At 42.8% G+C, this 1153433-nt stretch overlaps 5 protein-coding genes, 2 non-coding genes and 1 pseudogene across 8 annotated transcripts; 5 read left to right on the plus strand and 3 right to left on the minus strand.

Annotated features, from left to right (window-relative positions):
• The first annotated feature begins 477 nt into the window (after positions 1-477).
• Positions 478-125764, plus strand: LOC124718788 (probable cytochrome P450 304a1). The gene is made up of 10 exons (XM_047244396.1): positions 478-595; positions 46847-47095; positions 60303-60466; positions 65224-65508; positions 71531-71648; positions 99993-100173; positions 106199-106316; positions 116625-116766; positions 123441-123634; positions 125165-125764. Exons 1-9 carry the CDS (start codon positions 499-501, stop codon positions 123611-123613), a joined length of 1527 nt encoding a protein of 508 aa, XP_047100352.1. The 5' UTR covers positions 478-498; the 3' UTR covers positions 123614-123634; positions 125165-125764.
• A 37112-nt stretch (positions 125765-162876) lies between these two features.
• LOC124718790 (5'-3' exoribonuclease 1) lies at positions 162877-344454 on the plus strand. The gene is made up of 34 exons (XM_047244397.1): positions 162877-163040; positions 163323-163454; positions 168816-168910; positions 176293-176506; positions 178801-178965; positions 183162-183329; positions 196127-196247; positions 200111-200268; positions 202726-202821; positions 205056-205219; positions 209830-210051; positions 212999-213146; positions 222158-222269; positions 232244-232422; positions 238554-238717; positions 246278-246403; positions 248611-248725; positions 250990-251154; positions 261909-262032; positions 267909-268057; positions 271879-272042; positions 277725-277920; positions 281971-282091; positions 289947-290162; positions 294496-294740; positions 303093-303182; positions 303271-303339; positions 307823-307945; positions 311119-311197; positions 314889-315004; positions 319684-319942; positions 327101-327276; positions 336345-336659; positions 343656-344454. Exons 1-34 carry the CDS (start codon positions 162966-162968, stop codon positions 343938-343940), a joined length of 5346 nt encoding a protein of 1781 aa, XP_047100353.1. The 5' UTR covers positions 162877-162965; the 3' UTR covers positions 343941-344454.
• Positions 344455-379840: 35386 nt separating this feature from the next.
• LOC124718928 (V-type proton ATPase subunit F 1) lies at positions 379841-401898 on the minus strand. Its single transcript, XM_047244583.1, has 5 exons — positions 401741-401898; positions 401584-401665; positions 396315-396397; positions 390946-391068; positions 379841-380353 (listed from the first exon to the last, which is right to left on the minus strand). Exons 1-5 carry the CDS (start codon positions 401792-401794, stop codon positions 380324-380326), a joined length of 372 nt encoding a protein of 123 aa, XP_047100539.1. The 5' UTR covers positions 401795-401898; the 3' UTR covers positions 379841-380323.
• A 30709-nt stretch (positions 401899-432607) lies between these two features.
• LOC124719070 (D-ribitol-5-phosphate cytidylyltransferase-like) lies at positions 432608-494504 on the minus strand. The gene is made up of 7 exons (XM_047244752.1): positions 494252-494504; positions 484733-484940; positions 479224-479483; positions 469895-470045; positions 464427-464704; positions 453501-453766; positions 432608-432931 (listed from the first exon to the last, which is right to left on the minus strand). Exons 1-6 carry the CDS (start codon positions 494342-494344, stop codon positions 453530-453532), a joined length of 1227 nt encoding a protein of 408 aa, XP_047100708.1. The 5' UTR covers positions 494345-494504; the 3' UTR covers positions 432608-432931; positions 453501-453529.
• Positions 494505-495047: 543 nt separating this feature from the next.
• Positions 495048-941413, plus strand: LOC124718646 (myc box-dependent-interacting protein 1). Of its 2 annotated transcripts, XM_047244274.1 has the most exons (9): positions 495048-495171; positions 898326-898461; positions 906700-906890; positions 908995-909270; positions 914062-914177; positions 915524-915564; positions 923066-923317; positions 928015-928157; positions 937813-941413. In XM_047244274.1, the coding sequence occupies exons 1-9, from the start codon at positions 495103-495105 to the stop codon at positions 937891-937893; spliced, it is 1305 nt and encodes a 434-aa protein (XP_047100230.1). In that variant the 5' UTR covers positions 495048-495102; the 3' UTR covers positions 937894-941413. The 2 variants fall into 2 exon arrangements, with proteins under 2 accessions (XP_047100230.1, XP_047100231.1); XM_047244275.1 differs by lacking the exon at positions 923066-923317.
• Trnap-ugg lies at positions 588722-588805 on the plus strand. Its single transcript has one exon. It is a non-coding gene; the product is annotated as a tRNA-Pro (tRNA).
• Positions 636988-637061, plus strand: Trnat-ugu. The gene has a single exon. It is a non-coding gene; the product is annotated as a tRNA-Thr (tRNA).
• On the minus strand, positions 726885-727001 carry LOC124719153 (annotated as a pseudogene).
• Positions 941414-1153433: the final 212020 nt, after the last annotated feature.

Genomic DNA, 1153433 nt, shown 5'->3' on the forward strand with positions numbered 1-1153433 from the left:
CTCGCTTCCCGCGCCCGGGTTCCCGGGTCCGATTCCCGGCGGGGTCAGGGATTTTCTCTGCCTCGTGATGACTGGGTGTTGTGTGATGTCCTTAGGTTAGTTAGGTTTAAGTAGTTCTAAGTTCTATGGGACTGATGACCATAGGTGTTAAGTCCCATAGTGCTCAGAGCCATTAATACTCTCTGAATATCGAAGTTCTGTCTGCATTCCCTCCCAGTGCAAGCTCGTGTTCATATGTACAAGCAAATGGTAGCGAACACTGGTGCAACCTCTGCGAATACCCCGCTGCAAAGGAGGCTTCGGATGTTTCCGATCGTAACAGAAGGCGCCGCTTATCACAGCGCAGATCCCAGTTACGTAGAACAGCCGAGTAGGGGACGCAGCCCCTGTCCCGGTTGCTGGTGGGGGCGGGAGGTGGTGGTGGGGGAATCCCCTAAAGAGCTCCGCGCGCGGCGAGGGCAGCCAGAGCCGCTCGCACTGCGCCACCGAAAGCTCACCATGGCTCTCGTCGGGGTTCTGTTGGCAGCCCTGGCCGTGGGCCTGCTGCTCTACATGATGCTCGTCGTATTCTCCAGGCCTGACAACTTCCCGCCAGGTGAGTCGCGTAGCCGATTCACAATCGACCTTCGTTTCCAAAATTATGCTCCGCGAAGCAATGGTGATACACAGGAAATGAATAAGTGCTCTGCGAAAAACTATAAATAAAATTGTATTTTTTTTTACATTTTGACGATATTAATTACTTTTAAAAATTCTTTTATGATTTCTGTGTTATTAGTTATGATTTAAAATAGAAGTAATCACTGAAAAGAGCGAATTCTTCTCATTTTTTAAAAAAAATTATTAACTGTCAAAATAAACAAGATGCTCCAATAAAGTATTAGGATCCTCAAATTGTTCTGCCAGAAGAATAGTTTGTGAAGCTTTACACTAGATCTCAACGGACCTTGACGTGAGAGAACGGCTATGCCAGGATGTATTCATACCAGACATGTCAATTCGCTTAAGCAAAATACCTGACAGTGAAAGTGAGGTTATGAGATACCATCCGCGATGCAAAAAGCAGAAGTATAGTATAGGAATTGAGGAACTAACAACTATAGAGTTTATTAATGCCGAAAACAAACTTCATAACGTATGTTCTTGATCAATTTCGAGTGGTGTAAATGGAAACGAGCGTTTGGCGTCATTGGCCGGGAGGCACCTTGCGGGGCAGGTCCGGCCACCTTGGTGCGGGACTTATTTCATTCGACTCCACAATGGGCGACCTGCGCGCCGAATGGAGATGAAATGATGATGAAGGCAGCACAACACCCAGTCCCTGAGCGGAGAAAATTCCCGACCCAGCCGGGAATCGAACCCGGGTCCGTAAGACGGCAATCCTTCACGCTGACCACTTAGCTATCGGGGCGGACATTTCGTGTAGAGAAGTGCTGGGAAATGAAACAATATTCCAAAATATCGACATTTATTTGCTAACAAAAAAAAAACCATACATACACATCAAACAATATTTATAGAGAAATAAATAGAGCCTGTTTACCTTATCAGCTATGTTTTCACCTTAAGTTCAAATGGTTCAAATGGCTCTGAGCACTATGGGACTCAACTTCTGAGGTCATTAGTCCCCTAGAACGTAGAAATAGTTAAACCTAACTAGCCTAAGGACATCACGCACATCCATGCCCGAGGCAGGATTCGAACCTGCGACCGTAGCGGTCTCGCGGTTCCATACTGCAGCGTCTAGAACCGCACGGCCACTTCGGCCGGCTCACTTTAAGTAACCAATAACGTCATAAACAATCGTATTTTCTCCTTCGCTACAGCTGAATTCTTCACTTAAAATGTTGTGTAAAGAAAATTGCTCATCTTGAGTTCTTACTTATGCACAGTGCAGGTTGGCACCAGTTCTGCTATTGTAAAACCTAAATAATTTTTCGCTTTCACATATCTGACTTCGCTTACAGAAGAACATTCAATGGAAAAATATCGAAGCCGCTATGAAAAATTTTGCAATTATCCACAGAATACGAAGTACATAATAAATTAAGATTACGAATACAGAAAAACACAACATCCACTACTAAAATATGAGTTGCGTCGAAAATAGGTGAGACGCCGACACCGACAAAACTTTCTTGATGTGACGGCGCAGTGCGTTGACGGCCTATGTGAATGGCGCCATTTGAAATGCATTGTGGAATGTTTTGACGTGACGTTACGAAAAGTATGAACTGGCTTTCAGAAAGTTGCAAGCGACAGCAACAGGCAGTGATCTATGCCTAACAGGATACCTAACTACAACTGTCTGAATGGCCGGACAATGATCCTCGGATATCTATCCGTACCTAACAACAGCACTTTGGTTGGTTGGTTGGTTTGGGGAGGGAGACCAGACAGCGAGGTCATCGGTCTCATCGGATTAGGGAAGGACGGGGAAGGAAGTCGGCCGTGCCCTTTGAAAGGAACCATCCCGGCATTTGCCTGGAGCGATTTAGGGAAATCATGGAAAACCTAAATCAGGATGGCCGGACGCGGGATTGAACCGTCGTCCTCCCGAATGCGAGTCCAGTGTCTAACCACTGCGCCACCTCGCTCGGTCAACAGCACTTTGGCCAGCAATTGTCACTAGAAGGCAGACGAAAATATTTTCCGATTTTCCGCCCACACATTACATCAGATTACATCAAATGAAATCGCAGTTGCGAATAAGGACTACTATCAGCTATAGAATGGAATGACGACGATAAATACTTGTGTCGGACCAGATCTCGATCCCATATTTCCCGCTTATCGCGAGCTGTCGCCTTACCATTTGGTAACTCACAGCCACGCCCAAACTTCAACCTGTCGTCAACCATGCGTCCACCACAACCTGTACTCGTACTTCTTTTTTTTTATTTTGTGGTAAGTTCCTATGGGACCAAGCTGCTGAGGTCATCGGTCCCTAGGCCTACACACTGCCGGCCGTTGTGGCCGAGCAGTTCTAGGCGCTTCAGTCAGGAACCTGGGTGCTGCTACGGTCGCAGGTTCTTATCCTGCCTCGGCCATGGGTTGTTTTTGGGGAAGGAGACCAGACATCGACGTCATCGGTCTCGTCGGGTTAGGGAACGACGGGGAAGGAAGTCGGCCGTGCCGTTTCAAAGGAACCACTCCAGCATTTGCATGGAGCGATTTAGGGAAATCACGGAAAACGTAAATCAGGATGGCCGTACGCGGGATTGAACCGCCATTCTCCCGAATGCGAGTCCAGAGTGCTATCCACTGCGCCACCTCGCTCGGTGCCTCGGGTATGGATGTGTGTGATGTACTTAGTTTTGTTAGGTTTAAGTAGGTCTAAGACTAGGGGACCGATGACCTCAGATGTTAAGTCCCATAGCGTTCAGAGCCATTTGAACCATTTTGAACTTACACACTACTTAATCTAACTTAAACTAACTTACACTAAGAACAACACACACACGCATGCCAGAGGGAGGGCACGAACCTCTGACGAGGGGCGGAGGGGGGGGGGGAAGGGGGGGAGGGGGGAGCCGCGCGAACCGTGGCAAGGCGCCTCACAACGCGCTGCTACCCCGCGCGGCTACTCGAACATCCATTAGGTAGGACAGACGTTGTACTTGAAAGTCCCTTGCCCAGTATTGGCAGATAAATACGATATTGCAGTGCCTGCGTTATTCTGATTACGATGCAAAGTTCCTTAGGACATACATGCATGCGATCTCGCATTTATCTGCCGATTCCGGGCAAGCGACTTCCAAATGAACGTCTGACCTGTACGGGAATATACATAATGGATGTACGAATACAGGCCGTAGACGCATCGTTGACAACATATGAAAGTTTGGTCTCGCGGTCACGTTCTCGCTTCACGAGCACGGGGTCCCGGGTTCAATTCCCGGCGGGGTCAGGGATTTTCACCCGCCTCGAGATGACTGGATGTTTGTGTTGTCCTCTTCATTTCATCTTCATTCATGAAAGTGGCGAGTCTGGACTGGGCAAAGGTTGGGAGTTTGTACGGGCGCTGATAACCGCGCGGTTGAACGCCCCACAAACCAAAACATCATCATCATCATATGGAAGTTTGGGTCTGGTCGTGAATCGTGCACGGATAGCCTAATGGTAAGGCGACCGCTCGCGATGAGCGGGAAATCCGGGTTCGAATCCCAGTCTGGCACAAATTTTCATTGTCACCATTCCATTATACAGCTGATGGTAGTCCTTATTCGCAATTGCGAATTCATTTGATATTCGTATGCATGTCCAACGGAACTTTGTATCGTAATCAGAATAACACAGGCATTGCACTATCGCATTACAAAATGGTTCAAATGGCTCTAAGCACTATGGGACTTAACATCTGAGGTCATAAGTCCCCTAGAACTTAGAACTACTTAGACCTAACTAACCTAAGGACAGTACACAAATCCATGCCCGAGGCAGGATTCGAACCTGCGACCGTAGTAGCACCGCGATTCCGGACTGAAGCGCCTAGAACCGCTCGACCACAGCGGACGGCTATCGCATTACATCGAATGTTTCAGATTTCTGGAGAAGAACAAAATGTGTTTCAAAAGCAGTGTCAAAAACATCTGAAGTTCCATATCTATATCTACATTTTCACGAGTACTGCAATTAATAGTTAAATGTTTGATGGAGGCTCTATTCAAACACTTCGACTGTTTCAGCTCCCCAACAGCAGCAGAAATTACCACTTAAATCTTTCCGTGCAAACTCTGACTTCTGTTATTTTATTACGATGGAAATGTTTCCTTTGTAGGTGAGAGCCAATAAAAAATTTTCGCATTCAAAGGAGAAAGTTGGCTGATTGGAATTTCGGAAAAAGATCTCGCAGCAACGAAAACGCCTTTGTTTTAATGGTTCCCATTCCAACTCGCTTATCTTGTCTGTGACACTCCCTCCCCTATTTCGTGATAATACAAAACGAGCTGCCACTCTCTCCACTTTTTCGATGTCCTCTGACAATGCTATGTGCTAAGGATCCTACACCGAGCAGTAATAGTCTAGAAGAGAGTGGAAAAACACAGTGTTGGCACTGTGTTTAGGGGACATAATTGAATTTTCTAACTGCTCTGCCAGTAAAAGTCTTTCAGTCTCCTTCTCCACAACATTTTCAATGTGATAGTTTCCAGATTAAGTTGTTTGTAATTGTAATCCGTAGCTATTTAGCTGTATCGACTGTCTTTAGGTTTGTGTAATTTATCGGCTTTTTATGTGTAGGATTTCACTCTTTTTTATTGTTCAGGATTAATTTCCACTATTCGAACCATGTACAAGGGCAATATTTTCTGAATCCGTGCTCCTATGTTTCAACATATCGCTCTTTTTCGTGGTATTTCATGCTATTGTAAATAGATGTCAGGGACACAGGTGTATAATTCGGTGGATTACTTCTATTATGTTTCTTGTAATTAGGTGGCACTTGTCGAACTTTTGGGTCTTTAGGTACGGTTGTTTTGTCGAGCGAGAAGTTGTGTCTAACTACTAGAAAGCTGTTGCATCAGCACTCTTCGGAAGGAGCATGACTGGTACACAGTTTGGACTGGAAGACTTGCTTTTGTTAAGTGACTTAATTTGCTTCATCAAGCCGAGGGTAGCTACTTCTAAACTGCTCTAGTTCGTCATTTCAGGTCTAGAGCAAATCTGATTTTGACAGGTGGATCAGAGAGCTGATTGTGCTTTGCTTTACAGATGCAGATGAAATCGATAAATCAGATACTATATCTTATAAAAACTGCAGACATATCTTTAGTAAAATTGAGATCGGTTTGTTCAGACGTGCCTACTGATGGCAAAAACAACGCATGTGATACTTCTTTAGCACACGCTGATGTATTCATGCAACGCCACCCGCGACTAAGTGTAGTGCGAAATACATTTTACTTATGTGTTATCTCAAATGATGCACTACTTATCATGATACATGTATTTCTCTCAGCAGGACATTAAATACATTTTACAGGAAGAGATGTGCACTTGTGCGTACTACATGTGGTCTACTTTGACAAAAGTGATACATGTACAAGGTGACAGATATTGGATCCGAAAGTTTTGCCATCATGACATTATGCGTCTTTAATGTAGTGTCCTTTGCCTTCTGCATCTTCATGCCGTTGATCATTGCTGATTGTTGCGCCTTAGAGGTAGTTTCCCACCCTAAGAGCAAGAAGATGCGATGAATTTCTGTCCGCTTTATCGCCCTTTTTGACAAGCCCATTGGCAGGAGGATGGGGATTTCTTATACCGGAGGTCTTTAACCACTATTGGTAATGACTTTTATTCAAAATAAAGCAATGGCACGGAACGAGGGACGTTTTGATTACTAATTGAAACGCTACCCGCTTTTTCTTGTCAATGAATCGTTCCTGCTGCCCAAAGGGAGAATCGCTGGATCACGAACTGGGTGAACATTATTGCAACCCACATCTGACTCCCTACATGCTTGATGTCTCCCCCGATGGCGATGACATCTTCCAGCTGGATAAGTATCTGTGTCAGAAGGTCAGAACCGTACTAAAGTGATTTGAGAAACATGGTTGTTAATTGACGTTGATTCGGTTGATCTGAATCCGATGGAACACATCTGGGAAGTTATCGGGCGCCAACTGCAGGCCGACAATCTCCCAATCTGCAATTTACGAAAATTTCGTGACCTGTGCGTAGATATGTCGTGCCCTATAATTCCATAAACATACGAAGGACTTGTCGAATCCATGCCACGCAGAAATGCTGCTTTATTGCGTTCCAAAAGTGGACCAACACGCTATTAAGCAGGTTTTGGATAATCAGAGTATAAATGATAATTAATTGAAACACTCAGATGCCGACAGGTGTTGTTGACATATCTTGACGGGGACAGATAAAAAGGTGTCCCCCGACCGGGACTCGATACCGGGATCTCCTGCTTACATGGCAGACGCACTATCCATCTGAGCCACCGAGCACACAGATGAATAGCGCGACTGCAGAGACTTATCCCTTGCACGCTTCCCGTGAAACCCACATTCCCACCTGTTCACAATCTACATACGTAATGTTCCTAATAGATACTTTGCCCATCCACTCGTTACTCGCGCTCACTTAAGTTGACGATTCCCGTAAGAGTTCGGGCAACCTGTGAGCACTCGCACAGACGAAGGTCAAAGGCCGGGTAGCCATTTAACTGTATATGAAGATAGTAACTGTTCTCGGATACCATTGATGACCGTGCAGCTTCTCTACAATAAATGATAATTAATTGAAACCCTCAGCTGCCGACAGGTGTTGTTGACATATCTTGACGGGGACAGCTGAAAATGTGTGCAGCGTTAAGGGTAACCGCAGCCACGGTCTCCGAGCTGATAGTCCGTGCTGCTGCAAGCGTCGTCGAACAATTCGTGCAGATGGTTGTTGTCTTGCAAACGTCCCCATCTGCTGACTCAGGGTCGAGACGTGGCAGCACGATCCGTTACAGCCATGCGGATGCGGATAAGATGCGACTGCTACGGTCGCAGGTTCGAATCCTGCCTCGGGCATGCGTGTGTGTGTGTTGTTCTTAGCGTAAGTTAGTTTGAGTTAGATTAAATAGTGTGTAAGCCTAGGGACCTCAGCAGTGTGGTCCCATACACTACTGGCCAATTAAATTGCTACACGAAGAAGATATACATATGGTAAACGGGTATTCATTGGACAAATATATTATACTAGAACTGACATGTGAACACATTTTCACGCAATTTGGGTGCATAGATCCTGAGAAATCAGTACCCAGAACAACCATCTATGGCCGTAATAACGGCGATACGCCTGCATTGAGTCAGAGCTTGGATGGCGTGTACAGGTACAGCTGCCCAAGCAGCTTCAACACGATACCACAGTTCTTCAAGAGTATTGATTGGCGTATTGTGACGAGCCAGTTGCTCGGCCACCATTGACCAGACGTTTTCAATTGGTGAGAGATCTGGAGAATGTGCTGGCCAGGGCAGCAGTCGAACATTTTCTGTATCCAGAAAGGCCCGTACAGGACCTGCAACATGCGGTCGTGCATTATCCTGCTGAAATGTAGGGTTTCGCAGGGATCGAATGAAGGGTAGAAGCACGGGTCGTAACACATATGAAATGTAACGTCCACTGTTCAAAGTGCCGTCAATGCGAACAAGAGGTGACCGAGACGTGTAACCAATGGCACCCCATACCATCACGCCGGGTGATACGCCAGTATGGCGATGACGAATACACGCTTCCAATGTGCGTTCACCGCGATGTCTCCAAACACGGAGGCGACCATCGTGATACTTTAAACAGAACCTCGATTCATCCGAAAAAATGACGTTTTGCTATTCGTGCGCCCACGTTCGTCGTTGAGTACACCATCGCAGGCGCTCCTGTCTGCGACGCAGAGTGAAGGGTAATCGCAGCCAAGGTCTCCGAGCTGATAGTCCATGCTCCTGCAAACGTCATCGAACTTTTCGTGCAGATGGTTGTTGTCTTGCAAACGTCCCCCTCTGTTGACTCAGGGATCGAGACGTGGCTGCACGATCCGTTACAGCCATGCGGATAAGATGCCTGTCATCTCGACTGCTAGTCTTGGGATCCAGCACGGCGTTATGTATTACCCTCCTGAACCCACCGATTCCTTATTCTGCTAACAGTCATTGGATCTCGACCAACGCGAGCAGCAATGTCGCGATACGATAAACCGCAATCGCGATAGGCTACAATCCGACCTTTTTCAAAGTCGGAAACGTGATGGTACGCATTTCTCTTCCTTACACGAGGCATCACAACAATGTTTCATCAGGCAACGCCGGTCAACTGCTGTTTGAGTATGAGAAATCGGTTGGAAACTTTCCTCATGCCAGCACGTTGTAGGTGTCGCCACCGGCGCCAACCTTGTGTGAATGCTCTAAAAAGCTAATCATTTGCATATCACAGCATCTTCTTCCTGCCGCTTAAATTACGCGTCTGTAGCACGACATCTTCGTGGTGTAGCAATTTTAATGGCCAGTAGTGTAATCTGCCCTTTGTCAAAGTCGCTTATCTTAACGGATTTCCTCATCTGCAGCCCATGTCTTCCCCAGGGTGATAGTTGGTGTCTGCCAAGGCTACATCCAACGACGCGGTGAGCAGTGGCCACAACGTTTTGGCTGATCACTGTATGTAGTTATGGTACATACGGCAGTTTCTGATACTAGGAACACAGAAGGTAGTCTAGCACGCTAATTACAGCAATGGTATTCCCACTAACTACTCGAATGCACACCTTTGGCCTTATGCACCCGGTACGTCGTCTCTGTTCGAAAGTTCTTGGCAGGTCCGCAATGGTACCAGCAGCGACTGCAGTTCTAGCGACGACGTCTTCTTCTGTTTTAACAACAGTTTCATACACCAGCCGCTTGATACGCCTAAAGAGGAAGAAATCCAGACACGTGAGGCCAACTGACCTGGATGGCCAGACCACAGGGCCACCTCGATCGACCCGTCTGTTCCCGAAGGCAGCTCTCAGACGATTCCTCACAGCAACGGTGAAATGGGCTAGCGCCCTAATTTGCTAGCTGTGCATCCCTTGTCTTTCAAAAATACGAGGGTGAGTCAAATGAAAAAAATGGCTCCACTATGGGACTTAACATCTGTGGTCATCAGTCCCCTAGAACTTAGATCTACTGAAACCTAACTAACCTAAGGACATCACACACATCCATGCCCGAGGCAGGATTCGAACCTGCGGCCGTAGCGCCTAGAACCGCTCGGCGGAATCAAATGAAAACCGTAAATATTTTTTTTAAATATTATTTATTTTGCAGATGTAGTACAAAGCTGTATCACTTGTCAACATAAACCTCCCCCCCCCCCCCCCTTCATAACAAGTCCTCCATCGCTTACAAAGTGCATAAATTCCTTTTGAAAAAAATTCTTTTGGTAGTCTGCGCACCCACTCATTCACCGCGTGCCGTACCTCTTCATCAGAACGGAACTTCTTTCCTCCCATTGCGCCTTTGTGTGGTCCAAACATACGGAAATCACTTGGGGCAAAGTATGGTGAGTATGGTGGATGAGGAAGACTCACAGAATGCAGGTCTGTGAGTGTTGCAGCTGTTGTACGGGCACTGGGGGGCCTTGCATTGTCAGTTGCAAAAGGACACCTGCTGACAGCAATCCACGTCGCTTTGATTTGATTTCAGGGCGCAGGAGGTCTGTGTATGATGCACTGGTGACTGTGGTCCCTCTAGGCATGTAATGCTCCAAAATGACGCCTTTATCGTCCCAAAAGAGAGTCAGCATAACCTTCCCTGCTGATGGTTCTGTTCGAAACTTCTTTGGTTTTGGTGATGAGAAATGGCGCCATTCCTTGCTCGCTCTCTTCGTTTCCGGTTGTTGGAACTGAACCCAGGTTTCGCCCCCAGTAACGATTCTTCCAAGGATACCATCACCTTCTCGTTCAAAGCGCCGAAGAAGTTCTTCACAAGCATCAACTCGTCGTTCTCTCATTTCAGGAGTCAGTTGCCGTGGCACCCATCTTGCAGACACTTTGTGAAACTGGAGCACATCATGCACAATGTGGTGTGCTGGCCCATGACTAATCTGTAAACATGCTGCAATGTCATTCAGTGTCACTCGGTTGTTTTCCTTCACTATGGCTTCAAGTGCTGCATTGTTCTGTGGAGTCGCAACTCGTTGTCCCTGACCTGGACGAGGAGCATCTTCCACTGAAGTCACACCATTTGCGAACTTCCTACCCCATTCCTAGACTTGCTGCTGTGACAAACATGCATCACCGTACTGAACCTCCATTCGTCGATGAATTTCAATAGGTTTCACACCTTCACTACGCAAGAACCGAATAACAGAACGCTGCTCTTCCCTGGTCCAAGCCGCAAGTGGGGCGGCCATCTTTATACTGACACTGCAACGTTATGTGTGCATCTGCACTATGCTGTCACCTACAGGCCATTCTGCACGCTGTTTGTAGCACGCTTTCCAACTTACGTCTTGAATAAAATAATACCTACAGTCGTAATTTTATGAATTATTTCATTTAAGTACCAGTTTCGGTACCTCATCTACAGGCCACTCCACCTAAACGTCTGTGCTATTACAAGGAGCACTAATTTCAACTGTCTTTCGTAGGTTTCCAAAGCTTTTCTGTAGACGTGGATTCTCAACACCTGTAGTGACAGCCCCAGTCCCATTCTATTCCATTTACACAACATGAAACTACAGAAACTTTACATTTTGTCCGCAGATCGTTTAGAAGGCACAGCAATTTGTGCATGCTGGAAAATAGGTACTGGTTTGAATACAGCTCTCAAATGAACGTTGCGCCAACAGAACATCCATCTAATCACCGCCAATTATGAATTGCATGTTATTTACTTGTTCTAGCAATATCTGGGATGACCTGCAGTAGCTGCCTCAGATAGAGAGAGAGAGAAGTGACGTAATGTACTGGCATCGTGTCATCATAATTATAACTGCAGAGCGTATTAATAAACAACAGATAAATGCAAATTAATACTGCTTGCTTAAGCACACAAACATTCCGCCAGTTATCACACGACTGACGAGTCACTAAATTACAAAATTCTCCTACTCGTACACCACTAGAAATCATTCCCCATGACTCTGCTAAACCTCTCGTTTAGCGAAATTTAACGCTGCGTGTGTACCCGCAGTGAGACAGTACTCTGACTTTAGCAGTTACAGAATAACTTACGTTTGTTTGTTGGTTTTATCAAAGTAACCTACCTAAAATAAATGCTAAGTGGTTAACCATAAATTTTCTGGGATATAATAACTTTTTTGCGTCGCCAGTAAAAGTTTGGTCCTTCTGACAATGACTCTCTCGAAACTGACCAATTCATTTATAGAAAAATAAAAAATGGTAATTTTAGAGTCTTTCCGTTCCTTCGCACCATACCCGCCGGCTGCATTAATTTCTGAGGGCGCCCGTATCCTTATGATCAAAAAAGAAAATACTACAATGAGAGGCGTAATTCGATCAAGGCAGCGCTTAAACTTCACTGAAGTGCCAAAGAAACTGGAATAGGCATGGGTATTCAGATAAAGAGATATGTAAACAGGAAACAAGTGTATCGCACAGTTGTTAAATCGGTTACTACTGCTACACTGGCAGGTTGTCAAGATTTAAGTGAGTCTGAAGGTGGTGCTATGGTCGGCACACGAGCGATGGGATACGGCATCTCGGAAGTGGTGATGAAGTGGGGATTTTCCCGTTCAACCATTTCACGAGTGCACTGTGAACATCAGGAATCCGGTAAAACATCAAATCCGCAACGTCGCTGCGGACGGAAAAAGATCCTGCAAGAACGGGACCAACGACGACTGAAGAAAATCGTTCAACGTGACAGAAGTGCAACTCTTCCGCAAAATGCTGCAGATTTCAATGCTGGATCATCAACAAGTGCCAGCGTGCGAACCATTCACCGAAACATGATCGATATGGACTTTCAGAGCCGAAGGCCCACTCGTGTACCCTTGATGACTGCACGACACAAAACTTTACGCCTGGCCTGGGTCCGTCAACACCGACATTGGACTGTTGATGGCTGGAAACATGTTGCCTGGTCGGACGAGTGTCGTTTCAAGTTGTATAGAGTGGATCGACGTGTACGGGAATGGAGATAACGTCATGAACCATGGACCCTGCATGTCAGGACGGACTGTTCAAGCTGATTGATAACGGTGTGGGGAGTGTGCAGTTGGAGTGATATGGGACCACTGACACGTCTAGATACGACACTGGCAGGTGACACGTACGTAAGCATCCTGTCTGATCTCCTGCATCTATTCATGTCCATTGTGCAATTCTAGCACAACAGTGTGACACCCCACACGTCCAGAATTGCTACAGAGTCCCTCCAGGTGCACTCTTCTGAGTTTAAACATTTCCGCTGGCCACCAAACTCGATACCTGAACATTATTGAGCATATCTGGGGCACCTTGGAACGTGTTCTTCAGAAGAGATCTCCGCCCCTTGTACTCTTACGTATTAATGGATAGCCCTGCAATATTCATGATGTCAGTTCCCCCCAGCACTACTTCATATATCAGTAGAGTCCATGTCACATCGTGCTACGGCACTTCTGTGTGCTCGCGGGGGGCCTACATGATATTAGGCAGGTGTATCAGTTTCCTCGGCTCTTCAGTCTATCTTGTCTACGATGCCGTGCTACAGGCAATTCATTCGAAGATTTGAAACTGACGAGTTCAGTTTGACGTCAAAGTATATGAGTCGTAGTTGCGTGAACGTGTCACGCAATAATAATTGCATCAAAGCATTATATTCGGGTAAGTAATGTATGCACACACAGAATTGTCTATACAGGGTGTTACAAAAAGGTACGGCCAAACTTTCAGGAAACATTCCTCACACACAAACAAAGAAAAGATGTTATGTGGACATGTGTCCGGAAACGCTTAATTTCCATGTTAGAGCTCATTTTAGTTTCGTCAGTATGTACTGTACTTCCTCGATTGACCGCCAGTTGGCCCAATTGAAGGAAGGAAATGTTGACTTCGGTGCTTGTGTTGATATGCGACTCATTGCTCTACAGTACTAGCATCAAGCACATCACTACGTAGCATCAACAGGTTAGTGTTCATCACGAACGTGGTTTTGCAGTCAGTGCAATGTTTACAAATGCGGAGTTGGCAGATGCCCATTTGATGTATGGATTAGCACGGGGCAATAGCCGTGGCGCGGAACGTTTGTAACGAGACAGATTTCCAGAACGAAGGTGTCCCGACAGGAAGACGTTCGAAGCAATTGATCGGCGTCCTAGGGAGCACGGAACATTCCAGCCTATGACTCGCAACTGGGGAAGACCTAGAACGACGAGGACACCTGCAATGGACGAGGCAATTCTTCGTGCAGTTGACGATAACCCTAATGTCAGCGTCAGAGAAGTTGCTGCTGTACAAGGTAACGTTGACCACGTCACTATATGGAGAGTGCTACGGGAGAACCAGTTGTTTCTGTGCCATGTACAGCGTGTGCAGGCACTATCAGCAGCTAACTGGCCTCCACGGGTACACTTCTGCGAATGGTTCATCCAACAATGTTCAAATGGCTCTGAGCACTATGCGACTTAACTTCTGAGGTCATCAGTGGCCTAGAACTTAGAACTAATGAAACCTAACTAACCTAAGGACATCACACACATCCATGCCCGAGGCAGGATTCGAACCTGCGACCGTAGCGGTCACGCGGTTCCAGACTGAAGCGCCTTTAACCGCACGGCCACACCGGCCGGCATCATCCAACAATGTGTCAATCTTCATTTCAGTGCAAATGTTCTCTTTACGGATGAAGCTTCATTCCAACGTGATCAAATTGTAAATTTTCATAATCGACATGTGTGGGCTGACGAGAATCCGCACGCAATTGTGCATTCACGTCATCAACACAGGTTTTCTGTGAACGTTTGGGCAGGAATTGTTGGTGATGTCTTGATTGGGCCCCATGTTCTTCCACCCACGCTCAATGGAGCACGTTATCACGATTTCATACGGGATACTCTACCTGTGCTGCTAGAACATGTGCCTTTACAAGTACGACACAATATGTGGTTCATGCACGATGGAGCTCCTGCACATTTCAGTCGAAGTGTTCGTACGCTTCTCAACAACAGATTCGGTGACCGATGGATTGGTAGAGGCGGACCAATTCCGTGGCCTCCACGCTCTCCTGACCTCAACCCTCTTGACATTCATTTATGGGGGTATTTGAAAGCTCTTGTCTACGCAACCCCGGTACCAAATGTAGAGACTCTTCGTGCTAGTATTGTGGACGGCTGTGATACAATACGCCATTCTCCAGGGCTGCATCAGCGCATCAGGGATTCCATGCGACGGAGGGTGGATGCATGTATCCTCGCTAACGGAGGACATTTTGAACATTTCCTATAACAAAGTGTTTGAAGTCACGCTGGTACGTTCTGTTGCTGTGTGTTTCCTTTCCATGATTAATGTGATTTGAAGAGAAGTAATAAAATGACCCCTAACATGGAAAGTAAGCGTTTCCGGACACATGTCCACATAACATATTTTCTTTCTTTGTGTGTGAGGAATGTTTCCTGAAAGTTTGGCCGTACCTTTTTGTAACACCCTGTATACGGTGGTCAGAAAAAGTCTGAAAAGCTTGTAAGGGTGTTGCAAGGTAGGGTGTGATGAGCAATAACTGTTAAGAAAAAAATTCCTTACGTTGCACAGTTTCCGAGTTAAATAGCCTTGAAGTCAGCCAATCAAACCGTTGCGCGCAAATTCAAGCGGCCCGCCAGATACAATTAGTTCAGATGTTCTCAAAGCGTAGATGACAGCGCACTAGACTGGCTCGGGTTCGATCCTTACTAACGTCACATTTTCAGTTTTTACGTTGCTCTTGTTCGGTTTTAGGAAATCACACACATTTGATGACACCGTTTCTGGCGCGCCGCCTTAATTTGCGCGGGCAACAGCCTGATTCGATAACTTCAAAGCTAATTAACTCGGAAATGGCGTAACGTATCAATTTTTTGTTCGTAATAGTTGTTTCTCAGCACAGCCTATCCCGTGATATCCTTACAAGCCTTTTAGACTGTTTCTTTCCACCCTGTACACACTTTTGTTCATAACTTTGCGTAATAAAAGTATCTTCCTTCCTGGCTGTGGGGTACTATCCCCTATATTTTTGAGCAGCAAATCATGTGAATCATACTTAGCATCTCTGTTTTCCTACTCATCTGCCCTAGCATTCCACCGTGGTTTATACATTTAGATGCACTCTAATAAGTACGCTCTTTGATATTTTTTGGAACTCATAGCCGGCCGGTGTGGCCGAGCAGTTCTAGGCGCTTCAGTCTGGAACCGCGCGACCGCTACGGTCGCAGGTTCGAATCCTGCCTCGGGCATGGATGTGTGTGAAGTCCTTAGGTTAGTTAGCCGGCCGCGGTGGTCTCGCGGTTCTAGGCGCGCAGTCCGGAACCGCGGGACTGCTACGGTCGCAGGTTCGAATCCTGCCTCGGGCATGGATGCGTGTGATGTCCTTAGGTTAGTTAGGTTTAAGTAGTTCTAAGTTCTAGGGGACTGATGACCACAGCTGTTAAGTCCCATAGTGCTCAGAGCCATTTGAACCATTTGAACCTTAGGTTAGTTAGGCTTAAGTAGTTCTAAGTTCTAGGGGACTGATGACTCAGATGTTAATCCCATAGTGCTCAGAACCATTGGAACTAATTTTCAACACAAAAACAACAGCGAACAACGCAAAATGGTTCAAATGGCTCGGAGCACTATGGGACAACATCTGAGGTCATCAGTACCCTAGAACTTAGAACTACTTAAACCTAACTAACCTAAGGACATCACACACAGCCGGCCGCGGTGGTCGTGCGGTTCTAGGCGCTCCAATCCGGAGCCGCGCTCCTGCTACGGTCGCTGGTTCGAATCCTGCCTCGGGCATGGATCTGTGTGATGTCCTTAGGTTAGTTAGGTATAAGTAGTTCTAAGTTCTAGGGGACTGATGACCACAGCAGTTGAGTCCCATAGTGCTCAGAGCCATTTGAACCATCACACACATCCATGCCCGAGGCAGGATTCGAACCTGCGACCGTAGCAGTCGCGCGGTTCCGGACTGAAGCGTCTAGAACCGCTCGACCACACTGGCCGGCACGAACAACGCACTCAAAGATGTGCGGAGACTGTAGCACGTGAGAAGCTGAAAAAGATATTGCCAATTCTGTCCACATGAAGCGCATTATTTCCAGGCAGCGTAATATACACTGAAGAGACAAAGAAACTGGTACACCTGCCTAATGTTGTGTAGGGCCCCCGCGAGCACGCAGAAGAGCCGCAACACGACGTGGCATGGACTCGGCTAATGTCTGAAGTAGTGCTGGAAAGTACTGACATCATGAATCCTGCAGGGCTGACCATAAATCTGTAAGAGTACGATGGGGTGGAGATCTCTTCTGAACAGCACATTGCAAGGCATATCACATATGGTCAAAAAAGTTCATGTATGGGGAGTTTGGCGGCCAGCGGAAGTGTTTAAGCTCAGAAGAGTGTTCCTAGGGTCACTCTGTAGTAATTCTGGACGTGTGGGGTGTCGCATTGTCCTGTTGGAATTGCCCAAGTCCGTCCGAATGGACAACGGACATGAACGGATGCAGGTGATCAGACAGGATGCTTACGTACGTGTCACCTGTCAGAGTCGTATCTAGACGTGTCAGTGGTCCCATATCACTCCAACTGCACGCGCCCCACACCATTACGGAGCCTCCACCAGCCTGAACAGTCACGTGCTGACAAGCATGGCCTATGGGTTCACGAGGTTGTCTCCATATGCGTACACGTCCATCCGCTCGATACAATTCGAAACGAGACTCGTCCGACCAGGCAGCATGTTCCCAGTCATCAACAGTCCAATGTCGGTGATGACGGGCCCAGGCTAGGCGTTAAGCTTTGTGTCGTGCAGTCATCAAGGGCAAACGAGTGGGCCTTTCACTCCGAAAGCTCATATCGATTATGTTTAGTTTTGCAAGCTGACACTCGCTGATGGTCCAGCATTGAAATCTGCAGCAATTTGCCGAAGGGTTGCACTTCTGTCACGTTGAAGGATTCTTTTCAGTCGTCGTTGGTCGCATTCTTGCAGGATCTTTTTCTGTTCGCATTGATGTCGGAGATACGATGTCTTACCGGATTCCTGATATTCACGGAACACTCGTGAAATGGTCGTACGGGAAAATCCCAACTCCATCGCTACCTCCGAGATGTTGTGTCCCATCGCTTGTGCGTCGACTATAACACCACTTCAAACCCAGTTAAATCTTGATAACCTGTCATTTTAGCAGCAGTAAACGACCTAACAACTGCGTCAGACACTTGTCTTATATAGGCGTTGACGAGTCCAGCGCCCAGTGTATTTCATACTTTTTCACGGGCTCAATATTTCTACACAATCTTTCAATCTCACCCCTACACGTTATTGAGTGTCCGGAAAAAATTGCACAATATTATTGACAATCTAGAGGCCGCTTTTTTCGATCAATGCTTCAGAGACCTACGATAAGCTGCTGCTAGAATGGGAACGAATTTACGTAACTTGCTCCATCTGTATGAGCCGCCTGTCAGCCTAGCTGACTGCTATGCGAAGGACCCGGGTTCCGTTCCTGGGAACGGAGGTTTTTCTTGCTGTGACGGCTGGAACTGGGAGCACTAACCCTCATGACGTCAACTGGGGAGCTTCTAGACAGAGAAATAGCTGCTCCAGCGTCTTAGAAGCCAACGTCGGCCGAGAGAGCGGTCCGCTAACCCCTTGCCCCTTCATATCGCACCCTAACGACTCATTAAGACATGGGATGACAAGGCAGCTGGCCGATATCGCGTTGGCTTCAAAGCCTGACCACGGAATTACATTTTTTCCTATTCACTCGCACTACATTGCGGTCGAAGACCTCGACCTCAGATAGCAGCGCTACCGCCTGTGACGTCAGTGGCGGTAAATGTCACACCACATAACGCGTTGTTTACATTGCGTGTCAGCCGCACGCTTTTGAAACCACTGGGTTTCACATTCCCCCATGTCTCACATCCCTGACAACAACACATTTCTTGTTTGGGGTACCTGTGTTACGACAGGGTAGAGACTCGGCCGCTCCCCACTTTCATCTGCTGTGTGCGTCTCTTCCCTTACCCGCTGCTAACGTCTAACATTTTTAACGTCATGCAGCATTCCAAGTGGTCGCCATCGTCACCCTGTCTTCCCTACAATCATTCCATCTCACTCTTCGTCGCAGGCAATTTATTCGCGGTTTATGTCCCACAAACGAGATATTTGCCTCGTTCCTATCATTACCACTAGTTTATTTCCTTTCCATTAATAAATATAGACTTCGATCAGAAATCGGTAGCTAAAGTAGAATATTCAAAATTTCTAGGTGTATGTATTAATGAGGGGTTGAACTGAAAAAAAAAAACACTGAAGATCTGCTGAAACGTTTGAGTTCAGCGACTTATGCTATTAGGGTCATTGCAAAATTTGGTGATATACAGCTCAGTAAATTAGCTTACCACGCCTACTTTCATTCTCTGCTTTCGTATGGCATCATATTCTGGGGTAACTCATCATTGAGTAAAAGAGTGTTCATTGCACAAAAGCGTGTGATCAGAATAATTGCTGGAGGTCATTCAAGATCATTCTCCAGACATTTAAAGAGCTAGAGATCTTCACTGTAGCCTCACAATATATATATTCACTTATGAAATTTGTTATTGCAATCGGAACAAATTCAAAAATAATAGCAGCGTACATAGCTGCAACACTAGGAGAAAGTATGATCTTCACTACTCACTAACTTTGTCTCAGAAGGGGGTAAATTAAGCTGCCACAAAAGTCTTTGGTCACTTACCTAATAGCATCAGAAGTCTAACAGATAGCCATACAGCATTTAAAAGGAAATTAAAAGAATTTTTTAATGGCAACTCCGACTCACTAGATCAATTTTTGGATATAGTAAGTGGATTATTTCCCCAACCCCCACAAAAAAGTATTAAGTGTCATGTAATATTTTGTGTAATGTAATATCTTGTATAGACACGTTTCACATCATTACAAAGTGTCGTATTCATGATCTACGGAAAAAGTACTAATCTAATCTAATCTAATCTAATCTTAGAAGTGCTTTCCATTCACCATCCTATCAGTCGATTTCACATTTAGCATTTTTCTTCGTAGTCACACTGTAAAGCTATCAGAGCATTTTTCCTACTCTTTTTTTACTGTCATACAGGGTTTGGAAAAAAAACATGGAAACACAATTGAAACCTTTCGATGCTGGCCGCCCGAGGTAGCCGTGCGGTCAAGGGGGCCTTGCCACGGTTCGCGCGGTTCCCCCGTCGGAGGTTCGAGTCCTCCCTCTGGTATGGGTATGGGTGTGTGTGTGTGTGTGTGTGTGTGTGTGTGTGTGTGTGTTTCTTAGCATTAGTTAGTTTACGTAGTGTGTAAGTCTAGGGACCGATGACCTCAGTAGTTTGGTTCCTTAGGAATTCACACACATTTTCACGTATTTTTTTTTTTTTTTTTTAACTACCAAGAAGGAGTTTTATAACATAAACGAAAGTTGGAAGGCATGTTTCTGCATCTGAAAGATCACGTCTAAATAGCGCCACTATAAAGATGCAAATGAGGTTTACTTTAAACACACGCTATAATGGTCGTGAGCGTTAGCTACCTCTGCGATTCGACGTGTGGTCATTTGATGTTAGTGAAGAACGCCCTTAAGGCGACAAAGACGCCGTTATCGATGCCTCACTGAGTATAAACGAGGACACGTAATAGCGCTACCACATTTTTTTTTATTTTGTGGTAAGTTCCTATGGGACCAAACCGCTGTGGTCATCGGTCCCTAGACTTACACACTACTTAAATTAACTTATGCTAAGTATTCGGCCACGAATTATTTTTTTCCTGAAAAAAATCATGGCTGTGCTATCCAGTTCTTCGAATTAAATTACGATTTTTCAGATGTATAAAACGTTCCGAGGTGCCCATCATTTAAAGAGATACAACGCGTCACCAAATGAGGGCATTGTGTTCAAGTGGGTGCAGAATAAGTCTAAAAGTCAAAGTATTTTATTTGATTTTATTTCACCGAAATACATAAATTACACAAATGAAGCATTTGCTTAACGGTCGGAATTCACTATATCCAGTGTTTTATAGCGCTATACGATAAGTTCGTTTATTTGGATAAAAGCGCAATGAATTGCCGAAACTGGTTGCTTTCAGAATAAAATAAAATATGTTAAAGTATACGGCTGTTGCTGAAATTTATAGACATTGAAAAATTCATTTTGTGTCGATTTTGAGGTGGACACACGGCCGTATAAATGTTTTCAGCGCCTGCATGATGGGATATGTTTCAGGTTGCAAAACCGGCTGTTAAATCGTCGGCAATGGCTGTCGAATATCGTGTTCGGTGTCTTCGGGTGCAAAGCCCGCTAAATGCCCAATAGGCGTGGCTGCCGCTTCGCCATGTCCTGATGCAAAGCACGTGAACAGACATCAGACTTACCAATCTGGACATTCAAAGCTGATTTTCAGTGTGTTACTATTAGAACAGATATTTTTCTTATTGAGCTTTAGGTTGGCTGCGCTGTAACAAATTCATACGCAACACTAACATTCTCGCTGCCAATGCATTGTCGTTTGGATGGAACGAGTGTTTCGTGATTATCTCAGTGTCACGTATCATGCAGTTAGCGGGCTTTGCGTCTAGGCTACTTAGCTTTCAATAAACCATATGATATGAAACGTCTAACATTACCTCCATCATTATCCTTTTGTTCAAAATTATCGCCAGTATCATCGGATAGATCGCCCGCCCCCGGTAGCTGAGTGCTCAGCGAGACAGAATGTCAATTCTAAGAGCCCGGTTCGATTCCCGGCTGGGTCGGAGATTTTCTCCCCTCAAGAATTAGGTGTTGTGTTGTTCTAATCATCATCATTTCATCACCATCGACACGCAAGTCACCGAAGTGGCGTCAAATCGAAAGACTTGCACCCGGCGAACGGTCTACCCGACGGGAGGTCCTAGCCACACGACATTTACAATTATCGGATAGATCGTCAATTTCAGATGAATTAAGAAGTTGTATAAGTTCTTCTTCTGTAAGTGGCCGTCGTCTATTTTTGATTAAGGCCAATGTAAAATCACAGTCAGATGACTAAAAAGAAAGAGAAATAATGTCCTAAATTTCTACGCCATCATAACCTTTCAAACACAATGTGCTCGTTTGGAGATACAGGGTGTTTCAAAAATGACCGGTATATTTGAAACGGCAATAAAAACTAAACGAGCAGCGATAGAAATACACTGTTTGTTGCAATATTCTTGGGACAACAGTACATTTTCAGGCAGACAAACTTTCGAAATTACAGTAGTTACAATTTTCAACAACAGATGGCGCTGCGGTCTGGGAAACTCTATAGTACGATATTTTCCACATATCCACCATGCGTAGCAATAATATGGCGTAGTCTCTGAATGAAATTACCTGAAACCTTTGACAACGTGTCTGGCGGAATGGCTTCACATGCAGATGAGATGAACTGCTTCAGCTGTTCAATTGTTTCTGGATTCTGGCGGTACACCGTTTGTTGCAATATGCTTGGGACAACAGTACATTTTCAGGCAGACAAACTTTCGAAATTACAGTAGTTACAATTTTCAACAACAGATGGCGCTGCGATCTGGGAAACTCTATAGTATGATATTTTCCACATATCCACCATGCGTAGCAATAATATGGCGTAGTCTCTGAATGAAATTACCCGAAACCTTTGACAACGTGTCTGGCGGAATGGCTTCACATGCAGATGAGATGTACTGCTTCAGCTGTTCAATTGTTTCTGGATTCTGGCGGTACACCTGGTCTTTCAAGTGTCCCCACAGAAAGAAGTCACAGGGGTTCATGTCTGGCGAATAGGGAGGCCAATCCACGCCGCCTCCTGTATGTTTCGGATAGCCCAAAGCAATCACACGATCATCGAAATATTCATTCAGGATATTAAAGAAGTCGGCCGTGCGATGTGGCCGGGCACCATCTTGCATAAACCACGAGGTGTTCGCAGTGTCGTCTAAGGCAGTTTGTACCGCCACAAATTCACGAAGAATGTCCAGATAGCGTGATGCAGTAACCGTTTCGGATCTGAAAAATGGGCCAATGATTCCTTTGGAAGAAATGGCGGCCCAGACCAGTACTTTTTGAGGATGCAGGGGCGATGGGACTGCAACATGGGGCTTTTCAGTTCCCCATATGCGCCAGTTCTGTTTATTGACGAAGCCGTCCAGGTAAAAATAAGCTTTGTCAGTAAACCAAATGCTGCCCACATGCATATCGCCGTCATCAATCCTGTGCACTATATCGTTAGCGAATGTCTCTCGTGCAGCAATGGTAGCGGCGCTGATGGGTTGCCGCGTTTGAATTTTGTATGGATAGAGGTGTAAACTCTGGCGCATGAGACGATACGTGGACGTTGGCGTCATTTGGACCGCAGCTGCAACACGGCGAACGGAAACCTGAAGCCGCTGTTGGATCACCTGCTGCACTAGCTGCGCGTTGCCCTCTGTGGTTGCCGTACGCGGTCGCCCTACCTTTCCAGCACGTTCAGCCGTCACGTTCCCAGTCCGTTGAAATTTTTCAAACAGATCCTTTATTGTATCGCTTTTCGGTCCTTTGGTTACATTAAACCTCCGTTGAAAACTTCGTCTTGTTGCAACAACACTGTGTTCTAGGTGGTGGAATTCCAACACCAGAAAAATTCTCTGTTCTAAGGAATAAACCATGTTGTCTACAGCACACTTGCACGTTGTGAACAGCACACGCTTACAGCAGAAAGACGACGTACAGAATGGCGCACCCACAGACTGCGTTGTCTTCTATATCTTTCACATCACTTGCAGCGCCATCTGTTGTTGAAAATTGTAACTACTGTAATTTCGAAAGTTTGTCCGCCTGAAAATGTACTGTTGTCCCAAGCATATTGCAACAAACGGTGTATTTCTATCGCTGCTCGTTTAGTTTTTATTGCCGTTTCAAATATACCGGTCATTTTTGAAACACCCTGTATGTATAAAGTTGTAAAGTCACTTACCTTTCGTTCTGAGGGACACCTATAGTTTTCACCTTCAAGAATGCACCTTTCTACACACAAATAATTTTTTTTTTTGCCTAAACTCAGAAGATATTAACCGGCTAATGGGAGTAGGAGGTACAAAGATTACCCGCCAGGGTAGCCGAGAGAGCTAATGCGCTGCTTCCTGGAGTCGGGTGGGCGCGCCGGCCCCGGATCGAATCCGCCCGGCGGATTAACGACGAGGGCCGGTATGATGGCCAGCCTGGATGTGGTTTTTAGGCGGTTTTCCCACATCCCTCTAGGTGAATACCGGGCTGGTACCCACGTTCCACCTCAGTTACACGATTCACAGACATTTCTACATCTACATCTACATTGATACTCCGCAAGCCACCCAACGGTGTGTGGCGGAGGGCACTTTACGTGCCACTGTCATTACCTCCCTTTCCTGTTCCAGTCGCGTATGGTTCGCGGGAAGAACGACTGTCTGAAAGCCTCCGTGCGCGCTCTAATCTCTCTAATTTTACATTCGTGATCTCCTCAGGAGGTATAAGTAGGGGGAAGCAATATATTCGATACCTCATCCAGAAACGCACCCTCTCGAAACCTGGACAGCAAGCTACACCGCGATGCAGAGCGCCTCTCTTGCAGAGTCTGCCACTTGAGTTTATTAAACATCTCCGTAACGCTATCACGGTTACCAAATAACCCGGTGACGAAACGCGCCGCTCTTCTTTGGATCTTTTCTATCTCCTCCGTCAACCCGACCTGGTACGGATCCCACACTGATGAGCAATACTCAAGTATAGGTCGAACGAGTGTTTTGTAAGCCACCTCCTTTGTTGATGGACTACATTTTCTAAGCACTCTCCCAATGAATCTCAACCTGGTACCCGCCTTACCAACAATTAATTTTATATGATCATTCCACTTCAAATCGTTCCGTACGCATACTCCCAGATATTTTACAGAAGTAACTGCTACCAGTGTTTGTTCCGCTATCATATAATCATACAATAAAGGATCCTTCTTTCTATGTATTCGCAATACATTACATTTGTCTATGTTAAGGGTCAGTTGCCACTCCCTGCACCAAGTGCCTATCCGCTGCAGATCTTCCTGTATTTCGGTACAATTTTCTAATGCAGCAACTTCTCTGTATACTACAGCATCATCCGCGAAAAGCCGCATGGAACTTCCGACACTATCTACTAAGTTCGCACTATTTCATGCCCTCCATTAGACGCAGACAGCTGCGGTACACTACTTCAGTCCCGCAGGGGGGGGGGGGGGGAGGGGGGTTCGGGTTGGCGTCAGGAAGGGCATCCGGCCACCCTCTGCCATTAACACTGCCAAATCCGTACTAACAAAGCTGACCCCGCGTTGGAGTGGGATAAAGGCCCCGAGAAGGAAAGAAAGATAGGAGGTACGAAGATTATTGGGAATCGTCCATGTGACTGTCAGGAAGGGCATCCGGCCACCCTCTGCCATTAACACTGCCAAATCCGTACTAACAAAGCTGACCCCGCGTTGGAGTGGGATAAAGGCCCCGAGAAAGAAAGAAATATAGGAGGTACGAAGATTATTGGGAATCGTCCATGTGACTGTCAGGAAGGGCATCCGGCCACCCTCTGCCATTAACACTGCCAAATCCGTACTAACAAAGCTGACTCCGCGTTGGAGTGGGATAAAGGCCCCGAGAAAGAAAGAAATATAGGAGGTACGAAGATTATTGGGAATCGTCCATGTGACTGTCAGGAAGGGCATCCGGCCACCCTCTGCCATTAACACTGCCAAATCCGTACTAACAAAGCTGACTCCGCGTGGGAGTGAGATAAAGGCCCCGAGAAAGAAAGAAAGATAGGAGGTACGAAGATTATTGGGAATCGTCCATGTGACTGTGCACATTCAGTTTTGTTTTGTGCTACCACAGTTTGACAGGAGATGTAGACACTGTTCTCAAACTCTATGCTTGTGACAATATGAGGACAAACATCACAAATGGTAAAATTTAATGAATTTTAATATACTAAGCATTTATTTAGTATGTCCTTATATGAAGGCACCATGACCGAAAGGATTAATCCAACTTCAACTAACTTACGCTACGAACAACACACACACACCCACACACACACACACACACATCCCCGAGGGAGGACTCGAACCTCATACGGGGCGAGCCGCGCGAACTGTGGCAAGGCGCCCTGGACCGTGCGCGGCAGCGCTACCACAGGCTGAATTTTCCTCCTTCGATACTGCAGAAAGACTTGGCAGGAATGTAGCCGTTGTAGATGAGTGCTAGCAGCGCTGGTCACGCGAATGTACAGTCGCAAGAAGACCGGACTCCGGACGGCCACGTGGCGCCACCGAGAAGGAAGACTACTGTGTTCGGCTTATGACTCTGGCGCATCGCGCTGGGTCTGCATCAGCAATTCGAGCAGCAGTTGGTACCACAGTGACACAACGAACTGTAACAATTCGATTATTTCAAGGGCAACTCAGCCCTGTAGCATGCATTCCACTGATTGCAAACCACCGCTATTTGCGACTTCAGTGATGTCAAGCGAGAGCTAATTGGAGGGTAAGGTGAAGGTCTGTTGAGTTTTCTGATGAAAGCTGGTTCTGTCTCGGTGCCATGTGACGGCCGTGTGTTGGTAAGAAGGAGGTCAGTTGAGAGTCTGCAACCAACCTGTCTGCGTGTTAGACACATTGGACTGACACCTGTAGTTATGGTCTGGAGAGCGATTTCGTATGACAGCATGAACACTCTGGTGTTTATCCCACGCACCCTGACTGAAAATTTGTATGTACCACCTGTGTACTGCCATTCATGAACAGCATTCTAGGCAGTGTTTTCCAACAGGATAACGAAAGCCCACACAAGGCTGTTGTAACCCAACATGCTCTACGGTGTTTTGACATGATGCCATGGCCTGTTCGATCACCAGATCATAGCACATAGGGGACATCTTCGGACGACAAATCCAACGCCATCCACAAACAGCGTTAACCGTTGCTGTCTCGACCGACCAAGTGCAATAGGCATGGAACTCCATACCACAGTCTGACATCCGTCACCTGTACAACACAATGCGTGCACGTTGGTATGCTTTCATTCAACAATCTGGCGGTTACACTGCTTGTTAATGTACCTGCATCACATGTTTGCAACAGTTTGCCACGCAGTTACATTAATCAGTGATCTTGGAATGTCAATTACTTAAATATGTCATCCAAACAAATGTATGCCCGAAATCGTATAGCTGCACATTAACTTTTTTATGTTGCGATTTCTTTTCCCTCAGTGTAAACGGAGCTATTACAGCGCGGGGCCGGCCTGGGTGGCCGAGCGGTTCTAGGCGCTACAGTCCGGAACCGCGAGACCGCTACGGTCGCAGGTTCGAATCCTGCCTCGGGCATGGATGTGTGTGATATCCTTAGGTTGTATGTCAGTCTGGTGATTCTACCTGTGTACTGCCATTCATAAACAGCATTCCAAGCAGTGTTTTCGAACGGGATAACGCTCGCCCACGCAACTTACAAGTTTTAGGGGACTGATGACCTCAGCAGTTAAGTCCCATAGTGCTCAGAGCCATTTTTGAACAGCGCGGGCAGAGGCGTATAACCATCCCTACTTCCCGCACTCTCTATACAAATGGAACGATAAATAACCGTAACACGTGGTGCAATAAGAAGCACTCTCTACACTTCACGATACTTTGCACAGCATAGATGCAGATGCTAAAAATAGCACCAAGCGAGGTGGCGCAGTGGTTAGCACACTAGACTCGCATTCGCGAGGACGACGGTTCAAACCCGCGACCGGCCATCCTGATTTAGGTTTTCCGTGATTTCCCTAAGTCGCTGCAGGCAAATGCCGCAATGGTTCCTTTGAAAGGGCACGGCCGACTTCCTTTCCCAGCCTTCCCTAATCCGGCGGGACCGATGAGCCCGCTGTTTGGTCCCTTCCCCCAAATCAACCAACCAACCTGAAAATAGACAGCCGCGCGGGATTAGCCGAGCGGTTTAGGGCGCTGCAGTCATGGACTGTGTGGCTGGTCCCGGCGGAGGTTCGAGTCCTCCCTCGGGTATGGGTGTGTGTGTTTAGGATAATTTAGGTTAAGTAGTGCGTATAGTGTGTAAGCTTAGGGACTGATGACCTTAGCAGTTGTCCCATAAGATTTCACACACATCTGAACATTTTTGAAAATAGACAACGGCAATTCCAGTACTTTTTGCACCTCTTTTTTCGGAGCTGATAACGCAAGCAGTGAATACAGTGGCAGGCGCAGAATGTTATTTTGTTCCTGCACTGCTTATCAACCTAAGCCACCACGCAACATTTTTGCGAGATTACTCTGATATCAGACAAAGTTCCCCACTTATATGATACGTCCATATCGGCTCGCTAAAATGTCAGACGTGGCGTGAATTACACTTTAATAGGCGATGTACGTTTGATTCCCATATGTCGTATGAGAAGGACAGTCCACTCGCACCTTGATGCATTCGGTTGTCAGAACAACTTAAATAATCTGTGGATGTGGTAACGCTTTCTGCTGCGGTGATGTTAACTGCACGAATAAAATGAATCGAACATCTTTCCATTTCAAAAAGTTCAATTGCGTCCGGAGCTGTCAGTTTCTAGTTTATATTCTGTACAATAGTACAGTTTTGGCGTAGGCCACATTCGAGTACCAAAACACATTTGAGGCACTAAGAACCATAAGGGCTCAAAGACAGAAACAAAGTTTGGAGAAAAATAGATGTTTGTGAAAATTAAATTTATAGAGAAATCATCTGTTTAATAGGTTTAAACTGTTATTTAACCAAGTCCCAACATACTACATTTCCCTTTCAAAAATAATATACGCACTTTGTTATTAAGCTTAATTAATATTTAATATTATATTTATTGTTAATGTTAATTTACAAAATTTCCATATATAGGTCAGGGACAATAGTGTCTTTTGGATGTTGTAAAGTTTATAATTAACGTGAAATTAAAATTAGAACATGCTTCACCAGAAATGTTCTCAAAAATTACTAATAAAGAACAAATACTAAATTCATCACAAAGACAATTGTGATCTATTCCAACAATCAGTCCTCGTTAATATCATTTTCATTAAGCATATTCTGTAGTTTGAGGTTCAGATAAAACTGCCGATACCTCTGGTTATGTAGTACTACTATTATGTACATGATGGAGACACTAAAGTACGTTGTGAACCCCAGACAACAATTGAGCAACGTAAACAAAATTACGCTTTTTGCTTTGGACCCTAATGGAAATGAATACCCGAGAAATCAGTGAGGCAGCATTTCGTGACTGTTGATATATATACAGTGTGGGGCTACAGAGACAGATAAAGCTGGTTCATTATAAGAGCAGCAGACGTCAGGAGAATCCATACATATTGCAATATCAAAATTGATGACAGTGTGCTTCAGGCCCTTATGGTTCACGCGCCTCATCTACTTGCCGTCTCATAGCGAAAGCCTGAGGTGGCAAATGTCTCCATGCTGTTATCTTGCACGAGTTGTACCCAGATAATGTAGCTCTGCAGAGCTCGTGCAAAATAACATGACACATACGCAGAAACGCATTCTCACCCTTGCACTGTGCAAGTCCAAACGGTTGTTCCGAAGGGGTGGGACACCTCACTTTGTCTGCTGCTGACCTGCACACTCCCAGGGTTCTAATAACTGTCTCTTTATCGCACAGCATTGCACCGTAGTCTTCACAAGTCACAAGTGCAGAGAAAGTTCTTCACGACCAGAAAAAGGTCTACTGACACACAGCCAACATGGGTTTAGAAAACATCGTTCTTGTGAAACACAACTCGCTCTTTACTCTCATGAAGTGTTGAGTGCTATTGACGATTTCAGATTGATTCCGTATTTCTGGATTTCCGAAAGGCTTTTGACACTATACCACACAAGCGGCTTGTTCAAATGGCTCTGAGCACTATGGGACTTAACTTCTGAGGTCATCAGTCCCCTAGAACTTACAAGGGAACCTCCCCATCGCACCCCCCCTCAGATTTAGTTACAAGTTGCCACAGTGGATAGGCCTTGTAAAACTGAACACAGATCAATCGAGAAAACAGGAAGAAGATGTGTGGAACTATGAAAAAATAAGCAAAATATACAAATTGAGTAGTCCATGCGTAACATAGGCAACAACAAGGAAAGAGTAAATTCAGGAGTGCCGCTGCGGAACGAGAGGTCCTTGGTTCAAGCATTCCCTTGGCTGAAAAATTTAACTTTTTTTTCAGTTTATGTGACAAACGCTTATGTTTTCATCACTTTTTTGGGAGTGATTATCACTTCCACAAGAAAACCTAAATCGGGCAAGGTAGAAGAATCTTTTTACCCATTCGCCAAGTGTACAAGTTAGGTGGGTTGACAACATATTCCCGTCATGTGACGCACATGCCGTCACCAGTGTTGTATAGAATATATCAGACGTGTTTTCCTGTGGAGGAATTGGTTGACCTATGATCTTGCGATCAAGTGTTTTCGGTTCCCATTGCAGAGACACGTCCTTTCGTCTACTAATCGCACAGTTTTGCGGTGCGGTCGCAAAACACTGACACTAAACTTATTACAGTGAACACAGACGTCAATGAACGAAGGGACAGATCATAATTTTGCAAAAATAAAGAAAATAAATCTTTCACCCGAGGGAAGACTTGAACCAAGGACCTCTCATTCCGCAGCGGCTCACGCTAACCACGGGACCACGGCGATTCTGAGCTCAGAGTCTCCTTGATGTTGCTTATGTTGCACATAGACTACTCAGTTTGTATATTTTGCTTATTTTTTCATAGTTCCACACAACTTCTTCCTGTTTTCTCGATTGATCTGTGTTTAGTTTTTCAAGGCCTATCCACTGTGCCAACTTATAACTAAATCTGAGGGGGGTGCGATGGGGAGGTTCCCTTGTTAGAACTACTTAAACCTAACTAACCTAACGACATCACACGCACCCACGCCCGAGGCACGATTCGAACCTGCGACTGTAGCGGTCGCGCGGTTCCAGACTGTAGCGCCTAGAACCGCTCGGCCACCCGGCCGGCCAAGCGGCTGGTAGTGAAATTGCGTGCATATGGAATATCATCTCAGTTACGTGAGTGGAATCGTGATTTCCTGTCAGAGAGGTCACAGTCTGTAGTAATTCACGGAAAGTCATCGAGTAAAACAAGTGATTTCTGGCGTTCCCCAACGAAGTCTTATAGGCCCTTTGATGTTCCTTACCTACATAAATGATTTGGGAGAAAATCTGAGCAGCCGTCTTAGGTTGTTTGTAGATGACGCTGATCCAGAATGTTTGGAAGGCAGGAGACAAGGTACTGGCAGAACTGATGCTGTGGGGACGGATTGTGAGTCGTGCTTGGGTAGCTCAGATGGTAGAACACTTTCCCGCGAAAGGCAAAGGTCCTGAGTTCGAGTATCGGTCAGGCACACACTTTAACCTGCCAGGAAGTTTCAAATGGCGCTGATGTTTATCGACTTGTGAAGTCATCATAAGATCAAAACAAATTGCAAAACTATTTAGAAAAGATATGTTTGGTGCGAAAATTGACAATTGACCCCAAATAAGGAAAAGTGTGAAATCATCTACATGTGTGCTAAAAGGAATCCGTTAAACTTCGGTTACACGATAAATCAGTTAAATCTAAAGGCCTAAATTCAACCAAATACCTGGGAATTAGGATACACGATAAATCAGTCAAATCTAAAGGTCTAAATTCAACTAAATACCTAGGAATTACCATTACGAACAAGTTAAATCAGAAGGAACACACAGAAAATGTTGTGGGGAAGGCTAACCAAAGACTGCGGTCTATTGGCAGGACACTTAGAAAATGCAACAGACCTACTAAGGAGACTGCCTACACTACGCTTGCCCGTTCTCTTTTAGAATACTGCTGCGCGGTGTGGGATCCTTACCAGATAGGATTGACGAAGTACATCGAAAAAGTTCAGAGAAGGGCAGCACGTTTTGTATTATCGCAAAATAGGGGAGAGAGAGTCATTCAAATGATACTGGATTTGCAATGGACATAATTAAAATAAAGGCGTTTTTCGTTGCGGAGGAATCTCCTCACGAAATTCCTATCACCAACTTTCTCCTCCGGAAGCGAAAATATTTTGTTGACACCGACTTACTTTGGGAGAAACGATCACCGTGATAAAATAAGGGAAATCAGAGCTCGTACGGAAAGATATAGGTGTTCATTCTTCCCGCGCGCTATACGAGATTGGAATAATAGAGAATTGTGAAGGTGGTTCAATAAACCCTCTGTGAAGCACTTAAATATGATCTACCGAGTACCGATGTAGATGTAGATAAACAGGCACTTCTGTTTATGTACTGATGTGAGATTGTATTTATTTTTTGTTGAGGGATAAAGCAAAAACCTCATTAAAAACTGGGCTTCAAGAGGTTGAAGGAGACTCTAGCTATACTATTCGCTCAAAGAGAATAAACAAACACGGAAAGGGAAATAGTTACAAATACTTCCCAAGGCTTCATTGCCCCGGAATGTTGTGGAAGAAGGGAAATAAAACTTCATATTTAGGTAGCACTGCCGAATAGTTTGTTAGGGTATTGACATATAATTTCGAGGTGGAATGTGTTGTTTATATTTCATTGTGAGTCTCGTAGTTGAAAGATGTCTGCTTTGCTGTTCATTTTTAACCTATTACCTGTTTTGTGCGATTTCCTTCTGGCAGCACACGGTCGGACTTGTACTTTGGTTGACTTTGTTTAAGTGAGTATTCCTTTTTCGATATTCTAGTGTGAAACTATTGATTTTTGACGTCTACATCTGTAGTATTGTCCCCCTCTGTAGCTGAGTGTTTAGTGCTGCTGATCGCCATGTGGAGGACCTGGGTTCGATTCCCAGTACTGACAGAGATTTTTCCTTGGTGGGTGGGAGGGAATGGAGTGAACTCAGTCTTGTGATGCCAGTTACGGAGTTACTCGACCGAGTAGTAGCAACTGCAGGTCTCGAAAACTGACAACGGCCAGGAGAGTGGTATGCTGACCACATGCTGCTCCATTCCGCATACAGTGATGCCACTGCTACAGGATGACACGGCGGTCGGTCGGTACCCGGTAGGCCTGCCAGAGGCAGGAGTTGTTGTTCTCGAGTTATCGTTCGTACTGAAGTAACCGTTTAATACGCTTTTGCAGCCTCGCTAGCTGTAGCTTACAAGTAATGCGAGTTATACATTTCTGCATAGTCTGCAGTCGTTGTACCCTGTCCTAATGCGCTTTCCGCGCAGGTACGAGCCAAGCAATTTTGTGCGCATTCTACTTCTCTGTGCATAAATGTCACACATATAATTAAAGCTGCCCATCTAGCACCATTAGTATGGCAGGATGTCATGAGGCCAGAATCCATATTTTGTATTGTATTATATGTTAACCGGGGGCCTAGAAACGACGGAGAGGCCCCGTCCCCGCCGCAGCTGCAATGGTCCACAACCCCACGACGACTACCGCAGTCCACTTCACCCCTCCGCCGCCCACACTGAGCCACTCTTTCAGGGTTATTGTGCGGTTCGGCACCCGGTGGACCCCCCAGGGAACGTCTCACACCAGACGAGAGTAACCCCTATGTTTGCGTAGTAGAGTAATGGTGGTGTACGCGTACGTGGATAACTTGTTTGCGCAGCAATCGCCGACATAGTGTACCTGAGGCGGAATAAGGGGAACTAGCCCGCATTCACCGAGGCAGATGGAAAACCGCCTAAAAACCATCCACAGACTGGCCGGCTCACCAGACCTCGACGCAAGTCCGCCGGGCGAATTCGCGCCGGGGACGAGGCGCTCCTTCCCAATCCGGAAAGCCGTGCGTTAGACCGCACGGCTAACCGGGCGGGCATCCACATAATACTCACGCTCATTACGTGGGTAGAATGTAAAGCGTTTCTTGCCCCAACAAGGAGTCGTGTAGGTGAGTAGGTAAGTGTGGCGAAATGAGAATTGCTGCGAATGGTTATTGGTGCTACAGAGAGAAAGGGTGTTTTTTTTTAATTACTGTTCCGGCAATAGGCTAATGTGCACTGGGTAACTTACGTATTTACGTTCACAAACTCGTGCTCGCTGCGACAAGTGAAAATAAGCTGGTAGCTTGGGAAAATAACCTGACACCACGACCTTAAGACACGTTTACTGGGAACATAGAAATTGCAAACTGCCGTCAATATTGCTCAGCAATGTTCTCTGGCATCATTTCTGGATAGACAAATTCCAGCCAACATGTTCGGCAACATTGCTGGCCACCGCTCTCCGATAACACTAATACAATCGCAGGCCGCAAGCGTTTCCAGGGACCACAGTATCGGAAAGGAATAAAGTTAGAAAGAAAATGAGAAACCGGGCTTTGCGGATACGTTCTTTTCTAAGTAAGGTCTTGTTTCCGGAACTTAACCCGGCCGCGGTAGCCGAGCGGTTCTAGGCGCTTCAGTCCGGAACCGCGTGACTGCTACGGTTGCAGGTTCGAATCCTGCCTCGGGCGTGAATGTGTGTGATGTCCCGAGGGTTTTTTTTTTTTTTTTTTTTTTTTTTTTGGTCATCAGTCTACTGACTGGTTTGATGCGGCCCGACACGAATTCCTTTCCTGTGTAACCTCTTCATCTCAGAGTAGCACTTGCAACCTACGTCCTCAATTATTTGCTTGACGTATTCCAATCTCTGTCTTCCTCTACAGTTTTTGCCCTCTACAGCTCCCTCTAGTACATGGAAGTCATTCCCTCATGTCTTAGCAGATGTCCTATCATCCTGTCCCTTCTCCTTATCAGTCTTTTCCACATATTCCTTTCCTCTCTGATTCTGCGTAGAACCTCCTCATTCCTTACCTTATCAGTCCACCTAATTTTCAACATTCGTCTATAGCACCACATCTCAAATGCTTCGATTCTCTTCTCTTCCGGTTTTCCCACAGTCCATGTTTCACTACCATACAATGCAGTACTCCAGACTTACATCCTCAGAAATTTCTTCCTCAAATTAAGGCCGGTATTTGATATTAGTAGACTTCTCTTGGCCAGAAATGCCTTTTTTGCCATAGCGAGTCTGCTTTTGATGTCCTCCTTGCTCCGTCCGTCATTGGTTATTTTACTGCCTAGGTAGCAGAATTCCTTAACTTCGTTGACTTCGTGACCATCAATTCTGATATTAAGTGTCTCGCTGTTCTCATTTCTACTACTTCTCATTACCTTCGTCTTTCTCCAATTTACTCTCACACCATACTGTGTACTCATTAGACTGTTCATTCCGTTCAGCAGATCATTTAATTCTTCTTCACTTTCACTCAGGATAGCAATGTCATCAGCGAATCGTATCATTGATATCCTTTCACCTTGTATTTTAATTCCACTCCTGAACCTTTCTTTTATTTCCATCATTGCTTCCTCGATGTACAGATTGAAGAGTAGGGGCGAAAGGCTACAGCCTTGTCTTACACGCTTCTTAATACGAGCACTTCGTTCTTGATTGTCCACTCTTATTATTCCCTCTTGGTTGTTGTACATATTGTATATGACCCGTCTCTCCCTATAGCTTACCCCTACTTTTTTCAGAATCTCGAACAGCTTGCACCATTTTATATTGTCGAACGCTTTTTCCAGGTCGACAAATCCTTTGAAAGTTTCTTGATTTTTCTTTAGCCTTGCTTCCATTATTAGCCGTAACGTCAGAATTGCCTCTCTCGTCCCTTTACTTTTCCTAAAGCCAAACTGATCGTCACCTAGCGCATTCACAATTTTCTTTTCCATTCTTCTGTATATTATTCTTCTAAGCAGCTTCGATGCATGAGCTGTTAAGCTGATTGTGCGATAATTCTCGCACTTGTCAGCTCTTGCCGTCTTCGGAATTGTGTGGATGATGCTTTTCCGAAAGTCAGATGGTATATCGCCAGACTCATATATTCTACACACCAACGTGAATAGTCGTTTTGTTGCCACTTCCCTCAATGATTTTAGAAATTCTGATGGAATGTTATGCATCCCTTCTGCCTTATTTGACCGTAAGTCCTCCAAAGCTCTTTTAAATTCAGATTATAATACTGGATCCCCTATCTCTTCTAAATCGACTCCTGTTTCTTCTTCTATCTCATCAAACAAATCTTCACCCTCATAGAGGCTTTCAGTGTATTCTTTGCGCCTATCTGCTCTGTCGTCTGCATTTAACAGTGGAATTCCCATTGCACTCTTAATGTTACCACCGTTGCTTTTAATGTCACCAAAGGTTGTTTTGACTTTCCTGTATGCTGAGTCTGTCCTTCCGACAATCATATCTTTCTCGATGTCTTCACATTTTTCCTGCAGCCATTTCGTCTTAGCTTCCCTGCTCTTCCTATTTATTTCATTCCTCAGCGACTTGTATTTCTGTATTCCCGATTTTCCCGGAACATGTTTGTACTTCCTCCTTTCATCAATCAACTGAAGTATTTCTTCTGTTACCTATGGTTTCTTCGCAGCTACCTTCTTTGTACCTATGTTTTCCTTCCCAACTTCTGTGATGGCCCTTTTTAGAGATGTCCACTCCTCTTCAACTGTACTGCCTACTGCGCTATTCCTTATTGCTGTATCTATAGCGTTAGAGAACTTCAAACGTATCTCGTCATTCCTTAGTACTTCCGTATCCCACTTCTTTGCGTATTGATTCTTCCTGACTAATGTCTTGAACTTCAGCCTACTCTTCATCACTACTATATTGTGATCTGAGTCTATATCTGCTCCTGGGTACACCTTACAATCCAGTATCTGATTTCGGTATCTCTGTCTGACCATGATGTAATCTAATTGAAATCTTCCCGTATCTCTCGGCCTTTTCCAAGTATACCTCCTCCTCTTGTGATTCTTGAACATGGTATTCGCTATTATTAGCTGAAACTTGTTACAGAACTCAATTAGTCTTTCTCCTCTTTCATTCCTTGTCCCAAGCCCATATTCTCCTGTAACCTTTTCTTCTACTCCTTCCCCTACAACTGCATTCCAGTCGCCTATGACTATTATATTTTCGTCCCCCTTTACATACTGCATTACTCTTTCAATATCCTCATACACTTTCTCTATCTGTTCATCTTCAGCTTGCGACGTCGGCATGTACACCTGAACTATCGTTGTCGGTGTTGGTCTGCTGTCGATTCGGATTAGAACAACCTGGTCACTGAACTGTTCACAGTAACACACCCTCTGCCCTACTTTCCTATTCATAACGAATCCTACACCTGTTATACCATTTTATGGTGCTGTTGATATTACCCGATACTCACCTGACCAGAAATCCTTGTCTTCCTTCCACTTCACTTCACTTCACTGACGCCTACTGTATGTAGATTGAGTCTTTGCATTTCCGTTTTCAGATTTTCTAGTTTCCCTATCACGTTCAAGCTTCTGACATTCCACGCCCCGACTCGTAGAACGTTATCCTTTCGTTGATTATTCAATCTTTTTCTCATGGTAACCTCCCCTTGGCAGTCCCCCCCACCGGAGATCCGAATGGGGGACTATTCCGGAATCTTTTGCCAATGGAGAGATCATCATGACACTTCTTCAATTACAGGCCACATGTCCTGTGGATACACGTTACGTGTCTTTAATGCAGTGGTTTCCATTGCCTTCTGCATCCTCATGTCGTTGATCATTGCTGATTCTTCCGCCTTTAGGGGCAATTTCCCACCCCTAGGACAAGAGAGTGCCCTGAACCTGTATCCGCTCCTCCGCCCTCTTTGACAAGGCCGTTGGCAGAATGAGGCTGACTTCTTATGCCGGAAGTCTTCGGGCGCCAATGCTGATTATTTATCAAAATTTAGGCAGTGGCAGGTATCGAACCCAGGACTGAAGACGTTTTGATTATTAATCAAAGACGCTACCCCTATACCGAGGTTAGTTAGGTTTAAGTAGTTCTAAGTGACTGATGACGTCAGATGTTCAGTCACATAGTGCTCAGAGCCATTTGAACCATTTTTTTCCGAAACTCTAGCTCGTGAATTGGCGATGGATAACCTTTTCCAAAGTGAAACATGATTTGGGATTCATCGTAAAAGGTTTTGGTCCGAGAACTGGTAAGACCAGTATCAATATGAAAGGCTCTATACCAGTTACAAGCAGACTGACGATCACACTTTGGTTTTCAGGTACCGGTAATTCATACGGTTGATGAGCTAACTTACTAATATGATTCTTGGTACCAAAAATTTGGAAAGTTTTGGTGGACGGGACCAAGGAATTATGGTGTTCTGAATTGCAGTCGAACGTTTTTGTTAATATTGGATCGTACCTCAAAACTGTAGTGAGATAACTATTAATTTCATAAATGCGGTTCATTTACCATAAGAGGTATGGAATTTGGAAAGAAATGTATGCAAATATAAATACAAAGACAGTTGGCAGGTTGCTGCCCTTTAACACTTGTAATAAAACTTTCAAAAAGTTATGAAGTCTTAAAAACCAGTGTTGTGCCTCACTGCTGGAAATATTTTTCTAATACAACGGTAGCAGCGAGAATGTTCTTTTCAGATCACTGTCTCCCTGTTTGTTGACGCTGGTAGAAAGCCATTTCTCCAGACCAGCAAAAGTGCAAAATTCGTGGGAGATGACGTTTTATACTGCCTGTCTTACCACATAACAAAAGCCCTTGCCGAAAAAAATATACTACCGAAATGTAGTGAGACAGCTATGATTTAAAAGTGTGTGTTAACTGAAAACATGTGAAATGATCTAACCTTTCCCCAACAAGTTCACCAGATGTCCCTAAAAATATTTTGCACACAATAAAAGAGCAAAAATCATTTATATTAACCAAACAATGGAGGTCATGAAAAGTAGGAATGCCACAGGGTACTGTTCTGGATCTGTTGCTTTTCTTCATTTACATTAAACATAACAAATGACTAGAATAGAAATTATTTCTGCAGGCAAATGTCGTTGTGGGGCATAATATAAATGATTTAGCTTTTAGGGTAGTCAGTAACAGCAGCATGTGGCTCTTTGAGAACAAAGTGAAATGCACACAGTTTCCGACCCAGAACTCTTGTAAAAGTGAAATTATATTGTCCCAAAGTGATCAGCTAGTTAATGCAGTCGACCCAAAATACCCAGATAACTGGAAGTAGATGAAAAGTTTTCTTGGAGCCATGATGTTCAAGAACTTGTGCAGAAACTGACTGCTTCACTATAAGAATGACACCGAATCATAAAGGCTTGTTCACTTTCCTTACTGAGACTCTTCGCGCATCAAAAAGAGTTTTGAATCACCTCGGTCCCGAGAGTTCCAGAACCTGTACAGAAAATTGAAATATGGATCAACAAAACAGATTCCTTTAAATACCTAGGAGAGTGGATTACATACAATGCCAAAGAAAAGATAGCTATAGAAACCAGAGTGCACAAAATGGAAAGGGTGTTTCATATGACCAAAAACGTTTATAATAAAAAATCCTTGTCCTGGAACACGAAATTAAGACACTGCCAAACAGTGGCCAGACCTGAAGCTCTCTATGCGGCAGAAACACTTAAACTAACAAGAAATGGAGATCTTGAGAAACTAGAGAAGGTCGAAAGAAGAATTTTAAGGAAAATACTGGGAGCTAAAACAAACGATAATGCTGAATACAGATTAAGACCAAACAGAGAGCTATATCTGAAAACGGAGAAACTAACTGATGTAATGAGGAAGAGGAGACTACAGTTTTTTGGACATACATTCAGAATGGATAACAACAGACTAACCAAGCGGATATTCACATTACTCAATAGCTACAAATCCAAGCCAGCATGGTTCATAGAGACTGGAAAGGACATTGAAAATGTTGGAGTTACAATAGACACAATAGAAAACAGAACACATTTCAGAAAGGCAGTTCAAAAGGCAGAATTTCAGGAGAGAAAGAAAATAACTAGACGAAAGTGGACTCAAGAAGAAAGGGAACAACACTCTAAAAGGATGAAGGAAATTTGGAAACTGAAGAAATCTAGTACAATGAAGAGTAGCCAAAGTTGATTCATCGTACCCTCCAAATGGGTTATTCGAAAAAAAAAAAAACATCGTTTCCGCCCTTTTTATGCTCATGAAAAACACACATTGCATGTTGTACCACCATACAGCGAGACCTTCAGCAGAGGTGGTGGTCCACATTGCTGTACACACCGGTAACTAATACCCAGTTGCACGTCCTCTTGCATTGATGTATGCCTGTATTCGTCTTGGCATACTATTCACAAGTTCATCAAGGAACTGTTGATTCAGATTGTCCCACGGCGATTCGGCGTAGATCTCTCAGAGTGGTTGGTGAGTCACGTCGTCCATAAACAATACTTTTAAATCTATGCCAGGCATGTTCGATAGGGTTCATGTCTCGAGAACATGCTGGCCACTTAAGTCGAGGCATGTCGTTATCCTGAAGGAATCCATTCACAAGATGTGCACGATGGGGGCACGAATTGTCGTCCATGAAGCGGAATGCCTCACCATTACACTGGCGATGGCTGCAATGTCCGCCGGAAGATGGCATTCACGTATCGTACAGCCATTACGGCTCCTTCCATGACTACCAGCGGCGTACGTCGGCCCCACATAATGCCACCCCAAAACAGCAGGGAACCTCCACCCTGCTGCACTCGCTGGATAGTGTGTCTAAGGCGTTCAATCTGACCGGGTTACCTCCAAACACGTCTTCGACGACTGTCTGGTTGAAGACATAAGCGACACTCATCTGTGTAGAGAACGTGATGCCAATCCTGAGCGGTCCATTTTGTTTTTGGACCCATCTGTACCGCTGCCTGGTGTCGTGTTTGCAAAGATGGACCTCGCCATGGACGTCGGAAGTGAAGCTGCGCATCATTCAGTCTATTGCGCGCAGTTTGAGTCATAACACGACTTCCTGCGGCTGCACGAAAAGCATTATTGAACATCGTGGCGTTGCTGTCAGGATTCCTCCGAGCCATAATCCGTACGCAGCGGTCATCCACTGCAGTAGTAGCCCTTGGGCGGCCTGAGCGAGGCATGTCATTGCCAGTTCCTGTCTTTCTGTATTCCCTCCATGTCCGAACATGATCATCTTGGTTCACTCCGAGACGCCTGGACACCTCCTGTGTTGAGAGAGCCCTTCCTGGCACAAAGTAACAATGCGGACGCGATCGACCCGCGGTATTGACTGTCTAGGCATGGTTGAACTACAGACAACACGAGCCGTGTACCTCCTTCCTGGTGGAATGACTGGAACTGATCGGCTGTCGGATCCCCTCCATCTAATAGGCGCTGCTCATGCATGTTGCTTTACATCTTTGGGCAGGTTTAGTGACACCTCTGAACAGTCAAACGGACTGTGTCTGTGATACAATATCCACAGTCAACGTCTATCTCCAGGAGTTCTGGGAACTGGGGTGATGTAAAACTTTTTTTGATGTGTGTATTATCCACTAGGACATCTTATTTTGGGGCAACTGTTTGCACCCACCAACAATATTCTTATTTCAGAAGAGCACGTTCAGTCAGATCTCGGATGTCTGAGCGAAGACTTTGTTTAGGCTGAATGAATGCTTTCACGACCTCATGACATTGCTCCTGGTAAACTTTTCGGGATATAAGGTGGTCTACGATACTCTTCTGGTTCAAATGGCTCTGAGGTCATCAGTCCCCTAGAACTTAGAACTACTTAAACCTAACTAACCAAAGGACATCACACAGATCCATGCCCGAGGCAGCATTCGAACCTGCGACGGTAGCGATCGCGCGGTTCCAGACTGTAGCGCTTACAACCGCTCGACCACATCGGCCGGCTCGCGAAACTCTTCTGTTCGTAATGTTTCGTCCAGAACTGCACTGGACATCTTCAGAGGCGTTGCTCCTCTGCTGAGTCTTGCGGACTGCCAGTAAGACTCAACTCCTCTGAAAATGTCAAGTGCAGTTCTGGACGAAACGTTAGTAACAGAAGAGTTTCGTGGGCCACGACCTTATACCCCAAAAGGCTTGTGTAGGCTCTTGTTTAGATGTATCGGATTTCTAACTCTGCAATCCTTGTGCTTATATTTGATCACGATATTTGTTGTTGACAATATTCACTTGTTCCGTGTAAACTGCAATATTCGTTCAGTGAACACCAGATGGAATGACAACTTACACTTGGGTCACACTTCCTTAAGCACGCTCCAGAAAGGTGAACACTAACTAGCAGCTTTCATTTTCAAGAGTCCTACAGCAGACACGAAAAAAGTAATGTGTTCAACCCCAAGTAATTAAATCTAAGTCGAAAGGTTTTTTGGTGGCACACTTCTATCTCCCAGCAGTAGCTGCAGTTCGGCTTTAGAAGTCATTTAACAACTGAAAATGCTGTATTCTCCTTTCTCTGTAAGGTACTGGATGGATTAAACAAAAGGTTTCGAACGCTAGGCGTATTTTTTTATTTAACTAAGGCGTTTGATTTTGTTGATCACAAAATATTGCTGCAGAAGTAGGACCATTACGGAATACAGGGAGCAGCTCACAACTGGTTCACCTCTCACTGCAGCAAAAGGTCATTATTCGCAATGGTGATAACGGCTGCGATGTGGGGTCTGAGTGGGGTACTGTCAAGTGTTAGGTGCCCCAGGGATCAGTGGTGGGGCCACTCCTTTATTTATAAAAATGACATGCCCTGTAGTATTATGCGTAACTCTAAAATGTTTCTGTTTGCTGATGAAACTAGCTTGGTAGTAAAGGTGTCGTGTGCAAAATTGGCACTTTCAAATAGTGCAGTCCATAGGTTGTAGAAAACAAACTAAAGCTAAATCATTGTAAGACTCAGTTTTTAACAGTTTCCAACACACAATTCAACAAAACCCGACATTTGAATTTCACAGGATGGGCATGTGATTAGTGAAACTGAACAGTTGAAATTTCTAGGTGATCAGATAGATAGTAAACTGTCGTGGAAAGCCCACATTCAGGACCTTGTCCAAAGGCTTAATGCTGCCATTTTTACTATTTGAACGATATCAGAAGTGAGTGATCGTTCGACACCAAAATTAGTCTATTTTGCTTATTTTCATTCGCTTATGTCGTATGGTATTATATTTAGGGATTACTCTTCCCATTCTGAAATGATATTTTTCTCAATGGGCAGTTCGGGCAATAAGTGATATGTTTTCCAACCTCTTGTCGACACCTGTTCATTAGTCTAGGTATTTGGCATTGGTCTCTCAATATATATATATATATATATATATATATATATATATATATATATATATATATATATATATATATATATATATCTCCTTTACTGTCGTTTATTCCCAACAATTAGCAGCTTTCACTCAGTTAATACTCAGCAGTAACCCAATCCGCATTTGGATCGCATTTCCTTAACTCTTGTACTGAAAGATGTGCAGTATACTGCTGCATCCATTTTCAATAAACTAGCACAAGAATTCAAAAATCTTAGCAGTAATCACGCGCTTTCAAATTTAAACTGAAGAGTTTCTTCATGGGTCACTCCTTCTATTCTGTTGAGGAGTTCTTTGAAAAATTAAGCTGATTCTTATGATATATTGTTGATTGTGTATACTTAAAATTATGGCTTCACTTTTTTTGGGTTTATGAACATTTTATTTTATCTGTTATTACTTTTATGTTTTAATTTCATGTACCGACGGTTCTCAGTTTCGTCCTACGGAACTAAACGTGTAAATAAACAAAAATATATTGTAGGACATCAAGCTCAAAATTGACCATAAATTAAGAAATATGGGGAGCGAATATTTTTCTTAATTTGTGGCCATTTTTGAGCTTGATTTCCTGAAATATATGTTAATGACATAAACTCAATCACTTGAAAATGGCATAAAAGGCCGAAACCTTGGTCGAATTAAATAAACAATAATACAGTCAAACCGCGGTTTGTTCATTTAAAATCAGTGGGTAGCACACTGGACCGGCCATCCTGATTTAGGTTTTCCGTGATTTCCCTAGATGACTTCAGGCAAATGCCGGGATGGTTCCTTCGAAAGGGCACGGCCGACTTCCTTCCCCATCCTTCCCTAATCCGAGCTTGTGCTCCGTCTCTAATGACTTAGTTGTCGACGGGACGTTAAACACTAATCTCCTCCTCCTTCATTTAAAAACTCAGTATATGATGAAGTTTCACATATTAAGCATGTTGCAAAACATTCTATGCTTTGTGTGCTATCATTTGTCAAAACTTCGTGTCAAAATCTCAGAACGTTTATGGGTGTTCGAATATTTGCTACTGGCTTCATCACTGGAGTGCACAATCGGAAAATTAGTTTGTTACATAAAATCAATTTTGTCGAGATTGGTGATAGAGACCTCCTTCAAACTCTAAAGAAAAATTCAATCTTTCTTTCTTTATTTCGCTTACGCCATAGTCCCGCAGCGATCGCAGGGTCGGCGTGGTTACAACGGATTTGGCAGTGTTAGTGTTAGGGGTGGCCGTATGCCCTTCCTGCCGCCACCCTGTACCCCCCCCCCCCCCCCCCCCCCCGGACAGAAGCAGTGTACCTCAACCGTCTGTGTCTAGTGTAAGCCGGCCGCGGTGGTCTCGCGGTTCTAGGCGCGCAGCCCGGAACCGGGTGACTGCTACGGTCGCAGGTTCGAATCCTGCCTCGGGCATGGATGTGTGTGATGTCCCATAGTGCTCAGAGCCATTTGAACCATTTTGTCTAGTGTAAATCGTGAAATAGTGCAGATGTATGTCAAATGTCTGTGACGCGTGTAACCATGGCGGAACGTGGGGACCAGCCCAGTATTCACCTAGCGGGATGTGGAAAACCGCCTAAAAACCACATCCAGGCTGTCGTCATTAATCCGTCGGGCGGATTCGATCCGGGGCCGGCGCGCCTGCCCGAGTCCAGGAAGCAGTGCGTTAGCGCGCTCGGCTACCTTGGCGGGTTCTAAAGAAAAATTCAATATGTTAGCTAAATTTCAAATGCAGCAACATATGATGTAATATACACCAAACGTAAAACTATAACTATCCACATTTTTTATTGCGAACTTTGAAATTTCGCGCAGTGTCTTAGTTAACTGCAGAATACCACAATAAGTATGACCATTAGCGAGCGAGACGATGGACACTTCACCAGGAAGCTGACATATAAAGCTACAAGCAGAGCAAAAATCAGATTTCTTTTTACCGAATAGTTTCTGTAAAATCTTGTGAGAAATACTGCGCGTGACGTTCTACTCGTAATGGTATTGCTGCATCTTAACTAGCAGGCTAACCAGCATTGTATCTGTCCAACCATAGGCGCGCATAGCAGCTCCAAATGGTGTGGCGAATTGGTACGCAAATTACCATCTTCCTCTGTGTTCTTACGCTAAGCCATGAGCGCTGATTACGTTTATTAATTTTTTACTTCCTTTTGTTTATGAATTTTCAGTCAGCATTCTGCAAATCGTACTAACTCTTTCCATGACCAAATAGCTTTGGATTGGATGTTCTCATGGAGCCTCATAAATAAATGAATTTAAGGACATATTAGTTCAACAATCTGTTAATTGAGCTGTTCCATATAATTACAATACACTGTACTGAATAACTAACTCTCGCGGACAATGTGGGTACCAGCTAATATTAAGAGAACCACACACTGCCTATCTAACCCATGTTAATTTAGGCAAGGATTCGACCCATTTCTGAAAAAACTATTTGATGCAGCACCTTAATATTTTTACTGTATATTACATGATGCTAATAGAGTCAACTGCACTAAAATCTATTTTATCCAGTTTATAGTTTTAAAAAAAAAAATTTTTTAATTTATTAACAAAAAAATTAAGTTTTTTCTGCAGAAAATATTTTTTTTGGGAACTTCCTAATGGGGCTATATTAATGAATGTAGTCCCAGAGGTGGCTTTTTATGTTACGCAGAGTCTCTGAGAATTTCATTCATTTATCTATGATAGTTTCTGATATAACGGGGCATATGTACCGAAAATTTTAGTTTGGAAATTGACTTTAAAGAAAAAACTTTTGAAATTTGTTACTTACAGTTAATTAAAGCAGTCCTGTTGCATATGATGGCCGTTCTTTAGCCTCTAGCAGGTCTTCCAGCTTCTTCTTCACCTTCCTGGGTGTTTGTCTTGCTTTCTTGGCCATATTAGGTGCAGACCTGTCTGCATCGGCTATCCTCGTTTTATCGAAATGTTGCAGCCCAGTGATCATATTTTCACCAGCATCAATTCCCAGCTTTTTCAGTATCCAACACTTTCCAATATTACCAAAACTGAATGTAATAACAGCATCATGAACTCTTCATTGTATGCATGCCTACAAATACAGTGTTAGGAAGGCGGTTCCAAATTATGCTGTTGAAACATTCATTTGGGTTCTGTGTCTGCCCATGCAGAAAATTCCTTAGAAGGTCAAGATGAGCCAAATTTCTGAAAACAGGTTTAATTGCTGTAATAACAGCAACAGGAAGAGAATGCTGGTGAGAATAAGATTCTCCAGTTGCCTGAGCCCTATTGTATTTGCACCACGAATTTTCTCCTGATGGACACAATCCATGACATGGCTTATCATCAGCAGAGGACTTATGGAAGAATATGGCCCAAACATCTCTCTTCACTGCCTCGGGCATGGATGTGTGTGATGTCCTTAGGTTAGTTAGGTTTAAGTAGTTCTAAGTTCTAGGGGACTGATGACCACAGATGTTAAGACCCATAGTGCTCAGAGCCATTTTTTTCTTTATTTCTCCTAATTGTCTGCCCATAGTATACCTGCAAGTTTTCTATAACAATTGCTCAGATTCACACGTGAACAAAACTAACCGCGTGTTTGAAAGCGTGTTGTTTACAAACAGCAGAAACAAAAGAATACCGACAGTTGCATTTCAAGAATAGCCAACACACTCGGGAGTAAAAAAGAAAAAATCCCTAACGTGCAATGTAGGGGTTATAAAGATCTAAAATATATGCAGAAAAGTGGGTGATAGAAGTCAAGGCACATCAACACACGTGGTAGGAAAATTATGTTTAAATGCTCGAAAAAAAATTTGTTCAGCAAATTCCTTTTCAGAGTACTTAAATAAAACCTTAATCTATCGAAATGTGGTGAAAACCGAAAATCGATTTTTTTCGACCTGAACCACGGTGTGGTCCCCTTAAGGCCTGTGAGCTGTGTTGGAGGCCTTTGGACGATTTACTGATGGGAGTGCGTGGCAATGCTTCCCTTCTGTTCCAGGGCCGCCCCCGATGCCGATATGGGGCAACTACGTGCAGATGCTGCTGGTCAACTACAAGCACCCGTACAAGATGCTGGACCTGATGACGCGCATCTACAAGAGCAAAGTGATCGGATTCTTCCTTGGGGAATCGCCTGCCATCGTGGCCTGTGACTACCAGTCGGTGAAGGAGGTGCTCAGCAACCCACACCTGCAGGGGCGCCCTGTCAACATCGCTCTCAAGCACCGCATGTTCAACAAGGAGCTCGGTAATCACAGGTTCATATTCCCTCTCTTCCTGCTGAAGGCAAAACTTCTCATTCATCACGTTCTGTAAATCCCATCGAGAAGAAGAATCTCTACGGATAGGTAACAAGTCGAGGTTCACAGGGTGATTGTAATTAAACTTTCAAAACTCTGTAGAAATAGCACCACTGGTTAGAATGAGTTCAAAAATAGTTCAAATGGCTCTGAGCACTATGGGACTTAACTTCTGAGTTCATCAGTCCCCTAGAACTTAGAACTACTTAAACCTAACTAACCTAAGGACATCACACACATCCATGCCTGAGGCAGGATTCGAACCTGCCACCGTAGCAGTCCCGCGGTTCCAGACTGTAGCGCCTAGAACTGCTGGGCCACTCCGGGCGGCTCAGAAAGAGTCAAATTGCATTGAGAACTAAGACATTATTCTATCAAACAGGTGGTTGGAAATAAGAAGTAAGCCGCGCGGAGTGGCCGCGCAGTTTGAGACGTTATGTCACGGACTACGCGGCCCCTTCCGTCGGAGGTTCGAGTCCTCCCTCGGGCATGGGTGTGTGTGTTGTTCTTAGCATAAGTTAGTTTAAGTAGTGTGTAAGTCTAGGGACCGATGACCTAAGCAGTTTGGTCCCTTAGGAATTAACACACATTTGAACAAATAAGCAGTAACAATTGTCTCACTGAATCATTAGTTGGTAGTTTAATAAAAACACCCACAATAACTAAATATCAATCATCTTTCGTCATTTTAAAAATGAAAGGGTCCAACGAAAATCCATTGTTGACAATGGTGGAGCGAGTGGAGGAGGGGGAGGGGGGGCATACTAGCTAACATCTGATTGCACTGGAGCGTACTGATTTTAGAAAGATCGGGAAGCACTGCCTTAGTGTGACTGGACAATGTATGTTTGCAAATGTGGTGTACGTTTTTCCACTTTTCAGTGCATTAGGTGTTCAGAGTATATTATTCTAAAATTTACGTTTCTCTTTCACACTTATGCTGAATGACAGTCATTGAAGATCAACTGACATACACTCCTGGAAATGGAAAAAAATTGACACCGGTGTGTCAGACCCACCATACTTGCTCCGGACACTGCGAGAGGGCTGTACAAGCAATGATCACACGCACGGCACAGCGGACACACCAGGAACCGCGGTGTTGGCCGTCGAATGGCGCTAGCTGCGCAGCATTTGTGCACCGCCGCCGTCAGTGTCAGCCAGTTTGCCGTGGCATACGGAGCTCCATCGCAGTCTTTAACACTGGTAGCATGCCGCGACAGCGTGGACGTGAACCGTATGTGCAGTTGACGGACTTTGAGCGAGGGCGTATAGTGGGCATGCGGGAGGCCGGGTGGACGTACCGCCGAATTGCTCAACACGTGGGGCGTGAGGTCTCCACAGTACATCGATGTTGTCGCCAGTGGTCGGCGGAAGGTGCACGTGCCCGTCGACCTGGGACCGGACCGCAGCGACGCACGGATGCACGCCAAGACCGTAGGATCCTACGCAGTGCCGTAGGGGACCGCACCGCCACTTCCCAGCAAATTAGGGACACTGTTGCTCCTGGGGTATCGGCGAGGACCATTCGCAACCGTCTCCATGAAGCTGGGCTACGGTCCCGCACACCGTTAGGCCGTCTTCCGCTCACGCCCCAACATCGTGCAGCCCGCCTCCAGTGGTGTCGCGACAGGCGTGAATGGAGGGGCGAATGGAGACGTGTCGTCTTCAGCGATGAGAGTCGCTTCTGCCTTGGTGCCAATGATGGTCGTATGCGTGTTTGGCGCCGTGCAGGTGAGCGCCACAATCAGTACTGCATACGACCGAGGCACACAGGGCCAACACCCGGCATTATGGTGTGGGGAGCGATCTCCTACACTGGCTGTACACCACTGGTGATCGTCGAGGGGACACTGAATACTGCACGGTACATCCAAACCGTCATCGAATCCATCGTTCTACCATTCCTAGACCGGCAAGGGAACTTGCTGTTCCAACAGGACAATGCACGTCCGCATGTATCCCGTGCCACCCAACGTGCTCTAGAAGGTGTAAGTCAACTACCCTGGCCCGCATGTTCACCGGATCTGACGTCCCCGGATTACTTTCTGTGGGGAAAGTTGAAGGATATTTGCTATCGTGATCCGCCAGACAACATGTGACAGCGCATTGTCAATGCATGTGCGAACATTACGGAAGGCGAACTACTCGCTGTTGAGAGGAATGTCGTTACACGTATTGCCAAATGCTTTGAGGTTGACCGACATCATTTTGAGCATTTATTGCATTAATGTGGTATTTACAGGTAATCACGCTGTAACAACATTCGTTCTCAGAAATGATAAGTTCGCAAAGGTTCATGTGTCACACTGGAACAACTGAAACAAAATTTCCAAACGTACCTACGTTCTGTATTTTAATTTGAAAAACCTACCTGTTACCAACTGTTCGTCTAAAATTGTGAGCCATATGGATGTGACTGTTACAGCGCCATCTATCACAAACCGAAAAAAGTGGTCCAACTAAAACATTCGTATTTCCTTACGTACTACACGAATATGTAATAAAAATGGGGTTCCTATTTTAAAAAAGGTTTATAGTAAAAATCCCGGCAAGTTCTTGAGCGATTTACTTCAAATTTTATAGAATACTCTAGCAAAAGTTCGAATGGGCATAGACTATATATTTTTAAATATATATCCTATGTAAGTATAAATATATTGTATAAACGGGAAAGGTTGTTAGCAAAAATCTCGAAAAGTTCTTGTCCAGTTTACTTCAAAATTTTTGCGCAGTACTGTGGTAAAAATTCGGATGTACATAGAAAACTCTTCTATGTATGGGGTGATTCACGAAGATATGCAAATATTTTTGTAAGTTATTGTACAAGTAAAACTAAAGAAAAAAGTTCATATAAACATATGTCCGCAAATGTTTGGTTACGGAGTTACGGCTAATAAAAGATTCTGCCTGAAATTTAGCAACTTCGCTAATATGAAGCCATCGCAAAACTGTACGACGTTAAAGTAAAGCACGATTTCCATTTCCGTGCGGCTCCCCCCGTCGGAGGTTCGAGTCCTCCCTTGGGCATGTGTGTGTTTGTGTTGTCCTTAGTGTAAGCTAGTTTAAGTTAGATTAAGTAGTGCGCAAGCTTAGACACCGATGACCTCTGCAGTTTGGTCCCATAAGACCTAACCACGATCCCCATTTTTTTGCTCTTATTGGTCTGGTGAATCTAATAAAACATGTCCCAGACGTGTATCTGCAGTAGTTTTCCAGAACATCCAGAGAAGTAAAGATTATTATACAAGTAAATTAGTTTACTTTCCATTAAGAATGTAGAAACGTTTATGCCATTGTTTGCAACCGTTAGTGAGTCGTTTCAGTCGTTTCCTAACCTTGAAACGAGTTGGTTTTATGTATTGTTCACTGAAAGAACATAATACGAGAGTGAGTCAAATGAAACGGCGATTGTAATACCAAATCGAAATTTCGCGCCGTTATCCTATAAGTTGGTAAGCATGCTACAAAGAGAGGGCAGAATGGCCTGTAGGTGGCAACATAGTGCAGATGCACACATATCGTCGCAGTATCAGTATAAAGATGGCCGCCCCACTTGCGACTTGCACCAGGGAAGAACAGCGTTCTGTTATTCGGTTTTTGCGTAGTGAAGGTGTGAAACCTATTGAAATTCATCGACGAATGAAGGTTCAGTACGGTGATGCATGTTTGTCACAGCAGCAAGTCTACGAATGGAGTAGGAAGTTCGCAAATGGTGTGACTTCAGTGGAAGATGCTCCTCGTCCAGGTCAGGCACAACGAGTTGTGACTCCACAGAACATTGCAGCAGTTGAAGCCATAGTGAAGGAAAACCGCTGAGTGACACTGAATGACACTGCAGCATGTTTACAGATTAGTCATGGGTCAGCACACCACATTGTGCATGATGTGCTCCAGTTTCACAAAGTGTCTGCAAGATGGGTGCTATAGCAGCTGACTCCTGAAATGAGAGAGCGACGTGTAGGGCTTGCGGACACTTAGTGAAGAACTTCTTCGGCGCTTTGAACGAGAAGGTGATGGCTTCCATGCAAGAGTCGTGGTTGGGGACGAAACCTGGGTTCACTTCCACCAACCGGAAACGTAAAGAACGAGCAAGGAATGGCGCCGTTCCCCAACACCAAAACCAAAGAAGTTTCTACCAGAACCATCAGCAGAGAAGGTTATGCTGACTCTTTTGGGACGAAAAGGGCGTCATTTTGGAGCATTACATGCCTAGAGGGAGCACTGTCACCAGTGCATCATACACAGATCTCCTAAAAAATCATCTTCGGCCTGCAATCAAATCAATGTGACGTGGATTGCTGTCAGCAGGTATCCTTTTGCAACATGACAATGCAAGGCCCCACACTGCCCGTACAACAGTTGCAACAATCACATACCTGCATTTGGAGTGTCTTCCTCTCCCACCGTACTCAACAGACCTTGCCCCAAGTGGTTTCCATATGTTTGGACCACTCAAGAATGTTGTAGGTGGCAGAAGAGCCAACACCTTGTTACTAGAGGAGGCCGAAATGCACGCGTTTTAGCTCACGCAGGCTGGCGTGAGGAGGGAAGGACTATACTGACGTGATGTCTGGAACATGACAACGAATTAGAATTTAGAGAGCTGACGTAATGGGTTTCATACTTAACTTTAATCCATTAATGATGAACGTCGCTCTTGACGGTACATGATTCACAATATCAATATCAATAGTAACTGAATATGGCGCCTTGCTAGGTCGTAGCAAATGACGTAGCTGAAGGCTGTGCTAAAATGTCGTCTCTGCAAATGAGAGCGTAAGTAGTCAGTGAACCACTGCTAGCAAAGTCGGCTGTACAACTGGGGCGAGTGCTAGGAAGTCTCTCTCTAGACCTGCCGTGTGGCGGCGCTCGGTCTGCAATCACTGATAGTGGCGACACGCGGGTCCGACGTATACTAACGGACCGCGGCCGATTTAAAGGCTACCACCTAGAAAGTGTGGTGTCTGTCAGTGACACCACAAAAGACGCAATGGGAGAGAAGAAGTTCCGTTCTGATGAAGAGGTACTCTACGCGGTGCATGAGTGGTTGCGTGGACTACCACAAGAATTTTTTTCAAAAGGAATTTATGCACTTTGTAAGCGCTGGAGGACTTGCAATGAGCGTGGGGGGGGGGCGGATTATGTTGAAAAGTGATACAGCTTTGTACCACATCTGCACAATAAATAATATTTAAAAAAAATATTTAAGATTTTCATTTGACTCACCCTCTTAACAACAGTATATTTAAGTGAAACCACATAGTAACTGTTGTAGTTTGTAGATTATTTATGAAATTGGGATGCCTTTCAAATTTACGACAGAGGAATACGCCGATATGGTGTTTATTTATGGCAAATCTGATGGTAAAGCTACGGCTGCAGTTAGCGAATATCGCGTACGTTATCCAACTCGGAGGAGAATGCACGAACCATTAGTGGAGTATTTCGAATGTTATGGCAGACAGGTTCTCTACCTAGCGTTCATAATCAGTACGAGCGCTCGATACGTGGAGACGATGATGAGGATGTTACCGATGTTGTTCAGCGTAACGTAGCCCGGAAACCAGTATACGGCGTATCTCTCAACGATTAGGCATTTCACAATCTAAGGTATGGCGTACAACTTCTGTTGAAAACTTTGTGCAGTTGCCTGGAATTTAAAAAAAAAAAAAAACAAATTGGGCCAAGTAGTCAATAAATTTTACGAAATTACGTCTTTGCTTCTCTGAATGTTCTGGAAAACTACGGCAGACACACGTCTGGGACCTGTATTATTAGAATAGCCATGTCAATAACAACAAAATAAATGGAATATGTGCTTTACTTTAACCTCGTACAGTTTTGCGATGGCTTCATATTAGCGACGTTGCTAAATCTCAGGCGAAATCTTTTATTAGCCGTAACTCCGTAATTAAAATTTGCGGACCTGTGTTATTATGAACTTTTTTCTTTAGTTTTGCATGTAGAATAACATGTTGAATTATTTGCGTATCTTCGTGAATCATCCTGTATATGGTATATACGTAATTATCTATAAGTTATATAAAAACATCGAAATGTTCCAGGTGATATACTTCAGTTCCTTGCAAAATAATATGGTAAATATCCAGAAAGCCACAGGCTGTATACTTCTAATAGATCCACATATGCAGACAAACAAATGATTACAATGTCAGAAAAATTGGATTATTTCTTCAAGAGAAAGAGCTTCACAAATTGAGCAAGTCAATAACGCATTGGTCCAACTCTGACCCAGGCGATATACTTCGTTCCTTGCAAAATAATCTAATAAATATTCAGAAAGCCACAGTCTATATACTTCTACCCCCCCCCCCTTCCCCATGAACCATGGACCTTGTCGTTGGTGGGAGGCTTGCGTGCCTCAACGATACAGATAGCCGTACCGTAGGTGCAACCACAACGGAGGGGTATCTGTTGAGAGGCCAGACAAACGTGTGGTTCCCGAAAAGGGGCAGCAGCCTTTTCAGTAGTTGCAGGGGCAACAGTCTGGATGATTGACTGATCTGGCCTTGTAACACTAACCAAAACGGCCTTGCTGTGCTGGTACTGCGAACGGCTGAAAGCAAGAGGAAACTACAGCCGTAATTTTTCCCAAGGGCATGCAGCTTTACTGTATGATTAAATGATGATGGTGTCCTCTTGCGTAAAATATACCGGAGGTAAAATAGTCCCCCATTCGAATCTCCGTGCCGGGACTACTCAAGAGGATGTCGTTATCAGGAGGAAGAAAACTGGCGATCTATGGATCGGAGCGTGGAACGTCAGATCCCTTAATCGAAATAGATTAGAAAATTTAAAAAGGGAAATGGGTAGGTTAGAGTTAGATATAGTGGGAATTAGTGAAGTTCGGTGGCAGAAGGAACAAGACTTTTGGGTTATAAATACAAAATCAAATAGGGGTAGTGCAGGAGTAGCTTTAATAGTGAATAGGAAAATAGGAGTGCGGGTAAGCTACTACAAACAGCATAGTGAATGCATTATTGTGGCCAAGACAGACACGAAGCCAACGCCTACTACAGTAGTACAAGTTTATATGCCAACTAGCCCTGCGGATGATGAAGAAATTGATGGAATGTATGATGAGATAAAAGAAGTTATTCAGGTAGTGAAGGGAGGCGACAATTTAATAGTCATGGGTGACTGGAATATTACAGTAGGAAAAGGAAGAGAAGGAAACGTAGTAGGTGAATATGGATTGGGGGGAAGAAATGAAAGAGGAAGCTGCCTGGTAGAATTTTGCACAGAGCATAACTTAATCATAGCTAACACTTGGTTCAAGAATCATGAAAGAGGGTTGTACACACGGAAGAACCCTGGAGATACTAAAAGGTATCAGATAGATTATATAATGGTAAGACAGAGATTTAGGAACCAGGTTTTAAATTGTAAGACATTTCCACGGGCAGATGTGGACTCTGACCACAATCTATTGGTTATGAACTGTAGATTAAAACGGAAGAAACTGCAAAAAGGTGGGAATTTAAGGAGATGGAACCTGGATAAACTGAAAGAACCAGAGGTTGCACAGAGTTTCAGGGAGTGCACAAGGGAACAATTGACAGGAATGGGGGAAAGAAATACAGCAGAAGAAGAATGGGTAGCTTTGAGGGATGAAGTAGTGAAGGCCGCAGAGGATCAAGTAGGTAAAAAGACCAGGGCTAGTAGCAGTCCATGGGTAACAGAAGAGGTACTGAAATTAATTGATGAAAGGAGAAAATACAAAAATGCAATAAATGAAGCAGGCTAAAAGGAATACAAACGTCTCAAAAATGAGATCGACAGGAAGTGCAATATGGCTAAGCAGGGATGGCTAGAGGACAAATGTCAGGATGTAGAGGCTTATCTCACTAGGGGTAAGATATATACTGCCTACAGGAAAATTAAAGAGACCTTTGGAGAAAAGAGAACAACTTGTATGAATATCAAGAGCTCAGACGGAAACCCAGTTCTAAGCAATGAAGGGAAAGCAGAAAGGTGGAAGGAGTATATAGAGGATCTATACAGGGGCGATGTTATTGAGGTCAATATTATGGAAATGGAGGAGGATATAGATGAATATGAAATGGGAGATACGATACTCCGCAAAGAGTTCGACAGAGCACTGAAACGTGTATTTCGTCGAAACAAGGCCCCGGGAGTAGACAACATTCCATTAGAACTACTGACAGCCTTGGGAGAGTCCTGACAAAACTCTACCATCTGGTGAGCAAGATGTGTGAGACACGCGAAATTCCCTCAGATTTCAAGAAGAATATAATAATTCCAATCCCAAAGAAAGCAGGTGTTGACAGATGTGAAAATTACCGAACAATCAGTTTAATAAGCCACAGCTGCAAAATACTAACACGAATTCTTTACAGACGAATGGAAAAATTGCTAGAAGCCGACCTCGGGGAAGATCAATTTGGATTCCGTAGAAATGTTGGACCACGTGAGGCAATACTGACCCTACGACTTATCTTAGAAGAAAGATTAAGGAAAGGCAGACCTAAGTTTCTAGCATTTGTAGACTTAGAGAAAGCTTTTGAAAATATTGACTGGAATACTCTCTTTCAAATTCTGAAGGTGGCAGGGATAAAATACAAAGAGGGAAAGGCTATTTACAATTTGTACAGAAACCAGATGGCAGTTATAAGAGCCGAGGGACATGAAAGGGAAGCAATGGTTGGGAAAGGAGTGAGGCAGGGTTGTAGCCTCTCCCCGATGCTATTCAATCTGTATATTGAGCAAGCAATAAAGGAAACAAAAGAAAAGTTCAAAGTAGGTATTAAAATCCATGGAGAAGAAATTAAAACTTTGAGGTTCGTCGATGACATTGTAATTCTGTCAGAGACGGCAAAGGACTTGGAAGAGTAGTTGAACGGAATGGACAGTGTCTTGAAAGGCGGGATATAATATGAACATCAACAAAAGCAAAACAAGGATATTGGAATGCAGTCGAATTAAGTCGGGTGATGCTGAGGGAATTAGATTAGGAAATGAGACACTGAAAGTAGTAAAGGAGTTTTGCTATTTGGGGAGCAAAATAACTGATGATGGTCGAAGTAGAGAGGATATAAAATGTAGACTGGCAATGGCAAGGAAAGCGTTTCTGAAGAAGAGAAATTTGTTAACATCGAGTATTGATTTAAGTGTCAGGAAGTCGTTTCTGAAAGTATTCATATGGAGTGTAGCCATGTATGGAAGTGAAACATGGACGATAAATAGTTTGGACAAGAAGAGAATAGAAGCTTTCGAAATGTGGTGCTACCGAAGAATGATGAAGATTAGATGGGTAGATCACGTAACTAATGAGAAGGTATTGAATAGAATTGGGGAAGAGTTTGTGGAACAATTTGACTAGAAGAAGGGATCGGTTGGTAGGACATGTTCTGAGGCATCAAGGGATCACCAATTTAGTACTGGAGGGCAGCGTGGAGGGTAAAAATCGCAGAGGGAGACCAAGAGATGAATACACTAAGCAGATTCAGAAGGATGTAGGCTGCAGTAGGTACTGCGAGATGAAGAAGCTTGCACAGGATAGAGTAGCATTGAGAGCTGCATCAAACCAGTCTCAGGACTGAAGACCACACCAACAACAACAACATATACTTCTAATAGATGTACATATGCAGACAAACAAATGATTATAGTTTCAGAAAAAATGGGTGATTTCTTCAAGAGAAAGAGCTTCACAAATTGAGCAAGACAATAACGTTCGTCCAACTCTGACCCTTATGCAAGCAGTTATTCGGCTTGGCATTGATCGACAGTGTTGTTGGTTTTCCTTCTGAGGGATATCGTGCTACATTGTGTCCCGCTAGCGTATTAAATCGTCAAAATCCTGAGCTGGTTGAAGAGCTCCAGCCATAACGCTCAAAATATTGTCAGTTAGATAGAGATCCACGGATCTTGATAACCAAGGTAATGTTTGGCAAGCATGAAGACAAGCAGTAGAAACTCTCACCGCGTGCAGGTGGGCATTTAATTGCTGAAATGTAAGCCCAGGATGGCTTACCACGAAGGGAAACAATACGGAGCATAGAATATCGTCGATGTACCGCTGTGCCGCATGTGTGCCGCGAATGACAATCAAAGGGGTCCTTCTATTAAAAGAAATGGCACCACAGACCATCACTCCTGGTTGTTGGGCCATACGGCAGGCGATAGTTAGGGTCGTATCTCACCGCTCTCAGGGAGGTCTCCACACATGTCTTCACTGCTCATCGGGGCTCAGTTCCCAGCGGGACTCATCGTTGAAGAGAACTCCCCTACAGTGAATACAATTCCAGGCCAAAGTCGTGTCTCTCTGGGAGGTCTCCACACCCATCTTCACTGCTCATCGGGGCTCAGTTCCCAGGGGGACTCATCACTGAAGAGCACTCTCCTGCAGTGAATACGATTCCAGGCCGAAGTCGTGTCTCTCTGGGAGGTCTCCACACACGCCTTTGCTGCTCATCGGGGCTCAGTTCCCAGCGGGACACATCACTGAAGAGAACTCTCCTACAGTGAATACGATTCCAGGCCGAAGTTGGGTCTCTCTGGGAGGTCTCCACACAAGCCTTCGCTGGTCATCGGGGCTCAGTTCCCAGTGGTACTCATCGCTAAACAGAACTGTCCTATAGTGAATACGATTCCAGGTCAAAGTCATGCCTGGAAACACACCAGACAGCAGTGTGATACCAACCTGACTTTCGCTCACCATACGGCCTGAAAGTCAGTAGCGATGGTCTCTCAAGTTCCATTTCTTTTCATAGCAGGACCCTTCAGTTGTCACCCGCAGTAACCATGCAGCTCAGTGGTATGTCTACGATAAACTACATCCCGTTTTGTTACCCTGCATGGCAAGATATCATGGGCTTACATTTCAACAAGACAATGCCCAGCTGCACATGGCAAGAGCTTGTACTTGTCGTCTTCGCACTTGTCAAACAGTATCTTGACCAGCAAGATCGCCGGATCTCTCCTCAGTTGAGAATGTTTGGAGCATTATGAGCAGGGTCCTCAAGCCACCTCGGGATTTTGACGATCTAGCGCCCCAGCTGGACAGAATTTGGGACGATATCCCTCGGGAGGACATCCGGCAACTCTTTCAATCAGCGCCAAGCCGAATAACTGCTTGTTTGGGTCCAGAGGTGGATAAACGCATTACTGACTTGCTCAGTTTGTGGAACTCTTTCTCTTGAATAAGTTATCCTTTTTTTTCTGGAACTGTAATCATTTGTTTTTCAGTACATGTACATCTACCAATTTCCATCCCATTTGGATAATTCCTTCTTTAGGGGCCGTCGTTTATTGTCTTAGAGTGTATTAATAATAACGAGATTCATGTATGACTTTCACTGTCTCATTTACTAAACTGTTTCACTGAACATCACCTCATTTGAGTCAATTATATTTCTTCTTCTTCTTTCGTTGCACCCTCTTTGGGGTACGCTGGATCAGTCATTTCTTTGCGCGTTGTTCTTTTCTTAGGGCCCAGTATTTCTTCATTCTTTCTGATCTTCTTTTCCTCTCTTCTTCTGAGATGAAGGGTTTGGATTTTATGTAGACTTGTATTGTAACCTTATGTTTTCATCTTTAGTAATTAATTTAGCTGTTCGATCAATAAGTGAATTTTCTGAAATCTTTAATTCTACTAGGTCTTTCTCAGTTTCTTTAAACCAGTTGGTTTTCGTTTTGCAGTTACGGAAAAAGTCAAAGATTTGTTTGATTAATCTGTTGGAATTCATTCTGAGAAGATGACCATAAAAATTTATTCTTCTTTTTCGCGTAGTATTTGAAAGTTTTTCAATTTTCTTGTAGAGAGTTTCATTTTTGATATATGTAATCTTGTTGTCTTGAAATTTTGGTCCTATGATTTTTCTTAAAATTTTTCTTTCCTTTAGCTCAAGTTTCTCCATTTGGCATTTGAAATTTCTGTTTAGTGTTTCTGCTGCATACAGTGCTTCTGGATTAATGTAATGTGTAATTTTGGACCCCCATGAAAGGGATTTTTTGTTGTATGTATTTTTTGTTAGTTGGAAGGCCAATTCTAGTTTATTTTTTCTGGATTCCATTGCTTTGCTTTCCCCAGCATTCCAACTAATCCATTCTCCGAGATATTTGAATTCTTTTACTATTTCAATCTTCTGTTCTTGAACTTTGAGGTATTCACATGAGTGCCTGATGTTTGTCAATATCTTAGATTTTTCAAAGGAGATGTGAAGACCTATTTTAGCTGCTTGTTTCTTTAGCTCAAGGATTTGCTCCCGTGCTTCTTCCATTGTTTCAGCAAACAGGGCCATATCATCTGTAAAAGCAATGCAATTTACTTTAAGGTTCTTCTTTTTGCAACCCAGTCTTATACCACTCTTAATATTTGTGTTCCATTCTCTGACTACTTTCTCAAGCGCACAATTGAATAGCAACGGTGAGGGCCCATCCCCCTGTCGCACTACCGTTTTTATTTCAACGGGTTCCGATAACTCGCCCATAAATTTAACTTTCGAAAATGTATTTGTAAGGGTCGCTTTTATAATATTAGTTGTTTTCTTATCCAAACCCATTTCTTCCAGGACTGACAATAGAGATTCTCTATCAATCGAATCATATGCTTTTTTGAAATAACTGTAGGAGATTACGTATGTCTTTGCCCTTGATTTTTGGTATGCCATGATGTTTTTGAGGTTTAGTATTTGTTCCGAACATGATCTACCCTTTCTAAAACCTCCCTCGTATTCCCCGAGGTGCGGGTCTAATTGCTTTACTTCTGTTGCTATTCGTCTCAACTTGTTTTCAGGACACAATCGCAGTCCGTTCAAGTTACTTCCAGCTCCTTTCCCGTCTCTGATCTAATTACAATGTCATAGAAATCTCAAAGTTTTAACTTCTTGTTCCTGAAATTTACTCTTTCCAAATTTCTATGTGGTTTCTGTTACTCTTTGGTCATACAGCTTGAATAACGTTGGGGTTAGGGTATGACCGTGGCTCTCTACCTTCTCGGCTACTTCTTTCTTCTCGTGCTGTTCGATTCTTGTAACTGAAATGTCTTTTATGAATCGAAACCATCCGCCTAAAGTGTGCAAAGACCTTTTCTTTTTACTGAGAACGAATGTGTACCAACTAGCCTGCAGGAATCAGTCTACACATACGCCTGTTGTTCTTCCGCAGGCATCTTCTTCACGGAGGGCCCCCACTGGCTGGAGCAGAAGCGCTTCTCGCTGAGGAACATGCGGGACTTCGGGTTCGGCCGCCGCTCTGAGAGGCTGGAGGCGGAGATCGCGGCAGAGCTGCGAGACTTGGTGGAGCTGATCCGCGGGGGCCGCGAGGACCAGGTGCGTCTGTCTATACTGGATGTCTGCCTGTCTAGCTGCCCAGCTACTCAGCTGGGCCCATCTGCTACGACTCTAGTTGAAGCCCAAAGTATTTCAAGTTGGACCTTAACTTTTCCCGGCGAATTGAATGTTCAAATAACTTACGAGTTTGCTGCCGGGTGACGTCGTCAACCACCGCCGATATTTCGACAGGAGCACACCCTGCCATTCTCAAGGGACAACTGCAAGGAAGAAGCAATGTGCTAGGGAATTTAATTCCTCGGTTCACAGAGGAGAAACAAGGAAGATACCACACACAGCACAAGTAACTGTAGTCAACACACAACCAAAGATAACCAACATCAGAAACATCGAAAGTGACTATTAATCAGCAGGTGAGGTAGCACTAATTCTGTACCTCTGTTTTTAGATGAGAGAGAGAGCCTGATTCCAAGCAGATTTCAACAGCTTCCCAATAGCTGGACGTGCAAGTCAGACTCTCCGTGTTGTTGTATTCTACAGGATGACCTGTGTCAAGGCAACGTTCTGCAATAGCGGATTTACTGGGCTGTTGTAAGCGTGTGTGACGCTTATGTTCAACACACCGGTCTTCCACAGTCCTGATTGTCTGACCAATATATGACATGCCACAATTGCAAGGAATACGATAGACACCAGCCTTACGCACACCAAGATCATCTTTTAAGGATGCGAACAGGTCCTTAATCTTATATGGTGGTCGAAAAACACATTTCACATCATATTTCCGCAAAATACAGCCAATCCTGTTGGAAATGCTTCCTGCGTAAGGCAAAAAGGCCGTAGACTTAGGTGCCACTTCGTTGCTATCGTCACTCCCCCGTTGCACAGAAGGCTGATAGCGCAACGCACGTTTGATCTGCCTCTCACTATAACCGTTCTGACGAAAGGTAACTTCGAGATGTGATAGCTCAAGCTGCCAAACTTTCAGGGTCTGAAATAAAGTGGGCCCTGTGAACCAAGGTGCGAAGTACTCCTTCACTCAGAGCTGGATGTTGACAACTATCAGTTCGCAAATACAAGTCAGTGTGAGTAGGCTTCCTATAAACAGAATGTCCCAACGTACCATCAGTCTTCCTTCTGACCAACACATCAAGGAAGGGAAGGCATCCATTCTTTTCCAACTCCATAGTAAAATGAATATTTCGGTGGGTTGAATTCAGGTGTTCCAAAAACCCGTTTAAATTCTCACTACCATGAGGCCAAACAACAAAAGTATCGTCTACAGCCGGCCGGAGTGGCCGTGCGGTTCTAGGCGCTACAGTCTGGAACCGAGCGACTGCTGCGGTCGCAGGTTCGAATCCTGCCTCGGGCATGGATGTGTGTGATGCCCTTAGGTTTAATTAGTTCTAAGTTCTAGGCGACTGATGACCTCAGAAGTTAAGTCGCATAGTGCTCAGAGCCATTTGAACCATTATCGTCTACATACATAAAAACACGGAGGTTTCAAGGTCGCTGACTCCAATGCACGTTCCTCAAAGCCTTCCATAAACAAATTGGCCACAATAGGTGACAACGGGGCTTCCCATTGCAGCTCCATCAGTCTGTTCATAGTACTGACCATTGAATACAAAGTACGTAGAAGTCAGCACATGTTAAAACAAATTTGTTAACTCGACACCAAACTTAACCTCAATCAGAGAGAGGAACGCGAGTGAAAAGAGAAACCACATCAAAACTGACTAAAATATCAGAGTCATTCTAACGCAGTCCCTGCAATCGACGTAAGAAATCTGCAGAGTTCTTAATGTGGTGTTCACACCTACCTACTAGTGGGCTCAACAAACTAGCAAGATGTTTTGCTACACGATATGTCGGAGCACCAATATTAGAAACAATAGGCCTCATTGGGACAGCCTCTTTATGGACGTTAGGGAGGCCATATAATCTATGTGGTACAGCACAGTAAGAATTAAGACTCTTGATAGTCTCCTCCGACAAAGAACTTTTCTTCAGTGCCCATTGCAGTCTGCGGCATTGGTGAGTTCTGGTCAATGGAAGCCAACACAATGGCATGCGTGCCACCAGTCCCACCCACAGAAGACGACGTCGAACATTCGACGCAGGCATGTCCACACCTGTTGCCGCATCCCAACATGGTGTCAACACCGTGCACAAATCAGTTCTATCCTTTACAGTCAGGAGAACGAGATGGCGGCCGTCTCTCGCCCTGTGGTCACATTATCTTATCCAGTACCCTTTCGTCGCTGTGTACTGCCCTCTTATCTCCAGTGATTCCATAGACACCACACTATTGAAGCTGCATGCCATGTATGAGTCACAATGTTACTGAACAACAGATCCACCTTCCACACATCAATCATTCTGCCCCATTTGAATGTTCTCACTAGCCGAAATTCCATGCTGTGCTGTCGACGAAGAATAGTAGCACTTGCTTAAATGCTTTCATGTTGTATGATGACTGCTCACCGAATGAGTGTTGCATAACACTTATCTGCCCGGTCACACAAAAGAGGGCGCTGTTGTCCCTACATGCACGCCACCCAAGTGTTGCAGACCAGTGCTTCTGAGTGTTTCATTTTTTTTAAAAAACAGTAATGTATATCCTTTCCACCTTTCAACTTTACCTTCTTTGCTTAGTACTGGCTTTCCATCTGAGCTCTTGATATTCATAGAGTTGCTTCTCTTTTCTCCAAGGGTCTCTCATTCCGCAGTCACAGGCATGTACAGTTTAGTTCCCAAAGGTGGCATCTATCTTTCCCCTGGTTATGCATGCTTCTACAGCCTTGCATTTGCCCTCTAGCATCCCTGCTTAGCGATTTTTCACTTTCTGCCAATCCCTTTTTTTTTTTACATCTGTATTCCCTTTCGCCTGCTTCATTTTTATATTTTCTCCTTTCATCAGTTAAATTTAATATCTTCTGTTTTGTCCAGATGTTTCTACTAGGCCTTGTCTTTTTACCTATATGATCATCTGCTACCTCCACTATCTCATCTCTAAAAGCTGTGTTCATCTTCTGCTGTACTTCCTTTCTTTGTTTCAGTCAAACGTTTCCTAATGCTCCTTCATAAGCATTCAATAATATCTCTTTCCTTCAGTCCATCAAAGGCACATCTCCTTAAATTCATACCCTCTTCCAGTCTCTGTAGTTCATAAGCAGTAAATTATGGTCAGAGTCCACATCTGCCGTGGTTTCAAAGTCTCTTATCTTACCATTATATAATCAATCTGGAACCTTCCGGTATCTCCAGGTTTCTTCCATGTGTACAGCCTTCTGTCATGATTCTTTAAGCACATGTTATTTACGATTAAACTATGCCTTGCAAAATATTATAGCAGGCGATTTCTCTCTAATTCCTTTCCCGCAGTCCATGTCCTCCTAAAATGTTCGTTTCTCCTCCTTTTCCTACTATGGAATTCTAGTCTCCCATCACAATTAAATTTCCATCTCAATCTAAATAATTTCCTTTACCTCTTCATACATTCTTTCAATCTCATCTTCATCTTCAGAGTTAGCTGGCATATAAACTTGTACTGCTATGAAAGGAGTTGGCTTCATGTATGTTTTCGCTGCAATAATTCACTCACTACGCTGTTCATAGAGCTTATCCGCATTTCTGTTTTCTTATTCATGATTAAGCCTGCTCCTATATGACCTCTATTAGGTTTTATGTTGATAACCCTGTACTGACCCAAGTTGAAGTTTTGTTCTTCCTGCTACTGCACTTCACTAATTCCCACTACATCTAACTTTAACCTGTTTCCCTCTACAAATTCTCCAATCTACACCTACATCTACACCCATACTCCGCAAACCACCTGACGGTGTGTGGCGGAGGGTACCTTGAGTACCTCTATCGGTTCTCCCTTCTATTCCAGGCTCGTTCGTGGAAAGAAGGATTGTCAGTATGCCTCTGTGTGGGCTCTAATCTATCTGATTTTATACTCATGGTCTCTTCGCGAGATATACGTAGGAGGGAGCAATATACTGCTTGACTCCTCAGTGAAGGTATGTTCTCGAAACTTACCCAATTAAGGTAACATTCCACACTCCGACCTGTTGAGTTCTAGTTTTCCTGATGATGACATCTTCCTGAGTAGTTTTTGTAGATCCATCTTAAAGATGTGGATGTGGAACTGTGGCTGATCGGTAACACATAGACAAAGGATACCAACAGCCATAACTCTTCATAAGAATTTTATTAGTCAAGCAATCAGTTTCGATGCTTCATAAGCATCCTCTTCAGGCCCCTTCTGACATACACCTTCTAATAAAGTTGATAGCAGAGTCTATCATTCCTGGGTGTCCAGCCAGGTGCAGTCATATCTGTTGATAGTTGTTGTTGCTCTCATTAACGTGACTTTAGGTTAATGACACCAACTGCTAGCAGCTTTATTAGAAGCTGTATGTCAGAAGGCACCTACACATGACGCTAATGCAGCATTCAGATGGTTGCTTAAATAACAAAATTTCAGGTAGAATTACAGTTTTTGGTATCTTTTTTCTATGAAACCCTCTTGAGTAGCCCTCGACGAGAGATATGAATGGGGACTATTTTACCTCCAGAATCATTAAGCCATACAGTAGAGCTGCAAAGAAAAGTAACGGCTGTAGTTTCCCTTTGCTTTCGGCTGTTCGAAGTACCAGCACAGCATGACCATGTCAGCTAATGTTACATGCCCAGGTAAGTCTTTCTTATGTGTGTTACTATCAGGAAAAACAATCTGGGCGTGTCTCCCACGATTATACAAGTGACGCTCTGTGATGTTTCGGCAGGGGGTGGTGCGGCCGTCGTCAGGAGCGCTTAGCGTGCTGCTGCCGGACGTCCTTTTGCCAGTCTTCGTGAACGCGCTGTTGTCCGTGTACACGGGTGCGCGGTTGCCGCGCTCCGCAGATGCTACGGTGCGCCATCTGGGGCACGCAGCGATGCAGTTCCAGAGATCCAGTGATGCCACGGGAGGCTTCCTCACACTCCATCCCTGGCTGGCGTGGCTGGCACCGCGACTCTCCGGCTACAAGGACAATATCCAGGGCTCCGAGAAGATGCGCCTTTTCCTGGAGGTGAGCACGGCTTCTCCTAGGGGCAGTTTACCCAAACTGCACATTACAGTCCGTTAAAATTACTTGAGAGCTGACGTTTCCCACATGCTGCTACAGTGTTGCCACATCGGTTGCCGGCAACCGCACAGTTTAGGTGACACACAAACATGGTGGGTCACTTCACAAATGCTCTTGAAGTGTAGCTGAATTTAAGAGAACAGTGACTAAACTGCAACAGACGAGTTTTGTAGCCCTGAACTTAAACTCAAGTCCTAAGTTAACCACAACCTAGGTAGAAAACGGTGGTCAACAATCTTCAGCAGCACTAACATCGCTTTGTTCATGGCGATTAAAGCTAGCCTCTAGGACAAACTCAAGACAGGAAAAATTCAGTTTCAGCACGAAAAGCAAATTGTAATTTCTCGCTGTCATTGGTTACCTGGGCCTATTATCACACTAGCTACACAAACTGCTAAGATACCAACCAATAATCAGTGCTCGTTGGCACATGGCTGCAGATTATAGGCGACACAGGTAGATTCCAAAGGAAAAAAGAATCATAGGAAGAAAAGTAGTAAATAAAACGTTAGTATAAAGATTAAAATGTTGTGGCACAGAATTAAGAATAAAAAATTACATTTAAACCAAGTAACTGAATATAAATAATAATCAAACTCTTTTGATTAAATATAGAAATAAAAAATCGCCATAGTTGACGAGATTCGGACCTACAACCCGCTGCACTTCAGGTTACCAAGTTAACTGAGCTATGCCACAACACTGCATGAAGTTCAAAAATGGTTCAAATGGCTCTGAGCACTATGGGACTTAACATCTCAGGTCATCAGTCCCCTAGAACTTAGAACTACTTAAACCTAACTAACCTAAGGACATCACACACAACCATGCCCGAGGCAGGATTCGAACCTGCGACCGTAGCGGTCGCGCGGTTCCAGGCTGAAGCGCCTAGAACCGCTCGGCCACACCGGCCGGCACTGCATGTAGTGCTTATACTAATTAGCACTGTGGCGCTGCAGTCAGAATGATGAGCTGCAGCCTTCAACAATTTGGCTTTACGCAATTACGTGAAAAGCTTATCTAATGTAAGCTGAGCTCTGTGATTATCATAACTGTGTATGAAACGCTCTATCACGTCTTGTGAGGAAGTATCCAATAATGTCTGATTAGTTCTGTATATGAAAAGTATGTATTTAATTAGCATTGTTGTGTGTGTGTGTGTATGTTGTGTTTGGTGTAGTTATCATGTGTGATGAAATACGAAATAAAGTGCCAGACCCATTAGTCGGAATCCAAACACATCAAGAAAGAATGCCGAACAAGGAAGTGGAAGTGAAGTGACCAACTGTCGTGACAGTTCTGAACAGCAAATGGTTCGCAGTTGAAGTTGAGAGCTGTGATTGGAGGAAATTAGTCCAGCACGTAAGGTGTCAACTATCAAATAATTTTAATCAGACTATAGTCGCAGATGCCTACAGTAGTAAACATACATGGCTGCCAACTACTACGGACTGACCGTAAATTGTCATTATTATGGAATTCATAACCTTAATTACAAATTCACAAGAAGTCACTAAAAAATTACAGAAATAGACATTTTTAATCGATGTTTTTAAAAAGTCGAAAAAGATACTTTTCACATTTCGTTAATCATATGCCACTAGAATGTTTTATAGATAGTAAACCTGCCTCCAAATACTAAATGCGTATTTACACTGAGTTCGAAACACGTTCTGCGGCATTCTTCACAACATTGTTTGCGGCTATAGTATGTGTCATGTTGGAAGGTGGCCCTGTTTTCAGCCGTTCTGCGCGTCCCCCACCATTAACTGCTAGTAGCCAATAGCATTCATTCTCTTTCCGAGCGGCTAGCCGCGAGTTACAGACTGGACTGCGAAGATCTCCCTCCCATGTGCTGCGCTGTTGCCTTATCTTGCAACAACGCAGTTTCATTCACAGAGCGACCGAATTATTCATTCTGATGTCGATGTTACTTTCTTGTAGCCGTGTATGTGTGTCTGCAAACGTTTTAGTGTGAGTTCCAAATCAAAATGTCATGTGACGGCAATAAACGTGAAGTTCCTCACAAGCAACTTTAATTAATTGCGTGCCTATGGAGTATCGTCTTAGTCGTGCGACAGGTGTCGTGATTTCCTGTCAGATGTATGTATGTAGTAACCGACGGAAAATCATCCAGTAAAACAGAAGTGACAGAAGCAATATCTGGCATTTGCGAGGAAGTGTTGTAGGCGCTCCTTGTTGCTGATCTAATAAACGATTTAGGAGACAATCTGAAAAGCCCTCTTAGACTGTTTGCAGATGATGCTGTGATTTACCGTCTAATAAAGTCGCCGGAGATTAAAACAAATTAGAAAACCACTTAGAGAAGATATCAGTGCGGTGACAAAAGTGGCAATTGACTCTAAATAATGAAAAGTCTGAAGTCATCCGCATAATCAGTAAAAGGAATCCGCTAAATTCGGTTTACAGGATAAAACACACGATTCTAAAGGCTTTAAACTCAACGAAACGCTTAGGGATTACAATTAAGAATAATTTAAAATGCAACTATCACATGGATAACGTTGTGTAGAAAGCAAACCAAAGACTGCGATTTACTGGTAGAACACTTAGAAAATGCAGCAGGTCCTCTAAAGAGACTACTTACTTACATTGTGGTTTTCCGCCTTCTTCTGGAGGATTACTGTCAGGAGTGGGGTCCACGGCAGATAGAATTGATCGAAAAAGTTCAAAGAAGGGCAGCTCGTTTTGTATTTTCGAAAACTAAGGGAGAGACTGCCACGGATATGACACGCGAATTGGAGTGGCAAAACAATGGCGTTTTTCGTTGTGGCCAAGATTTTCTCATGAAATCTGAGTCGCCAACTTCCTCCTCAGAGTGTGAAAATACTTTTTTGGCGCTCACCTACGTATGGAGGAATGTTCATCACAATAAAATAAGATAAAATAGAGTTCGCAAGGAAGGATACGAATGTTCGTGTTTCCTGCGCGCTGTTCGAGAGGGGAACGGTAGAGAAATAGCTTGAAGGTGGTTCTATGAACGCTCTGCCAGGCATTTAATTGTGAATTGCAGAGTCATCGTGTAGATGTAGATGCCTCACAAGCAGTCGAGGTGGTTTACGTCCCGCATTTATAACTTCAAATTTGAATCTGAAACCGATACTTCTATTTTTGACATATCAAGACTCGAGAACGAACTGCAGAAGCACGTGTCGGCAAGAGAACTGTACAGAGAATAGTAAACAAAAGTATCGGAGCCGTACACAGGATGGTGAACAAAAGTGTGCGAGCTGTAAAAAACTCAGGAAATTTTGTTTTCATGCCACCTGAAAATCATCGAAATCGCAAGAAGGTTGTAACACAAACAGATGGTTTTGAAAACGATGTTTTAAAGTGCTCCATGTTTAAAATGTATATAAGAAGGTAATACCCAACATCAGAAAAACTTATTACAGTTATTCATGGGCAAAGTGGATTCAAATGTAGCGCTTCGTCATGGAAGGAATTTTAAGTACGTTGGTTTTAACATTTTAGGAAGAGAGTTTTTAATTGAAAGAAGTGACATAGAAGCAGCACGAAGCATGTCCGTTATAAAGATGCACTATACAAGAGAAGGAGGCAGTTCTACAGTGTATTACCTTGATCAAACATGGGTGAATCAGAATCGTTCCATGAATGCCTGCTGGAAAATGAGTGACGGTACTGGCGATTTTAAAGTTCCTTTAGGAAAAGGTTCTCGGATACTTATTTTGCATGCTCTTCTTCTGATTTGGTTCCTGACAGAAAACTTGTATTTACACTACTGGCCATTAAAATTGTTACACCACGAAGATGACGTGCTACAAACGCGAAATTTAACCGACAGGAAGAAGATGCTGTGATACGCAAATGATTAGCTTTTCAGAGCATTCACACAAGGTTGGCGTCGGTGGCGACACCTACAACGTGCTGACATGAGGAAAGTTTGCAACCAATTTCTCATACACAAACAGCAGTTGAACGGCGTTGCCTGGTGAAACACTGTTGTGATGCCTCGTGTAAGGAGAAATGCGTACCATCACGTTTCCGACTTTGCTAAAGGTCGGATTGTAGCCTATCGCGATTGCGGTTTATCGTATCGCGACATTGCTGCTCGCGTTGGTCGAGATCCAATGACTGTTAGCAGAATATGGAATCGGTGGGTTCAGGACGGTAGTACGGAACGCCGTGCTGGATCCCAACGGCTTCGTATCACTAGCGGTCGAGACGACAGGATCTTATCCGCATGGCTATAACGGATCGTCCAGCCACGTCTCGATCCCTGATTCAACAGATGGGGACGTTTGCAAGACAACAACCATCTGCACGAACAGTTCGATGACGTTTGCAGGAGCATGGACTATTAGCTCGGAGACCATGGCTGTGGTTACCCTTGACGCTGCATCACAGACAGGAGCGCCTGCGATGGTGTACTCAACGACGAACCTGGGTGCACGAATGGCAAAACGTCAGTTTTTCGGATGAATCCAGGTTCTGTTTACAGCATCATGATGGTCGCATCCGTGTTCTGCGACATCGCTGTGAACGCACATTGGAAGCGTGTATTCGTCACCCGACGTGATGGTATGGGGTGCCATTGGTTACACGTCTCGGTCACCTCTTGTTCGCATTGACGGCACTTTGAACAGTGGGCGTTACATTTCAGATGTGTTACAACCCGTGCCTCTACCCTTCATTCGATTCCTGCGAAACCCTACATTTTAGCAGGATAATGCACGACCGCATGTTGCAGGTCGTGTACGGGCTTTTCTGGATACAAAAAGTGTTCGACTGCTGCCTTGGCCAGCACATTCTCCAGATCTCTCACCAATTGTCAACGTCTGGTCAATGTTGGCCGAGCAACTGGCTCGTCACAATACGCCAGTCACTACTCTTGATGAACTGTGGCATCGTGTTGAAGCTGTATGGGCAGCTGTACCTGTACACGCCATCCAAGCTCTGACTGAATTACCAAGCGTATCAAGGCCGTTATTACGGCCAGAGGTGGTTGTTCTGGGTATTGATTTCTCAGGATCTATGCACCCAAATTGCGTGAAAATGTAATGACATGTCAGTTCTAGTATAATATATTTGTCCAATGAATATCCGTTTATCATCTGCGTTTCTTTTTGGTGCAGCAATTTTAATGGCCAGTAGTGTAGATGTAAGGAAAAGTGTAGTGACAACCATTTACAATTTGAACTAGTTTTAATATGGTAACAAAAATAAATATATGATTAACTAAATTATGTTCTATATTTAGGGTCGAGAAATGTCTGATATATAATGTTTAAAGGCCTAAATAACGCTTCTAATGTTAAAATTCTCCAGGACGTTGGGGGGGGGGGGGGGGGGGGGGGCGCCGATCTCCTTCCTTATCTGTTACATGATTACTGACAATCTCTTCTCAACGTTGGCAGCTATGAGCATAGCAAACATCTCAGGATAACTTCAGTGCTTTACTTGAAACTCGAAATCTTAATTTTAAAAAAAATCCTTTAAAAGAGAACTTTGGTGATGTGTTTGAGTGGCTAACTAACATTTGAAACTCTCTAGCATACCAAAACTGTATCCCAACCTGGGATTAGAACCTGCAACCTTGCCTTTTGCGGGTAATGACTCTGAGCCAACACACAATTCCCCATCACGACTTTATTTACAGTAGTGAGTAGTACCTGGATCGCTCAGCCGGGAAGACAAGCTTCTGTATTTGACTTCTGGCCAAGCACACAGTTTCAAACTGCTAGGAACTTGCAAAACAAAGCACATTCCAGTGCAGAGTGGAATATTCATTCCTCTAACAGACTTTTATTTAAAAGCAGGTAATAATTATCCATTGTTGAATCACTAGTTTGTTCAGTATATCTGAATATTTATTTTTGGCTCCATATCTGCGATATTTTGTCATCTGACGGAGCCTGTGTTTTATTTTACCATTTTTCTCATTATGGCGTATGTGTAATTTGTATGTTTCATTTTTATGCAGCAACATATCGAAGAGCACAAGCAGACTTACTCCGATGACTACATGCGGGACTTCATTGACTCCTACCTCCGGGAAATTGGGGAACGGGGGAAAACTGGAGAACCGACAATGTTTACCTGTAAGTTGGGTCAGTTTTGATATAATGCTGCTTGGTGACATCTCAACAAATAGTAGTTTATTAGCTCACTTGTTTAAAAATACATAGAAGTTGAGAGAACGTGAAAATTCCAGATAGAAATATCAACAATGTAGGAACAGACAGATTGCTATTTACCATAACGAAGCATACATGTCTTTTAATTCTGCCTGTCTGCGACTTAACGTGTCTTCCTTATGGTAAGTACCAATCTGCCTTTTCCTACATTGTAGAAGTTATTATGACAACTGATTTAGACTACAATTTAAGCAAGGCAAATTCATTCATAATTGCATTGTTTGGTGTAGCATACCGTGATTCCGTCAAACATGCTATAAGACAAGTTGACAGTATTATGAAAAGGGCAGATTGGTACTTGCCACATAGTCGTTAGCAGAATGTTGAGTCGCAGACAGACACACCAGACTGCTAAACAAATAAGCTTTCGTCCGAAATTTCTTCTTCTGGAGTCACACACACACACACACACACACACACACACACACACACACACACACACACACGACCACTGTCTCTGGCCCGCGAGGCCTCGGCTTTAAAAAATGCTGCATTTGCATGGCCCCTGTGCATTGCATTTTTTTAACATCAACTCGACGAATCTATTACTCAGTGAACAGTGTATAAGTGAAGTTGTTGTAACAGTGTTCAATAAAATAAATGAAGACATAGAAAATATTCAAATTTTATTTCTGTATTTTTTGTAGTTTCAAATGGACTAATTGCTCTTTTTTATATTTTATTTATTGTTGTGTAGTCCAAAAGTAATACCTTAATTTACATAACAAAAATACGTTTTTCATTTAGACCACATCAAAACCTGGAATAAAACTTAGCAGTTCCCAGAATCGAAAAAGAAAAATGAAGCAAAAAACAGAAGCTCAGAAAGACAGAATAACAATGGGATCATATTTAGTAAAAAAAAACGCAAAAAGAAAAGCCAGACGATAGGAAGAATAAAGAAGTAAAATCAAGACTCAGAATCGGATTCAGGTTTAGTATTGCTGCTGTTAAATTTTTGTGGTAACACATCACAACAAACCAGAGAGTTAGAAGATCATGAACAGACCTGTAGCAAACCGTATATATTCTGTACTGAGTAACGAATACTTTGCCTAACTCGAAGTACTAAATCGTTACTCATAAATATACTCTGTTTACGCGCATTATCGGTACAATCTCTGTAACAGGCACCAATATGGGGTATGCTTATATTGGAAAGTGGCTGTGGTGATCGTACTCACGATTCCACAGAGCACCACATTACAATCGATAAGGCACGCTCATAACACACCGTAGCACAGCAGCTGTTTGGGTTGGCTGCATGAACTACACCGTAGTCCGCCAGGGCCCGCAGCTGCCAACCCATGAGCATCAAGTGTGTGGTTAGCGATTGGTCGATGCCTCGTTAAATACTGGAACACTGAAGTACAGGGGATGCAGCTGCCACCCATGAGCATCAAGTGTGTGGTTAGCGATTAGTCGATGCCTTGTTAAATATCGGAACACTTAACTACAGGGGCCGCAGCTGCCAACCCATGGGCATCAAGTGTGTCGCTAGGGATTGGTCGATGCCTCGTTAAATACCAGAACACTGAACTACATGGGGCTGCAGCTGCCAACCCATGACCATCAAGTGTGTGGTTAGTGATTGGTCGATGCCTCGTTAAATACCGGAACACTGAAGCACAGGGGCTGCAGCTGCCAACCCATGAGCATCAAGTGTGTGGTTACCGATTGGTCGATGCCTCGTTAAATACTGGAACACTGAAGTACAGGGGATGCAGCTGCCACCCATGAGCATCAAGTGTGTGGTTAGCGATTAGTCGATGCCTTGTTAAATATCGGAACACTTAACTACAGGGGCCGCAGCTGCCAACCCAAGGGCATCAAGTGTGTGGCTAGGGATTGGTCGATGCCTCGTTAAATACCAGAACACTGAACTACATGGGGCTGCAGCTGCCAACCCATGAGCATCAAGTGTGTGGTTAGTGATTGGTCGATGCCTCGTTAAATACCGGAACACTGAAGCACAGGGGCTGCAGCTGCCAACCCATGAGCATCAAGTGTGTGGTTAGCGATTGGTCGATGCCTCGTTAAATACTGGAACACTGAAGTACAGGGGATGCAGCTGCCACCCATGAGCATCAAGTGTGTGGTTAGCGATTAGTCGATGCCTTGTTAAATATCGGAACACTTAACTACAGGGGCCGCAGCTGCCAACCCATGGGCATCAAGTGTGTGGCTAGGGATTGGTCGATGCCTCGTTAAATACCAGAACACTGAACTACATGGGGCTGCAGCTGCCAACCCATGAGCATCAAGAGTGTGGTTAGTGATTGGTCGATGCCTCGTTAAATACCGGAACACTGAAGTACAGGGGCTGCAGCTGCCAACCCATGAGCATCAAGTGTGTGGTTAGCGATTGGTCGATGCCTCGTTAAATACTGGAACACTGAAGTACAGGGGATGCAGCTGCCACCCATGAGCATCAAGTGTGTGGTTAGCGATTAGTCGATGCCTTGTTAAATATCGGAACACTTAACTACAGGGGCCGCAGCTGCCAACCCATGGGCATCAAGTGTGTGGCTAGGAATTGGTCGATGCCTCGTTAAATACCAGAACACTGAACTACATGGGGCTGCAACTGCCAACCCATGAGCATCAAGTGTGTGGTTAGTGATTGGTCGATGCCTCGTTAAATACCGGAACACTGAAGCACAGGGGCTGCAGCTGCCAACCCATGAGCATCAAGTGTGTGGTTAGCGATTGGTCGATGCCTCGTTAAATACTGGAACACTGAAGTACAGGGGATGCAGCTGCCACCCATAAGCATCAAGTGTGTGGTTAGCGATTAGTCGATGCCTCGTTAAATATCGGAACACTTAACTACAGGGGCCACAGCTGCCAACCCATGGGCATCAAGTGTGTGGCTAGGGATTGGTCGATGCCTCGTTAAATACCAGAACACTGAACTACATGGGGCTGCAGCTGCCAACCCATGAGCATCAAGTGTGTGGTTAGTGATTGGTCGATGCCTCGTTAAATACCGGAACACTGAAGCACAGGGGCTGCAGCTGCCAACCCATGAGCATCAAGTGTGTGGTTAGCGATTGGTCGATGCCTCGTTAAATACTGGAACACTGAAGTACAGGGGATGAAGCTGCCACCCATGAGCATCAAGTGTGTGGTTAGCGATTGGTCGATGCCTTGTTAAATATCGGAACACTTAACTACAGGGGCCGCAGCTGCCAACCCATGGGCATCAAGTGTGTGGCTAGGGATTGGTCGATGCCTCGTTAAATACCAGAACACTAAACTACATGGGGCTGCAGCTGCCAACCCATGAGCATCAAGTGTGTGGTTAGTGATTGGTCGATGCCTCGTTAAATACCGGAACACTGAAGCACAGGGGCTGCAGCTGCCAACCCATGAGCATCAAGTGTGTGGTTAGCGATTGGTCGATGCCTCGTTAAATACTGGAACACTGAAGTACAGGGGATGCAGCTGCCACCCATGAGCATCAAGTGTGTGGTTAGCGATTAGTCGATGCCTTGTTAAATATCGGAACACTTAACTACAGGGGCCGCAGCTGCCAACCCATGGGCATCAAGTGTGTGGCTAGGGATTGGTCGATGCCTCGTTAAATACCAGAACACTGAACTACATGGGGCTGCAGCTGCCAACCCATGAGCATCAAGTGTGTGGTTAGTGATTGGTCGATGCCTCGTTAAATACCGGAACACTGAAGTACAGGGGATGCAGCTGCCACCCATGAGCATCAAGTGTGTGGTTAGCGATTAGTCGATGCCTCGTTAAATACTGGAACACTGAAGCACAGGGGCTGCAGCTGCCAACCCATGAGCATCAAGTGTGTGGTTAGCGATTGGTCAATGCCTCGTTAAATATTGGAGCACTGAACTACAGGGGCCGCAGCTGCCAACCCATGAGCATCAAGTGTGTGGTTAGCGATTGGTCGATGCCTCGTTAAATACTGGAACACTGAAGTACAGGGGATGCAACTGCCACCCATGAGCATCAAGTGTGTCGTTAGCGATTAGTCGATGCCTTGTTAAATATCGGAACACTTAACTACAGGGGCCGCAGCTGCCAACCCATGGGCATCAAGTGTGTGGCTAGGGATTGGTCGATGCCTCGTTAAATACCAGAACACTGAACTACATGGGGCTGCAGCTGCCAACCCATGAGCATCAAGTGTGTGGTTAGTGATTGGTCGATGCCTCATTAAATACCGGAACACTGAAGCACAGGGGCTGCAGCTGCCAACCCATGAGCATCAAGTGTGTGGTTAGCGATTGGTCAATGCCTCGTTAAATATTGGAGCACTGAACTACAGGGGCCGCAGCTGCCAACCCATGAGCATCAAGTGTGTGGTTAGCGATTGGTCGATGCCTCGTTAAATACTGGAACACTGAAGTACAGGGGATGCAGCTGCCACCCATGAGCATCAAGTGTGTGGTTAGTGATTGGTCGATGCCTCGTTAAATACCGGAACACTGAAGTACAGGGGATGCAGCTGCCACCCATGATCATCAAGTGTGTGGTTAGCGATTAGTCGATGCCTCGTTAAATATCGGAACACTTAACTACAGGGGCCACAGCTGCCAACCCATGGGCATCAAGTGTGTGGCTAGGGATTGGTCGATGCCTCGTTAAATACCAGAACACTGAACTACTTGGGGCTGCAGCTGCCAACCCACGAGCATCAAGTGTGTGGTTAGTGATTGGTCAATGCCTCGTTAAATACCGGAACACTGAAGCACAGGGGCTGCAGCTGCCAACCCATGAGCATCAAGTGTGTGGTTAGCGATTGGTCGATGCCTCGTTAAATACTGGAACACTGAAGTACAGGGGATGCAGCTGCCACCCATGAGCATCAAGTGTGTGGTTAGCGATTAGTCGATGCCTCGTTAAATATCGGAACACTTAACTACAGGGGCCGCAGCTGCCAACCCATGGGCATCAAGTGTGTGGCTAGGGATTGGTCGATGCCTCATTAAATACCAGAACACTGAACTACATGGGGCTGCAGCTGCCAACCCATGAGCATCAAGTGTGTGGTTAGTGATTGGTCGATGCCTCGTTAAATACCGGAACACTGAAGCACAGGGGCTGCAGCTGCCAACCCATGAGCATCAAGTGTGTGGTTAGCGATTGGTCGATGCCTCGTTAAATACTGGAACACTGAAGTACAGGGGATGCAGCTGCCACCCATGAGCATCAAGTGTGTGGTTAGCGATTAGTCGATGCCTCGTTAAATATCGGAACACTTAACTACAGGGGCCGCAGCTGCCAACCCATGGGCACCACATTACAATCGATAAGGCACGCTCATAACACACCGTAGCACAGCAGCTATTTGGGTTGGCTGCATGAACTACACCGTAGTCCGCCAGGGCCCGCAGCTGCCAACCCATGAGCATCAAGTGTGTGGTTAGCGATTGGTCGATGCCTCGTTAAATACTGGAACACTGAAGTACAGGGGATGCAGCTGCCACCCATGAGCATCAAGTGTGTGGTTAGCGATTAGTCGATGCCTTGTTAAATATCGGAACACTTAACTACAGGGGCCGCAGCTGCCAACCCATGGGCATCAAGTGTGTGGCTAGGGATTGGTCGATGCCTCGTTAAATACCAGAACACTGAACTACATGGGGCTGCAGCTGCCAACCCATGAGCATCATGTGTGTGGTTAGTGATTGGTCGATGCCTCGTTAAATACCGGAACACTGAAGCACAGGGGCTGCAGCTGCCAACCCATGAGCATCAAGTGTGTGGTTAGCGATTAGTCGATGCCTCGTTAAATACTGGAACACTGAAGTACAGGGGATGCAGCTGCCAACCCATGAGCATCAAGTGTGTGGTTAGCGATTAGTCGATGCCTCGTTAAATATCGGAACACTTAACTACAGGGGCCGCAGCTGCCAACCCATGGGCATCAAGTGTGTGGCTAGGGATTCGTCGATGCCTCGTTAAATACCAGAACACTGAACTACATAGGGCTGCAGCTGCCAACCCATGAGCATCAAGTGTGTGGTTAGTGATTGGTCGATGCCTCATTAAATACCGGAACACTGAAGCACAGGGGCTGCAGCTGCCAACCCATGAGCATCAAGTGTGTGGTTAGCGATTGGTCAATGCCTCGTTAAATATTGGAGCACTGAACTACAGGGGCCGCAGCTGCCAACCCATGAGCATCAAGTGTGTGGTTAGCGATTGGTCAATGCCTCGTTAAATATTGGAGCACTGAACTACAGGGGCCGCAGCTGCCAACCCATGAGCATCAAGTGTGTGGTTAGCGATTAGTCGATGCCTCGTTAAATATCAGAACACTTAACTACAGGGGCTGCAGCTGCCAACCCATGAGCATCAAGTGTGTGGTTAGCGATTGGTCAATGCCTCGTTAAATGTTGGAGCACTGAACTACAGGGGCCGCAGCTGCCAACCCATGAGCATCAAGTGTGTGGTTAGCGATTAGTCGATGCCTCGTTAAATATCAGAACACTTAACTACAGGGGCTGCAGCTGCCAACCCATGAGCATCAAGTGTGTGGTTAGCGATTGGTCAATGCCTCGTTAAATATTGGAGCACTGAACTACAGGGGCTGCAGCTGCCAACCCATGAGCATCAAGTGTGTGGTTAGCGATTGGTCAATGCCTCGTTAAATACTGGAACACTGAACTACAGGGGCCGCAGCTGCCAACCCATGAGCATCAAGTGTGTGGTTAGTGATTGGTCAATGCCTCGTTAAATATTGGAACACTTAACTACAAGGGCCGCAGCTGCCAACCCATGAGCATCAAGTGTGTGGTTAGCGATTGGTCGATGCCTCGTTAAATACTGGAACACTGAAGTACAGGGGATGCAGCTGCCACCCATGAGCATCAAGTGTGTGGTTAGCGATTAGTCGATGCCTCGTTAAATATCAGAACACTTAACTACAGGGGCCGCAGTTGCCAACCCATGAGCATCAAGTGTGTGGTTAGCGATTGGTCATTGCCTCGTTAAATATTGGAGCACTGAACTACAGGGGCTGCAGCTGCCAACCCATGAGCATCAAGTGTGTGGTTAGCGATTGGTCAATGCCTCGTTAAATATTGGAGCACTGAACTACAGGGGCTGCAGCTGCCAACCCATGAGCATCAAGTGTGTGGTTAGCGATTGGTCAATGCCTCGTTAAATACTGGAACACTGAACTACAGGGGCCACAGCTGCCAACCCATGAGCATCAAGTGTGTGGTTAGTGATTGGTCAATGCCTCGTTAAATATTGGAACACTTAACTACAAGGGCTGCAGCTGCCAACCCATGAGCATCAAGTGTGTGGTTAGCGATTGGTCAATGCCTCGTTAAATATTGGAGCACTGAACTACAGGGGCCGCAGCTGCCAACCCATGAGCATCAAGTGTGTGGTTAGTGATTGGTCAATGCCTCGTTAAATATTGGCACACTTAACTACAAGGGCCGCAGCTGCCAACCCATGAGCATCAAGTGTGTGGTTAGCGATTGGTCAATGCCTCGTTAAATATTGGAGCACTGAACTACAGGGGCCGCAGCTGCCAACCCATGAGCATCAAGTGTGTGGTTAGTGATTGGTCAATGCCTCGTTAAATATTGGAACACTTAACTACAAGGGCCGCAGCTGCCAACCCATGAGCATCAAGTGTGTGGTTAGTGATTGTCAATGCCTCGTTAAATACTGGAACACTGAACTACAGGGGCCGCAGCTGCCAACCCATGAGCATCAAGTGTGTGGTTAGTGATTGGTCAATGCCTCGTTAAATATTGGAACACTTAACTACAAGGGCCGCAGCTGCCAACCCATGAGCATCAAGTGTGTGGTTAGTGATTGGTCAATGCCTCGTTAAATATTGGAACACTTAACTACAAGGGCCGCAGCTGCCAACCCATGAGCATCAAGTGTGTGGTTAGCGATTGGTCAATGCCTCGTTAAATACTGGAACACTGAACTACAGGGGCCGCAGCTGCCAACCCATGAGCATCAAGTGTGTGGTTAGTGATTGGTCAATGCCTCGATAAATATTGGAACACTTAACTACAAGGGCCGCAACTGCCAACCCATGAGCATCAAGTGTGTGGTTAGTGATTGGTCAATGCCTCTTTAAATATTGGAACACTTAACTACAAGGGCCGCAGCTGCCAACCCATGAGCATCAAGTGTGTGGTTAGCGATTGGTCGATGCCTCGTTAAATACTGGAACACTGAAGTACAGGGGATGCAGCTGCCACCCATGAGCATCAAGTGTGTGGTTAGCGATTAGTCGATGCCTCGTTAAATATCAGAACACTTAACTACAGGGGCCGCAGTTGCCAACCCATGAGCATCAAGTGTGTGGTTAGCGATTGGTCAATGCCTCGTTAAATATTGGAGCACTGAACTACAGGGGCTGCAGCTGCCAACCCATGAGCATCAAGTGTGTGGTTAGCGATTGGTCAATGCCTCGTTAAATATTGGAGCACTGAACTACAGGGGCTGCAGCTGCCAACCCATGAGCATCAAGTGTGTGGTCAGCGATTGGTCAATGCCTCGTTAAATACTGGAACACTGAACTACAGGGGCCGCAGCTGCCAACCCATGAGCATCAAGTGTGTGGTTAGTGATTGGTCAATGCCTCGTTAAATATTGGAACACTTAACTACAAGGGCCGCAGCTGCCAACCCATGAGCATCAAGTGTGTGGTTAGTGATTGGTCAATGCCTCGTTAAATATTGGAACACTTAACTACAAGGGCCGCAGCTGCCAACCCATGAGCATCAAGTGTGTGGTTAGTGATTGGTCAATGCCTCGTTAAATATTGGAACACTTAACTACAAGGGCCGCAGCTGCCAACGCATGAGCATCAAGTGTGTGGTTAGTGATTGGTCAATGCCTCGTTAAATATTGGAACACTTAACTACAAGGGCCGCAGCTGCCAACCCATGAGCATCAAGTGTGTGATTAGCGAGTGGTCGATGCCTCGTTAAATACTGGAACACTGAAGTACAGGGGATGCAGCTGCCACCCATGAGCATCAAGTGTGTGGTTAGCGATTAGTCGATGCCTCGTTAAATATCAGAACACTTAACTACAGGGGCCGCAGTTGCCAACCCATGAGCATCAAGTGTGTGGTTAGCGATTGGTCAATGCCTCGTTAAATATTGGAGCACTGAACTACAGGGGCTGCAGCTGCCAACCCATGAGCATCAAGTGTGTGGTTAGCGATTGGTCAATGCCTCGTTAAATATTGGAGCACTGAACTACAGGGGCCGCAGCTGCCAACCCATGAGCATCAAGTGTGTGGTTAGCGATTAGTCGATGCCTCGTTAAATATCAGAACACTTAACTACAGGGGCTGCAGCTGCCAACCCATGAGCATCAAGTGTGTGGTTAGCGATTGGTCAATGCCTCGTTAAATATTGGAGCACTGAACTACAGGGGCTGCAGCTGCCAACCCATGAGCATCAAGTGTGTGGTTAGCGATTGGTCAATGCCTCGTTAAATACTGGAACACTGAACTACAGGGGCCGCAGCTGCCAAACCATGAGGATCAAGTGCGTGGTTAGTGATTGGTCAATGCCTCGTTAAATATTGGAACACTTAACTACAAGGGCCGCAGCTGCCAACCCATGAGCATCAAGTGTGTGGTTAGCGATTGGTCGATGCCTCGTTAAATATCAGAACACTTAACTACAGGGGCCGCAGTTGCCAACCCATGAGCATCAAGTGTTTGGTTATCGATTGGTCGATGCCTTGTTATATACCGAAGCACTGAACTACAGCAGACAGTTCTCTTCTTTGGCTGAGTCGTGTACAGTCTCCAGTTACCTGTGAGTCTTCAAGTTACAGTGTTTGTCCGGCATCTCCTACGCTTAGGCGTCGTAGGCCAGCTCTGGACTCTACGTAGCCATCACTATGGGGCACAGTGATAGGACTTTTAATATTTTAGAGGACCTATAATAATTTCAAACGTCTAATTGTGCTGGACAATTCACAAGAAGAAGCATCATTTAAATTAAGTATTTCTACATATTTAATAAATATCGTTTTATTACTGATTTTTGGGAATCTTTCGGATTGTTCGGCTCGGCTCGTTCGCTTCTAGTCATCTTTTTTCGGAAGATTTAAGGATGCAGCACTCATTGGTGCACTAGCTGCTATTTAGAGAATATTCTTTGTGTCGTACGAGCTTTGTTGTCGCGTAAATTTAGCTTCATTTAAAATATTGTATTTAGAATTGGAATATTCTGTGTTAATATGGCGAGATGAGTAATTTATATAGACGTTCTGACGAATTTTAAGTGAGTAACTCTATGGTTTAGAGGGTTATTATTTGTTATAAGATATTTTAGATCTTACGTCTAGGTCTGTGTTTACAGATTAATACTCCATGATCTGCAGGTCACCTTTAATGCACACTGTTTTTTTTTGTTTTTTTTTGTTTATTTGTAAATGTTTCAGTTTAACAGTTATTATTCGTTTTCTTATCTCATCTAGCATAAAAAGGTGTATAAAAAGGATAAAAGAGTTGTTATCTTCAAATGCGATACTTTTTCACTCATGTCGATATCATTTTAAATGTTAATGTCACAAAACACAGCATAATAGTCGTGCAGCCCGCAAATGTAATGCTACAACTATGAGCGGACACACTGGTGGCAGTGGAAAGCATGACAGTCGTCACTAAATGTTCCGATTGGTTCTGACATTCCATGAGCGAACTTCGGGCCAAGCCTCCAAGATAGGGTGCAGGAACAGTATTTAGCATCCTTAAACGTTTCCCTACTTATGACCCCTGTTTGATAGTTCTGTATTTTTCTCTTCCGTGCAATTTACAATGGACAAGGAAAGAAGTAGATTGTGGAACTTTTTACGGAAGTTGCCGATGATAAGGCAAAGTTTGATTTTTGGCATACCTTATGTTTCGTGATAAGCGGTTTCAAACAACCTCGTAAAAAATATCGATCATCATAGGAGACCACAGTTATAATTTCATCAGATCCGCTAGAGCCCACCAGATCCCAAGAAATCCGAGAATTTTCTTCTGAAATGCCAGTTCCGTCTACATCAAGAAGTGAAGGGCCTTCATTAAAACCTCAGCCTCAACAACAACAAACAACCATTGCTACTACATTTATTAAAAAACCCTTAAGTACAAAAAGAGAAAAGTATTTTTAAAATGGTAATTAAATATTTGCAACCGTTTTCTGTGACTGAATGTGCTCGCTTCAAACCTTTGGTTGAGTATTTGGAGCCCAATTATAAATTACTATTTAGGTTCATTTGAGTACATTACAGGATGCTCAGTATGTAAGGGTGCAAAATAAATTAAAAGACGATGGTTGGACGTCTCGAGCAACCGTGTCCTATCAGGCAGTCACAGTACACTACATCGTAAATTGGGAACGCAAGTCTGTATTATTAGGATGTTTTGAACGTTATGAGCGGAATACAGCTTACTACATTAAAATGGAATTACGTAATTTATTATGTAAGTAGGAATTACAAAATAAAATATCTGTCTGTGTCCAGATGATGCCCCTAACATGAAAGCAGCGACTCGACTGGTGGGCTGTGAACATGTGCCTTGTGTCGCGCTTACTCAATTTAATAGTGCATTCGGGACTTGAGAGCAATGAAAATATACAAAACGGGAAATATCGTTGAATACTTCCACAGAAGTAAAAGTCTACAAAAAAAATTAGATGCAAGAGCGGTACAGGCATGGGCAAAATCCTTTAAAACTAAAAATGAACGTTACCACTGGGTCGAACAGCACACTGATGGAAACGACTCCTATTCAATAAGAACCGCTTGAAGAGGCGCTCGGACTTCTCCACAACCTTGTGAAAAGTCTCCTTGAAACTGAATGGAAATCTGTACCAGAAGTTGTTAAAATTTTAAGGTCTTTTAAACAATTTACAGAAGAAATATGCTCGCAATCGCAAGTGCCAATTTCAAAGCGAGTGCCAATTTCAAAGGTGCTAGTACCCACCGATAGTATTGCGAGGATTTGACAATTTATATATTAACGTAAGTACGGAAATTGCAAAGAACATTCTGCTTAAGCTAATTCCAGAATTTAAGAACTGTGCTAGACATCCAGTCCTTTCGAAAGCGGTCCTATTAGATTAGGGTGACCAAACTATTTTCGGTGAAAACCGGGACACATTCACCCGGGTGCCAATGGACACCTCATTCCACATGTATCCAGGTTTCTTAATTTTAAATATTAATGTTTTGTTGATACATTTTGTTAACCCGATTATTACAACTAATAAGAGGCTACAAAAGATTGATGTAATCTAGATTATCTGTATAATCAATGATATTTAATAAACGTATACAGTAATAAAGAAATGTATTACGATTTTACAAAATTTTACAGCCATTCCACTTTTAATCAATTAATATTAACATGAGCTTTAATATTACTGAGCACTTGTAGATGGAATTGACTGTCCTTGGAGAAAAGGGTATTTTTCACTGCCTCCAGCCTTCTTGATCATGTCTTTGTTCTTTGAGACACAGTGATAAAACTCGGCACACTCCATTTTGTAGTTGTACAGGATCTGCAGGATTGCTTCAAGAGAGTCCACCTCCGTTCTGTTTCTTTCATCAGTCCACTGGATATTCATGAACGAAAATATTCTTTCCACATTGGCATTATGGGCTGGGATTGCAAATAAATACCTTGCAATTATTACCAACTCAGAGTAGTGCTGAAGACAGTCACAGCTTTAAAAAAAGAACTCACCCACTTCTCATGACATTCCAATGTTTTTTTTGTTTTTGTTTTTGTTTTTTTCTTTCATCGTTCCAGTTGTGAAGACTTTCTTCAACAAAATTTGTCAGTATGCCGAACTGATCAAAGAGAATGGAATCATCGATTTCAATCTCTTTACTCTTCAAATAAGAAACTCTCTCTTCAACACTTTCCCATTTTGGCACTCTCTTCAGTAACATCCAATCAAAACCCGGCGATGAGGGTAAATACGAGGCGCTCCACTTGCTGAGATATTCTACACAAGTGTCATAAAACTTGTTAACTTCTTCTCTAAAACTCCTTTCCGCTGCTTCTGATACTTCTACTCTTTTAAGGACAGACTTAACATTAAAAGAAGTGAACTGCTGTTCTCTCCTCTTAGTAACAGTTTCCAGAGTACTTTTCAAAACATCATTTACCTCTATTACACTTTTCGTGCTTCCCTCAATTTCCTTTATCCCATGCGCTTAACTCTATTACACTTTTCGTGCTTCCCTCAATTTCCTTTATCCCATGCTGCAAAGTGCTAAGCTGACTGTGAATGAATGATAAGTAGGCTCCACTTAAAGGGTTACTGAAAAACTGAACCAATATTTTGGGGGCTTTGTCTTCATGTAGGAAAAAATCTTTTAACGGTTCAAACAGGCGGATTACTCTTTCAACTGCTGGAAACAGCGATAACCAGCGAGTTTTCGAGTGACACATTACATTCATATATTCAGTTCCAACATAATCACAGAACTCCTTATGCCTCTCTGTTCTAACAGTATATATGTAAAAGTGTGAGTATACCTTCATGACGATAGTTTCAACATCACAGCTAAAACTGTCAGCAGATGTCTGCACGGTACTGTGTAAAACATTTGCAGGGCACCCTATGCCTTCAATTTTTTCATGCAATGTTGTCTTTAATTTGGTAAATACGTTGCATTTGCCTTGTCTTTTTAAACCACCAAAGTTTGTGTTGGTGTTGTCTCCACAAAATGCCACACATTTATTTTTCTCAAGATCAAACATTTCGATAGTATTCATACAAAATCTTGAAATTTCGTCAGATGTTTCATTAGGTAGGGAACTCACCTTCAAAAGTTTGGTCTGAATTCCCTGATTAATATCGAAAAACTGAACAACAAACGGAAATATTTCAGTGGCCTTATGATTGCTGGCATCAGTGGATATCCCGTAGAAAGAAGATTTTTGATGTATTCAAGGCTTTCCTTTACACTCTGGGGAGCAATAACTCCTTTCACTAAGGCTGACACTTTAGTTCAGCAAGAACTTTTTTGAAATGGAAGAATCATCAAACATAATTCTGTTAAGCTTATTAGTACAATCACTAGATCTATAAGTTTGGTGATGCTTTACCGTGTGGTAGGCTAGTGTAAGCTCGGCTGCTCGAACTTTCGTCTCTTCACTTGACTGATGTTTCGCAAAATAATTTTGTAGAGTTTTACTGCAGCTCGGTGCACTGTATCTGTTAATGTGTTTCTTTGACCTAATGTGATCAACTATGTTGGAACGTCCACCACAACTTATACTAATAAAACAGTTACATACGGAACACTCTGATTCGTAATCAAAACGACCTTTCTTAATGAAATTACATTCCTTGGAATAACAGTCACTGAACTTGCAGGCACGTTTCGGCATTGCGTTTCACAGTACTGCAGCAATAATACCACTAATATGAGAAAAAACTATTCAGTTTGTCTGACAAAACATCAACTACTACAATGTTCTGACAATGAGTGTGTGAGTAAGTGGTGCGACAATCGGACTGTTTCATAGCTCTGTTACAATAATACAACTTACTATTTGTTGGCCAAAGTACCGCCTAATGTATTGCCTGTGATTACTAGTATGGGACAATGGAGGTTTTAGACAAATAAGCTAAAATATATTAATTTCTTGTGTTGTATTTCCTTTAATATAGCGAAATCCCAAAAATTTGAGAAAGTTTCACGAAAAAACTGAATTCCGGGACTTTTGAGCGTCCCGAAACAAATTTTCGGGACACCGGAACGCAGGGATGAAAACCGGGACAATCCCGGTTTTCCAGGACGTTTGGGCACCCTACATTAGATTCAAGTTTTAAGAGGCTTGCTTTTAAAGACGAATCTATTTGTGTACGCCAAAAGTTCATTAAAAACTGAATTAGAAAAAAAGTATTCATTCAAGGACACCACTTGAAATAGAGTTGACTGAGTCCGTATCACCATTCCTTTTGACGAAAAGGACTAAATTTGGAAAGAATGCAATGCACAGGCAACGCCAAGCTATACGACATCATCTGCTACCAGCATAATTTCAGTGACGCAATATATGGAAGAAAAGTTAGTAAGTAGGTAAGAGTGTCCTTTAAAATGGTGACAGGTGCAAGCTCTACTCTACCCTGGGCTGTCATGCCTCGCAGAAAAATACTTGTCATGGCTATTCCAGCGCCGTCAGAGGACACTCTACAAAACGAATCAAATATTGCCTGATAGGCGAAGTTCCCCGAAGTCTAAATGCATAGGAAATTTTTATTTTTAAACTTGAATCCAAGACTTTCGAAAAAAAAGAACAATTGTGGCAAAAATTAAATTTTCTAACTGACTGTTGTTATATAGCCTACATATGTAACCAAAGTAAAAGTCGTGGACACGCAATTCGCCACACCATGATCATAAGGTATATCTTCTTTTATACATAAATTTATAATTGGGATCCTCCTTTGAAATGAAGCACAAAATGCCTTTTTTAATTTATTTAGTTAACTGAAGAATTGAGAACATTAGTTTCATTTCGCTTATCAGTTATTCAAAATACATATCTAATATGCATTTGTAAAAAGGCTATCTTTAATTTCCACACTAAATAAATTAAACTTGCTGCTTTTTTTGTTTCTATTTCGTTATAAAACCAGCTTCAAACGGATTCAGGGATAAAATATACATATACCAAGTACCAATATCTATGAATGTGACTGGATTCCGTAAGATTTTTACGATATCGTCAGTATCGAGAACTGTTGGTTTTAGCAACGAATGCATACGGGTACACTTTTTTTCGTTACATTCACTGCTCTAACGATGAATATGCGGACCCCAAGTATATCTGAAGATCCAAATCCATGTCTATATCTAACGAAATTACAGAAAATTTAACAAAATCATTCACTGTAACACTGGGCTCGAATTCGGGAGGGCGACGGTTCAATCCCGCGTCCGGCCATCCTGATTTAGGTTTTCCGTGATTTCCCTAAATCGCTCCAGGCAAATGCCGGGATGGTTCCTTTGAAAGGACTTCGTCGACTTCCTTCCCAGTCCTTCCCTAATCCGATGAGACTGATGACCTCGCTGTCTGGTCTTCTCCCCCAAACAAACCAACTCCCAGTCACTGTATTTCCAGACGTTCTGGAATTTAAAGATTTTGCTTCTTTAAAATTCAGTAATTATCTTCCAGTAATGTCGAACCAACTTCACACAGAAGTGATTATTCGTAGATCTCGCATATTTCAGAATGAATGCAGTCTAAAGCAACAGCGACATCAGCTAATCGTCTAATGCGAAAATCTTGGGTTTTTCGACGGGTAGGTAATGAAGAAGAAGGAACTGAAATTAACCGATTTTGGTTATAACATTCACCAAAAAATAATGCAGCATACTTTTGCCTACTGTTTTTCATAATGAATACCGCTACATAAACATCTTTCGCAATTACACATGGTTTTAGTAAATGCAGGAAAAAAATTGGTTAGCTGTGAAAGAAGTCCAGTCATGGAAAGTCCTTTACAACTTGGAAAGAAACAGAAAGAACATTAATTAATAAAACTAGAATCGATGCATTATTGGAAACAAATATACAGGCGAACTATATTCCAATGAATATTAGCTTTCCATGAAGTATCTGATCATCCAAAATCTTCCTCTGCGTGGTCAATTTAAAATCTAGCACTTCAAGTTGGTGCAAATGTTGGTAAACAATTAGCTACACTTAAACTTGTAGGTCGCAAATCATCTTAAAATGTCATGGAAACACCGTCTCATACCTATCACTAGTACATCCAAATGAATTTATTCATCTTCCGGCATCCATAATTCGAAATCAGCTAATAAGTGACATAAAAAGAAAGAAATATTACAGTCTTTTATTTGATTCGACTCCTGATGTCGCTCATTGAAATCGAATGTCGCAAGTCTTTAGGTATGTAGGTATTGATTTTACCAACAGAGAAGTTTCTGTAAATGAATATTTTTGGAAATTTCTTAAAATACATGCGAAAGATGCATCCTCAATTGAAAATACGAGTTTTGAAGAACCAAATTCGGATCAGATTTCACTAAAAAAAAAAAAAAAGTATTATGGCAACGCTGCCGTGATGTCAGATCACATATCTGGCGTTCAATAAATAATTAGGAAAAGATAAAGAATTATTTGTAAATTGTAATAACCACTCCTTAAATTTAGTAGGAGTTATTGCAGCTGACCCAATCGTTGTAACACGTTTTGGAGTAACTGATGATATACCGTGTTTTCTCACGTTCAAGATTACGATGGGAATTATTTTAAAAAAATGCTTTAAAGAAGCCTGTTAATCATGAATCTGAAACACGGTGGAGAGCCAGGCCACAAGCGATTGGCTTAGCTTTGTCGATGGGCTGAAAGAATTAGTACTATTAGAAAAAATAGCAGAGGGTAGTACTACAAAAGCGACATCAGAAGTGAAGCTACAATTTTATTGCAAAACACACTGAAATTGAATTTCATAACTTAAGTTCGTTTCTGGCACTAAATCTTGAGCAGAACTGATCACGCGCAGTTCTGCTTACAAGGTCCTAAAACGAATAGAGAAGTGTTCCAGATTTTGACTCATGAACGACTGAACTTGCAAAAATTCGAGACGAGAGCTGTAAAGAGGCAATAACAAAAGGCTAAGTCCTTGTTTGAAAAATGGGATACTGATATAACAGTCCGTCTTAAAGAAACCGAAAAATACCCGCTACTGATGTTGGCCTCTCTGCAGAAAGTGAAATTTCTCGCATTATGAAAAGCAGTAAGAAATAAGGACACGATTTATACGACTGTGTGGCCTTAATTCCAAATTTTGTTTTTTACTGGACGTTGAAAATTTATTAAACAATGCTAAGGTGATAACCGTCTTGACAAGAACCTTATGATTTTGGTGAATTTCATAATGCAGTTTTTAATGGAACAGAACTCTATAACTCTGTGTCGAAATATATGACTGCAAGATCGTTTCTTCGCAATAGAATAGACATTTAACCTAAAACTCTATCGGAGCTTCTTACGTTTATAATTTCGTACAGAGGAGATGTTTCTCCAAACTGAGAATCGCATTTCAAATACTCCTTACGATATCAGTATCAGTTGCTTGCTCAGCAAATCGAAATTCATTTCCACATTGTTTACCATCAACGGTGGGACAATATCGCCTTGTGACGCAGCGTTTTTAAGTGTGGAAAGACGAAAAATTCGAAATGATCGACTTTCGTGACGTAATTGATTACTTTACTTCATCAATGGCAAAATATATGAATACACAATACTTATTTGTCTCAATATATTATAATATTCTACTATTGTTATTAACCAAGTTATAAATATTTTATCATTTTGTTAAAAAACTGTATGTTTTAAAACAGTTGTACAAACACGTAAAATAAATATTGTCCGGTTTTTCCACTCACACGGAAGCAGTTCCGAATCGAATCCAAGTTTTGATGGTTTTTAAGAAGATTTTTGGTTCAAATTAAAGACTAACCTGAGCCCGTCTCAGCATTCACCCGAAAAACAGTATAGTACTTTGTACAAGCTTAAATGAGTAGTGAATATTCGTAATAGCCTATATTGTAGATTTATTATCATTTATTATCATAGTAAATTCTATACATTATATTACTGTTATGTGTTTCTGGAAGGGTACGCGTGGGAGGGGGGGAGGCAGTAAAGTTTAGGTCGAACTTCGGGCGACGAATAGGGGCGGTGGTGGCATGGGTCCAATGAGGTGTTGTGTTCCGGTTGCCAGTTAAGTTTGCTGCGCCACTGGTCGAGCTTTATATGTAGTGGATTAGAATGCCACCCCCCTCTGTGAAAATTGATTAAATTTCCTTTTTGTTTCTGTGTTTTTAATGAGTGGAATTGTGAAACAAGTAATGTACTGGGTCATGCCTAATAAATTATTTGTAAAGTGGTTGCATTACGAAAGTTTTCAAATGAATGATTGTACGTTTCTGGTCATGGGTTCGAATTCAGTTAATATTTTCTAGTCAGTCGTCATTACAATCCCTAGAAATTTGTAAGAGGAATTTTAGAGCACCCAGTGTACGTTGCTGCAAGCCACTGAAAGCTAAATTTTGGCAAACTCCATGTCAAAAGCAGGTAGTTTCCCACATTAGCGACCCACCAATAAATGAGCAGCAATTGCACCTGATTCGATATGTCTTCAGATAACAGTCAGCCCCACGTGCAGTCATGTTTGTTTCTTCATTGTCACACTTACTATCATTTTCATTTACCACCCAGTTAAGTAATCCTAAAACATGCCATGAACTTTGCCGGTCACCGTTGATTCAATCTCATCTACTGTACTTCTTCTAGCAGGGTTTGGAGATGAAATGCTACTGGTGGAAGATTGCCCGCAAAATTCCAGTAGATCTTTTGTCATGCACTTTCAGCTTCAACAGCTGCCTAATAATCTGTCTTGAATCCAGCGTGCGATTTGCAGGGGGGAGGGGCGATTTCCCCCCCTCTGCGTCAGACCATCCCCTCCTCTGGTTTTAGTTTATGCATTCCAACCTGGGATGTTTATTTCCCACGCACTGGAGTAAAACTTTACATATAATTTAAATTTGTGGAGCCGAACACTGAAAGTTTTTAATACAGTCTTACTATTCATACTATTAATATGTTTGCTTATTAATTTTGAAAAAGTGTTATGTAGTAGTTAAACATTTCAAAACATTTAGAACTAAATCATCATTCTCGTGTTGTCATTGTTGCTTTCGTCTAAGGTGCGTCACCCGTTTACTTGCGAGCTTGCGAGGGAAGTAGTGTGTCAGTCATACCGCAGCAGTCGAACCGCAGAGTTGGGTGAGCTGGGGGCTCAAAGTCCCACCCCGGGCCCTGACACAGGGTGGAGGCCGGCCCGGTACCTGTGTGAACATCTACCGTTAGGCCACCTTTTGGCAACGGTATGGCGCGGACTAACGCGCCTGGGACGAAAGCACACATTAAATAGCGCACCATCGTCTGCTTCTAGTTCCTAGGATACTACACTCCTGGAAATGGAAAAAAGAACACATTGACACCGGTGTGTCAGACCCACCATACTTGCTCCGGACACTGCGAGAGGGCTGTACAAGCAATGATCACACGCACGGCACAGCGGACACACCAGGAACCGCGGTGTTGGCCGTCGAATGGCGCTAGCTGCGCAGCATTTGTGCACCGCCGCCGTCAGTGTCAGCCAGTTTGCCGTGGCATACGGAGCTCCATCGCAGTCTTTAACACTGGTAGCATGCCGCGACAGCGTGGACGTAAACCGTATGTGCAGTTGACGGACTTTGAGCGAGGGCGTATAGTGGGCATGCGGGAGGCCGGGTGGACGTACCGCCGAATCGTTCAACACGTGGGGCATGAGGTCTCCACAGTACATCGATGTTGTCGCCAGTGGTCGGCGGAAGGTGCACGTGCCCGTCGACCTGGGACCGGACCGCAGCGACGCACGGATGCACGCCAAGACCGTAGGATCCTACGCAGTGCCGTAGGGGACCGCACCGCCACTTCCCAGCAAATTAGGGACACTGTTGCTCCTGGGGTATCGGCGAGGACCATTCGCAACCGTCTCCATGAAGCTGGGCTACGGTCCCGCACACCGTTAGGCCGTCCTCCGCTCACGCCCCAACATCGTGCAGCCCGCCTCCGGTAGTGTCGCGACAGGCGTGAATGGAGGGACGAATGGAGACGTGTCGTCTTCAGCGATGAGAGTCGCTTCTGCCTTGGTGCCAATGATGGTCGTATGCGTGTTTGGCGCCGTGCAGGTGAGCGCCACAATCAGGACTGCGTACGACCGAGGCACACAGGGCCAACACCCGGCATCATGGTGTGGGGAGCGATCTCCTACACTGGCCGTACACCACTGGTGATCGTCGAGGGGACACTGAATAGTGCACGGTACATCCAAACCGTCATCGAACCCATCGTTCTACCATTCCTAGACCGGCAAGGGAACTTGCTGTTCCAACAGGACAATGCACGTCCGCATGTATCCCGTGCCACCCAACGTGCTCTATAAGGTGTAAGTCAACTACCCTGGCCAGCAAGATCTCCGGATCTGTCCCCCATTGAGCATGTTTGGGACTGGATGAAGCGTCGTCTCACGCGGTCTGCACGTCCAGCACGAACGCTGGTCCAGCTGAGGCGCCAGGTGGAAATGGCATGGCAAGCCGTTCCACAGGACTACATCCAGCATCTCTACGATCGTCTCCATGGGAGAAAAGCAGCCTGCATTGCTGCGAAAGGTGGATATACACTGTACTAGTGCCGACATTGTGCATGCTCTGTTGCCTGTGTCTATGTGCCTGTGGTTCTGTCAGTGTGATCATGTGATGTATCTGACCCCAGGAATGTGTCAATAAAGTTTCCCCTTCCTGGGACAATGAATTCACAGTGTTCTTATTTCAATTTCCAGGAGTGTATTTCGTGGACCTTCTTTAAATACTCTTCTCTTCCACCATCGTTTTCTTTTCCTTTGGTTTTCATTTCCGTTGTTAGCTGCGCGTGCAAGTACCAAGTAGGCCGCCGTGCGATGCTTTATCATCCTTTATACTGCAAGACCGACACACGTGTGGCACAAATTCTGTTGCTTTGGTATAAATTAACCTGCCGCATGCAACGTACGCCGCAAGATGTTGCTTGTTGTAGCATCCTACAAGACGACGCACGCCACATTTCCGTAGCATGCCACAATGTTGCAAGACGTCGCCCCAGCGTAAACGAGGCTTTAGTGCCAGGTCTGTATTGTATGGTGGATGTGATGTGTTGCGTACGAAACTAAAACCTGCAATCAGATCCAAACGTCGTGGAAAACTGTGAAGAGGTGTCATCCTGCAGCAAGATAACGCTCGCCCACATTCTGCCAAACGGACAGCCGACGCAATACAGGAGTTGAGATTCGAGGTGCTGCAACATCCACCATACAGTACATACCTGGGTCCAAGTGATTTTCACATGTTTGGACCCTTAACGGAAGCACTACAGGGAAGAAGATTTGAAAGTGATGAAGATGTCACTGCTGCGGTGCAAAATTGGTTACAGATGCAACCGAAAAACGTATTTTCTGATGAAAAAAAAACTCGTAAAACGTCGGGAAAACTGCATTGAAGTCCAGGGAGGTTACGTAGAAAAATAACGCATGTTTCAGTTTTCTATCCTCAGAATAAGTACAGCTTTTCACAAATGTGCCTTTACTTTTTGAATTCCCATCGTATACCTGTACGTAGATGATTTTGTAAATAAGCTTTACATATAATGTACTTTTAAAGATATAACAAGGGATGGCTTTTCTGATAGTGCATATGCGTGAATAGTGAGTTTCGGCATTAACATCTATTTATAAATAAGTGTTTAACCATGGGTAACGCCACGGTCCAAGCTAGTAACATATGTAATTATACTAACCCCCTAAGACATCCCCCCCACTGGTAAAAGCACAAATCGCACACTGCTTGAATTTTGGGTCTAGAAAGGGTGCAGTTATGTAATTAGGATCATTTAGGGAGCTGCAATGATTTTCTGCTTCAGTTTTAAATGAGACTCTTATGTGGTAAGTCAAATTTCCTTGTGCTGTCTTATCTAAATACTTATTTGCTGCCACAAAGCCTGGTGTTAGTTCAGATATGCAGGGGAGACCTGAACTTCTATTTGTTAGTTCTTCAGAGGGGTTCAAAAACTTAACGTACTGCTACATCATTCACTACAATTAGTAAGCATATAATTATCAGCCACATACAGCAACATATCCTAGTTTCTTTCCAACAATTTTTTTCCACACAGAAGTTTAATTTCCACCTCATGCTGATATCTTGCACTGACTCAAGCACCAGTAAATTTAACTCCATTTGGGTTGCCAATGGTTGTTCTTGGGCTAAGGTTGAATGATTGATGTTTGGCTTGGCTTGGCTTTCTATAATGGGGTACAATTTATTCTAGGAGTCCTGTAAACCTGGTCATTTCTAAGACAGACAATGGCTCCTTCTGTAGTGCAATCATTTCTGGTATTAAATAACAGAAGGTTGCTACTCACCATATAGCGGGATGCTGAGTCACAGTAGGCACAACAAAAAGATTCACGCAATTATAGCTTTCGGCCATTAAAGCCTTTGTCAGCGCACACACACACACACACACACACACACACACACACACACACACACACTCACTCATGCAAATGTAGCTTGCTCACACATCTGCAGTCTCAGACAACTGAAACCACACTGCGAGCAGCAGCACCAGTGCATGATCGGAGTGACAACTGAGTGGGGGTAAGGAGGAGGCTGGGGTGGGGAGGGGGAGAGATAGTACAGTGGGAGTGGCAGAGAATGAAGTTTCCAGAATGAGATTTTTCACTCTGCAGCGGACTGTGCGCTGGTACGAAACTTCCTGGCAGATTAAAACTGTGTGCTGCACCGAGACTCGAACTCGGGACCTTTGCCTTTCGCGGGCAAGTGCTCTACCAACTGAGCTCCCCAAGCACGACTCATGTCCTGTCCTCACAGCCTCACACTGGCAGAAGTAAGGCTGTGAGGACGGGGCGTGAGTCGTGCTTGGGTAGCTCAGTTGGTAGAGCACTTGCCCGCGAAAGGCAAAGGTCCCGAGTTCGAGTCTCGGTCCAGCACACAGTTTTAATCTGCCAGGAAGTTTCAGACAGTGAAGTGCTGCAGTTTAGATAGATGGCAGGAGAGAAGGTGTGGAGGGGGGAGGGAAAGGAGAGAAATAAAAAGAAAAGTAATTAAAAGACTGGGTGTGGCGGTGAAATGACGGCTGTGTAGTGCTGGAATGGGAACAGGGAGGGCACTGGATGGATGAAGACAGTGACTAACGAAGGTTGAGGCTGAGGCCAGGAGGGTTACGGCAACATAGGATGCATAGCAAGGAAAGTTCCCACCTGCGCAATTCAGAAAAGCTGATGTTGGTGGGAAGGATCCATATGGCACAAGCTGTGAAGCAGTCATTGAGATGAGGGATATCATGTTTGGCAGCATGTTCAGCAACAGGGTGGTCCACTTGTGTTTTGGCCACAGTTTGTCGGTGGCCATTCATGTGGACAGACAGCTTGTTGGTTGTCATGTTTACATAGAATGCAGCACAGAGGTTGCAGCTTAGCTTGTAAATCACATGACTGGTTTCACAGGTAGCCCTGCCTTTGAAGGGATAGGTGATGTTAGTGACCGAACTGGAGTAGGTGGTGGTAGGAGGATGTATGGGACAGGTCTTGCATCTAGGCCTATTACAGGGGTATGAGCCATGAGGTAAGGGATTGGGAGCAGGGGTTGTGTAAGGATGGACGAGTATATTGTGTAGGTTCGCACCTTCTCTCCTGCCCTCTGTCTAAACTGCAGCACTTCACTGTCCGCCACCCCGCCCCAGCCTCGTCCTTACTCCCACACAGTCACCACTCCCATCATGCACTGGTGCTGCTGCTCGCAGTGTGGTTTCAGTGCAAGTTACATTTACATGAGTGTGTGTGTGTGTGTGTGTGTGTGTGTGTGTGTGTGTTTGTCTACTGTAGGAGGGGTGGGAAGGATAGTGGGCAGGACATTTCTCATTTCAGGGCACGATGAGATGTAATCGAAACCCTGGTGAAGAGTGTAAATCAGTTGCTCCAGTCCTGGATGGTACTGAGTTACAAGGGGAATGCTCCTCTGTGGCCGGACTGTGGGACAGTCTTTTAATTTCTTTTCTTTTTATTTCTCTCCTTTCCGCTAGTTACCCCTCTCTCCCTCTGCACCTTCTCTCCTGCCCTCTGTCTAAACTGCAGCACTTCACTGTCCACCACTCCCACCATCCTATCCCTCCCCCACCCCGCCCCAGCCTCGTCCTTACTCCCACCCAGTCACCACTCCCATCATGCACTGGTGCTGCTGCTCACAGTGTGGTTTCAGTGCAAGTTACATTTGCATGAGTGTGTGTGTGTGTGTGTGTGTGTGTGTGTGTGTCTACTGCTGGCACAGGCCTTAATGGCCGAAAGCTATAATTGTGTGAATCTTTTTGTTGTGCCTATTGTGACTCAGCATCTCTGCTGTATGGTGAGTAGCAAATTTCCCTCTCGGGTATTGTTACGTTGCATCCTGGATGTTCCATTGTTTGGCATTAAATAACAATATTTTTGGCTTTAGCATTGTTTACATCCAAAGCAATTTCCTTTCACATAACTCTGATAGAGGCAGTCGCTTTTCTGTTGATGTTGTAGATGAACTTGTACCAGAGATGACTCAATATATTGTAAGCACAGCAGTTGTATCTTTATTAACTGCAGGGAATTTATCTGCATTTTTCATAGCTGAAGTACCTGTTAGCCAAAAAATACTTCATTGGTTTATGGTAGGTTAGGTATTTTCTGTTAGTTTAAATGGTTTTATAACTATTCCACCAAACAAAATGCGTTCCAGACAAGTTTAGCTAAATGAAATATTCAATAAATAGGAACTTTTTAAAGTCTTAATTATCATATTTGTGAAAAACACCTTGCTGATCAGTGTAATAAAACAATTCAAAATGAAAGAATAAAGGACAAGCTAAGGCTTTGATACATAACTGCTGTATCTCCTTGTCTACTACATGGAATTTGAACTTGGCACAACAAACAAACAGCAAACTTGTTAATGGCACTATTTATACCACAGTTTGCAGCAAATCAAATATTCAAGCCAGTTGGTCTATATGTCATTTGCTCACTTCATTCATGAACAACAATGTCCATATCTACCTGAATCTACCCAGTCACCTACACCTGTTCTCTATGTGCTCACTCAGACCTACACAATAAGATATGCTCCATGTCAATGTTCGGATGAACACCCTCCCACTGGGTACCCGGCTTAATTGGTGGCCAGATATCTGGTATCCTGCCAAATAACTATTCATTTTATAGTTGCTTGTTAAGTTGCCACTACATTTTAGCAAATTACAATTGGTATAAAAAGGCATATGTACCTGATTCAGCTGCACTCATATAGTGAAATTCAAAATTCCTCCTTCGTCGAAGGAACGAGCAAGGAACTGGATTCTCACCCTCAAGTTGAAAATCAAAGTTATGAATGTATACATCATCCACTCATTATACCATAAAATTTGTTGTGTGTCATTTACTGAAAATTGGTTACAACTTGCATTTGAAGAATTTGATATTTTCAGTTCAAAACTCTTTTTGTACCCATAAGTTGTGTTAAACATTATATTGCTTTTGAAGCTCTAGTATTTTACACACTAATGACAGCCAGTACTGATGTAATAAAAATTAGTGAGTAGTCTAATTTTATAAAATGTATACTTTTTTTGGTGTCCACAATACGTTGTTCCTTACAAATATTTTTTATTAATTTATAATTACATAATTTATGATGTACTTATATAATTTATGTGTGATTTTAATTTGTCTTCTACTTCCATCATACATCTGCACTATTTATAAATTTTTTATAAGAAAAATGTGGCAGTACCTATTTGAGAGAATTGTTATACACATCTTCTCGAAACGATTCCCTGATGTTAGATACATTAAAAACAGAATTGCTTTTCATGAACATGCACAATTTTATACCTAAAATGTAATGCTTCTATATGTCAGTGGTAACTGTACAATAGTAACTGCTGGAAGTGCACACCAGAATATAATAGCACATAAATTGTGGTATGTGCTTCCTGGTATTGGAGTAGTGTCATTGAAATTTAAGTAGCTTGTGACCTCATAAAAAGATGGAAGTTTTTGCCCAAAATTAACCTCCTCTCTCCTTAGTAAAATAACAAAGAGACAGAGTTAATTTGCCAACCTGCTGGTAATTAATATTCACTGTTGATAACTTCTGACAATGATCATTTCAGGTTGTATGGTGGCACTAGTTGTTTAAGTGTGTGTGTTTCTTTCTGCCATATTATGGTGGGTTTCAATTTTTTCGCACTGTGCTCTACACTGGGAAGAACTCAAGTTTCACACCTGAAATTAACTTGACAGCTGACAAAATATTAAACACTCGATATCAACAATTTAGGAACTACTACTTACTGTAAAAAAGAATACTTTAAATTGCAGAAAGCCACAAAAAAAGCGTCTTTCAATTGTGCCTGTCTGCAGTTTAATGTGTCATCTTTAAAGTAAGTAGCAATCTGTCTTTTCCTACATTGTTGATATTCCTACCTGGAGTTTCCACCATTTAAACATGCAATATGATTAACACTGCTCTCGTGGCGATATCCATTAATAAAATGTTCTCGAGTTTCAAATTTAACTGCCCACAAACCTTTGGCCAAGATCTCCTCTGCCATTTCAAGGGTTGACTGTCGTGTAGATGCTGCTGCCAGGCTTATATAGCCACACTGTTACCAGTGACATCACTGGTGCTCAATTATGCACCATATAGGGTAATGTTTGGGTGGTGCAACTGCTGTGTCTGCTTCAACTGCCCAATCAGAGGATCCCTAGCTGTACTAGGCTGCAATCCACCATGTTTATAAAATCAACACAGTCTTCAGACTCCTAGCAAAGGTCCAGCAACTAATGAAGCCTGTAAAAGGTGATGGAGGTGTCAAAACACCTGGACTATACAAATACCATGTAGGTATGGGCAGTTTTATGTCAATCAGACTGTCTGCACTATTGAACAGTGCTGCATAGAACATGAAAGTGTTTCTGCCTGCACTGTCCCAAAAAATCAGCTGTAGCACAACATGCGCCAGAAAATGGCCATTGAATTGCATTTGAGGACATTTCTATTATTAAATGGACCAACAGTTTCTGGGATAGTGTAATAAACAAAGCAACAGAGATCAAAATATCGGACAACACCCGCAATAAAGACGGTCACTTGCAACCTGTGATTGGGGAGTTCAAGCAGCTGTGGTGGTTACACCACCAAAACGTTACCATATATGGTGCAGGACTGAGAGCCAGTGACATCACTGACAAAGGTGCAACAATATAAGCACGGCAGTGGCATCCACGCAATAGTCAAGCACTTGACAACGGCAGAGGAGATTTCTTCCAAAAGCTATCATGCAGTTGACTGTACAGATAGTTTTCAGACATGTTTACCAGCACATTAACTAAAAAATTGTGCAAATCTGGCTGTTGCAATATGTGAAATTACAAAATTTATCTTACTTTTTGATAACACATCACATACCGGGCAAAAGTGGTATTCAGCAATCTAAGTAAGATGCCAGTAGTGTGGCAGAAACATTGGATGGTGTATAATGTATCATCATATCATGGAAATTTAGAGAATCCACACGGCTGGCTGTTACAGCGGAGCAGCTGTCCCTCATTCTGCTCGACTTCTTCTTCCCGACGGCCTCCTCGCTGCCGGCCACTCTGACGTGGGCCCTCCTCTTCACATCTCACCACCTGGGGGTGCAGAAGAAGGTACAGGATGAGCTGGATGCAGTTGTTGGCCGCGGGAGGCTCCCCACTCTGGACGACCGGCCAAAGTGAGTCAGGATGAGAACACTACATGCAGCTTGCCACACTTTATGTTTATACTTATTACTACAATGATAAGTCGGCGGCGGCAGAGTTTTCATTTCTCTCCTGAGATTTCCTTTGTCGCGGTTCAGGCGTGGAAGTGTCATTGATGGCTTAGCAATCCAATCCTAGCATGGAACAGGCGGCCACAATCATTACAGCTGATGGAAGGTGGAGGACATGGCTGAGTCTGGAGGAGTTTACGTCTCCGGCATTTGTCATTCTCCATTCTTCGACGTTCCAGCTCAAAGTTTTGAAGAGCATTTGAGGTAACTGAGTACCAGTGACTTCGATCTTCTGCTATTGTGGACCAGTTACTCAGATCGATGTTCACGTTTTTCAGATTTTTCTTGTACTGATCCTTATAAGGTTTGAGAGGAGCACCTCGTGGCCTTTTACCTGTGCTCACTTCTCTGTACAACATTTGGCATGGAAGTCTCTCATTTTACATCCGCTGGACTTGTCCGACCCATCTGAGTTGATGCCCAATGATAAGAACTTCCATGCTATACATTTTTGCTTTCTCAAGAACAGCCGTGTTGGATATGAAGTCATCCCATTTCAGGTTCATGATATATCTTAGCTTTTGTCGGTTGAAGCGTTCTAGTTTCTTCAGTTCACAGCAATATAACGTCCAGGTTTCGCAAACATATAGCAGGGTGGAAATGACTACAGCTTTGTACACCATCAGTTTGGTGTACAGTGTTAGGTCTTTATTCAGGAAGACACGCTTTGTAAGAAGTCCAAATGCTACATGGGCAGCACGTAATCTGTTCTCCACATCTTTTCCAGATGAGCAGTTAGATGACAGTATGCTTCCTAGGTAGAGGAAATGGTCCACTTGTTCCAAGGGTGTATCATAAATGGATATGCTGAAATCAGGAACGGAGGAGCCAGGAGTTGGCTGCGCCATCACCTTCGTCTTTGGAATATTGACGGAAAGACTAAATCGTTCGCACGCCCTGCTGAAGGAATCAACTGACAGCTGCAACTCTGCAGGTGAATGAGCTGGAGAAGCATTGTCATCAGCATACTGCAGCTCTGTCACACAAGTGGTACTGGTGAACCTCTTTGAATGGAGTCTGGACTGGTTGAATTATCCTCCATCAAACCTGTACTTTACTACAATGATAATTCTATAATTAAACAGCCAAACATTTACTGATTAACCAAAAAAATTTGACCGCTGCCCACCACAAGATTGTAAGCTGCTGATGTTGTGGGCACATGACACAGTGAGTAAAGCGGAGATGGGTAGGGAATCATTTTAGTGAAAACACTGGCTGCAAATGGGGAAATCTACTAACATAAGCATCTTTTCAAAGGTTTTCCATTATGTTAGCCACATTTGGGCATTGAAATGAATTGATGATAACACAGGAAAATTTGTGCTGGACTGGTACTTGAACTTTTATATATAAGGTGTCAGTGTCTTCTTGCAGACATTTCCAAAATGGCAAATGAGGGGTTCATGGGTAGGTGACACTGTGATAGTAATGTGTGAGAAGCTGGGAATTTGGGTCAGACGGGAAGTGTGCTCGGATGCCAAGGCATTTGGAGCAACCTCTCCGCAGTTCTGGTGTGGCACAAATTTTCACGTGTTACCATTGATTCATTTGACGGTCAATGTGGCTAATGTTGTTGAAAACCTTTGAATACTATTTGTACACTGAGGTGACAAAGGTCATGGGTTGGCAATATGCATATATACAGATGGCAGTAATATTGTGTACACAAGTATAAAAGGGTAGTGCACTGGCAGAGCTGACATTTGAACGTGGTGATTCATGTGAAAAAGTTTTCAACATGATTATGGCCACACGACTGGAATGCAAATGGTAGTTGGAGCTAGGTGCAGGGTACATTCCATTTCGAAAATCGTTAGGGAATTCAATATTCTGAGATCCACAGTATTAAGAGCATTTCAAGAATATCAAATTTCAGGCATTGTCTCTCACCACGGACAATGATGGTCTTCTCTTAATAACAGAGAGCAATGGCATTTGCGTAGAATTGTCAGTGTTAACAGACAAGCAACATTGTGTGAAATGACTGCAGAAATGAATGTGGGATGTACAACAAACATATCCCTTAGGACAGTGCAATGAGATTTGGCAGTGGGCTATGGCAGCAGACAACCACCACGAGTGCCTTTCCTAACAGCACAACATGGCCTGCAGTGCCTCTTCTGGGCTCATGACCATATCGGTTGGACCCTATATGATTGGAAAATCGTGGCCTCATTAGATGAGCCCCAATTTCAGTCAGTAAGAGCTGATGGTAGGGTTTGAGTGTGGTGCAGACTGCACAATGGCGTGAAACCAAGTTGCCAACAAGGCACTGTGCATGCTGGTGGTGGCCTCGTAATGGTGTGGGCTCTATTTACTTGGAATGAACTGGGTCCTGTGATCCAACTAAACTGATCATTGACTGGAAATATTTATGTTTGGCTACCTGGAGACCGTTTGCAGCCATTCACGGACATCATGTTCCAAAACAACAATGGTATTTTTATGAATGGCAGTGCACTATGTCACTGATTTGAAGAACATCCTGGACAGTTTGAATGAATAATTTGGCAACACAGATCACCCAACATGAATCCCATCAAACATTTATGGGACATAATTGAGAGGCCAGTCCATGCACAAAAGCTTGCACTGGCAAAGAAGGGACAACAGATATACCTTTGACAAATGGCAGACTGTTATGACCTGGCATCTGGGATTGAGCGTCTCAGGAATGGTTAGAGTATCTATGAAAAGTGGCTGAAGGATAGTGTAAACACAAGTAGGTGACAAAGTCTTGGACATCCATGCCTCATCACAGAACTTGTATAGTGGGATGGGTGGCAGATATGACAGTATATATTGCTGGTGTGTGCAAAATATTTTCAGAGATCACCTTTCAGCACACATTGTTGAACATGGAGCTCAACAGCAGACTACATCTGTGTGTTCCCTTGCTGACCCACGACATCAGGATTGAAATTGTACTGTGGACTGATGGAAAAGTGGTGATACAAGGTGCAACAAGAAAGTAACGAGACTGATTTTCTTTGCAAGATGTGGCAACCCTGCAGGCTTGTGTAGGCACAATATCTTTGACCTTGGTCTATAAGCTGCTTCTAGACCAAGCGGCACATCAATGCAACTGCTCAGTCGTGAGTTTTGCTGTAATAAGTTAACACATGTTTGTGTCTCTCATCACGGAAATGGAACCGCATAATATTGCGCAATGGTATGCCATTTCTTTTTGCATTAAATTGGGTGAAAACATGACAACAACTTACGGTAAGCTTCAGAAGGCTTTTGGAGAGGAGGTTATGTCAAGAGCTCAAGTTTTTTGTTGGTGTAAAATGTTTAGTGAAGGCAGAACGAATGTTGAAGATGAAGACCGCAGTGGACGACCATCAACCTCATGGACGGATGTCAACTTGACCAGGGTGCGTGAACTCGTACAATCTGATCAAAGATTATCTGTGAAAATGATTGCAGAAGAACTGAACATCAATCGAGAAACAGTTCGTCTAATAATAACTGAAGATCTTGGTATGAGAAAGATTTGTGCAAAAATGGTCCCCAAAAATCCTCTGTCAGTACAGCAATTTTTAACCTCAAAACAAATTTCAGTACTACCACAGCCACCTTCTCCACCAGATATCACTCCGTGCGACTTTTTTCTATTTCCAAGAGTCAAAATGGCGGTCAAGGGACACCATTTTCAAACAACACAAGATGTCCAAAAAGCTGTGACGAGGGTATTGGAGGATATTACAGAAGATGAGATCCATAAATGTTACCATCAATGGCAGAAGTGCTGGAAAAAGTGTGTGCAATCAGAAGGGAACTACTTTGAAGGAGACAACACTAAATGTGACTAAAACGGCAAGCAACATTTTTTTTCACATCAGTCTCATTACTTTATTGTCGCACCTCGTAAGTCCTTGTACGAGTGGTTTGTGGGTGAATAGCTGACATCCCAGATGTGTTCCATTGCACCCAGATCAGAAGAAATGGATAGCCAGGACATCAACTGAAGATAACTATGCTGCTCCTCAAATGTCCGTAACATAATTTTGACCTTGTGATATGGCCAGTCATCACACTGGAAGATGCTATCGCCATTGGGGAAGTCGCCAAAGAAGAATGGCTATAAGTGGTCAACAGTAAATGTTCACCTAGCCCACAGCTGCCATGATGCCTTAGATTACTGCTACAGATCCCATGGACGTTGGGTGAATGTCCACCATAGTCTAATACTGCCCTACCTAGCCTGCATTCATGATGCTGAGCACGTTTCAAGCAGCCGTTTAACTGGATAATAGCGTATTTTGACAGACATCACATCTAGGGACAGACATGTCCTCAGGAAACTACAAGTCACTTGAAGAGCAGTGCAGCTGGAACACAGTTTCCAGCCCAAATATCATGGGAGGCACTTTTGGCTATGCATTGACTTTCAAGCAGCGAAATTATGGGCACATCCTGGGTTGCACCAGCAAAACCAGTGAAAAGTGCAGCTTTATTTTTGGGTTACACACCAGCTAAATATACTACCCCTGTTTGGTACAGTTATGCCCTTACTAAACAAGTGATTATTGCTTTTAATGACTCATGTAGACATTATTGGATTTATGAAACCTACACCATGTTATAAACTGCACTATTTATTTGGAATTTCCGCTCTTGACATCATGTATGGAGTAGCTACATGCAGAGAAAGGTATCTGCCTCCAATGAACACCCATTTTATGGTCGCTGTCCTGCTCCTCCAAGACTGACATCCAGGAAAAGTTTCATGAGGGCAACAGATAACACTATCCAGCAGACATGTTCAGATTATCTGTGTGGGAAGGTGTGGTATGAACACCATTGGATGACACCATCAGACAATCTGGCAGCGTGGATTGTAAAGCCACAAGACAGTTTGCAGAAATGGGTCTATTTCTCATAATCAACCCTTTGCGATCATACAGTTCAATGAACTACAGAGTACTTATACCAATGTAGATTATGTCAGGATTTCCAGATAACCTGATATCTTAAAGCTCTGAAATTGTAGTGATTCAGTCTAAAGTCAGGTTGTCATCTTTGTTTTTATTTCTTTTGTTTCAGCATTCTTTGTGTACTCTTCATATTCCAAATTAGTATTAGTTTATGAGAGTGACTGTCACTGTGAAGTTCAGCATATTATACCAGGGTAGGCATTATACTGTGAGATGTGCCTTTGTCTTCAAATTTTAAATCAGCAGTTAGCTTGTATGTGCTATATTCTATGTATATGTATGTGTTTTGTATGCTGAAGTTGGATGTTTTTGACGTGAATAAACAAGAAAATTAAACTTTCATGCTTCTGTGGCAATATATATTTTTAATCATACAAATTATTCTAATATATACAATTGCTGAAATGCATTTAATTCTCTAGTAGAACCAATTACATTTTTTTCCTGAAACACAGCAGCATCCCAGGCTAGGGATTTAAGACCTCTCTTAGTAAACTGTTCCACCCATCTTCCCCTTTCTATAATTTCATAATATGATCTTTGTTGTTACATAAACTGCCCCAAACTTGTTGCAGTGCAGCACATTGATTTTGTGGTAATGGTCTAATGTTTGACTTATCCTCCATTTCTTTACATTCAACTTATTTTTAATACCATACTATGTAATGCAACTTACAACAGCCCTTTGTTTGTTACTTACCTTTTTTTGGTTTTCCATTGAGTTCCATTTATGCTCCTTTATTGTAGCAGCGACATTACTGTGTTGCTCAGACTTTGCATGGATGAATCTTTCTAACCTTTGTTGTACACCCTCCATGTCTAAATCAGATGTGATTGGTAGGGGTCCCATGCAGAGCTGCAATACTCGAGTAACTTCAATGAATTTCATTTTTTTTAAGTCTGCCATCAGCTTCTAAATTTGAAATTCACTTTAAATGGTGTCATATGAAAACACTAGTGCTTATGCTTATTTCATCCTGCAGCCTGCCCTACACAGAAGCAACGCTACGGGAGGCAATGAGGATCCGAACCCTCACTCCTCTCTCTGTCTTCCATAAGGCCACGGAAGACACTACCCTCCAAGGTTACAGTGTGCCCAGAGTGAGTCTTTCTTATGTGTTTTTTCTGTATTGAATATGTTGAATAAAAAAATCTACATCTAAATTTTATATGAATGTAGTGTAAAATGCTTTAAAATTTCACACAAGTATAATACTGGATAGCTTTCAGAAATGACTTACTAATTTATGTTGTGGACTGCTCATGTGGTACAGCGACTCAGGCATTGTGAAATTACTTAATACGAGTCCACAAGAAGAATGTCATAACAGATTTTTTAAGGAAAGGTCTTTTACAAATAAATTTTATCTTCGTAGCTCACTTAATCCACAGTTTAAGTATATCTGAAATAACCTTTTGTGTTGATACATGTCTCTTAGTCTTGTGCTATAACAATCCAGAATTAGTTGTTTATTGGTTGGACATTTAATAATACAGTGGGGACTAGATGTGTGAGGCAAGGTAAAAGAAGGTTCTCGTTTGACCTATAGTCTCTCCATTTGTAAGTAGAGAGGCATACTGTTCTTTTATTAGCCTCATTTAAAGGCAGAACTTTCTCCTGACATAAAGCTCTTTAGTGCAACTCATTGTTCAGCTCATGTAGCAATCTAGGATGAGGGCTTCATTCAACCTTTTTTTTCCACTTAGGACAACATGCTAATTTCAGTTCCTTGTTCATTGTTCTTTTTTTCCCATACTCTTTCATCTGTTCACTGTACTTTTTATTCCTGTGTTTGAGCACTTCAGACCAGTTTTTTTCCCCTACCCTCCTACCTTGAAATCTTTGCATATTCAATACCTCTTCCCTAAACACTTCTCTATCAGTTATTATTCAGCTTTTATATTATTTATTCTAAATCTGTATTAACACGATTCACATTGTCCATCGCACTTCATACAGTGTTGACTGGGAACTGTCTGCTAGGCATGCCCGATGTTAAACTGGCTGGGCACGGCCCGTGCTGCCTGAGTTGTTGTTGCTCCACCGGCAGAGGGTGTGGCCGAATTCTCGTGTGCCCTGTGGTGGACGGGACTTTACTTGCGGCAACTACTGTCCGTGACGCACCATGCCGATGTGCGCCTCCTGCGATCTTTCTGGTGGCTACTGCAAAATCCTTTTTCAGTGAAGGTATTCAGCTTATTGTTGACTTTGACTTAATTCAACTATAATGTAATAAAATTCTTAAAGGGGATTAAAGTGTAGTGTGAAGAAATCGGAACTTTGAGGCTTGCAGTGACATGTAATTCTGTCAGAGGTGGTAGAAGAGCAGTTGAACAGAAAGGATAGTATCTTGGAAAGAGATTACAGGATGAACACCAAAAAGAGTAAAACATGGAATTCAGTGAAATTAAATCAGATGACACCGAGGAATTAGATTAGCAAATGAGACAATAAAAGTGGTAGACAAGTTATGCTGTGTAGGCAGCAAAATAGCTGGTGGTGGCCAAAATAGAGAGGATATAAGCTGCAGACTGGTGACAACAAGATAAGTGGTTCTGAAACAGAGGAATTTCTTAACATCTGATCATTCCCACATAGAAAGCTTCACAGTGTAGGCAGGTCAGTTGGTAAATCACATGGGTGCTTTCACACGTGGCTCTGCCTTTGATCGTGTACACCTTCCAGGTTACAGGACTGGAGTAGGTGGTGGTGGTAGGAGGGTGCATGGGCAACAAACTGTCCATTTGCATGAATGGACACAGGCAGACGGTGTTTGTTGGTAATGAGGATCACCCTGTGGCTAAACATACCTTTGTGCACGGCCAGCACATCTTGGCGCAGTGTTACACCGTCCGGGTTATCTGGATACTTCCCACTAACACCAACCTATCAGAACTCCTGAGATGGGAACTTGCCCTTCAATATATCCTCTCTTCCCGTTACCCACCAGGCCTCAACCTCCGTTAATTTCAAGTTGCCGCCGCTCATACCTCACCTGTCATTCAACAACATCTTTGCCTCTGTACTTCTGCCTCGACTGACATCTCTGCCCAAAGTCTTTGCCTTTACATATGTCTGCTTGTGTCTGTATATGTGCGGATGAATATGTGTGTGTGAGCGCGAGTGTATACCTGTCCTTTTTTCCCCCTTAGGTAAGTCTTTCCGCTCCCAGAATTGGAATGACTCCTTACCCTCTCCCTTAAAACTCATATCCTTTCATCTTTCCCTCTCCTTCCCTCTTTCCTGATGAAGCAACCGTGGGTTGCAAAAGCTTGAATTTTGTGTGTGTGTTTGTGTTTGTTAGTTTCTCTATCAACATACCAATGCTTTCGTTTGGTAAGTTACATCATCTTTGTTTTTAGATATATTTCCCCACGTGGAATGTTTCCCTAAATGTTCACATTAATCACCGTCATATATACATCTCCTGCAAACTGACTCATTTCACATTATTTTGAAAAAAGAATAGTTCAAATGATCTATGGAATATATAACTAACTAACACTTAAAAAAAATGCGCACACATTCATACGTGCATAGTTCACACACAGATGGCAACTGTCACCTCAGGGTCGCACGCCACAGCACTTCTGTAACCCTATTACCCACCCCAGCTGAGATCGCTACTCACTGCAGTTGTGACTCAATGTCCAGAGGTTTCAGTTGCCATATGTGTGTGGCTTGGGCATGCGTGTACTGTCCATTAGCTAAGACTGTTTTTAAAAGCGTCTGTCTGCTGCTCAACCACTTCACTGTGTGGTGAGCAGCAGTATGTCGTAATTCATATTGTTGTTATTCCATCCCAGATCGTCCACTGTTTCTAAACAAACTACTTATAACACAGTCAGTATTGTAGTATTAGTTATATCATGGCCAATAAACAGTAAGAATTGCAGATTTTTGTTGGCCTCACATACCTGTCTATACATATTTCGGATAAGAAACATTCATTTATTTAAATATTAGAATAAAGTGGTTGTGATTAACAAGTGTTAGTTTAGATTGTGCATCCTGTGTCATGTTTACAGGTTTGTACATTGGTGTGCAAAACTTAAGGACAAAAGTAACTTTCACATGATTTTACTGCCAAGTAACACAGCTCAATGAAACTTGGACCACACGGAGAAACAACGTGATACATTATAGTAAAGAAGATAGCTAACTAAAGAAATAGAAATAGAAGTTTATTGAAACCTACGGCAGATTAAAACTGTGTGCTGGACCAAGACTTGAACTCGGGGCCTTTGCCTTTTGTGGGCAAGTGCTCTACCAACTGAGCTACCCAGGCACGACCCATGCCCGGTACTCACAGCTTTACTTCTGCCAGTATCTCGTCTCCTACCTTCCAAACTTTACAGAAGCTCTCCTGTGAACCTTGCAGAACTAGCACTCCTGAAAGAAAGGATATTGCAGAGACATGGCTTAGCCACAGCCTGGGGGATGTTTCCAAAATGAGATTTTCACTCTGCAGCAGAGTGTGCACTGATATGAAACTTCCTGGTAGATTAAAGCTATGTGCCAGACCGAGACTTGAACTTGGGACCTTTGCCTTTTGTGGGCAAGTGCTCTACCAAACGCACAGTTTTAATTTGCCAAGATGTTTCATATCAGCGCACACTCCAATGCAGAGTGAAAATCTCATTCTGGAAACATCCCCCCGGCTGTGGCTAAGCCATGTCTCTGCAATATCCTTTCTTTCAGGAGTGCTAGTTCTGCAAGGTTCACAGGAGAGCTTCTGTAAAGTTTGGAAGGTAGGAGACGAGGTACTGGTAGAAGTAAAGCTGTGAGGACGGGTCATGAGTCGTGCCTGGGTAACTCAGCGCACACCCTGCTGCAGAGTGAAAATCTCATTCTGGAAGTTTATTGTCTCGTAACTTACAATTTCAAGCAGTTGACTTAAAGTACAGGAGACCTGTCAAAACACAAAAAATGGTTTACAATTTTCCTTATAATACCAGTAATATAATACACAGTACTGAATAATTACTTATTTAAGCAATTAATAAATTTTCTTCAAAAGTAACAAACTTGTATTAACGGTCCTAAGTAGTCGCTCTCTCCTGCTCAAATTTTCAGGTTGTCATGTATGTATTCTTCTTCTGAATAGTAACATTTCTGCACTAGTGAAATGAGTACACATGACACTTCTATTCAATGACAATAATTAAACTGTAGTCACATTTATTGCGGATTACAAAATGCAGGACATGGTGCTTCATAGGGTGTGTGATCGCCACAGACAGCAATGGATTCTTTGCAGCCTGCACCCACATTGGTCACAAAGCTGGTAAGGAGTTCTTGTGGTGGGGACTTCCATTCCTCTACCAGTGCAGATGGCAACTGATGGATGGTTGTTGATTCATGTTAACGTGCTACAATACATCTTCCCAGCACATTACACATGTGCCCAGTGGCATTTAAGTTTGAGGAATGGCCAGGATCTTCTCATTTCAAGAGTTTCTCAACCTGCACTCTTTATTGCGGTTGCACTTTGTCATACATAAAAATGAAATCAGGGCAGAATGCACCCCTGAAAAGATGCACATGGGGGAAGAGTACTGTGTCACAATAACACTGACTGGTGTCTGTACTGTGTTCAAAGATTTGAAGACCAGCACATAATAAATCTGCTGCCATCTGAGAAGAGCAAGTGACCCTGTCTCACACTGGTCCAATGCTTTGCACTTGGCACCATTGCAGATCTTTAAACAGGGTACAGATACCAGTCAGTGTTATAGTGGCACAGTACTCCTTCCCTTTTCAGGGCTGCATTGTGCCCTGACTTCATTTTTATGGATAACAATGTGTGACTACATCAAAGAGTGTAGGTGAAGGAGCTCTTGTAATAAGAAGATATTCAGGGAGCATATTGGTCTGGCCATTTTCCGAACTGAAATCTCTTCGAGCACATGTGGAATGTGTTGGAAAGATGTATTGCAGGACATGCACATGCAACAACAACCATCCAGCATTTGTCAACTGTGCTGGTGGAGAAATGGAACACCTTACCACGAGAACTCCTTACCAGCCATGCAGTGTGGCATTTTATTTGTATCGGCTCGATGGTGACGGTTGTCCCAGTCTGGTTAACATGGAACAGCATCCGTCAATTGCGATGACTCTGATCTGTAACTGTTAAAAACAAACTCTTCACTTGGTTGATTAGCTTCAAACACTGTCTTCCTTTATTGATTGATTGATTTTAACAGGAGAGCTAAAACAGATTAGGTCTGACCGCCACTGCCTGCACCAAAACTATGTTTATTGTGCGGTATCACTCCCTGTACATCTAGTAAAGCCAACCAGTGCGCTTAAATAGTGCAAGGAGTCCCTCTACCAGTTTTTTGTTAGACACAATTTCTTCAGGTCTAGTTGTCCCGAAGATTCTGTAGCTTTTACTCTCCAATGCCATGAATTTGAAGATGATGTGTGATGCAGTTTCTTCACCCTCATCACAGATCCTAAATTTCTGGTCCTCTTCTGTTATACCCATTGTGTGTAGGTGTTTTTTGAAGTTCCCATAGCCGGTCATAAGTCCAGTCATGAGTTTGATCTCTTTCCTGTTGAATCCCAGGATTACAGAGCGTCTTTTAAAACATGGCTTGGGCATCATTACCTTACCACGTTTGTTTATGGACCTTGGTCCAATATCCTACGTGCTAAGCCAGTTCCATTGTAGTTTGATTATAGCCTTCGTGATTGTCAAGACAAGTTCCGGTCCAATAAATTGAGTTGTTGCCCCCATCCTAGCCAATCTATCGGCTTATTCATTGCCACAGATCCCTGAGTGGCCAGGGGCCCACACTAGGTTTACCATATTGCTTCCCCCTAGCTCCACCAGAGCACTGTGGCAATCTGCAACAATCTTAGATCTTGTTGCAGGAGCTGCCTATGATTTCAGGGCTGCCTGAGTAGACATAGATGCTTCGGTCATTGTAGCACCTACGCATATTCTCCTCCACACATGCCCTGACAGCAGTAATTTCGGCTTGGAATACAGAGGCCAGTTTCCCTAGAGAGATGATGCTCTCCAGTCTTGGCTGAACCCTGTACAACCCTGCCACAACACCTTCGTCTGTTTTCGACCCATCGGTGAACCAAACGATGTCTGCCGTACGGTGTCGAACTGTTTTCTCCCACTCTCCTTACTTCCAATTATTATGTTGTAAGGCTTGTCGAAGCAGTTGGGAGTTATTATATAGTCGGCAGGCATTTCCCCAGCCATACCTATATTTACCTCACCCACTATGTTAGTGTGTGCTTCTGGATATCCGAATGAGACCCAGTTTTAAGTCTGTATGCCCCAGCTGCTGCCCCCATCTTAACCCAAAGGTGAAATGGATGCATATCCAGCGTGGCTTCCATTCCAGTGGTTGGTGTGCTGCTAATTCTGCCCATTATGGTTAATCAGGCCAATCTTAGCAAGCTCTTTAGCAGCAACCTGCTGTTCTACCTTCTTCCACCACACTACGGCCCCATAGGAAATCCTAGGTCTAACCACTGTGGTGAATACCCAGTGCATACCCCTGGGACTTAGGCCCCAGTTTTTGCCATAAGCCCTCCTAGTACTCACTAAAGTACTTTTTGCCTTGGAGCAGATACTCTTTAATATGAGGGGTCCAAGTTGGCTTCTCATCCAAGGTTACCCCTAGATATTTCACTGTCCCCTTCACAGGTAGAGTCTCATCAAAGAGCTTTAGATTCCAACTTGCATGCTGAATATGTCTCTTTGTAAATGGCGCCACAATAGTCTTCTTAGGATTAACTCTCAGATCCTGTTTAATGCACAATTTTTCCACAATGTCCAACCCTCCATGTGCCATATTCCTAACTGTGTCAGTGAATTTGCCAAGTATTACTATGACAAGGTCACCTGCATATCCTTGCAGAAGAATTGTCCGGAATCTAGTTCCTCACTGAGTTCGTTCACCACTAGATTCCACAATAGAGGAGACGAAACTTCTCCTTGTGGGTAGCCTCTGGTGGTCTTAATTACCATCTTTCCATTGATCATGGTAGCCTCTACCTTCCTTCCACTAAGCATGGCCCTGGTCCACCTACATATACAGGGCTATTACAAATGATTGAAGCGATTTCATAAATTCACTGTAGCTCCATTGATTGACATATGGTCACGACACACTACAGATACGTAGAAAAACTCATAAAGTTTTGTTCGGCTGAAGCCGCACTTCAGGTTTCTGCTGCCAGAGCGCTCGAGAGCGCAGTGAGACAAAATGGCGACAGAAGCCGATAAAGCGTATGTCATGCTTGAAATGCACTCACATCAGTCAGTCGAAACAGTGCAACGACACTTCAGGATGAAGTTCAACAAAGATCCACCAACTGCTAACTCCATTCGGTGATGGTATGCGCAGTTTAAAGCTTCTGGATGCCTTTGTAAGGGGAAATCAACGGGTCAGCCTGCAGTGAGCGAAGAAACGGTTGAACGCGTGCGGGCAAGTTTCACGCGTAGCCCGCGGAAGTCGACGAATAAAGCAAGCAGGGAGCTAAACGTACCACAGCTGACGGTTTGGAAAATCTTACGTAAAAGGCTAAAGCAGAAGCCTTACCGTTTACAATTGCTACAAGCCCTGACACCCGATGACAAAGTCAAACGCTTTGAATTTTCGGCGCGGTTGCAACAGCTCATGGAAGAGGATGCGTTCAGTGCGAAACTTGTTTTCAGTGATGAAGCAACATTTTTTCTTAATGGTGAAGTGAACAGACACAATGTGCAAATCTGGGCGATAGAGAATCCTCACGCATTCGTGCAGCAAATTCGCAATTCACCAAAAGTAAACGTGTTTTGTGCAATCTCACGGTTTAAAGTTTACGGCCCCTTTTTCTTCTGCGAAAAAAACGTTACAGGACACATGTATCTGGACATGCTGGAAAATTGGCTCATGCCACAACTGGAGGCCGACAGCGCCGACTTCATCTTTCAACAGGATGGTGCTCCATCGCACTTCCATCATGATGTTCGGCTTTCTTAAACAGGAGATTGGAAAACCGATGGATCGGTCGTGGTGGAGATCATGATCAGCATTTCATGTCGTGGCCTCCACGCTCTCCCGACTTAACCCCATGCGATTTCTTTCTGTGGGGTTATGTGAAAGATTCAGTGTTTAAACCTCCTCTACCAAGAAACGTGCCAGAACTGCGAGCTCGCATCAACGATGCTTTCGAACTCATTGATGGGGACATGCTGCGCCGAGTGTGGGAGGAACTTGATTATCGGCTTGATGTCTGCCGAATCACTAAAGGGGCACATATCGAACATTTGTGAATGCCTAAAAAATCTTTTTGAGTTTTTGTATGTGTGTGCAAAGCATTGTGAAAATATCTCAAATAGTAAAGTTATTGTAGAGCTGTGAAATCGCTTCAATCATTTGTAATAACCCTGTACTATCTCCCTTAGACTGATATCAGTGTATCGATGTAGCAGCATGCTGGAATGTGTGAGCAGCCCTTGTTTAAAATTGAAGCACTGGTGTTCGAAGTCTGTCGGTCTTCTTTACTTCGAACCCACAGTGACTGCACCACTCGGTACTGCAACTCCCTTGATCTGAAACAATTAACCAGATATGCTTCACGTGTTCGTGACAGGCCGATAAGCTTACGCAAACTTGATAACTGTAGTTCTTATGCCCAGTTTACGAATGAGTGTTCAAATGCAGATAATAGGATATCTTGAATCATAAATTCCATCACTCAAGCCGATGCCACATCATAGTTTTGCGAGGATGTTGATTTATTAATATAGCGTCATCAAGGCGTCACTATGGTGTTAATTCAACAACTAACACGACGTTCTTCCAGAGATAAAATACTCTTCTGATAACATACAGAAAGCGACATATATCGGTGTAAACTTGCTGTTCACTGTTAAAAAAATCACTAAATCACCTTCAGCTTCTGCGTTCTCTCAAGAAATAGTTAATTTCATGATTACACAGTAAATTTCTATTAAATGACATAGTCAACACAAAGCATTAAGGTTATATTGGAGTTTATTGAACTTCGTAATTATTTAAACCTGCACTGTAAAGACACCGATCTGTCATTCAGGGTCTTGAATCTATTTGCATCAGTGATTCTGACATTGACTGCAGCTTCCGACAACACGGCGTAACTGTAAGTTCTTCATGATCTCATGTAGCTGTTTCCAGCTCAAGTCTAATAATAGAGTTTATGTTGGCGGTTGGTATATTGCTGTGTCCTTTGATGTTCATGACAATCACCGATCATGAAGGCTAAGTCCCAGCGTTAATCAGGTCTCACATGATTTACTTTTCTTTCACATATAATAACTGTTCCATTGTCTGGATAAACCGTAAATATTATTTTACTTCAGTTTGAAATTCTGACTAGTATGTGAATTTGATACTGGAAAACTTTTAAAATTTCAGATCACTTTGAAACAATCTAGTAGTGTTCAATAGGCTTACTACTACTGCGTCATTTACAAGAGAGACTGAATTAACATCTCCATTGGAGTGTTACATTGTAGTAGCAGAAAACTTACAGCTCGGTGCGGCTACAATTCTCTTCTTGGATAAATGTTATCTCTGATCTATTTATGGTCTGGGCTTTAACCTTCGTAAAGAATAGATTTTGAATTATTTATTTAAAGTTTCAGGCTTTGTATCATCTGATAGTCTTTCATTTAGTCCTTTCTGTATAATAAACATTATTAGTTACATAGTATTCCTGTTAGTCAAACTTGCAGTAGTGTTTATTTTGTTGTCAGTAGCTCCTGTCAATGTCAGGATAACTAATCTTGCTATTTCTTTTACTACCAAAGGGCTTTCATTAGGGGTTCCATATTTGGGATGTTACAGCAGCCAGCATGGGAGCATGTTGCAGAGAATGCGTTCCTGTCCATGGTGATCACACACCCCATTAAGCACGATGTCCTACCCTTTGTAATGCCAAGAGGACCATCATAAATCGCAATGACATTAGTGTTGTTATTGTCTTTCAATAAAAGTGTCATTTCTGTTGTCTCATTGCGTATTTCTTTCAGTTACTTTCTGTACTGTACTGTAGCATTTCTTTCTATGTTTGATCCAAGTTTCATTGAGCTATATTATTTGTAAGTGACACATCATATGAAAGTTACTTTCATCATTAAGTTCTGTACACCAGTGTATAGTGTTGTTTTTGAGCCTCTTTCTGTCATCTTTGGAACAATGTTCTGTTATAATAACTAGTATGATTGACAGGATTACATTACAGGCTTCAGCTTCTGTGATTATCGAAAGCCTGATGGTAGAGCTTAATGATTGGTGCCTCACTTCCATTTGAGAGTGATGTTTGTGTCAAAATAGTAATTTCCCCCTTGTATGCAAGCTATAAGTGAATACACTGTGTGAAGAACTGAACATGTGCCTTTCGTGTTGCAGGGTGCCATTGTGATAACGTGCTTATATAGCATGCACATGGATGGAGATCTGTGGGGTGACCCAAACACCTTCAGGCCTGAGAGGTTTTTGGACAGTGATGGAAAACTCATCAAGAAAGACTTTACTCTGCCATTTGGAGCCGGTACGTGCATCTAAAAAAACAGACACCTGCATAATAGGTACAAAATAAAGGACTAGCGATAGAGAGATGCCTGACTAAATGCATTTGGCTGTCGAGAGAGCCCACGTGTTGCCAAGGCTGTTTTGAGCACATTGCAGAAGTTTTGCTGGGAAGCCCTTGCACATCCTCCACACAGTCCTGATTTCTCCCTGTGCGATTTCCATAGTTTTGAAGCTCCAGCATTTGGTATCTCAAACAGAATGTCCTCCGCCATGCTAACCATCATGGATTTCAAAACATCGATCATGTGAAATCCAAGTAACTCTTTTCTCACATGACATACAGAAAGTCATAGGTCAAGGCAGTCAGATAGAGGCAATATTTCTCAATGTCTGAAAAGCATTTGACTGATTACCATGTCTACGCTCATTGTCAAAAGTATTATCGTATGAGGCATCAAGTGAAATTTGTGACTGAACTGAGGAATTTTTGGTAGTGAGGTCACAGCAAGTTAACTTGGATGGAGAGTCATCAACAGATGTAGAAATAACTTCGGTTGTACCCCAGGGAAGTGCGTTGGGTCCCTTGCAGTTTGTGTTGTGTATTAATGACTGTCATCTGTGCTTGACTTGTCAAGTTAGGGGGCAATGTAGATTAATGCAGAAACAGAAGTACAACTTCAGCCAGGATCACTATTTTACTGCATTTATTGTGATGACTGGTTTCAGGAAACTACATTGCCATCATCACGTCTTCTGCAATACGTTACACTGAATCCTTACCAAATGCATCTTATATCACGGCTTATCATAGAACAATATTTCACGAACATGCGCTCAATAGTATATCAGCGAGTCAAGTATAATAAACATGCATACATATTGCACTGAGTATATAAGCTCATGTTGCTGGTATACTGTTGGTCTCATGTTCGTGAAATATTGTTCTCTGATATGATGAAATGTAAGATGCATTTGGTCAAGATTCAGTGAAATGTACTGCGGAAGATCTGATGATGATATGTAGTTTGCCTAGACTGGCCATCACAACCAGTAATAGCAATCTTAGCTGTCTGAAGCTCTACTTTTGTTCCTGTGTTAATGACTGTGTGGACAATGTTAATATTAGCTTCAGCCTTTTTTCAGATGGTGCAGTTATCAGTAATGAAGTACAGTCTGAAAGAGGCTGCACAAATATTCAGTCAGATTTCAAAGTGATGGAAAGATTGGCAACATGCTGTAAATTCTCAGAAGAGTAAAACTGTGCACTCCACAAAATCAAAAAACATAGTATCCTAAGACTACAGTATCAACTAGTCACTGTTAGAATTGGTCAAAAAACATAGTATCCTATCACTATAGAATCAGCAAGTTACAGTTGGAATTGGTCAACTCATACAGATACCTGTATGTAACAATTTGTAGGGATATGAAATAGAATGAAGGCTTAGGCTCAGTTATGGTTAACTCGGATAGCAGATTACAGTTTATTGGTAGAATACTAGGTCAATGCATCCAGTCTACAAAATAGATTGCTTAGAATCACATGTGTGACACATCCTAGACTATTTCTCAAGTCTGTGGGATCCATACCAAATAGAACTAACAGCGGATATTGAGTGTATGCACTGAGGTAACAATGTGGGACATACGATGAACATATCCATCAGGACAGTGTGGCAAAATTTAGCATTAATGGACTATGGCAGCAGACAACCAATGGTAGTACCTTTGCTAATTACTATTATTATTATTATTATTACTATGTTGCCTCTTAACATCAGCTGTTCTTTGTTTATGGTGAAATTTTACCACAATTTAACGTGTCTCCTGCACCTGAATCCAATGATTTAGATTATGTATGTTATGAGACAAATAAATCACAATTCAATATATATGGATTGCTGTAGAGCCAGCATGGTTCATTATTTCTTCAGGGGCTTTCAGTGACATGCTGAGTCCATGTCACATCAAGCTGCTGCACTACGGTGGGCAAAAGGAGGTCAGGCATGATCTTAGGAAGTATCCCATGGCTTGCGTCACCTCAGTGTACAGAGGAAGACAGCGTGAATGGTCACAGATTTGTTTGACCTGTGGAAGAGTGTCACAGAGGTGTTTAAAAACCTGAATCGGCAGACTCTTGAAGATGGGCATAAACTATCCTGAAAAAGCTTACATGGCAAGTTTCCATAACCAGTTTTGAGTAATTACTCTTACCCAGAGTAATTACTCTTACCCATGAACCATGGACCTTGCCGTTGGTGGGGAGGCTTGCGTGCCTCAGCGATATAGATAGCCGTACCGTAGGTGCAACCACAATGGAGGGGTATCTGTTGAGAGGCCAGACAAACGTGTGGTTCCTGAAGAGGGGCAGCAGCCTTTTCAGTAGTTGCAGGGGCAACAGTCTGGATGATTGACTGATCTGGCCTTGTAACATTAACCAAAACGGCCTTGCTGTACTGGTACTGCGAACGGCTGAAAGCAAGGGGAAACTACGGCCGTAATTTTTCCCGAGGGCATGCAGCTTTACTGTATGGTTAAATGATGATGGCGTCCTCTTGGGTAAAATATTCCGGAGGTAAAATAGTCCCCCATTCGGATCTCCGGGCGGGGACTACTCAAGAGGATGTCGTTATCAGGAGAAAGAAAACTGGCGTTCTATGGATCGGAGCGTGGAATGTCAGATCCCTTAATCGGGCAGGTAGGTTAGAAAATCTAAAAAGGGAAATGGATAGATTAAAGTTGGATATAGTGGGAATTAGTGAAGTTTGGTGGCAGGAGGAACAAGACTTCTGGTCAGGTGACTACAGGGTTATAAACACAAAATCAAATAGGGGTCATGCAAGAGTAGGTTTAATAATGAATAGGAAAATAGGAATGCGGGTAAGCTACTACAAACAGCGTAGTGAACGCATTATTGTGGCCAAGATAGATATGAAGCCCACACCTACTACAGTAGTACAAGTTTATATGCCAACTAGCTCTGCAGATGATGAAGAAATTGAAGAAATTTATGATGAAATGAAAGAAATTATTCAGATCGTGAAGGGTGATGAAAATTTAATAGTCATGGGTGACTGGAATTCGGTAGTAGGAAAAGGGAGAGAAGGAAACGTAGTAGGTGAATATGGATTGGGGGGAAGAAATGAAAGAGGAAGCTGCCTGGTAGAATTTTTCACAGAGCACAACTTAATCATAGCTAACACTTGGTTTAAGAATCATGATAGAAGGTTGTATACATGGAAGAACCCTGGAGATACTAAAAGGTATCAAATAGATTATATAATGGTATGACAGAGATTTAGGAAACAGGTTTTAAATTGTAAGACATTTCCAGGGGCAGATGTGGACTCTGACCACAATATATTGGTTATGACCTTTAGATTAAAACTGAAGAAACTGCAGAAAGGTGGGAATTTAAGGAGATGGGACCTGGATAAACTGAAAGAACCAGAGGTTGTACAGAGTTTCAGAGACAGCAGAAGGGAACAATTGACAGGAATGGGGGAGAGAAATACAGTAGAAGAAGAATGGGTAGCTTTGAGGGATGAAGTAGTGAAGGCAGCAGAGGATCAGGTAGGTAAAAAGACGAGGGCTAGTAGAAATCCTTGGGTAACAGAAGAAATATTGAATTTAATTGATGAAAGGAGAAAATATAAAAATGCAGTAAATGAAGCAGGCAAAAAGGAATACAAACTTCTCAAAAATGAGATCGACAGGAAGTGCAAAATGGCTAAGCAGGGATGGCTAAAGGACAAATGTAAGGATGTAGAGGCTTATCTCACTAGGGGTAAGATAGATACTGCCTACAGGAAAATTAAAGAGACCTTAGGAGATAAGAGAACCACTTGAATGAACATCAAGAGCTCAGATGGAAACCCAGTTCTAAGCAAAAGAAGGGAAAGCAGAAAGGTGGAAGGAGTATATAGAGGGACGATACAAGGGCGATGTACTGGAGGACAATATTATGGAAATGGAAGAGGATGTAGATGAAGATGAAATGGGAGATACGATACTGCGTAAAGAGTTTGACAGAGCACTGAAAGACCTGAGTTGAAACAAGGCCCCGGGAGTAGACAACATTCCATTGGAACTACCGACAGCCTTGGGAGAGCCAGTCCTGACAAAACTCTACCATCTGGTGAGCAAGATGTATGAAACAGGCGAAATACCCTCAGACTTCAAGAAGAATATAATAATTCCAATCCCAAAGAAAGTAGGTGTTGACAGATGTGAAAATTACCGAACAATCAGTTTAATAAGCCACAGCTCCAAAATATTAACACGAATTCTTTACAGACAAATGGAAAAACTAGTAGAAGCTGACCTCGGGGAAGATCAGTTTGGATTCAGCAGAAATGTTGGAACACGTGAGGCAATACTGACCCTACGACTTATCTTAGAAAATAGATTAAGGAAAGGCAAACCTACGTTTCTAGCATTTGTAGACTTAGAGAAAGCTTTTGACAATGTTGACTGGAATACTCTCTTTCAAATTCTAAAGGTGGCAGGGGTAAAATACAGGGAGCGAAAGGCTATTTACAGTTTGTATAGAAACCAGATGGCAGTTATAAGAGTCGAAGGGCATGAAAGGGAAGCAGTGGTTGGGAAGGGAGTGAGACAGGGTTGTAGCCTATCCCTGATGTTATTCAATCTGTATATTGACCAAGTAGTAAAGGAAACAAAAGAAAAATTCGGAGTAGGTATTAAAATCCATGGAGGAGAAATAAAAACTTTGAAGTTTGCCGATGACATTGTAATTCTGTCAGAGACCGCAAAGGACTTGGAAGAGCAGTTGAATGGAATGGACAGTGTCTTGAAAGGAGGATATAAGATGAACATCAACAAAAGCAAAACGAGGATAATGGAATGTAGTCGAATTAAGTCGGGTGATGCTGAGGGAATTAGATTAGGAAATGAGACACTTAAAGTAGTAAAGGAATTTTGCTATTTGGGGAGCAAAATAACTGATGATGGTCGAAGTAGAGAGGTTATGAAATGTAGACTGGCAATGGCAAGGAAAGCGTTTCTGAAGAAGAGAAATTTGTTTACATCGAGTATAGATTTAAGTGTCAGGAAGTCATTTCTGAAAGTATTTGTATGGAGGACGATAAATAGTTTGGACAAGAAGAAAATAGAAGGTTTCGAAATGTGGTGCTACAGAAGAATGCTGAAGATTAGATGGGTAGACCACATAACTAATGAGGAAGTATTGAATAGGATTGGGGAGAAGAGAAGTTTGTGGCACAACTTGACCAGAAGAAGGGATCGGTTGGTGGGACATGTTCTGAGGCATCAAGGGATCACCAATTTAGTATTGGAGGGCAGCGTAGAGGGTAAAAATCGTAGAGGAAGACCAAGAGATGAATACACTAAGCAGATTCAGAAGGATGTAGGTTGCAGTAGGTACTGGGAGATGTAGAAGCTTGCACAGGATAGAGTAGCATGGAGAGCTGCATCAAACCAGTCTCAGGACTGAAGACCACAACAACAACAACAACACTCTTAAGGATATACTACAACACCCTACATATTGCTCACATAGGAAACATTAGTACAAGATTAGGCTAATTACAAAACAGGCACAGAGGCATTTAAACAATCATTCTTCTTCCCATGCTCCATATGCAAATGGAGAGGATAAAAGTCCCTAATGACTGGTACTATGGAATGTGCCCTCTGCCACACATTTCACGGTAGTTTGCAGAGGATAGATGTAGCTGTTGATACTGCTTCTTTACTGTGCTTATAAGTGCAAACATCAATACAAGTTTGTTCGTACTTCAAAATTCAATAAGAAATTTATTGTATTTTTGAACTCTCAGATATGTGTGTGTGTTTGTGTTTTTTCTCCCCTCCTGCCCCCTCTTAGTTCATATAAATGAAATAAAGCATTGTCAGCAGTCCATATGTCTAAAACATTTTATCCCCATTCTTCATGCTATTCGTGACATTCAGGATTGTAATGGGCTGCATGAAGAATTAAAGATATTAAAGGTATTAATAAACATCTTAATGAAGACAAAAACAGAGAGCACCAGCTGCTCATGTCCCCAGGGTGGCCACGAGTTCAGTTAAGATGTTACAGAGAGGAGAGGAGATGCTTTCTGTGCAGAAATCCAGAATACAGTGATTCTGTAAATGCAAACAATGTATAAACAAAAATATCATGTCTGAGGCTGGTGGGACTGTGATTTGCCTAAATAATAAATGATAACAATGGAAGTTAATGTAACCTATTTATGTTGTTTTTGATATTTGCAAGTATATCTATCACTCACTTTGTAAAACAGATGCAAGATAAAAGTATAAATTCACTTCTTACTCAGTTGAATTTGATTTTACTTGTACTTCAAGATCATGCCTGAACAATCCGTTGTATTGACACCCCAATTTTTGGTCTGTATCATACTGCACAACCTTAAGACTTTCTAGCCATTTGCACATAATGGAAGAAGAGTATGCACACCTGCTCCCCGCCTGCCGGTGTGGCCAAGCGGTTCTAGGCGCTTCAGTCTGGAACCACGCGACCACTACGGTCGCAGGTTCGAATCCTGCCTCAGGCATGGATGTGTGTGATGTCCTTAGGTTAGTTAGGTTTACGTAGTTCTACGTTCTAGGGGACTGATGACCTCAGATGTTAAGCCCCACAGTGCTCAGAGCCATTTTTTGAACCTGCTCCCCTGGATGTTGCAGGTAAGCGGCTGTGTGCTGGAGAGACTTTTTCGAAGCAGAACCTGTTCCTCACATTCTCAACACTCCTGCAGAACTTTTCAATCAAGTCAGACGGAGTGCCTTCGGCAGACAGCAGCGTACCTGGTGTCATCGAGACAGCTCCTACATTCTGGGCACAGTTTGTGCCTCGCTAACAGGATGTGTCGCTTTCTCAGGTAAATGTCCACTATTGTGTGTGCGGAGAAAGTAGGATAATTTAAGGCATTATGAAAATACAGCCATACCGAAAGGTATGCACTTAATAATCATTAAATTAGGGCACAGGAGAGAGGCTAAAAATTAATAATACATTTCAATGTGGTTGGAAAGTTCTGACAGAATGAATATAATTTAGGGGTAAAGGAAATAGTAGAGACATTTATGACAATGTGATTTTGGAATGTGTACTAGCCAGTTGAGATTTTCACCGAATTTTTTAGTTACATCTGGAAGTGGGTCAAGCAGTCAATAGAAGGATCCAATACTCAGTGTATGTCCACCATTGATGGTAAGTCTTGCCCAATGGATGTCATATGCTGCTTCAGTTTTTATATCCAAGTCCGAGACTCTACTGTAATGAATACATCACCTATGTTTCCCATTAGCCCACTCTTTCAATTTTCACTTAAATTTCACTTAACCTCCTATACTCAGTATTATGTGAGCTCAGTAGCTTTTTGGAGCACTAGAAACCCAGGTACTTTGCTGCAATTTTTTCGGCAGTTAATCACTAAGATTTTAATACTCTCACCTGGAGGGGCATTTCTATGGATCTTATTTTAATATTTTGGGGTCTCTAACAGCTATTATTATTTGGACTGGATGGAGAGTCTCGTGATTAAAAAATCCGTTATGTGCACCTGATATTCAGTCAGTTACCTGAGTAGCAGCCTCTGATGTGTAGTGTACATTTGACCATCCAAGGGGATCCTACAGTTCTCAATGTTATAGTACAAGTCTAGGAATTTACACTCTAACTTTTTGCAGAATCTTCACTCTACGTTTGAAGCTTCCAATCGTCTCACCACCAGGGCACCATTAAATTGTTTGGGGAAAACGCTGCAGCTCGTTTAATTGAAATTCCATAAGCAAGTCACTGGAATGATCTGAGTGATTTCAGAGTTCCGACATAGGCCACCGTCCACATCTGTTTTAACCCTGGTCTCTCTTAAGTTACATTTATGAAATTAAATTGCCAGAGTCTTTTATCAAGGCTTGTAGATGTTTTTAGATTATTAGGATCTGTTTTTGCTAATGTCCACCCGTTTTATTATTGAAGTACAGAACCTTCATGATCAGAGAGCCTGTTGAGCAAATTTTGTAAACTGAGTACTGATGTAGGGGTAGGATTAATAAATACTGCATCAACTGAAGTGTTACTCTTGTATGTAGCTTGACCATGTTTGTCAAACATAATGTAATAGTAAACAAGTTAGTTTATTAAGTCACCACATAATATAATTTTTTCACTTTTGGCCATCTAGAGGATCATAATTTGCTCCAGTTTATCCTGATATACCACACTTCCAGGTCAACAGTTTTTATGGATTTGTTTAGTGTTATTAGTGAATAAAACTATTTTGACAGGACAGACAGGACTCTGTGTGTGTGTGTGTGTGTGTGTGTGTGTGTGTGTGTGTGTGTGTGGTGCTATTGTCTATATTGTTTTCTACAAACCATAACAAAATTAAATTTTATTTTCTCAGGTGACTACTATGATTCCCAAGGAGATACTCAGGATTTTGCAGGACCTACCAATGCAGCAGAACACATGCATCTCATTGCTTTCTTTATGTACTGGATACAGAAACTTAGATGACCATGTGTGTAGGTGTTGAACACAATACTGCTGCTGAGGACAAAGTTAATGCAAAATTAATACAAAATTGTGCCAGTAAATTCTTTAACGCTTCCAGGTCAACAGTTTTTATGGATTTGTTTAGTGTTATTAGTGAATAAAACTATTTTGACAGGACAGACTGCGCAAATCAGCATGTGACAGTTTTCATCAAAAGACCAAAACTCTCAAATTGGTGAAGAACTATTTTATATGTGTTTCTAACAGTTGTAGACTTCCAGTATTTGTGAATAAAGAGTTGAAGCACCTAATTTTATGCTTAGTGTAATTGGCATTACATAAATCATCCACACATCACTGCTATGAGAACAGGTCCTTCGCAACATATTTGCCACTGATTTCCTGATTTTGTGGATAGTCATTATTATCTAGAATCAATGCACTGAATTCAAAGTGTAGCTTTTAGTTTGGAAGTGACAACACATATGGTATTGGTACATAATGTCTCCAAAAAAAAATGTACGATAAAAAGTGTTCTTACATTGCATAGTTCCTTGCTGTTTTAAAAGTGCACTTTACATTTATGGGGCAAAACTGAAAATTTGTGGCAGCTTATGAAGGACAGACATCTGCTGTTTCTAAGGGATATCAGAAGCTGTCACAATTGTTGTATGCTCTGCCAGCTATGAATCTTTTATGACATTGTCTAGAGATAGCGGTGCCACACCGAAGGCAGCAATACGCATCACGTGGAGGTCAATATAGAGCCGAGCATGGAAGTGCTCTGCATCAGTTCGTAATCTCATCTGAAGCAGTCAGCATCACTGATTACGACTAAAGACTTACTCAAATCCCAGATGAAAATGTACTTTTGTAAATGTTGAACACTGTACTTCAGGAGAACAGTGTGTTAATTATGGCATTAACTGATACTTTAATAGTCAATGACAATTGTAAATTATCAAGCACTCCTGTGGCAAAGGATTTTATCTGTTTAAGTAAATATTTGGATTGTTCATGTAATAAAGTGAATTAATATTTCATATGTTTTAGTTCCACTGAGCCACCTCCCAGAGCAATCAAAGAACTCACATTTATGGATAGATGCTTGTGGTTTCATCTGGTCCTGACACCTTTAGTATAGTTTAGAATAGAGATTAGAGCTACACAAAAAACATATTGAGACAGTTACACGGTAAGAGGGTTCTTCACAGCAGAAATTGTAATATAGTCTTAACGTGTATTTAATTTTAGTGCATTACTTGTTAACTCTTCTTTCAAACATTTGAAATGATTTTCAGCTGGTTTATATGACCAAAAAAATTCATTACCTCAACATTAAAGATGTGGTTTCAGTCTGGGGATACCATTAACATTAAAACATTCTGCAGATACATTACAGAAAAATTAATTAATTCATTGTTAATGAATGTTGTTGATTGACAGGTCTTAACATCAACTACCGTCAGGCTCTCCATAAGCATTCCATGTTGTGTTGGTCACTTTGTGCCATAATTGTTGTGACATGAATAAAAATAATTATTATTATTATTATTTTGTGTGGCTCAGTGGTCTGATGCAAGTGTTTCAACTAGATGCCACTTTGATGACTTGCGTCTTCACTACCCCAGTAATCTTAGCGGGAAAAGAGGACCTACAGTTTAATGTGGACCCTGAACCACATGTCGTTCCAGACAGATCTTCAGATCAATGAGAGATGGACACTAGGTTAAAGGCAGGCTGAAAACAAACAATAATACAACCCAAAATAAATACTTTCACTAATGCATTATGTCATACATATAAAAACACGCACCTGCACTTCATTTGAAAGACATAATTTTTAACATAAAATTAATTTGCAACACACTGAGTCATTTATAGATGATGACAGTACAGAAATCTTCAAAAAATTTAATTCCACGAATTTTCTATACCCTGAGACTAGTATATTGGGGAAATGCTAGCTGGGAAAATTCTGTGCTGCAAATGTAAATAATATATTGTGAAACCTACTTAAATGCAAACCACTTTGAGGCTGCCTTATCAACTAAAATTTAATACTCAAAAAATCCTGTAATTCTTGATACAGAGAGCAAAATTCTCTTACGCTTATCTGAAGTGGTGTGTGTTCATACTCAGCAGTGTGGCAGGAAATTACACAGTAGTGGGGAAGGGTAAACAGACATAATCAGCTACAAATATGAAGTCAGAAAGAGGAGGTTATATGTATGAAACTCTATGCAGATTGTGTACAAGCATGAAATTATCTCTCATAAAGTTAATACTTCACAAGTAAAATAACTAAATGCTGTTTTGTTAAAAACAGTATTTGTTGTTAATAAATAGCTTTATTAACAGAGGTTGGTTGTTGCTTGTATTTTCTGTGATTGCCTGTAAAATAACTTGTTTCCAGCACAGTATCTGCGAAACAATGTCAGTAACTTTAAGAGCAAGTACTGAATTAAATGTTTTACTGTAGCATTTTTCTTAAGATAGAGCATTGTATTTTAGTGTTTAGTATACAGCTACACTACTATAACAAGGCAAAATGTTGCCAAAATCTTGAAAAGTTAGTGATCAATTTACTTCAGATTTTTACATGATACTCTAATAAACATTCAGATGGACTTAAGCTGCATACCTGTTTTAAACAACAATTTACAGGTTTTCTGTTAAAACTGACTGCGAGAAAGAAAACACTGTGGTGTACTCTGCTGTAGAAATGTATGGTTGTATTTTCTTTCTTGCAGTTGATTTTAAGTACAATAGCTGGGGATTTAAGCCATTAGACAAACTGTATTCTCTCTATTAAATGTAATTTTAAATAATAATTGTATACACATCAATGTGCTGTTTTGTTTTCTTCCTTGCATTGGGTTTCAACGTAAAGTAGGGAAGTTGTATTTATGGTGTATTGGCCTAAGATTAGTTTAGAATCCCTGCTAGCAGGCATTATGATGGAAACAGAAGAGACGGTACAGGCAGCACGGTGAAATAGTGCAGAAACCTCCCACGGAAGGTGCATGTGACATGAGAGCAGACTTGCTGATAGAAGTTTTTGCCAGCAGATGGCATGGCAGAAAGCCGGGGGGGAGGGGGGGGGGGGGGCAGGGCTTATGCTGGGTTGAGCCACTGCAGAACTCATCTTGCGCTTCATGTCGACTGTTGTTGCTGAGTGTTCAGCCACCTGCACCAACAGTGTGCCAAGTTTACCCTGTGCTCTTCTCTATGTGGTTCTAGACTTTCTGCTTCCTGTTCACTGACCAGCACAGTGAGCTTTTGTTTCCTCTCACAGGGTTTTGTTCCCTGAGTATTACTGAGCCACTGGCAGCCTCTGATGCACCTACACCTATTGAATAGTCACACCTGTGCAAATACACACATCAAAAGAAAGTTTTGCATCACCCCAGTTCCCAGAAGATAGACATTGACTGCAGATATTGTATCACAGACACAGTCCCTTTGACTGTTCAGAGATGTCACTAAACCCACCCAAAAATGTAAACAACCATGCATGAGCAGTGCCTATTACATAGAGGGGCTCATACAGCCAATCAGTTTCAATCATTCCACCAGGAAGGAGATACATGGCTCGTGTTTAGTTCAACCATGCCCAGATGGTCAATACTGTGGTTCGATCACGTCCGTATTGTTACTTTGTGCCAGGAAGGGCTCCCAACAAGGGAAGCGTCCAGGTGTCTCGGAGTGAACCAAAGCAATGTTGTTTGGACATGGAGGAGGTACAGAGAGACAGGAACTATCAATGACAACCCTCGCTCAGGCCGCCTAAGGGCTGCTACTGCAGTGGATGACCGCTACCTACGGATTATGGCTCAGAGGAAACCTGACAGCAGAGCCACCATCTTGAATAATGCTTTTTGCGCAGCCACAGGACATCGTGTTACAACTCAAACTGTGCGCAATAGACTTCATGATGCGCAACTTCACTCCCTACGTACATGGTGAGGTCCATCTTTGCAACCACTACATCATGCAGCGTGCTACAGATGGGCCCAAAAACATGCCAAATGGACCGCTCAGGATTGGCATCACGTTCTCTTCACCGATGAGTGTCGCATATGCCTTCAACCAGACAATCGTCAGAGACATTGTAACACCATAGCTCTTAAGCTGTACGGATTTACTTTGCTTTTGTTTCATTTAATGTTCCATCATTGAGCTTCTGTAAATGTGTTTGATTGAATAGATAACACAGAATTGTATACTCCTTTCTTTGTACAAACTTTGATGTCATGGTTTGGTTCAATGCAAAGTAGTGTATCTGTCATTTAAATGCTTTGTCCCATTTGGAGGGAACAAAACTTACTGTATATGATTGTAATTCTGTGTGAATAATTTTTTTGTAGAACTACTAATATGTGCAAATGTTCTGTTTTGTTTAAAATATTTGGTTGCTGTTATGTAAACTGCTGATCCTCACTTAGGGTTCTTAGTTATTGTGTATGTAAATGGTTTAGTGGTTCCCCTCGGGAACGGAACTGTGTAGCGCGCGCAAATTGTGGTTGGCCTAGGTAGAAAAGGTGGAACAAGAGTCAGTCGGGGACAAGCTACGAGTCGGGGACGAGCTACCAAACTGTGCACTGCCATGTAAAAGATGCATATTGTCCTGGTTCCGAGAGAGGCTTTTTCTGCTACTGTCCAATGCCTCGGATGGATGGATAAATAGCTGGAACGATTCTGGATTTGGTATTCATCATCGCCACCAAGAAGGGCCAGAGTCCAGCAATTCTGCCTGCGAATCCACCTACCAACATGCAGTTGCCACCACATTGCGCAATCACTGTAACGTAATACTATAATTATGTACAGTAAAGGATCAGCTTACTGGATGTGTTAGTGTGCTCAAATATAAGGTAATTTATGTCGGAATTTAAGTACCTACCTTGATTTTTTCCTCATCATAACACCTCTCAGGTTCCTCTCCGTTTGAACTAAAGTGATTACCGAGTGTCCTTACTGAAAGTACATTAAAACCCAGTTTTCTAATTAATGCCTCTTGAACATAGTAAAGAGAAAGTTAAAGTTAATGTGGCAAGAGAGTGAGTTAAAGTTAATGATGCTTGCTGAAAATAATTTTCCTAGTAAAACTGCTTATTAATGTGTTGTTGCCAACTTCAAATTAAAAGTTCTTAAGACTGAGGCTTATAAAGTTTTGCTTAGTAAATGATCACATTACTGCCTGTTGTAAATCGCAGAAGGTGAGTCAATATCTTACATATATGTTAATTTTGTGTCTCACTGTAGTAAAAGTGGAAAGCTGCAGTTGTGAAATGCTATATACTCATGTTTGCTAAGTGTTTGTCTCTCTTGTGTATTAGAAGTGCATATTAATAGTATAAAAGGATCCACAGTTTTTCTATTGTGTTAATGCTCGGTAACAAGTAACGGAAAGACCACTAATTATAAAAACCATAATTTCTTTAAGCCCTGAAAGTAATAGCGTGCTTCGGTATATCTTATAATTTTGCAAATAGTTTCTGCTGCTCTAACTGTTAGTTTCAATCTTACCATAAACATATCTATGTGTCAGAGTTCACTGCACTCGCGTGTGACAAAGTATAGGTTGTGTTTATCCATTAAAGTTACTAATAACTATTTTCTTGAACGAGAATGTTAATCATTCTCTTGCCTAGTTAGGCTGGCGACCGTTTTCTTTATCCGTTGAACAGTGCAGATAGGCAACATTTTGTTTGTTACTGTTTGAATATTTATGTAATTCTGACTTTCATTCCGATCAGCCATTCCCGTTAGGTACAACACGGTCAACCTAGCAAAATTCCTCTCAGAGGGTAACACTGTTCTGTTGCTTTATACCATTATTACTCTAACATAATAATTCTGTTTGCAAACTGCCTCCAGTTTCGAGGTTATGGTATAGCAGTAGCAGACAGGAGTGTTATATGTGGCTTGTGGATAGTATGCCACGATAGACACAGGCATGCATCAATGCAAGAGGATGTGCTGCTTGTTATTAGAAGTATCTGTGTGTGCAGCTATCTGGATCACCACCTCTGAAGGTCTCGCTATATGGTGGTACAACATGCCATGTGTGGTTTTCATGAGCAGTAAAAAGGACAGAAATGATGATTATGTTGATCTCTATTCCAATTTCCTGTACAGGTTCGAGAGCTCTCAGAACCGAGGTGATGCAAAACTTTTTTTGGTGTTTGTAATAAAGTTAGAATACTAATATGGAATCTCAGTCATCAAAAACTTTGTAATCCTACCCTTTGGCACATTAAAACTGTGCAAAATACTGTCACTGAAGCTGTTCTCCTCACAGATTCAGCAGTTGGAGAGGTCTGTCTCATACCCTGTTTACCAATGATTCCAACTGATTTACCCATTCCTTTTAAGTGACTTCAATTCCAAATCAAGTTTGTGTTCGAAATAACAATAAACAGTGCTCAAGATCAAAGAAGGAGAGGAAGACCAAATGCACACAGAGTGGAGGAGTGATGGATGGAGAAAATGGACAGAGAGAGGGGGAGGAGGAGAGGGACAGGTAGGGACAGGAAGAGGAGGTGGAAGAAGAGAGGAGTTTTATACAAATAAATTGATTATGTACATATGAGGGATCTCTTCTTCACCTTGCCATGCCTATGTTTTCATCCAGAAGATATTTGTATGATCTGCTGCACTAACAATAAGTGTTCAGAATTTCTGTGCCTGTATTTCTTACAGCACATACCTCCCGTTTTTCATATTTCACATATAATCAGTTACTATATATTCTTATATCTTGACACGAAAAGAAACACCAAGGAGTATCTAGTGGATTAAGACTACCACAGACTGCTTTTATACACTCATCTAATGAAAACTAATATTTATATATAAAAAACAAAGATGCTGTAACTTACCAAACGAGAAACCGCTGGTATGTTGATAGACACAATAAAAAACACACAAACAAATATTCAAGCTTTCGCAACTCAAGGTTGCTTCATCAGGAAAGTGGGAAGGAGAGGGAAAGACGAAAGGATGTGGGTTTTAAGGGAGAGGGTAAGGAGTCATTCCTATCCCGGGAGCGGAAAGACTGACCTTAGAGGGAAAAAAGGACAGGTACACACACACACACACACACACACACACACACACACACACACACACACACACATATACAGACACAGGCAGACATATGTAATTGCAAAGACGTTGGACAGAGATGTCAGTCGAGGCAAAAGTACAGAGGCAAAGATGTTGTTGAATGACAGGTGAGGTACGAGGGGCAGCAACTTGAAATTAGCGGAAGTTGAGACCTGGTGGTTAACGGGGAGAGAGAATATATTGAAGGGCAAGTTCCCATCTCCGGAGTTCTGATAGGTTGGTGTCAGTGGGAAGTATCCAGATAACCCAGACGGTGTAACGCTGTGCCAAGATGTGCTGGCTGTGCACCAAGGCATGTTTAGCAACAGGGTGATCCTCATTACCAATAAACACTGCCTGCCTGTGTCCGTTTATGCGAATGGACAGTTTGTTGCTGGTCATTCCCACATAGAAGGTTTCACAGTGTAAGCACGTCAGTTGGTAAATCACGTGTGTGCTTTCACACGTGGCTTTGCCTTTGATCATGTACACCTTCCAGGTAACAGGAACCCAAACATCCCGGCCGCCCCATTGTAGCTGGTTACCAAGCCCCCACAAAATGTATCTCTGCCTACGTAGATCAACACATTCAACCCATTACATGCAATCTCCCATCCTTCATCAAAGACACCAACCACTTTCTCTAACGTGTATGTCTGCCTGTGTCTGTATATATATATGTGTGTGTGTGTGTGTGTGTGTGTGTGTGTGTGTGTGTGGGCGAGCGCGCGCGCGCGCGCGCGCGCGTGTGCGCATGCGTGAGTGTATACCTGTCCTTTTTTCCCCCTAAGGTAAGTTTTTCCACTCCCGGGATTGGAATGATTCCTTACCCTCTCCCTTAAAACCCACATCCTTTCGTCTTTCCCTCTCCTTCCCTCTTTCCTGATGAAGCAACCTTGGGTTGCGAAAGCTTGAATATTTGTGTGTTTTTTATTGTGTCTATCAACATACCAGCATTTGGTAAGTTACAGCATCTTCGTTTTTTATATATATATTTCCCACGTGGAATGTTTCCCTCTATTGAAAACTGATATTTTGCGTAATGTTTTGAATTAGCAGCAACAGAATCCTTTTCCACTTCCAGATTAACTTGCATGTGAAAGTTAACAATACTCTTTAACTGCATAGTCCAAAGTGTCTGATTAAAAAAGAACTGTTACATATAAATACACTGATAAACCAAAATGTTATGACCACCTGCTTAACAGCGTGTTGGTGCACCTGTGGAACACATAAGTAGCATGGATTCAACACATCCTCGGTAGGTTTCTGGAGATATGTGACACCGTATGTCTATGTTCTAACAACATTTCAGAAGTGAATTAAAATATAGAAAAAAGTTCATTTAGTCCCATTTTAAGCACAGTTCTCATTGAGTCTTTGAGATTCATGATACTTGCTTCAGTCTTGTCTGCATTATTTGAGTCCCTGCCACCAAACGCTGTACAATGTTCGTGACTAAGTGCTGTTTCTGGTGCAAAATTGCTGGATCCATGGTGATTACTAATGTTCATTGCACATGTTGAGGAATAAATATCTGCTCACTGTTGAGTAGCTGCATCATTCCTTCTGTAATTCTGATCTAAAGATCCATGTACTCATTTCATAACATGCTCCTGTACACCTATTCTGAATGAAATTTTTTTATACTTGGAAGGAGAAACAGCATTGGTCGTATTTTTTTTGTTTTATTAACCGCAAAATCGATTTTCGGTCACTTAGTGACTAGCCACATAAGTTATGTGATCGCTCTAAGCTTGTTGAAGCCAGTGCCTACCAATTTAAATTGTATATTACAGCACTGAGGCTGGTCACTAAGTGACCGAAAATCGATTTTGCAGTTAATAAAACAAAAAAATACGACCAATGCTGTCTCTCCTTCCAAGTATATCCATTATCTGGTCGTGGTGCACAGGACACACCATGGAGTCGCCAATCAATGAATGAAATTTTGTCGGAAGAAGTCATGCATCTCATGCGAGGAAGAAGTGATGCGAAAAATGTAACATCTTCATTGTTTTTGTCTGATAGCTGCAACTCTCTTTCTTTGCATGTACACAACTTCCCCTTTCTGATTTCTGTTAATGGAATGCCAACTGGATCTACGGATTGTGATCTCTTCCTGCATCCTGAACACTGAGCTGTTGCTGAGGTAGATGGTTTTTCAGGGCAATCTGATGAGAGTGGAGAAGAGGAGATGTTAAACATGCTGTTGGTTGGCTTTTTCACCAGTATCCTTATTACCCAATAATCAATTATTTGTTCAATGTTATCACTGGATTCCGCCACATTCAAGTTCCCACTAGGTGCTCTAGGTTCAAAATTATCTCTTAGGAGCAACATAGCCTCAAAAGATGGCCATTGTACCGGATCTGTGTGACCAGCACTGCTTGAAGCATATCTAGAATGCATGTTCAGCATTTCTTCAGACTGCTGTTGAAGATTTTTCCCATTGTTTCTTAACACTGCAGATTGCTGGAATAAGTGGAAAAATATCTTTGTATTAACATTAAATAAAAAACCATTTCTGTAAAGTATAGAAAGCATTTTCATAAATAGACAGTAGAGAGTAACACAATTTTATTTTATTTCAATTTCAGGTTCTTGGCAACAGGGAATACATATGCAAGTCTAGCAGGAGAATTAAGAGAAGGAATAACTACAGTTTTTCAGATTGTCAAACAGGTTGCACCAGTGTTGTGGAAAATCTTATAACCATGACATATGAAGCCGTTATTGGCAGAAGAATTCAAAGGAATAGCTGACATGTTTTACAAGAAATGGCAGTTCCCAAATTGTCTAGGTTCCACCAAGGGGAAGCATGTTCGAATTCTAAGCTTTTAATAGTCTAGAACCATACTCATTAATTACAAAAGCTACTTTTCAACAGTTCTGTGTGATGCAAACTCTAAATTCACCTTTATTGACGTTGGAGGACATGGAAAACAAACTGATGGAGGAACTTTTATGATGGCTGTTGTGTGCCATAAAATAGTAAAAGATGTGCTTCACATTCCTGAGAACAACTTCCACCCAAGTAGTGCTATGAAACTCCCTTTGTCTTTATAGATGATGAAGCGTATCTCCTGCTCAGACACCAGAGGAAACATGCATGGAAACGTCTTGATCGCTCAAAAGAAAAGTTCAAAAAAGCCCTTCCACAGGTCAGAATAACTGTAATGTGCTTTAGGAACTGCGACAGTAGAGCAGTGAACATTAAACAAACCCATTGAAACAAAAGTTGAGACAGCAGAACTGATTGTAAAAGATGTGTGGCGTAGAGCTCCATAAATATCGATATTTGTTCTGTGCGCGAGTGCGCTATCTTTGAGGAGAGGGCTTTGGACAGGATGTTGGACGCTAACGGAGTTAGCCTCCGGACTTGTATCTGTGTAGAAGCTAAGTGTCAATAAATCTGTATATAAGAGAATTCTAGTTGTTTACCTACAACTATACCTTATTCCCTCACTGGTGACCCCGTTTTTGTGTAATACGCGTCCGAGTTACCGCCCGAAGGTTACTTACGCGCCTACCGTGTCAGGTTTCTCCGCGATCGCGAGGGCCTTTGTTCAGCTCCAGACAATGGCCTTTCAGCATTCACCGCTGCCCGGATTCCAGCAACATCTCTCCAGCACTCCTGCCGTCATAGTGGACATGCCGCAAGAATCTTTGGAATCCTTCAGCCAGAACATGCAGTGGAATTCATCGAGTGCCGCCAGTATCTTCCAACCGCCAAGGGTTGTGGACTCTGGCTTTGTTAGCATGGACCTTCCCACGTGTTCTCCACAGCGTGTTGGTCGGAACATTCCTACTCCTGTGTCGAACACAGGTACTTGGCGTATGGTCGGCGACTATAGGCGTTTAAATGCCCGCACCATCATTGATAAATATCCGGTCCCACACATCGCAGACTTCAATCATGCACTCGCAGGTGCAAAGTACTTCTCTGTTTTGGACTGTAAGCACGCATTTCATCAGATTCCTATGGCTCCGGAGGACATTGAGAAGACTGCCATAACCACTCCCTTCGGGCTGTTCCAATACAAATTTATGCCGCTTGGGTTGAAAAACGCCCCCCAAACATGGCAGCGTTTCATCAATCAAACTTTATCCCATCTAGACTTTTGCTTCGTATACATGGACGATATATTGGTTTTTGCTTCTACTTTGGAACAGAGTGAGGAGCGTGTTCAAGTTGTGACAGATATTTTAGCGGCCGCTGGTATTGAACTGAACAATAAAAAGACTCAATTGCACCAGTCATCTGTCACATTCCTAAGTTATGTTGTGTCATCAGACGGTCTGACACCACCAAAGGACAAGATCAAGCCTGTTCTCGAGATGCTGCGCCCTCAGACCTTTAGGGAATTACGCAGGTTCATCGGAACAGTTAGTTATTACCGGAAACATTTGCCAGCCGCTTTTGCGGTGCAGGCTCCTCTCACAGATGTTCTTGCTGGCCCACAAACTTCTGGCACCCGCCAGGTACCATGGACACCAGACATGGACAAGGAATTTAATAAACTCAAACAGCTGTTGGCCTACGCTGTCACTATTGCTCTCCCACGGGCGGACGCCACAATGTTTATCACTACTGACGCTAGTGACAATGCTATCGGCGCAGTACTGAGTCAGACATACGATGTTACGACCCCCCTGCAGTTTTTCTCAAAAAAGCTAAACAACGCGCAGAAGAAATACTCAGCATTCGACAAAGAATTACTTGCAGTTTACGAGGCCATAAGACACTTCAGAACTGATGTTGAGGGACGAGATTTCTATGTGCTCACTGATCACAAGCCGTTGGTTCCTGCCATAAAATATCTTGCGGCTGATCCTCCCCCATGACGCTTTCGTCACATCGATTACATCTTGCAATTTACAAATGACATTCAGTACATCCAAGGAGCGGACAATGTGGTCGCTGATTTTCTCTCGCGTGTTGGTGCTGTCACAACCTTAATTGACGTAACGGACCTACCTCGGTTGCAATCGGCAGACCCCGATACCATGCAGTTAATTTCAGACCACAGCTCCTCTCTCCAACCGGTACGCTCTACTTTCTCTGGCATAACTGACTTAGTGTGGTGTGATGAATCGACTGGTACGTTGCGGCCATTCATTCCTAAGCCCCTTCAACGCCAGGTCTTTGACAAACTACACACATTAGCACACCCCGGTGTCAAAGCTTCCACCCGTCTGGTAGCTGAACGGTTTGTCTGGAGAGACATGCGCCGTGACTGTCAGTCTTGGGCAAGGGCATGTATGGTGTGTCAACAGACCAAAGTTTCCAGGCACACTTCTCCACCCCTTGGCTGTTTTGCCCAACCGCCGGGCCGGTTTCACCATGTTCATGTCGACCTCGTAGGCCCTTTGCCCCCCTCCGAGGGTTTCCGTTACTTGTTTACAGCTATTGACAGGATGACTCGGTGGGCTGAGGCAGTGCCTATTCCGAACATTACCTCCTAGACAGTAAGTCGAGCATTCTTAGATTCATGGATCTCTAGATTTGGCTCACCTGTTTACCTCACCACTGACCAGGTGCGACAATTCAAGTCTTCAGTTTTCTCTGACTTATGTAAAATGTGTGGTATTGTCAAAATTCATACTTCTGCATACCACCCCCAAAGCAATGGGCTTGTCGAGCGATGGCATCGCACCTTAAAGTCTGCCCTGCGTTGCCATGACTCACTATGGACAGAGGCACTGCCCTTCGTGCTTCTTGGCCTTCGTGCGACTTTCAAGGAAGACCTCAAGGGTTCCATAGCCGAGTTTGTATATGGCCAACCTCTGGTTTTGCCTGGAGAATTAGTCACTCCGACCTCACTTCCACGGCTCTCTGAACTCCCTTCACTTCTTGAGCGGGTGCGCTTGCACTGCAGCAAAATTCAGCCACCACCTCTGGCTGCTCATACACCTCCACGCGTGTACGTACCGCGCACGCTAGACTCTTGTGAGTACGTGTTTCTCAGAGACGACTCAGTCAAAGCTCCGCTTCAGTAGCCCTACTCAGGTCCTTACAAGGTCGTCAAACGCTCTGAGAATAACATGGATCTCCTCATAAAAGACTTTGTAACCATGGCCTCACTCAACAGAGTGAAACCAGCTTTCATTGAGCCTCAGGTGAACCTCCCCGATTCTGCCCCTATTTCTCCCACTCCTGCTTCGAGCGGCCATCCATCTTCCCACACCATGCATTTGGGTATTGATTCTCCACAGCATGCTTCTCTGTCGAACACTGCTCCTTCTCTGCGTTCATCTAATTCGAGTGGCCAATCTTTTCGGGGCTTCACTCCTCACAGCCCTCGCAGTCGAACTGCCAACCACTCAGATTCTACCATTGTGTTACCATCTTCGTGTAACAGCTCTTTGTCACGCCGTTCAATCCACGCTGGCTCTTCATTGCCTTCGTTCGCGCTCCCTCGTCTGTCAGCTGATCGCCCGAGGTTGTCTCCTGCGCAGTCCAGTGCACCTGCCACCCCCCTCTTAGCAGATGCTTCCCCCTGCCATGGCTTTCCCACACCTCCCTGCCTCCCTACCATTGCTCGTACAGGTGCCATCCAAGAATTCACAACACATGTGCACCCTGATGACACACATAAATTATCTGTTGTCGTAGATGGCGATACGATGTGTGTGGTACTCGCGTGTGAAAATACTGAGGGAGGAAGTGCAGAATCTCGTGTGGTGCGCCGCTTTAAATTGAGCAGAAGTGCTGCGTGTGGCAATTTGCGTGCCTTTGTTAGGCCTTCTGGCAAGGTGATTCTCCGCCTGCCGGCTGACGAAGTGCTACACCTCCACTCCAGGACGGGACGTCGTCTTCAGCTGCCGGCGTCGCTTGCTGACTTCATTGTCGACGTACCGGGTTTCAGCCCCCGGTCTCCTACCAGTCGACCGCTTCCGCCTGACGCAGAAGAACTGTGCGTTATCTTCCTAACTTCTCACCCCCCCCCCCCCCCATTCACAGGGACGTACTCCATACTGTGCGGTGGGGGGGGGGGGGGGGGGGCTATGTGGCATAGAGCGCCATAAATATCGATATTCGTTCTGTGCGCGAGTGTGCTATCTTTGAGGAGAGGGCTTTGGGGCAGGATGTTAGACGCTAAAGAAGTTAGCCTCCGGACTTGTATCTGTGTAGAAGCTAAGTGTGAATAAATCTGTATATGAGAGAATTCTAGTTGTTTACCTACAACTATACCTTATTTCCTCAGATGTTTGTATTTCACATACTTTCATTACAGGTAAAGAGAATACACTGAACAGTGTGGAGTACAGGGGCATAATTCTCGGAGTTTATGCATCAAGAATGAACAATGCAGCTCCTGTTGAAGCTAAAAATATGGAATTTATTTCAATGTTATTTTAATGATGAAAATATTGTCTGATTAAATGAACAATTTTGAAATGCAACTTACATGTCCCAAATTTTACTGCAACTTTCTCCAGTGTAAGCAGATTGTGATGTTCTGCACGCCTCTGGTCCCAGATGACTTTTCGTTCAAAAATGGATGAAATAAGTATTTACAATTATGGAAAGGATAGACTGCTACTCACCATAAAGATGACACATTGAGTTGCAAATAGGCACAACAAAAAGATGTTACAAATTAAGCTTTGGCCAAAGCCTTCATCGGAAAAGAAAAACATGCATGCATTCATACAAGGAAGCACAATTCTCTCTCTCTCTCTCTCTCTCTCTCTCTCTCTCACACACACACACACACACACACACACACACACACACACATACACAAGCACACACATGGCTGCTCCGGCCAAACTGAAACTGAAATGCATTGTACAAGAGCAACAATCCATAGTAGATTTGGGAAGGGAAAGGGATAGCTGGGTACAGTTGAGGGAAGAGGAGGCAGTGAGTGCGGTCTAGTGAAATGTGCAAGGACTAGAGCGTGTGTAGTAAGGATAACTTCCATCGGCACGTTTCAGAAAAGCTGGTGGTGAAGGGGGGGATCCAAATGGCCCAGTCTTTAAAGTAGCCATTGAAATCGAGCATGTGACGTTCAGCTGCATGTTCTACAACATGCTCTTCACCACAGTTTGGCTGTGGCCGTTCATCCTGGTAGATAGCTGGCTGGAAGTCATACCACTATAAAAAACTGAGCAGTGACTGAAGCAGAGCTGGTACATAAACATGGCTGCTTTCAAAGGTGTCCCAGCATCTGACTGGGTAGGATAAGCCTGTGGCGGGGATTGAATAGGAAGTGCTGGATGCACGAACTGAGTATAGTATTTACTCGAATCTAAGCCACACCTGAAAAATGAGACTCCAAATCTAGGAAAAAATATTTTCCCGAATCTAAGCTACACCTGAAATTTGAGACTCGAAATTCAAGGGGAGAAAAAAGTTTTAGACCGCACCTCCAAATCGAAACAAAGTTGGTCCATTGTAACCAAGCCCCTACCACGCCGTAGCGGAGAAGCGAGGCAACTGTCCCCCAATTGAAGCAGCTGATCGCCGCCATTTGCAGGGATGAATCCTAGTACTGGGTTTGTTATTTGAAGTATATGAGACGCGACAAGAGCAAATTAAAGCACAAATTAAACACATTTTTCTTTAAAAAATAATACTGAGTAATCGAGTTTATTTTAGAAGTATACTTAAATGAAGATTCCCGATTTCCGAAATACGTCTGCAAAGAGACGCGAAATTTAAGAATGTACGGCCCTCTCCTGACAAGGTGGAGCGAGTTTACATAGAGCTATTTGCATTATATAATTACATGAAACTTTTAAAGAAGCAGACAGCACGATTATTATTTAATTCACATAATTTTCCTGTCTGGTCCTGTTTGCTTTTTGCCGACTACTGTGTACATTTTGCAAGCTTACTTTTGTTTAGCACAGTATTGTCCACACTCGAATTTTGGAATGATTAATTGTAATAACCCATATCACTTTAAATACCGTAGGAATTTCATTCGCACATTAGTTTTTAACACTGATAGCACCTCTGAAAGTGGTTGAGTTTGCAACATTTGATCAAATATTTGACCATTTACGAAGTATAATCACCACCTGACAACATGTTAAGTATCTAAACGCAATTTTTCGACCTACCTCTGATTCATACGTAATATATATTTCATTAAAAATGTAAATACCTATCATGTGCCTAGTTCCTCATTCAGTTCAACTTAGTACATTAACCCTGTTAGTATTTTTAGTAATTTATATGCAAATACGATAAAAGTACTTGACATGCAACAAAGTACCTATGTCTGTAATCTAACACTGCAACTTCCTCCCTATGTACCTTGCAATTTTTGTAGTAGAAAGTTTATTAGATACAGTATAAGGTGTAAATATAGACATCAGGTTAGGCTATAGAACAATCTGCTGTCACCTACATTTAGCATTTGCATTAATTGGCTTTGCAAACACTATACCTTTTTCAAATGAGTTGGAAATCCAAATACTGTCGGTATAGCATCGTCCTTCAGTTGACGTCTATTTAAATAATTTTCCATGTAACAATTCTCTTCAAAATGAAGAGAGCACAGCAAATGATTTGCTGTCGGTTGGAAGTTCTCTCTCTGAGCAGCAACAATCCATTTCCGATTTAGAAAATCATTTTTAAGGGGAAATCTAAACAAAAACAAATGCTCATGATGTATTATTTCTCCATGAAAATACTATATACAAGTAATAGAAAGTAACAAACAACCAGAAATGACTGACTTGTGAAATGTAACATTGTTTCCGTCTTCGTCTTTGCTTCCATTCTTACTGTTACAATTACAAGCAACACACGAATAAACCATGTTTACGCACAGTTTCCCTGCAAATGGCTGCTTCTATCACGTTCAATGTGGGGACGCGACACTAGCGCCAATGCGCGGTCTAGTTTTTATTTAGTAAGTCTATGATTGTAACAAGAGACACAATTTAGGTCGAATGGATGAATATCCACATAACATCTTTTCTTTATTTGTGTGTGAGGAATGTTTCCTGAAAGTTTGGCCGTAACTTTTTGTAACACCCTTTATACAGGCACCCTTCCTTTTCCACGTGCTTCGTTTGGTTTGAATCGATTGCTTATTTTGCTTTGATCTGATAAGTACCGATCTCTTTGTTATAGGTGTTTACGTCACTCTATGCTGAAAATGCATTATTGTACTGTGTCTTGCATTGTTTGTCGCACTCTGATAATGAGTGTTTACGACCTGTCGCCGCTCGCGGCATGGCTTCCTTTGTGCGCGCTACGGCCGCTTACAATAAAAAAAAGAGAGGAATTGTCTCATTAGCGAAACAATGGCGAGAGACTGCTATTTGTTGTTGCTTACACTGCTGCTTTCTTTGCTAATGATCGACAAGAACCAAATAATAGACTGTGTATGGTAGAAGATGTTATGAACGAGATTTTAGCGAAAATTTTTCTCCGTTAGAAAACCTTTGCAGACGCCTCTTTAGCACATTACATTCTGCACAGAAATTAGAGTCATCTTAGATTTAAAAATCCAGTCAGTTGCCGTGCTTCATTTCTGACTGTATCACTGCTCAGCATAGAATAATACGAATATAAACATGACATGATTTGCATTTCTCCCGCGTTTGCTGTTGTTTCACTCTAGTTTTGTAGTTTTATTAGGCAGATAGGATTTAAATGAGATAGCAGCTAACGCGAAAGAATACATGGCATAACGTTTACATTCGTATTATTCTTATAGTGAAGAGAATACTGCATGTGATTCACGATTCATAGAAGTTCCTATTAGCAACCATCTCTTGTCACAGGTAGGAAAAAATTCAGAACGTAGAGTTGGCCTGTTGACATAGTGATGACTTCAAATGCAGAGTGTGTTGTTGTCTTCAGTCCGTAGACTGGTTTGATGCAGCTCTCCACGCTTTTATATCCTGTGCAATGCACAGTAGCAACACTCATAAAATAAGAATTAAAATAACCTAGAAATGAAACGCTGAAATTTAAAACAAAATTTTATTAGGTTTGTAATACATCTTATACGAAATGTTTAAAATATCAGTCCTGATTCTGAATCACTATCACTCGATTCTTTGTTGCTCATTTCTTCATATAGAGCATTGTCATCCGAACCATCTAGTGCAGTGGATATCGAACATTTTTTAAATGCTTGTTGCGCAGTCTGATTGAAGAACAAACTTCCACGCATCGTAAATCCAATCGCACACTTGCGACAAACTTGCGCGTTTTACATGTCCTGTTGGTGTCAGTTGCCTCTCTCTTTTTGAAAGCCAGTCTGTGTACATGCGTTTAAGCTTGTCCTTAAATGGTTTATTCAAACAGACATCAAGTGGTTACAGAACTGACGTCATCCCGCCTGGAATTAGTGCCAAGCCGTTTTGCTTTCCTCTAATTTTCGTTTTACTGCAGGTCTTGTATGGCCCGCGTACGCATCTAATACCAACAGACTGCGTAAACCAAGCATTGCCCCAGGACGACGATTCCACACACGCCTAATCCATTCTAGCACCATGTCCTCCGAAAACAACCCACTTTCGTTTGCTCGTACAATTGCAGTTTTTGGATACACTTCCGATTTCGTTGAAGTCTATCGCTTGAAAACTACGAATTGGGGTAATTTATGTCCGTCTGCTGTGCAAGCAAGCATGACGGCCATCCGCTGTTTTTCACCCACTGATTTAAGAACACTTATATCTTTCATTCCTTTGGCATCAACCGTATAATTTGACGGCATGTCAAAATATACGGGAGTTTGGTCAGCATTTCCTATCTGACCGAGAAGGTATTGCTTTTCTGTGCACCGCCTGATTATGAAGCACTGAAATTCCACAAGTTTTTCTTCATAATTTTTCGGCAGCTTCTGCACAACTGAAGTTAGTCTCCGAAGTGAAAACCCCCAGTGCTTCATAAACAGATCAATACAGCTGCAACTAGCCTTAAAATTTTAGATTTTTTGCTTTCTAGCAATTTCATGTGCCGTAATTTTTAAAATTTCTCCGTTCACAGGCACGAATTTCTGACGCTGTTTCTTAACAAATTCATTTAAAATCACTTCTAGTGCATGATATCGGCCACACTTAGACCCACTAAATGCTTTCCTGCTACTTGAACATTGAAATAATTTGTCTCTCTGCAGTCGCCATCACCTGACGTTGCTCTCATCAATCCCGTATCGCAGACCTTGTTCGGCAAAAGAAATAACTCCCCTCTTGAATTTGGCACTGTAATGAAAGCGCATCATTATGGTTCACCAACACCAACAAGCACTTCACAAAATTCCACGAAGCAATAGGTGCTGCTACGTGAAATCTTAATGACCCCAGCGTATCAATTCGTGCAACAATCCTAAAGCCTTGTCCATTGTTGGTATTTTTGTGTAAAGAAATTTATTTTTGTTGCTACGAATATTTGAAAGGCTGCTACATTTGGAGATGAACAATACGGAATTTCTATTTACTTCGTTGGATAATGTATGAAAATGCAGTGGTCGAAACTCGGGGCGGAGAAGAAAGTTCGTCTTCCACCCTTTTTGTTTTTTTAATTTATTTGCTGACGCAGAGGGTTTGGCGCCAGTATTTATCTTTGTGCCTGCACAGCATGCCTGTGTAGCGCTTCATATATCCGACGGCAAAAGGTATTTGTGGCGGCACCTACAAACATTTTTCAGAACTTTCGCTTACTTTGCACTCGATTCTAAGCCGCAGGCGGTTTTTTTTATTACAAAAACCGGAAAAAAGTGCGGCTTAGATTTGAGTAAATACGGTAGGTCTTGCACCTGGATCTTCCACAGTGATAAGATCCTTGTGGAAAGACGTTGGGATTGGGAGTGGCATAAGGGTGGACAAACGTACTGTCAAGGTTGGGTGGGTGAAGGGATGCCACTTTAGGATGGGTGGGAAGGATCTTGGGCAGGATTTCCTTAATATCAGGATATGATGATAGATAATCTAAACCCTGACGAAGGATGTGGTTCCGGTGTTCCTGTCTGAGGTGGTATTCTTGGGGGGTGGTGGGAGGATTTGGGGTGTGGGGATATGACACGAGAGATAGTGCCTGTCTGTGAAGGCCTTTGTGACACCTTCAGAATACTGGGCAAGGAAACTGGCGTCCCTGCAGACATGCTGTACCAGGGTGGTTATGCAGTATGGAAGGGATGCTTTGATGTGGAAGGCATGACAACTGACAAAATGCAGGTACTGTTGGTGATTGGTGAGCTTAGTGTGAATCAGGTTGTGGATGGAGCCTGCAGAGAGAAGGAGGTCAATGTCCAGGAAGGTGGCACACTGGGTTGAAAAGGACCAAGTGAAGTGGATTGGAGAGAAGGTGTTGAGGTTGTGAAGGAATGACGACAGGGTGTCCTGGTTCTGAATCAAGATCATGAAGATATCATCAATGAACCTGAACCAGATCAAGGGTTTGGGTTTTTTTGGGGGGGGGGGGAGGGGCTAGTATAATTTCCTTTAGGTTGTCATAGGAGAAGGCCATATGGGTGCCAATGGCTGTGCTGCAGATTTGTTTTTATACCTTCCCTTCAGAGGAGAATTAGTGGTGTGTTAGGATATAGTTAGTAAGGCGTATGAGGAATGAGGTATTGGGGTTGGAGTCTAAAGGACATATGGAGAGGTAGCGTTCAAGAGCTAATGCCCATGGCCCTGATGCTATTGTTTTTGTGAATGTGTGCGTGTTCTCTCTGTCTGAGAAAGGCTTTGGCTGAAAGGTTAATGTGTAACAGTCATTTTGTTGTGCCTGTCTGCAACTCAATGCGTCATCTTTACTATGATTAGCAATCTGTCCTTTCCATAACTGTTCCTATTCCAACCTGGACTTTCCATTGTTCAAAATAAGTAACTGTTTAAAATCATCACTCATAGGTCTAGCTATTGATATTGTCTCCATTGCTCATACGATACTGTCTTCATATAGGCCCCGAGAAAATGTGAGAAATGTGGAGCAGTCAAACACAGCACTGCTAGAGTGACCACAAAGCAGTCAATCACAGCTCAATTTTGAGGACAAGTGACAATGGTTTCAGTAAGAAACTCAAACCAGCTTGATATGATTGCTTGGTGAGGATTGAAGTGAGCAGTGTGACAAGCAGCAATGGTGCAGAGTAAATGTGCTGGTAAGGGTCTGTGGGCTTGTTTCACAATTTTCATGCTGATCTATAGATCATGTAGACATAGTCTAGCTGCAACTGAAGAAAAACTATATAAAACAGGGAAAAATCTGTGTGTTCCCTAAGTTGTCTTACTCAGATATTTTAAAATTTTTAAGGTCTTTAGAGCTCTTGTTTTAAGCTCTTTTACAAATGGGAGCCAACTAAGTTTCTACTCAAACATGAGGCTGTCTGCTAAGTGCAACGACGATACATTAAAAACAAGATGGGTATGTTCAAATTAACACATACTTTTCTCAAGGGATAACATAAAAACTTGTGGCTTCTGCCCAAACCTCTAGTCTCCTCAGTGTCATTTGCATTTGACAGGCAGTGGCCAATGGAGGGAAGTCAGAACTGAAGTCTGTAAAATTTTCCACAAATAGACAGCTTTTAACAGGACTCCTTACTCTGGTAATATACTACCAGTTGCTACGGTAAAGAGTGTAACGCTTGGCACACTCCCCTGAGGACCTCCACATTCTTGTGAGTATAGGTCCAAGAATGAATTGTCAACTCCGAATCTGAATGATTGAAATATAATTCGGAGCTGGCTATGGAATTCCTAATTGTGTACCTGTTGTAAGACGTTACACAATCAAATTGTGTCATAGGCCTTTTTCAGTATGAACGAATATGTCCATTAAATGCTGCCTAGAGACAAAGGCTTCTTGTTTTGTCACTTCTGGCGAGATCAGGTTGTCGAGTGGTGAGCAACGTCTCATGAAACACGCTGGGCAGGGCTTAGCACCTTCCTAGACTCAAGGACCCAAACTAAGTAGCAGTTTGATCATGTGCTGAACAGTCTTCTTAGTGCAGCGGGTGAGAGCTCCATTTCAATGACTATGGGGATTGGTACAGTCTTTCTTCAGCCTATATTTAGATGAAAAAGGTGATGAGAGTTTCTTCTAAAGTTTTGTTGAAATTTTTTAATATTTCATTACACCCCTTCTGCCCCTAGTATGGTACTGTGGGCTACAGGCAACGCATGCTAAAAATGGTTCAAATGGCTCTGAGTACTATGGGACTTAACATCTGAGGTCATCTGTCCCCTAGAACTTAGAACTACTTAAACCTAACTAACCTAAGGAAATCACACACATCCATGCCCGAGGCAGGATTTGAACCTGTGACCGTAGCGGTCACGCAGTTCCAGATTGAAGTGCCTAGAAACGGTCGGCCAAAGCGGCCGGCAAACACATGCTACAGCTCCCACATGAGAAAGGGGCAATTGTATTACTCTAAATTTACTGAACTAAAATTAGATGGGATTTCTCGATGACAAAAGTGTAATGCATTAATGTTCACATTTGATGTTCAGTTGTGAAAATGGCTGACCATAAACTAGGCAATTGCATGTGGTGTGGTTCAGAGAATTTCATTATCCAATACAGCTACTGCAGAAAAATAATCAAGTCTGCCTCTGCAGCTGAGTGTTCATAATAGATGACTGTCATGTGGAGGACCCACTTTCAATTCCCAGTAATGCCAAGGATTTTTCTTTGGCGGGAGGCCTGGTATGCGATGGATTCAGCTTTGTGATGCCAATTGAGGAGTTAATTGGCCAAGTAGTAGCTGCTCCACTCTGGAAAGTCTGCAAAATGGCTGGGAGAGCACTGTGTTGACCACATGCCCTTCCATACCACATCTCTCTGACACCACAGGGCAAAGGATGACATGATGGCCAGTAGACATCCCTTGGGCCTTCATGGCCTGGACGAAGAGCTCGGTTTTAGGCAGTACTCATCCTTTATCACTAATCCATCTCTTTGACTCTCATATTTTTCCAAATGATGTAGAATGATTAATGGGCTTCAAGAACTCCTATCACGACTTTGTTTTGCTGATCTTGATAACACATATGGCTCTTGCCACCTGAGATGATGTCAGGTTTTCATTTGTTGGTGTATGGGGGAATCAGCACAGAACTCTTCATCTTTTCGTAACTGCTGTATTTCGCTCCTCGTTTCATCTTAGGACTCTGCATCTGGAGATGCCTCCGGAATGACTTTGGAATAGGTGCTTCTATAGCCCAATTCGTCCTAGTGATTTGATCCACCTTGCCTTGGACACTGTCTACTTGTTCAAAGACCATGAGTTAGCTGAATAGTGCCCAGTTGGTTCTGTTGAGTATACATTTTGGAGGACTCATTTCGGGTGGTGCCCTTTGCTTTAGGTAAGTCAATTGGGAAAGAGGTCACTCAAATGTAGGTTTTATATTACTCACGACTGCACTACATTTGCTATGGAAGGAGAAGTAAATGATGAATCAGTGGCTGAGAATGATCCTGTTGCTGTGATGATGTGTGTTGGCTTACTTGTGTTCAGAAGATAGACATTGCCATGTAAGAGAAAACTCTCGATTGTGTAACCCTGGAGAAAGGTGCAGATAGAGCCCCACTGCTTGTGATGGGCAGTGTAGTCTCCAAGGAAGAGAAAGGGTAGGGAAGTTGATCAACAAGCCTTCAAGAGCAACTACATCAATTGGATTGTGTGTCAAAAGATACAGGGAACACATGGTAATTTTAGACAATATACAAATATCTGCAGCTACTTCCTTGGAGTTAATACGAGGACTATCCACAAAGTACATTACATTTTGGAATTAAAAAAAAATAAAGTATTGGAAATTTTTTTTATTATATACAGATGAAAGCCACACTTAAATACTACTTTTCTACATAGTTGCCATTTAAATTAAGGCACTTATCATAGCGATGGACGAGCTTGGAAATTCCTTCGTCGTAAAATTCGGCCGCCTGTGCCTTCAACCACATGGTTACCTCTTCTTGACGCTGTGTGTCGTCATCAAAATGCTGCATAACCAACCACTTCTTCATTGCTGGGAATAAGTGGAAGTCGCTCAGTGCCAGGTCGAGACTGTACGGCGGATGAGGAAACAACTCCCACTTTAAAAAATTCGAGAACTTCACGAGTGGAATTTGCCGTGTGGGCCCAGGCGTTGTCGTGAATCAGCAAGATCTTTGAGCCCAACTTTCCCCTGCCCTTGTTTTGTATTGCTCTTCTGAGGTTGTTCAGAGTTTGGCAATACCTTTGAGAGTTTATTGTAGTGCCTCTTTCCAGGAAATCCACAAAAATCACACCTTTTCTGCTCCAAAAGACAGTCGCCATCACCTTCCTTGCCGACATTGTCTGCATGCATTTCATGGATTTCTGGGGGGAATTTGTGTGCCCCCACTGCATTGACTGCAATTTTGTCTCGCAGTTCACATGCTTAACCCATGTTTCGTCATCAGTAACGATGCAATCGAGTAATGAGTCGCCATCTTTCTCGTAAGCATCCAAAAACATTAACGCTGCAGCCATTCGCTGATTTTTGTGAATCTCTGTCAAGATTTTTGGTATCCATCTTGCACAAAACTTGTGGTAACCAAGCTTTTCGGTAATGATTTCACGCAACAAACTTCGTGAAATTTGTGGAAAACTCATAGAGAGTTCCGTTATTGTGTAATTACGGTTTTCACGGACCGCGGCATCGACTTTTTTGACAAGTTCGGCAGTCACTATGCTCGGTCTTCCACTTCGCTCTTCGTCGTGAACGTTAGTTCAGCCATTTTTAAATTTTATGACCCATTGACGCACTCCACCTTCAGTGATTATGTTGTCCCCATACACATTACAAAGCTGCCGATAGGTTTCTATCAGTGTACAGTTTTTTGCAGTCAGAAACCTTATTACAGCACGCACTTCACACTTCGCGGCATTTTCAATTAACACTGACATTTCAAACTGTTGCAGTAACTCAACGGTGTACAACACGAACCTCTCACTAGCACGGCAGGATGCCGACTGAGCGGCGGAATGCCATGACACCAAGATGGTTGCGCTAGCCCCGCCCCTAACAGACACAAATGAAAACGTAATGTACTTTGTGGATAGCCCTCGTACATGGTCTAGTCACATTAATGGAACTATTGTCTATGTTCAGTGCCAACATTCAATAACTACTCACAGACAGCAGGTGGCAGCAGTAGCAGCGAGGGTATACAGTGTGTCAGGGGATGCACTAAACAGTGCAGTCATTGTAATGCGGGAATGGAGCGATTAAACTGATTTCCAAAACGGCATGATCAATTGACTTTTGTGTCAAGGGTGGAAGCGTTTCTGAAATGGGTTAGTTTGTAAACTGCTCATGTGCTGCCATGATTAAGGTATACCATGCATAGCAAAATGGCACTATCCAATATCGGCGCCAATGCAGCTGTGGTGCACCATGGGCCTACACGACATGGGTCAATGACAGCTGCGGAGATGTGTGCAGGTGAACAGATGTGCAACTGTTTAGCAACTAACCACCCAGATGAACGAAGAAGCTATGAACAGCGTCTCCTCAACAGCTTCATATGCGCCTCCATAGAAGGCACTTCGTTTGTGCCCACATGCTGACCGCTATTCAAAGGCAGAATTTTGGACTCCAGTAGCACCACTGGATGTCCACTTGTAACGCCGGAAATGCATATCCTCCTATTTCCACCTATAGTATTATAAATTTTTTTCCTTATTTTGTTACCTGAAGATATGCCATTTCTGTGTCTTTATATATTGTAATTGTCCTACTATTTGTGTGTGTGTGTGTGTGTGTGTCTATATATATATATATATATATATATATATATATATATATATATATATATATATACCTAAAAACAAAGATGATGTGACTTACCAAACGAAAGCGCTGGCACGTCGATAGACACACAAACAAACACAAACATACACACAAAATTCAAGCTTTCGCAACAAACTGTTGCCTCATCAGGAAAGAGGGAAGGAGAGGGAAAGACGAAAGGATGTCACAAGTGGGGCACTTTTGGGGTTCTTCTGTGGGAGGTTCTGGGTTTGAGGGGATGAGGAAGTGGCTCTGGTAATTTGCTTCTGTACCAGGTCGGGAGGGTAGTTGCGGGATGTGGAAGCTGTTTTCAGGTTGTTGGTGTAATGGTTATATATATATATATATATATATATATATATATAATGTAGGTTTTATATTACTCCCCACTACACTACATTTGCTATGGAAGGAGAAGTAAATGATGAATCAGTGGCTGAGAATGATCCTGTTGCTGTGATGAAGTGCATTGGCTTACTTGTGATGCATTTATGTCGATGTATAATTGGTTTGTTTTGTAAATATTATTTGTATTTTTACACTGGGTCTGGCCTAGGGAAAACTATGCTATCGAACGATTTCATCGATAGATCGTGTGGAGAACCAAAGTGTTTAGGATCTCTAGTAGTGTTAACTCTGGCGCATGGAGCGCGGGCAGAGGGAGCCTGGCTGGAGTAGGGCGGTGGAGCAGGTGTGTTGTGTGACACTCCTGCGAGTTGCCGCACTTTCGGAGTTTGGCAGCATGTAATTGCGCTCGATATGATAGTTTCTGACACGGTATTGCGGACGGGAAGCATTAGCTGGCGCACATCAAGAGCCCGTTTCGCCTGGTGACTGTGTCGAGAAGAAGGCGCGCCAACGTCCAGCTCCCGCAAAAGTGACAGCCGACAATGAGTGACCGTCGCCACCTCACCGATCGATGACTGCAAACCTTCAATCAACCAACAAGGAAGATTAAAGCATGTAAAGTTTTAGAACTGTATGGCAGCCCTCAGTTTTTAAAATTGTTGCATCACAAAATTACAGCAACTTAGCATGAACCTTTGTTGCTCATTGTCCCAATTGCATTACCAAGCAAGGTCCCTTCCTTTTCCAATATGAACCCGAGTGTCGCTGCAATTCAAACGCCAGCACTAAAGTAATATCATTCGATTTCACTGCTTTAATTTCAAAGTTCAGTAAAGGTATTAATAGCTGGTTACAATATTTAGATTACACAAGCACAAATTAAGAGTGCGAGTTTTGTTACCATATTTTAGCTTACCTGTGACTGCATCTCAGCTTGGTATGTACTAAATTTTACTATTGTTAATTGTACAGAATCATTTAATTCAAGTTCAAAGTTAAATCTCTTATTTCTAAATTGCATAGATTCAAGTAGCTTTTGAAATGATTGTTGAGGTAGCCGAAGACCAACCTTATTTTATTGAATTTCGTAGTGCTTCAGAAATAAAGTTAACTATTAATTTCAGTCACTAAATTTCAATTTTCCGGTTTTATTAATTCTTTTGATAAATTAAGTCAGAGTGTGGCGAAATTTATTATTTCTGACAAACATTCAGTTTTCACACAGCACGTGCTGACCTTCAGTTGCCACGCTTTTAGTGCTAATTATATGTGCATTTATCTTTCATTTTCACTTATTATAGTAGTTGTACATAGGACTGGCGACTGTAATTTTCCCCAAATCTCAAATATCTAATTAACGCCAATTAATTGTTAACGTAACGACCAAACATTCACTTTCTTTATTAATTTTACCCTTTTCTCAAAAGTAATTTTCACCAATTTCATTTGCATTTTTCCTTTCATTTAGATGTAAACCTCCCACTTTACCGACAGATTAACTTTGGTGACGATTAATTTTCCCAAATTTCCATTAGGTAAACGCGGTTTAATTTTCCACTGTCATTAAGGTCGATAAGTGAGGTGGAGGTTACACACTGAGTGACGACATGTGTCCTTTCCAGATGAATCACATTTTATGCTCCGTCAGACAGATGGCTGTTCGTGTGTATGGTGTGAAATGTCTGAGAGCAAACACCCAGCGTGTGTTATGGTCCAGGGAATGTTTTTGTGGCTTTCTGTGGGTGATCCCATCATTCTGGAAGACAGAATGAATCAACACAAGTTTACATCTCTCCATTGGGGCCATGTCCACCCCTATATGCAGTTTGTTTTCCCTGGTACGATGACATCTACCGACAGGGCAATGAAACGTATCACACAACTTGTGGTGTATGTATCTGGTTTGAAGAGCACCAGGATGAATTTACCATACTCCACTGGCAACCACTCTCACTGGATTTAAACCAAATCGTGAATCCGTGGGAGGACCTTCATTGTGTTGATTGTGCCATGGATCCTCAACCAAGAAACCTAACACAGTTGGTCACAGCCTTGGAGTTGGCATGGTTCCAAATTCCTGTCAGTACCTTCCAGAACCTCACTAATTCTCTTCTGGCACATCTCGCAATAGGGTATGCTGACAAATGTGGTTATTCTGACTCTTATCAGATGGTCACATTAATGCAACTGGGCAGCATAGTAAGAGCGGATGTGAGGAGTAGTAAGAGTCATGAACAAAGACTACCACTCTGCCCTTAGCTCTGTCTCCATGCTGATTATTTTTCCTGTGAAACATGTAATGGAATAACACAGAGACGGCTGGTGGTTTGAAGTGAGTAAGGACAAGTACAGTAGCCTCCCCTCTACCAACAGCTTAATTTCCTCAAGTGAGTTCAAAATCCATTTATGTTCAACTGTAATATTTTTGCTATTGATCAACAAAAGTCCTCCTTCTTTCTGTTCTACCTTTTGAGTGGAGAAGTGTGGAGACGAGGTTGGCAGTGGGCATGTCTGAGGACTTCTCAGTACATCATCTCATATATCACAGTCCATGACGGAGTCATATGAACTGCGTAGAAATGATAGCTGCTTGCTTTGGCTGTGATATATTCATTCCTGAGGCACTCTGTTGAGTTGAGGATGAAGAGCAATCTTCCTGTTTGCTTTGATTTGTGTCTGTAACTTGGTAGCCATTTCTGCTTTCCGTGGCATGGAAGACATTAAGGAATTAGTATGCTGAGAACTGCTCTGTGGGTGCTTGCAGGTGCAGAAGTTTCTGGAGCCTTCTCTTATTTTTATTTGTGTGGTGGCCCTGACTTTAGCTACTGCTTTCTTCAAAGCGTATCCAAAGGATGTTGCCAAAGCAGAAGGTCGTAGACCCTTATACTCCTTTTTAGCTTCCACATATGAAAATCACTTTGTTGCTTTTATTTCTTTGATCTTCTTCAAAATACACAGTACAATTTTTGTTCCCAACAGGGTGTGCATTTGAGCAGTTTCTATATTTTCCTGCACATGAACAAGAAGTTCCTGCTGCGTGGACATCTTCCCACATCTTCCAAACATTGCCCTTCCTTTACAAGGTATTGTGGGTTGGCCAAATCTGTGACAATTATAGCATCACATTGGATTTGGTATATAATTATGGTCTTACTTTGTGACAGATAGATACAGCCTTGATCAATTCAGGTAGTTGTGGTGAACTGAGTGCTGGAATGAAAGCAGTAGATTTTTGTACTTTGCAATTAACTCTTTCATCGTATTTTGTGCCTCTCTGACACTTTCCATTTCCCATTCCTTTTGTAGCTCTGCTGTGTCCATTTTCATGATATCTTCACAGCTTTTAGCACCCTTACTGAAGTTAAGGGTCTTATGCTGTTCCACTACTTTTCGATGTTGATCGAGGATCTCAGCCGCGAAAAGCATGGTCCCCTGGCAAAATGTAGCAGTTTCCATCAAGAGTGTGTCGCTGCATAACAATTTTACAGGTTTCAAACTCACTGCAATTTTACGCAAAACTTTACTTATATACAAAGGGGATACCGTTTGAAATTATTCATCTTAATATCAGTAAATAAATATTCTTGCCCATGTGTTCCCTTTTTCACACATGTAACTTTGCCACAATTATCCATTCTCTGGAGGACGTCCTTAGGTTGAGCCCTCTTTGTTGATGAGGTACTTTTTACTCACTGGCAGCCCCCCTCCCCCCCCCCCACCCCCCCTCCCAAGCATCAGAGGCTTGTCATTGACAGTTGCAACATCCATTTGTGGCCCTACGTGATGCTAGGAAAGTCAGTGTCCTTCCAGCCAGAGACCTGCATATCTGGGTAAGCCTCATTCTACTGGGGTGTTAAACCTCAACACTTACACTCACATTAAGGTTGAAGGGTTTTTATAAAGGTTTGTCCAATTGCGAGCCAGGTGGTAAGGCCAAGAGCCTCTTTCACCAAGAAACACAACATTCCATCATCACAGCTCATGGTGGTTGCTGAAACATGCTAAGGGTGTGTGGTGATAGAGGACTGGCGGTGTTTACCACTTCCTGATCAGGAACCCCATGTATACCACACTCGTACTCAGTTACTCTGGCTGAGCTCCCTGAGGTGCTCACCATTTGGAATGACCTGGGCGGCACATGTGCCTTCATCAAGAATCCCACAAAAGCAGCAAGTATTATACTCATACACAATTGCAATTCAAGACACAATTGATTACCACATATAATTTATCCTGTGAGGCAGAGTAGCATCTTGTACTCCATTTTGAAGGTCTTAAATAAGTTCCTACCAAGAGATAAAGCAGGAAATTGAGAAAACCTACAAATTCAACAACAGAATATAAAAAAAACTTTACTTTTCTGTAAAACATTGCACCAGCCATAACACAGCCCCACTGTGAAAGCTATTGTCAGGTAGGGGATGAGTTCATTGCTGTTCAAAAGCAGTTAGAAATCACCCGGACTGCTGTAGAGTGATTAGAATCTCCTGCACATGAATACATTAGAGGGCTGTTGAGAGATATCAAAAGTACTAGAATCAGATTTTCACTCTGCAGCGGAATGTGCGCTGATATGAAACTTCCTGGCAGATTAAAACTCTGTGCCCGACCGAGTATCCTTTCTTTCAGGAGTGCTAGTTCTCCAAGGTTCGCAGCAGAGCTTCTGTAAAGTTTGGAAGGTAGGAGACGAGATACTGGCAGAAGTAAAGCTGTGAGTACCGGGCGTGAGTCGTGCTTCGGTAGCTCAGATGGTAGAGCACTTGCCTGCAAAAGGCAAAGGTCCCGAGTTCTAGTCTCAGTCGGGCACACAGTTTTAATCTGCCAGGAAGTTTCATATCAGCGCACACTCTGCTGCAGAGTGTAAATCTCATTCTGGAAACATCCCCAGGCTGTGGCTAAGCCATGTCTCTGCAGTATCCTTTCTTTCACGAGTGCTAGTTCTGCAAGGTTCGCAGGAGAGCTTCTGAAAAGTTTGGAAGGTAGGAGACGAGATACTGGCAGAAGTAAAGCTGTGAGTACCGGGCGTGAGTCGTGCTTTGGTAGCTCAGATAGTAGAGCACTTGCCCACGAAAGGCAAAAGTCCCGAGTTCGAGTCTCGGTCGGGCACACAGTTTTAATCCGGCAGGAAGTTTCATATCAGCGCACACTCCGCTGCAGAGTGAAAATCTCATTCTGGAAACATCCCCCAGGCTGTGGCTAAGCCATGTCTCTGCAGTATCCTTTCTTTCAGGAGTGCTAGTTCTGCAAGGTTCGCAGGAGAGCTTCTGAAAAGTTTGGAAGGTAGGAGACGAGATACTGGCAGAAGTAAAGCTGTGAGTACCGGCCGTGAGTCGTGCTTCGGTAGCTCAGATAGTAGAGCACTTGCCCACGAAAGGCAAAGGTCCCGAGTTCGAGTCTCGGTCGGGCACACAGTTTTAATCTGCCAGGAAGTTTCATATCAGCGCACACTCCGCTGCAGAGTGAAAATCTCATTCTGGAAGCATCCCCCAGGATGTGGCTACGCCATGTCTCTGCAGTATCCTTTCTTTCAGGAGTGCTAGTTCTGCAAGGTTCGCAGGAGAGCTTCTGAAAAGTTTGGAAGGTAGGAGACGAGATACTGGCAGAAGTAAAGCTGTGAGTACCGGGCGTGAGTCGTGCTTCGGTAGCTCAGATAGTAGAGCACTTGCCCACGAAAGGCAAAGGTCCCGAGTTCGAGTCTCGGTCGGGCACACAGTTTTAATCTGCCAGGAAGTTTCATCAAAAGTACTGACAAATTGCGTGTTGGCTTCTGTCTTGGGTTCTTTGGCCGATGTTTGTCTGATGATTTTTATATTTTGCGTCTGAGGTGCTGCAGCTCACATACGCAAGAGCAACACGAATATGTGAGCCGCTGCACTTGAGATGCAAATACAACACTTGGAAAGTGTTCCAAGGAACAACGTGTACTCCACAAGTTATATTGAAAGTATAACAGAGCCAAAGACTCAGCGAAGTGACAAGCCAGAAAAAGAAATGTTGATGGCCTTTCTGCCGTACATTCCCAGAGTGGCACACAAGATCGGCCGTATATTGCGAAATCACGGCGTAAAGATTATTTACAAACTGACAAAGAAAATCAAACAATGTCTCAGATTGGCAATGGACCCACTTACAATGTCAGGAATATACCGCATACCATGCACATGCGGAAAAGTTTATGTTGGAATGACTGGACCATCAACCAACACCGTGATCACAGAATGTAAGCGACACTGCAGGTTGGGACAGGTCGAGAAATCGGTTGTGGCAGAGCACACGTTGTGTGAGACCGACCACATAGTAAAATTCGCTGACACGGAAGTTCTGGCTGTAGAGAAGAACTATCACACCTGCTTGTTCAGAGAAACTACAGAAATACACAAACGTGAAAATAGCTTCAACAAGAAAGAAGAAAGTCTCAAGGTAAACGCATCCTGGCTTCCTGTGCTGCAGCGAACGACCGTCACAGATAACAAGAGGAGAACCACACCGGAAATGACCGCAGAGAAGCCCCTGGACAATGATGCATCAGGTACATATAGTTCGCAGCCGTGAGCTCAGTTCCAGTCCAGCACCAGTAATGGAAGATTAAACTTTAACAATGCCAGCCATTCATGCTGGAGAAATGTCAGAAAAATCATCAGATGAACGTCGGCAGAAGAACCTGAGACAGAAGCCACAGGCATTTTGTCAACAAGTGGCCACAAAAGCCTTAACAATTTTGTATCAAAAGTACACCAGGTACTGTCCTCTCCTGTGGCTAATCTCCTCTAAAGGACAGTAACTGCCAGCCGTAACTGCCGACCGTCACTGCCTGTGTATTTCGTTGAGACTGCTGACCGCAGCAGCCACGCCAGTCAGTGAGTTACCTCTGTGAAAGGAACACGCATGCGAGTTCGCAACATGGATGCTAATACCATTCTAGGTCTTGTGGTGGACGAGGAAGAAGAGGAGGAAATTATTTCAATGCTTACAAGATCTTGTCCCCTCAGCATTTTCCAAACACGAAAAAGTGAAGGAATTTATGCTAACTTACTAACCGGTCACTTGCGAAGCGATGAAGAGAGGTTCAGAAATTTCTTTAGACTTAACCCATCTCAGTTCGATTTTGTTTTAAGTCTGGTGAAAGAAGATATAGCAGGAACAGCTACCAGTGCAGTGCAAACTCCAATAGAAGCCGACGAAAAAATGGCAGTAACTTTACGGTAAGTAAATGTATAAAAACATACATAATCATCAACAATGGTTTAAAATGCATAATTTTATATTTCTATGAAATAACATAAATTTCTATTAAAATAATAGGTTTATTTGGGAACGACTCAGGGCCTGTACAGTTCGTTGTTTATTTTTACATTATCTTTACACTGTGTTTACATTATGATTAGTAATTATTTTCAAAAGTATTATCACCTGCTTGTGGTTCGATGTTTATTAATGGGGTGAAAGTGTACGTATCGTCTCCAACCGATGAAGTTCGTTCGAACGGGGATGAAAGGGAAGACGAGCTGGAAGGGTTGATGCTGACAGGTAGTGGCACAAGAGATGATTCTGAAGAACTGTCAAGTACCGTAACATAGCTTAAAATGTCAATTTTCGCTTTATTAATGAGGTGACGTGGTAGTTTCCTAATGGACGCTGCGATGCTTCTCATGAACTGCCCCACATCATCTTCCAGCTCCCGATTATTAGCCAAGTGCTGCAGCAATTCCAATCGTTGTTGGCCACTTCGGTTGATTGAATCCCAGTGTGTTTTCCTCGATCTGCGAGCTGAGATGGAAGAGTTGGCAGCAGGTGGGTCATTAGAGGACAAGGAAGCAATGGCTTGTGGAGTGTCAGGCCCTGTTTCATTGGCATTTTGTCTGTCTTCATCAGGTAACAGTCCTTCAACACCTGTTGGCTCCTTTAGCAGAACACTACAAAAAGACCACCGCTCCCTTTCTACATCTCTCAAAAAGCCTAGTCTGTTGAAAAACGCCCATTTTGTTGTTGAACTTGGTGCTGCAGAACCTGTTTTCCAGTAGTTATCTCTGATGTCTTCCCATCTCTTCTTAGACTGGTTACCTAAAACGGAACGATATTTGTTTAGCTGTGTAATTAGGACAAGACATATTGTTGTATTCTCCAACAGTTTATTGAACGTAACTTCTTCTACAATACAATAGCTGGCTGTACAATAGATGTAGACATCCGTCGATCTAGACGTCGGTCGGCTGGTACTTTGATCGGCGGTGCAGTACAGCGGTTTCGGTGATATCTTCTCGGAGACTCTACTATAGCAGTTACCATTAGCAGCGGACGAAGACTGGTCTGCCTTCGACCGGCTGGGCCTATATAGTGAGCTGGAGCCAATAGAAACCCGGCGTAGGAACCCGTGGTCGGATATGTCGCGGCGACCTCTGCAAGGAAAGGTTCCTATTAATCGACTGGAATCTTCGGCGTGTTTACCTGATGTCTTCGCCTGTTTGACTGTTGGTTTGTTTCCCTCATAGCGTGGCTGTTATGCGGTGCTGCCTGCCATTTAGGTGAACCCGATGGCAGACAGTACACATATTATTTATGTGTCATGTATTAATAATAATTATGGTTTGTGTTACAGGTTTCTAGCTACAGGGGAGAGTTTCATGTCCCTTGGATATGGTTTTCGGATATCACCAAGCTACGTGAGCATCATAGTTCGTGAAACAGTAGAAGCTATGTGCCAACACTTGGCACCTATCTTCCTGCCTCCTCCATCTCGAGAATCTTTCAGGGAAGGTGCGAAAGAATTCTACACTCTTTGGGGTTTCCCTAACTGTTGTGCTGCGATTGATGGGAAACATATAAGGATACAGTGCCCTGGAAAAAGTGGTTCCCTTTTCTGGAATTACAAAGGGCACTTCTCCATCGTACTTTTGACATTGGTTGATGTGAACTGTAAATTCGTTGCGACAGACGTGGGTTCATATGGGAAGGAAGGAGACAGTGGCATATTTAATAAATCGGCAGTGGGGAAAATGATCATGAAAGGAGACGTGTTTCCAGCAGATGAAGAGCTTCCATTAACTTAAATCAAGATGCCATTTGTTATAGCAGGCGACGAGGCATTCCTCTTGCGAAAGCATATTCTCAAGCCGTACACTTGCTCGTCTGCCCAGAAAGATAAATCAAAAGTGACCTTCAACAATAAATTGTCACGAGCGCGCCGAGTTTCTGAAAACGCTTTTGGACTTCTGTGTCAGGTATTTCGAGTGTTCTACACAACTCTGAATCTGCAACCTAACACATGTGATAAACTCGTTACAGCTTGTTGCTGTCTACACAATTTCCTCAGGGATGCCTATTTAGAAAAAAGAGGACGACCTTTTTATGAACTTGACCATGACATGAGTTTACCACAGAACATTATTCCCCTGCCCCGAACAGGAGGATTCTACCAAGCTGAAGGGTTTCAGGTACGAGATACATTTAAGAATTACTTCTGTGAACCTACAAATCAATGATTACAACCTGGAAAAGAACTAAGTCTCAAATAAAGGAAATAAAGTATTGTTACTACTCGTAACGACTATTGTTGTAATCGTTTGATGACAGCAAGAATGGAAGCATTGTTGTAGCCTCCATATTGTACAATTTGTCACAGTAGGAAAAAAACATAAATAAATGAATGTGTATATGCAAAACATTTACCATCTTTTTTCATTGCTTCTCCTATCTTCTTCCACACCTTATCCTTTGCCATCACATTTCTGAAATCTGTATGCTTATGATCGTACAGTATAGTGTAGCTGCTCACATACTCCACTAACTGTTCGTCGTCGTCATCATGAAAAACCTTTCTTCGACATAGCGCGTCGTTGATTTCTGCAGTCGTCACACACCTGGCAGTCGGGGCCCAACTGCTCGACTGCTTCTGCAGCGGACGAGACGCGGCAGTCGCGATGACGTCACGACCGCTGACTGCCGAGCAGTTACGACGACAAATGTTGCATTGCTTTGCCGCAACTGCCTGCAGTCATTGCCAGCCGCTACGGCTGGCAGTTGCAGTGGTGGGTCTAGGGTCCCTGTACATGGGAGACAGGGGCTAGAGAGGAGTCAGGGTATTTCCCCTATCCCCCTAACCAACAAGTTCAAGGTGCTGCTTTTAATTAAAACTGAGTCTGAGAGACTCACTTTGCCTGTTGAGGTACCAACTGTCTTGTGTCAAGGGGAGACAAATGCAAAAGGGTACTGGTAAAGTTCTATTAACTGTCAGCAGTAAAAATGGCAACCCTTAGGGAAATAGCAGCACGGGTTGAGAGGTATCACGTTGTGCATTCAGTGTGGATGCCTGCAGGTCTTACAATTAGCAACTTGCTGAAAGTGGCTGTTCTGGCAGCCATAGAGTTTGAAGAGTATTTCAACTGGCATCTATGGAGGGTACATTAGCATATCTTTTTTCTTTGTAAATATATGTTGTGTATACTTGTTTTCTGATTTGTTCTACATCCTTGAGATCTCCTCACTAAGGCTCTGTGAAACGAAAAGTACCGTACATCTAATTCATTTTAATCTTTGTTGACTTCGTCAACCCATACCCGAACAGGCAAATTGTCACCAACATAACCCACAGCCCTAACCCTCGGGTCACCCTACACATCATCAGAAAGAATGATGTTGGAACTTAAACTATGAATAGGATTGCCGAAAATGAAAAACGCGATAGAAAGTACGAGGAACGGAAGAATATACCGGATACCTACATGAAAATGTTGACAGTGAAATTCATTGCAATTACACAGATTACGAGCATTTACTTAGTGCTTGAACACAGCATTCAACAATGCTGTGATGTTTACGAAGAATAACACTGGTAGACTATGTGACTAAACATTAACCGTTGCGGAGCGTTCGATATGACCAACCAAAAAGGTACACTCCTCGGTTCAAAATTTACTTTCAGGGAGAAACAAATGTCCGTTTTGTACATAAAACCCGCCTTTTTCTTGCTGAAATGTATTGCATTTGTTTCAGACGCGTTTCGCCTTTTACTTGAAGTCATCTTCAGTGGAATAGTTATTCGATTGTTTTAGCTGGCATCTGCATTTCCTCTCATCTGGTCACATGCTAGACTAGAGGGTGCACTGTAACTTCACTTACAAAACACAAGCATATTTTCCTTATACTTCGTAAGTGAAGTTATAGTGCGACCACCAGCATGTGGCCTGCTCAGAGTAAGCGCAGAGCCAACCAAAATTCCACTGAAAATGTCTTAAAGTAAAAGGCGAGTCGCATCTGAAACAAATAAAATACATTGCAGAGAGAAAAAGACGGTTTTTACTTACAAAACGAATATTTCTGTGATTGCTGCGGATGGCCGCGAAAACAAACTCGTTGTTGAAACAAACGTCATTCAAATAACCGTTGATTCAGCTAATGTTGGCTATCTTGCTCTTACAGTGAATCGTTGAAAATGTGGAATATAAACAGTTGTGTAAGCAGCTGATATTGTGGTGTTGTAGCGTTTTAAATTTTAGTAGAAAAAAATGGGTGTCCCTAAGTTTTTTAGATGGATTAGTGAAAGATACCCTTGTCTAAGCGAAATTGTGAAGGAATACCAGGTAGGATCATAATTTATAAGAAATGTAATGTGTTTTCGTTACGTTGTTTAGGTTATCAGAAATTTGTAAATAATGTATTTATTCGCGTAGTGCACTGACAAATTGAAATTTTCTTCTTCGGAGTGTTATTCGTATCGGTGAACGGACATTTATTTTCTGTTAATAACAGAAAGTATTGAATTTCAATCATAACTTGTCGATGTTTTGTTTTAGTTGAACTTAATACTTTGGCACTCCTAGTGACATTATTTTGTTTTGCATATATTTGCCTCTGTTTTGCAGATACCAGATTTTGACAACTTATATCTTGACATGAATGGAATCATTCACACATGCTCACACCCAAATGACTTTGATCCTCATTTTCGGATTACAGAAGAGAAAATATTTAAAGATATATTCCATTATATCGAGGTAAGTTTCTGTTTATTGTTCTATATCGTGACTCTGGTTTACCTTTTATAATCAATGTTTTTATTATTGTAGATTGTGCAATCGCATGTAAATCATCAAACATTTCTACCTACTTTTTTGTGGTGTTCCTTTGCTGTACAACTTCTGTTCGTAGCTGCGCATATTAACTGTTAATAACAGATGTTATTGGATTTGGATAAATCTTAAAGAAACCAGTAGGCTTTTATATTTACTACCAATGTTTGTTTCACACATGTTCCAGTTGTTTTGTAGGTGCAAATTTACAGTTTTTGTCCCCTCGATTTCCACTGGTGCATATAGTTTTAGGGTGCACATTATGTATTGCTTCGTTTTCTGTGCATTTTAAAGAAATGTGATACCATTTTTACATCATGTGATTTCTGACAGACCTTCTTTGGTGACATATTGTGTTGTAGTCAATATGTGATGCAAAGTGCATCATTCTGTCATACATTACGTATCGACACAGTCAAGTGTTTTCTTGCTTTTCTGCAATAATTTTTGTTCAGTTTTTCGATAATTTGCGGAGGTTAGAGAAGATAAACTCCTTTGCCAAGATCGCTAGTAATAATCTTTATTCTTGTTAAACTGTCCATTGAGATCTGAAGGTGGTAACGCCTACCTATATGGGCTCTCAACAGTGCTGACTAAGGCTCCCCACCGGATGGAGATATCAACTAGGGAGCCCAGAATATAGCTACAGCCATCCTTTCTGCAGCTGAATTGGTGATCTTCTATTCCTTCCTGACAGAAGATATTACATTAATAGTAATCAGAAATCGCAGAGGCCATTAGAGATTGTAGGCGGGTTCTCAAATACCATAAGCAGCATCTATCAATGGAGCACCCCACTGCCTTTAAGTGGCTTCATGCCCCTGGGCCAACACATAATAAAACTGCAGAAGTGCAAATCACGTATCTCTCCTTCATAGGTTTGGGCAAAGATCAGATGTCTCTGCAGAGACCAGACACCTGCAAGTATATGTGATACTACCTTGAATAGCAATGTCTACGTGGACCCAGACTCTGTCACCGAACATTTTGCCCTGCAGTATTCTTGAGCCACAGCGTCTGAGAATTATTAACATGCCTTTCATGTCCTATAACAGTGGGTGGAGCAAAAGCAGTTATCTTTTACTGCATGCCACCTGGAGCCGCATAATGCTCCATTCTGTGAATGGGAATTCGTTAGTGTCCTAGCCCACTCCCTTGACACAGCCCCACGGTCAGATCGCATCCACAACCAACTGATCAAATACTTATCGGTGGATTGTCAGTGTCATATCCTTGCCATCTTTAATTGCATCTGGAGCGAGGGCAGGTTTCCATCGCAGTCATAAGAAAGCATCATCATCCCAGTACTGAAACGGGATAAGCACTCTCTATAGGTGAACTGTTATGGCCAAATTAGCCACACCAATGTTCTCTGCAAGTTGCTTGCACAGCTGATGCGCCAGCGACTGTGTTGGCTCCTTGAACCTCAAGGTTTTCTGGCTCCGTCCCAGGCTGTTCAGCTACTGATAATCTGGTTTATCTAGAGTCTGCCTTCTAGGACTTCTTATCACACTGTACTTTCTGGGTTCGAGTTGGTGCTTCCCACAGTAAACCCTCCCCCCCCCCCCCCTTCCCGTATCCAAGAGAATGAGGCCTGCAGGGCTTTCTACTGAGTGTCCCTCTCTTTCTAGTAGCCAACAACAGTTTAGCAGCTGTTGTGGGGTCCTCAGCATTACTCTCCTTATATACTGACGACTTTTGCCTTTACTATTGCTCCTTTAGTGTGGGTATCACTGAACATCAACTGAAAGGTGCCATATGAAAGGTGCCGCCATGGTCCCTCACTCAAGGCTTTCAGTTTTCAGTCACCAAGAATTGTGCCATGCAGTTCCGTCAACATCATACCATTCACCCACAACCTAACCTTTACTTTGATGACCAACTGCTCAGTGTGGTGGAGACTTATTGCTTTTTATGACTGGTCTTCAATGCCCGGTTGATGTTGATTCTCCATCTTCGCCAGCTTAAGCGAAAGTGCTGGCTGCACCTTAATACATTTCGCTGTCCGAGTAACATCGGATGGGGTGCAGATTGCACTACCCTTCTGCAGCTTTACAATGCCCTGATACAGTTCTGACTTCATTGTTAGAGTCTGGCATACGGTTCAGCATCACCCTCAGCATTGCGGATAATTGGTCTGATACACAACTGTGGGGTTCAACTTGTGACAGGAGCCTTTCAAACTAGCCCTGTGAACAACTTACTTGTGGAGGTCGCGGTCCCTCCATTGTCGATCAGGCAACAACAAAAGCTTGTCAAGTATGCTGTACACATTCCGTAAGCATCTGAACTACCATCTCCTCTCTCCAAACATGGAAATCCATCTCCCACAACTGCAATCCAGATCAGGGATTATGATCGCAATCCGCATCCAGCCCTCCCTCTCTGTATACCAGTTGATTCCTCTGCAACACGTCCTCCAGGCCCACTCCTGTACACCTCCATGGTGCATCCCTTGGCCACAGCTTTGTGTTGACCTATCACAGGGTCCGAAAGACTCAGTTCAGCCCGAGGCCCCCCCACCATCAATTTTTCTCCATCCTTGGTGCATCCTGAGTTTCAGAAGTAGTTTATACTGATGGCTCGATGGTTGCTGATCATGTGGCCCTGCATATACTCATGCGGGACATACTGAACTGAGCTCCTTGCTGGAGGGCTGTAGTGTTTCCACTGTGGAGATGGTTGCCTCTCTCGTGCTCTTGAGCATACTCGTTCCTCCACCGGTGAGTCTTTTGTCAGCCACAGTGAATCCTTGAGCAGTTTGCAAGCTCTTGACCAGTGTTACCCTTGCCATTCTTTGGTCTTGGCTATCCAGTATGCCTCATATGCCCTTGAACAGTGTGGATGCCCAGTGACCTTTGTCTGGATCTTGAGCCACATTGAGATCACAGGGAATGAACTCGCTGATAAATTCACCTAAATGGCTACCACTAAGCTGACTCTTGAGATTGATATTTCCAGAAGCAGACCTCTGATCGTCATTACCCCATCATTTTTTACAGTTCTGGATATGGAATGGTCATTCTGACTTCACCAAACAAACTATGGGTGATAAAGGAGACTATGAAGCTATTGGGATCCCCTATGCCGGCCTTTCACAATGACTCTGCCGGCTCTGCATCATCCATACTTGGCTGACTCTTGGTCATCTCCTTAATCGCGAATACCCATGGTTCTGTTGTTGTGGTTCCTGTTTGATGGTGGTGCACGTTTTGTTAGACTGTCCCAACCTAGCCGCCCTGTGGTGTACACTCGATCTCCCTGACTCACTGCTCTTGGTGTTAGGAGGCGATGCCTCCGTGGCTAACTTAGTTTTACATTTTATTCGTGAAGAGGGCTTTTACCCCTTTCTCTAAGGGAGAGCTACTTTACCTATTAGCCCATTGAGGGGTTGGCAGAACACTCTGCTGCCACCTTTTACTTTTCCTTCCTTCCCCTCTCTTGTGGTCTTGCACAATCTTTGTTGCTAGTCTTTCCTAGGCAGTTTCTGAGTGGGGCCACCTCTGGTAACTGGTGGTGGGCGTATTCTGTTTTTAGGTGCTTCTGAGTGCTCTCTAGGTAGGGTACCTTGCCTGCCTTTCTTCCTATATCCTCTTCTTCTTCTATTGTGTCCCTTGTCTAGCTTTTGTTGACCTTTGGTAGACCGTGGAAATTTTCTTCCCCTGGGTCTTGCGAGCTAGGCCATCTCTGATGTGCACTCATGTAGACCTGTTTGTTTAATGAAAAAGGGACTGATAACCTAGTAAGCTGGTCCCTTTAATCACCCAGCCAACCAAACCCAACAAATGTGATTTTATAAAAATAACTAAAATTGTTGTTAGGGTGCATATTTTATGCTAGCTGGTTTTTGATGAATCTGCCTTTTTGATGATGTCGTGAGACAAATCAGCTGAGTGCTACCAGCAAGTTCAGTATTTTCACAGAATTTCTGCATGTTAGCTTCATGCAGACAATATAGGCCACATCGAGAAGGTAGTTGATTCTCCCAGAGTGAGTTTTTGCAAAACTATTAAGTATTACATCAATTGTGGATATTTTAATAATACATTGTAGCAGAGAATTGTTTATTTTCTTTTATTTTTTACTGAAAATGTTACAACTTAGCAGGCAGAATGTTTATTCTTGTTGTAATGCCTAGACTTACTCATGGCAAGAAGTTTAATAATATCTCACCTCATTTTTTGGAAGTATATCCAGCTGTAAAGATACTTTTATGTTTCCTTCGTCTACTTATGTTCAGTATAGAAGGAAGTTGCAGCCGTAACAGATAGCATTGCAGTGTAGAATACTAAGCTTCATCTTGCTGATATAGTCCAACCAGAAGAGAAATGGGCTTCAGGATGTGTGGTTCCCGATGAGTGATGTATGGAGCTGACAAACTCCACAATGTGTTACATGTAGTCAAAATTGACATTCAGCCTGATACTGACAAGAGGTTAATACTATTTCTCACGTAAATACCATTGACTGGAAATTAAAGAAAGGTGTTCCAGTATGGTATTGCATGTAGCTAAAGTGCGGGTTATGATATGTGTCAATATTTCCACTGAAACATATAACAATGGCTACCAGGGTGTTAGATTTAACACCTGAGACGTATAGTTTAGTGAAAATTTGGAAAATATAAAGTAGGTACAAAATGTTTAATGTGGGTTGTTATAGTGCCTAATTGTTTGATATATTTCTCACTTTTTGACCAATTTATCAAGTGGTAAGTCACCATTGCCATGTCAGTTGTGACACCAGTGGGGGTGGGGGGAACAGATTGTGTAATGTACTCGTATTTTAGCACTTTTATTTTCTCATCAGATTGGCGGACACTCATTCCATCCCCCTTCCTCCGTTCAAATTTCTACGTCAGGAGGAAAAAGATCATTATATTGCACGCAATTTAGCAGTTCCTCTCCTACTTGTATAAGGGGCGTTTGAAAAGAAATGAGTCGGAGGCATAATTACAGAAACCACTACCTATAAGTTAGAAGTATTGACCCTGGCTGTTGAGACACATGCCCCATTGTGACGCAAGGCTGTGAATGGCTCTCTCATAAAATTCCCAGGGCTGTGTTGTTAACCAGTTCCGCACGTACAGCTGGAGCATTAGTTTGCTTTTTGAATGAGAAAACAACCCACTTTTCATTGCAGAACATATGAAAGTCGTATTGAAATGTTTTTAGTCGAAAAGAAAACTACCTTACCATTATGCAAAAAGTATGTACTGCTTCAGATAATAATATGTGTTTTTATATTGAATTTATTGTACTTAATTCTGTTTTTCTGTTGTTCTAGGTATTGTTTCGTATGATCAAACCAAAGAAACTATTCTTCTTAGCTGTGGATGGTGTAGCCCCTAGAGCAAAGATGAACCAGCAGCGTGGACGAAGGTTTGTCTAGTTATTACATTTTAAGGAATGTTACAAGGTAGAAAATGCTGGAAAATAGGAGAGGACTAATAACAAGTGGAATTACTTGGTTGTCATTTGCTGCAGCTGTAGGTATCGCTCACATCAAACGGGGGTCTGATTTGAAATGCAGACCCATGGGTCACCGTGTAAAGCCCACCTTTACACTCAAGCGAACACGAGTGAATGCACATTCACAACCGATACACACGGGGTTTGCTTTCACATACCTTCATTGACTTGTACCTGCAAATACGGATTTGCACTAGAGTAAACGGAAGAAAAAGCATTCAACGTGTTTTGGTTTTTGGTGCTAAAACATTGTTCCTATAAATATGCTTAACCTATATTTAGCACATCTTGATAGAGAAAAGGAACATACAACTAGGTTTATTGTGTATAATGAGCACACTGATGGATGTGGAAGCAAAATGGCAGACACACATAAAAATATGAGTGTCTGAATTTTTGCACAGGCATGAAAGAAGCGGTGGTTGGGCTCTGATTAGTGATTTGCAGCTGCAACCATCACTTGCTTTATTCCAAAACTTCACCCACATGTCGGTGGACAATTTTCATCTTCTTATAACTGCAACTGAACCAATGGGCACAAATTATTGATGATCCATATCAGTAGAAGACAGGCCAGCACTAACCCTGCATTTCTTAGCTCAAATATCTATGTGGTATATCAACCACATCTGTTTTCCAAATAATTCCTGAAGTATGTAGTGCCTTATGTGAAACACCCGCAGTTTTATAAAGGTAAATGCAAGGGAAATACAGTCATTAAAAATGAGTGATGTAATGTAAAAATGTACAAGAAACAGGGAAAAAAATTTTCATTTATTCTGTTCCTGTATTTAAATTTTCTAAAATTGTGACATTAAGACAGATACCTTGAATGTAAACCACTGGAACGATAAGGTCTTATGTGTATTCTTGTTTTACATTAACCTAAGCTGTCTGTTTATTTCAATGACATTCATTTCTCTTAAAGCAGATAAAAAAAAAATCAGGACATTGATGATACCAGAAAGCTTGTGGACCACATTATCTGTCACTTACGCAGGATCTGTAGATGTGGAGAGGGAGAAAGAGTATATTGTATCACAGCAGTTTGAAGGCAAACCATTTGGAATTACATTTTTCGACCCCACCCATTCCCAATGCTGTATGTTGTTTAGGCCTTTCATACCTAAGAGAAGATAGTAGTGAGTTAATTTTGTCCTTAACTTCACCTGTTGGCACTGCCAGCACTTCAGCAATTTCTCACCAAGCATTTTCATTTATTTATTATTTTTTAATTTTATTTTTTCAGTGTGTTTCCACTTTGGTTCTTTAGGATTCCACAATCACCTGCGGGATCTGTATTCTTCTGTCTACAGAAGCACTGTTTCACCACAAAAACACTTACAATAAACAACTCCAACAATAGTTCACATGGAAAAAAAAAAACAACACAGCACACTGCAGGAAAACAAGCGCACTGTGTCTGCCATTGAAGCAAGCATTGAAATGGAGAGGACAAGAACTTCCTTTGATAGTTTGCTTTAAAACAGACGCCCAACAGATCACAGGGGAATACTTGCGAATGCGACCCGCACATGGCTGAATGCCATGCACTAAGCGTGTAAACCAGAGAGAATTCTCATTCGCTGTTGCATGTTTGCTTTGGTGTAAAGGGCTTAAGTGAATTTGTACAGACACATATTGCAAGAACTCGCTCCTGGTAACCACACATGTTGTAGAAATCTGGTGTTCTGTATGACCACAGAAGTTCCTCACAGGAAGTTGCGCATTAATAAATTTGTCAGAGTGACTTACTGAACAGGTTGGTGGTGTAAGGTGGCACCAGTTCTGGCATATTGTCCTGTAATTGTAATGAAATAGCTGTTGTGACATAGTGCTGTCCAAAGAGTGCTCAAAGAAATAATGAAATGTATAACAAATATTTGAGAGAGTAGAGGATATCATCTTCCTACAAATAACATATTTTGTGTCATATACTCATCATTAAAATGGTAGCAACTTTAATTGTAAACACATTCTGTTGTTTATAGCTGGTGAGGACACAAACTTTTTCACCCCTAGTGTCTGAACGTAATTCAGCCCAGTTCTTAACCCTCACAGTGGATAGTGCAAATGGTTAGCTACAAGCTCTTTTTAAAAAGTTCAGGGTGTTTTTAATGTATTAATTATGGCCACATATGACACTGATACATCTTCAGCATGAGGACAACACTGTTTGCATGAATTACAGGAGAACTTGTCATAGTACTGATGTCAGCTGGCCAATCTCAGGAGTTAACACAGTATAGGGTGAGGCAGCTAAGCAAAATGCATAACTTGTAAACATATCGAGCTGCAGTTTTCGCTAAATTATGCGGAAAGTGTGGTGAATTTTGTGACGTACAAAAGTTATTTGAAAAATTTATGTCTGCCTATTTATGACGCCAACTGTTTTTGTAAATGGACTGTGTAGTTTTTTTTTTTTTTTTTTCTGGAGCATTGAAATAGTCTTTGGAAGAAGACATCAGGGACATGACATGTGGAACTGGATCAAATAGTTGCAAGCTGTCCCGCTGTAAGAAGAGTATGTCCCATAATGTTTACCCTACTGTACCAAATGCAATCAGATGTGTGATTAAGCACGGTTCATCTGTTTACTTGTATGCTTGAAGCCTGTCAGGCTGTGCTTTATTGTTGTAGCAACTCAAAAACTTACTAAAGAAGCTATTTTGTGACTCACAATGAATATGCCAGTCAGGAAAGGGTGTATGGTTTTCATTTTTGGCAAATATCATCAAGTTGTTGCAGCATAGCTGTTGTGTGCAGGAAAGTATACTGATTGTACCAAACTCTCACAATCAGCCCCTTATCATTTAGCTACAGTATAGCAGGTCAACAACTCTACGGTATAGCAGGTCAACAACTGGAAGCAGTTAATTCCATAAATTATCTGGGAGTACACATTAGGAGTGATTTAAAATGGAATGATTATATAAAGTTGATCGTTGGTAAAGCAGGTGCCACACTGAGATTCACTGGAAGAATCCTAAGGAAATGCAATCCAAAAACAAAGGAAGTAGGTTACAGTACACTTGTTCGCCCGCTGCTTGAATACTGCTCAGCAGTGTGGGACCCGTACCAGATACGGTTGATAGAAGAGATTGAGAAGATCCAACGGAGAGCAGCGCGCTTCGTTACAGGATCATTTAGTAATCGCGAAAGCGTTACGGAGATGATAGATAAACTCCAGTGGAAGACTCTGCAGGAGAGATGCTCAGTAGCTCGGTACGGGCTTTTGTTGAAGTTTCGAGAACATACCTTCACGGAGGAGTCAAGCAGTATATTGCTCCCTCCTACGTATATCTCGCAAAGAGACCATGAGGATAAAATCAGAGAGATTAGAGCCCACACAGAGGCATACCGACAATCCTTCTTTCCACGAACAATACGAGACTGGAATAGAAGGGAGAACCGATAGAGGTACTCAAGGTATCCTCCGCCACACACCGTCAGGTGGCTTGCGGAGTATGGATGTAGATGTAGAATCAGCCCTTTCAAACATTGTATGAAGTTTCAAAGAAGAAAGAAGAATAAAATATACCAACAAGAAAGAACAGCAACTGATGAGATAAATGCAACTAACGTTGTCGCAGCAGTAACATGCTATCCACATGGCACTGTGAAGCAGCTTGGAATGTGCAAATGGGATCAGCCAAAGGTGTGTGTTGCAAATTGTGCAAACCCATTTCATCCTCCACATTTTGCTCTACCAACGGCTTTTGACGGGCTTTCAAAATTGAACACAGTTTTCTGTAGGGTGTGTACAAAAACTGCAAAGTGACATGGTAGTGTTTATGGGTGAAACATTTTTTACAGATTGAGACCAAATCAATCTTTGCAAAAGCATTACTGATCAGCTGAAAATGTACAGTTGTCAACTGAAACATATTAAAGACCACATTGGTCTGTCGATATTTGGTGCAGGTTTACAAGAATTACGACATTGGTCCCTGCTTTCGTGATGGGAATCCAATAGCCTCAAGTATCTGTAGTTTCTAACAGCAGTATTATGAAGAGGGAGGATTGCTACTCGCCATGCAGAGGAGAGTCAAGTCACATGCACGCAACAGGAAGACTGCTATGCATGCTGAACAGATAAGCTGTCACATAAGGCTATCCATGTAGTACCAATATGATAGATGTCTCGCTCTTTCCACACGTGAATGAGCGACATTCCATAAATAATGCAACACATTCTTTCTCTCAGCCAATTCGGTCGGAAGAACTGGAATTTCTTGAGTGACATTGAAAAATATTCCTGCTTAAGCCCCTATAGTTTCATGAAGTTCCGATAGGTAGTGGCACTACACATAGCCTTCAAAATGTTGTCTGTAACAGAGGTGTGTTCCAAGCAGAGAGGTGTCATTGAGTTTCTTTCGATGGAGCATTGTAGATATTCATAGATGCTTGCAGAATGTCTACGGAGATGTAGCAGTGAACAAAAGCACAGCAAGGCATTTGTCATCATCGCAACGGGATCACTCGGACCTGTCTGATCTCCCGTGTCCCGGTCAGCTGAATGCAGCTGTGACTCCTGCAATGTTGGAACATGCAGACAGTCTCATTCAAAGTGATTGACAAATCAGTCGCACACCTCACTGCTCAACTGGACATCTGTGTTGGTAGTGCTGACACATTTGTCCACCAATTGGGTACTCAAAGGTTTGTGGCTGCTGAGTTTCTTGGTGCCTAACACAAGACCATAAACAACAACAAAGGACCATATGTGCAGAATTGCTTGCACATTACAAGGCTGATTGTGACAATTTTTTTGTTGAACATCGTCACAGGCTGTGAAACGTGGGTTCATCACTTTGAACCAGAAGCTAAATGGCAATCCGTGGAGTGGTGCCACACCGTGTCTGAAGCGTATTGTGCTGCCCGCAGGAAAGTGAAAAAAATGACTTCAGTATGTTCATCACCACAAAAATAACTGTTCACACGAGATGAAGTACGCCCTGTCTCAGCTGCAGTGAATGAGTAACTGGTGTCTTTCAGGTCACAGGACTGGCTGTAGTTGTAAATCTCTTCTCAAAAGTCTTTGACAGTACTGCCCCCTCCCTCCCCATCAGTGTGAGTAATGCAGAGCCCATGCTTCGTTAATATCTCGATCATCTACCCCCGTGCCTCAGTCGCCAGTTTAATGTCACTTGACGATTCCTCAGCAGGAGTAACTGCCAGTACATTCCAGATCGAGGGCATAGATTTGATTGCTAGCTTCCAGAGCTGTAGCATAGTTAGAGATATTGACACACAATGTGTTACTTGGGTTGGCAATGGAAAAGTATCTATGAACACTGGCAGCCTGGTAAAAGCTGCTACGTGACAAACCTGTCATCAGAAGAAGATGCAGAATTTGGTTGAGCATGACAGAAATTGAAGGAACAATTGTGCCACAGTTTTGCTGGACACAGATAGTTTAGCTGTGTTCTGGAGCACGAATTGCAGCAGCAACAGAGGGAGCCCTAGTGTTGTGTAGACTCTGGCATCTCATGTGGCTCAGTTGTCAGAATGGCAACAAGTGTGTGTGGCAATTTCATAAGCCATCAAGGAACACTGTTGATTGGTAATTATTATGCATTGAAGCAATGATTGGCTCGGAAGAACCCCTCGTGCAGGGGACCATCTTCTTTGGTGACAACTGTATGGCACGTTTTCTCTTTCGCACTCCTGTCTAGAAGAGCCTCGTGTTCAGACAGAAAACCATTGGCTTTTCCTCAGTGGTTAGCTTCAGTGTTTTCTAGACTTGTTTTCTTCCACATTATCAGTCCAGTGGTTTCTGTAGTCATGTTCATCCTCCAGGAATGACAGAAGAATTTGTCCCTGTGAAGTTTCCCTGCAAGGTCAATTTCTGCACAACACGTGTCACTGTTATCATTTTTTTCATCTTTGACGAGTTTGAACTTCACAGTGTTGCTGTCACTTCCTGCCCCAAGATGTGGTTGTTGTGCAAAACTGTCCTGTATTGTAACTGGGGACCATGTATCAGCAGATGTGAGCCAGGCATTCTCCTGCTGTCTTCGTCACTCATGTTGCTGTTGCTGTTGTTGTTGTTTAAATAAGTAACCTATTATCACACAATGTTGCCTCATTGGCACGCTTCTGACTGGTAGTGAATCAAAATATTCATGTCACTAAATGGTGACTTAATACTGCATTTGGCTACACAATCTTTATCTTGGGCATATTTCAGTTGTTGCTGTCGATTTACTGAAAAGTATCTGTAGTGGACCCCAGGAAGCAATTCCATATGGTATAATGAAGTGCAAGTAAGCAAAATAAGCAGCCTTTATGACTGCCTGGTCTCATATATAAGAAAGTATTCTTACTGGTTGAACATCACTGACAAGTGCATTGCTCAGTATGGTATATAGCTGTCAGCTTTACAAGTTTTTATAGTAGTGATACAATATGCTTCATCTTTGTTTCGTTCCACCTTCTCAATATGTGGGTTCCCTTTCATATTGGGTTCTGGGGTGACCTGCATGTTGTTAAGCACTGTGTCGGTACAAAAATAATAGATGGATGGAGTGAGAAGTAAAATCAAGTGGGGGAGAGAAATTAGAAGTATAATGACCTTACTGGAAGGTGGGGAGAAATCAGACAGGAGGGCTGAGAGAGAGAGAGAGAGAGAGAGAGAGAGAGAGAGAGAGAGAGAGAGAAGTAACAGGGGAAATTATTGAGCAAAAAAGATAATACTACCAATTAAAGAAAAAGGAAAATAGAAATAGGTGTGTGTGTGTGTGTGTGGGGGGGGGGGGGGGGGGGGAGGGGGGGGCGCACACACAACATCTGTTCAAAGATCAGTAATAGTGTTCAGGTAGGTGTCTGAATTGATAGGTTTGTTGATGATACTCTGCGCTTTGTGTGTATTCCTTAAACTTCTAGTCTTTCAGGAAATTCCACTACGAAGTTGACAGTAAGATGGTGATAAACAGATTTTCTTTATCTTTGTAAAAATTTCTACAAACATAAATTTGCAGCAGTTAGGCCAGTTCGTATAATGAATATTAAGTCATTGTAACAAAAAGAAAGGGTGAGATCTTGGTAATATCTACATCTGCATCCATACTCCTCAAGCCACCTGACGGTGTGTGGCCTCACATTGTACAGGCCTACTTATGTATTTTCTCTATGAATTTGGAACAGCACTTGACAGAGTCCAATATGTTCTGCTGCACTTAGTGTGCGTTAACAACCTAGAAGATAGGTGTTCCTCTTGTGTTCAGCGTATTTCTATTGTCTCTTTGTGCACAGTGGAGTGTGTTAAATCAACTTGCCTTTGTATACAGATTTCGTTCAGCCAAAGAGGCAGAAATTCTGGAGCGCAACGCCCGCGAGAGGGGTGAAAAGCTGCCTTCGGAGGCACGGTTTGATTCGAACTGCATCACCCCTGGTACGTGCTTCATGGACCGCCTACACCAGCAGCTCAAGTACTTCATCACATACAAGGTGTCCACTGACAGGCTGTGGCAGAACGTCACTGTCATACTGTCTGGTCACGAGGTGAGAATGTCATTGCAGCATATCCATTCCCTCCAAGAATGCTGTTTTATGAGGTGGAGAGGACAGAATCTTCTTTAGTTTCCTGAAAATGCAATAGCAAACTGTCATAAAGATAAAAATATTTATTTCTAGAAGTAACATTTAGCATTAAATCTACTTCTATACTTTTCAAACTATTGTTAAGTGCATGACATAGTTTACTTCACGTTGTACTAGTTATTAGGCCTTATTATGTTCTTTTGTGTATTGAGTATGAGGAGAATGACTGCTGGAACACCTCTGTGCATGCTATAACTAGTTTAATTTTGCCTTTGTGATACATACAGGAGTAATATTTAGGGATTGCTCACTCAAGCTGGTTCTTACAACTTACTAAGTATGCTTTCAAGGGATATTTTGTGTCCATCACGAAGCATCTACCAGACCAATTTTTTCAGCATCTCTGTAACTCTTTCTCTCTCATCGGCCAAATGAACCTGTGACCATATGTGCAGCTTTTCTTCATACATGCATTACAAAATAGATGGTGCAAGGATAAGCTAAAAATTATCCAGACTTTTCATGAAAGCGCTTTACTTTGAAAATACTGTTTTATTTACATATTATTTTTCATTATAGTCCCCCTTCTTTGAAATGCATTTAGTCCAGTGCTCCACTAGCTTGTGTATTCGTGCCAAGAAGAAGGTTTTTGGTTGGTTGCAAAGCCACTGATGCACTGATTCTTGCATGTCTGTGTCTCTGGAGAATTGATGACTTGACAGAGCATCTTTTAGTGGCCCAAACGAATGAAAGTCTGCTGGTACAAGATCTGGACTGTAAGTAGGATGTTCCAGCAGCCCGAAACCCAATTTCTGGATGATTTCAAGGGTGAGGTGAGCCATGTGAGGATGAGCTTTGCTGTGCAACAGCACTGCTTTCTGTGACAAAAGATCTCGGTGTTTGCTGCATATTGCTGGTTTAAGTTTGTTATTCCACAATGCACAGTTTTAGTCTTTGTTATGGTTTTCCCATTCTCTATGTAGTCTTCCAGTATAGGCCCTGTAGCATTCCAAAACACAGTTAGCACCACCTTTCCCACAGATGCCGCAAACATGGATATTTCTTCACTGGTGATTTGGGGTGCTTCCACTCCATACTCTGGCACTTTGATTCTGGCTCATAGTAACGGGCCCACATTTCATCACAGGTCACTGTTCCTTCCAAAAATGACTTGCCTTCACTGTTGTAACAGTTGAGCAAGTGTTGGCAAAATTCGAGATGTTTGAGTTTGTGTTCTTTAGTGAGCTGTCGTGGCACTCATCGTGAACAAACTTTGTGGAAATCAGGTTCATCATATATGAATGGTATAGGCAGAAACATGACTCGTGTTCAATGCAACACTACGCCATTGTATCCAGATTTCGTCCGAACATCTATTGAGCTTGCTCCATTTTGTCAGCTATTGTGAACATTGATAGGCGCCCTGCTTCCTGTCTGTGCATCACGTTTGTCTGGCCACTTTTGAACTTTTCGATCCACCCAAAAATGCCTGACTGTGGCTGTGTACTGTCCCTGTACTCTGCTAGCAGTCTGTGATGAATGTCAGCCTCTTTCACTCCTTCTATCCAAAGAAATCGTATTGTTGCTCTTTGTTCTTCCTTGCAAATTCCTTGTTTCTTATTAAACATATTATCTGATGGTGACTGGCCATGAAGTCAAAACTGGTTATGATGTCATTTGTCTGACTTGAAAAGTACATAAAAGAATTCGGTTTACAAGAGTGTCAATGGTGAATTCAGTAAACAGGGCGGTGATTCTCCTGGAAAACTTTGAATTCTCAAGGACTTACATTTTACCTGGAAAAATCGTTAAAATCTCAGGGGAATTTTAGGAACTTCATAAAATTCTGAGTTTTTGACCTGGTATTCAAACTGAATTTCATCGAGTCTGGTAAATCACGCATTTAAAAATACTTAATATCTCAGAGTGCTAATTATATGAATATCATTCCGTATGAATTATAGATGCTTCAAAACTGCAGTTAAACTACTGCTTGTGGCTGGTATATAGCTCAGCTGGAAGGAAAGAAAAGCCATTATTGTGGTATGTTGCCCCTGCCCTGCTTACCATTAATTTATCAGGAGCTTCTTGCCATCATCTCCCTCCTCACACCTGGAATTCAGGGACATTTTTCTTTCCCCAAGTTCGAGTAGCCATCCTGGTAAAGCTTAATATTGTAAGTATGACACATCTTTCATATAACCTTGGAATTACATTAACAATTTTATGTTGGGATGTACATTCTCTGATTTCAGACCCCGGGTGAAGGGGAGCACAAGATAATGGACTACATCAGGTACGCGCGGTCGCGGCCGGACCATGACCCCAACACGCGGCACTGCCTGTATGGGCTGGACGCCGACCTCATCATGCTGGGGCTCTGCAGCCATGAGCCACACTTCTCCCTCCTCCGCGAAGAGGTATCTATGTCGAGGTGGAAATCTGCTTGATGTATAGTATAAAATCGGAGTTATTTTAGTTGCTTATTCGTAAAAGTATTAATAAAGAATACAAATTATAAAGCAAGATTTTTAATGTAAAAAAGGAAACACTGTCCTGGTGTTTTACAATATTTATTTGGTCTGATGCCAGTTTTCAGCTGCTTAGGCCATTGTCACTTGTGATGGCTTGTGAAGCTGAGAACTAGTTTGCTAGCAAGTCTATGATATTTTACAAACAAAACTGTCAGGATAACATTTTTATGTAAGTGTTGTGACCAATTTTGGGTGAATTAGGCCATATTTAGCTTTACAACTAGAAGAAAGAGAAGTAAAACATTTTGTAATAGTAGTATGGCTACCCAGTTATCTAAAATACAAGACTGTCACTATCACTGGCATCATGGTGCATGTCCTTGCAACTGAGATGACACAAAAAGGCTCCATCATTATACAGAGGGGCCCAAAAAAATGTATCTGCTGTTTAAAAGTCCATAACTTGCAAACTAATTGATGGAGTTGTCTCATTTTTTGTGAAAGTGTAGCTTAAAGTCTAACTTAAAGATATCACTGTACATGTTCGAAATGGTCACCATTAACATCCACACACAAACAATGCCGCCGAACTGCAGGACGAGCTACTGACTGCAACGTGTTCACATGGATATTTGCACATGAATGTACAATGGATTCTCGAAGTTCATCCAATGTGTGTGGCTTTTGTCGATAAATGACGTCCTTTAGTGTTCCCCACAGGTAAAAGTCCAGAGGAGTTAGGTCTGGGGAATGTGGTGGATACTCCACAGCACCTCTATGGCCTATCCATCTTCCTGGTAGATTTTCATCGAGATATGCCGTAACACGATTTTGGTAGTGGGCTGAGGCACCATCTTGTTGAACGTAAACTCTTCTGTCTCCATACAAGTCCCGGATGGCAGGTAAAATGGATGTCTGAAGCTTCTGAAGGTACACCTCACCGGTAACTGTGCCGTCAAAAAAGAATGGCCCTGTGAAGCCCTGGTAAGACAATCCACACCACACATTTACTCCTGGAAAATTCACGGCTTTGTCTACATAGAAGTTCGGATATTCGGCGGCCCAGTAGCTGCAATTGTGGTGATTCACTGTATCGTTGAGTTTGAACTGTGCCTCATCAGACCACACAATCATCTCCGCAAACTCTTCATCGTTGCGCAGCATGTTAGTAAACGACTCGCAGTACTCCATTCTACGATCTGGGTTGTCCTCGTTCATTGCATGTAGCAATTGTGGGATGTAGCACTTCCACTTTGCTGTCTTCAAAATTTGCGGAACACTCGAGCAACTCGCTCCAGTTTCAATGGCACACTGTCTCACACACTTCTGTGGTGAGCGAGTGAATTGTTGTAACACACGATGGGAGTTAGCTGGAATTGTTACTGTTACAGGTCGTCCAGATTGGTGTTTATGTACATCTGCAACACAGCCTTCGGCTTCAAATTTGTCTCGAATGCGACAAATCGTTAGTGTCGGTGGCTCTGTTTGATACTCATTTGCCATTGCCGTTGAACTTCATTAATGTTTTCGTACTTAAAATACCACTTCAAAACTGACTTCCTTTCATCGAATGTAAGCCTTGCGCCAGCCATGTTTACTCGAGTAACTAGGTGCAACTAAGAACAAAACACTGACTATCTGGCGACTGTCATCTGACAAAACAAAACAACGCTTGTGTGGCAATTGCCGTAACTACAAACTATTACACTACCAAAGATGAGACAACTACGTCCAATAATTGGCCAGTTATGGACTTTTAAACAGTGGATACATTTTTTGGGACCGCTCTGTATATGAACAGTATGCCAGAAATGTGGATTACTATTGCTATAGAACTGTAGTGGCAATTCGTACTCAAGTTTTCAAGCAGAGTGGTGTCCCAATACACTGACGTGCAAAATTTGTGAGCTACCCCTAATATCATGTCGGACCTCATTTTGCCCAGCATATTGCAGCAACGAGACATGGCACGAGCTCAACAAGTCGCCAGAAGCCCCTTGCAGAAATATTGAGCCCTGCTGCCTCTATAGCCATCTGTAATTGCAAAATTGTTGCCGGTGCAGGATTTTGTGCACGAACTGACCTCAATGTTTGATGGAATTCATATTGGGCGACCTGGCTGGCCAAATCATTTGCTGAAATTGACTGAATGTTCTTCTAACCGGTCGCGAACAGTTGTGGCCCAGGGACGTGACGTTGTTGTTTGGGCACATGAAGTCCTGAGTAGCTGCACAAGGTCTTAAAGTAGCTGAATATAACCATTTCCAGACAGGAATCGGTTTAGTAGGACTAGAGGACAGAGTCCATTCTGTGTAAGCACAGCCCACACCATTATTGAGCCGCCACCAGCTTGCACAGTGCCTTGTTGATAACTTGGTTCGGTAGTTTTTTGGGGTGTGCACCATGCCATCAGCTCTTACCAAGTGAAATTGGGAGTCATCTGACCAGGTCACACTTTTCCTGTTAGACAAGATCCAACCAATGCCATTGCGAGCCCAAGAGAGGCACTGCAGGCGATGTGCTATCAGCAAAGGCACACATGTCAGTCATCTGCTGCCATAGCCCATTAATGCCAAATTTCACTGCACATTTGTTATACGTCCCACATTAATTTCTGCACTTATTTCATGCAGCGTTACTTGTCTGTTAGCACTGACGGCTCTTTACAAATGCTGCTGCTCTCAGTCATTAAGTGAAGGCTGTTGGCCACTAAATTGTCCGTGGTGAGAGGTAGTTCCTGAAATGAAATGTGGTATTTTTGGCTCACTTTTGACACTGTGGATCTTGGAGTATTGGATTCACTAATGATTTCCAGAGTGTCTCATGCGTGTAGCTCCAACTACCATTCCACGCTCAAAGTCTGTTATTCCCGTTGTGTGACCGTAATCACGTTGGAAACCGTTCCACATTAAACACCTGAGAACAAATTACAGCTCCGCCTATGTGCTGTGTATGCAATACTACCACCATCTGTATATGTGCATATCACTATCACATGACATGACTTGAATCAGCTTAGTGTAGAGCTCTGGTGCACTCTGATACAACTGTAAGATAACAAATTCTTTCCCTTTCTTGACAGTGATAAGGGTAGATTGCTACTCACCACATAGCAGAGATGTTGAGTTGCAGACAGTCACAACAAAAAAGAGTACTGAACACTCAAGCTTTTGGGCAGAAGGTCTTCTTTTTTTTTTTTTTTAAAGAGGCAAAACGCTGATAATATAATATAAATTGTTAAATTAAAAAAAATCTACTCGCCAAGCAGCGGCAGCAGAACACACATACAAAAAGGTTTAACTTTTTCAAGCTTTCAGAGCCAGTGGCTCCTCCTTCTGGCAGAAGAATTGAAGTGGGAGGAAGAGGAGTGAATGAAAATGACTGGAGGGTTCAGGGAAAGGGGTACAGTTCAGAAAACTCACCCAGAACCTGGGTCAGGGGAGACTTAGTGGATGGGATAAGAAGGAAAGACTACTCTTTTCATAATATTGTCCTTTTCGTAATCTTGTCATTATTCCATCCTGGATTTTCCATTGATTGGTCTTTCCATTTTTCATTAGACTGTTGTTGCTACATTTTATACAGTCCTTCTAATTGTGTTGTGCATAGTCTTATTCTTAAAATTCAACAGAATTGTTTTTGTACAAAAAGGCTAATAATGATGATGTACAGCTTGTTGCCTATGAACATACACAGCAAGCTGCCACACAGTAGTCGTTCTCCAGTTCTCTACCTTCATAGTATTAATTCTGCTTGGCTTGATGGGACGCTGAACAATGAGTAGTTTTCCAGAATAGCTTATACATGACTTCGTAATACTTTCCCAGGTTTCTCCAAGTGAACTGAGGTCTTCAGTATGCCATTCATTGTTCGTAATACTTATCCAAGCTGCCATTGACTATACTAGTTGAAATTGTGACAAGTTAACTGATAGTTACTTACTAACGACGTATTCCTGCAGACAATAGTGTCATCAGTGAACAAGTGGTAAATGCTGCCCAGTAAATTTTGTATATCTATTGACAGACTTTTCTGTCTTTCGTTTTCTGTTTGGTAATAACACTGTGGCTAAAGCAGTACGATACAAGAATCTGTTTCGGTAGTGAGTTGCATACAGCTACACGTCAGTTTTTATTTTCCAGGTGAAATTTGGGCGAAGGAACCAGCAGAAGAGGATTGTGGCACCCGAAGAGACAACTTTCTACTTGCTTCACCTTTCGCTTATGCGAGAATATCTGGAGCATGAATTCTCGGAACTTAAGGAGAAGCTGCCATTCCCATTCGACCTGGAGAAAATAATTGATGACTGGGTGAGGCTTTGGGTGTATAAGACCTTCAGTGTATTTCCAGTTAGGTGAAAAAGAAAATTTGCTGTCTAGTTGTGCAGGCAATCAAATGGGCCACAGCTAGCATGAATACAGATTGTTTAGAAGTGACATATTTTACATTATCAGAAGCAGGTCTTCTCTTCACCAGGAACAGAAGAAAGTAAACAGTAGAAATAAAAGTGGGTATAAAACATTTTGATCTCGGAAGTAGTAGAGTTATTAGGTATAGTAATAAAGTAACACGTCAGGGCTGCAGAAATAGTCTTTGGAAACCACTTTGCTCCTCAAAGAGTGACTACCGTTCACTACTTCAGAATCTAAAATATTAATCATTCCACGAATGCACCTGATCATTTCTATAAATTTTTTATTTAGTCTTAACACACAATAAATGTAAAACACTTCTAAATTTTAATTTAGAAAGAAAGCTATATCTCTTGGCATAGGGAATGTTTCCAGATTTTTTGACACTGCTTAATATGAGGCTCATTCAGAATGTAAAGAAAGTTTTGTTTTGACACGTGACCATGGCCACCCCACCCCCACTGCCAATGCCACCGCCACCGAGCACTGACCTTGGTACTCATCTGATTTAATTTGGTGGCAGCTATGATCCAATACAGTTGCTTACTCCATAGTGCAACTTAAAAATGTGTTGCAGAATTGATGATTCCACAGAGTGTGAAGTGTGTTGTATTATCAGTTTTTTTTTAAATGGGCAAAAAGTCCAACCCATCTAAATTTATAGGCAAATAAATGAGGTTTATGGTAATGTGATGAGATGTCAGTTTGGAAGTGGTGTATTGTGTTTAATGGCGGAGAAAAGAATGTTCATGGCAAAGATCACCCAGGCTGATCCACATTGGTGACTGGTGGACTCAACGGGAGAATTAAAACAAAAATCCAATATGATAGTCATTTCACAATTAATGGACTGCACTCGTGCTTTCTAAACGTTTTTAAGAACTGTATGCAAGAGACTGTCGGTGCAGATCTGGGCTATAAAAAGTGTGTGCCAGGTGGGTCCCTTGAATTTTGCCAGGTGAACACCAAACCAAATGAATTGTAGCTGCATTGACATTTCTCAGTCGCTATGAAAAGGATGCTGATGAATTTTTGAATCACATTGCCACTTGTGATGAGACATTTAACACCAGAAACAAATGGCAAATCAATGGAATGGCATCAGTCACAATCCCCCGTGAAACCAAAAAAAGCAAAACAATGATTGTATGCCAAAGGGTAAGACCATAAATGCTTCGGCCTACTGTCAGACACTTGCCGCACTAATGAAAATAAGCGATGCAAAGTGCTAACTAGAGGAGTCATCCTCCTTCATGAAAATGTTTCAGCATCTACCATACAATCCAGGCTTATCCCCCAATTGATTATCACTTACTCTTCAAGTTGGAAGATTACCATTAATAGTGAAAATGACCAAAGGGGGTCTTCTTCCAGGCTGAATAATTAAAAATAGGTAACGTGTAGATACAATAATAATTAAATTCTTGTTGGAAAACGTTTTTTAGCTTGGCCGAATTTTAAGCAATTGTTTTAAGTCAGGGTATTTTTTTAGAATTCTGGGAAATTTTCATTGTTTTAGTTTTCAGTTAAAATTTTGTAATTTTGAGTGGTAAGAACTGATATTCTAACAAAGAATTTTACTTTATCCCATTACTCCAGAATAATACTGCAGCAATAAAACATAAAACCAAAAGAAAACTTTAGTTGCAAAGAAAATGCACCATTTACAACATCAAAACACAGTGCACACAGAAGCATCTGCCAACAGCAAAATGTGTCAAAGAGTATTCAGTACTTTGTAACACCAAACTGCTTTTGATGCATCTTTGTTGTGGGCTCAATTTCAATGAATGTGACGGCACAGCTGTTTACATTTCTTACAGGTCGCAGGTAAATATTGCGAATGGTGGTTTGGGAAGCATTATTTTCAAAGTTAATTTCCTTTGCAGAAGATGAATTATGTTACATGTGAGAATGTGCAATGAATTTCTTAAATCACTGAATGTTTGATTCTCTTTCAAAACTTAATACAAGGGCGGATCTAATATAAATGGGATTTTATTTTTTATTTAAATTCCTTTATTGAAAAACTCAAGGCAATTATAATTTATTTTTCCACATAGTCTCCTGCTTTGGAAATGCATTTGTCCCAGCATATGGGCAGCATTATGATGCCCTCATCATAAAAAGGACTGGGTCGTGTTACTAACCAGTTGCACATGAAATCTTCCACTCTCGTCATCTTCAAATTGCCACCATCCTAGAGCTTGTTCAAGCGGTCCAAATAAATGGAAATTGCAGAGCAATAAGTCCAGGCTGTAAGGAGGATGATCAAGTGTAGTCCAGTGTATTTCCTGTAGCTTGGAGTCAGTCAGAACTGCAGTATGGGATCGCACATTGTCACGGAGGAGGATGACCTGTCGAATTGATTGGTCTCTTCTTTTGTGGCGATATACAATATTCGCCTTGTTCAACAGTTCGCAGTAGTAAGCAGCGTTCATTGTGCGTCACTGATGCAAAAAATCAATCAGCGAAATGCCTCGCTGATAAAAAAAAGATTGAAAGCAACTTGCCAGCTGACAGTAGAATCTTGGCTTTCGCTGGTGCTGCCTCACCTTTCCTCCACCACTACTTAGTGGCTTGTATGGATTCTAGAGTGTAGTGGTGAACCCATGTTTCATCACAGGTCATGATCCGACTCAAAAAATGCATCATCTTCTTCCGCAAACCTTGCTGTAAGCCTCTGACAGACCTCCAAACGTCTCAACTTCATATTTTCGGTCAAAAGCTTAGGGACCTATCTGGAACACATTTTACGGAACTGTAAGTCATTTGTGAAGATTGCTTGACAGCTTCCATAACTGATTCCGACTTTTTGTGCAATTTCTGATACTATTTCCAGTTGATCGTTGTCAATAATGTCTTTAACCCCACAAATGTTTTTGTCTGTAAAGCTGGTCCGAGGACAGCGATCATGTTGCTGATTTTCCACACGTTCTTGTCCTTCCTTGAACTTTTTGTGCCAGGCAAACACACGCGTCCTTGATAATGTTTTTATCACCGAACTGTACAGTCAATCTTTGGCTAATTTCCACCACTGTAATTCCTTCATGAGCAAGAAATTTGATAATTATGTGTTGCGCAATGGAAGGGTAGACCTGTTGCTCAGACTATTGATCCCCCCCTCGTATTGAGGACCAGCCACTTAAAAAAGTTTTCATCGCCTCGGTTCCGAGAGTTCTAGAACCTGTACAGAAAATTGGAATAGAGATCAACATAAACATCATTTCCATCCTTTTTTATTGCTCATGAAAACCACACATTGCATGTTGTACCACTATACAGCGAGGCCTTCAGAGGTGGTGGTCCATATTGCTGTACACACCGGTACCTCTAATACCCAGTAGCACGTCCTCTTGTATTGATGCATGCCTGTATTCGTCATGGCATACTATCCACAAGTTCATCAAGGCACTGTTGGTCCAGATTGTCCCGCTCCTTAATGGCGATTCGGCATGGATCCCCCAGAGTGGTTGATGGGTCACGTCATCCATAAACAGCGCTTTTCAATCTATCTCAGGCATGTTTGATAGGGTTCATGTCTGGAGAACATGCTGGCCACTCTAGTCGAGTGCGAGTGATGTTGTTATCCCGAAGGAAGTCATTCACAAGATGTGCACGATGAGGACTCGAATTGTTGTCTATGAAGACGAATGCCTTATCAATATGCTGCTGATATGGTTGCACTATCGGTCAGAGGATGGCATTCATGTATCATACTGCCGTTATGGTGCCCTCCATGATCACCAGCGGCTTAGATGGGCCCCACATACTGCCACCCCAAAACAGCAGCGAACCTCCACCTTGCTGCACTCACTGAACAGTGTGTCTGAGGCGTTTAGTGACATCTCTGAACAGTCAGAGGGACTGTCTCTGTGATACAATATCTACAGTCAACGTCTATCTTCAGGAGTTCTGGGAATTGGGATGATGAAAACTTTTTTTGATGTCTGTCTTAAGCTGCTGCAATTCAAGCTGTGCTCCTAGGATTATCCCTTGAAGAAAAAAGAAAAAGAAAAAATTAAGTGTTGCAATACATTAAAGATCTTTCCAAAACTAAATGTTTTTTGCTGTGTTTCATATCCTAAAGTGCCGGGAAGTTCTATGCCAATGTACAAAACCTTGGCCATTCAAAGGATTGAAAAGTTTTACAGCTGTTATGGATAGTATATTGTCACATGACTCGGAAAAAATACTTTCACAAGGGTAGTAGTGTATTTCCATGTTGGGAAAAAGTGTACTTTCAGCAGGGAAAAAGTGTATTTTTAACCGGGAAATCCAGATTATTTTTTCCCCCCTGTCTGCGTGTACACCATGTAAATTTTTTGGATTTGGTGAACAGTCCCAATGAAAGCTACTTTCAGGTAACAGTTTCTTTGATCGCCATGGTCATATTGGGCAGACTACTCCATTCTCAGCAATTAATACAGTTGGAGTCATTCTCTCATATATAATCACTCACTGTCACTGACAGCTATAAGAAGTTGATTTGGTGGGAAAATGAGACTTGTGTGTTTTACAATAGTAGTTGTACAGGCTAGAAAATTGTGCTCAAACAGTGGCGGTGAAGTAGCCCATGCTTAACAACCAGTCCCCAGTTTCCATATTTATAATGATATTCACCAGTACTGTCTGTGTTGTGATTCCGTCAATACATGTCCATTATTCATCGTAGGTGGCTTGCTAATGTTTATAGTTCTTGTGATCTGTTTTTCTCTTTAAATGGTTTGAAATATAACATACTAATACTACAGTAATAGAATGTCGGGCTTTGTTCAGTCTGATCAAATGATTTGAAATTATTCAGCTGTATGAAAACGTATTAGATGGCTGTAAACAATTAGTGTGCACGTCATAGAAATATATCCATGCAGTGCACTGCTATTTTTCATTCAAGTAACTGGATGGTGTACCAGGCATCTACCTTTAAGAGAAACCTGTATTCAGGCATTGATGAAGGATAAGGTGCCAATCATCCAGAAGGAAACTAGAACAGGAGGCAGATTTCATCACTCAGAGGGTATACCTGCCGCTAAGAGCAAAACTCTACCCACAAAGCTGTGTAGAGTATTTCCAGCACTGTTGTCTCATTTATCAAGTACAGTTCTATGCTTCAAGACCTATCATCAATAAGAAAAAGCCTTCAGATTTTTTTTTTTTCATGCCATTAGTGTTACACTGTATACATTTGACATCTAAAACTATATCGCACTATGAACTTTTGTATGCACTTTTAAGTTACTCAATTCCCAGTCCCAGTGTTGTGTGATTGGAGTGAGTGAGTCATGTGATGGGAGAGGTTGCGATAGATTTTGCTGGTGTACCATCAAACGGAGTGATTTCGGACGGTTTTGTCATTATTTTGATTGTAACTTTCGTATATATTTTAGATTAAATTGATTGTTATGGAAATGGTGGGGTATATGTGTAACGAATAAAATATCCCAGAACCAGAAAGTGTATGTGTAGGTATATTTATATTTATCTGAGGCAGTTAAATAAAGTGTCCAAAGTCACCCCATGGATTGGGGTGATTTAGGACACGTGTTTTTTAAATCTCCGACCGAAGTTACAGTATATAGAGGGCAAATTCGGACAGTTACTGCCCTTTTTTTTTTTAAATTCTACATGCTTTTTATTTAATTTTGGTGACATTTTACACATTTTAAGGCAGCCCTTTGTTACAAATAAGTGATATGGATTGATCTAATGAATTTTATATATTACAGATAAGTTTTTATTTTGCAAGAATTTAAATAAATAGTCTCTTTGTTCACTTTTGCACGAGCTCGTTTAATATTTTCACTTAAGCATACGGAAAGTTCTCCTGACTGTTGTTTGAGGAATAAATGCACCCATTCTTCTCCTGGCAAATTATTACGAAATTTCTTCTCTTTTCGGTCAGATTTATCAAGGTAGCCTTTAACTAAATATCTAATCTCCAATTTAGTGAAGGGAAATCCCCAATGTGCAGCCCTCAAGATACCGTGCTTCAACATTTCTTTTTCTTCTTCTTCTTTATTTAGCACTGGCTGTCCACCCATTTTTTTTTCGGATGTGCTTCCTGCACTTTATTTTGTAGGATTGATTTAGGTATACCATACAAATCGCATGCTTTTCTGTACGATAATTTACCACTCTGAATATCACGATCAGCTTTATCTAAAAGTTCCGGGTCATAATTACACCGTACTGTAGCACCTCTCCTGCTCTTTTACGTTCTTGGCATTGTCCGAAATGACCCCACACAGTACACAGTTTCACAAAAACCGTCATTATTTTATTACCTTGCACGAGAAACTCAACAAACTTGTACAGAAATTGTCTCAATGCTGTTAGCTACTGTGCGCGTCGACAATTACGATTAAAATAACTTCCCACTTGGTGCAACAATAGAAAGTTTCCACTTTACAATAATGCAAGGATTTTTAACACTGAGACTGTTCGTCAATTATTCACCTATGGAAACAATTGATGCAAAATAAAAGTTGTGGAAAGCGATAAATACAATCTTGCACTTAAAATTACTGGTGCATGGACATTAAAATAAGTAACTCTTTGTTTCTATGCATTAGCAAAGAGTAAATAAGCTATACTGTCCAAATTCGCCCTAGTGTCTGAAATCATCGCATTTGATGGTACAGCGAGTAAAGGCATGAGTAGACAGGGGATGCCAGTTAGAGAGCCTGACTGCAGATTGTGGTCATACTGTGCAGCATGATGTTGTTGACTTCAGTTGCTGTTTCACAGCCCACGGCCTGTGCCTTTCACATACCATTCGTGACTCTGTGTACAACAAATTATATAAGACGTGAGTAAACAATGCAGTTTATTTTCCCACAAGTGAAGACAGAAAAAGAAGTATACATAATGTCAGTGGCTAAGCTGAGTGCTGCAACTGAGACACTGAGTAGCAATATCTGGAGACAAATTCGGAGGTCGGGTTGCCGTGTAATACAAATCCCAGGAAAGTCCAGTACCGAGCAGAGTAAAGACCAGGTGAGGTCAATCAGAGTGGTGAGGCATGAGGCAGCAGCTGTAGTTTATTCGAGGCCGAGACTGCTGGATTCTGGTGCTGCATGCAGTTAGAGTCCTGGCATGTACGAATGTGCCTACTGACAGCGAGTCTGCTCTGGTGTGGCACAACGTGATTGGAGTGGGGTCAGCGTGTAGTTATTTCACAAGGGTCTGCCAGCGGTACCACAGAGGCGACTGTGTGTAGTGGCTGTGCCTGTGCTGTCTGGCTGAGCGGCACTACGTGTCAGCCAGAAACAGCTGGCTGTGAGCTGCATGGCGATAGGCATCATAGGGCAGGCGTTAATAACACCACAATCCACAAAAACTTTTTGAACTGCGCAGGTGAGGATTCCATCTGACACACATTGTATTATCCTCGAGTCACCCATGTCTCTGTCCTCGGCCCCCTTGCTCTGCTGTTTCTGACAGCCCCTTGCTACTTTCCTGCTATCCATTTCTTTCTCCTCCTTGAGATTCTGAGATTACACTTGATAATAGAAGTGAGACTTAAGAAAAATTGAGAGACATTCATAGGATTTGTCAACAGAGGAAGAGCCCTCAACGATGGAAAAATGATGGAACTCTTGAAATACTCAGAGAAATAGGTGTCGGCTATAGGGGTGAGATGGGTAATATACGATATGTAGAGGAACCAGGATGGAAAAATAATTTAACACAAAGGAAAAGTATTCAGATTATACAAATGCTATCAAGACAGTAACAGACGTTTTGAAATAAAAAATTTACAATATGGAAAAACCAAATTTTATTATATACATTTCAAAGGTACAGTCTTAAGCTATTTTTCTACATAATTGCCATTCAAACTGAGGCACTTACCATACTGTGGCACAAGTTTTTCAGTACCGTCTCTGTAGAAATCTGCAATATGCAATTGCAACCACTGGTTTACACTGACCGGTGTGCAGTTCAGCACCAGTATCAAAGCATTGTTTAGTGAGCCATTTTCATTTCTCGGAATAGGTGTTAGTTGCTCAGTGCCAAGTGCGGGCTGTGTTGTGGATGATCAGATACCTCCCATCCAAAACCCTGCAGGAGATCTCGGGTACAATTGGCTGTGTGTGGATGTGCGTTCTCGTGAAAAAAGAAAACTTTTGCGCTAAGTTTTCTCCAACTCCTGTTCTGTACAGCCTGCCCTAACTTTGTCAGTGTTTGACATATTTCAGTTCGTTTGCAGTTTTATTATCAAGCAAAATGTAATCTCAGAATGCACCTCACAAGTGGTGTCATTTAATGCGTCACAGAAAGCAAAGTAATGTAGATTAATGTACTGTAAACAAAAAACTGTAATTTTAACTTTTATAAAGACCATAAGGGTAGCCTAGAAAGAGAATTTTCAATTCATTTGTCCTCCAAACTTTGAAAAATATGTACAATAAAAAATAATGTAGTAAATATGTGAGAGTCATGGATTAACTGAAAAAACTTATCAAAAATGGCTTCCTCCCCCATCTGTTTATTTTGATTAACCAGTCTTGCACTGTATCTTTTTCAGAAACACTTTCATTACTGTTGTCAGTTAGCATTTCATATCCTGTCCATTTAACTATCATCACTTAGTTTACTGTTGTCACACTACTGTGAACAGCATTTTAGAACATATTCGGAGTTCAAACACAATGGTATGAACGAGTCTTGATAGGAATAATAATATTTCTTCAGCTTCATTTACTGATGCAAAAATATTCAATGTTATCAGGTTTGAAGCTAACTCACTTCATCATCGGGGCACCTGTGTAGCTGAGAAGCATCTTTACATTGCCATTGTGTAGGAATGAAACATTGCTAGGCTGTTGGAGTATTATAAAACTATAGTCTTGGAGCATAGCATAGCATAACATACATAAACATATTGCGCTCAATGTCACAACTAAGGTAAGTTAAATTAGACATCTATATGCAAAGCAAAAGTTTACTATACACAGAACAAAGAAATTGGTACACTTTTAATGATAACTAGTCACAGACTAATATAGGGAAATGGGAGAAGAATGTAAACATGCACATGTTAGATTCTAATGAATGAAACCAGGGTAATATACTCAGCATGGAGTCCACCATAGATCTTCCACTTTAAGTGTAACTGGAAACATGTCGACCACGTACTGGTACGCACCTTTGTTCCTGAAAAGGTAAACATTGTGATTACTTATAACTGTCACAAACAGCTGGATTTTCTACATCATCTGTCAGAATGCAAGAAAGAACAACAAAATATATATTTTTTACTGGTTTATTGAACCATACCGCCAACAGTTTGATACAAATATAAAATAATCAGTCTAAAGGACTCACAAGTTAGAGTGTTTGAACAGAATCTTGACATGATACCAGATACAGACAGAACAGAGTATAAAATAGAAGCTATTGATGGTGATTGAGGAGCTTATACCTGCGAATTACAGTGTTAACGTAGCTAACAATATTTCACTAAGTTTCACAAACACACACAACTACCTGATGTATAATTTAAAAAATGGGCTTTGTGTGTATGACTATCTCAGTGAAATAGTAATACTGGTGCAGTTGTTGGGAGGGGCACCTTAATTTTCTGCACATTTATCAGCAAGTCTGTGTGTGGAAATTGCAGGAAAACAGCTTGTGGGTTTTACATCTTGTCTTTACTTTTTCTGACGATAACATGGAAGGTTATCCTTTATGCCTGTATAGGATACGTGTGAAGGAACTGAACTGCACTTGGTCTATGTTTGTACTAAGCAAGTTATCAGCTTCCTGACTTTTTGAAAATTGAGTGTGTTTCTAATTACTTGACCTTTATGGCAGATTGAAAGGTGCCAATCCTCTGCCTATTCTTCCTCAGCTAATTCCCATAGGCATGTAGTGAATTGAGAGGGTGGTAGACTGATGTTATCTGTAACTTCTCTCACCATTGCCAAGACGAGTAATATAGATATTAGTGTCAGTGGGATTCAGAAACAGTTAAGATTGCGAAACTTGAAAAAGGCCTCAGAACCTGATGGAAATTGCAGGTGAATTGGCTCCCATTCTAAGTGTAATATACCATAGTAGTTTTTTTTTTTTTTTTTTTTGGGGGGGGGGGGGTTGGGAGAACTGCGCCTAGTAATTGGAAGTAAGTATGAATCACAACTGTTGACAAGAATGGTAGCAGAAATGATCCAAAAAGTGCTGTTGAATATCCATGACATCCATTTGCTCTAGAATCTTAGAAAATACTCTGAGCTCAAATGTAATGAGGAGTCTTGAACAGAATGTATTATGAAAAGATTGATCATATGAAACACAACAGCCTCATTCCTCACATATCACCCTGAAAGCTTTTTTATCAAGGCAGTCAGGCAGATGCTTTTTTCTTTCTTTCTTTCTTTTTCATTTTAAATTTATTTATTTATTTATTTTTTTTTTTTTTTTAAAGGTTAGTTCTGGAAAGCATTTGGCTTGCTACCACACCAATGTGTATTAACAAAAGTGGGGGCTATATGGGATATCAACAAAATTTGTTGCTCGATTGAGCATATTTTGCCCGACAATAGAAGTAACTTCATGCATGGCTCAGGCAAATGTGTTGTGACCCCCTGTTCGTGTTGTATCTTAATGATCTGGCATACAAGACTTTTTGCAGGTGCTGCAGTTATAACTAGTGAAGTAATATTGGAAAAAAGTTGCACAAAATCCATTTAGATCTTGATATGATTTCAAAGTGGGGCAGTTATTGGCAACGTGTTTTAAATGTTCAGAAATATAAAATTGTGCACTTTTCTAAATGGAAAGAAAAAACAGTATCACATGAATAAAATATCAGTGAATCACAGTTGGAGTCAGTCAACTCATACAAATAATGGGTGCAACGATTTGTAGAGATGTGAAATGGAGTGATGATGTAGGCTCAATCGTAAGAAAGACAAGTGGCAAACTTCACTTCTTTTGCAGGATACTGGGAAATTACACTGTCTGCAGATGAGACCTATCTTAAAATACTGCTCAAGTGTGTGGAACCCATATCCAATAAGGCTTAACTGGGGATATTTAATGTGTAGAAAGATTTGAGTCATGGGAGAGTGTTGCAGAAATACAGTAATGAAGAAACTGAACAGGCGGACACTTGAACACAGACACAAACGGTCCTGACAGAGAATACTTACAGAATTCAACAACCAGTATTAAATGATGGATTTAGATGTATTCTTCATCCCCCTGCATATTGCTGTGGTAAGGACTGTGAAAACCAGACTGCAAGTATACTAATCACAACACATAGAGAGGTATTTAAACATTTGTTCTTCTCATGTTCAATTTGTGATTGAAATGGGAAGATATCCTAATAACTGGTACAATCTGAAGTACCCTCTGCTGTGCGCTTGACAGTATTTTGCAGTGTGTGTATGTAGTAGATGTAGACAGTCATGATAATCTAACTTGCCGTCTTGACACATTTATGTCCTTAGACACGTATTTCTAGATTTTCAAAATTTAGTATTCATTAGAATACCAATAGCTACTGAAGAAAATAAGTTCATGTGTGATAATTACTGTAAAATCATTTTTAAAGAAATAGAATTATTTAGATTTGCTTGCAGTTTTGTGGGAAAACACAGTGCACCTGTTAAGCAGGCATGCCAGTAGATGTTAAGAGAATTAAGAACTGTGCTCTTTTGTTTGTTAGGGTCATTATAGCCTATGTGAACATGTAATACCAATATTATTATTAACTGGTACCTACATAAATTAGTGCATTATATTAACTAAGAGCAGCAATTGCAATATTATACACAATCACAAATGTTTATCAGTTGTGTCGAATGCCCTTCTTCTTCTTCTTCTTCTTCTTCTTCTTCTTCTTTTTTCTGCATTGTATTACAATGGAGTTAATTTGATTTCAAATTATGTGCTACAGAGATGCACTGCATTTGAAGATGACTGTCTCTGAAATGGGCATTCCTGAATCCATGTTACTTCTGTTTGACATTTATGCCATAGCAGCTGATTGGTTTGAGTTACACACACACTTGTGAGTTGGCAACTTTGGAACACAAACAATAAACCCCCCCCCCCCCCCCCCCAGCCACCCACTTCTGTTAACCAATTAACACTCCAGTGGCTGCGCTACTTACCACCCTGCCCCTGAGGAAAGCATATTGTATTATATTACTGTTTCTGTAAGTATTTTTGTTTGTTACTGAGCAAGAAAACTATGCTCTTAAGAAGCTCTTAACATTAGTTGAGGTTTTTAGCTTATGTTATTAGGTAGTTGCTAGAAGTGTATTATTATAAAATACAGCTGAGAACCATGGGCCACACGGACACTTTATTCGAACTGCATGCGATTTGGTACCAAAGTACCATTCACTGTGCACTTTTCAATGTTTTTGGAGTACATACGCAGCTGTAGACTGTACAAATATCCATGAAACACCTACACATTACTCCCATAGAGAATGCAAAGGGCAAATTAGAGTAACGAAACCACACTTAGAGACAGTGGCTGACTATTTGCCCCGCACCCCCATCTGTGATTGAGACAAGAAGAAAACCTTCCAGAGTACAGGTGTAGAAATTTTATAATTGCAGGATAGGCTGCACCGTTTAGAGAAGTAGAACTTTGATATGTGAACAGTTTGGATTACTGTTTGTGAACTGTCTTTGCAGGTCTTTTTTAATCTTTCAACTATGACTTGTAGGTTCTGATGGGATTCTTAGTTGGCAACGACTTCATCCCTCCGCTTCCGGACATGCACATCACAAGTGGAGCGCTGCCAATGCTGTACAAGGCTTACATCGATGTGCTGCCACAGCTCGGAGGTTAGTACTCAGTTTAGTGCAGTAGGGAGGTAGCAGTGTGAAATCAGAGAAACTTGGTTTGTTTTGACATTGATGTAGCAGTGGGAAACTGGGTGGGCAACAAACTCTGGACTCCTCCTGCCCTCTGTTACCTGTCATTGCTGTCTCTGTTCCAAATTTTTCTTACAGTGTAGGACCATTTTACCCGTGAATTTTCATTCTTTTGTTTCCACATTTATGTGTCTTTGCATAACACAGCGTTCAATTTGCATCCATAATTTGCTATTATTGTATTTATCTTGATAGTCAGGCAACAGGTCCATAGCCCTCACGTTTCATTCCTTGTTAGTCCTAGGATTTTTATCTTTCACTTACCATATCATTCACCTCTGGCAATGTTAGTTACTGTGAAAAATGTCAAGTTGCGCTGTGGTTTGGAATCTACTTTAAACTCCAGATTCCACTATAACTAGTTGGGTGAATCAGTTCAAAGGTCGGAGGAAACCAATGGCTTACCACCTCTACAGGAGCCTTCCTAGTGAAGAACTACAGTGTTTGAACAAACTTTTCTGTTGTTCACAGCATTACTTCTTTGCTTACAATGTATTGATATTGTGCATACTAATATATATTTTCGTTGAAGAAATGGTACCATATAACGAACTATATGGTGATCTGCGGCGAAGATGTGAAGGGCGAATTTTGTCAGGATTGGAGTCAAAATGAAAATGATGAGTATTTGCTTTTAAATATATATCTCCTCCTTTTAGAATTTTTGAAACCAACAACTGTGTAATATTTACTAAATTCGGACTTCTTATATTCTAGAATGAAAGAGAAATTGTCAGATTTTAGCTTCATATGGGTATTGCATTAAATGCAACGGTGACATGTAGAAATTTGTGCCAAACTGAGACTCAGACATAGATGCTATGCTTCTCTAAAACGAGTGCATAACCACCTCAGCCATCCAAGCACACCTCCTGTCCAGCCCAAATTCCCACATGCTGCACATTACACAAACACTGTCCTCTGCACATTATCCCGTATTTGCCCGCAGCTATTCAGCTGAGCCCACAAGGTTTCAGATGAGTGAGAGTGTCGGTGCTGAAGATATTCCGCCATTGAGGCACGTATATGGACATATTTGTATCTGTGTGGTGTCTGTCCTTTCAGGCACGTTTGAAACAACAGACACCACACAGGTTCTTCCATTATCTTGTTTCCCTAATTGGTGCACAATAGTTTCTACTATTTTCAGTAATGATGAACTTTTATTACATAAGTGAGTACATACATCTATGTACGGTTTGAGCAGTAACTAAGCTTGTACTGAAACAGAGACTTTATGTAAAACTATCTTTTTCTCCCTGTTGGCCAACGAGGATCAAGTTACAATTTCAACTCATTTTCTTTCATTGTTGTTTTCTTTCATTGTTGTTTTCTATTTGTCTACTACTTCTTCATCTTCTCCCCATATTGTCTTTTCCTTTCCTCTGTCCATGTTTGTTTCCGATTTCTTCTTTATTCTGCATTGAGAGCCTCCTAAATTTAATATTTTAAAATTTATATTTCTTTGTTATTGATGTGTTTATCTGCTGCACACCAACTGAGGAGAACCTCAATCAAATAATAAAAAAGCAAAACAAATATCTGAATGTATATAGGATATCGTTTATATGGTAATGACTGACATTTCTACAGACAATCTTTCCGTCAAGAAAGATATTAGGATGGTGGAAATTTTTATTTGGAAAGTGATAGACTGTTTCCAGCCACTCCACCAATTGTCAGTCCTCTGTGGGTCTTCCTGGTGTTAGCTAAAGACTTCTGATGTTGCAACCGCCTTCCGAACAACACCATCATCCCCATCCCCCCTCGCAGACCATTTGACAGCGCAGTTATGCAGTATTTCATTCTTTTGCAATTATGCAGAATTTAGACCTTTCTTCTACCTTGTTTGATACATGCAGTAATTTTTTTTTTTTCAGTTTCATTACATATAATTGAAAATTCAGTGTTCTTGAAGTAACAACAGAAGCATTGAGTCAAATGTAGCAAATGACTGAAATGTGGAAAATCGGAGCAGTCAGTTCCACAGTTCTATTTCTACGATGATGATATATAGGAGGCCTGGACAACCTCTGGTGATCCGCAGGCCTGATTCACACATTTACTCGTGGGTCGGCTCACCACATGACACAATACTAGTGATTGTAGCATATATAAAGTCAGAAGTATAGGATCCACGACGTTAATGTATACGGGATAACATACTGATTTGGCTGGCACCCCTTTCCTGTCATACCTCACCAACAAATTATGCCTTAAAACAATGTTTTGAGAGTACATTCATTTTATGTTCACCCCACCTTCAGAAGTTTACATTTAATTATGTGTTGTGAACACTGTTTCTTTGCAGTACGGTACTTACATTGTTTTAAAGTAGCTGTCGTAAAATATTACATTGTTAAGTTCTGTGATGCCGTTAGTAAAGAAACAATGTTCAGAACACACGAATAAATGAAAACATTTGAAGTTGATATACCAGGCATTTTGAAATGTCATCATACACCTGCAGAAGAAACTGGTGGCAGCTAAACCTTCATAAATTCCTACAACTTCAACAGAATCATTGTTCTAATACAGCCACAACAGATTAAGAATTATTTACTAATGTTAATATGAAAAAAGTGGCAATTAAATGTGCAGGCCCCTTCGCCAAGCAATTAGGAATACTTTGCAATTTTTGGTCACTGTCAAGTCATTGAAGTATTAGAAATTTAGAATGTAAATATCCACAAACACTATTAGCTAGATTTTTGAATACTTGCCCAAAAATACTTTTGGTGACTGACTGTATGCATGTGTTGTTTCTGTAGCTCTAAATGAATTAAGCCATTATTTCTTTGTTGATAATAAAAAGTATAAAAGTTGAAATCACTTGAATGTAGCAAATATCAGTTATATTACACAGAAGCCAAACTGGAAATATGCGAAGAACAGAATGGCAAATTGTTACCTGATAATACTCGCCCTGACATGCTCTATACATATTGGTAATACTGAGAATATTTTGGTCAGATTTAATATTGTTCTTCAGTATTTCTAATATTGTCAATACAATAATACTCAAACCCAGGTGCTCATTATATTGCCAATAATACTGAACATGTGAGGGCCTCTTAACTTCTGTGTTACACTTACACTATTGCAGATGATAGTCACAAATTGAATGTTGTTAGCACTGCATTAAATGGCCAAAACTGCTCAAACCCATGATAGTAGACCTCATTAGAACTTCTACAGACTGCACGGCCAACAAGGTAACGGTACTCATGTGATGCGACAGCAGTGACCCTAATGCACAAATTCCAAAGTATAACATTTGTGATGTTAATGTCTATGGATAATAAACTAGAATTTTAATTTGGTGCTAAGCTTTCTGACATCCTGACCCACAGACTGCCTGGAGCACACTCGCGAGACATAGAATAGTTGACTAACTACAAAAGTTAGTAATGGGGTTATGTATGTGTGCAACAAAAGACACACAATGTCTTACCACATTTTAATTTCCATTTTATCTCATCATTGTGTGTCTTCAGTGATGATTGACAGTCCTCAGTGACTTTGCTCCATAATTACAGAAAAGTTCTGTGCCCTTCCTCACTCTTTCGCAAGAAAACGGACTCCCAGTATGTGTTATCTTATCTGTGCATAAATCATTCTAATGTCACCAGAGAAGTAGATTTTTATGTCTTTACCATAATTTTGTTTCACACTTTGCTTCCCAGTTCGTTTCTCGGTGAGTTAATGGGAGTTATTGTGATTTACTACATTTGATGGTATGTGATGACTAATATCACACTCTGTTTTTGCAGGATATATTAATGAAGCAGGTGACCTGAACCTAAAGAGATTTGAGCAGTTCATGCAGAGGTTAGCGACATTTGACGTCGACCAGTTTCGTGATACGTACGCTGACTTGCGGGAATTTGAGATGAAGACTGGTAGGCGGCCTGGAAATGAAAGGAAAAGTGTGAGTTGCAGATAATCTGAATAAAACTAGCACAGTCATTATTTTTGTGTAGCAGTACAGAATTTATTTCAATTGTGTAACCATAGTTCTTCTTTTCTTATGTTGTATTTCAGTGGTTGGAACAATGACTTTTCCAATATAAGAATGCTAGCACTGGGGTTGTGTGACTTAATGTGACAACATTATTTTCTTGTGTCTGTCTTCCAGTTTTCATTTTTTAATCTGTAAAATTAAAAGGACTGAAGGAAGTGTAAGGGTTTAACATTCTGTAAATGCTGTGATCGTTAGAGGTCAGAAGGGATAACACTAGCTGCTTGATGGTATTATATGAGCATACAAACCTTGTGGAACGTGACAAGTGGCACTTTGTGAGGTATGCAAAGTGGAATGATCATGCAGGCTCAGTGGAGGTAAAGCAGATGGCAGTATGTGATTCATTGGTAGGATACTCTGAAAATACCATCGCTTTATAAAGAAGATTGCTTACAAAACTCCCATGCGAACCATTCTGTATTCTGATTAAAATTACTTGTCGGTTGACACTTCACACTTCGAACCTGTTTTACTCCAATCACTTAATGTCACAACCAAACTCTTCATCATTGCCAAATTGCCATAACGGTTAGTCAGTTCATTTCCAGTTTCTTGTCCAGCTTTCTGTCTTGATGTGTTTGGAAATTTAGGTCCAAACTCTTGGGCCTGCCCTTTTTATTTTGAATTGCATCACATGTGATAACACACACAATGGTACTAACAAAATACACACCTTTCATACATATCGCAAACCAGACACTGCTGGATCCTTTAGCACAAGACAAGATTTGGAGTCACATATACAGTTATTATCATTACAAAGAGCAACCCACATTAAATAACTTTCATACGTGTGGCTGAAGTTTTTGGAGGCAGGAAATGTCATAAAAATAAGTGTTCTGCGGAACAGTGACATAGCATAGTGTTTAAGATGCACTCCAGTTGTGTGGAAGATCTTGGGTTGGAATCTCGTAATGGGGTTTGAATTTTTATTGCCAAGTCTTATCAAGATAACTTTGGTTATTATTTTTACACAATAAATTGCTCTAAATTAGACTTTTTTATTTCTAGTACTTTGCTGCATATTTTTCATCATAGTATTACTTTTTTTATTGGCCCTTTTTTTTTTCTTCCTACCTTTTTCTTTTGTTTCAAACTTTCATGTGTTGCCTATAACCTGTAACCAGGACTACTCATCGAATGGTAACCCGGCAACTCACGTAGCCAGTGCATGGATAGTTTCAGGTAATCAATCAAAGAGAGAAGTTACAGTTTACTTTAAATGCTCAAACAGTTTCTCTGACTTGAGTCTGCCCTTAGAATTTAGCTTTAATCACTGTGAAAAAAGCAAGTGTAGTTCATAATTCTGTCGTGGGTTGCTGACCGTTGCTTTCTCCGATACATTGCACATCACGAGGTTTTGGCTACAAAATGTGCCCTCTGCTTCAGTTTGGTCATTGGTAACTTAAAATCAGCTGTCAACAGAGCATATTGTGTTCCTGCCATATCTCACAGCAACTGCTTCCAACATTGCTTGGCTAGGGCATTGATTTGGATGTCATTGTGAAGAGCTTTCTCAGGGCTGCTAGGGCCCAAAGTGAGACAAAAAAATATTTGCCAGAGCAAAAGTGAAAATCAGTATTAAACTGAAAATTACAAACAATTAAAGTTGTCGTCACACCTGATGTGTACATATGCTCCAAATTACAGACAATGCAAATCAGAGGAAAGCTTGCATTCAAAGGAATCCAAAAAGTCCAGTGCGAAGTGAATTCGAGAGGTAAGGTAGTGTCGAAAAAGAAATGAAGGAATGGCACCATGGGAGTACCCAGCAAGGGGCAGGGGGGGACAGCTGCCCCCTCCCTCCCCCTAGAAGATATTCGCAGTTTTTTTACTAGTTTACTGCTTTATTTAATAAGAAGTGCTGCTTGTTTTCTCGGGTTGTACAAGTGCATTCTTGTATTTAAAATGTTTATTAAAAGCAGTTTTTCACTGGTTTACTTACCATTTATCTATTCTATAACTGTTATACTAATCAGAGAAAGAATTATAATAAAGAAGTTGATAATTAAATTACATATTAATGCAAAACACTTCTTAAGATTTTATCCCGACATTTCCAAAAAAAACTCTATGGTATGGAGCCAAACTGTCTCTCAGAAATTCTTGATTGTACCTATATATTACAGACGCAGATTCCACAAATTGCATCCAAGTCAATTTCAGCTTTGTATTAAGTCATTGTGATCAAAAAGTTGTAAACCATTGTGAAATAGTGAAGTGCCCATCTTACAGATTGGTAGGTGAACTGTTGGTGTGATTGACAAGTGCTGTTTATTCTCTTAAGGAAAATTAGATATGACAATGTCGTGGACTGCTTTGAAGTATGAAGGGCCTGTAAGGTGTCCTCTTCGGATGTTTCAGTACAGGCCAGATCAAACTGAAGATGCAGTGGATGACAGCCCCAGGAAGGCATTGGACCCTGACCTCAGTGATCTGATCAGCCGCACTGAAGACATGGTGAGCCAGCGTTTCATAATATGCAAGAGTGGACTTCACAAAGTCCAGTTTGTCTATAATTTACATTTTGGCCTGATGTTAATTCCACTCAAATATATCCATTGCTGTTATGTGATACTACAGAGCTATGTTCATACCTGTGGCAATAATTTTTTGTCATGTTTTACAAGTTGTCATCCAATAGGTTTTCTTGGCATGATTGATTAATGTTTCAGGTGTTCAGCAGAGTTGTCAATTCCAATTTATGCCCAATATTTTGATGACTGGACCAACTCTCTGGTTTGAGTCCAGGCAGTTAGTACATGTAACAACATAGCTCACTGCACCTGAAGAAGACCTTTGTGTCACTCGTCGAAACATTGTGCGTAAGATGGAATTGACAACTCAGCTGAACATCGAAAAGCACACTAATAGTAAAAGTTTATTCCTCCAGAATTTTCAGCTCCATTTCACAGCAAATTGCGTAGGTTTGAGCTTGTGAACACTGTGACTTAAGTTTCCTTTTTGTTGGTGTACCATATTAGGGTTATTTTGTTTTGCATTTTCTTTTAAATACCCCCATGACGAAAAATCACAAACAGCAAAGACCAGTGAATTAGTTGGCCACAATCCTCAGAAGACTTCGTGAATACGAGATGTAGGTCCACCTTGCTGGAAAAAGGGACACTGCCTTCTCTGCCCATTTATCTGAGGGCAGAAGTTCTCAAAAATTTCAGGATAAATGTCTGCACTGATTTGATAGTGGTGTCAAAGAACATTGGGTTCATAATTCAACTACTGGAAACAAAGCACCAATCTCCAATCTTTTTAGTCAAGAAATGTCTGTCCACGTATTGCCAAGGTTGTTTTGAGTACCTTGCAGAAGTTTTGTTGGGAAGTCTTTACACATCCTCCTCACAGTCCCCATCTCTCCTCATGTGAAGCCTTGAAGGAAGACATTTGTGGCTGTTGATTTGCTTCAAAGAGGTGCACATGTGGGTACTATCATGGTTCCTTGGGTTACAAACATTTTTCTGTGAAGGCATTGACCATCTGCTTTTACACTGTGATAAATGTATAGACAGTTATGGTGAGTACTTTTGAAATTAATTTCACTGCCCCTTATATTTAAAAGTAGACTAAGCTATTAGACACAGCGTGTGCATGCTCCCACTTTTGAGTGTGCCTGTCTGCTACTTAATGACCCCCCGCCCCTTTTTTTTGTGTTAGAATTGGTGTATAAAATGTTGAATATAACGCATTCTTACTTTTCGTGAAAACTTGTTTGTTGCGTATCATTCCTCTCACATTGCCTATAAAGCAATCATCTTCTTTTGTACTTTCACTTATGTATTTGTCACGTCTTCCATGAAATTTCGAGAGATGGGCAACGGCATGAAGTATCATGGGAACCAGTGCCCCAAGACCGCTTACATTAGCTGTGGAGGCCCCAAAGGAACCCTGAAAAGTGTCCACAAATCAGGACTCTGATGAAGATGTTATAGACCTGTGGGATAAATAAGGAGATTTAAAAACTGAGACAATTCTTGGTAAAAAAAATCTTTGTGTAAATAAAAATTCAAAATCTGACATCCATCAGTGGTAATAATTTTTTTTTTCCTGCTCATATTGTATGAATATTTTGTGTGTATCGTAATTGATGCTGCTCTGGATTTGATTTTGATGAAAAGGTAACCTGGTTGAATTGAAAATACTATTCATCTCTCACTGATGAGAAGTGACTGAAAGATTTTAAAGTATATGTGAACTGTATATCTCATTTATATCCACAGTATTAAGAGTAATTAAGAAATAGTATTAGAAAGATGCACCAGAATAGCTGCCTACAATAATTAAACTTTATTAATGACAGACTGTTTAGGCATTTATTGCCATTGTCAAATATGTCTAGAATGATGCGATGTCCATATTATGTTGTTAGTCAATGTTTTGATTAGATGGTAAATGATGAAAATATGTATACATGAACAAATAATGCCATAAGACTAACTGTCAGACTACTGTCAAACCATAATTAAAATATTATTTTGATACATTTACATCATTTACCATCTAATCAAAAAATTGACAGTTATAAGACAGTTCACTAATGACGTTGTATACATATTGAGAAAGAAACAAATGTTTTGCGTAGCTGCTAATAACAGCAGAAATAACCGACATTCATTTACAATACAGAAATTGTGTTTGTGACTGCTCTGTTGGTGACGGTGCCTGCCTCGTTTGACACACAGCTTGCAGATGGACTCTCGGACAGTGAGGAACCAGAGTTCTGCTTGGAGGATGAGGAATTATCAACTGCAGGGAGCGATGAAGAGGAGAAGATATTTCTGCAGGAGTTCGACCTCCACAAGAGGGACTACTACATTAACAAGCTGGAATACGAGGCAGTCACGCCGTGAGTATCTTGCTTGTTTTTCTCCTCTAGATGTTGGGAAGCTTTAGTCCTCACACACTGTCACTTTAACTTCATTTAGTCACAGTGTAATGTGTATCAATCTACACTTCTTCTGAACAAACCATTGGCCAATTTAGTTGTGATGCTTTGTTTTTTGTCATGACATTTTCTTTTAGTTTATCTGTTTTCTTGTTCATGTATGACTAGATTACTCTGGAACTTTGTAAAACTAAATCCCATAGATGGAACAGTTGTACTCAGGTTTTTTCTTGCTAGTCTTGAAATTAAGTTTTGTAAAAGTTATCAAGTTCTGATAAAACTGGTACATCATCTTATTGTTTATAATATTGCTGAAACAGCTGTGAAATAATTCATTTGTCGATATTGTGAGTGCGATATATATTGTGTACACTTTTTCCCTTCTTCTTGAAATTTTCTCTGGTCAGCATAATATTGCTCTTGCTGTAATTCGCACACTTTTGACATTGCAGTGATTGTGCATTCTGCCACTTTTTCTGGTCTGCACCACTAATACTTTCTGCTTCTCATCATCAGCAGATTTAATGATGTTGACAGCAGGTGGCTGTGACTATTGGCAAAGGTACTTTCTGTGCTTGCATCAAGAGGTAACAGTGCATACTATTTTTGATTAGAATGTGGCTATGCTTTGTTACATGACAAAGTTAATCCCTGCTATGGCTGGACCTATGGGTTCACTTTGTTGAGTAATAGTTAACAATAAGTAGGGACCTGAAAAATTCACAATTTCCAATAAGTGCAAATATTGATGCAAATTTTGCCTCAAATTTCAGAAACACAAAATTACCTATTAAATGCTGTTTCATAGTGAATTGTATACAGATGAAGTATTTTATCAGATACAGTTTGAAATTGCTTTATTTTCTGTATATAAATACCAAAAGTGTACTCAGGTTTTGGATACTGGTATTGAAAATCATCTGCTGAAACCCAGTTCCTAAAGTTAATCTGTGTAAGAATGTGTTTTCAAAGCAAAAAGGTGATGAATGCAATAATGTATCAGTGTGCTTGATGTGCTGGTGCTACGTCAATCCTGGATGGTTGAATGGTCTATAAAGGATACACACTGTGTAATGCAACGTTGGACTCAGTTGCAGGACCTAGCATCTTAGAATGAAGGAACGCATGTGTTTGTCCGCTAGCCAAATTTCAAGAGTTGGTATAAAGTGGATACCAAATAGCAGTTTTTTAAAACTGTGATTGCAGCAAAAACTGGTAGAGGTCAGACCTGAAGTACCTCGCTTACAACAGTGCCAACATCGGCAAGCAATTGTGCAGTAGCCGTTACTGTCTGCAGAGGCTGTTGTTCCATCCTGGTAGGCTTTCTGCTGCTTCTGTTTAATAGACCTTTCTCATCTCAGTGTCGTTCATTGCTTCACTACAGCTGTTTAACCTTTACCGTACCTCATACTTGGTTCTACAACTTAGGTGAAACCATTAAAGACAGAAATGTTTGTCTAACTGCCCCTGAACAGTAGAGCAGCCTGACTCGTGTCCTTTTCAGCCCTACTATACTTTTAAATTCTTCTTTGCTGGTTTTGTTGCCTATCCCCAATGTTATTCAATCTGTACATTGAGGAAGCTGTGAAGGAAACCAGAGAGAAATTTGGGAAGGCAATTAAAATTCAGGGAGTTTTCCAGTGTCATTGTTACTCTCTTAGATGGATATTGGACTTGCAAGATAAGTTTAACAGAATGGATAGTGTCTTAATAATATCTTAGAAGACAAATGCCAGAAGAATTCTAAGGAATATAATGGAATTTAGTCTAATTACTTTGGACAGTACTGAGGAAATTACATTACAAAGGGGGACAATGAAAGAAGTAATGAATTTAATTGTTTTGGCAGCAAAATGTGTAGAAAAAAAATATGCACCTCAAAGGAATTGTCCAAATGTGATGGAAATTGGTAGATGTGATGTACATGTACAGACAAACAAGTGATTACAATTTCAGAGAAACTGAATGATTTATTCGATAGAAAAAGCTTCACAAATTGAGCAAGTCAGTAACACATTGGCCCACCTCCGGGGTGCAGGCACTTATTCGGCTTGGCATTGATTGATAGAATTGCCAGATGTCCTTCTGAGGAATATTGTGCCAAATTCTGTCCAATTGGTGTATTAAATCATCACAATCCAGAGCTAGTTGGAGGTTTTTGCCTATAATTATTCGAAAATATTCAGTTGGGAAAAGATCTGGTGACCTTTTTGACCTAGGTGGGGTTTGACATGTACAAAGACAAGTAGTAGAAGCTCTCACTGTGTATGGGTGGGTATTATATTCTTGAAATGTAAGCCCAAAATGGCTTGCCATGAAGGACAACAAAAGGGAGGCCTCCAGACATGTCTTCACTGGTCATCAACACTCAATTCGAAGCAAGACTCATCAAAGAAGACAATTTTACTCCAGTCAATGAGATTCCAGGATGAAGGTGGTCCGGAGATGCCCTGGATAGTGGTGGTATACCAACCTGACTGATGCCCACCATATGTTCAAACAGACAGAAGTGATGATCTGGGGTGCCATTTATTTTCATAACAGGAACCGTTTGGTTGTCATCCAAAACACCCTTACAGCACAGCAGTATGTTGACAGTATTCTATGCCCCATTTTGTTGCCCTTCATGGCAAGCTGTCCTGGGCTTACATTTCAGTAAGATAATGCTCTCCCGAACATGGCGAGTGTTTCTACTGCTTGCCTCTCTGCTTGCCAAACCCACCCTTGGCCTGCAAGGTTGCCAGATCTCTCCTCAATTGACAATGTTTAAAGCCGTTTAGACAGGGCGCTCCAACCACCTCGGGATTTGGGTGATCTAACGCACCAATTGGACAGTGTCTGGCACAGTATCTCTCTAGAGGAAATCCAACTGTATCAATCAACGCTGCTTGCATTATGGCTAGAGGTGGAACAACGCATTATTGACTTGCTCAATTTGTGAAGCTTTTTCTCTTGATTAAATCATCCAGTTTTTCTGACATAATAATCATTTGTTGTCTGTATATGTACTTCACATCTACAAATTTCCATTGCATTCAGATAGTTCCTTTGTTGTGTGTCACTTCTGTCTTAGAGTGTAAATGGCGATGGCTGAGGGAAAGAAGGTATAAAATGCAGGTCCACAATTGCATTAAAAACATTTCAAAAAAGAGGAATTCCTGTACATCCAATGTAAATGTAAGTGTTAGAAAGTATTTTCTAAAGGTGTCTGTCTGGAATGTAGCCTTGTACAGAAGTGAAATGTGGACAATAAGCAGTGCAGACAAGAAGAGAATAGCAGCCTTTGAAACATGTTGCTACAGAAGATTGAGAACATTGGATAGATAGATAGATAGATCGAATAACTAATGGGGAGGTGTTGAGTCAAGCTTGAGAAGAAAGAAATTATGGCACAACTTGATTGACTAAAAAGTAGGACTGCTTTGTAGGACATGTCCTGAGGCACCAACAAATAGTGAATTTTGTGCTATTGGAGGGAAGTGTGTGTGTGTGTGTGTGTGTGTGTGTGTGTGTGTGTGTGTGTGTGTGTGTGTGTGCGCCGGGGGGGGGGGGGGGTGAATTTTATTGGGAGACCTAGGTATGAATACAGTAAGCAGGTTCAAATGGAATGGATGTAGGTTGTGGTAGATATGCAGGGGTGAAGAGGAGCACAGGATAGATTAGCATGGAGAGCAGCATCAAGGCGGTCTTCAAATTGAAGAAAACAACAACAACAACATTCAACTGAAACTACATGGTTACAGAGACCTTTTCAGGTCTCGAGCATCTGTGATGTATGTGTGCAGACTGAAGCGACAAATGAAAATTGGTACTAGGGCTGGAATACGAACCAGGGTCTCCTACTTACTAGGCAAATGCGCTAAGCACTACACACCTTGGCACAGTGACTTTGCATAACTGCATGGACTACCCCACATGCCTATTTTCCCAATCAAAATTCCCATTATGGGAAGTACCAAGTGGGCTGAGGTGTGAATGGGATTTTAGATTTGGGAGGGATGCATGCTGGGGTAGGTCATGCAGTTGTGCAATGCCACTGTGCTGGGATGGCGTAGTAATTAGCCAATCAGCTTAGCGAGCAGGTGACGCAGGTTCAAGTCCTGCCCTTGGTACAAATTTTCATTTGTCACTTCAGTATGCGTATATATAACACTGACATTATTCTTCTTTGCTTCTATATTTGTTTCCCATTCACCTGTTTTATTATTCTGTGACTTGAGTATTCTGCCCATCTTCTACACTGCATGAGTTGCTGTCAGCCAGATGCTTATCTCCTGCCACAAAATAAGTGACATGGGACCTTCAGCGGTTTATGGTTCTTGCATTTGCCCCCTCTTCCTGCATTTTATTACTTTTTAAGGTTTTTTGTAGCTTCACTCCTCTTAGGGTATGCTACATTGGAGGTGATGCAACAAAAGATCAAATTGGCTGTCCACCATTGTGTTCTTGTGGAATCCTTCAGGTTTTGATTGTTAAAGGTAGAAGGGAGTGATAACCTTGCTGTTTTGTCAGTTTTGACCCCAATAATCAGTCTACCTTCGATGTGACAGTGTAATTGTTTCAATGTGCAGGGAGGTGATGCGGTCGCAGGCAGAGGGCTACGTGCGTGCCATCCAGTGGAACCTGCACTACTACTACAATGGCGTGTGCTCGTGGTCATGGTTCTACCCCCACCACTACGCCCCCTATGTCTCGGACATCCGTGACTTTTCATCGGGCCTGCGGCTCGAGTATGACATGGGGAAACCCTTTCTTCCATTCCAGCAGCTGCTTGCTGTTCTGCCCACACTCAGGTAAGATATGTCTGTTTATTCCTGTAACTGTATGGAAACTGTTTTTTGTGGGCCAGAGGTAAGTGCGTTTTCAAATGGTAGTTGATAAGAGTACGGATTAGGCTTTCCTTCAGACACACAGAGGTTTAAAAGTCATTTATTTTTGGAGCAAATGTGTATTGGGTCTAGTTCACTTCCATCTATCTCACAACCTATTAGTCAGAAAGCAATGGAACTTGCAAGCTTTGTAAACAGGCTCCTAAATAACAAAGTCAGAAAAAGGAGAACTATAAATCAGCTGCATAAAGGCATCAAAGTATCTTTGATAAGGATAAAATCTTAAGTAATGAATCAAAATTTGTCCCAAGGCTGGGACTTGAACCTGGGTGTGGCATTGTGGCTCACACAGCTGCACGGATTACACTAGTCCAATGCCCTCCCTAACACAAACCTCAATTCATGCCTTCCCCATTATGCACAAAGCTGGGATGCTGTTCCAGTATCGGAGAACCACAGCAATACTGACAAAGTAAGAAGGGGGAAAATGGGCTGAAGATATGAATTGCGGTTTTTGTTAAGGAGGGCACTGGACTAGGGTAGTCCATGCAGCTGTGTGAGCCACATTGCCATGGTGGTGTAGTAGATAGCACATCTGCTTAGTAAGTGGGAGACCTGGGTTCCCGTCCTGCCCTTGGCACAAATTTTAATTCATTACTTCAGCTTCTATCTGTATCAAAGATAATGTTGAGACTCGTATGTTTTCAGAAAAGTGTAATTCCCTCAGATCAAGAAATCAAAGTACTTCAACTTGAGAGAAATTTTGTTATGTCAAAATTTATTGAACAGTTTGAGTGCTACATGGGGCAAAATTAGTTAGGCAAACAACATAAAACTTATAGAATGTGCACAGTGTAAACTGTTAAACCACCTTGCCAAGGGTCACAGCTCCACAACAATCATCCAGTGAATTAAATTGCTTCGATCAATAAATGTTGCTGTGGCATTTTAGCACCCTTCAGATAATAGACTCATACTCACTAAGTAGTAAAATTGTAAACATATAGTGTCGTAAGAGTTGAACTGTCAAGCTACTGTCAACCCATAATTGACATATTATTTTGAATATGTTTGTTATTTACCTTCTTGCCAAAACAGTGACAGTTACAAGACAGTTTCCTAACTACATAATATCGCTCTCTCACCAATGTAGATGTACACTCCTGGAAATGGAAAAAAGAACACATTGACACCGGTGTGTCAGACCCACCATACTTGCTCCGGACACTGCGAGAGGGCTGTACAAGCAATGATCACACGCACGGCACAGCGGACACACCAGGAACCGCGGTGTTGGCCGTCGAATGGCGCTAGCTGCGCAGCATTTGTGCGCCGCCGCCGTCAGTGTCAGCCAGTTTGCCGTGGCATACGGAGCTCCATCGCAGTCTTTAACACTGGTAGTATCCCGCGACAGCGTGGACGTGAACCGTGTGTGCAGTTGACGGACTTTGAGCGAGGGCGTATAGTGGGCATGCGGGAGGCCGGGTGGACGTACCGCTGAATTGCTCAACACGTGGGGCGTGAGGTCTCCACAGTACATCGATGTTGTCGCCAGTGGTCGGCGGAAGGTGCATGTGCCCGTCGACCTGGGAACGGACCGCAGCGACGCACGGATGCACGCCAAGACCGTAGGATCCTACGCAGTGCCGTAGGGGACCGCATCGCCACTTCCCAGCAAATTCGGGACACTGTTGCTCCTGGGGTATCGGCGAGGACCATTCGCAACCGTCTCCATGAAGCTGGGCTACGGTCCCGCACACCGTTAGGCCGTCTTCCGCTCACGCCCCAACATCGTGCAGCCCGCCTCCAGTGGTGTCGCGACAGGCGTGAATGGAGGGACGAATGGAGACGTGTCGTCTTCAGCGATGAGAGTCGCTTCTGCCTTGGTGCCAATGATGGTCGTATGCGTGTTTGGCGCCGTGCAGGTGAGCGCCACAATCAGGACTGCATACGACCGAGGCACACAGGGCCAACACCCGGCATCATGGTGTGGGGAGCGATCTCCTACACTGGCCATACACCACTGGTGATCGTCGAGGGGACACTGAATAGTGCACGGTACATCCAAACCGTCATCGAACCCATCGTTCTACCATTCCTAGACCGGCAAGGGAACTTGCTGTTCCAACAGGACAATGCACGTCCGCATGTATCCCGTGCCACCCAACGTGCTCTAGAAGGTGTAAGTCAACTACCCTGGCCAGCAAGATCTCCGGATCTGTCCCCCATTGAGCATGTTTGGGACTGGATGAAGCGTCGTCTCACGCGGTCTGCACGTCCAGCACGAACGCTGGTCCAACTGAGGCGCCAGGTGGAAATGGCATGGCAAGCCGTTCCACAGGACTACATCCAGCATCTCTACGATCGTCTCCATGGGAGAATAGCAGCCTGCATTGCTGCGAAAGGTGGATATACACTGTACCAGTGCCGACATTGTGCATGCTCTGTTGCCTGTGTCTATGAACCTGTGGTTCTGTCAGTGTGATCATGTGATGTATCTGACCCCAGGAATGTGTCAATAAAGTTTCCCCTTCCTGGGACAATGAATTCACGGTGTTCTTATTTCAATTTCCAGGAGTGTATTTGACAGTGGTAATAAATACTGAAACAGCATGTCATGAATAAAGATTAGTTACTATAAGCAGCCAATCTGGTGCATAATAGTGTAATTTTCTTTGATCATTTAACAATTCCACAAGAAAAATTCATACAAAATCTGATGATATCTAGTGGAGATAGTCTTTAAAACTAGACCACTTGACACGAGATCACCTTTTATTTGTAATGACGTATGTAAAGCAACATTAAGAAACAGATGGATATCTACATCATGAGACTTCCAAACAACTGTAATTAAATCTGTCACACTCTCACTATTATCCATTGTGAGCTGTTTGTTCCTTCCTTCCAGCAAGAACCTTCTGCCTGAGCCTTACCAACATCTCATGGAAGAAAAAGACTCTCCACTCATCTCTTTCTACCCGACGGACTTCAAGACAGACCTAAATGGGAAAAAGCAGCAGTGGGAAGCTGTCGTCTTGATACCGTTCATAAATGAGGCAAGTAGTAGGTCACTGCATCCAACAGTAGTAATTTACTGTGTTGTATTCGGCAGAGTGCCACCATGAGTCTGAAATATACACCACCTGATCAAAAGTATCTGCACACCCCAGTGCAGTGCAGAATTGATCACTAAGGGCCGATTGTATCAAGCTTTTAACCTTAGTTTAAGACAGGAAATGAAATCAGATCGCGCTTAACCTGGAAATCTGTGTTGTATAAATGGTAATCCCAACTTATATCACCATGAAGTTGGATTGTACAGGGTGTACATAAAGTCTGGGAATACTTTCAATTATTTATTGCACAAGAAATAAACATTGTGCAGATGTCATACATATTGCATTTTGAAGAGAAACTCTGAAAGGTTTTTTTTTATTTTATTTATTTATTTATTTTTTACAAAGATTCAATATGCGTACCGTGAATGACCTGGCAGACGTCAATACAGTAATTGAATTCTTGCTACACCTCTCCCAGCATGGCATTATCGACTGTGGCAGTCGCTTCCTGTATTCTGTCCCAGAGCTCTGCTACATCACATGGTAGAGGCAGTACATACACCAGATCTTTAACGTATCCCCACAGAAAAAAGTAACATAGAGTAGGATCTGGTGATCGAGCAGACCATTTCATGAAACAGCTGTCCCCTTCTGTAGCACGGCACTTGCACTCACCATGTTTGCGACTAGTGCTATCGGCAGATTACCAAACTATGCTGTGGCGATATACATGGAAAAAAAGCTTTCAGGGTTTCTCTTCAAAATACCATATGTATGACATCTGTACAGTATTTGGTTCTTGTGCAATAAATAATTGAAAGTGTTCCCAGACTTTATGTACACTCTGTATTTGACTGGTGAAAATTCACAGTTCAAAGACAGATTCAGCTCATCAGTATATAGTGTTGTGACTTAACAGTTTGTGACTTTTGTTTTTAGCAGATACCAATTGAAATAGTAAAAAAAGTTGTTATTAACACAAAAAAATCGTAAATAAGTATGTGACTATACCACTCCCATGCAGCTGTTGCTTTTCTGTGATTTTTTATTTTATTTTATTTTTATTTATTTTTTTAAATCTCGAAGGTTCCATTAAGAAAATCTCAAATCAGCTCTTGAGAGACGATTCATAATTCATGTGATTAATTCAAAAGCATTTTGTAAACATGTGGCAGGAGAGTAAGAAAGGAAAATTCAAAATATTTGCAGTGAACAGTTAGGTATGGGAATTTTGACACCACCCCATAGCGATTCAACATCTCTTATACGTTTTCTCTCTCGGCTCAAGTAGCAGTAACTGTGCGATTGGTATTAAATGTTGTAACTACCAAACACATCCTTAAACTGCTAATAATTCCACATGCTTTGATAAATAGAACATAAACAAGTATTTTGAAATAAACTAGCTGCATAATTCTGTTTCATTTCTTTTGATGACACGAAAGTTGTGTTGTAAACTTCAGTGAAGATCATCACATGTTGGAACCCATGTCAGTTCTCAGAACCTTTTTTTCCATTTGTTACTACCTTCTCCACTGTATTGGTCATAAATATAATTATAACAACATTACCATGCCATTCTATTCAATACTATTGCATACATACCATACACTCCGTTTTTCGAGCGTTCTGGACCACTGTTGGGCAAAATTCTGTGTGCAACAACACTACGCAATGTGAATTACATTGTTTCCTTTTATTTACTTTACAGATATGAGTATTCAGGTGTGGCCAGTGATGATGATGATGATGATGATGATGAGATCCAGTGATCCACATGTTCCGTGAACCCACTCTTGGAGTTAAATAACCAGTCATTTAAGCTTAGGTTTTGTTTGGAGAAAAGTACTGTAGAGTTGTTAGAACTAAGGCTCAGAGACCATCTGATGAAACCAACCAAAAGAAACCAGCCATTGACTGTAATGTGCATGTTTCTGTTGACGTTAAGATATTATGCCATGGGAACCTTTCAAATAGTGGTTGGTGATCTGTTTAAAGTAGGCATAGCAACAGCCTGCAGATCTGTCCATAAGGTATCAGCCTACATTGCCTCACTGAAAAATAAATTTATCGAAATTTCAATGGATAAAAATGACATTAATAATACCCAGCATAATTTTTATCAAATAGTGCAGTAGCGTTTTAGACACTGTTGACTGCACTCTTATCCCCATCAAAGTGCCAGGTGCTGACAATGCTGAGATGTTTAGAAACTGTCACAGGCAGTTTTCTTTAAATGCACAAGTGATCTCAGATGCTAAGCTGTGATTTTTAAGTAATGTGGCTGGGTGGCCAGGATCTGCCCGTGACAGCAGTACTTTTGGAAACTCGCACATACATGCTCAATTGGAAATGCGAGAAATTCCAGAAGGGATACTTCTGGGAGTCAGTGTTTATCAGTGTTGCAGGTATTAGTTGATGCCGGTACTTCGTGAAGAAATGGCGGCTGAGTGAATCTGTAAATGTGCCCACAAGAAAAGCAGATCAGCAGTTGAAAGAATTTTTGGATTACTAAAAAGACACTTTTCCTGTTTGAGTTTAGGACTCAGAGTGAAAGTAAATCATACGGCAGTTAGAATAGTTGCAGCATTTGTCTTGCACAATATGGCTGTCAGTGCATCGGTGGAGGAGCCTGAAACTGATGTATTTTCTGGGAGAAGAGTGTACACAGAAATTCCAGTAGCTGCAGAATATGAAGCCAACAGAGGTCATAATGCAGTGATGGCGGCATTTATTGATAATGTATTTATGTAAGAAGTTAAAAAACTGGAATAAATGTAACAAGTGTCAGTTTGAAAGCCAGATTTTGTTTTCCTCTCTTTTAATTCTAGTTACTTCTTTATCTCCAGGCTATCGATTTCTGTATCGGAACAAAAACTCCATGAATAATATTATAAACTAGCTTTTACACAACAACTTCATCTCAAAACATGAATCAGAGCATGTTAAAATGTATGTACAAGGGTTGAATGAAAAGTAATGCCTCCACCTTCATTAATTGGCTTTGGATAGGAATATTTTAATAAATCAATCCTTAGAATGTGATCTTTAGTTACCAATATTCACTTTTCCACATAATCACCATTCAGTTTGGATACATTTCTGCCAACGATGAACAAGTTTTCTGAAGTCAACACACTGTTTCTGCAACCACAGTCTCACAGGTCTCTCAGTGTCTTCATCAGAAACAGATGGAAGTCAGATGACGCTAAATCTAGACTGTGTGGAGGATGCCGTATGGTGGTGAGATTCAGTCTCTGAAGTTCTGCTGTGGTGGCACGTGAAGTGTGTGGTTTAGCATTGTCATGCTGCAGGAAAACATTTCCCTTTCCCTTTTTGACCCTTGTTAGCCGTCGTTTTGAGTTCGTAGCATTGTGATGTAACACACTGAATTTATAGTTAACAGAATCTTCCGTTGGCTCTGGGTAGAACAACATTATAATAAATGAAAAGCACCAGTTTGCTTTTGTTCTACAATATTACTGTTATGGTGTTAACCGGTTTTCAGCTTACAAGGCCATCTTCAGACATTTACTGAGTGTTGTCACCAAAGAAGTTACAATGTTTGCAAACAACATTGGAAGAGAAGTAACACATTGAGACTGAAGTAGAAACATACAGTAAGTAACATCTTTGACAATGTGGTGGTAATGCAATGAAAAAGTAAGAATTGAACAGTAAATAAATAACAGTGGAATAGACAGGAAAACCTTTAACACAGAATAGGAACAGCATGCCTATATAACAGTTTCTATTAATAAACAAAACTAATAAAATAAAATAAAATTAGTACTAGACAAGGCTACACCAAGCAGTATGAAAGATGGAGAGTGATACACAAACCAATTAAAATAAAAGACAGTTATCAATGTAAATACAGAATACGTAAGGAACTTAAGCAGTATCAATAAGAAAAACAGAAATAAATAAATGCAGGAAAATGGAGGCATTTGAGGGAACATACAGTAAATGCAATCTTTGAGAGTGCGGTGGTACTGCATTTTAACATTAACGTTATATTCAAAACAGTGGCTATGTAATAGTTTGCATTAAATAAATGAACAAAGTAAAATATGAACAATATTTGATGAGACAACTAAAAGAGATGTTAAACATGGACAGTAATAAAAGTACCAGTTAAAAGAAAGCCTTAACTATTGAAACTACGGTCTATATGGGACACAAAGACAACTTCAATAAAACAATATAACTTAATGAATACAGGAAAATGGGAATGTGTAGGAACAGACAGTGTGGGAAGTAATGAACAACAGAGATGATTATATGAAGTTTTGGAGAGGGGAAGTGTTGAGTAGTATCTGCTCATTTAGGATTAGATCTGGACTGTGAGCTAGATCTTTGTTAATTTCCAGGGCTCCCAGCAGGTTGAGTTTATGGCCTTTGTTTGCTAAGTGAAGTACACAGGACACTGGCTGGTAGTTGTGACCCTCACTCAGTACATGCTCAGCAAATGCGGAGTCAGAATTCTGCAACCTCCAGCTGTATTCATGTTCAGCCAGCCTAGTTGCTATATCTCTGCCTGACTGACTGATGTAAAATTTGTCACAATCAGATCAGGTGATTTTGTATACCTCACTGTTGGCTAATAACTGGATTGTATCTTTGCTATTAAACACACACTGGGCTGCCGTGTTCTTAACATAGTAGGAAAGCCTATACTTGCAGGCTTTCAGTTCTTTGACTACAATCTGTGATACCTCACCTAGAAATGGTAGTGTACACCATTTCTTGCAGACAGTAGATGGGGAAGCAGGTGGGGCATAGAGGAGGGGTATAATTTTCCGTTTTTGTGTTCTGTGCAAGATGTGGTTAATAAGAACTGGACTGTAGCCATTTTTCTCTTCGGCGGCTTCACCTCCAAAGAATGTCGCACCCTTTAGACCTACATCATCCTTCACCCACATCTTCTTGTCCATCTTCTTCATCTCGGAGTTGGTGTCAGCTAAGATCAATCTGCTGTCTTCTGGCACGGGCATAATCAAATATCCACCGCCTTTCTCGACAGTAGCGCACCAAATGTCCCAGTCGTTAGCAATGGAAACATACTGGTTGGTTATCCGGATCCTCCAGACGTCAGCCTTCTTTGGTGCCCAAACAGGTTCCTCATGTGGCATTGTAGGAACGTAACTTCACCTGGGTCTCGACTTTTCACCATTTTAAGGGGAAATTAATGATGAAAGATTAGGTTCAATGTCTGTTCCACTTCCTCCCTTATGGCCACTTGAAGCGTCTCTGTTTTTTGCTCGCGGTGCAATCCACGTGCCTTCTGAACTTCCTCTCTCACTATCTGACGAAGAACACTTGTGAACTCAGTTCCTTCCTCCATCACAGACATCGATACGACATTTGGAAGCCGTTAAAACTTCTTGCGTGTAATTCTGTTTTGATGCATTGTCTCAATATACTGGCCCATTTTATGAAGTCGTCTGCTGTTGAAACCTCTTTCAGGAGTAGGGCTTGATACATATCCTCAGTATCACCCTTCATGAGATGTACAACCTTATCTTCCTCCTTCATTCTAGGATCCACTATTATACACATTCTTCCATAACTTTGTTTAGAACTGTGTTGAACAGAATAAGAGAGAGTCCATCACCCTGTCTCAGACCTGTTTGAATGTCGAAGAGTTCTGAGATCTGCTCCATAAATGTTACTTTAGATTTCGTGCCATTTACTGTTTGTTTTATGATTTTTCTCGTTTTGGGGTCTTATCCCTTCTCTTCTAAAATTTGGAATAGTGAGGGCCTGTCTATTGAATCATATACTCTTTTGAAACCTATAAATGTGCATATTACTAGTTTTTGTCTGAGAGCTCGCATTTTGAGTACGATTTTGAGGTTGAAAATTTGCTCTGGACATGATCTGTTATTATTATTTAAATTTGATTGAACATATTAATTTGTGATTTCAATGTAAAATGACTAGTTCCTCATCATCGCGATCTGTCATGCGAAATGATCCATGGAACAAGAAACTAAACATTAACTTGCATTTCCTATTAATCTTGTGAAAATTAAAGATCAATGGGTAACTTAAATTTTCTTATCGAATTCTGTAATGTAATAATTGAAATACGAATTAAAGTAGTGAGAGTCGTAAAGGCCTAAAGCACACCATAATTGATTTTGAGATTGTGGCATGTATTCATGAGCCTGACAAATGTTGTCCCACATTGTATGAGGGTCTACTGAAAAGTAATGCCTACAAATTTGTATTGAAAACTCTTAAAGCTTTTAAAATAAAACAAGCATTACTAACATTCTACACCTTTGTTCTTCATGTCTACATACTTACAGCCCTCTGCTGCTAGAGGGCTTCAAATTGTAGCATTTAACATGGTGGTGCGCAGTGTAACTATGACAGTGAATGAGAAACAGTGTGCTGTAATAGAGTTTCTAAACACAGAAGAGTTTGTCTACATATAGAGCACTCTCTCCTTCAGCATTGCTTTGCCAGGCTACACATAAAGGCTGTGAAATATGCAATAATCTGATACTTTGGGTTCACCGTTATTAGTCATCCTCCACACAGTCCTGACTTGGCTCCATCTGATTTTCATCTATTTCCAAAACCTAAAGAACACCTTTGAGGACTTCACTTTGATAGTGATGAAGCGTGTAAGTGGAGATGAGGTTCTGGCTCAGTCAGCAAAGCCAAACATTCCATAGTGATGGTACCAACAAACTGATCTCTTGTTGCGAGAAATGTTGTCATCGCCAAGGTGACTATGTTGAGAAATAAACATGTAGGCTGAAGAATGAAAGTGTAGAATGTTAATAATGTTTAAGAGTTTCCACATAAAAAATTTGGAAGGACTACTTTCCAGCATGCCCTTTTAAATATGAACATTGACAAATGGCTGTGTTATCACTATCTTTCATGTTAACTTCCATATGGGCACAAAACACGAAGCATAATTTTGTTGCTCTGCACTGTTAAGTTGTTAGAGAGTGTTGCTAGCATAATTTAGTGTCTGTGTGACATTCATAGTAGTACCAGGTAATTAGATTGGCAATAGTGTTTGTTTTGAGTTGCTGTTGAAGATGGAGGCTATAGCTTGCAATAATGAAATGCTACAAAATAAAGGTAAAAAAAAGTCTAAGGGATGAAAAGTAGTGGAGAAAGGTCAGGAAGCAGAATAGGAACATTGGTGAGGGCTATGTGAATACCATAAACAGGATGATCACACGGAAAGAGCAGAGAAATGGTTACCTGTGTAATCAGCGAGATAAATGTAAGGTTAAACTACCATGCCAATGTTCGAAAGACTGACTAAACCTTTTACAGTCTGTATAATGGATGGTGAGGATTTCAGAAACTGTGGAAGTGTTACAGACCATACTACTGGCCCAAAAGTTGATCTACATCTACATGGTTACTCTTCAACTCACACTTAAGTGCCTGGCAGAGGGTTCATTGAACCCATACTACTTCTCTACCATTCCACTCTCGAATGGCACATGGGAAATTTCAGTTCGAGCTCTGATTTCTCTTATTTTATGATGATCATTTCTCCCTATGTAGGGGGGGGGGGGGGGGGGTGTCAACAAAATATTTTCGCATTTGGAAGAGAAAGCTGGTGATCGACATTTCGTAAATAGATCTCGCTACAAAGAAAACTGCCTTTGTTTCAGTGACTCCACCCCAACACGTGTATCATATCAGTGACACTTTCACCCTTATTGTGTGATAACACGAAATGAGCTGCCCTTCCTTGCACTTTTTCGATGTCCTGATAACACTGTACAGTTCAGAAATTTTACAATGATGTTTCCAAAGGTTGCTAGAGTTGTTTCTGAAGTAACATATTCTTCGTAGGACACTTTGGGAGCCACTATTTTCTGCAAGTCACGCTGAGGGAGATGACAGTTTGTCATTTCCCCATAGTTTGTAGATGCCTAGCAAAATCTAGTGCTCAAATATGTATGTGGAAGGGAAACACCAAGCTTGAAACACAAAGACATTAAAGAACTACTAGATTTGATTCCTGAAGTGGACAGTCACTTTTATCTACCCCTCAAGCCACAGAATGTGCTTAATGAAAATTATGATAATGAGGACCATGAAGTGCTGGAATAGATCATAATTATATGTGTGGTGCATTTAGTATCTGCCTTTTTTGTTCTGATTTTAGTTTCACTAATTACAAATTTTCAAACTGTCAAAAAGACACTATAGTCACTATCCCATATATGAAAAGTTTGTGAATTATGATTAATAATAATAATAATAATTGTAAATGTTAATTCATTATTTCTTCGTAGGAAATATAGGATGTTGAAACTTGGTTAAAAAACAGTCAGCTATATGAAATTGGTGGTTTTCCTACAAATCTGATTTTCACAAACATCTTTTTTTCCCAAAACTTCGTGTCTCTTTTTTTGGTCCCTTATGGTCTTAGTGTGTCAGTCATTTGTTTTTTTAAAACAGTATTGGTAATTTTCATAATTAACACTAATCTGTATTACATATAAAAATTTACAAGTAAGAGAGAAAATAAATTTTTGTTGTTAGAAAATCTATGGTTTAGTTTCAAAAATGTTAAATTTTAATACTTCCACTGAAATGACTGAAAATATAGTCTGTGAACAAGACTGAATTTAATTTATTTTCATTTGGAATTATTATGTATAAAAACTCTTATTCTAGTTGTGATTAAGACTATAATTTATACTTAGGGCAGTTTGTATATAAGGTAAATGTTGAGTGTGTTGAAACTAGGAAGAATTGCGGTGGTGATGGTAGGTAGGTCAGTTGAAGAGGGGGAGGCGGAAAGGAGTATACTGTACTGAGGTAGGTGAGACAGTAAGGGGCCACCAAGTTGCCATAGGGTGACGACCACAGAGCTAACTGCTTTTCTGCCATATTTGCACATCAGAGCTGGCTTGACAAATACTGGATAACATGTCAGTGGAATTTATTTTCTAGATGTTTTCATAAAGATGCTAAAGCTGTGACAATTTGTCTTTTCTAATTTGCATTCACAGGAGGAATTGCTGAAAGCGATGGCTCCCTACGAGTCTCAGCTGACGGAGGAGGAGCGGAAGAGGAACACTCCCGGCCCGATGCTAGTGTACAAGTACACAGACGACGATCTTGGTGCGTATGTATGTGAGGCGTGTGGAGCACAAGTACGGGGTGGTTCAGAATGATAGAAGAGATTTCAATCGTTTATTACAGACAAACTGTAAAAGATAGAAATACATTGCACAAGCCACTGGATAGAGAGAGGTTCAAAGTTTTGACACAGCTGCACTGTTGTGTGTTGCAACATGGCAACTACACCGCAAGACAAATTATTTTGTGTGTCTGAATCTGCAAAAAGTCAATAAGTCCGTAGCTCGTGGTCTAGTGGCTAGCATTGCTACCTCTTGATGATGGGGTACTGGGTTTGATTCGTGGCCGGGTTGAGGATTTTCTCTCCCCTGGGACTGGGTGTTTGTGTTGGCCTCATCATTCCGTCATCATTCATGAAAAGTGGCGAGATTGGACTGTATTCAGATGTGTACGGCTGCTGATGACAGTACAGTTAAGCAAAAAAATGTTTGTGGAGAAAATATGATGCTGGCATAATGTTGGCTGTCCAGTAGTGTTTACAAGTATTAAGTGGTTAAGTTTCTTGCACCAGGGCACTCTATTCAGCGGATTTGAACGGGTAAACGAGTAAAAGTTGTAACAATTTGTGCCTATCTCCTGCCGCTGTCTAGCTCTATGTGTTGTGGTGGCTAATGGGACTGACTAGGTTCATTTGAATGAAGATATGACGAATCACAACCATTTTCAAACTGTCTCTACTGTGCAAATGCAGTTTCATTGTTGTAATCATCGTGACACTTTTATAGAACCATATTTAGCATGTTTCGGTGTATGGCCACATGGAGTGCTAGTTGACACCATCATTCATTTTGTGTTACTCAAATGTTTTTAGTGTAAACACAATGCCAGTTACGTATTGTATTCATGCTGAGCAAAACGTATTTCGAGAATTTATTCTTGTTATCAAGTGCAGTATTTACGTATGTATTTTTTCTGATGTTACATAAACAAACAATGTGAGTGATAGTTTACTTTTGTGTGTGTGTGTGTGTGTGTGTGTGTGTGTGTGTGTGTGTGTGTGTGGTTTTCTACATAACTGATGAGGCACAGTACCTGATAACTTCAAAAAGACGAGTACAGTGCAAGAGACGCAGAATAACACATATTCAGACACTATGCAAAATACTTATTTACATGTTTGCACTTGACAACGAGAAAAAAATTCTCAAAACACGTCATGCTACGCATGAAAAAATACGTAACTAGTGCAGTATGTCATTATTTAAATAATGAATGACAGCTGCAGGCTTTCCAAAAACATCGATTATGACGTTTGAAATTAAAAATTCTCAAAACGCGTCGTTAAGCAGGACAAAATACGTAACTAGTGCAGTATTTCATTATTTAAATAATGAATTACAGCTGCAGGTTTTTCAAAAACATCACTTATGACATTCGAAATTAAGTCAAATGTTTCCACTTGCCAAACAGTTATCAATTCAAGTTACATCAGCGGTTTTTATTAGATTATAAATCTTTATTACGTTATAAAAAAAGTCCCTGACAGGTCTTTTTATGCCTGTTATGTACATACATCATACATAAAGTACAAGGGAGTATCCTGTACGTAACTTTTACAGCTTAAAACATTATTTCCCACATTTTACATTTTCTCGCATTTTACACCATTTTTTTGAAGTCCCTTGAAAAGTGTAAAAGCGGGGTTTCACTGTACTACTGTGCAATCACTGCTTCATTCGTCACATCTCTTAAATTGAATCCCTTGCTCTCCAGTGCCTGAGGAGTATTCGACACCACTTCCATAAGTTATCCAACCTGTTGACATCCTACTGCTGACTCGGGCACCACTAACCAACCCCTGTCTTACACGCAGTGTTCCTCCTTGTCCACCCCACATAGCACATAAACCCTGCCTAGCTGATATTTTCAATTTGGCACATCCCAAGCAAATCCAGAATCAAAACATTCCCGTAACACGGTTGTTGACGTTTGCACCAAAACCATTGACTCCACAGAAGCTTCAGACGTATCCACCCACATTTAATCATGCTGGACTTGTCAAAGACCTCTCCTTCTCCCGATCCCTGCAGTGGAAGCTCTCCTTTGCCACCAATCCCTTCAACCAAAACCAAATAATGCTAACAGTGAACTCTGCCACTCCCAGTTCACACTACCATCCAGCTGTGTCTTTTCCCCATCCCACTTAAACACGTGCTGGTCACCTTCCAGGATTTCCTTACCTCCAACTTAGCCCCAACATCCTTCTCCAGGTCCCTTCCCCAGAATACCAACCTTCCAACAGAAGAAAGAATAGCCTTACACAGCCTCAAAACAAATCTTGACCTAATCATCCTACCAGCAGACAAAGGTTCCATCACTGTTGTTATGAGTGGTGATGATTACCTGGCAGAAGGCCTCCGCTAATTATCTTACTCCTTCATGTGTAGACTCTGCCAGAGTGATCCTATCCTAGAAGTCCACCACAACCTCCAGTCTCTACTTAAAGTTTTAGGCCCTTCCCAGAACCCCTCCCCGAATCCATTTCCCTACTTACCCCTCTGACACTCCACCTGCCCACATTCTACATGCTTCCCAAAATCCACAAACCCAACAATCCTGGATGCCACATTGTGGCTGGTTATTGTACCACCACTGAAAGAATTTCAGCCCTCATTGACCAACACATCCAACCAATTGCCTATAATCTAGCTTCCCACGTCAAAGATACCAACCATTCCTTCACCGACTGCCCGTCATCCTCACCTCTTTACCTCCTGGATACCCATTCGTCACTGTTGATACCACTTCTGTACATACCAACATTCCTCGTGCCTCTTGTCTTACTGCCATTCAACACTACCTTTCCCAAAGTTCTTCAAACGCCAAACCCACTACCTCATTCCTCATACACCTTATTAACTTCATCCTAACTCACTACTACTTATCCTTTGAAGGGAAGGTATACAAACAAATCCATGGCACAGCCATGCGCAACTGCATGGCGCCCTCCTATGCTAACCATTCTATGGGTCATCTAGATGAGACTTCCCTACCCTCCCAAAACACCAAATCCCTAGTCTGGTTCAGGTTCATTGATGATATCTTCATTATCTGGACTCGGAACCCAGACACCCCATCTTCATTTCTTCACAACCTCAACACCTTCTCTCCCATCCACTTCATGTGGTCTTCCTTAACCCAGCACGCCACCTTCCTAAATGACCTTCTCCTCTCTGATGACTCCATATACACCTCTGTCCACATCAAACCCACCAACCACCAACAATACCAGCATTTTCACAGCTGTCATTCCTTTCACACCAAAAAACCCCTCTTATACAGGCTGGCCACCCGGGGTCAGTGTATTCTCACCAAGGCCTCCACAGACAAACACTGTCCCTTAGACAAAGGCCACAAACAGATCTCCTGTGCGATTTCCCGCTCATATCCCCAATCCTCCCACCTTCCTCAAGAACTGGCCACTCCGTATGCCACTTCCAATCTCAACCCCTTGTCACAGGGAAGATCCAGGTGAAAGACCTACCTAGTCCACCCACCTAGCATTTCCTACTACATAGGCTTATCTTACCACATCAAAGGCAGGACACCTGTGAAAGCAGCCATGTAATTTACCAGCTTTGCTGCAATCATTGCACAGCTTTTTATGATGATGATACGACTACCAGCTAGTTGTCCAGCAGGTTGAATGGTCACCACCAAACTGTGACCAACAGCAAAGTAGACTACCCTGTGACACAATGTGTAGCTGAACATAGCATGCTTGTTTTCAATGGCTGCTTCACTACCTTATCCCAGTAGATCTTCCCCTCTTATCACCAGCTTTTCTGAATTGCCTCATCCTACGGTAACATACTGTTCCCACATCCTCCACCTAACAGTTTCTTCTTCTTTTGCCCTATCATCTCCTCCCCATTCTCGTCTGCCATCCTCTTTGTTTGTCACCCCTCTGCCAACGAACCCACCCATCTTTTCCCACTACTTTCCTTTTTTGCTCGTTTTTCCTCCACGTCCCTCCCCGCAGTCTCATGACACTGCACCTGTTGGTACCCTAGTCCCTACACACTCCGCCAGACATCATTCCTCTCTCCCCTTGCCCATACACTGCTATTCCTTGTCTTTCCCCACAGCATGATAGTTACATTCTGGCCCGAGCTGCCAGAATTGGCAGTCATGTGTGTGTGAGGTGTGCTTGCTTGTGTGTATGAATATTGTGTGCCTCTCTTTCGTTGAGGAAGGCTTTGGCTGAAAGCTTCGTGTAGATGTCTTTTAATTATGCCTGTCTGCAACTTAACATGTCTTCTTTACGGTAAGTAGCAACCTGTCTTTTCTGACATTGTTGATACTCATAGCTACCCCTATTTTTCATTGTAAACTTTTCAAATTTTGTGCAGTGTCTTCCTTAAATGTGAATATCACAATAAGTAAGACCATTCGGGATATAATGGACACTTCACCATGAAGCTGACACATAAAGTTGTAAGTACTGTAAAAAATAAAAATTTTTACGGAATAGTTTCTGTAAAATTGTTTGAGGAAAAATGATAGGACGTACACCTTGATTTTGTCAGTGCAGTGCATTGCTAACCAACGCAATGAATGTGGACAAAGAATGTTTCTTTCATTCCATCTAGCCCGAGGCAGCAAGAACGCGCCAGTTGGTGTTGCCACCCAGCTGCCACTGTGTGGTGCCTCATTGGATAATGAAGCGATGTTTTCCACACTGGGTCAATCCACACTATTACTGTGAAAACATTTGTTCACAGTGTAATGTGTGCGAATACACATTTCATCTGAATAAACCACTGGTCATTTTAAACCTGATCCTTCATTAATTTGTAGTAGTTTAATGTAGTCTGCTTTTCCTGAGACTGTAATATCATTTGCACATGACGACTCATTTATTGCAGAATCTTTGACCAGGTGAGAATTATGCTGCAGTAGTTTGAGGAGCATGACAGTGATATTGCATTGATGTCATGGCTACCAAATTCAACTGGTATAAATCTGTGACATTGTCAGGTGTCAGCTCCACGACCAGAAATCACCAGCCTGTAATTTACAGGAATTGCATGACTTGTGTCTAGACATTTGATGCCACATACCTCCTGAATCCTATCGAGGACTCGTCAAATCTGTATTATGTATAATCACTGCTGTACAGTGTTCCAGAGGTGGACATGCTGTTAACATGTTCTGGTCATTGCATGTAGAAATTACAGGCTCATTTTGATTTCGCTAACAGTCGGTATTTAAAAATGCATGACGTCACCCACATGGGTACCAAAAGAAATCTGCTAAGTTTCAGTTACAGGACACAATACACAAATCTAAAGGCTGTAAACTCAACTAAATACTTAGAGATTACAATTACAAATATCTTAAATTGGAACAATCATACAGACAATGTTATGAGGAAAGCAAACCAAAGAATGCAATTTATTGGCAGAACTCTTACAAAACACAACAGTTCTACTAAAGAAATTGCTTACACTGCACTTGTCTGCCCTCTTCTGGGTTATCTCTGTGTGGTGTGTGATCTGCATCATTTGAAGTTGATGGAGAATGTTGGAAAAGTTTGAAGAAGAGCAGTTTGTTTTGTGTTATTGCAAAATAAGGGAGAGGGCGCCGCAGATATGATAAGGGAATTGGGTTAGCAATGCGAATTGGGGTAGCAGTCATTAAAACAAAGGCATTTTTCATTGTGACATGATCTTCTCATGAATTTTCAGTCACCATCTTTCTCTTCAGAGTGTGAAAATATTTTGTTGGCACCTGTCTACATAGGGAGGAATAGTCATCAATAAAGTAAGAGAAATCAGAGCTTGCACAGAAAGATTTAAGTGTTTGTTTTTCCCACATGCTGTTTGAGAGTGGAATGGTAGAAAAATAGCTTGAAGGTAAACCCTCTGTCAGTCATTTATTTTGTGAACTGCAGAATAATCATGTATATGCAGGTGATGTAAATGTTCACTCTTTTGGTGCTTCAGAGTGCCACTAGGTGGATGTTCCTGTTTCTGCGAAGTGCTGTGTGACTTGAAAAACATGTTACAGGCACATTTGTTTTTGTCTTGTCTGTTGTAAAATGAGGCTACAGTTTGGCTGATGAAGAAAATCTAGGTCTGCTTAAAGAATCTGGTTCCGAAATTGACAGTGACGGTTTTGAAATCAGTGACAGTATTTCTGAAACAGATGGTAATCTGCTTTTCTCCTCCATCTCGTAAGCATTATTCACACCAATAAGTGAAAAAAAGTTTGATTTCTGGGGAGACTGCAGCAGTCACTGTGGCTTGACTGGAATGTGTTAAGCAGACAGTCATCATATCTTAACTCATCATTGTATGCTATATATAGCATAATAATTGTCTTACACGGAGAGGTCTGACATAGGGGTTACTGATTTAGATCAAGTTTTGCAAAGATGTTCTATATTGAAAGTAAAGAGGCATATGTTTGAGCTGTTTGTTAGACACTGCCTAGTTTTTGGAAAAATCAAGGTCAAAGTTAATGACAGAAAATAATTTTTTCAATGCTATACATTGAGAGATCATCTAAAAACAAACATTTTTTATTAATGTAATATGTCATCTAAAGTTAATAATGTTAAGAGTTATTAATGTTTTTGTGTTTTTATGCTGTTGGTGAGAATGCGTCATTACTTGTGTCAAGCAGGGTGAGGTTGATTGTCGAACTGTCAAGGCCTTAGACTACCAAACAGCTGCTTTGTGTTTGGTTATTGGCCATGCCTTTGTTTTTGTTTTCTTTTTCCTTTTATATTTTTTTAGCATATCTTGATCATATTGTGATTATCAGAATACCTTTCTTTCCTCTTTTTTAAATAAAACATAGGAAGGTATGATTAATAATCATCTAAGTATATATAATGTATTGACAGTTATTTTCATCGTGATACATAGTACAAAAATACACGTAAAGTTTATTAATGGATAATCCTAACCTATTTTCTGTTTTTGAACGTTCTCGCCATCAGTGGTGTGAAACTGGTTATAGAAACAGACAAATCATAAATATTTCTCGCATCATGGGCAACACGCTAATGAAATATTACCATATTTAGATGTTTTCTGGTACATTAGCCATGGAAAACAATCCTATTCTTATTGCTAAAAGCAGATCCGTCAGATATTAATTTGGGTTCGTTCCAACCGTATAAAAGCATATCTTGAAAAACAGGCATGGACAACTGGTCATGGACCAACGCATGAGTTTTGATAGCACCCACCCTATCTTAAAGTTATCTGCTGTGCTGTGGTGGCTCATGATGTTGACATCATGTGATGTAATTCTTTACTTATATTAAGAAATAAATGTCACACGATCGACAAAGACAGGTTCATTTCAATTCTTCACTTTCACAGTGCAGCTCAGTTGATCATCATCATCTACGAAAGTCATATCATAGTGCATCATGTGTTATGAGGAAAATAACTGTCAGTACATTGTGAGACCTTAACTTTTCCTGGCAAATTGAATGTTCAAATAACTTATGGGTTTGCTGCTGGGTGACGTCGTCGGACACCGCCAATATTTCGACAGGAGCACACCCTGCCATTCTCAAGGCACAAATGCAAGGAGGAAGAAATGTGCTAGGAAATTTAATACCTCAGTTCACAGAGGAGAAACAAGGATGATACCACACACAGAACAAGTGTCAACACAAACAAAGATAACCAACATCAGAAATATCGATAGTTACTGTTAATCAACAGGTGAGGTAGCACTAATTCTGTCCCTCTGTTTTTTGATGAGAGACAGAGCTGGATTCCAAGCAGCATTTAAACAAAATCCACCATCTCTGTTAATAAGGTTGCTTGATAGTTTGATTTCAACAGCTTCCTTAATAACACTATCCCAATAGCTGTATATAAAAACAAAGATGAGGTGACTTACCGAACAAAAGAGCTGGCAGGTCGATAGACACACAAACAAACACAAACACACACACAAAATTCAAGCTTTCGCAACAAACTGTTGCCTCATCAGGAAAGAGGGAAGGAGAGGGGAAGACGAAAGGAAGTGGGTTTTAAGGGAGAGGGTAAGGAGTCATTCCAATCCCGGGAGCGGAAAGACTTACCTTTCCGCTCCCGGGATTGGAATGACTCCTTACCCTCTCCCTTAAAACCCACTTCCTTTCGTCTTCCCCTCTCCTTCCCTCTTTCCTGATGAGGCAACAGTTTGTTGTGAAAGCTTGAATTTTGTGTGTGTGTTTGTGTTTGTTTGTGTGTCTATCGACCTGCCAGCGCTTTTGTTCGGTAAGTCACCTCATCTTTGTTTTTATATATAATTTTTTCCCACGTGGAATGTTTCCTTCCATTATATTGATATCCCAATAGCTGGACGTACAAGCCAGAATCTCCGGGTTGTTGTATTTCATAGGATGACCGGTGTCAAGGCAATGTTCTGCAATAGCGGATTTGCTCGGCTGTTGTAAGCGTGTGTGATGCTTATGTTCAATACACCGGTCTTCCACAGTCCTGATTGTCTGACCAATATATGACATGCCACAACTGCAAGAAATACGATAGACCCCAGCCTTACGCAAACGAAGATCATCTTTTACGGACGCCAACAGGGTCTTAATCTTAGAAGGTGGTCGAAAAACACATTTCGCATCATATTTCCGCAAAATATGGCCAATCCTGTTGGAAATGCTTCCTGCGTAAGGCAAAAAGGCCATAGACTTAGGTGCCACTTTGTTGCTATCGTCACTCACCTGTTGCACAGAAGGCTGATAGTGCAACGCAAGTTTGATCTGCCTCTCACTATAACCATTCTGATGAAAGGTGATTTCGAGATGTGATAGCTCAGCTGCCAAACTTTCAGGGTCTGAGATAACGTGTGCCCTGTGAACCAAGGTACGAAGTACTCCTTCACGCTGAGCTGGATGGTGACAACTATCAGCTCGCAGATACAAGTCGGTGTGAGTAGGCTTCCTATAAACAGAATGTCCCAACGTACCATCAGTCTTCCTTTTGACCAACACATCGAGGAAGGGAAGGCATCCGTTCTTTTCCACCTCCATAGTGAACTGAATATTCGGGTGGATTGAATTCAGGTGTTCCAAAAACTGGTTTAAATTCCCACTACCATGAGGCCAAACAACAGAAGTATCAAACTTCCTGGCAGATTAAAACTGTGTGCCCGACCGAGACTTGAACTTGGGACCTTTGCCTTTTGCGGGCAAGTGCTCTACCAGAGAGAGAGGTTTCTCTTTTCACCTGCTTTCCTGCTCTGTGAACTGAGGTATCAAATTTCCTTGCACATTTCTTCCTCCTCGCATTTGTGCCTTGAGAATGGCAGGGTGTGCTCCTGTCAAAATATCGGCGGTGTTCGACGACGTCACCTGGCAGCAAACCCGTAAGTTATTTGAACACTGTCAGTACATCATATATACATGTTTGATCAGTAATCACAGCTCCCAATGATTTACCCCCAAAAAGGAAAGAAAGCTATTTCCATTAACAGAATATTATTAAATACAATGAAAACAATATCAGATCGAAAAAAGCGGCATGACAAGAATCAAACGCAAACCACCAGTTCAGTATTCTAATGCCTTGTTTGCTTGACTGCCAACCTTGGACTGCTTACCACCCCAAAAGATGAGTACCCAAGCCAAATAATAAAAACACAAAAATGTTAATAACTCAAACACTATTAACTTTGGACCCTGTAATATATTAACAAAAAAATTTTGACTTTGACAATTTTTCAATTTATAGCTGTGAAAATACTGTTTTCCATCATCAACTTTGATCTAATTTTTTTTTCAAAATCTAGGGAGTTTCTAGCAAAAACCTGAAACATTTGTCTCTTTATTTTCTATGTAGAACATCCTTGCAAAATTTGATCAAAGTTGGTGATCCACATGTCGGATCCTCTCCTTGTTAGTCACACTTCAGTTGTTTGCAGAATATTGGTGTGGATGTAGCAGACCAGCATATGCTCAGTGTAATGTAACAGAATTTTGCTTGCAGGTGTGTACGAAGCACCAGAATATTTCCCAACACTGGAGACGAATCACGCAAAAGTTATCGAAGTTTGGCGAGATGAGCTTAATGTGGAGAAGAAAGATCTCATCAAGGGACTCTGGCCTGGTGTTAAGCTGGATGTTTACTATCCTGGCTTTCCTACCATGAAACACATCCCACACAAGGTGAGTATTGGCTTTCCTATGATGAAACACATCCCACACCAGATTAGTATGTATGTATATTTGGTAGTTACAGCATTTTCCAGTTCCAGCCTCCTGCATGAAACATAATGTTAATTAAAAGTGTGAAATTGCTAGAGTGACTGAAATATTGCTCTAAACTGTGAATCTAGAAAGACATAATGTGCAGGAAAAGTATTTGACTCAGTACTGCGGCAGCATTTATTAAAGAAAGTTCAGTCTTTTGTGGTATCAAACAAAAACTGTGAATGGATTGAGGCTTTGTTGGCAGGTAGATGCAGGGTATTATATGGGATAGAAAGTCATTGGCAAATATATAGAAGTAACTTAAGATGTGCTGCAGGGAGCTTTGCTGTTTGGCTGATGTGATCAGTTGTAACCTCAGACTTTTTTCATATTATGAAGTAATGTAAAATTAAGTAGTCTCTGAAAAAAGCTGCACAAATATCCAGTTACAATTTTAGAAAATTTCAGAGTGATTGCTTTAAATGTTCAGAAATGTTGTTCTTAACAAAATGCAAAATTGTAGTATCCTATAACTACAGTTGGAATCAGTCAGGTCATAAAAATACGCGAGTCTAACAAATTGTGGGAGTACGAAATGGAATGATGACATGTGGCACAGGTCACAGACTTCAGGCCATTGGCAGCATACTGGGAAAGTGAAGTCAGTTTACAAAGGAAATTGGTTGCAAAACACATGTAAGACCCATCCTATAATAGTGTACAGGACAGGATTAACAGGGAATATTGTATGTACACGAAGAAGTGCAGCACAAATGGTCAGGTGTTTGTTTTATCTGTGGGAGAGGGTCACGAAGATCCTAGAAAACCTGTATTGACAAGTGCTTGGAGATAGATGCCACTTATCCAGTGAAGACCTACTTACAACGTTTCAAGAGCAAGCTTTAAAAGATTAACCTCGGAATAAATTACATCTTGTTATGTATCATGTCCAGATGAGATTATATTAATTATGGCACACACACACTGGCACTTGGGCAGTTATTCTTAAAGTGGTCTGTACGTGACTGGAACAGAAAGGACCCCTATGTGTGGTATGATATGCAGTACCCTCTGCTATTTAGTTAATAGATGGAGGTGTTTTTCATTCTTATATTTGTTAACATGATTTTACTAGGCATCTTTCTTGTCTGTCTGTATGTTCAGTGCAAATTTTGCAATCGATTGTAAAATAACTTGCCAATGAGCTACTTGAAACTGTCAATATGACCCAGAACTGGTGACCCGAAAATATTAACTCAGTCTGGTGTGTAGTGAATTGTACTTTTGCTTTCTGTTTGTCTTTCTGTCTGGTACAAATTTTGCAATTGGTTTGAAAGTAACCTTCTGATGAGCTAGAGACTTAAAACTATCAGCATATTTCAGAACTTGATTACAGTGCAATATTAACTTGCTTTCTTGTCTGGTGTGTGGTGGAGGGTACTTTATATACCACTGCTGGAATGTTCAGAATGTTTCACAGTAAGAATGAATACTGGGAAGCCTGTGTATGAGCTCAAATTTTCCTAAATTTTACCTTCTCAGTCTTTTTCGTAAGGTACGTACAGGAGGAAGTGTGGTATATTGGCTGCCTCAGGTGAAAACAAAATTAAATAATACTGAAATTTACCAAATGTCTGTTGTCATTTCATCTGAATATTTGAAAGAGGTTTAATAATTTAAATAAAAAAGCTTTTTACTATAACAGGTTTTCAGAATCGGTTAAAAAGAATAAAATAATTATCTCCCAGCTCCATACAGATTTCTGACCTCATACAGACATCCTGAAAAATTTGTCTTTGTGAATTTTTAATATTTATGACAGTATTTTTGAAATTAAAAATAGCAAATGTGTGGTGCATGCAGTAGGTAGTAGTAAGGCATTTAGAGAGTAGCTGTGTTGAGGGGGGGGGGGGGGGACAGCAGTTCATACTGATCAGTTCATATCATTGGCAGCAGAAAAAACTTGCTAGCGAGTTAGGTTAACTGTTCATCTGTCAGTTATGTATCGCATGTGCCCTACATTTTTCATTTTAGATTTTACAAATATTGTCATAGTTATTAAAAATTTACAAGCAAAACTTTTGTGGGGCTATTTGCATTGGCTTAGGAATCTGAGTGTGGTTAGGAGAAATTATCTTATACTTTCTAGTCAGATTTAAAAAGTCTTACATTAGAAAGTTTTTTGTGAATAATTATTAGGCACTTTCATCATAATTGAATGTTCTATCCCTCTTTGTTTGAATAATGAAGAAAATCCTCATTGTATTTCTTCTGTTCTGTCATGTAGTTATTAACAAGGTGATAAATCTTCTTTTGAGATATAATCTGGGTCCTTCTTTTGAGATATAATCTGGGTGCAGTGTTCAGACATATTCCAAAGACTCCGGAGGACGACTCAGGAGATATTTGTATTCTCTGTGGACAGGGCAGTGTATCATTCTGTTGTTGAGTACTCTATTGAACCCATGTGGCATAAAAAGTGAAGGGAGAGAGGTATGTAAGCTTGTGGTGGACTATCGCCTGATGCATGGCTACAAAATAATGTTGAAAATGCCAACGATTTTATTTGATTGCACCATTGTAAAAGACCCCTAGCCTCGATAATAGTTACAGTGAACTTTATTGTGCACTGAGCAAGTTTCTAGTCACAGTAGAAACAGATGCACTGACTCTTGTGCCAACTAACCAAAATCCATAAAATCAAAAAAGTCAGTTGTGTAGTATTGTTTCAATGTTGTTGGTACATTGTTAGTGATAACTGAAAAATGTATAGTAATGTGGAGCAAGCAATGCACCTCACCTATGAGAAAATAAGAACATGAAGAGAGCACAAAAATTGTTTTACGTGAGGCTAGAAAAACGTACAGAATTCTCTGGGTTGACTTTGTTACCATTTTCAGGTCTGCAAATCTATCAAATGTGTTATAAGCAAATGCAAGCTTCACAGATGAATTTTGATGAAGAAGTCTTCTCGGGATATCATCAGAGTCAATGTGTACTTGTCATCTTCGGGTGAAGTGTCTGGTTCATGTCTAGATCGTATCTTTACAGACACTGGACTGGAGGCTCCTCTGTCTAATCTACAATGGCTGGGTTAATTGGGTGTGTCTGGAAGAGATGTTGCAGACAGTGTTGGGGAGCTCTTGGCATGTTGGAGAGTTCTGGTGCTGTGTGTCTATTCCATCTCTTGCATTTGCCACTTTCACATTGAAGCGCTGTTGACAGATTCTTGCTAGTATTACATCCCATGTGTAGCTCAGTTGGAAACCACTATCCCAGTTGACAAGATCATCATGGACCCATATCTCCACTCCCTCTTTGATGATTGAGTCCCAGAACCCGTTCGTCTGCATGACACCTCTGTCTATTCAAAATCAAACGTATGACCTTTGTTGAGGCTGTCCTCTGTCACTACAGATTAAAGGCAAATGCTTCTCACATGTTCTGAGCAACGCTGTGAAATACACCTTTGCATCTGTCCGATATGTTGCATGCCACACTCACAACTGGTGCTGTAGACTCCATCTATTCGTAGTCCTAGTTTGTATTTCATTGAGCCAAACATATTTTTGGTTTTAGCCAATGAGTGGAAAATGGTTTTAATGTTGTTGTGCTGTAATGCCCTGGCAATTTTGGCTTTGGAAGGAAGGAGCACCAAATGCTTTATATCTTCTTCCAGATTGTCTTATTTCTTCTTCTTGCTTAGTTGCTGAGCATGTCTTACCTGTGTTCTTGCAAAAGTTTCCTTCAGATGCTGCAGCTCGTTGAGTAGAACTTACTTGTCACGTATGTCGTGCAACAGATTTGTGTTGTGCCGGACGGTGCAGCTATTGGTGTTTAGGTACTGGTCTGCTTGTGTATTTTTTTCTACAGTCAGAATGCTCCAGCATGCCATCAGTTTTCCTCCTTATCAGGATATCAAAGAAAGGAAGGCATCCATTTTCTTCTACCTCCATGGTGTACTTTATATTGTGTATGCTGTTAAGGTGGTAAAGAAATTCCTGCAGGTTTTCTTCGCCCTGTGGCCACACTTCAGATGTGTCATCCACATACCAGTAGAACCACACATCTGAAACCAGAGGCGTTTTACTGTTATGTGGATGGACACATGGGGTCTACAGCATGCTTTGTGAATGTGGCAAGCAGTGTATCGGCTAGGCACATTGGTGTATTTTCCTGTGCTGCTCAGAACATGAGACAAGCATTTGCCTCGGCCAAACAGATAAATCTGTAGTGGCAGAGCACAGCTTTAACCAAGGTCAAATAGGATACAGGACGGAGAACACAACACAGAAAAAGATCAGAACACAAGTAACACCCATAGATAAATTTAACAGGTCAAGAATATATGAACTCACATGCAACACTTGCCAGTCAGTATACATAGGACAAACATGCAGAAACTTCAAAACAAGATATTCGGAACATCTCAGAGCTTTAAAAAACAACAGCTCCCATAGCACATTTGCTGACCACCTTATAGCCAACAACCACCAGCCAACCACAATAGAAACAGACTTAAGAATATTAAAACCCACCCACAGCCTATACAGCAAACTGACCATTGAGGAAAACTTCCATATACAGAAGGCAATAGCGGAAGGAAAACAAGTCTTAAACAAATACCTACACTCTGCAAGGGTACACTATTTAATACATTAAAGGAACTTTACAAATAAAAACAGCACAAACCAATAAAGTCTACACACACACACACACACACACACACACACACACACACACACACACACAAAATAAATACACTAAAATCTGCAAAGGTGCATCATTTACACACAAATAGGAATACCATTGTAAAAGACGGCACACACAGCTAAGAAGCACACAGAACACACACACACACACACAGATAAAATGCAAATAAATTTTCAAATTTGGCGCCGAACTCTCTGGTGAACAAATGAACACTGACTGGGCTGGGACACATAACAAAGCACAATCACACTGTGTTCTGGTGTAGTGAAAAGCGTTTTACTATGTTATTTGTGGAAAATACTTGTTATAGTTACGTATGCATCACAACATCTCAGCATGATGCAGATAATGGAAGTGCTTGCCACACGAAAACGTAAGTAAATACGAAAATAGGCGTGAAAGCATCGCGAAAAACTAAATTACACTCTAGAAGACAGGTTAACTCTCAGAAAAAAAAAGAAAAATCTTTCTCATCAACATCGTTTGGTTGTAGATGACAAGCTACCTCTAATAATCAACACACAAGTGGTCCAGAAAATTCATGCTCACCAAATGTAAAGGTATTTACAAAAGAAACGATCTGTTGTTTGAATTAAAAATATGCATAATTTTATAATCATGTAACAAAAATGTTCACATTGCAGAAAAATAAAAATGAAAACCCACTGATGATGGCACAGTGGTGCCGAAACATGTTTGGGTACTGAGAAAAACGGTGTTTTGCATAACTGGCAGACCTCAAATCCAAAAAAAAAAAAAAAAATTTTAATTGCAAACATGCCCAATACAAGGAGCCGCAAATCAAAAAGATGGATACAAGGTCATATGTTTGATCTTTTAACAGACAGAGGTGTTGTGCTGGATGAAGAGATTCTGAGACTCAATCATCAAAGAGGCAGTGGAGGTACAGGTCCCTGATGATCTCATCTAGTGGGATTGTGTAATTTCCAATTGTGTAATTTCCAACTGAGCTTCACATGAGATTTAATACCAGCAATAGTCTGTCAAGAGTGCCCTGATGTGAAAGAGGTGTAGGCAGCAGATGGAATAAACAAGTAGTGTTAGGACACAACACCAGGACCCTCCAGTGTGCCGGGAGTCACCCTCACCACTGTCTGAACACTCCTTCCGGATGTGCTATAGGCTCAGCTGTTACAGACAAGGCAGGGGAGACGGTGATCCAGATTCTGTAGAGATAAAAACTGAACATGAACCTGATGCTTCACCTGAATATGAGGAGTAGGAAATATTATTATTATTATTATTATTATTATTATTATTACTACTACTACTATCAACATCATCATCATCACCATCACCATACAGTTCCAATTTTCTTTATACTGTTAGCGACCCCCTCCACTTCCTTTTGAATAAAGTTATGTTTGTTACAGGCAAAATTGGAGAAGCGTGAGGTCCACGTATTTGACCAGCCCTCTAGAGGTGAAAATATGATTCTATCTATCGAGAACCAAGGCAAACCAGATCCCGAGGAAGTTGCGACGCACCTCCTCGGCAAGAACATCTTTGTGGCGTGGCCTCATTTGGTGGAAGCCAGGTAACACAGGGAAATGATGTGCAGCGTTGCATATAGTTGTAACTTAATACTCTTGACCTGCTTCTACACTTCTAGCCTTGAAGTGAATAAAATGAATGGATCGATGGGGATGAAACTGATGAAGATGAAGATGCAGTGACATGAAGTGATACCAGTGCTACCCATTTGGATATGCTGAACACGCAGTGTAATAAATATGTAGTGAGAACTGAAGATTGTGTTAGACCGGGACTCGAACCTGGGTTTCCTGTTTACTGCCAGCATTTGCCTTAACACTTATTCCCAGTTTATTGGCTCCTTTTAGTGCACAACAAGAGTCCGTGGAGTTGCACGGGCTACCAAAATTTTCTGACTTCACCCTGCTGCTGCATGTTGCACAAAACCAAAGGCAAGTCGATATCCACACATAAATGCACATATTACATTATATAAATGCTACCTATGGAAGCCGAAGCATTCTCTAACCTGTGTGCCTTCAAGTGGTGAAGATATCAGCAGCTGTGCACTTCAGAGCTCTCGCAGTGTGCTGACAAAGTGATTTTGAGAAGAAAGAAAGACCAATCTGGCATGATGGTACAAAGAACATGCGAGTGTTTAACCCATTAATGCTTCGCGTTGCCATATTACAGCGGTACACACGACTCTATTGAATATTTTCCTATGTATACAAATTTCAAGCTAGAATGAAAATGGCGGGGAGCATTTCGTCAAATGCAGCATGCTATTATCAAAGTAATAAGACCGTTGACAGGTGCTGCAAGAAACATGAGTGACGCTTTGGGTGAGTTTATTATTGAGCATATAAATTATTTTATTTTTAGAAACATGTTTTGTAGTGGTATTATAGATATACTACTGAATACAGTAGTATGGTATTAAAAATTTTGCTGTGTTTTGTCCCTTGTGTGTGTGTGTGTGTGTGTGTGTGTGTGCACGCGAGTGCGGGGGGGGGGGGTGACTTGGGTGTAACATTGTGAATAGGGACCACTGCATGGCAGATCTTTCAGTGTGATGTGGTCTAAGTTACCTTTGACTGTTCTTCGTCCAGTGCAGTTGTCTTTTAGTTTTGTTCTTGTGGTCCAGCTACTCCGTACCACAACTGTGCGTGAACTTGTTCTCTTGACTTCGTATCCAGGCAGGGTGATGCTGTAAGAGAGAGTCTCCTTCTTCTTCTTCTTTTTGTTAGACGTCAGACTTCTGACTGGTTGGGTGTGGTCTGCCATGAATTCCTCTTCTGTGCCAACCTTTTCATCTCAGAGAAGCAATTAAACCTATGTCCTCAATTATTTGCTGGATGTATTCCAATCTTTGTCTTCCTCTACAGTTCTTACCCCCTACAGCTCCCTCTAATACCATGGAAGTTATTCTGTGAAGTCTTTACAGATGGCCTATCATTCTGTCCCATCTTTCTGTCAGTGTTTACCATATATTCCTTTCCTCATTGATTCAGCAGAGAATATTCTCATTCTGTACTTTATCATTCCACCTAATTACAACATTCTTCTGTAGCATCACGTCTCAGGTGCTTTGATTCTCTTCTGTTCTGCTTTTCCCACAATCCATGTCTCACTACCACACAATACTGTGCCCTAAACATACATTCTCAGAAATTTGTTCCTCAGATTAAGACCTCCGTTTGATACTACTAGATTTCTCATGTCCAGGAATGCCTTTTTTGCCAATGCTAGTATGCTTTTTATGTCCTCCTTACTCCGTCCCTCATGGGTTATTTGCTGCCTACATAGCATTGTGATCCCCAATTCTGATGTTCAGTTTCTCGCTGTTCTCATTTCTGCTACTTCTCATTACTTTCGTCTTCCTTTGGTTTACTCTCAGTTCAACCACCGAATGACACACATCTTCAATAATAATCTGCTGTATTGTTCAAACTATTTTCATCAATTACGGAGATAGATCCAAATATCTATTAAGTCATAAACTCGAATACATTGATCAGTACATCTGACCACATCGAACTCGACTTAAGACATAAGATTTACAGTCTTCATTTGTCTTGAGTGTTTACATTGTAATATGCCTGTTTTCTCTGAGGTGTTCATGACACCTTCAAGGGGGCATCACCAAGGCCAAAACACACACGTCCACCAAGTGCTACTGTGCTTACCACGTTGCACCTTGCCCATGCTATGTTATCTCACTATGTATGTACCGTCTGCACAGACTACAGATTGGGGTGCACACAATGGATTGTTCCCACAACATAAAATTTTTATAAGAAACAGTGTGAGAATCCTCAGTGAAACAGGTCATTCTCACAAATAACCCATGTTACAATACAATCAAACAATGGAAAGTCCAGGATGGAATGTAACAGTATTATGAAAAGAAAAGTTGCTACTCACCAGCATAGCAGATATGTTGAATTGCAGATAGGCACAACAAAAAGACTGTCACAAATAAAGCTTTCGGCCAGTAAGGCCTTCATCAAAAATACACACACACACACACACACACACACACACACACAAACCACACTGCGAGCAGCAGCACCAGTGCATCTGCATTGTGCCTATCTGCAACTCAGCATCTCCATTGTATGGTGAGTAGCAACTTTCCTTTTCATAATATTGCTACATTCCATGTTATAATACAACTTGAAATAATGATCAGCATATCTTAGTTTGAACATTGCTGTTGCCCTTTGGCAACAGTAGGCATTTGCACTGCTACATTATTTTTCATGTATCATATTTTAGGCCAGGTTTTTTCACTTCCTGAAGTTGTAGACATATTACTAAATGATGATATTACTTGAGGGATTTTTGTGGAGCCTTCAGATGTCAGTGTAGAAATCAGATGAAGCTTCAGGAGACAAGAATGAGGGCAAGTGAATGTGTTATTTCCTATATAATTAACAATTTTGTGATTACCATTTTACACATCACTTACCAGTGTTGAGTATACCATTATAGGCTTGTTGATAATGTATCTTCTTCGCAGTTGAGTGCTAATAAAAGACTTTACTGGGATAGTAATGATGACATGAAGAACTGAGCTCTATGTAACTTCGTGAGGTATGATAGATTTGTACAAATCTGTCGATTTCTGCACTATGATGGTAACACCAAAATTGACCTTAATGTAAGGCTTGGAAAATCTGTCTAGTTATGGAAATGCTAAAGAAGCAGTTTATAGATAATTTTGAACTTGAGGAGAACCAGGCATATGGCAAAAGCATTGTTAAATATTTTGGCCACCATGGTTGTAAGGAATTTATTAGGGGCTAACTAATAAGATTTTGGTACAAAATACAGATTATTAACACTAAGAATGGCTATTTAGTTAATTTTGAGCTCCACCACAGTAAAGGTCCTAAAGAGTAGAGGAAAGTACAATGATGAGGAAAAAAAATCTCAGCACCAAAACAATAATTACTGTAGATAAATGAAATTTTGGGAATACATTTGTGTAAGTAACATATTTAAGTGATTAACATTGCAAGATCACAGGTTAATGTAAGCGAAAAAAGCTATTGCAAAGGTGAAATGCTGGAACATTAATAACCAGTGTAAATGCCAGAATGTTGAATGTAAGCAACATAAGTGCATGCATTGTGTTGTACAGGTGCCGGACGTCAGTTTGTAGGATGGAGTTCCGTGCCTGTAACACTTGGTTGGTCAGTGCAGGGATTGTTAATGCTGTTTGGGGATGATGTTGGAGTTGCCATCTGATGATGTCCCATATGTGCTCAATTGGAGACTGATCTGGTGACTGAGGAGGCCAAGGTAACATATTGACACTCTGTAGAGCATGTTGGGTTACAAAAGCAGTATGTGCGTGAGCATTATCCTGTTGGAAAACATCTGGAAAGCTGTTCATGACTGGCAGCACAACAGGTCGAATCACCAGATTGATGTACAAATTTGCAGTCAGGGTGTGTGGGATCTGCTGTCATATGAAATTGCACCCCAGACCGTAACTTGAGGTGTAGGTCCAATGTGTATAACATGCAGACTAACCTCCTCCTAGCCAACGCATGGCCATCACTGGCACCAAGGCAAAGCCAGCTTTCATCAGAAAACACAACTGACCTCCACCCTGCCCTTTCACAGGGTTCTTGCTTGACACCACTGAAGTCGCAAATGGTGCAGTGGTTTCGGGTCAGCAGAATGCATGCTGCAGGGTGTCTGGCTCGGGATGGTCCTTGAAATAACTGATTTGTTGTGTCACTGTGGTGCCAACTGCTGCTCAAATTGATGCTGTGATGTGCCAGAGCCATATGCTGAACATGATGGTCTTCCTTCTCGGCAGAGCCACGTGGCCATCTGGAGCCTGCTCTTGCGATTGTACATTCTTGTGACCACCACCGCCAGCAGTCGTGTACAATGTCTACATTTCTGCCAAGTCTTTGTTCACTATTGCACAGGGAGCATCCAGCTTCTTGTAGTCCTGTCACATGACTCTGTTACAAACAGAGTGAGATGTTGATAATGGTGTGCTTGTTGCCTTAAAGTCAGTCTTGACTAACATCAACTCACTGCATCCAATCTCAAAAGTAACTAACACTCATGACCATTACAATGTTTGTTTAAAGCAATCCTAATTTGCATCCATATAGTGGCATTACGAACACCACCCTTATGCACCTGGTGCAAAAGTTAGACACCATCTTTTAGATGTAGGAGGACACCTACCAACTTCCATTTATGTCACACAATTCCCAATTCCTCTTTAGTGCTGGATCAACCCCCCCCCCCCCCCCCCCCCCCCCCCCCCCGCCCTCCCCCTTTCCCCAGTTGGTGTATTTAGCAAGGCAGCGAGCCATTTACTGATTTAACTTGATGAAATTCCAGTAGAGAAGAGGGACGTGCAAATTTCATGGATAATCTTTTTTCTGGTTCTGTCCTTTTGTTGTTTTTAAAATTCTCCAGATATTCAGCCATTGGAACTATAAGAGAAAATAAGGAAAAAAGCTCACCTTAAAGTATAGGCTATTTCTCCATGAGGAAGATCTTCGGTGCTGTGACATTGCAATTGAGAGAAATAATGGACTGCTGGATGGAAATGCCATAATCACAGTCATCTCCTCTTCCTGTGAAAATCTTGAGGCCTCAATTAATTGCAGACTATATCATGTACATGAGAGGAACAGACCAAATGGATCAAAATCTGGGATGCTACCAAACTGCAATTCATAGCAAGAATTGGTATTGGCTGCTGTTGACATGGATGCTTGATGTAGCTATGCAAAAGAGTTTGATTCTGTACAATAAATCAGGCGAACCAATAATTTCTCAATTACAATTCAGGAGGGAAATAGCAAATGTGCTGTTATGAAAATCACATTGTATTCAATATACAGAAGAGAAGAAAAAGAAGTGTGCTGGAAGTAACTATGAGTCAGTTGTAAGAACAGTTTGTTCTAAATACAAAGTAGGATTATACATTGATTGATTCATCCTGTTACATCCCCACTATATGTATGGCACTATGGTCGTCTAATAATTCAGTCACTGTTTATATATGTGGTTACTTTTGTCATATCAACATTTTGTGAATGTTGCACTCTAAAGGATTAATTATTATATCTATATATGACCATGCCATACCTACATTGAGTGCTTATGTAAACACGAAATATTAGCTCATGTAAGCAACTAGCAATGCCATATGGCAGTGGCATTTATTTCGAAAATTAAAAATTTGATAATTGTTTTTACACTGCACTTCATGTATTTAATTAGCCTCTAACTGGAGCAACTGAATTACATTTCCACCAGGGTTTCGATTACCTCTCGCCGTGCCCTGAAATGAGAAATGTCCTACCCACTATCCTTCCCACCCCTCCCCCAGTGGTATTCTGCCGTCCACCAAACCTACACAATATACTCGTCCGTCCTTACCCAACCCCTGCTCCCCATTCCTTACCTCATGGCTCATACCCCTGTGATGGACCTAGATGCGAGACCTGTCCCATACATCCTCCCACCATGTACTCCACTCCAGTCACTAACATCACCTATCCTATCAAAGGCAGGGCTACCCGTGAAAGTAGTCATGTGCCCTCAGCACTCACTGTCCAACACTCCCACCATACTATCCCTCCCCCTCCCTGCTCCATCCTCCCCTTATGCCCACACTGTCGCCACTCCCATCATGCACTGGTGCTGCTGCTCACAGTGCGATTTTAGTTGCCTGAGACTGCAGTCGTGCGTGTGAGTTTTGTTGATGTTCATCATATATTCTTCTTTCAAGATACTGTTCATTCTATTCGACTGTTCTTCCAAGCCTTTTGCTGTCTGTGACAGAATTACAATGTCATTAACAAACCTCAAGGTTTTTATTTCTTCTCCCTGAATTTTAATTCCTACTCCAAATTTTTCTTTGGTTTCTGTACTGCTTGCTGAGTGCAAAGATTCAATAACATCGCGGATAGGTTACAACCCAGTCTCTGTCCCTTCTCAACCAGAGCTGCCCTTTCATGCCCCTCAACTCTTATAATAGCCATTTGGTTTCTGTTCAAGTTTTGCTCCCTGTATTTTACCCCTATACCTTTAGAGTTCCACAGAGAGCATTGCAGTCAACATTGTCAAAAGCTTTCTCTAAGTCTACAAGTGCTATAAACATTGGTTTGCCTTTCCATAACCTGTCTTCAAAGATAAGTTATAAGGTCAGTATTGCCTTACATATTCCTACACTTCTCTAGAGTCCAAGCTCATCTTTCCTGAGGTCAGTTTCTTCCAGTTTTTCCATTTTTCTGTAAATAACTTGTGTTAGTATTTTGCAACAGTGACGTATTAAACTGATAATTTGATAATTTTTGAGCATGTCAGCAACTGCTCTCTTTGGTATTGAAATTATTACATTCTTCTTGAAGTCTGAGGGTATTTTGCCTGTCTCAAACATCTATCACACCAGATGAAAGAGTTTTGTCCTGGCAGGCTCTTCTGGAATGTCATCTACTCCCAGGATCTTATTTCGACGTAGGTCTTTCACTGCCCTTTGAGATTCTTCTTGCAGTATGACATATCCCACCACCACTTCATCATCATCATCTATGTCCTCTTCCATTTCTATAATATTGCCTACAAATTAATCTCCCTTGTATAGACCCTCTATATACTACTTACAGCTCTCAGCTTTCCCTTCTTTGCTGAGTCTTGTTTTCCATTTGAGCTTTTGATATTCATACAGCTGCTTCCCTTTTCTAGAAAGGTACATTGGATTTTCCTGGTTCCCCAAGTGAAATATGCTTCTATTCGTTCATATACTGGCAATAATTGCCAGAGAGATTGGTGGTACGTTGATCTCGCATCTGAATATTGTGGATCGCTCCTTGTACTGTGTAGTAGGTAGCAGTCAGCTGGTTGGAACAGACCCTAGGCCTAACCCCTGAGTGGTGTTTATGTTAATGTTTCCACCTACAGTTTCTAAACATTACATATGCATTACATTGTGTGTTCAGCATATCTGAATGGTTAACATTAAAATCGTGTTGTGTCATTGCATCTTGCTTGACTTCCAATAATTTTCAACTAGCTGTAAGTTCTTTAATAATTCTAGAGTGGCAAATTGTTATTACCCCATTTTTGTGCACAGGGTGTATGCTGTTTCGAACCACGAGTTCAACCTGTCATTGGCTGCATCAGGCCAGCTTAACAAGGAGAGGCAGAGCGCCGAAGGGAGGGATGCGTGGTCGCGCCAGGTGCAGGCCATCAAGAGACAGTGAGTAGTCAGCCTAGAGCGTGCAGCATCCGTCCAGTCAATCATTGTGTTCTGTACATTCCCATCAAGAAGGAGAAACTTCAGGGATGTGAGACTAGTCACGGCATACATTATAAAAAGACAAGCAAATCATATAAACTTATCAAGTATAGTGTTCTGACAATAAATTGGCATTGTACTGCTTAATGCTATTAACCATTTCGCTGCCATGGGCTATGCTTGCTATGTCTTGCTATGCTAATCCCCAGGTCTTGTCGATTGTAAAAGCGTGCCACTCAGGTTTTCCTACAGTGCTGAGGATGTCTCAGTGTGCCCTGAGCCACTGAACTCTCACTGCTGTGGATGAGTTATTTCCATGTCTCAGTGAATAAAAACATTTCGGGTATTTATCGTACAAGAAATGTGCTTCATTGCATGCTGTCATTTGTAAAAACCTCGTTTCAGTATCTTGAATCGTTTATGAGATACGCCGATTGTATGAATGGGCCTGTCGCATGCAGTTATCCTTTGGATATAAAACACAATGACTGGAGAACAAAATGAGATATCCTTCTACTCTCAATTCTGTGTAAAATTTTGGTATCCTATCTACATTTCATTCACTGTAATGTATCGGCACAGTAAAAGAAAAAAAAACCTTTATTACGTTATTAAGTGAACATATCCAATTGTAAGATTTGCAAAAATTAATTTTTTTCACGTAATAGTTTTCTTAAAAACAGATGATAAGTCTTTCACAACAGCTGGTGAGTCCGCATGGATGGAACTAGGCGTGCTGCGTCCAGTCATCTGTCGGCTATAAAACTGAATAATGTGACAATGAAATGAGACATCATTCTGTACACAATTTTAAGCGAAATTTTAATATCTTATCTACATTTCATTCACTGCAAAGTAAGGGTTAAAATCGACCATATACAAAGTTTACGCAGTGCATTTTTACGTCTGCAAACTCTTTAAAATTTTGTTCACTGTTTTACTTAATTTGATGCAGCACAGTAATTATAACAGATAATGAAAAGAAATCCAATTCTTTATTGAGTTAAGATATCAGACTGTAAGATGTGCAAAAATCAAATTTTTTCACATAATAGTTTTTGAAAAATCGAACGAGTGTTTCATAGAGGCTGGAACGACATTTCTCAGCACAGATACCAGCATTTGGTGAGCAGTACAGCCATAACAAAAACTGGCTCAGCACAGAAAGCAAAGAGCCTGTCTGTAGAAGCAAAAAGATTAATGCATAAACCAGTTAAATTTAATTGTATGAATTAGAAAGAAACCTACTAGTTTAGGAGGTATGAGGGCGTTGAAAGGTGGAAAGGGGATGACAATTTTGAACATGTGACCTCACCAGATGATGTAGCTCACCACATTTGCAGCAGTAGAGCCTATCGGTCTGTTTCACCTGATCATCCCAACCTAAGTCAAGTATTGACATTAGCTTTGAGCCCTTGTGTGCGGCTTTAATGCGTGGACTCGGGGTTATGTCTGGTTAGCAACATTTCTTTCACTGCATTAGACAACTGTGTGTTTACAGTGAGATAAGATATTTTACTTACCGGCCTCAATCTCTCTAATGGTTTACTGTAAAGTACAGCACAAAAAAAAAACCCTACTGTACTTCAGCACAAATTGATGAGTTTAAGCTTCTGAATTTCATTGTTACTAGTACATGTACTGCACAGTACATTTCTTCACAAGCAAGAAATTTTGTAATTACACACTGCGCAGTGGAGGGGTGCTCCTGTTGCTTTGATATCTTGAGCATTACTGATGATGCTGTTGGAAGTATGTATCCTACTCTTAATGGTCCCACCCAACAGTACTAGAAATGCAGATCCATTCCTACCAACTGTTGATGCTCAGGAACAAGAATCCCATTTATATTTGATTCACCCTCAATGTGATGTAACGTGATGCGTTACGTACAGTGGCTGTTGGAAGTGCGGCTGGGATGGTGTGACATGTCCCCCAGTGTGAATCTACAACTTTCATCTTGAGCTCATTCATGTGGTGCTAACTATTCCTCTGCTCTGGCAATGTTCACAAAAAAACTTTTGAAGATGTTCTGTAGTTTCATAGAAGGAAAATGAATGTGAATGCTGTTACTTCTGCATATTGACTGTGTGAAGGATGTGTGCAGTGTTTGTAGCAATGTGCTTTCCATTTGTTACAAATTATTTCATTGCTTGCTTTCCTACCAGGTACATGACCAAGAGGGGCGTGGAAATCGGCTCTACGTCAGTTTTGGTCCACGCGGCGATTCTTTGTGGCATAAAACACATCATCAATAACAGCGAGGTGGTTCTTCACAAACAGGTGATGCATAATTGTTTTCTAGAGTGTAGAACCTGCAAAGACACCTCCTGATGAAAACCAAAATTTAGAAATAATTTCACCTAAGAGCAGGTGACTTTACCAGTGCTATTCAGTGCAAGGAAAAGGTGCAACTTTGTGATCAGTGATGGCGTCACCTGTATGTTTAGTTGCTCCAGTCTTCTGATCCTTTTCAAATACTTTTGGATAAACTGTGTAAGATTTTTTGGGCGAACACAAGGCTTCTCTTTCCTTTGAAGTAAATAAGTGCCACAGAAGACTCAAGTTTGTTGAGGATTGTCAGCTAGCCACCCCAAAGACAGTAAGAAAATGACTTTAGGGTGTAATGCAGCAAGATGACAAAAAGTTATAGTGTCTGTACCTAAAAATTTTTTATTAATTACGGAGTAAGTAACAGTGTTCAAAAAAATTTATATATATAAAAATTGAAAATGTAGCATATTAAAATATAAAATGTAATAACTTCATAATATATTGAAGTACAAAATGAATTACAGTTGGACATTAACTGTGATTGTGCAAGTGGCAGGATTGAGTGATCCAGAACCAACAGCTTTGTGGCACTGCACTGTCTCTCATTCAGTTCGGTATATTCCCCACTTATTTGCTCAGCCAACAAAATTTTCCCACTACCGAGTATGCACCGGTACACACGATGCACCTGTACAGACAAACACATGAATACAATCTCAGATAAAATTGGATGATTTATTCAAGAGTAAAAGCTTCACAAACTGAGGAAGTCAATAATGCATTGGTCCACCTTTGGCCGTTATGCAAGCAATTATACATCTTAGTGTTGCTTGACAGAGTTGTTGGATGTCCAGTTGGTGTGTTAGATTGTCAAAATCACAAGCTGGTAGGAGGGCCTTGCCAGTAATGCCAAACATTCTCACATGGAGGAGAGGTCCGGTGACCTTAATGGCTAAGGTATGGTTTGGAAAGCACGAATACAAGTGGTAGGAACTTGTGTGTGGGCGAACATTATCTTGCTGAAATGTAAGCCCAGGGTGGCTCGCCATGAATGGCAACAAAACAAGATGTAGAATGTAGTCAGTGTACCAATAAACTGTAAGGGTGTCGCAGATGACAACGAAAAGGGTCCTGTTATGAAATGAAATGAAATGGTGCCACAAGACCACCACTCTTGGCTGTCAGGCATTATCATGGGTGACAGGCTGGTATACCACTGCTGCCCAGGGCATCTCCGAACACTACTTCACTGGTCATTGGGACTCAGTTCTAAGCAGGACTCACCGCTGAAGACAATTCTACTCCAGCAGTGAGGTTCCAGGCTGGAGACATGTCTGGAGACACCTCAGACAGTGGTGGGATACTAACCTGACTGTTGCCCACCATAATGCCAGACAACCAGGAGTGATGGCCTGGAGTGCCATTTGTTTTCATTGCATGACCCTTATGGTTATCATCAGTGGCACCCTTTCAGCATAGTGGTACACTAATGATATTCAAGGGTCATTTTCTTGGTCTTATGGTAAGCCATCCTGGGCGTACATTTCAGCAACATAATGCCTGCCCGCACATAGTGAGAGTTTATACTGTTTGTTTTTGTGCTTGCCAAACCCTGTCTTGGTCAGCAAGGTTGCCGGATCTCTCCCCAATTGAGAATGTTTGGAGCACCCAACCAGCTCAGTGTTTTGATGATTTAACGCACCAGTTGGATGGAATTTAGCAAGATATTCTTCAGGAGGACGTCCAACAATTCTTACCAATCTATGCCAAGTCGAATAATTGGTTGCGTAAGGGACAGACATGGACCAGTGCATTATTGGCTTACTGAATGTGTGAAGCTCTTTTCTTGAATAAGTTGTCCAATTTTTCTGAAGTTGTAATCATTTGTTTGTCTGTACAGGTACATCACATGTACCAATGTCTGTCCCATCCAGACAAATGTTTTGTGGTGTGTGTGTGGGGAAGGGGGGGGGGGGGGGGTTACAATTTACGCATACTGTAAATACTGTAAATCACTGAGAGAGGTTTATGTCTGCCATTTTCATAATGATGAGGGTCAGTGTATATAGGTGGTATTGATACAGTACACATGCTCCAAAGAGTTCATACTGTTTTGTTCAGCTCCTGTACTGTTTATCTTTCTGCATGTTTGGGTCATTATTGCTAGACAGGGAAGTCCTCTCTGTCCCTCAGAATAATCAGTACTCCACTTGATGTAATTGTGTCACACAGTATTGTTATTTCCACTGAAGTCTTGACCTGGTCCTTTGCAGTGGAGCTCCACACCTGTAGCATATGCTCTCCAGACGACGGTGAAGGACATCAAGACAAAAGACAAGGTTGCCGACGGCCCGAAGTACCGCACCATCGATGATCTCTTCCCGCGTGGTTGCGTGTGCTTTGTGATGGCTCCACCACACTATGGTGCTATGGGAGAGGTGGGTATATCTGATAGGTTCATTTTATTTTATTTATTTATTTTTTCGCCTTGGGCCACACAGTTGGTATCACAACTGGTTCCAACTTTTTAGCAAGTCATCATCAGGTGATCTGTTGGAATAAGAGAGGAATATGGCTGTGGAGATAGTAGGAAACTAAATTACAAATGAAACTAGATTGTAGGCAGAACTGTACATAGTTCAGAAAGCTACACACTAACTCATTCATTGAACAGATTTGGGGGAGCTTACATAATGCACATATCTGCACTCTGATTGGTGGATTTGAAGGCTGTTGTTAACAACATAATTGTATAAAGCTGGTAACTCGGAAGTCTAAGACCAACCCTTAGACTTCTGCAGTCATGCTCTCTGCATTCTATGCTGAGCATAGCTTTGTTGTTGCTATACTGTTTGTCTAAAGCTGCTATCTGCGCTGAGAGACAGGATTCCAGCTGCTACGAAATACTTTTCATTTGCTTCTATGAAAGCTATTCGGTGAAAAAATTTGATGTTTTCACGTCTTACAGTCTGATATCTTTGCTCGATAAAGGACTGAACATCTTACGGTATGTTGACAGTTTTTACTTATGGACCGTCTGACAGCAACTGAATAAAACACAATTTTTGTGCCATACGCGTTTCGCCTTTATTTTCTGTAAGGCATCATCAGTGGCCTGGAATGTGTAGATATGTTTGCTATTTAATTTACATTTTTGTCACTGTGCCTATAGGTTATAGACAGTTCTGGTGGTTGGTATTTCCTATTAAGTAGTAATGTTTTGAACTGTACTTACAGGTTGCGTGGACAATTTCTTACATATTACACTCCTGTTGCATTTTTGGTGCTGTTGTTCTTCTTACGAATGCCAATTTGCGTTTTTTTCACATTCCACTGCACTATGAACTGAATGCTTGTTTCAATGCAATGTTTTGGTTTCTGTTGCTGACTGTCAAATGTTTTTGCCAAACATCGAATGTTATTGCCAAACCTTCGAGTGTAATTATTGAAGTATCTGTGATCTGTTCGTGTATGCATTTGTGTGTGTGTGTGTGTGTGTGTGTGTGTGTGTGTTTTACACACACACACACACACACACACACACACACACACACAGCACAAAAGAATTATATCACACCAACAACACACACACACACACACACACACACACACACACACACACACACACAAATGCATACACGAACAGATCACAGATACTTCTATAATTACACTCGAAAGTTTGGCAATAACATTCGATGTTCGGCAAAAACATTTGACAGTCAGCAACAGAAACCAAAACATTGCATTGAAACAAGCGTTCAGTTCATAGTGCTGTGGAATGTGGGGAAAAAAAATGCAAATTGGCATTCATAAGAATGCAACAAGAGTGACTCGCATTCGGGAGGGCGACGGTTCAATCCTGCGTCCGGCCATCCTGATTTAGGTTTTCCGTGATTTCCCTAAATCGCTCCAGGCAAATGCCGGGATGGTTCCTTTCAAAGGGCACGGCCGACTTCCGTCCCCGTCCTTCCCTAATCCGATGAGACCGATGATCTCGCTGTCTGGTCTCCTTCCCCAAAACAACCCAACCCAACAGGAGTGTAATATGTAAGAAATTGTCCATGCAACCTGTAAGTACAGTTCAAAACATTACTACTTAATAGGAAATACCAACCACCAGAACTGTTTATAACCTATATGCACAGTGACAAAAATGTAAATTAAATAGCAAACATATCTACATATTCCAGGCCACTGATGATGCCCTGCAGAAAATAAAGGCAAAACGTGTATGGCACTAAAATTGTGTTTTATTCAGTTGCTGTCAGACGGTCCATAAGTAAAAATCATCAACATACCTTAATATTACACGCAACTGAGGAAGACAGGACTACAAAAGTTGAAGACTGAACTTCTATTCATTATTTGTCATAGTTATTGCATTTCATGAAATTAAGTGAACCATTTCACAAATTATAAAGAGTTTGCAGAGGTGAAAGCATATAGTCTAAACTTTTTGTGTGGTTTGTGGTAGGTCATACAGGATGCATTCACAAAGTTTCAAGAATGCTTTTTTCCTAGGTAGGGGAAGAGGGCACAGACTGGTTCCACTGACTGAGTGAAGTAGTGGGGGGCGTCAGCTAACCGACACCACCGGTAGCAGTTGCCTCTGAGTTATTGGAGGGAGTAGATTGCTGGTGTCATGAGTACATGTCAGTGACTACCATCAAAAACTCGGAGCCGTTAATGCGGTGTCAATTGGAGCAGCGTTATTCGGTAATGTTTTGTGCAATACTAAGCGAAACCACTACAGAGACTTTTGGTATGATTAAAAGGCCTGTAAAGAAGAAACTATGTCATGTGTAATAGTTTTTGTGTGGCACAAGAGGTTCAAAGATGGCTAAAAGGACATTTAAGACAACGACCACACTGGGAGACCTTCAGCAAGCGGAACTGATGAAAATTTTTGGGAAAGTGCATTTGTTCCTGCCAAATAGACTGTCGCAGGTTAGTTTTAAGCTGGAGTGCTCTGCCGTTTGGGGGATTGGGTCTGCCAAAAGACCAAAGACTATTGAGTTCTTTACCGTGACAAATCACCCTCTCACAGGTCGCTCACTGCCAGCGAAGTTTTAATCAAGTTCACCATGGCAACACTGCTGCAGCCACCCTACAGTCCCAACCTAGCTCCCAGCAACTTCTTTTTGTTCCCCTGAATCGAGAGAGACCTGAAAAGGTAGCGATTTATCATGACTCCAGTGGTCCAGGCAGCTCTGATGAGGTCCCTTGACAGCCTTTTGCACAGAAAGTTCCAAGGAACCTATGAATGATAGAAAAAATGTTGGCAGCACTGTTTTTATGACAGGGGTCATATTTTGAAAACTTTTAGTTCACTGTACATAAATTTTCAGTAAATTTCTTTGTTATGAGACCACTCTTGAAACTTTGTAAATGCACCTGTACATTGCTGTGTATGAAATGCACAAAAAGTATCAAAACTTTATTTCAAATTAAGAGCAAAGTAGTGTCTCATTTCTTTCTCGAGCTATTGGTTTTTAAATCTAGTTGACAGAAATGCGCAGCATGCCCACTTCCATACATGTGCATACACCCAGAATGAGACAGCTGTTAAATGAAGATACTGCCAGACAAGTATGAGCCAGCAGTGTGTCTGATCTGTGTAAATATCTAAGAGCATTGACATCAGATGGGTTGTGACTCATCTTGCTGTAATGTGCAATTGTTATGAGTGACAAACTTGGTGTGGAATGTTAGGAATAATGTCAAGATAACTTTGTTTCCTTTTTTATGTATTTTCCCCAATCACATTAGGTCTCCAACTTCTAAAATGCTACAAAATGATTACAGTAATGATAGACGTGGAATAATTTATGACAGAATAAAGATGTTAAAATTCTTAAAGTTTACCAGACAGCAACAGCAAGCTGTCTTACACAAACAGGAGTCAAGGAACGATTAGTTTTTGTCTCCAGGTATTGTCAGCATAGTCTAAGGGCCTTGTCTTTGACTATTAATCAAAATATTCAGGGGCTCATGTTTGAATCCATCACTGATTTCAAATAAATATCAACAACAGTGTTGGCCAACAAATTCTGGTATAATGATTCACCCTCATTCCGCTAACAGCCTTGTTGAAGAAAATGAAGTCAGAAATTTACCCTGGAAGTGGAAGAATAATTAGTAATCAACGGTATAGGGCTGCAGAAGGCAATGGAAACACTTTCGTTATGGTTGGGTAATGTTTATCAAAAGAACTTGTTGTCTGAAATTGAAAAAGTGTGACAATGATCTCACCATTGGAACGGATTCTGGATTAATCCCCCATCTGATCCTTAGGAAGGAGACTACCAAGGGGAAGAAAGAGATGGAATAACCAGTGAAAGGGTAACGTTTTATGAGTCTGAATGTGGAATATCAGAAGTCTGAGTATGTTAGGGAAGCTAGAAAATCTGAAAAGCAAAATGCAGTGACTCAGTGTGATACAGTAATGATCAGTGAAATAGAAAGAAGATAAGGAATCCTGGATAGATGAATATGGAGTAATATTATCAGCAGCAGAAAATGGTGTATCTGGAGTAGAAATTATGGCAATGTGTTATTTGCTGTGATCAGTTCAGTAATAGGGCTGTTGTCAGAATTGACAACAAACCAATGTCAACAACAATGGTTCAGTTTTACACGCCACTGAAACAAGCATAAGGCGGAGGGATAGAGAAAGTATATAAGGATACTGAACAGATAATTCAATATGTAAAGAGAGATGAAAAACAAATTATCTTGGTTGATAGGAACACTGTCCTTGTGGAAGGAATGAAAAACAGAATTATGGGAGAATAAGGGGTTGGTAGCAGGAGTGAGAAAGAGGCGACACTGAGTTTTGCAATAAATTTAGTAATAACAAATACGCAGATCAAGAGGAGGAAATGTACTTGGGAAAGATCTGGAGACATCAGAAGGTACCACCTGGATTAGGTAGGTCATGATGCCATAGAGATTCCAAATTCATATAAAGAGATATATGTTCAGCTTTCACTTTGGTGATGATTAAGGAAGACAGAAGTTTAACAGAATCATTAGGCAGAACCAGTGTGTGAAGTAGTGATGCTACTGAAGCACTGAGGAATAATGATTTGTGTTGAAAGTTTTCTGAAGCTGTAGATGCTGCAGCAATGAATACTGTAGTAGGCAGTCGAGTTTAAGAGGAATGGACATTCCAAACAACTGAAAATCAAACAAACAACATAATAGAAGTAGGAGGGGGGTAGCTCCAAAGAAATCTTGAATAACAGAACAAATATTTCAGTTGTGATTTATTACCCTTTAGTACTGAAGTTCATAGGTGCAACAGATAGATATCCAACTGTTTACTGTGCTCATCCTATCTGTGATAGAAGGCCTGTGATGGCTATAGTGAGGACATGACACGGGTGACTCTTTTAACCCTTTAACCCTTTCGCTGCTGTGGATGCACACGCACAACACGCTGCTCCGTTCCCCAGGTGCTGTGAACATGTATTTGGATGCCACTTGGGTTTTCCTATACTGCTATGGACATCTGTATGTGTCCTGAGCCGCTGACCTCTCACTGTTGTCAAAAAAAGAAACTGAATTTTAGTGCATTGAAATGTTCTTAAAATATGCCTGTTGTTTTGATTACATGATTCATGATGTGGAAGGCTGTGAATGGGAGCACTGCATGTGAGCATCTATCAGATATAAAACCTAATAACTCAGGAACGAAATAAGATATTGTTCTGCTTGAAATTGTAAATAAAATTTCATTATCTTGTCTACATTCCATTCAATGCAATGTGTGAGCTAAAATCAACCATATGCAAAGTTTATGGAATGAATTTTTTACCTCTGTTAAATCTTTAAAATTTCACACTGTGTTTTACTTAATTTGATGCACCACAGTAACTGTGGCATATAATGAAAAGAAATTCAGTCCTTTATGGAGCAAAGATATTAGACTGTAAGATGTCTCAAAATCAATTTTTTTACACAATAGTTCTTTTTTTTTTAAAAAAAAAAAAAAAAAAAAAAAAATCAAATGAAATGTATTTCGTAGCGGCTGGCAAGTCTGTATGGACAGAACTGGGCATGTTGCGCACAGCTTTACATTGGAGGTGAAACCCAGTAACTTAAGAACAAACAATAAGATATCATTCTGCTGGCAGTTTTAAATGAAATATCAATACCTAATCTACATTTTATACATTTACACGATGTGTTTATATCTCTGCAATCTCTTTAACATTTCACACACACACACACACACACACACACACACACACACACACAAATGCATACACGAACAGATCACAGATACTTCTATAATTACACTCGAAAGTTTGGCAATAACATTCGATGTTCGGCAAAAACATTTGACAGTCAGCAACAGAAACCAAAACATTGCATTGAAACAAGCGTTCAGTTCGTAGTGCTGTGGAATGTGGGGAAAAAAATGCAAATTGGCATTCATAAGAAGAACAACAACAGCAAAAATGCAACAGGAGTGACTCGCATTCGGGAGGGCGACGGTTCAATCCTGCGTCCGGCCATCCTGATTTAGGTTTTCCGTGATTTCCCTAAATCGCTCCAGGCAAATGCCGGGATGGTTCCTTTCAAAGGGCACGGCCGACTTCCGTCCCCGTCCTTCCCTAATCCGATGAGACCGATGATCTCGCTGTCTGGTCTCCTTCCCCAAAACAACCCAACCCAACAGGAGTGTAATATGTAAGAAATTGTCCATGCAACCTGTAAGTACAGCTCAAAACATTACTACTTAATAGGAAATACCAACCACCAGAACTGTTTATAACCTATATGCACAGTGACAAAAATGTAAATTAAATAGCAAACATATCTACATATTCCAGGCCACTGATGATGCCCTGCAGAAAATAAAGGCAAAACGTGTATGGCACTAAAATTGTGTTTTATTCAGTTGCTGTCAGACGGTCCATAAGTAAAAATCATCAACATACCTTAATATTACACGCAACTGAGGAAGACAGGACTACAAAAGTTGAAGACTGAACTTCTATTCATTATTTGTCATAGTTATTGCATTTCATAAAATTAAGTGAACCATTTCACAAATTATAAAGAGTTTGCAGAGGTAAAAGCATATAGTCTAAACTTTTTGTGTGGTTTGTGGTAGGTCATACAGGATGCATTCACAAAGTTTCAAGAATGGTTTTTTCCTAGGTAGGGGAAGAGGGCACAGACTGGTTCCACTGACTGAGTGAAGTAGTGGGGGGCGTCAGCTAACCGACACCACCGGTGGCAGTTGCCTCTGAGTTAAAAAAAAAAAAATCAAATGAAATGTATTTCGTAGCGGCTGGCAAGTCTGTATGGACAGAACTGGGCATGTTGCGCACAGCTTTACATTGGAGGTGAAACCCAGTAACTTAAGAACAAACAATAAGATATCATTCTGCTGGCAGTTTTAAATGAAATATCAATACCTAATCTACATTTTATACATTTACACGATGTGTTTATATCTCTGCAATCTCTTTAACATTTCGTGTGCATTTTACTTAATTTGATGCAGCACAGTAAGTTTGATGGATGTTGTTGTTGTCTTCAGTCCTGAGACTGGTTTGATGCAGCTCTCCATGCTACTCTATCCTGTGCAAGCTTCTTCACCTCCCAGTACTTACTGCAACGTACATCCTTCTGAATCTGCTTAGTGTATTCATCTCTTGGTCTCCCTCTACGATTTTTACCCACCACACTGCCCTCCAGTGCTAAATTTGTGATCCCTTGATGCCTCAGAACATGTCCTACCAACCGGTCCCTTCTTCTAGTCCAGTTGTGCCACAAACTCCTCCCCAATTCTATTCAGTACCTCCTCATTAGTTGCATGATCTACCCATCTAATCTTCAGTGTTCTTCTGTAGCACCACATTTCAAAAGCTTCTATTCTCTTCTTGTCCAAACTATTTATCATCCATGTTTCACTTCCATACAAATACTTTCAGAAACTACTTCCTGACACTTAAATCTGTACTCGATGTTAACAAATTTCTCTTCTCCAGAAACGCTTTCCTTGCCATTGCCAGTCTACATTTTATATCCTCTCTACTTCGACCATCATCAGTTGTTTTGCTCCCCAATTAGCAAAACTCCTTTACTACTTTAAGTGTCTCATTTCCTAATCTAATTCCCTCAGCATCACCCGACTTAATTCGACTACATTCCATTATCCTCGTTTTGCTTTTGTTGATGTTCATTTTATATCCTCCTTTCAAGACACTGTCCATTCCGTTCAACTGCTCTTAAAAGTCCTTTGCTGTCTCTGGCAGAATTACAATGTTGTCGGCGAACCTCAAAGTTTTTACTTCTTCTTCATGGATTTTAATACCTACTCCGAATTTTTCTTTTGTTTCCTTTACTGCTTGCTCAATATACAGATTGAATAACATCGGGGACAGGCTACAACCCTGTCTCACTCCCTTCCCAACCGCTGCTTCCCTTTTGTGCCCCTCGACTCTTCTAATTGCCATCTGGTTTCTGTACAAATTGTAAATAGCTTTTCGCTCCCTGTATTTTACCCCTGCCATCTTTAGAATTTAAAAGAGAGTATTCCAGTCAACATTGTCAAAAGCTTTCTCTAAGTCTACAAATGCTAGAAACGTAGGTTTGCCTTTCCTTAATCTATTTTCTAAGATAAGTCGTAGGGTCAGTATTGCCTCACGTGTTCCAACATTTCTGCTGAATCCAAACTGATCTTCCCCGAGGTCGGCTTCTACCAGTTTTTCCATTCGTCTGTAAAGAATTCGCGTTAGTATTTTGCAGCAGTGACTTATTAAACTGATAGTTCGGTAATTTTCACATCTGTCAACACCTGCTTTCTTTGGGATTGGAATTATTATATTCTTCTTGAAGTCTGAGGGTATTTGACCTGTCTCATACATCTTGCTCACCAGATAGTAGAGTTGTCAGGACTGGCTCTCCCAAGGCCGTCAGTAGTTTCAATGGAATGTTGTCTACTCCCGGGGCATTGTTTCGACTCAGGTCTATCAGTGCTCTGCCAAACTCTTCACGCAGTATCGTATCTCCCATTTCATCTTCATCTACCTCATCTTCAATTTCCACAATATTGTCCTCAAGCACATCGCCCTTGTGTAGACCCTCTATATACTCCTTCCACCTTTCTGCTTTCCCTTCTTTGCTTAGAACTGGGTTTCCATCTGAGCTCTTGATATTCATACAAGTGGCTCTCTTTTCTCCAAAGGTCTCTTTAATTTTCCTGTAGGCAGTATCTGTCTTACCCCTAGTGAGATAAGCCTCTACATCCTTACATTTGTCCTCTAGCCATCCCTGCTTAGCCATTTTGCACTTCCTGTCAATCTCATTTTTGAGACATTTGTATTCCTTTTTGCCTGCTTCATTTACTGCATTTTTATATTTTCTCCTTTCATCAATTAAATTCAATATTTCTTCTGTTACCCAAGGATTTCTACTAGCCCTCGTCTTTTTACCTACTTGATCCTCTGCTGCCTTCACTACTTCATCCCTCAGAGCTACCCATTCTTCTTCTACTGTATTTCTTTCCCCCATTCCTGTCAATTGTTCCCTTATGCGCTCCCTGAAACTCTGTACAACCTCTGGTTTAGTCAGTTTATGCAGGTCCCATCTCCTTAAATTCCCACCTTTTTGCAGTTTCTTCAGTTTTAATCTACAGTTCATAACCAATAGATTGTGGTCAGAGTCCACATCTGCCCCTGGAAATGTCTTACAATTTAAAACTTGGTTCCTAAATCTCTGTGTTACCATTATATAATCTATCTGATACCTTATACAATCTCCAGGATTCTTCCATGTATACAACTTTCTTTTATGATTTTTGAACCAAGTGTTAGCTATGATTAAGTTATGCTCTGTGCAAAATTCAACCAGACGGCTTCCTCTTTTTTTCTTTCCCCCAATCCATATTCATCCACTATGTTTCTTTCTCTCCCTTTTCCTACTCTCGAATTCCAGTCACCCATGACTATTAAATTTTCGTCTCCTTTCAGTACCTGAATAATTTCTTTTATCTCATCATAAATTTCATCAATTTCTTCATCATCTGCAGAGCCAGTTGGCATATAAACTTGTACTACTGTAGTAGGCATGGGCTTCGTGTCTATCTTGGCCACATTAATGCGTTCACTATGCTGTTTGTAGTAGCTTACCCGCACTCCTTATTTTTTTTATTCATTATTAAACCTACTCCTGCGTTACCCCTATTTGATTTTGTATTTATAACCCTGTATTCACCTGACCAAAAATCTTGTTCCTCCTGCCACCGAACTTCACTAATTCCCACTATATCTAACTTTAACCTATCCATTTCCCTTTTTAAATTTTCTAACATACCTGCCCGATTAAGGAATCTGACATTCCACGCTCCGATCTGTAGAACGCCAGTTTTCTTTCTCCTGATAACAACGTCCTCCTGAGTAGCCCCGCTCGGGGATCCGAATGGGGGACTATTTTACCTCCGGAATATTTTACCCAAGAGGACGCCATCATAATTTAACGATACAGTAAAGCTGCATGCCCTCGGAAAAAATTACGGCTGTAGTTTCCCCTTGCTTTCACCCGTTCGCAGCACCAGCACAGCAAGGCCATTTTGGTTAGTGTTACAAGGCCAGATCAGTCAATCATCCAGACTGTTGCCCCTGCAACTACTGAAAAGGCTGCTGCCCCTCTTCAGGAACCACACGTTTGTCTGGTCTCTCAACAGATACCCCTCCGTTGTGGTTGCTCCTATGGTACGGCCACCTGTATCGCTGAGGTACGCAAGCCTCCCCATCAACGGCAAGGTCCATGGTTCGTGGGGGTAGGAATTTGTGTTTATTTTTGCATTTATTGCAATTTGTGTTTATATTTGTATTTATTGCAAACTGCAGATTTTTCAGGCCCCTACTAGTGGATAATAAAATAAACTTCAAATGCGAACTGAAATCATATCTGCTTTATAACTTCTGCCCTTCTATTAGACAGAAGAATCCTGAATGTATCATTTTGTGTGTATATAAACCAAGTATGAGAAATTAATTAAGTAAAATGAACTTAAGGAGTCATGTAAACGGTGAGCATTTTGCTGTTTTTTCCACAGAGAACATATACAGTAATATTGTAAAACTGTGACTTGTTCCATATTGTAGTGAGAGTTTGTAATTTTGGTCCATGGAACATAAAAAACTGCATAATCTGTCTTTTGTGTCACAAGGTGAAGGAGAGTATAATGGACAACAGAACCCTGCGCCTGAAGGTTATTGTGTCAGTGCCGGTAGAGCCCGACCTGTCGCAGCTGTTCAGAACGTACAAGAACATACAGGCCAACTATATGACTGGTGAGCTGGCTTTCTGTTCTTAAAGTCTTCCCACTGATATATTTTGGCATTTTACAGAAATCTCTCAGTGTTAATGCCTTCTACAGCTAACACTGTTATCAGTTGTAGTTATGGGCAAGTGCTGTACTGACTGACCTATCCAAGCATGATCTGGCTAATAGGTTTAATCTTCCACGAAGTTTCAATAGTCAATTTGTCTTAAAAATTAAAAAATTAAGTTCAGTTGGGTTACTGATGACTTTCAGTGTTATCTATGTAGGTCTGTAGTTGATTAATGAATGTTTGCTGTTTTAACATACTGACTACATTCTCTTGTGTTTGTTGAGAAAAATTGCATAGGAAAACCAAAAGCTGGAAATGCAGTAGTCGAATAATGTTGAGCAAAAATGATGACAGTATAGTTTTTTCAGCTGTTGGAATGTACTGCTACTTCAACGTAGTGATCTGAAGATGAAACTGGTAATTTCATATTTAATTTGTGTGTGATTGTGCTGGAAAATAGAGGTTGGAGGTAGATGTAATCCTCTTGTCTTAGAGTCTACAGGAAGGCCAAAAAATCGTAGAAATAAAAATTTAAGTGGTGTCATATTATCTCCAGAAAATGAATTTGTAAGGAAGAAATTACTGAAGAAATGTCATTGTGAAATTTTAATGTAAATGGAACACCCTGTCATCATCATTGACAGTGAAAACATTTTGGGGTGGTTGTTTTATGCGTGCACTCTATGAAGACACTAGTGGGTGTGGTTGACAAGACCTGCAGAATTGACCAGTTCTGATTACTGGCAGATGACAATATCTTTAGACATTTAAATGTAGGAAAGCCAAAGTTGTGTGCAGTTCTAACAATCGTAGGAATGTTATGTGTGACTGAGTTTTATTTATTAAGATGTCATTCGTATTATTCACAGTGCCATATATACTGTATGTCTTTTCGCCATACGATGATCCGTGGTGGCTGGCAGCAATTGTTGCCAGTTTTTGACTGCACATTGCTAAGTCTTCTGGCAACACTGAAAATTATAGTCATCTCCTATACGTGACAGCGACAGTGAGATGTTGCCATGGAGATGTATGCAGGATCACATTACGTGACGGTTGTGGCAGACGTGCAAGGCAGGCACAGTGAGCCAAGTTTTACCTGGCATCGTTCTTCTTTCCCATACAGACTGTAGCTTAAGTTGGTAATAACTAGAAAGCAATCAATGTCAATGAGTGCCACCTGATTTCTATTGATTCAGCTGCTGCTCTCAGCAGGTAGAGAACAACATAAGAAGCAGTAACACAGTAAGATTTTCCAACAAGATGCAGGTTAACTGCAAAATATTGTTCATAAATTTGTAGATATTACCCAGAAAACTAGATGTTTTTCATGTTGCGCAGGGAAATAAGTTTGTACACAAACAATGAATTTAATAAATAATGTAAAAGTTCGTAAACAAAGCTGGATGGACAGTTATTTTCTTTCTTATTCTTTAGCTGTATTGCTTAAGATGTATGGTAAATGGACGTTATTACTTACCCCTGCAGTATTTTCCTTCTTCAGGTAGTTAAGAGCCAAAGAAGGTAGTACAGATGGCCTATGCATGTGCTCTTTACAGTAGTGTGTCGCAAAGCTTAATGTTCTCCCATCCTCTATGTCATGCTAGGTAGAAAACCCTGCACAAGGGGGGCTTCCAAATGTAAGTTTCACATTATTATGAGAAGTGAAGCTACTTTTATTGATTGCTGCACTATGTTTCAATGTGGCACATACACACAACACTATTTTTCAACAGTCACACAGTCTGTGTAAACATTAATCAGAATGCCCTACCGATAGTTCAGTTTCTGAATGACAGAAATTTGCTCCTTTGTTGTGAAGCCATTTGAGAATTGCTGTGTAAACATCCTCGTCTTTGGAAAATCTCTTCCCCTCTCTCTCTTGATGATCTTGCTGCTTGACGCAGAGATGGAAATTGCAGAGTGCAAATTTTGAACCTCCCTATTGGCAACACCCAGGTCTGTACAGCCTTGAAAAACTGTTAGCACCATTTCTCTTTGGCTGGATGTGACATTGCGTTTTATCCATATACCACCAGAATTTCACAGTGAATCTGTGTGCAGTTTAGATGTTTTGTCCATAAGAATCGTACTGTACCACTTGCTTCAACTACACTGTGCCATTTCCCTCTCACCGTGTGATACTTATGTTATGTAAATAATAGATTTCAGCTTTCAGTCGTCCTTTTTAAATTTTATTGGCAGATCTAGATTTCGGCTAGAAACTAGCCATTCTAAATGCACTATCAGTTTTGATCAATGCATGTAATGCCTGTTGGTTGGGGTTAATCCACAGTTCAATGAACTGTGGATGAAGCCCGACCAACAGGGCTTAATCCACAGTTCAATGAACTGTGGATGAAGCCCGACCAACAGGCATTACATGCATTGATCAAAACTAATAGTGCATTTAGAATGGCTAGTTTCTAGCTGAAATCTAGATCTGCCAGTAAAATTTAAAAAGGATGACTGATAGCTGAAATCTATTATTTACAAGTCAATGACAGTCGCTGCGTGCAACAGCCTTCTTAATGGAAGGTAACCTGACTTACGTTATGCATACCACAGTGGAGTTTATGTGTAGGAACTAGGAAAATGTACTCTCATTTGTGCTGTGTGGCAGTCTTCCTGTGAGATGACGTGAGTAACTTACTTTCTGAAGCCAGTACACAATACCCTTCAAGCATCAGTGTCATATAAAGTGGAGCTGGTCAGTAGATCTTATTAACTGGCAAACACATTGGAGTGTCTGACTAGTGTTGTCCCTCTGTTTATCTACATTGCTCTCATGGTAGGCGAAGAGGAAACAGATTAGGTGACCATTTGATGAGAGACGGTGGACAGACCGACACTGTGTGTTCTCATACACTGATATGACAAAAATCTTGGGGTAGCAATATGCACATCTACAGATGATGGTAGTATCACGCACATGCAGTACAAAGGGCAGTACTTTGGCAGAACTGTCATTTGTACTCAGGTGATTCACATTAAAAGCTTTCCAATGTGATTACGGCTGCACTACAGGAATTAACAGACTTTGAATGCGGAATGGTAGTTGGAGCTAGATACAGGGAATATTCCATTTTGGAAATCGTGAAGGAGTTCAATATGCAGAGATCCACAGTGTTAAGAGAGTGCCAAGAATGCTAAATTTCATGCATTACTTCTCACACGGACAACGCAGCGGTGGTGGCCTTCACTTAATGACCAAATGCAGTGACATTTGTGTAGAGCTGTCATTGCTAACAGACAAGCAACACTGCGTGAAAAACCACAGACACTAATATGTCTGGAACCGCACGACCGCTACGGTCGCAGGTTCGAATCCTGCCTCGGGCATGGATGTGTGTGATGTCCTTAGGTTAGTTAGGTTTAAGTAGTTCTAAGTTCTAGGGGACTTATGACCACAGCAGTTGAGTCCCATAGTGCTCAGAGCCATTTGAACCATTTTGAACACTAATATGTGACATACAGTGAATGTATGTGTTAGGACAGTGCAACAAAATCTGGTATAATGGGTTACAGCAGCAGACGACTGAAGTGAGTGCCTTCACTAGCAGCACGACATAATATGCAGCACCTCTCCTGGGCTCTTGACCGTATCAGTTACACCCTACATGACTGGAAAACTGCAGCCTAGTCACATGAGTCCTTATTTCTCTTGGTAAGAGTTGACGGTAGGGTTTGAGTGCAATGCAGGCCCCATGAAGCCATGGGTCCAAGTCGTCAACAAGGCACTGTGCAAGTTGATGGTGGCGCCATAGTGGTGTGGGCTGTGTTTACATGGAATGGACGGACACCTCTGGTCCAAGTGAACTGATCATTGAATGGAAATGGTTATGTTCAGCTCCTTGTAGACCATTTGCAGCCATTCGTGGACTTCATTTTCCCAGAAAACTACGGAATTTTTATGGATGGCAGTGTGCCATGTCACTGGGTGACTGAAGAATGTTCTGAACAATTTGAGGGAATGATTTGGCCACCAGGATCACCTGTCGTGAACCCCTTCGAACATTTATGGGACACAGTCGGGAGGTCAGTTCGTACACAAAATCCTCTGGCAACACTTCACAATTATAGACAGCTCAATGTTTCTGCAGGGGACTTCCCATGAATTGTTGAGTCCATGTCACATCAAGTTGCTGCATTACCCTGGGCACAAGGAGGCCTGGAACAATGTTGGGAGGTATCCAGTGACTTTTGTCACTGTAATCAGAAAATAAATACTACGATAAAAATGAAGGTCAGATACGGGACTATTTTTTGAAAATGCAGATGACCAAAAAGTAGCAAAATGTAGCTTTTAAGGGCAGTTACATGCCACTGACAAGGAAACATCTAACCCCGTGCAATTGTTTCATACTAGCCACAAAGAGTATTCTAATGATGAAAGGCCAAAAAAATAAGGGAGTCTTCCAATTCATAAAAGAGAACATGTACATGAAAAATTCTGATGATAATTTTATGCAAACCTATTAAAAATTTCTAATGTTGTGTGTGTGTGTGTGTGTGGGGGGGGGGGGGGGCGCTCTTTTTATGGGTTGTATATGACCTTACTGAATTTATTGATTTATGACTGTTTTAAATACAGTGATTTTTTACTGGTGAAGAATTATCTGCCAATATTCTAATTTGTACAGAATGCATAAAGAACAGTAGAACTCATCTAGAACTACTATCCTGGACATAAAATGAAACACATAGTTTCATTTGGAAGGAGCAAAAAACAATATTTCATAATTTTATGAGGCCATCTATGTTTCTAAACTACGGTCGCAGAAGCCGGGCTGGGGCACAGTATCCGAAGCCATTTGCATGTTGGCTATCCAGTAGCTTCCAGGGGCTACAAAAATTTCATTTGCAATATTTCATGTAATTAATAACCAAATTTAACAATTTTAAATGTTGATATTGACAAGTTATTAAGATGTGTAAGCTTTCGTTAAACATTTAACGCAGTAAGACAAATATTACAGGAAAACGTCCGTTTGTCTCAAGGCAATGTAACTGCCAGTGTGCAAAAGCACTTTATTCATCTAGTATTTGAGAATGAGAACACTTAGCGACCTCTAACTAACTTTACATGTAATTTCAAAACTTTTTCTCATTGGCATCTCGCACAAAATGACGAAAGGAAAAATGTTTCACTTACATTTCTGCTGTTTGTACAGTAAAACAGCAGCACCAGATACAGCATTTTAATTTATTAGTCCTTACCTAACAACTCTATTAGCAACACAATTTGCTTACAGTGTCCGCATATATCACTGAATGTAGCTCAAAAATTGCGTCATTGTGCTATGCGTGATTCTGGAGATGCTGACATCATAAACATTGAGCTGCTTGAGAAAGTACCTTTCACTTAAAATGGAGTACAAATTTCCCAGAACTTGGCACGTTCCAACAAAGTGATTAAAGGCAACTATTTTACTCATTAACTCAGTGTAAAAAAATCACAAATTTGAAGCTGTTTTTGCGTGGAAGTTTGATTCTTTAAAGAATCAAGGGGGTTATTGGTGGTGACTATTTGTCATGCTGCAAAAGCATTATTAGTGTGTTTACACCATCAAAATGAATGTTAAGTTGTATAGATTTGCCTCACGCTACACGTATTGTTCGAGGAAGTGACACTACACAAATATGATTTGCAATATTTCACGTAATTATTGACCGTGATGCTACCCTGGGATGGTAGAGGCTGGCTGTTTGAAATTCCCTCTCTCACGAATCAGCTGGATCAATTTCAAGGATCCATTTGGAAGGGTGCAAAAGCTCCACTTCCAGAAAAACCACTATGTCTCCAGCATTAATTTAAACTGTTTATGTTGCAGTGGGACAGGCAGCTCAGAGGCTGAGCATCTCACCACACCTGTTATCACGCATCACAGGCACCGTCTACGTCATCAAGCAGGCTGGGGCGTCCTCATCCGCCAAGCTGAACCTCGGCCTCAATCTCAAGTTCAACAAGAGGAACGAAGAGGTGAGAGACAGTTACAGCTCAAACTCATTTTCGTATCAGTCAAACTCCTCTCCTCCCTTTGTCATTTAGTTGTGGTCACTGCAGCAGTTTTATGTATTACATGAATTGCTGATTCCTATTTTTCTCTTATGTTCATCACTATCATTTCAACTGGATGTGTATGTGCAAATGATTCATTTGGCTGGTCACAACCTTTGCTCCGCACATTTTTATTTTATTTTATACTAACTTTTTGCATGCCCATATGCCTGCAGTCGATGGTGTTACTGATATTCTGTTTCACTTCTTCACAGTAATCTCACTTTTTCTTTTTTTTTTCTGTCAGATCTGTCCAATAGGCTCCACTTCATTTGAGGCATATTTACAACAGTAACTGATTGTCATATCTAGAAAAATCTGTCACTCACAGCTGCCTGATTCTCCACTAGTTTATAGCATGCCCCTCCAGAGATGACATAAACTATATCTGTGGCTCTCTTCCACGTGCCAGGATCTGTACCCTCAAAACACACTGCCAAAATTATTGGTTCTTTTCAGTCTCGTGCTCAGATGTGGTTGACATGTCGAATAACTCACATACGATACAAATTACCCACACAGTGTTTCCCTACAAGTAATTATACAAGTAATGAGCCATGTCGGAAGGGGCAGATTGCTACTCGTCTTAAAGAAGATGTGTCAAGTTGCAGACAGGCCTGAAATGCTGGAGATGATGGTTGTGTGCGCCTGAGGTGTGCTTGCTTGTGTGTGTGAATGGTGTTTGTTTTACTGATGAAAACTATGGCCGAAAGCTGTAAGTAAGTTTCTTTTGATTGTGCCTGTCTGCAACTTCATGTGTCTTCTCTACGTTAAGTAGCAATCTGTCTTTCACTACATTGTTGACGTCCCACCTGGAGTTTCCATTGTTTGATACAAGTAATGAACCATGTGCAAACAAAATTTGGTTGAAATTGCCCCAGACATTCATGCATTAAGCTTTTAAGTTAGCCCTTTTCACCCACACCTATGGAAGGTAGTGGTTCTCAGCCATGTTGTACAGCTTCCTACCACCGACTGAATCTGCTTGGAACAAGAGCCTCTCCAGCTTCTCCAATCTTCCAATAACCTTGCTGTAGCTGCTTCACTCATCTAGCTGTTGTTTTCCTACCCTTTTGCCACTTGTCCCCTGTCCTTCCCCTCAGTCTCTTGCCTCCCATATCCATCTTGGGCTCCTTCTGAGGTGCCTTCGACATTGCAGACTATCTTTACATGCCTGTACCATTTTAATTTTTTATCCTCAGTCTTCTCTTGTAGGGATTCCTCTTGTGTTATCTCCCAAATACTTTAAATTCTCCAGTTTTCCATTTTTGTTCTAATTGTCTGACATCTGAAGAATGTCATTTAACTTTGTTTTTTCTCGATCCTTCCTGACTCATGTTTGTTCAGTGTATAGAATTAGTATACAGTATGTAACAGAGCAAAACAAAACTGAGAAAACTAGTAAACAGGTACAGGAAAAGATTTTTTTTTTTTTTTTTCAAAGTTTTGTTGTTATTTTTTGCCTGATTTCGGTGTTACTTCTTGATGAATTATTTTTGAAATACGTTCTGTATTTTTGTCATATTTCATTGTTTCTAAGTCATATTGAAAATCAACATACACCTGTCAATTATTTATTGACAGCACACGTCTCATTTATTTCCGTTATTTGCTTTAATATAAAAATATTAAAATCAACCCACTAAGGAAGAAATGACTCTTCATCCAAACAATCTTGAAAACTCTTCATCCAAATAATGTTGAAAGCTTTTCAAAAGAAAACATTCTCATAATCTGGGGACAATATGCTGTCACATTAGTACTAGGTGTTCTGTTTATCTTGCTACCTATCCCCCTCCAGACATCTTTTATTTCCCAGGAGGAGGGTGGGGAAAAATGCACATAACAAAATTGCCTTTGACTCTACTATAAAAGCACACAGTGAATGTACCTAAAGTAAAGTAACTTGTCCACTGGCTAGAATCAACTGGAAACACAAGGAGAATGATGATGAGTTTTTAATCAAGGATCACCTTTGCTACTGTACACAACACATCACTTAAAAGTACTACAATACTGTAATACATGTCAGACCTTGAAGAAGAATATGCCTGCCCTCAGTCCACCATCAGGCCACTATCACCCAAATGCTCCACAAATCTGGATATTGTACATTTAAACTGGCCAGCCAAATGGGAACCCATAATGAAACCCATATAAAACTTTGTCAGTTGCTGATAATGCTCTGTCTCACTTGAGTGCTCAGCATCTTGACGTCCTTCACAGTGATCACTCAACATCTGATGCTATTCGTGCTCCTTAAATACACTACCAGGCCTGTTAACAACATTAATCTACTCTAGTTGACTTTCTGTCACAGATAATTCTAACTCTATAATCATTCACATTCCGCCTATGGTGTGTACATGTATAAAATTCCATTGACATTTGACCAAATGCTTCACTTTTTTTGTCATGCAGTGTAATATATCTTATTTATCACCTTCTTACTTTTCAGGAAAATTTCTTTATTACATTTCATTTCCTTCACATCTCTCAGACAGCTGTTGGCTTGCGTTGAACATTCACTTATCTCTATCATTTCTTCCATTTTCCTGTGTTACACAGCTCATGTACATGAAATTTTCCACCTTTTACAGCTGCTCTCCACCCAGTATCCTTTTTTCCTGTTGTGAGTGCCAGCTCACACTTCTTTGCTTTAAATTTTAAGACCTACTCAATCACAATTTTTAACTAAACTTTTAATTACTTTTGTACTTCCTCCTCGTCATTCCCTCATACGATTACACACATTCTGCATTCATATGCTGAAGCCTGTGTCACAATGTCCACACCAGCCTGTCATAATGGTCTCACTTGAGTGTTTTGTGTGGCAATTTCTCACCTACCCAGACGACACCAGTTTTGTGCATTCAGTTTCTCCCAACACAGAACCATTACAAAATCTTCATGGCTGCAATTCAGCAACTGTATAAATTTGAAGAGGTTAAAAAAATCAGCCAACCAGTTGCAAACCAAAGGTTTATTTAGTCCATAACTTAGGTTTTGATGTTTATAAAATACTTACGTTATGCAGATATTTTATTCTTTGTACTCCTGTCATAATTTAATGTAGACAAGAGCTTTTACCACTTGGCAAATACAGTTATGCATTTATTCTGACATATGCTGAGTGTAATCTGGCTGTTGTCTTAAATCACGGCATGTGATGTTTCTGGTTTTTATGTCAATTTTATATATGACAAGAGCCACTCAGCTTCAGCTAGTGTAATCTACCACTATGCGATGTAACAAGGCCCACTCCATCTGAAGAAGATATTTTTATAAATGTCGAAAGCTAGCTCAAGGGCTAAACAAGCCTGTGGTTTTCCAACCTCTTCACAGAACTATTATTTCATTTTTCCTTCTTGTGCGTCCAGTTGCTTTAACCTTTCACCAAATCATCCCCCATTATTGCTTCTATTGGTCCTTTCCAGTTACCCTATACACTTGTACACGGTTAATTCCCACCGACTTTCACTAAACCCTCCCATCCTGTGCCTCCCTCTCCCCAACAAAGGTCCCTTCTTGTCCCAATTTGATTAAAGCATTGGAAGATAACTTTTTCCATCGTCCTTTCTCTGTGCCTGTCTGCTTATCACTGCCTCTCTGTGTCCCCTCTCCCCTTCATATTGCTAGGGCTTTTTCAGTATTATTTAGCACTATCATTATTTGGAAACAGTTATGACATAAAATGTTTGAGAATACTTCTATTTATTAATTTCAAATTTTCTCAACTCCAGGTTCCCGGCTACACAAGGAAAGAAGGTACGACCTGGTTGTACAGTCAACGTGCAGTGGATGTTGTGGCAGCATACGTGAGGGAGTTTCCGGATTTGTTTCAGTACCTCACGTCAAATGTTGGCAACGACTGCTTTGTCGCTAGTGATGTCTTCCCTGGGAAAGAGTAAGATAAAATCCACGATACTTTCTAGTGTTAAGTTTTGGTGTAACAGCTGCCTCTTTTGTTTATACTTGGTAGTATTAAGAGAAGTAGATGTCTGAAAAAATTTAAAATGAAGAAATCAATGGTCAAGAATATCTCACCTGTTGTATAATAACACAGAAATAATTAAAAACTAAAAGAAGTATGTGGTGATGGTTTTTTGCATCAGATATTTACAGCTATGATACTGCAAGAGTGATTTGACAGAACACTGAAAGATTTAAGTCAAAGCTAGGCCCCTGGAGTAGATTACATTATGTCAGAACTACTGATAACTTAGAGAGAGCCAGCTATGAGAAATATGTTCCATCTGGTCTGCAAGATTTATGAGACAGGTGAAGTACATTCAGACTTCCATGAGAATGTAATAATTCCAATTCAAAAAGCAGAAAGGGTTGTAACCTATCTCCGATGTTATTCAATGTATACATTGAGCAAGCAGCAGAGGAAACCAGAGAAAAATTTGGGGTAGGAATTAAAGTCCAGGGAGGAGAAATAAAAACTTTGAGGTTCGTTTATGACATAGTTATTCTGTAAGAGAAAGCAAAGGACCTGGAAGAGCAGTTGAACGGAATGGACATTGTCTTGAAAGGAGGATAAAAGATGAACATCAACAAAAGCAAAATAAGGATAATGGAATGTAGTCAAATTAAATAAGGTGATGCTGAGGGAATTAGATTGGGAAATGAGACACTAAAAAGAATAGGTGAGTTCTGCTATTTGAGCAGCAGAATAACTGCTGATGGCTGAATGAGAGGGGATGTAAAACGTAGATTGGCAATGGCAAGAAAAGCATTCCTGAAGAAGAGAAATGTGTTAAGATCAAATATAGATTTTAAGTGTTAGGCAGTCTTTTCTGAAGGTATTTGTCTGTTGTGTAGTTCTGTATGTAACCAAAACACTGATGATAAGCGGTTCAGACAAGAAGAAAATAGAAGCTTTTGAAAGCTCACGTAACTAGTGTTGTTGTTGTTGTTGTTGTTGTTGTTGTTGTTGTTGTTGTAATCTTCAGTCCAGAGATTGGTTTGATGCAGCTCTCCTTGTTACTCTATTGTGTGCAAGCTTCTTCATTTCCAAGTAACTAGTGCAACCTGCATCCTTCTAAATCTCCTTGGTGTATTCATCTCTTGGTCTCCCTCTATGATTTTTACCCTTCGCACTTCCCTCCAATACTAAATTGGTGATCCCTTGATGCCTCAGAACATGTCCTACCAACCAATCCCTTCTTCTAGTCAAGTTGTGCCACAAACTCCTCCCCAATTCTATTCAATACCTCCTCAGTAGTTATGTGATCTACCCATCTAATCTTTAGCATTCTTCTGTAGCACCACATTTTGAAAGCTTATATTCTCTTCTTGTCTATATAATCCATATTTCACTTCCATACATGGCTACATTCCATACAAATACTTTCAGAAAAGAGTTCCTGACACTTAAAACTATACTGGATGTTAAGAAATTTCTCTCCTTAGAAACGGTTTTCTTGCCATCGCCAATCTACATTTTATGTCCTCTCTACTTCGACCATCATCAGTTATTTTGCTTCCCAAATAGCAGAACTCATTTACTACTTTAATTGTGTCATCGTGGTTATCATTGTATGTGCCATGGCTAGTTTAAAGGGTGGCTGGATGCCCTATCTGTTGTCACCCATAGATGTGCAAGGCTCCATGGAGGATGCACTGACAAGCTGCACAAGCATGGAGTCTGTGAAGTTAGCTGTGAGTGCAGAATAGTACATACTGGTGAGGCAGGAAGTCATGTTAACACATACCCAATGGTATACGGTTGGCATACAGGGTTCCGACAACACAACAAGTCAACCGTGGCAGAACACGGCACTGATTCAAGCAAAACTACACAGATCCAGGAAGCTTGCATAGTAACCAGGCAGCCACATATTTGCTAGAGAAAGATAAATAGTGGAAATTTAAAATTTGATGCATCCTGCCAACAAGAACTGCAATGATAGATATAAGTTGCCATCATTTCTGCAGCCTGTAGTAGTCAGCCTATGGATTGATGGCACTCAGAGACTGCCCTGTCTAGTGCTGCAGTAACCATAGCATCCAAAAACACACGACCCACTGAGTTGTCTCAACTACCACTGAACACCATGGGATGAAAATGCCAAGTCATTGAACTTACTTGCCCTTCATTTGCCAATGCCAGCCAACAGAAATTAAAATAAAAGCTGCTACCACTAAAACATGTGAACAGAGGTAGTTGAAAGTTGCATGAATAGGAAAACAATGGATAGAGTACAAACAACAGAGGATGGGATAGGAAGAAGTAATGAGGAGTGTTACAAAAATATACAGAAAGAAAATCATCTTTGGGCACCTCTACTGAATACGTTGACACTAGGCTAAGAAACAAACATTGCTGTACTTCTTGAAAAAGGGAGTAAAAGATAACATGGATTGCAAAAATAAGACAAGAAATAGAATAAAATAAAATCAGAGAATAGGTAACAACTAAAAGAATAAAATACTAATTTGAGAAAGTTTTTGAACCAGAAAAAATAATAAAACTAAAACAACATACACAGAAGAAAGGAATAGACAACATCAGGGGGAGATGAACTACTGTATAAATAGGAGACGCCAAAGAATTAAGAGTAACTGAAGTTATTACATTACATCTATTGGTCATTGTGGATGTATGTGTATATAGTTCAGTAATAGTCCTGGCAAACTAACACTGTGAGCGGGATTAAATTAGACTATGTACAATATGAATACAGCAGTGGCCCAATCATAATTATAGCACCCTGAAGAAGGTGCTAGCAACAGTGGCCGAAACACTGGTCTGAAAGGCAACACTACAAAGCTGTCACATATCTGGAAACATTTTAGTGGAGATAACAGTGGCTACAGAAGCCTACGCTTGCTGTGCTGCCAGACAGTGGCGTCTGTCATCTGCAATTCTTGTCTGTCTTATCTTTAGCCATGTGGCAATCTCTTCTGCGCCTTCAGTGGGATACTGCACATACCTTTAAATGGTTCCATTGGAAGTACTGACATTCTTCCTGAAGATAAACCATAGCAAACCGTTCTTTTTGATAATTTTATAGTTTTCTCTGGAGAATTGTCACTTTCCAACAGTATCCTTTCGAACAGTCTGTGCATAACCTACAAACTGTTCGAAAGGATACTGTTGGAAAGACTTAAACCAGTACTGGAGGAACAACTACCAGTGGAGCAAGCAGGTTTTAGACAAGGAAGAAGCTGCTGCGACTAGATGCTGGCACTTACCACACACATTGAACGAGGCTTTCAGGAAAAGAAGAAAACAGGGATAGTCCTCATTGACCTGACATCAGCGTACGACACTGTATGGCTAAATGCTCTTATGTTAAAACTGGCAAAGATAGTCAAATGCTAAACGTCGTTGAAGCTCATGAACAACATGCTGAGTGAAAGGAAGTTCAGGGTCAAATTAAATGGTGAAACCAGCAAGTGCCATACCCCAAAAAATGGTCTTCTGCAAGGATCAGTCTTAGCTCCCTGGCTCTTCAACATCTATATAGCAGCTTTGCCTGATCTGCACTCACGTAAATTTGCCTACGCAGATGATTTAGTTATTACAGCACAAAGTATCTCGTTTGAAAACCTGGAATCAACATTAAATGAAGATCTAGCTACACTGAAAAAATACTATGACACATGGCATCTAAAAATCAATGTGAAAAAAACAGTAAGCACAGTCATGCGTCTAAACAACAAGGAGAGGAACTGCGCCTGGTTATAAATGGTAAAGCCACAAGAATTTCCCAAAATATCTCGGTATTAAGCTAGATCGCAGCATGACTTTCAGACAACACCTAACTGATACTGCCCAAAAGCTAAAGACGAGAAATAACCTGCTCAACAGACTGGCAGGCACCACTTTGGGTTGTGATGCTGCCACTCTACGAACTGCTGCACTGGCACTGGTGTATAGTGCTGCAGAATACTGTGCCCCAGTCTGGAGCAGAAGCCTGCATGCCATAAAAGTGGATGTACAACTAAATGCCGCCACTCTGAGAACCTCACCAGTACTCTCATGCCAACCCCCGTTGAGTGGCTTCTGGTGCTGGCAAACATTGCTCTGCTTCCATACGTAGAGAGAAAGCAACCCAGGACATAGTAGAAAAAATTGAAGCAAACCCAAGGCTACCTACACATGCCGACATGGGAGGACCCACGAGACTCAAGTCCAGGAAACGTATCGCCTGGAGCAGAACATTGGACACAGAGGGTCTCAATGCTGAATGGAAGAATGCATGGCAGGGTCTGAGAAGAGGCATCGTGGAAAACCATCACCTAATCCACGACCCAACCAAAAGGGTGGAAGGCTTCAATCTCAACAGGAAACACTGGTTGGCCCTAAACAGGTTTCATACGGGAATTGGATGATGCAGACAGCAAACAACCAAATGGGGCTATACAGATGATTCGTGTTGTGACTGTGGCGAGGTACAAACAATGGACCATCTTCTGGTTTGTAACATTCATGGTTTCAGAGACGGCTCTCTGATGTCACTCCACAAGTTAACGGACAATGCTAGGAAATGACTCCATAATCTTAATGTCACTGTGTAATTAATTGTCTTCAATTTATGTTATTTTTGTTCCATTTAATGTAATAATGTAGTTTCCCTGACATAATTGTAATGTAATAACCGATATAATTTGTTTCCACATTGTGATTTATATTAATCTTATCTGTTCTTTGTAAAACGTATCTGGCAGATCGAGCGAGAAATAATAATAACTTTGGGACAGTGTCATTCCTCAGAGCTCCTTTCTTCCACCAGTCCCTGCAGTACATCCTACGTTCCCTTAACCCTCCTGGCCGCAACCTTTGTTACTCACCTTCCTCACTCATCCAGCCCCTTCCCTGTTCCCATTCCAGCACTACACATCCGTCATTTCACCACCACACCCAGTCTTTTTATTTATCTTCTTTTCCACTACTCCCCTCTCCCCACCTCTCCAATGCCCTCAGTCTAACTTGCAGCACTTCGCAGTCCGCCACCCCCACAACACTATCCCTCCCCCTCCCTACTCCAGCCTCCTCCTTACGCCCACCCAGTTGCCACTCCCATCATGCACAGGTGCTGCTGCTCACAGTGTGGTTTCAGTTGCCTGAGACTGCTGTCGTGTGTGAGAGTTGCACGTGTGTGTGTGTGTGTGTGTGTGTGTGTGTGTGTGTGTGTGTGTGTTGTTAACGAAGGCCGTAATGGCCAAAAGCTATAATGGTGAGAGTCTTTTTGTTGTGCCTATCTGTGACTCAGCACCTCCGCTGTATGGTGAGTAGCAACTTTCCTTCTCATAATATTGTTACATTCCATCCTGGATTTTCCATTGTTTGATTTGGTCCACGAGGAAGGTTTTCCCTAATGTGTATTTTGTGCAAGCTTTCTAAATCCTTTGATGGAATTTACTACAAAATATATCCTCCTACTTTTGGAGTTCCTCTGTGAAGATTCCTTCTTTGAAAGTGTTTACAGAATTCAGTCCATATTATTTAGTGTGTAATGTTTTTTTTGCAACATTGTGCTTTACTATGTCGAATTCCTAACCATTACACTCCCAAATTAACACTCAAAGCAAGCAAGGCTCAAAACTCATGTCCTATTTGCATTCTCTCTACTAGCTGGAACTATGTTTCACAAATAAATACGTGGATCCGCAACCAGCACTGTTCGTCTGTTGAACGGAGGCCCTGTGGATCACAGTATTTGGAACCGGAAGTTGGTGAAATGCTCATGGAGATCGTGGATGCCCACCAGGCAAAGAAGTTAGCAAACAAGAATGTTGGCATGCATGTGAAACCGAGGCTTCTGTACAGGGTAAGTCAGGTCAGATAACAAGTGCACACACAAATGTTCATTTGAGGCAGATCCTCAGTTGTAGTGGAAATACTACTTATACTACTTATACTTATAGGAAACATATGGTTTTCAAATTGTAATATGTTAATTGTTAAAGAAAAACAGCATTTGTATAAAATCAAAGCTAAACAACTGCCGTTTCATTTGCATGATCACTTATAAAAAATTTTGTCATCCAAGAGGCAGGTGTCCTCTTGAACACAGTTTTTAAGTCTATGCTGGAAGTTACTTACTCACAGCTTGGTGCAATGAGCATTGGTCAGTCAAGCCCATCTCTTCTTTAGTGGCAGCTTTCAACTCAATTAAACTTTGGGGCTTGTAACATAGACAAGCTCTTCTCAAATATTCCCACAAAAAAAGTCACGAGCAGACAAGAATGGTGATCTTGGTGGCTGCAGCATGTCACCGAAATGAGAAATGAGGCATCCGGGGGAAATGTTACTCACAATTGCCATGGATGCATTTGCAGTGTGCAGTGTTGCATAATAATATTGTTGAAAATGAACACTATGCATGTTTATTTACCATCTCCGTAATTCTAGCTGAGAGAAAATGCTCAGCATTTGTACATAAGGTTCAGTGTTCGTAGTCACTATTATTACATTCTCAAAAAATAAAGTTCAGTTAAGAACACCGATAGCAGGTATGGCACATCAAACTGTCACATTTGAGGAGTGAAGAGATCTTTAATGAACCTCGAAGCTGTTTAGGGGCCCAAAAAGTGATAGTTTTGTTTGTTAGTTGACACATTTAAGTAGCAATGTACCTCATTCCTCATAAACACTATTTCATTTGGATCATCCTCATAGTTCATCTGCATACACACAGCAAAGTTGTCTAATTGTTGGAAGTCTGTAACTTTGATCTGCTAAACCACCAGCGTTTTATACAGATGGAATTGTAAATTTAGTTGTAACAATTTTTTCTCACAGACTCCCAGTTCATCTGTGGATGGAAGGCATATTAACGTGTCGATCTTTTTACGCTTCCGATGACTGATTCTCTCACAGTGATGATGTTTTCAGGTGTCCTTGCTTTTTTATCAGAACCGGGCATTGCAAACTCAGTATTGTATTGTGTTTCAACTCGGAGCTGTGTGACAGAAATGGCAATAGAGTATCTGCCATGTTGCAATGGCTTTTAGGACAAACCTACTGTATGCAAACTCTCAATCTTTTGTTGTCACAGTTCCATTCCTGCTGAAATGGTGGATAGTCCCAAAATGAATAGTCTGTGCCATCTCCTTCCCACCACTGACATGAATGTACTAGTGAATCTAAAAAAATTGTGTTTCCAGTAGCTCACCCTGTATTTTGTGGACACGTATGAGTGCTCCACAGAGAATTATCATATGCTTTTCTTGTCATAAGTTCCATTCAGCATGTATACAGATAAGCTCACAAGACAAAAATGTTGACACTTTCACCTGTACAGGGCAGCAAAAATTCATAAGTCTTGCAAACTGAAGCTCTGTTTATGGAATGTATGGCCTTCCTTTTCCCCTTGGCTTGGTGCCATCTGATGTTCACAATTGGCTTTAATCACTTCACGTGACACTCCCATCCAAATTAGGTCCCCATGTTCATGTTTAGCATAGGAATGATACATATTTCGGAAGTTTCCATTGAAACAATGCTGCAGTATTGTTCTCTCTGCTGCGCTTTTGAAGGTCTGAAGGGCAGGAAACTCTATAGAATTCCTATTTAAGGGATGTATGCAGCAAGCAGAATTTTCAAGCATTAACTACATCACCTATAGGTTTAAATTTCACTGATGAGAATATTGTGTAACAAAGAATTGAATTGGTTTCCTCATGCAAATTCTTTATTCAAGTTGCTGCAGAATAATGTGAGGTAAAATCCTTGACATATCAATGCTGTTTATTTGTCTGCAGATGGTTGAAATAATCAATGATGATATGTAACTGATCCAACACATCATTATGGTTTAATTTGGTTTAGTGAATATTAAATTCATAAAGACTTCTTTATGGTTTTCTCATTCGTTTACTTGCGTTTAGTGAATCGTTACAGCAAACAAAAGAAATAAAAGAAGGAAAGTAAGCATAAAACCAGCAAATAAAATCTGAATAAGTAGATTATTTCAACACTAAAACACTACACCACAGTGGTACAACCAGAATGTTTATATGGATCTGAATGAATGCCTAACGATGAACTATAAGATGGACAGACTAGAGATACTGGAAAGAAGGATTATTAGAAAAATAATGGGTGCAATAAAAACTGCAGATGGTTTGAAAATAAGAAGTAGTGGGGAGATCTACAAAAATACAGAGAAAATATCTGAAGTAATGGCCAAACGAAGATTAACCTTTCACGGACACCTCTATCGGATGGATGGAAACAGACTAACAAAACAAATACTCCTATATTTCTGGAAGAAGAAGTTGACAACAGCATGGATTACAGAAGGAAGGAAAAATCTAGAAAGAAACATCAAAGAATCAGAAATAGCAGAAAGAAACTGTTTTAGAAATTAAATACTAAATTTGGAAGGCTTTCAAAGCAGAAGAAATAAAAAATCGGTAACAACATGGACAGAAGAAAGGAAGAGATTTCATGGGGAGAAAATGAGGGAATACTGGAAAAATAGGAAACAACAACAAAGGAAGAAGAGGAACTGAAGTTGTTAACATGATCCTAGTTAGTCAATATGATTCTTTTTTAGAAGAAGAAGAAGAGTTTATTTCAATCCTTGGTATTTCACAGTTGTTTCTATGCCACACTAAGGAATTTTAAATGCAAATACTAGGTACAATAGATGGATAGACAGTGAAACGTGAGTGGCTGGCATATCATTGATACTGTTGTGATGTGATGCATCTGTCACTTCACATGGAGGAAAGTCTTGTGTCTGATAATGGGCATAAACATTAAGTTTTACATTTTGGTCTGAAAATAAGAGAAATGGGAATAATAAATTTACATGTGTTTGTGTGTTATACTTACATAAAATCAACATGAGCTGCAAACATATCTCCATGCCCGTCCCCCTCCCTCCCCCTCTCCTCCCCCTCCCCCTCTCCTCCCCCTCCCCCTCTCCTCCCCCTCCCCCTCTCCTCCCCCTCTCCCTCCTCCCCCCTCTCCTCCCCCTCTCCTCCCCCTCTCCCACCCCCTCTCCTCCCCCTCTCCCACCCCCTCTCCTCCCCCTCTCCCACCCCCTCTCCTCCCCCTCTCCCACCCCCTCTCCTCCCCCTCTCCCACCCCTTCTCCTCCCCCTCTCCCACCCCTTCTCCTCCCCCTCTCCCACCCCTTCTCCTCCCCCTCCCCCCTCCTCTCCCTCTCCTCCCCCTCTCCTCTCCCTCTCCTCCCCCTCTCCTCTCCCTCCCCCTCTCCTTCCCCTCCCCCTCTCCTTCCCCTCCCCCTCTCCTTCCCCTCCCCCTCTCCTCTCCCTCCCCATCTCCTCTCCCTCCCCCTCTCCTCTCCCTCCCCCTCTCCTCTCCCTCCCACTCTCCTCTCCCTCCCCCTCTTCTCTCCCTCCCCCTTTCCTCTCCCTCCCCCTCTCCTCTCTCTCACCCTGCCCCTCTCCCTCACCCTGCCCCCCTCCCTTCCCTCCCCCTCCCTTCCCCCTGTGTGTGTGTGTGTGTGTGTGTGTGTGTGTGTGTGTGTGTGTGTGTGGAGGAAGGTTTTGCCAAAAACTCTGTGTGCAAGTCTTTTTGTTATGCCTGTCTGCAGCTCATTGCGTCATCTTTACATCTTTTTTTTTTCATAAAGATCACATAGACACAACCATCTGCTTCACCCCATTAACTTTTTACATTATGTGTGAGTCAAATTCTTTACGGCCTTTAGCATTGTTGTAGATACATTTGTCATGTTCTGACATATGTTCTGTAAGTGATATTTTGTACCTGAGAGCAGTCCTTTATCTGACTAAAACTGATTGTTTGTAATACAAAGAGATACAGCTGTTGTGCAAGTCGTGACATTCCATGAAAGAAACCTGAGGTGAGTTTGCTTCAGTAACATGTGTGTCTGTTTAAAGCACGAACTTCAGGACGGGAACCTCGCGCCTGATACGACGGCCACGTACAGTCTACTGGACCGAGTCATAAATGTGCGGGAGGGCTACACGGTGCCCCTCGGCCTCAGGGGGACCATCATAGGTAAGGTGATAAACTAGAATTATAATATGAGATTCAACAAAAATCTTATAATGTCAACAGTATTTGAGACAGAAAGGAAAAACTGGAGCAGGGCTGAATAATACGTAAATAAAAAATAAATAAGTAAATAAATGACAGCTTTACAGTCCATAAAAATTTTTTCATTGGGAGCCAGCGGGAAGAAGAAAAAGCAAGAATATAACGTGTAGGATGAACTGTTTACAGAGGAATGGAAAAACTTTTAGAATCAGTCTCGGGGGAATGTCAGTTCGGTATCAGAGTGTTATGGTAACACACAAGGCAATTATTGACCCTATGACTTATCTTAGGAGGCAGATAGAAGAAAGTCAAACCATCATTTATAACGTTTGCAGATTTAGTGAAAGATTTCCTAGTGTCAGTGTTTACAGGAATACAATATTTGAAATGTTGAATTAACAGGAATAAAATACAGGGAGCAAAATATTGTCTACAGTTTGTACAGAAACCTAACTGCAGTTATAGGAACCAGAAGATGTGAAAGAGAAGCAGTAGTTGTGAAGAGAACGCGATGTTCCACTGCTTCATTAGCATGATATTGAGTAATGATGTCAAGTTTGCTCTGAGACTACAATTTCTTATTGTTCATTTGCTCACCTTGTTATTTCATCACCCTTGCCAGTAAGTGTCTTGTCGGACGTTCTTTCTTGAAGTGCTGCAGTTAACACTGGAAGTTAAGACTAGAGTCCAACATAAAATTCTCGAAATAAATACAGTGCTTCTCATAAACAACATGTTGTGTATTGTACTGTCATTTACAAAGACCTTCCATAACAAAGTGTGCTTATTATTCAGAACATCACAGATACATTAATTCAGACTATATCTAAAACGGTCTGTCTTAACAGGTACCAGTTGAATATATATGAGGGGCAGTCAGTGAAAATCGAACATCTACGACAACAGGACTGTGGAATGGTTCCATTCTAAAGTAATCATCACACACATAAAGGCATTTATCCCACTGGAGAATGAGATGATTGATTCCTGTTTGAGATAATTTGACCCACGAAAGGCAAAGGTCCCGAGTTCGAGTCTCGGTCCGGCACACAGTTTTAATCTGCCAGGAAGTTTCATATCAGTGCACACTCCACTGCAGAGTGAAAATCTCATTCGAGCCTTTGTCTGATTGGCAGTGTAGGGGCAGGCAACGCCAACAGTGGAAACATCCCACATCACTCCCACTAATGAAATCTGAAGCTGTTCACACAAGTCCTGGTAAGATTACAATGACCTCCTCCTTCGACTTTAGGGCCTCTCTGCTCATTGAGTTCCTAGAGTGCAGAATGACAATCAATGCTCAGCACTACGAAGACACAGTCGGTAACGGTGACATACCCTAAAGTCAAACCACCCAGGAACGCTGTCAGACAGGAATCATCCTGTTGCACGATAATACCTGCCCCACACTGCCAATTGGATGAAGGCTATTCTTCAGTAATTTTGGAAAAACTGCAACATCCTCCATACAGCCTAGATCTTTCACCACGTGATTTTTCATGTCTGTGGGGTCCTGAGGAAAGACACACACGGACGTCTGTTTCAGTCTGATGAGGAAATGCAAGAGTGGGTGCTGTTGTGGATCTGTCAGTGGCCAAACGCCCTCTACAGAACAGGAATTGATTGCTTCTTCTCCCAGTGGGTTGTCGTAATGCGTGTTGTTACTACTCTTGAATGAAATCAGTCCACGGTCTTGTTGTGGCGGGTGTTTGGTTTCCATTTGTCTGTCCCTGGTAGATAGCTCCAAAAACAAGTGAGCCCTCCATGTGCAAAATGCAGTATAAATACATATACTTGTTGTAACCAAGTGTCGTAATATAAAACTAACTGCTGAGTCTGTGCTTCAGAACAGTAGTAACCTACATAAGAGAATAACAATTAATACATTTCTTCTTAAATGGGAACCTTGAGTCACATAAATAATTTGAACGAATGACATTCCAATGTCACACGGTCCCCCTTGTGTTTCACTCGATAGAATGTACGACTTTACAAGAGATCAGACAGTTCTGTTTGCGTTTCACAAGTTATCAATATCTACTATGCATGTGCACCAGGTGTTTCCATGTGGTCTATGTGAACCAGGCTGTAGTTACAGATATGCACACTTGGGGTGCTGGTGCATAGGTGTATGGTTTACGTGCATTGTGTAATAGGGGCTTAAAAGTAAAACAGGTGTGATAGAATGTAGTCAAATTAAATTGGCCAGTGTTGCAGGTATTAGATTAGAAAAGAAAAAAGGCAAAAAATACTCAAGATGGCTAAAGTAGAGAGAATATTAAGTCAGACTGCCAGCATTTCAGAAAATGGGAAATTTGTTAATATTGAATAGAAATTTAAGTGTTAGTAAGCCTTTGATGGTATTTGTCTAGAATGTAGTCTTGTATGATAGTAAAACATGGACAGAAAATAGGTCAGACAATAAGATAATAGAAGCATTTGGAATTGTGTTACCAGAGCACGATGAAGGTTAGATGGGCAAGTCAGATTATTAATAAGGTACTTAATCAAAGTGGGGAAAAGAGAGATTTGTGGCACAACCTGACTAAAAGAAGGGATGGATTTATAGGATACATCCTGAGCCATCAAGGAATTGTCAATTTGGTAACAAAGGGAAGACTGGGGGATAAAAATTTTAGAGGGAGATGAAGGCCTGACCACAGTAAACAGTTTCAGATTAGTGTAGGTTGTCTCAGATTGAAAACAGCATCAGCAACATGTCTTGAGGAAAGGGAAGTTGTTCCAAGCTCTGCTTCAGGGGAGGCATGAGACACTTACAGTCGATTCAGAAGTAGACTGGAGGATACTAATTGATGCAATGTTCCAACCTTTCAGTATGGTTCTGTGCTACCATGTAATGAGTAAATTATATTGGAATGTGTATGAGATTTAATTAGGAACATGTTAGCAGGATGAGTTATGTCTTGTTATACCTCCTTTGGCTGCAACATAAATTAATCCTATATATCTTTGCGTCTTAATGTATTTTAGTGTTGATTATAAGCTTGTTTGAATATTTATATTCTGCTGCCACTTACCTTTCATTTTTTACTGCAAGAGGAAGACACATGAAAGAGGTGAGAAAATTGAGCAAACCACTCTCGTATTAATGTCCATACTGTCAAAGTATGTCTAAGATAAGTGTGAAGATGTAAATAAAAGTTTGAGTTAAGAAAAACTTCTCCAACTAGCCTATGTTATTTTATGGCGGTATTTAATATTCCCATTTCAGTTTTGTTAGATCCCTGTTCATAGCAAGCACAGCAACGCAGATTTACACACATCAAAAAAAGTTTTTCATCACCGTTGTTCCGAGTACTCCTGAAGATAGACGTTGACTGCTGATATTGTATCAGAGACACAGTCCCTTTGACTGTTCGGGGATCTCACTAAACCCACCCAAAGATGTAAACAACCATGCATGAGCAGTGCCTATTAGACAGATGGGATCCGACAGCCGGTCAGTTCCAGTCATTCCACCAGGAAGGAGGTACATGACTCATGTTGTCTGTAGTTCAACCATGACTAGAAGGTCAATACCATGGTTCGATCACGTCTGCATTGTTACTTTGTGCTAGGAAGGGCTCTCAACAAGGGAAATGTCCTGGCGTCTCGGAGTGAACCAAAGCGATGTTGTTCGGACATGGAGGAGATACAGAGAGACACGAACTATCGATGACATGCCTCCCTCAGGCCACCCAAAGGCTACTACTGCAGTGGATGACCGCTACCTATGGATTAAGGCTCGGAGGAACCCTGACATGTTTGGAGGCCTGAGACACACTGTCCTGTGAGTGCAGCAAGGTGGAGGTTCCCTGCTGTTTCAGGGTTGGCATTATGTGGGGCTGATGTATGCCACTGGTGGTCATGGAAGGTGCCATAACGGCTGTACAATACGTGAATGCCATCCTCTGACCGATAGTGCAACCATATCGGCAGGACATTCGTCTTCATGGACGACAATTCGCTCTCCCATCGTGCACATCTTGTGAATGACTTCCCTCAGGATAATGACATCATTCAACTATAGTGGCTAGCATGTTCTCCAGACATGAACCCTATCGAACGTGACCACTCTGAGGGATCTATGCCGAATCGCTGTTGAGGAGTGGGACAACATGGACCAATAGTGGATAGTATGCCACAACAAAAACAGGCATACATCAGTGCAAGAGGACGTGCTACTGGGTATAAGGGTACCGGTGTGTACAGCAGTGTGGACCACCACCTCTGAAGGTCTCGCTGTATTGTGGTACAACTTGCAGTGTATGGTTTTCCTGAGCAATAAAAAGGGTGGAAATGATGTTTATGTTGATCTCTATTCCAATTTTCTATACAGGTTCCGGAACTCTCAGAACTGAAGTGATGCAAAACTTTTTTTTATATGTGTAGTATGTCTGCTATCAGAGGTGATGAGAAAGGGTAAAAAAAATAAAAAAAATTCTTTGTAAGAGGAAAGGTGGAGAAAGTAAGCCCATCAGATGCTAGACTGAGATGACAATACTATTGGCATGTGATTCATCCACATAGATAGTGCCTTACAATTAAAGTTACTGTGAATAAAAACATTCAGTTGCGCACTTGAGCAATCTTTAGTGGGGTACAGTTACTAAAGATGTCATACTAACATAGAGGCTTGCAATTAATATTTTGAGAGTTTACAGTAGAAAGTGTGTTGAGAAATATATTACTGCCCTCACACCTACATTTCTATTAATGGTTGTAGGAGTAAAGCTAGAGAAATTGGAGCATACTTGGAGATACATTTCAAAAAGAAAAATGGAAAATTATACTAGAGGACTACTTGTTTTCTGCCACCTGTCATAATGTGACTTATTTCCACTGAAGTAGACATAAAACAAAAGTTGTTGAGAAATAGCACTTTTTTTTTTTTTTTTTTTTAATTGAGGGCTTTGAGCAACTTTTCTTGTCCTGTGTCAAGCTGTGGAGAAGAGACCAAAACTGAAGGAAAAGAAATGATTGTCCAAGCTAGAAAGTATAAAAAAAGGAAAGGAATTTTATTTAAAGTTGGGATACGTAAATGCTGTCCTCAAGAGTAAAGGGTAAGGGCTGGCTGGGTGGGGGATAAGGAAAAAAGGAAGAGGCAATGAGAGAGATTTTGGAACTTCCCAAAGCTGTGTGCCATCCAAGAATCGAGCTTGTAACCTTGACTTTTGCAGGCAACATTCCAGCTGGGCAATCTGGGCGTGACACAAAACCTGCCCGCTCAGCCTTGCTGCAGCTAGTACACCTCTCCTACTTCCTACTTTGAAAACTTTTTTAGTTTGGCACTCAGTTTCAAACTACCAGTAAGTTTCAGAACAGTGCCAATATGCTGCAGATTTAAAATTTCGTTCTGGAAACGAATCCCATAGACTATGTTTAAGCTGTTTCTCTGCCAGTGCTTTTCTTCCAGGAGTGCTAGCCCTGCAAGAGATGCCCGAGAACTTGTGTGAAGTTTGGAAGGTAGGATGTGTACTGGCAGAAGTAAGCAGAGAGACTGGGCTGTTTGTAGTGCCCGGATAGCTCAGCTGGGGGTAAAGCCGAGTTTTGGGGTTCCAATTCCAGTCCGAAGCAGTATCAATCTGGCAGGAGGTTTCAAAACAATGTGCACTCCACAGTAGAGTGCTCAATTCATTCTGGTAGAGAGATTTCCATAACGGACGCCCAGGTCAGTAACAAGATTCACTGAAACGAGTTGCGTAGTTAGTTCCTGCGTAGGCTCTAACAATGCAAAGGTGGGAGGTCTGACGGAAGCACTGAGGTCACAGCGTTGTTTCCAGGATGCACCTTCCACTCATGCTGTAATGAGCCATTGACCATGGGGTATTTGTCCAGTTGGGTTATAGAAACAGTTTCTGAGAGGTTTGGATCACTGGAGATGGGGTATGGCAGGCTGTAACTGTAAGGTCAGTCTCAAATTGTCTCCAAATAGCTCGATCAATGAGAGCAGCCTGTCACACACCTCCACGCGACTTGCAAACTGTGCTGCCTGCCTGGCAGTAGACATTTCTGTGTCTGTGGGAGTTTAGTGATGTCACCAAACTACAACTTACTGTTTTCACCAATAGTTACAGCTGGCTTGTTAACGAAATGAACTGGTTTCAGTAGTGGCACTGATGGAGCCGGTATTGTCAAAGAGATTTCTCACAAGGGTAAATGGCATGGTAAAGAAATAAGTGGAGAGGTGCAGGTATGCTGCTCATGAGGAAAGAATGAAACTACTGAGGCTGGTTTGGACAGAGTAATGATCAGGATGGCTATCAGTTTCAAAAAGCACAGCCCCAGTAAAACACTCAGTTGCAAAATTCTGAATGACAATGTTATTATGTGACTAGAAACATGTAACAGAACAGTGGGCTGAGGGTCACACTGTTCCTTTTGTCCAGTTTTTAATTTCACTAATCTTCTGGACCGTAATATCTTACTGGTGTGAAATGATGCTTCTGTGACTTCCTTCCCTCTGGTACACAATTTTCTATGTTGATAGCTATTTCTACCAAATTTTCTTTTAGTACAAGGGGCAGTCACCTGTTTTAGACACATCAGAATGCTACAGAAGTTTCATGGGGAAGCCCTTATGCATCCTCCAGACAATGTTGATCTTTCCACCTTGATTTCCTTCTTCTTCTTCTTCTTCTTCTTCTTCTTTTAGCCCAGAAGGAAGACATTTGATACAGATGAAGAGATGCACATGTGGGTACTGTTGTGGTTCTGTTGACAACTACAAACATTTTTCCGTGAAGGCATTGACCACTTTATCTCACAGTGGGATAAATGTATTAACAGTTGTGACAATTACTTTTGAAATTATAAACAGTTTACTAATTTTTTTCCATCTGCTCATTTGACTGATCACAATAAGTCTTTGTAATTGTGATATGTTCCGTAGCTCTTGCTTATCTTTTTTTCTTGTATGATTTGTAGCACTTGAACAGTTTGTTATAGCTTATGTGCAGTTGTTGTAACTCTTGCACAATTGTTGTAGCTCTTGAGATTGGATTTCATTAGGAAATTTGTGCACTATGACCACACAAAAAATAATGCAAATGAGGAGAACTCCAGCATAGGTGCTATAAGTTTGAAACCTTTCAGTTATTATTGGATATCGATTTCAATGATGATGTTCAGAGCAAGACTAAGTCCAGTGGACTCATAATTTCAAACATAGGTGTTCATAGTGAACAACATGCCAACTAGTAGGTTAGATTTGAATGCCAACTAAGAATTGAATCTTACCTGCTAGTTTTCATGTTCTTCACTACGAACACCTATGTTTGAAGTTATATCTTGTGCATGACTATGTGAGTCCACTGGACTTAGTCTTGCAGTGAAAATGATCAATCTGTGACCGAAATTGATGTGCAATAATAAAAAAGATGGTTTCAAATTTATATGACCAGTGCTGGAGTTTCCCTTGTTTACAATACTTGTTGTAGCTCTTGCACAGTTGCTGTAGCTCTTGCACAGTTGCTGTAGCTCTTGCGCAGTTGCTGTAGCTCTTGCGCAGTTGTTGTAGCTCTTGCGTAGTAGTTGTAGCTCTGGCGGTTTTTGTAGCTCTGGCGGTTTTTGTAGCTCCGGCACAGATTTTGTACCTTCTCCACTGTTTTTCCAGTCCTCATTAGGATTTTATAGCTTGTGCAATGTTTTCCCAACTGTTGCACAATTTTTGTAGCATTTTCATAATCTACTTCTGTTGTAAGGGCTTCATGGATTTAAAAAAGTGTTTGAAGTTTGAATATTTACTGTGTTTTGCAAACATTCAGTTGTACAACACAGACAATAGGTGAAACCTCACCGTCATACATCTCTGAAGGTATACGGCAGATGGGAGACAAGGAGGCAGACGTGATGCACGACGTGATGTTCGACGAGGCATTCCCTGGTGGGCTGTCGCTGCTGTGTTCGGAGAAGCGCAGCTACTCACTGCCGGCGGCGGCCCTCGTCAACCTGAGTCACGGGGAGCGCCAGCAGCGCCGTCGCCAGCTGCAGCCTCTCAGCAAGCCCACCGCCGTCGTGCAGCCCTCCGGAGGTGAGCCAGGATCAGAGGCCTTACTGATAATTACATCTACATTTTTATGTGGTAGTGCACATCGTATGGTATTGGAGATCACACTGATAACTGGCTTTCATCCTGTCTGACTAAAATTATAGACAAAAAATCTACTCACTAAGTGGCGGCAGGAGAAAATGCACAAAATTTAACAAAATGTGCAAGCTTACGGAGCCAGTTGCTCCTTCCTGTGGCAAAATGGTTGAAGGGGAATGAAGAAGGATAAAGGAAAAAGATTAACAAGGTTTAAGAAATGGGGATAATTAGAGAAAAATGGGTGAGAACTGTGGGTCAGGGGGGCAACGGCCTTGCCACTGTGGATACACCGGTTCCCGTCAGATCACCGAAGTTAAGCTTGGCCGGCACTTGGATGCGTGACCATCCCTGCCATGCACTGTTGCCATTTTTCGGGGTGCACTCAGCCTCGTGATGCCAATTGAGGAGCTACTCGGTCGATTAGTAGCGGCTTCGGTCAAGAATACCATCATAATGACCGGGAGAGTGGTGTGCTGACCACACACCCCTCCTATCCGCATCCTCATCTAATGATGACACGGCAGTCGGATGGTCCCGATGGGCCACTTGTGGCCTGAAGACGGAGTGAACTGTGGGTCAGGGGAGACTTACAGGTGGGATGGAAAGGAAAGACTGATCGTTGGGGACTGCACCAGATGATGCATTCAGTCATTCCTTCTCGTCCTGTCCACTTTGTCTCCCCTGACCCGAGGTTGTGGGTAACATATCCTCATTCGTGCTCGTTTCGTAATCGTTGCCAGTCTTTTCCTTCATCCCGCTTCCTTCTGCCTCAACACTTCTGCCAGAAAGAGGAGCACTGGGTCTACGCACATTTCATTAACTCTCAAGTGTGTTTTCCTGCTACTGCTTGGTGAGAGAGTTTCTGTGTATCTAATTACATTTTCAAAAAATTGATTATTTTTGTTGATGTATCTAACAAAAAAGGGCTGCCTCCGTAGCTGAGTAGTTACCATAGATGGCTCCTGTACAGAGAACTCAGGACCAATTCTTGGTGCTGCCAGGGATTTTTCCGTGGTGAGAGGATGGATACAGGGTGCATTAAGCATTACGATGCCAATTGAGGAGCTACTCAAACCAGTAGTAGTGGCTACATGGTATGGAAAGCCTGCAAAACAGCTAGGAGAGCAGTGTGCTGACCACACGCCCCTTCGTACCGCAACTGCGTGGCACCATAAGGCAGAGGATTATGTGGCAGGCAGTAGACATGGCTTGATACTTAAAGGCCTGCCTAGAAGCTACTTAAACAAAAAGGATGCAGAGTTTCACGTTGAGAGACCCAGGGAGTGCACACAATGAAACAGCATCATCTGACTGGGGAGTAATTGCCACAAGTGTACCATAGGGATCAATATTGTGTCCATTCTTGGTCTCATTAAATACAAATGACCCTCCATCATCTATACACAATGCAGAAATAATCCTCGTAACTGAAGTATCGCATTCAAGGCTAATAGAGAAACTTCAGCACTTGGAAAAAGGCAAAAAACAAAATACAACAGGAAAATGGAAATAAATAAAGGTGGATGTTATCTAAGGATTTTATTCAAAGTTGGGAAAGGGAGATACAGTTCAGAAGAGTAGGAGTTTGCACAAGGCCTGATTGCACAACTAGAAATAATGCAGGAGGGGAAAAAATCAATAAATGAAGCAGAATAGCCTAAATTCTTATGTGTTTATGTTGATGAGAATCTGAAATGGAAGTCACATACTACAAATTCTCTGAAACATGTAAGGTCTGCAGATTTTGCGTTATGGATAATATCGTATTTTGGAGATGAAAATGTTAAATAATTGCCTAACCTTTTCTGGTTTCATTCATTAAGCTCTGTGCCATCATATTTAGGTGTATTTTGTCATTGAAGAAGAACGTTACTGTTGTATAGAGGCATGTAATGAGGATAACGTGTTGTACCCTCTCTAGAACATCTCGTAGACAAACCGAGCGAGGTGGCGTAGTGTTTAGCAAACTGGACTCGGGATGATGACGGTTCAAATGCCATCCAGATTTAAGTTTTCCATGATTTCCCTAAATTGTTCCATGCAGATGCTGTGATGGTTCCTTTACAAGGGCATGGCCAAATTCCTTCCCCATCCTTAAAACGTTCAGAGTGTGCACTCCATCTCTAATGGGTTCGATTTTGACAGGATGTTGAACGTTGCTCTTCCTTCTTGTAGACAGCTCTTTAAAAAGTTGGGCATACCGACAACAGCCTCACAAAAAATTTACTCACTGTCAAAGTTTATTGTCAACAGTCGGTCACAGTTTGAAAACAACACTAATATTCAAAAATTTATGTTACTATGAGACTATCTCAGACCCCAGCGACAACAAAGATTTGTTTTTCATAATCATTGACCAAATTTAAAAATTTAAAATGCTGTTGTAATCTACACAGTAGGAGCTTTAGACTTACGTTAAAGGTTTACAACAATAAGTATTACAGTTAGAAACAATATGTATGTCTTGAGACAGCATGCCTCACAACATGAAATTCACCTAGACTAACATATTTGTGCGAATATAGGCTGCATCTGAACTTCTGACATGAGATTACAGTAAAAAATAAATCTCGAATATAGGCCACACTGCTGAATTAACGAGAAAGTTCAATTAGGCAGTACTCTGAGTTATGTCTGTCTCACTCCCCTTCTTCAGCTCTCACATAACTGGGGGTGAATCACCACCCTCTCCACACACACCCACACACTCTCTCTCTATCTCTCTTCATGATTTTTGTTATCATCATTTTCATTAAGCACATTCTGTGGCTTGAAGTTCAGATAAAACAGCCAGTACACCTCAGATTACTAAGTACTACAACTACATTCTCAGTGCAGACACTAAACTATGTTGGCACCCCTACATAACAAGTGAACAGTACAGAGCAACAATAATATGCTCTGGGTCCATATGGAAATGAATAGCATGGAAAAGAAACTTTTTGCCAAAGGAATTTAAAGTTTTGTATGAGTGGGTTCGGTGATTCATGCAATGAAATAATTTACCTAATCTTCGTAGAACTGCAATCGTGAAAAGCTGTCTCAGGCTTACAAAAACAGTTTGAAATCTTTCCTTTGCCACATGATCCAGCTTTGATGTAAAATTTTTTTATTTACATTCCCAAATAAAAAATATACCAAACAGCATCACAGTAAGTAATGTAGGGGAACGTAGTGTGAAAATATGTACAAGTGGTACTGAAAGCAGCTGTGTACAATGGTGTTGAGCATTACAGCTGACAGACAAAAGTGCCACTGTTGCAGTTTTTAATCGACCACCCATCCCTAAGGGAGAAAGCTTCCCAGCTGATGTTATTTAAGAGCTCCTGATGTTACACTGCAGTAACTGATAATGATATTAATTTCAACCCACAAGATACGTGTACACATCACTTTGAAATTCACAATTTATGATCTGAGGGGAGAAATCTTGATTATAGGCCACACCGTAATTTTTTTAAGCCAAAATTTAGGTTGTAGGTTCATGTCCATCTACTTCCCCTTTTCTTTTACTTTTTTCCCCCTAAAACATTCTGAGACATTCTCACTAATTTAATAGGAGTATTATCTGCAATAGTCGATGTTATTTATAATAAATATTGTATTTCCTGAACCTCTTATTGCATAGGCCAAAGACTGGAATGTTTCCTCAGTTGCCAGAAATCTTAACATGACTGCCAGTCTATGTCAGAAAGCAAACATAAGTTACTCATGTGAAGCCTTTCTTATTCTGAGACTGTGTAAAAGATATACATCTATCCTGGTTTTACGGACTGTCTCATGTTGATGTAACTACTGAATATCTCGACCAGAGTACGTCAAAGAAAGAAAAATATAGAACAACCTTTAACATTGCTCAGAACATCATGGGATAATGCATGTGTGCTTCTCCTAAGAGCCACGGTCTTCAATGCACATGCGCATCAGGGCACTCGGCACAGCTCATTTGTTTCTGTTACTTGCCACAAACAGAAAAAGGAACAAAACGCCGTATGTTTTTAGTTACAAGAAAGAATGACATTCATACTTTATAAACAAAACAAATAATTATAAAATACTTAACACATACATTGGCTTGGCAGCTGGAGAAAAAACAGTGTCACAAATGGATTTGTGACATTACATCGTGCACACATGGGTGTGCGCGTGCGCGTGTGTGTGTGTGTGTCTTCATTCTTAAGAGAGACTGAACATAGCTAAGTACAAATTGTATGGATAACTACCCAATTGTGGCATATTATAAGCTATAGTGCATAATGCTTCACTTGATCCCCAGGACCAAACCTGCCAGTGGCACCACCTGTACACACATTCGCACCTCCGTGGAAGAAGGCAGCAGCTCCCGTGTCAGTGTCTCCCCTACGGCAGCAACCGAACCAGCAGCAGGGCTCAGCGTTTGTCAGCTGGACGGCCGGCAGGGGCGTCACATCCCCACAACGGCTGGCACACAGCCAAGACCAGGTGCAGCCTCCGCACCAGTTCCCGCCTGCAGTGGCGTTTGTGCAGGGACCTCCTCTGGTGGTAAGCTACACCTTCGTCTACACCTGTGTCCATCGTCACCAATGTCATCATCGTCATTGTCATCATCATGACGTTTGTCTCTCACTACACACATTGTATCAGTGAACCTGTGTATTAGGTAGTAGAGTTATCTGTTGTTTTTCTTTTCATCAAATTTCCATTTTCCTCTGCGTAGCCATGTGTATGAGGGCAGTCTGAAAAGTTCTCAGTCTGATAGTGGAAATGATAATTTATGCTTTCAAAGAAGTTTTATTTTTCCACATAATTCCTACAGTATCAACATATTTGATCCAGTGGTGTTTCAGTGTCATTACCCTCTGTCTGTTGTTTTCTTCCGGAAGGGCTGCAAGGTAGCCACCTTAAGTCGCAGTGGCGTATCAGTTGGACCTAATAGCGACTAGGGAATTTTTGTGGTTTTGAGATGGACATCTGGGGGAGCCAAAATGGGGGAGTAGGGTGAATGTTCCAGCACATCAGAGAGCAGATCACTCGATTCCCCCATTGCCGAGACACTGTTGTGGGCAGGTGCATTGTCCTGATGGAAGATGATATTTTCTCTTCTTTAAGGCGGGTCTGTTTTCATGAATGCTTGTTTCCAGTTTTGTTACAAGGTGAGAGTAGTATTCTCCACTTGTGGCTTTATATTTTTCAAGACAGCCAATCAACAAATTTCCTTTCACATCTCAAAATGACGACACCATGATTTTTCCTGCTGATGGCATCTCCTTGCCTTCTTTGGAGCTGAAGAACCAGAGTCTGTACATTGCATAGACTGCTGTTTGGATTCAGTCCATGTTTCATCTACTGTCACATATCAATGCAGAAAGTTAAGTCAGTTTTTCTTAAAATGCATCTATTGGTTTTTGGAAAGTGTCGTGTTAATACATTTGTGATCCACAGTGAATGCAAGGCACTTACCTTGTGCAAAGTTATCTCGTGTTCAATTCCTAGTGCAAGATGTGACCGACATGTTCCTTTGATATACCTTGAGCATTAGCAATTTCATGCACCATTATACACCAATCTCCCAGAATCTTGTAATGCACTTTATCAATGATTTGATCATACTCAACTTTTGTATAGCATACTTCATACTTATATCATAACAAAACAGTAAATCATGTAGACTTAAAGAGTTCAACAAAAGATTGGAAGTGACAATAAAACATTGACAAGAAACAGGTACGTGCTTTAGCCTATAGTCACACTCTTATTGTGTGACTGCTGGTTTTGTTACCATGTACCATCATCAGACAATCATATGATCATAACCTCACAGTAATAATAGTTAACATATGCTTTGAGAAACAGTTACAAAATATTTTCCTCTTTGATAAGTAACATTTAGTAAACAGCAAAGCCTGAAAATATAGGCATGCACTCGTCAAACATGCTTTCTCAAAACTAAAGGTCAGTACTACAGTATGAATGAAAAAACACGTGACACTGGTGTGTTGTTATATAATATTTATTATTTTATAAACCAATTTTTGGATTTTATGCACTCATCAGGTACAAAGATAAATATGAGCGACTGTGAAATTTTTATGAGATCAAAGATTTTAAAGTAGTGCAACTCAGTTGATTCCAGAGATGACAGTTGTTAATATATGATTAAGGACTATGACTTTGTGGATTATTTCAATAAAAATGTGACTCAGTATATTTAGGTTAGATAAAATTTGTGGCTCATTAAATAATGAACCTATGTGACAAATGAAAACAATTGTTCAAAGAGGAAAAATAAGTTGGAAAAATATACAGTAAAATTAGGTGATATGTTCTTAGGAGTTGACTGAACAAGACAATCTTGCACTTACAGTGCATTAAAATTGGTTGCGAATTTTGACATTTGGCTCACCGAAGGTGATATGATGCCCTTGCCGAGGTAACACCAATGGCAAGCCACCAGCAGTTCATTTGGTAAAGCATCCCCGTTAACACGGCATAAATAAACAGTACCATGTGGTGTCATGCATTAGATGCATGATGCTCATCAGCTGTCATTGTAAAGTGGTATTTTTTGCTGTTGAAGTTTTCTGTGATTGTCAGGTTTTGTGAATGAGTGTTTTATTTAGGTGTTTCATTAACATTTAACAGTGCACCATGTCTCAGCACGAGATTCGAGATAAAAATGGTCATCCAGGAACATGCTTACCAGCTGAGAAATAATATTTTCTTGGAAAATATTCCTCCGAATTTGACAAAAGTAATGAACAAGTCACCATACAACTCTGTTGTGATGGATAAAGCTCCAACAGTGCACTGGAGTTTAGTGATATTTTGATCTAAGTGCAAAAAACTGTTCCATGGAATAAGTTGAACCTAGCACATGTAAGATGGAGTTAACGGAACTTTTAGTGCTGTACAAGTTAAGAACTCCATGCTACCAGTTGACAATGTAGCTAATGCTGAAGAGCATAGTTAAATCGAGCTTCCTCCATATCTCATTCGTTTAAATCTGATTGAGAGTATATGGTCCCACATAAAGTAATGTGGCAAATAACAAGAAGAAGATTATGCTCAGAGAGACTGAAATGCTGACAAAAGAAGCCATTGCAGATGACACCATAGGACTCTTTTCAAGTTGTCAGCCATATCGAGACAGTAGTTCAGGAGATGTGGATTCGTGAATGACTGACAAGTTTTGAGTAATATGTAACTTCTCTTGTTTCCATGTTAAAATCTGCTTCTTGTACCAAAACATGGTAGATTTATGAATACTCATCTCACTAACCTACTAATGCAGCAACTGAGGACAAGAGAAGTCCATATTTTATGAAGAAGCTCATTCCCCAGTATAACAGTAAACATGCAATTTCTTCACTTATATTCTCGTAGAACCCAAAGCATTTATTGTTTCACAAGCTATCGGCGGCTCTTAAAAATAACGTTACTTCATTGGAGGGGGGGGGGGGGAGGTATAGTTGCTTGAACATCTTGGTAGACATGGAAGTTTTGTGTATTAATCAAATGGCAAAATACTCCCCTCTTTGCGTGTTATCATTTGCCATAATCTTGTTTTGATATCTCAAGGCTTTTATAAGGTGTGAGGGATTTAGGAGTATTTTATTGTGGCATTTTTGCTGGCATGCCCTTTCATGACTGAGCCCTTTACGGATGCTTCATTTTCTTGATATTGGAGGCAGACAGTGATATCCTTCCATGTTTAAAAATAATTCAATATGTTATCTACATTTCATGTGCAGCAACATACGACATAACACACACAAAATGCAAATTCATAGCGACCCCTATTTTTCGTAGCAAACTTTAAGAATTTTGTACAGTAGTTTACCTAATTTGAAATATTAAAATAACCATGACCATTAACAAAATGAAGGATGGTTAATCATAAGCTATAACATGTGCAAAAATTGTAATTTTTTATCAGATAGTGTGCACTTAACACATGCTGGCAACTACACTTCCTTCCACTCTCTCTTAACCAAACTGTCAAAAGTTGCAACTTATTTTAAATGCATTTTAAAAGGTCCAGAATTACAAACAGGTGCAATGTATCAAGCGAGATTAAAAATTTAAATGACACAACTGTAATTATTCAAAGTAAAATTTTAACAGGTCAAGTGAAACTACAGTAATGGAAATAAAGAAAATAAATGGAGTATGTACCTAGTTAGGGTAATTTATAACGTGGTCTGAATGGGATTACTAGCAAGCAAGGGAACTGTGTCCGATCATTCAGTTCCAAGCTTGGGCAAGTGGACATAAGTTTATTGATTTCCACTGTTTCAAGGTAGTTAATCTTCCTACCTTTATGAATATAGATGTGACGTGAGACTTCATGTTGCATCTTGTAATTGTGGCCTTCTTTAAGCAGGTGGTGTGCAAAACTAGTCTCCTTTTCTATGTCAACTTCTTTGGTGTTCCCTCAAGCAGGAAGACAGTGTTCTTTCTGACTGGCATATACAGAATTTGCCACAGTTGCAAGTGATTTTATCTCGTTTTAATCCTAAATCAAACATTAACAATTGTCATCTCGCAAAAACAACTGAGATACTGTGCAGTTGTAGTATTTTAAAATTTTTGATCTCCCAAAATTTCACAGCCGCAAATATTTATCTTTGTAGCTGATGACTGTGTACAGCCAAAAACTAGTTTGTAAAATAATAAATATTGTTGAGTATTACACCAGTGCCATGTATTTTTTCATTCTCAATCTATAAAATATTCTACCAAGACCTAATAGAACAGTCAATTAATGCAGTCAGTACTGTGCTTTAAATAAGTGCAAATTGCAGCCAGAAGTGAACATATATTGAAACACAAAGAGTGAAGCTATCCCCACTGTAATAAAATGTTAAAGGCAGAATAACTCATCTAAATTGCTGTGTTTCATCCAACATTTGTATATGATGCATACCCCTATAAAACGACCTGAGCATGTACCATTTGTATCTTCTAATCAAGTACATGTTGTACCAGGTGGTTACAGTTAAAGTGCTGCTACCCATAGAGACCCAGTGTGGGCTGTAACTGTCATATGGCAGTGAAACTTAGTAGATATTCTAATGTGTTAATGCGGAACTGATTTATACTGGCAAAAGGTTAGTTCCATTTTTGGCCACCATTTGCAAATCTGGCACTGTACATCATATTACATTGCCAATGTCTCCAGTGTTCATATTGAACAAATTATGTAAGTTGCGGTTAATAATAAAGTGAACATTATGTCTTTCTCACTTGTTTTACCTGTTCTGCCCACATGCCATTTCTAATCCATTACTTATGCTACCATTTCTATACCTCTTTCTTGCATTTATAGTGCCAGATGTGCTCCTGGTGACCAAAATTGGAACTTTCTTTCTCCCCTCTCCCCCCTCCCCAGAGTAAATCAGTTTTGCATTAACGCGTTAGAATATCTACCAAGTTTCACTGCCATACTATTATTACAGCCTACACTGGACGTCTATGAGAAGCTGCAATTTAATTAGAACCACCTGGTACATAATAATAGCATTATTTACTGAAAAATCAAAATTTATTTATAATGGAAAGATATCAGCAACCATAGGGAATAATCGCACAGTGTGGCTACATATTATTCCGTAACTGATCTTAGGCTGTATTTCCAGTTTCCAGTTCGTCTCAGCAGTGTCCATGTGTACAATGGAGTTCTCTGCAGCACAACATTGTGCTTTCTCCACACCATGTTGCAATTTACCTGCCATTATGGCTGTGATAACTGCTCCTCGTATGCAGTGTAAAGTTGTGAGGCATTATATCGATGAGCCTTAGCATTAGGAGAACCCCCCCCTCCCCCCTCCCCAAAGACCACAACACCAATCTGTACCACTGAGACATGATGAGAATGTTGTCCTCTTAACTTAAGTGCTAATCCTGTTGGCACTGTACAGTTGTAAGTATAGTGATCTTATCACTCTGTGCTGTGATTTTGTGATGGCCTGTTGTTGGCAAGTGGTATCAAAATCAGTAGTTGTTAGATGATATAAAAGTCTGGCTATGGACAAAAGCAAATAATTTTTTTCTGATTGTTTTTGTCATGGTTCCAACTGACAGTATGTTGAGAATATGTAATACATTGACCATGTTCAGTAATTGTTCAGTAATAGTGATTGGGTGCTGTGATAGCTCGGAGCAGATGGGTGTTAAATAGTTGACTGTACATAATACTGATAGGCATGGATCTTTGTGCCACTGAAGCCCAGCAGCAATTACATACATTTGACTGTACTCTGTCCTGGCTCGGTGTAGACTGAATCTAGCATTGCCTGCAGAACCTATTTAAAGATGCTTGTAATAATGTGTATACAAATTCTTTGAATACAAACTTGTTACAATTTAAATAGCAACACAAAAGACAGGAGGAGAAGAGTTTATATATACACATTAGGCAGTGATGTTATTTTTACTTCAATCTCTTCAAAATAGCACAGGTAGCAGGAGTTTCGGACATGCTCCTTTATCCCCGGGATTTAGCAAAACCTGGCAAGAGTTTTCTGCTGATTCATATTTTCAAACTGAAATATTTCATTACTTAATGTGGTAATCTAGTAAAATTATACATTAAAATATTTTTGGAAACAGAAAAATCAGGGCTACAGTACTGTGATATTTGAGTTTTGAAGGGATTACATTTTGAGGTTCAAACATCATAGAATTCTTACATTAATAGTAATGTTGAATAGTGACATTGACATAATTTTCAAAAAAGATCTAATGTTTTTTAGAATAGAGAAAATGAGAAGGTGTTCAAATAAGGTGAGTTGGTAATAAAACAGTTATTAGCACAGTGGAATACTTGAGTGCTTGTGGCTTTTATGAATCATAAATTTCAAATATTTTATTGAATAAAATTCTACTACACATTCTGTGTTTACTGTTGTTATCAGTGGCCTGCAAATTATGTACTGAATAGCAAATTTTGAAAATTTTGGCTTAAAAAAGAATTTGTATATTTCATATATACACTGTTTAGGAATTGTGCATGAAAAGGAGAACAGAAAGAGAAAATAATATTCATGTTAGGAGTGGTATTACAGGAAGTGGAGGTATTGTGTGTTGCTAAATTTCAAGGTGCTTGCAAATTGCCCTATGTGATGACAGAACAGTGCTCTTCAGTTTGTACCTGTGTAGTATTGGCATCACTTGTAATTTTCAACTCAATTGCTACACACTTTTGTAACTGGCACTTATTATAATGAAAAGTTTTGTGCAAAGCACTTGTTAATGAACACTGCTGCCACTCACTCCCCACACCCATGCAGCCCTAGAAAGTGTTTCTGGATGTTACTCCCACTTTCTCAGGTGTGTGTTTTGATGGTGGAGTAATGTGATCGAGAAAGACAGTGTCCTTTGACTACAATGGCGGTAACTCACAGTTGGATTCTGTAAACTCATAAAAAACCTAGGTTTAACAATTTGTGGGAATATGAAGTGGAACAATCCTGTAGGCTTAATCATAAGTAAAGCAGGTGTCAGACTTCAGTTCATTTGCGCAGTGCATGAAAAATGTAGTCTACGTACGAGACTAGCAAAAATGCAGTCTACATTGGAGACTGTTTACAAATTACTTGCCCATCCTAGAATACTTCTCAGTTGTGTGGACATTGTACCAAACGGATTTAACATGCAGCATAGAATATACCACATCAGTCCAAAGAAGTTTCAAGGCTGGCTAATAATAAAGAGAGAAATGTTAAGATGGTGGTTTTAATCCTTCAGGTAATCTACATAGCCTCCCGCCACTTGTGTGTAACACACAGAACATTCATACAACCATATGACACTGTCATAAAAGTTCTTCTTTGGGGTGCTGTTCAATTTGCTCATCACATTTTCTCAAGTGTCATATATGTCATCAAACCATCGCCCTGTCATGAGTTTCTGCACGTTGCCATTTTGTGGTAGGTTTGTATTGGTAACTAAAAGTCTCGTCACTCGTGCCAGTTTTTTCCAGAAAAGATTTGTTCACATTTTGCATTTCAACTAAGGAGCTGCAGGTGTCCATGTGTCATTGTTTTTGTTTGGGAGTCCAGGTGTGTGGTACAAACTTTCCACACACTTTTCTATTCTTAAAAACATTTGAGAATTTGTTGGATACTTGATTTAGAAATGTTCAGTTCAGTGCTCCATTGTAAATTTTGACATGATAAAGTTGGCAGATTATGTTCACATGTCCGCTACTTAATATTGCCTGCACACCACTGACTGGTGAAATACATGTATGTTGTTTCCAGTTGTTAGTTCAAGCTGCCCCTGTAAATTACTACACTGACATCGCTTGTATGCCAAGAATAAAATAAGCTTGTAACTTTTTGGGTGAACTGTATATACGAACAAGGGCAGCACAAATGGTGACAGGTTTATTTGATCCACAGAAAGCGTCACAGTAATTGTCAAAAACATGGCCTGGCAGTTGCTTCAGGATGGATGACAATTGTTCCATAAAGGCTTACTTACAAGGTTCCAAGAAGCAGTATTAAGTGAGGAATGTAGGGATATACTATAGCCCCCTATATATTATTCCTGTAATGGTCACGAAAATGAGATTAAACTAATTACAGCACATACAGAGGCATTTAAACAGTCCCTCTTCTCACACTCCATATTTGAATGGAACACGAGGAAACCCTAATACTGTGAGAAGTACCCTCTGCCATACACTTCAATGGTTTGCAGAATATGGATGTAGATATAAATATTGAGACCCATTTCCCAACTGTGTTGTCCTTTGATCGAATGCAAATTGCAACTAGCAACAGGAAAATCTTGTAATAAAATTTGGTACATTATCCTTTTTGTGTTCTTTCAAGCTTCATACATAATTATTTTCTGCATTTCTCTCACTTGGTTTCCTTTACTCTGTAGAGTGCTGCAAGTAAAAACCCACCACAAGCAGCCGTTCTCCAGGAGAATACAGCAGGTGCCGAGTTCCGTGCTCTATGGAGCAACTTGCAGGTGAGTTTATGTAGTGTTAGGTGACAGATATAAAACTTTGCCCGTGACCAGAGAATGTTCTTAGAAATGTTGTTATTCCTGTTTTCAGAAGCTGCCAGCCAACAACAGTGTGGTGCCTAAGAAACCTGACGGGAAACTGGTGCCTAAATCTGCAGAGGTACGTACATTAAACACTAGATCCTCCTGGGAACGGTTTTATGTTGGTTGCAACGTATGTTACCTAAATGTCTTTTGGGATTCTTTGCTCATACTTTTATGTTGGCGTATGCACACAAAACAATATTGAACTGTTAAAATTGGTTAGATTTCCCAACATGTTTTATAATCCCACCTGCCATAAGTAATGGAACACTGAGGTTCATCTGTAAAGGAGGCTGCATATAGGACTCTAGTGCGACCTATCCTAAAGTACTGCCCGAGTTTTTGGGGTCCACACCAGGTGGGATTAAAGAAGACATCGAAGAATTTCAGAGACAGGCTGCTAGATTTGTTACCAGTAGGTATGAACAAAATGCAAGTGTTACAGAAGTGCTTTGGAAACTCAAACAGGAATGCCTTGAGAGAAGATGACATTCTTTGCGAGGAACACTAATGAGAAAATTTAGAGAACCGCTCATTTGAAGATGACTGCAGAATGATCCTATTGCCGCCAACATACATTTCGTGTAAGGACCACAAAGGTAAAATACAAGAAATTAGGACTCATACAGAGGCATATAAGCAATTTTTTTTCCCTCAATCTATCTGCAAGTGGAACAGGAAATGAAACAACTAGTAGTGGTAATGTGATCCACTGATCCGCCACACAACATACGGTGCCTTGCAGAGTATGTATGTAGATGTAATGTAAAAAACATATGAATCCTACACTGGGGTGAGTGATATTGTCAACAGTGGACAAAAGCTGAAACATTTCTTATCTGGTTTATTTGTTGTTCTGGAGTTGAATATCTAATCAAATAAGTTGTCATTGGCTTAACTGCAGCTTTGTCCATAAAAGTATTTTCTTTCATGTACACTCATTTTCTAACAATTTTGTACATGTGTAATTGTTTTTTATGTTTTTTATAAAAAATTGCACATGCTCTAACAAAACTACCTACTTGCTAACACCACAATACATTCCAGAAGTAACCACAATGGTAAGGGTGCTTGCAAGTTATTACAATCAGTACTTCATATTGACAAGATAAGAGCCGATAGTTTTTGCGTGCCATTGAAAAGAAATGTATGGTGATGATCTGTGAACCTCTCTTAATATGAGCATGATTCAAAAAGTAATGGGACAAGTCCTTTGCTAGAAAAGATTTGTTCAGGAAACTAAAGATACACACACAATTGTAAGGCACTGGTATTAATTACTTTTCCATGTAGCCACTACATTTGTCTAAGCTGAAATCAAAAGATGTCAGGAACTGTACATACATTACATACAGTGGAAATGGTCACATTGCTGATAAGGAAGGAAATTAAGAATGAGATTTTCACTCTGCAGTGGATTGTGCGCTGATATGAAAGATCCTGGTAGATTAAAACTGTGTGCTGGACCGAGACTCGAACTCGGGACCTTTGCCTTTCGCGGGCAAGTGCTCTACCAATTGAGCTACCCAAGCACGACTCACGCCCTGTCCTCACAGCTTTACTTCTGCCAGTATCTCGTCTCCTACCTTCCAAACTTTACAGAAGCTCTCCTGCGAACCTTGAAGAACTAGCACTCCTGAAAGAAAGGACATTGCAGAGACATGGCTTAGCCACAGCCTGGGGGATGTTTCCAGAATGAGATTTTCACTCTGCAGTGGAGTGTGTGCTGATATGAGATACTGGCAGAAGTAAAGCTGTGAGGATGGGGTGTGAGTCGTGCTTGGGTAGCTCAGTTGGTAGAGCACTTGCCCGCGAAAGGCAAAGGTCCCGAGTTCGAGTCTCGGTCCGGCACACAGTTTTAATCTGCCAGGAAGTTTCAAGGATTTAAGGATTGTAATCTTAATGATAGTGGTGTCGCTAGAAGTGTAGCTCTCGCACATCTCTGGAAGTATTAGGTAAAGAGCTGGCCATGGCCTTACTGAACGAATCATTATAGCGTTCACGTGACTAAGAGAGAGTAGTTATAAAATTCAAAGTAGTAATTAATAGGGGCACAACTGAAACACCTATATTGATTTATTGACATACGCTCACAATGTAATGCCTTTTACAGAAAAATCTCACACCTGAGATTGGGAGCACATAATGCTAATGTCTGACTATTTCTCGGAGCTCAGTACCTCACTTGCCATGAGGGAATTTGGACCTAGTTTTTCAGGAAGGGAAAAGGAGATGCATGAAAGCAAGGACATGTTGTTGAAGTTGACTGCACGTGTGTAGTGATAAATGTTAAAGGCAGTGAACAGTGTACTTTTATTATTTACTGATGGAAGTAAAGCTGTGAGGATGGGTCATGAGTAATGCTTGCGTAGTCCAGTCAGTAGCATTTGCTCGCAAAAGGCAAGGGTCCCAAGTTAGTCTCGGTCTGCCACACAACTGTAATCTGCACGTGCTCTGCTGCAGAGTGAAAATTTCATTCTGGAAGATAACCTGATCCAACTGTGTATAAACATGAGAGCAATGTTGTTACGTATAACAGATGAGGAGTGTATTTATTAAGGCACTGGCCTCAGGTTCATGAGGATAGAAGCTCATGCTGTGTCCAGCTATCCTGATTTAAGTTTTCCTAAATCATTTCAGGCAAATATCAGGATGATGCCTTCAGCATGGCCACAGCTGACTACATTTTCTGTCATCATTAAGCACTTATGCACAGTGTGTGCTATAGTTAATACAGAAAATTGACATTGGTGAATGTACAAGATAATAGAAGCAAAACCATTTTAGTAGACTTAGCTCAGTATACGAGTTGTTTGCAAGGTAATTGCAAATTTGTGGTTGCAAGTCACCACTGAGTTCAGTATTAAGTATTGTCCTAATCAGTAGAAATGTATTGAAATGTAAACTTTTCAGTTGAGCTTCCATCTAATTCGGCTGAAATTTGACATGAACCCGTATGCTGTTTATTAGTCAATACATGAGCAACATTTCTCGTTCAAAAAGTAGTTAGGGGTTCTGGGTGATCATCTTATTGTGCTTCACATTCTTCTGAGAAAACTTGAACATGGCTGTCTCCAGTTTTTGTGGCAGGACCTTCTATGATTGCTCAAGAATGTTACTCTTGCACAACAGTAGAGAATGTGGTAGTTCTGTGTTGCGGCACCAGCACATTTTATTGCCGATGTAAGACATCTAACTTGCCAGTATGATCAGAGACAGATAGGTCAAGCAGGGTGCGCACCTTGGCCTTCAAGATCAGGCTGTTACAATTGTAGATCAGAGACGTTTTCCGGAACGATTCATGCTCACATTGTCAAGTCCAAATCAATTGCTACATCCAAACCATAAAAAGAAAGAATGTGTTAAAAAGAAGTACAGCGGAGTTCTGTTGAGGTTCTGACAGCCAATGAAATTAAAAATTGAACGACCGTAGTTGTGGGCCAATTACATGTATACACTCTGGGGGAGGGGGAGGGACTACACACCATGAAGGAATTTATCCATGAATGGGATGGGATGGAAATCAGTAGATGTAATGTGTATATATAGACAAACAAATGATTACAGTTTCAGAAAAAATGGATGATTTATTCAAGAGAAACAGCTTCACAACAAATAGGTAAGCCAATAATGCATTGGTCATCCTGTGTCCCTTACACAAGCAGTTAAGTTACTGTGTGTGACATTAATTGATAGAATTGTTGGATGTCATCTTGAGGGATATGGTCCCAAATTCTGTCCAATTGACATGTTAGTTCAAGAAAATTCTGTGCAGGTTCAAGAGCGACACTTGTAATGCTTAAAGCATTCTGAATTGGGAAGAGATCCAACGACCTTGCTGCCCAATGTAGGGTTTGACAAGCAGTAGAAACTCGTCATTTGCAGGCAGGCATTTTCTTGGTGAAATGTAAGCCTAGGATGGCTCCCCATGAAGGGCAACAGAACAGGGCATAGAATATCATCGATGTACAGTTGTGCTGTGGATAACAGCCAAAGGTGTCCTGCTCTGGAAAAAATGGCACTCCAGACCTTCCCTCTCAGTTGTCGAGCCGTATGGCAAGCGACAGTCAGGTTGGTATCTCACAGCTGTTGGTGGCATCTCCAGACACGTCTTTGCCCTGGAATGTCATTGACTGAAGTAGAACTCTGTTTGGTGATGAGTCCCACTTCAAACTGAGCCTCGATGGCCAGTAGAGATGTAATGCACGGTGACTTGATTAAAAAGTTCACATTTGTACAAACTAGGCCAATGTTTCGTCCTGAAGTCAGGGAAACGTGTAATCACATTCCCAATTATGGTATCAACAACTCATATCAATGTTTACTGGAAAGTTTTTGTTTCTATTGTCAGTCTTTACTAATAATTATGGTATACCTTATGTTCCCACATGTTTGAATATGTGAATTATGCTTTTCCTTGTATTTAGTAGATACATTGTGTATCATCGTAAAGTGTTCCTCAGGTAAATAAGTTACTAATATACTACCAGAATAGTTGTTGAAGTATAATTTGAAGGTGGAAGGTGACTGTGGTTTTATGCTGTGTGTATGTTCTGAAGGTGGAAGACCAGGGGACAGAGCTGTTGAAGAAAGTGCTCAGAATCGTGCCAGATAGCCCTGACGGTGCGGCAGCCAAAGAGAAACGCAAGACGGGTGCTGCATCTGTGACTGCTGAGACACAGGTGACGAACAGTGATACTCTAGAATAAATGCCAGCCTCACTAGGATAAGAATTGTCACATTACATTTGGGTAAAAACGGTAATATACAGACACTAGGACAGATAGAGATTAAAAAGGTGATAGAGGTAGAGAGGTGTGTGCAAAATTTGTTGCAAAGATTGTTCTGCATTACCCATAGTCCATGTTTTGCTTTCATACAAGGCTATGCTACAGACATACACTCTCAGAAATGTCTTCCTCAGGTTAAGGTCAATGTCTGATAACAGTAGACCTCATATAGAAAGGAATGCCCCTTCTTGTACACTGGTCTGCTTCTTATATCTTTCACTGCTTCATTTGTCATGCATTATTTGGCTTCCACGGTGGTGGAATTTCTTCATTTTATTTACTACCTGATCCCCAATTTTGATGTTAAATTTATCAATAATCTGATTTCTGCTATAGTCCTCAGTACTTCTGTATTGCCTTCATTTACTCTTGATACATATTCTTTGCTCACTAGATTGTTCATTGTATTTAACAGATCCTTGTAATTCTTCCTCATTTTCATTGAAAATAGCAGTGTTATCACTGAATCTCAATATTGATGTTGTTTCCCTCAATTTTAATCCCACTCCTGAACATTTCTTTTATTTTGCTTGATCATTGTACAGGCTGGACAGTAGAGGCAAAAGACTACATTCTTGTCTTACACCCTTTTTAATGCAAGCACTTGTCTCTCGGTTTTCATTCTTATTATTCCTTCTTGGTTATTCTATATATTGTTTATTAATGGAATGTAGCAATATTATGAGAAGGAAAATTTCTACTCGTGATATAGTGGAGATGCTGAGTCACAGGTAGGCGCAACAAAAAGACACTCACAATTATAGCTTTTGGCCATTAAAGTCTTCATCTATTGTCGACAAAGGCTTTAATGGCCGAAAGCTATAATTGTGAGAGTCTTTTTGTTGTGCCTATCTGCAACTTAGCATTTCCGTTAATGTGGTGAGTAGCAGCTTTCCTCCTCATAATATTGTTACATTCCATCCGGGATTTTCCATTGTTTGATTATTGTTTATAAATGGTCATTCCCTATAGCATATGTCTATTTTCTGAAAATTTCAAACATCTGCCACCATTTTATGTTGCTAAATGCTTTTCCTAAGTTGAAAAATGTAGTGAAAGTGTCTTGATTTTTCTTAGATCTTGCCTCCATTACCATGTTCATTGTCAGAACTGCCTCTCTAGTGTCTTTATGTTTGCTAAAACCAAATGGATCATCATCTACAAGCTTCTCAGTTGTCTTTATACTGTTCTTGTCAGTAACATGGTCACCTTAGATGGCAAGCTAATTGTGCCACATGTCTTACATTCCCTATCTTCACGATAATATGTATGATGTTTTTCCAAATCCCAATGGAATTTCTCTAGTCTCATAAATTCTACACTCAACACAGACAGTATACCAATTAGGTTCCTTTCAAGTATACTGATGCAGTAGTTCCGTACTTAGCAACCATATACAACCGCTCTCTTTGCAAAAGATCTGTACCCAAAGACTGGAAAGTTGCACAGGTCACAAATATTCAAGAGAGGTAGTAGGACTAATCTACTAAATTACAGGCCCATATCATTAACGTCGATTTGTAGCAGGATTTTGGAATGTATATCGTGTTCGAAAAATTAGTAATTACCTCAAGGAGAACGGTCTATTGACACATAGTCAACATGGATTTAGAAAACATCGTTCTTGTAAAACACAACTAGCTCTTTACTCACATGAAGTGTTGAGTGTTACAGACGAGGGATTTCAAACTGATTCTGTGATTCTACATTTCCTGAAGGCTTTTGACACTGTAACACCCAAGTGACTTGTAGTGAAGTTTTGTGCTTATGGAATATTGTCTCAATTGTGTGACTCGATTTGTGATTTCCTTTCAGAGAGGTCATAGTTCATAGTGACTGATGGAAAGTCATCGAATAAAACAGAAGTGATTTCTGGCGTTCCCCAAGGTAGTGTTATAGGCCCTTTGCTGTCTTATCTATATAAATGATTTATTGCAGCCATCTTTGGTTGTTTGCAGATGATGCTGCCGTTTATCATCTAGGTTGTCAGAAGATCAACACACATGCAAAACAATTTAGGGATGCTAGGTGTATGGTGCGAAAATTGGCAGTCGACCTAAATAATGGAAAGTTTGAGGTCATCCACGAGTGTTAAAAGGAATCCATCAAACATTGGGTACATGATAAATCGTTCCTGTCTAAAGGCCACAAATTCTTCTAAATATGCAGAAACTACATTTTGAACAACTTAAATGGGAAACAACATATAGGAAATGGCGGGGAAGGCAAATTGAAGACTGTGTTATATTGGCAGAACACTTTAGAAAATGTAGCAGATCTACTAAAGACACTGCCTACGCTGAACTTATCCATCCTCTTTTGGAGTACTGCTGTGTGGTCTGGGATCCTTCCCTGATAGGATTAATGGAGTAAATTGAGAAAGTCAAAGAAGAGCAGCGCGTTTTATATTATCGTGAAATAAGGGAGAGCGTGTTGCTGACATGATACAGGGTTTGGGGTGAACATCATTAAAACAAAGGTGTTTTTTGAAGCGGTGGAATCTTCTCATAAATTCCAGTCACCAACTTTCTCCTCTGAAGGCAGAAATATTTTTTTGATGCTGACCTACATAGGGTGAACCGATCATCATAATAAAATAAGGGGAATCAGAGCACACTTGGAAAGATATAGGGGTTCGTTTTTTCCGCGCACTGTTAGAGGTTGGAATAATAGAGAATTATTGTGAAGGTGGTTCGATGAACTGTCTGCCAGCCACTTAGTGTGATTTGCAGAGTATCCATGTAGATGTAGATGTAGTGGCAGATGTTGATACAGTAATCAGGTTCAAATGGATGCAGAGATGAAGAGGCATCCTTAAGATAGACTAGTGTGGAGAACTGTATCAATCCAGTCTGTGGGCTGAAGGACCACAGCAGCAACGCCTTCCTTACATTATTACTCCTTTCACATTGTGTAAATTCTGCAGCACCCTGATACTGTAATAATTTTGTTCTGCTTACTTCCATAATTGCCCATTAAGTGTAGAGTTAGTCCTTCACTTTTCAGCACACTCATCATTTAGCATTATTTTTTTAATTTTTTTTATTTTTTATTTTTTTTCCCAGACTTCGCCAGCCAAGAGCATTCAGAAACCTACAACAGAGAGCAGCTGCATGAAACTTCTGCACATGTTCCAGGCCAGGGGTAAGCTTTACAGGAGATATAATCGCACAAAATAACCACTTCTAAAGAGGTGTGTCTGTGTGCGTGTGTGTGTGTATGTGTCATCACCCACCCATGCCTGCAGCCATGGGGAATAATTTCTTCTATTAGGGGGAGAGAGAGAGAGAGAGAGAGAGAGAGAGGGAGAGAATGTGTGTGTGTGTGTGTGTGTGTGTGTGTGTGTGTGTGTGTGTGTGTGTGTCATCACCCACCCATGCCTGCAGCCATGGGGAATAATTTCTTCTATGAGAGAGAGAGAGAGAGAGAGAGAGAGAGAGAGCGTGTGTGTGTTACCCACCCATACCTGCAGCCATGCAACTGGCATGGGTAAGAGAGAGAGAGAGAGAGAGAGAGAGAGAGAGAGAGTGTGTGTGTGTGTGTGTGTGTAATTTTTTTTATTGTCCCTGGCAGCTCTGTGTGTGTGTGTGTGTGTGTGTGTGTGTGTGTGTGTGTGTGTGTGCCGGACTGCGAGCACTGTGCGGTCAAAATGGAAGAGGTGATGATCAGGAGTGATTAAAAGACACAAATATAGTTTCTGCATTTATTACCGATTCAGGGTACAAAGAAACTGCCCAGGATGGAATTAGTTATTACATATGCTACATGCAAAAGTTAGAAAGGTGCAGAAATGTTACAGGAGTGAGTGCTGAATAATAGAGATAGGAACAGATGCACATTACTAGAGTCTTAGAGACAGATGGCAAAAAGCTGTGTGTCCTGAATGACATGCTAAATACAAGAGAGCGTAATCGAGCAATCTCTCTGCAGGCAGATGCTGGAGGCAGCCATGTGGTCTGTCTCTCTACCCCCTGGCTGCACTGCATCTTGCAAGGACACCACATGGCTGTTGGATTTTTGTGATTCTTTACACAAGGTCTGTTTAAAAAGTATCAGACTCTCTCTCTCTCTCTTTCTCTCTCTTTCTCTCCCCCCTACCTTCTTCTTCTTCGGTGCATGAGCTGACTTGAATCTTCATGCACATGGGTGAATTTTTTCCCACCAGCCGATAGTGTAGTTGCTGGCAAGCTGTTGACTGAGGTAGTGTGTAGTGCTCGTGTTGGGTTTGCATTGCAATTGAAATGGCAGACAGACTGGAGTGGTGCTACTGCATCAAATTTTGCCAGCAACTGTGTGACAGTCATGTGGGAATTCAGATGGATTTCTGCTGTAGTGATGCAGGACCATCATGTGACTGCCAGAGAAATTTTGGAAGAGGAGGGCATCAGCACTTTTTCGGCACATCCCATTGTGACAGAAGATTTGGCCACGAAGAGAGTGTCGGCAAAATTCGTGCCAAAGCTGCTGACAGCGGAGCATATGCAACTTCATGTTGAAGTCTCGCAGGACACGCTGAAGTCCACAGCAAGTGACCCTGACTTCGCGAAACCATAATCGCTGGTGACGAGTCCTGGGTGTACAGGTATGATCCGGAAACCAAATCCCAGCCATCACTGTGCAAGCATTGCTCCTCACCAAGACCAAACAAGGCCCGCCAAGTGAACAGCAATATCAAAATGATGCTGACTGCTTCCTTTGACTCCTGTGGTGTGGTACACCACAAGTATCCACCGCAGGGTCAATCACCAAAGAGTACTACCAGGATGCCCTCCGTCACCTATGTGATGCTGTGCGGTACGAGAGACTGTGGTCAGCAGAAAATTCATGCCTCCAGCATGACAGATTACACAAGTAATGGGCAAGGCGAACTCCAGATTGCGGTTTATTGGTAAATCCAGAAGCGATACAGTCCTTCAACAAAGGAAATTGCTTACAATACGGTAGTTCGTTCAGTCTTAGAATATTGTTTGTCTGTATGGGACCCTTACCAGTTGGGTCTCATTCAAGAGATTGAAAAGGCCCAAAGAAGAGCAGCAAGATTCATGACTAGTACATTTAGCCATCGCGAGAGCATTACAAATCTCGTAGAAAGTTTGAAGTGGGATACACTTGCAGATAGACGATGCACTAAACGGAAGGGGCTGCTCACTAAATTCTGAAATCCGATCTTTGCTGAGGATGTAGAGCATATATTATTACCACCAACTTTCAAATCGCGCAATGATCACCATTCAAAGATAATGGAAATTAGAGCTCGTACTGAGGTGTTCAGAAAGTTGTTTTTCCCTTGTGCGATCTGCGAATGGAACGGGGAGGGGGAATATGACTTTGGTGCAAATTGTGCCCTCAGCCACACACCGCTTGGTGGCTAGCGGAGTATATATGTAGACATAGACAATGCTCCAGCACTTTCCTTGCACTTGATACAGACTTTTTCGGGGAAAAATCAGATACCTGTGCTTCAACAGGCTCCTTGCTCTTCTGATTTGGCCCCCCTGCAATTCCTGGTGTTCCCCAAACTCAGGAGGCCATTGAAAGAGACACAATTTCAAACAAGAGAGGACATTATGGCAGCAACAACAGCCAACCTAAACTCCATTCAGAAAGAGGCTTTTTCGGCATGCTTCCAACGATGGTGGCACTGCTGGGAGAAGTTTGTGGAGTCTAAAGGGAACTGTGATTGTGTGTCCAACACTCCAGGTAAGCCAGCTTTTATTTCCCTGCCCAAGGCCATATACTTTGTAACAGACCTTTTTATTATGGTATGTGAAGTTGGGGATCCATTATGTATCCCCGAAGCAGTTTCAAGCGAGTCTCGAAAATTCTCGAGAAAATATGCTTTCCTTGCTTGCAGTGTGAGTGGTCCGGGTTTGATTCCCAGCTGATTCAAATTTTTAAACAAAGATGCATGCTCTTATAAGCATGTCTGTGAAACATAAAATCAATTAATTTCTATTTTTTTAATTCAAACAATCTTTATTGACCATCATTTATTAAAAGTCAGTAATTAATCATTTATATTTGGTATGAAAAGTGGAATTTTGTGTGTGATATGTAATTATTAATAAGAAGATGCACGTTTTTCATAAAAAGTGAATTAGATTTGTTTTAATTAGTGTATATTTGGTGAATATCATATTCAAATGATGTAGGAGTTCAAACTGGCTAGAAAAAAAAAAAAAATGAAAAAGGTAATGACTGAAACAAGACTCGAACCAGGGATCCAGTAATTCCTGGTCTCAAGTGCTACCGATTTCTCTCTCTCTCTCTCTCTCTCTCTCTCTCTCATGTATCCCCATCCCTATCTTTACATATTTTGCACTTCAGGTAAATGTTCACAGGACTTGCAGTTTTGTTTAAAAATTTACGTCAGCCAGGAATAGAACCTGAACGACACGTGTGAGGAGCCGAGTGGTCCATTGAAGACTCATTCTAGCTTTGGCAAGATAGACATGTGAGGAAAAATTCTAAGCTGTTTTTCTCAAGTATTTTAGAATGTTGTATCTAACTGCTTTGGGTCATTTATATTTGAGTTGTGAGCTTTACGTACCACAAATATAAAAAATTATAAAAATCTTATTGCCATGTGGTTTCCTCGTTGGTAGGGCTCTGTCTTGCCTTCAGACTTTGGTCCAGTGATTCAGCACTTGTGTAGCAGGATGTGTGCCTGGGTATGATGATAGGACACTTGAATGCATAACTTAACACGATGAAAAGACAGTAAAAATTACTGACCACATAGTATTAACATCTGAGGAGGTGTGTGTGTGTGTGTGTGTGTGTGTGTGTGTGTGTGCAGCAGGATAATGAAATGTTTATGTGGTTCTTTTTGTAGGACTCGGCATCCCCCGCTATGCATACATTCCCCAGGAAGACGGGACAGTGCTGGCTAACGTTCAGATGCCGGACAACACAACCTACCACGGGGAGTGTGCTGCCAACAGGGAACAGGTCTGTCATTCGCCACATCTTCACCTGCTGTAGTCTCTGTATCATAGATGTGTTAAAATTTTGCTGTGTTGTGCTCTTTAGCAGCTACATACAAAAATACTGAGTGGTGGAGAGAAATGCGAGAACTTGAAATAATTAGAAGAAAATGAAGTAATATTTCAAAACTTCATTGGAGATTCAAAATACGTATTTTTTTAATGTTTCATGCGAACTTGCAAGTCAGTACGTAGTTCACAAAATGACAATGAGAAAATTTGTAAACAGAGAATTAAAAAGTATTCCATGAAGTTTTAGGATTTCAGTCAGATGATGTCATCTTCTTGCCATGATATTTTAGGTGACAATCATTCAACCATCTTCAGGTGAAAATTTTGTTGCAGGGATTGCTCGTAAACATTGCTACCTTGATACAAAAAATTGGCAAGAAGATGCATACCCAGAGACAGCCGCTACATGAGTGACCTCTGTCAAGTTCAGCACTTTCTTCAAGTACTGTTTCATCTATGATGCACAGGCATGTGGGTAATGAGATACTGCATGCATGTGCTCTATCAGAATGCGGAGTTTCGGAGTTAAAATTTAAATTTCAAAATTAATAAAATAAAATGTCACTGAATGTATCATAGGTCATAAAATGTTTTCTCTCTGAAGAAATTAAAGATATCACCAGGTCTCATGCCTTATCCAGTTGAAAGCCACCATGATTAATAAGATCTTGTACTAAACTGACCAATTCCTTAATAACTGAATCTCAGAAGGATGTCGTTGAAGCCTAAGATTTGCGAGGGAGAGTAATCCATGGCATGTCCTGTGGAGATACAGTGCACGGCTATGGCTGACTTACTGAGCTGCGAAAGGTGAGTGTGGCGATCAAGTTAAACACATCTGTCACGCAAAGTGCACGTTGTCTGACCGTCGTAGGCTTTGCCACACTGGCAAGGTACTTTGCAGATTCTAGTCTTCCACAGTCCCAGATTGTCTTTTGCTGAACTGAGACGAGCACATGTCTTTGTAGGTAGGCGGAAGATTACTTTGACTTGACTTTTTCATAATATTCTGCCTAATGCCAATAAAATGTTGCTGACATACAAGAGGAATGCCCTGGACTTGAACCAGTTGTTCTCATCTTGATCATGTGAATGGTCACGTTTATTCTTCCGTAAAGCTATGCTGATGTGATATAGAGAATATCTATTATCTTTAACCATTGACTGAAGGAGCTCCAGCTTCTGTGCAAGGCTCTCCATCAGACACAATATGTGCCCGGTGAACCAACATTCAAAGGACGCCCATATTTTGTGACGGGTAGTGGCAGCTAAATGCCTGCAAACACTGGTCTGTATGTGTGGGCATTAAGATAAACGGAATCCTGCAATGATCTGTCCACTTTCCATGTGACCAAGACATCCAGAAATGCAGACAGCCACCCTTCTCCACTTCCATCGTAAATTTGATATTCTCGTGGATAGAATTCCAATGCTGCCAAAAGCGTGACAGTTCTTCTTCGCCATGGGAAGACATTTCACCAGAAGACTTTTGGTTTAAATTGCGCTGAATCAAGTGCCCTCTCCTCAAAGTCTTCCATAAAAAAAGTTTGCTACCAGAGGGGACAGAGGACTACCCATGACAGCACCATCAATTTGCTCAAAATATTCACTGTTGAATAAAAAGTTGGTTGAGGAAAGGACATAGTGAAATAGTGCTATTATATCAGCTTTAGACTTACTTCTGATGAGTGACAGCAAATCCATGAGAGGGACCCTAGTGCAGAGTGAGATGACATCAAAGCTTACTAATATGTCCCACACGATGTGAATATGATATGAACACTTCCCCGCAAAAGTTCTCAGTAAAGATACAGTACGTCAATCTCGGTCGTACATTGGAGTGCCGATATTGCTCACAATAGGATGTAATGGAAGACCGTTTTTGTGTATTTTTGGTAAGCCATATAACCGTGTTGGGACAGAGCTACGATGTCTTAATCTTTTTACAGCTTCTTGCAGAAGAGAAGAAGAATACAGCACCACTGTTATTTCTCTTTCTCCTGTCCCTGTGGGGTTTTTATCAATCTTCCTGTGCATTGGTTCAGTCAACAAGCTATAAATCTTCTGTTAATAGAGGTCACATAGCAGCACAGTGGCATTTCCCTTATTCACTGGAAGGACCACAGTGTGTGGATCGTCTTGTAGCTTTCGTAGTGTGGTCCTTTCTGTCAAGGAAATGTTATTCTTCTGGGGTGGAGCTCTCGTGAGTACGTGATAGTTTCTCGTCTTATTTCTTCTGCAGCATCACTGGGAAGAGGTCTAATAGCTTCTTCACCAGCACCAATAAAATCCGTTACAGGCAAGTTTCTAGGCACAAACACAAATTTCAAGCATTTCCCAAGCACTGACAGCATCATGTTGTCCAGAACTTTATCCATGAAACTGACCACGGAGTGTCGAAAAGTGTCTTGTTGCAGTAACATTGCCCCCCCAATCCTGCGTGCGGCATAGATGGAGCAATATTCGAAGAGGGTGCGTAACTAGGCAGAGGTCACTCGTGTAGTGGCTATCTTTGCGCAACGGTCTTTGTGCCAGGTTTTTGTATAAAGGCAGCAATGTGAACTAGTAATCTCCAGTGCAAAACTGTCACCTGAAGATGGCTGAATCGTTGTCTGGCAAAATATTATGGCAAGAAGTCACTGCTATTGGGCTGCAACAGCCAAACTTCATGGAATCCTCTTTACTCCGGGAAAATTTCAAGATTCACTGAGAATTAAAGAATTAATAAACACATTATAGAGATAAGTTCTTCGCTTCAGCGAATAACTCGTGTAGAGTGTAGAATGTCGAGGAGGAAACCTCTCTACTTGAATTTGAATACTTCAGATTTAGCTCTCGATTTTTTTTTAAATTTTGCTGTAAGCCTGTTGAAAATGAAACCAGCTGAATGGTGCACACTTTTCTCTACAGTGCTTAAGAAACTATTATATCATTTTTCCATCTGCCATTCGGTGACTGAATGTTGCAGTTAATTCTTAATGAATCAATATTGGCAACAACAAATTGCCTATGGCCTACAGCAAACTGACTCTGCAAAGCAGTTTGACTACGTGGTTCTGGGCTAAGAGTATTCATAGTGACTGTACAGAATAGCCACAAGATGTAACGCCATGTGAGATAGGAGAGTGAAAGCAAGCAAGGTAAACAAGCCTTAACGTTTCAAAGTCAGACACAATGACATTATTGTGGTAGTGAAGATAGCAGCATCCAGCTTCTGCACAAGACTTTGAATTAATGTGTCATTTCCAAGAAATGTATTGTACCGAACAGTGTAATGTGTTATTCCTGCTCTCAGCTATTAAATGTATTAAATTTTCATTTCCAATTGCATTTAACACCAAAATAACTGGTATGTTGCTATGTTCAGAAATATTTGAGAACAGGAAGCCCAACACATTTTTACTTATGTTTTGTATCACGGACCTTCACAGAAGTTCATTGTACACATGGCTTTACAGCCCTGGATTCATCACTACTTTTATATGCTGTATGTGCAGTTCATTATTCTACTTATTTTATGACTTAACTTCTTCCTTTTTCATCAGTTTATTCACTTTTGATTATAGTTAGTTATTTTTGCCACAGTACTTTGATAACTAAAACTCATCACAAACACCCAGCAAAGATAGCATGCTCATCTGAGATAGTTATAGAAATCCCCTGCATCTGCCCCTGCTCCTGCCCCCCGCATCTGCCCCTGCCCCGCCACATCCTCCTCTGAATGACCCCCCCCCCTCCGTAATTCTGACCCCCTCCCTGCCTAACTGCCCCCCCCCCTGCATATCTGCCCCCCCCTGCATATCTGCCACCCCCCCCCCCACATATCTGCACCTGCCCACGTCTACCCACCCCCACCCCCCCGCATCTGCACGTCACCCCCCCCCCCCCCCACATCTGCCCCTCATCCACATCTCTCCATACCTCTCACATAATCTCCCTCCCCATACCTGTCACTGTCCTTCCCTTTACCTTAATCTCTCCCTCTGCCTCATCCTTCTCTCTGTCTCATCCCTTATCCCTCCCCCCCCCCCCCCCAACATTTCTCTCTCTCTCTCTCTCTCTCTCTCTCTCTCTCTCTCTCTCTCTCTCTCTCTCTCTCTCTCTCTCTCCCCCCCCCCCTCTCCCCCTCTCTCCCCCCCCCTCCCTCTCTCCCTGTGTGTGTGTGTGTGTGTGTGTGTGTGTGTGTGTGTGTGTGGTGTCATCCTCTTGTTATCAGATTTTGGACATAGTTGAAAAGGAAGAAAGAGAGAGAGAGAGAGAGAGAGAGAGAGAGAGAGAGAGAGAGAGAGAGAGAGGGGGGGGGGGGGGGGGGGCACTCATTGAGGCAAACTCTCAACCACTTGCGTATCAGTCCTGAATTTTTTGTGCATTACTAACTGAGGGTCAACCAAGGTAAAAAAGTGAAAGGTAGCAGGTGTGGTACCTGGGACAAGAACCTACACTACAGTACAAGTGGTTTCAGAAAGTAGATCCCACCACTGGGGACCTCCTCTAGTCTGTATAATTGCCCGTTTCTTTTGTAGTGCCTTCAAAACTTTACTTTTTGATAATGACATCTGACATACCTGCGTATTGCTCAGTGTTTAATAATTGGTAGGAGCATCTTTAAAGTGCCTTTTCTGTGCACTGCAGGCATCAGAGAGTGCAGCCCGAGTGGCACTTGCCGAGTTGGAAGCTGCCGGCGGTGCACTGCAGTTTGGAGCGTCTGGCCAGAGCTGGATGCAGTTGCACCAAAAACAACAGCCGTTTGGCAGTGGGAGTGGAGTCCACCACGGCAAAGGTGCAGGGGTTGGTGCACTGCCAGCACCTCCCCAGCAGTGGTTCCAGAATGGCAGCCCCAGTGCCCGGTTCAATCAGCAGCCGCACGGGCATTGGAGGTCACACACAGCAGGTAAACATTTCTCAACTGTTCGGAGGCCTCCCTTCTGTCTGACCCAACATGTTGTCTGTAATAATTAACACCCTCCTTGCAAATAAACTTTGCAATTTCTAGCATAACTTGTCTTCGCTCTTGCCTTTTGGATAAATGTTAGCCTTCAATTCGACTTCCAATAATAATTCAGTTAACTGAATTTTGGCCTTTACGTCATATTCCTCCAGAGATTGCACCCGGTATTCAGGTAGGTATTGCACTTTTGGAACTCTTTTTGCTGTTTAGAACATGCTCTGCTCGAGCAATGAGAAGAAATGATCTCGAAATTTGACAAAAATTTGTGGAAAGGTCAGAAACTGTAATCTTTCGGGTTTCCTCTACGAGTCTTTCAACTGCACAGATGAATTCTTTATTAACCGAACATGGAAACCCACTTTTTTTGTCATCGTTGCATTTGATATTGTCCTTCATTGACCTATCTGACCCATTTTCTTACTATTGAATCAAACAGTGAAAAATCCAGGATGGAATAATGACAATGTTATGAAAAGGACAGATTGCTAGTCACTAGACAGGGTGGAGAAAAACTGTCACGAAATTTTAATCCTGGATAGCTGATGCCAGTAGGAACCTCTGCTGTGTAGGTCGACAACGCACAATTTTTAAACTATGGAAACTTGGCACCACATGCTCCAATTGGCCCCGGGATTGCCCTGTTGCCAGATGCTGTGGACAATGCATGACCACAAATGCTTTGCCTGCCAGAGTTCGCTATGTATCCAAGGCGGGCCCGCATGCTCTGTGCTAGTGGGCCAGCCTTCCACTCTGGTGGCCTGGGGACAAATCTGCCGTGGTCCCGATACATCCATTGTAGTTTTGTGATAAAACATACTGGGAACAAACCCATCAACAGCTGTTAGTTCACGTACAGAAAGTCTTTTATAAATTATGTCGGCTCTGAAAAGGGCCTTTTTTGTGGTTAGGACATTGTTTGCTTAAAGCAGGTGCTCGTACTTGGGACCCTCTGATGGGGGACAAGCTTGGTAACATCGAGTGGTGTTTTGCCAAACTCTTTCAAAAATTCGCGGCATTGCTCTTATGTGATTGGCGGCATTAATTCCTCTTCCTTTCTAGGTGGTTCGTGTTTGGGTGGGTGAACTAGAACCTTGAAGAATACCCACAGGAAAAGGTCTGGTGATTGCAGGGGCCATGTCATACGAGCACCTCTGCTAATTACCCAGCTGTCGAAGAGTTCATTTAAATATCCGCGCACAGCACGACTGTATTGTGTGGGTGCCTAATCATGCTGCAACCACATTCGTAGCCATATGTCCAGGGAAACATCTTCCAGCAGGCTGGACAGAGTTTCATGAAAAAAGTGAAGATAATTTGCCCTGGTAAGTCAGGGAGGTAGATGGTCACCCACAATGCCTGCCCAAATGTTGAGCAAAAATCGTTCCTGATGTCTGCGGACATACTTGATGTGAGGATTTTCCCTTGCCCAGTAGTGAACATTTAGAGTGTTGTGGAGGACATCCCAATGGAAGGTGCACTCGTCTGTAAACAACACAATGGTGGGGAAGCTGGGATCTCATACAACACATCGCAGAAACCCCAGGCAAAACCCTAGCCTGTGTTTGTAGTTCACCACAGGATTTAGGTCTTGGACAGGGTGGAAACTAAATGAATGCTGGCCATCATCCCTCAAAACCTCCCAGACTAACCAATGAGTGACCCCCATGTCATGTCCAACTCCTCGAGTATTTGTCTAGATGCTTTCTCAAAGGCACTCCAAAACATCCCAAAGGTGTTCTATAGGATTCAGGTCAGGACTCTGTACAGGCCAGTCCATTACAGGGATGTTACTGTCGTGCAGTATCACGTTGTGTTCCAGATCTTCCGGCATCACTATGATATCCCGCTAACGAGCCTGTTTCGCCAAGTTGCCAGTGAATTGTTGTAAAAGTTTGCAGGTGTGGGTGGCATCTTGCTGGGTACCATTCCTCATACAACCAACAAGCTTCATGCACATTACAATAGCTCGTTCTTCAAACGAATGCTGTGCCACCATGCTTACTGTATGATTAAATCGCAGGTGACGTGTGTGCTCTGAAGCTAAGACCTATTCGACGTGTGTGTGTGTGTGTGTGTGTGTGTGTGTGTGTGTGTGTGTGTGTGTGTGTGTGTGTGTGTGTATCACATTGTGGCAGTAACGGGAAGAGGGACATTTGTACACTATGTGATCAAACCCCCAAAAACATACATTTTTCATATTAGGCACATTGTGCTGCCAGCTACTGCCAGGTACACCATATCAGTGACTGCAGTAGTCATTAGACATCGTGAGAGCAGAATGGGGTGCCCCACAGAACTCAACGGACTTTGAACATGGTCAGGTGATTGGGTGTCACTTGTGTCATACACCTGTATGCCAGATTTCCACACTCCTAAACATCCCTATGTCCACTATTTCCGATGTGATAGTGAAGTGGAAATGTGAAGGAACACGTACAGCACAAAAGCATACAGGCTGACCTTGTCTGTTGACTGACAGAGACTGTCGACAATTGAAGAGGGTCGTAATGTGTAATATACAGTCATCTATATAGACCATCACACAGGAATTCCAAACTGCATCAGGACCCACTGCAAATACTATGACAGTTAGGCTGGAGGTGAGAAAACTTGGATTTCATTGTTGAACGGCTGCTCATGAGCCACACATCACGCCGATAAATGCCCAACAATGCCTCGCTTGGTGTAAGGACCGTAAACATTGGATGATTGGACAGAGGAAAAAACGGTGTGTAGTGGAATGAGTCACGGGACACAATGTGGCGAACCGATGGCAGGGTGTGGATATGACAAATTCCTATTGAACGTCATCTGCCAGTGTATTTAGTGCCAAAAGTGAAATTTGGAGGCTGTGGTGTTATGATGTGGTCATGTTTTTCATGGCGGAGGCTTGCACCCCTTGTTGTTTTGCATGGCACTATCACAGCACAGGCCTACTACATTGATGTTTTAAGTACCTTCTTGCTTCCAACTGTTGAAGAGCCATTCGGGGATGGCGATTGCACCTTTCCACACGATCGAGCACCTGTTCATAATGCATGGCCTGTGGTGGAGTGGTTACACAACAATAACATCCCTGTAATGGACTGGCCTGTACAGAGTCCTGACCTGAATCCTATAGAACACCTTTGGGATGTTTTGGAATACCGACTTTGTACCAGGCCTCACCAACTGACATTGATACCTCTCCTCAGTGCAGCACTCTGTGAAGAATGGGCTGCCATTCCCCAAGAAACCTTCCAGCACCTGATTGAATGTATGCCTGCAAGAGTGGAAGCTGTCATCAAGACTGAGGATGGGCCAACATCATATTGAATTCCAGCATTATCAATGGAGGGCGTCAGGAACTTGTCAGTCATTTTCAGCCAAGTGTCCAGATACTTTTGATCACATAGTGTATGTGTGAGCCGACAACCATAGCGCTGCTCATCAGCTGATGAATGGTGACAGGGCAATCCCACGACCAATCGGAATGTGGGGCCTTAGCTTCCGTAGTTTAAAGATGGTGCGTTATCGACCTACACAACATTAGTAATTTTGATTCTTACTGCCATCAGCTATCCAGGGTTAAAATTTCGTGACAATTTTTCTCCACCCTGTAAAGTAGAGACGTTAAGTCGCAGACAGGCACTACAAAAAGACTGCTAAACAGGTAAGCTGTCAGCCAGAAGGCCTTCTTCTAAAGTAGACAAAACAACCACTACCCCCACCCATCCACGTACACACACACACACACACACACACACACACACACACACTGACTCATATACAGACACAGACATAACACACACATGACCACTGTTTCTGGCCACCAAGGCCAGATTTTGAGCAACTGTCCATGAGGGGAGAAGCAGTCTAAGCTGTGTACCAACATAAGCTTTCTTGAATTGTGCAGATGGGAACTCTGCCTGCAATATATCCTACATTCCTGTAACCTCCTTTGGTCTCAATCTTCGTTAGTTACTGTCTTTCACCCTTTCCTGATCCCACTTCAGCACTACACAGCCTTCTGTTCTAACAATGCACCCACTGTCTCTCCTTCCCCACCCTCCATCCATCCATCCAACTGCACCTAGCTGCCCTACCCTCTCCTCACCTCATCCCTTAAGTTCCCATAAGAAGCACTTGACTGTCCTCCACCCCTACCCTACTATCCCTCCCCATCTCCTCTCCAGATTGATTCTCCCTTCATCTGCAGTTGCTCCCAGTCTGGTCTCGGTAGCCAGAGACAGTGGTCATGGTAAGTGAGTTGTATTGGCCTGAATGTATGTGTGTGTGGTCTACTTCAGAAGAAGGCCTCTCGACTGAAAGTGTCTTCTTGTGGTACCTTTCTGCGACTCTACGTCTCCACTTGTTGATATAGTTTGTAGTTGATGGCCGGGGACACCACGTCACTGTTACAGGCAGTCTGCAAATATCAGTTCATAGTTGTTGACTACTACATGTACATGGATACTCTGCAAATCACTTTTAAGTGCCTGGCAGAGGGTTCATCGAACCATCTTCACAATTCTCTATTATTCCAATATCAAGTATAGCGTGTGGGAAGAATGAACACCTATATCCCTTATTTTGTCTTGGTGATCGTTCTTCCCTATGTAAGTCGGTGTCAACAAAATATTTTCGCATTCGGAGGAGAAAGTTGGTGATTGTGACACTCTCTCCCATATTTCGCAATAATACAAAACGTGCTGGCTTTCTTTGACCTTTTTCGATGTACTCTGTCAGACCTACCTGGTAAGGATCCCACACCACGCTACAGTATTCTAAAAGTGGACGGACAAGTGTAGTGTAGGCAGTCTGCTTAGTAGGTCTGTTACATTTTTGAAGTGTCCTGCCAATAAAACGCAGTCTTTGGCTAGCCTTCCCCACAACATTTTCTGTATGTTCCTTCCAATTTAAATTGTTGGTAATTGTAATATCTAGGTATTTAGTTGAATTTACAGCTTTTAGATTAGACTGATTTATCGTGTAACCGAAGTTTAACGTGTTCCTTTTAGCACTCATGTGGATGACCTCACACTTTTCGTTATTTAAGGTCAACTGCCACTTTTCGCACCATTCCGATATTTCTCCTAAATCGTTTTGCAGCTTGTTTTGATCTTCTGATAACTTTATTAGTCGGTAAACGACAGTGTCATCTGCCAGCAACCGAACATGGCTGCTCAGATTGTTTCCCAAATCGTTTATATAGATAAGGAACAGCAAAGGACCTATAACACTACCTTGGGGAACGTCAGAAATCACTTCTGTTTTACTTGCTGACTTTCCGTCAATTACAATGAACTGTGACCTCTCTGACAAGAAATCACAGATCCAGTCACATAACTGAGACAATTGGAGTTAACCCCCTCAGCGTCAGTTATGGCTTGAAGATGGTGCTCTGAAGCCCCCAAACTGGTAGCCATATAAGCGTCGTCATAAGGATGGATTTAAGTGCTCCATTTTATTACATCTCCATTTTATGGTGAGTAGCACTCTATCCTTTCATAAAATTGTTACCATTGAATCACTCATATTTTCTTTGCAAGCCTCACAAATGAATGTGGTGTGGTCTTCTCCGCATTCAGGAAATTAATTACAGATCCAATCCCGCAATCAGCAGGATTTTCAGCCAACTTCATCATTCTAAACAAGCACTGGACACCATAGGCAACACACGTAGGACTCAAAATGGTATAATATCCTTCTCCTCAATTCAAGGCAACTACTGCACATGTGACAAATTCATAACCTCCTGCGCTGTTATCCTGTTTTTATGGAGTGAGCTCACAAATATTGCCAGGTATGATGCAAGTGAACACGCAAGTCGATCAGTGCAGAATGAGTATCATATTTATTCATCAATTTAACAGTTATTGGATCTTCTATAACCATATATGTGATACGTCACTATTACATACGTAAAATATAAACATATTACTCAGTGCACGTACCCAGTAAGTACATCTGTCTACAGAGGCACATGTTCTGGGACAAAACAATACATATTCTTCCGACCTAGCGAAAATAAGAGTAATAACAGTTGAGTCTCTTGGTCAATGTTAGTGAATAGATGGCCTATGTAGGTAGTGGCCCAAAATATATTTTAGGATGCCGTCATATTTTGTATGGGATTAAGCAATATTTTTTAAAAAATTAGCACATATTGCTGAATAGCCTTGACAGTTGCTCAATGTTATGGGCCCCACATCACCTTAAACCAGCTCCCGGTATAGGTGAACATTGGTTTAGTAGCCCAATCTAAAGTTGGGAGATTGACTATGAGGGACTTGCTCATTACTAAGCAATGCTGACAAATCAGCTTACTCATTAATCACATAATAACCTGCAAACCATGGATGAAGGGCAACATCCTGGTGCTATCTTCCCAGGTATGTGGAAAGCATCTGCCAGAGTGCCACACTGTTATTGGCAGCCTGAGTATATAGAAAAGGTTCCTATATATGTTTGGTATCACCACTAGGTTGGATTAAAGGAAGACATCGAAGCTATTCAGAGGCATGCTGCTACATTTGTTACGAGAAGGTTCAATCGACACACTAGTGTTACGGATATGTTCTGTAATCTTGAATGGGAATCCCTGATGGGAACACTATTGAAAAGTTTAGAGAACTGACATTTGTGACTGCAAAAAGATCCTACTGCCTCCAGTGCACACAAGGTGGACAAAAATATGGAAACAGCAAAAACTCACCACATTACCATGACTAATACAATATGGGAAAACTGTTGGCATTCAAAATAGCTTCCAGTCATCTCAGAATGGATAAACCTTGTAAGGTTTTCATAGGACTCTTAGAATCTTATACCATTCTTCCTGCAAAATAGTGGCAAGTTCATATAACAGTGGTGGAGGTGGCTAACGATTGTTCACTCTTCTCTCCAAATTAGACCAAAAAGGATCTATATTATTGAGATCTGGCAACTGGTGGGCAGGGGAGATGCAGCAATTCATCCTTGTCTCTCAAAACCATATTGTTATATATTTATCAGAAAAGCAAAATAGATTTAAGTTAGTAGTGTTTCTATAGCAAGTAGAGATATTCCACCATGCAGTGTTTCAATGCTTAACATACAATGGTGTCATCTGCCTTCCAGCTGACACGTCAGACCGGAGTCGGCTGAGGGACCATCAGGGGCACCCTCCGAAAGGATCTCGGGGCAGCCCAGGGTGGCAGCACCAGCATCAACATCAGCAGCAGCATCAGCATCAACAGCAGCACCTGCAACATCACGGACGTCATGGCCAGGGATTCCAACCACCGTTTGGGCAGGTAGGCTGAATGGCAATTGCTTGCTGATAACTGCCTCGTTTGTTATCTCCCTGTTGTTGTGGTCTTCCATTCAAGACTAATTTTTTGCAGCTGTCCATACAATTCAACCCTCTGCAAGCCTCTTCATAATGATTGCAACATATATCTTTCTGAACCTTCTTACTGTCATTGGGTTTTAGTCACCACCTACAATTTTTACCCCCCACATTTCCCTCTGTTACCAAATTGATGACTCTTTGAACCTCAGAATACAAGGTGTGATTAAAAAGTAATGAGAATTGTGTTTCTTAAAGTGTCTTTATTTATTCATCAATTTCAATTTTGTTCACTTTAGAATAATCCCCCTGAGATATAGTACTCATGCCAGCACTTTTTCCAATCTTGGATGCACTTCTGGAACTCACTTTTCGTTACAATGTTCATCTCCTTCAGTGATTCAGTTAGTGTTTCATCAATGGTGGCAAAATGACGGGCTTTCATGGTTGTCTTCAGCCTCAGCCATAGAAAGAAGTAACAGGGGGCCAAACCCAGCAAATACAGTGGTTGAGGCAACATAGTGGTTGTGTTTTTTGCCGAAATAATCATTAACAAGTAATGTGGTGTGACTAGGAGAATTATTGTGATACAATTTCCACAAGTAGTTTTGCTACAATTCTAGTTGTTTTCTTCAGATTGCTTCACACAAACAGCATCTCATTGTAATCAAAGAAAATGGTAAAAACAAAGATTCTGTAACTTACCAAACGAAAGCGTTGGTACGTTGATAGAGACAATAACAAACGCAAACACACACAAAAATTTCAAGCTTTCGCAACCCATGGTTGCTTCATCAGGAAAGAGGGGAGGAGAGGGAAAGACAAAAGGATGTGGGTTTTAAGGGAGAGGATAAGGAGTCGTTCCGATCCTGGGAGCGGAAAGACTTACCTTAGGGGGAAAAAAGGACAGGTATACACTCTCACAGGTATACACACACACACACACACACACACACACACACACACACACACACACATCCACACATATATATAAATCTTGATTTTACAGGCAGTTTCCATTGGGACGATTGGGCCGGGTTTCAATGTCATACCCATATAACCATATTTTGTCATTTGTTATAATCTCCTTCAGAAACTCTGGATCATTGTTGATTTCATTCAGCAGCTCATGAGCAATGTCCGAGTGACATTTTTTGTCGAAATTCAACAATTTTGGAACAAAATTTGCTGCTACATGTTTCATGCCTAAAACATTGAGAAAATTGCTTGGCATGGGCCAGAGGGGATGCTGAAGGAAATGAACATCATAATGAATAGTTTCAGGGAGAGCATAAGGGAACAATTGACAGGAATGGGGGAAAGAAATACAGTAGAAGAAGAATGGATAGCTTTGAGGGATGGAGTAGTGAAGGCAGCAGAGGATCAAGTAGCTAAAAAGACGAGGGCTAGTAGAAACCCTTGGGTAACAGAAGAAATATTGAATTTAATTGATGAAAGGAGAAAATATAAAAATGCAGTAAATGAAGCAGGCAAAAAGGAATACAAACGTCTCAAAAATGAGATTGACAGGAAGTGCAAAATGGCTAAGCAGGGATGGCTAGAGGACAAATGTAAGGATGTAGAGGCTTATCTCACAAGGGGTAAGATAGATACTGCCTACGGGAAAATTAAAGAGACCTTTGGAGAAAAGAGAACCACTTGTATGAATATCAAGAGCTCAGATGGAAACCCAGTTCTAAGCAAAGAAGGGAAAGCAGAAAGGTGGAAGGAGTATATAGAGGGTCTATACAAGGGCGATGTACTTGAGGACAAATTATGGAAATGGAAGAGGATGTAGATGAAGATGAAATGGGAGATACGATACTGCGTGAAGAGTTTGACAGAGCACTGAAAGACCTGAGTCGAAACAAGGCCCCGGGAGTAGACAACATTCCATTGGAACTACTGACGGCCTTGGGAGAGCCAGTCCTGACAAAACTGTACCATCTGGTGAGCAAGATATATGAAACAGGCGAAATACCCTCAGACTTCAAGAAGAATATAATAATTCCAATCCCAAAGAAAGCAGGTGTTGACAGATGTGAAAATTACCGAACAATCAGTTTAATAAGCTACAGCTGCAAAATACTAACACGAATTCTTTACAGACGAATGGAAAAACTAGTAGAAGCTGACCTCAGGGAAGATCAGTTTGGATTCCGTAGAAACACTGGAACGTGTGAGGCAATACTGACCTTACGACTTATCTTAGAAGAAAGATTAAGGAAAGGCAAACCTATGTTTCTAGCATTTGTAGACTTAGAGAAAGCTTTTGACAATGTTGACTGGAATACTCTCTTTCAAATTCTAAAGGTGGCAGGGGTAAAATACAGGGAGCGAAAGGCTATTTACAATTTCTACAGAAACCAGATGGCAGTTATAAGAGCCGTTGGGCATGATAGGGAAGCAGTGGTTGGGAAGGGAGTGAGACAGGGTTGTAGCCTCTCCCCGATGTTGTTCAATCTGTATATTGAGCAAGCAGTAAAGGAAACAAAAGAAAAATTCGGAGTAGGTATTAAAATCCATGGAGAAGAAATAAAAACTTTGAGATTCGCCGATGACATTGTAATTCTGTCAGAGACAGCAAAGGACTTGGAAGAGCAGTTGAATGGAATGGATAGTGTCTTGAAAGGAGGATATAAGATGAACATCAACAAAAGCAAAACTAGGATAATGGAATGTAGTCGAATTAAGTCGGGTGATGCTGAGGGAATTAGATTAGGAAATGAGACACTTAAAGTAGTAAAGGAGTTTTGCTAATTGGGGAGCAAAATAACTGATGATGGTTGAAGTAGAGAGGACATAAAATGTAGACTGGCAATGGCAAGGAAAGCGTTTCTGAAGAAGTGAAATTTGTTAACATTGAGTATAGATTTAAGTGTCAGGAAGTCATTTCTGAAAGTATTTGTATGGAGTGTAGCCATGTATGGAAGTGAAACATGGACGATAAATAGTTTGGACAAGAAGAGAATAGAAGCTTTCGAAATGTGGTGCTACAGAAGAATGCTGAAGATTATATGGGTAGATCACATAACTAATGAGCAAGTATTGAATAGGATTGGGGAGAAGAGAAGTTTGTGGCACAACTTGACCAGAAGAAGGGATCAGTTGGTAGGACATGTTCGGAGGCATCAAGGGATCACCAATTTAGTACTGGAGGGCAGCGTGGAGGGTAAAAATCGTGTAGGGAGACCAAGAGATGAATACACTAAGCAGATTCAGAAGGATGTAGTTTGCAGTAGGTACTGGGAGATGAAGAGGCTTGCACAGGATAGGGTAGCATGGAGAGCTGCATCAAACCAGTCTCAGGACTGAAGACCACAACAACAACAGTGAAAAGTGAGTTCCAGAAGTGCATCCTAGATTGGAAAAAGTGCTGGCATGAGTGTAGTATATCTCAGGGGGATTATTCTGAAGTGGACAAATTTGAAATTGATGAATAAATCAAGAAACGCAATTCTTGTTACTTTCCGATCACACCTGGTATTCTGAGGTTCAAAGAATCAACAATTCTTTAGTAATTAATGTGCTAGGGTATCAAGGGCAGTCATCATCTTTGTCTTCTCGGCCTTATCTGAAATGTTTATACCACTTGTAAACTCTTGTCTTACATGTAATACATTTTCAAAAGCCACGGTCAACATTTTGAATGATGTGGTGCACATTATTCCATTTCTCAAGCAAAGTTTAATGCAAATTCTTCAATCCCTCTTTTTCGAAAGTAAAAATTTGCCAAGCCTTCAAAAACACATACCTTTTTGACTGTCAACAATAGACTAAGTATTAAAAGCAGCTGAAAATGCAAATGTACATGGGGAAATTGTGTACCAATAATATAATAAAATTTCTTTGAAAATCAGACTTATAATGCCCATGAAATTGAAAAATTCCTATTATTTTTTTTTATCTCAGTTTGTATGTCCTATCAACCGACCTCTTATTTTAGTTAGGTTGTGACACAAATTTCCTTTCTCGAGGGTTTGGTTCAGCACCTCCTTGGTAGTTAACCTGCCTACACATCTAATCTTTGCCCATACCTCACTTTTGTCCACCACCACACTTCAGACACACATCTTTAGAAAAAGGCTTCCTGACACTTAAATTTACATTTGATGTTTCCATAAACTAGTTGCTATTAGTAGTCTGCACTTTACGGCCTATCCACTACAGTCATCATCAGTTTTTTGGTGCCCAAAATAGCAAAATTCGTTGACTACTTCTAATGTGTGAGTTCCTCATCTAATTCCCTCACCATTGTCTGATATGATTTGACTACATCTCATTACATTTGTTTAACTTTCTTAATGTTCAGTTCATTTCAAGACATTATATGTTCCTTTCAACATATCTTCCAAGTCCTTTAAGATTTTCTGAGGATTGCTGATGACATTGTAATTCTGTGAAAGTTTTTATTTATTCAGCTTGAACTTAAATTCCCTTTCCAAAGTCTCCTTGGTTCCCTTTATTGTTTGCTCACTGTAGAGATTGAGAAACATAGGGGATAGGCTACATCCTTGTCTCACTCCCTTCTCAACTACTGCTTTCCTTTCATGTCCTTCTTCTCTTATCGTTGCAGTCTTGTTTACGCACAAATTGTCAAGAATATTCCACTCCCTGCTGTCTTCGGAATTTGAAAGTTTGTGTGCTGCAGTCAACATTGTCAAAAGGTTTCCCTAAATTAACGACTGCTATAAACATAGAAAAGCTATTCTTTAACCTTACTTTGATCTTGTGCCTTTGTTCCACATTAGCACAGGGTCAAAATTTGTTATGGACAAATTTGTCATGGTTAATTATGAGGTGCCAAGATGCCCTTCCTGTCACCCCCTCAGGAGAAAATATGTGTACTCCAACAGTCTGCATATAGTGTTATTTACATGACAGTGAGTGAAAGTTTCATAAATGTTTGCAAACTGCATAATTGATTCAGGACTCTGGTACTAGCCTGGTATTTACCTAGTTGGATGTGGGAAACCACATAAAAACCACATCCAGACTGGCTGGCATGTCTCCCTCATCTTTAACCTGTCAGGCTGATTGGATCCGGGGTCAGTGCAGCTCCCCTTCCCAGAAGTGCTGCTTTAACATGCACATCTATCCAGGCAGGTCTGCTGTTCTTTAACTTGTCTTCTAAAACACATAGTAAGGCCCCACTATTGCTCCTACATTTCTCCAGAACCCAGACTGATCTTCTCTGAGGTGGAGTTTACCAGTTTTTTCCATCTTCTGTAAATAATTTGTCATTGTTTTGTAATGACAACTTATTATTAAACTGATATTCGCACCTGTTGTTACCTAACACTTTTATTTTAAATCTTTTCCATTTTTACCACTCCTATCTGATTTCTCAAAAAACTTCATTTCACTTAGTTGCTCCTATTTTTTTTTTCTCTCTTTTGTTCATGAACCTGGTCACTGCATTTGAGTTCACTTGCATAACTTACACACACTGGAAACAATCTCACGAGGCTGTTGCTATGTCATGTCCCCGCAATATCCTTTTTTCCAGGAATAGTAGTCTCGCATGTTACGCACGGGTACCTCTGTGAAGTTTGGAAGGTAGGAGATGAAATACTGATGGAAATAAAGCTCCGAAGATAGGTCACAAGTTGTCGCGTAACTCAGTTCGTAGAGCACTTGCCTGTGAAAGGCGAAGATCCTGAGCTCGAGTTCGAATCAGCACTCAGCTTTTGTATGTAAGGAAGTATCGTGTCAGTGCACACTCCACTGCAGAGTGAAAATTCATTCTGGAAATCTATAAATGTCCCAATGACTTTCCTATGTCAACTCTGTTCAACACTTCATGAGAGAAGATACTACTGCTTTTATATGAATTGCTATTTTCTGAATCTGTGCTGCAAGTTGTGTAGTAGCCTCTGTTTACTGAAGAAAGATTCCATTTGATTGGTCCTAGTGATCTAGCATTAAAGTATGTGACTGGAAATTGAGATGTCACGGGATTGAAACCTGGCCGGAGCATAGAAATTTTCAGTCTGCCTTTAAACTACTTGTCTACTCAATGATGAAAACGAGTTGTCAGAAACAACACATTGTTTGGATTGCTCATCAACTTGTAGAGATCCCCTTTCCCCAACTGGATAATGTGAGTAGATTAGGGACATAAGTCACTGAAGTGGCTTGCTATTGAAAGCCTCAAAAAATTATTATCTAGGATTACTCTTTCAGGTAACTTGCTCAGTGCTGAGTTCATGGAAGTTGATCTGTAATTCTGTGTCAGTTGGTGCTGTCTTTCTGTGCTGGTGGTATCTAAGTGATTTTTAAATGATCATGAAACTTTCCCAATTGAACTGTGTATTAAATTTGTTAATGGTTTTGTTAATTCACTTCTTCATTCTGTAAGTTATGACATTCATTTAGGGCATTACAGTCTGAAACAGTCATCACGGAAAAAAGATTACTCATTTTACTTGAGATAATTATTGGTGTTGAACCATCCATTTCTTCTCTCCATGCCTTACTAAATTGATCTATGAGAGTCTCACATATTGTGTTTGGCAAACTTGACAGCATTACATTTTCTTAAAATGAGAATACTTTGAACCTTAAGAGAAAACAAGTTACCTTCATATCTAAATAACACGTAGTTAGTTAGTTAGTTAATCAGTCAGTTATTTAGTTGTTCCATAGATTATTTGAATGATTCTTTTATTGAAATTATTTGGAACGAATCAATTATGGAATATGTATACACAATTAGTGTTAACATTAATGAACACCTTATTTTTTAGTCATACCCATGCAGCTACACTTAGAAACAAGGTTTGTACCTCTCCTTCTCTTCTTCTTATATGTATATAAAAACTGGCTGCCTTTGATCATAGGACTCAATCGGGATCATGTAATCAGTTTCGGCTTTACAGTTGTCCTCAGAATCTGTAAGAAGGAAACGCCTGATTGCATACATTCTCTGTTATGCAGCATTTGGTGTGGCATTTCCAATGGACTGTTTTGGAACACCCTTATTGCCCGGCTCACATTCCAAGTGATTTTCACCTCTTTGACCATTAAAGAAGTACCTGCCTGGCCCTTCCTTCAGAACTGGCGCAGACAGGTGGGCTGCTGTTAAGTGACTCCTTAACTTCGAGCCTGAGTTCTCTTGTGTGTTTACCACAGATTGGTTTACCAGTAGAATGAATGCTCAGACAAGTGTGGTGACTGAATGGAAAAGCAATATGGAGCATTATCCGAATGGTCTCCACTGACACAAAAACACTAATGGTTACTCACTTTGTTTACTTTCACTCGTATTATCTGGTACGGGGTTACATCTGTGGGCAAGTGTGTGCACGTGCCAAGAACATTCCGAGTCCAGTAAGGGGCGGTCAGGTTGGTTGTAGTGTCGGTTTGTCAACTTTGTGTAAGCCATCATTCAGCTGTCGTGTAATTGTAACTGTTACCATGTACATATATTCCACCGTGACATTTGTTGTTGGCAGTATTGACTTGTTGAGAAGAAACTGCTGCACTAATGCTTGGATAACACTTTCTGAATTAATGTTTTTAAATGATCTTCATCAAACCTCAAAGGTCTTCATGAACATGGAGAGTCACTAATGTCAGAATGATCTTCCTTAAAGGGCACCTCATGCTCTAAAGCAAAATCACAAAAATCAGCAGGTGGTCATTTGTGCATCATTGCTTGCTCATCATCAGTCCACTTATGAACAACACTGACCATTCCTGTCCTGTAAGTGAACAGGGTAGCATAGTGTTTAGTACACTGGACTCGCATTCGAGAAGACGACTGTTCATACCTGTCTGGCCATCCTGATTTAAATTTTTCCGTGATTTCCCTAATTCATTAATGCAAATACTGGGATGGTTCCCTTAAAAGGGCATAGCCACTTTCCTTCTCCACCCTTCCCTAGTCTTAGCTTGTGCTCCGTCTCTAATGACCTCATTGTCAACGGGATGCTAAACCCTAATCTCCTCCTATCCTGTATTATTACTGGTGCTGAGAAATGGTGTCTTTATGCTAACGTATGGAAGTGGAAGGAATGGTTGCGCCCAAACAAAGCAGTAACTCCCTGTATAAAGACCTGCATGCATCTAAAAAAGATAATGTTATGCATCTGAGGGAACAGCAATGGTGTGGTGTACTACGAATTGCTTCCCCAAGCTGAAACCATCACTAATCACATTTATTGTCAACAACTGAGACATGTTGCAGACACAGTCCAGGAACGGTGAGCAGGAAGACTGCGTGAAGTGGTACTACTCCACAATAACACCCGGCCACATCCTGCTAGACTGACAAAAAGCACTACACAGAAATTGAGTTGGGAAGTCATTCTGTGCCAAACATATTCCCTTGTTCTTGTATCCTCAGATTTTCACCTTTTCCACTCCATATTAAACAATGTTCAAGGAAATTCCACTACAGATGATAATGCACTCTGAGCATGGCTTGGCGAGTTGTTCTCCTCAAAACTAGTGACGGAATTGAAAAGCTACCCCAGCATTGGAAGACTGTTGTAAATAGTGAAGGAGAATATATTGTTCACGACTAGTCTCTGCTATGTGTATCTATTGTGTTTATTAAACTTGTGCAAAAATGCTGCAAATTTATGCACCAACTAAATAAATACACAGAGCGCCTCAGTAATTTTGTCTCTCTCTTCAACTTCCCAAATGGACATTTTCTCACAGATGACTCATTCCCTTTATTACTGAATCATCATCGTGTTACGTGTCTCTACCTTCCAGTAATCAAATTGGGTGCCCAGGATGATGTGCAGTCAGGAATTAGTCTGGCAAATTTTGTGAATGATGCCGTCAGTGCTTGAATTAGACTTTCACAGATGGTTTTTCAATTTTGATATCCTGTAACTATGTTCCGTCAATCGTTCCAACTGAAATCCATTCCAAATAGGTATTCATAAATATTTCACTAATGTTACAAATTCTGGTGATAGTGCAACTGAACGGTTAGCTACTTTGGACTATAGTATATTCTAAAACTTAGAAGTTTCACGATTGTGGCAACCACCCACTTTACGGCTTCTGTTGCAGGGTTCACAACAGCAGCAGTACAACCGCCGCTCTGGTCTGGCAGAGGCCGGCCACGCTCAGTACGGCCCGGGCACGGGCGGAGGCGTCGCCGGAGGCCTCCCGCCGCGCCTGCAGAACCTCCATCACCACCAGCCACACCAGCAGCTCTTCCAGAACGTGGCCCCTCCGCCAGGGGCACTGCCCCCTCGTTTTCTCGGGCAGCAGGCGCAGCCATTCGTGCCGCTGCAGGCGGCCGTCAAGTCACGTGCCGTCACCGGTCGCGGTTCGCAAGGCGAGGAGGGTCGTCACAGAGGGCAGGAGAGTGAGCGGGTGCAGGTCGGTTCACTCCCTCTATCTTATATACAACTATCTGATAAATTTCTCTAAATCGTAAATTTAAGACAGTAGACTTAATTTCCATCTGTCGGTCACTGGTTTTATTATTTCAAACAACTGGTGATCTTTAGATCCTAAAACACCCTTTATTTCTAACCAACTATCCCAGAATCTGGAGCCTAGTAACAGCAGCAGGTTGCCTATTTAACAGCTTCTAGGGCAAGAAAAATGATTTTCAATATCTTAACAATACCAGAGAAGGGAAGTTGCTACTCACCATATAGCGGAGATGCTGAGTCGCGATAGTAACAACAAAGAGATTCACACAATTAAAGCTTTCAGCCATTAAGGCCTTTGTCAGTAGTAGACACATACGCATGCGCGCGTGCGCCCACACACACACACACACACACACACACACACACACACACACACACACACACACACACACACACGTAACCGCAACTTGCACTCACATCTGCAGTCTCAGAGAGCTGAAACCACACTGCGAACAGCAGCACCAGTGCATGATGGGAGTGGCGACTGGATGGAGGTAAGGAGGAGGCTGTGGCTGGGGCGGGGTGGGGAGGGGAGGGGAGGGGGAGGGATAGTATGGTGGGAGTGGTGGGCAGTGAAGTGTTGCAGTTTAGACAGAGGGCAGGAGAGAAGATGCTTGGGGGGGGGGGGGGGGGGGGGGTTAAGTAGCAGAAAGGAGAGAAATTAAAAGACTGGTTGTGGCGGTTAAATGACGGCTGTGTAGTGCTGGAATGGGAACAGGGAGGCGGCTGGATGGGTGAGGACAGTGACTAAGGAAGGTTGAGGCCAAGAGGGTTATGGGAAAGTAGGATGTATTGCAGGGAACATTCCCACCTGCCCAATTCAGAAAGCTGGTGTTGGTGGGAAGGATCCATATGGCACAGGCTGTGAAGCAGTCATTGAGATGAGGGATATCATGTTTGCCAGCGTGTTCAGCAACAGGGTGGTCCACTTGTTTTTTGGCCACAGTTTGTCGGTGGCCGTTCATGCCGACAGACAGCTTGTTGGTTGTCTTGCCTACATAGAATGCAGCACAGTGGTTGCAGCTTAGCTTGTAAATCACATGACTGGTTTCATATGTAGCCTTGCCCTTGAGCCTGATGGCTGCAGAATGAGTGGTGAGTAGATGGAGTGTACATGGAAGAGTAAGCACAGCAAGTTCCAGGAGGACTGCACCTCAAGCAAGTCATAGCATTGTTGCACAGCTTGTGGATGATGACAGCTGAGATCTGGCGAGAGGTTCTCCACAGACCGTCAGGAACAGGTCACTGGGAGCTGGATCAATGTTTCGAATGTATTCTGTTATGTTGAGTGATAGGTCTCACTTCTGTTTGTGGTAATCAAATTGACTCTTACATGTCCTTATATGACCTGGTGAGGTAGTGGTTCTCGAGATGTGTCACTCTCTGACTTGTAGAGTCTTGGTGTGAGGAATTAGTGGATATGGCAATAGGACTGATTTGGTAATTGTTGAAGGGAGGCCGTATGCTCACTAGCATGTGGCAAGAATGGTATACCTTTCATGACTGGGGTTCCAGATAGCATTTTCATCTAGGATAGTGCAAAACCCGCATTGCAGTTCACACAATAGATGTCTAGATAATTGTGGCAATCCTAGACTGACCTGGCCAGTTCACTGATTTGTCACTGAAGGGGCATGTCTGGTAAGTGATATACTTTCATACTGGCCTCCCATCAACAATCTTAGTGAAGTGACACAGCATGTGCTTCAGGCATAGCAAGAAATTGCTTAAGATGACATTCCTAGGTCACAACTTATAATGATATTGCTAATGGACATCAGTACCAAACAGAATGAAAATGTACTCATTTAATACTCATTATGCAATGAACATCTGAACAAAAGAGAAGAGTGTGATAAATAGGAACTGGAAAAAAAAATCCTTTTGTTCTATGATCAAACTCAGTGCTATTTTTTGACTAATTTCTTATTATTTATTTACCAAATTTCTTATATTTTTGCCACATATGGTATCTCTTCTGCCAAAGTCTCTATTATTTTTGCCAAATACGGTGTAAGTTTTTTGCCAAATTCATTGACCATGTTGCCACATTTGGTGTTACTTTTTCCTCAAATAGAGATGTTACTTTTTTGCCAAAATGCAGAGTTTTTTTTGCCAAATTTAGTGTTTCCTTGCCAAATTCAGTGTTTCATAGCTATATTCTTTATTATTTTTGCTAATTTTGGTACTATTATCATCGTGACATCGAAGTTCATTACAAAGGAAATGAAGTGTCAGTTTAACATTATACACCAACCTCAGCCTTTAGGAATTTAGAAGTCAAAATGCAGTTTTAATGTTCAGTAATGATCAGTTATGAATATTAGTGAACCGCAGTCCTCAGATTTATAACATTTTTATGCAGCAAAATTATGAATGTTCCAATACCTCAGTGCCATTTATCTCACGTAATTTTGCTAAAAATGCTAATTTTGCATTATTGTTTTTGCAGAATTTTCCTGTCCCTATTGATGAATGTTCCCTTGATGTTTTGTGCTGTAACTCTTTCCATTTATGTAAGCATACCTGTCACTCTTCACTGTATCATCATCACATTCCAACTTGAATGCCAGCTCACAGACATCGCAATTTAATGGCTCCTTAATGTTTTCAACATCTACTTTTTTAGTCAAAAATACGTACTACGAATGAAAATATTTGATCTAACTAAAACAGAATACTTCAACACTGTTTGTTATTTTTTCAAAAATCATCAACCTGTGTCCGAATAATCTGCAAGCAGGATTATCTGCACTTAGATAATTGGAAGCTTGCTGTATTCATTAAATATGTTTTCCTTTTGTGTATTAAAGTAATCTTCCAAATCATATTTTAATAGCTCAGTAACAAGCACTTGAGATACGAATTTTACATACCTTCCATCAAATTAATTTCTTAGAGCATGACACATTATGTAATTCTTGGAATCGGTTGTATTTTTAACAATGGTAATTTTAGAATGTTGTCCCTCTCGGGTAAATTTCTGATGCAGATGTTCACTAATTGACATCTATATGACTGCTTTGAAATTCACGCTTACATCCTTTCTCGAGGGTTTATCAAGCCGCCGTCAGATAGTTTCTCAACTGTTCCATTCTTGAATAGGACATGGAAAAAATGAATACCTAAATATTTCCGTTTGAGCTCATATTTCTCCTATTTTATTACTGTGGTTCCTATGTTGGTGAGATTCAGGAGAAAAGTTGGTGACTGAAATTTCACAAAATGATCTCGTGGCAATGAACAAGCCATTGGTTTAATGATTGCCATCCCAACTTGATTATCATATCCATAACATCTCTCTCTCTCTCTCTCTCTCTCTCTCTCTCTCTCTCTCTCTCTCTCTCTCTCTCTCTCCTACTTCGTGATAATACATAATGAGCTACCCTTCTTTTAACTTTTTCGATATCTTCCGTCTCCTGTCTGCTAAGGATCCCATACCTTGCAGCAATGCTCCAGAAGAAGATGGACAAGTGTAGAGTGGATAGTATCTTAAATAGATTTGTTGCATCTTCTAAATGTTCAGCCAATAAATTGCAGTCTTTAGTTTGCCTTCCCCCACAACATTTTCTGTTAGATAGCTTCTACGTAAGATGTTTGTAATAGGGTATTTGACTATTTTCTTGAACTCATCTTAAATTGTTAATTATGCCATTTTATGCTTTTTGCCTTCATGAATTTCAGCACCCTTTTATAAAAACAGAAATAAAATTTGAATAATTTGAATGCCTGCTAAAATGCTCCATTTGAGTCAACTGGCTAGCTCGCTGCTTGTACTGTCATAAAGCTAATTCACAGTGATGTCTTGGTTCGGAATTTACATGTCAGAAAATGGATTCCAAATCGTGTGTAGTACTACACTGTACAAATACATCCATAAAAACTCTTGAAAAATTGTTTTTTATTGTTTCAGAGAGTGAGAAGGTATGTAAAAAATTAGTTTTACTGTACCAGCAAAATGCCATAATGTCGCCGCCAAAATTCCCTTACTTAATTATAAATGTTTTGCACTCTGAAGTTAACATTAATTTACCTCAGAGATAATGCTTTCTCACTGTTACAAAGGACCGTGTCAGTCAACGAAATTTAACTCTTAATAAAAATTATCGTTATACCCACTTCCTTGGACAGCATTGGCAGTTTGGTCGGTAGAGTGGTGGACTGTCGAATATTAGAAGATGATATCCATAGATCGCTGGTTTAAATCTAGCCTGCAATAATATTTTAACTTCTTTATAAAACAAATTGACAGCCCTTTCATGTGAAAACCAAATCACAATTACAAAACTTCACCAGACCGATTACAAACAGTGTATTTTTATGTTTTTCTTGGCATTTACGAGGGCGGTTCAGAAAGTAACCTCCGATTGGTCACAGTGCGGGTTGTGGGGGGAGTAGCGACGCCATCTGTGCGTTCACGCACTCAACAGGTCAGTCGGCATCAAGCCGTGGTCGAGTGAACGTCGTACCTGCGCTAGTTTAGTTTTTGTGGCAGTTTGAAATGTGTGCTGCAATAGAAAACCCCGCCAAATGTGAAGTGCGTGCTGTCATAAGGTTTTTTACAGCCAAAGGATATTCTGCAGCAGCTATTCATCGTGAGCTTTGTGCCGTGTACGGACCAAGAGTTATGAGTGAAGGAGTTGTCCGTGAATGGGTACGTTTATTTAAAAGTGGACGAGAAAACGTTCATGATGAAGAGAGGAGTGGTAGACCATCATTGGTGACTGACGAACTCGTTCAGACAGTTGATGCAAAAGTTCGTGAAAATCGACGTTTCTCAATTTTGGAGTTGTCTACTGGTTTTCCACAGATTTCTAAGACTCTCTTGTACGAGATAGTGACAGCAAGATTGGGTTACCGTAAGTTCTGTGCACGATGGGTGCCCAAAATTCTTACCGACCACCACAAAACTCAAAGAATGGCCTCTGCATTAGACTTTCTGTCACGTTATGAGGACGAAGGAGAACCATTGTTAAACAGAATCGTGGCCGGTGACGAAACATGGATTAAGTATGTGAACCCTGAGACAAAAGAACAATCAAAGATGTGGGCACATTCAAATTCGCCTACCAAACCAAGAAAAGCCTCGCAAGATTTTTCTGCCAGAAAACTGATGGCAACAGTGTTTTGGGATGCCAAAGGGGTGTTGTTGGTTGAATTCATGGAACGTGGTACGACCATTAATCAAGACGTGTACTGTGAAACAATAAAAAAGTTACGACGGGCTATACAGAACAAACGCCGTGGTATGCTGACTTCCGGTATCGTTTTTTTGCACGATAACGCCCGTCCTCACTCTGCTCGCAGAACAACGGCCCTTCTTGAGTCCTTCAAGTGGGACGTTATCAACCATCCACCTTACAGCCCAGACCTGGCGCCAAGTGATTATCACCTCTTCATGCATTTGAAGAAATGGCTCGGGTCACAGCGGTTTGATGACGACGAAGAGCTCAAAGATGCGGTCACAGGCTGGCTCCAGGCCCAAGCGGGTGATTTTTATGCAGAAGGAATTTCAAAGCTTGTGAAGAGATACGATAAGTGCCTCAATCGCTATGGAGACTATGTAGAAAAATAGTGCAAAGATGTAGTTGTAAGATGTATATATTAAAATATTTTTATTTAACTTGGTGTATTTTTTTAAATCAACCGGAGGTTACTTTCTGAACGGCCCTCGTACATGCACGTTCATATGCAATAATTGTTCACACACATCACTTTCAAAAAGATATTTTCTAGTTAATGTGACCACTAATTTCTTATTTTGGTGGTAGTAGTAGTAGTAGTAGTAGTAGTAGTAGTATTTTTTAAAATCTTTGTACTGTTCAGCAAGGATCCTTATTGTTTAAACTTTTGAAGTTTCATCATCTTGCATAAAATGAAGTTAAGTCTGCTTCAGACATGATGTTAGTTTACACTCACAAACAGTGCAGCCCTTACATTTGTGTTACCTGCATGTTGTATTAAACCTCGTTGTACTGTGGGAGTATGGTGATGTCTTCACTGTTTGTAATGCTTTCCAAAAAAGGTAATTGTTTGTAAGCAAAGTAGATGCATTTATCCTCAGTTGTCCATTTTTCAGAGTAGATTAATGTGAAGCTATATCCAATACATCTCATCACTGAAGCAACTGCTACAATGAGTTCTTGCTAACACTATTTTCAGATTTTGTGTAAAATTATGACCCCTCCAGGACTCAAACCTATATTCTTCCTTTCCATAATCACATACACTATCCATTGCACAACAGAGTGCATACTGCTTGTGGCTCCTCTGCTGCGTAACTTGTATACTGGAAATCAGCACTAAGATTTTCCACAAGAATGGGGAAAAGAATGGCCATCCTTGCACATATCACTGCTCTGAATGAGTGGTGCATAAACACATCAATTTTTGCGAAGTTTACACTGTCAGTATTCATAAAATTCCTTTCTGTTGTTACTTAAAAGAAATAAACGTGTTTTCCATACCTAAATAGTGTAACTATTTGCAGAAAAAGTACGTAAAAACCTAGTAACTTTGGCTAACACTCATGTAACACACATATAGCTTCGTTTTACTCCTAGTCTGTGACGTCACCAGAGCTTCAGTCAATAACAGAGTATTTTCGATCATATGACCAAATCTTGAAATTTAATGATTTTTAAGCTTTAATTACACGAAAATAAGAGAGAGATTTTGTGCGAATTGATTGCAAATGTGATTTGAATGTTATAATCACTCCAAATAACTGATATAATCACTCCAAATAACAACAATCTGAACCATATTTTTAATATAAAAAATAGCCTATTGTAATCCCTAGATATTTATTTGAATCAGCAACTATTACATTTGTGATATTTACCGTGTAAACCAAATTTAACAGATTTTTAATACTTGTGTGGAAGGCCCTTTACTTTTTATTGTTTATTAATATATGTGCACCACAAATTTTCAGAACTCGACAACTTCCGTCGAGCAGTCGCCTGTGAATAAGTCGAATGGGGGCAACGTGGGAACTCCCGACAAAGTTGTCTCCACTTCCAGCAAGGGCTCCGGTGGGCCGGCAGCGCGCAAGACCCGCAAAGTGCGTATAGCGGCGCGCTTCACTTACGGCCTGGACGTTGATGACGAGAAGCAGCCAGATCGGCCAAACAAGGAAGAGAAAAAGGAGGAGACGAAGCAGGCAGTGGGCAGCGACTCGGGGGCTGTTGAGGGCCCCACCACCGAGCAGCAGAACTAGAGGCATTTTAATAGTGGTCGGCATTGGTCGTAGGCTGTGAACCGTTACTTTAACTATGCTTCAAAGTGAAAGAAAAAAACGCTTTGTGAACTATCACAAACCTACCATTTATACATAGTGAGATCATATGCATGAGAAAAAAAAGTTCTTTTTGAATTTGTAATGAAAAACTGCAGTTGATTACATTTTAATGTACTGTTGGCAAATCTGATGACTGATCAAATTATCAGATTCGTCGTTGTATGTGCAATGACTTTTGAATTGCTAATTTTTAGTTTGCATGTTTGTGTTTATGGTTGTAGCTTTGATCAGTGAATTTTCTAATAGGCCCATAAAAAATGATTTGGTTAATGTGAAAACTGCTGATGTAAGCTGCATTCTGCAGCTTTACATCTCTCTCTGCATTTGTGACGACACACAGTTTCCAAATACTGTATTTCCAATACAGATTTGATTACTGCTGAAACTTTTTTATAGTGTGAGTACCGCATGTGATCCTGTATATTTTCAAATAAAAGGCAAAAGATAAAAATATATGTATTGAAAAGGGTAAGTTGTGCACACTGACTGGTTGGGTAACTTGTTTGAGCACTGCTAACGCAGATAGGAATTCTGCTTTTAAGGTCTTTTGAACAGAGTAGTATATTAGAACAGCTCAGAGTTGAAAGAGAATAACTAATTCAGTTGTGGAATACAGTGCTCCTGAAATGAATGAAAAATTGTAAGGTAAAGCATGTGGTTGTGGAACTTGAGGGTGTCGTAAGATGGTCAATTTCCCAGTTTGATTACAGAAAGTTAAGCCAGTAAAATTTCTTACTCATTTTAGAAACAGATTTTTGACTGCATCTGCACTGCTCTTTTAGAAGCTATACGCAAGAGTCTATCATACGACAGATAAGTTCAGGCCAAAAATAAATCACCAATAAATCTATACTGAGCCTGCAGACACAGCTCTTTTAAGAGAAGTGTAGGTTGTTTATGTTTATCTTCCCATGGAACCCAATACGTGAACGATCCCATGTGTGCTGTTCAATAGGGTACGGAACACAAATATTTTTAAGCATGCCCCCTTCCCCATAATAATACACTACTGGCCATTAAAATTGCTACACCAAGAAGAAATGCAGATGATAAACCGGTATTCATTGGACAAATATATTATACTAGAACTGACATGTGATTACATTTTCGCGCAATTTGGGTGCATAGATCCTGAGAAATCAGTACCCAGAACAACCACCTCTGGCCGTAATAACGGCCTTGATATGCCTGGGCATTGAGTCAAACAGAGCTTGGATGGCGTGTAAAGGTACAGCTGCCCATGCATCTTCAACACGATACCACAGTTCATCGAGAGTAGTGGCTGGCGAATTGTGACGAGCCAGTTGCTCGGCCACCATTGACCAGACGTTTTCAATTGGTGAGAGATATGGAGAATGTGCTGGCCAGGGCAGCAGTCGAACATTTTCTGTATCCAGAAAGGCCCGTACAGGACCTGCAACATGCGGTCGTGCATTATCCTGCTGAAATGTACGGTTTCACAGGGATCGAATGAAGTGTAGAGCCACAGGTCATAACACACCTGATATGTAACGTCCACTGCTCAAAGTGCCGTCAATGCCAACAAGAGGTGACCGAGATGTGTAACCAATGGCACCCCATACCATTTCGCCTGGGTGATACGCCAGTAAGGCGATGACGAATAGATGCTTCCAATGTGCATTCACCACGATGTCGCCAAACACGGATGCGACCATCATGATGCTGTAAACAGAACCTGGATTCATCCGAAAAAAATGACGTTTCGCCATTTGTGCACCCAGATTCTTCGAGTACACAATCGCAGGCACTCCTGTCTGTGATGCAGCATCGAGGGTAACCGCAGCCACGGTCTCCGAGCTGATAGTCCATGCTGCTGCAAACAACATCGAACTGTTCATGCAGATGGTTGTTATCTTGCAAACGTCTCCATCTGTTGACTCAGGGATCGAGACGTGGGTGCACGACCCTTTACAGCCGTGCAGATAAGATGCCTGTCATCTCGACTGCTAGTGATACAAGGCCGTTGGGATCCAGCACGGCATTCCGTATTACCCTCCTGAACCCACCAATTCCATATTCTACTAACAGTCATTGGATCTCAACCAATGCGAGCAGCAGTGTCGCGATACGATAAACCGCAATCGCGATAGGCTTCAATCCGACCTTTATCAAAGTTGGAAATGTGATGGTACGCATTTCTCCTCCTTACATGAGGCATCACAACAACGTTTCACCAGGCAACGCTGGTCAACTGCTGTTTGTGTATGAGAAATTGGATGGAAATGTTCCTCATGTCAGCACATTGTAAGTGTCGCTACCAGCGCCAACCTTGTGTGAATGCTCTGAAAAGCTAATCGTTTGCATATCACAGCATCTTCTTCCTGTCAGTTAAATTTTGCGTCTGTAGCACGTCATATTCGTGGCGTAGCAATTTTAATGGCCAGTAGTGTAATAATAATAATAATAATAATAATAATAATAATCAGTTTTCCATTATTTACATACATTATCTGTATCAATGAAAAATGCATCACTTTCATTGGTAACATAGTCCAGTTCCCAATCAGTGTTGTGCTGATAATCCACAATCAATTCTTTCCCTTTGTCAGCTTCACCACCATCTGTGGCTTCTTTTTTTACTGAATAATTCGTAAAATATTTTCCGTGGTTCTTCGAGAGCGAAAATCCCAACTGGGTAAAACATCTTTATTGTTACAAAGAGATCATAACTGTCTCACTCAATTAGTAAATTAATCGAAAATCACTTGTCGTAGCATAATAATAGTATAATGTAAAACAGCTTACGTGAGCAGTTGCACAGGGTACAAAATGCGCTGGCACAGATCGCTTTCCAATAAAACTGTGTAACAAATAGAAATAAGCACAAAACTAAATGGAGCTTTGTCTTTTTATTGTTAAGATAGTGCTGACATTCTTTGTTGTGTGGGTTGAACTACTTCATCCACACTTCACATGCTGGGAGGTTACTGAAGTTTGTGGAAGCACTGACAGCAGAGTCTGTGAATATACTGAATGATGGGAAGCTAATCTGTTTTATATCTAGCAAATCTGAATATTGCACTGAATATCAGAAGCATTGAGTCATCAATGAGCACATAAATAAGGTTCAAAACTGCGGACAAACTCTTTTTCAAGCTTCGGGGAGGGGAGGGGGGGGGGGGGGGGGCGCATGTGTGTATTTTTGTTCGTGGGCATTGTATTCTAGCTTGAAAAAGGGTTTTGTACCAAATAAATTTGATTATCTAGCGAACATAAAACAGTGCTATTAGAAGTGATGCACAACCATTAACAGCTTATCAGTGACACCTACCACATGGTAATCATTTACAGATAACCTCTCGTTGTCCTTGTGACAAAAAGCTCCATCAGGTCCGTGACGAAATTCAATTGTCATTCTACAGCAACAGAGCGATATACAAAACAAACTACTGCTGCTGGTAATTTGCCCGAGTCCGTAGTGCAGTATTACACTACTGGTTAACAAGGACAGAACATACACAATTATAATAATGAAGACTGTCCTGACAGTAGACACAATTATAATAATGAAGACTGTCCTGACAGTAGAGTAATTCAACGTCACTGACTCATTTTGGGAGGTAGTAGCAGGTGATGGATAGTGTGGTAGTGACAATAGCTGATGCTGGAGTACCACAGCCCAGGCACATTGGTACATTATCATGTCAACTCTCATTTTATTTGATGACAGACAGTTGCTGATAATTACACAATAAGTATAAGAGGCTGAGAGTGTAATCTAGGATTTCAAAGTGCCAGTGACATTGTTTACACTAAAAAGGTTGCTAGCTAAATTAACCCATTCACCTACAGTACATGGATATAGCCATCATAGCAGCTCTGTGTATTGTGCTACAATGACTGGTACACCCATCACAGCACTGTAGATGCAACATGCGAGTCTTCTGTAGCTCTGTGCTTTCTGTAATAATTGTGAGCCATACTGCTTGATGGCACTAATTGTATGTTTATGAAACTGAAGCCACGCCACAAGATGGCCACAAAAAATTGACATTTTTTCGAAGAGAGTGATATTGGTGATGCAGATAATGGTGAAGACAATGAGAGTGCAAGTGAGATATCAACAGTTAGCATATTCGAGGATAGGGAAACTGTAAGTGCACAATGAAGTGCAACGTCACGCGAAACTTGTGCCGATGTGATGACAAAATATTTTGCGGCATCTTGAAAGGTGGCCCATTGAAACTGGGACAATGTAGCTACTCGTCCTATAACTGGCAGTTGCTCCGTAACATCTGAAATAGAAACAATGGTTCTGCAACATCTGGGACAAAATCCTACATAACTTCAGGTCGTAAATCAGTTTATAACAACAGCTTTTGACTCCATTGTGAGAGAAACTATCTCTTTTGCAGCGAAACCACAGACTACTAATTCAAGCAGTGACAACACATGCTTGTTTCCTATAACAGCTGATAAACTGAATGCACACTTTGCTCCCTGCATCCTCATGTCACAGACATGAAAACCTTCTGTACAAGACAGTTGGTCACAAAGAAAAATAATTGAGACTCCAGTATTTGCTAAAAGAATGCCACTGAGAAGATGTTATCTCTAAGTATTTGCACTTTGCTACTGAATCACCAGAAACACAACATGGTAAACTGAGATCAGTCGTTTCACAGGTACTCGACAAATTTCAAAGAGTATATTTTCCTAGTAAAAATGTCAGCATTGATGAGAGTATGACGTTACTGTGTACTCAAATAGAAGGATAAAAGGGACGATCAAATTTTCTATTTGAGAACATTGCTGCTGTATATACACAATGTAGTGCGACTCCGATGTGGGTGTATAAGCACCAACAGGGGCAAAGGATTAGTGTGGCATTAGTGTCTTTCTGACATGTGGGATGAATGTGGAAATGTGAATTATGGTGACGTTATTACCAAATGCGTCCAAACAGTACCTATGTGATGTTAATTTTTTCTTAGCTGTGGAAGGGCAAACACTGGCAGACATCCATAAGAAAACGAATAATGTGTACAGGGAAGCACATCTGTTGAAAACCATCATTATGGAATGTTCTGGAGTGCTGCTGCTCCCTGACAATGCACATACCCACATTGCAAATATTGTAACACAGACATTAAGCGAGTTCGAGTAGGAGACACTCAGGCACCCGCTCTATAGTCCTGATCTCTGCCTATGTGATTATCATGCCTTTGTTCTCTTAAAAAAGATGTTGAAGGGTCAACTATTCCTGTTGGACAAGGATGTGCAGCAGGCAGTTACAGACTTCTTCACGCAGCAGATCATGATGTTTTACCTTCAACATGGTGCGTTAATGGAATAATTTCCTCAATGCCCATAGTGATTTTGCCCGAGTGGCATACCATTTGTGGACTGTACAGCCTTTAAACAGAAACTTTTCGATTCCCCTTGTATTTTGATGTTCCATCGTATGGTGCAAAAATAATATGAACTATCAACAGTCAATAAGTTCACTGATAGTGCTATCGATATATAGATATTTCAGCCTAACGGCTGACGCCCATCCCTACTTTAGCCAAGACCAAACATTGTACATCACTGCCCTTACTTGAGTCGAGTTGTTGTTTTGTTAATCATTTCAGTTCTTACTTGCAGTTGAATTTAATGTAAGTGCTGTCATTTAGTGTTTTTTGTGGGATGCTGTCCTGATAGTTTCTAATAATGGATAAGCTATAACAAGAAAAATGGTTACATATTCGTGAGTCATAAGTTTTAAATACCTGCATATAAATGTTGGGAGTGGCTTTGTCTGGTTTAAATCTTTTAAATAGACCCAGACCTTATCACTTTTATTTGTCCATTTCTTGGCATGGCTAAATTTCTGACAAGTTCTTTTGTCTGTTTATATCCATTGAGGCACCTGAAGGTGCAATTTAATTTGTGAAACCGGTCATCTTCTTCGACAAAGAATTGTAACAACCACAGTGGTCTTGTTTATTCAAATCATGGAATATTTCAGCTGTGGTTGCACTACATATAAAATAGTGTGCACAATTTCTATAGCAGTTTAATGTTAGCATTGGAGTTGTTATGTGGAGAATGATAGAACATTGGGGTTACAATATTTCAGCATTTCACAAGGCAGCAGTGCATTTCAAATAACATTAAATTAAAATCAGTGCATAAAAATGGACTTGGACTGGCCAATGTCACCCTGAAATTGCGTTGATCAACAAAAATATCGCCCAATCTGTTCATACAGGTGGTACTCGGTTATTAAAACTGGTTTTAATGTAGAACAACTTGCGAGTGGAGTGGGCAGTGGGTGGGTGTGGGGATCGTATTGTGGAGAGTGCAAGGGGTATGTGATGACAGCACATTCTATAGTTTACGCGTTCCTAAAAGATATTTTCAGCAGGCTGCTTGAAGTCGCTGAGGCAATTGCGCCCTGCATTCTCCCTGTTTCATCCAAAATCTATTCACGCTCTTGTAATACTATAATAACTTAGGCCACGAATTCCCTGCACAACTAAATGTTAAATTATTCATGCTTTCATGCACTATCGAATGTACATGTGAAGGAGAAACATGCAATATCAGATTTTCATCTTTTTTTGTGGTGTATTTTATTTGATTTGAAAAGAACGTACAACAACCAGTTTTCCCAAATTCTCCACTGAGCAGTGTACCTCTGCGCCTTGGGGCACTGAGCTAGCAGTCATTGGATTTGGGAGGTGAGGTGACTTGCTATGAAAGGGAACAAAATGGGGTGTAGACTATCATTGACGTACTGCAGCGATGCAAGGGTGCTGCAAGATGACGACCAAAGGGATCCTGCTGTGAAAAGAAATGGCACTCCCTCCTGGTTGCTGGGCCAAATAGCAGGTGACAGTCAGATTGGTACCACACCATTGTCTGGGCTATCTCCAGATATGTCTTCAGCCTGTAATCTCCTTGACTGGGGTAAAATTGTCTTCAGTGATGAGTCCCACTTCACACTGCACTCCGGTAATCAGCAAGACCTGTCTGGAGACGCCCCAGACAAGGGTTTTAATGTAGAATGACATGGAAGTGGAGTGGGAAGAGGGGTGGGGGGATCAGTTTGTGGAGAGTGCAAGGGGTATGTGATGACAGCACATTCTATAGTTTGCTCATTCCTAAAAGATATTTTCAGCAGGCTGCTTGAAGTCACTAAGGGAATTGCGCTCTGCATGCTCCCTGTTTCATCCAAAATCTATTCATGCTCCTGTAATCTAATTGTCTCCAGAATGAGATTTTCACTCTGCAGCGCAGTGTGCGCTGATATGAAACTTTCTGGCAGATTAAAACTGTGTGCCAGACTGAGACTCTAACTCGGGACCTGCCTTTCGTGGGCAAGTGCTTTCTTCCAGGAGTGCTAGTTCTGAAAGGTTCGCAGAAGAGCTTCTGTGAAGTTTGGAAGGTAGGAGACGAGATACTAGCACAATTGAGGCTGTGAGGATGGGTCTTCAGTCGTGCTTGGGTAGGTCACTTGCCCGCGAAAGGCAAAAGTCCCGAGTTCGAGTCTCAGTCCGGCACACCATTTTAATCTACCAGGAAGTTTCAACCTAATTGTCGTCTGCCAGGCAGGAGTGATGGTTGGGGATGCCATTTCATTTCATAGCAGGACCCATTTGGTTGTCATTCACAGCACACCTACAGCACAGCAGTAAGATGACAGTATTCCAAACCCAATTTTGTTTCTCTTTATGGCAAGCCATCCTGAGCCTCCATTCTAACAAGATAATGCCTGCCTGCGTGCGTACACACACACACACACACACACACACACACACACACAGAGCAAGAGTTGTCTTCATGCTTGCCAAACTGTACCTTGGCCAGCAACGTCATTGAATCTCTCCCCATTTAAGAACATTGGGGCATTATGAGCCGGACCCTCCAATCAGCTTGGGATTTTGACAATCTAACATGCCAATTGGACAGAATTTTGGTTCGATGTCCCTCAAGAGGATATCCGCCAATTCTGTCTGTCAGTGCCAAGCCGAATAATAGGCCAGAGATGTACTTACACTTTATTGACATGCTCGATTTGTGAAGCTCGTTCTCTTGAATAAGTCGTACAGTCTCTGTGACATTGTAATCATTTACATGTAAATTACATCTACTTATTTTCGTCCCTTTCCCCCTTTAAAGTGCATTTGTTGGAACATGTATGCTACATGCCTAAAATTTTTTTAATTTAGTATTTTAGCATTATTTTGTCACTCTTGAGTGAGGCGGATAAAGGGTGCCTGTAAGCTTAAGGGTCAGAATCATACAGACAGTGGAGAATTATAAATTGAGTAAGCTGAGATAAAGATCTAATGGTCAAAAATTAATTAGTCAGGGGTTAGAAGAACCGAATGAGCAATCCATGTGAATCACGTTTTATAGGCTGCACATGTTTCATAACAAATAGTTGCATGCCACATCAACTTTGATATCTTAAATAACAAAGCATATTATCTTGTGTGTTGTGTTCATTGTGAAGATGATCAGTGTTTACACTTCACAACTAGTTATCAAAGATGGAGTGTTACCTGTTACAGAAACTGGTAGAATTTTCAATTAAAGTATATTGCAGTAGGATTCTATATCTGGAAAGAAAAATGAATGTGCAGAGAAAAGTTTTGCAATAGCAGTTAACGATATAATTTGAGGCAATAGTTTTGGATTATGTGGAAGATGTTTTATTAGCAAGAGCTTGCAATTTTCTCATGAAATGTGCACTTCAAGAACACAGTTTAGGCAAGTTGGTGTTAAGGGCAACGAATGTGCACACCAACTGGCGAATATGGTATAGCAGTACTTCCATTGAAATAGCGTACAGTGATTTTCATAGTATGCTCGCCCAACAAGCAAGAATGGAATGGACAATGTTAGTGTATATAGATCATATCATCAACAGCACATGAAACCAGATGATTCAGTTTCCCCCGTCAGCACTCATGAGGAGAGATATTGCTACTATTAACAGAATAAGACCCTCTTCAAGAAGAGCACTGAACATATGCTAATGAATATCATTAAATAAAATCATCCAGGAATGCTGTATAATATCTGTATTTTAAAACAAATAAGATTTATTTTTCTCTTAAGAGTAGCTCTTAGCTCTATGAATAGACTCAACACAAAATGTATTTTCCATTTGACCCATCTTTATGAAAGAGTGCTTGAAAATTTGAGGCATTTTTATTACATTTCATTATGTATATTTTCAACATAAAACGAAAAACACAAGTCTTTTTAAGGTCCTCTTTAATGAATTGGACCTGCCCCCAATTAATGAAGTCCTGTCTACGTCCTCGATCATGTGGAAACAAGTTCTGAATGTGAAGTACGTTAAGTTGCCCTTCATGTGGACAAATGTTTTGTGATATACCATACACAACTAAACTCTGCGAATGATTGTGATGATGTAAGTCCCTAGAAAAAGTATATTTTTGTTCATATTTTGGTAATAATTATGTCTGTGTGAGAAATAAAAACACACTGCAAAAGTAATCATAATCCAATGACAAATCTGTTCTCAAAAAATCATATGTGAATAGGTTAAGTAAATAAAGGATGTTGTCTGTGGAAGAAATAATAGTCAAAACTAATGAACGATATTCCAGGTGAAATGGGAGCTGGGCAGTTGCCTCGAACAACAGTGTGGCGCTTAAAATTATCCAGCATTTGTATTGGCATTAATTTTTTCAGGTAATAAATTTTTATTGTGCATTTTGTTGTTAGAAGTGAGAATATCTCACGGAGATTAGTTTCTTTTATTTCCAAGTGCACTGTTTGTGTGTTATTCCAAGATGGCAGACAAAGGAAGACCGCCTGTTGAACAGCACATTAAAACTTATTTTTTTCATGAAATTAAAAGTGTGGTGCTTTCACAGAGACAGTTTCATGTTCATTTTAAAACTCAGTGATTGCCCTCATTTAAAACAATATGTAGACATTACAAAACATTTAATAAAGCTGTTTCAATGTTTGAGAGGAAGCGCAAACGGCCTGCGAATGTTCGTGGCCCACAGAATGTCGAAACTGTCAGAGCGGCATTATTGAGAAACCTGGCAACTTGACAAGGAAAACAGCGGCACAGCTTGGGATTTCTAGACAATCTGTACAGCAAATTTTAAAAACAAATTTGCATCTGTATATGTACAAAATAAGAATTTTGCCTAAGTTAATGACGGGTGACAAAGGTCGAAGAATCGGTCACATTCACTGAATGGGAGGTGAATCACAGCGTACTGTTTAACAATGTCTGGTTTTTGAATGAGACATTTTCACCTTGGTGGCCTTGTTAATAAACAAATTGTGTGCTTTTTGGTTTCCGAGAATTCAAACGTGTTTCATGAAAAGGTGCATCTGACTCCAACAATACTGTATGTGCCAGTATCTCAAATCGTGGCATAATACGGCCATTCTTTTTGGAGCAGACAGCGAACAATGAACATTATTTAACATGCTGAATAATAATTTTAGTCCTCAGCTTCTTGCAAAAAGGTTTAAATTAGAAAACGAGTGGCTCATGCAGGATGGATCCAGCTAATGTTGTCAAACTTTCTGCATGAAAATTTTAAGGCAAGAGTCATACCAAAGATGTATTTTGATGAGTAATTCAAAACATAGGAGTTTGTGAAGGAGAAGTTGGTAGATGTGTTGGTGGTCATATTGAACAGGCAATAAGCAGAACGTAATCTTCACGTATGTTGTTAACACATTGTATTTTACATTTATGTATCCTGACTGAAATAAATGTATTTTACTGAAACAAATGTTGGATCATTTCGTGCACCACCCTGTAGTTTTGAGCAAACAGTGACAGTAACTGTAAAAGAAGTACCACTGTTCTGTGGACATCCTAGAGTAGGAAGACAGGCAGAGGGAACATCAAAGTCAAGGAAGAATGTGGAAACTGCTTGCTCACATATTTGATATGCCAAATAAATGGAAGCAAAGGCGAAGACTCTTTCTCCTTCTTCAGTGTCAGCTTCACTGTGAACCTTGGCTTCTTCAGTAATTCTGTCAGTTTTAACGATCTAGTACTTGAGCTTTCCACCCCTACAGTCCAATTTCTTCAAGTTCTCCATGAATCCATCTGGTAATTGGTAAACCCTGTCCTCTATCACCCCTGGATTTCCAACGAATATCTTTTTTGGTCACTTCCGTATCACTCATCCATACCATGTGCTTGGTCTGTCTCAGTCCAGATGATTCCACAGTTCTTCTAATTGGAGGATACTTGTAACTTTACATTCTTCTCCATCTTCCTCTTTCACAGGTTGGGCCAGCTGTCCTTCGATGTACCTTTCTCTCAAAGGCATCTAGTATTCAGATATCTTTTGATGTTAATGACCATGTTTCTGAAGCATATGTAAGCAATAGCCTTATAAGTGTTTTATAAGTGGTTGAGTAGATGGCACACATTGAGAGCCACGAGGAAAATAGTCTTAATGCAAAATACTCTGTTGGGTGCTATTAATCACTGTTTAATTTTATAAGAAGTGTCAATTGAGTGGGTAACTGCCCATCCCATATATTTAAACTGCTCAACTCTCTCTAAAGTGTAATTGCTCAAAGTTATCGAGGGTGACATTTTCTCTGTATGTGCTTTCCCAGCAACCATGGTTTTAGCTTTCTGCTGGTTGATATTCAGTTTCATATTTCTATTGGCTTGCTCAAATGCAGTGGATGTCTCCTCTATTTCCTTCTGAGTTCTTGTCATCAGCATGGGCGAATATCTGCAGTGATTTGTAAAAGATCATTTCTCCGCCCAGGAAGTTTGTCCCCTTCATAACTTCTTCACGGCTACATAAGAAACACCACCACCAGCGGACCATCTTTTACATCTAGTGGATGAGACCTCATTCCTCCCATTCTTAGACTACTCTGTCCCTCATTCATCATCATTCTAGAGAGCCTTTACAAATTTCCAGAAGTTACTAGTTCAGTCAAAGCACATTTCAGTTGCTCTTATGCATGCTATCATATGCTGCTTTTTAGTCAATGAAGAGGTAATATGTGCCAATCCTGGATTCAGTTATCTTTTCTAAAATTTGCTTCCAGGTGAAGATCTGATGTACAGTTGATTTATGTGGGAGAAACTCACATTGGTGTGGGCCAATCTCTCTGAACAATTGTGAGACAAAGTCAAACAGTTTGTTAGAGAATACTTCACGTCCCAAGACTAGTTTAGCAGATTTGGAAATCACACAAGGTGAGGTGAAAATGGTGCAAGATGGACGTTAGCACTGGGGTAGAAGATGTATAAAAAAACAGTTGAGAAAATACAGGAGAATATCGAGAATTTAGGACAAAATATCTGTGGTAAAGGAGGCAAATTCACACACAAAGTATCAGGTGATATTTTAGGACTGCTTGTAGAGAAGATACTGCAGACATTGAGGTAACTGATGACTGGAGGGAGGATATGAGGATATTTGTGAAGAGCAAGGTAACTCTAAAGCTAAGGTTGACATCTTGTGAGAGGAAATTGCACTGGAAAAAAAAAAAGTTAGATTAAAAACATTTACAAAATAATCCAGACATGACCTTATTCCACAGGGCTACATGATAATTTTTAGTCATACTGCAAAAAGTATAAAATTAGTTGGTTAGTATCTAAGTGTGGACAACTCTGGGCTTACGAAATTGGAAACATTGTACAGTGTGAAGACTGTACAGAGAACTTGATTCAGCAATATGCCATTCAGACAAGAATCATAAGAGAATTCCTGATGATTGTAGACTGGGGTAGGGGGAGCAATACAAAAGCAAACTGTGAGAAGATGACAAACTTTAGTGTGTTGTTGAGGTTCTTTTGAGTGATGAACGCACAATTGGAGAATTGTCACAGAAACTACCCGTGCAGACTAAAGAACTAGTAAGTGCACGTCCGCATGGAATAACACAAAGCTTAGAAGAAAATCAAGTGGGTGAAAACAGCTGACTATACAGAGTGACCGCTTGCACAGGACATCCATCGTGGAACAACTGGATGTGAGGTTGAGATTGTTAGAATAACAGAGAAAACAGACGATGAAATAAGGAATAGTTATTTTATTTTTTTATCATATGGCACTGGGCAGCAGTATATATACAAATATAAATACAATAATAAACGGGAATAAAAGTGTGCTACAACACGTAAGAGAATGTAGAAGATGTAACAAGTGTCACACAACAAATTGCTGACTACTCATCAATGCCCAGATTTTATATCAACTTCGAAGCATGAAGTGTGATTGCTGTAGCTTCCTTGACTGAGCCACCATATTTTCTTATTGGGTACATATTTATGATACGGTCCACAGTTGCAGTTGAGCTGTCCACAAGTCCCCATTTATAAAAGTGCGGCCTTGTACCTTGTGTGGCCACTTCGAATACAGTTGAGTTTAGTCCAATCTTTTCTTGGTCAGCTGGACCCTTGTGGTGCATTACTGGACGAACCACTCGAAATTAAAAATAGATCATAAAGATCTATAATCTATCTACAATACATTAAAAGTTCATTATGGTAGAGAAGTTCATTCTGAATGGGGACAGGAACAGAAATGGAAAATCCTTTGGTAAGTTCAAGTCATTCACTATTCAAGATACGATGGCTTATGGGATCCTCCCAAAATTTCAACAGCATTAGCGAGTTACTTTCGTCTGAATTGTTAATTTTTTGTCATTCAAAGAAGCACGATCAGTTATACGGAACAGCCACATTTCTCTTGTTTCATTTTGATCTTTTGCCAAAATACAACATAAGTTGGACTAGCTAACCTTGCTGTAGCTATTGTGATATGTAATTCTGAAAAACTGTCATATTAAGCAGTTGGCAATCAGAGAGGTCAAAAGCTCACAGAAAACCTCATACTTTTGGTTTGCAATAACATAAGAGAAGAAATTTCATGATTATTTTCGTACAAGCAAAGTCTGTTTTCAAGAGATGTCAAAGACCTTAAAAAAATTACAATACTGGAAAAAAAACCATAGCTCTTGCTATATCGTAGTAGATAAGAACCTATATAGAAAAATACTTTCCTCTCTGCATGCTTTCACTTGTCAAAATCTCAAAGATATCTCAAACAGTTTAGGCTGTATGAGGGGTGTTACACTATGTGATCAAAGGTATCCGGAAACCTGTGACTTACAGGTTTGTGGCACCCTCCATCAATAATGCTGGAATTCAGTATGGTGTCGTCCCACCCTTAGCCTTGACGACAGCTTCCACTCCAGCAGGCATACATTCAATCAGGTGCCAGAAGGTTTCTTGGGGAATGGCAGCCCATTCTTTACGGAGTGCTGCACCGAGGAGAGGTATTGATGTCAGTCAGTGAGGCCAGGCACGAAGTCGGTGCTCCAAAACATCCCAAAGATGTTCTATAGGATTCAGGTCAGAACTCTGCGCAGGCCAATCCATTACAGGGATGTTATTGTCATGTAACCACTCTGCCACAGGCACTCGATCATGTTGAAAGATCAATCACCATCCCCAAATAGCTCTTCAACAGTGGGAAGCAAGAAGGTGCTTATAACATCAATGTAGGCCTGTGCTGTGATAGTGTCACACAAAACAACAAGGGGTGCACGTCCCCTCCATAAAAAACACGACCACACCATAACACTGCCGCCTCCAAGTTTTACTGTTGACACTACACACGCTGGCAGATGACATTCACCGGGCATTTGCCATACTCACACTCTGCCATCAGATCGCCACATTGTGTACCGTGACTCGTCACTCCACACGACGTTTTTCCATTGTTCAATGTTTACGCTCCTTGAACCAAGCGAGGCATCATTTTGCATTTACTGATGTGATGTGTGGCTTATGAGTAGCCGCTCGACCATGAAATCCAAGTTTTCTCACCTTCCGCCTGACTGTCATAGTACTTGCAGTGGATCTTGAGGCAGTTAGGAATTCCTGTGTGATGGTCTGGATGATGTCTGCCTGTTACACATTACGACATTCTTCAACTGTCGGCGGTCTCTGTCAGTCAACAGATGAGGTTGGCCTGTACGCTTTTGTGCTGTACATGTCCCTTCATGTTTCCACTTCACTGTCACATCAGAAACAGTGGACCTAGGGATGTGGAAATCTCACATACAGATGTATGACACAAGTGACATACAATCACCTGACCATGTTTGAAGTTCGTGAGTTCCACGGAGTGCCCCATTCTGCTCACAATGTCTAATGACTATTGAAGTTGCTGATACGGAGTACATAGCAGTAGGTGGCAGCACAATGCACCTAATATGAAAAAGTATGTTTCTGGGGGGGGGGGGGGTCTGGATACTTTTGATCACATAGTGTATGAATATTTCACTCTCTCACAAGTGAGGTCAGATATGAATGAGCTACATAAATTCTATTTTCTCTAAATTGGAGACAGATCGAGATCTCTTTCTAACTCTAAACAGAAATTAAATATAGGAGCCTAATTTCATTTGCAGCAACATGTAGTGTAATACCCACTAAACATAAAATCATAGCAACCCATTTTCCCCTGCAAACTTTTTCAAACTTCACGCAGTGTCATACTTAGTTGCGAATATCGCATTAAGTATGACCATCATTGAACGTTTGGGCACTTCACCGGGAAGCTGACATATAAAGCTATAGCTAACACTAAAATTAATTTTTTGCTGATTATTTTCTATAAAATTGTTTGAGAAACATTGCAGGGTATGCATTGTTATTCTGCCCGTGCACTGAAGCAGTTAAAGAATGTCTCATCCATTCTGGCTCGCCAGCAGGTGCAGGGCCTCACTAGTCGGCGCAGTTCCATTGCTGCCATTGTGTTCTGCCTCATTAGGGGAATTTTCCGCACTGGGTCAAGCCGCCACGTGTTATGCAAGTAGCCTGCTTTCTTTCTGTGCACACCCTACAGAAATGCTCAACAAACTTTGGTAGCAAATGTTACAAAAGATGTGCTGTTCATCACGGAAAAGTTTAGTATTGAAATTACAAAATGGCACTATTCGGCAAGCGTTGGACAACGTAATACTTCCTCCCATAAAATCTCACAAAATGACCACGGCAAGAAATTAGAGTTAATACATAAGCTTACTGAGAATCATTCTTTCCGAGCAACATCTGTGACTGGAACAGGAAAGGGGGCCTCAGCTAATGGTACCAGATGTATCCTGCACCACACACCTTTAGGTGGCTTGTGGAGTATGTATGTAGATGTAGATAGCATGAAGTAGGCGGCACTCAAGATGTGGACGATTCACACGATGTTTTTCAAATGAAAACTGATAGTGTAGTTGTGAAGAAAAACAAGTGATGGGGACACAGGAGGATAAGAAATATGTGGGCAAGCCGGTATGGCTCTTGCCGAAGCCTGAGAGCCACAAGAACAGAGAATGCAAATAAATGGTAATGATAAAAGCATATTGTTAATGTCAGTGTTTTATGCCCTATTACGTGGCCTCCAATCACTGGATCTAGCCACGTCAAGAAAATAATTATTTCTATTTGAACCCACGACTTCCCACTCACAAAAAAAAAGTCTATGGAGTTTTTCACTACAATGTAGTTAGATAAAAAGTACTCTGTTAACTTTACACATTGGATTAAGATAAAACCACAAGATTTTGATTTTGGAGGCTGTCATCAAAAACTGAAAACTTTATTGCAATTCAGAAATTTCTCAAAATCATGTTCCACATTCCCTTCAGATTCAAAACCGTCGAGAATCACTCTCCAGACCAAAGTGGGACTCATCTGTGAAAAGAACATTGGCCCACTGTTGGATTGCCCATGTAGCATATTGACAGCTCCACTAGACGTTTCCCTCTGTGAAAACACGTCAGAGGTAAACATACATAAGGCCTTGGACAATAAAGCCCACTCTATTGAAGCCTTCTCTACACTGTTTGCCTGGATACAGTATGTCCAGTGGACACTGTGAGGTCAGATTCAGATGCTAGTTGGTGCACAGTACTAAGGCGGTAGAGTCATGCCCTTACCGCCGAATAACGGTCCTCTCTTATTGATGTTGCTCTTGGCTTGCCCTGCCCTGCCCTTCGGGACACAGTTTTGATCCCTTTAAACTGTCGCCACATCCAAAAAACAACAGAACGATCCACCGTAAGCCGTAGGGGGCCACATGAGTTTGCAACTGTCCTGTTTCCATTCTTCCTACGGCCCTCCCCCACAGAGAGTATGGTAGGAATCTTCTCTGTGCCATACTCCACCGTCTATGACTGTGTGTGGGACTACCAGGCCAACACTGCTTCGTTCAATAGGTTCCCTAACGTCATCGGTGGCATGATTTTCTGTTGATCAAAATGCCATCTTCCATGCAGAACACAGTCTTATGGACATTGTTGACGGTTTGTATTATTATATTGTGAATTAGACACAGAATGGGGAAATAGCGGTTTGTTGCTTTAATTTTGGATACCAGTGTACTTCTTCTCCTTCTATCTAGCTCTATTCTCCCACCAAAATTAAAATGTCACTTGAAAAACCACTAGACGTATCAGTTAAAGATACAGCATTATTAACAAGTGTCTTTACATCTAAATCCAGTGAGGGCACTGCCAGAAAGGTGAACACAGCACCTCTGGCTGTCTGGTCGTGAGAGAACAGCTAGCCAGTCGATTTAATCCCGTGCGACAATGAGTTTGCTTTCGTTCTCTGTTGTCATCCAACTTCATTTTCTGATCTGATGCTTCCCTACTCAATGGCCGTACATTTACAAACTATGCCGGATGACGAAGAGGACTGCTGTTGCTACATTGTTCATAGTAGCTTAATCACATTCTTATGTTCTTTTTCATTATTACATCTTCTCACACATTACTCCTATTTGATTTTGTGTTTGTAACTGTGAGCTCACCTGATAATGTTCATTTGTTTCTTCTTCCTGCCACCATACTTCTCTAGTGCCCACTATATCTGACTTCAATCCATCAGTTTCTTTTTTTAAATTCTCCAACTTACTTACCCAATGAACAGGATCTAACATTCCACACTCCACACGCAGAACATGTTTTTTTGTTCTTGGTGACATCCTGCCAAGTACTTCCCACCCAGAGAACCGAACGCATGACAATATTTCCTCTGGAATCCCACTATCATTAAGCCAGAATACCCTTGGGGAAATTGATTGCTGTAGTTTCCCCTTGCTTTCAGCCATTCACAGTACCAGCTCAGCAAGACCATGTGGGCTAATATTACAAGGCCAGGGCACGCAATCATTGAAACTGTTGTGCCTGCAACCACTGAAAAGGCTTGTGCCGCTCTTCAGGAATCAGAGGCTAGTTTGGTCTCTCCACAGACACCCCTCTGTTGTGATTGTACCTACAGTTCCAAATATCTGTATCGTTAAAGCACTCGTGTAAATCCATCTCAGTGAGGTCATTGGTCTAGTGTGAATATACTGCCCTCGAAAACTGCCACACAATTTTAGAAAACATTACAGAGCTTAGCAGCAGGAAGAGGGCAGTCCAGTTTCTTTGCCACAGGTAAACACATCCCTCAGTAGTGGACACTGTTAACCAGATTCATTGGATTCCAGTCATCTAGACATGTTTCCACTGGCTTGGTGGTCCAACCCTACCAAGTGTTGTGCTCTTAATACTACTGAAGCTGCTGCTTTGCATTCACCTTCACCCAGTTTACTAATGTTTGACAATACTATATCTATGATGACAGTTCTGTGTATGCAGTTAATTTCCTAGTTAATTTTCTGTTGTCCTTTTTTCTGGCATAAATATATTTCAATATTTTTAGTCTCTGAAAGACTTTTGTGCATGCTTGTAATATAATTTCTGTTTTACTGTAAAATGGCTAAAATTTTAATGAGGTAAATGACAAATGCTGAACAGATTTAAGCTTTTGCTCACCTTTTCTATTAGAAGATGCAATTACATAATACAATACAGTGTATTGCTAAATTTGGAAGACAAAGATGGGAGGAACAATATGATCTTAGTGTCAATCCATAAGAGTACAGACAGAAGGGATGGAAATATTGGTACTACATGTCAGCTCCAAGATGATGATGAAAGTTCTCTTGAAGGGAGTAGAAGAACAGATAGAAGGTACTGACTGAAAGTAGGGAAGTGTATTCACAGAACCCTAAACAACTAACAGAACACAGGGCTTTAAAGAAGAAAAAGACACTGGTAACTTTGTGGACTTCATACAGGCATACGACTCCAATGACATCCTTACAGTTAGGAGGATTCTGAAAGACAGCACTACTGGTAAAAGGAATTTTGACAAACAAAGGCAACAGTAAGATTCACAAGACCACTATCAGAAGAGTTTGAGATCAAGATCTGTGTCACACACAGAGGACTTCTCAGCACTGTGCAGAAGGTGGAAAAATTTAAATACCTAGGGTAGTGTATAACAGAAAGGAACAGGAGAAGTGAGGAAATCATAAAGAGGATGAAGAAGAGGAGGAAACCAGCTTTCTGTATGACCCATAATGTATACAATAGAAATATAGCTATAGAAGCACAGGCCAGACACCATAATGCAGTGGTGACAAATGCAGTCCTATGCATGGCTGGAACAAAAACACTACGAAGACATGGTACACAATGAGTAGAGAAAGAAGAAGGAAAAATGCCAAGGACAATACGGGCCTTGAAAGAGATTATGGCTCTAAGCACTATGGGACTTAACATCTGAGGTCATCAGTCCCCTAGACTTAGAACTACTTAAACCCAAGTAAACTAAGGAGAGCACACACATCCATGCCCGAGGCAGGATTCGAACCTGCGACCGTAGCAGCAGCGCTGTTCCGGACTGAAGCGCCTAGAACCGCTCGGCCACACGGGGCCAGCGAAAGAGATTATGAAACACAGATGTGAAGACATAGAGAAGAACTGTACCAGAGTATAAGGACAATATCAGGAGAAATGACACTGACTAGGGCAAGATATGCAGGATGTGTTACCAGAATGAATATGGGCATATTGACCAAAGGAGTATGGTAGACAATGGGCAGGATAAGACGAAAGAGAGGAACCAACTAATTGTTGAACTCCGAAAAAGTTGGTTGGAACTGGGGATTAAAGTGGGAGGGAAGGAAAATTGGAGAAGCAAGTACACACTGAGTGCAATGCCCGAGATAAATGAGAGAAAGGCACAGAACAAAGAGAGAGCATTATCAGTGGAGCATAGAGGAGAAGAAGATCCTGAAGATCTCAGAAGAAGCGCACGAGAGAAGAAGGAAGAGGGTGAAGAGATTCTGAAGCAGGAGATGAAATTGCAATATACAAAGGGGCTACCCATCGTCCCACAAGGGTTGGAACGGAAGGTGACAGCACTAGCAGTGGAGGGTATATAAAGTATGTCGGAGGGACACGGACAACAGGGCAGTTTGTCTGACATCCAAAGGTGCACGATCATTGGCTTTCGGACCACAGCCGAAGTGGCTAAGTATGTAAACTGTTTGCGTGCTACCGCAGTTAAAGTATACCGTACAAGGCAAAATGACACATCCAGAACTGGCGCCGAAGCAACTGTGGCACCACGAGCCATAGATGACAAGGATGAATGATAGCTGCAGAGATGTGTATGGACAAATATATGTGCAACTGATCACCCATATGAACCAAGGGGCTACCAACAGTGTCTCCTCAACGACTGTTCAGCAAATGTGATGCATGTGGGCCTCCAACAGGTTCATGCTGACTGCTGTTCATCAGCGATGAAGGCTGGAATTTGCACGCCAATATCACAACTGGACGACCACCGAGCGGTGACAGGTGAATCAAGTTTTATGCTCCAACCGTGTGAAATGCATGAAAGCAAACACCCTGCAATAATCATCGGGAGGGGGAGCGTTTTTCCAAGTTTTTTCTCCTTCCTGGACTCCTCAGTGGCCAGCTGTGCTGCATACTCTGCTTTATCAATGTGAACCTTGTCCATCTGTTTAAGTTCTCTGATGCAGTTCACTCCAGGATTAATTCCCATATGCTGTAGCACTTTCACCCTACCACTATTGCCATCATTAAAAGCAATAACAGCATCACTGGCCCCCCACTTTAGTGTCTTATTTCAAACAAAAACATTTTTTTGTAAGTGAGTTAACATAAGATTATTGAAGGATTCATTGATATTTTGAGTCTCAACATGCAGACCCTTCTTCAGTAATTCAAGATTTGCCAGCTCTCTGTATATAGGTTTTATGATATCCACAACTGTTGCTGGGACAGAATGTTAATGGCTGTATGAACTGTTTGAGTACTGGGCATTGCAGTAATTGCACCATGAATCAGGTCCAGGAGGGCAAAGGTGGTGTACTGGTTTTTCTATCAGTTGACAGTCTCAGGAAGAAGGTAGCCCATACTGCCTGCTTCATTTTTAACAAATCTTCAGTATTATTTCTAATGGCCATCCCATAATACTGCTATAGTTCATCAATCATTTTGTCTGTCAGCCTGCCTCACGGTTTTACCATCAGAAGGTTTGTCTCTAAAATGTCGTTTCAGCTTCCTCTTCTGGACATGACCAACACATTTCAGTTTTGTAATAATCTTCTCACCATACGGCTGAGCAGCTACTACACTTCTATATGCTTGTGAGTCTCCATCACCTAAGAACTTAGTGTAACACACTGCCCTTTCGTTCACAGATCAACTAAAAATTTCAATAGCTGCCGAGGCCTCCTTATCACCAATTGTTCCTTCATTATTTCTGTCACAGATATGCCCATCTTCAGTCCCTGATTTACACTTATAACAATGTTTGGTTAAGATCTGGAAACTGATTACCTTTCCAATATCCACACTGCTCACCGTAGCAACAGAATTCTTAGAACTGTAGCCGCGCTTCTGCCAAGTGCCATGAAAAGCTTCTGGTATGTCAGTCATACCATCATTTACTTCTACAGCTTCGTTTGCAGCACCCTTCATAGACTCATATGCAACAGATTCCACGGCAGCTCCAATAAATCCTGCATACTTGTCAATTTTACAAGGTGGGCGTGGCATATTCATGGCGGCACACATTGTTTGTGCTGCAGTGTGCCCTTTACCATTAGCTCTCAATCCCTAACACCATCTAACATTTACTTCAAAATAGTTACGTTTACACTTATCAGAATTCCAAAATGATTGAGTATATTTACAACTGGCACCATTAATGATAAGTTTCCTGGCTAGTCCATTTGATACCTCACTGTCTTCATGTTTATTGGCCCTCCACATATTTTACAACACACACATTCACCTAACACCCTTGTTAGGATGTGTAAATCTATCAGAATATAACCTCACCTACTATTTACATCACTTTCGTTTTGAGAAAACTGTGTATCATAATGTTTTATTTTAATCTTCGAAGCACTAATGGGTGTTTCTCTAGATACTGATGAGTTTGCTTGTATTTCACTGCCTGTAACTTCACACGCCACATGTTGAACACAATGTTTCCCTTTATTGAAAATCTATTATCATGAAACCCAAGTTTCTTAAAAACACTTCATTTTGGTGTCATAGTTTACTTTTTGAGAGATTTGCCAATCTATTCATCACTTTTCCTCGGAAATACATTAGCACTTCAACATAAAAAGTACATTTATACTGTGAAATGATACGATACTGTTTTTGACAGTGCTACCAACACAAACATGTAATTTAACCTTTATAACACAGCAGTCCACAGCCTTCTATATAAAAAAATTACCAATTTTATTAGACCTTTAAGTAACGCATGTAAAAATTTGAACATTTTTCAACCTGTGTAATTATATTCAAAAAATTGCAAATTTTGTAATGAGATAAAAATCCGAAAATGTGAAAAAAAAAATTTCTGTTCTAACTCCCCTTAAACCCAAAGGAGAATCTGTGGGACCACCTTGATCCGGCTTTCACCCCACATACCTTCAACTGAAACACCCAGTGTAGCACTGTTGTTGGCATGGCTCCACATCCCTACCAGAACTTCACTGACTTTTTCCACATGTCTTGCAGTGGTCCCCACTGCAGAAGGTGGTTAACACGTTCACTGCCATCGGCGCACCAGCGCGTCCGGCCGATACTAGTGCATATGCCGTCGACGCGCCTGCGCGGCGAGACACTCAGCTGTTTCTCAGCGCCACAGTTTAGTCGGGCACAGCCATTCGGTGTGGTTCATTGCGCAGGCACTCTAAGAACGTATTGTTTTCAATTTTTGCGGGTGCGGTTCGTGTGTTTTCCCTACAGTTTTTCTCTGTTGTGGGACTGAAAATGGAAGACAATCGTGACACGGCGGGCCCTTCAGAACCTAAGAAACGTAAAACACAGGACACAAGAAACGTACAAAAACTAACGGATGCGGAATTATTACGAATATTAGAAGAAAGCGATTCGGAAACGGAACTGGCCAGTGAGGAGGACGGCGTGGAATCCAGTGAAGAGTCTGACGGAGCCGAGTTTGTTTTAGATGAGACTGTAGAAATGGCTGTGAATCCTAGCGACAGGGAAATGGCAGAAGGAGTGGTAACAAGAGATAACGCAGCTGATACAACTGTTGCGTGGGAAAGAGAGCCAGTTGGAATGATAAATTGCCCATTTATAAAAAATGAGGGACTGCTTATTCAACCGACGGAAAACACTCCCTTAGATTATTTTCGTCTTTTGCTGACGGACGAATTTCTATTGACAGTTGTAGAAGAAACAAATCGAAACGCGATTGAATTATTCCTTTCTGCGGGAACCAAAGGACAATCACGAATAAACTGTTGGAAAGATGTGACTGTTGGCGAATTGTTAGTGTTCTTGGGAGTTTTCCTGCACATGGGAAATGTAAAGATGAGGAATTTGCAGGACTATTGGAAAAAGGACGCTTTATTCAACGTGAAAGGAATTGCCGATAGTATTTCACGAAATCGTTTTCTGCTAATACTACGTGCATTACACTTTTCTGAAAATCCAAAACAGGGCAAACCAACACCATCCGACAGGTTGTATAAAATACGTCCCGTTATCAATTTTTTCAATGAAAGGATGTGCCAAGTTTACTACCCTGGACGGGAACTGTCTCTGGACGAATCAATGATCCTTTGGCGTGGACGATTACTTTTCCGCCAATACATCAAAAACAAAAAGCACAAATATGGCATAAAGCTATATATTTTGACAACTCCCACTGGAATGGTCCTAAAATTCGCGGTATACACTGGCATGCTGGACGATTTAGGAGGAAGAGGCCATGCGCAAAAAATTGTTCTTCATTTACTAGATGAAAAGTTGAATGCTGGTCACCATGTGTACATGGACAATTACTATAACAGCTTCGCATTGGCAAAGCTGCTCCTGGATAAGAAGACCCACTGCACGGGAACTCTGAGGGCGAATAGGAAGGATACACCCAAGGAAATACAGGAAGCAAAACTACGAAAAGGTGAAGCCGTTGCCAGATTTGCGGAAGGAGTTATGATAGGTAAGTGGCGTGATAAGAGGGAGGTTTGCTACATTTCTAATGCATTTACAAATGAAATGGTTGAGGTTGAAACCAAAAGAAAGGAGAAGAAATCTAAGCCCTTGGCCATTGTAAACTACAATAAATTTATGGCGGGAGTTGATCGGCACGATCAGATGTTATCATATTACCTCTCGGAACGCAAAACCATACGCTGGTACAAGAAACTTTTTATCCACGTTGTGGAAATGATACTGACAAACGCACATGCCCTACACAATAAATATTGTGGCACAAAAATGCCCCTCCAAGAATTTAGACTCAGTATTATAAGAGCACTATTGCCACGAAAGCAGGTAGAACGGCCAGTCAGAAATCCCCAACATGTTGTGGTAAAACGAGAATCAAATGGAAAATCAAAAACACCGCGAAAAAAGTGCAGATCATGCGCCAGCCGTGGACAACGAACAGACACGATTTACGAGTGCCTAGATTGCCCAAATAAAGCAGGATATTGTTTGAATTGTTGTGTTATTCACCACCTCTAAAGGCAGATAGCACTTTCGTTGCTCATTTATTTTTCGACAGTTATGTGTCGGTACTATTCGTAAACTTTGTATTTATTTTATTTGTTTGAGAGTAATGGATAAAGCTCTAGATTGTATTTTTCTTAGATTTGACATACATTTTATTTCAGAAGTTTCTTCGAGATCTTGTGTTTGTATTTGAATGTTTCTACTATATTTTTTGTCCAATAAATATGTCGTTTGTCAGTAGGATGTTTCGTTTCATTTATGAATATAAAATGAAATTGTAGTAACCTAAACTGTCACACTAACCAGGAACAATACACTAGACGCATTGGCGCGTCCACGGCCACCCGCTACAGAATATGGCCTGATATGCCACTGACGCCTTAGTGCGCCCCAAAACAACTTTGATTCACGAGAGTAAATTTGATTGTGTTCTTATAAAATAAATACATGTTATATTACTTTTAGCAATATATTTTCAGATTCTATTAAGAAAAATATTGGTTACGTGGCAAAGCAAGGCCAATTACAGTGGCAGTGAACGTGTTAATCAGGCTTCCGACAGGTGGTCACATTAATGTGACTGGACAGTGTATATTAAACTTGTCAGTCAATGTCGTGGCAGTGGTGCTCTTATTATGATTAATGAGTCTTTTTTAATACTTTCTTGTCTGACACAGTAAGAATCATTGTAATTTAACTTACAGTTAACGTGACAGCCCCCAAAAATGCAGCTTTGACAACTTAAGGGGGGTGGGACGTCACGCGGCCCGACTCGGAGCAAGACGGGCACCACAGGACATTTTAATTCCCACTGTCTATACTTTTACAAATAAATTTGTAAAACTTTGTCAGCACGACCAGGAAGGATTCAGGATTCACACTCATAGCAGTGGAAGTTCAAACACATAACAGAAAATTTTTTTTTTTTTTTTTTGCTTGTGAAATTTCAGCATTTTTTCACTTACTATTGGCTGCATTTGTTGCTATAGGTACACTTTTCTTCATAAGTAACAGAGATTGTTCGATGAATTTTGCACAGCATACAAACCATACTTACAGGTGTATGAAACTCTAGAATTTTCCAAATCTATTAAAAACTGTGGTAAAAATTGAGGTAATTAACTATAAGAGTTGAGTTTTTTTCTAAATATGAAGTTTAAAATGCAACAGCTCATTCATTTTTTCATAAATTAAATAAATTCTAGAGTTTCATATACCTGTAAGTATGGTTTGTGTGCTGTGCAAAATTCATCAAAGAATCTCTCTTACTTACGAAGAAAAGTGTACCTATAGCAACAAATGAGCCAGTAGTAAATGAAAAAAACAAAAATGATGAAATTTCACATGTAAAAAAAATTATTTTGTTGTTTTTGAATTGCCACTACTATGAGTGTGAATCCTGAATCCCTGCTGGTCATGCTGACAAAGTTTTACGAATTTATTTGTAAAAGTATAGACAGTGGGAATTAAAATGTCCTGTGGTGCCTGTCTTGCTCCAAGTCGGGCCGCTTGACGTCCTACCCCCCTTAAGTGAAACTGGCCCTGTGTAACATGGACTTAAGTACGTTTAGTTTTTCTTCTACTGTTGCATTCATCAGAAAAAAAGTCTTTGTGAATTCTACGCACTGTCTCGACACTGGACACAGTAGTTCTTGAATCCAAAGCACATTTAGGATTTAGAATGACTGGGAAATGGGAGAAGTCCATTTGAAATCATTTTACTGGCAAGGACTTCCAAAAAGCACTATGATTCATAAACCAATATCCTCTATCTGATACCTTGCTATAATAAAAACTTCTTGTAATGTAACAACGAAAACAATTGATTACTGAGAGACAATTATTTGATTTGATCCATTATATCTGGTTCTGAAAGCCTGCAACTGTGAAAACAAATTGGTTTGTTTATATACGAAAAATAAAATAAAGAAAATTTTGACTGATAGCACACAATTATTTAATTGGATAGATTTCCTTCTCATCCCGTATGCTAAGTCTCCCCTGACCCACCATTCTGGGTAACTTTCCCGAAATCTAACCCTCTTCCTAGACCTCTGCAGTCGTTTTGCTACACCCTTCAACCCTTCTGCCTAAAGGAGGAGCCACCGGCTCTGAACCGAGCAAGGTGGTGCAGTGGTTAGCACACTAGACTCGCATTCGGGAGGATGACGGTTCAATCTCATATCCGCCCATCCTGACTCAGGTTTTCTGTCAGTTCCCTAAATCGCTTCAGGCAAGTGCCGGGATGGTTTCTTTCAAAGGGCACAGCCAGCTTCCCTCCCCATCATTCCTTCCCTAATCCGATGAGACTGATGACCTCGGTGTTTGGTTTCCACTCCCCCCCCCCCCCCCCCCCCCCTGCTCCCCTACACAAAACAATCTAAACCACTCCACTGCCTCCAAAAGCTTGCCAGTTATAACTTGGTGAGTAGATTTATTTTATTTTATCCATCCAATTAAATATTTGTTGTTGTGATCTTCAGTCCAGAGACTGTTTCATGCGTTCCAAACAACAAAGGTAACAGACATCCTTTTGAACTTGTTTACTGTATTTAGCTCTTTGTCTCCCTCTATGATTTTACACCCAACACTTCCTCCAATATTAAACTGGTGATCCCTTGACGTTCAGAACGTGTCCTATCAACAAGTCCCTTCTCTTAATCAAGTCGTGCCACATATTTCTTTTCTCCACAGTTGTAATCAACAGCATTCTTCTGTAGCACCACATTTCTCAAAAGTCTCTAGTCTCTTCTTGTCTGAACTGTTATTGTGCATGTTTCACTTCCATACAAGGAGACACTCCACATACCTTCAGAAAAGATCTTCCCAACATGTGAATCTACATTTGATGTTAACAAATTTCTCTTCTTCAGAAACACTTTTCTTGTCATAGTACATATTATTGGAGTGCATATCTTGAATGTTACAAGAGCACTTCCATAATAAATCAATAAATAAACAATAGTGATAAACATGTTACTAGAACGTTTTTTAATATCTTAAGATCACTAAATTTACAATGTACAAATTACACACCAACACGGGATAAGGCGTGCTTAGATAATATTATAGTAAATTTTTCTAGAGATATGTATGATGTCAGACTTGCCAGTGGAGCCCTAGCTGATCATGAACCATTGATTTTAACATTCTCCTGTGATCAGTTGCCGAAATCAGACAAATCATTCAGAATCAAGTCTAATGCCACATGGGTAAGAGGGCAGAAAGATGAATATATTAATTTATTTATTGACAGAATATCTGATGTTAACTGGGACTTTGTATACAACACACAACCTGAGGATGGTGCTGGTGAAATGTGTTTAACAACTTCCTGGAAATACTCATAGAGTTATGGTACTCCTGCTCACCATTAATCAAAAGTAGCCCTAAGCATAAACAGAAAAACAAACAGCTAAAATGGTATACTGATGAGCTAGCTCTCACTAGGGAGGAGATGCTCAGACTGTACAGAATATATAAAAATTCTTGTAAACAAGAACCTGAGTTAGATAATACTTCTTATAGAGCTTATCTAAAATGTAAAAAAATCTACAAAGACAAGCTGTCCTTGGCCAAAAAAACAAGCATGTGAACATTACATTGAAAGTGCTCCAAACAAATGTAAAGCAGCATGGGATTATCATCAACCAATATAATTCACAAACCCATACACAAGATGCAATGCTGGTCCCAGAAGAAGTAAATAATTACTTCCTAACCTTAGTGAGCGAGCTGAAAAACAAAATCCAGCAAAATGGCACTTGTGCACTAGATCATCTTGGTGCTGTGCCCCATATGATGTATACTTTCCACTGGAATGTTGTCACCCCCAGAGGATATTGTAAAAGCTGTGGCAAGGTTCACCAACTCCAAAAGTATGGACTGTTATGGTTTTCTAACTATGTAATGAAAAAAATAATACACCTTATCTGTCAACCTCTTTCTTTCATTTTTAATGTGTGTTTCGAATCTGGAGTTTTCCCAGATGCGCTCAAAACTGCTAAAAAAGTGATACCAGTCTTTAAAAAGGGAGATAAGCATCTGCCCCAAAACTATCGACCAGTTTCTATTGTCCCAATTTTCTCTAAAGTTTTTGAATATGTAATGATATGTAATGTACAGTCAACTAAATATAATCAACTAAATAACTATTTTGATAAGCATGATCTCCTCTCCAACAGACAGTTTGCATATCAACATGGTAAAAATACCACTACTGCTGTCACTGAAGTTGTTAACCAGGTGTTCAACTGCATTCGAAAATAAGGATCTCTTATCAGTCGTACTTTGTGATCTTAGCAAAGCCTTCGACTGCATACCATCTAACACCCTACTTGCAAAACTGGAATTTTATGGCATACAAAAACCATCTTTGGATGTAATCGAATCATACTTAAGTAACAGGAGACAGTCTGTATCAATTAAAAATAGATGCTCCTCACAGAAGGAAGTCCAGACTGGAGTGCCTCAGGGCTCGGTCCTAGGTCTTTTTTGTTCATCATTGCAATTAATGACTTACCTTACCATGTAGGAGCAAATTCAATTGTGTGTTATGCAGATGATCACAACATTGCTCAATACACACCATGACACAACAGAACTGCATCAGGCAACACAGGAAAAACTAGAACTAGTAATGGATTGTTTTTCTTCTAATGAACTCCTGTGTAATCCTGATAAAACACAAGAACTAATTCTGGGTTTAACTACAGCTGTTGAAAGCAAATCAATAAAATTGTTAGGATTCCACATTGATTCAAAATTAAACTGGGAGGAACACATTAGCCTATCTGCAAGAGAATAGCAAGAGTATGTTATCTCATCTGGAGACTGACAGATGTAGTCACTGATGAGTATCTAAAGGTGGTATATTTTGGCCTCTTTCAGTCACACATTTCCTACGGCATATTGCTATGGGGACATTCTTGCTTTGTCAGTGAAATTCTGAAAATTAAAAAAAAGTAATCAGAATAATGAGCAAAGTTAAGCCCAAGGAACACTGCCGCCCCCTCTTTATCAAGCACATGATATTAACTGTTGTGAATCTATACATCTACACAGCACTGCTTTATGTCAAAAGCAACTTAAATGTGTTCGAGATGAGAGAGAACATACATCCCCACAACACCAGAGGCAAACTGGACTTCGACATACCAAGACATAGACTCACAAAGACTGCAAACTCACACAAAATAATGAGTTTAAAACTCTTCAACAAACTTCCAGCATCTGCTCGGTCACTGACCAGTAATATTTTCAAACGTAAGGTTTATGAATGGTTACTCAAACACCCATTTTATAAGATAAAAGAATATTTTGAAGTAATCATTGACATTAGTATATAAGAATATTCATAAAAGAAAAGAAATTAAATTGTAAAAACTTTACTGTAAAGTTATTGTTAATTGTATATTTAATGTTCAGACCTATTCCGCTGTAAGTGGTCAATGGTGAATAAAGTGAATACTGAATACAATGGAAACTAGTTCTACATGAAATCGCTCAGGGGTAAAAGAGGTAATATCAGATTATAGATAGAAAAACACATTTTGTCCATTCTGGAGCTTTAAATTTTTACAAAACTTGAAAACAATTCAGTTTCTTTCTTACTATAAATCACCTGACATTACTTGATATTTTGAAACTAACAATACATCACTCAAGTCATAACAACAAGTAATAGTCTCGGGCTTTGCAGGAGCAAAATTGCTAAAAATCTATCATTATTTGACCTTTCAAATACCTGAACACTGTAACAACAGGTCAATCTGCAGCTGTAACGCTTACCAGGCTCATGTGTCTGTGGCCTCTCGTTTGCAAATGACTTGCATTCTTTAGTATAACATGTAGATTTATGCATTCCAACACTTTCGTCTGTCACATTTAAATGATCACTCTCCAGTGACTTGCAGGAAAGAAAAAGTAAAAGGAAAATATACTGTTGCCACCACCAAGACCTAATAATAACATGGCACTAACAAACACATTGTTCAATAAACAATACAAAACACAATGAAATCGAATATATGGTTAAGGTTAGGACAGAAGTGGAGATTAAAACATTTCTCTGTTTAACTTAGTGCAAGCTAGCCACCAGAGAATCAGAAAAAAATTCAATGTCAATATGATGCAGTGTGTCACATGTATACCAATTATATGAATGCCACTAACTCGTCATTTTTGGAAGTTTCTGGCACCCAGCACAGCTGTATATTAACACCATCAAAACAGCTAATGGTGTAATGGCAGCTGGTAACACTTCTAGAGGTATTCAGTGCAAAGAAAAAACCAAATGAAAGAAAGGTGAAAGTGAACAGCAATGTTGTTAGAAATGGAGTACAAGCCGAGATAGGACATGGATAGGGAAAGACGTGGACACTGTCACTTTCCAGAGGGACCATCCCAGCATTCATCTTATCTATTTGAGGTAGACAACAGATAGGTAGTTAGTGTGGCAGAAATGTGCTGCTACTACAACCCCCCCCCCCCCCCCCCCACACACACACACACACACACACACACACACACAGTGTATCTATGGTGCAACCTAAAGGCCCATGACACAAGATTTGTTTGGGCTTATTCGGTTGAATTGTTCTGTGAACAGACAATCTATATTACTAAGTGGCTAAAACAGTCAACAGTTTGTAAGCTGCTTATTTAGTGGCTTCCATGAGTAACAAAAAAATTTATTTTCAGTATTTCATATAATCATTGACTGAATTTAAAATGCTGTCAATCTACTCATTACGATATATAATCTTAAATCAAAATTTTAATATAAGTAAAGTATTACAAACTGGAAATTGTGTACATGTCTTGAGGCATTTTAGCTCGAGGTACACTAATTAGCCATACTATATTCGTCCAGTATTTCAGAATGAGAGTTCCTGACGACTTGCAACAAACTGTGAATGTAATTTCAAACCTTTTCTATACTTTTTCTCGCGTATAATCTTAACATCAAGTATCTAACACTTTGATTTGTTTTTAAAGTAATGAAAAGTTTGAAGCTGCTTTACACATGGGAGTTTAATTCTTCAAAGAAGGTGGAAGGGGGGCAGTTCAATGCTTTATAATATTCCTCATGATGCAGCAGATACCTGAGCTGGTCTATATAGACCAGAGCTAATCACTCCTGTGTGACCGTGGCCACCTTAAGAACAGAAACTTTGAAAATCAGTGATGGCTCAGCACAGTCTAGTGTAAAAACACATGATTACGCCCGAACAGATGAGGATTTCGCTTTGTACTTCAAACTATTGGGGCTCTGATTAGGAACGCAGTTAAAATATGGAAAGACTATGTGATAACTTCACTAGACACACCAGCTGTGCACTTAGCAGGAAGTGAGCATTTGACAAAGAAAAACCATGTAGGAAGACTTCACCACCTGGTGCTAGACAGGGAGCACAAATGAAATCTATGGATGCAGAGAGTGCCACCACAGCATCGGCCATATCCGTGCTGTCATAATAACATAGTCTACCCTATCAGATGTCGTCCTCTGGGCATAAAAGATGGAACCTCTCTAGTTTGACAAAGGTTAGACTTAGTCTCTGATGACAGGGATACAGGCAGTCATCAAAAGCTTTGGATTTGTTCCAAATTTGATGCACCAAGTTACATCAGAAACTTTTATTTAAGGGGACAGTTGCGAAAGACTTCCCAGCCATTATCATTTCTGACATGCAACTCATCCCCCCGCCCGTCCCCCGCCATCCACACCTTTGGATCAAACATGTAGCAGACAACATCCATCATAAGGCTGCATTTTCGTCACGGACACATACCATCACCTCTGCATGACAGCCATAACACTCCTTGACTTGCTTGCTATACTCCACATGGGAAGATAATTTATATCATACATACTTTTCATCTGAGTGTTATGTCAATCAGCAACTGCTTTTGGGAATGAGACTAACAAGGAAATTATTTGTGTTTGAATGAACATATCTGTGTGAAATTTAGGTTACAAGACCATTACATACCTCTCAATTTGCTGAAGACAGTCTTTTTTCTCCAAGACTCTGCAAATGTGCTCTAGATGCCATGTAGTAGCAAACAACGCAGATATCTTAACTACAAATGCATAAGATGACTTTCAATAAAATGCTTCATTCAATATGAACGACTACAAAATGCACAGTGATGGAAAGCAAGTTGATCACATGTCATAACTGCACAATCTACAGGCTATAATATTAGTGCTGAATGCCATATCAAGTTTAGAAGTTGTCCACAGCATCATTATCATCATGCATTATGAAGAATTGGTCAGCATACTTCTACAGACTGCAAATGACAGAATGCATTTTCATGACAAAGAATCTGTCACACAATTTTGGCTGCTCATTCCTGAAACGTAATTTAAGAAAGTCTGTTATTCTCTTGGCATATACTTTATATTGCTGAAGACATACACATCCAGAGGTTGTGCATATGTTTTATTTTTAGGTGGAGTGATTTTTAAGATATCTTTTCCTCCAGAGTCTTCCAGGAGTACTCGTCCATCCTTATGCCCAGATAAGGAGTCACAAAGGTCTACTGACGTCGTTGGCACATGTGGATTCAAAACTGACAGGGGAGGAAAAACCCACACATCTTTTGTCATCTCCCCACTCACAACTGCAATTACAAAAACATCTGAAGAGCACCTTGCCCCCCCCCCCCCCCCCACACACACGGTCCAAGCTTTACATCTGGTTCTTGGCAGCATATATAGTTTGTCTTCCATCCATCCATCCATCCATCAACATAGCAACATTGATCATGTAGCTGTGTGTCGCATTAACTGATCGCAACATCAAGACAGTGTTACTCTTCCTTTTCATGGATAGTGTTCTTCTGGAAGAAGCTCACAATTCTGTACAGAACCCATGAACCCATTTAGATATTTTTTGCCATGATATGAACATCAACTTCAGCAACAAATGTTTGAATTCTTTGAATCATCTCTTCTTCATCATCTTCATCTTTTCATGCTTGGAGCACGGTATGTTAAACACTTTTTTCAAATTATTAATAAAGCCCAGTGACAAAGATTGTACACCCGCAGTTTCTGGCTATATCCATTGTCCAGTGTTGTAAATGCAATCAGTGGAATGGAATGAATGGAAAAACCGCATTTTTGCACTTCATCAGACTTCATCATTACACATTGCTTGATGATACTGAACTGCAACAAACTATTTTCTTTAAAACCTGTATTGTTTTCTTTGCTAGATAGTCCAGTAAGCTTTTAACATTGCTTGAGCCCTCAGTTTAGGGTATCTTTTCAGGAGCTTATCATATACATTGAAACCCCCGGACATGATAATCACTGTGTATGTTCATGTGTTGTCAACATGTGATTATACTTTCCACTTTAAACTTCTTATCAGGAGAAGGTTGGAATTCAAGGTCTCTGCTTCCCTCACCTCTTTTCAGACTTGTCACTTCCAGTGAGGTATTCGTCACTATAGTCCTAACCGTAATATTCCTGTGTTATGTGTTACAATACTATCTGTTGTAACCAGTGACGAAAATATTTGCACTATAATAGATACCAGAAAACATCTGAATGATTCACCTTCTACACCAATACTATCTCTGCAAAGAAAAAGTTCAAAAAGGGCTCTGAGCACTATGGGATTCAACATCTGAGGACATCAGTCCCCTAGAACTTAGAACTACTTAAACCTAACTACCCTAAGGACAACACACACATCCATGCCCGAGGCAGGATTCGAACCTGCGACCATAGCGGTCACGCAGTTCCAGTCTGAAGCACCTAAAACCGCTCGGCCACACTGTCCAGCACTGTAACTTCATCCCAACCAATAGCAACACATTAGCAGGATTGATTACTAATTGCTGACTCACCTGACACTTCATTATACAAGTAACTTCACAAAATGCAACTTCACATACACAATGCATTATCTCTACTGCCATAGCAGCAGGCAAAAGTTGAATTCAGCACAGCAACTGCAGAGGTTCGCAGATAAACGAATATCACCAGTGCAATAAAAGATCTTCCAGTGATCCCTCGCAGGATTGTGGTGTAAATGCGTTTGCTCGAGCTAAAATATTTTCCTTGTAAGAAAAATTGAAGCCACGGGTTTTCCACTAATATCAACATTATCATCATATCAGGAAATATGATTACATGACTTTGGAAGATGTCAAAGGTTAGCAAAGGATATCAGAGTCGGTTCAGGCTGCCGGTACCTGTTCAAAATCAAAACTCTGAGAAGCGTCCACTGAAATTTGATGAAATGAATCAGACCTTGAAGAATTCAAGGCAGTTCTGCCAACAAACCCTACTCCCACATACAAGGCGACACGAATTGTGCATGACCTCTGCTCAGTACATGGCGTACAGTGGCTGTACGTTATGTAGTCAACAGGAGAGGATGAAAGGTATGTTTTCTGGTGACTGTAAATAACTAGAACATATCAGCTAAGAGCAATAACCCTGAGAAAAAAAAAAAAAAAAAAAAAAAAAAATCTTGGTCCTCCTAGAAAGGGGGTTGAGATATGGCTGGTAACCAGCTCTCAGAAAACCCTCACTACTCCTAGTACCCCAAGATAGGTACCGTAACAGGCAATTTCACAAAATATCTGAAGAGGAGGAGGAGACTTTGAAAAAGTGTAATCAGCACATAGCATACAACTGTGATAGTGCTATACTTGCATATTACTTCATCTTTAACCTATGAAAGCCATCACAAAACCAGAAGATAATGTGGCAATGTCACTTCAGTAGTAATACCACGATGAGCTGCGATTTGTCGTCGGCTACTATGTGCTCTGTATGTCACATAATTTGTTGTACTCGTCAAATGTACTATTTAAATAATATTATGTAGGCTGCATAGTATGTTCAACAAATATCAATGATAGTAATTCATAATAATACTGTAAAAATAACTGTTCAGCTTCAGAAAACAAAATATAAGAACTGTAGCTTTATATTTCTACATAATTGAACCATTCAACTTTAAATCATGTTCAACAAAGTTTTCAACAAGTGTTAAGATATTAACATATTTTATGAATTGTTTCTGCCTGCTACCAATAGAATTCTATATTGTTACACATGATACAATCAACTTATTTCCAAACCATACTATAATACTGTGGGTAGGAGAGTTACAACCCTTATCACAACACAGGTCCCTAGCTTTTAAACTGAAACAGTATTACTTTTTGTCGATCCCACAATAAATAATGTATTTACACAGGACTGTACAACAGTCACACTACAAGACTGGAATGTGTTTGATACTCTAATTAGCTATTTATCCAACACCATTTTCATTTGAGCCTTAAATACATTATATGCTTAATTAATTTTAAGCAATACAAGGCAGATACATGTAATTACATAAGGTAAGATGTAAATTATTCCATCTGGCATCTGCAATGCAATGATTTTACTTGAAGTCATCTGGGTTGAACATTCCCTGCAAAGAAAAGGCATATGTTAAAGCAAGAAGTTGTGAAAAATAAGCTCAGTTTGGTAACTGAAAATTATAAAAACAAAAACAATAGTTTAGAAAAAGAAGACTCTCTCTTCAAAGTTTAATATGCTGGGGTGACAGTAGTGATGCACAAATCAAAGATCTTCATAAACCAATGGTCACCAGCAGCACAATAGGGCTTATCACAATATCTATGAGCCATAACAGTAATTCCAAGTAAAGTAATTCTTAATTTTTTTAATTTATCATGACTAGATCATGGCCTTCAGCTCCTATGATTGACGGAATCTATTGCAAATCCTTTTTTTTTCCTTTCCTTTTTACCACGTTTCTCAGTTTCTGTGTGTACTAGTGGTGCAGCTATGTATGCACCTGAGCCACTGTTATGGGGATAATTATAATCCCCAAAGCAAATAATAATAATGGCCATTAATGGTTGGAAAATGAGAAGTAACAATGTGTGTGTGTGTGTGTGTGTGTGTGTGTGTGTGTGTGCGATATTTTTTTCTGGCAAACAGGAATAAACAACACACAGCACGGTCATAAGCACTATTTCCATTGTTTAAATGACGTACTGACATTAGAGTACCATTTCAATTGTTATTGCCCATCATGTTCCATGTAAATCAAAAATAAAATCAGTTTTCCAATTTTAATTGGCGTGTAAGTGTCGACAAATCTGGTTAAAAAAAATATTGTAAAGGATATTGTGGAGGAGCGAAAGAAACGTGTTTAACTTCGAACAAAAATTAGAATAAACTGAAAGATTTGAAAAGGGAGAAACTGCTGCAAATGCTGATTATGGTGTTGAAATGCAGACTGTTTGGGACATTATAAAACGAATAAGCAGAAAATACTGGATTTTGTCAGGAAATGCAATTCAAATCCTGGACCATGCACACGAAAAAGCATTAAGGGATTTACTTTTGATGAATTAAATGCTGCTCCTTTCAACGTTTTAGCCAAAAACAAGCAGGTGTCATCCTTTCATACATACCAAACAAACTTTTTTCATGAAGCTCTAGGGTTCGAGGGCAAATTTAATGCCTCATCAGTATGGCTAACCAGATTCATATGACATCATAAGATTTGCGAGCTTACTGTGGTAGGAGAGCAACTTAGTTCAATGTTGCAGCAGCTGATTCCTTCCGAGAAGAGTTCCAAACATTTGTGGAAGAAGAGAATATCACATCATCATCATCATCATCATGTAAGACTGATTATGCCTTTCAGCGTTCAGTCTGGAGCATAGTCCCCCTTATAAAATTCCTCAATGATCCCCTATTCAGTGCTAAGATTGGTGCCTCTTCTGATGTTAAGCCTATTACTTCAAAATCATTCTTACCTGAATCCAGGTACCTTCTCCTTGGTCTACCCCGACTCCTCCTACCCTCTACTGCTGAACCCATGAGTCTCTTGGGTAACCTTGCTTCTCCCATGTGTGTAACATGACCCCACCATCTAAGCCTGTTCGCCCTGACTGCTACATCTATAGAGTTCATTCCCAGTTTTTCTTTGATTTTCTCATTGTGGACACCCTCCTGATTGTTCCCATCTACTAGTACCTGCAATCATCCTAGCTACTTTCATATCCGTAACCTCAACCTTATTGATAAGGTAACCTGAATCCACCCAGCTTTCACTCCCATACAACAAAGTTGGTCGAAAGATTGAACGGTGCACAGATAACTTAGTCTTGGTACTGACTTCCATCTTGCAGAAGAGAGTAGATTGTAGCTGAGTGCTCACTGCATTAGCTTTGCTACACCTCGTTTCCAGTTCTTTCACTATGTTGCCATCCTGTGAGAATATGCATCCTAAGTACTTGAAACTGTCCACCTATTCTAACTTTGTTCCTCCTATTTGGCACTCAATCCGTTTATATCTCTTTCCCACTGACAGTACTTTCATTTTGGAGATGATAATCTTCATACCATAGTCCTTACACTTCTGATCTAGCTCTGAAATATTACTTTGCAAACTTTCAATCGAATCTGCCATCACAACTAAGTCATCTGCATATGCGAGACTGCTTATTTTGTGTCCACTTATCTTAATCTCACCCAGCCAGTCTATTGTTTTCAACATATGATCCACAAATAATATGAACAACAGTGGAGACAGGTTGCAGCCTTGTCTTATCCCTGAAACTACTCTCAACCATGAACTCAATTTACCGTCAACTCTAACTGCTGCCTGACTATCCATGTAAAGACCTTTAATTGCTTGCAAAAGTTTGCCTCCTATTCCATAATCTCGTAGAACAGACAATAACTTCCTCCTAGGAACCCGGTCATATGCCTTTTCTAGATCTATAAAGCATAGATACAATTCCCTGTTCCACTCTTAGCATTTCTCTATTATTTGCCGTAAGCTAAAGATCTGGTTCTGACAACCTCTAAGAGGCCTAACCCACACTGATTTTCATCCAATTTGTCCTCAACTAATACTCACACTTCTTTTTCAACAATACCTGAGAAGATTTCACACAAAACGCTGATTAAAGAGGTACCTAGAAAAAACTGCCAACAGTATCCTTGCTTTTAAAAGTGAAGTTCATGCTCCTGGACATATGCTGTCTAAAGAAAGCATTACTATTTTGTGAACCCTTAATGCTTCTGGTAACCACAAAGTGAAACTGCTACTGATTGGGGGGAAAGAAAGAGCATTCAAGGATATCACAGCTAAGGATCTTCCTGTGGATTAAACAGTCATAAAGGAGCACAGACTGATAGTGAAATTTTCAAAAACTGGTTCTACACACACAATGTATCCCTAGTTCGATGATCTCTAGAAGAGAAAGGATTGCCACAGACTGCAGTTCTACTGCTTGATAATGTCTCTTCACATCTTGATCAGAAGATTCTCGTATCTGATGATGGTCTCATCCCAACTACGTTCTTACCTCTTAAACTGTCTGCTGTAATAGGGCCAAAGGACCAATGCATAAATGCATCAATAAAACGGTATTACCAGGCTGGTCTACTGAGAATACTATTTGATGAGAATGATTGTGGAGGAACATTCTTCCACATATAGAAGAAAGTGGTTTTCAAGGTTTCAGTGATGAAGAAATAACAACTGTGCACCGACAATGGCTCCAACTAGTTTTGAAAGTGTCGATGACTGAAATTTGAATGAGTGTCTGAAGCCACAATGCATGTGAACCCAGTTTGTAGTATACGAGTGACACCGAAATTGTGACTGTTGCTTCACAACAAAACAAAGAGGAGAGTGAATGTGAATGTGTGGGTGAAGACAGTGACCTTGTCAGTCACTGTACCGTACTGCAATGTGTTGATATTCTTCTAGATCATATGGGCTGAGGGGATTTTTGTAAAATGATATAATTGCTGCAAGAAAAATTAAAAATTCCACGTGAAAAATGTGTACTACTCTCAGAACCAGATCAACATCACAGACTACTTTAAGAAGTAAACTGGCCTGTACCTACACACAGATCTCGGATAAACTTACAGACAAGGCTTGAGGGCGAGTTAACAAGAAAGAAAGGCAGACAAAAATGTGGAAGAGAGAGTTATTTTGATAAAAGGGTGGGGCATTAATAGAAGTTGGAAAGCAGTAAATCATTCCAATGTTGGTTCCCAATACAGAAAAGACTATGCATATACAGGCTGTTTCAAAATGAATAAACGGGTTTTACAGCTTTGTAACATTTATTATATTTAACTTACAATTATAAATAATACATCAAGTGAAAGAGAAACTATAACACTTTTTCTTAAAAGTGTTCAATCTGAACCAAGAGTTGATATGCAAGTTCTTCCAAAACCTTGATCTCTGTGTCTATATCAATTGTTGCAACGATGCTGTTACTGAGATCAGCTGGCAGCGGAGACATATACACATCATCCTTTATGAATCCTCAAAGGAATGGGATAAGAACATGTGTGAACATGAAGGTCATATAAAATGAGCTCTTTCATCCAGTGCCTTGCGGCCAATCCAGTGGTCGCGTACAATGTTATTTAACCAGTTGCGTGCTGAGTTATGCCAGTGAGATGGTGCACCATTTTGCTGCCAAATAAAATTCTGTGGTTCAGCTTCTTCCAGTTGAGGAGAGTGTCATAGTACTAGAGCATTAAAATGAGAAACACCAGTTACAGTTACTTCATCGAAAAAGTTGAGGAGTCTCGTTGCAACTGTACCATCTCATGAGGATATGCTAACCCACAGATACACACAATACATGTGTCCACATTTCCATTTAGGTGAAATGTCGATTCACCACCGAAGACAACACGATCTAGAAAATCTTCATCTCATGCAGCAAAATTTTGTTTGTGAAGTTGGCATGTAGTCTGTAGGCTTTAGAGCTTGTAACAACTGCGAACGACAAGGACGAACTGATTTCTTGGGAATATGCGTGATAGACTCACTCGTTCATGATTTTTTTCATTCATTCTTGGTTGTTCCATACTCTTCCCTCCCTGCACGGGTATACAAACAAATCTGAGTTGCTCCTTCATTTGATGTATTATTTATAACTGTAAGTTGAATGTAATAAATGCTACCAAGCCTTAAAACCCATACATTCATTTTGAAACACCCTGTATTACGTAAGTCTGCAGACTTTGCTGCCATTATCATTGAAAGTAAAAGCTTCCGGTTTGTTAGGCCCAGTCACATTCTTCTTCAATTTCTTGTACATAAATGACATTTTAACCACCGAAGTTCTACTAAACACTCAGATATCAAACTTTCATAAGATGGTTTTAATATGAGATATATGTGGCTCGGTGGGTAAGTGTTATATTACCAATGCAAAGATCTGACGTTCAGACCTCAACTGGTCCAGGGATTTATTGCTTCTTTCACCTCTAACAAACAACTATCTGTAAAAAGCAACAAGCTGCACTGTGGCCTGGAGTTCAAAATACATTCTGGGTCATCCTCTAACTGTCTGGGAAAGTCACTGCTAATTACAAAGAAGAACAACATATCACCTCTCATGAGCACGTTGCTTAGCAAAGCACTGGTATCCAGTCTGCCCTTTCAATTGAGGATGGCCATTCGTTTGTAAAGGTTAAGCTTAAACGACAAATGCCAACTCATAACAGGTAGCACGAAACCCACGTTGTTCGATAAACTTATAAAGTGGCCGGACTTATAGACCCCAACTGGCAAAGAGCTGGTTACGAACATACTGAAGCTTAAATGAACCTTCGATGCCACACCTCATTTGGAGCTTCCGGTGAACCTGGAAAACTTACATCCTGCAAAAGTTTCCTGAACAAAGAACTCGAGCCCCTGCACAACTATCATCCACCACGGGAGATACCCAGTGCAGAGAACGAGATGGACGATTTGGAAAGGCCTGAACTGCATCAGAGTGAGCACAGCACCAGTGAAAGCAGATCATATCGAGTGCAGCCTTACAGGTGAATACGGTGTCGGATGTGACTGAAGAATATCAGGATACGGAACACCTCATGACCCGTCCCAACTGCCCCAGTAAATGCACCCTTGACAAATTATGCAGGGAAGCAAGGAAGCACTCATGTAGTTCAATTATGGACCACAAAACATTTGACCTCTGGCTAGAATAAACTAAAGTTTACATTGTACATAGATAGAATGGTTTGCAGAAGTTTCTTCATCTCACTAAAATCACAATTTTATCATCTCATTACATGAAATCTCATTACATTAGTTACTAGTTTAATGTACAGAAGACTCATCAATGTAAGTAATATAATTAAGGCATACAATGTGTAAAAAAATCTTAATGTACAACATTTGTACAAGTTTATCAGATTACTCTACAAAGGAAGATTTATAACCTTTTAACGATTCTGTGACTGAACAATCAAATTTTGCACAAGGTTGACATGTTATTTTCTTTCAGCAAATCTAATTCCATACTGTCAATCTTTTCACCTGAAATCTATTATAAATTTTCATAACCACTTACTGTGGAATGTGGTGTTAGAGTTTTTAATGTATGAGACAGTAAGACAAAATTATCTTTTTTCTAAATCATATATAGGTTGACAATTGCTTGCATAAAGATAAACAGTTCATAAGTACAGAGGGGACAAAAATGTGTCTTACAATTGACTGTATACACTATCCCAATTACTTATTTTATGTCTTTAAAGACATTGTTCGATATGACAACTGGCGTGCAATAGTAAATTAACAACTGGAAGAGTAGAATGAACACCATTTTCAGCTGGTTACTAAGGAGTGTACTTAGTAGAGCAGACTGTACCTATTCTACAACTACACATACAGCCACAGCGTGCAAACCAGTGTTCAATGCATGGCAAATTGTACTTAGTATTAGGGTGTCCCCTTCTTCCATTTGCACAAGGAGGAGGAATGAATAAAGAGCTGTAGTATATTCCTAGATTCCTTACTTAACATTTTTCTTAAAAATTTGATAGGTAGGCTTTTGCACGATACCCTTCAATAGTCTGTCAATTTGGATTTTTCAGCATTTCACTGACACCCTTCCACGGATCAACGAACCTGTCACCATTTGTGTTGCTCTTCTTTGCAATACATGCAGGTACACTGTCTGACAAACAATGTGAACCACTCACAAGACACAGTCAGATGTCCATGTAACTTCATACATGTACATACTGTCAGCAGGCATGTAAACTGATTCCAGAATGTTGGACTCCTCTGTGACAGGCAAAATGGCCACCAGAATGCATTAGCATTTTTCACGTTTAGTGCTGTTACTGGACCCAGTAGGCTATATAAGGGATGTGACAGCATCAGATGTCAAGTGATCACTGTGAAAGACACACAAAGGCCACATACTAATGTGAGATAGCATTATCAGCACTCGACAGAGCTTGAAAAATGACCCGATTGTGGGTCTCCATTCAGCGAGTTGCCCACTGTTCACTGCATGGTGAGGTCAGGGCAGATATACTTACAAAGATTGTGGTCGACCACAAGGGATGATCACCATATCGTGCACCGAGCACATCTTAACCGTTTTACAACTGTGCCTTCCATCCGAGAACGAGTAATGGACTCCTTGCAACATTCTAAGTCATCCTGCACCACTGTTTGGAGACTATCAGTAGTCAGACTAGACAACCGCAATCACACATGTAGGCTGCCGCTAGCAGCACAATACAAATGGCTGAGCTCGGAGTGATTCTGTGACTGGGAAGCAAGGACTGGTAATGAATGGTGATACGTTGTGTATAATGAAGAATCCCAGTTCTGCAGTACCCTGGATGACCACTATCCGAGAGTATGGCAGCAACCTGCAGAGGTGTCTCATTCATCAGTGTTTTGGACAGGCATTATGGTGCAGTGAGCCACAGGGTACGATTTCAGGTCACAGCTAGTATTGAATCGGGGAACTCTTATGACACGATTCTATGTCACGGATATTCTGTGTTGTTACACGTTCTCTCTCGTGCCACTTTTCGATGGGACAAAGCTCGTCCACACGTACACGTGCCTTTATGAACCTTCTGTCTGATGCTGAGGTGCTCCCTCAGCCAACTAGATTCCCTTATCTATCTTTGATAGAACACGTGACACCAGTTCGGACATCAACATTGCAGTGCCAATATCCGGGATATTGAGGACTAGTTACGACAGTTGTTGGCCAGCTTACCTCAGACAGGATACAACTGCTTTATGATGCTCTTACCACCAAATTGGTACACACATCAAAGCCAGAGGGAACAATGTCACACTGATAAAGTGGGCCCATACTGCCATGTTCTCTGTAAATTTAATGTGATTCGTAATCTCTGAAATAACATCACATACCATCTCAGCCCACAAAGTTTTATTTAATTTCCTCTTCCCCTTGTGGGTGTTTCACATTTTTTTATTGGTAGTGTATGAAAGACATTAAAACAGTTATCTGGCAACATGCTGGGTCCCATCTCACCCTGGTGTTGAATGACTCGCCCTTCCCCAATTGATCCCGATTTCCTTCAAGAGGACGAATCTAATACACTCATGCTCATAAATTAAGGATAATGCTGACACAAGGTGAAACAATGCTCTGGTGGGCGGTTTGTGGGTTTAAATCATCTCGGGGTATGACCATGCGGTGCATTTGACCTGCGGTCGTCGCACAATGGCGCTGGCAGCAGTCCACATGCGCAGAGGTGTGTTGATGCATGTCAGAGTATGGTGCAGCGGGTAAGTGTGCAGATGTTTTCAGACATGCTACTGGTGACTGTGTGTTGAAAATGGCTCAAAGAACACACATTGATGACGTTATGAGGCGTAGAATACTAGGGCGACTGGAGGCTGGTCAAACACAGCAGGTCTTAGCACGGGCCCTCCGTGTGTCACAAAGTGTGATCAAGATTATGGCAACGATTCCAGCTGACAGGAAACTTGTCGAGGCACTACAGTATGGGACGTCCACAGTGTACAACACCACAAGAAGACTGATATCTCACCATCAGTGCCCGCAGACGGCCACGGAGTACTGCAGGTAGCCTTGCTCGGGGCCTTACCACAGTCACTGGAACAGTTGTCTCCAGACACACGGTCTACAGATAACTGAACAGACATGGTTTATTCACCCGGAGACCTGCGAGGTGCATTCCACTGGCCCTTGTTAGCAGGAGAGCCCGTAAAGCTTGGTGTCAAGAAAACAGTACATGATCATTGGAACAGTGGTCCCACGGTATGTTCACGGACGAGTCCAGATATAGTCTGAACAGTGATTCTCACAGGGTTGTCATCTGGTGTGAACCAGGAACCAGATAAGAACCCCTTAATGTGAAAGGGCCCGGTATAGAGGTCGTGGTTTGATGGTGTGGGGTGGGATTATGACTGGTGCACGTACACCCCTGCGTGTCTTTCACAGAGGAACTGTAACAGGTCAGGTGTATCGGGACGTCATTTTGCACCAGTATGTCCGCCTTTTCAGGGGTGCAGTGGGTCCCACCTTCCTCCTGATGCATGATAATGCACGGCCCCACTGAGCTGCCATCATGGAGGAGTACCTTGAAAACGAAGATATCAGGCAAATGGAGTGGCCTGCCTGTTCTCCAGACCTAAACCTCATCGAGCACATCTGGGATGCTCTCGGTCGACGTATCACTGCATGTCTTCAAACCCCCCCAGGAAACTTCAGGAGCTCCGACAGGCACTGGTGCAAGAATGGGAGGCTATACCCCAGCAGCTACTCAACCACCTGATGCAGAGTAAGCCAACCCATTGTGCGGCCTGTGCGGCATGGTGATCATACCCCATATTGATGTCGGGGTACATGCGCAGGAAACAGTGGCATTTTGTAACACATGCGTTTCGGGATGGTTTTCTCAACTTATCACCAATACCGTAGACTTACAGATCTGTGTTGCGTGTCTTCCCTATGTGCCTATGCTATTAGTGCCAGTTTTGTGTAGTGCCATGTTGTGTGGCACCACATTCTGCAATTATCCTTAATTTATGACCACAAGTGTAGTTCCACGAGTTAGGATAATTTTTGGCACTTTTACAGAGTGTTGGGAACAATCAAATTAAAACAATCGATTCAGACGGTTGTTGGAAAACAGTCAACTCATTTGCTTGTAGCTTTACGTCTCAGCTGAATTATTCATTCACTCTTGACTGAAACCAGTCTATGTATGGGAGCAACCAAATGGAAAACAAGTGAATCAGTTGGTTCTAGCTTTATATATCAGTTGGATTATTATACATTCATTTCTTCTAAGTGAAACCAGTCCATGGGAGCAACCAAATGAAAACAGTTGGCACAACCCTTCAGTGTTTTTCATACCATGTTTCAAGTAAAAAATGCCTCTGAGCATCGTGCATGTTCCATGTCAGTATACTGTTGCTGCCAGGGCCGGGGTTGCAACAGGTGCGAGGAGGTGGCGTGGAGGCCAGTCACCGCCAGCATAGGTCCCGGGAATGCTGCGCTGCACTCTTGCTGGCTGCAACCCTAGTCCTGGCAGCACCAGGAGGCGGCTACGGTGGCATCGTCACGTGCCTGCCCTAACGACCGTCACCATCATCGAAAAGGGTGAAGAAGTAGGGAGTGAAATCACTCAATCCAGAGACTGAGTGAAAACATTCATATAACTGGTGAAACTGAAGATATTTGTGTCAGTCAATTGTCTCAGATTGGATGAAATCACTCAAACCAGACAAGTGAGTGAAAACATTCACATAGTTGACATGGCCACAGAGACACTCTCATTCGGTTGTTTCATTCGAGTGAAAAAAACCAACTGAAGGGAAAAAAAAAGGTTAACTGGGCAGTCGGTTCTTGAAAACAGTCGGTTGTCCCATCACTACTTTTATGTGTATTTATCAGGAGCTGTAAAAATTTTGTGTCTCCGGTGTAAGTCTATCTCATAATTTTACAAGAACACTAAAAGACATATTGCATGCTATAACACTAATAACTGAAATTCTATTGATATTGTACATAACACTTCACAAATGAGGTATTAATTATGAAAGGACACTAAAAATAATCTGGAAACCGTTAGCAGCTAAGGTAATCATTTAAAATATCTACACACGATGAACAGTTATGTGGATAAATAAACACACAGTGAAACTTCGAGAAAGTTGCCACTCGCAAAACTTTGGCTTACCCTCGCCCTTCGCAATATCGAGTCTTTGGTGGCATCGTAAGGATGATCCTTGGACGGTATCTCGAGAACAGCTGGAACGGGCTGCGAGTGGCTGTCAATTACGTGTCGAATCATCTCGGCAATCTGGAGAATGTACATAAATGGTCTCAGATTCCTTAATGTGATGCACTTTACAGTGTTGTGGCTAAGTGAGAGTGAAGGTTAGTGGGAAAAAAAGGACTGGAGAGGGGGAGGGCAAATTACATGAAAAAGCTTAAAACCTAAATAAATTTGAGACAGTCCTGTAGATATTTACGTATCACTTACTTTTCAATGTATCCTATTAAGTTATTTATTGCAGAAAGATGATACACACCATTAACAACAAATGCCAGCATATACAACAGATGACCAAATTCAGACGTTATCAATAGTGAAATATTAACCGACAATGGGTTAGCAGGCAGCACTAACTCTGTCCCTCCGGGAACTCAGAGAGAGCACAATTTCAAGCAATTTTATGCTTAAACTTAGATCTCTATCTCTAAGGTCACTTGCTCATTTAATCTCAACAGCACAACAGTAACTGTAAATAAGAGCCGGAAACTCTGTGTTGTTACATTCCATCAAATGAGTGACACTGAGGCAATGTTCTGCAATCACAGTTGCCATGCACAGCAATCTCTCATTGCACTTGTACCTTCAAAATAATTAGGTGGTCCGAGTCTTAATTCATTCACTCATTCACTGTGTTTGAATATGACCGGTTTGATGCAGCTCACCACAGTTTCCTTCTCTTCAGCCCAGAGTACAAGTGTAGCACTTACATTTACAGCCAACGTTGTTCAATAGAAGTTGGACAGTTGACGAGAAAATCTGCTGCTCTCTCTCTCTCTCTCTCTCTCTCTCTCTCTCTCTCTCTCTCTCTCTCTCTCTCTCTCTCTCTCTCTATCTATCTATTTATCTATCTATGCACTGTACTACATTAAAAATAAAGACACAGCTTTGATAAAAGCTGCTGCTTTCTCAGCTATGTTAATTTAACAGCTGAAATTTCCTGTCAGCTTAAAACTTTGTGCCATACTGGGATTCAAACCTGGGACCTTTGCCTTTTACAGGGAAGTGTTCTGCTGATTGAGCTTTCCAAGCACAGCTTCCAACCTGCCCTCAAAGCTTTACATCCACTGGTGCCTTATCCTTATCTTCTACCTTACAAACTTGGTAATTCAATTCTGAGAACCCCCCTCCCCTCCCCACCCCACCCCCCACACACACCCTCCCCTACATTGTTGCTGAGCCATGTGCCTGCAATAGCCTTTGTTTCAAGATTGCTAATCCCACAAGGTATGTAGAAAATCATGGAAAAGTTTGGGAGGTGTGATATGAGGTAGTGGCTGTGATTGTGGGCGTGCTTGAATAGCTAAGTCTCCACAGGATTTACTGCTAAAGTCAAAGGTCGCAGGTTCAGTCCAGTCCAACACACAGTTTTAATCTCCCACTAAGTTTCAAATCAGTGCACACTCCCCTACAGTGTGAAAATTCATTCTGGAAACTTAATAGCTGCTCAAGGAAAGCTGTAGAACTGTAAAGAAACTAATTAAAGACATTAATTTGATACCACACCTAACTAATGGTGATCCAAGTACATCTTTTAAGTTACAAGCTAACACGAATATTATATGGCCGATACCTCGAGAAGCTCCTTTGGGCTGAAATAAAAGCTTCTACAGGTTATATCAAGTAACTAAAGAATTTTCTGTGTCACTGTGGCTCTGCTTCACACCACTTCATGCAGTTCATTCACTTTTTGTTTTCTTTCTTTTATTAAAAATACGATACAAACAATAGGTTCTTGCAGTCTGTGTGACTGAATTTTAATAACTCAGTTCAAAGCAGCTTTTCTCAACATAGTTTGACCATTAACCCCTTGTTTGCAATACCTGCTATTATGTTTTTATATTAACTCCACCATAATTACAATGTGGAGTTATTTTGTTAAATGTTCTTGAAATTAAGAACACTAACTGGTGCAAAAATAAGCCATCTACTTTCATTGCATCTGAGTAAGACCAGTTATTTCTGAGAAATGTTAAAATATACATTTTCAGTATTAGCTGCAAATGAACAGCTTCACTTGGGCTTTTTTCCATTTATTTTTGAACTGGAAAAAGAGTGCAATTAATCATTTTACCTGCATAGTATTTAACTTATGCAAATTATGTTATTATGAACTACAGTTGGTATTTTGCTTTGGAGACAAAGACAAATAAGTTTTGTAATCTGCCAAGCACAAGAACACGCACTGTGCAGTTGTTTGTGCGAGAAACACAATTCTAATTCTCATAAATTCATTTGACAACATTGGTATGATGGCCCTTGTCCTTTATTGATAGTCAAACTGTATGTTAAATTTATCATAAAATGGAGCCGTTTACAACTAAACAGTACAAAAATTGACTTGCCTTTTTCTTTAACAGTTAATACAGCTACTTTTACGCTGTTTTTTTGCAAGACTTTTTGCGAGGGCATACTGAGAACACTGATCCAATTTCAGAATTCTGTTGGAAAGTTTAAGATTTTGTCTTGATCCATCTTGTATCCTTGGATTTAATATCCCCCCCCTCCCCCCATTCTCATAATATGTATTCACTGATTTTATTGTTGAACTACATAAATTTTCTGTCACTAAAACTGTTTGTTCACACAATCTTTCATTGTTTACATGGTTCCAGTCTATATACCAATGCACTTTCTCAGTGAGTTGCTCCTGTGTCTTGACCACACTGCACAACTCATCAGTTAACACAAATTAGACAAATCCTCCCTCTCTCTCTCTCTCTCTCTCTCATCTGCAACAACTTCATGCCGTGGGCTCCCTGTCACCAATCGTCCTCCATACAGTCTCAACTTGGTGCCATCCGAGTTTCATCTGTTTCTCAAATTTAAAGAACACTTTCAAGGACTTCATTTTCATAGTGATGAAGTGGCTCCAGTAGAGGTCAACGTTCTACAGTGACAGTACCAACAAACTGGTCTCTCATTGGCAGAAATAAGGCATCAGGACGACAAAGGTGAGAAATAAATATGTACAATGTTAATAAAGTTTGCTTTATTTAAAAAATGTTAAGAATTTTCACGTACAGGAGAGTAAGAAACAGTCTGCAAAGGTTGTACGGATGTTGCTGGAGAGGTTTTTGCTGAGAAACAATTGCTAAGAAAAAAAATTCTGCATGTTGCACCATTTCTGAGTTAATTAACATTGAAGTTAGCCAATCAGGCCATTGAACGCACAAATTTAAGTGGCCCGCCAGAGATGGTTTCACCAAATATGTTCTTCATTTGGTTTCCTACTACTGAACAAGACAGCAATACAAGAAATGGACATGGGGTTGCACCATGTTGAGACTGTATGGAGGACAACTGGTGACAGGGACCCACGGCATGAACCTGAACCAAAGGCTGAGCAGCCTCGTGCACTGTCATCTACGCAATGAGAACAATAGACATTAAATGTATCTAGTGTCTTGTTTGAATTGGCATGTGCAATGGCCCAAATGGCTGATTTCACAGCTAATCAATTTGGAAAAGAAATAGCATACAGAATTTTTTTTTTTTTTTGTTAACAATTATTTCTTAGCATAACCTACTCTACAACACCTTTACAAGCTTTTCAGACTGTTTCTGACCACCCTGTTATTGATTTGTTTCTCAAGCTCATAATTTATCTGAAATCAGGTCATTACCATATAGGAAAAAGTGGCTGAATAACTATAAAGAGGTAGTTATACTGTCAAATAACGGCAATAGCCGAAACCTGGGATAAGAATTTTTTTTCCATTTGTCCATGTAACAGTGAAACATAGTCGACCAACATTTAAGGTGAAAGCCACTGTGCCACATTGCCACTTGTGCACACTGGTGTGATTACATCTAGTCACCAGCTAACAGGCTGTCCAAGGAGAAAATCCTATTCAGATTAGTCACTATGTAGTCAGTTTGTTTAGGAGGATTGATACTCAGAGCTCTTTTAATGCTCTTCCTTATTAATGACAATATTATGATGAAAATAACAGGCTGCGGGTCGATCAAAGCGTCCGATCCCACCCGTTGGCTTTGACCCGTGACGTAAGGCTGTTGGGGTGTGTGACATCACGACGGCGCGGAATTTAGTTTGTGAGGGTGGCGTGTTTGTAGGTGTTGTTTTGATGGGATCAGTGGTGCTCTCTGGTGGTGTGTTAGGTGATGTTTTTGGTTTAGTTTGCGAGTGTGGCATCATGAGTGAATTTTGGTAAATTGCTTTTTTTATGTCTTTGGGAGGTATGGATATGACTGACTGAGTCAACAGTTTTTGGTTGTCTCTAATAAAATTTCTTCAACTATTCGGATTTTTAGATGAAGTCGTGAAGTGTTCAGTATGTCGTGAAGAAATGAGGCTTACTTAAAGTTCCGGCATCTCGGACCAGGGACGGCTGTATGTGGAGATGTCGTAAGGATAACAGGTCAAGGGAATGTTTGATCCCAATGTGTGGCTGTTGATGTTGGTATAGGGAGATGTTTTTGAGCTGTATAGGTCAAGGGTGTTAGGTCCTAATTTATGGGATCGGGAGCTGCTATTGAGCTATATAGGTCAAGGGAAGTGTCCGATTCCAGATGATAATAGTGTTTAGTGGTATTTGGGGAGTTTTGTGATGTTGGATTTTTTCGTTGTTTTGCGTGGTTTTGTATGGGGTTGGGTGTCTAAATTTGGTTATATTTAGTTCGTCCCCACCCAAAAAACCCCTATTTCCCGCACTTGTCCCGTTAGTGTCATTAGGCTTTTTGTGGAACGTGTGTGTGTGTGTGTGTGTGTGTGTGTGTTTTTCGATGTATTTTCGTCCTCAATGTGTACGTAACGGCTTTATATGCGCCATATTGGAATCATGGTTTATGGTCGTTTCCGCCATATTTGTGACGTCATGGCTCAAAGCAGACGGGCGGGATCGGATGCTTCCATATTTCCCAGGCTGCTGCTCACCATATAGAGAAGACATTTAATCAAAGACAAACATAACATTTGGTTCAATAGGCATTCTTCTAAAGCAGGGATCCCCAAACTATTTTGGACAAGTGACCCCTTTTCCAAAATGAACTGTTACCTCAGACCCCCCGTGGCCAAATTACCTACTTCTAAGATCAACCCCCTTATTCATAATGGTCTGCTAACTTAAAGCAGCTGCTACAGAGTGTTATTTTTCATTCTGACTTAGGTCAATAGAAGAAGACAGAGTGAGGAAAAAATTTTGTGAGAGTTGTAAGTTATACTTAACATGGTCAATAAAGAATAAAGACCTATTTTGTCTTAAGCCCTTACGATTGTACCAAGCCCAGCTGAAATAAATGGCAGTACTTACATTCTGGTTAATCAGTATGATGTCAATATCATCTCTCCTCACAAATCTCTTGAAGCATTCCTCTATTTCACCAACGCTGGTGTCTGTTAACAACAAACACCACAATAAGTAACATGTTACAAATACTTTTTACTACACAGTAAATCTTACAAAAGTGACTACAGAAAAGGAAGAGAAAAGTGACAAGTAAAGACTTTTCAACCGAAGGCATTATACAGGGCGTTTAACAGTTAAATGCACAAACCGAAATATTAGGCAGCACCAACAACAAATATATTTTGTTAAACAAGCAGGTGTCAGAAGTGCGCATCGAGTGAGTTCAACATGCAGGTAAACAGTGACTCACAAAAGTACCTTCTTTAAATATCGAACACCAAAGTCGATTTGAGTTACATAGTGTTGTGGCATCACGACATTCAAAGTGAGTCCGTAAATGGCATATAATGCTGCAGCACATGCTTGGGAAATGGCATATAATGCTGCAGCACATGCTTGCCAGTTGAGTATGTAACACTGAACACTGTATGTGAAGAACACTACAAGACGAACTTTGTTTAACAGTGCAGCTGAAGGCAACAGTCAAAGAGCTTGGCAAATTAACCACAAAAGTTTCCCCACATGAACATGTTCACATTATCACACCTTTACAGACATCCACCTTCAACTGAGCAATATTGGCGATATGCAGGTCAAATGCAGGCACGTAAAGGACAGTGCATACGCCAATGTTTGAGGAAGACACATTATTGTGTGTTGAGGACAGGCTCAAGGCATGAACACATGCTATTGCTGCCAACTTCAGTGTTCAGCTCGGGTTAGTACAGGGTGTGTTGCATTAAAAGGTGCTTAGTCCTTTACATTCCACAAGAGTACTGGCCCTGGGACCAGATGACTATCTCCCCCCCCCTCAGCTCGAGTTTGTATACAGATTTCTGCAACAGCCTACAAGTTTGTACACAAAGTCCTGCATCAAGCCAGCAAACACCTTCAGTTTTCTACGGATGAAAGTAAATTTACATGCATGCAGGTGTGGGTAGGTAAAAAGCCACGTAAGTTATGTGAGATCATCGGAGACACCAGTATTGTGGGTGACTTCTTGCTTGGGTCCTACATATTGTCTTCTTGAGTGGTGGCCAATAGAGAATGTTCTAGCAAGAGCAACTGCTGATGTTACTGGAGGAGGTATCCCTGTGTGTCAGTGAGAGGATGTGGTTCCAGCACGACGATGATCAGGCACACTTTGCAGAAACAGTACGTGCGGTACTGACCCCACTTACTGGCTAGGGAGGACCAGTACATCGATATGCTAGATCCCTGACCTCACCCTATTCCCCTGTGGGCCCACAGGCATTACTTGCAAGAACTCTCAAAGCGGCCCCAAGTGTAAAAAACATGTAACATATGGAAATAAGGAAGCGTCCGATCCCGCCCGTCTGCTTTGACCCATGACGTCACAAATATGGCTGAAACGACCATAAACCACGATTCCAATATGGCGCATATAAAGTCTGTACGTACACATTATGAGGACGAAAATACATCGAGAAACAAACACACACACTTTCCACAAAAAGTGTAATGACACCAACGGGACAAGCGCGGGAAACGGGGTGTTTTTGGGTGGGGGCAAACTAAATACAAACAAATTTAGACACCCACCCCCATACAAAACCACACAAAACGTCGAAAAAAACCGACACCACAAAACTCCCCAAATACCACTAAACACAATATCATCTGGAATCGGACACTTCCCTCGACCTATATAGCCCAACAGCAGCTCCCGATCCCATAAATTAGGGCCAAACACTTCCCTTGGCCTATATAGCTCAAAAACATCTCCCGATACCAATATCAACATACACAGCCACACATTGGGATTGAACACTTCCCTTGACCTGCGTACTGTTAATTTTATCCGTCATATCCATTCCTGAACAAAAACAACAACCAATTAATTTTACTAAAATTACCACATGATGTACAGCGAACAACACTAAATTAACCTTCACACAAAATCGTTAACTCACTGAAATGAATTCCACTAAAAAACACAGCCGACACTCGAACAATTCTGGATAATGAACAAAATCAAACTGAGCCCATTACACCACACAAACGAAAACCCTGAACATACCACCAGAGAACACAACAAACCACAACACGACGACATCTACAAACACGCCACACTCACAAACCAAACTCCGCGCCGTCATGATGTCACACACGACAACACCCTTACGTCACGGGTCAATGCCGACGCGTGGGATCGGACGCTTCTGTCGACCCTAACATACTACCCATCAAACACGGGACGTCCTGCTGCATCGATATTGGCAGCGCACTTAAGTTAATGGCATTCATTTCAAGCACTTACTGTAAGACTGATCAGAATAATAAAGAACTAGAACACATTTAACATTGTTTTATTCTCAGTCACAGTCGACAATCTCCCGGACACTCGGTACTCAATATGCGGTTGTGGCACCTGGCTGCTAAATTAAATATATGTTTTGATGCCTCCATTGTATCTATAAGTTTGGGTATTGAATTTTTGAACACCTTGTATTAAGATTCTGTGGCGGAATTTTAGTTTCCACCTAAGTATTTCTAAAAACATATCTTCAATTTTAGCTCCACAACATTCCTGGTAGACAAGACTAAAACATCCTGTTCTGTGGAAATGAAAGTTGACTCTTAAAGGATTACATATGTTGTTGTTGTTGTAGTTGTTGTTGTTGTTGTGGTCTGTCCTGAGACAGGTTTGATGCAGCTCTCCATGCTACTCTATCCTGTGCAAGCTGCTTCATCTCCCAGTAACTACCGCGACCTACATCCTTCTGAATCTGTTTAGTGTATTCATCTCTTGGTCTCCCTCTACGATTTTTACCCTCCACGCTGCCCTCCAATACTAAATTGGTGATCCCTTGATGCCTCAGAACATGTCCTACCAACCGATCCCTTCTTCTAGTCAAGTTGTGCCACAAACTTCTCTTCTCCCCAATCCTATTCAATACCTTCTCATTAGTTATGTGATATACACATCTAATCTTCAGCATTCTTCTGTAGCACCACATTTCAAAAGCTTCTATTCTCTTCTTGTCCAAACTATTTACCGTCCATGTTTCACTTCCATACATGGCTACACTCCATACAAATAATTTCAGAAACGACTTCCTGACACTTAAATCTATACTCAATGTTAACAAATTTCTCTTCTTCAGAAACACTTTCCTTGCCATTGCTAATCTACATTTTATATCCTCTCTACTTTGACCATCATTGGTTATTTTGCTCCCCAAATAGCAAAACTCCTTTACTACTTTAAGTGACTCATTTCCTAATCTAATTCCCTCAGCATCACCTGACTTAATTCGACTACATTCCATTATTCTCGTTTTGCTCTTGTTGATGTTCACCGTATACCCTCCTTTCAAGATACTGTACATTCCGTTCAACTGCTCTTCCAAGTCCTTTGCTGTTTCTGACAGAATTACAATGTCATTGGCGAACCTCAAAGTTTTTATTTCTTCTCCATGGATTTTAATACCTACTCCAAACTTTTCTTTTGTTTCCTTCTCTGCTTGCTCAATATACAGATTGAACAACATCGGGGAGAGGCTACAACCCTGTCTCACTCCCTTCCCAACCACTGCTTCCCTTTCATGCCCAACGACTCTTATAACTGCCATCTGGTTTCTGTACAAATTGTAAATAGCCTTTCGCTCCCTGTATTTTACCCCTGCCACCTTCAGAATTTGAAAGAGAGTATTCTAGTCAACATTGTCAAACGCTTTCTCCAAGTGTTCAAATGCTAGAAATGTAGATTCGCCTTTCTTTAATCTTTCTTCTAAGATAAGTCGTAAGATCAGTATTGCCTCACGTGTTCCAATATTTCTACAGAATCCAAACTGGTCTTCCCCGAGGTCAGCTTCTACCAGTTTTTCCATTCGTCTGTAAAGACTTCACAACAGTATTTTGCAGCTGTGACTTATTGAACTGATAGTTCGGTAATTTTCACATCTGTCAACAACTGCTTTCTTTGGGAATGGAATTATTATATTCTTCGGATTACATATATGTGAAATCAAATAAATAATTCACAGTATTAAACAATTATGAAACCAGAAGTACGCATGATTTTCATACAGAAGTGCCTACAAAGATTCTATATCAGAAAAGTGTATTAACCAAAAATAATCTCCAATGAACTGCCTGCGAAAATACAAAAATAAATACATATGGTTTATTTAAGAAAGAGCTGAAGCAGATACTAATATCTAATACAGTACTGAAGAGCCATAAATGATTCACCTTGAATGAGATGTGCTAATTTGTTTTGTAATACATGTTTTGCTATGTCTTTCATATAATAAATGTTTCTGCCACTTCGCTGTTTCTGGGCAACTGCACATCCGTCAGGCCATGAGAGCATGTCAAAGAGCAATAATGATTACACATGTGAAATCAACTGTGTGAAATTGTCCGAGTACAGCAGTCGTCCCCCCGTCTCTGCCTAGCATTTGAATACACTTATTTTTTGTGTTTCCTCACAAATGCTGCACATTTCACTGTAGACAATAATGTGTTGTAGAAATATTCATCTTTCATTTAACAAATAATATAGGTTTTTGAAGTTTTCTGTAAAATGTATTGATTTAATTGGAAAAGTAACAGGGTGACAATTTGTTACTCCTGCTTTTAGGTAGGCGTATCAAGGTTGAAGAATGCTGGAAGGAAATGATAAAAGTTTACAGAAATTAACAAAGGGTAGTATCTTGTAACATACTCCTCTAGCCAAAATACAAAGAGGAAAGTTGCAACTACGTAACATCTACATAACTTAGCATCACAAAAATGGATGATGCGTTTTCAATAACCGCAAATGGTGCAAAATTGAATATTTTTTTCGTTAGAAATAGGGGTGAATAATGTAAAGATAACAATCTATCTCACTAGCTTAAATACCAAGCGTTTTGGTCTGTAAAATAGCACAGTGGATACGAAGGGGAGAGTCGCTGTATTTCTTACACGCTCCATTTGAATGTTATAGAAGGAATTATTTATATTGTTGCTAGAGTAATACATTATGACGAAAAATGCAGTCGTATCTTTTGCCCGGTAGCGTGATCTAATCACATACGATAGTGGACATGGATCTTCTTACGACACTGACAACACGGTATTACTCTGCCAATGCAATGGAATACGAACTCTCAATTAATAAACTATGGGATATTATTGGCATTTATTTGAAGAATTTACGTACTTTTGTCTACCACCATGAAGTTAGGATGTCTGCTTTTATTTACTTCTCCAACTCCTCCGAGAAGAAAGCCAACGCAAGTGTCCTAAAAACGAAAAACAATAACAACAACACATGTAAAAAAAATAAGTGTGACATCCAGCCAGATCAGAAAACGTACCTCATCTCCAATGACTGAGACGAGTTTTCCTTTGTAGGCTGAATGTAATGCCATTTTCCACAAGCTGTTCACGCAAACCGTACTACACTTAAAATCACGCCCCCAAGTCAGCTGATCAAGCAGAGGTTATTACTGACTCAAAGACTGCCATAAACCACGGCCGCCTATATTAATTCACGAGGTCATCGATACAGAAACTTCGTAACTGGAAGCTCCTTGTTTTCCCTTCCATCCAGAAACACTGTGAATAAATTTTAGCGCAGTTTTCGTACAAACACGGCTAAATTTTATTCACTACGTTTCTCTCTTTTAGACGTGAGATGCATCGATTCCGTGTTTACATCGATACTCCCAGAAACTGTGGTGTGAACATGATAAACTTCGTGAAATTAAGTAAAGCATAAGTAAGTTGCTCTTGTGTAATTTAGACCCCAAGACACTTTACGAGCGTTTTACGCTAGTCTGCGTACTTACCTGGTGTTCAGCTCGTCGAAAGTAGACGTTGCGGTGTAACTATTTCTTCGAGTGTGCTGTTATATTATTTACATTTGTGTGATAGTTATTCTCCCAGACTGATTCTCCAAATCTGGCGTAATTACTTAAAAATCCATACTTTCTATATTCGCTATTCATTATAAATAACTTTCATTACTAGTAAGAGTCAACAAGTCGTCCATTGTTTTCATCGTTACATGAGCTACATTAAGCTACAAAATTCAGTCGTTCAGTATGGAAGAGTCATACTAATCTAGTCCATTCTCCGTCTGTTACAACATGCGTCTGTTGGTAATATAATGGTTCTTTGACAGCCTGCGCAGGGTAACGCGGTTTCCACACAACAATCCCCGCGAACGTGATGCATATTGACGTCACGCGTAATATCGACGACCACATGGTCAGCTATCGATTTTGTGACAAGGAAGAATATAAATATCATTCATTCATTGTTTCTCGATTCACTCGCAGCAATTTAAGCTCTCCTCTTAGATTCCTGCTTAACCATACACTCCTAAGTTGCTACATATTCGGAACTAAAGAGAGAAATATTTGCGAGAAGAAGAAATACAAATTTCATTGCAGCTCATTTTAGTCGCAGCATTTAAAGCTGTACTCTTGGGTTCCAGCCTAACCACAAACTCGGTAACTGCCACATATTCGACAATAAAGAGCCAAATATTAGTGAAAAAGCAGGATATGAATGTTATTGTGGCTCGTTTCAGTCGCAACAATTAAGGCTGTATTCTTAGGTACCTGTTTAACCACACCCTCGGGAAACGCTACTCATTCGTAAACAAACAACAAAATATTTGTGACAGGGAAGAGTATGAATGTTAATGCTCCACTTTTCACTCGCGGCAATTTAAACTGTCCTTTTAGATTCCTGCCTAATCACACTCGAAAGGCGGCACATATTCGGGAATAAAGGGCAAAATATTTATGAGAAGGAAGAACGTGAGTTTTATTGTAGCTCGTTTCAGTCTCAGCAATTTAAGCTGTCCTCGTAGGTTCCTGCCTAACCACACATTCGGAAATCGCTAAGTATTTATTTCATCCTTCGATCTCAGAACAGACAGAATGTAAATAACATCCAATATTGCAGAACATACTCGTATTACATTCATACGACATTAACAAAACGTATTAACAACGCCAACATGAAAAAAGTCACATGTAACTGGATGCGAACCAACAACTTCCGACTCCAGCAACCACGATGTTATTCATGCGACGTTTAACTCCGGTATTGGTTATCGCATTCCATCTTGACGGTTTGTACCGTTGGTGCGGTATTAAGTGGCATGTAATGATAATGCTGATGTGTTTGTGACAAATTTTCAATGTTCCGTTATACTGAAACGACATGCTGCTAATTATAAGTGTGTTTCATTCTTAATTTGTAAGTTATTGACGATAACAACTCACATCTAAAAGAGCTCCCTTACATGAACGCATTAACATCGATAAATCATTAAGTGACATTTTATTACAACAATTATTATAATAATTCATTATAAGAATGACAAGTTTTTGTAAATATCCGGCACGCGCGAAGGAAATTTTGTGAGAGACCGGTATCGAATGCTAACCAAAGTCGATAGCTGATCATGTTGTCGTCGATATTGTGTGTGACGTAAAAATGACGTCACGTTTACGGGAATAAAGAAATTATGAAACGAGCTTTACCGGTCTGCGCAGTGCGCATCAATAAGCCAGCATGGCGATACACGGAACACTCATTGTCGCTTTCTTCCGTGAAGCCTCTTTGAAAACCGTCCCATTTCTCGATATAGCTCAGCACCTGCAAAACACAATCAACTGACGATATATGTACATTTATACTCGTCATGTTATTTTATATTCTATAAATAACTTTTGTTGCGAATATGATTCGTCGGTAAGAAGATGTAGGGATACGCATCATTCCTCCGGAGTGCCATGTATCACCACGACGTTCTGAATATTCAGTCATAGAACTTGAAAAATTCTTTAACCCTACGCATTTGTCATGTTGTTGGTCTATGGCAGCGATCGTGAAACATTTTTACTCAACAGCCGATACTGGCATTGCGGTGCGTGATCTGAACTGATCTTCACAAAACCAGAAGCGTGCATCGAACGCCGCCAACCAGTGCTGGCCCACCTCGGACGGGCCGGCATCCGTAATTCACAGTGGCACCGAAAACGGTCGTCAGACCGCGTCGCCAGAGGTCGCCCGATGACATTGGCCAACAGCGTAGTCAGAGTGCATCCGATCTCCTTCCTCAGTTTTTGGCCGGGCCAAGGGGGTTAGGTCAAGTTAGAATCTATTCCATGTATGAAGTAGATTAGATTTTAATCTCTTAGGGTAGGTGGATACCACGATACATCTGTGGGTGGTTACGAGTCCCGCATAGCAGCTTGTGCTATTAAAGAGAAGCCGAATGCATGTGAATAAGCTTTCCTGTCTCGTAAAGAACGTGGCTAGTACTATACAGACTGTCCTCAATTATCGGAATAACCAGATAAGTTTTACAAATATATGAGCTGACGGGATACACGTTCACTCGAGATAATTGGTGGCGAACTTGAAAGCAAGTCATAAACATTCTGTTTCGCTGCGTTTATTTAAAGTTGTGCAGACGAATGACAACTAACCTTCAACGACTGTCATTTAGCACACGGGTGGAAGACAAGCATAAAGTGTAGTATAAGATACTCAGAAAACCTAAAGCACTTAAAAGTGGAAGTACAAATCGTATGCCACATTTGCAAATCACTTCATATTAACAGAATCACCACCATACTTGCATAAAACGTCAGCAAGGAGTACTAATGATTTGTGGACAACTAATGACAATCTACCACAAAAAAGATCCACTACACTAGCTATAAGGTACTCCACCCTTTTCACTTGAACAAATTATTTTTGAGGTTATAATCTATTACTAAATTTTCCAATAAGGATTTTGCCTATTTGAGGTTTCGAATACACCTTCAGTTTCAGTCCATAGATTCTGAACTATAGCCCGATTATGATATTTTCATCATCAGGATGCCACAAACTCACTCTTGGACTTGTTGGACTAAACTTATCAGTTTCTCAAGTTCCATATTTCATGTGCAAGAATGTTGATCAGTTTGACCAAAGAAAACAAACTGGTCATCGTCGGAATTCATCGATCCCGGGGCAGTTGTGACCACGGACTATATGGCAGCGGGCTCAGCCCAACCCCGTTTGCCGGGGCCTGCTCGACCTGGGCTGGTGCGCCAAGCTCTGCTGTACCGGGACATCCCGACTGGCTATAGGTGGCTCAGGTATCACGGCACAGACTGGACTCGTCGAGTGGCTCACTAGCCTACACGGACAACGCATCCGTCACCACCATTTGGGCAGATCACTTACCTGTATGCTGCCTAGAACTGTCACTGACTTGGACAAAATGAAGAAGAATGCAAATTACTGATCAGAAAAATTTCTCCTTTCGTTTTCTTACAATAAACTATTATTATTCACTATTTTTCAGTTCCTTATGAGAAATAAGTTGTGGTAGTCCATGGGTACTCTTTTATTTGCACCAAATGCAAGGTTTGATTGTGTGGTGAACATAGTTGTTGAGGATATCCAAACTAATTGCTTGAAAAATAAACTAACAATTATCGTAAACATGTTATACAGTGTATGGATGACTGTATGAGCTTGGGTGGCAGAAACAAAGAGAACATCTTGGGCTTATGAAGTGAAATTCCACTTGGTCCAGCATGGGGGTCCTCCAGTCATCATCCCAGGAAGTTGGTGGAAACAGTATGCTCTGATTCACAGACAAAACAGCACAATCACAGATCTTTCTATCCATGTTGTTGTTGTTGTTGTTGTTGTGGTCTTCAGTCCTGAGACTGGTTTGATGCAGCTCTCCATACTACTCTATCCTGTGCAAGCTTCATCATCTCCCAGTACCTACTGCAACCCACATCCTTTTGAATCTGTTTAGAGTATTCATCTCTTCGTCACCCTCTATGATTTTTACCCTCCACACTGCCCTCCAATACTAAATTGGTGATCCCTTGATGCCTCAGAACATGTCCTACAAACCGATCCCTTCTTCTAGTCAAGTTGTGCAACTAACTTCTCTTCTCCCCAATCCTATTCAATACCTCCTCATTAGTTATGTGATCTACCCATCTAAGTTTCAGCATTCTTCTGTAGCACCACATTTTGAAAGCTTCTATTCTCTTCTTGTCCAAACTATTCATCGTCCATGTTTCACTTCCATACATGGCTACACTCCATACAAATACTTTCAGAAACGACTCCCTGACACTTAAATCTATACTCGATGTTAACAAATTTCTCTTCTTCAGAAACGCTTTCCTTGCCATTGCCAGTCTCCATTTTATATCCTCTCTACTTCGACCATCATCAGTTATTTTGCTCCCCAAATAGCAAAACTCCTTTACTACTTTAAGTGCCTCATTTCCTAATCTAATTCCCTCAGCATCACCCGGCTTAATTCGACTACATTCCATTATCCTCGTTTTGCTTTTGTTGATGTTCATCTGATACCCTCCTTTCAAGACACTATCCATTCCGTTCAGCTGCTCTTCCAAGACCTTTGCTGTCTCTGACAGAATTACAATGTCATCGGCGAACCTTAAAGTTTTTATTTCTTCTCCATGGATTTTAATTCCTACTCTGAATTTTTCTTTTGTTTCCTTCACTGCTTGCTCAATATACAGTTTGAATAACATCGGGGGAGAGGCTACAACCCTGTCTCACTCCCTTCCCAACCACTGTTTCCCTTTGATGTCCCTCGACTCTTATAACTGTCATCTGGTTTCTGTACAAATTGTAAATAGCCTTTTGCTCCCTGTATTTTACCCCTGCCACCTTCAGAATTTGAAAGAGAGTGTTCCAGTTGACATTGTCAAAAGCTTTCTCTAAGTCTACAAATGCTAGAAACGTAGGTTTGCATTTCCTTAATCTAGTTTCTAAGATAAGTCGTAAGGTCAGTACTGCCTCACGTGTTCCAATATTTCTATGGAATCCAAACTGATCTTCCCCGAGGTCAGCTTCTATTAGTTTTTCCATTCGTCTGTAAAGAATTCGTGTTAGTATTTTGCAGCTGTGACTTATTGAACTGATAGTTCGGTAATTTTCACACCTGTCAACACCTGCTTTCTTTGGGATTGGAATTATTATATTCTTCTTGAAGTCTGAGGGTATTTCACCTGTCTCATACATCTTTCTTGCCAGATGGTAGAGTTTTGTCAGGACTGGCTCTCTCAAGGCTGCCAGTAGTTCTAATGGAATGCTGTCTACTCCCGGGGCCTTGTTTCGACTCAGGTCTTTCAGTGCTCTATCAAACTCTTCACGCAGTATCGTATCTCCCATTTCATCTTCATCTACATCCTCTTCCATTTCCATAATATTATCCTCAAGTACATTGCCCTTGTATAGACGCTCTATATACTCCTTCCACCTTTCCGCTTTCCCTTCTTTGCTTAGAACTGGGTTTCCATCTGAGCTCTTGATATTCATACAAGTGGTTCTCTTTTCTCCAAAGGTCTCTTTATTTTTTCTATAGGCAGTATCTATCTTACCCCTTGTGAGATAAGCCTCTACATCCTTAAATTTGTCCTCTAGCCATCCCTGCTTAGCCATTTTGCATTTCCTGTCGTCTCATTTTTGAGATGTTTGTATTCCTTTTGCCTGCTTCATTTACTGCATTTTTATATTTTCTCCTTTCATCAATTAAATTCAATATATCTTCTGTTACCCAAGGATTTCTACTAGCCCTCGTCTTTTTTCCTACTTGATCCTCTGCTGCCTTCACTACTTCATCCTTCAAAGCTACCCAGTCTTCTTCTACTGTATTTCTTTCCCCCATTCCTGTCAATTTTTACCAATATCAGATGAAAAATCTGATCGATTAAAAATAAAGGACAGCTACTGTTACAGTTTTGTATGTGGTATAATTGAACAAAGGAAACAGTTGTTCATTGAGTATTTTTTATTAGTGTTGTTTAAGTTGGCAAGTTTGCGGTGGATGTAGTGTAGCAAGAGGCGCTACACTGAATGGCAATGTATATACACTGTGAAAACTGTCATATCACAAATAAAAGAATGAGACTTACTGAGTGTATTATGGCTCAACAGTGACTATTTAGGTTGCCAAAGGAAGGAAGTACCTGGGGCAGGGGGGGAACTTCAATCAGGAAATGTTCTCCGACTCGACAAAGACGGGAATGTCATTGACCCGAGAATCCACAGCAGTAGAGGCATTATTTTCCAAATTTTTTAGTAGTCTGGATACCTGTATCATTCATTTCAGTTACAGTTTGTTTACGAGTTCCATGTGTGCCCCCCATGTCAGTCATTCAGCTGCTGCCTCCTCAGTTTTATTATTGAGTGACCAAAGTAAAGATATTTGTTCAAAGTTTACACATAAACTTTCCACAAATTTGTTGACTGCTTCTTCTCTGTTTTCATGCTTTGAAGTTCCCCTGTTATTTTCAGTAATACGACTGGAGACAAAATAATTTTTAGTTCCCACTAAAGCAATCCAACCTTGGCACCCAAAGCATCACACCTGAAGCTTTTGTTCAAATAATCTTTAGAAGAAGAGTAACAAGCAATTTCTTTTTGCTATAATCAGCTACAAATTTCTGTCAACAGACATCGTTGGACATAAATTGCACAAATGCGTAAACAGAATACATTGCACAATAAAATGCACATTGGCACCAGTTGTCTGTTGTATGCTAAACAGCACAAGAGATTCCCACCAAATCTGTGAAGCCATGTGCTATGAAACCCACACTTTACTCTGAAAAAAAAAGAAGAAAGAAAAAATGCATACACAAATGTTATTTGCATAACTCCAACATACTCATTTCTTCAGAATGTTTATAGCTTGAAGTGTGTTGTGCACTCTAGGGTGCAGTCATTGAAGTGTTTTCCTTGTTAGTTTAGGGTTTTATGTAGCTGCTGGCTCACACTTTGTAGTTGAAGGTGGGTCAGAAAACCTCATGAGATCTGTCTTCCAATGTAACATCTGATGTATTTACCTTTTTCTTTTAATCTAGTTGCTGTAGTTGACTCTCTCGAAGTACAGGTCCTACTAATCAGTGCCTCTGAAATCCCGTGAGCAGCCCAGGAAAGGCTCAACTTCTTCATGCTCTGCAGCTGTTATTGGAGCAAAAGAAGATAACTACTACTCATATAACGAAAAAGCACATTCACTACTTTCCTTCTACAAACATATATTTCCTTAAATGGGTGCACAGATCATTAGTGACTTGTGAATTAGAGTAGAACACAACTTTTCATACTATTTACCTTAAAGGTTCAACATGACATTCAAGATTACAATATATGTCATTTCTCAAAAAACCATTTTGTCTTTTATTTTCATTCTTGGAGAGTGGAGTCACTCCATGAGTGAGCGTGTGCACATGTATTTATTGTGACAACTTAATTACTGTTTTTATATTTATTTATTTAACAATATGTTGTCTTCAAGGCAACATATTTGAGACTTTCTTGTTTACTTTTTGTATATGTACATAGTTACTTACCTTTTACTCATTCTCACATTATTATTATCTTAGGAGTTGCTTGTCAGGTATGTGCCTACTATTTGATCTCTTAGAGTCAAATCTTAGCACAGGCTCTACTCAACATTCCTGCCCAACTATTTTCTTCATTACTAACAGTTAAGTCTATCAGATTATAGAACCAGTTTGGAGATAACTTCCATATTGTGACCACCAGTCATTATACAGCTTCACACTTCTGTCTTCTATGCACTGACACTCCTTCTAAGGGCAGTCACTGTGTGAAACGTCTATTCCATTATACACTCATGCTCATAAATTAAGGATAATTGCAGAATGTGGTGCCACATAATGTGGTATAGCCTCCCATTCTTTACCAGTGTCTGTCGGAGCTTCTTAAGTGTCCTAGGGGTTTCAAGACGTCCAGCAATATGTTGACCGAGAGCAACCCAGGTGTGCTCGATGGGGTTTGGGTCTGGAGAACAGGCAGGCACTCCATTCGCCTGATATCTTCTGTTTCAAGTACTCCTCCACAATGGCAGCTCGGTGGGCCCGTGCGTTATCATCCATCAGGAGGAAGGTGGGACCCACTGCACCCCTGAAAACCCGGATATACTGGTGCAAAATGACGTCCCGATACACCTGAACAGTTACAGTTCCTCTGTCAAAGACATGCAGGGGTGTATGTGCACCAATCATAATCCCACCCCACACCATCAAACCACGACCTCCATACCTCCTTTCCTGGTTCATGCCAGATGAAAATCCGGTAAGAATCATTGTTCAGACTATACCTGGACTCGTCCGTGAACATAACGTGGGACCACTGTTCCAATGACTATGTACTCTGTTCTTGACAGCAGGCTTTACAGGCTCACTGTGACAATGGGTCAGTGGAATGCACCTTGCAGGTCTCTGGGCGAATAAACCATGTCTGTTCAGTCATCTGTAGACTGTGTGTTTCGAGACAACTGTTCCAGTGTCTGCCGTAAGGTCCCAAACAAGGCTACCTGCAGTACTCTGTGGCGTCTGCGGGCACTGATGGTGAGATATCGGTCTTCTTGTGGTGTTGTACACTGTGGACGTCCTGTACTGTAGCGCCTGGACACGTTTCCTGTCTGCTGGAATCGTCGCCACAATCTTGAGATCACACTTTGTGTCACACGGAGGGCCTATGCTACGACCTGCTGTGTTTGACCAGCCTCCAGTCGCCCTAGTATTCTACCCCTCATAACGTCATCAATATGTGTTCTTTGAGCCATTTCCAACACACAGTCACCATTAGCACGTCCAAAAACATGTGCACACTTACTCACTGCACCGTACTCTGACATGCACCGACACCCCTCTGTGTATGTGGACTGCTGTCAGTGCCACCGTGCAACGACCGGAGGTCAGATGCACCGCATGGTCATACCCTGAGGTTATTCAAACCCGCAAACCAGCGACCAGAGCATTGTTTCACCACGTATCAGCATTATCCTTAATTTATGAGCATGAGTGTAGGTGCGGGTGTACCCTTATTTCCCTAAAAAATATGATATAGGGCATTCCCTCAATGGATTCACACAACCAAGGTATAGGCCATTCGTCCTAGAGACCCACCTACTCTTTCCATCTCATACACTTTATCAACTAGTTGTTCGTCAACAATGGACACACACACACACACACACACACACACACACACACACACACACAAACTGCAGTCTCAGGCAACTGAAATCACACGAGTAGTCTCAGGCAATGGGAGTGCCGACTGGGTGGGGGCAAGGAGGAGATTGGGGCAGGGCAGGGGAGGGATAGTGTGGTGGGGGTGGTAGACAGTGAAATGCTGCAGGCTGGTTGGCGGGCAGGTGAGAGGTGGGGAAGTAACGGAAAAGGAGAGAAATAAAAAGACTGGGTGTGGTGGTGAAATGACAGCTGTGTAGTGCTGGAATGGGAACAGGGAAGAGACTGGATGGGTGAGGACAGTGGCTAACAACAGTTGAGGCCAGGAGGGTTACAAGACTGTAGGATGTATTGCAGGGAATGTTCCCACCTGGGCAATTCAGAAAAGCTGGTGTTGGCGGGGAGGATCCATATGGCACAGGCTGTGAAGCAGTCACTGAGATGAGGAATATCATGTTTGGCAGCGTGTCCAGCAACAGGGTGGTCCACTTGTTTCTTGGCCACAGTTTGCCGGTGGCTGTTCATGCACATATACAGCTTGTTGGTTGCCCTTCCCACATAGGGTGCAACACAGTGGTTGCAGCTTAGCTTGTAGACCACATGATGGGTTTCACAGGTGGCCCTGCCTTTGATTGGATAGGTGATGTTAGTGACCAGACTGGAGTAGGTGGTGATGGTGGGAGGATGTAGGGGACAGGTCTAATACAGGGGTATGAGCCATGAGGTAAGAGGTTAGGAGCAGGGGTTGTGTAAGAATGGACGAGTATATGTGTAGGTTCGGTGGACGGTGGAATACCACTATGGGAGGGCGTAGAAAGGATAGTGGGTAGGACAGTTCTCATTTCAGGGCATGACAAGAGGTAATCGAAATCCTCGTTGAGAATATAATTAAGTTGCTCCAGTCCTGGGTCGTACCAAGTTACAAGGGGAATGCTCCTCTGTGGCTGGACAGTAGGACTTTGGGAGGTGGTGAGAGACTGGAAAGATAAGGCACGGAAGATTTGTTTTTGTACAAGGTTGGGAGGAAATTACAGTCAGTGAAGGCTGCAGTGAGACCTTCGGTATATTTTGAGGGGGAGTGCTCATCATTGCAGATGTGACGACCACAGGTGGATGAGGCTGTACGGAAGGGACTTCTCGGTATGGAACGGGTGGCAGCTGTCGAAGTGGAGGTATTGGTGGTGGTCAGTAGGTTTGATATGGACGGAGGTACTGACGGTGGCCATCTTTGAGGTGGAGGTCAACATCTAGAAAGGTGGCTTGTTGGGATGATAGGACCAGGTGAAGCAAATGGGGGAGAAGTTGATGAGGTTCTGGGGTAATGTGGAAAGGGTGTCCTCATCTTCGGTCCAGATAGCACAGATGTCATCAATGAATCTGAACTAGGTGAGGGGTTTAGGATTCTGAGTTTTTTGGAAAGATTCCTCTAGATGGTCCATAAATAGATTGGCATAGGATGGTGCCATGTGGGTGCCCATAGCCATACCCAGGATTTTTTTGTAGGTAATGTTTTCAAAGGAGATGTAATTGTGGGTGAGAATATAGTTTGTCATGGCAATTAGGAAAGGACGTTGGGAAAGGTAGTAGAAAATAGTGGTAATGCCATGGGCATTAGGAATGTTAGTGTGCAGGGAGGTGGCATCAATAGTGATGAGCAGGGCACTGTGTGGTAAAGGGGCAGGAACTGTGGAGAGTCAGTGGAGGAAATGGTTGGTATTTTTTATATAGGAGGGTGGGATCACTGTGGCATGGTTTGTAGGTGGAAGTATGTGACAGCTGACGGAGTCCTTCTGCCACATAATGCTTGCAGTTCAAAACAACGGTGGTGGAGCCTTTGTCTGCAGGTAGGATTATAAGATCAGGATCAGTTTTTAGATGGTGGACTGCGGTTCTTTCTGCGGATGTAAGGTTAGTATGCATGTTGAGGGATTTGGGGAATGATGGTGAGGCAAGGTTCGGGTTCGGGGATAAGAAATTCTGGAAAGTTAACAGGGGGTGGTTTGGAGGCAGTGGTTGGATGGAGGAGTGAACTGAGTTAGGCAAGGTTCAATATTGGTCTTTGGTTGAGTCTGATTGGTAGGGTTGATGGCCAAAAATTATTTCACCGTAGGGACCGGGAGAAGGAGAGAAGTTCTGGTAACAAGTCCTGCATGATTGAATTTGGGAGTGGGACAAAAGGTGAGGCCTTTGGAAAGGACTGATATTTCTGTGGGGCTAAGGCTTCTGGAGGAAAGATTCATGACTGTGTTGTGGGTCTGTTTAGGTTCTGGCTTCTATGTGGTGGTGGGAGGGAGTTTTGGAGGGTGGGTTAAGTGTAGTAGGTTTGCGAGACAGGGTTTGTCAGCTATGAGGGAATGTGGGGGAAGTTTGGAGGAGGTTGTAGAGGTAATGGATAGTGGTATTCCAAGGTGGGAGTAGGAACTGAGCAGGATGGAGAACTTTTTGAGGTGGCATTGTGCATGTTGCTCAAGTTCCTCCAGGGCAAGAGTTTCAATGTGTGTAATGGGTTTGCATCGCCTATCTCATCAAAGGCAGGTCTACCTGTGAAAGCCATCATGTGGTCTATAAGCTAAGCTGCAAACAATGTGCTGCATTCTGTGTAGGCATGACAACCAACAAGCTGTCTGTCCGCATGAATGGCCACCGACAAACTGTGGTTGAGAAATGAAACAAATTAACCACCCTGTTGCTGAACATGCTGCCAAACATGACATACTTCATTTCAGTGGCTGCTTCATGGCCTGTGCCTTATGGATCCTTCCCACCAACACCAGCTTTTCTGAATTGTGCAAGTGGGTACTTTCCCTGCAACACATTCCACGTTCCCGTAATACTCATGGCGTCAACCATTGTTAGTCACTGTCCTCACCCATCCAGCCCCTTCCCTGATCCCATTCCAGCACTACACAGCTGTCATTCCACCACTGCATCTAGTCTTTTTATTTCTCTCTTTTTCCACTTCTTCACCCCCCCCCCCCCCACCCCTCCCCACCACTCCTCTGCTCTATGTCTAGCCTGCAGCACTTTACTGTCCACCACCCCCACTATACTATCCCTCCCCGCCCCAGCCTCCTCCTTACCCCCACCCAGTCGCCACTCCCTTCATGCACTCGTGCTGCTGCTCGCATTGTGGTTTCAGTTGCTTGAGACTGTGTGTGTGTGCGCACGGGCGTATGTATGTCTATTGTTGACGAAGGGCTTAATGGCTGATAGTTTTAATTGTGAGAGCCTTTTTGTTGTGCCTATCCGCGACTCAGCATCTCCGCTTTATGGTGAGTAGCAACTTTCCTTCTCATAGATTCTTACATTCCATCCTGAACTTTCCATTGTTTGATTATCAACTAGATGAGTATACCCCATCTTAACTTCATCAGTAAACACAGTTACTAGCCACATTTTACTGTGTTTATGTATTTTGCTCCTGCTTACTGATGCATATAGCTTATCCTTTACTTTCTTATAATTACTAGAATTAGACAATACAAAAGATTTTATTCCAGGTATTTCTTGTGAATTCATGAAGATAATGTTAGCACTTCATCTCCTATTACTAAAATTTTTTCCTCATGGACCTGCTCCATGTTGAATACTAGTTATCAAACCTTCTTGTTCTCAGGTTAACCCGTAAGATCTTGCTTCTTATTTGGCTACATATGTAAGGCCCCCCCCCCCCCCCCCCCCCGCCATGAACCAAGGACCTTGCCTTTGGTGGGGAGGCTTGCATGCCTCAACAATACAGATAGCCGTACCGTAGGTGCAACCACAACGGAGGGGTATCTGTTGAGAGGCCAGACAAACGTGTGGTTCCTGAAGAGGGGCAGCAGCCTTTTCAGTAGTTGCAGGGGCAACAGTCTGGATGATTGACTGATCTGACCTTGTAACACTAACCAAAATGGCCTTGCTGTTCCGGTACTGCGAACAGCTGGAAGCGAGGGGAAACTACAGCCGTAATTTTTCCCGAGGGCATGCAGCTTCTGTATGATTAAATGATGATGGCGTCCTCTTGGGTAAAATAGTCCCCCATTCGGATCCCGGGTGGGGACTACTCAAGAGGACATCGTTATCAGGAGAAAGAATACTGGCGTTCTACGTATCGGAGTGTGGAATGTCAGGTCCCTTAATCGGGCAGGTAGGTTAGAAAATTTAAAAAGGAAAATGGATAGGTTAAAGTTAGACATAGTGGGAATTAGTGAAGTTCAGTGGCAGGAGGAACAAGACTTTTGGTCAGGTGAATACAGGGTTATAAATACAAAATCAAATAGGGGTAATGCAGGAGTAGGTTTAATAATGAATAAAAAAATAGGAGTACAGGTAAGCTACTACAAACAGCATAGTGAATGCATTATTGTGGCCAAGATAGACACGAAGCCCGCGTCTACTACAGTAGTACAAGTTTATATGTCAACTAGCTCTGCAGCTGACGAAGAAATTGATTAAATGTATGAGGAGATAAAAGAAATCATTCAGGTAGTGAAGGGAGACGAAAATTTAATAGTCATGGGTGACTGGAATTCGAGTGTAGGAAAAGGGAGAGAGGGAAACATAGTAGGTGAATATGGATTGGGGCTAAGAAATGAAAGAGGAAGCCGCCTGGTAGAATATTGCACAGAGCATAACTTAATCATAGCTAACACTTGGTTCAAGAATCATGAAAGAAGGTTGTATACATGGAAGAACCCAGGAGATACTAAAAGGTATCAGATAGATTACATATTGGTAAGACAGAGATTTAGGAACCAGGTTTTAAATTGTAAGACATTTCCAGGGGCAGATGTGGACTCAGACCACAATCTATTGGTTATGAACTGGAATTAAACTGAAGAAACTGCAAAAAGGTGGGAATTTAAGGAGATGGGACCTGGATAAACTGAAAGAACCAGAGGTTGTAAAGAGTTTCAGGGAGATCATAAGGGAACAATTGACAGGAATGGGGGGAAAAAATACAGTAGAAGAAGAATGGGTAGCTTTGAGGGATGAAATAGTGAAGGCAGCAGAGGATCAAGTAGGTAAAAAGATGAGGGCTTGTAGAAACCCTTGGGTAACAGATGAAATATTGAATTTAATTGATGAAAGAAAAAAATATAAAAAATGCAGTAAATGAAGCAGGCAAAAAGGAATACAAATGTCTCAAAAATGATATCGACAGGAAGTGAAAAATGGCTAAGCAGGGATGACTAGAGGACAAATGTATGGCTAGAGGACAAATGTAAGGATGTAGAGGCTTATCTCACTAGGGGTAAGATAGACACTGCCTACAGGAAAATTAAAGAGACCTTTGGAGAAAGGATAACCACTTGCATGAATATCAAGAGCTTTGATGGAAACCCAGTTCTAAGCAAAGAAGGGAAAGCAGAAAGGTGGAAGGAGTATATAGAGGGTCTATACAAGGGCGATGTACTTGAGGACAGTATTATGGAAATGGAAGAGGATGTAGATGAAGATGAAATGGGAGACATGATACTGCGTGAAGAGTTTGACAGAGCACTGAAAGACCTGAGTCGAAACAAGGCCCCTGGAGTAGACAACATTCCATTAGAACTACTGACAGCCTGGGGAGAGCCAGTCCTGGCGAAACACTACCATCTGGTGAGCAAGATGAATAAGACAGGTGAAATACCCTCAGATTTCAAGAAGAATATAATAATTCCAATCCCAAAGAAAGCAGGTGTTGGCAGATGTGAAAATTACCAGACTATGAGTTTAATAATTCACAGCTGCAAAATACTAACGTGAATTCTTTAGAGACGAATGGAAAAACTGGTAGAAGCTGACCACAGGGAAGATCAGTTTGGATTCTGTATAAATGTTGGAACACGTGAGGCAATACTGACCCTACGACTTATCTTAGAAGAAAGATTAAGGAGAAGAAATAAAAACTTTGAGGTTCACCGATGACATTGTAATTCTGTCAGAAACAGCAAAGGACTTGGAAGAGCAGCTGAACGGAATGGACAGTGTCTTGAAAGGAGGTTAGAAGATGAACATCAACAAAAGCAAAACGAGGATAATGGAACTTAGCCGAATTAAATCGGGTGATGCTGAGGGAATTAAGATTAGGAAATGAGACACTTAAAGTAGTAAAGGCGTTTTGCTATTTCGGGAGCAAAATAACAGATGATGGTCGAAGTAGAGAGGATATAAAATGTGGAATGACAATGGCAAGGAAAGCGTTTCTGAAGAAGAAAAATTTGTTAACATTGAGTATAGATTTAAATGTCAGGAAGTCGTTTCTGAAAGTATTTGTATGGAAGTGAAATGTGGACGATAAATAGTTTAGACAAGAAGAGAACAGAAGCTTTCGAAATGTGGTCCTCCAGAAGAATGCTGAAGATTAGATGGGTAGATCACATAACTAATGAGGAGGTATTGACTAGAATTGGGGAGAAGAGAAATTTGTGGCACAACTTGACTAGAAGAAGGGATCAGTTGGTAGGACATGTTCTGAGGCATCAAGGGATCACAAATTTAGCATTGGAGGGCAGTGTGGAGGGTAAAAATCGTAGAGGGACACCAAGAGATGAATACACTAAGCAGATTCAGAAGGACATAGGTTGCAGAAAGTACTGGGAGATGAAGAAGCTTGCACAGGATAGAGTAGCATGGAGAGCTGCATCAAACCAGTCTCCGGACTGAAGACCATAACAACAACAACAACAACAACATGTAAGCACGCCATCAATTTGTCTTGCCTTCCATCCCGTACTTGAACTCTTCTCCCCTATAATGTGTGGCATGACAAATGTGTGTCACCTATTTCGCTGAAAAAAATAAAAGTTCTGTTAGTCTATTGTCATCGTCATGCTTCAAATGCCAGTACAATCCTACTGTTGTATGTTGTAAAATCTACTATACAGACTGTAAAAAGAAGAGATCTTGCACTAGAAACTTTGCATATGGACAGAAGGAAGATAGATTTGGTACTCCTAAAGGAGAAGTAAGAGGAAAGGAAATAGAGAGACAGGTGTGTTAGGACTGAAGAAGAAAAGAGGACCATACCCCCTAGATGGATTCCCTTACAACCCCCTCCACAGGGATCCCATATGCTAAGTTACTTCACCATGGTGCTGGAGGGAGAAGTTCTTCGGCATCCCCGCAGACAGGACATGTCACAGCTTCAGCGTTTATTCTAACAAACCCCTGTGAAATGCAATGGAATAGGTAAATATATTCATGTAAGCCATTGTCAATGGTCATTAATAATAACTTCTGTGGTCCGTCTATTAATCGGTCAATACTCAATAGAGGTTATATCACTACCCATGATTAACATCTCGTAAAAAATTTCAAATACAGACCCAACCATTCTATTCTCCTTTCTTTTAAATGTGCAAAACTAATAATTTCTGATTCTAAATTCCAGAATATTTAGCTTGCTATACCCATACCTTATGCAAAGACCTTGTGAGTTAAAACATATCTCTGCAGTCTCATAGAGCTATAACCTCTTCCACTTTCTATTACTATCATATGATAACAGAACTAATATTGTTGTTCTTGTTGGCTTATCGTGTACTACATGAACATCCTACATCTTCAAAATGTTCCTTGAAATGTTAATTTATAATTAAGTTTATTAACTAAGCTCATGGCTATCTTTGTAAACGTACCGATACATTCGTTACCAAATAAACACTAGACACAATGCATATAGGTGCTGGGGTCGTACTTTTTTTTTAGTTCTGTTTTTGGAAGAAGTGGTAGTAGAAGGTATAATACTAATAAAAGATAATAGAATAGTCAAAGAAGATAGGAATTGTCCCCGAAAAAAATAAGATAGAAATACGGAAACAATAAAATCTCGGATGGCTGGTGGTGTCAATCCACCAAATTCTCATAGGCCGTAAACTATCATGGGGCCTTAAATCTTTTAATCATTTCTATATTGTATAATCCTTTACCTTGCTGTGTATCAGTATCAGTTAGATATACTGCTTTTAGATGTGATATATTCTAATCTTAAAAGATCCATTGTAATGCTGAGAATGTTTGCTCGTTTCCTTCCTTAAATTTGAACTATGGTGAAAATCCCTTACTAATACCAAATTATTTATTTTAAAGTTTGGTACAATAGCCTTATCATTAAAAGTTCTGACTTTTTTTTGTGCCTGTGTAATCAGATTCTCTTGTAATTTCTTTTGCAATTTTTCCTAGTAAATTGTTGATGAATTCGCCACGTACACAATTTTTAACAAGGGCTCTGTTATAAAAGTTTTATTCATAATTTCTAAAGAAGCTAATTCTGTTGACATATGCAGTAATTCATCAAGGATTGCTAGAAATTCCGGCACTAGTTGTACCCAGGTAGTGTGCCTTGTAGAACAGTATGTTTTACACAATTGTCCTAATTCCTACATTACAGGTTCACAAGGATTAATTTGTGAACTATACTTGAACATAGTAACGTGTCTTACCCTTCCCAAGCCAAGAATTCCTTAAAATTGTGGCTTATAAATTCTGGGCCATTATCAGTTAATAGATGTTGTGGTTACCCACATCTGGAAAATACTCTTGCACACAATGCGTTTCTGTATTTGCTTGTTTAATGGGATAAAGTTTAACGTATTTTGACGAACATTCAAGTTCTTCAGTATCTTTTTTAGAAAGAGTGTTAGAATTAATGATTCTACTTTCTCTTGTATGGTAGAATTTACAAATTTGTGTAATCTTTCCTTGAAATGAGATACCGTTTCAGGTGTATTAACTGTTTCTCCAAATTCTTTGCATTATTCTAAAACAATTACATGCTCATTCACCTCTGAGATTTGCTCTTTTACTGCCTCATGAACTAAGCTGCATTGGTTAGTGATCTCATTCTTCGACTTGTGAGGCAACCGAGTCAAAGTTTTGCAGTGTTAGTTAATTTAGCTTCTGTTTCCTGTTTGGCATGTCCTGTTATCTTGGATTTTAGTTCTTTGTTTGCATTTTCTGCCTTGACAGGCATGTCATTACTTTTTAGACTCTACTTTTTGCTATTCAATGGTCAAGCCACCAACAAGCCGCGACGCCAAAATGTAGAAGACCCAACCACAGCAGGTGAAGCCGTTTATTTTTTGTCATACATTGCCATTTTTTTGCATTCCACACATCCCATTTAATGTCTGAACATAACGAAAACAAACACTCACTCACAGTATGTGTTCCCCGACTTGCTCCCTATTTAATATTATTGTGTCACAATCATCTTTCCTTGTACTACACAAGGAGTGTGAAATGTCATTTGTCTAAACGGCATTTAACACTTCATGTATTCATGCATCACAGAAATGTGATATATGATAAGAAAGTGAAGTATAGAAATTTTACAACAATACTTGGGCAACATTGCTCCAGTAAAGCGAAATATTTTGCTAGTTTCAGTGTACTTCATAGCCTATGTGGAGTCTATTAAATAATTATTTATTTCTGGTACCTATTACTTGGCTGGAATTGCAGAATTTTAATGTATTACTCATAATTATTCTAGCCTTTACATAGGTAGAACCCACTCTACCCCTTCACCAGTTTGAGAACCTATGCCACCAGTGCGGCACCCCCAGCACTCCGCATCCTTTGTGGCATTGTTATTCTATCAGTTACAATCAGTGTTATTGGTAACAACTGTGATATTTGTGGTGTTACTTTTTCTTTGTGTGTACTTGTGGGTATTCACTCACTAGAAATGCCATCTTCCACAAAGATTCTATGACCATATCATCTAACCTTGTTTCCTGCAAATGACTAAACACCACATACATTTTATGTTCTACTTTAATTTAAAATAAAACACCTTCAAGGCAATTGAACATTTTAATTACATTGTCCAAGTGCTGCACATTCAAAAACCATCCAACTTTTCTTCATATGAAACTCATACGAACTATAGACAATTCAAAACTATTTTCTTAACTTTTGATCATTGATATTGTTACTGCCTCCTAGGAATTTGGTGCTCTTCCATGCCAGAATGTCTTACATGCCATCAAAATACATGCAAAAATAAGAAAACACATACTGTACCAAAATAAGTCTATTTATTCCCTATAATGAATGCCATTTGAGTTTGATAATTCTTTGAGGGCTCCACCTCGAGCACCAATTGGCAGTAAGAGATCATCAGAGATGTGGGCCTCCCACATTGCAGGAAGTGGATTCATTACTCTTTACAATTACGTTATGATTGGTTCACAAGCTGTCTGATATTTTCACTTGCTCATAACAACCCTGTAGGAAATGGAATTGAGTTCACGCATGTTTACCATGGAAATAAGCGAAAGGGAGCCAGAATATTTTATTATTTTTTCAAAGAAGGTAATCAGCATTGTCTTGGGACAATATATGGTGTCATTAGTATATTCCTGGGACAATTTGTGAATTGGGTGCTTTGTTGCATTACAGTGCTTATCCTGTATCTGCATACTGTCAACAAAATTTAAGAACTGTTGACAAGCTCAAAACTGAAGTCATTTGCCCTTCCTCTTTGGCTCGCAGCAGTTACCCTATGTTCCATAAATGCATAAAATGGCTTTCTTCACAATGTTTCACAAACGTTGATCATCTTCAAGAAGCTATCGAATTGTGTTTCTAGTGCTTAGTGGAACAGTTGTAGCAAATTACATTGAGAAGTAGCTCAAAGACGGAGCTGCACTTTTTGTATACAGTTAAGAGTCATTCCATGTGTTAATGTTATCTTAGTAAGCAAATGGATATTACTTTTTGAATTGCCCTTATATTTAACAGCCAATGTTGTGCTTATCTCTGCAGATATTTCTGTGCCAATTCTTGTGTATCACATATATGCAATTTTTGCCTTAATAGTCCACAAATTATTTTTTTTCGGTTGTTGTATAACTTATTAGTGATTACTCCAAATTCATATGGGGTTTACTGTTTTAATACTAATCAACAATTCTGCAAGTTATATGCTCTTGCTGACGCAGGAAATCCCTATGTTACTGTCATCAATTACTATTTCATGTTGCCATGTGACAACCTCAAGTGTATTGAAATCTTCACAGGAACACACTTCAAATTGTTGCCACTGGAATGTAAAGCCAATAGATTCTGATATTGATTCATCACATACTACGATCATTATTAACTTGAAACACGGCACTGCAAAAAACTGGCAAAATACTGTGTTGTACTGAAATTAATAAAGAAGATCCATATCCTGAATGTTCAATGCTGACCTACCAGATCTCCATCACACTCAAAATTGCACAATGGACAATAAAGAAAATTCACCAGGATTCGCAAGGACTTTGTGAGTAGTTGAGTAACAAACATTACATTCAATACATTTCTCCACCTTCCTTACGGGGCTCCGCAATCAATTTTTTCCAAAGCAGAATTTCAGAGTGATTTGTAACAAAATAACTTAGAACATTCCGTTCCACCCCCACCCCCTCCTGCCTCCCTCCCCAGAATTCTCTAAGTCTCTCAGAATTTCCTTCTGGGATTTTCTTGACCCTTCCAGTAAACACAGGTTCCCTGAGAATTCCCGATTTTACAGACAGATAACCACCCTGCACCTACATCTTCATCTACATTCATACTCCGCAAGCCACCTGATGGTGTATGGCGGAGGGTACCTTGAGTACCTCTATCGGTTCTCCCATCTATTCCAGTCTCGTATTGTTCGTGGAAAGAAGGGTTATCGGTATGTTGCACTGAATGGAAGTAAAGAGAGATCCAAGTTGCTTCATAATTGCCTCCCTGCCTCGAAACAGTATGCAACATGCAATGTACTTCACAATGCCATTTTCATAAATGTGAATATATGAAGTTTATTTGTAGATGGTGCTAGTTTAAAGATACAAGATGGGTCTTTTGAACATAGAAAATTGAGGTACATAGGTAGAACTGTTTCCATTTATATAATCAACAAAAGCCCAGCGAAATGCAGTATAGCATGTGTCATTAGCGAAAGGCTCCCAGACACAAAGGTCAATTTTTTAATACTGACAGAACCTAAGCACCTACATGTAGCTGGTGTTGCATCCAAGAACTGTCCCAGAAATGGGTCTCACTTGAACTACCACACTGACTGTGGTGGTTGCTTTTCTACAAAGTAAAGATTCCACAAATTTCTCTAATTTTAAAGTAATACAATAACTGTAGAAAAAAGATGGAAGAAATTTTGGAGGGGGAGGAATTGTTGGAATTTAAAATGGGCAGATGTCATTTTAAACTGTTTTTATTATGTACATAACATCACAATTACATATTTTTGCACAAAAAATAAATGTGAATAAAAATAGCCTGTGCTTCCTTGCATATAAAACCATTTATTATAGCTGCTGCAGGTTATTAAAGCTTGGTTTCATTGTAATATCTTGTCTTCTAACAAATGTATGCTGCAGAACATGATAAGCACTAAATATTGACATACACATGAGAATACTGTTACATATTTTCTAGTTGAAACACACATGCTAACAATCTGCACACATAAAAGCTGACTATGTTACTCTATTACAATACTGCTGTAGGACACATACCTTTTGAGAGTATGCATGTAGAGAAAAAAAGCAGAAAATTGATTCTTTGGTTTCTCCAGTCAAGACATATGAGTTAAACTGTATGTGCGTGATTTTTTTTTCTTTAATTTTTCAGCAGTGCACAAGGTTTCTCCAAATTGATGGGGTCAAATAATTATTTAGTATACACCAATTTATCTGCTGATAAGAAATAATAAGGAAGTTCATAAAAAATTATGAAGTCATGCTAGCGAGTAGAATATAATTATAAAATTTAAATAGTTATACACTTATGTTCACTTACTGGCCTCGACAAATAACACAGCTTTAATTTGTAAATATATTTTTAAACATATGTCATATTAATTGTTAAACAACAATAGTTTTTCAGCTGTAAATGACAGTGGAATCTCTCCTTAATGTTTTGATAAAAATAAATCTTTGAAAATATCTGTACTTTATATATAAAAATTTTATTTTATAAACATCTAAAATAGACTTAATGGTAGAAATTAATTCTACAACAGTGCCTTACCAGAGGAAAAGAATACGGAATAACACTCTTTGTGGTGTCTGCAGTGTGTTACAATGTTATCCCAACTAATATTACTTTTATAGCCACTTCTCTTTGTCCACAATACTAAAATTTGTTTCCCTTCATATGTGATGTGAATCTTTGATTTGTTTCCAATAAAGTGAATATAGTCTAACACATACTGTAATCCATTTAATTTGTATGGGCAAATAACTAATCTCCCCAAATTATTATTGTTATTACCATTATCTGTAATGCACATTGCAGAACTCTTTCTGCTCATTATCCAGTGCACAGATACTACGTATGAAAGTATCAGAATTTCAGTAGGAAGATGTATACTTTAATCTACTCAGCCTCAAAACTGATTTGGGCAAAATAATAATAATAATAATAATAATACTGTGGATTAGTAAGCCAATGGGGAAAAATTAGTTATACTGGTGTCTGATTGTGTTAGGAGTTCCAAGATCAGGGAGAGCAAATTCAGGACTGAGATAAATAAGAAAGCAGCTGTCATTAAAAAAAAAATAAAATAAAATAAAAAAATAAAAAAATAAAAAAAATAAAAAAATAATAAAAAAAAAGGACAGTAGACAGATATGAAGTATGGGACTATCAAATGTACCAGGAGAGTGCTTCTGCACTATGCTTTGGATACTGATAATTAGGAAATGATGCAGAATCAGCTAGTAAAATTGTGTTTCTTGTAATAAAGTGGCACATAATATTACATTTCCACTGCCCCCCCCTTTTTTTTTGGGGGGGGGGGGGGTTGGAGTAATGTCTGTAGCTGGTGTTATATCAATGATCATTGCAATTCGAATGAAGAAAACCAAATTGTAATTATTTTTCCATTTTATATATATCAGCCTCAGGTGACTCAAGGTGACTTCAGGCCGATATACTGTGTGTCCCTCCCAAAAATCATAATTCACATTTTCTCTGACATTCGGAAGATATTTGCAATGTGTGGATGGAGTTAGCCCAAAATAAATACTGCTCATCATGTCTTTCACATGATGCCCAGTTTTATCAATATCAGTTAACAGGGACAGTAAAACAGGAAGAATAACCAGTACTCCACCAGCAAATGAGCAGTGCTGCTACATGACAGTAACAGTCAGCACGAGCCACGGTGACAAACGAGTCATTGCTGGAGTACTGGTTATTCTTCATGTTTTATTGTCCCTGTTAATACATACTGGTAAATTAATATCACACTAGATTAATTTGGGACTACACCATCTAATAGGCAATTGAAATTCCAGTTTAAAAATCATTAAGTTTTCGATGGGAAACAAACCGATGCTATCCACTGACACTGGACATCGCATGAAAGACATTATGAGTGGCATTGGTTTGGGCTGACTTCACCTACACATTATAAAAACAAAACTGCAAATACCTGCTGAAACACCAGAGAAAATGTACCTGATGGATCTTTGGAGGCACACAGTGTATATCATAAAAAAAAATTATGATTTTATCACTGTTACCATAAGGCAGCATATCTAATCTGTGTAACTACCCTCCTCCTCTATCTCTGTGTGTTCGACAATTTATAGGAACAGAGGAATAGCTTGTGTGTGTGTGTGTGTCACATAATAAGCTGAATTATGTGATGCTCTGTTACTTCATTTGGATGTCTTGAGCACTAAGAAGTAAAGAGAATATACTTGAAGACTACTGGTAATAACAACAAAAGATTTCTTGACAAAAGATAAACATGGTAATATTCTTGGTTAAATGTGGATGATAAATAGTCCAGACTAGAAGATAATAGAGGTTTTTGAAATCTGTTACTACAGGAGAATGCCAAACACTCATTGGGTAGATAAGGCAACCAGTGAAGTGCTACTGCACTGAATTGGGAAGAAAAGAAATTTATGTCTCAACTTGATTAAAAGATGAGATCAGTTGATAGCACACATACTGAAACATCACAGAATCAGTTTGGTAATGGGGAGAACTGATGTGGGTAACAATTGTAGAGTAGGCAGTTGCAAATTGATGTAGGATTCGGTAGTTGTGCAAAGATGAAGTGACTTACACAGGGCAGACTAATTAGAAGGGCTGTGTTGACCAGTCATTAGACTGATGATCATAAGAAGTAATATTATTCAAATATCTTCACCTTCAGGCAGTATACCACAGGAGGTGTGTGTAATGTCCAGAAGCACATATATAGCTGCAAAAAAAGGGCTTAGAGCACAGCCGACTGAATAGAAAGGTGAATAGCACTTCTACAGAAAATTAAATACTTTGTGGGCCTGACACTCTTCTTGAGACTGATGCAAAAATAACAATTACACAACATCTTTGCATCGTAAGCATCAATGTAGAAACTTGTTGTCCATCCTCTCTGAGTGTATTCACTATCTGATTACTTCTGGGAATCTGTAACTTGCCGAGAATAAGAATCTAGTGGTGATCAAAATAGCACCTTGCAGACATCACTTCGAGATTAATCTCAAAATACTTTGCACAGTTATGTAGCCAACAATATTACAATGCCAGCCTCGGTCAGTACCTCGTGTGGAAGCTGCAGCAAAACTGTAGCTCAGCTGGCGAGACGCTAATATCAGTGTGTTACAATGAATATAGCAAATATGGCACGAGCACAGTGGAACATTTATACATACAAAATCCAGTCTTGTAGAAAATTTCTTAAACCAGATACTTTTCAGTAAATATAAAGTGAACATCTTAAACAATAAATAGACATTAGAATACTCTCTGACAAGCAAGAGTAAAATATCATCAGCTGAGGCTCAACAGATTTAGGGAAAATTGATTGTCAACACATTGAGACAAAAACCAAGGGATAATAACCATTTATTTTAAGACATAACACATCCATTACTCAGTCTTTTTTTTGTTATAATTTGACTCGTATAATTAATTGCACACCTGTCATCTGTCAGGCTATTTTTACCAAGGAATATAATTTTTGTGTGTTCTGCACTTCACATATTGTCACACTGATATGAGTCTTAACTGAGCTGCCATTTTCTTTTCACGTAATGCAAGAAAGTTATTGCTGAGGGATACAGTTTTGACCTGTATGTGGTCCTGTTATCCTGGGATCTATTATATCTCCCGTGTCCCTACTCCACCCCCAACTGCTCTTTCTATTTTTATAATCTACGAGGGTCATTTCATAAATAATCTTAGATACTGTGATTGATGAGGATCAGCAACTGTGCATTTAAGTGCAAGCTACTACATGAAAAAGTCCAATTAAAATCCAGTGATATGAGTAACTTTTAAGGTCAGTTAACACGGGGCCACAATACACTTTCTCACTGGACTAATCATTTTCGTGAAGGTCGTGTGAGTGCTGAAAATGAACCGAGACCATTAATCTCAAACTATCAACAGAGTACGCGAAGGAACTTGCCCTCCTTCTTGCAGCGGTGTACTGTAGGTCTCTAGAAGAGCGTAGTGTTCCAAAGTATTGGAAAAGGGCACAGGTCATCCCCGTTTTTAAGAATGGACGTCGAACAGATGTGCAGAGCTATAGACCTATATCTCTAACGTCAATCAGTTGTAGAATTTTGGGACACGTATTACGTTCGAGTACAATGACTTTTCTGGAGACTAGAAATTTACTCTGTAGGAATCAGCATGGGTTTTGAAAAAGACGATTGTGTGAAACCCAGCTCGCGCTATTCGTCCACGAGACTCAGAGGGCCATAGACACGGGTTTCCAGATAAATGCCGTGTTTCTTGACTTTTTGCAAGGCATTCGATACAGTTCCCCACAATCGTTTAATGAACAAAGTAAGAGCATATGGACTATCAGACCAATTGTGTGATTGGATTGAAGAGTTCCTAGATAACAGAATGCAGCATGTCATTCTCAATGGAGAGAAGTCTTCCGAAGTAAGAGTGATTTCAGGTGTGCCGCAGGGAAGTGTCGTAGGACCATTGCTATTCACATTATATATAAATGACCTTGTGGAAAACATCGCAAGTTCACTGAGGCTTTTTGCGGATGATGCTGTGGTATATCGAGAGGTTATAACAATGGAAAATTGTACTAAAATGCTGAAGGATCTGCAATGAATTGACGCATGGCACAGGGAATGGCAATTGAATCTCAATGTAGACAAGTGTAATGTGTTGCGAATACATAGAAAGAAAGATCCTTTATCATTTAGCTACAATATAGCAGGTCAGCAACTGGAAGCAGTTAATTCCATAAATTATCTGGGAGTAGGCATTAGGAGTGATTTAAATGGAATGATCATATAAAGTTGATCATCGGTAAAGCAGATGCCAGACTGAGATTCATTGGAAGAATCCTAAGGAAATGTAATACAAAAACAAAGGAAGTAGGTTACAGTACGCTTGTTTGCCCACTGCTTGAATATTGCTCACAAGTGTGGGATCCGTACCAGATAGGGTTGATAGAAGAGATAGAGACGATCCAACGGAGAGCAGCGCGCTTCGTTACAGGATCATTTAGTAATTGCGAAAGTGTTACGGAGATGATAGATAAACTCCAGTGGAAAACTTTGCAGGAGAGACGCTCAGTAGCTCGGTACGAGCTTTTGTTGAAGTTTTGAGAACATACCTTCACCGAGGAGTCAAGCAGTATATTGCTCCCTCCTACGTCTATCTCGTGAAAAGACCTTGAGGATAAAATCAGAGAGATCAGAGCCCACACAGAGGCATACCGACATTCTTTCTTTCCACGAACAATACGAGACTGGAATAGAAGGGAGAACCGATAGAGGTACTCAAAGTACCCTCCGCCACACACTGCTAGGTGGCTTGCGGAGTATAGATGTAGATGTAGACGTAGATGTAATGGAGTGTGAAACTTGTGGCTGGTGTTCTCGAAGGAGAATGGAGCGCAACACATGAGGAAATTTCTGACACACTATGATTTCTTTGTGATAGGTCCCTCACTACTTGAGTACAGAACTGAAATGCAAACACCTAGTCATCATAACCTTTTCAAAAAGAGAGATTTAACACTGAAGATCAAGCTTTCTTGCACCAAATTGTCACTACTGATGATATGTGGCTTACATGCTTTGAGCACGAGTCGGATGAGTGGCGAGTACAAGACTTCCCTGTGGCCCAAAAAATTCCATCAAACTCTGAGGTCGAGCAGTTATTAGAGTCCAACATTTCCGCCGAGGTCAGGTTACTCATTCACCACAACAATGTTTGCCCGTCCATACAGTGCCAAAGTTATAACTCAAAAGCTGTGCCAATACAGGTAGAAAGTGTTACCTCCAGCTCCCTACAGTCCTGACATTAGCCCACTGTCTTTGACTAATTCCCAAAGTTTAAGCAATTTTGCATTCATCTCTGTGAGAGCTTGGTGCATCTGCTACATGGGCCATTAGTCAGCTGAACGAAGTCTGTGTGTCAGATCAAACTGTAAAACTTTCCCAACACTGGGACATGTCGCTTAGAAGCACGAAGACTATATTGGGGCACTGTAAAGCAGCAATGTCAAAAAAACTTTACACAGAAATGTATTTAAAAAACTGCCATGTTTAAGAAATAACCCTCGTAAAGTGTTCATGACTGATCCACCTTTTATTTCATGCTTCAAAGCTTTCAGTTTAAAATCTTTAGGAACTCACTGGGACAATTTTCTAAGTAATATTCATTTTCTCTGACAAGCTGGTATAGAAGCTGAGTTGTTATTTCCTTGCGAGTGGAGTTGGAGCCAGATGTCCGAGAGCAACTTGTGCTTCTTTACTTCTTGCAATGGCAGTCAGTGTGTGTGCACTAATGACAAAATACTTCAGTGTGGTAGTTTGAATGATGCATACAAAGAAACAGTGTGAACCATTCTAGTGGAGAACTGCAAGTTCAGCAATGATCGAAAGGGTGGCACTCAAAATATCAACTCGAATGGGTAGACATGATAACTCCTATTCTTCTATTCCTGTCTCCTCCCAATGAAGGAACTACTGCTTCAAAAAACTAGGATAGAGTTGCATATTTTATATGTGCCTATCAGCAATTTTCCATTTGATACTGGGATACCAACCAACACATAAAGTAAATGAAAATTTCACTGCAGGTTTCCAACATTCAATGCCTGCCACATCAAGTGAACTCTCCTGACTCATTATCATTTTAGAACTTCTAACAGAGGACCACTGTTTATTTATGTGTGGCACTTGTAATGCAAAGTTGCATTATTCCCGAAAATTGACATGTGATATTGTAGTAAGTTGTTGTGCTGGGTCACAAAAATAACACAGGAATCTTCATGTCTTTCAGTGTTTCTTATAGTTTATAGTCTTCAATTACCTGCCTCAATCTACAAAAATATATCTGCCTTCCAAGCACTGCAGTTTTCGAGTCAAAATCCTAGTGACTGTAGGGAATGGAGAACAAAAACAATGGCCCCCCTCATAAAGCCACCTCCTGTTAAGTTAAATTTCCAACAAAATACATTTTTTTTGTGCAAAGTTCAGTTTTCAGCAACTTCCACTTTCTTAATTAACATAACTACAGACACAGAACTATATTACTAGCACTAAATGCAGAAATTTCTTTTATCTAGATGTCAGTAGTGCTGACTAAATATTATAATTATCAGTCTAACATATTTAAAAATATACAACAACTTTAAAAAGACAAACAAGACATTTGTAAAAGTGACACTGAAATCAAGGGACGGGACTGTTACACGTGTAAGAGGAACAAATCACAGTACATATTCTTGCGGAATCATGTCTAGTGGCCCAGGTACCACATCTGGTTTATTTCAGAACTGGCCACTTTTCAAGTTCTGCAATCATTAACAGCTGTCCCTTCTTCATCCAACATTTTCTTTAGCTTTGAGCCACTGAAATAGCATTCAAAATCTTGCAATTTTAGCTTAGATCAGCTATAATCGAGCTTTTAACTTCATAATAAAGTAATATAATGCAGCACGAATATTAAAATTTTTAATGGAAACAGCATTCAAAATCTAGCAATTTTGGCTAGTCCAGCTGTATTCGAGCTCCTAATAATGTGGAACTTCATAAAAATTATTGCTGTGAAGAAGTTTTGTAATTAATCTTTTTAGACTACAACAATGTGTTGTACTCTCAATGGCAGGAAAATTTATCAATATTTTCTCATCACTTTATTTTGTACTGTGGTTTCCTGACCACACTGATCACCAGGAAAATCTCTAGAGTAAAATATACATGAAATATAATAATCTGAATTATATGTTGTGTGCTAAAACACTACTCTATAACACATCCAATATTTGCTGCTGGCTTCAGTGTTAAATTCCAATAATTTTAACATCAAAAAATAAAGGAAGGAAGACAAGCACATACACCGCATCTCTAAGATCTGTTGATGAATTGACTCTCATACAGTATATACAATTGTATTCAATGATTAATATAAGTAAATCGACATATAATCTCATTCCTTTCAGGAGTCACAAGAAGCTACAGAAAAATAGAACTCCATCATTTGCAGTTAGTGTAAACATTAATATAAGTGTAAACTACAAAGAAACATTAACCAACATCCATGTAAATATATGGTATTTTACCCGTTTCAAGTTTCAGTTAAACAGACTTTACATCCAGTTTACATTAATATTATACAACTACTTCAAGACACATATTCTACGTTTTTAATACACACCAATAACATTATGCAGGCATGAATTAGCAGCTACACCACCTATCTACTGAATATTACTTTATGACATTTACTACATAAACAAGACACTTATATGTCAAAATGAGACTTGCCAAAAACCTACATATACATTTACAAAGCACACACCACATTAATACTGTGGCATTCCATGACACTAACAGTCTGACATATCAGGGGCAATTTCAGGAGGGATCCAACTAATCTCAGTTTTTTTTCCGTTTTTTCTTTCTTCCTCTCACACTACAGGCTGCCAAAAGACAAACCAAAAAAGGTCCAGTAAAAAGTGAATAAGACCATTTTCTCAAACACTGATGGGACTGCACATGTATCAGGTACAACACATAATGCCTCTTCATTACTATAACATGTTAAAAAATTAAGTGAGATCCTTCAAACAGATTCATTGTTTTGGTACAACTCCAGCTATTTGTGCAGCTGGGGATACAATACAGATCTTACAAATAACAAAATTAATTTAAATGAATTAAGAAGTAATTGTCTATTACTACAGTCCAATATTGTATAAATGTGTATCATGAAATGCGATAATAAGTATGCTCTTAACAAAGTTTACAAAATAATATGTAGCAGCAAGTTTTTCAACTTTCGAACATCTCTGAAAGAACTAAATTCATAAGTTTTGATATTCATTAAAGCCTTTATAAGAAAAGAACAGTTGAAAATAAAATTACAAAAACAAATACAGAAAAAGTATCAGAAAGTTTGGTTTTTTTCACACGTCCTCACTATGCTGTCATGGGTCTCCCTCATTGACGTGTCCTGCACAACTTTCTCATCAAGTTCACATAGAACCAATTCCTGTATCTTCTCTTTTTCTGCCTGAAAAAGAAACTTCATTTTTTAATTTCCTTCTAACTTACAGATGTCTTAGAAATATACATTTCTGTATTTGTACTTGGTTGTAGTTTTCCCACAATTATTCTTATGGATTATTGACTAACTGTCCTTCACTTTAAGGAGAGAAGCTGCCAAGGCAGTTTCAGTTTAAAATGGTGTACTACTGTGCACTAATTCTCAACTACGTGATTGTAGGAACGGGTAATAGAGCACAAAGAGTAGTTATTTCACATTGGACTGTTTGGAAATCATGATACACTTGAGACAGTGCAGAAAGCATTTCAGAAATACTCAGAACATGGTGAAACCTGTCGCTGGGTTAATCCTGGCCCAGGTAGAAAACAAAACACAGGCTACTTAGCACAGGTAGACGCATCGGGTCTTGAATTTTGAGGTAAAACAAACCAGCCAGTTAGTAACCAATGAGCACTCTCCGTACTGATACCTGACAATGGTAAAGAAGCAGGAAGACATCATCTACAAAACCCAAAATATAATAATGCTGAAAAATTGGAGGACTTTAGTTGCTGTAGACAGGCTTGCTGCACGCTGAGCTGAGCACTGTGCCATTACCATCTGATGCGTCTACCTGTGCTAAGTAGCCTGTGTTTTGTTTTCTACCTGGGCCAGGATTAACCCAGCGACAGGGTTCACCCTGTTCTGAATATTTCTGAAATGCTTCCTGCACCGCCTCCTTCTGTCGCTCTAAGATTTTTGGCCACTGAGACTTACGTTATTCTAGCCGCAAACACTAGTTTCTGACTTTGAAGCCTGTCTGGAAATTAACAGCCTTTACAAATCTGCACAGATGTAAAGACATCTTTCCCTTCAGTAGTTTCTGATCCAATTTTGGTAACCCATTCCAATTTCAGTATAAATCAGCAGTTTAGTGTTCCTACTGTAATGCATGTATTCTTCACCTACTAAATAAAGAAATGCACAAATTTGATTTTTAAAATGTACATTTTTTTTAACTTTCTGTTGGTGTTCAAATTATACAGTTCCATAATTTATGAGGGGTGAAGACCATCAGCAATGTACTAGGTTGGTGCATAAGTTCGTAGTGTTTTTGTTTTGAATGTTCCCGGTTGCTATGGGTCTAAGTGTCACAAAAGTTTTGGGTCTATGGGTTCAGCAAGACAAAGTGGGACACACATATAAATAACTTGTCTAGAAAACTATCATCTGTGTGCTATGGCCTAAGAATTTTAAAGGCTACTGCAAGCAAAACAACAGTACTGCAGGCATACTATGCACAGTTCCACTCATTAGTCCGATATGGGATCGTTTTTGGGGATACTCAACTCACAGTGTAAAGGTTTTTAGAATGCAAAAAAGAGCTCTAGGACTAATTTGTGGCATTAAAAAGATGGATTCCTGTAAATCCCATTTTACTGAGCTTGGTGTTCTAAATATTCCAAGTTTATTCATTTATGAAACTATCTTGTTCCCTAGGGACTACCTCCTGAAAACAGGCAAACTGCTACAGAACAAAAATGTACACAACTATAGTACTAGAGGGAAATCAAATATACATCAAAAATATCACAGAACAACCACCTATCAGAGGAGTATAATTAACATTGGTGTAATATTACACAATAAGATACCAGAGGATATAAAAAATGCTACTCATCCAATATTTAAAGCTAAACTAATGGCATTTCTAATAAAGCACTGTTTCTATTCTGTCAGAGAATTTCTGAGTACGTAACAAAATTAATTGTAACAGGTACCTATTTTTAATTTGCCTACTATTTTGCTAATACTATGTATTATTGTAACTTATCTTTGACCTGTCCAATATCAATTGTACAATTTGCCCTGTATGATAAAACTGGACCAATAACGAATCACATCAAATTTATCAATTATCATTTTTTATTTGTAGTTGCTGTTTGAGTTCACGTGTTGTCATTTGAAAACAGTGAGTGGAGCTGTGGATGCTACAAATGCCATGCCAAGTGCAGAAATCAGAACATTTCCAACACATCCTTCTGTGTGAGTACAGTAGAGAGGTGACAGCAGCAGAGGTAACCAGAAACATTTGTGCCTTGTATGGGGATAATGCCACTGCACAGAGCCCAGCAAGAGAATTGTTTTCTTGTTTTAAGGAGGCTCCTTTTTGACATTAGTACCTCTTCATGTTCAGGAAAACCTTCAGGGTTTGATGAAGATCATTTAAATAAATTAATCCACAATGATTCGTGTCAGTGCACTCAAGAACTGGCACATGTGATGAACCGTGATCATTCCACCATTCTGCAACACTTGGATGCGACAGTTAAGGTTCAAAAATCAGATGTATCGGTGCCGCGTGCTCTACGCCAAAATCCAAAAAAAAAAAATCGGCAGGTGGCCATATGTGCATCTCTGCTTCCTCGTCATCAACTGGCTCGTGAACAACACTGACCGTTCCTACCCTGTATCATCACTGGTAATGATAAATATTGTCTTTATGCTAAAGTAAGGTAAAAGAAAGGAATGGTTGAACCCCAACAAAGTAGCAACTTCCCATGCAAAAACTGTGCATATCCGCAAGAGACAATGTCTTGCATCTGGCAGAACAGCAATGGTGTGGTGTACTATGAATTGCTTCCCTGAGGTGTAACCATCATTGCTGACATTTATCAACAACGACTGAGACATCTTGTAGACACAATCTGAGAATAATGACCAGGAAGACCATGTGAAGTGATGCTACTCCACGATAATATCTGCCCACATTATGCTAGACTGACAAAAAGCACTGTACAACGTGCATTCAAGTTCTAAGGCCTCCGATTTTTTTTCTAATTGACTACTCACCCGAAATCGATGAAACTGGCGTTACTTCTCGACGTAATTGCCCTGCAGACGTACACATTTTTCACAACGCTGACGCCATGATTCCATGGCAGCGGCGAAGGCTTCTTTAGGAGTCTGTTTTGACCACTGGAAAATCACTGAGGCAATAGCAGCACGGCTGGTGAATGTGCGGCCACGGAGAGTGTCTTTCATTGTCGGAAAAAGCCAAAAGTCACTAGGAGCCAGGTCAGGTGAGTAGGGAGCACGAGGAATCACTTCAAAGTTGTTATCACGAAGAAACTGTTGCGTAACGTTAGCTCGATGTGCGGGTGCGTTGTCTTGGTGAAACAGCACACGCGCAGCCCTTCCCGGACGTTTTTGTTGCAGTGCAGGAAGGAATTTGTTCTTCAAAACATTTTCATAGAATGCACCTGTTACCGTAGTGCCCTTTGGAATGCAATGGGTAAGGATTACCCCCTCGCTGTCCCAGAACATGGACACCATAATTTTTTCAGCACTGGCGGTTACCCCAAATGTTTTTGGTGGCGGTGAATCTGTGTGCTTCCATTGAGCTTACTGGCACTTTGTTTCTGGATTGAAAAATGGCATCCACGTCTCATCCATTGTCACAACCGACGAAAAGAAAGTCCCAATCATGCTGTCGTTGCACGTCAACATTGCTTGGCAACATGCCACACGGGCAGCCGCGTGGTCGTCCGTCAGCATTCGTGGCACCCACCTGGATGACACTTTTCGCATTTTCAGGTCGTCACGCAGGATTGTGTGCACAGAACCCTCAGAAATGCCAACTCTGGAGGCAATCTGTTCAACAGTCATTCGGCGATCCCCCAAAACAATTCTCTCCACTTTCTCGATTGTGTCGTCAGACCGGCTTGTGCGAGCCCGAGGTTGTTTCGGTTTGTTGTCACACGATGTTCTGCCTTCATTAAACTGTCGCAACCACGAACGCACTTTCGACACATCCATAACTCCATCACCACATGTCTCCTTCAACTGTCGATGAATTTCAATTGGTTTCACACCACGCAAATTCAGAAAACGAATGATTGCACGCTGTTCATGTAAGGAAAACGTTGCCATTTTAAGTATTTAAAACAGTTCTCATTCTCGCCGCTGGCGGTAAAATTCCATCTGCCGTACGGTGCTGCCATCTCTGGGACGCATTGACAATGAATGTGGCCTCATTTTAAAACAATGCGCATGTTTCTATCTCTTTCCAGTCCGGAGAAAAAAAAATTGGAGCCCTTAGAACTTGAATGCACCTCGTAAAGGCGATAGGTTGTGAAGTCATTAGTCACCCACCTTATTCACCTGATCTTGCGCCCTCAGAGTTTCACCTTTCTGCTTTCTTTCGAACAATCTTCAAGGAACTCCCTTTCCAGATCGAAATGCACTCTGAACATAGCTTGATGAGTTCTTCACCTCAAGACCACGTGATTTCTACACTTGCAGAATCAAAAAGTTACCCCAGCATTGGCAGAGAGTTGTTAATTGTGAAGGAGAATATATTATTGATGACTAATTTCTTTTTAGTGTTTATTAAACATGCAGAACAATGCTACACATTCATGCACCAACCCAATAGTTTTTTTCTTTGCAATGTTTATGAAGTCAAAGGCATCCTGTTACTTTATACAGTGAACAAAATACAGTGACTGTCTGTGACATTGCTCTCATTTGTTGTGAACCACATAAAAAACTTTCTAACTTAATTTTTATTGTATCATGAGACGTATTTGCTAGTTTTGTGAATGATTTTTCTGTAATATGTACACTATGTAAACAGCACATATATTGCACAGTTGAAAGCATGTAGATGCTGAGAAATTTTCCAACACGTTTCTTAATTCTCCAGTAAAGTTTTGTCTGTAGTGGGCTAAATCAAACAAGTCATAAGACTGATGTAGAAAATGTAGGACATACTTCTCTGTCAGTAATGTTTTGTAACTTTAATGTAACTTTCAAAAGTGAGCACACATAATCCTAGATGTTCATCTTCTCCTGTGTGTTTTATGATACAGTGATTTGTCCACAGGCAGCCACAAACTAAAAGATGTGTGCGGGTCTGAACAGTTTATCTGGAATGATACATTTCATGTGCAACTGTACAATAAAATCATCAAGGGCATGGAAATCAAGGTCTATGAATATTTTTGGATGGTATTTGAATAATTCCAATAAATATATGACAATTTATTATTTTGCAATATTTAACACAATGTTTGCTGTACTTTTAGTTTAGTGTAATTCTCAAACGAAACAGACCCCACAGCACTTTGAACCTCCAATTTGTGTATTTATCAGCACAGTAATTATCTGAATACATGCTTTAAAGTTTTAAACTTAGTTGTGTAAATATTTTCACATGAAGTTTGTATGTTTTCCATCCTTCCCTTTACAGCATTTCAATGTGGCATTGCCTAATGCAAACTGGGTCAGTTTTCACCCCTGTGGTCTAGTGGTTGATTGAAATACAAGGTGTTGGAGCGACTTTAAAATTGCAATGTCTGTATCATACTGGCAAACACGAGGCATTTACTTTAGTGTAACCCTTGACTTTGCAAGCATGACTAGAAATTTTCGTGCTGTTAATTGTCTGTTCTTCCAGTAATCTGGAAACCACTGAAGCTGCACTTACTGGATATGGTATATGCTTTTAGATTACACCTTCTTAAATAGCACTGTTGTATGAGAATGTCATCATTGCTGTAATTACAAATACTTTTTATGGACAGCTTCAAAGAAATGCCACAGCTTCGCATTACTTACATTACCTCATAATTACAGAAGTAAAGTGAAGATGAAAAATATGAAGTGAAGATGAAAAATATGAAGGGAAGGCACGGTGTATATGCACACAGGAAAAAAAAAAATTCCAGATTTCTCAATTAAAAATGCACTTTCTCCCACATGAAAATGCTCTTCTTCAAGGTGAAAAGTACACTTTTTCCATGATAAGTGACAATATACTTTACCTTGGAGCTGTAAAAATATCAATCCTTTGAATGGTAAAGGTTTTATACAGCAATGTGGAATTTCAGAGAATGAAAAATCTCAGGGGGGGGAAAAAAGTTTGGCCGGCCGCGGTGGTCTCGCGGTTCTAGGCACGCAGTCCGGAATCGTGCGACTGCTACGGTCGCAGGTTCGAATCCTGCCTCGGGCATGGATGTGTGTGATGTCCTTAGGTTAGTTAGGTTTAAGTAGTTCTAAGTTCTAGGGGACTGATGACCACAGCAATTGAGTCCCATAGTGCTCAGAGCCATTTGAACCATTTTTGAAAAAAGTTTTGAAAAGATCTGTGATGTGCAGTAACATTTGCACTGCTTATTTTCATTTTATGATATGCTACATATTTTTGTATTCATATTATGAAAGTATGAATTCTGAAGTTAGGTTTCCGAAGCTTTGAAATTGAGATTGAAATGCGCTTTTGTAAGCCAGTCATAGCACATGCCACATGATCTCGCCAGCCAATGGCAGCAGATATTCAGAGCATAGGACGCGTGACATAGGCAGCCAATAGCAACATCACTGTTAAGAAGTGTGAAAACACAAATAGGAAAAGTTAATGGTTTAAATTAATGTACATAGTGTAGCTATAAGAAAAGTTAAGCCTTCACATACAATATTCGTCATGAAGATTAATAAGCTACAAGAAAAACTAAGCTTTCGCATATAATATTGGTCTTTCAAGCATGTGTTAACACTTTAAGATACATCATACAAATATGTCAGTAAAATTTTAAATAATGACGTTAATGTCTGGTCTTCTGGGTTCAAAATACTTGTAAGTGGCTAGTCCTCAATGTGTTAAGTTTTAAATGAGAGTCACATGCGATGTGATTTAAGAAATTCATTGCAATTTCGCACTGTAACATACTTCATCATGCGTAAAAGGAAATTTAATTTGAAACTAACGCTTTTCAAATTACCATTCACAATATTTTCCCACGACATGTTACAAATAGCTTTGTTTCAGTAGTATTCCAGAAAACAGGCATTACTGTGTGTGGGCAACTACGATGACGTAGGAAGCCCATATGTTCACGTGTGCACGCGCTTGTGTGTGTGTGTGTGTGTGGGGGGGGGGGGGGGGGGGGGGGGCTTACATTAAATCATAAAAGAAACAGGATACTCAAAGAGCATCGGAATTTTGTACACCATAGTAAAAGGCATAAATCAGCTTAAAGTGCACATTCATATGCCCAGATTCACAATAAAGTAGGCCCCAACCTGATATTAAGATTTGAGAGTGGTTTTCGGGATGCAAACTTTCTTGGAGTACCAGTACTGTATTAGCTCATGTTTGATTCTTATATTATGGCATAATGCCATACGTGCCAGAAGATGAAAATGTGCACTTGAAATTCAGTGAGCAGTTGAAACTAGCCAGTAGCATGGAATGAAACACTTTGTTTCTAGTAAACTGGCCGCGTCTCGGGAAAAGATGAATAAAAGCCACATTTATTTAGCAAACCGACAAAAATAACTTCATTGTTCTGCAAGGCAATTGACTGCCAAAAACATGGAAACAAAACAAAAGCAGAAAAATGAAGCTAATAATAGATGTTAGTCTTCTGTAATTATGTGAATGTATTTTAATTCACTCGATAGCTCCCAACCACAGATATCCGTTTTGTTTTTGGCAATCTGGCAGCTTGGGCACACCAGCAAAATTTTTCCAGATAGCACCTGGCTGCTTGTTGCTACTGCTGATACAGCTAACAGCCACACTAAAGAAGCCAGAAGCAGGTGAAGGTACTGCCCGTACTCAACGCAACTGCGCATGCGCATGGGCCTACGGGCAACTGCTCTAACGAACTTATCGTAAACAGTTGTGATGTCACGCTCGTCAGCAGCAGTTTATTGTTATGAAGTATTCCATAGTCCTAAAGCCTTTGACACATTTTGCTGTTTATCAGTTCTTACCAGTCAAAATTACAAAAATTTAACTGATGTCTAAAACAATGAAAATTCACGGTTTTCTCCTGGATGGAAAAATTTCCGGGTTTTGCCAGATTTCTGGTGCGTATACACCTTGGAAGGGGATAAATGAACAAGGCTTGAAATCTTGACAATCTGTGCTGAAGGTAGCAGAGGTGTTTCTCTGGAAAGGAAGAAACATAGAGGACTGCTATAAGAAATTAAAAATCCGAGAAACAATGGGTCACAAATTTAAACGAAGACAGCAAAGTAACGCACACAAACACAAATGAAGACAGGAACTATTCAACTGCAGATTGGTGTGTGTGTGTGTGTGTGTGTGTGTGTGTGTGTGTGTGTGTGTGTGTGTGAGAGAGAGAGAGAGAGAGAGAGAGAGTTGCATTTCCATATGTCTTCTATACTTACATAAATTACAGTCCCATGCCACACTTTCTGTCTGTATGTTAGGGCTAATCTTGGGAACTGCTTTGAAGATTTTGATCCAGTTTTGACTAATACATAAAATGATTCATAAGTAAAGTTTGTATATATAAATATTTCATGAAAATTGAGTGAACTACAATGAATGAAAGGTCCCACCGCTGTGAAAATGATGCCATTGCCACTTAGCGGTGCACCTGCTGCAATTCCAGAGAGCAAATATCGACCAAAATTTGTGTAGAGGCTGGTTGTCTATCTGTAAAGTGTGTGTCTGGAAAGTGAGAGGCTGCAGGATTAAATCCCAGGCACACCATGGATTTCTCACTCTTCCTTTTAACCCAGCATTCACTGCACAATGATGTGGAGATTCACCAGAAACTAAAACGGTTTGGATTCCATGTTGAACTGTAGGGCCCCTTTCTCTGACGGGATAAATGGTTAGGCAGACACAAGTCACTGAAGTGATGTCCAATTGAAAGACTTGCACCAGGCCACTGAACAATCCAAAATTATTATTATCAGAATCTGTCATGTATTGTCCTTCTATAAATATTGTAATTTAATGTCCTCTGCTACTTTTTACACCTGTATGTGAAAGCTAATCTCATAAAATACTGTAGAAATTTTCATACTCCCGTTGGGCTGGTGCTGGAGTCAGCAGAATGTTATCTTTTCCATCCTTAGTTACTGTTTGGAGTGACATCTTGCTGCAATGGTGGGAGCTGTGAGCTACTGCACAACCTACAGTGGCAGGAGCAGGGTCCACCGGTGATTGCCAGGTAATGAGTGGCTCTTATATCCTCTATGGGACACAAAACAAGCTGGTGACTGCCCCACTGACAAATAAGTGGTTGTGGCAGCTCGTTACCTCCGATGCCCGGCTCGCATTGTTAGGCAGGTTGCAGAAGTTATATGACAGTTATGATACTTATTTACCAACCATTGTTCTCTGAATTTTAATCTTAACTCTATGCACTGGCCCATAAACAAAATTAGAGCTATGTCAGACAAGTTTCCCCATCCCAGAGTCTTAGTGCTATCTGTGTGAAGCTGGGATGGACCACTAGTCATCATAATAAAAAAGTGTGTATGCAGCTTTGGAATGGAAACACTTTAGGACAGCTAAGAAACCTAATAAAAAGCATAAATGGAACAATGGAAAATCCAGGATGAAATGTAACAATGCGAGAGAAAGAAAAATGCTACTCACTATATAGCGGAGGTGCTGAGTCGCGATAGGCACAATAAAAAGATTCACACAATCATAGCTTTCGGCCATTAAGGCCTTTGTCAGCAGTAGACACACACACACACACACACACACACACACACACACACTAACAAAGGCCTTAATGGCCGAAAGCTATGATTGTGTGAATCTTTTTATTGTGCCTATCGCGACTCAGCACCTCCGCGACTCTTAGCACCTCCGCTATATGGTGAGTAGCAACTTTCCTTCTCTCGTATTGTTGTAATAAAAAGCATAAATAGAATCACAAGGGGGAAAGACAGAAATAAAACTGCCCAAGAAGCACAAAGGAAGCTATTTGAACCAAATTCAGATATTATAAAAAACGTTCTCAAAAGAGGTAAAGTATTAGAAGTGAAAATGAGTAATCTGCTTCTGTGATGTAAATTCTTCAATCTCCACGAAGTCTCACATCTCTCGGCTTAGCTTCCAACATGGCAACCTGTACTAGTCCAGTGCTCTATTACAATCACATTCCCTTTGTACTCTAACATAATGTTGAGGAGAAATTTATGTAGACACATCAAATAATTTTAAAATTAATGTTTGAGGTACAATGAGGTGACAAAAGTCACGGAATACCTCCTAATATCATGCCGGACATCCTTCTAACCGATGCAGTGCAGCAACTCAATGTGACTCAACAAGTTGCTGGAAGTCCGCAGTAGAAGTACTGAGCCATGCTGCCCCTATAGCCGTCCATAACTCTTGACAGTGTTGCCGAAGCAAGATTCTGTGCTCAAACTGGCCTCTTGATTATGTCCCATAAACATTTGAAGGGATTCATGCTGGGTGAACTGGGTGGTCAAATCATTTGTTCAAATTGTCTATAATGTTCTTCAAACCAGTCACGAACAATTGTGACCCGGTGACATGGCACATTGCCATCTATAAAAATTCCATCATTTGGGCATGTGAAGTCCACGAATGGCTGAAAATGGTCTCCTTGTTATGTTGTTTTCTATTAATGATTGCATTACAATTCATTTTGGTAGAAATCCAAGAAATGGTGGTAAAGTAGACAAACAGAGTTTCACTTGGTCCAAAGGAGCCAGTCCATTCCATGTAAACACAGCCCACACAATCATGGAGCCACCACCAGTGCCTTGCTGACAACTTGAGTTCATGGCTTTGTGTTGTATGTGCCACAATCAAACCCTACCATCAGCTCCTATCAACTGAAACAGGGACTCAATTGACCAAGTTACAGTTTTCCAGCCATCTGGGATCCAACTGGTACGGTCACGAGCCGAGAAGAGGCACTGTAACGATGTCGTGCTGTTAGTGAAGGTACTCACGACAGTCATTTGCTGCCATAGCCCATTAACACCAAATTTCACTGCACTGACCTGACAGATACGTTCATTGTACATCACACATTGATTTCTGTGGTTATTTCACACAGCGTTGCTCGTCTACTAGTGCTGACAACTCTACGTAAACACAGCTGCTCTCGGTCATTAAGCGAAGGCCATCAGCCACTGTGTTGTCCATGGTGAGAAGCAATGCCTGAAACTTGATATTCTTAGCCCATTCTCGACACTCAGAATACTGAATTCCGTAGCAATTCCAAAATGGAATGTCCCACGCATCTACCTCCAATTACCATTCCGCATTCAGAGTCTGTTAATTCCTGTCACGCAGCCATAATGGCGTCAGAAACCTTTTCGCACAAATCACTGGAGTACAAGCACTTGGCGGAAACCTTTTCATGTGAATCATCTGTGTATAAGCACTTGCCTGCAAAAGTCAAAGGTTCCGAGTTCGAGTCCCAGTCCGGCACAAAGTTTTATTTAATCTGCAAGGAAGTTTCATTTTGGCACGCGCTCCACTGCAGAGTGAAAATTTCATTCTGGAGCACAAGTACAAATGATAGCTCTGCCAAAGCACGGCCCTTTTATACCTTTTCAGTCTGTATATGTGCGTTTCATTGTCCCATGACTTCCGTCACCTCTGTGTACTTTCCACTTTCAATTAATTGACTGTCGGCTAGCCTACTTGCACAGATGCATGCCACACTAGTATTGTTTAACAGAAAATTATTATATTCACGATTTGCACCTTGGTGATGCTTATGACTACACAAAATCTTCTGCAGGAGTCATTTAGCAGGTTCAACAACCACTTAGGTGTTCCAATACAGATGACTGCAGTATTAAGCTGGACAATAAACATTTGGAAAATGTGTCACACTTTAAATATCTGTTGTTGTTGTTGTTGTTGTTGTGGTCTTCAGTCCTGAGACTGGTTTGATGCAGCTCTCCATGCTACTCTATCCTGTGCAAGCTTTTTCATCTCCCAGTACCTACTGCAACCTACATCCTTCTGAATCTGCTTAGCGTATTCATCTCTTGGTCTCCCTCTACGATTTTTACCCTCCACGCTGCCCTCCAATACTAAATTGGTGATCCCTTGATGCCTCAGAACATGTCCCACCAACCGATCCCTTCTTCTGGTCAAGTTGTGCCACAAACTTCTCTTCTCCCCAATCCTATTCAATACTTCCTCATTAGTTATGTGATCTACCCATCTAATCTTCAGCATTCTTCTGTAGCACCACATTTCGAAAGCTTCTATTCTCTTCTTGTCCAAACTATTTATCGTCCACGTTTCACTTCCATACATGGCTACACTCCGTACGAATACTTTCAGAAATGACTTCCTGACACTTAAATCTATACTCGATGTTAACAAATTTCTCTACTTCAGAAACGCTTTCCTTGCCATTGCCAGTCTACATTTTATATCCTCTCTACTTCGACCATCATCAGTTATTTTGCTCCCCAAATAGCAAAACTCCTTTACTACTTTAAGTGCCTCATTTCCTAATCTAATTCCCTCAGCATCGCCCGACTTAATTAGACTACATTCCATTATCCTTGTTTTGCTTTTGTTGATGTTCATCTTATATCCTCCTTTCAAGACAGTGTCCATTCCATTCAACTGCTCTTGCAAGTCCTTTGCTGTCTCTGACAGAATTACAATGTCATCGGCGAACCTCAAAGTTTTTATTTCTTCTCCATGAATTTTAATACCTACTCCGAATTTTTCTTTTGTTTCCTTTACTGCTTGCTCAATATACAGATTGAACAACATCGGGGAGAGGCTACAACCCTGTCTTACTCCCTTCCCAACCACTGCTTCCCTTTCATGTCCCTTGACTCTTATAACTGCCATCTGGTTTCTGTACAAATTGTAAATAGCCTTTTGCTCCCTGTATTTTACCCCTGCCACCTTTAGAATTTGAAAGAGAGTATTCCAGTCAACATTGTCAAAAGCTTTCTCTAAGTCTACAAATGCTAGAAATGTAGGTTTGCCTTTTCTTAATCTAGCTTCCAAAATAAGTCGTAAGGTCAGGATTGCCTCACGTGTTCCAGTGTTTCTACGGAATCCAAATTGATCTTCCCCGAGGTTGGCTTCTACTAGTTTTTCCATTCGTCTGTAAAGAATTCGTGTTAGTATTTTGCAGCTGTGACTTATTAAGCTGATAGTTCGGTAATTTTCACATCTGTCAACACCTGCTTTCTTTGGGATTGGAATTATTATATTCTTCTTGAAGTCTGAGGGTATTTCGCCTGTTTCATACATCTTGCTCACCAGATGGTAGAGTTTTGTCAGGACTGGCTCTCCCACGGCCGTCAGTAGTTCCAATGGAATATTGTCTACTCCGGGGGCCTTGTTTCGACTCAGGTCTTTCAGTGCTCTGTCAAACTCTTCACGCAGTATCATATCTCCCATTTCATCTTCATCTACATCCTCTTCCATTTCCATAATATTGTCCTCAAGTACATCGCCCTTGTATAGACCCTCTATATACTCCTTCCACCTTTCTGCTTTCCCTTCTTTGCTTAGAACTGGGTTTCCATCTGAGCTCTTGATATTCATACAAGTCGTTCTCTTATCTCCAAAGGTCTCTTTAATTTTCCTGTAGGCGGTATCTATCTTACCCCTAGTGAGATAGGCCTCTACATCCTTACATTTGTCCTCTAGCCATCCCTGCTTAGCCATTTTGCACTTCCTGTCGATCTCATTTTTGAGACGTTTGTATTCCTTTTTGCCTGTTTCACTTACTGCATTTTTTTTATTTTCTCCTTTCATCAATTAAATTCAATATTTCTTCTGTTACCCAAGGATTTCTACTAGCCCTCGTCTTTTTACCTACTTGATCCTCTGCTGCCTTCACTACTTCATCCCTCAAAGCTACCCATTCTTCTTCTACTGTATTTATTTCCCCCATTCCTGTCAATTGCTCCCTTATGCTCTCCCTGAATCTCTGTACAACCTCTGGTTCTTTTAGTTTATCCAGGTCCCATCTCCTTAAATTCCCACCTTTTTGCAGTTTCTTCAGTTTTAATCTACAGGTCATAACCAATAGATTGTGGTCAGAGTCCACATCTGCCCCTGGAAATGTCTTACAATTTAAAACCTGGTTCCTAAATCTCTGTCTTACCATTATATAATCTATTTGATACCTTTTAGTATCTCCAGGGTTCCTCCATGTATACAACCTTCTTTCATGATTCTTAAACCAAGTGTTAGTTATGATTATGTTGTGCTCTGTGCAAAATTCAACCAGGCGGCTTCCTCTTTCATTTCTGTCCCCCAATCCATATTCACCTACTATGTTTCCTTCTCTCCCTTTTCCTACACTCGAATTCCAGTCACCCATGACTATTAAATTTTCGTCTCCCTTCACAATCTGAATAATTTCTTTTATTTCATCATACATTTCTTCAATTTCTTTGTCATCTGCAGAGCTAGTTGGCATATAAACTTGTACTACTGTAGTAGGCGTGGGCTTCGTATCTATCTTGGCCACAATAATGCGTTCACTATGCTGTTTGTAGTAGCTTACCCGCATTCCTATTTTCCTATTCATTATTAAACCTACTCCTGCATTACCCCTATTTGATTTTGTGTTTATAACCCTGTAGTCACCTGACCAGAAGTCTTGTTCCTCCTGCCACCGAACTTCACTAATTCCCACTATATCTAACTTCAACCTATCCATTTCCCTTTTTAAATTTTCTAACCTACCTGCCCGATTAAGGGATCTGACATTCCACGCTCCGATCCGTAGAACGCCAGTTTTCTTTCTCCTGATAACGACATCCTCTTGAGTAGTCCCCGCCCGGAGATCCGAATGGGGGACTATTTTACCTCCGGAATATTTTACCCAAGAGGACGCCATCATCATGTAATCATACAGTAAAGCTGCATGCCCTCGGGAAAAATTACGGCTGTAGTTTCCCCTTGCTTTCAGCCGTTCGCAGTACCAGCACAGCAAGGCCGTTTTGGTTATTGTTACAAGGCCAGATCAGTCAATCATCCAGACTGTTGCCCTTGCAACTACTGAAAAGGCTGCTGCCCCTCTTCAGGAACCACACGTTTGTCTGGCCTCTCAACAGATACCCCTCCGTTGTGGTTGCACCTACGGTACGGCTACCTGTATCGCTGAGGCACGCAAGCCTCCTCACCAACGGCAAGGTCCATGGTTCATGGGGGGGTTTAAATATCTAGGTAGCCAAATTAGAAGCCACAACAGCCTGACAACAGAAATTGCAGCTCGTATAGCCAATGCAGCCTCAGTTTTTGGCAAGCTGTATCACCGAGTATGGAAATCACATGATCTCAGACTACAAACTAAAATTGCGGTCTACAAAGCAATTAATATTACCAACTTTACTCTACGCCTTGGAAACCTGGTGCTGTTATAAAGCTGACATTAGGAGGTTAGACACCTTTCATCTTCGCTGTCTGAGATCAATTCTCCGCATGAAATGGGAGGTCTGTGTTCCAAACACAGAGATTTTGCGTCACATGAAATTGCCTGGTACTGAAGCTCTCTTAATCAAACACCAACTGAGCTGGAGTGGCCATATCAAACGCATGGACGACAGTAGACTTCCCAAAGCGGTGGTCTACTCAGAGCTCTCGTGTGGAAAGCGGCGGCAAGGTGGCCAGCACCTGGGATATAAAGACACCATCAAACACCACCTCACAGCCTGTGGCATTCCGAGCAAACATTGGGAGGAGCTTGCATTGCACTGATCAGAGTGGCGCTCAACTGTACACAAGAGTGTGGAACAATTCGAGCATATCCGCCTAAAGAACCTGGACGATAAACAAAAGCTCTGCAAATCTAAGCCCAAGCCTAATTACATCTATACGTATAACTCCACTAATTACATCTAATTACATCTATACGTATAACTCCACTGGGCATCTGTATTGCTCTTCATGCGACCGGATCTTCAAAGCAAAGCTCAGCTTTGGAAGCCACATCTGAGCCCACCACAATACAGACTAAACGACTGACAGAGTTGCTGTCGCCGGACACGGCAAGGAGGAAATCATCATCATCATCATCTTCTTCAGGATATGATCGAAATATTAATTGGTAGCTGCTATCCTATCACTACTATACCAGCCAAATATTTCCTTCATGCTTGTTACAACTGGCATATATGAAGGTAAGCTGAAAATTACTGCCTCTGAATTTTTTTATGTGAAAACTCTCAGCGCTTTCCAAATAAAACAAACTTTATTAACAGCCTACACATTTATTTCTCATGTCTACATATTTATTTCTCTGCATAATCACTCTGGTGATAAACACATTTTTCCCAACAATATAAGGAAAAGATAGATGGTTACTCACTGTAAAGACTACACGTTGAGTTGCAGACAGCCCCCCCCCCCCCCCCCACACACACACACACACACACACACACACTTACACAATTACATTCCACGTGGGAAAAATTATATATAAAAACAAAGATGAGGTGACTTACCGAACAAAAGCGCTGGCAGGTCGATAGACACACAAACAAACACAAACATACACACAAAATTCAAGCTTTCACAACAAACTGTTGCCTCATCAGGAAAGAGGGAAGGAGAGGGGAAGACGAAAGGAAGTGGGTTTTAAGGGAGAGGGTAAGGAGTCATTCCAATCCCGGGAGCGGAAAGACTTACCTTAGGGGGAAAAAAGGACAGGTATACACTCGCACACACGCACATATCCATCCACACATACAGACACAAGCAGACATATATATATATATATATAGTGACTTACCAAAAGAAAGTGCTGGCAGGTCGACAGACACACAAACAAACACAAACATACACACAAAATTCAAGCTTTCGCAACAAACTGTTGCCTCATCAGGAAAGAGGGAAGGAGAGGGAAAGACGAAAGGATGTGGGTTTTAAGGGAGAGGGTAAGGAGTCATTCCAATCCCGGGAGCGGAAAGACTTACCTTAGGAGGAAAAAAGGACGGGTATACACTCGCACACACACACACACATATCCATCCACACATATACAGACACAAGCAGACATGTCTGAAGGACAGGGTGTACATGTGTGGATAAACTCTCAGAATTCGTGCTTTCAGTTTTCTGAGGGTCTGTTCTTCACACAATGACATAGTTGCATTACACACCTCCACGTTACACAATACAATTCGGAGCCCTCTGGAAGCAGAGTAATGTTATGTTAACATGTAATACCTCAACCGATATTGAGACCAGAATACAAGGTTCTTAATACGCTGTGTGATCACCACAGATGGTAATGCATGCTCTGCAAAGTCCTCCAATGCTGGCCACAAAGTTAGTAAGGAATTCTTGTGCTAAAGCATTCCATTCCTCAACTAGCATGGATGACAACTACTGGATGGTCATTGGCACATGTGGACATGCTGCAATACATATCCCCAATGCATCCCACATCTGCTTGATGGAATTTAAGTTAGGGGAATGGGCACACCAGTCATTCGTCGAATATCCTTTCATTCCAAGAGCTCCTCCACGAGCACTGTTCGATGCGCTTGTGCTTTGTCATCTACCTGGATCATGTTTGACAATGCTATACATACCCTCATACGGTGAGAGGTGGGAGCACATAAGGCAGCCAGCGAACATTTCAAACACGTTTTAGTGGTCCATGTGTTATGTTGTGAGGAGGCATAATGTTGCATTGGCATACTGATCTCCGAATCTTTGAACACAGTACACTCACAGTTCAATATTAACGTGACAATGCACTATTTCCCTATGTGCATCATGGGTCATTTGGCCCTGCCATAGTTTTAATGGATCACAATGCAAGACTGCTTTAAACTGCACAAAACGAAGAGATCCCGAATGAGAGGATATTCAGCGAATGGGTGGCCTGCTCATTCTCCGAATTAAATTCCATCGAGCACATGTAGTATGTGTTGTGGCGATGTACGGCAGCATGACCACGGGCGCCAATAACTGTCCAGCATTTGTAATATGCACTGATATTTGTGGTCATTTGTAATCTCCAGGAGAACATCACGAACTGTGGTGATTTCGGTGTAATTATAGTCATCGAATGAAAGTGACCTTCCTGTTCATCTCATTGTGTATTTCTCTTAGTTATCTTCTGTACTATATTGTAGTGGTTCTTTCTGTGATGGTCCAAGTTTTACTGAGCTATCTTATTTGGCAGTGCCGCATCATGAGAAAGTTACTCCCATCCTTAACTGCTTCACAGCAGACTACTATAACTGAGATCTATTGCTCATGTAGGGACGGTAGCTCAGTCTAATTACAGCTCACAGAGGCATTTAACCTCTGTTAATCATGCAATAATAATTCCTGACATAGTTACCTGTGCAGATGACAGGTGTCATCCACAACATAAATGGTGCATTTGGATACTTTAAATGGTGATGTGAATGATTTGGAAGTGTTTTATTTAATTCTAAATATAATATACAAATACAGAACGGCACATGCTAGCTAACAAAGCGTTTTATTTAAATTTAAATATAATACACAGATACAGTAAGACATGCACTAGGCGACAAATATTTTTAGGAATTCTTCGTAAATAGCTCCAGTACGTCTCTGATGGCAGCCAACTTGGCATTCTCACTGCCAACACCTCTATCAAGTGTGCTATCAAACCCCAGAGATCTCAAGTGCAAACTGAATTGATTTTCACTCATGGATAAGTAGCACGATTCAAGTTCGTTGCCCTTTGAATTTTCCCACAACTCTGATAAACTCTTCCTAGAATGTCTCCGATACCCAGACATACATTAAAAATCAAAGAAAGCTCTGATCTCTATAACATCTGTTCATTTAGCATTTCTTAGCTAAAAAAGTTACTACGAGCTTCACTAATGTAAATATTAGTACGTGAAGCAATAACGAATATTATATTTTCATCCCAAAATAGCTTTGTTATATGTATTTCTGTCTTTCTTATACATGCTTTGTTTTTGAGTCCAGGTAAATGCATAATAATACTACAAGAACTTGTTCTAACATTGGAAGGATATTTACTTTTCCACCATTTAGCTATTCCATCTTTTCTTAAAAGAAATATGTCCTCTTGAATTACTTCTTCCTGTGATTCATATTCATCATTTTCAGGTACTTCTTGTTCTTTTCATGAATCATGACCACTTTTCTGTACACAATCCTCATTTTCTGAGTCAGCAATATCATCTCAGGATCTCCATCACTCAGCTCATGGAACCATTGTAGACATACATCAAGATCTCTGCTAAACTCTGTCCTAGCTTTTTTTTTAACTTTTACATTTATTTCACAAACTAAAAGTATAGGAAATATTTACTTTTTGTAGGTAAGTATTCCATGTAAAAAGCAAATTAACTATAACTACGGACAAGAATGTTGGATTGAATCTACAAGGGTAATCCCAAAAGTAAGGTCTCCAGTTTTCTTATAAGTACATAGACCCATTTATTTCTACAATGGTTTGCAATAGTTTGGACCTTGAACATTTAGCTATTTTTCAACATAATCACCATTTCTGTCGATGCATTTTTGTAGACTCTGTGGCAGTTTTTGTATGCCCATGTCATACCAGCTCGCCGCCATGCTGTTCAGAAAGTTATGAACCTCTTCTTTCACCTCGTCATCAGAGCTGAATTGCTTTCTGGCCAAATGTTCTTTCAACCTAGGTAACAGGTGATATCCACTGAAACTGGTGCAGGAAAGCAAAGGTTTGCCGAGTGATGTGTGGGCAAGCGTTGTCATGGAGAATGTGTATACCCTTGCTCAGCATTCCTCTTCTCTGGTTCTGAATTGCCTGTTTGAGTTTTTTCAGAGTCTCAAAGTACCTGTCAGCATTAACTGTGGGCCCAGCGATTCAGCTCCAATGACGAGGTGAAAGAAGAGGTTCATAACTTTCTAAACAGCATGGCAGCGAGCTGGTATGACATGGGCATACAAAAACTCCCACAGCTTCTACAAAAATGCATCGACAGAAATGGTGATTTTGCCGAAAGATAGCTAACTGTTCAAGCTCTAAACTGATGTAAACCACTGTAGAAATAACAGGTCTATGTACTTATAAAAAAATAGGAGACCTTAGTTTTGGGATTACCCTCGTAGGAAAACAGTAAAGTGACATACACTTGCTTTGTTTCAGATTGTAGCAATACTGCTCACATGGATGGCCAGTGTCCTCCAGGCTATAGTAATATCTCAGAAACAATGTAGCCCTGCATAACTGAAAGCCAATGATGGTTGAAGCTAACAGATGGAGAGTTAACAGAAAGATAAAAAAAATGACATGAAGTAAATCCAATCCAGTCATTCACAAAACATTGGGAAAATCATGTGGATGATGAGTGTCATCTGCACAAGCAATGAAGGGCTAAGTAGTCATTCTTCCCATGCTTCACACCCAAATAGATTGAGTACAAGGGGAAGAGCCTTCTGCCATGCACTTCACAGTGGGTTTCCAGAGTATGTATGTAGGTATAGAAATTGGACCAGCAACCTCATGTTTACAAGTTCAAAAATCTATGCAGCTAGGGATCGCTTTACCAAAGGGGCCAATATTTCTTTCTTTTTTTCTCTTTTTTTTACTTAAAAGCTCTCAAAAATTATTTAAAACAATCAGTTTTACCAAATGTTTTTGAGAAGTGCATCATACTGTTTTAACAGATGGGAGGGCATTAACCTTTAAATCCTACAATCATGGGGAAAACTGAGGACAGGTAGTCCAAAATGTTGCTTTGTCATATTTCGAATGATCAGTGATATATAAAAGACAAGATATGCACACAAGAATACACTTTCATAGAGTGACAACAGCTTCCCTCCACTTACCTGTTCCTCCTCTCTATCCCGAATGACACTCAGAGAAACAGCGTCTGTCCCGAGAATGCGCGCGGGTCATCGGAGAGGACGAGGGCGGAGACGAGACGCGCGAGTCCGCGCTCCTCGCCGGCAGAGAGCCAGTGCACCACGACGACCGCCTTGCGCAACTTCTCGTGGTGGCGCGCCATGTGGCGGCCCGAGCGGTGCAGCTCCAGTGCCGACACACCACGCATGCCGTCCCCCTCCGGGTGCTCGATCACGTGCACGATGACACCCTGCCGACAGAAGTGTACCACAAACTGCCGCCTTGACCTACGTGGCAACTCATTTTCGTATCAGTTACCGAATGGAGGAATCACCAAACAACTGCATATGGTATGTAATCTGGAATGATGGTCAGCTGTAGGCATACAAGTAACTTAAACTGCCTCAAAAGAAAGTGTGCTAGTTGTAATATTATCAGAAGTATCACAGGGTTCTACTTTGTGAGGTATTAGATTGTTCACTTATTTTGATTATTTTGATGCCACAGTATCAGTCAGTACCTTTTGCAACTTTTGCATCCTATGCCATCCGTTTGTAAGCAAACAATTTAATTTTAGGTTGTTCATTTATATTTTCTAGAGGCAAAGTTTTACACAGTTTAAATGTGCTGTTCTGTTAGATTGGATTATTTTTTCTGTAACATTATTTATTTATTGTTTTATAATTGTACAGGGTGGTGAAAGGGATGTAGGCAGAAATGGAGATGTGATTGTCAGGAGTGACTGAGAGTCATAAGTTCTAATAAACTGTATGAGATTATTGCAGTTTTGGCTTTACATTAGGACCCTTAGGAATGGATGTAGTTATACCCAGTCACATGGGTGACAGCGGTGAGAGGGGGGGGGGGGGGAAAAAAAAAAAAAAAAAAAATTTCTGGGGCAAATGCTGAATAATAGAGAGAAGCAGAGGTAAGTAAGAGTGGGGGGCAGATGGCTTAAGCTATCTCCTCTGTAGGAGGTGGTAATTACCAGATAGTGTAATTCTGAAGTCTGTCTCTGCAGACAGACATGGGAGGCACTCACGTGGCCTCTCTCTCAAGCCTCCTAATTCAATATTCAAAGAATGCTGCACTTAGTACAGGCTCTGTACTGTTTTTGCACTTTGATCCATCAATTCCAGCACTCATATGGTGGCATGTGTAACTAGTGATAAAAACTGGAAGACAATAAAAATTATTAACTTGCAGGGGCGCACATTGTAACTAACAACTGAGGTTGTACATCATTTGGAAAGTTTTAAACTAGGTATACTAAAGGTCACACTGTGTCTCTGTAAATCAAATGAGTTTGAGTACAAATAATAATATTAATAACTCTGATATGAATTCTGTAGGTAGCACCTACATTACCCCTCATTATGAGGGGCACTCTGTCTGAACAGACCTCGGATGGCACAATGGTACTGCCCAACTGCCATGTCATCCTCACCTGATGAATGCAGATATGGAGAGGGGGTATGTGGTCAGCACACCGCTCTCCCGGCTGTTTTCAGTCTTCATGACCGAACCCACTATTGCTCACTCAAGTAGTTCCTCAACCGGCATCACAGGGGCCGAGTGTACCCTGCTTGCCAACAGCACTCGGCAGATCTGGACAGTCACTGTCACACATCCGAGTACTATCTGAGCCCGAGAGTGCTTAACTTCAGTGATCTGATGGGAACCACTGTTACCACTTGCAGCAAGGTCACTGGCTTATGCACGCTTCTACAGCCTTGTGTTTGTCCTCTAGCCATTCCTGCTTAGACATTTTGCACTTTTTGTCATCTCATTTTTTCGTCGTCTGTAATCCGTTTCACCTGCTTCATTTGCTACATTTTTATATTTTCACCTATCATAAGTTAGATTCAATATGTTGGGTGTTGTCCAATGATTTCTACTGGAACTAGTCTTTTTGAATGTCTGATCCTCTGCTGCCTTCTCTATTTCATCTCTAAAAGCTACCCACTCATCTTCAACTGCATTGCTTTCCCCATGTTTCAGTCCAACATTGCCAAATGCTTGCTCTGAAACTCTCAGTACCTTCTGATTCCTTAAGTTTATCCACAGTCTATCTCCTTCATTTCTGTCCTTTTTGCAATTTCTTCACTCTTAGTCTGCAGTTTGTAACCAATAAATTATGGTCAGAGTACACATCTATCCCTGGAAATGTCTTACTGTTTTAAAACCTGGTTTTGAAATCCCTGTCTTACCATTATATTGTCAATCTGAAACCTGCCAGTGAACCATGTCTCTTTCACACATACAACCTTCTTTCATGGTTTTTAAACCAAATGTTTACAATGATTAAATTTTGCTCTGTGCAAAATTATACCAGGTGGCTTCCCCTTTCACCCCCCTCTCCCAATGTTCTCCCACAACATTTCCTCCTCTTCCACTTACTACTACCAAATTCCAGTCTTCCACCACTATTAAATTTTCATCTCTTTTATCAATTTGAATTATTTCTCATCACACATTTTTTCAGCCTCTTCATCATCTGCAGAGCCAGCAGGTTACAACATGTACTACTGTGGTAGGTGTTCACTTCCTGTCTACCTCTGTTAAGATAATGTATTCATTTATTCAGCGTAGCTTACCAGGACTCCTACTTTCTTATCCATTGTTAGACCTACTCCTGTATCACCTCTGTCTCTTTTAGTATTCATAGCCTCATTCACCTGAAGGGAGACACTTTTCTTCCTGCCACTATACTTCACTAATTTTCTCTATACCTAATTCTTCAAGCTACCTACACAACTAAGTTATCTAACATTCCACACTTTGATCTGTAGATCATCTGTTTTGTTTCTCCTGATCACATCATCTCCCTCAGTGTTTGTTGCCTGGAGATCCAAATGAGGACTAATTTACCTCTGGGATGTTTTACTCAAGAGGATGCCCGCATCATTATGCCATAAATTAGAGCTGTATATCCTTAGGAAATATAATGGCTGTGTTGCACTGTGGTTGAATCTATGGTACAGCTATGTGTTGCATAGAGGCCTGCGAGCCATTCCACCGTGGCAAGGTCCGTGTTGTATTCTAATGGCCCTAGAGGCAGTATTAGTAGTAACCTCAGTCTTTATCAGTTGATGCAGTTATCCATAATAATGAAGCCCCATAAATAAAAAATCTGCATAAATATTCAGTCATGGCGTGATAAAATTTCAAAGTGGTGCATAGATTGGCAACTTGCTTTTAATGTTTGAAAATATAAAATCATCACTTCAAGAAAATTAAATAATATGTTACAATATAACTGCAATATCAATGAGTCACAAATTTGATTTGGCCAACTTGTACAAATCGCTGGGTGTAACAATTTCTACGAATATGAAACCTAATGATCACGTAGCCTCAATCAAAGGTAAGGTAGGTGGCAGACATTGGTTCAATGACAGGATATTATGAAAATGCTGTCTACAAGGGAGACCACTTACAAATCAATTACACTACCCATCATAGAGTATTGCTCAGGTGAGTGGGACCCATACCAAATAGGGCTAATAGGGAATATTGGATGCATGTAAAGAAAGCAAGCACAAATGGTCACATGTTTATCTGCCTCACTGAAGATCACCAAGGAAATGGCAGACACTGGAAAATGGATGCAAACTGTTTGAAAATACTTCGAAATTAATTTGTTGACTGTGAATTCCTTGGCATCACCTATATTAGGTATAGATCTACTACCCAAAAGTGACATTAAAATTTGTGCTGGACTTGGGACTCAAACTTGGATTTCCTCTTACCGTGAGCGGTCACCTTAACCATTGCAGCTATTTGTGCACGCTCTCTGGACTGACACAAACTTCAGTATATCACACTATCTATGTGGCCACTTATTTCATCACCAAATGCTCCCACCATTACGTGGATTCCCGCAGCAGTTGAGACCAATTTTACTATCGAGTCCATGTAATGTTGTGAGCATTAGGTGATGAAATTAGTGGAGTACAATGGAGGATGTAGACAGTGTGACATATGGAAGTCTGAGTCAGTCCGGGGAGCATGCATGGATAGCCAAAGTAGTTAAAGAGACCACTCATGATACATGGGATATTTGGGTCAAGTGCTGGTCAAGTACGAATTTTCATGTCACTACTGAGTATTAAATATACACTTGATACAACTTATATCAAAGAATTACCAGTCAGCCAATTAATTTTGAAGTATTTAGTACAGCTGTGGATTGTCAACAGTGGCTGTTCTTTCAGACATCCCATCAAAGCCCACTTGCAAAGTTTCACAATTGATCTTTAAGCGAGGAATCTATGAATATAGTACAACTGCCTAAGTTCTGATGCCATAAGAATGGCACCTGTTACAACACACGCAGATGTGTTTAAGCTACTGTTAATCCTGTATTCCGTAAATGAGTGGGATAGGAAAGATCCCTCATATCTCATGGACTTCACAGTGGTAGATTTCATCAACACTGTGTTTGAGAATTCATGTGGGTTTTGGTCAGCTTATCAAAGTGTCAGAAATGGAATCTTTTCAAGGGCAGACATGTATCATCAGTGTATTGGAGAACACCGTGACAGTATTTAGTGGGCAGGATGCATTTCAGTCAGTTACTTTTGAACATCAATGACCATTAAGTGATATGTAGTAATTTGCAGGAATATAATTTCCTTTCTGAAGGTGAATTTATTAATGGTGAAACTTGTAGAATTTAGCATTTGCAACCACTGTAAGACTCAATCCAAGTGGCTAATCTGATTGAAAACCACTGTTTAAACCGAATAATAGTGAATAATACACGTGCCTCAGAAACAGGACTGTCTTAACTGGAACAGAACTCAGAAAAGAAAACCGGACTTAAGATTTGGAACATGGAATGTAAGATGTTAGTTCAGGCCGGGAAGCATGCAAACTCTAGTCAGCCAACTAGCAAAACACACTACAAATTGTGGCACTGCAGGAAATCAGATGGCCAGGAACAGGGTCTGTAAGAACAAGTACAGGAAGTATTCTACATGGAGATGGTGGTGACCACCGAGAATTTGGAACAGGCTTTTATGTCAGTAGCTCAGTGCTAAACTTGGTAAAAGAATTCAAATCCATAAATAACAGAATTTCATACATAACAATTGGTGGACAAAGCATAGATGTGACCTTTCTTAATGCACATGCTCCTTGTGAAGACAAAGATGAACTCATGAAAGAAGAATTATATAGTCAACTGCATCTCACGTATGACTCACTGCCAAACCATAGTATGGGGACTTCAACACTATGGTAGGAAGAGAGACAACTTACAGGCCTGCCATTGAAAATGCCAGTTTTCATAAAAAAGTAATGACACTGGTAGCCGTTTGATTACATTTGCTACAGATCACAACTTATGCATATCTAAGTGCCATGTTCCCCCATAAAAATATTCGTAAGGGGACATGGATATCACCTGATGGCCACACTGTGAACCAGATAGATCATGTATCTATCCAAAAACATTTTGCAAATTGCATCAAGGACACCAGGTCATACAAAGGAGCAGACTTTGACACTGATCATTTCCTAGTAATAGCTAAAATCAAAACCACCCTGAATGAAGCAGCCGCAAAAGTTTAGGGAAAACAGAAAAAACGTAACCGAGTATGGTTCAACCAGATAGGCGAAAGAAAAACTGAGGAAAGAAGGAGAGCCAGAAAAGAGTGGTTAGAAAGCATGAACAATATACAACTAAAAGAGAACTTCACTCGAATAAGGAAAGAAACATCAACAGTTCTCAGACAGGAAAAAAGGAAATATTACAATGACGTACTTAACGAGGCAGAGGAGGATCTCACTCAGCGCAGGACTAGACAACTGTATCAAAACGAGAAGAAATATACCAAAAAGTATGTAAAGAAAGAACAGTTGATTAAAGATGAAAAGGGGAGAACACTAGTGAATGGAAAAGAGAGAGGGCAAAGATGTGCAGAATATTTCTCCCAGCTCCTAAATTGCAAAGACCCTATAGAACTTCTTCCTTTTGAGTCTCCTCAAACTGTGGACACAGAAGTGACTACTCCCACTGAATATGAAATTACACAAATACTCCAAAAATTAAAAAATAATAAAGCGGCTGGGAAATACCGAATTGTTGCAGAGCTCATAAAAAATGGAGAACTTGACCTCGTAAGAACCATGGTAAGCCTCATACGGAAGGTCTGTGAGCAAGAAAGTCTCCCAGAAGTTTCGAAAATGGCCATCATTACTGAAAAAATGGCACCCTGGTATGTGACAATTATAGGGGAATATCTCTGCTAGATATTAGCTATGAAGTGCTATCTTTATGCCTCGTAAATAGGATACTACCACTTGCTAAAGAAGCTGTAAGAGACTACCAATGTGGGTTTAGACGCAACAGATCAATCATGGACCATCTATTTACCCTACGTCAAACAACGGAGAAATGCTGGGAATATAATACAGACATGCACGTGCTCTTCATTGACTACAAAAAAACCTTATTACAGTGTACACAGGGGGACTATAATCAGAGTACTAAAGGAATTTCAGTTTACATCTAAAATAATCCGCTTGGTGGCAATGTGTCTAGAACAAACACTCTGTTAAGTGCAGACAAGTACTGGTCTATCAGAACAGTTCGAAGTTTGAACTGGCCTCAGACAGGGAGACGCCCTCTCCCCTATATTATTCAACCTTGTGCTTGAAAAAATAGACCGGGAATTATGAAAACTGATCCCACTGGAATATTCCTAGACAACATGTCAATGACTCGACTGGCATATGCAGATGATATAATCCTAATCAGCGGTAGCAGAGAAGAGCTCAGAAGAATGGCAGGCTCGTACTGCAAGACTGCTAGTAGGGCTGGCCTGCAAGTCAGTGAAGATACGACAGAAACATGGTCCTGAGCAAGTCAGCGAGAGATGGGGACCCGCTTACGGTGGACAATCTCCGATTCAAAAGGTCAAATACTTTCAAATACCTTGGTAGTCTCTGCAGTGATCAGAACCACTGTGAAACTGAAATAAATGCAAGAATTGTTGGAGGCAACAGAGCATACTTCAGCCTTTAGGATGTGTTGAAGAAAAGATCCTTGTCAAGAAGTTTAAAGATCAGGCTGTACCAAAGTATGGTTATGCCAGTGGTTATCTACAGTTGTGAAAGCCTCACCTTTAGGAGAAAAGATGAAGAGAAACTACTTGTTTTCAAACAAAAAATCCTCCGAAAAATATATGGTCCTGTGATAGATTCACAAACAGGGGAATGGAGAATTTGAAAATAGCAAGAATTAAAAGAGCTTTACGCACAGCCTGACATTAGAAAAAGAAGAAGAAGAAAAAGGTTGACCTGGGCTGGACATGTAGCAAGGATGAATGAAGGGAGGATACCCCATGATCTGATTCTGGGAGCTGCAGCTGGAAGGAGGTACCGCAGAAAAGATGCAAGTACAATATTGACAAGGACACCGAGGACATGGGACTAGGAGCGGGAGAGTGGTGGCAGGAAGCTTGCAACTGGGAACGATGGAGGAGGAGTGTGGAGCAGGCATATGGTCACTAAGGCCCAAGTCACGGATAAGTAAGTAAGTAAGTAAGTAAGATTATTAAGTTGCTTGATTTCTTGTACTGATATAAAAAACAGTAAAATTTAGCAATTTATTTCACCATTTCATAAACAATTATTAGCCACAGTTCCCTATTCCAGAAGACAGAAATATGAGAACAGCAGGTACACAGTAAGAACAACTCCTGTCCTGTGGTTCTGGTGCAGTGTCTACTTTACGTGATCAGTTGCCACATTTGATACGTAAATTAAGTTACAACGGTGTTGTACAGTCCTGAATTTTCCCTTGTGGAACTAAGTAAGGGCCATTTTGATGTAACTGATACAACAGGAAGTCGATGAACTGACCAATACCAGTACATTATGAACCGTCTGCGTCTGACACCCCCATTTGTGCAGTCAAAAAGATTACTTTTTCTAAAACAAAGAAGTTACGCAGCATTCCGAAATATCGATTACTAAATAGTTCTCAAATATAGATACTGCCACAAGCTGTGCTGCAAGCAGTGTGGCACTGTGGTTAATGTCACTGATCAGTGTGCTGTGGGTTGCTAGTTCAAACCCCACCACCAACAGTTATCTGTATTTAGTATTTGTCATTTCCGGAAGGTTCTCAAAAGTTCCTACATTTTTAATGGTTGCATATTTGGGGATATTCAATGTTTGTCTAAACAGCAGCACTCTCCACCTGAGAGTTTAGTGCTGTTCTGTTCTGCTCTGCTCTGGCTGCACGTAATAAACATGTTTTCACTACTAAGTGTTGTACTTTCTCGATGATCCTGCTTTCAGATTTGGACTCGAGTCTGGATACCATGTGACAATATAAATATGTGTTTCTCAGTTTAATAACAGTGAAATAACATTTTTCACATTATATGTAGCAAATAATGCAACACTAATAATGTATACTCCACTGTTTACTGTAACCAAAGTCTGCATATGTTTTGTGCAAAAAATGTAGTTATTAGAAAAACTAAAATAGACACAGATAAAACCTATTAAATAAATAATATATAAATGTGGGCAAGTGTTAGAAGTAGCAATATGTGAAAAAGAAATGTAGAATGTGACTAATGGAAAAACATTGAACAGTTATTACATAATAATAAATATAAGAGCTAAATAATTCCCAATTAAAAAGTTTTTTTTAAAAAATGCCGTATTGTAATGAAGTTAATCAAGATGGAACTTTGACTATTATGAGGTATCCTGCTGATTGTTGTTAGGGTGTAAATGTATATGTGACAGAGGCCATGGGAGATTGATTTGACAAGCAGACGGCACATTTTTGTATAGCACATTTTTCAGGTAAATGGAAATTTATGACAATAGTGTGAAGCTAGCTGCAAAAACCTAGACCAAAACATACAGCTATGGAAATAAGTTTTAAAATGGGCTTGCAGTTCAGTAATTTAACATTTCTGTCATTATTGCTGGCATGTGGTTATGTGTTATAGGTTGTAAACTGTAAAAACACTCGAGACAATTACACTGATGATAAATTATAATTTTTGGACATTTTAGACAGAATGCAAATATTACACCAGCCATTTCAGCTGCTCATAATTTCACAGTTTTCTCAGACACATTTTTACTTCATTCAGATAAATTAAAGTTTTAATTTCTCAAATTCCCTGTTACCGACTTGACAGAAAATCCTAGGAAGTTCTGGTCTTACATTAAATCAGTAAGTGGATCGAAACAGCATATCCAGACACTATGGGATGATAATGGCATTGAAACAGAGGATGACACGCGTAAAGCTGAATAATTAAACACCTTTTTCCAAAGCTGTTTCACAGAGGAAGACCGCACTGCAGTTCATTTTCTACATCCTTGCATGAACGAAAAAATGGCTGACATCGAAATAAGTGTCCAAGGAATAGAAAAGCAACTGAAATCACTCAACAGAGGAAAGTCCACTGGATCTGACGGGATACCAATTTGATTCTACACAGAGTACGCGAAGGAACTTGCCCCCCTTCTAACAGCCATGTACTGCAAGTCTCTAGAGGAACGGAAGGTTCCAAATGATTGGAAAAGAGCATAGGTAGTTCCAGTCTTCAAGAAGGGTCATTGAGCAGATGTGCAAAACTATAGACCTATGTCTCTGACATTGATCTGTTGTAGAATTTTAGAACATGTTTTTTGCTCGCGTATTATGTCATTTCTGGAAACCCAGAACCTACTCTGTAGGAATCAACATGGATTCCGGAAACAGCGATCGCGTGAGACCCAACTCGCTTTATTTGTTCATGAGACCCAGAAAATATTAGATACAGGCTCCCAGGTAGATGCCATTTTCCTCGACTTTCGGAAGGCGTTCAATACAGTTCCGCACTGTCGCCTGACAAACAAAGTAAGAGCCTACGGAATATCAGACCAGCTGTGTGGCTGGATTGAAGAGTTTTTAGCAAACAGAACGCAGCATCTTGTTCTCAATGGAGAGACATCTACAGACATTAAAGTAACTTCTGGCATGCCACAGGGGAGTGTTATGGGACCATTGCTTTTCACAATATATATAAACGACCTAGTAGATAGTGTCGGAAGTTCCATGCGGCTTTTCACGGATGATGCTGTAGTATACAGAGAAGTTGCAGCATTAGAAAATTGCAGCGAAGTGCAGGAAGATCTGCAGCAGATAGGCACTTGGTGCAGGGAGTGGCAACTGACCCTTAATATAGACAAATGTAATGTATTGCGAATACATAGAAAGAAGGATCCTTCATTGTATGATTATATGATAGCGGAACAAACACTGGTAGCAGTTGCTTTTGTAAAATATCTGGGAGTAAGCGTACGCAACGATTTGAAGTCGAATGATCATATAAAATTAATTGTTGGTAAGGCGGGTGCCAGGTTGAGATTCATTGGGAGAGTCCTTAGAAATTGTAGTCCATCAGCAAATGATGTGGCTTACAAAACACTCGTTCGAGCTATACTTGAGTATTTCTCATCAGTGTGGGATCAGTACCAGGTCGGGTTGACAGAGGAGATGGAGAAGATCCAAAGAAGAGTGGCGCGATTCGTCACAGGGTTATTAGGTAAGCGTTACGGAGATGTTTAGCAAGCTCAAGTGGCAGACACTGCAAGAGAGGCGCTCTGCATCGCAGTGTAGCTTGCTGTCCAGGTTCTGAGAGGGTGTGTTTCTGGATGAGGTATCGAATAAATTGCTTCCCCCTACTTATACCTCTCGACGAGATCATGAATGTAAAATTAGAGAGATTCGAATGCGCACGGAGGCTTTCCGGCAGTCATTCTTCCTGCGAACCATATGCAATTGGAACAGGAAAGGGAGGCAATGACAGTGGCACGTAAAGTGCCCTCCGCCACACCCTGTTGGTTGGCTTGTGGAGTATAAATGTAGATGTAGATGTACACACCTGCTTCTCAACATCGAGCACCGTGGCGAGGTCGAGCAGCTGCCCGTCCTGCGAGATCTCGTGCACGTGGAAAAAGACCACCGTGTTGTACGTGGAGGTGACCGCCGGTGCCGCCGCAGCTGTGGCGGGCGGAGTGCCGGGCGGGGAGTCCCTGGGCTCCGGGAGGCTACCCGTCGTGATGCGCGCCAGCTCACCCACCCGTGGGGTCAGCTCCTCCGCGAGCAGCCGTGCCGCCTCTGTGTCTGCCGCCGCCACCACGCACACGCGTGTGCTGCGCTCTGCAGAGACGGGCGACTGTCATTCAACTCCGGTATGCAGTGGTATAAATAGAGGGTTATTTTAAAAGGCTGTCGGTGTCTAAAGGCAACGGAAAACATAAGATTATATTTGTTGCAGCGATGGATAGGCAAAGCTTCCAAGTTTGGTTCTGCACAGAGTATACTGCGGACCACTAAAATTACAATACCGTGAAGACAGCATGTAACAAATGTCAAATTGACACAGAGTACCACATATTCGAATATGCAAAAGATTGTCATTTCAGCACAACCACAGAAAGCAAGGAGTAATGCTATCTACAAGCTGCATATAGGAATGATTATGCACTGAGTTTCTCTTTTATAAATTGCACCTGTATATTGGTTGTTTGTGAGCAAAATGTGTTATGCATTGTGTTAGGTGGAAAAGGCATCTACTGTCATATGTCAGAATTCAGGAGTGGCATTACTGTGGCCTATTGTGATTGTCGTTTGTGATTTCATATTGCTGCTCATTTTGATTGATATCTCACAACTATAATTGATGGGTTCAGGAGCGGCATACTAAATACCGTGTATTTAGTGAACGAGAGAACAGACAGTGTATGCTCAGACACGCAGGATCATACAGGCACACTATGTACCTCAGGTTAGGAAATGGGTTTGTTTGCAACAAGACTATTATTTACACAGCGTCTGTAGAAGCACAGACTGTCAGCATGGCAATCCTCATTTTGTCTTCCCTTGCCACAGCAGCATAATGTGGCTGTGGGAAAGTGCAGACCTGTCAAGCTATCTTTACAAACCACCAACTCTTGTTCATGTCCTATAAGTTTTGTTCATTGTTTCAAATCATAGAAGCTGCCGCTTCAGTTTCAGTGTACCAACAAACTGTACACATTGTATGACAAAGTTCTTTGCACTTAAATAAAAATATTAGTTCTGTGCAGGCTGCTATCAGTTTCATCACAAACTTTGCAGTTCAGTGAATAAAGCTGCTATGTGGGATACTGAGTGCACTATGCATGCTGTTTACTGAGACTGAACTGATGTTACTGGTTGATATGGTATCTTCCTCATATAATGTCATCTGTAAGGTCAACATAGTTTTATAGTAATACCAACTATTGTTGTCAAGTACAAAACCTATCACTTTCCAAGTGTCAACAATAGCTGCATTACTTTTCACAATGAGATCTTATGGACAGACAATCTTTGACTTTCTTAGTATTTATAGCACTTGCAGATCATTTCCAAGACATAAATTCCCTAAACCAGTAGTACAAAACACACACATGTACGCACACTGTAAATCATTAATGCAGTCTTCAGTCATCAGTAGCCAAGTGAGCAACATAAAAGCTTGGGAATTGTATAGTCACTGATTCAGTTCTCACTGGCAGTAATATTATTTTTCTTTCTATTTAAATTCCACATTTGTTAGCAAATAAAAATGTTGATTAATGAACAGTGAATCATATTTTTAAATAAAAAGTCCATCTTTTTATTTTTAATTACTGGTCATATGAAAAATTAAAATTTGATACATACATGCAAAATACCCTGTTGTTAAATGAGAAACATTATGCACATCAGCAATACTGTTCAATCTCTAAAAATAAAAGACTATTTTATTCTTTATTTGGGGTTTCGCATTTTCACACCAAGTTTCAACAATAGCTGCATTACTTCTCACAATGAGATCTTATGGACAGACAATCTTTGAATTTCTTAGTATTTATAGCCACTTGCAGATCATTTCCAAGACATAAATTCCCTAAACCAGTAGTACAAAACACACACATGTGCGCACACTGTAAATCATTAATGCAGTCTTCAGTCATCAGTAGAACTTTGTCATACAATGTGTACAGTTTGTTGGTACACTGAAACTGAAGCGGCAGCTTCTATGATTCGAAACAATGAACAAAACTTATAGGACATGAACAACAGTTGGTGGTTTGTAAAGATAGCTTGACAGGTTTGCACTTTCCCACAGCCACATTGTGCTGCTGTGGCAAGGGAAGACAAAATGAGGATTGCCATGCTGACAGTCTGTGCTTCTACAGACGCTGTGTAAATAATAGTCTTGTTGCAAACAAACCCATTTCCTAACAGCATGCATACTGCACTCAGTAGCCCACATAGCAGCTTTATTCACTGAACTGCAAAGTTTGTGATGAAACTGATAGCAGCCTGCACAGAACTAATATTTTTATTTAAGTGCAAAGAACTTTGTCATACAATGTGTACAGTTTGTTGGTACACTGAAACTGAAGGGGCAGCTTCTATGATTTGAAACAATGAACAAAACTTATAGGACATGAACAAGAAACTTATTCTGAATACTGGTATTTTCATGCAGTTTGTTATTAAACATAAAAAAGATGTTATTATTATTATTATTATTAAAAATGTAATTCAATATTTGTTAACTAACTTTTCTATTTGCAAATAAAAAGGTAACTTGAACCAGGAAAAAAGAACGACGTTGCTGCTAGCGAGGTTCGAATCGGCAACTTCATGATTACAAAACTTTTACAATATTGCAGCAACTGAGTTATTCTGATTATGATGCAAAGTTCCTTTGGACATGCATGCAGGTCCAAAGGAACAGGCACTGTGACAACTACAACTGTTATAAAATACGGTCTGGCATGGATTTTCATTATTGTCATTCCATTGTACAGCTGATGTTTGGGATGCAGCGTCTGCGGCTAACCAACCGCTTTCCATGGAGTAGGGCCGGGGCTGTTCCTCAGCTAAGTAATGGTACCACAGTACTTCAGCTTTTTATGTTTGACCGTGCCTTATTCTGGCATGTATTAGTTTATTTTATGCTTCTGAAGAAGGCTAGATTACTCTAGCTGAAACCTGGGCAAAGACCTGTAACTTTTCGGAACTGAGGCGGAGCTTTGATGTATTAATTTATCACAGCTGCTGACAGGGCTGCAACATGTTAAAAATTCTTATAAACATGACAGTGCTACCGACCTGACCATGTCTTCACTTTACTTTTTCAGGTGACAGAGTACACAATTTTGTCGTCGCTGTATGTCAGTGTGTCTGGCAGAATTTCTTTGCACTTTGTCATTCAATATGAAATGGACAGATGATATTTCAATACATGGTCCATGCTTGATGTCGACTCTGTGTCTTCACACTTTGCTGTGGAACTGTTCTGTCACTGCAGATTGCAGCAAATAATATAAATAAATATTCCTGTCTATCCTAATGTGCATCATAAAGCCAGAACAAGACAACTAATAAGGGAAAACTGTCATAGGTCACTCTCTGATACAGTTGAAACTCAGCAGGGTGAAAGAAGGGTGAAAATGAAGGGACACCTGTTCTGGCTCATGTGCCCAGACATAATAGTTTCCAAGAAAACGGCAGTCAAATCTTCGATGCCACTTCATCAGTCCTCTTGTTCGGCATGTATCCAAGTAAGTTGGTATTGGAGCGGCCAGGAGCATAGTTTTGAATTTCTACATCCTGTGTTCAAATCTAGTCTTGTGTTTGTTTTTTTTTTTTTTTTTTTAAATCACAAAAGTGTGTGACATCAATATTTTTTGCGACATCTTGAAATACAATGGAATTATTGAAAATAGAAGTAAGCATTTAAATGGTATTAAAAACAGCCTTTACCATCACAACTGGAATGGATTAAGGCATTCCAGAAATCTGTTGCCAACAGTAATTGTTTGTCTCTAATAAGTCAGTGGCAAATTTTGTCATTTAGTCCAATAAGACTTAAACCAAGTAATAGAATGGCAATGGCCACAAAATTGGGAGAGCTCACAGAAGAAACCACTCATCAGTTTTTAGAAAAGTTTTCCAAACTTACATAAAAATGAGGCCGTTTCTCTACATTATTGACTTAAGTAGTGGACAAAGTCATCACTCCTTACGTGATTGGCTGTTAGTTGATGAAATAGGAAAACCGAACTTTTCATTTAAAGTAATTCCACCAAAAGTGTATGCCTTTTTGTTAATCATGTGATGTATACTTTTACTGAAAAGTGATGAATGGCATTCGCGGATTATAGAAGAGTCCTGTTTCCCTTGCACAGCAAAGGGAAATCACAAGTAGAAGTGATGTTATTAAAATACACGGTTTGACACACATCAATATCAGGTTACAGCTATTGAGAAAATGCTTGAATATGCGTAGTTCACCCTGAATCATTACCAGATTGCGAGGTATTTAGCTATGTTAATGAGGATGTTTTCCTAATTATATTCACAGTATAAAAATGTGACTGTGGCATATGATACTTAACACAATGCTCATGGTGCTCTGAATTTCTATATTTTGAACATCTTTTGTTGCAGGTATCACCCTGGGGAACACAATGGTTCTCTTGAGCATAAAAGTAAAAATCAAAGCAAAAACTGAAATACTAATACTTAAATACTAAGACGTTTTTAATTTTCAGTTGCCACTTAGTATATAAGATTTGTGGGAATAAAATCTGTTTCTAGTAAGATTTGAAAGGATCATTTCTTCTGAAAGTACTTCCATTAGATTTCATGACGGCACGAAAAGCATTGATGTAAAACCGTTCCTTGAGAATGAGAGAGTGAGAGAGAGAGATAGTAAAGAAAAATAAAAAAATACGACTGAATTTGAACATGGGGCACAAAAATCTGAAGCTGTGCTCCTTACCTCCCTCTTCCCTCCCACCCCCACCCCCCACGGACTCCAACCTTCTGAAATTTAAGCAGCAGCTGAGTTCTAACCTGGAACCCACGACATTTTCTTTATTGGCCTGGCCAAAGACATTATTCCTAGAGCACAGGTTTGCTCAGCCACTGTGCTACCAACTCTCGGGGATACTCGTTGCACAATGGGAGTGATCTAGTAACACTGAAACTTCTGACCACAAATTGTTCAGAAACTACTGAGCGTTGGCACCAGAGCCAAAATACATGTAACTTTATTTCCCCCTTCTTTCACCCACCAAGTTCCAACTGTATCAGAGAGCAGCCTATGGTGTGTTCCCTTCATGAGAAAAGACGAGCACGTCTGAAGTATTTGTCACCTGGTACGTTTGACAAGTGCGGCAGTGGTGCACCAGAAGCACGGCTACCAAGTATCGACTGTAGCAGCCTGAGTGTTAAATGATCATTGTCTGCACTTTTGCAGAAATGTGTTGCATCTACATTTTGCACTCTGCCCACTGACATTCCCACACAGCTGTAGCTCACCCCTGAGGCAGCCAGCAGCGGCGTACACGTCCCTCTTGTGGGTGACCTTCCAGAGGTCTGGCGGACCCTCCAGGAGACGTGGCCGCACACCGGCGTGTCGCAGAACCAGCGCGAGGCACTCCGTCCCACGATCCAGCTCATCCTCCGTGCTCTGCAATGGAAAACATTTCTCTGCACAAGTGTCTTAAATTTACACTGAGTCAATATTTTCACAATCAAATGTTCAAATGTGTGTGAAATCTTATGGGACTTAACTGCTAAGGTCATCAGTCCCTAAGCTTCCACACTACTTAACCTAAATTATCCTAAGGACAAACACACACACCCATGCCCGAGGGAGGACTCGAACCTCCACTGGGACCAGATTTTCACAATCAGCTGGCTCATAGTGAAAAGATAATTTATCTCACAATCCACATTGCTTACCTGGGGTGTCCAAAAGTCTCTCCCCTGTGTCGTATGATTGTTAGCCATGCGTGCCATACGATTGTTCGCCTGCCTGGGTTACTTCCCTTCAAGTGGACTCTTCCAACATTCCACGGACTCTTCCAACATTCCACTGTTTCATTTATCTCAACCAGCGACAGTAGTATCGTTGGTGTGTGTTGTTACATGTTGACGTTAATGTTTAAGTTTAGTTCCTTTGTTCGTTTGTTTTGTTTTTGTCGCTGTTAAAATGCTAACCATTGAAGAAAATGTGTTTTTAGTCAAACAAGTGTTCAAAGCTGGCAGCAAATACACAGTTTCAGTTTGCCAAACATTTAATTCAGTTTTCCCGTAGACAACACTCCCACATCGCGATACTGTGTGAGATTTGATTAACAAATTTCGAAGTACGGGTTCAGTGACAGATGCACTGACAAGTGGTTGTCCTAGCGTTTTGTCTGAGGATAAACTACTCGATATTTCCAATAAAATGTCAACAAGTCCGAACAAGTCTGTAAGACAACTTGCCCAGGAAATCGATGTTAGTGTCAGAATGGCCCACACAGCTGTAAGGAAAAAATTGAAACATTTTCCATACAAAGTGACAGTCGTGCAACAACTTAAAAATACTGATCATGTCAAGAGACTGCATTATTGTCAATGGTTCACAAATTTCGTTCAACAAAATGGAAGGGATATTCTTAATGAAACGTTTTTCACTGATGAGGCATAGTTTCATTATCCGGGTACATGAACTCGCAAAATTCTCGTACGTGGAGTACTGCAAATCCAATGTGTATTCATGAGGAACCACTTCATCCTGTGAAAATAGGACTTTGGATTGCAATTTCTAGACGTCGGATTGTGGGTCCCATATTTTTCAATGAAACAATAAACACACAATGATACTGCAGTGATAATCTGTACCCATTCATAGAAGAACTTGTGTTAAGTGAAATACTTAACTGTTATTTTCAACAAGATGGTGTAATCGCGCATACAGCTCGTGTCTCAATGTCACTGCTTGCTGATGTTTTTGGAGGTCGCATAATTTCACAGGGACTTTGGCCTCCACGGTCACCTGACCTAACACCACCCGACATTTTCTTCTGGGGTGCAGTGAAAGCAACTGTCTGTAAAAACCGTCCAAAATCCATCGATGAATTGAAAACTGCAATATCCACTTTCACTGCTTCTGTTACAGAAAAAATGTTACAGCTTGTGTTTGGAAACATGGTTAGACAAACTGAATTGTGTATTCAACAACAGGGGGGACACTTTCAACATTTAATGTGAAAATCTGTAAGTAAAAATGAATATTCAATAAATTAATAACTTGCATTTCACCGAGTTTCATTTCAGTATATTCACTGTGACATACGGCATGCGTGGCTAACAATCACATGGCACTGCAGAGAGACTTTTTGAACACTCCGTAGATTCTGGAAAAGCTCTTGACTGAACTGACTGAACTGATTGTGATAAATTATGGGCAAGAGTGAATGATACAAGCTACCCAGCACACTTAATCAGTATAACTGAAAGTTTATATTGTGAAATAAAAATAGTAATAAATACAGGAGAAAAGATGGCAGATGAGATAAAAATCAACCAAAGAGTGAAATAGGGGTGTTCTCTTTCACCCACTCTTATTAACATTTACATATGTATGGCGTCTGTTGTTTCAGAACCGCCCAAAAGAACAGACACTATTTTTGATCCAGCTGCCACTATGAATTAATACAAAAAGGACATACAGACTTGGTAATTTCCCAGAAATGGTTCACATCAAAATCATGGACTGACAACGAGAAATATACAGACTGAATGCTTCACTCTCGAGATGCTGACAAGAGAGACGCTAAATGACAAATGTATTGAAAATAGAAAGTCATTAAAAGTGAGAGAATAACAGTACTTATTTCACTCACAGGAATTAATTAAAGAAATGAATACTATCACTTACATTATTCATCAGGTATCGGCATCATGTACAATACCGTGTCTGGCGTAAGAACCATTCCTTTCTCCCCGTACCCGGGATACATTTTTCACACGTTGTTGGAAAATTGGGAGAAGCTAACAGGAGAGAGATTTACCAAATAGTCATAAGTAGTGAAAATATAAAAACTGAAATGCTTACTCTCATGTAATGTTCTACTACTCTCAGGTGACATTCCACTTCAAGGATCAAGCATTCGATACATATCGTTTGCAGTGAGACTGCAATTTTGATGTGCCCTGTTTCTTGGAAATTACCACAGGCCTTAGCTGTGAGCAGGCATTGACTGCAACCGATCGGGTGCAGATGTCTCAGTTGTCAGAGATTCTGCCTAGTAAGCAGAGGACACGGGTTTGACTTTCCCCACTGATTACAATCAATGCTCACTCGCAGCCCAGGTCTGTAATTCCTCTGTGTATTTTTAACACTTATGCTGACTAAGACCTGGAGTTCAAACCTGAGTCATCCTATAATTTTTTCCTGTTAGTGATCACTTCATTCAGCTCTGGTAGTCTTTGCTAATGTGATAAATGCTGAACTGCACCTTGTTCAAAGTCTGTGTTAAACTGCAGACCCCCTTTAACTGGCTGGGTAAGTCAGTTCAAAAGTCGAAGGAAGGCAACAGCAGGACCTTGTCTGGTAAAGCAGTGTGGTGTTAAGTGCAACCTTTGGGTTGATGACACATTTAGCCTGCAGCTATAGTGACAGTGTCCTTAAAAATTTGAAATCTGATGATTACCCAGGAATTAAATTGGATAAACACATGAATCTAAGCACACTACTATTTGCAGATGAAAAACTAATAATTCGAGTATAAGAAGATGACTTCCAGTTAATAGCACATTGGGTAAAACATATATGTATAGAATAAAGTCTTAAAACTTCGTTACATAAGATGAAAGTTGTGGTCTTTCTAGGTAAGTACCCAGTATGGTCATGATAGTATGACAGTCACTCCAAAAGAAATGCACACTACCTTTATAAAAATACAGTTTTCATTCTGCATGTGTGAAAGTTTTACTGTGTGTAGATACATCCTTCCCGCTTGTTTTCAAACTTAGTTCAACCTGTTGCAAGCCTTGACCACCCTTCGCCAAGTGATCAAATCAAAACGACAAGGCAATCTCACTTGCAGGGCCATTCTGCTCCACGACAATGCAAAGCGTCAGACAGCCAACACAGTCATGGTACTCCAGCAGACATTCAAATGGGAGGTTCTTGGCCACCCTCAATACAGTCCAGGCCTCTCTCCCTGTGATTGCGCCATTTCTGGTCCCCTTAAAAAGGCTCTGAGGGGCAAACGATTCACATCGGATGACGACGTCCAGCTGTACGTGCAGAACTGGTTAACATAGCAGGCCTGGGAATTTTATGAGACAGCCATTCATTGCCTTGTGTCACAGTGGGACAAGTGTCTCAACAGCCACTGTCAATACTTCTAACATACAGGTACTAGCTTCTGTAATTATGCCTCCGACGTGTTTCTTTTTGAACACCCCTTATAGATGCCTGTGGAAATGCGGCAACCATCCTCTCTGCATCTGCAAATGGCACCACAAATGTAATGGTACAAATCAGTGGTGGCTTGAATGCAAAGCCAGGTAGATGAATCTCAGGAAAGGAAATGAACTCAAAGTGCGCTATTTTCTACAGGGGAGCAGAAGATTTTAACACTGTGTAGAGATGTGCATGACTTGTGCAAATGTCTGAGCAACTAGCAACATGGAAACTAGAGGCAAGCGAAACATAGGAAGTTGGAAGCTTCTCCATTGGCTATGTTTTCTACTCCCATCAATAATTAATTTTTTGTTTCTTCTCTTTTCACTGCAGATTCACATGTAATATGTCATATGTACCTGAATGTTTCAGAACGTTATTTAAACAAAGTTCCGGTTACATTTATAGTTCAGCTGGTTATATTTATCTTCCTGATTCCAATTATACAATTAGCTTCACTAAAGAGCTCAGTTCATTAAAAGTTACAGCTAATTGAAATCTTGACTGTAGTGTGTAACGGGGAAACACTTTGAGCTAATAGTCAGAATACAAAATGCAGTTACCAGTCTTTTGAAAGTAGGTACTTTGCTCCTTTTGAAAACAAACTTTAAATTGCTTGAAACAAATTAGCTTCTGAGATAACTGTCACTGAAAGTTAAAAGCCTCATAATTTTGACTGACTATTTTGTCTTAATGTTTATAAAAGTCTGACCTTTACTTTTTGAATCAAATGACATTATTTTCAAGACAGATGCCATAATCATAAGTAGGGGATTTCTAACAACAGAAGCGTTACACTGCGCCATATACTCTATAATTTACTGACCTTCAACATCTGTCATAAACCAGATAACAGTAACATACAAAATAACAAACTGTAACACAGCCAATTTTCAAAACATTAGGTACTTTCAGAAACCACACAATATTTTTATGCTGTCTGCAAATAGTCACCCCTGCCCAAAAATCATGCAGTCTACCACCAGAATTAACTTGAGCAACATCTATGTATCTAAAAGTCTGACCAGCAAGCGATCATGTAGTATCATTGTGTAGTATCATTACAATACAGCTTTAGATATGAAACGCATTAAATCTTTGTTGAAAGAATATGTGACCAGAAATTACTCATGCATTAATAATTATATCAAACTGTACAGAAAGGTTTGCTGAGGTCATTTTGGTAGAGGCAGTATTAATTAGTGCCAACTTTTTTTTTCACTATGTAACTGCATTTAAGTGTGATGTTTTTTTCCCAACCTACATACTGTCTGTTACTCTGGTGTAATTATATGCCACTCAACAATGTGGTGGTGCTTGTGATATTTCAGTTGATTGTCCTCTGCCACACTGAACTACTGTCAATTATATCATCAAGAGTGTATACAGTATGTAGTTTTCCCTTAACTGCATGCAAAAGGGAACTGTGAAACCCGAACTGGTCATCATTCATGAATATGTCACAAGTCGAAGTAAAATTGATTGTTTTCCAGCATTAAATACTGTGTGGGCCGCATCATTAGAATTATCCTTTTTATCACGAACAGTTTCGAGCCTGTTACAGCAACTGAGAGAAGAAATGGCAGCTACCGAGAGCACCAAAGCACACTGGATTCACTACACAGTTTTGAGTATGCCGATGCCAGCGTAACAACTTCCATGCCCGGACTATTCCCGCCAGGAAGTAAACACTCATGTCCGTGGCTCTGTGCCCATGCCACGCTTCGTGTGCGTCCTCTGTGACAGCATTCTGCACTATTCCACTGCGATACCCTCGCCCATATCTGTCTCAATGTCGGCTGGTGGGAATACCGGATCACTCTCCGCTGAAAAGGACACGTATGGTTGAAAGTGACCTGGCTTTTGCTGCAACATCCGCTGCAAAACTGGAGAGTGCTCGAAATTCTCCAACAGCAAATTAGCCGAGGGAGGTGATGACACTGATAAGGCTGGCTCCACCATAGGGGCAGAAGATTGTGGAAGCTGGGGTAACAGTGCGTCTACCAGCATCGCTGGGGGCAAATTGTCGTCCACTGGTGAGTAGGACAAAGAGCGCTCAGGTTCATATTCCACAGGTTCTGCATCAGTAGTCACGATAACTATCCCCACCATGACCCCCTCCATGGTCAAATGTACAGTGGAAGGTGTAATGAGGCAGCAGCAGGTGAGCACACTGCTACAATAGGGACCCCCCCCCCCCCTCCCCAATGGAACAATGCTGCAACAGACCCTGTCACCTGATGACAAGCTAGGAGACGGCAGCATTGAGGATCCGATAGGTCGTGGGCTCAACCGATTGGAATGGTGAGTCGGTTGCTCCTGACAGACATTCATCACAAATAAATGCCAACTTTTGTAGAGCACAATATCATCCAGCAGGCACCCCTGCCGCCAGCCAATAGGTCCAGCCAAAACAGCAGCCCTGTGAGTAAAACACAGTGGGCTGCAATGGTCCGGGGCCTGTGGTTAGGGGCGCAAAAAAGCCAAATGATCCCGCAGCTAGCTCCGGTGCAAACTTTCCACTGCTCTGCATCTGTTAACCAGCATCGCCTGGTACCAGACAGGGCATCGTTGGAGTATGAGGAAGACACAGAATTCTTAATTTGAGTTTTAAATGTTCGCAAGAATCATGCCACCTCTGAGTTAGAACCCAGGTAAAATGGAAATGACCGTATGGCATTGTTGGCTGGGAGGCCCCATGTGGGGAAGTTCAGCCGCCATATTGCAAGTCCTTTTTAGTTGACGCCACTTCGGCGACTTGAAGGTCAATGATGCTGAAAATGATGAAGGACACACAACACCCAGTCCCCTGCTGGGAATCGAACCCGGCCCCCCTGCGTGGTAGGCAGAAACGCTACCGCTACGCTACGGAGGCGGACAGAACCCAGGTGAGATGGGGGCAACAGTCAGATGCTGGATACCGTTGCAAATGCAAAAGTCTGCAAGCCCTTGAGACAAGAATTGGAAACCAATTTCAGGGACAAGGATCAGGGGAGAGCCCGAACCGATAACATGGAGGAAAGTTTGGAAACAAACAGAAAATCTGACAACGCATCAATCACGAACAACTACATGCTTCCAGAAAAGGGGCCCACAAACTCTGTGTGCATGCTCTCCCGAGGGTGCCCCGAAGGGGGCCAAGTGGAAAACTGATGCAGCATTGCAACCCAGTGCAGGAGCCCACATAAGGTGTCCAATATTGTGATCAATCGCCAGCCATTAGATGTGAAGAAGCACCAAAGCCTTCAAATGGGACAGACTCTAGCATGATGCACACAGGAACTGGAGTATGTGATGATGCAACATCGGAGGGACAACCAATGGAAAGCTTTGCTCTTCTACGTGCGAGCATAAGGACCCCCTGTGTAATGTCGAGCAGATCGCACAGCACAAAAAACTGTACCCCACACCGAATCTGCTGCTGAAGGAGGCCGGGGCCAGTAAAACCTGTCCCATGCACCTTCCCACCACTACTCCAGTACTGAAACCTGGAAGGTGTACACGATCAAAGGCAGAGCCATGTGTGAAAGCACCCACGTGATTTACCAACTGACCTGCCTACACCGTGAAGCTTTCTGTGTGGGAATGACCAGCAACAAACTGTCCATTCACATGAACAGACACAGGAAGGCAGTGTTTGTTGGTAATGAGGATCACCCTGTGGCTAAACATGCCTTGGTGCACGGCCAGCACATCTTGGCACAGTGTTACGCCGTCTGGGTTATCTGGATACTTCCCACTGACACCAACCTATCAGAACTCCGGAGATGGGAACTTGCCCTTCAATATATCCTCTCCTCCCGTTACCCACCAGGCCTCAACCTCCGCTAATTTCATGTTTCCGCCACTCATACCTCACCTGTCATTCAATAACATCTTTGCCTCTGTACTTCCACCTCGACTGACATCTCTGCCCAAACTCTTTGCCTTTACATATGTCTGCTTGTGTCTGTATATGTGCGGATGGATATGTGTGTGTGTGTGCGCGCGCGATTGTATACCTGCCCCTCTTTCCCCCCAAGGTGTCTTTCGGCTCCCGGGATTGGAATGACTCCTTACCCTCTCCCTTAAAACCCACATCCTTTCGTCTTTCCCTGATGAAGCAACCGTGGGTTGCGAAAGCTTGAAATTTGTGTGTGTGTTTGTGTTTGTTATTGTCTCCATCAACGTACCAATGCTTTCGTTTGGTAAGTTACAGAATCTTTGTTTTTAGATATATTTTTCCTATGTGGAGTGTTTCCCTCTATTATATTCATATCATTAATTTGAACCCTGACTATAGTAATATATATATTTGCAGCTTGTCATCTGCATAGGATTTGTCTACATTCTATTTTGTTTATGTTAATTTCATATAACGACTCGTTCCATTATAATGGTGATTTGCTCCTCAATTTGCTATTATGGAACAAGACATGAAAAAAAAGGAAAGAAAAAAAAAACAAACCCAACATGTTAATCTGTGGGGGAGGAGGGAATCAGAAAACACAGAGATGAGCACAAAGGAAAACACAATGTCACTGTTGCAAATGACTGAGCAAGTTGATACAAAGAAACCACGAGTATGGTGCAAAGTGAGAGCCACATCCAACCACACTGAAATTCTGTAAGAGCTGCTGGTCGAGGCCTATTGCAACTGGCAAGTAAACACCTGGATCAGTGGGTCAGCTGATACCACACTTTATGTGCGCCTTCCGTGAAAGTATTCTGCATAATTTCACTGCGATATAGATGCCAGCTAATCTGCATTCAGTTCAATGCCTGTTGGCGAAATGGTAAAATCGTGTGAAAGTGTACAAAGTTTCAAGAAACAGCTTTAAGTCAGATCAACATGGTTACAGCGCACGCAGAGACATTTAAGCAGACATTCTTCCATACTACATGTGCAAATGGAACGGGGAAGAGTCCTTACATGGGTACAACGGCCTGAGAGGATGGACGTAGATGCAGAAGAGCGAACTAAATCATTGACTTTTCCAGTTGCATGAAACAGGGTGCTGCCAGTTAACACATTACACTGCAAGTACAGCCATCCTCATCTTCGATAAAACTTCCCTAAGTGTGTAACTACACTGTCTTACAGACCAACATTTCAGGCAGTACTGCAAGTGGTTTTCAACAGGATGCTGTAAATACTATCTACTCTCCAACTCATACCATTCAGTAGAGAACTAATGGAGTTAGAAAAGGGGAACCATGAGACAAAGGTGTAACTTACTGTAAATAAAATCCCATGAGGTATGACAATTCCAAAACAGGCCAAAACATAGTACTATAAAACAACACGATAGTATCTCCACATACTCGTTAAGTGTGTCCATAAATTCTCTGAATTGAGTGCATCTGGCCCATATTTCAGAAATGACAGAGTACTACAGAAATCTGAGTCTCGGGACAGCAGTACCTTGTTGTAAGCAGTGGCCAGCACCTCCGTCCGGAATGCCTGCGGGGTCTCCGACGCGAGGTGAGAGTCGCGGTCGAGACTGGCCTGCAGCAGCAGCGTCCCACCGGCGTCCGGAGACGCGCGCACCACAGTTGACGTGAGTGGCCGCGTCGCACCTGCCGCCCCGTGGTGCTCAGCCAGTACCACCAGCCTCTCTAGCAGCTCCGCAGGTACCAGAGGGCGCACTGCATCGTGCACCACCACCACGCGCACACCCGCCTCTGCGTGAAAAGCACGATGTGAGGTACTTGCATATGTCGTGATGCCCTCCACATGCTGTGTTTATGCCGGCTGGAGTGGCCGAGCGGTTCTAGGCGCTACAGTCTGGAACTGCGCGACTGCTACGGTCGCGGGTTCAAATCCTGCCTCGGGCATGGATGTGTGTGATGTCCTTAGGTTAGTTAGGTTTAAGTAGTTCTAAGTTCTAGGGGACTGATGACCTCTGAAGTTAAGTCCCATAGTGCTCAGAGCCATTTGAACCATTTTGCTGTGTTCATGTGTAACCTCACAGGACAAATTTTACTCATCCTCTTAAAAGAGCACCTTCATCAAATTGGAGCACTGTAGAATATGCAGGATTGGTACCAGGCACTAATGTGACCCACCACTACTTACCTATTAGTTGACTACATTATTACTACACTTGGGAGTGAGGGCAATTTGGTCTTCTTACTGTGAGTTTTTATTGTGATATTTCTGAGGACATGCTGAACCACTTGACAGTACAAGCACAACTGTCCTGAAAGCATTCACACTGTGCTGTGTTTCCCACTGTCACTATTTCATTTGTTTATTGTAATGTCGCCACACATTTCCGGTAATGGCCACGGGTGGCGAAGTGCAATAATAGCATGGTCGAGCAGCAAATCGTGGTAATGAAGTGGCATGTATGTGCTGTCAGTTGTATGGAATCAGTACGGTGAGATGGGTCAACATGAAGATGTCACAGAATGCCAGGAAGGAGCTATCGTGTTCTGGCGTGACCGTGATCACACTTTTAACGAAGCTGGGAGACTTGTTGATGTATCAACGGAGACTGTCTAAAATGTCTATGAGCAATGATGTACCACTCACAACCATGTAGCATAGTATAAGAACAGTGGTCGTAAACAAATCCTAACCAATGGGGCAGGAGACAAGTGTCATGTCTTATCAATGACAATCAGTTTCAAACCTGAAAGAATTGCTGATGTCAGTGAACGCAGGTTAATTTCAACCAGTTTCCATAAAAACATTATAAACAGTAGGTGTGTAGGGTGGTCTGACAAGTTGTCATTTTTGGCTTTTTTTCACATGATGCAAACTATCTAGTACACTGGCAGCTTAACATATGAGGACTATTCATAAAATAACCTCCAATTATATATAATAAATAAATAAATAAATAAAAAATTATGTGTATGAGGTTACAGAATTTGTTTTACAATATTGTGAAAGAATACACTCCCATTTATTTTTCCACACAATTTCCAGCCACAATGAGAGATTTCTCATAGCATACGATGAGCTTTGAAATTCTGCAGTTGTAGAATTCTGCTGTCTGCATCCACCTGGCATCAAATTTCCTGTAGCTCAAACCTCAGTAACCACTTTTGTACAGAAGATTACTACTAATCTATGGAAAATGAACACAAAGTTCCACCATGGTGAGTCTTCAGTTTTCTGTAGCCCTTTCCCGAACCAGACGAAACAGATCTGCATTCACAATACTTGGCCAAGCACATTTCTCTTCATCATGGACTTGTCAAACTCAAGCTCTATCCAAACAGGCCTCAGGAGGCCCGGCAGTACCGATCGATCGCTGTGTCATCTTCAGCTGACAGGCATCACTGGATGCAGATATGGGACGATGGTGAGGGTACCTCAGGTCGGTGATAGTTCTGCGATGTATTTGATAACAGAACTTGGACCTCCTCATTAAAGTTTACAGTGAACATGAACCAGGATATTTATTTCACCATTCTTGGAGACCAATTATTGTCCTTTCTTGTACATATTTATGATGAGTATGTTTTGGACACTCCTGTCCTGCATGGCACTTTCTCAGCCAGTCAGTTTTCATGACCAGACCTGCTATTTCTCGGTCAAGTAGCTCCTCACTTGCCTGCGAAAGGCAAAGGGCCCGAGTTCGAGTCTCAGTCCGGCACATAGTTTTAATCTGCCAGGAAGTTTCAGCTGCTCAATTGGCTGCACAAGGGCTGAGTGCACCCTGCTTGCCAACAGCATTCAGCAGACCTGGACGGTCACCCGTCCAAGTGTTACCTATGCCCAACAGCCCTTAACTTGGTGACCTGATGATATCACAATTGCGGTAAGGACACTGGTTTGCCCATTTTTGAACATACAGCTTCATTGTATCACACCACCTTCCCTTGTTACAGAAGATTTTGACTACTAGAAATTTAGTGCCAAATGGGTGCAGATAGCACAATTCTATGATTGCGGAATTTCACAGCTCTTCAAATGTTACAACAAATGTCTCAATGTGGTTGGAAACACTCAGTAAAAATAAATTAGAGTGTGTGCTTTCACAGTATTGTAAAACAAATGCTGTAACTCCATTCACACTTTTTTTTAAATAAATGGAGATTTTTTGTGTTCTGCTTTCGAACTCACAGGTGGCCAAAGAGAACAGTCAATGCAATTATTAGTCCAAGTATGGAACACTTTATTTGAAGCAAAAGGTGATACACTTATTTTTGTGGTGTCCATGGCTGTGGCTGAATGTTCACATGTGGAACTACGTATGCAATTCAATGTTTTGGGGTCCAAACACAAGAAGCAGTCAAACACTCTGAGGTGCATGAAATCACAAGTCTGTAGAAAAATGAACAATATTATTCAGTTACAATAAAAACATGTCTGTTGATGGCCAGTAAAACACTGTATAACAGAGACTGGTAGGAAAATAACAGTGTGATGTTACAATGAGCATATACTAGAGGCAGAAGTATGTCTTCTCTGTGACAGTGGTCAAAACAGAACCGCCACTCTTTCACCTGTGGCCACTTCTCAAGCCATAGCACGGTGAGGGCGCCTCGCAAATCTGGCAGGGGTGGGGGCGGGGACAGAAGGGGGGGGCGGGGTGTTGCTATTTCTCCTTTCTGAATGGCAGCCTGTGACGTTAGGAGGATGTGTGGGCTCTTTGCAGTGGTTGACACCTGTAGCACCGATATCAATGGTTGCAGGTTACTTTACGAATGACCAATGTAATATTTAAGCTGCAGAGCATAGTGGAGGTCAGTGGTAGTTCTGTGATATTTTTGATAACACAACTCTGGCCTCCTCAGTAAAGGTCATGGTGAACATGAACCGGGCTACTTATTTCAATATATTTGGAGATCAACTGTTGTCCTTTCTTCTATATCATTATGATGAGCATGCTCTGGACACTACTATCCTGCAAGAGGACAACAGCCACATTCACAGTCCTACATGCACAAGTTCCCACTTTGATGAACACTATTGCACGTCGACAGCCCTGCTAAATTACCTGATTTTAGTCCTAAAGAAAACATCTGGAACTATTTGGATCAGCAGATGAATCAATTTGCTTGCAATTTGGCAGTTCTACAGCAGGGGTGTACAGACTTCCCAGTACTAAAGGCTGCAAGCCCCTAACTGGTGACCACATCAGGGATGGGGAGGGGGCGGAAGGAATATGCCATTTCGTAGTTTCCACAGGGTTCCACCCTCTCTCCTCTGGGAAAGAATACAAGATGATTACAAACAAAATTTTTTTTTTTTACACGAACAAATGGTGAGGGGCAGTCTCTGATCTCTGCTCTACAGGATCTAACTATTAATAAGTGGCTCCAGCTGAGTATGACATGCCTGAAGAAATGTGTGGATACATTTCCTTGCAAACTGAAGCCATTATTGAGGCTATTTATAGTGGCAGTCTTACACAGCACATTATTAGTGTGATGTTTCCACAGGAAGACTCGCTTTTTGTCCAGGGTAGTTAACCTTATAATGTTATACAGGGTGTTTCAAAAAGAATATATGTATCACAAAGCACTATGTTGTAAAGACTGTCTATCACTGTGCCATGGCTCAGTTATTGGAGGAACAAATACATTTTCTAGTTTATATTAATTGCTACTACATGTTGGTATCCTTCTGTTTGCTTGGTCAATGTCACAGGTTGTAAAATGGCTATGCTATACAGCACAGAAATCATTTTGTGTTCTCGAGTTTGCTAAGTGTAATTCTGTGATTATAGTGCAAAGACGTTTCAGGGTGAGGTACCAAACTAATAATCAGAATGGATGGAACATTCGCAGACGGTATCGACAGTTTGTGTATGTAAAGGAAGGAGTCCAGGCTGCCCTTGTACTTCCGATGCAAATGTTGCACGAATTCAAACTGCTTTCCTATGCAGTCCTATAAAGTTAACTCATTGTAAAAGTTGGGAGTTGCAACTGCCTACAACAACAAACTGCCTACAACAACAATTTGGCATGTTTTGAGATGTTGGTAGGTTATGAAGCCGCACAAGTTACAGCTGTTACAGGCTCTACATCATGACGGGAAATGCAAACGTGTGCAATTTTTCGATAAGCTTCGGAATGCTGTCGATAATAACAACACTTTCACACAACGCCATCCTAGTAGGAAAGTGAACAAACACAATGTTCAAAATTGGGGCTACAGTATCCACATGCACACACTGAACTTGTATGTCAGTCACCCAAAGTCAATGTGTTTTGAGCGATATCCCACTTGTCTGTTTACAGCTCATTCTTCTTTGATTGAGTCACAGTTAACAGTCAGCAGTACCTTGCTAAGTTACAAAACTTGCTTTTTTCCGAGACTCCCTTTCCAGTGGGCCCGCACCTTGCGTAATGTGATCTTATTGTAGCAAAAAAAGACATTTATACTCCTAGGTTCCAATCATACAAGCTAAGAGGTACACTAGACAATGGCAAACCACTGACATGAGCTCGTCTTGTACATTGTATCACTATGAATAAATAAATAAATAGTGCAGCAAAACACTTGTACTTAAAAAAAAGAGGACAACTTCATTTTTTATTAAGACACATCACCTTCCTCACTGGAGTTGCCAAGTGCGTGACTATCTGAACAAAATTCTTCCAATGGGAGGAATTTGAGTATCACTGTGATACTGTTCGTACTGCTCGCAGAGGACATACTGACCATCTATAATCTTAACTTGAGAGATTCGTAAACATGTGTCCCAAGTTTCATAGTTGTATGTCTTACAGTTTAATAAACATAAGTGTTCAAAATACAAGTTTCATAGTTGTATATCTTACAGTTTAATAAACGTAAGTGTTCAAAACACATATATTCTTTTCGAAACTTGCTGCATTATTCTTTTCTAGTATCAAAATTATTCTATGAATAATTTTTGACATGATTCCTGTATACAAACCAAACAGTTTGTAAATGTATGTAATCAGATTAATGATCTCTAACCCCATCCCCCCACACATTGACATACCAGCTTTCTGGAGTGCCTGCAGGCCACTCCGTATGGAGCGGTGTCGGCTGCAGCCCCCTCTGACAACAGACACACGATCTGCACCTTTGATGCCGGACCCGTCCAGAACCGTCTGCACTTTCTCCGGGGAGTCCACGACCAGCGCGACACGACGAACCCACGGCGGCCGCAACACCTCCTCCAGAGCGTACAGCAAAAGGGGCCTGCCCTGTCAGCAATTTAAACACTCACAATTAGCTGGGTGTTCTAGCAAAGTAACAACAAACACATTTCAGCACAGCCGTTATTGCAAGGGTCACATATTAAATTTCTACACATCTCCCTTAGATGGGCTATTAAGTTGCTGTCTTATGCCAACACTGAATGACAATAAGTTAAGCAGTACCATAAACTGTATTTATTTATACATAATACTTTAATTATTACAACAGCTTGTCTGTGCGATGAATTTTGAAGTCAGGTTTAGTTTTCAGTATCATTATCTCACCCAATACCATTCAAACTGTGTCAGGCCTCTCTCGACATTCATAGAATTATGTTATGTATCATATTATATAGCTTGGAGTATGTCTGAGAAACATTAAATATTGTTTCACCTAATCAGTAATTTTCTTGAAGGATGACCATCAATAATGATGTGTAGTATACTCCAAACTATATAATTCCAGCCCGAGATGCTGCAATTGGTGGTCGTCTGTGCGTGAGGTGTGCTTGCTTGCTTTTTGTGTGTGTGTGTGTGTGTGTGTGTGTGTGTGTGTGTGTGTGTGTTTTACTGACAATGACTGCAGCCAAAAGGTATATGTAAGTGTCTCTTAATCATGCCTGTCTCTAACTTGATGTGTCTTCTTTACAAGAGTAGCAATCTACCTTTTCCTACATTGTTGATCTTCCTATCTGGAGTTCCAAACTCTATAATGTGAGGCATTACACAATTGTGTGGGTATTGAGAAATGCCTGAAACAACTGAGTGATAAATACAATACATGATGTCACAGATTATGGCCCCAAAAACAATACATGTCTTCAAAATTCATTGCATAAACAAAGTGCTGTAGTAGTTAAAGTATTATACATAAATAAATACAATTTATAGTAATACTTACCTTAATGTCTGTGTCAGGAAGTCATTTCTGAAAGTATTTGTATGGAGTGTAGCCTTATATGGAAGTGAAACGTGGACGATAAATAGTTTAGACAAGAAGAGAATAGAAGCTTTCGAAATGTGGTGCTACAGAAGAATGCTGAAGATTAGATGGGTAGATCACATAAATAATGAGGAGGTATTGAATAGAATTGGAGAGAAGAGAAATTTGTGGCACAACTTGACTAGAAGAAGGGATCGCTTGGTAGGGCATAAGCTGAGGCATCAAGGAATCATCAATTTAGTATTGGAGGGCAGTGTGGAGGGTAAAAATTGTAGAGGGAGACCAAGAGATGAATACACTAAACAGATTCAGAAGGATGTAGGTTGCAGTAGGTACTGGGAGATGAAGAAGCTTGCACAGGATAGAGTAGCATGGAGAGCTGCATCAAACCAGTCTCTGGACTGAAGACCACAACAACAGCAACAACCCTAATGTCATTCAGTGTTGGTATAAAACAGCAATGTCCTAAGTGTTAGATATAAAGAGTAATGAACTCTGAAAGTACAGGATGAAAATGCTACCTGTTCATGAGCAGCTCCCCGTAAGATTTGGCATTACTGTTATTTTAATGTTTGTCATTGGCTATTGATCAAATGGTGGCAGCCAGAAACTGAGTGAGTAGATTGTTCACAGTGACTGGCTAAAAAGACCACAATGTGAAAAAATGGCAATTTCAAATAAAGGTTTCTGTCACTTGATTTTTTATGATTTTCGTAAATGCCAAACTTGACAAAAATGACTCAATGTTTGGCAATCAATTAACCACCTTCAGAAAAGACTTATAACTGAAGGGTATGTGACTTATCATGAGATGGAGTTATCCATAGGTATAGTAAGGACTTCGGTACATTTGATTCAGCATTGATATTCAACTGCAATAAAAATCTGTTACTGATGGATTCTGCACAGCTTGACAGAAGTCCAAAAATTGGCCCATGTTAATCGTTGTAAGGAAATGCCTGGATCATTTGACCTAGAACATGCAAAACCCTTATGTGAAATCATAATGGGAGGTGAATCTTCAGAATCTGCATAAGAGATGGACACTGAGGAATGGTCAACTGTTTGAGAGTTCTGAAGTGAACAAACACCAACAAAGCACTTCACGACTTCCTAAAAAATGATAGTTCCTTTCTTTGATAATGTAGGAAAAAGACAGATTGCTACTTACCGTAAAGAAGACAAGTCAAGTTGCACACAGGTACAATTAAAAGACACTCACTTATAGCTTTCGGCCACAGCCTTCATCAGTAAAACACACACACACACACACACACACACACACACACACACACACACACACACAAGCAAGCACATCTTGGGCTGGAATTCCAGTCCTAGATGCTGGAGTTGGCGGTCGTGTGTGCGTGAGGTGTGTGTGTGTGTGTGTGTGTGTGTGTGTGTGTGTGTGTGTGTTTTACTGATGAAGGCTGTGGTCAAAAGCTATATGTGAGGGTCTTTTAACCGTGCCTGTCTGAAACTTGATATGTCTTCTTTACAGCACCAGCAATCCATCTTTTTCCTACATTGTTGAATTCTTACCTGGACAGTCCATTGTTTAAGTTCCTTTCTTTGATTACACTGGTCATGTTGTGAGCATTCCTTTAGAGGACCAAGTACAATGCTGGGTACTACACAATGTTCTGCCGCAAGTCATTGATGGAAGTCAGGAAAATCAACTAAAAATGTTGTATCATTGTTCCTTGTAGAGTCACACTACACACAACTGAATTTGATGGAGAAAAACATTGTTGCCCACATTCACCTGATTTATCACTTAAAGACACATTTTTGTTGCCTTATGTCAAACAATGTCCAACAGTGATTTTCATCACCTTTAAGGGTCTGAAACAGTCCGAAATCACATTTTGAGATATCATCATACGAGTGGGAAAAAAAATTGACCAGAATTAGTTCATTGCAAAAGAGTAAGGCGATATGTGTTTAAAATCTGATCTTATTAGTCCTCATAATGTCTAAGTGAAAACACATAGCGCAGTGACATAGCTCAGAAACTATGTTGCCAAATGAATGACAGTGAAATGAATGTGTGAATGAGCATGAAGAAAACACTGCCAAAAAAAAAAAAAAAAAAGGGGGGGGGGAGGGGGGGGGGAGAGAGAAATAGGCACAGTAAGACTTACTGAGAAGCTTAAAAATTAACCTCATTTGAGAAAGCTAACTACTGGTCCACGGCAACAACAGTGCTGCATCCATTGTAGATCTGAGCACACAGTCACTGAAAAACAAAATGTAATCTACAGAGGAAATAAACAGCAGCTAAGGATGCCACAACCATAGTGAAATAAATTCCAAATCTCAGATATTTACTACAGTTAACCAGAGTGATACCAATGCATTTTCCAAAAATGTGTAATACTGGGGCGGGGAGTTAGTTTGTGCACACCACCAATAAATAAATAAATAAATAAATAAATGTGTTTAATTTTTATTAACAATATATTTTTTTAAACTTAGGTACTGATGGATGAGAAGAGTACGGAACCTGAAAACATTTTTTAGCATGATCTTAGCAACACCTACATATTTTCAATAATGTTTACTCCAAGTGCAGGGGTACTTCATGACCACTACCAAAAATTTTAAAAATATAAATTTCATTAACTGTCATTGATTTCACCTCACATCACGCCTTTCAAAATTCTACAGATGTGTAAGACAGGACCTAAACCTGAAAATATGAATATGACATTTGTTGTGAAAAGTGACAGTGGGTAATAGGACTTAGGGTTTTTGGTTAAGTTTTACTGAAAAATTTATAATAGTTATGGAATCTGATATAAGAAATCACCAAAAATGATAAACATTTTTTCAAAATTTTAAAATATAAAGTACCACTCGAGATCACAATATTTTTAAAAGGTGGGCACAAAGTACTCCCTCCCCCCTCGGTAACGCAAGGGTTAACACATTATTACGAGGGGTAGTTATAAAGTTTCAATTATCTCTCAAAAAATTAAGGTATTTAATTACAATTTTTGTTTATTTGCAAGTACATATCTGCAGTCCTGGTACACACTGAATTCCCACACCACAGTACGGTACCACTCTGCTAGACGGCAAGAACGAAATAACACAGTCCACCATTAAGGTAGAGTATCGTAAGGTCGTTGATTTTCTGCATCTAATGGGAAAAAAGTGCTGCAACAAATCTGTGCTAAGTTGGTGAAAGTGTAAGACAACAACACACCATCATATGATACAGAGATCAGGTAGTGCAGGCACTTCTAGTGCGGCCACACACGTCTCAGTGACAAAGAATGAAGTAGCTGGCCATCTCTTCATTGAGAACCAGCAATCGTAGGAACTGGTGACCCTCTTGCTCAAAGACCAGGGAATCACTATCGAAGCAGTGATGGAACAAGTTTAAATCAGTCACGGATTGCACAATGAGGAAGTGTTCTGTGGTTATCAGCCGAGCCGAGACATCTTTCAGCGGCAGTATTTCGACAAGTTTTCTACTCTCACCATCAGGCGAAGCATCAGGTTTATGTACAGTTTGTATATTTATAGTCGGTAGATGACAGGTTTCTCTGCCTCATCTGCAACGGCTGGGCCAATTGCACGCCATCAGAAGGGATATTGTGGACAGTGGAGAGGGATCGTGGACAGTGGTAGGGGGGACTTCTGGCACATTGGAGGGTCCCAACGCCACGTCCTGGTGTTGCCTGTCTATTGCATTTGCTGCCTTCGCTGCTTTAACGCCAGAGTGCTCCTGACGTATTCTTGCTAGTGCTTATCCCATATGGAGCAAAGTTGGAAACCATTGCTCTGGTTGACAAGATCATCACAGACTCATATTTTTACTGCCTCTTTGATGATCAAGTCCTAGACCTCATTTTTCCAGTGCAACACCTCTGTCTGTTCAATGTTAAACATATTACATTCATAGAGTCTGTGTTCTGCCACTGCAGATCTGTCTGTTCATCTGAGGTGACTGCTTCTCACATGTTCTGAGCTGTGCCGCAAAATATACTGCTGCATCTGGCCGATTTACTGCTTGCCACATATGCAACTAATGCCATAGACTCCTGATATCCGCAGTCCTTGTTGGTCTTTCATTGAGCTAAACATATTTTTGATTTTGGGGGCAATGAGCAGAAAATGGTTTTCATGTTGTTTTTTTTCTAGTATCCTGGTAACCTTGACCATGGCCCAGCATAAGGAAGGAACAACGCACATTTATGTCTTTCCCAGCCATCGGCTAAAATCAAATATATGCTTGGTTCAATGAAAGGCGAACCATGACTGGGGTCTAGGCATCAGTTGCAAATGTGGCAAGCAATATTGGCCTACACAGCAGTATATTTCGCAGTATCACTCGGAAGATGTGAGAAGTGTCTGCCTCAGCCAAATGGACATATCTGCAGTGACAGAGCACAGCCTCAACGGAGGCCATGTGTTTGATTTTGAACAGACAGAAGTGTTGTGCCACACAAACAGGTTTTGGGATGTGATCTTCAAAGAGGCAGTGGAGATAAGGGTTTGTGATGACCTTGTCAACCGGCTTAGTGGTTTCCAACTGAGCTCTGAATGGGATGTAATGCTAGCAGGAATACATCAAGAGCACTCTGATGCAAAAGTGGCGAAGGCAGCATTGGAATAGACAGGCAGCACCAAAAATGATGCCAGGGTCGTCAAACACAGCGGGAGCCCCCACCACCACTGTCCACAACGCTCCCCCGCCCCTCCCTTTCACTGTCCACAATACCCCTTCTGGAGGCACACGATTGGACCAGCTGTTGCAGACAAGGCAAAGGAGCATGCAGGGGCTATAAAGATATGAACTGGACATGAAACAGACACTTCACCTGAAGATGATGAGTAAGCAACTTGTTAAAATGTTCAAAATGGTAAAGAGCAGCAACCAGTTGTCACTTCCATTCTAGCTTTATTACAGCAATTCCAGATTTCGGCTAGTAACTAGCCATTATCAATGCGGTATTCCTTAGTTATTATACGTGCCCTAGTATGTCTACAACTTTTGTTCAGGTTCTCGTCACAATAATCTTTAATGAACTGGGACGAGAGCTTAAGGAACAGGTGTAGATGTACCAGGGCACGTATAACAACTCCAGAATACTGCATCCATAATGGCTACTTACTAGCCGAAATCTGGATCTGCTCTAGTAACACTACAATGGAAATGACAACACTTTGCTGCCCATTACCATTTCGAAAGTTATATCACAGTCGCAGAGTGCATTGCATTTTGCTAATGGAAGGTAGTTTGATGGTGTTGAAATACTGCCACAGAGTGATGTCTCGACTCGGCTAATAAACTGAGAAGATTTCATCATTGAAATTTGCCCAGAAAGCTTACAGTCCGACCTAATACAATATTCTGATAGTTACAAAGGCCATCATCTGCTCAGTTCTGCAACTGTTCGTACCCATTCAGAAAGCCTGCTGAATAAAATGTGATAGTGGAAAGATTGCAACCGTGTTGGTTGGTTGGTTTTTTGGGGGAAGAGACCAAACAGCGAGGTCATCGGTCTCATCGGATTAGGGAAGGACAGGGAAGGAAGTCGGCCGTGCCCTTTCAGAGGAACCATCCCAGCATTTGCCTGGAGCGATTTAGGGAAATCACGGAAAACCTAAATCAGGATGGCCGGACGCGGGATTGAACCGTCGTCCTCCCGAATGCGAGTCCAGTGTGCTAACCACTGCGCCACCTCGCTCGGTGCAACCGTGTCAACCCGATCCAGATGACTTCTTTAGCCACTTGATCATCATGGACAAGTGCTGTGTGTATCACTATGACAAAGCGGCATAGGAGCAAAGTAAGCAGTGCAAACATGTGGATTAATTAATACCGAAAAAGGCGAAGACACAAATATCATCAGGCATGGTGATTCTGAGACTGCCTTGGGGTGATGTCAACAGAGTACATTTTATGGTGCAAACCATCACAGGAGCATAATGCCAAAACCTCCTGACATTATGGCAGGCTTTCAAGACAAAGCACAGCAGGAATCTGTCTGAGGAGGTGGTTTTGCTCCACGACAAAACCCCTGCTCATTCTCCTGCTTTTTTTGGGCTATCAAATTTTGCCTCCCATCTTTTAACAACCTGACACCCTGTCCAGTGAACTGTTCTTTCCTAGAAGGAAGAAACCACAACACAGCAAGCATTTCCAGAATGACAAAGAGGTGATTTTAGAGGTGGAGCATTTCCTCAACAGTCAAAGTGCAGACATCTACAACAAAGGTCTGCATCACATCAAGGACTCACATAGTGATTTATTTATATTTATAGAAAATCAGCTAAATAAATGTGAGTGTAGTTTCAAGAAATTCTGGGGATGGAATCAACTCCTGGTGTAGTTATAATTTAACCACACACAGCATGGAAAAGATTTTGGGGTTGTGTTCAGTACTTGAAATAATCTGTAAATCACCGAAGGTGACTGCTGGGCTGATTCGTCTGAGAAGGCTGCCTCATTTTTGTCTAATTCCATATTAAGTAAAATCTAGTTCCAAATGATTATGATGGCATTTAGATGGGCTGATTTCTGGTTTTGTATATGTAGATGTCTGCTTTGAATGATCGTACCTGTCATATCCCTGAAGACCGCCCATCCCTCCCACATATTTAACACAAATATGACATGAATAAATAAATGCAGGGAGCCATATCAATTACTGGAAACAGTTGTGATGAATGCATATTCATTTGAAAAATACTAAGAAATTGTGAGACAAACATTGAAGATCACTCATATAAAGCAAATTTACCTACAGGAAATGAAGTGTGTAAGCTCACTGGTCATTCCAAGAAAATCAAGGTATGTATTACTTCTTTACACAAACATTTCTCATATAATCATAAATACATTAAAATTAGACAAAGTTCTGTTTATGTAGCTGTACACACACCAATCACAAAAAGGAACAGTAAGAGTGTGAAACCATACTAAAAAAACACTAAGTATATACAATAATTTTAGGACTACAAAAGCTGGTATTTTGGTAGCGTCCATAGTTATTTTAATGGTACAAAAAATGTGTATTTCTTCTGAAAAGACTTCATGGCATTTCCTACTACACAATTTCATACAATGAACTGATGCATGGATTGTAAACATGAAGCTCAGTGAAATGCTTATGGTAAAATATCAACAGTAAGTAAGTCAAGGCAGTTTAGAAGTCGTAGGAAAGAAACCCCTGAAGCAAATTGAAAAGGCAGTCAAAGCGCATGCAGGTGCCAGAATGCATTAAACTTACTCTTTCTCCGGAAAGGTGAAGGTGCAGTCTATGTTAGCTACAGATTCAAATTCCAGAATTATAATTGACATAAAATCAATCATGTTGCAATGTGGGTCCAGAATTCTGAAGGCCCATATTTTGTGCACTACGGAACAAGGTTGAAATGCAATGAACACTTTGCACTAGTCAACCCATACAACATCAGTTACGGTACTATCTACTACCTACTGGATTTAATGGGCGAACAGACTGAGCTAATTCTAACACGATTTCTCTTAGTCAAATTCATGCCGTTTACTACAGAGAAATATTTGAATCTCCAGATAGTTGTAATATATAGAGATCAGTCAACACAGGCCACACGTTGGACTACATTTCATTACTCACATGCTATAGATCTCATGGGATGTGGTGTCTGGGGTATCTAATGGACTCAAGGGTTTACATTACGTTGAAGTGCTATACAATTAAACGACTTAAATTTGTGAAACGTCATAGTATTACAGTACGTAGGAACGCTCATCGCATGCACAGTTATGGAGTTAGTAACAGCATTCAATGTTACTCTGGAGTAACATAATTAAAGGTGGTTCGCTCATACTGTGTGTTGCAGAGTTCATGCAATAATGTTATATATAACACCCCCTCTGTAATTTCATGGATAGCACACTTCAATATTCAACTATAAGTAATTTACTGCTATTCCCGGAAGATACATGTAATATCAACAAGATGGACTGCCTATATTATCAAATAACAGAACAAAAATCGATGAGCAAAGGTGATATAAAATAAACTGATCCAAATGTGCAATCTGAGGCACTGGTATTAAAGTTCTACACAACACATACTTAAAAAGAGACGGGTACTAAAGTTTAAAAACATTTTTCGAGAGACGGGTACTAAAGTTTAAAAACATTTTTCGGTGAATGTACGCTAATTAGGGCTTAACATCAGATGGTGTGGCCGGAAAATTACGAAATCATCAACACCAAAATCAGTAATACATAATTTTACCGGCAAACGTTTTTGAAGTTGAGGTTAGGTCATGTTTATAAACATAACTATTGTTTGTAAACAAAGGCGTTTTCGATGATTCACTTGTGGTATTGCATTCTTCAGGAGAAGTTAAAACTAATTGTTACCATTATTTCGATGTATTGTTTTGGTGACGATGCTCCGACCCGTTCACCTGTTCCAGCTGACGGCAAGATGACACCAACTTCGAACGAAATCATTTTGCCTATTGTATGACAGTACTTCTTTCTGGTGAATTGGACTTACTCCTGGGGGCAATATTCTATGTGTTAAAAAGGCTACATTTCCTACATAAACTCACAAAATAAACAGAAGGAAGCTATACTATAGCTCAAAACAAACTACCCCTCCTTGCCACCCATTTCGTAACACACACAATCGCCATTTTCGTTCGTAATCGAAGTCTGGTTAAACGAATATTTTTTTTACAAAAAACTATTAATATGGAATTGCATAATTACAACGTTGTCGTCGGATAGCTTTTCTTTGCACTATTCGCGGCATTTTTTATTTTTATGTTTTTAATCAACAAAATAACTCTTCCAGCTGCAGTGAAAACATCTTGTCCTGCGGTGTTTTGGGACACCTTTCAAAATTGAACGTCATGTAGTTGTTTCGTAAAATTTTTACGATGTAATTTGATGTTAAATCGAACTACTTTAAACTTTTTTATCTCTGGATAGGTTAACTGAGGGAACGGTAAGCATGTTTTCTCATTTCTACATTAGCGGATCTTCACACTATTGTAGCCTTACGCTAACCTCCAATTGAATGTTAGTTTATAATAACAACTAGGAATTTTGCTCCCACTGACATCAGAATCGCGTCTTTGTAGCCTGGTATTTGGAAGCTTTTCGCTTCTTGTACAAGGAACGTTTCGAGTCGCGCGCCAGTCCAGTATATATTTTAACGCAAGGAACGCAAGCGAACCAGTTGCTTTCTCTGAAGTGAACTCAAGATGGCAGAGAGTAAGGGTGCTTTACTTGCTAAATCGGTGCAAAAACATGCGGGAAGAGCGAAAGAAAAGGTGAGTTTCCAATGACAATATTTATTTCGCCTTTTTCGGTTGGTGTTCTTTCTAAATCATAGAGCTTTTCTTGCTGTGATCGCAAAACCTCGAAATAATGAGACTATTACCAAAAGCGGAGTGGTCGGCTGCTTGTGTAAGCATACCGAATACGACAGTGCAAAGATATAAAAATACGTAGTTTGCGCGTCTGTCAATATCACATGCGAACAGCTGACCGCAGGCGCGCTACATAAAATACTGTTATTCTAAGTTTTATTTTATACCATTACTCTGTGTATTAAATAACTTCTTGTTATGCGTAATTTAATTAAATCATGTGACAGAGGACTAATTTTTCCCGTTGTATTGGAGAAGCAACACCCACTTGTCCTGGATGTATGAAATGTAAAAATAATACAGCTAGCGCGACCAAGAGCACCGGCGTGTATTCAGTTTCCTAAGGTTATTTATATCCTGTCTAAAACTAGCTTAAAATAAAACAGTGGTGATTTTGAAGTAATTATGGTGTAGTGGGCGTCTTAACACGATCTTTAACAATAGTGACTCCCACTTTTTTTGTAACTGATAACAATGCTTTCTGAGATTTACGTAAATTTATCTCGATTATGTCTTTAAAAAAACGAAACGTTAACCGCGAGAAAAATGAGTAATTTACTTTTTAACTTAGAAAATAACCCAGACAACCTGAATCCAGATAAAACGCGAGTTGTTAACTTTTTAACTTCTGATGCATTCATTTTCTTTTCTTCCAAGTGTCAAGTGTTAATACGAATAAGGATCGTATTGTGTGTTTAATTTCATTTTTTTCGCAATGCTTTGTTGCAGTTGTGCAAAGAAGAGTGTACGTACATACCGTTAAATCTATGTTTCGAAGCATTTCCTTAATTGTAATTTATTCACCTTTCATAAGGCAAAGTAAAAGAGCCAATTGACGCGCAGAGAATGCAGTTAGGTCGACAAGATGTTAATTGGAGCCTAATTAAAATGACCTTATCGCACTTTTCTCCATGTAATGATTGTATTTTTATTACATTTTGTATTACGTCTTTTGAACAAGAACAAGTGGGTGCCCGTTTTTCTGTGTTTGACACGCATGGCCTTGTCTAAAATGTCGTCTTCTCTGTGATAACATAATTCTGCATCGAAGATTCAGTATTATTGTCCGCGGTATCGTGTTTATTTTGGAAGTGTGTTTAAAAGTATGTCGTACATGGTCATTTAATTTTTTGTGTCCGTCGAGTTGACTACAGAACATATACTAGATCTGTTCATCTTCTTGTTGGAGTTTTTTAAAAAAAATATTTTTACAATTCTGTTAGTATGTGTGTGTAACCGATTCCGGAAGTGATGTGTATCAACTGATGAAGAATGCCATCAGAGAACACAGTGTTGCTGTAGTTACGTCGGAGGGAATTCTTACTGTCTGAATATTTTTGACATCTCTCCATGTGAATTAGTTAATTTGTTGTGGTGTGTGTGTGTGTAAAATCAAATAGAAAAATGATTTTCAGTTTGCTGATGTATTTCAGGAATTCAGTGTTCGACTTTACGTTTACTGCTATACTCTGCAGGCCACCACCCTGCGGTGTGTGGCGGAGGTTACTTCGCGTACCTCGTGCTATGATAGTTAATTGTTCCATTCTCGAAACGTTTTTTCCTCTCGTTCCTTAGGGGGAACAGCAGGCCTTTTGAGAGTTTATTGTTTTTCCTTCTCGAATGGTGCACGGGAAGAACAGCCTTAAATAATCCTGCTTATGGGATTGCACTTTTCTGTCAAGATCATTTCACGAGACGGAGTAGTCTGTATTTCGAGTTTTAATAGCAAACCACTCTTTGACGCCCGGACACCTGTTCTGTAGCGTCTATCACTGCCTTATTGCAGAGATAAGAGGGCGTGGGAGAGGGGAGGGGGGGAGGGGTTATTTATATGGTGTGAATAGTATTTTTCCTTAGTGGGGGACGCTACGCTCTCAGTATCTTAAGAAGGAAGCGATCGGGTTCTACGGGCAATACGTTGTACATCGTTGGGCTTTTCTTCCTTCGCACATGAAATTTGTGGGAGACGTCGAGCGCCATAGCCTCTCATAGCGCATAGCGTATTAACGACGTATTTTATAGCACCACCGCCCTAACACCTCTTGACTCTTGGAAAATGAGTTTTATTTTAGAATGGAAAACTTGTCTCCATCAGTTATTCCTCTTTTACTTATCTAAATGTCAATCAGTTTGTCCGTTCAGCGAGTTGTGAATTACTGGGCTAATTTCGTTTCAACTCATTTTCTGTAACTTGGTGTAATAATTTGAATAGAACGATGTAAGTTACAGCCCACACTGGGATTACTACTTTGCACACCAATGATTTATTAAATGTATTATAATAAGCTTCTTACTCATATACCAAACGCCTTCTCGAATACCGTATTCGTAACTTTATTCCTGAAAATTAGTTTGACAGCAGAGACAGCGGCTCAAGTGATCTTCCTAATCGATTGGATTAGGAGCAAAATACACCACCAAAATAAGTCGTCCATGTCGCGTTCCTAGACAGAAATAATTAGATCGAAGCCAGGGGAGATGCCATTACATATTTTTTCTGCGTATATACCAGTTAAAAAAAGCCTCATTCGTTACCAGTTCGGTTTGTACGTATGGTGAAATAAGGGCTAAAGAAAGTGGATAAAAGGATGACCGTCGGAAAGTAAGTGAATATATTGTTTCCAGAAGTTCCGTCAATATATTAGTGAAATGAAATAATTTTTTAAATTATTAAATAATTTAATTGCAGTGATGTATAAACAAAACAATATTGTATGGTAGGCATAAACCGTAGGAAGTCGAGATGTTGTCAGTTGACTGGCTTTGTATGCGGGGGAGGGGGGTGGATATTCTAGTTCCCCGAACATCCTGATGGAAGATGTCCCGTGGGTTCTCTAAATTACTCCAGGTAAATACCAGATGGTTCCTACGGTAGGGGCACCGCTGACTACCTTTTCCGTCCCTGTTAAATTAGATCTGCAAAAATATGTAAACGCCAGTGTGCAAGAATTTTTTCCCACCGTAATATCACGATATACCGAGTATCCTTGTAAAAGTGTATTACTACCGTACTTCAGCAAGTACTGTATGGGAATGCACCAGATGATGATTCTTCTCATTCGGTAGCGCTTTGTATGCTCTACGGTTTTGGTTCGTTCCGGTTATCATTGGACAATCCATTCCGCTAGCGAAAATCCTATTTATAACCAATCCGCAAGAATGTGAATGTATGCTTTCCCGGCGTATACAGCTGGTGAAGAGTTCTCGGGCTTCCAGTAGGGTGGCGGTCTCTTCAGACTGCGACGTTTCGACGAGTGACATACTCATCATCATGATGAGTATGTCAGTCGTCGAAACTTCGCAGTTTGAAGACGCTGCCACCCGGCTAGAAGCCCGAGAACTCTTCACCAATCCACAAGAAATTTTCACGAAATAGCGATTGTCTGAATGCTACCTCTCCCACCTAGCTATGTTAACAAACTTATAAAGAGTTCAGTGTGTCCACCGGACATTATCCACCCATCAGACATCGAATAGAAGGAATTATATGAATTGTTTAGTATTGTGATTAGATGACTCACGCAATAATGGCGCATGTGAAACTTGCGCCCAGCTCTTTAAATATTTGGGCATACTGACATCAGCAACACAATACATTTACGCCCTAATGAAATTTTATTTAATTATTTTTGCCTAAAGAGCATACAGCCACCTTACGAAGTTTGTTGTCAACAACCACAGTTCGAAAATGATCGCATTCATAAATCGCTTTCCGGCCAAATGTTCTTTTAACCTAGGGAACAGGTGATAGACACTGGGTGCCAAGTCAGGACTGTAGGGTGGGCGGGTGATTATGTTCCACTGAAACTGTTGCAGGAGAGCAACGGTTTGCTGAGCGATGTGTGGGCGAGCATTGTCATGGAGAATGTGTACACCCTTGCTCAATATTCCTCTTCACCGGTTCTGAATTGCCCGTTTGAGTTTCTTCAAAGTCTCACAGTACCTGCCAGCGTTAATTGTCCCAGCGATTCAGCTCCGACGACGAGGTGAAAGAAGAGGTGCCCTCATCTCGTGGTCGTGCGGTAGCGTTCTCGCTTCCCGCGCCCGGGTTCCCGGGTTCGATTCCCGGCGGGGTCAGGGATTTTCTCTGCCTCGTGATGGCTGGGTGTTGTGTGTTGTCCTTAGGTTAGTTAGGTTTAAGTAGTTCTAAGTTCTAGGGGACTGATGACCATAGATGTTAAGTCCCATAGTGCTCAGAGCCATTTGAACCTTTTTTTTGAAGGAAGAGGTTCATAACTTTCTGAACAGCATGGCGGCGAGCTGGTATGACATGGGCATACAAAAACTGGCACAGCGTCTACAAAAATGCATCGACAGAAGTGGTGATTATGTCGAAAAATAACTAAATGTTCAAGCTGTAAACTGATGTAAACCATTGTAGAAATAAACAGGTCTATGTAGTAATAAAAAAATTGGTCTTACTTTTGGGATTACCCTCGTATAATACCAGAAGGAGAAATTGATGGTTTGAATCATCAATCGGCCTTCTTGTGTGTTAAAACCCAGTGATATAAAGAATCTTGAAATAACAAATAAGATCTGGATTTTTACGTACTATTACATAGTAAAACATGCATGCATTCGTGTAATATCATCATTAAACACGCATAATGAGACACCAAAACAAAAACATGCGGTATCAAAATTCAGTTGTATAATTATTTTTACTTTCTTCTAATACAGTAAACAACAACAAAATTTCTCCAAATTTTCTTCCCTCAGGCTCATGCTTTTATCGGAAAATATTTTTGTACATAGAAAATGATCTTGTAGAGACATGTTGGCGACACATATCAAAAGTCAGAGGAATCGACGCGAGTAATTAATTACTTCGGGGTAAAGTAATTACAACCTTTCTATGTCGAAAAGTGACAGGTGCATACTTAAGTGAAGAAATTTCGGACAAGTCAGATTAAGTTGAAAGTAATTTTTTGGCTACAAAGTATTTTTTATAAACTCAAAAATCAGCTCTTGCTTCGATAACTTTGTTCATCTTATGTTTTGCTACACAGATTTTTTTAACTCTTCAATAAACGTCAGAGATTCAACCACTTACTTCCAACTTTGCTGTTGCCGCAGGCAAATACACACTATTTGATTTGATGTAAATCACGTCTTTCTTCAAATCTGCTTTCTTGAATGGTACTGGCAGCAGCGTTAGGCTTTTAAATGGATGTTAGCAAACAGATGTCAATTTCAATAATTTACGGTCCCCAACCGACGTAAATTCATCAAAATTAGCCCAGTAAAAGACGGCAGCACTTATCCATGTTTCCCATCTGATTAAAATAGATTGTGGTGGCAAACCAAAATTTGGCAGTATATCTCTAAATGCGGCTACACGGACAGGTGCTTTGCAGAAATCTTTCAATACGAAAAAAAGGAATACTACGCATGCCTTAATTAATGCGTCAGAGTTAACAAACCTTTTTAGTTTGTGCGGCTATTCACTTTGCTTGTAGAGGACATCAGCATATACGCATTTTCATGTTTGAGACGTACCAGTACTGTTTCAGCATAAGAGCAAAACATATAACATACTTGTGTTGGGGTTAAATATTTTACTTTCTTTTCCGGCCTTTATATGCGGTGCACCATAACTTAACAGCAGAACCTTTTTTATTTAAATTTATTGATCCGACTACTACCAACATCAACCGAGACGAACTGGTCGCTTGAGCTCACTCGCGCGGAGTGGCTGCGAGGTTTGAGGCGTCATGTCACGGACTGCGCGGACCCTCCCGCCGGAGGTTCGAATCCTCCCTCGGGCGTGTGTGTGCGTGTGTGGTGGTGTGTAAGTCTAGGGACTGATAACTTAAGCAGTTTGCTCCTTTAGGAATTCACACACATTTGAACATTTTTTTGAAGTTTAACAAATTTCGCGAAATTACTCCTGTTTTGCACTTCTGGCGTAATTCATATGAAGAAAACAATCAATAAAAGGTGCTAACTTGGAAGTTATTGCAATATATGCACGGAGTCCGGAGAAATTGTATGCATTATAAATCTCTAAATTGTTTCCGACGTTCCTCCGTTTGGCCTTTGCTTCTGTTGCTTTAAACATATGTAATTAAACGACGATTATTTAATGTAGGCAACGGAAGTAAAGAGACACACAATTTTTATCATCAATTTGTTACAAATATGAGCATGCTTCCTGAGTTGCAACAGAGAGTGATATCGATTTTCACTTTCGTTTATTTCCTTGATTTCATTTTTCATGGTGACGAGTAAAATAACTCGACAGCAGAGATGTATGTCTTGCTCAATTGAGGGTGTGGTCTGTGGAAAAAGATACGGAACGAGAAATCAAAATTTACGTGAGGCGTTCAACAAGTAATGTTAGAGTATAATGACTTTTCTGGAGACTAGAAATCTACTCCGTAGGAATCAGCATGGGTTTCGAAAAAGACGATCGTGTGAAATCCAGCTCGCGCTATTCGTCCACGAGACTCAGAGGGCCATGGACACGGGTTCACAGGTAGATGCCGTGTTTCTTGACTTCCGCAAGGCGTTCGATACAGTTCCCCACAGTCGTTTAATGAACAAAGTAAGAGCATATGGACTATCTGACCAATTGTGTGATTGGATTGAAGAGTTCCTAGATAACAGAACGCAGCATGTCATTCTCAATGGAGAGAAGTCTTCCGAAGTAAGAGTGATTTCAGGTGTGCCATAGGGGAGTGTCGTAGGACCGTTGCTATTCACAATATATATAAATGACCATGTGGAGAACATCGGAAGTTCACTGAGGCTTTTTCCGAATGATGCTGTAGTATATCGAGAGGTTGTAACAATGGAAAATTGTACTGAAATGCAGGAGGATCTGCAACGAATTGACGCATGGTGCAGGGAATGGCAATTGAATCTCAATGTAGACAAGTGTAATGTGCTGCGAATACATAGAAAAAAAGATCCTTTATCATTTAGCTAAAATGTAGCAGGTCAGCAACTGGAAGCAGTTAATTCCATAAATTATCTGGGAGTAGGCATTAGGAGTGATTTACAATGGAATGACCATATGAAATTAATCGTCGGAAATGCAGATGCCAGACTGAGATTCATTGGAAGAATCGTAAGGAAATGGAGCCCGAAAACAAAGGATGTAGGTTACAGTACACTTGTTCGCCCACTGCTTCAATACTGCTCACCGGTGTGGGATCCGTACCAGAGAGGGTTGATATAAGAGATAGAGAAGATCCAACGGAGAGCAGCGCGCTTCGTTACAGGATTATTTAGTAATCGCGAAAGCGTTACGGAGATGATAAACTCCAGTGGAAGATTCTGCAAGAGAGACGCTCAGTAGCTCGGTACGGGATTTTGTTCAAGTTTCGAGAACATTCCTTCACCAAGGAGTCAAGCAGTATATTGCTCCCTCCTACGTATATCTCGCGAAGAGACCATGGGGATAAAATCAGAGAGATTAGAGCCCACGCGGAGGCATACCGACAATCTTTCTTTCCACGAGCAACACGATTCTGGAATACATCTACATTTATACTCCGCAAGCCACCCAACGGTGTGTGGCGGAGGGCACCTTACGTGCCACTGTCATTACCTCCCTTTTCTGTTCCAGTCGCGTATGGTTCGCGGAAGAAATGACTGCCGGAAAGCCTCCGTGCGCGCTCGAATCTCTCTAATTGTACATTCGTGATCTCCTCGGGAGGTATAAGTAGGGGGAAGCAATATATTCGTTACCTCATCCAGAAACGCACCCTCTCGAAACCTGGACAGCAAGCTACACCGCGATGCAGAGCGCCTCTCTTGCAGTGTCTGCCACTTGAGTTTGCTACACATCTCCGTAACGCTACCACGGTTACCAAATAACCCTGTGACGAAACGCGCCGCTCTTCTTTGGATCTTCTCTATCTCCTCCGTCAACCCGACCTGGTACGGATCCCACACTGATGAGCAATACTCAAGTATAGGTCGAACGAGTGTTTTGTAAGCCACCTCCTTTGTTGATGGACTATATTTTCTAAGGACTCTCCCAATGGATATCAACCTGGCACCCACCTTTACCAACAATTAATTTCATATGATCATTCAACTTCAAATCGTTCCGTACGCATACTCCCAGATATTTTACAGAAGTAACTGCTACCAGTGTTTGTTCCGCTATCATATAATCATTTATTTATTTTTTATTTATTTATTTATTTATTGTTCCGTGGGACCACATTTAGGAGAAGTCTCCATGGTCATGGAACGAGTCAATACATGAAATTATAACACGATTGTAGAAACACATAAAATGAAACAAGTCGTTAGTTTAAATAAAGAAAATCAAGAATGTAACACTGGAATTTGCTTAATTTTTTATCTCTTCCAGGAGCTCCTCGACAGAATAGAAGGAGTGAGCCATGAGGAAACTCTTCAGTTTAGACTTAAAAGTGTTTGGGCTACTGCTAAGATTTTTGAGTTCTTGTGGTAGCTTATTGAAAATGGATGCAGCAGAATACTGCACTCCTTTCTGCACAAGAGTCAAGGAAGTGCATTCCACATGCAGATTTGATTTCTGCCTAGTATTAACTGAGTGAAAGCTGCTAACTCTTGGGAATAAGCTAATATTGCTAACAACAAACGACATTAAAGAAAATACATACTGTGAGGGCAATGTCAAAATTCCCAGACTATTGAATAGGGGTCGACAAGAGGTTTTCGAACTTACACCATACATAGCTCGAACAGCCCGTTTTTGAGCCAAAAATACCCTTTTTGAATCAGAAGAATTACCCCAAAAAATAATACCATATGACATAAGCGTATGAAAATATGCGAAGTATACTACTTTTCGTGTTGAAATGTCACTTATTTCAGATACTGTTCTAATGGTAAATAAAGCGGCATTTAGTTTCTGAACAAGATCCTGAACATGGGCTTTCCACAACAGCTTACTATCTATCCGTACGCCTAGGAACTTGAACTGTTCCGTCTCGCTTATAACATGCCCATTCTGTCTGATTAAAATGTCAGTTCTTGTTGAATTGTGGGTTAGAAACTGTAAAAACTGAGTCTTACTGTGATTTAGCATCAAATTATTTTCCACAAGCCACGAACTTACTTCATGAACTACATTATTTGATAATGTTTCAATATTACACACAAGATCCTTCACTACCAAGGTGGTGTCATCAGCAAACAGAAATATTTTTGAATCACCTGTAATACTAGAAGGCATATCATTTACATAAATAAGGAACAGCAGTGGCCCCAGCACTGACCCTTGGGGAACGCCCCATTTAACAGTGCCCCATTGGGACTGAACATCATTACCACTCTCAATATTGCGGAGGATTACCTTCTGCTTTCTGTTCTTAAAGTAGGAGGCGAACCAATTGTAAGCTACTCCCCTTACTCCATAATGTTCCAACTTCTGCAGTAATATTTTGTGGTCAACACAGTCAAAAGCCTTCGTTAAATCAAAGAAAACACCTAACGTTCTCAACCTTTTATTTAATCCGTCCAAAACCTCACAGAGAAAAGAGAATATAGCATTTTCAGTTGTTAAGCCATTTCTAAAACCAAACTGTACATTTGACAGCAAATTATGTGAATTTAAATGCTGCAGTAACCTTGTATATACAAGCCTCTCGATAACTTTAGCAAACACCGATGGCATAGAAATAGGTCTATAATTGTCAACATTATCCCTGTCTCCCTTTTTATAAAGTGGCTTCACTACCGAGTACTTTAATCGGTCAGGAAACCGACCACTGCTAAAGGAAAAGTTACAGATATGGCTAAGTACTGAGCTAATATACGTGGAACAATACTTCAGTATTCTGCTAGATACCCCGTCATATCCATGAGAGTTCTTGGTCTTTAGTGATTTAATTATTAACTCAATCTCCCTCTTGTCAGTATCATGGAGGAGCATTTCAGGTAACAGTCTCGGAACACTTTTTTCTAAGAGCGCTATATGATTCCCTGTTGGGACTATGTTTCTATTTAGTTCACCTGCTATATTCAGAAAGTGATTATTAAGTACTGTACATATATGCGACTTATCAGCAACACGGACATCCCCACTACGCACTGATTCTATATCCTCGACCTGTCTCTGCAGACCAGCCACTTCCTTTACGACTGACCATATGGTTTTAATTTTATCCTGAGACTTAGCTATTCTATCTGCATACCACATACTTTTTGCCTTCCTAATAACTTTTTTAAGCACCTTACAATACTGTTTGTAATGGGCTGCTGCATTTAGATTTTGACTGTTTCTAACGTTTTGATATAATTGCCACTTTGTTCTACAAGATATTCTTATTCCTTTAGTCAGCCACCCAGGCTGCCTGTTTGTGCTAGTACCCTGTTTTAAACGTTCTAACGGAAAGCAACTTTCAAAGAGCACGAGAAAAGTCTTGAGGAAAGCATTATATTTATCGTCTACTGTATCAGCACTATAAACATCTTGCCAATCTTGTTCCTTGATAAGGTTTACAAAAGTCTGTACAGCAACTGGATCAGCTTTCCTAAAAAGTTGGTAACTATATTTAACATGTGTTGAAGCACAAAAATCTTTTAGACTTAAAATTTGTGCATCATGATCTGAAAGGCCATTCACCTTTTTGCTAACAGAATGCCCTTCTAATAATGACGAATGAACAAAAATATTGTCTATGGTTGTTCTACTGTTCCCTTGCACTCTCGTTGGAAAGAATACGGTTTGCATAAGATTATATGAATTAAGGAGGTCTACCAGCATCCTTTTCCTTGCACAATCACTTATACAATTAATATTGAAGTCACCACATATAACTAACTTTTTGTGTTTCCTATAAAGTGAACCAAGAACCTCCTCTAGCTTTAGCAAAAATGTTGTGAAATCGGAGTCTGGGGATCTATAAATAACAACAGTAAGAAGTTTAGCTCCACTAAATTTAACCACACCTGCACAACATTCAAACACCTTTTCAGTGCAGTACTTTGAAACATCAATTGACTCAAATGGGATACCGTTTTTCACATACATGGCTACTCCCCCACACCGCAAAGAGCTCCTAGAAAAGCTGCCAGCCAACCTGTATCCTGGTAAAGGAAGCCTCTGAATTATCTCCTTATTTAAGAAGTGTTCAGATATACCAATAATTTCAGAGTCAACATCTATAAGCAGTTCACTAACTTTATCTCGAATACCTTGTATATTTTGATGAAATATACTAATTCCCTCATTAATCGGATACCCAAGCTTTGTAGAAAGTGGTTTCTTTGTTAGAGAGACTTCCCTTAAGCAGGAATACCTATCAGCTGACTTCAATCTAAAAAAGGTACAGCTCTAACACCCACAACTACCGGAATTTTCCCATGAGTGATCCCACCACCCCCACCTATGCTGTCACCTATAAGTTTTGCCAACCTCCCCTTCCCATACCTGTTGAGGTGCAGGCCATGTCTAGTGAAACCCGTCCTACTGATAGACTCCACCGACACCACTGAAATGTGACTCATGCCTTCTGTCATCAGCGCACCCCCAAGTCTCATGTTATTACGCCTGACGGCTATATTAAGATGAGGCCGATCGTGACGCTGAAACAGTCCCACGAAATGCACATTCGTGTTGCCAGTCTGAGTGGCTATCTTTTCCAGGTCACCATCTATGTCATACTTCCCATCCCTATCAATACTATTACCAGCCCCACCCACAATCACTACCTGATCCTCTTTAGTAAAATCCCTACATAACCCCCCTATGTTAAAAGTCACCTGAGCCAATCCTGCATTAGGCTTCACAATGCTGGTGACCTGGTACTCACTCCCCAAAACTTCCTGCAACTGCTGGCCTACACCTCTACCATGAGAACTACCTAACAGCAGAACCTTCTTCTTTCTCTTAGACTTTGCAACTGTCCTAGCCACCGTAACTGCTGAGGTCTGCTGCATACTTCCTACATCTACAGCTACTAGAGATTCCTCTCCACTAGACTCTGACAGTTGGTCATATCTATTACAAACACCAATAGTAAAGCTATCTGAAAATCTCCTTCTCCTAGCAGATCTCTTGCCAACAGCCAGCTCCCATTCCCCAACCCCCTTCTCCCTCCTCATCCTATCTAGCTCCTCCTGTGCGTTTTTCAACTGCACCTGAAGGGCACAGATCTTACGCTCCTGCTCCTCTATCAACTTACTCTTGCTACATAACCTGCAGTTCCAGGAGAGGATCTCACCAGAATGCCCACTGGCTTCCCCACTGCATTCCCCCCAGTGAAAATACTTCGAACAAGTCTCACACCGCAATCCACTACTCACGAACCTACGGCAAAGCCCACACTTCTCACTCATGGTAAAATTTTACAATTATTGAAACAAGAAAACAACTTTATCTAAGTTCCGCTACTACAATAAGAAGATGTTAAAAACTGACTACAATTATCACAAACTTGCTCTACAAGGGAAGTAACTACTATTATTGAAAGTATTAATCAACAACAAATGAGAATATAACAAAATACTAACACAGAAAGAAAATCAAACGTCTAATGACAGTAACGAAACTGAAAGCAGTTCGCAAAAATTTCTTCTGAAGTTATTTCACCGGAAAACACCAAGAACACCGGTTGAAGACCACTAAAGTTCCTAAATAAAATACTATACACAAACAATTAATTAGTACTTAGCTTTCGATGCGCCGCTACAGCTGCAACTGGTCAGCGCGGAATGTAAACACGGGTAAGAGGTTAAGTTGCTCGATACGAAACACTCACAAATATCAGGCCACAACACACGAAATGCAGAGGTGAATGAAGAAACCACTAATAAGTCACTTATATAGTAAATATTATCACAAAAACAGTTAAAATATATATCTGAAAACTAAAAATAGATGAAAACTTAGAGAGCGATCTCACACGCAGTCACGCGCTTATGACGTCATACAATAAAGGATCCTTATTTCTATGTATTCGCAATACATTACATTTATCTATGTTAAGGGTCAGTTGCTACTCCCTGCACCAAGTGCCTATGCGCTGCAGATCTTCCCGCATTTCGCTACAATTTTCTAATGCTGCAACTTCTCTGTATACTACAGCATCATCCGCGAAAAGCCCATGGAACTTCCGACACTATCTACTAGGTCATTTATATATATTGTGAAAAGCAATGGTCCCATAACACTCCCCTGTGGCACGCCAGAGGTTACTTTAACGTCTGTAGACGTCTCCCCATTGATAACAACATGCTGTGTTCTGTTTGCTAAAAACTCTTCAATCCAGCCACACAGCGGTCTGATATTCCGTAGGCTCTTACTTTATCAGGCGACAGTGCGGACCTCTATCGAACGCCTTCCGGAAGTCCAGGAAAATGGCATCTACTTGGGAACTTGTATCTAATATTTTCTTGGTCTCATGAACAAATAAAGCGAGTTGCGTCTCACACGATCGCTGTTTCCGGAATACATGTTGATTCCTACATAGTAGATTCTGGGTTTCCAGAAATGACATGATACGCGAGCAAAAACATGTTCTAAAATTCTACAATAGATCGATGTCAAGAGATACAGGCCTATAGTTTTGCGCATCTGCTCGACGACCCTTCTTGAAGACTGGGACTACCTGTGCTCTTCCCCAATCATTTGGAACCTTCAGTTCCGCTAGATACTTGCGGTACACTGCTGTTAGAAGGGGGGCAAGTTCTTTCGCGTACTCTGTGTAGAATCGAATTGGTATCCCGTCAGGTCTAGTGGACTTTCCTCTGGTGAGTGATTTCAGTTGCTTTTCTATTCCTTGGACACTTATTTCGATGTCAGCCATTTTTTCGTTCGTGCGAGGATTTAGAGAAGGAACTGCAGTGCGGTCTTCCTCTGTGAAAATAGAAGGGAGAACCGACAGAGGTACTCAAGGTACCCTCCGCCACACACCGTCAGGTGGCTTGCAGAAAATGGATGTAGATGTAGAACACATTTTTTTCTGAAAGAAAGTTGGTTTTATTCAATATTCCAATACGCTATATTATTCCCCACTCTTTTGGCTGCAAAACCTTATTTTTCAACAAAATCTCCGTTCAATGGGACGACTTTACTGGGAGAACCTGTATGCCCGCTTGATACCCCTCTGCTGGTCGACGTCACAGTAAACGTCGACCTCTTAATCAACGACATACTGCTTCCCACGGAGTGCATCCTTCATGGTCCAAACAGATACGAGTCGGAAGGCTAGCAACCCAGTGGGCACAACGTTTGAGTACCCCGACTAATGAACAAGTGTGTCAGCACTACCAAGAGAGACGTCCAGTTGAGCAGCACGGTGTTTGATTGTGATCCTTCCATCGCCCCAAATGAGGTTGTCGGCACGTTCCAACACTGCAGTAGTCACAGCTGTGAGCGGGCGGCCTGCATGCGGGATATTGGACAGGTTTGCGTGACCTTCTTGCGATGATAGCAGACGCCTCGCCCAACGAATCACCTTGCTTTTGTTCACTTTCAGCTCTCTAGGGCATTCTGCAAGCGGGTGCGAATATCTACGATGCTCTGGTTTTCCGCCAAAAGAAGCTTAATGACAGCTCTGTTCGGATCGCACCTCCGTTATAGGACGCCATTTTGGATTTTACGTATAGCGCTGCCACCTATTGAATATTCATGAAACTATTGGAGCTGAGGCATTTTTTTCAACCGAAATCGGCCGAGAAAAAACGTGTTACCCTACCTATCGAAAACCCCTCGTGTAATTTGTTCCGCCAATGACTTGCGTACTGTCTTTAAAAGCCAAGCGGACTGCGCTTCAGACTGCGCCTGTGTGAAGGTCAGCGGGAGCCAAGGTCGAGCCGGATGCAGTAGGACTTTTTTAGTCCCAGCTCAGCGGCCACATTACTTGCTCGTGAGTAGGCGTTTTGCAGCTTTCATACTGCACGTAGCTGTTTACGATTTTGCCATTTTTCACATAGAAATGTTTTGTCGTGGTTGTGTTCTTCAGTCATTCGTGTGAATCAGTGCTCCACTCTGGTCTAGCCACCCCCCGCCCCTTTTTCCTCTTATACATATATACATATATACACTACTGGCCATTAAAATTACTACACCAAGAAGAAATGCGGATGAAACTTCCTGGCCGATTAAAACTGTGTGCCGGACCGAGACTCGAACTCGGGAGGTCCCGAGATCGAGTCTCGGTCCGGCACACAGTTTAAATCTGACAGGAAGTTTCATATCAGCGCACACTGCGCTGCAGAGTGAAAATCTCATTCTAAAAAATATTCATTTCGTAAGTTAAATTCAATATCTTGCTTAGAAAATATTTCTCTTAGAATGGAACTTTCGTTTGCGGTAGATAATAATGTAAATTTATCATCACCTATGAATAATGAGAGAAGGAAAATGAATGGATTAGTCAGCTTCTATCTTCTCTGCCCTTTCACTTTGTAGTCTTCACGTTTTTATTGCATTGTACGCCGTGTAACATTCGCGATATAACTGCGAAAATAAAATAAAAAAAGGTGAGTTATTCGGACTAACTAATGCTTAACATTCACACTCCAGTATAGTTAGATTCAGATTCGCAGTGCAGCAACATTGCTATGGTACGTCGACCTGTCGAAAATAATCCATTCGAAATTATAAGAAGCGACAAAAAACTTTTTGGTATTAGGAGGAAGGAAGAAAATCGCAAAGAAGAGTATTTTACGATTTAACGTGGACGCCGAAATGTGCTATATTTGTATAAAGCAGGTTGTCCCGGCTCCTACACTGTTGGCAACATGCTCGCATTTCGATGTGAATGACAATACTGTTGCCGAAAGGTCTAAAAATATCTATCGAGCAATCTAGCAGCTCTTAGCTTCTTCTTTTGCCAAATGTCAGCTGCAGGGTCGTGTCAATTAGATCTTCGATTTTTGCCTGTGCCAAATGTTCAGATTCAAAATTAGGCTTTTCCATGAAGCTCAATTTGTTGATTATCTGTCAAATGAAGTCGTGTTGCTCAAACGCCAGGTTAGTGACCGTAAACTCTACATAAACGAGTGGGAAAAATTGGTTCAAGTGGCTCTGAGCACTATGGGACTTAACATCTGAGGTCATCAGTCCCCTAGAAGTTAGAACTACTTAAACCTAACTAACCTAAGGACACGTCCATGCCCGAGGCAGGATTCGAACCTGCGGTCGCACGGTTCTAGACTGAAGCGCCTAGAACCACTCGGCCCCTCCGGCCGGTAACGAGTGGGAAGTGTGCAGCGCTAATCCTATTGAAAAGATACTCGCGGAAAGAATTACTCACAAAAAACAGAAAGTGCAAAGTTAAAGGGCATTTCACCTGTTTGTGACAAATATTACAGAAAGTGATAATTCCCTGAGGAGAAAAAAAAAGACGAATTCGATTGAATGACGTGCAGGAAATAAACAGTTTAACAAAGTTCAATTTTTTTAGGGAAGTAATTCTTTAGATTTTATTTTCAGGTGCCATATTTTTAACCTTCTTTCGCCCTCAAGGAAACGGAAATGTGAATAGCGTAGTCGCCAAACGTAAACGAACTTGCACCTAGCGAAGTATAAACACATTTCTGCTTCTTGACGAAAGTGAGAGCATGTATCAATGACATCACTCACCAGCGATTGTCTAGAAGCTTAGATATTTAGGCGGTCGTGCCTTACATTGCAGTATACGGAGGTTTTTGTTTTTGTCGTGAGTCTTTTGACTAGTTTTATATGGTCCGCAATGAATTCAGCATTTCCATCTCACGAGTAGCACTTGCAACCTACTTCCTCATTTATTTGCTTCCTGTTCTGTTTTTACCCGCTGCAGCTCCCTCTAATAGCATGGAAGCTGTTCCTTGATGTCTCAACAACCTGTCCCTTCTTCCTGTCAGCGTTCTCCACATATTCGTTTCTGCACCGATGCTGTAGAGAACCTCCTCATTCCTTACCTTATCAGTCCATTTAACTCTCAAAATTCGTCTGAAGCACCAAATTTCAAAGGCTTCGATTCTCTGCTGTTCTAGTTTTCCCATTCTCCATGTTTGACTGCCATTCAATGCTGTGATCCAGACGTACAGTTTCTGAACTTTCTTCCTGAAATGAAGGCCTATATTTGGTACTAGCAGCCTTCTCTTGGCCGGGAATGCCCTTTTTGGCAGTGCTAGTCTCCTTTTAATGTCTTCCTTGCTCCCTAGGTTGCAGAATTACGTAACTTCGTCTGCTCCTTGATCCTCAATTCTGATAAGTTTCGCGGTGTTCTCATTTCGGTTACTTTTCATTACTTTCGTCTTCCCTCGATTTACTCTGTCCATATTCTGTGCTCATTAGACTGTTGATTCCATTCAACAGATGTTGTAATTCTTCTTGGCTTTCACTGAGGATAGTAATGTTATCAGCGAATCTTATCATTGATATCCTTTCACCCTGAATTTCAGGTACACTGTCGAATCTTTCTTTTATTCCTGTCATTGCTTGCATACATCCCTGCCTTACACCCTTTTTAATTGGAGCATTTCATTCTCGGTCTTCCAATCTTGTTGTCCCCTCCTGGTTCTTGCACATGTTGTATGTTATCCATCTTTCCCTATAGCTTACCCCTATTTTTCTCTGAATTTCGAAGACGTCGCACCGTTTTACTCTGTGAACGCTTCTTCGAGGTCGACAAATCGTATGAACGTGTCTTGATGTAGTTCAGTCTTGCTTCCACGGATTTAACCGCGGTCAAGCGCACGGTTGGCTGATGAACACAAAATCTGTACCCAGGTGAGAAGTTCGCCCAGCTGATATGTGACCAACTACGAGGTGGAATCCAAAATTTTCGGGACTGGTGCTGCCACCTGGAAAGTAGGAGTAGTAGATCTTTGCACCGCTAGGTGGCGAGAGCTGCATATCTGATGAGTCAGTGTGCAGAGTGGCATTCAGCTGGTAGGACGTGTTGCGTGTCCACAGTGATTTCCGTAATACTCTGTGTTTGGTGTGTGGCGATTTTACGATTGATCTGCGAACACAACAGTGAGTGTAGGGGGTTGTGTGTGTGTGTGTGTGTGTGTGTGTGTGTGTGTGTGTGTGTGTGTGTCAAATTCTGTGCGGGAAAAGTGCTACGGAGACCTTTGCAATGATTCACGTGGGTTGTGGCGGAGGTTCGAGTCCTCCCTCGGGCATGGCTGTGTCTGTTTATCCTTAGGATAATTTAGGTTAAGTAGTGTGTAAGCTGAAGGACTGATGACCTTAGCAGTGAAGTCCCATAAGATTTCACACACATTTGAACTCTTTTTTTTTTTTTTTTTGATTCAACTGGACAAAGCAACAATCGTCCCACTGGAAGAGCCCGGACTCTCCAAGACCCAAAAACGCAAGACAGGTGAAGAGCATGATCATCGTTTTCTTTGACACCAAGGGAATTTTGCTCGAAGAATTCGTCCCACCCAACCAGAAAGTGAATTCCACATACTGTGATGTTTTGCGACGGCTCCGTGAAAACGTGTGGCGACGACGGCCAGAACTTTGGCGTCAAGGGAACTGGCTGTTGCTTCACTACAACGCGCCCTGTCACACGTCCTTGCTCACCAGGACCTTTTTGGCAAAAAGCAACATGGCGGTTGTACCCCACCCACCGTACTCACCAGATTTGGCATCTTGCGACTTCGCGCTATTCCCAAAACTGAAACTCAAGTTGAAAGGCCATCGGTTCGACACTCTAGAGAGGATTCAAGAAGCATCGCTGATGGTGATACGCACCCTCAAAGAACAGGACTTCCAAGAAACGTTTGACCAGTGGCGGAAGTGATCAGACCGGTGTGTACGTGCACATGGGAACTACTTGAGGGTGATGGTGACCATTAGTCCAAAGGTAGGGTTTTCAACAGATGGCAGCACCAGTCCCGGAAATTTTGGATTGCACCTCGTATACTTGCTCTAGCGGCAGGGAAAGCAGGTTATATTCTGTTGGGTGCCAGGTCATATAGGGATGCCGGGAAATGAACAGGCTGATCGAGCTGCCAATGAGGTCTGCAGAGGACAGGATGTGTCACAGTGTCCTGTTCCCTTAGAGGCTGTCGTTCCTGCACTAAATAGGAAGCTCACGCAGTTGTAGAATGAGGAATGGCTGGCGGTAACGGACAATAAGCTGCGGTTGGTGAAGTCAACCATCCAGCTGTGGCATTCATCCCATAGGATGAACTGACCCCCACACATCTTAGAACTGGGCACTGCCCTCTTACACATGGCTTTTTACTACGGCGAGAGATCCCCCGTTTTATGATGCTTGTGGCGTGCAAATCTCTGTGCACCGTATTTTGACAGAGTATACAGGGTATTACAAAAAGGTACGGCCAAACTTTCAGGAAACATTCCTCACACACAAAGAAAGAAAATATGTTACGTGGACATGTGTCCGTAAACGCTTAATTTACATGTTACTTCTCATTTTAGTTTCGTCAGTATGTACTGTACTTCCTCGATTCACCGCCAGTTGGCTCAATTGAAGGAAGGTAATGTTGACTTCGGTGCTTGGGTTGACATGCGACTCGTTGCTCTACAGTACTAGCATCAAGCACATCAGTACGTAGCATCAACAGGTTAGTGTTCATCACGAACGTGGTTTTGCAGTCAGTGCAATGTTTACAAATGCGGAATTGGCAGATGCCCATTTGATGTGTGGATTAGCATGGGACAATAGCGGTGGCGCGGTACGTTGGTATCGAGACAGATTTCCAGAATGGAGGTGTTCCACAGGAAAACGTTGGAAGCAATTGATCGGCGTCTTAGGGAGCACGGAACATTCCAGCCTATGACTCGCGACTGGGGAAGACCTAGAACGACGAGGACACCTGCAATGGAAGAGGCAATTCTTCGTGCAGTTGACGATAACCCCAATGTCAGCGTCAGAGAAGTTGCTGCTGTACAAGGTAACGTTGACCACGTCACTGTATGGAGAGTGCTACGGGAGAACCAGTTGTTTCCGTACCATGTACAGCGTGTGCAGGCACTATCAGAAGCTGATTGGCCTCCACAGGTACACTTCTCCGAATGGTTCATCCAACAATGTGTCAATCCTCATTTCAGTGCAAATGTTGTCTTTACGGATGAGGCTTCATTCCAACGTGTTCAAATTGTAAATTTTCACGATCAACATGTGTGGGCTAACGAGAATCCGTACGCAATTGTGCAATCACGTCATCAACACAGATATTTTCTGTCAACGTTTGGGCAGGCATTGTTGGTGATGTCTCGATTGGGCCCCATGTTCTTCCACCTACGCTCAATGGAGCACGTTATCATGATTTCATACGGGATACTCTACCTGTGCTGCTAGAGCATGTGCCTTTACAAGTACGACATGACATGTGGTTCATGTACGATGGAGCTCCTGCACATTTCAGTCGAAGTGTTCGTACGCTTCTCAACAGTTTCGGTGTCCGATGGATTGGTAGAGGCGGACCAATTCCATGGCCTCCACGCTCTCCTGACCTCAACCCTCTTGACTTTCATTTATGGGGGCATTTGAAAGCTCTTGTCTACGCAACCCCGGTACCAAATGTAGAGACTCTTCGTGCTCGTATTGTGGACGGCTGTGATAATGCGCCATTCTCCAGGGCTGCATCAGCGCATCAGGGATTCCATGCGACGGAGGGTGGATGCATGTATCTTCGCTAACGGAGGACATTTTGAACATTTCCTCTAACAGTGTTTGAAGTCACGCTGGTACGTTCTGTTGCTGTGTGTTTCCATTCCATGATTAATGTGATTTGAAGAGAAGTAATAAAATGAGTTCTAACATGGAAAGTAAGCATTTCCGAACACATGTCCACATAACATATTTTCTTTCTTTGTGTGTGAGGAATGTTTCCTGAAAGTTTGGCCGTACCTTTTTGTAACACCCTGTATTTTATGACGTGATGTAAGGCCAGAAGCAAAGTCTGAGGGGATCTGCCCTCTATTTTAGCTGCTGATGACATGCGTGTGACTAAAGTTTTAAAGTTTTGCAATGTGCCTGGACTCTGGCCTAAGCGTTTAGGCTGGAGGTTTTGCTGTGTTGCAAAATGCCTGGCTCACCCTTTTTTGCTCTTGGATCATCCAGCCACGTCCATCTAATACTATATTTTAATTCCTTATACCTCTTTTTTCCTGTTCAGTTGGTGTTTTAATAATGGCGCAATACTTCGTTGCATGCTTGTGTGTGGGTACGCACATAGTTTTCCAACATTTTTTATCTTTATTTTCTGTGCTGTTTTATAGACACTGAAGCGTAAAGGAAACTAGTACAGCCATGGCTATTAAAACAGAGATGCAAACAGGCAGAATATAGCGCTGCGCCCGGCAAAGCCTATGTAAGACTAGTGTCTGGCGCAGTTGTTCGATCGGTTATCGCTGCTACAATGGCAGGTTATCAAGATTTAAGTGTGTTTGAACGTGGTGTTATAGTCGGTGCGCGAGCAATGGAACACAGCATATCGGAGGTAGCGATGAAGTGAGGATTTTCCCGTATGACCGTTTCCCGAGTTTACCGTGAATATCAGGAATCCGGTAAAACATAAAGTGTCTGACATCGCTGCAACCGGAAAAAGATCGAGGAAGAATGGGACCAACGACGACTGAAGACAATCATTCAACGTGATAGAAGTGCAACCCTTCCGCAAATTGCTGCAGATTTCAATGCTGGCCTATCAACAAGTGTCAGCGTGCGAACCGTTCCACGAAACATCATCGATATGGGCTTTCAGAGCCGAATGCCCGCTCATGTACCCTTGATCACTGCACGACACAATGCTTTACACCTCTCCTGGGCCCGTCAACACCGACACTGGACTGTTATGACAGCAAACATTTTGTCTGGTCGGACGAGTCTCGTTTCAAATTGTATGGAGCGGATGGACGCGTACGGGTATGGAGACCTCATGAATTCATGGACCCTGCATTTGAGCGGGGGACTGTTGAAGCTGGTGGAGGGTCTGTAATGATGGGCGTGTGCAGTTTGAGTGACATGGGAACACTGATACGTCTAAATACGTCTCTGACAGGTGTCACGTACGTAAGCATCCTGTCTGATCACCTGCATCCATTCATGTCCATTGTGCAATCCGACGGGCTTGGGCAATTCGGGCAGGACAATGCGACACCCCACAAATCCGGAATTGCTATAGAGTAACTCTTCTGAGTTTAAGCACTCCTGCTGGCCACCAAACTCCCCAAACATGAACATTGTTGAGCAGATCTGGGTGGCTTGCAACGTGCTGTTGAGAAGAGATCTCCACTCCCTCGAACACTTACGGATTTATGGACAGTCCTACAGGATTCATGGTGTCAATTCCCTCCAGCACTACTTCCGACATTATATGGAGAGGGTATCTGTTCTTTCGGACATGTCCGAAAGAACAGATACCATCTGTGACCATGCAGCGCCATAGAAAGAAATGATAATTAAATTAAGACACTGCTGCCGACAGGCGTTGATATACATCAACAGGGAAAATGTGTGCTCCCACCAGGATTCGAACCTGGGATCTCCTGCTTACATGATAGACGCTCAATGCATCTGAGCCACCGAAGGCACATAGGGTAGTGCGACTGCAGGGATTTAGCCCTTGCACGCTCCACATGAGACCCACATTCCCAACTTAATGCCCACATACTACATACGTAGTGCCCCTGCCCACTACCAGACATTAGTCGAGTCCGTGCCAAGATGCGTTGCGGCACTTCTACGTGATCGCTGGGGCCCTACACGATATTAGGCAGATGTACCAGTTTCTTTGGCTCTTCAGTTTATCTATTTGCCGGCCGGTGTGGCCGAGCGGTTCTAGGCACTTCACTCTGGAACCGCGCGACCGCTACGGTCGCAGTTTCGAATCCTGCCACGGGCATGGATGTGTGTGATGTCCTTAGGTTAGTTAGGTTTAAGTAGTTCTAGGGGACTGATGACCTCAGATGTTAAGTCCAATTTGAACCATTTCGTACCTATTTAGTGTATCTTACCGACACTCGTCTCAAACCGTTTCCGCGCGAGCGATGAAAACCTTTCTGTCGTCGCCTATAGCAACATATGCTATCCTATCTTATCCTGCGAATGTTTGCTAATCGACGCTAACGTTGGTGCTCCACAGAGACATTGTAAACGCGGCTTGCTTACGGTGATCACGGTACCTTGGTTATCTTGCTTTTTGACCGAGGCTGGTGCACTCGACGGTGAATCTCCGCAGCTTGTGGTCTCGCGGTCGCGTTCTCGCTTCCCGAGCACGGGGTCCCGGGTTCGATTCCCGGCCAGCTCAGGGATTTTCACCTGCCTCGAGATGACTAGGTGTTTGTGCTGTCCTCATCATTTCATCATCATTGATGACAGTGGCGAGTTTGGACTGAGCAAAGTTGGGAATTTGTACGGGCGCTGATAACCGCGCAGTTGAGCGTCGCACAAACCAAACATCATCATCATCCGATTTAGTCGCCGTTTAACCGGCACCGATAACTAGCTGTGCTCCACTCAAATGACTGCCCTTTCCTTTTGCTCCGGCCAGGCTCGGTTTGGTCGTCGCCTGCTACGGCAGTACCGGAGATACGGCCTAGCATCGTTAGTAGAGACAGCCGGAGGTCATCTGCAATGGTATGTGTGGTGGTAGTAAATGATTCCAGTTCAGAGTGTCAGCATGTGGTCTCTCCGTCGGAGAAATGAGGCGGCGCGTGCGGCTGGTGGCCGGTCTAGGTGGAAAGTAGGCGAGAAGTGGCTTCCGGGACCGGTGCGTGAGGCTGCATGCCGGGCGGCGCTCCACGCTCCATTCAGTGCTAATGTGGCCGCCGCAGCGACAGGACAGTTTAGTACCTTCACTCCAGGAAAGCTGCCACATACCTTCGTCTGGCACACGGGTTTTAATGGCACCCACGAACTACGGCTGTTGATAAAATATTGATATGTTGACATTTTTACAAACAATATCGATATATACCGGCGATATTTTCCCCCGATGTATCTGTTTCGAAACGGCAATATAGAGTGCCGATATTGTTATTTTATACTGTTTTTCTTTCGTAATTTTCACTAAAAATTTGAAATTCTTCTTTTTAAGTGGTGTTGTTGTGGTCTTTAGTCCTGAGACTGGTTTGATGCAGCTCTCCATGCTACTCTATCCTGTGCAAGCTTCATCTCCCAGTACGTACTGCAGCCTACATCCTTCTGAATCTGCTTAGTGTATTCATCTCTTGGTCTCCCTCTACGATTTTTACCCTCCACGCTGCCCTCCAGTACTAAATTGGTGATCCCTTGATGCCTCAGAATATGTCCTACCAACCGATCCCTTCTTCTAGTCAAGTTGTGCCACAAACTCCTCTTCTCCCCAATTCTGTTCAATACCTCCTCATTAGTTATGTGATCTACCCATCTAATCTTCAGCATTCTTCTGTAGCACCACATTTCGAAAGCTTCTATTCTCTTCTTGTCTAAACTATTTATCGTCCTCGTTTCACTTCCATACATGGCTACACTCCATACAAATACTTTCAGAAACGACTTCCCGATACTTAAATCTATACACGATGGTAACAAATTTCTCTTCTTCAGAAACGCTTTCCTTGCCATTGCCACATTTTATATCCCCCCTACTTCGAGCATCATCAGTTACTTTGCTCCCCAAATAGCAAAACTCATTTACTGCTTTAAGTATCTCATTTCCTAATCTAATTCCGTCAGCATCACCCGACTGAATTCGACTATATTCCATTATCCTCGTTCTCCATGGATTTTAATACCTACTCCGAGCTTTCCTTTTGTTTCCTTTATTGCTTGCTCAATATACAGATTGAATAACATCGGGGTAGGCTACAACCCTGTCTCACTCCCTTCCCAACCATTGCTTCCATTTCATGCCCCTCGACTCTTATAACTGCCATCTGCTTTCTGTACAAATTGTAACTAGGGCTGTTCATAAAATGTTGATATGGCGATATTTTTACAAAAAATGCTGACATATAGGCCCTGTGCTGTTCCTTATCTACAGGGTGATAAAAAAGTCAGTGTAAATTTGAAAACTTAATAAACCACGGAATAATGTAGATAGAGAGGTAAAAATTGACACACATGCTTGGAATGACATGGGGTTCTATTAGAACAAAAAAAAACAAAGTTCACAAAATGTCCGACAGACGGCGCTGGACAGCAAAACATCAGTAACTGCTACCGTGACGGGTGAGAGGTACGCCGATATGTTACAGAATCGCATCATCCCCAGCCTGGCTCACAAACACCTGCTGGAACGTACGATGTTTATGCAGGATGGCGCTCCACCCGATATTGCTAGCCGCGTGAAAGATCTCTTGCGCGCGTCGTTTGGTGATGATCGTGTGCTCAGCCGCCACTTTCGTCATGCTTGGCCTCCCAGTTCCCCAGACCTCAGTCCGTGCAATTATTGGCTTTGGGGTTACCTGAAGTCACAAGTGTGTCGTGATCGACCGACATCTCTAGGGATGCTGAAAGACAACATCCGACGCCAATGCCTCTCCATAACTCCGGACAGGCTTTACAGTGCTGTTTACAACATTATTCCTCGACTACAGCTATTGTTGAGGAATGATGGTGGACATATTGCGCATTTCCTGTAAAGAACATCATCTTTGCTTTGTCTTACTTTGTTATGCTAATTATTGCTGTTCTGATCAGATGAAGCGCCACCTGTCGGACATTTTTTGAACTTTTGTATTTTATGGTTCTAATAAAACCCCATGTCATTCCAAGCATGTGTGTCAATGTGTACCTCTTTATCCACATTATTCCGTGATTTATTCAGTTTTCAAATTTATACTGACTTTTTGATCACCCGGTATATAAACGATTTGGCAGACAATCTGAGCAGCCGTCTTCGGTTGTTTGCAGATGACGCTGTCGTTTATCGACTAATAAAGTCATCGGAAGATCAAAACAAACTGCAAAACTATTTAGAAGAAATATCGGAATGGTGCGAAAAGTGGCAGTTGAACTTAAATAACGAAAAGTGTGAGGTCATCCACATGAGCGCAATATTTTGTTGACACCGACCTACATAGCGAGGAACGATCACCACGATAAAATAAGGGAAATCAGAGCTCTTACGGAAAGATATAGGTGTTCATTCTTTCGCGCGCTATACGAGATTGGAATAATAGAGAATTGTGAAGGTGGTTCGATGAACCCTCTGCCAAGCACTTAAATGTGATTTGCACAGTATCCATGTAGCTGCAGATGTAGATATAACAGCGACATTTTCCTCTGATGTATCTGTTTCGGCCGGCCGAAGTGGCCGAGCGGTTGTAGGCACTACAGTCTGGAATCGCGCGACCGCTACGGTCGCAGGTTCGAATCCTGCCTCCGTTAGGTTTAAGTAGTTCTAAGTTCTAGGGGACTGATGACCTCAGCAATTAAGTTCAAAATGGTTCAAATGGCTCTGAGCACTAAGGGACTTAACTTCTGAGATCATCAGTCCCCTAGAACTTAGAACTACTTAAACCTAACTAACCTAAGGACATCACACACATCCATGCCCGAGGCAGGATTCGAACCTGCGACCGTAGCGGTCGCGCAGCTCCAGACTGTAGCGCCTAGAACCGCACGGCCACTCCGGCCGGCTAGCAGTTACGTCCCATAGTGCTCAGAGCCATTGAACCATTTCATCTGTTTCGAAATGGCAATATAGAGTGCCGATATTTTTATTTTATATTGTAGTTCTTTTGTAATTTTCGGTAAATTGTTCTTTTTAAATGGTGGTAGAACATAATTTTGTTTATACTGTGTGAAGGAGTCCTACTTTTTGAGCTTTAATCACGCCCAATTTTTCGCTTTGACTGCGTGAAGCAAGTATAAGTGGCACAGAAGCAGGGGGGGGGATGATGATAGGGGAGGTGGAGATCTGAATAGAATCACAAGATTTCCGATGTGAAGAGTTAACAAACCAGTTACGTTAAAGCAAAATTTTATCGTAGCTAGTGTTCTATTTATTCACATCGGCGTTCTTCAAAAACAGTTGGTGAAAATAATGCACAAAAATCTAAATGACAAGGTTGGTCTTTGCGGTTGGTGGAGACGTGAGGGGCGCAGGCTTGAATCCTCCAGAAACCAGGTAGGTAAGCAGGTGACAGGACCGAATCCTCCCAAACTGACACATTGTATGTTTTATTATAGACAATAATATAATTATCTCTGCCATGTTCCTTGTCTCCTTCCCCTACCCCTCCCATGTTTTACTTTGCGCGTCACCTTGAGCGGCACTAACAAGGGGAGGCCACAACGTTTGGAACGCGGATTTACTGCAAACTTCGTACACTCGTAATACTCCATTAGGGCAACAGAATGTGCAGGCAGTAGCGCGTACTTCTCAAGCGTTACTGAGAAAATCGCAAGGTAATTTCGATCGTCAAATATATACCTGTGCGTGGGCGTTTTTACCATGAAGCGGCGGCAGCGGAATGGGTAGCGGTCAAGCTCCGTAATCGCTGGATCGAGTCCCGTTGGTCAGTTTTTTTATTTCAATTTTCTTTACTATTTATATTACAATCGATATAATGGGAAAAATACGTGTAATCGGATGAACGTTTATTAAATTTACAATGTTATTTGACAGTCTACAAATTTTTACTATCACAAATAATATAATATTCGTAACTGTCGACTAGTAAACGGCCAAACGCATAAAGTGATACTGAAAATGTATGCTTGTCCGTGTCTTCAAAATTTTTCGTATTTAATCGAAAAAGAACGAGAAATTGCTTCTCGTCAAGACGCTGTTAAAATGCACTCGATACTGCATGATCAATTATCAGCGCCGATATTTCAGGAAATGCTGCGTTATGCATGGTTTGTTTTGTGTTAGCAGAAGAGCCAGCACCGTGTTACGAGTGGAGGCCGAAATGCACGCGTTCTAGCTCACGCAGGCTAGCGTGAGGAGTGAACTATACTGACGTGAGGTCTGGAACATGACAAGGAATGAGAATTCAGAAAGCGGACGTAATTAGTTTGATACTTAACTTTAATCCATTAATGATGAACGTCGCTCTTGACGGTACATGATTCATAATTTTATCTATTCAGAATACATTCATAGTAACTGAATATGGCGCCTTGCTAGGTCGTAGCAAATGACGTAGCTGAAGGCTATGCTAAACTGTCGTCTCTGCAAATGAGAGCGTATGTAGACAGTGAACCATCGCTAGGATAGTCGGCTGTACAACTGGGTACGAGTCTAGGGAGTCTCTCTAGACTAGACCTGCCGTGTGGCGGCGCTCGGTCTGCAATCACTGATAGTGGCGACACGCGGGTCCGACGTATACTAACGGACCGCTGCCGAATTAAAGGCTACCACCTAGGAAGTGTGGTGTCTGGCGGTGACACCACAGTTTGCTTCCAAATTATCGGCTGAAAGAGAGGTTTTTGAAAATGTTAACGAGGTTTGTTTTTCCACGGAAAACCTCGAAAGACCTTGCGTATGCGGAAACAGCATTTATTGAATGCAGCTGGTGCCGTTTAACTTTGTTTTCCATGTTTTTACGAAAAATACCATCCTGCGAATGTACTCGTAATGTCGAAAGCGTCGATTAATGTGTATCTTTCGAAAGCCGTCTGTGCCGGTCAAAACTTGGAGGTAACAACTAGTTTCAGGCTCCTTCCAGGTATAAGGGATTTCTCAAATCACGGACAAGCATACATTTTCACTATCACTTTAAGCGTTTAGTCGTTTACTAGTCATGAATATTATATTATTTGTGATAATAAAAATTCGTAGACTGCCAAATAATATTGTAACTTTAATAAAAGTTCATCCGATGACAAGTATTTTTCCCATTATATCAATTGTAATATACAGGGTGTTTCAAAAATGACCGGTATATTTGAAACGGCAATAAAAACTAAACGAGCAGCGATAGAAATACACCGTTTGTTGCAATATGCTTGGGACAACAGTACATTTTCAGGCAGACAAACTTTCGAAATTACAGTAGTTACAATTTTCAACAACAGATGGCGCTGCGGTCTGGGAAACTCTATAGTACGATATTTTCCACATATCCACCATGCGTAGCAATAATATGGCGTAGTCTCTGAATGAAATTACCCGAAACCTTTGACAACGTGTCTGGCGGAATGGCTTCACATGCAGATGAGATGTACTGCTTCAGCTGTTCAATTGTTTCTTGATTCTGGCGGTACACCTGGTCTTTCAAGTGTCTCCACAGAAAGAAGTCACAGGGGTTCATGTCTGGCGAATAGGGAGGCCAATCCACGCCGCCTCCTGTATGTTTCGGATAGAACAAAGCAATCACACGATCATCGAAATATTCATTCAGGAAATTAAAGACGTCGGCCGTGCGATGTGGCCGGGCACCATCTTGCATAAACCACGAGGTGTTCGCAGTGTCGTCTAAGGCAGTTTGTACCGCCACAAATTCACGAAGAATGTCCAGATAGCGTGATGCAGTAATCGTTTCGGATCTGAAAAATGGGCCAATGATTCCTTTGGAAGAAATGGCGGCCCAGACCAGTACTTTTTGAGGATGCAGGGACGATGGGACTGCAACATGGGGCTTTTCGGTTCCCCATATGCGCCAGTTCTGTTTATTGACGAAGCCGTCCAGGTAAAAATAAGCTTCGTCAGTAAACCAAATGCTGCCCACATGCATATCGCCGTCATCAATCCTGTGCACTATATCGTTAGCGAATGTCTCTCGTGCAGCAATGGTAGCGGCGCTGAGGGGTTGCCGCGTTTGAATTTTGTATGGATAGAGGTGTAAACTCTGGCGCATGAGACGATACGTGGACGTTGGCGTCATTTGGACCGCAGCTGCAACACGGCGAACGGAAACCCGAGGCCGCTGTCGGATCACCTGCTGCACTAGCTGTGCGTTGCCCTCTGTGGTTGCCGTACGCGGTCGCCCTACCTTTCCAGCACGTTCATCCGTCACGTTCCCAGTCCGTTGAAATTTTTCAAACAGATCCTTTATTGTATCGCTTTTCGGTCCTTTGGTTACATTAAACCTCCGTTGAAAACTTCGTCTTGTTGCAACAACACTGTGTTCTAGGCGGTGGAATTCCAACACCAGAAAAATCCTCTGTTCTAAGGAATAAACCATGTTGTCTACAGCACACTTGCATGTTGTGAACAGCACACGCTTACAGCAGAAAGACGACGTACAGAATGGCGCACCCACAGACTGCGTTGTCTTCTATATCTTTCACATCACTTGCAGCGCCATCTGTTGTTGAAAATTGTAACTACTGTAATTTCGAAAGTTTGTCTGCCTGAAAATGTACTGTTGTCCCAAGCATATTGCAACAAACGGTGTATTTCTATCGCTGCTCGTTTAGTTTTTTATTGCCGTTTCAAATATACCGGTCATTTTTGAAACACCCTGTAAATAGTCAAGAAAATTACTGTGTTGAAAATAAAAAAACAAAGGGGAGGACTCGATCCAGCGATTACGGGGCTTGAACGCTAACCACTCGGCTGCCGCCGCTTCATGGCAAAAACGGCCACGCACACGTATATATTTGACGACCGAAATTATCTTGCGCTTTTCTCAGTAACGCTTGAGAAGTACGCGCTACTGCTTGCACATTTCGTTGTCCTCATGGAGTACTACGAGTGTACGAAGTCTGAAGTAAATCCGCGTTCCAAACGTCGTAGCCTCCCCTTGTTAGTCGCTGGCGCTGTGCAAGCAGGACTTGACCTCAATAAGATAAAAGATAAAACTTTTAAACACATAATACACGCGAAAAATTTTTACATCCTTTACTGTAACTTCATACGATTTCCTTTGCCTGCTTGGAGTATTCATGACGTTTAGAACTGCTACCTGCTTCAAACGGGAGGATTCGGTCCCATCGTTTTTTCAGAGCCATGCGAGCTTGGGAGGATTGGGTACCATTTTTCTGACCGTTGGAGGACTCGGGGTAGCGCCCGACGTTTAGCGTCTCCGCGCAGTTTTAACACGACAACTGCCAGGTCGCTGGTGTTTGCGGAAACATAGAAAACGTGGAAGTCTACATGAAATGGAATGTTCCGGACGAATTCGATGTGTAACGACACCGAACGACGGACCCATCGGATACCTTTCATTGTGGCACTTACATGCAGTCACCATTGGTAGCAAAGTGCTTATCGCCAGGCGTGCATAGTTCGCCGTTCAATTCTTGCTCTACGGGGGATAAGCAGACTGCTAGTTTATTGATGTACAGAATATCTAATAATAAATCAATACTTAAATATACAGCTCTAACACCGGTATTATATTTACAATAAGTAGGTTTTCTTTATAGGCCGGTATTCGACATTTCATCCGTCGATATTTCGATTATCGAGACATTTCTCGATGTATCGAGGACTGGTGATAATTTCTTAAAATATCGATATATCGGAGTCCAGATTTTTTAAAAGAAATCAACAGTCTTACCACGATCCGTCGTCTTCGGGTTGAAACCCTCCAGTGGCCTTATCTTTGATAACTATTTAATGGGGGACGTTGAAGAAAAACACTATTTCAAAAATGCACCAATTCTACAGTTTTGGAGATATGGCAATGAAATTTTGTACTACACTTTACATGAAAGTGACACATTTACATATAAAATCCTTTGATTATATATATTAAACTTTTTTAAATTAAATTTGAAGTTCTATTTTCAAAAAAATAATGTATGTTTCTTTTTCTCAGCAAGTATTCTAGAGATTTCTACAAAAATTTCTCTGTTTCATCTATTTATATGTTGTAAGCTTCTCTCATGAGGTCTTTGGAATAGGTGAAATAGGAGAATTTTCATAATTTTTTTAATTATAATACCACAAGTACAATTTTTAATTCATGCAAAATTCCAAGCACTTTGCCCCATATCTCACTTGCAATCAGAATTTCAAAATTTGCTCTTGAGACAACATTTATTAGGTTTACAGAAATATGTGTACAAAATTTCATAATTCTAGCATTCATAGAATCTGAGGGAAAGGTACATAAACTTTAAAAAACAAACTTTTCAGGAAATGCGATTAAAAGTTCAACCTAATGTTTTTCCTTATGTCACTTCTTCAGAAGGCACCTCATTTGTGCTCTGGGTCGTCCTTCTCTTTAAGGCTTCTGCTCTGGCTTCTTGTTGTCTGTCTTCTTTCCTTTACCGGGTCTTCAACTGACTTTTGAGCTGCAGATACGCGCTGTAAATCTATTTTTCTCAGCATGCCTTGAGTAAAATTCCTTATCTTGAAGCCAATTCTTTCTAATACCTTCATTCTCCCGACGTTCCCATCATCAAATACAATAACTGCATCATAAGTTGCAATTCTGACAACTGCAGCAGATGCAAATGTGTTTTTTTAGGGCATCGTTTCCATAGTGAATTTTGAGACTCATTTGGGTTTTGCCATGAACACACTTTCTGAGGCATTCGGGAGGACGACGGTTCAATCCCGCGTCCGGCCATCCTGATTTAGGTTTTCCGTGATTTCCCTAAATCACTCCAGGCAAATGCCGGGATGGTTTCTCTGAAAGGGCACGGCCGACTTCCTTCCCAATCCTTCCCTAATTCGATGAGACCGATGACCCAGCTGTCTGGTCTCTTTCCCCAAACAACCAACCAACACTTTCTGAGAAGTGCAGGATCGGCCAAAGATAGCTTTGTGTAACATAGCTGCTACACACACATTTCGTCAATATGTGATAAAAATATTTATAGGAGATATAACTAGTAACAATCGGCTGTGAGAATATAGATTTCCGTTTGCGGAGATTTGCAGAAAACTCGTTGATCGTATGCCAGCAAAAACAGAGGTTGAGTGACACACCTGGTTCCCATGGGGAAGTGTTGCGTGCTGTTGTTGATTCAATATTTCTTGATTTCCAGAAGGCTTTTGACATTGTACCACAGAGGCGGGTTGTAGTGAAATTGAGTGCTTTTACGCGATGTTGTCTCGATTATGTGACTGGATTCGTGATTTCCTGTTACAGAGGTCACAGTTTGTAGTAATTGACGGAAAGTCATCGAGTAAAACAGGAGAGATTTCTGGCCTTCCCCAGGGTAGTGTTATAGGCCCTCTGCTGTTCTTTATCTGTATAAACGATTTACGAGACAATCTGAGCCGCCGTCTTAGGTTGTCTGCAGATGATGCTGTCATTTGTCGTCTACTAAAATCATCAGAGATCAAAACAAATTGCGAAACGATTTAGAAATGATATCTGTATGGTGCGAAAGTTGGGAATTGACACTAAATAATGAAAAGTGTTGAGGATATCCACATGGCTGCTAAAAGCAACCCGTTAAACTTCGGTCACACGGTAAATCAGCCGTAAATTCGACTAAATAACTGGGAATTACAGTTACGAACAACTTAAACTGCAAAGAGCACATATAAAATGGTTTGGGGAAGGCAAACTGAAGACAGAACACGTTGAATATTTGACAGATCTACTAAAGAGACCGCCTACACTACGCTTGTCCGTCCACTTTTGGAGTACTGCTGTGCGGTCTGGGATCCTTACCAGATAGGATTGACATAGTAAATCGAGAAAGTTCAAAGAAGAACAGTTCGTTTTGTATTATCGCGAAGTAGAAGAGAGTGTGTCACTGACATGATACAGGATTTAGGGTGGACATCATTGAAACAAAGGCGTTTTTCGTTGTGGCGCAATCTTCTCATAGAGTTTGTCACCAACTTTCTCCTACGAATGCGAAAATATTTTGTTGACGCCGACCTACGTAGGGAGAAACGTTCATCGTAATAAAATGAGGGAAATCAGTGCTCGCGCGGGGGAACAGAGGTGTTCGTTCTTTTTTCCGCGCGCTGTTAGAGAGTGAAATAATAGAAAAATTTCGTGAAGGAAGTTCGATGAGTCCTCTGCCATGCACTTACGTGTGATATGCAGAGTAGCAATGTACACTACTGGCCATTAAAATTACTAGACCACGAAGATGACGTGCTACAGACGCGAAATTTAATCGACAGGAAGAAGATGCTGTGATATGTAAATGATTAGCTTTTCAGAGCATTCACACAAGGTTGGCGCCGGTGGTGACACCTACAACGTGCTGACATGAGGAAAGTTTGCAAGCGATTTCTCATACACAAACAGCAGTTGACCGGCGTTGCCTGCTGAAACGTTGTTGTGATGACTCGTGTAAGGAGGAGAAATGCGTACCATCACGTTTCCGACTTTGATAAAAGGTCGTATTGTAGCCTATCGCGATTGCGGTTTATCGTATCGCGACATTGCTTTCGCATTGGTCGAGATCCAATGACTGTTAGCAGAATATGGAATCGGTGGGTTCAGGAGGATAATATGGGACGTCGTGCTGGATCCCAACGGCCTCGTATCACTATCAGTCGAGATGACAGTCATCTGATCCGCATGGCTGTAAAGGATCGTGCAGCCACGTCTCGATCCCTGAGTCAACACATGGGGACGTTTGCAAGACGACAACCATCTGCACGAAGAGTTCGACGACGTTCGCAGCAGCATGGACTATCAGCTCGGAGACCGTGGCTGCGGTTACCCTTTACGCTGCATCACAGACAGGAGCGCCTGCGATGGTGTACTCAACGACGAACCTGGGTGCACGAATGGCAAAACGTCATTTTTTCGGATAAATCCAGGTTCTGTTAACAGCATCGTGATGGTCGCATCCGTGTTCGGAGACATCGCGGTGAACGCACATTGGAAGCGTTTATTAGTCACCGCCATACTGGCGTATCACCCGGCGTGGTGGTATGAGGTGCCATTGGTTACACGTCTCGGTCACCACTCGTTCGCATTGACGGCACTTTCAACAGTGGACGTTAGATTTGAGATGTGTTACGACCCGTGGCTGTACCCTTCATTCGCTCCCTGCGAAAACCTACATTTCAGCAGGATAATGCACGACCGCACGTACTGGCCTTTCTGGATACAGAAAATGTTCCACTGCTGCCCTAGCCAGCACATTCTCCAGATCTCTCACCAATTGAAAACGTCTGGTCAATGGTGGCCGAGCAACTGGCTCGTCACAATATGCCAGTCACTACTCTTGATGAACTGTGGTATCGTGTTGAAGCTGCATGGGCTGTACACCCCATCCAAGCTCTGTTTGACTTAATGCCCAGGCGTATCAAGGCCGTTATTATGGCCAGAGGTGGTTGTTCTGGGTACTGATTTCTCAGGATCTATGCACCCAAATTGCGTGAAAATGTAATCACATGTCAGTTTTAGTATAATATATTTGTCCAATGAATACCCATTTATCATCTGCATTTCTTCTTGGTGTAGCAATTTTAATGGCCAGTAGTGTAGAGATAGATGGTGTGGAAGTATTGAAAAAAATGGTTCAAATGGTTCTGAGCAGTATGGGACTTAACATCTGTGGTCATCAGTCCCCTAGAACTTAGAACTACTTAAACCTAACTAACCTAAGGACATCACACACATCCATGCCCGAGGCAGGATTTGAACCTGCGACCGTAGCATTCGCGCGGTACGAGACTGCGCGCCTAGAACGCTAGACCACCGCGGCCGGTGGAAGTATTCATATGCACCATCTAGCAGAAGACTCTTTCAAATCTCCGACTGCGACTGACATTAAAGTGTACCGGTATGCAGAGGCAGACATGTAGAGGTGTGTGTGTGTGTGTGTGTCTGTGTGTCAGATATTGCAGACTACTCGCAGACCGTAGTGCGAGCAAAAATAAAATATTATGTAATGTACGATATTACAGTGGCTGTGTTGTTTAGAACAACAAATCAGTGGGCCGACCGAGGTGGCCGTGCGGTTCTAGGCGCTCCAGTCCGGAACCGAGTGACTGCTACGGTCGCAGGTTCGAATCCTGCCTCGGGCGTGGATGTGTGTGATGTCATTAGATTAGTTAGGTTTAAGTAGTTCTAAGTCTAGGGGACTGATGACCTCAAAAGTCCCATAGTGCTCAGAGCTATTTGAATCGTGCAGTGTTCCTTCAAACTTGCATGTATGTCGGAAGGAACAGGCACTGCGGCGACTACAGACGTTTTTATTCGTAACACATGCACCGCAATATCGTATTTAACCGCCGATGTCAGGCAGCGACTTTCAATCCAGAAGGACCCTACCTGTACGTAAATTACTTAACATGTGTATCGTACAGATAGTGAGGCGTGGCTGTGGACATCTGGAAGTTCAGATCTGGTTGTGAGTCATGCACGGATAGCCGAAGCGGTTAAGGCGGCCACTGTGTAACGCGGGAAATCCGGGTTCGAGCCCCGTTCCGGCACAAATTTTCATTGTCGTCATTTCCTTCTGCAATACTGAGTGCTAACGACAGGGGATGTCAAATTGATTCCATATTTTTAGATTTCCAGAAGGCTTTCGACACCGTTTCTCACAAGCGGCGTCTAACAAAACTGCGTGCCTACGGAGTATCGCCTCAGTTGTGCTACTGGATTCGTGATTTCCTGTCAGAAAGGTCGCAGTTTGTAGTAATAGACGGAAAGTCATCGAGTAAAACAGAAGTAATATCCGGCGTTCCCCAAGGAAGTGTTATAGGCCCTCTATTGTTCCTCATCTATATTAACGACGTAGGAGACAATGTGAGTAGCTGTCTTAGATTGTTTGCAGATGATGCTGTCATTTACCGCCTTGTAAAGTCATCAGATGATCAAAATGATTTGCAAAATGATTTAGATATCTGTATGGTGCGAAAAGTGGCTATTGACCCTGAATAAGGAGAAGTGCGAAGTTATTCACATGAGTACAAAAGAAATCAGCTAAATTTCGATTACGCGGTAAGTCGCACAAATCTGAAGGCTGTAAATCCAATTACATACTTAGGGATTACAATTACAAATACCCTAAATTGGAACGATCACATAGATAGTGTTGTGGGTAGAGCAAACCTGAGACTGCGATTCATTGGCAGAACACTTAGAAGGTGCAACAGGTCTACTAAAGAGACTGCTTACACCACGCCGGTCCGCCCTATTATGGAGTACTGCTGTGCGGTGTGGGATCCGCATCAGGTGGGACTGACGGATGACATCGAAAAAGTACAAAGAAGGGTAGCCCGTTTTGTATGATCACGAAATAGGGGAGATAGTGTCACATAAATGATACGTCAATTGGAGTGGCAATCATTAAAACAAAGGCGTTTTTCGTTGCGATGGGATCTTCTCATGAAATTTCAATCACCAGTTTCCTCCTCAGATTGCGAAAACATTCTGTTGGCACCCACCTACATAGGGAGAAATGGTTATAACAATAAAATAAGAGGAATCAGGGTTCGCACAGAAAAATTTAAGTGCTCGTTCTTCCCGCGTGCCGTTAGATAGTGGAAAGGTAGACAGCTTGAAGGCGGTTCATTGAACCCTCTGCCAGGCACTTTATTGTGAATAGCAGAGTAATCTCGTAGATGTAGATAGATGTGGCTGATTGGTGCTCTTATTCGCAACTGCGAATACATTTAATGTATCCATTTCTCCAATTGTTATCAACTTTTGTATGATATTCTGTGTATATCTTATTACAATAACAGTTTTATTTCTCGCATACCTGATGGACTGCCGGCCGTAGAGGCCGAGCGGTTCTTGGCGCTTCAGTCTGGAACCGCGCGACCGCTATGGACGCAGGTTCGAATCCTGCCTCGGGCATGGAAGTGTGTGGTGTCCTTAGGTTAGTTTGGTTTAAGTAGTTCTAAGGTGTAGGGGACTGATGACCTCAGATGTTAAGTCCGATAGTGCTCAGTGCCATTTGAAACATTTTTGAACCTGATGGAATATTAATGACATAATGCAGTGGGCGGAATATCGCACGTTCATTGTTCCGTCCTTGTGCCATAATAAAACGGGCCGAAGCGAAAGCTATTTTCCGCCTCATTCATCTCACACCGTGTTGTCCCACAGTGGAGCGCTCCGCGCGTAAAATGCGATACGTGTCGGCAGAAAGCGCGTCATCTACGTATCCGATTCTCTTCTCCGGCTGCCAGCCTTAATCAGGGGGGCAGAACAATCGCCGGAGGCTAGACAATAGGCGGCGTGTCGGCCGATTTCCGAACGCGATACGTCAGCCCTTGTCTGCGGACGCCTCCCTGCCGTCGGCATAAAGGTCGGCCCATACTGAACGTCACCGTCACCGCAAAACGGCACTGTTTCCAAACTAGGCGGAACGTCAACGTCACGTCGCTTAACTCAACACTGGACTTTCAAAGTAACACTGAAATAGTAACACTGAAATGCCGGCCGTGGTAAAGAAAGCCTGTACGAGGCGTGATCTGAAAGTAACGAGAATGCCTCCGAATTTCTGTGAACACTCTTAAAGCATTTTAAATAAAACAAGCTTTGTCAACATTCTACATCTTTATTCTCCATGTTTTTGCTCAACATAGTAACTCTGGCGGCTAACACACATCTCCCAACAAGAGACCTGTTTATTGATGCCGTCACTGTAAAATGTTTGATTTGATTAACCGAGCCACAACCTCACCTGGTCTACATCTATATCTACATGGGTACTCCGCAAATTACACGTAAGTGCCTGGCAGAGCGTTCATCGAACTACCTTCTCTGTTATTCCAATCTCGAAAAGTGCGCGGAAAAAACGAACATCCATCTCTCTTCGTGCGAACTCTGATTCCCGTTATTTTATCATGATGATGTTCGACCCCGGTAGCTGAGTGGTCAGCGCGACAGACTGTCAATCCAAAGGGCCCGGGTTCGATTCCCGGTTGGGTCGGAGATTTTCTCCGCTCAGGGACTGGGTGTTGTCCTAATCATCATCATTTCATCCCCATCGACGCGCAAGTCGCAGAAGTGGCGTCAAATCGAAAGACTTGCACCAGGCGAGCGGTCTACCCGACGGGAGGCCCTCGTCACACTTCATATATATATATATATCATGATGCTCATTTCTCCCTATGTAGGCCGGCGTCAAGAAAATGAGCAAGTGGTCATTGATATTTCCGCCGCAACGAAAAACACCTTTGTTTTAATGATGTCTATCCCAAATCCCTTATCATGGCAGTGACACTTTCTCCCCTATTTCGCGATTACAAAACGTGCTGTTCTTCTTTGAACTTTCTGGGTGTACTCAGTTAATCGTATCTGGTAAGGATGCCCGACCGCACAGCAGTAGTCCAAAAAAGGACTGACAGCCGTAATGTAGGCAGTCTCTTTATTAGATCTGTTACATTTTCTAAGTGTTCTGTCAGTAAAACGCAATCTTCGGATTGCCTTCCCTCCAATATATTCTGTGTGTTATTTCCAATTTAAGTTGTTCGTAATTGTAATTCCTAGGTATTTAGTAGTACCACTCCTTCACTGTCAAAGGGAAGTCCGCCGGCCGGAGTGGCCGAGCGGTTCTAGGCGCTGCAGTCTGGAACCGCGCGACCGCTACGGTCGCAGGTTCGAATCCTGCCTCGGGCTTAGATGTGTGTGATGTCCTTAGGTTAGTTAGGTTTAATTAGTTCTAAGTTCTAGGGGACTGATGACCTCAGAAGTTCAGTCCCATAGTGCTCAGAGCCATTTTGAAAGGGAAGTCCTCGAAGATTTCCTTTAAATTTTGGAAACAGGTGAAAATTGGATGGGGCAAAGTCGTGAGTGTGTGAGGGTGATCGACGACAGTGAAGCCAAGGCGTCGGATTGTTGCACATGTCGCAGCGCTCACGTTTGGTCCGCCATTATCGTGCTGAAAGAGACGATGCTCCATATGGACTCTCACTTTGAGCTCATGTTTTCGGTATTTTGATTGCTGCCCGCTGTTTCGCACGCACCGAAGTATTTAAGCTAACCAGCGGCATGTTACAAGCTGCAATTCGGAGCGCTCTAGCGGCAGTGTGTTGCAACTTGTCAGCCAAGCGGGTAAGCCGACAGAGTAATATGCAAGACATGTAATGCCTCAACCGATATTGAAAACGGAATAAAAAGTTCGAAGGCACTACTTTTTCGGCTCGCCCTCGTCAATTAATCTGACAGCACCATTGTAGTAGCGGGCACAGTTTTTTTATATAAACCTTTATGTGTATATAAGGAGGTATACATAATGATAAACAAAAAATGTTGATGGTGTCGAGACAGCAACCAGCCACAAATTTATTTTCAGTTTCTTTATTCAAAGTGCGCCGTTGCCAGTTTCGAGTCGTTATCATTCATCTTCAGACGGTTTTCATGCCTTCATTACAACGTTTTTTTACTGATTAATTGCCCTAAATTATAAATAATACATAATTATAAGCACGGCACACAGATGGTTGCGTTACAGATTTTCATTGCATGTGACTTACGTGAAATGTCGGTTTGGAGTGTTCGTTTTCATTACATTCGTCCAACAGATGTGAATACATTCCCACTGCATTCTTATCGTTGGACTCGTAAAAGCGAGTAATGCACCTAGTACGAAGGGCGTTTGAAAAGTCCGTGCAAAAATAAAAACTACTTACGTGTTTTGGGTAACCCTTTTTTATTTTTCGACTTAGTCTCCTTTTAGATTTATATACTTCCTCCAACGCTGTTCTAATTTGTTGATCCCTTCCGAATAAAAGGAATTGTCCAAGTCTGCAAAATAGCTATTAGTTTCTGCAATCACCTCCTTGTCTGAATAAAATCTTTGTCCCGCCAGCCATTTCTTCAAATTGGGGAACAAATAGTAGTCTGGGGGAGCCAAGTCTGGGGAATATTCCATTAATTCTGCGACTACAACTGCAGAGGCGTGTGCTGGTGCATTGTCGTGATGGAAAAGGTCTTTTTTACGGTTCAATCGCCGGCGTTTTTCTTGCAGCTCTGTTTTCAAACGGTCCAATAACGATGGATAATATGCACCTGTAATAGTTTTACCCTTTTGTAGGTAGTCTATGTGGATTATCCCTTGCCAGTCCCAAAAGACAGTCGTCATAACCTTTCCGGCCGAAGGAATGGTCTCCGCATTTTTTTGGTGCAGATTCTCCCTTGGTAACCCATTGTTTAGATTTTTCTTTGATTTCAGGAGTATAGTAATGTATCCATGTTTCATCCACAGTGCCGAAACGACACTTGAAGTCCTGTGCATTCCTGAACAGCTGCAAACCATCCTTGCAACACTTCACACGATTCCGTTCTTGTTTAAGCGTGAGCAATCGCGGAACCCATCTTGCGGATAGCTTTCTCATGTCCAAATGCGTATGCCAAATATTATGTACCCGTTCACTCGAAATGCCACAGCACTAGCAATCTCACGCAGGTTAACTCTCCTGTCATCCATCACCATATCATGGATTTTATCAATGATTTCTGGTGTCGTAACCTCCACAGGGCGTCCAGAACGTTCGGCATCACTTGTGCCCATATGGCCACTCCGAAAATTTTAAAACCACTTACAAGCTGTTCTAATCGAAGGAGCAGAGTCACTGAAATGTTTATCGACTTTCTCTTTAGTCTCCTGAGGCGTTTTGGCTTTCATAAAGTAATGTTTAATCACCACACGAAATTCTTTTTCGTCCACTTTTTTGACAATCACTTGACTTCCCTGATTCACACGAATGCCAAACACAAAGAAATGGACCAATATGGCTGAAACTTGGTGTGCGTTCTTTCCAAAGTATCTACTACCTAAACATGACGTCGATACGCGCTGGTGGTGCCATCTCTCGGACTTTGCACAGACTTCTGAGAGAAGTAACCTCTATTTTTTTAAAACGTTGCGTACTATTTTTATAGATAGTTGAATGTATCACATTATATGCCCTCTTCAGCGCTGCAGGAATCACAGTTGGGATGGGGCATTAATTGTAATAAATATCTTGTTTTATTAATATTCGTGTGAGGCCTACATGCTCTGCCTGAATCTCTAAAAACCATGCGCTCTGAAGCTGCAGTCATAGTCGATTGACAATGTTCATACTTTCTTTCCGCGACCTTTGTTGGGTCGTGTACTATGCAGTATCGTAGGTTTTTCGGTGCATCTGCATATATACTTGTCAAGTCACGATACGGTGCATGGCGGAGGATAGCACTGCTAATCATTCCCTCTCCTGTTCCACTACGCAAATGGAGCGAGGAAAAAACGACTGTCCTGATTTCTCTTGCATTTTCTTCGCAGCCTTTACGTGAGACGTATGTTGGTGGCAGTAATATCTTTCTGTAGCAAATTTTCTGGACAGTGTTTTGCGTCGTCTTCACTCCATGGATCCCCCCTTGAGTTCACATATCATTTCCGCAATAGTCGCGTCTTGATCGAACCTACCGGTATCAAATGCAGTAGCGTCCACCTCCGGTAGCTGAGTGGTCAGAGCGACAGAATGTCAATCTTAGGGGCCCGGGTTCGATTCCCGGCTGGGTCAAAGATTTTCTCCCCTCAGGGACTGGGCGTTGTGTTGTCCTAATCATCATCATTTCATCCCCATCGACGCGCAAGTCGCCGAAGTGGCGTCAAATCGAAAGACTTGCACCCGGCGAACGGTCTACCCGACGGGAGGCCCTAGTCACATGACACTAAAATGAATTTTTTCGATGTCTTTAATCCAACCTGCTGGTGATCCAGAACACTGGAGCAGCACTCAAACAACGAGTCACGCAGGTGTTCTACATACTGTTTCCTTTACAGACAACGCATAGTTTACTGGACTTTTCCCAACAAACTAAAGTTGACCATTCGCGTTCCATGCTGCAATGCTGACATGTTCGTTCCGTTTCATGTCGCTTCGCAAAGTTACGCCTAGACATTTAAGCAACCAGACTGTCAAGCAGCACATGACTAATACTGTATTCGGACATTACAGGATTGATTTTCCTACTCATCTGCATAGATTTACATTTCCCCCCATTTAGGTCAAGCTCATATTCTTCACGCAAGTTAAAAATGCCATCCAAGTCATCCTCTGTTCTCATACAGTCACTCAATGTAATCTTATGCCATAGTGTAAAAGGGGGAAATGCGCCTGGAACAAGTATAAATTGCGAGGAAAATGTATAAAACAAATGTAAACATACTTGCTACGGATAATAGCCACGAAAACAAAGTTATCACACTACGTGAATATTAGAAAAAAGGAAAAAATAGGTATCTAAGTAGTAGATTCGCAGCAAATGGGGGCCTAGGGGTGGTGTTTATAGCTGAAACAGATAACCAGTTTTAGGTTATATCGTTTTCTCTTTTTTTACAGTGCCAGTTAAATCTGAGAGTTAAAAAGGCTCAGAATAACCGGTTTCTGAAGTAAGCGAATTCTTATCATCTCCCGTAGTAATCGGACTAAGAAAAATCTTGACTCCCTCAGTTTCAAGATACATAGAATCAACATTGAATAACCAAATAAAAGAAAGCGTACTCTGTCCACCGTTCGCTGCTTTTCACGAAAATTCATAAGTGATAGAATAATACAAAAAACAAGAGTGTACTCCTACTGATTCTATTACTTGAAACTCTAATCAAAAACCATGTTGTAATCGAGGGTCATACCACTATATGGGCATTAGGAATGAAAATTGAGATTGCAGAACCCTATTTTTTGTGTTATTTTGAACGTTTTCAAGGGCTACAAGCAAACAACGGGATATTACGTAGACACACGAATAAACTATAAGTCTTTGTGGGTGTCTTGCGACGAATGCGAGAAACTAGCGTATAGATGAGGTGGGGTAAGTGTTGGACACCGGACGTACTCGCGTACCGCAAGGCAGCACACACGGCAACACGGACATTATTGTCTCAAAAGTGTTGTAGCAATTCTTTTGCCACGTGATTATTGCTTGTTTCTGTCGTCATTGTTGTTAAAGTAACACTGATCGGTTTTCCGCATTTTCTGCAATAACGCAATATACACTACTCGCCATTAAAATTGTTACACCAAGAAGAAAAACAGATGAAACGGGTATTCATTGGAAAAATATATGTGATTAAATTTTCACGCAATTTGGGTGCATAGATCCTCAGAAATCAGTACCCAGAACAACCACCTGTGGCCGTAATAACTGCCTTGATACGACTGGCCATTGAGTCAAACAGAGCTTGGATGGCGTGTACAGGTACAGCTGCCCATGCAGCTTCAACACGATACCACAGTTCATCAAGAGTAGTGACTGGCGTATTGTGACGAGCCAGTTGCTCGGCCACCGTTGACCAGACGTTTTCAGTTGGTGAGAGATCTGGAGAATGTGCTGGCCAGGACAGCAGTCGAACATTTTCTGTATCCAGAAAAGCCCGTACAGGACCTGCAACATGCGGTCGTGCATCATCCTGCAGAAATGTAGGGTTTCGCAGGGATCGAATGAAGGGTAGAGCCACGGGTCGTAACACATCTGAAATGTAACGTCCATTGCTCAAAGTGCCGTCAATGTGAACAAGAGATAACCGAGACATGTAACGAATGGCACCCCATACCATCACGCCGGGTGATACGCCAGTATGGCGATGACGAATACATGCTTCCAATGTGCGTTCACCGCGATGTCGCCAAACACGGATGCGACCATCATAATGCTGTAAACAGAACCTGGATTCATCCGAAAAAATGACTTTTTGCCATTCCGTGCACCCATGTTCGTCGTCACCATCGCAGGCGCTCCTGTCTGTGATGCAGCGTCAAGGGTAACTGCAGCCACGGTCTCAGAGCTGATAGCACACGCCGCTGCAAACATCGTTAGTGCAGATGGTTGTTGTCTTGCAAACGTCCCCATCTGCATGATCCGTTACAGCCATGCGGATAAGATGCCTGTCGACTGCTAGTGATACGAGGCCGTTGGGATCCAGCACGGCGTTCGGTATTACCCTCCTGAACCCACCGATTCCATATTCTGCTAAGAGTCGTTGGATCTCGACCAACGCGAGCAGCAATGTCGCTATACGATAAACCGCAATCGCGATAGGCCACAATCCGACCATTATCGAAGTCGGAAACGTGATGGCACGCATTTCTCCTCCTTACACGAGGCATCAGAACAACGTTTCACCAGGCAACAGCGGTCAAGTGCTGTTTGTGTATGAGAAATCGGTTGGAAACTTTCCTCATGTCAGCACGTTGTAGGTGTCGCCACCGGCGCCAACCTTGTGTGAATGCTCTGAAAAGCTAATCATTTGCATATCACAGCATCGTCTTCCTGTCGGTTAAATTTCGCGTCTGTAGCACGTTATCGTCGTGGTGTAGCAATTCTAATGGCCAGTAGAGTATTAAAGAAATGGAAATTTTACGAGCATTACCTTTTTTTTAATATTTATTCGAAAATAATATTTAATCGAAAAATTACAGCAATGCTGTTGTGGCCGATTGATACTTTGGTTTTTTGTCCGCTTATTTGTAAGAAATAAAAAAACAGCTGTTACAACTGAGATCAAATATTGAAAAATATCGGTTATTCAGAATTATAGTTGGAGTCACGAACGATGGCGTGAAGTTTAAGCTTGTACTGTGCATCTACGTCACGTGTCCCCGACAGCCAATTAGCGTTCAGAAGTGTTCTGCTGTGAATGCCGTAGCTAATGCTAGCATTAAACACGGCCGTAGCGAGTTGTTGATGAATTTCCATTCCATTTGTTGCGAGTTGTCATAACAGATGGTGGTGGTAAGTGAATTCTGCAGAAGCAGGCGAGCGACATAATATGCAGGATATACGCTTTCTTCAAGCGGAAAGCACACGCATGCGCGGACCGCAGCTGTCGTTTGGAATCGCCAAAAATGCAATCCCCGTCTATGCCTCGGCATGCGCGAACCGCCTTCATCCGTTGAGCGGACTATAAAATACAGGTATCGGTTTTAACCGGCTTCCAACGTCTCCAGGTGTAGCGCCTTGGTCCGGCAGTTGGTCAGTGCGTCTTGGAAAATGTGAAGAGCGGGCAGTCGTTAGAGCTTCCCGGTATAGCAGCAAGCGCCGTGGCTGCACGGGGCAGGGGCGAGAGCAGACGACGAAGAAAGCTGGTCAGGTTCAGGGCCGTGTGTGTGTGTGTGTGTGTGTGTGTGTGTGTGTGTAGGTCAGCGGCCCACAAAGCGGAGAGTCGTGAGCGGCCGATCAGCCGGGAGAAAGGAAGAGAGGAGAGCACAGCCGGGACCGGAGTGCACTGGACTTTCTACGTGCGGCCGCTCCCCGCCACACGTCCGGGAGGAGCGCCGGCTGACCGCCTTCCGCAGCCCCGCCTCATCTCACCGCTAGGTGCCGCAAGCTTTGCAAGCCGCGCCGTCCATCCACATACAGGTCGTGGGATAGCGATATGCACATATACAGGGTGTTACAAAAAGGTACGGCCAAACTTTCAGGAGACATTCCTCACACACAAATGAAGAAAAGATGTTATGTGAACATGTGTCCGGAAACGCTTAATTTCCATGTTAGAGCTCATTTTAGTTTCGTCAGTATGTACTGTACTTCCTCGATTCACCGCCAGTTGGCCCAATTGAAGGAAGGTAATGTTGACTTCGGTGCTTGTGTTGACATGCGACTCATTGCTCTACAGTACTAACATCAAGCACATCAGTACGTAGCATCAACAGGTTAGTGTTCATCACGAACGTGGTTTTGCAGTCAGTGCAATGTTTACAAATGCGGAGTTGGCAGATGCCCATTTGATGTATGGATTAGCACGGGGCAATAGCCGTGGCGCGGTACGTTTGTATCGAGACAGATTTCTAGACGGAAGGTGTCACGTCAGGAAGACGTTCGAAGCAATTGATCGGCGTCTTAGGGAGCACGGAACATTACAGCCTATGACTCGCGACTGGGGAAGACCTAGAACGACGAGGACACCTGCAATGGAAGAGGCAATTCTTCGTGCAGTTGACGATAACCCTAATGTCAGCGTCAGAGAAGTTGCTGTTGTACAAGGTAACGTTGATTACGTCACTGTATGGAGAGTGCTACGGGAGAACCAGTTGTTTCCGTACCATGTACAGCGTGTGCAGGCACTATCGGCAGCGGATTGGCCTCCACGGGTACACTTCTGCGAATGGTTCATCCAACAATGTGTCAATCCTCATTTCAGTGCCAATGTTCTCTTTACGGATGAGGCTTCATTCCAACGTGTTCAAATTGTAAATTTTCACAATCAACATGTGGGGGCTGACGAGAATCCGCACGCAATTGTGCAATCACGTCATCAACACAGATTTTCTGTGAACGTTTGGGCAGGCATTGTTGGTGATGTCTTGACTGGGCCCCATGTTCTTCCACCTACGCTCGATGGGGCACGTTATCATGATTTCATACGGAATACTCTACCTGTGCTGCTAGAACATGTGCCTTTACAAGTACGACACAACATGTGGTTCATGCACGATGGAGCTCCTGCACATTTCAGTCGAAGTGTTCGTAAGCTTCTTAACAACAGATTCGGTGACCGATGGATTGGTAGAGGCGGACCAATTCCATGGCCTCCACGCTCTCCTGACCTCAACCCTCTTGACTTTCATTTATGGGGGCATTTGAAAGCTCTTGTCTACGCAACCCTGGTACCAAATGTAGAGACTCTTCGTGCTCGTATTGTGGACGGCTGTGATACAATACGCCATTCTCCAGGGCTGCATCAGCGCATCAGGGATTCCATGCGACGGAGGGTAGATGCATGTATTTTGAACATTTCCTGTAACAAAGTGTTTGAAGTCACGGTGGTACGTTCTGTTGCTGTGTGTTTCCATTCCATGATTAATGTGATTTGAAGAGAAGTAATAAAATGAGCTCTAACATGGAAAGTAAGCGTTTCCGGACACATGTCCACGTAACATCTTTTCTTTCTTTGTGTGTGAGGAATGTTTCCTGAAAGTTTGGCCGTACCTTTTTGTAACACCCTGTATACACAGAAGCGCCAAAGAAACTAGTATAGGCGTGCGTATTCATATACACAAATAAGCAGTCAGGCAGAATACTGCGCTGCGTTCGGCAACGCCTATAGAGGGTGGTCCATTGATCGTGACCGGGCCAAATATCTCACGAAATAAGCGTCAAACGAAAAAACTACAAAGAACGAAACTTGTCTAGCTTGAAGGGGGAAACCAGATGGCGCAATGGTTGGCCCGCTAGATGGCGCTGCCATACGTAAAACGGATACCAACTGCGTTTTTAAAAATAGGAACCCCCATTTTTTATTACATATTCGTGTAGTACGTAAAGAAATATGAATCTTTTAGTTGGACCACTTTTTTCGCTTTCTGATAGATGGCGCTGTAATAGTCACAAACATATGGCTCACTGTTTTAGACTAACAGTTGTTGTTCGGTTGTTCGGCCGGCCGGTGTGGCCGTGCAGTTCTAGGCGCTTCAGTCTGGAACCGCGTGACCGCTACGGTCGCAGGTTCGGATCCTGCCTCGGGCATGGATGTGTGTGATGTCCTTAGATGTATTCGATTGACAGAGGATCCCGTGTCTAACCTCAGACTCGTTCGTTTCTACTAGAGGGACTCTTATCTCAAACTGATTCATTTATCCTTCATCACCCTAGAAAGTTTTTCTAACAGTCACAGAATGTATACAGGGTGGTCCATTGATAGTGACCGGGTCAAATATCTCACGAAATAAGCGTCAAACGAAAAAACTACAAAGAACAAAACTTGTCTAGCTTGAAGAGGGAAACCAGATGGCGCTATGGGTGGCCCGCTAGATGGCGTTGCCATAGGTCAAAAGGAAAAGAACTGCGTTTTTTAAAAGAGAAACCCCATTTTTTATTACATATTCGTGTAGTACATAAAGAAATATGAATCTTTTAGTTGGACCACTTTTTTCGCTTTGTGAAAGATGGCGCTGTAATAGTCACAAACGTATAAGTACGTGGTAGCACGTAACATTCCGCCAGTGCGGACGGTATTTGCTTCGTGATACATTACCCGTGTTAAAATGGACTGTTTACCAATTGCGGGAAAGGTCGATATCGTGTTGATGTCTGGGTATTGTGATCAAAATGCCCAACGGGCGTGTGCTATGTATGCTGCTCGGTATCGTGGAAGATATCATCCAAGTCTCCGGACCTTTCGCCAGATAGTTACGTTATTTAAGGAAACAGCAAGTGTTCAGCCACTTGTGAAACGTAAACCACGACCTGCAACAAATGATGATGGCCAAGTAGGTGTGTTAGCTACTGTCGTGGCTAATCCGCACATTAGTAGCAGACAAATTGCGCTAGAATCGGGAATCTCAAAAACGTCGGTGTTGAGAATGCTACATCAACATCGATTGCACCCGTACCATATTTCTATGCACCAGGAATTGCATGGCGACGACTTTAAACGTCGTGTACAGTTCTGCCACTGGGCACAACAGAAATTACGGAACGATCACAGTTTTTTTGCACACGTTCTATTTAGCGACGAAGCGTCATTCACCAACAGCGGTAACGTAAACCGGCATTAATATGCTCTATTGGGCAACGAAAAATCCACGATGGCTGCGACAAGTGGAACATAAGCGACCTTGGCGGGTTAATGTATGGTGCGGCATTATGGGAGGAAGGATAATTGGCCCCCATTTTATCGATGGCAATCTAAATGGTGCAATGTATGCTGATTTCTTACGTAATGTTCTACCTATGTTACTACAAGATGTTTCACTGCATGACAGAATGGCGATGTACTTCCAACATGATGGATGTCCGGCACATAGCTCGCGTGCGGTTGAAGCGGTATTGGATAGCATATTTCATGACAGGTGGATTGGTCATCGAAGCACCATACCATGGCCCGCACGTTCACCGGATCTGACGTGCCCGGATTTATTTCTGTGGGGAGAGTTGGAAGAATATTTGCTATCGTGATCCACCGACAACGCCTGACAACATGCGTCAGCACATTGTCAATGCATGTGCAAACATTACGGAAGGCGAACTACTCGCTGTTGAGAGGAATGTCGTTACACGTATTGCCAAATGCATTGAGGTTGACGGACAACATTTTGAGCATTTATTGCGTTAATGTGGTATTTACAGGTAATCACGCTGTAACAGCAAGCGTTCTCAGAAACGATAAGTTCACAGAGCTACACGTATCACATTGGAACAACCGAAATAAAATGTTCAAGCGTACCTATGTTCTTTATTTTAATTTAAAAAACCTACCTGTTACCAACTGTTCGTCTAAAGTTGTGAGCCATGTGTTTGTGACTATTACAGCGCCATCGGTCACAAAGCGAAAAAAGTGGTCCACCTAAAACATTCATATTTCTTTACGTACTACACGAATATCTAATAAAAAATGGGGGTTCCTGTTTAAAAAACGCAGTTGATTTCCGTTTGACCTATTGCAGCGCCATCTAGCGGGCTAACCATAGCGCCATCTGGCCTCCCCCTTGAAGCTAGACAAGTTTGTTCTTTGTAGTTTTTTCGTTTGATGCTTATTTCGTGAGATATTTCGCCCGGTCACGATCAATGAGCACCAAGTAGACATGCGTATTCACATACAGAGATAAGTAGTCAGGCAGCATATGGCGCTGCGGTCGGCAACGCATATACAAGACAAGTGTCTGGTGCAGTTCCTGCTGCTACAAGGGCACGTTATCAAGATTTAAGTGAGTGTGAAATGGTGTTACAGTCGGCGCATAAGCGATGGAGCAGAGCATCTCCGAGGTAGCAATGAAGTGGGGATTTTCCCGTACGACCATTTCACGAGTCTACCGCGAATACGAGGAATCCGATAAAAGATCAGATCTCCTAATCGCTGCGACTGGAATAAGATCCTGCAAGAACGGGACCATCGACGACTGAAGAGAATCGTTCAACGTGACAGAAGCGCAACCCTTCAGCAAATTGCTGCAGATATCAATGCTGGGCCATCACAAGTGTGAGCGTGCGAACTATTCAACGAAACGTCATAGATATGGGCTTTCTGGGTCGAAGGCCCACTCGTGTACTCCTGATAACTGCACGACACAAAACTTTACGCCTCGCCTGGGCCCGTCAACACCGACATAGGACTGTTGAAGACTGAAAACATATTGCCTGGTCGGACGAGTCTCGTTTCAAATTGTATCGAGCGGATGGACGTGTACGGGTGTGGAGACTACCTCATGATTCCATGGACCCTGCGTGTCAGCAGGGGACTGTTGAAGCTGGTGGAGGCTCTGTAATGATGTGGGGCGTGGGCAGTTGGAGTAATGCGGGACCCTCTATATGTCTAGACACGACTCTGACCGGTGACACATACGTAAGCATCATGTCTGATCACCTACATCCATTCGTGTCCATCGTGGATTCCGACGGACTTGCAAAATTCTAGCAGGTCAGCGCGACACCCCACACGTTCAGAATTGCTACTGAGTGGCTCCAGGAAGACTCTTATGAGTTTAAACACTTGCGCTGGCCACCAAACTCGCGGGGACTCTACACTATATTAGGCAGGTTTACCAGTTTCTATGGCTCTTCTGTGCATATAGATGGCGGTAGTACTGCGTACAGTAGACGAACGACGCGAGTGTTTTTGCTAATAGCGCGATATCGCCTGCAGCGCCTCTTCTGGGCTTGCCAGCGTGGTCTATGGGTCGGCCCGTCTTTCCTACCCCCGGATGTTAGATGCTGTCCTCCATGCGGGCATTAGGATATCAATTGGAGCCTTTCGGACCAGCCCAGTTCAGAGTCTGTGTGCAGAGGCTGGTGAACCACCACTCTGGATTCGGCGACCTATCCTTTTGGCTCGATAGGCGCTGAAAATCTCAGCGTCACCTCAGTCGCTGGCATTTAGTTCAGTGAGCCAACCTGCCTTCGAACGACTATTCAGGAATCGGCCCCACGCGACCCAGCTATTTGGTATACGTGCTACGGCCTGCCTCAAGGATCTGGATCTCTCGGGCATGAAAATACACACCGAGGGATGGAACGCACTGCCGCCTTGGTGTCTTCTGAGGCCCAAAATTATTCTAATCTTACGCACTACCCGAAAAATTGTACTCCAGATATGGTTTTTACAACTTTGTTTTTGTCTATTTTAAGTACGTACCATAGCTCTATCGTTATTTATACAGATGGATTCCAGCAGGAGAATGCTGTCGGTGGTTCTGTGGTTTTACCTGATAGGGTTTTTAAAGTGCGTCTTTCAGAACGATTTACAAGTTACGATGCGGAGTTATATGGCATTCTAATGGTACTGGGGAGGGTTCACAGACATCACCGTACGAGTTGTCTTGTCTGTTCCGACTCTCTTAGTGCACTGCAAGCGCATCACCAAATGTATCCGGTAGACCCGCTGATTCAGCTCATCCATGACTGCTTACAGCGGCTCCAACGCAGCGGCAAGAAGGGATCTTTTGCTGGGTCCTGGCCGCGTTGGGATACAGGGTAACGACATGGCTGATAAAGCTGCCAAGGAAGCATGTTGGGATGGTGCTCTCCATCCCGTTGCATGCCATTATCTCATTTCTGACAGATGCATCATGCGTCAGTGGGAGACTGAATGGTTGCGGGTGTCGGAGACAACAAACTGCGGTCACTCAAACCGACCACAAAAGCTTGGCGGATGTCGTGTCAGCCTCACCACTGGAAGGTTTTGCTTACCATACTGCGCATCGGGCATAGTCCTTTCAGGCATGGCTTCCTCCTCCGGGGGGAGGATCCATCTTTCTGTGGAGTTTGTGGCGTGCCGCTTTCAGTTCAGCATATTGTGGCTACGTGTGTTCTGTATACTGATAATGGGGCAGCCCTTGGTCTGGAGATCTGCCCACCGTCTTCGCAGATACCAATACCAGTGTTACAGGGTGGTGAAATTTTGTGAACTATCAGGCCTCATCTCTAAAGTTGTGAGGAAGGGCGACAGACTTCAGTACGTTATAAACTGCTCTGCATGTGGGGACAGCCTTCGTCCCCACCCATGAGATTTCCTGTTGGTTTTTCGTCAGGGCGCTGATGACCGTGATGTCGAGCGCCCCCTCAACCCAACTCATCATCATCGTCTGGGCTCGTGAGTATATCGGTTGGACTGTGGATTACTGGCAAACGGTGGCCAGGTCGGATGGATCTCGATTTCAGTTGGTAAGAGCTGATGGTAGCGTTGGGGGTGTGGCGCAGACTCTACGAGGTCGTGGACCCAAGTTGTCAACAAGACACTGCGCCAGTTGGTGGTGGCTCCAGTGTGTTGCGAGCTGTGTTTACATGGAATGGACTGGTTCCTCTGGTCGAACTGAACCGAGAACTCACTGGAAATGGTTATGTTCGGCTACTTGAAGACCATTTGCACCAGTTCCTCTTCCCAAACAACGATGCAATTTTTATGGATGAGAATGCACCATGTCACCGGGCCCCAATAGCTCGCGATTGTTTGAAGAACATTATTTACAGTTTAGAGCAAATTATTTGGCTTCTCTCTCTCTCTCTCTCTCTCTCTCTCTCTCTCACACACACACACACACACACACACACACACACACACACACACTTAAATGTTTATTCACATAGATCAGGCGACAGTACGGAACTGTACCGAACGCATTCAGGATGTCGCAATCTACACTCCTGGAAATTGAAATAAGAACACCGTGAATTCATTGTCCCAGGAAGGGGAAACTTTGTTGACACATTCCTGGGGTCAGATACATCACATGATCACACTGACAGAACCACAGGCACATAGACACAGGCAACAGAGCATGCACAATGTCGGCACTAGTACAGTGTATATCCACCTTTCGCAGCAATGCAGGCTGCTATTCTCCCATGGAGACGATCGTAGAGATGCTGGATGTTGTCCTGTGGAACGGCTTGCCATGCCATTTCCACCTGGCGCCTCAGTTGGACCAGCGTTCGTGCTGGACGTGCAGACCGCGTGAGACGACGCTTCATCCAGTCCCAAACATGCTCAATGGGGGACAGATCCGGAGATCTTGCTGGCCAGGGTAGTTGACTTACACCTTCTAGAGCACGTTGGGTGGCACGGGATACATGCGGACGTGCATTGTCCTGTTGGAACAGCAAGTTCCCTTGCCGGTCTAGGAATGGTAGAACGATGGGTTCGATGACGGTTTGGATGTACCGTGCACTATTCAGTGTCCCCTCGACGACCACCAGTGGTGTACGGCCAGTGTAGGAGATCGCTCCCCACACCATGATGCCGGGTGTTGGCCCTGTGTGCCTCGGTCGTATGCAGTCCTGATTGTGGCGCTCACCTGCACGGCGCCAAACACGCATACGACCATCATTGGCACCAAGGCAGAAGCGACTCTCATCGCTGAAGACGACACGTCTCCATTCGTCCCTTCATTCACGCCTGTCGCGACACCACTGGAGGCGGGCTGCACGGTGTTGGGGCGTGAGCGGAAGACGGCCTAACGGTGTGCGGGACCGTATCCCAGCTTCATGGAGACGGTTGCGAATGGTCCTCGCCGATACCCCAGGAGCAACAGTGTCCCTAATTTGCTGGGAAGTGGCGGTGCGGTCCCCTACGGCACTGCGTAGGATCCTACGGTCTTCGCGTGCGTCCGTGCGTCGCAGCGGTCCGGTCCCAGGTCGACGGGCACGTGCACCTTCCGCCGACCACTGGCGACAACATCGATGTACTGTGGAGACCTCACGCCCCACGTGTTGAGCAATTCGGCGGTACGTCCACCCGGCCTCCCGCATGCCCACTATACGCCCTCGCTCAAAGTCCGTCAACTGCACATACGGTTCACGTCCACGCTGTCGCGGCATGCTACCAGTGTTAAAGACTGCGATGGAGCTCCGTATGCCACGGCAAACTGGCTGACACTGACGGCGGCGGTGCACAAATGCTGCGCAGCTAGCGCCATTCGACGGCCAACACCGCGGTTCCTGGTGTGTCCGCTGTGCCGTGCGTGTGATCATTGCTTGTACAGCCCTCTCGCAGTGTCCGGAGCAAGTATGGTGCGTCTGACACACCGGTGTCAATGTGTTCTTTTTTCCATTTCCAGGAGTGTAGATAGGCATATTTTGACACTTTTTAAATTACTCCGTTGTTCATTAGTATTTCTTACCATACTGGGTATTTAGGTTGAACGGCCATAACATTGTCTCGACCTGCAATCGCACTTCAACCTTAAAGTTTAACTCGCACTGTGACCAGTAGCATGTTAGTGGAACATGGCGAGCTGGACTCGGGCGAACAAGAAGACCGTGCCCTGACCGAAAGACGTAGCGGCCCGGAGGAAAACAGGCCGAGTAGCTGTCTGTCTGTCCGCCTGGTGTGTTTGTTTGCGGTTCGGCGTGAGGCAGCGGGCGGAAAATAAACCTTGTGGAAGGTCAGGGAGGCGGGTGCGGCCAGCGAGCTGCTGCTTCCTTCCTTCCTTCCTTCCTTCCTTCTCTCCCTCCCTCCCTCCCTTCCTGAAGACTCATCGGGCTGTGCGGTGGGGAGGATGCACTGTTCCCCCTCCTTCCCCCTTCATATTCATCTACATCCGCATCTAATCTACATCCATACTCCCCACAGAAGGTGCTTCGCGGCGGATACTCTGTACCACTACTCGTCATTCCCGTTTCTGTTCCACTCGCAAATAGAGCGACGGAGAAACGACTGTATGCTTCCGTACGAGACATAATTTCTCATATCTTATCTCCGTGGTCCTCTTTGAAAGAGTCTTCTGCTAGATGGTGTATATCGATACTTCCACGCAATCTCTATATCTACACTACTAGCCATTAAAATTGCTACACCAAGAAGAAATACAGAAGATAAGCCGGTATTCATTGGACAATTATATTATACTAGAACTGACATATGATTACATTTTCACGCAAGTTGGGTGCATAGATCCTGAGAAATCAGTAGCCAGAACAACCACCTCTGGCCGTAATAGCTGCCTTGATACGCCTGGGCATTGAGTCAATCACAGCTTGGATGGTGTGTACAGGTACAGCTGCCCATGCAGCGTCAACACGATACCACACTTCATCAAGACTAGTGACTGGCGTATTGTGACGAGAGATCTGAAGAATGTGCTGGCCAGGGCAGTAGTTGAACATTTTCTGTATCCAGAAAGGCCCATACAGGACCTGCAACATGCGGTCGTGCATTATCCTGCTGAAATATAGGGTTTCGCAGGGATCGACTGAAGGGTAGAGCCACGGGTTGTAACACATCTGAAATGTAACGTCCACTGTTCAAAATGCCGTCAATGCGAACAAGACGTGTAACCAATGGCACACCACATCATCACGCCGGGTGATACGCCAGTATGGTCTCCGAGCTGATAGTTCATGCTGCTGCAAACGTCGTCGAACTGTTCGTGCAGATGGTTGTTGTCTTGCAAACGTCCCCATGTGTTGACTCAGGGATCGAGACGTGGCTGTACGATCCGTTACAGCCATGCGGATAAGATGCCTGTCATCTCGACTGCTAGTGATACGAGGCCGTTGGCATCCAGCACGGCGTTCCGTATTACCCTCCTGAACCCACCGATTCCATATTCTGCTAACAGTCATTGGATCTCGACCAACGCCAGCAGCAATGTCGCGATACGATAAACCGCAATCTCGATAGGCTACAATCCGTGCTTTATCAAAGTCGGAAACGTGATGGCACGCATTTCTCCTCCTTACAAGAGGCATTACAACAACGTTTCACCAGGCAAGGCCGGTCAACTGATGTTTGTGTTTGAGAAATCGGTTGGAAACTTTCCTCATGTCAGCACGTTGTAGGTGTCGCCACCGGCGCCAACCTCGTGTGAATGCTCTGAAAAGCTAATCATTCGCATATCACAGCATCTTCTTCCTGTCGGTTAAATTTCGCGTCTATAGCACGTCACCCTCGTGGTGTAGCAATTTTAATGGCCAGTAGTGTATGTTGGCGGCAGTAGAATCGTTCGGCAGTCAGCTTCAAATGGCCGTTTCTCTAAATTTTCTCACTAGCCCTTTACGAAAAGAACGTCGCGTTCACTCCATGGATTCTCATCTGAGTTCCCGAAGCATCTCCGTAACAGTTACGTGTTGTTCGAATATACCGGTAACCAGTCTAGCAGCCCACCTCTGAATTGCTTCGATGTCTTCCATTAGTCCGATCTGGTGTGGATCCTAAGCACTCGAGCAGTACTCAAAAATAGACCGTGAAAGCGTCCTATATGCGGTCTCCTTTACAGATCAGCCACTCTTTCCTAAAATTCTCCCAATAAACCAAAGTCGACCCTTCTCTTCTCACATGCTTGTTCCATTTCACATCGCTCTGGAACTTTGCGCTCAGATATTTAAACGACGTAACTGTGTCAAGCAGGACAGTACTACGAGGGCGGTTCAGAAAGTAACCTCCGATTGGTCACAGTGCGGGTTGTGGGGGGAGTAGTGACGCCATCTGTGCGTTCACGCACTCAACAGGTCAGTCGGCATCAAGCCGTGGTCGAGTGAACGTCGTATCTGCGCTAGTTTAGTTTTTGTGGCAGTTTGAAATGTGTGCTGCAATAGAAAACCCCGCCAGGTGTGGAGTGCGTGCTGTCATAAGGTTTTTTACAGCCAAAGGATATTCTGCAGCAGCTATTCATCGTGAGCTTTGTGCCGTGTACGGACCAAGAGCTATGAGTGAAGGAGTTGTCCGTGAATGGGTACGTTTATTTAAAAGTGGACGAGAAAACGTTCATGATGAAGAGAGGAGTGGTAGACCATCATTGGTGACTGACCAACTCGTTCAGACAGTTGATGCAAAAGTTCGTGAAAATCGACGTTTCTCAATGTCAGAGTTGTCTACTGGTTTTCCACAAATTTCTAAGACTCTCTTGTACGAGATAGTGACAGCAAGATTGGGTTACCATAAGTTCTGTGCACGATGGGTGCCCAAAATTCTTACCGACCACCACAAAACTCAAAGAATGGCCTCTGCATTAGACTTTCTGTCACGTTATGAGGACGAAGGAGAACCATTGTTAAACAGAATCGTGACCGGTGACGAAACATGGGTTAAGTACGTGAACCCTGAGACAAAATAACAATCAAAGATGTGGGCACATTCAAATTCGCCTACCAAACCAAGAAAAGCCTCGCAAGATTTTTCTGCCAGAAAACTGATGGCAACGGTGTTTTGGGATGCCAAAGGGGTGTTGTTGGTTGAATTCATGGAACGTGCTACGACCATTAATCAAGACGTGTGCTGTGAAACAATAAAAAAGTTACGACGGGCTATACAGAACAAACGCCGTGGTATGCTGACTTCCGGTATCGTTTTTTTTTTTGCACGATAACGCCCGTCCTCACTCTGCTCGCAGAACAGCGGCCCTTCTTGAGTCCTTCAAGTGGGACGTTATCAACCATCCACCTTACAGCCCAGACCTGGCGCCAAGTGATTATCACCTCTTCATGCATTTGAAGAAATGGCTCGGGTCACAGCGGTTTGATGACGACGAAGAGCTCAAAGATGCGGTCACAGGCTGGCTCCAGGCACAAGCGGGTGATTTTTATGCAGAAGGAATTTCAAAGCTTGTGAAGAGATACGATAAGTGCCTCAATCGCTATGGAGACTATGTAGAAAAATAGTGCAAAGATGTAGTTGTAAGATGTATATATTAAAATATTTTTATTTAACTTGGTGTATTTTTTCAAATCAACTGGAGGCTACTTTCTGAACGGCCCTCGTATAATGCTGTATCCCAGCATTGCGGGTTTGTTCTTCCTACTCATCCGCATTAACTTACTTTTATACAGACAATCCTGTTGGAAGAACATCCGCAACTGAGCGTTATAGCAGAGGTTGAAAATACCGCTTAAGTTGTAAATTACTTAATTTTCACACGACGGGTTTCGGACCGTTATAACCCATCCTCAGGTGTCGTAGCTGTGCTGTGGTCGCCGAGCGCCGTGTGTACCAGGCGCGATGTGCTGCCTATGAGCGCAGAACTCCCTATTCTGCGCTCGTAGGCAGCACACCGCACCTGTTGAAGCTTGTTGTTGTTGTGGTCTTCAGTCCCGAGACTGATTTGCTGCAGCTCTCCATGCAGCTCTGTCCTGTGCAAGCTTCTTCATTTCCCAGTACCTACTGCAACCTACATCCTTTTGAATCTGCTTAGTGTATTGTTGAAACTTATAGGCTGAGAAGTAATAAGGAAATAGAAGAATACAGAGACATACAGGGTAACATGAGAAAACGAAGTCTAAAATTTTGTGGGCACATTAAAAGAATGGCACTCATTAGATTGACAAAACAAATAGTAGAATTCTACGAAACCAGAAGTAAGGCCAAAACTGAGCCAAGTATGTTCAAATGTTCAAATGTCTGTGAAATCTTATGGGACTTAACTGCTAAGGTCATCAGTCCCTAAGCTTACACACTACTTAACCTAAATTATCCTAAGGACAAACACACCCATACCCGAGGGAGGACTCGAACCTCCGCCGGGGCCAGCCGCACAGTCCGTGACTGCAGCGCCTCAGACCGCTCGGCTAATCCTAAGCCAAGTATATGGATCGCTCCTATTAAGGAGGGTCTTAAAGTAGCCGATATAACTCAGGCAGACGTTACAAAAACATTCAGGCAAAAGATATTCGGTTGGAAAGTTGGTCAGAGGGAAATAAGAAAACGGAATGGAACACCGTGGTTCAAAAAATGGTTCAAATGGCTCTGAGCACTATGGGACTTAACATGTGAGGTCATCAGTCCCCTAGAACTTAGAACTACTTAAACCTAACTAACCTAAGAACATCACACACATCCATGCCCGAGGCAGGATTCGAGCGTGCGACCGTAGCGGTCACACGGTTCCAGACTGCAGCGCGTAGAACCTCGCGGCCACTCTGGCCGGCGGAACACCGTGGTCTGATGAAAGAATGAAATATATTTGGTCACAAAGGGAGGTCAACCATCAAAATCGACATTGACTGATTGTACCTCGCGGAGTCCTATTGGGCCCATACGTAAAAAAAAAAAAAAAATAATAATAATAATAATAAATCAGTTTTCCTACGTAGGCTGCAGAATAACAAATAATGGCCAAAGTAGAGAGGATGTAATACGAAGACTGGCTGTGATAAGAAAAGCGTTTCTGTAAAACAGGTCTTTGGTAAGATGTTTTGATACCCCCGCCAGTCATGCATGTCAGACAAGGAGTCGTTTGCGGTCGAGAGTCGTAGTGATCCGCGGCTACACCGTAGCAGCGTGGTGTCACATACATTGGGCAGTGCCTCTGCAGTCCTAACTCACCACGTTCGGCAGCACGGATCTGGAGCCAACGCCATCCCGGCCTAGCTCTGACTCTGGTTTACACGGCCTTCGCTCGCTTGCGTTCGTGTCGCGAATTCATTCGCGCTGGCATGCTCTCTTAGTTCCGTGTTTACCCCTGACTTTGCTTTCGTTGTCGCCGCTCGCTGATTAGGTTGACATTCAGAGATTTTTCACGGGCGTGATGCTTCGTTTTACTCCGCACTGGTCCCGTAGTGTTTCACGGACGCTACCTAACTTGCTGTGCTCGATAAAACACGTGTATAGTACAATATAAACACAAATTGGTTTTTAATATTGTTACCAGAAATATCGAAAGGTTCTTGACCGATTTACTCCAGACCTTTACACGATACTCTAATAAGTGTTGTGTGGACATAGGCTACATATTTTGTAATGTATGTGGCAGTTAAAAGAGTCGAGGGACAGTGGTTGGGAAGGGAGTGAGACAGGGTTGTAGCCTATCCCCGGTGCTATTCGATCTGTATATTGAGCAAGCAGTAAAGGAAACAAAAGAAAAATTCGGAGTAGGTATTAAAATCCATGGAGAAGAAATAAAAACTTTGAGGTTCGCCGATGACATTGTAATTCTGTCAGAGACAGCAAAGGACTTGGAAGAGCAGATGAACGGAATGGACAGTGTCTTGAAGGGAGGGTACACGATGAACATCAACAAAAGCAAAACGAGGATAATGGAATGTAGTCGAATTAAATCGGGTTATGTTGAGGGAATTAGATAAGGAAATGAGGCACTTGAAGTAGTACACTAGTTTTGCTATTTGAGGAGAAAAATAACTGACGATGGTCGAAGTAGAGGATGTAAAATGTAGACTGGCAATGGCAAGGAAAGCGTTTCTGAAGAAGAGAAATTTGCTAACGTCGAGTGTAGATATAAATGTCAGGAAATCGTTTCTGAAAGTATTTATATGGAGTGTAGCCATGTATGGATGTGAAACGCGGACGGTAAATAGTTTAGACCAGAAGAGAATAGAAGCTTTCGAAATGTGGTGCTACAGAATAATGCTGAAGATTAGATGGGTAGATCACATAAGTAATGAGGAGGTATTGAATAGAATTGGGAAGAAGAGGAGTTTGTGGCACAACTTGACTAGAAGAAGGGATCGGTTAGTAGGACATGTTCTGAGGCATCAAGGGATCACCAATTTAGTATTGGAGGGCAGCGCGGAGGGTAAAAATCGTAGAGGGAGACCAAGAGATGAATACACTAAGCAGATTCAGAAGGATGTAGGTTGCAGTAGGTACTGGGAGATGAAGAGGCTTGCACAGGATAGAGTAGCATGGAGAGCTGCATCAAACCAGTCTTGGGAGTGAAGATAACAACAACAACGACAACAACAACAACAACAACATGTGTTAAATAAATATATACCCATACATACTAAAAAAATGGATGAATGTAATTTCCCCATCTCCTCCTAAACCACTTGACCGATTTCAACGAAACTTGGTACACATATCACTCCCTACATTTTCGCTTTTCATGCAGAAAAATGTCGCTTCGGACATGACGTACTAATTTATTACTCTTTTAGCAGTGGCAGTATTCGCGACATATTTTGCAGACAGTATTAACTTACACCACTGAATGCACTTGCACGACTGTCATTGAACGATACACACTTCAGGAGACGTGACAACACTGAGCTGCGTGGAAAAACTGTCGCATCATGCGTGACATTAAAGTTTATTGCTTCTTTACTACTGACTCTATTTGCAACGCGTTTTGCAGACAGTATTCACATATACCACTGACTGTTCCTGTAAAAATATGCCATTGTACGACACACGGTTCAGGAGATATGTCATAAAATGTATACTGCGAGAAAACACAACTGCTGTGCAAGAAGAGGTAGAGATACAGGTGTACAAATATTTGTGAAATATGTTCAGTATATGTGACGTGTGTACGTGGGCAAAGCCACAGGGTAAAAACTCCACAGAAACCCCTGGATCGATTTCAACCAGACTCCGTACAGATATTACAGTCTGGGAAGAAATGCAGTGGGGGTAAAAACTGGCAACCTACTGTAGTGGTAGGCGTTATAACGTTCAAAGAGAAGGGGACAGAAAGAAATGTCCGCATCTCGTGGTCTCGCGGTCGCATTCTCGCTTCCCGAGCGCGGGGTCCCGGGTTCGATTCCCGGCGGGGTCAGGCATTTTCATCTGCCTCGAGATGGCTTGGTGTTGTCCTCACCATTTCATCATCATTCCTGAAAGCGGCGAGATTGACCTTAGCAAAGGTTTGGAATTTGTACGGGCGCCGATAACCGCGCAGTTGAGCGCCCCACAAACCAATCATCATCATCATCATCATCATCGTAGAAAGAAATGGATAGACATAGATGGGGGAAGAGGAGATGGCCACAAATAGGGGAGGGGGGGGGCAGACGGACAGACAGAGGGGAAGTGGGCACTGAACAGAAAAGGAAGAAGAGGTGATGGGCAGAGAGAGGGTTGGTGAGGAGATGGACAGGGGGAAGGAGAAGATGGAAAGAGGGGGAGAAGCAGATAGACAGAGGGAGGGGGAGATCGATAGAGAGAGAGAGGAAAATAGGAGATGGACTTACTCACTATCAATGTAAGCGTTAGAAGGTTTTTCTGAAAGTATTTGTGTGGAGTGCTGGCTTGTATGGAAGTCAAACATGGATTGTAAACCAGAATGAGATTTTCACTCTGCAGCGGAGTGTGCGCTGATATGAAACTTCCTGGCAGATTAAAACTGTGTGCTGGAGCGAGACTCGAACTCGGGGCCTTTGCCTTTTGTGGGCAAGTGCTCTGCCAACTGAGCTATCCAGGCACGACTCACGCCCCGTCCTCACAGCTTCACTTCAGCCAGTACCTCGTCTCCTACCTTCCAAACTTTACAGAAGCTCTCCTGCGAACCTTGCAGAATTAGCACTCCTGAAAGAAAGGATATTGACAGAAGTAAAGTTGTGAGGACGGGTTGTGAGTCGTGCTTGGGTAGCTCAGATGGTAGAGCATTTGCCCGCGAAACGCAAAGGTCCCGAGTTCGAGTCTCGGTCCGGCACACAGTTTCAATCTGCCAGGAAGTTTCATGGATGGTAAACATTGAATGTCTCTTCGGGTTTACTGCCGGATCCTAAAATCAATTTGACTCGATATTTCAGCGATCCAACTGGTCGCCATCCTCAGGAGAAAGCTGCTTCTGCTGATGAGTCCCGCTGAGAACTGACGCCAGGTTGCAAATCGACGTCCTATATAGGCCACCGTTCAGTACACGGCGCATGCACCCCCTTCAAGGTTTCTGCCTTCCTAGACAGGGAGGTGGCGCCGCCCTTGGTGAAACACTGCTGGCAACGATATATCGCAATCAAGGCCGCACCGAAGAACGTTCAGTTTTGATGCGAGATAATACAGGATTCCACGTCTTGCTAAGAGGAAACCCACTGTCTCTGTTGATCGAATTATCCGCCAACCTAATTTCAATCGCCTCTTTATAGACACTATTCCAAAAACCGGAAATGTTGGCAACTACCACAGTTTCATCAAATTTCATACTGTGTCCCTCATTTAGGCAGTGTTCTGCTACTGCCGATTTTTCCGGCTGTTGTAGCCTCGTATGACGGCGATGTTCCACACACCTGTCATGCACTGTGCGAATCGAACGGCCACTGTAAGCGTTCCCACATTTAAGGAATTTTAACATTAAGAGTGTGTTCCGTCCACCTTCTAAGATTAGGGCTCTGCTCGGCTCTGTGAAGGATGATTTGGGGCTTAGGAAACCCGGTGTGTACAAAATTCCGTGTCAGTGTGGGAAAGCTTACGTTGGCCGTTCGATTCGCACAGTGAATGACAGGTGTGTGGAACATCGCCGTCATACGAGGCTACAACAGCCGGAAAAATCGGCAGTAGCAGAACATTGCCTAAATGAGGGACACAGTATGAAATTTGATGAAACTTTGGTAGTTGCCAACATTTCCGGTTTCTGGAACAGTGTCTATAAAGAGGCGACTGAAATTAGGTTGCCAATCAACAGAGACAATGGGTTTCCTCTTAGCAAAACGTGGAGTCCTGTGTTGTCTCGCATCAAAATTGAACGTTCTTCGGCGCGGCCCTGAGTGCGATATATCGTTGCCAGCAGTGTTCCACCAAGGGCGGCGCCACCTCCCTGTCTTCGAAGGCAGAAACCGTGATGGGAGGCGCATGCGCCGTGTACTGAACGTTGGCCTATACAGGGTGTTACAAAAAGGTACGGCCAAACTTACAGGAAACATTCCTCACGCACAAAGAAAGAAAATATGTAACGTGGACATGTGTCCGGAAACGCTTACTTTCCGTGTTAGAGTTCATTTTATTACTTCTCTTCAAATCACATTAATCATGGAATGGAAACACACAGCAACAGAACGTACCAGCGTGACTTGAAACACTTTGTTACAGGAAATGTTCAAAATGTCCTCCGTTAGCGAGGATACATGCATCCACCCTCCGTCGCATGGAATCCCTGATGCGCTGCTGCAGCCCTGGAGAATGGCGCATTGTATCACAGCCGTCCACAATACGAGCTCGAAGAGTCTCTACATTTGGTACCGCGGTTGCGTAGACAAGAGCTCTCAAATGCCCCCATGAAGAGGGTTGAGGTCAGGAGAGCGTGAAGGCCATGGAATTGGTCCGCCTCTACCAGTCCATCGGTCACCGAATGTGCTGTTGAGAAGCGTACGAACACTTCGACTGAAACGTGCAGGCGCTCCATCGTGCATGAACCACATGTTGCGTCGTACTTGTAAAGGCACATGTTCTAGCAGCACAGGTAGAGTATCCCGTATGAAATCATGATAACGTGCTCCATTGAGCGTAGGTGGAAGAACATGGGGCCCAATCGAGACATCGCCAACAATGCCTGCCCAAACGTTCACAGAAAATCTGTGTTGATGACGTGATTGCAGAATTGCGTGCGGATTCTCGTCAGCCCACACATGTTCATTGTGAAAATTTGCAATTTGATCACGTTGGAATGAAGCCTCATCCGTAAAGAGAACATTTGCACTGAAATGAGGATTGACACATTGTTGGATGAACCATTCGCAGAAGTGTACCCGTGGAGGCCAATCAGCTGCTGATAGTGCCTGCACACGCTGTACATGGTACGGAAACAACTGGTTCTCCCGTAGAACTCTCCATACAGTGACGTGGTCAACGTTACCTTGTACAGCAGCAACTTCCCTGACGCTGACATTAGGGTTATCGTCAACTGCACGAGGAATTGCCTCTTCCATTGCAGGTTCCTCGTCGTTCTAGGTCTTCTCCAGTCGCGAGTCATAGGCTGGAATTTTCGTGCTCCCTAAGACGCCGATCAATTGCTTCGAACGTTTTCCTGTGGGACACCTCCGTTCTGGAAATCTTTGTCGATACCAACGTACCGCGCCACGGCTATTGCCCCGTGCTAATCCATACATCAAATGGGCATCTGGCAACTCCGCATTTGTAAACATTGCACTGACTGCAAAACCACGTTCGTGATTAACACTAACCTGTTGATGCTACGTACTGATGTGCTTGATGCTAGAACTGTAGAGCAATGAGTCGCATGTCAACATAAGCACCGAAGTCAGCATTACCTTCCTTCAATTGGGCCAACTGGCGGTGAATCGAGGAAGTACAGTACATACTGACGAAACTAAAATGAGCTCTAACATGGAAATTAAGCGTTTCCGGACACATGTCCACATAACATCTTTTCTTTATTTGTGTGTGAGGAATGTTTCCTGAAAGTTTGGCCGTACCTTTTTGCAACACCATGTATAAGACGTCGATTTGCAGCCTGGCGTCAGTCCTCAGCGGGAGTCATCAGCAGAAGCAGCATTTTCCTGAAGCTGGAGACCAGGTGGATCGCCGAAATATCGAGTCGAGTTGATTTTAGGATCCGGCAGCAAACCCGAAGACTTAATACGCCGGGAAAGCCTACGTAATCACATGGATGGTAAACAGTTCACACCAGAAGAGAAGCTTTTGATATGTGGAACTACAGAAGAATGCTGAAGATTAGATGAATAGATATGATAAATAATGAGAAGGTACTGAATCGAATTGGGGAGAAGAGAAATTTGTGGCATTACTTGACTGAAAAAGGGGATCCGTTGAAAGAACACACGGTGAAGCATCAAGGAATAGCCAGTTAGATTGTGGAGGGAGGTGTGGAGTGTGAATTGTACGGGGAGACAACGGTTTGACTACGATTGGGAGGTCCTGTTGGATGTAGTCGTTACGCGGAGGTGAAGAGACTGTCACAGCATAACGTAGCCTTGGGACTTGAGACCAGAAGTGCAGTTAGTGGCGCCGCGTGGTTGCCATATAGTAAAGCCGGGTCCATTGAGTAGCGGCCACTAGAGGCCGGTGTAGTAACCTAGAGCAGAGCCTGGGCGCTGGCAGGGGCCTCCCCTGCCTATTTCTGAGTGTGTGCTGGGCGGCCTAGGGCCCCAGGCGCTGCCGGCTGGCCACGCACAACACGGCAGCTACCGCTACGGCACCCAATAACAAGTAGGAGCCTCACTCCAAAAGAAATGCAAACTATTTTTGTAAAAATACTGCTTTCATTCTGCATGTGCGAAAGTTTTACAGTGTGTAGATACATCCTTCCCGTTTGTTTTCAAACAGTTAAATCTGTTCCTGTGAGCGGCATCTTCAACGTGGCTGCAACACATGATGTTCGTCAGAAGCAACGTGCTGCACTTGGTGCAGGGAGTGGCAACTGACCCTTAACATAGACAAATGTAATGTATTGCGAATACATAGGAAGAAGGATCCTTTATTGGGGTCGACAGAAGCGTCCGATCCCACGCGTCGGCTTTGACCCGTGACGTAAGGGTGTTGTCGTGTGTGACGTCATGACGGCGCGGAGTTTGGTTTGAGTGTGGCTGTCTCCAGTTCTGTTTTATCTTATTTTATTTACTTTTCTGATCTGTTCGTTCTATCTCGTGAGATTTTTTAAATTTAAAAACACTTATTACTTATTTTAATTATCTGTTTCCTCGAATTTCTGTTTTAGTTTATTATATTTATCTTTCTGATCTGTTCGTTCTATCCCGTGACATTTTTTTTTTAAATAGACAAAAAACACTAATCAGCTACTGAAGCATCTTTATCTTCTATGGGTTGCAGGAGTTACGACCCCTGGGGAGGTGGGTGGGTATTCATGCATGGCTGTCTTCACTTACACGTTGTAGCTACGCAAGGCGTCTAAATTTGTTTATATTTAGTTTGCCCCCCACCCAAAACACCCCATTTCCCGCGCTTGTCCCGTTAGTGTCATTAGGCTTCTTGTGGAAAGTGTGTGTGTTTATTTTTGTTTCCGCCATATTTGTGACGTCATGGGTCAAAGCAGACGGGTGGGATCGGACGCTTCCGTATTTCCCTTTATTGTATGATTATAGCGGAACAAACACTGGTAGCAGTTACTTCTGTAAAAATCTGGGAGTATGCGTACGGAACGATTTTCAGTGGAACGACCACATAAAATTAATTGTTGGTAAGGCGGGTGCCAGGTTGAGAATCATTGGGAGAGTCGTTAGAAAATGTAGTCCATCAAGAAAGGAGGTGGCTTACAAAACACTCGTTCGACCTATACTTGAGTATTGCTTATCAGCGTGGGATCGGTACCAGGTCAGGTTGACAGAGGAGATAGAGAAGATCCAAAGAAGAGCGGCGCGTTTCGTCACAGGGTTATTTGGTAAGCGTGATAGCGTTACGGAGATGTTTAGCAAACTCGAGTGGCAGACTCTGCAAGACAGGCGCTCTGCATCGCGGTGTAGCTTGCTGTCCAGGTTTCGAGAGGGTGCGTTTCTGGATGAGGTGTCGAATACATTGCTTCCCCCTACTTACACCTCCCGAGGAGATCACGAATGTAAAATTAAGGAGATTCGAGCGCGCACGGAGGCTTTCCGGCAGTCGTTCTTCCCGCGAACCATGCGCTACTGGAACAGGAAAGGGAGGTAATGACAGTGGCACGTAAAGTGCCCTCCGCCACACACCGCTGGGTGGCTTGCAAAATATAAATGTAGATGTAGATGTATGGAGATGCTGCTGTCGATCGCAGTACAGGTAGTCGGTGCGCAAGCAGCTTATGTGATGAAAGCGGGCACGGCAATATTGAGGATTGTCCTCGCAGCGGCAGGCCTCGTACTGCACGCACTCCAGACAATATGCAGTGTGTTAACGAATTGGTGACTGCTGACAGACGCATCACAGTGAACGAATTGTCTCGCTACGTCGGGATAGGGGAAGGAAGTGTTTGCAGAATACTGAAAGCGTTGGCGTTAAAAATGGTTTGTGCCAGGTGGGTTCCGAGGATGTTGACAGTGGCTCGCAAAGAAACAAGAAAAACGGCATGCAGCGACCTTTTGGAACAGTACGAGAATGGTGGAGATGAATTTCTTGGAAGAATTGTGACAGGTGATGAAACGTGGCTCCATCATTTTTCACCAGAGACGAAGAGGCAATCGAGGAAGTGGCATAATGCATATTCACCAAAGAAAAAAATATTCAAAACCACACTTTCTGCTGGAAAAGTTATGGCTACGGTGTTTTTCGATTCCGAAGGACTCTTGCTTGTCGACATCATGCCAAGTGGAACCACCATAAATTCTGATGCATATGTGACGACACTGAAGAAACTTCAAGCTCGACTGAGTTGTGTTCGACCGCATCGGCAAAAGCAGGACAGGACGACAATGCACGGCCACATGTCAGTCAAAAAATCGTGGAAGCGATCACAAAACTCGGATGGACAACACTGAGATACCCGCCTTACAGTCCTGACCTGGCTCCATGTGACTATCGTCTCTCTGGGAAACCGAAAGACTCTCTTCGTGGAACAAGGTTTGAAGATGACGACTCCCTTGTGCACGCTGCCAAACAGTGGCTCCAACAGGTTGGTCCGGAATTTTACCGTGCGGTTATACAGGCGCTGGTTCCAAGATGGATTAAGGCAGTTGAGAGGGGTGGAAATTATGTGGAGAAATGAAAATATTGTTACTAATGGATGTATCTACACAGTGTAAATCTTTCAAACATGTAGAATAAAAGATGGATTTAAAAAAAAGTGTGCATTTCTTTTGGAGTGACCCTCGTATAAGCCTCACTGCCGCGTCCTCGGCTGTAGCAACTCACCCGTCACGAGTAGCCCTACTCCCATAAGCAGATCGCATGCCGGCACGACCATTGTATGACACACCCACTAATACTGTTCACAGATAGCAGTGGAGATACTATCGAAGACAGTGCTGCCAAAGCAGAGGTACAAAACACAGCCTTCCGAAATGCCTTCACAAAAGAAGACGAAGTAAATATTCCAGAATTCGAATCGAGAACAGCTGCCAACATGAGTAACGTAGAAGTAAATATCCTCGGAGTAGTGAAGCAACTTAAATCACTTAATAAAAGCAAGGCTTCTGGTCCAGACTGTATACCAATTAGGTTCCTTTCAGAGTATGCTGATGCATTACCTCCATACTTAACAATCATATACAACCGTTCGCTCGACGAAACACCCGTACCCAAAGACTGGAAAGTTGCACAGGTCACACCAATATTCAAGGAAGATAGTGGGAGTAATCCACTAAATTACAGACCCATATGGTTAACGTCGATATTCAGCAGGAATTTGGAACATATATTGTGTTCAAACATTGCGAATTACCTCGAGGAAAACTGTCTGTTGACACACAGTCAACATGGGTTTGGAGAACATCGTGAAGCACGACTGGCTCTTTATTCGCGTGAGGTGTTCAGTGCTATTTCAGATCGGTTCCGTATTTCTGGATTTCCGGAAGGGTTTTGACACTACCACACAAGCGGCTTGTAGTGGAATGGCGTGCTTATGGAGTGTCGTCTCGGTTGTGTGACTGGATTTGTGGTTTCCTGTCGGAGAGGTCGCAGTTCGTGGTGATTGGCGGAGGGTCATCGAGTAAAACAGAAGTGATTTCTGGCGTTCACCAAGGTAATGTTGTGGGCCCTTCGCTGTTCCTTATCTATATGGACGATTTGGGAGACAATCTGAGCAGCCGTCTTAGGTTGTTTGCAGATGACGCTGTTGTTTGTCGACTAATAAAGTCATCAGAAGATCAAAACAAATTGCAAAACCATTTAGAAACGATATCTGAATAGTACGAACATTCAGTTGACCCTAAATAGAGAAGAGTGTGAGGTCATCCACATGAGTGCGAAAGGGAATTGGTTTGACTTCGGTTACATGATAGGTCAGCCTAATCTAGGGGCCGTAAATTCAACTGAATACCTAGGTATTACAATTACGAACAACTTAGATTGTAAGGAACACATGGAGGGTGTTGCGGGGAAGACTAACCAGAGACTGCGTTTTATTGGCAGGACACTTGGAAAATGTAACAGATCTACTAAGGAGACTGCCTACACTACGCTTGTCCGTCCTCTTAGAATACTGCTGCACGGTGTGGGATCCTTACCAGATAAGATTGACGGAGTACGTCGAAAAAGTTCAAAGAAGGGCAGCACGTTTTGTATTATCGCGGAATATTGGAAAGAGTGTCACTGAAATGATACAGGATTTGGGCTGGGCAACATTAAATGAAAGGCGTTTTCATTGCGACGGAATCTTCTCACGAAATTCCAATCACCAATTTTTCCTCAGAATGAGAAAATATTTTGTTGACACCGACCTACATAGGGAGAAACGATCACCACGATAAAATAAGGAAAATCAGAGCTCGTACGGAAAGATATAGGTGTTCGTTCTTCCCGCGCGCTATACGAGATTAGAATAATAGAGAATTGTGAAGCTGGTTCGATAAACCCTCTGCCAGTCACTTAAATGTGATTTGCAGAGTATCGATGTAGATGTAGAGTACGCCGTGGAGGCTAGGGTTCGCCGGGAGTATTACGCAACCGTACCGGGTACATCTATATCATCTACATCTACATGGATACTCTGCAAATCACATTAAAGTGCCTGGCAGAGGGTTCATCGAACCACCTTCACAATTCTCTATTATTCCAATCTCGTATAGCACGCGGAAAGAATGAACACATATCTTTCCGTACGAGCTCTGATTTCCCTTATTTTATCGTGGTGATCGTTCCTCCCTATGTAGGTCGGTGTCAGCAAAATATTTTCGCATTCGGAGGAGAAAATTGGTGAATGAAATTTCGTGAGAAGATTCCGGCGCAACGAAAAACGCCTTTCTTTTAATTATGTCTACCCCAAATCCTGTGTCATTTCAGTGACACACACTCCAGTATTTCGCGATAATACAAATCGTGCTCCCCTTTTTTTCCGAGCTTTCTTGATGTACTCCGTCAACGCTGTATGGTAAGGATCCCACACCGCGCAGCAGCAGTCTAAAAGAGGACGGACAAGGGTAATGCAGGCAATCTCTTCAGCAGATCTGTTACATTTTCTAAGTCTCCTGCCAATAAAACGTAGTCTTTGGTTAGCCTTCCCCACAACGTATTGTATGTGTTCTTTCCAATTTAAGTTGTTCGTGATTGTAATTCCTAGATATTTAGTCGAATTTACGACCTTTACATTCGACTGATTTATCGTGTAACCGAAATTTACCGAATTCCTTTTAGCACTCATGTGGGTGACCTCTCACTTTCCATTAGGGCCAATTGCTAATATTTGCACCGTACATATATCTTTTCTAAATCGTTTTGCAGTTTGTTTTGATCTTCAGATGGTCTCCTAAATCGCTTATGTAGATAAAGAACAGCAAAGGGCCTGTAACACTACCTTGGGGAACGCCAGAAATCACTTCTGTTTTACACGATGACGTTCCGTCAATTACTACGAACTCTGACCTCTCTGACGGAATTCACGAATTCGTCCGATTCGGATAATTCCTTTGTGGCGAATCCTCCCTCGGGCATGGATGTATGTGATGTCCTTAGGTTAGTTAGGTTTGAGTAGTTGTAAGTTCTAGGGGACTGATAACCTCAGAAGTTACGTCCCACAGTGCTCCGAGCCATTCGAACCATCTACAGTGGTACACACACACACACACACACACACACACACACACACACACACACACACACCCCTCGTTCGTTTTTGGATACGGGTTCTTCAGTCTAGATTTCCGTGTACTCGAAAAGTAACAGTTTGGCCGCGTAGACTTCAAGGACAGAGTATTTGAGGGAGTCAGCGGATTTCAAACCGAACCGCCTCCTTTTCGGGCCGGTTGTGAGTGCGAGGAGCAAGGCGCGCAGTTTGCAGTCACTTAATATGGCAGCTCCTTTCTCCGGATAACTGAATAGTCATTAGCGATTATGCGCAATCATTTATTTTCTCCGGCATTTGCCTTCACGTTAGTGTGTGACGTTTACATCACAGCGCCAAGCAAATTATCCTCTTAGCTTATTACAGTTGCGAAATCTCCGCAGTGTGGCTCTTGGGCAGAAGGGCGCTTTCTACACGTGTGCTCAGGAGAGGCCTTGGCAGCCGAATGCGATGCTGTTGGTGAAGACGTCATACAAGAGAACGCCGCTTATCCTCGCATATATCCTTTCAGCGCGCCAGAGGCGGACTGCTACATTGCTTCACAACTGCTACGGAACACAGACGTTGTTCGACAGGGCTAATCACAGGCGACAAGAAACATAGGTGGAGTGGTAGACTTACAACGATCTGACCACATTGGAAAGCAGGATAACAGACATAAATAATCCATCAGTTGAAACTTCCGAACTGAGAGGCCGTGGTCGATGTATAAAATTTCCACCTAACGTTTCGCCTCCATCCGCGGGAGACATCTGAGGTCGTCCGGCTACTGCCACTGAGGCTCCAGGTATTCTCGCATTTATAGAGCGCATAGAGGGCACCACCATTCGTCACGTGATGCCGACGGTATGCCTAGCTTTGGAAGGTGTCATCATTCTCGATTAAGAGTAATCGATTGCCATTCTCCTGGTGCAACGTCAACATCCATATTTTGTCCAACTTTAAAACTTCCTCTTCTCTATTAAAATTGTTATGGTGTTTGTGAATCTCTATTGCTTCTCTATACATGCGCGTATGATAATGGGATGTTCGTGCTAGAACGCTTGTCTCATTATATTTAGTTTCGTGGTTCCCATCTCGAACAACATGCTCAGCTAAGCCGCAGTTTCTTTTATGTTCGGCTAAGCGGGTGTTTACACTTCTTTTCGTTGTTCCAAAATATACTTGGCCGCAACTGCATGGAATTTTGTATACCCCAAGTGTTGCTAGGGGGTGTCGGGCGTCTTTTGAAGTTCTTAAATATTCCTTTATCTTCTTGGTGGGTCTAAAGATTGTTTCGATCACATACTTGGCCGGAACTTTCTCGATACGGTCGGTGACTTTATTAATGAACGGTAGGAAAAGTTTTCCAGTAGGTGACCGTTGTTGCTCTGGACTTCCGGGCTGCTGCTTGGATGGAGGGCTCGATCAATTTCCTGCTGGTATATTTGTTTTTCATGAAGGCTGACTGTAAGTAAGTTAGTTCATCTTGTAAGTAAGCCGGCTCGCAGATTTTGTTGGCTCTGTCCACCACGGTTTTCATGACACCTCATGCGCGCATGTATAGAGAAGCAATATTCACAAACACCATAACAATTTTAATAGAAAAAAGGAAGTTTTAAAGTTAGACAAAACATGTATTTCCTTTTATTAATAAATGTGTACAGACCATGATATTATAAAGAACAATACTGACCCACTGTTGATAGCATAAATGTGCTGAAAGATTTTGGACTCTTTATTTACATAATCAGGCGGATCCCAATCCGCATAATTAAGGATATTCTTGCTATTACAGCGTAGTCGCACTTCCATCTGAGGACAGACACGTAGACAGTTCCTCGTACGGAAGCGTGGAGCATAAAACAGTGTCCGACATCGTGCCAGATGAGAAAACGTTAGATGCCGTTGAAAGTAGACGTCCTGAGACTTTGTGAAGTGAAGACTTCCTCCAGTGATCAGTCCAAGGGTTCGTTGACATGAGATCTCCAGTCTCTCACGCCTTCCTGCTTTCTTCATTTCTGTGAAGTAGTTGCAGCCGACGTCTCGCTCTAAATGTTTTTCCATTGACATCGCCCTCTATTGTTGTTGATCCGTGATTTATTTTCAAAGAATATTCTTAAGAATTTATTTTATTTACTTGCGATTCATCAAGAACATTAACACATTTAATCACGCAGATTAAAACTGTGTGCCGGACCGAGACTCGAACTCGGTCTGAGCTACCGAAGCACGACTCACGCCTCGTCCTCACAGCTTTACTTCTGCCAGTATCCTTTCTTTCAGGAGTGCTAGTTCTGCAAGGTACGCAGGATGTAGTTGCCAGGGAGTAACTGATGAAATCATAAGCAAATTCCTTTTAACAAATGGGAATTTTATTCACTTTAATAGTGCCTAAAAGCATTTTTTAAAAGAAACAGATTTAAAATTACAATCAGAAATCACGCTCCAAATATCAGTTACAATTTATTCAGAGGCAGAAAGAAACAAGTTTTGACTGTATGAGCTTTTGGGCAGAGAACCTTGCCGAGCTCTTTTGACACGGCCGTAGTTACGACCGCTAACAACAGCCTCTGAAAGACTACACTGGTGCAAATCTGCAAACACACCAGATTACTTTAAACTAAGAGTTTTAACAATTCACACAAGCGCACAAACTATGCACACCCCCGTAGGAGGAATGGAAATGGTACAAAACACTAACAATTAAAACATTAACCTTGCCACCGAAGCTGCAACTTGATTTTAACTTCTAAGAAAGTCTTACAGTGAGAGGGTGGCAACTTTATATACTAAAATGATCATTTAAATAAAAGCCCATGAAATGCAATCTTATATAAAATTCGACAAGGTTGGCCAAACAATAGTTAAGATGCTCTACAGTACACATATACCGCCTCTCAAGACAATAGGCAAGATAAAAACATACTTTAGGAATTAGGCCGTTACACTCCAAGCAATAAATCTGTTAACACACCGAATCCGACAAACATTACAGAGGCAGCTACTAACGTACGGTAGATCGATAGGGAGATTACCGAACAACCCGAACCGCAGGTTGCTCTAGCCCGCCCCTACTCCACAAGAGAAAAACGGACCACCCAATTCATAAACCACCACCTTCCTGCGGGTGGGCAAACGGAGAAGAATGGTGGGACGACCCCAAAACAAAGCGGCTGGTGACCTCACCAAGAAAACAAGTAGAATTCAACAAGAGTAAATCAAAAAACGTATCACCAATCACTTAACTTCTAATAAACTGCGATTTCTCGAGAAGACCTGGCGCAGCACCCCCAAATCGCAATCACGAACCGTCCGCTGCCAGCCGCTTCAACGGACGCAGGAAGGCGCGCCGATCTCCCGTCTCACGGCGTCGCAGCTCGCACCGGCCAGACCGATGTCGTGGGTTGACTCCTGTTGCTCGCGTGTCGACCGCGAAGCCGCTACCCCTCGCTATACGCCGCGGCCCACTGGACTCAGGTGGCGACCTCACATGCGCCGACGCTCAAGCCGGACAAGTCATCTTGTGTCTCAGTGCGCGACCGACCAACCGATCGATCCAACCGGCAATGACCATTGCCTGAGCAAACTCGAGCAGACTGGCGGCCTAACGCGCAGACTCAGATGCAGGAACTAAGCCCCGACCGGGCGACCACTCGCTGAGTTCTCTTACGGGCGGAATGGAAAGACTCTCATTTTGCCGTCTTTAAAGGTTGATCCGAATGACAGACATACTAGCACTCCGAACGACAGACAGACACTAACTGCCTAACAAATGCGGACGAGAGACAGTCTGGGTCAGTCTCTCGTCCCCAGCTTGCTAGTCTGACCCCTGCCGAACTCATAGCGCCCCTTAAATGCACGTGAACAGCCAACCTTTCCCTTTCCCACATCTCCCTGTTTTGATGTGCTGTGTCCAATCTTGCAATTTGAACAATACCCATTCTCTCACAATTCGGCTCTGGATTGAACTTTTGGGAACGGGCGCTGATAACCTCGCTGTTGTGCGCCCTAAAACACTAATAATAATCATCATCACACCCTTTCCCACCAGAGGGAGACACCAAAGCTGCGACTGCCGCAGCGGCGCCACCGCCAGAAACGGAGGGCGACTGCTTCACACTACGCGCTGCGGCGCGCTCTTCAAAGCAGCAATTTTTACCACGGTCAGTTGTGTTCAGAAACCCGCGGATGTGTCGACAGATAAACAACAGAGTGAAAGTTTTTCATTAGATGACTACAAAACTTATAAAGCTATACCCAAATCAGAGAGCGCCTCGCCGTAAAAAGCCGTATTGACAAACAAAAGAACAAAGCCAAAAAAAAGGCCGGGTGTGAGTAGGTCACGCGCTGTGAGGGTTCCGTACAAACTGAATTATGTACACAGGCAGTTCATCCATTCCGGAATTCAAAGATTTTCGCCCATTATCGACAATGATACTGGCGAGACATCAGTCCCACGGATTCCAAGACTTTCGAGAATGTTTTAATTGCAAGTCTGAAGTCGGGTAACAAGTGACAAAAGAAATATTTTTTAGTTTGATACAGTTATAATTAACAATTTTATGATTTTTTTTTCCCCATTACATGTACTGTGGAACCTTTCTTGTTGCCGAATTTCATGATTCTGTTTCAGTGAGGAGGTATCCCGTTGATGACATAGTTTGCGAGTGTCAAACTGGTGATATCTTTTGATTGTATTAACTTATGGTTCAAATGGCTCTGAGCACTATGGGACTTAACTTCTGAGGTCATCACTCCCCTAGAACTTAGAACTACTTAAACCTAACTAACCTAAGGACATTACACACATCCATGCCCGAGGCAGGATTCGAACCTGCGGCCGTAGCGGTCGCGCGGTTCCAGACTGTAGCGCCTAGAACCGCTCGGCCACCCCGGCCGGCTGTATTGACTTAGATGCTTCACCTTTTTACATGGCCAAAGGAACTTAGGTCTTAATATATGGCATAAATTTCAGTATGATACGCTACCTGTTCCTGAGAAAAAGGGTTTTTGAGTAGCTGGGCAGAAAGACAACAATGTGATCGTATGAGAGTTCTGTTTTTACCGACAGAGGTACGGAAACATAAATAGTATAAGCAGTGCCAATCGTGAAGCATTCAACGAATTCTATTGTGTACCGATCTGACAAGAAGTCTGAATAAGTTTTCCGAGCTTAATCAATAATCGGAGCAAAGCCATCTGCTCAAACAGTCAGTGATCATAATGCCACCGAGACGAAACGTTGAAGAACTAAATTCCTTCTTCCACATTCGGTTCAGTGAGGAGGATTGTACTTTAGGCTCATCGTGTCACACGAACTTCACAATGACTAATATGGAAGTAAGTGCCCGCGGAATAGAAAATAAAGTTATAAAATCCTTCAACACATTTAAGGGGACTGCACGGGACAGTTACATTACCTATAGAACTTGCCTCTCTTCTGGCAGCAGTGCACCTATGCCGCGGAAGGAACGAAGCATTACGCTTAGTTAAAAAACATACAGGTCTTTCCAGCCTTCAAAGAAAGTCGTTGGATAATTCTGTTGTAGAATTTTGGAACAAGTTGTATGCTTGCATATTATGACACTTCTGGAGACCGAAAGCCTCCTCTTTATCACTTGGCATGGATTTAGCAAATAAGAACTATATGAAGCCCAGGTGACTCTGTTTGTCCACGAGACCTGGAAAGCGGTGTATACATACGCCACGGCTCATGCCTTTTTCTCCGACTTCCATAGTGCATTACAGTTTCGCACGGTCGCATAGTGAAGGAAATAAGATCGTCCAGAATACCAGGGCAAATTTCCGATGAACTGAACAGTTTGTAACAAAAAGAACACACCACGTCACTCTTAACGGTAAGAAATCTTTAGACGTAAAAGTAACTTCGGGCATATCCAACGAAGTGCTGTAGGACAACTAATGTTCAGAGTATATATTACCTGTCAAAAGTTTTGGATCACCCATAGGAAAAGCTATATACTTCATGTCAATGTACAAACTAAATAGACAAACAAAATAAATATTTTCTCTCTCTCTCTCTCTCTCTCTCTCTCTCTCTCTCTCTCTCTCTCTCTCTCTCTCTCTACACACACACACACACACACACACACACACACACACACACACACACACGCACACACGCGCGCGCGCTCAGTACAATGCAATATGGTTTAGATTTTAGCCTCTCCAAAATAGCCACCGTGAGTCTTGCACAAATCCTTGGCATTCTGAAGATAAAGATCTGTGGTGTTTTTGCAGATGTTGGAGTCCAACACGTGTGTAAACTAATCCATAAGTCTTAAACATTATAAGATCTCCGTTCTCTGACCTCCCTGTCAGGTTCATCCGACAAGAGTTCAATAGTTTTCAAATATTCTCGGTTCCTCACATTTCCTTTTTATATTGACAAACGCTCTGCACAATGTAGAGGCATGTGTGGGATCGTGGTCTTTCTGCAGGACAAACTCACGACCAATAAGTCTCTTCCTACGTGGAACTACATTGTTGATCAGTATCCCGTAATATCCTTCCCCCTCTGACGTTCCATTAATTCTCACTACATCACCACACCTTGACATACCCTCCACCATGTTCTCCCACGGACTCTGCCTAAGTTCTCTACGAAGTCGACGAACAAGCATTCGACAATGGCTCCCAGACACTTCAAACTTAGATTTGTCCGTGAATAACACCTTGTACCATTACTGCACGCTCTAGTTTTTATGTTGCTTTTTCCAATGCAATCTTCTCACCTTATTCCTTTTGCGTAATAAAAGTTTTTTGGCCGCTCTGCACGCTTGTAAACCTCGTTACACGCATATGAATTGAGACAGAGATTGGAGCTGAACGCACACTGTTTACTTCCTGGCGAATTTCATGTGCAGTAGAAGTCCTCTGACGTTTACTCTGTACCCACATGAACTGACCTTCATTGTATGATCTTATTCGGTGTCTTACAGATCGCGAAACACTTGCATTGACGCCAGTTTTGCTTGGAGGGTTACGGTATATACACAAACTTTCGCTGCGATTGTTCTACTACAGTAGCCTTCCTGATGCAGAGCTAAAATTACAGCTCGTCCTTCAGTTCCAATCTCCCGTTTCCGTCCTATTAGGAGGTAACAGGTACGAACCTGGTCAGGTATACAAACAATCAGCTAGATGCACACAGTGTACTGTAAACTAAAGTGCAATGATTGCTGTACGGATAGTTGAAGGAATGAGACCTACTCGCATGGGACCCTTTCAGGTAACGGCACATCAGTGTTGTTGTGGATACTTATCAGCAACCCTCTACGCGAACACCCGTCAAACCCAGAAGAGAGGCGCTTAGTCTTTACACGTTTATACTAGTTTTAGGTTTATAATTTATATAAAAAACAGCTACCAGCTACCAGCCGTGGTCTCGTGGTAACGTGAGCAGCTGCGGAAAGAAAGGTCCTAGGTTCAAATCTTCCATCAAGTGTAAATTTTACATGTGGCTGGTAGCTGTTTTTTATATAAATTATAAACCTTAAGTACAACAGCCACGTTTCTCAATATGTCGGCTTTCGACAAAATAGCGTTATACTAGTTTTGTTATCTGAACGAGGATATGACAGAATATTCGAAACGAAATCCCTCATTTAAGCACAAATCCACAGTTGTGCCACCGAGCGAGGTGGCGCAGTGGTTAGACACTGGACTCGCATTCGGAAGGACGACGGTTCAATCCCGCGTCCGGCCATCCTGATTTAGGTTTTCCGTGATTTCCCTAAATCATTCCAGGCAAATGCCGGGATGGTTCCTCTGGAAGGGCACGGCCGACTTCCTTCCCTAATCCGATGAGACCGATGACCACGCTGTCTGGTCTCCTTCCCCAAAACAACCAACCAACCACAGTTGTGATCGGAAACTTTTGACCGATAGTATATATGTGACCAAGTGAATAACGTCGGAAGTTTCTTGAGGCTATTCGCGGACGATTCCGTTGTGTACAGAGAAGCTGCAGCGTTATAAAACCGTAGCGAAATGCATGGCGACATGCAGAACATCGATGCTTGGTGCACAATGACTTTTGCCACCTCAATGTAAATATCTGGGAGTATGTGTATGGGGCGATTTGAGGTGGAACGAAAACACAAAACTAATCGCAGCAAATTTGTTGGAAGAATGCTCAGCAAATATAGTCCATCAACAAAGGGACTAGATTACAACACACTCGTTAGACCAATGCTTGGATATTGCTCGTCAGTCTGGGATCAGTACTAGATAGAACCCATAGAGAAACTAGAGAAGATTCAAAGAATAGGAGCGTGCTTCTTCAGATTCATTTAGGAAGCGCGAAAGCGTCGCGGAGATGCACACCCAACTCTATTGGGCGACGGTGCACGTGCAGCGTTGCGCTTCACGCTGTGGTTTACTGTTAAACTTCCGAGAGCGTACATTCCTAGCAAATTTAACCAATGTACTCCTTTCTCCTACGTACCGGGTGATCAAAAAGTCAGTATAAATTTGAAAAACTGAATAAATCACGGAATAGTGTAGATAGAGAGGTACAACTTGACACACATGCTTGGAATGACATGGGGTTTTATTAGAACCAAAAAAATATAAAAGTTCAAAAAAATGTCCGACAGTTGGCGCTTCATCTGATCAGAATAGCAATAATTAGCATAACAAAGTAAGACAAAGCAAAGATGATGTTCTTTACAGGAAATGTGCAATATGTCCACCATCATTCCTCAACAATAGCTGTAGTCGAGGAATAATGTCGTGAACAGCACTGTAAAGCCTGTCCGGAGTTATGGTGAGGCATTGGCGTCGGATGTTCTCTTTCAGCATCCTTTGAGGTTCGCCGATGACATTCTAATTCTGTCAGAGACAGCAAAGGACTTGGAAGAGCAGTTGAACGGAATGGATGGTGTCTTGAAGGGAGGATGTAAGATGAACATCAACAAAAGCAAAACGAGGATAATGGAATGTAGTCGAATTAAGTCGGGTGATGTTGAGGGTATTAGATTAGGAAATGAGACACTTAAAGTAGTAAAGGAGTTTTGCTATTTGGGGAGCAAAATAACTGATGATGGTCGAAGTAGAGAGGATATAAAATGTAGACTGGCAATGCCAAGGAAAGCGTTTCTGACGAAGAGAAATTTGTTAACATCGAGTATAGATTTAAGTGTCAGGAAGTCGTTTCTGAAAGTATTTGTATGGATTGTAGCCATGTATGGAAGTGAAACATGGACGGTAAATACTTTGGACAAGAAGCGAATAGAAGCTTTCGAAATGTGGTGCTACAGAAGAATGGTGAAGATTAGATGGGTAGATCACATAACTAATGAGGAGGTACTGAATAGGATTGGGGAGAAGAGGAGTTTGTGGCACAACTTGACCAGAAGAAGGGATCGGTTGGTAGGACATGTTCTGAGGCATCAAGAGATCACCAATTTAGTATTGGAGGGCAGCGTGGAGGGTAAAAATCGTAGGGGGAGACCAAGAGATGAATACACTAAGCAGATTTTGAAGGATGTAGGTTGCAGTAGGTACTGGGACATGAAGAAGCTTGCACATGATAGAGTAGCATGGAGAGCTGCATCAAACCAGTCTCAGGACTGAAGACCACAACAACAACAACAGAGATGTCGGTCGATCACGACACACTTGTGACTTCAGGTAACCCCAAAGCCAATAATCGCACGGACTGAGGTCTAGGGACCTGGGAGGCCAAGCATGACGAACGTGGCGGCTGAGCACACGATCATCACCAAACGACGCGCGCAAGAGATCTTTCACGCGTCTAGCAATATGGGGTGGAGCGCCATCCTGCATAAACATCGTACGTTCCAGCAGGTGTTCATCAGCCAGGCTGGGGATGATGCGATTTTGTAACATATCGGCGTACCTTTCACCCGTCACGGTAGCAGTTACAAAACCAGACTCACGCATTTCCTCGAAGAAAAAAGGCCCGATAACGGTAGATGTGGTAAATCCAACCCATACCTTGACTTCCTCGTCGTGCAATGGAGTTTCCACGACAGTTCTAGGATTTTCGGTAGCCCAAATTCTGCAGTTGTGGGCGTTAACAGACCCTCGGGGCGTGAAATGAGCCTTGTCGATCCACAACACGTTACTCAACCAATCATCATCTTCCGCCATCTTTTGAAACGCCCACACCGCAAATGCCCTACGCTTCACTAGATCGCCAGGTAACAGTTCATGATGCCGATGGATTTTGTACGGATAACATCGGAGGGTACGCCTAAGTGCCAACCAAACAGTAGTGTATGGAATGCCCGTGCGACTGCACTAGCGCTGACTTCCCCGTGCATAGACAAACGCGGTAAGGTCTCCATTTCTTCCTGAACTGTCTCAGCAGCATTACGCCTTGTGCTCGGTCGGCCACTACGGGGTCTATCGTCTAAACAACCCGTGGCTTCGAAATCATTCTCGCCACAGCTGCATTTGTCAACGGACCTTTACCCGTTCGAATCCCCTTCCTATGGCGATAGGATCGTAAAGCTGAACTAGCACATTCACCATTGTGATAACACAGCTTCGTTAAAAGCGCCTTTTCAGGTAACGTAAACATGCTGCGACTGCCGGCGCATCTGATTCACTGTCTCATTACAGCTCCTTTTATACACGATTGTCATGCGCAGTCATTGACGTTTTGCTGTCCAGCGCCATCTGTCGGATATTTTGTGAACTTTTTTTCTGATAAAACCCCATCTCATTCCAAGCATGTGGGTAAATTTTTACCTCTCTATCTACATTATTCAGTGGTTTATTAAGATTTCAAATTTATAGTGACTTTTTGATCACCCAGTATATTTCGCGAGAAGTTCACAAAGGTATGATCAGAGATATTCGAACTCACACGGAGTCCTACCAGCAATCGTTCCTTCTGCAGGCCTTTCTCGACTGCAACAGCAGAAGGAGTCGGAGGGTCAGTGGTGCACGAAGTGCTCTCCGCCACGCACCATGAGATGGCTCGCGGAGTTTAGATGCAGATGAAGAAAGCAGGTGGCAGCGGGCAGCGAGCGCTGCTAGCAGATACTTCCAGGCCGCGCTTGTCCCCGGGACGGGTTGGCTTGCCTGGCGGCTGTCCGCTATGTTTAGGCGCGCCCGCTGCTGCTGGCACCGGCTGAGCCCGGGCAGGGAAACCAGGAACAGCTGCCCTGCAGAATCTACACAGACGTCTGCTGTCGAAATCCAGGGAAGTCCCCTCCACCCAGCACCGTAGCCAGGGTATGGCAGCTGGGGCACCGTTTCCGTGTACCTGCAGCAAAAAAAGATGAACCACAAAAGAAGAGGTAGATGAGAGCTAAAGGAAGAAGTAGAAGACTTGAAAGTAAAAGGGGAAGAATTAGAAGTAGGAGAAAAATTAGATGAAGTAGTAGTAGTAGTAGTAGTAGTAGTAGAAAGAAGTAAGAGGAGTGGTAGAATAAGATTTATATGATGTGGGAGAAGAATTAGAAGAAGTAATTGTAGGAGAAAATTGGGAGAGGAGAAGAATTAGGACTAGTAGGAGGTGAATGAAGCAGGAGGCAAGGGAGAATTAGGAATAGGAGGGAGTGAATGAAGCAGGAGGCAGCAAGAGAAAATGAATGAGGCTGGAGGCAGAGGAGGATTAGGAGGAGGGAAAATAGTAGTAGTAGTAGTAGTAGTAGTAGTAGTAGTGGATAAACTGATTGAAGGGTAGTAAAATTGGAAAGGGGTATGAAAGGAAATTACGGGGAGACCAGTTTATTTATTTAATTAACTGCTTCTGATAATATTTCTTCAGAATGTGGCACAGTAATAGCTAAAGGGATGTTGAGATAATTGATAGTCCACTTTTTTTTCTGGATGTGCCCTTAATTGGGGGAACCATGCAAAAATACAAATTTGTGGAATGCTTGCTCAGCTCTCTCCGTATCATGGGAACAGCAGTCGGCATGTTTGGTCTTTATCTGTGTAGCGAGTCCCACAAGTTTGTAGAACGCGTATTGCAACAAATGTGTGGCGTCCACTTCTTGTCCATGTCTCCCAGTTTACAACCAAAATACAAGTACTATGCTTTCTTTATGATTGACGTGAAATTTCGTTTTTGAGGTTATCTCACCGCAAACATGAGTTCTGGGCACTGTTTACACATACATACATACATACATACACAGAAGCAGGCACACATTACGTCACTACGATCACATTTGCGATTGTCAATTCTCATTATGAGCACTACAAACGTACAAGTCCTGGTACGCCTTCTTTTTGATGGCCACGAAATTGTGCTTTTTTTTTTTTTTTTCGATGGTCATGCGTCACATCATCTCGAACATCAATTTCATGTGCGCTGTTAACACATTTAGGCGATATGTGTAAAATTAGTCACTTCAAATAACGACAAGAGAGAAAACACAACTCAGTACATACTATCTCACAACGACCACTTCTGGCAATGCAAATTGTAACTTCTGAAGAACTCTACACAACCCGCTTTCCCTGAAAAAGTTTTTAACAGAAACTAAAGCATGATGTCCATTGTTGCTGATTAATTTCAAGCAAAACTATGAAACACTGGTAAAAAAAAAGTCCGCTACCTGTTGTTTTCAATGTAAAAAATGTATTTTCCCCACTAGCAGTAATTTAGACACCCGATAAACTACCATATAAACAATGTAAAATCAGAAAGATTTTTCCCGCTGAAGAGTATACAAAATCCACTAGATTTAGTGGGAAAACTACTGCATTGTCAACACTGATGTTGATGTTTGCCGGCCGGAGTGGCCGAGCGGTTCTAGGCGCTATAGTCTGGAGCCGCGCGACCGCTACGGACGCAGGTTCGAATCCTGCCTCGGTCATGGATGTGTGTGATGTCCTTAGGTTAGTTAGGTTTAAGTAGTTCTAAGTAGACTCAGTTGAGTCCCATAGTGGGCGGCCGAAGTGGCCGTGCGGTTAAAGGCGCTGCAGTCTGGAACCGCAAGACCGCTACGGTCGCAGGTTCGAATCCTGCCTTGGGCATGGATGTTTGTGATGTCCTTAGGTTTAACTAGTTCTAAGTTCTAGGGGACTAATGACCTCAGAAGTTGAGTCCCATAGTGCTCAGAGCCATTTGAACCATTTTGAGTCCCATAGTGCTCGGAGCCATTTAAACGATTTTGAAGTTGATGTTTCTTTGTCAGCATTATACAGAGGGGTCCAAAAAAATGTATCCACTGTTTAAAAGTCCATAACTGGCAAACTAGTTGACGGAGTTGTCTCATCTTTGGTAGTGTAATAGTTTGTAGTCCGGCAATCGCCATACAAGCGATGTATTGCGTTGTTTTGTTTTGTCGGATGACAGTCGCCAGATAGTCAGTGTTTTGTTCTTGGTTGCTAGTTACTCGAGTAAACATGGCTGGCGCAAGGCTTACATTCGAAGAAAGGAAGCCAGTTTTGAAGTGGTATTTTCAGTACGAAACCATTGAGTTTCAACGGCAATGGCGAAATGAGTATCAAACAGAGCCATCGACACCTTTAACGATTCGTCGCATTCGAGGCAAATTTGAAGCCGAAGGCTGTGTTAAAGATGTACACAAACAACGATTTGGACGACCTGTAACGGTAACAAGTCCAGCTAACTCCCTTCGTGTGTTAAAATTCACTCGCCCACCACAGAAGTCTGTGAGACAGTGTGCCCGTGAAACTGGAGTGAGTCGCTCAAGTGTTCGGCGAATTTTGAAGACGGCAAAGTGGAAGTGCTACATCCCACGATTGCTACACGCAATGAACGAGGACGACCCAGATGGTGACCATTTCGAACACCTACAGTGATATCTTTAAGTTGGACTTCAAGCTACACTTTCATCAAAAAATGAGACAACAATGGATACATTTTTTTGGACCCCTCTGCAGTGCTAGCAATAAGAGTAGCTACGTAGTTGAACGCCAAACAGTGGATGTTTATTAAATAAGCAGACATCTGCAGTTGTCATGAACCGTTATTTTGCGCACTTGGGCATTGGAAACCAGCACCGATCTTCAAATGCTAATGTCATATTTGTTGTCAGCGCTCTCAGATTAGTAAGAAATGGTTACTTTTATCTCCAAAGCACTTTCGCTGTTGACCATTGTAACCTGCCCTCTGGCGTGTCAGCGGCAAATCGTGCACGACGCTCAATAGATTGGATATTCTCTACCATAATTGCATTTTTTTTATCTTTTTCATTTCAAGAAGTAAAGACTTTGCCTGTTTCGACCTGACAGACAGATCCTCCTAGATTTTCTGCATAGCTGAACTGCAAGGGTGTGGATGTAGAAGTTGTGTAGAACCAGTCTTAGACTTAAAGCTGGGTCGTCGGTAGCGCACTGTTTCGCAGCCCGGAACAGAATGTTATGTCGCTGTTTCTGTTGGTGCCTTCCGGAAATTAGGTGAGTTTCTCTCGTCGCTGGTTGTGACGTAGATAATGAGAGTGTGTGTTTGTTCCGCGTAGCTCGCATTTCACGTTGCGCAATAACACGGCAGGAAAGCGCTGTCTTCATTACCTGGACTTCGTGGTCTCAGGAACAATGGGAGGCTCTCTCGTCCAGAACAAGGATATTGGGGGCACCATTTCAATTTTTTACAAACGAACACTCGATCGATTGATACTGTTGATATGCGCTGTACGTATTGTTTCAAAAACTGTCATTTTGTGCTGTTGTAACAATGGCAGCGTAGAAAGTATCCCAGTAGTTTGTTTACAGCGACTATGAAAGACACTTTCTTACGGAAACGTTGAAACTTGAAGGTTTTCGTTGGGCGATTTACTGCTGTTTTCGTAAATGCCTAATTACTCTATAATGCCGAGATTCGTTTCGTTCAATTTTTGAAAATCTTATCTTCAGTAAAGACTGCTTAGAATCGGTTTGCAGAACTTTGCCGTGGGTGTGCAGGAATTTGGTAAAGGTCGTGCAAAATAGGTTATCTTTCCAAAAATCATTCGTGCTTTGTGTATTATGGTTCAAGAGGACCTACTTATGACTCACAAAGTGATAGGTGCATCCTTATACATACGAGGCGTATTTTTTTAAGTAAGTACCGTTTTGCAATTAAAAAAGACGTGCTAAGATATCTCAATAATTTTATTTTTCTATGAAAGCCTGTACATTAATCTAATTTTCTACGTAATTTCCGTCAATATTGAGGCACTTGTCACAACGTTGTGCCAGTTTTTGAATATCCTCCTCATAGAAGTCTGCCGCCTGACTTGTTGACCACTCCATCACCACTGTTTTGACTTCTTCATCGTCTTGAAGACGCTGACCGCCCAGGTGTTTCTTAAAGTGCAGGAACAGATGGTAGTCACTGGGCGCAAGATCGGGGCTGTACGGAGAATGATTTCGCGTTTCCCATCGAAAAGATGTGATGAGATCTTTGGTCTGGTTCGCCACATCCGGACGGGCATTGTCTTGCAGCAAAACGATGTCCTTGCTCAACTTCCATGGACTGTTGCTTTGATTCTGTTGTGACGTAGGCCACCCATGTTTCATCGCCCGTAACAATTTGGCTTAAGAAATCATCACCGTCGATGTGGTACCGCTCAAGGAAAGTCAATGCAGTGTCTAAACGTTTGGTTTTGTGCACATCCGTCAACATTTTCGGTACCCAACGTGCGCGCAATTTTCGATAATTCAAGTGCTCGGTCTCAATGCCATACAAAACACTACGAGAAACATTAGGAAAGTCATCCCGCAAGGAGGAAATCGTAAAGCGTCTGTTTTCCCTCACCTTATTGCCCACTTCCTGCACCAAACTTTCATTAACGACCGGAGATCGCCCACTCCGTTGTTCATCATGCACATTTGTGCGGCCATCTTTAAATGCTCTCACCCACTATCTTACCATTCCATAATGTTTTCTCCGTAAACTACACAAATCTCACGATGAATATCGATCGCTTTTAGGCCTTTAGCACTAAGAAATCTTATAACAGCCCCTACTTCACAGTCGGCGGGACTCACGATTATCGGAGGCATCTTAAACACTCAGTACACAGCGTCAACAAGGAAGAATCAGACTGTAATGGCGTCAGTGCGTATATTAAGGTAGAGGCTTTGATGTAAAAATAAAATTATTGAGGTACCTTAGCACGTCTTTTTTTAATTTCGAAACGGTACTTACTTAAAAAAACACGCCTCGTACCTCGATTTGGTTTGACCATTTCGCTGGGGAAAGATCTGATTACGCACAAGTCGACCGAGACTGCAAAAGTTCGACTGAGGAGATGCAAAATCTGTGTATAACGTCATAACGGGTGATAGAAGTTATTCCTACGAACCGGAAACTAAGCAAAAAGTAACAGATTGAATGTTGCGAGATTAACAGAAACCAGCAAAACGCGTACTGTGGCAGATTCAAGTTCTGGGCGGGGCCGTAAGAAGTCTGGGATGGCTAAATGAGCAGCAGCAAAAATGTGTCCATCTTAGAGACCCAGCTCGGCAAACAGTCTTCCTTACACGAGAGATCTCGTATCGGCGAGCTCCGTGCTGCAGAGCGAAAGTTTGCAAAGTTACCCAATTCTATTACCATTAAGTTTACATTTAGTTTGTGGCTACCCTTCAGTATACCTAATACAAACTTTTGTATTCTGTTGCAGGTTTGTGAACTCTACATTTGTTGGGTGTGCTTCATAATCGGTAGCGCGTGAGTACAGTTAATGTATGTTTCCGTCACTGAGCGAGGATTCAGCTTCAGTGATTCCAACAATCAGGTTGTTCCTGAAGTAGCTGTAGTATCCGTGATATACACGGCCATTCATAAGTACACCACACAAAAAGAAAAACTGCCTCACCACGAAGGAGGGACGGGACGGAAAGCGGGATATGTGATGTATCGGGTGATCAAAAAGTCAGTATAAATTTGAAAACTTAATAAACCACGGAATAATGTAGATAGAGAGGTAAAAATTGACACACATGCGTGGAATGACATGGGGTTTTATTTGGAAAAAAAACACCCCATTTTGCTAGACGCGTGAAAGATCCCTTGCGCGCGTCGTTTGGTGATGATCGTGTGCTCAGCCGCCACTTTCGTCATGCTGGGTCTCCCAGGTCCCCAGACCTCAGTTCGTGCGATTATTGGCTTTGGGGTTACCTGAAGTCGCAAGTGTATCGTGATCGACCGACATCTCTAGGGATGCTGAAAGACAACATCCGACGCCATTGCCTCACCATAACTCCGGACATGCTTTACAGCGCTCTTCACTACATTATTCCTCGACTACAGCTATTGTTGAGGAATGATGGTGGACGTATTGAGCATTTCCTGTAAAGAACATCATCTTTGCTTTGTCTTACTTTGTTATGCTAATTATTGCTATTCTTATCAGGTGAAGCGCCATCTGTCGGTCATTTTTTGAACGTTTGTATTATTTGGGATCTAATAAAACCCCATGTCTTTCCAAGCATGTGTGTCAATTTGTACCTCTCTATCTACATTATTCCGTGATTTATGCAGTTTTCAAATTTATACTGACTTCTTGACCACCCGGTACATGTAAAAAGCAAACATTATTATGATTTCAGAGAAACTGGATGATACATTCAAGAGAAAGAGTTTGACAAATTGAGCAACTCAGTAACTCGTTGGTCCACCTTTGGCCCATATGAAAGCAGGTATTCAGCTTGGCATTGATTGGTCGTGTTGTTCGATGTCCTCCTCAGGGATATCGTGCCAAATTCCGAGACATTGCTGGCCAGGGTTGGATTTGATAAGCAGTAGAAACTCTCGCCATGTGCGGGCGTGCATTATCTTGCTGAAATGCAAGACCAGGATGGCTCGCCATGAAGGGCAACAAAACGGAGCGAACAATATCGTCGACTTGTGCTGTAACGGTGCCGTGGATGATAACCAAAAGGGTCCTGCTCTGAAAAGAAACGGCACTTCAAACCACCTCTCCTGCTTGTCGGACCGTATGGCGGGTGAGGCCGAAGACGTGTTGTTGGTCTTCATGGTAAGCCATCCTGGGCTTACATTTCAGATGCCTTGGCCATCAAGATCGCCAGATCTCTCCCGATTGAAAACCTTGGGAATATTATGAGGAGGTACCTTCAACCAGCTCGAGATTTTGACCATCTAACACGCAAATTGGACGGAATTTGGTACGATATCCCTCAGGACCACACCCAGCAACTCTGCTTCCATAAGGGCCAGAGGTGGAACAATACGTTATTGTCTTGACCAATTTCCGTGGCTCCTTACTTGAATAAATCATTCAATTTTTCTGAAATTATAATAATTTGTTTATCTGCGCATGTACAGATCACCGTCTCATTCGGATTATCCTTTCGTCGTGCGTCGGTTGGTTTGTTTTTGTTTTGCTTCAGGGCGCAAAAAACAACTGGGGTCATACGCGCCCAAGTCAGAACTATAGAACACAGGAATTAAAAAACGACTATACGTCAGTCCCAACTGACACAAGACAGCTAAAAACGGGGACGTGTAGAAAGGGTTAAAAAAGACACTATACGGAAACGGAGGTCCAAAACGAAAAATTAAATGGCCTTCGCCATATTGCTTTGGCTGATAAAGAGTAAGATGCGGTCGACAGTCCGCGCGTCATTTGCTAAAACGGCCGATAACTCAGACGGCAAACCCAAGCGGGATCGTAAACGGTTAAAAAAATTGGCATTCCGTCAGGAAGTGGCGGACAGTTAAAACTTGGGTTTCAGAAGACGACTCCACGAAAACTCCAAGAGATGCAGGAAGTAGACACGTATCAGTGGACAATGCATCTGTCCAAGTTTATAACTCACATTGTATTGTATGTTATGCGGGGACCTAGAAACGACGGAGAGGCTCCGTCCCCGCCGCAGCCGCAGTGGTCCACAACCCCACGACGACTACCGCAGTCCACAACTCTGCCGCCCCACACCGAACCCAGAGTTACGCCGGCCGCGGTGGTCTCGCGGTTCTAGGCGCGCAGTCCGGAACCCGCGACTGCTACGGTCGCAGGTTCGAATCCTGCCTCGGGCTTGGATGTGTGTGATGTCCTTAGGTTAGTTAGGTTTAAGTAGTTCTAAGTTCTAGGGGACTGATGACCACAGCTGTTAAGTCTCATAGTGCTCAGAGCCATTTCAACCATTTTGAACCCAGGGTTATGGTGCCGTTCGGCCCCCGGTGGACCCCCCCCCCCCCTCCCCCCCGCCGGGGACGTCTCACACCAGACGAGCGTAACCCCTGTGTTTGCGTGGTATAGTAATTGAGGTGTACCCGTACGTTGAGAACTTGTTTGCACAGCAATCGCCGACATAGTGTAGCTGAGGCGGAATAAGGGGAACCAGCCCGCATTCGCCGAGGCAGATGGAAAACAGCCTAAAAACCATCCACAGACTGACCGGTTCACCGGACCTCGACACAAATCTGCCGGACGGATTAACTCACATTACATGTGCTCAGTATAAGAAAATGGGCACAGTTTGTGATGTGGCAAATGTCAGCTTGCAGTTCACTGGGATCGCTGACACGAAACGCGGGGAAAGGTGCGACAGCAACCCGCTTTGGAAACCCGTTCATTGTGTTGCCTGTCTGCAGGCGCGAGCTGATTCGATACTTCGGGGAAGATGATTTGTCTCAATCTTCTGCCACGCCTGCCTCTTAGTGCAGCTACACCACGCCTCGTATTTCGAATCGTAAGACAGCGAGATGCTCTCTCCACCGATGTGTGTCACTTTCCTGTTGTTGTTGTTGTTGTTGTTGTCTTCAGTCCGGAGACTAGTTTCATGCAGCTCCCCATGCTACTCTATCCTGTGCAAGCTTCTTCATCTCCCAGTACCTACTGTAACCTACATCCTTCTGAATCTGCTTAGTGTATTCATCTCTTGGTCTTCCTCTAGGATTTTTACCCTCCACGCTGCCCTCCAATGCTAAATTGGTGATCCCTTGATGCCTCAGAACATGTCCTACCAACCGATCGCTTCTTTTAGTCAAGTTGTGCCAAAAATTTCTCTTCTCTCCAATTCTATTCAGTCCCTCCTCATTAGCTACGTGATCTACCCATCTAATCTTCAGCATTCTTCTGTAGCACCACATTTCGAAAGCTTCTATTCTCTTCTTGTCTAAACTATTTATCGTCCACGTTCCACTTCCATACATGGCTACACTCTATACAAATACTTTCAGAAACGACTTCCTGACATTTAAATCTATACTCGATGATAACAAATTTTTCTTCTTCAGAAACGCTTTCCTTGCCATTGCCAGTCTACGTTTTATATCCTCTCTGCTTCGACAATCATCTGTTATTTTGCTCCCAAAATAGCAAAACTCATTTACTACTTTAAGTGTCTCATTTCCTAATCTAATTCCCTCAGCATCACCCGACTTAATTCGACTGCATTCCATTATCCTCGTTTTGCTTTTGTTGATGTTCATCTCGTATCCTCCTATCAAGACACTGTCCATTCCGTTCAACTGCTCTTCCAAGTCCTTTGCTGTCTCTGCATTAATATGAAATGGAGGATGGAGAAAGAAAGGGAAGGGAGGGGTGGGAATTGTGACTTACAGCGGCGCAGGGCATTGTAATAATGCAGCGGCGAAAGTTGAAAATTTGTGCCGGACCAGGCCTCGAACCCTGATTCACCACTTTCCATGAGCGGTTGCCTCAACTGCTTCGGCAATCCAAACACGGTGTCTATCCGACTCAAATTTCAAAACTTACCCCTCGCTGCAACGCAGCTTCCCTCGTCCATTAACCACCTACTCGCAAGTTGTTGGTTCCAGTTAGAGTTCTGACGATATTAATGCATTCGCACTGAAGCAAATGTCATAGAGCCGTGGCACTCTTTGAGAATTATGTAGATCTGAGTGGTGTCGGACATGTCAGACAGAACATACCACTCAAATGTAGACAATTCTGTTTGTCTTGGAGTTTCGCGGGCTCGTCTTCCCATGCACCCGAGGTACTAATTCATAACACTGTACTTCGCGCCGACTGTAAATAACGTGACGAGGCTGTCCGCCTTGTGTCAACATTTGTCAACTCCCTTAGCTACGGGGACAAGTCAACGTTCTACAAGCTTTCACTGCGTTCTTGAGCAATGCTGCTGACCATTTAACTGAAGCTCTGCTTTCTGGGAATGAGTGTTAGCAGCCATTTGCTAAAAAAATTTCATTTCGGCGCGCATTTGAAGAATTTGTTTTGTCAAATCGTTACTTTTTTGGTGCTTTAATCTTGTTACGGCATTTTTTCAATGCGATAGTGTCCGTAGCTTCGACAAATTTTTTTGAAAGACTTATTGAAGCCTTCAGTTACATATATAAAGAGCTTTGCAACAACTGTTCGGTGGTAACGTGCTCCTAAAATGGCGTAAACACCACCTCGGAATTATTTTATGAGCATAACATGATGTCATAGGAGCAACGACGTATATGACATAAGCTGCTACCAGAAAATCATCCATGAAATACTTGAAATTGGACTGTGGCCGAAATTATACAATCGTACAGGAAATGAAGAGGATGGCAGAACCGAAGGCTCCAAGAAATCTTTAAAGAAAATATGCCAATTGTAATGAAATTTAAGGTTTAAATATTCTTTGCTCAATAATCAGTTACACAGATGGTCTTGTTATTAGGTAACGAAATCTAGCGGGGTACAGTTTGTGCTGAGGGTTTGGCACTTCAATAGTGCCGGCCGGAGTGGCCGAGCGGTTCTAGGCGCTACAGTCTGGAACCGTGCGACCGGTACGGTCGCAGGTTCGAATCCTGCCTCCGGCATGGATGTGTGTGATGTCCTTAGATTAGTTAGGTTTAAGTAGTTCTAAGTTCTAGGTGACTGATGACCTCAGAAATCCTATAGTGCTCAGAGCCATTTGAACCATTTTTGAACTTCAGTAGGTGGTCGTCCGTTTGGACAGTCGCATACTGGTTTCTCATCGAAGTAGCACCATCCGGCAAAGTGGTTCCTCATCGAAGTAGCACCATCCGGCAAGATTATAGTTGCAATTTGAGAATTAGTCAAAAATGGTTCAAATGGCTCTGAGCACTTTGGACTTCACATCTGAGGTCATCAGTCCCCTAGAACTTAGAACTACTTAAAACTAACTAACCTAAGGACATCACACACACCCATGCCCGAGGCAGGATTCGAACCTACGACCGTAGCAGCAACGCGGTTCCGGGACTGAAGCGCCTAGAATCGCTCGGCCACAACGGTCGGTGGTCAGCGTTACCTTACTGGAACCTGTGCGAAGAGCTCTGGAATTCTTTGGCGGAGAGAGAAGTGGGATGTTTCCACTATTGACTTTGTTGTTTGCTCTCGGGCTGCCCGAATACTGTTGGACGGAATCATTCTGCTGCACGATGACGTCCGCCCGTACACTGCCAATCGGAAAGGACTATGCGCTTCGGCGATTTGGTTGGAAAACGCAACAATACGACGTAGAAGATGTTACGGAGAGTGAGGGTTATGGCTACCGCCGCGCCGCGCGGGATTAGCCGAGCGGTCTTAGGCACTGCAGTCATGGGCTGTGCGGCTGGTCCCGGTGGAGGTTCAAGTCCTCCCTCGGGCATGGGTGTGTGTGTTTGTCCTTAGGATAATTTAGGTCAAGTAGTGTGTAAGCTTAGGGACTGATGACCTTAGCGGTTAAGTCCCATACGATTTCACACACATTCGCACATTTTTTGCTACCACTCCCGCCGTATGTGGGGCTTTTGTGCGACGTAGTGGAAGCTTCGCGGACGCGACGGAAGGGTCGTTTTCGATGTCGATACACTCTGGCGTCTTAGTCTTGGCCCATTTGTTGAAGCAACTGTGTCCAAATGAAGCAGTGTGTGGCGTGTGAGAAGTCCATCTCCGGCAAAGAGCTGAACAGACAAAAAGTGGCGAACCTGTTTAAGTTTCTCAAGGATAAGTCGTTGAAACGTACGTTGCAGATAGGGGCACCGTAGCGTGTCTAAATACTGCGGTTATCAGCGGTGCAGCAAGGACATGTGGGCGACGCGAGACAAAAGCGGCAGTGGGAGCGCGAGGACACAGCGGGTAGTGTGTGTGTGTGTGTGTGTGTGTGTGTGTGTGTTTGTTTACGCGTATGCATGGGTGGCGCCGATAAGGAACACGCGGTAGGACGAGCGCGCACGCAAAATTTATCAACGTTTATCTTTCACTAATTGTGCATGGTCTCCCAACGCCGTTCCGAAAGCAGTCTTGGTGCGCCTTTTGCTGGATCGCTATTTATTTTAAAACTGATCCATGTTGTTGAGAAAAAATTTCATTACTGAGTAAATGTACTGTGAAGCAGTTGTAAGAATTCCTAAACTTTTAAACACATGCCTACAAGATGTGAGACTATCAACCCCACACATTATTCTAGAAAGTAGTTACACTACTGGCCGTTAAAATTGCTACACCACGAAGAAGCCGTGCTACAGACACGAAATTTTTACCGACAGGAAGAAGATACTGCGATACGCAAATGATTAGCTTCTCAGAGCATTCACACAAGGTTGGCGCCGGTGGCGACACCTACAACGTGCTGACACGAGGAAAGTTTCCAACCGAATTCTCGTACACAAACAGCAGTTGACCGGTGTTGCCTGGTGAAACGTTGTTGTGATGCCTCGTGTAAGGAGGAGAAATGCGTACCATCACGTTTCCGAATTTGATTAAGGTCGGATTGTAGCCTATGGCGATTGCGGTTTATCGTATCGCGACATTGCTGCTGGCGTTGGTCGAGATGCAATGACTGTTAGCAGAATATGGAATCGGTGGGTTCAGGAGGGTAATACGGAACGCCGTGCTGGATCCCAACGGTCTCGTATCACTAGCAGTCGAGATGAAAGGCATCTTGTCCGCATGACTGTAACGGATCGTGCAGCCACGTCTCGATCCCCGAGTCAACACATGGGGACGTTTGCAAGACTACAACCATCTGCACGAACAGTGCGACAACGTTTGCAGCAGCACGGACTATCAGCTCGGAGACCATGGCTGCGGTTACCCGTGACGCTGCATCACAGACAGGAGCGCCTGCGATGGTGTACTCAACGACGAAGCTGGGTGCACGAATGGCAAAACGTCATTGTTTCGGATGAATCGAGGTTCTGTTTACAGCATCATGATGGTCGCATCCGTGTTTGGCGACATCGCGGTGAACGCACATTGGAAGCGTGTATTGGTCATCGCCATACTGTCGTATCACCCGGCGAGATGGTATGGGGTGCCATTGGTTACACGTCTCGGTCACCTCTTGTTCGCATTGACGGCACTCTGAACAGTGGAAGTTACATTTCAGGTGTGTTACGACCCGTGGCTCTACCCTTCATTCGATCCCTGCGAAACCATTAATTTCAGGAGGATAATGCACGACCGCATGTTGCAGGTCCTGTACGGGCCTTTCTGCATACAGAAAATGTTCGACTGCTGCCCTGGCCAGCACATTCTCCAGATCTCTCACCCTGTGAAAACGTCTGGTCAATGGTGGCCGAGCAACTGGATCGTCACAATACGCCAGTCACTACTCTCCATGAACTGTGGTATCGTGTTGAAGCTGCATGGGCAGTTGTACCTGTACACTCCATCCAAGCTCTGTTTGACTCAATGCCCAGGCGTATCAAGGTCGTTATTTCTGCCAGAGGTGGTTGTTCTGTGTACTGATTTCTCAGGATCTATGCACCCAAATTGCGTGAAAATGTAATCACATGTCAGTTCTAGTATAGTGTATTTGTCCAATGAATACCCGTTTATGATCTGCATTTCTTGTTGGTGTAGCAATTTTAATGCCCGGTAGTGTAGAATAGTGTGGCGGGTTCATAGTCTCACATCTTGTATGCATCTGTTTGAAAGGTTAGGAATTCTTAAAACTGCTTCACAGTACATTTACTCAGTAATGAAATTTTTTTCTCAACAACATGGACCAGTTTAAAATCAACAGCGAAATTCATGATTACAATACCAGAAAAAAGAAAGACCACCACTATCCTTTACTTAACCTATCTTTGTCACAGAAAGGGGTAAAATATGCTGGTATAAAACTTTTTGATAAATTACCAGATGAAATAAAATGTCTGACAGACAGCAGTAATAGTTTCAAAAACAAATTGAAATCATACCTCCATGAAAACACCTTCTATACCGTAGATGAATGTTTGAATGTGAGTAAATAAATGTGGAGATATATGTATTTTGTGCCATTTAAGGGAATGGGATATATAATAGGAATATTTAGGTAAAATACTATAATGTAAACAAAAAGAAACTTGTTTCCTGTGCGCATTTCTTGTGCATTTGACGCTTTCCACATCATAACGCTTTTCCGTGCTATTGATCAATGGAACACGTAACTAACTAACTCGCGCGAAGCGTCGTCTGCGGATTTTCTTCTATCTCGTCTATCGGTGCAAATCTTCGTCCTTTCAACGGGGTTTTAAACTTTGGAAATAAAAAAAAGAAGTCCGCAGCGACCAGGAGTGCAGAGTACTGAAGATCAGGCAGTGCAGTGATTTCGTTTTTTTAACAGTCACGCACCAACGGGGATGAATGTTCTGTGCCGGTGCGTTATCGCGATGGAAGAATCATGAATTGTCCCGACACATTTCACGCTGTTTACTTCTCATATTTTCAAATTTTCTCGCAGGCGTCGAGGCACGTCCCGGTAGTACAATCGATTAACAGTTTGTCCCTGTGGCTCTAGTTCTAGTTCTCGATGAACTAATCCTTCAGAGTAAAAGAAAACTATCAGCATTGTTTTGAGATTTGACCTGACCTCACCAGCTTTTTTTTGGTCTTGGAGAACCTTTCCCGACCCATTGTTAAGATTGAACTTTGGTCTCAGAATCATAACCGTAGACCTACATCTCATCACCAGTTATGATTCTCCCAAGGAACATCTCGTTCTCATTTGCGCGATCCAAAAGCTCTTCACAAGTTGCGAGGCAGAGGTCTTTTTGGTCTTGACTCATGAGCCGTGGGACGAACTTGGCGGCAACACGGTTTATTATTTATTTATTTATTGATCCGTGGGACCAAATTAAGGAGAAGTCTCCATGGTCATGGATCGAGTCAATACATGAAATTATAACACGGTATTAGAAACAGATAAAATGAAATATAAAAAACATATTCAGGTGACAAGTAAGTTTAATTAAAGAAAATCAACAATGTAACACTGGAATTTGCTTAATTTTTTAGATCTTCCAGGAGCTCCTCGACAGAATAGAAAGAGTGAGCCATGAGGAAACTCTTCAGTTTAGACTTAAAACAGTTTGGGCTCCTGCTAAGATTTCTGAGTTCTTGTGGTAGCTTATTGAAAATGGATGCAGCAGGATACTGCACTCCTTTCTGCACAAGAGTCAAGGAAGTGCATTCCACATGCAGATTTGATTTCTGCCTAGTATTAACTGAGTGAAAGCTGCTATCTCTTGGGAATAAGCTAATGTTGCCAACAACAAACGACATTAAAGAAAATATATACTGTGAGGGCAATGTCAGAATTCCCAGACTATTGAATAGGTGTCGACAAGAGGTTCTCGAACTTACACCACATATAGCTCGAACAGCCCGTTTTTGAGTCAAAAATACCCTTTTTGAATCAGAAGAATTACCCCAAAAAATAATACCATATGACATAAGCGTATGAAAATATACGAAGTAGACTACTTTTCGTGTTGAACTTCACTTATTTCAGATACTATTCTAATGGTAAATAAAGCAGCATTTGGTTTCTGAACAAGATCCTGAACATGGGCTTTCCACAACAGCTTACTATCTATCCGAACGCCTAGGAACTTGAACTGTTCCGTCTCGCTTATAATATGCCCATTCTGTCTGATCAAAATATCGGTTCTTGTTGAATTGTGGGTTAGAAACTGTAAAAACAGTGTTACTGTATTTTACATTAAATTATTTTCCACAAGCCACGAACTTATTTCATGAACTACATTATTTGATACTGTTTCAGTATTACACACAAGATCCTTCACTACCAATCTGGTGTCATCAGCAAACAGAAATATTTTTGAATCACCTGTAATACTAGAAGGCGTATCATTTATATAAATAAGAAACAGCAGTGGCCCCAGCACCGACCCTTGGGGAACGCCCCACTTAACAGTGCCCCATTGGGACTGAACATCACTATCACTCTCAATACTGCGGAGAATTACCTTCTGATTTCTGTTCTTAAAGTAAGAGGCGAACCAGTTGTAAGCTAGTCCCCTTACTCCATAATGGTCCAACTTCTGCCGTAATATTTTGTGGTCAACATAGTCAAAAGCCTTCGTTAAATCAAAGAAAACTCCTAGCGTTCGCAACCTTTTGTTTAATCCGTCCAAAACCTCACAGAGAAAAGAGAATATAGCATTTTCAGTTGTTAAACCATTTCTAAAACCAAACTGAACATTTGACAGCAAATTATGTGAATTTAAATGCTCCAGTAACCTTGTATATACAACCTTCTCGATAACTTTAGCAAACACCGATGGCATAGAAATAGGTCTATAATTGTCAATATTATCCCTGTCTCCCTTTTTATAAAGTGGCTTCACTACCGAGTACTTTAATCGGTCAGGAAACCGACCACTCCTAAAGGAAAAGTTACAGATATGGCTAAGTACTGGGCTAACATACATAGAACAATACTTCAGTATTCTGCTAGATACCGCGTCATATCCATGAGAGTTCTTGGTCTTTAGTGATTTAATTATTAACTCAATCTTCCTCTTGTCAGTATCATGGAGGAGCATTTCAGGTAACAGTCTCGGAACACTTTTTTCTACGAGCGCTATATGATTCCGTGTTGGGACTAGGTTTCTATTTAGTTCACTTGCTATATTCAGAAAGTGATTATTAAATACTGTACATATATGCGACTTATCAGTAACACGGACATTCCCACTACGCACTGATTCCATATCCTCGACCTGTCTCTGCAGACCAGCCACTTCCTTTACGACTGACCATATGGTTTTAATTTTATCCTGAGACTTAACTATTCTATCTGCATACCACATACTTTTTTGCCTTCCTAATAACATTTTTAAGCACCTTACAATACTGTTTGTAATGGGCTGCTGCATTTAGATTCTGACTGTTTCTAACGTATTGATATAATTGCCACTTTGTTCTACAGGATATTCTTATCCCTCTAGTCAGCCACCCAGGCTGCCTGTTTGTGTTAGTACCCTGTTCTGAACGTTCTAACGGAAAGCAACTTTCAAAGAGCACGAGAAAAGGCTTGAGAAAAGCATTTTATTTATCGTCTACTGTATCAGCGCTATAAACATCTTGCCATTGTTGTCCCTTTATAGGGGTTACAAAGGTATCTACAGCAACTGGATCGGCTTTCCTAAACAGCTGATGACTATACTTAAGTATATAGTTCTGGCAATGCCGGCCATGACCTTCTTCTTCTGTGCGGATGTACACATATTACTCGAACTCTTACGGGACTTGGTAAGAATGTCTTCCACGAGTAATGAGTGTGTTGGGGTGGGACACTACGAATGTAGTGTGTGGACATACAAGGTGAGAATGTGGGTCTCGCGGGAGACGTCCGCGAGATAGTCCCTGCAGTCGCACTATCCTCTGTGCCCTCGGTGGCTCAGATGAATAGAACGTCTGCCATGTAAGCAGGAGATCCTGGGTTCTACATCTACATCCATACTCCGCAGGCCACCTGACGGTGTGTGGCGGAGGGTACCCTGAGTACCTCTATCGGTTCTCCCTTCTATTCCAGTCTCGTATTGTTCGTGGAAAGAAGGATTGTCGGTATGCGCCCGGTAGGCGCACACATTTTCACCTGTTCCCGTTGATATATATCAACGTCTGTCAGCAGCTGAAGGTATTGATATAATTCTAATTTTTAAACCCTGTGAACCGTTCGTAATACCGAATACGGCCTAAGAACTCATCACCGTAGGCTTCCTGCATCATTTGGCGTTTCTCTGTAAAGGTTTTCTTTGGTTTCACGCAAAATTTCAACCACACGCGTTGCTCCCCTAACTGTGCCATCTCGAAATTCGCAAACTGTGAGACACAATTTCTACTGAATACAGCGCTGAACAATAACTAATAGACATAAAAGAATGAAACTTCCGGCACATTAAAGGCAGGCGTGTTCAGGAATGCCAACCGCATTTCGCTCCAACAGACCATTGGCGTGAAATTTCGAATTTTCTGGGATTCTTTCAACAGGCCTTGTTCGCATCTCGCGACTAAGAACCGAATCGAAAACGGCTGACACTAGGAGCTTTTGAGAGTGCAGTTTTCCTATTCAGTAATAAAAATACTTAGAGACAGTAATATTTTCAGGTGTGTTTAGTATCGACTGACGTCGGTGAATTTGGGGTTGTGAGCTAAGTAAAGTTTGCCTCTTACCAAAGGGGCAGAAGGGTAAGTAGTGCTGCAAATGGGGTGTTAGAGAATATGACAGGAGCAATTTTTTACTCTTTGTCTTCCAGTATTGACAACTTACAGGCGTGCCCAACTCGTACCAATCAGTTTCTATGATATAAATTTCAATTATTGAAAGGCGGTACATATTTGTAGCAACTATCTCTTTCTCTCTCTCGGTAGAGCACTTGCCCGCGAAAGGCAAAGATCCCGAGTTTGGTTCTCGGTGCAGCACACAGTTTTAATCTGTCAGAAAGTTTCATATCAGCGCAAATTCGGCTGCAGAGTGAAAATCTCGTTTGACAAGTAAGTTTGACCGTTTACATATGCATTTCTCAAATAGCCAGTCGCTTGCCGGACTGTTTTCCATAATTTTGCGATATCTGGCAACTGGAGTATACTTCGAAGGTTTAAAAAGTTTGTATCGTGCATTGCGTCTCTTACATTGGCCACAAGTGACAGCTGCTTCAAACGTGAAGTTAAGTTTGACAAACGTACGTCGTAGTAAGCACGACTCCACCCTTGCTTGACAAATGCGTGGGGGCACAACACCGAATTTGGCAGACAAGTTTGAACTTTGATCTACATCTACATGGTTACTCTGCAATTCACTCTTAAGTGCCTGGCAGAGGGTTTATCAAACCATTTTCATACTACTTCTCTACCATTCCACTCTCGAATAGCGCGTGGGAAAAAGGAACTCCTAAATCTTTCCGTTCGAGCTCTGATTTCTCTTATTTTATTATGATGATGATTTCTCCCTACGTAGGTGGGTGTCAACAAAATACTTCCGCATTCGGAAGAGATATCGTATCAGTGACACTCTCACCCCTATTGCGCGATAACACGAAACGAGCTGCCCTTCTTTGTACTTTTTTGATGTCCTCCGTCAATCCTACCTGGTAAGGATCCTACACCGCGCAGCAATATTCCAGCAGAGGATGGACAAGTGTAATGTAGGCTGTCTCTTTAGTGGGTTTGTCGCATCTTCTAAGTGTTGTGCCAACAAAGCGCAGTCTTTGTTTCGCCTTCCCCACAATATTATCTATGTGGTCTTTCCAGTTTAAGTTGCTCGTAATTGTAATTCCTAGGTATTTAGTCGAACTGACAGCCCTTAGATTTGTGCGATTTATCGTATACCCTAAATTTGTCAGATTTCTTTTAGTACCCATGTGGATGACCTCGCACTTTTCTTTGTAAAGTGCTAATTACCACTTTTTGCATCATACAGAAATTCTCTCTAGGTCATTTTGTAATTGGAATTGATCGTCTGATGATTTTACTAGACGGTAAATTACAGCGTCATCTGCAAACAATCTAAGGGGGCTGCTCAAATTATCACCTAGATCATTTATGTAAATCAGGAACAGCAGAGGGCCTATGACACTACCTTGCGGAACGCCAGATATCACTTCTGTTCTACTCGATGATTTACCGCCTATCACTACGAAGTGTGACCTCCCATACCATCACGCCGGGTGATACGCCAGTATGGAGATGACGAATACACGCCTCCAATGTGCGTTCGCCGCGATGTGACGAATCCAGTCACACGACTGAGACAATCATATGCACGCAATTTGATTAGTAGTCGCTTGTGAGGAACGGTATCAAAAGCCTTATGGAAATATAGGAATATGGAATCGATCTGAGATCCCTTGTCGACAGCACTCATTACTTGATGGGAATAAAGAGCTAGCTGTGTTGCACAAGAACGATACTACCTGAATCAGTGTTGTTTATGTATGAATAAGTCATTTTCTCCAAGGTAATTCATAATGCGGTCCTAACTCAATTCAGTAAAGCAAATTGGGAAACAGACCTCACTCGAGTGGCCAGACCAGCGCATCGACCTTTTCCTACCTCCTGTTGTTCTAGACTACAACTTCTGTAGTGCACACAGATGGTAGGAATACTGGAAAAATATATTTAGAATACTGAAAAATATATTTAGGAGATGCTGCAGGAGGAGGGTGAGAAAGATCACCGAGGGACGCAGAGGTGGCCAGCTGTGTGGAAACCAAACCGCAGCGTCACTTGCAGCGAAATTTCTGTAATTCAGGTTCAGACCGGCCGCAAGAGAAACCTCCACGCGTTTCCCAATCTTTCTACTCTGCCGACTCCACTCTCGACCATGACATCTTGCGGGAATTACACTACCGGGCATTACAATTGCTACACCAAGAAGAACTGCAGATGATAAACGGGTATTCATTGGACAAATATATTATACTAGAACTGACATGTAATTACATTTGCACGCAATTTGGGTGCATAGATCCTGAGAAATCAGTACCCATAACAACCACCCCTGGCCGGAATAACGGCCGTGAAACGTCTGGGCATTGAGTCAAACAGAGCTTGGATGGCGTGTACAGGTACAGCTGCCCATGCAGCTTCAACACGATACCACAGTTCATCAAGAATAGTGACTGGCGTACTGTGCCAGTTGCTCGGCAACCATTGACCAGACTTCTCAATTGGTGAGAGATCTGGAGAATGTGCTGGCCAGGGCAGCAGTCGAACATTTTCTGTGTCCAGAAAGGCCCGTACAGGACCCGCAACATGCGGTCGTGCATTATCCTGCTGAAATGTAGGGTTTCGCATGAATCGAATGAAGGGTAGAGCAAAGGGTCGTAACACATCTGAAATGTAACGTCCACTATTCAAAGTGCCGTCAATGCGAACAAGAGGTGACAGAGACGTGTAATCAACGGCGTCCCATACCATCACGCCGGGTGATACGCCAGTATGGCGATGACGAATAGATGCTTCCAATGTGCGTTCGCCGCGATGTCGCCAAACACGGATGCGACCATCATGATGTTCTAACTGAACCTGCATTCATCCGAAAAAATGACGTTTCGCCATTCGTGCACCCAGGTTCGTCGTCGAGTACATCGCAGGCGCTCCTGTCTGTGATGCAGCGTCAAGGGTAATCGCAGCCACGGTGTCCGAACTGATAGTCCGTGCTGCTGCAAGCGTCGTCTAACTGTTCGTGCAGATGGTTGTTGTCTTGCAAACGTCTCCATCTGTTGACTCAGGGATCGAGACGTGGCTGCACGATCCGTTACAGCCATGCGGATAAGATGCCTGTTATCTCGACTGCTAGTGATACGAGGCCGTTGGGATCCAGCACGGCGTTCCGTATTACCCTCCTGAAACCACCGATTCCAGATTCTGCTAACAGTCATTGGATCTCTACCAACGAGAGCAGCATTGTCGCGATATGATAAACCGCAATCGCGATAGGCTACAATCTGACCTTTATCAAAGTTGGAAACGTGATGGTACGCATTTCTCCTCCTTACACGAGGCATCACAACAACGTTTCGCCAGGCAACGCCGGTCAACTGCTGTTTGAGAAATCGTTCGGAAAAGTTCCTCATGTCAGCACGTTGTAGGTGTTGCCACCCGGCGCCAACCTTGTGTGAATGCTCTGAAAAGCCAATCATCTGCATATCACAGCATCTTCTTCCTGTCGGTTAAATTTCACAACTGTAGCACGTCATCTTCGTGGTGTAGCAATTTTAGTGGCCAATAGTGTGTTTACGTCCATACTGTACAAGTGCACCGCAGAGGGCACTTCCCGTTGTACTGCGTATCCAGCTCTACCTAAGCGTCAGACCTGAAGATGTAAACACTGCAATCGCTCAGATGAATGATGATCTGTCTTCAGTAGTGACATGGGCGAAAAACCTGGGGCTTAAACTAAATGCAAAAAAGACGCAAGTAATCTTAATAGCCCATCAGAAATTAATAAGTTCAGATTTCCGCGAACGGCTATGGCTCTGAGCACTATGGGACTCAACTGCTGAGGTCATTAGTCCCCTAGAACTTAGAACTAGTTAAACCTAACTAACCTAAGGACAACACAAACATCCATGCCCGAGGCAGGATTCGAAGCTGCGACCGTAGCGGTCTTGCGGTTCCAGACTGCAGCGCCTTTAACCGCACGGCCACTTCGGCCGGCCGCGAACGGCTACCTCCTATTCTGCTCGACGGTACTCCAATACCATATCAGAAAACAGTGAAGAACTTGGGTGTAACTTTGGATGAGCATCTCAACTGGGCGGAGAATACAGTCGCAGTGTGCCGGAAGACGTCTGCTGTCTCTATGCTCTCAAAAAGTTTCGGAACATATTTCCACAGGACTTGAAACGCCAGCTCGTGCAAGCACTCGTTCTACCGAACCTCCACTATTGTGATGTGATTCAACAAGGCACGAGTAGTGAAAACAAAAGACGGCTAGAGCTAACCATGAATGCCGGTGTGCGTTACACCTGCAACATTCGCCGATATGATCATGTTAGTGCTTCATACTCCGAGCTAGGGTGGCTGCGGCCGGACAAATTGCGTGACTACCACACTCTGTCTACTCCACCGAGTCCTCGTCGCGGAAGCACCCCAGTACCTTGCTTCAGAGATTAAAAACCTGTCATGTCATCATAATCGAAACACGAGGTCACTCTTATTTGGTATCCTAACTGTGCCCACTCACAAAACAAAAACTTTTGCAAACTCCTTCTCAGTTGCCGCTGTCCGCCTCTGGAACAAACTGCCCCTTACCTTGCGCAAAATTCGATCTCCTGCTGCTTTTAAGAAGAAGTTGAAGCATTTCCTACTATCATCCTCATAAAGTTCTCCACAAAATTAATGTACAAGGACAATCCCCTCATCTGTCAAATAGCAAAGCTAGCGTCCCCTCTCTTGCTCCTGAGATGCCTTCCTCTTCATCTATCTCTACTAGCCACGCAATCTTCTTTTCCTTTATATTTCCTTAATTATGTTTCATCATGTCTCTATTCTTCTCCTCCCTTCACCATGAGTCTCCCTCATACTCCCTGCTGCCAGCACTCCTATCTAAAATCTGTCTCTGCAATAATGTCTAATTATAACAGTACTTGTGACCTAAGAATATAAACTCTGTATCTATGTATTTTTCCAGGTGTACCTTTCAAATTGTTTATCTCACTTTTTATACTAGATGTAGTTTAACATGCCTGCTAAAACATATGAATGTAAAATAAGTAGAATGCCTGGTTAGATGTAAGAGAGGGCCCGATGGCCCTAATCTTGCCAGGTTAAATAAATCAATAAATAAATAAAATATCGTGATTTGTTCCTGCTCCATTTGCGTATGTAGCGCGGGAAGAGCGATCTTTAAACACCACTGTGCGTGCCATTAATCTAATCTTGTTTTCGTGGTCCCTGCGGGAGTCATCGGTGGACATGTAGCACGAGAAGACTTCAAAAAGTAACTTAAAGATTACCATGGCAGGCCAAGTACCTGTTACTGAGTGGTGTACTGCACTGCAAAATGATACAGGTGTATGACATTATTTTTCAACATAGGCACCAAATATTTCCAAGCGATGGGGACGTTCTATGAGTCGCCGGCTGCTGTGGTCGAGCGGTTCTAGGAGCTTCAGTCTGGAACCGCGCGACCGCTACGGTCGCAGGTTCGAATCCTGCCTCGGGCATGGATGTGTGTGATGTCCTTAGGTTAGTTAGGTTTAAGTAGATCTAAGTTCTAGGGGACTGATGACCTCAGATGTTACGTCCCATAGCGCTCAGAGCCATGTGAACCATATATGAACCGCTTCATAAATAAACCAAAGCTAAACGCATGTGGCATAAAATAAAGTGGCTTCCACTTAGTTGCGTAGACGGGTAGAAGAGGGTAAGGAGCGATGGAAAACACAAAATATTGGCCAGGTGCTAGTAGAACTCGCGCTCTTGAGAGTTCCGAACAAACTTAATTACGTATGTAGACAGTTTATCCATTCCAGGCATGACACGGTATTGGTCCCGAGAGTTGCAAAGCTTTCGAGACTGAGAAAAAAAATTTTCGTGTGCTATAATTACAAATGGATAATTTTCGAATTTTTTCCTTCACTTTTACTGTGCCTCTTGGTTTCTGCCAAATCTCATGATTCCAGGTCAACCGGAGGTTAATGTATAGGTTTTCATGAGTGAGTTTGCAAGTAAAAAAATATGTGACGTAATTGGTCGTGTCTTTTGACTGCGTTGACTTAGACATACATTTATTACACCTCCAAGGGACCACAGACCTTAGTATGTCGCATAATTTTCAACTTGATACTGCTACCCGTTACTGATTACGGACGAACGGATTAGATAGATAGATAGATAGACAGACAGACGGATAACAAAGTGATCTTGTAAGGCTCCGTTTTTACAGACTGAGGTACAGAGCTCTAAATATGAGTATTTAACTTGATATGGGATTTCAAGTATTCTTTTTTTTATAATTTTTTTTTCCTAGAAGCAATTTGCATTTAATTCGTCCCTACTTCCTCCTTCGGCGCTTATTTCGCTGATGAGAATTTTTCCGGGTTGTATGGCCGTGGTCCATGGAACTCTTCCATCCCTGACGTTTCGTCCAAAGCTACGTGGGTCATCTTCGGAGGTGCTCCTGGTTGTGATGAGTCTTGCCGACTGACGAGTCGGACGTCGAAGAGCGGCCTAAGTACCCTGGAAAGTGGGCGTGGTCTGGATTTCACGTGATAGAAGAGATAAAACTTCACAAAGATAAAATTTTTTAAATATCGAGTATAGTGCGTCAAAGATAAAAACTTCTCATCGATTCTGTAGCGCCACAGTCCATATATCACAGAGTTTCATGGCTTCTTCTTTTGTTACAATCATCCCCATGTTTATATATTTCGATCGCTTCTCTATGTAGCTGCGGACAATAGTGCGCCATACTACGTAAAACTTCAGTTTCCGAATATTTCACTCAGTCATCACCTGACTGAAGAGCATGTTCGGCCACGGCTGATTTGTCTGTTTTCCCTAGTCGGCGAAGACTTCTATGTTCCTCCAAACATGTATACATACATCTCTTTGTAGTTCCAATGTAGACTTTGCCACACGTACACGGAATCTTATATACACCACTTGCAGACACATGGGGACGTTTATCTTTAACGGAGCGAGGTGCTTGGCCTATTTTCTTAATTGGTCTGAAAATCGCCCGAACGTCATGTTTCTTTAGAATCTTGTCGATTTGATCCGTTACTTTTTTGATGAAGGGTAGATAAACCGTGTTGTTCCATCGCTGTGGCCTATCGTTGTCCTTAGGCCTCCTGTTATTCGGTCGCAAAACTCTATTTCCTTACTACCCATTCTTCTCAAAAGCCTGCTTTAGATGTTTTAAATCGGCGTCCAGGTGTTCCGGAGTAGAAATACTTTTAGCTCTGTCCACTAGACTTCTAGATTCTCAGCAGCTGAAACATCCGGTAGAGAAAGCCTTCAGTGTATCAGTTACTTCGCTGCCGAAATAACAAAAGTCGTTTTCTATCCTGTGTCTCATTTCCTAATCTCGTCCCCTCATTAACGTCAGTTATTTTTCACTACTGGGCATGAAAATTGCTACACCACCAAGATGACGTGCTACAGACGCGAAATTTAACCGACGGGAAGAAGATGCTGTGATATGCAAATGATTGGCCTTTCAGAGCATTCACATAACGTTGGCACCGGTGGCGACACCTACAACGTGCTGACATGACGAAAGTTTCCAACCAATTTCTCATACACAAACAGCAGTCGACCGGCGTTGCCTCCTGAAACGTTGTTGTGATAGCTCGTGTAAGGAGGAGAAATGCGTACCATCTCGTTTCCGACTTTGATAATGGTCGGATTGTAGCCTATCGTGATTGCGGTTTATCGTATCGCGACATTGCTACTCGCGTTGGTCGAGATCCAATGACTGTTAGTAGAATATGGAATCGGTGGGTTGAGTAGGGTAATACGGAACGCCGTGCTGGATCCCAACGGCCTCGTATCACTAGCAGTCGAGATGACAGGCATCTTATCCGCATGGTTGTAATGGATCGTGCAGCCACGTCTCGATTCCTGAGTCAACAGATGGGGACGTTTGCAAGACAACAACCATCTGCACGAACAGTTCGACGACGTTTGCACCAGCATGGACTATCAGCTCGGAGACCGTGGCTGCCGTTACCCTTGACGCTGCATCACAGACAGGAGCGCCTGCGACGGTGTTCTCGACGACGAACCTGGGTGTATGAATGGCAAAACGTCATTTTTTAGGATGAATCCAGGTTCTGTTTACAGCATCACGATGGTCGCATCCGTGTTTTGGCGACATCGCGGTGAACGCACATTGGAACCGTGTATTCGTCGTCGCCATACTGGCGTATCACCCGGCGTCATGTTATGGGGTGCCATTGGTTACACGTCTCGGTCACTTCTTGCTCGCACTGACGGCACTTTGAACAGTGGACGTTACATTTCAGATGTGTTATCACCCGTGGCTCTACCCTTGATTCGATCCCTGCGAAACCCTACATTTCAGCAGGATAATAGCACGACCGCATGTTGCAGGTCGTGTACGGGCCTTTCTGGATACAGAAAATGTTCGACTGCTGCCCTGGCCAGCACATTCTCCAGATCTCTCACCAACTGAAAACGTCTGGTCAATGGTGGCCGAGCAACTGGCTCGTCACAATACGCCAGTCACTACTCTTGATGAACTGTGGTACCGTGTTGAAGCTGCATGGTGGGCAGCCGTACCTGTACACGCCATCCAAGGTCTAAATGTAAGCGTAGGCTTCCGCGGCCGTTGTCTTCTTCAATAAAATTCTTCAGGGTATCAGACCGCATCGTCATAATTTAAAATGCGCCAACGTTTCGGCCAGCGTTGCAGCTAGCCTTCATCAGGGCCTTACGTTCAGGCCCTGATGAAGGCTAGCTGCAACGCAGGCCGAAACGTTGGCGCATTTTAAATTATGACGATGCGGTCTGATACCCTGAAGAATTTTATCCAAGGTCTGTTTGACTCAATGTCCATACGTATCAAGGCCGTTATTACGGCCAGAGGTGTTTGTTCTGGGTACTGATTTCTGAGGATCTACGCACCCAAATTGCGTGAAAATGTAATCACACGTCAGTTCTAGTATAATATATTTGTCCATGAATACCCTTTTATCATCTGCATTTCTTCTTGGTGTAGCGATTTTAATGAGCAGTAGTGTACTTTACACGGTATTCTCAGTCTGCGCTTCTGAAGAGTTAGGGCCGCGCTGCGGTGTTTCTGTGTACGGTGCAGGCGTCCTGAGGATAGCTACTTGTCGGCAGCGGCGCCTGCAGCTAGGACGCGGGTTCCCGTGTAGCAGAGACCTTGGGCCGCGGCGTTTTTCCTCCGCAGGTTGCATCACGGGCGCTGCCGCCTGCTTGCGTCACGAACCTGTCTGCCGGGCCAGCACAGGTTGTGTCGCCTGGCGACGGCCCAGCTGTTCGTCCCCCTTCACACCGTAGCGAACCCGAGCGCACGTCCAACAGCGAACGATAATGCTCTCTGGTCTAGGCGTGCGTGAGCAGCGAGCTTACGGTCGTATTCCGTTCGCGACGGTCTTCTTGCGATCCCTCAAAGGAAGTTCACGTCCTGTCCTCTTCGGCGCTAGTAGTACGGAAAGTTGTCGGCTGCTACTATCCAACCACGATATTATTACACCTAGCCTCGCATCCACGCGGTGACGTTACAGCAAACATGTACAGTGGCGAGTGAGGAAAAGACACGATACCGCGACCGATTTCCAGACAGTTTTACTATACTATCAAGTGGTTCAGTATTGTTCTTGTTCTTGTTGTTGTGGTCTTAGGTCCTGAGACTGGTTTGATGCAGCTCTCCACGCTACCCTATCATGTGCAAGCTGCTTCATCTCCCAGTACCTACTGCAACCTACATCCTTCTGAATCTGCTTATTGTATTCATCTCTTGGTCTCCCTCTACGATTTTTACCCTCCACGCTGCCTCCAATACTAAATTGGTGATCCCTTGATGCTTCAGAACGTGTCCTACCAACCGATCCCTTCTTCTTGTCAAGTTGTGCCACAAACTCCTGTTCTCCCCAATCCTATTCAATAAATCATTAGTTATATGATCTACCCATCTAATCTTCAGCATTCTTCTGTAGCACCAGATTTCGAAAGCTTCTATTCTCTTCTTGTCTTCAGCATTCTTCTGTAGCACCAGATTTCGAAAGCTTCTATTCTCTTCTTGTCCAAACTATTCATCGTCCATGTTTCACTTCCATACATGGCTACACTCCATACAAATACTTTCAGAAACGACTTCCTGACACTTAAATCTACACTCGATGTTAACAAATTTCTCTTCTTCAGAAACGCTTTCCTTGCCATTGCCAGTCTACATTTTATATCTTCTCTACTTCGACCATCATCAGTTGTTTTGCTCCCCAAATAGCAAAACTCCTTTACTACTTTAAGTGCCTCATTTCCTAATCTAATTCCCTCAGCATCACCCGATTTAATTCGACCACATTCCATTATCCTCGTTTTGCTTTTGTTGACGTTCATCTTATATCCTCCTTTCAAGACACTGTCCATTCCGTTCAACTGCTCTTCCAAGTCCTTTGCTGTCTCCGACAGAATTACAATGTCATCGGCGAACCTCAAAGTTTTTATTTTTTCTCCGTGGATTTTAATACCTACTCCGAATTTTTCTTTTGTTTCCTTTACTGCTTGCTCAATATACAGATTGAACAACATCGGGGAGAGGCTACAACCCTGTCTCACTCCCTTCCCAACCACTGCTTCCCTTTCATGCCCCTCGACTCTTACAACTGCCTTCTGGTTTCTGTACAAATTGTAAATAGCCTTTTGCTCCCTGTATTTTACACCTGCCACCTTCAGAATTTGAAAGAGAGTATTCCAGTCAACATTGTCAAAAGCTTTCTCTATGTCTACAAATGCTACAAACGTAGGTTTGCCTTTCCTTAATGTATCTTCTAAGATAAGCCGTAGGGTCAGTATTGCCTCACGTGTTCCAACATTTCTATGGAATCCAGACTGATCTTCCCCGAGGTCGGCTTCTACCAGTTTTTCCATTCGTCTGTAAAGAATTCGTGTTAGTATTTTGCAGCTGTGACTTATTAAACTGATAGTTCGGTAATTTTCACATCTGTCAACACCTGCTGTCTTTAGGATTGGAATTATTATATTCTTCTTGAAGTCTGAGGGTATTTCGCCTGTCTCATACATCTTGCTCACCAGATTATCTGGGCTGGCCCTCCCAAGGCCGTCAGTAGTTCTAATATTATGTTGTCTACTCCCGGGGCCTTGTTTCGACTTAGGTTTTTCAGTGCTCTGTTAAACTCTTCACGGAGTATCGTATCTCCCATTTCATCTTCGTCTACATCCTCTTCCATTTCCATAATATTGTCCTCAAGAACATCGCCCTTGTATAGACCCTCTATATACTCCTTCCACCTTTCTGGTTTCCCTTCTTTGCTTAGAACTGGGTTTTCATCTGAGATTTTGATATTCATACAAGTGGTTCACTTTTCTCCAAAGGTCTCTTTAATTTTTCTGTAGGCAGTATCTATCCTACCCCTAGTGAGATAAGCCTCTACATCCTTACATTTGTCCTCTAGCCATCCCTGCTTAGCCATTTTGCACTTCCTGTCGATCTCATTTTTGAGACGTTTGTATTCCTTTTTGCCTGCTTCATTTACTGCATTTTTATATTTTCTCCTTTCATCAATTAAATTCAATATTCCTTCTGTTACCCAAGGATTTCTATTAGCCCTCGTCTTTTTACCTACATGATCCTCTGCAGCATTCACTGTTTCATCTCTTAAAGCTACCCATTCTTCTTCTAATGTATTTCTTTCCCCCATTCTTGTCAATCGTTCCCTAATGCTCTCCCTGAAACTCTGTACAACCTCTGGTTTAGTCAGTTTGTTCAGGTCTCATCTCCTTAAATTCCCACCTTTTTGCAGTTTCTTCAGTTTTAATTTACAGTTCATAACCAACAGATTGTTCAAATGGTTCAAATGGCTCTGAGCACTATGGGACTCAACTGCTGTGGTCATAAGTCCCCTAGAACTTAGAACTACCTAAACCTAACTAACCTATGGACAGCACACAACACCCAGCCATCACGAGGCAGAGAAAATCCCTGACCCCGCCGGGAATCGAACCCGGGAACCCGGGCGTGGGAAGCGAGAACGCTACCGCACGACCACGAGATGCGGGCAACAGATTGTGGTCAGTCCATATCTGCCCCTGGAAATGTCTTAAAATTTAAAACCTGGTTCCTTGAACTCTGTCGTACCATTATATAATCTATCTGAAACCTTCCACTATCTCCAGGCTTCTTCCGTGTATACAACCTTCTTTTGTGAATCTTGAACCAAGTTGTGCTCTGTGCAAAATTCTACCAGGCGGTTTCCTCTTTCATTCCTTACTCCCAATAGATATTCACCCACTACATTTCCTTCTCTTCCTTTTCGTACTATCGAATTCCAGTCACCCATGACCATTAAATTTTCGTCTCCGTTCACTATATCAATAATTTCTTTTATCTCATCATATACAAACGTTATGACGATTATGTTTGCCTGATACATTAAACGTTCCCCGTCAGAGAAACAAATCTTTTCCAAAAAGTCACTGTTTGCGTCAGTCTTGCCTAGCATATCCACTGCAAACTGTTAGCGCTGAGGTTTGTTCGTCGGCTTTAGTGCCTGAAGCAGCTGCCTCTTGCAGGTATATAGCCGTAATCTCTTGTGCAAGACATTGTGCACTGTTGGGTGTCTCATTTCGAACTCTCTGGCCGCCATACGCAACGACTTTGTCCGACTCCTTGCGAACGCCTGCCGCACCTTGTCTATGTTAGAGTCTGAAACAAAGACGACCCGCCCCCTTCTTATGGAGAACATTACCTGTTTTTGTAAGTGGTGTATGCCGAGCCCGCATCGTCTGTCGGGACAGTGGTTGCCTTCCATGCCGAATTTGAAAGTTTCGTTGCACTTGGGTGTCGGGTGTCGCCTGTATGAACCAGACCACATACTGCGCTTCCTCCTGTGGCGTCCATATTTTATCACGTTTTAAAGTTCAATTTCACGTCAAAACAGAGTCACCCGGAAGGTAAAAAAACACTGAGTTATCACATTTCGAAAACCATTTGTTAGTATCTAGTATAGTTTTGAGGTTAGTTAAGTCTTAAGTTGTGCAGATATTTGATGGACACTCTGTATTGTGCTCGGACTAATACTGTTGTTGTCGACATGAGTTGTTTGAGCTATTAGCGATGGAGTGCTCCGACAAAAATGCAGTGTTGCTGATAGAAGACTATGAATACCATATGCCCTTCTGAAAGCCACGAAATCCACAGCACAGATGGCGAAGGAAAAGAAATGAGATAGGTAGAAAATTCTCGGAGCATTCAACCGCTCTTGTGCGAAGATGAGAAAGACGATAAATGCCTTAAGGCCGGTCGAAGTGGTCGAGCGGTTCTAAGCGCTTCAGCCTGGAACGGCGCGACCGCTACGGTCGCAGGTTCGAATCCTGCCTCGGGCATGGATGTGTGTGATGTCCTTGGGTTAGTTAGGTTTAATTAGTTCTAAGTTCTAGGGGACTAATGACCTCAGATGTTAAGTCCCATAGTGCTCAGAGCCATTTGAACCTTCTATTTGAAACATCTTTTACCACGCTCTTAGCGATATCGATATTTTCAATAACGTGTACTAACAAAGGGGAATAAAAAATAGAATGATGAAAAATGCAAATTTCATTAATTGATGCTGACTTTTACTCACGACATACTATGTAAAGAGATACTGTGATGTGTAAACGAGGTCCTGAACATAAAACTATTGCATATCGCACTCACTGAGAAAGTGATGTCTACTCCAAAGGCTTAAATTTTTGGTTCAACTGTAACAGAAACGGTTCTTGGCACTTCAGTCCGGAACCACGGGGCTGCTACGGCCGCAGGTTCGATTCCTGCCTCGGGCGTTGATGTGTGTGATGTCCTTAGGTTAGTTAGGTTTAAGTAGTTCTAAGCTGTAGGGAGCTGATGACCTCAGATGCCAAGTCCCATAGCGCATAGAGCCATTTTTTTGTAGCAGAAAAATTTTAAAAAATCGTGGAATCTGGTAGAAGAATTCGTTAAAAATCTTTTTTTTTTCAAAATATAAGTTTACTATATTTTCAAAATTTGAGCATGAAGTACCACGTCCAATCTCCCACCCCTTATAGCGTTCCATCCAGTGCACCAATTTTTAGCGCCAAAAAACAATAACACAACTTTCATAGGTTACGCTCGTTCTATTTTGTTCTCTGCCGTTCACTTTGGTGTAAGCTCTTGTTCACGGATGCAAGCGAATCGTAGTGACCGCTGGCGAATTGTCTGCGAATGCACATTCGCTTCACTTGCGGTGTGAAGGGCAGTTTACAAATGAAGCTTAGATCCAACGTGTCGCCGATTTTGCTCATCTTTGTCGCGGTTGTTGTACGTAAGTCGCTGTAACAAATGCTGATCTATTACGACACTCTTCCAAGAAATCGAAGTTCCACGTTGTACAGTACGAGATCGCTAGCGGTCGAGCAGCGGCGTTAGCGGAACCAACTATGGCGGCAGGCCCCGAGTCTGTCTGAGCCAAACCTGTTGTAGGTCCTGGTACTAAATCCATTTCAACAACACAGAAATACATTTCCGGTATGCAGTAACGAACGAACGTTCTGAGCGGTTACGAACTCTTGGTTGTCCACTCGATTACTTCTAGTATTCTGGCCGCTGTGGTCGAGCGGTTCTAGGGACTTCAGTCCGGAACCGCGCTGCTACTACGGTCGCAGGTTCGAATCCTGCCTCGGGCATGGATGTGTGTGATGCTCTTAGGTTAGTTAGGTTTAAGTAGTTCTAAGTTCTAGGGGACTGATGACCTCAGATGTTAAGTCCCACAGTGCTCAGAGCCATTTGACCGAGCGAGGTGGCGCAGTGGTTATCACACTGGATTCGCATTCGGGCCGACGACGGTTCAATCCCGCGTCCGGCCATCCTGATTTAGGTTTTCCGTGATTTCCCTAGATCGCTCCAGGCAAATGCCGGGATGGTTCCTTTGAAAGACCACGGCAGACTTCCTTCCCCATCCTTCGCTAATCCGAGCTTGTGCTCCGTCTCTCGTTGTCGACGGGACGTTAAACACTAATATCCTCCTCCTCCTCAGAGCCATTTGAACCATATTTTATTAATTCCTATAGTGCTTAGAGCTATTTGATTTTTGAACTTCTAGTATTGAAATGAAGCGCCTTGCAACGTAGGATAACAGACAATTTCGGTCCAAATGGTTCAAATGGATCTGAGCACTATGGAACAACAGCTGAGGTCATCTGTCCCCTAGGACTTAGAACAAACCTAACTAACCTAAGGACATCACACACATCCATGCCCGAGGCAGGATTCGAACCTGCGACCGTAGGGTCGCGCGGTTTCAGACTGTAGCTCCTAGAACCGCTCGCCCACTGCGGCCGGCGCTTTCAACGACTGTCCGTACTGTAGTCGTGTGCCAGTGAACAAACAATTTTAATTGCGTAACCTTGCATTTTTTTGGAGGTTACTGAAGCTTTATGACTAGCTGTAGGTCCCTAGCAGGGCCCCAATCCGCCACTGGGCGGGCGTGGGAGGTCCTCCGCCTGCAGTCCACGTGCCTCTGGCCTTGCCTGCCCCTTGTGAGCGCCAGGCGGGCTTATCTCTCGCTACCTGTTCCTCGCGTCTCCCACACGCTAACTACCGTGCCCTCCACCTACTAACGCAGTCTCTTCTCCCCACTACGACTCGCCTAATTCCACTAAAATCGCGCACTGTGGCGTCCGGCGCCAGCTCTGAATACAGCAGTCTGTCTATGGAGTAGACGACGTTTCCACAGAGCTAGTGAGATTCGTGGATTAGCTAGAAAAGAAAAACTTTTCAAACTCGTGTCCCGTATACACGGTATTACACAATTACACCGACAAACTTCGAGGGGATACAGAAGGCGTCCTGAGGAACAAAGTGAGGACAGAATCCCGTCTCCGGAAACGTCATCCAAGACCTGTACGAAGCGTACAAGTTAGTGGCACCAGCACCTGTATATCTATCTACACTGAAGCGCCAAGGAAACTGATATAGCCGGCCCGTGTTGCCGTGCGGTTCTAGGCGCTTCAGTCTGGAACCGCGTGACCGCTACGGTCGCAGGTTCGAATCCTGCCTCGGGCATGGATGTGTGTCCTGTCCTTAGGTTAGTTAGGTTTAAGTAGTTCTAAGTTCTAGGGGACTGATGACCTCAGACAAGTCTCATAGTGCTCAGAGCCATTTGAACCATTTTTGAAACTGATTTAGGCATGCATATTCAAATACAGAGTTATGTAAACAGGTCCAATACGGCGCTGTGATCACCAACTGCTACGAGGGGCGTTTGAAAAGTCCGTGCAAAAATAAAAACTACTTACGTGTTTGGGGTAAACCTTTTTTATTTTTCGACTTAGTCTCCTTTTAGACTTGTACACTTCCTCCAATGCTGTTCTAATTTGTTGATACCTTCCGAATAACAGGAATTGTCCAAGTCTCCAAAATAGCTATTAGTTGCTGCAATGACCTCCTCGTTTGAATAAAATCTTTGTCCCGCCAGCCATTTCTTCAAATTGGGGAACAAATAGTAGTCCGAGGGAGCCAAGTCTGGAAAATAGGGGCGGGGGTTGTGAAACGAGCTGGAATCCTACTTACATTAATTTTGTGACCACATTTGCTGAGGTGTGTGCTGGTGCATTGTCGTGATGGAAAGGGACTTTTTGCGGTTTCAATCGCCGGCGTTTTTCTTGCAGCTCGGTTTTCAAACGGTCCAATAACGATGAAAAAAATACACCCGTCATACCCTTTTCCAGATAGTCGATGAGGATTATCCCTTGCGAATCCCAAAAGACAGTTGCCATAACCTTTCTGGCCGAAGGACTGGTCTTCACCTTTTTTGGTTCAGATTCTCCGTTGGTAACCCATTGTTTAGATTGTTGCATGGTCTCAGGAGTATAGTAATGCATCCATGTTTCATCCACAGTAACGAAACGACGCTTAAAGTCCTGCGGATTCTTCCTGAACAGCTGCAAGCAATCCTTGCAACACTTCACACGATTCCGTTTTTGGTCAAGCGTGAGCAATCGCGGAACCCTTCTTGCGGACAGCTTTCTCATGTCCAAATGTTTATGCAAAATATTATGTACCCGTTCATTCGAGATGACCACAGCACTAGCAATTTCACGCACCTTGACTCTTCTGTCATCCATCACCATATCATGGATTTTATCAACGATTTCTGGAGTCGTAACCTCCACGGGGCGTCCAGAACGTTCAGCATCACTTGTGCCCATATGGCCACTCCGAAAATTTTGAAACCACTTATAAACTGTTCTAATGGAAGGAGCAGGGTGACCGTAATGTTTATCAAGCCTCTCTTTAGTCTCTTGACGCGTTTTGGCTTTCATAAAGTAATGTTCAATCACCACACGAAATTCTTCTTCGTCCATTTTTTTGACAATCACTCGACTCCCTTGATTCACACGAATGCCAAACACAAAGAAATAGACCAATATGGCTGAAACTTGGTGTCCGTTCTTTCCAAAATGCTACTAACGAAACATGGGCCGATGGTGCCAGTGGTGACATCTCTCGGACTTTGCACGGACTTTTCAAACGACCCTCGTGTATAAGACAACGAGTGTTTGGAGCAGTTGTTACATCAGTTACCGCTGCTACATTAGCAGGTTACAAAGATTTAAGTGAATCTGAACGTGATGTTATAGTCCCGCACGAGCGATGGGACACAGCATCTCCGAGGTGCCGATGAAGTGGGGATTTCCCTGTACGACCTGTTCACGGGTGTACCGTGTATATCAGGGATCCAGTAAAACATTAAAATCTCAGACGTAGCTGCGGCCGGAAAAAGACCCTGCAAGAACGGGACCAACGACGACTGAAGAGAATCGTTCAGCGTGACATAAGTGCAACCCTTCCGGGCCATTAACAAGTGTCAGCGTGCGAGCCATTCAATGAAACATTATCGACCTGGGCTTTCGGAGCCGAAGGCCAACTCGTGTATCCTTGATGACTGCTCGACCCCTTGCCTGGGCTCGTCAATACCGAATTTCGACTGTTGATGACTGGAAACATGTTGCCTGGTCGGACGAGCCTCGTTTCAAATTCTATCGAACCGATGGACATGTACGGATATGGAAGCAACCTCATGAGTCCATGGACTCTGCATGTCAGCAGGAGAATGTTCAAACTGGTCGAGGCTCTGTCGTGGTATGGGGCATGTGCAGCTGGAGTGATTTGGGACCCCTGATACGACTCTGACAGGTGACACGTACGTAAGCATCCTGTCTGATCACCTGCATCCATTTATGTCCGTTGTGCATTCCGACGGACTTGGGCAATTCCAGAAGGACAATGCGACACCCCACACGCCCAGAATTGCTACAGTGTGTCTCCAGGAACACTCTTCTGACTTTAAACACTTTCGCTGGCCACCAAACTCTCCATATATGAACATTATCGAGCAAATCTCGGATGCCTTGCAAAGTGCTGTTCAGAAGACATCTCCTCACCCCTCGTACTCTTAGGGATTTTCGGACAGCCTTGGGCGATTCATGGTGTCAATTCCCTCAAGCACCTTTCAGAGATTAGTCGAGTCCGTGCCACGCCGTGTTACTGCACTTCCGCACGATATTAGGCAGGTGTACCAGTTTCTTTCGCTTTTCAGTGTGTGTTTACATAGTTATTTCGTGATGACGTTACAAACTTTAATGGATGATGGAGGAGGATAAATGCATCAGTTTGAGGTAAAGGAACGTGGTTCGGAAACGACGGGGTCCAAAGTTGTGAGCGAAAATCGTTTGATACCTATGGCAGCGCAATACATGAACCGTTACTGTTGTTGGTAAGACTGTGCGGTAGGCACATTTGACACGTGGTAGTGTGGATCAAAACAAGAAAAAGTGTCTAGTAAACACGGGCTCCTAAATGTCGTCCGAAGACTGTACGTTCTGGTGACGAGATCGGCTGCATTGTGGCCGCACACGTAGTGGCGTGCTGATTTGAAAAGATCGGACGTCTTTGGCCGATGTCGGACGCGTGGGATTAGCCGAGCGGTCTGAGGCGCTGCAGTCATGGACTGTGCGGCTGGTCCCGACGGAGGTTCGAGTCCATCCCTCGGGCATGGGGTGTGTGTGTTTGTCCTTGGATAGTGTGTTTGTCCTTGGATAGTTTAGGTTAAGTAGTGTGTAAGCTTAGGGACTGAAGAACTAAGCAGTTAAGTTCCATAAGATTTCACACACATTTTTTTGATGTCGGTCGTCGGCGGAATACATCGATATCGGTGCCACCGTAACCGCAGCCTTAAGCCGTCGCTACGCAGGGTAGCTGTGAGGTTAACGCACCTTGCCACGGTTCGCCCGGCTCCCCCTGTCGGAGGTTCGAGTCCTCCCTCGGGCATGGGCGTGTGTGTTGTCCTTAGCGTAAGTTAGTTTAATTAACGGGAGGTTTACTGTCTTTGGCCCGAAAAAAGCATGTTCTTGAGAATTTTTTTCCTGGGATGTGTTATAGATATCAATGTCAAATTTGGTCAAAATGTTTGATATTTCCTCTACAAACCGGAATTTTTTCGACCGGAATGTCGAAGAGCTAAGGCGGAAGTGCCATCGGAACGAAACAAAATTTCGATGTAGACCTCCACGCGCGGTATGTCACAGGTCAGCCGGCTCGTCTGAAATCAAAATTGAGTTGACGTTAGCGAAGTATATAAGATTCATTAGGAGTTGTACCTCGCTTAAGTTATTCGGACCATAGGAAACAAAATGGCGTCCATTGGAAAAGATAGGGTTTATTCATCGATTTTCGACTTCGTCGGCCAAGTAAAAATATTTATAGTTGATGGATCGGAACAAAAGTGGTACAACTCATAAACAATTTAGTTAGCTTCGTCGGAAACAAAGAATCATGCCAATCGGTTCAGTAGATTTGAAGTTACCATACGCGCGATGAAAAATTCATTTCGAGAAAAACGCGTTTGAAGTATTGACTACATGTAAACGCAATATTATGCAACTTACGTTCAACCTGCTATTCCCGGTCCGTAAACTAGTCCTTCCTCTTCCTCACAGAGGGCGTTCTGCTCGATCTGGGCCATCCTGCGCTGCTCCAGAGCCGCTCGTACGGTCGGTGACAAACGGTTTTCGGCCGCTTGAATCCGGTGGTCGTCCGAATGCTTGGCGAACTGCGTCGAATAGAGTCCCAGGGTGACGTCCATCGTTGTCATGGTCTTCAGAATTGCTGAATACCCTTCGTTGAAGCTGCTCACTGCCAGGAAAGTCGCAATCTCCACAGTCTTCGCACCAGAATGCAAATGCTTGGGGGCTAGCTTCCAGACACACGCGTTCAAACTTTCATTTGAATTTTGTGTGTCCCCCCCCCCCCCGCCCCCCTCCCCCAAGGACCGGTACAATAACTCGTCCTCCGAAAGAACAAAACTGGTGCGTGAAAAAGGCCGATTTCAGGCAGGTGCATTTTTTTGTTCAGCCCCGAATAACAAACATTTCCGTTCCGTATTCGGAAAAACCGTTTCAGGGGTGGATTCTAAACACTTTTTTGGATCCAAAATTGCAATTAAAAGAAAAAGATTTTTTTGAACCAAACGATAGTAAACCCCTTAAGTAGTGTGTAAGTCTTGGGACCGCTGACATCAGCACTTTGATCCCTTAGGTACTTACGACAAGTTTCAAAGTTTTTCCTGAAGCCGTCATAGCACGGGGCGAGCCAGTTAACGTTGGCGTGGATGCGGAGGAGACATCCGACCCCACGAGAGACAACGCCGTCGGCAAGCGGGGCGAGGCAGCTAACGTGAATTGCGTTCTCAGCGCTCTCCAGGGGCAGTTGTCGGCTTTATTCACCTCGCAAATCATATAGTTTCTGTACGGGAACGGACGCGCGTAACATAGCTCCGTTGCCTCTTTTAACGATTATCGAAGAAGAGCGGAGAAAATCACGAAGAAGATGCTGGACTCGATATCTTGAACAGTGGACTGCAGGTAGAGAAACACTACATACACTACTGACCATTAGAATTGCTACACCACGATATGACGTGCTACAGACGCGAAATTTAACCGACAGGAAGAAGATGCTGTGATATGCAAATGATTAGCTTTTCAGAGCATTCACACAAGGTTGGTGCCGGTGGCGACACCTACAACGTGCTGACATGAGGAAAGTTTCCAACCGATTTCTCATACACAAACAGCAGTTGACCGGCGTTGCCTGGTGAAACGTTGTTGTGATGCCTCGTGTAATGAGGAGAAATTCGTACCATCACGTTTCCGACAATGTCGCGATTGCGGTTTATCGTATCGCGACATTGCTGCTCGCGTTGGTCGAGATCCAATGACTGTCAGCAGAATATGGAGTCGGTTGCATCAGCAGGGTAATACGGAACGCCATGCTGGAGCCCAACGGCCTCGTATCACTAGCAGTCGAGATGGCAAGCATCTTATCCGCATGGCTGTAACGGATCGTGCAACGACGTCTCGATCCATGAGCCAACAGATGGGGACGTTTGCAAGACAGAAACCATCTGCACGAACAGTTAGACGACGTTTGCAGCAACATGGACAATCAGCTCGGAGACCATTGCTGCGGTTGCCGTTGACGTTGCATCACAGACAGGAGCGCCTGCGATGGTGTACTCGACGACCAACCTGGGTGCACAAATGGCAAAACGTCATTTTTTTTTGGATGAATCCAGGTTCTGTTTACAGCACCATGATGGTCCCATCCGTGTTTAGCGACATCGCGGTGAACGCACATTGGAAGCGTGTATTCGTCATCGCCATACTGGCCATTGGTTACATGTCTCGGTCAACTCTTGTTTGCACTGACGGCACTTTGAACAGTGCACGTTGCATTTCACATGTGTTACGACCCGTAGCCTTACCCTGCATTCGATCCCTGCGTAACCCTACATTTCAACAGGATAATGGACGACCACATGTTGCAGGTCCTGTACGGCCCTTTCTGGATACAGAAAATGTTCGACTGCTGCCCTGGCCAGCACATTCTCCAGATCTCTCACCAACTGAAAACGTCTGGTCAATGGTGGCCGAGCAACTGGCTCGTCACAATACGCCAGTCACTACTCTTAATGAAGTGTGGTATCGTGTTGAAGCTGCATGGGCAGCTGTACCTGTACACGCCATCCAAGCTGTGATTGACTCAATGCCCAGGCGTATCAAGGCCGTTATTACGGCCAGAGGTGGTTGTTCTGGGTACCGATTTCTCAGGATCTATGCACCCAAATTGCGTGAAAATGTAATCACATGTCAGTTGTAATATAATATATTTGTCCAATGAATACCCGTTTGTCATATGCATTTCTTCTTGGTGTAGCAATTTTAATGGCCAGTAGTGTATAACAAATCGAAGTTACAGGACGCGTTTTCGAGAGGTATTCAATTTGATAATGCTTTGAAACGGCTTACATTCGTATCACGTACTCTGTGACGAAATTCACCAAATACGATGTTTAACTCCGTGCAGTATGGCGGGGCCTAAGTGGTGCTGGTGACGTAAAAACTGTGTCGCATCTCATTGGCCACGTTCCTCTCCACGAGGCAAAAAGTCTGACGTACCAGTTTATTTCACGCTCCGCGGAGTAGTGGGGCGTGCAATTCGACGGTGTGACGTCACCAGCTGCTCGTGTTCCCGTGGAAGGGCGACTGTAGCGGCGTGTACTGCCCGGCTGGGACACGGGACGCTGTGCGCTGGACGGAGATGTCGGCCGCAGCTGGAAGGCAGCCACTTGGCAGCCGACTGATGCGGCGCTTCCTTCGCAAATAACCGCCGCAGTGCGGTGCGTGGCGCGGGCCTGTGTCTTCTCGCCTCTTAACAGCGATCTACGGCGCAGGCGGATGAGCAGTTTCGCAGTCTCGCTGAACTACTGGCTGTCGTACATTTCCCGCCCGCACAGCCTGGTCCTAAAGCTGCTGGCCCACGGGAAGAGACAGCTAACGTCGACGTGCACGCAGATGGGGTGTGCGCGTACAACGCCGCAAGAGACAGCACCGCCGACTCGTGGCAAAAGCTGCTTAACGTAATTTTGCGCTCTTAGCACTCTCCAGCGATAGTTGTTCGAAAGAACAGATACCACCTTCATATAAATATATAGTTAAGGCTCACCGGCCATTTGACCGTCTTCTTCTGTGCGGATGCACAAACAGTGCTTGAACTCTTAACGGGAATCGGCGGTAAGGCCGCGAGTAATGAATATAATGGGCAGGGGCACTATGAGTATAGTGCGGAACAAAAAGTTGCTAATGTGGGTCTCACGGGAGGTGTGCCAGAGACAAGTGACTGCAGTCGCACTATCCTCTGTGTGCTCGCTGGCTCAGATCGATGCCGGCACGGTTGCTCAGCGTGTTCGGTCAGAGGGTTAGATGCGCTCTGTAATAATAAAAAAAAAAAACTGAGCGAATGGTTCAACTAAGAACTTCAACGGGCGTCAGGAGACGTCCGCCGCGAACACATGCAACGAACTATGACAGAAAAAAGATGGACAGAGCGTCTGCTATGTAAGCAGGAGATCCCGGGTTCGAGTCCTGGTCGGGGCACACATTTTCAGCTGTCCCCGTTGACTTACATCAACGCCTGTATGCAGCTATGGGTGTTCATTTCATTGTAACTTCATGTAATTGTCGTAAGTTATGGGGCAACTTCGGAAGTTTGGGTAATCCAGTGGCATTAAAATGGCTCTGAGCACTATGGGACTGAACTTCTGAGGTCATCAGTCGCCTAGAACTTAGAACTACTTAAACCTAACTAACCTAAGGACATCACACACATCCATGCCCGAGGAGGATTCGAACCTACGACCGTAGCGGTCGCTCGGCTCCAGACTGCAGCACCTAGAACCGCACGGCCACACCGGCTGGCAGTGGCATTAATATTCTTCCTTATTTGAACCAAATTCTGAGTTCCGAGTTTCGTCGAAGAGTGCAGTATTCGAAGGACGCTCACACGAGTTTTATTTTGACTTTCTCTTTACAATATTATAAAATCTTTGCCGGTTAAATTGATCAGAGTCATCATTCTCATGACTGTGGTCAAACTGCGAAAGTACAATTTAAAGAATTTAATTTCAAAAAAAACACTTACATGTTCTACTCGCACGTTTGTGTGTATCAGCGCCATCTACGAGATGCTTATTGGAACAGAAATTATAACCGTCTATCACCGACGGTTTGTAGCCGTATCCACTTCTCATGTATCAGTCTGTCTCTCTCTCTCTCTCTCTCTCTCTCTCTCTCTCTCTCTGTCTCTCTCTCTCTCTCTCTCTCTCTGTGGTGTGTGTGTGTGTGTGTGTGTGTGTGTGTGTTGCTCTCCCGAAGAAGAGATTAGATCGTGAGGATAAGATTAGATTAATTACAGCTCGCGCAAGAGCCTTTTCGCGCCCTCTATACGTGAATGAAACGGGAAGTAGCCCTAAATAACGTAGTGGGGAGTACCCACTGCCATGCACTTCATTTCTACGCGGAGCAGGAGTGTAGATGAGCGAGCAGCGGCAGAGCTGGCCGTTGTGTGCTGTCTCGCTGTACCCAGAGTCACCTTGGAGGGCCGCCTCAGCAGGTAGCGCGCTGCGCTACTAGCCGTTCACAAAACATCCGCCAGTGCTGTGCCCGATGCTTTAAAAGGACGCTCTGCTCATTGCGGGCTCGCGGCATTTAAATCACAGCTCAAGCGCCGAGCGAGGCGTAATTGTGCGAGCACGCTGTAAACCCGTCGGCACACGGACCGTGCATTCGAGCGTTGAGCGTGCCGAGTTTCTGCCGTCGTAATATGGATAAGTACGTTGGGAGTCTTCCGACCGCCCAGAGCAATATCTAGCACGTCAGATATTCTGAAAGTGCGTTTCTACATCCATACTCCGCAAGCCACCTGACGGTTTGTGGCGGAGGGTACCCTGAGTACCTCTATTTGTTCTCCCTTCTATTCCAGTCTCGTATTGTTCGTGGAAAGAAGGATTGTCGGTATGCTTCTGTGCGGGCTCTAATCTCTCTAATTTTATCCTAATGGTCTCTTCGTGAGATATACGTAGGAGGGAGCAATATACTGCTTGACTCTTCGGTGAAGGTATGTTCTCGAATCTTCAACAAAAGCCCGTACTGAGCGTCTGTCTTGCAGTCTTCCACTGGAGTTTATCATCTCCGTGAACGCTTTCGCGATTACTAAATGATCCTGTAACGAAGCGCGCTGCTCTCCGTTGGATCTTCTCTGTCTCTTCTATCAAACCTATCTGGTACGGATCCCACACTGCTGAGCAGTATTCAAGCAGTGGGCGAACAAGTTTACTGTAACCTACTTCCTTTGTTTTCGGACTTCATGTCCTTAGGATTCTTCCAATGAATCTGTCTGGCATCTGCTTTACCGACGATTAATTTTATATGGTCATTCCATTTTAAATCACTCCTAATGTGTACTCCCTGATAATTTATGAAATTTTGATTATGATTATTATTTGTTTATGATTATTATTTTGATTATGATAATTTATGAAATTAACAGATAATTTATGAAATTCACTGCTTCCAGTTGCTGACCTGCTATATTGTAGCTAAATGATAAAGGATCTATATTTCTATGTATTCGCAGCACATTACACTTGTCTACATTGAGATTTAATTGCCATTCCCTGCACCATGCGTCAATTCGTTGCAAATCCTCTTGCATTTCAGTACAATTTTCCATTGTTACAACCTCTCGATATGCTACAGCATCCTCCGCAAAATGTCTCAGTGAACTTCCGATGTCATCCACAAGGTCATTTATGTATATTGTGAATAGTAACGGTCCTATGACACTCCCCTGCGGCACACCTGAAATCACTCTTACTTCGGAATACTTCTCTCCATTGAGAATGACATGCTGCGTTCTGTTATCTAGAAACTCTTCAATCCAATTACACAATTGGTCTCATAGTCCATATGCTCTTACTTAGTTCATTAAACCACTGTGGGGAACTGTACCGAACGCCTTGCGGAAGTCAAGAAACACGGCATCTACCTGTGAACCCGTGTCCATGGCCCTCGGAGTCTCGTGGACGAATAGCGCGAGCTGGGTTTCACACGACTGTCTTTTTCGAAACCCATGCTAATTCCTACAGAGTAGATTTCTAGTCTCCAGAAAAGTCATTATACTCGAACATAATACGTGTTCCAAAATTCTACAACTGATCGACGTTAGAGATATAGGTCTATAGTTCTGCACATCTGTTCGACGTCCCTTCCTGAAAACGGGGATGACCTGTGCCCTTTTCCAATCCTTTGGAACGCTACCGCTCTTCTAGAGACCTACGGTACACAGCTGCGTTAGAACGTAGACCAATGACATGGCAAAACTCTGCCGACGTCACGTGTGCGCCATCTCTCTCTTCACTACAGATTCGCGAAACGCCGTATTGGGTTTCAGTCGAAACCCATATGTGCACAGGATTTTCCGAAATTATCGTTAAAAATTGCTAGGGGAGAGAGCATAATATCTTGGGTAGGAACCTGTGTCCGGAAACGTCATCCAACGATGCTACAGAGCGTCAAAGTTATAGACGCTGGCGCCTGTAAATGTACCGTATGTATACTGGGTGGTCCATTGATCGTGACCGGGCCAAATATCTCACGAAATAAGCGTCAAACGAAAAAACTACAAAGGACGAAACTTCTCTAGCTTGAAGGGGGAACCCAGATGGCGCTATGGTTGGCCCGTTAGATGGCGCTGCTATAGGTTAAACGGATATCAACTGCGTTTTTTTAAATTCGGAACCCCATTTTTATTACATATTCGTGTAGTACGTAAAGAAATACGAATGTTTTAGTTGGACCACTTTTTTCGCTTTCTGGTAGATGGCGCTGTAATAGTCACAAACAGGGAGCGAAAGGCTATTGACAATTTGTACAGAAACCAGATGGCAGTTATAACAGTCAAGGGGTATGAAAGGGAAGCAGTGGTTGGGAAGGGACTGAGACAGGGTTGTAGCCCATCCCCGACGTTATTCAATCTGTATATTGAGCAAGCAGTAAATGAAACAAAAGAAAAATTTGGAGTAGGTATTAAAATCCAGGGAGAAGAAATAAAAACTATGAGGTTCGCCGATGACATTGTAATTCTATCAGAGACAGCAATGGACTTCGAAGAGCAGTTGAACGGAATGGACAGTGTCTTGAAAGGAGGATATAAGATGAACATCAACAAAATGAAAACGAGGATAATGGAATGTAGTCGAATTAAATCGGGTGATGCTGAGGGAATTAGAATAGGAAATGAGTAAAGGAGTTTTGCTATTTCGGGAGCAAAGTAACTGATGATGGTCGAAGTAGAGAGGATATAAAATGTAGACTGGCAATGGCAAGGAAAGCGTTTCTGAAGAAGAGAAATTTGTTAACATCGAGTATAGATTTAAGTGTCAGGAAGTCGTTTCTGAAAGTATTTGTATGGAAGTGAAACATGGACGATAAATAGTTTGGACAAGAAGAGAATAGAAGCTTTTGAAATGTGGTGCTACAGAAGAATGTTGAAGATTGGGTGGGTAGATCACGTAACTAATGAGGAGGTATTGAATAGAATTGGGGAGAAGAGAAGTTTGTGGCACAACTTGACTAGAAGAAGGGATCGGTTGGTAGGACATGTCCTGAGGCATCAAGGTATCACAAATTTAGCATTGGAGGGCAGCGTGGAGGGTAAAATCGTAGAGGGAGACCAAGAGATGAATACAATAAGCAGATTCAGAAGGGTGTAGGCTGCAGTAGGTACTGGGAGATGATGAATCTTGCACAGGATAGAGTAGCATGGAGAGCTGCATCAAACCAATCTCTGCACTGAAGACAACAACAACAACATCTAACCATGATTGGTTGAAGTTCTTGATAAGACGTAAGAAAGATATTGCTATCCAAACAAATTTCACGCGTAAGTGCTAGTGTAGTGTATCCGTGGGCAGCAGTGTGGCGCAATCTCGGGCGTTTGCGTGTTCTGCCGTGTTCTCTCTGCGTCACGTGTGTCTGCCACACTTCCCACACGCGGACCCGGTTCCACTTGGGTGAAGGTCGCAGTCGAGAACAGCGAGCTGGCGCGTTGGGTGAAACACTGTACTCGCACTCGGTAGGTCGTTGCTTCGATTCCCCCCGGCCGACCAGATTTTCTCGAGTTTCTCTCGTTCAGGTTACAGCCGGGTAACGACCTCGGCAGCGCTCCATATTTCGACCGGTGAACACCCCGCGTCTTCAAGGCACGAACGGAAGCACAACGGGCTGCAGAGGGCAGTTTAAAACCTCAGCGGGCGGGGCTACGCCAAACAGGAGGCAAAACACGGCGCGTGCGGAAAGTTATTCAGACAGTACACGTTATAGACCGCGAATCACCTCATTATATTGAAACCAACGTCTCGATCAGCTGTCAGGTGCCGCATCCGTTTTCAAGCGACTTCTGGAATGCTGTCCAGTTCATGTTTATCATAATTTTAGCATTTTTTGTGAAGCTTTCCTTGTTGATGTTGTGGTTTTCAGTCCGGAGACTGGTTTGATGCAGCTCTCCATGCTACTCTATCCTGTGCAAGCTTCATCATCTCCCAGTACCTACTGCATCCTGCATCCTTCTGAATCTGTTTAGTGTATTCATCTCTTGGTCTTCTAACATTCTGCGTGGTGTCTGTTGTTCTATGTAGTGTCTCCCTACCACTTTCGCGCAACGGCGCTCTGAGCGTGTTTTTTAGGGAATTGACTAGTTTGAACCTGGGACCTGTTGCTGGTAAGGAGATGCCAGACCACACATGACATGTAGAATTCAGAAGAGTTCAGTGAGACTAGCGATGATGTAACCAAATACTTAATGATTTCAGCGTCAGCTCCACTGCACTCCCTGTAAAAGAATCTTAATACTAACTAAATTTAGTGGAAGGGGTTCAAGGCTTTCCTATTTTTAGTTAGCTGGTAAAATAACGTCGAAAAAGCAGTTAAGTTTACCATTGGAAATTTTATTCTACTCACAAAACATTGTTTATAAATTGCACTAATAATAAAAGGAAATGCTTTAATACAGGATGATAAAAACCAACTGCGCTCAACAAAGATGTGAACGAATATTCCCTGAATGGGTTTCCAAGTTCTACAACGGATCGAAGGATGACCTATGCCATATCACATCTACAATCTAGGTTTAAATTAAGTTTCACAAAAGAGAAAACTATCAAAATGGTCTACAGTGACCCTCAATTATCTTTAATTACTTATCTAACTTGTCGTAAATTACAGTGGCTGATGTGGCTTCTCAATAATTATATAACAAAAAAATCATCGCGTTTGAGATTTTAACTTACGTAGCAAATGTGAATACCATGAGCTTCAATTGACGATCGACACTAGTATTACGCATAAAGGGGATGTAAGAGATGAGACTTCTGCAGTTCTGAGTGAAGCCTTATGCGCTCAAAAATGCGGCATCGCGTGTGTTAATTGCCTTGTCGGTGGTCGTCAGGGTGCGGCGGGCAGGACAGCTCCGCTCACCTTGCTGTCTCGAAAGCAACTCTCTCCTAACTTCTCCTTACTACAATTTACCAAAGTTGGTTTAAAAAAAACTATCTGGCTGTGTTTTCATCTGACCAATCAGGGTTTCAATGTTAACCTTAAGCTCTGCCTACAAAAATTCTGTCTATCCAATGAGAAACGTTGTACTTTTCGTGGTGGGGCAATGTTTTTAACGTTTGCAACGTAACAGAGACGCGAAAAAGTCTCACGCTAAAACTTGCAGCTGGTGTGGCCCTTTTAGTGTTATCGTAAGATCTATACTGTTCTTCTGGAGGGCTCTATCTTTTAACATGGGCTGGGGGTGGTCTTGGCGGTCGGCTGGCGACGTGGGTGTCCGTCCCTTATCGTAGGGCGTTCTAGCTTAACACGGTTCTGCTCTCGGCTTCTGTTCTCGTTTCTCCTCTCGGAACTGAGTCTGTTTCACGGTGGGAAGGTATGACATGCATTTAGGCGTTCTTGTGTTAGTCTGTGGTATGCCATTTGCTCACTCGTTGATCGTATTACTTTGGTTAATTTAATGTCAGGATTTATTCGGAGTTATGTGACATACTGCCGGATTTGCTTATCATGTCAGGGTTTTCATGAAAGGTGTTGGATTTGCCTGACACCTTACACAGTCAACGGCAACTATAATGTCTTTTAAGAAATATTTTACGACTTTGAATCCCAACCATGAGAAGTTAATCGAGATCACCTTTATTAGAATTTTTCACCTTTGTTGAGAGACCAAATTTATAAATTGGAAATAGTAGCAAAAAAAAACCGAAAAAATCTGTTATTTCCAAAACGGGTTTTGATCGTTTTAAAGGTCAGGTTAAAGTGGTGACGAAAAAAAGATATAACCGAAAAAAGTTTGTTTCTGCGATAATGCCATCCGTACTGCGTAGCCCACGTGGACGTGACCGGCGCGAAGTGCGGCAATAGCGGGTTGAGGCGTGCTGCCGCCCGCACACCTCGGCCACTGCTCTGACCTTTCGGGCCATTCCCAGTAATGTAGCAGCGCGGGCGGCGGCCGGCCGGCCGTCTCCCTGGCAACCGACGCCGAAAGGACCCGTCTCCGCGTGACGTCACCACGAACTGCACCGAGGAGCGGCGGAAGCGGCCGAGCCGCGCAGCCCACGGGAGCTGTGACGTCACGCCCCGCGCCGGCAGCTGACCGGGCCGCTTTCCGCATTCCCCGCTGCCTCGTCTCGCAGTCCCAGCACGTCGCCCGTTACACTCTCGACAAACTCCTAGTCGGAGATACTCTTAAGCAACACGCACTACACCGCGCTTAAGTCCTAAGATTTCCCGATCAGGCGTTCGTTTACTGTATCTCTGACCTGCATCAGCACAGGGTCGGCATGCTTAATACACTGAGGTGAGAGAAGTTCCGGAATACTTCCTAATATACAGCATGGTCCATTGATCGTGACCAGGCCAAATATCTCACGAAATAAGAGCCAAAGGAAAAAGCTACAAAGAACGAAACTTGTCTAGCTTGAAGGGGGAAACCAGATGGCGCTATGGTTCCCCCGCTAGATGGTGCTGCCATAGGTCAAACGGATATCAACTGCGTTATTTTAAATAGGAACCCACACTTTTTATTACATATTCCTGTAGTACGTAAAGAAATATGTTTTAGTTGGACCACTTTTTTCGCTTTGTGATAGATGGCGCTGTAATAGGCACAAACGTATGGCTCACAATTTTAGACGAACGGTTGGTAACAGGTAGGTTTTTTTAAATTAAAATAAAGAACGTAGGTACGCTTGAACATTTTATTTCGGTTGTTCCAATGTTATACGTGTAGCTCTGTGAACTTATCATTTCGCATGTTGTTACAGCGTGATTACCTGTAAATATCAGTTTAATGCAATAAATGCTCAAAATGATGTCCGTCAACCTCAATGCATTTGGTAATACGTGTAACGACATTCCTCTCAACAGCGAGTAGTTCGCCTTCCGTAATGTTCGCACATGCATTGACAATGCGCTGGCGCATGTTGTCAGGCATTGTCGGTGGATCACGACAGCAAATATCCTTCAACTTTCCCCACAGAAAGAAATCCGGGGACGTCAGATCCGGTAGACGTGCGGGCCACGGTATGGTGCTTCGACGACCAATCCACCTGTCATGCAATATGCTGTTCGTTACCGCTTCAACTGCACGCGAGCTATGTGCCGCACATCCATCATGTTGGAAGTACATCGCCATTCTGTCATGCAGTGAAACATCTTGGTAGTAACATTGGTAGAACATTACGTAGGTAATAAGCAACCATTTAGATTGCCATCGATAAAATGGGGGCCAATTGTCCTTCCTCCTATAATGCCGCACCATACATTAACACCCCCTGGTGTTCCACTTGTCGCAGCCAGCGTGGATTTTATGGTGCCCAATTGTGCATATGATGCCGGTTTACGTTACCGCAGTTGGTGAATGACACTTCGTCGCTAAATAGAACGCGTGCAAAAAATCTGTCATCGTCCCGTAATTTCTCTTGTGCCCAGTGGCAGAACTGTACACGACGTTCAAAGTCGTCGCCATGCAGTTCCTGGTGCATAGAAATATGGTACGGGTGCAATCGATGTTGATGTAGCATTCTCAACACCGAAATTTTTGAGATTCCTGATTCTCGCGCAATTTGTCTGCTACTGATGGGCGGATTAGCCGCGACAGCAACTAAAACACCTCGGGGCATCATCATTTGCTGCAGGTCGTGGTTGACGTTTCACAAGTGGCTGAACACTTGCTGTTTCCTTAAATGTCGTAACGATCCGGCGAACGGTCCGGACACTCGGATGATGTCGTCCAGGATACCGAGCAGCATACATAGTACACGCCCGTTGGGCATTTTGATCACAATAGCCGTACATCAACACGATAACGATCTTTTCCGCAATTGGTAAACGGTCCATTTTAACACGGGCAATGTATTACGAAGCAAATACCGTCCGCACTGGCGGAATGTTACGTGATACCACGTAATTATACGTTCGTGACTATTACAGCGCCATCTATCACAAAGCGAAAAAAGTGGTCCAACTAAAACATTCATATTTCTTTAGGTACTACACGAACATGAAATAAAAAATGGGGGTTCCTATGTAAAAAAAAACGCAGTTGGTATCCGTTTTACCTATGGCAGCGCCATCTAGCGGGCCAACCACAGCGCCATCTGGTTTCCCCTTTCGAGCTAGACGAGTTTCGTTCTTTGTAGTTTTTTCGTTTGACGCTTATTTCGTGAGATATTTGGCCCAGTCATTATCAATGGACCACCCTGTAGTGTCGGACCTCTCTTTGTCCGGCGTCGTGTGCAACTCGACGTCGCCTGGACTCAACAATTCTTTGGAAGTCCCCTGTAGAAATACTGACTCATGCTGCCTCAATAGCCGTCCGTAATTGTGAGTCTTACCAGTGCAGGATTTTGTGCACGAACTGACCTCTTGATTATGTTCCATAAATGTTGGATGGTATTCATGACGGGCGATCTGGGCGGCCAAACCATTCGCTCGAAATGTCCAGTATTTTTCTCAAACCATTTACGAACAACTGCGGTCTAGTGGCATGGCGCATTGTCATTCATACGTGAATGGCTGCAGATTATCTCGAAGTTGCCAAACATAATCAGTCAATGATCGATTTAGTTGGACTAGACCACCTAGTGCATTCCATGTAAACACAACTGTCACCTTTATGGAGCCGCCACTAGGATGTGTCGGCAGATCGCGGTTTTGTGGCTAGCGTTGGCTACCTTTGGATCACGGGGTCCCGGGTTCGATTACCGGCCGGGTTGGGGATTTTCGTTGCCAAGGGGACTGCGTGTATTTGTTGTCCTCCTGGGGACTGGGTGTTTTTGCTGTCTCTCATCATTCCATCATCATTCATGCAAGTTACAAGATTAGATTGTGTTCAGATTTGGAATGTGTACGGGCGCTGCTGACCGCGCAGTCTTCTTCTATGTGTGTGTGTGTGTGTGTGTGTGTGTGTGTGTGTGTGTGCGCGCGCGCGCGCGCCTTACGACAGATCTCAGCAGGATACTTTCCGTTGTGCACTGTTCTGAGCATCTTCATCATCTGTTGTATGTTCGTCCTCAATGTTGTCCAATATTCCAATTCTCTTCCCACGTGTTGCTCACATGCCTCCCACATTTTCCTCTGTTATGCTTTGCTGCAGACAGTTCCTGCGCAATTCATGTCCCAGCCAAGGTATTTTCCTCTTTCTGATCAATTCCAATATATGCACTTTTTCCCTATTTACAACAACATTCTTAATTCTGAAGCACTCTTTCTCTGTATTCATATTTCAAAACTATCTAAATATCTTCCTTCTGTCTTTTTGTCGACGATTCACTGCAGTGTTATACTACACTCCACATATAACATTCAGTAAGTCTTTTCTCAGTTCCATCGGAATATTACTCATATTCTGGGTATTAGTAAGTGCTTCACATATTCAAATGCTCCCTTTCCCACATACTCTGTCTGAAAAAATTTAATACACCTAGAAAGACGACGTCGATTTCGATCCGATGACAGCATATTCCGTCTGGGGGATAGCAGATGTAATAAGTTTCCTTTAATTTACGCATATGGTCACAAACTTTTTGTTAACAGATTACCGGTTTCGGTATTTAATGACCATCATCAGATCTGTTTCATAAAAACAAAGTCCTAATGTACTGCAGCCATAGTCGCATCGTCAAATGTTAAATGCCGCTACGGCTGCAGTACATTAGGACTTTGTTTTTATGAAACAGATCTGATGATGGTGATTAAATACCGAAACCGGTAATGTGTTAACAAAAAGTTTGTGACCATAGACGCAAATTAAAGGAAACTTACTACATATACGGGTCACTGTTTTTTCGCGACGATGTCGCAGCTTGTGAAGATAGTAGATGTACTGATAGTGGTTTGTGTCGTCCGCCAAAAGCAGAATAGCATAGCGGCCTGAGTGCCATCTGTGTCTTACCATTAATACGGAATGCTCACAGCTAGAAGGTTGAGTGTGGTGTAAACGAGTTAAGCAATCAGGAAACCATGGCACGGAGACACACTCGTGCTTCCTACAGCCAAATGAGAGAGTTTGAAAGGGGTCATATTGTGGTCTTCAGAGTGGCGAGATGCTCCTTTCGGAGAACTGCCAGACAAGCTGGAGACGCTGCGTCAGTTGTTCAAAGATGCTGGTGTTCGTGGTCACGAGAACATTCTCACATCTGCAGACGAGGTTCTGGACGTCCACGCAGTGCAGACGCTCACTCGGATCTTCGTATTGTAAGTGCAGCAGTGGCAATTCGTTAAGCTACCACAACACAGATAAGAGGGCCTGTGACCCCAGACGTGTCGACACGAACTGTTGCGAACTCGTTATTAGCAGTAAGACTACGGGCACGCACACCTGTAGCCCGTCTTCTACACATTCCACAGCATCGACGTGCGCGACTCGACTGATCTACATCTACAGCTACATTTATACTCCGCAAGTCACCCAACGGTGTGTGGCGGAGGGCACTTTACGTGCCACTGTCATTACCTCCCTTTCCTGTTCCAGTCGCGTATGGCTCGCGGGAAGAACGACTGTCTGAAAGCCTCCGTGCGCGCTCGAATCTCTCTGATATTACGTTCGTGACCTCCTCGGGAGGTATAAGTAGGGGGAAGCAAGATATTCGATACCTCATCCAGAAACGCACCCTCTTGAAACCTGGACAGCAGCTACACCGCGATGCAGAGCGCCTCTCTTGCAGAGTCTGCCACTTGAGTTTGCTAAACATCTCCGTAACACTATCACGCTTACCAAATAACCCTGTGACGAAACGCGCCGCTCTTCTTTGGATCTTCTCTATCTCCTCTGTCAACCCGACCTGGTACGGATCCCACACTGATGAGCAATACTCAAGTATAGATCGAACGAGTGTTTTGTAAGCCACCTCCTTTGTTGATGGACTACATTCTCTAAGGACTCTCCCAATGAATGTCAACCTGGCACCCGCCTTACCAACAATTAATTTTATAAAACTTCCTGGCAGATTAAAACTGTGTGCCCGACCGAGACTCGAACTCGGGACCTTTGCCTTTCGCGGGCAAGTGCTCTACCAACTGAGCTACCGAAGCACGACTCACGACCGGTACTCACAGCTTTACTTCTGCCAGTACCTCGTCTCCTACCTTCCAAACTTTACAGAAGCTCTCCTGCGAAACTTGCAGAACTAGCACTCCTGAAAGAAAGGATATTGCGGAGACATGGCTTAGCCACAGCCTGGGGGATGTTTCCAGAATGAGATTTTCACTCTGCAGCGGAGTGTGCGCTGATATGAAACTTCCTGGCAGATTAAAACTGTGTGCCCGACCGAGACTCGAACTCGGGACCTTTGCCTTTCGCGGGCAAGTGCTCTACCAACTGAGCTACCGAAGCACGACTCACGACCGGTACTCACAGCTTTACTTCTGCCAGTACCTCGTCTCCTACCTTCCAAACTTTACAGAAGCTCTCCTGCGAAACTTGCAGAACTAGCACTCCTGAAAGAAAGGATATTGCGGAGACATGGCTTAGCCACAGCCTGGGGGATGTTTCCAGAATGAGATTTTCGTTCTGCAGCGGAGTGTGCGCTGATATGAAACTTCCTGGCAGATTAAAACTGTGTGCCCGACCGAGACTCGAACTCGGGACCTTTGCCTTTCGCGGGCAAGTGCTCTACCAACTGAGCTACCGAAGCACGACTCACGACCGGTACTCACAGCTTTACTTCTGCCAGTACCTCGTCTCCTACCTTCCAAACTTTACAGAAGCTCTCCTGCGAAACTTGCAGAACTAGCACTCCTGAAAGAAAGGATATTGCGGAGACATGGCTTAGCCACAGCCTGGGGGATGTTTCCAGAATGAGATTTTCGTTCTGCAGCGGAGTGTGCGCTGATATGAAACTTCCTGGCAGATTAAAACTGTGTGCCCGACCGAGACTCGAACTCGGGACCTTTGCCTTTCGCGGGCAAGTGCTCTACCAACTGAGCTACCGAAGCACGACTCACGACCGGTACTCACAGCTTTACTTCTGCCAGTACCTCGTCTCCTACCTTCCAAACTTTACAGAAGCTCTCCTGCGAAACTTGCAGAACTAGCACTCCTGAAAGAAAGGATATTGCGGAGACATGGCTTAGCCACAGCCTGGGGGATGTTTCCAGAATGAGATTTTCACTCTGCAGCGGAGTGTGCGCTGATATGAAACTTCCTGGCAGATTAAAACTGTGTGCCCGACCGAGACTCGAACTCGGGACCTTTGCCTTTCGCGGGCAAGTGCTCTACCAACTGAGCTACCGAAGCACGACTCACGACCGGTACTCACAGCTTTACTTCTGCCAGTACCTCGTCTCCTACCTTCCAAACTTTACAGAAGCTCTCCTGCGAAACTTGCAGAACTAGCACTCCTGAAAGAAAGGATATTGCGGAGACATGGCTTAGCCACAGCCTGGGGGATGTTTCCAGAATGAGATTTTCACTCTGCAGCGGAGTGTGCGCTGATATGAAACTTCCTGGCAGATTAAAACTGTGTGCCCGACCGAGACTCGAACTCGGGACCTTTGCCTTTCGCGGGCAAGTGCTCTACCAACTGAGCTACCGAAGCACGACTCACGACCGGTACTCACAGCTTTACTTCTGCCAGTACCTCGTCTCCTACCTTCCAAACTTTACAGAAGCTCTCCTGCGAAACTTGCAGAACTAGCACTCCTGAAAGAAAGGATATTGCGGAGACATGGCTTAGCCACAGCCTGGGGGATGTTTCCAGAATGAGATTTTCACTCTGCAGCGGAGTGTGCGCTGATATGAAACTTCCTGGCAGATTAAAACTGTGTGCCCGACCGAGACTCGAACTCGGGACCTTTGCCTTTCGCGGGCAAGTGCTCTACCAACTGAGCTACCGAAGCTGAGTTTCATATCAGCGCACACTCCGCTGCAGAGTGAAAATCTCATTCTGGGAATTAATTTTATAATTTTATATGATCATTCCACTTCAAATCGTTCCTTACGCATACTCCCAGATATTTTACAGAAGTAACTGCTACCAGTGTTTTTTCCGCTATCATATAATCATACAATAAAGGATCCTTCTTTCTATGTATTCGCAATACATTACATTTGTCTATGTTAAGGGTCAGTTTCCACGCCCTGCACCAAGTGCCTATCCGCTGCAGATCTTCCTGCATTTCGCTGCAATTTTCTAATGCTGCAACTTCTCTGTATACTACAGCATCATCCGCGAAAAGCCGCAGGGAACTTCCGACACTACTAGGTCATTTATATATATTGTGAAAAGCAATGGTCCGATAACACCCCTGTGGCACGCCAGATGTTAGTTTAACGTCTGTAGATGTCTCTCCATTGAGAACCACATGCAATACGAGGCCAGCCGCTGCGAGGACAATCCTCAATATTGCCGTGCCCGGTTTCATCATTTAACCTGCTAGCCCACTCTTCAATCCAGCCACACAGCTGGTCTGATATTCCATAGGCTCTTACTTTATCAGGCGACAGTGCAAAACTGTATGGAACGCCTTCCGGAAGTCGAGGAAAATGGCATCTACCTCGGAGCCTGTATCTAATTTTTTCTGGGTCTCATGAACAAATAAAGCGAGTTGGGTCTCAACATGATCGCTGTTTCCGGAATCCATGTTGATTCCTACAGAGTAGATTCTGGGTTTCCAGAAACGATATGATACGCGAGGAAAAAACATGTTCTAAAATCAGATGCCGACAGAGGATCACTTGCAAGAAGGGATGTCGCACCGTGGTCTTCAGCGATGAAAGCAGATTCTGCCTGCACCCAAGTGATGGTCGTTTGTGCGTATGACATAGACCAGGGCAGCGCTGTCTCGTAAATTCGTCCAAGGCACACTGCACCCACCCGATTCCTTATGGTCTGTGGTGCAACTCTCGTTCATCATTGGTGTTTCTCGAGTGGATGCTAACCAGCGCTCAGTACATGCACGATGTCGTTCATTCTTCTGTCATTCTTGCAGCAGGAAAGTGATTTGTTGTTCCAACAAGATAATGCTTGGCCACACTGCCCGTCAAGCCCAACGTGCTCTGCAGCAGCTTCCCCGGCCATCACAATCTCCGGAATTGTCTTCAGTCGAGCATGTGTGGAATATGATGGGACGAGAATTCACGTGCGACTCGTCAACCAACAACTCTTACAGGACTGTGATAACAGTCCGCGGCTCGTGGTCTTGCGGTAGCGTTCTCGCTTCCCTCGCACGGGGTCCCGGATTCGATTCCCGGCGGGGTCAGGGATTTTATCTGCCTCGAGATGACTGGGTGTTGTGTGTCTTTCTTCATCATTTCATCCTCATTCACTCGCATCCTTCCCGCTTGTTTGTAAACTTAGTTCAACCTGTTCCCGTGAGTGGCGCCGTCACAGCATGTCTTCGAGATGGCTGCTACACTTGACGTTCGTCAGAAGCAACGTGTTGTCATAGAATTCCTGTGCTGTGAAAACGAGACAGTGGGAAACATCCAAAAGAGGTTGACAAAGGTGTATGGAGATGCTGCTGTCGATCGCAGTACAATTAGTCGGTGGGCAAGCAGGTTACGTGATGAAAGCGGGCACAGCAATATTGAGGATTGTCCTGCACACACTCCAGACAATGTGCAGAGATTTAACGAATTGGTGATTGCTGACAGACGCATCACAGTGAACGAATTGTCACGCTACGTTGGGATAGGGGAAGGAAGTGTTTGCAGAATACTGAAAGTGTTGGCGTTAAAAAAGGTTTGTGCCAGGTGGGTTCCCAGGATGTTGAAATGGTTCAAATGGCTCTGAGCACTATGGGACTCAACTGCTGGGGTCATTAGTCCCCTAGAACTTAGAACTAGTTAAACCTAACTAACCTAAGGACATCACAAACATCCACGCCCGAGGCAGGATTCGAACCTGCGACCGTAGCGGTCTTGCGGTTCCAGACTGCAGCGCCTTTAACCGCACGGCCACTTCGGCCGGCTCAATGTTGACAGTGGCTCACTAAGAAACAAGAAAAACGGTATGCATCCTACTTTTGGAACAGTACGAGAATGGTGGAGACGAATTTCTTGGAAGAATTGTGACAGGTGACGAAACATGGCTCCATCATTTTTCACCAGAGACGAAGAGTCAATCGGTGAAGTGGCATCATGCCAATTCACCCAAGAAAAAAATTCAAAATCACACCTTCTGTTGGAAAAGTTATGGCTTCGGTGTTTTCCGATTCCTAAGGACTCTTGCTTGTGGACATCGTGCCAAGTGGAACCACCATAAATTCTGATGCATATGTGACGACACTGAAGAATCTTCCAGTTCGACTGAGTCGTGTTCGATCACATCGGCAAAAGCAGGATGTTTTGCTGTTGCACGACCACACGCCAATCAAAAAAAACATGGGAGCGTCACAAATCTCGGATGGACAACACTGAATCGCCCGCCTTACAGTCCTGACCTGGCTCCGTGTGACTATCATCTCTTTGGGAAACTGAAAGACTCTCTTCGTGGAACAAGGTTTGAAGATGATGACTCCCTTGTGCACGCTGCCAAACAGTGGCTCCAACAGGTTGGTCCAGAATTTTACCGTGCGAGTATACAGGCGCTGGTTCCAATATTGCGCAAGGCAGTTGAGAGGGATGGAAATTACGTGGAGAAATGAAAATATTGTTCCTAAAGGATGTATCTACGCACTGTAAAACTTTCAAACATGTAGAATAAAGGTGAATTTAAAAGAAAACAGAGTGCATTTCTTTTGGAGTGACCCTCGTATGTTTCAGCATGGTACCTGGTACCTCTGAGCCGATATGTCATTGATCTGTAATAGTGTCATATACACCATATGCACTATTGCAACAATACATCTTGAGGGAACTGGAAACCTCTAAAAGAGTGTACTTTTTATTTATGAAGACAGTAACTGTTCTCGAAAGAACAGAATACTGTTGATGACCGTGCAGCTTTTCCCTGGAATAAATGATGACCAAGTGAAAGCCTCAGCTGCCGACAGGTGTGGTTGATATACCTCGATGTGGAGCGAGTGCATGTGTGCCCCTACCGGGACTCGAACCCGGGATCTCCTGCTTACATGGCAGATGCTCTATCGTGCAAGGGATAAGTCGCACTATTCATCTGTGTCCTCGGTGGCTCAGATGGATAGAGCGTCTGCCATGTAAGCAGGAGATCCCGGGTTCGAGTCCCGGTCGGGGCACACATTTTCAGCTGTCGACATCGAGGTATATCAATAACACCCGTCGGCAGCTGAGTGTACTTTTTTCTGGCAGTGTATATCCGACATATTGTTACTTCTGTACAACTTGCATTCCGCGTCTTTAAACTTCCCAGATACAGAAAGAATTTTACTTGTTCTAGCTTTCTCCGTCTAAAAATATGTTAAGTGGCCCTTGATTCTTGCTTATTCTCATGAGTTCTAGGAGTCCGTGTGTCAAACTGTATTTATTGTTTGAAAGATTTTTAGTATGAATAAACCTCGCCGTCCTTGAAACGAGTGGTTTTTCCTGAATCCAGAAACGTCGTAATGTGTGAGCTTAGAGTATGCGTAACTACCCGACTAAGAAAGCCTGACGTGTAAATGGAACACTTATATGCGAGATGAATAGTTTCGGGTTCATCACCGAGTTCTGGGGAGCTAATCGGTTTCCCGTCCTCTGCCGGTCTGTGGTGACAGGTTGGCAGTCTCAGCGGCGGGGGCGGCCTGTGACGTCAGCGACGTAGGTCGGTGGCCCGAGCTTTGCTGGCAGACGGCGGGCTTCCTCATTAAGTGACCGCCGTTGTCTGGCCAGGGGGAGGCTGTGCGGCTGGGACTCTGGTGGTCCGGCAGAGTGGGCCGCCGAAGAGGTAGTCCGCGGTTCGAGACCAGGGGCGGCGCCCCTTACCCCACTACTGTTCAACAATCATCTCCTTTACTTCAAGCAGTAGGCCATTTTTGTTTTCCCTGTTACGGTACCCATCGCTTCCACTGCTTCTTCTCAAAACTGGATTAAATCTCCATATCTGGAAAGGTAATCTTCCGCCATTCACTCTTTAGAGATGTTCGTTCCGGTTTGTGCCGTCGCCTTCCTTGTTATATGTGCGAGCGAATTAATCACGACGGTTATTTCTTATGTGAGGATATCTCTGGTATCCGATAAGGAGAACAGCACAAGAATGGTATAGTCTTCTACTTTTTGACTCTGTAAATGAATTTGTCATCGTAAGGTTGGTTGGTTAATTTGGGGTTGGATTGTTTGGGGAAGGAGACCAGACAGGGGGTCATCGGTCTCATCGGATTAGGGAAGGATGCGGAAGGAAGTCGGCTGTGCCCTTTCAAAGGAACCATCCCGGCATTTACCTGAAGCGATTTAGGGAAATCACGGAAACCTAAATCAGGATGGCCGGACGCGGGATTTAACCGTCGTCCTCCCGAATGCGAGTCCAGTGTCTAACCACTGCGCCACCGTGCTCGGTTGGTTAATTTGGGGGAGGGGACCAAACAGAGAGGTCATCCGTCCCATAGGATTAGCAAAGGATAGGGAAGGAAGTCGGCCGTTTCAAAGGAACAATCCCGACAACTACCTGAAATGATAAAGGGAAATCACGAAAAACCTAAATCAGGGGGCCCGGACGCGGGTTTCAACCGTTGTCCTCACGAATGAGAGTCCAGCATGCTAACCACTACGCCACCTCGCTCGATAACTCGTAAGTATATAAAAGAATATTGTCGATGTTTTTTCCAGGTATGATGTTGCAAGTTTACGTACCGTTTTTAACTTTTTAAAGCAAATTGAGCACTGAACTTCATTGCTACCGCTACGTCCTCTAACAGGTGTTGGTTGGTTGGTTAGTTGGTTGGTCCAAAAAATGGTTCAAATGGCTCTAAGCACTATGGGACTTAACATCTGAGGTCATCAGTCCCGTAGACTTAGAGCTACTTAAACCCAACTAACCTAAGGACATCACACACATCCATGCCCAAGGCAGGATTCGAATCTGCGACCGTAGCAGCAGCGCGGTTCCAGACTGGAGCGCCTAGAACCGCTCGGTCACAGCCTCTGGCTGGTTGATTGGGGGAGGGGACCAAACAGCGAGGTAATCGGTCCATCGGATTAGTGAAGGATGCGGAAGGAAGTCGACCGTGCCTTTCAAAGGAACTATCCCGGCATTTGCCTGAAATGATTTAGGGAAATCACAGAAAAGCTAAACCAGGACGGCCGGACGCGGGTTTCAACAGCCGTTCTCCGGAATAAGAGTCCAGTGTGCTAACCACAGCACCACCTCGCTCGCTGTCAGTGTAAGATAAAGTTCCGTAGCCTACTCGCTATGAAACACAGGTAAGCAGTTCTGCGGAAGAAATTAAAATTAGTTTTCAAAAGATTATGTGAATATTTTTGATTCTTTCAAATTAAAATTCACTTTTGTAATTGTGAATACATTAGTTTCGCACTAATTCAAGGAAAATCGCCTAAAACCATGTATTTTTAAATGAAAATTGCCGACTAGCTCGCTAAACGCTACGAGTGATATTAATTGTCGCTTGCAGAAGCAGTTAAGTTTGTTCATACACAAAACTCCCACTCTGGAACTATTTTCCCAATAGTTTTGTTTCTGATCGATTAGTGTATAAACTGACTTGGTCTTTAAAACATTTATATTTATCTGTTATCTGTATAAACGAACATGATAAGAAGACCGCCGAAGCTTGCAGTCAAAGAACTACACACACACACACACACACACACACACACACACAAAATAAGAAACAAATAGCTTCATATTTCTTACACTACATTATTTTTAATTCTTTTGCCTTTTTCGAGGTCCACATTTTTCGAATTTCTATTTTTAAAATATTATTTCCTTGTGTTTCCTAATCGCTAAGAATCATAGCACCGTATCTTTCATCCAAATACGAGTGGTTCCAACTATCTACAATTTTTTTTTATTGAAGATATTTAATATATTCAGTTGTTTCCTAATCTCCGAATTTCGGAATCTACCAGCTCTTGCTCACCTCGTTTCTGCTGTCGTAAATCTGATCTCTGTTGCTAGCATGCGACTTTCTTGGGCATATATTTATAACCTACGATTCACTCCCGTAAACAAGCATTGGAGATGCTATACTCTTGTAAAATTTCAGTTTCGTTTCTTTCCTCTCTTTATCTTTCAAAAAAATGTTCAAACGTGTGTGAAATCTTATGGGACTTAACTGCTAAGGTCATCAGTCCCTAAGCTTACACACTACTTAACCTAAATTACCCTAAGGACAAACACACACACACACACACACACACACACACACACACACACACACACACACACACACACATGCCGGAGGGAGGACTCAAATCTCCGCCGGGACCAGCCTCACAGTCCACGACTGCAGCGCCTTAGACCGCGCGGCTAATCCCGCGCTGCTTATTTTTAGACATATGTTTATTGTTGAATATACTCCCATACTTCGCCAGACACGTGTGGCGCAGCAACCTAAAGTGTTCAACTTGCTCTGTTATTAATTATAATTTTTGTCCGTACAGGGCGTTCTCCTACAAAAATTATCTTCGTCCGTCATCTTCATTCTCCTTCAGCGTGTGGCGTCGTCTGCGTATAAAAGGCATTTCCAGCGGGAATTTCTGTTACTCCTAATTCGTCCATTGCAAAGCTCTGCTCCCGTTCCATTAGCGAATGATTCGTGAGAAGAACAACCGCTGGTAAGGCACCTTCTGAGCTATAATTCCTCTGATTTTTCTCGTCACGGTCCATCGCGACATTCGCGTACAAGAAAGTAATGTCTTAATGCTTTTCTTAGAACGGTAGGCTCTCGAAATTTTAAATGGCTGGTTCAAATGGCTCTGAGCACTATGGGACTTAACTTCTGAGGTCAACAGTCCCCTAGAACTTAGAACTACTTAAAACTAACGAATCTAAGGACATCACACACATCCATGCCCGAGGCAGAATCCGAACCTGCGACCGGAGCGGTCGCGCGGTTCCAAACTGTAGCGCCTAGAACCGCTCGGCAACGCCGGCTGGCAAAAGGCGGCTCGGAATTTTAACGGGGAAGGTTGATTTAGACTGTACGTTACTGAATGAAACGTTAAAACACACCGCGATCCCCTGCTATATCCGCAGGACAGGACAGATAGTTTAATCTGTGAAAAGGGGCCAAAATGAGGCTGTCAGTTCACTCGAACATACTACTTTATTCATTTGACAAAAATTACAAGAGTAAAGATAGACATTAAAAACAGAGCAAGCCAAACATTACTTTTAGAACTTAATTCGCGGAAAAATGCGCCATTCAATCTCACGCCTCAAGGGCAAAACAACTTTAATATGAAACCGGCTGAAGACCAGTCACTTAAGACTTACAAACAAGAATTTGAATTTTAAAAGGCAGAAGGCCTTATCTTAAAACATTTCTCTAAATTAAGCTGAAGGCCCAAACAATCTCAAGCCTTAAGGGAAAAACAACTTCAATTTAAAATCGGCTAGAAGCCATATATAAACAAACAACAAGGACAAATTAAAAAAGGAAGCACATCATACGGCGCTCAGAAGTTTCCGAGGGTCGGCTTGGAATTCAAACACTAACGCTAGTTTAGGTGAGACAGGCAGTCGGCCCAACAAATTCTCAATCCGACGGCAACCCAACCGCCAGACAAAATTGTTCTAATGGCTCTGAGCACTATGAGACCTAACTTCTAAGGTCAACAGTCCCCTAGAACTTAGAACTACTTGAACCTGACTAACCTAAGGACATCACACACATCCATGCCCGAGGCAGGATTCGAACCTGCGACCGTAGTAGTCGCGCGGTTCCGGACTGTAGCGCCTAGAACCGCTCGGCGACCCCGCCCGGCCAACCGACAGACAGTCAACGGACCAAGCGACAGGATACTACCATCTCTGGAGTTTTAGTTCACCCTGTATAGCGGTGGCCGAGCGGTTCTAGGCGCTGCAGTCCGGAACCGCGGAACTGCTACGGTCACAGGTTCGAATCCTGCCTCGGGCATGGATGTGTGTGGTGTCCTTAGGTTAGTCAGGTTTAAGTAGTTCTAAGTTCTAGGGGACTGGTGACCTAAGATGTTAAGTCCCATAGTGCTGAGAGCCATTTTTTTTCACCCTGTATATTCAGACTTCCTGTATCGCGGTCGATACTTCATAACAACACTTTCGCATTTCAGTAATGGGCTAAGCGATGCGTCGTTAAGTCGATGATCTGTCACTTTCAGCTTTGTTGACGTCCATTGTCAATAGATCTCAGATCTGTCCGTGATGCCCCGCGTCTCTCTTGTAGCGCCTGCCACTGCAGTTTGTTCATCTCCGTAACGCTCTCGCGTCGTGTAAACGATCCCTGTGATAAAACCCGCCGCTCTTCTTTGGATCTTCCCTTTTTCCTGTATGAATCCTACATGACAAGCGTCCCTGACTGATCAACAATTCTGAAGAATCGGTTGGACGAGTATCTTGTGAGTCGCGTCTTCCGTGGATGTATTAAAACTTCCTTGAGGTTCTCCCTGTAAATCTCGGCCTGACATCTGCTTGCGCCACACTAGTTTTATGCGGTCGTTACACTTCAGGTGGCCCCGGACGGCCACTCTAAGGTGATTTACTGTTGTTTCTGTTCCGCGTGACTTACTGCCAGCAGTGTAATCGAACATCAAAGCCTCTAGCGGCCTACGTATACGCAGTACGTTACATTTACTTGTGATGAGGGCCAACTTACAGTCCCAGCACCATCCGGCGCACGTCTTCGTGCATTTCGCCGTCTCCTGGCGTTTCACCCTTATTATAGATAAGTGCATTATCCACGAACAGCCTCACGGAGCGTCCGACGGTAGCCACCACACGGTTTATACACGGCCGAGTCACATTAATGTGACCACTGCCACATTCTACGTCACCGTGCAATAACAGCTCTCATGTGACAGGTGGCAGCACAAGCAGTGGAGGGAACGCGTAAAACAGTGCAGCTGTTGCTGTAATTTGGATACGGAGCAATTTACCTGACTGACTGGTTTTGAATATCATTATAGATCCCACCGACGATGCCTTAAAATGAAAAAAAATGTGAAACGCGTCTGGGGAAAATAAAACACAGAGCAATAAGAGAAGGCCTTTTTATTTACAAAACAAACATATACAAAGTTTCCAACTTTAATGGCTCAAATGGCTCTGAGCACTATGGGACTCAACTGCTGTGGTCAAAAGTCCCCTAGAACTTAGAACTACTTAAACCTAACTAACCTAAGGACATCACACACATCCATGCCCGAGGCAGGATTCGAACCTGCGACCGTAGCGGTTGTGCGGTTCCAGACTGTAGCGCCTTTAACCGCTCGGCCACTCCGGCCGGCCCCAACTTTAATGCTTGACTTACTGCGTACAAAAGTAAAGATTATACCTCTTAATGAGCAGATTGTGATAGACTTTTAAATTAGGTCAATAACATGTAGTTGTGAAAAATCTAATTTTTATTGCTCCTGAAAACTGTTAGGTAGGCAATCTGCAGCTGTGTACCATGTACCGGGCTAACTGTTTAGTGGCGTAGATTCTTCCCGTGGTAAATAACGCGAATGCATTGGGAAGAAGTGAATGTGCAGGTTAGAATGGTAAGCTTCCTCTGTCATGTGTTTTAATGGTTTCCGGAGGCATGTGGAGGTAGATGCGTTCGAAGACAGTTGCCTGAGTACTTATCGTTTTAGCATTCGTAAGATGACTGATAGGAGGCACGGTACAATGATTTTCCGCGGTGAAACGATTTCGGAAAACCGAATTCGGTACTTCGGCTTTGCCTGTGTTATCCTCATTCTGCTCGTTGCCAATTAGGTCGCTGAGCGAGTATGTAGATTACGTTCATCGATTTGCTGGCTTTGCGTGAAGCCAGGGTTTGTAAAGTTTTTTTCAGTGGGGTCGATAGGCAGAATTTTACTTTGAAGGCAATGGAAAATTGTACTGAAATGCAGGAGGATCTGCAGCGAATTGACGCATGGTGCAGGGAATGGCAATTGAATCTCAATGTAGACAAGTGTAATGTGCTGCGAATACATAGAAAGATAGATCCCTTATCATTTAGCTACAAAATAGCAGGTCAGCAACTGGAAGCAGTTAATTCCATAAATTATCTAGGAGTACGCATTAGGAGTGATTTAAAATGCAATGATCATATAAAGTTGATCGTCGGTAAAGCAGATGCCAGACTGAGATTCATTGGAAGAATCCTAAGGAAATGCAATCCGAAAACAAAGGAAGTAGGTTACAGTACGCTTATTCGCCCGCTGCTTGAATACTGCTCAGCAGTGTGGGTTCCGTACCAGAAAGGGTTGATAGAAGAGAGAGAGAAGATCCAACGGAAAACAGTGCGCTTTGTTACAGGATCGTTTAGTAAGATCCAGTGGAAGACTCTGCAGGAGAGACGCTCAGTAGCTCGGTACGGGCTTTTGTTTAAGTTTCGAGAAAATACCTTCACGGAGGAGTCAAGCAGTATATTGCTCGCTTCTACGTATATCTCGCGAAGAGACTATGAGGATAAAATCAGAGAGATTAGAGCCCACACAGAAGCATACCGACAATCCTTCTTCCCACGAACAATACGAGACTGGAATAGAAGGGACAACCGATAGAGGTACTCAAGGTACCCTCCGCCACACACCGCCAGGTGGCTTGCGGAGTATGGATGTAGATGTAGATAGCTTCCTTACTGCTTAGTCGTCGTCGGGTAGGCAGGTGTAGGACCGATGTGGAAACAGCACGGCACGTGTCATTGCCCTCTGAGTGTGTGTGGGCGGCCGCCTAGCAGAGCTCTCTCTCTCTCTCTCTCTCTCTCTCTCTCTCTCTCTCTCTCTCACACACACACACACACACACACACACACACACACACCTGTGACTACGTAGCCTGGCGATGCTGCAGTCAGTCCGAGTTAGCGGTGCGTCTGCTTGGCGTAGTTTTTCGGATCTCCTTATTTATTCGGGAGAAAGCTATGTCGACTGTTGCAACAGATTTCGTGCAAAACACGCATGTGCGTATTGATCACATATGCCTATTTCGTCTTCGAATTTTTTTTTCCTTTTCTGCAGGTATTAACAACAGTTTTACATCCTACTCTGCAAACCACTGTGAAGTGCATGACAGAGCGTACGCCTATTGTACCAGCTAAGAGGAGTTTTTCCCCGCCGCATTCACGTGTGGAGCGCAGGAGGAATTACTGTCTAAACGCCCTGCGCGCTATAATGAGTGTAATCTCGTGCTCGCCGTCCGTACCGGAGCAGTACGTAGGGGGTTGTAGTACCGGGTGATTCTAAAAGAAATAACAGATACTAATTGTTTATTGCAGGCATAATACACTGAAGAGCCAAAGCAACTGGTACACCTGCCTAATATCGTGTAGGGCCCCCACGAGCATGCAGAAGTGCTGCAACACGACTTGGAATGGACTAAGACTAATGTCTGAAGTAGTACTGGAGGGAATTGACGCCATGAATCCTGCAGGGCTGACTATAAATCCGTAAGAGTACGAGGGGGTGGAGATGTCTTCTGAACAGCACATTGCAAATGTGCGTGTGAAATCTTATGGGATTTAACTGCTAAGGTCATCAGTCCCTAAGCTTACACACTACTTAACGTGAATTATCCTAAGGACAAACACACACACCCGTGCCCGAGGGAGGACTCGAACCTCCGCCGGGACCAGCCGCACAGTCCATGACTGCAGAGCCTTAGGCACATTGCAAGGCATCCCAGATATGCTCAAAAATGTTCATGTCTGTGGAGTTTAGTGGACAGCGGAAGTGTTTAAGCTGAGAAGAATGTTCGTGGAGCGACTCTGTAGCAATTCTGGACGTGTGGGGTGTCGCATTGTCCTGCTGGAATTGCGCAAGTCGGTGGGAATGCACAATGGACATGAATGGGTGCAGGTGACCAGACAGGATGCTTACGTACGTGTCACTTATCAGTCGTATCTAGACGTATCAGAGGTCCCATGTCACTTCAACTGCACACGCCCCACACCATTACAGAGCCTCTACCAGCTTGAACAATCCCCTGCATATGCAGGGTCCATGGATTCATGACGTTGTCTCCATACCCTTACACGTCCATCGGGTCGATACTATTTGAAACGAGACTCGTCCGACCAGACAACATGTTTGCAGTCATCAACAGCGCAATGACGGTGTTGACGGGCTCAGGCGGGGCGTAAAGCTTTGTGTCGTGCAGTCATCAAGGGTGCGCGAGTGGGCCTTCAGCTCCTAAAGCCAGTATCGATTATGTTTCTTTGAATGATCCGCAGGCTGACACTTTTTGATGACCCAGCATTGAAATCTGCAGCAGTTTGCGGAAAGGTTGCAATTGTCATGTTGAACGATTCTCTTCAGTCGTCTTTGGTCCCTTTCTTGCAGGATTTTTTCCCGACCGCAGCGATGTCGGGGATTTGATGTTTTCCACGTTCCTGATATTCACGGTACCAAGTGAAACGGTCGTACTGGAAAATCCCCACTTCATCGGTACGTCGGAGATGCTGTGCCCCATCGCTCGTGCGCCGGCTATAGCACCACTTCAAACTCACTTAAATCTTGATAACCTGACGTTGTATGACCAGTAACCGATCTAAAGCTGCGCCAGACACTTGTTGTCTCACATAGACGATGTCGACAGCAGCGCCGTATTCTGCCTGTTTATACACTGTATCTCTGTATACATCTACCAGATTCTTTGGCGCTTCAGTGTATAAAAGGTACGAAGACATTACACAGGACACTGCATGGAGGAAGGTTGAAAATTTTGGCACAACTGCGCTGTTGTTAGTTTGTAGCAGCACGGTGACTATACCACAAGAGAAATCATTCTTCGTTTTGGAATTCGCGCGAAGTCAGTTCATTGCTCACGTGCAACGATTCAGCGAGAAGCCTGCGCTGAACAAGCAGATTCATGAGTGGTATCCAAAATTCTTGGAAACTGGTTTCATACGCAAAGATCGGCCTCGCATGTCTGATGAAAATGTCGAGCGTATCAGATGTGCGTTCACTCGGATCCCTCGGAAGTCCACAAGGTGATCAGTCCAGGAACTTCAACTTCCTCAAACAAAAACTCCTGCGTATGAAGTTGGACTTGCTGCAGCAACTGCGTCCCGCCAACCATAACAGAAGCTACGAATTCTGCATTTCAGTTCTCCCTGGTATGGCAAAGGACTCACCTTTTCGGACGAATCGACGTTTCATCTTTCGATTGAAGTAAGCTTCCATAATGTCAGAATTTTCGGGCCACAAAATCTTGGCGTCGTCGTCGAACTTGAAAGAGATCCACCGAAACGGAACGTGTTTTTCGCCGTTTGTGTTCACAAACTTTATGGACTTTCCTTTTTTGCGGGGGAAACTGTGACAGGAGTGTCGTACTGGGACATGCTGGAAAACTGGTTATTTCCTCAGTTTCACGAAGTTTCCAGTGGTTTCATTTTTATTCATGACGGTGCTTCGCCTCTCTCTCACCTTGAAGTGCGGCGTTATCTTAACATCGATCCCTAGACTTACACACTACTGAAACTGACTTAAACTAACTCATGCTAAGAACACTATACAAACACACACACACACACACACACACACACACACACACACACACACACACACACACACACACACACACACAGTCAAAAGTCCTTGGACACCTTCATAAGTGGTGGAACGTAGGTTTGACGTGGTGCCGCAACTTTTGGAGTGGATGCCATTCATGGACGTCATCTTGAAATCCGCCATTTTGGATTCAAGTCATTTTTTTTAATGGGAAGGGGGGTCTATGACACATCAAATAACACTCGCTTGAGCTCTGGAATTTAGTGGTGTAATTTTTTTTTTCTCTATCTTCTACAGTTTAGAAGTTATTAATGTTCAAAGTTACCTTGATACCGACTCATGTCTCTCTTTGTTCCAAGTGATCTAAAATGGGTCTGACACGTGAATAGAAGATCGAAATCATCCTTATTGGTGTGCAATATCCGGACAACGGAGGTTTGGCTTATTCCACATGTTAGGACCACAAGACGGGTACTTCTTTTAGGACTTTTCACAAACGACGCAACAACCGCAGTTTAAGTTTCCTCATTGGTGGCAGTTCTTGGACGCCCACTACGTGCCCTATCGTGAACAGAGCCCGTCTTCTGGAATTTGGTGATCACGTGAGTCATGTGCTGTGCGATACCGGTTCTCTGTCTAGGTGCTACTGTTCGGTAGCTGCCTTCCCCTGATAAAAGGATGATTTCGATCTTCTGTTCACGTGTCAGACCAATTTTAGATCACCTGGATCAAAGAGAGACATGAGTCGGTATCAAGGTAACTTCGAACATTAATAACTTCTAAACTGTACAAGATAGACAAAAACAAATTACACCACTAAATTCCAGGGCTCAAACGAGTGTTATTTGATGTCATACACCCCCCTTCCCATTTAAAAAAAAAAGACTTGAATCCAAAATGGCTGATTTCAAGATGGCGGCCATGAATGGCATCCACTCCAAAAGTTGCGGCACCACGTCAAACCTATGTTCGCATCATAACATTCCCGTTTTCCCTTTAATCTTCCAACTTATGAAGGTGTCCAATGACTATTGACTCGCCATATATAATATGCGCCGGAGGAGGTCTTGCCGGCGTAAGTGGGCGAGCGGTTCTAGGCGCTACAATCTGGAACCGCGCGACCGCTACGGTCGCAGGTTCGAATCCTGCCTCGGGCATGAATGTGTGTAATGTCCTTAGGAGGAGGAGGAGAGTAGTGTTTAACGTCCCATTGACAACGAGGTCATTAGAGACGGAGCGCAAGCTCGGGTGAGGGAAGGATGGGGAAGGAAATCGGCCGTGCCCTATCAAAGGAACCATCCCGGCGTTTGCCTGGAGCGATTTAGGGAAATCACGGAAAACCTAAATCAGGATGGCCGGAGACGGGATTGAACCGTCGTCCTCCCGAATGCGAGTCCAGTGTGCTAACCACTGCGCCACCTCGCTCGGTGTCCTTAGGTTAGTTAGGTTTAAGTAGTTCTAAGTTCTAGGGGGCTGATGACCTCAGAAGTTAAGTTCCATTGTGCTCAGAGCCATTTGAACTAAAGGGAGGACTCGAACCTCCGGCGGGACGGGCCGCGCAGTCCGTGAGATGGCGCGTCAAACCGTGCGGCCACAACGATGGATGACAAGAGGTGGACAACAAAGACCTTGTTCATTGCTTTTGGCGTGCCAGGCCACCAGACAACACCTTGAGATTTTTTTTCAGAGGCGGTACATAACAGACAGCCTTGATCCATCTATGGCAGCTATTCTTCAGGATCTGAGAAATCGAATTGTTGAAGCAGTTGATTTAAGTGTGGAATGAAATGGGCTACCGTTTCCATGTTTCTCGAACAAGGCACGGTGCTCATGTTGAGGGTATGGTGTAGTGACTATGCGAATATTATCACTCAGTCTTCAGGCCACGAGTGGCCTACCGGGACCATCCGACCGCCGTGTCATCCTCATGGAGGATGCGGATAGGAGGGGCGTGGGGTCAGCACACCGCTCTCCCCGTCGTTATGATGGTATTCTTGACCGAAGCCGCTACTATTCGGTCACTCGATTGACATCACGAGGCTGAGTGCACCCCGAAAAATTGCAACAGCGCATGGCGGCCTGGATGGTCACCCATCCAAGTGCCAACCACGCCCGACAGCGCTCAACTTAGGTGATCTCACGGGAACCGGTGTATCCACTGCGGCAAGGCCGTTGACTATGCGAATATAAAACTTTTAACCCTCGTCTCTCCAGTGACATGCGTATTGCCTCTCTGTTTTTTATTGTTTGTCTTTTATAAACAATTGGAAATTTTGAATCACCCTGTATGTTACTAGAGTCATCAACTAAATCTGGTCCTTCAAACTTTGTAAGTAGGCTCGTCTGTCTTCAAGAGTCTGCAAGTTGAGTTGTTTATGCATCAGTGTGACGCTTTCCCATGGTTGAAACAATCATGCCTGTCTCTGTATACGTTCAGTGTGCCTGTTAGTCCTATTTGGTACGCGCCCCACAAACTTGAGCAATATTGCAGGATGCATGGAACGGAGTGATTTGTAAGCGGTCAACTATGTACACAGCATTTTCTCATTATTGTGACTGATGACGCTGAATACGTTTCGGGATTTGTATTTGCATGTTTCCATTTCATTTGTCTTTTGTGTGTTGACTGTGTTGTAGCCGGCCGTGGTGGCCGAGCGGTTCTAGGCACTACAGTCTGGAACCGGACGACCGCTAAGGTCGCAGGTTCGAATCCTGCCTCGGGCATGGATGTCCTTAGGTCAGTTAGGTTTAAGTTGTTAAGTTCTAGGGGACTGATGACCTCAGATGTTAAGTCCCATAGTGCTCAGAGCCATTTGAACTGTGTTGTATCTTCATCCGAGGACCGTTTGTCTCCTCGATGTCGTTGACAGCGCATTAGTAATTGCGGGTTGTGAAGGTTGTGAATCTATTTCTCTGTCTCTCTCTCTCTTCCCCCCCCCCCCCTCTCTCTCTCTCTCTCATGGCCATAACCGTTCTACGTAATAAATCTCCGTCAGCAAAAGGCATTATCATCGTCAGAGATGATGAGTCTTCTTTTAAGCGCAATGTAATGAACTTGATATTCCATTACAGCTTAGCGATAAACTATACGAGCATACACTGCGGAGGTGGGCTCATGATCGCTGAACTGCTGCGGCAGTCAAAGTGTTAGCGTCCTGGCAGAGATATTAATAGTAATCTCAGACTATTTACAGACGTCGGTTAGGCATAATAAAGTGCTGCCTGGTGAAAAGCTACCCAGTAAGACTTTAAAGTGGCGCAGAGGAGGTCAGCTTGCTTCATATGTACAGAAATGTAAAACTGTGCAATTTACAAAACGCTGAAACTTAGTAACTTATGATAACAATATTTATAGGTCACAACCGGAATGGTTCAAATGGCTCTGAGCACTTTTTTTTTTTTTTTTTTTTTTTTTTTTTTTTTTTTTTTTTACTTTGGCAGCTTTCCCAAAACCGATTTAACAAAAATTTTACAAAAATTAATTTTGAATTGGAAGAAGGAAATACAAGGAATAGTTTAGTCTGAAGAGGAGAAAAGACGATAGGAAAGGAAGAGATGATAGTCCCACCACCGTAGGGGACTGAGGATGAGCGTCTTGGGATTTATCTTCAAGCCTCTGATCCTCAGTCCCCTAACCTTAGCCTAGGAAGTTCTATTCTATTCTAGTTGTGGCGTTTGATATCTCTATTTATGTTCTGTCTGGTTACTTGTATACAGGTTTAGAGTGCCGTGGTAGCTGATGGCAATTGCGACGGTGCGCCGACACTGTTTGTGTCTAATTTTATACATTAATCTATTGTCAGTTTTAGGTCTACTTATGTAAGTCTATTGCATGTCAGTTGTTTTATATTGAGACTTAGTTTAGTTCTTCCACACTATGGTGTCTGTCTGGGTGCTGCATATAGGTTTATTGTCTGTGTGGTCTTCTGTTCCTGTACTCTTTGTGGCATTTGTCAGAAATTTTGTCTGTTAGTGCGTTCAGTATGTCCCAAAGTTCAGGTTTTCTGATCGCATCGTATATGTGTTCCTCTGTCTGTAGGTGTTGTATCCCAGGTGTGTTCCTGTGCTGTCTGTATTTCCCGCAGAATAGGATTGTGTGTTCGGGGGTTCCCATACCTCCACATGTACACGTTGATGTGTCTCTAAGACTCACGCGATTTAAGTGCGTGGGATAAGGTCCGTGGCCAGTCAAGAAATGCACCATGCCGCGGCTAGGATCGGCATGTTTCATTCTTAATCTTTCCGTTATGTTCGGAAAAAATGTATAGACTCTCCGTCCCTTATCACTTGTGCCCCATTCCTGTTGCCATGTGTCGATTTTCCATTTTTTGAGGTCCCGCTTATTGTTCAGCGGGGAACCAGTCAATATGTTGACCTGGTCTAGTCTACCCATCTTTAACCAGTACAGAGCGGCCCGATATTTGATTGTGATATCTATCGGGAAAATTCCTAGCACGACACACAGTGCTTCAACTGATGTAGTGCCGAAGGCTCCCGATAGTCGCAGAAGGACGCTTCTCTGCCCTCGCCTAACCGCTGTTCTGTTTGTGACGAGGTTGAGTCTGTGCGCCCATGTACTGGCCGCAAAGCTTAGCACTGATTCGAAGAGTGCGCAGTGGTAAGTTCGTGTGACTGACAGAGGAAGTCTGTATTGTCCTGAATTAATCCTTGCCAGTTTATGTAGTAATTTTTCTGCCTTGTTTGTTGTTATTCTGATATGTTCATGGAAGTTCAGCTTCTCATCTATGTATACGCCCAAGTAGCGGGTTACCGTCATTCTCTTTATGTTGTTGTTCTGTATTTTAATAGATGGATTGCGTCTGAGTTGCCCTTTGAGCAGTGTGTATGTTGTTTTGTTGCCCGCTATCTTGAGTTTGTTTGTGTTGCACCATTGTGTTATTGTCTGCAGTGTGCCACTCGCCTTCTCCTCTAGCTGGGCTCTTGTATTTGCTGAGATGACCACCAGTAGGTCATCTGCATAGGCGACAGCACCGTCTGTCCTCATATCCTCCTCCAGCAGTTGCAGGAGAGGTTCAAAAATTATGTCCCAGAAGATGGGTCCACAGATCGATCCCTGCGGACATCCCTTGGTAATTTTCCTTATTACCTTCCGGTTGCCCACGCGCCATTCCACTATTCTGTCTCTGCAGTAGTCTAAAAGACTGTTGTATAGGGCTGCGGGTACTTCCATCTGGCGTAACCTCAGAAACAGTGCTGGCCACCACAGGTTGTCAAATGCTCCTGCGATGTCTATCATGATTGCCAAAGAGTATGTTTTATCTGTGTTTTGTGTGATTTCTAAAGCTCTGTTTATTGCATCATCGATGCTTTTCCCTTTCCGAAATCCAAACTGGTGGGGATTCATTCCAAGTAGGGTTCTGTGAGCCTGCAAGCGGTCACACAGTAGCCTCTCTTGGATTTTTGCCATGGTGTTTATGAGGCATATTGGTCTGTAGGATTTCGGATCTGATTGGTCTCTGTCTGATGATTTTCGTATGATGACTGCATTTGAGGTTTTCCAGACTGTCGGTACACGGCCTAGCCTTAAGGCGTCGTTTAGTAGTTCTGTTAAGTATGGGGTGATCTGTGGTGCTAGCCTCTTAAGCACTTCTGCATGGATCCTGTCGGGTCCAGGTGCTTTTTTATTCTTTAGCTCTCTTATCGCTACCGCAACTTCCTCGTGCGCAAAGGGACAGGTGACGGCGTCGGTGTTATACTGTTCATGAAGTTCTTGTCTGAGTGTGATCTGTTCCTGTGTGTCTGAGTCTGTGGCATCTTCCGGGAGGAGTTTGTTCAGCAGATATTGTGCTGTGTTTCTCCATCCCACTGTCATTGTGCCGTCTTCCTGCCGTAGCGTGCTTAATGCCAATGGGGTCTTTATTTTTTCTGTCAGGATCTTGTATTGTTCCCCCCAGATATTCTGTTGTGTGTGTGTGGTCAAGTAGCTCTCCCAATGTTGTTTCCTGGTCTGAAATAATGTCTTTTTGAAGAGTTCTTTGGCTTCCCTATATGCAGCTAGTCTCAGTAGTTTGTCTCTTTGTATCCATGTCCTCTGGTATAGTTTTCGTTTCCTTGTCATGTCACGTTTGAGTCTGGTTAATTCGTCTGACCATGGTGTTTCCCGTTGTTTGCTGTGTGTGTGCGTAGGTATTGCTGTTTCTTGTGCTGTTTGGATGATTTGTGTCAGTTTGTGTGCTCTGTAGTCCACGCTTCCCTGTATGTTGTATATATTCTCATTTTGAACAATTTGTTGTAGTCTGTCCCAATTCGCTCTTTTAAAGTTGAAGTGTGTTGTATTGTGTGTGGTGCGATAATTGTTTGTTGTGAGACTTATTTCTATTATGTTGTGATCACTTGTGGTCAGAGAGTCGTGTATGGTCCATCTTTGCAGTCGTCCTAATGTTCTGTCATTCGCCAGAGTAATATCGATTTTGGTGGCAGATCCGCCTGGACCTCTGTATGTAGGTGTAGGTCCGTCTTCATTTATAATATGTAGTTGTGTCTCCTGTATGACGTCGTTGACTTTCCGTCCTCTGTCGTCCGTTCTGTCCGAGTGCCATAGTGTGGATTTAGCGTTGATATCTGCACATATAATTAGGTTCTTATTTCTAGAGTATTCAGCAATGTCTTGTATCATATGTAGGTATGGCTCTATGTCGTCACTGTACTGTGCGTATAGTGATGAGACCACCCATGTGTCTCGACCCTTAGTTATTTCTGCTGTGGCCAGATGACTGTTACATAGCTGCGTAATCTTAGTGATATTTAAAGTTTTGTTGAGGACAACTATGGCAGCCTTGTAGTTTCGTCTGTCTGAGATTGTGACAGCGTCCCAGGGTAGGTTAGTTAAGTTTCCCTGGGTTGTCACATAAGGTTCTTGCAGGCAAAGAATATCCGCCTGCAAGTCCAGAGCTACTCGCGGCAGTTCTGCACTAACGAGTGTGCTTCTATTAGCATTAAGTTGTATTATTTTCATGGGTGTTTCACATGAAGGTAGAATTTGTGTCCTGTTTGCGAGTAGTCAAAGTCAGTTCTGCCATGTGCCCTCACTTGGTCCTTGTACACTTGGTGTGGGTTATATGTTTCCCCCCTCCGACTACACGCTAGTATGACTAATTTTTCTAGCTCTGCTGGGTCTGTAGGTATGTTTGCGGTCTTTAAAGTCATTCTGTCAGATTGTTCAGTGGTCGGGAAGCATACATAGCTGCCTAATGGGTGAAGTAGTCTGGTTAGCAGTCTTTGTGCTGTGATGAAAGTATCCTTATATTCTAGCCTACTTAGTCTTAAGTTTAGTTCTACATTGTTGTAGTCAGCATGCCATGGTGTTTGGCCGACTTTTCTCTTCTGCTCTTTTTCTACATATGGGATGATTCCGCTATATTTATCTCGAAGTGCAGATGTCACCGGTGTGGTGTCTTGTTCCGTCTTCAATGGTGGTGAGGCTGATGAGCTGTTACCTGCGGCTCTTCTTCTTTCACCTTTACTTTTTCTTATGTTTACACTACCTATTGCACTGTCGTCACCTTTCTTTTTGCTATCACTATCTGTACACTCATCGTCACTATCGTGATTACCCGTAAGTAGGTTTGTGTCAAGGACTACTACCTTTTTCTTATATGTCTCGTTACATCCGGTCATCTGTTGTGTTTCATTATGTTGTTGAGGTGTTATGCGTTGTTGTGTATGATCTGCAGGGTTAATTATCCCTCCAGATACAAAATTCACTGGTTTTATATGTCCTATACATCTTTTTGTATTATACCTTTTTGGTGTGTTGTCATTTACTCTTTCTTCGCTGCTAGCTTTGGCATAATCAGGTGTTGTGTGAGATTTCTGTGTATTGTCCATTTGTTCGTTTTCCGTGTGTTTGTTTAGGTTTACAGACTTGTCTGTGTTCGTGTTTGTTTGTGTGCTATTGTTTTGTATTCGATCGGTGTTGCTATGTGGATTGTATAGCACTTCAAATTCCAGCTCGTCAATTCTTGCCTGCAGTGATTGCTGGTAGCTGACCCAGTATTGCATCTGTTTTTTAAGTTGTTTGGCTATGTTATAATGTATAGCTCCATTAAGTACCATGTCGTCGATGAAGTCCATGGTATTTATATAACTGTCATGTAATGCGTGCATACCTTGAAGAGATGGGATATCGTCTGTGTGTGTGGGGTGAGTGGGAAGCAGTCCCATCTGCCTGCGCCAGCTTATAGCTCTTTGGTGGTTTCGATTAATAGTCGATGGTGATTTATAGTTCGTTTTTTGCATTCTTGATTGGGGCAGTGTTGGGCTGCTTTCATTCTCCATAATCGAAGCTCTGTAGCAGTCGATCTTGGAGGAATTTATGTGTTTGACAATCAAGACCTCTTCGTCTGGCACACAATTTGCCTCGGATTCTGCAGGGGATGCAGATGTCTTGTTCTGCTAGTTTGCACTGATTTCTTATGTGGCCCTTCCCTTTGCAATTGGAGCACGTGATTTCGGTGTCTTTACACTGCTTTGTGGTGTGTCCAATATCACAGCACTTGTAGCAGGTGGGGACTTGGGCGAAATTTTTGACAGAGACTGGAAATCTATATAGACTCTATCCCGTTTTGTCAAAATTTTGTGCAGATTCGGCGTGACTTCAATAACTTGATGATTGTATCCCCGCCCTCTTGGTCCTGTTCGGAATTTGATTTTTGTCTCTTTCAGGAAAGCCTCTTTCTCAACTTCCTCACTAAGGTTCAGTTCATAGAGGCTTTCAAGAAAGTCTTTGTCGCTGATTGTGTCTGGCACGTGGTGTATGATCACTAGCGGTCGTCTCTTCCGTGGTGGCTCGCACTTGATTGTGTTAATGTTCTTTGCTGACTCGAGCAGTTTTTTACAGTCGTCCTGTGTTGCAGTCTCAACTATGACAGCTGTTGCTGTAGTTTTGACTGCCTTAATTTTTATCTTGTCCTTTTTTGGGTCAAGTTTCTGTGTAAGGGTTTGTCGCACAGTTTTTGGGTCCTTATTTTCTGTCGAGGTGATGAAGAGTGTTGTCGCTTGTTTTGCTTTGGCGTGTTCTATTTTTAGTGTTTCTTTGGATTTCGGTTGGGATTTGGTGATACTGGCGAATGTTGGTATTGCTGGGAGTATTGTCTCTGGTTTAATTGTTTTTGCCTCATCCAGTTCTTTCTGTAGTTCTTGGTTGTCTCTTTTTAGTGTAATGGGACTTAACATCTGAGGTCATCAGTCACCTAGACTGAGAACTACTTAAACCTAACTAACCTAAGGACATCACACACATCCATGCCCGAGGCAGGATTCGAACCTGCGACCGTAGCGGTCGCGCGGTTCCAGAATGAAGCGCCTAGAACCGCTCGGTCACATCGGCCGGCACAACTGGAATCGTTTGGGTGTAAGAACATGTGGGATATAAAATATATGAAATGGAATGATCAAATAAGCTCAGTCGTTGGGAAAGCGCGTGGGAGAGCTCGGTTCATTAGTAGAGTAAAATTTGTTTTTGGGTGGCGTCCGCCTTTAGAAAAACACAATTTTGTTTTTTGTCCCAGACATGTTTCACTGCAGTTGCAGAATCATCAGTGGGTTTTTTATTATTATGGCTGTTAAACGTAAGGAATGTTCTTTACTGTTTAAGTACATCTAAATATTAGTTTCTAAATCGTAATTACAGGTTTTTGAAGAGCACATAAAATTATGTATTCGTACCTTCTTGCCGCATGGTATGATTTTCCTGTTGTATTAAGTTTTTACAGTGTCTGTTTTTCTTTACAGTTCGTCATCTGCAGCTATCTAGAACTTAATGTAGCGAAAATATGTACGGAAAATTTACGACTTCTAAACTGTTATGGCTATGCCTGAAATTAATAATTTCTCTAAAAGGTGGTGTGTGTGTGTGTGTGTGTGTGTGTGTGTGTGTGTGTGTGTGTGTGTGTGTGGTGTGTGTGTGTGTGTGTTTAAATTCTTTTTCACTTAACTCTTCACTTAAATTATTAATTTCAGGCATAGCCATAACAGTTCAGAAATCGTAATTTTCGCGTAAATGTTTTGCCTACATTAAGTTGTATATAATTGCAGATGACAAACTGTAAAGAAAAACAGACACTGTAAAAACGTAATACAGCAGGGAAACCACACCATGTGGTAAGAAGGTATGAGTGCATAATTTTAAGTGGTCTTCAAAAATCTGTAATTACGATTTAGAAACTAACATTTACATGTAATTAAACAGTAAAGAACATTCCTTATGTTTAACATCCATAATAATAAAAAAAACCACTGATGATGCTGCAACTGCGGTGAAACATGTCTGGGAGAAAAAATTGTTTTGCTAAAGGCGGATCCCGTCCAAAAACAAATGTTTTTGTTAAAGCAAACACAGACAAAAGAGCTTGAACCTCAAGATGATCATTGGTAGAGTACTTGGGAAATGAAGTCAGTCTGCAATAAACGACACTGCTTGCAAATCACTTCTGTATCCCGCCTTACAATATTGCTCGACTTGTGGGACCGATACCAGATAGGTTAAGTGTTAGTTCGGGGGGGGGGGGGGGGGGGAGGGGGGAGGAAAGGAGATAGATTAGTGTTCCGTACCTCAGTCAGTAAAAACGGGACCCTTAGTGGATCAATTTTTTGTCTGTCTGTTACCACCCGTTCTTCTCAGCAGGGGGAAGATGTGTCAAGTTGAAATTTGTGCTAAATACGAGGGTCTACGGTACCTAGCGCAGGGATTTTTAACATTGGTGGCGCGCCCCGTTTGGGGGCGTGGTAACAATGTGGGGAGGGCGAGCTTAATGAAAAGAAAATAATATTAATTCAAAAATTAAAGGATTTACTCGAAGAAAATAAAAGCAAAATTATTCTGACACAATAAGAAAGTGAAATTAACTCTTAACACTGATATAACGGGATTATAAACAGGACTGTATCAATTCTGCACAATGCATTTAATAATTAACTTTTCAATACTAAATTGAAAATAAGTTTCGTAATTAACGGTTAACCCCTTGGGCCTGGATTGCAGAGCAGAATTTTTCAAAGAAGGATTTAATATTAGAAATAGACGCTCTGAATGGAATGGAGAAAAACCCTAATAACTGACACCATGGGACGTACCCTCTGCCATGCACTTCATAGTGGTTTGCATAACGTATCCGTATGTGGTGTGCTGATGGTACTGTTGCCGACGACTGTGCCGCTAAAGCGGAGTTATTGAACACAGTTTTCCGAAATTCCTTCACCAGGGAAGACGAATGGAATATTCCAGAGTTTGAAACACGAACAGCTGCTAGCATGAGTTTCTTAGAAGTAGATACCTTAGGGGTTGCGAAGCAACTCAAATCGCTTGACACGGGCAAGTCTTCAGGTCCAGATTGTATACCGATTAGGTTCCTTTCAGATTACGCTGATACAACAGCTCCCTACTTAGCAATCATATACAACCGCTCGCTCACCGATAGATCTGTACCTTCAGATTGGAAAATTGTACAGGGCGCACCAGTGTTTAAGAAGGGTAGTAGGAGTAATCCATCGAACTACAGATCTATATCATTGACGTCGGTTTGCAGTAGGGATTTGGAGCATATACTGTATTCAAACATTATGAATCACCTCGAAGGGAACGATCTATTGATACGTAATCAGCATGGTTTCAGAAAACATCGTTCTTGTGCAACGCAACTAGCTCTTTATTCGCACGAAGTAATGGCCGCTATCGACAGGGGATCTCAAGTTGATTCCGTATTTCTAGATTTCCGGAAAGCTTTTGACACCGTTCCTCACAAGCTACTTCTAATCAAGCTGCGGGCCTATAGGGTATCGTCTCAGTTGTGCGACTGGATTCGTGATTTCCTATCAGGAAGGTCGCAGTTCGTAGTAATAGACGGCAAATCATGGAGTAAAACTGAAGTGATATCAGGTGTTCCCCAGGGAAGTGTCCTGAGACCTCTGCTGTTCCTGATCTATATAAATGACCTGGGTGACAATCTGAGCAGTTCTCTTAGGTTGCTCGCAGATGATGCTGTAATTTACCGTCTAGTAAGGTCATCCGAAGACCAGTATCAGTTGCAAAGCGATTTAGAAAAGATTGCTGTATGGTGTTGCAGGTGGCAGTTGACGCTAAATAACGAAAAGTGTGAGGAGATCCACGTGAGTTCCAAAAGAAATCCGTTGGAATTCGATTACTCGATAAATAGTACAATTCTCAAGGCTGTCAATTCAACTAAGTACCTGGGTGTTAAAATTACGAACAACTTCAGTTGGAAAGACCACGTAGATAATATTGTCGGGAAGGCGAGCCAAAGGTTGCGTTTCATTGGCAGGACGCTTAGAAGATGCGACAAGTCGTCCTACACTCGTTCGTCCTGTTAGAATATTGCTGCGCGGTGTGGGATCCTTACCAGGTGGGATTGACGGAGGACATCGAAAGGGTGCAAAAAAGGGCAGCACGTTTTGTATTATCACGTAATAGGGGAGAGAGTGTGGCAGATATGATACGCGAGTTGGGATGGAAGTCATTAAAGCAAAGACGTTTTTCGTCGCGGCGAGATCTATTTACGAAATTTCGGTCACCAACTTTCTCTTCCGCATGCGAAAATATTTTGTCGAGCCCAACCTACATAGGTAGGAATGATCATAAAAAAAAAAGAGAGAAATCAGAGCTCGAACAGAAAAGTTTAGGTGTTCGTTTTTCCCGCGCGCTGTTCCGGAGTGGAATCTGCATCTACATTTATACTCCGCAAGCCACCCAACGGTGTGTGGCGGAGGGCACTTTACGTGCCACCATCATTACCTCCCTTTTCTGTTCCAGTCGCGTATGGTTCGGGGGAAGAACGACTGTCTGAAAGCCTCCGTGTGCGCTCGAATCTCTCTAATTTTACATTCGTGATCTCCTCGGGAGGTATAAGTAGGGGGAAGCAATATATTCGATATCTCAACCAGAAACGCACCCTCTCGAAACCTGGCGTGCAAGCTTCACCGCGATGCAGAGCGCCTCTCTTGCAGAGTCGGCCACTTGAGTTTGCTAAACATCTCCGTAACGCTATCACGGTTACCAATTAACCCTGTGACGAAACGCGCCGCTCATCTTTGGATCTTCTCTATCTCCTCCGTCAACCCGATCTGGTACGGATCCCACACTTACAAATACTCAAGTATAGGTCGAACGAGTGTTTTGTAAGCCACCTCCTTTGTTGATGGACTACATTTTCTGAGGACTCTCGCAGTGAATCTCAACCTGGTACCCGCCTTACCAACAATTAATTTTATATGATCATTCCACTTCAAATCGTTCCGCACGCATACTCCCAGATATTTTACAGAAGTAACTGCTACCAGTGTTTGTTCCGCTATCATATAATCATACAATAAAGGATCCTTCTTTCTATATATTCGCAATACATTACATATGTCTATGTTAAGGGTCAGTTGCCACTCCCTGCACCAAGTGCCTATCCACTGCAGATCTTCCTGCATTTCGCTACAATTTTCTAATGTTGCAACTTCTCTGTATACTACAGCATCATCCGCGAAAAGCGGCATGGAACTTCCGACACTGTCTACTAGGTCATTTATATATATTGCGAAAAGCAATGGTCCCATAACACTACCCTTTGGCACGCCAGAGGTTACTTTAACGTAGGTCGACGTCTCTCCATTGAGAACAACGTGCTGTGTTCTGTTTGCTAAAAACTCTTCAATCCAGCCACCCAGCTGGTCTGATATTACGTAGGCTCTTACTTTATCAGGCGACAGTGCGGAACTGTATCGAACGCCTTCCGGAAGTCAAGAAAAATGGCATCTACCTGGGAGCCTGTATCTAATATTTTCTGGGTCTCATGAACAAATAAAGCGAGTTGGGTAGAGATATAGTACGATTGTGGTTTGATGAACCCCTCTGCCAAGCACTTAAATGTGAATTGCAGAGTAATCGTGTAGATGTACGCAGATTTTAACTGCGCTTGAGATTGTAAGCGTAGCACACGAGGAGACGAGATCTGATCACCTGACGCGGTCGAGTGCGTGAGATGTGGTGTGAGCCCTGCTCCCGCTACCTGCTGAGAGCGCTGCGTGCGAGAATTCCACTGCGAAGGCCAGGAGGCTAGCAGAGCCGAGGAAGGGAAGCAGAGCCGCCGAGCCTGCCACGCCCGTCCGACAGCGCGTTCACTCAACTGCAGCGGCGCCGCCGTGTGGCCAGTGGCTGCGTATCTCGAGGACTGGCAAGTCTGCCTCAGACAAATTAATAAATGAAACTTCCTGGCAAGATTAAAACTGTGTGCCGGACCGAGACTCGAACTCGGGACCTTTGCCTTTCGCAGGCAAGTGCTCTACCAACTCAGCTACCCAAGCACGACTCACGCCCCGTCCTCACAGCTTTACTTCTGACAATGCCTCGTCTCCAACCTCCCCAACTTTACAGAAGCTCTCCTGCGAACCTTACAGAACTAGCGCTCCTGAAAGAAAGGATATTGCGGAGACATGGCTTAGCCACAGCCTGGGGAATGTTTCCAGAATGAGATGGTAGAGCACTTGCCCGCGAAAGGTAAAGGTCCCGAGTTCGAGTCTCGGTCCGGCACACAGTTTTAATCTGCCAGGAAGTTTCATATCAGCGCACCCTCCGCTGCAGAGTGAAAATCTCATTCTGGAAACATTCCCCAGGCTGTGGCTAAGCCATATTTCCGCAATATCCTTTCTTTCAGGAGCGCTAGTTCTGCAAGGTTCGCAGGAGAGCTTCTGTAAAGTTTGGAAGGTAGGAGACGAGATACTGGCAGAAGTGAAGCTGTGAGGACGGGACGTGAGTCGTGCTTGGGTAGAGCAGTTGGTAGACCACTTGCCCGCGAAAGGCAAAGGTCCCGAGTTCGAGTCTCGGTCCGGCAACACAGTTTTAATCTGCCAGGAAGTTTCATATCAGCGCACACTGCGCTGCAGAGTCAAAATCTCGTTCTGGAAAAATTAATAAATGTCGCAAAAACTTGTACACGAAGCAGAACGGACGTGAAACGGAAGCAGTTCAACTAGTGAGACAGGGTTGTTGCCTATCTCCCGTGTTGTTCAGTCTGTGTATTGAATAAGCTGCGAAGGGAACCAAGGAGAAATTTCTGAAAAGTATTAGTCAAAGGACCCCAAAATTCAGATGATACAACTGATGAAAGTTTCAAAGAAATATTGAGTCGGCCGCGCGGTATTACCCGAGCGGTCTCTGGCGCTGCAGTCATTGACTGTGCGGCTGGTCCCGGCGAACGTTAGAGTCCTCCCTCGGGAGAGTGTGTGTGTGTGTGTGTGTGTGTGTGTGTGTGTGTGTGTGTGTGTGTGTGTGTGTGTGTGTGTGTGTGTGTGTGTGTCTGTCCTTAGGATAATTTATATTAAGTAGTATGTACGCTTAGGGACTGATGACCTTAGCAGTAAAGTCCCATAAGATTTCACACTTAATGGAACAAATATTGAGTCTAATTTCAAATACGTAAATGACTCATACAATTATAGTTGGTTGTGACCTCTGTTTACTCTCGATATGTTGGCGTATCAATGGAAATACTATCGAAGACAGTGCTGCCAAAGCAGAGTTACCAAACATAGCCTCCCGAAATTCCTTCACCATACCCTCCAGAATTCGAATCAGGAACAGCTGCAGACATGAGTAACTTAAAAGTCGATATCCTCGGAGTAGTGAAGCAACTTAAATCACTTAATAAAAGCAAGTCGTCTTGTGCACACTGTATACCAATTAGGTTCTTTTCAGAGTATACTGATACAATAGCTCCGTACTTAACAAACATATACAGCCGTTCACTCGACTTAAGATCCGTATCCAAAGACTTGAAAGTTGCACATGTCACATCAATATTCAAGAAAACTAGTAGGAGAAATCCACTAAATTACAGGCCCTTATCATTAACGTCGAAATGCAGCAAAATTTTGGAAGATACATTGTGTTCGAACATTATGATTTACCTCGAAGAAAACTACCTATTGACACAGTCAACACGGATTTAGAATTTAGAAACGTTTTTGTGAAACACAACTAGCTCTTTACTCGCATGAAGTGTTGAGTGCTATATACGGAGGATTTCAAATTGATTACGTATTTCTACATTTACAGAAGGCATTTGACACTGTGCCACACAAGCGGCTTTCAGTGAAATTGCGTGCTTTTGGAATATCGTCTCAGTTATGTGACTGGATTTGTGATTTACTGTCAGAGAGCCCACAGTTCGTAGTAATTGATGGAAAGTCATCGAGTAAAACAGAAGTGATTTCTGGCGTTCCCCAAGGTAGTCTTAGAGATCCTTTGCTGTTCCTTATCTATATAAACGATTTTGCAGACAATCTGAGCAGCCGTCTTAGGTTGTTTGCAGATGACGCTATCGTTTATCGACTAGTAAAGTCATCAGAAAATAAAAACAAATTCTAAAACGATTTAGAAAAGACATTTGGGTGGTGTGGAAACTGTCAATTGACCCCTAAATAACGCAAAGTGTGAGGTCATCCACATAAGTGCTAAAAGGAATCCATTAAACTTCGATTACACGATAAATTAGTGAAATCTAAAGACCGTAAATTAAACTATATACTTACGAATTACAATTACGAACAATTTAAATTGGAAGGAACACATAGAAAGTCTTGTGGGGAAGGCTAATCGAAGACTGTTTTATCGGCAGGACACTTACAAAATGTAACAGATCTACTAAAAAGACTGCCTACACTACGCTTGTCCAATGTCTTTTAGAAACGTTACCAGATAGGACTGACGGAGTAAATCGAGAAAGTTCAAAGAAGGACAACACGTTTTGTATTATCGCAAAATATGGGAGTGTGTGTCATTGAAATGATACAAGATTTGGGCTGGAAATCATTAAAAGAAAGGCGTGTTTCGTTGCACCGGAATCTTCTCACGAAATTTCAGTCACCAACTTTCTCATCCGAATGCAATGCTACACGATTATCCATCACTTCCGGATATCGAAGCACATCAGTAAGTATAAAAAGTTAACTCACTGACACCGGCAACTAAGATGCCGCGAACAGAAACGACGTATATCACTGCACGCCGATCTACACTGCTGAACCGTGAATTTACTTTCAAACCTTTTCTTAAGAATTTACTTTATTTACTAGCGATTCATCAACAACATCTACAGATTTAATCACACTATGTGAGCGTGGAAGTAGTTGCCAGTGGATAACTGATGAAAACAAATTGCTTTCAACAAATGGAAATTTTATTCCTAAAAACCTTTCTTTTTTTGAAACAGATTTAAAATTATAATCAGAAAGCACCCTCTAAAAATCAAGTTACAATTTATTCAGAGGCAGAAAGACCAAGTTTTGACTGTATGAGCTTTCGTGCAGAGAACCTTGCCGCTCCCATTTGACACGGCCGTAGTCCCGGCCGCTCACAACCACCTCTGAAAGACTACACTGGTGCAAATCTGCAACACACCACATTACTTTAAACTAAAAATTTTAACAACTCACACAAGCACATAAACTGTGCACCCCGTATGAGGGATGAAAATGGTACGAAAGACTAACATTTAAAAAATTAAATTGCCACCGAAGGTGCAACTTGACCAAAAAAAAAAAAACTTTTACGGTGGGAGGGTGGCAACTTTATATACTAAAATGGCCATTTAAATAAAAAAACATGAAATGCAGTATTACATGAAATATACAAATGTGCTCTACATTACACATATACTGCCTCTCAAGATTATAGACAAGATAAAAAAAAAATTAGGAATTAGGCCGTTACACTCCAAGCAATAAATTCGTTAACACACCTAATCCGACAAACATTACAGAGGCAGCTACTAACGTACAGTAGATCGATAGGGAGATTGCCGAACAATCCGAATCGCAGGTTGCTCTAACCCGCCCCTACTCCACAAGGGAAAAACGGATCACCCAATTCATAAATAACCACCTTCCCGCGGGTGGGCAAACGGAGAAGAATTGTGGGACGACCCCAAAACAAAGCGGCTGGTGACCTCACCAAGAAAACAAGTAGAATTTAACAAGTAAATGAAACATATCTCCAGTCACTGAACTTCCAACAAACTGCGATTTTTAGTGAAGACCTGCCAGCCGCTTCAACGGACGCAGGAAAGCGCGCCGGTCTCCCGTCTTACGGCGTCGCAGCTCGCCCCGGCCAGCCCGATGTCGTGTCGACCGCGAAGCCACTACCCCTCGCTATACGGCGCGGCCCACTGGACTCACGTGGCGACCTCACATGCGCCGACGCTCAAGCCGGACAAGTCATTTTGTGTCTCAGTGCGCGACCGACCAACCGATCGATCCAACCGCCAATGACCGTTGCCCGAGCAACTCGAGCAGACTGGAGGCCTAACGCCCAGACTCAGATGCAGCAACTCAGCCCCGACCGGGCGACCACTCGCTGAGTTCTCTTACTGGCGGAGTGGAGAGACTCTCGTTTATCCGGCTTTAAAGGTTTATCCGAATGACAGACATACCAGCACTCCGACGACAGACAGACACTAACTGCCGCCCAAATGCGAACGAGAGACAACCAGCAATTGGTGACGCGAGACTGATCCAGAATGACTCCGACTGACCAACCGCCGCTGGCGAGCTCATAGCGCCGCGTAAATGCACATGAACAGGCAATCTTTCCCCTTTCCCACCAGAGGGAGACACCAACGCTGCGATTGCCACAGCGGCGCCACCGCCAGAAACGGAGGCCGACTGCTTCACAAAACGCCCTGCGACGCTCTGTTAAAAACAGCAATTTTTTTTCACGGCTCAACAGCTAGACAGATAACGGGCAACAGATTTTGGGTGCCCTTGTAGGCCGGTGGCAGCGTTCTTCCGGGAAAGGCCAATTTTCTCACCAAAAGCGCTGCTCGCTCTTGAGTTTACATAGTGTGGAGGCAGCAACGGCGCTTCTCTGAGCAGACAGTTACAGCTGAAGCTGTAGCACGGCAGGCGCGTAGGCCGCGGGTGGAACCGGTTGGCGGCCACGCCTCATCCCACGTGCCTCAGCGTGTCTCTCCGTGTAAAGCCCCCCTTTCCTTCTTACTCCATCTCGGCGCCTTTTCACTCCCTGCGCTCAACAGCTCCGCACGCACCAGCCGCTCTGGGTAATAAGCACGCTCCGTGTGCACGCAAGCCTCACACCAGTGTAATCGAGTTTTTCCTGTAAATCTTGTACGCGACAGCGTACACAAGTTGAGCTTGGTAAAGCTTAGTTAGGTAACCCGCTGTATACAAAAAGGAGTAAAGAAGAAATACAGCGTGTTCGGAGATTCCCATAACAAACTTGTCAGTACTTTCTTGCGTCCGTCGCAATTTATTATTTACTACACAAATTGATTGGTAATGGTGATTGTTGCCGACTTACGTGGTGAGCCCTAATGAAAATGATATTTCATTCAATTTAGATTTACAGTTAAATGCTTTTGTGAAGTTTTCTTTTTTAACAATATTAATCTTCAGTGGAAATTATTTGTTACGTTAATGACTGGAAGACTCGCTGAATCTTAAAACATGAGCATATACGAGGTTCACTCCAATAGAAATGCACACTGCTTTTTTTTTAAATCCATCTTTTATTTTACATGTTTGAAAGTTTTACAGTGTGGCTCTGAGCACTATGGGACTTAACATTTGTGGTCATCGGTCCCCTAGAACTTAGAACTACTTAAACCTAACTAACCTAAGGAAATCACACACATCCACACCCGAGGCAGGATTCGAACCTGCGACCGCAGCAGTCGCGCGGTTCCGGACTGAGCGCCTAGAGCCGGCCGGAGTGGCCGAGCGGTTAAAGGCGCTACAGTCTGGAACCGCACGACCGCTACGGTCGCAGGTTCGAATCCTGCCTCGGGCATGGATGTGTGTGATGTCCTTAGGTTAGTTAGGTTTAAGTAGTTCTAAGTTCTAGGGGACTTATGACCACAAATGTTAAGTCCCATAGTGCTCAGAGCCATTTGAACCATTTTGAGCGCCTAGAACCGCTCGGCCACTGTGGCCGGCTTTTACAGTGTGTAGATACATCCTTTAGGAACAATATTTTCATTTCTCCACGTACTTTCCATCCCTTTCAACTGTCTTACGCCATCTTGGAACCAGCGCCTGTATACCTGCACAGTAAAATTCTGGACCAACCTGTTGGAACCACTGTTTGGCAGCGTGCACAAGGAAGTCATCATCTTCAAACCTTGTTCCACGAAGAGAGTCTTTCAGTTTCCCTAAGACATGATAGTCACATGGAGCCAGGTCAAGACTGTAAAACGGGTGTTTGTGTTGTCCATCCGAGTTTTGTGATCGCTTCCATGGTTTTTTGACTGACATATGGCCGTGCATTGTCGTGCAACAGCAGAACATCCTGCTTTTGCCGATGTGGTCGAACACGACTCAATCGAGCTTGTTCTTCAGTGCCGTCACATATGCATCAGAATTTATGGTGGTTCCACTTGGCATGATCTCCACAAGCAAGAGTCCTTTGGAATCTAGGAACACCATAGCTATAACTTTTCCAGCAGAAGGTGTGGTTTTGAATTTTTTTTTTTTTTTTTTTTTTTTTTTTTTTTTTTATGGAGTCATGTTTCATCACCTGTCACAATTATTCCAAGACATTCATCTCCACCATTCTCGTACTGTTCTAAAAGTTCGCTGCATAACGTTTTTCTTGTTTCTTTGTGAGCCACTGTCAACATCCTGGGAACCTACTTGGCACAAACCTTTTTTAACGCCAACACTTTCGTATTCTCCAAACACTTCTTTCCCCTATCCCAACGTAGTGTGACAATTCGTTCACTGTGATGCGTCTGTCAGCAGTCACCAATTCGTTAACTCTCTGCACATTGTCTGGAGTGTGTGCAGTACGAGGCCTGCCGCTGCGAGGACAATCCTCAATATTGCCGTGCTCGCTTTCATCACGTAACCTGCTTGCCCACCGACTAACTGTACTGCGATCGACAGCGGCATCTCCATACACCTTTTTCAACCTCTTGCGGATGTTTCCCACTGTCTCGTTTTCACAGCACAGGAATTCTATGACAGCACTTGCTTCTGACGAACGACAGGTGTAGCAGCCATCTTGCAGACATGCTGCGACGGCGCCATTCACGGGAACAGGTTGAACTAAGTTTGAAAACAAGCGGGAAGGATGTATCTACACACTGTAAAACTTTCACACATGCAGAATGAAAACTGCATTTTTACAAAAATAGAGTGCATTTCTTTTGGAGTTATCATCGTAAGTTGTACAATGGAATAAACTTTAACACGCGCGAGAGTATTTTTTCTTACCTCCGTTAGCCATTGCATTGTGGTCGGAGTCCTGGCTCTGGCTGTTGTACTGAAAATAAGGATCTCAAAGCTACGTATTTTCCGCAACGTCGGGCGGCTGTGGAGAAAAATGTATATTAATAGCAGGCGAGTTTTTCGATTCCGCTAATTTTTACAAGTTAATATCGCCTCGTAATGGCGTCGTTGGCTGCATCGGCCGCTGCGATTGTTGAACTGTAAATTACTCGAATGCAGGGTAATTCAAGGAAGGTGGACATGAACTCTGGATCACCTCTTACAAATTAAAAGTTAACAACAATATTGAATCAATATATTATCTGCTTAATCAGTACAGATATGCTTACATTTGCCAGCACTCGCAAGATGTCCGTCTACACGCAACCAAGACAAGAGAAGTGAAGACGACTAAAAAATTAACAAAAGAGCGCATCTTTTCGTCTCGTTAGATCATTTTGTTTCGAGTGCATCTTTATATTTCTCTGCCCTCGAAACTTACACAGAGAAATTATTATAATACGGATACATGAGAAAAATACATGTTCGCCTGAGCGGCTAGTGTCCACTTATTGTTCAATTTTTAAATGTCTCTTCCTTATAAATACTGTTTTTAAGTCTTTTATTAGTATTTCACTGGGGGCGGTATAACTTCTAGTAGGAAGTGAGCAGATAATACCGTACAGTGTGTATGAAAAAGAATGATCCGATGTGGCACGTCTATATTTCTGAAACTAATACAATGAATTTTCTTTTTTGATGAACGGGAAACTCAGTTTTTTATACCTTTTCATAGATGTTCAGTATGCCCCCTTTAGGTGCACGGCATATGTCAATGCGGCATTGTTCCCGCACTGCAGCGAGCGTGTCTTGAGTTACAGCTTCCACAGCTGCTGTTATGCGATGTCTCAGTTCATTCATTGTTGTTGGTAACGGAGGCACATAAACGGAGTTTTTCATAAACTCCCACAAGAAATAATCACATACAGTCAGGTGAGGTGACCTTGGAGGCCAGTAATGTAAGCCTGAATCATTTGGTCCAGTGCGACCGATCCACCGTTCAGTTCTTCTTTGATTTAAAAATTCCCGCACTTCCAGATGCCAGTGTGGCGCCCATCCTGTCGGTAAATGAAGTCGTTGGAATCAGTCTTCAACTGAGGGAAAAGAAAGTTCTCAAACATATCGAGATATGTGCTTCCTGTAACAGTGTTCTCGGCAAAGCAAAACGGACCTTACACGTGTTTACTGTTAAACTGCACAAAACACGTTAGATTTTGTAGAGTTCCTCTCGCATTGTACAACTTCATGTGGTTGTTCTGTACCCCATATTCTCCCATTATGACGGTTCACCTTCCGATTTGCCTCGTCACTAAACAATAATCGTGGAAGATCTGTCATCCTCCATCTTGCCAAGAACGTAATTACAGTTGTTCACACGTTGTTGTTTGTCACCCTTACGAAGAGTTTGCAGTAGCAGAATTTTGTACGGTTTCATGTGTAAACGTCGACGCAACATACGCCAGACGGACATCGGCGGCATGTGGAGCTGTCTAGCTGCACTGCGAACAGATTTCTGCGGACTCCTTGTGGAACTATGGCGGATGCATCCGACGTCTGTGTGAGACACTTGGGAAGGGCCCGGCGATTTGCCTTTGCACAAACAACCTGTTTCTCGAAATTGTTCAAAAATGGTTCAAATGGCTCTGAGCACTATGGGACTTAACATCTGAGGTCATCAGTCCCCTAGAACTTAGAACTACTTAAACCTAACTAACCTAAGGACATCACACACATCCATGCCCGAGGCAGGATTCGAACCTGCGACTGTAGCAGCAGCAGCGCGGTTCCGGACTGAAGCGCTTAGAACCGCTCGTCCACCGCGGCCGGCTCGGAATTGTTCATACCATCTTGTAATGCTCTGTGCTGTAGGAGGATCCACACCATACCCAGTACGGAAGTCACGCTGAACAGTTATCGATGACCCGCAATGCTCAAAAGGTAGAACACAAAACGCTTTCTGTTGCCCCGACACCATTTTTAGTAGAAGTGAAGTGGGCGCACACTGCTGCCGCCTAGCGGGAACCACGTAAAACTCGTGAGTTTGCTCTTTCCAATAGTACGTTTTTCACGCACATATCTCAAATTACATAATAGTTATGATTTTGTGGTGTCACCGCCAGACACCACACTTGCTAGGTGGTAGCCTTTAAATCGGACACGGTCAGTTAGTATATGTCGAACCCGCGTGTCGCCACTGCCAGTGATTGCAGACCGAGCGCCACCACACGGCAGGTCTAGAGAGACGTCCTGGCACTCGCCCCAGTTGTACAGCAGAGTTTGCCAGAGATGGATCACTGACAAATACGCTCTCATTAGCCGAGACGATAGTTAGCATAGCCTTCAGCTACGTCATTTGCTACGACCTAGCAAGGCGCCATAATCCTTTGCTATATATATTGTGATGCCTGTACCGTCAGGCAAATGTTCTCCAATTATGGATTAAAGTTAAGTCTTCCAAGATCTTCGTACTTTATTTGTTACTATTAATTCCCTTAACTGTTCCAGACCTCGCACCAGCCTGCGTGAGCTTATAGCGTGCATTTCGGCCTCCTCTAGCAACACGGTGTTGGCTCTTCTGCCAACACTTCAGATTTCTTAAAAGTCGGATGATTCTTTTTTAATACGCCCTGTATTCTGAATTGGAACCCATTTCCGGAAAAGTACCAATTCCGTGCTACAACAGTTTGAAAAAATGTTAGTAACGCGACCAATACAACAAGGAATTGATCAGGCGCGACCCAATACGTCTCTTGTTTTACCACTCATTAATAGCCGAAGAGATTGCTCGTCTACTCCTCTTGGCGGGTTCCCTTCAACGTGACGCAGTAAGTCTCGTTGGAGCACCAAAGTCACGCCTGCTGACGGTGGAGGTACTCTTTCTCGAAGCCGTTGCGTGATTGTAGCGAAAAGGGTATGCGGTGGAGTCGGACGTTGTGGAGAACGTTCTTGATAATGGCGACAAGTAGCTGTTCCATTACCGTGAGCTTAGCCATTCAGAAGGATCATGTGTGTGTATTCTGCAAACGGGCACTCAACCATGTTGCTCTAAAACTCACACACACCTGAACGAGGCTCGAACCCGATCAGAGGGGTAGGATATACGTCAAATGACATCAACCGACCTGACGTAACCGCCTCCCACCATGACTACTGTTGGGCCGGCCGCGGTGGACGACCGTTTCTAGGCGCTTCGGTCCGGAACCGCGTGACCGCTACGGTCGCAGGTTCGAATCCTGCCTCGGACATGAATGAATGTCTGTGATGTCCTTAGTTGGGATTAAGTAGTTCTAAGTTCTAGGAGACTGCTGACCTCAGATGTTAAGTCCCATAGTGCTTAGAGCCATTTGAACCATCTATTCGTAATCCACCCCAGTTATCCGACAGGGAAAAGGGGATCAGCTGAATCTGAATCACGTGTCGTTGGTGTCGACATTTCAGATGGTTGAGAAGTGAAGGTTAGATTAAATGCAGAACGAAAATTTCCTTGGGCCGTTCAGCATTCGATCTCATGATCTCTGTTTCCAGTGACGCGCTTTAGCGCCTGACCACTGTGGTGGTAGTGTTCGTGGCCGTTATTCCAAAAGTGGCGTGGTTACGGCCATTGTAGTGGTGGTGGTCGTCATTCCAAAAGGGGCAGTGGTCACTAACGTGGTCGCGGTCATCATTACAAAAGATCCCTTATCATTTAGCTACAAAACAGCAGGTCAGCAACTGGAAGCAGTTAATTCCATTAATTAACTGGGAGTACCTATTTGGAGTGATTTAAAATGGAATGATCATATAAAGTGGATCATCGGTAAAGCAGATGCCAGACTGAGATTCATTGGAAGAATCCTAAGGAAATGCAATCCGACAACAAAGGAAGTAGGTTACAGTACGCTTGTTCACCCACTGCTTGAATACTGCTCAGCAGTGTGGGATCCGTACCAGATAGGGTTGATAGAAGAGATAGAGAAGATCCAACGGAGAGCAGCGCGCTTCGTTACAGGATCATTTAGTAAACGCAAAAGCGTTACGGAGATGATAGATAAACTCCAGTGGAAGACTCTGCAAGGGAGACGCTCAGTAGCTCGCTACGGGCTTTTGTTAAAGTTTCGAGAACATACCTTCTCCGAAGAGTCAAGCAGTATATTGCTCCCTCCTACGTATATCTCGCGAAGAGACCATGAGGATAAAATCAGAGAGATTAGAGCCCACACAGTGGCATACCGACAATCTTTCTTTCCACGAACAATACGAGACTGGAATAGAAGGGAGAACCGATAGAGGTACTCAAGGTACCCTCCGCCACACACCGTCAGGTGGCTTGCGGAGTATGGATGTAGATGGTCGTGGTCGCCGTTTTCACGGGGGGGGGGGGGGGGGGGGCGGTGAGCGGTGAGGCGGTGGTTCGTTGCAGTAATGGACCTGACTCCAGAATGGGCGGTTGTTGTGGCGACGTTAGACCGTGTGCACCTCGGCGGTGAGCCCGAGTCCACAGAATCAGCGGTGACTCTCGTACTTGGCCAGGCCGCTTACCTGTGTAATGTGTGACTCAAGATTTTCTTGTGGCTTTGCGCCCCTGCGGTGCCGTTATTAGCCTAGTCGCTTTAAGAGAGTGTTGAAACAACTACAGTCTCCTGTGTACACTGCATCGTCCGTCTTACGTAAGTGGCTGTTAACAGGGGGCATCTTCCACGTAATCCAAGCACGGAACTAAGGTCGTTTGCGGTGCATGTGGAGTACACATTTCTGGATGCCATATTTTAACTGAGAGCGTGTTGTTTCGATCAGCGACCTTCAAACTACGTCCGTTTGAACCTGCTTACTGTATTCATCTCTTCGTGCGGCTTTTCCCGGATGATGCTGTAGTATACAGAGAAGTTGCAGCATTAGAAAACCGCAGCGAAATGCAGGAAGATCTGCAGCGGATAGGCACTTGGTGCAGGGAGTGGCAACTGACCCTTAACATAGACAAATGTAATGTATTGCGAATACATAGAAAGAAGGACCCTTTATTGTATGATTATATGGTAGCGGAACAAACACTGGTAGCAATTACTTCTGTAAAATATCTGGGGGTATGCGTGCGGAACGATTTGAAGTGGAATGATCATATAAAATTAGTTTTTGGTAAGGGTGGTACCAGGTTGAGATTCAGAGTCCTCAGAAAATGTAGTCCATCAACAAAGGAGGTGGCTTACAAAACACTCGTTCGACCTATACTTGAGTATTGCTCACCAGTGTGGGATCCGTACCAGGTCGGGTTGACAGGGGAGATAGAGAAGATCCAAAGAAGAGCGGCGCGTTTCGTCACAGGGTTATTTGGCAAGCGTGATATCGTTACGGAGATGTTTAGCAAACTCAAAATGGCTCTGAGCACTATGGGACTCAACTTCTGAGGTCATTAGTCCCCTAGAACTTAGCACTAGTTAAACCTAAGGACATCACAAACATCCATGCCTGAGGCAGGATTCGAACCTGCGACCGTAGCGGTCCTGCGGTTCCAGACTGTAGCGCCTTTAACCGCACGGCCACTTCGGCCGGCCTAGCAAACTCAAGTGGCATACTCTGCAAGAGAGGCGCTCTGCATCCCGGTGTAGCTTGCTCGCCAGGTTTCGAGAGGGTGCGTTTCTGGATGAGGTATCGAATATATTGCTTCCCCCTACTTATGCCTCCCGAGGAGATCACGAATGTAAAATTAGAGAGATAGAGCGCGCACGGAGGCTTTCAGACAGTCGTTCTTCCCGCGAACCATACGCGACTGGAACAGGAAAGGGAGGTAATGACAGTGGCACGTAAATGATTTGCGGAGTAGTAATGTAGATGTAGATGTTCGTCAACTTGTTAAATTTTAACCCCGTGCACTTCGTTCTGTTACCAAATTGACAATCTCTTGATGCCTCATAATGTATCTTCTCAACCGATCCCTTCCTTTAATCAACTTGTGCTAAAATTTACTTTTTTTATTCATTTTGGTTCAGTACCTCTTCATTATTAAGCGACCTATCCATTCTCCGGCAACGGCCTTGCCGCAGGGGATACACCGGTTCCCGTGAGATCACCGAAGTTAAGCGCTGTCGGGCGTGGCCGGGACTTGGATGAGTGTTAACTATCGAAACGAATAATAAAAAAAAAGTTCTTAACGATATCTTGGCTATTAAAAAAAATTCTTTTAAAGTACGTACAGACCACTCCTTATTTCTCACTATGAGAAACTTCAAATCTATATTCCTTGTATAAGTATAATAATACGCTCATATAAATCAATTTAGCGAGAAAAATCCACTAATGTACAGGGTTATTACAAATGATTGAAGCGATTTCACAGCTCTACAATAACTTTATTATTTGAGATATTTTCACAATGCTTTGCACACACATACAAAAACTCAAAAAGTTTTTTTAGGCATTCACAAATGTTCGATATGTGCCCCTTTAGTGATTCGGGAGACATCAAGCCGATAATCAAGTTCCTCCCACACTCGGCGCAGCATGTCCTCATCAATGAGTTCGAAAGCATCGTTGATGCGAGCTCGCAGTTCTGGCACGTTTCTTGGTAGAGGAGGTTTAAACACTGAATCTTTCACATAACCCCACAGAAAGAAATCGGATGGGGTTAAGTCGGGAGAGCGTGGAGGCCATGACACGAATTGCTGATCATGATTTCCACCACGACCGATTCATCGGTTTTCCAATCTCCTGTTTAAGAAATGCGGAATATCATGATGGAAGTGCGGTGGAGCACCATCCTGTTGAAAGATGAAGTCGGTGCTGTCGGTCTCCAGTTGTGGCACGAGCCAATTTTCCAGCATGTCCAGATACACGTGTTCAACCGTTTCTTCGCTCACTGCAGGCCGACCCGTTGATTTCCCCTTACAGAGGCATCCAGAAGCTTTAAACTGCGCATACCATCGCCGAATGGAGTTAGCAGTTGGTGGATCTTTGTTAAACTTCGTCCTGAAGTGTCGTTGCACTGTTATGACTGACTGATGTGAGTGCATTTCAAGCACGACATACGCTTTCTCGGCTCCTGTCGCCATTTCGTCTCACTGCGCTCTCGAGCGCTCTGGCGGCAGAAACCTGAAGTGCAGCTTCAGCTGAACTAAACCTTATGAGTTTTTCTACGTATCTGTAGTGTGTCGTGACCGTACGTCAATGAATGGAGCTACAGTGAATTTATGAAATCGCTTCAATCATTTGTAATAGCCCTGTATATAAATTTCTACGTACTTGCTTCTGTGTGCGGCACACAAAGTGTTTGACAACACAACAGTGTCAATTTGCGCCAGCTGTTCAAATGGTTCAAATGGCTCTGAGCACTATGGGACTTAACTTCTGAGGTCATCAGTCTCCTAGAACTTAGAACTACTTAAACCTAACTAATCTAAGGACATCACACACACCCATGCCCGAGGCAGGATTCGAATCTGCGACCGTAGTGGTCCCGAGGTTCCAGAGTATAGCGCCTAGAACCGCTCGGCCTCTCCGGCCGGCCGCGCCAGCTGTCTTTCGTGAGATAACTGCCTCATTCGCTACCTCACCGCATCCTGTGATAAAACTATAAACAACGAAAGGGAACTTATTGGTTAACCGGGACCAGTGACCAGCTCTGCTATAAAGCACTTGTACAGCTCCCATCGGACGTTATCCATTATAATATGGTTAACGTAAAAACTGTGTTATACCATAGGATTTTTCAGTAAATAATTCTACTCTTTAATATTTGGCGTAACGTCTAAAACAGTGCACGCAGCCTCCTAGTGTAGGTTGCCTATCTAACTGCTTTCAGGCGCAACAGAAATGCGATTATCAACATTTCGTATAGTTAATGACGCAATTTACAACTTTAAAGTGCTGCCATAATCCACTCATTAAGAGGTATAATCTTGTCTTAAAGGCTTAATATAGCAAGACAAGTCTAAGGGGGTAGTCAAATGAGATTGAGACATAAGGCAAAAATCTGGGTAGGTGGGCTCGCGATCCGAGTGTTCCGTACAAACTTAATTATGTATACAGAGAGTTCATCCATCCCGGGAACAGAGAATATCTAAGGTATTTGCCTGTTATAGCTATCCATACTGGCAAGTTATACATGTATCTGTTTGCGATAAATAATGGTCTTTCACACAGGCGGACACAGTTGGTTAACAAATGACAACAAAAATATTTTTACGTGTATATAATTACAAGTTAACGGTTGTGTGTAATGCGAAATCTAGTTTATTGCCAAATTTCACGATTCTAGGTCAACGAGAAACAGCCTATAGGTTTGATGAATGATTATGCGAGTATCAAAATAAGTGATGTACGTGACAGTCTTTTCATTACATTGAGTTAAAAACATACGATTTTTACACCACCAAGGGGTCATAGAACTTACTTTGTGATAGAAATTTGAGCTTGATACGTCCACTCGTTCCAGAGAAAAGGGGATTCTTAACACTTTGCCGTCCGCACGTCTCGTACAAATTTATTCGCTTGGCGCCGGCAGCGCTAATTCGGATTTCTTGGCTTGTCGTCGGCCGCTTGTCACCTTTCCGTTGATGACAAGCTTCAAACACATACTTTTGCGCGCTGTAATTTTCCTGAACTCCTCTATTTTGCCGTATCGTTCCACAAACTCGAATTTTCTTTTCAATTAACTTCTCTGCAAGTTCTACACTGTTATAATAATTATCCACGCAGAGGTGATGCCACTTTACATCAGAAGGTGTCAATAGTTCCATCACTGTTTTTGCCAAAGGCTGTCCAGCGCCGAAATATATCTTGAACGAGGAAATGTATCCCGTACTCGAATCACACAGTATCCGAATGAGTATGCCGTATTTCGTAATTTTCGACGGATTGTAAACTTTAAAATTTAACCGTCCACGCCACGGTATCATTCCTTCATCAATTGACATGTTTCGCGTTAGATTAAACGTTTCTTTAAACTGTTTGGAAAAATAATAAATTACGAATTGCACTTAGTAAATTCAGTAGGCATTCTCCGTTTTATTGTTGCTGTCGGAAAAATGTAAAAATGATATTTGTCTGAATCGGTTGCGGGACAGCGTTTTGCGAAATATCGGTGTGTCTATCAACGGATTCGTTGATCAATAATCATTGATCCTTGCTTTTCTTACAGTTCGCATAAGGATAGCAAGCCCAAACCATTTTCTAAGTTCGGGTTCCGAAACGTCGACAAATTTGACTTTTTTTTTAAAAGCCAGTTTCCTTCTATTGCAATTTTGACAGTAGTACTTGTTGGTTTCGTTGCTAATACATTCAAATAGATCGTTCCCAATATATAATTCTACGATATCCTCGACGCTGTGTGTATCTTTGGGAAATATGTTTGGACCCGGAGATCGTTCAAATTTATTATTGGTCCTGAGTAAATAAATAATAAATAATAAAAGTACGTCTTCTTCGTCTGATTCATCCGAATCAGTTGGCAACCGTAGCGCTCGCCGAATTCTCCTTGGACGTATTTCACTATCTTCCTACGATTCTGCTTCACTTTAATTTTTTTGATATCCATTGTCTTCTTCCCAATCCGCAAAGTCGTCCGGAACGTCAGACAAGACTTCCGCGCATTCGTCGTAAATAATCCTATTGTCACTTTCGTCCGCCATGATGAAAAGGCACAACTACTTATAAAAACAAAAAAACTTGACGTGTGTAACTTATTGTTACCTAAGCGAAATACCAACAGAATGAAAAAGATACTAAAGTGCTGTCACCGGCCACTGTGCGATACTATGGTCACGCCACCACTGTCGTGTCGCCGGACGGCAAAGTGTTAACAGTCGGACAGACAGACAACAAAGCTATCCTATAACGGTTTTGTTTTTACCGATTGAGTTAAACAACCCTTAAAAGTACGTAAACTATTTATTTCAAAAGTAATCTCCATAGAAATTAATACATCTATACCAATGTGAGACAAGACAGTCAATGCCTTCATGAAAAAATGTTTGCGGTTGTCCACGGAACAATGCTTGTACCAAGGCGTGCACTTGTTCGTCCGTAGCAAATAGACAGCCACGAATGTCTTTCTTCAGAGCGCCGAGTACACGGAAATAGTATGGTCTGTATGGAGGATGTGTAAGGGCTTCCCATCGAAACTTCTGCAGGTCAGTCCAACCGCCCAGGAATGTTGACGGACATAAGTCTCTTGTAGGAAAATGCCCGCCCAAATGTTGCCAAGGTCGTTTCGACCACGCTCCAGAACTTTCGCTGCGAAGTCCTTACACATCCTCCATACAGTCCCTATCTCAGCCGATGGTACACTGAAGAACCAAAGAAACCAGTACACCTGCCTAATATCGTGTAGAACCCCTGCGAGCATGCAGAAGTGCCGCAACACGATGTGGCATGGACTCGACTATTGTCCGAAGTAGTGCTGGCGGGAACTGACACCATGAATCCTGCAGGACTGTCGATAAATCCGGAAGAGTAAGAGGGGGTGGAGATCTCTTCTGAGCAGCACGTTGCAACGCGTCGCAGAAATGCTCAAAAATGTTCATTTCTGGGGAGTTTGGTGGCCAGCGGAAGTGTTTAAACTCAGATGAGTGTTCCTGGAGCCACTCTATACCAATTCTGGACTTATGTTGGAGTCGCATTGTTCTGCTGGAATTGCCCAAGTCCGTCGGAATGCACAATGGACATGAATGGATGCGGGTGAACAGACTCTATGCTTATGTTCGTGTTACCTGTAATAGACGTATCAGGGGGTCCATATCACTCCAAATGCACACGCCCAACACCATTACAGAGCCTCCACCAGCTTGAACAGTCCCCTGCTGACATGCAGGGTCCATGGACTCATGAGGTTGTCTCCATACCCGTTCACGTCCATCCGCTCGATACAATGTGAAACGAGACTCGTCTGACCAGGCAAAACTTTTCCATTTATCAACTGATCAATGTCGGTCTTGACGGCCCCAGGCGAGTCATAAAGTTCCGCGTCGTGCAGTCATCAAATGTTTACGAGTGGGCCTTCGGCTCTGAAAGCCCATATCGATGATGTTCCGTTGAATCGTTCGCACGCCGGCGTTTGTTGATGGCCCAGCGTTGAAATCTGCAGCAATTTGCGAAAGGGTTGCACTTCTGTCACGTTGAACGACTCTCTTCAGCCGTCGCTGGTCCCGTTGTCTTTTTCCGCCCGCAGCGATGTCGGAGATTTGATGTTTTACTGGATTCCTGATATTCACGGTACACTCATGAAATGCTCGTAAATCCCCACTTCATCGCTGCCTCGAAGATGCTGTGTGCCATCGCTCGTGCACCGACAATAAAACCACGTTCAAACTCACTTAAATCTTGATAACCTGCCATTGAAGCAGCTGTAACCGATCTAACAACTGCGCCATTTACTTATTGTCTTATATAGCTGTAGCCGACCGTAGCGCCGTATTCTGGTGTTTACATATCTCTGTAGTTGAATACACATGCCTACACTAGTTTCTTCCACGAAGACATGGACTTCTCTCACATTAGTATAAATTTGGTTCAAATGGCTCTGAGCACTATGGGACTTAACTTCCGAGGTCATCAGTCCCCTAGATCTTACAACTACTTAAACCTAACTAACCTAAGGACATCACGCACATCCATGCCCGAGGCAGGATTCGAACCTGCGACCGTAGCGGTCACGCGGTTCCAGACTGTAGCGCCTAGAACCACACGGCCACTCCGGCCGGCTTTAGTGTAAATGCTTTAACAGTTGTAGTGATTACAAAGTAATGAAAGGAAAAGGTTTATCGCTTACTAATTTTTCGTTGTTCGTGCAGTAAAACTTAAGCACCATACATTATGTTACAATTTATTATTTCTGTACTAATTAATAACTCTATTCGCAATTCATTTTGCATATCCGCATATGTATCATTGAATGTACCTAAAAGTTCAGCCGGCCGCTGGTGGCCGAGCGGTTCTGGCGCTACAGTCTGGAACCGCGCGACCGCTACGGTCGCAGGTTCGAATCCTGCCTCGGGCATGGATGTGTGTGTTGTCCCTAGGTTAGTTAGGTTTAAGTAGTTCTAAGTTCTAGGGGACTTATGACCTCAGCAGTTGAGTCCCATAGTGCTCAGAGCCATTTGAACCATTTTGAACCTAAAAGTTCTAGGCGCGCAGTCCGGAACCGCGCGACTGCTACGGTCGCAGGTTCGAATCCTGCCTCGGGCATGGATGTGTGTGATGTCCTTAGGTTAGTTAGGTTTGAGCAGTTCTAAGTTCTAGGGGACTGATGACCACAACTATTAAGTCCCATAGTGCTCAGAGCCATTTGAACCATTTTTTGTACCTAAAAATCATATAATTGCGCGGCACATACATCAGGAAATGGAACGTAATAAACATAGAGATGGTTCAAAAATTAGTTTTTGTTGAAACCGTGTTCCAGATTCGGATGTAGCGTACACAGTATAAAAACAGCGCGTGTTCTACGTACGTGGCAGATACTTACCTCTTGCTTCTGTCTCTGTTTACGAAGTAAAATAACGCGACACGTTTCGGCGGGACTCTGCCGTCATCAGTGGGGACGTGAGTGTACCAAGTCACACTTCCTTGCTAATTGTCCCCCTTTTCCTAAGGCCAACACTCACTTTTTTTCCTAGCAACATACAAAGTACTTCAGACTCTTCCTTATATAGTCTTGTTTTACGTTTTCATTATATGTTTGTACAGCTGTAGTTTTTCCTTGTTAAACAATCGATGTCGGGCAGGTTAAGAAGGATGAGCAGTTTTTTGCGTTCTCCTCATTATTCAGTTGCAAGTAGTAACTCCTCCTCCAGCCCTAGTTTTTTTAAGAAATCGAACAATCTATACGTTCATTCGTATGTATGGACGCTGTTTACTAAGTGTGTTGCAAATAGAGTTAGTAGTGAAGAAGTAATAAATTAAAATGTCCTTCTCGATGCTGAAGTTCTACTACACAAAAAGTGAAACTGCAATAAGCGATAAACTTTTTTCCTTTCATCGATTTGTGGAGGGGGTCGTTGAATACAATGAACTGTGGATGAAGCCCGCCCGACCAACAGGCATTACATGAATTGATAAAAAAAAAGTGATAGGGCACTGAGAATGGCTAGTTCCTAGCTGAAATCTAGATCTGCCAATAAAATTTAAAAAGGACGACTGATAACTGAAATCTGTTATTTACATGTTCGATATCTATTTTCTTGCTTTATACGTGAAAATAATACCTTAAAGGGGAATAAAAAAGCGTATGTAACGGATCCGTTACAATCACATGTAAGGGATTATTTCCCTTTCAACAGCATATGGAACTTAAATACCTCTGTGCGTCCTATAATAAGACTAATCTGTCTTCGTGACTCAGACTACAGTAGATAAGCCTTCGAGATGACTATATCTACAGTCTTCACTTAATACCGCTTCCTAAAACTTAGTAAGTGGGCTTTAGCGGCGAAATTGGCATCCATCTTCGGGCGTTTGCTGGTTAATGTTTTTCGACATATCCGTCACTCTCTCCCGTGAATCAGAATAAGCTGAGGTGCGTCCGCCATGTTTCGTAATAATATACCCGACACAGGTAGCTCTATTCAGGATGTCAGATCGTAAACGTCAAACAGGCACATGGAAAATAATAAAATCAATTAACTAAAAAATAAAAGTGTTTTAGGGAAGGTCTCTGTTCATTCTGATGTGTACTTTTATTTTTCAGGTGAGTTCGCGCTGCGCACGTCTGCATGCCAATCCCGAAGAGATGATTTCCTGCCTCAAAGAAAGGTAGGTTCTAGTGACAGATGGTAAGTGCCAAATGACAGTACACATTGTGTATCGTTGCTTAGGCTCCTTCCGTTTCATTTGCGCTTACTCTCGGTTAGCGTTCAACTGGCACACGTGTCAACAGGACGTCGGTCATTCATTCTAACAAGGTCTGCAGCTATTGGCGACAGCCGAGAGCTAATGGAATTCTACATGTAAAGCAGCAATCACAGGTCACCATGTAGCCAGCCCCATGAAAGCTGCCTGCAGCAATAGCCAAAACGTCGCTAGTTTTATCGTATGACGCGCTCACACACCCAGAAGAATCTTTTCGAAACAGTCACACTTGCTGACTGGAAAAGAGAGGCACGCAGAAGAGGAAGAAGAGGAGGAGGAGGAGGAGGAGAAGGAAACGAAAGGAATCCTGACCGATTCAGAGATAATTTGATTTTATTTCAGGGATGACAATATTGAGTCAAATGTACAGACAAGTTGGCATTATGGCCCCAGATCCCATCATGACATTAGACGCAATCTGGCCTCGATTCACACACTGATTAGTTTGGGAAGCGCGTCATAAAGCCGTATCCTCCCCTGAGACAAGCTGGCCCAAAAATCCTGCAATTGGTTCTTGGTATCCTAATGCTAATGCTGCCACTGAAACGGAGGTGACGTAGAAGCTGGCCCTACACATATCCTGTTGGGGGCAGATCTGAGGATCCTGCTGATCAGTGGAGTACCTCGAAATCACGCACACAGTTCAGACACACGTGCCGTAAGCGGAAGAGCGATTGATTTGTTCAAGAACATCACCACGATGGTGTCGAATGAGAGCTAATACACCTTAAGGGGAAAAAAAAGACGACGCACTACGAAGGATTTGCCCGAATTGAACACAATCCGGTAGATTTGTAAATGTATAGACGAACAAATGTTTACAATTTCAGAAAAAATGGCTAATTTATTCAAAAGAAAGAGCTTCACAAATTGAGAAACGCAATAACGCGTTGGCCCACCTCTGGCCCTTATATAAGTAGTTACTCGACTTGGCATAGATTGAATTAGTTTCGGATTTCCTCCTCAGGGATGTCGTGCCAAAGTCTGTCCAATTGGCGTGCTAAATCACGAAAATCCCGAGACGGTTGTAGGGCGCTGCCCATAATGCTCGAAACGTTCTCAGTTGGGGAGCGATCCGGCAACCTTAATGGCCAAGTTAGCGATAGCCAACTACGACGAAAAGCTGCAGAAACTATCGCCGTGTGCGGGTGTACATTATCTTGCTGAAATAGAAGCCCGGGATGGCTTGCCATGGAGGGCAATAAAAAGGGCTGTAGCGCATCGTCGACCGATCTCTGTGCTGTAATGATACTGTTGATGGCAACCAAATGGAACCTGCAGTGAACAGTTAAATGATACTCTTGTTCTCATCAGGATCGACAGCAAACCTACAATAACACCGACAACAATAGTTAGGGAATACATGTCGGTGTCGCAAGCCAAAGATGAAGAGGTAGAGAAAGTATATGAGGATTTTGAACAGGTAATTCATAAAAGGATATGGAAATCTTAATAGTCTGTGGGGGATCGGAATGCGGTTATAGGGGAAGGAATAGAAGAAATGGTTACGGGCGAATATGGGCTTGGTATTGGGAATGACAGACGTTCTGTAATAAATGTCAGCTAGTAATAACGAATACTCTCCTCAAGAATCACTACAGAAGGTGGTATACCTGGAAAAGGCCAATGATACGGGAAGATTTCAGTTAGATTACATCATGGTCAGGCTGAGATTCCGAAATCGGATACTGGTAATAGGAAATTTGTGGCAAGGTCTTATGGGACCAAACTGCTGAGGTCATCGGTCCCTAAGCTTACACCCTACTTAATCTAACTTAAACTAACTTACGCTAAGGACGACACACATACGCATGCCCGAGGGAGGACTCGAACCTCCGATGGTGAGAGCCTCGAGGACCGTGACAAGATTGGATTGTAAGGCGTAACCAGGAGATGATACAGACGCGAATCACAATTTAGTAGTAATGAAGAGGCTAGTCAGGAAGTATCAATACGCAAAGAAGTGGGATACGGAAGGACTCATGACTTCAGAGATGCGCTGGAAATTCTCTGAGGCTGTAGATGCTGTTATAGTGAATAGCTCTGTAGGCATCTCAGTTGAAACGGAATGCACATCTCTAAAAACGACAACCACAGAAACTCAAGAGAAAACATAGCTACAAAGACGGTCACAGAAAAAATACTTTAATAGATCAATGAAAGAATGAAGTGCAAAAATATTCAGGGTAATCGGGAATACAGAAATTAAAGTCGCTTTGGAATAAAATAAATAGGAAGTTCGGGTAACCTAAGGTGAAATGACTGCCTGAAAAACTTGAAGGGAAAAAAAGAAATGATTGCTGGAAGAAGTGACTCAGAATACAGAAAATTCAAAGCAACCTTCTGTCAAATTAAAAGCAAGGATCCTAACATTAAGAGTGCAATAGGAATTCCACTGCAAAATGCAGAGGAGATAGCAGATGGATGGAAAGAATACATTGAAGGCCTCTGTGAGGGGAAGACGGCTGATGACATGGAGAAGAATGAACAGGGGTCTTGTGTGAGACATGCCGGATCCAGTACTAGAATCAGAAGAAAAAGGTTCAAATGACTCTGAGCACTACGGAACTCAACATCTGACGTCATCAGTCACCTAGACTGAGAACTACTTAAACCTAACTAACCTAAGGACACACATCCATGCCCGAGGCAGGACTCAAACCTGCGATCGTAGTAGCAGCGCGGTTCCGGACTGAAGCGCCTAGAACCGCTCGGTCACCCTGGCCGGCTACTAGAATCAGAACTTAAAAGGGCTATGGAAGACTTAAAATCGAGTAAGGCAGTAGGAATGGATAAATTTCCAACAGAATTTCTAAAATTATTGAGGGAAGCGGTAACAAAACGACTATTCACTTTGGAGTGTAGAAAGTATGAGTCTGCCGACATACCATCTGAGTTTCGGTAGAATATCATCCACACAATCCGAAGATTGAAAGAACCGAGAAGTGCGCGGAGTATCGTACAATCAGCTTAACACCTCGTACATCCGAGATACTGACAAAAATAATATACGGAACATGGAGAAGAAAATTGAGAACGTGTTCGATAACGATGAGTTTGGCTTTAGGAAAGGTAAAGGTACCAGAGAGGCAGTTCCGGCGTTGCGACTGAGAATGGAAGCAAGACTAAAGAAAAATACACGTGCATATGATTTGTCGACATGCAAAAAGGGTTCGACAATGTAAAATAGTCCAAGATGTTCGAAATTCTGAGAAAAATAGGGTAAGTTATAGGGAAAGACGGTCAGTATACGATATGTGCAAGAATGGAAGACCAAGAACGAAGTGTACGAATCAGAAAGAGTGTAAGACGAGGCTGTAATCTTTCTCACCTTCTGTTCAATCTGTACATCGAAGTAGTAATGACAGAAATAAAAGAAAGATTCAAGGGTGGAATTAAAATTCAACGTGAGAGGATTTTAGTGATAATAATCGCTGATGAAATTGCTATCCTGAGTGAACTGTTACTGCATCGATGATTTCAGCCGTAAATAAAAATATTAAAAAAGGTAGGAAGATTTTTCTGTTTAGCAAAAGTGACAAAAAGCAGATTTCAGAGTACTTGACGGCTCAACACACAAGTTTTGTCTCAAGTACAGATAGTGTTGAAGATCAGTGGACAAAGTTCAAAACCATCGTACAATATGCGTTAGATGAGTATGTGCCAAGCAAGATAGTAAGAGATGGAAAAGAGCCACCGTGGTACAACAACCGAGTTGGAAAACTGCTGCGGAAACAAAGGGATCTTCACAGCAAACATAAACATAGCCAAAGCCTTGCAGACAAACAAAAACTACGCAAAGCGAAATGTAGTGTAAAGTTCTATGTGCTGACTTGGCAGAAAATCCTAAGAAATTTTGGTCTTATGTCAAAGTGGTAGGTGGATCAAACCAAAATGTCCAGACACTCTGTGACCAAAATGGTACTGAAACAGACGATGACAGACTAAAGGCTGAAATACTCAATGTCTTTTTCCAAAGCTGTTTCACAGACGAAGACTGCACTGTAGTTCCTTCTAGATTTTCGCACAGATGACAAAATGGTAGATATCGAAAAAGACGACAGAGGGATAGAGAAACAATTAAAATCGCTCAAAAGAGGAAAGGCCGCTGGACCTGATGGGATACCAGTTCGATTTTACACAGAGTACGCGAAGGAACTTGCCCCCCTTCTTGCAGCGGTGTACTGTAGGTCTCTAGAAGAGCGTAGCGCTCCAAAGGATTTGAAAAGGGCACAGGTCATCTCCGTTTTCAAGAAGGGACGTCGAACAGATGTGCAGAACTATAGACCTATATCTCTAACATCGATCAGTTGTAGAATTTTGGAACACGTATTATGTTCGAGTATAATGACTTTTCTGGAGACAAGAAATCTACTCTGTAGGAATCAGCATGGGTTTCGAAAAAGACGATCGTGTGAAACCCAGCTCGCGCTATTCGTCCACGAGACTCAGAGGGCCATAGACACGGGTTCCCAGGTAGATGCCGTGTTTCTTGACTTCCGCAAGGCGTTCGATACAGTTCCCCACAGTCGTTTAATGAACAAAGTAAGAGCATATCGACTATCAGACCAATTGTGTGACTGGACTGAACAGTTCCTAGATAACAGAACGCAGCATGTCATTCTCAATGGCAAGTCTTCCGAAGTAAGAGTGATTTGAGGTGTGCCGCAGGGGAGTGTCATAGGACCGTTGCTATTCACAATATACATAAATGACCTTGTGGACGACATCTGAAGTTCACTGAGGCTTTTTGCGGATGATGCTGTGGTATATCGAGAGGTTGTAACAATGGAAATTTGTACTGAAATGCAGGAGGATCTGCAACGAATTAACGTATGGTGCAGGGAATGGCAATTGAATCTCAATGTAGACAAGTGTAATGTGCTGCGAATATACAGAAAGAAAGATCCTTTATCATTTATCTACAATATAGCAGGTCAGCAACTGGAATCAGTTAATTCCATAAATTATCTGGCAGTAGGCATTAGGAGTGATTTAAAATGGAATGACCATGTAAAATTAATGGTCGGTAAAGCAGATGCCAGACAGATTCATTGGAAGAATCCTAAGGAAATACAATCCGAAAACGAAGTAGGTTACAGTACACTTGTTCGCCCACTGCTTGAATACTGCTCAGCAGTGTGGGATCTGTACCAGATAGGGTTGATCGAAGAAATAGAGAAGACCCAACGGAGAGCAGCGCGCTTCTTTGCAGGATCATTTAGTAATCGCGAAAGCGTCACGGAGATGATAGATAAACTCCAGTGGAAGACTCTGCAGGAGAGACGCTCAGTAGCTCGGTACGGGCGTTTGTTGAAGTCTCGAGAACATACCTTCAACGAGGAGTCAAGCAGTATATTGCTCCCTCCTACGTATATCTCGCGAAGAGACCGTGAGGATAAAATCAGAGATATTAGAGCCCACACAGTCTTTCTTTCCACAAACAATACGAGACTGGAATAGTAGGGAGAGCCGATAGAGGTACTCAAAATACCCTCCGCCACAGACCGTCAGGTGGCTTGCGGAGTATGGGTGTAGATGTAGATGTAGAAAGTGACGAAGAATTAAATGATGTTCTGGATGGAATGAACAGTGTAATGAGTACAGAAAATGGGTTGAGAGTAAATCGAAGATAGACGGAAGTAATGAGAAGTAGCAGAAATGAGGACAGAAACTTACCAGGGCTGGTGATCACGAAGTAGATGAAGTTAAGGAATTCTGCTACCTAAGCAGAAAATATTCCATGACGGACGGAGCAAGGAGGGTATAAATAGCAGACAGGCACTGATCTTGACACACTTTTTTCGTATACAATTAAAAGTCGCAACAGGTTCGCCAACTGTTACGCAAGGCACTACCTGGCGCCATTTGACGTATATCGATGTAACTGTACCACCCAACTGAAAGCCAGCAGAGAGCTGTAAAACATGAACTGTATGAGTGGTCAAAGTATACCCGGTTTACGATACTGAAGTAGCGGTTGGTAACCATCCATTCGCATTTCTCTCTGAAAAGACTCGCTCCGCTGTAATGATTTTATTTCTATTATTGTGGACGTACCCTTTGTCGTTATTTGCTGTTAATCACGGTAGCCGGTGTAAAGTATACGTTCGTATTTGTTCGTTGGGTAACGCAGCAAATAGCCATCAACCGCCGGGGCTATAACTTCTCCCGCATGCTCCGAACGTGCTCAGATACAGGTCGGCATTTAAAATATTCTGATAGGAGACCTTATCAGTGAGCTGTCGGTATCAGATCTGAAACTATTCGTAGTATTCTGTTTTTATCTTACAATCCGCCGACGTTGCTGATAACCTGTCAAACTGTTTTCCAGTAGTTCCGAGTGCTTAAACGATGCACTTGAAATTACATCTGCGTTAATGGGAGTTGGAAGTGACTGAAGAGGTCTGGCCAGTGCACCGTAGCTATGATTTTTCGGTTCAAATGGCTCTGAGCACTATGGGACAACATCTGAGGTCATCAGTCCCCTTGAACTTAGAACTACTTAAACCTAACTAACCTAAGGACATCACACACATCCATGCCCGAGGCAGGATTCGAACCTGCGACCGTAGCGGTCCTGCGGGTCCAGACTGAAGCGCCTAGAACCGCACGACCACCGCGGCCGGCTGATTTTTCGGCATAGTATTACACAATGATGCAGTCGTGGAGAGAAAATCTCAAGTTTTTTTTGTTTAATCTTCCTGTTGAACAACTAGAATCACATAACGACTTCAGTTCCTCTTATTACATCATAGTTCCTGTTTTTCTAGTAGTCCTTAATCTTCTCCCCGCGTCGTCTTTTCCTTTATGCTGTCCAAGTTGTTCCCGATGTCTTACTCTGCCTTGAAAGTCTCATCATGAATTTAGTATTTTATTCTTAATAGCGTTTCTTTCTATTATTTCCGATTCTTTGATGTTGTTTCTTTCCAATCCTCTAATTTATGTAATCCATGCTATTACCGATTTCTTTTTTCAGGAATACAGCAATATTTGTTTCGTTGCCTGTTCTCATTCATTCAGCAGACATGTCCAAGGAAGGTTAATCTTAGCTTTGCCATTACTTCTGATATTTTCTGTATATTTTCGTAACTTCTCATTTTCCAGTTATCTGTAGTTCGTATTGCATTCATTATTTTGCTAGTAATCCGTCTTTCAAGTACCTCTATTGTTTGCAGCTTCTACAATGAATTGCCAAAGAAACTTGTATAGGCATGCGTATCCAAATACACCGAAATATGTAAACAGGCAGAATATGGCACTGCGGTCGGCAACGCCTGTATTAGACAACAAGTGTTTGGCGCATTTGTTAGATCGGTCACTGCTCCTACAATGGCAGGTTATCAAGATTTAAGTGAGTTTGAACGTGGTGTTATAGTCGGCGCACGAGCAATGGGACACACCGTCTCCGAAGTAGAGATGAAGTGGCGATTTTTCCGTACGACCATTTCACTAATGTACCGTGAATATCGGGAGTCTGGCAAAACATCATATCTCCAACATCGCTGTGGCCTGAAAAAGATCCTGCAAGAACGGAATCGACGACTAAAGAGAATCATTCGACGTGACAGATGGGCAACCCTTCCGCAAATTGCTGCAGGTTTCTATGCTGGGCCGTCAACGAGTGTCAGCGTGCGAACCATTCAACGAAACATCATCGAGATGGGCTTTCGCAGCCAAAGGCGCATTCGTGTGCGCTTGATGATTGCAGAACACCAAGCTTTACGCCTGGCCTGGACCCGTTAATACCTGTACTGGACTGTTGATGATTGTAAACATGTTGCCTGATCGGAGGAGTCTTGTTTCAAATTGCGTCGAGCGGATGGACGTGTACGGGTATGGAGACAGCCTCATGAATCCATGGACCCTACGTGTCAACAAAGGACTGTTAAAGCTCGTGGAGGCTCTTTAATTGTGTGGGGTGTGTGCAGTTGGGACCCCTGATACGTCTAGATAGGACTCTTAAGAGATGACGTGTACGTGAGCATCTTGTCTGATCACCTGCATCCATTCATGTCCAATGTGAATTCCGACGGACTTGGGCAATTCCAGCAGGACTATGCGACACCCCAAACTCCCAGAATTGCTACAGGCTCCAGGAACACTCTTCCGAGTTTAAACACTTCCTATGGCCGGCAGACTCCCCAGACATGAACGTTATTTAGCATATGTGGTATGCCTTGCAATGTGCTGTTTAGAAGAGATCTCCAACCCCTCGTATTCTGACAGATTTATGGACAGCCCTGCCGGATTCATGGTGTCAATTCCCTCCAGCACTACTTCAGACGAGTCCATGCCATGTCGTGTTGCGGAACTTCTGCGTGCTCGCGGAGGCCCTGCATGATATTAGGCAGTTGTTCCAATTTCTTTGGCTCTTGAGTGAATTCTTCGTGAAGCAGTCACATGGATAGAAACATTGTGGTCCCACCACCGTGATACGGTGTTTTGGCTTTCTTTTTCTACTTGCGCATTTCTTGTGTAGGTACTTTAAGAGATTATTACAATTGTTATCTGTCGTTGTTCTCATTTTGCGTTTATGAGCGCAAATTACGTTCAGTCTACGATGACCGTATCGATCGTGTACTCGCCGCGTATCCAGGCGTGTTAACGCGACCGCTTTTTCGACGGGGAGGTATGCCGCCCCGGATTAACGACGAAGGGGAGGTGTGCTGAACATTCTGAACGTGGTTTTTAGGCATTTTCCCACATGCCATTTGATGAATACCGGGTTGGTTGCCGTGTTCTACCTCAGATACACCCTACGCAAGCATTAAGAGCACTTTCCCACACTTGCGCACGTAATTTACTCTATACGCAGACAGATTGGGCACAATGCTGCTGTCCTTGGGGGAGGAGGGGTGGTGGTGGTGGTGGTGGTGGTGGTGGTGGTGGTGGTGATTGATTTGTGGGGCGCTCATCAGCGCCCGTGCAAATTCCCAACCTTTGTTCAGCCCAGTCTCGCCACTTCCATGAATGATGCTGATGAAATGATGAGGACAACACAAACAACCAGTCATCACGAGGCAGGTGAAAATCCCTGAGCCCACCGGGAAGCGAGAACGCGACCGCGAGACCACGAGCTGTGGGGTGGGGGTTGAATATAGGAGACTGATGACCGTAGCTGTTTGGCCTCCCTAAAGACTTACTCACCACCCAACAGGAGTAACCTGTGTGAAGGTCCAGCACATCTAACGGTAAGGTGGACCCCTAATCACAGTCCAACGTCATTTTTCAGTCAAAAAAATTGCTGAAAGAGTTGAACGAAGCAAGAAAGGACAGAAAAAGTGTTAAATTATCCTCGGAGAACTGAACCCCTGACATTAAGATTAGTAGTGGCTATAAGGCCAGGGATTTTCTGCGCTCCAGATTCGGGCATTGTCTGGTTTTCACCACCATTCACAAAAACAGTTGCTTCGTTCCTGGAGACAAGTTCGCCATTATACTTGCTCACCAGCTGTAGCTCTGGCGGAACAGCTTGTATAGAGGACACTCTTAGAAACAGGCCACTAGGAGCCGCTGTTGATGCGAGATACTGCTATTGCGTTAAAATCTACATCTACATCCATGCTCCGCAAGCCACCTGACGGTGTGTGGCGGAGAGTACCTTAATACCTCTATCGATTCTCCCTTCTGTTCTAGTCTCGTATTGTTCGTGGAAAGAAAGATTCTCGGTATGCCTCTGTGTGGACTCTAGTCTCTCTGATTTTATCCTCATGGTCTCTTCGCGAGATATACGGAGGAGGGAGCAATATACTGCTTGACTCCTCGTCGAAGGTATGTTCTCGAAACTTCAACAAAAGCCCGTAGCGAGCTACTGAGCGTCTCTCTTGCAGAGTCTTCCACTGGAGTTTATCTATCATATACGTAACTGTTTCGCTATTACTAAATGATCCCGTAACGAAGCGCGCTGCTCTCCGTTGGATCTTCTCTATCTCTTCTATCGATCCTATGTGGTACGGATCCCACACCGGTGAGCAGCATTCAAGCAGTGGGCGAACAAGTGTACTGTAACCTACTTCCTTTGTTTTCGGACTGCATGTCCTTAGGATTCTTCCAATGAATCTCAGTCTGGCATCTGCTTTACCGACCATTAATTTTATATGATCATTCCATTTTAAATCACTCCTAATGCCTACTCCCAGATAATTTGTGGAATTAACTGCTGACCTGCTATATTGTAGATAAATGATAAAGGTTCTTTCTTTCTATGTATTCGCAGCACATTACACTTGTCTACATTGAGTTTTAATTGCCATTCCCTGCTACATGCGTAAATTCGTTCCAGATGCTCCTGCATTTCAGTACAATTTTCCATTGTTACAATCTCTCGATATACTACAGCATCATCCGCAAAAAGCATCAGTAAACTTCCGATGTTATCCACAAGGTGATTTATGTATATTGTGAATAGCAACGGTCCTACGACACTTGTGTTAAAATCTGTCTTTTAATATTGATTATTGTCGAAAGAATAAATCAGAGATTGCCCCAGTAGTTTCTTGAGAATGAGCGTTTAAAGGGACAGAGTTGTGAAGAGACGGAAATTTCGCTTCAAGCTTTTCGTTGCACCGATGTTTTGCAATTTTTATGAGTGACTAACACAGCAACGATACCTTCATTCGACTTTCGGTAGTCAGTCACTTTCAGAGGAAAATACACTCGCTAGGAGATGTCAAAAAGTGAGTTAAGCATTATCATGGACGGCCAAGTAACTGTTCACCTACATCTACGTCGATACTCAGTAAGCCACCGAACGGTGCATGGCGGAGGGTATCCTGTACCACTAAGAGTCATTTCCTTTCCTGTTCCACCCGCAAATAGAGCGAAGGAAAAGAGTGTGTCTGTATGCCACCGTGTGAGAATTTCTAGTATGTTATCTTCGTGGTCCTTAGGTGCAGTTCGTGGCAGTAGAATCGTTCGACAGTCAGCTTCAAATGCCCGTTTCTCTATATTTTCTCAGTAGTGTTTCTCGGAAAGAACGTCGCTTTCCCTCCGTGGATTCCCGTTTGAGTTCCCGAAGCAACACTTACGTGTTCGAACCTACCGATAATTAATCTACCAGCCAGCATCTGAATTGCTTCGATGCCTGCTGAAACGCCCGCTAAACCCGCTGGGCAGAACAGGTGATTAGGACTGTGGAAAGGGCCAAATAAGGTTGGTGTCAGTTTCATCTTAAAATTGTAATTTACTGTAATTTAATAACACATTTACAACCAAGCAGCACATAGCCGAACTTTTACGAGTTTGACTCCAAATCTTTCATGGCTGAAGCACTCCAAACAAGAAATCTTAAAAATCAACAAGGTAAATTTCAAGTGACTGAAGACCCACAGTTAAAATTGCAAATAAAGTAATTAAAATAGGCTGAAAGCCTCAAGGCAAGGGTGGATAGACAATCAAGATACAATACAAACAGCTGAAGGCCCGCAATTTTCCAAAATTAAAAAAAAAAATATAACCATAAGCCTTAAGTTTTAAATAGCTGAAACCAGACTAAAAGCAAAGGCAACACGACGGCAATAACCTTTCAGCAAATATCCACTTGCCGGAATTCAAACTTACTTACATAAAACACAGTAAAACCAAGAATTTTTCTTTTATCATTGGCAAAGATAAATTATAAACAGACAATTAAACACCGGTGAGAAAGACAGTAAAGACAACAGCGCTCAGAAGCCTCTAGGGGGTCGGTCTGCCCTCGTTCACTTAGGTGAGACAGGTGGTGAGCCCAACTACACTTGATCTGTCGGAGCCCAACTAAGGGACAGCCACGGACAGACCGTCAAACGACTTGCTTGCCACCAATCCGTACATGAGAATTTAAATACAAAATGATTATCCACAATCAAATATGTATATGTATTAAGCTGTCAAAACTACACACTGTGTTGGGCAGTGACAACATCTGAGGAAAGGACACTGCCTGAAATTACGTTAGTGGCCAGGGCAGGTAACCAGAACACTAACGGCCACAATGCAGAAAATTCCGCTGGAGCACTTGAATTGTAGTCAACCAGTATAGTTAATTGCACCGCATGGCGGCTAAATTTCAGCAATACAAACACTTGGTGTTGCTCACAGAAAACCTCCCCTACATCGAACCACCGAAACGAACCACACAACGTGAATGGACGTGGCTTGCGTACTTGAAACCACTACTCCACTTTGACGTCCTGGGTCGGTGAACCACGTAGCTCGTAGCGATCGGACAGCTCCACACACACGCTCCGACACTGCGCAAGGACCGCCAGCGGACCCAGCCGACTGCACCGCGCGGAGATAACTTCCCTGGTCCGCGCCAACCGACTGACTCGCTCAGAATGTCGACAACATCTAAACTAGCCGTCAGTGAACATAACGCCAACAACACACACAACCTGACAAACACTTGAGCAAAGGCCTGAAGGATACCCAACAGTAACTAAGCATGCACGAAGACAAATCGGGAGTTCATGTGCGCCTCCGCGCGCGCGCGCTGGCGCACACACACACACACACACACACACACACAACCCGACTGCACTGCAACTCCCCGACTGGCAGGTCCGGACTGCGCTCCAGACGCGTTCCAACTGACTGGCAGACCCGGATTCGAAACCCGAACTCGCTCACGACAGACAACGACCGGGAAGTAATAGCCGCCGAGGAAAGATACTATGAGAGGGGATACATCGATACGGCGCCGCTCACGATCAAGCAAAGCAGCAACTCAGTGACCGTAGTAATTTAAATTAACGTAGTGATGTGGAAGTACGAGGGCAGTTCAATAAGTAATGCAACACATTTTTTTTCAAGGCCAATTTTGGTTGGAAAAAACCGGAAATTTCTTGTGGAATATTTTCAAACATTCCCGCTTCGTCTCGTATAGTTTCATTGACTTCCGACAGGTGGCAGCGCTGTACGGAGCTGTTAAAATGGCGTCTGTAACGGATGTGCGTTGCAAACAATGGGCAGTGATCGAGTTTCTTTTGGCGGAAAACCAGGGCATCTCAGATATTCATAGGCGCTTGCAGAATGTCTACGGTGATCTGGCAGTGGACAAAAGCACGGTGAGTCGTTGGGTAAAGCGTGTGTCATCATCGCCGCAAGGTCAAACAAGACTGTCTGATCTCCCGCGTGCGGGCCGGCCGTGCACAGCTGTGACTCCTGCAATGGCGGAGCGTGCGAACACACTCGTTCGAGATGATCGACGGATCACCATCAAACAACTCAGTGCTCAACTTGACATCTCTGTTGGTAGTGCTGTCACAATTGTTCACCAGTTGGGATATTCAAAGGTTTGTTCCCGCTGGGTCCCTCGTTGTCTAACCGAACACCATGAAGAGCAAAGGAGAACCATCTGTGCGGAATTGCTTGCTCGTCATGTGGCTGAGGGTGACAATTTCTTGTCAAAGATTCTTACAGGCGATGAAACATGGGTTCATCACTTCGAACCTGAAACAAAACGGCAATCAATGGAGTGGCGCCACACCCACTCCCCTACCAAGAAAAAGTTTAAAGCCATACCCTCAGCCGGTAAAGTCATGGTTACAGTCTTCTGGGACGCTGAAGGGGTTATTCTGTTCGATGTTCTTCCCCATGGTCAAACGATCAACTCTGAAGTGTATTGTGCTACTCTTCAGAAATTGAAGAAACGACTTCAGCGTGTTCGTAGGCACAAAAATCTGAACGAACTTCTCCTTCTTCATGACAACGCAAGACCTCACACAAGTCTTCGCACCCGAGAGGAGCTCAGTGGACTGTTCTTCCTCATGCACCCTACAGCCCCGATCTCGCACCGTCGGATTTCCATATGTTTGGGCCAATGAAGGACGCAATCCGTGGGAGGCACTACGCGGATGATGAAGAAGTTATTGATGCAGTACGACGTTGGCTCCGACATCGACCAGTGGAATGGTACCGTGCAGGCATACAGGCCCTCATTTCAAGGTGGCGTAAGGCCGTAGCATTGAATGGAGATTACGTTGAAGAATAGTGTTGTATAGCTAAAAGATTGGGAAATAACCTGGTGTATTTCAATGCTGAATAAAGCAACCCCTGTTTCAGAAAAAATATGTGTTGCATTACTTATTGAACTGCCCTCGTACGTTAAAAACAGGGTGTATGGCGGGAACACGAGCCACGTACGACTCACCTGCCTTCAATCCGACTTGGTCCGGACCCCAAACACTCGAGCACTGCTCAAGAATGGGTCGCACCAGTACCCTAAATACAGTCTCGTGTAGGTGAACCACTCTTTCCTGAAACTCTCCCAATGGACCGAAGTCGACCATTCGCCTTCCCTGCCACAGTTCTGACATGCTCGTTCTATTTTATCTCTCTTTGGACGTTACGCCCAAATACTTAAACGACTTGACTGTGTCAAGCGGGACACTAGTTACGCTGTATCTTCCACTCATCCTCATTAACTTAAATTTTTGCATATTTAGGGCTAATTGCCATTCATCACACCAACTGGAAATTTTGTCTAAGTCGTATCTTTCTAAAGTGACTTGACTTCGATACTTTAAGTACACCATGGCATCATCAGCAAACAATCGCAGATTGCTGCCCACACTGTCTGTCAAATTGTTTATGTGTGTAGAGAACAACAACGGTCCTACCACACTTCCCTGGGGCACTCCTAACGATACCCTTGTCTCTGATGAACACTCCCCGTCAAGTAAAACATACTGGCGTGTATCCGTGAATCTATGCCATATGCTCGTACCTTCGTTAACAGCGTTCAGTGGGGCACGGTGTCAAAGGGTTTCGGAAATGTAGAAATACGAAATCTGCCTGTTGCCCTTCATTCAAGTGAGAAAAGGGCAAGGTGAGTTTCGTACTAGCGATGCTTTCTAAAGCCATGCTGATTGGAGGGCATAAGCTTCGTGAATGTGTTCAAGAATTCAACAGCAAACCGAAGCTAGGGGTGTCCCCGTGTCAGTGAAGAAGTGTGTGCTCTTACCGCCTTAGCAACAAGTTGTTCTACAACTACATGGATACTCTGCAAATCACATTCAAGTGCCTGGCAGAGGGTTCACTCTCTATTATTCCAATCTCGTATAGCGCGCGGAAAGAGTGAACACCTACATCTTTCCGTACGAGCTCTGATTTCCCTTATTTTATTTTCGTGATCGTTCCTCCCTAAGTAGGTCGGTGTCAACAAAATATTTTCGCATTCGGAGGAGAAAGCTGGTGATTGGAATTTAGTGAGAAGATTCCGGCGCAACGAAAAACGCCTTTCTTTAAGTGATGTCCAGCCCAAATCTTGTATCATTTCTGTGACACTCTCTCCCATATTTCGCAATAATACAAAACGTGCTGCCTTTCTTTGAACTTTTTCGATGTACTCCGTCAGTCCTACCTGGTAAGGATCCCATACCGCGCTGCAGTATTCTAAAAGAGGACGGACAAGCGTAGTGTAGGCAGTGTCCTTAGAAGGTCTGTTACATTTTCTAAGTGTCCTGCCAATAAAACGCAGCCTTTGGTTAGCCTTCCCCACTACATCTTCTGTGTGTTCTTTCCAATTTAAGTTGTTTGTAATTGTAATACCTAGGTATTTAGTTGAATTTAAGGCTTTTGGATTAGACTGATTTATCGTGTAACCGAAGTTTGAGTTCCTTCTAGCACTCACATAGATGACCTCACACTTTTCGTTATTTAGGGTCAACTGCCACTTTTCGCACCATTCAGATATTTTTTCTAAATCGTTTTGCAGTTTGTTCAGCCAGTGAACACAATTTTTTTGTAACATTTTTGGGGAAAAGCGATCTTGTAAGCTGTATAAAATTAGTGACAGACAACAGTCTAGAGCGCGATGGTCATTATGTTTTAAATAACCTAAGAAGAGGGCATCTTCAAAATAGCACCATCAGCTGAAGTTGATGATGTCCAAGACACTCAATTGACGTTTCCGACTTTGATAAAGGTCGGATTATGCCCTATCGCGATTGCGGTTTATCGTATCGCGACATTGCTGCTTGCGTTGGTTGAGATCCAGTGAGTGTTTGTAGAATATGAAATCGGTGGGTTCAGGAGGGCATTACGGAACACCGTGCTGGATCCCAACGGCCTCGTATCACTAGCAGTCGAGATGACAGGCATGCGCATGGCTGTAACGGATCGTGCAGCCACGTCTCGATCCCCGAGTCAACAGATGGGGACGTTTGCAAGACGACAACCATCTGCACCAACAGATCGACGGCGTTTGCAGCAGCATGCACTCTCAGCTCGGAGACCCTAGACGCCGCATCACAGACAGGAGCACCTGCGATGGTGTACTCGACGACGAACCTGGCTGCACGAATGGCAAAACGTCATTTTTTCGGATGAATCCAGGTTCTGTTTACAGCATCAGGATGGTCACATTCCGTGTTTGGCGACATCGCGGTGAACGCACATTGGAAGCGTGTATTTGTCATCGCCATACTGGCGTATCACCCAGCGTGATGGTGTGGGGTGCCATTGGTTACACGTCTCGGTCACCTCTTCTTCTCATTGACAGCACTTTGAACAGTGGACGTTACAGTTCAGATGTGTTACGACGCGTGACTCTACCCTTCATTCGATCCCTGCGAAACCCTACATTTCAGCAGGATAATGCACGACCGCATGTTGCAGGTCCTGTACGGGCCTTTCTGGATACAGAAAATGTTCGACTGCTGCCCTAGCCAGCACATTCTCCATATCTCTCACCAATTGAAAACGTCTGGTCAATGGTAGCCGAGCAACTGGCTCGTCACAGTACGCCAGTCACTACTCCTGAAGAACTGTGGTACCGTGTTGAAGCTGCATGGGCAGCTGTACCTGTACACGCCATCCAAGCTGTATTTGACTCAATGCCCTATCGCCGTTATTACGGCTAGAGGTGGTTGTTCTGGGTACTGATTTCTCGTGATCTATGCACCCAAATTGCGTGAAAATGTAATCACATGTCAGTTCTAGTATATTTGTCCAATGAATACCCGTTTACATCTGCATTTCTTCTTGGTGTAGCAATTTTGATGGCGAGTAGTGTAAAATACCGATCGCGATCTAGACTGCTTTTTCGCTAATTTTAAGCGAACGCAATGTCTGCTGCAGTGTCTCGTGGGAAGTGGGCCAGTTTGGAAGCACAACTGTTTACCTTGTCCTACGTTTCGTGCAGTCTAGCTATTGTGACGTGTTGCTGCATTCTCTTGTTAAGCCATTGCCTCCGGAGCTTTACGACTGAGGGTGTTCGTCGCAGTCGCAGACTGCAGTGCGCTGGTCCGTGATTGGCCTGCTGTTAGGTAAGTGGCCCTCAATGTCGCCGGCTCACAAAGCACCGGACGCGCCTACTCCACAGCCACAAAGCGAGCCGCCGCCTCGCAGTTTAAAGGCTCGAACGACGTGTCGCCCCGGCTGCTCTACACCGGCCCGACACCAATAAAGGCGTCTTCCCGCGTGACGTGAATGCGTTCGTGGACGAGCAGTTACTAGAGTTGACTGGCGTCACAGCGTGGAATCCCACTGTCGCGAATGTGTAGCGTGAAGTATTGTGAGTGCACAGCCGAGGGTATAATGTAGCACAGGGTGTGCCAGTAAACGAGTAACCTAACGTCAGAAGGGACGCTACGAAGCAGGAGGAACTGCGTTTTTGTGGTAAAGCCGTCGGCACACGGACCGTGCAGCCGAACGTTGAGGGTTGAGCGTGCCGATTTTCTGACGTCATAGCGTGGAATACGAGGCCCACGAGAAAGACAGGCCGCGGCACGTACGTCACGAAGGTAGTCCTGAACTCGCTCTCTCGCTCAGCTCAGGCGACAAAATGCGTTTCTAAATCTGTGAACTCGCAGCTGGGCGTGAGTACTAACGAGAACATATTGTAACTTGCGTATTATGAGAGTAGGCTATTTGAAGGCAGTGACACACTGAAGATTCACCCAAAACCCATTGTTCTTGGTACAATTTGTTATAATTAAATTTCAGTTAGTAACATAGTTACCATTAAATCTTCCACTGGTTGGCTCAAATGGCTCTGAGCACTATGGGACTTAACTTCTAAGGTCATCAGTCCCCTAGAACTTAGAACTACTTAAACCTAACTAACCTAAGGACATCACACACATCCATACCCGAGGCAGGATTCGAACCTGCGACCGTAGCAGTTGCGCGGTTCCAGTCTGTAGCGCCTAGAACCGCTCGGCCACCCCGGCCGGCTCTTCCACTGGAATCTTCTATTATGAAGTCTTACTGGTTAACAATAGTACAGCAAAATTTAATTTAAGGTCAATACTCTATATAAATTGCATAACGGCGTGTTTACAGCATTTAGTCTTCTGCTTAACAGTTTATCCTATTCTGCTTAACAGTACTCATTACATGCTGAAAGTGGTGCCTCGTGGAACTGATAATCATTTTAGCAAGATTTTGTTTTATTGTACGCCAGTACCGCCGTAATAGATTATAAGTATTCCCATGGATTTCCTATCTTTATAGGACTACTAACAGAAATATTCCATAATAGCAGATACCAGTAGAAGATTCAGTTCTCGTTTGTACGGACACGCCTAGTTACAAGTTAACAGGTGTAGAAACGTAGTTTGTCTGCTGATTTCAGTGAGTCTTTCCGAACATGCAGAAAAGCCTACGAAGTCCGTTCACTGTTCGTTTCGATTTTTTTTTTTTTCAGTTCAGTAAACCACCTTTCTGTTTTCCTGATTGATCTGTGTTCATTTTTTGACGGGCTATCCACCAGTACTAATACTAACGCGAATTCTTTACAAACCAATGGAAAAAACTGGTAGAAGCCGACCTCGGGGAAGATCAGTTTGGATTCCGTAGAAATTTTGGAACACGTGAGGCAACAATGACCCTACGGCTTATCTTAGAAAATAGGCTAAGGAAAGGCAAACCTACGTTTCTAGCATTTGTAGACTTGGAGAAAGCCTTTGACAATGTTGACTGGAGTACTCTCTTTCATATTCTGAAGGTGGCAGGGGTAAAATACAGCGAGCAAAAGGCTATTTACAATTTCTACAGAAACCAGATGGCAGTTATACGAGTCGAGGGGTATGAAAGGGAAGCAGTGGTTGGGAAGGGAGTGAGACAGGGTTTTAGCCTATCCCCGATGTTATTCAATCTGTATATTGAGCAAGCAATAAAGGAAACAAAAGAAAAATTCGGAGTAGGTATTAAAATCCATGGAGAAGAAATAAAAACTTCGAGGTTCGCCGATGACATTGTAATACTGTCAGAGACAGCAAAGGACTTTGAAGAGCAGTTGAACGAAATGGACAGTGTCTTGAAAGGAGGATATAAGATGAAGACCGACAAAAGCAAAACGAGGATAATGAAATGTAGTCGAGTTAACGCGGGTGATGCTGACAGAATTAGATTAGGAAATGAGACACTTAAAGTAGTAAAGGAATTTTGCTATTTGGGGAGCAAAATAACTGATGATGGTCGAAGTAGAGAGGATATAAAATGTAGACTGGCAATGGCAAGGAAAGCGTTTCTGAATAAGAGAAATTTGTTAACATCGAGTATAGATTTAAGTGTCAGGAAGTCGTTTCTGAAAGTATTTGTATGGAGTGTGGCACTGTATGGAAGTGAAACGTGGACGATAAATAGTTTGGACAAGAAGGCAATAGAAGCTTTTGAAATATGGTGCTACAGAAGAATGCTGAAGATTAGATGGGTAGATCACATAACTAATGAGGAGGTATTGAATAGAGCTGGAGAGAAGAGAAATTTGTGGTACAACTTGACAAGATGGGGTCGGTTGGTAAGACATGTTCTGAGGCATCAAGGAATCACCAATTTAGTATTGGAGGGCAGCGTTGAGGGTAAAAATCGTAGAGGGAGACCAAGACAGGAATACAGTAAGCAGATTCAGAAGGATGTAGGCTGCAGTGGGTACTGGGAGATGAAGAAGCTTGCACAGGATAGAGTAGCATGGACAGCTGCATCAAACTAGTCTCTGGACTGAAGACTACAACAGAGCCATTTTACCACTAAATGTAGGGGGGGGGGGGGGGGGGAAGTCATGGTCGGATTCCCTTGTCAGAAACAGCACCACGCGATGGAGACGCAGCTCAGTGCCAATGGCCGCCCGCTGCCAGCTGTGCGCCGTCGGCCGGTGTGTGGTGAGTTTGGCGCCGCGCTTGTTTACACGTCCACGGGCGACTGCTACACACGGCGCGATTAACGAGCGCCGCCGCTCCTGTTTACAGCTGCAGCTACTGCCGAGGAAACTGGAGCGTCCGGAGCTGAGCACCTGCGCCTGCTGTCCGGCTGTCCACTCAGTAGCGCAGCTCAGCGGATCCGGTTAACCGGCGGCTAACTCGGAGTTTCCGGTTGATTCGGGTGCCTCCGTGGCAGACGATGAGGAAGCGGGTGCTGTGCTCGGTCGACAGAAGCCGGCGGACGGATCCCACAGAGAAGCAGCTACCTTCCGACGTGTGGCTATAAAATAATGGGACTGTCGCTGTCACACGGTAAATTTGCATGCGTCAAAGATGAACGACCATTAGCTGTGAAGCCTTCTCAGTCGAATGCGGCATCTCTGGTGTATATAGACGAATCAATGTGGCCTTAGAGTCAACTGCCTTGCCGCAGAGGTAACACCAGTTCCCGTCAGATCGCTGAAGTTAAATGCTGTCGGGCTGGGCTAGCACTTGGATAGGTGACCATCCGGTCTTCTGAGCGCTGTTGGCAAGCGGGGTACACTCAGCCCTTGTGAGGCAAACTGAGGAGCTGCTTGATTGAGAAGTAGCGGCTCCGGTCTCGTAAATTGACATTCTGCCGGGAGAGCGATGTGCTGACCACGTGCCCGTCCATATCCGCACCCAGTGACGCCTGTGGTATGAGGATGACACGGCGGCCGGTCGGTACTGCTGGGCCTTCCACATCCTGTTCGGACGCAGTTTAGTTTTTAACGTGGCCTTAAAACTGTCGTTTTGTTTCGCCGGAAAAATCATAAGCGTAATAATGCAGCAACGAAATGCCGTTAAGTTTCACATGAAACTTGGAAGAACTCCTACTGAAACCTATCTCTCTTTCCAAGCATTAATCCCGACGTTGCGGGGTCTGCTGTTATGGTTAAACGGACATGTTAATTTTAAGGGGTGGCCCGACGCCGTTCCAGTCGGCCCCCCCCCCCCCCCTCCCCGGGAGGGAATAAGTGTACTGCAGCTGTCTGCATCTAGTGGAAGCCATGGAATAGTGCGAACGAGTTCAAATGTCTGCGAATGGTGTAACTGAGGCGGAACGTGGGGATCAGCCCGGTATTCACCTAGAAGGATGTGGAAAACCGCCTAAAAACCACTTCCAGGCTGGCCGGCACACCAGCCCTCGTCGTTAGCCCGCCAGGCGGATTCGATCCGGGGCCAGCGCGCCTACCCGAGGCCAGGAAGTAGCGCGTTAGCGCTTTCGGCTACTCTGGCGGGTTCCTACTGAAACCTATCTTTTTACTAAAATAAGTGTTTGGCGAAGACTGTTTATCACTTACCCGAGTTTCTGAGTGGTTCAAGCGTTTCCAAGATGGTCGAGAAGGCATTGAAGATAACTCACGCTCGCGTCGCCCATCAACATCAGAAAAGGGTGAAAATATCGAAAAAAGTGGATAAACTGATTTTTTGTGACAGTAAGTTAAATTTTACAAAACCATTGTAACATGAGAAAAATGCGTGCAGAACACTTGCCAAAAATTCTCACGATGGAACAAAAAAATGATCGTGAAAATTTTTGTACTGATGCTTTGAATACCATTGAAAATTGTGCTAACTTCATGGAAAGAATGATAACATGTGACAAATCTTGGGTTTTCACTGAAGAGCTAGGGAAAAAAAACATCAATCTACACGCTGGAAAGGCCCCAATTTCACTCGAATGAGCAATTAAAGATTCTGAGCTATGGTATTTTTTTCCTATATTGATGGAATCGTGTATGTTCACTGGGGTGCTGAAGGTCAAACTATTAATGAACGTTACTGCCTTGGAGGTTCTTGCCCAACTCCGTAAGAAGGAAATGACCCAAACGGTGGAAGAAAGTCTGCATCAAGACAACGCTCTATCTCGTACCGCGTTGTCTGTTAAGAGGTTTCTAGCGAAGTACAGTGTTAGACGAACCACCTTATTCGCCTGACCTAGCACCATGTGACTTTTATCTATTCCCCAAGGTCAAATCTACATTAAAAGGAACAAAATTTCAATCCGTTGAAGCAGTGAAAGAAAGAAAAAGTGGCACGCGTCATTAGCCAGCCCACAGACTTGCAGCATTGTTTCCATCAATGGAAAATTCCCATGGAACGTAGAGGGGATAGAGGAGGGGAGTACACTGAGGGTGGCAATAGTTAAATATGTATGTTTTCGAAATGAAATGTTTTACAAGAATAGTCCCGTTACTTTGTAGCCACACATTTGCTTTCGGCCATTTTAAATGGTGCAAGTTGGTAGGAATTCGAGAAAAATTGCAGTAAGCTATAGGACAAGGCTGGAAATATACAGTGTAAACAATAAGCTAGAGGGAACAGTAAGAATGGAACACAAACAAAGAAGTGCTCCAGTTAAAAAGAATGTAAGACAGGGATATAGTATTTCATCCCCCTACTGTTCACTATATCGAAGAAGCAATCAGAGAAATCAAAAAAAGGTTCAAAATTGAGATTAAATCTCAGGCTGAAAAAATATTCGGTGATAATATTAGCTAATAGAAGTGCTCATTGGAAGTGCAGGACGTGAGGCTGAAGCGAAGAAAGGCGAAAGTGATGAGGAGTAGTACAAATTAGATTAGCGAGATACGTAACATCAAAACTGGGGACCACGAAGTTAAGGAATGCTGCCTCGGAAGCAAAATAGCGTGTGACAAACGGAGCAAGGGAGACATAAATAGCAGACAAGCAAAGGGGGACATAGCATTTCTGGCTAACAAATCTACTGGCATCAAACATCCGCCCAAATCTGAGGATGAAATTTCTGAGAATGTACGATTGGAACACAGCATTGTATGGTAGTAAAACATGGACTGTGGGAAAACCAGGCCAGAAGAGAATCGAAGCATTTGAGATGTGCAACAGAAGAATGTTAAAATTGGGTGGACTGATAAAATGAGTGACGAAGTTATCTGCGGAATCGGGAAAGAAAGGAAGTACGGTAAACGACTGGCCACCGCGGAAGCCCATCGGTTTCGCACAGAAGGCTCGCAATTGCGAGGACGCCAACCAGTCTGTGCGCAGACTACGGTGCTACATCGAGATGAGAGAACAGTGGTTCTTAGTATACTTCAACTCAGCGCCCCCTTGCTGGCTTGAAATGATTGCCACCGTCCTCGATTTTGATACATCTAACAAATTATTTACCCGATTGTAAACATAATCTTATCAGATAAAGCACATCGCCAAGAAGAATTATCGAATATATACGTTATGTCATTTAGTCTAGTTACTAATTCGATGTGGTCCACCATAAAGTCGTATTTTGTGGCAACCGAGTAGCATTTGCAACCTATGACCTAAACTACTTGCTGGATGTATGCCAATCTCTGTCTACCTATACAGTATTTATACTCTACAGTATTTATCCCTCTAGTACCATGGAAATTATTCCCTGGTGTCTTAACAGATGTCCTATCATCCCGTCCCGTGTTCTTGTCAGTGTTCATTTTTGGAACGCAACCTACGACCAGCTTAGAGACAGAAGTGATGAGACTTTGTGCAGGAACTGACCATCATTTTGCAGGACAAAGCTAAAGCACGTACAGTGCAAGCTTGTTTGACTGATGGGGCTGCTAAGTGCTATACCACCTACTTCACTCCCCTTACTTAAGCCCTCGTAAGTTCAACTCGATTTCTAAACTGAAGGAAACGCTTCACGACATTCGCTTCAGAACTACTGCAAATTAGTCAGGCAATAGACCGCGCGGCTCAAACTGTGAACACAACTGGCAGTGGTAAGAGTATCCTACGGCTTCCACATCGCTGGCAACTGGTCATACACAATGCTGGTGACTACTTCGAAGGTCAGTAAAACTTTGAAACACGTATCTATTTTGTACAAGCTGTAAATAAATAGTTGCACTATTAAAGTTCCAACCCTACGAAATCGTAGCTAAAATGGCGCGATTTCTAGAGATCCTCAATTCGCCGGTGCTTTGAAACATATACTCATGCCACTTACTCTGTGAGAAAGAAACCCCTCCAAATACAGTACTGGCCATTAAAATTGATACACCACGAAGATGACGTGCTACAGACGCGAAATTTAACCGACAGGAAGAAGATGCTGCGATATGCAAATGATTAGCTTTTCAGAGCATTCACACAAGGTTGGCGCCGGTGGCGACACCTACAACATGCTGACATGAGGAAAGTTTCCAACCGATTTCTCATACACAAACAGCAGTTGACCGTCGTTGCCTGGTGAAATGTTGTTGTGATTCCTCGTGTAAGGAGGAGAAATGCGTACCATCACGTTTCCGACTTTAATAAAGGTCGGATTGTAGCTTAACGCGATTGCGGTTTGTCGTATCGCGACATTGCTTCTGGCGTTGGTCGAGATCCAATGACTGTTAGCAGAATATGGAATCGGTGGGTTCAGGAGGGTAATACGGAACGCCGTGCTGGATCCCAACGGCCTCGTATCACTAGTAGTCGAGATGATAGTCATCTTATCCGCATGGCTGTAACGGATCGTGCAGCCGCGTCTCGATCCCTGAGTCAAGAGATGGGGACGTTTGCAAGACAACAACCATCTGTACGAACAGTTCGACGACGTTTGCAGCAGCATGGACTATCAGCTCGGAGACGATGGCTGCGGTTACCCTTGACGCTGCATCACAGACAGGAGCGCCTGCGATGGTGTACTCAACGACGAACCTGGATGCACGAATGGCAAAAGTCATTCTTCCGGATGAATCCAGGTTCTGTTTACAGCACCATGATGGACGCATCAGTGTTTGGCGACATCGCCGTGAACGCGCATTGGAAGCGTGTATTCGTCATCGCCATACTGGCGTATCACCCGGCGGCAGTTTGAACAGTGGACGTTACATTTCAGATGTTTTACGACCCGTGGCTCTATCCTTCATTCGATCCCTGCGGATCCCTACATTTCAGCAGGATAATGCACGACCGCATGTTGCAGGTCCTGTACGGGCCTTTCTGGATACTGAAAATGTTCGACCGCTACCCTGGCCAGCACATTCTCCAGATCTCTCACCAGCTGAAAATGTCTGGTCAGTGATGGCCGAGCAATTGGCTCGTCACAATACGCCAGTTGCTACTCTCTATGAACTGTGGTATCGTGTTGAAGCTGCATGGGCAGCTGTACCTGTACACGCCATCCATGCTCTGTATGACTCAATGCCCAGGAGTATCAAGGCCAGAGGTGGTTGTTCTGGGTACTGATTTCTCAGGATGTATGCACCCAAATTGCATGAAAATGTAATCACATGTCAGTTCTTGTATAATATATTTGTCCAGTGAATACCCGTTTATCATCTGCATTTCTTCTTGGTGTAGTAATTTTAATGACCAGTAGTGTAGTTTAACTCAATTCAACATGGCGGCTCCTCAGTTCCGCTTGCGAGGTTAAAACTATGTCGCATTTCATCGGCCGCGTTCCTCTCCACCAGGCAAAAGTCTGGCATCACAGTCTCTTCACCTTTTGTTCGAAGAGATGTCGCCGAGAAAATTTTAAATTTCACCTTATTTCCCGCTCCGCGGTGTAGCAGAACGTGGAGTTGCACACTGTGACGTTACCAGCTCCTCACCCGCGTGCGTTTTCACGCCCCGTGAGAGGACGACTTTACTTAGGTGGGCCTGCAGAAGTGTCAACCAGCGGTCGTCTCCTCAGGACGCAGCAGTGGCTCGCCTGCCGGAAGAGAGCGTCCTGCCTCTTCCGGCCCGTGCCGCGTACTAACTTCCGGCGCTACAGCCGCCGTATCGGGAACAGAAGTCATTCCCAATGCAGCGATACACGTAGCAATAGCAGAACTACCATTATGCACATATTCATAGGACTATATCGCTGACGTCGGTTGTACAATTATGGTACATGTTATATTCCAATCCCAAAGAAAGCAGATGCTGACAGATGTGAAAATTACCGAACAATCAGTTTGATAAGTCACGGATGCAAAATACTAACGCGAATTCTTTACAGACGAATGGAAAAACTGGTAGAAGTCGACCTCGGGGAAGAGGAGTTTCGATTCAGTAGAAATATTGGAACACATGAGGCAATACTGACCCTACGATTTCACTTACAAGCTATATTAAGGAAAGGCAAACCTACGTTTCTAGCATTTGTACACTTAGAGAAAGCTTTTGACAATGTTGACTGGCATACTCTCTTCTAAATTCTGAAGGTGGCAGGGGTAAAGTACAGGGAGCGAAAGGCTATTTACAATTTGTACAGAAACCAGATGGCAATTATAAGAGTAGAGGGGCATGAAGGTGAAGCAGTGGTTGGGAAGGGAATGAGACAGTGTTGTAGCCTATCCACTATGTTATTCAATCTTTATATTGAGCAAGCAATAAAGCAAACAAAAGAAAAGTTTGGAGTAGATATTAAAATCCATGGAGAAGAAATAAAAACTTTGAGGTTCGCCGATGACATTGTAATTCTGTCAGAGACGGGAAAGGACCGGAAGAGCAGTTGAACGGAATGGACAGTGTCTTGAAAGGAGGATATAAGATGAACATTAACAAAAGCAAAACGAGGATAATGGAATGTAGTCGAATTAAATCCAATGATGCTGCGGGAATTAGATTAGGAAATGAGACGCTTAAAGTAGCAAATGAGTATTGCTATTTGGGGAGCAAAATAACTGATGATGGTCGAAGTAGAGAGGATATAAAATGTAGACTGGATATGGCAAGGAAAGCGTTTGTTAAGAAGAGAAATTTGTTAACGTCGAGTATAGATTTAAGTTTCTGAAAGTATTTGTATGGAGTGTAGCCATGTATGGAAGTGAAACATGGACAATAAATAGTTTGGACAGGAAGAGAATAGAAGCTTTCGAAATGTGGTGCTACAGAAGAATGCTGAAGATTAGATGGGTAGATCAAGTAACTGATGACGAGGTATTGCACAGAACTGGGGAGAAGAGAAATTTGTGGCACAACTTGACTAGAAGAAGGGATCGGTTGGTAGGACAAGCTCTGAGGCATCAAGGGATCACCAATTTAGTACTGGAGGGCAGCGTGGAGGGTAAAAATCGTAGAGGGAGACCAAGAGATGAATACACTAAGCAGATTCAGAAGGATGTAGGCTGCAGTACGTACTGGGAGATGAAGAAGCTTGCACAGGATAGAGTAGCATGGAGAGCCGTACCAAACGAGTCTCAGGACTGAAGACCACAACAACAACAACATGTGCTTACCTACGAGGTCTGTTCAGAAAATTCCGGAGCATCCGTGATTTCACGCTAGCGATGTGGGTTGAAGCGAAATGCAGTTGGCATCCCAGCAAACGCCTGTGTTTAATGTGGAACTGCCGGAAGTTTCATTGGTGTATGTGTGTTAGTTATTGTCCAGTGCTGTATTGAGTAGAACGTTGTGTTGCACTGCTTGCGAATTTAGAGATCGCAGAATTAGAGAAGCAACACGCCTGCATTAAATTTTGCGTGAAACTCAGGAAAACCTTTACAGAAAGACGCCAAATATTGCAGGAAGTCTACGGTGATGAATGCTTGACTAGTACTCGGTGTCACGAATGGTTCACACGGTTTGAAAATGGTCGGATGGCCCTCGTTCAGGACGCCCTTCGACGTCTACCGACGATATCCATCACGGACTCCTCAGAACGGGCAATAAGCACATCACCAATCTTCTTCACTGGGATTTCAGTTAAGCAGCCTGCATTAACTCTTGTCGTACAAGGGTCCTGATTCTTCCGGTGTTACCGTCGTTTAACAGCAAACAAGCATCATATGGACCAGTTCTAACCGTAGTAGATGCGCAGAACGTTGTATTTGGGCATCTCTGCCAAATCGGTAACCGAAGCTTTTGTTCAGGTTTTGTGTTCCACCAGACATTGACAGCAGGCGAACATAGCTAACGGCAGGCAAAGATAACGCATCATAAACTTCGTCACTGCCTTGTATACTCTTCAGATGCTTCTCTGAACGCAGAAAATGACAAAACATCGCAAACATAGTCGTGTAGGAAAGGGGGTGTCGCATTACGCATTGGTTGAAACAAGATGAATTTTGCAGCATTTGCAGTGCGAATTACACTCCGAAAATTTGAGACATACTTTGTAACATGCTACAGAACTAAATCTTGGCAAAATACTTCAACAAAAAAAAGGTTCTAATGGCACTGACTTCTGAGGTCATCAGTCCCCTAGAACTTAGAACTACTTAAACCTAACTAACCTAAGCACATCACACACATCCATGCCCGAGGCAGGATTGGAACCTGCGACCGTAGCAGTCCCGCGGTTTCAGACTGCAGCGCCTAGAACCGCTCGGTCACCTCGGCCGGCGATACTTCAACGTTCTTGACCAATTTTTACGTACATCCCCGTTTAAGGGGCTTCGTAGACCTCAGTTGATGCAGGAAGAGGCAACCGATTTGCATCATTTGCGTAAGCTGGACGAAGTGTGTAATATTCTAACTTTGCCCCTCTACTGTAGAGTAGTTGCAGTAAGACGATCCTTCTGTTGGCTGTACGAGGGTCATTTCAAAAGTCTTGCACACTGCGCATGCGCGAGTGTTACGGTGGTGTAATCAAGTTGAAAGTCATGTCAGTGTGAGCGAGACTTCAGGCGTGATAGTCGTACGGTTTAAGGAAATATCGTTCTTTTGAAACACAAGTAGGTCTTTATACTTATGAAGTAATAAGTGCTATCAATAGGGGATGTCAAATTGATTCCATATTTTTAGTTTTCCAGAAGGCTTTCGACACCATTTGTCACAAACGTCTTCTAGCCAAACTCGTGCCTACGGAGTATCGCCTCCGTTGTGCGACTGGATTCCTGATTTCTTGTCGGAAAGGTCACAGTTTGTAGTAACAGACGGAAAGTCATCGAGTAAAACAGAAGTAATATCCGGCGTTCCCCAAGGAAGTGTTATAGGATCTCTGTTGTTCCTGATCTATATTAAAGACATCGGAGACAATCTGAGTAGCCATCTTAGATTGTTTGCAGTTGATGCTGTCATTTACCGTCTTGTAAAGTCATCAGATGATCAAAACGATTTGCAAAATGATTTAGATAAGATATCTGTATGGTGCGAAAAGTGGCAATTGACCGTGAATAAAGGAAAGTGTGAAGTTATTCGCGTGAGTACTAAAAGAAATCAGCTAAATTTCGATTATGCGATAAGTCACACAAATCTGAAGGCTGAAAATTCAACTAAGTACTTAGGGATTACAATTACAAATAAACTAAATTGGAACGATCACATAGATAATATTGTGGGTAGCGCAAACCAAAGACTGCGATTCATTGGTAGAACACTTAGAAGGTGCAATAGGTCTACTAAAGAGACTGCTTACACCACGCTACTGCGCCCAATTCTGGGGTATTGCTGTGAGGTGTGGGATCCGCATCAGGTGGGACTGACGGATGACATCGAAAAAGTACAAAGAAGGGCAGTTCGTTTTGTATTATCACGAAATAGGGGGGGGGGGGGGGGTGTAGTGCCACAGACATGATACGTGAATTCGAGTGGCAATCATTAAAACAAAGGCGTTTTCCGCTGCGACGGGATCTTCTCATGAAATTTCGATCACCAGTTTTCTCCTCCGATTGCGAAAACATTCTGTTGGAGAAATGATCATCACGATAAAATAAGAGAAATTAGGGATGCCACAGAAAAATGTAAGTGCTCGTTTTTCCCGCGTTCCGTTCGAGAGTGGAACGGTAGAGAGACAGCTTGAAGGTGGTTCATTGAACCCTCTGCCAGACACTTTATTGTGAATAGCAGAGTAATCACGTAGATGTAATCGTATATTTGTTTGCTGGTTCGTGTGCCTCAGTCGTGAGTAATTCAGTTTTAAAATCGAAGCTGAAACTGACTCAGATCGGAGTACACATAGTGACCAGCGTTGCTATATCAATATCGAATCCGTACGTGGAAAGACCCCAATGGAAATTTACAACGCTTTGAGCGAGGTGTGTGGGAATATTGTAATGGATCGCAGCACAGTATCACTCTGGTCTGCTCGTTTCCGCGATTGTCGGGGAAGCACTGAGGACATCCCGAAAAGTGGGAGGCCATCAGTGGCAACAGGCTAAAACTCTCAGGTAGCTGTTAGTATCATTTTGGGAGAGGATCGACGGCAAACGTGTGAGGAAATTGCATATGAGACCAGAATGTCACTTCAGTCGAAACTTCCGGGCTGAGAGGCCGTAGTCGATGTATGAAATTTGCATTACGATCAGATCGACGGGGTGGCGATGGGAAGCCCTCTCAGCCCAGCTGTTGCCAGTTTATTTATGGAGATCTTCGAACAGCGAGCGCTGCAGACTGCCAGTAAAAAGCCAGCTAAACGGTACCGCTATGTTGACGACACATTTGTAGTGTGGACTCGTGGTGAAGAAGAGTTGGATGTCTTCTTGGTGCATCTGAACAGTATTAACTCGAAGATACAGTTTACGATGGAGAAACAGAGTAACGGTCAACTCAATTTCCTGGATGTGTCGGTAATTAAACGGGTGGATGGGACGCTGGGCCACAAGGTATATAGAAAGAAGACTCACACGGATCGATACCTCCACAAGGAATCTAACCATCATCCTAGACAAAAAAGAGGTGACATGAAAACGTTAGAGGACAGAGCCAAATAAACTTGCGAGCCGGCTTACTTGCAAGATGAACTAAATCACTTACGGTCTGCCTTGATGAAAAACGGATATAGGCCGGCCGCGGTGGTCTCGCGGTTCTAGGCGCGCAGTCCGGAACCGCGCGACTGCTACGGTCGCTAAGTTCTAGGGACTGATGACCACAGCTGTTAAGTCCCATAGTGCTCAGAGCCATTTGAACCATTTTTGAAAAACGGATATATCAGCAAGGAAATTGATCGAGCCCTCCATCAAAGAATAAAAGAAGCCGGAAGTCCAGAGCAACAACGGTCACCTACTGGAAAAGTTTTCCTACCGTTCATTAATAAAGTCACGGACCGTATCGGGAAAGTTGTGGCCAAGTATGGGATCGAAACAAACTTCAGACGCACCAAGAATGGTTCAAATGGCTCTGAGCACTATGCGACTTAACTTCTGAGGTCATCAGTCCCCTACAACTTAGAACTACTTAAACCTAACTAACCTAAGGACATCACACACATCCATGCCCGAGGCAGGATTCGAACCTGGGACCGTAGCGGTCGCTCGGTTCCAGACTGTAGCGCCTAGAACCTCACGGCCACTCCGGCCGGCCCCACCAAGAAGATTAAGGAATATTTAAGAACCGCAAAAGACGCCCGACACCCCCTAGCAACACCTGGGGCATACAAAATTCCATGCAGTTGTGGACAAGTATATTTTGGAACAGCGAAAGGAAGTGTAAACACCCGCTTAGCCGAACATAAAAGAAACTGTCGCTTAGGACACAATCGGCCGTAGCTGAGCATGTTTTTCGAGATGGGAACCACGAAATTAAACTTAATGAGACAAGCGTTCTAGCACGAACATCCCATTACCATGCGCGCATGTATAGAGAAGAAATAGAGATTCACAAACACCATAACAATTTTAATAGAAAAGAGGAAGTTTTAAAGTTGAACAAAATACGGATGTCGACGTTGCGCCAGCAGAATGACAATCGATTACTCTTAATCGAGAATGATGACGCCTTCCAAACATAGGCATACCGTCGTCATCACGTGACGAATGGTGTTGCCCTCTATGCGCTCTATAAATGCGAGAGTACCTGGAGCCGGACGACCTCTGAAGATGTCCCCGCAGATGGAGACGAAACGCTAGGTGGAAATTTTATACATCGACCACGGTCACTCAGCCCGGAAGTTTCAACTGAAGACAACACCGGCCGTGAAAGCCTACATTGTATGAAAATTTAAAGATGAGAAAAATGCTGACAGAGGGGTTCTGTATCGTCTGAGTGAAGTGCAGAAAGCAGGTCGCAAAAGAATCGCAGAAGAATTGCTTCAACGTTATCGAACAGAAGAAGAACAGTTTCTGAAAAGGACATCCGCTTCACTTTGAGGATCCTGGATAAGAGATTTTGAGCCAGAACTGAAGTGTCAGTCATCACAGTGGTAAACATTTGGGTACAATTGATGAAACTTACAGTGAGATGACCCGAGTAATGAGACAGCTCAACAATGAAGGTGCCGCATCCGAAATACCGAAATTGCCAAAACGTTGGGAAGCTGCGATAAGCAAGAATGCAGAGTATATTGAAGGCCCTTGAAGGTATTTTTTTTAAAGAAATTATTTTCTTCAATTCTGTCTTACAGTGTGCGGAACATTTGATAGCCCAAGGACTATTCAAAACTCTTGATCGTGCTTTCCTAGTTAATTAGTTGGTTGCACGGTACGGTAGCCATTATGATGTGGAACGTGTCAAGTGCTTAAGAAATGCACATATGAAACAAGATTTTATGTATATACACTCCTGGAAATTGAAATAAGAACACCGTGAATTCATTGTCCCAGGAAGGGGAAACTTTATTGACACATTCCTGGGGCCAGATACATCACATGATCACACTGACAGAACCACAGGCACATAGACACAGGCAACAGAGCATGCACAATATCGGCACTAGTACAGTGTATATCCACCTTTCGCAGTAATGCAGGCTGCTATTCTCCCATGGAGACGATCGTAGAGATGCTGGATGTAGTCCTGTGGAACGGCTTGCCATGCCATTTCCACCTGGCGCCTCAGTTGGACCAGCATTCGTGCTGGACGTGCAGACCGCGTGAGACGACGCTTCATCCAGTCCCAAACATGCTCAATGGGGGACAGATCCGGAGATCTTGCTGGCCAGGGTAGTTGACTTACACCTTCTAGAGCACGTTGGGTGGCACGGGATACATGCGGACGTGCATTGTCCTGTTGGAACAGCAAGTTCCCTTGCCGGTCTAGGAATGGTAGAACGATGGGTTCGATGACGGTTTGGATGTACCGTGCACTATTCAGTGTCCCCTCGACGATCACCAGTGGTGTACGGCCAGTGTAGGAGATCGCTCCCCACACCATGATGCCGGGTGTTGGCCCTGTGTGCCTCGGTCGTATGCAGTCCTGATTGTGGCGCTCACCTGCACGGCGCCAAACACGCATACGACCATCATTGGCACCAAGGCAGTAGCGACTCTCATCGCTGAAGACGACACGTCTCCATTCGTCCCTCCATTCACGAGTGTCGCGACACCACTGGAGGCGGGCTGCACGATGTTGGGGCGTGAGCGGAAGACGGCCTAACGGTGTGCGGGACCGTAGCGCAGCTTCATGGAGACGGTTGCGAATGGTCCTCGCCGATACCCCAGGAGCAACAGTGTCCCTAATTTGCTGGGAAGTGGCGGTGCGGTCCCCTACGGCACTGCGTAGGATCCTACGGTCTTGGCGTGCATCCGTGCGTCGCTGCGGTCCGGTCCCAGGTCGACGGGCACGTGCACCTTCCGCCGACCACTGGCGACAACATCGATGTACTGTGGAGACCTCACGCCCCACGTGTTGAGCAATTCGGCGGTACGTCCACCCGGCCTCCCGCATGCCCACTATACGCCCTCGCTCAAAGTCCGTCAACTGCACATACGGTTCACGTCCACGCTGTCGCGGCATGCTACCAGTGTTAAAGACTGCGATGGAGCTCCGTATGCCACGGCAAACTGGCTGACACTGACGGCGGCGGTGCACAAATGCTGCGCAGCTAGCGCCATTCGACGGCCAACACCGCGGTTCCTGGTGTGTCCGCTGTGCCGTGCGTGTGATCATTGCTTGTACAGCCCTCTCGCAGTGTCCGGAGCAAGTATGGTGGGTCTGACACACCGGTGTCAATGTGTTCTTTTTTCCATTTCCAGGAGTGTATTACAATACAGAGTTACGGCCGCGCGGTATTAGCCTAGCGATCTAGGGCGCTGCAGTCATGGACTGTGCGGCTGATCCCGGCGGAGGTTCGAGCCCTCCTTCGGGCGTGTGTGTGTGTGTGTGTGTGTGTGTGTGTGTGTGTGTGTGTGTGTGTGTGTTTGCCCTTAGGATAATTTAGGTTAAGTAGTGTGTAAGCTTGGGGACTGATTACCTTAGCAGTTAAGTCCCATAAGATTTCACACACATTTGAACACTGTTACGGATAAATATTTCTATTCTTTACCCCATTCCCTTAAACGGCACAAAATGCATATACTATATTTATAGATTTATTTATTCCTATTCAAGAATTCATGTAGGGTATAGAAAGAGTTATCAAGGAGGTATGATTTCAATTTATTTTTGAAGCTGTTACTGCTGTCTGTCGGAAATTTTATTTCATGTGGTAATTTGTCGAAAATTTTTATAGCAGTATATTTTACCCCCTTTCAGTGCCGGAGATAGGTTGAGTAAAGGATAGTGTCTTTCTTTTTTGTGGTATTATAATCATGAATGTCAATGTTGTTTTGAAACTGGTCCATGTTGCTGAGAACAAATTTCATTAGTGAGTAAATGTACTGTGAGGCTGTTTTAAGCATTACCAATTTTTTAAAAAGATGCCTACAAGATGTGCGACTATGAACCCCACACATTATTCTAACCACTTTCTTTTGAGCAGTGAATACTTTTTGTCTAAATGTTGAGTTACCCCAAAATGTTATTCCGTATGACATCAGACCACCAATAGAACCCAAGATATGAACCCCGGAAGAATCCTGTATTTACGCGCTGCGTTTTGGAACATACTAATAAGGGAACCTCCCCATCGCACCCCCCTCAGATTTAGTTATAAGTTGGCACAGTTGATAGGCCTTGAAAAACTGAACACAGATCAACCGAGAAAACAGGAAGAAGTTGTGTGGAACTATGAAAAAAATAAACAAAATGTACAAACTGAGTAGTCCATGTGCAAGATAGGCAACATCAAGGATAGTGTGAACCCAGGAGCACCGTGGTCCCGTGGTTAGCGTGAGCAGATACGGAACTTGAGGTCCTTGGTTCAAGTCTCTCCTCGAGTGAAAAGTTTAATTTTTTTATTTTCAGACAAGTATTATCTGTCCGTCCGTCCGTTCGTTGCGAGGTAACTGCGCCGTAGTATGGGGACGCTACACCTAAACAAACATCGAAACACACGACGCAGCATGCCGTCATCAGTGTCGTATAGAATATATCAGACGTGTTTCCTTGTGGAGGAATCGGTTGACCTATGACCTTGCGATCAAATGTTTTCGGTTCCCATTGGAGAGGCACGTCCTTTCGTCTACTAATCGCACGGTTTTGCGGTGCGGTCGCAAAACACAGACACTAAACTTGCTACAGTGAACAGAGACGTCAATGAACGTCATAACTTTGCGAAAATAAAGTAAGTAAAATTTTCACTCGAGGGAAGACTTGAACCAAGGACCTCTCATTCCGCAGCTGCTCACGCCAACACCGACTCAAAGGAAGGCCTCGGCGCTTGTTCGTGACGTCACGTCAGCTAGGCACGGCTAACGCCAGGCCTGCTGCAGGCAGAAACGCCTTATTTTTGGACAAAACGATTGGTATTGTTTTGGATTCTGCAGTTTTATTTAGATGAAAGGTTTTCTTACTATCGTAAAGCTACAAATGAAGATCATAGTTCTGTATTACTGAATCCTGTCGAAATAAACGTAGATCAATATGGGAAGATGCTTTGCCCCATTGCAAGTTTCGGAAATTTTACATTCAAGTAACTATATTTACCTGATCCATGTCGTTATCGAAACTTACCCCAACCCCCGTACAATTTCATTTATTTATTTTTTTTATTTTCGTTTGACATCGGCACTGGAAATGTGAACTAATTTACATGCGTAAATGTCCAACTGTTGCCAGTCATCAGATTACAGTCTAAATTCTAAACAGGTAACGAAACAGCTTCATAGATCGAAAATACTGCTGAGCTTAAACTTTTTTAAACATGCACATTAGAAAAGATAAACATTCCCCTCTTGCATCTGAAAGGAGAAACTTTATAATATAAAAAAATTTTATTTGATAAAACAAGTATCTCTCTTTTGCCTCTTCTTCTGTCCCCCACCCCCTCCCCCAACGTGTACAATCGCAAGATATTCCATTAACATTCAGTGCTCCTCACCCCATAGTCAACCAAGATACCTAAAGAAGAGCACCTAAATGTTCACAGTTTCTTGTAAAAGCAACCCAGTACAAACGTAACTTCCTCAGATTTACAAATAAGGTAAAGAAGCACGAATTCTGTTGCTGCTGGACCGTGAAGTTGTTTTTGTATGTCAATCGTTAAAACAGGTGGCAATTTAAGTTTAGGAGTACACTATTTGTTGAGAAATGTAATGAATTGCCCAATTAATTGATTGCAGAAATCTCTCAGAACAATGTGTGTTGGTCAACTACCGCCAGTAGTTTCACATTTTCCTGCGTCAGAGAGGGAGACACCACCTTTATGAGTATGCCTGCAACAGACCTGGCGTTCGCCGTGTCTAGCTGACGTGACGTCATGAGCAAGCGCCGAGGCCTTCCTTTGAGTAGGTGTGGCTCACGCTAACCACGGGACCACGGCGCTCCTGAACTCACGCTATTCTTGATGATACCTCTCTTGCACATGGACTACTCAGTTTGTGTATTTTGCTTATTTTTTCATAGTTCCACACAACTTCTTCCTGTTTTCTCGGTTGATCTGCGTTCAGTTTTTCGAGGCCTATCCACTGTGCCAACTTACAACTAAATCTGAGGGGGGTGCGATGGGCAGGTTCCCTTGGAAGCAGTGCATGCTGTCGCGTGCGTACCGAAACCAAACACGCACGCAGGCACACGCACTGGCTAGCGAGCGAAGGAGTCCGGAAGGCGTGCTGGTTTGATGTAAACAGTTTTCTCCGTTTTCGCGCGGCTGGTTGTGAGATGGAAAGCCAGGGGGAAGCGAGGCCCACAGAGATGCGGGCGGCGATAGGGAAGAGGGGGGGGGGGGGGGGGGGAGCCGGTTGTAGCAGGTCCGGTATATCTCGTCGGGGAATAAGGCTAAGAGGCGCGCCGTGGTGGAAAGCGTGCGGGTGGGGAAAGCCGCGTGGACAAGCCGACAGACGGGGCAGTACGCATGCGCGGCGGCTCTTGACCCTGACCGTGACCCTCAGGCCGACCTCGCTGTCCTGGTGACCCACTGCCACTGCCCGCCGTCCCGCTGCGTGTGCACGCGGTGACCTGCGGCTGCTCTGTCCCGGGACCGCTGCTACTTGCTTTGCTCTCTGCAAGCGACGGCTGTATCAACGGAATGCAGGATATTTGCCACGCCGGACATTAGCCACACTTGCCCCTTCGCCAGGTAGCGATCCCTCAGGTAAGGGACGCCCTTCCCCGCACTACCTCTGTCCGCTTTCAAACCGCCGTCTCCACATCTTACTCGATACAACCAGTACCTAAGGGACCTTCTTCTTCAACATCTTGGCGAAATACAGAGCTTCTTTTCCGAAATGGAAATGTTTATAAGTTTTGGGAAACGAAAGCAATACCGACGATTATGTCAGTATGTAATTAGTTCTGCCAAGTACAGGGCTATTACAAATGATTGAAGCGATTTCATAAATTCACTGTAGCTCCATTCATTGACATATGGTCACGACACACTACAGATACGTAGAAAAACTCATAAAGTTTTGTTCGGCTGAAACCGCACGTCAGGTTTCTGCCGCCAGAGCGCTCGAGAGCGCAGTGAGACAAAATGGCGACAGGAGCCGAGAAAGCGTATGTCGTGCTTGAAATGCACTCACATCAGTCAGTCATAACAGTGCAACGACACTTCAGGACGAAGTTCAACAAAGATCCACCAACTGCTAACTCCATTCGGCGATGGTATGCACAGTTTAAAGCTTCTGGATGCCTCTGTAAGGGGAAATCAACGGGTCGGCCTGCAGTGAGCGAAGAAACGGTTGAACGCGTGCGGGCAAGATTCACGCGTAGCCCGCGGAAAATGGGCTCATGCCACAATTGGAGACCGACAGCGCCGACTTCATCTTTCAACAGGATGGTGCTCCACCGCACTTCCATCATGATGTTCGGCATTTCTTAAACAGGAGATTGGAAAACCGATGGATCGGTCGTGGTGGAGATCATGATCAGCAATTCATGTCATGGCCTCCACGCTCTCCCGACTTAACCCCTTGCGATTTCTTTCTGTGGGGTTATGTGAAAGATTCAGTGTTTAAACCTCCTCTGCCAAGAAACGTGCCAGAACTGCGAGTTCGCATCAACGATGCTTTCGGACTCATTGATGGGGACATGCTGCGCCGAGTGTGGGAGAAACTTGATTATCGGCTTGATGTCTGCCGAATCACTAAAGGAGCACATATCGAACATTTGTGAATGCCTAAAAAAACTTTTTGAGTTTTTGTATGTGTGTGCAAAGCATTGTGAAAATATCTCAAATAATAAAGTTATTGTAGAGCTGTGAAATGGCTTCAATCATTTGTAACAACCCTGTATATATATAGATCCCTCTGTCTGTACGGTAGCTTCCTTTCACGCTTACTGATTGCGATAGAAACAGTCCATCGGCATGGGAGCAACAAGAAAGGAACGATGTAAACAGAATACAAATGTACGCTAATCATTTCGTTTTGATCACTGCATTTGTGCCTACTTTAATAACTCCAACTGCATGCGCAAAAGACAATAAGGAAAGAAGAAATGGGAATGGGAATGTTTGAAAACAACAACCACATACTCCATATTAATTTACTCTCTCAAATGCGATATCCCTTGCGGCGACACATTAGTTAATAAGGTGTAGCGGGATAATGTTCAAAACATCACTGAAAATACGTTCACTAAATAGAGATAAGAACAGCTATGATTGACATGTGATGTAAAGTCGACCTACAATTTTAAAATGTCAGAAATAAGGAAATGAAGTAATTAAGAATGCTATGCTTGTAACGTACGTTGTTGTTCTACATTGTTTAGCTCTGGTATTTACAGGGTCACAGAGAAAACGTTCTAGGTTTTGGAGAGAAAAGCTGTAATTGTAATGATCTGCACTACAACAGAAACAAGAAGCACAACTTAATGAAAAATAATGTAATGTGTGTTCCAGCTCACAAGCGACATTGAATCAGATAGTTCCTGCGACGTAGTATGGGCAGAGGTTATGTTCGAAACCGGAACAAATTAATAACTGGCTCCTTTTACGGCCCCCCGGGCTCAGATGAAACAGTTGCTGAAGAGTTCAAAGAAAACTTGAGTCTCCATCACAAATAGGTACCCTACTCATACAATGATAGTTGGCAGTGACTTCATTCTACCTTCCGTATGTTGACAAAAATACGTTTTCAGACCATATTGTAGATAGTAACAACTTCCGTAATTGTTCTAAATGCTTTTTTAACATTATTTTGAACAATTAGTCCACGAGGCCATTCAAATTGTAAATAGTTACGAAAACACACTTGACCTCTTAGCCACAAATAATCCTGAGCATCACTACGGATACAGAGAAAGCCATAGCGAGGCTCAATTCCGTAACAATGAAATTCACCAAAACTTAACGCGAAATATATCTATTTATAAAGGCAACTAAAAATTCGGTTGGCGTCTTACTAAGAGACAGTCTCCAATCCTTCCAAACTATGTAAGTAAAGACCATATGTGACTTAAGTTCAAGGAAATAGTATAAACAGCACTGGAGAGATTCATACCAAATAAATCAATAACAGACGGAACTGATCCCCCATGGTACACAAAACACGACAGAATGCTGCTGCAGAAGCACCGAAAAAGGCACGTATAATTTAGACGAACGCAAAATCACCAAGATTGGCGAAGTTTTAATGAGGCTGGAAATTTGGGCAGATTTCAGTGGGAGATGCATTTAGTAGTTTCCACAACGAAACTCTCCTTAGAAAGGTGGTGGAAAATCCAAAAAGATTCTGGTTCTATGTTAAGTAAACCAGCGGAAAGGCTCAGTAAGCGATGATGAGGCGGAGGAAGGGGAGACAAGGGATCCAACCCTTCGGAGCAGGTAAAATCGTGGCAATGTCCGGCGTGGCAAATTTCCGCGCACCATATCAACGTAAGCTACCTATTTATTACTGAAAGTAACGTATCCCTCAGTACGAGAGAGAGTAAGACTTAAACATAACGACCCCAGCCACAGCATGGTAGATTACCTAACGGGACACAGCCCTTACCTCACGCACTTAAATCGCGTCGCGTCAGTCTGAAGCAGACAAATACATGTACATGCGGGGTAGAAGGTTCCCCCGAACACTTCATCTTATTCTGCGGACGATACACGTGCAACTCATAAACATAGAACAATCCATACACTAAATGCTCAGAGACAGACAGCAAAGGACCAAAACTAACTAAAATAACCTACACTGAATACCAGACGGCACAGACAACGGGTCTATACAGGGTGGTCCATTGATCGTGACCGGGCCAAATATCTCACGAAATAAGCGTCAAACGAAAAAACTACAAAGAACGAAACTTGTCTAGCTTGAAGGGGGAAACCAGATGGCGCTATGGTTGGCCCGCTAGATGGCGCTGCCATTTTGTTGTTATTGTTGTCTGCAGTCCTGAGACTGGTTTGATGCATCTCTCCATGCTACTCTATCCTGTGCAAGGTTCTCCATCTCCCAGTACTTACTGCAACCAACATCCTTCTGAAACTGCTTAGTGTATTCATCTCTTGGTCTCCCTCTACGATTTTTACCCTCCACGCTGCCCTCCAGTGCTAAATTTGTGATCCCTTGATGCCTCAGAACATGTCCTACCAACCGGTCCCTTCTTGTCAAGTTGTGCCACAAACTCCTCTTCTCCCCAATTCTATTCAATACCTCCTCGTTAGTTATGTGATCAACCCATCTAATCTTCAGCATTTTTCTGTAGCACCACATTTCGAAAGCTTCTATTCTCTTCTTGTCCAAACTACTTATCGTCCATGTTTCACTTCCGTACATGGCTACACTCCATACAAATACTTTCAGAAACGACTTCCTGACACTTAAATCTATACTCGACGTTAACAAATTTCTCGTCTTCAGAAACGCTTTCCTTGCCATTGCCAGTCTATATTTTATATCCTCTCTACTTCGACCATCATCGGTTATTTTACTCCCTAAATAGCAAAACTCCTTTACTACTTTAAGTGTCTCATTTCCTAATCTAATTCCCTCAGCATCACCCGACTTAATTCGACTGCATTCCATTATCCTCGTTTTGGTTTTGTTGATGTTCATCTTATATCCTCCCTTCAAGACACTGTCCATTCCATTCAACTGCTCTTCCAGGTCCTTTGCTGTCTCTGACAGAATTACAATGTCATCGGCGAACCTCAAGGTTTTTATTTCTTCTCCATGGATTTTAATACCTACTCCGAATTTTTCTTTTGTTTCCTTTACTGCTTGCTCAATATACAGATTGAATGACATCGGGGAGAGACTACAACCCTGTCTCACTCCCTTCCCAACCACTGCCTCCCTTTCATCATGCCCCTCGACTCTTATAACTGCCACCTGGTTTCTTTACATATTGTAAATAGCCTTTCGCTCCCTGTATTTTACCCCTGCAACCTTTAGAATTTGAAAGAGAGTATTTCAGTCGATATTGTCAAAAGCTTTCTCTAGTTCTACAAATGCTAGAAACCTGATTTTATAATCAGAAAGAAGGAATTGGTTCATTGAGATTTCGGGCTAGACTTCATTTTCATGGAACAGTTACGAGCCCTGTTGTCCTTCAAACAGAAGTATATGGCAACGGTAGTGATTACGGCATTTTGTAAGTGCGGTCTCCGAATATTAAAGACTGCGGAAACTTAACGTAGAGTATGAGTGAAAGCAGACTATGAAATTTAGCCACCTTGTCAGTACAGTACGATACTGACGCTAAACTGACTTCAGTAACAGAAACAATGGGTTTGCTCCACTAAAAACAACAAAATTGCTTGGTAAAATCGTATAAAACACAATACATGGAAAGGCATATTATCTGAGCACCTAATGGTAACCTTTTTCTCTTTTTAGGGTTTGGTACCTCAATCGGCTAAAACGGAACCCTGATAGTATCACTTCGTTGTCGCCCTGTTTGTCTGTGTCCGACATTTGGAAACCATTTTCCTCAGAAAGGAGCAGACGTTTCAAGTTGAAATTTATGTCACATAGCCGGCCGCGGTGGCCAAGCGGTTCTAGGCGCTTCAGTCCGGAACCGCGCGACTCCTACGGTCGCAGGTTCGAATCCTGCCTCGGGCGTGGATGTGTGTGATGTCCTTAGGTTAGTTAGGTTTAAGTAGTTCTAAGTTCTAGGGGACTGATGACCACAGATGTTAAGTCCCAAAGTGCTCAGAGCCATTTGAACCATTTTGTGTGTGTGTAATGTGTTTAGTGGAAGTAGCCGTTTCAGAACTGTGTGAACAAAACATTGGGATGCTGACTTTACTTGCAGCCCTCTTGTGAACCAGTGCCACACTAGGAACACGCCAATGCCTCACCACGTCGAGCAGACACAGCGGTGTGCGGACATTTGCCACGCCGGACATTGCCACGATTTTACCTGCTCCGAAGGGTTGGATCCCTTGTCTCCCCCTCCTCCGCCTCCTCATCGCTTACTGAGCCTTTCCGCTGGTTTACTTAACATAGGACCAGAATCTCTTTGGATTTTCTGTCACATCTCTAGAGAGACCTTCGTTGTGGGAAACTATTAAATGCATCTCGCATTGAAATCCGCACAAAATTTCGAGCTTCAGTAAAACTTCGCCAGTCTTAGAGATTTTGCGTTGGTTTAAATTATACGTGCCTTTTTCGCTGCTCCTGCAGCAGCTTTCTGTCGTGTTTTGTGTACCATGGGCGATCAGTTCCGTCTCTTATTGATTTATTTGGTATGAATCTCTCCAGTGCTGTTTCTTTAAACTTAAGCCACATATGGTCTTCGTTTACATAGTTTGGAAGGATTCGAGACCGTCTCTTAGAAAGACGTCAACCGAATTTTTAGCAGCATTAAAAATCGATATATTTCGCGTTTAGTTTTGGTGAATTTCTTTGTAACGGAATTGAGCCTCGCTACGACTGTATCCGTCGTGATGCTCAGGATTATTTGTGGCTAAGAGGTCAAGTGTGATTTCATAACCATTTACAATTTGAACGGCGTCGTGAACAATTGTTCAAAATATTTTTTTAAAAACCAATTAGAACAATTGCGGAAGTTGTTTTCTATCTACAATAGGGCCTGAAAATGTATTTTTGTCAACATACGGAAGGTAGATTGAAGTCACTGCCAACTATCATTGTATGAGTAGGGTACCTATTTGTGATGGAGACTCAAGTTTTCTTTGAAATGTTCAGCAACTGTTTCATCTGAGACCGGGGGTCGGTAAAAGGAGCGAGTTATTAATTTATTCCGGTTGTCGAATATAAACTCTGCCCATACTACGTCGCAGGAACTATCTGCTTCAATGTCACTTGCGAGCTGAAACACACATTACATAATTTTTCCTTAAGTTATGCTTCTAGTTTCTGTTGTAGTGCAGATCATTACAATTACGGCTTTTCCCTCCAAAACCTAGAATGTTTTCTCTGTGACCCTGTAAATACCAGAGCTAAACAATGTAGAACGACAACGTACGTTACAAACATAGCATTCTGTATTACTTCATTTTCTTATTTCTAACACTTTAAAAATTGTACGTCGACTCTCGATGACATGTCAATCATGGATGTTCTTATTCTATTTAGTGAACGTATTTTCAGATTTTCAGTCTTGTTTTGAACATTGTCCCGCTACACTTTACTAACTAATGTTTCGCCGCAAGGAATATCGTATTTTAGAGAGTAAATTAATATGGAGTATGTCGTTCTTTTTTCTTCAAACATTCACGTTCCCATTCCCCTTATTGTCTTTTGGGCATGCAGTTGTAGTAATTAAAGTAGGCACAAATGCAGTGATCAAGAAGAAATGATTAGCGTACATTCGCATTCTTCTTACATCGTTCCTTTCTTGTTGCTCCCATGCCGATGGACTGTTTCTATCGCAATCAGTAAGTGTGAAATGGAGTTACGCTACAGACAGAGGGATCTATATTTATACTTGGCGGAACTAATTACATACTGACATAATCGCCCCCCCCCCCAAAAAAAACACTCCGTCTTCAGGCCATGCGACTGCCGTGTCATCCTCCGAGGATGATGCCGATAGGAGGGGCGTGGGGTCAGCACACCGCTCTCCCGGTCGGTATGATGCTATTCTTGACCGAAGCCCTTACTATTCGGTCGAGTAGCTCCTCAATTGGCATCACGAGACTGAGTGCACCCCGAAAAAAGGCAACAGCGCATGGCAGCTGGATGGTCACCCATCCAAGTGCCGGCCACGCCCAACAGCGCTTAACTTCGGTGATCTCACGGGAACCGGTGTATCCACTGCGGCAAGGCCGTTGCCTTCGTTTCGCAAAAGTCGTAAATATTTCGATTTCGGAAGAGAAGATCTGTATTTGGCCAAGATGTCGAAGAAGAAAGTCTCTTACGTACTGGTTGTGTCGAGTAAGATGTGAAGACGGCGGTTTGAAAGCGGACAGAAGTAGTGCGAGGAAGTGCGTCCCTTACCTGAGGGATCGCTACTCAAGCTACCTGGCGAAGGGGCAAGTGTGGCAAATGTCCGGCGTGGCAAATGTCCGGCATTCGAGACAGCTTGTGTAGCTCAGAGTTCCCGAACGGGACCCGCCCCCGACGCGCTGTCGCTGGCTCTTCAGGTGACGGCGGCGGCTGTTCGATCGCAGTGACGGCTTCCACAAGTGGATCGGTCCCACCAGTGAAAGCTGGAGCTAAGCTACAGCAGTCGGTTCTGGCGGTGACGGCCTCGCCTTGTGCAGAGCGCCGGCTCAAGAATGCGGCCGTGTGTGGCTGCGAGCCCAGCCAGAGCCGTTATGTAAGCTGAGCCGGCGCGCCTGCCGCACATGCCATACCATATCATACCTTTCTCTCCTCCCTCCCCTCCCCTCTCCTCTGCTCTCTCCTGCCCAAATATCGGCAATCCGAACGAGCCACGGTTCCCCCTATAAAAGGTGACGACAAAAATATTGTCCAGCTGCCAGATGCACTCCGACACTCAGGGTTCAGTACAAGCTTAGAGGGGCACTCCAAAAGAAGTGCACACTATTTTCATTCTGCATGTGTGAAAGTTTTACAGTGTGTAGATACATCCTTCCCTCTTGTTTTCAAACTTGGTTCAACCTGTTCCCGTGAGTGGCGCCGTCACAGTATGTCTTCAAGATGGCTGCTACACTTGACGTTCGTCAGAAGCAACGTGCTGTCATAGAATTACTGTGCTGTGAAAACGAGACAGTGGGAAACATCCACAAGAGGTTGAAAAAGGTGTATGGAGATGCTGCTGTCGATCGCAGTACAGTTAGTCGGTGAACGAGCAGGTTACGTGATGAAAGCGGGCACGGCAATATTGAGGATTGTCCTCGCAGCGGCAGGCCTCGTACTGCACACACTCCAGAGAGTTAACGAATTGGTGACTGCTGACAGACGCATCACAGTGAACGAATTGTCACGCTACGTTGGGATAGGGCAAGGAAGTGTTTGGAGAATACTGAAAGTGTTGGCGTTAAAAAAGGTTGGTGCCAGGTGGGTTCCCAGGATGTTGACAGTGGCGATCACAAAACTCGGTTGGACAACACTGAAACACCCGCCTTACAGTCCTGACCTGGCTCCATGTGACAATCATCTCTTCGGGAAACTGAAAGACTCTCTTAGTAGAACAAGGTTTGAAGATGATGACTCCCTTGTGCACGCTGCCAAGCAGTGGCTCCAACAGGTTGGTCCAGAATTTTACCGTGCGGGTATACAGGCGCTGGTTCCAAGATGGCGTAAGGCAGTTGAGAGGGATGGAAATTATGTGGATAAATGAAAATATTGTTCCTAAAGGATGTATCTACACACTGTAAAACTTTCAAATATGTGGAATGAAACATGGATTTTTAAAAAAAAGAGTGCATTTCTTTTGGAGTGACCCTCGTATGTGTACAGTTCAACCATTCTTGGAATCGATGATCTCTAGGTATGTGTCTCTTGTCGACTATATCACAGGCAGTCTATCGGTCCAGGGAGTCCAAGACTTTAGAGAATCATACAATGAATGCTTTCACGACCGGATGTTTTACCTGCCGAATATTCTTCCGGGTTGTGTGGCCGTGGTCCATGGAACTCTTCTATCCCTGACGTATCATCCAAGGCTTCGTTGGACATCTTCCGAGGTGCTCCTGGTTGTGCTGAGTCTTGCCGACTGACGAGTCGGACGTCGAAGAGCGGCCTAAATACCGTGGAAAGTGGGTGTGGTCTGGATTTCACGTGACAGCAGAGGTGAAATATAACTATCGATCATAGTACGTCAAAGATAAAAACTTCTCATCGATTCTGTAGCGCCCACTTTCCACGGTATTTAGGCCGATTCCATATTCTGCTAACAGTCATTGGATCTCGACCAACGCGGGTAGATGTGTCGCGATACGATAAACCGCAATCGCGATAGGCTACAATCCGACCTTTATCAAAGTCGGAAACGTGATGGTACGCATTTCTCCTCCTTACACGAGGCATCACAACAATGTTTCACCAGTCAACGCCGGTCAACTGCTGTTTGTGTATGAGAAAGCGGTTGGAAACGTTCCTCACGTCAGCACGTTGTAGGTGTCGCCACCGGCGCCAACCTTGTGTGAATGCTCTGAAAAGCTAATCATTTGCATATGAGAGCATCTTCTTCCTGTCTGTTAAATTTCGCGTCTGTAGCACGTCATCTTGGTGGTGTAGCAATTTTAATGGCCAGTAGTGTAGAATACTTGTCATGTCGAGCCATTAACTTCCTTCAGATCTCTTAATATTTGCCCGATTCCTTCATGACGGTGCAGTTCCCAGATATACAAATGTATTTACGACTGTAAACAGGACAGAGTGTTAATTACTCTTTTTGTTTGCTTTTCAGGTGAGTAGCTGACAGCATGGGGTGTGTGTGGCGTACCAGGAATGGGATCTAACAGCAGGTACAGTGCAGACGCTGCGTCGATGTCCACCAGCGGATCACTTTCCGTAACGCAGAGTGAATTTTTTTTATCTGCTTCGCAGTGGAATGTTGAAATCTTTTTATGCCAGCAGCAAACGCTTTAGAAAGAGAACCACTGTTGAGAATGACGTCAAATTCAAACAGAACATTATTGACGCGGGGGGAAACACCATGGAAAACAATTAACGAAACTTTTGTCAATAGATGGTGCTGTAAGTGCCGTAACGTAAATGAGGTTGATAACAAAAGATGGATGAATACGACGGCTATGGTTTGAGTTGTACATTACACCATTCATATTGTTGAGTGTCCATGACCGCAGAAGTTCAGCAGTCAACAGTTGTGATACTCTTACTTGGGTAACCCTATTCACCACAGCAAGGTCATAGCACATCGGATGGAAAAATCGGTTTTTAATTGTCTAGAACCCAAAAACCAAATAAAAAGCAAAGTGACTTTGGATTTTAATTGTCCTGAAGCAAAAAAACTGCACAAATAGCAAAATGTCGTGAGACTGGCACTACACATCTTCAATATGCTGTTCACCGTTTTTCTGCGACAAGTTGAAGTCGAGAAACAGCAGGTTCAACAACACGTCGAAGAGGCAAATGGCACTTAACTTCTCAGGTCATCAGACCCCTAGAACTTAGAACTACTTAAACCTAACTAACCTAAGGACATCACACACATCCATGCCCGAGGCAGGATTCGAACCTTCGATCGTAGCGGTCGCGCGGTTCTAGGCGCGGTTCCAGACTGTAGCGCCTAGAACCGCTTGGCCACAACGGCCGGCCCACGTCTAAGTGACTAGGGAGCCACGTTCAGAATGCGTTGCGCAATGCGTGTCTTCGGTTCAGGCGTAATTGGAACACTGATCACGTCTTTCAGATAACCCTACAGCCAGAAGTCACACGGACTAAAATCAGGTGATCTGGATGGCCAGGCTGTAGGAAAATGACGGCCGACAATCGGGTAAGATTTCCGAAATACCTCTGCAGTAGCCGCTTCAGTGGTTCAGTGGCGGAAGACCCCCCCCCCCCCAATCCCGGTCCACCTGTACGAAGGATTGTAATGACATTGGTGCGCAAAAGACTTTCATAACTAGAATGAGATTTTCGCTCTGCAGCGTGCGCTGATTTGAAATTTCCTGGCAGGTTAAAACTGTGTGCCGGACCGAGACTCGAACTCAGGACCTTTGCCTTTCGTGGGCAGGTGCTCTACCATCTGAGCTACCCAAGCACGACTCACGCCCCGTCCCCACAGCTTTACTTCTGTAAAAGGCAAAGATCCCGATTTCGAGTCTCGGTCCGGCACACAGTTTTAATCTACCAGGAAGTTTCGACTTTCATAACCTTTGACAGTGACGGTAAAAGTAACACAATCCGGAGGAGTCATCTCCTCGGAATAATAAGGCCCTTCGACAAACCATGCCGTCAACCCGTACCACACAGCCACCTTTAGAGAATGAAGTGGTACCGGCTGATATGCGTGCAGATTTTTTGCAGTTCTGCTTATTGACGTGCCCTTGTAGATAGGAATGTACTTCGTCTGTCCACAGAACGTTCCACGGCCATTCATTGTCCAGTTCCACGAGAGCAAGAGATTCCAGAGCGAATGTTTTTCTGGCAGTTCAGCAAAGAGCAACTCATGAACATGGGTGATTTTGTATGGATAGCAATGCACCGTGCTCGCAGTCATGTCCAAAGTTCGGGCAATTCCCTGTGCACTCCTCATTTGCACACCACCGCTCGACCCCTTCTGCAGCTTTCCTCCCTCTGCCATATTGCACTTCAAAAGGACGTGTCTTTTCTTTGTAATCATTTTCTCCAGACCGTTAGCAGATATCGGACCAATATCTTTTTTCATATCCTCGAGTGTCTGGAACTTACGCAGGGCTACGGGCGCGTAATCACCGTTCTTGTAAAAGAGTTTTCTCCAGCAGTGTGTGATCCTACATGGAGACAGCCATGTTTGGCGTCTCGGACCCAAGCTGAGGCACACCGGTGTGTCGAGCGTCCCTTGGTGTGGACATTCTGACGCTTACAGCGCCATCTGTCGACCATATTTTCACAACGTTTTTTTTTTTTTGCGTTCGAGGACGTTTTTCCTCTGCACCACTGATATGCTGTTCAAATTTGATGTCATTTTGAATGATAGTTCTCTTCCTACAGGATTTTTAACCTGGAATTTAATTATGGACACCCTGTATAATTATAAAGATTCATTTGAGTCGACTGTTTCTTTATCCAGTGATTTAAAATGGCGTGTCGCGTCACCTCCTGAATTTAAAAAAATAATAATTCGGCCAAGGTAAGTAGTTCGGCGCAGGACCTTTTTCGCGACGGCATCTGTGCGCAAAATTTTCTTGCTGTTCGAGCCATGTCGTATTTAACTTAAACCTCCAGCTTTCGAAAGTATTCAGAATCTTGTTGATGTGGACCATTTTGCGCAGGAAGTTTGTACATATTAGTTTTACAAATTGAAACGCCTGAATTTTTATGTGCCGATGTTATGGAAGTTACGTGACAGCGCAAACTCAATCCTATGAGCAGATTTCGAGAGGACAAAGGAGTAACAGTAAGCAGTATAAGAGGGGCATTCAATGAGTATTGCGAAAAAAGTGGAGTTTGTTATGGGGCATCGTGGAATATTCCCGCTTCAGCCCTTATAGTTTCACACAGGTGGCGGGCCTATACGTAGCCTTCAGAATGGCGTCTGTAAAGGAGGTGCGTTCCAAGCAGAGAGCCATCACTGAGTTTCTTTTGACGGAAAACCAGAGCATCGCAGATATTCACAGGCGCTTGCAGAATGTCTGTGGAGAGGTGGCAGTGAATAAAAGCACGTTGAGTCTTTGGGCGAGGCGTCTTGTCATCAACGCATCGAGGTCGCGCGAAGCTGTTCTGTCGTGTCCTGACATAAGTGGGAGATGGAGAAAAGGGTTACTGGTCAGTCTGCACTCCCGAGCGGTACAGAGCAGAAGGCAGAAGGACAATTCACAGTGAAGGCTTTTCATAGTTTTCTTCTATCTGAGTCAACACTGGTACAGGCATTTACTAGAAATACAGGTGATGAGACTTGGTGGGGAACTCGTTGTGGAGACTCTTGGAGAAACAGGGTTTTGAAATAGTTATTTATCCCAGACAGGACTAACTAATACGCTGGAGGCTAGTTCTAGGGTTAGAAAAAGCATGAATAACACTGTTACAACATAAGCCAGTGCAGGAGTCCCAGGAGTGGATGTTAACAACAGTAGCAAACACTGGCAGCATCTTAAGGCAACAACTTAGTTGCAAAACAAAACATACTGAATGTGACACTGTTCGCTGAGGCACTCCAAGTGAGAGAGCAGACTTACGCGGAGCTGGACCGAGGCTGGAGTCGACGGACGCGGATTCGGCGCCCAGATCGTCTGACTGAGAACTCCGCCAAAATGCGGAATCTAGGGGTTTTAAAGAGTCGCGTGGGGGCACTGTTTTTCCCACTTAAAGCCAACCAGCCAATCCCGCAGGTCTGTTTCAGGTGCCTGCGAATCACGGTTCAGTTAGGTCCCCTCTACTGCTCCTAAGGCGGGGATGTTAATGCAGTTGCACTAAGTCCGTATTTGGTATCAACATTGTTCAGCTGAAAGCTAAACGTAACTGCTCTGCCAAATAAGGCTTGCAACATTATTGTTATACGTCATTTAGCCCCCCCCCCTAGGGCTCCCCGGAGTAGGGACTGCAAGGTCAACAGTTTTTGGCGTTTTCGCTCTCTTTCTAACCCTTGTGAGCCTACTGACGCTGCTGTTTTCAGTGCTGGTATCAAGCTGGCTGTATACGCTAGTACGTGCCTGTTGGTTACAAAGTTCTACGTTGGCAACCTACCACAGTGTCTTCACGACATATGAAGTTACATGTTAATTCCTTGAAGAGTAACTAGCGCCCTGGGACCGTGTCTGGGGGCGTCTGCACTTTCGCAAGGCTCTCCCCTTACGGTTTACTTCATGTAACAATATCTCTCCTAGTTTCGTCTGCCCTCAGCGTCGTCTCTGCTTCCGCGCCTTGGAACGCCTGTCCTCCTTTCTCACAGCTTCAAGATAACACTACAGTAGCAAGGAATAATCAATATATTACAGTTAGACTTCCGCGTGCCGGCCAGCCGCACGCAGCTGTCTCTGCTGCAGTGTTGGAACGTGCGGACACTCTCATTCGAAGTGGTCAGTCGCCGCACTGCAGTGCTGGACGTCTCTGTTGGTAGTGCTGACACACTCGCCCACCTGTTGGCGTACCCGAAGTTGTGTGCCGTCTTGCTTCCTCTCTGCCTAACAGAAGACCATAAAGAGCGACGAAGGATTTATATGTGCGGAATTGCTTCCGCGTTACGAGGCTGAGCGTGACAATGTTTTGTGCAATATGGTTACTGGCCATGAGACATGAGTTCATCACTTCGAGCCGGAAACAAAATTGCAATCCAGGTAGTGGCGCCACATCACCTCTCCATCGAAAAAAAAAGTTCAAAGCCGCACCTTTGAAGTCCTGGCGGCTGCCTTTTTGGGCTCTGAAGGGGTTATTCTGTTTGATGCCCTCTTTCATGGTGCACTCCGAAGAGTGTTGCCGTAACCTCAGGAAACTGAAGAAATGATTTCAGCGTGTTCGTCGCTGCAGAAATGCAAACGAACTTCCGCTTCTCCATGACAACACAAAAGTCAGCGCAGCGGAGAGTAGCTGTCAAGACTCCATTGGACCGTTCTTCCTCATCCACCCTACAGCCCGGATCTCGTACCTTTAAGGGGACCACACCCTGCCTATATAACGCAAGTTAATTTAGGCAAGTATTTGACCAGTTTCCGAAAAAACTATTTGATGCAGGACATTAATATTTGTACTTTATGTTACATGATGCTAATAGTCAACTGTACTAAAATCTACTTTACTCAGTTTATAGTTTTTAAGAAATACTTTTTTAAATTTATTAACAAAAAATATTAAGTTTTTTCTGCAAAAAATATTTTTTGTAAACTTCCTAATGGGAATATTAATGAATGTAGAACTAGAGGTGGCTTTTTATGTTATACAGAGTCTCCTAAAATTTCATTCATTTATCTATGATAGTTTCTGATATAATTGGGCATATGTAATGAAAATTGTAGTTTGTGGGAAATTGACTTTAAAGAAAAAACTTTTGAAATTTGTTACTTACAGTTAATTAAAACTGTCCTGCTGCATATGATGCCTCTTCTTTGGCGTCTAGCTGATCTTCCAGCTTCTTTTTCACCTTCCTGGGTGTTTGTCTTGTTTTCTTGGCCATATTAGATGCAGACCTGTCTGCATCGGCTATCCTCTTTTTATCACAATGTTGCAGCTCAGTGATCATATTTTCACCAGGATTAATTCCCAGCTTCTTCAGTACGCAGCTCATTCCAGTATTACCACAATTGAATGTAATAACAGCATCATGAATACAGTTTTAGGAAGGTGGTTTCAAATTATGCTGCTGAAACATTCATTTGGGTTGTGTGTCTGCCCATGCAGACATTTCCTTAGAAGGTCAGGATGAGCCAAATTTCTGAAAATAGGTTTAATTGCTGTAGTAACAGCAGCAGGAAGAGAATGCTGGCGAGGATTCTCCAGTTGCCTGAGTCCTATTGCATTTGCACCACGAATTTTCTTCTGGTGGACACAATGCATGACATGGCTTATCATCAGTAGAGGACTTATGGAAGGATATGGCCCAAACATCTCTCATCATTGCCTCCAGATTTTCTTTATCCCTCCTAATTGACTGCCCATTTTCTATAAGAACTACTCGCAATCACACTTGAACAAAACTAACCGCGTGTTTGAAGCGTGTTGTTTACAAACAGCAGAAACAAAAGAATACCGACCATTGCATTCCAAGGATAGCAAACACACTCAGGAGTAAAAAAATCCCTAACGTGCAATGTAGGGGATATAAAGATCAAAGATATATGCAGAAAAGTGGGTGACAGAAAAGTGGGCGTGGCACATAAACACACGTGGTAGGAAAAATGCTCTTTCAATGCTCGAGAAAAAAAATTCAGCAAAATCCTTTTCGGAGTACGTAAATAAAACTTTAATCTATCGAAATATGATCACTCCGTCTTCAGGCCACGACTGGACTACCGGGACCATGGTCACCCATGCAAGTGCCGACCATGCCCGACAGCGCTTAACTTCGGTGATCTCACGGGAACCGGTGTAGCCACTGCGGCAAGGATCGAAATATGATGAAAACCAAAAATCGATTTTTTTCCACCTGAACCACGGTGTCGTCCCCTTAAACTTCCATCTTTTTGTCCCAAAGAAGGATGCACTCCGCGGGAAACAGTACGTGGATGTCGAGCAGCTTATTGATGGAGCAAAGACGTTGCCCCCGACGTCTACCAGTGGAGTGGTACCATGTCAGCATACAGGCCTGGCAGTAACGTGGCGTAAGGCAGTCGCTTTGAACGGAGATTATGCTGAAAAATAGTGTTTTGTAGCAAAAAAGAGTGGGAAAACAAAATACTTTCAGAAGATCAGAAGAAAATGTTGCATTATTTACTGAGCGCTCCTCGTGTACTGCACATCTTCCGCAGCCGGCCGCGGTGGCCGCGCGGTTCTAGGCGCTTCAGTCCGGAACCGCGCTGCTGCTACCGTCGTAGGTTCGAATCCTGCCTCGGGCATGTGTGTGTGTGATGTCCTTAGGTTGGTTAGGTTTAAGTACTTCTAACTCTAGGGCACTGATGAGCTCAGATGTTAAGTCCCATAGTGCTCAGAGCCATTTGAACCATTTTCCGCAGTAGCTGCTATATATCATTTATTAGTAGTTTCTCCGTCTTAAATTATTGCTGTTTGAATATGTCACTAGATGCGTTTCGCTTTTGTTTACGAAGGATCTTCTGTGGCCAGTCTGGCTATGTGATACCTTATACGTGACGTGCGTTCTGCCCTCTCCTCGTGACATGCACAGTATGTGCTGCAGGAGCCAGCGTCGCTGTGCTGACGGCCGCCTTCCTGCCGTATCGATCTCATCTCTCGGCACTGCGCGACAGCCCACTCAGCCGCCAATACCAGAGTCGGCCTGGCTTTCAATTTCAGGAACAGATTCCTGCCCCAACCATCTCTTCCTCCAGCGCGGGCTATCTACCGTCATCTGTCGCTGGCTTCTTCAGCGAGTGCAAGGCTTGTACAGTAGGTGTCTTCGACTAGCGGCCACTCGCAGTTTGTGATCATTTGACACCTTGGTGTGTTTCGTTTCGTTTCTACACTCACGCCCATAAATTAAGGACAATTGCTGAATGCCGTACCACACAACGTGGCACTACACAAAACTGGCGCCAATAGCATAGGCACATAGGGAACGCACGGGACACAGATCTCTAAGTCCACGGTATTGGTGGTAAGTTGAGAAAACCGTCCCGAAACACATGTGCTACAAAACGCCACTGTTTCCTTCGCATGTACCCCGACATTAATATGGGATATAATCACCATGCAGACGTACACAGGCCGCACAACGGGTTGGCATAATCTGGATCAGGTGGTCGAGCAGCTCCTGAAGTGTCCTAGGGGTTTGAAGACGTGCAGCGATACGTCGACCGAGAGCATTCCAGACGTGCTCGGTGGGGTTTAGGTCTGGAGAACAGGCAGGCCACTCCATTCGCCTCATATATTCTGTTTCAAGGTACTCCTCCACAATGACAGCTCGGTGGGGGCTGTGCGTTATCATCCATCAGGAGGAAGGTGGGACCCACTCCACTCCTGAAAAGGTGGACATACTGGTGCAAAATGACGTCCCGATACACCTGACTTGTTACAGTTCCTCAGTCAAAGACGTGCAGGGGTGTACGTGCACCAATCATTATCCCACCCCATCCCACACCATCAAACCACGACCAACATACAGGTCCCTTTCAAGGATATTAAGGGGTTGGTATCTGGTTCCCGGCTTACTCCAGATGCAAACCCAGCGAGAATCACTGTTCAGACTATACCTGGACTCGTCCGTGAAGATAACCTGGGACCACTGTTCCAGTGACATGTACTGTGTTATGACACCAGGCTTTACGGGCTCTCCTGTGACCAGGGGTGAGTCGAATGCACCTTGCAGGCCTCCAGGCGCCTAAACCATGGCTGAGCAGTCGTCTGTAGACTGTGTGTCCGGAGACAACTGTTCCAGTGGCTGCGGTAAGGTCCCGAGCAAGGCTACCTGCAGTACTCCGTGGCCTGTTGATGGTGTGATATCGGTCTTCTTGTGATGTTGTACACTGTGGACGTCCAGTACTGTAGCGCCTGGACACGTTTCCCGTCTGCTGGTATCGTTGCCATAATCTTGAGATCACACTCTGTGGCACACGGAGGGCATGTAATACGACCTGTTGTGTTTGACCAGCCTCCAGTCGCCCTAGTATTCTACCCCTCATAACGTCATCAATATGTGTTCTTTGAGCCATTTTCAACATAGTCACCATTAGCACGTCTGAAAACGTCTGCACACTTACTCGCTGCACCGTACTCTGACATGCACCAACACACCTCTGCGTCTGTGGACTGCTGCCAGCGCCACCGTGCGACGACTGCGGGTCAAATGCACCGCATGGTCATATCCCGAGGTGATTTATGGTAAACCCGAAAACCGCCCACCAGAGCGTTGTTTCACCATGTATTAGAATTAGGCTTAATTTATGAGCATGAGTGAGTTTTGCTCACATTTTCATCTCGCTGAGGTTAGAAACTCCAGTCGCGCTTGTAGAGCAGACTTCGCTCTGCCATATGGTGTGCAGTTGGAACGACATCCATCCTGTCCACGCTTTCTGAAAGAGAGAGAGTGTCGGAAGAAAATACATTTTACTTATCTGACAGTAGATCCAAGTACACGCAAATTTACGAATCATTTGATATAAACCAAAGAGCCAAAGAAACTGGTACACCTCTCTAATATCGTGCAGGGCCCCCGCGAGCACGCAAAGTGCCGCAACACGACGTGGCATGGACTCGACTAATATCTGTGATGCTGGAGGGAACTCACACGATGAATCCTGCAGGGCTGCGCATAAGTCCGTAAGAGTATCAGGAGGTGGAGACCTCTTCTGAACAGCATGTTAGAAGGCATGCCGGATATGCTCCATAATGTTCATGTCGGGGGACCTTGGGTCCCAGCGGAAGTGTTTAAGCTCAGAAGAGTGCTCCTGGAGCCACTCGTAGCAATTATGGACGCGTGGCGTGTCGCATTGTCCTGCTGGAATTGCCCAAGTCCGTCGGAAAGCACAATGGACGTGAATGGATGCAGGTGTTCAGACAGGATGCTTACTTACGTGTCACCTGTCAGAGTCGTATCTAGACGTATCAGGGGTCCCATATCATTTCTACTGCACGTGCCCCACACCATTACAGAGCATCCACCAGCTTGAACAGTCCCCTGCTGACATCCAGGATACATGGATTCATGACGTTGTCTCCATACCCGTACACGTCCATCCGCCCGATTCTATTTGAAACAAGACTCGTCCGACCAGGCAACATGTTTCCAGTCATCGACAGCTCAATGTGGGTGTTGACGGGCCCAGGTGAGGCGTAAAGCTTTGTGTAGTGCACTCATCAAGGGTACACGAGTGGGCCTTCGGCTCCGAAAGCCGATTTCCATGATATTTCGTTGAATTGTTCGGCAGCATTGAAATCTGCAGCAATTTGCGGAAGGGTTGTACTTCCGTCACGGTGAACGATTCTCTTCAGTCGTTGTTCGTGCCGTTCTTGCAGGACTTTTCCCGACCGCAGCGATGCCGGAGATTTGACGTTTTACCGGTTTTCTGATGTTCACGTACACTCCTGAAATGGTCGAACCGGAAAATCCCCACTTCGTCGTTACCTCGGAGGTGCTATGTCCCATCGGTCGTGCGCCGACTGTACCACCACGTCGGGAGCCCCACTAGACTTTTCGCGGACGATACTGTTGTCTACAGAGAATTCGCAACGCTAGAAAATCGTAGTGAAATACAGGAAGACCTCCAGAGACTCGTCGCCTGGTGCAGGTATTGGCAAGTGACTCTCAACAGAAAGAAATGTAACGTAGTGCGAGTAGACATACAAAAAGACCCGTTATTGTATGGATACAGCATTGCAGAACAATCACTGGAAGCAGTTACATCCATTGAATATTTGACAGTTTGCATGCGGAGCGATCTAATCTGGAGTGAGCACACAAAATTACTCGCGAGTAAGATAGATGCCTGACTGAGACTCGATGAATCCTCGGGAAATGTAGTCGATCAATAAAGGGAGTGGTTTACGGAACACTCGTTCGGCTACTACTTGAATACTGCTCGTCGGTATTGGATCAATATGAGGGGCATTGATAGAGGAAATGGAGAAGACAAGAAGAAGCGCGACACGTTTCGTTGCAGGTTCATTTAGTAAAGACGAAAGCGTCACAAACATAATCGACCAACTTACAATGCGATTCTGTCTGTTTTAATTATTCGGAAGTTTTAAACTTTCTTTGCCTTTTGCGTTTTATTTGATTGGGAAACAGTTGAGATTGAACTTAACATATACATAGATGTATATGAGAAATGAAAGGTTCCAATAAATTTTTCATCTGTGATTATTACTTTACATATGAAATATTCTGTTGCAGATTAATAAAAATGAATTTCCTTGAATATTCCAAAATAATGATCAAAGTTTTACCTTTATTCAAGTTTTACCTTTATTCAAGTTTTACCTTTATTCAAGTTTTACCTTTATTCAAGTTTTACCTTTATTCAAGTTTTACCCGTACTCAAGTTTTACCCGTACTCAAGTTTTACCCGTACTCAAGTTTTACCCGTACTCAAGTTTTACCCGTACTCAAGTTTTACCCGTACTCAAGTTTTACCCGTACTCAAGTTTTACCCGTATTCAAGTTTTACCCGTATTCAAGTTTTACCCGTATTCAAGTTTTACCCGTATTCAAGTTTTACTTTACTAAAGCCGTTTGTGCAAGAATATTGTTGTCCATCGAACCTAGCAAAAATTTTCACGTTGCAGTGGATTTTTGTTTAGCTGGATATACTCCGACTAGCTTTGAAGCATAAGACTATCTTTACTATATGAAAATGTTTTATTATTTTTTTAATATTTCTAAGGTCTCATTAAAATTATCCACTTTTAAATACACCTCACAGATATATTTTCTAAATCGTTTTGCAATTTGTTTCGATCTTTTGATGACTTTACCAGACGATAAACGGCAGCATCATATGCAAACAACCTAAGAAGGCTGCTCAGATTGTCTCCTAAACCGTTTAAATAGATGAAAAAAAAATGAAATGTCGTATGGCGAGGGCCTCCCGAAGGGTAGAGCCGATCTCCTGGTGCAAGTTTTCTGAGGTATGCCACTTGGGCGACTTGCTCGTCATTCATAATGAAATTATGATGACGAAGACAACATGAACACCCAGTCCCTGAGCAGAGAAAATCTTCGACCCAACCGGGAATCGAACCTGGGCCCTTAGGATTGACATTCTGTCGCGCCGACCACTCAGCTGCCGGGGGCGGACGTTTATATACAGGGTTTTACAAAAAGGTACGGCCAAACTTTAAGGAAACATTCCTCACACACAAAGAAAGAAAAGATGTTATGTGGACATGTGTCCGGAAACGCTTGATTTCCATGTTAGAGCTCATTTTAGTTTCGTCAGTATGTACTGTACTTCCTCGATTCACCGCCAGTTGGCTCAATTGAAGGAAGGTAATGTTGACTTCGGTGCTTGTGTTGACATGCGACTCATTGCTCTACAGTACTAGCATCAAGCACATCAGTGCGTAGCATCAACAGGTTAGTGTTCATCACGAACGTGGTTTTGCAGTCAGTGCAATGTTTACAAATGCGGAGTTGGCAGATGTCCATTTGATGTGTGGATTAGCACGGGGCAATAGCCGTGGCGCGGTACGTTTGTATCGAGACAGATTTCCAGAACGAAGGTGTCCCGACAGGAAGACGTTCGAAGCAATTGATCGGCGTCTTAGGGAGCACGGAACATTCCAGCCTATAACTCGCGACTTGGGAATACCTAGAACGACGAGGACACCTGCAATGGACGAGGCAATTCTTCGTGCAGTTGACGATAACCCTAATGTCAGCGTCAGAGAAGTTGCTGCTGTACAAGGTAACGTTGACCACGTCACTGTATGGAGAGTGCTACGGGAGAACCAGTTGTTTCCGTACCATGTACAGCGTGTGCAGGCACTATCAGCAGCTGATTGGCCTCCACGGGTACACTTTTGCGAATGGTTCATCTAACAATGTGTCAATCCTCATTTCTGTGCAAATGTTCTCTTTACGGATAAGGCTTCATTCCAACGTGATCAAATTGTAAATTTTCACAATCAACATGTGTGGGCTGAAGAGAATCCGCACGCAATTGTGCAATCACAGATTTTCTGTGAACGTTTGGGCAGGCATTGTTGGTGATGTCTTGACTGGGCCCCACGTTCTTCCACGTACGCTCAATAGAGCACGTTATCATGATTTCATACGGGATACTCTACCTGTGCTGCTAGAACATGTGCCTTTACAAGTGCGACACAACACGTGGATCATGTACGATGGAGCTCCTGCACATTTCAGTCGAAGTGTTCGTACGCTTCTCAACAGCAGATTCGGTGACCGATGGATTGGTAGAGGCGGACCAATTCCATGGCCACCACGCTCTCCCTACTTCAACCCTCTTGACTTTCATTTATGGGGGCATTTGAAAGCTCTTGTCTACGCAACCCCGGTACCAAATGTAGAGACTCTTCGTGCTCGTATTGTGGAAGGCTGTGATACAGTACGCCATTCTCCAGGGCTGCATCAGCGCATCAGGGATTCCATGCGACGGAGGGTGGATGCATGTATCCTCGCTAACGGAGGACATTTTGAACATTTCCTGTAACAAAGTGTTTGAAATCACGCTGGTACGTTCTGTTGCTGTGTGTTTCCATTCCTTGATTAATGTGATTTGAAGGGAAGTAATAAAATGAGCTCTAACACGGAAAGTAAGCATTTCCGGACACATGTCCACATAACATATTTTCTTTCTTTGTGTGTGAGGAATGTTTCCTGAATATTTGGCCGTACCTTTTTGTAACACCCTGTAGATTAGGAACAGCAGAGGCCCTGTAACACTACTTTAGTTACGCGACCTACACTTGTGCGTTAGCCTTCGCAGTATTCCTGCTTATAATGGCTGAGTTGACCGTACCAGCAGTGTTACAACATAAATACAGAGCGCTCACTGTCCGGAAGCGTGATGGGGAAATAAACAAATCACGTGATACGAGCGCGGATGGGTGGCGTGTAACTGCGTCGTGACTGCTGCTCTTTGAAGTCGTACGGGCGCGCTGTTGACATACTCCGCTGAGGGCGAATCACGTGCTAAGGTCCGGCAAAACGCCGTCCGGAAAATAAAGTGGCAGCGGCGCGTCACAACAAACCGACCCCTCGCGAGGAATTAGGCTGGCTTCGGCTACTTTTAGCGCGGACTACTTTCCGTCCGGCGGCCAGCGTGCGGTCGAAATAGCCGGCTGGATGTTGGCGGCGCTGCGAACGGAACTGTTCGCTACTAGGGAAGTCGGTGGCGGCTCGTCGCGGGGGTGCGAAGCGCTGACCTCGCGCAACCGAACGGGCTGCGACCGCGCTAATGGAGCGCGGGCTGCCGGGCTGAGTCACGGCACGTCGGAATAGCCCGAGCCGCACTTTGGGAGCGTGGCAGGGGTGGGGGTTGGGTGGAAATAGAGCGACCGGGCTCCAGCAAGGAAGGCGTCGGCGCTTGTTGCTGACGTCACGTCAGCTAGGCACGGCGAACGCCAGGCCTGTTGCAGGCATACTCATAATGGTGGTGTCTCCCTCTCTGACACAGGAAAATGTGAAACTACTGGCGCTAGTTGACCAACACACATTGTTCTGAGAGATTTCTGCAATCAATTAATTGGGCAATTCATTACATTTCTGAACAATTAGTGTACTCCTAAACTTAAATTACCACCTGTTTTAACGATTGACTTACAAAAACAACTTCACGGTCCAGCAGCAACAGAATTCGTGCTTCTTTACCTTACTTGTAAATCTGAGGAAGTTACGTTTGTACTGGGTTGCTTTTACAAGAAACTGTGAACATTTAGGTGCTCTTCTTTAGGTATCTTGGTTGACTGTGGGGTGAGGAGCACTGAATGTTAATGGAATATCTTGCGATTGTACACGTTGGGGGAGGGGGTGGGGGACAGAAGAAGAGGCAGTAGAGAGATACTTGTTTTATCAAATAAAAATTTTTTATATTATAAAGTTTCTCCTTTCAGTTGCAAGAGGGGAATATTTATCTTTTCTAATGTGCATGTTTAAAAAAGTTTAAACTCAGCAGTATTTTCGATGTATGAAGCTATTTCGTTTCCTGTTTAGAATTCTTTTCGTTGAAAACGACTGTAATCTAATGACTGGCAACAGTTGGACATTTACACATGTAAATTAGTTCACATTTCCAGTGCCGATGTCAAACGAAAATAAAAAAAAATAAATAAAAGAAATTGTACGGGGGTTGGGGTAAGTTTCGATAACGACATGGATCAGGTAAATATAGTTATTTGAATGTAAAATTTCCGAAGCTTGCAATGGGGCAAAGCATCTTCTCATATTGATCTACGTTTGTTTCGACAGGATTCAGTAATACAGAACTATGATCTTCATTTGTAGCTTTACGATACTAAGAAAATCTTTCATCTAAATAAAACTGCAGAATCCAAAACAATACCAAACATTTAGTCAAAAAATAAGAGATTTATAGTGATCGTCTCGCCCGGGCGTTTCTGCCTGCAACAGACCTGGCGTTCGCCGTGCCTAGCTGACGTGACGTCACCAACAAGCGCCGAGGTCTTCCTTTGAGTCGGTGTTGGCTCCAGGCGTCCACACGGGTCACTGTCCGTGTTACTGACGAATGCCGGACATTTTCCACGCTTGCCCCTTCGCCAGGTAGCTTGAGTAGCGATCCCTCAGGCAAGGGACGCCCTTCCTCGTACTTCTTCTGTCCGCTTTCAAACCGCCGTCTCCACATCTTATACAACCCGTACGTAAGGGACTTCTTAGACATCTTGGCGAAATACAGAGCTTCTTTTCCGAAATCGAAATATTTGAGTGTGCATCGACTCCCGAGTTGTCTTCGTGCGTGCTTAGTTACTGTTGGGTATCGTTCAGGCCTTCGTGCAAGTGTTTGTCAGGTTGTGTGTGTAGTTGGCGTTATTTCCACTGACGACTATTTTAGATATTGACGGCATTCTGAGGGCAGTCGGTCGGTTGCTACGGACCAAGGAAGTTATCTCCGCGCGGTGCAGTCGGCTGGGTCCGCTTGCGGTCGCTTCGCAGAGTCGGAGCGCGTGTGGAGCTGTCCGATCGCTACGACCTTTGTGGTTCACGGACCCAGGACGTCAAAGTTGAATAGTGAACTACCCTAGCCACGTCCATTCATATTTTGTGGTTCGTTTCGGTGGTTCGCCGTTGGGGAGGTTTTCCTGTGATCAACTCCGAGTGTTTCTATTGCTGAAATTTAGTCGCCATGTGGTGCAATGAACTGTATTGGTTGACTACAATTCGAGTGCACCAGCGGAATTTTCTTCCTTGTGGCCGTTAGTGTTTTGGTTACCTGCCCTGGCCACTAACGTAATTTCAGGCAGCGTCCTTTCCTCACCTATTGTCGCTGTCCAACAGGTTGTGTAGTTTCAACAGCTTAATACTTATTTCATTGTGGAAAAATCACGTTCGTAACTTTTGTGTTCGAGTTCTCATGTACTGATTGGTGGCAAGCAAGTCGTCTTGTCAGTCGGTCTGTGGCTGTCCACGTCCCCTGGTTGGGTTCCGACGGATCAAGTGTAGTTGGGCTCACTACCTGTCTCACCTAAGTGAACGAGGGCAGACCGACCTCCCTGGAGGCTTCTGAGTGCCGTTTTCTGTACTGTCCTTCTGACCGGTGTTTAATTGTCTGTTTATAATCTATCATAGCCAATGATTTAAAAAATTCCTGCTTTTACTAGATTTTATGTATTTTAGAATTTTGGAAAATCAATTGTGGGCCTTCAGCCATTTAAATCCTTATTTTTTTTTTTTTTTTAAAAAAAGAGCATTGCTGCCTTCTGCCTTTGAAGGTTATCGTAATTTATTTTAAAATATTGAAAATTTTTTACTGTGGGCCTTCAGCCGTTTGTATTGCATCGTGTTTGTCTGTTCACCCTTGCCTTGAGGCTCTCAGCCTCGCTGTATATATTTGCAACTTTAACTGCATGTTTTTACCGCTTGAGATTTATCTTGTTGCTTTTTAAGATTTCTTGTTTGGGGGCCTTCAGCCGTGAAATAATTGCCTTTTTGAAACTCGTAGCTCTAAAATTTCGGCTGTGTGCCGTTTTGGTTTAAAGGTGTTATTAAATTACAATTTTGAGTGAACCTGACCGACACCTTATTTGGCCCTTTCCACATTCCTAATCACCTGTTCTGCCCAGCGGGTTTAGCGGGCGTTTCGATCTCCTCAATGTGAAATAGCAGAAATATCGTCACAAAAATGGCAGAGCGGCACGTCAGCTACCTCCTCCTATGTACCGACGGCTGTACTCTGTAGGGATAAGGCCACTGTAATCCACCGAAAACACGAAGAGTGTAACTTATTTCATGGCCATCCATGTGTGCTAGAGTGTGCTAGCCTGTTCGCTACTGCAGTGGCCCTGGCAAGTTTCGGGCTCCAGGAGGGAGGGTTTTTTTTGTTTGGCCTAAGGGTGATAGATCGGTCTTTCCGTGATCCTTCTACATGGGTGGTGGTCGAAGCCGACTAGGTTGATTTCAAGGATGAGTAATTTCCGTAGTTGACGTTATAATGGAGACTGCCGTACAAGAGCAGTGCTGCTCATATTCAACACGCTTTATTCCAGTTACGTACACCTCCATGCCGTAATGGATAAAGAAAAGCCTTTCCTCAAGACAAATATGTGAAATTTCATCAGTTCGCCGATTTCCCTCAGAGGATGCCTTGGGCAGTCGAAGGCGAAACGTCAGGCGAGAGTTTTATGTATGGACCACGGCATCTCAGCTCGGAAGTGTTAAGTGATGACAACACCTGCCGTGAAAACATTCGTTATATGTGAAATTTGTTGAAGTAATCCTAGCTGCCGTATGAAAGAGGGCTCAGGTCAGTATTTAGTTACGGAAAAATTAATTCAGTTCACTCAAAACGTCTCAATGGGTTTCTTGAGAGATATTTACGATAATAGCCAGTGTATTCTCAAAACATAATGGATAAAATAACGTCGATATTCATCTTGCTGTTGACCCTTACTTTTTGTCCGTGTTTGTTTCAAAATAAATAATCTGCAAATACGTTCTGCATTGAGCATTGTCAGTGTTCTTGTGTGAAACCCAAACGAGTTTCGATGATGTTTCACCATCGTCAGTAGGTTCATTTGTCTCCTTACAGTCATTGACGTTTATGTGGCTAGTTATCATTTGCGGTACAGCTTGTATTTTTCTTCGGTTTCTCACCTTTCTTTATTTTATTGACTGAACTCTTGAATATCTGATTAACAGTAACACAATGTGTGTGTTAGGAATCACAGTTTATGTACCCTACAAAGGCAAGAAAAAGCGAAACCAACCAAAAATACGACAAACTGGAGCAACGTATCAGTTGTACTGCGAACGACACGCACATTAACATCAGTATGTGATACTAGGAAAACAAATGAACCCGCTGGCTATGGAGAAACATCCCGCCGAGACAGGTTTGGGTGTTCAACGAGAATAATTGAGTTTGCTCATGGAAGAATCGTATTTTCACATTATATAATGTGGATGTTGCTTATTTGACTCCACCATATTTCTGCCCTATGCCAGTTGTAGCCGCTCTCCGTCGATCTGCCGTTGTCGACTTCTGTGACGTAAGATACTGATGTTTGTTATCTACTGTATATGCCTGATATCAGATGGAGCAGCCACAGAATTCTTCACTGTAACGGCGACTAAATTTCAGGTTTTCAAAATAATAATAATAATGATGATGATGATGATGATGATGATGATGATGATGATGATGACCTTTTGCACCCTTCATTTGTTGCTGCGTTACCGAAGACAAGATAGTTAATAACGTCTTTGGATATTAGTTATTAGCCGGCCGTGGTGGCCGAGCGGTTCTAGGCGCTTCAGTCTGGAACTGCGCGACTGCTACGGTCGCAGGCTCGAATCTTGCCTCGGGCATGGATGTGTGTGATGTCCTTAGGTTAGTTAGGTTTAAGTAGTTCTAAGTTCTAGGGGACTAATGACCTCAGCTGTCAAGTCCCAAAGTGCTCAGAGCCATTTACGCGTGGGTGGAGAGGCGCCGGTTTTGCGCGTCACTTGAAGCCGCGGGCATCGAGTCTCGCCAGAGGCGAATCTTGGGGTCGTCTAGTCTAGTATAGTATAGTCTAGCCTTGCCTAGAGCTGGAGGCAGCCCCACGGTGCGCGCATGGCCAGCTCACGTGGGCCACGCGTCGCGGGCAGGGCAGCAGACTTGCGGACGGGAATAGACGCATTCCGCCGTCTGCTCTTTTCTGAGCCCTCCTGCCTGAAAATCTGCCAGCCACACACACACACACACACACACACACACACACACACACACAGAGGGCCTCCCGCACCTGCCAGGCGGCGGGGCCTCGCTACCGCCTCGCCTCAGTCGCAGCGTGGGACCGACCGCGGAAAACGCTCTCTTCTGAAGCCGTCCTCACACGGGACGACTTCCTTAACGTTGACGTGGACCTGTACGAGTTTTGTGACGTCACTCCCTACTATTTCACCTTGAGGGGCTATTCTGTAAAGTGAAATACAAAAGTCACAAACAAAGTTGGGATGAAATTACAATGAAAACTCAACCCTTAACTGCTTACAGGCGTTGACATACGTCAACGGGGACAGATGAAAATGTGTGCCTCGACCGGGACTCGAACCCGGCATCTCCTGCTTCTGCTTACATGGCAGACGCTCTATCAATCTTTTTTTTCCCCTAATAAAGCAATACCACAAGTGTGACAATAAAACGGACGAAACACAAAACGGAAAAGCCACAAGAACGAATTGAGGACACAGAGGATAGTGCGACTGCAGGGATTTATCCCTGGCACGCCTCCCGCGACACCCACATTCTCAACGTATTGTCCCGCACTACATTCGTAGTGCCCCCGCCCATTATACTCATTACTCGCGGCGCGTTGCCGATTCCCGTAAGAGTTCGGGCACTTTTTGTGCATCCGCACAGAAGAAGAAGATGGTCAAGTGGCCGGTGAGCCTTAACTAATATATATATATATATATATATATATATATATATATATATATATATATATATATATAAATTTGGGAAACGCCATATCACGAGGAGCGTTTGAAAAGTCCGAGAGATGGCACCACCGGCGCGTATCGAAGTCATATTCAATTTGTAGCATCTTTGGAAAGAAGACACACCAAGTTTCAGCCATACTGGTCTATTTCATTGTGTTTGGTATTCGTGCGAATCAAGGAAGTCGAATGATTTTCAAAAAAAGGACGAAAAAGAATTTCGTTTGGTGATTAAAGAATACTTCATGAAAGGCAAAACGCCTCGGGTTCAATATGGCTCTGAGCACTATGGACTTAACATCTATGGTCATCAGTCCCCTAGAATTTAGAACTACTTAAACCTAACTAATCTAAGGACATCACACAACATGCAGTCATCACGAGGCAGAGAAAATCCCTGACCCCGCCGGGAATCGAACCCGGAAACGCCTGAGGAGACTAACGAGAAGCTTGATAAACATTACGGTCACCCTGCACCTTCGATTAGAACAGTTTATAAGTGGTTTCAAAATTTTCGGATTGGCCGTATAGGCACAAGTGATGCTGAATGTTCTGGACGCCCTGTGGAGATTACGACTCCAGAAATCATTGATAAAATCCATGATATGGTTATGGATGACCGAAGAGTTAAGTTGTGTGAGTTTGCTAGTGCTGTGGTCAACTCGAATGAACGGATACATAACATTTTGCATAAACATTTGGACATGAGAAAACTATTCGCAAGATGGGTTCCGCGATTGCTCACGCCTGACCAAAAACTGAATCCTGTGAAGTGTTGCAAGGATGGTTTGCAGCTGTTCAGGAAGAATCTGCAGGACTTTAAGCGTCGTTTCGTCACTTTGTATGAAACATGGATACATTAGTATAATCCTGAGACAATCTAGACAATGGGTTACCAAGGGAGAATCTGCATCAAAAAAGGCGAAGACCATTCCTTTGGCCAGAAAGGTTATGGCGACTGTCTTGGGAATCGCAAGGGATAATCCTCATCTATATGGAAGAGGGTAAAACTATTACAGGTGAATATTATTCATCGTTATTGGACCGTTTGAAAACCAAGCTGCAAGAAAAACGCCGGCGTATGGACCGCAAAAATGTCGTTTTCCATCACGACAATGCACCAGCAGACAAATCAGCAGTCGTGGTCGCAAAATTAATGGAAATAGGATTCCAACTCGTTTCACATCCCCCCCCCCCCTATTCTCCAGACTTGGCTCCCTTGGACTACTATTTGTTCCCTAATTTGAAGAAATGTCTGGCAGAACAAAGATTTTATTCAAACGAGGAGTTGATTGCAGCAACTAATAGCTATTTTGCAGACTTGGACAATTCCTATTATTCGGAAGGGCTCAACAAGTTAGAACAGCGTTGGACGAAGTGTATAAGTCTACAAGCAGACCATGTCGAAAAATAAAAAAGGTATTTTTGCACGGACTTTTCAAACGCCCCTCGTACATTCGTCAAGGATGGGGAAGGAATTCGGCCGTGCCCTTTCAAAGGAATCATCTCGGCATTTCCCTGAAGCGATTTAGGGAAATCACGGAAAACCTAAATCAGGATGGCCGGACGCGGGTTTGAAACGTAGTCCTTCTGAATGAGAGTTAAGTGCGCTAACTACTGCTCAACCTCGCTCGGTTTCAAAGATATTGAAGTCTCTGTTTAGGTACGTTACAGAGGATTACGTGACTAACATACGGACAAGGGAGGAAATGTGCATTTTCATAGAGTTAACGTAGCAGTTTTCCGCGAATCGTTTTCCGTACAGAAACTGTGGTTTGGGGGCCAAATACAGCTGACAGCGGCTCCTGGGGATCGGTGAGAGCGGAATTCGCGATAAGGGACTCGGGAAGCACATTGAATCCGTAACCGAAAGAGCATTACAGGTACTCAATAACCTCATCTCCATAGGACAGAAAAGATTGCACCCCTTCCGCACCACCACCACCTAATAATATTGTACCATAACAGTTTTACTAACTTCAATAGTGGGATACGGCTCGGGAGTCTTGGCACACAGGCTCACAAGGGTGGTGGCCGCCATGACAGTGAGAATAGTACAGAGGAACATGCTGTTAAGATCTATGGGGGCTTATAGGACATCTCCAGGGGGTGCCCTATTAGTGATAATGGGGCTCTGTCCTCTGGACATCAAAATTAGAGATCAAGCAACATGGTACTGGGCTAAGAAAGGGAATGATATGAAAATAGAAAATATTCTGAGAGTTCGGGCTAGGGACAAGGGGGAGATAAGGAAAAGGGGCGAGGATCTATGGCAGGAAGTATGGGAAATGGATGAATCTGCCAGAAGAACTTTGACTCTTGCCAAATGTTAGGCATGAGGTATTTCGAGCCAACCTGGGGTTTGATTCATTTTCTCACTGGTCATGGGCCCTACCCGACATATCTATGCTGGTTTGAGAAGAGGGCTACGCGTGAGTGTGACTGTGGCGCATCGCAGGGCACTCCCGACCATGTGCTTTACGAGTGCTCCCTATTCGATGATGCAGCAGTTACATTACGACAACTTGTAGGGAAGCAGCCTACTCACGCTGTAGTAAATTCACATCAGTCTTTCCATTGTGTGCCAGCCAGTCCGCTGTAACTAGCTCTGACGTCATAAATGTTGCGCAATACATTAAAAATCAAGCAAATAACCTAAAACATTTCTAGCATGTCAGGAGTAATACTAAATTAATGTGTGTTGAATATCAGTTCGATAACTTTAGCCATTTTCGAAATTTCGACATTTTCTGTAAAAATCATTGGCGCAACAGAAAAGAGCTAGAGAATTCAAAATTTATAATAAGATTCATTTTTCATAATTATTTAATAAAAACAGTCTTTTGGATCTCACAATTTAAGATTAGTTGAAATTCAATATTTTCTGGTTTTTGTCTTAAAACTTAAGGAAGCAAGATAGATTAAGTAGGCTAATAAATACGGCTAGGATGTTTATATTTAAGTAGGTTGGAGATCCGCTATAACTATGAAGATGTGAGATGTTTCATTTGAATACCTATAAAACTATAGCGATAGCGTATCTCCAAAGGGCCAGTTCAGAGCTCGTCTACTGCGTGCAGTGTAATTAAATTAATTCTCTCGCCCAAAATATTTAACTTAGCCACATCAAATTTTATTATGATTACTTACCTGTGTGCTGAATGCACATTTAAATTGAGAGCTTCATCGGCCATCAGCAAAAGAAGCTATGATTTATTCGGTAACTTAAAGTGGTGCATTACTAGCCCAGCGGCTAGTCGGGAGAGCCGATTTGATCAGGCGTTCCCTTAGTCGTCCGCACCGCGGCTTTATATATAAGAACGCTGCGCGAGGAAGCAAGGCCCCAGTTCTCTCCAGACACTGAATAGCACGCCATCTGTGTCGGGAGTCGCGTCGCGTCGGTATCATTGCTACAAACAGCCTCGGATGCCGGATTAAGTTACTCGAGATACGCGTAACCATGAAATCATTTGCGAGTGAAGTGTTAATTCTGGATTGACTTTAATTATCGATCTTCAGTTTGCGTATTGTCGTATTTTCACGTGCCGTCGCGGAACAAACATTCTACTTTTATTTAGCGTGGCGTTTGATGAAACTAATCATCAGATTATGGCGAGCATTCATTTAAACATTTAATTTGGACATTTATAGTTGCATCAGCGCAATAGACTCTGAACTGCTCTGTTAGTTAGATTGTGTGGATTCTTTTGTTTTCATCTGTGACTTTCAGAATACAGAACGTTTTTTTTTCACGACCGTTTTTAATTAGAAATCCCAGACAATCTCCTAATTCCTCAGAGCTATAAGCTGTAACTATAAGTGTATTCTCAGATGAAGTGGGCACTAGGAATTCTAATTACAGGCTTCACGTTTTGCTAATCACTTTCTGGTTGCCAATATTGTAGTTAGAGAGCCAGTGTTGAGAACAGCGAAAGACAGCGTAAATAACATTCTAAATAATAGGAACTGGTTTAACATTCTACAAACCTAACTTTTATATAAACAACATAAAATTGACATAATTCCACCCGCCGCCCCACAAACTACTACTAAACAACGATACATACGACCTACTGAGACACGAAGAGACTTTCGAAACTTTGAATAACCTGGCAAACGAGGTATCACGTAAAGTTCTGACTGCGTAACTGCGGGATATTAGCGATTAAAACCAACTGCTGAACGTGTCCTAGTACCCTAATCCTGTACCGCCTGTGCTTGGACAGGTCGACTCGCTAGTTGGAATCCACCACGTGCACAAACTTCACGATTATCACAGCACCGGATTTGACGTAGGTTAGTTAGTAGGATTAGAAGTACATACCAAAATAGGAACCTGCAGCGACCAGTAGTTTTGGCCTGCCCGGTGTCAGGGGCACGCCCACCGGGATTAGCTCGATGAGGAAGGCTCTAAAAAGTAGGTTTATATCTACACTGACACGCTTGTAACGCTGCAGGCAGTTCGGGTTACTAATAAGTAGGTAGTAGTGTATAGTTTAACAAAAGTCGTAAGTCTGCCCATTAACTTGTACTGTTTACACTGTCTGTAGTTTCCAGATTTACAAATTAACTGTAATAGCTGCAAATAACATACACCACTGTATCACTTAGGACCCACTAATCATTAAGGTGGAGCCGGCCGCGGTGGCCGAGCGGTTCTAGGCACTTCATTCCGGAATCGCGCGACTGCTACGGTCGCAGGTTCGAATCCTGCCTCGGGCATGGATGTGTGTGCTGTCCTTAGGTTAGTTAGGTTTAACTAGTTCTAAGTTCTAGGGGACTGATGACCTCAGATGTTAAGTCCCTTGGTCTTCAGACCCAGCCATTAAGGTGGTGGGTTATATTGTATAATTATTATGTATTGCAAATAAAGATTTTTTTTCAATAAGACGCCCGTCGTGTGTGCCGACGGCTCTCTCTCTCTCTCTCTCTCTCTCTCTCTCTCTCTCTCTCTCTCGTGAGGGTTTTCCATATTTTTACCCAGCCCCTGCAAATGTCATCCAAGCTTACCTGTTCGACCTTATGCCCAGTTGGGTTAGATCAGTCGCTGCTGCCAGAGTTGGCATTTCTATACAGTTATCTATGCACCCTGCGTACATTCAAGTCACTTACCAATTTAATTATGTTCTCTCCCTACTACAGTATACACGCACAACAAGTAAAACTTCGCTATTTGTCATGAGCCCCAGCGTTTGAGTTTTAATTGACAAGCACGAGTGGGTAGGGTTGTCAAAGATTCAGGTCACATTCCTGCTGGCGGCCTAAAGGTCGAATATCTGACAATGCTATTCAGGACTGTCAAGATATGAAAGACTCTGAAAACTTCCCGTTCAGTGTGCATTGTCGCTTTACGGTCCCCGTTCCGAGTACCGTACTGTGTCGGTAAACTGAAGAGCGAGTAAGCGAGTCCCCCCTCTGCCTACCCAGCTACGTCACAGGGCTCTTCTACAGGCTGTTTCACAACGTAGTGCCGACCCTGCCGCGGCGCGCGCCTTGAATCTGTGGCGACGCTGTGTACAGATACGTCCCGGCTGCTGCTTTTATTTTTATACAAATGCGTTAAGACCAAAGGGATACAAAGACGACAGCTTCTTCTGGAACACAACATTATAGAGTAAGTAATATTAACATAAGAACGGAAGTCAGGATTCTACTGCCGCGCGGGGTAGCCTCGAGGTCTGGGGCGCCTTGCCACGGTTCGCGCGGCTCCTCCCGTCGGAGGTTCGAGTCCTCCCTCGGGCGTGAGTGTGTGTGTTGTCCTTAGTGTAAGCTAGTTTAATTTAGATTAAGTAGTGTGTAAGCGTAGAGACCGATGACCTTAGCAGTTTGGTCCCATAGGAATTTGCCACAAATTCCCAATTTCCAGGATTCTACTACAAACGTAGAACCGAATGCCAGTTCATGTGAAAGTATGTTCCTCTATTGTTATTCGTAAAAAGAACTCCATGTAACGCAATCAGTCTGTATAATTTAAGGCTCTTTCTTACTTCGCGATTCCACTAAAAGATAGTTTTTTTTGAAGCGCTGCATTGAAACTTAACAGTTCTTGCAACACGAAGAGTGTTCAAAAAGTAACTAAAAATTTTTAATTTTGTATGTTGTACTAGTCAGATTTTCAGTACTTTTTTTCTCATTGTCTTCGTTAACATGTCTGAAAAGTATGTGAAAAATGTTATGCATGTTGGGTATTTACTCTGTTGTCAGCTGTCAAAAATGTTACATGTGTTTTGGTAGCACCAACGATTATTTTCTACAAAAATATATTAGAGAATCTGTATTAAATTTTGTTACAAGAATTGAGTAAAGTCTATGAAATTTTTCGAAATGTTAAATATTGCTTTTGGTGTGTCTGTTATGAGTAAACCAAGGACATACAACTGGTATAAACATTTCAAAGCAGACCTTAAAGGACAGCTGTTTTACAAGCACACATAAGATTAAAAATGCACAGTTAAGAGACCTATAAACCATCCTGAGGAAACAGTTCCTGAAGTGTTTCGGAAATTGGATAAAGCTCTGGCATAAGTTCAAAATGGTTCAAATGGCTCTGAGCACTATGGGACTTAACATCTCAGGTCATCAGTCCCCTAGAACTTAGAACTACTTAAACCTAACTAACCTAAGGACATCACACACATCCATGCCCGAGGCAGGATTCGAACCTGCGACCGTGGTGGTCGCGCGGTTCCAGACTGAAGCGCCTAGAACCGCTCGGCCACCAGCGGCCGGCTTCTGCTATAAGTGTACAGAATGTAATGGGGTATATTTTGAAGATGATAACGTTGCTGTAAATTAACAAACGAAGTTCTTAGCAAAAAATAAAAATTAATATGTGAACCCACCTCGTATGTCAAGCTTTTTACTTAGAAGTCCAATATCGTTTTACACATTTCGAAGGAAATTTCATCAGTGTTTAGAGTAGCTATTGCTCACATGTTTTAAGCAATATGTCTTAGAACCAGATGAATAGTAAACGAAATGGATATTTAGTGACAGAATATATTCAAATGCTGCTGTTTCATAGGCATCAAAGGTTTTACGTGATTGTGCAACTGTCTATAACGATGGGTTTCCTCCCAAAATCATTAGTTTTCTTTCGTGGCGATTCCAGTAAAGCATGCGGCCTATTTTTGCTTTTACTTCCTTATGCGTCCTATTGTGGTGAGACTGACGTTGGCATAAATTGCAGCCCTTTGATTGGGACTGGTAATATTGCGCCAAAAGCTCTTTTTGTGTCGCCTCTTTAACAAACGCTGTAATAACATTAGACACGATCGAACGCTCGTTACTCCGCAAATACCTCCTCTTCATATTCTGCACATTTTCTTGCAATGAGGGTGAACATCCATCACTTCCGGATACCGAAGGTTATCAGTGAGTATACAAGGTTAACTTACTGGCAACTAAGACCCCATGGACAGAAATGATGTATCACTACACGCCGGTCTATACCACTAGACAGGTAACGGGAAACTGGTTTTGGGTGCCCCTGTAGGCCTGTGCCAGTATTCTTCTACATCTACATCCATACTCCGCAAGCCACCTGACGGTGTGTGGCGGAGGGTACCTTGAGTACCTCTATCGGTTCTCCCTTCTATTCCAGTCTCGTATTGTTCGTGGAAAGAAGGATTGTTGGTATGCTTCTGTGTGGGCTCTAATCTCTCTTACTTGATCCTCATGGTCTCTTCGCGAGATATACGTAGGAGGGAGCAATATACTGCTTGACTCCTCGGTGAAGGTATGTTCTCGAAACTTCAACAAAAGACCGTACCGAGCTACTGAGCGTCTCTCCTGCAGAGTATTCCACTGGAGTTTATCTATCATCTCCGTAACGCTTTCGCAATTACTAAATGATCCTGTAACGAAGCGCGCTGCTCTCCGTTTGATCTTCTCTATCCCTTCTATCAACCCTATCTGGTACGGATCCCACATTGCTGAGCAGTTTTCAAGCAGCGGGCGAACAAGTGTACTATAACCTACTTCCTTTGTTTTCGGATTGCATTTCCTTAGGATTCTTCCAATGAATCTCAGTCTGGCATCTCCTTTACCGACGATCAACTTTATATGATCATTCCATTTTAAATCACTCCTAATGCGTACTCCCAGATAATTTATGGAATTAACTGCTTCCAGTTTCTGACCTGCTATATTGTAGCTAAATGATATGGGATATTTCTTTCTATGTAATCGCAGCACATTACACTTGTCTAAATCGAGATTCAATTGCCATTCCCTGCGCCATGCGTCAATTCGCTGCAGATCCTCCTGCATTTCAGTACAATTTTCCATTGTTACAATCTCTCGATATACCACAGCATCATCCGCAAAAAGCCTCAGTGAACTTCCGATGTCATGCACAAGGTCATTTATGGATATTGTGAATAGCAACGGTCCTACGACACTCCCCTGCGGCACACCTGAAATCACTCTTACTTCGGAAGACTTATCTCCATTGAGAATTACATGCTGTGTTCTGTTATCTAGGAACTGTTCAATCCAATCACACAATTGGTCTGATAGTCCATATGCTCTTACTTTGTTCATTAAACGACTGTGGGGAACTGTATCGAACGCCTTGCGGAAGCCAAGAAACACGGCATCTACCTGTGAACCCGTGCCTATGGCCCTCTGAGTCTCGTGGACGAATAGCTCGAGCTGAGTTTCACACGATCGTCTTTTTCGAAACCCATGCTGATTCCTACAGAGTAGATCTAGTCTCCAGAAAAGTCATTATACTCGAACATAATACGTGTTCCAAAATTCTGCAACTGATCGACGTTAGAGATATAGGTCTATAGTTCTGCAGATCTGTTCGTTGTCCCTTCTTGAAAACGGAGATGACCTGTGCCCTTTTCAAATCCTTTGGAGCGCTACGCTCTTCTAGAGACCTACGGTACACCGCTGCAAGAAGGGGGGCAAGTTCCTTCGCGTACTCTATGTAAAATCGAACTGGTATCCCATCAGGTCCAGCGGCCTTTCCTCTTTTGAGCGATTTTAATTGTTTCTCTATCCCTCTGTCATCTTTTTCGATATCTACCATTTTGTCATCTGTGCGACAATCTGGAGAAGGAACTACAGTGCAGTCTTCCTCTGTGAAACAGCTTTGGAAAAAGACATTGAGTATTTCAGCCTTTAGTCTGTCATCCTCTGTTTCAGTACCATTTTGGTCACAGAGTGTCTGGACATATTGTTTTGATCCACCTACCGCCTTGACGTAAGACCAAAATTTCTTAGGATTTTCTGTCAAGTCAGTACATAGAACTTTACTTTCGAATTCATTGAACGCCTCTCGCATAGCCCTCCTCACACTACATTTCGCTCCGCGTAATTTTTGTTTGTCTGCAAGGCAAAGGGAAAGGCCACTTCCCCCACCAAAAGCGACAGACTTTAACACCGCCGGCAGTATGTCGGAAGATATTTCTGGCGGCTGAATCACGCCGCGCGTACCGTACACGGAAGACCAGAGCTCAGTTGGCACCAGGTGGAAACTATTCGCTCGCGCGCGTAGGCATCAAAGTGGGTCGCCCGGCTAGGTCCCAGAATGGAGCACTTTTCCTAGGCGTGCTGAAGCGAGTGGGGGAGGGAGCCGCAAAGAGCGCGCGCGGCGCAGCGGTTTATTCGGGGCGCCGTCGGCGTGGCTGATGAATCACCCATTGTGCTTCCGCCGCGGCTCGCGACTCGGCAGGTCACGTCTTCAGCAAGTCAGCGCCGGCACTCGCTAAACTGAAGCGCGCGCGATATTTTTGGCCCGTGTCTGAGCACTGGCCGGTTGTTTTGTACTGGTACTGCTGCCACTCACTTTGTAACGCTTACTAAAAACTTCTACTCATCCAGTTATTGAGGCTTTAGCGGTCCCTTGCCGAGTGTTGCTTGTTCGCGCTCGTCCCGGCATTTTAACCTGTCAGGAAGTTGCCGCCTCCCCGTTCCTTATACACGCCTCAGTAAGAGCCCTAATTTCCCTTATCTTGCAATGGTGGTCACTGCGCGGTTTGAAAGTTGGTGGTAATAATATATGCTCTACATTCTCGACGAAGATCGTATTTCGGAATTTAGTGAGCAGCCCCTTCCGCTTAGCAAAGTGTGTCCCACTTCCAACTTTCTATGAGATTTGTGACACTCTCGCGATGGCTAGATGTACTAGTCACGAATCTTGCCCCTCTTCTTTGGACATTCTCAATCTCTTGAATCAGACGCAACTGGTAAGGGTCCCATACAGACGAACTGTGCTGTGCGTACTGTAAGACCTTCGGTACATACACCATCAGATTATTTGACTTGTCGCTCCAGCGAAGTAGGCGAGTGTCAGCAATATGTCTCGTGGTCTTATCGTGGCGTGTTTATCTTCTGCTGTTAGGTCAGACGATCGAAATGCCGCCCGCATCTCGTGGTCGTGCGGTATCGTTCTCGCTTCCCACGCCCGGGTTCCCGGGTTCGATTCCCGGCGGGGTCAGGGATTTTCTCTGCCTCGTGATGGCTGGGTGTTGTGTGATGTCCTTAGGTTAGTTAGGTTTAAGTAGTTCTAAGTTCTAGGGGACTGATGACCATAGATGTTAAGTCCCATAGTGCTCAGAGCCATTTTTTGATAGAAATGCCACTTGCATGCTTAGAGTAGCAGATTGACGGTGACCAACTTTAAACAGAACTTGATTAATTTTCACACACATTTATTAAAATAATAAAAGGGATAGACATGACGTGACTTGATTCTGGATGCTGTTTACAATTGACAATCTGAAGTTCCTTTGGTCTTTGTACGTTAATCTTATTCTCACATATCTCTGATACTTGACAAAGTGTCTAAACATTTCTCTTCATGGCAATGTACAGGAATATGATACTCTTATTAGGCGCAGACTGAAACTTGACTACAGACTAATGCAGACTGGTGCAGAATAACTAATCGGAGGTCTGTACACTCATTATAATACCTCGAGCGTTCGGGTATCACTGCGCGAGTGTGACCCGCTAGGAGAGAAGGTTCTACGTTAGCAGCAATCTCATTGGCTGCGTTACATATTAATACGCGGATCGGTGGAAACAGAATTTGGTCCGTCTCTATGGCAGCGCCATCTCGTAGTGCGGAGACGGACGAGCGCTGCGCCTGCGCTGTTGTGCTTAGCGGGACGCACTCAAGTGGGAAAGTTGTGTACGCGCTGACTACGTGGAACTATGTACACAACACGAACAGTGCTCTAAGACTGGACGAACTAACGTATTGTAAGCTATTTCCTTTCTTGAAGGACTTCGTCGCTTCAGGATTCTATCAATAAACCGCCTTGCTTGTGTTATCTGATCATTCCATTTGAGTTCGTTTCGAATAGTTACACCCAATTACTTGGTGCATGTTACCGCTTGCAAAGACTGGGCATTTATTTTGTACTCTTTCAGTAATGAGGGTTTTCGCCTTGTTATACGCAGTAGCTTACACTTACTAATATGGAGACATAACTGCCAGTTATTACACCACGCATTTATTTTCTGCAAATCCTCATTGATTCGTTCACAACTTTCGTGTGACACTACATTCCTGTACACCACAGCATCATCGGCAAACAGTCTAATGCCGCTGTCAGTACCATCAACCAGATCGTTTATGTAAACCGTAAAAAGCAGTGGACCTATTACTCTGCCAACAGCTGAAGATACGCTTGTTTCTGTTGAAGTCACCCCGTTCAGGACGACATACTGCTCCCTGTCTGCTAGAAAACTTTCTATCCAACCGCATATGTCACCGGATAGACTGTAAGGCCGCACTTTTCGGAGCAAGCGACAGTGCGGAACTAAGTCGAACTGCCGGCCGGTGTGGCCGAGCGTTTCTGGGCGCTTCAGTCTGGAATCGCACGACCGCTACGGTCGCAGGTTCGAATCCTGCCTCGGGCATGGGTATGTGTGATGTCCTTAGGTTAGTTAGGTTTAAGGGGGGTAGGACGTCAAACGGGTCGACTTGTAGCAGCAGAGGCATCACACGACATTTTAATTTCCAGTGTCTATACTTTTACAAATAAGTTCATAAAACTTTGTCAGCATCACCAGGAAGGATTCAGGATTCACACTCATTGCAGTGGAAGTTCGAAAATATAAAAAATAAATTTTTTTACGTGCGAAATTTCATCATTTTTTTCACTTACTAATGGCTGCATTTGTTGCTATAGGTACACTTTTCTTCATAAGTTAGAGAGATTCTTCGATGAATTTTGCACAGCATACATACCATACTTACAGGTGTATGAAACTCTAGAATTGATTTAATTTATGAAAAAACGGAAGAGCTGTTGTATTTTAAACTTCATGTTTAGAAAAAACACAAATTTTGTAGTTAATTACCTCAATTTTTACCACAGTTTTTAATAGATTTCGAAAAGTCCAGAGTTTCATACACCTTTAAGTATGGTTTGTATGCTGTGCAAAATTCATTGAAGAATCTCTCTTACTTATGAAGAAAACTGTACCTATAGCAACAAATACTGACCTTAGTAAGTGGGAAAAAATGATGAAATTTCACATGTAATAAAAATCATTTCGTTATGTTTTCGAACTTCTACTGCTATGAGTGTGAATTCTGAATCCTTCCTGGTCACACTGACAAAGTTTTGTGAATTTATTTGTATAAGTATAGACAGTAGGAATTAAAATGTTCTGTGGTGCCTCTCCTGCTCAAAGTCGGCCCGTTTGACGTCCTACCCCCGCCCCCCTCCCCTTTAGTAGTAGTTCTAAGTTCTAGGGGACTGATAACCTCAGAAGTAAATTCCCATAGTGCTGAGAGCCATCTGAACCATTTTTTGAGTGGAACGCCTTTCGAAAGTCGAGGAATATGGCATCAACCTGGGAGCCGATATCTAGAACCTGTTGTATATCATGCACAAAGAGGGCCAGGTGTGCCTCGCATGACCGCTGTTTCAAAAATGGTTCTAATGGCTCTGAGCACTATGCGACTTAACTTGTGAGGTCATCAGTCGCCTAGAACTTAGAACTAATTACACGTAACTAACCTAAGGAACTAACCTGAGGGAATTAGATTGGGAAATGAGACGCTTAATGTAGTAAAGGAGTTTTGCTATTTGGGGAGCAAAATAACTGATGATGGTCGAAGTAGAGAGGATATAAAATGTAGACTGGCAATGGCAAGGAAAGCGTTTCTGAAGAAGAGAAATTTGTTAACATCGAGTATAGATTTAAGTGTCAGGAAGTCGTTTCTGAAAGTATCTGTATGGAGTGTAGCCATGTATGGAAGTGAAACATGGACGATAAATAGTTTGGACAAGAAGGGAATAGAAGCTTTCGAAATGTGGTGCTACAGAAGAATGCTGAAGATTAGATGGGTTGATCATATAACTAATGAGGAGGTACTGAATAGGATTGGGGAGGAGTTTGTGGCACAACTTGACTAGAAGAAGGGATCGGTTGGTAGGACATGTTCTAAGGCATCATGGGAACACCAATTTAGTATTGGAGGACAGCGTAGAGGGTAAAAATCGTAGAGGGAGACCAAGAGATGAATACACTAAACAGATTCAGAAGGATGTAGGCTGCAGTAGGTACTGGGAGATGAAGAAGCTTGCACAGGATAGAGTAGCATGGAGAGCTGCATCAAACCAGTGTCAGGACTGAAGACGACAACAACAACAACAACAACAACAACAACCTAAGGACATCACACGCATCCATGCCCGAGGCAGGATTCGAACCTGCGACCGTAGCGGTCGCGCGGTTCCAGATTGCAGCGCCTAGAACCGTTCGGCCACACCGGTCGGCTGTTTCCTAATTGTGATAATAGTATTGATCTTTTGAAAATAATTTTCCAACTGAAATAGGATTGAATCGGTCATGTTGTATCGCTCAGCAAATTCCATTTTACCCTTGAGGGGGGTAATAACTCCCAAGTTGGGAACCTCTGTTCTAGCGGCTTAATCTATCTTTTACGTACTGCTATGCGTTGAATAGTGACAGCCGTTTGTAATCGCGCCATTAATTAGCCTGCATAGGCCGTATTTTGAGAACTGCTGCTTGTCAGCGGACCCGTGAGCGGCGTCGTGCCCTGTGGAGCGACGGCCCGCGAGCGGCAGACTAATTGGCGCGTGCCCCGGTAATTAGCGGGGGCGGTCGGACGGGGGATGCAGCCTCCCCGCCGGGGCGACTCCCCCCCAGTTGGGGGAGGTCGCATCGCGTCGCGTCGCCTCCCGCCGGGTCGATATGCAATCCCTGCTCCCAGCCGGCCCGGTCCGGCGCTGCTGGGCGCTGCGCCACCCGGCTTAAGCCGTCGGCACACGGACCGTGCATCCGAACGTTGAGCGTGCCGAGTTTCTGACGTCATAGCGTGGAACAGCACGCTCGAGAGTCTTTCCGAACGTGCAGAGCAATACCTGGTATGTCAGATTTTCTGAGCGTGCGTCTGAGCGTTGGCCAGTGAGATGGCACAACGCCACCTACGTCACACGCACACCGTCTCCCTTCAGTACAGAGTTGTGAGGCGCCATATTGGCATTCATTTCAACCCTGTATGTATATATGCCATTTCTGAGCACCAACAAATTGAGAATCACTGGAAAACCCGTCGTTAAGTGTGTGATTCGTTGTAATAAAATAACGAGAAACATCGTATTCATGGCAAAAGAATCATTGTAACTTGCGTATTATGAGAGTAGGCTATTTGAAGGCAGCGACACACGAAAAATCCACCCAAAACGCGTTGTTCTTGGTACAATTTGTTATAATTAAATTTCAATTAGTAACATATCTACGATAAGGTTTTCTGCAATGGGTAACATACTTTGATTACTTGTAATGTGTGTGTTGTTGGTTTAGCGTAATGAGAAGCGTCACTGTCTTGGATTGATTTGATAGTGTGGGCGGAGGTTCGCGTTTTGACGCCCCTAAATTTTATTTCCTAACACGCCGGCACGGTACCTTAGCGTGTTCGGTCAGGGAGCTGGTTGGCCTCTGTAATAAAAAAAAGACTGAGTGGAAGGATCAACAAAACGAACTTTAACGGATGTCATGTGATGTCCGCAACGAGCAAACCCAACGATGAACGACGGACAAAAATACAAAAAAGAAAAACATTCGCCTTTTTATTAGGTTCAGATACTTTTTATTAGTTTAATATAAGTATATGCTATAATATTTTATGTTATGTAAATATAAGTTCACCATTTTTAGACGGGTGACTTTGTTCGAATGGCTTAATCTACAGGACAGCTTGCGCTACTTGTATAAAGATATTTTGCTCCTTTCTCTTTTACGCTTCGTAATTCACATGTTGGAAAGATTCTGCTACTGGGTAGGAACAGTGATTAAGTAAGATTGACCTTGGGGTTTCACTAAAATGTGGGAATGATGAAATAATGTTTATCTTATGCTTCCAAATTTCTACCGCACTGTTTGTAATGGTCGTGGACGATGGAGGATATGTGCGTTTTAATAGAGCTAACGTGGGAATTTTACGCGCGCCCGTTGAGTAAACAATGTGATTTACGAACTAGAAACGTCCCTCAACTGCCTCTGGAGTGCGTTGCGATCGCGTATACCACGTTGCTGCCCACGTACCGTATGCACAAGTCGCATCGTTCCAGAGCGTTCAGCAGCACATTGAACTTCACACGCTCAACGTTAACGCTCGACAGCACGGTCCGTGTGCCGACGGCTTTAGGCAGCCGCGCGGATCAACTGTCTGCATTTCTGTCCCTTGTGCGTGCCGATGCCTGCCTGCTCAGCGGCCGAGCCACGCTGAGAAGGAGGCGTCGGTGCGCGTTTTAACGCAGCCGGTTATCGTGCGTCTTTGGGGGAGCTGATCTCTTTGGGTGCACCACAGGGCGTGATGCTGGGACCACTCTTGTTAATGTCGTTTTAATTTTTTTTAAATAGCCGAAGAAGAGAAAATGTAAAGTTTCTGAAACTAGCGAAAGCATTACTATTTACTTATTGCCACATTATAAACCTGTTACCTGAGGTTTAAAACAGGTCGTACATCTTACAATTTTCGTTTTTCATCTTTTTACACTTTTCTTTTGTTTTATCTACAACATTTACAAAGAATGATACTTTTCAAAATAACAATAATTGAAGGTTAAAATATGAAAAAAAAATTTTAAGAAGAATATAAAAAGAAGATAGGATAGAGGAGAGATTTGTTAGTACCATCACCCAATGTGACTGACGGTCAACACCTCGAAATGGTTTCTTTGAGCCGTTGACCGCCAGTCACACACACACACACACACACACACACACACACACACAAATGTTTATTAGTAGAGAAATAATATTGGTTATCCTATTTATTACTTATTACCACGCCCCGGGAGTAGACAACATTCCATTGGAACTACTGACGGCCTTGCGTGAGCCAGTCCTGACAAAACTCTACAATCTAGTGAGCAAGATGTATGAGACAGGCGAAATACCCTCAGACTTAAAGAAGAATATAATAATTCCAATCCCAAAGAAAGCAGGTGTTGACAGATGTGAAAATTACCGAACTATCAGTTTAATAAGTCACAGCTGCAAAATACTAACGCGAATTCTTTACAGACGAATGGAAAAACTGGTAGAAGCCGACCTCGGGGAAGATCTGTTTGGATTCCGTAGAAATGTTGGAACACGTGAGGCGATACTGACCCTACGACTTATCTTAGAAAATAGATTAAGGAAAGGCAAATCTACATTTCTAGCATTTGTAGACTTAGAGAAAGCTTTTGACAATGTTGACTGGAATACTCTTTCAAATTCTGAAGGTGGCAGGGGTAAAACACATGGAGCGAAAGGCTATTTACAGTTTGTACAAAAACCAGATGGCAGTTATAAGAGTCGAGGGCCATGAAAGGGGAGCAGTGGTTGGGAAGGGAGTGGGACACGGTTGTAGCCTCTCCCCGATGTTATTCAATCTGTATATTGAGCAAGCAATAAAGGAAACAAAAGAAACGTTCGGAGTAGGTATTAAAATCCATGGATTGTAATTCTGTCAGAGACAGCAAAGGACTTGGAAGAGCAGTTGAACAGAATGGATAGTGTCTTGAAAGGAGGATATAAGATGAACATCAAGAAAAGCAAAACGAGGATAATGCAGTGTAGTCGAATCAAGTCGGATGATGCTGAGAGAATTAGATTAGGAAATGAGACACTTAAAGTAGTAAAGGAATTTTGCTATTTGGGTAGCAAAATAACTGATGGTAGTCGAAGTAAAGAGGATATAAAATGTAGACTGGCAATGGCAAGGAAAGCGTTTCTGAAGGAGAGAAATTTGTCAACATCGAGTATAGATTTAAGTGTCAGGAAGTCGTTTCTGAAAGTATTTATTGGGAGTGTAGCCATGTATGGAAGTGAAACATGGACGATAAATAGTTTAGACAAGAAGAGAATAGAAGCTTTCGAAATGTGGTGCTACAGAAGAATGCTGAAGATTAGATGGGTAGATCACATAACTAATTAGGAGGGATTGAAAGAATTGGGGAGAAGAGGAGTTTGTGGCACAACTTGACTAGAAGAAGGGTTCGGTTGGTAGGACATGTTATGAGGCATCAAGGGATCACAAATTTAGCATTGGAGGGCAGCGTAGAGGGTAAAAATCGTAGAGGGAGACCAAGAAATGAATACACTAAGCAGATTCAGAAGGATGTAGGTTGCAGTAATTACTGAGAGATGAAGAGCTTGCACAGGATAGAGTAGCATGGAGAGCTGCATCAAACCAGTCTCCGGACTGAAGACAACAACAAACAACAATTTATTACTAATCCTATGTATGACCTACTGTAGGTGCCCATCCATATACAGCATTTGGTGATTTCTTCGCTAGATCCCCAGCACTTTTGCTTATTTACTGTCATACCTCAGCTTCCTCCTCCTGTTCCTCCTCATTATCACTATTTTCGCTGTCACTGTGGGTATCGCTGTCCACCCTCTGGAAATTGTTACTACGTTGCACGTAGGCATGTCTGTAATGTCGTGTTCGCATGTTCTCTTCATGTGTTGTTTATGAAATACTGTTTTTCTGTGTGTTTAATTGTGCCCATTGTTCTTCGTCTCTAATTGCCATGTATATATCTATGTCCGTATCTGTGTAATCTAAGTGTAGTGTATGTCTATTGTTCGCGTATTGCCCGCAGAAAAAGACAGTGGTCTCATTCTCAACCGCTCCCTTATGTCAGGGAGGAAGTCGTGCAGTCTACTTCCCTTATCACTTACATCCCACTCATCATGCCATGTATCCAAATGCCAACTTTTAAGGTGACGTATCGTCTCTATCGTCACACTGGTTATTGTGTGTACTTTATCTAGTCTCCCCACCTTTAACCAGTACCTTGCAGCTCTGTATTTGATCGTGATATCGATGGGGCATATTCCGAGCATTACACACAGTGCATCCGCTGAGGTGGTACCGAAGGCTCCAGATAGCCTCGTCTGACGGATTCTTTGTTGGTGACCACGTTCAGTCTATGTGCCCACGTGCTAGCTGCGAAGCTGAGTACTGATTCGAAGAGCGCACAGTGGCATGTACGTATGACTGGTAGAGGTAGTCGGTACTGTTTTGAATTTAGCCCCACCAGTTTGTGTAGTATTTTTTTCTGCTTTGTCTGTTGTTACCTTATGTGTTCGTGGAAATTAAATTTTTCATCTATGTGTACCCCAAGAAAGCGCGTAATGTGTGCTCTTTCGATGTTTGTGTCCCCTGTGCTTTCACGGACGATATTTTCGTTTCTGTGAATTTTGTTTCATCGATGACCTTTGCCCATGGCATGTTTCAGTGCATAGCGATTCGCCTCTTCATGCTGTAGACCCATAGGGTATAAATACAGGGGATAGGTAAAATAATGTTAACAGTGGTAGTAAGGGGTGGTTGTGCTTGATGCTCATCAACGCAGATAAGGCACGTGTCGCGCTGGACTGTGGGTGTTCCGTACAGATTAGGCATCGGTGCAGGTTGTTTGCAAGTAGTGCACACTTCGTATTTCCATTCAGAGGCCGAGGTCGACGTGCAATGAAAGACCTAACAGAGTTCCAGAGAGGGCAGTTTTTGGGGGATCGATTAGCTGGAGCATCAGTAACAGCCAACTGCTTCAACAGTCATGACAGCCTACACAAAGCATGAAAAGACATCATCGTGTAAACGTAATAGCGGGCGCAAATCAAAACTAAACGACAAAGGTCGTCGCACGCTTGCACGACTTGTGTCAAAACAACGCAAAACTACGGGGGCTAAAGTGATTTCAGAGCTCAATACCCATCACCCCGTCTCTATCCACACTGTCCGCCGAGAACTAAATGGTTCAAATGGTTCTAAGCACCATGGGACTTAACATCTGAGGTCATCAGTCCCCTAGACTTAGAAATACTTAAACCTAACTAACCTAAGGACATCACACACATCCATGCACGAGGCAGGATTTGAACCTGCGACCGTAGCAGCAGCGCGGTTCCGGACTGAAGCGCCTAGAAGCGCTCGGCCAAATCGAGAACTCCAGAAAGCGAATATTCGTGGACGAGCTGCTATACCGAAACCATTAGTGACGACAACCAACGCAAAGACACGTAAAACATGGTGTCGGGAGCAGAAATCCTGGACGGCTGATCAGTGGAAACACGTCACATGGTCCGACGAATCAACGTTTTCGTTATTTCCAACATCGGGCCGGATTTACGTCTGGAGGACGCCAAAACAAGCCTACATTCCTGCTTGCTTGAGTCCGACGGTTAAGCATGAAGGTGGATGTGTGATGGTGTCGGCAGCCATATCATGGTATTCTGCTGGTCTCATCATTATTCTCAAAGGCCGTGTTATAGCCAAAGATTATGAAAACATTTTAGGTGACCAGGTACACACCATGTTTCAAATGTTGTTCCCCAAAGATGATGCCATATTTCAGGACGACAATGCACCCACTCACACAGCCAGGACAGTACAATCGTGGTGTGAGGATCATGCAAATGAACTGCAGCGTCTTTCCTGGCCAGCGCAGTCCCCGGACTTGAACATTATCGAACGCTTGTGGGCGGTATTGGACTCCAGAGCAGATATTCGCCTCCATCGTCACTACAGGAGTTAGAAGAGGTTGTGATCGAAGAGTGGCATAACATTCCACTGGAGACTATACCCTAGATACCAATATCGCAACCTTCTCTTACTTTCGCTCTTGAGGAAGATTGAGCTGCCACTCCTCCAACGACACCGCGCGAGGTGGCGCAGCAGTTAGCACACTGGATTCGCGTTCGGTAGGTCGACGGTTCAAACCCGCATTCGGCCATCCATATTTAGGTTTTCCGTTATTTCCACAAAATCGCTTCAGGCGAATGCTGGGATGGTGCCTTTAAAAGAGCACGGCCGACTTCCTTCCCCGTCCTTGCGACAATCCAAGCTTGTGCTCCGTCTCCAATGACCTCGATGTCGACGGGACGTTAAACCCAATTTCCTTCCTTCTCTCCAGAGATATTCTGACACCTCAGCGGAAATGTCTCCCGCAGAGTTCAAACCTTCGTAAAGGCGAAGAGTGCACACGCGCCATGTTGATGCATATTAACACGTATCCGGATATTTTTGATAAGATAGTGTATAAAACCACTTGCACATGCAGTCACAAACTCGGAAAACAAGGACAATTTTCGTGTGGGGGAAACACGGATGAATCGTCAGTAGCATATCATGCGCTGTCAACAGGAAACCACCAAATTCATTTATCCCACATATTGTTTTTATCGAAATTAAATCAGTACTTGGTGGATGTACAAAGGGGTCACGGAAATTAAAAAGCACGAAAACAACTTTGAGGGGGTAGCTCTCCTTGAACGCATGAAAAAATGGTTCAAATAGCTGTGAGCACTATGAGACTTAACATTAGAGGTCATCAGTCCCCTGGACTTAGAACTGCTTGAACCTAACTAATTCAAGGACATCACACACATCCATGTCCGAAACAGGATTCGAACCTGCGACCGTAGCAGCAGCGCGGTTCCGGTCTGAAGCGCCTAGAACCGCTCGGTCACAGCGGCCGGCATTGAACGCATGAGGAATAGGCGTTTCTTGATTTTTTTTTTTTTTGGTAAAGTAAAAAGTAATGCTGAATCTGATGATGTAGTTTCATTGCTTTTGTTATTTTGTCTTTATAAACTCATTTCTATGTTCACATCGGACGCTCCTTGTTACAATTGCGCCAGGTGGAAAGCCCCCTCGCAACAGAAACATTCGTCATCGACGGAAATTCCCGAAGCCCTCCTATTGGAGTGGTAACAAGGTAATTTTGTATAAGTCATTTTAAATATATCGCCTGTCATCATGCGTAGGGTAACTTAAAAATATTGAGTTGAAAGGAAATATGTTTTTCGCCCAAAACATCGAGACAGAAGCGTGCACCAAAAATAGACTCATCAGGATATCGCAAGCGACTACATACGCTGATAAAACTAAAAACTAAACTCCGTCAGAGCAGGCCACGAAGGCCCAACGGTACCGACCGTCCACCGTGTCATCCTCAGCCCACAGTCGTCACTGGATGCGGGTATGGAGGGGCATGTGGTCAGCACACCGCTCTCCCGGCCGTATGTCAGTTTACGAGACCGGAGCCGCTACTACTCAAACAAGTTTGCCTCACAAGAGCTGAGTGCACCCCGCTTGCCAACCGTGCTTAACTTCGGTGATCGGACGGGAACCGATGTTACCACTGCGGCAAAGCCTTTGGCACATACGCTGATAGAGAAATCAATTTAGAATGTTGGCATCAAATTCCGAGCAAAGTAGTATGCGTCGTTCTAAAGTTATGTTTCGCGCCAATTCGAAAAATACGGTTTCGAGGAAAACGCGTTTAAAGTTTTGGGTTGCATTTTCTGTAGTTAAACACACCTCAAGTCAGCGATCCCAGGATTCCTAAAGCACTTCTTCGTGAGTGTGGTGGTCCTGCGGCTCTGTTTGGCAGCCTCTGTCATCCGCTGAGTTAGTCTGCCCGCTCGACACGCTTTTCGTCCGTTTCTGTGCAGAAGTTGTAACAGGCTGGTCGGATATCAAGTTCGAGCACTTTCATACTTTTAGTAATCCGTGTTGGACCGTCTTTGAAATTACATGCTGCCGCATTGGCCGTGATGTCGACTTCCTTTTTTTTCCTCCGCTGTGAATGGTTTTCGGAGGTACCTTTTGACAAATCGCCTTGAAACTCGGTAACTGAGAATCTCGAGAACTTAGCACGAACATTGCCATAAAGTAGACATCGTTGAAACCATTTAAGCAAATAAATAAAACAATAAAATGAATCGGTTTTCTGAAATTTTCAAAAAAGGCTACCCCGTTACAGAAAAGGAGGAGGATACAATAATGTTTGCAAACCGCCCCAGTCTGCGTCGCCTGGCCACCAAGAGCTGTTGTATAGCGATTTGATTCGCGGATCCAGTTACATGGCTCCTTCCGTGTATAGCGATTTTACGACTGTGACGAGTGGGGCCTGAAGATGGCATCAATGTAATGCTGAAACTGGTAGCATATAAGAAGTTCATAAAATAAATTTCTACAATACATACGGCTGTTGGTAAGTTATTGCATCAAGAAATACATGCCAGCCGTTGTCCCACAGTCCATAATGGATCAACAAAGATGAAATTAGATAAGTTGTGGACCTTAACTACAAGTCGTCGGGTGTCTGCGAAGTTAGGCGGCGGTGTGATGACGTCACTACCCCTCAGTTGCGCGGGTACATATCGGATGGTTGTAATTTAAGTGCAGTAACTCAATGTGGGCTGTAATTTCCGTATGCCAACGAAACTTGGTTTCTCTTGGGTCGTCATTCTTCTGACTGGTTTGACGCAGTCCGCCACAAATTACTCTTCTTGGTAGATAAACTAATACGTTAATGCTGAACCGATTTTCGCTGACGAATAAAAGTCAAATGGCTCTGAGCACTATGGGACTTAACATCTGAGGTCATCAGTCCCCTAGAACTTTAGAACTACTTAAACCTAACTAACTTAAGGACATCATACACACCCATGCCCGAGGCAGGATTCGAACCTGCGACCGTAGCGGTCGCGCGGTTCCACACTGTAGCGCCTAGAACCGCTCGGTCACCCCGGCCGGCTTTTGAATGTACAAGCCAAGCTATTAAAGTAAGAAACTAAGTGAAAGCAGAGAGATGGCGACCTTTGAACAGAATGAGAGAGATTCGAGGCTAGTGTAGGTATCATGCCGTATCGCATGCACTTAATCCTCACCATGCTTCTGCCAGACAGCCAGCGGTATGTTTATGTCGTCTTCATTTGTAGATTTTTGCTCTACCGTTACATAAGACAACTACGCCTCTTATATCATCATACTGGCACAACTCGACAATAACGTGATGCAAAACTCGACACTCTCATGATGTTCTGACGAGATAAACAGCTTGTGACACAACAAGTGTGTGTGAATACAGCTGTGCTGTTTCTCGATCATCATCAAAACGAGACACGGATGTCGCTCGTCCAACAAGTGCTCAAGACGATGCTTGTGACCTGTTGCCGAAGTAGGCGGCCAGTAGGGAGACAGCGGTAAAGTGTGCCACTAAACCTGGACGCGGAGTGGCCTTCAGTCAGAGTGTACTTCCGCTTCCTGCAGAACACAGCATAGCGCTGATAACTCGACCGGCTTTATCTTCTGCTACCTTCCGGCAGCGACACTGCTATTCCAGAGCTGCTCTAACTAACGTACCGTTCTACACACACACACACACACACACACACACACACACACACACACACACACACACACACACACACACACACACAGAGAGAGAGAGAGAGAGAGAGAGAGAGAGAGAGAGAGAGAGAGTGTCTTTTTCCGTTCCTCAAATTGCCTGTAATGTCCAGCCCCGTTTAGCTCTATATAATTCCAATCCCAAAGAAAGCAGGTGTTGACAGATGTGAAAATTACCGAACTATCAGTTTAATAAGTCACAGCTGCAAAATACTAACGCGAATTCTTTACAGACGAATGGAAAAACTGGTAGAAGCCGACCTCGCCGAAGATCAGTTTGGATTCCGTAGAAATGTTGGGGCACGTGAGGCAATACTGACCCTATGACTTATCTTAGAAGCTAGATTAAGGAAAGGCAAACCTACATTTCTAGCATTTGTGGACTTAGAGAAAGCTTTTGACAATGTTGACTGGAATACTCTCTTTCAAATTCTGAAGGTGGCAGGGGTAAGATACAGGGAGCGAAAGGCTATTTACAATTTGTACAGAAACCAGATGGCAGTTATAAGAGCCGTTGGGCATGAAAGGGAAGCAGTGGTTGGGAAGGGAGTGAGACAGGGTTGTAGCCTCTCCCCGATGTTATTCAATGTGTATATTGAGCAAGCAGTAAAGGGAACAAAAGAAAAATTCGGAGTAGGTATTAAAGTCCATGGAGAAGAAATAAAAACGTTGAGGTTCGCCGATGACATTGTAATTCTGTCAGAGACAGCAAAGGACTTGGAAGAGCAGTTGAACGGAATGGACAGTGTCTTGAAAGGAGGTTATAAGATGAGCATCAACAGAAGCGAAACGAGGATATTGGAATGTAGTCGAATTAAATCGGGTGATGCTGCGGGAATTAGATTAGGAAATGAGACACTTAAAGTAGTAAAGGTGTTTTGCTATTTGGGGAACAAAATAACTGATGATGGTCGAAGTAGAGAGGATATAAAATGTAGACTGGCAATGGCGAGGAAAGCGTTTCTGAAGAGGAGAAATTTGTTAACATCGGGTATAGATTTAAATGTCGGGAAGTCTTTTCTGAAAGTATTTGTATGGAGTGTAGCCATGTATGGAAGTGAAACATGGACGATAAATAGTTTGGACAAGAAGATAATAGAAGCTTTTGAAATATGGTGCTACAGAAGAATTCTGAAGATTAGATGGGTAGTTCACGTGACTAATGAGGAGGTACTGAATATAATTGGGGAGAAGAGGAATTTGTGCCACAACTTGACCAGAAGAAGGTATCAGTTGGTAGGACGTATTCTGAGGCATCAAGGTATCAGAAATTTAGCGTTGGAGGGCAGCGTGGAGGGTAAAAATCGTAGAGGCAGACTAAGAGATGCATACACTAAGCCGATTCAGAAGGATGTAGGTTGTAGTAGGTACTGGGTGATGAAGAAGCTTGCATAGAATAGAGCAGCATGGAGAGCTGCATCAAACCAGTCTCAGGACTGAAGACCACAACAACAATAACAACATCGTATGTGGTATGAATATAAGCTTTTTCAAACTATCAGCAAATTGAGGATCCGTCGAAAACGAGACTTTTTAGTTAAGATTTGTGATAATAAAATTACGGGAAACTACATATTAGTAGTCAAAGGCCTCCTGTTTGAAGCTTTCAGTGCTATAACGTGACTGCTCTGAAACCATGGCTTTTCAGTGCTGCGGCACAGTGATCACGTATGAGGAGTGCGTCGTTTTTGGTACACTTTGTCGTACTAAAATATCAAATAATGACATTTGTAGTACTGCTTTTACACGTTGTATACCATATAAATGAGGTGCTACAAACGCCTTCGGCCTGGAGTCCCATTGGCTGGGGTCGATCTGTCTTCAGTCTTGAGCCCCGCTTGGAACTGAGCCCCAATGCTCAGCGAAGGTCTGGAGTCGCCCTGGTCAGCAGTGGGATGTCAACTTGACTGTTGCAAATTGGATTGTAGAGTGTTATATGGTTAGCGATTTCAATGTCTGGTTAAAATCGACGTTTAACGTGATCCAAGAACAAGATCTTTGATGCAATAGTAATTTGTTCGCATCGGGCTGCTTAATATCAGTGAGCACCTTTGCCGCTCACCGTTGGAGTGCTTGATTTCGTTGAGTATCCACGGCAGGTGAGCCTGTCATTTTAACTTATTACAAAGGTTGTGGTTTGTATTCCGCGTAGCGGCCAGCGTGAGATTTCCAGCGGTTGGATGGAAACGCACACCCCTGTTGGAGGGGTTCGAGAGAGGCGACCGAATTGAACCATTCAGGTGGTTTGGGCACTTATCACACCCAACCCCGTAGGAAACAGAAGACAACGTTACCATACAAGTAGCTTATTTGCCAGAAATGTCTAGCCATATTATTTGCATTGTACACATTTACAACACACTAAAGTAACGGCTGAAGATCGGTATGTACCTTTAGAATACAAAGGTTTACATTTACATCGTAAATGAAATGTAGAATCAAATGCTTCGTGTCTTAAATGCAAAAACCAGCAGAGTTGATACTTGTCGATTACAGCGCCATCTACCACGAATGGAAAACAATGGTTTGGGTAGGCTGTAGGGATTTTTTTTTACTGACAGACTATTGTGCATGACCCACTGCCACCCACTCGTGGTTGTGTTGGTAGATATCGCTTGGTCTCACGCTGTTGGTAAGGGACTTTTGCCTTGGTGCGCGGCAGTGGTTAAGTGCGGCGAACAAAAGTTCGTGAAATACGGAGCAACAAATACTCTTAGGAAAAGCTACATACTCTGTGATTTACCAATTTTATCGTACATTTGAAAATACGTTTGTTTCATACGATGCTTGCGCAGTTTCGTAATTCAAACTGTAATAAATAGATCAGTTGTAATGTACCAGTGCGTTTTCGTTACTTACACTTTGCCGACAGTCAACAGAGACACAAAGAAATAAATCCAGATAGACTACAAGATAAAACCACCCCTAATTAACAAATGATTAATCGAACGGTTCTCTGCAGTGATTTCGGATAAGCATTTCGCTTACTCTTCGTATGTATAATCCTCTTCATGATTTAGCGCGTTTTCGTCAGTAACTGCAAATATAGTCTGTAAGCAAGTATTGTAAAAACAATATACTACGTATAAGCAATGAAAAGTGCATGGCTAATGAAATAAAGTAACTTCCACGCCTTTCGAGCTTAAATTAAATAGCATTATGTTATTCTGACCCTGCTGTGTTAACTGCGATTAAATATGTCTGCGTAACGTAACGCTAATGACAGTGTGGAGGGAACAGGGTGAGAATTGTGTAAGCGAGTATATTAACTAATACGGTAAAGTTAAAAAATCATAGAGAATAGCCTTTTCTAAGACAACTAAGTGTTCTACATCGCGCAGTACACTGACGTATCTGTCAGTCACAACCACTCGCCTCGATTCACCACAGTACTGATAAAACACCGTTACATTGCATCGCGAGTGAAACAATCAAAACATTTTTACATATATGGTAATGTTCGTAAGTCATACACACTGAAGAGCCAAAGAAACTAGTACGCCTTCCTAATATCGTGTAGAGACCCCACGAGCACGCGGAAGTACCACAACACGATGTGGCATGGACTTGACTAATGTCTGAAGTAGTGCTGGAGGAAACTGACACCATGAATCCTGCAGGACTGTCCATAAATCCGTAAGAGTACGAGGGTGGTCGAGATCTCTTCTGAACAGCATGTTGCAAGTGTGAGGGTACTAGTGTGTAGTATCTGTAAGTGGTTGTTCTTTGGAGGGTGACAATGCCCAGTGGCGCAGAGAGTCGCAAGCAGAGGCAGTTGATGAGAGGCTGTGGAAGGTGTAGGCTGCGTGAGCCAAAGGCGGTTGCGTAGCGAAGGATTTATCTCTGTTTAATAGCAGTGGCACACAGTTTGAATAATAGCGTGTTTGTGCAGTGTGATAAAGGAAATAAATTAAATTTTACCAGTTCTTGATGCGTCTCCATCAGGTAGTACCACGCCATTGCATTTAACAATGAACGAAGTCTCGATATACACGGTCAACTACAACAAGAAGATTGTAACATAATAATCGTTAATTAACCCATATAATCTCCCAAGGAGATGGGAGCTTATACAAGGCATCATGCATATGCTCAATAATGTTCATGTCTCGATAGTTTGTTCGCCAGCGGAAGTGTTTGAACTCAAGAGTGTTCCTGGAGCCACTCCGTAGCAATTCTGGACGTGCGGGGTGTTGCATTGTCATACTGGAATTGCACAAGTCCGTCGGAATGCACACTGGACACTAACTGATGCAGGTGATCAGGCAGGCTGCTTAGGTGTCACATGTCAAAGTCATATCTAGACGTCTCAGGGGTGTCATATCACTCAAACTGCACAGGCCTCACATCTCCACCAGCTTGAACAGTCCCCCGGTGACAAGCAGTGCCCACGGATTCATAAGATCGTCTCCATACGCGTACCTGTCCAACCGCTCGATATAATTTGAAACGAGACTCGTCCTAACAGGCGACATGTTTCCAGTCATCAACAGTCCAATGTCGGCGTTGACGGGCCCAGGCGAGGCGTAAAGCTTTGTGTCGAGCAGTCATCAAGGGTACACCTTCGGCTCCGAAAACCCATATCGATGATGTTTCGTTGAATGGTTCCCATGCTGACACTTGTTGACCTAGCATTGAAATCTGCAGCAGTTTGCGGAAGTGTTGCACTTCTGTCACGTTGAACGATTCTCTTCAGTGGTCCTTGGTCCCGTCTTGCAGGATCTTTTTCCGGCCGCAGCGATGTCGGGGATTAGTTTTATACGGGAATTCTGATACTCACGGTACACTCGTGAATTGGTCGTACAGGAAAATTCCCAATTCATCGCTACCTCGGAGATGTGTGTCCCATCGCTCGTGCGCCGACTACAACACCACGTTCAAACTCACTTAAATCTTGATAACCTGCCATTGTAGCATCAGTAACCGATCTAACAACGGCGCCAGACACTTGTTCTCTTATCTAGGCGTTGCCGACCGCTTCGGTGTAACACTATTTATCGCTCCATATTTCGCCGATTTTGCCTACCTCACTCAGCCACTACCACTTACCGCGACCAAACTAACACGATAACTACACTCATAATATCCTTAATGAGATATACGTCTGTATGCATCTCATACGTAGAACGTTACGCATGGCTGCTCCCATGCCATACATTCTGACCCGGACAAAGAACTGGATGAGCAAAAATTGCGATACCTGCAAGAAAATGACCCACGTCCCGAGCCAGAAGCACAATCTCACAATGGGACAGCTTTCACGAGATAATTAGCAATCGAATAAGCTGGTGGCCGGGATCTGTTGCAGTTGCGGTGTTTATTTCTTCGCATGGGCCATTACTATGGAGTAACACTTGTATGCAGCAACAACCTGATGTTCAAAATGGTTCAAATGGCTCTGAGCACTATGGGACTCAACTTCTGAGGTCATTAGTCCCCTAGAACTTCGAACTAGGTAAACCTAACTAACCTAAGGACATCACAAACATCCATGCCCGAGGCAGGATTCGAACCTGCGACCGTAGCGGTCTTGCGGTTCCAGACTGCAGCGCCTTTAACCGCACGGCCACTTCGGCCGGCAACAACCTGATGTAATGAAAGTTTACTTTATTACTGGCACTTCCTGGCAGATTAAAACTGTGTGCCGGACCGAGACTCGAACTTCGGATCTTTGCATCACGCGGGCAAGTGCTCTACCGTCTGAGCTACCCAAGCACGACTCACGACCCGTCCTCACAGCTTCAGTTGTCCCAGTACTTCGTCTCCTACCTTCCAAACCACAGAAGCTCTTCTGCGAGCCTTCAAGAATTGGCACTCCTGGAAGAAAGGATATTGCAGAGACATGGCTTAGCCACAGCCTGGGGGATATTAACAGAATGATACTGGTTACTTTATTGGTTCAAATGCCTCTGAGCACTATGGGACTTAACATCTGAGGTCATCAGTCCCCTAGAACTTACAACTAGTTAAACCTAACTAACCTAAGGACATCACACACATCCATGCCCGAGGCAGTATTCGAACCTGCGACCGTAGCAATCGCGCGGTTCCAGACTGAAGCGCCTAGCACCGCTCGGCCACTGCGGCCGGCTGGTACTTTATTACTGTTTAATTACACAGTGATTTACCTCATATAATGTAGGTTTACTTTTTCGTTGTTTGATGAAGCTAAGATTAAACTGCGATTTTGCTCATACATGGTTGCCTTAGTAACATAGAACAGCTGTTCTTTACATCCGTACAAAGTACGTCGCGCGCCCGCTTGCGTAATTATAGCAGCGCAGTCCTTCACTAATAAACACGAAAATATCAGTTCTGCAGAAGCATCAAAGGATTCTTACGAAAATTCGCAAAATACGAAGGCTTCACACAGCCCGCTACCCTGGCCATACTAGTGTAGATGTTGATTCCTTATTGCTCTCGCAAAGTGCAAAACATCCCCCCCACGCCTGAGGTTTTGTGGACCTCCTACCCTGCCGTACGTCAGCGCCGGCACGGAGACCTGTCTCTGAACTAACAGAGCGCTCCATTGATTCGGGCTGAAACACGCCTCCTCTCTCTAGGACGGGTTCAGGACCCACCCGGGGCAGGCGATGAGTCGTACGGAGGCGGGGTGTGGATGTTTTACCAAATAGGCGCGCCGCCACTGACGGAACAGTTTCTGTCAACCTGCAGACTATGGGGCCCCTCATCATGCAAGATACTTCCAGTCAGCGTTTGGTATTAGGAAGCCTTCCAAATCTCGTATATATATTCCACATCCGTCGTTCAAAATTATGTTTGAGAACATTTTCCATATTATCCCCTCTCTTTGTAATTAAACAAAGAAAATGTTTACAGTGCTTCAAAAAGTAGTATTCGCAGTAAACTAAAAAAGTCATTGATTTAATTTTACATATTTTAAAAGAAGAAATGCTGAGTTTGCTCGTGGAGAGAATGAGAGACTGGCGCGGCTAGATGCTTGCTGCTTTGACAGGCAGGTGGCGAGGAGCTAGATAGGAGCTGGCGTGTGTAGCTGGCTGTCTAACTAGCAGGCGTATAGCCTGCTACTGGCGGAATGTGAGCGCGACGAAGGACAGCAAGTCTATAGTCTATAGGCACGATAATGCGAGAGCTTTTTCGCAGGGAGAGTGGTCATCCTTGGCCCTCGCGAGCTGTGACGGTGCCTTATGCCGAGGTCGCAAAGTATTAGGGTGGTGCATAAGAAGGCAGCGTTTTTCTTCTGTATATTAATATTGTTATGGGTTTTGGATTTTACAAAGTGTGTTCTACGTCACTGGCCCCTTACCTGCATTTGTCGTAAATCCCTCGCCCAGCGCAAAGTTCCAAGCGACTGGAAAAAAGCTGTGTGTAGCCTTCTTATCTTGACAAACTGAAACTTTATTGGAATTTTCGTAAGAATCCTTTGATGCTTGTGCAGAACTGATATTTTAGTGAAGGATTGCGCTGCTTTTATTACGGAAGAGGACGCGTGGCGAACTGTATACGGATGTAAAGAACAGCTGTTTTTGCCGGCCGCGGTGGTCTCGCGGTTCTAGGCGCTCAGTCCGGACCAGCGCGACTGCTACGGTCGCAGGTTCGAATCCTGCCTCGGGCATGGATGTGTGTGATGTCCTTAGGTTAGTTAGGTTTAAGTAGTTCTAAGTTCTAGGGGACTTATGACCACAGCAGTTGAGTCCCATAGTGCTCAGAGCCATTTGAACCATTTTTTGATAGCAATTGTGTGCAGCAAATGATGGCCACCGCATTGAACATCTATTGGCCTGACATGTCGGGACACACTCTATTCCACTCCGTAATTGAAAACGGAAACCACGTGTGTGCGTGTACCTCACCCCTCATGGTAATGTACATGTGCGTCAGTGAAAAAGACCAATAAAAAGGTGTTAGCATGTGGACGTAATGTGCTGTTCCAGTCTCTTCTGTACCTAATGTCCATCACCGTTCCCTTTGGATCCCTACGTAATTCGGTGCTCTCCGATACACACGATCGAACAGCGGAGGTTACAATATCTCCGGATGTAATTAACATTTTACAATGCAACAAACGGCACTGATTACGTATTTGTTTATATGTTCAGATGTGCTAACAAAACTAACGTGGTTCCATTTAAAAAAACGTAGGTTTGTGTTAAAAAACATACTTCCGTGCATTTTTTTATGGTTTGTATTAACCAATTACACTAGCCCCTCTCCTCACGTTCGGTCTGTAGAATCGATTCGTCAGTATTTGATGTGGTTTGCGAAATATATCCAGCGGTAATGTTAGGTGACTCAGCCTGTATAGACAGTCGTTTTCCCCTCGCTTTATTTGAGAGTGGAGCAGGAAAGGAAATGACAAGTACAGGGTACCCTGCGCCACACACCGTCCGATTGCGGAGGATCTATGCAGATGTAGAATTATAGATTGTCGTATTTTATCTGTACTTAAATGTTCGTATTTGAGTTGCCGTATTGTCATTTTGCCATTTGAAGACAGTGAGTGGAGCTGTGGACACTAGCAAGTGGAGTACCAAGTCAAGAAATTGGAACATTTCCGACATATTTTTCTGTGTGGCTTCAATGGAGGGCTGACAGCAGCGGAGGTAGCGAGAAACATTTGAGCCGGATTAGGGGATAGTGCCACTGAACAGAGCACCGCAAGAAAGTGCTTTTGTCGTTTTAAAAAGGATCGTGACATTAGTGACTGTCCACGTTCAGGAAGACCTTGAGGGTTTCATGAAGATTGCTTAAACGCATCAATCCACAATATTTGACGTCAGTGTACTCTAGAACTGGAAAATGTGATGAACTGTGCTCAACCCACCATCGTGTCACATTTGTATGCTTATCAATTGAAGACATAAAGTCTGTATATGAGCCCACGATCATTTTATATTTAGCACTTTTATTTTCACAAGTTTCGGCTTATCGCCATCTTCAGATCTGTTGTAACGTTAAAATATTCTGATATAAATCATCGTCAGGTTAAATATGTAAAGAAATCTATGTGATCAATACGGACTTGAGAAAATAAAACATTTGTATGCAGTGCGGAAGGTCCAAAAACCAAGGATACTCTAAACCAAAATCACAAAAATCAATGGATGGCCGTATTTGCAACTCTGATTGGCTCGTGAACAACACCGACCATTCCTATCCTGTCCTGGTGACGAAAAATGGTATTTTTATGCTAACACAAGGAAGACAGAGGAATCGTTGAGCCTCCCTGTACAAAGACCTGAGCCCATCCAGAAAAGATAATGTGCAGCTGGTGGAACAGTGACTGTGTGGTGTACTACGAATTGCTTCCTCGACGTGGAACTATCACTGCTGACATTTATTGTCAGCAACTGAAACATCTTACAGGCGGAATTGGAGAACAGCGACAGGGAAGACTACGTCAAGTGACGGAACTCCACGGCAACGCCCGCCCGCATTGTGCTAGACTGACAGGAAACACCATACAGGAGTTCGGTTGGGAAGTCATTCCGCAGCCGCTCCTGATGTACGAAATCACAACCCCCAGGTATCCGCCCCCGGTAACTCTGTGGCCAGCGCGACAGAATGTCAACCCTGAGGGCCAGGGTTCGATTTCCGGCTGCGTCGGAGATTTTCTCCGCTCAGGGACTGGGTGTTTTGTTGTCCTAATCATTATTTCATCCCCTTCGACACGCAAGTCGCCGAAGTGGCGTCAAACCGAAAGACTTGCACCCGGCGAACGGTCTACCCGACGGGAGGCCCTAGCCACACGACGTTTACGTGTATTTACAACCCCAGGTGTAGATCCACTGTGTCTAACACGCATCCCGCGCCCGGGTTCCTGGGTTCGATTCCCGGCGGGGTCAGGGATTTTCTCTGCCTCGTGATGGCTGGATGTTGTGTGATGTCCTTAGGTTTAAGTAGTTGTAAGTTCTAGGGGATTGATGACCATAGATGTTAAGTCCCATAGTGCTCAGAGTCATTTCTAACACGCAGACAGGTTGGATGCAGGTCCTCAATTGGCCTGCTTCTAACCAGCACACGGCCGTCACTGGCGCCGAGGTAGAAACAGCTTCTATCGGAAAATACAACAGACCTCCACCCTGCCCTCCAATGAGCTCTCACTTGGCTCAAAAAATGATTCAGATGGCTCTGAGCACTATGGGACTGAACTAACCTAAGGACATCACACACATCCATGCCCGAGGCAGGATTCGAACCAGTGACCGTAGCAGCAGCGTTGTTCCAGACTGAAGCGCTAAAGCGCCTAGAACCGCCTGGCCACCGCGGCCGGCTGCCATGCAGCGCGCTGTTTTTTTGCTCGATTTCGTTTCCTAAAGTGCATGGAAGGTCTACGCCGGTATATGAAACCTTTACCATTCAAAGTATTTGTGGTGTACAGCTCCGAAGGAAAATACATTGTCACTTGACACGAAAGGGTATATTTTCACCCGGGAAAAGGTGTATTTTCAACCGTGAGAAAGTCTATTTTCAAGTTGGAAATCAGGGAAATATCGGAGATTTTTTTTGTTTTGTTCTCGTCTACGTTTACACCCCTGGTTTTGAAATAATAAGAAAGTCTACCCCGTTCCTGTGGACGCTTATGTCTGTTAGTGAAGCAGACGAGAAGTTGCGCCGTATATCCGAGGCAGACACCAACATCCACAGAAGAGGCCTGCTGCAGTGGAACCACAGAGCATTTTTATAGAGATGGGACCCCTCCACGCCCGCACCAACGTGGTGACCAGACCAAAAGTTCTACTGTCACCTCCGTCAACATGTTAGTTATCTAATGAGTAGATCACAGGATGCTGGGCTGTGGTGTTATCCGTTCATCTGGGTAAGACTACGCATTAACACCGTCCATCAGGTGATAAATAGTGGACGAAACGCGAATGATGGTAGCAATTTGAAGAGCAGAGGGGAAAAAAGTGCCAAAGATCGTGCCGTGGGAAAAAAAACCTCTGCGACAGTGGGATGGGTAGTAAGAGCAGTCAGTAGTGGCTTACAAGCTGCGATAGTTCATGCAAGGTTGGATTTGTCAGTATGGGTATCATGGATCATTAACGTGGCAAGCGATGGCGATGTATCCCAGTTGCTGCAGCCGCTACATTCCAGGAACAATCGAGATCGTTATATAGTACTGGGAGATCGGCCATAGATCATCCCACTGTGTGGGGGATATGTGGAGATTGTCTGCATGCAGTGTACGGTACGGCTTCGCTGCGTGGTGCCAGTTATTCGGCAGTGTGTTCCAGCTGGATATCCAGTAATGGCGTCTGATTAACAGGGGCTCACCTGTACCGTTGTGTTTGCGTGTGCTTGGCCGTAGATGTTAGGTCCTTACAAGTACGTCTTTTGATCTTTTATGTTTCCATCTATGGTTGTGGTCGTACTTCCCCAGATTCAGAATAAACGGGTTCTGCGAATGTCTGGAGTTTCTGTATAGTCATGTGGTGAGTTTGTGGATTACCTCCGTGATAGTCTCAAGTCGGTATTCCCGGTGAAGGTCTGCGATGCGTGTGTAACGCGGAGCGTTGCTTATGATTCTGAGTACTTTGTTCTGTATGAGCTGCAGAAGGCGCAGGCTGTGGGCGCAGCGTATCCCCAGACGGGAGCAGTATACGTCATCAGAGGTCTTATAAGTGTGGTGTACATAGACCTGGACACCCTCCTATTCAGTTTGTTACGCCAGTTAAGCATCGGGTAGAGTTGTTTAAGCCTCTCGTTTGCTTTGTTGGTCACGTGTTGAATGTGGTCCCCGCAGAGTAGTTTCCGGTCCAGCCAGACACCGAGGTATTTGACCTTCTCGCATGTTGATGTTTGCGCAGTAGTTGCTGTCTTCTAGTGAACAGATCGGCTTCGCAGTCGTCGACGTTTACTCTAACACGCCATTTCACCAGCCACGGCTCAGCCACACTGAGTGCAGTCTGTAAGCGTGACGTAACGTTTGACGGTTTCCAATCTTGCGCGAGGATGGCTGTGTCACCCGCGTAGATAGCCATCGTTGTGTTGTGTGGTTGGGAGATCGTTTATGTAGAGGTTAAACAGTAGGGGCCCTAGGATGCTTCCCTGTGGTACTCCCGCGTGTATACCGTGTCGTGTTGATTGTTTTCCCTGCGCGTCAGTGTTGAAACTCCTGTCTGTGAGGTATGAGTGTATTAGACGCACCAGCCCGTCGAGGAATCCCGCGTCGCTGAGTTTGCGAATGAGGCTGTTGTGCCACAGACGGTCGAAAGCCTTTTCGATGTCCAGGAACACCGCCCCTGTTCCTTTGCTTGTGTTGAAGCGATGTGTTATATGTTCAACGACCCGTAAGAGTTGTTGTGTTGTGGTGATTCCTGAAGCCGAATTGCTCCGGTCTCAGGATGTCATTTGTTATGCAGTGCCTAGTGATACGTTTGAGAATCACCTTCTCAACAAAGCTGATGGGGTCGGTAATTTTGTGGGAGGCTGTGGTCTTTCCCCGGCTTCCTGAACATCAGGATCTTGGCCGTCTTCCAAAAGGCGGGGAAGTGTTGGTGTGAGAGCAGCTGGCGGTTGGTTATCTGGACAGCCGGTGGCGGGCTCTCGCGTTGGAGAGGCGGTCGAGAGGCCGAGCCGCGCAGATAGCGGGAGGCAGGCGCGGTCGGTACGTCCCAGCCAGCACACGCGCCTGCCCCACTGACTCCCACAACTGAGGCAGCGGCGTGGCTACACCGCGCTCCCCGTCCGAGACACGCTCAAACTGTCGGCAGTCCACTGTCCCCAGGAAACACTCAAGCCGCGTCGCCGTTCCTGCGAATTACGATGGGACCTCACGTGCTAGTCTGTTAATTTTCTACATCTTAGGTTGGTTGGACGTTTGGTTAATTTGGCGCAGGGGATCAAACACCGACTTCATCGGTTCCATCGGACTAGGGAAGGATGCGGAAGGAAGTCGGGCGTGCCCTTTCAAAGGAGCCATCCCAGCATTCGCCTCCAAAATGCGACTCCAGTGTCCTACATCTACACTACTGGCCATTAAAATTGCTACACCAAGAAGAAATGCAGATGATAAACGGGTATTCATTGGAAAAATATCTTATACTAGAACTGACATGTGATTACATTTTCACGCAATTTGGGTGCATACATCCTGAGAAATCAGTACGCAGAACAACCACCTCTGGCCGTAATAACGGCCTTGATACGCCTGGGCATTGAGTCAAACAGAGCTTGGATAACGTGTGCTGCCCATGCAGCTTCAACACGATACCACAGTTCATCAAGAGTAAAGACTGGCGTATTGTGACGAGCCAGTTGCTCGGCCACCATTCATTAGACATTTGCAATTGCTGAGAGATATGGAGAATGTGCTGCCCACGGCAGCAGTCGAACATTTTCTGTATCCAGAAAGGCCCGTACCGGACCTGCAACATGCGGTCGTGCATTATCCTGCTGAAATGTAGGTTTTCGCAGGGATCGAATGAAGGGTAGAGCCACGGGTCGTAACACATCACAAATGTAACGTCCAAAGTTCGGTCAGTGCAAACAAGAGGTGACCGAGACGTGTAACCAATAGCACCCCGTACCATCACACCGGGTGATACGCCAGTATGGCGATGAAGAATACACGCTTTCAATGTTCGTTCACCGCGATGTCGCCAAACACGGATGCGACCATCACGATGCTGTAAACAGAACCTGGATTCATCCGAAAAAATGACGTTTTGCCATTCGTGCACCCAGGTTCGTAGTTGAGTACACCATCGCAGGCGCTCCTGTCTGTAATGCGGCGTCAAGGGTAACCGCAGCCACGGTCTCCGAGCTGATAGTCTGTGCTGCTGCAAACGTCGTCGAACTGTTCGTGCAGATGGTTGTTGCCTTGCAAACGTCCCCATCTGTTGACTCAGGGATCGACACGTGGCTGCACGATCCGTTACAGCCATGTGGATAAGATGCCTGTCATCTCGACTGCTAGTGATAAGAGGCCGTTCCATATTACCCTCCTGAACCCACCGATTCCATGTTCTGCTAACAGTCATTGGATCTCGACCAACGCTAGCAGCAATGTCGCGATACGATAAACCGCAATCGCGATAGTTTACAATCCGACCTTTATCAAAGTCGGAAACTTGATGGTGCGCATTTCTCCTCCTTACACGGGGCATCACAACAACGTTTCACCAGGCAACGCTGGTCAGCAGCTGTTTGTGTATGAGAAATAGGTTGGAAACTTTCCTCATGTCAACACGTTGTAGGTGTCGGCACCGGCGCCAACCTTGTCTGAACTCTCTGAAAAGCTAATCATTTGCACATCACAGCATCTTCTTCCTGTCGATTAAATTTCGCGTCTGTAGCACGTCATCTACGTGGTGTAGCAATTTTAATGGCGACTAGTGTAGTTCTACATGGTTACTCTGCAAATCACATTTAAGTGCCTGGTAGAGGGTTCTTCGAACCACCTTCACAATTCTATTCTCTGTTATTCCAATCTCGTATAGCTCGCGGAAAGAATGAAGACCTGTATCTTTCCGTACGAGCTCTGATTTCCCTTATTTTACTGTGGTGATCGTTCCTCCCCATGTAGGTCGGTGTTAACAAAATATTTTCACAATCGGAGGAAAAAGTTGATAATTGGAATTTCGTGAGAAGATTCCGTCGCAACGAAAAATTCCTTTCTTTTAATGATGTCCAGCCCAAATCCTGTACCATTTCTGTGACACTCTCTTCCATATTTCGCGACAATACAAAACGTGCTGCCTTTCTTTGAACTTTTTCGATGTACTCCGTCAATCCTGTCTGGTAAGGATACCACACCGCGCAGCAGTATTCTAAAAGAGGACGGACAAGCGTAGTGTAGGCAGTCTCCTTAGTAAGTCTGTTACATTTTCTAAGTGTCCTGCCATTAAAACGCAGTCTTTGGTTAGCCTTCCCCACAACATTTTCTATGTGTTTCTTCCAGTTCAAGTTGTTCGTAATTGTAATAACTAGGTATTTAGTTGAATTTGCGGCCTTTAGATTAGACTGATTTATCGTGTAACCGAAGTTTGGGTTTCTCTTAGCACTGATATGGATGAGCTCATACTTTTCCTTATTTGGGGTTAACTGCCACTTTTCGCACCATCCAGATATCTTTTCTGAATCGTTTTGCAGTTTGTTTTGATCTTCTGATGACTTTATTAGTCGACAAACGACAGTGTCATCTGGAAACAACCGAAGACGGCTGCTCAGATTGTCTCCCAAATCGTTTATATACATAAGGAACAGCAAAGGGCCTATAACACTATCTTGGAGAACGCCAGAAATCGCTTCTGTTTTACTCGATGTCTTTCCGTCAGTTACTACGAACTGTGACCTCTCTGACAGGAAATCGCAAGTCCAGTCACATAACTGAAACGATATTCGATAAACACGCAATTTTACTACGAGCCTCTTGTGTGGTACAGTGTCAAAAGCCTTCCGGAAATCCAGGAATACGAAATCGATCTGAAATCCCTTGTCAATAGCACTTAACACTTAATGTGAATAAAGAGCTTGCTGTGTTTCACAGGAACGATGTTTTCTAAACCCATGTTGACTGTGTGTCAATAGACCGTTTTCTTTGAGGCTGACCACTGCGGCACCTCGCTCCATTTAGGTTGCTGCTTCGTAGCGTTTTTGTTTTGCATGTCGGTATTCGGGTTTATTTCTAGAATGTCATTTTTTATTTGCAGTTCACTGTAGCTGTTTGAGTTACATAGTGTCGTCTTGTCATTATGAGATAGTGACAGGAGCTGTGAACGCTAGAAAATGCAGTGCCAGGTGGAGAAATCGGAATGTATCCGATATATTCTTCCGTTTAAGTTCAGCAGGGCGGATTAGTGTCGATGTCCGGTGAGCCGGCCAGTCTGTGGATGGTTTTTAGTCGGTTTTCCATCTACCTCCGCAAATGGAGGCTGGTTCCCCTTATTCCGCCTCAGCTACACTATGTCGGCGATTGCTGCGCAAACAAGTTCTCCACGTACGCGAACACCACCATTACTCTACCACGCAAACATAGGAGTTTCACTCTGGTGTGAGACGTTCCCTGGGGGATCCACCAGGGGCCGAACCGCACAATAACCCTGAAAGAGTGGTTCGGTGTGGGGCGGCGGAGGGGTGAAATGGACTGCGGTAGTCGTCGTGGGGTTGTGGACCACTGCGGCTGCGGCAAGGACGGAGCCTCTCCGTTGTTTCTAGGTCCTCGGTTAACATAAGTTCAGTAGAGGACTGGCAACAGCAGGGACAGCTGGCATGCGCGACAGCGGCACCTCCCTTCCGTCGTCAAATTGAGATTGTGAAGAGTCCTCACATGTCCCGTGCTCCGAAGAAGAAGAAGCTGCGTGGTGTTAGGTACCTTGGGTTTGTTGATTACTACTGTTAATGGTTTCATAATCTCCTCTTCGGTATCCCACAGTGGGACGGAGGTTGTAAGCCATCCTGAAATATCCAATAAATAATACACTCGTGCCAACATCTGCCACATAACGTGTAAACAAAATTCATTGCCACATTTACAATGCCAATGTTTCTTCTCTGTAGACAACTTGTGTACAGGCCTATATTTATTTTTACCCTGATCAGGAGACCTCACTACCCGTGAGGCCATTTTCTAGGATGGCCTTCGGCTGTGCGTCTGAGGTATGACTTGTGAGGCTCTCTTATTGAGGTTCTAATAATTATACCACAAAGGCCTATAACGACCCTGTCTAAAATCAAAGTACCTATTAGCACACCTTATACCGTTAGGCATAAAAACAAATTCTCTATGCCCGCATCTCGTGGTCGTGCGGTAGCGTTCTCGCTTCCCACGCCCGGGTTCCCGGGTTCGATTCCCGGCGGGGTCAGGGATTTTCTCTGCCTCGTGATGGCTGGGTGTTGTGTGCTGTCCTTAGGTTAGTTAGGTTTAAGTAGTTCGAAGTTCTAGGGGACTGATGACCATAGATGTTAAGTCCCATAGTGCTCAGAGCCATTTGAACCAACCAAATTCTCTATATGCCTCCCTAAACTGACGAATTAAATCATCAAGGTTCGGCTTATAATACCACAGTTCTTCTAACACAATAACAGCAGCAGAATAATTTATTTTGTTGCCATAAAAGGTAATAGCTAATTCATCAATCCTCTGTTGATTGTTGGGAACTAGGAATGCCAGGCGCAGGTCGTCCGGATAATTTCGGATATGGTCCCAGTTGGCATAAAAAAACTCCAACGCAGACATTAGCTGTAAACAATAACCTTTATTCAGAAAGTAACAGTACCCTTGCTCTTACAAAATGTCATATACACTCTATTTCTTACAACATATGTTACATATTTGACTTCACTCTGAACATTATCAGTTTTCTCAGGTTCATCACCAGCAATTTGTAATCCAATATAAAATGGGTTAGTACCTTTACACTGGTTTTCCAAATCAGTCCATGATTTAACCTTGTCTATATCAGCACTTGTTTCTGGTTTAGAATACCTTACAAACTTGAATCTATTCCTCCTACTACATTTACGCCATGGAACACCTGCAAGAAAATGGTTTTCTCGTTTTAAAGCGGGTTGTTTTGATATTATTGACTCTCCACGTCGAGGAAGACTTAAAATCAGGACTGATAAGGATAGTTTAAACGTATTAACCCGCAATGATCCACATCAGTGTACGCGAGAACTGGCAAATGTGACGAATTGTGATGGTTTCATCATCGTGCGACAGTACATTGGGGGAGTTTAAAAATTACGTGTATGGGTATATCATGCTCTAAGCCAAAATCACAAAACTCACGTGGCCATATTTGTATCTCTGCATGCTCGTAATCAATTCTCGGGTAGGTGCGGCTGCCCCGGATCGAATCCGCCCGGCGGATTAACGACGAGGGCCGATGTGCCGGCCAGCCTGGATGTGGTTTTTAGGCGGTTTTCCACATCCCGCTCGGTGAATATCGGGCTGGTCCCCATGTTCCGCCTCAGTTCCACGGCTCGCAGACATCTGAACACATTCGCACTATTCCACGGCTTACACTCGACGCAGACGGTTAGGGTACACTAATTCCGTCCCGGGCGGTACGGGGTGGCGGCAGGAAGGTATCCGGCCACCCCTTAACCATTAACACGCCAAATCCGATTAACGATGGCTGACCCTGCGTAACTGCGGGACAAGGCTCATGTGATAGATAGAATGCTCGTCATTAATTGGCTCGTGGACACCAACGACCATTCCTTTCCTGTATCGTTCCTGGTGACGAGTAATGGTGTGTTTGTGCTGACATAAGGAAAAGAAAGGAATGGTTGAACCCAAACAAAGCAGCAACTCCCTGAGTAAAGACATGAGCGCATCAACAAAAGATAATGTTATGCATCTGGTGCAACGGCGACGGTATCTTGTACTGCGAATTATTTCCCCGAGATGTAACCATAACGGCTGACATTTATTGTCAACAACTGAGATGTCTTGTAGAGTCAGTCCGAGAACAACGACCAGGAAGTTTGCGTGAAGTGATGCTACTCCACGATAATGGTTCAAATGGCTCTGAGCACAATGGGACTGAACAATTGAGGTCATCAGTCTCCTAGAATTTAGAACTTCTTAAACCTACCTAACCTAATTAATGCGCCGGCCGCAGTGGCCGAGCGGTTCTAGGCGCTACAGTCTCGAACCGCGCGATCGCTGGGGTCGCAGGTTCGAATCCTGCCTCGGGCGTGGCTGTGTGTGATGCCCTTAGGCTAGTTAGGTTTAAGTAGTTCTAAGTCTAGGGGACTGATGACCTCAGATGTTAAATTCCATGGTGCTTAGAGCAATCTGAACCATTTAGTTCTCGGCGGACGGTGTGGATAGAGACGGGGTGATGGGTATTGAGCTCTGCAGTCACTTTAGCCCCCGTAGTTTTGCGTTGTTTTGAGACAAGTCGTGTTAGCGTGCGACGATCTGTGTCGTTTAGTTTTGATTTGCGCCCACTATTACGTTTACACGATGAGATGTAGGTTGTCATGACTGTTGAAGCAGTTGCTCTTGAAACGTTCAGGAAATTAGCTGTCTTGGTTACTGATGCTCCAGCTAATGGAGCCCCCAAAAACTGCCCTCTATGGAACTCTGTTAGGTCTTTAATTGCACGTCGACCTCGGCCTCTGAATGGAAATACGAAGTATGCACTACTCGTAAACAACCTGCACTGATGTGTAGTCCGGACTGAACACCCACAGTCCAGTGCGACATGAGCCTTAGCTGCGTTGTTGACCGTCAAACACAACCACCCCATTACTACCACTTTTCACATTATTTTTCCTATTCCCGTTCTGAGGATTCTATACATTGTTCCGTTAGTGAAACTAAAGGTTTATGCTTTCTATTGAATCTGCATTTATGTCACGAAAGAGGTAGCACATCATAAGAAGCTGAACGAGTTTAGTCTGCCTAGTTTCTGATCATTTATTATTGTTATTTTCTTGGTAACTGACTCCTGCTCCCTAAAAGCCGTAACTTTTGTTTGCTTTGAAGATCCTGATAGGTTATGTAACCTAGTTGTTGTGGCTGAAATATGGGCAGCTGTTTTGAATGCGCTCTCGCTATCAGCACGACACACTTGTCTGAAGACTCAAAACAAATGATGTCCGTGCAGTGTTACCTATGGAAGTTCAAATGGTTCAAATGGCTCTGAGCACTATGCGACTCAACTTCTGAGGTCATCAGTCGCCTAGAACTTAGAACTAATTAAACCCAACTAACCTAAAGACATCACACACATCCATGCCCGAGGCAGGATTCGAACCTGCGACCGTAGCGGTTACGCGGTTCCAGACTGAAGCTCCTTTAACCGCACGGCCACACCGGCCGGCACCTATGGAAGTGTTTGCAGCATTTCAGCAGACATACCTGTTTCTCAATATGTGGCGCTCTAATCTGTAAGGGGTAACCAAGTGAAAATGAGACAGATGCAAAAGAATTAGCAAACTTTATTATATCAAAAGTAATCGCCGTAATTGTTAATAAATTTATCCCATTCTGGGCCATGACGGTGAATCCCAGCACTGAAAAAATGTTCGTTGTCACCTATGGAACCACTATGGAACCATGGTTGTGACCAGACATACATCTCCCAAATCGACGGTCACAAATGTGTTCCTTCAGAACTCCAAAAAAATACTACTGGCCATTAAAATTGCTACACCACGAAGATGTGCTACAGGCGCGAAATTTAAACGACAGGGAGAAGATGCTGTTATATGCAAATGATTAGCTTTTCAGAGCATTCACACAAGGTTGGCGCCGGTGGCGACACCTACAACGTGCTGACATGAGGAAAGTTTCCAACCGATTTGTCATAGACAAACAGCAGTTGACCGGCGTTCCCTGGTGAAACGTTGTTGTGATGCCTCGTGTAAGGAGGAGAAATGCGCACCATCAAGTTTCCGACTTGGATGAAGGTCGGATTGTAGCCTATCGCGATTGCGGTTTATCGTATCGCGACATTGCTGCTAGCGTTGGTCGAGATGCAATGACTGTTACCAGAATATGGAATCGGTTGGTTCAGGAGGGTAATACGGAAAGCCGTGATGGATCCCAACGGCCTCGTATCACTAGCAGTCGAGTTGACAGGCATCTTATCCTCACGGATGTAATGGATCGTACAGCCACGTCTCGATCCCTGAGTCAACGGATGGGGACGTTTGCAAGACAGCAACCATCAGCACGAACAGTTCGACGACGTTTGCAGCAGCATGGACTATCAGCTCGGAGACCGTTACTGCGGTTACCCTTGACGCTGCATCACAGACAGGAGCGCCTGCGATGGTGTACTCAACGGCGAACCTGGGTACACGAATGGCAAAACGTCATTTTTTTTTCGGATGAATTCAGGTTCTGTCTACAGCATCACGATGGTCACATCCGTGTTTGGTGACATTACGGTGAACGCGCATTGGAATCGTGTATTCGTCGTATAGTGGCGTATCACCCGGCGTGATGGTATGGGGTGCAATTGGTTCAACGTCTCGTCACCTCTTGTTCGCATTGACGGCACTTTGAACAGTGGGCATTACATTTCAGGTGTGTTACGAACCTTTACCTTTCATTCGATCCCTGCGAAACCCTACATTTCAGCAGGATAATGCACGAACGCATGTTGCAGGTCCTGTACGGGCCTTTCTGGATACAGAAAATGTTCGAATGCTGCCCTGGCCAGCACATTCTCCAGATCCCTCACCAATTGAAAACGTCTGGTCAATGGTGGCCGAGCAACTGGCTCTTCACAATACGCCAGTCACTACTCTTGATGAACTGTGGCATCGTGTTGAAGCTGCATGGGCAGCTGTACCTGTACACGCCGTCCAAGCTCTGTTTGACTCAATGCCCAGGCGTATCAAGGCCGTTATTACGGCCAGAGGTGGTTTTTCTGGGTACTGATTTCTCAGGATCTATGCACCCAAAGAGCGTGAAAATGTAATCACATGTCAGTTCTAGTATAATATATTTGTCCAATGAATACCCGTTTATCATGTGCATTTCTTCCTGGTGTAGCAAATTTAATGGCCATTAGTGTATTTTGATGCGTACATTACACACACGAAGTGTGTACAGTTACTTTTCAATCAGCCTGTATGGATGACATTAGTTACGTATTAAGGACGAGTCCTTGGCGGCAGTCGGGGCTGGTACGTTACAGCTCGACACACATGTGACGCAGCTTGCAGTTGCCGGCACGTAACCGGGTGGCGAGAAAAAACCAGTCCCGCGTCTCGAGGTTACTGGGTCTGTCTGGTCGGTGCCCGGTACTCAGAACTCGGTAAGGGGCAGTTGCTAAAGGGCGACGCACGGCCACGACGGCACAGCGCAGATCTTCAAACGAGGCCGTCTCGGAGCGAGGCGTGATGCGCCTACAGGAGCGGGGGACAGACAAGTCAGCTAGCAGTCACCAGGGTAGCGTAGCCGGTGCGGGCAAGTCACCTCCTAGGCCAGTGCCTCGCAAGCTCTCCGTGACCATTGAACCTGAGAGCAATCTTTTATTATACAGTTAACCAAAAGTGTTCAAATGTTTGTGAAATCTTATGGGACTTAACTGCTAAGGTCTTCTGTCCCTAAGCTTACACACTACTTAACCTAAATTATCCTAAGGACAAACACACACACCCATGCCCGAGGGAGGACTCGAACCTCCGCCGGGACCAGCCGCACAGTCCATGACTGCAGCGCCTTAGACCGCTCGGCTAATCCTGTGCGGCTACAGTTAACCCCCTTCCCCGCTACGCACGCGCGCCAGCACTATCACCATCAACATTAGCACCCAGTTAAACTTTCTTTGGACACTCATTTTTGAAATCAAAAAAGATAAATGATACAGTATGTCTTTTTTTTTTGTAGTCGGTGACACAGTTGGCGCTGCTTAATCCCCTAAAATTGATAAAGCAGTTCGCAGTGGATCTTAAGTGCTACCTGCAACTCCTCATCAGCTAGCAATACTCCCCATCGCGCACCCCCTCCCCCCCCCCCCCCCTGTCAGATATAGTGACAAGATGGCCCAGTGCATATTGACCGTCAAAAGCTGAACATAGATCTGGCATGAAAAGCAGAACGTTTACTGAAATACACACCAAAAAGAGTTCCGGAAACTGTAGAGAAAATTGGAACAGAGATCAACATAAACATCATTTCCGCCCTTTTTATTGGTCATGAAAACCACACATTGCATGTTGTACCACCATACAGCGAGAGCTTCAGAGGTGGTGGTCCAGACTGCTGTACACACCGGTACCTCTAATACCCAGTAGCACGTCCTCTTGCATTGATGCATGCCTGTATTCGTCGTGGGATACGATCCACAAGTTCATCAAGGCACTGTTGGTCCAGATTTTCCCACTCCTCAACGGGGTGACCGGAGCCGCTACTGTTCGGTCGAGTAACTCCTCAATAGGCATCACGAGGCTGAGTGCACACCGAAAAACGGCAACTGCGCATGGCGGTCCGGACGGTCACCCATCCCAGTGCCGGCCACGCCCAACAGCGCTTAAAACTTCGGTGATCTGACGTGAACCGGTGTATCCACTTTGGCAAGGCCGTTGCGCTGGATTATTGCTAGGACATCTCAAAAAACAGTGGCCAGCACTTTACAAGCTGACAATGGGCTTTGCCTTCTTCAGTGCACTTTCTCCAGCCTTTGTCCATTGTTTTGGCGGCCGTTTTGACTCTGGTTTGTAGTGATGGATCCAGGTTTCATCAACAGTCATAAATCGTCGCAAAAAGCCTAGCGGAGTGCGATTAGACATCGCCAGCCACTATGTTGTAATGTGCCGGATGCGCTTTTTGTCGACAGGGAGCAATCGCGGCACCCAACTCGCACTCAGCATCTTCTTATGCACTGGCTCAGTTGAGATTCCTGCAGTCTGAGAAATACCAAGAGCGGTCTTGTATTACCTCATGATGGATTTTGTCAGTGGTTTCCTTTGTTGTGACCACAATTAGACGGCTGGATCGTGATTCGTCTTCGGTACCTGTCCGAGCGCATTAAATTCATTAATCCGAAGTGTGATGGTACAGGGTCCGCGAGCACGTCATCCAGTTCTATTTGATTTGTACGGCAGTCCAACCCTTCAAATGGTTCAGATGGCTCTGAGCACTATTGGACTTAACATCTGAGGTCATGTCCCCTAGAACTTCGAACTACTTAAACCTAACTAACCTAAGGACATCACACACATCCATGCCCGAGGCAGGATTCGAACCTGCGACCGTAGCGGTCGCGCGGTTCCACACTGAAGCGCCTAGAACCGCTCGGCCACTGCGGACGGCCAACCCTTCAAATGAAAATGTTTAACAGGACGAAACTCTATTTTCTCCAATTTTAATCACGGACTAATTCGGATGGCTGTCAGTAATGAACTATGCGCTGTACATTGTTGAAATTCATTATGGAATGATCAAGCTTACCAAACACAAGGGCGCAACAAAAACGTTCCATTCTTTCACGGTATTTATCAGACTTGTCGTAGCGCCCTCGTACTTCGCCAGATTTAGAATAAGATGCCGACTCTTCGAACACACGGGATACGGCTAGGATGAAACAAAACACAGCATGTTGTTCTCAATGGAGAGACGTCTACAGACGTCAAAGTAACCTCTGGCGTGCCACAGGGGAGTGTCATGGGACCATTGCTTTTCACAATATATATAAATGACCTAGTAGATAGTGTCGGAAGTTCCGTGCGGCTTTTCGCGGATGATGCTGTAGTATACAGAGAAGTTCAAGCATTAGAAAATTACTCCGAAATGCTGGAAGATCTGCAGTGGATAGGCACTTGGTGCAGGGAGTGGCAACTGACGCTTAACATAGACAAATGTAATGTATTGGGAATACATAGGAGGATCCTTTATTGTATGATTATATGATAGCGGAACAAACACTGGTAGGAGTTACTTCTGTAAAATATCTGGGAGTATGCGTGCGGAACGATTTGAAGTGGAATGATCATACAAAATTAATTGTTGGTAAGGCGGGTGCCAGGTTGAGATTCATTGGCAGAGTCCTTAGAAAATGTAGTCCCTCAACAAAGGAGGTGGCTTACAAAACAGTCGTTGGACCTATACTTGGGTATTGCTCATCAGTGTGGGATCTGTACCAGGTCGGGTTGACAGAGGAAATAGAGAAGATCCAAAGAAGAGCGGCGCGTTTCGTCACAGGGTTATTTGGTAAACGTGATAGTGTTACGGAGATATTTAGCAAACTCAAGTGGCAGACTGCAAGAGAGGCGGTCTGCATCGCGGTGTAGCTTGCTGTCCAGGTTTCGAGAGGGGTGCGCTTCTGGATGAGGTATCAAATATATTGCTTCCCCCTACTTACACCTCCGGAATGTAACATTAGAGAGATTCGAGCGCGCACGGAGGCTTTCCGGCAGTCGTTCTTCCCGCGAACCATACGCGACTGGAACAGGAAAGGGAGGTAATGACAGTGGCACGTAAAGTGCCCTCCTCCACCCATTGGGTGGCTTGCGGGGTATAATTGTAGATGTAGATGAAAATATGATACTGAAATAACGTGTCCAGACATTCGGTAATTACTTGAACACCAGTTGAACTGAACTGAGCACGATATCATGTGCATTATTCTGAAACAACTCCTAGCGTTCATGTGACAGCGAGTTGCCGGTCTACACGTCTGCTTTAAAACAAGATGGCGCCGGCGCCATATTCGGCGGATTATGAAGCGCAGCTGGAGCCTTTTGGGAATGGCGCGTGCGGCCCTCCAGATTTTTCGGCTCGCTGCGGCTGGATATTTTCCGAGTCCCTCTTTCTCCTTTCGCCTGCAGTCTACCTGCCTTCATCCGCGGCTGCAATTAGGACCGCGCTGCTGTGATAAAGCCTGGCTCGCCAACCGGTACGCGGAGCCTCGTTAGGGCTTTACTTCCCTTCCCTCGCATTGCTTCCAGAGCTGCGCAAGTGCTCAGCTTCCAGCGACTGCCCCTCCAGCAGAAGGGGAGGAATATTCAGAGGGGAATGCGGGAACGCAGGGAGCTGTGCTAACCAGTAGTGACGGAAACAGCTGAAACAAAACAATCCAGTCTGTCGCCTTTTTCTGCAATCGACTCATTCCGTTGTAACTTTACGTATCGGTTGGACTATTAATTCATTCAGTCACTCATTCGAGTGATATCAGTCTATGAGGGAAATTTATTTATTTATTTATTCATTGTTCCGTGGGACCAAATTAAGGAGAAGTCTCCATGGTCATGGAACGAGTCAGTACATGAAATTGTAACACAATAGTAGAAGCAGATAAAATGAAATGCAAGAAATGTATTCATGCGACAATTCGTAGGTTTAAATAAAGAAAATCAACAATGTAACACTGGAATTTGCTTAATTTTTCAGCTCTTCCAGGAGCTCCTCGACAGAGTAGGAGTGGGCCATGAAGAAACTCTTCAGTTTAGACTTAAAAGCGTTTGGGCTACTGCTAAGATTTTTGAGTTCTTGTGGTAGCTTATTGAAAATGGATGCAGCAGAATAGTGCACTCCTTTCTGCACAAGAGTCAAGGAAGTGCATTCCACATGCAGATTTGATTTCTGCCTAGTATTAACTGAGTGAAAGCTGCTAACTCTTGGGAATAAGCTAATATTGCTAACAACAAACTACATTAAAGAAAATATATACCGTGAGGGCAATGTCAGAATTCCCAGACTATTGAATAGGGGCCGACAAGAGGTTCTCGAACTTGCACCACATATAGCTCGAACAGCCAGTTTTTGAGCCAAAAATACCCTTTATGAATCAGAAGAATTACCTCAAAAAATAATACCATACGACATAAGCGTATGAAAATACGCAAAGTAGACTATTTTTCGTGTTGAAGTGTCACTTATTTCAGATACTGTTCTAATGGTAAATAAAGCAGCATTTCGTTTCTGAACAAGATCCTGAACATGGGCTTTCCACAACAGCTTACTATCTATCCGAACTGTTCCGTCTCGCTTATAATATGCCCATTCTGTCTGATCAAAATATCAGTTCTTGTTGAATTGTGAGTTAGAAACTGTAAAAACTGAGTCTTACTGTGATTTAGCATCAAATTATTTTCCACAAGCCACGAACTTATTTCATGAACTACATTATTTGATAATGTTTCAATATTACACACAAGATCCTTCACTACCAAGCTGGTGTCATCAGCAAACAGAAATATTTTTGAATCACCTGTAATACTAGAAGGCATATCATTTATATAAATGAGAAACAGCAGTGGCCCCAGCACCGACCCTTGGGGAACGCCCCACTTAACAGTGCCCCATTGGGACTGAACATCACTACCACTCTCAATATTGCGGAGAATTACCTTCTGCTTTCTGTTCTTAAAGTAAGAGGCGAACCAATTGTGAGCTACCCCCCTTACTCCATAATGGTCCAATTTCTGCAGTAATATTTTGTGGTCAACACAGTCAAAAGCCTTCGTCAAATCAAAGAAAACACCTAGCGTTCGCAACCTTTTATTTAATCCGTCCAAAACCTCACAGAGAAAAGAGAATATAGCATTTTCAGTTGTTAAACCAATTCTAAAACCAAACTGTACATTTGACAGCAAATTATGTGAATTTAAAGGCTCCAGTAACCTTGTATATACAACCTTCTCGATAACTTTAGCAAACACTGATGGCATAGAAATAGGTCTATAATTGTCAACATTTTCCCTGTCTCCCTTTTTATAAAGTGGCTTCACTATCGAGTACTTTAATCGGCCAGGAAACCGACCACTCCTAAAGGAAAAGTTACAGATATGGCTAAGTACTGGGCTAACATACATAGAACAATACTTCAGTATTCTGCTAGATACCCCGTCATATCCATGAGAGTTCTTGGTCTTCAGTGATTTAATTATTAACTCAATCTCCCTCTTGTCAGTATCATGGAGGAGCATTTCAGGTAACAGTCTCGGAACACTTTTTTCTAAGATCGCTATATGATTCCCTGTTGGGACTAGGGTTCTATTTAGTTCACCTGCTATATTCAAAAAGTGATTATTAAATACTGTACATATATGCGACTTACTAGTAACACGGACATTCCCACTACGCACTGATTCTACATCCTCGACCTGTCTCTGCAGACCAGCCACTTCCTTTACGACTGACCATATGGTTTTAATTTTATCCTGAGACTTAGCTATTCTATTTGCGTACCACATACTTTTTCCCTTCCTAATAACTTTTTAAGTACATTACAATACTGTTTGTAATGGGCTGCTGCATTTAGATTTTGACTGTTTCTAACTTTTTGATATAATTGCCACTTTGTTCTACAGGATATTCTTATCCCTCTAGTCAGCCACCCAGGCTGCCTGATCGTGCTAGTACCGTGTTTTGAACGTTCTAACGGAAAGCAACTTTCAAAGAGTACGAGAAAAGTCTGGAGGAAAGCATTATATTTATCGTCTACTGTATCAGCATTATAAACATCTTGCAGTGAACACGATCCATTCGGTCATTCAACGAGGATGAGTCAAATGAAAACCTTAAATATTTTTTTAAATATTATTTATTGTGCAGAAGTGGTACAAAGCTGTATCACTTTTCAATGTAATTTCCCCGCGGTCAATGCAAGTCCTCCAGCGCTTACAAGTGCATAAATTCCTTTAGAGAAAAATTCTTTTGGTAGTCCGCGCAGCCATTCATGCACCGCGTGGTGTACCTCTTCATCAGAACGGAACTTCTTTCCTCCCATTGCGTCTTTAAGTGGTTCAAACATATGGAAATCACTTGGGGCAAGGTCTGGTGAGTATGGTGGATGAGGAAGACATTTAAAATGCAGGTCTGTGATTGTTGCAACTGTTGTACAGGCAGTGTGGGGTCTTGCATTGTCGTGTTGCAAAAGGACACCTGCTGACAACAATCCATGTCGCTTTGATTTGATTTCAGGCCACAGATGATTTTTTAGGTTCAAATGGCTCTGAGCACTATGGGACTTAACATCTATGATCATCAGTCCCCTAGAACTTAGAACTACTTAAACCTAACTAACCTAAGGATAGCACACAACACCCAGCCATCACGAGGCAGAGAAAATCCCCGACCCCGCCGGGAATCGAACCCGGGAACCCGGGTGTGGGAAGCGAGAACGCTACCGCACGACCACGAGATGCGGGCCCACGAGATGCGGGCCCGATTTTTTAGGAGATCTGTGTATGATGCACTGGTGACAGTGTTATCTCTAGGCATGTAATGGTCCAAAATGACGCCTTTTTCGTCCCAAAAGAGAGTCAGCATAACCTTCCCTGCTGATGGTTCTGTTCGAAACGTCTTTGGTTTTGGTGATGAGGAATGGCGCTATTCCTTGCTCGCTCTCTTCGTTTCCGGTTTTTGGAAGTGAACCCAGGTTTCGTCCCGAGTAACGATTCTTCCAAGGAAGACATCACCTTCTCGTTCAAAGCTCCGAAGAAGTTCTTCACAAGCATCAACACGTCGTTCTCTCCTTTCAGGGGTCAGCTGCCATGGCACCCATCTTGCAGACACTTTGTGTAATTGGACAATATCATGCACAAAGTGGTGTGCTGACCCATGACTAATCTGTAAACATGCTGCAATGTCATTCAGTGTCACTCGCCGGTTTTCCTTCACTTTGGCTTCAACTGCTGCAATGTTCTGTGGAGTCACAACTCGTGCCTGACCTGGACGAGGAGCATCTTCCACTGAAGTCACACCATTTGCGAACTTGCTACTCCATTCGTAGACTTGATGCCGTGACAAACATGCATCACCGTACTGAACCTTCATTCGTCGATGAATTTCAATTGGTTTCACACCTTCACTACGCAAAAACCGCATAACAGAACGCTGTTGTTCCCTGGTTAAGTCGCAAATGGGGCGGCCATCTTTATACTGATACTGCGACGGTATGTGTGCATCTGCACTATGCTGCCACCTATAGGCCATCCTGCACGGTGTTAATAGCACCCTTACCTACTTACAAGATAACGGCGCGAAATTTCGATTTGTTATTACAAATTTAAGGTTTTCATTTGACTCACCCTCATAGCTTTACGTATCAGGTGCGCTATTTATTTATTTATTTATTTATTTACGCTTTTGGTTTCACGGTGCCGGCCGTAGTGGCCGAGTGGTTCTAGGCGCTACAGTCTGGAATCGCGCGGCCGCTACTTGGAATCCTGCCTCGGGCATGGATGTGTGTGATGTCCTTAAGATAGTTAGGTTTAAGTAGTTCTCAGTTCTAGGGGACTGATGACCTCAGAAGTTAAGTCCCATACTGCTCAGAGCCATTTGAAGCATTTTTGGTTTCACGGCCATACAACCAACCACAGTTCAAACGCATCTGTAACATTTGTCAGTTTCGATTATTATCTGCGAACAAATTTTGTACAGTTTTAGCAAAAGAACTACAAATTTTATAAAGTTGGTATGTATACTCTCCATTTATCTACTTGCAAAATTGAATTTAAAATCTCCGATAGCGAAAGGTGCGTTATATTAACTAAATGATTGTGTACAAATACACTTCACTTTATTGTCCGACGTTGGATTCCGATATGTTCGCGTGTTGGAATCCGTCCTCCAGGCAATGCAGTTGTTCGTTTTACATCTACATGATCACTCTGCAATTCACATTTAAGTGCCTGGCAGAGGGTTCATCGAACCATTTTCATGCTACTACTATACCATTCCACTCCCGAATGGCGCATGGGAAAATGGAACACCTAAATCTTTCCGTTCGAGCTCTGATTTCTCTTATTTTATTATAATGATCATTTCTCCCTACGTAGATGGGTGTCAACAAAATATTTTCGCATTCGGAAGAGAAAGTTGGTGATCGAAATTCCGTAAATAGATCTCACCGCAAAGAAAACCGCCTTTCTTTCAGTGACTGCCACCCCAACTCGCGTATCATGTCAGTAACACTCTCACCCCCATTGCACGATAACACGAAACGACCTGCCCTTCTTTGCATATTTTTGATGTCCTCCGTCAGTCCTACCTGGTAAGGATCCCATACCCCGCAGAACTGTTCCAGCAGAGGAGGGACAAGTGTAATGTAGGCTATCTCTTTAGTGGGTTTGTCGCATTTTCTAAGTGTTCTGCCAACAAAGCGCAGTCTCTGTTTCGCCTTCCCCACAATATTATCTATGTGGTCTTTCCAGTTTAAGTTGCTCGTAATTGTAATTCCTAGGTATTTAGTTGAACTGACAGCCCTTAGATTTATGCGGTTTATCGTATACCCTAAATTTATCAGATTTCTTTTAGTACCCATGTGGATGACCTCGCACTTTTCTTTGTAAAGTGCTAATTTCCACTTTTTGCATCATACAGAAACTCTCTCTAGATCATTTTGTAATTGGAATTGATTGTCTGATGATTTTACAAGACGGTAAATTACAGCGTCATCTGAAAACAATCTAAGGGGGCTGCTCGGATTATCATCTAGATCACTTATATAAATCAGGAACAGCAGAGGGCCTATGACACTACCTTGCGGAACGCCGATATCACTTCTGTTCTAATCGATGATCTACCGTCTTTTTTTGTCATCAGTCTACTGATTGGTTTGATGCGGCCCGCCACGAATTCCTTTCCTGTGGTAACCTCTTCATCTCAGAGTAGCACTTGCAACCTACGTCCTCAATTATTTGCTTGACTTATTCCACTCTCTGTCTTCCTCTACAGTTTTTGCCCTCTACAGCTCCCTCTAGTACCATGGAAGTCATTCCCTCATGTCTTAGCAGATGTCCTATCATCCCGTCCCTTCTCCTTATCAGTGTTTTCCACATATTCCTTTCCTCTCCGATTCTGCGTAGAACCTCCTCATTCCTTACCTTATCAGTCCACCTAATTTTCAACATTTGTCTATAGCACCACATCTCAAATGCTTCGATTCTCTTCTGTTCCGGTTTTCCCACAGTCCATGTTTCACTACCATACAATGCTGTACTCCAGACGTAAATCCTCAGAAATTTCTTCCTCAAATAAAGGCCGGTATTTGATATTAGTAGACTTCTCTTGGCCAGAAATGCCTTTTTTGCCATAGCGAGTCTGCTTTTGATGTCCTCCTTGCTCCGTCCGTCATTGGTTATTTTACTGCCTAGGTAGCAGAATTCCTTAACTTCATTGACTTCGTGACCATCAATCCTGATGTTAAGTTTCTCGCTGTTCTCATTTCTACTACTTCTCATTACCTTCGTCTTTCTCCGATTTACTCTCAAACCATACTGTGTACTCATTAGACTGTTCATTCCGTTCAGCAGATGATTTAATTCTTCTTCACTTTCACTCAGGGTAGCAATGTCATCAGCGAATCGTATCATTGATATCCATTCACCTTGTACTTTAATTCCACTCCTGAACCTTTCTTTTATTTCCATCATTGCTTCCTCGATGTACAGATTGAACAGTAGGGGCGAAAGGCTACAGCCTTGTCTTACACCCTTCTTAATACGAGCACTTCGTTCTTGATCGTCCACTCTTCTTATTCCCTCTTGGTTGTTGTACATATTGTATATGACCCGTCTCTCCCTATAGCTTACCCCAACTTTTTTCAGAATCTCGAACAGCTTGCACCATTTTATATTGTCGAACGCTTTTTCCAGGTCGACAAATCCTATGACAGTGTTTTGATTTTTCTTTAGCCTTGCTTCCATTATTAGCCGTAACGTCAGAATTGCCTCTCTCGTCCCTTTACTTTTCCTAAAGCCAAACTGATCGTCACCTAGCGCATTCCAAATTTTTTTTTCCATTCTTCTGCATATTATTCTTGTAAGCAGCTTCGATGCATGAGCTGTTAAGCTGATTGTGCGATAATTCTCGCACTTGTCAGCTCTTGCCGTCTTCGGAATTGTGTGGATGATGCTTTTCCGAAAGTCAGATGGTATATCGCCAGACTCATATATTCTACAAACCAACGTGAATAGTCGTTTTGTTGCCACTTCCCCCAATGATTTTAGAAATTCTGATGGAATGTTATCTATCCCTTCTGCCTTATTTGACCGTAAGTCCTGCAAAGCTCTTTCAAATTCCGATTCTAATACTGGAGCTTCAATCTCTTCTAAATCGACTCCTGTTTCTTCTTCTATCACATCAGACAAATCTTCACCCTCATAGAGGCTTTCAATGTGTTCTTTCCACCTATCCGCTCTCTCCTCCGCATTTAACAGTGGAATTCCCGTTGCACTCTTAATGTTACCACCGTTGCTTTTAATGTCACCAAAGGTTGTTTTGACTTTCCTGTATGCTGAGTCTGTCCTTCCGACAATAATATCTTTTTCGATGTCTTCACATTTTTTCTGCAGCCATTTCGTCTTAGCTTCCCTGCACTTCCTATTTATTTCATTCCTCAGCGACTTGTATTTCTGTATTCCTGATTTTCCCGGAACATGTTTGTACTTCCTCCTTTCATCAATCAACTGAAGTATTTCTTCTGTTACGCATGGTTTCTTCGCAGCTACCTTCTTTGTACCTATGTTTTCCTTCCCAACTTCTGTGATGGCCCTTTTTAGAGATGTCCATTCCTCTTGAACTGTACTGCCTACTGCGCTATTCCTTATTGCTGGATCTATAGCGTTAGAGAACTTCAAACCTATCTCGTCATTCCTTAGTACTTCTGTATCCCACTTCTTTGCGTATTGATTCTTCCTGACTAATGTCTTGAACTTCAGCCTACTCTTCTTCACTACTATATTGTGATCTGAGTCTATATCTGCTCCTGGGTACGCCTTACAATCCAGTACCTGATTTCGGAATCTCTGTCTGACCATGATGTAATCTAATTGAAATCTTCCCGTATCTCCCGGCCTTTTCCAAGTATACCTCCTCCTCTTGTGATTCTTGAACAGGGTATTCGCTATTACTAGCTGAAACTTGTTACAGAACTCAATTAGTCTTTCTCCTCTTTCATTCCTTGTCCCAAACCCATATTCTCCTGTAACCTTTTCCTCTACTCCTTCCCCTACAACTGCATTCCAGTCGTCCATGACTATTAGATTTTCGTCCCCCTTTTCATACTGCATTACCCTTTCAATATCCTCATACACTTTCTTTATCTGTTCATCTTCAGCTTGCGACGTCGGCATGTATACCTGAACTATCGTTGTCGGTGTTGGTCTGCTGTCGATTCTGATTAGAACAACCCGGTCACTGAACAGTTCACAGTAACACACCCTCTGCCCTACCTTCCTATTCATAACGAATCCTACACCTGTTATACCATTTTCTGCTGCTGTTGATATTACTCGATACTCATCTGACCAGAAATCCTTGTCTTCTTTCCACTTCACTTCACTGACCCCTACTATATCTAGACTGAGCCTTTGCATTTCCCTTTTCAGATTTTCTAGTTTCCCTACCACGTTCAAGCTTCTGACATTCCACACCCCGACTCGTAGAACGTTATCCTTTCGTTGATTATTCAATCTTTTTCTCATGGTAACCTCCCCCTTGGCAGTCCCCTCCCGGAGATCCGAATGGGGGACTATTCCGGAATCTTTTGCCAATGGAGAGATCATCATGACACTTCTTCAATTACAGGCCACATGTCCTGTGGATACACGTTACGTGTCTTTAATGCAGTGGTTTCCATTGCCTTCTGCATCCTCATGTCGTTGATCATTGCTGATTCTTCCGCCTTTAGGGGCAATTTCCCACCCCTAGGACAAGAGAGTGCCCTGAACCTCTATCCGCTCCTCCGCCCTCTTTGAGAAGGCCGTTGGCAGAATGAGGCTGACTTCTTATGCCGGAAGTCTTCGGCCGCGAATGCTGATTATTTATCAAAATTTAGGCAGTGGCGGGGATCGAACCCGGGACCGAAGACATTTTGATTATGAATCAAAGACGCTACCCCTAGACCACGGGACTGCTACGGTCGCAGGTTCGAATCCTGCGTCGGGCATGGCTGTGTGTGCTGTCCTTAGGTTAGTTAGGTTTAAGTAGTTGTAAGTTCTAGGGGACTGATGACCTAGGATGCTAAGTCCCATAGTGCCCAGAGCCATTCGAACCACAGTCATTCGCACCACGCAGATACACACTAAACACTTCATAACTAGTCAGAGGAAAGCAGCGGCAAACCACACAAGGATCTCACAAAGAACGGCGGTGAAGTATTCCTGCACCTTCTACCCTACGCTCATACGCTATGGGGCTACTTCGACTGGAATTTGGGACTACAAAAATATTTTTAAATGGGTTCTGACTAGTGTAATAGTTTATAGAAGTAAATTGGCGATCCTTTAAAAAGCAATAGCTAGTTTTTCAAGCACCTCAGTGTTTTTGACGTCACATCTGCTGAACTGTGTGTTGTACGATGATATAATTTTCCAGGAACATTCAATTGTATACGCGGCTACTGACTGCAAGGTAGTGAGCGAACAGAATTAGTAGGAAAGAAATCATACATTAAATAATCATGATCATTGCTGAAATTTGTCTGCATCAATAGCGAAAATGTAGTGAGCGATAACTTTTTTAGGTTTGAAATTATGTGTGAAGTTTGTTGCAAGTCGCAAAGTGCTCCTCAAATACTGGGTGAATACAGTCTGGGTATTTGCGCTTGGCGAGGAACTATAATGTAGTTAAATTTTCTACTTAGACATGTTTTCGCCAGAGGCCACGGTTCTCGCGTCACTAAAGAAAAACGTACAAAAGGGACCTTAGAACGCACGTCCACCCCAGACTTACCACCCACCAGTCAGGATTTCTAGTATGTTGTTCTTGTCACACTCTCCTACCACTGCAGAAAAATTTCCGACTACACGAACTACTCCCGATATTAGAATTTTTTTTTGGTCTTCATGGATTGGGCTGTTACGCCACCAGCTTAGTCGTCTATTTCGTTAATAATTTAAACGTGCCCACGAGGGTAATGAAAGAAAAACGACTTTTGTAAACGTTACTTTAATTACTTTGGCAATTCAGTCCCGACTTAAGCCATATATCCAAAGTACTTTCGTAGTCAGACGGCCTAAAAAATATATCCACGTAATTATTGACTGTTTACTGTTAAAATTCACAGAACTGTTGGGTGAAATTTACACAGACATTTTTACAGTTTGTGTAACTAGTTGACTAAGCTCAAATTGGTTCAAATGGCTCTGAGCACTATGGGACTTAACATCTGAGGTGATCAGTCCTCTAGAACTTAGAACTGCTTAAACCTAACTAACCTAAGGACATCACACACATCCATGCCCGAAGCATGATTCGAACCTGCTACCGTAGCAGCAGCGCAGTTTCAGACTGAAGCGCCTAGAACCGCTCGGCCACAGCGGCCGGCGTTGACTAAGCCAGTGGCGTAATTTGACTAGTCAGTGAAGACGAAAAAAAGACAGAAATAATTCGCACAGTTCCAAATTTTTTGTACAGAGGTAGGAAGGAGTCCCTAACAACATAATAGAGAGCATTTGGTCACTTTAGTACGTTTTTCTCGAATAACTTGAAAACCGTGGTCTCCAAGGAAAAAGTGTCCCAGTACAAAATTAAACTGCATTTAATTTCCTGCAAAAAATCCTGTTTATGTGGTTAACTACTGCGGCACCTCGCTCGACTGTTGGTAAGATGGTTCAAATGGCTCTGACCACTATGGGACTTAACATCTGAGGTCATCGGTCCCCTAGAACTTAGAACTACTTAAACCTAACTAACCTAAGGACATCACACACATCCATGCCCGAGGCAGGATTCGAACCTGCGACCGTAGCGGTCGCGCGGTTCCAGACTGTAACGCCTAGAACCGCTCGGCCACCCTGGCCTGCTATTGGTAAGAGCCGAAGGCTTCTTGGCGTGATAAAAATCGTTGGCTATGCATTTTTTTATATGACACAATGAAATAAAAAGAAGTCGTTAGGCGTTAAAATTAGTGGATGCGAGAAATGAGACAGTACTTGGACGTTTCTCCGTCAGTCGACTGTCTGGCGTATTATGTGACAGATGGGGCATTGTCGTGATGAAGAATGGTGCGACGCTTAGGTTTGTTTTTCCCGATTTCTTCGGCGACTTCTGGAAAAACTATGTTCCACTACTCAGCATTAACCGTTCTTCGCTTATCTAACGCAGTCATCGCGACGTGGCCAGGGTAACCATAGAGACGAGGCATTATTGAGCTGAAGTGCTTTGCGAACCAACCACTTTAATTTGTTTCGGATCATTTTGGAACACACAAACAGTTGACTGCTGTGCCTAGTCCCCAGCTATAGGACTAGTAGCTTGCTCGTAGCGAACGAGATAATAGGAGACTCGCGCATGGTTTTGGAAGGCACGGTGTAACATTGCGTGTTGCATAAAATGACATCGGTAGGGGCAGCTGGCTCACTCCGTATAGCGACTACAACGCGCAGCCACGGCTTTGGAGCTCGCGTTGTCGCGTCTGGTTGAGCACAGGAACTGTGACCTACAATAGGAAGGTAAACTAGCTGGCTATCTACGGCACCGTACGCGGTCCGCCATCGTCTGGGTGATAGCAGAACTGGTTAGCAGCGTTACTGGAACCGGGACTGGTCAGCGTTTCCCGTCCAAGTCGGTCACCTCCTTCTCTTGTTCTTACTCTTTCTTCACGTGTTAGGACTTTGCCTGTTACGTCTCTAGTTGAGTACCTACATTGACGGTGGTTAGTTGCTATTTGGTCCCGCGACCTTTTTCTTGGTCTATCTCGTGATCTTTCCCCTATTGATCGATAATTACTTTCGGTAATACCGACTTCGTTTGTGAAGGAGGTGTTATTCCTCAAAAAGTCGAATTCATTCACTTTTCTGTTTTCTAGTCGTTTGTTACATTTTTCATTGATACTTGGTCTTGACCTTTAAAAGCGATGATTTTTTTTTTTGGCTCGAGATTAAATGGAAAAGCCGACCGTTCTGACCGAGCGGTTCTAGGCGCTTCAGTCCGGTACCGCGCTGCTGCTACGGTCGCAGGTTCGAATCCTGCCTCGGGCATGAATATGTGTGATGTCCTTAGGTTAGTTAGGTTTACGTAGTCTAGGCGACTGATGACCTCAGATCTTAAGTCCCATAGTGCCTAGAGCCATTTGAACCATTTTAAATGGAAAAGAACGTTTCCACGTTTACAAAAACAATAAGAAAAGTGGATTATAACGCAAGCTGCGGCTCAGAAATACAAATTATAAATGCTGACCTCCAAAGTAGACTAATAATTACGAAAATGAATTATTTACTAAGATGAGTTATAATATGGAGAATAGAGAAAACAAAATAATGGTGAAGTGATCGATAGGATTGAAAGAAAACCATTGAAGTGGTATGGACATTCAGAATGCCATATCATCGATGGCCAGAGAAAACTTTTGAATATAGGACACCTGGCAGTCTGAAACAGGGTAGACCAAGGCGTCCTTGAAAAGACGAAGCAACGAAATAATGGAGCATATTGTCTACACAAGAAAGGTGCCGTGATTAGAGAGGCTTGGAAGAAGACAACAGCAATACAGTAAAATGTTATTAGTTGATCTTTTTATTAATAATACATTGTTCATGTGGTATCACCGCCAGACACCACACTTGCTAGGCGGTAGCCTTTAAATCGGCCGCGGTCCGTTAGTATACGTCGGACCCGCGTGTCGCCACTATCAGTGATTGCAGACCGAGCGCCGCCACACGGCAGGTCTAGTCTAGAGAGACTCCCTGGCAGTCGCCAGTTGTACAGCCGACTTCGCTAGCGATGGTTCACTGACTACATACGCTCTCATATACAGCGACGGCAGTTAGCATAGCCTTCAGCTACGTCATTTGCCACGACCTAGCAAGGCGCCATATTCAATTACTACGAATGTTTTCAGAACAGATAATATTGTGAATCATGTACCGTTGAGAGCGACGTTCATCATTAATGGATTAAAGTTAAGTATCAAACTAATTACGTCCGGTTTCTGAATTCTAATTCCTTGTCATGTTCCAGACCTCACGTCAGTATAGTCCTTCTCACCTCACGCCAGCCTGCGTGAGCTAAAACACGTGCATTGCGGCCTCCAGTAGTAACACGGTGTTGGCTCTTCTGCCAACACAACAGTTCAGTTAAATTTCTTGGCAGTAACATATAATTTTTGAATGGTTTTAAGCTAGTCATCAGCAAAGAGTTTTGTCATTAGGTACGAGGGGGCGTTCAATAAATAATACAACACTTTTTGTTCTGAGAACAGTTTTTTTTTAAATTTAGTAGTCTAGTATGTTTGAGAGAGTTGAACATTTCGAGTACCTGGTCCTGACAGTTACACATCTAAATGATACCTCCTATGATATTAAGCAGAGATTAATACTTGCCAATAGACCCTATTTTGCCATAACAAGACTTCTATCCTCAAGGCTCGTGACTCGTACCACGAAATTAACTATGTATAAATCACTTATACGACCAGTACTTACATATGCCTCTGAAGCCTGGACATTAACAACTAAAGATATTGAAACACTGGATGCCTTTGAAAGAAAGGTACTTAGACGAATTATCGGCCCAACTTGGGAAAGAGGAAGATGAAGGAGGAGATACGACCATGAGTTGTATACCATATACAAAGACCAACCCATCAGAAGGACAGTGAAATCATCCAGACTGAGGTGGGCGGGATATGTGGCTCGCATGAATGATGCAGAAGTACCAAAATGAATAGTACAAGGAAAGAGCCAGATGGGAAGATGGAGTAATCGAAGATCTTAGGAAGATGGGCTATAGAAACTGGAGAGTACTGGCAAAGGAAATTGTAGAAGAGGCCAAGGCTCATCATGAGCTGTAGAGCCAAGAAAGAAGAAGAATTGTTCAAGCATACCATATTATTCTCCAGTCTTTTGGCTACTAAACCTTATTTCTTGAATGCGGCGTCCTTGTGACACTTTTCTCGAAGTGCATATATCCCCGCATGGTACCACTCAAACTGGTCGGAGCCAAAGCCTCGCTGCTTCAGTAACCTCCCCACCATCCACGTACTGCCTTCGGCGGAGTGCATCTTCATTGCGCCAAATGGACGGAAGTGGGACAGTGCGAGATCCGGACTTCAGGATGGATGACGAAGAACAGTCCAGTGAAGTTTCTCGAGTTCGTCTCGGGTGCGCAGACTTGCGTGGGGCCTTGCTTTGTCATGGCATCGACAAGTTCGCTTGCATTTTTGTGGCGACGATCAGGTTGAGGACTTGTTGTGTAAATAAAACTGCCTTTTCCTGCTGCTAGTTGCTTTATTTATCCCATACGCGTTTCGCCTTCCCCTGTTCTAAGGCATCATCATTGGGATCTATAACGATACAGTTTTGTTAGTTTTTGATTATCAAACAGTCCACTTCGCGATTTTTTTGCAAAAAAAAGGTAATTACTTACGATTTGCTGATCTGCGTTTCCTCACAAGTGTTCTGGGGGTCGCACTACTACTTTTATCACTGCCATATAATCACATCTTTGTGTCCTCGCCTTCCACCCATTGTTCACCATGTTTCTCACTCTTTTTTGTGGTGGACTGTTGTTCTTTTGTCACTCGATACAACTATTTCGTCGTACACTGTTTTTCACAACGTAAATATTGCGACTCCATTACGTGTTTCATCTTCTTCGGTATGTTTACCTATTTGTTGCCAACCTAACGAATTACATGTTCGAGAGTAACTTCTATTTATGATGTTTATACCGTCGTCGGCTCTATCCCCCCGCCCCCCTCTCTCTCTCTCTAACACACACACACACACACACACACACACACACACACACACACACACACACGGTGTATGTAAGGGCTAACACAAATAACTTTCCCCTGTGCACAGATTTTAGGCAATACGTACTTTTAGGTATCGTAATTTTCCTGTATCATATTTCTTTACCTAAATTGTTTCTAATAAAACTGACTACACTACTGTATTACAGTCAGAAAACTGACAACTAAATAATAAATAATAAAGTTTAATGTGAAACATTTTTAATAAAAACTCGCCAAATTTTGTAAATACTGCTTACAGATTACGTATTTAATACACAGTATAACATAAATGAGACTATGAAGTGTTATTTTCTTTCAAATGGTTCAAATGTCTCTATGCACTATGGGACTTAACATCTGAGGTCATCAGTCCCCTAGAACTGCTGATACCCAACTAACCTAAGGACATCACACTCATCCCTGCCCGAGGCAGGATTCGAACCTGCGACCACAGTAGCAGCGCGGTTCCGGACTGGAGCGCCTAGCACCGCTCGGTCACAGCAGCCGGCCTGTTATTTTATTTATTTTAAAATAAACGATGTGCTTACAAAGTTTTATTACTATATATTAAAAATGTTCCACTTGACTGTCACTCAGGAGAAATGCCTTTATGAAGTACAATACATGCTGAATGAAGTAATTGCTTATATGTCGTCGTATGTGTCACGCACTTCAGATGTAAGTTACTGTCGAGAGAAGGGTCGTCGAGCAGGTGCGCAAAACTATAGACCTATATCTCTGACGTCGATCTGTTGTAGAATTTTAGAACATGTTTTTTGCTCGAGTATCATGTCGTTTTTGGAAACCCAGAATCTACTATGTAGGAATCAACATGGATTCCGGAAACAGCGATCGTGTGAGACCCAACTCGCTTTATTTGTTCATAAGACCCAGAAAATATTAGATACAAGGTCCCAGGTAGATGCTATTTTTCTTGACTTCCGGAAGGCGTTCGATACAGTTCCGCACTGTTGCCTGATAAACAAAGTAAGAGCCTACGGAATATCAGACCAGCTGTGTGGCTGGACTGAAGAGTTTTTAGCAAACAGAACACAGCATGTTGTTATCAATGGAGAGACGTCTACAGACGTTAAAGTAACCGCTGGCGTGCCACAGGGGAGTGTTATGGGACCATTGCTTTTCACAATATATATAAATGACTTAGTATATAGTGTCGGAAGTTCCACGCGGCTTTTCGCGGATGATGCTGTAGTATACAGAGAAGTTGCAGCATTAGAAAATTGTAGCGAAATGCAGGAAGATCTGCAGCGGATAGGTACTTGGTGCAGGGAGTGGCAACTGTCCCTTAACATAGACAAATGTAATGTATTGCGAATACATAGAAAGAAGGATCCTTTATTGTATGATTATATGATAGCGGAACAAACACTGGTAGCAGTAACTTCTGTAAAATATCTGGGAGTATGCGTGCGGAACGATTTGAAGTGGAATGATCATATAAAATTAATTGTTGGTAAGGCGGGTACCAGGTTGAGATTCATTGGGAGAGTGCTTAGAAAATGTAGTCCATCAACAAAGGAGGTGGCTTACAAAACACTCGTTCGACGTATACTTGAGTATTGCTCATCAGCGTGGGATCCGTACCAGATCGGTTTGACGGAGGAGATAGAGAAGATCCAAAGAAGAGCGGCGCGTTTCGTCACAGGGTTATTTGGTAACCGTAATAGCGTTACGGAGATGTTTAATAAACTCAAGTGGCAGACTCTGCAAGAGAGGCGCTCTGCATCGCGGTGTAGCTTGCTGTCCAGGTTTCGAGAGGGTGCGTTTCTGGATGAGGTATCGAATACATTGCTTCCCCCTACTTATACCTCCCGAGGAGATCACGAATGTAAAATTAGAGAGATTAGAGCGCGCACGGAGGCTTTCAGACAGTCGTTCTTCCCGCGAACCATACGCGACTGGAACAGGAAATGGAGGTAATGACAGTGGTACGTAAAGTGCCCTCCGCCACACACCGTTGGGTGGCTTGCGGAGTATAAATGTAGATGTAGATGTAGATTTTATAAACAGTGGTATCGACATCTGCAATAATGGTTGTTTACCAAGTGGCTGCTGACTGTGCTGTTGAGCGCCCAAATCCAGCATCAGCATGATGATGATGATCAATATCGTGGTGAAAAGTGTGCTCGGGATCACTATGAGGATTGTCACATTTTATTGACAGAGTGTTGGAGCCGGCCCTTGTGGACGAGGGGTTCTAGGCGCTTCCGTCAGAAACCGCGCTGCTGCTACAGTCGCAGGTTCGAATCCTGCCTCGGGCATGGATGTGTGTGATATCCTTAGGTTAGCTAGGTTTAAGTAGTTTCTAAGTCTAGGGGACTGATGACCTCATATGTTAAGTCCCATAGTGCTTAGAGCCATTTGAACCATTTTTTGAAGAGTTTTGGAAACAAACATTTGGGAGCTCCGTTTAGCAGATGTAATGACGGCAGAGCGTGGCGTCAGGATCGTTGTACGCTTTTGGACAGTGAGTGGCATCGGAATGACAGTCTGTTCTTCCCTGTGCTGTGACGCTTGACGCGGCAGCTGCCACTGTGGGCTGTCGACGGTAACCGGTCTCGCCATTCAGTATTGGCAGGCACGCCTCCCATTCACGCGAATTTGAAAGACTCGTTCGCACCGCAGCGAATGGTAGCAAACAAAGGCGAGCGAGCATTCACAGACAATTCGCCAGTTTCCACCACCATTCGCCGGTACCCGTCAACGTGCTTACGTACCTACGCCGACAGTGTGAAGCTCACGGCAGAGGTACTTTCGACTTTGCGACCCTTTTCTTGCCCATATGCAGCGCGGAAGCAATAATCTTGTATTCGCGATCCCTACGGAAGAAATAAGGACGAGTTTTGAGTATATTTATTGGTTGATTCATCAGTTATGCCGGTTCTGGGAAACTTTTCAGGTAGGCTTTCGCGCGATAGTTCGACACTGGCGTCTGTCTTAGTGTGTGCTAGTTCAGGATTTTTGAAGTTCCTCTGAAGCTTCCGGAATGAGATTTGCACTCTGCAGCGGAGTGTGCGCTGATATGAAACTTCCTGGCAGATTAAAACTGTGTGCCGGACCGAGACTCGAACTCGGGATCTTTGCCTATTGCGGGCAAGTGCTCTACCATATGAGCTACCCAAGCACGACTCACGCCCCCTCCTCACAGCTTTACTTCCGCCATTACCTCGTCTCCTACTTTCCAAACTGCCTGGGAAAGGCAAAGGTTCCGAGTTCGAGTCTCGGTCCGGCACACAGTTTTAATCTGCCAGGAAGTTCCTCTGAAGCTCTCCCACGGGTCAAACAAACCTTTGACCATCCTTGTTACCGTTCTTTGTATACATTCGATGTCTCCTACTACACATATTTCGTTAGGATGCCACACACTAGAGCAATAGTCAAGAATCGGATGCATGACTGTTTTGGAAGCAGTGTCCTTTGTCGTGTGATTGTACGAAGGTGATTTGATGAGTCTGCTAAAAAAGCTAGGAAAAAAAGGTTTGTTTCATGAACAACTCACTTCACTTCTCATCATAGTCTCCTTTGAAAGTTATACTGTTGGTCCAGCGATGCTCCAGCTTTTTCATCCCACCGGAAAAATACGTTCAATCAAACACCGCAAAATACTCGTTGACTGCTACTGTTACATCCTCATTTAATGACAATTTCTTCCAGCAAACTAAAGTTTCATGTCAGTTGGTACTAAGACTGGTCACTAGGGTGGACGAGAAACCAAATCAAAACCCAGTTCTTGCACTTTCACTGTTGTTATCGCTGTGTGTGGGATGGTGCATTCTCCTGGTGAAAAGAGCATTTGCGTGCCTGCTAACCTCGGTCTTGCTTCTGTCAACGTAAGTTTAAAACGATGCAACAGTGAAGCATAACAGGTTACTTAGAAAAAGGCAGAACCCTAACTGGACCCTATCTTGAATTGAGGAAGCCCGGTGTTTACAAAATACCCATGGCATTGTGGGAAAGCGTGTATTGGTCACAATTCGTACCATTCAGGACCGATGTGTTTCAGCCTGAGAAATGTGCGGTGGCAATGCACTGTATTACCGAGGAACATAAAATGTTGTATGAAGAGAATCTGTATTGAAATTCCACGATCTGACAATCTTATAAACAAAGGCGAGGGTTACCCTTTAAGTAAGATTTGGAGCTTTGTTTTATCAGACAGTAAAAAAAAAAAGGTCTTTGATTCGGTTATCAGAATAGTATTTGTTAGTGATTCATCGATTTCGCCTACTGCCATTAGTGGGGCAATATATGTTCACCTTCTCTATATGGCATTTAACGATGATTTCTTTCGTGCGCGCTGATGGTGTGAAGGAGCCGTCATTCGAAGTCTGAATACAGGCCCCCATAGTCGGCACCTTAACAATGACAATTTTTTTTTGTGTGTCTTCTAGCATCACCATTACACCACGGTATCATTCACATTCAACAGTGACTATATTTTAAGTGTAATGTAAAATCGTCAAACGAGTTTTAAAAACCATCAGTATTTTCTATCATGTATATTTTACAAAATCCTCGTTTGCCACTTGTTTTTATGTAAAAATCGTTAATATTGTCCACCTACGTATTTTTTACACATTTGTCTGTTATTCCAAGATCTGCGACATGGTCGCGAATTGAACAGTGACCCGAAAACACAGTCTGTTCGCTACGGTCGCAGGTTCGAATCCTGCCTCGGGCATGGATGTTTGTGATGTCCTTAGGTTAGTTAGGTTTAACTAGTTCTAAGTTCTAGGGGACTAATGACCTCAGCAGTTGAGTCCCATAGTGCTCAGAGCCATTTGAACCACAGTCTGTTAAAAAAGTCTCTCCGTAGTGCCGTATGATTGTCAGCCGCGCGTGACGTAAGTCGCAGTGAATATATCGAAATGAAACTCAGTGAAATACAAGTTACTAATTTAATATTCATTTTTATTTACAAATTTTCGCATTAAATGATGAAAGTGTCCCCCCTCTTGTTGAATACACAATTCAGTTCGTCTAATCATGTTTCCAAACATAAGCTGTTACATTTCTTCTGTAACAGAAGCACTGGAAGTGGATACTGCAGTTTCCAATTCGTCGATGGATTTTGGACGGTTTTCCTAGACAGTTGCTTTCGCTGCACCCCAGAAGAAAATCAGGTGGTGGTAGGTCAGGCGATCGTGGAGTCCAAAGTCCGTGTGAAATTATGCGATCACCGAAAACATCAGCAAACAGTGACATTGAAACGCGAGCTGTATGCGCGGTTGCCCCATCTTGTTGAAAGTAACCGTTCTGTATTTCACCTAACACAAGTTGTCCTATGAATGGGTACAGAATACGCACTTGAAGGGAAGTACCCCAGGCAGGCGAACAATCATACGGCACTGCGGAGAGACTTTTTGAGCACCTCTTAAAATAAATTTCCTTTGCTTGACGTCTGTGGTCACAAATTTTTGTCATCAGACTACCGGTTTCGGTCTATATTGACCATCTTAAAATCTGCACCAGAAATGGGAAAAACAAAAATACAACTAGCAGATTGTCTGCAGCGCAAAACAATGAAATGGGCCATGATGAAAAGTACATGTGCATTTGTGCGCTTTAAATGTGATGATGCATACCTGTTTTATAAAAACGTGTCCTAATATACTTGAGCCATAGTAGCTTCGTCAAGTACTAAACATAAAATCAGCGCCAGAATCGTCAAACATACACTAATAACAGTATACACAAGAGCTTGTTGAAAACAAACTGCCGTACAGTAGCCATAAAATGTGTATGTTGCGAGTTCGGCAGGTGTCGCTACTGTAGGCGTACACATGTTCTTCAACGATAATTGTACGATGTACAATAAAGGGGGATACAATCAGGAAAGTCTGTAATGGGCTTATAAGGTGTAAGAGACATTACAGCAATAAAAAGCAGTGAAATGAAACACGAAAAAAGTTATATTGTTAAAAAGGAAAAAGTTCAGAGACTAACTGGCATACAATCAAGCTCTTGGAACGGCGTGCTGCAGGGTACGAAGGGCCCTCTCGCGGTAACAACTTCTCGCCTATGCGTCAGCGTAACAGAGAGCGATGATTACGTGCGGCAGTCTGCTTTCATTCATTGGGCTTCTTTAGCTATTTGTTTTGTAATTTTTATAGTCCTCTGTGGACTCGGAAAACTTTTTGTAATTTATGTGACTTTCTATACTATCGCCACTTTATCTGTTTTCCGCGGGAGTATTGTGTCAAATTGACTCCATGATCCGACTGCAGACCCGAAGAAAATAGTATTAGTTATTACGCCGGGAAAGCATACGTAGTTTGATATGAGGATTATTCATTGTGAATCCCAAAAAACAGTGGCCAGCACCTTACCAGATGAGAAAATTGTCTTTGCCTCTTTCGGTGCACTTCGACCAGCTTTAGTCCGTTGTTTTGACTGCCCGTTTTGGCTCTGGTGTGTAACGGTGGTTGCTAGTTTCATCAAAAGTCACAAGTCGACGCAAAAAATCTTGTGGATTGCGATTAAACATCGCCAGACGTTGTGTTGAAATGTGCCGGATGCGCTTTTGATCGACTGTGAGCGGTCGTGCACCCACTCCGCATAGGACTGCGTCATGGCCGATTCTCCGTGCAGGATATTATCCACTCGCTTAGTTGAGACGTGTAAAGTCTCAGCAATGTCACAGATTTTCATTCTGCGGCCTTCTGTTACAATATCATGGATTGTGGAGACAAGAGATCTTCGACAGAGTGACTTCGTAGATTGAACAGTGTATTGCGACACTTGCTGTTGATGTTGGCCGCGCGGGATTAGCCGAGCGGTCTTAGGCGCTGCAGTCATGGACAGTGCGGCTAGTCCCGGCGTAGGTTCGAGTCCACCCTTGGGCATGGGTTGTGTGTTTGTCCTTAGGATAATTTAGGTTAAGTAGTGTGTAAGCGTAAGTCCCATAAGTTTTCACACACATTTGAACATTTTTGTTGATGTTGTGTAATAATTAATGACCTTACAGACAATATGGGGTGTACATAAAGTCCGGGAGCAGTTTCAATTATTTATTTCACAAGAACTAAACATTGTACAGATGTCATACATATTGCATTTCGAAGAGAAATTCTGATAGTGTTTTTTTTATTTTTTTTATTTTTTATTTTTTAACAAACATTCCATATGCAAACCATGAGTGATCCGGCATGCGTCAATATGCTAACCGAATTCTTGTCATACCTGTCCCAGCATGACATCGTCGACTGTGGCAGTCACTTCCCGTAATCTCTCCCGGAGCTCTGCTACATCACGTGGTAGAGGCGGTACATACACCAGATCTTTAATGTGTCCTCACAGAAAAAAGTCACACGGAGTGGGATCTGGCGATCGGGGAGGCCATTTCATGAAACAGCTTCCATCCGCACCCGAATCCGCCATCTTTGCGACTAGCGCTGACTATCGGCAAATTACCAAACTACGCCGTGGCGGTAAACACGAAAAAACAAACTTTCAGGGTTTATCTTCAAACTGACATATGCAAGGGCGTACCCAGGATCTGAACTAGGGCGGGGGGGGGGGGGGGGGGGGGTGCAGGTCATACTAGTCTCAGGAAACAAGGACTTCAGGCAACATACAGCACTTCTTATTAAATAAAACAGTAAACTAGTGAAAAACTGCCCCCCCCCCCTGCCCCTCGCTGGGTACGCCCATGGACATATGTATGATATCTTCTTCTTCTTACGTTACTACCTCTGTAGGACCACGGGTAGCCCCTTCGTGCACTGCATTTTCCTCCTCTTCTCCCAGAACCTCTTCATTCTTTCTCTTCTTCTCTCCCGCTCTTCTTCCGAGATCTTCAGTTTCCGTTTCTCCTGGCGACTCCACTGGTGGAACTCTAATTTTCCTTTCCTTCGACCTTGATCCCCAATTCCAACCAGTCCTTCCGAAGTTCACCAACCCACTTGGTTCCTGTCTTTCCCCTTGTGCTCCCTGTTGTTTGCCACACTCTCTTCCTCATTCTGTCCATACTCATCCTAACTACATGTCCAGCAAACCTTTTAGAGTCTGATTTCCCCGGATATTGTTCTCGTGTTCTGGTACAACTCTTCCCTAGGTCTTCGCATCCACCTCTTTTGGGACCTAGTATTTTTCTCTCTTCTTTCTCTAGTTGTCTTGCCCAATGTCTTCCTAGTGTCATCGTCACAGCAGCATATAATACTGCATTCCTTACCTTTGCCTTGTAGTGGCTTATCTTTGCCTCTGTGGATATATTCTTTTTATTGTATATCTCTCTCGTCATGCAGAAGGTTGACCTCATCTTCATCCTCTCAGTTATTCCCTCCTTGCTCCTGTTATAAATTCTTCCGCGTATTTAAATTTTTCCAGCATTTGCACAGTGACTTCCGGTGTTTCGCAGTCTGCAGTGGTGTTTAATGTCTTTGGCTTGTTATAGGCAATCCTCAGTCCCACCTTTCTGGGTACCTTACTTCAGTTGTCGAGTTGTGTCTTCTTCTGTCTCACTTACTTTTGATATGTCGTCTGCAAAGGCTAGGCAGTCCACTTGAGCCCTGTTGTTCTTTTTGTCCCCCACATGGGTCTTTGATATTCCCATTTCCTCGTTTATTGCTCTCCACTGTCTCATGACTTCGTCCAGTGCTATATTGAACAACAATGGTGACAATCCATCTCCCTGTTTAACACCAGTCTTGATCTCAAATTCTTCTGACAGTGCTCCACTGAATCTCACCCTTGCTTTTGTGTCTGTCAGAATTTCTTTTATGAGTTCTTGTGTAGTTCCCTAAAGTCCTCTGTTCTTCAGGATCGTAACAAGAGTCTGTCCGTCGATGGAGTCATAATACCTTTGTGAAGTATGATATCTGTACAATGTTTGGTTCTTGTGCAATAACTAGTTGAAAGTTTTTGCGGACTTAATGTACACCCATTAGTATTGGTGACTGAAGTCTCTATTGTGAGTATCTGTTGTGTTTATTAAACTTATGAATAAACCCTACGAACTTAAGCACCCATCCAATAAGATAATAATGTAATACGTTTTAGTGAGAACTATGATTGACAACACGACTCATCTCCGGCCCTTTGTTTGTTGCAGGTGAGTGAGAGGGAGTGTTGGGTGAGCACCATTGCAGCGGTCGCCGAGCATGTCGACAGGTAACGTTTCCCTTGATCAAAGCCCGCCCCAAGTGAGAGCTCGGTTTGTGTTGTTCGGCCAACCTGCTGGACATGGGACAGTCGGAATAGTGCACATATTCCTGTACAGCTTTTTTTCACGGTGAGACTACAGTAGTCCCGTCGTAGTGGGTGATGGGAAAGGTGCAGTGACATGATGTGCAGCTAAACTGTAAACAAGTTAGCATCTGGCTGCGAAGATGGTTTGTAATTTCTTTGTTCTTATAATTAAATTTTCCCCGATACATTTCTCATCTTTACTCTACGTAAATGATGGAAGCAGGAGAAATTAATTATAATTTGTGCCACGGCCGGGACTCGAACCCGTTTCTTCTTGCAGAAATGCTAATAGTGCCAATGTAGGGGGGAAATAAGCTGAAGATATGAATTGAGGTTTGTGTTGGGGAGGGCACTCGACTTGCGTCGTTCGTGCAGCAATGTTGACCATAGTGCTGCGGTGGTGTAATGGTTAGCAAAAAAAAAAAAAAGGCTCAAATTGCTCTGAGCACTATGGGACTTAACATCTGAGGTCATCAGTCCCCTAGAACTTAGAACTGCTTAAACCTAACTAACCTAAGGACATCACACACATCCATTCTCGAGGCAGGATTCGAACCTGCGGCCGAAGCGGTCGCTAGGTTCCAGACTGTAGCGCCTAGAACCGCACGGCCACACTGGCCGGCGATACCACAGTTCATCAAGAATAGTGACTGGCGTATTGTGACTAGCCAGTTTCTCGGCCACCATTGACCAGACGTTTTCAGTTGGTGAGAGATCTGGAGAATGTGCTGGCCAGGGCAGCTGTCGAACATTTTCTATATCGAGAAAGGCCCGTACAGGACCTGCAACATGCTGTCGTGCATTATCCTGCTGAAATGTAGGGTTCTGCAGGGATCCAATGAAGGGTAGAGCCACGGGTCGTAACACATCTGAAATGTAACGTCCACTGTTCAAAGTGCCGTCAATGCGAACAAGAGGTGACCGAGACGTGTAACCGATGACACCCCATACCATCACGCCGGGTGATCCGCCAGTATGGCGATGACGAATACACGCTTCCAATGTGCGTTCGCCTCGATGTCGCCAAACACAGATGCGACCATCGTGATTCTGTAAACAGAACCTGGATTCATCCGAAAAAATGACGTTTTGCCATTCGTGCACCCAGGTTCGTCGTTGAGTACACCATCGCAGGCGCTCCTGTCTGTGATCCAGCGTCAAGGGTAACTGCAGCCACGGTCTCCGAGCTGATAGTCCATGCTGCTGCAAACGTCGTGGAACTGTTCGTGCAGATGGTTGTTGTCTTGCAAACGTCCGCATCTGTTGACTCAGGGATCGAGACGTGGCTGCACGATCCGTTACAGCCATGCGGATAAGATGCCTGTCATCTCGACTGCTAGTGATACGAGGCCGTTGGGATCCAGCACGGCGTACCGTATTACCCTCCTGAACCCACCGATTCCATATTCTGCTAACAGTCATTGGATCACGACCAACGCGAGCAGCAATGTCGCGATACGATAAACCGCAATCGCGATAGGCTACAATCCGACCTTTATCAAAGTCGGAAACGTGATGGTACGCATTTCTCCTCCTTACACGCGGCATCACAACGTCTCACCAGGCAACGCCGGTCAACTGCTGTTTGTGTATGAGAAATCGGGTGGAAACTTTCGTCATGTCAGCACGTTGTAGGAGTCGCCACCGGCGCCAACCTCGTTTGGATGCTCTGAAAAGCTAATCATTTGCATATCACAGCATCTTCTTCCTGTCGGTTAAATTTCGCGTCTGTAGCACGTCATCTTTGTGGTGTAGCAGTTGTAATGGCCAGCAGTGTAAAAAAAAAAAAAAAAAAAAAAAAAAAAAAAAAAAAAAAAAAAAAAATGCGTGTACGGACCAACAGCGGACATCAACGGATGTCATCTTACGTCCGCTACGACCAAATACAACGAACAATAACGAACGAAATGCAAGAAAAAAGTAAGCAAGAAGACCCGTATTCGTGTCCCGGTCGTGGCACAAATTTTAATTCATTTCTTCTGCTTCCACCCTTGTCGTAGAATTTCTTTATTGAATAAGCGAATCGGGAGTGCGAGTCTTATCGTCAGACGCACCTTGTAATACTTGTATACAAGGTGGGCTAGAAGTCCCGTAACACCCAGTAACGAATTTTAACTAATCAAAATATCCACGGGTGTGCTGCCGGTCTAAAGTGTCCAACGGGCACAATATTTCGGCGATCATACATGTCGCCATCATCAGGTGAACTGACGGACTGAGCTCCTGTGAACGTGCCGGCACGGAGATCCGTACGCTATGGCTGCTCAGGGGGGAACTGGGTTAGGTCGCGGCGGCGGCGGCCGATTTAAATACCCTCCGCCCGCGGCGCATTCCCTCCGCCGTCCGCGCCCCGCGCCGCGGTCGCGCGGTGGAACAGATTGCGACGGCGTCTGAGATGACGTCGGTGTTATGGCTCTGTCAGCCGTGGTCCTAACAACTATAAGTTTGCTCGATTTACTCTTGATTAACCCAATCGCTGGTTCCCAAGCCTTGCTAAGATTATAGCCACAGTCACGGTTTATGAGGTCGTCATTGGTGGGAATTTCGATGGCCTCTCTAACAACGCTGTCCCAGTATCTCGACGTCTGTACCAGAATCCTCGTGCGTTCATTCTCCATAGCGTGAATTTCCGACAAACAATGTTCAGCGACCGCCGACTTGCTCGGATACATCAGTCGAGTGTGCCTCTGGTGTTCACGGCATCGATCCTCGACGGTACGCATCGTCAGACCGATATACGACTTCCCACATTGACACGGAATCTGGTACACGCCGGCCTTCCTCAAACCGAGGTTATCTTTGGCGCTCCCCACCAGTGCACGAGTTTTATTCGGAGGACAAAACACAGTTCCGACCCGGTGTTTCTTCAAAATGCGGGCGATTTTTCCCCGAGAGTGCGCCTGTATATGGAATAAACGCAGTGCCTACCTCCTCCCTCGTGATTTCATCCATCTCCACAGGTCGTGCTGCAGTGGTTGCGCGGAGAGCACGTTGAATCTGCCACTCTGAGTACCCTTTTTTTCTCGAAATACAGTTCTCAGAGGTTCCAGTTCCTGGGGTAGACTCTTTGATTTGTTTCAGCACAAGTACTTACGTAAGTAAGTCTGTAGTATATTCCTCATCTTCCTGCAGACGCATTTCCACACGCCTCCGCGTTCTTCTTGACACACTTTCAGCATGTCCGGTGTTATAGTGCGAAATGCATCATCGACAGTATTGCGCATTTCTGCGTTTGTGGCATAACGGTGTGCACATATATGCGCCTTAATGACTCCCTATAACGAGCTGTCACCTGAGGTCAGGACTTCATGATGGCCATTTCAAGGGAGCCGGTGTTGCTGATGAACCACGGCCTATCCACCGTCCTGGAAAGTATTCATTTAGGAAATCGTGCACTGCAAGAGCGTAGAGAGCAAGCGCTACGTCGTCCTTCAACCATATGCGTTGTGTCAGGCCTCGTTTCTCAAGCTGGGGTATTAACCACGTTTGTAACAAGTGAAAATAATATGCTTTCCTTTTAAAAAATACGGTCCATGGAGACGTGATGTCATCGCCGACCATATAATTACGCGAGGTGGTTCCTTTCTAACTCGACTGTGTAATGAGGATTCTCTTTGGACCAAACCAATATTTGCAGCACATGAGCTGTAATATATTGCACATTCATCTGAAAGCATAACCTTGGCACGGTTCATTTTTTTGGAAATTGGGCTGAAGCACGGCACGCTAAAATTTGCTCATTCCGGTCTGTTCAAAATGGTTCAAATGGCTCTCAGCACTATGGGACTTAACATCTGAGGTCATCAGTCCCCTAGACTTACAACTACCAAAACATAACTAACCTAAGGACCTCACACACATCCATGCCCGAGGCAGGATTTGAACCTGCGACCGTAGCGGTCACGCGGTTCCAGACTGAAGCGCCTAGAACCGCACTGCCACACCGGCCGGCATTCCGGTCTGTATCCGATGACTCGTTTACTAACGTAGATCGAAAAACGTGTGACGCTACGGCCTTTTTTCATGTGATCTCGCGTTCCAAAGCCTGTTTAGGTGTCGACTTCATAGGTCATTGTTCACTTTGACGGACAGTAAGGGGTGCAAACAAGTAACTCTTTTGTATCGGTTGTGAATAAATAGTTGCCACTATTTAAGTTCCAACCCTCGTATGAACGAATCTTAAAAATAGGCTCTAGAAGGGAGGTTTTAAGCCAGTAAAAAATTTAAAAACAGTAATTATACTCTGCTGTAGCCCCCTTAACACCGCTACTCGGCGTCTGTGGTACTCACCTGCTGTTGAATAGGATCTGACAACATGGAACATTGATTTCCTGAAACGTCTGGACGCAGCGTAATAAAAAATGTTCAAATGTGTGTGAAATCTTACGGGACTTAACTGCTAAGGTCATCAGTCCCTAAGCTTACACACTACTTAACCTAAATTATCCTAAGGACAAACACACACACCCATGCCCGAGGGAGGACTCGAACCTCCGCCGGGACCAGCCGCACAGTCCATGACTGCAGCGCCCCTGACCGCTCGGCTAATCGCGCGCGGCTCAGCGTAATAGACCAGCGTTTGTTACAGGTAGGTTCTTACTAAAATAGTGCGAGAGATGAGCGAAATCGGCGACCCCTTGGCCGTATGCTTTCGTTGTCAGTTGCTTCATAGGTTTCGCACTCTGTTGTTGACAAGAAGGAATGCCGCCTGTTGTCAGTCATCCTAGGATTTGAAAGTTTCGTAGGCGATGGGTCCGCGGTTTGCCGTCTGCAGCGCAGAAACGTGCCGGGCGTCAGGTTGTGTACCTCAACTCGACTGTTCGCTTTGTACACGCGAGACGACTGTGTAACGAGTCCCGGGGATAAGCAGGCGCACCTGGACTTCACACGTCACGTCTTCCCTTGTCTTTCCCTGCTGCGTCGCTTGAGGTGTTTACTCTCTGCAAACATGTGCCTCTCTCTCTCTCTCTCTCTCTCTCTCTCTCTCTCTCTCTCTCTGTATGTATGTGTGTGTGTGTGTGTGTGTGTGTGTGTGTGTGTGTGTGTGTGTGTGTGTTTGTTTGTTTTGGCAAATCAGCGCTTGCGGGAATGTACTCGTGGCTCCTACCAACTGAACCAGAACACGGGATGTTCCCAGAACGTACTTTACCGTGTAGTACCCTTATTCGCCCACACTGTGAACCGCAAGGACTCTACTGCAGTGTGGCGCTCTTCCTTCTGCCCCTCTCGGAAGTACTCCATTGTTTCATGCCGTCTCCGCATCGATCATACCAGGCCCACCTACAGTTTCCTCCTGCGTAATGAACCACCCCCACAGTGTGGTTGTGGAGCCAGACTGACGATATCGCACATATTGATGGAATGTCCCCTTCTTTTGGCCCTTCGTGCTAAGTACAGTCTTCCAGATTCCTTAAATTAGCGGACGGTTCACGGGTGGTTGAACTGGTTCTCAGTTTAATCTGTGAAACTGGTTTTCATTTCCAGATATATGGTTTGGCTTTACTCCTGGAGCAGGGGCAGGGTAATTGCGGTTTGGATCACTCGTCATGTCTTCTCGATCTGGGATCCCATGACCATTCCCCAATGGGAAGACCGCCTTTTTTCCAGTTTTTAGATTTGGTCTCACCTTTTATGTCTTTTAATGTGTATGTTTTAATTTCATTATTTTATAATTTGACTTCCCTGACTGGATCCGTGCACTTCTAGCGGACGCTCTTTCTTCTGTGACTAACTTCGGAATCACGGGACTGACCTCGTCGTTTGATCCTATAAGCTCTCTCAATCAATCAGTCAGTCTATCCTGTGGACGAAAAAAAATTTGTACCTAACATCAGTTAGATGTGCAGGGTAAGATTTTATTATATAGGTTCGTAGCTGAGTTACTTCTTATTAATTGTTGGAATTGACGCGTACCTATATTATATTCACAGTCGCAGTCTCGTTTTAATTTGTAGTCACGGCAGATGCGTACGCTCCCAGGAACATTGCTGAAACTACTGCTGTTTATGATATGAAAACGGTTTACTCTGTCAGTAACTGATTTTCTTGCAAGGCGCGTTGCGATGGCTTTCACACTCCCCGCATCAAGCGAAAAGCTTCTGTCTACAAATCTTCACAGATTTACACTGAAGCGCCAAAGAATCTGGCATAGGCATGCGCATTCAAATACAGAGATGTGCAAGCAGGCAGAAAACGGCGTTGCGGTCGACAACGTTTTTATAAGACAAGTGTCTGGCGCAATTGTTTGATCGGTTATTGCTGCTAGAATGGCAGGTTACCAAGATTTAAGTGCGTTTGAACGTGGCGTTATAGTCGGCGCACGAGCGATGGGACACAGCATCTCCGAGGTAGCGATCAAGTGGGGATTTTCCCGAACGAGTATTTCACGAGTGTACCGTGAATATCAGGAATCCCGCAAAATACACTCCTGGAAATTGAAATAAGAACACCGTGAATTCATTGTCCCAGGAAGGGGAAACTTTATTGACACATTCCTGGGGTCAGATACATCACATGATCAAACTGACAGAACCACAGGCACATAGACACAGGCAACAGAGCATGCACAATGTCGGCACTAGTACAGTGTATATCCACCTTTCGCAGCAATGCAGGCTGCTATTCTCCCATGGAGACGGTCGTAGAGATGCTGGATGTAGTCCTGTGGAACGGCTTGCCATGCCATTTCCACCTGGCGCCTCAGTTGGACCAGCGTTCGTGCTGGACGTGCAGACCGCGTGAGACGACGCTTCATCCAGTCCCAAACATGTTCAATGGGGGACAGATCCGGAGATCTTGCTGGCCAGGGTAGTTGACTTACACCTTCTAGAGCACGTTGGGTGGCACGGGATACATGCGGACGTGCATTGTCCTGTTGGAACAGCAAGTTCTCTTGCCGGTCTAGGAATGGTAGAACGATGGGTTCGATGACGGTTTGGATGTACCGTGCACTATTCAGTGTCCCCTCGACGATCACCAGTGGTGTACGGCCAGTGTAGGAGATCGCTCCCCACACCATGATGCCGGGTGTTGGCCCTGTGTGCCTCGGTCGTATGCAGTCCTGATTGTGGCGCTCACCTGCACGGCGCCAAACACGCATACGACCATCATTGGCACCGAGGCAGAAGCGACTCTCATCGCTGAAGACGACACGTCTCCATTCGTCCCTCCATTCACGCCTGTCGCGACACCACTGGAGGCGGGCTGCACGATGTTGGGGCGTGAGCGGAAGACGGCCTAACGGTGTGCGGGACCGTAGCCCAGCTTCATGGAGACGGTTGCGAATGGTCCTCGCCGATACCCCAGGAGCAACAGTGTCCCTAATTTGCTGGGAAGTGGCGGTGCGGTCCCCTACGGCACTGCGTAGGATCCTACGGTCTTGGCGTGCATCCGTGCGTCGCTGCGGTCCGGTCCCAGGCCGACGGGCACGTGCACCTTCCGCCGACCACTGGCGACAACATCGATGTACTGTGGAGACCTCACGCCCCACGTGTTGAGCAATTCGGCGGTACGTCCACCCGGCCTCCCGCATGCCCACTATACGCCCTCGCTCAAAGTCCGTCAACTGCACATACGGTTCACGTCCACGCTGTCGCGGCATGCTACCAGTGTTAAAGACTGCGATGGAGCTCCGTATGCCACGGCAAACTGGCCGACACTGACGGCGGCGGTGCACAAATGCTGCGCAGCTAGCGCCATTCGACGGCCAACACCGCGGTTCCTGGTGTGTCCGCTGTGCCGTGCGTGTGATCATTGCTTGTACAGCCCTCTCGCAGTGTCCGGAGCAAGTATGGTGCGTCTGACACACCGGTGTCAATGTGTTCTTTTTTCCATTTCCAGGAGTGTATAAAATCTCCGACATCCCTCCGGCCGGAAAAAGATCCTGCAAGAACGGGACCAACGACGACTGAAGGGAATGGTTCAGCGTGACAGAAGTGCAAGCCTTCCGCAAACTGCTGAAGATTTCAATGCTGGGTCATCAACAAGTGTCAGTGTGCGAACCATTCAACGGAACATCATCGATATGGGCTTCCGGAACCGAAGGCCCACTCGTGTACTCTTGATGACTGCACCACACGAAGCTTTGCGCCTCGGCTAGGCCCAACAGCACCGACATCGGACTGTTGATGACTTAACATGTTGCCTGGTGAGACGACTCTCGTTTCAAATTGTGTCATCCTCAGGCCACAGGTGCCACTGGATGCCGATATGGAGGGTCATGTGGTCAGCACACCGCTCTCCCGGCCGTATGTCAGTTTATGAGACCGGAGCCGCTACTTATAAAACAAGCAGCTCCTCAGTTTGCCTCACAAGGGCTGAGTGCACCCCGCTTGCCGACAGCGCTCGGCAGACCGGCTGGTCACCCATCCGAGTGCTAGTCCAGCCCGATAGCACTTAACTTCGGCGATCTGACGGGAACCGGTGTTACATTGCGGCAAGGCCATTGGCTCATTTAATTAATATAATTTCCTAACATGAACTATCCTTGTAGACACTGTAAAACATACTGAATCTGTCTTCAGGATAACTTTTTATGCATTGATACTATTTTTTGCATTCACACTCCGCTGACGGTTTCTGCATTCTAATCCAAACCAAAACACCTATTCATAAATAAGGACGAAAAACTGAACTGAAAGCTTCTTGTTTGCACTCGGTAAGAAAGGAAGTAACAGTGGCTACAGGTGATAACTGAGTGCAGCCATCAAAAATTACTCAGCAACGGCACAACAATGTTTCCACTAAGAACTGATTTCATTGGACTGCGTCGACTAATTTCATTGAATTGCTCCCACTGACTGGTTTCATTGAAGAATGTGAATGAATAATTCAACTGATCCTAAAACTATAGCGGAATTTGCCGACTATTTTCGGACAAGCCGCGGTAAACACAGGTCCGCAAACAAACCGTTTGCGAGATAATTGCGAATGTGTATTTGCCAGCCACTACCGACGTGATTCTGTGTAAACACCGCATGTTGTGGTCTTTGTTTACATTTGTACACAGAATGGATACGACAATAACGGTATACAGTCAGCGGACCACTCATGTCAGTTGCTAGTGGAGCTTCAGTTCCGTTGTGCAAGTGTCGCTGTTAACAGGGACCATTACAGAAACGAGAAGTACGCGGATATGCGTTTCTACATCTGCACCTACATATATACTCCGCTAGCAACCAAGCGCTGTGTGGCGGAGAGCACAATTCGCGCCAAAGTCATATCCCCCCCCCCCCCCCCCCTCTTCTGTTCCACTCGCGGATCGCGCGAGGGAAAAACGACTGCCTGAACGTCTCAGTACGAGCTCTTATTTCTCTTACCTTGTAATACTGATCATTACGCGATTTGAAAGTTGGTCGTAATAATATATGCTCTACATCCTCGGTGAAGATAGGATTTTGGAATTTAGTGAGCAGCCCCTTCCGCTTCGCGCGTCGTCTATCTGCAAGTCTGCCCCACTTCAAACTTTCTATGAGATTTGTAACGCTCTCGCGATGTCTAAATGTACCAGTCACGAATCTTGCCGCTCTTCTTTGGACCTTCTCAATCTCTTGAATCAGACCCACCTGGTAAGGGTCCCATACAGACGAGCAGTACTCCAAGACTGGACGAACTAAAGTATTGTAAGCTATTCCTTTGTTGAAGGACTGCATCGCTTCAGGATTGCACCAATAAACCGCAATCTAGAGTTCGCCTTACCCGTTACTTGTGTAATATGATCATTCCATTTGAAATCGTTGACGGACGTTACCGCTTCCAAAGACTGGGCATTTATTTTGTGCTCGTACATTAATGGGGATTTTCGCCTTGTTATACGCAGTATGTTACTTACTAATACTGAGGGATAGCTGCCACTCATTACACCACGCATTTATTTTCTGCAAATCCTCATTGATTTGTTAACAACTTTCGTGTGATGCTACTTTCCTGTAGACTACAGCATCATCGGCAAACAGTCTAATGCCGCTGTCAATACCATCAGCCAGATCGTTTATGTAAATCGTAAAAAGCAGAGGACCTATTACGCTGCCCTGGGGCTCACCTGAAGTTACGCTTGTTTCTGTTGAAGTCACCCCGTTCAGGACGACATACTGCTTCCTGCCTGTTAGAAAACTTTCTATCCAACCGTATATGTGATCGGACATACCGTTTCATGCGCAGTAAGGCTAACGGCAATGTACGGGAGACTGCAGACTTATACCGAGAAGCAAACAGCTCCCGAAGACGAACGTTTGCAAGGCTGCATCGGTGCCGCAGAGAAATTGGAAGCTTTGCACATGCTGCGGGAGAGGATAGGCGGGCACGAATTACACCTGTGCTTGAAGATGTGTTGCTGGAAACAGTCTAGAAGTCTCCAGGAATCTGGACAAGGAGACGTGCAACAGAAATCCCTGGAAAGCATCACAGCAGTGTTTAGATGCAATGTAGCGGTAGCACCTCCGACGAGTTCAGTGGCTTAATGAGGCGGACTTTGGTCCTGCACTAACGTTTCGTCTATCGATGCAAGAACAATGTGTAGGCAAGCCTACATTTGACAATAACATTTTATTCACATGTAAAGCAAGATTCACTCGTTTGGTGTCTCCAGTTGCCACAGTTCTCACGTTTGGAGTCATCTAGGCTCCAATCCACATGCTGTGTATGCGTCTCCACATCAGTGATGTTTCTAGATCTACATCTGCGTACATGGTGCGCAAGCCACCATATGGTGCGTGGCGGAGGGGACCCTGTAGCACTACTAGTGATTTCCTTTCGTGTTCCATTCACAAACAGAAAGAGGGGGCCGGAACTGCGCTGCTGCTACGGTCGCAGGTTCGAATCCTGCCTCGGGCATAGATGCGTGTGATGTCCTTAGGTTAGTTAGGTTTAAGTAGTTCTAAGTTCTGGGGGACTGATGACCTCAGATGTTGTCCCATAGTGCTCAGAGCCATTTGAACCTTTTTTTTTTTTGTACCAGTATGTAATGATATGATGTACCGTAGCAGCATAGTAAACATGTTTCAGTTGAACTGATTCTGTATTATTTCTCTTCCCAAGTCCTTTACGTTAATACCACCAAGTTTGGTCCTCGGCTGGTAATTAGTTTCCGTATTATGACGTGTTAAATAGGGAAAGTTTAATTATAACCACCCTACACACTTAGATCGGGCAACGGCACTGCCGCAGTGGATACACCAGTTCCCGTCACATCGCCGAAGTAAAGCGCTGTCGGGTGTCGCCGACAATTGGATGGGTGACCATCCGGGCCACCATGCGCTGTTGGCATTTTTCGGGGTGCACTCAGCCTCGTGATGCCAATTGAGGAGCTACTCGACCGAATAGTAGAGGCTCCGGTCAAACAAATCCATCATTACGACCAGGAGAGCGGTGTGCTGACCACACGCCCCTCGTATCAGCATCCTCAACTGAGGATGACACGGCGGTCGGATGGTCTCGGTGTGCCACTTGTGGCCTGAAGACGTTTTTACACACTTCGTTCCGTGAGTCTGAAATCTACATCTGCATGATTACTCCGCAATTCACATTTAAGTGCTTGGCAGAGGGTTCATCGAACCACAATCATACTATCTCCCTACCATTCCCCTCCCGAACAGCGCGCCGGAAAAACGAACACCTAAACCTTTCTGTTCGAGCTCTGATTTCTCTTATTTTATTTTGATGATCATTCCTACCTATGTAGGTTGGGCTCAACAAAATATTTTCGTATTCGGAAGAGAAAGTTGGTGACTGAAATTTCGTAAATAGATCTCGCCGCTACGAAAAACGTCTTTGCTTTAATGACTCCCATCCCAACTCGCGTATCATGTCTGCCACACTCTCTCCCCTATTACGTGATAATACAAAACTAGCTGCCCTTTTTTTTGCACCCTTTCGATGTCCTCCGTCAATCCCACCTGGTAAGGGACCGATGACCACGCTGTCTGGTCTCCTTCCCCAAACCAACCAACCAACCAACCAACCACCTGGTAAGGATCCCACACCGCGCAGCAATATTCTAACAGAGGACGAACGAGTGAAGTGCAGGCTGTCTCTTTAGTGGACTTGTTGCATCTTCTAAGTGTCCTGCCAAAGAAACGCAAGCTTTGGCTCGCCTTCCCCACAATATTATCTATGTGGTATCCAACTGAAGTTGTTCATAATTTTTTACACCCAGGTACTTAGTTGGATTGACAGCCTTGAGAATTGTACTATTTATCGAGTAATCGAATTCCAACGGATTTCTTTTGGAACTCATGTGGATCACCTCACACTTTCCGTTATTTAGCGTCAACTGCCACCTGCCACACCATACAGCAATCTTTTCTAAATCGCTTTGCAACTGATACTGGTCTTCGGATGAACTTACTAGACGGTAAATTACAGCATCATCTGCGAACAACCTAAGAGAACTGCTCAGATTGTCACCCAGATCATTTATATAGATCAGGAACAGCAGGGGTCCCAGGACGCTTCCCTGGGGAACACCTGATATCACTTCAATTTTACTCGATGATTTGCCGTCTATTACTACGAACTGCGACCTTTCTGACAGGAAATCACGAATCCAGTCGCACAACTGAGACTATACCCCATAGGCCCGCAGCTCGATTAGAAGTCGCTTGTGAGGAACGGTGTCAAAAGCTCTCCGGAAATCTAGAAATACGGAATCAACTTGAGATCCCCTGTCGATAGCGGCCATTACTTCGTGCGAATAAAGAGCTAGCTGCGTTGCACAAGAACGATGTTTTCTGAAACCATGCTGGTTACGTATCAATAGAGCGTTCTCTTCGAGGTGATTCATAATGTTTGAATACAGTATATGCTCCAAAACCCTACTGCAAACCGACGTCAGTGATGTAGGTCTGTAGTTCGATGGATTACTCCTACTACCCTTCTTAAACACTGGTGCGACCTGCGCAATTTTCCAATCTGTAGGTACGGATCTATCGGTGAGCGAGCGGTTGTATACGATTGCTAACAAGGGAACCTCCCCATCGCACCCCCCTCAGATTTAGTTATAAGTTGGCACAGTGGATAGGCCTTGAAAAACTGAACACAGATCAATCGAGAAAACAGGAAGCAGTTGTGTGGAACTATGAAAATAATAAGCAAAATATACAAAGTGAGTAGTCCATGTGTAAGATAAGCAACAACAAGGTTAATCTGAGTTCGGGAACGCCATGGTCCCGTGGTTAGCGTGAGCAGCTGCGGAATGCGAAGTCCTTGGTTCAAAGCATCCTTCGAGTGAAAAATTTTAATTTTTTTGTTTTCAGACAATTATTATCCGTCCGTCCGTCCGATGCGAGGTAACTGCGCCGTAGTATGGGGACGCTACACCTAAACAAACATCGAAACACTCGACGTCAGTCGACTAAAGCGCACGGAAGAGAGAGTATTCTTGCTAACGAGGCTCCCTGACTGGCAGTTGACTGTTCGCTACTTTGGACGAGAGTGCATTAAATACGTGAGTTGTATTTCGTGGGCAATATGTTTTCGGTTCCCATTGGAGAGGCACGTCCTTTCATCTACTAATCACACGGTTTTGCGGTGCAGTCGCAAAACACACACTAAACTTTTTACAGTGAACAGAGACATCAATGAACTAACGGACAGATCATAACTTTGCGAAAATAAAAAAAGTAAACTTTTCACTCGAAGGAAGACTTGAACCAAGGACCTCTCGTTTCGCAGCTGCTCACGCTAACCACGGGACCACGGCGCTCCTAAGCTCAGACTATCCCTGATGTTGCCTATCTTGCACATGGACTACTCGGTTTGTATATTTTACTTATTTTTTTCGCAGTTCCACACAACTTCTTCCTGTTTTCTCGATTGATCTGTGTTCAGGTTTTCAAGGCCTATCCACTGTTCCAACTTATAACTAAATCTGAGGGGGGTGCGATGGGGAGGTTCCCTTGTAAGTAGGGAGCTATTCTATCAGCGTAATGTGAAAGGAACCTAATCGTTATACTATCTGGACCTGAAGACTTGCCCGTATCAAGCGTTTTGAGTTGCTTCGCAACCCCTACCTATTTCTAAGAAACTCATGCATGTTAATAAGTAGCATATCCAAGTGTTGTAGACGTCATGCGTTTGGCGTTCGCTGCTTTCCGCCTTCCTGGTGCTGCGGTGTAGTAGTCAAGATGTGATACGGCAGACCGTGACATCGAGTACGGGATGGAGGAAGAAAGCAGAGACTGTGTGGTGGCGTGTTTCTCTATGAGTGACGGAGCCGCCTACCGCCTACGGGCGAGCCCGTCGCGTGCGCCGACCTCCCGCACACGCAGCTGCCACGCGCCGCCGGCCACGTTGCGTAACGCAGCGGGCGGCGTCCTGGAAGCGGGCAGCGAAAGCTACGCCGGTACCCTGCCGCCTAGTAGTCTATACTCGACCTGCGGGTTCACCAGGAGACCACACTGACTGCCCCGCCTCGAATTTCTTCATACGTACAGCAGTTAGATTCAGAGACTGCACATCAGTTTTCTAACGCACTACGACGCTGTAATCGAAGTTACCCGGTTCATGGCATATTTCATGTAATAATTGAGGTAATATAAAACTTTAAAATGATGTAATTTACACTACTGGCCATTAAAATTGCTACACCAAGAAGAAATGCAGATGATAAACGGGTATTCATTGGACAGATATATTATACTAGTACTGACATGTGATAACATTTTCACGCAATTTGGGTGCATAGATCCGGAGAAATCAGTACCCGGAACAACCACCTCTGGCCGTAATAACATCCTTGATACACCTGAGCATTGAGTCAAACACAGCTTGGATGGCCTGTACAGGTACAGCTGTCCATGCAGCTTCAACACGATACCACAGTTCATCAAGAGTAGTAACTGGCGTATTGTGACGAGCCAGTTGTTCGGCCACCATTGACCAGACGTTTTCAGTTGGTGAGACATCTGGAGAATGAGCTGGCCAGGGCAGCAGTTGAACATTTTCTGTATCCAGAAAGGCCCGTACAGGACCTGCAACATGCGGTCGTGCATTATCCTGCTGAAATGTAGGGTTTCGCAGGGTTCGAATGAAGGGTAGAGCCACGGCTCGTAACACACCTGAAATGTAACGTGCACTGTTCAAAGTGCCGTCAATGCGAACAAGAGGTGACCGAGACGTGTAACCAATGGCACCCCATACAATCACGCCGGGTGATGCTCCAGTATGTCGATGACGAATACACGCTTCCAATGTGCGTTCACCGCGATGTCACCAAACACGGATGCGACCATCATGATGCTGTAAACAGAACCTTGATTCATCCCAAGAAAAATGACGTTTTGCCATTCGTGCACACAGGTTCGTCGTGAGTACACCATCGCAAGCGCTCCTGTCTCTGATGCAGCGTCAAGGGTAACCGCAGCCACGGTCTCCGAGCTGATAGTCCATGCTGCTGAAAACGTCGTCGAACTGTTCGTGCAGATGGTTGCTGTCTTGCAAACGTCCCCATCTGTTGACTCAGGGATCGAGACGTGGCTGCACGATCCGTTACAGCCATGCGGATAAGATGCCTGTCATCTCGACTGCTAGTGATACGAGGCCGTTGGGATCCAGCACGGCGTTCCGTATAACCCTCCTGAACCCACCGATTCCATGTTCTGCTAACAGTCATTGGATGTCGACCAACGCGAGCAGCAATGTCGGGATACGATAAACCGCAGTCGCGGTAGCCTACAATCCGACGTTTATCAAAGTCGGAAACGTGATGGTACGCATTTCTCCTCCTTACACGAGGCATCAGAACAACATTTTGCCAGGCAACGCCGGTCAACTGCTGTTTGTGTATGAGAAATCGGCTGGAAACGTTCCTCATGTCAGCACGTTGTAGGTGTCGCCACCGGCGCCAACCTTGTGTGAATGCTCTGAAAAGCTAATCATTTGCATATCACAGCATCTTCTTCCTGTCGGTTAAATTTCGCGTCTGTAGCACGTCATCTTTCTCGTCTGTAGCACGTCATCTTTGTGGTGTAGCAATTTTAATGGCCTGTAGTGTAGTTGGTACAGTGGAAAATATCATGAAGCAATTCACAGTGGTTCGCAGGGTGTGGGTGTAGTTGCGGTTGTGGACGCAGATCGCCGCTGAGGCAACGTGCGGTGTGAGGAACTCCCCGGCGTCCACTTTTAGCGCGGCGCCCGGCGCCAGCAGTTTAAAGGTCGCATTAATTAGGACGGCTCTGGCCGCGGGGCACCGCCTTACCGTCCGCTCGAAGCGGCTGCCTCACCCTAGATAGCCTATACAGGACGATTCTCGTTAACGTTTCAAAACGCCACATGTGACGAAGACGTCGCTGAGACAAGTAATTTAATGTGAGATACATAGGGCTCAAATTTCGTGAAATACCCCATAAGTGGATGACAGATGCTGAACACGTGACGTCACGGTTGGGCTTGTCGAACCTACCCTCAGCGGTAGGGGGCAGTGCAACGCATTCTCTCCGCTAGGCTTCTCTGTTTTCTATCGCGTTTTGTGAATGTGACCTGTTGTAAACGTACAAGTTACGGAGTTGTAGAATTTTGGAACACGTATTATGTTAATAATGACTTTTCTGGGGACTAGAACCCAGCATGGGTTTCGAAAAAGACGATCGTGTGAAACCCAGCTCGCGCTATTCGTACACGAGACTCCGAGGGCCATAGACACGGGTTCCCAGGTAGATGCCGTCTTTCTTGACTTCCGCAAGGCGTTTGATACAGTTCCCCACAGTCGTTTAATGAACAAAAGTAAGAGCATATGGACTATCAGACCAATTGTGTGATAGGATTGAAGAGTTCCTAGATAACACAAGGCAGCATGTCATTCTCAATGGAGAAAAGTCTTCCGAAGCAAGAGTGATTTCAGGTGTGCCGCAGGTGAGTGTCGTAGGACCGTTGGTATTCACAATATATATGAATGACCTTGTGGATGACATTGAAAGTTCACTGAGGCTTTTTGCAGATGATGCTGTGGTGTATCGAGAGGTTGTAACAATGGAAAACTGTACTGAAATGCAGGAGGATCTGCAGCGAATTGACGCATGGTGCAGGGAATGGCAATTGAATCTCAATGTAGACAAGTGTAATGAGCTGCGAATACATAGAAAGAAAGATCCTTTATCATTTAGCTACAAAATAGCAGGTCAGCAACTGGAAGCAGTTAATTCCATAAATTATCTGGGAGTAGGCATTAGGAGTGATTTAAAATGGAATGATCACATAGTGTGGGATCCGTACCAGATGGGGTTGATAGAAGAGATAGAGAGGATCCAACGGAGAGCAGCGCTCTTCGTTGCAGAATTATTTAGCAATCGCGAAAGCATTACGGAGATGACGGATAAACTCCAGTGGAATACTCTGCAATAGAGACGCTCAGTAGCTCGGTACGGGCTTTTGTTGAAGTTTCGAGAACATTCCTTCACCAAGGAGTCAAGCAGTATATTGGTCCCACCGACCTATATCTCGCGAAGAGACCGTGAGGATAAAATCAGAGAGATTAGAGCCCACACAGAGGCATACCGACAATCTTTCTTTCCACGAACAATACGAGACTGGAATAGAAGGGAGAATCGATAGAGGCACTCAAGGTACCCTCCGCCACACACCGTCAGGTGGCTTGCAGAGTATGGATGTAGATGTAGATACTGGGCGACCATAAGGTAGATAAGCGAATTTTTTCTTTTCTCCCTCGACATTAATATCAAGCTCTTTTCATTTTGAGTGGAACGCCCAAACAGTTTGACAACACGAGGGCCAACCACTTCGGAACACTATTCATGAGTGTTGTTATTCTTCGGCAAGGCTTTTCTTCTTTGAAAGTATGAGCCAAAGTCCGAGTACCGAACAAGTTTATGATGCCCCGAGCGTGTATATAGAGGTAACTGTGAGTGTCGTCTTCTTCTTCTTCTTCTTCTTCTTCTTCTGTTACGGCCTCTGTAGGACCACGGGTAGCCCCTTCGTGGACTGCATTTTCCTCTTCTCTCCCAGAGCATCTTTATTCTTTCTCTTCTCTTCCGCTCTTCTTCCGAGATCTTCAGTTTCCGTTTCTCCTGTCGGCTCCACTGGTGACACTCTAATCTTTTCCTGTATTCTTGTCTGTCTCTGATCTCCGGCATATTGGTCGGTGTATATTTGTTCCTCCAATTTTCCTTTCCTTCGACCTTGATCCCCAATTCCAACCAGTCCTTCCGAAGTTCAACAACCCACTTGGTTCCTGTCTTTGCCCTTGTGCTCCCTGTTGTTTGCCACACTCTCTTCCTCATTCTGTCCATACTCATCCTAACTACAGTATTTTTCTCTTTTCTTTCTCTAGTTGTTCTGTCCCATTTCTCCCTAGTGTCATCGCCTCAGCAGCACATAATATTGCATTCCTTACCTTTGCCTTGTAGTAGCTTATGTTTGCCTGTGTGGATATATTCTTTTTATTGTATATCTCTCTCGTCATGCAGAAGGCTGACCTCATCTTTTTATTCTCTCTGTTATTCCGTCCTTGCTCCTTTCCTGTTATAAATTCTCCTAGGTATTTAAATTTGTCCACCATTTGCACAGTGCCTCCCGGTGTTTCCCAGTCTGCAGTGGTGTTTAATGTGTTTGACTTGTTATAGGCGAACCTCAGTCCCACCTTTCTGGGTACCTTACTTAAGTTGTCGAGTTGTGTCTTCTTCCGTCTCACTTACTATTGCTATGTCATCTGCAAAGGCTAGGCAGTCCACTTGAGCCCTGTTGTCCTTTTTGTGCCCCACATGGGTCCTTGGTATTCCCATTTCCTCGTTTATTGCTCTCCACTGCCTGTTCACTTCGACCAGTGCTATATTGAACAACAATGGTGACAATCCATCTCCCTGTTTAACACCAGTCTTGATCTCAAATTCTTCTGACAGTGCTCCACTGAATCTCACCCTTGCTTTTGTCTCTTCTATACACTCTCTCTCTCTCTCTCTCTCTCTCTCTCTCTCTCTCTCTCTCTCTCTCTCTTTTTCCTTGTGCCTGTGTCGCGCACTCCGCAGGGTCGGCATGGTTATCGTCTGATTTGACAAGGTTAATTAAAGGGGTGGCCGATGCCCTTCCTGTCGCCACCCCTTGGAGGAGACGATGATGAAGACAACACGATGACAAGGACGAGGACAACACAACACCCACTCCCTAAGCGGAGAAAAATCCTCGACCCAGCCGGGAATCGAACCAGTGCGCGACATTCCGTCGCGGTGACAACTCAGCTATCAGGGCGGACGGTTTCCTATACACATTCTGACGCAGATACCCGTCCGGACGTCCGTTTTAAATCACGTTAAGGAAATGTAGCAGGTCAGGCTCCGCGTTTCAAGTGCGCGGCGTAGCACTGTGCTGCCCAGTACAAGTGGCTGCCACGCTGTGAGACGAATGGCTCTGTAGTACCGGGAGAAATACGGTCGCCCTCGAGCTGTCGGCGCGCGCTCGCAGTCGGCCTGGTGGGAGGACTGTATAGAGAGTATACGAGTGTGTTTACAGTGACTCCCACCTGTCTGCGGGGGCGACACGGCGACCTCGCCTTCACTCCCACGCCGTGCCTACCCCAGTCCGGTCTGCGACCCGTAACGCCTGTACGCGCTCTTTTGATAGAGGCCAGAGGAGTGCGTGTAGGAAGGCACGGCAAGTTATTTTGGATGAAGAGACATAGACATAGACAGACAGGTGGACGAGTAACTCCAGGCGTGACCCCCACGGCATTATATTGGAACCGTGGCTATTCATATTGAGTATTAATAACATCGCAGAAAATATGAATAGGCAACTTCAGAACTCTTGCAGATTTTCGATTACCTACAATTAAGTACTACAGTAGAACCCCCTCTAATCCGTCACCTTCGAGACCGGGACTATAGTCGGAACGAGAAAAAGGTCGAATTATCCGAAAAAATCTAATATTTATCGCAAAAAATATAAAGACATTTAGTACAAAAAATTAAACGATTTAAGAACTAAAAGACGTCTACAGGAATATAAAAAGATGTTTTATACACAGTGTTAAACAGTATATTAACTAAAAATCGTCTACACACACTATAATATGTATTGGTTTTAAAACGAAAAACGACAAACAAATTACAGTACTGTACATAATAACGTATAAACGATATATACTGTAAACTAAAAAATGTTTATAGCACTGCATATAAAAAAGTAATTTTTTTCAAAGAAATAAACTACTGTATGTATAAACTAAGAAATGATTATACTGTATGCATTGTTTTTACAGTAAAAACGAAAACAAATTACTTGGAAAAAAAGTCGGGGATACATTTTTGACGAGTTTTCCAAGGATCAATCCAGCCTTCACTGGCAGCAAATTTAGTTTCGGCTTCCAGTTTTTTGTGCAAAAGTATCGCTTTTTCTTTGAGAATTGGCCCGGATATTGGAGTTCCTTTCTTTCTTTCTTGACAAAACCACATCCACAATGCGATATCAAGCAGTTCAAGATTAGGCTTTTTTAATGTTTTGCGATTCTTCAGAGTGTTTTCACCATCAATCGTAACTGTATAGGAGTCAATGTCTTTCCGATTCTTCCTCCAATCCTTAATTGTCGTAACAACTACATTCAGTTTCTTTGCAATTTTTTGGAGCGAATCTTCTTCGTCCAGCCTTTGTAGCACTGCTAATTTTTCATTTCGTGAAAGAGTTACGTGTTTACGTTCGAATCCAGACATGTTCAGAAACAGACTACTGCACACACAGTGAATATACAGTAATAAGTACAGTAGAGAACACGGAATAAAGGAAACAACGAGGTTTGTTAATCCCAACAAAGGATAAAACTGCACAATAACGTACAGTATAACAATATGCACAGCGATAAACACCGCAACAATGGGCCGACAGGCGTCCAGTCAGTGACAAGTTGGCACAGGCTCGCGAGCCTGAGCGTAGTGGGACTAACCGGAGTAACGGACCATCCAAGGTCGGATTAGAGGGGTTCTACTGTATCTGAATAACTAAAAAAAACTGCAGAAACATTCATTTGTAATTTATTTGCGTGAAACATGTAATAACATGCATAGCGACCCGCCAGGTTATTTTTTATTTTATTTATTTATTGCCAAATTATAGACCTGTTACCTGATGTTTAAAACAGGTCGTACATCTTACAGTTTTCGTTTTTCATCTTTTTACAGTTTTCTTTTCTTTTGTTTTATCTACAACATTTACAAAGAATGATACTTTTCAAAATAACAGTAATTTAAGGTGGAAATATAAAGAAACATTTTGTTGTTTTTTTAAGAAGAATATAAAAAGAAGGTAGGATAGAGGAGAGATTTGTTAGTACCATCACCGAATGTGACTGATGGTGAATACCTCGGAATGGTTTCTTCGAGCCGTTGACCGCCAGTCACACACACACACACACACACACACACACACACACACACACACACACACACACACACAACACAAACAAATGGTTATTAGTAGAGAAATAATATTGCTTATCCTATTTATTACTATAAATGTAACTCCTTTAGGTGCCCATCCATGTACAGCATTTGTTGTTTTCTTGGCTAGATAGCCAGCACTTTTGCTTATTTACTGTCACACCTCAGCTTCCTCCTCCTGTTCCTCCTCATTGTCACTGTTTTCGCTGTCACTGTGGGTATCGCTGTCCACCCTCTGGAGATTGTTGTCACGCAGCGCATACGCATGTCTGTAATGTCGTGTCCGCATATACTCTTCATGTGTTATTTTTGAAATACTGTTTGCCAGTGCGTTTAATTGTGCCCATTGTTCTTCGTCTCATATTGCTGTGTATATATCCATGTCTGTATCTGTGTAGTCTAAGTGTAGTGTGTGTCTATTGTCCGCGTGTTTCCCGCAAAAAAAAGATAGTGTTTTCTGGGGAACCTTCTTCCCCACATGTGCATGTAGGTGTCTGCCTCAGACTCACTCGGTTTAAGTGCGTGGGATAAGGTACGTGTCCGGCTAAGAAATTACCATACCGCGGCTGGGATCGATATGTGTCATTCTCAACCGCTCCCTTATGTCAGGGAGGAAGTCGTGCAGTCTACGTCCCTTATCACTTACATCCCACTCATCTTGCCATGTATCCAAACGCCAACTTTCGTCTCTATGGGCACACCTGTTATTATGTGTACCTTATCTAGTCTCCCCACCTTTAACCAGTACCTTGCAGCTCTGTATTTGATCGTGATATCTATGGGGCATATTCCGAACACCACACCCGCCAGGTTAGCCGAGAGCTCTGTTTCCTGGACTCTGGTTGACGCGCCAGCCCCAGATCAAATCCGCCCGGCTACTTAACGACGGAGGCCTGGATGTGGTTTTTAGGTGGTTTTCCACATCCCACTAGGTGAATACCGGGCTGGTCCCCACGTCCCGCCTCAGTTACATGGCTCGCAGACATCTGAACACATTCGCACTATTCCATGGATTACACTAGTCACAGACAGTTGGGGTACACTAATTTCGTCCCGGGGGGTATGGGGTGGCGGCAGGAAGAGCATCCAGCCACCCCTTAAATTAACCTTACCAAATCCGATTAACTGTGCCGACCCAGCGCCATTGCGGGGAAAAAGGCACAAGCAAAAGAAACGAAAGAAAGAAAGAAAGAAAAGAATGTAATTACATGCATAGCAATTGGTAGTAAGTACAACAGTATCTAATTTTACTTTATAATAGGAACTTAAGAATGTAGTCAAAATTATTTGACATAATAATACTTTAGATTTTTAGTTTCTACAGTAGGCTATAGAAGCACTGCTCTATCAGCCACGATTTTAGATGTTTTTCGAATCTCTCTCCAGTTTTTACCTTCAGTTCATTTGGCAGTGCAATGAAGTATTTTGCTCCATTAATATAGGGACTGTTTGCTGTTTTTTTCAGTCTTCTGTGTATCGTATGGTAATTTTGTACTTGTCTAGTATTGTTATCATGAATTTCTGCATTACGACATGTATACTTCTTATCTTCTACAGTTAATTCTATTGGTTCAAACACATACATAGAATAAATAGTCATAATTTTAAATTCTATAAACAATCCCTTACATGATGTTCTAGCATCTATTTTGCCTAATATTCTCAAGGCTCTTTTCTGGAGTTTAAATGCTCAGTCTATATGAGTTTTGGTAGCCCCGCGCCACAATGAAAGACCATATGCTACAAATGGATGTATTAAACCAAAATACATCATCCTCATTGTTTGGGTTTTGACGTATGGAACTATTCTTCTTAAAACATATAGGCTAGATGATAGCCTTACACATACATTGTCAATTTGTTGTGTCCATAGTAGTTTGTTATCTATGCATGTACTTAGGAATTTACACTCACTGCAGATGCTCCCTAAAATATTACGATCTTAAGAATCAGTACAAATTTGCAAATCACCAACATTGAAGGGTATTATATTTGTTTTTTGTAAGTTGTCTTTTAGATTGTCATTTTCAAACTTTTCCTTCGCAATAACTATAATTTTTTTTACCTCTATGCCGAGAGTAAGAATTTCATTTCCCCAACAAAGGCCTGAAGTGTCATCTGCATACATTGTAATGAAGGTATCATTTTCTACTATCTTTGGGAAGTCATTAACGTAACATATAAAAAGGAAGGGACCAATTATCGATCCCTGGGGCACACCAAATTTAATATTCCAGTCCCTTGATGTATAACTTTTTAATGTTTCTCCATTATTGTGTGAGATTGAGGTAGACTGTCTTCTGCTTTTTAAATTTGATGTGATGAGGTGCAATGGTTTCCCAATTATGCGATCTCTGCCCAGTTTTGACAGAAGTCCCTTATGATCAACCCTATCAAATGCCTTTGATAGGTCTAGGAAAACTCCAGCTGCTTGCATGCCTTCATCAATTTTGCCAAGAGCTTTCAGAATAAATTGAAGTGTTGCAGTCATGGTGTTACGACCACTTCTGAAACCATGCTGAAAATCTCCCAGGATGTTGTGCTTATTACAATGCTCTAACATATATTTCAGAATTATTTTTTCAATTAACTTGCTAAAAACGGAAGTTAAACTGAGTGGTATGTAATTTTCTACTAGTTGTTTATCACCTTTTTTGTAGAGAGGTTTAACAATGGCTAATTTTAGTTAGAAGTTGATAAAGTACAGGGACTAGTAATGTCTTTTAAATCTTCAGAAATGTGAAATTGTGTATTTCACAAAACGCTGCAACGTAGCATCGTATGACTTCTGTACCAACGAGCTACAGTTGAGATCGGTCAGCTCATACATAGAGTGGGCGTAACACTGTGTAGGGATGAGAAATGAAATGATCGCATAGGAACATTCATAAGTAGGTGCCAGACAAGGGCCCATTGGTAGGATACGGGAAAATGGTATCATTATACGGAGGAGATTAGTCACAGAACACTCATGCGAACCATGCCAGAGTATTGCTCGAATATGTTGGACCCGTACCAAATAGGACTAACAAGCGATATTGATCGTTCAACTATGGGAGAGAATGACGGAGATAGTAAAAAACCTGAACGGACAGACAATCCAACTATTCTGGGAAAACGAACAGAACCAGTTAGGTGAGGAGTAGAGACATAATTCTTTAGCCTGCTACGTGTCATTCCCGTAGGAACGGTGAGGACAAGGGTAGGAAAGCTGCAGAACCATTTCCTCATTCTCCCGCTTACCATATCCTAAGAAACTGAAAAAAGCCACAGTATTAAAAACTGAAATACACAGTATTTATGCTCCACAGCAACCTTAATTTCATTAGATGAACGTCGGCCGAAGAACCCGAGACAGAAGCCAATAGGCAGTTTGTCAACAAGTGGCCACGAAAGCCTTAACAATTTTGTCTTAATTTCATGGTTCGTTGTGAACGGCTTTCGCCTTTTTAGGCCGTTCTCGAACAACTTCAGACCCAACAGATAGTCAACACATCAGCGACAATTTACGGCTGTACAAAGATACTTTTACTTCTGCGACTACACATCTATACAGAAAACACAAACCTAGTGAAATACACAAAGAAGTTGTGAATAAATAAACCAACATCTACCTCTACATCAGTACTCCACAAGCCATCTTGCAGTGTGTGACGGTGGTACTTTCTGTATTACTATCACTTCCCCTTTTCCAGTTACAGCTGCGAATGGTCCGCGAGAAGAACGGTTGTCGGTAAGCCTCCATGTGGGGCTAGCTTTTCGCGAGTTATACGTGGGAGAAAGCAATGTATTGGTTGACTCTTCAAAGAACATACCATCTCGGAATTTTAACAGTAGACCATACCGTGATGCAGAACGCCTGTCTTACAACCAGTGAAGCAGACTGACAATCTCCGCGACGCTTTTGCGTCTACTGAACGAAACTGTAACGAAATGTGCTGCTCTTCTTTGGATCTTCTCTACTTCCTCTATCAGTCCTATCTGCTACAGATCCCATACTGAGCAATATTCAAGCATTGGTCGAACGAGTGTTTTGTAAACTACTTCCTTTGTTGATGGACTACATTTACTAATGATTCTTCCAAAGAATCGGTCTTGCATCTGCCGTAAGTGCGATTAATTCCATGTGGTCGTTCCATTTTGAATCGCTCTGCACGCATATTCGTAGATACTTTGTAGAAGTAACTGCTTCCAGTTACTGTTCTGCAATTTTGTAATTGTACAATGACAGTCTATCTGTCTACGTATTTCCAATACGTTACATTTATTTGTTACGTCAGTTGCCACACCGTGCACCAAGCCTCGTTCCTCTGCAGGTCTTCCTGTATTTCGCTGCAATTGTCTAGTGACCCGAATCCTCTGTATACAACAGCATCATGCGCGAAAAGCCTCACCAAACATACGATGTTTCTACTGAGTCATTTATGTACACGGTGTCTCAACATAATGTATACACTTTTTGAAGCTGAATATTTCCTTAATTAAAGGAGATAGAAATACAGTACAATGTTTGTGGTGTACCTTAAGGTCTAAATAAAGGTGGTAAATGTTCAAAATGGCCTCCTTCAGCCCCAATACACCATCGACAATGACTTAGAACAGAGCGACATACCAGCTGTATTGTTCCTAACGCAATAGCATCACAGGCTTCCTCAATTTGCTCTTTAAGGTCATCCAGTGTTTGTCGTCTTGCAGTGTAAACTGTGTCCTTGAGAGTACCCCACAGACAGAAGTCTAGAGGAGTTAAATCACAAGATCGAGCTGGAAACTCCACTCTCCCTCGTTTTCCTATCCATTTTGCAGGAAATGTACAACTGACAAATACTCTCACATCATGAAAGTGCCGCCGTTGTGGCCGAGCGGTTCTAGGCGCTTCAGTCCCGAACCGCGCAGCTGGTACGGTCGCAGGTTTGAATCCTGCCTCGGGCATGGATGTGTGTGATGTCCTTAGATTACCAGAATGAGATTTTCACTCTGCAGCGGAGCGTGCGCTGATATAAAACTTCCTGGCAGATTAAAACTTTGTGCCAGACCGAGACTCGAACTCGGGACCTTTGCCTTCCGCGAGCACATCTCGGTCCGATACACAGTTTTAATCTGCCAGGAGGTTTCGTCCTTAGGTTAGTTAGGTTTAAGTAGTTCTAAGTGTAGGGGACTGATGACCTCAAATGTTAAGTCCCATAGTGCTCATACCCATTCGAACCATGAATGTGAAAGTGATGTGGTGCACCATCCTGTTGAAAGCAATAATCTTCATTTTCATAAAAGTCATTAAGACCAGAAATTACCATATGCTATTCAGATGTGAGAGTGTTTTCAAAGTAGTACAGCCCAGTTAACCTTCTAGATGACAGACCACACTAGACTCGTACTCTTGATAGAATCACATGCCTTTCCTCTGTTACGTATGGGTTCTCACTGGCCCAGTACACGCAAATGTGGTAGTTAATTGTTCCATTAAGTTTAAAGGTCACTTCCTCTGACCCAAGAATTAGCTCGGGGAAATTTTGCTCCTCTTCGCATTTGTTAACGAGCCAACCACAAAATTAACTTCACCTATAGGGATCTTCCTCATTAAGAGCATGGAAGTGTCTTGGAATGTAAGGCTTGAATTTCTGAGCCCACTGAATTCTATGAATATTGTATTTGCAGGTCCCAATCTCATGAGAGCATTGCCTCGCAGATTTATTCGGGATTGTGTGTATGCCTGGATTACTGTGTCAACACTTTCATTGTCTGCTGAAAATCTCTTTCATCCGCAAACGTCGCTTCTTCATATTTTGTACTGTTCCTTTGATGTCAAACTTAACTCAGATTCTTGTAATTGTTACCCTTGGTGATGATGGTGCTCCAAATTCAGCCCTCCATCATCATCATACCTCACTGTCATTCTCTGTTTTCCAGTTACACTTTAGCATCCACTTCCGTTTAGCCAACAATAACACCATGTCTACAAAATGGTTCAAATGGCTGTGAGCACTATGGGACTTAATTTCTGAGGTCATCAGTCCCCTAGAACTTAGAACTACTTAAACGTAACTAACCTAAGGATATCACACACATCCATGCCCGAGGTAGGATTCGAACCTGCGACCGTATCGGTCGCGCGGTTCCAGACTGAAGCGCCTAGAACCGCTCGGTCACACCGCCGGCCCTATGTCTACAATCCTGGAACAAAAGTAAGTGTTGTTAGGTTTTACGCTGCCTTCTGAATAATTACCCGTAAAAACTGCATTTCCATCTCCCTTAATTGAAGACATATTCAATTTCAAAAAGTGAATACATTATTTTGGAACACCCTGTATATTGCGAAAAGTAATGGTCCTGTTATTCCATTGTCTTCTAAGATTAAAAGTATGAGAATGTGGGGGGCAAAACGGTAGACAAATGAGTACTGGCAAAGAGTGCTACGTTATTTGTACAAAATGACATGTAAACGTGATGGATAGACAAAAAAGGGGAAGCACCGAGGGGCAGATAGGAAGAAGTAGTCAATGGAATATGGATGTAGAAGAGTTTTACTATTCACAACCATCGTATTACCTTATGGTGTCAAAAAGATTAACTGGCTGCTGATACTTCAGCAAGGATGAATAATGGAACTGTACAGCGTGTAACATAAAAGGTATGGACAAACTTTCAAGAAACATTACTCTCACATAGAGAATAGAGTTATATTGCCATCTCTCCGGAAACGCTTTATTTTCCACAATCACATTAATTAGGGGAAACACGCAAAAACATAAGATATAAGCATTACATGAAACATTTTCCTTACAATAAATGTTCAAAATACGCTCTTGGTTACGTGTGGTTAGAATATATACTAAGTTGAAATTCTTAGATTCATCGCCAGTGTTTGTTGTTCCAATTTAACGAAGGAGATATTGACATGTGACTACGTTGCTTGTGTTGACATGCGACTAACTAGCACCAAGCACATAGCACCAGCTGTTTAGTGTTCATCAAGGACTTCGTTTTCGGTGCAGTGCAGTGGAAGTGTACTCAAATTCGGAGCTGGCAGATGGCCATTTGCTGAGGGAATTAACAAATGGTAATGTCTGTGGCGCTTAACGTTTGTGTCGGGAGAGATTTCCAGAAAGACAGTACGGGGACAGGACGGCGTAAGAAGCAGTTGATGGTCACTAATATGAGACGCGAGTTGGGGTGGCAGTCACTGAAATAAAGGCGGTTTTCTTTGCGGCGAGATCTATTTACGAAATTTCAATCACCAACTTTCTCTTCCGAGACTCAGAGGGCCATTGACACGGGTTCACAGGTAGATGCTGTGTTTCTTGACTTCCGCAAGGCGTTCGATACAGCTCCCCACAGTCGTTTAATGAACAAAGTAAGAGCATATGGACTATCAGACCAATTGTGTGGCTGGATTGAAGAGTTCCTAGATAACAGAACGCAGCATGTCATTCTCAATGGAGAGAAGTCTTCCGAAGTAAGAGTGATTTCAGGTGTGCCGCAGGGGAGTGTCATAGGACCGTTGCTATTCACAATATACATAAATGATCTTGTGGATGACATCGGAAGTTCACTGAGGCTTTTTGCAGATGATGCTGTGGTGAATGGAGAGGTTGTAACAATGGAAAACTGTACTGAAATGCAGGAGGATCTACAGCGAATTGACGCATGGTGCAAGGAATGGCAATTCAATCTCAATGTAGAAAAGTGTAATGTGCTGCGAATACATAGAAAGATAGATCCCTTATCATTTAGCTACAAAATAGCACGTCAGCAACTGGAAGCAGTTAATTCCATAAATTATCTGGGAGTAGGCATTAGGAGTGATTTAAAATGGAATGATCATATGAAGTTGATCGTCGGTAAAGCAGATGAGATTCATTGGAAGAATCCTAAGGAAATGCAATCCGAAAACAAAGGAAGTAGGTTACAGTACGCTTGTTCACCCACTGCTTGAATACTGCTCAGCAGTGTGGGATCCGTACGAGATAGGGTTGATAGAAGAGAGAGAGAGAGACAGAGAGAGAGAGAGAGAGAGAAAGAGAGAGAGAGAGAGAGAGAGAGATGATCCAACGGAGAGCAGCGCGCTTCGTTACAGCATCATTTAGTAATCGCGAAAGTGTTACGGAGATGATAGATAAACTCCAGTGGAAGACTTTGCAGGAGAGGCGCTGAGTAGCTCGGTACCGGCTTTTGTTAAAGTTTCGAGAACATACCTTCTCCGAAGAGTCAAGCAGTATATTGCTCCCTCCTACGTATATCTCGCGAAGAGACCATGAGGATAAAATCAGAGAGATTAGAGCCCACACAGAAGCATACCGACAGTCTTTCTTTCCACGAACAATACGAGACTGGAATAGAAGGGAGAACCGATAGAGGTACTCAAGGTACCCTCTGCCACACACCGTCAGGTGGCTTGCGGAGTATGGATGTAGATGTAGATGTAGATGGTGGTCTTAGAGATCACGGGACGTCTCAGCCTGCTACTCTCGACCGGACGGAGGCCTAGAAGGACATCAGCTGGATGAGGAATTTTTTGGTACAGATCAGGACACCCTAGTATTAGCGTAAAAGACAATTAGCTGCAACACTAGAACCTTCCGTATCCCTACCATGTACAGCGTGTGCAGGCACACTCAGCAGCAGTTTTCCAGAGATCCATGGTCGCATCAGGAATTCGATGCGACGACGTGTCACCACGTGCATCCTTGTTAAAGGAGGCCGTACTGAACGTTTCATTGAGGAAACTGTTTCATATTGTACTCATACGTTCTTTTACTGTGCATTTCTTATGATTGTGTTAAAGAGTTGTAGAAACGGGAAATGAAGCGATCCATTGAAATGACTTCCTGAATAATTAAATGTTTCCCTGAGACATTTAAGTCTCTTTTTATTACCTTCGGTAATGATCGAAGCAAACGAAATGAATTAAAATTTGTGTTGCGGCCGGGACTCGAACCCGTGTCGTCTTGCTTGGCAGAAATGCTAAGCATTACACCACCGCAGTACGATGGTCAATATTGCTGCACGAACTACCTAAGCTGAGTGCCTTCCCCAACACAAACTTCATATGTCACTACTGCCAGAGCTCTCCGATATTGGCAAGCACTGGACGTAATGGGACGTCCTTGTACCATTGGCGATCTTACAGATCTTATAATTAAATGTTTCCCTGACACATTTAAGTCTCTTTATTATTACCTACGGTAATGATCGAAGCAGACGAAATGAAAACAGGGAAACATTTGATTATAAGATCTCTAAGATCACCAACGGTACAAGGACGTCCCATTACGTCCAGTGCTTGCCAATATCGGAGAGCTCTGGCAGTAGTGACATATGAAGTTTGTGTTGGGGAAGGCACTCAGCTTAGGTAGTTCGTGCAGCAATATTGACCATCGTACTGCGGTGGTGTAATGCTTAGCATTTCTGCCTAGCAAGCAAGAGACACGGGTTCGAGTCCCGGCTGCAACTCAAATTTTAAAATATATTTCGTCTTTTTCGATCATTACTTCCTGAATGTTTGACCATATCTTTTTGTTACACACTGTATTTGATCATTAAGAATTAAGTCAGGGTTCTGTTACTTGTATTAACTTACAGCCATAATTTCTAGTTTTTTGTCATTATTTGCTCAATAGCAGTGGTTCCCAACCTTTCTCAGACCATTACTTCTCAGTGCAATTAGACATTAGGTATTCCCCCCCCCTTTTTCCCATTTGTTGTCCTCCCCCCAACCTCACATTGCCACCAACTTCAGCAGCTAACTAAACTGCATATTCAAAGACTTTTCTTGGAACACTAATTTTTTAAATGATGAAAGATTAACGATGTTGTGTGTGTGTGTGTGTGGGTGTGTGTGTGTGTGTGGGTGTGTGTGTGTGTGTGTGTGTGTGTGTGTGTGTTTCTTTGTCTGTTTGTATGTTTCAGGATGAATGATGAACGAATTCGTGGTGCATCGCAAGTGCTACTCACAATTCCTTCTCAGAAAAGGACGCTATATATCTACAGTGAGGGTACACACTTGTTAGAAAACACGCTTTTTCTGCATTACTCCTCTACATTCCAGCACTTGCTTGACCTGCACCTGCAACCCCCATTGAAAATCAAACAAGTTCAGATGTGTGCACTATAATTACTGTTTGTAGATCACTTCGTTGCTGCACTTTATGTTTCTGAATTGGCGGAAATTGGACGACTTCACGCTGTTAATTCTTCGTTTCTGACCACAGCCACTAATAGTCATAATAATAACAATAATACTGTGTACGGAACTATCTTAGGCCTTAGGTAGTTACTGCTGTGTCGTGCTGTCAATTGCTTCATTTATCTCTTTCGAAACGAGTAATAAACAATTTCTGGCCTGCTACAGGTACTATATACAACTTGGAGAAGACATTATCTTGAGACATTCAGCATTTGTTACGTATCTCTCACTTTTATCGTCAGCAGTGTACAGGACAAACAAAGCACAACATGTGTGTGTAGTGGGTGTTCTATGTGAGGAATCTGTATCCTCCACCGCATTAATGCTACTTATTAAGAAAAGTAACAATTGATAACTTACATAATCGGTATCAGAGTCTTGCAAAAATTGTGATAATAGTAATGATCTTTTGGAAATAATTTAGCTTCGTGACTGAAACAGAATCGAATCGTTTCGTTTTTACTCATCAGAAAATTTCATTTTACGCTACTGGCCATTAAAATTGCTACACCGCGAACATGATGTGCTACAGACGCGAAATTTAACCGACAGGAAGAAGATGCTGTGATATGCAAATGATTACCTTTTCAGAGCATTCACACAAGGTTGGCGCCGCTGGCGACACCTACAACGTGCTGACATGAGGAAAGTTTCCAACCGATTTCTCATACACAAACAGCAGTTGACCGGCGTTGCCTGGTGAAACGTTGTTGTGATGCCTCGCGTAAGGAGGAGAAATGCGTACCATCACGTTTCCGTCTTTGATAAATGTAGGATTGTAGCCTATCGCGATTGCGGTTTATCGTATCGCAACATTGCTGCTCGCATTGGTCGGGATCCAATGACTGTTAGCAGAATATGGAATCGGTGCGTTCAGGAGGGTAATACGGAATACCGTGTTGGATCCCAACGGCCTCGTATCACTAGCAGTCGAGATGACAGACATCTTATCCGCATGGCTGTAACGGATTGTGCAGCCACGTCTCGATCCCTGAGTCAACAGATGGGGACGTTTGCAACACAACCACCATCTGCACGAACAGTTCGACGACGTTTGCTACAGCGTGGACTATCAGCGCGGAGATCGTGGCTGCGGTTACCATTGACGCTGCTTCACAGACAGGAGCGCCTGCGATGGTGTACTCGACGACGAACCTGCGAGCATGAATGGCAAAACGTCATTTTTCTTGGGATGAATCCAGGTTCTGTTTACAGCATCATGATGGTCGCATCCGTATTTGGTGACATCGCGGTGAACGCACATTGGAAGCGTGTATTCGTCATCGCCATACTGGAACATCACCCTGCGTGATTGAATGGGGTGCCATTGGTTACACGTCTCGGTCACCTCTTGTTCGCATTGACGGCACTTTGAACAGTGCACGTTACATTTCAGATGTGTCACGACCCGAGGCTCTACCCTTCATTCGACCCCTGCGAAACCCTACATTTCAGCAGGATAATGCACGACCGCATGTTGCAGGTCCTGTACGGGCCTTTCTGGATACAGAAAATGTTCGACTGCTGCCCTGGCCAGCACATTCTTCAGATCTCTCACCAGTTGAAAACGTCTGGTCTATGGTGGCCGAGCAACTGGCTCGTCACAGTATGCCAGTCACTACTCTTGATGAACTGTGGTATCGTGTTGAAGCTGCATGGGCAGCTGTACCTGTACACGCCGTCCAAGCTCTGTTTGACTCAATGTCCAGGGGTGTAAAGGCCGTTACTACGGCCAGAGGTGGTTGTTCTGGGTAGTGATTTCTCATGATCTATGCACCCAAATTGCGTGAAAATGTAATCACATGTCAGTTCTAGTATAATATATTTGTCCAATGAATACCCATTTATCATCTGCATTTGTTCTTGGTGTAGCAATTTTAATGGCCAGTAGTGTACCTCCTCCGGGGGTAATTACTCCAGGTTGGGAACCTCTGCTCTATGGAGAACACCACATCTAATATCCTAATTGCCGTGGCGTCCTAGCCATCAGGCGCCGACTGCAGCCCGCACAACTTGTACGTCGTTTGGGTAGCCGCGACCTCCGCCCCTACGGAACGGACTCCGCCTAAACTCCAGGGTCAGGCCGGCAGGTGGCGGCAACAGCGTTCCATCCCGGTCACCAGGCGGCGCTAGAGGTCGTTGACGCACCGCACCTTCTCCTGCATTTGAGGGCCATGCGCCGAAAATAGGCCTGCATGTGCCCTTCCACGAGGCAGCTATTTAGCCCAGCGTGCGAGCTTAGCAGAGCAGTTCCTCTGCAGCCAGGAGCCGGCCAGATAACCGCTGCTCATCACTCTGGATTCCACCACCATCTTCAACGACGGTGCATCGCCTCCTCCGTCTGGCACGTGCTGGATGGAACTTGGCATAAGTTCTACTATTTCACATTTCTTGTAGTGGCCATTTTCGCAGCAGCTATATATAAATTGCAGTTGTTTAAAAGAAAATGCCTTTTTTGCATGCTGCACATAGAAATTTTGAGTTTTGTTTAAGCACCCAGACGCGATACTGCTCACCGGTGTGGGATCCGTATCAGATAGGGTTGATAGAAGTGATAGGGAAGATCCAACGGAGAGCAGCGTACTTCGTTACAGGATCATTTAGTAATAGCGAAAGCGTTACGGAGATGATAAACTCCAGTGGAAGACTTTGCAGGAGAGACGCTCAGTAGTTCGGTACGGGCTTTTGTTGAAGTTTCGACAACATACCTTCACCGAGAAGTCAGGCAGTATATTGCTCCCTCCTACGTATATCTCGCGAAGAGACCCTGAGGATAAAATCAGAGAGATTAGAGCCCACACAGAGGCATACCGACAATCTTTCTTTCCACGAACAATACGAGACTGGAATAGAAGGGAGAACCGATAAAGGTCCTCAAGGTACCCTCAGCTACACACCGTCAGGTGGCTTGCGGAGTATGGATGTAGATGTAGATGACGTGCCCTCTAACCTCTCCCCCCCCCCCCTTCCCTACCTCCAAATCGCAGCCCACTGAGAGAAACGCCGACTGCACTGGCTGCTGTTATTCACCGCCGAGACGGGACAGAGAGAGAGAGGTGTGCGCGCACCATTAGCTGGTGACGGGCAGCTGTCTGGTCTGGTTCTGTCTTGTGCGTGCCCCGCGTCGCTTGGCGAGACTCCAGACCGCCAATCAGCGCCGCTTGTGAGCTGGGCTGGGGTGACTGGAGGCTGCAGCGTACACTGGCAGTGGCTGTGACGCAGTCCAGGACAGCCGAGTGCAGCGGCCGTTCGTCAAAGAATTGGGGGTGGGGGTGAGGAGGGGGAGTGTAGGGGGCCGGTGTTCATGGGGATCATGGACGCAACCCTCCCCCTCCCACTCCCCAGAAAATACATTAGTAGAAGCAATGATAATTAAAGGAAACCCTCAGCTGCCAACAGTTAAAGGCTACCCGACCTTTGCCCCAACTCTTACGCGAATCGTCACCCTAGCTGGCGCGAGTAATGAGTGAATGGGCAAATATCCTTTAGAAACATTACGAATATACGTTGTGGACAATTCGGAATGTGGGTCTCACGGGAAGCGTGCAAGAGATAAGTCCCTGCAGTCGCGCTATTCATCTGTGGTCTCGGTGGTTCAGATGGATAGAGCGTAGGCCATGTAAGTAGGAGATCCCGGGTTCGAGTCCCGGTCGGGGCACACATTCTCAGCTGTCCCCATTGAGGTCTATCAACAACACCTGTTGGCAGCTGAGGGTTTCGATTAATTATCATTTCTTTCTAGAGAAGCTGCATGGTCATCATTGGTATCTCTTCTTTCGGAACAGTTACTATCTTCATATTAGTAGAAGCGTTTATGCCGGGTGGCGCACGAAAAACCGGCCCCCAGTATTAGACTGTTCGTTGTCACCCGCCAGTTGTCATGTATTGTTTCGAACGAATTGTGACTATGTTTTGTACTGCCAGTAGGAAAGCCGTTGTGACTTGATTAAAACGTGTGAAGTAAATATCTCAGCGAGATGTACCCTCTTCAAGAAAGAATAGCAATAGTGAGGCGTGCGTGTCTACCGCTTCAATTAAAGGGAGGCGCGACATTTTTGCAAAGAAGTTTCCTAGCGTTTCCATACCAGCGAAGAGCACTTTAAAGGATTGGGTGACAAAGTTTCTTGTACAAGGTCAGTTAGAAACGCAAAAAAGAATCCAGTCCTGTCCGTTCGTATACCTGCTTTGATCACGGATATTCGAGCACGAATGATCCAGAGTGCAAAGAAGTCGATCCGTAAATTGTCGCAACAAGTGAAAGTTCTGGTCAGCGTGTTTCGCACGATATAAGGATGGAGTCCTACAAAATGTCATGTAACTTCCTGGCAGATTAAAACTGTGTGCCGGACCGAGACTCGAACTCGGGACCTTTGCCTTTCGCGGGCAAGTGCTCTACCAACTGAGCTACTCAAGCACGATTCACGCCCCGTCCTCACAGCTTTAATTCCGCCAGTACCTCGTCTCCTACCTTCAAAACTTCACAGAAGCACTCCTGCATACCTTCCAGAACTAGCACTCGTGGAAAAAAGGATATTGCAGAGACATGGCTTAGCCACAGCCTGGGGGATGCTTCCAGATTGAGATTTTCGCTCTGCAGCGGAGACTGCGCTGATATGAAACTTCCTGGCAGATTAGTTCTGCAAGGTATGCAGGAGAGCTTCTGCGAAGTTTGGAAGGTAGGAGACGAGGTACTGGCAGAAGTAAAGCTGTGAGGACGGGGCATGAGTCGTGCTTGAGTAGCTCAGTTGGTGGAGCACTTGCCTGCGAAAGGCAAAGGTCCCGAGTTCGAGTCTCGGTCCGGTACATAGTTTTAATCCACCAGGAAGTTTCATATCAGCGCACACTCCGCTGCAGAATGAAAATTTCATTCTGGGAATGTAATGTGTCCATGAACTGAAGAAGGAAGGTAACGACGTGTGGATTATTGTACGTATCTATGTAAAACGGTTCTGCTGTGTTCCAGGAATGATGAACCCTGGTTCCTTCTGACAGTACATGTGAACTCCCACAGTATGAGATACTGCTCAACAAACAACCGCTATGCGATTACTGATGAACATCTTCACAGTGAAAAAGTCGGATTGCGGGTCCCATGTTTATTGAAACAGCAGTACACAGTGCTGTGCACATGCGAATCTTTGAGGAATTGTAGGCAGAGTTGATCCTTCATGAACCAACGTATGCTGTCTTTCAACAGGGTCGGGCGACCCGTCACACTTCACTCACGAATTCGTGAAAGATTCACAGAAGAAAGGAGTGTCACCAGCAAAGAATTGTCATCGCCGCGTTCACCGAACCTAACCACTTTTGACTGTTGTCTGTGGGACAGTCTGAAGCGGAAAGTGTATACAAGTAACCAAGTAACGTTATAATACTTGAAAGACAATAGTCGTAATTAAACTGTGAAAATTGGTGCGGCAAAGTAGCGCAAAGTTTATGTTAACATGGAGCGCGCACGCAAGAGAGCATTGAAGCACTAGGTTATTTTCAGCACCTAATGTAATGAAAAAGACATTATCAATACAGTAAATATAGACCTTTCCATTGGATTATTTATTATCTCTCTATTATCTAATTGTTACAGATTTATCTATTTGTTGATGTATCTTCTAGTGGCGGGCAGCATTTTCAGCTTAATTGGCGAGCAGTCTGGCAGTCGATATTTCGTTCACTACCCTGAACAAGATGTTTATAAAAAAGTATCGTACATTCCTACAGAGGTAGTATTGGTCAAAACTAAAAGAAAAGACCCTACGATGATGTGTCTAGAAAACAATACCTGATGAGATACGGGCTAGTCTCATTCCCATCTGTCTTTTACGTAGAAGTAGACATTATAGGCAGTGCTGCACATTGTTACCTCGCATCCTGACACATCCATTTTCCGCAGTGAGTCATGCACGTTTTGAAATACGCCCGGTTCCGTTAGGACTACTTAACATGCACTGATAACACACCACTGTAATGTCTGCAAATTGTCGATGTGTTGGGCATACACCAAATTCTGAAAATGTCACTGTAGCCAGAAATCCATCGGATTTCGGTGGACGGGGAGGTTATGACAGAGGATCTCCTCGATCAGTTTATCGTCCATGAAACACTTTGGTGAGGTACTGCCGTAAGGAAATCTTGGGGGGGGGGGGGGGCGCGGATGCTCCGGTGTCCATAAACCAGTCTTTCCACAGAACGAGGTGGCGCAGTGGCTAGCACACTGGACTCGCAATCGGGAGAACGACGGTTTAATCACGCGTCCGGCCATCCTGATTTAGGTTTTCCGTGATTTCCCTAAATCGCTCCAGGCAAATGCCGGGATGGTTGCTTTGAAAGGACACGGCCGACTTCCTTCTCCGTCCTTCCCTAATCCGACGAGACCGATGACCTCGCTGTCTGCTCTCCTCCCCAAACAACCCCCCCCCCCCCCCCCCCAGTCTTTCTGCAAGGGCAACGTTCTCCACTTAGTGCTGGCAATTCAGCTCGCAGAAATCAGTGATAAGCAGCACCTGTTAATTTGTCTAGTAGAGTTGTGGCCCTGTAAATCTATCGTCGACAATTTCTGCCCATACACTGACAATAAAGCGCTGCCGCGCGGGGTTAGCCGAGCGGTCTCAGGCGCTGCAGTCATGGACTGTGCGGCTGGTCCCGGCGGAGGTTTGAGTCCTCCCTCGGGCATGAGTGTGTGTGTGTTTGTCCTTACGATAATTTAGGTTAAGTAGTGTGTAAGCTTAGGGACTGATGATCTTAGCGGTTAAGTCCCATAAGATTTCACACACATTTGAACGTTTGAATAATGCTTCACCTCCTTGATTGCTCGAAGATCTGCCCATACGTGCATACTGCGGTGTAGTTTATTTGGCCATCTCTTCTGAATTCTGCTTCACGTGGAAGTAAAATAGCCCGCATCTCGTGGTCGTGCGGTAGCGTTCTCGCTTCCCACGCCCGGGTTCCCGGGTTCGATTCCCGGCGGGGTCAGGGATTTTCTCTGCCTCGTGATGGCTGGGTGTTGTGTGCTGTCCTTAGGTTAGTTAGGTTTAAGTAGTTCTAAGTTCTAGGGGACTGATGACCATAGCTGTTAAGTCCCATAGTGCTCAGAGCCATTTGAACCTTTTTGTGAAGTAAAATACGGACTGTTAACTGTGGATCTTCAACGGCCCATATGTCTTCACGCATCGGTTTCCGGACAGAGAATTATAGGAAGCCCTCTAGTCTGGACCAGGAATATGTGACTTTCTTTGTTTGTTTTTTTTACCCTGTATTCTTACGTATCTCTATTTCCAAATTTGATCACGCGTATTATCACATAGAAAGTTCATGAAACTTATGCTGACGGTAAAAAAAAAGATATTGTATTGTATCGTATCGTTATTAAGCTGTGTTTTTTTGGTCTAAATGAAACATTACCTAACAATGTACTAACTTATGGATAATGCATAAATAATAGCGAAACAACTTTAGAATTAGTATTCTGGAACCAACAAACCGCCATACGTTTATTTGAAAAAATGAATCCGATTCTCCTACACATACAGACACACGATCTATTCGCCTCCGTTCAGGTAGTTTATCGCTCACTGTTTCGCTCACCACTGTTTCAAGCAAATAAACACTGCACCATGCCCCTGTCATGCTGCAATATTATCAAGCAGACGGCACTAGCCAGTTGGTGGAGGGAAGGCCGTGCTGCGGCTGAAGGCTGAGAGGGAGTAGGAGGGAAGGGTCGGTGAGCTCTGGATGCCCCCCACCCCCTCCTTCCAGGATTTCCTCTCCCAGTTGACTGTCATTAATTTTGATAAGGGCCAGCCAACAGCGAGGAGACGGGCTTCCTGGCACGTCCGCGCCGTATAGCTTGATTTGAAACGATGGACCCAGTTCCGAATGTGTAGACACTAATGTTAATGAAATTTTCTGAGAGCGGTTCTAGGCTCTTCAGTCTGGAACCGCGCGACCGCTACGGTCGCAGGTTCGAATCCTGCCTCGGGCCTGCATGTGTGTGATGTTCTTAGGTTAGTTAGGTTTAAGTAGTTCTAAGTTCTAGGGGACTGATGACCTCAGATGTTAATTCCCATAGTGCTCAGAGCCGTTTGAACCATTTTTTTTAATAACTATCTTTGGCTTTCACTAAGGTAGTTGGCTTTGTGGAAACTGTTTTACTTTCATATGCTGCCCGAAGTGATACAGTTATTATTCCCGAACACTATTTTGCGAGTCGAACAGGAGATGAAATGACTAGTAGTGGGCGAAGTACTCTCCGCAGTGCACCGTATAGTTCAAAAAATGGTTCAAATGTCTCTGAGCACTATGCGACTTAACTTCTGATGTCATCAGTCGCCTAGAACTTACAACTAATTAAACCTAACTAACCTAAGGACATCACACACATCCATGCCCGAGGCAGGATTCGAACCTGCGACTGGAGCGCTCGCTCGGCTCCACACTGTAGCGCCTAGAACCGCACGACCACTCAGGCCGGCACCGTATGGTGGCTTGCAGGTTATGTATGTAGGTACAGATGTAATGTATAACGAAAAATAGACTTTAATGTGATCAATGTAAGTGTCGTAGACTATTATTCTGTGAGATCGCACGTGTTCACAATAACCTAATAGTCATCATAGTCACTTCTGTGTATTATGCATTCGCATGTTTTGTGACAAGTTTGATATTACCTTACCATTTTTTAAATTTAGTCCACATCCATGAACATGATTTCAATAGAATCTGTGGATATTAGCCTCTCTGTTTCTTTTTATTTCTTTATTTATTCGAATAACGCCTTTGGAGGGTACGATAAATAAACTTTGGTTTTGCTTCTTTGTGTTACATTTTCGTTGCTCCCAGACTTCCTGCATTCTTAGAGAGTGTCGTTCCTTCTCTTCGTCGGTCCATTTCTTTCCTTTTGTTGACGCCTTTCTTTCTTAAAAACCTGTCCTTTCTGTTGCTGCTCTAGAAAGTATAGTGCTATACAGTATTACGTCAATTCTAATTCCAGTGGTTTTCGTATCTTCGTCAATTTCAGTTAACCATGTGAGGTTGGATTTGTAGCTGTTTAGTAAGTTGAAGGTGTAATTGGTTAGTCTGCTACTGTCCATTCTTTATACAGTATGCGTCCATAAATCTATAGTCTTCTTGTCCTCTGTTTCTTCTATAAGTATGGAATTCCTGTCTTACGACATCATCTACATCCTTGAGGATCTCATTGGTACGTATCTATGGAACAAAAAGCTAATGTAATGTTGATCTAACTGTTGGGTTATGGGCTATGGTATTTACATATGTCCCTATGTTGCACACAGTCTCTCTCTCCATAGAGTAAATATCTCTGGAGTGAGCATTGCGTTCTGCGCGTGTTGTCAACATTAAACCAGGATTGTCACGTGTTTTCGGGACTTCGCTGTGCGTGTGTGCTTTCCTCAGAGTTTGAAGTTTATTATATCAAGAGTTTTTGTTGTGTTTTCACCGTTTGTTGATAGTGTAATAGGGATGGTGAATTACTGTTGCTGCTGCGGATGCAAAGAAAAATATGCGAAAGGAGGGATAGTAACTTTTCATGGGTACTGTGTTTAAAAATTTCGAGACGCATTATAATTAAGGCTTGATTCTGTAGACCTATTATTCTACAACTTTATGACTATATAACAGATATTACGGCTCGTACAAAAGCTTACAAACAATCGCTTCCTCTCGTAAATTTGCTAGTGGAATACGAAAGGGAATGGTTAGTTGTTTCAGCAAATACTATCCTCCATGTATTTATCAGTGACTTGTCGATTATGTATATAGATTTGAAAGACGGGAGACAGATAAATTCAATAGAGTGGGAGTCTGTAATTGTCTTCGTATAATATGTGTGTCCAAACCTTTTGTTTACTATAAAGTTACAGTAGGAGACCATGTTAAAGTGTGTCTAGGACATGGAGAATGATTATGTGTGATTTATATTTTAGTTTCCCGAAGGATGAACAATGAGTAAAGACGTGGCTCCAGAAAATAAGGAGGAGTAATTTTGTCCCCACAAAATATTCCAAAGTATGTTCAAAACACTTTGAAGAGGAATGTTTAGAAAGAGAAAAATTTGGACGTGTGTGGCTGAAGGTAGATGCTATACCAACTATTTTTAATTTTCCACAGCACCTGCTACCAATTTCTGCATTCAGCTTAAATACATTTTCTGCACAAATCAAATAAAAAACGCAGTAGTGTAGCTAATCAAAGTACACATTCATCTTCTTTGGTGTATTTTGCCTTCAATTTATTTTCTTCACCATTTGATTAAAAAGCGTAAAATATTCGTAACATGTCCCCAAACTCTTTCATTTGTCTCACTTTCCACTTCCCTTAATGGTGTTACATGAGTTGACTGTTACATGACCAACTGTATTTGCTTTACAGTACATTTATTTTCCGATCGCCTTTTTCCCCCTTCTTACTCTGTCTACTATTTATTTAATAAACTGGGAGCAAGTACGTAAAATGCGTTAAATAAACACTTCAAAGTGTCCCCAATAAGAAAAATTGTGCTTTAGATCGCAAAAACGAGAAAAGAAATACGCAGAAATAGCAGAAAAAAGGTCGAATTAGGAGGGATATAATCACTAATGTGAGGAAAATTCGATGTTTTTCGGACACTTGCAAAAGTACTAGCGTACTGTCAAGTCGTTTTGCAAGACTTAACACTGCAAAAATGTACGTCAGGCTCTGTAATACTATAAAGTGCCGGATCATACCGAAAACTACCAAAAATCGAGTGCATCTGAATTGTGACACCTATCGCGAAGAAGGAGAATGCAATATCACTTGCCCTTAAAATTTACGTAGCTGGTTTATTACCGGTATCAAATGGATACTGTTAAAATGTCTGCGCAACATATATAAATAATCCACGACACGTACGAAAAGAATCCGTCTGTACTAGGGATGTAGTGACATTCGAAACACACACACACACACACACACACACACACACACACGACGTCCCGAGATCACGTGACCAGGCCGGCAATGTATGTTGACAACACAAAATCTGTTCTGCGCATGTGAATGCTCACTCCAGAGATATTTACTCTCTCTCTCTCTCGTGTGTAAATGGACAGTGCTGCCACCCTAACGAAGTCTGTAGTTAGCTTTGTCGAGAAAAGGTCGATTCACATTGGATATCAGCGGAACGTAACGAACCGGCGGTGTGTTGCAACGTGGAAAATAATTTTCAGTTTTGCGAAGTTTTTCGGTCGTGTATGGCTTTTGCGAAAACCAAATGTCACGTACAAACAATTAGTTGCAAACAAAACAATCACTCTGTGGATGTATCTCTGGGCGCATAAACTCCAGAGATAATAGTAATACAGTCGTGCTGGTGTTCCACGAGCTTTCTTAAAATACTGTCTTACCCTTGCACCCAGCTTAAGGCAGTTATAGTCTAATAATATGGCGTATAAGAGGCTTAAGCCGTCGAAGAAGGTGAGTGCAAGCTCAGGTTTTTACTGTTTGTGCTAGCAGATTATAAATAAGTAGTTTCGCTGACATGGTGCAGTGCCAGCTTAGTCGTACTTTCCTTTGCTTTGTAATTAATTTAGCAGTTGCTGTTCCCTTCCTTACTGCAAAACTCGGCGAAAGATACAAGCAAATGAATATATATATATACACACCTACTGCCGCTTCAGGGAATATTTGTTTGTGTCTAACGGCAGTTGTTTCCCGTGACGTCATCTATCAACCGGCGACGTTAGTCGCAAAGAATTTCAGACACCCCGTCTCCCTCCTAAAACACGTTAGAGGCATTTTCTCTGGTGTTTCGGCACGAACTTTTAATTTACTTTTGAAGTGTGAAGTCAGCCCAAATAGATACTTCTCGTCACGTCGTTCACGAGACATCCAGTGTGGACGGAAATAATCGGTATATTTCCGATTACAAACAAAATCATTTTCGAATCGAAAATTTAAGTTTCCATTCGATAAAGCACTCCCAGATTAGTCTAGTGTGGTATTCGCTTTATCGACGTGTATTAATTGGGCGGTGCTGTCGCTGCTTTAGTACTGGTTATTCTTCGTGTTTTGCTGTCCCAATTAATGCACGTCGATAAAGCGAATACCACACTAGACTAATCTTGGAGTGCTTTATCGAATGGAAACATAAATTTTCGCTTCGAAAATGTTTTGTTTGCAACTGGAAAGAAACAGACTCATTCCGACGGCGCTTCTCGGAAGAATGACTGTACCCGAAAGCTTAAATATGTTAGCAGTCGTTTTGGTTGTGCCTATCTGGGACTCAACGCCTTCTCTATATCGTGAGTAGCAGTCTATCCAATTCATATTGCTACTCTATCCTGGACTTTGCATTCAACGTACTACCTGTTTGCGTTACGCTATTTCAGTCACGATGGCTTTGACAAAAATATTAGTAACATAATAAATAGCATCTAACGTATTTTAATCTTTCATCAATATTTTGCTGGTTGCCGTAGCTTATAGTAGTTAGATACTGGCAATGAATTTAAATAAGCAGCCTATACATTTAACGACAGCGAGAATTAATTATGAGAAATCTGCGGTTTATGTGACAGTTTCTCAGAAAAAAGCCGGCCGCAGTGGCCGAGCAGTTCTAGGCGCTTCAGTCTGGAATTGCGTGACCGCTACTGTCGCAGGTTCGAATCCTGCCTCGGGCATGAATATGTGTGATGTCCTTAGGTTTAAGTCATTCTAAATTCTAGGGGACTGATGACCTCAGATGTTAAGTCCCATAGTGCTCAGAGCCATAATAAAAAAAAGGGACACGAGACGACGAAAGTAACAAAGGTTTTCTCCTACTACACTTTAGCTATTCATGCAGTATAACTTGAGCATCCGGCACGACGTTTTAATATATTACTTCTCTACTACCAGCTCTATTGGCAACACACATTGCAGACAGTATTGGCATACATCACTGAATGCAATGGCAAGATTATTCCATGTTACTACACATAATTCAGGAGATATAATTCTTTAAAGTCAGTAACGCCATTAGACTTCTTTATTTGCAGTGTTACATTTACACGATCATGATGTTCAGATGTGTGTGATATGTTATGGGACTTAACTGCTAAGGTCATCAGTCCCTAAGCTTACACACTACTTAACCTAAATTATCCTAAGGACAAACACACACACACCCATACCCGAGGGAGGACTCGAACCTCCGTCGGGATCAGCCGCACAGTCCATTACTGCAGCGCCTTACACCGCTCGGCTAATCCCGCGGCTTTACAGTGCCATTATCAAGTGTTTTAATGTTATACAGTGCCTAAGATGGCAGACTGTCGTATTTAAAATACACTGTTAGACACATTGTGTAAGGCTCAATATTTCTGGTAAAAGCTGTTGACTCAGGGATCGAGATGTGGCTGCACGATCCGTTACAGCAATGCGGATAAGATGCCTGTCATCTCGACTGTCATCTCGAGGCAGTTGTGATCCAGCACGGCATTCCGTATTATGCCCCTGAACGCACCGATTCCATATTCTGCTAACAGTCATTGGATCTCGACCGACGCGAGCAGCAATATCGCGATACGATAAACCGCAATCGCGATAGGCTAAAATCCGACCTTTATCAAAGTCGGAAACATGATGGTACGCATTTCTCCTCCTTACACGAGGCATGACAACAACGTTTCACCAGGCAACGCCGGTCAACTGCTGTTTGTGTATGAGAAATCGGTTGGAAACTTTCCTCATGTCAGCACGTTGTAGGTGTCGCCATCGGCGCCAACCTTGTGTGAATGCTCTGAAAAGCTAATCATTTGCGTATCACAGCATCTTCTTCCTGTCGGTTAAATTTGGAGTCTGTAGCACGTCATCTTCGTTGTGTAGCAATTTTAATGGCGAGTAGTGCATATAATTGAAAATAATTTCGTTTGAAATTAGTGTTTTTTTCCGGTCGGTGGACGTATTTGCATGATATGGCAGCTCTTCTGCTCGAAGTGCACTAGTAGAACGGAAAAAAACCCGAACAACTGGTACAACGAAACGTACTCTCTGCCATGTACTTTACATTGGTTTGTGTAGTATCGATGTAAATTTACGCTGCGCTACAGGGCATATCTCATCAAAATTTCAGACATCGTCAGTTGAAACACGAACGGCGTCCATTTCGCGCGAAGATATCAAGCTAACTGATCGCGTCTTGCCCGTCTCGTTATCTGCGACAGACTGCTAGCCGATGAAGCCCCGGTTCGATTCCCGACCGGGTGGGAGATATTCTGGGCGTTGTGTTGTCCTTAAATTCGTATAGTCATTACTGACAGGAAATTTTCAAAAGACATTGTAGGATCGTTTTTTCACCATGGAGATGGCTGTGTGGACACGCAAAAAGAAGGAAGAAAATCGCGTCCAGTTCGTCGCATCGCGATTTGCATTAGAGCCCGCGCGTGTTCGCTCGCATAGGATAATTGAAGTTGACGTAGGACAGTTGAAGCGCTGGCAAGTGTCTGGATACCATCGCGCTGTCTGAGTGCCGCTAGAGGTGGTGAGGTGTGCGGGCGTGCCGTGTAACCAGACGCCGCGGGAGCGCCCTCTGCTGCCGAGAGCCGGCAGTCGAGTCAGCGCCCCGGCACTCCACTGCTCCGCCACTGAGCCGAGACTCGGCCGCTGCTTCCGCTGCACTGCAGCACGCGCCGCTTCGTTCACCGATCTCTGCACTGCCACAACGGAACATTCTTTAAAAAGAACGTACGCTACAACACCTCAACTTTCTGACACTTTCTCAGGTGTTCAAACGTTGTTGTTGTTGTTGTTGTTGTTGTGGACTTCAGTCCAGATACTGGTTTGATGCAGCTCTCCACGCTACCCTATCCTGTGCAAGCTTCATCATCTCCCCGTACTTACTGCTACCTACACCCTTCTGAATCTGCTTAGTGTATTCATCTCTTGGTCTCCCTCTACGATTTTTACCCTCCACGCTGCACTCCAATGCTAAATTTGTGATCCCTTGATGCCTCAGAACATGTCCTACTAACCGATCCCTTCTTCTAGCCAAGTTGTGCCACAAACTCCTCCCCAGTTCTACTCAATACCTCCTCATTAGTTATGTGATCTACCCATCTAATCTTCAGCATTCTTCTGTAGCACCACATTTCGAAAGCTTCTATTCTCTACTTGTCTAAAATATTTATCGCCCACGTTTCACTTCCATACATAACTACACGCCATACAAATACTTTCAGAAACGACTTCCTGACACTTAATTCTATACTCGATGTTAACAAATCTCTCTCCTTCAGAAACGCTTTCCTTGCCATTGCAAGTCTACATTTTATATCCTCTCTACTTCGACCATCATCAGTTATTTTGCTCCCCAAATAGCAAAACTCCTTTACTACTTTAAGTGTCTCATTTCCTAATCAAATTCCCGCAGCATCACCCGATTTAATTCGACTACATTCCATTATCCTCGTTTCGCTTCTGTTGATGCTCATCTTATAACCTCCTTTCAAGACACTGTCCATTCCGTTCAGCTGTTTCTTCCAGGTCCTTTGCTGTCTCTGACAGAATTACAATGTCATCGGCGAACCTCAAAGTTTTTATTTCTTCTCCATGGATTTTGATTCCTACTCCGAATTTTTTTTATGTTTCCTTCACTGCTTGCTCAATATACAGTTTGAATAACATCGGGGATAGGCTATAACCCTGTCTCACTCCCTTCCCAACCACTGCTTCCCTTTCATGTCCCCCGACTCTTGTAACTGCTCTCTGGTTTCTGTACAAATTCTAAATAGCCTTTCGCTCCCTGTATATTACCCCTGCCACCTTCAGAATTTGAACGAGAGTATTCCAGTCAACAGTGTCAAAAGATTTCCCTAAGTCTACAAATGCTAGAAACGTAGGATTGCCTTCCCTTAATCTATTTTCTAAGATAAGTCGTAGGGTCAGTATTGCCCCACGTGTTCCGCAATTTCTACGGAATCCAAACTGATCTTCCCCGAGGTCGACTTCTACCAGTTTTTCCATTCGTCTGTAAAGAATTCGCGTTAGTATTTTGCAGCCGTGACTTATTAAACTGGTAGTTCGGTAATTTTCACATCTGTCAACACCTGCTTTCTTTGGGATTGGAATTATTATATTCTTCTTGAAGTCCGAGGGTATTTTGCCTGTCTCATACATCTTGCTCACCAGATGGTAGAGTTCTGTCAGGACTGGCTCTCCCAATGCTGTCAGTAGTTCTAATGGAATGTTGTCTACTCCCGGGGCTTTGTTTCGACTTAGATCTTTCAGTTCTCTGACAAACTCTTCACAGTGTATCATATCTCCTACTTCAACATCATCTACATTCTCTTCCATGTCTATAATATTGTCCTGAAGTGCTTATTACTGGATTTCCACCTGAGCTCTTGATATTCATGCAAAGACATAGATCTCTTAATATCTCATGTGGAAGGCGAATCTGTTTACCTACGAGCGCAACACGGCAAGTGATTCCCCAGGAATCTCGCTCGGTGGAAGAAGCGCAACGTAAGTTTCTGCAAAAAAAACAGCGGTCAAGTGTTTTCGAGGTATATTATGTACAACGAGGGTAATCCCAAAAGTAAGGTCTCCTATTTTTTTTATAAGTACATAGATCTATTCATTTCTACATCGGTTTACTACAGTTTACAGCTTGAACATTTAGCTATTCTTCGACATAATCATCATTTTTGTAGACGCTGTGGCAGTTATTGTATGCCCATGCCATACCAGCTCGCCGCCATGCTGTTCAGAAAGTTATGAACCTCCTTTTTCACCTCGTCGGCGGAGCTGAATCGCTGGGACCTCAATTAACGCTGACAGATGCTGCGAAACTCTGAAACAAACGCAAATGGGCAATTCAGAACCGGAGAAGAGGAATGTGGAGCAAGGCCGTGCACATTCTCCATGATAACGCTCGCCCTCGCATCGCTCGACAAACCGTTGCTCTTCTGCAACAGTTTCAGTGGAACATAATCACCCATCCACCCTATAGTCCTGACTTGGTGCCCAGTGACTACCACCTGTTCCCTAGGTTAAAAGAACACTTGGCCGGAAACCGATTCAGCTCCGACGACGATGTGAAAGAAGAGGTTCATGACTTTCTGAACAGCATGGCGGCGAGCTTGTGTGACATGGGCATACAAAAACTGCCACAGCGTCTACAAAAATGCATCGACAGAAATGGTGATTATGTCGAAAAATAGCTAAATGTTCAAGCTGTAAACTGATGTAAACCATTGTAGAAATAAACAGGTCTACGTACCTATAGAAAAATAGGAGACTTTACTTTTGGGACTACCCTAGTAGTAACGCGCGATAACCTCAAGAGAAAATGGCTGGCTCGGGGGGGGGGGGGGGGGGGGGGGGGGGAGAGGAGTGTTAGCGACGCGGCTTCTTAATCTTGCACCTCGTGTTCGAAAGCCGGTTACTGTTTTTATTTATTTTGTGTTATTGTTTTTTTGTTTTCATTTACTTACCCATATCTGTAGAAGGTTATTTCACGAAAGCCTCTAATCAAATTAGGAGATACAAAGTCGTAGTTATTAATTGTAAAATTATAACCGGATTTCACAATAAGTGTCGCACATTTGTATACGCTGAAGAATCAGAGGAATTCGTACCCCTGCCCAGTATCGTGTAGGGTCCCCGCGAGCACGCAGCAGTGCCCAACACAACGTGGCATGGACTCTAATGTCTGCAGTAGTGCTGGAGGGAACTGACACCATGAATCCTGCAAGGTTGTCCACAAATCATTGGTGGCCAGCGATAGTGTTTAAACTCAGAAGAGAGTTCCTGAAGCCACTCTTACCAATTCTGGGCGTGTGGGGTGTCGTATTGACCTGCTGGAATTGCTCAAGTCTGTCGGAATGCACAATGCACATGAATGGATGCAGGTGATCAGACAGGATACATACAAGCGATGGGATGCAGCATCTCCGAGGTAGCGCTGAAGTCGGGATTTTCCCGTACGACCATTTCGCGAGTGTACTGTGAATATCGGGAATCCGGTACGATATCATATCATCGACATCGCTGCGGCCGGAGAAAGATCCTGCAAGAACGGAACCAACGGCGACTGAAGAGAATAGTTGAACGTGACAGTAGTGCAACCCTTCCGCAAACTGCTGCAGATTTCAATGCTGGTCATCATCAAATGTCAGCGTGCGAACCATTCAACGAATCATAATCGATATGGGCTTTCGGAATGGATGGCCCACTCGTGTACCCTTGATGACTTCACGACACAAAGCTTTACGCCTCGCCTGGGCCTATCAACGCTAATATTGGACTGTTGACGACTGGAAACATGTTGCCTGGTCGGACGAGTGTCCTTCCAAATTGTATCGAGCGTATGGACATGTACGGGTTGCGAGAAAAGCTCATGTATTCATGGGCCCTGCATATCAGCAGTTGACTGTTCAAGCTGATGCGGGCTCTGGAAAGGGGTGGGGCGCGTGCAGTTGGAGTGATATGGAAACCCTGCGTCCATTCGTCCATTTCGGCTGACTTTGGCAATTCCAGCAGGACAGTGCGACACCTCAAACATCCAGAATTGCTACAGAGTGGCTTCAGGAACACTATTCCGACTTTAAACACTTCCGCTGGCCACCATACTCCCCAGACATGAACATTATTGAGCATGTCTGGGATGCCTTGCAACGTGCTGTCCAGAAGACTTCTCTACCCCCTCGCACTCTTCCGGATTTACGGACAACCTGGCTGGGTCCATGGTGTCAGTTCCCACCAGCACAACTTCAGACGTTTGTCGAGTCCATGCCACGTCGTGTTGCGGCGCTTCTCAGTGCTCGCGGGGGCCCTACACGATATTAGGCAGGTGTACAAACTTCTTTGGTTCTTCAGTGTGTATCGCGGTAGCAGAGGGCGCTCGTAGTCCACAGCCATTGAATGTGTGGCTCAGCTGGCGCACACGATTGGGTCCGATGGATCCGGCTCTACCGCCCTCGCCGTCTGACGGAAGCTTGCTGTTCCTGCACCACTGGGTCCACCAAATCCTGCACAACCACTATCGTCGTCTGACGGAAACTTGCAATCCCTGCACCATTGGGTCCACCAGATCCTGCACAACCGCTATCGTCGTCTGACAGAAACTTGCAGTTGCATTGCCAACTGTTATTCCCATGGGTTGGTATTGATACATGGTACCATAAAGACTTTCCCTAAAAAGTGTGTGGTTTGCGATGATACAAACGTTCCCAATGCTGAATACTGAAAATACTTGCCCCATAAACAAGTCACATGAGTGCACCATACCACAGAGATGGTTAGTATTCAAAACGTGTCTTTCTTGTTTTGGCTAATGTATGTGGTTAACTCATCGTCAACCCATTGTCTGTGGTTCGTAGATGTGTGGGTACACATTCACTCCTAACAATTTGTACCTGGTGACAAATAGGGTGTGGCCTCCTGTTGAAGATAAGTCTACCTAGATGGTGTGACCAGACTATCTTAAGAGCAGTTTTCCTGCAGAAAAGTCTGTCGACGAGCCCTTTTCTCCCAAATAGTCGACCTGAGCTTACAGTCTGCTACTAGGCTGTGTTCCAACGTCAGCCATCTACATCTACATTTATACTCCGCAAGCCACCTAACGGTGTGTGACGGAGGGCACTTTACGTGCCACTGTCATTACCTCCCCTTCCTGTTCCACTCGCGTATGGTTCGCAGGAAGAACGACTGCCGGAAAGCCTCCGTGCGCGGTCGAATCTCTCTAATTTTACATTCGTGATCTTCTCGGGAGGTATAAGTAGGGGGAAGCGATACATTCGATACCTCATCCAGAAACGCACCCTCTCGAAACCTAGAGAGCAAGCTACACCGCGATTCAGAGCGCCTCTCTTGCAGAGTCTGCCACTCGAGTTTGCTAAACATCTCTGTAACGCTTACCAAATAACCCTGTGACGAAACGCGCCGCTCTTCTTTGGATCTTCTCTATCTCCTCCGTCATCCCGACCTGGTACGGATCCCACACTGATGAGCAATTCTCAAGTATAGGCCGAACGAGTGTTTTGTAAGTCACCTCCTTTGTTGATGGACTACATTTTCTAAGGACCCATTGTCTGTGGTTCGTAGATGTGTGGGTACACATTCACTCCTAACAATTTGTACCTGGTGACAAATAGGGTGTGGCCTCCTGTTGAAGATAAGTCTACCTAGATGGTGTGACCAGACTATCTTAAGAGCAGTTTTCCTGCAGAAAAGTCTGTCGACGAGCCCTTTTCTCCCAAATAGTCGACCTGAGCTTACAGTCTGCTACTAGGCTGTGTTCCAACGTCAGCCATCTACATCTACATTTATACTCCGCAAGCCACCTAACGGTGTGTGACGGAGGGCACTTTACGTGCCACTGTCATTACCTCCCCTTCCTGTTCCACTCGCGTATGGTTCGCAGGAAGAACGACTGCCGGAAAGCCTCCGTGCGCGGTCGAATCTCTCTAATTTTACATTCGTGATCTTCTCGGGAGGTATAAGTAGGGGGAAGCGATACATTCGATACCTCATCCAGAAACGCACCCTCTCGAAACCTAGAGAGCAAGCTACACCGCGATTCAGAGCGCCTCTCTTGCAGAGTCTGCCACTCGAGTTTGTTAAACATCTCCGTAACGCTATCACGCTTACCAAATAACCCTGTGACGAAACGCGCCGCTCTTCTTTGGATCTTCTCTATCTCCTCCGTCATCCCGACCTGGTACCGATCCCACACTGATGAGCAATTCTCAAGTATAGGCCGAACGAGTGTTTTGTAAGTCACCTCCTTTGTTGATGGACTACATTTTCTAAGGACTCTCCCAATGAATCTCAACCTGGCACGCGCCTTACCAACAATTAATTTTATATGATCATTCCACTTCAAATCGTTCCGCACGCATACTCCCAGATATTTTACAGAAGTAACTGCTACCAGTGTTTGTTCCGCTATCATATAATCATACAATAAAGGATGCTCCTTTCTATGTATTCGCAATATATTACATTTGTCTATGTTAAGAGTCAGTTGCCACTCCCTGCCATGCTGATGTTTAAGTCTGTGCTTGCGATGCACGCTCAGTCTGTGCGAGACACAGGAAGAGAGAGAGAGACTGAGGCTGTTACGTGGTGAAGGACCGGCAGTGTCGGCCAAGGCCGTCACCGCGCAGTTAGCGGCTGTTAGCGGCGGCTCGCTCATGTGACTGACGCCGCTCATGCTCACCTGTATAGCACCGTTTGGTGCTGCTGCCTATGTGCGAGCAGATTCTCGAGCGCCCGCTGTCTTCTTGTCAGAGTTCCCAAAAGCTGTTGGATACAGTGACTCAATTATTTAGATAACCGATTAGGTGTCTGGTAACGCAACACCAGTATTTAGTAAGAAAACACCTCTGTTATTTCGCACTAGCCTTCCGCACTATACATTTCTTCCTTTCTCTGGAAAACCTTGTTCCAAAGCTCTATAATCTATAACAGTCCTTTGGTCCTTTTCTGAGCTCATCATCTCATCGACTGTGGCTCGGTCCCTAGTCCATTTCTCAAACAAGCAAATGCGAACTTCCGGTACTTAAACTTACACTACTGGCCATTAAAATTGCTACTCCACGAAGGTGACGTGCTACAGACGCGAAAATTAACCGACAGGAAGAAGATGCTGTGATATGCAAATGACTAGCTTTTCAGAGCATTCACACAAAGTTGGCACCTGTGGCGACACCTACAACGTGCAGACATGAGGAAAGTTTCCAACCGATTTGTCATACACAAACAGCAGTTGACCGGCGTTGCCTGGTGAAATGTTGTTGTTCAAATGGTTCAAATGGCTCTAAGCACTATGGGACTCAACTGCTGAGGTCATTAGTCCCCTAGAACTTAGAACTAGTTAAACCTAACTAACCTAAGGACATCACAAACATCCATGCCCGAGGCAGGATTCGAACCTGCGACCGTAGCGGTCTTGTGGTTCCAGACTGCAGCGCCTTTAACCGCACGGCCACTTCGGCCGGCGAAATGTTGTTGTGATGCCTCGTGTAACGAGGAGAAATGTGTACCATCACGTTTCCGACTTTGATAAAGGTCGGATTGTAGCCTATCGCGATTGCGGTTAATCGTATCGCGACATTGCTGCTCGCGTTGGTCCAGATTCAATGACGGTTAGCAGAATATGGAATCGGTGGCTTCAGGAGGGTAATACGGAACGCCGTGCTGGATCCCAACAGGCGTCTTATCCGCATGGCTGTAACGGATCGTACAGCCACGTCTCCATCCCTGAGTCAGCACATGGGGACGTTTGCAAGACAACAACCATCTGCACGAACAGTTCGACGACGTTTGCAGCAGCATGCACTATCAGCTAGGAGTCGATGGCTGCGGTTACCCTTGACACTGCATCACAGACAGGAGCACCTGCGATGGTGTACTCGACGACGAACCTGGGTGCACGAATGGCAAAACGTCATTTTTTCGGATGAATCCAGGTTCTGTTTACAGCATCATGATGGTCGCATCCGTGTTTGGCGACATCGCGGTGAACGCACATTGGGAGCGTGTATTCGTCATCGCCATACTGGCGTATCACCCGGCATGATGGTATGGGGTGCCATTGGTTACACATCTCGGTCACCTCTTGTTCGCATTGACGGCACTTTGAACAATGGACATTACATTTCAAGTGTGTTACGACCCGTAGCTCTACCTTTCATTCGATCCCTGCGAAACACTACATTTCAGCAGGATAATGCACGACCGCATATTGCAGTTCCTGTACGGGCCTTTCTGCATACAGAAAATGTTCGACTGCTGCCCTGGCCAGCACATTCTCCAGATCTCTCTCCTACTGAAAACGTCTGGTCAGTGGTGGCCGAGCAACTGGCTCGTCACAATACGCCAGTCACTACTCTTGAAGAACTGTTGAAGCTGCATGGGCAGCTGTACCTGTACACGCCATCCAAGCTCTGTTTGACTCAATGCCCAGGCGTATCAAGGCCGATATTACGGCCAGAGGGTGTTATTCTGGGTACTGATTTCTCAGGATCTATGCACCCAAAGTGCGTGAAAATGTAATCACATGTCAGTTCTAGTATAATATATATGTCCAATGAATACCCGTTTATCATCTGCATTTCTTCTTGGTGTAGCAATTTTAATGGCCAGTAGTGTATTATTATTCTCGTGTCACAAACATACAGGTACATGCATATACATTTCACACAGTTATGGTTAAATTGCTTTTGACGAATACTTGGCCACTTTAAGCGCTAATTCTGTCGCTTGTTGAACGTCATCTTCTGTGCAGGAGACTAGACGCAATCGACACCGAAGCATGTGCCGGACTGTCTGTTCATCTCCACAGTCACACCGAATGTCAGTTTGATCAATGTATCCACTTTGCCAAGTTAACTTCTGATCTTCCAACTCCAGGTCTGTCTGTTCAGGGACTTCAAAGTTGTCCATTCTCTGTCATGGCCTGGAGGTAAAGCTTCAACAACTGTTATTCCAACCAGGGGGAAGGTAGTTCGTAACGCTCGATAGTTGTAACCTAGCTTTTTCAACAGCGGTTCTAAGTTCCTTTGATGTTCTAAGGAAACTCTTCCTTGACTCAAATCGTTGCGGATGCGGTTCGTGCCCATACAGAGGATGAGTAATTTCCTGTTCCACTGCCTTTTTTTCCTTGTTCACAGCTATCTCTGTTCGAACAGGCGGTGGTGCTATTCCTGCGAGGTGGTAAAGCCATTCGACTGCAGTAGTGTGTTTCAAGCAACCTGTTGTAATTTTGCAGGTTTCGTTGAGAGCTACATCCACCTGTTTGGCACGAGTTGAATTATACCAAACAGGACAGGCATACCCTGCCGCAGAACAGCATAGTGCCGTTGCAGATGTTCGGTCTCTTTCAGGTTGACTACCCCACTGTGATCCAGCCAGTTTCCGTAGGAGGTTGTTCCTGGTGGAGACTTTCGACTTCATGCAGTGCTTTATGAAAGTGAGAGATCTATCGAGTGGCACTCCTAGGTATTTTGGAGTCTCGTAGTGTTCCAGTTCGACCCCCGACCATACTATTTTACGAGTGGCTTCCTTTTTCGTCAAATGGAAAGCACACACTTGGGGCTTTGAAGGGTTTGGTTGAAGCTGGTTTGTGTTGCAGTATCTGGATAGATCTTCAAGGGCATTCTTGAGGTTGTTCTTCACTGATGCAAAATCTGTGCTCTGGGTGACTAGAGCGTGTAAGTGTGGTGCTAAAATTTGATAGAAATAGAAAATTTTGCTATACTTTCCTCTGCCAACATTTTCTTCTTTTTCCATTAGTAAACGGCCTGTGTCGATGTGGAACCATTCTTCTTCGATGTACTTCAGATTTATTGTTTCCATTGCTGTAGTTCACATTGTGTATTGAACGAGGGACCTAGGAACGACAGAGCGCCTTCGTCCCGCCGTAGCCCTCAGTGGTTCGCAACCCCACAACAGGCCACAGCAGTCTACCCACCCCACCGCCGCCCCACTCCGAACCCAGGGTTATTGTGCGGTTCTGCTCCCAGTGGACCCCCCCGCCCCCCCCCCCCCCCCCACCCGGCGCCGCCCCCCCCCCCTGACCCCGGGAACTTCTCATACCAGACGAGTGTAGCCCCAAATGTTGGCGTGGTAGAGTAATTATGTAGTTCACAGTATTCATTTATGTTTAACTTTTTCCTGTTTTACAATTATTCATTATGTCCATGTCCTAATGTTATTAAAGTTGAGGAAGCAGAATTGGAGACAGTGGGAAAACAAATTTTTTAGTTTGTCAGCAGTTGATATTGTGGTTTTAGGTCTTACACTTTTTGGACGAATCTAATTTTTATTTTCAGCTGCCTACTCTTATACATACATATATGAATATTCATATTTTAGCAATTTAGTATAATTGGGTACGCGAAACGGTTCCTCATACTGAAGCAGTGCTAACCTTTGTATATTTCAAGTTCTAATCCAGTTGCAATTACCGGGTGCACGAAAGGCGTTGATTTTACTCCACCGGTTATAACTTTCATTCGCATGAACACATGAAGTAAATTTATAATATTTAATGATTGTCACTGCATAAAACAAAAATAAAACGACTTAATATCTAGGTTTCTAATAGATTCCAAGCAAAGAAGGGAAAGCAGAAAGGTGGAACGAGTATATAATGGGTCTATACAAGGGAGATCTTCTTGAGGACAATATTATGGGAATGGAAGAGGATGTAGATGAAGATGAAATGGGAGATACGATAATGCGTCAAGAGTTTGACAGAGCACTGAAAGACCCGAGTCTAAACAAGGCCCCGGGAGTAGACAGCATTGCATTAGAACTACTGACGGCCTTGGGAGAGCTAGTCCTGACAAAACTCTACCATCTGGTGAGCAAGATGTATGAGACAGGCGAAATGCCCTCAGACTTCAAAAAGAACATAATAATTGCAATCCCGAAGAAAATTACCAAACTGTCAGTTTAATAAGCCACGGCTCCAAAATACTAACGCGAATTCTTTACAGACGAATGGAAAAACTGGTAGAAGCGGACCTCGGGGAAGATCAGTTTGGATTCCGTAGAAATGTTGTAACACGTGAGACAATACTGACCCGAAGACTTATCTTAGAAAAGAGATTAAGGAAAGGCAAACCTACGTTTCTAGCATTTGTAGACTTAGAGAAAGTTTTTGACAATGTTTATTGGAATACTCTGTTTCAAATTTTGAAGGTGGCAGGGGTAAAATACAGGGAGCGAAAGGCTATTTACAATTTGTAGAGAAACCAGATGGCAGTTATATGAGTCGAGGGGCATGAAAGGGGAGCAGTGGTGGGGAAGGGAGTGAGACAGGGTTGTATCTTATCCCCGATATTATTCAGTCTGTATATTGAGCAAGCAGTAAAGGAAACAAAAGGAGAAATTCGGAGTGCAAACGCACGAATCATTCTTTCCGCTAATTTCATACTGTTCTTTACAACGACCCTGCAGTGCACGACGGTTCCTGTCCGTCGGTACATGGAAGGGAAGACCAGGTTCTTTTTGCGAAACACTACTGAGAAAATTTAGAGAACCATCTTTTGTAGCTGATTGCAGAACGATTCTACCGCTGCCAAAGCACGGTGAAGACAAGATAACCGACATTAGGGCTCGTACGGAGGTGTATAGGTGGTCGTTTTTCCCACCCTCCATTTGCGAGTGAAACAGGAAAAGAAATGACTGTCGACGGTACAAGGTACCATCCACTGTGTGCCTTCTGGTGGCTTGTGGAGTGTGTACGTAGACATAAAATAAAGGGTCACTTACGGTCACCGAGCATGTGCAAATAAACATCATGGATGGTGTTCACGGTAACCTGGATGAATGGGTCCAAGAGATGGTGGGAAAAATAATGCCGAAACATCAGAGAAGCTTCACCGGGCTGAAGCGCCTGCACAGTTGTGTGTAGCGTGTGACAGGAGCCGCCGGGTCCCCTCGCGTTTTATAAGAGGCTTAACTTCGGCCCGGGGCTTCGGACACGCACTCGGCACGCACACGGACCGCGGCTGGTTGCACTACGCCCGTCCGCTCACCATTCAAGTGCGCGAAGTCTTACGCCTGCTCGCTAGACAGTGAAAACAACACGCATACAGTCTAGCCCAAGCTACGCTGAACACTAGTCGATATCAGTCACATGTACCACCTTCTTCACCTGACAATTAATACGACTGTCTGAAATGGAGCATGGTGCAAGCTAAGTCTGTGAAGTTTTTTTCTGTTTCATGCGTTGGGGGGGGGGGGGGGGCGGGGGGTGCGGGAACGGCATAATATCCCGGTAAGACTGCCTGGCAGGAAATTTTTGTCTTGCGGGGAGTTTGTTGGAAAGAGATGAAGCTAAATTCTTCCTGGGCTGGATTAGACTATTTACAGTTCACACGTGTCAACGGCCCGACATTTACCCGTGCTATCGATTTTCCGTCCTATTCCATACCTGCATTGGGTGAGGGTAAAATGACTGTCTACATGCGTCTACAGGTAACACCAAAGTAAGAGGTCTCTGGAAAGAGAACTGTCAACAGATCGGAAATTACCAAGAACGAGAATTGTTCGAGAAATATAATTGTGATACTGTGGACGTCGAACTCCCGAGCGACCGCTACGGTCGCAGGTTCGAATCCTGCCTCGGGCATGGATGTGTTGTGATGTCCTTAGGTTAGTTCGGTTTAAGTAGTTCTAAGTTCTAGGGGACTGATGACCTCAGAAGTTAAGTCCCATAGTGCTCAGAGCCATTTGAAACTTTTTTTTACGTCGAACTCGACAGAAAACTGTGGGTCAAATCAAACAGAATCTGCACCGGATGTGATCGGTGCTCTGACTCTCTCCAAATTTGTGGTAAGATCCTATGGGACCAAACTTCTGAGGTCATTGGGCCCTCAGCTTACACACTAGTTAAACTAACTTTCGCTAAGGACAAAACACACACACACACACACACACACACACACACACACACACACACACACACATGCCCGAGGGAGGACTCTAACCTCCGACGGGGGTCCTCACTCTCTAAAGGTGATATTGGGGAGTCTCCGAGTTGTGACTGTTGTGCGATGAAACGACCTATCAGACATATAAGACAACAACTCCTTCGATGCTATAAGGGCACGTGGAATGATTTTGTGAACGCCAATGCCACAGTGGTGGAATCGATTGTTGTTGTTGTGGTCTTCAGTCCTTGCTTCGAAAGGACAAGGCAGACTTCCTTCCCCATCCTTACCCAATCGGATGGGACCGATGACCTCGCCGTTTGGTCCCCTCTCCCCAGTCAACCAGACAACCAACTTAGGAAATGATCAACACTAATAAAATTAGAAGACTTAAATGTACAGCCAAATTGGAGAAATATCGTCTTTGTTCAGCGAGAAAATGTTTCGTAAGGGTTTTAAATTAAGTGTAAAGTTTGTTGGATGTCGCTAATTGCTGTCACTGTCGAATACTGGGTCATTAGTGTCTATGCAATTTGCGCGCCATGACTTACGCATATACAAATGTATACTGTCTCTAACTTTAATACCCGTCAGGTTGTGTTAAGCCTTTGATATATGATTGTTGTTGTTGTTGTTGTTGTTGTTGTTGTGGTCTTCAGTCCTGAGACTCGTTTGATGCAGCTCTCCATGCTGCTCTATACTGTGCAAGCTTCGTCATCTCCCAGTACTTACTGCTACCTACATCCTTCTGAATCTGCTTAGTGTATTCATCTCTTGGTCTCCCTCTACGATTTTTACCCTCCACGCTGCCCTCCAATACTAAATTGGTGATCCCTCGATGTCTCAGAACATGTTCTACCAACCGATCCCTTTTTCTAGTCAAGTTGTGCCACAAACTCCTCTTCTCCCCAATTCTATTCAATACCTCCTCATTAGTTACGTGATCTACCCACCTTATCTTCAGCATTCTTCTGTTGCACCACATTTCGAAAGCTTCTATTCTCTTCTTGTCTAAAATATTTATCGTCCACGTTTCACTTCGATACATGGCTACACTCCATACAAATACTCTCAGAAACTACTTCCTGACATTTAAATCTATACTCGTTGTGAACAAATCTCTCTTCTTCAGAAACGCTTTCTTTGCCATTGCCTGTCTACATTTTATATCCTCTCTACTTCGACCATCATCAGTTATTTTGCTCCCCAAATAGCAAAACTCCTTTACCACTTTAAGTGTCTCATTTCCTAATCTATTTCCATCAGCACCACCAGACTTAATTCGACTACATTCCATTATCCTCGTTTTGCTTTTGTTGATGTTCATTTTATATCCTCCTTTCAAGACACTGTCCATTCCGTTCAGCTGTTCTTCCAAGTCTATTGCTGTCTCTGACAGAATTACAGTGTCATCGGCGAACATCAAAGTTTTTATTTCTTCTCCATGAATTTTAATACCTACTCCGAATTTTTCTTTTGTTTCCTTTACTGCTTGCTCAATATACAGATTGAATAACATCGGGGATAGGCTGCAACCCTGTCTCACTCCCTTCCCAACCACTGCTTCCCTTTCATGCCCCTCGACTCTTATCACTGCCATCTGGTTTCTGTACAAATTGTAAATAGCCTTTCGCTCCCTGTATTTTATCCCTGCCACCTTCTGAATTTGCCCATTAACCCCCCCCCCCTCCCGCACCCAACCTTCAGAATTTGAAAGAGAGTATTCCAGTCAACATTGTCAAAAAAGCTTTCTCCAAGCCCGCAAATGCTAGAAACGTAGGTTTGCCTTTCCTTAATCTATCAACCTAAGATAAGTGATATAAGATTATAATCTCTTAATGAGCACATTACGAGAGCATTTAAAATTGTTAAATTCGATCAATAACTACGCGAAATATTGAAAATAAAATTTTTGTTTCACCCGGAAGGCGTTAAATATACAAATTACAACTGATTTCGTGCTCCCCTGTGCCTATTTTAGTCGTTTGTGTCATTGGAAATTGAACATACTTCGTAGTTGTGAAAATGAAAAATATGACGTCACAAGCGACACGGAAAAAGCACTCTGATATAAAGGTAGGCAGTTGTGGCATGTTCACAGTGCGATGGACCACTTACTAACAGAATAGTGGCAGCAAACGTTCCCGGTTTTTCGAATCTAATGAACAGTATAGCAGCAACACAAGAGATGCCGTGATGTGGAGCAACCGTGGATGAAAAAAAAAGTGTATTTGTGGGGAGTTGAGGATTTTACCATCTACTGATGGGCGCTCTCCTTTTATGGCAAAACAACGAAACATCTGCAGATCTCAACTGCAGAAGTGCACCTCCGAATAAAAAATTAATTAAGCAGCTTTTTCCCCAAGATGATTATGAAAATTCTGACTGTCCCTTGAGATGTTTATATTTTCCCACCTCCGCGTTGCAAATGTTTTGAGTGAAATGCCCAGTCGATGCGCTGTTGTTTTCACGTCAATTCTACCAACATTGAGAGTTGTTTAATTTCTCGGGGTTTTGTAACATTCCTGGATTCATGTCTCGTCGCTGAGCAGACTATGAAAAGGATTGCGGAAGACTCCCAAATAAATTCCAAAGTACAGTGCAGTTTTAATACCAATATATTTCCAGGACTCTGGTGTCCGAGCCTGGTGAACTGTACCGGTTACATCACATGTACCCAAAGTTGACATCAAACGACACAGAGTTCACAACAATCAACAAACGAGTGAGCCTACAATACATTTGCTCGCAACCCTTGCCAAAAAACGAGTGCCCCAAGTAGACTTGGCCACTGTTTCTATGTTTCGATCCAGTGTATCGATACGTGGAACTGTTTCACTGTTTCGGAACGGCTGTGGTTCACTGTTTCGAAACACCACTGTTTCATTCCGCCCCTGTCTCGGATAACCGCACCAGATTCGATCTCGAGCCAGACACAGAAACTGTATCGTTGTTTCAAAATAAGGCTGTTTCAGTCCACCTGCGCTTGGAACGGGCTAATAGTATCGAAACAGTGATGTTTCATTCCGCTCTGTGTCGTACGAGATTCGGGCTCGGCACAGATACTGAAACACAACATAACACTTCATGAAACACTTTCAAGAGTGTCGAAATCTTTTTGACAAGCAATAAGCAGGAAGCTTAAGATACCCGAAAATAAAGCTTCATTTCTAGCTGACTGTCCTATTCTGAAATGGCGTAACATCTGCTTCATAAACACTAACCAAGCAATAAAACGACGCATACTGTTCACATTCAAAATAATAAATATGTGAAAATCATTCAGTTAAATTACACTTTTTTTACAACATACGCTTCTCTGTTCATGTACAGTAATCATATTAAGAAATGCAAGTAAGCCTACAACATTTTGAATTAAAAAGGCGTAGAGTGACAGTTATTAGACATATACATACATTTGATGTAGGTATAATTGCAAGCAATCTGACATATCACTGATAGTGTAATGGTGAACAGGAAGGGCTGGGAAGCATGGTGAATTTATAGTAACGGTTCGAAACACCTTGAAAGACAAATTTTTCTGTTATATTTTGTTATTTATTCAAATTACTTGGCATTATTTGTGAGTATATAGTCACTGTGCCTATTATCCACAATGATTCCCTTTGTGTACATGGAAATTAGCAGGATGGGTATATTACCCATACTAACGGAATGTGGGAATCCCAGTAGCATATCCGTTGTTTCTGCAGTTTGCTCCTCCTTCCAGTTCCGTTCGTGGTGGTTCTTCTGTCTTCAGCTACGGCTGGCCTCAGCCAATTGAAAAGTATGAAAGTCACACAACACGAAAGCAGCGCATTTGCTGCAGGAAATACGAAACTGCCAAGACGCCCAAGTGATAGTTTCATACTTTCTGCGAAATGATTAGCGCTCTCGCACCTCATTTGTGTTTATATGGACATACTTATACAGTAGACATTCAAGATGATAAAATGTGTAGGTTTATTAGATTACAAAACACATACTGTTTCACTGTTTCGAAACAGCGTATCGAAACATTACATTGTACTGTTTCATTTGTTTCGAAACAGTTACGTGTTTCAGTTTGCCCATCTCTAGCCCCAAGACGCCTGCGTGACCTCTATTTATACTTTTGTTAACAATTACCTACAATGAAAATTACAATTTTATGTAAAATCACAATTAAAAGTTAAACCGAGTATGAGATACACATTGCTAAAAATTTACAATCTCAGTGCTGAACAAGGTGAACCTATTTTCAACTTAGTTACGAGTTAATATAACATTTTCTGACTAATTATGTTACAGGTAACAATTACATTTCTAAATTTGTTTATAACAAATCAACTAGTGCCTGAATTTTAGTGCTAACATATATCGGAGATTCAATTAACATGCTTTATTTATATGTTCTATTTAATTTGCTGTAGTAATTTTATACTGACAGGTTTACTGGTACATCCTGACCATGTGCTACATTTCTTTCGATTAGTTACAGTATTAATTTCACATTTATATTGTGTTTCTTACATAAGAACAATGTTAATCAGCAAAGCATCGTTTTCGAATTATATGTTTACTGAAATAGTGGTTATTTTTGTATGTAATTTGAAAACAGGTCACTTTACAATTGGACAGTTTGGACTGGTGTTTATCTTTAATGCTCTCCGAGGGGTTCTGATAGGTAGCAATGAGACACAGTAATATTTCACCCTCGTTTATGTCGCCTGTCGCGACAACGTGGCAACTAAGATCGAAGTACAGGACTGATCAAAGCGACGTGAGCTGGTATGATGAGAAGCAAGCGGGGTGGCGGGCTTAAAATGACCTTAATGGCCTCCTCCTAGGGGTTACGGCGGGGCTGTGACCTCTGGTCGTGGGATGCTCTCCTGGCCTTACGGGGCGTGGCGCGGGCGCTGGCGGAGGCGGCGCCGTGTGACGTCATTGGTGCCCCCGGAGACCGGGGCTCGGCCGGGGAACCTGTTGGCGGTTGGCGTGGGCCGCGGGGAGAGAGAGAGAGAGAGAGAGAGAGAGAGAGAGAGAGAGAGAGAGAGACTGCCCGCTGTCTCTCACGCACTGCTACAGCGCAACACTTGCCACGTTTAAGTGTCTCACAGCCTCCGCAAGACGGAAACGGAATTTCGGGAAGCGTTTTCCGCTGTCTTGTTCACACGTTAAGTTCTGCGTCGATTTTACGTATACATCTATGTGATTGCTCTGCTATTCACAATAAAGTGCCTGACACTGTGTCCAATGAACCACCTTCAAGCTGTCTCTCTACCGTTCCACTCTCGAACGGCACGCGGGAAAAACGATCACTTAAATTTTTCTGTGCTAGCCCTGATTTCTCTTATTTTATCGTGATGATCATTTCTCCCTGTGTAGGTGAGTGCCAACAGAATGTTTTCGCAATCGGAGGACAAAGCAGTTGATTGAAAGTTCATGAGATGATCCCTCGCAACAAAAAACGCCTTTGTTTTAATGTTTGCCACTCCAATTCACGTATCACATTAGTGACACTATCTCCCCTATTTCGCTATAATACAAAACGAGCTGCCCTTCTTTGTACTTTCTGGATGTCATCCGTCAGTCCCACCTGATGCGGATCCCACACCGCACAGCAATACTCCAGAATAGGGCGGACAAGCGTGGTGTAAGCAGTCTCTTTAGTAGACCTGTTGCACCTTCTAAGTGTTCTGCCAATGAATCGTAGTCTTTGGTTTGCTCTACCCACAATGAGATGTATGTGATAGTTCCAATTTAGGGTATTTGTAATTGTAATCCCTAAGTATTTCAGGGTTCCCGGGTTCGATTCCCGGCGGGGTCAGGGATTTTCTCTGCCTCGTGATGACTGGGTGTTGTGTGATGTCCTTAGGTTAGTTAGGTTTAAGTAGCTCTAAGTTCTAGGGGACTGATGACCATAGCTGTTAAGTGTCATAGTGCTCAGACCCACTTGAACCATTTTTGAACCTAAGTATTTAGTTGAATTTACAGCCTTCAGATTTGTGTGACTTATCGCGTAATCGAAATTTAGCTGATTTCTTTTAGTACTCATGTGAATAGCTTCACGCTTTTCCTTATTCAGAGTCAATTGCCAGTTTTCGCACCATACAGATATCTAAATCATTCTGCAAGTCGTTTTGATCATCTGATGACTTTGCAAGACGGTAAATGACAGCATCATCTGCGAACAAACTAAGACGGCTACTCAGATTGTCTCCTATGTCGTTAATATACATCAGGAACAATATAGGGCATATAACAATTTCTTGGGAACGCCGGATATTACTTCTGTTTTACTCGATGACTTTCCGTCTATTACTACGAACTGTGACCTCTCTGACAGTTAATCACGAATCCAGTCGCACAACTGAGGCGATACTCCGTAGGCGCGCAGTTTGGTTAGAAGACGCTTGTGAGGAACGGTGTCGAAAGCCTTCTGGACATCTAAAAATATGGAATCAATTTGACTTTCCCTGTCGATAGCACTTATTACTTCATGAGTATAAAGACCTAGCTGTGTTTCACAAGAACGATATTTTCTGAAACCGTGCTGACTATGTGTCAATAAATCGTTTTCTTCGAGGTTTTTCATAATGTTCGAATACAGTATATGTTCCAAAACCCTACTGCAATTCGACGTTAGTGATACAGGCCGATATAGTGATATAGCCGTATCAAATAAAGGTTTGTCGAGCGTCACTGATGGCGTCTTCAAAACAACTCGTAGCATAGGAATATCTAAGGAGTTCGCATTCAAATGCGCGCAACAGGTTTACTGTCGTCATAGTACACAGACTTCAAGTCATGTGACTTTGGTGCTGTCTGGTGCATGTTCGTAAGCGCACTGCGTATTTTCAGTAATACATAGCTAGAACGGATAGCTCCCGTTGAAATGTACAGTGAAGTTTGTACTGACTTTTCATAAGCAGCTTGCTGTGGATACAGTAAAGAGGAAAAGTAGGCATGGCCACTGCAGCTGTATTTTTTAGATTTTGTACCGGACTTCATCGTTATGCCGGGTCTGTTTTTTAGAACATTATGCTTCGGTGGCATTTCAAAATGGTTTCCTAGTACGGCAAGACGATCACTCCCTAAAAATAACTTTCAAATTTCATACTACCATATGCCGTCTTGCATAAAAATGATCCCATCCACATATCCACGATGCTGAAGAGCTGGAATGACGTGGTTGTGCAAAAGACACTCACAGCGCTTCCCAGTGACGGTACAGGGAACAGGACCGGAAGCACCTGTCTCTTCGAAAAAATATGGCCGTATGATAAATGATGCCGTAAACCCTCACCACACAGTGACCTTCTCAGGATGAAGTGGTACTGGTTGATTTGCGTGTGGATTTTCCGTTGCCCATATTCGACAGTTCTGTGTATTGGCATATCCTGTCGGATGGAAGTGGGCTTCATCTGTCCACGGCCAATCATTGTCCACTTTCATGCGAGCAAGAAATTCTAAAGCAAATGTCTCTTGCTGGCAGTCCAACAGGAAGTAACTCGTGCACATTGGTAATTTTGAATGGATAGCAAAAAAGGATGTTTCGTAAGATTTTACGCACCGTGCTCACGGGTACGTCCAACGCTCGGGCATTTCTCCGTGCACTACACGTTTGCACACCACCACTCGTCTCCTCCTACATTGCTGTGGCCACTAACGTCAAATCAATTCGTGTCCTTCTTGTACAAGGTCGCACACTAAAAGCACCCGTCTTTTCGAATTTCCGAATCATTTTCTCCAGACCCACGGCAGTCATCGGACCAACGTCTTTTTTCAAACCCTTCAGTGTCCGGAACTTTTGCAGAGCGGCGTGTGAACAGTCATCATTCTTGTAATACAGCTTTACAAGCAGAGCGCGATCCTGCATTGAGACAGTCATGGCGAACGTCGCAGACGCGAACGGAGGAAAAGCCGTGTACTTCGTTTGGTCGTGCGCATGGCAGCGCCATCTATTGATCAGTTTTCACACTATTTTTTTTTCTTCTGCCATTCGTTTTCCCCCCTTCTCCGATAATATTCCGTTCCAATTTGACGTCATTCTGACCAGTGGTGTTATTTCTACAGCGTTTTGAAAGTTTAATTATAATCACCCTGTATATAGTGCCACTGATATGATATGCGAGTTGGGGTGATGATCATTAAAACAAAGCCGTTTTCAGTTGCGGCGATATATTGTCACGAAATATCGCTTACCAAGTTCCTCCTGCGAATGCGAAAATATTTTATTGAGTCACATCTGTGCAGGTAGATGACGATCGTAATAAAATAAGACAAATCAGAGCTCTCACGGAAAGATGTAGGCGCGCGTTTCTCGCGCGGTAGCACGGTAGAGAAATAGTTCGACAGCGGTTCGACGAACCGTCTGTTAAAACAGCTGGGTGTTAAGTACAGAGTAATCATGCAGGTATACATGTTCTAGGAAGGAAGAGCTATCAGGTCTGCTTAGTGTTGTATACTAGTGAGGGCTTCACCGCAACAATTGCGTGGCCTTGCATTGCCAGAATGCGGCCTATTTAGCTCGATGAAATAAGAGTTATCCCAGAGGGGGGGCTGACGTGATGGTGAGGAATAGCGATGGCTGGTGATGCACGAGTGGATGCAGAAGCTGACGACATGAGCAAGGATCCGTAGATCGTCACACCGCACTCACAGGAAGCAACTCGGCTGCGTTCATCTGCATGTACAGGGTGTCCAGAAAAGGGCTCCCTGATTTCAAAATTAAATATCTCGAAAACAAAGATCGATAGAGGAATGCAGTAAACGGTATGTTTATTGTGAAAGCTGTAAGTAGTTTATACAGCAGTTTGAAATAATAGTTACAAAAGCTGCTAACAGATGGTGCTGTACGCTGTACAGCTCATATCAGCATACATAAGTGAAATAATCGTATGAAAACAATCTTTGCAAACAATCACATCACAATGTTTTCAAAATGTTCCCCATTGGCACTACAGAGGTGGCGCAAACGAAGAATGAAATTCGCCATCACATTTCGTAGTGTCTCAACCGAAATGGATTCACATGCCACAGAGATCGCCGATTCAAGCTCGTCCAGCGTGGCGGGATGCTTCGGGTAGACCATGTCTTTCACTGTGCCCCACAAAAAAAAAGTCACAGGGAGTCAAATCCGGCGAATATGGAGGCCAATCCATGCCTGCACCAGTAAATTTGGGATATTCCAAAGCAATGACTCGATTCCCGAAGTATTCCTCAAGAAAGCGAAACACTTGTTCGGTCCGATGTGGTCGGGCTCCATCTTGCATAAACCATTCAGTACCTGGTCGATCCTCAAACGCTTGCTGTGTGGCGACAAATTGTTCCAAAATTGCAACGTAACGTGCACCAGTGACCGTTTCTCGAATGAAAAAAGGGCCAATAATGCCTCTGCTGCATACTGCAGCCCACACAGTAACTTCAGGAGAATACAGGGGTTTCGCTTCACACCAATATGGCTTTTCGGGACCCCAAAATCGCCAGTTCTGCTTATTCACGTATCCATTCAGGTGGAAGTGTGCTTCATCTGTAAACCAGATGCAGCCTACAGCCATTTGGAAAATTTCCCGGCCGGGAAATCAAACCTGGGACCCCGTGATACAGAGGCAGCAACCTTAGCCACTAGAGGCTGGATGACTGTCAAGTACCTGCAGACCTTGTAAAACTTATGGAGACAATCGTGGTTACTATGCTCTAGCCTGACGACTTTTTGATTTTAGGAAAACATACAGACATGAACACAACAAAAATAAATTTTTCCAAATACAGTTGGATTCAAGTGAAAAAAATTTCACCTTGTGTCGTCAACACGAGAACAATGTACAAACTTAAAGACTAGAGCTATTCTAAGCTTTTCAATATATGGGTTAGCGTGGACACAACAATCTGATAAATGATCGAGATTTCATTGGCACTTACCTCGTTTTTGTCGATAAGTGTAGGACATTTAGCACACCATGCGTTTTTCAGAATAAAATATGTATTTTTATTGATAAAAGGAAGGGAACTTAAAAAAAACTGTAATAGTTATGTGACTCTTACTGTAGAAAATAAATAAAAATATTGCTCTGTTTTTCTCATTATAATATCTTTGTGAAAACTTTGAGGTTGTAATTCTGTCAGAGACAGCAGAGGACTTGGAAGAGCAGTTGAACGGAATGGACAGTGTCTTGAAAGGAGGGTATAAGATGAACATCAACAAAAGCAGAACGAGGATAATGGAATGTAGTCGAATTAAATCGGGTGATACTGCGGGAATTAGAGTAGGAAATGAGACGCTTAAAGTAGTAAATGAGTTTTGTTATTTGGGTAGCAAAATAACTGATGACGGTCGAAGTAGAGGGGATATAATATTTAGACTGGCAATGGCAAGGAAAGCGTTTCTGAAGAAGAGAAATTTGTTAACATCGAGTATAGATTTAAGTGTCAGGAAGTCGTTTCTGAAAGTATTTGTATGGAGTGTAGCCATATATGGAAGTGAAACGTGGACGATAGCCAGTTTGGACAAGAAGAGAATAGAAGCTTTCGAAATGTGGTGCTACAGAAGAATGCTGAAGATTTGATGGGTAGATCGTATAACTAATGAGGAGATATTGAATAGAGGGAGAAGAGGAGTTTGTGGCACAACTTGACTAGAAGAAGGGATCGGTTAGTTGGACATGTTCTGAGGCATCAAGGGGTCACCAATTTATATTGGAGGGCAGCGTGGAGGGTAGAAATCGTGGAGGGAGACCAAGAGATGAATACACTAAGCAGATTCAGAAGGATGTAGGTTGCAGTAGGTACTGGGAGATGAAGAAGCTTGCACAGCATAGAGTAGCGTGGAGAGCTGCATCAAACCAGTCTCTGGACTGAAGACCACCACCACAACCACCACAACAACAACAACAACAACAACAACATCTTGGTGAAAACAGAAAAATTGAGTAACTCGGAGTCAGTTTTTTGGCTCTTAGCCCGTTATTGATTTCCTCTCTACATTTATGTTCAAGGATGCATTTCTTGCGGTGTTTTCATATTTTTGTTGAACTTATGTATTATGAGACCAGAGGCACACACCACACGGTGACTGTACGTGTGTGCCCAGACGGATTTTTTTATAAGGCGTTGTTTCCCATCAGGAGATGATAGAGCGCAGCTGAAGTAAGTGGCGTGCGTGCCCCTGGAGAGGGAACGGGCCGCGTTGGCTTCCCCGGGCCGTGACTCACTGCCCACTTGAGACATCCTGGAAACGCTGTGCAGCGCGGCGCGTATTTTTAGCGAGCCGGAGTCGCGAAGTGCAGCCCATCTGACCATCTGGCCCACAGGAGGGACCCCGGCGTCTTCACGTGGCGTCGGTCACTTGTTTGGAGAGCTGGTCAGCCGCGCTCCGGTTAACCGAGCAGCGCCCTCCCTCCGGTTATTTCCGGTACTGCCGCAGCAGCCGCCGAGCAGTCTGAGGCCGACCGGAGCAAACAGAGTGAGCGGTCATTTCACGAATGGCCGCCGACCGACACTGACACTTTGTGTTCTGATATGCCTTCTGTGGTATAGAGAAACAGGTAGTTCAGGCTCATGTCGATACGCGGCGTTCTCCAAGGAAGTGTCATAGGCCGTCTATTGTTCCTGATCTATATTAACCACATGGGAGACAATCTGAGTAGCCGTTTTAGATTTTTTGCAGATGATGCTGTCATTTACCGCCGCGCGGGATTAGCCAAGCGGTCTAGGGCGCTGCAATCTTGGACTGTGCGACTGGACCTGGCGGAGGTTAGAGTCCTCCCTCGGGCATGTTTGTGTGTGTTTGTCCTTTGGATAATTTAGGTTAAGTAGTGTGTAAGCTTAGGGACTGATGACCTTAGCAGTTATGTCCCATAAGATTTCGCACACATTTGAACATTGTCATTTACCGTCTTGTAAAGTCATCAGATGATCAAAACGACTTGCAAAACGGTTTATAAAAGATATCTGTATGATGCGAAAACTGGCAATTGACCCTGAATAAGGAAAAGTGTGCAGTTATTCACAGGAGTACTAAAAGAAATCAGCTAAATTTCGATTACGCGATAAGTCACAGAAATCGGAAGGCTGTAAATTCAACTAAATACTTAGAGATTTCAATTACAAAGACCGCTACGGTCGCAGGTTCGAATCCTGCGTCGGGCATGTGTGTGTGTGATGTCTTTCGGTTAGTTAGGTTTAAGTAGTTCTTAGTTCTAGGGGACTTATGACCTCAGTTGTTAAGTCCCATAGTGCTCAGAGCCAGCCATTTTTTCGATTACAAATAAGCTAAATTGGAACGATCACATAGATAATATTGTGGGTAGAGCAAACCAAAGACTGCGATTCCCTGGCAGAACACTTAGAATGCGCAACAGGTCTACTAAAGAGACTGCTTACACCACGCTTGTCCGCCCTATCCTGGAGTATTGCTGTGCGGTGTGGGGTCTGCATCAGGTGGGACTGACGGATGACATCGAAAAAGTACAAAGAAGGGCAGCTCGTTTTGTATTATCACGAAATAGGGGAGATAGTGCCACAGACATGATACGTGAACTTGAGTGGCAATCATTAAAACAGAGGCCTTTTTCGTTGCGACGGGATCTTCTCATGAAATTTCAATCAACAGTTTTCTCCTCCGATTGCGAAAACATTCTGTTGGCACCCATCTACATAGGGAGAAATGATCATCACAATAAAATAAGAGAAATCAGGGCTCGTACAGAAAATTTTTAAGTGCTCGTTTTTCCCACGTGCCGTTAGAGAGTGGAACAGTAGAGAGAAAGCTTGAAGGTGGTTGATTAAATCCTCTGCCAGGCACTTTATTGTGAATAGCAGAGTAATCACGTAGATGTAGATGTTCACTTGAGAGTATTATTGCATTTGTAGTTGTAAAATGGATATTGTTTAAACCTCTCTAAACAGAGACCGGATCCCATATGAATTTTTCGCCCTGCAGCGGAGTGCGCTGATAAGAAACTTCCTGGCAGATTAAAACTGCCTTCCGGAACGGGACTCGAACTCGGGACCTTTGCCATTCGCTGGCAAGTGCTCTTCCGTTTGGAAGGTAGGAGACGAGGTACTGGTGAAAGTAAAGCCGCAAGGACTCAGCCGGTAGAGCACTTGCCCGCAAAAGCCAAACGTCCCGAATTCCAGTCCCGGGTGGCACGCAGTTTTAATCTGGCAGGAAGTTTGAGATCGGATGTTTGGCTGTTGGGTGAAAGAGTGGACGACCAGAAACAAGCTATGCACAGTGTTTAAAAGAAGTGTCACTGAGCCGTGTTGCGGCTCGCGTTAGTGCCGTTGGTAGGTTGGCATCGTGTAATAGGGATACAGCGTCTCGTTTTCATCTTGTGTTTACTGGCGCCACTATGTTTGCTAGCATTGTCTGTTTGCGAGTGGCAGAAGCAGCGGTTATTGATATCTAGTACCTTGGTACTATCTTTGGAAGGACATCAAGTGGTGCCAGGTCGGAGTGTGTCAGGCAGTTCAGTTGGGATGGAGCAGCAGTGAGGTCCAGCAGCACGAGGACACGCCGGGGCCGCTGGTGGCATGCAGGCAGTGCCAGGTCGAGGGGTTGTAGTTGCGAGGGCCACAAACTCGTTGCCCACTGACCCAGGACGTTTGAGCTGAGTGAACATTAACCCATTGGTGAAACCTCCACTATTTTGAGATCACGCCCTTTGTTCGCGTGTTGCTGCTCGCAGGGTCGCTGAGATGAAGCGCAACGAGTGGAGTATTTGGACTTGGCGCAAGTAGTTAGCCGTCCTCCGCTTCTTATTATTAATTATTGAATTCCTTGTGTTTATTGGTGAAGTTCAACAAGTGGTATTTTTCTGCCTAGTGGCCGCTACCACCCCAGTTACCTGCCCTGGAGGTTAGGGTATTTTCGCGGAGTGAATCTTTCCTCGCCTTGCCGCTGCTGTCCGGTTAGGTGTGTAGTTAGACGGCCTCCTTGATAGTGGTCCGGATGTGTTGTTTCTTTTGGACTACTTTGGTCGTACCAGTTCTTTCTACTTCCGGATGTTCTAAACACCGGATTCTGAAGATGCAGTACTGTCCGCCAGTACCGACTGGCCTGGGTTAACCATCGTTGTGTTGGTTATCAGACGTTAGGTAGATTTTGCAAGAGTGTTGGCGTGCGTTTGAACTGTCACTAGTTTGAGTTGCCATCTGGTTAAGTGAATACAGCTCTGGCTGCCTGTCTCATCGGTTACGAAGTTGAGCGACTTTCCCAGGCTGATACTTGGAGCACTGTCTGAGGCCCACTTCTCTCTTGGTTTGATCAGATTGTGGTGATTGATTTTTTTAAATTTAAATTTGAGTTACTACTATTGGGGCCTTCATCCGACAAGTAATTTGAATTTCTTGTCAATAAGCCCTTCAGCCTTCAGTGCAACTTGCTCAAGAATTTTATTAGACATTGTGTCTTAACATTCAAATTTGATAATTGTTCCTTATTGTCAACTGTATTGCTATTGGTTCCAAATAAAGTGTATGTGATTTTTTTAAGAAACTCGGCAACCAACGGCCGTCCACACCGAATCCTGCCTTTCCCTAGTCCCATGCTTCAGTCACATATTGCTAGAGGACGTACTATTGGTCACACGAAGGAATTATCCCAATGGGGCCGAAATCGGGAGATGTGATGTAGACGTACAGACAAACAAATCAATACAGTTTCAGAAAAAAGGGGTGATTTATTAAAGAGAAAAAGCTTTACCCATTGAGCAAGTCAATAACGCGTTGGTCCACCGCTGACCCTTAGGCAAGCACTTACTCGCCTTGACGTTAATTGATACAGTTGTATGTATTCTGTCCGATTGGCGCGTTAGATCGTAAAAATCCTGAGGGTCCTGCCTGTAGTGCTCCAAATGTTCAGTTGGGGAGAGATCCCGGCGACCATGCTGGATAAGGTAGGGTTTGGCAAGAACGAACACAAGCAGTAGAAACTTCCGCTGTGCGCGGGTGGGTGTTATATTGCGAGGGTAATACTAAAACTAAGATCTCCTTTTTTTTTTATAAGTACATAGACCTCTTTATTTCTACAATGGTTTTCATCAGTTTACAGCTTGAACATTTAGCTATTTTTCGACATAATCACCATTTATGTCGATGCATTTTTGTAGACGCTGTGGCAGTTTTTGTATGTCCACGTCATACCAGTTCGCCGCCATGCTGTTCAAAATGTTATGAACCTCTTCTTTCAACTCGTCGTCGGAGCTGAATTGCTTTCTGGCCAAATGTTCTTTTAACCTAGGTAACAGATGATAGTCACTGGGCGTCAAGTCAGGGCTATAGAGAGTGGATGGGTGATTATGTTCCACTGAAACTGTTGCAGGAGAGCAACGGTTTGCCGAGCGATGTGTGGGCGAGCGTTGTTATGGAGAATGTGTACGCCCTTGCTCAACATTCCTCTTCTCCGGTTCTGAATTGCCCGTTTGAGTTTTTTCAGAGTCTCACAGTACCTGTCAGCGTTAATTGTGGTCCCAGTGGGCATAAAGTCGACCAACAATACCCCTTTCCGATGTTTGTTTGACCTTCCGCGGCTTTGGCGAAGAAGGATGCCGCCACTGGCGTGATTGTTGCTTGGTCTCAGGTGTAAAGTGGAATGCCCACGTTTCGTCACCCGTGACAGTTGAGCCCAGAAAGTTGTCCTGTTCGGCTGCAAGGCGGTGAAGAAATGCGCGGGAAGCATCATCTCGTTGCCGCATGTGGTTCTCAGTCAGCACCCATCTTGCGCACACCTTCCGGTAGTTCAATGTTTCCGTTAAAATTCTGTGAGCTGTGTTTCGGGAAACCTCAGGAACCAACGTGCAGAGACTATCCGGGGTGATCCGCCGCTCTTCACGCATGCTTTGCTCAACCTTCAACAATGTCTCCTCAGAAATTGACAGTCTCCCGCTCCTTTGTTCGTCGCGAATTTCGGTCCGACAACCTGCAAACTTTCTACACCACTTATGAACACTTTTGACACCCATGCACTTACCATACGCCCTCGTCAATTGGCGATGGATTTCAATCGGCGCAGTGCCCTTAGCGCTCAAAAACCGAATAACTGTTCGCAGTTCGCACTTGGCGGTAACATCCAACGGGAGCTCCGTTCTCAACGGCTGCCAAGCCAAGACTGAGCGCCTCAGCGCGACGTGCGCATGTTTACACACAGCGCGTGAAGCACTCCTCATAACAGTGTGACCAACTGCCACACAGACACAGTTCTGTACTTGTAAAAAAAAATAGGACCTTACTTTTGGGATTACCCTCGTATAAGCCCAGGATGGCTTGTGACGAGGGGCAACAAGGCGTGCCGCTGTGCTACAAGGGTGCCACTGATGATAACCAAACGGGGCGGGGGGTTCTACTTTGAAAAGAAATGCTACTTCAGACCATCATTCCTGGTTGTCGGACCGTGTGACGGGCATCAGTCAGGTTGGTATCCAGAGTGTCTCCAGACAAGCCAGGAACTTAAGGTTCTTCTGCCACGGTCATACATTCTGGAAGATTCATCAGCAACTACGTTCTTTCAAATAGTTTGTCGTCCCTGACAAAATGCCATCGAAAATCATCAAAGTTTTAGTCTTTCTCCTTGAACTAAAAGTTCCAACACAGATTTCTCTCTGATGTCCTTCACAGCTTGTTCATTGTATAAATTGGGTAACCTCGGGGTTGGGCTACAACCGTGTCTCACTCCCCTCTCAACCATGGCTTTTCTTTCACATTCTTAGACTCTTATAACTGCATTCTGGCTTCCGTAAAATTTGTACATAATCTTTCGCACCCTATATTTTATCCGAGAAAAGACCCGCCAGGTTAGCCGAGAGTGCTAATGCGCTGCTTCCTGGGCTCGGGTAGGCGCGCCGGCCCCAGATCGAATCCGCCCAGCGGATTAACGACGTGGGCCGCTGTGTCGGCCAGCCTGGATGTGGTTTTCAGGCGGTTTTCCACATCCCACTAGGTGAATACCGGGCTGGTCCCCACATCCCGCCTCAGTTACACGACACACAGACATTTGTAACACTTCCGCACTATTGGGGGGGGGGGGGGCGGCAGGAAGGGCATCCGGCCACCCCTTTCAATTAACCTTGCCAAATCCGTTGTAACCACGCCGACCCTGCGACCATTGCAGGACAACACGGCGCAAGTGAACGAAAGACAAGAATTTTATCCGAGAAAAGTTCAGAATTCCAAAGAGCTGCACGAAACACAATGGACAGACTCCTAGCGCAGAGTCTCACTTTTCATTTCTTCATGTTCCTGACTCTGTGCTAAATCTGATTTATGCGTTCAGCCTGTCGACTGCAAAACTAAAATATTGACTTGTTCCGCTAAGTTGCTGACGTACAGTGAGGCCCATAATTATTTTCTTTTCGCAGCTCTTAAACTGTGAATCTGTCTGTTACTATTTATTTGCTGACGAGACATTTTTCTTCTCTGTTCATAGATCCTCCAGAACTTGGGGAAGGTGGACCGCACTGCAGACGAAATTTTCGACGAGCACTTGCAGAACTTCACACGCCAGCAGAATGCCGCAAACCGCCTGCAGAAGGAGTTCAACAACTACATCCGCTGCGTCCGGGGTGAGTGTCACAGAAGTAGCGCCACCGTTACACTGAATAAGCCTAGCGTCGAGCTCCATCTTGTGCACCATTAGGTCTTGTCTTAGGCCACATGGCGCAAAAACATACCATAGTTTGCGTAATAATAGTAGTAATAACTGAGGCTTTTTGCGGATGATGCTGTGGTATATCGAGAGGTTGTAACAATGGAAAATTGTACTGAAATGCAGGAGGATCTGCAGCGAATTGACGCATGGTGCAGGGAATGGCAATTGAATATCAATGTCGACAAGTGTAATGTGCTGCGAATACATAGAAAGAAAGATCCCTTATCATTTAGCTACAATATAGCAGGTCAGCAACTGGAAGTATGCAACTGGGAGTATGCATGCGGAACGATTTGAAGTGGAATGACCATATAAAATTAATTGTTGGTAAGGCGGGTACCAGGTTGAGATTCATTGGGAGAGTGCTTAGAAAATGTAGTCCATCAACAAGGGGGGTGGCTTACAAAACACTCGTTCGACCTATGCTTGAGTATTGCTCATCAGTGTGGGATCCGTACCAGATCGGTTTGACGGAGGAGATAGAGAAGATCCAAAGAAGAGCGGCGCGTTTCGTCACAGGGTTATTTGGTAACCGTGATAGCGTTACGGAGATGTTTAATAAACTCAAGTGGCAGACTCTGCAAGAGAGGCGCTCTGCGTCGCGGTGTAGCTTGCTCGCCAGGTTTCGAGAGGGTGCGTTTCTGGATGAGGTATCGAATATATTGCTCCCCCTACTTATACCTCCCGAGGAGATCACGAATGTAAAATTAGAGAGATTAGAGCGCGCACGGAGGCTTTCAGACAGTCGTTCTTCCCGCGAACCATACGCGACTGGAACAGGAAAGGGAGGTAATGACAGTGGCACGTAAAGTGCCCTCCGCCACACACCGTTGGGTGGCTTCCGGAGTATAAATGTAGATGTAGATGAAGCAGTTAATGCCATAAATTATCTGGGAGTACGCATTAGGAGTGATTTAAAATGGAATGATCATATAAAGTTGATCGTCGGTAGAGCAGATGCCAGACTGAGATTAATTGGAAGAATCTACGGAAATGCAGTACGAAAACAAAGGAAGTAGGTTACAGTACACTTGTTCGCCACTGCTTGAATACTGCTCACCAGTGTGGGATCCGTACCAGATAGGGTTGATAGAACAGATAGGGAAGATCCAACGGAGAGCAGCGCGCTTCGTTACAGGATCATTTAGTAATCGCGAAAGCGTTACGGAGATGATAGATAAACTCCAGAGAAAGACTCTGCAGGCGAGACGCTCAGAAGCTCGGTACAGGCTTTTGTTGAAGTTTCGAGAACATACCTTCACCGAGGAGTCAAGTAGTATATTGCTCCCTCCTACGTATATCTCGCGAAGAGACCATGGGGATAAAATCAGAGAGATTAGAGCCCACACAGAGGCATACCGACAATCCTTCTTTCCACGAACAATACGAGACTGGAATAGAATGGAGAACCGATGGAGGTACTCAAGGTACCCTCCGCCAAACACCGTGAGGTGGCTTGCGGAGTATGGATGTAAATGTAGATAATAATAATAATAGAAACAACACTAGACAGTCATTTAGGTGAAAATCAAGGTGGTTTTACGAAGGGAAGGTCATGCACAGAATAAATATTTAATCTCAAGTCAGTAATTCACCACAGATTACTTAATTCAAAGGACATTGTAGTTTTGTTTACGAATTTCAAAAAGATTTTTGATTTTGTTGATAGAGAAGCTATAGACAAATAATTCGATAGTTTGGCGTAAAGTCTAAACTGGCAAACCTAATCCGTGAGACACTGATGCAGTCTGTAAAGTAAAATTTATGGGAGTAACTTCAGAGCATTTCAGAATAAAAACATGTGCACGACAAGGCGGCGGCCTATCCCGAATTCTTTTTAATCACGATTTAGAGAAAACAGAATTTGGAATGAACAATTTATTCAACTCGACAGGTGTGGCAGATTCCGTAACAACCTACTTTTTTTTCTGTTTCATCGGTCTTCTGACTGGTTTGATGCGGTCCGCCACGAATTCCTCTCCTGTGCTAATATCTTCATCTCAGAGTAGCACTTGCAACGTACGTCCTCAATTACTTGCTGGATGTATTCCGATCTCTGTCTTCCTCTACAGTTTTTGCCCTTTACAGCTCCCTCTAGTACCATGGAAGTCATTCCCTCATGTCTTAACAAATGTCCTGTCCCTTCCCCTTATCAGTGTTTCCCACATGTTCCTTTCCTCTCCGATTCTGCGCAGAACCTCATTCCTTACCTTACCAGTCCACCTAATTTCCAATATTCGCCTATAGCACCGAATCTCAAATGCTTCGATTCTCTCCTGTTCCGGTTTTCCCACAGTCCATGTTTCACTACCATACAATGATGTACTCCAGACGTACATCCTCAGAAATTTCTTCCTCAAATTAAGGCCGGTATTTGACATTAGTAGACTTCTCTTGGCCAGAAATGCCTTTTTTGCCATAGCGAGTCTGCTTTTGATGTCCTCCTTACTCCGTCCGTCATTGGTTATTTTACTGCCTAGGTAGCAGAATTCCTTAACTTCATCTACTTCGTGACCACCAATAGCGATGTTAAGTTTCTCGCTGTTCTCATTGCTACTACTTCTCATTACCTTCGTCTTTTTTCGATTTACTCTCAATCCATACTCTGTACTTATCAGACTATTCATTCCGTTCAGCACATCATGTAATTCTTCTTCACATTCCTCAACCTTCCTAGATGTACAGATTGAACAGTAGGAGCGAAAGGCTATACACTTGTCTTACACCATTTTTAATACGAGCACTTCGTTCTTGATCGTCCACTCTTATTATTCCCTCTTGGTTGTTGTACATATTGTATATGACCCGTCTCTCCCTATAGCGTACCCCTACTTTTTTCAGAATTTCAAAAATCTTGCACCATTTTACATTGTCGAACGCTTTATCTAGGTCCACAGACCCTATGAACGTGTCTTGATTTTTCTTTAGTCTTGCTTCCATTACTAAGAGCAACATCAGAATTGCTTCTCTCGCGCCTTTACTTTTCCTAAAGCCAAACTGATCATCATCTAGCGCGTCCTCAATTCTCTTTTCCATTCTTCTGTATATTATTCTTGTAAGCAACTTGGATGCATGAGCTGTTAAGCTGATTGCGCGGTAATTCTCGTACTTGTCAGCTCTTTCCGTCTTCGGAATCGTGTGGATGATGCTTTTCCGAAAGTCAGATAGTATGTCGCCAGACTATCACATTCTACACACCAACGTGAATAGTCGTTTTGTTGCCACTTCCCCCAATGATCTTAGAAATTCTGATGGAGAATGTTATCTATTCCTTCAGCCTTATTTGATCGTAAGTCCTCCAAGCTCTTTTAAATTCTAATTCTAATACTGGATCCCCTATCTCTTCTAAATCGACTCCTGTTTCCTCTTCTATCACGTCAGACAAATCTTCTCCCTCATAGAGGCTTTCAATGTATTCTTTCCACCTATCCGCTCTCTCCTCTGCATTTAACAGTGGAAGCACTTTTAATGTTATCACCGTTACTTTTAATGTCACCGAAGGCTGTTTTGACTTTCCTGTATGCTGAGTCTATCCTTCCGAGAAACATTTCTTTTTCGATGTCTTCACATTTTTCCTGCAGCCATTTCGTCTTAGCTTCCCTGCACTTCCCATTTATTTGATTCCTCAGCAACTTGTATTTCTGTATTCCTGACTTTCCCGGAACATTTTTGTACTTCCTCCTTTCATCGATCAGTTGAAGTACACTCCTGGAAACTGAAATAAGAACACCGTGAATTCATTGTCCCAGGAAGCGGAAACTTTATTGACACATTCCTGGGGTCAGATACATCACATGATCACACTGACAGAACCACAGGCACATAGACACAGGCAACAGAGCATGCACAATGTCGGCACTAGTACAGTGTATATCCACCTTTCGCAGCAATGCAGGCTGCTATTCTTCCATGGAGACGATCGTAGAGATGCTGGATGTAGTCCTGTGGAACGGCTTGCCATGCCATTTCCACCTGGCGCCTCAGTTGGACCAGCGTTCGTGCTGGACGTGCAGACCGCGTGAGACGACGCTTCATCCAGTCCCAAACATGCTCAATGGGGGACAGATCCGGAGATCTTGCTGGCCAGGGTAGTTGACTTACACCTTCTAGAGCACGTTGGGTGGCACGGGATACATGCGGACGTGCATTGTCCTGTTGGAACAGCAAGTTCCCTTGCCGGTCTAGGAATGGTAGAACGATGGGTTCGATGACGGTTTGGATGTACCGTGCACTATTCAGTGTCCCCTCGACGATCACCAGTGGTGTACGGCCAGTGTAGGAGATCGCTCCCCACACCATGATGCCGGGTGTTGGCCCTGTGTGCCTCGGTCGTATGCAGTCCTGATTGTGGCGCTCACCTGCACGGCGCCAAACACGCATACGACCATGATTGGCACCAAGGCAGAAGCGACTCTCATCGCTGAAGACGACACGTCTCCATTCGTCCCTCCATTCACGCCTGTCGCGACACCACTGGAGGCGGGCTGCACGATGTTGGGGCGTGAGCGGAAGACGGCCTAACGGTGTGCGGGACCGTAGCCCAGCTTCATGGAGACGGTTGCGAATGGTCCTCGCCGATACCCCAGGAGCAACAGTGTCCCTAATTTGCTGGGAAGTGGCGGTGCGGTCCCCTACGGCACTGCGTAGGAGCCTACGGTCTTGGCGTGCAACCGTGCGTCGCTGCGGTCCGGTCCCAGGTCGACGGGCACGTGCACTTTCCGCCGACCACTGGCGACAACATCGATGTACTGTGGAGACCTCACGTCCCACGTGTTGAGCAATTCGGCGGTACGTCCACCCGGCCTCCCGCATGCCCACTATACGCCCTCGCTCAAAGTCCGTCAACTGCACATACGGTTCACGTCCACGCTGTCGCGGCATGCTACCAGTGTTAAAGACTGCGATGGAGCTCCGTATGCCACGGCAAACTGGCTGACACTGACGGCGGCGGTGCACAAATGCTGCGCAGCTAGCGCCATTCGACGGCCAACACCGCGGTTCCTGGTGTGTCCGCTGTGCCGTGCGTGTGATCATTGCTTGTACAGCCCTCTCGCAGTGTCCGGAGCAAGTATGGTGGGTCTGACACACCGGTGTCAATGTGTTCTTTTTTCCATTTCCAGGAGTGTATTTCTTCTGTTACGTACTCGTGTGGAAAAAAAAACAACATAAAAAACTTGTTGCTAAGCAGATATGAATGAATTGTGGCTGGCTAAGATACACCAGCTGCTCATTCTTTCCCTATCAACGATTTCTTAAAAAAGTTCAAAAAATGGCTCTGAGCACTATGGGACTCAACTGCTGAGGTCATTAGTCCCCTAGGACTTAGAACTAGTTAAACCTAACTAACCTAAGGACATCACAAACATCCATGCCCGAGGCAGGATTCGAACCTGCGACCGTAGCGGTCTTGCGGTTCCAGACTGCAGCGCCTTTAACCGCACGGCCACTTCGGCCGGCAACGATTTCTTAGATGCACCGAAAGTGTGAGGTGCGCGAGACTTGAGAACCGAGTAAACAGTTCGTGAATAGCGTGACTCGGGAGAGGATTCAATGACCTTGTGACACCCTTCTCAAGTGAATCAGTGCAGGTATCCAAGCTAGAGGGTTGCAGTGACGTACTGATATGTGGGCTCATACTGCCAAGTTCTTTGTAAATTTGACTAGATTTTTTTAATCACTGGAGTAACATTGTATGCTCTCTCAACCCATGACATTTCATTTCGTTTTCTCCTCACATTTTTTTGCCAGGCACTCTATTTTGTGAACAGTAGTGGTGCTGTAACACTGCCTTCGAATACCTCTGTGCACCAAGTCCGCTTGCAGTGGTGTCGTGCACAGTCGTCCAGGATTCTCATTAAATGAAGTAGAATTGATTTTAGTGACGCGTTCCGCTTCGAAGTGAGCCCCAGTGACTAACGAACACTTCTGTTGAGACGCCCCAGACAGCGGTGGGAGACCAAACTAATTGTCACCTGCCTCACAGTCCAAGAAACAGGAGTGATGCTTTGTGGTTGCAATTCATTTCATAGCAGGACACTTTTCGCTGTCATCCACAGCACCATTACAGTAAAGCGGTACGTCGACGAAATGATGTGCCCCATTTTCTTGCCCTCTTCCATGGCAAGCCATCCTGGGCTTACCTTTCAGCAAGTAATACCCGCCCGAGCACGGGCTTGCCAAATGCTGTCTCAGTCAGCAAGGTCGCCGGATCTCTCCCCAACTGAGGACGTTTGGTGCATAACGGGTTGGGCCCACCAATTACAGTCCTGCTGATAAATTAAGGGTAATTGCGCAGTGTCGCATGTACCTCGACGTCAATGTGGGATATGATCACCATGCACACGTACACAGGCCGCAAAACGGGTTGGCATAGTCTGGATCAGGTGGTCGAGCAGCTGCTGGGTTACAGCCTCCCATTCTTGCACCAGTGCCTGTCGGAGCTCCTGAAGTGTCGTAGGGGTTTGAAGACGTGCAGCGATACGTCGACCGACAGCATCCCAGACGTGCTCGATAGGGTTTAGGTCTGGAGAACAGGCAGGCCACTCCATTCCTGATATCTTCTGTTTCAAGGTCTCCACGATGGCAGCTCGGTGGGGCCGTGCGTTATCGTCCATCAGGAGGAAGGTGGGACCCATTGCACCCCAGAAAAGGCGGACATACTGGTGCAAAATGACGTCCCGATACACCTGACCTGTTACAGTTTCTCTGTGAAAGACACGCAGGGGTGTACGTGCACCAATCATAATCACACCGCACACCATCAAACCAAGACCTCTATACAGATCCCTTTCAAGGACATTAAGGGGTGGGTATCTGGTTCCTGGTTCACGCCAGATGAAAACCCGGCGAGAATCACTGTTCAGACTATACCTGGACTCGTCCGTGAACATAACCGGGGACCACTGTTCCATTGACCATGTACTGTGTTCTTGACACGAGGCTTTATGGGCTCTCCTCTGACTAGGGGTCAGTGGAATGCACCTTGCAGGTCTCCGGGCGAATAAACCGTGTCTGTTCAGTCGTCTATAGACTGTGTGTCTGGAGGCAACTGTTCCAGTGGCTGCGCGGCAAGGTCCTGAGCGAGGCTACCTGCAGTACTTCGTGGCCGTCTGCGGGCACTGATGGTGAGATATCGGTCTTCTTGTGGTGTTGTACACTGTGGACGTACAGTACTGTAGCGCCTGGACACATTTCCTGCCTGCTGGAATCGTTGCCATAATCTTGAGATCACACTTTGTGGCACACGGAGGGCCCGTGCTACGACCTGCTGTGTTTGACCAGCCTCCAGTTGCCCTAGTATTCTACCACTCATAACGTCATTAATATGTGTTCTTTGAGCCATTTTCAACACACAGTCACCATTAGTACGTCTGAAAACGTCCGCACACTTACTCGCTACACCATACTCTGACGTGCACCAACACATCTCTGCGTATGTGGACTGCTGACGGCGCTACCGTGCGACGAGCGCAGGTCAAATGCACCGCATGGTCATACCCCGAGGTGAGTTAAACACGGAAACCGCCCACCAGAGCGTTGTTTCACCATGTATCAACATTATCCTTAATTTATGAGCATGAGTGTAGCTAGAGATTTTGATGATGTAATGCGCCAATTGGACACAGTTTGGCACAATGTCCTCCAGGAGGACATCCAACAACTGTGTCAGTCAAAGCCCAGTTGAATGAGTGCTTGCATAATGACCTGCAGTGGACCAACGTGTTACTGAATTACTCAGTTTGGGAAGATCTTTCTCTTGAACAAACCATCCAATTCTTCTGACGTTGTAACCATTTTCTTGTTAATACATGTATATGACATCTACAGATTTCCATCCAATTCGGATAATTCACTCGCTGTGTGACCTCTCTCTCTCTCTCTCTCTCTCTCTCTCTCTCTCTCTCTCTCTGTGTGTGTGTGTGTGTGTGTGTGTGTGTGAAGGTTCGGTTAAAGTATTTTGTTTCCCTGTTGCAGATATTGTTAGAAGCTTAATGATGCTTTGAATATCTTAATGATACTCCTTCTGCTGTTTGTCTGAACTGTCTAGTGTAGAAAGTGAAGTAAAAGCTTCCAGAGCAGTCGCTCATTACTGTTAGTCTCGAAGCACCAGATCGTTGTCTGAGTGAGAGCGGGGAGTCTGTTCGGTTTACAGCGGTGCAGGCGGCGAGCAAAACCCTGATGGACTCCCTGAACGAGATCTACGAGAGCAACTGGACGGGCCACGACCTGCTGTACGTGCAGGCGCAGAACTGCGAGATGCTGTGGCAGGACTTCAGCCACAAGCTGGGCGACCAGGTGCTCATCCCGCTCAACACCTACCAGAGCCAGTTCCCCGAGATGAGGGTGAGCACCGTAATCACGTACTACTCGTAATTTACTCCTCCTTATCTTACAACGCAGTGTGCTGAATCGGCAATCAGTGACACTGCTAAGCTATTTTAGCTTCCGTCGAACAGAAGCACGTGAACAGAATGAAATTTTCACTCTGCAGCGGAGTGTGCGCTGATATGAAACTTCCTGGCAGATTAAAACTGTGTGCCGAGACTCGAACTCGGGATCTTTCCCTTTCGCGGGCAAGTGCTCTATCAGCACACACTCCGCTGCAGAGTGTAAATCTCATTCTGGAAACATCCGCCAGGCTGCAGCTAAGCCATGTCTCTGCAATATCCTTTCTTTCAGGAGTGCTACTCCTGCAAGGTTCGCAGGAGAGCTTCTGTGAAGTTAGGAAGGTAGGAGACGAAGTACTGGCGGAAGTAAAGCTGTGAGCACGGGGCGTGAATTGTGCTTGGGTAGCTTAGTTGGTAGAGCACTTGCCTGTGAATGGCAAAGATTCCGAGTTCTAGTCTCTGTCTGGCACACAGTTTTAATCTGCCAGGAAGTTTCGAATCGATGTGCACTCCATTGCAGAGTGAAAATTCGCTCTGGGAACATTTTGTTTCTTTGCATTGTTTATATGAGCACTATATATAGTCTACTGTTAGTACGAGGGTGAGCAAATGAAAGCCTTAAATATTTTAAAAAAATATTATTTACTGTGCAGAAGTGGTACAAAGCTGTATCAAATTTCAACATAATCCCCGCTACGCTCAATGAAAGTCCTCCAGCGCTTACAAAGCGCATAAATTCCTTTAGAAAAAAATTCTTTTTGTAGTCCGCGCAATCATTCATGCACTGCGTGGCCTCTGCATCAGAACGGAACTTCTTTCCTCCCATTGCGTCTTTGAGTTGTCCAAACATATGGAAATCACTTGGGGCAAGGTCTGGCGAGTATTCTGGTCGAGGAAGACACTCAAAATGCAGATCTGTGATTGTTGCAACTGTTGTATGGGCACTGTGGGGCCTTGCATTGTCGGTTGCAAAAGGACACCTGCTGACACCAATCCACGTCGCTTTGATTTGATTGCAGGCCGCAGATGATTTTTTAGGAGACCTGTGTATGATGCACTGGTGACAGTGCTCCCTCTAGGCATGTAATGCTCCAAAATGAGGCCTTTTTCGTCCCAAAAGAGAGTCACCATAATCTTCCCTGCTGATGGTTCTGTTAGAAACTTCTTTGGTTTTGGTGATGAGGAATGGCGCCATTCCTTGCTCGCTCTCTTTGTTTCCGGTTGGTGGAAGTGAACCCAGGTTTCGTCCCCAGTAACGATCCTAGCTAGGAAGCCATCGGCTTTTCGTTCAAAGCGCGGAAGAATTTTTTCACAAGCGTCGACACGTCATTCTCTCATTTCAGGAGTCAGCTGCTGTGGTACCCATCTTGCAGACACTTTGTGAAACTGGAGCACATCATGCACAATGTGGCGTGCTGACCCATGACTAATCTGTAAACATGCTGCAATGTCATTCAGTGTCACTCGGCGGTTTTCCTTCACTATGGCTTCAACTGCTGCAATGTTCTGTGGAGTCACAACTCGTTGTGCCTGACCTGGACGAGGAGCATCTTCCACTGAAGTCACACCATTTGCGAACTTCCTACTCCATTCGTAGACTTGCTGCTGTGACAAACACGCATCACCATACTGAACCTTCATTCGTCGATGAATTTCAATAGGTTTCACACCTTCACTACGTAAAAACCGAATAACAGAACGCTGTTCTTCCCTGGTGCAAGTCGCAAGTGCGGCGGCCATCTTCATACTGATACTGCGACGGTATGTGTGCATCTGCATCATGCTGCCACCTACAGGCCATTCTGCACGCTGTTTGTAAGACGCTTACCAATTTACAATGTAACGGCGCGAAATTTCTTTTTGTTATTACAAATTTAAGGTTTTCATTTTACTCACCCTCGTATACCATAGGAGCTGCCTTCTGCCTTTTAATGTGTATGTTGACTCGTTGCACATCCTTGAAAGCTCTCCTTTACAGTGAGATTTATGGAACACGATGTGCGAGTGGGTGAATGAGTTAAAAGCAATTAAGCGTTATAACAAATATTTTGTAATTGCAGAAAAAGATCGAGAAGCGCGGCCGGAAGCTGGTGGACTTCGACAGCCAGCGACACAGCTATCAGTCGCTACAGCAGAGCAACCCGAAGAAGCGCGACGAGCTGAAGATGGTGCGGGCGCGGGAGTCGCTGGAGGAGGCGAAGCGCACCTACGAGATGCTCAACTCGGAGCTACACGACGAGCTGCCCGCCCTCTACGACTCGCGCGTCCTCTTCCTCGTCACCAACCTGCAGACCTTCTTCGCTGCCGAACAGGTCTTCCACTGCGAGTCCGCGAAGGTCAGTATGTTTCTGCCTGTGTGAATGGAAAATGAATTGTGTTTCCTTTTTCCATTTTATTATCCTACTTTTTCTTTGGATTTTGGTTTCTTCATTGTGCTCGCAGTACTCGAGTCTCCCTGGTAGAGGACTGGAGGAGCGTCCTTCTAATATGTGCATCATAAATAGAGCAGATCGGGGATAAACTATTGATGTCTGCTTTTTGAAACTGAAAGCATTCTGATCCTTAAATTGAATAAAATTTTTTACATGAAGTGTCACATCCCCTTTACAGAGTGTGTTCCATAAATAATGCGACCAATTTTTTTTTCTGACACAACGGAACACCGTAGCGTGTTGTAACCGGCTGGGCTAAGTGAAGGGCGGTGTTAGCTTCAAAACGCTCTTTGTCTCATTCGGCTGCGAGCTGCCGGAGAGTCGGGACGTGTGTTTCCGTCAACCCCGTTTTGAGTTTATGTAACACGGCACAATGGATCATTCTGTAGGGCAATGGTATGCTATCAAATTTTGCGTTAAACTTGGGAAGTCCGCCACCGAAACGTTTCCATTACTTCAGCATGTCTTTGCGAATGATTGCTTGTCCAAATCACAAGTTTTCCGATGGCACAAGTCGTTCACAGAGGAACGGCCATCAACGGCATGAGTCGACGAAAATGTAGCGAGTGTGCGTGATTGTTTGAACTCTGACAGACGGCTGAGCCTTCAATTTATAGCACAAACTCTAAACATGTCAAAAACAACCGTTCTCCGCATTGTGACCGAAGATTTGAACATGAGAAAGGTGTGTGCCAAACTCGACCTAAAAGTGTTGGCCGACAAACACAAGCACATGTGAGTGCTTCGGTGCCGAGAAATGTTGGAAACGTGTGAAAATGATCCTAATTTTTTAAACTCAGTTATCACTGGTGATGAGTCGTGGATTTTTTTTGTACGACCCTTAGACAAAAAGGCAGAGTTTAGAGTGGCACACCCCATCATTGCCCCATCCCAAGAAGGCATGCATGAACAAGTCCAGGATCAAAACTGTGCTCATTGCTTTTTTTTGTCATTAGAGGCATTGTCCTCCAGAAATTCGTACCTAGCAGGACTACAGTGAACTCGGCTTCCTTCTTGCAAGTGCTCAAAAGACTGAAAAGGAGGGTCTGGCACTGCTGAAGCGACATCGAGGACATGTGGAAAGTTCACCACGGCAACGCGCCGAGTCACAGCGCCTCATTGCCAACGACTTCCTGGCCAGGACCAAGACCCCTTTGGTTCCCCAGCCTCTCTACAGTCCTGACCTGGCTCCCACTGACTTTTTTTTTTGTTTCCTCGGTTAAAAGGAGCCATGAAAGGAAAACACTGGGACACGATTGAAAGCATCCAGGTGCATGTTACATCAGCTCTAAAGGACATTCCAGAAAAGGCATTTCGGGATGCCTTCCAGGCATGGAAACACCGCCTCCAGAAGTGTATCGATGCAAGAGGGGGCTATTTTAAAAATTTTGATTATTTGTATGAATATATTCAATAAATGATTTTTTTATGAATTTGATCGCATTACTTATTGCATGCACCTTGTATAAAGATGACAAAGAATCCTCGCATGTGAAATATGTAAACATGGTGGAGATGAGGAAGGTGTCTTCCTAAAAGGAATCACTGGGCATTGACATACTTTATAGTGAGCTGTCACTTGAGAATGGCATAATAGGCCAAAATCACAATTGGGAATAAAGACATTTAATAAACTTCCAGGGGAAGATGTCATCTTGAGACAGATATTAAATACAATTAAAGGGTCACTATTGTATTCCGTAAGAGTATGATCTTCTCAGTGTAAGACTAGTCTTTGATAGAACACAAATAGTGGAAGGAGCACAAGATTATCCTAATTCTTATGAGTGTTTGAATTAATTAACTCCCAAGGAAGAATATTGTCAAATATCTTAGCACTGACTTTAGTCTTTTTACGTGCTCTGCTTCGAACTGGAACATGGCTGTACCTAGCCATGTGACCAAGTTAATTTCCAAGGTTCGGTCTATGGTTTGGTTTGCATTTGCTTACCATTGAAGTAGACAATAGTAGTGGTGCAGAATATGACCCTCATGCATCGTTACTGTGGGTGGTCCAGATAAACTTTAAAGGTTTCAAATGAAACTGCAGAAACCCGTCTGTAGGAGTAGTATTACATGTTCTAGATGAAGTAAAGGCGTGGACACTGGGAAATAAGAACACACCACAGTTATGGGCTTTAAACACACTGTCATTTGACCACTGAACAGACTCCCATATGGACAAAGTAGTAATAAGCATCCCTGGCATAGAGAAACGACTGAAAGAGTTGACACCAGATAAGTCACCATGTCCAGATAGAACCACAACTCAGTTTTATAAAGAACATTCTACAGCATTGGCCATTCCTCAGCCTGCATTTATTGTGAATCTCTCACCCACCACAAAGTCCTGAGTGACTGGAATAAAGCGCAGGTGGCTGCTGGATATAAGAAGGGTAAAATAATGAAACCACAAAATTGCAGACCAATATCCTTAACATCGTTTTGCTGCAGAATTCTTGAACATACACTCAGTTTGAATGTAGTAAATTGAGTTCGAACCCTTATGTCCAAGAATCATCACGGTTTTAGAAACCTTTGCTCATACGAAACTCGGCTTGCCCTGTTCTCTGATATACTGCGAACTATGGTTGAAGGGCAACAGGCAGACGCCATATTTCTAGACTTCCGAAAAGCACTTGACACGGTGTCCCACTGAGAGCTGGTAACAAAGGTACGAGCATATGGAATTAGTTCACAGATATGTGAATGGCTCAAAGACTTCTTAAACAATATAATCCAGTATGTTTTCCTCGACGGAGTGTGTTCGTCAGAGATGAGGTTATCGTCAGGAGTCCCTCAGGGAAGTGTGATAGGACTGCTGCTGATCTCTATATACGTAAATGATGTGGCAGATGGGGTGTGAAGCATTCTGCAGTTGTTTGCCGATGATGCTGTGGTGTACGGTTAAGGTGTCGAAGTTGATTTACTGTAGGAAGACACGAGATGACTTGGACAAAATTTCTAGTTGGTGTAACGAATGGCAGCTAGCTCTAAATGTAGAAAAATGTAAGTTAAGGAGGATGAGTAGAAAAACAAACCCGTAATGCTCAGATACGGCATTAGCAGTGTCCTACTCGACACATTTGTTGTTTAAATATGTGGTCGATATGAAATGGAACGAGCACTTGAGGATTGTGGTACAAAGGGTGAATGGTGGACATCAGTTTATCGGGAGAATTTTGGGAAAGTGTGGTTCGTATGTAAAGGAGACTGCATATAGGTTGTCAGTGCAACACATTGATGAGTACTCTTAGTGTGTTTAGGATCTGCACCAGGTCGGATTAACGAAAGACATTGAAGCAATTCAGAGATGGGCTGCTAGATAAGTTAGTGGTAGGCTCGAACAACATGCAAGTATTACGAAGATGCTTAGCGAACTGAAATGGAAATCACTGGAGGAAAGGTGACATTCTTTTCAGGGAATGCTATGGAGAAAATTTAGATGACCAGTATGTAGTTCGCACTGCACAATGATCCTACTGTTGCCAATGTACATTTCGTGTAAGGACCATGATGATAAGATACAAGAAATTAGGGCTCATACAGAGGTATATAGACAGTTGTTTATCACTTGCTCTTTTTGTGAGTGGAACAGGGAAGGATGTGATTAGTAGTGGTACAAAGTACAATCTGGCACACACTGTACGGTGACTTACGGAGAACTGATGCAGTTATAGAGGTAATGTAGCTGTAGCTGTAGGTGTAGAAACAAGTCCACCAGTTTCATCTTCTTTACAGTTAGTTAAAAGGAGAAACTTGGTGGCTGTCAAACTAGATGATGTCATTCACTGATATCATCCAAATGAGAGAGAAGCACATTTAACACATTGACTGCCGCAAGTCTGCCATTGGTGACAGCAGATAATCAAACATGATGCCCTGGCCTGGCCTATCAGTCAAATGTCCATCACTGTGCATGCGGCAATCCAGGTGTTGCTCAAACTGTGGCACTGTATGTGCCATTGACTCATGTTACTGAACAGTCAGCTCTTTCTTCACTGTGCCTTATGTCAGAGAAAGTTATACAATATGATATTTGGTATCAATCTGTACATTATTAAGAATTATTTATTTATTTCTGTAAATTGGATTAGTGGCTCTCTGCATACTTCGCAAAGCTTATGGCAACTGCCTTGATATTACAGTTTTATGAAATAACAATATATCATTTCAAACACACACTTAAAACTGACTGATTTCACACATCCTAATTCTTTGCACTCTTATTCTTTTAGAGTAACAACAACACCAGTTGGCTGTTGATATACTTTCCGAGATGTGAGGTCGTGGTCCAAGAACTTTTCTGCTCCTTACATTTCGTCCAGAACTGCGCTGGACTTCCTCAGAGGCGCTGCTCCACTGAGTCTTGCAGACTGACTCAGTGAGACTGACAGAGTCAGTCGGCAAGACTCAGCGGAGCAGCGCCTCTGAAGAAGTCTATCGCAGTTCTGGACGAAACGTAAGGAGCAGAAAAGTTCTTGGACCACGACCTCACATCCCGGAAAGTATATCAACAGCCATGTCACCCGGGCGTGAAAGCCTTTCATTCTACAACAACAGCAGTTGTTGTATTTCCAGTCAGTCTTCCATTTTGGTAGAGACTTGGCTACCTCTTCTCTGCATGCTGACTGCTATCTGTCATCCACTTATGCTGTCGTTAAAGGATATATCTTTTTTTCTCCTGTACTGCAGGTTTTCGGAGAACTGGAGGCTATTGTGGACAAGCTAGCAACTGAATGCCAACGCGGATCGTACACTGTCAAGAAAAGTTCACCCAAGTCGCCCAAGATTTCGACTAGTAATAACAAGTGAGTAGTATAATGCGTTATTGTATTAATTCTCATACTTGCCGTGTTTCTGTTTAGACTGCACTCGGGAAAGCTTAGAGGTTATGCTTCATTTATCTAATGACATAACTGCTTTTGGCTAATTTTCTATGCAAAAAACATTCAACTGAACAGAGGAGGGGGAGAAGATGAAGAAATAGTAACAGTACCAACAGGGGAGAATGAATTGCCAAGCATAGAAAAGGCAGTAGTAATCATAAAAATGCTGAAGAAAGAACAGGAATCAGGAATGGATGGAATACATGCAGAGATGCTGAGAGAAAGAAGGGGAGCCTACGAGAGCGTGTACTATCTGATTTGTTTAATCTGGAGTAGAGGAAGGATCCTGGCAGAATGGAAGCAGTCTGTCATCACCCCAGTACTTAAGAAATGCGACACAACGAGATGCAGCAACTGTCGAGGAATTTCCTTACTGTGTTTCGTAAACCCTCAGTTTTGCAAAGGCCTCATCACTGCTGCTGGGGAGACTGAGTTCCATTGTTGTTGCTGTAGGCAGAGTTTGTGAGTTCATGAAATGGCTTCTTGTGCAGTACACCGCTAAGACAATTTCTCCCTGCCGCTATTACACAGCTATCCCCCAGGGTCACGTAACAGGATAGGAGAACGAAGGTTCTAAAACATCCAAACAAATTAGTAACAATGTCACACAGATCAGTTAAAAGGGGTTACTTATCTTGGTGACTTGCTGAATAATGAAGCCTGCAACACTGCATGTAATATAATGCCAAAAAGGCCCTCAATGGCTAAGTGCAAGTAATCGTAGGTAAACTTCACAGTACACAGCAAATGCAATTTACAACAACTGTCTGTTCACTTCTCAGAGTTCACTAAATGACATTCCCTGTCGAAGTCAGCCCTGGTCGATGATCTGTAACAAAGTGCACGAAAGCTGCTCTTCTATCTTCTGAATAGGCTTTTGTCTGTTATCGCCTGATCAGTGGCGAATTGTACTTGCCCCAAAATTGGCTCAGGCTAAGTCGATTACATTCTTCTAGTGATGGCTAGAAAGCTTTAACAGTTCTGCATTGGAGGAGGTGGAAGCAGTACTGGGTATATACAACGGAGTATAACTCTTCAGAGTTAACAAAATGTTACTGGAAAAGTGATGTTTGTGCATGTCAGGTACCTGTTCTCTCACACTATTACATTCTGAATTAGAAATAAAATCTTTTTTGATTGTCCTGTAGTATGTGTGTGTCCGTCGAGGCAAATAAAATATTCGATGACTTTCATATGGTGACAACTTTAATTAGTGCTGTAATTTTGAGATGTATTACTTTAGCATAATAATATTTTTATTGTTTCAGCATGATCCAGAGTGTACCATCTTCACCGACATCCATAGGGGGTAAGTCAGTCTCAGAATAAAACAAAAATAAAGCATGCAGCACATATGTAGTGTGGCTGTGTACAGTCTCCAATGTTCTGTAGAATTAATCTTTAGATATGTCACTAGAACTAAATGCATTAAAGGCCATACTTATTAAAATATTCTGGGCTATAGTATTGTGGTTGAATAAATACCTTGTAGAAAGCCAACTTTTCGTCCAATCTATGGAGGACATCGCCAAGGCTTCTATGAAAGCTCAATTTGTTACTTCTCCCACCAGTTATAATTTGCTGCCATCCGTGCTTGCAATGTGCCATAAACAGGGACAAGAAAATATTACATAAATGAAAGATGTGACAAGTAAAACTAATTTGGCAGTTTTTACAAAAATCATGAAATTTAGCATTTTCCCTCATTCCTGCACACAAATCTTGTGACTCTGAAGGCAACAGTTCACTGAGACTGGTAACCAATAGTTATTTAATGTTGAAATTGGTTTTTGACTTTTGTTCTCTAGACTGAGGTATGCATATTACCTCAAAAATGATAGTTCACTTCCCGTTTATGAAACATGCCTAGGTGTGATGTCAGCCTGGTAACAGCTTTCTCTGTTGAAGTCATATTTCGTACCTCCTTTTGCACAACAAACACCTGGGGAAAATGTCACATTTTGGAGAGATCCTTAATGCAGCACGTCAGTTAAACAGCATATTTTTATAACGACAAGCAAATATTAAAACTCCAAATACAGCACATTAGCTTTGCAAACATGTAAATCAGCATAGCACCTCCTTGTTTTCCTTCTGTCAGTCATTTGGGCTACTCTCAGATCATGTTCTCATCACAGAATTCATTTTACAAAATAGTAGAAATAATATGGAGTAAATATTGTAATAAACAATCTCAGTATTCTTTTCTACACCAGAAACACCTTTGCGTGACATCATGTATCCTGTGTTGTGATTGGTTTATGGTAACAAACCAAGTAGGTGCCATGTTGATATACGTATTTGTGAAGCTGAAGTGCCGTCTTTGAAGATTCCTGTATTTAAACTTAAGTCTCAGTATTAAAAATCTCTCCAAAATGCATTGATACTGTTTGTTGTGCAAAAGTATAGGGAAGAAATGCTGTCAGCAGTTAAAAATAAAAATGATTCAAGGATAAATTCATTATTATGAGAAAAAGTATTTTTAATGATGTGGCAAACAAATGTTTTAAAAACATTAGAAGGAAACTTCTGTGTTTTGAAAGCAATATACTACAAGAAAGTATGAGAGAAGAAATTGAAAGAAAGAGATTAAGGTGGTATGGGCATGTTAAGAGGATGCATGGGCAGAGAGACTCCCCAAAATTATGGAAGAACTAAAGATGGATGGGAAAAGACCTATAGGGCGCCCAAGAACACGGTGGAAAATGGGAGTGAGAATATCTGTAGAAAGGAGAGGTGTGACCTGGCAGCAAGTGGAGGAAGAAAAGTGGTGGGAGGACTGAGCCAAATGGAGAGGACTCGTCAACACCCAGACCCGGCAGTAGCTGGAGCGGGATACGGATATAGATAGATAGAAGGAAACTTCAGGCAATGGTGAATGAAACCATGAAACACATTGGGCTGTGCCTTCAAATAGACTGCCAACTCTTATGACCACATATAATGCAATTCTGTGTTCATAGCAGTAGGTTCTCATTTCAGTAAGATGATAATGGTGAACGCTACTAATGATGACATGGCCATGAGCCTGTAATGTGTATCGGGAATGGCAGGTACATGCAAGTCCCTTCAGTATTTAGTCAAACAGCAACTTTCATATAAATAGAAAATATGGACTCCAAGCAGCAGTTTTCATACCATATAAGGGTTTTGACAGCATGCTGTCACTAAATAGAAATTGTTAGTTATAGGAATTTTTTCTTTTGGAAAACTTAACACTGGTTGGGTGCAGAGTTAATTGTTCTTTAATTGGTTAAATTTAATAGATCTGAAGTAACTTTTTACATAATGAAACAAAATGAGTTGTATGATGGAAATAAATATAATTCAACAAAGAACAGAACTTAAAAACAAGCAGTCAGAAAATAACACCGGATTTGACAAAAATTAACACCAAAATTGGCCAAAAAATCATTTTTTTTCCCTGTTCTTAGGAATAGGGATGTACGAGTTTAATAATAATAATAATAATAAATTGTTTACATTGAAACACTGTTATGGTATAACTTCCAAGAAAATGCAATTCAGAGAAATGCAGCCTGTGTCAAAAAATTTGAGAGGTACCTGTGTCATGCAAATGATTGATGACGTGTAACAGTATCACATGCTGTCAACTTTGACAGTGTTGTAAGGTATACAACATAAAACTGAACTGTGCACTGACCAATGACAGTATGTCACTTAACAATGGTATTGTGAACACAAGTATGTGGCTATATGAGTGCTTTAAGAAAGAGAATAGTGTATCTTTGTCATTTGGCCAACATTGGGGAAATCAGTCTTTTGCCTTAGTGGAAGGTCTTTCCCCTTTGTCTCACCTTACTCAACTGCTTGTGGTTTGGTAGTTCTACCTATGGACTCGTAAACTGTGTAGTATTTGTTGTTGGCAACAGGTACAGTGTACAGTCAATATGTAAATGGTTGTCTTTTCATGACAGGTATGTTAACTGCTGTGGGGAATAGGCCTATCCATATGAGCTATTCTTCAGGTAATGGACTGAAAAGCATCCTGTGTTAAATGTAGCCTGCAATTTCTAGAATTCCTTGCCATATTCGAGACTGTTAGTTCTGTGATACTTTATTCTCCAAGAGTTAGCTGAGGAATTTGGAAAGTGCTATATGTAAAAATATAGGATGTTTCAAAATGAACATGTAGGTTTTAAGGCTTTGGAACATTGATTATAATCAACTTACAATAATAAATAATACTTCAAATGAAAGAGCAACTCATAGTTTTGTTTTTATACCTGTGCACAAAGGGAAGAATATGGAATGACCAAGAGTGACTGAAGAATATGTTGAACGAGTGCGTCTTTCACCTGTAGCTCCAAGAAATCAGTTCAGAAGGCTAGTCGTAAATCAGCAATTCCAGTGGTCTCAGTATGGAAACTTTAAAGGAGTGTCCTTACCGTCTGCAGTTGTTACAAGCTCTAAGCCTACAGACCACGGTTTACATGCCAATTTTGCAAATGAAATGTTGTTGCATGACGATAAAGATTTTCTCAATTGTGTTATCTTCAGTGATGAATTGACATTTCACCTAAGAGTAAATGTGAACACATTTAATGTGCACATCTGGGGTCAGAAGGTCCCCACGAGATGGTACAACACTACCAACTGACCTACCAAACTTCATAAACAGCATTGTTCCAACAATTACTCCAGACATACTGATCATGGCTTGGGAAGAACTCACCTATGAACTTAATGTGCATCATTGAACACTTGAACGAAAAACTGTTACTTGTAAGAAGAACTGTTTGACTATGTCAGTCATTTGATATATTATTTATAGTTGTAAATTGAATGTAACAAATGCTACAAAGCCTTAAGCCTGTGTATTCAGTTTGAAACACACTGTATAAATATTTTTACTAAAATGTCCTGAAGCCGAGCATTTGCATCACAAACACGCCCTCCCTCAAATAGCTCTGGATCCATATATTTGACAGTCACCTGTCGAAGGGAAACCGTGGAGATTTTAAATTGGAGTGACCCAAGAGCAGCAAAAACCTTGCATCTTTTGCCTTAACACAAGCCATCACACTTGGCCTCTTCACTATTTTCCATTTGTCCCCTACCTGCATCTCATCTTGTCAGCTCTGCTACATTGCTCCTCCCTCTCCCTCCATCGTTGTACAGTGCAATCGAAAAGTCGCGCACATGAAAATAAATGTCTACAAATAGGACTCGAATTGCATTCATTCTATCAGCCACCACAAGATGGTACCACAGGTATTACATACAACAGACAACACCTGTGTTATGGTTAGAGGTGACATGATGTCTGTAATACTGCAAAATTTATTGCTTGATAAGCATGTCATTTTGCCAAGAGCAATGAGTTTTCATCCTTCCTATGCGTATATTGTAGACGTTTCATGAGAAATATCCAAATGCCGCAGTGCCAGACAATTCAGTAATAATTATATTAATTACATGTTTCTGGCAATGCAGATCAGTTGGAGACAAAGTGAGAACAGGGAGACAGGTCATTTTGAAACATGGCTGAGGAGATAGATGTGATGGTGTGTTTTCCTTCAAAAAAACTTGAGGACATTACCTGCCCAATCTCAGATTTTGTATGTGAGTGATAAGAAAGTGATGAACAGACAAAATTTTGTGCACATCATGTTTGTAGTGTGCAGGAACTGAAGGTGTTGGGGGGGTGGGGGAGAGAGAGAGAGAGAGAGAGAGAGAGAGAGAGAGAGAGAGAGAGAGAGAGAGAGATATTTTAGCAAATTGTACATGGTTTAAGTGATTTTTTGACATCCTTGGAATCACAGAATGGGAACATGTTTTCTTCACTGATGAGCTGTCATTTGGTCTTGGTGGATATGTGATTTGTTAAAATGCAAGATATGTGATTAGTTAAAACACAAGAATTTGGTCAACTGAAAATCCACGTGTCTTTCATGAAGATACCTTGCCCAGTCAAAAAATAGGTGTATGGTGTGCCATAAAGCGTCAGAAAATAGTGGGGGCAAATTTTTTTTAACTGCAGTGAACAGTGTTGTTTATTGAGACATCATTATGCCATTTATTTTGCTTCTAGAGGCTGATAAATGTTATTGTTGGTGGTAACAGGACAATGCCACTTGTCACACATCTAATGAAACAAATCGTTTCTTCAGTGAATCTTATTGTGATTGACTCGTCTCTAAAGTCTTATTGCCTCCACATTTTCCCAATTTGTCTCCAGACTTCTTGTGAGGCTACCTTAAAGGAATGCCAATGTGTGTGTGTGTGGCTACACGCCTGGCAGAACTGAAGAATAATGTAATAATGGAGCTTAACATCATCAGTGAAATGTACTCCACAAAATGGCCTCGAGCGTGGTTTGTCTGCCAGAAGTTGTCTGAAGTCTGCATGCTGGTGACCCGGTTTTATCGGATGTTCCAACAATTGATATTGTTGGGTTCTGGACCTCAAAATCAGTTTAACATTTACAAAGTATTGTGTATATATTTGTATTTGAATTTGTAAATAACTGTACTGCCTATCCTGGGTATGAAAACAAAAATGGAATGGGTTGGATCAAGGAAGGAAATAGGCGATGCCCTTTCTTAAAGAACCATTATGGCATTAACACACAGGGATCTGTGGAAATGATAGAAAACGTGAACATGGATGGAAATTGTGTAGTTTGTGTTGCCTCCAAAGCCACTTGACTTACATTTGTAATGTGAACCCTAGTCTTCTGTTCTAGATGACTGAGTGAGTTTTTAAATTCAAACTATGTCTCTGATCAGTGAACCTTACTATTAACTACAGTGCAGAGATCTTCTTGTGGGATATGGTTGCCCATCTCTCCAAAAGATTACCGTCCTGTGTGCCATATTAAAACTTTGATTAAAAGAATATTTCTGCTTCAATGTAGAAAATTCATCCAAAAATGTTCAAAGTTTTGTGATTACCACTGATGTTACAAAGTTATCCATTTTTATTGTTTGGAGATGACTGTGATTCTTGTACTTGTTACAATAATTTTTATTTCTAGAGACTCATTTACGGTTTTAGTTACTGATTTTGGTCTGAAGATTACCATTTGTGATGGTCACACAAGTAGTCTAAAAATGTAAAAGTGATTGTTTCTGGAGACAAAAAATCATTGGTGTGTCACTAGATTTTCTAGGTATAAAAACCAGATTGATTATTGAAAAGGGTGTAAATTAAGCAAATGTATGGCTTACTGTATCATTGTGCTGTAGTTGCAAGGAATATATGAAGTATGCTGTTGTTTAGTATTGTGAATGAGAATTAGCATGAGTACATCTACTAATTAATGTTTGTGCATACCTGGTTCTTGAGCATTTCGTCTGAACCATATATGTATTAATACTATTAACTTTCATGTGTTTATTAATAGTCTAACTGTTGTTTCAGAGCTGATTGTTGAGAAAATTGTGGTATTACAGTCCACATTGCTCCACAATTTTTCATACAATCTCGTACAGAGTATGAGAGAGATATTTTATTGCAGAAGTTTCTGTGGCACATTCAATGGTACGGTTTGGGTTTCCATTTGAGTTGATGATCCAGTTCATGTGCACAATATTTCGATTATCGATGTAGATTTAGTTACATCATTGTGTACTTGCTGCTTGACTGCTGACAGACAGTTGCTTATCTGCCTCGGATTATTGAAAACTCTGTAGGCTCACTTTTAAAAGAGTCTTTTGCCAGACTTGGTGATTCCTTAGTGTCTGTGGTGGAAGCCAAGTTGGTGTTCATTTTCTTTCCACTTCCATAGTTGTATTCACCAGTTATTGAGTGGAAATCTTTTTGCTCACCATTTGGACTCAAACCAAACTGTTTATTTGCTAACCCCAGAACTTGGAAATCATTGAAAGACTGCTACAAAAATACTCCATTTAATATACTTTACTCCCATGACAGAATTAAAGGTTTGCTTTTATAAATATAAAAGCAATATAGGCATTCAATACCTAGGTTTATGCCACATATTGTGCCTACGTGGTACATCATATGCGGGACAGACCAATAGAACAGTAGAGGAGAGTGCTATGAACATAGGTGACACACACAACTGATATAACCAAAATGGATAAGCTATCGTTAAGCACATTATGCAGTATAACTGTAAAATAAAAGATGTCAAATGTTAATGGTACGAGCTGTGTGTGCCTTGTTCGGAAACAAATTTGTTTCATTCACTCGTGGTACTTGCTGTTGATGACAGTAGTGCCCACTTTACTCTTTACCTTCAAGCCTGCATTCAGTACTGCTTGGATCTGTCTTGAGCTTGTTTCTCTGGCAGTGATGGTTGTAAAGTAAAAGCAATACACTGCAGTATGGATATGTTTACTGATGTAGGCTTACCTGATGTGCACCTCGTGTGAGTTCAATGAATGTGTTTATTCCTGAAAATCGGGCATGGGTGGTAGTGAAAGCGTATACTACTTTGAACTGTAGTGTGGCAGTCCCTAGTCACATGACTGAATTAGTATCCACTTCCACCAACTGCACAGTTTGCTTTGTCAAATAATAGCAAAGTAACCCCATGACACTCACCTTGAGGACATAGCACAGTATAAACAGTAAATTTTGTAATTACAAGTATTCCAAGTGACAGAATACAGGTAATCCAAACAAATCTTGTATTAAGCAAAGACAATTTGATTTGTCATTCAGTATTGTGCACAATAACTACTTCATTACCTCATACTATGGGAGAACGAGAGTGACAGATGTGCCCTGACAATCTCTTTCTGGTATTCTGTACGGACTTTTCGGCTCTGAGACTGAGGTGTTGTGTGCATGCCCTGCACGGTCCCCGTGTGTTGCAGCTGGCGATGACAACCAAGGCCCCCCTCCCCCCTCCCCTAGCAGCCCCCCTCCCAGTGCTCCGTCCCCAGAACCTGCGGCCGAAAACCCACCCCCCACAGCGGCTGCCCCACCGAGGGCGGAGACAGCTCCGAAAGAAGGTGACGAGCCCCGCCCGCAGGTAAACGGTAACGCCAAGCCGACACCTACCTCGGCAGTGCCGGATGGCACGGCACCTGGCAAGAAAGTGGAAGAGCTGTACGACATACCTGTGGGTGAGTATGGAAATCGACAATTAGTTTGATGTGTATCGTATAAGCATTTCTAATTCTTTTTTTCTCTGTACTTTCCGTGGTTGGTGCTCTTCAAAAATAGCATGGTGGTATTATCAGCAGACTGGTATCTAATTTTAATACAGTTTTTGACAAGTGACTGTTGCCATGAAATTCTATAATTCCTTAAATAAATATGCGATAATGACAACAATCTAATTGTTCTGAATTATATGATGGATGGAATAATAGGTATATTATTGTGTAGGGAATGTGTCTGCTGGTGACCCCTATTACTGCTACATTCTAGAGTTCTTACCATTTACTGTGCAGCATCTGTTTCACAGTTCCCTGACCTGTTATTTTCCTCAAGTAAAAAGAACAGATGACTGGTTAATAGGTTGTTCAACTACTGTACCAGGGTGTATATGCCCCAGGACAATCGGGAAATGAAGGAAAAACTCGGGAATCTTTTCATCTGGGAAAAACCTGGGAATTTTTCATTGGTTTACTTTTCAGTTAAATTTTTGTAATTTTGACTGGTATGAACTGATATTCCAACAACAACAAAAAAAAAAAAAAAAAAAAAAAAAAAAAAAAAAAAAAAAAAAAAAAAAAAATAAATTAAACCGCTACTCCAGAATAATACTGCAGCAATAAAACATAAAAGACACAATAGCACCAAAACAAAAGTTTGGTTGCACAGAAAATGTGGTATTGACAACAGCAAAACACAGTGGACACAAAAGTGTCTGCTGGCAGCAAAATGTGTCAAAAGCCTTTAGGACGAAGGCTACACAGTACTTCGTAATATCAAACTGCTTTCGATGAGCATGACATTACAACTGTTTACATTTCTAACAGGTCACAGGGAATATTGCAAATGGCGGTTTGAGAAGTGTTGCGTTCAAAGTGATTTTTTTTTATGCAAGATGAATTACGTTGCACGTGAGACTGTGCGATGAATTTCTTAAATGTGACGTGGACTAAAATTGGCTGAAAAAGCGCATCGCAGTTTCAGATTCAGTGCTTCAGAAGCTATTGTGCTGTATATGGTGGAGTTCATATTTATACTTTCATAATACGAAAATATGCAATGTATCTGTTGCAGTGCATCAAAGAACTTCCAAAACACATGGTTTTTGTTTCCTGAAGTTCCAGGAAGTTCTATGCCAATGTATACCAGAGGACTGATAAATTTTATAGCTCCGAGGAAAAGTATACAGTCACTTAACACGGAAAAATTTTCTTTCACCAGGGCCATAATGTATTTTCACCCTGCAAAAAGTGTATTTTCCCTTGCAAAATCCTGGAAAAATCTGGGGATTTTTCTTTTTCTTGTCTGCATATTCACCCTTTGTACAAAATGTATTGTGCACTTCATAGGAGACACTTTTTATTATGCCTTGCATCTTGTGCTGATGGCAGTTCAACCTCCTTGATAAATTGCAATATGTTTTCCCAATTACACAAAACACTAGTTATGACTCTTTGCCTGACATTACACACACTAACGTTATACACCTAACCACTTAAAACTGTTCGTATCAATTACTATTTGTGACTGATGCAGCCATCTGCACAGACTGAGAGCTGATCCATCATTCCATAATGTCCACCTCAGAGATGGACCATCACTCAACTGGTTCAAAGATCAGTACCGTCAATGCTACTTTGAATTTATTTTTGTATGCATTTGTGGGTGAGTGGGTTACAATACAATCCCCACTTGTTATTGTAAAACTGCATTTGGTATGATTTTTATATCACTTTTATTATTCACGCCCCTTATTTTGTGGGTGCTGAGCATCCGAAAGAATTTAGAATGGGGTGCGCAAGTCCTGTAGCACCCACAGTCGGAGCCCCCTGAAAGAGGGTCAATCTCGCATCACACTTGTAAATATTTTCTGATCCAGTCTTATTTAACCTACTCTGTATGAAAAGACCAAACTATAAAAAAATGATGATTACAATGAGAACAATAATTATTCTTGTGAGCAAATAGTTATACATAGCCATGTAACAGTAATCTATTGCTGGAAACCACTTGCTAGAAAATATTATTTTGTATATCTTGAATCTGTCTCTCTTTCCTGTTGGTTTATACATTGTTCTGCAATGCAGCTGCCTCTTCTGTCATTGTGTAAGCTCAGTTTTGTCAAATTGGAAGACAGGCAAGATTATTCACTGCTCAACTTGTTCTTTGAGTAGGAGTTTATTTGTGCTGCAATGCCAATTACCTGTTGTTATGATTTCTTTCTAAATTTGTTCTAGAGCTTTCTTATACAACCAAGGTTTCCCATTATCCCTACAATGTACTGTCTTTGACTTTATGTAGTTAATAATTGAGCATTTTAACAAATAAGTGTTGCATTTTGGAAATAACATTTATTGTTGAATGTATAACATGTTCGTATTAACTTTTTATGTACACAGCATATCTGTTCCCAGGGTGACTAACAGTAGACCATAGGACTCAGAAACCTTGTCAGTGTTAACAGTAAGACTTGTTTGTGCAGAAATAATTAAAATTGTTTCTGTATTGAGATTTATTACGTAACTGAACCATACCATAGCCATAATTTAGTTAGTGTATAAAGCACACGTTTTTTCCTTGTGTTATCAGAAAAGTAAATCCCTGAATGAGTACTATTCCTAAATATGTCCCATCACGAAGTGACCTCTAGGCATGAAAGATTGATTCTATTGCTGAATTTTAAGCATGGAAAGAGATGAAGATGAAATACAAATCAACCTCTTACATGCAACCTGTAATATTACCCTCCCACACATCACTATTAAAATTTTCTGTCTCTGCACAAGTTTTGAAAGCTTCGTGAGGTGTAAGATACAAAAGAAAACCTTTTAACTTACCTTCTTTTTCTCTTGTTGTTGGCTCCAGTTTCTGCGTCTAGGGGTACATTCTTGTGGCTGAAATTTTGATTTAATGTTGTGGGTTCCTGATGACTGAATAACGGAAGATGATTTGCTGTATTAAATATCACACAGACTACACAATATCCACGTCTATCACACCACAAATTACATTATTAGTGACATAGTCAAAAACACGTCTGATTCCGTCAGAACCATGCACACTACTAATAACATTCTGTGGTACTCACAATATTCCAAAGAGTTTACGAAGTGAAAGAGTTTACATACTTTCTTGAATATATCATTATTCAGAAATAAATTTAATAATTAGCATTATACTGTGCAATTAATAACATGAATTTTAAATATGCCAGATATTTTTTAATTTCAAATATTTTTAAAAGAAGAAGAATTTTAACTGTTAGTACATGTTGCTTGTAACAAATTAATTTATTTTTATACATTCCAGCCTGAAATGTAATACATCATACACAGAATCAAATGAAGTTCATTCAGTTAAACAGCTGATACGATGTTCATCTATAGAATAATCGATAGTATACATTGTATCTGTCATTTCTATTAAAAGGGGGTGGGGGGGGGGGCAATGTTAGAGGAGGGTGTCCCACTACAAACTGCAGTGTATGACATAATGACTGAGAACCAGCAAATAACATAATATTAACTGTACCATGTTCTCCTAAATATTTTTATTAATGCTGAATATTAGATGGGTAGATCACGTAACTAAGGAGGACGTACTGAATAGAATTGGGGAGAAGGGGAATTTGTGGCATAACTTGAGGAAGGGATCGGTTAGTAAGACATGTTCTGAGGCATCAAGGGATCACCAGTTTAGTATTGGAGGGCAGCGTGGAGGGTAAAAATCGTAGAGGGAGACCAAGAGATGGATACACTAAGCATATTCAGAAGAATGTAGGTTGCAGTAAGTACTGGGAGGTGAAGAAGCTTGCACAGGATAGAGTAGCATGGAGAGCTGCATGAAACCAGTCTCTGGACTGAAGACCACAACAACAAAAATTTGATGAAAAGCTGATTTTAAAAATAATGGCCACAAAACTTAATTCACATACAGTGTTGTAAACATCATCACACAGCTATCAAGCTGGAGCCTATTGGAGATGATAACATAAAATTCTGCTGATGACTTGTTGCTATATTTGAACTTATGTGAGTAAGAACCCTCAGATGACTACAGATGAAGCAACCTTTTCTCTTTATCTCATTGCAGTGTTCATGCTCACATTATCTGCACTACACAAATATGACAATCGAGACCTATTAATTTTTATATATAATGAATAAATTTTTTTCTGTTTACTTATGCATTCACACTTTCTGAATATAAGATTTAGCTGATTACAGATGGCTGGAAGAAATTATTTATGCCTGTTTTTCAAGTAGATGAGTGCTTCCATTTTGTTTTATAGACTGTATGTGTAATTTGCATTTTACTGCTTATTCGAAACTTTTACACCTTTTAATTAATATTTTATAGCAGAAGAATGTTACTGAAAATATTTAGATAAGAGATTTGCTGCTAATGACTTTCCAAATTAAAGGCCATGCCACTAAGGTTAGCAATGAACTTGAGAGGGGATAACATTTGTCTGTTCTTGCTTCCCACAGGTGACATGGCATCACAGTTAGATTTGCAAATTTAGGGAGGTGATACTAATCCTGTTTTCTGATGTGTTCTACATGCTTTAATTGTTAATTTAAGGCAAGCTAGTGATGGACTCCAGTTTCTCAAGTAGTTGTTAGCAAACTGTTTTGTAAAAATGTACCCATTTTCTCGACAGGTGCTACAACCGACAACCTCCCGCCAGGGGTCCTGTACCGTGTGAAAGCGACGTACAAGTACAATCGCGAGGACGTGGACGAGCTGTCATTCGACGTGGGCGAGATTATCAGAGTCGTGGAGTACGACGACCCGGAGGAACAGGTCTGTAATAGCGGTGGTGCCCCCATCTGGTTCCTCTTCTGTGTGGCTGTAGCATTCTGCTACTTGTAGCTGTCGGCTCAGTAAGAGTGACGGGGGAGCGTCTATTGGTGTAGAGTCTGCCATTACAGGTTTGTTGCAGGATTTTGTACTGTCCAATCTGTGTCTGGATTTTACGTGCAGTCAGTGACAACTAATGGCACTCTATTTATGCCTGATTGAATGCCGCTCCATGTTCCGCATTTCTTCTCATAAATAATCACACTGCACCAAAAATTAGTTACCACAAGAAGACATCTCGCTAATGCTGTATAACACTATCGGATCAATAACAGCCTCAATTATGAGACAAAAAAATGTTGACAAGTTTCTTTGGATATGGAGTATCCAGCTGATGGTTAGATCCTTTAGAGCTGCCACTTTGCAGGGATGTCAATATCAAGCTTTCACTTGCTGTTCCATTTACTCCTACACATTTTCTAGGGATTAACATTGGATGATTTAGTCTGCCAGTCGAAGTGTTGTAGGCTGCTTAAGTGTTAGTTAAACAGGGAGCATGTATATGAAAGGGAAATGTAGAGAGAAACGTTGTAGTTCATAGGAGCTGCGATCAAAAAATAATGGGAATTTAATTTCACAGGCCTTAAACATCCAAATTTTAATTTTTAAAATCTTGTTAGTACACATTTATCTGATGTATGCTGGCATTTTCATCTGTTTTGAATATTTAGTTTATTGTTGACAGTCGAGAAGGTTAAAAGCGGTGTAAAGTGCCTTACGACTTCTTACTTTCAAAAAAGATAGATCAAAGAATGTACATTAAATTGTGCTTGAAAAATGGAATAAAGTGCAGCACTGCATTCAAAATGCTGACTGTGGCTCCTGGTGAATCTGCTACGAGTAAGACGAGGTTTTATGAGCGGTATAAATGTTCCAAAGTGGGTTGAGAAGATTTTGAAGATGACAATTGCCCAGGATAGCCTAGCACATAAATTACTGATGACAATGAGGAAGAAATAAAGAAAATGATTCAGGAAAATTGTTGAATCACCATCAGAGGGGTTGCTCATGATATCGGCATATCCTTTGGCTCATGACAAGCAATTTTTTTCTATTTTTTTTTTTTTTTCTTCAGCATGAAATGTGTAGCACCAAAGTTTGTTTTGAAATTATTGAGGTTCGACCAAAAATGATATCGCATACAATACACACTGCTCAGGAATTGATGAATGAAGTAACAATGATCCAGAACTTCTAATTATAAGGAAGGTTATAACAGGTAGCAAAACATGGGTATATGGGTATGATGGCATAACTGAGGCCTAATCATCCCAATCGAAACTGCCAAAACTGAAAAAAATTAAAGTTGAATTACGTGTGAAGGTTCCTTCCACTATTTTCTTCAATTAAAATGGGATAGTCCATCATGAATTCCTGTCTTATGGCCGTACTGTCAATAAGGGATACTTCCTGGGAGTTACGTGCTATTTGTCTCAAGCAATCTGAATGCATCATAATACTGCTCCTGCTTGCACATCGATGCTTTTTCATCGCTTTTCGGCAAAAACAAAACCATTATGTTGCCTCAACCACTGTATTTGCCATGGCCTCCTGCAACTTCTTTCTATTCCTAAGACTGAAGACAACCATGAAAGGGCCTCATTTTATATTAACTTCTTCGTTTTATTTTCCTTTAAGCATAAAATTACGCATTCCCTGTGATAAAAGTGTGGCAGAATGTGCATAAAACATTCACCCTAATGCACTTCATTCCACCAGAACCTTTAGATATTTCATTCATGTAACTGTGTAGTGGCATATATACTGATAAAATGGCCTGTTACTCTATGTACTGATGTTGCTATTAACCGGACAGTCTCTTTGTTCGCTGCTCAGTTCAGTTCAGAATCAGTTAAGTTTAGCTTTTGGTGGTACATCATTGTATGGCTTTTGCAATTGCATTTCTAATTTCCAACATTCCATACTTTTGTAGAAAGTTATCATTTTTAATTGTCTACTTGATTCCACCTCGTGAGGAGTCCCTTCATGGTGGTATAGATAGTGTTAGGTGCCCATAAAATAAAGGAATTGACAACTCCACTGTACACTTGAAAGGACACACTGAAAGATGATAAGTGTTCGACAAAGAAATTTTCAAATGTTTGACAAAAATTAAACACTTTCAATCTCACGATACTGACACATATGGCACAGATTTGTACCATATTCTGTTTGTGTGACTGCATGATACTCATTTGTAAAATATTGTTAATGTTGTTTTGCTGAGGACATGAAGTCATTAATATAAAACTTTAATTTATTACATGTTGTATATAACACCTATATAATTGTACCTTTTGTGTCTATCAGTGATTTTACTATGATGATATCATTTTTTGTCACATTTCTTTTCTATGGTGACTTCCAGGGTAACAGCATATCCCCATGTTACTTTGAATGATATATTATGCAGCTTTTTTAATACCAAAGATCTAATTAATGTTACTGGTACTGGTTTTAAATAGCTGTGCACTCCAATAAATAAAAAAAAGCTATCTGAAATTTATGATTTCTGGATGGCAGATTATCTTAGATGACAGAAAACGATATTTTTAGTAAGTGGTGCACAAATTAACACATCTCACTTCCACTGTGCACCTTTCTTTCATCACCTGCCCCCCCCCCCCCCCCCCTCAACTGATGTGCTCGTGATAGCAACCCAGAAACTCATTTCTAGTAGACTTAATTTTATTCTCTAGAAATAGTAGCAGGGGCTAAAAGGCTCAAAATTGAGCATTGTATTAGATTAGAGAGGGCAAGATATCCTGGAATCTGAGCACTGTTCATCCTCAGTCAAGCTCTGATTCTTTCACCAAGTTCAACATGAATCCCCTTACTGTATTTTCTCGGATAAAATGTATCTGGACTTTTTCTGTACTATGTGCCCTCTCTTTTGGTTTTGACTTCCATCTAGTGCTCACAGACCTCTTATTACACACTGACCTTACACACAGACTCATTGTTAACAGGAAATCTGTTAATGCATCACAGTACTGCCGCACGATACATGCTGCAGTATGTAAACGAATGCTTCTGGTAAGAGGCTGCCCGCATGGCTAATTCCCAAAACTGTCCAGTCTGACCAAGGCAGTACCCATCCCATCCCAGTGATCTACCATGTGTTCCCTAAACTATTTAAGGGTCAATTCTTTCAAAAGCCAGTGCTGTAGGATAAGTGCAGACACAGATTGAATATTTACTGCTACTGGCAAAACAAAATATTGCTTGAACAAAACCTCATACATTAAAAGAAATGTGTTTAGTATTTTCCACTAAAACCTCAGAAGCCTCATAAATATAAAAGGTGACTGTCTTATATCCATTCAAGAAAATGAAAGGGTACATGGAATTTCAGCAGACTTGTTGTGCATAGCAGAACAAGACCTGTTTTGACATATGAAGGTCTTAAAAATGTTTCCAACCCTTCAGGTTAATGAAGAAAGACTCTTAAGCTCTGTAAAGCAGTTGGATACAGTTTTAATAAGGTCATGCAGATGTTCCTGGAGAATCATTGTTTTTGGAGGCTTTAACATCAATTTTCTGTCGGATGGTACTGACTAAGGGCACCTAAGTTGTTAATGTACAGCTATGCATTATTTTCCTCAGTAAACTTCCCAAGAGGATTGAGCTGGCCTCTTGTCGCCGAGCGATTCTAGGCACTTTAGTCTGGAACCACGCGGCTGCTATGGTTGCAGGTTCGAATCCTGCCTCGGGCATGGATGTGTGTGAACAAAATAGTGCAACAGCTATTGACAATTAGGTTTTAGACCAAACAGTCTGCATTTATTTAGCACTAACGTTAATAGTAAATGGTTTATCTTACCATGGCAGACAGTTGTTAATAATAAAATACACTTAAGAGCCAAAGAAACTGGTACACTTGCCTAATATTGTGCAGGACCCCCGCCAGCATGCAGAAGTGTCACAACATGATGTGGCACAGACTTGACCAGTGTCTGAAGTAGTGCTGGAGGTAAGTGACGCCATGAATTCTGCAGGGCTGTCCATAAATCCATAAGAGCACAAAGGGTGGAGAGCTCTTCTGAATAACATGTTACAAGGCATCCCAGATATGCTCAATGATGTTCATGTCTGGGGAGTTTGGTGGCCAGTGGAAGTGTTTAAACTCAGAAGAGTCTTCCTGTAACAATTCTGGACGTGTGGGGTGTCGCGTTGTCCTTCTGGAATTGCCCAAGTCGTCCTGAATGCACAATGGAGATGAATGGATGCAGGTGATCAAACAGGATGCTTATGTATGTGTCACCTGTCAGAGTCGTATATAGATGTATCAGGGATCCCATATCATTTCAACTGCACAAGCCTCATGCCATTATAGTCTCCACCAGCTTGAAAGTCCTCTGCTGACATGCAGGGTCCATGGATACCTGTACACATCCATCCACTGGATACAATTTGAAATGAGACTTGTCCAACCAGGGAACATGTTTCCAGTCATCAACAGTGCAATGTTGGTGTTGATGCGGCCTGGCGACGTGTAAAGCTTTGTGTTGTGCTGGGTACATGAGTGGGCCTTCAGCTCCGAAAGCCCATACCGATGATGTTTCATTGAATGGGTCGCACGTTGACACTTGCTGATGGCCCAGCATTGAAATCTGCAGCAATTTGCAGGAGGATTGCACTTCAGTCATATTGAAAGATTCTCTTCAGGCGTCATTGGTCCCGTTCTTGCAGGATCTTTTCCCGGCCGCAGCGATGTCGGAGATTTGATGTTCTACCAGATTCCTGATATTCACGGTACACTCGTGAAACAGTCATATGGGAAAATCCTCACGTCACCACTACCTCAGAGATGCTGTGTCCCATTGCTTGTGCACCAACTGTAACACCACACCATGTTCAAACTCATTTAAAGAGTTGAAACTGCATTATCACCAGTATGGTAAAAATCTCCAATCTGATATTAAAAAAGCAAAACTCGTGTAGGAAGGTAGAAGATGAGGTACTGATGGAACTGAGGGCAGGCCGTGGGTCATGCTTGCCTGCTGAATGAAACAATCCCAGGTTTGAGTCCCAGTCTGGCCGACAGTTTTAATCTGCCAGGCAGTTCAAAGCTTGTGTATTTTACTACAAAAATACGTTACTCCAAGAATAAGCCAAAAACTATTTTAATCGTAACTAAAAATGAAACAAACAATTTAGTGACCATTATGAAATTCATCCCCTAGCTAAGATCTCTGCAGAAATGGTTACACTTGCAAACCATCAACCAACAAATTCTGTTGTTACTTCCTCACATTGATAGCAGACATTGCACCCACTAACAAACAAAAAAATGCACACGAGTTAGATTTACTTGTACAGACACTCCATGTACCATCAACAAATATTAGTTTAAAAAACACAACCCTAAGAATATTTGCAAAATTCATCAGATCACCAAAAAGTAGTAAATCTGCTGGCTGTGGTGGTGTTTCTAGCAGAATATTTAATTCTTGTTAAAACACGAACACAGAAAGTGGTGTAAAAAGTGACTTGATAGCATTACCCGTAAGTTATTCTTGAAGTGAATGTACAGCTCTGAGTGTATTTCATAAAAGACGTAAATATCGCATAATAACAGCCATTTGCAAAACTGGAGACATGGAAACCACCTCCAATTACAGATCTATCTATTACCTTCCAGTCTTTGCAAAAGCGTTTGAGACAGTGACCTATGGTAGAATACGTTTTCATTTAAGTGAGCAGAACTTGTCTGCTGCCTCTCCCATTGACTTTCAGGAAGAAATCTCGGTAGATACAGGAATACCTGACCTGACAAATGATGTCATGGCAGAGCTCAAAAAGAAAAATTGTTCTGTTGGGAAATTCTGTGATATGTCCCAAAGCCTTTGATTCTGTTGATCACAGAATTCTACTTTATGAGACAGACCTAGTGGCCAGTACTCAACTTGAGTAAGCAAAATATTTACTTTTATATGGTGTTGGAATTATTAATTCCGTTTCTTCTGAGGAAGGATAGGTTCCCCCTTTTGTGGGAAGGTGAGCAAGATGATGAACACTGTGCCATTGACTGTCACTTGATCTGTGGATTGTATTGATTGTATTGGTAACCCATACTCAGCTCCTGCAAATGATGAGGATATCCAACAACTTATGACCATGATGCCTAGTGATTACACAGGAAGCATTTGCAGACTGTTTCTATCAACTTTACTACTGATGTCAGAAGTGTGTTGTAGCTAAACGTGATTATTTTGAAGGTTTTTTAACTATTGTTTCCTTTATTTTCTGAGACCATTCATTGAACTTATATTTATGAATAATACTGTTGTTTTTCACCAGTCATTAATTGCCGTCAACAACTTTATAAGAAATTGAATGTACTGTTAGGGTATTGTCAGTATGCTCAACATTTCAAAAGAGCCATGTCCATGTTCTGTACCACAACACTTTCTTCCTCAATGGAGAGTTGTGCCAAAAAATGTGAAGTCGACTTTGACACTGGTATCTCCAACATCTGATACTATCTGTAATATAAAAGTTGTAAAGCTTAAGCATTTATGGTGAGCCGTAACATGTAACTTCCAGGTGAGATTCTTATCAATATGGTTATTGTGAATAAAACAGTCTAGTTCACCAAATTGATTGATTGATTTATTATGCTATTTTGGATACGTCAGATCTACAATTAAGATAAAAGGAACATAAAGAGTGACAGGTGTTTGTTGTTCAACATTAAAAAAAAAATATTTTTAGAAAGTTCACTCACCGAAAAACTTAGAACTTGCAAAACAAGGTTCCACGTCAGTCGTAAAATCTATGCCTAATTGAGGTGTCAGCTAATATGAAGACATTCATTGTAGCAACATGTGGACCTAGATAGAGCTGTGTTCCAAAATATTTGAATTTAACAATCAGATTTGCTTTTATTCTTTACAGTCTGTTTTAAAAATCTACACATTTTACAGTATTGTTTGGCTAAGTTTTAGTTCAGTTTTTTTATTTATTTGACATGTGTAATTGTAACAACAATTACTAATTAATACTCCCCATTATGTTAATGCAAAATATGTTTAATACTGAAGTACACACAGCTGTTATACAGTATTTTCTATACAACACAGTCAATTAATACTTGTTAAGTTTAAGCAAAGTCCACACGGACTAATTGCCGCCATCTGTAAAGTTAATGTCATGAGTATCCAACTATATTCATTTGTTGCCATTTATAATTGAGCTTTGTATGTTTATAATTAAAAGAATGTCTGTCTTTTTTACAAGAATGGAGTGAACAAGGAGAAAAAGAAGATAAAATAAAATTTTAAGGCAACAACCTCACACTAGCTCCACCCATCTTCATATAATTTTTTAACTCTGTCGTTAGTTGATGCCATTATTAGAGCTTTAAGATTGACAATGAACCTTTGTTTTGCAAGTTCTAAGTTCAGTAAACTTTATTAAATATATTTTTTAACTTTTGTTTTTAATTTATTGTAGCTTAGAGATCTACAACTTGTTGCACTTTATGTTCCTTTAATCTTAATTGCAGATAACTGATGAAAGTAGTAGCCAAAAATGGCATAAAAATAAAGCAGTTTATTTGCCAATCTTAGACAGTTTTTTCACAAAAGTATCATAAGTCCATTTGCAGAGAACCAGTTATTAATTCTTATAGCCTTAATTATAATTCCTGAAATGCAAGCAGAGAGAAAGAGTCAGACATCTCAGGTGCTTAATGGTGTATCATTTATACTGGGTGGTTATAATTAATGTCCAGCTACTTGTGGCGATCCAGTGTGAGTCGTAATTATCATATGAGAAAGAAACTTGGCAGATGAGCTAATGTAGAACCAATTTACACTGGGAAAAAAAAATAGCTCTAATGTTGGCCACCAGGTGCAAATCTGCTGCTGTACATCTGCAAATTGTGTAAGTGGCAGTTAATAATAAAATCAACATTATGACTTTCTCATTCATTTCACCGTTTCTGCTCATGTCCCGTTTCTAATCCATTGCATATGGAAACATTTCTATAGGTCTTTCTTGCATTCACAGTAGACTTGGCCACTGTTTCTACTTTTCGAAACAGTGTATCGATACATGGAACTGTTTCAGTGTTTCGGAACAGCTGTGGTTCACTGTTTCGAAACAGTGGTGTTTCATTCCGCCCCTGTCTCAGATAACCGGACCAGATTCGATCTCGAGCCAGACACAGAAACTGTATCGTTGTTTCAAAATAAGGCTGTTTCAGTCGACCTGTGCTTGGAACGGACTAATTGTATCGAAACAGGGATGTTTCATTCCGCTCTGTGTCGGACGAGATTCGGGCTCGGCACGGGTACTGAAACACAACATACCACTTCGTGAAACACTTTCAAGAGTGTCGAAATCTTTTTGACAAGCAATAAGCAGGAAGCTTAAGATATCCGAAAATAAAGCTTCATTTCTAGCTGACTGTCCTATTCTGAAATGGCGTAACATCTGCTTTATAAACACTAACCAAGCAATAAAACAACACATACTGTTCACATTCAAAATAATAAATATGTGAAAATCATTCAGTTAAATTACACTTTTTTTATAACATACGCTTCTCTGTTCATGTACAGTAATCATATTAAGAAATGCAAGTAAGCCTACAACATTTTGAATTAAAAAGGCGTAGAGTGACAGTTATTAGACATATACATACATTTGATGTAGGTATAATTGCAAGCAATCTGACATATCACTGATAGTGTAATGGTGAACGGGAAGGGCTGGGAAGCATGGTGAATTTATAGTAACGGTTCGAAACACCTTGAAAGACAAATTTTTTCTGTTATATTTTGTTATTTATTCAAATTACTTGGCATTATTTGTAAGTCTATAGTCACTGTGCCTATTATCCACAATGATTCTCTTTGTGTGCATGGAAATTAGCAGGATGGGTATATTAAGGAATGTGGTAATCCTAGTTGCATATCCGTTGTTTCTGCAGTTTGCTTCCACCTCCAGTTCCGTTCGCGGTGGTTCTTCTATCTTCAGCTATGGCTGTCCTCAGCCAATTGAAAAGTATGGAAGTCACACAACACGCAGCACATTTGCTGCAGGAAATACAAAACTGGCAAGACGCCTAAGTGATAGTTTCATACTTTCTGCAATATGATCAGCGCTCTCGCACCTCCTTTGTGTTTATATGGACATACTTATACGGTAGACATTCAAGATGATAAAATGTGTAGGTTTATTAGATTACGAAACACAAACTGTTTCACTGTTTCGAAGCAGCGTATCGAAACATTACAATGTACTGTTTCATTTGTCTCGAAACAGTCTCTAATTCACAGCAAAATATCTGTCAAGTTTCACTGTCATTCAATGATTACAGTCCACACTGGACCTCCGTGAGCAGCTGCACTTTAATTATAGCCACCCAGTATAGAATAAGAACAAGATGGCAACCGGTATTAAACCCAGCCAGTACACCGGTAGTGATTATTCCACATTCTGAAGAGGTTGTTTCATTGTGCACACTCCCTGGGTTCCTTATTGCAACATTCTTTTACATAGATAAGCATTCCTATTCTATTTCAAATATTGCCATAGTCATAAAGAATGTTTGGAGACTAATAGAATGGGTTTTGTTGTGTTCCAGGAGGAAGGCTGGCTGATGGGCGTGAAAGAGGGTACAGGAGAGAAGGGCATGTTCCCTGCCAACTTCACGCGGCCGCTGTGAGGTGGCCGCTGCCGCACGGATCTGTGACGGCAGCTTCCGGCCTCGCGGCGCGGCTCGGCCGGCAGTTCCTTGGCCGGCCGGTCCACTCTTGGCTCTGCTCCTGGCCCACCGCAATCCGTTTCCCGTCACACGCAAACCTGAGAATCTCTGCTTTACTCGAGAGGGCCTGTCCACCTCTATACTACATGTGACTTTCCCTGCTGCCACGGTGCAGACAAAACTGTGTAAATGGTGCAGAGTGACATCATTCTATGATTACAACTTGTTAGTCAATTGCAGGATGACAGATCCTCTGAAGGTGAAGTTCTGAAAATGTTGGTCAGTTTTAAAAGGCAGTATAGTTTCACTTAGTTATTGTATGTGTTAGAGAGAAATATTGTCAGACCATTGAATTTTCGGAGGAGGGTTCTTACCTCCTAGACGACAAATGTCACGTATGAAAAAAGGACAAGTAAGCATACATTTTAATGGAGTTGTTCTTTTAGTTTTGTTTAACATGCTCTGCCTGTATTGGCTACATTTTGGTGCCGTGTTGTTATATTTGGCTACTCTGAAGCAATCACGGTCTAATTTAAATTTCTTTTAAGAAGTTTACAGCATATTTTATCTTATTTTAATATAAATATAACTACTATGACAGCTATAAGTTTGCTGCAGGTTTTCTTATAGCTGCTCACATTGCTCAGAATACGAATCACACTCATTCTTGTCTTGCTGATACTGTTGCAAGCCCACAGGCTAAGGGACTATTCAAATTTCTATTTCCATTTACTGATTCCCCCCCACCTCCCCCTCAAGAACATCAAGATATCTCTCCCACTTTTTTGGTCTTCTTTGCCTTGTCTTGGGCATAAAATCGTGCCAAATGAAAATTACTCTTCTGAATTTATTTTTATATACAATAGTTTATAAGAATATTACAAGTAATCATTATGTGCTACACCACAGGACAATTATTTCTCACTATTGTGTTTCTCTGTTAGCATGCTGAATTTTATTGCTGTTGTAAATTGTCATTTGTGTGTTTTTTTTTTAGAAATAATCATTTGTGAACAAACGTCGATACAGAATAAGACATTTTAAACAGAGTTGTGCCGATTTTGCTTCGGTTATAATTTTACCCTCGTCAAGACAAGAACCCAGACGTGGAGCCAAGAGTGACTGTAAAATTGTTACATATATTGTATTGTATTTGTAGAATCTGTAAGAGTACTTTATCAGTGGCCTATGTCCTGTAACACAGTTTTTGTGGCAGACACCCTCCTACCTAGGCACCTGCATAAAGAGAGTGGGCACTCTTCGAAGCTCTTGTCAGCACGCTGCAAACCTGTCCCCAAACGTTTTCATTCTGTCCGTCCGGAGATACATCGAAGTTTTCACTATGTGCATTTAGTACTCCTTACAGATTTACCTGTTCAAGTTGTAAACATTCCACTTGACCAGCAATAAATGATATGGCACGTGTTTATCGTAATGTGCCACTGTTGCCAAATTGCCATCTTTGTGAGAAAGCATTTTATATGGCAGTGTTTTTATCCTTCTTCTTGAGAAATTTCTTTCTTCCTGCAGTTGAGAGAGAACTGAGTAGAAAAATAGATATTTTGTCGATCTACCTCCTTGTATGTAGCCCGGTGGAATATTGGAAACTACAAAAACCAAATGTTCTCTCCATAATCTTGCACAACACAAAATTGTCTCCAAAATTTTTTTTCTTCCATCAGAAAAAGGTATTCTGCAGGTGCCTAGCTAGGAGTTAAAACTGCCCATAAGTGCCTTTATTAAACGAAAAGAGAAGAAAAGTACATAACAAGACACTAATTCTATTAATAGTCTGAAAGGAGACTGCCAGTACTTCCTAATGTCTATGTGACAGTATTTATTACACTGGAAAGTAAACACACATAGACAGAAAAAATTGGGGAAATTTCTGATCTGCTGGTTTGCTTCTTGCTTTAAGAAATGTGTAAGCTGACCAGTTCCACTGCATGCTCACAGTTTGTTTCAGGGAGCATTTATGCCAATTTGTGTCTTCCTTTAGCTGCTGCTATCCAATCCATTCTCTCAAAACAGGGAAAGGTGGATCACAGGCTTTCAGTCTAAATTGAAATTGTTGCTCACATTACTGTCTTTATTCCCACTTCGCACTTCATGGGGATAATTTTACACTTTTTTTTATGCCTCCCCCACCCTCTCCATTAGGGGCACTACCTGTGTCTTTGGGAACCACTGGTGAAGGTTTCAGAACGTCACAGTTCATTTTCTTGCTATGCCATCATTTCATTTGTGAATTTACAATAGTGTAGCATTCATCATACCCTGTTATTCGTCAGCATAGAGTATTAGGTTGTCTGTCAACACTGAATAAAAATACTCATAAAAATGTTGTTGTTCTAATATTAATCTCAGTTTATTATTATCTTTATACCATAGCAGTTATTTTATCCACTTTTTTCTCCTCCCATTTCACTGGGGAGCATGAATTTGTGATGTGTGCGCTTCCAAGAATTATAGGAGAGCTGAAAGCTCAAAGAATCTTGTCACCCCTTCCAGTAGAATGACAAGTAGTTTCTGGATAATTTTATCCGGATAAGTGGAGTGTTTTATTTTTTAAAGAAAATGTAAGAAATTGAAGGGACAATTTAGTTCAGTCAACATTGCTTATTGTGTATTGCTTTTAAGTCGTTGTTGTTGTTTTCTTTGTTGATTACAAATGTGCTCCTTATTTAAAGTGTAAACCTTTTTACACCTCCTCCCGTCCATTTGTTTGTTTGTAAGAAGCATTCAGCCCATCGTGTCATTCATTTTCCATTCGCATGCATTTCAGATGTTATTTTCAGGCATTTTTAAAACATTTTTACTACACATAATTCATGATTTATTGTGATTAGTTCTCATTATTTCCAGTTGAAGCACTGGTGCCATTTTGAAATAATAATTATATTACTGTGAACATGTGTACATTACTGTTGTTCTGATTTTTATTGATATTGTGATACATAAACTGTCATTGTAGCCAGAACATGAACAGATTTTAATATTGCTTTATCACATAGATAAGGAAAAAGTTGTGTCTTGAGCAGCTGATTTTTTTTTATTTGTGTGTTCTGAACACATTTCGTATTTATGCTGGGTGTGTTCAGTGGTGTGAAAGTGTATGAAGAAACTTGAAGATTGCTGTGTACCACTACTGTTCACCACTTCCGCATCTCCCTCTGCTACTTCTGCTTGGCAAAAAACAATTTTTTTTCTAATCTGTATGATAAAGCAAATTGAAGTTGCAACTGAGGAAAAATGGCTGAAAATATTAACAATAACAGATTTTAATTTGTACCATTTTTGGAAACTTATCTTTCCTTTTTTTGCCATATTCTCGAAGTAAGATAGACTGCCGCTATATACTGTTACAAATATATTGAACTAAATTTTTTTCATAAGTAAAACTGTTTTAGTTTAATATGTATAGAGAAACTAAAACACTGTATCTTGTTTTAAAAGATATTAAAAGTTTTGCTCAACCTTCTTCCTTGGCTTCAATGATCTGAATGGATAACAGCATTTGTTGGTTCTGTTACTGAAATCAGATTTTTAATATCACATGATGTGCGGCACAAATAATGACATCATATAGCTGAAGAGAAAATAGTGTGCACAAAATAATATACAGGGTGTTCAGAAAAAAAAGTATCTAATACTTTGAAAGTTGGTAGTACTCATTGAAACAAGTCCATTACATAGGGTCCGGAGATACATTCTTTCTGAGATACACACACGTCTATAGGAAGGGTTGTGCGACTCTCGGTTGTGGATATTACCACAGTCATTTGGCACTCCGTCAAATGTTTTGGCAGGTGTCTACTCACAGTACTCTACCTACCATTATGCGGTCTGCAGTCAGTTGTATGGTTTGACTCATGCTGTGGGCTGCGTTACTTTTTGTCATGTTTGTGTGCCTTATTGTACAGTACTGTCTACCCTGGGTATGTATCATGGTGTTTTATCTTGTTCCAAATGTGGTTTCACATAACTGTTTACTGTAACCCGTGTTGGTAAGTACAAATGGTGCAGTAAATTTACATTTTCTCTCTTGCGTCACTTAGTAGCAATGGAAGCCTACTAATCTACAAGAGAAATGGCAGATATGATTTTCTGCTTTTGTTTAGCAAATGGATGTAGCTGCAAGCCATGTCCTCTGTTAAGCTGTTCAGCAGACTTTTCCAGTGTCTGAGGGACATAGGTTCCCTTGCACCTTGGAAGACTGACAGTGGGAGGCCTAACACAGTCTGCATGCCTGCTACGTTTGGTGGAAGAAACCCCTGTGTGCAATGATCAGAAGGCATGTCTCACTCTCTTATCGGGGGGTGGGGGGATGAATTACTGCATGCTGTACCCGTATCATCTAGAGTGAGTTCAGGCCATAAGGCCACAAGACGATCATGGCAGATTACAGTTCTGTCAAGGGCTGTTGCAGAAGTGTGCCGCAGATCCACTGTTCACATCTAAGATTTTATTTGAAGATGAGGCAGGGTTTATGAGAAGTGATGCTGTGTATTTCCATAACCAGCATATACAGGCAGATGTAAATCCCCAACCAGTTCAGGAAAGAGGGTATCAACACCGACTGTCAATCAATGTATGGGCAGGCATACTTTGCAATAGATTAATAAGGCCATACTTGCTACCACAGAGGTTAAATGGCACACATTATCTGGACTTTCTCATTAGTATACTGGCTACCTAGCTGAAGGCTATGCTAGTTATGCGGCTAATTATGTGTTTGTAGACAGGCATGCTGTGGCAGCGTTGACGATACACACGTCGACAAGGCATATTGCTTCAATGCTGTTGCAGATAGAGCTCACAGCGGAATGGTTCCGCTGGCGTGCACTGCCCGCTTAGATAGAGAGCGGGTGACCTTGATTACGTAACGCGCTGATAATGGACTTAGCCGGTGGGAGTTATCCTGTATGTGTGCTGTAGTAGCACTAGCAGCACATGTACCCTGGTGTGCCGGAACCGTTCCACTGTGAGCTCTATCTGCAACAGCTTTGAAGCACTATGCCTCATCGACGTGTGTATCATCAACGCCGTCACTGCATGCTTGTCTACAAACACATAATTAGCCTCGAGAATAAACTTGGAGGAAATGGAACAGCCCAAGCAGTTATATTAAATGGACCTATATTCTTCCATGGCTGCAGGGTTAATTTTAGTCTGGACGTCACTACTGGAAATTATGGTAGTGGTTGGCTTACACTAGCCATCCTCCATTGTGAAAATGCCTTCCTTCCTGGACTAGAATCTTTCACCGATCAAGATGTTATCGCCTACTAGATGTGGTATTGTGGAATTGACCCAAAGACTAATAGTAGACCTAGTTATGTCTATAGTAATATGCCATTTAGATTGTATACTCGTTCTTGTAGAAAAGTTAGTAATGATGAAAAAATACATGTATGGCTGAAAAAGGACTTGGTGTACTTGCTCAAAATGTAACTAACTGGATTGGTTGGAGGCGGGGGAGGGGGAGGGGGGGGGGGGGGGGAGGAGGAGGGGGCGGACCTCACACCTGGGCCATACCTCAATACCATAGGCTTCTAATTATGAACTTCTGGACCTATGTTCACTGGGTTTATTTTTCTTGTTTCAGTGAGGACTTTTTCAACAGCAATTTTTAAGAAAACTGTTGTAAAATGTCGTGAGTAAAGTAATAATGTTCATACATGTAAATAAGTGTAAACATCTGAACATGGGGTGAACATAAAATGAATGTACTCTCGAAAAAGAGCATGTTGAGGCATAATTTGTTGGCATGGTATGCAGGGAAATGCATGCCATTCATATTGGCATGTTACCCCACAAACATTGTCAGGGATGCTATAATTTTTTTACTTCATGCACTCAAGAGTGGTGCTGTTGCATCACATATGTAGTGACCCCTGAGTTTGGGAATGTCAATCAGGCCTGCAGATCACCGAAGGTTGCCCATGCGTGGCCTAGAATCTGAAGTAAATGATGTGGTACAGAGAGAGCAGTCAAAACTGAAATTTTTGCTAGTAATGTTTCTCCTTAATATATATTTTACACTAATGTATAGCTTTTATTATAATTGCAAAGAAATTCTAGGTTTGGGATGGCTCAGTAGTATGATGGTCAACTATCAGCCTAAAATATTTCTGCCCTCTGGTCTTTCCTTGTGTGCAGTACAATAAGCTGGTGAATCACATCATACCCTGCTTTATTTTTAATGGCCTCATAGAACTATGGACGAATTCACTGAACAAACTAGATACAGAGGACACAATACCATGAATTGCCCATAACTCAGGATTGGATTTGTAAAATAATAGAGACAGACATCATCAGCAGACAACGTCATCAAACTGGCATTGATTCAATTCTGGAGGCATGATGGGACTGTTATTTTTCATCGTTTACATATAACTGGCTTAATAATCTCAATCTGATGAATGATGTCTACTCCACACAGAGAGGTGTTGTCACATGCAAATGGAAGAGATTCAACTGAAAGTGAACACTGTCAGTGAAGCAAGTAAACACTTTGAAAAATTAGATATTATGCCTACAATATACCTTTTACGATCTTTGAATTTTTTTCTTGTTAACATGACAAGGAGTTAACACTGCAGCAATAGTCCAACTGGTGACACGTTAATTTGCCATAATTCCTCTTGAAAAATCTGAGTCGTCTTCTTCACTTTCCTATTAGTGATTTCACATGTTCACTATTTTATACCCCTTTACGATTACCCAAAGGTATTACACAATGTGGCAGGCTCAACAGGTTCACCACATATGCTGCACTCTGATGCTCCTAGGTTCTTGCTCTTGTTTATCTGTATTTAATATTATGCTGGACCAAGTGACACCCATCTCAATTTTGGTGTAATATGTTGTGGTATAGAGCCTTGTATTTTTAAAATTTTTTTTTTATCTCATAATTTATTACGTACCCATTTACTGCAGTTTCTGCACTCTGCTGGAATCACCAGAACTATTTCAGCGGTTCTCTCTGCCTTTTTCAGCAGGTACGTTTATAAAACTTCTATTTAGAATTTGGTGACTTGAATGCTTTTTCGTGTCCCGTCATAAATGTGGCTGGGTCATTGAAACAGGGTGCTTGGGATCTGAATGTATTAATTCACGGTCATAAGCATGTCACTATGAGGAATACATTGAAATAGCTTGCAAAAGTAACGAAGTGTGCACCAGCAGCAGGATAAGGGGCTCGGAAGGCAGCAAATTTGACAAGATGACCGGCTGCTCTTCACCCCTATGACAGATTGCAGGCACACATTTTGAAGGACAGGCTGTGTGGATCTGGAACCTTCGTGGAGGGGCTGGAACAAGGAAAAATTCCCACCTCTATCCAGGACCCCCAAACTCACTAGACCGCCACAGGCCTGCCATTACAATTTTATCCTAAATGTTATGCTACAGTGTGGGCAGTGTTCGACCAGCAGTTGTCTCTGGCGTTCTGAGTAAGCACCTGCCACTTAAAACGTAAATGTGAGCTGTCTGTTCTCTGTCGGTGTGTTCCTTTCCATCCACAACAAAGCAGAAGAGTGTGGAAGGAAGTTCACAGTTTAACACTTCATCAATAGAGTTCACTGGATTGTTGTAGTGTCAGAAGGGTGAGGGACTGGGCAAACATTTGAGAGCCTGTCCACAAAACTGAGATTTGAGAGTTTAATATATTTGGCAGTGGTGCAAGGTTAGCAACCATGAAACTTGTATAAGTTCGTGAAACTAATGTCTCAGTGACATAACTGTTCGGGATGAGTTTCAGCACAACAGTAAGAAAGAACCAAATAAGTGGGACAAATACATTATCACCCAGTAAGTCTTGGAACAGCTATTTTCCCAGCTGATTTGTAGTACAAATTTATCAGACCTCTTCACAATACAGCTGATCTTCTATCCACTGTTTCAGTTATTAAATGAATTAATACATAAATAAATCTATAGACTTGGAGAAGTGTGTACTAGAGCACCACACAAACAATCTGTAACACTACCTCCGATATGATGCAAAAGCGTTTGCCTCGAACAAATTATATATATATATATATACAGTGGCGGTCGAAATAATAGAGCCACCTCTATTGACGAGATTAAGAACTAGGATATCTATTAGTTCGCGAAATCGCCACGAGTGCCGTGTTGTCAGTCCCTTGTAGACAACATCAGGGAAGACGTTGCTGCTATCTTTAGTCGTCCGAAAGGAAGCGTTTGAGCTAGACGTGTGAAAAGAGGCATAAAGGTAAGAATCTTATGGGTCAAAATAATAGAGCCGCTTTACACATGTGCCTTTAAATTGATTGTTATGCAGTTGTTTTGTATGTAAATTGACGTGTGGTTTTGTTTACATTCGTCTAGATGGGCAGAGCAAAGCATACCAGTGAAGATGAGCGTATAGTAATGTTCCGGATGTTCAAAAGTGGGATGTCCATGAATAAAATAGCCAATGTCTTGCACGTTTCGCGAAAACGAGTCCAGAACGCCATGAGACGGTCAAAACAAACAAAGCCGCAGGTGGAGAACAGGGGGCGACCTCGTGTAACTACTCCTCGTGTAGACAGACTCATCACTAGGGAAGTGAAGAAAGACCCATTTTTGTCAACACCACGACTGAAAGCCATTTTGTTTAGCGACGAACATGATGTTCAACCATCAACCTCAACGATTCAAAGACGACTGAGATCTGCAAAATTGAATGGGCGCATTGCAAGAAAGAAGCCACATGTTTCACAAGCTAATGTTCGGAAAAGGTTAGCCTTTGCCCGGAGAAATGAACAAAAACCTAATACTTGGTGGAGGAACATCCTTTGGTCCGATGAATCCAAGTTTAATAGGTTTGCCTCAGACGGAAAAGTCTATGTGCGCCGCCCACCAAACCAGGAATTTAATCCCAAGTACACTTTAAAAACTGTGAAATACGGTGGCGGAAGTGTTATGGTATGGGGATGTTTTTCGTGGTACGGCATTGGTCCAATACACCGTATCAACGGCATAATGAACACAGAAATGTACAAAGACATCTTGGCAAATGTAATGCCGCCTTATGCTGAAGAGGAAATGCCGCTGAAATGGAAATTTCAGCACGATAACGATCCAAAGCATACTGCAAGGATCATAAGGCAGTTTGTTCAAGAGCACAATATCGAAGTATTAGAGTGGCCACCTCAGTCCCCTGACGCATCACCCATTGAGAACTTATGGGAGATCTTAGACAAGAGAATTGACCGCTCAAAAGCTACACAGTCAGAAAAACTGTGGGAAGAAATCCAGAGAGCCTGGTATGCGATCAGTAGTGACGAATGCAGGCGTTTAGTAGACTCTATGGGTAAGAGGTGCAGGGCAATCCTCAAAAATAAGGGTTACCCCACGAAGTACTAATGCAGTCCTATGCAAAAAAGACTGTTCCTGTACGTTTCATAAGACTGAGATCAAGTACAATATATTTGTTTCAATTGGCTCTATTTTTTTGACCCTGTGGTCTGGTATTCTTTTGAATATTATCGATTATTACTGATTATTTTGTGTTGTGTTATCGATATAACTGACTATAGTACAATGTGACTCGGTTGTAATGGTTTCCATCATAGTTCAAACATGTCAAGTAATAAATGTGCACTTTATTCCAAACCTTTGCCAGGTGGCTCTATTATTTTGACCGCCACTGTATATATATATATATATATATATATATATATATATATATATATATATATATATATATAGAATACTTGTGGCTGTCATAGATATGTCGCAAGCTTAATAGTTATTTGTAAATAACAGATTACAGCTAGAAACTAGCCATTCTCAATGCACTACCACTTTTGGTCCATGCATGTAATGCCTGTTGGTCGGGCTTTGTCCACAGTTCATTGAATACACGATCTGTCAATAAAAATTCCAAAGGCCGACTGATAGCTGAATTCTATTACTTACAAATCAAAGATAATGGCCGCTGCGTGCAACAGCCTCTGAATGGAGGGTAACTTATGTTTAGAAAATACTCAGCAAATAATGCAGAAGGTAACATAGGGAGATGGACATCCATAATGTAGTAGTTTCATAACAGAAATTAATCCAACTGTTATCTTTGGTTTCTAGTGTGTCACAGCACTTTTCCATATGGTAGGAAACAGCACAATCTTTGAGTAATGAATTAAACATTTTACTGTCACCCACTGAGGATACCTTGTTAAAAAGGTGGAAAAAAAGTAGGTGAATCAATAACATTTCATGAGCAACACCCAAGAAAGTATTTCATTACTAACAAGAACAATATGAAAAGAATTGAGCATAAGTTGCACCATTATTTTACACAAAATAAAAGTACAACTGATGCTGAAATTATATTCATATACTGACCAGCTCAAAAATTTTGTATCGTCTCATAGTGCAGGCACAATCTTATTGGCCAGTCATATGATAGGTCTCAAAAGTTTAAGCACGGAGAGAATTTACCACTACAGTAACAGTTAATGATCAGCAAGTGACTGGAGTTAGTTAACAGCTGCTTCTACATTAATGTATACCTTGATGTGTTTCATGCTCCTTAAGGTTTTCTATTAACAATGAATGAACAGTGAAAGAAATAAATGTCACTTACGATATAAATTTTCATGGCATTTTGATTTTGTTGTGTATGCACTTTTGAAGACAAACAGGGTAAAAGACAATGCCAAATTATTTTATTTGTCCTACAGAATAACATTAAATATTTGTAAAAAGAATTCAACAAATAGAATAAAATTAGTCTAACCTCTCAAACAACAGAAAGAAAACCAAATACATTTCAAAGAAGAAAAGAGACCTCATGAACCTGGAGGCAAAGAACAGCACAATATGATTGAAGTATTATGCACTGTTCCATCAGTACAACTGTTTCCCAGGTATTAGTTCCCCGTTTCCGCTGACTGTCTCAGTATTTCAGTCTGTGAACCACTATCAACACCCAGTGCAGCATCTCCCTAGATACAATAAAGCACAGTTTTTCCTGCATGAGCAAGTTTAGCTGTTCATTAAATATAAATTTCCTTACACAGCACTAATAATGTAAAGGACAGGAAAGCAGCTATTTTATTAGATAGTTAGTAATTATTCTACAGATTGTGATTACAATATCTTGCTGTATTGTGGAATGAGTAAGTTTTACTGTTAAAGTACACTTTAAAAGTGGAAAATATGGCAACATATTGACCATTTACATAATTATCTTGTGCTCTTCTCTTCATACAGAGGTTTACCTTATTTGAGTATATTCTACCCTAGCCCTTATCTGTCAGTGATGTCAAGATTTGGCAGGAGTGATAAATTGTTCAGGAAAATCACTGTTGTAGGTAATGAACACAGGAGCTTATGAGCTGGTGTTCGAGATACTTGTACCATGCTGTTGAGCCACAGAGAATTATTATATTATTACTGTCGTCGTCAATTTCGTTGTTCCTTATTAGCTTCTTTACATGACAGGGTAGATGGTCAAAGATTTTCATGGGTAAATATCTCACTCCTGCCTGGTCCACACTAAAGCTGTCGGCACACGGACCATGCTGTCGAATGTTAACGTTGAGCATGCCAAGTTCAACGTGCTGCTGAACGCTCAGGAACGATGCGACTTGTGCATATGGTACGTGGGCTCCAACGTGGTACACGCGATCGCCACACACTCCAGTGGCAGTTGAGGGATGTTTCTAGTTCGTAAATCACACTGTTTACTCAGCGGGCGCACATAAAATTCTAATGTTAGCTCTATTAAAACGCACATTTCCTGCATCGTCCATGAAAAGGAAAGTACCATGTCCAACCAATAAGGACACAGGCTTATGAAAGTTCCATTACAAACAGTGCGGTACAAATTTGGAATACTTCTCCGCATTATTTCATCATTCCCACATTTTAGTAAAACCCCAAGACCAGTCTTACTTCATCACTGTTCCTATCCAGTAGCAGAATCTTTGCAACATGTGAATTACGAAGCATAAAAGAAAAAGGAGCAAAATATCTTTATACAAGTAGTGCAAGCTGCCCTGTAAATTAAGCCAATCGAACAAAGTCACCCCCCAAAAAGGTGAACTTATATTTACATAACATAAAATATTATAGCATATACTTATATTAAACTAATAATAAAGTATCAGAACCTAATAAAAATGCGAATGTTAGGAAAAAAAATTTGGTAGTGTTTGGACGCGAACCACCACTCCAATGATGAATTCGTCAGTGGATGGTGACGCTAGTCATTACGCTAATCCAACAACACAGGCTTGGTTTTTAGTCATATTATGTCAACCCTTGCTAAAAATGTTAATCATAGATAATTATGTTGTTGTTGTTGTTGTTGTTGTTGCGGTCTTCAGTCCTGAGACTGGTTTGATGCAGCTCTCCATGCTACCCTATCCTGTGCAAGCTTCTTCATCTCCCAGTACTTACTGCAGCCCACATCCTTCTGAATCTGCTTAGTGTATTCATCTCTTGGTCTCCCTCTACGATTTTTACCCTCCACACTGCCCCACAGGGGCATGAAAGGGAAGCAGTGGTTGGGAAGGGAGTGAGACAGGGTTGTAGCCTATCTCCGTTGTTATTCAATCTGTGTACTGAGCAAGCAGTAAAGGAAACAAAAGAAAAATCTGGAGTAGGTATTAAAACCCATGGAGAAGAAATAAAAACTTTGAGGTTTGCTGATGACATTGTAATTCTGTCAGAGACAGCAAAGGACTTGGAAGAGCAGTTGAACGGAATGGACAGTGTCTTGAAAGGAGGGTATAAGACGAGGATAATGGAATGTAGTCAAATTAAGTCAGGTGATGTTGAGGGAATTAGATTAGGAAATGAGACACTTAAAGTAGTAAGGAGTTTTGCTATTTGGGGAGCAAAACAACTTATGATGGTCGAAGTAGAGAGGATATAAAATGTAGACTGGCAATGGCAAGGAAAGAGTTTCTGAAGAAGAGATATTTGTTAACATCGAGTATAGATTTAAGTGTCAGGAAGTCATTTCTGAAAGTATTAGTATGGAGTGTAGCCATGTATGGAAGTGAAACATGGACGATAACTAGTTTGGACAAGAAGAGAATAGAAGCTTTCGAAATGTGGTGCTTCAGAAGAATGCCGGAGATTAGATGGGTAGATCACATAACTAATGAGGAGGTATTGAATAGAATTGGGGAGAAGAGGAGTTTGTGGCACAACTTGACAAGAAGAAGAGACCAGTTGGTAGGACATGTTCTGAGGTATCAGGGGAGATAATTATGTTATTAATTGAAATTTAATTGTAACAAATTGTACCTAGAACAATGCGTTTTGGGTGGATCTTCAGTGTGTCGCTGCCTTCAAATAGCCTACTCCCATAATATGCAAATTACAATAATTCTTTTGCCACGAATATGTTGTTTCTCATTATTTTATTGGAATGAATTACACAGTTAAAAAACAGGTTTTCCAGTGATTCTCAATTTGCTGGTGCTCAGAAACGGCATATATACATATAGGCTTGAAATGAATGCCAATATGGCGCCTCACAACTCTGTACTAAAGGGAGACGGCGTGCGTGTGACGTAGGTGGCATTGTGACATCTCATTGGTCAACGCTCAGATGCATGCTCAGAATATCTGACACGCCAGATATTGCTCTGCACATTCGGAAAGACTCCCGAATGTGCTATTCTGAGCTATGACATCAGAAAGTCGGCACGCTCAACGTTCGGATGCACGGTCCGTGTCCGACGGCTTAAGGCTGAGTGAAGAAGATTAGAGATTAGTGTACTACTGATGATGAAGTCGTTACATAAAAAGCACAAACTCAGACTGGGCCTTGAATCTGACCATGTCTTTTACAAAGGAACCTTCCTGGCATTTGCCTAGATCTGGATAGCTGGATAGGGATCTGATTAGCTGTCCTAACCATTGTGTCACCTTGCACAGTCTAGTATTGAGCAAACACCAAAGCACCACTTTGTAGACATATACAGTGGTGGGAAGGATTATCTGAAGAGCACCAATATTGTCCAATCAGCAGGAAGAGTTGTTTACACAATTATTTCTAGTATCATAATGTGTGTCTATCGATAGCTTGTAAACAGAATTATTTCAAAAACAGTGCAATTGATTTTATCACTCAGTTGATGTGTATTGAAGTGAGGTCTAAGAAGATGGACTCCCCATCTAATCAGTGTCAACAGGCAGAAAAGTTGAGAGTTTTAGTGTGCATGGGACACACAATGGAGTATAGTCACATTAAGTCAGGTCCATCTGATGGAATTACATTAGGCAATGACACACTAAACACTGTAGATGAGTTCAGTTGTCATTGGTTTCTCCATCTTAGGTTTACTGCAAGTAACTGGAAATTTTTACCAGACTCATTTCACTTTTATTTACAGAGAATCTTCTGAGGTAATTGGCGTTTCTGCCTCTTGTTCACATATTCTGCAAACCACTGCATTTTCCTTCTTTGTTAGTGGAGATTGAAGTAGAAAAAAGTTGCGATTGGGTTTACGAGGATTGTCGTCTTATATGCTGCCTTTCAAACAAATTGTCTGTAAGTGATGCAATTAAGAGCTAGGGATTATCTTTGGCCAGAAAACCCCAGGTATTGTATTTGATTTTTGTGTTATTGTAATTGAGCTAATTCTCATATCACTGTACAGGGACACTACAGAATTCTGGGGTGTTACTCCTGGGCCCATCACAAATAAAATCTCTAGTACACATCTGCAAAGTAGATTATCAAAATTTTAAGGAACAGAAGTTCGAATGTGAACAAATTATAGGAGAAAAACTACTGAAGTCCTCTGAGATATTAATTACTTCGTTAAAAGTAGGTTTTGTGAGCCTACATTTGTTTGTCAGTTGGGTGAGTCTTTAAAATGTATAGTATCTTATAATTTTAACTGCATAGCACACTTACCAATGCAACATCTCTCAAACTATGGCTTCTCTTCAGTCTGGATGTACCCATATGGGAGCCAGCAGGGGCAATGTTCAGTATCTGTCTGATTTGTCTCAATTTCTCGTCCTTGACTTCTAAATGTCTCTGAAAGAGTAACATATATATAGTATGTAATGTGTCAGAGATACAGTAATTATTTCTTAAGTAACAAGGAGGAGATACAACTGTGTGCCTTTCTCAAATCCCAAAACCTCATCTTCTGCAGGTGGTGCTCTTACCAGCTTAGCTATCTTGCCACTACTCGTGAGCCACCCACACAGCTTAGTCAGTCAGAGCACCACTGAGAAAGGCATCTGGTAGGAAAATTAAAAGCAGTGCATACTCTACTGCAAGAGGAAATATTCTTTCCAGAATGAAATAGTTATTTTTTTAAAACAATTAGACATAATATAAATCGTATGCAAACTTTTGCTTAGTTAGGTGAAGATAAAAGCTGACATGGATACGTGTTTGTGCCCACACCCACTCACATGATAGTTATGCATAGCCATAGGTAGTCGTCGTCGTTGTCGTCGTCTTCTTCTTCTTTCTCCTCCTGCTCCTGCTCCTCCTCCACCTTCTTGATTTTCCCATTTATCTATGAGATCTGCATATTTTCCCATTTAACTATGGGATCTGCATTAGTAATACATGTTTTGGCCATGTTGGTGACAGTTGGTGGCTGGATGATTTTCCTGGCACTGCCACTCTCCCCAGGACAGAACCTGTGTACCTCATCTGAATGCATCATGTTCAAATGTGTGAGAATTTTCCAAATGTTTGCGCAATGTGTATCCAAGGCAGGATATGACTACCAGCCCAATACTCATGTAGTCAGGTGTGGGGAAACTGCCTAAAACGCATATTTGGGCTGGCCAGGTCACTGGCCCTTGTCGTTAATTTGTGAGATGATTTGATATTGGGCAGGCTCGCCTCTCAGAATCCCAGAAGGGATTTATTAACGCACTCTGTTGTCTGCGTTTGTCATGGCATAGGTAGTGTGAGGCACTGGGGAGCAGTAGTCAGTATCCATAGTGCCCTAAACAGGCCTCTGCAGGAAATTCTCGAGTTCGCACCACAAACAGTTTTTGATACATGCTCCTGGACTCAGAAATTTTAGATTAGCATGATGAATTACCCCAAAAAATAATCCTTACATCATTATGGAATGAACGTCAGGAAAGTATGCTAGCTTTTTTATTTTTGTCACCTGTATCTGGCAACATTCACATTGCAAATAGAAATTTGTTTAGGCACTTCAGCAGTTCTGTGGTAAGCTCCTCCCAGTTTCATTATCAGTCTGTGACCCCAAGAATTTAACACTGTCAACTACACCACTGGCCCTTAAAATTGCTATACCACGAAGTAGACATGCTACAGATGCGGAATTTTACCGACAGGAAGAAGATGTTGTGACATGCAAATGATTAGCTTTTCAGAGCATTCACATAAGGTTGGTGCCAGTGGCAACACCTACAACATGCTGACATGAGGAAAGTTTCCAACCAATTTCTCATACACAAATAGCAGTCAACTGGTGTTGCCTGGTGAAACGTTGATGTGATGCCTCGTGTAAGGAGAAGACTTTGTTAAAGGTCGGATTGTAGCCTATCGTGACTGCGGTTTATCGTATCATGACATTGCTGCTCGCGTTGGTCGAGATCCAATGACTGTTAGCAGAATATGGAAACGGTGGATTCAGGAGGGTAATACGAAACACCGTGCTGGATTCCAACGGCCTTGTATCACTAGCAGTCAAGATGACAGGCATCTTATCCGCATGGCTGTAACGGATTGTGCAGCCATGTCTCGATCCCTGAGTCAACAGATGGGGACGTTTGCAAGACAACAACCATCTGCACGAACAGTTCGACGATGTTTGCAGTAGCATGGACTATCAGCTCGGAGACCGTGGCTGCAGTTACCCTTGACACTGCATCACAGACAGGAGCGCCTGCGATGGTGTACTCAACGACGAACCTGGGTGCACGAATGGCAAAACGTCATGTTTTCGGATGACTGTAGGTTCTGTTTACAGCATCATGATGGTCGCATCTGTGTTTGGCGACATCATGGTGAACACACATTGGAAGCATGTCTTCTTCATCGTCATGCTGACTTATCACCCGGCATGATGGTATGGGGTGCCATTGGTTACACGTCTCGGTCACCTCTCGTTCGCATTGATGGCACTTTGAACAGTGGACGTTACACTTCAGATGTGTTACCACCCGTGGCTCGACCATTCATTCAATCCCTGCGAAATCCTACATTTCAGCATGATAATGCAGGACCGCATGTTGCAGGTCCTGTATGGGCCTTTCTGGATACAGAAAATGTTCGACTGCTGCCCTGGCCAGCACATTCTCCAGATCTCTCACCAATTCAAAACGTCTGGTCAATGGTGGCCGAGCAACTGTCTCGTCACAATACGCCAGTCACTACTCTTGATGAACTGTGGTATCGTGTTGAAGCTACATGGGCCGCTGTACCTGTACACGCCATCCGAACTCTTTTTTACTCAATGCCCAGGCGTATCAAGGCCGTTATTATGGCCAGAGATGGCTGTTCTGGGTACTGATTTCTCAGGATCTATGTACCCAAACTGCTTGAAAATGTAATCTCGTGTCAGTTCTAGTATAATATATTTGCCCAAAGAATACCCGTTTATCATCTGCATTTCTTCTTGGTGTAGCAATTTTAATGGCCAGTAGTGTACTTCTATCTGCTTGTGATTGTATTTTACAAATGTACTAGCAGGAAACGTTTTAAAAGTTCTGAATTGTATATAGTGTGCTTTTCAAAGTTTAGTGACAAAGAATTGATGAGGAACCATTTATTAATGTTCAAAAGAATTTCATTAACTGATTTCCTTAGAGTATGTTTTATTCACTATTAACTGCGGTGAGTGTGTCATCTCCAAACAAAACAAACTTGACAACTAGTAATGATACTGGAAGGTCTTTAGTACACGCAAAAAAATAAGAGCCCTAAGATGGAAACTTGTGGGAAATTGCGTGTAATTAGCTCCCAATCGGATGATGCACTTCTGTTTCTTGTTGACATTCTTTGTTTCCTGGCAGAGATATAGGATTAGAATCATTTTGCAGTATTTTCTGATACACCATAATAGTCTAAATTATTTAAAAGGATTTGTGGTTGTCACAGCCAAATGCTTTTGACAGATCACAAAATGTAGCAACAGCCTGTAATTTATTGTATAATGAATTACATACATTCTCACTATATGGGACGACAGCCTTGTCAAAATAGGTATCCTTTTGGTTTTAATATCAGGTTGTTCAGCTATTTCTGTGGGCACAATGTAGTGCCGCTGTTGTTATACATTCACACCACTTGCTGGCAAGTTCTGTTAGTTAAGCTTTATGATGCCGTCGCTCTCTATCTGTCGAGTTCTGATGCTGACAGCTGATACATGTGACTCAATACTTTGTACAAAGACTTTCCTTTTTGGTACGTCTTCTCCTCGAGCATTCTTCGCAATAGTTTTAATAAAATTTACTGTAAGTGACTTTCGTCATTTATGTTTGAATTTTTGGGTTTATCATTTTACTTTGCAGATGTTCTGTGCCTGAAATGCATTAGTAAATGAGAACTTTTGAACAGAAAGTGACCTGTTATTCTAGTAACCTATTCAGAACTAGAATAAGTTTTCCCAAGTTTTTCACATGATTGCAGTTGTCCTGTATGACTGTGTTACACCGTAAGTTAACCCTCTTCTAAATACTTAAGCGTGAACTGTGGACTAACTATAGACATCTCGATATAGATGATACAAAGGTGGATACTCTGGAAGCAGCAACTGCACTTCTCAGACTACACACAAGGCAAACTCCCCATTGCACTCTCCTCAGATTTAGTAGTAAGAGCACTCAGTGGGCAGCCTGTCAAAAACAGAACACAGATCAAGCATGAAAGCAGGAAGGTGGTATATTGAACTGCGGAAAAAAAAGCAAAATAGAAACAATGACTGGTCCAAGGACAAGAAATGAAATATAAGGCAGGGTGAATGAGCAATAGTGTTGTGGTAAGGTGTTGAACAGCCCAGGGGGTGAGCCATGCTCAAATCTCCGTTGTGTGTGTTCGTATGAATGTGAATATGATTGTGATCACTCCCACAGAAAAGATAAAACATAATCGTTTGTCACATAAGCAAAATTTTCACAATCTCCCAGTTTCTTTGTGCTCTGTCAAAACATATGTTTTTAATGTTTTTGAAGTTGTGTTCCATTTTGGAAGCTTTGACTGTTTTAATTCCTTTGTTATAACATAGTTCACACCTGTTTATTTGCTATCTTCATTTCTGTGAGATGTCTATGTGATATCTCGCCTGCTCTCATCATTTATCACATTTACTTGCAATGTTAACATATTCTTACCACATGACTCATATTCTGTAACTAGTATATAGTATGACAACTGCCAAGCCTACAAAAAGAGAACAAACATTTCAATGACCATAATGTTGTGAAATAAATAAATAAATGGCCCGGTTTATAATCCAACACTGTAGCCACTCAACCCTAACACCACTGTGGTTGCATATCTCTCAATATTGCACTTGTTAAGCTTGGACCATTCACTGCCCCCCTCCCCCTGCCCCCGAATGCAGTTCTCCTGTTTTCATGCTTGATCTGTGTTCGGTTTTTGATGGCCCATCCACTGGGTCATCTTAACACTAACTCTGAGGGGGTGTGATGGGGAGTTTCCCTTGTCAGCAGCTATTTTTAAACTATATAAGCATACTTTTCACTTTACTGATTTCAGAGCACGTGATCAGCTGTCTACATACTAGAAAAGTCGGCGCCTGATCAATACCAATATTGCTGTGAAACTTCCTAGCAGATTAAAACTGTGTGCCCGACCGAGACCCGAACTCGGTTCCTTTGCCTTTCGCGGGCAAGTGCTCTACCATCTGAGCTACCGAAGCACGACTCACGCCCGGTACTCACAGCTTTACTTCTGCCAGTATCCGTCTCCTACCTTCCAAACTTTACAGAAGCTCTAGGAGCAACTGTAAAGTTTGGAAGGTAGGAGATGGATACTGGCAGAAGTAAAGCTGTGAGTACCGGGCGTGAGTCGTGCTTCGGTAGCTCAGATGGTAGAGCACTTGCCCGCGAAAGGCAAAGGAACCGAGTTCGAGTCTCGGTCGGGCACACAGTTTTAATCTGCTAGGAAGTTTCATATCAGCGCACACTCCGCTGCAGAGTGAAAATCTCATTCTGGTTCACGAATATTGCTGTCAAATTGAATTTACAAAAACCATGATAAATTATGGAAGGAATAATTTTTATTTCATTTTTCAATATCCTGAGATTTTCAATTTCATGACTGATATCTGCAGCAACCTCCAAAAGATTTGGGCACTGAAATATAAAACGCCATTACATATCTTAATCTTTGTTAGGAATAGTTTACATGGAAATTATTTTTACTTTTAGTACTGCAATTGTGAGTTTTACAATTCACATGAAATTTTATTTTTGTTAGTAAACATAAATATCATTGGGTGTAAATACAATGACACATCAGTGAAAGATTTCCAATTATTTCACATTATATTTGATAATCCTTGTGAAGTTACTCTCCATTAGATTGGGTTGAGTTGGACATTAAACAGTTCTTTAATTTGTGCTACCATATTTGCCTCAAAACATTCAATATCCTGTGGCAAGTGGTTGAAAGAAAGTGTATCCCAGTGTCTGACTCCTATCCGAACTATCATTAAACACACAAAGTATCTGCAGATGTCTTGGTATTATCATGCTTTGTAGTAGGCCCATGAGAAAGGACATTAATTAGTGTATATAATGTGAAGTAGTTGTTACAGCAACAAGCTATTTAAAGGTCTACATGTAGGAACTTCTAGAACTAATACAATATTTATAATTCTTGGTGGGATCTATAGGTGGTGATGAATGAACTCTGAGGAAGAATTTTCTGTACGCAATTTCCTTTAAAAAATGACTATTCCTGATCAATCAGTGGAAACATGCAGATGGAACTAGTTCAGATAAAAACTGCTTATCTCCCCCGTTACAATCAGGAGTAACTGCTGGGGTCATGCACAGTTTTCTGCTCATAAAGGGTGTTCATATTTTTAACAGAAACCCACGTCTGGAAACGTACAATTTCTGTGCTACAGTTGTTTGAAAACATATTGGTAACATGACCACTTTCACACATAATTGATTAGATGGGACCCAGTAGATCACTTGTTTTACAATTACACTCATTAATTAGCCAAAGAAATTACTCATGCACTCACTGACAGGTTCTCTTCAATGTGATGCAGTATGGCCTCTTCCAATTAGGATGTGTGGCATCTCCTAGGAGCACCACAGCCCTACCTTTCGACAGTGCAGGTGCCTATTCTAGAATCCAATGTGTAATTGTGGCAAAAAAGTGTGCGACAGTCAGACGTTGTGGAGAACGATCTCAAAAAAGGTGACGAACAACTTTGCCATTCAAAAGGATCGTGTCTGCATGTTCTGCAAACGTGTATTGAACCACATTGCTCCCATACTCACAGATACATGAATGAGGCTCGAAACATGTCTGAGAGGTAGTATAGACGTCAAATGACACCAGCTGATCTGACTTAACCACTCCCCACTGTAACTGCCCTGTTGCATACCTACCCAGCAAATGTGTTCAAATGGCTGTAGCACAGAAACAGTACATTTCCAGGCATAAGTTTCTATTCAAAATGCTACAATATTATGAGAAGGAAAGTTCCTATTCACCATATAGCGGAGATGCTGAGCTGCAGATAGCCATAACAAAAATATTTTCACACTTAAAGCTTTCAGCCAATGGTCTTTGTCAACACCACACACACACACACACACACACACACACACACACACACACACACACATTATGTACTCACTCCCTCTACAACTCCTAGAAGTTTGTAACAGGGTTTCCAAACACCCTGTATAGGTATGACTGCAATGTCTAGAACCTTCCAGATGAGGGGCAAAATGACACACATGCGGCAAAGCAGTTCGGGCAGCCTCTGCACTATTGAGTTACATCTGGAGGTGAGAGGGGATGGTGCCACGTCTGAAACTGTTGCTTCCAACTACCTATAAGCTCCAAAGATCCACCTTTTTTTTTTTAAATGAGTAGCCCCTGAAAATTAGAACATTACTAAGTGTTGGTGAGTAGAAAATGTTTCTATTGATTTAAACCACTTGCTAGCAGCTTAGAGGGTAGCGTAAGTCTTTTTTCTGGTTTGGATCTCCTCTGCAGCACTTTTTTAAACTATTAACAAATGGAATCATACTTTTTAAATAAAAATAAATATTTTTATGTAAATTCCCTGTCATTTAACAATTTAGCATTTCACATGTTTGAATCACGGTTTAATTAATTTTCGTAAGAACAGTAACTAAAAATAATAATTTTTATTAAAAAAATTGCTGCAATATTTATTAATTAGTATTTCCACTTCCTAATAAATGAGAAATTTAAATAGAAGTAACAAAAAATGTTGCTACTATGGAGATCTGAAGGAGCCATTTTACAATATCAAAATTTTACACTGTGCGTTCAGCTACCAGTTGCACTCTAAATCCTCTAATCATCAAAGGCAACTTTTTTCCATTTTTTAAAATGGTGTCACACTACTTTAGGTAATTGACGTCAGATCACTGAGCCTTAAATCTTATACATTACAAATAAAATTGATGAGGCCCAGTCCATAAGGACATCTGGTTAGTCATCATCTGTATAATGGAACCTCAACACAAAAGCACATGGGCTGATGCTCTTGTCCTTTCAAATTGTATTTTTCATCAGTTCTCTAAGCAATGTCCAGTTATGGCCTACTTCCAAGATCCCTTTGTCTTTTGGGGTGTGTATGTGCCTAGTACAATTCTGAGCAACAGTCCAAATCATTTATCCTACAGAGATGCTGCCACTTTTGCAAGGGATACTGTGCACACTGTGCACTTTAAGGCCCGTGTAATCTTTACCTGGTATCATGTCTCTTGGACCTTTGAAGTGGGCCAGAATGCTGGTCTCAACCCATGTCTATGATCCTATTTAGGTGATTTTCACCTCAAAGTACAGAAGGAATGCTTCGAGCTTTACCTCTTCCACCAAGTGATGAAACATCCCTCCTCAATGATACACAAAAGTAGCCATTTTCTGTTGACACTAGATACAAATACTCTGAAGACAGATAAGACTAGCTTCTTCAGTTTAAATCACTCAACTGGAATCATGTAACTGAGCTAGGATGCTTCATTAAAACCTGAAATGGATTTTCCATTTCAGTTTATGAGATATCTGTACTTCCAAAAACTGGATCCTTATCCATGTGCTGAATTTTAATGGATTATAATTTTAAGTTGTTGGATTGTGTGACATTTAACAAATTGTGCATACTGAGGCATGTAAGGTTGATAATGGTCTCAGGTATGTTTGGGCTGTAGGAGATGCTCAGAAACCTGAACTATCACACAAAATCCTACTGATAAACCTTTCAGAATTTTAGAGGAATCTACAGCTCCCTACAATTCATACTCATTAGGACCACAAAGACAAGGTTAGACTAATTGCACATTTAAGGAATCACTCTACCAGCACACCACATGTGAATGGAATGGAATGAAACAGGAAGAAGCCATTATAAGTAGTACAGGGAAGTACCCTCTACTATGCACACCACCAATTTTTGCAAAGAGTGGGTGGGTGAGAGAGAGAGAAGAGGGAGGGAGAGAGAGAGAGAGAGAGAGAGAGAGAGAGAAAGAAAGTGTGTGACTGTGTAAATTTAGAAGAAGATGTACACATTTAGTGATAATTTTATCTCTGAACAATCTGTTGATATCTTCAAATTTTCATTTAGCTGTCTCCCTCTCCCCCTCCCCTCCCCTAGACAAGTGTGGAACAGAAAGTAACCTCTGTTTGGCTGTTTTCTTTTTTTGTTTTTTTTTTTTAAAAAAAACTTCCATGGCACAAAATATTATGTACATTATTTAACTACAGTTTCTTACTATTTTTCAATACAGTCACTATTTAGATCTAAGTGCTTGTCATAGCTTTTCACTAATTTACTTCTTCATAAAATTCTGACATCTTGCATGGAGAATTGGTGAGCCCCATTTTTTTACGGCATTTCGAAGTTAGTCATCTTCATCTAAGTGCTGCAATGCAAGCCACTACTTTATGTGAGCGAAGAGATGAAAATCACATGGCGCCAAGTCTGAGTTGTAAGGGGTATAATAAAAACATCCTGTTTGAATTGCTTCACAATCACTCAAGTTTTTCAGGCATTGTGAGGGCGAGTGTTGTCAAGCAAAAATACAACCCCAGATGTCAGCTTACTGTAACATTTCTTTGGAGTGGCTCACTTAAGTTTCTTCAGAGTTTCACAGCAGACAGCTGAAGTGATTCGTTTCACAATCCATTAACTCAACCAGCAAAATTCCCTCGGCATCTCCAAGAACTGCATCCATAACCTTCCTTGATGACAAAGTTTGCGGCCTTTCGTCGGCTTGCATGGAGAATTGTGCTGAAAGAAATCCTACTGCCGCTCGCACTTTGCATTTTGTCTAATTTCTTTGTTACAGCATTCACGCTTTGAGGTTATAATAAGACAATGTACAGAAAAACAAGGTTCGTACTGCCACAGCTGGATGCTTACCGAATCAGGGAACATGCAAATGTGACAATGATGCTGCACAAAAACACTAGTAGCACACTAAAACAGCAGATCGTTCTGAACTGCCCTAGTATTTATGTATTCTGCAAAGAGGACAAGGTTTTCATTTAGTGAAGTGCAAGTTAATAATCATGATTGCATATTAGAAAAAAGTGCACATGATAGAAGTCTGCCATACACTATGCCACACTGCTATAAATTCAGAATGCCTATCAGATTTTGATGGACATGAAACTCTTACACCCTACAGATAAAACACAAACAACTAACCAAGAAAAAGTTATTTCTTTCTATAATGTTTCATAGTTTGGAGCACTTTTCTCTATCTCTCTTTTTTTCTGAGGTCAGATAAGAAGATTGGTGCATTAAAAATGTGGGGTTTCCTAAAAGTTTTACTGTCACTGTCTGTTACACTTTCAAGTCCAACTGACCAGTAACAACACTGTGCTTATTTTAGTTAATTTCACTGTTAAATGCAGGAACTGGTAAGATTGAAATATGAAACACTGTTTCATTGGACAACAGGAAAAAGCTCATTTGTTACCTTGAGTTCCAACTGTATTTTCAACTGCTTTTCCATTTTCTGTGATATTTCTTCAGTTTCAGAAACAAGAAGGCTGCTATATCTCTGTTTGATCAAATTTTTCTCCAGCTCAAGTTTCTTGAGGGCAAGGTCCTTCTCATGCAGCTAAAACACAAAATGCTACAATTCACTGACAATCCACTAAATCCACAATGTTATTCAAAGTTATAGAGGCAGGAAAATGTGAACAAGGTACGTAAAAGAGGAAATCCTAGTAAATATCTAGGACAGACTAAAGTGTGTGTCAGAAACAAAATGGACTGAAAGTATAGGAATGAAAACTGCTACTTGCCCCTGAACATTTTTCAAGTGAAACAGGATTTTTCACTGGCAGGATAACAACACAGAGATCACATATAGCAGAGCTAAAATATTAAAATCTAATCACTGTTTGTACCAATTATTTTTGTACTTTATAAAATGAAGTCTCATAATCAGCTGCACAGTTTTTAAAATAAAGATTAAATTAACCCAGAATGAGCAGAGTGTGTAAGTTGCTGGAAAAGAGGAAACTATATTTTGACAGAAAATTTACTGACTTTTATGCGATTGCAGGCTTTCAAGGGACATTCCAATGGCACTTCGCTGACTACCCAATAAGATTTTATCATTAACTGTTTCTGACACACAATGTCAGGCACCAATAATTCCAGGGGACATTGAAACTGCAGAAAGCAGGAATTTTTGTTCATTCAATATGCAAAATCTTTCCAGGTTAATTTATTTTTGTTTTGTGTTCATTTTAATGAATGCTGAATCTTTGTGTGTGCGTGGTTTGGTTTTTTCAGTGTATCCATTGCAAAACAAACTAGTTGACATTCATAAGCAGTGCTTGGTCATCACACAGTTTTGCAGCATATCACACACATCTGTTGGTAGAATTATGTCGGAATGAAATAAAAATTATGTGCCGGAAGCAAGATTTGATTCAGACCTCAAGCTTAGGAAACCAAGTACTTATGCTTGGCTGCAGAATCTGTGATTAATAGTGACCATACAAAGTATGCAAGTGTGAGTGAAATGTTCGATCTCTATTTCCTCAAAAATGGTTGAGAGTTGCCTCTTGCTATTTATATATATTGAAGTCTAGTCATGTCTTACACAGCAATCAAATTGATGAGGGGAAGTTTGTACAGCCCTCTTGTTAGCCGCAGCTTAGGGGATTGTTTCCAGAATGAATATACACTCTGCAATCAAGTGTGAACTGATCTGAAACTCCCTGGCAGATTAAAACTATGTGCCAGACTGGGACTCAAACCTGAGACCTTTGCCTTTCATGGCCAAGTACTCTGCTCATCGAGCTATACGTGCACAGGCTCACAACCAGCTCTCATGTTTCTATTTTGCCAGTATTTGATCTCCTACTTTCCAGACTTCACACACTGATAAAACTCTTGTAGGCTGTGGTTAAGCTATGTCTCCACAATACCATTTCTTCTAAGAAGTACTATTTGTGCAAAGGGTGCAGGAGAACTTCTGTGATGCTTGGAAGGTAAGACAAGAAGTACTGGTGGAATTAAGGCTGTGAGGTCAGGTCTCAAGTTGCACTCATGTAGCTCAGTTGGTGGAGCACTTGCCGGCCAAAAGCAGAGGTCCCAGATTCGAGTTCTAGTCAGGTGTAAAGTTTTAATCAGCCAAGAAGTTTGTATGGCCCCTGTGATATCTTTCTTCCTGGAGTGCTAGTTCCACATGGAATGTCAGAGAAGTTCTGTGAATTTTGGAAGGTAGGAATTGTCGTACTGTCTGAAGTTAAGCTGTGAGGGTGGGTCATGATTCATACTCTGACAGCTCAGTCGGTAGAGCATCTGCCCATTAAAGAAAAAGGTTTCACGTTCGAGTAGTGGTCCAGCAAACAGTTTTAATCCAACAAAGAGTTTCTTGCTTTTGTTTGTTGAATATCTTCCCACTAGAAATGTGGCTGTGATAAAGTGCCAAGCACAGAGGTCTTGGATTTGATCCCCAGTAAATCCTAGGATTTTTATCTGTCACTTATCACTTGTTTCACCTCTGGCAATGTTTGTTGATGTTAAAGATGCCGTGGTTCAGAATCTACATTAAACTGCAGGTCCCCCATAGCTTGATGGGTAGGACTGTTCAAAGATCAGAGGAAGCTTCCGCATTCCACCTCCGAAAGGTCCACATATCAAATTTTTCCCCATTTAAAAATACACTTTTCCTAGGTGAAAATATATGGAAAACTGGGCAAAAGTCCTTTTCTCTGCATTAAGTGACAATATACTTTCCCTTAAAGGTACAAAGCTTCTCAACACTTTGAATGGTAAAGCTTTTATACACTGGTGAGGAGATTCCTGGCACTTTGGCACATGAAACACAGTAAAAAGCAATGCATTTTGGAAAGATTTTTGATGTGCAGTAACATGTGCACTTCATATTTCTGTACTGCAAAAATAAGAATAAGTAATCGACCAAATACAGCACAGGGCCTTCCAAAGCGATGAAACCGAGATTGCACTGCATGATATAGTTTTGTTAGCAAATCATAGCTCGCATTATTTTATCTTGCCAGCCAATGACAGCAGATATTCATGTCATATAGCCAGACAATAGCAACCTCACTGTTAATTGTCACCAACACACAAACAGAAAAAGTTGTTGGTTTTTCTGGATTTCGATTAATATACATACAGTATAATTATAACGAAAGAAAAGCTTTCACATATAATTCTTTTTGTTTTGGATGAGAGAGACACACACTCCATGATTTAAGAAACTGATCACACATTCTCACATGTAATTTGTATTTGTACTTTTATTTTATTCATCTCATACCATACATATTACAGATCATCTGATTTTATTGTGCAGGAGACACATCAGTTTTGGCTTGTGATATACGTTGTGACACAACCTAATTCATTTTGTGTAAAAGGAAATTTACTTTCAAAGTAATGCTTCTTATACCACCACTCAATAATCTCCCTTGACCTGTTAGAAATGTATACAGGTGTGATGTCACACTTATCATAAGTAATTTGTTGTTACAAAATATTGCACAAGTCTCCGTCCTAAAGCCTTTGACACATTTTGCTGTCGGCAGACACTTCTGTATGCACTGCATTTTGTTGTTGTAAATGGCACATTTTCTTAGCAACTTTAGTGTTAGTTTGGTGTTATTCTCTCATTATGTTTTATCGTTGCAGTATTATTCTGCCATTTTTCCTGGGTTTCCTGGTTGTCCTGGAGCATACACACCTCAAGGAAGCTGAAGTAATAGAGAGTATATCTGAACGTTTGTGTTACTGTTGCCTTTGAAGGTGCTTATGAAATGTTTCTGTTGTGTTTGTGTAAGAATCTCACAGACTACAACAGATACTCTTGGAGAATCTTTTGTTTGCAGAATGAGCACTTCCGTCTAACACCAATCTGCTAAATATCATAGTCTTCCATTTGCATTACAGTGTCCGTCAATGCAGCATAAATTTTTGTAGAATTGAGGTTAAAAGCTTTACCTTTCGCCCCAGTATGTGTAACACAAGTTCTTTCTCATCCACATCCTTTTGGAAAGCTCTGATGTGGGACTTCAAGAGTGAAAGTTTTGGTTCCAGCGAGTTCACCTGAAACATTTAATATGTAATGATGTTTTACAATTTATAAATTAGATTGCAATGAAGCTTCCTTGCTTTTGTTGCAATCTACGGCTTTATGACAGCAAAAATAATCAATTACTGATAATACAATGTAAAATGAAAATAAAAATATATGGGGAGAGATAAAGGTGAACCGGAAAGTAACTGGAGATCTGGAATGAAAAAAGGCGAAAAGGTGTTGGTTACAGCTGGGCTATGTTGGACTTGGGTCGGTAGACAACGTAGTGCATAAAGGTTAGGTGGTTGTGTTGCCGCCAAAACACGTTAAAGGACGGAGAAATTCGGGAAAATTTCGAAAAAACTGCGTGTAGTATATTAAAAGGAGTGGTATTGTGGTGGCAGATTATGAGAATGAGGCTAACAATTGTCTGACGAAGAAATAATGACGTTAAAACCTGTGAGAAGCGGCTAAAAATTATAAGTGATGTGGGAAAAACGGAAATGGAAATAAAGCGAAAGTTATTAGAACTGGCCGAAATGGTTGTTTAAAAGGTGAAAGGAGCTGTTTGTGAACTAGAAACGGTGGATATTATAGCGGCGGTAGTGCTGAAAGCGGCAATTTTTTTTTTTTTCGTTATGGTTTGGAAGTGGGTTACGTATTATTTAGTATATATATATAGGCAGGATAAAATAGTATAGCAGATTACGGTAAAAAGGAGAAGGTGAATACAAAGTGAAACTACTGGCAAAAACAGAAAGAGGAAAATAAGACGACAGAAAAGATTTCGAAATGCAACAGTGACAATAACAAACGTAATTGTTGGATTCAAATTAATGATATCAATATAATAGAAGGAAACATTCCACATGGGAAAAATTATATATAAAAACAAAGATGAGGTGACTTACCGAACGAAAGCGCTGGCAGGTCGATAGACACACAAACAAACACAAACATACACACAAAATTCAAGCTTTCGCAACAAACTGTTGCCTCATCAGGAAAGAGGGAAGGAGAGGGGAAGACGAAAGGAAGTGGGTTTTAAGGGAGAGGGTAAGGAGTCATTCCAATCCCGGGAGCGGAAAGACTTACCTTAGGGGGAAAAAAGGACAGGTATACACTCGCACACATGCACATATCCATCCACACATACAGACACAAGCAGACATATTTAAAGACAAAGAGTTTGGGCAGAGATGTCAGTCGAGGAAGAAGTGTAGAGGCAAAGAAGTTGTTGAAAGACAGGTGAGGTATGAGTGGCGGCAACTTGAAATTAGCGGAGATTGAGGCCTGGCGGATGACGAGAAGAGAGGATATACTGAAGGGCAAGTTCCCATCTCCGGAGTTCGGATAGGTTGGTGGTGGTGGGAAGTATCCAGATAACCCGGACGGTGTAACACTGTGCCAAGATGTGCTGGCTGTGCACCAAGGCATGTTTAGCCACAGGGTGATCCTCATTACCAACAAACACTGTCTGCTGGTCATTCCCACATAGAATGCATCACAGTGTAGGCAGGTCAGTTGGTAAATCACGTGGGTGCTTTCACACGTGGCTCTACCTTTAATCGTGTACACCTTCCGGGTTACAGGACTGGAGTAGGTGGTGGTGGGAGGGTGCATGGGACAGGTTTTGCAATGGCGGGCGGTTACACGGATAGGAGCCAGAGGGTAGGGAAGGTGGGTTGGGGATTTCATAGGGATGAACTAACAGGTTACGAAGGTTACGTGGATGGCGGAAAGACACTCTTGGCGGAGTGGGGAGGATTTCATGAAGGATGGATCTCATTTCAGGGCAGGATTTGAGGAAGTCGTATCCCTGCTGGAGAGCCACATTCAGAGTCTGGTCCAGTCCCGGAAAGTATCCTGTCACAAGTGGGGCACTTTTGTGGTTCTTCTGTGGGGGATTCTGGGTTTGAGGGGACGAGGAAGTGGCTCTGGTTATTTGCTTCTGTATCAGGTCGGGAGGGTAGTTGCGGGATGCGAAAGCTGTTTTCAGGTTGTTGGTGTAATGATTCAGGGATTCCGGACTGGAGCAGATTCGTTTGCCACGAAGACCTAGGCTGTAGGGAAGGGACCGTTTGATGTGGAATGGGTGGCAGCTGTCATAATGGAGGTACTGTTGCTTGTTGGTGGGTTTGATGTGGACGGACGTGTGAAGTTGGCCATTGGACAGGTGGAGGTCAACATCAAGGAAAGTGGCATGGGATTTGGAGTAGGACCAGGTGAATCTGATAGAACCAAAGGAGTTGAGGTTGGAGAGGAAATTCTGGAGTTCTTCTTCACTGTGAGTCCAGATCATGAAGATGTCATCAATAAATCTGTACCAAACTTTGGGTTGGCAGACTTGGGTAACCAAGAAGGCTTCCTCCAAGCGACCCATGAATAGGTTGGCGTACGAGGGGGCCATCCTGGTACCCATGGCTGTTCCCTTTAATTGTTGGTATGTCTGGCCTTCAAAAGTGAAGAAGTTGTGGGTCAGGATGAAGCTGGCTAAGGTAATGAGGAAAGAGGTTTTAGGTAGGGTGGCAGGTGATCGGCGTGAAAGGAAATGCTCCATCGCAGCGAGGCCCTGGACGTGCAGAATATTTGTGTATAAGGACGTGGCATCAATGGTTACAAGGATGGTTTCCGGGGGTAACAGATTGGGTAAGGATTCCAGGCGTTCAAGGAAGTGGTTGGTGTCTTTGATGAAGGATGGGAGACTGCATGTAATGGGTTGAAGGTGTTGATCTACGTAGGCAGAGATACGTTCTGTGAGGGATTGGTAACCAGCTACAATGGGGCGGCCGGGATGATTGGGTTTGTGGATTTTAGGAAGAAGGTAGAAGGTAGGGGTGCGGGGTGTCGGTGGGGTCAGGAGGTTGATGGAGTCAGGTGAAAGGTTTTGCAGGGGGCCTAAGGTTCTGAGGATTCCTTGAAGCTCCGCCTGGACATCGGGAATGGGGTTACCTTGGCAAACTTTGTATGTGGTGTTGTCTGAAAGCTGACGCAGTCCCTCAGCCACATACTCCCGACGATCAAGTACCACGGTCGTGGAACCCTTGTCCGCCGGAAGAATGACGATGGATCGGTCAGCCTTCAGATCACGGATAGCCTGGGCTTCAGCAGTGGTGATGTTGGGTGTAGGATTAAGGTTTTTTAAGAAGGATTGAGATGCAAGGCTGGAAGTCAGAAATTCCTGGAAGGTTTGGAGAGGGTGATTTTGAGGAAGAGGAGGTGGGTCCCGCTGTGATGGAGGACGGAACTGTTCCAGGCCGCGTTCAATTTGGATGGTGTCTTGAGGAGTCGGATCATTAGGAGTAGGATTAGGATCATTTTTCTTCGTGGCAAAGTGATACTTCCAGCAGAGAGTACGAGTGTAGGACAGTAAATCTTTGACGAGGGCTGTTTGGTTGGAGTGGGGCTGAAGGTGAGGCCTTTGGATAGGACAGAGGTTTCGGATTGGGAGAGAGGTTTGGAGGAAAGGTTAACTACTGAATTAGGGTGTTGTGGTTCCAGATTGTGTTGATCGGAATTTTGAGGTTTTGGAGGGAGTGGAGCTGGAAGTGGGAGATTGAGTAGATGGGAGAGACTGGGTTTGTGTGCAATGAAAGGAGGTTGAGGTTTGCTGGAAAGGTTGTGAAGGGTGAGTGAGTTGCCTTTCCGGAGGTGGGAAACCAGGAGATTGGATAGTTTTTTGAGGTGGAGGGTGGCATGCTGTTCTCATTTACGGTTGGCCTGTAGGAGGATGCTCTGAACAGCCGGTGTGGATGTGGGAGAGGAAAGATTAAGGACTTTTATTAAGGATAGGAGTTGACGGGTGTGTTCATTGGCTGAGTTGATGTGTAGGTGAAGGATTAGGTGGGTGAGGGCAATGGATTGTTGAGTTTGGAACTGGTATAGGGACTGATAGAAGGAAGGGTTGCAGCCAGAGATGGGAACTTTAAGTGTGAGGCCTTTGGGGGTGATGCCAAATGTCAGACAAGCCTGAGAAAATAGAATATGGGAGCGTAATCTGGCTAGGGCGAAGGCATGTTTGCGGAGGGAATGTAAATAAAACTTAATGGGGTCGTTGTGGGGGTGTTGTGAGGGTGACATGGTATTAGAAGGTGGAAAGTGTAACATGAGGTGAAATGAAAATGAAAATAAAAATATATGGGGAGAGATAAAGGTGAACCGGAAAGTAACTGGAGATCTGGAATGAAAAAAGGCGAAAAGGTGTTGGTTACAGCTGGGCTATGTTGGACTTGGGTCGGTAGACAACGTAGTGCATAAAGATTAGGTGGTTGTGTTGCCGCCAAAACACGTTAAAGGACGGAGAAATTCGGGAAAATTTCGAAAAAACTGCGTGTAGTATATTAAAAGGAGTGGTATTGTGGTGGCAGATTATGAGAATGAGGCTAACAATTGTCTGACGAAGAAATAATGACGTTAAAACCTGTGAGAAGCGGCTAAAAATTATAAGTGATGTGGGAAAAACGGAAATGGAAATAAAGCGAAAGTTATTAGAACTGGCCGAAATGGTTGTTTAAAAGGTGAAAGGAGCTGTTTGTGAACTAGAAACGGTGGATATTATAGCGGCGGTAGTGCTGAAAGCGCCAAATTTTTTTTTTTTTTTTTTTTTTCGTTATGGTTTGGAAGTGGGTTACGTATTATTTAGTATATATATAGGCGGGATAAAATAGTATAGCAGATTACGGTAAAAAGGAGAAGGTGAATACAAAGTGAAACTACTGGCAAAAACAGAAAGAGGAAAATAAGACGACAGAAAAGATTTCGAAATGCAACAGTGACAATAACAAACGTAATTGTTGGATTCAAATTAATGATATCAATATAATAGAAGGAAACATTCCACGTGGGAAAAATTATATATAAAAACAAAGATGAGGTGACTTACCGAACGAAAGCGCTGGCAGGTCGATAGACACACAAACAAACACAAACATACACACAAAATTCAAGCTTTCGCAACAAACTGTGGCCTCATCAGGAAAGAGGGAAGGAGAGGGGAAGACGAAAGGAAGTGGGTTTTAAGGGAGAGGGTAAGGAGTCATTCCAATCCCGGGAGCGGAAAGACTTACCTTAGGGGGGAAAAAGCAAAACCTGTCCCATGCACCCTCCCACCACCACCTACTCCAGTCCTGTAACCCGGAAGGTGTACACGATCAAAGGTAGAGCCACGTGTGAAAGCACCCACGTGATTTACCAACTGACCTGCCTACACTGTGATGCATTCTATGTGGGAATGACCAGCAACAAACTGTCCATTCGCATGAATGGACACAGGCAGACAGTGTTTGTTGGTAATGAGGATCACCCTGTGGCTAAACATGCCTTGGTGCACAGCCAGCACATCTTGGCACAGTGTTACACCGTCCGGGTTATCTGGATACTTCCCACCAACACCAACCTATCCGAACTCCAGAGATGGGGACTTGCCCTTCAGTATATCCTCTCTTCTCGTCATCCGCAGGCCTCAATCTCCGCTAATTTCAAGTTGCCGCCACTCATACCTCACCTGTCTTTCAACAACTTCTTTGCCTCTACACTTCTACCTCGACTGACATCTCTGCCCAAACTCTTTGTCTTTAAATATGTCTGCTTGTGTCTGTATGTGTGGATGGATATGTGCATGTGTGCGAGTGTATACCTGTCCTTTTTTCCCCCTAAGGTAAGTCTTTCCGCTCCCGGGATTGGATTGACTCCTTACCCTCTCCCTTAAAACCCACTTCCTTTCGTCTTCCCCACTCCTTCCCTCTTTCCTGATGAGGCAACAGTTTGTTGCGAAAGCTTGAATTTTGTGTGTATGTTTGTGTTTGTTTGTGTGTCTATCGACCTGCCAGCGCTTTCGTTCGGTAAGTCACCTCATCTTTGTTTTTTTATATATATATACATATATATATATATGAAGATGTGACTTACCAAACAAAAGTGCTGGCAGGTTGATAGACACACAAACAAACATACACACAAAATTCAAGCTTTCGCAACCAATGGTTGCTTCATCAGGAAAGAGGGAAGGAGAGGGAAAGACGAAAGGATGTGGGTTTTAAGGGAGAGGGCAGGCGCGGCTCGTGGTGTCTATACTGGGGAAGGCTGCGGCATTTATAAATCTGAGCCAATATAGACCTCTGGTTACGTTACAGATTAGTCTGACAAACAACTAAGAATTCAGGGGGAGGGGAGTGGGCAGATCACTCTCTACCCATAATTTTACGTACTGTGTCTTCTACAATCAGGTATTTATTAAATATCATTAGAAGCTAACTTTGAGTTAAAATCTTTGGTTAGTGTTTGTATACGTCATCATTACATTTTCTGACACTTTGCAGCAAATCATATGAAAAGACGCATTTTGGAGAGGTTGTTAATGCGATGAATGTTAACTTTGCAGCTGCTTAATATTTTTGGTGTTTTCAGTTCTAAATTTAAGGCATTTATTGTAGTTTACCTCCAAAGCTCGAAGTTAAATGTTTTTCGCTGGAATTATGTTTTTCCACCTTTGCGCGAAAATTCTTTAAGTCAGTGATACCAGTTTCAGTCCAGGCACTATCAGTACTATTTGTACGAAGACAGGTGAAACAGAAAAATGCATTTTTCACTTCACAACCACTCAGCTGCATCGTACATTGCTCTATTAAAACTGCATTTGTATCCTTGCCTAGATTTGCACTGTTTCTGTTCTTGATTGATCATTAGATCGGGTCTGGGTGCACCAAGTTCTTTCACTTGCATCCTATGGCCGTGTTCCAAGTTTTTACCTATTAAATTGCACACTGAATTCATACTGCGCTGGTTTCACACTCGCGGTATGTCGCAGATATTCACAAGCAAGTAAAACTCACTAAAATCTTACAAAATACGCTCCGAAAAAGAAACTTGCTAATATCACACGATATCAATAAAAGCAGTCAGCATCAGCAAGCAAGGAAAGTAGTCACGGGACAAATTTCGCGCGCTTTGTCCTCTAATCACTTGTGAAACTCTCGCTAGATGGCAGTACTGTTGTTACGGTTAGAGAGCCTGTAGTTACGGTAGTCTAGTGCACTCTGGCGGGATATTTGCAAACTTATTCTAAATGTGGATAAAATAGCCAATGGTAGAAACAAAACAACTATGTAAAACATTATCAAAACAATAATACTAAACGTCGATTAATGACGTATCGAAGCATAGTAGAGATGTGCAGAGACTGAGATTGGATAGCGAAGTTTCGGCCACTCTGCATTCCTTCATTACATAGATAGTGGAACGTGAAAAACGTGTGGTGGTTGGTATGACACCCTTGGGCTGCAATCTCTGAGCCTTCGGGTCGCCCATAAAGAGCGGTACTATGTTGAAGCCACGCCCCCAAACCGCTACTACATGCAGCTTACGGACGTTCCAAGGTGCAGCTTAAACACTACTAACCGTTCGGAAAACATCTATCGATACAAACAGTTCCAAAAACGTTGACCGTCGTTATTTTAATCGGAATGGGAAATGTGCGAAATTCGTCCTGATAATTTAAAATTTGTAATATGTTCTTGTGAAATTTACTTTAACATATATTTTGGGGTGGCTCCGCCTCAGAGCCTTTAATTACGAGCCGCGTCTGGGCGAGGGTAAGGAGTCATCTCAATCCCGGGAGTGGAAAGACTTACCTTAGGGGGAAAAAAGAACAGGTATACACTCGCATACATACACATATCCATCCGCACATACACAGACACAAGCAGACATTTGTAAAGGCAAAGAGTTTCATCCTAACCCACAACTTCTCCACTTTCAAAGGCCAGACATACCAACAATTAAAGGGAACAGCCATGGGTACCAGGATGGCCCCCTCGTATGCCAACCTATTTATGGGTCGCTTAGAGGAAGCCTTCTTGGTTACCCAGGCCTGCCAACCCAAAGTTTGGTACAGATTTATTTAAGACATCTTCATGATCTGGACTCACAGTGAAGAAGAACTCCAGAATTTCCTCTCCAACCTCAACTCCTTTGGTTCCATCAGATTCACCTGGTCCTACTCCAAATCCCATGCCACTTTCCTTGACGTTGACCTCCATCTCTCCAATGGCCAGCTTCACACGTCCGTCCACATCAAACCCACCAACAAGCAACAGTACCTCCATTATGACAGCTGCCACCCATTCCACATCAAACGGTCCCTTCCCTACAGCCTAGGTCTTCGCGGCAAACGAATCTGCTCCAGTCCGAAATCCCTGAACCATTACACCAACAACCTGAAAACAGCTTTCGCATCCAGCAACTACCCTCCCAACCTTGTACAGAAGCAAATAACCAGAGCCACTTCCTCATCTCCTCAAACCCAGAACCACCCACAGAAGAACCCCAAAAGTGCCCCACTTGTGACAGGATACTTTCCGGGACTGGATCAGACTCTGAATGTGGTTCTCCAGCAGGGATACGACTTCCTCAAATCCTGCCCTGAAATGAGATCCATCCTTCATGATATCCTCCCCACTCCACCAAGAGTGTCTATCCGTCGTCCACCTAACCTTCGTAGTCTCTTAGTTCATCCCTATGAAATCCCCAAACCACCTTCCCTACCCTCTGGCTCCTACCCTTGTAACCGTCCCCAGTGTAAAACGTGTCCCATGCACCTTCCCACCACCACCTACTCCAGTCCTGTAACCCGGAAGGTGTACACGATCAAAGGCAGAGCCATGTGTGAAAGCACCCACGTGATTTACCAAATGGCCAGCACATCTTGGCACAGTGTTACACTGTCTGGGTTATCTGGATACTTCCCACTAACACCAACCTGTCAGAACTCCGGAGATGGGAACTTGCTCTTCAATATATCCTCTCTTCCCGTTATCCACCAGGCCTCAATCTCTGCTAATTTCAAGTTGCCACCACTCATACCTCACCTGTCATTCAACAACATCTTTGCCTCTGCACTTCCGCCTCGACTGACATCTCTGCCCAAACTCTTTGCCTTTTAATATGTCTGCTTGTGTCTGTATATGTGTGGATGGATATGTGTGTGTGTGTGTGTGTGTGTGTGTGTGTGTGTGTGCGAGTGTATACCCGTCCTTCTTTCCGCCTAAGGTAAGTCTTTCCGCTCCTGGGATTGGAATGACTCCTTACCCTCTCCTTTAAAACCCACATCCTTTCGTCTTTCCCTCTCCATCCCTCTTTCCTGACGAAGCAACCGTTGGTTGCGAAAGCTTGAATTTTGTGTGTATGTTTGTGTGTCTATCAACCTGCCAGTGCTTTCGTTTGGTAAGTCACATCATCTACACACACACACACACACACACACACACACACACACACACACACACACAGTGGAGAACCCTCTCCAAGGTCATGGAATGTGTCAGTACATGAAATTACAACTTAAAAGTAATAACAGCTAAAAATAAAATGTTAATGAAGCCGAAAAAGTCAAGCCATTAAACACAATCAACAATACAAAATGAATCAGCTCAATTTTTCAAGGAACTCCTTGATAGAATAGGAGTGACCCATGAGGAAACACTTCAGTTTTGACTTGAAAGCACGTGGATTACTGCTAAGATTTTTGAATTCTGGTGGTAGCTTACTGAAAATGGATGCAGCAGTATACTGCACAGCTTTCTGCGCAAGAGTTACGGGAATACGATCCAAATGCATGTTTGATTTCTGCCGAGTATTAACTGAGTGAAAGGTGCTTATTCTTGGGAACAAGCTAATATTGTTAACACGAAATGACAGTAAGGAACATAAGTATTGAGAGGCCAATGTCAAAATACCCAGACTCGTGAGCAGGGGTCGACAAGAGATCGTCAACTTACACCACTTATCACCTGAACCGCCCATTCTGAGCCAAAAATATCCATTCAGAATGGGAAAAGTTACCACAAAATATAATACCACAAGACATAAGCAGATGAAAATAAGCAAAGTAGACTAATTTTCGTGTTGAACTATCAGTCACTTCAGATACCATTCAAATTGTAAAAATGGCAGCATTGAGTCTTTGAACAAGATCCTGAATGTGGGCTTCCCACGACAGTTTACTATCTATCTATCTGAAGACCTAGAAAACTGAACTATCTAGTTTCACTAATCATATGCCCATTCTGTGAAATTAAAACATCATGTTTTGTTGAACTGTGTTCAAAAATAGCTCTGAGCACTATGGGACTCAACATCTGAGGTCATCAGTCCCCTAGAACTTAGAACTACTTAAACCTAACTAACCTAAGGACATCACATACATCCATGCCCGAGGCAGGATTCGAACTTGCGACCGTAGCAGTCACGCGGTTCCAGACTGAAGTGCCTAGAATCACACGGCCACCGCGGCCGGCTTGAACTGTGTGTTAGAAACTGTAAAAACTGAGTCTTATTGTGATTTAGCATTAGTTTATTTTCTACGAGATATGAACTTAGGTCATAAACTACGCTATTTGAAACCGAGCCATTGTTGCACAGAGCATCCTTTACTACCAAGTTAGTATCATCATCAAACAGAAATATTTTAGAGTTACCCATAATACTAGAGGGTGCATCATTTATATAAATAATAATAATAATAATAATAATAATAATAATAATAATAATAATAATAATAATAATGTTGTGTAAGTCGACAAAACACCATTTTTAAGCTACGTAAACTTGGTGCCTTGCACCCCAATTGGCCGTGGCATTGCCCCGTTGCCGTTCGTCGGTTGGCGGGCATTGCCATGGTTATCGGTTCACACAAACAAACATCCCACATCCCATCACTGCCCCAACGTGATACGCAAAGAATTCACGGTCATGCGTTGTCCAGAGCATCTGGCAACAGGGCAAATGGGGTGCATGGCGCCAAGTTTCCATAGTTTAAAAAAATTGTGCGTTGTCAACCTACACGGCATCAGTAAATTTGGTTCCTACTGGCATCAGGTATCCAGGGTTAAAATTTCGTGACAATTTTTCTCGACCCTGTATATTGGCGTTACTGCTAAGAGTCATCAGACACATTTTCTCTTATATTTCGGCAGGTATTTACAATTTCATTTTTGCAGTGAGTAGCTGGAGTCAGCCCAGACAAATACTGCTCATCACGTCTTTCATGTAACACTCAGTGCATAAGGAAAAGTGTCATTGTATTTCCTGTTACAAACAAAATTATTTTTAAAGCAGAGTTTTGTGTGTCCATTCAATAGGAGGGTCCAAAATTAGTTCAGTGTGATATTAATTTTATCTACATGTATTAACAGGAATATTAAAACATTAAGAAGAATCAGTATTCCAGCAGAAACTGAGCATCATTTCCGCAAGGGGGCGGCAGGCACTGCAGGCCGGGGCAGTGCTGTCGCTGAAGGAGCACTGGTTATTCTTTCTATTTTACTGTCCCTGTTAACACATATCAATAAAATTAATATAACACTAGACTAATTTGGTCATGTAAAACTCCCCTTAAAAAAAAAATCTTTGTAATAAGAAGCAAACTGCTGCTTTTCGTCAACACAGGGTGTCACATGACAGATGTGATGAGCAAATTTTTTTGGGGTTTATTCCAGCTACACATTGCAAAAACAAAACTGCATAACGTGCCTAAATGTCAGAGAACATGCACTTGATGACTATTATGGTAAAAAATATCAATGCCCATGGATTTAAGACCTCTTTTGGTAAACTGTTTCACTCCAATTCCCTCTACCTCTGAACGAAAATGTGGGCATAGACTTGGTGCAAAGTAGCACATTTATTTTGTGGAAATGATCTAACCTGAACCTCCATTCCCCCACATTCACCTTATTTTTAATACCAGTGCATGCAATCCAACAGCCCTATACATGTTACCAAATCTGAGTTTTTATCTAGGTTTCCGAGTTCCATTTCAGCTTCTTTAACAAGACAGTGACACTACTGTACTGCTCAAAATTTTCCTGGATAAATCTTGCTGCCCCTCGTTGTATGCCTTCGAGGTTCGAAATCAGGTGTGGTTGGTATGGGTGGCATACGGAACTGCAATCTCCAGACGAGGACTCATCAAGGAATAGAATGCCTCATTTAACCTTCCTTGAACAGCCTTATTACTTGGAACAGGACACTCTTTGCCTAACACACTAAAGAAAAACCCACACATGAAGATACCGAGGCAATTTGCTATTAACAAGCACACCTATATACTTAAAATTAGTTCACTCGGAGGATCTCCCCTTCTAACTTATCTTTAAAAGTTGTCTGATTTTCTGAGTGGAAACTGAGCAGATGAGCCATAAAACGTACGTAGAAACTACTTTTAACACTCTCCTGTAATCAGCTGCAAGGTCAAAGTGTCAATTTCCATAGATATTCAGATTCACATCTTTTCAATCGTGCTGTAAATACTGACCATAAAAGCAAATTTTTTATTGTAAAATACTCACTCTCTTTCTCTCTTGGTTCAGTTCTTCCTTATAAGTGTGAAGCTGCTGACGGAATAAATCATTTTCCTTCTGAGTTTCTATTAATCTCAAACGAAACTGATTTTCTGAAAAATAAATTAGCTGCTGTAAGGAAGAGAAATTTCAGAGTTTAATTTGCAAAACATAAATAAAAAACAAACTTTATTGGCAGATCCAGGTGTCATATGAGGGAACTCCAAAAGCAAGTAACACATTATTATGGCAAGTCAAATAGCTTTTATTAAACACTGCATAACACTTAAAATGACAGATACACTACTGGTCATTAAAATTGCTACACCACGAAGCTGACATACTAAAGATGCGAAATGTAACCAACAGGAAGAAGATGCTCTGATATGCAAATGATTAGCTTTTCAGAGCATTCACACATGGTTGTGTGGTGAAACGTTGCCTGGTGAAACGTTGCTGGGTTGCCTCGTGTTAGGAGGAGAGATGTGTACCATCACGTTTCCGACTTTGATAACGGTCGTATTGTAGCCTATCGCGATTGTGGTTTATCGTATCGCGACATTGCTGCTAGCGTTGGTCGAGATCCAATGATTGTTAGGAGAATATGGAATCGGTGGGTTCAGGAGGGTAATACGTAATGCCGTGCTGGATGCCAACGGCCTCGTATGACTAGCAGTCGAGATGACAGGCACCTTATCCACATGGCTGTAACGGATCGTGCAGCCACATCTCGATCCCTGAGTCAACAGATGGGGACGTTTGCAAGACAACAACCATCTGCACAAACAGTTTGACAACATTTGCAGCAGCATGGACTATCAGCTCGGAGACCCTTGATGCTGCATCACAGACAGGAGCACCTGTGATGGTGTACTCAACGATGAACCTGGGTGCACGAACGGGAAATCGTCATTTTTTTGGATTAATCCAGGTTCTGTTTACAGCATCATGATGGTAGTATCCGTGTTTGGCGACATCACGGTTAACGCACATTGGAAGCGTGTATTCGTCATCACCATACTGGCATATCACCTGGCATGATGGTATGGGGTGCCATTGGTTACACGTCTCGGTCACCTCTTGTTCGCACTGACGGCACTTTGAACAGTGGACATTACATTTCAGATGTGTTTCAACCCATGGCTCTACCCTTAATTTGATCCCTGTGAAACCCTACATTTCAGCAGGATAATGCACGACCACATGTCGTAGGTCCTATACGGGCCTTTCTGGATACAGAAAATGTTTGACTGCTGCCCTGGCCAGCACATTCTCCAGATCTCTCACCAATTGAAAACGTCTGGTCAATGGTGGCGAAGAACTGGCTCGTCACAATACACCAGTCACTACTCTTGATGAACTGTGGTATCGTGTTGAAGCTGCATAGGCAGCTGTACCTGTACATGCCATCCAAGCTCTGTTTGACTCAATGCCCAGGCATATAAAGGGCGTTATTACGGCCAAAGGTGGTTGTTCTGGGTACTGATTTCTCAGGATCTATGCACCCAAATTGCATGAAAATGTAATCACATGTCAGTTGTAGTTAATATATTTGTCCAATGAATACCCGTTTATCATCTGGATTTCTTCTTGGTGTAGCAATTTTAATGGCCAGTAGTGTCCATGACACAATCACGAAGTCTCTGTACACATTGGTCTGAGCATTCTACAAATCACTCCGTTCCTCAATGTTAGAATTCTGCTCCTTGGTTGTGGACCATTCAAGAACTGCTGTGTGAATGTCCTCTTAGTTGGAAAATTTCTTTCCACCCAGGTAGTCCTCAATTGCCGGTAAAGTGTCCCCCGTGGTTGGTGTTGGTAGCCTTCCTTTCTGATAAGCACCACCCATGTCTATGCAGCCTTTGTCACACTGTTTGCATCATTTCATTGCAGCTGGATATGACACTGCATTTCGTCTATACACTGCCAGACTTTCGTGGTGAATCTGTATGCAATTTAGACATTTTGTTCACAAGAAGCAAACTGTCTCACATACTTCAACTTCAGAATACATTTCCAGTTTCTGCACCATTTCACTTTCACATTGTGATGCACCTGCTATCCTAGCAGGTTAAAACTGTGTGCCAGACTGAGAACTGAACTCAGGACCTTTGCCTTTTGTGGACAAGTACTCTACCGACTGAACTACCCGAGCACAACTTGCCTCGTCTCCTACCTTGCCCACGAAAGGCAAAGGTCCCGAGTCCGAGACTCGGTCCGGCACTCAGTTTTAATCCTCCAGCAAGTTTCATATCAGTGCACACTCCACTGCAGAGTGAAAATTTCATTCTGGAAACACCTGATATCCGATCTACAGGAGAACTGTGTCTGCAAGAAACCCAGAACATGTACTCTCACTAACAATGTGCCACACTTGTTGCGTGGTGGTCTTAGCATAAGGCAATGTGTACCTATGTAGATAAACTATGAAAGATAATGATTTATATGCAAAGAACATTTAAACAAGGACAATCATTCTTTGAATAAGGCTGCTATTCAACCTGCCTTCATAGCACAGGATTTGAAATCTCAGACATGCAACGTTGGCACAAATCTCCACACACAGCACTTGTTTCCTAAGCTGCTCAAGTATCGATGCTTCCACATAGCTGTAACTAAGGTAACGTCAAACACATGGATGGCCACGGCATGCCAAACTTCTTGTGTGCAGGCTGCATGCGGGATTTGCTCAGTCCTTCTCGGAAGAACACAGAATATTTGTTCATGGTGTGAAGGTCATTCAAAGATCCAATGTCTGTGTGCACAAAAACAGACAGTCTAGAGATCTATCAGCACAAGCCTATCACAATGAATGGGAATGACAGAAAACAGGGATGAGAGTGCTCAGTGTATATTACGAAGTTGCATAAGTGATAGGTACGACATATTTGTTATGAAACAACACCACAATACTGTGGAGAAAGAATCTAGGTATTTAGCTGACAATTAAAGACCAAAAATTACAGCAATCAACAGATGCAATTCATTGTTCTGTACCTCAAGAAGTACTTTGTGCTAAAGTTGCAGAATGTGATGGCCAGGGCAATAGTTGAACATGGTTTGTATCGAACTAGGTCAGGACAACACAGCACATATGTAATCCTGCATTATACTATTGAAAGATAACGTCACAAATACATGGAGAAATTGGTGGTATGAACAGCAACATTCCTGAAGTCACAAGCATTACCCCACTGTCAGTTTCAACAGTTTTTTATGGAACTGAACAAAGAGTATGGAGACTTTACTTGTATATATTACTGCGAAGTACATTGGCTAAGTCAAGGGGCATGACTGGAATGATTTTTCAATTTAAAACTTGCTATTGTTTAATTCACGAAGGAAAAAGGGGGGGGGGGGTCAGCAACAAAAATTAGAACATCCAGAATGAATTGCTGACATTGTTTTTAAGTGGACTTGACTGCATACTGCCCACTGTAAGACATTACAAGGTGAGAAACAACTTCTTTTTGATTTGATGGATCCAAAACGATGTTGTAGAAGGAACACATTCTGAGAAACACTGTCTAGTTTCCTAAGCTCATCTGTACTAAATAAAATCACATGGTTTGAAGAATTCATTGTGGCTTTGGAAAAATTACAATGATCGTTCCCTAAACATTTTGAGGACACTGACAATCAAACATCTGTTTTTGAGCAGTTTTCAAGACCATTTGTTGTTTCAGTTGCAAGAGACCCTTCACATATGCAGATGTAACTGATTGATCAGCAAAGTAATTCCCTTTAATATTATAACTGTCCAGAACGTCTACAGTGCTTTCCTCAGGTAGAGTTTCCAAGTCCCCATAATGAGTTTGCAAAAGTGCAACAATTTTTTGACCAGAGTGTGTGTGTGTGTGTGTGTGTGTGTGTGTGTGTGTGTAAGATGTTTGAAACTAAGTCAGTCAAGATTACGTGCCAACCTGAGCATGAAAATTTGTGAAACTGTCTGTGTGTGTCCCACACGAATACTGTATTATTCAGTGCGCCAAAATAATGAAATATACTGAAAATGTGATTTGTGATCTATGTTGTTGAGAAATGTTAAATATAAAATCAAGGTGTATACAGTCTGAGTGCATTTCCAGTTTAATATGGCATGTTCACACTCCACACTTCACACTGAACTGGCCTGTCAGAGAGGTATGGGACCATCATGCTATGAATGGATCAGAATATGTTGTTTTCATAAGATGAAGATATTGATGTACATCAAGGTACATCAGTTATGGATGAAAAACAGGAAGAAATATATGGCACGTTCAAGGTATTGAAAGAACTAAACAGCTAAGCAGATTCAGATGGATGTAGGCTGCAGTAAGTACTGGGAGATGAAGAAGCTTGCACAGGATAGAGTAGCATGGAGACCTGCATCAAACCAGTCTCAGGACTGAAGACCACAACAACAAACATGTATCCTGAATGTTTCCAGCATATTATAGAATGTCTCAAAAGTGTTTCTATATCGTGTTAGACAAAGTGGAGGGCAGCATTCAGAGAAAAGCAATGAAACTGGAATGTTTTGATCATAAATCCTGTTTTTCATATGAATGTAAACCTAAAGATTGCTGATTTTGTGGCAGATGTTCAAAACACTCTGACACTTTTCCAAAATCTGATTATCCGTAAATATTTCCCTCCTGAACACCAGAAATTTCTCGTTATAGGTTGCAGTTTCCTACCATGTGACAGAGATTTCGCCCTTATACAGAGGATCAAAATATCCTTTTATCCATAAAACTAGATTCAAGTCATTGCCAACACCAAGGACAATGCATTCCTTCTGTGCAAGATGGAACCAGAGGATTTCAGGGATCTTAGCACAGCATATCACAGATTGCACAGAGGCTCATTCAACATAACTGGGTATGTCTGGCTACACATTTCATCTGACAACCTACTACACTATGGAGTAGGAAAAGTCATAACATCCAGCAACCATGAATTTGTCAAAGCACTGCAAAGAAACCAAGAAATGCTGGGAACAGGAATCTGCCACTAAGTAACTTGACAGTTTGCCCTCTCTTGTGTGATAAAATTCTGCCAGTAAAAAATACCAAGAAGAAAGCCTTACTTGACATGTGACAGTATATCCCAGCTGAAAAACAGAATTTCTATGAGCAAGTACCAAGCAAATAGTGGATCTGCATGTCTGTCTGGCAAAATCTTTGACCGAGGATGGAAAATGTAATACTGACTGTACATGTTTAGTGTAATTGTAGCAGGAATAGTATTAAATTTGTGTGTATCTTCTGCTGTTGCTTGTGCAGATCTGTATTGTGGTAAACATTAAGTTTTTTGACATGTGTTGTTATACTTTCTCAAAATAAGGTTTCTGTTTCTGCAATAAGTAACACAAAAAACCAGTGTTTCAGCAGCATGACATTGCAATTGCTTATATTCAACACTGTTTGTCCAAGAATATAAAAAAGATAGTACTATTTTTTAAACGATACCATAAGTAATTGTGTAATAACTGTAATAAAAATATGTAAAATGTCATTTCATGTCATATACACTACCTGCACTAAGAAAGCCCGAATATGTAGATAAAATAGGTACACATTAAACATCTGGAACAAAGAATACTTTAGTTATATCAATAGCAAAATCCCATTTCTCATTCACTGCACACCGGAACAGAAGCCATTTCTTCGACAATATGTGAACAAAAATAGTTACTGAATGTTTTGTGAATGAAACTGTTTGTGTAGACAAAAAAAAATTCACATATACAATATACAGTACACAGCTAACTCTGACGCTGGATCTGTGATTGTCTACCTCTAGTTTTAAAATGAAAATAACTCTTAACTGAATATTAACTTAAAATACTGATCAAATGACTTCATAAGCAACACACAAAAGAGGAACATGAGCCACAAATCCGCACTGTGTGAGACCATAACATCGACTGTTGCACTTCGTAGCTCATTGCTGCCAAATGTCAAAATATATTACTTATTTACCCAGGACTGGAAAGAGATATCTGTCTCCTTCCACCACTAACAACAATTTTGGTGTATTAGCTACATTTCTACACAGCAGCCTATGTCCTAAAACTGACCAAATGTAAACTGGTCAACAACTACATTCTTCACTGCAAACTTTTCAAAACATGCCTGGTGGTTATTTATTTTGGAAGTTTCACAATAACTATGCACAGTAACAAAAATAAAACCAGTTGACTACCACGATGTGATGTCAGACAACAACTTGGGGGAAAGATAAAATAAAATCAAAAACATTTTTTAAATAGTTCCCTCAAGAAAGACTGTGTAGCAGTGAACATAAGTGAATCTCAAAACTGTGTACCTTTATTTTTAACATTAACAGTACATGTTTTACTTAGAAACTGCCTTCAGAGACTGATGCATCTTTGCTTCATCTGCATTAATTTTTTTAAGGCACATCGGATGACTTCAAATCGCTGAAAACAGCAGCATGCCATTTTGACGTCTCTGCCATGCACCCTTTCGGTGCGCCATTTGCGGCGACAAACAGATGTAGTGCTGACCGTGAAGTGTCGTGTCCCCGCATGCTATCTCTGTGTGAAATGTTCATTTATTTACAAGGAGGTGGCACAAAACAGCACCACTTCCCTGCCACACATCTGCACCACACCATTTCTGCGTGAACTGCGTCTTACTGTGCCTGGCTCGAGAGGTGAAACTATGCGGGGGGCAGCTTACATGGCACTACAAGAGATGTGGGCACTACTGATCTGGTGGCAGCTGACTGTCACATCGTCACTGCTCAGGCCCGTGAGGTACTGCAGTTTGCGACAGTAGTGCTGATGGTGGCAGTGAGTTGGAGCGCTGAACTCCAGACGTCATTGTACGGGTGGTAGCTGATGAGTGAACAACAGCTATCTGGCAGATGCACAGGTGATCCGGCTGCATGGTGGCCAAATGACTCAACCGATTGATGCATGCTCTGGTGGCTGAATGGGCACGTGCAATTAGAGCTTTGGTGGGTACTTGTTTTGGTGCTGCAACAGCTGCCGCTATGCCACTTCGGCGCCCTGCGTGACAGCTTGCTGGAATGTCATCTGACAGCTCGCTGAAATATCATCATAACACAGAGGGTGGTAAGTGCTGTAGTGATGTCAGCTGTAAGGGAAACAAAGTATCTCACTTTCAGCACTGATACAAAAGCTATGTTGATGTCCTGCTTCTGCCACACAAGACTACAACTCACAATGGCCAAATTCCAGGTTGAACTGAGCTGCAAGTCATTTTCTTTGTTACTCTATACCTTCTTTCATTACACTATTCCAGAAATGTTAGCACTTGTGATGACAAAAGTTATAACTTTATTGACCTGTTGAATGCCTCCTAAGTCATCTTCCTATTTAAGTGTCCAGTTGGTGAGCCATTCCCAGAGTATTTCATTGATGAAATCTCAGGGTATTAGCCGAATGGTAGTGTCATCTTGTTGTAAAGTTTCAACAAGTTTCCTACTGGTCATCATCTGGCAAAGTGTTGGTTTCTTTTATAATTGCTTGACCTTCTACTCCTCTGCTCAAGGTATAACAGGTGGGCCAATCATGTGCCTCTGGAGGAGTATGTCACAACTGGTGATGGGGTGGGGTTCGAGAGGGCAGGTTTGAGAGGGGGGTGGTTTGAGGGAGGGGGGGGGGGGAATGGAGGTGGGTATCAAGTCATGATGTTCCAATGAAAATAATCAGTCTCTGAAAGTATAATGTATTGGATAGATAAAAAAATCTTCTCCCCAAATGGCAGCAGGAGAACATGCGTATAAAAGGTCTTAGGTTTGCAAGCTTTCAGAGCCAGTGGTTATTTCTTCTGGCAGAGGGGCTGATGGGGAAGGAAGACTGATCACGGAAAATGACTGATGAGGTTCAGAAAAGGGTAGAGTTCGGAAAAGTCACCCAGAACCCCAGATAAGGGAAGACTCCTTTTCTTAATCTTACCAGTCCTTTTCATTCACCTATCTCCCTTCTCCTTCAGTCGTTTTGTCAGAAGAAGGAGCCACTGGCTCTGAAAGCTTGCACACGTAATATCTTTTATATGTGTGTTCTCTTGACGCTGTTTCGTGAGTAAATTTTTTTTATCCATCCAATACATCATAAGTCATGATGTTCACTGTACATAGTGACTATGGATTTTGAATGGGAACATAATTATGTAAACTGTTATTCAGTATTTTATGCATGCTGATCATTTCAAACCAGTGTCTATTGTAATTATTAAGACAGATTATCTTAGATGTTGGTAAATAAATCTAGAACTATGTCAACACTTTCAAGAATATACTTTGCCTGGGGCAAACATTCCCCACTAGATCATCAGCCATGCTGTATGTTAATTTGAATTTGGTGAAGAGGTTCCAAATGGTATTTGCATCAGACCCCTTTGGAAATTTAATCATGCCTGAAAAATATTCATTGTTGCCATAATACTGTGCTCTAGCCTCTGATATTCCAGTATCAGAAAATCTCATTGTGCAATGGAATACATGATTTCAATCTCCTCTTACATGTCAGTGGTGGAACTGATTGCTCTGAACTTTGGAGTACTATTTATAGGTACTATTATTGAGGTTACAGCACCATCTGTTAGCAGCTTTTGCAACTATTACTTCGAAATTCTGTACACAATTCTTACTTTTCACAATAAATGTACTGTTCGATCTTTGTTATCGAATTATTTAATTATAGGATCAGGAAGTCTTGTTGTAAACCTTGTACATACACACATAACGATGGGGTTATTTTGTCTAACTGTCAACTATTTGTACTTCTCATAATATAAACAACAGGTTTTACTTTTGTGTGTGGATTTTTTGACATGAAATTTTATCCCAGGGACTTAGCAAAGGATGCAATGAATTTTCTGATTGAAATATTTCACAGGTTGCTCTATAAAGGTATAGATACTTGGAAACAGGAAAATTACAGCTACAATACTATAAAACAGGTTTTTGAATGGACTGCATTTTAAGATTAGAACATTTTTGAATTCTTACAATAAAACTAATAGTGAATAGTGATAACTTTTGAATCACATGTCATAAATGATGATATTTATAAAGATGTAAATGAGGCTTTCAAATAAGGTATGGCAATTTTAAAACAAAGAATTATTAGCGGGGTCAAATTTTCAAGCCTACATGGTTCTCATGAACCATAAATATTGAATATTTCTTTATGGATACCAAACAGAAAATGTAGATCTCATACACAGAATAATAAGGTTTAGAAAAATAAAGCTTGGCGAAGAATTTGGAAATTTCTTGTGTATCTGGCATATGTATTGTGTATGGAAAAGATAGGAGAAAAAATATAGTATTTTATGTTAGGAAAGCTATGACAACAAGTGGATCTATTCGACCTCATTATGTTTCAGGATGCCATCAAATGATATTTTATGGTCATTTTCCAAAGAACGTTCAACTACTGCTAACTTACAGCATGGTCGCAGACACCTCTGACCTTCAATCTAATGTCAGTCTATTGTATACAAGGTGTGCCCGAATAAATACTGGATGATCTCATACGCTATTTTGTAAAAGCCAGGACTTATCAAGCTCCTCTATATTCCACAGGTCTATGATTTGGCATATTTTAGATGGAGACCTGAACATCCACTTGATGTAATGTCTCTTCAGCAGCTAGTTAATCTCCCATCACTGAACCACTGAATGGCAAAAATATGAGCTTCTCACTCTCCTCCTCAGTTGTGCTCTGTTTCCAGATATTGCCTGAAATTGCTTTCAATATTTGTTGGTTGTTGTAGCCAGTCCCGAGGAATAGAAGTCATAAAGATTACTACGAAAATGTGGTGTCAATACCAGAGCATCTACATTATTTTGTCCAACCTCGGTATATTCTCCCTCTGCTTTTATTTAATCTATTTTCAAAACATGATATGTGTTGAAGCACAATCTTCATTTTTCTTTATTCTTCCTAATGAGATTTGCACAACTGAGTTCCATTTGGCCAAATGCTACATTAACTGTAGCAATAAAACCAATCTGATAAAACATCATGAAAAAGTCTTGCATAAGGATGTAATATGCTTTCCCATTTAATTTAATTTTAATAAAATGGTTCCAGAAAATGGAAATGACTACATACATTGTCAGAGGAAATAACTTACGGTTTTCATACAAGTTGCTCACAAGCTGAGATGACCTCTTCATGCGGTGTTCGAGAAATCTTATAAGGTGGTAGTGACTGTTTTCCGGTTGCTGACTGTTCAGCATTAATAAAGGAAATGGAGGACCCAAACTGAAAGAAAAAAAAACACTTTGCGCATATCATATTTATCATGTACACTGACAGTGAACTAGTGTGTATTACACAAATTTTAAAAAATCTCCAAATAAGAACAACTCTCAGAGACACGGTGCTAATACTGTGTAATAGCAGCTCTAGCCTTGAGAAAGGCCTCAATCGGTGAGGAAGAGAGACTACAAATTTCTTGAGGTATGCTATATCTGTTTGAAGACAATCACTGATCATTAGGTCCCACAATATTTCACCTGCTCTCCCAAAATATCCCAGAATTTTTTTATGGAATTAAAATGGGGTGATTTAGTGCACCAATTGAGATGCAATAGGCTGTGTCAGTGATCGTCAAGCTGAAAATTTACTCAAGCAGCCCTGTGCATATGGATGTGGTCATCTTGGAAGACAGGAGTGTCCACAGCTTACTCATTATGAAAATTATAATGTAACAGACTGAGATTCAACAATAATAGTACATGATACATATTTCAGTATGCCTCTCAATACATTGAAAATTTCAGTACATAAAAATAGATGTACCACCCTGTTCTAATTTTCAATTTACACCAGTCACTGTATATTGCTGTGAAGAGGATACTGACTCAAAATAAACTTGTTAAATGTCAAAAATGTTTGTTCATACTGTAAACCTATTTTAATTGCTTGTCTTGAATAAAAGATGGTACTGTGTTTTGTACAAAATTGTGAGGGTTTAGGATTGAGTGGGAGCGCACAGAATATTAATTTATTTCTGACAAAAATTTGCATATTGTACCATAGTATTCATTGTTAAAAATATTCATCATACAAAATTTAACTTGGAAAGATTCTCTATTTTATGAAACTATTTAAGCAAAATAGGTTTATATTTCCTATTGAGCACAGTGTCGTGCATGAATAATATTGTACAGGTTCTTCTCCACGATAAATAATAAAAATATTAAATATAATAATATTCTAAGTGCCATGTTTAGTCGAGATATATATGTTATCATAGCCGCAACTGCGGCAAGAGATGGTGTTCTGTTTAATTATTGATTGGTTCAAGTGAGTTGTCAATGGCAGTAAAAGTATGAATTAGTTGAAATGAATAAATGAACAAAACTTATAGTATATTAGTGTTTAATCTTTTGATTTCAACAAGTTATCCTATGTTAATCTTGACAGGGTGTTAAACCCTAATCTTCCCTATGAAAACTGTTTAAGAATTTATCATTATCCAAAAAAAAAACTGCAGACAACTGTAAGCAGCAATGAATATTGTCCTTGGATTCTTCAAGATGTGTAACAATGTTAAAAGTAATGTTTTCTGCCCTAAAAACTTCTACGATTAGCAGAAATCCCTAATTTTTATGTCAATGAAAATGCAATGTTTAAATATAACTTTTCACTGAATTTTTACATCTCATTTGAGAGTATGAACATTGCAACATGTAGCAGAAATGACAAGACTTAGTCACCGAGGCTGTTGAAATTAACATCCTGGTCCATGCTCATGGTAATGTGAATGAGTATACCAACACATAATATGAAAAATGACCTCAAAACATCACGAAACCTCCTTTGATTTGAACTACAGCGAGTGTTAAATGCCTCACTGGACAGTTGGTGCACTCAAAACCTTGCGTCATTTGATAAAAGGCCAACACGTGACTCGTCAGACAAAACTGTGTGTCTCCAGTCCAGTTTCTGTATGTCTGGCCCATTTAAGATGTGTGGCTCTATGTAATACTGTGAGCAATGGTCTTTTGCCAGGTGACTGGCTCCTGAAATCTATTGCATGCATTTCCCTTCGAAATGTTCACTTGATAACTCGTCAAGATGGATCTGCATTCACAACTGCAGCAGTTCCTGTTAGCATACCCTGTCAAGTAGGATCTCTGTACAATCACTGTTCTTATATTGTGTTACGTGGCTGCAAATTGTACACAATTTCTTGTAGAGTCTTTGGACAGTCCTCTTTGATATACTGACAAATTGAGCAACTTCATTCACAGTGCGGTCACAGACACAACCAAACACATCAGCTACTTTCTGCCATTCTGTTATATTATCAGAGTGCCACATCTTAGTGTATTCTCACTTTTAGCATACCAGATGGCAACAGGCAGCAACTTACCAAAAATCAATGAAATTACGTAACCGAAGTTGCACAGATGTTGATTATTTAAATGGCGACCAGCTTTGGACTTTAGTCCATTATCAAGCCATCCTGTACAAGAAAATGCACTGTGTTAGAATGAACATAAACAATACATATGATCACTCAAAGCAGAAGTACGTTTGGCAATATGATTACATACCATGGAAGTCCTATCATAGCACCATAATGTTTGTACACTGACCACACTGTTTGTATGATTGGCTCAGTGCAAGGTACTATTTGCATACAACAGTCCTGTGTTGCGTGCAGCAAAACAAAGTTACGTGAGCGTTGAACATTGTTCGGTAAGCCAAGGGATGGTGCTGAAGCGAGAGCATCGTGGACAGGTTGTTTTATTTTACAAAATAATGGTTACATATGACTGTAAGTCATACACATTTTAGCTTGATGTTAAAAAACTGTCACAATATGGAAGAAGAATGTACAAAAGAAATCTTGTGAACATATGTGCATCTTGTCTCGTAGTGATGCCACTGGCCAGTCAGTGTAACACTAAAATGACTGTAGCATAAATAATGGTTCACAATTTAAATTTTTTTATAAAAAACTAAAATATCCAAGTCAAACAATCAACAGTAACAAGTAGAAGAAGAATTTTGCAAACGCTCCAACATTACACTTCGTAGTGCCACCAGTGACCGATCAATATAAACAAATGAATGTACTGTACATGACAATATACAGTCTGTCTTTTTTTTATTTTTTTAGGGTGCAAAAACAACTAGGGTCATACATGCTCATGTCAGAACCGTGGAACACAAAGACGAAAAAGGAGCTAAAAGTGACTACATGTTAAGCCCAATCAATGAAAAGATAGGCACATAAAACCAGGAACTTGGAAAAAGGTCTATAAATCACACCATAGAGACAACGGAGGTCCTGAACTAAAGATTAAATGTCCTTCGCCATATTGCTATGACAGATAAAAAGCGGTCAAAGCCTGTACATTGTTCGCAAAATGGCTAATAACTCAGATGACTAACATAAATGAGAACGTAAGGGTTAAAAAAAGGGCATTATGTCAGGAAATGGCGAACTGGGATCGCCACTTAACAAATGGTGATGGCAAAATACACAGCCCAAATTACTGAATGTCCAAGACCACTTAAGCGAGAGCATAGCAAAGCTTCAATATATTTTGAATATAATAGAGGGAAACATTCCACGTGGGAAAAATATATCTAAAAACAAAGATGATGTAACTTACCAAATGAAGGCGTTGGCATGTTGATAGACACACAAACAAACACAAACACACACACAAAATTCAAGCTTTCGCAACCAACGGTTGCTTCATCAGGAAAGAGGGAAGGAGAGGGAAAGACGAAAAATCCACATCCTTTCGTCTTTCCCTCTCCTTCCCTCTTTCCTGACGAAGCAACCGTTGGTTGCGAAAGCTTGAATTTTGTGTGTGTTTGTGTTTGTTTGTGTGTCTATCAACATGCAAACACCTTCATTTGGTAAGTTACATCATCTTTGTTTTTAGATATACTTCAATATATTTTTATTGACAATAAAATACACTGCAATGCATACACTATTATGTGAAACTAAATCAACAAACACACAACAGAGAACATTTATTGTGCGTACATTACTGGAATAACATTTAACATCATGCATGCGAAGTCCATTCATACTGAGCAGAACCATCCTGCTAGTAGTAGCTTTTAATAATCTTATGACCACTGTCAAAAACAGAATAGGCAAGACACATATTAAAAATGAAACTATTATCCATTTAAATAAGAAACTTCTGTGCAATTTTGACAGTTTTGTAATTTCATTGCCTGTTACAGTGGTGATTCTATACATACTACCAGCATGATTTGTGTCAGCAGTGGAGGGTTACATGGCTACCTAATACCAGTTCTATGCTATCCACAGAGCTTCAAAGCAACCACTGTGCTCATTTAAGTGGTGACTAATATTCTGTCCAGGGAGGTTACACACATGCTAATAAAGCCAGAAAATGTGTTTCTGACATGATTGAGCAAATAAGCAACATAGGGCTGCAGAATAAAGGCTAATATTATTCTTTCAGAAGATAACAGACGCACGAGGGAAATAGGGGAATGTCTGGATGGGGACAGCAATCACTGAATAAACTCAGGGAAAGATACGGACATTCCATGGTCATTCTTTCATTCACCATGTAGTGTAGATATTATCATATAAAAGAATCTTAAAGAATGTCAGCTGCAACTGGCCATCAATATATGGAAAGTAGCAAATAGATATTACTTTAAATATATAATTAAGTGTGGATTGTGTCTTTGGAAACACTCAACTATCGCAGCACAAACACTACAGATATACAGGAGGAAGGAAGACAAGAAATGTATCTGAATATGTGCACCACACATCAGAAACCCATTTACTGTCAACTGTCATATCCCCACAGAGAGTGCTCAGCGACAGTCTGAAAAGCTCGTCAGGGTGTTGTGCATCAGGTTGTGTAGAGAAATAATTGTTACGAAAAAATTCGATATGGTGCCATTTCTGAGTTAGTTAGCATTAAAGTTAGCCAATTAGGCCGTTACATATGCAAATTCATGCAGTCTGCCAGATAAAATTAGTGTCAGTTGATCTCATCGCATACACGATAGGGCACAAGACTGCTCAGCCTCTGGCTATGGTACAATCCTTACTACAGTTCCATGTCCAATTTCTTGTACTGCTCTCTTGTTCAGTTTTACTAAATTAAACAAATAACATGTCTGGCATCATCATCTGTAGTGGTCCACTTATTCAGGAAAGGTGCAATATATTCTAAAAATTATGGGTGCTATCAGAGAGATCCAATTACTCAATGGGGGATATTGACAAAAGCTGTAGTATAAATTTCTGATGAATAAAACTTATTATTTATGCCATTAGGTAAATAGAGCTGCTCATTCATAGAAATATCATTTTAATGTTTTTTTTTTTATGAAAATGACTGTAAGTTTGCACATATCAAATGGTTTGTAAACATACATCACGAGATGAATAAACCATAGTTCACAAGTAATAGGCGCAAATTAACAAAGAGAAGTAGCTGTTATAACTTCATTAATAACATTAACTGAATTTTCCACCAGTGCTTGGCGGATAATGATAATAATAATAATAATAATAATAATAATAATAATAATATAATAATACTCATTTGGAGTAGTGAAATGGAGTAACACAGACCTAGAAGCACTCAATACACTTACACGATCACAATGCCACAAATATAGAATACATCACATACATTCAGCAACTGAAAGATTCACATTAAGCAGAAAGGAAGGAGGAAGGGGATTTATCGACATAAAAAACCTACATTATGGACAGGTAGACAATTTAAGAAAATTCTTTCTAGAACGAGCAGAAACTAGCAAAATACACAAAGCAATCACTCATATGATACAACGGCTACACCACTGCAATTTCATAACCACTTCTACAACCCCTTAGATCACATAACATCAACAGATACGAAGAAAGTAAATTGGACAAAGAAAACACTACATGGCAAGCACCCGTATCATCTAAGACAGCCACACATCGATCAAGACGCATCCAACAAATGGCTAAGAAAAGGCAATATACACAGTGAGACAGAAGGATTCATGATTGCAATACAGGATCAAACAATAAACACCAGATATTACAGCAAGCATATTATTAAAGACCCCAATACCACCACAGATAAATGCAGACTTTGCAAACAACAAATAGAAACAGTAGATCACATCACAAGCGGCTGTACAATACTAGCAAATACAGAATACCCCAGAAGACATGACAATGTAGCCAAAATAATACATCAACAGCTTGCCTTACAACATAAACTTATAAAACAACACATTCCCACATACAAGTTTTTTTTTTGGTCATCAGTCTACTGACTGGTTTGATGCAGCCCGCCACGAATTCCTTTCCTGTGCTAACCTCTTCATCTCAGAGTAGCACTTGCAACCTACGTCCTCAATTATTTGCTTGACGTATTCCAATCTCTGTCTTCCTCTACAGTTTTTGCCCTCTACAGCTCCCTCTAGTACCATGGAAGTCATTCCCTCATGTCTTAGCAGACGTCCCATCATCCTGTCCCTTCTCCTTATCAGTGTTTTCCACATATTCCTTCCCTCTCCGATTCTGCGTAGAACCTCTTCATTCCTTACCTTATCAGTCCACCTAATTTTCAACATTCGTCTATAGCACCACAGCTCAAATGCTTCGATTCTCTTCTGTTCCAGTTTCCCACAGTCCATGTTTCACTACCATACAATGCTGTACTCCAGACATACATCCTCAGAAATTTCTTCCTCAAATTAAGGCCGGTATCTGATATTAGTAGACTTCTCTTGGCCAGAAATGCCTTTTTTGCCATAGCGAGTCTGCTTTTGATGTCCTCTTCGCTCCGTCCGTCATTGGTTATTTTACTGCCTAGGTAGCAGAATTCCTTAACTTCATTGACTTCGTGACCATCAATCCTGATATTAAGTTTCTCGCTGTTCTCATTTCTTCTACTTCTCATTACCTTCATCTTTCTCCGATTTACTCTCAAACCATACTGTGTACTCATTAGACTGTTAATTCCGTTCAGCAGATCATTTAATTCTTCTTCACTTTCACTCAGGATAGCAATGTCATCAGCGAATCATATCATTGATATCGTTTCACCTTGTATTTTAATTCCACTCCTGAACCTTTCTTTTATTTCCATCATTGCTTCCTCGATGTACAGATTGAAGAGTAGGGGCGAAAGGCTACAGCCTTGTCTTACACGCTTCTTAATACGAGCACTTCGTTCTTGATTGTCCACTCTTATTATTCCCTCTTGGTTGTTGTACATATTGTATATGACCCATCTCTCCCTATAGCTTACCCCTACTTTTTTCAGAATCTTGAACATCTTGCACCATTTTATAATGTCGAACGCTTTTTCCAGGTCGATAAATCCTATGAAAGTGTCTTGATTTTTCTTTAGCCTTGCTTCCATTATTAGCCGTAACGTCAGAATTGCCTCTCTCGTCCCTTTACTTTTCCTAAAGCCAAACTGATCGTCACCTAGCGCATTCTCAATTTTCTTTTCCATTCTTCTGTATATTATTCTTGTAAGCAGCTTCGATGCATGAGCTGTTAAGCTGATTGTGCGATAATTCTCGCACTTGTCAGCTCTTGCCGTCTTCGGAATTGTGTGGATGATGCTTTTCCGAAAGTCAGATGGTATATCGCCAGACTCATATATTCCACACACCAACGTGAATAGTCGTTTTGTTGCCACTTCCCCAAATGATTTTAGAAATTCTGATGGAATGTTATTTATCCCTTCTGCCTTATTTGACCGTAAGTCCTCCAAAGCTCTTTTAAATTCCGATTCTAATACTGGATCCCCTATCTCTTCTAAATTGACTCCTGTTTCTTCTTCTATCTCATCAGACAAATCTTCACCCTCATAGAGGCTTTCAATGTATTCTTTCCACCTATCTGCTCTCTCCTCTGCATTTAACAGTGGAATTCCCGTTGCACTCTTAATGTTACCACCGTTGCTTTTAATGTCACCAAAGGTTGTTTTGACTTTCCTGTATGCTGAGTCTGTCCTTCCGACAATCATATCTTTTTCGATGTCTTCACATTTTTCCTGCAGCCATTTCGTCTTAGCTTCCCTGCACTTCCTATTTATTTCATTCCTCAGCAACTTTTATTTCTGTATTCCTGATTTTCCCGGAACATGTTTGTACTTCCTCCTTTCATCAATCAACTGAAGTATTTCTTCTGTTACCCATTGTTTCCTCGCAGCTACCTTCTTTGTACCTATGTTTTCCTTCCCAACTTCTGTGATGGCCCTTTTTAGAGATGTCCATTCCTCTTCAACTGTACTGCCTACTACGCTATTCCTTATTGCTGTATCTATAGCGTTAGAGAACTTCAAACGTATCTCGTCATTCCTTAGTACTTCCGTATCTCACTTCTTTGCATATTGATTCTTCCTGACTAATGTCTTGAACTTCAGTCTACTCTTCATCACTATTATATTGTGATCCGAGCCTATATCTGCTCCTGGGTACACCTTACAATCCAGTACCTGATTTCGGAATCTCTGTCTGACCATGATGTAATCTAATTGAAATCTTCCCGTATCTCCCGGCCTTTTCCAAGTATACCTCCTCCTCTTGTGATTCTTGAACAGGGTATTCGCTATTACTAGCTGAAACTTGTTACAGAACTCAATTAGTCTTTCTCCTCTTTCATTCCTTGTCCCAAACCAATATTCTCCTGTAACCTTTTCTTCTACTTCTTCCCCTACAACTGTGTTCCAGTCGCCCATGATTATTAGATTTTCGTCCCCCTTTACATACTGCATTACCCTTTCAATATCCTCATACACTTTCTCTATCTGTTCATCTTCAGCTTGCGACGTCGGCATGTATACCTGAACTATCGTTGTCGGTGTTGGTCTGCTGTCGATTCTGATTAGAACAACCCGGTCACTGAACTGCCCTACCTTCCTATTCATAACGAATCCTACACCTGTTAAACCATTTTCTGCTGCTGTTGATATTACCCAATACTCATCTGACCAGAAATCCTTGTCTTCCTTCCACTTCACTTCACTGACCCCTACTATATCTAGATTGAGCCTTTGCATTTCCCTTTTCAGATTTTCTAGTTTCCCTACCACGTTCAAGCTTCTGACATTCCACAGCCCAACTCATAGGACGTTATCCTTTCGTTGATTATTCAATCTTTTTCTCATAGTAACCTCCCCCTTGGCAGTCCCCTCCCAGAGATCCGAATGGGGCACTATTCCGGAATCTTTTGCCAATGGAGAGATCATCATGACACTTCTTCAAATACAGGCCCCATGTCCTGTGGATACACATTACGTGTCTTTAATGCAGTGGTTTCCATTGCCTTCTGCATCCTCATGTCGTGGATCATTGCTGATTCTTCCGCCTTTAGGGGCAATTTCCCACCCCTAGGACAAGAGAGTGCCCTGAACCTCTATCCGCTCCTCCGCCCTCTTTGACAAGGCCGTTGGCAGAATGAGGCTGACTTATGCCGGAAGTCTTCGGCCGCCAATGCTGATTATTTATCAAAATTTAGGCAGTGGCGGGGATCGGACCCGGGACCGAAGACGTTTTGATTATGAATCAAAGACGCTATCCCTAGACCACGGGTTTACTCACATACAAGTATGCACCACAAAATGTACTGGAGAATGATGAATACAAATTATACTGGAACAGAACCATTATAACAGATAAAACAACACCACATAACAAACCTGACATCATACTCACTAATAAAAAGAAGAAATTAACACAACTAATCGAAATATCCATACCCAATATAACAAATATACAAAAGAAAACAGGAGAAAAAATTGAAAAATACATCCAACTGGCTGAGGAAGTCAAGGACATGTGGCATCAGGATAAAGTTGACATTATACCAATTATACTATCAACTACAGGAGTCATACCACACAATATCCACCAGTATATTAAGGGAATACAGCTACATCCAAACGTGTATATACAACTTCAGAAATCTGTAATTATTGATACATGTTCAATTACCCGAAAGTTCCTAAATGCAATATAAGACATACCGTACAGTTAAAAGGAAGTGACGCTTGATCAAGGTCTGCGTCACTTTCCATTTTTAACCAGACTTAACGTCTGAGAAAGTAAAGAAATAATAATAATAGGAAGACACTTTGTAAGGTACTGCTAAAATATATTTATTTGGTCACAAATTGATTTTTGTCTTCTTACACTTTTTCAGGTGATAACTGAATGTCATAAACACAATTGAACATGATGTGCAACTTACACAGATATTATTTGTACAGAAGAAACAAACATTGTTTACACAGTAAAAAATTATAGTTTTCATCAAACAGGAATAATACATTAACTAAAAAAGGGAGGCAGGCAACAAAGATTTTATGAGGAGATACATTTAACAACTGATGAAAAACAAGGTGAACACACAGTTTGAATCTAGTATTTGTACTGAAAACTTTATTTAAGAAAGGGGAGAAAGGAACTTGAGTGACCATTTAATATTAAGCTGGCATTATTTCTACCCCCCCCCCCCCCCCCCACACACACACACACACATCCACACCATACTGGTGATTACATTATCGAAGTGTAACAGTTTCTTGATAGTTCCTACTTTCAGCTGGCACAAAAAGATGCAGCTATACCTTACAATGAACAAATTAAAATCTTCATTTGAAAGTATTATTATATTTGAAACCTATGGCCCCTAAAGTATATGGTTTACCTAAATTACATACAGATGGCATTCCAGTATGCCCAGTTGTGTCATCCTTTTCTGTCCCTTGTTATCTACTAGCAAAACATGTAAATTATATCATTAAAAAGAAAACCACTTTTAAATCTAAGTTTGATATAAAAAATTCCATGGCTCTTGTTGATACAATTAAAGATAAGCAAATCAAATCCCATTCTAAACAAAAATTGTTCGACATCACGAGCTTATTAACGCGTGTTCCTACTGATGAATGGAGAAACATATAAACAGATCTCTTGAACAAAGCCAAATTGAATTCTGTAGAATTACATGATATAATCAATGCTATTCAAAAGTGTGTAAAACAGAATTACTTCCAGTTCCAAAACAAGTATTATAGTCAGTCTGATGGCCTAGCTAGGGTCTCACCTCTTAGTTCAGTACTATCCGAAATTTTTATGGACAATTTCAAACAAACTTTCTTATAGAAAGAGCCACTGACTTGAAAATAAAGTACTGGGTCAGGTATGTGGATGATGTGCTGTGTTTGTGGACCAGCACCAATAGACAATTAAGTACATTACTACAACAATTATACTCACAACATAAGAAAATTCAATTTACAATGTAGCTGGAAGGCTCTTATATAAATTTGTTGTGCCTTAACATAGACATTAGTACAAGAAGACACTTAATAAGCATTTAAAGAAAAACACAGAGCCACAATCACAGTAATTCCTGCACACTCCCAGCACCTACACAAGTGGAAACATGCAGCTTTCCATTATGTGAAGCAGCCTTTCAAACAAAACTACAGATCACCAAACACATCGATTCCAGCAATGGCCATAGCTCTTCCCAGATTGATAATATCAAGGAAAAAAGAAAATGCGTAAAATTAAACCACTTCTGTACACTGGCCAACAGCCATTAGTCAGTAGCTACAACGCCTGGTGCAAAGTCCCATATACTTTCAATATTTCAGACAACATTCCAAAAAGTTGATGTCTTGCAACTGCAGACCTGCATTTTATAATACCATTAGCATACCACATGTTTTATTTAGCAGTAAAGGTAAACTGCAACTCTTGGGACAGAGTGGGATGTATAAAATCACTTGCAAGTGGTGTGAAAAAGTGTATATTGGTCAGTCAGGCAGAGCTGTGGCAATTGTGCTATGAGAATTGTAGAGAAGCTAGAGATAAAGGAAGAAAGATTCACCAATGCAAATCATCTTTTACCAGAATACCCTTCTCATGACGCAGAATGTAAAGTTTTACATTCTGTTAAGAAAAGTTATTGCGCCGGCCGCCGGTGGCCGAGAGGTTCTAGGCGCTTCAGTCTGAAACCGCGCGACCACTACGGTCGCAGTTTCGAATCCTGCCTCGGGCATGGATGTGTGCAATGTCCTTAGGTTAGTTAGGTTTAAGTAGTTCTAAGTTCTAGGGGACTGATGATCTGAGATGTTAAGTCCCATAGTGCTCAGAGCCTTTTTTTTTTTTTTTTTTTTTTTTTTTTAAGTTATTGGGAATCAACAAACACCTGACACAGAATGCCAGCTTAGTATTGCTGACAGGTGCGAATAATACTGAACTATAATTTTACGAAGTGATGTCTGCAAAATACTGACATGAATTATGTACAGAAAAATGTAAAATTTGGTAGAAGCCGATCTCATGGAAGGTTAGTTTAGGTTCTGCAGAAATGCAGGAATGCAGGAACACATGAGTGACCCTATGACTTATCTTTAAAGGAAGGTTGAAGAAAAGGAAATTATGTTTGCAGCATTCATAGGCTTACAGAAAGCTTTTGACAATGTTGAATGGAACACACTGCTTGAAAGTCTGAAAATTGCAGAGATAAAATACAGAGAGTGAAAAGTTATGAGCAACTTATACAAAAACCGTACTACTTTTTATAAGCATGCAGAACACGAAAGGGAAGCAGTAATTGAAAAGGAGTGAGAGAAGGTTGTAGCTCATTCCCCAATGTTATTCCATCTGTGTACTGACCAAGCAGTAAGGGAAACAAAAGAAAAATTTGGAGAATAAATTAAAGTTCAGAGAGAAGAAATAAAAACTTCCAACAGACTGCAAAGGACTTGGAAAAGCAGTTGAATGGAATGGACAGTGTCTTGAAAAGTGGTTAAAAGATGAGCATCAACAAAAGTAAAATAAGGGAAATGGAACACAGCCAATTAAATCAGATGATGCTGAGGGAATTAAATTAGGAAATGAGACACAAAGTATTAGGTATGTTTTGCTATTTGAGAAGCAAAATAACTGATGATGGCTGAAGTAGAGGAGACATAAACTGTAGATTGCCAATGGCAAGAAAAGCATTTCTAAAGAAGAGAAATTTGTTAACATCAAATAAAGATTTAAGTGTTGTCTTCTCTGAAGGCATTTCTATAGAATGTAGCCACATATTGAAGTGAAACATTGATGATAAGTAATTCATACAAGAAGAGCAAAGAAGCTTCTGAAAAGCAGTATTACAGGAGAATGCTTAACATTACGTGGGTAGAACGAATAACTAATGAGAAGCTACTGAATCAAACTGGGAAAGAAAAAAATTTATGGCAGAACTTAACTAAAAAAAAAAGGGATTGGTTGATAGGACACATTCTGAGGCATCAAGGAATCACCAATTTGGTACTGGAGGGAAGTGCAGGGATGCCCAAGGTTGGAGATAGTAAGCAGATTGAGAAGGATGTACGCTGCAGTAGTTACGCATTGATGAAGAGGCTTGCACAGGATAGAGCAGTATCGAGAGCTGTATCAAACAAGTCTTCAGACCAAAGACCGCAACGATTTACATTCCCAAACACATTGAATCAGATAACACAAACTGCCGATTTTACAGTCTTGTTGTTTCTTGTATAAATTTCTGCTAACTCTCATGGGTCTAAATGAACAACCATGTGGATGAAAAAGTTGAACTCTCACCTTGGATATGACATGCTTGTAAATTTTGTTGTGGTGACTTATTTTTCAGTTATGACATATTGTGTATAGCCCTCATGTTGTTAGATTAGTAATCAGCAGTCTGTAATTTCATCCAAAGAGTGAGGTTGTTTTGCAATTATATCTATTATTCACCCTCACGTTAAGTAGCCTGTATTTAAGAGTTTGGTATCTCACAACGGAACAACAAACTGCAGGCAGTTGCTGCGAGAAACAGCCATGAATGAGAAACATCAACAATGACATATCCTTGAGAGGCTTGGTGTGTCGTCGTTGCTGAAAAGTGTACTTACATCAGAGCACAGTGCCACGTGCACAACTTTCATCACCCACACTCAGTACCACCATCATCTTAGTCATTAATCGGGGGTGGGGGGGGGGGAGTTGCAACCTTACAGCATTTTTCACATTTAAGTAGCCTGTATTTAAGAGTTTTACTCAAAGTGATCTAATGTTATTTATATGTTGTAGCATCCACTCAACCAACTCCAGAAGTCAAATCGAATGAACAGTTGTCTAGGCTTGCTACAATATAAAACCATAGGCAAACAAAAAAAATAAATAAATTGAGTTTTTCTTTAGAGGAGAAAAAGAATATTTCGAACATACCTGTAAACAAGCCCTGAGGCTGTATCAATATGAGGTTCTTCCTCTCTGTGGTTATTCTTAGTGGAGTATCTGGCATCTTTATATGTCTGGAAAAGAACAATATGATACGCTTATTTATAATGCTCCTGAGATATGAAACTAATTATGTGATTATTCTGATGGTGACACTAAATTCTGTGCAGTTACTGTTTTAATAATTTTATAGCTGTGATTTTTTTATCACAAAAATATAGGATATGATTAAAATCAACTAAACCACATACTCTTTGATTTACCAGTGTGTTTCTGCGCACAAAGTAAAAATGGTCTATGTTTCATTTTTACGCCCAAAAACGCGTTTCGTAACTACCAGAGCAAAAAAAATTATTTGAGGCAAGTCTAGAGTGTGCTGGTAAACAATTTCATTCTGTTTCAATAAATTACTTTCCTTCCACAATTATCAGAAACAAATCAAATATTGCACTTCTGTTCCTAAACAGCAACTACATTTTCTAATATCCAAGTTTTATTTGTGAGAAGCAATAGCTAAATGCTTCTTCCACTCCTTCAACCATCTGCTCAGATTGGTTGGTGTTCTGATGTCAATGACTTCTTAATTAAATTCTTGAAGAAATTATATTTTTTTTCAATCAAACAGTAAACTCTTATGAGCATTAATTCTGAAACAAATGTTTTCATCACATTATATACATTCACATCTGTTAGATTATGTAACATGTCTTGTAGTCAATCAAATTCCTCTCATTATTATGAAGACTTAATATTTGCAGGATTCGAGCTTCTTGAGCCTAAATCCTAAAAACTAATTACCACACATTCATTTTCTCCCTGGAACATCCTTTCCGAAATACCATGAGTAATCCAGACAATGAGAACGAAGTCTTTCATGATGGCACTTATATGTAAAACATTCTCATTTTTGCAACTGACTAGCTTCACTGGTGGCCTTATAAAGCTTGTGGACAGCTTCTGATTGGTCAGCGATTACATACTGCTGTCACAAATGGTGTCAATATGTGCGCTGGTGGGGGGGCACCACTTCCGTTGGAATGTAAACCTTGAAAGGAATGTCTCTGCTGCTTCTCTGCATCGAGCACTTGTTTCCATGCACTGCTCCGATAGTGTCCGCTATCACGGTTAAAGTTCTTCTCGCTCATTCTTATTTCAACAACCTCCTTAATGACGGAATCCCAGTATGTGGAGGCATGGTACAAAATTTTTGTTTCATCGAACAGTATTTTACGTTTGTTCGTGAGGCTGTGTTCGCAATTGCCGATTTCTCCAGTTCTCTATTTTTAATATGCCATTGGTGTTCTGCACAGTGACCGGAAACAGTACGAATGGTCTGACCTATCTAATTGCTTCCATACTCACAGGAGATATTATAAATTCCACAGACCCTGAGGCCGAGACTGTCCTTAACAGGGCGCATCATCTCCTTAATTTTCCTAGGAGGACAAAAAATTTGTCATATACCCCTTCTACTCAGGACTCTTCCTATTTTGCTGGACATAGCGCCACAAAAAGGAAGAACCGCACTCAGTGTTTCATCCTGTGAGTGTGCAGCATTTTCAAATTTCGTTTTCTTGGAGAACACTGTCTTTACATCGTGTACACCATAGCCATTCTATCGGAACACGTGCTTCAGTTGGATCATTTCGGACTTCAAGTAGTCCTCATAAGAAACAGTTTTTGCTCTTCATACTAACGTGTTCAAAACAGCTCTCATCTGAACAGGGTGATGGAAACTCTGTGCATTAAGGTACAAATCAGTATGAGTGACAGTTCACACACATGACCACTGTCATCTCTGGGTGCAGAGGCCCTTAGCACCTGGAGGCGCGCGCGCGTGTGTGTGTGTGTGTGTGTGTGTGTGTGTGTGTGTGTGTGTGTGTGTGTGTGTGTGTGTGTGTGTTTATGAACATGTTAGTGTTTGTGTCACTCTAAATCTGAAAAGAATTTTGTCTGATAGTTTAGTCCACTTTTGGTAAAAATATGGGTATCTGCCACTCATTGTCTACTCTATATGGTGATTAGAAATCAATCCTAATTCACATTGTAAATATTATATTTACATGAAATTTAAATTCCTGAGTGCAAGTATTTTGATGTAATATAGAAGTAGTGGCTAATGAGGTATTATTTTGTTTTTAAATATTTCAGGATTTTTAACTTCTTACCTGATGTTTACTGGTAACCTGTTATAGACTTTTGCACCAGAATATAAGACTATTCTGAACCCTAGAGACATGTGCACAGTCTGTATGTAAAATTATTTCTACGTCTACTATTGTGGTTATCAATTGCCAAGTTCATCCTAAGTTCACTCTTATTAACCATAAATACCATTAGAGTGTTTGCATATGATTGGCATTTAAGTGTAGGAGTCACCAGGTCTCCGAAGAGGACTCTGAAAGAGGTTCGATTATCTACTTTACACAGTATTCTTATTCCATACAAATACTTTTTAACCTTATCTGGACTGGCCTGAATGATTGTGTCATAGAACATAAATTATTGAAAGCATGCAAAGTACCCAATCAGCCCAAAAAGTTCTGAGACTTGATTAATTAAAAAATAGAGAAAAGTTACACTGGTGCTCTTAATGCTTCCATTATACAGAGACCCCAAGCACTTAAGTATAACACACAGAACATTCCTACAGCCATATGAAACTGTCAAAGTTTTCAACTCACCCATCGCACTGGCTTGACTCTTATTTCATTGAAACACTGATCCTTCATATGAAATTCTATACTTTGTCATTCTGTGGTAGGTTCGCATTGATAACATCTTGTATCATTACCCATGATAATTGTTTCCAGAAAAGATCTGTCTGCATTTTGCATTTCAATCAAGTTGCAGAAAGTGTCCACACATCATTGTCTTTGTTTGGGGGTCAAGGCGTTTAAGGCAACCTTTTTACACACTTTTCTCTTCTTCAAAACATCATGGAGAATGTCTTGGACATTTGATTTAGGGATGTTGTCCACTATAATGTGTGACAACAAATGACACACTATTGCTGCACGTCCACTACTTAACACTGCCTCCTCACAAGTCACTGGTCAAAGCACGTCTGTTGTTTACAGTTGTTAGTTCAAGCTGCCACCATATGTACTGTGCTGATGTCACTTGAACACCAGGAATAAAATTAGTCTTGGAGCTTTAATAACAGTACAAAGCTCAGTTTTTCTCCATTTAAAATCACAGTCGACACACTGACCAATTCCAACAGATGTCAACAGTAAACTGTATGCTGTACAATGTACAAATTCTTTATACTGTTCTTAGAACAATGACACTTACCAACCACAAAAGCACAACAAAAAATGTTCCATCTTTTATGGAAATTTACCAATCTTATCGAACCACCCTTGCAGCTTTCAATACAGTATTCACTGGGATTTTATTCCCACTTCTTTTGTATACAGCCACTCCCTTTTTCCCCATATTAAACCTACAGTAGTGTGATACTAACTCGTATCCACATGGGTACAACTGTTCAGTCTCTGTGACTTCTAGGTAATGTTTTGTTATACATAACACATTTGTAGAGATACATTTAGATTTTTCAGTGCCCTGTATTGATATGAGAAACTTATTTTTCTAACTTAACAAGTTTCTTATGATCTGATGAAAAATTCTAAATGTATAACGACTTCACCTTTGTACGCCCCAAGCTGTTTTTTGTTTCCCTATTTCCTATTGGAACTTTGTAGTTATTTGTAAGGTCAGTTTTTTGGAAACATTTACACAAAAAAGGCCAACTACTGTAAATCACAGGTATTGGACAGTGTTCTAGTTACCTGGAATTCTTGTGGAAATCAGCTGTGGTTGTGCAAGTAACCTTTCCATGGAAACATTCAGATGTAGACACAAGGTGTGGTGGGGCCAATCTTTCACACCCATGTGTGACTGGCCCAATCTGTTAAGTCTCACCCAAAGCCGTTCATTTACATGTTCAATAGGAGATGTCAGCCAGGACTTTCTGTATCATTCGGAGGAGTGACATCATCTTCATTTTGTTGGTCTTTATCCCTTATCTTCAAAAAGTCGTCATGTCAATTTCTTGATCTCGCAATGTTTGTGGTAGCTGGTGGCCAGATGGCCTCCCTATGTCTCCTCCCCCCCCCCCCCCCAGACATAATTTGTGTACCCCATCCATCTGCATTTAGTGTTGCTCCATGTGAAAGTGTTCGACCTGGTCAGATGTGGGAAACCACTTTAAATGCACATGTAGCCCGGCCAGCAAATTGGCCCTGATCATTAATCTTGCCAGGCTTGTTAGATCCATGGCTGGTATGCCATCCTCCATCCCAGACGCAGTGTGCTTACATGCATGGCTATCTGGGTGCGTCATTCAAAGAGTGACAATTTTCACATTTGTGTGAGGAGCATTCTCACCAATTGTAGGGCGTGAAAATGGTAATCAGCACTGTCCCTACTTTTCACTTGAGTGATATCAGATAAGGCATAACAGCAAATGCTTCACATATGTAACTTTACTAGGATTTGTGTACTGAAAAGTTGAGGTTTTCTGTTTGTTGCATGTTTTACAGAGGAGATCCTGACAAGTGAGTCATTGCTTTTCCACAGACGCAGGAATTTGTCAGTGCTGGTCACTATCACAAGACCGCTAATGGTTCATGGCACTGTGAACATTGGGTCACCACAATCAGTATCATCTCTCTGCACTTCATTAAATATTTAGGTTTGAAATTAATACATCAAAATGTACCAGTTCTACAGGTCTTCAGCTTGCATGACCATTATATGTTGTCAGTGTTTGTAAAATAAACTGAATGTTTACCACATGAGTGTCAACTATGTCTACTGAATAGAATAGTAATTGTACCACTGAACCATAATGAAGTTACTGGAGCTAGACTGCTTGCAAGATTATCTTTCAAGGCATCCGAGTGCTACTGTATTGCAAAGATAGATCTTCTACCTTTATCTGATGGCGACTATTGAAATCAATTATGAAGTCATGAACAGACAAGATAATTTTGCAAACTAATAATGCACGATGGAACTGTGAGGCTTACCAATCATCATTTTAGATTAAAGAGGAAAATGAACATAGGAATTTTGAAGAGTAACAACTCTTAGTTTCTTATTGGTAATTGATCGAAATTTACTACTTACATGAAGAAGAAAATTTACTAAAAATCTAGACTCATCTAGGTGATAATATGACACTGACATATTTAATGAAAAATGAAGATATAAAATTATTTATGAAGACTTTACTCTGAGATGGTGTCCTGCTGATACACATGGTCATCTGTAATATCAGACACATTCTTTGAGAAATTTTAATAAAATTCAACACCTCTTCCTTCAAGAGTACAACATTTCACCATATCCTGAATATGCTGGTATGTCTCTGCGAGTAATTTAAGGCTGAGAGGCTTTCAACTGTTAAGATTATATTTAAGGCTGGTTGGTTGATTTGGCAGAGGGGACCAAACAGCGAGGTCATTGGTCCGATCAGACGATGGAAGGATGGAGAAGAAAATCGGTTGTGCCCTTCCAGGGGAACCATCCCGGCATTTGCCTGAAGCGATTTAGGGAAATCAGGGAAAACTTAAATCAAGATGGCCGGTCGCAGGTCTGAACCATTGTCCTCACGAATGCGAGTCCTGTGTGCTAGCCACTGCACCACCTTGCTCAGTTTCTATTTAAGAGATTCCGTAACCAGTGGAAAATAGTATCACAACTAATAGCAGGACAGAACACCTCACAATGTGCCTGATGCCAACCTCAATTGTGACTGTTCCTGAGCCCCCCCTCCCTACACACCTCCCCCCCCCCACCACCAATAACCACTACACGATCATGTTTACCAAGCTCATTTTCAAGAAAGCTTAAATCTCGAAATCTCAGTTGATATCAATGATTCATGTACATGGTCTAAAAATATCATGTTACCTGCCATTCACTACCCACAGAGTTCCGTACTAGTATAGACATTACCCACCCAGGACTACTACCTAGCAGAACGACATTCTTGATCTTTTTAAGTCTCTGTCTGCTTCTAACCTTAGCCTTCACTTCATACAAAGGAAGGCCACACAGCTAAAAACAGAAAAAGGGACACTGAATAGATAACATGTGGTATTAAAGTAGAAAGAGTATTCATTGCTTAGTAACAAATGATTACACAACCAATAAATGATAAAATCTACACTACTGACCATTAAAATTGCTACACCACGAAGATGACGTGCTACAGACGTGAAATTTAACCAACAGGAAGAAGATGCTATGATATGCAAACGGTTAGCTTTACAGAGCATTCACACAAGGCTGGCGCCGGTGGCGACACCTACAATGTGCTGACATCAGGAAAGTTTCCAACCGATTTCTCATACACAAACAGCAGTTGACTGGCGTTGCCTGGTAAAACGTTGTTGTGACGCCTCCTGTAAGGAGGAGAAATGCGTAACATCATGTTTCCGACTTTGATAAAGGTCGGATTGTAGCCTAGCGCGATTGCGGTTTATTATATCGCGACATTGCTGCTCGCATTGGTCAAGATCCAATGACTGTTAGCAGAATATGGAATCGGTGGGTTCAGGAGGGTAATATGGAAAGCCATGCTGGATCCCAACGGCCTCGTATCAGTAGCAGTCAAGATGACCGGCATCTTATCCGCATGGCTGTAACGGATCGTGCAGCCACGTCCCGATCCCTGAGTCAGCATGTGGGGACATTTGCAAGACAACAACCATCTGCACGAACAGTTTCATGACATTTGCAGCAGCATGGACTATCAGCTCAAAGACCACGGCTGCAGTTACCCCTGACGCTGCATCACAGACAGGAGCACCTGCGATGGTGTACTCAACGACGAACCTGGGTGCACGAATGGCGAAACGTCATTTTTTTGGATGAATCCAGATTCTGTTTACAGCATAATGATTGTTGCATCTGTGTTTGGCAACATCGCGGTGAACACACATTGGAAGCGTGTATTCATCATCGCCATACTGGCATATCACCCAGTGTGATGGTATGGGGTGCCATTGGTTACACGTCTCGGTCACCTCTTGTCTGCATTGACGGCACTCTGAACAGTGGATGTAACATTTCAGATGTGTTATGACCCGTGGCTCTACCCTTCATTCGATCCCTGCGAAACCCTACATTTCATTTCAGCAGCATAATGCACGGCCCCATGTTGCAGGTCCTGTACGGGCCTTTCTGGATACAGAAAATGTTCAACTGCCTCCAGATCTCTCACCAATTGAAAACGTCTGGTCAATGGTGGCCGAGTAACTAGCTCATCACAATATACCAGTCACTACTCTGGATGAACTGTGGTATCCTGTACACGCCATCCAAGCTCTGTTTGACTCGATGCCCATACGTATCAAGGCCGTTATTACGGCCAGAGGTGGTTGTTCTGGATACTGATTTCTCAGGATCTATGCACCCAAATTGCGTGAAAGTGTAATCACATGTCAGTTCTAGTATAATATATTTGTCCAATGAATACACGTTTATCATCTGCATTTCTTCTTGGTGTAGCAACTTTGATGGCCAGTAGTGTTTAAGGGGCAATCAAAGCATTCCTGTATGAAGGCTGTACAGCCAAAAATTGGTGTGCCAATCATGCAAAATCACTATGAGCATTAAGATAATCATCCCACTGATGCACCAAGAGGAAGATGCCTGTTTAGCAAAACACTGTGTCTTGTTGCATGAAGAAGTCCATAACTGGCTGCTGCACATCTTCATTCGACAGAAATTGTAGACCCATGAAGGTTTTTTTTTAAATGACTGAGGGGATGATAATTGCATGGGGAGAGATCACAATTATAGGGGCAGGTGCTGAAGAGTGACCACTCGAGTTGGCATAACTTCTGCATTACAAAATTTATTATATAACCCAAAGGTGGAGGGAGAAGAAAGCAAAGGAAAAAGAAGGAATTATTGACATCAGCTGAATTGGGACTTTTATGTGGAATCAGCGGCAATGAGTGAAAATGTGTGGTAGAGCAAGAATAGAACCCAGGATCGCCTGCTTACTAGACAGTTGCGTTAACCCTGTGCCACCCAAACACACTGTTTATCGCAATTGCATAGACTATCTCAGCATGCCTCTCAGCTGGCCCAAACACTCAGTGAGTGCCACCTGTCCCCAGTCCCCCTCCAGACCCTTCACATTCACTAGTCTGAGATTCCCGCAGGAAGTCTAACATAATAGTGCATCTGCAACGAAGGTAGTGCATTTGCAGCTCATCGAGGTGAATCACCTTGTTACAGTGGTGTCTGTTCTTTCGGACATGTCTGAAAGAATCGACACCACACATTCATGTGATTTGGAATACTGGGACATACACGAAGCACAGACATGTTGCCCCATACACATTCTTCAATCTCCATTGGATGTCTACTGACTTTTGTCCTTCAGCAGCTAAGAGAAGTATAACAGTACATTGGTCCTTTTTGGAAGCATTTGGTAATAACATAGCCTTAGTACAAGTTTCTGCATTTACTGCACATGTGACAGAAAGACATGAATGCCACAGTAATTCCTTGTCTCCATGGTGGTGCTTATATATCCGCTTCGGAGTCACGATATGTTAAATATATATGCTGCAGCAATACCCTCAAAACAAAATTTTTGATCACCCCTTATGACACAGCATCTATGGATACTCATAACAGAGATTTCCAAACAATGATTTGAAAAGGATAGATTCTTACTCAGTACACAGAGGCGGCGCTGAGCAGCAGACATGTCAAACGAATAAGCGTACTAGATATATTCATGTTCCCAGTACCATCTCTGAATGCTGAGGCCCCACTGTGTTTGTATCTGAGGTAAGCAGCAAACTTTGCTAGGGAGCATAGTGGTCATACAGAGAAGGAATGGGGAGGCCATAGTAGGGTAGGGGAGGAGAGCGGAGTGGGGAGATGGAAGTGCTGTCTGTGAGATTATGCAGTGGTAGGTTAATGTTGCTAGGTGCTAGGGGGAGGAGGGGGGACTGAAGTACACAGGACTATGTGTGTCTGTGGTTAGAAGGTTTGTAGCAGTGGAGCGAAAGGTAGAGGACAGGAGGGGTTACGGGAATACTGGAGAGTTTCCACCCATGCACTTCAGAAAAGATGGTTGTGGTGGGAAGAATCCATATGGAACAGGCTGTGAAGCAGTGATTAAAGCGAAGCACATCAGGTTGGGTCGCATGCAAAGTAACTGAGTGGACGAGCTGTCACTCTGATTCTTTCCAAAAGCAACAGTTTTTCTGAAGTGTGAAAACTCCCTGGAACATAGCCTGCAGTCCTACAAATCTCCACTAGTCCCTGACCTCCACCTGCCTGTCCTCTTCCCTGCTCCCTCTACACATGCCTTCTAAGCCCCCAAGTTCACCTATATAGTCTTTCACCCTGCTCTACTTCTCCTCTCTCCCCTTCCCACCTCCCCTACCCGGCACATTTCCGATGGTCCATCTAGCAGCCTTATCCTGTCCCTATCCCGTTCCTGCACATTCCAACAGGTAGCACTAACACATTCTGCCATCTCCACCAAACTATCTCTCCCCCTCTCTCCCCCCCTCCCACCCCCCTCCTCTACCTCTACCCCACTATTGATATCTCTCCCCCTCCCCTTCCCACCCCATTCCTCTTCTGTAGCCCCAGAAAAGATTGCTGTTTACCTTAGACACAGTAACAGTCACACCTTAATGCATGGAGACAACGGTGCTAATCATGTGAGAGTTGTGCTTGTGTGCGAGTCTTCTGCAGTTGATTAAGGACTTAGTGCTGCATTTCTCAACTTGTGGGATGTATTACCCTGGGGGGGGGGGGGGGGGGTATGACAACACTAAATGGAGGGTGTTACCTTATTGAAAAGAACAAAAAAACATTAATTCAAAAATTTATTAATTTACTGGAAGGAAAGGAAAGGAAAGGAAAGGAAAGGAAAGGAAAGCAACATACATTCTGACATAATAAAAAATTAAAATTCACATTCCACAATGACGGTTTTCAACAGACATGATGCCCCATACACATTCCTCATTCTCTGATTAATATCCACTGGTGTTTTTCCTTCAGCAGCCCAGAAATGAATTTCAGTACTACACAATGCATTTAATATTATCATTATTTATTTTATAGCCTTCATTGGACCACTGTAGTCAAAAATACAAAGTTCTAAACAAGTTGTTACACATGGATACAATTTGGTTCGACAATAACTTAATATATTTAGGTAATATAATAATTAGAGGCTATTCTTATATGAAAGGTGTTTTGCTCTTCTGTCTGCCCAATATTTCTTCATTCTTTCAGATATTTTCTTTCTTTCTGCATCTGAGACAACTCTTCCTGTACTCCTTTTATTGATTTTCATTTGTAGTCTGGTTTGCGGGTCTTGCAGTATTCTGGTTTTCTCTGTCTTGTTTTTTAGGTCATCTACTGTAATTTGAAGCTCTTTTATATCTTCCTTAATTTCTGTGATCCATTTAATGTCGCTCTTGCTATTCCACAATTTTTGTATTTTTTTTTACTAATTCTGTTTTCTGGAGTTCTCATCAGATGTCCGAAGAATGAGATGTGTTTCTTCCTGATTGTGCTCATGACTGGTTTTATTTTCTTATATACTGTTTCATTTGATGCTATTCTCCAATGTCCATTTATTTTATACTGTTTATTTATACATGTCCTAATTATTCTTCTTTCTATTTTTAGTATTCTGTCAATTTCTGCTGTATTAGTTGTTTTGAAGATAGTTTCAGCTGCATGTGTTATTTCTGGTTGTGTAACTGTTTTATAGTGTTTTAATTTTGCATCTATAGATAGGTTTTTTTGTTGTATGTAGTTTTGGTAATGTAATTTGCATAGTTCAGTTTTTTTATTCTATTTTGCCATGATGGCTTCTCATTTAGATCGTATGTTATTATTTCGCCTAAATATTTAAATTTATCAATAATTTTGATTTCCTGTTCTCCTACTGTAATTTTGTTTGCAAGTGGTGGATCAGTTAGCATAATCTCCGTTTTTTCAAATGATATTCTAAGGCCTACTTTCTCTGCTATTTCTTGTAGTGATTTCACTTGTTGCCTGGCTTCTTGAACGGTGTTGGCTAGGAGAGCAAGATCATCAGCAAATCCCAAGCAGTTTAAGCTAATATCATCTTTTGCACTTCCAATTCTTATCCTCTTTGGATTGTCCTTTTACCATTCTCTCATTATGTATTCCAGTGCACAGTTGAAAAGTAATGGTGATAGGCAGTCACCTTGTCTTAAGCCTGTTTTTATGAGGAATGGTTCTGAAATTTCTCCTCTAAACTTCACTTTTGATTTGGTGTTGGTTAGAGTGAGTTGTATTATTTTAATTAGTTTTGGATGGAGTCCTAGATTTCTTAAATTTTTAATATTGAAGGTCTGTGGAGACAGTCATATGCCTTCTTAAAATCTACAAATGTTATTGCCAGAGGTTTGTTCCATCTCTTGTAGTATGCCATAATCAATTTTAAACTAATTATCTGCTCTGCACAGCTTCTCCAAGGTCTGAAACCTCCCTGATATTCCCCTAACTCCTGTTCTAATTGCTCCTTGATTCTTTCATATAGGATCTTGGATAGAATTTTCTATGTGCAATCTAGGAGAGTGATGCCTCTGTAGTTGTCTGGGTTGCTCTTATCTCCCTTTTTGTGTATTGGGTGGATGATAGCTGTGGTCCAATGTTCGGGAAATTGTTCTGTTACCCAAATTTTTGTTAGAGCCATGTGTAAGGAGGTCTTGACTGTGTCACTTGCATATTTCCACATTTCAACAAAAACCTGATCTTCTCCACATGCCTTATAATTTTTTTGTTCTTTAAGAATTTCTTCTACTTCTTGGAAAGTTGGAGGGTCTAGTTTGTTAGGTTTGGTTTTTATTGGGGTATTTATGTTGATTTGTAAGGGTTCTTTGGGTTCCTCGCAATTCAGAAGTTTGTAAAATGCTTTTGCCATGATTTCTGCATTTTCCTTGTTACTGTGTGTCATTCTTCCATCTTCATCTTTCAGTATTAGTGTAGGGGCCTCATATTGTTGTAGTTGTTTCCCAAAGATTTTGTAGTAGTTCCTGGAGTTGGTTTTATGATAATTACCTTCTATAGACTTTATAATATCTTTATGAAATCCTCTCTTGATTCTTCTAATATTCTGAGTGAATTTTTTTCTTTCATTTTTTAGGTTGATGGCATTTTCTTCAGTTTTATGTGTTTTAAACTTTAACCATGCTTGGTTTCTATCTTCATGGAATTTGTCACATTCTGATGTCCACCATGCATGTTTCCTTCGTGAATTCAAGGGAGCTAGATTCTCTGCTTCTTTTTTAAGATTAGGCACTAGTTGTTCTAGATCATCTGTTAATTTGATGGTTTGTGTTATTTGTTGGCACTTATTATTTTTAATTATCTGATGTGGGTCAAACCTCCTAATGCATTTAATATTTAACTTTTCAATACTAAAAAGAAAACAAGTTTAGTAATTACTACTGACTCAGTTTGGTCTGGTTTGCAGAGCAAAGGTTTTTGAAGGAGGGTTTAATATATTAGAAGTAGACATTGAGTTTTTTTTCTCTTGGTTTAGCTGAAATTTATATTTTGTCTACAGAGTCAACAATGCAGAAAAACCAGTTTTGCAAAGGTTGGAGGTTGAAAATTGCATTAATACACAAAATGCTGTTTTCAGTGCAGGAAACTTGCCATCCACAGCTGCCTGAAATTCAATGAGCAATTTATTACTAAATTGTTTTCCAATTTTGCCACTTTTTGTGAAGCCCATGAAGATTTTTTCCCCCAGACATGTTCAAAGACTTTTAGGAGTATATTCGCAGACTACTTGTAAGGCCTTGTACACATATACATAGTCGAGTGATTTTTGTATCTAGACAGTGTCTATAGATAATCAAGCTATTTTGTATATAGACAATTGAGAGACGTTCCTTGTCTATAGACATGCTATTGCAACAAAATCGCAGAACTTGCAACTTCCGTTTGAAATAGGAGACATGAGGCAGTTCCTAGACAATGTTGCGCAACGCTTTGTAATGTGGACATGTTGGTAGACATGGCCTCCAATTATTCTCATTGCACTGTGGAAAACACATCATCAGTTTATTATTTTTTTCTTATTGTTAAACAATACTTACCAAGATGTGGCTAATGGAGAAAGTGTTGCTGCTGACTGAAGATTTTCATGTGGCATCGCATTTGTGGGAAGTTAGTGATTCCAAATACAGTCAAACCTCCGTATTACAATTACCAATACAATGATAAAGCCGGGTACAGCAATAATTTTATATGGCCCAGGGTGATTTGCTATATGTACTATGTTAATTACCCCTCATTACAACAATGAAGGCATTTACTATTTCCTACTTCTAAGCAGCTCACTATAGTGGTAGGTACTGTTTATTTAGCTACTAGACTTTTGGCACTTTATTTCCAGAAGCTTTGCTACATACTACAGTACTGTATTTATTCTAGTGGTAAAGAAAATAGTATTCAGCCGTGGGCGAGCTGTGCTGAGCGGCAAACGTCAACGAGCTCCTTTATTTGAACGAGTGTTTAGTTTATCCACTGTTGAGCTTCAGTAGCAGACAGACGCTGCTTATCTCTGTGATTTTTGCAATCTGTGACTGTTTTTAGTTGATATAAATGCTTTGGACTTTGCTAAGATTTGAAAAATGGCTGGAACTCTGAAACAAATACAGTAAGATTGGAGACAAAAATGGAGGTTTTCAAAGACATTGATAATGGAATGAAACAAGTAGACGTGGTGAGGAACTATGGACTTGCACAATCAATGTTAACTACATTCCTTAAGATATGAAAAGAAACTGAAGAAAGTTTTGTAGGTGACAAATTTAACCCTTCAAGGAAAAGAATGAAAACGGTTGCTGCTGACGATGTGGACAGTGCTCCACTGTGGTGGTTTAATGAGATGCCTGTGCAGAATGTACCAATTAATGGTCGACTGATACGTCAAAAAGCCTTAGATTTCGCTAAGTTGCCTGGCGATTCTAATTTTAAGGCAAGTAACGAATAATTGCAAAGATTTGAGGACAGGCATGAGATCATTTTTAAAGTGATTTTGGGAGAAGAAAAATCAGAATCTTTAGGTGCTGCATAATTTTGGAGGAAAAATAGCATGTGTAAACTGTTACAAAAATACAGTTCTAGAACTTATAAGTTCTATAATGCAGGTGAGACAGGATTGTTTTATCAACTGATGCCAGAGAAGACAATGGCCTTTAGAGGAGAAAATTGTACCAGAGGGAAGCAGTCTGAAGTACATCTAACTGTTCTTCTCTGCAGCAATGTGTCAGAGACACACAAATTGACACCACTGGTGATCAGATGATCAGCAAACGCACGGTGCTTCAAAAATGTAAGAAGCTTACCTGATAAGAGGGTACATACATTTTGTTTTACTTTCCTTTAATTTATAAGTTAATTCAGTACAGTATAGCTTCAGCTACGTGATTTCTTTTATTGCAGTCAACTACTAGGCAAATAGAAAAGCATAGATGACGTCTATTCTTTTTATTGAGTAGTTGCTTTTGCTTGATGCAGAGATGTCAGTAAAGAATAAGACTAGTGCATTGCTGGTGGATACTTTTAGTGCGCATAACAACAGGCCAGCACTGAAAAACGTTGAACTATGCTACCTCCCCCGAACTGTACTTTGATTCTTCAGCCACCAGATATGGGAATAATGAAGAACTTTAAGACAAAATACTGCCCATGTTTAGTTCAACCTCAGATCAGAAACATTGAAAGAAAGGTGAGCAATCCCTACAGTTTCAATGTGAAGTAGGCTTGCGACACAATTGCTAGTCACCGAAACAGTGTACAGCCAATTGTGACTGAACTGCTGGACAAATGCAAGAATTTCCAAAAGTGAAGATGTTGGTGAGAATGTTGTGGTGGATGAAATAATGCAGGATGATATTCAAAGTGACCTGGAGATTTATTCAGCAGTTACTGGTAAAACCATAGATTTCAGTATTTGAATACTTGTCAGTGGATGATAAAGTGTTCATGTTTGAAGCATATACCAACGAATCGAGGAGTTAAAGGGTAATCTGCCTATTGAAGACTCTGACGATGACAGTAATGTGATAAGTGTGAATACCCCTCCTGTGCTGGAGCTAATAGGTCAGTTGGAAACTATTCAGCAAGTAGCATCTTCTGTCCCCAGTGTTTCAGCACAGGAATTGATTGTGTTTGAGGAGATAAAGACAGTATTCACAAGAGAATCTTTAAGAAAAAAGAAACAAAGGAAAATAAGTGATTTTTTTTTCTATACACAAAAGTAAGATTCTACAGGTACAGTATTAGTAAATGAAGTGAACAAAATGTGTTTCATTATTTGTCTTTCAATGTGCAAGTCTTCAGTTTCTCCTGGCGTATTTCTTGCTCGAACAGTTCACGGGTGTACTGCTGATCCGTAGTGTCCAACAGGCACACTATTTCGGCAATCAGACATGTCACCATCATCAGGTGTGCTGATGAACTGAGCTCCTGAGGACGGGCGGCCATCTTAAGTCCCCTCCCCCTGCGAGGCGTTCTGTCAGTGGTCCGCACCCGCGCGCCGGTGGTTACTGACATGCTGGCGTCAGCATCTGTGGTGGCGTTGGTGTAATTGCCTCGTCCACCCTGACCACCTGTTCATTTTCTTTGCTGAGCGTCTTTTTAATTAGACTCAATGCTGGTTCCCATGCCTTTCTGAGGTTATAGCCACGATCTCGGCAAGAATTTCGATAGCCTCTCTAACAATGCTGTCCCAGTATTTAGATGTCTGTGCTAAGACCCTGGTATATTGGTAGTACATTTTGTGATTTTCGGACAAACAGTGCTCTGTAACCTACGACTTGTCGGGGTACATAAGTTGAGTGTGCCTCAGATGTTCTTGGCAACAATCTTCGATGGTGCACACTGTCTGTCCAATATAAGTCTTCCCACACTGACACGGAATCTGGTATATGCCAACCTTCCATAAACCGAGATCGTCTTTGACACTTCCCAGTAATGCTCGTGTTTTATTGGGTAGGCAAAAGACAGTTCCTAATCAGTGTTTCCTCTATATTCGTCCTATTTTCCACGATAGTGCATCAGTATACAGTATGTAAGCAGTGGCTATCTCTTCCTCCATGACTTCTTCCGTCTCCAGAAGCTGTACTGTAGAGGTGGGGGGGAGAGCGCATCTGATTTGCCATTCTGAGTACCCATTTTTCCAGAATACAATTTTGAGGTGTTACAGCTCATGGGGCAGACACTCTGCGTCAGAGATGGTGCGCACCCTGTGCAGCAATGTTTTTAGCACCCCATTCCTCTGTGAAGGGTGGTGGCAGCTATTCGAATGCAAGAACAGGTCGGTGCGCATTTTTTTCCTGTACACCCCGTGGCCCAGGGTGCCATCCACTCTTCTTTTGACTATGACGTTCGGGAATCATCATCTTCCTTCTGCTTCGGTCTCCATAGTGAATTTGATGTTTGGATGTATGGAGTTCAGCTGCGTAAGGAAGTCTAGGAGCTTGTCCCTTCCGTGGAGCCAGATCACAAACGTGTCATCCACATAACGGAGAAAACAAGTAGGTTTCCATCTGGATGGCGCTAAAGCTTCCTCCTCGAAGTGCTCCATACAGAAATTCGCGACCACAGGTGAGAGTGGGCTCCCCACTGTGACTCCTCCTGTCTGTTCATAGTATTCTCCATTAAAGAGAAAATACGTGGAGGTCAAAACTTGACTGAAAAGGTCGGGTGTCTCCTCATCAAATTCCTGTGCAACAAGCTCAACTGACTCTTGAAGAGGTACCCTGTGGAATAATGAAACAACGTCAAAACTTACCAGGATATCGGAGTCTTTCAGCTTGAAGTTGTCGAGACGGCAGCGTCTCAGCGTCCACCGAAGCACGGCCACGGGTGCAGACAGCGGAGAGAACGCCTTGCAGGGAGAGGAGGGCATTTAAGACGGCTGCCCACCCTCAGGAGCTCAGATCGTCAGCGCACCTGACGATGGCGACATGTCTGATCACCAAAATATTGTGCCCGTTGGACACTATAGAGCGGCAGTACACCCGTGGACTGTTTTAATGTTATTTTTGATCAGAAAAGTACTACAGTAATGTACTTCTCAGCCATGAAAACATGGCTCCTTGCTCCAAGTCACAATAACAATAACCCTGGTACAACAATTTAATTTTCACGGTCCCATGAAATTCTTTATACCGAGGTTCGACTGTATAAAAATTTGCATGGAAGAGCCAATCAAAAAATATTAAGTATCAGTGAATAATGTTAAAATAGACTGCTTCTCCCTTCAAATTCTGAAATAAATAATAGCTGAAGTGACACCCCTCTGCAAACAGTACAAGTTTCCACCAACATCTCCTGTTTTGATTTCTTTTACTATCCGTTACCACTGCACAAGCTACGATCCCTTCAGCCATATTTAGCAAATATTGATTAACAATGCATTCAAGTGTGTACACGAGACAAAATATCTAGACTGTCTATCAACATGTCTTTAGACATGTCCCTCTACAATGTGTTCAGACAATCACTCAATTTTGTATACAAGTGTGAATTTACCGTAAGATAGAGCAACAAATGGATATCAGTTCTCATTTTGACAACGTAGTGGATCAATGTTACGAAAGAAACACTGACTTAGTATGAAAGCTGAATATATTTAGCATTCTTTTTCACTGTACCTGTCTAACTCACAGTGTCCTTTATGAGCTGCATAGTAATCTATCTTTTCCCTATTGATGCTATTCCATCCTACACTTTCCATTGTTTGAGATTTACCAACAGCTATTTAACACATTCAAAGCTACATGCTAGAATAAAAAGAAGCATTCAGACACATTGTAACGCACCAGTGATTCTTCGTCACGGTGTTCTTGTTGATGTGCATCAGGAGCGTCTGCTGTTTTACTGTCTTCATCAAAATAATTTTCTAACAGTTGTACAGATCTTGAATGACAATAAGGAACCACCTTGATAATTCTGCCAGTCTGTTTTTGTTCAGTTATTTCAAAATGGGGCTTCAATGCTACAGATTCATTCCTCACTTTATCTGAAAATAAAGTTGCCATTTGAAATCAGGAAGTATGAAAATTCCATGATCCATTCTTATGGCACATACGCTCACAGAAATGGAAAATACTACAGCATCAACACCTTGATCAAACTGATTTCCCAGTATTTTCACAGATGGTCCAGTCACATTAATGTGAGCACATGTCAAAAGCCTAAATATCTACCTTCGCAATGTAGACATGTGGGAAGAGAGTCAATTAGGTTCTGGAAGGTATCAACAGGGAAGTGTGGTCATGCTGACTCCAGTGCTGTAGCCAGCTACTCTAGGTTTCTCAGTCAAGGATCGACAGTGTGAACAGTCCAACTGAGGTGGTCCCACAGATTCTCGATTAGGTTTAAATGCAGAGAATTTTACAGCAAAGGGCGTGTGGTAAACACACCCTGGTAATCTTTCAACCAAGCACGTATAATGTGAACTGTGTGACGTGTTGCATTGTCCTGCTGGTAGATGCCATGTTGCTGTTGTTGTGGTCTTCAGTCCTGAGACTGGTTTGATGCAGCTTTCCATGCTACTCTATCCTGTACAAGCCTCTTCATCTCCCAGTACCTACTGCAGCCTACATCCTTCTGAATCTGCTTAGTGTATTCATCTCTTGGTCTCCCTCTACAATTTTTACCCTCCACACTGCCCTCCAGTACTAAATTGGTGATCCCTTGATGCCTCAGAACATGTCCTACCAACCAATCCCTTCTCCAGTCAAGTTGTGCCACAAACTCCTCTTCTCCCCAATTCTATTCAATACCTCCTCATTAGTTATGTGATCTACCCATCTAATCTTCAGCATTCTTCTGTAGCTCCGCATTTCAAAAGCTTCTATTCTCTTCTTGTCTAAACTATTAATTGTCCATGTTTCACTTCCATACATAGCTACACTCCATACAAATACTTCCAGGAACGACTTCCTGACACTTAAATCTACACTCAATGTTAACAAATCTCTCTTCTTCAGAAACGCTTTCCTTGCCACTGCCAGTCTACATTTTATACCCTCTCTACTTCAACCATCATCAGTTATTTTGCTCCCCAAATAGCAAAACTCCTTTACTACTTTAAGTGTCTCATTTCCTAATCTAATTCCCGCAGCATCACCCGATTTAACTCGACTACATTCCATTATCCTTGTTTTGCTTTTGTTGATGTTCATCTTATACCCTCCTTTCAAGACACTGTCCATTCCATTCAACTGCTCTTCCACGTCCTTTGCTGTCTCTGACAGAATTACAATGTCATCGGCGAACCTCAAAGTTTTTATTTCTTCTCCATGGATTTTAATACCTACTCCAAACTTTTCTTTCGTTTCCTTCACTGCTTGCTCAATATACAGATTGAATAGCAACGGGGAGAAGCTACAACTCTGTCTTACTCCCTTCCCAACCACTGCTTCCCTTTCATGTCCCTCGACTCTTATAACTGCCATCTGGTTTCTGTACAAATTGTAAATAGCCTTTCGCTCCCTGTATTTTACCCCTGCCACCTTTAGAATTTGAAAGAAAGTATTCCAGTCAACATTGTCAAAAGCTTTCTCTAAGTCTACAAATGCTAGAAACGTAGGTTTGCCTTTCCTTAATCTTTCTTCTAAGATAAGTCGTAAGGTCAGTATTGCCTCACGTGTTCCAACATTTGTATGGAATCCAAACTGATCTTCCCCGAGGTCAGCTTCTACCAGTTTTTCCATTCATCTGTAAAGAATTCGTGTTAGTATTTTGCAGCTGTGACTTATTAAATTGATAGTTCGATAATTTTCACATCTGTCAACACCTGCTTTCTTTGGGATTGGAATTATTATATTCTTCTTGAAGTCTGAGGGTATTTCGCCTGTCTCATACATCTTGCTCACCAGATGGTAGAGTTTTGTCAGGACTGGCTCTCCCAAGGCTGTCAGTAGTTCTAATGGAATGTTGTCTACTCCCGGGGCCTTGTTTCGACTTGGGTCTTTCAGTGCTCTGTCAAACTCTTCACACAGTACCATATCTCCCATTTCATCTTCATCTACCTCCTCTTCCTTTTCCATAATATTGTCCTCAAGAACATCGCCCCCGTATAGACCCTCTATATACTCCTTCCACCTTTCTGCTTTCCCTTCTTTGCTTAAAAGATGCCATTATACCAAGAAAAAACAAATTGTATATACAGCTGGACATGATCTTCAAGAATAGATTAATACTTTTGTTCATCCATTGCACCTGTGACGAGATCCCCAGGGAGTGCCACGAAAACCTTCCCCGAACTATAATGCTCCCTCTTTCGGATGGACCCTTCCGACAACGGTGAGTATATCATGGGGATTGGCACCTGTGACATCATTGTTGTGTGTCATCAACTTAAGTTTTGAGTATTTTAGCAGGATGCTAATTTTTGAAGTATTATGCGTGTTTCATAGGTTCCTGAGTACTCTTTCCATGTTTCAAATGTTATTGTGAATGATGTGCAATGTAAAACAAATGATATAGGGAACAGGGTAGTCAGTAACATCAGTACTGTGCACTGAGAGAACATACTAACGTTTAACTGCAACATAATGCACTGCATACTGTTTCCAACATGGAACTTTAGTAACAGTGAAATTTTGTTGTCTCAACGTGATCAAACAGTCAATGAAGTCAACTATTTTATATGCTTATTGAAGCATGAGGGATTGTCTATTTTGCTTACTTTTTCTCAAATTATTTCACATGAGGAATTCTGTGCACTCACCGAGAACGTTCTCAGACCAGAAAGGGATGGTCAGACTGATCTGTGGTGTCAGATCGGTAACACTGTGTAGGCCACTGTTCAGCTGTCTCAGAATTTTAACTCTGTAATTCCCGTGCGCAAGTCCCATACTGGTGTTTACAGCTCACAATACTGACTAACAGTAAACCAGAAAGATATACTCTGATCTCCTTTTGCCTGGCATAATGGAGCAACTCAATGTGGCAAGGACTCAACAAGTCATCAGAAGTCCCCTGGAGAAATACTCATCCATGCTGCCTCTATAGTCATCCCTAATTGCAAATGTGTTGCTGGTGCAGGATTTTGTGCAAGAAATGGCCTCTTGATTATGACCCATAAGTGTTCGCTGGGATTCATGTCGGGTGTGTGTGGCCAAATCATTCGCTTAAATTGTCAAGAATATTCTTCAAACCAATCATGAACAATTGTGGGCCGGTGACATGGCACACTGTACTCCACAGAAAGTTGTTTGTGAACATGTATGGCTGCAGATTGTCTCCAAGTAGCCAACAATAACCATTTCCAGTCAATGATCTGTTCCGTTGGACCAGAGGACACAGTCCATTCCATGTAAATACAGCCCACACCATTATGGAACCACCACCAGTTTGAACAGTGCCCTGTTGACAACTTTGATCCAAGGCTTCATAGGGTCTGTGCCACACACTAACCCCTAGCATCAGCTCTTACCAACTGAAATCGAGACTCGTCTGACCGGGCCATGTTTTCCAGTCATCTATGGTCCAACTGATAAGGTCACAAGTGCAGGAGAGTCGCTGCATGCTATGTGTGCTTTTAGCAAAGGCATTCGTGTCACTCGTCTGCTGCCATAGCCCATGAATGTCAAATTTTGCCCCACTGTTCTAATGGATATGATCGTTCTATGCCCCACGTTGATTTCTGCAATTATTTCGCACAGAGTTGCTTGTTTCTTAGCACTGACAACTCTGCAAATGCCGTTGCTCTCGGTGAAGGCCGTTGGCAACTGCGTTGTCCGCAGTGAGAGACAATGCCGGAAATTTGGTATTCTCAGCACACTCTGGGCACCGTAGATCTCTGAGTATTGAATTCTGTAATGATTTCCAAAATTAAATGGCCCATGCTTCTAGCTCTGATCACCAATTCCTTTTGAAGTCTGTTAATCATTATCATATCAGAAAACTTTTTACATGAATCACTCAAGTACAAATGACAGCTCCGTCAATGCACTGCCCTTTTATACCTTGTGTACACAATACTACCGTTATCTGCCTATGAGCATATCACCATCCCATGATGTTAGTAATCTCAGTGTATATTTGGATAATAATTCCTTAGGTATTCCACAGATGGGTGTGCACTATTCATTAGGTTTCATTTTCAATAGTCTTCCAGCAGAACTGAAAAAAAAAAGTAGTTATAAATCCATAGTATTCAAATACAAGTTGAAAACTTCCCTTGTGGCACACTGCATTTCTGTAGAAGAGTTCTTCACAGTCATACAGAATTTTGTAATATGGTATTTAATCAAATATTTTCTCATAATTTTTCCTGAATTTTATAAATTCTTTAGTCTCTCATTTTTGTAATTAGTGCTCTGTAAACTATGCTTTGACTTGCTCCTTACACAGGAAGCTTTGGCTCACACAATCTCATAGACCCTAATGAGACAAGCAAGAAGTACACTAAGAACCAGGCAACACACTGTAGTTTCAGCCTGGAGCAGATCCATGTCAGGAAAGCCCTCCAAGAATTGTCAAGGAATGCAACTTTGAAAGGCTCTACTACATGAAGAAAGCTTTGAAAAATTAATGGACAATGTGATTTTTACAGATAGGTGAAATCACTCTCCACATAAACTTCAGGCTGACGAAACTGTTAATAAACTGGTGTTCACCAACGTTCTGTATTATTTCTCAAACAAAGAGTGACTGAAAAGTTTTACAGCCAAGCAGTGAAATACTTGTCCTTGTCAAATGGCAGCTTAGCAACTAATAGTACATTTCTTTGCTAGATTACAGACGAAACTGTTCATGACTATCCTTTTTCTGTTTCAGGTACAAGAGTCTCAAGTGTCCAAAGTGTACACATTTCGAAAAATGGATAAAGAGAGTGAGCATGTGGTCATCCAATACCCGCCAAAAAAGGGCATGACTGCACAGGAGGTCCATAGTGAAATGATGGAAACATTAGGGCAGGATTTCCCTTCCATTTCCACTGTGAAAAAGTGGGTGCAGAATTCAAGTGTGACAACACCTCTGAGATGGCCCTCACAGTGGTACACTGGTAACAGCAAGTATGGAGGAAAACGCAATTGCAGTCCAAGATATCACCATCGCAGAGGCCGTGGGACAGAATGCTATGGTACTGAGACAGTGGACATATCTCGGTGCATCCACTATATGTATACTTACACTACTGGCCATTAAAATTGCTACGCCACGAAATTGATGAGCTACAGATGCGAAATTTAAATGACAGGAAGAAGATGCTGTGATATGCAAATGATTAGCTTTTCAGAGCATTCACACAAGGTTGGCATCGGTGGCGACACCTATAACATGCTGACATCAGGAAAGTTTCCAACCGATTTCTCATGCACAAACAGCAGTTGACTGGCATTGCCTGGTGAAACGTTGTCGTGATGCCTCGTGTAAGGAGGAGAAATGCGTACCGTCATGTTTACGACTGATAAAGGTTGGATCGTAGCCTATCGCAATTGCAGTTTATCATATCATATATTGCTGCTCACGTTGGTCGAGATCCAATGACTGTTAGCAGAATATGGAATCGGTGTGTTCAGGAGGGTAATACGGAACGCAGTGCTGGATCCCAACGGCCTCGTATCACTAGCAGTTGAGATGACAGGCATCTTATCAGCATGGCTGTAACGGATCGTGCAGCCACATCTCAATCCCTGAGTCAACAGATTTGCAAGACAACAACTATCTGTACGAACAGTTCAACAATGTTTGTAGCAGCATAGACTATCAGCTCGGAGATCACGGCTGCAGTTACCCTTGACGCTGCACCACAGAGGGGAGTGTCTGTGATGGTGTACTCAACGACGAACCTGGGTGCACGAATGGCAAAACATTTTTTCAGATGAATCCAAGTTCTGTTTACAGCATCATGATGGTCGCATCTGTGTTTGACAACATAGCGGTAAACGCACACTGGAAGCATGTATTCATCATCGCCATACTGGCGTATCACCTGGCGTGATGGAATGGGGCGCCATTGGTTACACGTCTCGGTCACCTCTTGTTCACATTGACAGCACTTTGAACAGTGGACATTACATTTCAGATGTGTTACGACCCGTGGCTCTACCCTTCATTCGATCCCTGCGAAACCCTACATTTCAGCAGGATAATGCACAACCGCATGTTGCAGGTTCTGTACGGGCCTCTCTGGATACAGAAAATGTTTGAATGCTGCCCTGGCCAGCACATTCTCCAGATCTCTCACCAACTGAAAACGTCTGGTCAATGGTGGCAGAGCAACTGGCTTGTCACAATACACCAGTCACTACTCTTAATGAACTGTGGTATCGTGTTGATGCTGCATGGGCAGTGTGCACGCCATCTAAGCTCTGTTTGACTCATTGCCCAGGTGTATCAAGGCCATTATTACGGCCAGAGGTGGTTGTTCTGGGTACTGATTCCTCAGGATCTATGCACCCAAATTGCGTGAAAACGTAATCACATGTCAGTTCTAGTATAATATATTTGTTCAATGAATACCCGTTTATCATCTGCATTTCTTTTTAGTGTAGCAATTTTAATGGCCAGTAGTGTATTTACATTCATAAAACAAAGCAAAGGCAATCACTCACCTATAGTTGACTGATATGTGGCATTTAGGAACATGCAACAGAAATGGTATTTATACTAGCTTTTGAGCTCTTGCTCTTCCTCTAGTAGAAGTACACACATCCATTACGCACAAAACCACAGACACCCAAATGCACAAGTCTCAGCAACGAGTTGGACAAATCACTAAGAGTTGTACCTGATGTGCACTAGATCTCATCTCAGTAAGTATCAAGAAGGTTGACAGCAAAAAATAAATGCCAGAGACAAGTCATGACCAATGAAAACCTTAGTCTTTTTTGGGCATATCCTGTGACATTTCTCAAATGTTTTGTGACAATGGATGAAGCATGGTTCACCACTTTCCACTCGAATCCAAGGTTCAGTTGAAACAGTGGAAACACCTTTCCTCACCATTTCCCAAAAAGTTCAAATCAGTCTCACCAACTGGCAAGCTGCTGGTCTCTGTTTTTCGGTATTTGAGGGGTGTTATCCTGGCTGAATACCTCAAAAAAGGTGAATCAGTGAACAAAACACGTTATGCTGCTCACCTAATGCATTTATGGGCCCCATGAGCATGAAACGCATAGGGGTTGTGAAAGTATTAACGTTTTCAATGTTGTTATACAGGTGACATTTTATTAATAATCTTTGGAAGTTGTCCTTCACAGGTCATCATGGTTTTGTTCTTTGGTTTTTCAGTTGTGCATAATGGCTGTCTGTGATGTATAGTGTGATTCTGTTATTCGCTGATAGTATTGTGGTATTATTGTACTTTTGTGGTTCTTCAAATAAATGTTTCATTTCGTAACAGCGTTTCATGTTTTGTCAACATGGTAGCAAATGTGTGTACTAGATAAAGTTTTGCTAAAGTGCGACAGTTGAAGCCAATTTCCATGACAAATTGACGTAGCAGTGCAGAACATGAGACAATGGCCAATGGCTGACAAAAGACACCAAATTGAAAAGCTCACTGACGAAGACAATTTGGGGACTTGGAGAATCATAATGAGTAGTATCTTGGATTGTGACAAAATCTTTGAAGTCATGAATGGTGAGCTGCTTAGGCAAGGAAAAGTGGAGAATGCAATACTGCTACTGAGATTTGGGATAAGTGACATAAAATTTATGATTTTCACTCAGCTGAAAACATTGATCTGCTTCGACACAAATTTCGCAACATTTATACAATGCCATTTAGCCAAATTTGATGAAGTACAAACTCAACTTTCCTTGTTAGACAAGCCAATTTACAGTGGTGATCTCTGTGCATGATTTTTGCAAACTCTGCCCAAAGAGTTCGATTACATTCATATTACGTAGCACGACTTATCTGCTGAAGAGAAGACATGGAATAAGTTACAAAAACGGTATTTAAATTATGAACCGAGAATAACAGACCATGATGAAAGTGTTGCTACAGCAATGATGTCGAAAATGAATATTAACAAACAGCAATAAAGACACAATAAATCTTCATCTGAATATGATACATTTACAACATCTAATTAGAAAAGGAATAAAGACAGAAAATACTTTTCATGTAGTAAAGCAGGTCACTTAGCAGAACAATGTGAAACAGGATTAGTTTGTTTCAAATGTAAGAAAAAGGGCCATTGGTCAAATGCATGTACTACAACAGCCAAAAGAGAAGACTGTGCTATGTTGTCAAGGGGTATAACACCAGTGGACCGTTCAGGAAGTTGCCGTCGTACAGATAGACCTACTTCAAAAATTGAGAGAAAAGTTTTAATGGTGGGACACAATAATTTTTCTGAAAATGAAAATCCACTAGACTGTGACGAAGGTACATTGACAGTGGTGTGACACATTGCAACAAATCAACATGTTTGCTACACTGTGTATGAACCATTTGAAACTCCCATAACCTATTTTCTGTTAAAAAGACTTTTTTCAAAAGCAATATTCCAATTGCGTTTGCTACATCCAGTGGGGAAAATGAGCTTTATCGTTTACCCATGAAAGTTTTTCATAAAGAAAAGTCTTGTGCTGTTGGAGAAAATGACGACACTTTAGAGGTGGCATGAAAAAATGGGTCACCGACACAAATGCTATGTGCACCAGTTTTTGAAGGATCATGGCATAGAAACAAAGACTGACAGCAACCTTTGAGAGGTATGTATCTATCACAAACATCATTGGCTAGCATTTGGTGAAAGAGTACAGAACCCACTAAACTTGGAGAATTATTTTATGCAGGTATTTGTGGACCAAAGGAAGAAAATGATTTTCAGGGTCATCAATACTTTGCTGTCTTTAAGGACGATTTTTCCAGTTTTAGAGTAACATACCTTTTGCAACACAAAGATGAAATTAAAGAAAAATTACCACTGTTCATTAAAATGATAAAGACTCAAGCTGATGTTACTATGAAAGAATTACATACAGACAGTGGCAGAGTTCCATAATAAATATATACATACGTTTGCTGATTCAACTAAACTAAAACGTTCGATGACTGCACCATATACTCCTCAGCAGAATGGAGTTACTGAGCAAAAAAACTGAATACTACGTGAGATGGTAAGTTCTTGGCTCTTCTCTGCTCAATACCTATCAAAAGCATTGTGGGAGGAGGCTGTTCTGGCAGCAACACACACACTGAATCAATCTGGACCCCCAAAGATTAAAGGTAAAGCTCCAAATGAAATATTTTGGAAGAAACAAGGTTGTTTGGAAAATTTGGTGATATTTGGAACAGAATGCTATGCTTGGATTCCTACACAAAAACAGTAGTAGTTTGATGCTAAATACTTAAAATGATATGTGGTTCATTAAGACAACTGTGGACACTGTGTTTATTTTCCTGAAATAGTGTGGTGGTGTGTGTGTGTGTGTGTGTGTGTGTGTGTGTGTGTGTGTGTGCGCGCGCGCAAGCAATTCAACCAGAAACTATTACACAAACTGGTTACCCAAGAGACAAAAAAGGTTGTTCAAATGGAGATGAAAATGAAAATGTTGATTTTGAAGAGGATAGTCAACGAGATTGTATGAACCAAGATGTAGCAATAAGTGATGAAAGGGTTAATAATCTGTATGACACTGAATGCCAAGTTGACAAAATGAAAGCTCTCGTTAGAACAAGGCACCCGCGCATACATCCAGCTTTTTAATGACTGCCCTAGACTCCTATGGCTTCAAACTGCTTTGGCACTCACCTTATTCACCCCATTTGGTCCCATCTACCTTTCATCTCTTTCCTAAGCTCAATAAACATCTAGCTCAGTACACATCAGATGATGATATCATGGCTGAACTGGAGGACTTTTCTGCCAAGCAGGAAGAAATATTCTACAAGGTGGGTACAATGGGCCTGTTGAAATACAACTACACTGAAAAATAGCCATAAACATTTGGACTAGTGGCAACCTTTATTGAGCCCATTGAGAACTTTTCAGTCAGCTCTCATAATTAAAGAAGTGAGTTAATACTACATGAACTGAGATTTTGAGTAACAAAAGAATTCTACTACTTTTTGACTTTCCTAAATAAAAAGTGCAGAGAGGTCTGATACAGAAATCAAATTTCTGCTGCAGTATTAATAGTGACGATTAAATTCAATTAAAAACAAGCATCCACTGAAAGTTAGAAGATGTCTCATAACACCCTTTTCCACATATCCCATGATGAAGTATACCCTGCAGGGATGTGCAATGAGTTAAGCCATATGTTAATGGGCAGAAGCAGCCTTTTCTGATTGCTTCTGTAACATACTAACAGCCAGTTATAACTAGAGCTAATCTACATACATTTTTTATTAGGGCAATTAAGTCTATATATTTGAAAGTGTATCATAAATCACAATTTTATACTTGTATAATAAAGGAGAAGCAACTTCTCACCTATAGCTGACTGATAGAGTTCTTGCTCTTCCTCTAATACAAGCACACATTCATCGTGCACAAAATGAGACACCCAAACGCACAAGCTGTGAACATGTGTGAGCACATTTGGGTGTGTGTGAGAGTGTATACGTACTATTTCCAGCAAAAGAGCAAGAGCTCGAATGCTAGTACAAACACTGCTTTCTGTTGAATGTTCCTGTGTGCCACATACCAGTCAGCTATAGATAAGTGGTTGCCTTTCATTTCTTTTACATATTATCCATCCAGGAATTTCCACTGTTGTTATAAAATGTTATGTACACTAGAAAAAAGGAGATACATTGCAGAGAGGGGCAGGGAAGATTAATTTTAGTATCCGTTCTACCACCAACTTTAATCCATCTTCCTACTTTACTGCTAACCTGCTGTTTTTCTCTGCTATTTGATACTAAGGATTTATATACCATTGCTGCTTTAAGAGAATGTTATCAGCTGTCTATTGCATATACCAAAAAGGTTAATACCTAATTAATAGGAACATCAGTGTTAGCTGAAATTCAATACAGCTGAGGAAGCAGCAGCTTCTTTCCAAGTACTGTCAATATATGCCACATCTAAAAGTAGAAAAAAATTATATCTCACTCTCAGAAATGTAAATTCCTTTCTTAGAGAGGGATAGCTGGAGGTAGATTGAAAAGGATAAACAACTTGTGAAGAACTCAGCCATCTGTTCTGAGGACAAAGGAAGCTAGACGGGAACTTGCTCTCCAATGTATTTATTTTCCTATTTTTTATTTTCATCCTCCCCCTCCCCCCATTCCTCTCTCTGTCTGTCTGTCTGTCTGTCTGTGTGTGTGTGTGTGTGTGTGTGTGTGTGTGTGTGTGTGTGTGTGTGTGTGTGTTTCTTCGCCTCCTTTCCCGAGTTCCTCCTAGTTCTTAATTTCGATATTTACTCTATTACCTACTTCTTTTCCTCTTTACTTCCAACTCTGTCCTATCATCTCTGAACTGAAGCTGTCATAGTGCTTACCAGTGTACACTCTTTGATCTTCTACTCTTTACGGCAACTCCCACCCCCCTTCCCCACCTTCATCTCTTACCTTGTCCTCACTAACTAGCTGTCCTTCCTCTCTGGGGCAGGCACTGTCAGTTCTGGAAGCTACCTAATTTTTTTCTGCTTTTAAATGCAGCCGTCACCAGCACTTGGAATTTTGGCTCCAGGAAGCAAGTAATGGCCAGCTATTCTGCACCCCTGTAATTTTACAGTTTATTCAAAGGTAGGGTAGTAATCTAGAACTGAGAACTAAGGTAAGGAAGACACAGTAGTGAAGCACATAAGTATTTCCTAGTTAGGGGTGGTTCGTGCTTTAGGGCGCAAAACTGCTATGGTCACAAGCACCCATATCATAATGTAAGAAAAAACAAGCACTAAATAAAAACCTGAGGCAAAAAATGCAAAAACCCAATCAATCAACTTTAAAAGAGGAGCAGCTAAGGACAAGGAAGTCCCTACGAAAAAATTCTCAAAATATTGCTGAGATGGTGGAGGTCCCTGTGGGGAGGAGAACCAAATTTGCTTCGCCATGCCACTGCAGTGAATAAAACTTGAGATGTGATCCACAGAACACGTCATCTGCTAAAACATATGACAAAGTAGATGGCAAAAAACAGACAAACAGTTAAAAAATGGGCACCGGATCACAAAGTGGCACACCATCAAGGGTTGAAGGCAACAGGCACAGACTGTAGCCACTTAATAAATGGTGGTGACTAAAATGACAGTGTCCTACACGCAACCAGACTAAAATGACCTCCTCGCAGTGTGAGGGCAAACAGGAAGTCAACCACGCTATTGGGAGATATTTAATATCCCAGAGTTTGTCCCCTAGGAAGGAAGAGCATTTTGCAGTAGAAAGTGGTATTTCATGCCGGCAGACAGCGACATGAAGATCATCCGAGGGAACAGAACGACTAGCAGACCGAGGGAGGAGCATCATCAGCAGCATTGTTCCCTGGCATGACAATGTGAGCAACAACCCACAGGAACACCGCTTTGGTTCCCCCCACAGTAAACCAGTGGAGGCCTTCTTGGCTCCATTGTACTAAAGGGTGGACTGAGTATAGCACACCTATCCCATCAAAGGCAGGACTACCTGTGAAACCAGGCATGTGATCTACAAGTTAAGCTGCAACCAATGTGCTGCATTCTACATAAGCATGACAACCAACAAACTGTCTGTCTGCATGAATGGCCACTGACAAACTGGCCAAGAAGCAGCTGGACCATGCTGTTGCTGAGCATGGCACCCAACACAACATTGTTCATTTCAGTGACTGCTTCACAACCTGTGCCATCTGGATCCTTCCACCAACACCAGCTTTTCTGAATTGTGCACGTGAGAACTCTCCCTGCAATATATCCTACATTCATGTAACCCTCCTGGCCTCAACCTTCGTTAGTCATTGTCGTCACCCATCTAGCCCCTTCCCTCTTCCCATTCCAGCACTACACATCTCTCATTCCACCATCTCACCCAGCCTTTTTACTTCTCTCCTTTTCCGCTACCACCCCCCCCCCCCCCCTCTCCCTTGCCCATCGTCTAACCCCAACTGCATCCAGCTGCCCTACCCCCTCTACACCTCGTCCCAATTCGCTCCCACAAACAACACTTACTGTCATCCACCCCTACCGTTCCATCCTTCCCCCTCCCCGCCTCCTCCTTACCCCCACCACCCAGCTGCCTCTCCCACCGTGCACTACTGCTTGCAGTCTTTTTGTTGCACCTATCTGCAACTCAGTATCTCCGCAACAGAGTGAGCAGCAACTATCCTTTTCATAATATTGTTAAAAAAACAAATAAAATAAAATAAAAAATAAATAAATAATGAAGCTGAAGAAGCCTCTGGTACTTATTAAATAAAAACATATTCAAGCATTTCTTAAAATTAAATTATATCACAAAACCTGCTTCACCAAGTTTTTTACAGCTTTGTTTAGTGTCATATACGGATTTTTCTGAATTTGGGAGATCATCGGCACACACAGTTTTGCTGTATTCTTGCACCCTCACTTCTTCTCCAGCAGTACAAGGCTACAAAGAGATCAGAAATATACATTTACCACTGTGGAATGCCAATGTTAAATGCTTACTTCAAACTTTCTAACATATTTGTCTTTTCAAACTACAAAATATTATTACACATTTCTATGCTATTATACAGGGTGATTCAAAAAGAATACCACAACTTTAGGAATTTAAAACTCTGCAACGACAAAAGGCAGAGCTAAGCACTATCTGTCGGCGAATTAAGGGAGCTATAAAGTTTCATTTAGTTGTACATTTGTTCGCTTGAGGCGCTGTTGACTAGGCGTCAGCGTCGGTTGATGCTAAGATGGCGACCGCTCAACAGAAAGCTTTTTGTGTTATTGAGTACGGCAGACGTGAATCGACAACAGTTGTTAAGCGTGGATTTCGAACAAAGTATGGTGTTAAACCTCCTGATACGTGGTGTATTAAACGTTGGTATAAACAGTTTACAGAGAATGGGTGTTTGTGCAAAGGGAAAAGTTCTGGACGGCCGAGAACGAGTGATGATAATGTAGCACGCATCCAGCAAGCATTTGTTCGCAGCCCAGGAAAATCGACTCGCAGAGCTAGCAGAGAGCTGCAAATTCCACAATCAACTGTATGGAGAGTCCTACGAAAAAGGTTAGTTATGAAACCTTATCGTCTGAAATTGGTTCAAGGCAGGCAGCCCGTGACAGAGCACTTCATCACTGGCCTCCAAGAAGCCCTTATCTTACCCCCTGCGATTTTTTCTTATGGGGGTATGTTAAGGATATGGTGTTTCGGCCACCTCTCCCAGCCACCATTGATGATTTGAAACGAGAAATAACAGCAGCTATCCAAACTGTTACGCCTGATATGCTACAGAGAGTGTGGAGCGAGTTGGAGTATCGGGTTGATATTGCTCGTGTGTCTGGAGGGGGCCATATTGAACATCTCTGAACTTGTTTTTGAGTGAAAAAAACCTTTTTAAATACTCTTTGTAATGATGTATAACAGAAGAAAGCTTCAGGATCCGATGGATTCCTTATCGGTTTCTATACTGAACATGTGGTGAGTTAGCCCCTCTTGTAACTGTAATCTACCTTAGATCCCTCAAACAAAAAAGTATTCCCAGGTCTTGGAGAAAAGCACAGGTCACATCTGTCTACAAGAAGGGTAGTAGAAATGATCCACAAAACTTCCGTCCAATGTCCTTGATATATATTTGTTGTAGAATCTTAGAGTATATTCTGAGTGCAAACATAATGAAGTATCTTGAACATAATGACCACCTCAATGCCAACTATCATAGATTCCAGAAACATTGTTCACATGAAACTCAAGTCGCACTTTTCTTACATGATATACTGAAAGCTTTCGATCGAGGCAGTCAGGTAGATGCAGTATTTCTCCATTTTCAAAAAGTATCTGACTTAGTGCCACACCTATGGTTATTGTTGAAAGCACGATCACATGGGGTATCAAGTGAAATTTGTGACTGGAATGAGGACTTTTTGGTAGGGAGGACAAAGCATGTTTTCTAGGATGGAGAGTCATAATCAGATGCAAAGTAACTTGAGGTGTGCCCCAGGGAAGTGCGTTTGGACCCTTGCTCTCCGTGTCATATAAATGACCTTGCAGACAATATTAATAGTAACCTCAGACTTTTTGCAGATGGTGCAGTCATCTATGATGAAATGCTGTGTGAAAGAAATTGCATAAATATTCAGTCATATCTTGATAACATTTCAAAGTGATGAAAAGATTGGCAGCTTGCTTTAAATATTCAATAATGCAAAATCATGCACTTCACAAAATGAAAAAAATGTAGTATCCTATGACTATAACATCAATGAGTCACTGTTGGAGTCTGCCAATTCATGCAAATACCTGGGTGTAACACTTCGTAGGGATATGAAATGGAATGATCACACAGGTTCAGTCATAGATAAAGCAGGTGGTAAACCGGTTTATTGGTAGAATACTGGAGAAGTGCAATCAGTCTACCACAGAGAATGCTTGCAAATCACTGGTGAGGCTGGTTCTAGAATACTGCTCAGGTGTGTGGGACCTACATCAAGTAGGACTAACAGGTGATAATTAATGTATACAGAGGGATAGTATGAATGGCCACAGGTTTGTTTAATCCATGGGAGAGTATCACAGAGATACTGAAGGAACTCAACTGGAAGGCTCTTGAAGGCAGATGTAAACTATCGTGAGAAAGAGCATTAACAAAGTTTCAAGAATCAGCTTTAAATGATGACTCTAGGAATATACTACGACCTCCTGCACATTGCTCACATAGGGAGCATGAAGGTAAGGCTACATACCAGAGGTATTCAAACAATCATTCCTCTCACACTCCATATGTGAATGGAATGGGAAGAAACCATACCAACTGGCACAATGGGACATACCCTCTAACATGCACCTCACGATGGTTTGCAGAGTATATAGGTAGATGTAGATGCGGACATAATGTGCTACCCACCAGATCTTCAGCAAAATAGGCATGACCTAGCTACAATAAACTAATTTACAGCAGGGTAACATCAAACATAAAAAGTGCTCCATGAAACATGTACACTTACTACAACCTACCAAACTGCAAAAATGCATTAATTATAACTTGTCGTTCCAGAATCTCATTCACACAAAACTGAGAAATCAGCCTCACTATCTTTAGAAAATAACTTTCATGAGCAGTGACCTATGTGTGAACTTTTACCACTGTGAAGTACATAATAAAGCTGTACTTAGGACATTGCCCATGAAATTGCACTGAAGCAATGATACTTGGGATCAAAGGCAACAACTCTGGTACTAAAGAATGACACTGATGTTTAAAGGTTACAACACCCTATCAGTTGGCAATTCCTGGATTACATTGGTTGAGTTACTAAGTCCAACTTCCTGCATTCCTTTGGTTAGATATGACATTACCCATTGGGTGGCTATACCATCAATCCCATAAAACTTCAGTTTATCTATGAGGATACTGTGATTCACACGGTCAAACGCCTTTCAAAGGTGACAGAAAATACCAATTAGTGGTATTTTGTTATTTAAAGCATGTAAAATTTGGTGAGTGAACATGTAAATGTCATTCCCAAAAGAGCAAATCATCTGAAATCCAAAGCAATTTGCTGAGGATATTATTGTTTCTTAGGTGAGATACTATTCTAGAATACATCTCTTTCTCAAAGAATTTACATAATCTGCATTTTTCCAATCACCCAAGAAATCAGAAAGAAGATCTTCTAAGGAACTGCAATTTTCCAACAGAAGTTTAAGATAATGTTAAAAACATTACATCCTAAGACTCTTAAGCCTACTTTACTACACACCCTAAACAAGCCTGATCCTGATCGAAGACATCAGTTCTGTGAATGGTGTGAGATCTGCAGTGAAAGTTATCCTAACTTTTACAAAACAATCCTGTGGTCTGATGAAGCAAGTTTTGAGTTAAATGGAAGAGTTAACACACAACTGTATGTACTGGTCTTCTGAAAGTCCATGATTTGTTATTGAGGAGAAGGTATATGTTCTCGGAGTCAGAGCTTGGGCTGCTATGTGCAGCAGAGGAGCGGTAAGCCCTTATTTTTTGATGGGTCTATTAATGCTTGAAACACTAAAGAGAAGTTAGTAAATACAATACCCTGTACTTGATGTTTTTTAGAGCAACCCCATTTTGCAGCAAGATGGTGCTCCACTTCACTATGATTTCCAAGTCTGTGCATTTCTGAATGACAATTTTCAACAGTGGAGAGGTAGGTGGGGGTAAAATTGGTTGGTCATGGATCCTCACACTGTGCCATTTTTCAATGTCGGGGATTACAGGAAGACAATGTTGCTGCTACAAAACCATTAAACCTACAGCACTTGATTTGAATAAATAAGAATTTGAAAACATTTCTGGTAATAATGGGGAGTTAAATGACAAGGTATAAATAAGTGTCTGAACAATGTGTTATATGTCTGGGTAACAAAGGTCACTTTGAACAATTTCAGTACAAACCACTAAAGCTACAAAACACTGAACTGCAATTCCAGTTAACCAACTATTGCCACACTCTGTAGAACTCCATTCTGAATGGAATCTTTTTTATATACCGTTATCGGACTTCCTGCCACTGTAGCACAACAATCCCTACAAATAACAATGTGTTTCTGAGATATTTTTAATGTGCTGTAACACAAACTGCATATATTCGAAACCTGCAAGTATAAATACGAGAGCCACTAAATGTGGCAAAACAGCTTCAGAAATTGTTAAGTCGAGATTGCACTGCACAATGTGCTTTTCTTAGCCAATCAGAACAAGGGACATGTGATCTCATCAGCCAATGGCAGCACACAAAAATCAGAGCACATGACTCATGATGTAATCAGCCGATGACAACCTCATATTTTCGATTCACCTCTCATGGCAGGAGGGTTGAGAGAAGGCCGTCCAAGCCACTGGGAGAAGTTTAACAACCCTAAGCTTATTCCCATGAAGGGAGGACCAGTGGTGATGCCAAAGTGACACTGCCTCCAGACATACGGCAACACAAAGATCGGAGGGAACTAGCGGGCTGACGTATGCGGATTGCAGCCTGGTTTCCTGTTAGACGGACATGACCAGGAATCCCCATGACATCAAAGTGGCTTCATCAAGAGTGAGCAAGTGACAATTTTCCTGGATCCAATGCACTAAGCAATGGCCGGTGCACAGCGTACAGAGACTTTGAAGACCACTGAGAGAGTCTGAGCAGATGACAATTGAAAAGCCAGTGTTGCTGGATGTACTCCGCGGCTTGGTACAGGGCAAAGAGCTCTGCTGTAAATACTGAGCAGTGTGCCGGAAGCAGATAACAAAAAACGTAAGGGCCAATGACGAAGGCACACCTGACACCATGGTCAGTCCGAGAGCCATCAGTGTACGCAAAGGTACTATCACGAAGTTCCATCCGAAAGTCATGAAACTGAAGATGATAGAGCAAGGCTGGAGTGCTGTCCTTAGGAAGCGAATGAAGGCCAAGGTGAACACAGGCTGCCGCACGAAGCCAAGATGGTCAAGGGTTAACACTCACAGGGAAAGTTGCAGGTAGTGTGAAGTTAATCTGCCGGAGTGAGAGTCGAAAGTGAACTCCAGGAGGTAACAGAGAAGAGGGATGTGTCACATACTAGCAATCAAAGGAGTCATCGAAGGAGGCGGCATAGGATGGGTGGCCACACTTAGCAGACAAATGGCATGCATATCTGTTGAGAAAGTCACAGTGGTAGGACAGTGGTAGTTTGGCAGCTTCTGCATACAGACTCTCGATCGGGCTAGTACGAAAGGCGCCAGTGATCAAATGGATATCATAGTGGGGGATAGTATTGAGACAGCATAAGGGGAACGGACATCCAGATGCATAAACAAAGCCCCCATACTCTAGTTTCGAATGGACAAGATACAAACAGAGGAGGGTGGCTCGATCTGCACCCCAGGAAGTATCACCGAGGACACACAGGACAACAAGGGTCCGTGTACAGTGGGCTGCCAGGTAAGACAGACAGTTTCCTATTGAGCAGTAGCCCCAGGAATTTCATAGTTTCAACAAATGGAAGACCAACAGGTCCAAGATGTAAAGATGGTGGGAGAAACCAATAGTGCTGCCAGAAATTCATACAAATGGTTCCGTCAGTGGAAAACTGAAGGCATCATTGATGCTCCATGGGTGAAAGCAATTGAGACATCACTGAAGTCGACACTCAATGAGACAGCTACATGGAGAACTGCAATATATGGCAAAATCGTCAAAACAAAAATGGGAGCCAGACATGCCCAGCAGAAGACAGGCCATTATAAGGTTAATGGCGATAGCAAAGAGGATGATGCTCAGCACTGAACCCTGAGGCACACCGTTTTCCTGCATAAAGGTGTCTGACAAGACAGAACCCACACATACCTTGGAAACTCGGTCTTTTAAGAATTCCTCAAGGAAATGGGGCAGAAAATGGGGCAGAAAATGGGGCAGAAAATGGGGCAGATGGCTACAACAGACCTCCAGCAGGTGTCTTACACTTTCTCCAAATCGAGAAACATGGCCACAGTCTTTGATTTCCACAGAAAACTATTTATGACATGGGTAGACAAAGTGACAAGATGGTCAACTGCAGAACAGTGCATTCAAAATCCACATTGTACAGTAGTTAATAAATTGTGAGACTCCAGCCACCATATCAGCCGGGCACAAATCATACGTTCCATCACCTTGCAAACACAGCTGGTGAAAGAGATGGGGCAGTAGCTAGAAGGAAGGTGTTTATCCTCATTGGGCTTAGGTATGGGTATGACAGTGGTTTCATGCCAGCATCTGGGAAACATGCCCTCTGCCCAGATGTGGTTGTAAGTATTAAGCAGAAAGTGCTTCGCCGCAAGAGAAAGGTGCTGCAACATCTGAAAGTGAACAATGTCTGGCCCTGGGGCAGAGGATCGAGATGAAGTGAGAGCATGATCTAGCTCCTTCACAGTAAAGGCAGCATTGTAACACGCACAATTCTGAGAAGAGAACGGTATCGCCCGAGCCTCCTCTGCTCATTTCTGATGGAGGAAGACAGGGTGATAGTGGGAGGAGCTCCAAATATCCACAAAATGGCGGCCCAACATGCTGGAGATAGCAATAGGGTCCACAATGACATCATCTGTTACTGTCAGGTCAGAAATTGATTGATTGATCTTGGTCCCAGAGAGCCATACCACATGATGGAAGAGGGAGTGGAACTGTGAAAAGAACAAGTGAATGAAATCCACCTAGCTTTCTTGCTATACCAAAGAACGCGACGACACTAAGCACACATCTGTTTATAATGAATGCAGTTTGCCATCATAGGATGACTGTTACAAACGTGGAGAGCTCGTACCCACACGCGGACTGCTTCATGGCATGCCTCTGTCTACCAAGGGACCAAGACACAGCGTGGTAAAGAGGAAGTGTGAGGAATGGAACGTTCCACAGCAGTAAGGATAGCGTCTGTAAGATATTTCACTTGGTCATCACAACTTTGGAAATATTGTTTGTTGAAGATCACCGGTGAGGGGTAAAGGCTCCAGTCGGCCCTAGTAAGCTGCCATTTGGAAGTGCACAAAGGTTAGGTAGGAGTCAGCAAACAGATAGCACACAGGAAATGGTCGCTTGAGTAGGTGTCAGAAAGAACGGACCACTTGAGACGATGTGCAACCTGGCAGTGCAGAAGGATAGGTCCAAATGAGAATAGTTGTGTGAGGGATCTGAAATGAATATGGGTGCTCCTGTGTTAAGGCATATGAGGTTACATTGATTAAGAAGGTCAGCCAAGAGGGCACCTCTCTGACAGGTTCTGGGAGAACCCTAAAGGAGATGGTGCACACTGAAGTCATCAAGCAGCAGAAGCAGGTGAGGTATCTGCCCAATAAACTGGAGGATGTCTGCCCTGATGACACTGAACGATGGAGGAATGTAAACGTTACAAAGGGAAAACGTCAAGTGAGGACAGAAAAGGCAAACTGCAATGGCTTGAAACCAGGTGGTCAGGGACATGAGTTGACTATGAATGTCATCCCGTATGAGCAGCATGATTCCCCCATGGGATAGAATGCCAACCTCGGCGTGGAGGTCAAAACGGGGCCGGGAAGAAATGCAAAAGCTCAAAGTGGTCATGAATACACAAATTTGTTTCCTGAAGGCAGAGTACAAGCGGATGCTGCAATTCTAAAACCAGACTTAAATCCTCTTTGTTCACTCTAAGGCCACAAATGTTTCATTGGAGGAGAGTCACAATGAGGAAAAAATGAAGGCTTGTCATCTCAGTGGCTGGCGAGTGTCAGCCTGCAAAGACTCACTGCTACAGCGCACAGAGGCAGGAGGACCCTGCTCCAAGAGGTTTACAGAAGCGTTGACTTTCTTCTGCTGTTGGCCTGCAGAGTCCAGTGCAGGGGTGGTGCACGCTGGCAACACGGAGGCTGACCAGGCGAAGGTATCACGTGGCGACAACGTCGAAGAGGATCTTCAAGGCAGTGAAGGAGAAGACCATTTGCCTTTGTTGGATTTCTTAGAGGTTTTCCAGTTAGCAGAGGAAGACTCAGGGGTTGGTTGGTTGGCTGGAGGAAAGTAGGAAGTCTTCACGGGAGTATTCCTTCTGTCCTTTCTGGCCTGCCAGTTGTGTAGCTGGTGACTTTGCCCAGTGAGGCGAGAGTTTTATGGCTTGTTGCACAGCTGGACGAGGGGACGACGATGCTACCATGACACTTGGCGATTTCACAACCTCGGAGCTGAATTTGAGGTCGCATGTCTGCATGGCTATGTCCTCTATTGACCGTGATGTAGAAAGAACATTACTATAAGTGTCAGATGGTAGAACACAGGGTTTGCGACTACCCAATACATTGTGAGCGAGCGGGTAAGGTACTTTTTCCTTTACCCGGATCTCCTGGACAACCCGCTCATCGAGATACATAGGATAATCCCGAGAGGAGGCAGCAAAGAGAAGATGGTGGACAATTGCACTCGTGTGCATCCCTACCCCAAGTTACACATTTGGCCGGGTGTCAACAAGACATTCAATTGTGGTTGAAATGATGACACTGGTAGCAGTATACGGTCAGACTGTGGTAACTTCATATCCTGCTTTGATCACAGACAGAAGCACCACTCTATCAATGGTGAGAAAAGGAGTGTGTGTGAGCACTAAGGAGGCATCTACCTTTTTCATCAACCAATAGATGGCAATGACATGCTGATCACAGAGGCATGTTTGGGTTTCGGCCTCTGACAGACTGTTGAGCAGCATAATGTAAATAACACCACAGGCGGAATTCAGAGTTCTAGGGGCCTGACACGAACAAGATAGCTGTGGAGAAGCTATGCGGCAAGCAGTTGTTGTGCCTAAGAATCGGAAGTAGTCTTCAAAAACAAAGTGCCATTGCGTAAATGAGAGCAGGATTTCATTGGGGCGGCAATTGCATCAACACCTTTCTCAGTAATAAATGGATTTACTGTAGCAAAGGACTAACCGTCTTCAGTACATGAAACCACAAAAAACTGTGGTGGAGCTGGGTCTTTGAATCGGGAGCTTCATTAAATTTACATTTGGTAGAGGTGGACTGCAAAGATGATGACTGGCTCAATGCGAGGAAATCCCCCATGACTGATGGCACGCTCCTTCCACTGGGGTCCCCTTCACAAGGGGGCACACCCGCCTTAAGCGATTGTTCACACCTCAGGTCACACCCCCGAACACCTCACAGAGGGACCACTCGGCAATTTGGGAAGGTAGCAGCTCAAGCAATCACCCCTTCCTAGGCCTGGCCTGTACCAGGAACTACATCCGAACCCTACTTGTCGGGCTGGGAATTACGCATTACCCAGTCAGCTGTTATGCATCAGATGCAAGAGGAGCCTCAAACACCAAAGCGGAAGAAGGATAGGAGAAGGTGAACGAAAAACGGAAAGAGGAACGAAAAACAATGGCGTGACTGTTCGTATGTCAGCTATAGATAGTGCGGGACATTCCCGAAAACACCCCAGACATGTTCCCTAGGGGAGGAGAAAAAGATTAGCAAGAGGATAGACATGTAGCACGGAAGGGAAAAGATGCTGCAATGGCTGGGGCCCCGTGGTGGCAAAGCACGAATCCGCCAAAGAGCGATGAGTACCCAGAGGAGGGCGGGGGGGGGGGGGGGGGGTGAGGGGTCGTTACATTCATTTCATTTGCTTTGCCATCTCGCAACCAAACTGTCACATCCCAACCTAACCAAGACCTTGAGCTAAGCTACATATATACCTGTCACCACAATAAAGTTTTTTTTTTTTTTTTGTGGAAGTTCAAGCTCTGCTCTTGTGTCCAAGCCTAACCAGACTGGAAATTGTGACCTATTCAGAGAAAAACAGCCAAATATTTCTGACAACAAAGAATACAAACATAATCACTTCACTCATGGCAATTAAAGCTGTGATGGGCAAGCCTACACATATCTTGGGAAATCATGATGTCAAAATTGTGACATAATCGAATAATAACGGCACATTTTTCTCAGTTAACCACAAATAGAAATGTCATCACTTCACTCACAGCAACTGAAGCTGTGCTCTCACATCGATCGCAACACAACCACAAGCCTCATCCCCCACCCCCTCCCACTGAAGAAAAAAATGACCATTTCTTGTGACAATCTGAATTGTGTAAAGACACAGGACATTACTTTGCTTATATCTGTACTGTATGCACATTAACCAAAGGTTACACTCAAGAAAAGTCAAATTAACAGACTAAATCGTATATGCTGTGAACAAGACTTTTTGTGGCAATCCAAGCTGTACTCTTGTTACACAGCCTAAACACACCCTCTAAGATTGCGACCAATTTGGGGAGGTGGAAGCCAAACATTTCTAATGTGCAATAATAGGAACATCCATGTCATTACTTTGTTTAGAGCAATTTAAGCTATACTGTTAAATCTCAGCCTAACCACAACTCCCCTAAAAAGCAGCTAATTTTTGTGACAACCAAAATTATATGTGAAGGCATAGCTCTGCTTATTTCTATACAGTATGTATAGGAATGTGTGTGAGCATGCAATGTAAAAGTCACGTTGTAACTGGCTGACTAGATCTCATCTGCTCACTGTAATTGGCCAACTAGATCACATGACCTGTGATTGCTACGACTGGGTGTCATTAGTAAATCTAGCAGCCATCATTTTAATTGCAATGCTTATGCCATAGTCTGTGGATTTCATATTTATACTTGCATATTCCAAAGATATGCAGTTTCAATGATACACTGTGTTACAGATCTTGCCAAAGCATTCTGTTTGCAGGACTGTTTGTTGTGTTACAGAGACCAGACATCTGATAACTAAGTATAATAAATTTTACCGTCTGAATATTACACAAGGGAAATTTCTGTTACTGTAGAGACAGAAATAAAATTACGAATGTATCCCACATTCCATGGGAACCTAATGACTTTTATACTTTATAAATGTCTCAGAGCATATGGATGTATTTAGGAGGGCTGGTGACTCGTCTAGAGACAACACATCTTGCACTTTCAGATAACATGAAGTAAGGGCATATACAGTAGATAATTAATTTTAGAAAGTGCTAATGTAAGTCCAGAATATTACAATTTTTTAATTAATGAAAAGAATCCAGTCCATCAATAAAATCATGAAGACTACACGGGAAGAAGGGTTAAGGCTATTTTATAGATTTTACATGGGAGAAAATTTGAAGTTCAAAACATTTTTGTTATATATATATATATATATCTCTGTGTGTGTGTGTGTGTGTGTGTGTGTGTGTGTGTGTGTGTGTGTGTGTGTGTGTGTGCTTTGTTGTTGTTGTTGTTGTTGTTGTTGTTGTCCAGCTGCCCCCCCCCCCCCCCTCCCACTCTCTCTACTTTTGAATGAGTAGTATCCTTTAATCCTAAAGTGTTTACTTTCTACAAAAACATTCCTATAATATCTGATCTCAAATTGTGCAGATTCTGAATAACAAATACCTGTACCAGCAATACAGTGAACATGGTACTGTCATCATCTTTTGTATTTTTCACTGTATAAGATAGCCATTTTCTTTTCCGATCTTTGCAGAACACTTCAAGTAACTCTCGCATTAGGTTCACTTCAATTTCTGTCAAACCATGCACAAAAATGCTGTGATTGCTTCCATCCATACTTGTTCCAATTTAGAGAAACTGAAAAACATAACAATAACTTTGTTTTTTATTTATTTATTGTAAAAAGGACCGTGTCAACATCATAAGGTGTGCCATAAGACACCTGCCACAGGAACACTATCAAGACAGATGTATTGTAAATAATGTTACTTTTAATTTTACACTTCAGCTGACTGTATGACAGTTAATACATGATGAAATTCTATTTATAGTTATAAAGAAAATTTATCAAAATCTAAATACTGCTATGCATACATACAAATTATGTCTGTCTTCCAAATGATGACATACCAGTAATATAATTAAAGTTGGTGGAGGAGAATAATTATCTGAGATATCTTACAAGGGCCAGTCACACAGTCTATATCCCCCCACGCCCGGATTTTTACGTACCATACAATTACACAAAAAGTATTTTCGTGCACATTATGTACATAAACTGCTATAAATGGATGGTGGGAGCGGTACGTAACTGTTCCTTACATTTCACATGGGATGTTGGATACAATGCCAATGATCGCGAGTATATCATAACAGACGCCACATATGCATCTGATCATTTTCCCACAGCATCTCGTCTCATAGAGCGAAATATTCCATTCCTCTACTGATGTAAAAATAAAGGAACGCAATGAGTTTAATTATAACTTCACACCAAGTTTCACGGTGGCGGCATTCCCTGCTGCTTACAGGGTGTGAATTATAAACTAGAGAAAATAAAACCGAAATAAATGCTTCGTGAAACACGTCTCCCTACAACTCGATCCAGTTCACTCTATCAAGATATGCCGTACTATATAGAACTGGACGCGACAACGATAAAGCGGCGGCGTAGTGTAACGTTCGTATCACTGAACACTTTTAAAAAGTTAGCATAACAAAATAGTATACAACACAATTACTTAGACGCATCAACATGTGACAAAAAAACTATATCTCGGATTGAAATTCTCTATACGTTCTGTTTCAACGGAGCATATACTGAAAAATAAAATACTATTCACGTTATGGATACATACACTATATGCACGTATTACACAAAAAATGTTATATCAGTACCTGTCACTGACAACAATTTCTCATCAAACAGTCCGCCTAACTTCTGTATCCATAGATTACAGTCGGGAAACCATTTCTACCAACCAAGAACCAACCATCGATCTCCAAGAGATCAGAGTTACCAACAGATAATAGCTACAAATGCATAGAAGAAATAGTAGTGACTCCTACTATATAAGTTCTACGGTACAGTGGTGTAGATTATACGAGAATTCCATGGGTCTGTATCGTAATGTGTTTATTCTCTGTTTTTTTAGGGTCAAGGCTCAGGGTAGCATGAGGAGAACCTACGGCATAGTGACATAACGCTACGTCTTCCTAATGTAAATAGCCTAAATCGACTACATGAGTACGTACATCGTTCTTTGCAGTTGTACAATAGATGTTGCACCGATAATGTGAAAACTAAATGTAAATAGACCTGTACAAACGAAGTGACAGCAGTTGTGTGGTATGCTCATCCCAGTTGAATTACTTATTAAGCTGTAATCCCAACAATTCTGGATGTATGTGTGTGTTTCTTGAATGTAATGAATGTCTGAGCGAAGGAACCATAACAATAACGAAAGTCAAAAATAGCATCTAGGCAAAATTAAAACTCCAGCAACATTCCGAATTATTTTTGGAACCACATTAATTTCTCGCTGTAACGTTTCTGCTCAGAAGAATTTTGTACAATCCATTGGCTTTTATGAAAATACGGAACACTTTAATTTCTCCCTGTTTCACGTTTCTATCCACATGATTTATGCTCAATTAATCAGATTTTTTTTAAAAATAACTACTCGCTTTTTTTATTTTCGTTATTGTTATGGTTCCTTCTTTCAGGTTTATTTACGTCAGGGTGACGTATCGTTACGTCACTATGACGTAGGATCCTGCTCACCTAGCGTGAGAAGAATGCTACCCTTCATTCTCACGCCGGATGAGGAGAACCCTACGTCATAGTGACGTAACGCTACGTCATCGTGAAAGCTCATTTCCCTCTCCCGCAATTGTGACGTCGTTTTGACGTCACAAACAATATCGAGGACCGCATGATTCGCTATCGACTTTCTTTAGCATTCGATATGGGCCTCTCAAGATTTCATGTGCGCGTACCGAAGATTTACAAAAAACACATTATTCTTGGAATGATGTATTATAATTATTGCTATAATAAAATGTCAACGTAATGGTTTATCGGCGGTTAATGCCTCCATATAAGAGTGCTCTCTTAGGAGTGGGTTGCTATCGTCAATAATTTACAAATTAAGAATGAAAAACACATCTTTTATAATTTGTAGTATGCTGTTTCAGTAAGCAGAGCATTTAAAATGTATACGAGCACATCACCATTGTCATTAAATGTCACTTAACAACGCATCAACGATATAAGTCTTCAAGGTAGAATATAACTAAAACTTGTAATAAACACCGCAAAATGACTATGTCGTGGTTTCTTGAGTCTATAGATATTGGAACGAATCCCGCTTCGTGCGCATCTCTTTTTTTTTCATGTTGGAGTTGTTAACACGTTCTGCTGCTTTCTTATGAATGTAATTAAAGTATATTCAGTCATATGATAACGATGGATGAAATAAATATTTAGCAATTTCCGAGTATGTGATTAGGCAGGAACCTAAGAGGACAGCTTAAAATGGTTCAAATGGCTCTGAGCACTATGGGACTTAACATCTGAGGTCTACAGTCCCCTAGAACTTAGAACTACTTAAACCTAACTAACCTAAGGACATCACACACATCCATGCCCGAGGCAGGATTCGAACCTGCGACCGGAACGGTCGCGCGGTTCCAGACTGTAGCGCCTAGAAACGCTCGGCCACCCCGGCCGGCGAGGACAGCTTAAATTGCTGCGAATGAAACGAAGAGCATTAAGATTAACATTCACATTCTTCCTTGTCACAAATATTTCAGTTTTTATTTGCGAATATGTAGCGATTTCCGGGTGTGTGGTTAGACAGGAACCTAAGAGGACAGTTCAAACTGCTGCGCGTGAATCCAGAAGCAATAATATTTATATTCTTCCTTATCACAAAGTCGATATCCCATCATTTGATCGTCGATGTTGCGCTGGCCGTCAAATTGCCGTCACATTTGCGGGGATTATTGTGAAACGAGCATTACCCTTGATAAGATACACTACTGACCATTAAAATTGCAATTTGGGTGCATATATCCTGAAAAATCAGCACCCAGAACAACCACCTCTGGCCATAATAACGGCCTTGTACAGGTACAGCTGCCCATGCAGCTTCAACACGATACCACAGTTCATCAAGAGTAGTGACTGGCGTATTGTGATGAGCCAGTTGCTCGGCCACCACTGACCAGACGTTTTCAATTAGTGAGAGATCTGGAGAATAATGTGCTGGCCAGGGCAGCAGTCGAACATTTTCTGTATCCAGAAAGGCCCGTACAGGACCTGCAACATGCGGTCGTGCATTATCCTGCTGAAATGTAGAGTTCCGCAGGGATCGAATGAATGGTAGAGCCACCGGTCACAACACATCTGAAATGTAACGTCCACTGTTCAAAGTGCTGTCAATGCGAACAAGAGGTGACCGAGACGTGTAACCAATGGCACCCCATACCATCACGCCCGATGATACGCCAGTTTGGCGATGACGAATACTCGCTTCCAATGTGCATTCACCGCGATGTCGCCAAACACGGATGCGACCATCACGATGCTGTAAACAGAACCTGGATTCATCCGAAAAAATGCCGTTTTGCCATTCGTGCACCAAGGTTCGTCGTTGAGAACACCATCGCAGGCGCTCCTATCCGTGATGCAACGTGAAGTGTAGCCGCAGCCACGGTCTCCAAGCTGATAGTCCATGCTGCTGCAAACGTCGTCGAACTGTTCGTGTTGATGGTTGTTGTCTTGCAAACGTCCCCATCTGTTGACTCAATGATCGAGACGTAGCTGCACGATCCGTTACAGCCATACGGATAAGATGCCTGTCATCTCGACTGCTAGTGATACGAGGCCGTTGGGATCCAGCACGGCGTTCCGTATTACCCTCCTGAACCCACCGATTCCATATTCTGCTAACAGTCATTGGATCTCGACCAACGCGAGGAGCCATGTCACGATACGATAAACCTTTATCAAAGTCGGAAACGTGATGGTACGCATTTCTCCTCCTTACACGAGGCATCACAACAACGTTTCACCAGGCAACGCCAGTCAACTGCTGTTTGTGTATGAGAAATCGGTTGGAAACTTTCCTCATGTCAGCACGTTGTAGGTGTCGCCACCGGCGCCAACCTTGTGTGAATGCTCTGGAAAGCTACTCATTTGCGTCTCACAGCTTCTTCTTCGTGTCGGTTAAATTTCGTGTCGGTAGCACGTCGTCTTCGTGGTGTAGCAATTTTAATGGCCAGTAGAGTAGTCATTCCTTGCGTTGTCTAGTTGACACTGAATGCCATGCAAACCGCATCCTTCTGTATAATTAATTTATATCTGGAAATAAATCTTTTCACGAGTTAACCACAAGCAATACCTAAACGATATCACTCCTATGTAATTTCCAAGAATAATTGTTTATCGAATGCGCGGCCCCTAACGATGTACATCGATCGTGGATTCTATGTCGACCGCACAATTCTGGTGGCACGAATTATAATAAACGTTTGGTGGAGTGCCAGGGGAACATAGTTTATTGTTTTTGGTTGTGAATAGCAATGAGTGAAAGCGTTGTAGTTTGAAATGCTGATAGTCTCACACGGCGAATGTTAATTACTCGGTTATGTAGTGTGGAAAGTTGTTTGAAATTTTGTTAGAACTTAAGATGACTATAGCGGGAATGGAAGATTGTCTTGGAATCAACTCCAAGGAGCTTCACAAGAAAGGTGCGGCTGCTAATTTTCTTTCGCAGTTGTACTGCGCCCAGTGCGACGAAAAAACTTCTGTAAGAAAGAACACGTGGTTTGACGCTTCCTAGTTATCCATTGCGAAGAGGGTAATTTTCAGGAATGATTGCCTCTCGAAGTCGCGGGGTCCAAACGATACATATCGAACGTGCGTTCCTAAATCGATCACGCGACTCTGGTGGCGTGCGTTATGAGTATGTTTACGGTGGTCACTACAGCAAATACAAAAGAAGAACGTTACAAAAATACTTGTAAGTACGAAGGAGACGACTTTCCTTACTCGTTGTCGGTGTTGTCGTCATGTGAAAGTCCATGTGATGTGCACGCTACGGGAACAATTCCCTTTTTGCCATTAATTCGCAGAGATGTGTAATTTTGGAGCAACTAAGGGAACGACGGAAAACAGATGAAAATGACGATCACAAATAATTGATCATAACGCCTGCCACCAGAGTCGCGTAATCGATTTATAATTGCACATTCGATATGTATCGTGTGGAGCCCGCGACTTCGAGAGGCAATCATTCTTGGAAATTACCGAAAGAGCATCATTTTAGTATCTTGTTGAATGAAATACTACGCGGTACAAGCGACGGCTTCTGAAATACTATTGTCCACGAACACGGTGTGCGACTACTGCGGTTTCTACCAAGAAGCCTGTTACTTGATAGTCACGAACGAGAGTGTTCCAATCGGTAGACAAAACTAGGCTTTTGAAATAAGACGAATCGAACACGGCTATTGGGAAATACCAGAGACAACGACTGTTGAAAAATGGATTGCAGCCGGCGGCTTAATACAATGCGAGGAATTAGAATGTATGTAGAAGACGTGGCCGACGAGTAAAGTAAGTAGAGTTACTACTTTCATTTATAATTGCTTGTAATTTAGTAAACGTTATTTGGTTGTTGCTCTAGTAAACGCTGTAAATGGTAACCATAACACTTGACACTAGAGTCGTATGGTCAACATAGAATCGCACGTCAGCCCCGGATCTACTATATTTCGGAACCGGGGCAAAAACTCGATTTTGGCTCCCCTCTTCGTCCTCGAGCGTTTGAGACAGGACGTCAAAAATTTAGAGAAATCGATTTATCAAACATATGTTTATTTTGTAGTCTGAAATATATACTTTGATATATAAAACATATATATTCGAGGAAATGCAAGAATGTTATTCGGTCTTAAGGGTGCTAAAGTGCAGTGCCAGACGCCTCTTCACACAGCGTTCTTCTGTCGCACGTCACTGTATTTCGCTCTGTGGAATTCTAACGTCTATATTTTGTAATGGAAGCCATGTCTATATTCAGGGCAGTGGAAATTAAAATGTCCTGTGGTGCCTCTCCTACTCCCAGTCGGCCGGTTTTCACCTACCCCCCCCCCCCCCCCCCCCCCCAATAAAGAAAACCTCACAGTTAATACAGGATGGGGTTATTTGTGATAGGGAGAATAAGAAGTCTTCAGAAACTTTTGCACTCTATTTGCCTATTAGCTAATACCTTTCTCTTTTGGGGTCTAGTTTAGCGGGGGATACAACCCGTAGGCTTTGACCAATGACGTCAGAATTGGCCAGAGAGCATGTATTACAAATATGAAAGAACTCAGAAGAATGTTCAGAAACAAAGGAATGCAAGAGAGAAAAACTGTACTTCACATATACAGGGTGTTACAAAAAGGTACGGCCAAACTTTCAGGAAACATTCCTCACACACAAATAAAGAAAAGATGTTATGTGGACATGTGTCCGGAAACGCTTGAGAACGTTATCATGATTTCATATGGGACACTTTACCTGTGCTACTAGAACATGTGCCTTTACAAGTACGGCACAACATGTGGTTCATGCACGATGGAGCTCCTGCACATTTCAGTCGAAGTGTCCGTACGCTTCTCAACAACAGATTCGGTGACCTATGGATTGGTAGAGGCGGACCAATTCCATGGCCTCCACGCTCAACCCTCTTGACTTTCATTTATGGGGGCATTTGAAAGCTCTTGTCTACGCAACCCCGGTACCAAATGTAGAGACTCTTCGTGCTCGTATTGTGGACGGCTGTGATACAATACGCCATTCTCCAGGGCTGCATCAGCGCATCAGGGATTCCATGCGACGAAGGGTGGATGCATGTATCCTCGCTAACGGAAGACATTTTGAACATTTCCTGTAACAAAGTGTTTGAAGTCACGCTGGTACGTTCTGTTGCTGTGTGTTTCCATACCATGATTAATGTGATTTGAAGAGAAGTAATAAAATGAGCTCTAACACGGAAAGTAAGCGTTTCCGGACACATGTCCACATAACATATTTTCTTTCTTTGTGTGTGAGGAATGTTTCCTGAAAGTTTGGCCGTGCCTTTTTGTAACACCCTGTATAAGGGCCAGTAGTATTTTCACGTTAATGATATCGCGTGTTTGTATCTTAGTATTTCTCCGCAAAATACAATGGAAAGAAATGAATGAAATACACTCCTGGAAATTGAAATAAGAACACCGTGAATTCATTGTCCCAGGAAGGGGAAACTTTATTGACACATTCCTGGGGTCAGATACATCACATAATCACACTAACAGAACCACAGGCACATAGACACAGCCAACAGAGCATGCACAATGTCGGCACTAGTACAGTGTATATCCACCTTTCGCAGCAATGCAGGCTGCTATTCTCCCATGGAGACGATCGTAGAGATGCTGGATGTAGTCCTGTGGAACGGCTTGCCATGCCATTTCCACCTGGCGCCTCAGTTGGACCAGCGTTCGTGCTGGACGTGCAGACCGCGTGAGACGACGCTTCATCCAGTCCCAAACATGCTCATTGGGGGACAGATCCGGAGATCTTGCTGGCCAGGGTAGTTGACTTACACCTTCTAGAGCACGTTGGGTGGCACGGGATACATGCGGACGTGCATTGTCCTGTTGGAACAGCAAGTTCCCTTGCCGGTCTAGGAATGGTAGAACGATGGGTTCGATGACGGTTTGGATGTACCGTGCACTATTCAGTGTCCCCTCGACGATCACCAGTGGTGTACGGCCAGTGTAGGAGATCGCTCCCCACACCATGATGCCGGATGTTGGCCCTGTGTGCCTCGGTCGTATGCAGTCCTGATTGTGGCGCTCACCTGCACGGCGCCAAACACGCATACGACCATCATTGGCACCAAGGCAGAAGCGACTCTCATCGCTGAAGACGACACGTCTCCATTCGTCCCTCCATTCACGCCTGTCGCGACACCACTGGAGGCGGGCTGCACGATGTTGGGGCGTGAGCGGAAGACGGCCTAACGGTGTGCGGGACCGTAGCCCAGGTTCATGTAGACGGTTGCGAATGGTCCTCGCCGATACCCCAGGAGCAACAGTGTCCCTAATTTGCTGGGAAGTGGCGGTGCGGTCCCCTACGGCACTGCGTAGGATCCTACGGTCTTGGCGTGCATCCGTGCGTCGCTGCGGTCCGGTCCCAGGTCGACGGGCACGTGCACCTTCCGCCGACCACTGGCGACAACATCGATGTACTGTGGAGACCTCACGCCCCACGTGTTGAGCAATTCGGCGGTACGTCCACCCGGCCTCCCGCATGCCCACTATACGCCCTCGCTCAAAGTCCGTCAACTGCACATACGGTTCACGTCCACGCTGTCGCGGCATGCTACCAGTGTTAAAGACTGCGATGGAGCTCCGTATGCCACGGCAAACTGGCTGACACTGACGGCGGCGGTGCACAAATGCTGCGCAGCTAGCGCCATTCGACGGCCAACACCGCGGTTCCTGGTGTGTCCGCTGTGCCGTGCGTGTGATCATTGCTTGTACAGCCCTCTCGCAGTGTCCGGAGCAAGTATGGTGGGTCTGACACACCGGTGTCAATGTGTTCTTTTTTCCATTTCCAGGAGTGTATATTACTAGCAAAGAATACATCACGTTACATGTGTGTCAGTTGTATCTCGAAACTCTTTCGAACTGTATTGCTTAAGTGCAGCACGGGATACAAGTTCATCGTACGTCGATTTCTTCGTTTTCACTAGCATTTCTGTCCTGTTCTTCACTTGCACGATTTATCAAAGCCTAAGTGGAAAATGGGATACAAATTGTAGATGTGTAGTTTATTTCGTCTCTGCTATTATTGACAGTCTTTTGTTACGCACATATCAGTACTACTGACGACAGAAGGACCTACGTATGTGATATATGTATACCAGACTTCCGTTGACCTCTATATACGTACACTGGAAACGAAAAGGTGGAAATAGACGTACGTTACATTTGCAACCTGTACCTCAATTGAACTACACGGAGACAAGAATACGACACATGTACAATTTGTATCCCGTACTTCACTATGGGGTACATTTTTCTTGTTGCCTTGGACGCTAATAGTATCCCATTCGTTACATTTGTTATCTTGCTCGCCAATTGACATATATAGTGTCAGTGTAAAGGCGAAGTGAAGGACGGGATACAAATTTTAGTTGTGTCGGGGGTTTCGCCTGTAATATAGCAAGTAGACATTCGAAAATGTGTCACTGATACTAGTGCTGGGAAACGAAAGAAGATCGACAGGTGAGAAATTTCTATTACGTACTTCACAACACGAAAATACACATAAAACAGTGAAACATGTCAAAATAGTGAAATACAGTGAAAGAAGCAAATGGAAAAGTGAACTCACCACACGGAAATATCGAGGAATAACCGAAGCTCGCGTAGACAGACAGTAACGAAAATTACATACCCACAAACAGACAAATCCATTCCTATAATGAAAATAAGACACTAAATATTGTTCTACAATAACAAACTAATACTCCAAATTACCTCAATATCGTTACGAATAATTATTTTAATGTACAATTATAGCGCTTATCGGGAGCACAGAACTGTTTTATTATCTATGCCTCGAAGTGAAGACATTACTATGACTGATGTATGACGTCATTGGTCAAAGCCGACGGGTTGTATCCCTTGCTTCACTAGACCCCTCTTTTGTGTGAAAAACATAAAACTAGTAACGACAAGAGACAAGCAAGACTTTACACATTTCTTCGACTCATAGCCCCCACCATTTTTTCTCTAATTTTGCTAAGGCACGGTGTGCTTTACTTTCTGCGAAAGAGTGTACCACACTGTGTGATCAAAAGTATACGGACATCACCAAAAACATACGTTTTTCATATTAGGTGCATTGTGCTGCCACTTACTGCCAGGTCCTCCATACCAGCGACCTCAGTAGTCATTAGACATCGTGTGAGAGCAGAATGGGGCGCTACGCGGAACTCACGGACTTCGAACGTGGTCAGGTGATTGCGCGTCACTTGTGTCATACGTGTGTAAGCGAGATTTCCACACTCCTAAACATCCCTAGGTCCACTGTTTCCGATGTGATAGTGAGATGGAAACGTGAAGGGACACGTACAGCACAAAAGCTTGCAGGCCGACCTCGACTGTTGACTGACAAGAGACCGCCGACAGTTGAAGAGGGTCGTAATGTGTAATAGGCAGTCATCTATCCAGACCATTACACAGGAATTCCAAACTGCACCAGGATCCACTGCAAGTACTATGACAGTTAGGCGGGAGGTGAGGAAACTTGGATTTCATGGTCGAGAGGCTGTTCATAAGCCACACATCACGCCAGTAAATGCCAAACGACGCCTTGCTTGGTGTAAGGAGTGTAAACAGTGGACGATTGAACAGTGGAAAAACGTTGTGTGGAGTGACAGATCACGGTACATAATGTGGCGATCCGATGGCAGCGTGTGCGTATGTCAAATGCCTGGTGAACGTCATCTGCCAGCGTGTGTAGTGCCAACAGCAAAATTCGGAGGCGATGGTGTTATGATGTGGTCGTGTTTTTCATGGAGGAGGCTTGCACCCCTTGTTGTATTGCGTGGCACTATCACAGCACAAGCCTACATTGATGTTTTAAGCACCTTCATGCTTCCCACTGTCGAAGAGCAATTCGGAACGGCGATTACATCTTTCAACACGATCGAGCACCCGTTCATAATGCACGGCCTGTGGCGAAGTGGTTACACGACAATAACATCCCTGTAATGGACTGGCCTGCACAGAGTCCTGACCTGAATCCTATAGAACACCTTTGGGATGTTTTGGAACGCCGACTTCGTGTCAGACCTCACCGACCGACATCGATACCTCTCCTCAGTGCAGCACTCTGAGAAGAATGGCCTGCCATTCCCCAAGAAATCTTCCAGCAGCTGATTGCCCGTATGCCTAAGAAAGTGGAAGCTGTCATCAAGGCTAAGGGTGGGACAGCACCATATTGAATTCCGGCATTGCCGATGGAGGGCGCCACGAACTTTTAAGTCATTTTCAGCCAGGTGTCCGGATACGTTTGATCACATAGTGTATTACCTCATGAAAGTTGGTCGTGATCATTCCTTTCACATCACTCAACGTTGAGCATTCCTTTAGGGACACGCTTTGTAACATACCGGGTGGTGATAATTAAAGTGCAGCGGCTCTCGTGGTTCTAGTATGGGTTGTCATTATTGTATGGCAGCGAATCTTGGTAGATATGCTAAAGCGTTAATGCGGAACCAATTTACGCCGGAAACAAATTAATTCCAATTGTGACCACCAAGTGCAAATCTGGCGCTGTACGTTGTTTGTATAACAGCATGACAGCCACGTTGTCATTTGACTAGCCCTAACGGGAGTGAACAGTATGGCTGTCGAGAAGAGAGACTGTCTACTGGAATGAGATTTTCACTCTGCAGCGTAGTGTGCGCTGATATGAAACTTCCTGGCAGATTAAAACTGTGTGCCGGACCGAGACTCGAACTCGGGACCTTTGACTTTCCCGGGAAAGTGCTCTACCAACTGAGCTACCCAAGCACGACTCACGCCCCGTCCTCACAGCTTTACTTCTGCCAGTACCTCGTCTCCTACCTTCCAAACTTTACGGAAGCTCTCCTGCGAACCTAGCAGAACTAGCACTCCTGAAAGAAATGATATTGCGGAGACCCGGCTTAGCCACAGCCTGGGGGATGTTTCCAGAATGAGATTTTCACTGTGCAGCGGAGTGTGCGCTGATATGAAACTTCCTGGCAGATTAAAACTGTGTGCCGGACACAGGATGTGGCTAAGCCATGTCTCCGCAATATCCTTTCTTTCAGGAGTGCTAGTTCTGCTAGGTTCGCAGGAGAGCTTCTATAAAGTTTGGAAGGTAGGAGACGAGGTACTGGCAGAAGCAAAGCTGTGAGAACGGGGCGTGAGTCGTGCTTGGGTAGCTCAGTTGGTAGAGCACTTGCCCGCGAAAGGCAAAGGTCCCGAGTTCGAGTCTCGGTCCGGCACACAGTTTTAATCTGCCAGGAAGTTTCATATCAGCGCACACTCCGCTGCAGAGTGAAAATCTCATTCTGGAAACATCCCCAGGCAGTGGCTAAGCCATGTCTCCGCAATATCCTTTCTTTCAGGAGTGCTAGTTCTGCTAGGTTCGCAAGAGAGCTTCTGTAAAGTTTGGAAGGTAGGAGACGAGGTACTGGCAGAAGTAAAGCTGTGAGGACGGGGCGTGAGTCGTGCTTGGGTAGCTCAGTTGGTAGAGCACTTGCCCGCGAAAGTTAAAGGTCCCGAGTTCGAGTCTCGGTCCGCACACAGTTTTAATCTGCCAGGAAGTTTCAGACTGTCTACTGTTAATGAAACTGTTTTATGCGAATGGCAGCAATTACAGTGCTGCACTGAGAGAGTATCGCCGACTGAAAGGTCTGAGAAGCGTCCCGATGTCATTAAATGGTTCAAAGACGATGATGAAATTCTGAGAGTTCGAGTTGCACCTGGAGGAGGGACGTGTCCTGTCCCGCTGATAGTTAGTGACGAGGTTGTTGTTGCTGTAACTGACCACGCAGCACGTGCCCAGGTAGTGCTGGTGCTCGGGCAGTATCACGAGAATTGTCCATTCCATGTTCAGCAGTATGGAAAGTTTTGTGGTCTATGTTACACTTGTATCCGTACAACATCCGGACGGCGCAGCAACTGAAGCCTCATGTTCCGCAGCAACGTTCTGAATTTACTCTTAAGTTTCCGGCTCTCCAGTTTCCGGCATGGATCGAAGTTGATGACACGTGACCAGGGAATATTCTATAGAATGACGAAGCACGTTTCGCGCTACAGGTGCAGTAAATTCACAGAAGTGCAGAATTTGAGGGACTATTAAACCGCGTCTTGTGCACGAAGATCCTTGCATTTGCCGTATGTGACTGTGTGGTGTGTATTCACAAACACCTTTATTCTCAGTCCATTCTTCTTTGAAGAGAATACAGCCATAGGGATTGTCAGCTATACCATGTCGAATTATCTGGACCACATTGTACAGCATGTGATTCCTACTTTCGAAGAACACAGCTGTGTCGAAACCACTGTTTTCATACAAGATGGGTAAACACCTCAAGTCGCTCGCCCAGTGAAAGATCTGCTTAAAGCAACCTTCCACGAACGTGATATCTCCAGAGGTTTTCCAGATGTGTGGCTTGCAAGATCACCTGATCGGAATCCATGTGACCTTTGTCTCTGGGGATATCTAAAAGACAGCGTTTATCAGGGACACGTTCAATCTCCATCTGATCTGAAGGCCAGTAGACTGGAACATGTTGTTCAGATTCCACCGAAACTGCTGCAAGCAACTGTTGATCGCTTCATTTTACAGATGCAGCACCTCATCGAAGTCTCCGATGCTCATATTGAACAAATTGTGTGAGTGGTAATTAATAATAAAATTAACATTACACCTTCCTCACTTTCTTGACCTCTTCTGCCTAATCTAATACATTTGGAACCATTTCTATATCTACCAAGTTTGGCTGCCATGTGATGATTACAGCCCACAATGGGCTTCTGTGAGCACCTGTACTTTAATTACAACCACCCGGTACGTCTTGGGTCTTCTGTTTGCATCTTCCTCCCGTTCTCTGCAGCGACTGCTGTTCTGATTGCGGATGTAGCTGTATCCGCAAGGGGATAAACAGCAGTCGCAGGCGGAAGTCTGATACATCCAATAACAACAGTTCTTTCTGCCTCATCGAGGGCAACATGTAATTGCTTTGCGAGAGCCGACTCTTCCCATACCGGCGATCCACATGAAACGTCCCCTTAGAAAATTTGTGAATGACTGTGCTGGTAAGCTTCTACGTTATTTGATTTTCAAACAGCTGTGCAAAACTCAACGTACTCAAACATATTTTCTCTTTACTTATTCTGATCATCACTAAACTGACACACAATATTTTATTTTTAGCGCAACGCAATCTGACTTTCAATAATCCCTACAAAAGAATGGCGCTGACTAACAGTAACCTATACCTTTCATGAATCACTTACCTCGCAAAAATCTTCGTTACTCGAACTACTGCAATACAGCGAGCGCCAATACTGCCAGCCAAATAAAAGATTCTAACTACTGAAGGCACTAACTACTGATAGGCATAGTTAGCAAATGAAAAATTCTGATAGAGAACAAATAATGTACTTACCTTCATAATGTTCAAAAGTCATGACACCCATCTTTACAAATTTCCTTTTTCTGGCGGACACACTTCCAGATCGTCCGCTTATAGTAACCTCTCAAAACTCTCGTATTTCTCTCTCTCCACATCCACCACTGCTGGTGGCTCACATCCAACTGCCCAACGCTACGCGCTGTTCACATCCAACTGCCCAACACTACACAAGCGAATATTCCAACAATGAGTCCAACCAGCCACCAGCACACAGCATAGTCAGTGATTTTCATACAGAGCGCTACGTGGCGTTACCAACATAAAAACATAAACAGCCTACTTACACCTACTCTGCCTGACTCTTCCCATACCGGCGACCCATACTCTGCCTGGAACCATGTCAGTGCTCTTTAATACCTCTGGGTGGGCTCCCAGTGAGGTGTCCATTAATTTCTTCGGTAGGCAGTGCATGTGGTAAAATTGCTCGCCGTTTACTAAATTTATCACATTAAATTGGCACATATATGTTCGGGTGCAGTCTTCAGTTATGAATATATGCGTTAACGGAAGGAAATCGCCATCTCGCGGCGTTTTCCTTAATCAAATTCTGGAAACCACAAAGAAGCAGCTTGAATGGTGGGATAGGGGTGTGAACCGCCGACCTCTGAAATACGTGTCAAATTTTCAGCACTGTGCCAACTTGTTCAGTTAGAGGCTAGCAATTCAATTTAGATACACAAAACTACAACGAATAAGGACGACAACATAGAAACTTCAGGCTTTTAATGTTAACCTGCATGTATTTACGGATTACATTAAAAGCTAGACAAGTCTTTCTAACTTTTGTTATAATCACTATGTCCGCCCCGATAGTTGAATGGTCAGCGTGACGGACTGCCGTCCTAAGAGGCCCGGGTTCGATTCCCGGCTTGGTCGGGGATTTTCTCCGCTCAGGGACTGGGTGTTGTGTTGTCTTCATCATCATATAATCCTCATACGGCGCGCAGGTCGCCCAATGTGGCGTCGAATGTAATAAGACCTGCACCAAGGCGGCCGGACCTGCCCCGTAAGGGGCCTCCCGGCTAGTGACGCCAAACGCTCATTTCCATTTCCATATAATCACTATCAACACTGAAGTTGCGACTTTTAGAGTTTTTCCGGCGAATTGAATGTTCTAGCAAATTTCAGACTTGCAGCCCGCCGTCGTCTAATCCATCCCACGATATATTGAGTGGGCACTTGCCAATCATCTTCAGGTGGGCCATCGAACAGTGAGGAAGACTCGCTCCGTTGGGCTCTATACAAGATGTTTTCGTAAGAGCGTGCAAAAATGTAACAGCACATAGAGAATGCTCCAATGAACAATTTGAGGCAGGGAACCTGAGGTCGAAGAAGACAGCTAAAGGAGATATGGAAGTAAACGTGTCTACCGCTTTGTTCAAATGGTTCAAATGGCTCTGAGCACTATGGGACTTAACTTCTGAGGTCATCAGTCCCCTAGAACTTAGAACTACTTAAACCTAACTAACCTAAGGACACCACACACATCCATGCCCGAGGCAGGATTCGAACCTGCGACCGCAGCAGTCGCTCGGTTCCGGACTGAAGCGCCTAGAACCGCACGGCCACCACGGCCGGCTACCGCTTTGTCTAGCATTACTGTTTTCCAGCTTACTAAGACGCGTACAACTTTACACGTAGTGTGCTGTTGATTTACATGTACATGCTCCTGCAAGGACGCAAGGAAGACGAGCATGGTTACTAGGAGCTCATGATGCAGGTTTTTTTTTTACTTTACTTGTCCGTAAGGTGGCTTCGTTGTATCGTAATTACAAGGGTTGGAAGTTTAATAGTGGCAGCTATTTATTTACAGCTCGTACAAAATAGATACGTGTTTCAAAGTTTTACTGACCAAATTAGTCACCAGCATTGCGTATAACCCGTTGCCAGCGATGTGGAAGTCGTAGGATACTCTTAGCAGTGCCAGTTGTGTTGACAGCTCGAGCGGCGCGGTCTATTGCCCGACGAATCTGTAGCAGTTCTGAAGTGAATGCCGTGAAGTGTTTCTTTGAGTTTAGAAAACGAGTTGTACTCACGAGAGCTTAAGTCAGGGGAGTGCAGTTGGTGGTATAGCACTTAGCAGCCCCATCAGTCAAACAGATCAATAACAGCTTGCACTGTACGTGCTTGACCATTGTCCTGCAAAATGATGGTCAGGTCCTGCAGAAAGTGTAATCACTTGTGTCTCTATGCTGTTCATTTTTGGAACACAACCTACGACCAGCTTAGAGACAGAAGTTAAGAAACCGAAATATCAATTACCCGTAGCAGCAGTGCTAAAATTTTTCGTTTTTAAATAAGCCTTTTTGAGAAAGGAGTAATTTTTATTCGTAAAATCTGTATTGGTTTGAAATATTACGTTATTATAGAAAATGAGAAAATGCGATCAGTGCCTTTATAATAACAATGCCGACAGAAACGAGAAAATGGTTTAAGGATTGCTACAGCATTGTTGAGACAATAATATCTCTGTTGCCGTGTGTCGTGGCTTAAGATACGTCTGTGCACGCGCAGTGTGTGTGACTCGCCCCCACCTGGTCTGTACGTCAGTTTCTCATTACCATCGCCGGACATCCGTGGTACTGCAGGATGGCACCAACTGTATTGTGGAAATATTTTTACGAAGTGACGTAGCAATGGGGTACAGTGCTTCATTTGCTTAAAAGATTAAAGATTTGTCTGCCCTTTCTGTGAAGTAAAATTGATGAAGGAAATTATGATGACAGTAATTCATTCATAGTATACAATAAAAATAGAAAGTATCTAATCTGCTACTTGTCTACATAATATGCCTTTATCTGCTTGAAGCCCTTGAAAACGGACAAATTAATATGGAACATAGAGTTTTTAAACCTCATTTTTCACTCTTCAGCGCTGACTATTCGTAATGCCCAATAGTGCTATGATCTCGATAGCAACATGATTTTTGAGCCGAGTTTCAAAAAATTAGAATTAGAATTAGTAGGAGAATGCGGGTGACTTTCTATAGTAAGCAACCACTTTTCGAGAAAAGCAGCGAACAGTGGGCGGACAAAGTTTTCTTTTATTTCCCTATTTCATTTAATATTTTTATTCTATATCTCTTGAAAAAGAGTCTGAACTTTTCAATGTTTGTTCGATTTCTGCGTTTATTACAGGACGCGCTAGTGATACAAACGAAAATCGGATATTTCATGAACCGCCTATTCTGAGCGCTTTTGACACTCAGGTCAAAATTACGTAAAAAAAAAAAACGATATAACCGAAAACCGGTCTTGTAACCGCCATCCGTAACGCTGCCTACGGGATAGTGCTGTACGAAGGTCGCAACCATGCTTTCTCCTATGTCAGCGTGGTTGCCTTCCTTTGCAGGGGCTGCGTAGTTATGAGCTTTAAACACACTTCACGCCAGGGAAGTGTGCTGGAATCCTTCCTGCTCATGATTCATATTAATGGTGAGGCGTGGCGACTGGTGGTAGGGTGTTCTACTTGCATCGCTGATATCGATATTCGGCTGTCCTGCCATCTTTGAGTGCCCCCCGGCGGGCTTTCCGGGTGAACGTGTGACGAGAGTGTCTCCGATCGGCGTTCAACGAGCCAACTTGTGTTGAAAACAAGGCCGCGTCCCTAACCGTCGTGCACGGGCCTCGCCGTTTTCTCCGCCCTTGTCTTTTGTCCCGCCGGACCTACGGTGCCGATCATTGGGCGCCTCGACGTACAAAATTGTGGTGGGTTCGTCGTCTCACGCTGAACAGCTTCCCAGCTCGTAATTTGCGAGCTCCAAGTCACGTATTATTTTTATTCTGTGTTTAACTAAGAAGATTGTTGAAACTTATTGTAGCATGGGTAGCTGCCGGAGATCGTTCTGAACTTGGTTCCACAGTAGCTATTTTAAGGAGGCTGATGTTCCTCATTTCGTTTCTCATCATCTGTGGAGTGTGTGTTTTAAGTGGTTTTCATGCAAATTTTAACTTGTTTTAGGACATATTGGCCGCTTTGGGACTGGTTGCCTTTGTGCACGCGCCCGGCAGCCGTAGTTTTAATTATTTGCCACGGCAGGATTTGGTATGTTTATTTAATGTTGAAAGTGCCTTAAGGCAGCTGGAAGTGCTAAGTTTCCTGCTAATTTACTGGGCGACGGGTAATGTTAGAGTATTGCTCCATAAGAATTTGGGGGCATGCTTATTATATATTCCAGTGTGGCTGTGATTTGACCTTGTTTTCATTGCAATCTACACTACTGGAAATGGAAAAAAGAACACATTGACACCGGTGTGTTAGACCCACCATACTTGCTCCGGACACTGCGAGAGGGCTGTACAAGCAATGATCACACGCACGGCACAGCGGACACACCAGGAACCGCGGTGTTGGCCGTCGAATGGCGCTAGCTGCGCAGCATTTGTGCACCGCCGCCGTCTGTGTCAGCCAGTCTGCCGTGGCATACGGAGCTCCATCGCAGTCTTTAACACTGGTAGCATGCCGCGACAGCGTGGACGTGAACCGTATGTGCAGTTGACGGACTTTGAGCGAGGGCGTATAGTGGGCATGCGGGAGGCCGGGTGGACGTACCGCCGAATTGCTCAACACGTGGGGCGTGAGGTCTCCACAGTACATCGATGTTGTCGCCAGTGGTCGGCGGAAGGTGCACGTGCCCGTCGACCTGGGACCGGACCGCAGCGACGCACGGATGCATGCCAAGACCATAGGATCCTACGCAGTGCCGTAGGGGACCGCACCGCCACTTCCCAGCAAATTAGGGACACTGTTGCTCCTGGGGTATCGGCGAGGACCATTCGCAACCGTCTCCATGAAGCTGGGCTACGGTCCCGCACACCGTTAGGCCGTCTTCCGCTCGCGCCCCAACATCGTGCAGCCCGCCTCCAGTGGTGTCGCGACAGGCGTGAATGGAGGGACGAATGGAGACGTGTCGTCTTCAGCGATGAGAGTCGCTTCTGCCTTGGTGCCAATGATTGTCGTATGCGTGTTTGGCGCCGTGCAGGTGAGCGCCACAATCAGGACTGCATACGACCGAGGCACACAGGGCCAACACCCGGCATCATGGTGTGGGGAGCGATCTCCTACACTGGCCGTACACCACTGGTGATCGTCGAGGGGACACTGAATAGTGCACGGTACATCCAAACCGTCATCGAACCCATCGTTCTACCATTCCTAGACCGGCAAGGGAACTTGCTGTTCCAACAGGACAATGCACGTCCGCATGTATCCCGTGCCACCCAACGTGCTCTAGAAGGTGTAAGTCAACTACCCTGGCCAGCAAGATCTCCGGATCTGTCCCCCATTGAGCATGTTTGGGACTGGATGAAGCGTCGTCTCACGCGGTCTGCACGTCCAGCACGAACGCTGGTCCAACTGAGGCGCCAGGTGGAAATGGCATGGCAAGCCGTTCCACAGGACTACATCCAGCATCTCTACGATCGTCTCCATGGGAGAATAGCAGCCTGCATTGCTGCGAAAGGTGGATATACACTGTACTAGTGCCGACATTGTGCATGCTCTGTTGCCTGTGTCTATGTGCCTGTGGTTCTGTCAGTGTGATAATGTGATGTATCTGACCCCAGGAATGTGTCAATAAAGTTTCCCCTTCCTGGGACAATGAATTCACGGTGTTCTTATTTCAATTTCCAGGAGTGTATTTGTGCTGCAGGCCATTTGTTAAGTCTGCTCGTTTCTGATATCGGCGCGGTTATGGATTCTTGTCAGGACCGCTCATTGTGAGGCCGGTCGGACTATACAGGGTGGTCCTTTGATAGTGACCGGGCCAAATATCTCACGAAATAAGCGTCAAACGAAAAAACTACAAAGGACGAAACTCGTCTAGCTTGAAGTGGGAAACCAGATGGCGCTACGGTTGGCCCGCTAGATGGTGCTACCATAGGTCAAACGGATATCAACAGCGCTTTTTTAAATAGGAACCCCCATTTTTTATTACATATTCTAAAATTCTACATAGGCAAAAATTGTGAGCCATATGTTTGTGACTATTACAGCGCCATCTATCAAAAGCAAAAAATGTGGTCCAACTAAAACATTCATATTTCTTTACGTACTACACGAATATGTAATAAAAAATGGGGGTTTCTATTTAAGAAAAATGCAGCTGATATCCGTTTGACGTATGGCAGCGCTATCTAGCGGGCCAACCATAGCGCCATCTGGTTTCCCCCTTCAAGCTAGACAAGTTTCGTTCTTTGTAGTTTTTTCGTTTGATGCTTATTTCGTGAGATATTTGGCCCGGTCACTATCAATGGACCATCCTCTATATACACTCCTGGAAATGGAAAAAAGAACACATTGACACCGGTGTGTCAGACCCACCATACTTGCTCCGGACACTGCGAGAGGGCTGTACAAGCAATGATCACACGCACGGCACAGCGGACACACCAGGAACCGCGGTGTTGGCCGTCGAATGGCGCTAGCTGCGCAGCATTTGTGCACCGCCGCCGTCAGTGTCAGCCAGTTTGCCGTGGCATACGGAGCTCCATCGCAGTCTTTAACACTGGTAGCATGCCGCGACAGCTTGGACGTGAACCGTATGTGCAGTTGACGGACTTTGAGCGAGGGCGTATAGTGGGCGTGCGGGAGGCCGGGTGGACGTACCGCCGAATTGCTCAACACGTGGGGCGTGAGGTCTCCACAGTACATCGATGTTGTCGCCAGTGGTCGGCGGAAGGTGCACGTGCCCGTCGACCTGGGACCGGACCGCAGCGACGCACGGATGCACGCCAAGACCGTAGGATCCTACGCAGTGCCGTAGGGGACCGCACCGCCACTTCCCAGCAAATTAGGGACACTGTTGCTCCTGGGGTATCGGCGAGGACCATTCGCAACCGTCTACATGAACCTGGGCTACGGTCCCGCACACCGTTAGGCCGTCTTCCGCTCACGCCCCAACATCGTGCAGCCCGCCTCCAGTGGTGTCGCGACAGGCGTGAATGGAGGGACGAATGGAGACGTGTCGTCTTCAGCGATGAGAGTCGCTTCTGCCTTGGTGCCAATGATGGTCGTATGCGTGTTTGGCGCCGTGCAGGTGAGCGCCACAATCAGGACTGCATACGACCGAGGCACACAGGGCCAACACCCGGCATCATGGTGTGGGGAGCGATGTCCTACACTGGCCTTACACCACTGGTGATCGTCGAGGGGACACTGAATAGTGCACGGTACATCCAAACCGTCATCGAACCCATCGTTCTACCATTCCTAGACCGGCAAGGGAACTTGCTGTTCCAACAGGACAATGCACGTCCGCATGTATCCCGTGCCACCCAACGTGCTCTAGAAGGTGTAAGTCAACTACCCTGGCCAGCAAGATCTCCGGATCTGTCCCCCATTGAGCATGTTTGGGACTGGATGATGCGTCGTCTCACGCGGTCTGCACGTCCAGCACGAACGCTGGTCCAACTGAGGCGCCAGGTGGAAATGGCATGGAAAGCCGTTCCACAGGACTACATCCAGCATCTCTACGATCGTCTCCATGGGAGAATAGCAGCCTGCATTGCTGCGAAAGGTGGATATACACTGTACTAGTGCCGACATTGTGCATGCTCTGTTGCCTGTGTCTATGTGCCTGTGGTTCTGTCAGTGTGATAATGTGATGTATCTGACCCCAGGAATGTGTCAATAAAGTTTCCCCTTCCTGGGACAATGAATTCACGGCGTTCTTATTTCAATTTCCAGGAGTGTATTTGTGCTGCAGGCCATTTGTTAAGTCTGCTCGTTTCTGACATCGGCGCGGTTATGGATTCTTGTCAGGACCGCTCATTGTGAGGCCGGTCGGACTATACAGGGTGGTCCTTTGATAGTGACCGGGCCAAATATCTCACGAAATAAGCGTCAAACGAAAAAACTACAAAGGACGAAACTCGTCTAGCTTGAAGTGGGAAACCAGATGGCGCTACGGTTGGCCCGCTAGATGGCACTACCATAGGTCAAACGGATGTCAACAGCGCTTTTTTAAATAGGAACCCCCATTTTTTATTACATATTCTAAAATTCTACATAGTCAAATATTGTGAGCCATATGTTTGTGACTATTACAGCGCCATCTATAAAAAGCAAAAAATGTGGTCCAACTAAAACATTCATATTTCTTTACGTACTACACGAATATGTAATAAAAAATGGGGGTTTCTATTTAAGAAAAATGCAGCTGATATCCGTTTGACGTATGGCAGCGCTATCTAGCGGGCCAACCATAGCGCCATCTGGTTTTCCCCTTCAAGCTAGACGAGTTTCGGCTTTGTAGTTTTTTCGTTTGATGCTTATTTCGTGAGATATTTGGCCCGGTCACTATCAATGGACCATCCTCTATATAAATATATACTGCCTACTAGTGAGCCTGTGCACAAGCCGTGGGGAGTGAAGGCTCGTACTGCCTGCCGGCCGTAGCGTTATATTGCTTCCAAAGTTAAGTGCAATTTGGGAGTAATTCTGAGTCATTATGTCCGTTAGTTAAGTGAGGCCACTTCGTTAATATAAGCGTTTCTGTAAGTCATTTTACTGGTTGAGTTATCACTAGCCATTCTTATTTAACACTTATGTTAATTACACTCCTGGAAATTGAAATAAGAACACCGTGAATTCATTGTCCCAGGAAGGGGAAACTTTATTGACACATTCCTGGGGTCAGATACATCACATGATCACACTGACAGAACCACAGGCACATAGACACAGGCAACAGAGCATGCACAATGTCGGCACTAGTACAGTGTATATCCACCTTTCGCAGCAATGCAGGCTGCTATTCTCCCATGGAGACGATCGTAGAGATGCTGGATGTAGTCCTGTGGAACGGCTTGCCATGCCATTTCCACCTGGCGCCTCAGTTGGACCAGCGTTCGTGCTGGACGTGCAGACCGCGTGAGACGACGCATCATCCAGTCCCAAACATGCTCAATGGGGGACAGATCCGGAGATCTTGCTGGCCAGGGTAGTTGACTTACACCTTCTAGAGCACGTTGGGTGGCACGGGATACATGCGGACGTGCATTGTCCTGTTGGAACAGCAAGTTCCCTTGCCGGTCTAGGAATGGTAGAACGATGGGTTCGATGACGGTTTGGATGTACCGTGCACTATTCAGTGTCCCCTCGACGATCACCAGTGGTGTACGGCCAGTGTAGGAGATCGCTCCCCACACCATGATGCAGGGTGTTGGCCCTGTGTGCCTCGGTCGTATACAGTCCTGATTGTGGAGCTCACCTGCACGGCGCCAAACACGCATACGACCATCATTGGCACCAAGGCAGAAGCGACTCTCATCGCTGAAGACGACACGTCTCCATTCGTCCCTCCATTCACGCCTGTCGCGACACCACTGGAGGCGTTCTGCACGATGTTGGGGCGTGAGCGGAAGACGGCCTAACGGTGTGCGGGACCGTAGCCCAGGTTCATGGAGACGGTTGCGAATGGTCCTCGCCGATACCCCAGGAGCAACAGTGTCCCTAATTTGCTGGGAAGTGGCGGTGCGGTCCCCTACGGCACTGCGTAGGATCCTACGGTCTTGGCGTGCATCCGTGCGTCGCTGCGGTCCGGTCCCAGGTCGACGGGCACGTGCACCTTCCGCCGACCACTGGCGACAACATCGATGTACTGTGGAGACCTCACGCCCCACGTGTTGAGCAATTCGGCGGTACGTCCACCCGGCCTCCCGCATGCCCACTATACGCCCTCGCTCAAAGTCCGTCAACTGCACATACGGTTCACGTCCACGCTGTCGCGGGATGCTACCAGTGTTAAAGACTGCGATGGAGCTCCGTATGCCACGGCAAACTGGCTGACACTGACGGGGGCGGTGCACAAATGCTGCGCAGCTAGAGCCATTCGACGGCCAACACCGCGGTTCCTGGTGTGTCCGCTGTGCCGTGCGTGTGATCATTGCTTGTACAGCCCTCTCGCAGTGTCCGGAGCAAGTATGGTGGGTCTGACACACCGGTGTCAATGTGTTCTTTTTTCCATTTCCAGGAGTGTATTTGTGTATCTTTAATGAATGTGCAAGCTGTTATTTGTCCTGTGTGCCAGTTTTGCGACTTTGCTTGGCCCACTTTGCATTTTTAGTATAAGCATGTTTCACTGTGGACCTTTATGTGGGCAGTTCAGTTTTATTAAGCTTTAAGATCTTTGTTTTTTAATGAAGTTGTGGTATTATATGTCTGTGTAACTTTGGGTTGGAAGTGTATAGTGTTACTAGTCTTTTGAGATATGGTTAAACAATAACGATTGTTTATGATTGGTTATTTCACCGTGCCTACTATCTATGATTTTGGTCGCGGACGCAAAATATGACTCTTATTCGTGTTTATGTTATTCATTTAAAGTGAAGATTTGATATTGCATCAGTAAGAGGGCAAATGTCCGAACTGAAGTTTATAATAGAGTATGTTTTGAGTCAAATTAAAATTGTAAAACAATCACAAGCTTGTCCATCATTATTGATCCCGGGCTTCTTATTTCCTTTAAATAACTGTGGTGAGATTGTAATTTTGATTTTCCAAAGACTTGAGTAGTACCACGGTTCAAATGGCCTTTCAGACAACAATTAATAGTAACCTTAGACTTTTCACAGATAATGAGGTTGTGTACAGTGAAGTACTGTCTGAAAAAAAGCTGCATAAGTAATACGCCGGATCTTGAGGCATTTCGAAGTACCACGGGGGTTTACTGCATTCCCTGTGATAACAGCCCCATGCGGTATACTGGACAGACGGGTAGAGGGTTTGACATCATGTTCTGCGAACACCTAAATGAAACCAGTTCGAAGTGGCCTGTCTTGAGCAGTTATTTATGCATTCTGTCACTAATTTCCCCAGTAATTTAAAAACAGGAGCCATATGCTCAATATACACTGACGGGAGAAAAACACTAAGAGGGTCGCAAGAAGACCGGGCCCCGGACAGCCACATGGCTCTACCGATAGGGCAGACCATCGGGTTCGGCATATGGCCCTGGCGCATCTGTAGCAGCAATCTGAGCAGTAGTTGGCACCCCAGTGACACAACGAACTTTTACGAACTGGTTTCTTCAAGGACAGTTCAGAGCCAGTACCCCTGTAGCGTGCATTCCACTGACCCCAAACCACCGTCATTTTTTACTTAGGCGGTGTCCAGCGAGAGCGCATTGGAGGACAGGGTGGAGGTCTGTTGTCTTTTCTGATGAAAGCTGGTTCTGCCTCGGAGTCAGTGATGGCCGTGTGTCGATTAGAAGGGGCCAGCTGAGAGCCTGCAGGCAACCTTTCTTCCTGCTATACACACTAGATCTGCAACTGGTCTGGGGTGTGATTTCGTGTGACAGCAGGAACGCTCTCGTGGTCGTCCATCGCATCCTGACTTCAGATCTGTAAGTCAGCCTGGTGATTCGACCTGTCGTTCTGCCTTTCATGAACAGTATTCCAGGGGGTGTTTTCCAACAGGATAATGCTCGCCCACATACCGCTGCTGTAACCTAACATGCTCCACAGAGCGTCGACATGAGGCCTCGGCTTACCCGATCACCATCTGTCGCCAGTCGAGAACATACGAAATGTGATTAAAACATAACGAAATTTTTAAAATTTCATGGGATTTATACAACCGATTTAAAAAAAAATTTTCTTGTCGGTACACATCTTCCTGATGTATGTTTGCAAAAAAAAAAAAAAAAAAAAAAAAAAAAAAATGGTCAAATGGCTCTGAGCACTATGGGACTTAACATCTGAGGACATCAGTCCCCTAGAACTTAGAACTACTTAAACCTAACTAACCTAAGGACATCACACACATCCATGCCCGAGGCAGGATTCGAACCTGCGACCGTAGCAGTCGCGCGGTTCAAGACTGAAGCGCCTAGAACCGCTCGGCCACACCGGCTGGCCGTTTCTTTGCATTTTCAGCTCTTTTGAATATGTACTTTCCTGTTGACAGACGCAAGGGTTAAATGCTTTAGCGTGATTGGCGAATTCATGCCCTCGAAAAAATTGACTCAAAAATTTTGCATTAAATTTTGCATGAAAAATGGAATGAAGTGCAGTACCGCATTCGGAATATTGGTTGTGGCTTTGGACGAATCTACTATGACTAAGCCGACCGGGATGGCCGAGCGGTTCTAGGCGCTACAGTCTGGGACCGTGCGACCGCTACGGTCGCAGGTTCGAATCCTGCCTCGGGCATGGATGTGTGTGATGTCCTTAGGTTAATTAGGTTTAAGTAGTTCTAAGTTCTAGGGGACTGATGACCTCAGAAGTTAAGTCCCATAGTACTCAGAGCCATTTGTACTATGACTAAGACGAGAGTTTACGAGTTATACAAACGTTCCGAAGAGAGATGAGAAGACGTTGAAGACGACGGCGAACCCGGATGCTCTATAACATCATTTACTGACGACAATGTGGAAGAAGTAAAGAAAATGGTTCTGGAAAATCGCCAAATCGGAAGATTGCTAATGATGTCGGCATATCCTTTGGCTCATACCAAGCAATTTTTTGAATGTTTTGGGCATGAAACGTGTAGCAGCAAAGTTTGTTTCGAAACAGTTGAATTTCAACCAAAAACGACGTCGCGTGGACGTCTCTCAAAAATCGCTGAATGAAGTCGAAACCGATCCAGGACTTCTAATGAAGGCTGTAACAGGTTACGAAACATGGGTATATGGGTATTATGTGGAAACTGAGGCCCAAGCGTCCCAATGGAAACTGCCCGAAGAGTCAAAACCGAAAAAACTCGATAAGTTCCATCATATGTGAAAGTTCTTGTCATTGCGATAGTGAAAGCTTATCCATTACGGATGTTTTAGAATCCAGGACTGTATGTTCAACGTAAGTAAATAAAATTCCAATTAGTCACTTGTTTGAAAACCGTTCAGCACAAAAAATTACCAGAAAGAACTAGACATCATCACACAAATAGCAACAAACAATGGGGACAATAAGGATCTAGTCACCAAATTAAACAAAAAATTAAAAAACAAATACAGTCAGAGAACACAGTACATAAACACCCACAAACAACAGTACAACAAAACACTACACAAACAGGCACAAACAGTGACAGAACAATAAGCACACAAAGAATACAGGAAAACAAGAAAAAAGATTCAAGATGGTACACAATGACATACATACAAGCACAAACTCACGCATAAAATAACAAACATTTTCAAAAGACAAATGATAAACATAGCATTCAAAACAGACAATTCAATCCAAAGGCACATTCCAAAAAATAACAAAAAACACAGATATCTACCACAAAGCAGGAAAATACCAACTACAGTGCAACACATGTGATGGAAGGTATATAGGACAAACCAGCAGAACATTTGACACCCAGTACAAAGAAAATATCAGAGCATGGAAATATGGAACGAGACATTCAACTTTTACAGAACATTTGAGACAAAATAACCACAAACCCACAAGAGAAAATGATATGAAAATAATTAGAATAAGTAATGAAAGACATCTAACATTACAAGAAAATTATCATATATACAAAACAAAGGCTGAAAAGAAACAACTACTAAATGACCAAGAAAATATGACTAACAACTTACTGTTTACATTGATTGATCATATAATAGACAGAAATGCCAACAAATGATTACACATCTGATTCCTCTCATAAGTATTATTATTTTTTTTAAGAATAAATAAATGAATAAAAAATAGTAACACAAATAAAATCATTTTTATTTTATTAAAAAACTCTCTCTCTCTCTCTCTATTACACACACACACACACACACACACACACACACACACACACACACACACACACACATTCACAAAACAGTTAAATGCAGAAAACTGAGAATGTTGGTAACGCTTAGAAAAACAAATGAAACTCTGTATTAAAAAGATGACAGCTACAGCGTTGTGTAACGTAAACAGTGAACTGAAAGTGAACTGTAAGATGTCCGCCTGGTTGCCAGGTGAGAAAAAGCAGTTTGCTTAGATGAAATGAATTAGAAGTTACCTGTAAGTACTTTTCCATTTCATAAAAAAAGTGAAGGAACTGTTTTGCTTGTCTGTTAGTACTGACAACTCTACGCAAACGCCGCTGCTCTCAGTCGTTAAGAGATGGACGTCGGTCACTGCGTCGTCCTTGGTGAGAGGTAATGTTTGAAATCTGTCATTTTCGGCACACTCTTGACACAGTGGATTTCGGAATACTGAATTCCTTAACTATTTCCGAAATGGAACGTCCCGCGTGTCTAGCTCCAACTACCATTCTGCGTTCAAAGTCTGTTGATTCCCATCATCCGGACATAATCATGTTGGAAACCTTTCCACATGAATCACCTGTGTACGAATGACAGCCCCATCAATGCACTTCCTTTTTATACTTTGCGTACGCATCTGTATATGTGCATATCTGTATCCCATGAGCCGGCCGCGGTGGCCGAGCGGTTCTAGCCGCTTCAGTCCGAAATCGCGCTACCGCTACGGTCGCAGGTTCGAATCCTGCCTCGGGCATGGATATGTGTGATGTCAGCTTAGTTAGGTTTAAGTAGTTCTAAGTTCTAGGGGACTGATGACCTCAGATGTTAAGTCCCATAGCGCTCAGAGTCATTTGAACCATTTGAGCTATCCCATGACTTCCGTCACCTCAGTGCATATCCCCAGTGTTGCTCATGTTATGAACGGGGATACGCGAATACCTTACAGTTACATTTAAGATTATGCTCTTATACTAGAGGATAAATATAATAGTTATATATATATATATATATATATATATATATATATATATATATATATATATATAGGGTGAGTCACCTAACGTTACCGCTGGATATATTTCGTAAACCACATCAAATACTGACGAACCGATTCCACAGACCGAACGTGAGGAGAGGGGCAAGTGTAATTGGTTAATACAAACCACAAAAAAATGCACGGAAGTATGTTTTTTAACACAAACCTACGTTTTTTTAAATAGAACCCCGTTAGTTTTGTTAGCACATCTGAACATATAAACAAACTCGTAATCAGTGCCGTTTGTTGCATTGTAAAATGTTAATTACATCCGGAGATATTGTAACCTAAAGTTAACGCTTGAGTACCACTCCTCCGCTGTTCGATCGTGTGTATCGGAGAGCACCGAATTACGTAGGGATCCAAAGGGAACGATGATGGACCTTAGGTGCAGAAGAGACCGGACCAGCACATTACGTCAACATGCTAAAACCTTTTTATTGGTCTTTTTCACTGACGCACATGTACATTACCATGAGGGGTGAGATACACGTACACACGTGTTTTCCGTTTTCAATTACGGAGTGGAATAGGGTGTGTCCCGAAATGTCAGGCCAATAGATGTTCAATGTGGTGGCCATCATTTGCTGCACACAATTGCAATCTCTGGCGTAATGAATGTCGTACACGCCGCAGTACATCTGGTGTAATGTCGCCGCAGGCAGCCACAATACGTTGTTTCATATCCTCTGGGGTTGTAGGCACATCACGGTACACATTCTCCTTTAACGTACCCCACAGAAAGAAGTCCAGAGGTGTAAGATCAGGAGAACGGGCTGGCCAATTTATGCGTCCTCCACGTCCTATGAAACGCCCGTCGAACGTGTACCTCACCCCTCATGGTAATGTACATGTGCGTTAGTGAAAAAGATCAATAAAAAGGTGTTAGCATGTGGAAGTAATGTGCTGTTCTAGTCTCTTCTGTACCTAAGGTCCATCACCGTTCCCCTTGGATCCCTACGTAATTCGGTGCTCTCCGACACACACGATCGAACAGCGGAGGAGTGGTACTCAAGCGTCAACTTTAGGTTACAATATCTCCGGATGTAATTAACATTTTACAATGCAACAAACCGCACTGATTACGTATTTGCTTATATGTTCAGATGTGCTAACAAAACTAACGGGGTTCCATTTAAAAAACGTAGGTTTGTGTTAAAAAACATACTTCCGTGCATTTTTGTATGGTTTGTATTAAACAGTTACACTAGCCCCTCTCCTCACGTTCGGTCTGTGGAATCGGTTCGTCAGTATTTGATGTGGTTTACGAAATATATCCAGCGGTAACGTTAGGTGACTCACCCTGTATATATATATATATATATATATATATATATATATATATATATATTGAATGAGGGAAGTTTGGGCAGCAAGGAAGTCAGCAAAAGGAACTGGCCATGTAGTTGAGTCCAAATGCGCTCTTTAAGGGCAAAACACCAATAATTGTATATATATATATATATATATATATATATATATATATATATATATATATATATATATATATATAATCTTATGAGTCACGATCTGAATCTGTTAATTGATACAATAACGTGTGTTTAACAAATTGTAGGGGTATGAAATGTAAAGATCGCATAGGCTCAGTGCAGGTAAAGTAGTGGACTCCAGGTTATTGGTGAAATACCTCGAAAATGTAATCACTCTACGAAGAAAATTGCTTACAAAACACTGGTGTAACCCACTGCAGACTGTATGCCAAGTATGTGTGACCCGAACCAAACAGCATTAGTGGAGGATATTGAACATAAAGAAATAAGGTCAAGGTAAATTTTCACAGATTTGTGTAAGCCACGGAGGCACTGAAAAAACTGCACTTGCAGACGCTAGACGTCAACTTTCCCGTGAATGCCTAATTAGAAAATTTCATGAACTAACTTTAAGATATTCCTAGGGATATACTGCAACCCACTACGTATAGCCAACGGCTTTGCCGCAGTGGTAACACTGGTTCCTGTGAGATCCCCAACTTAAGTGCTGTCGTGCTTGGCTAGCAATTGGCATCTGGCGCTGTTGGAAGGCAGGACGCACTCAGCTCTTTTGAATCACACTGAGGAGCTGCTTGATTAAGTAGTAGTGGCTCCCGTCACGAAAACTGACAACGGCCGGCAGAGCGATGTGCTACTCACATGCCCCCCATATCCTCATCCAGTGACGCCTATGGACTGAGAATGACTCGGCGGTCGGTCGATACCGTTGGGCCTTCAAGGCCTGCCTGGACGGAGAGAGTTCCTACGTATATCTCTCGGAGTCATCGCAAGGACAAGGTTACAGTAATAATAGCACGCACAGAGGCGTTTAAGCAGTTACACTACTGGCCATTAAAATTGCTACACCAACAAGAAATGCAGATGAAACGGGTATTCACTGGACAAATATTACCCGACGGGAGGCCCTAGCCACACGACATCATTATCATCATCATTGAGTCAAACAGAGCTTGGATGGCGCGTACAGGTACAGCTGCCATGCAGCTTCAACACAAGACCACAGTTCATCAAGAGTAGTGACTGGCGTACTGTGACGAGCCAGTGGCTCGACCACCATTGACCAGACGTTTTCAGTTGGTGAGAGATCTGGAGAATGTGCTGGCCAGGGCAGCAATCGAACATTTTCCGTATCCAGAAAGACCCGTACAGGACCTGCAACATGCGGTCGTGCATTATCCTGCTGAAATATAGGGTTTCGCAGGGATCGAATGAAGGGTAGAGCCACGGGTCGTAACACATCTGAAATGTAACGTCAACTGTTCAAAGTGCCGTCAATGCGAACAAGAGGTGACCGAGACGTGTAACCAATGGCACCCCATACCATCACGCCGGGTGATACGCCAGTATGGCGATGACGAATACACGCCTCCAATGTGCGTTCACCGCGATGTCGCCAAACACGGATGCGGCCATCATGATGCTACAAACAGAACCTGGATTCATCCGAAAAAAATGACGTTTTGCCATTCGTGCACGTGCACCCATGTTCGTCGTTGAGTACACCGTCGCAGGCGCTCCCGTCTGTGATGCAGCGTCAAGGGTAACCGCAGCCACGGTCTCCGAGCTGATAGTCGATGATGCTGCAAACGTCGTCGAACTGTTCGTGCAGATGGTTGTTGTCTAGCAAACGTCCCAATTTGTTGACTCAGGGATCGAGATGTGGCTGCACGATCCGTTACAGCCATGCGGAAAAGATACATGTCATCTCAACTGCTAGTGATACGAGGCCGATGGGATCCAACACAGCGTTCCGTATTACCCTCCTGAACCCACCGATTCCATATTCTGCTGACAGTCATTGGATCTCGACCAACGCGAGCAGCAGTGTCGGGATACGAAAAATCGCAATCGCGATAGGCTACAATCCGACATTTATCAAAGTCGGAAACGTGATGGTACGCATTTCTCCTCCTTACACGAGGCATCACAACAACGTTTCACCAGGCAACACCGGTCAACTGCTGTTTGTGTATGGGAAATCGGTTGGAAACTTTCCTCATGTCAGCACGTTGTAGGTGTCGCCACCGGCGCCAACCTTGTGTGAATGCTCTGAAAAGCTAATCATTTGCATATCACAGCATCTTTGTCCTCTGGTTAAATTTCGCGTCTGTAGCACGTCATCTTCATGGTGTAGCTATTTTAATGGCCAGTAGTGTATTACCTGTGAGAAAAGGTTTATACTGCAGCACAAAAAATGCGATTATGCTCCTGTTTATTTGAAAGACTCTAATATGCATAAGGCTAATATACTCCTGTTCAAAAAACACTGACTGAAAAGTGGACCACCAGCTGCCTCATTCTATCACCGTCAGCACATCTAAAAATTTTCCCAAAAAGTTTGGCGTGCGAACATACTCGTGCTCTTTTTAACTAAACTCTCACTCCCAGAGGGTCCCCTAACTGTAACTCCCTCACACCCACTAGTCCATCTCTGTAAGTCACTCACACCCATCCATTCCCACTTGCTCATTCTCACTCGCTCATGCAGCCCAACTCATTTTCTTTATCTCTTTGTGTCCCTCTGTCACTGTCTCCTGCGTCACAGCCGCATTCTACTTCATTGTGTCCGACTACTACTATCTCCTCTCCCTGTCAATGCCTCCTTCTTGCTCTCTCTCTCTGATTGCTGCTATCCCATTCATTACTGCATCTGCTGCTGCCACTACACTCTCTTCCTCGTTGCCAGTGTAACAGACGCCGTCTCTCATTATCACTAGCTCTCCCTCTCTTCCACTTTCTCCTTCTCTTTATTCCTCCCCCACTGGTATTGTCACCTTTAATATTTTTCTAATGCTGTTCCGTCACTGTCAACTGCACTGAATCGCCAAGGAAACTGGTACAGGCATCCGTATTCAAATACAGAAATATTTAAACAGGTACAATACGGAGCTGCTGCCTTTATAAGACAGCAAGTGTCTGGCGCAGTTGTTAGATCGGTTACTGCTGGTACAGTGGCAGGTTATCAAGATTTAAGTTCGTTTGAACGTGGTGTTATAGTCGGCGCGCGAGCGATGGGACACAGCATCTCCGAAGTAGCGTTGACGTGGGGATTTTGCCGCACGACCATTTCACGAGTTACCGTAAATATCAGGCATACGGTAAAGCATCAAATCTGCGACATCGCTGCGACCGGAAAAAGGTCCTGCAGGAACGGGACCAACGACAACTGAAGAGAATCGTTCAACGTGACAGAAGTGTAACCTTTCCGCAAGATCTGTAGATTTCAGTGCTGGATAATCAGCAAGTGTCAGCGTGCGAACCAGTCAACGAAACATCACCGAGATAGGCTTTCGGAGCGGAAGGCCCACTCATGTACCCTTGATGACCGCACGACACAAAGCTTTACACCTCGTCTGGGCCCGTCAACACCGACATTGGACTGTTGATGACTGAAAACATGTTGTCTAGTCGGACAAGTCTCAGTTCAAATTGTATCGAGCGGATGGACGTGTACGGATGTGGAGGCAACCTCATGAATCCATGGACCCTGCATGTCAGCAGGGGAATGTTGAAGTTGGTGGTGGTTCTGTAATAGTTTGGTACGTGTGCAGTCTGAGTGATATGGGACAGCTTATACGTCTATATACGACTCTGACAGGTGACATGTACGTGAGCATCCTGTCTGATCACCTGTCCATTTGCATTCGACGGACTTGGGCAATTCAAGCAGGACAATGCGACACCTCATACGTCCAAAATTGCCACAGTATGGCTCCGGGCACACTGGTCTGAGTTTAAACGCCTCCGCTCGCCACCAGACTACCCAGACATGAACATTATTGAGCATATCTGGGATGCGTTGCAACGTGCTGTTCAGCAAAGATCTCCACCCCCTCGTACTCTTACGGATTTATGGACAGCCCTGCAGGACTCATGGCTCAAATTCCCTCGAGCACTACTTCAGACATTAGTGGAGTCCATGCCACGTCGTGTTGCGACACTTCAACGTGCTCGCGGGGGCCCTACACGATATTAGGCAGGTGTACCAGTTTCCTTGGCTCTTCAGTTTGACTTTGCTGTCTCTTGGCAGTCTATGTACAACTGACACTAATGTTGCATATACTCTTGATAGTCCAATTACTACGCAAATAGCGTCTGCTAAGTCGGATCATAGTCTTCAGATTACTGTACTAAGTGTAGGCACTGAATGCTACTGTCTAATTGCTGGTACGGAACTGTGTGTGCACGTCCGTGGCACATCGTCTTTTGGTGCCTGTCAGCGCGAAGGATTTCCGGGTCCGCCGGTACTTGGCAGAAGGAAAGTAGTCTGTGGTTGACAGCATTCCCTACTGGCTGTCTACATCATTAGCGGACGTACACGGCATGCTGAAGGAAGGGGCGCAGAAGCAGAGAGAGGTCCGTGTTTGTGAGCGCCAACTGGAAGCTACTGCTCGTACTTGAGAGACGCCAGCCGTGTGGCAGGGCCTCTGTGGTGGGGACCTCTTGCAGTGTTTGTCGTGTAGCTCTTGCCCACTAAACAAGAATTTCTTTCTACACAGCCAGAAAAAAAGGTAGTACACCCTTTTACACGTTTCCAATGCACTCAAGATTTATTGTTGTAACATTGCATATGGAGCACGTGAAATGATTACATTTGCAGATCAATAACACAAGCGGTTATGAGGTACCAGGTATCGACCCATGCTGACACGCTCATATTAGTTCGAGGTGTAGACTCCACGGGAGCCAACGCAGGCGCTGCCTCTGGTATTTACATCTACATCTACATCTACATCCATACTCCGCAAGCCACATGACGAAATGTGGCCGAGGGTACCTTGAGTAACTCTATCGGTGCACCCTTCTATTCCAGTCTCGTAGTGTACGTGGAAAGAAAGATTGTCGGTATGACTCTGTGTGGCCTCTAATCTCTCAGATTTTATCCTCATCGTCTCTTCGTGAGATATACGTAGGAGGGAGCAAAATACTGCTTGACTCCTCGGTGAAGGTATTTTCTCGAAACTTCAACAAAAGCCCGTACCGAGTTCCTGAGGGTCTCTCCTGCAGAGTCTTCCACTGGAGTTTATCTATCATCTCCGTAACGCTTTCGCGATTACTAAATGCTCCTGTAACGAAGCGCGCTGCTCTCCGTTGGATCTTCTCTATCTGTTCTATCAACCCTATCTGGTACGGATCCCACACTGGCGAGCGGTATTCGAGCATTGGCGAACAAGTGTACTGTAACCTACTTCCTTTGTTTTCGGACTGCATTTCCTTAGGATTCTTCCAATGAATCTCAGTCTGGCATCTGCTTTACCGACGATTAATTTTATATGGTCATTCCATTTTAAATCACTCCGAATGGTTACTCCCAGATAATTTACGGAATTAACTGCTTCCAGTTGCTGACCTGCTATATTATAGCTAAATGATAAAGGATATTTCTTTCTATGTATTCGCAGCACATTACACCTATCTACATTGAGATTCAATTGCCATCCCCTGCACCATGCGTCAATTCGTTGCAGATCCTCCTGCACTTCAGTTCAATTTTCCATTGTTACGACCTCTCGATATACTACAGCATCATCTGCAAAAAGCCTCGGTGAGCTTCCGATGTCATCCACTAGGTCATTTATGTACATTGTGAATAGCAACGGTCCTACGACACTCCCCTGCGGAACACCTGAAATCACTCTTACTTCGGAAGACTTCTCTCCATTGAGAATGACATGCTCTGTTCTGTTATCTAGGAACTCTTCAATTCAGTCACACAATTGGTCTGATAGTCCATAGGCTCTTACTTCGTTCATTAAACGACTGGGGGGGAATGTATCAAACGCCTTGCTGAAGTCAAGAAACACGGTATCTATCTGGGAACCCGTGTCTATGGCCCTCTGACTCTCGTGGACGAATTGCGCGAGCTGGGTTTCACGCGATCGTCTTTTTCGAAACTCATGCTGATTGCTACAGAGCAGATTTCTAGTCTCCAGAAAAGTCATTATACTCAAACATAATAATTGTTCCAAATTTCTACAACTGATCGACGTTAGAGATATAGGTCTATAGTTCTGCACAGCTGTTCGACGTCCATTCTTGGACCCGGGGATGACCTGTGTCCTTTTCCAATCTTTTTGAACGCTACGCTTTTCTAGAGACCTACGGTACACCGCTGCAAGAAGGGGGCAAGTTCCTTCGCGTACTCTGTGTAAAATCGAACTGGTATCCCGTTAGGTCCAGCGGCCTTTCCTTTTTTGAGCGATTTTAATTCTCTTTCCATCTCTCTGTCATCTATTTCGATATCTACCGTTTTGTCATCTGTGCGACAATATAGAGTAGGAACTACAGTACAGTCTTCCTCTGTGAAACAGCTTCGGAAAAAGACATTTAATATTTCCACCTTTAGTCTGTCATCCTCTGTTTCGGTACCATTTTGGTCACAGAGTGTCTGGACATTTTGTTTTGATCCACCTACCGCTTTGACATAAGGCCCAAATTTCTTATGATTTTCTGCCAAGTCAGTACATAGAACTTTACTTTCGAATTCATTGAACGCCTCTCGCATAGCCCTCCTCACATTACATTTCGCTTCGTGTAATTTTTGTTTGTCTGTAAGGCTTTTTCTATGTTTATCAAATGGTTGGAATGGCTCTGAGCACTGTGGGACTTAACATCTGAGGTCATCAGTCCCCTAGAACTTAGAACTACTTAAACCTAACTAAGCTAAGGACATCACACACATCCATGCGCGAGGCAGGATTCGAACCTGCGAGAGTATCAGCAGCGCGGTTCTGGACTGACGCGCCTAGAACCGCTCGGCCACAGCGGCCGGCAGCTATGTTTAAGTTGCTGTGAAGTTCCCTTTGCTTCCGTAGCAGTTTTCTAACTTGGTTGTTGTACCACGGTGGCTCTTTTCCATCTCTTACGATCTTGCTTGGCACATACTCATCTAATGCATATTGTACAATGGTTTTGAACTTTGTCCACTGATCCTCAACACTGTCTGCACTTGAGATAAAACTTTTGTGTTGAGCCGTCAAGTACACTGAAATCTAATTTTTGTCGCTTTTGCTAAACAGAAAAATCTTCCTACCTTTTTTAATATTTCTATTTACGGCTGAAATCACCGATGCAGAAGGTCTAATATGTTATCGCCACGAGTCGGTTCTCTAACTGCTCAAGGTAGTTTTCAGATAATGCATCCAGACGATCGTACAGATTGCGAATACTGGCCTGGAATACGTCGTTCCACAACTTCTCGACCGGTTCACGTAGTTCAGTAAGAGTTGTTGGTTGATGAGTCGCACGGGTCACTTCTCGTCCCATCATATTCCACGCATTCTCCACTGGAGATAAGTCCGGAGATCGTGCTGGCCAGAGAAGTTGCTGCACGTCTTGCGGACCGTATTGAGTGTCACGGACAGTGTGTGGATGAGCAAAGGACTGCAAAATAACGAACAACGTTGTGCTCGCACTGAGCGCTGGTTAGCGTCCCCTCCAGAAACACTAAAGGTGGAAGAAATTTGGAGCTTATCGCTGCCCAGACCATAAGGCCTGGGGTGGCGCCAGTTCAAAATGGTTCAAATGGCTCTGAGCACTATGGGACTTAACATCTATGGTCATCAGTCCCCTAGAACTAAGAACTACTTAAACCTAACTAACCTAAGGACATCACACACATCCGTGCCCAAGGCAGGATTCGAACCTGCGACCGTAGCAGTCGCGCGGCTCCGGACTGAGCGCCTAGAACCGCTAGACCACCGCGGCCGGCGTGGCGCCAGTGTTTCTTCAACGAATGCATTCTATGAGACAGCGCCTGCCAGGTCTACGTCGTACGCGCGAGCGAACGTCTCTTGCTGTAGGCAGAAACTGTTTTCTTCAGTTGAAACTTCTGGGCTGAGAGGCCGTGGTCGATGTATAAAATTTCCACCTGACGTTTCGTCTCCATCTGCGGGAGACATCTTCTGAGGTAGTCCGGCTACTGACACTGAGGCTGCAGGTACTCTCGCATTTGTAGAGGGCACCACCATTCGTCACGCGTTGCCGACGGTGTGCTTGTCTTTGGAAGGCGTCATCATTCTCGATTAACAAGGGGAGGCCGCCAATTGTGAAATTCAGATTCGATTCATACTGCGCACAATAAAAGCTCACGGACAGAGGAGTAATGTGGCAAAGCACCAAGATGCACTTCTCAGCCGTTGTCGAGAAAAATCGACAGTTAAAAGAAACCGTTGCGATGAAATACTCTCTACGATTAATAATTTTCTACAGCGTTGTGGTGCAGCGGTAAGCGCTCGGGTTCGTAATCCGAAGGTCGCCGGTTCGAATCTCGCGCCATGCAGACTTTTTTTTTTTAGTATTTGTTTTTTGTAATTCATATATATATATATATATATATATATATATATATATATAATTCCCGGCAATCAGTTGCAACAATTATGCATATAATAAGTTGTTGAAAGTCGTTTGTCGTGGAAAAACTGGCGACTTCGAACATCATTATGTTTTCCGCAAACAGAGTTGTATTTCACAAATGTTATTAATTGTCTTCATAATGTTAACCACGTATAGTTAACGGAAGACGTAGAAACGATATTCCGAAACGAATACGTATAGCGTAAGTCAAACGTTCGAATTAGGATAGAAACCCCACGAACACAAATTTGCTGTGGCAGGTATGAAATATAAACTCCGTTACTCGCTCGTTACACTTGAAGGACAGATGTTGAATGGGCCGAAACGAGCCGCCGCATAACAACGTAGTTGCCTGCTAACTTCGAAAGAAGGTAGATGCGGTCCCTAGCGCAACTTATAACATCGTCGAAAATCAGTGCGGACGAGAGAGCTTTGGTATACCCTGTAAAAAAAACGGAAAAATGGAGGCGGTACAATTGAAGAGCGATCCGCCTTCACCAACATGCATAAGCAATTCATATATATATATATATGGCGCGGGATTCGATCCGGCGACCTTCAGATTACGAACCCGAGCGCTTACCGCTGCGCCAGGACGCGCTGGAAAATTATTAATCGTAGACAGTATTTCACCGCAACGGTTTCTTTTAACTGTCGATTTTCTCGACAACGGCTGAGAAGTGCATCTTGGTGCTTTGCCACATTACTCCTCTGGCCATGAGCTTTTATTATGCGCAGTATGAATCGAATCTGAATTTCACAATTGGCGGCCTCCCCTTGTAAGAGTAATCGATTGCCATTCTGCTGGCGCAACGTCGACATCCATATTTTGTCCACGTGTTGTTGGCCGTTATTGAAGCTCATGCAGAGAACCAACCATCTATAGTTACCAACCGTGCACAGGCAGGGTGACGACTCCAGCGAGCGACCAAATGGGTATAAAAATCTGTTTGTTTATGTAACTTTGGCTAATTGCTTGTAGTTTACGTACATGATTACTTACTAATATTATAAATTTACAGTGTAAATTGCCCTGAAGATGACCCTATCGCGAGTTGAAACTGGTTGGCAGCAAAATAAATAATACGATTGTGACTGTCATTTTGAATAATTGATTATAAGTAAACCAATCGCTGTTATCTCCACACAACTATGTTGTCTAAAACAAAAGTTTGTAGCATTAACTTTGGACACGAATGTATGGTCCAAGTTTCATCAAAAATGGTCCAAATGGCTCTGAGCACTATGGGACTTAACATCTGAGGTCATCAGTCCCCTAGAACTACTTAAACCTAACTAACCTATGGACATCACACACATCCATGCCCAAGGCAGGATTCGACCCTGCGACCGTAACGGTCGCGCGGTTTCACACTGTAGCACCTAGAACCGCTCGGCCATTCCGGCCGGCGCAGGTTCACCCCCCCCCCCCCCCCCCCGAAATCGTTTATGCCACCCAGAAACTTGTGATTTCCCCATGGCTCGCTCTTTGTAGGATTGCTGCAACATTTCCAAATGTTTGTGATGGCGTTTTGCCAAGGAGCACGCAAAATCTAATTGACGCGCGCTGCTGCAACACGAAATCCATGTTGGGTACATAAACACTTTTCCTGCTTGCCTCCAACTGTGTATCGCGAGTTGAAACCGGTTGGCAGCAAAATAAATAATGCGATTGTGACTGTCATTTTGAATAATTTATTATAAGTAAACTAATCGCTGTTATCTCCACACAACTATGTTATAGCATTAATTTTGGACACCAGTGTATGGTCCAAGTTTCATCAAGCTATGCTACTTGGCAGAGACACGTCATGAACAAGCCACTTAAGTTTTGCACTCCAGTGTAGTTGCAGAATGACGAGGTGATTTCCGAGCCGGTACGTTTCCTGAAGTGCAAAAGGCAGGCTTCCACAACCGAGGTCTCCGACAAGTCGTTTATCATCTAGAAAAAATGTGACGCTTTGAAGGGTGAATATGTAGGAATAGATTAACAGCGAGTTGCACTAGAGCAGGTTGATTTGTTGGCGGTGATAGTTATGACTGCCCTGGCAGAATCATAAGTGCAGGGCCGCCTAGCTGATCTGCATGCACCTGACCCTCTGCCCCTGGTGCAACAACAGTTTTGTGGAGGCGTGCCAAGACGACGCAATTCCTGTGTGAATTACGTCAGCTGGAATGTTGAGTCGTCGCCCATTCAGAACCCGTCTCCAGCACTGCAAAACAGCTCGATTAGAAATAGTCGGTCAGTACGGTAAGCAGCGGTGTTATTTCTGGTTCGGGCAGGCCTCAAGCCGGCCGGTGAATTAAATGCGGCCCAGCCAAGGCTGCGAGCCCGATAAATTGCGAAAGTGGCCACTCGTTTCTCATTCCAGACGGGCGGGCGAGACATTTACCTCCAGCGCGGGAAATATACCGCAGTTACTGGCCGCGTTCAGGCAATAAGGGAAAAGTCACAGGTATGGTGATCAGAGACCCTTCTCTGAGTATTTCTATCTTAGTCCGTTACACGGGAATTTACAGTCTACTGGTACGGTCTGTAATCTGCTAAAGGCGTTTACTGGGTAAACCACAACATCCTTCAAAATATATTAAAATTTATTTACACTACTGGCCATTAAAATTGCTACACCACGAAGATGACGTGCTACAGATGCCAAATTTAACCGACAGGAAGAAGATGCTGTGATACGCAAGTGATTAGCTTTTCAGAGCATTCACACAAGGTTGGCGCCGCTGGCGACACCTACAACGTGCTGACACGAGGAAAGTTTCCAACCGATTTCTCATACACAAACAGCAGTTGACCGGCGTTGCCTGGTGAAACGTTGTTATGATGCCTTGTGTAAGGAGGAGAAATACGTACCATCACGTTTCCGACTTTGATAAAGGTCGGATTGTAGCCTATCGCGATTGCGGTTTATCTGTATCGCGACATTGCTGCTCACGTTAGTCGAGATCCTATGACTGTTAGCAGAATATGGAATCAGTGGGTTTAGGAGGGTAATACGGAACGCTGTGTTGGATCCCATCGGACTCGTATCACTAGCAGTAGAGATGATATGTATCTTTTCCGCATGGCTGTAACGGATCGTGCAGCCACGTCTCGATCCCTGAGTAAACAGATGGGGACGTTTGCAAGACAACCACCATCTGCACGAACAGTTCGACGACGTTTGCAGCAGCATGGACTATCAGTTCAGGGACCGTGGCTGCGGTTACCCTTGACGCTGCATCACAGACAGGACCGCCTGCGATGGTGTACTCAACGACGAACCTGGGTGCACGAACGGCAAAACGTCATTTTTTCGGATGAATCCAGGTTCTGTTTACAGCATCATGATGGTCGCATCCGTGTTCGGCGACATCGCTGTGAACGCACATTGGAAGCGTGTATTCGTCATCACCATAGTGGCGTATCATCCGGCGTGATGGTATGGGGTGCCATTGGTTACACGTTTCGGTCACCTCTTGTTCGCACTGACGGCACTTTGAACAGTGGACGTTACATTTCAGATGAGTTTCGACCCGCGCCTCTACCCTTCATTCGATCCCTGCGAAACCCTACATTTCAGCAGGATAATGCACGACCTCATGTTGCAGGTCCTGTACGGGCCTTTCTGGATACAGAAAATGTTCGACTGCTACTCTGGCCAGCTCATTCTCCAGATCTCTCACCAACTGAAAACGTCTGGTCAGTGGTGGACGAGCAACTGCCTCGTCACAATACGCCAGTCACTACTCTTTATGAACTGTGGTACCGTGTTGAAGCTGCATGGGCAGCTGTACCTGTACATGCCATCCAAGTTCTGTTTGAGTCAATGACCAGGCGTTTCAAGGCCGTTATTACGGCCAGAAGTGGTTGTGTTGGGTATTGATTTCTCAGGATCTATGCACCCCAATTGAGTAAAAATGTAATCACATTTCAGATCTAGTATAATATATTTGTCCAATGAGTACCCGTTTATCGTCTGTATTTCTTCTTGGTGTAGCAATTTTAATGGCCAGTAATGTATTTAACTACCCTAGTCCACCGAACACTACAATACAATTTATTAAAAACTACAGTCTAACACTGATTACAGAGAATTTCACATTTTGGGGATCCAGTGTCAGCAACCAGCGTGACAGGGCTGTTCACTGCAAAGAAGTCTTCCATGTCACAGGCCTCGCTCAGGTTACTGCAGAACAGGTGTTCAGAGTCCCACCACACCCACATTCGCAACATTCATCATCACTTCTTCAAATTAATCTTTCACTTTTCTCCGCTGTTCTCAACTTGTTGAGGGTTTTACACGTACTGAATTGGAGGTGGCAGTCTGATGGTAGCTACGGTGGGATACAAAAGATAACCCAGAATTATTTACTTAGTGGAAAATTGTGCTCACCTTTATTCAAATTCCATTACATATCTTCAAAGCAATCTGCCTCGTACACAGAACGTTCAATTCAATGTTCAAAGTACTCTCTGAAGCCGCTTATTCAAAAAATGGGACTTAACTTCTGAGGTCATCAGTCCCCTAGAACTTAGAACTACTTAAACGTGACTAACCTAAGGACGTCACGCTCATCCATGCCCGAGGCAGGATTCGAACCTGCGACCCCAGCGGTCACCCGGTTCCAGACTGTAGCGCCTAGAACCGCTCGGCCACGAAGCCGCTTATTGATAGTCTGTTGAGTACAAATGAAATTTTATTTTTTAAGCTCTCGATCAACCTGAAAATAACGAGCTGATGCTCTTTTTTCACAGCAGGAAATTGGTGGAAGTCATACTGCAAGTCCAGTAATAAGGTGCATGTGATACACCTCAGTGCCCAGTTCAGTGATGAGCCGGTGTATTATCCTGTTGAAGGATCCATCCCATTTGAGCAAGATGTGGTCTTTTTGTTGCAGTTTTCCTCCTTAATGGCCGATTCAGTACATCACACTACTAATTCGCAGTAACAGCACGTTGCTCATCCACCACGTGATCGTACACAATGCCTTGCTCATCGAAGAAGACAAGATGCATGACTTTTCTTGCACTAGGTTGAACTTTGGCCTTTTTGGGTCTTGGACATGAAGAATGTTTCTGTTGGGCACTGTCCTGTTTTGTTCTCTGGGTCATAATGATGAAACCACGATTCCTCGCATGTGACGACTTTCTCCAAAAAAACATGGTTCTCGCTGAAGCCTTCTCTTCCATTGTTGACACGCCACCACACGGTGAGCCTTTGTTCGTCACTGACCACACGAGGCACACTTTGCTGCAACTTTTGTATGCCGTAGAACATTTCGAACAATATCGTTAGCTGATCCGTAGGATATATTCATAATCTCTTCAATCTTTGCTAACGATAAACGACTTTCTTCCCGCAACAAGACATCAATTGTGTTGACATTGCTTTCAGTCTCCTGGGGTGTGGAGCATACGCAGATTCACCCGCCCGAAATCGTTTATGCCACTCAGAAACTTGTGTTTCCCGACGGCTTGCTCTGTGTAGGACTGCCGCAACGTTTCCAAATGTTTGTGATGAAGTTTTGTCAAGAAGAACGCAAAATCTAATTGACGCTCGCTGCTGCAACTTGAGATCCATGTTAGGTACAGTAAACACTTTCCCTGCTTGCCTCCAACTGTGTAACCCCAGGCGACTGATGCGTATGCTATTACGTCACTCAACGTCAGACCTCTCCGGTACTGCCAACACCAATTTCAAGCGCGAGCGCATTAAAATCCAAAAAAAGTAATACTGGTTATTTTTTGACACCCTCTCTTATAAATCTCAATCTATGTGCCCAACCCTACACGTAGGGGTAAAGTTGGAAGGAGCATTAGCCTACAAACAACAATGTATACGCACAAGGACACAAGATATTCATCTAGAACAATTTCTGCAAACTGACAATCACCACGCAGGGATTGCAGTCCAGCATCCTTCATACATGCTCGCTTGCTCTGTGTTTCTCTGTTGCGGAGTACCTGCACTGGTCTGGAACAGCTCTGCATAGGCTAACCTAGTTGATGTGTCTCTTCATGAAACATGCCACATAGTCACAGGGTCCCTAAGGCCAACCCCAGTCAGGAAGATATTTCCATTCACGGAAGTAGCACCTTCACATGGAAGGAGATACGTTGCAGCAGACAATGAAAAGAAGAAGCAAGAAACAGATCCAACGCATACACAGTTCGCAACTCACACTTGTCCATCATGACTGAAACGCGGAAGGAGTTTTCCACTGACAGCTACAAAACTTTCAAGTTCAGCAGGAGCCCGCCGAATTGCGGGGAGGGGGGGGGGGGGGGAGAAGAGAAGTCTCCTGGAGGATTACTGACATAAATTAAAATTTTATGGTGTAATGATGTATTTCCTCGGGGAAGATCAGTTTGGATTCCGTAGATATGGAACATGTGAGGCAATACTGACCCTATGACTTACCTTAGAATATAGATTAAGGAAAGGCAAACCTACGTTTCTAGCATTTGTAGACTTAGAGAAAGCTTTTGACAATGTTGACTGGGATACTCTCTTTCAAATTCTGAAGGTGGCAGGGGTAAAATACAGGCGGCGAAAGGCTATTTACAATTTGTACAGAAACCAGGTGGCAGTTATAAGAGTCGAGGGACATGAAAAGGAAGCAGTGGTTGGGAAGGGAGTAAGACAGGGTTGTAGCCTCTCCCCGATGTTGTTCAATCTGTATATTGAGCAAGCAGTAAAGGAAACAAAAGAAAAATTCGGAGTAGGTATTAAAATCCATGGAGAAGAAATAAAAACTTTGAGGTTCGTCGATGACATTGTAATTCTGTCAGAGACAGCAAAAAGACCTGGAAGAACAGTTGAACGGAATGGACAGTGTCTTGAAAGGAGGATATAAGATGAACATCAACAAAAGCAAAACGAGGATAATGGAATGTAGCCGAATTAAATCGGGTGATGCTGCTGGAATTAGATTAGCAAATGAGACGCTGAAAGTAGTAAATGAATTTTGCTACTTGGGGAGCAAAATAACTGAAGATGGTGGAAGTAGAGAGGTTATGAAATGTAGACTGGCAATGGCAAGGAAAGCGTTTCTGAAGAAGAGAAATTTGTTAACATCGAGTACAGATTTAAGTGTCAGGAAGTCGTTTCTGAAAGTATTTGTATGGAGTGTAGCCACGTATGGAAGTGAAATGTGGACGATAAATAGTTTAGACAGAAAGAGAATAGAAGCTTTCGAAATGTGGTGCTACAGAAGACTGCTGAAGATTAGACGGACAGATCACAAAACTAATGAGGAGGTACTGAATAGAATTGGAGAGAAGAAGCGATCGGTTGATACGGCATATTCTGAGGCATCAAGGGATCATCAATTTAGTTCTAGAGGGCGGTTTGGAGGGTAAAAATCGTAGAGGGAGACCAACAGATGAATACACTAAACAGATTCAGAAGGATGTAGGTTGCAGTAGTACTGGGAGATGAAGAAGCTTGCACAGGATAGAGTGGCATGGAGAGCTGCATCAAACCAGTCTCTGGACTGAAGACCCCAACAACAACATAGCGTAAACAGGAAATGTTGAGAAGTTGTTAAAATCGTGTCTCTCTGATGGCAAACAAAGGGTGTCAACAGCAAAGAGGCCTGTGTTAAGTTATCAGGCGTCACCCAGCTGGAAACTTAATTACATCTCGCATCCCACGAGGTTGCATGTAGCGCCCTTACGTTTTCGTCGTGTATTAATGATATTTCATAAGCGACGTTACTAGATTGCAAGTATTTATTTGCGGATGATATAAACATTACAGTCACCAGAGATTGGAGTATATCGTATAAAATGCAACGACGCAGTGCTGTTTTTCAGTTTTGTATTTATTCCAAATTGTTGCTGTCTTAAACCATCGTCCAGGAAAAATATAAATAAAAGTAAGACAGCTGTCACAATACCGTCCTTGTGAGGATGATAATTTTGTGTTGTGTTAAGTACGACATGTGAGAGCTTTTCCTATTTCCATTTTTCCAGGATTTAATACTGCAACCGGTCAGAATTAATACGAGGGACGTTCAAAACGTAATGCAACAATTCTTTTTTTTTACAAGCTACTGAGCATGCTGTTGCTGAGGCGGCTAACAGCATATGCTGAGGAAGTAAGTACTGGCCATTAAAATTGCTACACCAAGAAGAAATGCAGATGATAAACGGTTATTCATATTTGTGCAATGAATACTAGAACTGGCTGCAATTTGGGTGCATAGATCCTGAGAAATCAGTACCCAGAACAACCACCTCTGGCCGTAATAACGGCCTTGATATGCCTGAGCATTGAGTTAAACAGAGCTAGGTACAGCTGCCCATGCAGCTTCAACACGATACCACAGTTCATCAAGAGTAGTGACTGGCATATTGTGACGAACCAGTTGCTCGCCCACCATTGACCAGTCGTTTTCAATTGGTGAGAGATCTGGAGAATGTGCTGGCCAGGGCAGCAATCGAACATTTTCCGTATCCAGAAAGGCCCGTACAGGACCTGCAACATGCGGTCGTGCATTATCCTGCTGAAATGTAGGGTTTCGCAGGGATAGAATGAAGGGTAGAGCCACGGGTCGTAACACATCTGAAATGTAATGTCCACTGTTCAAAGTGCCGTAAGTGGGAACAAGAGGTGACCGAGACGTGTAACCAATAGCCCCCCTTCCATCACCGCCGGGTGATACGCCAGTACGGCGATGACGAATACATGCTTCCAATGTGCGTTCACCGCGATGTCGCCAAACACGGATGCGACCATCATGATGCTGTAAACAGAACCTGGATTCATCCGAAAAAATGACGTTTTGCCATTCGTGCACGCAGGATCGTCGTTGAGTACACCATCGCAGGCGCTTCTGTCTGTGATGCAGCGTCAAGGGTAACCGCAGCCATGGTCTCCGAGCTGATAGCCTATGTTGCTGCAAACGTCGTCGAACTGTTCGTGCAGATGGTTGTTGTCTCGCAAACGTCCCGATCTGTCTGCACGACCCGTTACAGCCATGCGGATAATATCTCGACTGCTAGTGATACGAGGCCGTTGGGATCCAGCACAGCGGTCCGAATTACCCTCCTGTACCCTCCGATTCCATATTCTGCTAACAGTCATTGGATCTCGACCAACGCGAGCAGCAATGTCGCGATACGATAAACGGCAGTCGCGATAGGCTACAATCCGACTTTTATGAAAGTCGGGAACGTAATGGTACGCATATCTCCTCCTTACACGATGCATCACAACAACGTTTCACCACGGAACGCCGGTTAACTGCTGTTTGTGTATGAGAAATTTGTTGGAAACTTTCGTCATGTCAGCACGTTGTAGGTGTCGCCACCGGCGCCAGCCTTGTGTGAATGCTCTGAAAAGCTAATCATTTGCATATCACAGCATCTTCTTCCTGTTGGTTAAATACCGCGTCTTGCTTGTGGTGTAGCAATTTTAATGGCCAGTAGTGTACTTAGATTCCAGCAAGAAGGGTTTAGAAGGGGAAAATCAACCACAGATGAACTGCATATACAAGGGCCATTCAGTAACTGATGCAACACTTTTTTTCTGGAAGCACGTTGGTTTTATTGTGGGCTCCAGTACACCATGCTAGGCCCCGCTCTTTTTGGCTTCGAAACCCTATTTTTCAACATACTCTCTGTTCAACGCGACGGTCTTACGTCACTTTACTGAGAGGACCTGTGTGCTCGCGCGGTATTACCCTACTAGTCGACGACGGAGGCAAAGTCTTTGCTCCATCAATAACCTGCTCGTCATCCACATTTTGCTTCCCGCGGAGTGTGTCCTTCATTGAGCCAATTCAGAAGGTGCGCGGTCTTGGCTGTACGATAGATGTGGAAGAACAATCTAATTAAATTCTGTGAGCTCCTCTCGGGTTGCGCAGACTTATGTGAGGCCTTGCGTTGTCATGGAGCAGTTTGTTTGCATTTTTGTGGCAATGAACAAGCTGTAGTCGTGTCTTCAGTTTCGTGACGGTAGCACAATAGATTTCAGAGTTGATCGTTGCACCATAGGGAGAGCATCGAACAGTATATCGCCTTCACACCTTCGACATTACCTTACCGGCTGAGGGTGCAGCTTTGAACTTTTTCTTCGGAGGCGAGATAGTGTGGCGTCAAGTCATAGATTGACGAAATAAATCTCGGGTGAACAGCCTGGTATGAGTGTGCATAGACACAATACTTCGGCAATCGACCACGTTGCCATCATCAGGTGCGCTGATGTACTGACCGGCGGTGGGCCGGCGCCAGGTATATATAGAACAATCCCCCTCCCGCTCCTCCCTTAGGCGCTTCCTATGAGTCGGCGCGGTCCAGGTACAGCGTCCGTTCTCCCGCCGTCTGGGCGCTGCGTCCTAGGTCTTCTCCTTCAGGAGGGTCTGCCGGCATCGCTCTCGTTATTCTCCCCTCCTCCCCCGAAGTCGGTACACTACATCTACATCTACATTTACATTTATACTCCGCAAGCCACCCAACGGTGTGTGGCGGAGGGCACTTTACGTGCCACTGTCATTACCTCCCTCTCCTGTTCCAGTCGCGTATGGTTCGCGGGAAGAACGACTGTCTGAAAGCCTCCGTGCGCGCTCGAATCTCTCTAATTTTACATTCGTGATCTCCTCGGGAGGTATAAGTAGGGGGAAGCAATATCTTCGATACCTCATCCAGAAACGCACCCTCTCGAAACCTGGCGAGCAATCTACACCGCGATGCAGAGCGCCTCTCTTGCAGAGTCTGCCACTTGAGTTTGCTAAACATCTCCGTAACGCTATCACGGTTACCAAATAACCCTGTGACGAAACGCGCCGCTCTTCTTTGGATCTTCTCTATCTCCTCCGTCAAACCGATCTGGTACGGATCCCACACTGATGAGCAATACTCAAGTATAGGTCGAACGAATGTTTTGTAAGCCACCTCCTTTGTTGATGGACTACATTTTCTAAGCACTCTCCCAATGAATCTCAACCTGGTACCCGCCTTACCAACAATTAATTTTATATGATCATTCCACTTCAAATCGTTCCGCACGCATACTCCCAGATATTTTACAGAAGTAACTGCTACCAGTGTTTGTTCCGCTATCATATAATCATACAATAAAGGTGTAGTGACGTAACAAGACTGTTACGCCACACGGTAGTAGCCAAAAGAAAGGCACGCTAAACTAACGCTGTGGCCGATAGTGCACGAACGGCAATAAGCAGACGGGCGTGAAGTCTGGAACATAAAAACTTATGAATGAATAAGAAGAAAAGTATGTAGATGCTGTTTACTTATCTTTTATTAATTCCTTGGAATACATCTCTCTTGAATACTCGTAAGCTATAGGCACTGATACAAATGGCTCCTTGCTAGTTCGTAGCCATTAACTTCTGATGGCTATTCTGTCTCTCGGCTAATGAGAGAGAAAGGCTTCGTACAACTGGGCGATAGCTAGGTTCGCGTACAACTGGGCGGTAGCTTGGTTCTCGTACAACTGGGGGATGAGTCCACTCTCGTATCACGAGACCTGCCTTGGTGGTGGCGCTAGGTCTGCGATCACAGTGGCGACACGCGGGTCCGACATGTACTACATGGACCGCGGCCGATTTAAACTACCACCTAGCAAGTGTGGTGTCTGGCGGTGACACCACAAAAGGATCCTTCTTTCTATGTATTCGTAATACATTACATTTCTCTATGTTAAGGGTCAGTTGCCACTCCCTGCACCAAGTGCCTATCCGCTGCAGATCTTCCTGCATTTCGCTACAATTTTCTAATGCTGCAACTTCTCTGTATACTACAGCATCATCCGCGAAAGGCCGCATGGAACTTCCGACACTATCTACTAGGTCATTTATATATATTGTGAAAAGCAATGGTCCCATAACACTCCCCTGCGGCACGCCAGAGGTTACTTTAACGTCTGTAGACGTCTCTCCATTGATAACAACATGCTGTGTTCTGTTTGCTAAAAACTCTTCAATCCAGCCACACAGCTGGTCTGATATTCCGTAGGCTCTTACTTTGTTTATCAGGCGACAGTGCGGAACTGTATCGAACGCCTTCCGGAAGTCAAGAAAAATAGCATCTACCTGGGAGCCTGTATCTAATATTTTCTGGGTCTCATGAACAAATAAAGCGAGTTGGGTCTCACACGATCGCTGTTTCCGGAATCGATGTTGATTCCTACATAGTAGATTCTGGGTTTCCAAAAACGACATGATACTCGAGCAAAAAACATGTTCTAAAATTCTACAACGGATCGACGTCAGAGATATAGGTCTATAGTTTTGCGCATCTGCTCGACCACCCTTCTTGAAGACTGGGACTACCTGTGCTCTTTTCCAATCATTTGGAACCCTCCGTTCCTCTAGAGACTTGCGGTACACGGCTGTTAGAAGGGGGGCAAGTTCTTTCGCGTACTCTGTGTAGAATCGATTTGGTATCCCGTCAGGTCCAGCGGACTTTCCTCTACTGAGTGATTCCAGTTGCTTTTCTATTCCTTGGACACTTATTTCGATGTCAGCCATTTTTTCGTTTGTGCGAGGACTTAGAGAAGGAACTGCAGTGCGGTCTTCCTCTGTGAAACAGCTTTGTTAAAAGGTGTTTAGTATTTCAGCTTTACGCGTGTCATCCTCTGTTTCAATGCCATCATCATCCCGGAGTGTCTGGATATGCTGTTTCGAGCCACTTACTGATTTAACGTAAGACCAGAACTTTCTAGGACTTTCTGTCAAGTCGGTACATAGAATTTTACTTTCGAATTCACTGAACGCTTCACGCATAGCCCTCCTTACGCTAACTTTGACATCGTTTAGCTTCTGTTTGTATGAGAGGTTTTGGGTGCGTTTAAACTTGGAGTGAAGCTCTCTTTGCTTTCGCAGTAGTTTCCTAACTTTGTTGTTGTACCACGGTGGGTTTTTCCCGTCCCTCACAGTTTTACTCGGCACGTACCTGTCTAAAACGCATTTTACGATTGCCTTGAACTTTTTCCATAAACACTCAACATTGTCAGTGTCGGAACAGAAATTTTCGTTTTGATCTGTTAGGTAGTCTGAAATCTGCCTTCTATTACTCTTGCTACACAGATAAACCTTCCTCCCTTTTTTTATATTCCTATTAACTTCCACATTCAGGGATGCTGCAACGGCCTTATGATCACTGATTCCCTGTTCTGCACTTAAAGAGTCGAAAAGTTCGGGTCTGTTTGTTATCAGTAGGTCCAAGATGTTGTCTCCACGAGTCGGTTCTCTGTTTAATTGCTCGAGGTAATTTTCGGATAGTGCACTCAGTATAATGCTCTGTCCCTACCACCCGTCCTAAACATCTGAGTGTCCCAGTCTATATCTGGTAAATTGAAATCTCCACCTAAGACTGTAACATGCTGAGAAAATTTATGTGAAATGTATTCCAAATTTTCTCTCAGTTGTTCTGCCACTAATGCTGCTGAGTCGGGAGGTCGGTAAAAGGAGCCAATTATTAACCTAGTTCGGTTGTTTAGTGTAACCTCCACCCATAATAATTCACAGGAACTATCCACTTCTACTTCACTACAGGATAAACTACTACTAACAGCGACGAACACTCCACCACCGGTTGCATGCACTCTATCCTTTCTAAACACCGTCTGTACCTTTGTAAAAATTTCGGCAGAATTTATCTCTGGCTTAAGCCAGCTTTCTGTACCTATAACGATTTCAGCTTCGGTGCTTTCTATCAGCGCTTGAAGTTCCGGTACTTTACCAACGCAGCTTGGACAGTTGACAATTACAATACCGATTGCTGCTTGGTCCCCGCATGTCCTGACTTTGCCCCGCACCCGTTGAGGCTGTTGCCCTTCCTGTACTTGCCCAAGGCCATCTAACCTAAAAAACCGCCCAGCCCACGCCACACAACCCCTGCTACCCGTGTAGCCGCTTGTTGCGTGTAGTGGACTCCTGACCTATCCAGCGGAACCCGAAACCCCACCACCCTATGGCGCAAGTCGAGGAATCTGCAGCCCACACGGTCGCAGAACCGTCTCAGCCTCTGATTCAGACCCTCCACTCGGCTCTGTACCAAAGGTCCGCAGTCAGTCCTGTCGACGATGCTGCAGATGGTGAGCTCTCCTTTCATCCCGCTAGCGAGACTGGCAGTCTTCACCAAATCAGATAGCCGCCGGAAGCCAGAGAGGATTTCCTCCGATCCATAGCGACACACATCATTGGTGCCGACATGAGCGACCACCTACAGATGGGTGCACCCTGTACCCTTCATGGCATCCGGAAGGACCCTTTCCACATCTGGAATGACTCCCCCCGGTATGCACACGGAGTGCACATTGGTTTTCTTCCCCTCTCTTGCTGCCATTTCCCTAAGGGGCCCCATTACGCGCCTGACGTTGGAGCTCCCAACTACCAGTAAGCCCACCCTCTGCGACCGCCCGGATCTTGCAGACTGAGGGGCAACCTCTGGAACAGGACAAGCAGCCATGTCAGGCCGAAGATCAGTATCAGCCTGAGACAGAGCCTGAAACCGGTTCGTCAGACAAACTGGAGAGGCTTTCCGTTCAGCCCTCCGGAATGTCTTTCGTCCCCTGCCACACCTTGAGACGACCTCCCACTCTACCACAGGTGAGGGATCAGCCTCAATGCGGGCAGTATCCCGGACAACCACAGTCGTAGTCCGATCGGGGGATGCGTGGGACGAGCTGGCCGTCCCCGACAAACCCCCATCCGGACCCCCACAGTGATGCCCATTGGCAACAGCCTCAAGCTGTGTGACCGAAGCCAACACTGCCTGAAGCTGGGAGCGAAGGGATGCCAACTCAGCCTGCATCCGAGCACAGCAGATGCAGTCCCTATCCATGCTAAAAACTGTTTTGCAAAGAACGTCTGAACTAATCTACAGAGAGCGCAAACAAATCGACAAAATTTAAACGGTTATTAAAATACAAGATTGCCTAGTAAATGCAGTAATGCTGCTACTTGCGCACTGCTGACACTGCTCGGCGGCGGAAGGAGACTACGCGATTTTACACTATTCAGGTACTAAAACGCGATGCTACAACTCTCAAATACTATAATACGCCCGAAATTTATGAATTAAACAATGCAAGTACCAAAAACACGCAAAGAAATTAAGAGTTAAACTATGTAACAAATGAGTGAGCTAGGAGTATACGACTTGCTGCTGCAGCTGCTTATCCAACGGCGGCAGGGAGCACACTGACTGTGGCTGACTCTGGGAAATATCCTTTTTCTTCTTAATCTGGGTGATCGCGGGTTCCCACGCCTTGCTAAGGATGTCACGATTTAGTTGTGGCTCCCTTACTCTGATCTCTATGGCTTCTTTGATGACACAGTCCCAATATTTGGAAGTCTGTGTCAGGACTTTGGTTTGGTCATTAATTTATTTTATTTAGCGTAATGCTCATAACATCACAGTAAAAATTACATAAACAACACGATAAAAAAAGAATCACCTATGGATAAACAGAGCAATAAATAACAGTTTGTATATAAGGACACCACCAATTGTAAATTTACACTTACAGAAGAGCAATCACAAACAAACGTCCAGCTTAGATAATATATAGTCGATTGCCTCTTGGGTCGCCATTAGGAAATCCTGTGGGTCACCCTCATATGCCCTTAGTGGGCATTCCTGCACGATGTGTTTGACCGTCTGTCTCTCAACGCCACAGTCGCAAGCGGCCGAAGGAAGTTTACCCCATCTGTGTAAGGAGTCGCCGCATCTCCCACAGTTGGTTCTGATGCGATTAAGAGTTGACCAAACTTTGCGAGGGCAATCAAATCCTTTTGGTTTACTAAAGATGCATGGCATACTGTGGCAGTTTACTGCTGTTCTGCTCTCCCATTCCTCTTTCCATCGGTCATTTATTATAAAGTTGGTTTGGTGCAGAGCCTGTGCGGTCTTTAGTGGAGGATGCCTAGACCGGAGTCGGTTTCCTTGGTGTCGTGAGTATCTTCATGGTTTTGTAATTGAGGGTTGGTCATGATTTTTTGAAATTCTCTAACCAGAGCGTGTTTTCGGCGCAGGTTAGGAGGGGCTGTGTTACTGAGAACGGGCAGCCACACTGTAGGAGTTGGCCTGATTGTGCCTGATATAATACGCATTGTTGCATTAAGTTGGTTTTTTACCGTGTGTGTGTGTTTGCTGTTGAGCCTCACTGGGGCACAGTATTCTGCCACTGGATACACCAAGCCAAGTGCGGATGTTCTTAAGGTAGATGCTGTGGAGCCCCAAGTGGTGCCACAGAGCTACTGCAGTATGTTGTTGCGTGTTTTAAGTTTCACTGCAGTTTTCGTCGGGTGTACTTTGGATGTTAGTGTCCTATCTAGGGTAACCCCAAGGTACTTTCAGTGTTTGTTGGGATTTAGTGTTTTCCCGTCTAGATATACATGTAGTTCTCTGTTGGTCATTTTGTTGTTCAAATGGAAGGCAGATACTTCCGTCTTTGTAGCACTGGGTTGTAGCCTCCATTTTCTAAAGTACTCGCTGAGAATCCCTAGGTCACTCGTAAGGGTAAGGATATCTTCGGAAGTTTGTATGTTTCTGTGGGCTGTTGCGAGAGCCCAGTCGTCAGCATAACCAAATTTGCGCGCTCTGGTTGCAGGCATGTCAGCGATGTAAAGGCTGAAAAGAAGGGGCACAAGGACAGAGCCTTGTGGGAGTCCATTATTGAGTTTCATCTGTTTGGTCATAATCCATGCTGTGGAGTTCTGACAGGCAATGCTCACCGATTGCCGACTTACTGGGCTGTTGGAGTCTAGTGTGCCGTTGATGTTCTCGCCATCAGTCCTCAATGGTACGAATGGTTTGACCTATGTAAACACTACCGCATTGGCAAGGTATCTGATAAACCCTTGATTTACGTAGACCAAAACTGTCCTTGACACTACCAAGAAGGCTCTTGGTTTTGCTTGGAGGACGGAAGATGGTTTCCACTTGGTGTTTACGTAAAATGCGTCCTCCTGAGGTTCATCCTCAGTTTCCGCCGGTGCTGCAGGTGTGGGGGTAGAGCCTTCCGAATTTGCCCCTCCTTGTAACCGTTCCTCCGAAACGCCGGTCTTCAGATGGTCCAATTCTTGTTGGAGACTGTCCCTGTCGGAGATGGTGTGAGCTCTGTGTACGAGAGTTTTGAGCACGCCATTCTTTTGTGCCCGATGGTGGCCGCTGTCGGCATGTGGGTACAAATCGGTGTACATCTTCTTCCTATACACGCTGTGGCCCAAAGTGCCATCGGCTCGTCTTCTCATCAAAACATCTTTCCTTAGCAAGGCGTGGGAACCCGCGATCACCCAGATTAAGAAGAAAAAGGATATTTCCAAGGGTGTACCGGCTTCGGGGGAGGAGGGGAGAATAACGAGAGCGGTGCCGGCAGACCCTCCTGAACGAGAAGACCTAGGACGCAGAGCCCAGGCGGCGCTGTACCTGGACCGCACCGACTCACAGGAAGCGCCTGAGGGAGGAGCGGGAGGGGGATTGTCCTATACATACATGGCGCCGGCCAATCGCCGGTCTCGTGTAACACAACCATAGGTGGAAGCACAAGCGGCCAAAGACACTACTTGCTAGGGCATAGCCACCTATGGTAAACCAACTTACGCAGACAAGCGACAAACGTCGGCAAGTCCCTGCATATCAGCAACACTGACTGGTAACTACCAGCTGCTATTAGAGCCGACCAACAGGCCACAGCAGGGACACCGACGAGCTCGCCCACTGATGCACAAACAATTCGCCAACATCACCCTACACTGTGCTTCCGATATAAGACCTATCGGACACAAAAACGATAATAAACCTAACTGTTGCAGGCTGCTGAGGCTGAACGAGGACTCTACCCCAGCACCCAGCGCCAGCCTCTGAGCAGCATAACCGCACAAGGGTCAAGGTATCGACATGCATGATACCCACTACTAACAAAGCCTATCCTTGCAAGACCTATCGCAGGCAGCAAGACATCCGCTACTGCTCTTACCACCCGACCTAACTACCGCAAAGGTTTTTTTTCCCTTGGCTTATGCCTTGGCACTTTTTTTCCTCTGCCCTTCAAACCGCTACCCTTCGTTCGACTTCGGCCCAATCTATCTCCAGATGAACGCGTATTAATGGTTAACCTTAACCAGACGTACGCAAACATCGCAGCACCCACATCCTGCGACAACAGCCGGCCGGTGTGGCCGAGCGGTTCTAGGCGCTACAGTCTGGAACCGCGCGACGACCGCTACGGTCGCAGGTTCGAATCCTGCCTCGGGCATGGATGTGTGTGATGTCCTTATGTTAGTTAGGTTTAAGTAGTTCTAAGTTCTAGGGGACTGATGACCTCAGATGTTAAGTCCCATAGTGCTCAGAGCCATTTGAACCATTTGAACCTGCGACACCTCACTTCAGTGAAAACTAACCCTTATGCAGAGATGGCAATAGACCTATTGAGTTGGCCATCATGCCGTTCTGGGAATGGAGGGGCTCCACCTCTTTGTTCACCCGAGATTTATTTCGTCATAAAATACAGCTGGAGAAATTGAAGAATCACAAATTCATAGATTGCCGTTTTATTTCCGTTACGAAGTGATGAACCCATGTTTCATTTACTGCGATGATGTTCGACAAAAGATTATCACGATCAGCCTCGTAATGCGCGAGCAATTCTGCACAGATGGACCTTCGTTGCTCTTTATAGTCTTCTGTTAAGCGGCGGGGAACCCAGCGGGTACACGCTTCTGAGTACCCCAACTGATATGCAAATACCAGCACTGCCAACAGAGACGTCCAGTTGAGCAGCAAGGTGTTTGACTGTAATCAGTCAGTCACCTCTAATGAGAGTGTCCGCACGTTGCAACATTGTAGGAGTCAGAGCTGTGTGCAGCCGGCAGGCAAGCGGGCGATGGGACAGGTTTCTCGCGACCTTGTTGCGATCATGACAAGCGCCTCACCCAACAACTCACCGTTCTTTTGTTCACTGTCAGGTCTTATTAGACTTTCTGCAAGAGCTCATGAGTATCTGCGATGCTCTGGTTTTCCGCCAAAAGAAACTGACAGCTTTCTGCTTAGAACGCATCTCTATAACAAACGCCATTTTGAAGGTTACGTATAGTGCCGCCACCAAGCGGCACTTCATGAAATTGTAGGGGCTGAAGCGAGAATATTCCACGACGTCCCACATCAAATTCCGCATTTTTTCAACCGAAATTGACTGAGAAAAAAATTGTTGTATTACTTATTGAACGCCCCTTGTATTTTAATATTTCTTTCGTGTATGATTTCAGTGTTCCACCATGTCCAAATAGCTATCCAAATGGCTCTGAGCACTACGGGACATAACTTCTGAGATCATCAGTCTCCTAGAACTTAGACCTACTTAAACGTTACTAACGTAAGGATATCACACGCACACCCATGCCCGAGGCAGGATTCGAACCTGCGACCATTGCGGTCGCGCGGTTCCAGACTGTAGCGCCTCGAACCTCTCGGCCACCTCAGCCGGCCAGCTATCCAGGAGACGTCTTAAAACGAAGTAACTGGAAACAGACTAAACTAAACTTTATTACCACTACGTTGGGGAATGTGGAACAGAAACACACAAGCTTCCACACAATTATCAGCAGTTGTTCACATCACCGCGGGCTTGAGGGCGCGGCTTCCCTGTTTAAACGCGCCTATAGTGCGTAGCGTGTTGTCATTGCTGAGCAATGCGGGCGAATTTCGCTGCCACGTAACACGTAAGGGTATTACTGTACCTAACTATACAGGGTGGTCCATTGATAGTGACCGGGCCAAATATCTCACGAAATAAGCATCAAACGAAAACACTACAAAGCCGAAACTAGTCTAGCTTGAAGGGAGAAACCAGATGGCGCTATGGTTGGCCCGCTAGATGGCGGTGCCATAGCTCAAACGGATATCAACTGCGTTTTTTTTTTAAATAGGAACCCCCATTTTTACTACATATTCGTGTAGTACGTAAAGAAATATGAATGTTTTAGTTGGATCACTTTTTTCGCTTTGTGATAGATGGCGCTGTAATAGTCACAAACGTATAGGTACGTGGTGTCATGTAACATTGCGCCAGTGTGGACGGTATTTGCTTCGTGATACATTACCCGTGTTAAATGGACCGTTTACCTTTTCCGGAAAAGGTCGATACCGTGTTGATGTATGGCTTTTGTGATCAAAATGCCCAACGGCCGTGTGCTATGTATGCTGCTCGGTATCCTGGACGACATCATCCAAGTGTCCGGACCGTTCGCCGGATGGTTAAGTTATTTAAGGAAATAGGAAGTATTCAGCCACATGTGAAACGTCAACCACGACCTGCAACAAATGATGATGCCCAAGTAGGTGTTTTAGCTGCTGTCGCGGCTAATCCGCACATCAATAGCAGACAAATTGCGCGAGAATCGGGAATTTCAAAAACGTCGGTGTTGAGAATGCTACATCAACATCGATTGCACTCGTACCATATTTCAATGCACCAGGAATTGCATGGCGACGACTTTGAACTTCGTGTGCAGTTGTGCCACAGGCCACAAGAGAAATTACGTGACGATGACAGATGTTTTGCACGCGTTCTATTTAGCGACGAAGCGTCATTCACCAATAGCGGTAACCTAAACCGGCATAATATACACTATTCGGCAACGGAAAATCCATGATGGCTGCGACAAGTGAAACATCAGCAACCTTGGCAGGTTAATGTATGGTGCGGCATTATGGGAGGAAGGATAACTGACCCCCATTTTATCGATGGCAATCTAAATGGTGCAATGTATGCTGATTTCCTACGTAATGTTCTACCGATGTTACTGCAATATGTTTCACTACATGACAGAATGGCGATGTACTTCCAACATGATGGATGTCCGGCACATAGCTCGAGTGCGGTTGAATCGGCATTGAATAGCATATTTCATGACAGGTGGATTGGTCGTCGAAGACCATACCATGGCCCGCACGTTCACCGGATCTGACGTCCCCGGATTTCTTTCTATGGGGAAAGTTGAAGGATATTTGCTGTCGTGACCAACTGACAACGCCTGACAACATGCGTAAATGTATTGTCAATGCATGTGCAAACATTACGAGGAATGTCGTTAAACGTACTGCCAAATACATTGAGGCTGACGGACATCATTTTGAGGGATTTATTGCATTAATGTGGTATTTACAGGTAATCACGCTGTAACAGCATGCCTTCTCAGAAATGATAAGTTCACAAAGGTACATGTATCACATTGGAACAACCGAAATAAAATGCTCAAACGTACCTACGGTCTGTATTTTAATTTAAAAAACCTACCTGTTACCAACTGTTCGTCTAAAATTGTGAGCCATATGTTTGTGACTATTACAGCGCCATCTATCACAAAGCGAAAAAAGTGATCCAACTAAAACATTCATATTTCTTTACCTACTACACGAATATGTAATAAAAAATTGGGGTTGCTATTTAAAAAAAACGCCGTTGATATCCGTTTGACCTATGACAGTGCCATCTAGCGGGCCAACGATAGCAGGGGTTTCCCCCTTGATGCTAGACAAGTTTCATTCGTTGTAGTTTTTTCGTTTGACGCTTATTTCGTGAGATATTTGGCCCATTCACGATCAGTGGACCACCCCGTATACAGCTGAAGCTCCATGATAAATAAAATCCATTGAGGTAATAGCAAACACAGATGAATACGCAGCATAATGTTTACACTAGAGTTGTTCTTACGATGAATAGATTGTAATACACATGACAGCTGGCCTCTGTGACCGAGCGGTTCTAGGAGCTTCAGTCCGGAACCGCGCTGCTGCTACGGTCGCAGGTTCGAATCCTGCCTCGGGCATGGATGTGTGTAATGCCCTTAGGCTAGTTAGATTTAAGTAGTTCTAAGTCTAGCGGTCTGATGACTTCAGATGTTAAGTCCCATAGTGCTCAGAGCCATACACATGACAGGGTGCGAGGCGGAAGAAACTTTAAGGACAGAGTTTCTGGAGAAATTTGAAGATTGCAGATGTGTGTGGGACACATAGTACGAGGAGAATAGCACTATAGATAGAAAAAAATGATGCACGAAACCGTAATGCTACGCAGTATCTTGCGTGAGGGACAACCGCAACCGTTACTAAATATCTTGAAATATTCGCTTGGCTACACTTATAAAGAATTTATTTAATGGCCAATTTCATTCCTAGAAGCCACACCATCAGGTTTAAATATGGCGAATCATGACATTAAAGTTGTAACACGGACGGGACCGAACATTCCTTGTCATTTATTCATAGTTCTGTCCCGTCCAAGACGCAACTTTAATGTCATGATTCGCCATATATAACCTAATGATGTGGTTTGTAGGTTATTTACAAGTTATTATTGAGAATCCATTATGGTTTCATGTGGCACATACAGAGAAATAAAAGTCCGCTGGCCTTCTGTATTTCCGTTTTTAGGTTTTATTTTCTATACTTACCGCAAATTAAATCTAAAAACAGAAGTGTAGACAGTCAATGGATTATTCAACAAATGTATTTAGTTCATTATTATAAGTGTTAAAAAATAGTCCAACATATATCCAAGCCCTCTGCTATGAAGAGCAAAGTGTTGGATTTTTTTAAAAATAGTTCTAACAATTGCTAAATGCTTCATTTCTTATAAATCTGTCGAATTTATTAGACGATGTTCGCTACCACCATGTGTAATCTTTCTGCTTTGAATTTGAAATAGGTTTCTTAAACTTACAGGTAATCTTTTACACTACATACATAAATAAATTAATAACGTTTACATAAACTTCTTTTGTTTTGTATATTTTGCTTTACCATGATGTATTTCCTAAGAAAACTATAAATTACCTTGCATGTTCAGGAATGATTTTAGATAATAATTTTGAGAATATAACAGCGCTGAATCTGAGGTCCTCTTAACTTCCGCCAATGGCTAGAAACCTCAGTCTAACAGCCTATCCTCGCAGCGTACAACCTCTCTCATGACTGTATTCTTTTTCGTTAAGAATGATTTGATGATGTTCAGCAGCTCCGAAATGCTCGATTCATCCATTCTTAGATATTCACAAATATCATTGGTTCCTAGCTGCTCAAAGGGCTCTACTCACGGAACAACCGACCGACGGATTGACCGACAAATTGGACAAATTTAAATCGACTGACCGACAAACTTTTCTTGTCCAGATGTCGGGCGGGTACGACAATCAGACAGCTGAATCCCCACCCCGTCACCCCATGTAACATCCACGAGATAAATTTTTGGCTACAGTGCGACGAGAGGAAATTATGCCTCTAACAGTTATAAACATTATGTATTCGACGTATGAAAAAACAATGAAAACTTATAAATATTAATTACTTATATAATATTCTATGATGTAATTAGACATATCGATGTGTATCATACAAAGACAATGATAATTGTAAATTCCTTTTATGATCTGCGTTTGTCTTCCTTTGTTTTTACCTTTTGTTGGTTGGCTTTTGTAAGTTGCGGACGCATACCAAATTGAGGTCTGTTAAGCAATTGTAATTATTTGTTAATTATTACTTGAAAATAGAGCTCATTATTATTATAAATATGAGTGAATAATTATTTGTAACTTTAACTCCTCTCTCAGTAAGTATTATCTGTGTTAATTATTTCTTTCCGCTGCAAGGAGCGCAGCCATTGATGATAGCGATTTGTATCGCTTTTTTGTCTGTGTTTTCCTTAGAAACAAATCAAATGTTTGCTTAATGAAGTCTAAATAGTGCACAATACGAAAGTAGAGTTTCTGTAAAGTTTAATAACCATTTAAAGTACTTATTTGCTCTAATAATAGGAAGTCTCTATCAATTGTCTGCCGCCATCTTAACAATTGTCTCAGCGGCAAATTCAAATTACGCAACTCTGCAGACATAAATGCCGAACGTAATACAAATGTGTAAAAATAAATGTGCACCGGTGGTCCCGAACTCATTTGAATGAAAATAATTCGAATCAGATTGGTTCTTTAAAAATAGTGCTCATAGCACGATCGTTATAACAAAACTTTTCTAGCTGATGTTTGGAGCCGAAATTAATTACGCACGAGTTGCGAAGAATATTGTTTCAGGTAACATACGTCAGTGTTGTGCGCGGCTGATATTTGGTGGTTTTAATGATCATTTTGCTGAAGATAACTGTTTCCATCATAATCCATAGTTGTATAGAATCCGTTGTATGAACTGTGATTTAGTGACACTTACACAACTTACAGACGACACTTTAACACCACGTTAACTTGGAGTTCTTTAGCAACTTGATCAAATCTTTAGCCGGGAGAAAAATTATTTAGTAATTACCCAATGTAATAAAATAAGATTATCATTTCCATTCACAAATTAGTTAAATACCAAACCACTGAATAACACAGCGAACGCGACACCCAACACTTCACCCGATAAATTGTGCCGTCTGTAGCGCAGTCGTGCTAACCAGCCGACCAAAGTTCGTCTTTTGTCACTGCGCGCGGGGTTGAATGCTGTTCTAAAACACAGGCGGACGAAACTGTGTGGGCAAAGTTTCTGGAGAAATTTAAAGACTGCATATGCTAGTGCGATACGTCGGGTGAGGGGTATTCCAATAAAGACGCAAGAAATGAAACACTCTTCTTATAGAGGGACTTTTTTTACGTTTCTAACAGATACTAAATGCTTCATTTCTTATGTATCTGTTGTGTTTATTAGACGACGTGCATCACCGTCTTGTGTAGTATTTCTTCTTCGAATGTGAAATGAGTTTCTTAACCTTATAGATCTCCTTTTATGCTCTCTCTCTTTCTCTCTCTCTCTCTCTCTCTTTCTCTCTCTCTCTCTCTCTCTCACACACACACACACACACACACACACACACACACACACACTGGTCATACCGGACTCGAGAGTCCATTACCGCAGGAACGTATTTTAGCCATCTGTCCCTGTCTTGGGCTATTTCTGTGGTGTCACCGCCGGACACCACACTTGCTAGGTGGTAGCCTTTAAATCGGCCGCGGTCCGTTAGTATACGTCGGACCCGCGTGTCGCCACTATCAGTGATTGCAGACCGAGCTCCGCCACACGGCAGGTCTAGAGAGACTTCCTAGCACTCGCCCCAGTTGTACAACCGACTTTGCTAACGATGGTTCACTGACAAAATACGCTCTCATTTGCCGAGACGATAGTTAACATAGCCTTCAGCTACGTCATTTGCTACGACCTAGCAAGGCGCCATTATCAGTTGCTATTGATCTTGTTAATCATGTACCATCAGACCGACGTTCACCATTAATGAATTAAAGTTAAGTATTCCTCCAGCTACGTCCGTTTTTCTACATTCTAAATTCCTTGTCCTGTTCCAGACCTCACGCCAGCCTGCGTGAGCTAAAACCCGTGCCTTTCGGCTTCCTCTAATAGGGTGTTGGCTCTCCTGCCAACCCACAACAATTTCCTTCCATTCCCCTTCAACACCTAGGCTCCTCAAATCAGCCTTCACATTGTCTTCCCACCTACGCCTCGGTCTCCCCACAGGACGTTTACCCTCCAAGTGCCCTACCAGTACTCGGCGCGCTGCCCTGCCCTCATCCATTCGAGCTACGTGACCCGCCCATCGTAGCCTACGTGATTTAATAATACTGATTATGTCAGGGCTTCCATAGAGTTCGTGAACCTCTTCGTTATGCAGTTTTCGCCACTCTCCACTAATGTCATCCCTTTTTGCTCCGAAAATTTTCCTCAAAAGTTTGTTTTCAAATACTCGAAACGGCTTTTCATTTTGCACAGTGAGAGAGCAAGTCTCACACCCATACAGCATAACTGGTAGAATAATAGTTCTGTATATTCTAATCTTTAAATTCCTAGACAATATACGTGATGAAAGTAATCTATTCAGTGAGAAGTAGCACGCATTTCCCGCCCGTAATCTCTTCTTCAGCTCGGATTCAATCTCATTTCTCAAAGTCATCTCCACGCCTAGATACTTAAATGTGTTCTCTTATTCAAACTGCATGTCTCCAACTCTTAACATTCCCTGAACTATTGCTGTTGGCATTCTAGTAGTAACCAGGTATTTAGTTTTGTCTTCACTTATCCTTAGACCTACATCTTCACTAGCCTTGATAAACGCATTCGCATTTGCTGTTACAGATTCTTTCCTATCGCTAATGATGTTTAGATCATCTGCAAACCCCAATATCTTAATATTTCCATTTAACTCCTTACCCTCTGAATTATCTGCTGCCATTCGTAGAATATATTCTAGGACTAAATTACAAAGTAGCGGAGACAGGGCATCTCCCTGCTTAAGTTCGTTCTTTATTACAAATTCTTCTGACTCCAATTTCCCCACGCGTACTCTACCTTTTGCGTTTTTCAAACTCGCTTCTGTAAGTCTAACATACTTCTTTGGTATTCCAAGTTCCAAAAGAATTCTGTACAATTTTGATTGCAATACTGAATCATATGCTTTTGTAATATCTATGAAAAGATTATGAACTGGTTTATTATATTCCCATTTCTTTTCCAAAATTTGAAACAGGGTGAATATTTGGTCTATATTTGATCTGTTCCTCCAAAAGCCAGCTTGGTAATCCCTCACAATTTCATCTGCATATCGTGTAAGCCTGCTTAGTAGAATATTCGAGAAAATTTTGGAACATACTGGTAATAGCGATATCCCTCTATAATTACTACAATCCATTTTGTCGCCCTTCTTAAATGTTGGGATCAGAATCGACTCCTGCCACTCTTCGAGTATCATCTCTGAGTTCCATACTTTGGTTATCACTTTCTGAACTACTTCCACCAATTTCTGTCCCCCATTTTTCACTAATTCTGTAGTTATGCAATCTGATCCTGGTGCTTTATGGTTTTTCAATTTGTTGATTGCATCTCTTACTTCCTTTTATGCCACATACATAAATTATTAATAATGTTAACATAAGTGGCGGATACATATGGGGGGGGGGGCGCCAGCGTTGCCACCCGCGCCGCCCCCGTCCGTCAGCTCGCACACTATTCGCTCGTTTCTTTCGTCGACGCGACTGTATCAAGTTATCGAGTAGTTGTACTTTCCCATGTACACGTCCGCGTCATCGTATTTTATACGTTTATGTCTGGCACATAGATAGCTAACACGTACCTTCGAGAAAAGTCGCAGCCATTCTAGCGATCTCTATAAGTTATTCTGTCTGCCATTTGTTCGAGAAAAGTAGCGAATATTCTACTGTTTTCTTGTACAGAGGACCTTCGATACGTCGCGTTATAAATACGGACTATTTGTCGAATAGGAAGCTAGTTTACATTCAGAAGCAGACATATTAAGACTGAAGAATGAATAAGTAAAAAGTCGTAGTTGTAGCAGGTGTGAAGATTAGTCAACAGTGAGAGTAATCAGGCGATTGTGAAGTATTAATAACAGTATTGTTGAAGAAGCGAAGGCAGTTATGGAAAAGTTAGACGTGGGAATGAGTGCTCCTCCTCGTACAGGCAGACAAAGAGACAGTAAAAACTGCGATCATAATGATGATGCTATGACATATTGGAAAAGAACTGTTTTTATTCCACCACTGGTCCATGTTACGACTGACATAAGAAAATGGTTCAAATGGCTCGGAGCACTATGGGACTCAACATCTGAGGTCATCAGCCCCCTAGAACTTAGAACTACTTAAACCTAACTAACCTAAGGACATCACACACACCCATGCCCGAGACAGGATTCGAACCTGCGACCGTAGCAGTCGCGCGGTTCCGGACTGAGCGCCTAGAACCGCTCGGCCACCTCGGCCGGCATTTGCTTGCCTATCTGAATCTATTGCTACAATAGAAAGAAGTTTTTCAACATTGTGGCGTACAAAGACATGGCTGAGGTCGACAATGGAGGATCGACGTAATGGCTTAGCTTTGTTGAACATTCATCCTGACATTGGTTGTCCTATTGTCGATGTAATTAACCAATTTCCAAGGAAGAATAGGCGCACAGAATTCATCATTTAAGGAAGGGAACCACAATAGTAACTTTATTATATCATAAGATGGCATTGTCTTGTATACATGTATAATCAGTTTAAATAAAACTTTCTTAAACTTTGCATGTGACTTGATTATTTCTTATTACGGTAAAAGTAAAGGTAACTCAAGATATCTTTAGCGCGCCCTCCTTGAGATTTTTCTGTATCCGTCACTGGTTAACACGATCGTCTTTTATTTATTTTGCTACACCCTGACGTATTTCCTCAGTCTTCAATAAATCACCTTGCAAACCCCATTTTTGTTTCTGGGTAAATCCGTCGGGATCTCGTAGAGCATAAACTCAATGAAGGTAAGATAAACAAATCATAATAACACGGTGGCGCTGTAATACCTGAGCCGGCCGGTGTGGCCGAGCGGTTTTAGGCTCTTCCGTCTGCAACCGCGCGGCCGCTACGGTCGCAGGTTCGAATCCTGCCTCGGGCATGGATGTGTGTGATGTCCTTAGGTTAGTTAGGTTTAAGTAGTTCTAAGTTCTAGGGGACTGATGACTTCAGATGTTAAGTCCCATAGTGCCCAGAGCCATTTTTTTGTAATAGCTGAGTGCAGTCAGTCGGGACGAGGGGTAGCCTGCTGTGGAATTTGTCGGTCGGTCGGCCGCCCAACAAACTGGTGCGTGTGTACGGGCCTTAGTTAACCGGAAGCGGGTGAATTTCTTTTATTGCATTAAACATTCTTTGCCCACTGTTTCCTCTAGGCTATTTTTTTTTTTTTTGGCCTTGTTGCCTTAAAAACAACCAAGGCAAATCCCCCTTATTGGTCGCGTAAAACCAAGCAGGATCTCGTAGAACATAAAAGCTCAATGAACAAATCACAATAGGGCGGCGCTGTAGCCGCTGAGTGCAGTCGGTCGTGAGTGTGTGGGCTGACACGAAATTGGTCGGTCGGATGACCGGTAAATTGGTGCCTTTAATTTGTTGTTAAACTCAGGAGAGGATGCTCCCCTTCTGCGCCGGCGAGTGTTTTGATGACGTCAGCCAGACGTATCGCTCATCGAATGGCTTCTCACAGGCCAGCAGCCAGTAACGGACGTCCGAGATGCAATCGTGCTGACTGCGACTGTTGGTTGCAGCTAACGGAGAACAGTTTCGTGCACACTGAAACAGGTATTTTCATACGACAAATCAACAGGTTACTTACCATTCGTAATGAAGACGTTTTCCTTACAGAATTCAAGTGTGCTAAAATTACGAATTTTGTAAAACAATCATATTCGCCTATCAGTGCTAAAATTATTGGCACTATTACAACTTCGGCGTAGGACTATTGTCAAATGTCCAACTTTACTTTAGGGCGTATCAATCTAAAAATCAGCTGACATGTGTAAGTTTTCTGTATGCTCAGGCTATTCACTGTGAGATTGCTTAGACATTAAATAAACGCGAGGCTACGTACAACTCATCGGCATTTTTACGACGTAGATAGTCTCGTGCTCATTTAATGACGACCCTTTCTAGCAGTGAACAGATTCAACATACAGATAAGATTTGGAAGATTTTTAGGTTTTGACATGTCCTACAGTACAGCTGTACTACTGGTTAATGGCAATATGCCCAAAGCTGCAATAGTGCAGATTCTTGTAGTCATAGGCGTGAATGCCCACCCCGAGTATGAGTGCCGAATTCTTTGAGTTTCTGGAGAAATTTAAAGATTGCTGATGTTCGTGGGACATGTCGTGCGAGTAATATAGCAATACAGACGCAAAAAAAAATGAACTACTTCCATTTATTTAACGATCGAGTGGCACATATCATAGAGAGAATGGTATTCTGTCGAACTTCTGTATTTCTGTTCTTAGCTTTTATTTCTGAAACTTGCCAGATATCTCATCTAAAAACGTAAACATACTCAATAGAATATTCACAAAACATACTTGGTTCATTGTCATAACTGTTGAAGTCCAGCGTGTATAAAAGCCTTCTACTGTGAAGAACAATGTGAGGACTTTTTAAATTTAGTTCTAACAGTTGATAGACGCATTTCTAATGTTTGTTGTGTTTATTAGATGTGTGACACCATGTGTTGTCTGTTCTTCGAACCTGTATAAAAAAAAACGTAAATATTCATTTGTTCAAAATCAATTTTCGAAAGCTCTTGACAGATTGCTTCGAAATTTTGACAATATAGAAGGGAAAGCATTGTTACCAAAAGCCTCAAAATCTACCTTTCCGATTTCCTTCAAATATTTACACGTTACTGTAATAAACGTTTAGACATAGTCTCCAAACTTTCTAATATATACACATACATTCTATAGTGAAACGTTGTTAGCAAACAGGAAAATATTTATGCCTTATTAGTTTATGATTAGAATACCACTACAGAATTTGAATTTGCAATAACAGTAAAGTAAGCTTCTGGTCGGATGGGGGAGAAGTGGGAGGGGCGGGGGGGGGGGGGGGGAGATGGACAGAGGAACAGGACATAGACATAGAAAACAGAAAGGAGGAGATTAGGACGTATCGCCAGTTCTCGTAAGTATTAGAAACTTTTCCATTTAAGCAGACTAAGCCACAGTAAACTGTGGCTGGGTACAGCTAGTTTGAAATGAATTTCTTTAACTTAAAGGTCATCTTTTATGCTACAAACCTAAATTAATAACATGTACTTCAACTTTTGTTTTGTTTTACTTTAATTTATTTCCTCAGGCAACTATAAATCATCTTGCAGGCTTCAGGAATGAGTTTAGATAATAGTGGAGATAAGAGCACAGAGTTTGAGGATCCCTTAACTTCTACCAGTGCCTAGAAACCGTAATGTAGCTTAGCCTCTCTCAACACTGTGTTCTTTTTCCGTTAGAAATGGTTTGATGTTCAGCAGCTCCGAAATGCATGTTTCATCCATTCTTGGATATTCACAAAAATCATCGGCTGCAAGCTGTTTAAGTAATAGAGCGTGGGTGAGTTTCTTTCCTTCAATTATCCGTTTTTTTGCCCAAAGCCTTCTCTCCGCTTTTTTCCCTTGTTGCTTCTAAAACACAACGCAAACCCCGTTTTTGCTTCTGCGTAAAACAGAGGGATCTCGTAGAACATAAACTCCATGAACTTGAGATAAACAAACCAGCAGGGCGGCGCTATAAACGCAGAGTGCGGTCAGTCGGGATGTGTAGATTGACACGAAACTGGTCGATCGACCGGTCGATTGATAAATTGATGCATGTCTAGGGACTTTAAGCCCAGAATGTACTTGTTCTTTTGTTTAGATTTCTGCGTCTAATTAGGATTACTTTATAGACGAGATACTGTAGTAAATATGTTACGTTAAGCATGTAAAATCTTCACGGACGAAGACGCAAACCCCTAATTATGTTGGTTTTATTAGTTTCGGATTACAGATTCAGTAGACGGTAAACTACTTTTCTTTCATTATTTTTGGGCTGTAAGCGAAAAAATGTTTAGATAGGGTTTCAGATGGTTTGAAAAACATTGGAAATAGCTAAATGCTCTCCTTAAACACTGAATGATATAGTGTGGGTAATTTAGAATCGGTTTTAAGAAAACCTACTTCTTCAGGCATCTGTGTGTTCATGACGTCATATCTTGAACCGTGTCGTACAGTGATAAAAAGTGAGGTACATTCAGTGGTATACGTTGTAACCTCCCCCTCACTTATCGACCTTAATGACAGTGAAAAATGAAACCGCGTGTACCTAATGGGAATTTTGGAAAAGCAATCGTCACCGAAGTTAACCTGTCGGTAAAGAGGGAGGAAAGGGTTACATCTAAATGAAAGGGAAAATGCAAGTGAAACTGGTGGAAATTAATTTTGAAATAGGGATAAAATTAATAAAGAAAGTAAATGTGCGGCCGTTACGTTAACAATCAACTAGCGGTAATTAGATATTTGAGATTTGGGGGAAATTACGGTCGCCAGTCCTATGGACAATTACTATAATAACTGAAAAAGAAAGGTTATTACACATATAATTAGCACTAGAAGCGTGGCAACTGAAGGTTGACACGTGTAGTGTGAAAACTGAAAGTTTGTCATAAGTAATAAATTTCGCTACACTTAATTTAGCAAAAGAATTAATGAAACCGGCAAATCGAAAGTTAATTTAGTGACTGAAGTTAATAGTGAGCTTTCTTTCTGAAGCACATCGAAATATAGTTCGTCTTGGACTACCTCAACAATCATTTCTAAAGCTACTTGAATCTACGCAATTTAGAAAGAAGAGATTTAACTTTGAACTTGAATTAAACGATTCTGAACAATTAACAATAGTAAAATTTAGTACTACCAAGCTGAGCTGCAGTCACAGGTAAGCTAAAATACGGTAACAAAACTCGCACTCTTAATTTGTGCTTGTGTAATCTAACTATTGTAGCCAGCTATGAATACTTAAATTGAACTTTGAAATTAAAGCAGTGAAATGGAATTATGCTGGCGTTTGAATTTCAACGACACTCGGGTTCATTTCGGAAAAGGAAGGGACCCTGCTTGCCAATGCAATTGGGACAATGAGCAACAAAGGTTCATGCTAAGTTGCTGTAATTTTGCGAGGCAAATGGAACAATTTGAAAAGCTGAGGTCTGCCATACAGTTCTGAAACTTTACGTGCTTTTAGTCTTCCTTGTTGGTTGATTGAAGGTTTGAAGCCGTCGATCGAGGAGGTGGCGACAGTCACTCATTGTCGGCCGTCGCTGTTGCAGAAGCTGGATGTTGGCGCGCCTTCTTCTCGACACGGTCACCAGGCGAAACGGGCTCTTGATGTGCGCCAGCTAATGCTTCCCGTCCGCGACACCATGTCAGAAACTATCATCGCGAGTCGAGCGCAATTACATGCTGCCAAACCCCGAAAGCGCGGCAACTCGCGGGAGCGTCACACAACACACCTGCTCCACTCGCTACTCCAGCCAGACTCCCACAGCTCTGCCCGCGCTCCACGCGGCAGAGTTAACACTACCAAAGATCCTGCACACTTTGAGTCTTCACACGACCTATCGAGGTAATCGTTCGATAGCAGTTTTCCCTAGGCAAGACCCAGCGTAAAAATACAAATAATATTTACGAAACAAACCAATTATACATCGACATAAATGCATAAATATATATATACAAATAGTAAAACAATTACAATATGTAAAGACACAGAAATGTCATATATTCAGGTAACAAAAATAAGGAAAACAAATTATAGTACAATAGATGGAAATAGGAGGATATGCATTTCCGGCGTTACAACGTGAATATTGTCCGCAAACTTGCGGATAGAGTTTGTATTAAAAAAGTAATAAATTAAAATGTCAAGCCTGATGTATAATTTGTAATGCATGAGCAGGGAAAAAGTAGTAAGCGATAGAATGTATTCCTTTCACTATTTTGTGGAGGGGGCAGGGTGTCAGAGAAAAAGCTTCGAAAAAGATCCGATGTGTTTACGCAGTTATTTATCCGTTATATCCATAGTGAAAAATTTATTCTTCGTACCATGGATGCTAATCGATATACGGCAAAGAGGAAACGGTTACTTTCCACAGGTAACTACCACGGAGATCTAATCACTTATCCTAGTAAGAGGAGCTTTGTGTGTTGAGAAATACTGAGTATAGTACTGAGATAGTCTCTTAGAGCTAACTTACGTAACTGTGTGGCTATGTGAGGTTTGATCGAAATGTAACAATTTTTTTTTTTTATTTTGCACGCTGTAAACACCCGATTTTCAAATTTTTTCATCTTGTTGGTACACATGTTCCTGATAAGTTTGTATTTTCAGCTGTTTTGAATGTTTAGTTTCTTTTGACAGTAGAAAAGGTTGTACATGTTTTCAAGTCCTCGGCGAATTTTTTTACTTACGAAAAAGGTGGATCAAAGAGTTTACATTATTTTTTACTTGAAAAATGGAATAAAGTGTAGCACCGCATTCGAAATGTTGACTGTGGGTTTTTGCGAGTCTACTACGAATAAGAATAGACGTTATAAGTGGTACAAACGTTTCAAAGAGGGTCGAGAAGACGTTGGAAACAGCCACCCTGCACGCGCTAGAACATTTACTGACGGCACTGTGGAAGAAATAAAGGAAATGGTTCTGGAAAATCGCTGAATCAGAGAGATATCTTTCGTCTCAAGCCAAGAAATTTTTAGGATGCTTTGGGCATAAAACTTGTAGCAACACAGTTTGTTCAGAAATTGTAGTATTTCGATCAGAAATGACGTCACGTAGGCACCGCCCAGGAATTGCTGAATGAAGTCAACGATCTAGAACTTTTAAAGCAGTTCATAACAATAAATGAAAAGCACCAGTTTGCTTTAGTTCTACAACATTACTTTTACTGTTAACCGGTTTTCGGTTTACAAGGCCATCTGAAGATGAAGCCGAAAACGGGTTAACAATAAAAGTAATATTGTAGAACAAAAGAAAACTGGTGATTTTCATTTGTTATAATGTTGTTCTACCAAGAAACGACGGAAGATACTGTTAACAGTTTATAACAGGTGACAAAACATGGGTATATGACGCCGCGTGGTCCGTGCGCCTTGCCACGGTCCGTGCGGCTCCCCCCCCCCCCCCCCCCCCCAATCCCCATCGGACGTTCAAGTCCTCCCTCAGGGGTGTGTGTGTGTGTGTGTGTGTGTGTGTGTGTGTGTGTGTTTTTCTTAGCGTAAGTTAGTTTAAGTTAGATTAAGCAGTGTGCAAGCCAAGGGACCGATGACCTCAGCAGTTTAGTCCCATAGGATCTTACCACAAATTTAAAAAAAAAAATGTTGTGACGTCCGATCAAAGGCCGAATCGTCTCTATTGAAACTGCCCGAAGAGACAAGACGGAAAAAAAGTTTGACAAGTTCGATCACATGTGAAGGTTTTCTTCGATTACAATGGGATAGATCATAAGTTCCTGCCTTATGGTGGTACGGGCAATAAGGAGTACTACCTGGAAATAATGCACCGTTTGCGTGAAGCGATCCGAAGAAAACGAGCAGAATTGTTGCAAAACTTAAGGTCGAATTTGGATAACGATAATGCTCCTGCCGACACAGAAAACCTTTGTTGCTCCAGCCACAGTATTCGCCGGACATGGCCCCCTGAGACTTCTCTATTGCCGAGGCAGAAGAGAACCATGAGTGGACGTCATTTTCCCACCACTGATGAGATAAAAGCAGAATCGATGGAGGAGTTGAAAACCATAGCGAAAACAGTCCGAGAAGTGCTTCCCAAATTGGAGAAAGCGCAAGCACATGAGAAATATAGATGATATGAATTATTTTGATCTTTAAGAAAAACAGATTACAATATTTTTGATCACACCCCATACATTCAGATAAACACGGGATAAATTCGGCAGTGTGGGAATATTCCTCCCTCCTCTCCCCACCCACCTCCTCTCCCCTCTCCCCACATCTAAGCCGACAGTAGCGACATCTAGGGATGATGTAGGCAAACAGATTTCTGGTAGCTACTGTAACTCAGTAGCCAGTTGCAATAATGACTGTGTGGACAATGCGGCCTATTCTACACCTTATTTTAGATCAATATGACGGTGCTATGCTGATTATATTTATACGTTTTGACAATGCCATTATGGCCTTATCACTTCAGGACAAGGTGTAAAAAAAATTAAAAAAAGGTAAGTTTTACCGTATTTTCTGTACATCTCCCTGGTTGTATGATAGTATATTGTGATACATATTGCTGTATTATGTTGAAAGACACTAGGTGTATATATTTGTGTATTATAGATTTGAGGATGGTCATAACGGACTGAAACCGGTCATCGTCTGAAGAACTCATATTGTGATCAAAGACTGGAATGAAATACATTTGACAGTATTGGATCACTGTTTGTATACGCGACCATGTCGCAGTTGGTGAAGGACATTTAATCTGTAGTTCAGGACCTCCGTTGTGTCTATGGTTTATTTCACGGCCCTTTCTCCAAGAGCAAGAGTCCGCAGCTCGTGGTCTCGCGATCGCGTTCTCGCTTCCCGAGCACGGGGCCCCGGTTTCGATTCCCGGCGGAGTCAGGGATTTTCACCTGCCTCGAGATGACTAGATGTTTGTGGTCCTCATCATTTCATCATCATTCACTCAAATGGTGAGATTGGACTGAGCAAAGGTTGGGAATTTGTATGGGCGCTGATAACAGCGTAGTTAAGCACCCCACAAACCAAACATCATCAACCAAGAGAAAGTCCCTGTTTTTAGCTGCCTTTCCTTCCATCGATTTAGTTTAACACTGGAAGTACCACAGGGGTCACTTTGACCCACGACTTTTTGAAGACCCTACCCCCCTCCATAATCATTGCAGGACCAAACCCTTCCGTGACTTTTATCATCTATGGTGTTATACAACTAACGAAAATTTCATCCCCCTAGCCCACCTAGAAGTATTAAAAATTTACCTGTTATACCAGTAGTACCACGTGAGTCACTTTTGACCCATACTCATTTTAACGCTATTTGGACTCAGTAACAGCGATTTTCAGACACTAAATAGTTTCTTGGCGCGCCTAGACATTATTCACGAGATGATGGAGTATATTACGACACTTTGGGCCAAAAATAACGCGAAATACGAAGAATCTGGAGGTCGGACGATACTTTATATAAGCGCGGTTTTCCATTTTATACGGACTGGCGACCCATAGACCTATAGACAGACGCTGGGAAGCCACAGAGCAACATATTAAAGAGAGGGAAAGCCGCCCCGCCCCCTCTTCTTACACTACTGCCTGGAACACTGGTTCAAATGGCTCTGAGCACTATGGGACTTCACATCCATGGTCATCAGTCCCCTAGAACTTAGAACTACTAAAACCTAAGGACATCAGACAACACCCAGTCATCACGAGGCAGAGAAAATCCCTGGCCCCGCCGGGAATCGAACCCGGGAACCCGGGCGTGGGAAGCGAGAACGCTACCGCACGACCACGAGCTACGGACGCCTGGAACACTGCTAATAGTTGTTACACGACAGCAGAAGTCAGGCGCGTCCTCTTACGGAATATCACGTCTAACAACTTCTTCGCCTCCATGAAACTGGCGGTTGAGCTGAAATAAAAAAGGAACAAGTTGAGTTGGCACTCTTTGGAGATGACTCGGAGATCCTCCATGCAGCGTGAAGTGGAGACGGCGCATTGTATGCGACAAACTTCTCACAGCATACCGAGGTTCAAATGGCTCTGGGCACTATGGGATTTAACATCTGAGGTCATCAGTCCCCTAGAACTTAGAACTACTTAAACCTAACTAACCTAAGGACAACACACACATCCATGTCCGAGGCAGGATTCGAACCTGCGACCGTAGCGGTCGCGCGGTTCCAGACTGAAGCGCCTAGAATCGCTCGTCCACAATGGTTGGTTGGTTTGGGGAAGGAGACCAGACAGCGTGGTCGGCCACAATGGCCGGCGCATACCAAGGGAAAAAGAAAAAAATATCCTTATTCTGAGTAACATGCATGCTGGATGTCAGATGACTGAGAATACTGAGAAGAAACTTCGAGAAACTCTGAAGTTTTATAATGAAACTAAGAGTGGAGCCTATATAATTGACCAAATGGCTAGACGCTGCAGTGTCCAAGCTTGCACCCACCGATGGCCAGCACATGTATTTTACAATATTCTTGAGCTTGCTGCCCTATGCAAACTGCAGAGAGGAGCCAACCTCTTTACAGACACTCGATACTGGCGCTGGCCAATATGGAAATAACAGGTGTTGTCAAATTCAAGTTACCTGCAAACAACAAGAGAACAGACGCGAATAAAACATCAAACGTATGCTTAAAGTGCAACAAATGTGTATGCAAAAGCTTTCAAACAAAAAGTCTTGTCGAATGTCTGAACTGTGAGCCCATCCCTGCTTAGGCAATTGTCAAGCCTTTGTTTCTAAATACTTCCAAATATTTATAATTATAAACTGAAGTTATTTGTCCTTATCTTTTAGTTCCTCGATTACAAAAAGGAAGAAAACAGGCAAAGAATTTAGTCACCTGTTGCGTTTTAGAATCTTTCGCAAATACTCCGTACTTAATTTGTCTGTGGAAGTAAAAATACTATTAGCACTCCCATAAACTATACTTTTTTGATTCTGTGTCAATCATTTTATGAAGAAAAACACTGTAACATACCTTATTTGTTTTAATGATGATTAATGAAAGACTGTGGAATTTCTTCCGTAAAATTAAAGAAGAAAGTTTGTTCCTGGTAATCTATGTTTGACGATGTACTATTCATCTTAGAGGCCAAATTATTCTTTGATTACAGTTTGGAGTCTTCTTGAACATATTGCTAACATGGTGGCACTCAAAAAATACCACCCAAATAAGAATAAAATGATAGTTTCCTACTGTGGGTAAAAAATGATCCACATGGTACTTCTAGGGGCACGGAAAAGTTCGGTATTCCTAGTGCTAACTAGCAGTCGCTTTTAACTCCTTTTCCGCCTACGTGTTCTACGGCTCTGGCATGGGCACGTACGACCTTAGTTGTTTTTGCGCCCCAAAACAAACAAGTAAGTTTGATTTTGACTTGGATTGTGACATTCATGCTGCTAACATCCATAGAGCATGTATTACCACTCAGTGATTATTATTAGGATCAGTCGCTGTCAGTGCAGCTTCAGTAGGCAGGGCTTGAAAATTAACTTGTAAGGATTCGAAACTAGTCGCCTAATAAGTACTACTGCAGTTGGCAGAACCAATTACAAGGGCTTTAAAAATTTTGTACTTCTGATTCCAATAGTGTAGATAAAATTTGTTCAGAGATCGCAATGGTTTCTGATTTATTTTGTTGGCGTTCAGAAATGTGCAGTGTTTGTTACATTTGTTTAGAGTGCACTTCCTTCAAACGCTTTCACGGGAAGGTTTTTCTTTATTATGAACATTAAATAGAGGGACGATCGGAAAAGGTGTCCAGTTGATCTAATAAAAAAATGAATTGCACATAGCCTTCAAATATGGTGAAAACTGCAGTGATTTTTATAAGGCCCCGCTGCCTGTTGGAAACAAAGTTGAGAATTGCGCGCTCAACTGAAAGGTACTTCTCGTAATTGTGTTGATAATTGTTTTATTCATAGCTGTACTTTGCAGCAACTGTAGTCTGTTTTTCAGAAAAAAAAATCAGTCGTCAGTTGCAAATATATTTTTATTACAACTTCTCAGGTTTGACAACTTAGTTATCTTCTGAAACCTACAAAATTAGGGATATTATAAATCTTCAGTGCTTGGCAATACAGACCCTACGACTTATCTTATAAAATATATTAAGGAAAGGCAAACCTACGTTTCTAGCATTTGTAGACTTAGAGAAAGCTTCTGACAATGTTGACTGGAATACTCTTTCAAATTCTGAAGGTGGCAGGGGTAAAATACAGGGAGCGAAAGGCTATTTACAATTTGTACAGAAACCAGATGGCAGTTATGAGTCGAGGGGCACGAAAGGGAAGCAGTGGTTGGGAAGGGAGTGAGACAGGGTTGTAGCCTCTCCCCGATTTTATTCAATCTGTATATTGAGCAAGCAGTGAAGGAAACAAAAGAAAAATTCGGAGTAGGTATTAAAATCCATGGAGAAGAAATAAAAACTTTGAGGTACGCCGATGACATTGTAATTCTGTCAGAGACAGCAAAGGACTTGGAAGAGCAGTTGAACGGAATGGACAGTGTCTTGAAAGAAGGATATAAGATGAACATCAACAAAAGCAAAACGAGGATAATGGAATGTAGTCGAATTAAATCAAGTGATGCTGCGGGAATTAGATTAGGAAATGAGACATTTTAAGTAGTAAAGGAGTTTTGCTATTTGGGGAGAAAAATAACTGATGATGGTCGAAGTAGAGAGGACATAAAATGTAGACTGGCAATGGCAAGGAAAGCGTTTCTGAAGAAGAGAAATTTGTTAACATCGAGTGTCAGGAAGTCGTTTCTGAAAGTATTTGTATGGAGCGTAGCCATGTATGGAAGTGAAACCTGGACGATAAGTAGTGTGGTGTCACCGCCAGACACCACACTTGCTAGGTGGTAGCCTTTAAATCGGCCGCGGTCCGTTAGTATACGTCGGACCCGCGTGTCGCCACTGTCAGTGATTGCAGACCGAGCGCCACCACACGGCAGGTCTAGAGAGACTTACTAGCACTCGCCCCAGTTGTACAGCCGACTTAGCCAGCGATGGATCACTGACAACTACGCTCTCATTTGCCGAAACGATAGTTAGCATAGCCTTCAGCTACGTCATTTGCTACGACCTAGCAAGGCGCCATAGCATTTGATATTATTTTATATTGTGGTTATAACATGTACCGTCAAGAGAGATGTTCTGCAATTGTGGATTAAAGTTAAGTATTACATCAACTACGTACTTTATTTGCTACTATTAATTCCTTTAACTGTTCCAGACCTCACGCCAATCTGCGTGAGCTTAACGTGTGCCTTTCGGCTTCCTCTCATTGTGACTTGGCTGTCTTGCCAAGTCACAACAAGTAGTTTGGACAAGAAGAGAATAGAAGCTTTCGAAATGTGGTGCTACAGAAGAATGCTGAAGATTTGATGGGTAGATCACATAACTAGTGAGGAGGTACTGAATAGAATTGGGGAGGAGTTTGTGGCACAACTTGACCAGAAGAAGGGATCGGTTGGTAGGACATGTTCTGAGGCATCAAGGGATCACCAATTTAGTATTGGAGGGCAGCGTGGAGGGTAAAAATTGTAGAGGGAGACCAAGAGATGAATACACTAAGCAGATTCAGAAACATGTAGGTTGCAGTATGTACTGGGAGATGAAGCTTGCACAGGATAGGGTAGCATGGAGAGCTGCATCAAACCAGTCTCAGGACTGAAGACCACAACTGTGGTGTCACCGCCAGACACCACACTTGCTAGGTGGTAGCCTTTAAATCGGTCGCGGTCCGTTAGTATACGTCGGACCCGCGTGTCGCCACTATCAGTGATTGCAGACCGAGCGCCGCCACACGGCAGGTCTAGAGACACTTCCTAGCACTCGCCCCAGCTGTACAACCGACTTTGCTAGCGATGGTTCACTGACAAAATACTCTCTCATTTGCCGAGACGATAGTTAGCATAGCCTTCAGCTACGTCATTTGCTACGACCTAGCAAGGCGCCATTATCAGTTGCTATTGATCTCGTGATGAATGTACCGTCAGACCGACGTTCACCATTAATGGATTAAAGTTAAGTATTCCACCAGCTGGGTCCGTTTTTCTAAAGTCTAATTTCCCTGTCCTGTTCCAGACCTCACGCCAGCCTGCGTGAGCTAAAACGCGTGCCTTTCGGCTTCCTCTAGTATTCCTGGGTTGGCTCTCCTGCAAATCCACAACAACAACATTATTTCACATAAATGTACAGCCAAATTTATAACAACCTAATTTTGTAGGTTTCTGAAGATGTCAAATTTGTCGAAACTGGTAAAGCGAAATAAAAATACATTCGCAATTGACGACTGAATTTTATTCTGAAAAATGTGTTGAGTATGCAGTAAAGAAAATGTGTAATAAATACAAATTTAGACAGTTAGTGTCGATACATTCGGTGCTATTTTTTCTCACTGAAATCTGGCTAGCCACACACTTAACTTCGTGTGGACAACCAAGCCAGCTGTGTTTCACAAGAGCGATGTTTTCTTAATCCGTGCTGGCTACGTCAACAGATCTGTTTACGAGAGGTATCCCGCCACACGCAGCCCCGGCAGGAAAGCTGATCCCGCCGCGGCTTTTACGCCCAAACCGCTGCGTCAGAGCGCTCCACGTGTCTGCCCTAACGTGCTCGGCTGTCGCGTAAACAAAGCTTGTGTGTCGGAGCCTGGGGAGGCGAGGGGCAGCCCAAGGTGAAGGGACGGCCGCAGCCACTACCTGCGACACGCGCCGCTCCACCAGCCTGTAACTGTAGCCCCACAGTCCAACATAACAGTCGCGACACTCACTGCTGTAAACCAGCCTGTAACTGTAGCCCCACAGTCCAACATAACAGTCGCGACACTCACTGCTGTAAAAGTTGTTGCCGTTTGACAGATGGAGAGACACTAGCGCTCCAAGCGGCAGGTAAGGTGAACGTCAGACGCGTCGTAAGCATAATGTTTGTTTGCATCCATTTCCTACGTAATTTCCAAATTATTCGAGTTATTTTCTTGCCTCCAAGAGTTTGTGTAGTATCAGAAGGCATATACGTTTCTAAAAATGATTATAAAATATGCTCAAGTGTGGACAAAAACCGTGAATAGAGTGGCAAGCTACAACACATTCGTGAAGAAACACTTGTGACATTGGACAGAATTTCGGCTTACCACGTTGATATCAAAAGAATATAAACACATGGATTCACATGTAAGAAGCACAGACATGTACCTCTACATGCAAAAGCGATCGACAGCTCGTTTATCGTTCTGTAGGCTTACTGTGTTTGTCGCCTGTTGCCAGAAGTACGACCATCATTTTTATATTATTCTAAGTGGGACAAGCAACTGCCAAATAGTGGGAGACATATGCTGAAAACATTATAATGAGCTGATTACATTACATTTCACGAAAAACCAAATATTTGAATAATTTTCAAACAATCTGTCTGTAGGCACTTTCCTTGTCCCGTAATAGTTTCGCTTCTGCACATTCTGACACTTCACACGCTTTTTAAGACACAAACAGCTACACTTAATTTAACCACTTCATCGTCAAAGCAGATCTGTGTTGATGATTCACACAAATCTGGCACTGATACATGGAGAGTCGAACTGGCTGCTTCTGTGTCACAGGACTGTTCTACAGCTTTAGATTGACTGTCGAATCTTTGTGGCAGTTTCTTCTTCGTCAGTTGAGGGGGCTTATTTGGAACGTCAAACAGTGTGGGTATTACATTCCAAACTAGTTTGTTATTGTCTCCCGATGGTAAAAACCATTGTATAAATCAAAATAAACAATCACTATTCGTTTTCACGATCGCGCCGAACTCACAGTTCAACCTACCGGCCGCTTGGGGCGCTGCTGGCGCTGTAGGCAACAAAATCGAGGCGAAGTGTCGCGACTGTTATGTTAGACTGTGGTAGCCCTGCGCGCGGACCGCATTGCAGAAAAACCACTCCTCTCCTCACGTCGCCATCGTACCAGATGTATTCCGAAAGCAAGCGCCGATCAGCGCAGAGACCTGTCCGTATGACTGAGCCGTGTGTCGGCTCTCAACACGTATCGCGCTGTAAAGATTGTTCTGAGTCCTTCCATTCCATCGTTAATTGATTCTTTCATATTTATCGTTATGCTGCATACGATTCTGCTGAGATTTCCCCCCTGGCGGCGTGTCTGGTCTTATCGATCTTAGAGCCGTTGCTTCCTGTTAGCCTTGTGTAAGGGAATAAGATCTTTGGGGGGATGGCCGGTTGGCTGCCTAGCGGTGACGAATCGGTCGGTTGGTCTTTAAAATCGGGAATTAGAGAATGTCTTACGATGGGACCGCGGCGAGGCGTGGCATGGCAGTGGAGGGTTGGTTGTTGTCCCGAGAAGCCGCTTGGTCTATCCTGGCGGTGCGAGACGTGTGGGGACGAGTTGACGTGACAATGCTGTAAGCTCTTGCTGTGAGCACCCGGGGGCCACGGCTGTGGTTCCGAGCCACTACTTGGTGGGAGCGGCAACGGATGTCTTTAAATTGACCGCCTGGAGGCGAGAATGATGGGACTATTAACTCGCTTGACCTGAAGAGTGGTATTTCGCCGCCGTGGGTGCAGAGAAGACGAGGGCTCCGGTGACAGAGCGCGTGGCTGCGTGACTGTGTCAGGTTGGGTACGCTGGCGACGTGGACACGGTCGTGTGCGAGGAAATTATTCAACGGAGTTCAGCTGCTGTTTCTCTGATAAACTGCAAGTCAAGTTGCTTAAAGGTTTAGATGTTAATTGAAGAATTTTGGTTTGTGCAACCAGCGTCTTTTCTGCCTTGTGGCCTCCTGCGTTCGGGTTTCCTGTCCCTGTCGCCGGTATATTTATAGTCAGTGATCTTTTCCGCTTCTTATTAGTACTTCCCGGTAGGGAGTGTATTTTTTGGCAGTGATTGTGTTATATCACATTTTTTCTGCCTTGTGGCATCCTGCGTTCGGATTTCCTGTCCCTGTCGCCGGTGTAATTATAGACAGTGATCTTTTGGCTTCTTATTAGTACTGCCTGGGAGGAAATGTATTTTTGGGCAGGGATTATGGTTCCTGATTTCATTCCTCCTCCTCTGGCTTCGCGTGAGGTCGATGTGATTGCTGAATGTGAGGCGTTGTGGGTCTGTTAGTCCGCTTCTAGCCTGAGCATCCTTCGTGAGACAATTGCGGCCGCCCTTAAACCTGGTCGGTTAATTACTTCTATCCCAGGACATTCTGGTGGCAGGACATGGTACTAAAGTTGTTAGTTATTGTAAAATGTTAAATGGTTGTATTTTACTCTGATTGTTTTTGGCCACTGTTTAAAAAGGTTAAGTTTGCCTTTCATTGGTGTTTTTTTTAAAAAATTACGTGGCTTTAAAATTGTTAGTTGTTGTAAAAGGTGAATGACTGGATCTTTACTTTGATTGTTTTAATCTACTTGGCATCCTTTCAAAATGCTACTTCTGCCTGCCTGTTAGCGAGCCCTTGTAATTTAATATCTTCTTGTGCCAAAGTTTAAAAGAAGTTGGCTCCCTACATGTTCGGTAGCGAAATTGTATGCAAATTGGTGGTTTTTCATTACTTGCAAAGTAATAAGGGAACAATTGAAAGGAATGGGGGAAACAAATACAGTAGAAGAAGAATGGGTAGCTCTGAGGGATGAAGTAGTGAAGGAAGCAGACGATCAAGTAGGTAAAAAGAAGAGGGTTAGTAGAAATCCTTGGGTAACAGAAGAAATATTGAATTTAATTGATGAAAGGAGAAAATATAAAAATGCAGTAAATGAAGCAGGCAAAAAGGAATACAAACGTCTCAAAAATGAGATCGACAGGAAGTGCAAAATGGCTAAGCAGGGATGGCTAGAGGACAAATGTAAGGATGTAGATGCTTATCTCACTAGGGGTAAGATAGATACTGCCAACAGGAAAATTAAAGAGACCTTTGGAGATAAGAGAACCACATGTATGAACATCAAGAGCTCAGATGGAAACCCAGTTCTAAGCAAAGAAGGGAAAGCAGAAAGGTGGAAGGAGTATATAGAGGGTCTATACAAGAGCGATGCCCTTGAGGACAATATTATGGAAATGGAAGAGGATGTAGATGAAGATGAAATGGGAGATACGATACTACGTGAAGAGTTTGGCAGAGCACTGAAGGACCTGAGTCGAAACAAGGCCCCCGGAGTAGACAAAATTCCATTGGAACTACTGACGGCCTTGGGAGAGCCAGTCCTGACAAAACTCTACCATCTTGTGTCTGGTGACCAAGATGTATGAAACAGGCGAAATACCCTCAGACTTCAAGAAGAATTTAATAATTCCAATCCCAAAGAAAGCAGGTGTTGACAGATGTGAAAATTACCGAACCATCAGTTTAATAAGCCACAGCTGCAAAGTACTAACACGAATTCTTTACAGACGAGTGGAAAAACTAGTAGAAGCCGACCTCGGGGAAGATCAGTTTGGATTCCGTAGAAATACTGGAACACGTGAGGCAATACTGACCTTACGACTTATCTTAGAAGAAAGATTAAGGAAAGGCAAACCTACGTTTCTAGCATTTGTAGACTTAGAGAAAGCTTTTGAAAATGTTGACTGGAATACTCTCTTTCAAATTCTAAAGGTGGCAGGGGTAAAATACAGGGAGCGAAAGGCTATTTACAACTTGTACAGAAACCAGATGGCAGTTATAAGAGTTGAGGGACATGAAAGGGAAGCAGTGGTTGGGAAGGGAGTAAGACAGGGTTGTAGCCTCTCCCCGATGTTATTCAATCTCTATATTGAGCAAGCAGTAAAGGAAACAAAAGAAAAATTTGGAGTAGGTATTAAAATCCATGGAGAAGAAATAAAAACTTTGAGGTTCGCCGATGACATTGTAATTCTGTCAGAGACAGCAAAGGACTTGGAAGAGCAGTTGAACGGAATGGATGGTGTCTTGAAGGGAGGATATAAGATGAACATCACCAAAAGCAAAGCGAGGATAATGGAATGTAGTCGAGTTAAGTCGGGTGATGCTGAGGGTATTAGATTAGGAAATGAGACACTTAAAGTAGTAAAGGAGTTTTGCTATTTGGGGAGCAAAATAACTGATGATGGACGAAGTAGAGAGGATATAAAATGAAGACTGGCAATGGCAAGGAAAGCGTTTCTGAAGAAGAGAAATTTGTTAACATCGAGTATAGATTTAAGTGTCAGGAAGTTATTTCTGAAAGTATTTGTATGGAGTGTAGCCATGTATGGAAGTGAAACATGGACGATAAATAGTTTGGACAAGAAGAGAATAGAAGCTTTTGAAATGTGGTGCTACAGAAGAATGCTGAAGATTAGATGGGTAGATTACATAACTAATGATGAAGTACTGAATAGGATTGGGGAGAAGAGAAGTTTGTGGTACAACTTGACCAGAAGAAGGGATCGGTTGGTAGGACATGTTCTGAGGCATCAAGGGATCACCAATTTAGTATTGGAGGGCAGCGTGGAGGGTAAAAATCATAGGGGGAGACCAAGAGATGAATACACTAAGCAGATTCTGAAGGATGTAAGTTGCAGTAGGTACTGGGAGATGAAGAAGCTTGCACAGGATAGAGTAGCATGGAGAGCTGCATCAAACCAGTCTCAGGACTGAAGACCACAACAACAACAACACTTGCAAAGTTTTAATTTTGTTATTAAATGCTTTATAAAAGTCTGTTTTAAGTAAAATGGCTTGGCTATTAACAGTAAAGTAGTTTTTAATTTCATTACTTGGAAAATTTTGATTTGTTCTCAAATGTTTTATCAAAGTCGGTTTTAAATGAAATGGCTTGGCCGTTAACTGTAAAGTAAATTGTTTTGAAAACGCATTCATGCCTACTAGCTTTTTTGGATCAGCTCCTGGTCAAGTGATAAAGAAATGACTTCTAATGGTTGAACTAATCAATAAAGAAATTGTAAATTGCAACTCGACAGTAACCAACTAATTTTGGCCCCGTTTCCCAACTGGGGGCTTTCCTTGATTAATCGTAACACCCGTCTCAATGACGATCCAAGGGGAGTACGGAGTCACTGGTTAAATGTGTAAAATGCGTATTTGAACCATCAGCTGGGTTGGGTTGTTTGGGGGAAGAGACCAAACAGCGACGTCATCGGCCTCATCGGATTAGGGAAGGACGGGGAAGGAAATCGGCCGTGCCCTTTTAGAGGAACCATCCCGGCATTTTCCTGGAGCGATTTAGGGAAATCACGGAAAACCTAAATCAGGACGGCCGGATACGGGATTGAACCGTCGTCCTCCCGAATACGAGTCCAGTTTGCTAACCACTGCTTCACCTCGCTCGGTTTGAACCATCAGCTGTTCTAATTTTAAATCCTCTACAGGTTTCGGTTTTTGACCATCTTCAGGGATGATATCCCAACATACAAATAATTACATGTAGCATTTAGGAAATGTTAAGTTTTTACAATGAAGTGCAAAATAACATGACTACTTACAAGGGTTAAAATCATTTAAGCCACCATATTGCATTAGTTATTAGTTAAAATGTGTAGTGCATGCCATGAATGTAAATATACAAGTATAAAAGCAAAAGTCCGAATACTAAATGTATACAAAGCAGTCCTGAAGATATGATCAGGACTGTAAGTATAACTCATACAACATTTTGAAGCCGGCCGTTGTGGCCGAGCGCTAGGCGCTTCAGTCCGGAACCGTGCTGCTGCTAAGATCGAAGGTTCGAATCCTGCCTCGGGCATTGATGTGTGTGATGTCCTTAGGTTAGTTAGGTTTAAGTAGTTCTAAGTCTAGGGGACTGATGGCCTTAGATATTAAGTCCCATAGTGCTTAGAGTCATTTGAACAAAATTTTGAGAAGTTGATCAAAGATCTTTGGGGTGGAGGTGGGGGGGTGGGGCTAGGACGTCAAAGGGCTGACTTTGAGCAAGAGAGGCACTACAGACATTTTAATTTCCACTGTCTATAATTTTACAAATAAATTCATAAAACTTTGTCAGCATGGCCAGGAACGATTCACGATTCACACTCATAGCACTGGAAGTTCAAAAGCATGACAAAAATTCTTTTACATGTGAAATTATCATTTTTCACCTACTATTGGCTGCATTTGTTGATATAGGTACACTTTTCTTCATAAGTAAGAGATTCTTCAATGAATTTTGTGCTGCATGCAAACCATACTTACAGGTGTACGAAACTCTAAATTTATTTAATTTATGAAGAAATGAATGAGCTGTTTAAAATTTAAACTTGATTTTTAGAAAGAAGTCAGATCTTATAGTTAATTGTCTCAACTTTTAATACAGTTTTTAAAAGATTTGGAAAATTCTAGACTTTCGTACACCTGTGCGCCATACACTGTCATTACTTGATATTTAATATGCAGAAAGTCCGCTTTTCGAAGATCATCATGGTGCCATAGTATTGAAACGATATTCTTTCGTATCATTCAAGGTGTAATACTGAAAGCATGAACTACAAGAAGACGCCATCTTCCGGTATGCACTTTCCTGTCATTTTATTATAACAAACGACAAGTTTCCGAGAGATGCTTAATTTGTTGATGCTTTGAAACAGTACATTCATACCACATACGCTGTGGTACAGAAAACGCACCAAGTACGATGTTTTGAAGCGGTTCCTAAGTTCTGCTAGTGATATAGAACGTTGTTGCACCTCTTTGGCCATGTTCCTCTACACGAGCAATCTTTATTTCACGTCCGCATTCTACTGGAATGTGGAGTTCCACGCTGCGCTGTGAGTCAAACAGCTCGTCCACGTGCGTTTCCACTTCCCGTGAGAGGAGGGCATAAGGTTGGTTGGTTGGTTTGGGGAAGGAGACCAGACAGCGAGGTCATCGGTCTCATTGGATTAGGGAAGGACGGGGAAGGAAGTCGGCCGTGCCCTTTGAAAGGAACCATCCCGGCATTTGCCTGGAGCGATTTAGGGAAATCACGGAAAACCTAAATCAGGATGGCCGGACGCGGGATTGAACCGTCGTCCTCCCGAATGCGAGTCCAGTGGGAGGGCATAAGGGACCCATAATACGATAGACCAATCAGTGCGTGAGTTGACTACGTGTACGCTCCAAAGCCATCTTGCGGTGTTGGGCGGAGGGTACTTTGTATACCACATTGACTTCAGAATGGTTGGTGGGAAGAATCATCGCTGGTAAGCCTCCATCTTTATGACCATTCGCAAGATAAGTGAGGGAAGAACCAATATACATTCTAAGATAAAAAAGTCACCACGACAGTCTCTAGAAGAGCGTGAAACGTCCCCTTAGAACAATTATACAAGACTGTGCTTAAACTGACATACAATATTTTTAGCGCAACGCAATCTGACTTTCAAAAATCCCTGCAAAAGAATGGCCCTGAGTAACATTAAACTATACCTTTCAGAAATCACTTACCTCACAAAAATCATCATTACTCGAACTACTGCAGTACAGCGAGCGCCACTACTGCCAGCTAAATATAAGATTCAAACTACGGAAGGCACTAACTACTGATAGGGATAGTTAGCAAATGAAAGATATTAATAGAGAACAAACAATGTATTTACCTTAGTATCATCAAAAGTCATAATATATATAGCAGTTCATGACAAATTACAAAACTCCGCCATCTCTCTCCCCACATCCACCACTGCTGGCGGCTCACCTCCAACTGCGCAACGCTACGCGCAGTTCACAGCCAGCTGCCTAACACTACAATGGCGAGTATTACAACAATGCAAAGCAGCCACAGACTGCACACAGCACAGCCAGTGATTTTCATACAGAGGTGGCGTTACCAATAAAAAAAACCTAAACAGCCTACTTACAAGCGCAGCGTTCCAAAAGAATGGAAAAGGGCACAGGTCATCCCCGTTTTCAAGAAGGGACTTCCAACAAATGTGCAGAACTATAGATGTATATCTCTAACGTCGGTCAGTAGTAGAATTTTGGAACACGTATTATGTTAGAGTAAAATGACTTTTCTGGAGACTAGAAATCTACTCTGTAGGAATCAGCACGGGTTTCGAAAAAGACGATCGTGTGAAACCCAGCTCGCGCTATTCGTCCACGAGACTCAGAGGGCCATAGACACGGGTTCCAAGGTAGATGCCGTGTTTCTTCTCTTCCGCAAGGCGTTTGATACAGTTCCTACTGTCGTTTAATGAACAAAGTAAGAGCCTATGGAGTATCAGACCAATTGTGTGATTGGATTGAAGAGACCCTAGATAACAGAACGTAGCATGTCATTCTCAATGGAGAGAAGTCTTCCGAAGTAAGAATGATTTCAGGTGTGCCGCAGGGGACTGTGGAAGGACCGTTGCTATTCACAATATATATAAACGACCTTGTAGATAACATCGGAAGTTCACTGAGGTTTTTTGCGGATGATGCTGTAGTATATCGAGAGGTTGTAACAATGGGAAACTGTACTGAAATGCAGGAGGATCTGCAACGAATTGACTCATGGTGCAATAAATGGTAATTGAATCTCAATGTAGACAAGCGTAATGTGCTGCGAATACATAGAAAGAAATATCCTTTATCATTTAGCTACAATATAGCGGGTCAGCAACTGGAAGCAGTTAATTCCATAAATTATCTGGGAGTAAGCATTAGGAGTGATTTGAAATGGAATGATCGTATAAAGTTGATCGTCGGTAAAGCAATTGCCAGACTGGGATTCATTGGAAGAATCCTAAGGAAATGCAATCCGAAAACAAGGGAAGTAGGTTACAGTACCCTTTTTCGCCCACTGGTTGAATGCTGCTCAGCAGTGTAGGATCCGTACCAGACAGGGTTGATAGAAGAGAGAGAGAGGATCCAACGGAGAGCGGCGCGCTTCGTTACAGGATCATACGGTAATCGCGAAAGCGTTACGGAGATGATAGATAAACTCCAATGGAAGACTCTGCAGGAGAGACACTCACTAGCTCGGTACGGGCTTTTGTTGAAGTTTCGAGAACATACCTTCACCTAGGAGTCAAGCAATATATTGCTCCCTCTTACGTATATCTCGCAAAGAGACCGTGAGGATAAGTCAGAGAGATTAGAGCCCACACAGAGGCATACCGACAATCTTTCTTTCGACGAACAATAGGAGACTAGAATAGAAGGGAGAACCGATAGAGGTACTCAAGGTACCTTCCACTACACACCGTCAGGTGGCTTGCGGAGTATGTATGTAGATGTGGAGATGTATTATCCGGGAGGGACCGTACGTCGGTAGATGTGATGTACATGTACAGACAAACAAATAATTTAAATTTTCAGAAAAACTGAATCATGCATTCAAGAGAGAGCGCTTCACAAATTGAGAAAGTCAGTAACGCGTTGGTATCCCACTTCTGTCTGGGGCGTCTCAAGACACGTTTTCGCTGGCCGTCGGAGTTCAGCTCGAAGACAATTCTACTCCAGTCAATGAGTTTCCAGGCCGAATACGTGTCTGGAGATGACCCGGACAGCGGGGGATGCCGACCTGTATGTCACCCGCCATAAAACCCGACACTCAGGAGTGGTGATCTGGGCGCCGTCTTATATATATATGAGAAGCCTATTGGTTGTCATCCGTGGCACCCCTACAGCACAGAGCTACGTCGACGATTTTCTACGCTCCGTTATGTTGGGGCAAGCCATCCTAGGCTTACATTTCAGCACGATAATGCCCGCCTGCACAGCGGCGAGTGTTTCTACTGATTATCTTCTCGTTTAACAAACCGTATCTTGACCAGGAACTTTGAGCAGAATCATACAACCAGCCCCCGTTTTTGACGATCTAACGTGCCAATTGGACAGAATTTGACGAGATATTCTTCATGAGCACTTTAAAGATCCTTTATCAATGCCAGCTGTGCGGGATTAGCCGAGTGGTCGTGGGCGCTGCAGTCCTGGACTGTGCGGCTGATCTTGGCGGAGGTTCGAGTCATCCCTTGGGCATGGGTGTGTGTGTTCTTTGTCCTTAGGACAATTTACGTTATGTAGTGTGTAAGCTTAGGGACTGATGCCGTAGCAGTTAAGTCCCGTAAGATTTCACACACTTTTTTTTTTTTTATCAATGCCGAGTTACTGCTTGAACACGGACCAGAGGTAAACCAACACGTTATCGACTTCCTCAATTTGTGAAGCTCTTTCTCCTCAATAAATCTTCCAATTTTTCTGATACTAATCATTTCTTTGTTTGTACTTGTACAGGACATCTACCTTTGTCCGTCTCTTTCGGATAGCTCCTTCATGGTTGCGTCTCTTTTTTAATGTGTGTGTTGAGTCTTAGGAATGCACGTCTCAGTTACGTTTCTGTTGTTTGCAGATGATACAAACATTGCAATAAGTAGCAAGTCAAGCACAGATTTAGAAATAGCTGCTAATCAAATTTTCACTGACATTAGTAAGTGGTTTAAAGCTAATTCTTTGTCATTAAACTTTGAGAAGACCCACTATATGCAGTTCAGAACCTGTAAGAGATTTCCTTCCAGAATAACGTATGAAGACATGCAGATCGAAGAGGTTGACAGTGTTAAATTTCTGGAATTACACCTCGATAATAAATTCAGTTGGTAAGGGTATAACACAGAACTGCTTAAGCGCCTAAACAAGTCTGTATTTGCTGTGAGAATGATGTCAGACGTAGGAGATATAAATATAAAAAAACTTACATACTTTGCTTACTGTCATTCTATTATGTCGTATGGCATCATATTCTGGGGCAACTCATCAAACCGAGAAAAAGTTTTTTGGGTGCAAAAGCGTGTGATGAGAATCATTTGTGGTGTAAATTCGAGAACATTTTGCAGAAACCTGTTCAAGGAACTTTGTATTCTAACCACTACTTCTCAGTATATTTATTCCCTAATGAAATTTGTTGCAAGTAATACATCTCTATTTCCAACCAATAGCTCAGTTCACAGTATCAGTACTGGGAATAAGAACAATCTACATAAAGGCCTAAAATCACTTACCTTGGTCCAAAAAGGGGTCCAATATTCAGGAACACATATTTTAATATATTGCCAGCAACCATTAAAAACTTGGTTTCAGATAAAGCACGGTTTAAACAGAGTTTTAAAGACTTCTTGAGAGGCAACTTCTACTCAGATGAATATCTTAACAGAGACGGTTGAGTCAGCTTAAGTAAAAAATGTTAGATTTCAGTTTTGACAACACTTGGTCACAACAGTCATGAGTACGTATTTTGTGTATGACAAATTTATTAATAGTGCGTAACAGTGTTTCATTCTGATAGTGTGTTGATTCTGTAAATATTAGCTGTCCCATTTTACTGCATTGTATAAACTTATTTTGACTATCTCCTGACAAATGATCAGGGTAGTAAATATTATATTCAAATGTTTTATGTTTTTATGTCATACTTCCTGACATGTTCCACACCCACACATTTTTTGGGTCTATGGAACGAAAATTGAATCTAATCTAATCAAGGCGGTTCAGTCATGTTTTGAGGTGTGATAGTGTGTGGTCTCAGGACACCCCGTGTGCCAATACGTGAAAAGCTGGCTGGAGTGAAGTATTTTGACTGTGGCTCCATTTTTTTGAACATCTTAGAGCGGGATTCGTACTGATGGATGACACTGCACGTCCCCAACGCCACAATATTGTGTGCACCTTCCTAGTGGAGCATATAATCAGTCTGATGGAATGACACTCTATTCTCCAGATCTCAGCTGCATTGAGAATGTGTGGGTCATGCTAAGTCGAGCGGTTTGCTATCGTCCCGTCCGGCCAGAGACCTTACAGGGCATCAAAGAAGCAACTGCGGAGGAGTGGAACAATATCGCACAGGCCTATGTTGACAGTTTAGTAAGTGGTATGCCTAACCGCATTCAGAAGTGTCACCAATTGCGAGGGTCCAAATGGTTCATAAACAATGTGCTATGCAAGATTATATTGAGAAGAAACTGAATGTTTGCAGTGGAATTTTTTGGAAATTCTTGCTTTTTCATTTTTTGGTTGTGTGTATCAATTGATATTGTGTTTAGGTTTACTTCTGTTTCATGACTGCATCTGACAGAACAGTTTTGCTTCCTGTTATGTCCAGCACTGAAAATAAAGCAATATGCTACATTTATTTTGACCACTATTTTCTTACTCCGTTCACTTTTTAAGTGTTGCACTATTTCTCTAAAACAATTTACAAAAATTATTCCACAAAATTAAGGTTTTTTCCAAATGTGAGAAGCAGTTCCAAAGTACAATATAGTCACTTACCAAGAAACAAATATTCTAATTAAATTGAAAACTATTGCAATCAAAATGTTATCAGTGCTGTGTTACATTATTCATCTGTTGTTTAAGTTCTGGCGCCATAAGGAGGTGCGAATAATGTGCATTATTTCTAGGTGTATGTGGTTGGCGGATACTTTCACTAGCACAATTTCACGCGCCTAACTTCGCACCTCCACAGTCTCTCGCTACAATTACCATTGTAACAGCCAAAATCGATTGATACATTAACTCTCCGTTGAACACAGGGATCTTTGCCTCTCCTTTCTTGAATGGTGCACCGTCCAGCCCCGTGATAAAGAATGCAGTATAATAGTCATAAATAATGTCGCCGTGTTTTCCGAAGTTTGCAGGCACGGTGTATCCATTTACCATTTTCAGGATTAAGCAATTTAGAAATGAAAGAGACTGCCTCTCTTTCCAAAATATAAATTGTAAACATTTTACGATAAATATATATTGTTGTCTGACACGCAACACGTCCCCCCAGAATCAAGGAGGGGAAGAGACAGATCGTTGAAGTATGAAAAATTTGATATCGGGTTAAGGAAACATTAGAATATAGATAAATGTTCATCGCCGGCCGGTGTGGCCGAGCGGTTCTAGGCGCTTCAGTCTGGAACAGTGCGACCGCTACGGTCGCAGGTTCGAACCCTGCCTCGGGCATGGATGTGTGTGCTGTCCTTAGGTTAGTTAGATTTAAGTAGTTCTAAGTACTAGGGGACTGATGACCTCAGATGTTAAGTCCCATAGTGCTCAGAACCATTTGAACCATAAATGTTCATCACTGGTTTCATACATATTTCTTCTTAGCGCGGGCAAGTTTATATTGCATCTTTGCCCCGCACAGTATTCAGATACTTGGCTAAGCCAAAATAAGATCTGTCACATGCTGTATACCAATAATCACTAAATGAAATCAAATTTAGTTCCATCAAAAACCAGTTAAAGGTTAAATATATTTTGAAATAAAAGCTATTCGCAACTAACACTAATTCACATTTTCAAGATGGAAATAGTTGAGATAGGGAAGAGATTCAGTTCATTTGCATCTAACATGTGTTCCATGGTAGATCACGTTCCATTTCAAGATAAAATATGGTGCACTACCGAACGGTCCACACGAGTAAAAAAATGAACGTTAAAATGTCGAAAGTTCGTCGAATTTCGTGCGTAGAAAAACTCCCATGATACCTCAGCAAAGGATGTTTCCTAGATACCAAGAAAAATATCTGGTCCTACGTAAAATCACTAAGCATGTCGAACCGTTATGTTCAGTCACTCGTTGACCAATCTGGTGTGGCAATAGAAGACTGCAAAAGTAAACCTCTAGTGTGACAGTGGACAGATGTTGGACTGCTCGGGAACCTGAGGGCAGGAATACTCATCAAGGTTCCGATAATCGACGTCTGACCACAACAGTGGAGGATCACTGTACTGTGCATCCAACATACTGTAACCCCTTCACGTCTATACTCGCTGCCAAGAACAAGTAATGGACTCGCAGCATCATGGTTGTATCGCACCATCAGTTGAGGACTAAAGTGCACGTCATTTATGACGGCGGCCGAGTTTAGGTTCGTTCTGCGCATCTGACGTCACAAAACACAGTCAGCCAATGAACAGAGAACGGCGTTGCCAGAGCTCGACTGCAGTGCAGAGCACGGACGAGTGTCTTCAGTTTTAGAAACGTTCAGTCACAAATAAAATAATTGAACAAAAGCAATGTCTTGATAGCAACTTTCTTATATAGAAAGTTTGGAAAAAGCATTCTTTATACCAATTGCTTCATATTCTATTAATTAATTAAATCAATCAAGCAATAAACCTCCTAATAGCGATACCAAGGAAAGGTGTTTGTATCATTCTCACTAACCGCTTTTTCGCAATAAAGAACAGCGGTAATTATTTATTTTCTATTGTACTTCGACGAAACGTGAGTAATTCATAGTCATACCAACAGTGTTTGTCGCTATTTTGCGTGATATTTTAAAGTCCTCCGGGAGATATATTGAATGATGAGCTGTGTTAGCGTAATGGTTAAAGTGTTGGACTGCTACACGAAAGGTTCTGGGTTTTTAAAAACATTATCGAAGTGTCTTACTTCATGAATTTTATTCGTTTGAATGTAATTTTTTCAAATTTCTAGTGGCAACTAAAATCGACCATACGGAAAGTATACGCTATGGACTTCTACCTCTGCAAACTCTTCAAAATTTCGAGCAATGGTTTACTACATCTGATGCTGCACCATAACTGCGTTGAACATCGAAACAAAATTAGGTCATTTATGGGGGGAAGGTATCAGTCAAGACGATGCGTAAAATTCAAATTTTTTGGCCAAATAGTTTGTGAAATCGAATGATAAGTGTGTCAAAGCAGTGGGAACACCACGTGTCTGCACAGGCGAGCAGTGCAATGATGACAAAATAGCGCACATCGCGGAATGCGGGGAGCACGTCTCTGTAGCAGCGAAAGGGTTAATGCGGCCGTGGTGGCGTTTTTTCATAAACTGCGCGCTCTCCCCGAAACGTAAGTTTGCGAACTATACTATGGCGCTGCTTCTCTTGGTGCGTATAACTGGCAACGCAGCAATCTCCCGCGTCTGGGCGGGCATGTGCGAACCGCCAAGATAAAAGAATTGAACTATAGTAGCAGTCAGAGTAGCGAATGTAGGCTGGCGTCAACACCATGACACAAACGGCTGTCATAAGGATAGAAACTGAAGTAACGAATTAAAATTTGTACCAAGGCCGGGACTTGAACCCGCGTTTCCTGTTATCAGGCAGATGTTATCCACTACACCACCCTCGTATTGTCGATAAAACAGCTTTGCAGAATGCTCTAGTCCAATGTCCTACCTAGAACAAACTTCAGTTCACACCTCAGACCATCTTGATTTTCACCTTTTTAAATCAGCAGTATTGCTGAGGCTCTACGATGCTGGACTAGCACCCAAACGTTTTACAAAATGGGGAAATCTTGACTGTACCTCCTGCATAGATGATCTATTGATTCGATGTAATTACTTTTTTCCTGGTGAGGATTCGACTAGAGTATTGCATGCAGATGTGTTAGCTACAGTGTCAGGATGGTGTAGTGAATAACACATCTGCCTAGTAAGTAGGCGACCTGGGTTCAAGTCCTAGTCTTAGCACAAATTTTAATTCATTACTTCACCTTATACCCTTATCGAAGATCAACTAAAGGCTACAATTGGAGTGGTGCCGTGTTTGGGAGATATGGACTGCTGATTGATAGTGTCGTACTGTGATCAGCAGTGAACTGCAGTCGTGCACCACCGTGAATGACCACCTGTCAATATGGCCGCTACCTGGGGAGAGGTCTCCTTTTTCCAATGTTAAGAAGAGCCAGAGCAGTGTTAATCCTGCCATCATGGTGTGGGGAGCCATCTGCTGTGACTTTAGCAGAAGTGGTTGAAAGAATTCTGGAAGGACAATGGTACGTCACAATCATTTTTAGTCTTCATTTGCATGTCTTACCTCCCATGCAAATGTATCGTGGGGCCATTTTTCGACTGCCTAATGCCCTTCCACACATGGCACATGCTTCTACGACTCGTCTGCGGAATTTTGTGGTCCTCATGTGGCCAGCAAGAGCCCCAGAACTGCATCAGTAGAAGATATGTCTACATCTACATATGTACTCCGCTAGCCACCAAGCGGAGTGTGGCGGAGGGCACAATTTGCGCCAAAGTCATATTCCCCCCTCCGTTCCACTCGCGGATCGCGCAAGGGGAAAACGACTGTCTGAACGCCTCAGTACGAGCTCTAATTTCCCTTACCTTTGAATGGTGATCATTACGTGATTTGAAAGTTGGTGGTAATAATATATGCTCTACATCCTCGGTGAAGATCGGATTTCGGAATTTAGTGAGCAGCCCCTTCTGTTTAGCGCGTCGTCTATCTGCAAGTGTGTCCCAGTTCAAACTTTCTATGAGATTTGTAACGCTCTCGCGGTGGCTAAATGTACCAGTCACGAATCTTGCCGCTCTTCTTTGGACCTTCTCAATCTCTTGAATCAGACCCAACTGGTAAGGGTCCCATACAGACGAACAATAGTCCAAGACTGGACGAACTAACGTATTGTAATCCATTTCCTTTGTTGAAGGACTGCATCGCTTCAGGATTCTACCAATAAACCGCAATCTAGAATTCGCCTTACCCGTTACTTGTGTAACCTGATCATTACATTTGAGATCATTTCGAAGTGTCAGACCCAGATACTTGACGGACATTACCGCTTCCAAAGACTGGGCATTTATTTTGTACTCGTACATTAATGGGGATTTTCGCCTTGTTATACGCAGTAGGTTACACTTACTAATATTGAGAGACAACTGCCAGTCATTACACCACGCATTTATTTTCTGCAAATCCTGATTGATTTGTTCACAACTTTCGTGTGATACTACTTTCCTGTAGACTACAGCATCATCGGCAAACAGTCTCAGGCCGCTGTCAATGCCATCAACTAGATGGATTATGTAAATCGTAAAAAGCATTGGACCTATTACGCTGCCCTGGGGCACACCTGAAGTTACTCTTGTTTCCGTTGAAGTCACCCCATTCGGGACGACATACTGCTACCTGTCTGTTAGAAAACTTTCTATCCAACCGCATATGTCATCGGATAGACTGTAAGCGTGCACTTTTTGTAGCAAGCGACAGTGCGGAACTGAGTCGAACGCCTTTCGAAAGTCGAGAAATATGGCATCAACCTGGGAGCCGGTATCTAGAGCCTGTTGTATATCATGCACAAAGAGGGCCAGCTGTGTTTCGCATGACCGCTGTTTCCTAAAACCGTGCTGGTTTCTGCAGATGAGCTTCTCAGAGTCTAGAAAGGTCATTATGTGTGAACACAAAATACGGTTAGCTCAGAAGTAAACTGTGTCCTAGTGCCACCATCAGGGATACCAGAGACCGGTTCGAACAGTTGTGGTGCAGCTTGCCAAAGGAGAGGATACAGTGGCTTTGTGACATCCTTCTCAACCGAATCAGTGCAGTCATGTAGGGCAGAGGTGTTGCAAAGTCATACTTCGTATCGGTGATCATTGAACGCCCCAAGTCTAGATAGCTTTCCAAAACCGAACGGTCCGAGTATGGTGCGCTCTTCCATTTGTTCGCGTTCGCCCTTCTTTCTGCCGTTAGTGCCCTGGAGAGCGTACAGTGAACGTCAGCCTGCGCTCGAAACTGAACCGGCTCAATCCACGTACGAGGTCAGCGCGTCGTCCTGTGGGTTGTGCTACTGTGCCACGGGAAGGAGGTAGGGGAGCCGAAGCCGTTAGGCAACCCGCGGTAGCCCCGGGCTAGATGTGACGCTGCGGCCTGCGTGCGCCGTAAGCAGGTGATAAATCTTCCAAATCTTCTCCTTCCCCACCCAACACCACTCGGTCGTATCGCAGCCGCTGTCCCAGCCTACAACAGTGGGACGTGCGACCTCGTCAAGCTAATAGCCCGCACGTCTTCTCCATTCCACTGCTTCCTTTCAAAACAGCGCTGCTCCGTGGTACGCATGCCGTCCACTGCATACAGCTCCCCACGTTCCCTTCTACACGAGGTGCCACAAGGCACTGTGTTGGGCCCAAAACTGTCACCCGTGGCCAGCATACCAGGGCTCCGCCATAGTTCCCATTTAATCGTTTATATAGCGGTGCCTAGACGGTCAGTACTGTTTTAAAATATTGCGCAATATTACGGACCGTCAATAAAAATATGTAATAATAAACTCAAAAGAAGATGCACCATGAAGGAATTGTCCGAATGCGACGGAAATCGGTAGCTATGATTTGTGTGTACAGACAAACCACCCATTAAAATTCCAGAAAAATGGATGATTATTCAAGACAGAGATTAACAAAATTAAACACGTCACTAAAATGTTGGTCCACCTCCGACTTTTATGTTGTTGTTTGTTGTTGTGGTCTTCAGTCTTGAGACTGGTTTGACGCAGCTCTCCATGCTACTCTATCCTGTGCAAGCTTTTTCATCTCCCAGTACCTACTGCAGCCTACATCCTTCTGAATCTGTTTAGTGTATTCATCTCTTGGTCTCCCTCTACGATTTTTACCCTCCACGCTGCCCTCCAGTACTAAATTGGTGATCCCTTGATGCCTTAGAACATGTCCTGCCAACCGATCCCTTCTTGTATTCAAGTTGTGCCAAAACCCCTCTTCTCCTCAATTCTATTCAATACCTCCTCATTAGTTATGTGATACTACGTGAAGAGTTTGACAGAGCACTGAAAGACCTAAGTCGAAACAAGGCCCCGGGAGTAGACAACATTCCATTAGAACTACTGACAGCCTTGGGGGAGCCAGTCCTGGCAAAACTCCACCATCTGGTGAGCAAGATGTATGAGACAGGAGAAATACCCTCAGACTTCAAGAAGAATATAATAATTCCAATCCCAAAGAAAGCATGTGTTGACAGATGTGAAAATTACCGAACTATCAGTTTAATAAGTCACAGCTGGAAAATACTAACGCGAATTCTTTACAGACGATGGAAAAACTGGTAGAAGCCGAGCTCGGGGAAGATCAGTTTGGATTCCGTAGAAATGTTGGAACATGTGAGGCAATATTGACCCTACGACTTATCTTAGAAGAAAGATTAAGGAAAGGCAAACCTACGTTTCTAGCATTTGTAGACTTAGAGAATGCTTTTGACTGGAATACTCTCTTTCAAATTCTGAAGGTGGCGGGGGTAAAATACAGGGAGCGAAAGGCTATTTACAATTTGTACAGAAACCAGATGGCATTTATAAGAGTCGAGGGACATGAAAGGGAAGCAGTGCTTGCGAAGGGAGTGAGACAAGGTTGTAGCCTCTCCCCGATGCTATTCAATCTGTATATTGAGCAAGCAGTTATTCGTCTTGGCGTTGATTGAGTTGTCTGATGCCTCCCTGAGGGATTGTGCCAAATTCCGCCCAATTGGTTTTGTTAGATCGTCTAAATCTCGAGCTGGTTGGAGGTCCCTCCCCATACTGCTCCAAACTTGCTCAATCTGGGAGACATCCGGCGACCTTGGTGACCAACGTGGGATTTCAAGAAAAGCAACAGAAACGCTCGCCGCGTGCGTACGGGTATTATCTTGCTGAAATGTAAGCCCAGTATGGCTTCCCAAATGAAAGGGACATAAACGGGGAGTAGAACATCATTGAAGTACCGCTGTTCAGGAAGGCTGCTACAGATGGCAACAAAAGGGGTCCTGACAAACTGCCTATTGGCTTCTGTCTCGGGTTCTTCGGCCGACGTTCATCTAATAATTTTACTGACGTTTCGCCAGCATGAGTGGCTGACATTGTCAAAGCTTCACCGTCCATTGCCGGTGGTGAACTGGAGCTGAGATCGCGGCCGCAGACTATATGTATCTGGCGCATCAACGTCCGTGGGCTTCTCTGCGGCCATTTCCGGTGCGGTTCTCCTCTTGTTACCTGCGACGGTCGTTCGCTGCAGTACGGGAAGCCAGGATCCGTTTACCTTAAGGCTTTTCTCTTTCTTGTTGAAGCTGTTCGCGTGTTTTTTGTATTCCTACAGCTTCTCTGAACAAGCGGGTGTGATAGTGCTTTTCTACAGCCAGAACTTCCGTGTCGGCGAATTTTATTACGTGGTCGGTCTCATTCAGTGCGTGCTCTGCCACGGCCGATTTATTCCACCTGCCCCAACCTGCAATGTCGCTTATGTTCTTTGATCCTGGTCTCGATTGATCGTCCAGTCATTCCGACATAAACTTTTCCGCATGTGCATGGTATACGGTATATATCTTTCATAAATTGTGGTTTGACAATAGAAATATACACGTCTTACACATCCAACAACTCTACCAACGGCTATCCGAGTAACTGCTTGCATAATGGCCAGAGGTGGACCAACGCATTATTGACTTGCTCAATTTGTGGCTCTTTCTCCCGAATAAATAATTTAATTCTTGTGAAATTGTAGTCGTCTTCTTGTCTGTTCACGTACATCTACCGATTTCCGCGCCATTTGGGTCATTAATTCCTTCGTGGTGCGTTTTATTTTTTTTATTGAGAACAGAATAAAACAATTGGAGGCATTATTTTTAAGGGCGCCCTCGTTGTACGCTCTTTCACTTGCAGCTGCAGACTTTCGGCTCCGTGCACCATGTACAGCAGCCGGCAGCGGGGTGGTGACAGCGAGTTTAGATGGTGTGCGCAACTCCGCGCTAATGCGAGTAAAAGGATGGTGTAAACAGATATTAATGGTCCACGTGCCTTCTCCCTTCCACTGCTTCCTTACGTAACCGACACGTCCACTATACACAGCTTCTCACGTTCCCTTATGGACGAGGTCCCGCACTGCTCCATGCTAGGTACAGTGCTGTACTCTTGTGGCGTACATACTAGCGGCGCCATACAAGTTTGTACGGTACGCCAGGGTGGCGGTATTACCCTTGACATTATTACTGTTAGAAATTCTATCATATGTTGTTTTTAAAACAGTGGCAATTAAGAAATTGGGCAAGCAGCGGAGGGTCGGATGGTATATTTCCGGGTGGTTACAATTAAGGTTACTTATAATCCGTCTTGATTGCAATTTTTTTTATTCATATGACCGGTTTCGGTTCATTCAGAACCATCTTCAGACCCGTAACGATAATGATACTAATTTACTATTTCACGGAAGCAAATCTTTTTCATCCTATCTAATCAACATCAAATGTACCAGAACGTACCTGATATTTCAGTTACAGGAGTGCCCCGTCCATATCCAGCAACTTACACATGCTGCGTCACAAAAAAATTGTTTGGCAGAGTGCACGTCATTTATATAAATTATAACACTATTACCGACAGGTGGCGTCTGGTACATTTGTTACATTCCATTTGCACATACTAAATTCAGTAGATTTTTTTGATTAAAAAATACTTAATTAAAGTACGTAGATGTCAAGGTTAAAATCTGTACTTATCAAAATTAAAAAACAGTAAAATTATCATTTTTATACGATCTAAAAAACATAGGGCGATTTATATATCTATGGTGCTGGTGTGGACTTGTTTTCCTCCATGGTCTGCTTCCGTGGTTCCCGCCATTTCGGTGTTGTGCCCCGATCCGCTCAGTCGTCTGACGTCCATCGCCGCAGGAAAGAGGGCAGCGCAGTAGGGCCCCGTCAACGACGCCAGGCGCTGCACGCATCTTCCAGCTTCTCCACCGCGCACCATCTCTCATCCCTCGGCTTGGACCTCTACACGCAACAGTTGTCATCAAAGGTTATATAAGTAAAGTGCATCTGTTCACAGAGGTCCAGTGTGGGCTGTAGTTATCGTATGGCAGCGAAACTAGAGCGTTAATTGGAAACCGAAATACACTGGAAAGCTATGTATGTATGTATGTATGTATGTTAACTGGGGGCCTAGAAATGACAGAGAGGCTCCGTCCCCGCCGCAGCCGCAGTGGTCCACAACCCCACGACGACTACCGCAGACCACTTCACCCCTCCGACGCCCCACACCGAACTCACGGTTATTGTGCAGTTCGGCCCCCGGTGGCGAACGTCTCACACCAGACGAGTGTAACCCCTATGTTTGTGTGGTAGACTAATGTTGGTGTACGCGTACGTGGAGAACTTGTTTGCGCAGCAATCGCCGTCATAGTGTAGATGAGACGGAATAAGGGGAACCAGCCCGCATTCGCTGAGGCGGATGGAAAACCGCCTAAAAACCGTCCACAGACGGGCCGGCTCACCAGACCTCGAAACAATTATGCCGGGCGGATTCCTGCCAGGGACCAGGCGCTCCTTCCCGCTCCAGAAAGCCGTGCGTTAAGCCGTCGGCACACGGACCGTGCATGCTAACGTTGAGCGTGCCGAGTTTCTGACGTCATAGCGTGGAATAGCACGTTCGGGAGTCTTTCCGAACGTGCAGAGCAATATCTGGCATGTCGGATATTCTGAGCATGCGACTGAGCGTTGACCAATGAGATGGCACAACGCCACCTACGTCACACGCACGCCGTCTCTCTTCATTACAGAGTTGTGAGGCGCCATATTGGTATTCATTTCAAGACTATATATGTATATATGCCGTTTCTGAGCACCAACAAATTGAGAATCACGGGAAAACCCGTTGTTAACTGTGAGATTCGTTCCAATAAAATAACGAGAAACAACATATTCGTGGCAAAAGAATTATTGTAACATGCGTATTATGAGAGTAGGCTATTTGAAGGCAGCGACACACTGAAGATCCACCCAAAACGTATTGTTCTTGGTACAATTTCTTATAATTAAATTTCAATTGGTAGCATATCTATGATTAAGGTTTTCAGAAACGCGTAACATACTATGATTAGATTCTACGGCTATGTTGTTGGTTTAGCGTAATACGTAGAATCACCGTATTGAAGTTGGTTATGGATCAGGGCGGTGGTTCGCGTTTTGACGTTTACGAATTTTATTCCTAACATTCGCGTTTTTATTAGGTTCTGATACTTTATTACTGGTTTAATATAAGTACATACTATAATATTCGATGTTATGTAAATATAAGTTCACCTTTTTTTGAGGGGTGACTTTGTTCGATTGGCTTAATCTAATATACAGCTTCCGCTGCATGTATAAACATATTTTGCTCCTTTTTCTTTTACGCTTCGTAATTCACATGTTGCAGAGATTCTGCTACTGGGTAGGAACAGTGATCAAGTAAGACTGACCTTGGGGTTTTACTAAAATGTGCGAATGATGAAATAATAAACATTATTTATTATTCTCATGCTGATAAGTACTCCAAATTTGTACCGCACTGTTTGTAATAGAACTTTTGTAAGCCTGTGGACATGGTAGTTCCCTTTTCGTGGACGATGGATGAAATGTGTGTTTTAATAGAGCTAACGTGGGAATTTTACGCTGGCCCGTTGAGTAAACAGTGTGATTTACGAACTAGAAACATCCCTCAACTGCCGCTGGAGTGCGTTGCGATCGCGTATACCACATTGGGGCGCACGTACCGTATTGCGCAGCCGCATTGTTCCTGAGCGTTCAGCAGCACGTTGAACTTGGCACGCCCGACGGTAACGTTCGACAGCACGGTCCGTGTGCCGAAGGCTTTAGGCTACTCGGCTAACTGGGCGGACTACTGGAAAACAATAGTTCTTATGTTGGCCAGCAGCTGCAAAACTGGCGCTGTGAAGGCAAGAAAGACGTATAGATACGTTTCCATACGTAATGGATAAGCAACGGGACATGGGCAGAAATGGTCCAACAAGAGAGAAAGCATAATGTTGATTTTTTTATTAACCATCGCTTTCGCAGTTCGTTAAATATGACCATCGGAGCTGTCGACGAGATGCTGAATCTGTAAAGCGACGTGATCAATGGTTGCTCGCGCCAGTTCCTTTGGAACATGAGCCACGTGTTCCTGTAACTGGCCTTCAGATCGGGTAGACCAAAAGTGTCCCTGGTAAACGCATTCTTTTAGGTGTCCCCAGAGCCAAGTCACATAGATTCAGATCAGGTGATTTTGCAAGCCATGCATCTTGATAACGTCTGAAGATAACGTCTTAAGATAACGTCTTAAGATAACGTCTTAAGATAACGTCTTAAGATAACGTCTGAAGATAACGTCTGAAGATAACGTCTGAAGATAACTTTCCTGGTAGGTTTCATTAAGCAGATCTTTCACAGGGAGAGTGACGTGAGGTGTTGCCCCATCTTGCACGAAAACAGTGGTTTCCACACAGTTGTGTTCATCCAATGCAGGAATCACATGCTGTAAAAGGAGGTCTCGATAACGTGCAGACGTCGCTGTACACATGACAGGCTCTATGGGTGTTCTCTCTTAAAGAATGGACCGGGAATAAAGGTGCTTGTGCATTCATAGCACACTATCACATACGGCGAGAGCAATTTTTTTCGTGCATAACACATCATTCAACAGCACCCCAAATTCACCAGTTCGTGTATACACTACAATCTGTACTATAAAAAGCGCCTCGTCACTGCATAGAATACTGACTAGTCACATTTATCAACTTCGATCCGTGCCAGAAACCGAAGAGCAAATTCAGAACGTTCTTTGCGGATCATGAGGTTTCTGTCGCTGCACTGTCTAGAAACCCAAAAACCCAAATAAGAATGTCATAATAATTTAAAGTGTTATCCTGACAGTTACGACAACTTTGGCAATACTATAACATCTTAAAGTTTTGATGAACACCAATTTCAATAATTACTAAGTCTGTCATGATATAAAGCTGGAAAGAAAGTAAGTTTATTTTTAATTATCTACCAAACATCTTAGTAATGACTGCAAATCAGTACGACGAAAGTTAAGTCCAAAGTAATATGTCGCTCAGAGATAACATTAATTGTGGAAGTGAGTTGTAAACGCGGCGCAAAGGAAATTCAGTGCGTCTACAATTTCTCGATCATGGAAAAGTTAGTTGCTTGCTAGCTTGCTTGCTATCAAGTCGAGAGGGAGCACCGTTTGTTATAGTACTACTAACGGAACGCTACGAGATTGTTTCTTTTCAAAAAAAAAAAAAAAATATTGTGTGATGGAGATGCGCGGACTTTCTCTGTTATTCTGACTTGAGAACTTGAACTGAAGTGGTATTCTGATAGTGTACGTCGAGTTAATCAACTTTAATTATTGGAGATATTATTGTTGGACTCAACCCTCATCAAAGTCAACAGTTACAACTGTTGAGTGGTACATATGTAAATAAATTAGTGAAATCAAAGTGAAGTATAAATTAGAATATAAATGAAAAACTTGGTTTAGTTTAGAGAGTTACATACTGGCAAACAGCGGACAGAACAGAAGAGACAATGACCATGAAGTCAGCAAGTTCCACATAAGCGGCCGCTGTCGATTCAGCCGTCAGGGCATCGCCCGACCGGCTCACGTGTTTCTCAGTTGTCGCATGTGAGCAAAAGCCCTCGCCTACATCCCAAGAGCCAATGACCGACGTTAAGAAGATTCTTCGAGAAGCTTTTCAACGTGACAGAAGAGGCAATGGCCGGCTCACGTGTTTCTCAGTTGTCACATGTGAGCAAAGGCCCTCGCCTACATCCCAAGAGCCAATGACCGACGTTAAGAAGATTCTTCGAGAAGCTTTTCAACGTGACAGAAGAGGCAATGGCCGTGAAGTCGTTCACCTCCAGTGAACTGAAGTGAATAAATACGCGAGACGCGGTGGGCCCGACAGACGGGGACGGAGACGAGAGACGAAGAAGACGAAGAAGTGAAGAAGCGTAGCAGTAGTTTGTAGTCGGTTTCGGTGCTGAAGACCGTCATGCAAGAAGACACTACATCATGCACAGACGCACCAAGTCCGCCGCTGTAATGGAATAGCAAGCAGCAGCCTCGGCGTCAGCAGACAGAAGCTAGAAGGTATTTGAAGTCTGATTTTTACGTACCCGGGTGACTCGTGAGGACGGGAGGGAGACGGCCTCACATCAGCAGTCACCTGTGAGCTGGGATGGAGATCTGGCAAGCGGGAGTCCGTTGTTCGAGTCCGGGACACTGGCCTTCCCCCGCCGAGCCGCTCCGCTGGCCGACGCGCAACACACGCGGCCGCTTAGAGAAGAGAAACAAACACTGGGACGCCACATCCAAGGTATCACCATCCGATGCACGACTTCGCTCGCAATAATTAAACGGGCCACCTCGCGCTGCGCG

This window comes from Schistocerca piceifrons, chromosome 10 (assembly GCF_021461385.2).
Source record: "Schistocerca piceifrons isolate TAMUIC-IGC-003096 chromosome 10, iqSchPice1.1, whole genome shotgun sequence".
NCBI classification, from domain to species: domain Eukaryota; kingdom Metazoa; phylum Arthropoda; class Insecta; order Orthoptera; family Acrididae; genus Schistocerca; species Schistocerca piceifrons.

Bases quoted from the DNA above. Each gene is read 5' to 3' on its own strand.
- LOC124718788 (XM_047244396.1), top strand. From the start codon at position 499: ATGGCTCTCGTCGGGGTTCTGTTGGCAGCCCTGGCCGTGGGCCTGCTG. The intron at 100,174-106,198 runs GTGAGTCAGGAT...TTCATCCTGCAG, and splicing joins ACTCTGGACGACCGGCCAAA to CCTGCCCTACACAGAAGCAA. The intron at 116,767-123,440 runs GTACGTGCATCT...TGGATGTTGCAG, and splicing joins TACTCTGCCATTTGGAGCCG to GTAAGCGGCTGTGTGCTGGA.
- LOC124718790 (XM_047244397.1), top strand. From the start codon at position 162,966: ATGGGTGTCCCTAAGTTTTTTAGATGGATTAGTGAAAGATACCCTTGT. The intron at 183,330-196,126 runs GTGAGGCTTTGG...TATGACTTGTAG, and splicing joins AGAAAATAATTGATGACTGG to GTTCTGATGGGATTCTTAGT. The intron at 303,340-307,822 runs GTACGTACATTA...TATGTTCTGAAG, and splicing joins TGGTGCCTAAATCTGCAGAG to GTGGAAGACCAGGGGACAGA.
- LOC124718928 (XM_047244583.1), bottom strand. From the start codon at position 401,794: ATGGCATTACATTCAGCCTACAAAGGAAAACTCGTCTCAGTCATTGGA. The intron at 396,398-401,583 runs GTACGTAAATTC...TGTTGTTAACAG, and splicing joins CTTCATGGTGGTAGACAAAA to ACACCAGCGTTGGTGAAATA. The intron at 391,069-396,314 runs GTAAGTACTGCC...TACATTCTCCAG, and splicing joins TCATACTGATTAACCAGAAT to ATTGCCGAGATGATTCGACA.
- LOC124719070 (XM_047244752.1), bottom strand. From the start codon at position 494,344: ATGATTTCGTTCGAAGTTGGTGTCATCTTGCCGTCAGCTGGAACAGGT. The intron at 470,046-479,223 runs GTACTGCTGTCC...TTTCCATTGCAG, and splicing joins TGGCCACTGCTTACAACAAG to AGCACGGAGGATGAGCTGGA. The intron at 453,767-464,426 runs GTGTGTACATCT...TTCTGTCGGCAG, and splicing joins TGCTCGATGTTGAGAAGCAG to GGTGTCATCGTGCACGTGAT.
- LOC124718646 (XM_047244274.1), top strand. From the start codon at position 495,103: ATGGCAGAGAGTAAGGGTGCTTTACTTGCTAAATCGGTGCAAAAACAT. The intron at 495,172-898,325 runs GTGAGTTTCCAA...CTCTGTTCATAG, and splicing joins CGGGAAGAGCGAAAGAAAAG to ATCCTCCAGAACTTGGGGAA. The intron at 909,271-914,061 runs GTCAGTATGTTT...CCTGTACTGCAG, and splicing joins TCCACTGCGAGTCCGCGAAG to GTTTTCGGAGAACTGGAGGC.